The sequence below is a fragment of the Thermobia domestica genome, chromosome 12 (assembly GCF_964235325.1).
Source record: "Thermobia domestica chromosome 12, izTheDome1.hap1.1, whole genome shotgun sequence".
NCBI lineage: Eukaryota > Metazoa > Arthropoda > Insecta > Zygentoma > Lepismatidae > Thermobia > Thermobia domestica.
In genome coordinates, this window is record NC_137465.1 from 126,692,505 (window position 1) to 127,765,526 (window position 1,073,022).

Below are 1,073,022 nucleotides of genomic sequence, written 5' to 3' on the forward strand. Positions count from 1 at the left end.
TGTAAAGATTTCCCACATCTCCACACTTTAAATTTATTTCCTTTCACTATATTTGAAATTTTCACTGCGCAAATTTACTTCTTTTCACTATATTTGATAATTTTTATTACGCAAATGCACTCTTGCACTTCGAAAAGAAACACTATATTTTCTATGATTCGAAAAATGAAATTTCATCGTGAACGCATTAACGAAAAAATATGCTATTACAAATAATTTCGTATTACGTATGTATGAAATATCAAGTTTTTTTTTTTTATCTCTCATCCAACACTTTCAATATATTATAAGGTGCAACAATGTATGAAGTGAAAAAAATTAATATTGAAAAATTTCCTGAATTTATCGGCTACAGCCATTAACGTGATACACACAATAAAATATTATTGCTTTTATTTAAACATTCAAAATTTTGTAAAACACTAACAGTGTTGAAAAATATTTATGGTATGAAAAATAATTACTAACAACAAAAGAAATTTTGTACAAAATGTTTTGCAATGAAATGGATATGACCAAAATTTATTTTTCATTGCAAGGTCAAAATATGGAAAATGGGCAATCCGGCTATGTGTTAATGTCGTTTACCCAATTCCTTTTCGTATTGAATTTAGTACAACATCGTAGAGTAAAATTCTCATGCATTCAAAAATTTTGAATTTAACTTCCATAGTAGGCATCCATGGGATTTTGTTAATACAAAAACACAACATTCTGTACGCACTGGATTTTTGTGTTACCTTACTGTAACAATCAGCTGTTACCTTGTGACTGGTTTGTACACTCGGGACATTTACCAATTGAGTGTCATTACAAATATTAGCAGTGAAGAATTTATGCTTTCTTCGTAGGTGTAATACCTTACTTAATTTACGGACCTTTTTGCCAATTTCCACGTTATTTTTCATTTTCGCCCGGTGGAAAAACCTTTGCCTACTCTTTTTACTTTCCAAACAAAAATTTCTGTTTCTAAGTTTCTCAGTAACATTTCGAGTTGAGTACAAAGTATTGGTTGGTGGATAATCAATCTGAACGTTTTGACTTAGTTCAATACATTTTTCCTTACCTTTTCTAAATCTAAATTTCATAGATTTACAAGTTGCACGATGTATGCCAAGCGAACATGGAATGGTTTCATTTCTGTTAAAACATACAATTACGAATATGCATACTGTACCTTTCAGCAACACTAAAAATATATTACCACTGGAAAAATTATACAACTCACCAATCTGAATTGGTTGCCTAATACAGCTTACTTTAGGGTAATTCGTAACATGCCGTGTATACACCACAAAAAATACAGGACTTGTAGACAAACATTTCTTACGAACAAGTAGCATTGAGCTGGAGGGGGGAAACAGCTGATCCACCCACTTCCTATCACATAAGGGACAAGTGCAGACATTAATCTCGTCTGAAAATACTACAACAATATCACCTTTTATTTCCCTAGTGGTGGTTACGTTAACCACGCTCGTACTACTATTGGAGGTAGCCTCCATGAAGTCAACCTGCACGGTGTTTACATTTACACTGACATTTTCATTACTTACTTTATTTCCCTGAATAAAGACATCATTACTCTGTAGAACAGAAATATTTTCCAGCTTGGTTGTAATGCTTTGTAATTGTACGGTGTTATTATCCAACAACTGAAACAACTCATTCCACCTGTTTTCACTCTCATTAATTTGAACAAAATGCGATTCTTGGACTTCAGATAACCTACCTTTCTTGACAGGGTTTGAATAAAAATCAATATCATCGGCAACATTTTCCAATTTTCGTTTACAACTTTTAGTTCTAACCTCAGAAGGACAACTATGACGAACATGTGCTAACGGGTACACGTTAAATTCATCTGCAAATTTAACTTTTTTCGGAATTCTGTTTTCCTTATCGGTTTGACCCACTTTACATGACATAGTATGTAAATTGACATCCTTGCTACGCTTTTTGAGGATAGATTTAATACTACTAACCACACTTTCAGGAGAATTTTCAACATTGCTTGAAAATAATTCTTTCTCCTTTTCATTGGACGTACTATCATGATCACTAAGAGCTAAAATCAGAGTACTTTTTCTGTAGCCGTTGAACTATTATTTCAATAACTTTATTCTTGACATTGACGTCATCACATTGAAGTTTCAACTTTCTAGCTACATACTCAAAATATACATTTTTGCCGCGAGCACATTTCTCTTTTAATTTCTCGTATTGCTTAGTTTTACGTATACCACGTACACGGAGATTAACCTCCTTTTCGAAATCTCTCCTATATTCGCAATTAAAATTAAACACAAATTCACAAATAGCGATTTTCGCTGCTCTACTGAATCTATGAGTTTCAACGTTGAGACATAAAACATTTTGAAACTCTTCTAAGCAAAATGGAACAGTACTATATTTATATTCATTTATTACGTTAGCATACTCTAATTCTATCTGTGCTCTTACATTCATTAAATTCAGCGCTAGCATTTTGTACGTGGATTTATGAATCATATACTCTAAAACAAACACAACATATAAGAATGTAAGTAACACTACATGTGAAAGAATGCAAGGATATATTTCTTTCGAAAAACATTAATTGCTAGATTCACAATTTGCTTTTTCAGTAATTGTTTCGCATTCTTGTATGCATACACTAGGACCTACCTGCGTTTTTTCAGCAGTGTTTGGCTGACTTAACAGCTCATGAGAATTTTCAACCTTTTTGTGCGTTTCATACTTTTCACGTAATTCAGCCAGTTGTACTTTTAAATTCTCAAATTGTTCGGTCAACTCATTATGATTTGATTTTAGCATTTGGTTAGTTGCAGCCAAATCTGCGGACAATTGTTTCACCGCTTCAAGCAGTGTTTCCATTTCATTGAGCGTTGACATTGTAAAATATTATACTTAAAAATACAACATGCAAATTAGTGGCATTGAATACAACAGTGAAGTTCAAAAATCTGCTTTCTTCCCACTAAAACATCTGTCTTTGTTCGGTGCGCCATTTATAATGGTACTGGTCCTAGGTTCGATCATTATTTGTCCCTGTTCGGGAAAGCCATTTATAATATGTGTTCCTGTTCGGAGCGACATTTATGATGGAGTTTGTTTACGTAACGAAAGCCAGATATGATAATCTTGGGATTCGAACCTTGGATCTCTTTTGGAGTCTTCCTTAACATCATTCATTTGTCAAAGACTAATAGATCCAATAAGGAACTAGCAAGTAAACAAATAGTCTTACTCCCACGGCCCTGGGATTCGAGCGTTAAACATCAGAGGCATTTGCCGTTTACCCACCGTCGCTGATGCGTCAGCTCCAAGATATACTGCTTGCTGCCTGTAAGAGAATACAAAGTGGGACAGCAATGCATGATCTACGCCAGATGGATAGTGAGAGACGAAAGTAATGTTTGTTCTCCACTGCTTAGAAATACCTTACCTGTTGATAAACACTTTATGCCGCATACACTTTAACTTATACACATTTGAAGCGCTAAAAGAAAATACGACTTATTAAACACATTTGGTTACTACTATCATCATTTTCGAAATGATAACAAGAATTGTAAATAACTTTATATTGTTATGCACTATGTGGGTTACACTACATATAATTTAGAACAATACTAATATTTTTATATTAGTATAACATTTCACTCAAAAAAAAGAAAAAATTTGGCCCAAAGGTTTCGGAACGGCACGGACCGCGTACGACGATTCCGGCAGACGTAACGACGAATATCCATACACGTTCATGAAGAAGATTTCGTTACATTGCCACTTGACGATGATAACTCGATGGTTTCATTTCTGGAATACACGACGAATCAAAGGGGAGTTTCTTCATTGATATTAACTGTGATGGTGTTCATTACAATAATATGATAAAGGACATTATTGATATCACACTATCACCACTATTAAATATACAAACTTGGTGCAGCACTATTAGAAAAGTATTCAATTCAATTTATTAATTCCGCATGAGAGCTAGTTCAATCCGTCCATGTCGTTTTTCAGAAGTCGACGCTCTCCTTCATATTATGATAAATACTCTCTCTCTCCCCTATCAGGGTATATACACTTGCTGTTTCACATTTTGAGGGAGACTGAAAGTCCTCTCTCCGGTCTTTTCCTGCGTGGCACAGTTGCCAGTTCACAGCGCAAGAATACACTGACAAAACTAAAATATAGTTCGTAGAGAGCATTGAGTTTTTGCTTTATTATATTGCTAATTATATATAATGAATGGTTCATAGGTTAATAGAAATCACATTAAAAACACTGATAGTTCCAATAAGTTGTGGAACTGATGATTATTGATAATTTTCACATTGTCACGTAAAGATCTGTCATCGTCATGAGGGCTCACTGCGTGGGCGGACAGCACGAGAGTAGCAAAATTTTTCTTCTTAATATGGGCTGACGGGAGGAAGCGAGACTGTCTGGAAAAGTGAGGTACCTTTTGGGAGAGAAATTCCTGAGCTTTGTTCTCCTTCAACTGTTGATTAGTCGCATTTCATTTCCAAGAATTGATGTTGGCATAATACGAGGGTTGGTTTAAAAATCCAAGCCAATCCATACTGTTATAGGCTAGTGATGTAATTGAGGAACGGCTCTCGCTGAGTGGACGACCGGCTATGTAAATTAACATCTGCCATGATTATGTAGGTGCTAAAATTATTAGAGATGTATTGAAAGAAACTGAGTGGAATGTCATGACCAGGACGGATATATAAAGTTGTAACTGTCACATAGAGTTCCTTATATTATAAGGACGTGATAAGATGTTCAGGAAGATTGTGTAAAAGTAGCGAATGACTGCGAAATGGAATTGAAGGAGAGAATCCAATCGATACTCCCCCGTTGGCTCGCCTAGCTGCTATGGTGCTATCCTGTCGTAATTATTGAAATCTGGGTATGCGGCATGTCAGGTTATGTCTGAGATGTGTCTCATTGAGAATAAAGGCATAGATCTTTACTTCAAGCAGAAGAGCTTCAAAGAGCGGCTTGTGTTGTGGCAAAGAACGGATGTTCAAAAACAAGAATGAGAGAGCCATAATGCAATGAAGAATGATAATATGGCTTTCAAACTGCGGTTTCCAGTACATTAGAATGATAATATACATGATTGCCGGAATATGTAGGACAGATGTTAGCATGGAAAATTGCCTTGGCTGCGCACTGAATTTGTTGAGCGATGTGGTTACGTAAGAACGGATGAATGTTTTGTAAGGAGAGAGTGGGAAATGTTAAAAGCTGATGAACACTTACAGGCTGTTGAAGTGCTGGATTTGTAAGTGGTTGGATTTGTTCAGGTATGCGCAGTGGCACTACAGTCTCTGGTTTTGAGGGTTCAGGAGCAGTTTGGATTGGCATTTACAGCTGTATGTTGGATGGGAATTTTGTTGACATGTGGTTCATGTCGGAGGTGATTTCAAATTAGAACAACTACGTGTAGGATGTGGACCCGAACAGTAGCCACACTTAAACGGGTTCCTGCACTGAGAAGTAGAGTGCTGACCATAGACCTGATAGCGCTCACAGCGAATAGGTAATGGAGAAGAAGTGCGAGAAGGTTCCACACGATGACCCTGTTTGTAAATATATGCACCACGAGCAAGCAAGTCATCAATACTCTGTTGTGAATTAGTAAGGACACGCACCATGTAGGTGGGACCATGGTCGCCTTTGATCCGGATACATTTGATGATAGTGTAGCCTTCTAGTTTGAGTTCTTCAAGGATCACATCATCAGTATAGCTCGGATCTACCCCGCGAATAACAACAGATAGAGTGGGTGATTTTTTCGGTGGTGGTGGACGTTTAGTGCGTTGGTCACTGAGTTTGGTCATAGTAGATTTTGTTCCGAAGATCTCGAAGCTAAACTTGTTCCGTATTGTACGGAGAAATTCTGGATCAGGTGTCTTGATAATCAGTCCGTTCCTGGTCTTTACGATCTGGGTGATAGTGGCACGAGGCATGTACTTAGTAATCTGAACAAAAAGAAGTTTTGTATTGGTAAATTTCGGATCAAAGTTCTGAAGAAGATAAGAATAGAGTGAAGGTCGACTCGGTGGAAACAGATCAGGAAATTGCTTATCGTCTCGAATGTCGATATGCATTGAAGATTCAGAACTAGCATCACTGATCTTATGCTGTCGTTTAGCAGGTGGCAGTTCGGTTGATGCTACTGGAGAACGGGAACGAGCTGAAGAGCCCTGGCTGGAGAAATCCGTTCCAGTGACTGACATCTCCGTCTTACCAGTTTTGCGGAAGAGCAAGAGGATTGCGTTACAATTGGCGATAAACCAGGATGTTGGCCAGGCACAGGTTGAGATGCCATAAGGCAAGTCTGGGCTGCTGATAGTTTCAGTAAGTCGCAGTAAAGAAGAAGAAGAAGATGATGATGATGAAGAGATGATGAAACTAAGCTTCCAAAAATATGTACACTGATGTGTACGGTAAGCCAGTCTCCACTTGGGTGAAACCCTTAGTCTCTCTCACTCTCTCGCCCGTAACTAAGACTTACTGTGCTTGCGTCCACAAGCACGTAATAATCCTAGCCTAGACTTGACACTGCAAGCAATGCCTCCAGTGAGAAAGCTGGATACTAGAGAAGATGAAGAAGGAAACCTCGAGTAAGTCATTTTACACTCATAAGGAACGTCTTCTCATACGAGCATTAGTAGTTTGTACAGTCTTACATGCAACGATTTTAACTAGCTAAAAGTTTAGATAAAAGGTTAAGTGACGCGGTAGGTAAGTGGTTAGTGTATTGAACTTCTATTCGGCGGACACGGGTTCGAATCCCGGCCAGGTTGAAACTTTTTCAAATGTTTCAATTTCAATACATACTCAGTGTGACAAGAAACATCTCTTCTCCAGAAAGAAAAAGATGTTGGAATGAAGAGAATTGGAGAAAGTCTCTCAATGAAGGCAATCATTTACTAACTTATTTCCAGCAGTTGTTCTAGATTTGATATTTTCAGCTACTTTCAAGCATTTTCTGATTCATGCGTGGTCAGTATTTTTATTTCTCTAAATATACAGTATATAAAGAAATAATACATTATATATACAGCAATATTAAGATAAATATATGGTGTTCTTTGGAAAACACGGTCCGAGCTATAGAGATTCATCTTAGAATGGAGAACTGTTTCGTTAGTCAATTACTTTACCATTTTACCTGGATAAACACCTGCATCAGGGCTACCAACTGCTGTCAGTGCCCAGAAAAGTTACGTGTAAGTTGGGTTGTATCTGTTTAGGCGTTCTCACAACTGCAAATTACCTGGACCCCAAGTATTGGAATTAGAGCACTTAGGGAGGAGATACTTTTGTGGCTGGGTGTACGTTACTTCCATAGAAGTATGCATAGTGAGTAACTTTACGGACATCCTGTATAAAGTAAAAGCCGTTTTCGGAACCGGCTCCCAAGGTGAACTGGTTTTAGGAAAGCTACGGCGCGGCGTAGCACATTTACACGCTAAGTTTTCCGTGACAGAGATTCTAAAAGAATGTAGGGAAAATGGATGTGCATTTGGGTCAACGTTCCATCATTTCGTTTACCCTGTAAGGGGAGTAGAAGTGACCATAAGGCACCAGTGCTGCAAAAGCCCGATGAGAAAATATATAATCTTTCGTTGCCACCCTCAGAAGTTCGTCCTTGAACCACCCCCGTCCATACTACTATATAGGATTCCTGTAATGATTGTTGTTAGTGATATTATTATTATTATTATTATTATTATTATTATTATTATTATTATTATTATTATTATTATTATTATTATTATTATTATTACATAAGTATCCATCGTTAATATAAGTTTAGTGATGGCAACAACGTATCATCTCGACACCAAACACGTGACGTTTATGGCTTCATTGGAGTGTTATATATGAGGGTTGGGGCAAAAGTCATGACAACTATTTTTTTTCTTGCAGATATGTGAGCGGATCACAAACTTCTATGTGTCGTGTGGAAGTTCTGCAGGCATAGTGTGTATCCAGAACAACAGATGGCTCTCTGATAGCTGGTAGTAGCACAGCGAGGGCTATGAAATCAGTCAGTTGGTGAGTGTCGTGCGAGATGGAAGTAACCCGTGTTGAGCAGCACGCTTACATCAAAATAGCCATTCTCCGAGGGAGAAATGCGATGGAATGTCACAGTGAATTAGTGGAAGCCCTTGGGAATAATTCCCTACCATACCGAACAGGAGGACGGTGTTAGGAAAGTTTCAGCAAGGACGTGTGTCAACCAGTGATGAGGAACGTTCGGGACGACCTGTCAGTATGCAGACCGACGTGGTATGTGCCGTCATTGAGCAGCTCCTGGATGAAGACAGACGATGGACGCTACTGGAGTTGGCGGAGGCAAGTGGCATCGAGAAACGCACCGTCCACAGGATATTACGTAATGAGCTGCAACCACGCAAAATCGCATCACGTTGCGTACCGCATGTACTGACGGAAGTTCAAAGGTGGATGCTCTATGCAATATGCTCCGACCACCTTGCACACTGACAACAGGACGGCGATCAATTCTTGTCACGAATAATCGCCATCGATGAATTTTGGTCCAGGGCATACGAACCAGAGCTGAAACGGCAGTCCGCGGGGACATGCTGGATCACCAAGGAAGCAGAAGTTCCGACAGAATCCTTCCTCAGTCAAAGGGCAGCTACTGCGACGTTGGGGATGGGAAGAATTGGAGCACCCACCGTACTTTCCTGACATTTCGCCCTGTGACTTTCATCTCATTCGAAAGATTAAGGAACCACTACGTGGTAGGCGGTTTGCAACACGCGAGGACATTGTTAATGCTGCGCGCGAACAGGTGACTCGATTCACACATGGTACGGCAAATGCTGAGGCGGATGGTATTCAGCGCCTCCCATATCGTTGGCAGCGTGTGGTGCAAGTAGCAGGGGATTACTTTGAGGTCTTAAAAAAATAGTTGCCATGACTTTTGCCCCAACCCTCGTATGAAGGTGGTTAGAGTAAATTTTTTGCTTGAGTACAAAGGAAGCTGGTTGGGAACCAATAGAACGTCTCGACAATGCTGTGGTGACTCCATCCATAGCTCGGAAGTTGCACCGAATGAACCTGTAGGAAAACCCTTCTACACAAGATGATTGCACTGTCAAACGCTACCTACGTGGTAAATTAAAGCTCAGGATGGTGTTAAAAAGTCGTGGACATGCCCTTACCACGGCCTATTGGAGTTAGAGAAAGACCCGCTGTAGGCGCCTTTACGAACGCAATATATCCGGAGGAAAGTGGAAGCTTGTTGCTATATTCGATTAAGCTTGGATTTATCTATCAGATTATGGCAAGATTCGAGACGTAACGCACATCCCACGAGACAAAAGCCCGTCCTGACTTCATCCGTCAGTGCAAAGCAAATTTCTCGAATGGATTTCTGGCTGTTGCGGGACACTGGTATGAAGTTAAGTTAACAATTCGGCAGGTGACTAAAAACTGCAATCAACTTCTCATTTTATCAGCAACATATCCTCTCATCAGTTTATACAGAAGATCTTCCTCGTTTATATGAAAATGCAATAAATCAAAAATGAAATTAAATCTTTAAGTTTAACGTCCCACGTTTATGACGGTTAGGCTAAAGGAGACGGTGATAATGAGAAATGAGTGAAATGGTGGAATGAAGAAAGTGGGAGGAAATGGGACAACTCCCGAGAAAACCCACGAACACGGTGTTTGTCCACAACAAAATCCACACGGTGCGAGCTGGGATCGAACCAGGGACCCGAAGCACCGGAAGTGAACGCTCTACCACTGAGCCACCGCGCCCCCTACAATAAATCAAATCCGTGTGCATATGGATAAGGTATCATCACATATATTTTGTTCTACACAGAGATTTGTGCAACAGCTGACGGTAGACACCAGAATCCAGGCTGTTCCCTTCCAGGATATAGGGCCCACAGTTCGCGGCGTAGAAAATGTTACAAAAAGTTAAGTCCAAATTATTAACAAAATCTTACGCCGTGTGCTTATGCATTCAGAAACAAGTCTCGATCGACTTCTTCTCCTGGTATTCAATCACACTCCTCCTGTGACGTAATATACTCTTCTCATTCAGATGGAGAAAACAGGAACCATGTTTACAACCTTTATCGCTCTAAAACCGTATCATTCATTCATTTGTTCTGAAATGCCTTTTTAGAACCTGAACAACAACAACAACAACAACAACAAAAACTCACAAAATGTTCCCTTAGCTTCATAAACGCCTTTATTTGCATTCTTTCTCTTCTTCAAAGACTATATATCACATCAAGCGAGGAAAATGCTCCTTGTGGAAATTGTCAATCACGGTAGTAGGTTTTGTACAAGAGTAGTGCAGGCGCAGAGCTCTAAAAATACTGACAGAAATGAGTGTTATTCAATGATTTATTTCATTTTATTTCCCAGTAATGCAAGCAGATGTTCCAGGGGTGACATTTGGACAAGATAGAAGGGTGTAATTTCCCCTTCTCTTGAATGTGATAAGCACAGATTAGTCATGGTTCTGCATATGACATCATGCATAACATGCTCAACTTTCACATAGTCTGTGAGATGAGTTCCGAAAAAATCGATGAAGAGCACAAGCAAAACGGTATGAGAATCTGTGAGCATCTACTGGACTTTTATGCTAACGAAGGTGAAGCGTTTCTAAGGCTAATCATCACTGGAGATGAACGTGGATTCATTACTTTGAACCAGAGAGCAAATGCCGGAGCATGGAATGGAAGCACCCCGTCAATAAGAAATTCAAGAGTCAACCTTCTGCAGGGAAAGTGATGCTACAGTATTTTGGGACTCCCAAGGGCCAATTCTGGAGTATTACCTGTTAAAGAGGTGACCAATAAACAGTAAAAGGTACAGATATGCTGGTAAGCAAGTCGAAGCTTGCAATTCGTAATAAACGCAGAGATCTATTGTCGGAAGGCGTTCTTGTTTCAGTTTTCGTTCCTTTCAACAGCTAGGCTATGTGAGAGGCGTTCTTTTGTTGCGTGACAATGCCCGTCCACATACCACCACCCACACATCTCAAACTCTTCAGATACTGAGTTTCGAGGTGTTGGAGCATTTTGCATCCAGTTCCGATCTAGCCCCGTCGGATTACCATGTTTGGTCCACTTGAAGATGCTCTCAGAGCCGTCGATTTAGCTCCTGTCACCAGGTGAAGGAAGCGATGGACTCGTGGCTTGCTGCGCAACCAAAACTTTTTTTTTTAGATGGTATCAGAAAGCTTGTGCAACGGTGGGCCAGATGCATTGAAAAGCAGGGTGACTACGTTGAAAAAATGGTATTAATAAATACATTGTACTCTTGTGATAGGGGAAGGCGTTGTACCTTTGAAACAATGTATTTGTGAACACCTGTGCTTTTCAGGAATTCAGAGCTATCTAGGTGCAGTGATTAAAATTCATTTGAAAGATTAAATAAAAAAAGCACTACAAACGCGTTTGGCTGTTGTTTACTGAGTGTTGTGTCGAGTAATGTTCCTTTTAATTTTTTCACCCCAAAAACGAAGATTTTTTGTAATTACCTTTTGAGTTTTGTGCTCTTCGGTTTTCGCAACTTGCGATATTTATTTGTCCAAACTTGGGTTAGAATCATTGGTGAATACAGTAATATTTTTAGTTTTAACTTCTGTTCCATATTTGAGCTAGTAGATAACTTTTTACCGTAATGGTAACCCTCTTGTACCTATGAACGTTAATGCATCGTGTACCTTTGAACGATAAATAATACTGTTTAAAGCTACACAATGTAAGTAGTTAAAAACAATTGATATATTTTATATAGGTTAGGTTAGGATATAAAGTTATGAATTATAATTTTAAGTAGTTTCTGTATATTCGCTTATTATATAACATAATGTTAAGAGTTGTATATGCTCAACTTTATTGTTCACAAGTTTTTGTTAGAACTTCTCTTCAATTTTTAATTTAATTAATAAAATTTTAATTCTGGGCAGATTTTTATAGCTAAACCTTTTATTGCAATTTATAACTGTTAATATTTGTGACTTCTCTTTATATTATTGCCGCAGAAACATTGTAATTATCACTGTTCAAAGGTACAAGAGGGTCTGTTCAATGGTACACGACCATAACGTACCTGTGAACAAAACGGATGTGTTGTTATTATATCCTATAAAAGCTACTGTAATTACGTAACACGTTTAAAAATCATCCTATCTGATAGCAAAGAGATGACACTTCAAATGTACGACAAAAATTGGGGAAAAAATGCTGAATATTAGCACCAAAATTTCGAAGACTCTAAAAGTGTTCACAGGTACGCCTTCCCCTAATAATGAAAATTGATTGTAGATACTTATTGACTTACCCTCGTAGTTCGAACAGAAAGTTGCAATCAAAGAAAATGACGGCATCCCTTTGGATGATGAAAATTGTAAATTCAAGTTTGATTATTGATAAAACTGTAAGTTTTTCTGCTATTTTGCCACGCTTCAAAGTAACATTAATTTCGTATTTTAAAATAATTGTCTTAATGTACTACTACTTTTACTACCTAGGTACTTTATTATGCATAATTTCAAATGAGTACAAAAAAGGATACAGTAAAAACAAGTAATTATTTTTTAAAAAAGTAAATCAATTTCATAAGAAATTTTAGTGTACGGTCCTCCTGGCGGATAAAACGGTCGATTCTTATCTTGCGTGCGGTTTTCGCGTTTTCTGGATCTGACATTGCTGTTCGAGAGATGGTTCTTGCTAATAGGCGAGATACCATCGACGAGGTAGCGTCTTCTTTTAACATCGGTCATATTCCCATCAATCGTAGACTTAAACGTGCAGAAAGAGGCCCAAAAATGGCTTCGCGACCAACCGAAAATCTTTTTTGCAAGGAATACACAAGCTTGCGGACCTCTGGACAAAGTACATTGACAATGAGGGGATTAAAAATTATGTGCATGTTGAACCCCCACCTTTGTGTAAATGAATTGTAGAACGAAAAGTGTAGATAATTTTTACTCACCTTCGTAATTTAATGTTTTAAACACTTGCTAAGATGTTTGAATTTTTTATGTTTAAAAGATTAGATTTAAAAATACTTTTATTGTATCAAACTAAATATAACGGAAGGAATATACAAATAAGGAAAATAAAAAAAGGAATAAACAAACTCCTTTCTATGTTAGAACTAGTTTTATTAAAAAAACAAAGAAAGATCACACCACAATTTTCACTCCCAAATGGGATCGTAAAGAAAAACAATATCCAGTATTCATGATATACCACGGATCACTGAAAAACACTTTACATTGTCCTGCGCAGTATCATAACGCACGTGATAGAAAATGCAGAGAACACACACAGTTTCCGCAGCTTTCCATTAAATGCACTGTGTCTTTTAATAACTAGTAAATCGTCTTGTTCAGCATTCCATGCGACATCTTCCAATATCTTTTCATCCTCCTCCAACTGGTAGGGTTCAAGGGAACTACCGTCCCAGTGTTCCTTGTGTTGGTTGTTCAGAACTAGACACACTAATCCAAAAAACGCTCCAAGAACGGTCTCTCGCAATGCTAAGCTGCTTTGAATTGACATCAAAGCAAACACTAGAGAAAGCCTATGAATATAATTACCTGTGTTGATTTTACCTGATACATAATTTTGCATTTCAATTGGTTGAATGGCAATGAGAGAAAATTTATGCTCGCAAGCATTTACTAGTTCATTCCATTGAAAACTTTCGTTTTGAACCTCATCGTCTATCCAAGGGCATTTCTCTAACACTGTTTTCAAGAGCATTTGCTTGTTGTTCCTGTCGATTACGAATACTGTAAAAAAGTCTAACTGCAGGAAATCTTCTTCTCCTTCCCATTTTGATTCTTTTACAGTGCCAAGCTCCCTCATGAATTGATAGTCTCTCATATATGACTTCTTTCTATCGGCTCTATATTCTTGTAGCAATTTTTTATCCTTATATAATGGCTTCTGTCTTCGTTCTTTTTTTATACGTCCTTCCTTCACTGGTCTGAACAAACGAACTGTTTCTAATTTAACAAATCGTTCTCCAGTCCACATATACTTCATTTCTTCATCATCATCATCATCATCGTCGTCGTCGTCGACGTAAAGTCTTTTACGGTTCTTTTTCTTTTTTAATCTTAATTTCCGAATGGCCTCATTGTATTTTGATACTTTAGGTTTTCTGGTCCCTAATACAACACTGTTCTCGTGTTGGCCATCCTCAACCACAGCGGGAGCGCTTCTTTTAAGAATTTTATTTCCCATCCTGTTAAAATTGATCACAACTCAATTAAATGATAGCCCCCGCAAATAAAAAATCGCAATTTCCCAGGTAATGTTACAAAAACGCGGACGTCATAGTAATGTTTAATTCTTGTTAACAATATAACATTTACGGAAGATTTTATTAAAATCAAGTATGCATGGGATTTCATTCTAAACAAATACTACGTAAATAGAGCAGTAAATACTCTTTCCTTGGTTTTACACATCTCGATTTAACAGATTTCGGAAGCAACTTAGATAATCTGGAGCAGATAATTCAGTTTGAAAGTCTTGATTTTAACTAAAAGTATTTAATTTACTGCATTTTAGTTTAGGAATGAGGTATCGGGTTTGAAAGGGCTGTATTAAAAATTTATAACACATATAATAACAAATAATACATGAAAATATACAGAAGCTGTCCAATTTCATACGTACTATTACAAATGTTCGATTTGGCTTCTTTTCATTACACGAAACACACCTATGCGGTAGTCTAATTCGCCCTACACGCGCTCTAGCATATGCCTTCTAATGGTCGTAAATGCAATCGTAATACGGTCCTGACGCTCGTCCAAAAATGTTGGTAGTGGAGGCCTATCTTTCACTTGCTCCCAAAGAAAAGAATTACAAACTCTCAGATCAGAAGACTTAAGAAGCCATGGTAAAAGCACTAAATCAAAGCACTAATTAGGGATGATTCCATACCGGGACCAAGTACCTGGGAAAAACCTATACATCGTCTGAAAGCTCTTGCCATGAGAAGTACGAAACCGTTTTCAAATCACAGGAAACCCGCAACTTGACCCTATACGGGGCCGGTTTGTTGGTGTTTGTGATCCTATATATGCTAAATATTCGACAGAATAAAATTGAATGTTACGATGCATAACACGAAAGCGCCTGAGCCTATCATGTTCTTTTTTGGCTCATTGCTAGAACGTGACTTGATCAAGGGTTTGACAATATCACTTTGCACCCTGAAGTACCCATTTCGTCAATGTTGCCAACGAACTGTAAATACAGTGTGGAAGATGGTTTCTGTACCATTGGATGTATATCCATGAAACGAGGCATAAACATCATTCGGCATTGGAAAAAAATATACTGTGGACGTATTCCTCTCCTAAGTACCCCAGTTTGTCAGTGTAGCCAACCAATTGTAAAAATGAGAAGTTGTAATACAGGTTCTGTACGATGAGACGTTTATACACCAAGCTTGGCAGAAACATCACACGACACTATAGCAAAAAGACGTTGAGTTTTATCGTCTCCCAACCATCCTAGGTTGTCAGTGTTGCCAATCAAGTGTAAATATCATAATGTTGCAAATGGCATGCGTGACATTGAAGGAATATAGAACAAATGTAAAGAAGCAGCATTTAACAATGGAAAACATAGGGTCAATGTCTCCGTCTCCCATTGCCAACTATGCAAACATTCAAGATTTTCACATGACGTCTACAGCATTGGCGGACATAAGTAGACTGCGACCCATACTAATTTGTAGTATGTTAGTGTAAACCCGCAAGCATCCATATTGTCAGTGTTTCCAACCATTCTAAAATACATTTTCTCGAAAGGTTGCCTGACCATTGCGTGCATATACTAGAGACAAAACTTGGCATAACATGATTCGACACAACAGCGAATTTAGTGTGGTTGGTACCATTAGCCAGCTTCAGTCTGTCAGTATTGCTAATGTTTTCAAAATGAAAGTTCTTCAAATAGCAGTATACTAGCTTGGAGGTATTTTTATATTTTCTAATAATATGAACATATGGATGAACGTATATCGTGGGACATGACTGTTGACCACGTAACAACGAACGGCACAGGTTAGGAGCTCGTATAGAAAGAAAGGGTTGCATGAGTTATGAATTCATCTGGTTATAGGAGCTTCATTGTGACATACCGTATAGAAAGCAATTGTGGAGAAACTACGATTTGCCTTTAGAGTTTGCTCATCGTACCAAATTATGTGATATGCCACATGCTAGGGTTGGGCCATACGAATCCAGGGTCATTTCAAGTCAGGTATTACGCTAGTAACGTTTACGAAAACTGTGACAGGAAAACGAATCAATTTCGAACTGGTAGCATATGTGTTTTTCTGGCATCGCAGCGATTTGTTTGAAATGTCGCACAAAAGGGAAGGTCATGAAAGTAAATAGTCAGTATTGGTACATTATTATGAACATATGTGTTAATTTGATCAAACCAATGTCTACTCCTTCTGTTAGAGCCCTGCTTGGTGAATTGTATGGGCCTTATGCAGAGTCGTTTTGACATATTATTAGCGCCATACAAAAGGACAGACTACTACAGGAAACAATTTAATCGAACTCTTTAGTATGACACTAATCACGCATCAGAACGACTCTGCATAAGGCCCTATAAGTTCAAGCACTGTCCATGCTAAGGCTCGAATAATGAGCTAGAAAAATCTGAATAGAATGTTGTTCGCCAGAGTTTGGTTTTTTGTTGTAGCACGTGCCATATAACGAACATTCCATATTCGACTTCCATGTTATAATGTGTGAAGCCTATATATATATTAGGGCGGAGCGAAAAATCACTTTTTTATATATCGAAAACGCAATAGTACGGAAAAATTGTCAATTGATATTGATAAAATACTGTAAAAATTTCGTTTCTGAAATCAAATATCTTCCGGTGGCGAATCGCCAAAAACGATTTTGCGTCTTTATAGGGTATGCAAACCCGCCGTACACATCAGTTTTTTGTGTTTCTACAATAAATGAACAAATTATTACCTATATTTCTTAACCTAAGCAGTCTATAAAATTGAAGAAATAATTTCTAAATGATTTAGGCAGATTTGGAACCATAAAATAGTCCATTTTAGCAAAACAAAGTATTGCATATCACATACTGTACTTGTGGTTTCTTATAAGGTTCTAGCATTAAATTAATATGCCGATAAATGTGTTCATTGTTCAATTTTTTCTTCAACACTCTTTTTCCTTTTAAAAATTTTCGTACTGCTTTATAGAGTTTAACTTCCTCCCCTGCATAAGAATTCAATTTGGACTAGTCCAATTGACACTAGCAATATTAAAAAGAAACAACGTTGGTATTCGATAACTTTGTTCGAGTGTGGAAGACGATCTTTTCAAGGTAATTTTGCGGTGTTAACATTGCGTTTCAGTGTTTACTTTGTTGTGCGTAGTTGGTACGTGTATAAACCGTTTGTTTTTGTACTGTAAATTAAACTTTATGTAATGTGTGTGAGATCTGTATTTTATATCAATATTGAAACTCTAACCATGTCGAAGATAAGAACAAGATTAAGAACGACTCATCCTGTGCTTGGACATTCAGCTGAACTTTCAGGTGTGTAGTTGCTTACAAAATTAGATGTAATGAAGCATTATTTTCAATTGGTAGAGCTGGAAAAGTGAGAAAGGGTATGATCGATCTGTAAACAAGTTGGCGAGAGACGTTGCTCAAAGTGTGAAATCTGTTTAGGGCAAAGCTTCCATCCCTACTTTGTCGTTAGAACGTGTAGTTCAGTTTCTACTTGCTTTGCACGGAAAGTATATAAGAAGTTTGTTAAATCTGAGAAGAAAACGAAAGCTTCTGCTAGCTTCCAGAAAAACTGAATATATTTAAACAAGATTACACGAAGTCTTTTGATATATGTTCCTGAACTTTCCATGTGCTCATGTGAAATAAGAAAGGAAATACCTAGGAAGGAGTGGACATTCCTGCAAGATCAGAGAACAACACGAGTAACCAGAATAGAGGGAGTTGACTATGAGGAGACTTTAAAACTAATCATACTCACTTAAAGTAAATAACGAGAGACCACCTGCCAACAGTCTTCTTACACATCAAAAACGAGTACTTCTAATGAACTCCAGACATCATCTTCTGATGTCGATGGTTCAGGTGTTGATGATTACTTTGCAAAACAACAGAATATTAGAGAGAAAAGAAGCAAGCAGCAACGACATGTCCTTAGACTTCTCGGTATGCTGGCAGACCGATTTCGAACATCTGATCGTGCAACTGCTTTGATAGCAACAGCTACATTGCAATCTTTTGGAATAATTGATCCACAAAATGCTGACTGGATGACAGACTGCCCAAAAGTCCGGCGAGAAAAGGAAACTATAGGACAAAAGGAAGTGCTAATGGCCAAAGGAAAGGATCTTAGAGGCTTGTACTTTGATGGTCTTAAAGATCAAACTCTATGCAGGAAAGAGACTGGAGGTCGCTGGTTTTCAGCAAAGAGATACGCTACTTGTAAAGATGGAGCTAAACACGTGTGGTTAATGAGAACTTCTTCAAGGTACATACCACAAAAGGAGCAGCAATTGGTTCAAGAAGTGCGTAATCCAAAATAAGTGTTATTTCGCACACCCGGAGAATATATTTGCCTTCTATGGTTGACGATGAAAGACTTCACGTCAGAAAAGAGGCATAGAGAAATATAGTCAACGTAATGGGAAAAGCTGGGAATGAGAAAAGTATATATTATGACAGTAGTATCAGTAGAAAGACGAAACGAGGAAGACCAGCTAAAGAAGATAATGAGTCACATGTAAAAAAAAATGTATGCTACTAAAGCTCAATTTCAATGCAAACGATTACACAGACCTTATTAATTGGGAATCAGTTGAAGTGAGGCATCCTCCAGCGTTGTCTTGTTTTCCAACAATGAACTTGAAATCTGCAATAATAACCGTGAACATCCAGTCATAAAAAGAGCTTTGAAATATTCCTGTCACATTACTAGTACAGAACGCTGCGGAAACTTGTAACAGAAGCATCTGCAGCAGTTTGTGGCAGAGATGGTTTTATCAGACTTAAAGTAAAAATACCGATTTCTAAACACAAAAGTAGAAACAAAGGCAAAGTATGCTCTGCAAATAACCTAAATTTGAACATACGTGTATGGATAGTAGGGTGGGCATGGGAGGGACCTGACCGGCACCCACGTCCTCGTCGTGGGTTCTGGGTCGTTTCGCTGAAACAAGCAGAGAGGTGCAGAAAAAATATATTTTTTGTATTAAGTAGATTTTTATTTTGATCAAATTGTCTAGTGTGTGATCCAAAATGCGCCTAAATCATGCAGAAAACATTTCTTAAATTTTATATATTACTTAACTTAAGAAATGTGAGTTATACTTTTGTTCATTTACCGTAGAAACGCAAGAGTTATGTGTATGGCGGGTTTGCATACCCTATAAAGACACAAAATCTTTTTTGGCGATTCGCCACCCGAAGATATTCGATTTCAGTGACGAAATTTTTACAGTATTTTATCAACATCAATTGACAACTTTTCCGTACTATTGCGTTTTCGATATATAAAAAAGTGATTTTTCGCTCCGCCCTATATATATATATATATATATATATATATATCACACATTCATGTTGATTGCACAGCATGGTAATGAGGTTTCCAAGTGTGTTCAGTCCCCTTCCCAATGTTGTTGTTAATGAACAAGTGGTAGAAACAAAAAGGCTGGAGGCTGTGACTACACTGGTGAAACTTGTGTCAATACAATGTTCTTCATCGGATTTGCTTCATTTTGACAGCAAAAGTTCCTTTTTTGAAAATCCAAAACACATATCCTTGACTGACGTGAACGTGAAGTTCGCAGGTAGATCTATGTATTCTGGTTTCATGAACGTGTACTGCAAAAGAGGATGGAATCTTTCGGACTGCAGCTAGTTCCTAGTCACTGCCATGATGGCGACGAGAGCAAATCGGCTTGTCGTTTCCACATCTACGGAGAACCCATGATTTCTGATATTCATGGGCTTTTCGCGCCATGTATTTTATCTGCAGTACGGCCTGCACATGTTGAATTAAGCCTGTAGTTCCAGCTGGAATTGATTTGGTCTCCAAATCAGGCCATTTGTCGTACAATGAAGAGCGCTTCATAATTGATGCCTCGTCTTTAATCAGCAGTAAAAGCGTTCTCGTTTCGGCCACCAACACTTCCAAGTACTCTTCAAAGAGGGCAGCAGTTATCTTATCGGACGAGTTACCCCACAAGATGAGTCCTGGATACGCGGGTAGTTTGGCAGTTACTTGAGGTCGGAACCCTTTGGGCGCACTGACTGCCTGGTTTGAAGAGGCTTTTGTTGTGCGTTTGGCTAGTGTTTCATTGAACAATCATAGTTGGTCCAACTAATCTGCCCGCAGCATTTATTGCCTGTTAGAATGTGAACGAGTGTTTCGTCTTATGTTCAGATCAGATCTGGCAGAACACGTCTTTCGGTTCTCGTGGAGTTAAAGTTCGTGTCGTAATCATTTCATAATTAAATCCACTCTGATCAACGTTGATAACTTGCTCCAGTGGATACTTCTTGTCGTGAATGGTTCGACGTATGTCTCGAACGAAACTATCCGTTTCCACTGACCGATCATCCAGCTTCGCTTGAGTAGCCATTGTTACGAATTTGATGATTTTCCATGGCTGCAGGTTTAATTCCTTCTTGATTTGGAAAACCATTTTCGAGAAGCCATAAATCCAACAATCCCAAGATCGGTTGCTCGATTCTGTGCATATATCCGAATTTCGTTTTCAGTAATCCGATGATACTTGGGAGGAGCACGTTCAGACAGAACCCAAGACTTCACAGATTAGCGAAGGGTGGTCAACTTGAGATTCTTCGAATCCCGGTTCAATTGCCATCTCATGCGCTGAACATTCTTGGCAGTGACTGTATCTCTTGCTCTTCGGTATGCTGATTTAGCTTGTTTGCATCTTGGTGCACTCTCGTAGGCTTCAACTACTGCAGCGACCTCTGCAGGCTTTCACAATCGCCACGCTTCAGTTTCTTGCGAGAGAGTGAATGTATCCTCCTTATCCACATAGGTGTCTGACTCACCACCAAGAGCAAGCGATTTACATGACAAGGCATCCGTCTTTTCCGGTAGATGGTCTTCTATCCGGATGGTATGTCACAGAATATTTTGAGCCTAGCATATTTTGAGACCTGCAATAAATAAAAGAACATCCGAAAAAGAGGCAGAGCAATAAAAGTGACAGCGGTCATAACCGCAAATTTTCTTTGCCTCAAAAGAAAAAGGACAACTTGGCACGCGACACAATGACTGACAGGTAATAAAGAAACTGCTCAGAATATGCTGCTTCCTTCAATAACAAATAGTTTATTCTTGTCCTAGCATATTTTGGGTTCTGCAATTGGCAGTAAAATAGAATAGACCTGCTGATGGTCTTAATCGCAAGAAGGACAAGTTGCCATGCGACATAGCGACAGACAGCTAATAAACCGACCTGCGAATAAGGAAGTAAAAGAGAAGATTTTCTGATAGTTTTCTCAATTTATTCTCTTTCAACAATTGTGAATGAACATCTGAAAATCACGTTTAGATTTTTATCGAATAATCCTTATTTAAGAAGACAATATATATATAAGAAAAGAGGTAGGGCCTATATAAACTGGTTATAAGAAAATGACACACATAAATGTTTAAAATTTCGGCTTTTATATATATTTTCGCAATCGATTCTTTGAAAATCATTTGGCTACATACGCATTAACATGCCTACACAGTAACAGTGTAATTTGAAACGGACACTAAAAATTAACTGATTGTGAAAAGTTAACCAGCTTCTTTTCTCATATACTTAATTTATTTATTAACTTCTATTTCAAAACAGAATAATATTTTCATGATGCGTTGAAATTCAAGTAAGCATTCGATTACGATCGTCTCTAAAGTAAGAGGTTATGAAGGGTAGAAGGTCTCTAAAGAAACCTTTCGGGCGATAACTCCTTATATGAAATGAAAGCAAAACATTCTAACAAACATTGCTACAAACGCCTCCTTTCAGAGTTAATAGCTGCAGAAAATTCGAAACTATAAGATTTGTAGCAAACGATTCAAGGAATTAGTATGCGCTCTATCCAAATACCCATGTTTTATCATTCTCCTTAATCAGTCAAGTGGACTCTTTCAAGGGAGTTGTGGTATATGAAGACTCCTCAAAGTACTAATAGTGCATTCGTTTCGTCGGTGCCGCAGGATTCTGAAATATGGACAATTAAGCAGAGTTTTAGTTCCTGTGTGATTTCTCGTATCGCTTGCAATGGATTCTATAATTTCGAAATGTGACTTTTCGGTTTTTCGGCGATTTATAACTCTCAAAGGAGACTTTTGCGACCAATGTTCTTTAGAACTTTTTTCTTTCATTTCATATAAGGAATCACTTCCAAAAGACTTCTGGTGGAGTTACCTTTCACCCGGTGGAGTTTGTATAATTCGAATCCCACATTAAGCTACATGTCTACGTCTCACATAGTCTTGGGGTCAAGAATGTAATGTAGGGTGTGCGGCGAACAGCAACTAATATTTTTATAGTTCGCATATACTCACTTTAAATCAGGGATGGAATGGAGCGTATAAAGAACTTTATAGGCTAGAATTGCACACGAGTCAAGCGAGTCGAGTCGAGATTTAAGGCTCTCTACACTTGAATATATATTCCTGTCTTGACTTGTCTCTGGACACGACGAATTCTGTCTCGACTCGTCTCGAAATTCGAGTAGAGACAAATTATAAAATGCATATAATTTGGTAAAATATATAATAAAAATAAAGAGGTAATTTCGAACATTCTGATTAACTTGCAACAAAGTTATGACACGTTATGACAAGAAGCAACTGACACTTGGACAGGACGACACATAGTTGATGAGGCAATATTTTTCTAGTCTTTGAACTGTTCAACTTTGAGGTCAACAAATATTTTATACCTTGTGAAATTTTAATGCTTTGGTACTCATTTGTTCTGGCCTCATTTCTCTAGTTTTCAAAACGTTGTAAAATTTAAAATAAATGCAGTGGGACCACGATAACTCGAAGATGAACTAAAAAGACAAAATTCAAATTATCTAGTTCTTCAAGTAATAAAGGTTCGAGTTATCATGGTGACTGCAACAAAAATTCCAGACACTGAAGTTCCGCATTCCTCATTAGAAGTGACTATATCACCTCTGTAACTCGAAGTTTTACTTTTTCAAACTAGAACTCGAAGGTGTGATTTTTTTTTTTTTTTAATTAGATAAGATGACTACTATACATATACAGTTCTATGCACAATATAGCGTATGGGATTTTTTTCACCTTTTATCAACAAAAATAAGGTAAAGAAAGAAGGAATTGTGTGAATAATGATGTTATACTAACGCATATTCTATTTGTTTATGGCTTTCATTTTATAAACTGAACCTTCTGAATCTTAAGGTGAAATGTTTCTCAAATGGAGAGCAGGATGTAAGCAAGATTTCATTTATTTATTTATTTTACCAAAGCAAAAAACGTTTTGCATGTTTCTTTGTTCTTTTTTTTTCTGTAAGATTGAATTTAGAAATATATGGGTTGCATAACTTACAGTGCTGGTAACACTGCAATGCAAGTTTGAAAACTAATCAAGACACATAGCCCTGGATTGGACATATATCTCACAAGTACTGGGTGTTGTAAACACACTTGCTTAATTGTAGTATCCACTACAAGAAAACAAACGTATAGCTCCTGAAGAAGAAAATTATACAAAATTTTAGAAAGTCGGCTTTTTAAAATCTCTATCCGTCACCATTAACAACCTAGATTGAACTGCCAACATTATTTATGTACGAGACAATTCTATTCTTCCACGGCAGAAAGTCAGCGAACATGGACGAAGAAGGGCGCGCGATACTGGCTGGCTATAGAAACTTTTTTGTTATAGTTTATTCGTTTCTATTTTCGTTCCCATATGATCTTTCACCATATATGTTACGCAGAATATGTGTCACTCGAGTTACAAATGTGCAGAGTGAAGTTATCGGTGAAAATAAGTAGAATACGGATTGCCAGAATAACATTGTAAGTGATAGAGCAATAAATGATTTAGCATATGTTCCGATAAATTAGAGGTAAATGGCATATCTATGGAAAAAAATCTATTATTATTAGGTATATTGCATAATAGAATTACTTCACATGCAAAGACGACACAAAGGATGTCTTTACACACGGTTGTGTGAACTTTAATTGTAAGTTGCACTGCATACAGAGCCGTGCCGGGAGGGGGGGCGTGCGGGGTGACGGCCCAGGGCGACGAAGTAAGGGAGCGAAAAATCAGGAGAAAAAGGGGCAAATACATCATAATATTCTATAGAATGAATGATAAACCAAATCATATCAAACGAACATTGATAATAGGAGAAATATGTAGTGCTTGCAATCGCAGTTCGTTCTTTCCTCCTACTTTGAAATATATTCCTATTATTCCCAAAAGAGATATTCCTATATTCAAAGTATTTTCAGTATCAAATTCAGTGAATTGGAATTCACGGTTAATTCCCAAAGATTGAAAACTGACAAATCATTCCAAATATTAATATTTAGTAAATCATGTCTCAAATAAGAAAAAGTCCTGGCACTGGTCTAATTCCTAGCTCTGTCTCTTTCGTGCACATGATCCCGTGTTCGATTTCCGGCGGAGAGCATAAAAAATAATCTCAAACGATTCACTTTCAATAATCATGTCTTCTTTAGCCTAATTTACTGAAATGTTAAACTACTTTTTTTTTCATTTTCGAAGGAAAAAAATCTTAAGAGTCCATGCTTCTTTATAGTAGAAAAACAGACAAAAATAAGTGGTTACTGAAATGGACTATTTGTCCCTTATATTTATACAAGGAAATGCTAACAAAATGCATACTGTAGAAAGAGAAAGGTGTTTCTGTACCCTAAAGAAAATAAAGCAGAAGATATTTGCCGTAGCGATGCTTTCTATTCAGAAAAACTTGGCGAGCAGTATTTCAGATTTCAGTGAAGTCATAGAAAAAATTGAAGCTCGAAAAGAATGAAGAAAGACCTTTCATGCTAAAATAATGAATAGTTTATATAATTAAATAATTTTGTTTAACTGGGTGCATGAATATATGCAACTTTTTTGCTTTTTTTCTTCTTTCGGTTTAACATCACCATTCTTGGCTTACAACACATGCTATATATTCGATTTATTTCTTGTTCAGTAACATGAGTGAAGAAAATTTGCACATAAATTGTGTATAAAGCTTTCCTAACAGCACAATCACATAGCAGGCATATTCCTATCATGTTCCCTTAGGTATATACATGGGTATGTGTTCAGTATGTGCCTTATGTACCTCTGAGAGAGAAATCACATGAATGGCAAGTGGTAGTCACAGTCTATGTCCCCCCCCCCCCGATGGCAGAACTTTCTTCGTCTTTCTGCGATGAGCTATTTTTAAGTCAAAAATTTTCTGCACGAATTCTGCAAAAATTTTCTGCAGAAGAAACACTTGTGATTGTTAAAAATAACGCTTTACGTGACATAAAAAGAAAACACTATATTTATGAGAGTCGTTCGTGCATTTAATACATCTACACATAACAGACATGCTTTTATACTTTTCTGGTGGCTATTTTTTGCTTCTGGCAATTTTTCTGCACAGGCGTGGCAAATTTTCTGCGATTACATTGCAGATCGCGGCATGTTCTGCTATGGGGTCCGCCCCTAAGCACATGCCTGACATGTACCTAGGGAATGTGCTTAGTATGTTCTAGGTATGTTCCCCATGCCGTAAGCGTCAATGAACCACAAAATTACACCCCTAAAATATGTTAAATCTCCTATATGCATAAAGTGTTTACATTAAGGTGAATCTAAAAAACACTTTAAAAAGTAAATAAAAAACAAGTACCCGGGATGGATGAACCACCAACCTTTGGATTACTAGCCGCATACTCTACCGACTTCGCCACGGAGGCGATGAAGACAATGGGATAGGGATAGATTGTTGAGGGATAAATTGTTGAGGTCTTTTGAATTTGGCTAATCAGAGTGCTTCTTTAACCGCATATATTCAACGATAACCGTTTGGGATAAGATTAAATCTACTCGCCATGTAATTTTATAACAAAATGACGAGTGTCTATTCACTTTATTTCATGGTTCTTCTATATTCATTTTCAAATGATCGGAGACAGTTGCCATCTAATAGAGTTGATGCGTTTGTTGCTTCTAGTACACAATCACTTGGAAAAAGAAGCAACAAATGCATCAAATGTGGGAGATGAATTTAGAACACCTAAATGTAGCATACCTAGCACATCTTGTGCTGTTAGAGCATCTGAAACAGTATGTTCCTAAAGGACGTGCCTAGAACACGACAGATATATGTCCCAAGTGACGACATAGAAACAAATGACTATTAGAGTGCCAAACTGAGCCAGGTATGTTTGTGGTACAGAATTGCAATTATCAATTAGATGTAACAAGTACCTAAAATTACAGGTAGGTGAAGTAAAAACCTAGCACATGAATATCATATGTGCCAAGTGTCGGGTACCTAAAAAGTAGCTGGAACACTTAAATGGCACATGCCTAGCATGTCCTGTGCTGTTAGGATACACTGATAATGGTTGTTTGAAAAAAGGAAATAGTTTATATATTAAATATTAGAGAATACACTTTAATCAATAAATATACAAATAGAACTTAAAAAGACTTTCTTCATATTTCCTGAATATTTTTTGGCTAAGACTCAAGAACGCTGGGGGAGGGGAACACTCGCACGTACCTACATGCCTTTAATATTGCAACCAGTGCTTCTATAGTCCACGAACCGCTACTGATATATATATATATATATATATATATATATATATATATATATATATATATATATATAGTAGTCACGAATAATAAGTAAATAATTTTGTCAGGAAATCTTAAAGAAATAACGTGCAATTTCAAAGAAAATCAATCTTGTGTAGATAAGTTCTGTGTACAAGAGCTTAAACTGAAATAATTATGCACAAAGGTATAACGTTTGGTACGGAGCTGTAATTATTAGTCAACCCCCGAATTGACAAGTTTATTTCATAACGAATAAGCTTGCGATTTTTCATAATGACAAGGTAAGGCTATGAGGCTCATAGATATTTTCATTTACCATGCACGCTGATAGTTACAGGCAAATGTTTCTGTTTTACATTGCGCCTACATTGCCGTACTTGTTAATAACTCTATTGCTGATTGCCATTGTTATAAACAGTGTTTACTCGTGTCTTTGATTAAACTTCACTTTTAATAGTAAATTATAAAAGTTACCAATACGTCACATAAAATAATGAATAATGTTTTGATAGTATACATGTTTTTGGTATATACAGTTTAGAAGAACCTAAATTTAATCACTCACAGAGAACGGTTCACTTCTTTTAACAACGTACACAAATTCTACTCATCTTGCTGAGCTGCAGGCTTTTTTTTTTTTTTTTAAAGATGTATCGCTGCATTCTTGACTTTTTTTTTCGGATCACACACATGACACCTTCTATGCTTCTTTACCTCCGCTTGATTGTCACATATCTGAGCACTCCTGTAAATTACGACAGAGTTCCGCAGCCAATTTTGTATCATTATGCAAGCTAATGATGCTACATCGATTGATCTAAGGCAGCCGTGGGCAACAGCCGACCCGCGGGCCATATGTGGCCCGCCTAACTGGTCAGTTATTGAAAACAATATTATTATATTTTTTCTTTTTTACAAAACCTGTTAAGAGTGAACTGGAAATTTTCCATCGATCACACAGTGCGAAACGTGGTAACGCCTTGGAGACAAGCACTTGGCAAGCGCAAATACTTAGGGGAAATTTCGCTCGGTGTAAGGGTTGCTAGATGAACCGACAAAGTTTGTAAATAGATTATTCTACTCCTCTTTAGTGAGTAAATACAATATTTTGGTTACCAGTACAACAGCTGTTTTGTGTTATTGTGATGTAAATTACGATAAACATGTTCCATCATTTAATACTATACTATTCAATTGTCATAAAAGTACATACCTACAGTGAGGCCCGCGACGCCATTTAGTGCTCTGAGCTTGGCCCGCCGACTGGTCTAAGTTGCACACCCCTGACCTAAGGTTTTATCAATGCTTTTGCTACTGAAATCAAAAACAGACACCTTAAATCGGTGGTAGCTACATTCCAGTGTGGGTGGCTGTTCCCTCCAAATCACGTACACTGCCACTTCACAAGCATCCAGAAAGTTCATAAAATAATCAAAATGATATCAGTTGTGGACCCAGATTGATATATACTTTTCGTCTTATTTTGGTGCCAGGAATCACCTCCCAAACTTTGTTGATGTTGTTTTGAAACAACCTGATAATAATATATGGCTTATTATTCTTGTGCGGATGAAATTTATTTTCTTGATGCATACTGGATAAAAGTACAATTAAAGAGATTTCTTTCGAAACATAAGATAGAAGCTTAATTTTGTCATTATACACGAATGAAGATGTGTGAGGCTCTCTGTGTTGCATAAAATATGGCCACAATCCCTTAGGTGAGAAAAAAATATACTAAACAGTAAACGGTGAGAAATAACTGAATTTTAAATAACCTGTACAGAAAAAACACATTCACTACAATAAGTTCATCTGCCAGTGCTGCCATCTAGTGACCACTGAATATTGTAATAATGAAGAATTTAAAAGAAAAGTACTGACCTTTCATTTTATCCTCAGAGGCTTACTTTGTCATGATTAAGTATGAAAAACAAAAAATAAATAAATAAAAAAGTAAAAAATAAATAAAAAATAAAGCTGAAACAAGTAATTAAAATATTCAAGCTGAATGAGGCATATCATGAATGCATGTACAGAAGCTGTGAGAATTCATAAAATATTAAAAATCTTTAACTTTCATTAAAGCAGCTTCTTAATAAAAATGGTGGTCATCAGCCTCAAAGGATCACCTTGTCATTTCTAGGGTTAAACATAGTAAAAACTATCTGGAATATAGTTTGTGCAGAAAATCCATAATAATAATAATAATAATAATAATAATAATAATAATAATAATAATAATAATTTTAATAATAATAATAATAATAATAATGAAACTAATCGCCAACTGACTGAACATATTGGCTTCATCAGACACTATGAAACCAATCGCCAACTGACTGAACATATTGGATTCATCAGGCACTATGAAACCAATCACCAACTGACTAAACATATTGGCTTCATCAGACACTATGAACCTAATCGCCAACTGACTGAATATATTGGCTTCATCAGACACTATGAAACTAATCGCCAACTGACTGAACATATTGGATTCATCAGACACTATGAACCTAATCGCCAACTGACTGAATATATTGGCTTCATCAGACACTATGAAACTAATCGCCAACTGACTAAACATGTTGGCTTCATCAGACACTATGAAACCAATCACCAACTGACTGAATATATTGGCTTCATCAGAAACTATGAAACCAATCACCAACTGACTGAATATATTGGCTTCATCAGACACTATGAAACTAATCTCCAACTGACTGAACATATTGGCTTCATCAGACACTATGAAACTAATCGCCAACTGACTGAACATATTGGATTCATCAGACACTATGAAACTAATCGCCAACTGACTGAACATATTGGCTTCATCAGACACTATGAAACTAATCGCCAACTGACTGAACATATTGGCTTCATCAGACACTATGAAACCAATCGCCAACTGACTGAACATATTGGATTCATCAGGCACTATGAAACCAATCACCAACTGACTGAACATATTGGCTTCATCAGACACTATGAAACTAATCGCCAACTGACTGAACATATTGGCTTCATCAGAAACTATGAAACCAATCACCAACTAACTGAACATATTGGCTTCATCAGACACTATGAAACCAATCACCAACTAACTGAACATATTGGCTTCATCAGACACTATGAAACTAATCGCCAACTGACTAAACATGTTGGCTTCATCAGACACTATGAAACCAATCACCAACTGACTGAATATATTGGCTTCATCAGACACTATGAAACTAATCGCCAACTGACTGAACATATTGGATTCATCAGGCACTATGAAACCAATCACCAACTGACTGAACATATTGGCTTCATCAGACACTATGAAACCAATCACCAACTAACTGAACATATTGGCTTCATCAGACACTATGAAACTAATCGCCAACTGACTAAACATGTTGGCTTCATCAGACACTATGAAACCAATCACCAACTGACTGAATATATTGGCTTCATCAGACACTATGAAACTAATCGCCAACTGACTGAACATATTGGCTTCATCAGACACTATGAAACCAATCGCCAACTGACTGAACATATTGGATTCATCAGGCACTATGAAACCAATCACCAACTGACTAAACATATTGGCTTCATCAGACACTATGAAACTAATCGCCAACTGACTGAACATATTGGCTTCATCAGTGGTGCCCACCCCCCTTATGTCTATGACGCACCCCCCCAATTGTCTATCCGTAGGTGTTCTTCCATGAAAAAATCTTCTTTTAGATTAATGTTACCCCCCCTCATCAAACATATTTATATAGATTTTAACCACCCCAAATATTTCAATGACGCAGTTTGCGTCATAGTCCCCCTTGTGGGCACCCCTGGCTTCATCAGACACTATGAAACTAATCTCCAACTGACTGAACATATTGGCTTCATCAGACACTATGAACCTAATCGCCAACTGACTGAATATATTGGCTTCATCAGACACTATGAAACTAATCGCCAACTGACTAAACATGTTGGCTTCATCAGACACTATGAAACCAATCACCAACTGACTGAATATATTGGCTTCATCAGAAACTATGAAACCAATCACCAACTGACTGAATATATTGGCTTCATCAGACACTATGAAACTAATCTCCAACTGACTGAACATATTGGCTTCATCAGACACTATGAAACTAATCGCCAACTGACTGAACATATTGGATTCATCAGACACTATGAAACTAATCGCCAACTGACTGAACATATTGGCTTCATCAGACACTATGAAACTAATCGCCAACTGACTGAACATATTGGCTTCATCAGACACTATGAAACCAATCGCCAACTGACTGAACATATTGGATTCATCAGGCACTATGAAACCAATCACCAACTGACTGAACATATTGGCTTCATCAGACACTATGAAACTAATCGCCAACTGACTGAACATATTGGCTTCATCAGAAACTATGAAACCAATCACCAACTAACTGAACATATTGGCTTCATCAGACACTATGAAACCAATCACCAACTAACTGAACATATTGGCTTCATCAGACACTATGAAACTAATCGCCAACTGACTAAACATGTTGGCTTCATCAGACACTATGAAACCAATCACCAACTGACTGAATATATTGGCTTCATCAGACACTATGAAACTAATCGCCAACTGACTGAACATATTGGATTCATCAGGCACTATGAAACCAATCACCAACTGACTGAACATATTGGCTTCATCAGACACTATGAAACCAATCACCAACTAACTGAACATATTGGCTTCATCAGACACTATGAAACTAATCGCCAACTGACTAAACATGTTGGCTTCATCAGACACTATGAAACCAATCACCAACTGACTGAATATATTGGCTTCATCAGACACTATGAAACTAATCGCCAACTGACTGAACATATTGGCTTCATCAGACACTATGAAACCAATCGCCAACTGACTGAACATATTGGATTCATCAGGCACTATGAAACCAATCACCAACTGACTAAACATATTGGCTTCATCAGACACTATGAAACTAATCGCCAACTGACTGAACATATTGGCTTCATCAGTGGTGCCCACCCCCCTTATGTCTATGACGCACCCCCCCAATTGTCTATCCGTAGGTGTTCTTCCATGAAAAAATCTTCTTTTAGATTAATGTTACCCCCCCTCATCAAACATATTTATATAGATTTTAACCACCCCAAATATTTCAATGACGCAGTTTGCGTCATAGTCCCCCTTGTGGGCACCCCTGGCTTCATCAGACACTATGAAACTAATCTCCAACTGACTGAACATATTGGCTTCATCAGACACTATGAACCTAATCGCCAACTGACTAAACATGTTGGCTTCATCAGACACTATGAAACCAATCACCAACTGACTGAATATATTGGCTTCATCAGACACTATGAAACTAATCGCCAACTGACTGAACATATTGGCTTCATCAGACACTATGAAACCAATCGCCAACTGACTGAACATATTGGATTCATCAGGCACTATGAAACCAATCACCAACTGACTGAACATATTGGCTTCATCAGACACTATGAAACTAATCGCCAACTGACTGAACATATTGGCTTCATCAGAAACTATGAAACCAATCACCAACTAACTGAACATATTGGCTTCATCAGACACTATGAAACTAATCGCCAACTGACTGAACATATTGGATTCATCAGGCACTATGAAACCAATCACCAACTGACTGAACATATTGGCTTCATCAGACACTATGAAACCAATCACCAACTAACTGAACATATTGGCTTCATCAGACACTATGAAACTAATCGCCAACTGACTAAACATGTTGGCTTCATCAGACACTATGAAACCAATCACCAACTGACTGAACATATTGGATTCATCAGGCACTATGAAACCAATCACCAACTGACTAAACATATTGGCTTCATCAGACACTATGAAACTAATCGCCAACTGACTGAACATATTGGCTTCATCAGACACTATGAAACCAATCACCAACTAACTGAACATATTGGCTTCATCAGACACTATGAAACTAATCGCCAACTGACTGAACATATTGGCTTCATCAGACACTATGAAACCAATCACCAACTAACTGAACATATTGGCTTCATCAGACACTATGAAACTAATCGCCAACTGACTGAACATATTGGCTTCATCAGACACTATGAAACCAATCACCAACTGACTGAACATATTGGCTTCATCAGACACTATGAAACCAATCGCCAACTGACTGAACATATTGGATTCATCAGGCACTATGAAACCAATCACCAACTGACTGAATATATTGGCTTCATCAGACACTATGAAACTAATCGCCAACTGACTGAACATATTGGCTTCATCAGACACTATGAAACCAATCGCCAACTGACTGAACATATTGGATTCATCAGGCACTATGAAACCAATCACCAACTGACTAAACATATTGGCTTCATCAGACACTATGAAACTAATCGCCAACTGACTGAACATATTGGCTTCATCAGACACTATGAAACCAATCACCAACTAACTGAACATATTGGCTTCATCAGACACTATGAAACTAATCGCCAACTGACTGAACATATTGGCTTCATCAGACACTATGAAACCAATCACCAACTAACTGAACATATTGGCTTCATCAGACACTATGAAACTAATCGCCAACTGACTGAACATATTGGCTTCATCAGACACTATGAAACCAATCACCAACTGACTAAACATATTGGCTTCATCAGACACTATGAAACTAATCGCCAACTGACTGAACATATTGGCTTCATCAGACACTATGAAACCAATCACCAACTAACTGAACATATTGGCTTCATCAGACACTATGAAACCAATCACCAACTGACTGAACATATTGGCTTCATCAGACACTATGAAACTAATCGCCAACTGACTGAACATATTGGCTTCATCAGACACTATGAAACCAATCGCCACCTGACTGAACATATTGGATTCATCAGACACTATGAAACTAATCGCCAACTGACTGAACATATTGGCTTCATCAGACACTATGAAACCAATCACCAACTAACTGAACATATTGGCTTCATCAGACACTATGAAACTAATCGCCAACTGACTGAACATATTGGCTTCATCAGACACTATGAAACCAATCGCCAACTGACTGAACATATTGGATTCATCAGGCACTATGAAACCAATCACCAACTGACTGAACATATTGGCTTCATCAGACACTATGAAACTAATCGCCAACTGACTAAACATATTGGCTTCATCAGACACTATGAAACCAATCACCAACTAACTGAACATATTGGCTTCATCAGACACTATGAAACCAATCACCAACTGACTGAACATATTGGCTTCATCAGACACTATGAAACTAATCGCCAACTGACTGAACATATTGGCTTCATCAGACACTATGAAACCAATCGCCACCTGACTGAACATATTGGATTCATCAGACACTATGAAACTAATCGCCAACTGACTGAACATATTGGCTTCATCAGACACTATGAAACCAATCACCAACTAACTGAACATATTGGCTTCATCAGACACTATGAAACTAATCGCCAACTGACTGAACATATTGGCTTCATCAGACACTATGAAACCAATCGCCAACTGACTGAACATATTGGATTCATCAGGCACTATGAAACCAATCACCAACTGACTGAATATATTGGCTTCATCAGACACTATGAAACTAATCGCCAACTGACTGAACATATTGGCTTCATCAGACACTATGAAACCAATCACCAACTAACTGAACATATTGGCTTCATCAGACACTATGAAACCAATCACCAACTGACTGAACATATTGGCTTCATCAGACACTATGAAACCAATCACCAACTAACTGAACATATTGGCTTCATCAGACACTATGAAACTAATCGCCAACTGACTGAACATATTGGATTCATCAGGCACTATGAAACCAATCACCAACTGACTGAACATATTGGCTTCATCAGACACTATGAAACCAATCACCAACTAACTGAACATATTGGCTTCATCAGACACTATGAAACTAATCGCCAACTGACTAAACATGTTGGCTTCATCAGACACTATGAAACCAATCACCAACTGACTGAATATATTGGCTTCATCAGACACTATGAAACTAATCGCCAACTGACTGAACATATTGGCTTCATCAGACACTATGAAACCAATCGCCAACTGACTGAACATATTGGATTCATCAGGCACTATGAAACCAATCACCAACTGACTAAACATATTGGCTTCATCAGACACTATGAAACTAATCGCCAACTGACTGAACATATTGGCTTCATCAGACACTATGAAACCAATCACCAACTAACTGAACATATTGGCCTCATCAGACACACTGAAACTAATCGCCTACTGACTGAACATATTGGCTTCATCAGACACTATGAAACCAATCGCCAACTACTGAACATTAGGGATGTCGAGTCGAGTCGAGTCAAGCCAAAACGAGCCAAATCGAGCCGAATCGTGTGTGTACTTCAAGTACTCTCTTCAAGTATCTTACATACACAATATAATTATTATCAATGACACTACTAGTACTACAACTTATTATTATTATTATTATTATTATTATTATTATTATTATTATTATTATTATTATAAGGGCCGCCGTGGCTCAGTGGTAGAGCGTTCACCTCTGGTGCATGGGGTCCCGAGTTCCATCTCTGCTCCCGCCAAGTGAACCTTGTATTGGACGAACACCAAGTGCATGGGTTTCCTCGGGGCTCTCCCGTTTCCTCCCACTTTATTCATTCCATCATTCCATTCATTTCTCATCATCCCCGTCTCCTTTAGCCTAGCCGACATAAGCGTTGGACGTAAAACTCAAAGATTTATTATTATTACAGCGTTTTTGCTTCGCAATCGGGAGGTCCCATGCTCGAATCCAGAGTTCAGTATCCTGAGTGAGGTTTCCAGGGTTTTCCTCAGTTACACCAGGTCAATGTTGAAATGATACCTTAAAATACAGACCCTAGCCGCCATCCTTCCACTTCCTTTCCCAATGTTATTATTGTTGATTTGTTGAGTGCTGAAGTGTAAAATGGCCTCTGAGATTGTATCTGGTAGCTTAGTAATAAATAAATAAATATATCTCTCGTTCACTTAATTCTGCAAAGGATGGGTGATGGTGGGCATGAAGTCATACGTTTCCAGGTACATATACACTCCCTAAGAGACCACCACCTTTACGATACTTTTTCGATACGAGACAGCCACAAATTTTGTCTCCTAGACTATTGTCATGGTCTGTGAGTAACTTAAGACTTACAATCTATGCTACATTCGCGAAGTGTTCTCTCGGTATTCGTGTAAAATTAATTCAAATGCAAAGTTCTCCGTGGCCCAATGCATATTGCACTAATTTTAACGGCCCATATGTAATTTGCATATTTATGGGCCTTCACATATCCCGAATTCAATCATACATTACTATAATGCTGGGGAACAAAATTGTTTTAACACTAGTTTCTTTAGATGGAACTGGACATGAATGTGGATATATGCAAAACAAATTGGATCAAGTATTGGATCAAAGAATTGTTATGAATATTAGTCTAGTAGTACTTTACTGAGTAAATAGGCAGAACGATATGGAGGAGAGATTTGAATCGCATAACCACAACAGTGGCTTGTGATTGAAGAAGACAAAATTATATATGCAACACTGTTGTCAGAAATAAGATAAAGTATAAATAATGATAATACATTGCAGATATTTATTATTATTATTATTATTATTATTATTATTATTATTATTATTATTATTATTATTATTATTATTATTATTAATAATAATAATAATAATAATAATAATAATAATAATAATAATTTCAGCACGCAAAGTGTCACACATGTAAATATTTTGTGACAGCAGAGAAATGAACTTGTTTTTCCGATTGCCTTTGTAAATAGCTGTGTGATTCTTCCTGTTATTTGAGGAGTGTCTGCAAATTTTGACTACCATAGCTTTGCTCAAATAAATGACAAACTGCCGCAGAAAAGTAATATTGTTCTTCTCCTTTTTTATTGCTTACTCTAAAAGGGAAAGAGCTTAAATCTATTCAGTAAAGAAGTCTGAACCTCTGTAGGGACCTCTGATTACAGATTCCGTTTGGTGGTAACTTGTTTACTTGCAGAGTTGCAGGGCTGTTGAACAATAAACCACACGTGTTTAGTTGCAGTCCAGTCTAGTCTGTAAGAATGTTTGCCTCCAATGAATAAGATTAAAGGATTTTCTGGCCATACAAAATATTAAGAAGCGAAGTCAGCACTTGATTTTCAATGATATGAGAGAATTGAGCGAACATCATGGTAATTGTCACTTCTGGTAAAATTAAGTTGTTAGGTGGACTGGATTAGTATTAAACCACGAGGGAAACTTGTTTGGTATGTGTCATTGTATCGAATTGCATAGGAATGATGAACTTTCTTTTCATACTTACTCGAAAGTTTGAAAATGTGGCATACCATTATGTTTCCACGAGCTGCCAGTATTATATAAATAACAACATTATTATCCGGAATAGGCTTTTTGCAAATATCGGTATTCTTTCACTATTAATAATGAAAATATTGGTGTTCTCGGCCAGCTTAATAATCAGTAAATAATAATAATAATAATAATAATAATAATAATAATAATAATAATAATAATAATAATAAAAATAGATTACAATTATTCTTCTCTCAAGAAATTCTAAATATGAGGAATTTAAAAAAATAGGAAAATTACACAGCTAAAGACAATATAGGAATATTACGAAAGAGTATTATGAAGATAATTTAAAGTTAAGTATGATTTCTTTTGTCACTAGAATTCTTTATAATGATTGATACAGAAAAACAGACAAATAAAGCAATATGTTAATACTGAAAAATTAGTAATTTCTCCATATAGCCTATGATAAGATATTCAGAAAAGTGTTCAATTTTGAATTATCCCTTTCATTAATCATTCATAATGAGAGCCATTTCAACACAGTTATACAGAGTCACAAATATAAAGAGAAGGAGATTTAATGTTGATAATTATGGTTGGAGGGGGTAATTCGAGATATATATGATAAAATATTGGGAAATATGGTAAATTTTACTTATTAATTAATTAATTACGAATATTCATAACGTGAGAGCTGCTTCAACACGGCTATAGTATAAAGGTATATACCAGGAGATAAATTGATACCGACATCAATTTGATTTGATTAGACACATCCTATATAGGCCTATATCCATCTTTGAATACCCCGGCAACCTTGTTATTTTTCTGTTCTGTAGGTAGCAGTTATCTGAATCACCGCAGTGCTCAGCCCGGGTTTAGGGTTGTCAATGGCTCCAGTGGCTCACCTCACAGCTCATCTACAATCGAGCCGAACCGAGAAGTGAGCTGAGCCAACACCTTACCCAACAGAGCCGGCAAAAGTCAATGGCTCACCTGAGCTGAATTTTTGTCCAAACACGTTACTTGCCAGACGGTTACGAATGAAGTTCATATGGATGATGTAATTTTGTGTTTTTGACACTTCACCTATGAATGATGTCCTCTCAACTCTTAGACGCAGAGAAATTGAATATTTTTCATGTTAGTATACATCAATAGTATCAGTTTTGTAGATTGTAAAAATTCATTTAATTGCTACACCCGGAATCGATCTCGCGTCCCCAATATTACGGAACTAACGCTTAAGCCAATGCTCTAAGACATCACTGTTCTGGGAGAAGGAAAAAATGGAGCTGTAATGAATTCAGTAATTACACACTTTTACGATTACAGTGTAGTAATGCTAAAACTTTCTGATTTCAGTCATGATAAAATAGTAAAGTATTATGAAGAAAGAATAGTCCAGAGAAGTCAAATTTAAATTGACAACTCATATGTACGGAGGCGCTGCCATATGCTCTCGCCTCGGGCCCTGAGTTTTCACGGCACGGCATTGGGCAGATACTTATATTGATTGGAATCTAATGTTTCAGGGCACTGGATTTTCTTCTTTAAGTTAATTAATTTAATGAACCTTCCTCAGTACCTTGTTTCCTATTTTTACGCGTTTTACTCACTTTTACAGTTTTTCCACTAACTCTTTAAGAAGAGGGGCAAAAACACAGAAACATTGAGGAGAGTAAAAATCATAAACACTATTCGAGCGTTCTTCCCTTGCCTGAAGTAAAACAATAAAATATGGAGAATATCCAATGTTTGGTCTTCCATCCTCTATGTGTTGTCAAATCTGTAAAACCAAACCAAACAAAGAGCAATACTACTACACAAAATGCTCAACATCTTAGGTATTCATGACAGCTATTGCATGATCTGAATAACTCCAATATATCCACAAATCATCATTTGTCATATTTTACCGAATAATATCATGACTTTTCTGACAACCTGATACTTTAAATGTTGTTAATACGCAAAGTTCATTGATCTGAGCAGTTATTCACTTACTCTCTTATGATCATCACAACCTTTAGGGTATTTCCCGTAAATATAGAAAGGTAAAATGTAGTATCTAGGCTTGGTGTAGCATGCAAGTAAACAAATAAAAACCAGGGGACCATATTGACAAATCTGACAATAGTATACAAATATATATTATTCCTGGTGCCCCTAATAGTAGACATTTTATTACTGAAATGGGCTCACGACTTATTATTGTTTTATTTACCTTTAGTGTGCTGTTCTGTATATGTAATGTAGTGAACCTGTTTGATGCTTCATTTATAATTTCATTTTCGTATCGTATATGGAGTAAGACAATTTTGTCTTAAAATGGGAATCTCTTGAACGGCGGGGAACTTCAATGGGGGTGGAGGGCAGTGGCCCCCTACCCCACAAGTTACGGCCCGTCGACGTGGCAATCATTTTTTCTTAATTGGAAGGTATTGTTTACGTAATTGATTTTGTAATTCTGTTATTTCTTTATTATTATTATTATTATTATTATTATTATTATTATTATTATTATTATTATTATTATTATTATTATTATTTTTATTATTCCAAAGTCGAGACTTCGCATATTTTATATTACATGAAGTTTCTGATTGGATTTCAAGTCTTTTTGTTGAATAATCAACACACTCCACTTTAGAGGATTTGGAGGAAGGAAATATTATCCTGTTGCTTTTCATTGGATTACTTGCACGCTACACCAAGCCTGGATACTACATTTCACCTTTCTATATCTACGGGAAGTACCCTAAAGGTTGTGATGATCATAAGAGAATAAGTGATGAGATCAATGAACTTTGCGTATTAACATTTGAAATATCAGGTTGTCAGAAAAATCATGACGTATTTCGCAAAAAATGTCAAATGATGGTTTGTGGATATACTAGAGTTATTCGGATCATGCAATAGTTTGTCATGAATAGCTAAGATATTGAGCGTTTTGTGTAGTACTAATACTCTTTGTTTGGTTTGATTTTACAGATTTGATCAGAGATGGCTTGTGCCAATGAAAAATAGACCCACCACTCACCGCAATCCACTCTGACCCATGATCCACCACCCACTTTGGCACACTCTGACCCACTACCCACCATGACCCACTCCGACCCACCACCCACCATGAACCACTGACCCACCAATATACATCGTCATCAACTCTGACACATGAACCACGTCCTCTTTTCTACCGACTAAAGAGTTTATACTTGTAATAAATCCAGGTTGCCAAATTCTAACTAATCGGAGTTTGAATTTCTACGGTCAATCCCTCAAGCACCGCTCTGTTACAATAATGATGGATCTGACCCTTACGATATAAAATGGTAGAGTGTTTGTCATGGGCAAACTTACAATGAATTTCTATTAAGTTATCATGGTCTAATTATTTCCTTGTTGAATTATCGAAACTTCTCAGTTTACAAGCGGATGAAATTTGAAACTCCCAAGTCAAGGTACATAGACCAACATACAGAAGCTTACATTACAAATTTTATGTTTATTTTTCTCACAACTTTATGGGTTGATTGCCCTGTGCTCCATGTAATAAACAAGCTTTTAGCAATTATTATAAAGCGCATGGTAAGCATATATGGATATATGATGCGAAGCACGGTATTTTTTGTTGAATTGAGTTGAGTTGATTTTGAGTTTAACGTCCCTTTCAGCAGCAAGGCTATATGGAAATGGACTTGCCCCACGCCGTAAATGTCGCCAACACCTAATGGCCCACTTGCGGGTAAACGTCGATCGTCAATATAGAGACGAGTCGAAGGATTGCCGCTAGTGTCCCACTGCCGGTAGGAGCTTTCATTGTTCTGTATCCTCCACAATATCTCCTCACGTCTATTACTTCCCTACATTGTTCCCTTGCTTATATTTTGAAGTATTTGATATTTATGTGAGGGGTTTCCACACTTTAAGATCACCCTGTGTATATATAACTTCACGTACTGAGCAGGGGTTCTTCGAATCACTTTCGCAGTCGTTGCAATCGATTTAGAAAGGTCAATTACATATAGAACGATAGAAAGACGTCCGTCAACTTTCATTTTTTCCGAATAAACTATTTTTGTTCGTTTTTCCAAGTTTCCGACCACTGTGTAGCGGCCCCGAGCGACGAAGTAAGGGGGCGCAAAATTCGGGAGGAAAAAGAAAAGAAGGGAAACGTACTAAAAGTGTTCAAAATCAATGAAAGTATAGTTTTTTTTGAAAATTTTTTGTTACGCTCCGCGCAAGTGTGGTGGCGCTTGACAGTTGGTGTAGCGACCTCATACGTACGGGAGCGCCGTCGTATGCTCTCGCCCCGGGACGCCCCCTGGAGAGGCACTCCTCTCGATGGAATATGGTGCTTCAAGCCACTGGAGTATTTTCTTTAAGTAAACTAATTTAACGAACGTTTCTCGGTACTGTCAGACAATTATAGGCATGTTTTCCGCGGGATAATATCTTGCCTCGTGCTTCTATAGATGGTATGGAAATAAAATACTACACATACTCCATATCATTCCGCCAGTAGCTTACTATTTTCTGATCAGTTAAAACAGTATTGCTGGAGATAATAGCAAAAAATGTATTTGTTTTTTCATGTATTGTAAGAAAAACACAAAGAGTGAGCGGAATAAAAACGAAGCAAAGAAAAAATAAATGTGATGTAAAATGCTTTGACTCTCTCACCAAACTATTCAATGTGTCGTTATCACGGAGTCCTCAGATCAATTCCCGCTGGACATGTTTTACTTTCTTTACGAAAATATAAGTTCTTTTAATTATCCAGTAATACGGGAAAAGGAAATTGTATAGAAACACAACATTTCACGTTGGTATTCACGTTATCGCGAAGAAATGTTATCATTTCTTGCAGGTGAAACCGTGGACAATAGGTTAGTGAATAAAGCTCGTCGCAAAGCTCCCTACTGTAGATCTTATTGTCACAAGTTTCTGAAGAAAACATATTTATTATTATTATTATTATTATTATTATTATTATTATTATTATTATTATTATTATTATTATTATATTATTATTATTATTATTATTATTATTATATTATATTATATTATATTATTACTTTTCCGTGTTGGTCGGAAGGAATAAGTTCTCGTGGGACCAGATGATTAGGTCTCAATATGCTTGGGTAGTATTCACACAACTAAGCCCATTTCAGACGCCTTGCCTTGTGCTCTTTTGCTAGAATAGTTTTCTTTGACGGACCAGCAAGTTTGATTCCAGCAGACTTGAGTCGTTGTCTTATTGTATCGTGCGACCATCCATATTCTACTGCTTTATTCCTCAAAATAGATCGATGACGCAGAGCCTGATTACGCACCTCGGTAATAACGTCTGCATCCTGTTGCACAGATATTGCCAGCGGCTAGTCACTTCGACGTCTTGACTTTACCCAATCCATGTCTTCTTGCTCACCATAACGATTCAGCCACTTAAGAATTGTTAGAGGATCACAACCAAGATTTCGAGTAATGTGCGACAATGCTTCGCCATTTGCTTCGCGACCGATAATTTCACCTCGCTGAGCAGCGTTCAGTTCTACAGAGCCCCGATTTCGTGGCACATTCTTGACTATCTTACTGTGACTACGCGACAGAAACTTTCTGCACAATGAATTTGAAGAGAATGTGGTCGGCAAAGTTGGGCGTATGTGTTTGTATTATAGGAAAGAAATAAGTAAATAAATAATATCACGAAATAATATATTTTATTATCTTTATCGCATATGCGCATGCTACTAAGTTTATCTTCATCTGTTGGTTTAGTTTAGCAAAAGCAAATTTCGCTCCCTTTTTTAACTTAACGTTTAGTTTATTGTTTGTTTCCAGTTATGGAGATATGAAATATAAATTAATCACTGTCTTGTGTTTGTTTCATTCCACCAAAACACCTGAAGTACCTCTCCAGAGTACTTTATTCAGGCTATAGTATCCTTTTTGACTCTCAGTAACCGCATAAATAAATAGCATTGAATGATACGCCTGTCTGTCAAAAGGAAACGAGTACCGCCATTTCATAGCATAACCATATTCAAAACTATATTAAGGCAGATATATTATTTTCCATATCTATGAATCACTCTTGCTGATAGGAGTGCACTCATAATTTCAAACCTCAGAAATTGCAACATTGAAGTGAAGTTACCGGTGAAAGATACACACAACTTATCAAGTTTACGCACAAAGTACACGAATACATGATAAAAAAATTTGTATTATGCTTGCTGTAGCTAACTTGGAAGTTTTCGTATGTGGGTGGTTCAATTTGATTGAAATTTGATCAGGAAGAAATTGGGGGCCGAGCGTCGCATGGATGGTACACACACCCCGGGTTTTCTGTCTATGATATCTCATCCACTTTCAGAGTACGATAGCCAGACTCTTATGCAACCGATTACTGTGAATGAAATTTTCTCTGCCCTTAGCCGAATGTGGGGTCGTAGCTCTCCTGAGGAAGATGGCTTGACACTTTAGTTCTACAAACACTATTGGACATACTTCAGCAACCATCTCACTTTATTTAATGCTTTCTTATCTGGTGATGTCTTTTGTCGAAACACGGCAATTATTGTCCTCATTCCCAAATCCACTGCTGCGAAAGTAGTTCAGGACTTTATGCAGATCTCTTTATTACCCGCTGATATTAAATTATTCACAAAAATCATTACATCTCGTTTACGCCCTCTTACTCCTCACTAAATCAGTCCGTTTCAAGTTGCACTTCACACATAATCTTACGTTTATCCTTCGCTCTTTGAGGGTTCTGTTTTCCTACTTCCATTTCCGGTGCTCTAAGGAAGGAATACGACAGTCTCGACCACAGCTTTCTTATGCAGATTCTCGAAGCTTGATGTTTTCCCTTAGTCTTCCGCGCAGTCATTGAGAATTTATACTCTACGGCTACTGTCCGAATTCAAATTAACGGAATCTTTCCCCTCTTATACCGATGAAGCGGGGTCTTTGGCAAGGTTGTAATTTATCAACTACTCTTTTCGTTTTCGCACTAGACCCTTTATTAAGGAAATTGGCAACCTTACTACCACCAGGTCCTTCTCATTTTCTTAGCCAGAGCATTTTCGCTTTTGCTGATGACGTCACTATTATCGGTGTAGTTCCAACGCAGATGGCTAGTGTCTTCGACGTGTTACAGTGCTGTGCCCGTTGTTCAGGATTACATTACAATCCCCAAAAAACAGCTACTCCAATTCAATGATTTTCGCTTACCCGCTCCCGACACCGGAACTCCACAAATACCACAGGTACCGCTTTGCGAATTTTATGTATCCCCTTTACGTCCAACCTTACCCCGTTGTATGAGTAAGTTTGGTCACCACTCTTAGCCGAGATCCGTCGCCTGTTGTACTCTCAGCGATTTCGTAGTCTTCATTTATTTCATGGTATCTAATTTGTTAATATTTATGTTTTCCAAGCTGTGGCATAGAGATCGCACTTATCCATTACCGGAAATCTACGCAAAACGGTTTGAATCTTTATTTCTGTGGAGAATTTTCTCTCATCACCTCGTTCATTCAAATCTGTGACTGTTCCCTGTCAATTCTTTCATTAATATAGTACTGGACCTGTGCAGGAGGACAATACTTCACTCACCTTGTACCATTTATTTGCGTCTTCTTGTACTTACGATTTGACTCTCTAACGGATTCCCCAGAGTTTTCAACAGATTCATTGGTCTCAAGTTTGGGCTAATATCTCTGCCCCGGTTTGCCTTTCTGTTTCCAGGTGACCTGGTTTCAAGTGGTTCATCAGTTAATACCCACCCGTGCACGTCTCCTTCAGCTGCATCGTCTCCCTGACGCGCAATACGTTAGATGTATCCAGGAAGATACGCTGTCCCACTTTACATTTGTTGCGTCTGTGCTCCAATTATTTGGAATAGCCTCATGACATTATTAGGAAGAATTTGTCGACGACCCCCCTCTGTTCACAATGGTTTACATTTTGTTTCCGGGTTTCCGTTTCTTCCCACCTACAAAACATCATGCCGTTCTTTTTCTAGTTGCATACGCCATCATTTAACAAGAAAAGATCACTCTTAACTAGCAGGCTCAATATTGGACTTGAGAAGTTGGTCAAGTGCTATATATGGAGTATAGGACTGTATGATTCAGAGACTTGGACATTACGGAAGTTAGAAAGAAATATTTAGAGGGCTTTGAAATGTGGAACTGGAGGAAGATGGACAAGATAAAATGGACAGAGAGAGCAACAAACGGAGATGTTTTAAAACGGATAAAAGAGAAGAGGACACTTCTAGCCACCATCCTTCATAGAAAGGCCAATTGGATTGGACACATCTTGCGAAGAAATTGTCTTCTTCACAACCCTACAGAAGGAAAGATGGAAGGGAAGCGAGGAATAGGAAGAAGAACACAGCTGATCGATGATTTGAAATATAGGAGAAAATATTGGGAGTTAAAAGAGGAAGCTGAAGATCGACAAAAGTGGAAGAAACAGGCCCAAATCTAAAATTGAAAAAAATCCTGATTAGTCCCAGGACCTGCCGAAAGGCAGCATACTTAATAAAGTGCACCATCATTTATATTCACCGCTACGTCGCATTGATTGATGTTCACACTTATTATGACTTTCTTAAACACACTCATTACAAGCTCTTTACTTCTGCGTTGGACAAGTAAAGAGCTTTATTTATTTTAGTAAATTTCTAGAATTTGTTCTTTCGCGAGTTCTCCCTTTATTGTTCGTTAGTTCTAGCTTACCCTGAGGAAGTGCTTTCATTTATTATGTTAGTCTTAATTGTACATGTTTGTGTCTTCAGTACTTATTATAGTTTTTTGTTACGGAGCCAACCGTATTCTGTAAAGGTTTTTACAGTCCAGTGCATGTGTAATAAAAACTCAGTAGGTAAGTGGTTAGCTCATTGAACTTCTTTCGACGGACTCAGGTTCAAATCCCCGCCAAATTCAAACTTTTTCAATTTTTCAATTTCAATTTCAGCGCATATTCAGTGTGACAAGCAGGATCTTCTCCTCACCAGAAAGGAAAATATGTTGGAATGAGGAGTATTGAAGATCAGTCAATGGAGGCAATGATTTACAAACTTATTTCCTGCAGTTGTTCTATATTTGATACTTTCATTTACATTCAAGCATTTTCTGATTCATGCGTGGCCCGTGATTTATTTCCTCGGACGGGAAGTACCTTTAGGATACTTACCGCATATATACAAAGCTGAAATGTAATATCCACGCTTGCTGTAGCATGCAAGTGACAACTAAAAAAAACATTGATATTTCGCTCCCCTAACCCCTTAAAATGAAGTGTGTTGATTTTTCAACAAAAAGACCTGAAATCCAATCAGAAACTTCATAAAATATAAAATTTGCACCCATTCTCAACTTCTTCTTCTTCTTAACAATAATAATAATAATAATAATAATAATAATAATAATAATAATAATAATAATAATAATAATAATAAAGGAATAACAAAATTAAAATACCAATTACATAAACAGTATCTTCCAAAAAGATATAAAGAATAGTTGCCACGAGGGATTCGAACCCAAGTCTCAATAAGTTTTTACCACTTGAGCCCGAGTCTTTACTACTCTGCCACAAATTTCTCATACAAATATAAGAAAATAAACTAGTATTTACGGAAGATAAAATAGGACTCTATTTCTACACGTGTTAATACAATTCAAAGAATGTTAAAATAATGTCTGGCGTCTTTTGTTCTTTGGAAATTAGAAGTTAAGGTGAGGAAGAAATGTAATGTAAATCGGGACCATGTTAAAACCGATGATGTAGTATCAACTTGAAGAAATTTTCGTGATATTTTTCTCATTAAGAAAAGTCTATATAACTTGTTTTTGGGTTAAGGAAGGAAATCTCGAGTTAGTCATTGTGACACTCATATTAGGAACATCTTATACGAGCATTAGTATGTTGTGTATAGTCTTCCATGAAACGATTTTAACTAGCTAATAGTTTAGGTGGAAGACGAAGTGGCGCGGTAAGTAAGTGGTTAGCACACTGAACTTCTATTCGACGGACCCGCGTTCAAGTCCCCGCCAGGCTCAAACTTTTTCAAATGTTTCAGTTTCAATTTCAGTCCATGCTCAGTGTGACAAGCAAGATCTTCTCTCCCCCCCCCCAAAAAAAAAAGATGTTGGAAAGAGGGGAATTGGAGAAGGTCTGTTAATGGAGGCAAGCATTTACAAACTTATTTCCAGATTTCATTTACTTTCAAGCATTTTCTGATTTATGGTCAGTATTTTTTTTTTATTTCTCTGAACATACAGCATATAACGAAATAATACATTACATACCCAGCAATGTTAAGATTACTATATGGTGTTCATTGGCCAATACGCTCTGAACCATAGAGATTCATCTCAGAATGGAGAACTGTTTCGTCCGTCACCTACTTTACAATTTTACCTGCATAAACACCTGGATCAGGGCTACCAACTACTGTCAGTGCCGAGAAAAGTTACGTGTAAGTTGGGTTGCATCTGTCGAGGCGTTTTACAAACTGCAAATGATCTGGACCGCAGGTAATGGAATTAGAGCACTTAGGGGGGAGATACTTTTGCTGGTGGCTGTACTTGGTTGTTTTTTTAAGTCAATAATTGTATTGAAGAATAATATTTTGGGGCGTTCAAAGCACAATGAATCCAAGTATCTACCACTGAGTCACCATGTCCCTAATCAGCATTTAAGAAAAGAAAAAGGTCCAAAAGTGAGATCTACAATAATCAAGTTTCTATTGAACTGGGCAAAATTAATATGGGCAGTGTTTCTTCCAGACATGTTTTTGGGGAGGCATTGCCCTCCCGGAGCTCTCAGAATGCCCCCCGGAGGAGACCAAAATAATACGTCTATAATATAATAATAAATAAAATAGTACCAGCAGTGCCCCCCGGAATACTACGTTTACCACCTCGGAACACTTTTTCTGAAAGAATGACTGAATATGGGTGAGCAATTATAAATTCTCATGGGTAGTATTCGAGAAAATCGCCGAAAAATGGTTTTATTTTTTTGTAAACCTAAAAATTGATGTTATACAATAACCACGCACCCCATAACATCACAATGAAGTTGATATGTATCGAAGTATATACACTCTCATAAAGCTTTCCTTCTGACAGTAACAAGATAACAGACATACATCGCCGAAAGATAAGACATACATCAATTGATGGATCGTATCGAGCTGAACAAAATTAAGTATTTGAGGTACGTAGTGTTCGAGAAAATCGAAAAAAATTGTCATTCAAAATTATGATATTCGTTGCCAATCTGATGCAGTTCAATCTTTTTCTGTTGGAATAATTTTAAAAAATATATATGTGCGTATTACATATAAAAAATATACATTGTTAGAGCTTTTATATTTCAAGTGTGCCTTTGGTAAATATGTGAAACATATTTCGGCCCCACCCCCGTCGCCTTCTTACAGAGGAAATCATCCCTTTGGTTTGGGAAAAGAAGTGAATGACCTCGACCGTATTGCCAGTCGTTTGGTCTTGGCAACAGAGTTGGCGTGGGTCAATGAAAACTTGACCCACGACCCACTGACCCACGACCCACCATGACCCACCACCCACCATGACCCACTCTGACCCACCATGACCCACCACCCACCGTGACCCACTCTGACCCACCGTGACCCACCACCCACCATGAACCTCTCATCCACTTTGACCTACTCTGACTCACCAAAATCCATCGTCATCAACTCTGAACACAATCCACGGCCTCTTCTGAACTGATTAAAGAGTTTACACTTGTAATAAAACAAGACTGTGAAATTGTCACTAATCGGAGTTTGAATTTCTAGTCAATCGCTCCTCAAGCACCACTCTGTTACAATAACGGTGGATCTGACCTTTACGATATAATATGGTAAAGTGTTTGTCAGTGAGGAAATTGAAACAGTTCGAGGTGGGGGAAATTAGTGTATGCCTAAAATATACTTGTACTAAGAGAGTATTCTTGCAAGTGTTAATTTCTGAACGCATTCCACAAAAAACTTCTATTCGCAGGAAAATATCCCTGTACAATATGGAAAAGGTTACGGTTTCTCAGTTCACAGTATTTTTCTCACAAAAGACTCAAAAATCCATAGGGTATAAAGGTGCTCTGGTACCCTATGTGAGAGCATTTCCATAAAGCATGCTCATTAGGGCCAGCGGCGTGCCGTCAAGGGGACTAGGGGACTAGGCTAGTCCCCTGGCGTTTTAATTAAAGTATTTTGTGATAAATATATACCAAAGAAAACGAAAACATTGTTTGTATTTCTCTATTTTCGTAAAATAACACTATTTCAATTGTTCTGGCACAACTATAGTCAGCGCCCGTGTGCTGGATGCGACAGCGAAGTAGAGATCGGAAACGCTCGGGTTTTAATCGGCTTTTCTCGGGGAAGGGAACAGGGTCCAGCCAGCTAGTCCTCATATTATGTTGTCTAAGCTCTAAGCACGGGCGTTCTGTCGTAAGCGAATTTAATGCTCGTTTGCTTTTTACAGTTAATAGTTTTAACGCAATTAAATTTACAGTATTAACCTTGACACTTTAAGAGATCTAATGAAGTGTGAACTTTTTAGATTATCAATATATTTTGAAAATGACTCAAAGAATAAAATATGGAAGGGGACTCGTTTGAGAAACCGAGTCCCTTGCAGCAAAGCGATGGCGCAAGCAGTGATATTACTTCAATTGGTATAGGGGACAGTAGGGGTGGGAATCGGCCGTTTCAGTGTTGTATTCTGGACCAATTATTCATGGTATCAATTGGATTCCTTAATTTTCAAGAAAAGCAACAAATAATAACCAGTGGTAGAATAACTCCAAGCATTTCCATTTAGACAAAAATGAAAGATTATATACATGATATCAAAACGGATTATTTTGCTTGTTCGAAATAGTTAACTGCATGTAAGACAAGAAACAAACTGTATTGCTGGCCTTGTATTCTGTTCCACATAGAAAAGGACGTGTGGAAGAATGATGGCTTTTGTGACATGAACAATTTTCACAAACCCAAGTTGCGCCAAGAAAAATGTTATTCATACCTGTCCACAATAACTAAATTGAAAACTTTCGGGAAACCAGAATTGATTTTCAATTGAGCAAGCAATGCAGAAGTTGATTCAAACCGGGAACTAATGAACCGATTGATTTATTCCTCTTGTTTTATTGCTAAACAAGAGCTGTCATTTAGAAGTCATAACAAACAGGAAGATTCTGTCAATTAGGGAAATTATATTGAAGTAATTCAGTTACTTACTAAATACGACACTAAATGGACTTGCAGGGGCGCCTGAAGAAATTTTTCTAGGGAGGGGCCCATCTCCATGGTTGCTATGTTGCGTCTGGTGTTTCTGGTATTAAATGTACGTGGTTTGCCGTATTACGTATACATTTTCGTGAGCCAGAGGAAGGTCCGGGCCCCACCCTGCCCTTTCGTTGGGGCGCCCATGTTGACTTCTCATCTTCACAGCATGGGAGTGTTTAAAGGAACATCAAGCAGAATTCAGAATTATATTATTAAATGTGTTGGTGAGTAATTCTGGATAAAATTAAGTCAGAAATAAACAACACACTTCTTACAGCAATAACGTTGGACAAAACTACGGACATTGCAAAGATCTCTCAACATTCAATCGGTACGTGAAAGACGGCAATTCATGAAAGATTTATTTGTTTTGCAGATGTTATTAATGATTGCACTGCGACTGCACTAAGTGAGCATGCTTTCCAATATATTTTAGAATAAGTGACATTCCAAATTTCTTTTAATATTCATCGAAACGCTGTAATGCGCTTGCTGAATCAGAAGTAACTAAGCGATTTCCAACGGTTGTCACTATAAGATGGAATTACAATTCCAAAATTGTGAATGCAGTAAATGAAAATCAAATAGAACTCTTACGGTGTTCTAAGAACATTGTAGAAGATTCAGATAATTGCGACACCGAAGCTTTCAAGACTAGAAAAAAGAAAAAAAGAAAAAAAATGTGTGAGTTATCATTGAAGGATTTCGATTTTGCATTTCTACTAAAAGTTTTGTCATTTTTTTTTTTTTTTTCGCACACGGATATACTATTCAACATTCTTTAAAGTAAAACCTTGGATGTGAAATATTGCATCCAGAAAGTACAAAAGATGGTATCTCAATTTAGAAATGCAAGAAACGATTTTTAAGATTTATAGAAAAGTAGAATTGGATGACAATGGGAACGTTCTAATAAAAGACGTAAAGTAGATGACTCAACAGATTCAGAAATTAAATACGTGCTTCTCTTCAATGACATTATTGATACTGTGATTTCAAGATCTCAGTGAGTTACAATTTCTTGACCTGTTAGATTTAAAGAATTTTCAGTGCTTGAAATCTCGATTTCCTGATTGCTTGTTTTTGGCCCTTACATCAATTTACGGGAGTTTTTTTTTTTTATTTTAATTTTAACAATTTGCGGAGTGAATAATATAGGTTTACAGACTCTTAGATTTTTCAAATAAAACTGTGACTGAAATTATCCATTTCTTGAAAGAAAGAGGCTTGGTTCAAGAAGCGTTTACAGAAACATATAAATTGTGTTATTTGGTGTCAACAATATTACTCAGGACCTCCACTCTACAGCACACATTCTCTTCGAACCTAGTCCCCTGTGAGAAAAGTCACGGCACGCCACTGTGCTCATAATTGTAATTTGTGTAATCACTAAAATACCCACGTTAAATTTAAGTTACGAATATGCATAATTGCAATTATTATGAATATTTATTCAAAGTAGTTTACCTAAAGCAAAGAAGATACTTACTAAAAATTAGGTACAAAGTTGAATAACACAAATAAGCCATTAGTAATACAAGTATACATTTTCCGTAACTCGTAATTTTCCACCTTAAAACAGATCTGAAATCGGGTTTATTTCCTGTTGGTAACTTTTTCGTGGTAAATCGTCCGCAGCCAGCGGAATGATGTCCATCCTTCAACCAAGAAATAACTAGCTCGTCTATTTCGAGCTTGTCTAGCGGTGGGCCATTAACATTGATGAGCAACAAGCTAGACAATGTTTGAGCACTTAGTCTATTTCTAATATCAGTCATCTGTAAATTCATAAGGGGAAATCCCTGTTCGCACTCTGTCGTGGAAATTGATAATACTTCTACCCGATTTCTGCAACTTCTCATCGACAATCTACTTGTTAGACTTAAGTCTGGTAACGATTTTTCTTGGTCAGGTTTGAAATACTCAGCAAGAAGTATAATCTCTCAATCACCATACAACATCTTTTCCATATCGACCATGTCAGTTGGCAATGTCGACCCATGTAGAACAGAAACTTCATCTACCATGCCTTTGATAGGGGATCTTGTGAATAAATTATCAATTAAAGCCTGATAAACTGATTATTTCTTATTTGTTTATAAATTTAATTTTTGTAATTACACATGAAGGTTTGATACGATTACCAAGTTCCCTCCCCCGTCTAGAAAGCGAAAGGGAACGAGGTTCCTGGAAAGTGTTCAGAGGTGAATGGGAATTTCTCCCCTTCTTCCCCTTCAATTACCACACTGCTGTTTGCCATGTGCGAAATTACTATGAATTTCAATTAAATTATCATAATATAATTATTTCCTTGTTGAATTATCAATACTTTTCAGTGGAAAAAAGGACGAAATTTGAAAGTTCCAAATCAAAGTAAGTAGACCAACGTAAAGGGGGAAAAAGTGTAAAATTTTCCATACAATTATGCGTACAATCCAAACTTAAAATTTTAAATTTTATGCCTATTTTTCTCATAACTTTATGGGTTGATTGCCCTGTGCTGTAAGCGCTCCATATAATAAACATAAGCTTCAGCAATTATTATAACAGAAAGCAATGGATATATGAAGCCACGCACTGTATTTTTTGTTTCTGATTTTTTTCTTATATAACATCGATCGATTTCGATCATTTTTACTAGGGATGGGCACGAGTCGGCTGAAACTCGACTCGAATTTGAGTCGAGTTTCGAGCCGTGTCAAAGGTAGTTTTCTTGAGTCGAGTTTCGAGCCGAGTTACTGTTTTTGAGATCGAGTTTCGAGTCGAGTCGAGTTTGATACATGGCTCGCTCGTTTAGCTCGTTTAAGCTCGTTTTGAAATCATGGCCTGATTAAACTGGAAAGCGAAAGCCATGATAAATGTAAGCTGTACTGTGGAATACTTTTAGTGTTGCTCACGAGAGGGTTCACTGCTTGCATCTCATCTCGTCTCGATAACGAGACCACATAGATTTTTTTTTAAAAATAAAAGGACAGCCTCAAATGTCGTGAGCACCAATATATGTATATACTGTAGTTTTTACCATCAAGGATGAGACCTGCACGGTCGTATTTCTGAACCTAAGCAGAAGCCCAACCCGGGTAGTAATGTCAACGGGCTCAACTCGGTTCAACTGAGCAAACAGCTCGAGCCGACTCCGTTGGGATGAGCCATCGGCTCGGTTCAATTGAGCCGATGGCCTGAGCCGACTCGTTCGGGATGAGCCACCGAATCGGTTCGGTTCGGCTCAGGTGAGCCATCGGTTTTTGCCGTCTCGGTTAGGTGAGGTGTTGACTCGACTCATTTCTCGGTTCGGCTCGATAGTAGATGAGCTGTGAGCCGAGCCACTCGATCCGTTGACAACCCTAAACCCGGGTAGAGCACCGCGGTGATTCAGATAACTGCTAACTCCAAAACAGAAAAATAACAGGGTTGCCGGGGTATTCTAAGATGGATATAGACCTATATAGGATGTGTCTCATGTAACCCCTCTTTAATCAAATTGATGTGGGTATCAATTTATCTCCTGGTATACACCTTTATGCTATAGCCGTGTTGAAGCAGTTCTCACGTTATGAATACTCGTGATTAATTAATTAATACGTAAAATTTACCATATTTTCCAATATTTTATCATATATACCTCGAATAACCCCTCCGACCATAATTATCAACATTAAATCTCCTTGTCTTTATATATGTGACTGTGTATAGCTGTGTTGAAACGGCTCCCATTATGTATGGTTAATAAAAGGGATAATTCAAAATTGAACACTTTTCTGAATATCTTATCATACGAGGCTATATGGAGAAATTACTAATTTTTCAGAATTAACATATTGCTTTATTAGTCTGTTTCTCTGTTAGTATCAATCATTATAAAGAATTCTAGTGACAAAAGAAATCATACTTAATTTTAAATTATCTTCATAATACTCTTTCGTAATATTCCTATATTGTCTATAGCTTTCTAATTTTCCTATGGTATTTTTAAATTCCACATATTTAGAATTTCTTGCGAGAAGAATAATCGTCATCTAGTTTCTACATATTATTATTATTATTATTATTATTATTATTATTATTATTATTATTATTATTACCAATATTATAAAATGCCTATTCCGGATAACAATGTTGTTATTTGTATAATATGGGCAGCTCGTGGAAACATAATGGTATGCCACATTTTCTGACTTTCGAGTAAGTATGAAAAGAAAGTTCATCACTCCTATGCAATTCGATACAATGGCATGTACCAAACAAGTTTCCCTTGTGGTTTAATACCAATCCAGTCCACCTAATAACTTAATTTTACCAGAAGTGACAATTATCATGATGTTCGCTAAATCCTCTCATATCATGGTAAAAACGAAATGAAATCTTTAAGTTTTATGTCCCACGGTTTTGCCGATTAGACTAAAGGAGACGGTGATGATGAGAGATGAGTGAAATGGTGGAATGAAGAAAGTGGGAGGAAACGGGAGAATCCCGAGAAAACCCACGAGCACGGTGTTTGTCCACCACAAAGTCCACACGGCGCGAGCTGGGATCGAACCAGGGACCCCAAGCACAAGAGGTGAACGCTCTACTACTTAGCTACCGCGCCCCCCACATATCATGGTAAATAAAGTGCTGAATTCACTTCTTCATATTTTGTATTGCCGGAAATTCTCCTTTATCTTATTCATTGGAGGCAAACGTTCTCACAGATTTACATTGGACTGCAACTGAACACGTGTGGTTTATTGTTCAACAGCCCTGCAACTCTGCAAGTAAACAAGTTACCACCAAACGGAATCTGTAATCAGAGGTCCCTCCCTACAGAGGTTCAGACTTTTCTTTACTGAATAGTTTTAAGCTCTTTCCTTTTTTATAGTAGGCAATAAAAATAGGAGAAGAACAATATTACTTTTCTGCGGCAGTGTGTCATTTGTTTGAGCAAAGCTATGGTAGTCAAAATTTGCAGACACTCCTCAAATAACAGGAAGAATCACACAGCTATTTACAAAGGCAATCGGAAAAACAAGTTCATTTCTCTGCTTTCACGAAATATTTACATGTGTGACACTTTGCGTGCTGAAATTAATAATAATAATAATAATAATAATAATAATAATAATAATAATAATAATAATAATAATAATAATAATAATAATAATAATAATAATAATAATAATAGTGAATATCTACAATATATTATCATTATTCATACTTTATCTTATTTCTGACAGCAGTGTTACATACATAATTTTGTCTTCTTCAGTCACAAGCCACTGTTGTGCTTATCCGATTCAAATCTCTCCTCCATATCGTTCTGTTTATTTACTCAGTAAAGTACTACTAGACTAATATTCATTCAAAACAATTCTTTCATCCAATACTTGATCCAATTTTTTGTTGTATATACCCACATTCATGTCCAGTTCCATCTAAAGAAACTAGTGTAAAAAATATTTGTTCCCGAGCGTTATAGTAGTGTATGATTGAATTCCGGATATATGAAGGCCCATAAATATGCAAATTACATATGGGCTGTTAAAATTAGTGCAATATGCATTGGGCCGCGGAAACTTCGCATTTGAATCAATTTTACACGAATACCGAGAGAACACTTCTCGAATGTAGCATAGATTGTGTCTTAAAGTTACTCATATACAGACCACGACAATAGTCCAGGAGACAAAGTTTGTGTCGGTCTCGTATCGAAAAAGTATCGTAAAAGTGGTGGTCTCCTAGGAAGTGTATATATACCTGGAAACGTATGACTTCATGCCCATCATCACCCATGTTTTGCAGAATTAAGTGAACGAAAAATATATTTATTTATTTATTACTAAGCTACCAGATACAATCTTAGAGGCCATTTTACACTGGAGCACTCAAATCAACAATAATAACAACATTGGGAAATGAAGTGGAAGGATGGCGGCAGTAGCGTAGCTAGAATATTTTTCAGGGGGGCCAACGAAGGGCCCAACAAAATTTTGAGGGGGCCATCTCCAATGAATGAAAAACTTGATTCACATAAATTATATATATATTCAATATATATATATATATATATATATATATATATATATATATATATATATATATATATATATATATGTGTGTGTGTGTGTGTGTGTGTGTGTGTGTGTGTGTGTGTGTGTGTATTCAAGAAGAATGTTTCCATCTTCGTTGTTCATGTTCATGATTGTTGTTCAAAACAGCGAAAATATAAGAACTTACTACCTCAAACAACTAGGGCACATTTATACAATTGATTTCCATTCTAATATAAGTAGTTACTTAATCACGGCGTTTAAAATATGTGTGACTGATTGATTTAGGGAATAAAGTACCTCGTTAAAATTTGCACTTATATCATGATGGTAGTTATTTTAGGAATTTGCTTATTACATACGAAGGCAGAGCTACCAGAACTTTAGCTGTACTTTCGAATCAAGCTGATATGCATACTGCTATGTTAGGTTTTCACAAACAGACTAGTGGAAACTCCATTAAAGTAAACTGAACTTACTCTATTTATTGTAATGATTTCCCTCACTCTCACAACAAAGAAAAACATTAATTATAACACTTCAAACACTTGTATAAACTATACACTTTCGTTACCTTTCTAAAACTTTTAATAAACAAGTATTATTACGTGACAAAACAGTAGAACGGTAGAACGAAAAGTACTATTTCAGAAAAGGTGGAAGATTATAAATTTCAAAAACAGCGCTTCGTCTATATTGTCTTATTAAGATAGCTTATAGTTATTGAAATACTAATTTCACTTGTGTGCTCGACAGCTGTAACACTTAGAAGCATTGATCAATACATCACAAAAAAAAAAAAAAAAAAACATGTAGTTTACTTAGGTAGGTAATAAAACTGCATATGAATACAAAAACAAAAGAACGATCAACCATGTGCATTTGAGCTTAGCGGTAGAACAATGACTTCAGATTCGGAAGATGATGTGATCGATTCTCATGGGCAAATATTTCGACTTAGGAGTTTACCAAGATTCTTCCTTAGTTCACTAGCGAAATGTTTATGGCCCAATTGACTCATTTCCCTCATTTCTATTCTCTGAGCCTCGGATGTTTCAAAGCCTTAAAATAAATTCAAATGTAGTTGAAGTAACTTAACGCTACTATCCTGTAGTCGATTCTAAATTAATATTGTTAGTTTTGAGATTGGGTATGAATGCACAGCATTAACTAGTAGGCTTATATCCTGTTCAAAATTCACCTCACCACTGATTTATTGTTCTGCATAATTTCTACAATATAATTTTCTCGGAAATTGTTAAGAATATTTTGACGAAGAACATATATAAATCTGCGATAAAATTCGGTATTCAGTGACTGAACTCACTGAATGGAGTCTTTATAGACAAGTTCCATAAATTCCTGATATCTCTCTGATTACTAAATATCAGATAAGATAACGGGATGACACAACCTGGTTAGGGAGTAACTACCACTTTTACACAAAATAACATTATTGCTGCGACCAACTTGTATCATTTCGGTATCTTACCTGATGGTAAGTGATCAGGAGATTGTAACACTGGCTCTGTGATAAATTTTGGAATTTCTCTATGAAGTAACATTTTAGGAATTAAACTACAGTTGAAATTTTTAAAGAAAAATACTTATGAACGATTTATTTACAAAGAATCACTGAATTTTATTACATTTCCCCAGGCTTTAGTTAGTAGTATCGGTCCATCAAGCGCTGACTCCGTTTTCCTGGAGGCCACTAGTATTGCTTGTTAACATTGTACCAGAAGGATTCTACAGAATTGCTAATGGCCAAGAGCATTAGGAAACTAGACGTACTAAAGACAAGACCAGAAGATAATCGAGCGGGAGAACCAGTATCGATAGCAAATAGTACTTGCTCGTAGTATTCAGCATCTATTTTTTCTCAAATGATCGGGATGCAAACAACAGAGAGAATAATTATTTCACAAGTAATAAAAAACTTCTGCTCTCTTCTTTTATTGTTAATTAAACAAGACGGCTCGATATTAAGATGCTTTGAAAATAATAATAATGCCAAAGTATTTAATGGATGCTATGCATTTACGAGGGCTGTCTAAAAAGTATCCGACCTTTGGCCAGAAAAATAGTTGCGAATACCTGACAGATTTGGGACCCTAATCCCCTTCAAAGTAGGCCCCTTGTGCTTCCACACACTTAGCCCACCGATCCTTCCACTGCTGGAAACACCGCTGGAAGTCTTCTTTTGGAATGTTGTTCAGCTTCGTCGTCGTGTTCCGCATTATGTCTTCTCTACTCTCAAAACGGGATCCCTTCAGAGGCGTCTTCAATTTTGGAAACAACCAGAAGTCACAAGGAGCCAGGTCTGGAGAGTAGGGAGGTTGGCGAACGGTTGTAATTTCATGTTTGGCTAAGAACGTGTGGATCAATTGGGATGAATGTGCTGCGGCGTTGTCATGATGGACGTGCCAGTTCTTCGCTGTCCACATGTCTGGTCTTTTGCGCCGGACTGCGTCACGGAGTCGCCTGAGAACATCTTGATAGTACTCCTTTGTCACTGTTTGTCCTTCCGGTGCGTACTCGTGATGCACAATTCCACGGGCATCGAAGAAAACAGTCAGCAACACCTTGATTTTGCTTTGCACCTGCCGCGCTTTCTTCGGCCTTGGAGAATCGGGATGCTTCCATTGAGACGATTGTTGTTTTGTTTCTGGGTCGTACCCGTACACCCATGACTCATCTCCAGTTATCACGGAATTCAGATACCCAGGATCAGTGTTGGTGGTGTCCAGAAGGTCCTGTGCAACGTGAAAACGGGTGTCTTTTTGTTCCTGAGACAACAACTTGGGTACGAATTTAGCAGCCACTCGTTTTATGTTCAAATCGTTACGCAAAATTGCATGTGCAGAATCTTTACTCACTCCAACGTCTTCTGCAATCTCCCGCACTGTCAAACGGCGATCTGCCATCACCAAATTTCGCACCCGCTCAACAACAGGTGCATTCCGAGCAGTTTGGGACTTGCCGCTACGCTGCTCACTCTCGACTGATGTGCGGCCATATTTGAATCGGTTGAACCATTCTTTAATTTGTGTTACACCCATCGCATCTTCTCCAAACACCTGCTGAATCTTACGAATTGTTTGGCTTTGAGAGTCACCCAGCCTTTGACAGAATTTGATGCAGTATCTTTGCTCAATTCGTTCAGTCATCTTGCGAGAAACACTAAATCCGACGAACACTACCAACAGCACCTCACTTCGCGACCACCAGCTCACGACTGGCACACGCGAACGCGGTGAAAAAATTCAAGCATGCGCATTAAGGTTCCTCCTTCCACCGTGCACGGTGGCGCCGCCTGAGAATCACTACTTTGCGTGGAAAAAATTAAGGTCGGATACTTTTTAGACAGGCCTCGTATTCTATGTCGCCATAATCAATGGGAATTAATTACTTAGTGTACAAATTATTATAAGTAATGTACGAAAACTTTCTTCCAACGCAAGTGTAATGTTTTTCTGCAGTGTATGCTATTTGTAAGTAAGCATAACATATTTTAGTATGACTTTCATCATTGAAGCGAATGAGAATGCCGACTGATATGATTTTTCTTTCTAGTTCTTTGTCCAAAACAAAGGAGATAACTAGATAAGGGACAGAAGTTAAAGGAATGTTCAAGTGGTGAGGTCAATGTATATGCATCAATGCATATGCACCAAAAACGAGTAAAGATATTTTATTCGGAGCGCAGATTATTGCAACATACGGTATTCTCCAACTGGTAATTCTGTTGTCGAGAGACGTTTGATAGTAGTTTCACTTGTAGTAATGACCCACTCACTGTTTGTCGACCTATAACTATATCACTGTGTAGAGGGGCCACTAGGGGGGCCAAGAATTTGAGCAAGGGGGCCTGGCCCCCTTTGGCCCTCCCTTAGCTTCGCCACTGGATGGCGGCCAGGGTCTGTATTTTAAGGTACCATCTCAACATTGACCTGGTGTAACTGAGGAAAACCTTGGAAAACCTCAGTCAGGATACTGAACTCTAGATTCGAGCATGGGACCTTCCGATTGCGAAGCAAAAACGCTGTAATAATAATAATACATTTTTGAGTTTTACGTCCCACTCTTATGTCGGCTAGGCTAAAGGAGATGGGGATGATGAGAAATGAATGAAATGGTGGAATGAAGAAAGTGGGAGGAAATGGGCGGGCCCCGAGAAAACCCATGCACACGGTGTTCGTCCACCACAAGGTTCACTTGGCGGGAGCAGAGATGGAACCCGGGACCCCATGCACCAGAGGTGAACGCTCTACCAATGACCACGGCGGTCCTTATAATAATAATAATAATAACAACAACAATAATAATAATAATAATAAGAAGAAGAAGAAGGAGGAGGAGGAGGAGAAGGAGAAGAAGAAGAAGTGTCATTGATAATAATTGTATTGTGTACGTATGATACTTGAAGAGAGTACTTGAACTACACACACGATTAGGCTCGATTTGGCTCTTTTTTGCTCGACTCGACTCGAAACTCGAACCAAATTCGAGTCGAGTTGGAGGAAATTTTTCGAGCCGAGTTCTCGAGTCGAGTTCAAACATGTCTGTTTCCAGTCGAGTCGAGTTTCAAAGAAAACTCGCTCGAACTCGCTCGTGCCCATCCCTAATTTTAACAAACCAACTCACTACCAATTTTTCATATATAGAAAGTGCCCCTCCCCCACATAAAGGAGAATTTTAAAAAAATGCTAGAACACATTCTGTTTATTTCCAATAAAGAGTTAATACGCTGAATTTCAGCTCCGTAAATTTAACGGCTTGCGAGATACTCATTTTTTTTCCGCAAAAATTTGGTTCCTCACTACCTCCTTAGGATATTATGCATTATAATAAAAGCATTATAACATCCCAATTTGGATTAAGGCCGAACTATATACCAAAAGTAATTTCATTTGACTTTGCAATTTGACCGTGATGATCAGGCACACATAGTTACATTCAATTTTTTTATATATTACAGTGATTCAAAAATGTATTTTTTCCAGCAGTTAGCTCTAAAACTTACAGGTCTCGAAAGGCAAGTTGTAGTGTAAGTCCTATTGCTATTATTACAATTAAAAAAATCAATATCCAAAAGTGCCTGAAGTTCTTTTTTCACTTGGTTAGATATACTCACCTCAGGTAAGTAGACAGAAACAAGTGGAAAAGTAAGGGAAATGAAGGTCTTGAAAGTAAAACGGAGACAAATTTACCAGTCTTCAGAAGATACTGTCTACAATGCAGTGAGCAGAGAGGGTCGGTAGATCATACTGAGTCGGTGGGTCGCAGTGGGTGGTGGGTCGCGGTGGGTCACGGTGGGTGGTGGGTCGCAGTGGGTCATTGTGGGTGGTGGGTCACAGTGGGTCACGGTGGGTGGTGGGTCACAGTGGGTCATGGTGGGTGGTGGGTCGCAGTGGGTCACGGTGGGTGGTGGGTCACAGTGGGTCATGGTGGGTGGTGGGTCGCAGTGGGTCACAGTGGGTGGTGGGTCATCGTGGGTCACATGCTGTTGACCCACGACCCACTGACGCACTCAGAAAACTTGACCCACTGACCCACCGACCCACTGACCCACTCCATCTCTGCTTGGCAAGTGATGATCCTAGGCTACTTAGAATGCCTAACAAGACAGTGCACAATGAAGCCTGTGAAATAATTCATTGTGGCAACCCTATCCGCACCCAACTATTGTAAGATCTCAGTTACAGCAACTTATCCCTCCTCTTTCGACGGAGGCACGGGAAAACACACATCGGCAGCAGCGCCAGCAGGAGTACACTTGAAATAGGAACACTCTAAGTGGTATATTATATCTAGCTATTGTTGTTTGATTTTTTTAAACATCGATACACATGCTACTTGTAAATGGCGACAAAGCAGATAAAAGCCTTAAGTTCAAGATACGTCTTATAAATACATAAAAAAATCTTAAATTTTCAATGCAACACACATATACACAGAAACGAGAACAATAGTTCAAAATAATAATTGAATTGAGTTTAAAATTCATTTTCAGCACTGGGTCTATATGAGATAAAATCTAATATTCAAAATGGGGTTTTAACTAATACTCGAGGCGGAGGCGGGAATCAAATTCAGGGCCAGAGATAATAAATAAGCATTTCTCGAGATGATAAATGAGGTTATCAGTCAATTCTCTTCCTGCTGCTCTATTGGCTAGCACGTGTGCCTTTAGTACATGAGATCCCGGGTTCAGTTCAGGCGGGAGTGCATTGAACTGACTACGTTTCGTCACATTTCACATGAGACTCTAGATCTATGTCTCATGTAGCCTCAGTGCTGAAAAGGTGCGTTAATTTCAACGAACGAACAAAGGGTGATTAACGTATAAAAGTAAGCCTTTTTAACCTAACCTTCCTCTGTTAAAAACACGTTGAGTCTAGTATAATAATCTTTTATCAAAGAGCTCACCAAAGAAATATACATAAGGGTACTAGAGATGCAGCTTGTATGCATTAGATAATCATATTTCGTGATATGTAAATTCCCTTTAGATAATAAATTAGATTTTGTACGTGAAGTATTTGGAGAGAATGAAAAGTGTAGTATTTATGCTGTCCAAACACTGTAGGCTTTTATAACAAGTCACGACAGTGGATGGTGAAAGTTTTAATGGCCCCTTTCTGCTCTTCATTTCTACATGATGAAATCTTAAGAAATCATATCAACATTCTTAACAGTTCATACACTATCGTTCCACAAAGGTTTCAGTGAGATCTAATCTCTAGTCTGCTTTTGAGTAATACGTTTCAATTAAAGTTATGGGCGGCTGAGGAGATCTCATCACCTAAGTGCTATTACGCAGGACTTGTTCTTAGGGTCTGTCTGTAGTTTTTTTTTTTTTTTTTTTTTTTTTCCTAAGCTGCGGAAATATACTTCTTGCTCATCGTTTGAAGGTGTCAGCAATTATCTCATGTTATATTATTATTACGAAATGCTAGCCTAGGTTAACTTCCAATGAGAAGATTATGACCTCTTTATAAGATAACTTGCCTATTTATATCAGCTCTAGATGTTAAAAGAGATTATACTCTTTTCCTCTTTGAAGACAACTTTCATTTAATAATCTGTGATTTTACAATGCAATCATTAGGGAAGAATCAAATTTCTGAAGTATCGGTACAATCAGTGGTATATATTTTTAACATATTTATATAATAATAATTATTATTATGTCAAAACACAAAAATATCAAGGGTCCCATTTCTTATCGGTTTACGTCACGCAATGCAAAATTTTCGTTTTAACGCAGATTAACAGAAACAAATTGCGTCTATATATCGCCAGAATTACTATTTCCATTAACCCCTTCAGTGTGGGTGGCGAGTTAACTCGTGTCTGCAAAACGCACCTGCTGTGCGGATGGCGTATATATACGATTTCATTTTGCTTTGGCAATTTTGTATTGCGTATGGCGAATATACTTGCCCTTAGTATGAGTACTGTTATCCCGACAATATTTAGCGAGTTTGCGCTCAGCTGGTTTCAATTGTTGCTTAATTAAAAGAAGAGGAAAAATAAAGAAATTAAAATAGAGTTTGTGCTTCGTCAAATACAGTTTTCATTCTATGTTTTGTTTGAGAGCAGGCAGCACAGTGATGGCGTCAAAACTATATTTCAACGATGCTGACATCGAGGAAGAGTTATTAATTAGTGATTCTGATGTAAGAAATTTTGAAACAGATTTAGAGTCAACAGGTTTGGAGTCGGAGGAAAGTGATGATGGCGCTTTTAGTGATAATGACAAAAAAAAACTTACACTTTTTACAGCGGTCCGCATCTGAAAATTACGCACTGAAGGGGTTAAATCTATCATGTCTGAATTACAACATTAAAAGCTGGAAATGATATACATACATACATACATATATATATATATACGATAAAGCCTTATCAGTGATGATAGAACTATTGTACTGATGATTGGGCGAGATAATCAGAGACATGACGGCGGATAAAAACATGTTGCAGAATGTAATTCGGAATGGTTTGGCAATAAAGTTGCTTTGTCGAGTGGAAGAGCGAAGGAAAATTAAATTAAATCTTTCAGTTTAACGTCCATCAATTATACCATTTAGACTAAGGAAGACAGGTGATTAAGACAAGTGAATAATGATAAATAATTGGTAGGAAGAAACATGAGTACCCCGAGTAAACCCACGAACACAATGATGTCCTCCACAAACTTACTTCGCCGCGGATCAAACCAAGGACCTCGTGCACCATATTAAACGCTCTATTACTGAGCCATGGATTCCCCAGAGTGCAAGAGAAAGTATACGGTGGTCGCAAGAAGAGAATGGGGAAAATTTGATGTATTATGTGTAGTAGACACGTACAGAGCAATTTATTTCGGGAGAGATCCAAAGCTTCTTTCGTAGTGGTCCAAATTGAATATGTAGATAAATTATATTAAAATTTGTAAACTCATCCCTAAAATTAGACTAAAGAGCATGGAGCCGACTCTCCTACGTCAGGGAAATCATGTTAGACATGGAGTTCGTGGACGCAGGTAATGGCGTTGGAAAGGTTCGTGTAACCTGAGCACGTAGTAATGTCAGAAATCGAGCCCAAGCCCTAAAAATGGGGTTCCGAAGTTTTGGGCTCGGGTGTCTTCTATTCGACAATTAAACATAGACTTCTTGGAAGCGGGTGGTGGCATTGGAAAAATCTTGGTCCCCTTAGCACATCGGTGATGTCAGAAATGGAATCCGGAACCCGAGGTCTCAGAAATGGAGTCTCGAAGCTTTGGTCACGGGGCTCTTCTATCCGTCTATTAAACATGAAGTTGTTAGATGAAGATGGCGGCATTGGAAAGATCTTAGTCCCTTGAGCATAGCGATGGTGTCATAAATCGGGTTCGAACCGAATTCATAAAAATGGGGTCCTGAAATTTTGGGCTCAGGTTCCTTCTATTCGGCTAATAAACATGGAATTCTTGGACGTGGATAGTGCAAATGGAAAGTTCTGCGTTCCATTAGCATATCGGTTATGTCAGAAATGGAACCCGAGATCCGAGAAATGGGCTCCCGAAATTTTGGATTGGGCCCACTCTATCTGCCTATTAAGCATAGAGTAGTTGTACGAGGGTGATGGCGTCGGAAAGATTCGATTCGCCTGAGCAAAATTTCGGGACTCCATTTCTGGGACTTCATGGCCGGAGCCCGATTTCTGACAACACCACTGTGCTCAGGGGACCCGGACGTTTCCAACACTACCACCCGCGTCCATCAACTCCATGTCTAACACGGTTTCTTTACTGTACGAGGATTTTATTGGAATTTTCTCCATGCTCTTTACAAAAAAAAGTCGGGGTTTCAGCCCCTGCAAACATCCCTAGAGATGATACGTTTGAAGACAAGTACAGGTATATGGTATACTGGATGGAGATGCCCTACTAAGTGAAAAACACCTCTACTTAAAATGCTCTTATTATTATTGTTATTACCGTGTAGCCGAACTACGCGTATGCGTGTTTTTTTTTTTTTTTTGTAATTCTGGGTTCGATATCCGTTAGGGTACAGATCACAGAGTATTTGGTGTTGACCAGCATTGCTTAAGTCAACATGAAGGTAGTTAAATTAAGAAGTAGCAAGCGTTGGTCTAGAAAATCAGATACAGCGATGACGAAAGTCAATGTGCTGGCTAGAAAAAGGTAGAAAATAGATGAAGACAGACACTCAAAAGTCTCGGCTCCTCCTGTCATCCTCGTTATCTAGTGGATAGAATGCATCTTTAGAATTATGCTAAAGAAATTGAAAGAGTTTTGATGTAACTCTCTTACTTACTATGAGTTGATCAGATCATATTTATTATCCCAGGATTTTTCCAAATCGCGGGACAGTAATATCTAAATGTCAAATGCAGCTGCTTACTTAGAACTACATTATACTGTAGTAAATTGCTTACAAACAATATAAATGTGGGGTTTTAACGCCCTTCCCTAAGCTCATTCCCCCTTTTTGATTTACTTTCAATGAGTAACTTAAAGACAATGAAGTTGAAAATGTTATTCTACAAAATTGTATTATTTGAACTAATAGTCGTTTTCAACACCCTCCGTACGGTGTATAAACTTAGGTGCCCAACAATCATTGTCATGAACCATGCACCCAAATTTTCGGTCTGTAACAAAAGCTTTGGATACATATATTAGTTTGTTTAACAACATTTTGTAGATACTACCTGGCTCACTTTTTTTCTTTTTAATAAGGGTGAGCTTGGGGAAGAGCCTTAACAGGAAAGCAAATTATTTTAGTAGTTTCAATAATTAGTACGACTATTATGATAAGCTCTCACAAGCAGTCTAGTGGCTACAGCACGCGCCTTCTGTGCAAGTGGTCCTGGGTTCTTTTATTATTGGGACGCATTATGATGGTTTAGATCCCACCTTAAACTGTAGGTTCACGTTTCACATAGCCTCGGTGCTGAACAGGAATGCCGAGCTTCAATAAACAAGCCCCGGCCCCCGTTCACAGTATTTTGTAACTACATCTATAGATCTTTTCTCTTTTTTCTTTATATGTTCGATGTCCTCCCCTCAAGTTGAACGCTCATAGGCTCTATTATGCCTTACGCTTTCCGTGAAGATGCCGTATAGTTAATTAAATGATGCAATAGCTGAAGAGTCTGTGTAAGTAGGTCGCTGTTACTTTCACGATCTTGTCTACGTAAGATAACAGAAAACAGTGAGATATCAACATCCTTTGTCAAACACGTTGCTTGGAGGTATAGTTGCATAGTGGACATTATATTCGCATCAGCCAAATTCCTCATTACTCATCCAATCTCAGTATTCAAAGAATTTTCCTGTTTTCGAAAAATTTGAACCAAGTATTTTCCTGGTGGTCAAGGTCAGCGAAAGAGAATCTATAACAGCTCGTGTATCAGTGCATTCAGTTAAACTGGTGGTGACGTGTGATTTACAAGTGCTTATACGTAGTCAGTAGGATTTTTTCACTTGAAGCATCATGAGCGACTCTGATATTGAGGAAGGTCAAGGTAAGTTTTATAGACCTATGTATTTATTACGACACACATACTTATGCCAACGTATTGAACGCTTGTTTTCATTCGTGATATATAGACATAACGGGAAGAACAAAATCGCATTATAAACTTTATATATTATTTTAAATTCTTCAAAGCTTAATAGACCCAGATGGAATCTTGCTTGTTTTTATATCTATCAAAGGAATATGGAGAACTAAGCACCATTATAGATAAAAGTTATCGACAGTTCAGTAAGAAAAGGCATTCGACTATTAAAATATCACGTACACTAATTTGACCAGACGAATTGTGTGTGAACGGACCCCATGAGCTTGTCACCGGTACGTTAAAAACTCAAACCCTAGGGTGCGACACTTCTGTTTTTCTTCAGGAGTTTCTTTCTCAGTTCTGTTAGGTAAAAAGCAGGAATTGCATATTTAAATTAAAATGAATGGTTATAGTTAAGGAGCCGTACTTCCCATTTAGGGAAGGACGAGAAACGCCATACTTTCAGGAATTGTTCATTGACTATCTAGGGTGTTAAAAAGTAGGTAATAGACTGAGTTCTTGCCCTTGTTCTTAGGGTGTTTAGGTAGTGCAACAGTAAGATGTTTCCTCGTGCACGGGAGATGAGAAGTAGATGTTCTTAACTATTACCCTATCAACATTTCAATATCAACATGGGCGTGCCCGCCAGGGGAATGAGGGGGACTTGTCCCTCTCAGAAATTTTCCAGGAGGGGATCGTCCGCCCCAGAAATTTGTATAGCAGGAAATATTTCAACAAAAGGGAACGTCGATTGTCAATTAGAGATTCCTGAATGGGAAAAGAATTGCGATTTAATTTAAGAAAACTCTGCAGCAATTACAAGGATATACACCCTGTTTCAAAAAGAATATACGTATTACGAAGAATTATTTTGTCCAAACTATCGATCGCTGCGCCTCGGCTCGGCTATTGGAGAAACGAATACATAGTCTAGTTTATATTAATAGCCACAAGATGTCAGTTGTCTTCTGTTTTGCTTGGTAACCGTCATATGTTTAAAATGGCTACTTCACAGCAGAAATCATTTCGTGTTCTCGAGTTTGCGAAGTGCAATTTCGTGATTACAGTGCCAAGACGTTTCAGGTTGAGGTACTAAATTGATCGTCCGAATGGGTGGAACATTCGCAGATGGTATCAACAGTTTGTAGATACAGGATGTGTTTTGTGCGATATCCCGATCATCTGTTTACGGCCCATTCTTCTTTAATGGAAACACGTTAACAGTCAGCAGTACAGTATCTCGCTATGTTACAAAACTAGTTGTTTCCGAGGCTGCACGAAGACAACTTCATTTTTCAACAAGACGGGGCACCCCCTCACTGGAGTCGCCAAGTGCGTGAATATCTGAATGAAACTCTACCGAACCGTTGGATTGGTCGTCAAAGAGTTGGCGACTTAGCATGTCTCAGCTGGCCTCCACACCCTGTGACTTCTTCCTCTGGGGTTTCGTTAAAGACAACGTTTATGTACTGTACCACCACTCCCACAGAACCTAGAAGAGTTGAAGAACCGGATCCGTACTGCCATAACATCAGTGACGCAGAACATGCTTGCCCGAGTATGGGAGGAGTTTGAGTATCGATGTGATATTGTTCATGTCGCTGATGGAGGACATATTGAACATCTGTAATTTGAACTTTGAACTTGAGAGGTTCGTAAATATGAGTGTAAAATTTCGTATTCGCATGTCTTAAAGTTTAATAAATATATGTATTCGAAATACGTATATTTTTTTTGAAACAGGGTATATCAGGGAAGTATAGAGCGTTGTGCGACTGTATTAGCTACACCGAAAACTACCATAAAGCGTGCACACGTTCATTTGCAGCAAAAAGAAAGTTTCGAAATATACCTTTATGAAAATAGTAGATTCTAATTGAAAGTACGTAGTTCTTAGTATATTATTATTATTATTATTATTATTATTATTATTATTATTATTATTATTATTATTATTATTACTAGCATCAATTATCCGCTACGCTGGATTAAATTAAGAAAAAATAGTAATATGTTTCGTTAGTCAGTCAGTTTTTACTATCACTAAAGCACACCTTGATATTGGTCATTTTCGATTATTATTTTTATATATCCCCTCTCCTCCCCATGTTGCGGGCCACGGCATTGGAAGTGTCATTGTTCATCTCGGCGACCCCGAAAAGTATGAATTCGACACTGATAATCATTTGGATGATATATATATACCCTCCCACTATCTTTGCGGGGTTGAATTGATTTCAATGGCATCAGAAGTGTCACTGTTCATCTCAGCGACCTCAAAAACTAGATTCGACACTAATATCGGTCATTTTTGATCATTTGTAAATGTCTTTTCCCTCGTTTAAGTTATATCGTCAAAGTTGTATGACAAAAACCATCCCAGGTTTAAACTTCATCTAGGTTGAAAATTTGATCGAAATTGGTTCGGCAGTTCAAGAGTTATTAAGTTATATTTATTTTTATATATCTCTCCCTCCTGAGGGAAGAACATAGACTGAAAGTATTTGAGAACAGGATCCTGAGAAGAATATTCAGACCCAAGAAGAACGAGAATGGGGAATGGCGGAAGCTTCATAACGAGGAACTACATAGTTTATACGGTTTACCCAACATTGTTAGGGTCGTCAAGTCTAGGAGGCTTAGGTGGGCAGGTCATGTAGCTAGAATGGAAGAAAGTAGAAACGCTTTCAAAGTCTTGACCAGCGGCGGATCTGTTTAAGGGGCACACGGTCACGTGCCCTGCCACTCATGATCTAAATAGAACTGCAATTATTAAATCAGTACTAACACATTAACAGAAGCTTTTTTTTCTTTCTTTCTTTTGTATTGTTGGATTTGTTCCGTCACAGCCGTGTTTGCGAGTGAAGAAGGCTGTGGTTATGATGCGCTCTCGTAGGATAGACGAAACTTGGCAACACAGCGACGGTTGATTTTTGGCTGCGGACTTACATCTCTATGCTTTGACAGTAGCCCTATCATCAGAGGTAGCAGGGGATGTTATGGCTATGTCCATTGAAAATGGGCACAGTAATGTTGAGACCTGACGCATGAGGCGCTGTGCTCTGTCTTATGGGACATACAGCGGTAAGAAGGTCGCGACAAGGAAACTCAGCTCTGTACAGACGGGAACAGCAGGAGGGGGAAGGAGGAAGGAGGGTCAAGCCAATTTCAGAATTTCGGGGTGGTAAAGTTTTATGCTTGGCCTTTCCGGGTGTAGTGAATGACATATTAAGGGTTGCCACAATGGTGCAGTTAATTTACAATACATTGACCTAAAATTTAAACACATAAGTTACCAATCGGAATCTGCAATCGTATTTTCAAATAGTGAGCTACACTTTACGTATATAATGTTTCCCAGAAAAGTAATTAAGAAACCACCATAATTGAAGGAAATTGACATATAGTAGTTGAAACAAATTGTTGTTGAAAACAAATAAATAATTCGTTACCCAATAACAATCAGGGGCGATTTTACACATGGGCCAACATGGGTCATGGCCTGGGACGGCGAGTTTTCTGAGACCATTCTTTTTAATACCAGCTTTGGAAATTTCAGGTATTTATTTATTATGCATAGTTATGGTGATATGACAGGATTATTGCATTTGTAAATATATATATATATATATATATATATATATATATATATATATATATATATATATATATATATATATATATATATATATATATATATATCGGGTGTTGCAAAATAAGTGTTACAACTCTTGGGAGGTGACTCCTACCACTGAGACAAGAAAAAAAGTTATCTTGAACTTTCGGCTATCGGACATAGTTTCAGATCTACGAGGCGCCGAAAGCGTGGGAAAATGACTTTCGGACGCCAATAGTTTGGAAACTATCCAACGTAAAGAGGGCGGGTAAAAAATTCACTGAAGGAGTCATACCTGCTCTATTGAATTTTGCATGTTTCACAATCCTACCATGCACGCGCAAGGGATTCCCCAAAGGAGCGTAGGGAGTCCCGGATAATCTGCCAAATGAAAATTGGTCTAAATGGATATGAATTGATAGGGTTTCTACCAGGTAACCATAATTCGTTTGTATTAAGTCGATATCTGGAACAAATACAAAATGGCGGAAACCTTAGGTTGCATAATCACCAGGTGCGGATGCTGACCAACAGTGACGTTCTGAGTATTGAGAGTAGCGAATTTGTACTCAAATGCTCTAGAAAGACATCTGGAGTGTCGGTAGAGCACAACAGATGAAGCAGGGTGATTCACATGTGTCTAAACACGTAACAAAAAATGCCCAGAGATGCACTCATGCTCAGTAAACGTGAGTTCAAAGCGCCGGAAATGTACCGTAAGGATTAACGTCAAGAACATGAAAACCATTGTCAATTCACCAATAATATTCCATCAATCCGATGCAATATGATGTGCACGGTTGCATACCAATAAGGATACAACAACTGAGGCCTAGTTGAAATTATGCAAGGGGACTCACTAAGAAACTGGGTAAACTAAATGAATGTCAGTAGTGGGATCGCATGCTCGATATTGAAATGTGGCCAATGTGTGTGTTGATATCGACATGTAGCTAATGGACAAATGTCAACATGTGACACTACTGCTCCTGGGAAACCGTTACTCCTACTTTGGAAAAATAGGAAAATAACTACTCGGGTCTTGAATCTGAGGCATTGGGGTCCCAATAGGATTGGAAACTGCGACCACGCGAGCGAAAGCGAGCGCTCTAGCCCTGAGGCTCGAGGGAGCCTCGCTTTCTCTGTATTCATTTCTTTGAGGAGTACCCACTTTGTTTGGCAAGCGCTCTTGTACAGCCTCCCGATATGCTTGTGTGTTTTATTTTGTTACTTCTACTGCACAGTTGTAAACAATCAGAGCTTTAAGACATTTCTTCCTATTTCTCATGTCGTTTTATTTTCCATATGTATGGTGTTCCAACTGTAGTGTTGGTTCATTTTCGTCTTTGTCTTGGCATGTGCACTGTGTGTAAGATACGAATTTCTGGAGGTATTTTCCTATATTTCGAGAACGACATTTGTACCAAAAGACGTGGGACAAGATACAAGTTTGTTATTTTAACGCTCTATCTGAATTTGAACCATGGATTAAAAGATTTATTTTCAGATGTATCGACTGTGGGACAGTGTCCCAAACAGAGGGACATTGATACAATCGTGTTCTAGTTACGTTCTACCAAAAAGTGCACCAGTTTTAATAGCAGAATGTACAACTTTAGTTTCCTTGTTTTCGTACGTGAGACGGTGTCCCAACAGTAGTGGGACATGTTGACATTTGTCCATTAGCTACATGTTGATATCAACACACACATTGGCCACATTTCAATATCGATCATGCGATCCCACTAGTGACATTCAGTTAGTTTACCCAGTTTCTTAGTGAGTCCCCTTGCACAATTTCAACTTAGCCTCAGTTGTTACATCCTTAATAGTATGCAACGATGCACATCATATTGTATTGGATTGATGGAATATTATTGGTAAATTGGCAATGGCTTTCATGTTCTTGATGCTATTCCTTACATTTCCGATGGTTTGAACTCACGTTTATTTAATATGAGTGTATTTTTTCTGGGCATTTTTTGTTACGTTTCCACACTTTTAAACCACCCTGCTTCATCTGTTGTGCTCTACCGACACTCCAGATGCCTTTCTAAAGCATTTGAGTACAAATTCGCTACTCTCAACACTCAGAATGTCACTGTTGGCCAGCATCCGTACCTGGCGATTATGCAACCACACACAACAGGCATGAAGGTTTCCGCCATTTTGTATTTGTTCCAGATATCGACTTAATACAAACGGATTATTGTTACCTGGTAGAAACCCTATCAATTCATATCCATTTAGACCAATTTTCATTTGGCAGATAAACCGGGACTCCCTACGTTCCTTTGGGGAATCCCTTGCGCGTGCATGGTAGGATTGTGAAACATGCAAAATTCAATAGAGCAGGTATGACTCCTTCAGTGAATTTTTTACCCGCCCTCTTTACGTTGGATAGTTTCCAAACTATTGACGTCCGAAAGTCATTTTCCCACGCTTTCGGCACCTTGTAGATCTGAAACTATGTCCGATAGCCGAAAGTTCAAGATAACTTTTTTTCTTGTCTCAGTGGTAGGAGTCACCTCCCAAGAGTTGTAACACTTATTTTGCAACACCCGATATATATATATATATATATATATATATATATATATATATATATATATATATATATATATATATATATATAAGTATGTATAGAATAGAATAAAACATTCTTGCGGAATTCCATGAATAAGGAAAGGTTGAACGCACTGGCCATACTATCAATAGACAACATGGTAAATGCCATTCCGGACTTCAATAAGCGTGTGATAGAGGAGTATTCTACAGCCAAAAATAGAAGACTGGAACTAATATACAAAAAATAAAGGTAAACTTTGCTTTGTTTGGCTTTTAATGTTATCCTAGTATGTAGCAGTAGATTATTACAGATTATGGTGGGGGGACGGGAGGCAAGACTATCCACCGACATAATTAAAATTTTTAATTTGTATTTTACTATTGTCGATTATTAATTATATATATATATATATATATATATATATATATATATATATATATATATATATATAACGCCCTAGTATGTAGGCATTTTGGATGTGCCCCACCACTTTTAAATTCCACGAGCCGCCACTGGTCTTGACTGGTAGACCCATAGGAAAACGACCATTAGGAAGACCTAGGCGCAGATGGGAGGACAATATTAAGATGGATCTCGCAGAGATAGGAATACAAAGTAGAAACTGGTTGCAATTAGCTAAGGATAGAAGTCAGTGGAGAGCTTTTGTGAACGCGGCACTGAACCTCCGGGTTCCATAGGCCATAGAGTTAGTTAGTTAGAGTTAGTTAGTTATATCTCTCCCTCCTACCTCCTCCCGTAAGTTCTATCGCCAAAGGGAATAGATAAATACTATCCCAGGCCCGAACCTCATCTATGTTGAAAATTTGATGGAGATCGGTCAGGTGGTTCAAGAGTGAAGTCACATAGACAGTCACTTTCATTTTTATTTTTTACATATATTTCCTCCTCCCCCTCCCCTACGTCAGAGTTAAATGATAAAAATTATCTCAAGCCCGAACGTCATCTATGTTGAAAATTTGATCGAGATCCGTTGGGAGGTTCAAGAGTTATTAAGTTTTATTTATTTTTATAGCTTTCTCCCCTCCCCTCCTCTAAGTTCTACCGTTAAAGTGATATGATAAAAACCACCTCAAGTCTGAACCTCATCTGTGTTGAAAATTTGGTTAAGATCGGTCAGGTGGTTTAAATGTGATGACGTCACAAAGACAGTCACTTTTATTTTTACTTTTTTGACATATATATCTCCCCCTCCCCTTCGTTGCACTGTAAAAGTGAAGTGCAGGAAACATCCCAGGACCGAACCTTATCTATGTTGAAAGTTCGATCGAGATCTGTCGGGTGGTTCAAGAGTTCTTAAGTTTTATTCATTTTCATATATTTCCCCTCCTCCCTTCGCCTAAGAACTGCTGTCAAAATGAAATGATAAAAAAACTTCTTAGGTTTGAACGTCATATATATTGAAAATTTGATTGAAATTGATCGCATGGTTCAAAAGTTATTAATTCACGAACATAGTCACTTTTATTTTTATATTTATTGATTTTTGTATATCTCCCCCTCCACCCCCTTCCCTACGTTGCTCAGTCAAAGTGAAATGATAAAAATCATCCCAGTCCCGAACCTCATCTACATCGAAAATTTGATCAAAATCGGTCAGGTGGTCCAAGAGTTATGAAGTTTTATTTATTTTTTTCTATGTCCCTTTCCCCCCTCCCCTAAGTTGTACCATCAAAGTAAATAGCTAAAAAACACTCCGAGGTCAGAACCGTATCTACGTTGAAAATTTCATTGAGATCGGTCCTGCGGCTCCACAGATTAAGAGTCACAAACATGGTTACTTTCAATTTTATAATATTGATTATTATTATTATTATTATTTGTACAGCTACCGCTTTGTGAAAGACGACTTGCTTCCAAGGCAATAATATTTCAAAACTCATTTAGTACTTATAAAAATTTTCATAGTTTCAAATATTTCTGCATTAAGGTTTAATCTTTAATCTTCCAAGAAAACGGTGGCTGCAAGAAATAAAATGTTTTTAAGTATCTAAAGACGTCCCTTTCCCTCTACAATTATAGCACTGCAAAGAGGAAAGAGAAAATTCGAAATGAAACCTTTTTATAATATACCGATCCTTGCTGTATTGCTTTCATGTTAATCATGTAAAAATAGCAGCATTTTTGCGCCAACCTCGACAATCGATCGAAGACTGTTTTATCTGCGGCAATGTGACTGAAAACCTGCCTAAAAAGACCTTTTTCTTTGTTGTAGGTCTCTTTGTGTGTTCTTTTTAACGTACTATACGCGCCTTTGGCGTGGGAGACCTGGGTTCGATCTCCAGCAGGAGCTCATGTGGTTCGGATTCCACGTAATTCGGTTGTGGTTAATCAGTAGATCCATGTCTCATATAGCCTCGGTGATTAACGGGACGTTAAACTCAAAATCAACTTAATTTTCTAACGTACTGTTAAACTTCGTCAACTGGGCTGTGTGCGCGTGCGTCACTGTTTTTGAGAGGACGTGTTTTGCAGCGTATTTTCTCTAACAGTAACGGTGAAGACATAGCTAAGTGTGTGACTGTGAACATGGCGTTGATCTGAAGTTTTTCATCTATTGCTTCTGTTTACTGTTGTTTGAAATTGATAAATTTGTCTTAAGAAAAAGAAAAGAAGACACCACGTGAGCTAAAGCAGTGCTATTACTAAAGAAAAGAGAAAAAAATAATTCAAATGATAGTTCAGCTGATGGATTACACAACCTGAAACGGGCAATCGAAATCCAAATCTCCGTATTAGCTCACCGTCACCTAGAAGTATGAACGGGCTTAGGCACGGCACATGCGCTGGACTCGGGCCTACAAAGCATAAATCATTTCAGGCTCGGCAGGGCTCGGACTGTAAATTTTTAAATATACAACTATATTTTTCGGACCTTTTCGGGCCTAATTTTGTAAATATACTGTATAACGATATTTATTGGACCATTCTTTCTGGAGAACTTTTAAAGTACAACTGCAAAATTAAACCTCTAATTGCTCTGATAAAAATACAATTTTGCATTAATTATTAAGTTTCTGTAATTCAGGCTGATTTCGGGCTCATTTGATTATCACACGGGCTCGGGCCTAAAGGCTAAAACGAATTTCGGACTCAGGTCGTGGCTCAGATTATAAATTCACGGCCCGGGCCTGGCTTGGGCTAAAACTTCCGGCCCGTGCAGACTTAAACCATCACCATCAATGTCTATAGAAGAAACCCCTCAATCTCCATGTTTAGCAAATGGTCCAGATCCCCCCCCCCTTCTCCCTCAGCTTTGAACTTTTGAAGCCCAATCAGTTTTAGTGTTACCTACAAATTTTCCACAACAGTCTTTGAAAGGTCGAACATTGAAATTTGTGCCAACTTGGTTCAAGACATTTCACTGACTGCACGCCGATCCCCTCCCCAAAAAAGTCATTTTCTGTTTTTACTGTACGGAATTCTTGAAAAACAATAAAAAAAGTTCTTACTAAAAAAATGTGGAAGACGCTTTCATTACCGTAGAATTTTGCACTCTACAATATACAAAAAACTAATGGTATTTATAGCTTCAGTTATTCTTGATGTAATGATGAGACTCCAGCTTTCCATTGCTCAACTCAGAGGACAACCTTATGATTGCGCTCGAAATACAAGTGGTTCAAACATTGGTGTTAAATCTATCATACGTAAACAGCAACCTCTTGCCCTGTACGTATATTGTGGAGCCTACTGTGCTAATCTTGTGATTAAGTATGTCTGTAGTGCGTCAGATATAGTAAGAAACTCCTTACAGTGGGTGCATGAATTAGGAGTAATATTTTCGCAGTTACTTACAATGAGGTTAAGATTTTCTGCTCACAGTCAGATCGAGGTTAATGCCGGTGGTCCCATCTTAAACAATGTAAACATTCAACCCTTGTGTCCCACTAGGTGAATTTATAGACTCAGTCAAATAACGTGTCGGGGACATATAGCCAGGCCGCTGACGTCCCCATTAACCCCAAACCAATCAGTCAATCAAATAACGAGAGTTGTTGAACATTATAAAGAAATTATATCTACGTTAGAAGAGATGAAGATTAAAGGAATTGTCAACACATCTTCAGGATCAGCAGCTGGGCTTTTGTGGTATTTTGAAGAAGGATCTACATTTCTTAGGTTAATAATGGCTAGAGATAGTATTAGCAGGTTGGAGCTTCTTATTCCTTTCCGCCCGAGCCCGCACGATTGTGCGGGTAGCTTTTCTGTATTACACAAGCGCAGTTTTCACGCTTACTACGGATTCAAAACACGCACAATTGTGCGGGTCCACTTTCTCAGAAAATACGATGGAACCAGGCATTTTTTAAATAAAAATTTGTAAATAAAAACGGGTTCATCTAGGAATTTCTACTCCCGTGCGGAAAGGATTAACAGAACACTTCAAGACCCATTTTCAGTGTCAAAATAGGAAACAATGCAACCTATAAATGAAGACATGAACTTGAATAATATGCCGTCACTGATTTTAAATTCATTGTACTGTCATGAAACATGTCAATATCATTGCCCTGGAAACTCCATTAATTTTAATGATTTTTTTTTTTTCAGCAGCGCCATAAATAGAAGTTTTCGTGCCGCTGGAATAGAACCTGTTACCTACCATTGGTATGATTTATGTCATGTGACATTTGGAAAATTTGGGGAGAGCAGTGCAGTGTTTCTTCCAGACATGTTTTTGTAGGGGTACTGCCCCCCGCAGCTCTAAGAGTGCCCCCGGCGGAGACCGAAATAATACGTCTATAAATAATAATAAATAGAGTAGTACAGTGTGAAAATAATATGTTCCCCTCCGAATACTAAGTGTGTCCCTCCGGAATAATTTTTTTTCTGAAAGAAAAACTGGTGCAGTGCCATCAACCATTCTTTAAATTCGACCGCAATGTTGAGTGAAAGGTACTGTTCCCTCCAGAAAATTTTCGCTGGGCACGCCTATGCTATAAACTATACTGTGTTTATTTCTAAACGAACTTATTACGTCTCATATAGTATTGCTTAAACTATGTACTGTTTTTAAATTGTCTATTGAGTATTCTAATGCCTGTATTTTGTTAATATTTCGAGACAGTGTTCCTTCTAGCCATACTTTTGGTAAGTCCTTTAACTTCGGAGTAGATTAAACTCCACCAGCCACCCTGTCGCTAAGACAGTTTAAATTGCCATTGCATATCATTTGTGCAGAACACATCCTTTAGCACTTATTGTCAAAGGATCGTCTATGCAACCTACTCACAGTCTGATTTTGCCTTCCCTTCTTCCGGACAAATTTTGCTGAAGAAACTCTGATTTCGGCAACAGTTCGTAGCCGTTCACGGTATAATCTCTGGAACTTAAAAAGAAAGAAGATCTCAGTCTATTCTCCGCAGTATGTCTAACTTAGTATAGGAATAAACATTCTTTTATGAATATTTGTAGCACTGAGAACTTTCGTCAATGGGGGAAGGGAACGGGTTAAACAGGATCCAAGCGAGCTTATATTGTTTCGAGATATGCGCAATTTTTTACCTACCTTATATACAGTATATTCATGATAAAAACATTTTCAGATAGGCGTTAAAACCCGAAACTCCCTTGCGTATAGTAGCACTCATTCGTTCAATCAAACACACAGACTAAAACTACATAGCAACTTCTTATCTTCTTGTTCACCTCAACCATAGATTGCTGAGCAACATGGAAATTTTAAAACTTTTCTCTCGCTTGGGAGAGCTGTTTTATACTTTGATAAGTCTTCTTCTTTGTAACTGCATCTAGGTATTCTACCCTTGGTCTTCCTCTTCCTATTTTTCCTTCTGCCTTTCCCTCTATCAGCACGGTGATCCAATCGGAGTGCCGAATAAGATGGCCAAGCATACTGTTTCTTCTTTTTCCTGTTATCTTCATGATTTATCATCCTTCATTAGTTTCCTTTAGTACAAGGATGCAAATAACCACTTGCCCACTCGCCCGGAGCTAGTGGTTCATCGGAGCGGGTGAGTATTTAATATTATACCGAAGATAAGTAAATCATTTCTCATGTGGATGTGGGTTCTTGGGCTAGTAAAATTTTGTTGCTTATTTGCATTCCTGCTTTAGTATGTCTTCATTCCTTTTCCTTTCGGTCCATGATATGCGCAGTATTCAGCGCCAACACCACATTTCAAATCCTTCCAGCTTGTATATTTCAGCTTTTTCCAATGTCCACGTCTTTGATCCGTAAAGCGCCACGCTGCACACCAGTGTCTTAATAAATCGTTTACGAACGTCCAAGGACACATTTCTTGATGTTAGTAGTCCTCTTTTCCTATTGAATGCTTCTTTAGCCTGTGCTATTCTTGAATTTACGTCCTTTTTACTTCCGTCTGAGGATATTAGACTTCCTAAATAGGGGAACGTCTTAACGTTTTCGATTTTCTCTCCATCTAGCCATACGTTTGTCTCTTCCTGTCCTGCTCTTGTGCACTTTATCACTTTAGTTTTCTTCTTATTTATCTTCATTTTGCATGTTTTTTTTTTTCAGTTGGTTGTTCAATTTTGAAAGTGCTTCGTGCAAGTCCTTTTCGTTCTTCGCTATAAATGCTGTCATCAGCAAAGCTTGATGACTCTTTTTCTTAGTTTTGTTTCTTATTAGACAAACTTAACCTCGTTTCAGTTATTCGATAGGGCGCCAGGGATTTTTCCATAATTTTAATAAATTAAAGTTATCTCCTGATGGAACTGGAGATAGCTAATAGTAACAGTTAAGGATTATAGTGATGGATATTGGAGTTGCTTTCTAATTGCTGTATATTGGGTGACTTTTTCTGTAATATCTCTGTTAGTTAAAGAGATTAATGTTGGACTCAGGAACAATTAACTCAACACTTAAAACTAGTATTTCCGCATAGTTTGGAAGTAGGTATAACATTGTTCTACAATGTGAATCAAAGCTTGATGTAATCTATATTATAAAATTGAAAGTGATTATGTTTGTGACTCTTAATCTCTTGAATCGACCTACCGATCTCGATCGAATTTTCAACGTAGATGCGGTTCTGGCCTGGAAGTGTTTGTTATTTACTTTGACAGTATAACTTAAGGGAGGGGAGGAAAGGAACATAGAAAAAATAAATAAAACTTCATAACTCTTGAACCACCTGACCGATTTTGATCAAATTTTCGGTGTAGATGAAATTCGGGACTGGGACGATTTTTATCATTTCACTTTGACTGAGCAACGTAGGGAAGGGGGTGGAGGGGTAGATATACAAAAATCAATAAATATAAAAATAAAGGTGATCAATAAATATAAAAATAAAGGTGACTATGTTCGTGAATTAATAACTTTTGAACCACCCGATTAATCTCAATCAAATTTTCAACATATATGAAGTTCAAACCTGAGAAGTTTTCTAACATTTCATTTTGACAGTAGATCTTAGGGGGAGGGGAAACATATGAAAATGAATAAAACTTAATAACTCTTGAATCCGCTGACCGATTTCAAACTTTCAACATAGATAAGGTTCGGTTCTGAGATGTTTTCTTCACTTCACTTTTACAGTGCAACGAAGGGGAGGGAGAGGGGGAGGTATATGTAAAAAAAAAAGTAAAAATAAAAGTGGCTGTCTTTGTAACTTCATCACGTTTAAACCACCAGACCGATCTTAACAAAATTTTCAACATAGATGAGGTTCAGACATGAGTTGGCTTTTATCATATCACTTTAACGGTATAACTTAGGGGCGGGGAGGGGGAAACCTATAAAAATAAATAAAACTTAATAACTCTTAAACCACCCGACCGATCTCGATCAAATTTTCAACATGGATAAGGTTCGAACCTGGAATGTTTTCTTCATTTGACTTTTACAGTGCAACGAAGGGAAGGGGGACAGATATATATATATCTATTATATAAAAGAGAACGCACAAATCCTTTGTTAGCTCATCACGCTAATACGGCTGAACCAATTTCTTTCATTTTTGGGGGGTTATTAGGATTTGGACCCTAGATGGTTTTTATCATATCACTTTAATTTTTAATTACCAGTGTCTTGAGATAATTGACCATTCAAGTGTCCATAACGTACAAATCCTTTGTTAGTTCATCATAGGTATAAAAATAAACGTATTTATATGCAACCCGCATGACCGTGTCACTCGGCGGGTTAACATAAATGACAGGCGCTATAATGTTAACATTTACTGCAATTTGAAAGCGAAAAAGTAAAAATTATCTAAGTAACAAAGTTTATTGCGTTCCGGGGTGACCGCAGCGAAGCGGGGTGAACGCTGCTAGTAAAGAATAAAAATAAAAGTGACTCTCTTTGTGACTTCATCACGCCTTATCCATAGGACCGATCTTAATAAGATTTTCAATATGGATGAAGTTCGTATCTGGGGTGGTTTTTATCATATCACTTTGACTGTAAGGCTTAGGAAAGAGGGAGGGGAAGTGACAGATTTCAACCACCCAACCGATCTCGTTCAAATCTTCAACATCGATTACGTTCGGGCTTGGAATATTTTTTATCATTTAACTCTGACGGTGCAACGTAGCAGAGGGGGAGGGGGAGATATATGTAAAAAAAATAAAACTGAAAGTGACTGTCTATGTGACTTCACTCTTGAACCATCTGACCGATCTCAATCAAGTTTTCAACATAGATAAGGTTCGGGTCTGGGATAGAATTTATCTATTCACTTTGACGATAGAACTTAGGGGAGGAGGTAGCAGGGGGAGATATATAAAAATAAATAAATCAATAACTCTTGAACCACCGGACCGATCTCGATCAAATTTTCAACATAGATAAAGTTCGAACATGAGATGATTTTTGTCATATCACTTTGACGATGTAACTTAAAGGAAGGGAAAGGCATTTACAAATGATCGAAAATGACCGATATTAGTATCGAATCTATAGTTTTTGAGGTCGCTGAGATGAACAGTGACACTTCTGATGCCATTTAAATCAATTCAGCCCCACAAAAATTGTGGGAGGGGAGGGAATATATACTTCCGATGCCGTGGTTCGCAACTTGGGGTGGAAAAGGGGGTATATAAAAATAATCGAAAATGACCAATGTCAAGGAGCTCTTTAGTTATAGTAAAAAGTGACTGACTAAGAAAACATATTACTATTTTTTTTCTTAATTGAACCCAGCGAAACGGGTAATTGATGCTAGTTTAATTATTTTCTGTTCGAAAGAAAATTTGTCTTCGACAATTGATGGGTTTATATATATTACGGCAAAAGTATTAGTTGTAGTGAAGCGAAAAATTGAACGGGTTAAAAAAACTATCATCATTAGCTGTAAAGGTAAAAAATGAACGTAGAAAAGTGTCTGTGAAGTGAAATGAAATCTTCCGTTTATCGTCCCAAGTAGAACCGCCGTTCATAAGCCTGTATCATTAAGTTGAATGACTGGTCAGTTGGATTGGATTCTAGTTTCTCTTTCACTACAGTCTATATGAGACGTGTACCTAAACCTATAGCTTAACATGGAATTCCAACCACATGAACTCCAACCGGAAATCAAACCCCAGGGTCTCCCCGGCCCAAGGCGCGTTCGCTAACCTCATAGCCACGAACCAGCTCTGGGACCTATTGAGAACAGTGTCTCAGTTAAAGTTTACATCACATGTGGATAATGCAAGAGTGGTAGGTCAATTATAAATCTTTTCTAATATTTTGAGTAATGAAGTTATCCGAACATTATTAAATTGTATTATATGAGCCAGGGTTACTTTCAAGATGATAATACAAGGTCTAATGTTACAGCGGCTATCGCACTACAGGTCTACACAGACAAAAATTTTTGATTAATGGATTGGCAACCTCTGAATCCTGATATAAATCATTTGAACACGTGAGGGGAAATTGGAACACCAGGTTAGGTCTTCACGTCAAAAATCTGCCTAGTAACGGTTAACATCATTTATTAGTAGGGCTACAGCTAATTTTATTAGACATCCAAACTATACTATATTAATACCATAGTCTTATAAAAATACTCTCTGTTTGTCTGGTTACCTGTCGACATATTGGAGCAAAAAGAATAAAATACAAGGAGAGTCGTCTTTTTTTTTTTTTTTTTTTTTAAATTGATCCAGCGTCTCAAGAATAGTCCGTCTCCTTCGATAACATATATTCAAACTGAAAGAGGTACAAATCAATTATTTCCGGTTTCAACCTAGATCGTCATAGAAAAAAAGAAAGGATAATGCATAGTAAAAGTGGTTTCTTGGGATAGATTCAGTGTCTCAACGAAAGGTAAGTTGAAATTTTCTAGTATTCTCAGTATCAATATTGATTTACATAGAGCAAAAACGGTCAGAAATGTAGAGCAGCATTTATTTTTATCCATTCAGCGTCCCAAGAATAGATTAAATCTCCCTTTAGCCCTTATATCAAACCGAAAGTTGTAGAAATGAGTCGTTTTCGGTTTCAACTTTAATACACATAGGACAAAAGACACAATAAATAGCGAAAGCTTTTTTTTTTTTTGTGCAATAGATTTAACATTTCAAGAAAGGATACAATCTCCAACCGTCTTGGAATATATTCAACATTTTAAGAAATGAAACCATCTTCCGCCATAAGACACTAATAAAACTGGAAGAGATAGTAGTTTGTTGCTACTGTACTTCTGGTTCCAGTATTGCCTTACATAGAGCAAGAACGGTAGGACATTAAGAAGCAGCTTTTCAGAATTGATTATGTCCCAAGAATAGGTTGCATCTCCTCCATTAACCGTTTATTCAAACCGGAAGTTGTAGAAATAACCGTTCCGTTTTTAACGTTGAACATCATTAAACAAAAATTGTAGCATATAGCGTTAAGCTGTTTTTGGAAATCGAATCAGCATCTCGAGAATTTCTACCCCCTATACCTTTCGAGACAAGATCGGGAAAGTGGCAGACGCGGGTATACCACTTTCTTAATCCTCTGCTATGTGAGCACTAACTAATATATCGGGATTATTTTTTCTATGCCAAATAAAATTGGAACATAGTTTATCCTAATGATAATCTTTTTTTTCTGAGTGTCGAACATCCTTCTCAAATTTGAGCTCAAAATAAAAAATTTGAGAATTTTCGAATTTCCAATTTTCTTTTTTAAGTTTTTTCACTATAACTTTCTTCGTTTTAAAGAGATCTACTTAGGACTTGTCAGGTATATACCTCATATTGATAAATATTTTTTTAGACCAATTTGAACAATTCACAATCAGTGTTGCCAACTAGAGAAATTAAAATTTTCCAATTTCTCGGTCAAAAAATTCTAAATTTTCGAAAGTTATGTTTATAAATGCGTACCTGTAAGTACTAATGCCAGTCAACTTACGCCAGTCGAACATCAATACAGATTACTAAACAAAAGAAAGTACAGATTATTACAATTGGGTAATTAATGGGCGCTCGAAAAATTCGAAATTAGGTCCTAAACCTGGCTTTTTTCATGTTTCTGTTTACCATAATCATTTTTTTAAAATTACAAGCTTCGTTTATTAGATATCGACAAGATACTTCTGTGATATATTAGTGGTGTACGGTACCGGAGTTTATTTTAAGATGGTTTGCTTTTATATAGTAGCAGTGTTTCTAGCCACAGAAAATTTCCCTCTATGATTTATCCCTCCATAATTTCACTCTTATTGGCTACATTAGAAGAAACGTACCAGTATCTGAAAGCCTCATCTTTGGGCTACAAAACGCACCATAGAAGTTCCAATAGAATAATTAGGGAAGCTGCAGTTCTTGCATAATTGTTGCTTTTTGCTTCTGAGATGAAAAAAGTGTCAAACTTTGGTGTGTATGATGAGTATTTTTTTCTACTTTTGTATAGCAGCTAGTGTTTTAAAAAAACTTTTTTTCTCTGAAGATTTTTTCAATAAAAAACATCGTTCTTTTTCAAGGTTTTTTTTTCAAATGTCTGCTTTTTCTGGCAACTATTATTTATTGATTTATGTTGAACATCATTGAACTAATCAACAGAAATTGAGCCGAAGCCCTCGTAACTTACAAATCGTTTGTTACTTTGTACGTATACAAGCAAAATCGTGTGTTTATCCCTTTCGGACCCAGGTCACTTTTGGCGATTTCCTACATTTTCAGTTGGTGACATATTGCTCAAAAGCTATTAACCCAATTGATATCGTTAAGACCTTGCTGTTTAGAAAAGGAATGTGGCTATTTTTTGGTGTAAGTTTCATTGCAGTGTTGTCAACGGGCGGGAAATTATTGAGGGAAATGTAGGGGTGAAAATTTACAAAAAATTCCCCTACCGAATTTCAAGATTTTTTTGCATGTAGCACCACTGTTGCCATATGCGGCCAAGTCACCTAAAAATTATTTGGTGCGTTCACAAGGTACAGTGAAAACCTGAAGTCGCTGGCTTCCATTCAAAGAAAGAAAAATTCTCTGTCATCATACACATGAAATTTTGACACTTTGTACGCCTCAGAAGCAAAAATCAACAGATATGCCGGAGCTTCTCTAATTAACCTATTGAAACTTTTAATGGTGCGTTCTGTAGGCCAAAGAGGAGACTTTCAGGTAGTAGTACGTTTGTTCCAATGTAGCCAGCAAGAGGGAAATAAATGGAAATTTTCCGAATTTTTCACCTAAAATCGGGAATTAATCGTTTTGGCTGGAAACTCTACCATCAAATAGCCGTAAACTATCTGAAAATACATCTTTGTACCCAAAGAATATGTCCTACAAGTATCATGGAGATATCTAACAAAGTACCAGGTAAACATGAAATTAGAAAAAAAATCTCATTCTACGTCAAAAATTCACAATTTTCTTACCATTTACAGAACATAGTTTATTATAAACCTCAACTGTACATCCCCTAATTATTTTACCGAAACTTTTTATGGTTTGCTGTGTAGGCTAAGGACGAGGCTTTCAGACAGTGGTACTTTTGTTCGAATGTAGCCAGCAAGAGGGAAATAATAGAGACAAAAAAGGAATTTTTTTCCAAAATTTCCTCCTAAAATCGGGAATTAAAGTTTTCTGTAGTTAGCAACACTGCTAGCAGACACAAACAGACTATTTTAAAATAAGCTTTGGTATTCCTCTAATATATCCAACAAGTATCGTGACGATATCTAATAAAGTAAGCATGTCATTAAAAAGTATCTCATTCTACCTAAAAAAAAATCAGTTATCTTTCCACTTAGAAAACAAGGTCTACTGTAAACCTCAACTGTACTTCCCCTTATTATCCTATTAAAACGTTTTATAGTGCGTTGTGTAGGACAAAGACGAGACCTTCAGGTACTGGTACGTTTGTTCCGATGTAGCCAACAAGAGGGAAATAATGGAGACAAAACAGGGAATTTCCCAAAATTTCCATCTAAAATCTAGAATTAAAATTTTCTGTAGCTGGCAACACTACTACCAGAAAGACGCAAACTATCTTAAAATAAACATTGGTACACCACTAATATATCCTACAAGTAACATGGCGATATTTAAGGAACAAAGCTTCTAATTACCAAAAATATATTACGGTAAACAGAAAAGTAGGAAAAAATCAAGTGTTAGAACCTAAATCCGAATTTTTCGTGCGCCCGCTAATTACCCCACTGTAACGATATGTACCCGCGTTTGTTCAATAAGGACAAATGTTCGATTGGCGTAAGTTGACTTGCACTCGGACGTATAGGTACGGATTTGTAAACAAAAATTTCGAATTTTTTGCCCAAATTTAAGGAAATTTTAATTTCCCTACTTAGCAACAGTGCGCACAGCTCCGTCCAATTGATGTCAACAATTAGGTATCCATCCGACGTACCTACCTGACAAGTCTTAAGGAGGTTTCACTACAACGAAGGAAGCTATAGGAAAAAAAAAACAAATAAAGAAAATTCGAAATTCGAAAATTCTCGAATTTTTGACGGGTGAATTTTGAGAAGTAAATTTGACACCCAGAAGAAAAAGAAACTAATATAATCGAACTATATTTGGCAAAAAAAAATCCCGATATCTTAATTAGTATCCACACAGGAGCGGATTAAAAAAGTGACACCCGTATGTGCCACTTTCGCCACCTGATTCCGAAAGGGTTATTGTACATTTGATTACATGTTTTAGACTAGTAACTAGTGTTGTTGTAGAGTTAAAGTCTCGACTAATAATAATATCGTTGTTGTAAACCAGCGTTTCCCAACCGGTGTGCCGCGGCACACTGGTGTGCCGCGAATGGGCCGCTGGTGTGCCGCGAGGAAATCGAAACAAATTATTAATTCTATAGGAACTAAATTGCAAGACATAGGGGAAAATATATATTTGTATTTCACATTACTAAGAACCTCTACTATAAATGTACAATTTTAAGTTTCATACTGTGTTACTTTTCTGTACAATTTTAATGTTGAAAAACGTATTTATCATTCTCATGACCATTATTGCTTCTTTATTGTTGCAGACTATTTCGTAACTTGAAATTTTAACATATCATTCAATAAATTCAACAAAGCAAACATGCATACAAATTACCTACATTTGTTTTTTTTGAAATATAGGAGATTTGTTTATTCGTTCGTTATTTAGTGACCTTCCCTTTTAGTTAAAGGTTAGATACAGTTTTCGAAAGAGAAAGTGGATTTTTAAAAACTCGAGTCCTATATTTCATTGCAATTGTTTTCTATTTTAAAATTAGAATGAAAAATAAGCATAATGATTTACCACGGGGGAAAATCAGTGATCGAGGTTTCTTCTCTGTAAGAAGGAGATCAGTGACCACATTAAAATACCACGGTATTTTATATTTACAAATAATAATAGTAATTATATATATATATATATATATATATATATATATATATATATATATATATATGGGTGGACCGCGAGAATTCAAGATGCACCTGTAGTGTACCGCAAGTAGAAAAAGGTTGGGAAACGCTCTGTAAACAATCACGTTATAAGGAAAGTTTTCTCTCCTTCATACATCTTAGCACCAATAGTGTTGCTGAGAAATGCAGGATGTTTCAAAATGAATATCGGGGTTTTAAATGTTCGTAGTACTTATTACATTTTACGTACAATTATAAACAATACATCAAGTAAAAGAACTTCTCAAACAGTCTTTGCTACAAGTGTTCGATGTGAGCTTCATTCATCACACGGCACACATCTGGGCAATAGGCGAGAAAGGCCCAAAAACTTTCTGCCGTATGACACAAAACACATTCAGTTTAGGGGAGTCTCGTTTCAATTGTACTATCTCCTGAGGATTTGCTGACCGCCAGATGCGAACATTATGAGTATTCACATTAGCACTTAAGGTGAAATGTCGATTTATCACTGAAGACGACACGATCCAGAAAATCTAAATTGTCATGCAGCAATATTTCATTTGCAAAATTGGCACGTAAACTGTAGTCTGTAGGCTTTAGACCTTTAGCAACTGCAAATGATAATGACGTATTTGTAAGCGTCTCCTTAATATTCTTTCACACAGACGGTTGCACTGTAACTACAGATTCAGTCTTTGCAAAATTAAAACACAAAAAGCTTTCTGCTCTCTAGTCTCCATCTTTGCTACTTGCTCTTTCTAACGGCAGACAGAGGAAACAATGCATGTGCATGCGTGCGTACAAAACTGAGTTGCTCTTTCATTTGATAATATTTATAATTGTAACTTAAATGTAATAAATACTACAAAGTTTCAAAACCCTAATATTCAGTTTGAAACATGTGAATCTGTATACAGGGTTAGTCAAAAGTATTACGACAGACCAGTAATAGCAATACGTGTGAACGGAGGAAAAGTAAATGTTGTAGGTAGGTATTCATGCAAAAACTATTGAATGGAGTGCGTGTGGAACTCATGGCAGATACCTTGAAGTCCGCCATATTGGATATCGCATAATACTTTTTAAATGGAAAGGAACGTGTTTGACACATCAATTGGCTTGAATCTTCCCATAAATAAGAATGTAATATTTTTTATCTATCTACATTCGTTTACGAGTGAAAGTATGCTACGTTTGACATTAGTATCTAATAGGCAGAAGTATCTGGCTAGACAATTAATAACGAGACAAGTGGACCGAAGATAGGAAAAAGTTACAAGTGTGTATTGGTGTGAAAAATTTATCAAGTGAGGGTGTGAACATCATAGCAGCAATATTGGATTCCACCACATTGGATATCACACAATATTCTTTAAATGGAAAGGATATGAGTGACACATCAATATTGACTAGGATCTTTCACACGAGTGTGCTACGTTCGACCTTAAAAATTAAGATTTATCTGAAAGGAAGTTTACTATATTCCTGTAGGTATCTGTACACTGTATATTGCACAGAGTATGAACAACAAAATATGACATTTACTTACATTTACTTGCATTTTGTCGATTGTCTTACAATAGGTCACTCGGTCCTAAAAATTGGAAAGCCCATATTGTAGCATATGGGTTCCTGTCACCACGGCATGGCGCGTCCTCAGATTGCGGATCGAGGAGAAGGCCTCTAGATATAGAGGTTAGCTGCGAATATACTGAATAAGCAGTCGCGGAAAGACGACTAGGAGTGGTCCTCCAGCTTGGGGGTTTGGGTAAGGCTAACACCCTCATCCTGTAAAAAAAAAAGGCACTTGTTCAGAAACATTCACAAAAGCCTCGAACAAGGACTGATAACTTGGCACGACATCAGCAAAAGAAAATGGACATGAGATTTGGAACATGGAATATTAGAAGTCTTTATAGGGCAGGCGCGTTAAAATCTGTAACGAGTGAGTTAGAGAAATACAGGATGCACTTAGTAGGAGTTCAGGAAGTTAGGTGGGAAGGAAATGGATCTGAGAATTCCGGAAATTTTACGTTCTTTTACGGGGAAGGAAATAAAAATCACCAGTTAGGAACAGGGTTTTTCTTTCACAAACGAATATTACCAGCAATTAAACGGGTTGAATTTGTTACTGACAGACTTTCTTTTATTACTCTTAAGGGACGGTGGTGTGATATTATTGTTTTAAATGTACATGCTCCAACTGAAGATAAGGGTGACGATACAAAAGATAGTTTTTACGAAGAAGTGGAACGGATATTTGACCAACTCCCGCGATACCATATGAAGATTCTGTTAGGGGATTTCAATGCGAAGGTAGGACGAGAGGATATTTTCAAACCGATTATAGGGAACGAAAGTTTGCATAAGAAAAGTAATGACAACGGTGTTAGACTCGTGAACTTTGCAACATCCAAAAACCTAATCGTGAAGAGTACAAAATTCCCACATCGCGACGTTTATAAATACACTTGGACATCACCAGACGGAAAAACACATAATCAAATTGATCACGTTTTAGTAGATAGAAGAAGACAATCTAGCATAATTGACGTCCGGTCGTTTAGAGGGGCTGATTGTGACACTGATCACTACCTGGTAGCAGCGATAATACGGGAGAGATTACCGTTGAATAAAGGTAATATTCAATGTCCGAAAACGGAGAGATTTAATCTAAAGAAATTAGAAGAGAGCCAGGTAAGAGAGAAATACCAGATTGAAGTTTCGAATAGATTCGCGGTTTTAGAAGACTCGGAGTGCACTAGTGTTGAGGATACTTGGATTGAAATTAGAGATAGCATTAAAATTTCAGCAATAGAAAAATTGGGACACGCGGAAATACGTAGGAACAAACCATGGTTCGACCAAGAATGCATTAAACTAGCAGAGAAGAGAAAACAGGCAAAATTACGGTGGCTACAAAATCCGAATGAAACAACTACACAAAATTTCGCAGATATCAGGCGGGAAACTTCCAAAACTTTTAGAACAAAGAAACGGGATTTTTTGAAAGCTAAAATTAAGGAACTTGAAGATAATAGTAAAAATAAAAATATTCGGGACATGTATAAGGGGTCAGCGAATTTAAGAAAGGCTATCAACCTCGTGCTTATATATTAAAGAAATCTGACGGAACAGTTCTCACTGATACGGATAGCCTCTTAAGTAGATGGAAAGATTTCTTTGACGATTTGCTGAACACGCAGCCAAAAACTAATGTGCGTGGAGAAAAGGAGATACACACCGCAGAACCGTATATTCCAGAACCCAATCGAATAGAAGTGGAAGCCGCTATAAAGAAAGTGAAGAAACACAAATCTCCGAGTGTAGATAAAATTCCGGCTGAGTTAATTTTAGCTGGAGGCGAAAAATTGTGGAACAAGATACACAAACTCATTCTCCTTATCTGGAACAAGGAAGAATTGCCACAAGAGTGGAAAGAATCAATCATTGTTCCAATTCACAAGAAAGGCGACAAAACTGACTAATAATTATCGAGGCATTTCTCTTCTGTCAACACCTATTAAATCCTTTCAAATATTCTGTTAGCAAGATTGACCCCATACGCAGATGAAATTATTGGAGCTTATCAGTGCGGATTTAGACGAAATCGATCAACTATCGACCAAATATTTACCATTCGCCAAATACTCGAAAAGAAGTGGGAATACAATACCCCGGTACATCAACTATTTATTGATTTTAGAAAGGCTTACGACTCGGTTAGGAGAGAAACATTATACAACGTTCTTACAGAACTTGGAATACCGAGAAAGCTAATTAGATTAATTAAGATATGTTTAAGTGAATCCCAAAGTAAAGTCCGGGTAGGAAAATTTTTGTCCACGAGCTTCCACGTCGAAAATGGCCCGAAACAAGGAGATGCGTTGTCGCCATTATTATTTAACTTTGTGCTGGAATACGCCATAAGGAAAATCAAAGATAGCAACCAGGGCCTAGAGTTGAACGGCATTCACCAGGTTATGGCATATGCTGATGATGTAAATTTAATAGGGGATGATAGGAGAACAGTAGAAATAAATGCAGAGATCTTATTAAACGCTTGCAGGGACATGGGTTTAGAAGTAAATGCAGAGAAAACTAAATACATGGAAGTGCGTCGGGATCGTAATACGGCAAATTGTGGAGGCGTTAAAATATTAAATAATACTTTTGATAAAGTGGATACTTTCAAATATTTAGGATCAATATTAACAGACGAAAATCATATTCACGAAGAAATTAAATGTCGACTAAAAGCAGGGAATTCGTGTTACTATTCGGTTCAAAATCTCTTGTCGTCGTGAATTCTGTCGAGGAATTTGAAGCTTAAAATATATAAAACGATAATCATGCCTGTTGTTCTGTATGGTTGTGAAACATGGTCGCTTACTCTGAGGGAAGAACATAGACTGAAAATATTTGAGAACATGATCCTGAGAAGAATATTCGGACCCAAGAGGAACGAGAATGGGGAATGGCGGAAGCTTCATAACGAGGAACTAGATAGTTTATACGGTTTACCCAACATTGTTAGGGTCGTCAAGTCTAGGAGGCTTAGGTAGGCGGGTCATGTAGCTAGAATGGAAGAAAGTAGAAACTCTTTCAAAGTCTTGACTGGAAAACCAAGCGCAAAACGACTATTAGGAAGACCTAGGCGCAGATGGGAGGACAATATTAAGATGGATCTCGCAGAGATAGGAATACAAAGTAGAAACTGGATGCAATTAGCTAAGGATAGAAGTCAGTGGAGAGCTTTTGTGAACGCGGCACTGAACCTCCGGGTTCCATAGGCCATAGAGTTAGTTAGTTAGTTAGTTATATTGTAGCATATCACAAGAAAGTCTTCTTGTTTCTTTCACAGTGCGATGCCGTAAGTCATTCAGGGTGTGTGGTTTGGTGTTATACATCCTGTCCTTAATATAACAACTCGGCATAGAAAATGTTTCAAAAAGTTTATCCAAATTACTAGCGAACTCTTGCGCCGTATGCTTATGCATTCAGAAACACACGTCTCAATCGACTATTGCTACTGGTATTTACCCAACCCGCCCTCTCCCTCTTCTTTTTGTCTAAAGCAGTTTGTGTGACGTAATATACTCTTTCCATTCAGATGGAAAGAAAACAGAAACCATGTTTACATGCTTTAGAGCTCTAAAACAGTCTCTTCCATTCGTTTGTTCTGAAATGTCTTTTTAGAGTCTGAATAAAAAAAAAGTCTCAAAATATTACCATATAAACACCTTTATTTTCATTCTTCCCCTTCTTGAAAGTCTGCATATCACGTCAAGCTAGGAAGATGTTCATTGTGAAATCTATGGAAGTTGTCAATCACAGCAGTAGGTTTTGTGCTTCCCAAAGTCTGTGGGCGCAGAGCTCTAAAAACTATTGGTAGAAATGAGTGTTATTCAATGATTAATTTCTTTTTTTTTTCAGTAATTACAAGCAATTTCTAAAAACTATTGGTAGAAGTGAGTGTTATTCAATGGTTAATTTCTTTTTTTCAGTAATTGCAAGCAAATGTTCCAAGGTTATCATTTGGGTAGCACAGGAAGGTGTAATTCCCTCCTCCCTTGAGTGCGATACACATATATTGTTTGATAAAATCTATTGTAAAACATTAATATGAAAAGAGAAACTCTTATGTCGGCGGAGAATCCCCCCGAACAGTCTAAAGTTATGCAAACCTGTAGAGTTACGATAGAACATTGCTAGAGCGCTTACATTTGGTTTCAAGAGTCGAAGGTTTGATCCAAGCCATGTGCGTTCATAATGGACGACATTGGTAGATATTGAAATATGGGGACAGAGATATTCAAATATGGAGGCAGAGAGGATTGTTTACATACGCAAGTTTGGAATTGGAGGGAAAAAATGATCAGACAATATCCATATTATGACGAAATTTGTGATTTTGTGTAAGAAAAGGAAAGTTTTCGAACTGCGAGGATCACATCAGGCAGTTGTCTAATTAAGGTGGATAACTCTTTCTAGAGCATCAGATGATTGCGAAGGGAGAGAAAGATCTTAACATCTGGAGAAATGAGAATGTAAAAAATCTTCAGCTTACGAGAGAGGTTTCGAACCACGAAACTCTTAGCTATCGAACCATGACTTTATCCACACAGCCACGGAGAACACTATGCAGTTACTCATATACTTTTCCTTTAGACGTAGAGGAACTAATAGAATGGAATAATCCAAAAATTGACTCTGTGTGCGCCGTTGATATTGAACGTAGGCCTATATTTATGTTGAAAACATCCTAATAGTTTTCAGGGTACTGATATTTCAGATGTGGTATATGTCCATGTCGGCTCCACTTCGTATATAGTCCGAACCCAGAAGGCATTGAAATAAAAGTCTGCTTTCCAAGAGTTTGGTTGAATATGGTGGCATGCTAGTTTTAATATCTCGAACTTCTTGATACTTCTGCTGCTGTATCCATTGCTTTAATGAACATTTAAAAAAATAAACAGTAAAATGTTTATTATCATTCAAATCAAAACATAAAGGTTGGTGCAGGCAAATGTTGGTTGAAAGCCCCACAACCTCGTCAAGATCTCTACCGTCTGTGAGAGCCTACTTTTGACTGGAGAGGGACGTAAGATCATATGCACCATACGATCTTACGCCGGCTTCTTGCTAATTCCTTGATGTTTCACGGAGCAAACCCTTTGGAATCCCTTTAATGCCAAAGGTTTTGCTGCGATACTTGATCAAGAAACTTGCTAGTGGATGAAGATAAGATGAAGGGTGAGGAAATTCTAACAAATTCCTTCGATTTCACTTAGCAAGCTCCATAGTATTCTTTCAATCTCTAAGAATTTGCTGCGATACTTTACCAAAGAATTTATTTTCAGGAGAAAAATAGAGGGCAGGGGATATGAAGTAGAAGGATGCTAGTGTAAGTGTATAGAGTAATGTTGAAGATGATAAAATAGGGAAATTTTAAAGAAAGTGTTATATGTAAGCAATGCGGAAAAATCAAAATAAACTAATGAAATGTTGCTATGGCTATATGGAACATTATTGTACAGGTATTCTTATATAATTTTCATTTCTTAAACAATTTCTGAACGTAATAAATTCTTACATATTTTTATTACAATTTAGAAATAATTTGTCTGTTTCGCGTAGAATTATGGAATTCATGAACCAGAAGATAGTACAGAATATCTCGAAAGTCTTTTTCCGATATCAAAATTTTATAGTTTGATAATGGCTGATCGTATTTGAATGAAACGCTTAGCGTTTGAAAGAAGGAGTGTCCAAGTTTATACAAAATGCAAAATAATTGCAGTTATGTCAAATTTTCAGTTTACAGATGTTCAATGCGGTCTCTTCCGGTTGCATGAAAGAACAAGTCGATGTTCGACATCTTTCCATACCTTGAACACTGACAGGAGCTAGTGAGTTGGTGATAGTTTGCGCAATAAGAGATGTCAAATACTATTAACCGTTTTCAGATAAGAACACTTTGAAATCGGATGAAAACTTAGACATATCATGTATAATCAGAGTCGTAGCTGGGAAGCGGCGGGGGGGGGGGACCTCCAACGCGTCGCCTCGAAAAAGTATTAGCGCCCTATCAAATAAATATTGTTGTCGGTTTGCAAAGAAATAGTTTTGTTAAAAATTTCCTTGCTCGCTTCGCTCGGAACCCAAATGTTTCCATAAGAGTCACAAGTTTTTTTTATTATTTATTACTTTAAAAATGTAGAAAATATTATATATGATAGCTATTACACCGTATATGATTTCTCAATAACGATGTGATATACAAGGTGCCGATATTGTCTTATAGTGTACGCAGGAGCGTTTTTAAAATCAGGAAGGGTCAAAGTACCGCTGGAACCTAAACTTTGGTTTTCAGAACCGGTTCCAGACCTGGATCCGAAAACCCGGTTCCAGAACTGGATCTTGAGAACCGGTTCCAGAACTAGATCCGAAGAACCGGTTCCAGAACTGGATCCGAAGAACCGGTTCTAGATCTGGATTTGAAAAACCGGTTCCAGAACCGGATCTTCTAGAACCAGATCCGTTCAGACCCGAAAACCGGTTCCACCAGGAACCGGTTCTGTCCATCCCTACTATAAAGGCATTTCAGAACAAGCAAATGAAAGACTGTTTTAGAGCTATAAATCTTGTAAATATGGTTTCTGTTTTATCCGTCTGAATGGAAAGAGTATGTCACGTCACATAGACTCATGCACGTCGACTATGTGGGTGATCTGGAGGTCCAGCACCCACAAAAATAATCTTATTTGTGTGCCGCACCCAAGGGTTTTTAGTTTGATAGAAACAGAATAAAATAAATATTTCTCACTTGCAATTATCAAAAAATAATAAGCAATCAAAACATTGAGATTAAAGTTAAAATTTCTAAGCTCTAAAATGTAAGTGTTTGTTTCAAATGTGTTTGTGCAAAGGCAACCAAGCAACACAGTCCCACTTTCCTTGTCTATCTCTGAACTCGTCAAAGGCAGTCCCCACAATAAAGAATGGAAATGTATTGTTAATAGTATCGAGCACAACCCTCTATGATAGTGTTCACAAAAGATTTTAACTAAATGAAGATTAATCAAAAAATATCGAGACTCTCCTGAAAATATATACCATATCCCGCTATTGATATGCGCCCACGTAACTTTTGGAAAGTCGGCGCCGTTGCACAGACTGCTTTAGACAAGGAGAGAAGTAGAAGGAATGAGGAGTTGGTTTGAATACCAGAAATACTTAGTCGATCGAGACGTGTGTTTCTGAACGAATAAGCACACGGTGCAAGTTTGTTAGTAGTTTGGATTTCAGCTTTTTATAATATTTTCTATGCCCCAAACTACCCGTGCTTTTTATTCTAGCATTTCCTCGTTTTGTTATGTTTTAGATTTTGTGATGGAAATAATATGAGAAGTTTTATTAATACTGTACTACAATATTAGTTTTGAGATAATCACTGGGGTAATAGTATACATGAGAACCCCCTGTCTTCCGTGCGCGAGGATACTTCATATTATATATTTATACGTTACCAAATTAAATCACTGCGTTGTCTTCATTATATGTGCTTAACATTCTATTTTTACTTTCTAGAATAAATTTTGTTGATTTCGATTCGAAAAATGTTAAATATTTTTAAATTTATATCGTGATGCAGACCAAAATCCTTGTTGCATATAATGTAATGCGCTATAGCATATAAAGTACAAGGGCAAATAGGTACGTTCTTTTTTATTTTCGTATCAGTGGATAAGTAAATTAAAGTGGGTTTGTTACCCCCTTTCTAAGTTCGTAGATACTCAATGAATAATCCCTAAAAGTATGAGCGTCCAGCTTCTTCTGGAACTCAGACGGTCTTACGTATACTATATCCATCACTGGTCATCTGGTCAGTGTTTTAGACAGGACCAGGTTTTAGTTCTGTTTCTGTAGCAAATTTCTTATTAGGCACACCGATTTATCACCGGAAGTGGCTGGATCCACACCCAAAGAGAAGAAAGAGACAAGAAACTATCAAGGTGTGGATAGTATTTCGTATATGACGTCATTATAACTTAAGCCAATGAAATTTGTTGTATGATAGAGATAAGTTTCGGCATGGTTTCAGCGGAAAATTTATAGTTGAACGCCATTGTTTATTGTTTGTATTGGGTGTGAATTTAATTTTCAGTTCTTTTTTCGAAAAATTATTTGTCGAGACTGAGTGAAGCATGTTGCAAACAACGCTGTATAGTTTATGTTCAGGTGTAGTTCTAATTTTGATAGTTATAATTTTTTCTAAACATTTTTTGAAATTATTTATGTAATGGATCTACCAAGAAATGTGACTAGGGCTCTTAGAAACTTACTATTGTGTAGTGTGTAAAAGTTAATATGTATGTTTTAGAAAAGTAGTTACTTATTAACATGAATTGCCTGTTATTGTTTTAAGAATAAAATCGTTTAAGAATTAAACATTCGGTATGTTTTTGGAACTGGGGGATCTTTTCTGTATTATTTTATGGTTTGGGTAGGTTAGTTTAGGTCAGGTTAGAATAGGATATTTGGGGCATTACTCGAGCAGACGGTTCTAGCAAATTTTCACACGTTTATTGCAGCCACGAACCAACTAAAAAGCACGAATGCTATCTAACCGAGTATAACAAACCCCGAGCAGAGCGAGGGTGTTTGTCCGTAGGGAGCAGGCGCGTCAGCGACGGGTAGAGTTCATATTCTTAAGCGAGGATAGTGGAGAAATACATAAATTATCCGCAATAATTTTTACGTGGTGATTTTTATCAGAATTCTACTTTCTTCCTATATTTTCTGTTTTGTTGATGGTTTAGGCTAGGTTCGGTTAGGTTATGTTATGTTAGTAATTACACTTACGTAACATCAACTCATTTCTCCTGTAAACATGGTGATTTTACCCGATTTTGGCCCCCTAGTTCCAAAATTATCCCAGACATTCGTGTCTAGGACACGCGCACAAGCTTATAGAGAGCATTAGAAAGAATTATTGAAAATCTAACAAAAAATATTTAAACAATTCCCTACTCTTACAAAACATTGTGCATGGTAACATGATATGCAATCGGCATTACTTGAGCAGACTGTTCTGTCAATTTACATTTTAAGGTTAGCTTAGATTAGGACGAAAAATGTTTCGCCATTTGTGCTGTATCGCGAGACCATATAACATTCGAAAAAAGAACAGGCCTATGTTTAGCAGAAGGGATCCAACACTTTTTTCTAAAAAATGTTACAATTTTGGTAATTTCTGTTTGCATTAGATTAGGTTAGTTTATATTATGTTAGTGGAGGGGTCCAGCATAATTTTCCAGAAAATGATAGAATTTTGCTGATCTCCACTAATATTAGGCTAATTCAGGTTACCTTACATTAGTTTAGGTTACGTTATGTTACGTCTAAGTAATTGTATCATCCATTTCTCCTGTGTTTTGTGCGTGCTTCTGGACCCCTTCTGCGAAACATACTCGAAAATAAATACCAAAATGTATTACATTTGGTTCCGTTGGTTAGATTATATTAGCCTAGGTTAGGTTCAATTACCTTCTAAAATAGATGCGTGGAAACGTTTATGATTTGTAATAAAAAATCACTATTTGCAAATAAATACGGGGTCTTGTTTAGCGATGGAAGAACCAGCTGTTCAACCTACTATTTTGCGATACTCTACTCAGATTCGGTCGTTTTATGGTTCCATACGATAAATTAGGTTAAGTCACCAATATTTAATTCACATGGTATTGCCGAGCGAGCGTTAGTGAGTCAAGGCGTGTTAGAGCCCCGCAGGCACGTTGTTTTCTGTCTTCGTTACCAAGAGTTCACTTTTTTTCCCACATAAGTCACTCTAAAGTTTAAGTTCGGTAAACTAGAAGTAATTAGTTAAAATTTTCATAACACTTTACTCGATAACTTTCATAAAACATCGATTGCCAGTTTTTGCCCCCCCCATCTCTAAACAGTTAACAAATATGGCGTTCGGATGTATGACAAAAACTAAGGTGCAAAACACAAACCATCTTGTGCTAGATAACCACTAAAAAGCACGATTGCTATCTAATTGAGCAGTCAGTCCAGGGCGAAGCTGGTGGTCCCGCACGGGGGTGCGTCCGAATAGAGTAGGCGCATTAACGATGGTGGTTATGCGAATGAGCGAGGGTAGTGAAAACAGATGGTTTTTGGAATAATATTTGTTATGGTTTATGCAATATGAGTTTTTAATTATTGGAACAGATTAAGGATAGTCCGTCATGAAAATTACGGTAGTTGTATGGATAAAATGAATGAATACATATGAAAAAGGATTGTGTAGGATACTAAATTCCACTATCGCAGGAAGTTTTCAGAATGTAGGAAACATTTCATGTTTACAAGTGTGAGACAATTACAACTGGGATTAAAATGATTGCGTGCATATCAAAGACGACTGTGTAACAAACTAATACCATCTGCAAAGTATTTCTGTAACGATGTAGGAAACTTAGAGCTCCCTCGTGACTAAGCGGTTAGCGTACGCGCCTTTGGTGTGGGAGACCCGAGTTCGATTTCCGCGCGAGCTCATGTGGTTCGGAGTACACGTTAAATTGCAGGTCCACGTCTTATATAGCCTCGCTGCTCAAAGGGACGCTCAACTAAAATCTATTCTAATCGATGTAGGAAACTTGTAGTTTTACTTTACAACAATAGAGCTACTAGTGTGAAACCAGTACAGGTACTCTAGCCTATGAGATTCTAGGCGATATCAAGTGTTTTTTGCGCTGTCTTTGATTATGTGCATTTCCCGTCGTTGGCGCGCCTGCTTCCTGCAGAGGGGCCGCGGTGGCTCAGTGGTAGAGCGTTCACCTCTGGTGCTTGGGGTCCCGGGTTCGATCCCGGCCCCCGCCAAGTGAACTTTGTGGTGGACAAACACCGTGTGCGTGGGTTTTCTCGGGGTTCTCCCGTTTCCTCCCACTTTCTTCATTCCACCATTTCATTCATTACTCATCATCACCGTCTCCTTTAGCCTAACCGGCATAACCGTGGGACGTAAAACTCAAAGATTTCCTTTCATTTTTTGCTTCCTGCAGATCCAGTTTTTCGTTACCCCGCAGGCCACCTAGCACAAGTTAGCGTGTGCTGTTTCCGCGATCGCTTTTGTCACATACTTTTAAACGCGTGTTTATGCCTATAAGGCAAAATTGTCGTAGAGTGAATCTTCACTCATGAATGCAAATCCTACCTAAGAAACAGTGTTTAAGATACTATAGTGAATTTCATAATACTATAGTGAATTTCATAATACTATAGTGAAATAATTGAATATAGTAAGATATTACGTACTAGGATAGCGCATAGTCATTTCTAGGGCACATTAGTTTGTACACATATTGTGTTTGGTGTTTATACACGGAAATGAACGTTTTAATTTTACGTCGCATGTTTATGCCCTTTGGGCTAAAGGAGGCGTATAATTAGAAAACAATGTATGGAATGGCAATATGGAAGTATCCGAAATAACCCGGAGAAAACCCACGGACACGGTGCTGTCCACCACATCGAAATAGATTTGGCGCACCAGAGCTATACAGCCAATCCACCATGCCTTCCTCGTTATGTACTAAGTATTAAATGTTTCCTATGAGTTTTACAAATTCTGCTATTCTTAAACTTAGTGCCCGCCGATATAGTTATCATATATAGTATTTTACCGTATGTTTCTTGCAGCTACATTTACTGTTCCTTGCAAAAGTGTGAAAGGACGCTAGATTTGGTGTGCCCTCTCATTCTGAATAGTTAACACTTTTGTATATTTAGCATACCATGTTTTAAATTTTTGTATTCCACCTCTTGCAAACCAAGTTCATGAACAGTATGGACTATTGTAGTGCGAATCACGACGGAGGTTTGAAATCAGTGCACTAGGTGGGTACGCAGACCATCATGCAGGATAAATCCTTACAATATAGGCCATTTCTACCAACTTTTTCAGCTCGAGAAGAGTGGAATTACTGGACCAAACCACCAGTTTTGGCTATTTTGCTTTTATTTAAAACTGTTCTTGGTATTGATACTCTACATAGATTTGTTTTAAAGTGTACCGCCCACGATAATAATCTGAGGCTAAGAAAGACGCTAATCATGATCACAAACGAAATAGTGCTATGATGAAAGTAGGAGAAACCCGACAAAACTTACCCACACGGTGTTTGACTACCACTAAGCCCACTTGACGCAAGCTGGGTTCAAACCAAGCATCCACGCACGAGAAGTGAGCACTCTGATATACATTGATTAACTTGCTCTGGTTCGTTTGCATGTGCAAGGATATATAATCACTTACGGAATAGTAACGACAGTCCATAATCACAACTCTTTTTACGAATTCAGTAATCTGTTTCAGATGTAGTTCAACTATGAACGGTCTTATCTTGTATCCCGAATGTTTCGAGACTTTCTATGTTTGAGTTGTTTACTATATATCGTAAAGCATCGATCAACAATTATTTCATTCTACTTTACTTTCTAATTATTTGCATATACTGTTCTACTTTGTACGCTCGGTCGTTCCAAAGGAACTCTTATTATGCACGTGTTACTAAACAATTCATCCGTATCTCACGGAATAGGTATTTTAACTACACGAAGCTAAATTGAGTCAATACCTATAGGTGAATTGTAGGAAATCTGTATAAATCCTTGCACGGAAACTTAAGTTTTGCTATAATTTAGCTCCAGCCCAAAAGTATGGAGGCCACAGTGACTTAGCGGTAGAGCCCTCACCTACGGTGCGTGGGGCTCTGGTATATTATAAATTATAAAAACGAAATTACGGGTAGATCTAGATGCAAGGAACACTTGAGTTGCATATATTAATACTATTTTAATCATGAAATCGTAGTAATGTAATACAGTGAAAATCTCAACTAATGGCTTATCAGTATTAAGTGGGTACGCTAGCTTGTTTCATGCCATCATAGGCAGCTATATAATCGAAATGTAGTTAGGAAATTGTAATTTTGTATAATGTCAGTCGTAAATGTTAACTATGAAACTGTGTTTGTAAAGCGACAATGAAACACTCAATTGAAATGATATATCCACGTCCGACAATCAACTAAAAAAGCAGTAATTGCTTCCAGTTATTTTAAAAAATCTGTGCTTTGGCATTTCAAACGTTTATTTGGTAACACTAAACCATCGTAGAGACTTTGCATACGTATATGCTTCAATATCTCCTGCACTTTTGTAACCCTTATATATAAACATTCATGTGTGTAATGTCCGATCCCGTCCACTTTTCACTCATGAGTAGTTGATAGGATAGTTCGTCTGTTTACCTGGTGTACTTATTTTGATTTCCTTGAATGTGATTTTTTCCCCTACAATTAGTACTAAGTGTATAATTTTATTTATTTATTGTTACATATAAAATATGAAGTACGCTGTTTTTTCGTGCCCTGCACAACAGTGCGTGGGTTCCTGTCGCCACGGCATGGCGCGTCCTCAGGTTGCGGATCGAGGAGAAGGCCTCTAGATATAGAGGTTAGCTGCGAATATATTGAATAAGCAGTCGCGGACAGACGACTAGGAATGGTCCTCCAGCTTGGGGGTTTGGGTAAGGCTAACACCCTCATCCTGTAAAAAAAGGTACTTGTTCAGAAACATTCACAAAAGCCTCGGACAAGGACTGATAACTTGGCACGACATCAGCAAAAGAAAATGGACATGAGATTTGGAACATGGAATATTAGAAGTCTTTATAGGGCAGGCGCGTTAAAATCTGTAACGAGTGAGTTAGAGAAATACAGGATGGACGTAGTAGGAGTTCAGGAAGTTAGGTGGGAAGGAAATGGATCTGAGAATTCCGGAAATTTTACGTTCTTTTACGGAGAAGGAAATAAAAATCACCAGTTAGGAACAGGGTTTTTCGTTCACAAACGAATATTACCAGCAATTAAACGGGTGGAATTTGTTACTGACAGACTTTCTTTTATTACTCTTAAGGGACGGTGGTGTGATATTATTGTTTTAAATGTACATGCTCCAACTGAAGATAAGGGTGACGATATAAAAGATAGTTTTTACGAAGAAGTGGAACGGATATTTGACCAAATCCCGCGATACCATATGAAGATTCTATTAGGGGATTTCAATGCGAAGGTAGGACGAGAGGATATTTTCAAACCGATTATAGGGAACGAAAGTTTGCATAAGGAAAGTAATGACAACGGTGTTAGACTCGTGAACTTTGCAACATCCAAAAACCTAATCGTGAAGAGTACAAAATTCCCACATCGCGACGTTCATAAATACACTTGGACATCACAGGACGGAAAAACACATAATCAAATTGATCACGTTTTAGTAGATAGAAGAAGACAATCTAGCATAATTGACGTCCGGTCGTTTAGAGGGGCTGATTGTGACACTGATCACTACCTGGTAGTAGCGATAATACGGGAGAGATTATCGCTGAATAAAGGTAATATTCAATGTCCGAAAACGGAGAGATTTAATTTAAAGAAATTAGAAGAGAGCCAGGTAAGAGAGGAATACCAGATTGAAGTTTCGAATAGATTCGCGGTTTTAGAAGACTCGGAGTGCACTAGTGTTGAGGATACTTGGATTGAAATTAGAGATAGCATTAAAAGTTCAGCAATAGAAAAATTGGGACACGCGGAAATACGTAGGAACAAACCATGGTTCGACCAAGAATGCATTAAACTAGCAGAGAAGAGAAAACAGGCAAAATTACGGTGGCTACAAAATCCGAATGAAACAACTACACAAAATTTCGCAGATACCAGGCGGGAAACTTCCAAAACTTTTAGAACAAAGAAACGGGATTTTTTGAAAGCTAAAATTAAGGAACTTGAAGATAATAGTAAAAATAAAAATATTCGGGACATGTATAAGGGGATCAGCGAATTTAAGAAAGGCTATCAACCTCGTGCTTATATATTAAAGAAATCTGACGGAACAGTTCTCACCGATACGGATAGCCTCTTAAATAGATGGAAAGATTTCTTTGACGATTTGCTGAACACGCAGCCAAAAACTAATGTGCGTGGAGAAAAGGAGATACACACCGCAGAACCGTATATTCCAGAACCCAATCGAATAGAAGTGGAAGCCGCTATAAAGAAATTGAAGAAACACAAATCTCCGGGTGTAGATGAAATTCCGGCTGAGTTAATTTTAGCTGGAGGCGAAAAATTGTGGAACAAGATACACAAACTCATTCTCCTTATCTGGAACAAGGAAGAATTGCCACAAGAGTGGAAAGAATCAATCATTGTTCCAATTCACAAGAAAGGCGACAAAACTGACTGTAATAATTATCGAGGCATTTCTCTTCTGTCAACATCCTATAAAATCCTTTCAAATATTCTGTTAGCAAGATTGACCCCATACGCAGATGAAATTATTGGAGATTATCAGTGCGGATTTAGACGAAATCGATCAACTATCGACCAAATATTTACCATTCGCCAAATACTCGAAAAGAAGTGGGAATACAATACCCCGCTACATCAACTATTTATTGATTTTAGAAAGGCTTACGACTCGGTTAGGAGAGAAACATTATACAACGTTCTTACAGAACTTGGAATACCGAGAAAGCTAATTAGATTAATTAAGATATGTTTAAGTGAATCCCAAAGTAAAGTCCGGGTAGGAAAATTTTTGTCCACGAGCTTCCACGTCGAAAATGGCCTGAAACAAGGAGATGCGTTGTCGCCATTATTATTTAACTTTGTGCTGGAATACGCCATAAGGAAAATCAAAGATAGCAACCAGGGCCTAGAGTTGAACGGCATTCACCAGGTTATGGCATATGCTGATGATGTAAATTTAATAGGGGATGATAGGAGAACAGTAGAAATAAATGCAGAGATCTTATTAAACGCTTGCAGGGACATGGGTTTAGAAGTAAATGCAGAGAAAACTAAATACATGGAAGTGCGTCGGGACCGTAATACAGCAAATTGTGGAGGCGTTAAAATATTAAATAATACTTTTGATAAAGTGGATACTTTCAAATATTTAGGATCAATATTAACAGACGAAAATCATATTCACGAAGAAATTAAATGTCGACTAAAAGCAGGGAATTCGTGTTACTATTCGGTTCAAAATCTCTTGTCGTCGCGAATTCTGTCGAGGAATTTGAAGCTTAAAATATATAAAACGATAATCATGCCTGTTGTTCTGTATGGTTGTGAAACATGGTCGCTTACTCTGAGGGAAGAACATGGACTGAAAGTATTTGAGAACAGGATCCTGAGAAGAATATTCGGACCCAAGAGGAACGAGAATGGGGAATGGCGGAAGCTTCATAACGAGGAACTACATAGTTTATACGGTTTACCCAACATTGTTAGGGTCGTCAAGTCTAGGAGGCTTAGGTGGGCAGGTCATGTAGCTAGAATGGAAGAAAGTAGAAACTCTTTCAAAGTCTTGACTGGTAGACCCATAGGAAAACGACCATTAGGAAGACCTAGGCGCAGATGGGAGGACAATATTAAGATGGATCTCGCAGAGATAGGAATACAAAGTAGAAACTGGATGCAATTAGCTAAGGATAGAAGTCAGTGGAGAGCTTTTGTGAACGCGGCACTGAACCTCCGGGTTCCATAGGCCATAGAGTTAGTTAGTTAGAGTTTAGCACAACAGTGCTCGTTCAAGGTAACAAGAACCGACTATGACCGTAAACTTAAAATGTTCTCATATACATGCAAGGATTACTTTTATTATGAGTGGAGAATCTATCCTGGAAATTCCATCCACCAACGAATGACAAAATTCTTTGCTCTTGTTTCATTATTCTTGTGTTCTTATAATGGATATATTTCTATATATATAAATGACCTTCATACATGTAGATTCAGTTCCGTGGGGAATGATTGATTATTTGGCTAAATTAAAATCTAGCACAAAACAGTAATTTACTAAAAGAATGTATTGATGGAAACCTCAAGACTTTACATTGTGTAAGAGAAGAATTTTATATCTGTAAGTAGATTGGACATATTTTTCGATAATGTAAAATTTTAATTTCACTATGTGAGTTTATGCTGGTCAGATGTTCGTAATGCACGATCATACACATTCATCTCGTATATTTGGAAAACGTAATCAGACTACGTTAGTTTAATTCTTTTTAAATAATTTTCTGCTTTAAATTTTGAAGTACAAAAGAGGGTAGTTGCTCTTCTCGCTGGTTCAACTTCAATATTTCGCTCTTTTCTGGAATCATTCCTGAATCTCAGACATAATATTAGCAGGAATCTACTTTTTGATAACATTGTTATATCACTTCATAAGCTGTAAATAGAAAAATCTGCACAAAGTGTTCTACAGTACACTTCTGTAAATTATATTCACCACTCCTGAGCTTCATGCCGACTTTTTCCTTCACAGGTTTTGAAGTGATGTAATAATGTACTCAGAAAGTATATTCACGCTAGCATTACGCCTGCATTTTGAGAATGGTTCCAGAGAGGATCGAAATTTTGTGAGAATAATGAATTAAATATGAATAACAGTTATGCGTACAAAGTAAGATGTCGAGTTTTAAACCATGTACCCAAGAGCACAGTTTAGTAACTATAGCTACTTTAAGTATTGTAATTTCAAAAGATTTCAGTGCCATGCCTAATTTTGGGAAGTAGGTAAATAATACGTCTTACTCATTGTCGAAAACTGAAAAAATTCAAACTCGAGACTACATTTTTCATAAATGTACATAATTTACGTGTGATTTGTTATTACAAATATGTAGTGCTGATAACTATAAATCATACTTTGCTTTCTTCCTGGTGTAGTAGCAGCACGCGTGTTTTTGGCAAGCGAGGTATCGAGTCGTGGGAGAGCATCGAACGCATTGCAGTGGTTCCAGATGCTACTTTAAATTGTAGGTCTCGTCTATATAATCTAGCTGCTGATAAAAGGAATAAATACAAATTAAGTAACCAATCAATTTAGATTGTTTGTATTCTTCCGGAGATAGAAACAACACACAATAGTACTGTTAGAAAAAAAGTACAAAATTAAGTGTTTATAGTTATAAAATTATTTTGAATTTTAATGTGGTCTTCCCCTTCGTGGTGATGTATGGGAATGCGTTTTCTTTTCTTTCTTTCTGTTCTTAACTAATGTTTTCTAAAAATATCTAGCTTCGTTGCAACCTACATGAGTTTTATATTTTAGTTTAAATGTCTCTCTGCTATGTGAGTTAACTGGGCTATTTATAGCTAAGCTAAAAATTGATGTGGTAACAAAGAAGCGAAACATATATATTACAATACGATCCACACTACTACTTACATTTGTGTTCAAAACTTTACTATACTGGTTTTTAATGTGTATCCTGACGCTATATCCTAGAAGTGTTATTGTGTTCCAGGTGGAACATATTTTTGTGTAATGCGTGTGAAGCGTACGGATTTCGAACGCAGTAAGTTCTGTTTTTCTACATCATATCTCCCTGTGTTTTAATGCAATTTGTTTCCTTTTGTTCCCTGATGTAGGTCAACGCTGAGAATTGCGCCTTTATCGGGTACAGAACCTGGGTATTCAAATTATGTGGGTACCTGAAGGATTAATACAGCATATAGGGTTTAGACAAGTACTTATCTAGTTTCCCCCTTCAAGTAATGGAGATTATATTTTATTTTCCAGTGATTTCTGTCTCTGCGCTCTGACCTTCATCTAGAAAAGATCCGTTAGGTTGAAACTTCTACAAAGTTTGGAACTCATATTAAACTTCTATAAAGTAACAATTTAAAAAAGAATCTGTACATGGTATTGTTTTATTTCAGAGTAGATAATTTTTGCATTTGTTACTAAGTAAAACTAATAATTAATGTTTTTTACAGGTGTAAGAAGAGAAACGTATTTGCAAAGGAGCTAGCAAATCATCTTGTGCATGAATAACTGCTTCAAAGAATCTTAATACATGGTACTTTATGAATATTAATTTTGAGTACTCAGTGATTTTAGTGATAAAGGCTCTTCGGCTTCAAGAGCAGGCGATGTTCCCTCTTCCATTTAAAATTCATCTTTTTATGTGGATCATATCGAAATTATCGGAAAATGAAAGCGTCTAGGATCCATAAAATGTATCTTGATTAATAAAATGTGTTCCCTGACGACATCTCAAATATATATTTTGTGTTTTATCTGATCGTTGTTGACTAACCTGTTTGTTAAAACACAAATTATTTTCTATATAGTAGTTCTGTTGATCATTGAGTATTAACTATTTGTTTGTTTACCTCTCCGTGAGTACGTTACTAATTTTTTCTTTCCACATTTTAACTTTTTCATATACCACTATTTTCTGAATAGATTGTGGATTGTTTTAACTGTTTGCAAACTGTAGGCGAATCTTAGGGCAAAACTCGTTACGTTCTTAATGCGTTGTAACCAGCAGAAAATGGAGAACGTTTCAGCTGTTATTGGAAGAAGTGCTTTTGTACAAGTGATTGGGAAATTTAAAAAAAATAAAAATAAAAAAAAACTATATAATAAACTAAATTTTCAAACAAGGCATAAAGGTTATAAGTTTAAATTAGTTAAGATATATGATGGACGGAGACCCGTTAAACTATTTTTTTATGATAAGTATGTCGGTGTCAGGATTAGAAATTCTAAGTCGGGAAGTTTCCACCTGATCCTAGCATTTGCACTAACTGGTATCGAATTTCTCAATATCTCGCAATAACTAGGCTATTTGGTCAAATAGAAATCAAAAGACTTCTTTTGACTATAAACTTCAACCTGGCAGAAGATATTGCAGTACCAGCTCTTCCTTGTGTAAGAGCTTCCTTAGAATAAGTAATAAAAATTATTGCTCACTTGATGTCATCTATTTATCGTTTATTGCATTTTGTTTATGTGTAGGCAAATAACTAAACAAGTAGCTTCCATTGTATGTGATTTTTAAAAATAATAATAATAATAATGGAGTATATTCTGAGTTTATAACTAAGAAATCAGTCATACTGAGAGTATGCGTCTTGAAATGACGTAAGTAGTTCTCTATGATGCAAAATATATCAAACTTCATGTGGTTGGCTAAATAGAAAACCATGAATTTGGTAAATGTACTAGTTAAAAGTACATTATTCTTAAAAAATAAAGTGCTTTTCCTGGCTAGTGTTTGTGAACTCATTTTATTTCTTCATTTGTCCATATATTACGTCTTTATATGATTCTTTTAAGAAATTGTGTTTGGAAGAAGTTTCAGACGTCACAGTACTCTTGAGTAACCGATGAATCATGCTTACCGAGAAAATATCTCTCTCAAAATTCCGTGTGTGTGTGTTAGAATAACTGGAATTGTTAGAAATGTATGTATGATTTGCACACACTTCACAGAGAAAATGGAGCCAGTTGGATATCATTTTGTGGTGCTTGCGATCAGATTCTAGCATCCATTTTGATATCTTGCTGCGGTCTATTAATATCGTCGACCTTTTCCAAGCTGATTTGGAAGTTTGTTAAACAATTCATCTATTTTTCTTGTTAGTTCATTGACTTAAGTGTAAATGAATATTACCATCAATGAATATGTATTTACATCTTTTGCATTGTAACACTGTGTATGATGCATGTATAGAGTCTACAAAGGTCTGATCATGTATTGGAAAAAAATATATATAATAGTGTTATCTTCAAGTAAATGGCAAACAGGTGTCTATAAATTTTCTCCGAGACTCAATGATCAGCCAAAAAAAAAGATAAAATAGTAAGCATTTGATATTAAAGTTATCTAAGAGTATTATCAAAATTATTTTTCCCATTTTGATACTGAAATGACTATTTTGTTCGAGGTAAAATTATAGTTGTCTAATATTTCTTAGCCTGGGTGCACATCAGTAAAAAGTGTAGTGAAAATAAAAAATCACCTAACTTGTCTTATATACATTCAGCTGAAATTATGAAATGTAAATGTAATTGAAATACAGTAAATTGTAAATTAAAGTAAATTATTTGTATTGTTAGGTGAATAACAAGCAAATCTAATAGACTATGATAGAAGAACAATAGAAATAAATGTGGAGCTCTTAATAAATGCTTGCAGGAACATGGATTTAAAAGTAAATTCAGAGAAAACTAAATAAGTGAAAATTCGCCGGGATCGTAATACTACAAATTATGGATACGTCAATATATCAAACAATACTAGAGACAAAGTGATACTTTCAAATATCTAGGATTGATATTAACAGACCAATCGATCAGACCATATCTACGAAGAAATTAAAATATCGACTGTAAGCAGAGAATTCGTATTTTATTCAGTTCAAAATCTTTTGTCGATGATTTTTAAGCTTAAAATATATAAAATGACATTCACACCTGTTGTTTTGTATAGTTGCAAAACATGGTCGCTAACTCTGAAAGAACGCAAACTGAAAGTACTTGAGTATACAAAATACTGAGGCAAATATTCGGACGCAAGGGGAACGGAAATGCGGAAACTTCAGAACGAGGAACTGCGTAATCTACCCCGTTTGCCAAACGTTGTTAGTCAAGTTTAGAAGGCTCACGTGATGTAGCAAGAATGAAATTAGGAACTATCTCAAAACTTTAACAGCAAATCCAGTCGGAAAACGTCCAGTAGGAAGATCTAAATGCAGATAGAAGGACAATATCAAGATGGATCTCACAAATATAGGAATACAAAATAGAAACTGAATCCAGTTTGCTTAACAAAAGTCAATGGAGAGCTTTTGTGAATGCGGTATTGAACCTCCGGGTTCCGTAGGTTGTAGAGATAGTTTAAGTGAATAATAATGGTAAAAATTCAAGTGTTAAGCCTTTATGTATGAATATTACATAAGTTAATTACTTTGGATCTTTCTCTCAACAGTATTCTAACATACATACTACTGTGTCTGTTTAGAAGAAAGAAATGGAATGGGGTATACAAACTCTACATGTCTTTTCGACAAAAACTTCCAAATGGTTTGGAATGCAGTTTTTTGTACTATAAAGTGAAATGAGTGTACTGATCATGTATTAGAAAAAAACATTTTTTTTCATCCACGTACTTTTGTTAAGTGCATTTATATAATGTAATTTCTACTTATGTCAAAATAAAATTTAAAAAAGAAAGTTCAAAATGCTCCAAGAGCATTGCCAGATATAACAAAACGAATAGAGAGATGAAGCGGAAAAGATAATTATAATTGTTCCTACATGTAAAAGTAAATATTTTATCCGCGCTTTCTTCTGTTTCTCGCAAAAATTCGCAAAACATAATCTCTCTATGACTTACGGTTCCCGAGAAATGGCTTCTTAAATTTCCGAAATTCGAACTTTTTTGGCCAATATTTCGGGGACGGTACCCAGTTGACCAGTGGCCACCTGTTACTATTTGGTACCAAAATGTTCACCATCTTCATAGGTATTGATCAACACCAATATGATCTCTCTATGACTTACGGTGCCCGATATATGGCACCTTAAATCTCCCAAAGTCGGAACCATTTTTTTGCCAATATCTCGGTAACGGAAAGACATAAAGAGATTGTAATTCTGTTAATCAAAACATAAGAGGATGGTAAACATTTTTGTACCGATGTTAACTGGTGGACAATGGCCACCGATTACTATTTGGTACTCACCATCTCTTAGGTATTGATCATCACCAATATCATCTTTCTCTAACCTATTGTTCCCGAGATATAGCTCGTTAAATCTCCGGAAACGGCAACTTTTTGGCCAGTATGCCGAGAACAGTAAGATTGACGCGAGAAATTCCATCACTTCCTCAGATAGTTTCTGATACTCTATCGACTGGAGAGCTCAAAATTGAAAAAATCATAAATAACAGACACACCTACACACACACACAAACATAGGGAATTCAGTAACGAACTTATCAAGTTCGTTGAAAAATATAATAATTAGCTCATTCTCTGAGGTTATTGACAAAGGAACATTTAACTTGTACCCACTTTTGGCTGGTAGCTGTCAGTATTACAGTGTTTTGTATTACGACTTCGATATTTGTGTTATTTAGTTGCATTGCTTAATTGAAGTACAGATTCGTGAGAAACAAGCAAAATACTGTAATGGTTTCAGATTTCTTCATCCCATCCTATGTTTTGAGTCACGGCATAGGAAATATACTTCTAAGTTAAGTCCATACAGCCTTGCAGCATGGCCTCTGATTGCAACATTTTCTACACTGATCGAATTTTTTCCCGCTGCGAGTTAACCCTACAGTGGTCTGGTGGAAAAAAGTTTCATAAATGGTCGGGCTGGGTCTGAGACCTAAGAAAATAAAACTGCATAATTAATTTGTAACCGAAATTTTTAAAAATAAACACATACTTTTATGTAATTACAAGTATTTTTAAAACAGAAAAAAACATTTCAGATCAAAACTGGTGTTTTGCTTATTTTTTAAAAATGTTTTTGTTTACGTATCTTTGTTAGTAAATTATATGAGCTTTTCTAGAAAATTATAAAAAATAAATACTTGCTTAAATGTTGTTATAGATAAGACACAAGTTTATTTAACATAACCTAATGCACCACCTATGTTAAAATGTACTGATTACCAGGGGGTAAAGTGTTTTTAATTTTTCATTATTGGCAAGATAATTATCTAATGGCGGAGTGGGTGGAGTTTTCTCAGCAGCGGCAGCAGATAACAATTCTTCACTCTTATCTTCTTCACCAAGCTCAGTGTTACTATCATGGTCAGTAAATAATTAAAAATCAGGATCTGCATCAGAATCATCCAGTTCAGTTTCATCATCATATAAGATTCTATGAATTTCTCTCACAGAAAGTGTTCACGTTTTACTATGTTCTAAGATTGCTCAAAATACCAACTGAAATGTTCTTCGTATATACACACTCAAAAGATGTCGAATAGGTCATCACAATAAAAAAGTAAACTTCCTACAAAAATCCCACTGTGATTAGTTCCAGTTTCAGGTTTATTGAAACGTGGACTCCTTCCAATTTGGTTGTTCGAACTTATTAATAACTAGCTAAAATACTGTTTTTCGCACTGGGGGGGGGGGGATAAGGTATATACAATCTATCATTTTTTATGGCAAACAAATGAATGAAATAAATTAGGAAGAGTTGCCCATGCCGATATGAATTTCACACACACACACACACACACACACACACATATATATATATATATATATATATATATATATATATAATTCATATCGACAGGGGCAGCTTTTCCTTATTTCCTTAAAAAATGAAATATATATATATATATATATACAATAATTGTACGAAGAGCAATGCATACTCTGTTGCCCTTGTCAGTCTCGAACAAGTTGCTATGTCAGGGTGTCTACTAAAATCCCAAAATGAAATTTCGTGACTTTTTCGTGACCTTTTCTTTACCAAATCATAAAATTTCCTAATATTTTTCAAGAGCGAATTTGGGTGGGGATTACGCCGAATTTTCATCCATGCGATAGAAACTTACTTTGCTTGCGATTTGGTAGCGTCTAAAGCTGATCATAGACATTTTTGGTGGTGAACTTTGACGTTTTATAGAATAAAATTTTCCAATCTGTACTTACATTTGAACAGTTAAAAAAAAATCGTGACCCAAAAGCTAAATTTCCAGACTTTCATGACCATTTTCTGATTTTGTGACTTTCGTGACCGATAGAGTGTATGGCCCATTTTGTCTAAACTTGAGTTCAAATGTCGTAAGGACTGTTGTCATTCAGCTTAGCAGTCCCAAAAACTATGGATTCGACACAAATACCGGTCATTTTGGACGTGATTTTTCAGGCCCCCAACCCTCTTTGATTGATGAGTGCTGAAGTTGGACTTGAATGGCGTCGGGAGTGTTACTATTGATCTTAGTGACCCCAGAAAGTACGAATTTGACAATAATTTTCGGTATCCTAGTCATTTATAATCTTTTGTGTATATTCCCCAGTGGTGAAATTTAATAAAAAGAGCTTCGTAGGTGATTAGATCTGGTGAAGGGATATCTGTGAACAAAAATGTTGTGCTCCAAGTCACTCCTTTCTATGCGAAAACAGATCACACACTATTTCAAAGATAGAACTGATTATCGATTCATACTACCAACCTTCAACAAATGATCAGTTTCTATCTGTAATAAGATTCCAGAGACGTTAGTCGATTGGCACGTGAACAGAAAATTTCTGTCAATCATTATGTAGTTTCACAGTATTCCAAAAGTCCACGGCGTGATTTATTTATTCCATGTGTTCAAGGCAAGAGCAATACTACATAAGTCATACAACTTTTGGCTCTCTTTTGTTTGAATAGTAAGCTTACTTTAGTAAGGCTTAAATGCTATATTTTTGTAATTACGAATTACATATATTTAAGTAAAATATGTGACAAAAGTAAACAGAATATTTTAAGTACTTAGTAATTCTTTGCCAACACATTGTTTAATTTAGGGATTATGGAAGTAAGGATATTATGACAATATGGCCTTGTGTCCATCTTGAATAAAGAAAAACACAGCTTTTTTTTTTACAAGGGTAGCTAGAATATTTATTATAAAAAATTAAACTAGAAATGTAACGGTTTCGGAAGTAAAGCACTTCCTTCCTCAGACTACACTCTACAACTGAAATCAGAAATAAAATTATATACAATAAAGAAAGGAGATCATTGTATAAGGAATCACTACTAATTAAAAGTTCACTTTTCTTTTTATAGCACTACCTCCCCTCCCCCTCCCGAGGGGCGAGCGTAAGTGCCTTTCACCTGTAAAATTTGATGAGTCCCAACATAACAAACAACTATGAACTGATAATAGCCGGAAACAGCTTTCTAACAATAACATTCGTGAAAACAAGACCTTGGAAACACCTGCTTGAAATAAAGAGCTAAACAAAATAAAAATTATAAAGCTTGTGACCTTTTAAAAGCATTGACATTATGCAGAAAACCATAAGTAAATAATGAAACCCTAAAATTAAGTAAATAACTAACTAAATAAATAAAGATATATAAAAGAATACATAAAGCAAATTAAACATTATAGTGTCCTTATATTTTACCTTCATGAAGCACGTCAGTGAAACCGGCCATGAAGTGAACTGGGAAGGAGCAACGGTAGTGAAGTATGAATGGAGACAACTGGTTAGGAAGTGGAAAGAAGCTAAGAGGATAAAGATGTAGCAGATAAAGCTATGAACTGGAATAGTGGTTATAGTATTAATGAAGAGTGGGAGGACATTTTGCAAAAGGAAGAACGGAGAAAGAAGAGGGTAAAATATAAGGACACTATAATATTTAATTTGATTTATGTATTCTTTTATATATTTTTATTTATTTATTTATTTATTTAGTTAGTTTACTTATTTTTAGGGTTTCATTATTTACTTATGGTTTTCTGCATGATGTTAATGCTTTTAAAAGGTCACAAGCTTTATAATTTTTATTTTGTTTAGCTCTTTATTTCAAGCAGGTGTTTCCAAGGTCTTGTTTTCACGAATTTTATTGTTAGAAAGCTGTTTTCGGCTATTATTAGTTCATAGTTATTTGTTATGTTGGGACTCATCAAATTTTACAGGTCAAAGGCACTTACGCTCCTCCCCGGAGGGAGAGGTAGTGCTATAAAAAGAAAAGTGAACTTTTAATTAGTAGTGATTCCTTATTGGTGGAAAGAACAATGATCTCCTTTCTTTATTGTATATAATTTTATTTCTGATTTCAGTTGTAGAGTGTAGTCTGAGGAAGAAAGTGCTAAACTTCCGAAACCGTTACATTTCTAGTTTAATTTTTTATAATAAATATTCTAGCCAGCCTTGTAAGAAAGCTGTGTTTTTCTTTATTCAGGAAGTAAGGAAAGTATATTCTATTGAAAATCCACAATCATTGTAATACCCAACCTAAGTCATATAGGAGCAAGTCACTGCCTAAATACTATATAATTTTTCTTCAAACTCCTCCCAAAGCCAATGGGTGCATTTGGACTAGCATCAATTGATGTGATATTGATATGATTGGCATTAACTAGATTACAGTTTTGTTGTTTCACTTCATAGTATTCTTCACTCAGTGTGTAACAGCGAATAATCAAATCTTTGAAATATTAAACTAACCATTGAGCTACTTTGTACATGGTATGAAGTTGTCCTGAAATAACAGGTCTGAGAAGAACATCGGCTTTGTGAATTTCTGGTAGGCTATAAATTATGGGTAATCCAGGGTTAGAAATTTTTAGAGCTTTACTTGTTACATCATCTAAAATATCTGATCTAACAATGATTATACTATTATTAACCACTACTTCTTGTAAAGGGGTAGACTCTTATCTGATATACAAACTACCTTGCACTTTCTCTAAAACCTTCCTCTTGTACATTTGTCATGGTATAATTATGTATGTTACTTTGTCTGCCTTTATCACCAATTGTTACGTTGTGTAAACCATTTCCTAAAGTCAGTCATAAGCCTAGAGTAAAAGTTTTTATTTATTTTTTGTCTTCTGTCGTTACGTAGAGAGTACTTAAACAAGTATGTATTGCGGTAATACAATCATATCCAAACTTTTCCATCTCATTTTGGTCTAAGGAGGCACGGTGGCTCAGTGCTAGAGCACTTACTTCTGGTGCGTGGGGTTCCTGGTTCGATCACTCGCCAAGTAAGTTTGTAATGGGCATCATGTCCGTGGGTTTTCTCGGGATACACGAATTTCCTCCCACAATATCATTGCATTGATTCTTCCATTATGATTCACTTGCTTTATCATCCATTTCCCTTGGCCTAAAGGGCGTATTCATGGGGCGTTAAAGTGAAAGACTGCATTTAATTTTTCATTGTGGTCTAACATTTCAACAACCGTCTCTCCGGATAAAATAAATTTCATCTAAGGTTTGTTGGGGTTAGGACTGAATCGAAGGCCTATTATAAACAATTCCTCGAATTCCTGATGTACCGGTAAATTCTGTTATTAGATTATGTTCCATCTACTTTTTTCAGTTTTTTTTTTAAACCGGTATTCTCTTTCATTTATGAGAGGAGAATGACCACAGATTTTAAATTATGTTTAGGTTCGGGCCAGAGGAGGTGTTCACCCCGACGTTCTTCATTCCATACCACAACAACTCCAACTTTGTGACTGGGCACATTATCTCCTGGAATAATGCACCATTGACGGAAACTTCTGGGCCATAGAATCTATATGATCCCCTAAAATGATGATGTAGCCATGGGCAGTGACGCGACCGGTAATGTCAGTAGAGGACCCACTGAAAACCGCGGATCATACCTTTCTTTGGGAGTCCGTTATACATAAACACAGCCCGTAATTTGAATGATGCCTCATCTGTCCATATCACACGTTTCCAGTCACCAGCTGTCCATATTGTGCCTTCGTTACACCATTGACATCGTGCTAAAGCCTTATTGTTCCGTATCAACGGTTTTGCCCCTGTCACCCAACCTTGTATTATGTCCATGTCGGAAGTCGCGGAGGACTGTGATTGTCTACACAGGTTGTTTGAGGTGCTGCTTGAATTCCTCCTTGACATGCTGCAGTCACACAACAATTCTGGCCGTCATCATAAAAAGTTTCCATTTCTTCATAGATCTTCGCTTTCATCCTCTTGTAGGAACTTTGACTACTCCATATTCCACTTTTGACAGTTCGACATTTCCACTACATTCAGACTCCATATTTTAAGCAGTTTTAACCTAAAGTCACAACGGTTCGTAATTAGTCTCATGATTAGACTTCGGATCGATATGCACTAAAAAACGGCAAAATATGCATGCAAATATGCGCTAAAAATCACGAAAATATGCACTGAAAATATGCAGATATGCACTAAAAATTGTAAATATGCACTACTCAAACGCTAAAGTTAAATAAGAAATTTTATTATCTTTAGAGAAAAAAGTTGTTACTTGAACTACATAAGGTAAACGCGCCTGAATTCGACAGGTACCTAAATTCGATATACCTGTGCTTAAATGTTGTGAAATAAGCTAAGATGTCATCCCTGCAATCGTGAATAGAAGTGGCAACATTATGGGAGTGTCTTTTCTCGTGTCAAAAGCACGGTTACAGTAGATGAGTCAAATGTATGGAGAAAAGAAGTACATTGTTGTGTGTGTGACACACTCTTCGAGAAAAAACACATAATCTTAAGGAAAACATAAGACTGCAAGTTATTTTCCGAAGATTTTTATTAAAGTTAGGTTTGATTCAAGCAAATAGTAGTACTTTAATATTGTAAAGGAGTTTCAATCAGTGCGTTTTGTGTTCTTCTGTGAGGACAAAGGTTGTGATATAACATGAACGGGGGGTTGTCGAAAACACGAGCCTTTATTTGTAACGTGAACCGGATTTCGACAAGGTAGTCGAATTCATGCTCAGTAGTGCAAATATAATTTGAGCTGAATATCTAAACGTACAAGTACTGTATGTTCAAAGTCTTTCATAAAGCTATTTGTTGCATAATTCTCCGATACTTGTAATCTCAGTTCGACATGGGATGTCGAAATCAGGTTCCAGCTTGTCGAATTGAGGATCATCGAAGTAACTACTCAGTTCAGAAAGTTCTGTTCTTTTGTCCGTCTGATTATTTCTGCATAATAATAAAACAATATTTGAAGCCGAGAAGAGATTACTATTACTAATAATGCAGACTTAATGTTTTACATGGATATAATTAAAGGTGTCGAATTCAGGTACCGCAACTGTCGAAACCAGGCGAAGTGTGTCGAATTCGGGTTCCATTGGCGAGTTCCAGTTTCATAAAAATCTCTAACATTAACATTTGAGCCTTGAAGTGACTTTTAGTATTAGAAGAGACTATACATTTCAAGGAAAGAAATGGGCCAATACCGACCAATGTTATGGCCACAATAGGCGATTGATTTTGAAAAAGGTCCTTAACCTGTCGAAATCCAGCGCGTTTACCTTATACTTGGTGTATAACTATCATGCATTCATGCTACAATACACAACTGTGTAGTTTTCGGGGTTTTCTTGCAAAAGCCTGCATTTGTCGTGTACATCGAAAAGTTCTTTCCGTGTCACGGGTCGTTAAGGGACAGTATTTCAAAAAAGCAATGTTACCTGCCGATAAATCTGAAATTCGTGCGTCGTTGTTCCCAGGAACACTACATTAAACAAGAATTTTATGTCTGGATTTTTCGCGTCTATTGAATGTGAGTTTTGAAGAAATGCTTGTCCGATTGATCTTGCTGGCGTCTGTTTCGTTATTGAATCAAACATCTCAAATGCACTGCAAAGTCCTAATTATCGCTCTTCAAATCTCGTTATTATCTTTGAAATTGAACTGAAATGAGTATTGATAAACGAAAGGTCACTTTTAATGTTTTCAGCCCCGCAAGCGTCCAAGGCTTCTTGAATACATTTCGTTTATTCGAATTCAAACAGCTCACAGTCAGCATGTAAAATTAAAATACATCTCCTTTATATATAATATAGTATCTCGCTAAATTCGTTGTGCAAAAGCTGAGGAGTGATTCCTGAGAGTAAAACAAACAAAAAAGCTCCAATAAACATAGGGCGAAAACCCCATCGTTTACGTGTTATAGGCTGCCGAAATCATGAAAAAATGAATTTTAAAGGTTCATAGCTCCAAAACTATAGGACCTACCTTGGTCGGGTCAAGACTTCACTTAGGAACTAGTATGTGCCCTATCCAAAATTTACGAAAGAATGAGCGTATATTGGGGTGCGTATACGCCAAGTACTCTTGCGTATACGCTATAGGTTTGAAAACGATCGAGCGTATACCTACCAAAAATTCTAGCATTACACCACTGGTGGCTACTATGTTAGGTGTGTCGCGTGAGACAGTGTGGAAGGTGATGAAGGCCTACACAACACACGGGAAAACCACATCGGGGAAGCGGAACAGTGGGCGGAAGAAAATCATGAGTGACAGGTCACGCCGGGTATTAAAGCGCATTGTCACGCAGAACCGTTGTGCCACTGCGGAGCAAGTGACGGAGGAACTCAATCAGCACCTCCCCCACCCTGTTTCGACAATCTCAGTCTGCCGCAAATTACATGACATGAACTTACGGGGTCGTGTTGCACGGGCCAAACCGCTCATCAGGGACCATATCGCTTTCGCACACCGCAAATGGTGCCGCGACCATGCAACTTGGACCGATGCTCGGAAGTGGTACGAATCTACAAACAACTATAAGGTTCGAGACAAACGGTAATCGGATAGCGTTATATCTGGACTATAAACCGAAGTGAGTGTTGGCGAACGGTTGGCTTTTAGTTGTGATCGTTGTTTTTCAGCGGTTCTCCGACATTGATGATGGCTGATTCGCCACAGTTGTTTTCAACCAACCAATTTTCAGCTGAAAAGGAACCAGTTGACAATTTTTAACTACTAAAAATAATCGTTGGTCATGCGGTGAATATTGGTTGATTGAATTCAACGAAATAAGCAATCATAGATTATAGTTTAATTAAAACTAAAATCCGTTCGTTAAAATTAACGATTTTTACTATCAGAGAATGTTTTATGTCCCAAAGTTATTTTACGCAAAAAAAAGTGAAAACCATAAATCAACGTTTTGCCGACCATTTTGGTTACTTGGGAAGATGAAATAGAACACTCCAATTTGATTCTTTTTTGTTACAGACTTCTTGACCAGTGTGATTTTATGAAATTTCCTCCTAAGAGACTCACAATATACGATGGGTAAAGACAGTGCTGCAAAATTGATGAAAATTCGCGTTGAGCATGATCGGAGATAAGCCTTGGAAATTTCGTATCTCTGGGATCAAATTTTCCATGAACCACTCCCTGAAATCACTACTCCTGAGCTACATGGGCGTGTGCTATTTTGCAGCAACAGAATTCTTTTCTGTGCAGGCAGCGTAATAGCAATTTTCATTTCTAAACTTAGTAGTTTTTATCTTATCTTCATGTCAGAAAACACCTACCAAACATTGTCAGTGTTGTTTTGAAACACCATGTATAGAGTGCATGTGGTATCAATATTCGGACAACGAGATCATAGATAAGCATGATCACATTGTACACGTATATCTCCAATTCCAGGAAGACGCCAGCGAACGCCTATTGTACAGCTGTCTTCGAGTGTAGGTGTAGCCGTATATTGAGAATGTGAGAGGACCGGTGTTTATTCAGTTGAACTGCCACTAACGCTGGTCATGACATTTCAGTAATCCATCGGTACTATACACGATGGGAAACGGAGGGTTCTCACAGCAGCAATACTCCCGAGACGCAGTAGCGGATTTAAAGGGGGGCTTTTGGGCTGAAGCCCCACCCGAAATATTGGAGCAAGAGGAATTTGAAGTCATTCACACTAAAAATGCTGAGAATTTTGCTGAAGTAATAAATAAGTTTTTATCTGAATTATGGAAATGGATGATTCGGGCTTCCTGTGTTTGGCTTTAGATATTAACTGCTAGTCTTTTCAATGACGAGAGTCGATGGCCTTAACAGCCAAATCGCGAACTAAGTTGTAAAAGACAACCCCAATTGCATTCCAGAAGATTGCAATTTCTGTATGATTGAAGCAAAGATATATTAATTTTGTATTTTTTACTTCTGTTTTGTCGTGAAGTTTGTGATATGTATTCTTTGTTACAAAATATTTCATGTATCTACCGAAGATTTTTTTAAATCCTAGCTCATTAAGAACACAGAAAAAAAATTACAATGAGGTACATTGAACAATGTAACAATTTTAATAAAATAAAGCTTTTAAATAAATTAGGTAGAATATCGGGTAACGCCACTTCTTTGGTTCCATGAACTAAACTTTTTTTTTTAACTATATGCGAGTGTATATTACTCTATCAAATTTGAACAGCAAAACTGAATTCCACTGTTTTTCTAAATTATTTTGTTCCAACCCCCCTCAAAACAATTTCTGGATCCACCACTGCCGCGACGTACCGAAAAGCTCCTGGAAAGAAGGATCATTCGCACCGCCCTGACAGGACGGTGACCGCTAGTGCAATCAGAACTACCATGGTTAAGATGTGAGTGCAGGAACACTAAACAATTGATCGTTGATGACTGATAAACTATCCCAAGTTTCTTTTGCACAATTATTGTTGACGCCTGCTCGTCATCAAAAATGTTTTCGGCGATATTGATAGAATGCAGTGACAAGGGAAATAGAGGTTGATGGTATTCAGTGATGAGAGTAATTTCTATCTTAGACACAGTGACGTCGTATCTTCATGACATGCTCGTATATGAACTTGTAGGTGAGCAGGAAAATACAGCGTGTTCACATTTCTCATATAGGACACACACACACACTTTTTGGTACTTCGTAAGGGAAGGGACGTTAAAATAAGCTATATATTCGCCTTCATTCAAGGGAATAGCATTAGTACGTAGTACCTTCGAGGTGTTGTCAATTACATAATCGATCTTATGTCGACACATCTTCAGCAGCATAACACGCGTCCATATACCATTAGATGGGCAACGACAATCGCCCAGACATGCAGCATCTTTAAGAATAAGAATAAGAATAATTTATTGTCGTTAAACAACATGATGATGTAATAGACAACGTCAAAATTTAAGTTTGCGTACATGTAATATTTACAATTTTAATTAATCAATACAATATTTTATATTTTACCTAGTACTACTTTTCTATTCTAATCCTGAAATTTCTTCCTGAAATTCTGAAATACTATATATACACTTTTCTAAGAGCCACTTTTTACAAAAACATTTAAAATGTTTAATCTCCATTTCTCTCACTCTGAGTGGCAACAGATTATACAATTTCATCCCTATATATTTATAACTATTTTGAGTTTTGCACAGCCGCACATGGGGAATATTTATTTCATTTTTGCGCCTTGTATTGTGTGAGTGAACACTACTTCGAGTAACATAATTTGTACAGTTTTCTTTGATATACATAAGGCACGATAATATGTACAAGGATGGGATGGTCATTATTCCAAAATCTTTAAAAAAAATGTCTGCAAGATTCTCTCTCTGGAATTCCTGTTATCGTTCTTATCGCTCTTTTTTGCCACTTAAATACTGTTTGTGCCCCGGAAGAATTACCCCATAATAGTATGCCATACGAAAGATGAGAGTGAAAGAAAGCATAATATGCAGTGATTAATAGACTTTTACTTACAGATATTTTTAATTTACGTAACACATATACTGCCCTTGATAATTTTTTACAAAGTTGCATAGTATGCACATTCCAATTTAATTTTGTATCTAAGTATATCCCTAATAGATTGACTGAGGAGCATTCTTTTGTATCAGTTGTGGAGCTGCTGAGATGAAAGTATAACTTCTCTGTTTTATTATGATTCAAATGTAATTTATTGTGGAACAGCCAAACAGTAGATTTATCTATTGCTTTATTATTTTTTGTGTGTATTGCGTTGATATTATTTTCTTTCGTTATAAATGTAGTGTCATCGGCATACATAACAGTGGTTTCTAATACGTAGTCAGGTAAATCGTTAATATATACCAGAAATAGAAAAGGTCCAATGACACTTCCCTGTGGCACTCCTGTTAATATATCAAGTACGTTTGACTGTTTATTTTGTACACACACAACTTGTTTTCTACTTTCAAGATAAGACCTGATCAATAGGAGCTCAGTTCCTCTGATCCCATAATACTGTAATTTCTGAATCAATATTTCATGTGAAACAGTATCAAAAGCCTTACTTAAATCTAATAATGTTGCGCAAGCAAATGAACTGTTTTCAAAGGCATCAATTATCTCAGATACAACCTTTTCAACAGCTTTAATTGTGGACATACCTTTCCGAAACCCATATTGTGCACAGTTAATGAGTTTGTTATTTTCAAAGTACAGAGTTAGTTGTTCTTTCATGCAATGTTCAATAATTTTTGATACAATTGGTACGAGAGATATTGGTCTATAGTTGCTGGGACAGTTTTTGTCCCCTTTTTTATGTATGGGAATAGTAACCGCAATCTTAAGACAATCTGGGAACACTCCTTCTACTAGTATCCAATTAATTAAGTGTGTAAGGGGTTCCACTATTACGTCTATAATGTTTTTAATTGTACTATTAGTAAACCCATAATAATCCTCGCTACCAGATGTCTTAAACTTACGAACCACTGACAAAATTGCTTCAGGTGTTACGTTTGTCCATTTAAATGTCAAGTTACTAGTATGATTTCTACATGAACTTAGAATACATTTAAAGTCTATAACACCGTTTTCTGTGGACTTAGGGATATTGCTTGTATTACCATTTACATACTTAGCACTACTTACAAAGAATTCATTAAAAGTGTCAGGGGATATTGATATTAAATCATTTTCTTTTCGTACCCCTTTCTAGTTTCTTGCGTGGTTGCTTAGTAGGGTGGAGCGAAAAAATAAAATTTTCGAGTATCGAATTCTAAAAGGGCTCCAAAGTTGCGTATTCGCATGCTAATCAATGAAAAACTAATGAAAAAATCACACTTTGGATCTTCAGTTCGCGCAAACGCTTTAAAGTTTGAAAAAATGACAGAAAGCACCAAAATTTATCTTTATGCGAAAGAAATCAAATTTTTGAGTACAAAACTAAAAAGACTCAAAAGTTGCGTATTTGCTTGCTAATCAATGCTAAAATAACGAAAAATAATCACACTTTGGATATTCAGTTCGCGTAAACGGCCTAATATTTTGACAAAAAAAAAAAAAAAAAAAAAAAACGAAAATTTACCTTTACGCAAGAAATATGCAAATTACTTTTTTTTTATTTCTATAGCGTCTAAGTACTTTATATTAGTTGTGTGAGGGCATGCTTGTTATTAATTCGTTAATGTGAGTGATTTTATATAATTTTATTTTCATAAGGATTTTGCAGCTCTTCGCCCATCTGTCAACATTTTTTTTAATGGCCCAGAACTCATCACGAGGAGGTGGCTGCAATTCGAGTTTCACCCACATCCTAGTCAACTCTCCGACCAATTAGGGTGTGCTGAATTATGTTGATTTACTCAAGGATGTCTTAAATTCAGATTTTTAAATCAAATTTTGGCATTGTGAGTCTTGAGAGCAAATTTGCTCTAATGTACCCTTCTCTGCTTTCTTGTCGACACATCTTTCAACTTCCTGAGTATGGCATGGAAAATTTATGAAGTCAATCTCCTATTAGAATTCAATACTCGAAAAATTTGACTTTTTCATTCCACCCTACTGCTTAGTTACATATCCTATTAAGGCGAGTACTGTGTGTGTTTTAAACACACTGTATAATATGTGTAGGACATTCCATGAGCATCATGTTGCAGCGCCGTAGCTTAGAATTTTTGTGTTGGGGGAAAGCCCCCCTATTTGGGCCCCTCTATCCATCTTCCTCTTACTCTCTATGGAACCCCCGGAACCTGGGGCCCTTCCACACAGCAAGGTATGCGGGACGTTAGTTACGCCCCTGGGTCCGTTCCATACATGACAAATTAATTAAAGGGACAATATTGACAAATCTCAAATCCATACGAATAAATATTATTTCTAGGGCCCCTAATAGTATATATTTTTTTACTGAAAAGGGCCCACGACTCATTTTTGTTTTATTGACCTTTTGTGTGCTGTTTTGTTTATGTAATGTAGTGAACCTGTTTGATGCTTCATTTATAATTTCATGTTCGTATCGTATATGGAGTAGGAAAATGTTGTTTTAAAGTGCCCCCCTCGAACGGCGGGGAGCTTCCCTGGGGGCAGTTGCCTCCTTCCCCCCACAAATTCTGGCCCTGCCATGTTGAAAACAGTAGAATCTACCACCGCTTTATTCTTGTCTGCAACTTTGAACCAAGCCCATGAATTCCTACTCGATTTTCTTAAACTGATTTTCGCCAGTGTAATTGTTAGTTCTCACATATTTCATGTTAATAAAATTTAAACTCTCTCTAAAAGGTCTTATGATGACGAGTCGCTGCATTTGATAACATATTCCGAATATTTATTTCTCCCTTTTTTCTGTATTCTTAATAAACTCAATAGGTGATATACGTATTATTTATTTACTTTTTGTTCTTCATCTCGCTGTGTGTGTTGGAACTTGTCCTCAGCATTGTAGTTCATTTGCAATTCTCGTTTACTTCATTGTTCGTTGCAATGCCTAAAATACACAGTTTAGTTTTGCTGGCATAGTTTCTTAATGTATTATTTCCATCTTCCTCAAGCTGCAATTCGCTCATTGAAGCCTCATTTCCACCTTTAGAACTTTAGTTTCTACACTGTCATAATAATATTTCTCGTGCTACCTTTCGATTTGTGTGGAATTAATCTCTATATACATTTTTCACATTTCTCTATCAGTTTTAATTCCACTCGCCACCTTTAAGTTTACTGTGTATTTCCTTGAGTTTGTCGATTTCCCTTCTTAATTCGCCATCAACTTCTCCAGGTTTCTTTCATCATGGAATAGAGTCATTTGGTTGAGCCGATAAAAGTGTGTGGCTGCAGCCGCGACTACTTCAACAAATCAGAAATTGTAGTTCTATTTTCTTCTTTGAAAGCGGCACACATCGCACAGACATTTCAGTCACACAAACTTAATACTTAACAGCACATGTACTATTAATTTGTGTACATATTTCATTACTTCTTCCATATAGATCTAAATAGTTTGTGATCATTTTCATCTGCTACACACAATATTGAAGAGGACACGTCCCACTGTCCCCCAGCCAGAGGGACCCATGGTTATATATTTCTGTCCTTTTAGCTAGTGCGACACTTTTCCTTGTGTTTTCTTCCATCTCTGGTTGAGGAACCCAAGAGGACAAAGCCTCGTGCATTTACGGCCGGTGCATATGGTAGACAGCATATCAAAACAGCTGTATTATTCTCTTTTCGGCACAATGCCCCAGTTTCAATTCGTAAAAAAAGATAAATCGTAACTGTGTGCTCTTCATGGTGCACTTTCATGACCTTGTTCAGCAACGTACTGTTTCATGAATGACTGGGTGTTTCAGCCTGTTTGTTGGACGTCTACTGAGTTTGTGACATTAGATACGTGACTTTTGTCAATATGTATTGTACTACTGAGATAAGTTTCCCACTGGACACCATGGCGGACATTCTATTCGCTTCAAGTTAATACTATATGTGAGGAATAACATTTCAGTATTAAAATAATAAATAGAATGGTATATTACAACGAAAAAATGGACTATCAGAATTACGTAACATTTTAATTTAGATAAGTCAATTTATACTATTATATAAAAGTGGAAGTGTGTGATTCATCATCGACCAGTTCATACTACTATAGGTATTAACGTGAAATTTGAAGATAGTAGTACTTTTGTCACGAAGGTAACCCACATAACACACGACGAACCTAGGACGTCCCATTTTTGTCCCAATTATCCTACATAGTTCTCTGATTATTGGGATAATGAGTAGACATTCCATGGAAGTTCTGCATGGGATGTCCTAAAGGATTTTCAAATAGGTTGTCCACGGAACACCCCGAATGCGACAGGAGATTCCAGGGAAATCCCACGCCAGATATATCTAGGGCCACAATATCCCACAACTTACCAGTAGAAATCCCTTTGAGGTCCCGTTGAATATCCCGTTATCCGGGATATTAGCAAACATCTGGGTATCTCGCGGAGGTCCTATGGATGTCCCGGGAGCAAATTCGGATGATACTGGGATGTCCCGTTGTCCATTGCGGATCAATCTCAGATGTCCTGTGGACGTCCGTGTGCTATGTGGGTAAGGAATATGGAAAGGTTTTTACAAGTATCCATCCTGAGGGGATAAAAGATGGATGTCCCTGGCTTGCAGCATACTTCTGATGGCACAGTCCACTGATAAATAAGTCGAACTTAAAATAATATATTCTGTCTTAATGAGGCTCTGTATACCTCTTTATAAAGGCAGTTTTTATTTTTTGAGTTAATTTATATTTTAAAATAACATGTAAAAAAAGAAAAAAATCTCTTAATGAAGTAAGTTGTTTTAGATACATTTATATATAACTGCAGAATATTATTTTCAGTGTTATTATAATGCAACTGTTAGCGTTGAAATTAACTACGTTCATAATACGTAGCATCATGGCAACAACTGCATTGTCGCAGTTCTGTTTGGTCGTGGCAAATTTCAGAAACAAAACAAGTGAATGGAATAGGCACAAGTCCATAAGCCCTAAACGGTACAACACCAAAACTGCAGAAGTCGTAAAATTTAGGGTTTGTGCCCGCATTTTTACGAGGGGCGTTCCATATTGATTTACACTTTCCTTTTTCCTTCTTTCAGACTCCTCCATTGAGCTCGACATTACACTTGAAAGGAAGTAGTACTTAGGTATGCCTTCAGGTGGAAGAACAATACAGAGAAGTGTACTCCCTGGAAAACTCAGCACTTACACCAACAGCTGCAAGCAAGTGAGCGGACAACATGGAAGGTGATAAACAAACACAGAGCTGGAGAATGTGGTTTCTGTGGAAAGAGGAGGTATAGACTGCGGAAATTCACAGGCGATTGGTGGCAGTGTGTGAAGAGTGCGCACCGTCACGTAAAACCGTATACAATTGGGTGGACGGCTGAAAAAGTGCCGCACATCAACGGAGAAGGGAACCACTTCCGGAAGAAAAGTGTCTGTGACAACACTAGTGAACACTTCAAGAGTGGAGCGGCTTGTTCAGGACAACAGGTGCATCACGTGCACGGAACTGAGGCAGCCACAGTCACTTTGCACCGCATAGTGCACGAACACCTTAAGATGGGTAAGGTGTCTGTCAGGTGGCCCAAATCCCTGCATGCAACACAAAGACAACAACGCAAGGACGTCAGAAGTTATCTTATGGAGCACTACAGCCAGGATCCAGAAGGCTTTATGTCCAAACTCATTACTGGCGAAAAGACTTGGCTACACTACCATGAGCCAGAGGCCAAAGCCCAATCAATGCAGTGGAAGCATAAAGGCAGCCCCACGCCAAAGAAGTTCCCCACGCAGCCCTCAGTAGGCAAACACATCGCAACTGTCTTCTGGGACAAGGATGGAATTATCCTCATCGACTGGCTGGAACCCGGGACCACCATTAACAGCTAGTCATACGTAACAACGCTGCGGAGTTTATGCCGTGTAATTCAGAGGAAACGACCAGGAAAATGGGCGAAAGGTGTGCTTCTGCAACACAAATAACGCTCGTTCCCACACGAGTCGTACAACCATAACTGCCACTAATGAGCTGGGGTTCTAGGTGATGCCACACCGACCTTATTCTCCTGACTTGGTCCCTTCTGATTACACCCTTCGAGGGATTGAAGAAACCGGTGCGTGGACATCATTTCGCCGACTTCCAGAAACTGCAAGACGCTGTCCGGACGTGAGTGCAACAGAATCCGAAAAAGTGGTTCGCAAAGGACACAGAGAAGTTGCTACGACGGTTCTTAATGGAAACTATGTTAAGAAAGCGAATGTATCTGCTGAGGCATAAAGGTTCTTATAAGTTAAAAAAAATAAATAAAAATAAAATAAAAAATAAAGTGTAAATCAATATGAAACGCCCCTCGTAGGACATATGCTGGTTAAATCTTATGAATGTTACTCTATAATATATATATAAGTCGATGTGCATAATTCTGAATTTAACCCGAACTTCATACACGTGTGACTTAAAATCTGAGGGAAAAAGTACTGTGACGGTAAGATACCCAGACCAGCTCTAAAAAATAAATAAGTAAATAAATAAATAAAGAGGAGCGACATCATAAAAAATAGAAATAAAGAAGACCAATATAAGTGTCAAATCCATAGTTTTCGGTGTCGTTGTGATTACAGTGACGCCGACGATACCGTTAAAGGTAAGTTCAACCCCCATCGTTAGGGAGGGGGGATGAGACTGGGTGAAAAACACAAAAATGGACAAAGGCGGCATCGGCCCAGGTATTGGTCTTCCTTAACTACACTTAAACCTAAGCTTACGCAAGAAGGGGCATATCACAGGGACAACTTCTTTGACGTTGCTCTTAGTTATTTCACTTATTTATTTTCAAATTGCATAAATCTTATTGTTCCCGTGCATGGTAGCTGACTTTGGCTTTCGTTATTTATCTCATTTATTTCTTTATTTTCAAGTCTTTGCATAAACATTGTCCTACTCGTGCAAAGAAGAAGCACTTGAGGTACTACTAAGATATGTACGTGAAAAGGCGATTACTACCACCAAAACTGAACACGAATATTGTAGATGAAACTTTTAAACGGCAAACAATTTAATACGACTCAGATTTCTTATCTTGGCCTAAATTTATTGTCTTATTTAAATTTATCGTAATTCAATGCCTTCTTTCGTCGAATGCTTTTGAGAATACTTCATTGGCAACTAAAAGTTTTTCGCTAAATATCTGATAGAGTATAGACAATAAACTTAGAGTAAATTAGTAAATGATACAGATTATATTTTTGCTTCGCAAATTTTTAATAACATCCTCCAAATATACTCAGCTTGAGGAAATGATGAAATGTTCAAATTGATTATGAACTCTTGTACAAGGATTACAATAAAGAACTTAAGATCCAGTTAAAATTAAACACTAAAATAAATTAGACATATTGATAATATTTAAGCATAAGCGACGTGAAATAAGTACTTTCTAAATATTTATGAAACATTAATAAAGCACTTAAATTATGACGAAGAAACGTAGAATAGGTATGATTTAGTCTTTCTGATCACGTACAGAATGAACAAAAATAACATTTCGATATTGGTAAAATACGAATTTCAACAAAGCGGTAAAATACGTGAAAAAGCAGCTTGTATATACGGTGTTTCAGGGAGAAAGAGGAATACTTTGGAAAATGTCAACATAGGTGATTCTAAGCAAAAAAGTTAATTGAATATGAGCCCTATTCTCAATGGTTTCAGAGTTACAGATTGTGAACTATTTCTGACCTTATGTTGCTTATTGCTCGCTCTGTAGTTAATCTTGGAAGGGAAGTTATTGAAGGAAATTGGAAATCAACGTTACCATACAGTTCCCTTAAATAAGTCTTAAATTAATGTTACATGTGCTCTACAACTTCCCTCTCAGACACCACCTGCTACAAGTTGCATACCATTGGAAAAGTCATCCCATCAAATTTTAAGTGCGTTATGTCTCACCGCTGTAGTGACGACAGACTGAGAAATAAGCAGCCTAAGGTAAAAAGTGGTTCACAACCAATAGCTCTCAAACCGTTCAGTATAGGACCAATACCCATATGAAGTTATCTGTTTAGAATTAGTCATACTATCGTTTCTCAAAGTATTGCCCTTTTCCCTTGAAACACCTTATATGTTTAATAATTTGTAGATACTGTATGTTATCTTTGAAGAAGAAGAAAAAAATGAGCAAAATATCTATCGTAAGAAGGAAGGAGCCAGAAAACGAGATATAGTGGAATTTTATTTCGCCATGTGTTATAGCTCAATATTCCAAGAAAGAAAGAGGAAAAAAAAAGGGTTTCCTGAGAAAATCTTACATATTCAGAATTCTTACATACCTGTGTACAAGGTTATATGGATTTTACTGAAAAGCTTGTTTTCTATTCTGGAACTTAAGACAGAGGATGGGAAAAAAAAAGTAATGAAACTAAAGCACAAGTACTACAATATTTTGTTCATCACGATCCTATTCTTCAAATCTATACAAAACATAAAAATCAAAATTACTGAAATTACAATACGACACCTCACCAAAAATGAGTATGCGAGCCCTAAATATTCCTTTGTCAATAACCTCAGAGATTGAGCCATGTATTTTAACGTGAAAAAAAAAATCCGAAGTCCTTATAAAACATATATGGTAAATACGCCCTATTTCACAGATAAATTTATGGTGTCATAATTCTTTTCTTCAACCTAAGCAAACAACTGTACGCAATATTGTTCATACTGTTGCGTATATTGTTGATAACATGGTGATCGCTGTTCAAAGTTACCAACACCAATAGCATGCAACTTATGTAATAAGGAATAAAGATGTAGATACTACAATATCTAATAAACTTACCCACAATACAAACATTTCCTTTAATTTATGAATTAATTCAATAACATTTACAATTGATGATTTCAGTTATCACGCGTTAAAATAATTTGTATTTAAGGCGATTGTAGTTTCACAACTGAACTTTTCATTGATACACACCAAAACTAAGCAATATCAGAAAAACAACACTATATCATCTCAACCTCGAAGGAAGTGGTCATTTCAGAAATATACTGTACATAATTCTTCTAATATTCTTAAATTAAATTTATATTAAATGATTCGTATTTTACATGTTCGTTTCTCTAATCCTTGTCTGTGAAGAAATTTATAGTGTATGAGAAATGCACAATTTCATATTTACTTGATGAAAACGATAAAGTTAAAAAAAGGCATATACTTTCCCAAATACAGAGCTTAGATAGAAAAATAATGGCAACACTGTTCACACAGCAGAAGGATGTGTCTCAGCACTACAGGAGTTCCGCAGGTGATAAGGGAATGTGAGATGATGAAGTACGGCGAGAGATAACGACTGTGTGTTATTCAGTCAAAACAAGCAATGTTCTAGAGAAGGCAATTTGATGCGCCATAACAATATGTTTCGGAAAAACGAACGACGTGCATGGATCGAGATTGAAGTGGCAAGTGGGTGCAGTTCACAACAATGTTTTCAGGGACTTCGTGGCGACCTCTTCGTCAAAAGTGACCACTTCGCGGAAAGCACCACAACACAAGGAAAGACATCACACATACAACATGGTGATCGCTGCGGTACATTGACAAAGATTGACGTGCTGACGGTTATGACGCCTTCCACACGTGTGGTAAAAAAGATACAGAGATGGGAGGCAATTAAATTCAGGGAATGTAACAGATGTTTTTATGCATAAAACCAGATAGGACTTATACACTGTTCTCATTACCTGTATATGATCAGACCTGTGACGACTCTATACGTAAAGGATTCGCAATACTACAACGTACGTTAAAAAATGTAAATAACTTTTCACTGATGGTGATGTCCTGTCTGATATGAACCTATGATCTAACCAGAAAGAAGAAATTATTACATGAATCATATAATGCACTTCCAAACCAGCTTGTCTAAGGTCGACGATATCAATGGACTACAGTAAGATATCAAAACTGGTGCTAATAATTGGTTAAAAGCACTACGAATTGATTTTCAACTAGCTCCATACTTTCTTCGAAGGGTGTGCAGATTATACATACATTTCTAAACATTCAATAGATTTTGGTAATATATTGAATTCTGGAAATGAGATGTTCGGCATGACTCATTGGTATCAAAGAATATGGTGACGTTTGAAGCTATTCCCAATCAAAACATATTAGAAATACTAACCAAATCCAAAGTGTAACATACACACCTAAACGTAAATTATTCACTAATATTATAAAGGTAACCAACAAAGTTCTGTCACTTTTTGTGGAGGTCTGCGTTCAATTGGCCCACACACCGTAATTTGAATGCGAATGGAGACAAGGCGAAGGTCAGTTCTTGGTATGGGTATATCCAACATACTATGTAATGGTGGCAGTTCAGTTACACCGTGAACTTGCGTAAGGACAGAGTGAACATGGGACAGAATGTCACAAGGGCGTGAATGCTGTACGAGTTCAAACTAGGGTCAACTGCCGCTGCAGCGCGGCGGAAAATATGCCACGTCTTTGGTGAGGGTATCGTGACTACGTAGAAAGCGCAATGGTGGTTTAACAAGTTTAAGGACGGTGACGAAACACTCGAAGACGCACCACGTGCGGGAAGACCACCACATGTAAAAAATGAAGATCTTCAGGCAGCAATTCAGGCGAACAGTGGCCAGATATGTGAGGAACTGGGACTACAATTTAGTATGAGTGAAGAAACCATTCAGCAGCACCTACAACTTGGAAAGCACTACAAACTGAGTCGATAGGTCCCACATAATTTGACTCCGAGCCAGAAGGCAACGCGAGCAGATACCTGCGTTTCTTTGCTGTCTCGCCTGAGGAACGAGCCATTTCTGAACACGGTGTTGATATGTGATGAGAAGTGGGTCTTGTACGAAGCTCCACGGCACCGTTATTATTCGCTACTATTCCATTAACTGGTTTCAAAATAGCCGAAACGAGCACAGCACTAGAAGGTCTTCCTTGTGTGTTTGGTGGACTGCTCGCGGCATCGTGCATCTGGAACTGCTACCACCTGGTCAGAGCATCAATGCAACTGTGTACTGTCAGCAGTTGAGCCGTGTTGAAGAAAAACTTAAAACTTTGGAGTCAGCACTTCTGAATCGCAAAGGGGACCTCCTGTTGCAGGACAAGGCTAAGCCCCACGTGGCTAGGATGCCCCGGGACACCATTCTACAGCTACACCTTGGATGGGAAACACACTTGCATCCAGCATACTCCCCGGACATTACACTTTCCGATTATCACCTGTTCCATTCCTTGGACAATCACCTTAGAGGACGCCAGTTCAAATTCCTAGTAGAGGTGCAAAATGCACTTGATACCTTCTTTGTTTTACGGTCCACCAAGTTCTATTACGATGGAATCCATGACCTTCCAGAACGTTGGCAGAGGGTTGTTGATGGTGACTATTTTTGATCGTCCAGGTACGTCTTAGGTGACATATCGATGTTCGAAGGAGGTGGGTGAAAAAGCTACAGAACTTTCTTGATTACCTTTATAGGCAGGAATAAAAACCTAATTTTCGATAATAAACTACTTATTATTTACATTTACCTAAATGCAGTTTAACAAGTTTATACACTACAGAGAATGATGTATGTCATCTCAGATTTGTGCCGCTAATATGGAACTTACATCTTAGCTCTTAACTTAGAACATACCCAGATACTTTCTAATAATTATAAACATGTTTTTCTCAATTTTAATGATCATTTATAAAAAGAAATACTTGGCTAGTTATCAGCCTACATGTAAATGTAATACAAAATACCACACACCATGAACGTATTGGAACAAACGGGCAATAAATTCAACAAGTTGTTCAAATGAAGCCATTATAAAAGAAGGAAAAATAACTGGTATTGCAAGAGTTCCGACGATTTTTTTTTTTTCAATAAATACGTATTTTGATTTCTACTGACCAAATGGCAGGCTTACATTATACCTGACAAGTTTCATGTGAGCCTGAATAAACGTTAACAATACGAGGAAACTTTTCAAGAAATTCCATAAGTACTGATTTAAATAAATATGAAGTGCTTTGTCTATCATACATGTTAAGTAAATTTAAATTTACCAGTTAGTATATTTTGTTTCAAAAATAGAATTTTTATCATGTTCTCTATTTCGTGAATGTTCTATCTGGTCGCACTTGCGTACTCGTTCACACTTCCAGCTTGTGTAAGTCCGTTGATTTTAATGAACAACACCAAGATATCAAAGTGGATGCTCACAACTGATCAAAAGCACCACAGATTGACATCCAACTGACTCCATTCTCTCTTCCAGGCTTGTGCACATCATGCATAACAATAAATTTCTTCATTCTCTGATCCTTACAAGGAAAGTGACAATTTTTGTACAGCAACTGGCCTACAAAAAAAAAAAAAAAAAAAAAAAAAAAAAAAAAAAAAAAAAAAAAAAAAACAATGAAAACCATTTCTAACATATAGAGAAACTAACATTCTAGGATGCAAAAATACCACCAGAAAAAAAAAAACATACACGGGTTAGGCAAAACAAATAGTTATCACTCAACGATCATACAGCAATTATATTAAGAATAATTAATACTTACATAGTGTGTGTCTTGGGAATCACAATGGTATTATTATGTTCCTAGTGTTATTACGGGAACCAATTATGTTGCCTTCGATTTCTAGACAGTAAAAGACAGCTTCGGTTTCACAAATATTTTCACACTTTATTTAACTCACGTATTCTGTTTAATGCTGTTTAAATAAAAGAATTATTATTATTTTTTAAAAAAACTTAGCACGAAACAAAGTTTAGTAAATCATTTGCAGTTTTAATTTTCTGTTCTGCATGCGTTTTCCAATTACACTTAAAGAAAAAGTCTTTTACTTGCCTGTTACACGAGAATTTGTATTCGAAGTACATAGAAGCAGTAACTTACTATAATTTGTAGATGTGTTTGAGAAATACCCTTGTTAAGTTATAAAGGCAGAAGGTCAATTAAAGTATATTTTAATAGGTTAAAAAGTACCTTCTTTTTAACATAGTGTTCGAATCCAACTTCGATTCAGTATTAGAAGATTGTGAAGACTCTGCATTAGATGAAGAGAAATATTGAAGCTGCATACGTTTAGAAAATTGTGTTAACTCTTCTATAATCTTCTTGTAGAATATTAATATTCCAAGGTCTATTATAGTTATTATTTGGAAATCAGATGTTCCTTTCGTATTATTACAATTGTGAGTAAAACATTCTAAGTTAGTTGCAGAGCCTTTGACAACAGCGCTGCCAATATACTACGTGTTCTGTCAACCTGTCAGAAGCCAATTTTCGTTAACTGTACAGTAGTTTTTTTTTTTCCCTCGAAAGCTCTCCGTTATAACTTTTAATTACTCCCTCCTTTGTCCTTTAATTGTTAGTGACGTACATCTTGCATAAACGGCTACTTTTATGCATGGTGAACCTAATACTTCAATTTATCTGTTTTTAAAAATAAACCTCGAAAATAGTTAAATATTAATTGGGGGTTTGATGCAATAAGGGCATAAGCCTGAAATATGCATTTGGAGAAAACGATGTTGAAAATTTAAGTGAAGTTTTTTCTTACATAAAAGAATGTAATATGCAGCATTCTATTCCGATATCGAGTTGAAATTTTGACACGAGGCTTAACAAGCATTATAAAAACCACTGATGTATTTGATGCAAAAAGGGCGTAACCTTTTAAGCGTAGGGCTTATGCCCTTATTACATCAAACTCCTCAATTCTACTACGATACTTCCTAAGTAAATAAATAAACGAAAGAAAATCTATGACAAATAATCGGGTAAAAATAAAATAAATCTATTATGTTTAGTTTTCTTTAGTGCCTGAATTGTAAAAATACATTGTGAACTACTTTAAGACGAAAGAAATGGGCTTGTTCTGTAGTGCATATAACAACAGTCAATGTATTTCCTCATTCCATTCACTACTCAGAACGTGGAACACAGATATAGCCCAATGATCTTCCCGGAACACATTCCTCATTAATTCAAGCTCAAGCATACGGCTCGAAGCCTGTTAAAAGTAATTCACGATTAACAGAATTACATAGACCAAACCACTAACATAAGATATTGGACCCTCAATTAACGTGAAACTGTAAACTATTAGTTCAGTGTAGATAATAAATACATAAAATAAAATAGAATTATTACTGAAAATACGTCAATAAAACAAAAAGTTTATTCAGTGCGCAACAAACGAACAAAATCCAAAGAAAACGAACATCTACAATCTCACAATTTTGAATTTTGAATGCAGGGATCAAAACAGCTCTCAGGTACAATGTGTGATCAAAAGTACGATTTTTTTTTTTTTTTTTTTTTTTTCGTTTTAAGCAGCAACTGCTGACGCTACACTCATTTGATGTAATTTGTTCGATAGCTGATTCGTTGAGACAGCCAGCGTCAAGATGAAACACGTTCTGACTTGTCAGTCCGCGTTCAGAGCCGCTAGAGGAAGGCCGTGTTTACCGTGTCTGTCGCGCATCATGGATTTCGAACTACGCGGATTATTAAGATCTGTTTCAAGTTGCAGATAAGTGCCAAGAAACTCACGAAATATTGAAATGGTGTATGCTGATAATGCTGTAACTCTGAAGACTGTTTACAAGTGGCATGAACGATTTAAAAGCGGAAATGAATCGGTAGAGAACAAGCAATGTTCGGGACGTCGATTAACCACAAAAAAGAAAACGTGCATAAAGTGGCAAAAATTGTTCGTTCAAACAGGCGAATAACTATTTAAGAGCTTACCGAAGAACTTAGCATCTCACAATTTTAGCATTTTAACCACCGATTTGCCAATGAGAAGAGTGGGTGCGAAATTCGTTCTCCGACTTTTGACTGACGAACAAGAGTTTTGACCGATAAAAATATTGGTTTGTCCACATCCACAGTACTCTCCGGATATAGTACCATGCTAGTTCTGCCTATCCCCCAAAATTAAAACTGTGCTTAAAGGAAAACGTTTCGACACCATTCCTGACATCAAGAGGGTTACGATAGAGCAGCTGAACGCCCTTGCAAAAGCCTTCCAGGAATGATTCCAGTCTTGGATTCACCGTTGGGATAAGTGCATTGCTAGCCAAGGACAGTACTTTGAAGGAGATTAAATCAAATTCCATATAAGCTCATTACTTTGTTCCTAATATGGTAAAATTATTCACCGTATCTTTTGACCACGTCTCGTATATTTCGAAAAATACGGAAATACTTAAATTTTAAAATATGAAAATAAAATTTTTGACACCTTATTCAATAGAAACATGAAACTTTGAATACAAGGGAACCTTAAAAAAGAAGATATTAAAAATATGTATTTGAACAGCACTATTAAGATAAATATTCATCGGTTTTCATTATGTTACTATGTTCTAATATTCAAAGTAAATTTAGATATAATATTGACAAACAATAAATTTCTTGAAATGTTAATTTGCTGATCGAATATAAACACACTTCTTCATTCAGCTATATGTCTTTATGTACAGTAAGACAAAATACAATCACTTTTACGTACAAATTCTACATTACTGATCTGTGTTTACATCAACTTCTTTATACTCGTATTTAGGCCTTGCATTCTACTCTTACTTAAGCAAGATGCAATTATTGTTGCAAACTTACGGTGAGTCACACGTTAAGCATCATCCATTGAATTCTTCGATTACAGTATTTGGGGAAACTGGATTACACATCCTATTCATCTTAGCGATGACACGTACTTAACTTACTAAGGTATCCAGCCATAACTGCTAGACACCCTGTAACCGAAAAACAATTATATATATACACACATACAAATAAATAATAAAGAAATAAACATATAAATATGCTACTTGTAAGTGCTAGCATAAGAATCTTTTCCCCTTGCAACTCGTACGCAGAATAGTGTTGCTACATCTGGAAGACCACAGCAAACATGTCACATACTCAAGATGGCCAAGGTTATAATCATGATCTACGGTAGCAGGTTAAAAAATTTTGAATTTGATCGATTCTGTTTATTTATTAATTCATAGAATAATCTGCAAGTAGGTATCTAATATTTATCCTAGTAATTATTAAGATACATACCCGTTTTCAGAATTCACGTTTTCTCACTATTTTTCTCGGCCTTTTCAGTTTCTCTACGTTCACAATATATTCCGCTCCCCGCTTTTACGTTACGGAAAAAATGAATTTTCCGTCATTCATATCTTGTAAACCAGCGAATGTAGAGGAGAAATGGTTAGTTAAATTTAAAAAAGGACTTGGGATACAGGAAAAAGTTAACTGTATATTGAACTTCAAAAGTGCTAATAGTATTGGGCTTGTGTATAGCCCGCTCCCCCCAGTTCTTTGTCACCGGAACTGGGAGAGTCACTACTACTACTTATATCGAGAACAGAACCCAACCAACCCCTGCGGGGCTTCTAACCCGTTCCTACTACTACTACTACTACTACTATTGCTACTAACTACCACTACTACTACTACTATTGCTACTAACTACTACTACTACTGATACTGCTACTACTACTACCGCTACTACTACTACTTTCACTAAAACTTACATCTTAAATCTTTATAACATGCGATTCCGATTCATTATGAACTAGTATGAATCGTTAGAATCACTATGATTCGTTAAAAATCACTGGGGGGAGCGGGCTATACTCAATCCTAGTATTGTATAAATACCTTCCAATGCTATGCAAATTGAATAATAAATAGCCAGTCAGAAATAATTAACAGTTAGATATACAGTTAACAGTTAGAACAAAACATATTCTGAAAAAGGTTTATTTTAATGTTGTTCTTTACTGCTAGATATTTAAACTACGTACTCGCAAATAATCTCTGTAAATCTATATATTGTTAATTATATATAGCTTGAAAAGCTTTCCCACCATTTACCCTTTTTCTGTTAAGTCCCTTGAAAAGTATAAAACCGGATTTATACTGTATACCAAAAGGTACAACTATTTTGCGGAAATTATCTAGCAGTTTTCGAGGTTTACAGAATAATTTTACACTAAGAAGAATCAGAACTGTAGATACTCTTGATCTCAATTCGGAACTAAACGTTTGAAATATTGGGACTTCAACTAGAAAAGTAGCTTTTTGTATTACTTTTCATTCTTTATTTCTTCGCCAGTGTCACTTAAGAAAGAACAAGGAAGCAAAACAATTTCCACTCTTGACTCAACTGACCTGTTTGTATTTCGTTAGAAACTGTTTAAGCACTGTACAGAAACAGTAAAACTGAAGTTCAAAAAACAATATTATTGTCAGAAGGAGCCTCAATGCGCTCATAAAATTGCTTTCTCTTATATGCCCACATTTGATAGTACTAATTTCCTTTTTTTCTTCAACGCATTAACTATGCGATTGGGAAGTTGATTTTCCCTGTTCTGTGTAACACTCAATGGCAGCGCTATACGACTATTTCTTTAATATGAAAGTGAGACTGTATAACGAAGAATACCTACAAATATGTTTTATACAGTGTAATGATGAAGGATGTCCTATATCGGAGTGTTTGATTGTGGAGAAAAAACAGTGAATGGGTGACGATAAGGTATTTCCATGCTACATACAAATACTGATATAAGTTCAAAAGTACAATGAAATAAAATAAAGAATGAAATAAATAATCAGCGTGCACCAGCCATTTATCAAAACATTGTATCTTAATCTTGACATCCTAATATCATTACCTAAAACAGAGTTCCTCACATTCTGCTTATTTCCTGTATACCAACGTAAAATTTCAAAACGGCGGCCATTTTATTTTTCAAAATAGCGGGCATCCACGCTGCAAAGCGAAATTTTCGGTCTTATAAGTTGAAATTTTCAGGGTAGCAGCACAAGACACTCTAAATTAGCTGTATAGATTTTCTCGGTGATCCAATGAAAAATTTCAAAATGACGGCTTATTTTCGAAAACAGCAGTGAATAAAAAACTGTTGCAAGTTGTGACACTGAAAATCTTAAAACGTTAGTCACATTTGAACACTTATACCCCAAAGGCATTGAAATATTTCGAAAAAAAACAAAAAAAAAAACGAAAAAACCTATTTGGGTCCAGGTGGGATGGGTTTTTCCGAAAAACCTGGGCTTTTTCAAACCGTGACAAGTGCTATTGAAATTGGTATGACTGTGAAAACCCACACGCTTTCACTACCCTCGCATATGCATATACCCACCGTCGCTGACGCGCCTGCTCCCTTCGGTCGCACCCCACGCGGAACCACCAGCTTCGTCCTACTGACTTTAAGTATATTCGTGCTTTTTAGTGGCCACCTAGCACAGGTTGCTGAGTTTTTGTATTTGTTTGAATGCCCCAAACCTAATGTAACATAATGAAATTTAATCTAATCCAATCAAATATAACAGAATGGTGTACATTTTGATACCTTTTGTTTTTCGATTTTCGATCCGGCAATACAGCATTAATGCCAATTAGTAAGTTATACATACGTATTTAATATGCACTTATTCATTTTAACCGTAGTATAGATCCTGTAATCGTCCCATACTTACAGTATCACACTTGTATACATGAAATATGATTTCCTGCATGTTGTGTAAAATTCGTCCAACTGTGCAATTTAATATTCTATAACTACATTCCTCTTTACATGCATATACTCTCTTTAATCTATAATTACAATTTCTATGACGGACTATTCTTAATCAGTACCTATATTGTCCGTAACGTATGATAGTAACCTTATTCTTAGTTAACACAAACTAGACAGGTTTCGAAGGTACCACAAGTCGATGCCACGAAATATAAACAATTTGCTTCCAGTGAAGGTTAAAAAAATAAGGCCTACGTTTAGCAGAAGGGGTCCAGCTCTTTTTCCTTAAAAAAAAAAAAAAAAAAAAAAAAAAAACTTACGATTTTGGTGATTTCTGTTCACATTAGGTTAGTTTAGATTACTTTATGTTATATTATGTTAGTTTAGGGATCCAGCATAACTTTCCAAAAAGTGATAGAATTTCGCTCATCTCTGGTAGTAGATTATGGTAATTGTTTAGTAATAGGGGGCCAACACTAAAGAAGACAGAAGAGAATGTGCCCTGCGGGGGTCTAACCCGCCTTCACTCACTGACGCTCGCTCGGCAATACTGTCTGAATTCAATGCTGTTAATCTAAGCCAAACTAATGTGAATAGAATATCACAAAAAAGTCTGTTAGAAACTTAGCCTAGAGCCCAAAGCTAAACACTAGCCCTTACTAGTTTAGGTTAGCTTACAACAGATTTGTTTACGCGTCTTTGGCGCGGGAGACCCGGGTTCGATTCCCGGCGGGAGCTCATGTGGTTCGGATTCCACGTTAATCAGTAGGTCCACGTCTCATATAGCCTCGCTGCTGAACGGGACGTAAAACTCAAAATCAATCAATCAACAGATTTGTTTACGTAAAAGCTATAGTATACATGAAAACCCCCTGATCTGCATTTCTTCTGTGTTCTATTACCACTTCTACATGATATATCATAAAGTTTATACGTAGTGCAATAGTAAGAAGTATCCATGTGCACAAGACATGCGATATGCGTTAAATCCCCCCCCCCCCACACACACACACATAGTCATAGATAAAATACAAGGGCACTACACATGCATATATAAAGTACAGGTACGTTCTTTTTTACTTTTGTATCAGTTGATAAGTAAACAAAAGTCGCTTTGTTACCCCCTTTGTAAGTTCGTACATACTCAATGAATAATCCCTAAAAGTATGAGCGTCCTGCTCCTTCGGGAACTGATGCAGCTTCATGTATACTATATCCCAAAAAAATCTACTACTAAGCGGAACTTCGAATTTTATTTGCTTACCATGAAATTCAACGACTCATACTTACATATTTCTTTAATGCGCTAATTTACATTTCAACACATAGCAGACGGTCACTACTTAATCTCCTTACCCAATAAGAAAGCACGTTACAACTAGTTTATGACGTTTTACCTTTTGACGTCACTAAAACTGATGTACGAGTAGCTATTGGCTAGAAATGCAACAACCTCGACCTAGTTTTCACACTAATATAGTACCTGGGTGTGGATGCAGCCGCTACCTTTATCACCTAGTGGCGAGAAAGTGACATACTCGGAAATGTGTGTTTTACTTCGGGCTAAACATCTGTTTGGTATAATCTGTCGTGCATTGCTGCTTGCGGCTGTTTGCGGTTTTGCCAATGTTGCATCATTGCATGCGTGTTCTGTTATGGATTGCGGCACATGGTGATTTACATTTTAATTTTTATTCCGATTAGAATTTAATATTGTGCGGGTCTGGTGCGTCAAAACAAACTGTGGAATATTAGCTAAAATTCGGTTGAAGGAAAAGAGTGTAATATTCGAGCAATCTGTGTTGACAACTATTCTAGATAGGCATTAGCGAATCGGATTTTATAATAATTAAAGATGCCTGAAGTCGATTCTGAACTTGGAAAACTCTCAATAAGTAAGTAAAGTGCAGACATGTGTATTATTTTATTCTAGAGGTAATGAACTAGTTCGTGTCATTTCAAAACAAAGATCTTTCTAATATGAATGACTGACAGCAGGTTTGAAAGTACAAGGCAAATCAAATTTTTTTTGAAGATTATTATCTTGAAGAAGAGATGAATTGTAAAACAGCTTAGTGGCAAGTTCATACTCACAATGAAAGGACATGAACCTGTCATGCGGACATCCGAATAAAACTAGTCCATTCGATAAACATAACAAAGGTATGTTCATGCACAAAAAATTAGGTGCCATTGACAACGGAGTAAGGCCCTGGGGCCTATTAATCCTGTAGTATAAAAAAATCGTAGACTAGCAGTGAAATAGCTATTGCATTAACACTGTTCATTGGAAAGTCATGTTTTATAGTTCATTCTCTTCAGCATGAAACAAGCTTTCCAGAGGTACTATGTATTGGGGCCCATAACGTACTTGAACTGGAAAAATTGGGAAAATGTCGGGAAGATTCCCTTCAGAAATCCGTCCCACCAACTTTGGCCCCGTGTAAAAGCACAGAATTCAAATGTATTTCAAATAGTAGAATGGAGGATGAGAAATGTGTATGCCAAGTTTCGTATTACAAGACAGAATAGGTATGAGGGGAAATCGTCTATTGGTATACAGGCTTTTCCCTCATCTACTCCGTTTATCACTTCTTTTTCCATTTCCGTCGACCTCTCTTAACTGTTAATCACAAATGTTTCTTATTTTCATGCTTTCTTTGCTTGTCAGTAGATACGTATTCATCTGTATTGTATGACTGCGAAAAAAAAGTACCTTCAAATTGTTAAATGTTGCAAAATATGCACTATTCAGAAGTAAAGAAAACGATGAATCGTTACCTTCTAATGTTCCCAACCAACACTGTAAACAATACCCTACTGCAGCAATATGTAAATTTACTTATAGAGGGAAATTAAAAACACGGGTTATAGTTAAGGAGCCGTACTTCCCATTTAGGGAAGGACGAGAAACGCCATACTTTCAGGAATTATTCATTGACTATCTAGGATGTTAAAAAGTAGATAATAGACTGAGTTCTTGCCCTTGTACGTAGGGTGTTTAGGTAGTGCAACAGTAAGATGTATCCTCGTGCACGGGAGATGAGAAGTAGCTGTTCTTAACTATTACCAAAACACAAATCAACGTGTGTAAGGTGGCCACTAAAATGTGTGAACCTAAATCTAAACAAGTGAGAGCAGGAGTCGGGCGGCGGCGAGGGATGCTTCCTTAGAAAGCAGACGCGTCAGTGACGGTGAGTGTACGCTTAAGCGAGGATAGCGGAAAAACGTTATGACTAAAATAAATGCTTTGTGTGTGGCACAGCTTTCCGACAGTTCTTCACTTTGTACACTGCCTTCAACACCACTTCACTTCATGTTGTTCTTATGGAGCATAATTTACATTTCGTATTTCTACCTTATTATTCACGTAAAAGGTAAGACCCCGATATATTTTCATTAGTTGTGTAATTTTATTATAAAATCAAGTAACATATTTTGGGTAAGCTTTACAATACGCACTTCAGCTGCGCATCGATAACTAGGATAGTTTTAAAAGGATATAGTAGAGTAAGATAGGATAGAGTAGGGTTAGATAGGGATAAGTAGGAATAGGGATAGAAACGGGTTAGTTTAAGGTTAGGTAAATTTTGGCCAATTTCCATAAAATTAATACCGTGTAATTTTGTCGTTTCTGAGTGAGTATACCAGCTGGAGTGGGCATTGTAAATTTAATCCCATATTTCTTCCGTGGATTTTGCAAATTTATGTCTTCATAAAATAGGATAGCACCCACAATTTTGCCCTCATTTCACCACATTTGGTTCAGATGCAATTCCCTTCGTATTAGATTCTGCTCACATTTCAGTATTTCCCTCCATTACCACAGCAACACGTCCTAGGTTAATAAACCAGTGGGTTTGAAACCCTGCCATATCCGCTATTGCCTGTTTACCTAATATCACATAAACACCTGAAGTCATATAGCCCAGAATTTTTCATTTTATTCCCTAATTTATTACTCTACCCTGATGACCTTTATTATCTTTGTAACTCTCATGCTAACATTTTGTGTGATTCTGTTTATTTCTCCGTAAATTTTGTATTTCGGATCCGCCATCTGCGGCATTTAACCTAGTAATCAATTAGAATCGTTTCTGCATCATTAATGCAGTAGACCGTGCAGTTTTGCGAATTGTTACCCACTTTGTAAAATGATTGTCTACCACATTTCTTGCTTTACATAATGCCCTGATACATTCTAGAGTGCTGTATTCTTGGTGCATGCCAAAATAATAGTGTACAGGTTGAAATCCGAAAAACTTATGTATGACGCAGATGGATGACCTATGTACCGCAGAGTAGATCCAGCATTTTAAGGTTTAGGTTAATTTAGGTTAGTAGATAGGTTAGTTTAGTTTAGTTTCAGTAGATTCAATATTCCTCGACCAACTTTGGGGCGTTTAACTTACATGCAGCAACCTTTGTAAGGGGATCACAGTAAACAGGAAATATATATCTGTACCTCTTCAGGACAGAGCGGAACTTATTGGTCCACACGTGACTACGTCGATAGTCAGGAAGCGCGAAGTAGCGCTGGGCGTACTCTTAAAGAAATATTTTTCGTAAAAACATGCAGTGACCTGTGCTAGATGCCGTAAAGCAAGAATATGTATCTGTTTACGTTCAGAACAAGGGGACACGTGCGGGTTAGGGTGAGTTCGTAAGGAACAGGCACGAAGCGACTGTGAGTATGCGCGCGAACGAAAATTTCCTTCAAAAGTACAATCACTACCTATATTAAAACTTAACTAGCATTTATTCTTCCTTTCCAATGTTCACATTAGTTCACTTCCAGAAATTACCTAGGTAATGTCATATCTTCGTCATATTTGTGATACTTAAAAGATCTTTGAGTAGTCCACATTCAAAACTAAATGTTTTGAAGATGCCAAAATAATTACAGAGTTTTGACAATGTGCGTTGGCGGTAGTGTTTAATCATGATGTTCGGCGTACTACTTGCATGAACTTCGATTTGGTTGTATATTTTATTCACTTGTACATTAATGTGATTTCTCTGTATTTGAACTTTTGTGACATACAGAAAATAACTTGTAATAGGAAGGAATTATGTGCTGCAGACAGTAATATAATTACTCATTATTATATATAGCAATACAAGTTTCTATTGCACTTGTAATGGTGTGACACAAGAACCCTGCCAAGCATACAGGTCTGTTACTTTGTGTGGAGGTATGCCTTCCTAGCTTCGATGGATATTAGTATCTTACACAGTGGCGGCCGGTGGATTGTGGTTTCGGGTGTTGCAGTACGAACGATCGGAGACAGAAGATATAAAGTGGACTCATTGATTAATCAGCATAACTTTAGATGCAAATGCTATGTGACATGTTAAACGAAATAAAATTCTGTTTTTAAAAATTAAAAATTCAGAACATTTTATCCGATTAATCGCCTTATTTAATTAGTAAGTTCATTCTTCTCTCTTTGATTGGAACAAATCTGCCTAATACATGCTGGTTGAACTCTAGTATTCTTATTGTCAGGTCTTTTTCGATGGAAAGCATAACCAATGGTGATAACCTTTCTTGGGACATTCAATTTCTTGAAAGTGTCAATTCTTTTTGATGTGGAAAAAAAAAAAACTTCTTTTACTGATGCCATAGGAACAGTTAATATTAATTCCAGAAGCTTTGTAGATTCACTACATATTTTTTCTAGATTATTGTGAACAATTCATTCTAGCAAACTCAGTCCCTGACAGTGATCCGAATTCCTCTTCAGTGTAGACTGAAGAGAGTTCGTAGCAGAGATTAATGTTATAAAAAAATGTACATTGAACACGCTTTATTCACAATTTATCTAGGAAAATTTAAAATAAATTGTGGAAATGTATCTAGTGCATACAACATTACTGCCATAAGATGTCCTGTAAATTTAAACCTTTTTTTTTTCTTTCTTTCTTCGAACACTCTCCTGAATTGCACTTTGCTTGTTTTGTCTAAGTTTTAATTATAAGTTTTTCCTCGGTTGAAAGCTGGGCAATTTTTTTGTAAGTTATTTACAGAAGTCATGGTATGCAATTCATTCAGAATTTGTAGGTTATGTACAGAATTAAAGCACACACAATAAAATTAAATCTAATAACTAATAACCAAAATAACTGATACAAAAAAAAAAAAAAAAAATACTGGTATATGAATTGCGAATGTTACATATTCATACATAGGGCTGTCAACTGGCCGGCTTTTCATTGGCCTGGCCGGAAAAATTGCTGTTCTTTTGATTAAAGCCGGTGACGGGTACAAATTTCTCACCAGCCCTTTTATATATATATATATATATATATATATATATATATATATATATTTTTTTTTTTTTTTTCAAATTCGTATCTAGTTCGAAGTATAGATATTGAAAAGTAGCTGTTATTCTGTAAACTCAAAACTTATTTTTCACCATCTATCAACGATTAATATAGTTTGTTCACCTGTTTAGAAAATTTTAGAGATGACTGGGACTGTATCAGGGAAGATTTGAAATTTACTTTCAAGGAATTTTGTACATTTATTAAGAGTGGAAAAGGACTTCTTAAAGCAATTTCCTATAGTTGAAGTAGAGACTATTTTATTTCATTTTCCAAATCCAAAATTGTAACGTAAAGATTATTATACTTTTGTTCATCTGTTTCGATAATTTTAAAGAAATGGTAGTTACTGGTAAATACAATAAATTGATCAATGCCGATTGATCAATTTCAGTTTCTCATTTATAGCACAATATATCTATTAAGCTTATTAGTGAATGTTCTAAGGACATACAGAATATATGTGTTAATGCACTTTTGTTCACGATAGTACATTTCATTTCCATGGATAGATCCCGGGATGTGGCGCCCCCATCGCCCAGTTCTTCGGAACTGCAATCAGCCACTGGTCCTCCAGGTTGGGGGTTGTGCCGGGCCGATCACCCGGCATTTAAAACCTGCGATCGAGCGTCGTTAAAATATAAGCCTCGGATATGGACTGCTCTTTCTAGAAGACAACCTTGCTATGGACTGGTTTTGCTTTTGGATTTTCTTGGATGGCGCTGGACCCGGGGCCGTGGGACGGAGGAGTGTAGCGCATGCGCACCCAGCAGGACCGGAAGGAGTGATGCCCTGAAAGGGAATGCTAGGAGTCTGCGGTGCGGGAATCATCAATGAACCATTGGTCCCTCCCCTTACACGGTGGGACGTGGGTCCTCTCAAAAGTACCCATCAGTCGGCGGTGCAAGTGGCTCTGCCTCCTTGTCATTTTGACTTGGTGTTACAGCTTAGCTTGCTGACAAGGGTCATGCAGATAGGACCTGCCAGCCTCGTTGGCCGCTTCGAACCACGACGGGGAAGCTGAAGGATTTTGGGCTTTCTTCAGTTATGGCTTCGCATCAACCACCCACCCAGGATAGAGAGAGAGAGGAAAAGCTTGGTCTTGCACCAAGATATTTAATTATCAAAGACAGATCAACTGACACAGTTGGAGCCTTAAGTAAATTTTCACCCTTTATAGTTCATCGTCAGCTTCATCATATAGCCACAGGAACGTTTCCTCCTGGACATATTCGTAAATTACGAAATGGGACGCTACTTGTTCAAACGACATCAGAAAAACAATCTCAATTACTTTTAGCTAGTACTCAGTTAGGACCTGTTCCTATTCTGGTTGAGCCTCATCGGCAGTTAAATACTAGCAAAGGAGTCATCACATGCTTCGATTTGAGAGAGTTACCAGAGGCGGAAATATGTGCCGAACTTACGGATAGCCATGTCACAGACGTCCATCGCATTACAACGAAGAGAAATGGTACAGTACAGCCCACAGATTCCTATATCATAACTTTCGCTCTACCTGACCTTCCAACGCATTTGAACGTTGCTTACCACCGTTTGAAGGTCCACCCGTACATACCACTATCCTTACGGTGCTTTAACTGCCAACATTTTGGCCACTCAGCCCCTTCTTGTCATGCCTCTGCCATCTGTGGCAATTGTAGTTCCGCAGCTCATGGTCCGGCCCCATCGAAGTGCGCTAATTGTAAAGGTGGCCACCCAGCTTGGTCACGCGACTGTCCTAATTTTATGGCTGAGAAGAAGATCCGTGAACTGATGGTAATCGAGAAGATCTCCGCAGCTGAGGCTAAACGAAGGCTACAGCCAAAAGTTACCTTCGGCACCAGTTTCTCTTCCCTTCTAAAGACCAGCAGATCACAAGGTACTCAGACAGTCAATTCTGCTACCCAGACTGACGTTGAGGTTCCCAGTGCGCCAGTCTCTTCCAAGGCGTCCCGTACCACTGCTTCTTCTGTGAACCCAGGACTATCCCGCACGAAGCACCGATCATCATCCGCTTCGCAGCCTAAGCTTCCATTGAATGATCATTCGTCTCCACGAATCGTTAAGCCAATTCCTGCTTCTCAGCCTCCTGTCGCTCCGGCAGCTGGCTCTATCTCGTCTGCCCCTAATCACTCCATAACCCAGTTTTTGAAGCAGTCAAACAGCCAGCCTCCTACCAAACCCCTCACTAAGAAGAAACGGAAAAAAACAGCTCCAGGCTCAAGCTTGCAAGGCTGCCTCTCCCTCCTCCACAGCTTCTACCAAGGCATCGAAGAAATCTTCACGCACCCAGTCTTCTAGCCCACATGGGGCGAAGAAACAGAAGCATACGTCACGTAGTCCACCTAGTGATGACGAGTCTCTTATGGATGATATGGTGGAGGAGGAGCTCGATAGTTTTACCCTTGTGGAAGGCCGTGAAAAAGGCAAGCGCAGTACCTCGCTTTTTGTTCTCGATGCTCGTTGAACATGTCTCTTCTTCAATGGAATTTAAATGGCTATTCCACTCACTACGAGGAATTTAAGCAGTTATTGACATTGTTTCATCCTACCATATTCTGTCTTCAGGAAACGCATTTTACCTCTACTAGCAACTCAGTTCTCTCTGGTTACACTGTATATCGTCATGATCAGCTTACTGCAGGTCGTGCAGCAGGTGGTGTAGCAATCGGGGTCTCTGATGCTTACCATTCTGCTCTCATCCATGTGAATAGTGCTTTCCAGCTTATAGCTGTTCGTGTCTTCTTAAGACAACCTGTTACTTTTTGTTGTATCTACCTTACGCGTCATGACGTCTTTACTGCTGTCGATCTTGAACAGATTGCCCGCCAGCTTCCATCCCCATTTCTGTTTGTGGGTGAGTTTAACTCCTACCATGCACTGTGGGGCTCTCCTCGTACTGAGCCGCGAGGTCAAGAGATTTCCACTTTCCTTGACAACACTAACTCATTGCTCCTCAATGATGGCAGTCCCACACATTTTACTACCTATATCACAGAGAAGTGCTTTTTATTATTATTATTATTATTATTATTATTATTATTATAGAGTTGGTAATCTTATTCATACATCAACACACACACACACACATGTGCGTAAAAGAAAACAAAACTACATTCCAATCATCCGTCTTGGTTGTTATGCAATGCACGATGAACACAATATACTTCCACATGAGGCGAAACAATGTTTATCAATGTCATAGTTCTGGAAAGCAACCTTGAAACCCGCCAGGTATAGGAACAACATGTTAGCTGGGAGGGGTCCAAAGTATTTGAGGAAGGTCCAATACGTTTACGTAATAACGAACCTGTCTTATACTGTACCCGAAAAGATAAGTAATTCTTAATTACTGTCACCTATATTTTTAGAAAAAGTGATAGAACGATTATTTCTATAAGAAGAGAAAGAGTACACGATGAGGGTAAAATAAAATATTTAGCCTGGTGTTAAACAAGTATAGTTCGTTAGGAAAGTCTACAAATGTTAGTCAAGTTTCGAAATTTTTGGGAGGTCCGGATCCTTGGACCCTCTCGTGGCTACGCTCCTGAGCATTGCTAACTAGTCCCAAATTCAATGTGGCGTTCCCCACCATACAGTTTTATCAAGAATATAAAATATACTTATTTTATAAAAGAAATATATTTATACTAAAATACTATCCATAGAGGGAGGGGGGATTCTATATTGACTTATTAATATTTGGTTCACAAATTACTGTAGAAGAAACCTTCATTATCTATATAAGCTAAAAATTAACTTGTAAATGCGGATCTACTTTCATTTGTTTTCTGCTCTACTACATATTTTCTTTCTTATTTTGCAATTCTGCTATCACTTTTTGTAGTTGTCATTATATTGATTTGCTTCAGTATACGTACCGTAATTTAAAAAAATGAATACATAAAAACCAATTCCATTTGTTAATTGCTAGTGAAATAAAATTCAGAAAGCTTATTTAGCGCGAAATCCTTCTCATTCACAGGAAACCGTGCTGTGTTGCAGAAACACTGCAACGACCAGACCCTTTAACTTCTGAGATAGGGGAAAGGAGACTTAACATTCGCTCCAATTCCCGCGCTGAAGGAATCTGGTCGTTGTATGCTCGCTGCAACACAATATAAATTAGAGACTCTGTGACGGATTATTTTTCGCTTTTTAAAACGGATTAACGAAACGGACAGTTACAGAAGTAAAAAAAATATGTTATTTAAAATATATATGGGGGTATTAGAAAGTATTTTTTCTGTTCTTTACTACTATTGCTAATAATATATTTTTCTTGAAATACTTTGGTCGTTGCGCAACACTGCAACACTAACATTAGCCGCCACTGATCTTACATATCCATGTTTTATGTGCACTCACTCATTTTATTTATGTATTTATTTTTGACGGCTCATAAAGAAACTGTGCTCACTAGATTTAAGTTCATTTATTGATTAAAGATATTGAAAGTCCTAATACCTAATTCTACATGTAAGATTTTAGCCACATTACCGAGTAAAGTAATGATGTTCGTAAAAAATAATATTTTAAGATAATTATAACAAATCTAGAGTATGCTTTTGATATTATGATACCAAATAATTGAAGCATTGTAGAAGCTGGAAGCCAGATTTAGTATTAATTAACTTTAATTATATTATTACTAGAAAATCATTTCGATGATAATTTCAAGTAACATAATTCGGTATTTGACAGTAGTGTCATCGTCATAAGTATTAGTTAAGTAAATAGTTAAATTTGCAGATTAGTACAGGTATGTTCCTTAGCGTAGACGTGTCTTGTGTGCTTCAATATAGTTTTTTAAAAAAGTTAATTTACTACTTTTAGGCAATACGTGCGTATACTGTCCCAGCTTCCTCGACAAAAATCTCAGGCAAATATGGAAATTTGGGTTAAATCGAAGTTACATGATCTTCTATTGCTTTATTTTATTTATTATTATTTATTTATGTATTTATTTGTTTTTAAAGATTCGTAGAGGAATCGATTGGTACAAGTTCAGGCTTCTGGAGGTGACAGCAGCAAGGCGAAATGTAAAAAATCCCTACAGTATCATTATACTGTGGTGAATTATTGCATGCGCATTCCTGCCTTTCACTGTGTATATTGGGCAGCGATAAACTTGAAGCTGAACTCAAAATTTGATTTGGATTGTCCTTTGTATCTTAAGTGTCCTCTAGGAAGCAGAAAGCGGAGCAGAACACGAAGCAGAAAAATCTCGACGAATTGTCATATCTCTAAATTTCGATTCGAAGTTACAAGTTCTGAGACCATCCAAAATAGCTGAATAGTCAACTTCATCATCTTTTTTTCCTTCCGACTCTTTTTTGCTAAAAGATTCGCTGTCCATGTAAACAATGCTGTCTGGAGAACTTCAATGTACACCCTCCATTCCAAAAGAAACCAAACTTTTGAAAACAAATAGTACCACTAGTGCCATCTGTTGTAATATTTTACCGGTAGATGGCGTAGTCCCTCATTGACAACTGGTATAAATGTCATGACATTTGGATGCACGGCAACAAAGTTATTGCGTTTCAACTGTCAGTGTGTTGTGTACATCGGTCGGAAAATGAGTTTCAAACAACGAGCTGCAATTGAGTTTTGTGTTAAACTGGGTAAAACTTTTAGTGAAACGCACCACATGCTACAAAATGCATATGGTGATGAGTGTCTATCCCGTACGCAAGTTTACGAGTGGTTCAGGCGATTCAAATTGGGTAGAGAGACGCTGGATGATGACGAAAGACAGGCCGTCCCAGAACCGGATTATCGGAAGAAAACATCGAAAAAGTGCGTGAATTCATCAAACATAACAAAAAATCGTCGGTGAAAGTTATTGAAATGGAATTAGGCATTCCTCAAACAACCGCATACCGCATTTTGACCGAAGTTTTGGGCCTTAAGAAGGTTAATTCGCGGTTTGTACCACACAAACTCACCGAAGACCAAAAAGTTGATCGAATTGCGCATTGCAAAGATATCGTTAAAAGTGCTCGGCAGGATCGAAACTTCTTGAAATCGATTGTAACTGGTGACGAGACGTGATGTTTTGAATATGAGCCCGAAACAAAGCGGCAAAGTGCTGAATGGAGAGCGCCGGATGAAGGAACACCCAAAAAAAGTCGCTTGGTGAAGTCAAAAGTTAAGGTGATGCTGATTTGTTTTTACGATTCAAAAGGAATTATCCACAAAGAATTTGTTCAGCCCGGCCAGACAGTCACTGGAGAGTTTTACTTGGGCGTCATGAAGCGTTTGCTGGCAAGAATTCGTCGTATTCGACCCGAATATCGCGAAATCGGCAGTTGGACTCTTTTGGACGATAATGCACCATCACATCGTTCGCGACTTGTAACTGAATTTGTGGTCAAAAATCACATTATTCGGTTGCATCATCCGCCCTATTCACCAGATCTCGCTCCGTGCGATTTCTATCTGTTCCCGAAACTGCATTTGGCGATGAAAGGAAAGTGGCACGCATCGATTGATGCCATTGAGAAGGCGACGACCGCCGTCCTAAAGACCATTCCAATAAAGGACATGGAGAAGTCGTTTGACAACTTGTTGGAGCGTGCAAATATGTGTATCGATGCAGAAGGGGAATACATTGATTAATAAAAATGATTTGTTCCAAAATGTACATTGCTTTTTTGTTTTTCTAAAACGTTCGGTTTCTTTTGGAATGGAGGGTGTATTCTTTTCAAGGTGACTTAACTCAAGTAAATTTAAATGAATGTGTTGTCTTCCCGACCTCCGTCACAGAATAGGTGCCTAAAACAATCGTAGAGAGCACAAGGTTTAGTAAGTGAACATTTCTCCTTTTCAGACTAGGCACTATGAATAAAAGTATATTGGGCTAGTACTATTTTGCGTTGATTTATTTCAGAAATACTAGGCTAGACAGATTCATTTTTTTTAACTAAATTTGTTTCTATTTTATAGCCTAGTTCAGATAAGTATACATGTAGTTACATAAAAGGCAATATTGTCATGTTTCAAAGTTGTAGGATATCATAAGATTGTGTGTATTTTATAGGATAGTTATATGTCTTATTTTTTTTCAGGTGAATTATATACGTCAGAGCAGACTGGAAGTGACGAGAATGGCGATGGGACCGAGGCGAAACCCTTCAAGACCATTTTGCAGGCCATGAGATACGCTGGACGAGAGCCTTTCCCTACGATTTATGTAGATAGTAAAGAAGAAGGCAAAGTATGTACGCTAATAGAATTGTATACCATAAGAATAAGATAGAGGGGTACATTAGCTCAGTGGTAGAGCGCATACTGGTGCGGGGCTCCCTGGTTCAGTCCCCGGCTAAGTAAGTTTGTGGTAGACAGCATTCCGTCTGCGGCTTTTCTCAGAATACTCCCATTTGCTCCACATTCCAGGGCTCATAGCGAGTCACTTGTCTAACTAAAAGTTACTTTTTTTTTTAAGTTGGTCACTAAAAGTTACTTTTTGGGGGTAAAGTTATTTTTTCATATTGAAACTGGCCATGTGGAGACATTTTACCTAGGAAGAACCACAGAACAACAACTCGTGAAACACACCAATCTAGCAATAGACAATGCAAACTTTTCCAGAGAGAACTCTTGATGTTAAATAGTGATGGACCAAATACCAATAAAAAGGTTCGCAAAATGATAAATGAGAACATTTAGGAAAAGAAGTTCGCTTGATATAGGAACATGTAACACACACAGTTCATAACGCACTCCAAAAAGGACTCCAAGAATTTGAAATTGAAATGAGTGATTTTGTCATCGATGTGTCATGTGTGGGGCAATCCAAATGAAATCGACCAATGATGGTTGCTGACAAATTTAGTTTTTTATTAATTTTTTACCTAAGTTTGCGAGTTCAAAACGGATATTCATTTCTTTTTTAGCTGCGCAGGTTTTGTCTTAGCGGCCATTTTGTATAGGCGCTTGAGCACATTTTGAACTTTTTAGTGCATTCCGTTAAGTGCTGTAATTTTTTTAGGTTTTAAAGATAATGAGTTCAAACCAACACCATATGAAAGATAATGGAATGGACAATATTCTATGTTCTGTGCACATTGAGACGTGCTTCAGAACGTCGAGAAAAAAAGCTCAGAAGATTGAGGTTGGAAACCTAGAAATTGCAATTTTGGAATGTACATTTTGAAACGAAATAAATGAGACTCTCCTTCAATTTTTGTCTACATACAGACTAGATAATAGACAACGTCCTAAACAAGTTTTAGATCTGAGAACTATATACTTGATACTTTGGAAATTTTTTAATACATTGCGAATTTTCGAAAATCATGTATTTTCACCATCAAATATCTCAGGAAGGACAGGGTGAAAAGTTCCAAATTAGCACAAAATAGACGATAGTTGTGCAGTAACAAGTGAGTAAAATTGCATCACTGAGACTCGAGTAGTTTCTGAGTTATAAGTTTCTTCTTCACTGGGACTTAATATCATGAAGCACCGTTGGAGTGAATATAAACTTTGTAGCAGAAGTCAAAATAACACGAAAGTAATGTTAAATGGGTAAAGTGTGCGTAATTTATGAATCATATCTTGTACAGAAAACGAAAGTCGTCTGTTATGTCTTTTCTGTCTATAGCGCTGCTGTTAAGACACCAGTGAGGTAAATAGTTGACTAATTTGTTTACAGAGTTTGACACTGGTATTGAAAGTACGACGTGTAGGAGTTGTGGACTCTGAGGGTGTGAGTTTCCGGCGAACTTAAGTGATTGACACCCGCACTTCGTCATTTGTACATGGTTTAAAAGAGGTTCTTGGGCCGTGGAGATGGAAAAAATGATCAAAAAGATCGTTATTTTCCTACTGATGTCTTCAATTCCTCAATCCAACATTCCTGTCATAAATACAGGCTACGGTATCATTAGGTGCAAATGACAACATGCAAATGTTCTGGAAGTACTGAATTACTGCAACCAGTAAATTTATCTGATTGTGAGTATTCACAACATCTGATTTGTTTTCGTCGGAGGTACAAATCTGTGATATGATCTGGTATTAATAATTCTTTTACAAGTAGCAAATCTTGAATTCCTTGCTGTTTGACTGCACTTCTTCTGATGACACTTAGATAAATTGCATCCCTGAGATACTACATTAACACAAAACCTACACGTCTGTTCAGTTTTTAAAATCGTCAATTTCACATCACTACAACAACTTATACCTCAGAAACTACTCAAGTCTCAGTGATGCAATTGTACTCACTTGTTGCTGCTCAACTATTGTCTGTTTTGTGCAAATTTGGGATTTTTCATTTCTATCCTCTGTGAGATATTCGATAGTGAAAATACACGATTTTCGAGAATTCGCAAAGTTTAAAAATTTCCAAATAATCAAGTATAAGGCTCTCAGATCTGAAACTTGCTTAGGACGTTGTTTACTATCTAGTTTCTATGTAGACAAAGAATTAAAGGCGAGTCTCGTTTCTTTCGTTTTAAAATGTACATTCCAAAATGGCCATTTCTAGGTTTCTAACCTCAATGTTCAGAGCTTCTTTTTTCGAAGTTCTGAAGTACGTCTCAATCTGCACAGAACATAGAATATTGTCCATTCCATTATTTTTCATATGGTTTCGGTTTGAACTCATTATCTTTAAAACCTAAAAAGTTACAGCGTTTAACGGAATCCTCTGAAAAGTGGAATACGTTCAGGCACCTATACAAAATGGCCGCCACAAACAAATGTGTGCGGCTAAAAAATAAATGAATATCCGTTTTCAACTCCCTAAATGTCGTGCAATCTTAGGTAAAAAAAAATCAAAAATAAATAAATTTTGTCAGCAACCTTTGTCCTGGGAATTGGTCAATTTCATTAAGATTGACCCGTGTACTATTTTTTGAACGGATGGCCCTCAAGGTGGGAAGATTTCACTAAGATTGCCAGTAAGTTAGAACTGCCTAAACATAGATTTATCAAACATGTTAGTTGAAGGTGGCTTACACGTGAAAAATCATGTGAAAGAGTTCTTGAACTCCTCAGTGCTCTGCAGTAGTACTTCCCCAAGTTTCTTCCTCTAAAGAAATCAAACCTCATAGCTACTGGAAAATACAAGTTAGTTTCTAAAACATTAAAAGACTCATCAGCGAAAGCGCAGTTAAATTTTGTCATCTCAAGTGCAAAACTTTTCAACGATATCACAGAATGGCTTTAGAAGGAGTCCTTTGCACATGTTCTATACTCTAAACTTCAAACTGTTAACAAGGTTTTGTTGTCGCGATTTGTGAAGAAAGAAGTTCTTACGTCTTTGACTGAAATGGATGAAAGTGCTGTAAGTGAAGAAAATCTGTTACCTTGTTGGTGAAGTGGTTGTGGAGAAGAAGCAAGTAAGCAGCTGGAAGAAGAAGAAAAAATGTAAAGTTTCACTACGTGGTAGTATATAAACATATAGTGAAAACCCTTGAAATTTCCCTAAATGTAAAGTCATTTGAGTGTGTCGCGTATATTACAAATCTGGCAAAAAGTTCTTCCCCTCAGTATTGACTTGGATTTTCTGAGTGATAAGTGGTGGTTACTTCAACTTGAAAATTCCTCAGGAAGTCTTCGCAGTGTCTGAATAGATGTTTAGCAATCATGTGGTACCAAGACAAAATTTGTAACAAACCAATTGTACAAGAAAAAAATGTTACTACCAGTTAATGGTAATCTAGATGCTATGTATTAATTACATACTTTTAATTTTGTGTTATTGGACATAATGAAAATATACAAATTTGGCCTTACCCCATCCAGATCAAAGTTGAAATATAGAACCGTGCAAAATGTGTAATTAATAATGAAATCTCTAAACACAAGTAATCCAATTTTTTTATTAGCTGACAAACTTAACATTATGTATTTCAGCTATGATCCAGCCTGATATTTTGGTGGGGAAAAAATGTAAATTTCAATTTATGCCCAAGTTTGGAATCAAGGTTTAAAGTTACTTTTTAATGAGATTTTGGTCACTTTTTCATGTGTTTTTGGTCACTTTTTCTTGTGCTTTTGGTCACTTTTCAACTGTTTAGAAGATACCAGACCACTATGAGCCCTGACATTCTCATTCTAAACATTCTTCCATTATCATTCACGTGCCTTAATCATACGTCTTCTTTACAAGGGACATACGCGAAACGTAACAGCTAGATATTTACGACAATTGATACCCTGACTAATCGTGGATCGCTAATCGCTCGTGCGGAAATGCCTTCTTTACCCGCTACGTATAATACATATACCAATCAGTGACCAGGTGAGGCTGTGCCGAGTTATACCCCAAAACGCCAGAAAAAGGCAGAAAATGAAAAATGTATGCAGGTAACCTGATACCTATCGGAGGGGGACACGCGATCAAGAACATGGCAGTAATGCCATACAAACAGTGTTCCCGTCCCAATACAAACATAGCTTTTCAGATAGAACGTATATCATTTTATGGCATTAAAACAATTTGCATAAAACATGAAAGAAAATACGCAGTGGGTTATCAGTGCTGCCAAATAGAGGAGATGTGAGGCTCTGAAGTTGTGAAATTATGGGGTCCGTACAATGAAACGAACAAATGTATAACAACAAGACTGCAGAAGGACCAAATGTACAGTAGAGAGTAAACCACAACATCCAGTGACTAACGGGCTAGATACATCATGTCGAATGTGCGGCTAGGGCGAGAAATGTACGTATTTTGCCATACTATCTGTGGCTTTTCTGTTGGGTGTATTGGGGTATTATATTAAAATATTTTGCACCTGTATATTACTGGTAAGCTGAATGTAGTGTGTATTGTCTTCATCGTTGTCTCAATGCTAACTATACATTTTCTGTACTGTCGGCTGACATCTATCACACTTCATTAATCTTTGCGAATCGATTTTGATGTACTGTCACAGATTTGTTACCTGTCGTGCCACAGTTTTTCTGTACTCTTTTCAGGCGCTACACCTTCATTTCTGTGGTTTGTAAGGCATGCCGGATTTTATACAGTGTTGCAACTCCAAAACAGTTCCTTTTATAGCTCTCGAGAAAGGTTTGAGATATTGATTCCACACAAACGCCATTGGAGTTGCTGCGCTACAGGAAGACTTGTTGTTCACATTTCCGCATAATGTCCCATGGAACTTCTTTCTACGGCAATTCTACCGTGTGCCCTTTTTGGGTAAATCCTGTGTCAAGTCCGTTAGTCACTGGATGCTGTTCATGCTGTAGTTTACTGTACGTTTAGTTCTTCTGCAGCCTTCTTATTGTTGTACATTGTTCATTTCCCTGTACGAACCCTATAATTTCTCAATTTTAGAGCCTCATATCTCCCTTCTTTGGCAACAATGATAACTCACCTTTTACTTATTTTATTCACGTTTTATGCCAATTGTTTTAATGCCATAAAATGGTATACATTGAATATATGAAAAAGTATATATATGAAGAACACCTTGAATATATGAAAAAGTATATATTTGTATTGGGATGGCAACACTGTTTGTGTGACACTACTGCCGTGTTCTTGGTCACGCGTCCCGCTCCCGTAGTATCAGGTTACCTGCATACATTTTTCACTTTTTGTCTTTTTCTGGCGATTTTGGGGTATAACTAGGCACAGATTCACCCAGTCACTGCTTGGTATATGTATTATACGTAGCGGGTAAACAAGGCATTTCCGCACGAATGACTATCACTACGATGATTAGCGATCCACAATTAGTCAGGGTACCATTTTCATAAATATCTAGCTGTCATCGTTGGCATACGTCCCTTGTTAGCCTAACGGCTATAATCCTGGAACGTTAAATTAAAAGATTTCATTTCAAGAATAAGATAGACATAATCTTATAGCCAATTTTAGTTTCTTTAATGATTATCGTAATCGTCAGGTAATAGTACTGCAATATTTACATTAAAACTAATGACTTAGTTTGGTTTCTAATCGAGCTTTAATTACTTAAAATTTTATTTCCTCAATAATCTTTGTACTTTCAAATTTCCTGTCTCCCCTGCAGCTGTGGTTATGGAAAATAAAAATAGGAGTAAAATCTACGAAAACATCAAGTCGATCAAATTACTTAACTTTGCAATGAGCATGTATATTCTGATTATGAAGTACCGATTTCCTACCTCAAGTATCTGGAGAAATGTATCACCGCGTACCTTTCCGGATCACCAATTCGTTCCGTCTTCTGAAGAACACCTTGAGAAACCACTGCTGCATGGAATGCAAGATGTTCAGAATTCCAACCATATCATATAAATTACTGCTGATCTTGTAAAGATAGATTTCTTTCTGATAAAGTTCGCTCGAAAAGCAAAGAAAAATTTCAGTTTCCCATTGCATAAATACGCAATAGATGACATTTTATTTTATGTTAATCAATTGCTTATTTTGTGTAATGGAAAACTTAATTTTAGTTCTTGTGTGGATGTGTGTTACGGAAGATTTCTAACATGTAGAAGGATATTAAAAGTTAAAAGCTGTTAGCAACAGGTTTTCTCTACACAGAAGTGAAGTGCTACCTATCATGTGTTTACGTAGTGGAAAACTTAAGGGTATTGTGCTTCTTGTTATTTTTCGCCATATGCATCAGCAATTTTTCTGATTGTCTGCATGATAATGGAGAGAAAGACAGATTTGCACAGATGTAATAATATTAATACGAAATATTTAAGTAGTAGCATTTTCCTCGCCGTCGTCCAATTTTTGCGAATTCAGTTGCATATATATATGTATGTTGGTAAACGCAGTATTTTTATTACATTTATCGTACTTCTATGTTATGTTCTCCTAAAATTGAGGATATAAAAGTAACATTTATTTTTATTTTCTCAGAAATATGATGTTGCAGCAAAATCCCAGTTGAAAAAGATCCATAAGATATGGCAGCGAGAGCAGTACAAAACTGCAGAGAAAGCCAAGAAGGAGGAGGAAGATGCAGAAAAGAGGGCTCGTAATTTGGAAGAAGCAAAGAAGGTTCAGATCAGCGAAGACCCTAGTTTACCCAAAGCCAAATTACTGAAGATCTATCAATGTGGTGAACATCGAGACGAGAGGGTAAAACTCTATGGATGGGTCCATAGATTGAGGCGGCAAGGTACGTGTTCTTTTTAAGTTTTATAGGTAGTTGTTGCACTCGAAAAGCAAGAATAAAAAAAGTGAATTATTTACGTTTCCTTCCTTCCTTACTTCTTCCCCTTCCTATACGATGAAACATGAATATATGACGTTATTTATGTATTTATTTTAAATATTGTATATAAAATCACGTTCTATAAACCAACTCCCTCCGAAATAAAAAAAAAAATCTCTTTCTAGTGATTGCAAATGAGAAGTTACACAATTTTAGTTTCTGTAAATTAAATAGATTTGATCTAATTTGAAACATGAAGCAGACTTTATTCAATGCACACTTAATTGGGAAGTTACCGATAGCACAAATATATAAGATAGAATTCACTTTACACTAAGTTTCATCTCATATTTGACAATAAAAAGTCCTTTGATTTGCTTCTAAGATACCATGTTAAGAAAAAGAGGCCTAAGGTTCTCATTACTGTTTATCTATGAGTGAATGAACATTGCCTCAACTTTGAGATAAACGCTAGAATCATGTAAGATTGGGAACTGGAATTTAAAATATGTGACTAGCTTCTGCTTCAATACTTTTCCGTTTTTCGTGCAAGCATTTCAATTGGAACATTTCCATAATGAGGGACAAAAAATATAAATCATCAGAAGGAAAGAGGTGCATGATGATTCATTAAAATGTAAACTATACACGCGGACATTATAAACTTATAAAGCCTCCCAGCAAATCATATATATAGGGTGTCCCACTCGTAAGAGGCTCCGGGAAAAGTGTTATAAAAGTCTTAATAAAAGTGGGTATGAAACCAAATTTGTATATGGGCGTGACCACCTAGATTTCAGGGCGGATGTTCTCACATAACTCGTCGACGTGGTAGCATTGTAAATCTGTGGAATGTGGCAACAGTGAGATTCCGCGAGTTGTGTGTGTGTTTCGTGTTTCAGTGTAGCCTGGCTTACTATTTGTGTATTAATATTCTGTGGCAGAGCGCATGTTTCTTGTGAAACAGGATTGGGTAAGGCTCTTTTAAGACATGTAAGGAAATGTGAACTCACAAAACATATTGTTTATGGAGTAGTGACAACCAGTATGCAGTCGTTGAGGAACTCTTCATTCGCAGAAAGGAGGCGTGTTCTGTGCAGTATTACAGCAATGCATCATCAGGCTTTTTGACACTGCTGTCACTGGTGAAGTGTACCGGTATTGTTCCATGAATTTGTGACGAGGAATTGTTTGGTGCCAGCAAGATGGTGCAACGTGCCACACGTCTAAAGCAAGTATGGCTGCGGCGCAATAATTTTTCCTGACAGAGTGATTTCCAAAGGATTATGAGCCCCAAGGTCACATGACTACGCCTGACTTTTCTGTAGGGTCACCTTAAAGGTAATGTGTACAAGAACAAACCAGCACCATCGACGAGTTACGTGAGAGCAATCACCATGAAATCCACGCAGTCACGCCCAATACTCTGGTAGCAGCATTCATGCAACATGCAACGCCTTGTTGAACTGTGTATACAGGTGGAGGGAAGTCACTTCGAACACCTCCTATGATGTCCACTCATTCCAAAATTATTGTCGCATGTCTATAAATATGTTGTTGTAGGAATATCACTTGATAACGAATTCGCCCTATTTCTTATAATGTTAGTGTGTGTGTGTAATCGGCAAAGACATGTATGTGGCAATTTCATGTCAAAAGAGCAGTAAATAAGAACAATAAAGCGAAAATAAAACTTTCTTGCCTATTTAGCAACATTTTGTTTTACTCATTCTAATTTTCGTATTTATAATTCTTTTCCTATGAAATTTACCACTAATATACATTTCCCGATTATACACATAGTATCAGTATTAAAAGTACCCTGCAAAATCATTATCAAATTATATTCTTACAAGAAGACAGTTACAGATATGCGACAATCATTTTGGACATGAGTATACCTTCATTTCCCAACCATAAAGGTGTCATATACAAATTTGGTTTCATACCCCATAAGATTTTTATATCACTTTTCCCGGGGCCTCTTACGAGTGGGACACCCTGCATATAGGGTAGAAGAGGGAATTGAGTGGTTGCAAAATAAGTGTTACAACTCTTGGGAGGTGACTCCTGCCACTGAGACAAGAAAAAAAAGTTCTCTTGAACTTTCAGCTATCGGACATAGTTTTGGATCTACAAGGTGCCGAAAGCGTGGGAAAATGACTTTCGGACGCCAATAGTTCGGAAACTATCCAACGTAAAGAGGGCGGGTAAAAAATTCACTGAAGAAGTCATATCTGCTCTATTGAATTTTGCGTGTTTCACAATCCTACCATGCACGCGCAAGGGATTCCCCAAAGGAACGTAGGGAGTGCCGGATAATCTGCCAAATGAAAATTGGTCTTAAATGGATATGAATTGATAGGGTTTCTACCAGGTGACAATAATTCGTTTGTATTAAGTCGATATCTGGAACAAATACAAAATGGCGGACACCTTCATGCCCGTTGAGTGTGGTTGCATAATCGCCAGGTACGGATGCTGGCCAACAGTGACGTTATGAGTATTAAGTGTAGCGAGTTTGTACTGAAATGCTCTAGAAAGACATCTGGAGTGTCGGTAGAGCACAACAGATGAAGCAGGGTGATACACATGTGTGGAAACACTTAACGAAAAATGCCCAGAAATGCACTCGTACTCAGTAAACGTGAGTTTAAAGCGTCGGAAATGTAAGGATTAGCGTGAAGAACATGAAACCCATTGCCATTTCACCAATAATATTCCCTCAAACTGATGCAGTATGACGTGCATGGTTGTATACCAATAAGGATGCAACAACTGAGGCCAAGTTGAAATTGTGCAAGGGGACTCACAAAGAAACTGGGTAAACTAAATGAATGTCACTAGTGGGATCGCGTGATCGATATTGAAATGTGGCCAATGTGTGTGTTGATATCGACATATAGCTAATGAACAAATGTCAACAAATATCACCGCCGTTGTCGGTGTTTTGAAACACCCTGCATATATGATAGAAGGGGGAATTGGGTGGATGGGGTAATTGGACGGATTTTTAAAAATGTATATTTTGCATTTCAGTATATTTTTATGGAATTTAATTACATCCAAATGTTGGGTGTAGATGTTGATCAGAAAAAAGCTTTGTTAAATTTTGAGAGGGTGTAATAATGACAAAAAAAACCAAAAACTGATTTGATTGAGAAATGACATATTTGAAACTGAGTTTCAGGTTTGTGTGTGTTTTGGTTTGAGTCGCAATAAATCGCGCATCTGTTAGAGTTTTTATCCTAATTTTCTACTGCTGCTTAAAAACATAAGGATGGTGCCATGAAGAGTAGCAATCTTGAATCTTCATTGTGAGGCAGTTAAAATTTTGTAAAACTTCGTACCTCCCAATTATCTCCAGGGGGTAATTGGGCGCATGATGTGGGGGTAAATGGGTGGAATGCCTTAAGTGAACTTTTTTGGTTAGAATTAATTTAAATGCTATGCTAGCTTCTCTTTTGTAATGTACACTTTTGTTTCATAGTGCATTGTGCTTATTAAGCTATTTTATTCAACGTAGGCCTCCAGTGGCTGTTGCGTATGCCAATAATGCTGATGCTGCAAATAGGACCTGTTTATCAATCCAGAGTTCCAACACATGTTCTGTTGTAATAGTTTATGGTTATTTAGCGTTAGTCTTATTACCTTCTCCTATGTTTGTTTGAATAACAGGGCCTGTTCTCTTTTTTTTTTTTTTTTATTTCACTTTTACGTTTTCGGCCACAGTTTTAACGGTTTATAGTTTTTTTTTTTTCGTATGTGATACATTTTGGATTAAGTTGACAGGACAATATATTATGCTGTAAACAATAACTGGAAGGCTTGAAAAGGCATTCAAATATCTTTGAGATTTAGAAATAAGTTACTTCTTATTTTGCGTAAACAAAGATATATTTTTTTCTAGGCCATATAAAACTATTAGTTTTTAAGTGGAATACAAGTTATATACATCAAATGAAAGCTTGAGTTTTCTTCATTTATACCCAATCACCCTCATGGGTTTGTGTGTACCGTCAATGGCTTTAATCATTTTGCACCCAATTACCCCAGAGGATAATTGGGTGGAAATCAGACCAACTAAAAAGTGTTGCAGCATCAAAAGTAAAGATGCCAAAAGCTTACAACTACCACAGTAGGTGCAGAAAAACCTGCAGCATATAATCAGTTTTTAAAAACTAGAAAAACACCTATAACCTGTGAGGGGGAAAAAGGTTGAAAAAACATACCCCCCAATTCCTCCTTCTACCCTATATATATATATATATATATATATATATATATATATATATATATATATATACAGTGTGGACAATTTATCTTGATCATCCGTGATAATGGAGAAATCAAAAGAGGGAGAAAAGCGAAACTTTGCGCGTAGCAACTATAAGGATGGGGACATGGCTTTAAGTATTAGGCAACACCACCCAGTGAACAGTGTTGCCATCCCAATATAAAGTTATATTTTTTTTTTCAAATGGCACTACGTCAGGTTATTACATATTTCAAATCAACATGTCAAATAAAAACATAAAATACTACATTTATTATTCAGTGTTGCAAACTAAGGATTTTATAGTATCACAAACACAATGGAGATAAACGGGATAATGCACATCGAAAGTAATTTAGTGTTGGATACCATGCCCATGGTATGACTTGTTTCGAATGAATAGGGACGAAGTTACCAGCGCTTGAAAATTTCAATTTTTTTTTGAAAGACTTCATTTCGAAAAAAAAAAAAAAATGCTTGAATAAGTATCATATCTAGTTATTTGTGTGGTTTACAATGGATGTGTAAGTTATTTTGCCGTTTACAGCACTTAGATATCTCAAACCGTTGCAGAGATATATTAAACATTGCTGAAGTTTGCAAAACATGGAATTGCGAGAACCCTTAATTACAGCTACTAAAAGCTAATACTACAATCCTATAAAAGAGGAGAAGAACAAGAGTCATTTTAAATATTTCCCACGAATACGCAATTTTCAGCTGTGTTGCGACCTTTATCAATGTTTATCATATCTTCGGAACGGTTTGAGGTATCGAGATGCTGTAAACGGTAGAATAATTAGTATATCTATTGAAAACCATACAAGTAACCAGATATGATACTTATCTAAGCATTTTTTTCGAAATAAAGCCTTTCAAGAAAATTGAAATTTTCAAGCGTTGGTAACTTCGTTCCTATTCATTCGAAACAAGTCATACCATAGTCATGGTATCCAACGCTAAGGTATGCAATATGGATTATCCCGTCCATCTCCGTTGTGCTGTATATGTAATACAGCTTCCAAACTTTGTATGTTTATGATACGATAACATCCTTAGTTTGCAACACTGAATAATAAACGTAGTATTTTATGTTTTTATTTGACATGTTGATTTGAAATATGTAATAACCTGACGTAGTGCCATTTGAAAAAATATAATCTTATATTGGAATGGCAACACTGTTCACTGGATAGTGTTGTCTCATACGTAAAACGATGTCTCCTTCTTATAGCTGCTACGTGCAAAGTTTCGCTTTTCTCCCTCTTTCGGTTTCCCCGTTATCACGGATGATCAAGTAACTAGAAATAATAAAAGGATCAGCGTATGTAACTTTTTATAATTATAATTCAATACGTGTTATCTTTTGTGGCAATAGTAGATGATGACACAAACTGCTCAGAAATTTAGGATGTTTTGATGTTGGAAAATGGTGGAAATATAGATGGTAGTTAATTTTTACAAAGATACTTTCTAATCTGAATTTAATTATGTAAATATTTTTACATATTCGTGTGTGAGTTTAGCATATTACATGAACAGTAAATGGTACTTTCATGGTTTTAGATTGCATACACGCGTGCAAAAACTTGGCACTCTATGTTAGATTTTGTTCATGTTTTTTATGTTTTTGTGTGTTTTTTATTGTTATTATTATTAATTCATGCTGATATTGATTTATTTTAGGCAAAGCTCTGATGTTTATCACATTGAGGGACGGAACAGGTTTCTTACAATGTGTTCTGAACGACATTCTATGTCAAACATATAACGCACTTGTATTATCTACGGAATCTTCCGTTTTGTTGTATGGAACTTTGAAGAAAGTACCCGAAGGAAAGACTGTAAGTAGAATATTTTACCATCTGCTAATTTCAATTAGTATTTATTATGTGTTTAATGTTCAATTAGTATTTATTATATGTTCAGAGTGCTAGATACGAAAGAAAAAAGTGTATATCGTTTGGGTTTGCGGATTTAGAAAGATAAGTTACTTCAACAGGAAGTTTTTTTTTTTCTTTTTAAAATTATTTAGGATTTAGATTTCTGGGCTTTCGACATCTAAGGTCATTGAGCCGGTCACGTTTTGAGGGATGACGTCCCTCCGCGAGCACACTATCCGAAGGAAGAAAGCGGCCTGGGATCTATAAGTTAGGCACCACCCAGGCATTTGTCTGGTGTGAATGAGGAAAACCCAGGGAAACCCCATTCAGGGTGGCTGACCTGAAAAAGTGTTTTATCTTTTTCGATCGAGTGCCCTCACCGGGAATCGAACCCGGGACCACTCGCACTGAAGGCGAGAGCGTTAGCGACTAAAATTGTTGTTCAGCTTTATGCACAAATAAGCAGCAGGATATTAAGAAGAGAAAATTCGGCTTACAACTTCAAATGTGTCAGTTTATAAATTTGTTTTTAGGTTCCTTTTTTTTCTCTAAAAAAAAAGAAAATCGTTTCCGCTACATGAGTTATCATGGAGTAAGTGAAACTTGCAGTGTACGTTCATCTTTGTCCTCTGACTTCAGAACCGTTAAGAGTGGATTGTGCTGATAGATTGTTCGATAGTTATGGATACTTTTCTAAAAGCGGTGAAGATCCAAGAATTCGTTTTGCTGCTTACGCGATATTTTCGAATTTTGTTTTTTGGAAAGTCATAAGACCTTCCTCTAGTATGGACAGTATCTCTTTTTTAGGATACGTCAGACGCGATAAGTTGAGTTTTCTGTGTGTTTCAAAATTAAATAAATAAAATATATTTTTGAAAACTTGAAACTGACTGTAGCCAGTCTTAAAATACTAAGATTTTCTTTTAGGATGACATTCTTCAACTTTGATTGAATACTGGAATTATATCTTCATTCCATCTCTATTGTTACAGGATTATAGAAATAGAAACAGTTGGAAATTTTATACTTTGAAACCATGTGCATGGAACAAATTTTAAATCTATTTTTATAACTTTTTTTTTTAAATTTATTTTTTAATTTTACTCAATAATTTCAGCTGCTTGTGGTGCAGTCGTCGGGAGATGATGGAATTAGGGATTTAGATTATTTGTAGTTCACAGTATTGAACATTAAAAAGAAGGATGTATTTCATTGAAAATAAAATATTTAATTGAAGAAATAAGAACACAGTAACCTGGACTATATTAATTGCATTATTAAACATGGAAAATGAACATTTTTGTTACACGTTCTGCTTTCAAATTTTTCAGTGTTGGTAAACTTGCTGCTAGATAATCTGGTGCGATTACATAATTCTTACGTAACTGTATTTGATAAAAGTTACATTGATAAAAATTGCAAATTGTAAAGTTTAGTTTTAATAACTTGTAGTCCTATCGTCTTCTGACATTGGGACTACGACCTATGGTAATAATTTTCTTTTCCTGTTGTAGGCACCAGGTGGACATGAACTACAGGTAGATTATTGGGAATTAGTTGGTCTTGCACCAGCTGGAGGTGCCGATACTATTCTTAACGAAGAAGCTCTACCTGATGTTCAACTTGACAATAGACATATTATGATCAGAGGTGAAAATGTAAGGCCTACTTAATATGTTCCATTCTTCTTCACTTACATGGTATTTACACATTTGTTTTTGAAGTTGGTTCTGAGTATTATGTATTTGAGAAATGAATCTTAATAATAATGAATAAGATGATAGAAGTTAGCAATTTCATTTACTATTTCTGATTTGTAAAACTTTATGGTCATATAATTCAAATAAAACTCTTGTTACTTTCTCTCTTTTCAGTCATTTCTGTTTTAATTAAAACAATGTTTTTAAATACAAGAAAATGTAAGAGAGAATTATTGTGCTGTATTGCTAGAAGTTCCCTTTAGAACTTATATTTAATGTTCTTATTTCTAACTTAGGTTTCTTGTTATCAGTAATTGGCATAATAAATTATTACTTTTCTTCAATTCCTTACAGACTTCTAAGATCCTGAAGATGCGCTCAATAGTTATGCAGGCTTTTCGAGACCACTATTTCAGTAGGGGATACTGTGAAGTTACTCCTCCAACATTGGTACAGACTCAAGTAGAGGGTGGTTCTACGCTATTTAAATTGGATTATTTTGGGTTAGTTTAAATAAGAAGTTCAATAGAAATTGATAGAAAATCAAGCGTTTTATTTTCAAAATAAATTAAAATCTTAATAAAAGCATTCAAGCAGCCAGAATATAATGTATACAAGAAGGTTTATTATTATTATTATTATTATTATTATTATTATTATTATTATTATTATTATTATTATTAACGAATATAGAAGAATAACTATGTAAATTCAAGTATCTATAAATAGGTATGTTTCTTACGAGGAGCTGAAATACCGTATACCAGGAAAGTTCAAAAGGTGTTCAGCAAATTATGTAATTCCTACAGAGAATTGACTACCGTGGATGTAGATACTTCCCTATGCAGTCTTCATGCATGGTGACGTATTTCTCCCATGTGTGCCTTAGACTGAAAATCCTCTTTTGTAGAAGTCCTCATTTTGATGATCAAAAAAGGTGTTCACAGCAAATTTCAGTTCCGTGTCATCAAACAAATGCTATCCACAAAGTTCATCTTCCAATGTTTCCAAACAAATGGAAAAGTGTACTAAATCCGGAAAGAAAGTGGATGTACCGATTTGAATCCCAAATCGAGCATAGCCCGGGTCGGCAGTTTATATTTTTGAGGCGACGCATTATCATCCTGCAGAACACCTCGACTCATCATTCCTCTTATTTTGGACAACTTGACGTTTTCATACAACTTCAGAAGATTACTGTAACATTCACTGATTGATCAACAAATCTCTCCCAGCATCCTATCAGATGAAGAGGAGCTTACCAGCAGATGAGTTGATTCTAGATGTTTCCGTTCCTTGTTCACTTTTTTTGTCGGTGATCATAGTAATAAATCCATGTTTCATTACCAGTCACAATCCGGTGGTAAGGAACCTCTTCCTCTGGAGCAGAGCGAGCCAACAGTTGGCTACACATGCTGTGCCTCGGTGTTTTTGGGCATCTGTCAATATTCTGGGGACTCAACATGTTGAGACCTTGGAAAGACGAGATTAGCCAAGAAGGTTATAAGTGGATCTGACACTGATCTTCAGGACTTTTACTAACTGCGGAATAGTTATCCGTCTTCCATCACAATTTTCCCAACGTCGTCAACGATTTCTTCATTTTCAACGATTTCTGGTCGTCCACTTGGGGCTTCATCGATCGTTTAAATTCATTTGCCAATCTGGAAACTGATGTCTGGTGTGGGATAGCGTCAATATTAATCTTAAGCAGACTTTCGTGTGTTTCGGTGTTGCGAAACACCTTCCAACCTTAAAAGTTTTATCACCGCCCGTTGTTCCATATTAGTCATTTTCCTTGAATTGAGGCACATTACTTCAGATAATTTTACCTGTAGAGGAAACAACAAAAGAGAAGTGGATCCAGTTTTGAACAACAGCCAATAATGAATATCCCATGACCATGTAATGTATGGAACGGGCTATGTGCAAAATTTTCTTGAATGTTCGTCGTATGAGATTTTTTTTCTTAATTTATTCAAATAGATACCATGTGGTAATTAACTGTAGTACTGAATACCACTAGAAGAAAATAATTTTGAAATTCAGTCGTTTATTTTTGTTGTGACTTTCAAAATTTTAACTGGAAACCCAATGGGGAAAAGACTATTCCGAAAACCTAGGTGTAGATGGAAGAACAATATTAAGATGGATCTCGCAGAGGTAGGAATATAAAATAGAAACTATATCCAGTTGGCTAAGGATAGTAGTCGATGGAAAGCTTTTGTGAATGCGGCATTGAACCTCCGGGTTCCGTAGGCCATAGAGTAAGTTTTAATTTGTTAGGGCGCATTTTTTATAGTCAGTTGGATCCTGAAGATCTTATTCTGATTCATCATTGTACTCGAATAAATTGTCTTCACAAACATGTTCAAAAATTAACTTCAGTTCATACAGTAAAACTTTTTTCCAAAAATTTGACGTGTATGTAGAATACTTTTCGTTCAGCTACATACTAAATTAAAAGATTATGGTTGAAGCTTACATCTGAACTGAAGTCTGCTGAAAGCTTTCAAGAAGCCCAGATCATTGCCTTCCTATTATTATTATTTTCTGGTCTTCTGAGAAACAGTATTCTGTCAGAGGATGACTGATGACATAAAGTGCTTATTTGTTGAATAGTGTTAAGATGTAGTTCATCACTTAGATTTTATTTTGAGTATTAGCGTATATACAAAACAATTTTGTCCCCACCCTGTATAGTTTATTAGGGGACCGCGGTGGCTCATGGTAGAAGATAAAAGGTGCGTGAAACCCTTGGCTTGATCCGAGCTTCCGCGAAGTGGGCTTTGTGGTGAACAAACATCCTATGTATAGGTTGTCTCGGGGTTCTTCCATTTCCTCTCTACTTTCGTCATACCATTTCATCATCATCGTATCTTTTACTTTCGGTGCATAATTATGGGACGTTAAAATAAAAAGTTCTTCATGTTTCATTAGTAACAAATTCAGTATATTTTAACATTTATTTTTCGGTAATTTAGTGAAAATTGGTAATTTACACTATGAATATCGTGAAATTTTTGGTTTACTAATAGTAAAAACGCATTGTAAAATGGGCATGTTCTAACGAGGTGCCTAAATTTATCGTAATTGAAGTATATGCCTGTGATCTACGTAATTGTTATAACCTGTAGAACTGACATTTTCGTGGTTTATTTTCTAGGGAAGAAGCGTACTTGACACAAAGTTCGCAGTTATATCTTGAAACTTGCCTACCGTCTATGGGAGATGTTTTCTGTATAGCTCAGAGTTACCGAGCCGAACAGAGTCGAACACGGAGACATTTAGCAGAGTAAGTAAAATAATATTGAAAGCGTAAGATCAGTAAGGATGTAAGTGTCATTTGTATCAATACTTTAGAAAACAGAATAATCTTCAGAAATTTATGAGACATACGATTCATTCGCTGTATTCTCAAAACTAATATATCATCAAAGAATAACATCTGGACTTTTTCACCATTATGATTTCTACTTCTTTAGTGTAGGAACGCAATTTTCTTAAAATAATATTTACACTCTTTTTACTTCAAATTCTTTATGTACTGCATCTTAAAAAATATGAATCAAACTTATTTTATAATAATTTGGGTAAGTATATAATTAGGATTACGTTAGTAAAAAGATATGTAAAGGTACTAACTCTGTTGATGACGTTTGTGAATTTTTCTGAACGATTTTGACTTTTTCTCTATCGACATGAAAAAGTTTTCAATAGTTTAGCAACCACATACAACGTGTTAATATTAAATGTCAATAAATTTCGAGTTCTAGTGAGTTCTAATGGTTACATATTATAATTTTTATATCTCTAATTATAATTTAACTTTTCACGGAAGTTTAAGGTGAAATGTATGAGTTACATCACGAAAATAAGTAACACTTAAGAGACTCATATTTAGTGTCTTCAGGACTCTCACGTTGTTAGTATACACAGAATTACAACTTAAGGAACTAAATTGATACATGGTTACAAAAATTCACTTGCATTAATCTCGGTATACATCTCACATAGTTATTGCCGAAATTTTCAATGGAGTCTCCCCATCCTCCACAACAGCTCTTAGAATATCAAGAGCAAATTTGTCACTTCATATGGCATCCATTGTTGAGATACAGAAGTATCAAAACAAAAACGTTTCTTCTAGTAATAATGAGAATAATAATAAAAAGTACAAATAACTCTATATTATTAGCAACAATAGTTGCTCTCTTGAATGCCGAAAAATTTCGAGTTCAGCTTTCATTGCTGATGATATCGAGTTATTTGTACATACTTTTTATTACTAGAAGTAATGTTGCTGTTTTAATACTGCTATACCAGAACGATGGATACCGTATGATGTGATAAATCTGCTATTGATGTTTCAGAAAGAGTCGCTGAGAAAGGTGAGAGTTCCCATTGAAAATATTGGCAATTACTGACAGACGTATACCAATTTTAGTCCAAGTGGAACTGTTAAATCATCAGTTCCTTCATAAAGAAATCATCTTAATTTTTTTTCGTGCATAAACCAGTTTATCAAGACGTCGTATTTCAGTTTTAGCATCCTTTTAGCAGATGTTATAAATTGATTCGATCTTCATGTAAGTGACTTAACCTAGTGAACAAGGCCAGAGATACAGTAAGTAGTCGAAAATATACGGCAGCTCTTACAGATACAGCCAACGGAGTTAGTCTTCACTTATTTTTTTAATAGTATAATTAAAAGTGTGACAATTTTTCTTTAAGTAATAAGGAAATTATGTTTCTGGAGTACCTCTGCCAAGGATCGGGTTGATGCTATATAAATCCATTCTTGCTCCTAATTGTCAATTATCACTTCTCTCGCAGCACCTTGATCTCTAGTTTTGTATATACTCTTTTGAACCATGGAACACCTATACAATATAAAACAATTTACAGAATTTTAGTTGTAATTTTAGGAGCGTACAAAAATATATGCTAGAAAGTATTCGAACCAAATCTCTCAGCCGAAATATGGCCTCCCAAAATCTAGCCGGACCAAAATCTCACAAATCGAAATTTCGCCAAGACAAAACCTCTCCATAACAATTTATTCAGTGCAGAATGTTCAATATGGAACACTTTAAACTATTCACTCCTTCGCCATACAGTGTTGCTGATTGGGAAACAGCAAAGAAAATATGCGGCATATAGTAGTAAAATCGAATGTTATTTATGGAAATGTTCGTGAACTTTTTTATTTCGGGTTGAGTTATTTCAACCCCTTTCATTGTCTACAGATTTCAAGTCTTTAGGATGGGGTCTTTAAGTTGATTGGTGACAATGCGTATTGCGCCTAAATTTAGTAATGAAAGTACATGTCAGCTGGCGGGAATTGACAAGGAATGACAAGCTCGTCTTTGTTTATACTACTCAGCTCTTTGTTTTGTCAAAGGAATTTTCTCGAAGTTTTGCCTCTTTTTATTTTTCTGATGTCCTTGGGCTAGGAGACTCCCAATTAAAGAAACCTTAGTGAAGTAGTTTTCACTGATTTCAGCGCCGCCTATCACGAATCTAAAAGGAATTTTTCATTTTCCTCGTATAATCCGAATCTGCAATAGAAAATGAGATTCTTCTATTTGAGTTTTCAAAGTTGCCCTCATCCCACTCCCAGGAGGGAGCGTGCTAATTTCAGATATTTTGCAGTCTTAAGTGGAAAAACTCACACTTTTATGTTCAGGCATAAAGTTCATATATATTTGAAACAGTTGATTTTTTTTGTGTGTGGGGGGGGGGGGGATATGGTAAACTACAATTTTCCTCATACCTATTTTCTTCGAGAAATTGATAATTTTGGAGATAATTGTAAAAAAAAAAAAAATTGAAAAACAAATTCACTGCTCAAGTGAAGGGTTCTTTTCAGCATATGCTAAGAGCATCAAAAGAAATGTCTCCACAAAAATCTAGCTTATTCGGAATTTTTTCGAAGTTTTCTTTCTTTTTTTTTTCCGGTCTAATTTTTGTGGGCTATAATTCAAAAACTTCCCCTTATGTATAGATGGTAATCAGTGAATGTTGCCAATCGGTAATAATAATGATAAAGATCATGCAGTGAAAAATAAGCAAATTAACAACTGCCACCAAGACGTTCATGTTGAAATGGTGCAGATGCTTGTTGACCAAAGCCCTTGTTGTGACTTATTGAAAAAGATGGTAGTGCTAATTTAAATGTGGGCGACAGTCCATGGTGATGGCCCATTTGCAGTTATCGCTATCCCAGAAAGAATTACAAAGATGTATGACATTTCGTTAGACCAACGTGTGACTGCGCGTTATGTAGTAGGCACACATAGCATCTCAATAGACAGTGTACACCTAATTAATCGTAAACATCTACAAATGAAAAGTTCAGTGTATGTTGGGGCTCTAAGAATGGAACATTGTGGGACAGCCTGAACCTGCTATGAATTGACAGTGGGTTCATGACTGATCATGGGAGAAAACTCCAAAGCATGTAGTACAAAAATCCTCACTTTCCATCCACAGAAATGTCCCAAAGTCCAGTCATCAAAGGACATTTTTTTTTCTCGAACGAATTATTGTAGTTAAACAAGGAGAAAATTATTTTGGAACTTAATTTAGAAAAATACATAATACTATTAAGAGAAACTGCGTGGAATGTTGCGCAACTGGGTTCTTTTCCATTGCGATAATACTCCCATCATACTTCTCAAATTAAGGTAACCGCAATTCATGAAGCATCTATTCTCCGGATCTGTCCCTAGTGATTATATTATTTGTTCCCAAATCTTGACGAAAGACCTTAGTGTGAAATATTTCGGCAATGATTCGGAACTGTTAACACTATGGATTGTTGATTGAAGGACTGACTGAAATGTTTTTTTTAATTGAAGCGATGGAGACTCGTGTATTGAAGTGTATTGATCTTGCAGGGGACTCCATCGATAAGCGAAAGTAAAACTACAAGTAATTATAGTTGAAATGTACAATCTTCAGTAAATAAACCCTGAGAATTTCGAGTGTCTTCGTGTAAAGATGATCACATCTGTGAAAATGATAAATAAAATTCATTATATTGTGTTCGAAAGATCGTCGAGTGAAGATACATGAAATAGCTAACATGATAAACATCTCAGTTGAACGTACATTAATCTTCGTGGATATTTAGGTTTGAGAAACATGAGGCCGTGATCTCTTACCTTTGGCCAAAAGCGGAATCGCATGAACGATTCAGGACTGTGTTTGACCACGTGGAAGAGCAACCTAAGTGAGTTGATGAAACTAGAATACATTATTACCAAGCAGAAAAAAAAGTCAAAGTAGTGAATTTCAGAACGTGGTCATAAAGAGGCAACATCTCTCCTATCGGCTGGTAAAGTCATTCCCACAGTTTTCATCGGATTCCCACGGCATCATTTCCATTGGCAACCTAGAAAATGGTAAAATCATTAGGTCAGTAGTGTGCCTCCTTATTAGATCATCCTCACAAGGAACTGATGAAAAAGCGGTTCCATTTAACAAAGAAATATTTCTCTTTCTACAGGATGTCCCAGTTTACACCACTACAATTGTCGTGGCCGAAACTGTCGAATTACACTGTGAACTCGTACATCATCATCTCTGGATTTGTTCCCCTTCGAGTTTTCCTTTTCAGAGACCTGACTCGGTGAAAGATGATTTGCATATGAGAGATCATGCTTGACACAAACCCTACTTTGCAACATTTGACTTTTGAAGGTATATGTTGGACAGAGTATCGAGTTAACAGGAGACATCAAAAAATAAATTGATTTTCAATACGAAACACAACTCTTTTATTTCAAAGTGAAGAATTTTACGAACGTCCATTATACATATGGAGGAAGAGTGAATGGTTAAAACTTTTGACTCAGTTTATGAATGATATAGAGAGGTCTGAAGTAATGATTGGGTATAGTAGAACAGTCTTTAAAGCCTGTGTAAGTAGTCTTGGTAACTGATACCGTTGAAAAAAAAAAAAAAAAAAAAAAAAAAGGGTCTTTGATACAAATATCTATTCTCTCTCTCTCTCTTTCGTAGGTACACTCATGTTGAGGCTGAATGTCCATTTATCTCGTTTAATGATCTCCTAGACAGGCTAGAAGATCTCGTATGTGATGTTGTTGACAGAGTTTTAGCCTCTCCTTATGGTTATTTGGTCAAGGAACTAAACCCAGTATGTATATTTGTTTATACACCTCGCAATCTACTTCTGTGTGCAAGGGTCCAAATTGATTTATTTTATATTAAATGTCGTGTCTCCTTTTGTGGAAGTCATAGTTGTAAATTTATATGTAGTGGTGTTTCCATAAATAGTGTTAATAATCTGAACTTTGACCAAATACAAACATTATTTTGATAGACTTACCAGGTAAAAACATAACTGTGAGGATTGAAGAGAAAAAGTGTTGAGTGCAAAACATTCTACTCCAAATTAAAATGTGACTCCCACTTCTATTCAAGATATGCCGGTTTTAAGAGTCAATAATTAACTTCTTATTCGGCTTCCCACTTCTACTTAAGTTATGCTAGTTCTAGAAGTCATTAATTTACTTTGTTCTTACTCAGGTTGCAGACTTAAAAATATTGTCATAATAATAATAATTTAAAGTGAGAACAGCAAATTTACATTCACATTCATTTGAAGAAAATAATTGAGGTCATGTATTCCGTGTTTCCAGGACTTTAAGCAACCAAAGAAGCCTTTCAAGCGGATGAACTACTCCGAAGCCATAGAATATCTGAGAGACCATAAAATCACGAAAGATGATGGAAGCTTTTATGAATTTGGTGAGGTGAGTATTAGGAATGATCTCGTATTTGAAGTTACCTACAATCGCTGATTGTAATTTACATTAAGTTTTATTCGAACGATATGATGAAAGTAATGTACCTTTAAAAAGAATCTAAACATATGTTGCTGAATAAAGCTGACAAAATCGTGTTACATATATAATAAAAGAAATCCTAGTGCATATTACGAAATTTAAAATATAGTGTACTTAAATGCTTTTTATGAAATATGCATTTGTGAAACACTATGAAAATAAATCCATGTTAGAATCTTGACAGTTCGCTTATATAATACACGTTATCTGTTTTTATTCTGTCGTCTTGCCCAAAGACAATCTATAGATGAATGATAGTTTATGCGCGTGCGTCTGTGTGTGTTTAGTCTTCAAGAAAACTACAAATATCTTGTATGTTGTATATAATACAATCTGAAGTGACTGTTCTTCGGCCGATAACACAAAAGATTTCTGGAGAGTATTTTTAAACGTATACAACCTTTCGGGTTGTGGCTCGGGAAGCTGTTGCAAGTTCGAATTTTCTCAAGGTTTTCCCCCTTTCCTTCTCTCCTTTTAGTTCTTCAAAGTAGTTTTCTCAAAATTAAAACATACTTAAATAGCTTTCTTGCATACAAAAGTTGTATTTTCATATTTCATGGAAAGCGATTGGAATTCTAAAAGACTAAAAGAAAAACTATTTAATTTTCCTCGCACAGCATGCTGCACCTTTTACGCTATTGGTCAGCTAATTAAAATCTAAACGTGGTGATTAATGCAGCTCTCTATAGCCAGCCTGAAATTGGAGTGAAGAAGATCTTATTGGTATCAGTCGAGTAATTTTATTTTAGTTGATGACTTAATTTTGGGTTTAAAGTCCCGTCCAGTAGCGAGGCTATATGAGACGTGGACCTACTGATTAACTTGGAATCCAAACCACATGAGCTCCCGGTGGGAATCGCACCCGAGTCTCCCACGCCAAAGGTGCGTACGCTAACCACTTAGCCACGAAGGATTTTTTTTTTTTTTATTTTAGTTAAATGCAGCCAAGTATACATACATATATCATTCATTATTACTAATTTTATATTTTGCTGGTAATTTTGCTTTTAGAATTGTGTGTGCGTGTGTAATTACAAACAGAACTGAAAATAAAAAACAGTGAAGCATAGATGAAACTTTGATGGTCTCTTTTCTTAAGTTAGCTAGATTACTTATATAATATAATGAAATCTTTAATAATCTCGATGCGAAAGCATTATATAGTCAGAACTTGAGTAAAAAGTCTTGCGAAAATCAGAGTATTTCTTGTAATGAATAAAATATGAGCAATTTTTTTTTCTGTTATCTGTTTATTACGAAATTTGAAAAGGTAGTGCAACTTAAATACTTTCGTTTGTCAAGCTATATTAATCAGAATAATATTTAGAGACAAGCCTAAAGAAAGCAATTAAATCAGCAAAGAAAAAACCCACAGCTAAATGAAGCGTAATCTTTACAAAAAATTCGACGGGATTTTTTTTTTTTTTTTTGTAAATATTACGCTTTATTATTATGTTACCTTTATATATATATATATATAATACACTTGAGATACTGTATTTGTACATGGTAAAACAGCGATTGTGTCTGTATCTGAAAAGAAATATATTATGGTGTTGATAAACCTACTATGTGTCGAGCATTGTCAAGATGTTTCATTCCGTGATTTTTGTTACAATGTTTTCCCAAATAACATTTTCTAACAATGTACGAATATAGCATAAGATAAGATAGGTATATATATATACATAATTTGAAAGATACTTAAATTGAGTTGAGTTGATTTTGAGTTTAACGTCCCGTACAGTAGCGAGGCTATATGAGACGTGGACCTACTTATTAACGTGGAATCCGAACCACAAGAGCTCCCGCTGAGAATCGAACTCGGGTCTCCCACACCAAAGGCGCGTACGCTAACCGCTTAGCCACGAATGAGCTCAAGATATTTAAATTATAAAGCCGTATAGACGAAGACGTGTTTTAAGCTATACAATAAACTCTTCATTAAAAAGAAAGAAAAATACGCTGAGGTGGTAATCTGCGGTTTTCAAATAGTTTTGTTTCATATATATAGACTAGCATCAATTACCCGCTTCGCTGGGTTAAATTAAGAAAAAATAATAATATGTTTCGTTAGTCAGTCATTTTTACTATTACTAAGCGCTCCTTGATATCGGTCATTTTCGATTATTTTTATATATCCCCCTCCCTTTCCAAAATTTGCGGGGATGAATTTGGATTTAAAAGACATCAGAAGTGTCACTGTTCATCTCAGCGACTTCAAAAACTATAGATTCGACACTAATATCGGTCATTTTCGATCATTTGTAAATGTCTTTCCCCCTCCTTTAAGTTACATCGTCAAAGTGATATGACAAAAATCATCTCATGTTCGAACTGCATCTAGGTTGAAAATTTGATCGAGATCGGTCCTGTGGTTCAAGAGCTGTTAAGTTTTATTTATTTTTATATATCTCCCCCTCCTTCTACTCCTCAAAGTTTTACCGTCGAAGTGAAATAACAGAAAACATCTCAGGCCCGAACCTCACCCACGTTAAAAATTTGATCCACATTGATCGTTTGGTTCAAGAGTTACTAAGTTTTACTTATTTTTCAACTCCTTCCTCCTCCTCCCCGAACTTCTATCGTCAAAGTGAATAGATATATACCATCCCAGGCCCGAACCTCATCTATGTTGAAAATTTGATCGAGATCGGTCAAGTGGTTCAAGAGTGAAGACACAAAGACAGTCACTTTCATTTTATTTTTACATATATCTCCACCTCCCCCACGTTGCATCATAAAATTTAAATGTTAAAAATTATCCAAATCCGAACGCATCTATGTTGAAAATTTGATCGAGATTGGTCGGGTGGTTCAAGAGTTAAGAAGTTTTATATATATATCTGCCCCTCCCCTTACCTAAGTTCTACCGCTAAAGTGATATGATAAAAACCACCCCAGGTCGGAACCTCATACATATTGAAAATTTGATTAAGATCGTTGGGTGGGTTAAGCGTGATGAAGTCACAAAGACAGTCATTTTTATTTTTATTCTTTTTACATATATCTCCCCCTCCCCTTCCCTTAAGTTGCACCGTAAAAGTGAAGTGACGAAAACATCCCAGACCGGATCTTATCTATGTTGAAAGTTTGATCAAGATCGGTCTGGTGGTTCAAGAGTTATTAAGATTTATTTATTTTTATAGATTTCGCCCCTCGCCTCCCCCTCTCCTAAGTTCTACCGTTAAAGCGATATGATAAAAATCACCTCATGTCTGAACCTCATCTATGTTGAAAATTTGGTTAAGATTGGTCGGGTGGTTTAAACGTGATGAAGTCACAAAAACAGTCACTATTATTTATACTTTTCTTTTTTTTCTTTACATATATCTATCGCCTTCCCCTCCCCTTCGTTGTACTGTAAAAGTGAAATGAAGAAAGCATCCCAGGCCTGAACCTTATCTATGTTGAAAGTTTGATCGAGATCGGTAGAGTGATTCAAGAGTTATTAAGTTTTATTCATTTTCATATATTTCCTCTCCTTCTCCCCCTAAGATCTACTGTCAAAATGAGATGATAAAAACTTCCCAGGTTCGAACTTCATATATGTTGAAAATTTGATTGAGATCTATCGGATGGCTCAAGAGTTATTAATTCACGAACACAGTCACTTTTATTTTTATATTTATTGATTTTTGTATATCTCCTCCCCCTCCCCTACGTTGCTCCGTCAAAGTGAAATGATAAAAGTCATCCCAGTACCGAATCTCAACTACATTGAAAATTTGATCAAGATCGGTTGGGTGGTTCAAGAGTTGTTATGTTTTATTTTTTTTCTGCCTCCTCCTCCCCCTCCCCTAAATTCTACCGTTAAAGTGAATAGCTAAAAACACTCCCAGGCCAGAACCGCATCTACGTTAAAAATTTGATCGAGATCGGTTCAAGAGATTGAGAGTCACAAACATAGTCACTTTCAATTTTATAATACAGAATAATCAGTATATGAAACTGACTTCTAAAAAGCACAGAGTTACTAATGGTGTAGTTTTAATTTCTTTTCTTCCCTTTCTTTTAAGGACATTCCAGAAATGCCTGAGAGGAGGATGACGGACCAAATTAACGAACCTATAATGTTATGTCGATTCCCTGTAGAAATTAAGTCATTTTACATGTCACGTTGCCCAGAAGACAATAGGTTAACTGAATCGGTAAGTGTCGTAAATACTTCATTTCTATTCCATTTAAAAAAAGTAGTATTCATTGATCAATTATTCATTGTATGGAGTTGTTAATCCTCCTGCCGTCAGCATCTGTTATCATGTATTTTGTTTGTAGTGCACCTAAAGACACTTGCAATGAATATGGTGACGCATGAAAAATGTGTTAGGTGAAATTGGAACAATCTCTCTCTAATAAAGAAAGAAGTTCTGACTAACTGATTAAGATCGAAGCCAAATTGCTTAAGCTAGAAACTTGAAATTTGGACAGTATTTCATTTATAATAATTAAAAATATGTTTAAGCAGAAGGGAAGAAAACGAAATGAGGGATTGACTAAGATGCCCGTACGAGGCATTCAAATTCTGTGCTAGATTTCGAAATAAGTAATAATTATACCTAGTTATTTCATAAGTACTGTCAGATTTGGGAATGAAATACTGACAGTGTTGACGATATATTGATGTCCTTTTGCAAGATGATGTATGAAAGTGTGGAGCATGAAGATCACCAGTCAGTTTTCAAAATGTCCAACTTAAGCCTAGAGTAGGCCCAGAGTCTGGGGAGGGGGGACACTCATCAGTGGAATTACGAACAGTGTCGATAGAGAAGTGGCGGGATGCCTTGATCAGAGTGCGCTTCAGGAAGTCTACAATAGGGTCTCTTTTTTTTGCAGCTCATTGAATAAAGCACTGACCACAGGACAGGTATAGCAGCAGGTTCAGATCCAGGCTGCTAGAGGGCCAGTCTGATGTAGGAATGAAGTCTGGGACGTTGGCTCGTAGCCATTCCTGTGTTTGACCGCACCGTGTGCGCGGAAGCAGAATCTTGTTGGGAGGTTCACTGTTGGTTGGGGAACATGGTGATACTTTGGTGCATGGTAGCCGGTGTCTTCACTCCTTGTTCGCAAAAATGGAGCAGTGTTACGGCGTTGAAGCTTACACCCCACCACACCATGACTGACGGTGGGTGATGGGATTTCTACACCCTGGAAACACGTTCAATAGCTTGCTCTGATAAAGATTAGTACAGATGGTCATTTTGAGCATTAAAGGACTGATCAACTGTGAACAGTTGCTTGATGGAAAAGAGAATTGTCCTTCCACCATTTCCGACGTAATTCATCAGTCGGGAAGTGATCTGCACGTTGTTTATAGGTTCTTGGATCCCAAATCCTGATTGAGTACTCGTGACATGGTTGGTCTCGAAATGGACATCTCTCGGGGCATCACTGATCGAGTCTTGGCGGGATTTCGCCAATCCTTGCAACTACGACTTTAACTGCCTGTGGTGTCCTCACTATGCACAGTGCTACTATGCTGCCGGTCATTGACACTTCCCGTTTCATTGTAACGCTGGATGGTACGATATCAAATGGATCAATGATTTGCAGGGATTTGATGATGGCCGAAGATCCGTGGTAGTGGCATGCCCACTTTGTGTAACGCTATGATTGCAAATACAATCATCGTAATTGCCCACTTCGTCATTTCACATTCCGAATGCCACGCGTTTCACCGTGAAATGAAAAGCTGAGGGACCCATTTCGCCTGATACCGTGATGGCAGCACTTACCCAGCATGGACAAATTGCGGTCAAAATTTGTTGCCAATATTTATGAAATACACCGTAACTAATATGAAAAGTCAGAAGGAAGAACCAAAAACACCCACAGTAACACGTGGAGGCATTTGCTAAATTAAAATATAAAGCTTAAAATTCGTCGATCTGAATAGCAGATTGAACCAGTATTCTAAGATTACTAAAAGCAAAGCACAATTAGCTAATACATACATATATATTAAAATAATGGTATTTATAGACATCTACAGAAGAGAATACTTAGAACAACTTTTAATTCATTATTGTCCAAGTTTGAAATCTGATAGACTTGCGACCAGTGAAATAATTATTTGATTTTCAGTTCATCATCTTAATATTAAGTGCTCTCATACTATTAATGTACAGCGCATAACTGATGGAAACTGTTTGAGTCTTGAGGAATTAGTAGAAAAAAAAAAAAAAAAAAACTGACGCTGTTGCTGGAAAGAGCATCCGCCCAGTAAATGAGACAGGGCTTCGATTAGCTTCAGTGCAGCAGTGTTCAACTACACTAGTGTTCTTCTGTAGTATGTTTTGTATCTCTGATCTGCAGATTTTACGTTTTGCAGATTCTTGATGTACAAAGTGGAGGTTTCATGCACGAAAACTGTTGAGTTAATTTTTACGTTGCATCAGTATAAGTTACTTCACATATTCCGTGCAGTTCGGGCTACCGCGTGTTGCGTTAATATCGGTAGGAATAATAATAATAATAATAATAATAATAATAAAAGGCTGGCTTTGTTAAAAAAGAAAATAACAAAAATTTTCTGTGATATAACTACAATTAAGCAATTGCCTTTACAATATTTAGTGCTTGAGAGTCCTGTGATCAGTTCGGGGCTGGCTATCTTGATTGGTTTTCAAACTGGCATTGCGTGGTTACCAGCAAATGCAAGTTACGCAACCCAACATAACACAGATGTCCTTTGGGTGCTTAACCAGCTTATAAGTACCTGAGAGTTACGCATCTTGTCGTTTATCTTCTAGGGGTTGTCTAAATTCGAATTAGCAGGCAAGAAAGTTGTGAGATGGCCAAAAATATTTCTGGAGCCTCCTCTAATCAGAGTAATATTTTATGTTCAAATTCAAAATCTAGCGAAACAAAACATTCAATTATCAAAAGTAACAAAACAATAACAGAAAATGTAGTAAAGATAGAGTAATACAAAAAATACATATATACTTTTTTTTTTAAAAAAAAAAAAGAAAAACATTACTTACGTTTTAGTTGAAAAGGCGAGATGCAGGTGAACATTCTTCGACATTTCTTGCTTTCCCGGTAGAATTGTCTGTAGCACTGTGACGCTTCAATTTTATCCACATTGTTGCATATTTTTCGGCATTAAAGAAACGCAAAGGTTGACCATTTATATATAGGCTACAAAAAGGAGCTTGCTAAGCGTTACAATCTGCATACGATTCCTCAGATCCTTCAATGATTGATTCATAGCACTAAACCCACGTTCACATTCTGCAGTTGATATCGGTATTACTTCCACAGCTTTCTTTAGTTCCTGAACAGCTGCAGGCATATAAAAAGGATTGTTCTTGTACAAACGAAATTCTTTCACTACGAAGGAAGCACAATTCATTGACTGTTTCAACAATTTGGATAATCGAGAGATGGCATCGTCTCCGAGGAACACCAGTTCAGTTTGATCAACAGGCCAAGAAGCAAGGTTTAACACTGAAGCATCAACGAAAAAGTCCATTTGGGAAACGGGAGTTTATGTTGTCTAAAAAGGATTGAAGAAATTTCAATCGGAAAGTGTCAAATTTTGTTTTATCACTAGCAGTAGGCTCAGTGATGGACACTTCTTTGAATGTGTTTCTTTGCTCTAATTCATTCACAGTCTTTAACAGGCAAATTGATTGATATACCAAATCGATTTCTCGTTTGGCTTCAACTGCCGATGCACTTCTGTTCTGCAAATAGAGCGAAAGACCTTTCAAAATTTCAAGAACATCATAGATTAATATAAATTCCCTGATGAATAACCAGCTGATTAGCTTATTTACTAAACTCTCGAATTTCGATCTCTCACGCACCGGACGGGATGTATCTTTACTGCATTTAGTCAAAAGACTGCACAATGCAATGTAACTTTCCTACAGTGACCGCACAGAATTGAATGAAGATGCAATCCAACGTACTCCAAACACACGACTCAATTTCAGAATATTTGTTGACAGTTCGTCTGATAATTGTTTAGGTAGTCTCTGGTTTCTTGGGCTATGAGAAAACACTGAATATAAAGCATCCATAAATGCTTGCATATGATACACATCAGAGACAGATTTAATCATATCTTAAACTGTAAGCTCAAGTTTATGATTCATACAGTGAACCACAATTAAGTCGTTGTGCAACAGTTCACGTAAGCTTGTTGCAACTCCATTGTAACAACCCTGCATCACTGCCGCGCCATTTGTTGCTAAGCCAAGAAGAACGTTTTCCGTAAGGCCATGGTTAGATAAAGTCTCTAACAAGCTTCGTAATATAGCTTCTGCTGTAGTGTTGTCAAGTTAGACAATTTCATGAAAATAGTTACACGCAACACCTTCAAAAACTATACGAAAATAAATTATCGTACAAGATTTATTAGATGTTGTGCTCTCATCAATTAAAATACTAAAATTTTCTCCAGACTCCACAATAAACTTAGCAAGACTTTTTTTCATCTCCTCGGCTATAAACATTATCATTATCGGAGTATAACATATTTCCCACGGAAACCCCATCTAATCTCTGAAGTTGAACCAAAGAAGAATGTGTCAAGAAAGACTGATTGTCTTTAGTAATCATATATGCATTATGAGTGCTGCTGCTGTTCTAATTTTTTCTTCATTTTGGAGTTGCCATAGACTCGTGCATTTTTGTATGTATTCTTCAATGTGTTGTTTCTTTCGATTAGCCATTATTTCCATGCACTTGAGGTGGGACTTGCATCTTTCATAATCACCAATGTTGTCATTAAGTTTCTTGGGATTAGTTACAGAAACACTGTCGATAAACGCATTGTCGATACGTACGTGTCCCATACTATCTACGTTAAGAGATCGAATTTCACTGCACACGGAACAAATAACTAATTTCATTTTGTTTATTGCCAACCACGGTCTACTCTTCCAGTTATTGAAACGAGATAATTCAACACAACCACCGACATTTGCACTACTCTCGTTTCCCGACTCTGTGAAAACGATACTATTAGCATCACATTTAGCACATTTTTCTGCTGGTGGGACTTCTATATCGGTATTCACTTCATCAGAAAGTTTTACCTTACCCGACGAAGTGCCATCATTTGCTGTTGTATTTAGCGGTCTCTGTTCCTGTTGTTTCGTACTGGGAGCATAAAATGACAATATAGTTCGTTGTTTCTCCATTATGACGGCTGTGCGTAAATGGTACTACAGACACGCACTTCAATGTTTAAGATTAGTTACACGAACACAAATGTTCAAAAATAATACACACGCATAGGTTAATAATATATATATATATATAGAGAGAGAGAGAGAGAGAAAGGAAAAAAAAACTACCAGAATATAGATCGATATAAGTATTCGGTTTACACCGGTGTAAAATGCACTCTGCACAAGAGCGAACGCTCAGCTACCATCAACTCAACACGAGAGACTCATCCACATCTAACTTGCTGCGAACAACTCTAAAGTCCTAAAGGCAGGGCCTATTTCTTTTCTTTTTTTCTTTAAAGCCAAATGGAACCTATATAACTCTTCGATTGTTTAAAATCCAAATTAACTGAAGTGGTGTATTGTTGTCAATTTAACGCCGACCCCTATGTAGCTACGACCGATAGAGGAAAGCACCAGTTTTCCTACGCCCAACGAGCAATAAAACTTGATGTCCCAAAAGGATCTGTCACGACGACAGCCGCAGATGGAAAACAAATATGGCATTGACCCCGCAAGCGCGAATGTATAGTAACTTGAGTTTCCTCTATACTTGTAATTTTCCCTCATTGCCTTTATTCCTTCTGAACAACCATTCCATTCTAGTGATAGTGTAGGTTTCCAGTGTTCTCCTGAGATCAAATTTTCCAGTTCTATGCCTTTATTAGCTATTAAAAAAAAGACTACTGTAGATATCAACACAAACTTGTATTCATTCTTGCCTTTGGTTGGGGAGGCTATAGGATCCAAAATTTCAAACATATGTTGACCGCAAGACCAATAAACATTTGTTCCTTGTGTAATGCGATACACGGGGAAAGAGGGAAAACTCTGGTCCACTTGTGCTTTTGCTAGTACCTCAATTGTTTCTTTTTTTGTCGGCGGAAGAAGAAACGCATTATTGGTATATTGATGTCCGGTGCTTCGAATTTCAATGATAAGCTTAAACATCAAATCTTCCCCTTCATCTTTGCTGACAAAGAGGAAGAGGGCCTTTCAAATACATATACTACAGACCTTGAAACAACACGCATCTTTGGTTTTGTTTTCTTGCAAGATTCGTTTAAAACTCCCCAAAGCGGTATTTTTATGCGAGTAGCTAGCACAAACAAATACAGCCTCATGTACGGAAAAGAAGAAAAGGGAAGTGAGACAGAAGAAGCGTCATCCAAACTTAGAAAATAGAATACCCTAAGAGTGATTTTAAATATTTTCCGTGATAAAGGAACTATGTACAGAGAGGGGAAAACCACTATCCCTGATTGGGACGACATTAGCTAAACCAGAAGCCGGGATCATTTTTCCAGAGGGGGAGAAATCCCAGGCATCCTCCCTACAAATCAAACACTATATATACTCAACAGAGTTTACTAATTATAAATACAGCATTAATTTATATACAGTATACAGTTCTTCGTACTGTACAGAAATGACGGAGAGAATAAATTTGTGGAAATCGAATTTCCTTACTCTTAGAATATTTATTTCAATGAGAGATAGATGAAACTAAACACAGACGATACTGTATTTTTTATATAAATATAGAAACACCCTACCTCTACAAAATACGCCTTTAAGCAATTTGAAATAATTAAAAAGCCCATCTTCAAGTGGTTACTAACTACCTTCCAAAAGTCATTGAAAACGAGTCAAATGTTTTCCCGACCCCGAAAACTATGAATTCGATAAAAATTTCAGTAATTTTTTACGTTTAGTTTTCACCTACCTTCCTCGTCGTATGACGATGGGGATGAACTTGGACTTCAACGCCATTGAGAACGTCTATATTCATTTCTGTTACCCCCAAAACTATGGATTGCACACTAATATCAGTCGCTTTGCATTATTTTTACCTTCCATTCCCCCCAACTCCCATCCTTTGGCGTGTCTTACCACCACAGTTTTAAGCTTGAAAGTGCTGCCCACCAAGTTTGGTTAAAGTTTATCCAGACATTCTGGAGTTACGTTTGAATATACATCAAAATATTTATAGATGTGCGAGCAACTCCTCGATGCTACCCTTGTAAATTCAAAATCCAGCTGACATGCTCGTTTATGCCTAAATGTGGCATTAAATGTCATCGCGACTGTAATCTAACAGCTTGACGAACCCAAACTATGGATTCGATATTAATCTTCGTTATTTGAGACATTTTATTTTTCATCCTTTCTTGCCCCCATGCCGATGGGGGTTGAACTTGGATTTCAACGCTATCAGGATTGTAATTATTAATCTCTGCGACATCGACAAGTATAGATTCGGCACTAATATCGGTTGCTTTTTATTGTTTTTACATGCCAACCGTTTCCCACGAACCCAGGGTATTAATGGGAGCTAAACGTAGAGACATATATGGTAGACAGAGAGAGAGAGAGAGTATCGACAATCAACTTAGGGCCCTAAAAGATATGGATTCGACACTAATGTCGGTCGTTTTTTACTTTGTATCATGTCACCCTTCCCCTCCAACACCAACGGTTCAATTTGGACTTAAACGGCATTATAAATGTTGCTATTCATCTTAGTGATCCGGAAACTATTTACTCTGCACTAATATCAATCGTTTTAAATCATTTTATATGTTACTCACTTCCGTTCTCTCTAGATGTGCTAGGGGGTCTTATCCCTAGTGGAAGCTTGAAGGTCATAGGAACTGCTTCCAATGAACTTGGGTACCTCGAAAGCTATGAATTCGACACTAATATCTATCATTTTCAATTAGTTTTACATGTCACAATTTCACACACCCCTCCAGGGTGCTAATGAGGGTTGAAGTTAAATGGCATCCGGAAGGTCACTCTTTATCTAAGCAATCCCCAAAATTATGGAATCGGCACTAATATCGTCCTTTTTTAAATCATTTTTGTCTGTTCCTCCCATTCCCCGTAGGAGGGCTAAGGGGGTATTTCACTACTGGGGCTGAATTTGGACTTACAACTGCTACCAGTTAACTTAGCGACGCCGAAAACTTACAATTCGATACTAATATTTGTTGATTTCTATATTCTTACGTCACCCTCTGGATGTGAATGGGAGTTTAAATCGAAGTTAAACGCAATCAGAAGTGACTCGATCTTTCTAAAGGACACCAAAATCTGTGGATTCGACACTAATATTGATCATTTTCTATTATTTTTATATGTATTCCCCTCTCACTCCCCATAGCTTACCCCAACAGTACTCTTTTCTAGACTGCAAGTAATACGTATGTGTAGGAAGTTTGATTAAAATTACTCCAGGCATACCAGAATTATGTTGGAACACACACACACACACACACATATATATATATATATATATATATATATATATAGAGAGAGAGAGAGAGAGAGAGAGAGAGAGAGCAACTAAAGCGTCTCCACTTCATATACTAAAACGTTTGAGAGTATTGAACTGAAAACTTAGGTAAAGAAGTTTCGTTCTCCCTTTCTTACTAAAGCACAATTTCATTCTCTTAAAGTGACCTTCGGGGCTTGTGAATTTCTTAGGGCTATTGAGGTTTTTTTACGATCCGATTTCCGGAACTACGATACGATTTTGAAAATTGTCTGTTTATACACGGATTTCTTTTTCGAGAATATTGAAAAGTAACCTCCGTATGACAAATAGCTGCAGATAAATACACTACACAACTTATTTATTGCTATTACGCGGTTTTCTTAATTTGTATTTAACATTCACATATATACCGACGTTAAACTACTTATGTCCTGAAATGATTATATGATTTTATATATTATTATAATTATTCATGCATTGAGAAAAATAGAGTTACATACAAAGCAATTTGACCCAAATTGGAATCGAACTCACGACCTTACGATTTGAACACCCGCGGTTTACCGCTGACCTAACATGATCGCTCTAGCTGAGCTCGTAATGAAATATAACTGAATATCCAAGACAATGTCATTCATATCCATTGCAAGTGCTGTTTTTTTCTCCCTTGTCTCTTTTATTTTACTACGGATGTAAGAATTATGTTCGCTGTCTTTCCTTTCATTGAAATGTTCTTTTACATTTTTTTAAATTTATTTATTTTTTTTGTATGTATGGAAATCAAAATGACAAAACGACCGTACATGTGCTGACATACACAGTTTAGAAATGTTGTATCATTAAGTATTTCAATCAATGTTAATTTTTTCTACACTCAATAACATTTCAACATGTCTTATTATACTTAACAAAAAAAAAAAAAAAAAAAAAAAAAAAAGCATCTGCACAATCCTTCTTGACTGTGAAGGTTGGCTTCGAGGTTCGAACCTGACATCTTTGGTTTACTGTTTTCCGAAGATACCCAATGTTGGACTTTGAAAATGTTTGACTCTAAACAGCCATAATCAATGCGCTTAACCTTTTTGGAACAAGGTGTACATTGTGTGTCTTGGATCATTCACAACAACAATAAAAGAAGCCTGTTTCGAACATTTTGTAATTATATGGTTATACTTTCTATCATTTTTATTTAGCCTTATAACTGTTCTCTTGTAGGTGGATGTATTGCTGCCTGGTGTTGGTGAGATCATAGGTGGTTCTATGCGTATCTGGGATCATGAAGAACTTCTAGCTGGATACAAGCGAGAAGGTATAGATCCAACTCCATACTACTGGTATACAGATCAGGTACGTAAATATAAATGAAAGTGACATAAAAATAACGATTGACAAAGACATTGAGTTATTATTTTCAAGCAATGTTGATATAACACGAATTCGAGATTTCATACCCGCTAGGTGCCGAAAATACTATTTTTGGTGGACCATTCCTATGTATATATAGAAGGTAGCAGGCCCCACTTTTCAACAAATTGAAACCAAATTTCACGTTTAGGGTTTTGAGTAATTCTTTGACATGTTATAACATTTATACTCACAAATAAGGATAGTTAGTGAACGAAAATTGTGATTTTTTTTTTTTTTTCGAAAGTAGCTCTAATGATTTTGTTTGTATTTCATAACTCAGTATAGAACGGTTCTTATAAATTATTGAGCCATTAAAAAGCCAACTCCGTTGAATAAATCCATTTATTTATTTCTACCTGTTGTCCTGACAACGACATTCCAAAATCCTATTATTTAAAACATATAAAACGTATGAATATCCTTTTCTATCGATATTATAATTAATATATTTCTTTTTCTTCTTCGAATCACATAATCAGCCTAGTACATATTTTAAAATATCTTACCCCCAAAATTACATTTACAAGTAGTAAAAATATATAACGTACTGTTGTAAGTATATCATTAATGAATGACTGCAATATGTTAATAGTATATTTGAAAAATCAAGGCAACAATAGATTTTTCTCAACACGTTAATTTTTACTACAGTCATACTTATTTAGTGGCCTTACCTATGTAATTTCACAGTTTTCTTCTTTCGAAAGCGAGTACTGTCTTTGAAAAGGAACTCACCTTGCATCCGGTGCTTTTGTTTTCCTGTTAAAACTTGATCTTCAATATTTCGGCCCACGGTGGAGTCATGATCACTGAGACATCATATAGATTTTTATTCCTGCAACAACGAAACGTTCCAAGTGCTCTATAAAGCTCTAAAATGAGTTCGAACTATATCCGTTCATATTTAAGGTTTAAAATATATGCTTGGGAAGACTTGTTTTGTTTGGATATTCTCACTACTTGTTTCCTATGTGCACTATTTCCTTTCCGTCTGTTCATCTATGTACAAAATTTATTGTGGTTATGAAAATTATATTCATATCTTCCCTTTACAGTATGTCATTATCACTTCCGTATATTGATAAAGGGCTGTTTCTGTAAAATAGTTCGTTTATGAGCGAAATTATACAATCTATTAGAGATAAACGACAAAGCTAGTGCGATGGCTTAATTATACAGGATGACACAAACCTCTCACGTTTTAAAGGCTAATAAAACAAAAAAGTATTGCAGATAGAAACTTGTTTATTTGAAAATGTAAAACGGTATTGATAACTGTTCGTTCTGATTTGAAGTACTCTGATCTCTTGTGTGTTGAAATGACATTCTTTGATAATACAGTTATTGTCAATAGTACCCAGTAAAAACCTCCACTTCTTTACCTGCTGTAGCGCGTCAGTGGAAGGGCGAGTGGAGGGGTCATCTCTTCTGCTTACCACTCTCCTGCTGTTTTCAGTCCTCATTATGGTTTGGTCTGGAGCTCATCGCACGTATGCAGTCGAAATGTTTTTCAAAAGCAGCAGTTCTGTGATTACTGTGCAAAGAGCGTACTGCTTCAAGTTTGCTATTTTATGTAAGACAAACTTGCAGTGGATCGAGAATTTCCGAATAACGGGTTCAGTATTGAAAAAAAAAAAAAATAATAATAATCTAGCCGACCTAACAGTACTTGTGTGTCTGAGAATATTGAGCAATAATAAACTGTAGCTTTCAAAAATCGTCTTCAAATTGTATTGTCAGTTATTTCATTTCGAATCAGAACAAAGCGATCACAAACTGCTTGCAATACCGTTTTATATTTTTGAATAAACACATTTCTACCTGCAATACTTTGTTTTATTAGCCTTTTAAAATGTGGAGGTCATATTGGGTTACCCTGTATTTAATTTAAATTGTACTTATTTAATGGTCGTAACAGTAATTTCACAGTCTTTGTTTCAAAGGCATGGAAGTATAATGTAAATGGAATAATTGTAAATAGTTTTAGGTTTAAATACCTTTCTTATCTACAGATTTAGACTTGGATTAATTTTGATTAAATATTTAAAACAAGGTTATTACTATTTTGTTGTAGCGGTTTTAATTAACGCTGCCTGTTTATGACGCAACTTATTTGCATATATCCAAATTGTAAAGCATAAAACTTTTTGTAAATTGCGTAATTGGGAAGTGGAACACTTATTTTCTCGATAGTTTTGTCTTATAGTTACATTAGCAAATTTCTAATACCGGAATTGTAGTTGAAGAATTCCGTTTTCGCTCATCTAGACAAACTAAGTCATTTAAACTGTGTGTGTAGGTACAATATAATAATCATCAAAGGTTAATGCCGATATTAGAAGTAAAGTATGCGTGTTTCAGCATTTCAATACTTCTTGTACAGTTTGCATATGAGTTGTCTGCCATACAAAACAGAAAAGATTCCAGCTTATGAGTAATAGTCATATACATAATAGCTTTGGAGCTTATAGGGTCATACTTTATTATCTGTATAAGCTTCACATTTCATTGTTGACTGAGTATTTCGAAATTTAGACGATTCTGGATCGTGAGTCGAACGTTGAAAACTTGCTTGCGGATATTTAAATAATGGAAATTTAGACTATGTAAATTAAGATTAAACATTTAATTATAAAGGTTTCTATTTATTTAGTGAAAAGAGTACGGACATATCATCATCAGTCGTTATTTTTAAAGATTGCTAAGTCTTATTAGCGTAGGTCATAGGTTCTTTCGAGTCTCCACAAAACACACAATTTTACCTGTTGGTAACAGATGAGTGACTGAATTGCCTTTCACAGCGTTGTCGAAATAATTCTGAACCTGTTACACTCTGATTTTTAAGGATGAGGATTCAAATTGTTTTCACGCAGTCAATAATCATATAAGGCATGTATGTTCACACTTTATTTAAGGCTCTTTTCTTTGCAGCGGAAATTTGGTACTTGCCCACATGGAGGTTACGGCTTGGGGCTCGAACGATTTTTGTGTTGGCTTCTGAATAGGTACCATATCAGAGAAGTTTGCCTTTACCCAAGATTCCTGGAAAGGTGTAGACCTTAATTGCTGTGCGATGCAGCAACTTTAATGATACGCGAGGTCAAAGTAAGGAGCAGCAGTATTCCGAGGTTGAGGTATCGGCACCGATATTCATTGTTACACGTATTTATTAACTTTTTTTTTTTTTTTTTTTTTTTTAATTCGAGATAGAATTATTGAAGAATATGTTGCTATTATAAAAAATTAAATTTGAAGCTGCTTTTTACTTAGGGCACATCGTTGCATATTATGCTGTCAAAATATTATATATGAAATAAATATGGATCAGAATTACACAATAGTTTCTTCATTTTAACCTATTGCTGGTGTTGAAGGTTTTATATGTAAGTATTTTTCTGATTTAAGAATCTGAAGGAACATTCAAAGTGCAGTGTGTCCACTGAACGGATCTTTTTAGAATACACTAAAATTTGTTTGAGCTTTTTTAATTACCGTATATACATCAATGTGAATGCCTAATTTTGACTTTCTCAGTGTTGAAGTTCATGAGTTCACGAAGATGAAGAACCTAATTAAAAGGCCAGAGATAAAACAAATAATCTTAGCATGTCTTCAGGTATATTGACAGCACTGAATTATAAATCCAGCTATTTATCCAAGCTGACAATTGCTAAACATTAAATCAGCGAAGACTAGTAGAAGAATAGAATATTTTAAATGTTCAGTAAGATTAAAAGAGACTATTAACAAGCAAAAAAAGTGAAGAACTTACTAAAATTAAACTTCACGTGCAACTGCCCTTAGGGTGTTCAGCGCATCGGCTCCCCTCCCCGTTATTTTTTTATGTATTGTGTGTGTCCGTGTCCTCTGAGTGAACCACTTCTTTCAAATAAACTCCCACTTGTCCGCACGACGCTGAATGGACGCCGCAATGCTAACACCATCTGGTAAGTATGAACAGTCACCGATATTTTCTTAGATCAGACTTGACATTGCTTGGCATCGCTGATCCCACAGGAATCGGTATTCCAGTGCGGCTAAGAAATTGACATCTGAAGAGCTTAGTATAATGACAAAATACAAAGAGACTTAGAAAAAAAATCGTAAGATTGCAAATTTGACCAGCCAGACTAATCAAACTATGCTATATCCGTCCGTTTGACGATCGGTATTAGAGCAAAAACGGTATAAGATTGGAAAATGATCTTTCTTTCTTTCTTTTTTTTTTTTTCAATTGATTCAGCGTCCCAAGAACAGGACTATGTTCGCTGTGTTTACTTTCATTGGAAATGTTCTTTTACGTATGAAAAAAGTGACAAGACGAACATGTACTGACATGAATACATACTTTCGAAATATATCATTAAGTATTTCGATTCATGTTACTCTTTTTCTACATGTAATAACACTTCAACATGCCTTGTTATACTTAAAGAAAAGCACATTTACAGAGGTTCGAGATTGGCATCTTTCGGGTACTGTTTCTCGAAGTCGCACTTTGAAAATTTTTAGCTTAAAACAGCCTTTTTTTTTTTTTTTTTTTTTTTTTTTTTTTAATGGTTGTGCGAAACATGCAAGGAAGTAATTAATAATAGTAAATATGAAGATTTTGAAAGAAAAAACTAAAAACGGTTAACCATTAGGCCACCGACGCAACCCTGTAAAACTTGTTTTATCCATTGTATTTACAGTGCGAACAGGCAAAATTGGAATAAAATGGGGTCTGTCCGGTCAGTTGCTTCGTTAAAAGATCTGCGTGTTATACACAGCACAATTCCTTGAAGAACATGTCCTGGTCGGGACACTAATCCAAACTGTCGAAAGAAAGAAATAAAAGTCCTCATTTCCACTAGGCCATGGTCACTAATTTAAGATAGTCTATGAAAAATGGAAGAAAGCACTTATTAATAACAAATATGAACATATAGAAGTGTATTTTGAAAGAAAAGTACCTTATACCAGTCGAGATTTGAACCCGGGTTGTTTCACTCAACAAGTTGACACCTTACCGACTTACCCCCGTGAGAGCTTGCAATGCGCGTTTTCGAATATTTATTCATGCTGCACATGTGTTACGTAAGAACGCTACGATTTGTCATTTGTGCGTGGATTATTAGTGCGATCACCTTCAAGAAGTAGAACTCGTTTCGTAGATTTACGAAATCATTTACGAGATATATATATAAGGGTGTCCACCCGTCTGGAAAACCGGGAAATGTCAGGGAATTTGGAAACTTGCGGGAAAACGTGGAAATGTCAGGGAATTCAGTCAAAAAATGTAGTGTCAGGGAATTTTTCACTACTTGTCGCTTCAGAAAAGTACACTACACGCCGTGTCGATTATTCTCATTATTCAGGATCGAATGTATTTCTCTTGAAGTATTGTGCTGTAAGGTGGCTAGAAAACTAGAGTTATTGAGCGTGCAATTGAGATACTACCACATGTGCAGAAATATGTTGAAGGAGTAAAAAAGGACCAGAAAGTACCTAGTTTTAAAAGCTTTGCCATTGTTTCTACTACTATTGACGATAAACTTCTGAAAGCAAAGTTATCATTTCTGCTCTCCTTAGCAACCGATGTAGAAATATTTTTACAAAGCTTTCAATCAGATCTTCCATTAGCGCCAATGTTGTATGAGGCCATTCTTGCAACCATGATGAATGTAATGACATGAGTTGTGAAACAAGTTCTTCAGAATTCCTAAAGTTTCACAAATATTGACTTGCAGAAGCCAGAAAATCTATCAACCAGAAATATTCACATGTTTTGCTACGAGAGCAGCTCTTCGAGTTACAGATCAACTAAACGAAAGAGAGATCCTTGAATTCAGATTGCAGTGTTGCAAGGCAATGATAAGTTTGTGCAGAAAATTGCTTTCAAAGTCCCCTTTGGCTTATAAGCTTACAAAGGGAATTTCTTGCTTTGACTCACAAGTAGCTAGATTTCCTGATAAACGAAGCAAGCGGATGACTCTTGCATTGAATGTGTTTGTGGAAAATAAGTGGATCTCAGGGAGTGAAGCTGATAAAATACTGCGAGAATTTAATTCTGTCTGTAATACAGAAACATTTAGTGTCATGCTTCTAAATTTTGTTCCAAAAAATGAGAGATTAGATTACTTCTCGCTTCGCAGTCGCAAATATTGTAAAATATTTTACAAGACATTATTGGATATGTACATTTTATAATTGTTGAGGTCATAATGAAAGGAAAATAGTTATATTTGAATGAACAAAGGAAGGAACGTAAATATTGTAAAATGTTTTTCAATACTTTTTTTTTATTCTTTTACTCGAGATTTCTTCATAGCTTGTTATTAAAATACTCAAGAACATATCCTCATTTTATTGTTCTAACAAACCAATATATGTTGCCACTATAATAGTTTAGATTGATCGAGCTCCTGGTGATAACCACAATTTTTCATGTCACCCCTCCTCCTCCAGTACGAAATCTTGGCTAAACGAATCAATATATGTTGCCAGGGGCTTCTGGTGTGATGACCACAGTGTTTCATGTCACTTACCCCCTTCCCTTTCTTTTACGAAATCCTGGCTACGTGCCTGCAATGTTATTCGGTTTATGCACGCATTTTATAATTTAGCTTAATTTCCGAATGGTTATCCGTATTCCTTTGGTAATGGAATGAATTTCAATAATGATGAAAAGCTTACGAAGATAGGATTGTTAGTTCGCTAAATTACCATACTTGTAGTGTAAAATGTACTTTTTATAATAGTTGAGGTCATAATGAAAGAAAAAAATTATTATATTTGAATGAACAAAGGAAGGAACGTAAATACCGTAAAATGTTTTTCAATATTTTTTTTTATTCTTTTACTCGAGATTTCTTCATAGCTTATTATTAAAACTCACGAACATATCTTCATTTTACTGTTCTAACAAAGCAATATATGTTGCCAGGGGTTCCTGGTGTGATGACCACAGTATTTCATGTCACGGACCCCCCTCCTCTCCCTTTACGAAATCCTGGCTACGTGCCTGCAATGTTATTCGGTTTATGCACGCATTTTATAATTTAGCTTAATTTCCGAATAGTTATCCGTATTCCTTTGGTAATGGGATAAATTTCAATAATGATGAAAAGCTTACTTACGAAGATAGGGCTGTTAGTTCGCTAAATTACCATACTTGTAGTGCAAAACACGAATATCTTTGTTTAATGACATATTAATCACATATCATGTCTTTTTAGAAGCCAAGCATGACGCATCCCTCTCCATACAGCTAGTTCTGACATCTTCGCAACAAGCGAGTGTGTAATTTAAATAAAATTTCCATTTTTTAAAAAAATAATAATGATTAGTTATTTCAGTAGCTTGAGCATTCATTCCGAAGTTGGTCGTCCGCTTGGTTTTCGACAAAAAGCGAGTAACAGCTACAAAAATTTAAAAATCATCAATTTTTAGGACCGCTTTAAAACGGTATAATAGAGAAGGGTAGGGTAAAGTGGAGTAAAATAGGGTAGAGTAAGGTGAGGTTAACTTAGCATTTGGTAAGTTTGGATCCATTTTGTTAAAATTAATAGAGTGTAAGCTCTAGTCTTTGTGTAAGGATGCCAACTAGATTGTCTCTGTACACCTGAACCATGTTTAGAATACAAATGCTCGTTACTTTCCACAATCCAACCATGTGGTAACCTTGCGCGAAATAGTTTCCTCCGCTTGCCTAATAGTTCCATGATTATATCCGCTCATAAAAAATAATAAGTACAACTTCTACTCTGTTTACATATTATCAATTACACAAACGAGCAAATTATCCTTTTATTTCCGGTAAATTCTCAAACTTTTGTTAGAAACGGACGACCAACTTTGGAACTTACCTCATAACTTGCCATATGCACTAATTCAAAATATGTATCCATTATATAGATATAAAACACATTATGGACAATGTTTAGCAGCAGGGGCCTCGCCATTAAAAAAAAAAAAAAAAAAAAAAAAAAAAAAAAAAAAAAAAAAAAAAAACAAATCGGTGATTTCTGTTCACATTAGACATTGTTATTGTAGGGGCCCAGCATAATTTTCGAAAATGATAGAATTTCGATTTCTGCTAATATAAGATTAGTTTATGTTAGATCTAAGTACTTGCATCAATCCATTTCTCCTGTAAATTTTGTATTTTTAATGCACTCCTGCACCCATTTTGTTAAACATTTATCCATATTAACCGTATAATTACCAATACAGTGTCTAATTTCATTTGAAAATCATGCATATTCTTTTCCTGCTATTTCAGACAGAATCTATTATTACTGTAGGGAACAGATTTTAAGTGAAAGCTTAAGAAAGGGTTATGTAGGACATGATTTTATTTAAAACAATACAATTGTAAAGGCTGTTATGCCACAGTAGGCAATTAATGTATTTGCAGTTAGTCTTAATATCTTCGTTGAGCTTCATCGTGATGCACAGAATAACATGAATCTGTTTCGACATTATATAAGCAGAATACGAATGAAACGTATTAATTTGTGTAAAATTCCATAATAGAAAAGAGGACATTTATTCCCAAGGTTGGTCATCCTGCGGTTTTCGATCAAAAGCTACGAAAAATGTTACAATTTTGCTGATTTCTGTTAATATGTTTGGTTATGTACAGATTCACTTTAAGGGGCTTCAATGTGCGTATACGATAAGAAGTATTGTGTAAAATAGACCAACCAACTTGCTATGTAACTGAGTTAGGGCAGGAAAGCAGTAGAGACGCCCGAGTGGCAGCGAGGGAGTACGTCCGTAGGGAGCAAGCGCGTCAGCGTAGGTGGGTATACACATAAACGAGGATAGCACAAAATACTATATAAAAAAACTAACTCTATGGCCTATGGAACCCGGAGGTTCAATGCCACGTTCACAAAAGCTCTCCACTGACTTCTATCTTTAGCTAACTGCATCCAGTTTCTACTTTGTATTCCAATCTCTGCGAGATCCATCTTAATATTGTCCTCCCATCTGCACCTAGGTCTTCCTAATGGTCGTTTTCCGATTGGTCTTCCAGTCAAGACTTTGAAAGCGATTCTACTTTCTTCCATTCTAGCTACATGACCCGCCCACCTAAACCTCCTAGACTTGACGACTCTAACAATGTTGGGTAAACCGTATAAATTATGTAGTTCCTCGTTATGAAGTTTCCGCCATTCCCCATTCCCGTTCCTCTTGGGTCCGAATATTCGTCTCAGGATCTTGTTCTCAAATACTTTCAGTCTATGTTCTTCCCTCAGAGTAAGTGACCATGTTTCGCAGCCATACAGAACAACAGGCATGATTATCGTTTTGTATATTATAAGCTTCAAATTCCTCGACAGAATTCGCGACAACAAGAGATTTTGAACCGAATAGTAACACGAATTCCCTGCCTTTTGTCGACATTTAATTTTTCCGTGAATATGATTTTCGTCTGTTAATATTGATCCTAGATATTTGAAACTATCCACTTTATCAAAAGTATTATTTAATATTTTAAAGCATCCATAATTTGCTGCATTCCGGTCCCAACGCACTTCCATGTATTTAGTTTTCTGTGCATTTACTTCTAAACCCATGTCCCTGCAAGCGTTTAATAAGATCTCTGCATTTCTTTCTATTGTGAAGTATCTGTCTATTGGAAATGAAGTAACTGTGTATTTAATATAAAAAAACATGAACTTTTGAAAACTTATTGAAGAAAACTTTAACTAAAAGTGTACATTCTCAGACACCTGTTGTAAATGCATATTTGTTAAATAAACTCGACTAGCTTCCTTCTTTCCCTTCCGCATACCTTGAAGCACAGCCTAATACTTCCCGATTAGGTCATCATTCTTGAATTAATCAAAACCACGAGGAACAGAACAACAAGGGGTATTCAATACACGATTGGGACAGGTACAGGATCATCGGAGAAAAGCGGATCCCACCATTGGAGGACCACCGACTCCAAGTCAAAAAGTACCATTCTGACGGTTCATCACCGCAAACACCTTCGAGTTTGTCATCAGAGTAATAGAATAAAGGTGTAGGAGGACAACATCGCAAAAACGCATTATCAACGCCCCTTGCAAATCAACAAAATAAAAATCCAAATGTTAACTATCTCTAGCTATCCAGGCTCTCCCAGAAAAAAATATTCATCATTCCAAATAACCAAAACAACACCAGTCTTAATAAATCAATCAGGCTAGTGCTCATCCTTTATCTTTTAGTCATAACCTTTCTCTTTCTCTCACCCTTTCCCCCAACTAATCATTTTCTAAATTAAAAGCATTTAAATTTTATTTAAATTCAACCACAATTTTACAATTAAGTACCGTGTTGTGCATCAGTTTCATCCCCATTTGGTTGCATTTATTTACTGCATATTCTGAGCTATAACTGATAACACAGCACCGGCACATGGTGGAGATGCTGTGAGGCTTACGCCTTTGTCCCCTATTAAATTTACATTATCAGCATATGCCATAACCTGGTGAATACCGTTCAACTCTAGGCCCTGGTTGCTATCTTTGATTTTCCTTATAGCGTATTCCAGAACGAAGTTAAATAATAATGGCGACAACGCATCTCCTTGTTTCAGGCCATTTTCGACGTGAAAGTTCGTGGACAAAAATTTTCCTACCCGGACTTACTTTGGGATTCATTTAAACATATCTTAATTAATCTAATTAGCTTTCTCGGTATTCCAAGTTCTGTAAGAACATTGTATAATGTTTCTCTCCTAACCGAATCGTACGCCTTTCTAAAATCAATAAATAGTTGATGTACCGGGGTATTGTATTCCCACTTTTTTTCGAGTATTTGGCGAATGGTAAATATTTGGTCGATAGTTGATCTATTTCGTCTAAATCCGCACTGATAATCTCCAATAATTTCATCTGCGTATGGGGTCAATTTTGCTAATAGAATATTTGAAAGGATCTTATAGGATGTTGACAGAAGAGAAATGCCTCAATAATTATTACAGTCAGTTTTGTCGCCTTTCTTGTGAATTGGAACAATGGTTGATTCTTTCCACTCTTGTGGCACTTCTTCCTTGTCCCAGATAAGGAGAATGAGTTTGTGTATCTTGTTCCACAATATTTCGAATCCAGGTAAAATTAACTCAGCCGGAATTTCATCTAACCCGGAGATTTGTGTTTCTTTAATTTCTTTATAGCGGTTTCTACTTCTATTCGGTTGGGTTCTGGAATATACGGTTCTGCGGTGTGTATCTCCTTTTCTCCACGCACACTAGTTCTTGGTTGCGTGTTAAGCAAATCGTCAAAGAAATCTTTCCATCTATTTAAGATGCTATCCGTGTCAGTGAGAACTGTACCGTCAGATTTCTTTAATATACAAGCAGAGGTTGATAGCCTTTCTTAAATTGTTGATTCCCTTATACATGTCCCGGATGTTTTTATTTTTACTATTATCTTCAAGTTCCTTAATTTTAGCTTTCAGAAAATCGCGTTTCTTTGTTCTAAAAGTTTTGGAAGTTTCCCGCCTGAAAATCTGCGAAATTTTGTGTAGTTATTTCATTCGGATTTTGTAGCCAGCGAAATTTTGCCTGTTTTCTCTTCTCTGTTAGTTTAATGCATTCCTGATCGAACCATGGTTGTTCCTACGTATTTCTGCGTGTCCCAATTTTTCTTTTGCTGAAATTTTAATGCTATCTCTAATTTCAATCCAGGTATCCTCAACACTAGTGCACTCCGAATCTTCTAAAGCCGAGAATCTATTTGAAACTTCAATCTGGCATTTCTCTTACCTGGCTCTCTTCTAATTTCTTTAAATTGAATCTCACAAAATACTATATATGACGTAAAATTACTTATCTTACGTGTTGAATTATATGTAGATATGTTTGTACATTAGTAAAGACGTTACAGATATTATCCCAATATGCTTTCATTGCTTGTATATTTGTGTTCTAAAGTAACATAAATTACTAACGTGAATTTCGCTATTATGTGCATCCCTTAACTCTCGACATTTCTAGAGCTGCGCGTCATAGCACATTGACTTCAGATATTTCATTTCACTTCACTCTGGTTACTTGCTACGTTATGGGCGAATCCGTGCAAAACAGGTTTTACTTTTTACCATGAGGTAACCTTGCGCCAAGTAGTTCCTTCCACTTGCTAAATAGTTCCATGTTTACAAGAGCATATTTAAAAAAAATGAATAGAACTATCGTTTTCCTTACATATCAAGTACAGAGACTAGCAAATTATCTATTTCTTCCCAGTAAATTTTCAAAATTTTGCCAACGGAAGACCAACTTTGGAATTTAAGCAGAAACAAAAAATTGGAAACTAATTATAGAGAAACATTTCGATTTAATGGTTAATCATTTTAGATGTGATTAGTGGCATGTCTATGCAACAGCATGAGAAAAGGTTAGAGCAAAGCTTCCCGAAGACTTTGACTTAAACCATGTTAAACATCTTTATGACCAAGAGAAATTTTCAGCAAATTAACATAAATTTAAAAATATTACCTTGAAAATGTCACTAACTTTTTTTCTTCAAGGTAACTTTACCAACCCATCTGCACGAAAAAATGAAATAAATTTTTTTGAGTTTTACGTCCCACGTTATGTCGGCTAGGCTAAAGAAGACGGTGATAATGAGAAATGAATGAAATGGTGGAATGAAGAAAGTGGGAGGAAACGGAACCCCGAGGAAACCCACGCACTTGGTGTTTGTTCACCACAAAGTTCACTTGGCGGGAGCAGGGTTTGAAAGCGGGACCCCATATACCAGAGGTGAATATTCTACTACTGAGCCACCGCGGTCCCTTCCTTCTGCACGACTAAGAGCGTATAAACATCTAATTATTCTGTATGTAATTTGCAACACCTATTTCATCTTAGAAGTCCATCTCCAAATCGGTTTTCTTCTATTTATTTTTATTTTTTTAATATATACGATACAGACCAACGACGATCAAGTTTCTGTAGCATTTTTCATTAGCGTTAAGTTTCGGTCAGATAGGTACTATGTTGGCTACCTCATTAATGTTTTTCAACATCAAAATTTATATTCACAAGCTGATGATACGTTGATAATAAATCAAAATTGACGTTCTGTTAAGAAATAAATGGAGAAGAGAACAAGCAACTAACCAAAATATGAATACATGTACAATTAACAAATAACATAACGAAACAACTGACAACAGTATAACTGTGGTGCTGGAGCATAATAACCCGATATTCCCAAACGTTTCTTCCGTTGATTTTAAAGTTTCAATGTAAAAGCGAGCTATTTGATGTGCCATATTTTGATTCTACACTAATAACAGAGTTGTCAGTATCATAGAGAGAAATTACAATGATTTATTCTTTTATAAAACCCACTTATTTGTGTAGTAATCTGTGCATTATGAAGTATTGGGTTTCATCACTTCTGTCCGTAAATTCACAGAAGTTAATTAACAGATTGGTTTAATTTTCAATTTACAATATAAGAGGCTTCGTAATAGTAATAAAGAGATCAGAAATGCCAATTCATACTACTTCTTTATACAAAAGAATTATTTATTGTGCTGCCAAAATGTCTTGAGCCGTGGCAAAAATGCGAACTAAAGCTCACGCCCACGCGTTGAGCCAATAAGATTTCAGCTGTTGCTAAGCGAGAGAAAGCGAGTGGAATTCCTTCAGCCGATAGCAACGCTTGCAACGGAAGACTAGGTATCAAGTCAATGTGGCATTAGTATAGTACCGTCAAACGGGGCAATGCTGATACACTTTTTGGCTTAAAAAAAGGTGTGTATTTTTAAATTAATTACAGCTAAAATTGCAAAGAAAATGACTTTATGTATCATACATTCTATACCTCTACGTGCAGGGTTAGATGGAAAGAGGAATACCAAAATTCACTATTATCAGAATACATGCGGATTGTTTTGATCTGCTATCAGCTTATCTGGAATGAACCATAATATGTATGGAATAATGGGAAAAAATCCAAAAGTCTGACGTGCTTGCATAGAGTAGCGCCGGTTTGCAGCTAGTATTATTTATCTTTAATTATTATTATTATTATTATTATATTAAAAAGATATTTTCTAGTCTATGAAACAATTTAAACATTTTACTGTACAACTTCTACTTGGTAGCTACGGCATGACTTATTTTTACACACATTAAAAAGTAATTTAAATACTTTCTATTAGTGACAGACTAGAGAAATTATCTTCCAAGTTTTACCGTGTAGTATGTGTTGAAATACGTAATTATAAACATACACATAATATTTATGTTACCCAATATTTTTAATTTAGTTTATATTATACAAATAAATATGTTTAATATTATCATCTTCACACTTCTTAATGTTACAAATAAATATTATAACTAGTTTTTGTTATATATTTGTTGCTATAAATTATTTGTTGTTAAAAACACTGGACAAGGAGCAAATTTTTTACATTCTTGAAATAGTTTCAACTGTAATGGTTACTGCAGTTTCATTTGTGTTTCATCCATTTTCAAAACCATTTTGCTCACGTTGCCAAAAACTTAAATTGATTTCGAAACGTCAGCGAATCAAATGCATATGAAACACCCAAAGCTTTTTGCATTGACAGATCTCGTGTTTACATCTGTAAAAACTTGACGAAGTATAGAAAAACAGTTTTTTTTATTTATTATTTATTAATGAACTAGCCTTCTTTTTCACTCAAAATGAAATTGAATAATCAAAATATCGTATGCTTACACAAATACCAGAGAGCAAGAATAAGTTAAATATTATATGTAAGATTCGCAGTTAATACAACTTACTTAAATACTATATACAGGGTGACTGGTAATTCGATGCATTGCTTTCAAGAGGATATTCTACAAGTATTTTGGAACATTTTCACCTATATGAACCGGGGGTCGCAAATCATTAGTTTCTGAGTAATTTGTACAATTGTGATTTCTTTGATATTTGCCGGCCTAGCGAGAGGTGCGCGAGAAAATTTCACCCTCACCTACTTCCACATACCTATGTAGGTCATGTGGTAATATACAGCTCGTAACTCTGCACCGTTGCTGTGTTATAGGTCCGAATGTGAAGTAAGGTGTAGTGGTCCAAAATCCATTACTGCACCTCAGAAAGTAGCGTGGCAACATCACAGAACTATTTATCCCTAGGAAATGACTGCATGGTTGGGAAGATGTAGGATGAAGATGGTGTGTGGCTAAGAGAAAACTCGAACTATGATGGATTTCATACCCAGGGTCGTGCATCTGTCTGGTCAATATTCGAGCAGTGAACGAGTGCGTTGTTTTCCAGGAGGCGGACACCTTTTGTCAGCATGCCAGTCTCTGGGATTTCACAGAATCCCACAACGCACGCAGCAGTGAAGCATAGTATATCCTGGTAATTGTGGTACCCTTTGTCTGGAAAGCAAGTAGTAATACCCCATGCTGATCTCAAATAAACCTGATCATCACTTTGGTCGCTCAGGGTTGAACACGGACTTCCTTTGGTGGTGGAACGTCGGCACGCTGTCATTGGTTTGACTAGGTTTTAATGCATGCATTTATGCAAGGGAATACTCAAGGAAGGATTCGGACCTCCAATTCCGGGATCACATCGGTTTTTTAGGTTAGGGTTTGGGAAGGAACTGGGAAAGTTTGGTCTTCTAGAAGGTACCATTCCGGCCTTCGCCTGGTGGGAGTGAAGAAAACCAGGGAAAACCTAGTCAAACCAGTGACAGCGTGCCGACGTACCACCACTCTGAGCGACCAAAGTGATGATCAGGTTTATTTGAGATCAGCATGGAGTATTACTACTTGCTTTCCAGACAAAGTATCATAATTACCAGGACATACTATGCTTCACTGCTGCGTGCGTTCTGGGATTCTGTGAAATCCCAGAGACTGGCATGCTGACAAAAGGTGTCCGCCTCCTGGAAAACAACGCACTCGTTCACTGCTCGAATATTGACCAGACAGATGCACGACCCTGGGTATGAAATCCATCATAGTTCGAGTTTTCTCTTGGCCACACATCATATTCATCAAACATCTTCCCAACCATGCAGTCATTTCCTAGTTGTTACGCTGCTTTGAGGTGCAGTAATGGATTCTGGACCACTACACCTTACTTCACATTCGGACCTAAAACAGCAACGGTGCAGAGTTATGAGTTGTATATTACCACATGACCTACATAGGTGTGCAGGATTACACATGTAAAATTTCATCGCTCTACGATATGTGGAAGTAGGTGAGGGTAAAATTTTCTCGCTCACCTCTCGTTAGGCCGGCAAATCTCAAAGAAATCACAAATGTACAAATTACTCAGAAACTAATGATTTGCGACCCCCGGTTCATATAGATGAAAATCCAAAATATTGTAGAATATCCTTTTGCAAGGAGTGCATCGAATTACCAGTCACCCTATCTCGAGTTAGGAACATTTCTTACATTGTTTAAATGAAGACATGATTATACTCTATTTGGAGAACTAGTCAATTTCGTTACAAAGAACGCGTACAATTCATTTTATATGCTCTCCTTACAAATATGATAAATTTTTAATGCGTCTTAATCTTTATTTATTTTTATGGTTTTCAAGTCTGCATGTTCACATCTGTATGTTCAAAAACTGAGCAATAACTTTTGAAGGAACTAAACTGACTCATAATTTATAACAATTATCCTGAGTTTAATTTAACAGCGAACAATAACTTCTTTCAAAATCGGACTTGCAAAAAAATTTGTGATAAGCTAATAGAAGACCGAAGACAGTAATACAATGAATATATATTAATGGAACTTACTTTTATACTTTTAGTTACTATATACATAGCTGCAATTTGAAATTCTCTGTTTTAGATAAAATAATATATATTATTCTACGTACTACTGAAAATTGAGCGTACAATTGCAAATATAAATATTCAAATGAATATCTTTTGGGAGAGAGATTTAACCAGAAATCTTGAATTTCTACAGAAAGAAAGGAATAACAGAACTCGGAAGTGTATCTCAAGTACTCACACAAAATATTCCAAAAGAAATTATGACGATTAGTAATAATATCTATTTACAACATCGTGAACTACACACCACAAATTTTTATTGTGAAATCTGTTCATCGCATTTGTATTTCATTTATCTTGTACTAAGACTTAATTGAGCGACTGGGACATAGTAGTACTGTAGTAAATCGATCGGCAGCACAATCCTTCCCATATATATTCATTACGAAGAGTTGGGCAGGTTTTTGATAGATTTTACGCAATGTGTAAGAATGAATTTTGAAATTATTCCAAGTAATTTAATATTGTTACAATAGAATTTTCGTTGAAGCTAAGACTTATTTTTTGTTGACTGAATGACTATCAACGGCGGAACATACTGAATTAAAGTAACTGTTCACTTCTTGCAACAACTGTTATTTCGTGGAAGTTATTTATGGTTATTCTGGTTCATTTATCACTATAGCATCATCTGGTTATCACTGTGTTGTTCGATTTACCATTATCGTTTTTGGGATTGGTGAAATGAGACTAAGTAAATTATTTCATCTTTGGTCCCTATTTTTATTTCTTATTAATTCATTTTTAACGCTCGAATAAGAAATTATACTGTAGCTTGAAATTAATCCTGTATACTCCCCATTCTTACCTCTATTACAAGAGCATCTTCTAATAGATTTTTAAGTAGAGTGGACAAGTGTTAATAGGGAATTATTCTTCTTGTACTCTACTTCGCAGTACAAACATCAGATTGCCCAGAATAATAAATAGGCTACCAAATTGCACTTCACTTGATAACTACCCGCAATACTGAATTCTGCTGCACCACATATACGCTACGAGCTGAAAAATTGTGTCCTTGTTTGTTCACATTTTTCCTTTCGTTCACATCGCAACTACTTTCGGTGTTGGAAGAAACGATGGTCTGTTGCTGGGAGGTAATGGTCTTGATGGTTTGGGGACATTCAACAAACCAGGGCGAGGTATGGCTGCAGATCCGCGGCTTGTATTTCCTTTTGTCTTTCCTTTATTTTGAGCACTGAAAGAATACATAATAAGAGGAAATTAAGTTTCATATGGTAGCACTACACAAAAATGCGTTCGTCTTCCTGTCAATTACAAGGTGAATTATTAAAGACATACTACTTACTTACAGCTTTATGGAATTCCTGAATACAACTTGTACTTCTGAGCTTTCAACTCTCCTAGAGTGTCACAGAGGATAAAAACAGGAGAAGGGAAAAATAAAATGAACAGACTTACCAGGATAGAGCAGTGCTGGAGACACTTTGTCAAAATCAAAGATCACACGTCAAGGACAATCGCACACACATATCAATTAACGTGTGTTTGTATGATTGTGTGATAAAACTCAGAAGTGCAAGTGGTATTCACGAATTCCGTAAACCTGTAAGTAGAATGTATTGTTATAAATTATCATTACTGTATAATGGTTGCAATAACTATTCAGGTGAGTATATTGTAAAACGAGGCATGCACTAAAATAAAGTCAAGTCAGAGTCGCTAATTTCACAGATAAGAAAATCGCGTACCTATGAGAAAAAAGGTTCACTTCCAGTTAATAAAAATACTGTTTGGTGGGGGAGTATTCAAATCAAAACTGAGCCGGTCAAAGCCTCCACCATGTAAAACTTTGTTCCATATAGGTTGTAGGTAGAGCGTTAATACAAAAGAGCGTCCGGAATCGACTCCCACTACAGGCTTTTATTATAAATATTCCACTATAAAAAGTATTTTACAAAATACTATACAGATAATTTCTCTAAGTTTGCAGGGTTAGATATACATAGTCTTTGACCAAGAAGTCGCAGACAGGATCTTTACAGAGCCCTGAAGCAGGCTAAGCAGAGTGGTGTTAGGGACCCCAAAGCTCCAATGCAAGCAGTGTGTTGATTAGGTGGCCACAGAGCCCCGAAGCAGCCTAGGGCAGGAGAAAGGAAAGGCGTAGTCCTGAAACAGACTAGAGGCCTGGGGTTAGGTTGTTCCTAATGTTCCGAAGCAAACAATAGAAGGGGCACCAGAGAACTGGTACAGGTTTGCCGTCGTCCACCAAATTTATAGAGGTCCTCGGGTGGCGGTGGCGCTGCTGCTCCGTCGTCGTCGTCTGTTTCGTGGGAGGGGTCAGAAGTCTGTCGTCTGCAGGTGATAGTGGATCCATCTGGTGTGTAGAATCCTCTTGCAAAACCATGTGGTGGTGTTTGGAAACATTAGCGTGAAGAGTTGTTTATACACAACACTACGTCGGATATTACAATATCATAAATATTATTAAAAAAAAAAAAGTCATAGCCTGATGGTTAATCGCGTCCATGATTCTGCAGGAGGCCCAGCTTCGATCCTACGTGGATATTCATGTGGTACGAATACAATGTTAAGCTATTTGCGTCTGATATAGCTTGAACTCTTAATAAACAAAAATTTAAAAATTCTAAGTGTCAACAGAAAAGGCTAGAAATGATATTCATTCAACATTATTGCCAAAGGTGAAAATTTGTGCTATGAATGTGATCCCCAAACGAACGGTAATAATCAAGAACAAAAACGATGCTGATTACATTTATTAACAAAAAAAGGACGCAATCCAGCATTTGGCAATCACATCTATGGATAGTATACCGATGACGATGCACCTCGCTGATTTCGTAGAACTGACATGGAACTTGGCAAGCACTGCAGTTTAGGTCTTTACACACCAGCGATGTACCCAACATTATTTATATTAAACCAATATTGTTTTGTAATTTGTAGACTTCAAAGTATACGTATACCTAGTTCCCATTGAAATCCTGATAGTGATTTCCATGACTAAGTAAATTTTCTCTGACCTACGACACCACCCACATTATAATTCATGGTTAGGATTAGGGGTATATATATATATATATATATATATATATATATATGCATATAAAATCGGCCGCCATCGCTCTCCGTTCATATGTAATAAAGTACAAGCTTATTTTCTTATTTAAATAATTATACATTAGCCATTTATTTTTGATCTTTAATACCACACCATTCTGAATATACACCACAAACATAAACAAGTAAATAGAATTTGGTCCATTTCTTGATCTATAAATACAACCAACAAACCTACTTTCCCATAGTCCGATTTTATTTATTTAAATCTTTAAAAGTTCGAAGTTTCAATCTGCCAAATTCTTCATTTATAGTTTTCCTTTTTCAGCCTCCTTCTTTCAGAATCTGCCTGAATTTTTTTAGGTGCTCTTCGTATCTTCTGCAGGCAGCTATGTTTGTTCACACCACTTGAATAATAGGAACTCTCAGAATATTTTCGTAATATCTGAGAACATTTTCCACTATCCTTTGAGTAACTAGACTATGTTCATGTAATTTTTTTACAAGTAAGTTTTTATTTACAGAAAAATCTCTACTGTAGCGTTCCCACATGAAAATATCAAACTCAATTTAATAATCTGCAAAAATTTCGAATAAAGTTTATTGGCTGCACTACAGAAGAACAAAAATCGTCAAGTCTTGAAGATGGACATTTATTTTCTTCAAAATGTTTTTAAAGTTCAATTCTAAGATGGAATGTGATTCACTAGAAAACAACTTTAACGGTACATAATGAATTTGTCATTATAAATACTGATTATTGCAGAAACAAAGTAAATAACAATAATCCCGACACTTCTATGAAATATAGCAGATTTCCCTGACTCTCGGTATATTTTGAAGCATTTTCCTGACTCAAAAATTCCCTAGACTTTCCAAGTCAGTGTGAATCCTGGTATAGGAAAACTTACAGAACGACTGTCCTCCATTTGCGTATCGCCGTGTGTTTTAGAGCAAAAAGGTAAGAGATAGAAGAAATGTATGTTTTTATTGATTCAGCGTCTCAAGAAATAGGAACCATCTTCGCCCTTATCCAGAGGCAGTACATACTTGGTTTCACTATTGTGGTTCCATAGCTTGGAAGTCTATTGCAGCTTAAGAATATGCAACGAAACCCTTGGTTCAATAGTTTTGGCGGGAGTCTTATTGAAACTAGGAGGATATGGCTTATTGCGTATTATGTATTTTTCATCTTATCTCTCACTAAACTGTTTTCCTTCTGAGCAGCGGGACAGTTTCCTGCATCAGTCTGCATCAGACGAAATCCTTTGTATCTTTCCACATACTGCAAAAATAGGAGAATAATACTAATGGTCTTCTGTGTACAACTACTACTACTACTGTATAATACTACTTATGTGGTCGTTATGTTCCACATTACCAAAGATGAGACTTAATCAATTAAGACAAGCTTTAGATGAACTGGGAAAGGACGAAGACCATCTCAAATTGCGAAATGAGACATAGTGCATTTGATATAACACGTGAAGAAATGAATATTAACTAAGCACCACATGGAGTGAGAGAGAAGCAGTGGCGACTCCAGAGAGGAAGGGAGCAAGGAAGCAGGCGCTCCCCTAGTGGCTGCGTGTACCTCCCCCGCCAGACGTGTTGTAATGTAGGTCACGAAAAATTCTCTGCCCTCCGTCCCCTCCCCGCAAGAAAAAGCTGACATCGTCACTGGGAAGAAGGGTTGGAATGTGGTAAAAGGAGAACAAGACTGAGCTATTGAAGCGCTTAAAAGAAATATAGGAATCGTGAAACGTTTTATTGATAGAATAATCTTAGCACAGAGTACTGAAGAGAGATGAAATAGGGAGCATCAATTTGAAATCTGCCATTTAAGTTCAGCGTGAAATTGTAATTAGAAAGATAGGCAAGTGATATATCAGTCTGGACTAGATTGTTCCAGAAAAGCTTAAAATAAAATCTGTGGAACGGTAGCTTCGACTGGAGTTAGAATATATTAAATATAGTAACTGATCAGGTGCTACGAACACAATATGTAGTGGGAGACGAAAACAAGAGATTTACAACCCAACAAATGGAACAATGACATTCAAATGACAAATTGTAAGCTACGAGGAGGAGGTATCAAAATGTTTCGTGACTAGTTCTGTTTACACTATTACACATTATCATCTTCAAAATAGTCACCTTGTACAGCAATACAGCGCTTCCAGTGGTGTTTCTGCCACTGCTGACGGGGACAAATTGCCTCGATGTTGATGTTCCCATTAAACGTCAATCAATCTGCCACTGCTGGAATGTGTCCTGCAAGTCTTCTTTTCGAAGTGTGTGAAGTACCTTCTGCGATTCCCACTAAACCTTCACAATGGTCTCCAAGCGGCGACGTTTAAACTGGATCCTTCAGCTTCGAGAAGATGGCGAAGTCCACAGGTGCCAAATCTGGCGAGTAAGGTGCGGAAGTGCGATCATCTTGTTTCTAGTGAGAAACTCACGTACGAAGAGAGCACGGTTAGAAGGTGTACTGCCGTCGTGGAGTAGCCAGTTTTTTTGTGCGCCACAGATCCATTCACTCTCACCTAATCTTCCCTCAGATGCTTTAAAATCTGACAGTAGAGTTGCTATTGACGGTCTTGCCCTTGCGGAAGAATTCGTGATGCACAATGCCACGAATGCCGAAAAAGACAATGAGCATGTACTTTGCCAAGCTGCGGACCAGTCTTGCTTTTTTGGTCGTGGAGATGATGAACTCTTTTTACTGTGAAGACTGTTGCTTTGTCTCAGGGTTGTAACCACACATCCCAGGTTCATCACCGGTAATGATCTTCGACATGAAGGACGGGCCATCCACGGCACTCTGACAGAGTTCTTGGCAGACTTAGACGCGGTATTCCTTCTGCTCCTGGATCAGCAGCCTGGGGAAACTTGGCAGCAATACGGCGCGTGTTCAAATGATACGTGAGGATTGGCCGCACTGTTACGTATGACACACTGATAATGGCAGCAATGTTGTGGATTGTTCTCCGACGATCCTCATGAACAAGTTACTGAATAGTTTCGACATTTTCGGGTGTAGTGTTCGTTGAAGGTGGTCCTAATCTCGCGTGGTTTTCCAGTGATGTTCTCCCGCTCTTGAAACCCGCGTGTCCTTTAAAACATCTCGAACTACTCATTGCAGCACCACCGTACACTTGCCGAATCATATTAAGGTCTGTGGTGGATTTGCCCAGTTTAATACAGAATTTCACGTTCACTTGTTGTTCTAACTTGGTGTCCATGATGAAATCGTAGACGTGGTAACGCACATGGTCAGGATAGCACCAGCTGCACAGCTCCCGACGTACACAGGACGATGTCTGTTGGCACACTGACTTATGAATGTCGGTGCTCCCTTCGCCTGTAGCCTTGCGCTGCCATCTGTTGGCGTGTTACAGAACTAGTCCCGGAACTTTTTGATACCACCTCGTATTAACCTAAAACGTTACTTACCTGTTTAGTAGATCTAAGTTGTTGACCTTTCGAAAGCCATGAGAGACATATGCATCGATGATGGGTACGCGTTGCCACGAATGTGAACAATGTTCGATTGTTCGAGACGTATCCCGAATATGGTTCTTCCTCGCGCAACAACGCGTACAAAAGAGCAAATATATTGATAAGTATGTTGTATCAGAATACACAAGAAGTCAACAAACACGTGAGACAGAGGTTAAGGACAAAATAAGAGCACATAGTTGTAATAAATAAACAAAGAATATTACTATAGTAGGGCTAGAACAATATCACAAGACACAAAACGCAGATGTACTACACTGAAAAGGCAATTGATATTAATGACCAATGCAGGTAATGTGAAGTTCCTCTTTCAGTGAGTGAGTGAAGCAAAATAGCAATTTTCAATGTGTATAATAATAATAATAATAATAAACTGGGATTCATCCATGCATGATACTGAGTCTGCTGTATTTTTAGTAGCAAAGTGATACTTAAGAGGTGTTCGAAATGGGTTTGGATGCTGCTCAAAGTGGCTGCAGGTCATGACATTTTATCTGACACTTTATTGTTGCTATAAGCTCGTCCGCTTGCGACGGAGCCTCTGCTCATCTGTTGAGGCTTGTCGACGCTGCCAGTGATTTTTTCGCGACACAATGTGATGTCGTGTGTTAAATTTATTGACGCAAGGGCAGAGATGCCTTCAACTATATACGTAGTATTCGTCAGATCGATTTGTTGCTTGATATGTAACCTCAGAGTCGCAGGGTTCCATCACGAATAATACCGCCATTGCATCGCGTTGTGTGAAAGAAATGTAGCACAACATTGTTTATTTTGGTTGCAGAAGGCAGATAGATATTTCGCTCTATGTCCTGCAAAAATTTATACCTGTTCAATACAGAAGACGGCTTCCTTCGTTTCTCAGATATTGCTTCAGTCTCGATCCAATAGTTATATGCTGTTTATTGTTCCGATATGACAGTTTGTGTGATGAGATCGCAGGAACTGCCGCTTTGTTGCGTACTGCTCTCTGCACTCATCACATATGACTGCTGCGTCAACATCGTCCGTCTATTAGCCCAGAATTATCCACATCCTCCTCGTCATCATGTTATCAATCATCAACGTTTCAATTGTATTCACTATTGCCTCTTGTTCCTCCACGATCATCATCATTCCTTCGAAGCTGTTGCTCTCCTCCACCGAAGAAGCTTCATGGCCCTTATTACGAACTCTTGTAAGAAGAATCTCACCATAAGAAACGGATTCGTTGTTCACGTCTCACTACAGTGTTCATTTGACACTTCACTGAAACAACGTTATTTAATCATTCGTACGCCTACTCATTGCAGAGAGTTCAAACCTCACCCTATCGTGCCATATTATGATAGCTGCACACGCTGTATAGCATGACTTGTTGAATACTTCCTAGCAAGACGGACCACTAGGAAAACACTCATACCATCAATTCCCTGACTTCAAAGACATTTCACGTACAAGAAAATGATCACACATTATTACTCAAGACAACGAGTAACTACATCAAATACTATTGTGTTCATAGCTCCTGGTCAGTTAACATGTTTAATACATTCGAAATTTCGAATGAAAATATCTTGAAATTAAATCTTTCAGTTTGACGTCCCACAATTATCCCCGTTAGGCTAAGGAAGGTGGATGATTTAGGCAAGTGAACGATGATGGTAGAATTAGTGGCATGAAAATGTGGGGGAAATGGGAGTACCCTGAGAAAACCTATGGACACGATGTTGTTTATCACAAACTTATTTGGCCAGGGATCGAACGCACCAGAAGGCAAGCGCTCTACTACTGAGCCACCGTAACCCAAAACTTTAGGGTCTACCTGCTTATTTACAATTTCACGCTGAATTTAAAATGAGAGATTTCAAGATAGCATCGGTGGTATATAACTCATCATATTTCGTCTCCCTTCAGACTACTCGATCAATAAAACGTTCCACGATTCTTGTTTCACTTGAGCATTCCAATAGCTGTTTCAACCTCTCTCCCCCACTTCATATGGTGCTCAGCCGCTATAACTGTTATTTTTTTTTTTTTTTTTTTTTTCAGATTCTATTAAATGGTCTATATCTTATTTCGCAACTTGACTACTTTGTTCAGAGCCTTTACTTGTGAGTGTTATTTTATCAGTATTGATAAAATTAGATAGTAATTATTGTGTAATCCTTTGATTTCTACAATATCTTAAAAAAGTCAAAGAGGAGGGACAAGGCTGATGAGTATCTTTAAAAGCATCTTTCCAACTAAACTCAGCCGCCAGTTTCTTCTGGGCCGCAAAGAAGTTATCTCCAATCATCTCTTTTCAAAGCCACGGCTCACACGTAATCATGAAACACCGTCATTGATTCCTGACTTTAATCCTCCCTTGTTCTGTACCCAAATTTTTACACTCGAATACTACCAATATCAATATATTAACGGCTTCTGTTTACAAACACATAAGATCCTTTAATATGTGTTCACATACAAAAGAGATAAGATAAAATAAAGTACCATAGTTACTATTATTAATTAACACTCACATATAATGTGTTCTGGCATCGCAACGAATCCGGTTGCCTTCGACAGTTAGGCAGTAAAGAAAATATGCCACGTGGTATCTGTATGAAAATATCAGAGTAACTAATTTATTTTCGATCATAATTTATTTTCGATCGATTTGAATGTGTTCTTTATATACTGATGAAAATGGATTTTAGAACACTCAGTACAAATTTACAGATCGGTACAATGTTGGTATACAAGAAACGACGGTAGGTGGAACATCTCGTGACCCCTATGGAACATTTCAAACATGTTACCCAGGATATTCAATAAGTATATAGTACTCACCCTAATAGCATATGTTATAACCCCGAGCAATCACACAAGTTGATCGTGAAGCTGTCTGAATATCTATTCGGGGCATGGTATCGAACGCTCACTGGAAATCTTGGCATAGCTGGACAATGGTTGTTGTCTATATGAATGTCCTATACGGCTCATGTCCTGAGAAATAGCAGGCAAGAGTAGGTAGCGTATACCGACCGAGCTGAGCAGGTTATGTTTCCCTGACGGTATGGGGACGTGCGTTATTCCCGTTGTCAATGGGATTCCGGTAAATGCCCAGATAAGGTTGGAGATGATTGACGTCACGAATGTACGACGCAGTAGTCACACTCCCCTGAGTGAAGACCAGAGGCGCACAAGATATGTAGCTTATTGCCCATATCAGAATGCCAGATGGGCACTGTGCGGGAGTACAAACACGCTGGGATTTCCCTACTCATCTCGATGCCTACAAACTCGTACATGACCGTTACTGTGTCAAAGGCAGAAATTACTCCCAGTGCTGAATACCTCTAACATCTCTCCTCCCTCTATCTTGCCACTGTAGTCTCTCGTCACCACCAAAAGCACTTTCAATGTTCTCCAGATGTCAGAGATAACTGTGTACGAGAAATGCGAAAAGCTAACTCCCCTAACTATCAATTGTTTAATATTCATGCAGTCAAGAATGTCTTTGGCTGCACTGGCAGTCGCCATCTTATCAACTAGGACGGACACACTCGAAGAAAGTACTTTGCCTTTCACCGTGTATATCACTCATGGGCCACTCACACATTACGACTCACACAAATTAAGATTCTGTGAAACAGTCACTCGTCCTCTCGCAGCCCCATTATACGATCACTTTCAAAGTCAAAGTCACTTAACTGCATAATAGGAGTTCGCTGGTGTCGTGCCCCCTACAGATACTACCAGTGATGAATACAGGAGGTGGCCCGGAGGGAAAAATCTCCCAGGGCAGTTCTTTGATTGGGCTCAACCTGAGTTAACAGAATTTTCTAAGTATATCTTTACCTCCTGTTTATTTAAAGAATCTCTCCCGAGGGAAATCTGAAATCATCGCTAGGCTCTATGATCAGCCTACTCTTTACAGTGATCGATGCACTGGACTTTCAAACTGGATCAGCACATTCAATGAAATCCACAAAAAAGTTTAGGTGACAGCACCGACTCATGGGCTTACCAGTGCGACTGGGTAGTGTAGTGTTAAAGCTCTGGGACGATAACTGGAGATTTTGATTTGATTCTCGTTCCAGTCTTGCATTTTTTATTCTCTGAATTTGATTGAGTATCACTGCGTTCGCACCTGTAGAGGAATCGGTGTGGAAAACAGTTGGTTATTTCCTCTATTTATCATCAAGACTAGAATGTCCTCTATTGAAACACATTCTATGATGCGAAATCAGATGATGTATACACAGTGTTCTTAACTGGGTTTCCACCATTGTATAAGATGTTACCTACCCTGCTTGATTTCTTCTGCCTCCAAATTTAGCTTTTTTCGCGCCTCTTTTCCAACCAAACTTCCCCTTTCTCTTCACCTGTCTGCCAGTATTTTCCTTTTGCTGAAAATAGGGAGATCCGCTGTCTTGATCTGTTGTTGAAAGCCATTCGGATCCTGTCTCAAAATCATTTGCTTCCATCTCTTCACATACAACTAGAAGAAAAACGGTATAAACGAATAATATTTAAGCCTAACAAAAAACAAACATTAAATAAAATAATAGTGATTTTCAGCGGCACGGTTTCACTCAGGAAACGAACAACATTATCGACTTCTCCAAACTGCAGGGAATAGACATTTTAACATTATATGAAACTGAAGCTATTTACGATAACAGACAGGTACACAATATGTTCAGCAGCGAAGAATGAAAATGAAACTTAAAGAACGGTCATTCGTTGTTACGTCAGTATCTGCTGTTGGGTCACGTAAGCCAGTTAAATAAGATAACAGCAATGACCTGTTGAAAAAGTTTATTATGTAATTAAATTAGTAAAAGCAAATCATACTAATACATTAGAAAAAAACTACTATTGTCATTCAATACTATTTCATAGTAAAATGTACATATTAAAGTGCTACTGACGAGACAGTTTATCCACAATTGAAGCAGGAAATTTCAGAAAGAAAAACAAGAAAATTAAATCTTTTAATATTATGTCCCACGGTTATGTCATATAGGCTAAGGGAGAACACGATAATGAGAATGAATGAAATAGTGGAATGAAGAAACTGGGAGGAAACGGGAGAACCCCGAGAACACCCACGCACACAGTGTTTTTACAGAAAATGAGATGGAACTCATCAAAACTGCTATTGATAGAATTAGCACAGACATGTACTAGTTTTAGGACGAATAGCGTATTTTAATCTCCAGTGTTACAAATAACACATACATATCATAGAACATCTTCAAGTTTTGATATGAACCTTAAGACATGCTCAATCTTTCCCGTTGATCCAGTGGCTAGCGCGTTTTTTATGCATATGGTCCTGGGTTGTATTTTCGAGGAAGTAGTATTCAGCTTATTACGCTGGTAAGATAGACTCCACGTCTCATCTAGTCTTGACACTGAAAATGGGCACTAACATTTGAGAAGCAAAAACATTTAATACATTCCCGAAAAACGCATTACAAAATACAATTTGTAACTCTTGTCATTTTTTAAAAAATGCCATTTGAAGTAACATAAATATGTGCGGGGTTCTCCCATTGTCTTCCACACTCTCATTCAGGGTTTGAAAAAACACAATCCACCTGAGCCCATGTGGGTTTCTTCGGTTTTATTATTATTATTATTATTATTATTATTATTATTATTATTATTATTATTATTATTATTATTTTCGTTTTGGGGAAAGAAAAACTGGGTTCTTTATGGACTAAAGTAATTATTGAAAGTGGTATCCAATAATGATGAGCAAAACAAGACCAAAACTGTCTTGGTCTTGCATGTTGAATCCTACTGTCCTGATCGTGCATACAGTAGACCTAAACTGCAAAACCAAGACAAATTTGCTTGCCATTAATAATGAAGGGCGAAACAAAACCAAGACTATTATAGTATTGGTCTTTCTGTAAGGAAGTATGGTGTTCGTCTTGCACGCAAAATTAGGACTGAAACTGCATGCAGAATCACCTCTCCAAGTTGTTCGATCTATTTTGGAATCACTCTGTGTATTCATATACAGCCCTGTTAATTACATTTATAATTTAGAAAACTAGTACTTGTTTCTACTTCTACTTTCACTTGTTTTTTGTACATATTTCCTTCAACCTAAATATTTTAATAACGAATCGTTATATCCATTCTAACTTCTAACATTGAAATTCAATTTTCATTATCAGTCTGTTGTGTAAGGTCTTTTTTAATTTCAGAAATAGTTCAGAAAGTAAGATAACGAAAAAAAAAAAAAAAAAAACACTGGGTTTTAAAACTTTTTTTCAAGTGAACTCAACCTGAAAAAACTCGTTGGGCTCACTATGCAGGGTTCCTACTGATCGGGAGAAATCTATTTCCCTGACTTTCGTGACAGATCTCGGATAACGTTGACATAAATAAGGAATAAATAACGGTGAATTTTTATGTATGAGAATATTTATTCTAAAGAGGCAAATAGTAATCAATTGCTCAAACGTACATTCCATTTACATCCCACAAATAGGTATTATAATGGCTGGCTCAGCTGAGATTGGTGTATAAAATAATTTTATAAAATTTCTCTGAGTTTCCATGATTTGCAGTCTTTTCCTGACCTGCACCATTTATCCTGAGTTTTCCCTGATCAATAGGAATTCTGCTATGGCAAATCCTCCTCTCATTCCACCAATTCTTTCATAATTATTTACTTTAATTAACCATCTATGTCCTTTAGCTTAAAGGGCACAATATTTGAACGCCAAACTTTTTTTTTTTTTTTTTTAAATTACACGAAAAGTATTTTATCGTTTTGTTATACATTATATTTCTGTTCTTCTTCTACAATTCCATTTTTGAAATTTGATTGCAATGTATCTTCAGGCATATAACAATAAAGTGCCAAGTACACAAAGAAAGGCATTTTTCGAAGCCTGCTACTTTTCAATTTCAGCCAAGATTCAAAAAGCTACCAAAGCTTTTGAGACACTTATGCTGTGTACAGCAAAGGCTCTATCTCTCAAAAGAAATACATATAAATGGTCTTCACATATCATGAGAAGGAAATTCACCAGAGGAATTTTTCGCATTCCGATCGACCTGTTTAATTCAATGTGGATCATTTAAACGAACTCATCCACGAGCATACGTATCAATCCACTAGCAAATCGGCTCAGCAAGAAGGATACTCTCCTGATACTGTCGCTCCATCACTTTATTTGATGGATACGTTGAAGAACTTGATATTTGTTGCTAAATACTCTTAAAACGATTCATATCAATTTAACATTCATCCATATTCATATCATGCTCGCTTAACGCCAGGCTACTCGTGGATACAAACAGCAGTATCTTTATCGCAACGTCCTGACAATGAAACATGGTGCGTTTGCACCAAGTAGAGAAAAGAATGAGTGAATCCTAACAAGCAAGCAATACCACATGCCAGGACAGAGCTGTATTTACGAAAGACAATGGTCTAATTCACTACGGAATAAATGAATACACCACCATTGCATGATTATACTTTGCACTATGATACGTATGCACTAGGAATGGCCAAAATTTTCCGGAATCCGGATTCCGGAAATTTTGTTTTCCGGAATCGGAAAATTTACTTTCCGGAATTTAGAAAAATTCAGGATTTCGGAAAAATCCAGAATTCGGAAAAATTCCGGAATTCAGAAAAAATCCGGATTTCGGAAAAATTCCGGAATTCGGAAAAATCCGGATTTCGGAAAAATTTCGGAATTCAGAAAAATCCGGAATTCAGATAAATTCCGACATTCGGAAAAAATCCAGAATTTAGAAAAAATTTCGGAATTTTTCCGATTTTACTTTCCGGATTCCGGAAAGTAAAAATTCTGGAATTGGCCATCCCTAGCTAGTAGCTGTTAAAAGAGAAACACAATAATGAATATATATACTGTATTAGTTTTTTGTAGTTGGATATGTCTTTATCACTTACGTAGACAATTGCTACTGCAGTTATTTACTGCTTTATGAGGAAGGTCTTATTTTCACACAAAAAAGTCGCCGGTATGTCTCAAACATTATCGCGTTCCCATTTGCAGCTGCTCCAAAGCACTGCAAACTACTTTTTAACCAGGCGAAAGGCAGTGAAGGAAAAGAAATCTCAACAAATATTCTAATAACATTCGCTTATTGTCAACATACCTACAGTGAGCGCAGAAAGTGTTCGTACACCGTGCATACTTTATATTGAAAACAGCTAGCATGAGAACGGGAGATGGAAAATATATATATAACCAGAATTAAGACTACACATTCATACATTTTATTTCTATATACAAGAGAAAGGCCAAACAAAGACAATCACTGTTTTGTTCAGAAGAAAAAGAGAGAATTCCTTTTTTGTAAACGCAAAAAGTCACCGTACACTTATGATTGAATTAATGCTTATAAAGTATATTACGTTATTTAATATTTTGTGGGATTACCCTGTGCGTTAATGATTGTCTGTAGTCTTCGTGGCATTGATTTCACCTGTAGTAGTTCGTAGTTCTGTAGCTTCGGGACTGATTATGTCCCATTCTTCTTGAATAGCTTTTCTCAGGCCTTCTTTAGTAGAGAAGCTGTGCCTTCTGATTCTTGTCTCCAGAACAGACCATAGATGTTCTATGGGGTTCATGTCTGGGGATTGGGGAGGTGTGCGAAGCTGTTTCCAGGTATTATAGAGTAGCCACAATCGAGTATTTTCCGCTGTATGTTTGGAGTTGTTGCCTTGCTGAACAATAAATTGTTTTCTGCGCACTAGTATGGAGATTTTCCTTTAATATGTTAATATACACTTTGTGGATCATCACTCCATCGATAAAGTGGAGACGACCCACTCTTGAGGCACTCATACAACCCCAGACGAGCACGGACTCTCCTCCGTGTCTTACTTTAGGGACGAGATTTTGAGGATTCATCTCTGTATTCACCTTGCGTCATACCATACGCCTCCCACTGGATTCGATAAGATTAAATTTACTTTCGTCCGAAAATATGATCCTATTCCAGAAAGAAGCCTGATCCCTTATCTTTATACTCTTTTTCAAACTTTAGTCTCTTTATACGATTTGTCTTGTTCACCCAGAACATTTTCCTGGCTATCCGACCATGATACCCTGCAAATATTCCGCACTGTACTGGCTGATACTTTAACACCGCGTGTTTCCAGATCCGTTGCCAATTGCACAGCACTACTTTTCGGAACCTTTTTTCTTTCCCTAATAATGTAACGTTTATCTTGTTCACTCAACACTCTTGGTCTTCTAGTTTTATTTTTTCCGCACAGTGATAGAAACATTATACATCGCAATTATTGTTTGTACTGTTGAATGAGGCCTGTCTGCAAGGTTTGCTATCTTTCTCAAAGATTTACCTTTCTTATGCAATTTAATAATTACTTTTCTTGTCTCCTCATTTGTTTCTGTTCGGTTGCTTCCCATTTTGACAGCCCACCGTGCAGTTTTTTCACTCCTATTCACAACTAAACTCATTCTGTTATTCGTCATACTATACAGAGATGTATACTCAGGTGAATACTAGTGAACCCCAGTTGTCGTATCTTTGTTTCGTATTCGTACGTCAGGTGTACGATCTCTTTTTGCGTCTACTCTATACACTTTCTACGGAATTTATTTACTTTCTGACCATTAAACTTGTCTTTGTGGTTCTTTATTGATATATTCATAAAGCTTAGTTTTCATTATTCATATTGTGTGTTATTACACTTCTTAAATTTTCTGTTTCTTTTTCGCAAGCATTCTCGTTTCAATAGCATAGGTGTACGAACACTTTCTGCGCTCACTGTATGTACAGTAAATACAAATTTATAATTTTTGACTTTACGAAGTATACAATGTAATTGTTCAATAATTAACATAAGCAGGCATTCATTAATTTATATTAATATAATAATTAATAAAACTAATAAGCGGGTGATTGATGACTCAGTGGTAGAGTTTTCATCTATGGTATTCTAACCCAGGACATGTGGGTTTTCGATGGCTAATTTTGTGTTCGAAAATTTTTCCGGTGGTAGGCCTACTCTTGGTTCCCTTTCTTATATTTGTTCCATCATCACTCATTAACGAATTTAGTTTATCAAAACTCTATAGCCATATATTCATTCTGTCCGTCAGTGAAACAAACAGTCTCAAGAACTATCTGATGGATTACCATCAATTTTGGCCATGATGTACAGAGTCAATAGTTAAGAATCGAGTTTCCTGATGAATGTAATATTCAAACCGGAAGCGGTACAAATCAACCATTTCCGGTTTCTAACGTTAATCATTATATAGTAAATACGGTAATAGATAGCGAGAAGCGGTTTCCAGTAATCGACATATATAACATTCATGTAGATAGAATGTTACCCAATTTGTGCATCTGCTGAAAATAATGAGCTTAGGTATTTAGAGAGCATTTTCCGCTTTAGAAAATGTGTGCTTGGTAAAGAATGTAGAGAATTAGCTGAGTCAGGCACGTAGCTAGAATATGGTAATAGGAAGGGGGGTCTGTCACGAAATACTGTGGTTATTTACCAGGGGCTCAATAATTCTAAACTATTTTATTGGCAACATATATTGGTTCGTTTAGCCAAGATTTCTAATGAAGGGATGATATAAAATACTGTGGTTACACACCAGAGGCTCGATCAATCTAAATATTTTACTGACAACCAGGGTTGGCAAAAACCATGATTTTTATTTAAAAAACCAAAAAAAACGGTTTTTTTGGTTTAAACCAGGTTTTTATGGTTTAAATAATTTGCTCTATATATTCATATCATATATGGACAGAAATAAGTTTGTTTCGCCGTGATGTTATTATGCAAGAACCGGGTTATGCTGAAAGGGGTCACATAAGCTTAAAGCGGAATAAAAACCGCTTCTCGAGTTACATCCGAGAGAAATTATCCTCCATTTGAACTCGGAACCAGGACTAATTGGCCACAAATGCAATATGTATGCCGACTCCCTCACGAAGGAATCCTGATAAAAAAAATACGTTGTACTGATCTTTACATGCTTCTTAATATAACTGTCAAGACTAATTTCAGAAGAACAAAAAGATAAACAGTTGCACAAGTGAAACCATTATAAAGAATTACATATGAACAATTTCAAAGTACTACGGAGTACAGAAGAACTAATTTAGTTCAAGTTAGTTAACAACGACTTTTATTGGTCCAAATTAAAGAAATAAGCCCTACAACGACTTAATCAGCATATCAATAAGAAAAGTGAATAAAGATACGAATTATTTGAGTCCACTTTGGCTCAGACTTATTTATACATAAATAGATACCAAAAATACATATTTCACTAAATGCCTCTCGTGGGGTCTGTATGACCCCCCCCCCCCGCCACACACACACAAAGTACGGCATTTTCGATGTATTTTATCAATAGTAAACATTGAAACAAAACAATATTTAGAATTTTTCTTCGATTGCAATTACATAACAATTCACAAAATAAACATTTATAAACTTATAAAAAAAAAAGTTGCTTTTGTAGTATAATCTTTTTGAGTAATGAATGAGAAATTTAGGTCTGAATATAATACGAATAATATACGGGAGTGAAACGTGATAACCCACAAATGTGTGTTCATCAAGATTTTACAAACACTTACACTTTTACGAACATTTTTTTGTTCTTTGGTTTAAACCAGTTGGTTTTTTTGAAAAAACCAGCTGGTTTAAACCTTGGTTTAAACCATGGTTTAAACCACCTTGGTTTAAACCAGCCAACCCTGCTGACAACATACCCATATTGATTGGTTAGGACAATAAAATGAGGATATATTAGTAAGTATTTTAATAAGAAGCTATGAAGAAATCTCGAGTAAAAAAATATAAAAAAGTATTGAAAAAGATATAGTCTTCCGAGGTCATTCGAACGGTGTCGAGAATTTTGCGTCTGGGAAATTTGCGCCCTACCTCAAGAACAGGGAAAATTGCGCCTGCGATGTACCTCCACCGGGAAGTTTGAGCCCTGCGAAATAAAAGAACCTATTGGAGCTTACGCATTTGCTCGGAGGGGCTGACATTACAGCATAAACAATCCTCCCCCCACAACCATGCCATTTGTGATTTATTTTCATTGTAGCTATATAAGGGGAGAATAAACTTCAATATAAGCCAAAAGAACACAACGGATCAACGCAATCACTGCTTCTTCCAGAGATGATTTTGGGGGAACACTGGCCTCCCCAGAGCTCTCAGAGTGCCCCCTCGGAGGAGATCAAAATAATACGTCTATAATATAATAATAAATAGAATAGTACCACCAGTGACCCCCTCCGGAATACTAAGTGTGCCCCCCGGAACATTTTTTCTGAAAGAACGACTGAACGCAATTGTGTGTTTGAAGTGTAATTCCAGCAAGTAAACACACTGTACATAGTTTTCTTGATAATATTACTGAACTGATTTTACATTCACTTTTCATTTTCTTTTCTATATTTTGTGTCCTAAAAAGCCAAACAACTCGCAAGGATTGTGAACAGAGATATTTGGGTAGAGCCAAACAGCCTTTTGTAGATTAAATTATACTCTTTGATTATATTAATAAATAATTATATATCAGTCATTTATACTTTTATTGTAAATTTTGTAGTATAATGAAAAATTGTATTTGTATGGATTGCCCTTTAGTGAACTAAAATTGTATTTTTTTTTTTATTTGTTCGGAATATTATAACGGATGGAGTAACTCACTGAGACGATGAGAGGCAAGCCTAGTTCAAGTGTGAGTGGAAGTTACTTTACACAATACAAAAATAAGTTGAATTGTAGGGCAATAACATCCCAGTGCAAATATATAGCCGACGCATTTTCCCCTCTTTTTGCGGTAGGGCGCAAACATCCCAGTGCAAATATATTGCGAGCGCATTTTTTCCTATTTTTGTGGTAGGGCGCAAATTTCCCGGGCGCAAAATTCTCGCATTCAAGGAAAATATAATGTCCGTGAAGTTGACAAGCCACTCATGTCAGACTCCAATTTCGACTTTAAACGTCGCTAGTGCTATGTTAGTGTTCGATAGTGACGCAAATCGTTAGTACTCCACAGATAACGTGTGCTTTTTAAATAATGGATATAAGTCTTCTAACTGCATGCCAACACGCCCACTTCTAAGAATCATCTCAAAAATGAGGTTAACCGTTAGAGCAAGTAAGTGTTCATTAGTGCCATTAACATTAGCGTTAATGCCTCCATCGTACGGCCCTTTGAGTAATAACAACACAACGCTCTTTGCTAGAGTCTCAATGCGTCCCTATATTCTCGCGAACATTCTGACATGCCCAAGTTAGTTACTTTTTTTTTTTTTTTTTTGCAACTATTGTTTATCTGTTATTGTTTATTGTTTATTGCTAGTCTGCAGAGTAGTCCTTACATTAATATGCCATTGTCCTTGATAATCATTGCGTATTTACAGTTTGTTATTACTGTTAGAAGATATCAAAAAACAACAGATAAAATCTACTACTTAACGGTTCATATTTTTCTTTTACAGTACATAAACGATTAATAATAATAATAATAATAATAATAATAATAATAATAATAATAATAATAATAATAATAATAATAATAATAATAATAATACTATTCCAGTATAAAAGTTATCAATTGCATCACACTGGCAACAAGCGACGCATATTTTAACTTCATAAAAATTCGTTTCTCACGATTTTCTGGAAAACTACGTATGATATCTTCATTCTGTCAAGTTGTTTATCTCAGTGTGATATATGTATTACCTCTGGACAATATCACAGTAAAACAAAAATTAAATATTAGGAGTGCATCATACTTTTGGACTACATCTCATTAACCATGGGATGTGAGTTTCAGCTTAACTTGCATCATACATTCTTAGGATTACAAAAAGGAAATTTGTTCGTTTGCATTTGAACAAAATTCTTAGGATTACAAAAAGAAAAAATATTTTTTTCCGAATTCCGGAATTTTTCTGTATTCCGGAATTTTTCCGAAATCCGGAATTTTCCGAAATCTGTAATTTTTCTGAATTCCGGAATTTTTCCGAAATCCGGAATTTTTCCGAATTCCGGCATTTTTCCGAATTCCGGAATTTTTCCGAAATTTTTCCGAATTCCGGATTTTTTCCGATTTTACTTTCCGGATTCCGGAAAGTAAAAATTCCGGAATTGGCCATCCCTAGTATGCACCATAACCATACTTTACATTCAACAAATGCAACGGCTTAATAAGGGAATTCAGCTATAACGACCTTTACTGGCGACACAGTCTGTTTCCTTACAACAACACAACGATCTGCTTCTTCACAACATTTCCATGCCATTAATCTGATAAAAAGTGCCATTTAAAAGTTGATATAGGAAGCTCTAATCTAGCACTTTCAGATTATCACTTTTTCCGGTTTCTGTTCAACGGTCTACAATATGCTCCGTTAACAACCGCGTGAAGCTCAAAATGTGTATTCATAAATTCTTCCGAGTGAAGACCAGTGATTTCTACCGTTATTGTAATGCTAATTGAATATTGGTAAGAGGTTGTGAACAATGAAAAACATATTGACCAATTCGTTAAAAGAACATCACCTGAAAATCCAAATTGATTCGTAGTAATGAACCATAATGATCAGTAGATTTTGCATTTTTATAAACGCTATAGTAACAACTGTATATTCTCATTAAATTACTTTCTTATTTAAAAAATTTACATTAAATATAACATACCTATAAACTCAGAAGGTACTCAATTTTGCCCTCCAAATTATCATAGATTGTTTTACACGCTAGATATGGAACTTACCCAGTTTCTCAGCCGCATACTGCTGTGTTACATCAAGGAGTGGACGACCGTACTTCTCGAAGTTTGCCCGCGTAACGTGTGGAATTTTTAACATTTCTTCAGCTGTTACTGGCATCTCCCGGGACATGGCTCGCAATGCCTGTTTCAAAACACAGAATCTTAGTCAAACAGAACCCAATTAATACATAACCGAGTTACAAAAGAAAAAAAAAATCAACAGGATTTGAGAAAATTCAAGATCCGTGAAGATTCTGTTTTCGTTTCCACTAAAGCATTCAGAGTTAATCATTGGTAAGTTACTTTAAATTATATTTTATTTTTTTATTTTTCTAAAAACCAAAGCAACAAGTAATTAAATCGTTTGTTTCTTAAGTCTCGCAGTCATATGTTGTAAACTAAAGGACCTGGTAATAATAGTTAATATCAAAGAAACAAAGCAGAAAGCACATTTAAGTGAAATTAGGATTTAGTTTACAACCAAAGTACTCTATCTGTTTCTGAAACTAGGTAAGTAGTATCTCATATTTAATTAACCTCAAAGATAATTTCTATCTCGTTCTAATTTCTTGCATTGGAAAAACTGCACAATTAAAGCAGCTGAGATTATTTACTATTTACTTCAGAATACATCTTGCCAAAAATCACTCAGATTAAGTTCTGGGAAAGCGTTTCTCAAAGAGAAAAGTGATAATTATTCGGTTGCTAAATGGTACTGTTGGATGGGATGGGATTTTAATTTCTGGGCTTTTGGCATCAAAGGCCATTTAGCCCTTTACGTTTTTGAGGGATGACGTCCCTTGGCGAGCACACAATCCGGGGAAAGAAAAGGAAGAAAGGAAGCGGCCTGGGACCTATAAGGTAGGTACTACCCCGGCATTTGCTTGGTATGTATGAGGAAAACCCAGGAAAACCTCATTCAGGGTGGCTGGCCTGAAAAAGCGTTTTACATTTTTTCAACCGAGTGCCCCCACCGGGAATCGAACCCGGGACCGCTCGCACCGAAGGCGAGAGCGTTAGCGACTACGCTACGCGGGGCCACCCTAAATGATACTGTTATTAGGCTTCCAAATTATGCTATGCATAAGAAGTCTTACAAAACGGCTGTGTACATCTGTCGACAGGTATCAAAGCAAAAACTATTAGTACGTATTGATAACAACACAAATAATATTTATTATTGTATTGTTATTTTTGTGAATAAATAAATAAGTAACCACTGAAATCTTAAATTCGAAAATTAATTTAATATGTAAAAATAGATTTCTTTTATTGATTAACTATGAGGCGACCATAATAAAACTGTAGTGGTAGTAACTGCATTTTACATTCTTTGAAAGAAGGCTATCATTCTTTCGTCTGGTGTGTCTTTTCTTACAGAGACGAAAGGAGAAAGACTTACGCCCGGTTTGCAACTCATCCCCTCCAAAATCGTTTCTGATACTGGAACAACTTCCAGAAACCCTTTGAGAGCCGTGACAGTGGCAGTAGCAGTATCTGTCTTGCCTGTTACTCCTTCGTCCAGTTTGTAACTTACCTCTTCAAAAACCTTAGATGTCACTAAGGTCATATTCCTGATAACTTTTAAGAACCTATTTATAACAGTACTAACACAAAATTCCTGAAGAATTCGAATTATGGGTGAAAGCTTGTTGGCCAATGCATGAAATCTTTTGAGATAACGAGAAATTCGAGTTTAAAGGAAGAAACAATTAACATTAAACCATATCATTTCCGGCAGGAATGCAGAATTACTTCAAGTTATAGTCGTTCAATTAATAGAAGTCCAATTCTATTTATGAATACATATACACATCGTTTTATTCCCTATCACTTTCCTTAAACGGTGTGTACAGCACGCAATATTATCACACTGATATAAGCTAAAGCGCCAGATCATTACTGTGTAAAGATGCTCATGAAGTGAACTACTAATACTAGTTGTACCACCCAAGCTTTTGGCACATCTGCAAACTGACTGCACGCTAGAGACATCTCTTGGCGTCAGATACGAACAGCGCAGCTGCGACAACTATTAGCCTACTGTAAACTATTAGGAATAAGTTGATTGAGAGACTGGGGTATCTTGAGTTTAAATCAAGGATTAAAAATATCTAAGTATTTCTGCCCAGAAGTTAATGGGACTTGTAACTCTTAAATGTTTTGAAGTTTACATATTAGATTCTCACAGATTGATATTTTATTGTGTTATAAATAGGATTAATTTGAACTGTATATGCTATCCCCCCCCCCCCACACACACACACAAAGTTATTTAAGAAAGAAACATTTATTTTTAACTGTTTTGCAGCCAGAAAATAAACAAAAACTTCCTATGAAAGAAATGTTAAACTTGTTTTGTACCGTTGCCAATCCGTAGAATAACCCAGTCTAAGAATAAAATTTTAAATAAACATATAATACTAAATATATGTACTGTTTTTAGAGAGTTTCTAAACATACCTATTTCGCTTAATGCATAAACCAATCATTCCAATATCAGTTTTTTATTTCACTTAGACATTTTCATCTTCATTGGTGACTAAAGATGTTGAAATTTTATTTAAATATCTATATTTATATGAACACTAGCTGAAATGCTAGTTCTTCGCACGGGGAGAATACGCTTATGAGAAATATTTGAATCCGCTTTCTCCTTAGAATATTTATTTCAATCAAAGTGTAATGATAAAAATACAGAAGATATTTTACTTTTGGCATAAATATTAAAACACCCTACCACCACAGAATACGCCTTTAATCAAATTGATATTAAAAAACCCTGCTTGAAGTGGGTATTAGTTATCTTCCTAAAGTCATTTTAAATGGGTCAAATTTTCGCAAGCCTGAAAACTATGAATTCGACCCACATCTGTCATTTTTGAAATTTTATTTTTCATTTCCCTCGCCCCACCTTCTGCAGATAGGGATGAACAGCATTGGAAGCATCACTGTTCATTTCAGCGGCCCCGAAGACTATGTATTCGACACTAATATCGGCCATTTTCAATTATTTTTTCATGTAACAATTTCATCCCCAGGGTACTAATGGGGGCTTAACTTGAACTTAAATGGCATCTGGAATATTATTCTTTATCTCAGCGACCTCGAAAATTACGGATTCGGCACTAATATCGTTCGTTTCTTATCCTTTTTATGTCTGTCTCTCTCACTCCTCCCTAGGAGTGCTCAGAGGGTCTTGCCACTACTAGGGGCTTAATTTGGACTTAAATGGCATCAGGACTGCCACCAATTAACTTAGCAACGCTGAAAATTAATGATTCCCACACCAATATCTATCGTTTTTATATTTTTACATGTCACTATTTCACACTCCAGCCCTTCCCAGGTGCTAATAAGGGCTTCAATCGGACTTAAACGGCACTGGGATGTCACTATTTATCTAAGCGACCCTGCAAATTATGGATTCGACACTAATATGGGTAGTTTATATCCCCTCCGGAGTGCTAGGGAGGTCTTACCACCAACTGGGAATTGACTTTGGGCTTAAAGGAGCACCAAAACAGTCACCAATCAACTTGAGAACCCTGAAAACTATGAATTCGACATTATTTTCAATTAATTTTACATGTCATTCTTTCAGTAGTACTAATGGGTGCTGAATTTGGGTTTAAATGGCATCAGAAGTGTCACTGTTCATTTCAGTGACCCCGAAAACTATGGATTCGACACTAATATCGGTCGTTTTCGATAATTTCGTCTCCCTCCCCCCATTTTCCCTAGGTAAGTTAGGGTGTCTTACCCTCACTGGAAGACTTGGACTTCAAGGGCATTGAAACTGTCACCAATCAGCTCATGGACTCCAAAAACTACGGATTTGACACTAATATCCGTCGTTCTCGATCATTTTTATGTCTTCCTCCCTCAGCCCTAGGTGTGTTAGGGGGTCTTACCTCGACAGTACTCTTTTCCAGATTGCAAGCAACATAAGTACCAAGTTTGGTTAAAATTGTTACAGGCGTTCCAGAGTTATGGTGAAACATACACACACATATACATCCATTATATACATATAAAAGAAAAGATTATTATATGATAAAGTGAATTGTTCTGCCAAAATGATTATTTTGGCTTTATCAAATATTTTTCTTTTAGTTTCTAAACATACCAATTATTCATTTGCTTTCAATCCATTCAGCTTTCCTATAATTTATGCTGAAACTTAAAAAAAATATGTGGAATTTGCAAGGAAAAGCAAAATAATATCTGTGTACACCAACCTCAACGTTCATGACACTGCAACTACTAATTCCTAACGTAGTAGCAATCGAACGGCATACAGCTTGTAGTTCATTATAACAGCGCTCCTGTAACGCTTGTACGCCCTCTGCAGATGAATTTGTAGCAGACGAATCCGCGTTAGACATAGCTTCATGGTTTCTTGCTGATGATGCTTTCACTGGGAATAAAATCTGAAGAAAAAAGAACAATTTATTGTACAAAAGGAGTAATATTTCATTTGAAAGTTGATTATGTAAAAATACTGAATATAAAATACATAAATAAAGTTGAATACATCGAAACCTTTGATACTGATTAAACGCAGGTACGAAGAGTAGAATCCGCATAGCAAGATTCAACCTATTATCTGAAAATGAACCTTTTCAACTCCTATCATTATTCTTCTAATGTGCTCTGTATTTCTTGTAGTTAAACAGTGACCTTTTCTAATTAGTTTCTTTGGAATCTAGTTTGATTGTATTGAATTACTTATATCAAACAAATAAAGAAAACTTATATATTTTTTGTCTTTCAGACGGTCGAATAAATGAAGCTTTTTTACATAACATTATATAATTACAGAGCTCCACCTCCATAACTCTATGCCCCTAAGGAGACTTGGCCTATCTGGTGACTCTTTCTGTGTAATGTGTGAACAGAACAGCAGTTCCCTCTCCAGTTTTTCTAGCATTCGGAGTGAAAAAAAAATACGGAGTTGGGCAATTTACAGGACTGTGACATGACTGGAGATTGCAAAGTACTAAAAGTGCGCGAAGATTAGTAAATATCAGTCATAAACAAAAATTATACTTTATTTTACCTGGAATAACAATTTGCATAGCAGATACCAATCTATTAAAAATAAAATGTTGGTTTAACGTCCCATAGTTATGTCCTTTAGGCTAAAAGAGACGGATAATTCAATAAAGTATATATTGCAAAATTACATTTTTGGTGCTCTCCCACCAGGAATTAAATGCAGGACCAAGATACACGCACTAGCCACTAGACTAACTAGGAGAGCGCCAATATTTATCTTGGAAGAATACTTAAGTACAGACAATGTTATTTATTATTATTAACTTATAATAAAAAATAAGTGATATATATCAAGAAAACTGACTCATATATACGAGTATATATATATATATATGATTATATTAGAATTTGGACACAAAGATAGAGGGAAGTATAGTCTTATTCAAAAAAAGTTGACCACCAACTTCTCTTTGAAAAGTCCTGTATCTTGGCTACATTTGAAATCATATCAAGTATATGTGATTTTTTGTTGACCAATCTAGATCTTTGTATATAGAGTCAAAGTATTAGCATTTCGTACGTACGGATGCCAGAATATGGTCTTCTAAAGAAAGGTAGGTGTCCAAGAAATTTTAAAGATTGTACATTTAAAATGTTTCATGATTCAAGAGTGTAAATAAATGTGGAGGAATGTGACTCTTCACCTTATGCACCAGAAAATTAACTGTGTATCAACAAAGGTAAACTATGTGATATTTGATAAGATTCAATATGTATTAATTACTTGGTTGATAGGAGTTTACAGTCCCTTTTTAGCAATGAGGCTTGTAAAGCAGACCCCTGTTTAAATTAAATCCAAACCACTACTTGATCTCATCATAGGCAAGTACCCCCAGCGGAAATCGAACATGGGACCATAAGCATAGAAAGCATACACATTAGCAACTTGGTCACAAAGGAGCACTGAGTTTTGCAACGTTAGTACTGAAGATTAATTTAATTCTCTACAATTAAACAGAGAACGTTATGTTACTAATACATACAACAGCATAAAAGCGGTTTATATTTTTAAACAACAAACATAAATAATAATATTCTTTATTCATAGAAGCTATCACATATAAAATATAAAGCTTTTGTTGTTGATCAATGAGGGAACATAAGTAGTATCGATTTGTCTGTTGTATAATTAACTTCGAGCATAAGCGTAATATTACTTAAATTACCATACTGATGAACACGTATTAAAGACATGCTAAGCTAGAGTATTTATATTTTATTCAACTTTTGTCATGACACAAATTGTTGTCCTATGCATTAGTGAGATGAGTCTCACTCCTTCGCGCAAAGGAAGGTTAAGGGAAGCAAAATCACGCAAGTATGTAATAATTTTGTTTCCTTTCTAAAGCTAAAATTTAGAAGTTTCTCTTTATAAAGAAAGAGAAGGTATCGTTGCTGGTTTAACAGAATTTCGTTCTGTTTATATCGAACCAATTTTGAAGGGTGTTCACCTTACGAGAACAAACAACAGCATCACAACTAATGGTGTTCTGTCGGAGTCCCAGCACTATTGACTAACCCGCTCGAAATCGGAATTGCCATTGATGCCAACTCCGCGCGAAGCAAGGGCAAAAGCATTCGGCTCCATTCCTCCCTGCAAACTTTCCAGAGACCAGCGAGTATTCGCGGGCAGCGACGTTGAAGGCGTCTTTTCAACAGTCAAAGCCGCAGAAATTCATTGGACTGGCATCATAGTTTTTCACAGGACCTTCCTATATGAATCTTCACCTGGTTGACGTCCACACCATACAATTGTGGGATGTCAATCCGAAAGATACGCATCATAATGGATTCCTAAAACTATCTTACATTCACTTTCACGTTTTTATCAACAATTTCTACGAATAACGGAATACCATAACAACCATAAACTCATGCGAGAAACTTTCCCAGTAGTGACGAATAAAATTGCAGCGGCCCTTGGCATCGTTGTGACCACAAGCAGTGAGATGGATATATGCTTCATCCATTGCGACGATTATTCACTTGGACTCTGCCATTTTTTTAAAATGCAGTTTTCTGCAGTTTATTTCTCGTATTGCACTGCAGGAACAGGTAGTGTACATGGGCCTTACGAACACACCGAAGCCACAACCGCTTACGAATGGCTGTATTCACAGTTGAAGGGTGCGAAATTGAATCGCTGGCCCATCGCACGTTGCGTCAATGGATTTTACTGATATGCCAATCAGTGGATCTCCTGCAGCACTGTGAGTGTCACTTTTTTTGGAAACTTATTCTTCGTGCTTTTCGTGCCTCCTGGTTTGTATAACAGATCAAATAGCTTTCGCAGTAATCATCCCGAGAGTGAACTCATTCTCCGGAGACTGTTTTCGTATGAATATGTAAGAAAAACAAGAGTGGAAAAGGGCCATGGCATATCCTTCTTAGTAACTGTTTAATTTTGGTATCACATGATGACACTCATTCACTTACAACTTAAGGCACACTGCTACTTTACAACAATCGCGTCGTTCTAGCGTCATTTCCTAAATGACAGTAACGTTTCTAATTAGGTCCGATATAAACCAGACAACCTTCTGTATAGTCATATTGTTACAATCTGAATTATGTAGATTAGTAATATTAATAAGATATGGCATAGCATATTAGATATTTATTTAATAATAATTAAATGATCATCAAATATGCTATGGCAAATCCTTTTTTATTACTGGTCTGCATTTAATTTGGGATTCTGTCCTGATGAAACGGGCTTCAAACATTGTCCTGTTTTAGATTTATATAAAACTTTATCGCGTTCCATGTGGCATTTGCTGTCAATAGACCTGAAACAGGTTGGCAATGATTTGTACTTTGGATATGTTCTTTAATTTTATATGTTATATCCGATTTTTCCTGCCAATATATATATATATATATATATATATATATATATATATATATATATATGGTGTCCCTTAAATAAGGTAATTTCGTGTTACGATACGCACACCCGTTAAATGTATTCTATGTGACAGTAAACACGCATTAGTGAAATAGCAGCTCCCTATGACAACGTTAACCCGTGCCGACTTAACGACAGTCATGAAATGACGTTTCCACATTATGATATAATTTAGAATGTCCAGCCATGATAATGCATAAACCAAAAGATGCAGAGAAACGAAACTTCGCACGAAGCATTTGCGTTTGCATTTAACAAATATTTCCGTTATTTCTCGAAAAGATTGCAACACTGTTCTGCGTTTACGATATCTTTTGTCTTTATTTTCATTGTTGCTTCCAATGATGACATCCAATTTAGGTCACTCGATTTACAAAAACGTAATTTTCTCTTGGGTTGGCAACCCTGTTCATTCGGTGATGTTCGTCAATACACGAGCAGGTGTTCTCCTTTCTCTAGTTGCTTCATGCAAAATTTCGTTTCTCTGCCTCTTTTGGTTTCTTCGTTATCATGGTTGGACATTCTAAATTATATTATAATGTGGAAACGTCATTTCATGATTTTGTCGTGAAGTCGGCACGGGTTAACGTTCTCATAGGAAGCTGTTATTGCACTAATGCGAGTTTACAGTCACATAGAATATATTTAGGGGTTGTGCGTATCGTAACATGAAATTACCTTATTTAAGGGACACCCTAATATATATAATATATCCTTTATACTCACATTATATTCAGTGCAATAATTCCTATGATCGTTAAGGTTAATTTTATAGGAAACAAAGTAGGAGTTTCGGATCAAAGAGTATCTTTTGGCTTCAAATTGACATATCAAATTGTTTATCACATTTCACGACGTCCATTGCGGCGTTTGACTGTGTAATGCTTCTTTCGTCCTCTGGTTCTAAACTCTTGGAGACTTTCCACTGAATGTCGCTTGGTTTGGCCAGAAGAAGCCAAAAAAGTTTCTTTTTAAGAACGAACATAGAGTTTTCTGTAAAATGTATGAAGCAATATAGAGTTACACGAACAAACGTATTATCTGAGCAACCACCAGAACCATACTCCAGAAATGAAACTCAGTCATTACCTAAATTACATTTTTGAACTCAACGATTTTTACTGAGCTCCGGTACTCGGAATTAATTAATAGTATAATTTGTTTCAGTAATTCATCCTCTTTTTTTTTTTCATATTTTAAGTCTCAAAAAACCATGTTCAAAGGCTAGATAAATTTTGTTGTTTGGTGGGATTAAAAATTTAATGACTTTTCCCTCAAATCATTCATTTCTCAATATGTCCTCAAGGATACAAGCACAGGATATATAAGAATTTCACATAAAAAGCAATCCACTTTATCCATACCCCTACACAATATACAGAAAAAAAACCAGCAAATTATTACATAAGAACTCTGGTTGATAATTCCTCATGTAAACTGGAAAAATCGAGTTTTCGTAATGTAAAATAGATTCTAGAATTTATAACCCATTGTTTACTCCATTGTATCGTTCTATGATTTAGTATTTCTAATAATCCAGTAAAAATCATTGAGTTCAAAAGGATATTTTAAATGGCGTTTGGCCTATCAACTCTGTAGTGAATTCTGATACTTTCCTATTGCTCTCTATGTGTCTATTATGTTCCGTATACTGCTTCACACATTTTCTAGATAAACCTCATGTTCATTTTGAAGAGAAGTTTCATTTTATTTCAGTTAAACCAAATGTCACACAACGGAATGCCTCCAAGTTATCTCAATCATCTAAGGCAAACCAAGAGTTACACAATTCGAGCGTCCTTACGGATTTCATTAATGTGATAAGTGATTCCGTGTTATCGATTTTAAATCAAATATCCCTGTTCGAAACCAAACTGTACTCTTATAAAATTAACTTGAATTTTTCTTTAAAATATGTCGTGTATATGGTTACTGGAAATAAAACTTCTGTGATTATCTACGGTATCGATCTATTTACCATATCCTATTTTGTTTAAGAAATTTTCTGAAAACCACTTCTATAAATTATGTGAACTATAGCCATCGTTGTAGCTAACTTTTAATAGCAAATAAATTCTTGCTTGTAAGTTTGGTTCACATCCAAAAAGCTTTTGATACGTTGACAAAGGCACAAAATTACATACAAATTTATACTCTATAGATTCGCTATAGTTGCAGATTTTGCACACACACACATATATATACATACATACATACACACACACACACATATATATATATATATATATATATATATATATATGTAACAATTACTGAAGATTCTCTGGTAACAAATTTATTATTAAGCATATAATGGTTAGACCCCAGATATTCTAATAGAGGAAAAGTGCCATGAATATATGGAATTACAAATAATTCCACGAAAAAGAAAATAATAACTTATTACATAATTTCATTTCTATGGCGCGGGAGACCCGGGTTCGATTCCCGGCGGGAGCTCATGTGGTTCGGATTTCACGTTAATCAGTAGGCCCACGTCCCATATAGCCTCGCTGCTGAACGAGACGTTAAACTCGACTCAACTCAACAACAACTCAATTTCATTTCTACAAGGAAATGAACATTAAAATACCTATACCTACGACGAATTTAGAAATTGAAATTACATTTTTATTTCAACTTAAAAAATATTTTTAAAAAACTTAAGTATAAATTAGTGGAGTAAAAATCAAAGGTGATTAATCTACGGTCTAAATAAGTGCTATTCAACCTTTTTTTCTCGCGTACCCCTAGACACAGTTTTCTATCCTATTGTGTACCCCTGAAGCTGTTTAAAAGAAATTAAATCGAAATTAACTTATTAAACGTAATATACATGTTCTGTTGATTTTAAAAAGGGGGACAAATAAAGACACAACAAAAGAACAATCAGTGTGCCAATCAAAGGACTATTTACAGGGGGATAAAGTGCGCATCCGAAAGATTAACATGGAAAATTTCAAAACATAGGATTCATCCAGTTCTAATGAGGGGGATTTTCCCCTCATCCTCCCTGATAATTCGCTCACTGAGAACAATGTTAAAAATTCAAAAACTAAAACAAACTTTAGAACTAACTTGTTAATGAGATGACTGAGCTTATTTTCAGGACGCCAATTCCTCGATTCTTGGTCGAATATTGGAAATATACTTATTTTAGGATTACGTGCCCCCAGAAACATCTTTGCGTACCCCTAGGGGTACGCGTACACCCGGTTGAATAGCACTGGTCTAAATTATTTTCTTAAAGAAAAAATACCTGTGACCATTTTATTAATACCAACCTTCGTTTTTCCAGTAAGCAAAGCGTTAGCTTTTGGTCCAACCTTCACGTAAGCAATAGCAATGTCGTCCTTTGTCACGAAAAGATCTTCTCTCAAATATTCTTCAATTGTAAGTTTCCTCATTAGGCGCTCAACGTCTCCACGTACCCATTGTTTTCCTCGTCCATGAAGTGGATGACTTTGGTGACCTAGAAGTTTCGTTTTATATATGAGAAACAATAATGAATTGACAACGTCACTATGAAAACATTTTCTTAGTAACCTTACATCTTTTCAGTTTGTAGATAATTCATTTTCATTTGTTTGACGAGATATTCTTGGCATTAAATGTTTATAAATTACTAACATTATTTACCTTATAAAGGATCATAATAGAGTATTTCTTGTAGATTTTCCAACATAAAAGCAAGTTAAGTGGAATATAATCTTCGTGAATCTGAATCAAAAACAGAAACTAATACCATGGCTCGAGAAATCAAATGTTCATTAATACATTGATTGGTTGGTTGATTTGGAGTTTAGCATCTCGTTCAGTACCAATGCTATATGAGACGGGGACAAACCAGATGAGCTCCCACCGGGAATCGAATCTGGGTTTTCTGTGCCGAAGACGCCCACGATAACAACGACGGACTTCACTTTATTGATATATGAATGACAGCCAGTAAACCCATGCTAATTTAATCCAGCTACGATTACTATCTATTTCCTTAAGATTTCGTTTATATTACTCTCCAAATTTCGTTTCCATGACCTCCTCAACTAAAATTCTATGCATTCGAGCAATGCCTATCTTAGACATCTTAATTTAATAATCCACAATATATTCGCTAACGTATATATTTTGTGTAGTTCTGGATTACACATTTTTTTTTTTTAATTCCTTGTTGCTCCGAATATTTTCCCCGAAATTTGCTTCTGAATGTCTTCATCCAGCGTTCATTCCTGCGAAAATGACTAATTTCACAGCCAGGCAATATAACCCGCAAAATTATGTTTCTTAAACCAGAGGTTTTACAACTGAATGAACAATAATAATATTCAATCTTAAAGATATTGTTCGAATTTTAAGTGTACTTTAGATTTTTTCAAATATAGTAAAATTCAAAATAAGAGTCATTTGTGCAATACAGCTTTTTACCAGTATATTATAAATCCATAGTAGCAGTGTTAAATGCTACACGCCTAAAGCCAACATTTATTTTAAAGAGTTATTCATATCTGAGTAGCACTCATGAAAGCCTTTGATGTTACAACTAATTTATAAGCGCATTTTTTTTCAACGAGGAACCTTTCAAAACAGTAGACTACTACATAATATTTTATAATTTTACATTAAAAGAAATGTGTTATCACTACTTAATTATACAAATGAGCTACGAAGCTAGATCAAGATGGTTGTGAAGGCAATGGAAATCGAATTCGGGACAAGAGATCGTGGTTGTCATTTAGGTTTTCGGGAGCTCCATCAATCTTGTTTAAATCAAACAATAATCTTATTTATTCTTGTAATTGTTAAAATTTAATTTTTATCACGGCCTAAACAAATATATGCATATTCTTTCATGTTAAACAAAAGAAGATACTAAACTATAAGATTATGAACAAACAAACAAACAAACAAAAAACAATAATCACATTGGTAGAATAAATAATAGATTGAGAGCTAGCTGGCTGATTTTAGTAGTAGTGAATTTTATTTCAAAACTACAAAAATCTGGACATCTGCCTGGCTCTCCTCTTTAAAGGGCTGACGAGCCATTGAACACACTCAGATTAAAATTACTCGTTAACCTCCCAATGGATCTGGACATCTGCCTGGCTCTCCTCTTTTAAGGGCTGACGAGCCATTGAACACACTCAGATTAAAATTACTCGTTAACCTCCCAATGGATATAAATTCAGTGTAACAGAGAATATTAGTGTAGAAGTATAATAAAAATTAATAAAAAAGTTGTATTCCATACTCATTAAATTCTGCAAATACAGTGCGTCCTACTAGCTTTCGAACCCGAAAAAAAAAAAAAAACGGTATAATTTCCGAACAAATGTACATAAGAAAATGAAATTCACAATACACGTACCTTGTTTCATGCTAAACACGAGAAAGGGTTGAACAGAAGCGCACACGTCAAAACAAAGACGATAGGTGGCGCCAGGGAAAGTGCTGCTTGGCGTGGTGCGCGTGCGTTAGTGTGACTCGAGTCGCTGCATCGCGGGGATGGTTCTGTACACCGTACAGGAACGCGTGTTCATTGTTAAAAAATATTGGATCGGGATCGTATCAGACCGTTCAAAGTGAATTTTGCCGTGAATTTGGATGCCGTAAAGGACCATCGAAATCATTAATACATCATTTGGTGAACAAGTTCGAAACAACAGGAACGTTGCTTACGGGACATGGAGGCGCGCGTCCACGGATATCCGAGGAGACAGTACAGAATGTGTGGCAACGTCTTTTGCAGTCCCCTAAGAAGAGCCTGCGTCGATTATCACAAGAGGTAGGGATGTCAAAGTCAACTGTGCAAAGAGCCGCCAAAAGGGCCAAGCTGTTTCCATATCGCGTTACAGTCGTCCAGGAGTTGAAGACTACAGATTGGGAAAAGCGCGTGATGTATTGTTGTTGGTTGCAAGCTTTGTTGCATTACAATCCAGGAATCCTAGACTATACTTGGTTCACAGATGAAGCTTGGTTCCATCTCTCTGGTTATGTGAACTCGCAGAATACTCGGGTGTGGGCCGCCGAAAATCCGCATGTGTACCATGAGATTCCACTTCATCCCTTGAAGGTGGGAGTTTGGTGTGCAATTTCCCGACAGCGTATCATTGGACCCATCTTCTTTGAAGATACAGTAAACACAAGTTTACTTACACATTTTCAGTGAATTTGTGAATCAGCTGGACGATCAAGAACTGCGTCGTGGTTATTTCCAACAAGACGGAGCAACATGCCATACTTCAAACGTGGCCATGGCAGAAATTGAGTCTTTTTGGTGACAGGATAATCTCCAAAGGATTGTGGCCGCCAAGATCCCCGGATTTGACACCACCTGATTTTTTCTTATGGGGTTTTCTTAAAGGTTGTGTCTACAGAAACAACCCACGATCACTGCAAGAGTTGCGAAACAACATTGAGAATGCGATTCATGAGTTCACACCGGAGACTCTACATCGGACTTTTCACAATATGGAACGCCATGTACAAACATGTCTTGACGTCCAGGGAGGACACTTTCAGCACCTGCTGTGACGGTCATGTATTCAGCATGAAACAAGGTACGTGTATTGTGAATTTCATTTTCCTATGTATATTTGTTCGGAAATTATAACGTTTTTTTTGGGTTCGAAAGCTAGTGGGACGCACTGTATTACCGTTTAAGGGTTAAAAAAAAAGTCCAAAGATGTCATATACAATAGATAGATCTTATTGAGCTAATAAATAAAATGATATGCGTGAGTGTAAAACTTCATGCGTCGTTTTCAAGAAAACTTCTTTCTTTGTAAAACTAATATTTGATGCTGTACAAGAGTCATGCCAATTATTGGGGTGATACTAACACTGAAATATATCTTTATTAAGCTCTTCATTTTGACATTAGAAAGACGGTAATACATAGTACTGTTAATGAGATATATATATCCTAAAATTATTAATTATTGAATTTCAATTTCTGTTTAACAAAAATACTGTCCAAAGATAAATCATAATGTCTACCAGTCGATAGACCATATCAAACTGAACAAAATAGCATACATGGGTAGTTATCATGCGTAGTTTTCAAAAAAATTGAAAAAACACTAATTTCTGTAGCTTTAAAAAGGATCGTTTATTGGAAATAATAACTGACTTTTTTATTATTTTGCTAGAAGAAATTATATATTTATTTAGGTATTGTATATGTAGCAAAATACACTATTAACTAGACCAGTGGATCTCGAAAACCTTTGTGTCGCGCAGTCCCATAAAGTGTGTCGTGAAATTTTGGAATTTAAAGAGCCAATTAGTCAGAATCAACTTTGAGACAAACTGTAACAGTCATCGCCTCCAACGGCAGTAACAATGCTCAGTACATATAGAGTCACTACTTTTTAGAAACTTAAAGTTTTTACTCTATTATTAGTAGCGTATATCACAAGGAGAGTTTCGGGATTTTAACCCCTTTGAGTAAGATATTATAGGAAAATAAACATTTACTATACCAAGATATGATGAAAGTCTGTGTATTCCACTGACGTGTAATTTATATAATTTTAATTTTAAAAAATCAAACAATTGTGTCGTGATGTCATAGGTGTACAGTAAAGTGTGTCATCAGTCAAGAAAGGTTGAGAACCACTGAACTAGTCAAACAAACAAACAAAAAAAAAAAAAAAGTAGCCATAGCCATAAAAATAAAAGTAGACAGAGTTAATAAGAGCATAAAAGAAGAACAAAAGCTATACATTTAATTTTCGGATTACATATTGAATGAAAATCTGAATGAATATCTTTTTTCTATTCACTTTGCTAACGTATTACACGTAATTATTACTTTCTAATAAACATACATACATTTGTAAATTGTATTTGTGTATATATAAACTTACCAGCATCTATTACTTTCTTGGACTCACTTCCCTTAAAAATATCAACAAAATGAAGCAGAGTATAATTATTATGCCATCGAGAATTTCCACCACACAATTGCTGCACTGCTTTTACGATTTCCTTACAGTCTTCTGTGACGTCAATTACATTGTAATCACCCTGCAAGGAATATGTATATTTTTTACAGTCAGAAAGAACAATTGCCTAGCTGTTAAGTTCAGAAAAGAGCAAATTCTGGCTTACAGAAGAATGACTGTCTAATTAGGGTATATGAGTGACTATAAGATCATTCAATAGATATATAACAACAAAGAACATAAGAATTTCATTACTTCCAATATTTTTGATTCCTCGTAATTCATGTCTTGATTGGATGCTATGTACTCAAAATAAATATTTTAATAAAATGTGAAAACATTAATTTCGTGGTCTCTATTCCATCCAAAGATGGACATGCTTCATTATGGATATTAGCTGGATCAGCCAAGTACTGACAGTGTTGAAGTACAACTCAACGGAAATAACTTAAAACATCCTTTATTTAGTGGTCCGTATGGGGTCTTGCATTACAGAAAGGTATCGCATGTAGTTTCCCAGGAAGATTTTTGACAAGTGCCTGTAATGGCTCAGATGAAACTTTGGAATAATATTCCTATTGCGTTTGGTAGGTAATCCACTAAAATTATACTATCACAATCCCAAAAAAAAACTGATTATTAATTTGCCACACAAGAAACGTGGCTGCATGAGCTTTTAAAGCAAAAAGCCTTCTTTTGGTGTGTGTTATTCCTTAGATTCACTTCTCTTTTAGGGTTCGAGTATGGGAATAAAGTTTAATTTGTTGTTATCACCTTACTCAAAAATTGGTCACCATCAAGTTGTAAATGATCTTGAAGTTCGAGAACAAGTTTCCACTCCGTTCAGGTTCTGTTCTCTCTCCAACAAACAGAAACGTTTATTTATTTATTTATACATATCTCTGAGCATTACCGGTAAGTATGGTCTTAACGCGTGACGAATGAGGGATGACATCCCTCGGCGAGCACACTATTTCTGGAAGCGGGAGGAGGGAGGAAGCGGCCTAGGACCTGTATAATAGGTACCATCCCGGTATTTGCCTGGTGGATTGAGAAAACCCAGGAAATACATCACTCAGGATGACTGGCCTGAAGAAACTGTTACACCTTTTCGATCGAGGGTCCCCACCGGGAACCGCTCGCTTCAAAGGTGAGAGGGTTAGCGACTATGCTACGCTGGACCACACAAGCAGAAACGTAATGTAATATTAACTGATTAATTGAATATGTTCTTAGGATTCTCTGCGTTCGGCCTAGGTGAATTTATTCACATTTATACTACTCTTCTAACCTCAGAAATGTTAATGTTGGCAATATTTTTTATTTTCATCATTTCTGCTCTGGATTTCAGTGCGTTATTTTTCAGTTTACGGAAGGTGAAAACACTGATAGTAGACATATTTTTAAAAACTGAATGATTTCTCATTTAATAATCTGTTTGAAGCAAGATAGTTTATAAGCTTATTTACATATGTTAATTTTGTAATATTTTTAAATGAAAAATTCTTAAAAAAGAAAGTCAAAATCATTCAAATCAACACTATTTTAAAAACACAAAATGAGTTAGAATATTAAAATCCCATATATATATATTAGTGTGGTCCTTAATTTTTTATTTCCGAATTTATTTGCTCCCAACTCCTAAATTGGTTCATTGTCGGGCCAAATTAATTAATGAAAAATATTGGCCCGATTGAACAATATTTAACCGGCCCCCAAGCGACTTAAACTTCTGATTACAATATATAGTACAGGTATATGACAAAAGTTTGGAATAGATCCTTGTAACTTTGAAACGTCTGAAGGTAAAGGGATCGTATTTTGCATAGAGTTAGTGGAATGCAGTACTGAGTAGTACTATGATGGCAGCCATCTTGAAATCCGCCATCTTGGATTCAGGCCCAACATTTTAAATAGAAATGAGGTCGTGTGACATGTAGTTTTAGGATAACTTTTCACAACAAACACACATCTGTCCTTCTTTTCCACTTATCTCTGATCATGTAATAATTGGAACCTTTGGAATATAAATATACATGTGGGTCACTTTCTATAACAACGCCGGAATGAGCTAGTGTCGAAAGTTTTAAGGTGTGGGTACCTCAGCTGCAAGTAGCATAGAGAACGATGACAAACTAGCGATATTAGCCATCCTTGAAATATCATCGTTTACAGGAGAAGCACAAGCTACAGCTGTTTACGAATCAGTGGAGAAATGGGACATAGAACACAAAATACAAGCGCTATGCTTCGGTAAAACTGCAAGAACACCGGCAGAATAAATGACGCTTGTAACAAACCTTAACAAGAAGTTTGATCGTGATTTACTGTATCTACCGTGCCGACATCATATATTCGAATTAGTTTTTCAAAGTAGTTTTCACGCAGTAATGGATGGTGCTACTCTTTGCGCCTTTCGTTCTCTTCGAGTTGACATCGATTTCATGTTCCAATGTGATCCCGAGCATTGGAGTAACTTGGACAAATTCCAAAAGGACAAACGAATCGTCGAGTCACTTAAAGTTGTCAACGATGCTGCTGAACGTTCAGTGGCTCTTATGTCTAATTTCAATGAGTCAATCATAAAGAAAGAAAGTGAAATGCAGAGCCTAATTCAGGTTGTTGAGGACCACAGAAAGCGTGTTCCAGACGCTCGAAAGAGCACTTTGAAAAATTACCAACTTTGTTAATAACCTTATTTTTTCTGTTTAAAATGAACAGCAACTTCATATTTAGAGGCATCTCACTTATTTTGAAATCAATAAATGGTTTAATCAATAAATGGTTCAATAATAATCAATTTTGGTAATAGCTATTTGCAAGTTTAGTAATAATAATAAATAATTCATTTTGTAGGGCAAAAAGTACAATTTTCTTTATAAGGATTGAATTTTTAAACCTCCAATATGTCTCGTATACGACATAATTATATGCATCCTACATGGCACAACTTCGTGTCGCTTGAGCGATCCCTAAATACTATCCAATTGAGTTGATTTTTTGCAGTGAAATATACTTGTAGGAAAGTAACAATATTAGCAATTATGCGCAATGAAATTCGCAAAAGAAATTTTTGGACCATCCTAATATATATATATATATATATATATATATATATATAGAGAGAGAGAGAGAGAGAGAGAGAGAGAGAGAGATACAGGGTGTAACATTAATGCATGTCCAAAAGTGACGAGGTGATCGCAGGCATCCAAATAAGTAAAAATACTATGGGAAAGTGAATGGAAATGTTCAATATTGAAGGAATAATACAATCAAGTGGAATTATGCCAGTGCAAATACATTTACACTAACATAGAGAATGAAACTGATCAACATTTAAGATTACTGGGTTGTCAGTGTTGCCAACCTGGTACAAAATGTTACGTTTTCAAATAGCACTAGACGTCCACACGTTAGCATATGGTTGCTGACATCAGTACGTTCCTAAACATGGGGCAGATCCCGCTTCGCTTTCGAAAGACAGGGCGTCCAAGTATGAAGTCAATTAACGGCCCACAATAGGAAACAACGGTTCATAGATCAAAACTCTTGCATGGAAGTGTTATTGTGTCGTTACAAATGAATGCACATGAGAATAACTTACGTATGAAGTTACAAAGCCACACGAAGTAATGTTATTGAGTAACAATGTTGCCCACTTCGTGTGGACGCCTAGTACTATTTGAAAACATAACACTTTGTACCAGGATGGCAACACTGACAACACAATAACCTCAAATGTTGATTTGTTTCATTCTCCATGTTAGTGTAAATGTATTTGCACAGGCATAATTCCACTTGACTGTATTATTCCTGTAATATTGAACATTTCCATTCACTTTTCCATAGTAAGCTATTGGAGGGACTCTACATTTGAACACCCTGTATCTCGGAAACGAAGCGGCATCGGACCCATGTTTATAGGAACATTTTTACTTATTTGGATGTCTGCAATCACCTCTCACTTTTGAACATGTATTAATGTTACACCCTGTATATATATATCGGGTGTTGCAAAATAAGTGTTACAACTCTTGGCAGGTGACTCCTGCCACTGAGACAAGAAAAAAAGTTCTCTTGAACTTTCGGCTATCGGACATAGTTTCGGATCTACAAGGTGCCGAAAGGTTGGGAAAATGATTTTCGGATGCCAATAGTTTGGAAACTATCCAACGTAAAGAGGGCGGGTAAAATATTCACTGAAGAAGTAATACCTGCTGTATTGAATTTTGCATGTTTCACAATCCTACCATGCACGCGAAAGGGATTCCCCAAAGGAACGTAGGGAGTCTCGGATAATCTGCCAAATGAAAATTGGTCTAAATGGATATGAATTGATAGGGTTTCTACCAGGAAACAATAATTCGTTTGTATTAAGTCGATGTCTGGAACAAATACGAAATGGCGGACATCTTCATGCCCATTGTGTGTGGTTGCATAATCGCCAGGTACGGATGCTGGCCAACAGTGACGTTCTGAGTATTAAGTGTAGCGAATTTGTATTAAAATGCTCTAGAAAGACATCTGGAGTGTCGGTAGAGAACAACAGATGAAGCAGGGTGATTCACATGTGTGGAAACACGTAACGAAAAATGCCCAGAAATGCACTCATACTCAGTAAACGTGAGTTCAAAGTGTCGGAAATGTAAAGATTAGCGTCAAGAACATGAAAGCCATTGCCGATTCACCAATAATATTCCCTCAATCCGATGCAATATATGTGCATGGTTGCATACCAATCAGGATGAAACAACTGAGGCCAAGTTTAAATTGTGCGAGGGGATTCACAAAGAAACTGGGTAAACTAAATGAATGTCACTAGTGGGATTGCATGATCGATGTTGAAATGTGGCCAATGTGTGTGTTGATATCAACATGTAGCTAATGGACAAATGTCAACATGTCCCACTACTGCTGGGACACCCTCCCACCTGCGAAAAATAGGAAAATAACTACTCGGGTCTTGAATCTGAGGCCGTGGTCTTCCAGTAGATACATTCTGCTATTACATCTGATGCACTTTTTGGCAGAACGTAACTAGAACAAGATTGTATCAATTTCCCTCTTTGTTTGGGACATTGTCCCACAGTCGACACATATGAAAAGAAATCTCTTAATCCATGGTTCTAATCCTGATAGAGCGTGAAAATAACAAACTTGTATCATGTCCCACGTCTTCTGGGATATATGATGTACTCGAAATATAGGAAAGCACCTCCAGAAATTGGTATCTTAAACACAGTGCACATGCCAAGATAAAGACGGAAATGAACCAATTTGGCACATGTAACACTACTGCTGGAACACCATAGATATGGAAAATAAAACGACATGAGAAATAGGAAGAAAGGTCTTAAAGCTCTGATTGTTTACAACTTTGCAGTAGGAGTAACCACACGACGAGGAGTAACAAAATGAAACACACAAGCATGTCGGGAGGCTGTAAAAGAGCGCTTGCCAAACAAAGAGGGTACTCCTCAAAGAAATGAATACAGAGAAAGTGAGGCTCCCTCGAAGCCTCAGGACTAGAGCGCTTGCTTTCGCTCGCGTGGTCGCAGTTTCCAAACCTACTGGGAGCCCACGGCCTCAGATTCAAGACCCGAGAAGTTATTTTCCTATTTTTCGCACGTGGGACGGTGTCCCAGCAGTAGTGGGACATGTTGACATTTGTCCATTAGCTACATGTTGATATCAACACACACATTAGCCACATTTCAAGATCGATCATGCAATCCCATTAGTGACATTCATTTAGTTTACCCAGTTTCTTTGTGAATCCCCTCGCACAATTTAAACTTGGCCTCAGTTGTTTCCTTCTTATTGGTATGCAACCATGCACATATATTGCATCGGATTGAGGGAATATTATTGGTGAATCGGCAATGGCTTTCATGTTCTTGACGCTAATCTTTACATTTCCGACACTTTGAACTCACGTTTACTGAGTATGAGTGCATTTCTGGGCATTTTTCGTTACGTGTTTCCACACATGTGAATCACCCTGATTCATCTGTTGTGCTCTACCAACACTCCAGATGTCTTTCTAGAGCATTTTAATACAAATTCGCTACACTTAATACTCAGAACGTCACTGTTGGCCAGCATCCGTACCTGGCGATTATGCAACCACACACAATGGGCATGAAGATGTCCGCCATTTTGTATTTGTTCCAGACATCGACTTAATACAAACGAATTATTGTTTCCTGGTAGAAACCCTACCAATTCATACCCATTTAGACCAATTTTCATTTGGCAGATTATGCGGGACTCCCTACGTTCCTTTGGGGAATCCCTTTCGCGTGCATGGTAGAATTGTGAAACATGCAAATTCAATACAGCAGGCATGACTTCTTCAGTGAACTTTTTACCCGCCCTCTTTACGTTGGATAGTTTCCAAACTATTGGCGTTCGAAAGTCATTTTCCCACGCTTTCGGCACCTTGTAGATCCGAAACTATGTCCGATAGCCGAAAGTTCAAGAGAACTTTTTTTCTTGTCTCAGTGGCAGGAGTCATCTGCCAAGAGTAGTAACACTTATTTTGCAACACCCGATATATATAAATAGATAGATAGATAGATATAGATATAGATATAGATATAGATATAGATATAGATATAGATATATATAGATATAGATATAATTTGAAATTTAGCTAAAAGTAGTATATTCCACACAACATTAATACAGTGTGTCCAGATGAAGATATACTAATAAGAAATCTGAATAACTCGAAAACCAATAGTGGCAAAATCATCTGATGCCCAGCAGACAATTGAACGCAACACGACTTTAAGCATGCGCATTACTCGTAATCAAAATGGCGTCCTTTACTGTTCATCAGAAAGAGGAGTGCAGTTTTTGGTTCGCAAGAATTCAAGTCCTCTATAACCGTAAGAAGATTTAGACAAGAATAGGGACAGGAACAACCAGACTGTCACTGCATTTAGATGGCACAAACAATTGCTGGAAAGCGTCTTTGTGTTGCGGAAGAAAGACAGTGAAAAAACAAGTGAATGAAGAAGTGGAGACTGTTCGCGAACCCCCTTACAGGGAAGTCCACGTAAAATCGATAAGGAGTGTAAGTACACAACTGCAAATCCGCGCTTCGAAAAGTGCATAGAAGGTTACGTCTCAGAGCCTACAAGCCACAGTTTGTTCAAAAACTTCAGTTCAATAACAAGCTTTGCAGATATGAATTTGCTGTTGAAACGCTATCTCACATTAGTGAGGACAATGGTTTTCTATAAAGGGCAGCTTTTTCTGATGAAGACACCTACCATACGTCAGGTAAGGTGCACTGGCATAACTGCAGGATATGGCGTAAGGAAAATTCACATCAAAATTTCTGGATAATCATTTCCAGTACAATTGGATTGGGAGGGAGGGTTTCACTGAATGGCCCCCAGATATCACTGACTTCACCCTCTGGACTTTTAATTTCGGGGCGCACGAAAATTTTTGAGCACCAGACCCAACTTCAAGATTTGGAGATCTAAGATATAGAATATATCGATGCTTGTGAAACCGTGACACCTCAAATGTTAAACAACACCTGGAGGGAGGTTGTGTATCGCCTTGATGTTTGCCGACCAACAAGTGGAGGTGTATAGAGGTGAGTTGAGTGATTTTTATGCTAGATATAAAATTCTATTCTTTCCTCTTTCCCAAACCATAACTGGAGGATTCTATAACTATTGGTTCTCGAGTTATTCAAATTTCTTATTGGCATATTATCATTCGGAGGACACACTGTATTTTTAATAACCATTTTCACTTGGCCCTTCAAGTGACCGCACATAATTAGAAAAAGAAAAAAAATTAAATTAATTACCTTTTGCAAACAGTTATCACAGGTAGTCTCCTTTACTGAAAGGCACTGTTGAGGATCAAATATCTCCCCGAAATAATTCAACTGCTGAGTACGTCTACAGTCCGTTTTATTTTCGCAGTAGTTTACCATACGCCATAAATTATCAATATGGGTCTGATACGCAGCATAGTTCTGTTTATCCACTGCAACAAACAAATAATAAAAATTATAACAAAGTGTTTGAAGAGAATTACCTCCTGAATTACATATATATGCCGCAATTTTAAAGTAATATGACTTTTCGATTTATTGTTTTTCCTTTGTCGTCAGAAAATGAGTTTAGAAGCTATTACTATGTACTCAGTGCTATACTAAACGCTGCAGCAATAGTGCGGCGTTGTCAGATAGTGTCATGATTGGTGTCATGTAATAGAGGAAGTAATCATAGAATTCTGTTTGGATAAACTTTTGTTCGTGATTGTAATTTTAGTTCATTACCCTTCAAAATGACTTACAAAGACAGCGAAAGGAAACTTTGAACATTTCAAAACTCAGTTGTGATTAACATATGAATTCTTTATCTGTTGCGTAATTCTGACTTTGAATTTATTTCCACGTACTAGAGTCAACTCTCTTACGTTAATCCATCGTGAACTTCTTGCATTGACAAATATGATGAGAGAAATATACTTGTAGGTACCATTTCACCACGAGTACAGTAAGTGCATGATCTCAGCACAAGTCGAGAAACAAAGCGACTTGGCTTTCCAAAGACGTGGGAGTTGCGACGCTAAGCTCACTAAGAAGAGAACATCGTATCTGACCTGGGAGTAGACCTGGTTAATCTACAGGATTTGAATTATTACACTTCTATATTTTTTACATCATAAGATTAAGGTATGTACTTACTTCATATTTGTCAATGCCTAGTCACGATACTTGGAACATTTTGACAGACCCCAACAAACACAAACTACATTAAAATCATCCCCCAAAATTCTATTCTCTTATCATAAACAGAATGTTCATGAATATTGGTGTAAGAATTATCAATGATTAGATTTCTAAGAAAAAGTTGATTATTGCTATGACTACGATACCTCTCGCCTACAGGATCATCATTTCAGTCCAATTTTAAATGCATTAGAACATCCAGAAGAATGCAATGGATCAATATACAGACAAGATTCAGCTTTTGAAATAAAGAGAGGGTAGATCATTTCGTAAACACCGTTTAGCGAATAAGACCAAATATTTACTCTGTATCTCATACTCACTTCGTGAATATGTTTTTCAACAATTACATGCTGAGTAGTACGGAGATGGTCATTTTTTCTTCTTTTCCAACTGTTACAACAATGCACTAAAGAAAATTTGCATGCCCAACATGAAATTTTCACATGAAAAAATGTTCCACGTTTATTGCTTGTCAAGTCAACAAAAGCCGAGTACGAAAAACCCCTTTACATCCGCAAACCTATCCACAAAACGTGCCTATGGAATTGTTAGTAACTGACCAATTTGGCCCGCTTCCATTGTCTAGTACCTACAGACATAAGTATGTATGCATTATGGTAAACATGGGGAAAAAAGGTATGTAATAACTAAATTTATGCCAGATTTCAGTGCACATTCTTTAAGTCAAGTGCTTTATGGGGAGATAATTTTAAAATATGGTGTACCAAATCAAGTAGTGTTAGAACACTTGGCAGCACATAAGGGTAAATAAATGGAAGAGATGGCAGAGAAATGTGAAATTCATCGAAGTTCTGAGAACACTGGAGCACATCATACTCCAGACTTAGCCGAAAGAGCACATGATGTGGTTCAGAATTGTCTTAAGCACTATGTAGACAAGAAAATGACAAACTCGGATTCGATTCTTCAATCGACAGTGTTTGCGATCAATGCACACACATTCATGACGGTACAAAGCACAGTGCATTTATATATAACTTCTTCAAGAATAAGATCATTTGTCTAGCTGTTTTTCAAGGGTAAGCTTAGTTGGCAAACAATTTTAACCACTCGCCAAACTTGCTTTCAAGTGCGTAATCACGGCAAGCTCATTTAGTTAAAAACAGTAAGTGAAAGATTATTTATGAAATACTTTCATAAAACTATATTTTACATAATTTCAGAAGTATGATACATAACTAACATCTTGCTTTTTCTATATATGTTAATAAATTAACATGAGAGTTAGTACAAGGTATAAATTGTAACCAAAAAGGTTTTAGTGTTAGATGAGAGGCCGTTCCGCTCATAAGCAAACACGATTCTTATTTCTGTTGGCTAGCTGTTTGGCTTTTCAATTAAAACATATTACATTTGCATTTTAATATGTATTTTAATTATTCGAATTTAATGAAGATGTTAGAAATAATCTTGTTTTCTTTGGAATACTTCAGTTGCAGACGTCGTGTCCCAGGCCTTGGTGCTGGAGTCCTACATATGGTCTCCTGCTAAACGGAATCCATATACAGAGGTAGTTTCCGATCTATGGTGACGATTTGAACCTGCACTTATCTTAAGAAAAACAATGTCGCCACTATTTGGCATCCCTGCATTTGGGCCATTGCCCGACAGCGAAATTTCCACTGTAGGAGACTGACACGCAGTATAGTCATGTCAAGTCAACCACCTCTCCTGACAGGCTTCCCATAGTCCTTCAACGGTGCAGCTCGTTTCAAGAGGCCGAAAGCGTAAAAGTCCATCGGTGACGAATCATGGGACTTCACTGAATGTCTGTGAATGGAATGGCACGAATTCCAGTTCTGCTGCCATTTGTTGGAGGAAGAGGCGCATTGAGCGAGATGTGTGACTTGATGCACCCACACACAATTTTAATCTCTCCTGTAGAGATGAGATAGATGGGATGGCGATAAATGGGTGTCAGTACGTTAGCGTGATAATATTCCGAATTCATCTTCGTATTTTTGGCTACACGATGTATGGTCATCTTGTCCTGGCACAAGTACCTAGCTATAATCATGAAACCTGAGGTATCATGAAGGCATGTATATTTAAAACAATAATATCGCACCGCCGACTCTGAAGAGTAATAAGAGAGTCTATCATTAACAAATTCAACACGTTTAATTGCTGATATTATTCGATTGTGAACGAAGAAAAGAAAACTGTTTCTAGTTTTATTTGCTTCCCCCTAATAATAATAATAATAATAATAATAATAATAATAATAATAATAATAATAATAATAATAATAATAATAACGTAAAACTTCCCGTCTGCACAGCTCCCTTTTCTTTCCACCTATTTCCTGAACTACTATCAAGTCCATCGTATACTTCTCGAATTCACTTATTACATATTTTAAAAATACTAACTTTTACTATCTCACTTCTTACAAATACAATCAATTCAAATTATTACTATTTCTATTTAGTTACAAACTTACATTCAATCATTCTTTGGATACGATGTTTATCCAGGTACGAATAATAAAGTATGCACGTGGCTTTCTCCCCATCTCTTCCAGCTCGCCCAGATTCCTGGTAATAGCCTTCAATAGACTTCGGTAAAGAGTAGTGGATTACAAATCGTACGTCTGGCTTATCAATACCCATTCCGAAGGCAATGGTTGCACATACAACCTAGAATAAACACAAAATAAATTTCTATTTTAATCAAATTAACATTTTGATTACCTAAGAGTCACTGCGAGATGTCTAATCGGATGATTACATTTCTGGTATCGTTTCAGCAACCAATCTTGTCGCCTTCGACAGCTAGACATCAAGTGGAAACACAAACAAAAATTCTTTCCCTTCCTTCTGCTTTATTTTTTTTTCTATAATAATTGTTAGATCAGTTACTTGCTTTTTAATTTTTATTCATTTATGTTAAAGTGTGACTTGTCTTGTCTGAATGTTCTGGTGGAAGGATCACCCCCATCACGAACTCGATTCCTAACTTTTAACCTCCTACATCCTAGCCAAAACTAATAGTTTTCAATCAAATTGTTTGAGATTGTTTGTCTCCCAGATGGATGAATACAGGACAGTCAGGGTAAGTATGTAAAGGAGTTTTTACGGAGCAGGAGCAGAGATTGAAAGTTAGGACTAGGAACACTACATATACAAGAATGGGTGATAATATCTTTATCAGAAACTGAACGAAAATTGTGTGAGGGCTGCTAGAAAGTTTCTGCAAACTACTATTAACAATGGCGCTAGTGTTCCGCTATTATAAAATTCGAAAGAATATCCTTTTCCATGTTTAAATTTCGTTGTTTGTCGGCAGTTTGAAGTGTCTTTGTGTGAGAAATGGAAATTTTTCGTGAACACTATCGAGCAGATTTTTTTAAAAAAATATTTTAAATGTAGTTTAACACCGAAACAATGCATCAAGCGACTTCACTTGACTTTTGAGGATAAAGCACCATCCAATAGGACTGTGTATGATAGGATTTCCGAATTCCAGCGTGATCGCGCATTTCTCAGTAATAAACTTCATAAAGGTCGTCCACCCACGTCTGTTGTTGAAAGTTATGTTGATGCTGTGCGTGAAAAGATTGGGAGAGATTGACATGTGCCACATTGTGAGATTCAAACATCTTTTTAACATGAAAGCAATACATACGATTTTGCACGGTCACCTGAACGCACGGGAACTTTCAATTCGTTGGATCCCACACAAATAGGCCGAAGGTCGAAAACCGACTCATGCCGATTGGTGTAAAGAAATGCTTAATTATTCCACCAAGATAAATCAAATTTGATGTACTATATCGTTACAGAGGACGAAAGTTGGATATATTTATATGAACCCAAGACTAAACACCAATTCACTGTGTTTGAACGTTTCAAAGTGAGCCGAAATCAACAAAAGATGTTAGTTCGAGGAATGCTGCCAGGCAAATGATTGATTGTTTCTTCGGTTATACAGGACATATGGCAACCATAGTTTTAGAAGATCGAAGGATTGTAAATGCTGAGTGGTAAACAACAATTTGTTTGCCACACGTCATAAATGAATTGTGCAAAACAAACCCAAATCATAAAACTATTTTTGGCGCGGGAGACCCTGGTTCGATTCCCGGCGGGAGCTCATGTGGTTCGGATTCCACGTTAATCAGTAGGTCCACGTCTCATATAGCCTCGCTGCTGAACGGGACGTAAAACTCAAAAATCAATCAATCAATCATAAAACTATTCTTAAAATCACAACACCAGTTCCCACTCAGCATACTGAACACCGAACTGTTGATCCTTTGTCCACTAAAAATGTCGAATTAACGCCTCATTGTCCGCATTCGCATGACTTATTGTTCCCACACACAAAAAATAAGACACATGAGGAACGATCTGTGCCGTCTAAAGCAGCTGTTGAAGCATTTCAAACACGCTTTCTGAGGTGCTTCTTCAAACTGCTGGGAAATTAAACAAATAGGCTTAAACAAATAACCAAAGATGACTTAAACATAGACAAGTCTATTCTTCCGAATTTTATAATAGCGGAATACAAGTGCCATTGTTAGTAGTAGTTTGCAGAAACTTTTTAGTAGCCCTCGTATACACGAACAACGCCCAATTTTAAAATTCTGATAGTATAGTTTAAAACTACAATTCTATATTTCCAAACAAATATCAATTCACGTTAAAAACGTCTGTAAGATATTTTTGCCAAAGCTAATATCAAAGTTAATTCCTGTGACTCGAATATTGTAACCACTAAACTTCCTAATCTGCGAATCATACTAATAATTAATAATATTGCCTCCCATTTCCTATGGTTAGCAAAACTACTTCAAAATTATAATCTGTAAATAAATGAAATTAGGTTAACAATGAAAGATAACTTAAACATCTTGCAGTGGCAACTAGGTATAACTTGCTACCCACAAAATGATTAAGCCCCAACACAATCTGACTAGCTGTATGAAAACCGGAAATATAAATACTTAAATATTTGTAAATCTTATTTATATTAATTACTCCTCATTTCTATTTCCTTAATATGCAAAATAATTTATTTCAAATTTGTTCATAACTTAGTGTGCATATTACTGTTGTATCTTCAATACATCAACTATGAAACTAAATTATTTATTTATTTCAAATGAAACTCTTTGTTCAAATGAGGTTTTATTATTCAATACTAATTTTATTATTTGAATTTCTAAACAACTTGATTCTTAACGGGTAAAGATTCTTTAGAACTTTCTCTCCCAAATGTTGCTAGTTGTACATATAATACAACAGAGATATTCTTTAATATTCAAAATCGATGGATATTCTTCCAATCGAAGAATATTCAGTTCATCAAAAAAACTGCGTTACTCATTTACTAACAGATGTCACTACTAGTACATTACTTTGTAATCGAATTACTTTTGCACGCAAATAATTTATTAGAGCAACTTATGTAGTTTACATACTTGTGATATTTCAAAATAATAATTGTAGATAACAGCAGATCTACTTTCTTATACAATTAGTTGTAAAAGCAATTATTACAGTTGCTGTATAATTTGTACATGTAACTACATTGCTCTAACTTCATGCAAATTATTATCTTATTCTTTATCTGTACAAACCAACAACTAAACAGAAATAAACGTTAGGTTTGGTACAACATCTATATTTCAACTACATATACTAAAAATTTACAATCATTTCCTTCATAAATTGAAAAGGCACAAAAAATCATACATTTATATACACCAAGTAATAATATATTATTATCTTACTAGCACCAACAAATCTAATTCTAATACATAAGGACCATTTTACGTGCATAACTATTTAAATCAATGAATCAGCTTTGGAGGACAGATATATCCTGTAGTATTCTTCTGATAAATATAATTTAAATAAGATTACCCTAAATCGAAATCAGAACCACAGATTGCAATTTCAGAAGCGTACAATAACTTGTCTCATCTCATACAAATCATCTGAATATTTTACAAATCAAATTGAAAATCATACTGACCTAATCGAATTTAACCTATAGAAAATTTTAATTATTATCTTATTTCAAAAACATAAATCTATTTCTCAATACTTTTTTTTAATGATTTTGAATTTACTTAACTTTATAGTAAAACATTGCAATTTGCACTATCGTACTGTGATGTACTGTATATTAAGCTATTGTGAATATTGTAAAGTAATGGACATAATTTCGGAAAGGTGGCTAGCTACTGAACTTTTAAGGTCGCATTTTAATAACGCAATCATTGCAGAGGTAATTTAGTTGGATAATTCACTATTAGAAATTGTTAACAATAAACCAGTTTTACTGCAGCCACTTCATATATAACTGCAGGTATACTTCAAACACACTGGATATCACCATAATCTATTAATTTCATCAGAACTCCGCTAATTCTAGTACTTCCATACGAATTTACTTCCGATCCCAAAATGTCATCTAATTTATGTATTTTACGAACTTCCGAGAATCACTGAGTTCAAAATTGTTAATAAAAACATTACTAACCAGAATAAAATACTTTTCAGGTCAGTTTGGCTGCTCTAACTTATAGGACATAAATATTTTTTACACGTAGAGAAATTTATGTGCCATACACTTCAAAACTTCTTCCGCGAATCCCTCTCAAATACTATTCACCATCCTAATTTAGTTTGGTAGAGAGGGTTACGTTAATCACGGAAACACCCACATATATCATATGGGTGTTTCCAAACTTTTTAAATAAGGTGCAATTTAAGAATCGATATTCATGATTAAAAGTAAAAGTAAACTTAAATTAAATGATGCCTACGACTGACTTAAAATGTCAGAAAGAATTATTTAAGAAAACAGTATCATAACAAATATTCCTTGAATAATTTTATAACTAATAATTTTAATTAATTACTATTTAAATAAGTGAGAAACACCAAGGATAATAAATAAGTGACAGGTGAGAAAATAAATAGTTTTCTCGATTCGATTTGTTTGTAGCGATTCGGAACCAACATAATTGATGTAAATAAAGAATTGAGAGCGCCAAAAAGAAAGAAAGGATCGTGAATGTGTGACCGTGTGTAGAAATAAGAAATTCTAGTTTGAAAATTGAATACTAGATAGAATAAGTTATACGAACTTACAGTAATTAGAAATTTTGTGAGTATTAGATATATTTCAAGAATTGCTGAAGTTAGTTTTCGGGAATTAGGAATAGAAGCAGTTGACAGAAAATATCGATTACTATAAAACATAATTTAATTCAGTTGTTGTTTAATTATAAAGATAAGACATTGTAATAGGATTGAAAAAAGAAAAAAGAACTAAAAGATTTATTTTAGGACGAAGAGCATGTGTTAAAAACAAAAATACTAGCATTTTATTTTATTTAGTAATTACTTGTAGCAATTAAAAGCTCAGGAAAGAGAATAGTATTAATTTCATTATAATTTTGAACTTTATTAATTATATTTATTCCGTTCAAAATTATTTCACTCAAGGGGAAGTTTCCTTGCAGCTACTTCATATATATGCAGATATACTCCAAGCACACTGGATGCCAAAACAGTCTATTAAATTAATCAGAACTCCGCTTGTTCTACTACTTTCTATACAAATTTACTTCTGATCCCAAAGTGTCTTCTAATTTATATATTTTACCAACTTTCGATAATCACTCAGTTCAAAATTGTTAATCAAGAATTACTAAGTAGAATAAAATATTTTCAAATCACTTTGGCTTCTCTAACTTATTAAACATTAATATTTTTTACACGTAGAGAAACTTGCGTGCCATACACTTCAAAACTTCTTCCGCGAATCTCTCTCAATTACGATTCGTCATTCTAACTTAGATTGGTAAAAGAGGTTACATTACTATAAACATGGAAACGCCCACATAAATCTTATGGGATTGCTTTGTAATTAAGACTATGAACATAGTTCCAACTTTCAACTAAATCATCCGTTTTATACAGATTATTCTAACCAAATTATTTATTTTAATTATTAAAATTAATGAAAAAAAGAAATCTTTAAGTTTTACGTCCCACGGTTATGCCGGTCAGGCTAAAGGAGACGGTGATGATGAGAGATGAGTGAAATGGTGGAATGAAGAAAGTGGGAGGAAACGGGAGAACCCCGAGAAAACCCACGAGCACGGTGTTTGTCCACCACAAAGTCCACACGGCGCGAGCTGGGATTGAACCAGGGACCCCAAGCACCAGAGGTGAACGCTCTAAAACTGAGCCACCGCGTCCCCTATTAAAATTAATGATTTAGAACTGAAATGAAATGAAATTTTTAAGTTTTACGTTCCACGTTATGCCGGCTAGGCTAAAGGAGACGGTGATGGTGAGTAATGAATGAAATGGTGGAATGAAGAAAGTGGGAGGAAACGAGAGAACCCCGAGGAAACCTACGCACACGGTGTTTGTCCACCACAAAGATCACTTGTCAGGAGCAGGGTTTGAACCCGGAACCCTATGCATCACAGGTGAACGCTCTACCACTGAGCCACCGCGGCCCCTTTTAGAACTCAATCAATTATAAATTATTAAAAATATACTAAATTATTTTAAAATATACTTTAGCTGAGAACCATACTTTCAAAACAGTGGTATTCTTCCATCTCTCAGCTGGCTGCTACCATGACGTATAAACTGCTTAATGACGTAAACCTCGCTACAAATTCTTTTATTGAAATAAAAACATTAAATTATTGTTAATTATATAACACATTCCGCGACTCTTCATTCGAAGTGCTAATTGAGAACAGCACATACATAAATCTACAGAATATAGCATTTTTACAATTATGTGCTAGATCGTTCACGCTAACTTCTAAACAAATTCGAAATTTATTAAGCCCCAATACCTTAAGCATAGCTCATAGCAGTATATAAAAAAGTGCATATTACCTAGACAATAGAATAATAAATTGTCATTAAAATGAACTTATCTCAGAACCATATAATATTTTATACCTGTCCAATGACCTCTAAGGATTGTCTTTGAAAACTGAACTTCGCTATTTCCATCAATGATTTATGTATTATCACACAACTGAAAAGAATATGAAAATGATTTTTGTTGAGGAAGAAACTTCTCCTATCTTTTCGAAAGGACCTGTTAATGCTGAAGGTTGGTTATATGTCACCGAAAGACAAGTTTTAACAGAAATCTAGACCGCATTAAACACTTGTGTGTGTATGAGAGAGAGAGAGGGGGAAAAAAAATGAATTAAGGCATGTCGAAGTTGGGTATCTTTGCTTTATCAAAAATTTCTAACTTGTGCAAGTAGCCAACTTTCGGGTAATCGTAACACATTGATATGTAGGCAAAGTTAAGCAGCAGATGACCCTGTTCAGGGTTCCCATTCAAACTAAATAATCGAATTCACGGATTTTCACTGTTCAAAACGTTTCAATTTCACGGTCGAAAATTTACAAAAATAACATTTACTGACCGACAATAAAAACCGCTCGGTGCGGGACCACTGCGACTCAACATGACTTTTTACCTTCTTCTGATGCGTTTTTTATTATTTTCTCTATTAATTTGATAATTTTCTAGATTCTCAAAGTTTGATAAAGAATTTCACGCCTTATTTCATTTCCCCCCTCACATTATAAGATCTCCACAGTTTATTCATGGTTTTTGCGGTTGGGTACGCACCTTAATGTTAGAGAGAATTATTAACAGATTTTGTAACAGATACAAACCTTTGCTCTATCGCTAAGCCACTCGCTCTGTACATTTGCTCGTTGACTGTCCGTCAACCCTGCATGATAGCTCACTGCTTTGATTCCAGCCTTTTTCAGGTCAGCAGCCACAGAGTCACATTCTTTTCTTGATAAGCAATACACAATTCCAGATTGACGAGAAAATCTTGCAGCTATTACATCAATTATTTCTTTTGTAATACTCTTTCCTTTTTTCGGATACACCACATACTTCAAATTAGGTCGGTTGAAGCTTGATAGAAACCTAATAAAAAGAAGTCAGTATTCTCATAAACTAAGAAAATATTTAACACTTGTAAATTAGAAAATACATAAATAAAAACTATTTGTCAATTATTTTCTCTTAGGATGATGCTACTAAAGAACGTGGGAGAGCATGTGGTTGAACTCTCTTACAAAAAGATATTTACACTATCTGTTATCTTTGAGGTGGAATGTTTTCTTATAAAGTGATTGGATCAATATTTACTCCTCTAGGTTTATAACCTCTTCCAGTTTACACTACAGTAATGTCTAAATTAAATGCCACTCATAAATCATAGTTCAGTAAACATTACTCATAAACAATATTAACATGTGTCGTGTTTAGGATTCTACTAGGAAAACAAATTATCTTAGCAATTTTGGTCATTATTACCATTATTACGTGGAGACTTCTAAAAAAAAAAAGAAAACATAAAGAAAATGAAGATTTTTAAAATTATATATATATACAGGGTGGTAGGTAACTCCACCGACAAACTTTGGAAGGCGATTCCTTATACGAAATGAAAGAAAAGAGTTCTAATAAAAATGGGCCGAAAATGCCTCCTTTTAGAGTTATGATCCATTGAAAATTCGAAAAATCATTTTTCAAAACTCCCTAACTTAGAAACTATAGGACCTATCCCAAGCGGTTTAAGGAATTACACAGGAACTAGTATGTTCTCTATCTAAATATCCATGTTTTACCATCTTCCGTTACCGGTGAAAGGAACTGTGAAAAGGAATTTGAAGTATAGGGGTACTCCTTTAAGTACTAATGGTGCGTTCGTTTCGCTGGTACCGGTGAATTTTGAAACATGGTTATTTAGATAGAGCGTATACCAGTTCCTGTGTAATTCCTTAAACCGCTTGGGATAAGCCCTATAGTTTCTAAGTTAGGGAGTTTTGAAAATTGATTTTTCGAATTTTCACTGGATCATAACTCGGAAAGGAGACATTTTCCGGCCCATGTTTATTAGAACTCTTTTCTTTCATTTCGTATAAGGAATCGCCTCCCAAAGTTTGTCAGTGGAGTTACCTAACACCCTGTATATATATTCCTTTTTTTCGATATAAATTTCCTTTTTGCTTGAGTGAAACAGTGGTCTTCCAAGAATACATAACCCCATTCACCATCATTTTACCACTAGTAAGTAAGGATACAGTATAAATAATAAAGCATTTTGAGCATATCTGGATATAAATATACATAAGAGAGCGAAACTTCTAAAACTGAAGAAGATTCATTACAAGCAAAACCTTACTTTTTTCCGAAGAAATTTTACCGTTCTTAAACATAACAAAATTTTTATGAGAAAATGCGTTGTTGGGACATGTCTCCAAAACGTCTTAACAATAAATCATGTAATGAACTTCATCTAGTAACGCTGGCCTGGACAAACATGCCCCTACAATGGACTACAACTGTGCACATTCCAAGGAACATATTAAATGTTTAACTTCCTTTTTCTGGTTCTTAGAAATGTAGTCTGCTACCCTGACCCCTCCGATTATTGCACATAATATTAAGGGTCAATGTTTTATTAAAATATTGCTTCAATTTGCATTCGGAAGAACAACCTTTGCATTAACAAAACTGATCAAAACAATTAAGTAAGAGGAGTAAGGCTAAAGTAGATAAAGCGACATGGAAATTGTACATGGTTGTTTCCTTAGGATAGTGTAGCTTTTAGCTGGATTAAGGTACGGGAAAGCAAGATATAACATCAGGTACCATGTCTCATATAACGTCAGAATATGAGAAATCACAACGCCACGTAGAAACCTCAGTAGTGTGATAATGATAGTGTGTGAGTGAATATGAACTAATTTAATGGAATCCTGAATAATGTAACAGCGCTACAACGTGACTCAGCGAAATCTACGACGTGGAGAGCCACAGGCAGAATGGAGGCAGGGAAGAAACAAAGAGAGAGGTAGCGGAGGATTTTTCAGTGTTCTTTCTGAACTATATATTACTTAGTGTTGTCGGCTCATCTGAGCAAGTGACAAAGTGTATGATCTGTCACATGGATTTCTCGCAACAGGACGTAGGGTATAAATACACTATTCGACGTGGTAGCGTAAAGTAAGGCAGGCCTCCATACGAGGAAATTGGTGTGGTTTCTTCAGACGTCACCTGGCCAGTAGCTGGGCTAAGGAGCATCATGATTGCAAAGGAAGTTCTCGGATAAGTCGTGCTGAAGACTTCAGTCGAGCAATTGGCGTGTATTTATTTGGAAAAGAGAGGATATGGAACTCGCAATTATTAAGATCATGAGAGTGAATGAGTTCAATAGAGTTCGAAATTAAGAATCATTAGTGGCGATATATATATATATAATCCGATGTGTCACCTTAAGAGTTTAGTTACATTTCATTGGGATCTTCAGGCATTATGTCATGTCTTTGGTGCAACAATTGATGATATGTTAATTTTCGTGGACAATAACGTCATCCCTAACAGACAAGATATTACAGGAAAAGGGAAGTGAGTAGACGGCATATCTGAGACGCACTACAGCTAAGCTGGTATCCCATAACCCTTCAACAACTAGCAACGAATATATGATGCTTCGAAATTCCTAGTTTGTCCAGGTAGGCAAAAGGGCAATAGGAGAATATTTTTTAATCTGTATGATTATATTTTCATATCATGATGTTAACACTACAAGAAACAATTCCGTCTGAAGTTCTACCAAAATAAATCTAAAGTGTATCTTGGTTGTATAACTTCTCTCTTTGGAAGGTATGGTAAGTATTGAGAGAAAATTTTCTAATCTGTTTTAAAGTTTTAAATGAAGGAAGTTGGGTCAATTTTTCTTGATAGAAAATAAACTTCTTCTGTCTCGTCTTGATCTTTCATTGTTAAGATCATGAGTGGCATTCCAATATTGCAGAAAATTTAGAAAACGAAATACATTAGTATTAAAAAATAATCTTTTTTTTTTCTTTCTTTAATATTTTACGTGAAGTTGAATCAAGAGTAGCAGTTCCATAACTTTTTTTATCCACAGATTGCTGAAAAAAATAATCAAAAGTTTTAAATTTCTTACCATTTAGGGTTCTTCATACCCAATTGATGTAGGATATCAATACGCACCCTCGGAGTAGCAGTAGCTGTTAATGCAATGGTTGGTACATTTGGAAATTTCTGACGGAGAACGCACAATTTCTTGTAGTCAGGTCTGCAAAAATGCGAGAACAACAATTTTACATTTTTTTTATACAATCAATTTCGAAGTTTAAAAATTAAATTAAGTTGTTTTGAAATTTATTTTATTTTATATAACCAAATGTTTAATAGCGTCTTCAATCATAATTCAGTGGTTTCCAACCAGTATGTCAGGAAATTTTAATTTAAACATCATGAAGCATTTAATAGTTAGTTAAAATCAACTTTGAGATAGACTGTACCAGTCAACATCTCCAGTGGTAACAGCAATGCTCAGTAATACATTGAGTTACTACTTTATAGAAACTTGTAGGCGTATACTATTATAATTTACATTATTACTAATAATGAAAAATCAAACAAGTGTGTCGCGATGTTGTAGACGTTCAGTAACCGGTGTCGTCAGCCAAAAAAGATTGGGAACCACTGATATAATTTCATTCAGCACATTTTTTAAGTACTAGAAGTCTAAATTTATATTTGCTTATATTTATTATTACATATTTGACAAATTATTGTATTTTAGAGAGGAACACAATTATAAAATATCCAAAATTGAGCAATTTCGTACTTTTATCTTGAGAGTGGTATACAGCGGAAATTGTAAATAGCTTGGTTGTGTAAGGAAATAAAAGAGGTAACGTAGACATCACGTCACAGATAGAGGAAGTATTCATACATGTAAATACAGTGTAAAGAGTTTCATAAAAAGGTCTTAGTTAAGCTCTATGCTGCAACTGGGAAGTACGAGGAAGTTCTGAGATCCTGGGAAACGAGGGATTAGCGGATTAGAGGGTATCGGGGATTAGTTCGGGAGTTGGAAACTAGAATGGAGAGTGTGAAGTTGGTACAGCAAGATATTCACTGCAACAGTTTCACCTAGTGATACTACATTACGTTCGCAGTGCTGGGATTGATATAATGGTTAAGACCTTGTGCCTTTACTATCAAGTAGGCTTTGTAAGACAAAGTAATTCGAAAAAATAAGATTTGAAAGTGAGACTTTGATATACGTTGAATAATCCACAGAAAAAAGCACAATTTTATAGCTCATGAATAAATGTTGCTAATAAGTTTTATTTATAGTTTCAGTTGAAGAATGTACGTTTTAATTCCGCAAAGAATATTTTCTTCAAATTTTCCATCGTTTCAAAAGTATTGTGTTTCAATTCAATTATTACAATCTTTTATGATAAGAAACCAACTAGTGAAACCTAACCAAATGTTCACAGTTACATTCTGTAGCAGAAGTACTTAATTTGAATAAATTTGGTATATATTGTTTTGATCAAGAAGTAGAAACACAACTAGCAAATACAGAATGCTGGTTGGCTTATATCCGACCGAGCTTGTAGCGTTGCTGTCGCCTGAACATTTGCGGCAGAACCATGAAACCGGCGTCGTTATCAGTGTGGTTATCAGAGTGTCATGTTGATGTTAGTGAAATGCCGCCAAAAATGAACAGTTATGGCTATTTTTCGAGCACATTTTTTTCTACAACCAAAGTGAAACAGGATTGAGAAAATGGATTATCCATCGGAGTGATCACAGTTAAAGAAATCGTGGCCAGGCAAAGACAAATAGGGCTCATTCAGTAACGGCAATAGTACATACTACTTTATCTTAAAATTAGATCCAAATAGCACCTCGTACATATCGGATGTTGCTCAAACAATTCTGTCAACATAAAGTGTTATCTCATTATTATAGTAAAAAATACACCTTTAAAATTTGTTAAACATTTCGACATATGTAAAGAAACAAGAAGGAACAAACCTGAAATCATGTCCCCATTGTGATACACAATGCGCTTCATCAATGACAAAACGTGCAATTTTCTGCCTGCTATACAAACTCTGGAGCGTTTCCACAAATTTTGTGCTCGCCATAATCTTCTCAGGGGTCACATACAGCAGCTTCAAACCTTAATTATAAATTAATTGAAATTACGAATGTTATATCGAACCAAAAAGAAAGAAAATCACTTGGATAAAGTACCGTCTAGCGTTAGGCGTCCTTTATTCCCGTTACGATTCTGATCAAAATTCATTATTATAACTGCCATCTTTTAAAAACTTATTAATTACTAACGATAACTTAGATGTTAGGGTTTTAAAGCAAAAAGCTACGTTCAACTAACAAAATATTCTTATATTCTGCTAAATTCAATCATCCATAGCTATAAAAGAAAAAGAAAAAAACTCATTTGCATCTCACAAAATGTATACGGGATCATGATACTGTAGTCCAGTGAAAAGTCTGGAGCATAGACTTGAAACTTCAATCTCACATTGCTTTACATGTGGCCTCTTGCTAAAACAACATTTTATCACTTCATTACTCACCTCCATAATTTCCTTTGTACTCGTAGACAAGACATAAACATATAACAGTACGTTTATGTTATTGTGAGATGGACAATTTCCTTCCAACTGACAAATGGTTAACTCAAAAAAATGAAATAAAATCTTTGTCTAACGTCCCACAATTATGCCCTTTAGACTAAGAAAGACGGATGATTAAAGCAAGTGAGAGATGTGAAAGAATTAATAGAATGATAAAGTAGGAGAAGCCACGGACACGACGTTGTCCACCATAATTACTTGGCTGGGGATCGAACCAGGAATCCCAAGCACCAGAGGTAAGCGCTCTACCTCTGAGCTATCGTGAACCCCCCCCCCAAATGTCTCACTCAGAATAAATGTTTTTATTTGACTTTCTTAATAACACTAATACTGTATAAACGGAGTGGGATAGGAAGCTAAAGAAATAAAACAAATTCCTGTTTTATTTCTTTAGCTTCCTATCCCACTTCGTTGAAGAATCTGTACACTGACTTCTGACACAAGAAGACATTGCACAAATTCAATGTTTGGCAGGGGAAATTAATAAAAATAAAGGCTATTGTAAAACAACGTCATATAGCGTAAAACTTCTGCAGTTTTTGATTATAATTTGTTCACATGAAAGATATGTTGTATAGGTAGAAGGCATAGTGGTTTATAAGGATGAAAACAAAATTGTATTATTAAGATATTTTGCAATTTAAATTTAACTCCTGCATTTCAATTAACAAATATTTCTAAGTTATAGCTATAGTAACAGTATAGTTTGTTGGTTGGTTGATTTGAGTTTACCGTCCCTTTCAGCAGCGAGGTTATATAAGACGTAGATCTACAGCTTAACGTGGAATCCGAACATGAGCTCCCACTGGGAATCGAACTCGGGTATCCCGCGCCAAAGATACGTACGCTGACCAAAGAAGGTCTCTGATGTTTTGTGAGAAACCTGTCCGGGAAAAGGACTTGAGGGACTTAACCAGAACTTCTACTGAAGATACTAACTTGGCATTTGCTTGTGTACTAAGAATCTACTAGCCAATCTGTCAAGAGAACATCCTGGGTGATTAGACAAGTAATTAATTCTTTTCATACCAAAAGCACACGACAAGTCAAAGTATATATTTTTAAAATATCTAATCGAATAAAATGAACTTAAGTTTTAAATAAGAGCTATCATTTTGTCTGCTACCTAAACCCTAGTTCTCCAACATTTATGCTTAGATAAATCTCTCACAGACTTAATATTTCAATCTACACGTTCCCAATTAAGATTTCTTTCTCCTCTTTTGTCTTCAAGGGTCTGAAAGTCTAAAAATTTTGTTTGTAAACTTTTTTGGTCCATTTTGGTAGAAAATGATATAATTAGCCTTGATTTAGTTCGTAAAGGAGTACTGCTGGTTCTCGGCAACTTCAACCCTTCGACAATCAATACAATAGTATTTTTTTATCATTTTAATGTCGTTGATCAAAATATGTAGCATGATAAAATAACATGTGAAACAGTGTCAAAATTACTATGACAGCTAGCTCTTTCGTGGTTATATGATTAGCGTACACACTTCCGTGAGGGAGATTCAGGTTCGAGATTTCCGGTGTAAGTTCATGTTCGGATCCCACGTTAAGCTATAGATAGGTCTATGTCTCACGTAGCCTTGGTGTTGAAAGGAACGCTGAATTCTAATTCAACTAACCGATTCTTGTAGTAAACTTCTATTTATACACTTATTATTATACATTAACTCTTGAAAACACAATGAATATACACGAAAATTTGGATCTGCCACTTATAGCAACACGAGTATCAGAAGACAATCCTAAGCATTGGCTTTCCCTGGTGATCTTAGTAACCAAATCATATTCAGGAAAAAGATCGAAACAACTGCAATCAACGAAGTTTGCTTCGTTGAAAAAGCAGCATTTACAGCAGATTACAGTAATTATTATGCATTGATATTTGAGACTTCATACAAACTAAACAGATAATGAAATTCAAAGTGTTGGGCCAGGAAATGAAACCCTATTCTAATGTTACAAAAGAAAACAAAAGTCAAAAACTATTATCAGTTTTGGTGGCTCTTTTTACACAAAATAAGTTTACGTAGGCTAAGGATAACAATCCACTCTTCAGCGTGTGTAAAATATAATGGCTGTTGTATGCTGATTGGAATTAGTGTACATTTGGTTTTTAAACCTTCTTTTGAAAATGATCACTTGGTTTGTGACCAAAGGGCACACTACTTTTGACGTGGTTCTCCAACTTTTCTCTCATATTTGACTGTCATTAAGACTCATAGAGTCTCTTAAGACTGTTCAAATTATTGTTTCTATTTTTAAATTATTTTTGAGATATTTGTTGGCTTTTAACTTTGGTATTCATGAATCCCAACCAAATCTCGCATACCTCCCAAGTAGAATATCAATGCATAATATGATCCAAACTTGTCAATCCATTCTGAGACATAAAAGTTCAAGTCGGTTTCGTTTTCCGACTTTTGGCCTCAATTGAACTTGGCAAGGCACATAAGCGAGTTAATATTTATCTTCATACCAATTGTGGTCTAAATGGGTCGAAGTCGTTCATAGAAAATGAACAGTTTTCGTCGGTTTCAGATTTTGTCCTAATCAAATTTTGTTTTCGATCTTGAACAATTTCAGCCAAACTTCGCGCATCACTATGAAATTTCAGAGAAATAAAATCACATGACGGCTTTTGACCTTTGTTACGTTGGTCGTGGCCAATCTTAACCAATTTAACCATGCTTTCTAATTAGTCCATCAATGTTCTTCATGTTAATTTTAGACCAAATCGATCTGCTAATAAACTATAGCAGCTTACTTCAGAATTTCTTCACTTCCAGACAACATTGTGTAAACAAAACACTTCAAGTATTAGTTTCTAAAGTATGTAGTTTGCATTTCAACAAGTATTTATCACTCTAGAATATACCATAGATTTTCATTTCCTATTAATATACTGACACATCTTAAAGCCCGTTACTGCTTGTATTATTATTACTATTATTTTACGTAGGTTGTTCAAGGAAAAAGTTTCCCTATGTTGCCTAAAATTTCTTCCTTGAGCTACAAACAAAAATCAAGTTGCACCAAGTAGCATGGTCCTTTCTCACTTTTCAACATAATTACTAAGTCGGCATAAGCATTTGTCCCATCGTTGACGAGTATTTGAAACCCATCTGTAAAAAAGTCGTGGTCCAGAGAACGAAGAATATTTTTCACAGTTGTCTGAACATCCAAATCATTCTGAAAACGTTGATCTTACAGCTGGAACTTCAATTGAGTAAACATGTGAAAGTGACTCGAGGCCAAGTCGGGGCTGTAGGGGCAACCTTTCCCATTTCATTTCTTAAAGTTAAGCCTGTGTTAGTGCTGCTAAATGGGGACGAGCATTGTCATTGTCATTCAGAAAAATGAAAGTAGCAGAAAAGAGTCAAGGACGTTTGCGGCGAATTGCGTTTTTCATTTTTTCTAGTGATTGGTAATAACGTGCAGCATTGACTGTTCCCCCCCTTTTTTTTCAAAAACTCTGTGAGCAATATTTCCTTGAAACTCCAAAAACCAGTTACAAGAACCTTACCTGCAGATGGCTGAACCTTGAAGTTTTTTTCTCACAGGGGACGTGGGATATTTCCATTTCATCGACGTCCGCTTGAATTATGGAGTGTAGTGATGAACGAAGCTCCCATCTTGAGTCACAATACGGCAGAGAAAGGTGTTCCCTTCAATGTGGTACGAGGTCAGAGAATCCAAGCAACAAGCCATACGCATGTTGTGATGTTGTTCAGTGAGTTGTCGTGGAACCTAACACGATGAATCCTTTGCGTATCCCAGTATTTTGTGGATGATTTTGTGTCCACAAAAATTTTCAAATCAGCGGCTACTTCACGAACCTTGATTCTTCGGTTGGACAACACCAGTGCGATCACTTTGTCAACCAGTCGCGTCACTGACTAGAGACGGGCCGATCTTCATCGCATATGCTTGTTCGTCCTTCAGAAAACAATTTGTACTACCTGCGCACCATGTGCACTATCAATACAGAGTCTCCATAAACAACAACCTGTTTTCTGTGGATGTCGATAGGAAAAAGACAATTTGCCCACTAATATTGGATCACAGAACGAATCTCTTCTTTACTTTACACAGCCAACACCTTGTTTTGCTATGACTCTATGGAAAAGGCATTGCATGACTCATGCTAATCACGCGCTGCGCATCCGCGGCAGCCCGCACGAACATGGCATTGTGTGCAAATGTAGAAGAAAGACGAAAGAACACATTGCTACTTTTACATCAATTATCTGGCTTGTACTTTCTCCCAAAAAAAGAAATAGGGAAACTTTTTTTTCGAACGACCCACGTAAAAGGCTAGCAGCATTATTTTCACTTGTATCTCAAAAACTGAAACTACTAACATTTCCTATATTAGAAAGCAAATGGTTGATGAATCACTACATATATGAAGTATTCACATAATAATGTGTATTTTAAAGTGAGGAAATGAACTTTCCCATCAAGCAATTGTAATATGATAATAATATTAATGACTGTTACTGTGTTGTATTTCCCATTTTGATCCACGTACTTCTTGTTATAACTTGTTAAAATGCAAGTTTTTCCAAAATACCTTTTCTTCAACTATGACTATCTACTTACTTCAAAACACCTACAGTTATATCGCAGAAACCAAAATAGCTTAAGAATATTGGGTTTCTGGTTGATCTTTGAAAAAGCAAGGGGAGGAGGGAACGAGGGGCAGGAATCTAACTTTAGCTAATTGGGAACCATATAAACAATGTTTATTGTTAGAATTGTATTTTTTAATCAAGTCTTCGCATAACTACCTAATAATATCTGACAAATATTGTAAGTACCAATGTGTCTACGTAGATATATTATGTCACAAACATCGTAACGTATTTAAATTAAAATAAATAAATAAAAAGTATTTTACCCAACACCAAAGGTAAGTAATACCTGGTTCTCTTTTATTTAGTTCTGCATATATACTATTTTGTTGCTTCGTTGATAGTTCTCCCGACATATGAGCTGCTGGTATCTGAAGAATGGAAAACGAAAGACCGATAACAAACAAACAAACAAACAAACAAACAAACAAAACATCTGTTAACAAAACTCTATCGTCATGACAAAATATATTAATTAAAATACTATACTAAAAAATGTTTTAAGAAATAAAAATTACTAAATAGTTGATCGATGAAAGCGCCATGGTATGAATCAATTGTAGTATATTCTTGTTGCGTTCTATGGTTACACGTGTATTTACAGGTCAGCTTCACTTCGAACTTGAACACATCCACTATATACAGGGTGATTCAGGAGGAATGCCACATAATTTGTGAGGTGTTTCTACATTGAAAATAAGCCGAAAACGCCCTATGAACATGTTCCGATTTTCGATCGTTACGGAACTGGAGCAAGTTGAAGACACACATATTATTCTGTCCACCACAGCGCCTACACAGCATTTCGGTAAGTAATATTCACATTTGTTTTCATAATCATTCATGGATGTGTGTAGTCTTCAACCCGCTCCAGTTGCGTAACGATCGAAAATCGGACACATGTTCATAGGATGTTTCCGGTTTATTTTCACATGTAGAATAACCTCACAAATTCTTCATATACTTTAATTTTTACTTAGTACTATACATAGTTTCAACATTACTTCGAAGTGTCACGTCATACACATGTATTCTATTCTTTTGCGGAAACGCTGGCTTCGAATGTTGCAACACTTCCATTGCTTGCTTGAAATGGAGACAAACCCAAGACGATGACCAAGGTAGGTATACACTATACGTAGTCATATAACTTTGTTCGTTTACTAGAATTTTGTTTAGTTTCTAACCTAATTAATTCATCGTCCAAAACGGTGATAATTGATCTTGTATAGCACCCACAGGACCCGATTGTTTCCAAATCTTTCACTCACGCACAACTGCAATTGACTCTATTATCCCAGACAGAGTTTTACAATGAAATAAATGATTACATAATTTTCAATGATTAAAACAATATAATGTATTTTAACTCCAATGAACTTCATGTGATAATACACGTAACACCATGCTTTTACACCAAAGTTTCTGATTTTATAACTTTGTATAATATCTTCGATCTTGCTTATATGTAAATTCTTTACTTGTTTATTTATAAAAAATTTAATTTCTTCTTTCTTTCAGCACTGAGATGGCGTGAAATTTCGCAATATTAATGTCAATTTTACACTTAACCATTCGTATCAACTAACTCCAATAATTTGGAAAGAAATATTTAAAGTAACACAAATTAGCATTAAGAACAAATAATGCAAGATAATATAAGATAATAGAAGATAATATAGAAAAAAAAAATAGCGAAAAAGAATAATAAACTTGGGAACAAAATAACAATTTGTAATACAATAAATATAGACTTGTAATCCGTAGACAATTGTAACCTACGTTCATATCTCTTTGATTACCTACAACCAATAAATTTAATTGAGACAATATATTAACACAGTCAGGAATTTTTACGATCAATTTACTTACAGGTAACTGTAATCCCTGAAAACCACTTCCTAACTTTTAGCTCTGTCCTGGAGCCTTGGTCATCGAGGATAAAAATAGGAGAAAAAAATAATAATAAATTAGGAAAGTAAAACAAACGATTCACCAGGGTCGAGCAGTGCAAGAAGACAACTAGTCAAACTTATAGCCACTCATGGTGGAGCAGCACATTGCAATATAACGGGTTCAATTTGTGTATTCTTTAGTTTAGTAGTGAAATGTTGTTAGCTCATATTGGTGTTTTTTTTTTTGTTTTTTGTTTTTTTTTATTTCTATACCAATATTATATTTCTTCATTACCGCCACCCACTCCTTACTCAACTACAACGTATCTAAATTCAACTTTGGGTTCCTTACACAATTAGATAAGTTTTCGGAAACGAGTCTCTCAATTCCATTTTTAGCTTTAGAAACTCTTGAATTATTGTGTTGTGATTTTTTCAAATACATTTTGACAGTTCTGAAAGCGGGTATTCTGCTTTGGCGTCTCTAAGATGCTCTTTAACCCGTATTTCGGTTTTTTTTTTTTTTTTTTTTTTTTTTTCCTCTCCCTCATACCTGTATATTACTTCTGGCAACTGCATTTTATTTCATAAACACCAAAAATGATGAGTGACCAGACATATGACGAAGTTTGTTTCTTGCACTGTTCGCCCCTGGTGAGTTCATTCCTTTTACTTTCCTATGTTTTTATTACTTTTCCTCCTGTTTTAATCCCCGAAACCAAGGCTCTAGTGGGGGGATGGAGACCAAGGCGCTAGGTAGTGCAAAATGTTTTCAGGAATTACAGTTACCTGTAAAATAAACTAATTTATTATTATTTTCCTTCTGTAACATTTGTATTTTTGATATAATTTGTTGTTGTTCTTTCAAAGCTTGAAGTTTTAACATCTTTTACCTCTTCTGAACTTCTTTATTTCTAAAGATATATTTTTGCCTTTTTCATTTTCTTTTTGACTTTATTTTCATTTTTTTAAGTGTTTTTCATATCTTCAGTTAGCAGTGGAAAAAATCCTGGTTCTTCTGTGAAATATAATAAATCCCCTGACTATCAACATATATTCAAGTATTTTCCTGACTTTTCCCTGACTTTCAAGATCAGTGGGAACCCTGTATAATTACTCATTGTCATTAAACTTTGCATTCTTGTGAAGGTGTTATAATTTTTGTGCACTTAATATTGACTTGTGAGGTATGAAGTGAACAATAACATTTTTAAAATTATATCACTGAATAAATATACAAGCATAATAATTTTAGTTTTAAGGAAGACATAATGTTCATATAATGATATTACAACCCAACAACAAAATTAAAATTCAAGTGCATTTATTTAAAAGGATGAGATCTAGTCAAGTGGTAAAGATAGGTTCTTCAAGTAATATTTTTCTCTTTCTACAAGGAAGACAATTCTTTGTTACTTTCAATTACCTTTATTTGTAATTCTACCAGGTATTACAAATGAAATCGTTTAGCACTCAGATACATAAATACACGATTAATTCCCATATTGGACGAATACAATAATTTCTATCTTCTATCTCTTCGGCTTTTACGCGATTCTTTTCTAAATACTCAAGGTGCCTTGTGTAATACCCATTATTTCACTGAATTAAAAAATGCCTTCCATATCTAATATCAATTGATTTAAGATCGATGTCAATTAGACAGCCTTTTTATTTTCGATGATGATGATGAAATATTCACTTTTTCTTAGAATTTTCTCTCTTTCTTGTAATTTTTGTCTGGTTTAATTTTATTTTACGGAAACTATTTTTGAATTTGACTATACTCGTTATAGTCCACCACTGTCAATTAACTAATTGATGAAGATCTCCATTAATACGTCCCTATGGGTGAGAGTAACAAGTCATTCGACTACGTATTCTAACAGATTATTTAAATTGAAACCATTTTTAGAATTAGTTAGAGTTTCCAAGCTGCCCTTTGTACAGATAAGGAACACAAGTTTAATTTTAAGACCACAGAAAATTGAGTAGAAACTTAAGAGGTTGGTATAATGTATAAAATCAAAGCTGAAGGAACCAGACTGTTGGAAGTCTTTCTTTTTAAATTATCTTTATGTAAAATAAATTTTATTGATGGAATCTTTATATTCATCCCTTTCGTAGACAGAATTAAATGTGAATACAGACACAAATATACAACTCAATAAAATTTTTACATTGTAAGGCAGTTATTTTCCTATCATAAACGGCCATGACCAAAATAAACTAACGAGAACAAAAACAAAGAAGAAAACTTAAAAATACTCACATCTAAAGAATTGAGTTTTTGTACTTGATCCAAAATAAGAGATTTGAGTGGTGAGATCACAATAGTAACTCCTGAAGACACAAGCGCAGGAAGTTGGTAGCATAGGGATTTTCCTCCTCCGGTTGGCATTAGTACGAAACAGTCATGATTCAGAAGAGCTGCATTAATAGCTTGCAGCTGATTCGGACGAAACGAATGCAGGCCAAACTTCTGACGGAAAACCTGCAGGAATGCAAACGAAAATACATTAGAGATATAATAAATACTTTTGAAATTGGAATTTTGAGAAACAAAATACAATCACAATTATTATTCTGAATGAAATGAAGGTAGTAATATTATAATATTTATTTAAACCCACTTTATTGAACAATTTCAAAAAGATGAATATATCTGAGAGTTTCTTCAGCACATTATAGATCTCAATATTCTTTCTGAATTTCCAATACACTGAAAAATTTGAAAAACAATATCACAATTTAAGAGAAAATTTAAGGGATACATTTTAAAATCCAATTTAACACTAACCTTGATAAATATGTGTTCCAAAGTTTATTTTTATCTTAATTATTTCCACAATTTGGCTCTTATCTTCCTCGGGAAAGTGGTGAACGCTTAATATTTAAACTGGACATTAATATAAGAATTTTACGAGGTAGCTTTTTAATTATAAAAGAACTAGAATCTATGAAATGTGACTAGCTTTTTAAAAGGCTTCAGGTGTTCTTAAAATGGTGCCCATGGATCACAGAGCACTACTCTACAGGCCAAAATAAAGCGAACATGTTATATGATGTATGCCCTCTGGGGCCTCCTTCAGACGCTATGGGGAATCAAAATTCCACAATGTGGCAACGTCGCAGATTAACTTGGAGCCATTAGCATTACTCTACGAACACAACAAGCGGTTGAATTGATTGCTACACTAATAAGTGATGCTAGTGTCAATCAATATCGACTTAGCTGCCATCTGAAAAGAATCGTTGATAGATTGGTAGATCTATAGCTCTTTATTTGCGACGTCACATTGTGCAATTTGTGTCTCAAGACGAGGACTCGAATGGTATACAAATATATATAATGTGTGTGTGTGTGTGTTTAAATAAAGACAATTACAAGCTTATGAGTTTCGTTCTAGCCTTAAGTTTGAAACACAGACCTTGAGATGCTTCTACTTTTGAGAGTGGAATAACAAAGAGCAAACGCAGGTGCAAAGAGGTATGAACATTCAGTTTGTGTAAGACTGAAGCAAAAGAAAAGTTATGTGACATTGAACTTATGGAATGAGCGGCTTAGTAGTGAAGGACATAGCAAACACTATTGCTTGTTGGGATTTAGAAGTTGGTATGAGGCGCAAAATGAAACTGAAAATAAAACAAACATTTAGAAGAAAAAAATATTATTATTATTATTATTATTATTATTATTATTATTATTATTATTATTATTATTATTATTATTATTATTATTATTATTATTATTATTATTTGTTTCTTGAGTGAAATGTAGACTCAGGTTTTGTTATTGATTTCGGATGCCATTGTGTTATGTGGTGCTCTCAAGATAATTTGTTAAAAGTATTTGGTACTATACGAATCGGTATACGGGGGCATAATATTTGTAATATCTCAGGTGATATTATCTAGCATCAAACTATATATGTAACTTTAATTACGAAAGGTAATAAAAAAAAACAGCTATTCAGCTACCGATTTCTTAGTGTTAGGTTTATTTCTACCTAGAAGTAGTAGACAATCGTATGTATTTGCTTGTTCTATGATTTGTTTACAGTACTTAAATCGGTACAGATGAACCCAGCCTCGTCAGCGCAAATATAAGAATTCAAGCTATGCCCAGAACAATGTTACGCCATTCTAAGGGAAGATAATCTCTATAACAAAGGATTTTTTTTAAGTGATAAGAAGTTGACGACGAATGGTTTTGCGGAATCTGAAAAAGATGGCGGAATCGAAACAAAAAAAAAAAAAATTCTTTCGAAGCTCGTATTTCTGAAGAAACGTATGTCGAACGTATATCGAAAAGGTAGCAAAATACTGTCTGATAAATGATGTTCCGGAGAGAAATACATACTCATTTCAGTAATAGGTAATGCTGTATACCGTACAGTGAAGGAGTTGTTACTCTTTCAATACAGTATCTAGAGTGTCACTACTCATCTCAGCGACCTCGAAAACTATGGATTCGACACTAAAATAGGTTGTTTCTGAATATTATAGTCATCCTGTTCCTCCTCCTAGGAGTATCTAGTCCCAATGTAATTGTTTCCAGATTTTAACTTATATATGTACTAAGTTTGGGAATTTACTCCAGGCGTTCTACACTTATGTTGGAACATTTCTATTTTATTTTTATTTATTTATTTCCGATTTATTAACCACCTCTTAACTTATATTCAATAGCATCCTTTCAGATCTAGCACTTCTTAGTCTTCATCTGTGTACTAAATTTCAGCTCGATTGGCTAAGTACGTTTTGCTACAGCGAAGTGCAACTTTTACGTTTACGTTTACTGTGAAGACTCTCCTTGCAGTCGAATCAAAAAATAATCTTTACTGACCACACAACAACAAGAAAAACCCATGCAAGACTCAAGACGCGTTCCGCCTCTCCCTTTCCTCCAGCTTTTAAATTTCAAATAATTCCAAAGCACAGTTCTGAGAGTCAAAACTACTTTTATTTTATTCTGGTAAGTTTTCTGTATTAGTCTAAAAAAAAAAAAAAATCTAAATTTTCAAGGTTTGATAACGAAATTCAAGGCTTACTTCAGTTTTTTCATTGTTTCGCGGGTACTCTATGTAAGAGAAGAGAGCGTTACAAACTATTCGAATTTGTTACTGTGAATACAAAAATTTGGATACTCCATAATGTAATTATATACATACATGCATCAGACAGACAGACACATACACAGAGGAAATTAATACGTAATCTGTGCATTATTTTAGAACAAGAGAGATAACTTATCAGTGTATTACCTGCACCGTAAGTTTTCAAATCATTGGACCACGCAGGTAATCAGAAGACAGAGGAGTCGAGGTCATTTTTGGGAGGGGGCTAACATGAGTTAACCCTACATTCATAACTATACGAAAAAAAACAATGGAAAGTTTTAGGGGGGAGGTAATTTTAGCTACGCGCCAGCATTGAAGGATAAATTTCAGTAGAAAAAAAAAATTAAAAAGAGAGAACTTTATACACAGTAAATCGTTACAAGCGAGCTGAAATAAGTTCTCTTGTCTTCTTTCTTTCTTTCTTTTTTTAATTGACGCAAATTAGAAAATAAAATCAATCTTTAATATAACGTTCCATGATTATCCCTTAATTAGAGACGGGTGATTATAAAAATGAACTATTATGAAATAATTGGTGGAATAAAAATGTGGGACCGAGAAAGGAGTTCACGACAATCTCATGCGGCCTGTGATCGAACCAGGGTTCCCTTGTCGCAGAGGTAAGAGCTGTGCCACTCTTTCTTTTGCGCCTGTACATTGTAACCATGTCGAAAGCTGGTGCCAATCAACATGAGGCAGCAAGATATATTTTCCTCATGTAAAAGACGCGATAAAATTGTAAAATAATTATATGGAAAAAAAAATGTTTTCCAAAAGTAGCAACACTGTTCCCAAATCTTTTCCATCCATGCGAAGCCCGGATAAATGTGAAAGGAACACTCATTCGTTTTTCAGTCGAACAGACAAATGTCAAATAAATGTGAAGTCAGACTAACTACTTTCTTTTAAGTATCAGCATTATTTAGACAAACAAAAGTGTACAAATATTAGCACTAAATTACTTAATTTTCGTTTTTGTTGTTGCTGTTGTTTTATTTTAGAAAAAGAGGAATTGATTATTCAAAGGTATGAAGATTTAACTTCATATTTCTGTCTTGGATACTCAGAGAATTTAAAGTAGTTTATTCTAATATGCATTGTTGATAATAACCACAAATAAAATAAAAGGTTTATTGTCGAAGCAAACATAGTTACAAGACAGTTACACGTTGTTTTATACTTTTTAAAGACATAACAAATCTTGGACTCAACATCATATGGAGTGTACATCTAGTAAATCGGATCGTCGAATCAGCAGCAACAATGTTGGTAACACATCAGCCGTCATATTTCCAGTCAACCAAGACAGTTCCCAAAGCACCCTTCATTTAACATCTGGCAAATACAAGTTGCAAGCACACTCATCATTTGAGATCTAGTCAACTAACAGAAGCTTTTACGGAGCTTTTGTCCATGCATGAGATCGATTTTTATAGTAGATCGATTTAGTCCCCCTTCCTGGATTCATATGCAGGATAACCCTGAAGATCTCAAACGTAGCTCTCCTTTCACTTCAACAGCTTCACATGGAATGATCGATCAAAGGTTGAAGAAGTATTCGCATTGGTCAGTAAGTAATAGAAACATCTGGTTGGAACTTCTCAGCGTATGAGATTAAACTTAACGTAATTTCCATCTTGGTGTCTGCATCTGCATACACCTAGCTACAAGTGGTATATTTCATGCAACAGAAGATACAGTTCTCAACGTAGTCCTAACTTCATGTATTCATCATCATACTCATTGCCAAATTTCATGGATTTCCATCTCATATCCATACTTCTTGTCAAATTGAAATAAGTCTAGTCAGGTACTAATTCCAAATGAACATGCATTGTTCCATAAGACGACACACACTTCTGCAGACTGGTTGTCATAATCGAGGAAGTCTTAGTCGGGTTGTCTTGTTCTGGGTTATCCATATTGTAGATAGTGTGTGCCGGCAGCCTGCTGTGCACTCTGTCGTTCCCACTATAATTTCAGTCCAAGGACTAGGGGCCAAATAAAAACTTGTCTTCAAAATATTGAACTATCCACGGCCCTCCTCCACTCTCGCGACGAAACGCCCTGGACACTACAATATTTATTTTATATGGAACAAAGAGGAACAGACTGCTTTCGCCAGCAGTGGTAGCCAGCGAATGAATATTCTCGTCTAGTGAAGGCTTTTGTAAGTAGTGAACGCGTACCAAAATGAAAACACTTATTAATTTATGGCTATCATTCGTAACGATAGGAACAACAATAATGACAAGAATTCTTACGAGAAAACGATTCCATTGTTGTTGTGTGTATATTTAATGCATAATACATTTTACTAATATAATTTGATTTTAAATATACTAAATGGGGAAGAAAATGGTGTCTGGACTCTTCAGAACAGGAGCATTATGCTTTTTAACTTTTTCAATTTTAATTTCGTAAACAACATTAATTTTAGACATTATTTAGTTTATTACAATGTTTGTATTATATTACATGATTTTGCATGTCCGGCGCCTACACCCTCCAGTAATTTTTACAATTTAGTGTAAAAACAACTCTACTTATTACAAGCCAATTCGTCCTATGTTGGAACAGGCCATCTTTACAATTATAATTCATATCAAACTAATATTTAACAAAAACAGTGAAGAAGTCAACTAGGCTCTATGGCTGTGACTTTAATTATATCATTTCCTGTCAAGGGAGAGAATAGAATAGAATAGAATAGAAATATACTAAATATTCTGATAGCAAAATAACTTAAATATATATCTGTAGTGAAAGGAATTAAGTGCCAATTTCAATTACACTCTTACAAGGCCAAGTATTCTACACCAAGATTTCAATATCTTATGGCTTGAGAGAAGAGAATACCACAAGAAACCATTTGATAGAGATGTTATTCTTGTTCATCAAAGGACCAAACAAATAATGTTGCGTCAGTCCTTAATTTTCAAATATTCAAGGACAGCGGTTACATGATCGGAAATATTGCTGATTTTATTATTTCATTCGTCATGTCCAGATATTCCACGTGGTTTCTCTCGACAACTACAAAAATGTGTGATATTTGGATTTGAGTTAAATTTAGCGTCCCTTTCAGCAACGAGATGTGGATTTACAGCTTAACGTAGGATCTGGACTACATGAGCTTCCGCCAGGAATCGAACCGGGTCTTCCGCGCTAGAGGTGAGTACATATCCACATAACGACGGAGTTCAGAAATATGCGAGTAGACAGACTGACACCAGTTACAAAGTTACAGAAATTTGTGAAGGAAATTGGGAACATAGTTTTGTTAGGAAGTCCTTAAAAATTCTAAATCTATGTATATCAATAATTACTCAAATCCTATACACATGCGTCGTAACCATAAGTCTCACATTCTATCCCTTCACTCTAGCTCCCTAACCTAAATAATAATAATAATAATAATAATAATAATAATAATAATAATAATAATAATAATAATAATAATAATAATAATAATAATAAATTATATATTATTATATATTATTATTATTATTATTATTATTATTATTATTATTATTATTATTATTATTATTATTATTATTATTACATTATTGATATTTAAAATTGAAAAATTGAAGATAAATCATAATAAAACGTCTTTAACCTTTCTCAACGTAAATTGTAATTACTTTAAGTTATTCCATGTCAGTGTAAACGCCTATATCCTACAGGTTAATAACATTTAGACTCCTGAAAAGAACCAAATTGGGAGCCATACGCATCAGATGGAATGATTCGGCAACTCGGATGCCCGTGTTTTTATATCATTGTTTGTGACACTACACTTACATACATTTACAGTTTTTATTACATGAGAGAAATGAACTCAATTCTTGGAAATTACGTGTACCTAATACTTGTAAACACTTATGTTTCCTGATGCATTCGTGTGCGTAAAAGGCAGGATCAATTTCTCTATTTACAATCGTATAGTTCCGTGTAACACTATTTCAAACCATGCACGTTAGCAGCCAAATATACATGCATTGAATCAGATATAGATTTCAAATCATTACTGAAATAAAAATAAATGTTGTTTTTTGCTTACACATAATTCCGGTTACAAACAATTCTTCACTTACTTTAAGCATTTCTCTTGTATGAGGATAATTCATTCCATCGAACTCGCCCGTAGTCCCGTCATTTTTCACATTTCCATGAAAGTTGCCAATTCCAGAAGATGGAGTTTTCTTTTTCACATGCTTCGGATTTGGTGCTGCTTGTGAATGGTAAAGTGATGACGTATAGTTTATGTGTTCTGTGTTTTTTGCATTTTCTGTTAAAAAAAAATAATAATAAATTTATATAATATGTATATAAAATGGTCTTGAACTAAAAATAAAACTCTTATTTTGATATGTTTCCATAACACATACTATGCAACATATATTTATACTGATTTTTCATTTTTCTATATTAGACAATATTTGAAAATCCTGTGTTGCAGATGTGTGCTCATGTTATACAGAAAATATATTAATGCAAATTTATTAGAAAAACATGGAAAATTCATTCCAGAATGCTAGTAATAATCAAAAACTACAAATTTTCCACTTCCCCTATATTTGCAATTCTACGCTACAGTGCATCGCATATCACATGGATATTAAAATCGAGATCTCTAAGGATGGACAAGTCGCTTGTACGGGAATAAGAGCACAGGACGCATGAAGTTTTGGTTGGGAATTCTGTGGGAGACCTTTCGATAGACCAAGGAATGAAAGGTACGTAAAGCAGGATATAAGGTAGTGAGAAAAAAGATACCTTAGGTAATCTTGAGGACAGGACTGAGTGGTAAAGTTACTTTGCGACGATATTCCAGTTTAAGCCACAGAACTGGTTAGTTTAACGATAGAATCAGTTTTAATCCTACCTTTACTCAGTGGATTTTGATATATAAGATCCTGAATTTGAGTGTCTTCTTCAATAGATGGTTGACGAGGCGATGGTGTTGTGGAATAGTTCCCATAATCCTGACTCTCAATTGGTTCTATGAATTGTGTACTGCCCATAGCTCGAGGAGATATACAAACTATAATTTATTTAAATTGAACGTGTATAAAAACAGTGATTTCGTATTATATGCTTAAAGTCATACATTATACATAACATATTTACAACCAATATATACCAGTACAATAGACAATAGTTAGTAGTGCTGTGCACAGTAAATGTGAGCTCAATACTTTTCTTTGAGGAATTTCACACATTACCCTTAAACTAGTTCAACCCCAATTACATAATAGGAGTAATATTTTAAACCTAAAAGGAAACATACCATGTTTCATGAAAAGTCAGATTTTTATTTTACACGAAAATTTACACTGGAATATTTTCTTAACGTTGGGGGTCTTATTGGATATAATCACATGACTTATTCCTCGAAAATCTGGTAACTTGTACGAAATTATTGTTTGCAAGTTGTTTAAGAAAAAAAGGGTTCCCAGAATTGCCTCTAATTTCAATCCAAAGCAATAAAGGTTATTTTTTTTTAAAAAAAACATAAAAATAGAAGCATGCTTTTTACGAACTGGTGAACATTATTTAAGATGAGGGGTCACTGGTTCGATTCTAGGCTATGTGAGTTTCTGGTGGACAACATCGTGTCGTAAGTTTTCTCGAGGCTCTCCCATTTCTTCTCACATTCTCATTCATTTCATCAACTCTTTCATAATCATTTATATTCATAACAATATTGCCTGTTTATTTCAAGAGTGGCATAACTCAAAAATCGTCCTTATTGACTTATGGGCAGAAAATGAAAGCTAATCTTGATGTCTATCTCTGGTTTGAAAAAAGAAAAGAAAAGAAAAAAATATTACTGATGTGCTTCCGAAACTGGGCGCTAGAGAGCACTTTGTGTAATTCTTCCGCCTATGTGTTTTATTGTGTTTCGAAACTTTCAAACTCTTCTCCTGAAAAATTAGGAATTTTGAGTTATGTCACTCTTGAAATAAATAGGTGATATATTATTTAACAAGCACACTATATTGCTTAGAGCTGAAATTAGTAGGCAAGGGGTGAATTTTAGTATATTTGCCCAGTGCTTTGTGGCACTGAATAACACAGGCATTCCGACGTGTTCCTAAGAAATCTCCTGACATGCTGCTTGTATGCGAGACCACAAGACACTAACACTATCTGTTGGAGGACCGTGACGAGCAAGGTATCGATGTGCAGTATGTCAAGTATATGTAACAGCGGTATCCATCGTTCCTGGAAGTCTTGCACATTCCAAGATATATACATACAGATGTGTGTGTGTGCGTGTATGTGTGTGGTCGAATATTGTCCTGTTGAGACATGGCGTTTGTGTCCAGAGTTATATGCAGAAAAGTATGATCTCAGCTTCTAAAACTTCTCTGTTACACGTAAAATTAGTTGTCTACAATGTGAAGCATCCGAGATAGCATCCAATGATATCCCACCTGCCCTTCAACAGCTATGAGTTCGACAATGCACAATGGAAGATTATACTCACCACTATAGCGTCTAACATGTATATGGCTGTAACTGTAGAATAAAGTGCATTTCGCCCGAAAAACTGGAGTGATATGAACATCTCCCACTCAACACGTCAGCGATCATGTTTACGCTTCTACTGAAGCTAGACCTTTTGGTTCTGGGTCAATGAAAGCTGATGTTATGGTTTGTGTATTGCCAGTTCAACATTCAGTGGCCGCCCTCAAACTGTCGACAGACAAGTTCATTCCCTTACCTTGCTCCAGCGACGTGATAACAGTGTAAACGACTGTACAGTTCTGTTCTTTTTATTACTTTTTCACACGTATCACTATCGTGGAGGTATGCCCTGTACATTTACACATTTCGCAACATGAGAAACAGCCTTTCCCTGGACCGACCATGTGATCCCACACAATCGTCTGTTTATATTGCGGTTCTTGACGTCGACAAGACACAGTGTCACTTGCATATACGCTTCCTGTTTCCTTGTGTATATCAGAGCGCTGCGCAAATTCTCTCGTGGTACTACTCTAATACTGAACCGAGGACACTGCTGGCCTCTGCATGCGTCATCGCACTAGAATTATAATCATTTATACATCATATTCTGTGTACTCTGAATTTGGAAATATTCATGTTACCCACTCTTAGTGCTGCAATTTTCAAAAACTGCAGTGCATATGGGTATGTAACGATACTTCCCTAAAAAATAATCTGAATTTCATGAAACATAGCATATGCTGCCTCCGAAGCTTCCCAATGAGGCCTACTGCTCGTAGTTGAAATAAGTCACTGACAAGACAATGGATTCACCATATTTTAAAACACAACTATAATTTTCCTAATAAACAGCAAATTTATATGAAACACAGCATGTGTTTCTCTTAGAGTTTAGGAATTATTATTATTCGTAGGAGCTGGAATCACTTAAAGATGAAGTGGTAAAAGCTCCCTACTTAAAAAAGGAAAAAAATCTTTCGATCCCTTCTACTGTGCATAGTACACTACTACTAATACTACTATTAATAATAACATTTGAGTTTGTTTTTCTTTCTGTAACCACTTAATATACAGTTATGAAGTTTAATAAAAGTCTTTACCTGATACAACCAAAAACAAGGCAATAATTGCTCCGGAGCACCATTTTCTAACACATGAATAATTAAAATGGCAGTCAACTGAACAACTTATTATGTACAATAACAGTTCGTTCAGAAATAAGTGACCGAAATGCTCTCTGTCCACACTCAACTGTCCCTGACTTCGAGTAATATCAGTTGAAACTCACCTTAACGGACAGTTGTTGCGCAGTGTCAAAGAGCATACTACAATAATCTGCGTTACATATTGAGTTAAGTGGAATTGTCTCATGAAAATATTGCAGAAAGCGGTTTGAAAGTTTTCGTGCTGAGGAGCAGGTTCTTCAAGACAAGAAAAGCAGAGGGCACACCTCAAGGCTGGAAAACAAAAACTGCATACGTGGATGCAAAACCATCCAAGTCGGGAAACTTGTCTTGACGGTTCAACGTTTCTATTCCAATCATTTCAGAACCATCTACAGCAAATAGGAAAAAAGAAGGTATCGACAACAGGGTCCCGTAACTTTCGCAACCAGAACATATACAAAATATATACATACTAGCTTTAGGGAGTCAATTCTATAACTTCCAGATCGAAGATATGCTAACTAACTAACTCTATGGCCTATGGAACCCGGAGGTTCAATGCCGCGTTCACAAAAGCTCTCCACTGATTTCTATCCTTAGCCAATTGAATCCAGTTTCTACTTTATATTTCTATCTCTGCGAGATCCATCTTAATATTGTCCTCCCATCTGCACCTAGGTTTTCCTAATGGTCGTTTTCCTGTGCAAATAAGATGAAAACGGAACAAATGAGTGGTAGCGCTTCCAGGTTCACAGGAATTCCAAATTTCGTGTTGCACGAGATGGACCAGCCAGTGTACGATAAGTCAAGTGAAATTGTGTTCTTTTGGTCCACTGGTGTAATGATAATGTGCGGTTACTTTAAATGATTGGCCTACCCCTTACTTACAGAATTTAAAACAAAAATAAAATCCTACCCTAGACATTTTCTAAGTACTCAGCACAATTCTACGAAACGGTTAACTGGGTGTTCATTAAATGATAAATTGCCATATTAGTCATGTTTATATTGTTACTATTAAGGTTCCTGGAATTTTTCGGAATTCATTATATTATTTTATTATTATTATTATTATTTAAATAGTGGATGTCATGAATAATCTTAACTATTTTCATCCAAGAACTATGTAAAGATTTGATTACGTGACGATTGACAGTCAAATGGATCGTTATGAGATAATGAAAATATAGAAACGAACAGGAAACGGGAACGTATTATTAATGCTAGTAATTTTATTTCGCAAAACAATGATTGGAATATAGAAGATATGAAGATGGTAGCAAGTCAATGAACAAAAGCAACTACATTGCACTGCTGAATTTGATTATAAAATATTATTGGAAGTTCCAAACCATTTGTTGAATACAACTATGTTTGCTAGAACTTCCAACAAATTCAAAATTACCTAAGCAGCTATGTAGTAGAGAACATATTTAACGAAACAGGGCACGGAATTTTCAGCTTTCTCTATATTGCAACACTACTTCACAAAATAACAGACGTGACGACTTTGAACACTGTTATACTGCGTGGCCAAATGTGTCAAAGTAGAAAAATTATTTTCATGACACACAGATGTTACTAGAAATCGATCAGCCCCACGGTAGTGGCTAATCATGTGTAAAAATTAAATGAAATCTTTTAACTTGACGACCCATGATAAGGTTGTTAAGCTAAAGAAGATGAATAATTATGAAAGAACAGTGGAATGATAATGTGGAAGGAAATGGGAAAACTTCGAAAAAACCCGCAGATATGATGTTTTCCTCTTAGTAACGCATGCTACAATTACATTGTGTTTGCCAATGCCGAATCATGACCGATTCCCCGATTGGAAACATCACACGCCATTTAAAGGACCTATCCGGTTGCCAATGGTGTGAACAAACTTTGAGAGAGATGGCTGAAATTCAGCTAAAATGTAGAAGAGACTATGTAGATTCTATATTCCGAAAGCACAATGTCCTAAAATGGATGGAACATAGTCAAAAAGTACGAAACAAAACATTAATGTCAATGGAAAATCAATGAAAAACAAACAATTCCTCCACTTATCTCAAACACTAACGAGGGAGATGGATGAAATTCAGCTCAAATATAGACGAGACTATGTAGATTATCCAAAAGCAAACTGTCCTACAATGGATGGAACATAGTAAAAAAAATCACGAAACATGAAAAATCAATGAAAAAAAATTGCGTCGTCAACATATCTCGAAAACTATAACAAGGAGATGGCCAATTGAAAGCTTATTGTGAATACATAATGAAGAGCTTAAAACGATGTATAGCACGTAAGGTAAATATAGATAGAATATTGTCAAAAGTTTAAACAACTTACAAAGAGTAACAAAGTGGCTTGACTGGACCGGGATTCGAACCCGGGATCTCCGGCATACCGTGCCGATACGTTAACCACTACGTCACCCAGTCCGCTTCCCAGAACAGCCAAACGCTCTCTCACTCCTGCAGTCGGTGCTCTCCACTCAGACCACATGGCTTGTACCACAGCTTAAGCTGCTGTGCTTGGACAATCCAGTGTCCATATATTGAGACGGTTGTGATTTCATATATAATAATGAAAATAGGAAACAACCGATTTATTTTACACACCACAATCCTCTGTAAGTGCGAATTTAACAACTTAAATTGTTAAAGTTGTTTAATTCGCACCTACAGAGGATTGTGGTGTTTAAAATAAATCGGTTGTTTCCTACTTTCATTATTATACATTGTCAAAAGTTGTTTGAGAAAAATCAATAATAATGATAAAGTATAAGCATCTTCTGCGAATCACCCATCTTCTGCTGAGGTTATGTGCTTGAAATATCTCGCATCTGGATTTGGAATCTCCAGGCTCGATTTAACACGCAAAGTGACTTTTGACCTGATCCTATGACACCATCTGGTCCTTATGATAAACCGGATAGGTTCTCAACTACTCTCCAAATGATAATTCTGGAATATGCTAAGTATAATAAGCTTATTATCTGTTTCTAGTATTTGAAGCTTACATGATTCTAGAAAACAAGTATTACGTAAAACGGGTGAGATTGTAAGAAGACAGGGAAAACATTAAGAATGAAAAAAAAATTCTTTTCATACTTTCATAGTAAGAAGCTGCCAACAAAGAGAATAAAAATAAAAAAAAGTTGCACTGACTCTGATTGCGTACCGTGAATAGAAACGAAATTGTACTGGTAAAATAGTAAATACGAACAACAAATTTACATTGTTACCATGCACAAACATCGAAGATTGCAATAAGGAAATTCTCAACATGAAATGAATTTAAATAAAACAACCTAAATAACTAAAACATTTTGCAACTTTGTATATCTACCTACATGTAAACAAAGTAAACTCGGCACTTCACATAGTAACCCCTAAATCATCGTATCACAAGGCAATTATAAAATTACATCTATTATTCATCTTAAAAAATCGGCTTGCCGACTTTTCGACCATATTCATTCCTGTAAGTTGTCCATACAGCATGTCCACCACAAAGTTCAGTAGATCATTCTGCATAGAGATTGTATCATGATTAGCAGGAAAATTCAATGACATAGGCTGCTAATAAGTATTTCAAAGCATTAAATTGTTTAAATACTGTAAATTCCTTTTGCTCGACAAAAAAAATGTCGATTAGGGTAACAATAAATGTATGTATTTCACGGCGCTGGTAATACCATTCCAACAGGCACAATTCGTACATATAAATCCTGTATATAGCACTGGCGACTGATTACTACACTACTCAACCGGGAGTGTTGATTAGCTTCGATAATGTGTGAGATTACTGGATAATTTCGTCAGTTTGTTTACTTGATCATTAAATAATAATGTTGTTTGATAATTTTAAAAGAACGAACTGAAAATCAAATTTAACGTTAAGTTATACACTTTTTTTTTTTTTTTTTTTTAGGTTAAAGGGGACGGATAATTAATGAAAATGAATTAATTATGAAAAAACTGGTAGAATCAGAACCTTGAGAAAAAAACAACGAGACCCAACACGAGCCTTTAAAACAATATGTTGTGGAAAATTGAGTAAGAAATGTTAGTAAATGTCCACTGGAGGGCGTAAATTAATGACTTAAGCTGCAGGAGATAAAATCCTAAGGAAAAGAGGAGTAAATTTGTCAGGTGAAAAAAGCTTCTCATAGAAATCCTGGCCATACGACGGACTCTCCACGATCGTTTATAATCGTTAGTGGTTTTCTACCATTTTCACCAGAAAGTAGTATGTTGTGTACACAGAAAATAAGAATTGTAAGTTGAAACTATTTTGTGTGGTGGTTGATTTATGACAGACTTTTTTGTAGGAAAGGTATTTGCTGTCTATTCTAATCTATCACAAATTTATTTTCAAATTGCAGAAAGTATTTTCTGTACTAAATATTAATAAACAGAGAACAATTCTTGTCTATTATGAAGTGGTTACCAAAAAGTTAGACGGAAAAACAGACTGTCCGTCTGTACCTGTGATAGTCTGTATAGGGAACAGTCCTGTCCCAAAATCATATATACGAAGGGACACCCAAAAGAAACCGGATTGAAAGAGCGAAGCCGTTCCTAGGCGTAGTAGAGAATTCTCCCGCTAGGTGGGTCTAGTAGAGACCTTCCCAAATCAGTTGGCCAAGAGGCGTCTGCGTAGGATTAACATTTGATCGTACGATTGTTTTTCTCAACTGTTCTCATTTGCCGCCTGCGAAATCGTTATGGCAGATTCAAAGGAACAAAGAGTGTGTTCGAAATTTTGGTTCCTACTTGGAAAATCAGAAACGAAAACTTATCAAACGCTTCAACAGGCTTTCAAGAAGGATACTATACACACATTTTTTTGAATGGTTTGAACACTTTAAGTGTGGTGAGATGAGTGTTGAAGATCACGCTTGTTCTGTTGCTCTTTATCATTTCGAAACGGACGAGAACATCGAAAAAATCTGCCAAAAAATCAACGAAGATCGTCGTTTCATGATCGATGACATTTCAAAACAGACAGGAGTGAGTTGGAGCTCGTGCCAGCGTGAGGTTTTGCAAATGAGACGTGTTGCGCTAAGTTTGTTTCTCGCCTGTCTTTGAAGGAAAATGAAAGAATTTTGTAAAACAAACTTAATGAATTATTGTTTCAGAACCAAAATCCGGTTTCTTTTGAGTCCCCTCCTCGTATATGTTTGCTGGAACAAAATTATCTGTCCACGTAGTGGAGGAGTCCTTAATGGAGGTTTCAAAATGATAAATTAATTAATTAATTTATTTTTAAAAAATAACTTACCGCCTTTTGAAGACACGCCAGACTTAATCGCAGAAACTGCAGGCTGCTTGAAACTTCCTTCGGACTGTCCGAACACTGATAATGGTCTACTTCCAATAGCTGGCGCACTTCGGACTACAGGTTTTGCTACTGCACAATTGTTTGTAGATGAACCTCCCTGATTGCTATTGGCAAAACTAGTAGTATTCAGAGGATTCTCAAAAAAACTATCGCCTCCAAAAAGAGGTTTAACACATGAATTCACTTGGTTCGTTAGACATACGCTTGAATTTAATCTATTAGTGACTCCTACATTGTTTCCTATTGGTTTCTTGAATATAAACTTTCCACTAGAGCTTGTATCTGATTTTGTAGTAACATTCCAGCCTGAGAACTTATCATTTGGTAGTGAATTCGGCCTTGTCCGATCTTCACCAATACTATTACTATTATTAGCATGTATTTCAAATTCAGGCAATGACTTTCTGTTACATACTGAACTTACAGGTATTGTTTCGTTTAATTTATTACCTGCATTGCAATTTTGAGCAGAATCAACACTTATTCTAGAATTACTTTGCGCCAAACTATTCTGCGAACTACACAAATCACTAAATGAATCGTTTCTATTTTCCTTTTCAACGTTTTCATTAATAACGTTTGATAACAGAGAAGTATTTACAATACTTGTCTTTCTTTTGAGCAATGTTTGTGTTAAATTAAGTTTTGCTTTCATCCTACGCTGTAAGTTTTGAAGTTTTACAAACGTGGGCAAATCGAATCCTGGCAATTTTTCTAAAATATTCACTGGAATGGCTTCAAAAGCTGAATAAACTCTCTCCAATAAAAGTAAGCGAAAATCCTTCAAGGTATTTATATTTTCTTCAAGAAGCGACTGAGGAGTCTGAAAAATAAGCAAATAAAATGCAATGTTAATACAAAAAATACACAGTAAAACTTCCACTTAACGGTCCTATTTGGGCGAAAGGGTGTCCGTAAATTCAGAAGTCCATTAAATCGCGAATTTGTGTTACGAATAATACGTATTTAAAATAGAATATTACACTTGAAATTATGCTGCATAATGTAAATGTAAAATATTTAATGAACATACCATATTAGTAACAAAAAAAAAAAAAAATCCTTATAACTGTGCATTAGAAAGGTCTAAAATGCTCCAGCTTCAAATGCTTTCCCATTCTTTGTTAATAATCAAAGATCTAAACTGCCTGAAATATTCATAAGTTTATACCTCAACAATTTCTTTCTCTCAACTACGAGGAGCGTTCAAATCAATTCGAGACTTTTAGTTAGAAAAGTACAAATTTCAAGGAGTGGAAATTGCATTTGTTTTTTCACATTACCCACATACTACAGTTATCAATTTATCCCAACGTTTAGCTAATGCCTCGAAGGCTTTGTCATAGAAAGATTTGTCAGTACATCTGATCCATTCTAGGGCAGTCTGTTTCACTTCGCCACCACTCTGGAAATGCTGACCTCCGAGGAATTCTTTTAGGGGTCCGAACAGCTAAAAATCATTTGGTGATCCAGGAAATACTGGTCTTCTTTCTCATAACTGTCTTTCAATTCAGTGCAAACTTCAGCTCTTTTGTGGAGGTCAAAAGCGAAAAGCTGTTTGCGAACCCAGCGTGCAATCACTTTTCGGAACAGAAAATAGCCATGAATTATTATGTTTACTGATCTTAACGCAAGATTACACAACTTTGCCATTTCACGACCATTTTGTGCATGTGGTGACTGTCAATGACAGACTGTTCACCGTGCCGAATGTTCTCAGGAACAACTGCTGAGAGTTAGAATCCACAACGACTGGGATCATCAATGACAGACGTACGGCCATCTTTAAATTGCTTGCACCATTCAAAAATCTTACTGCCGATGAGTGTCCCATCATCACATTGTGACTGAAGTCTTCTGAAAATTTCAGCTGGTTTTCCGTCTTAAAACTTCATCACCACACCCTATTCCGTGTACTCAATATTAACATTGTTGTCCGCTATCTTGAATATGTCTCTAGACTGGCGCGTTCGTTAAATCAATAGTTTATTTTATTGTTTATTCTTTTTGTATATTTGATTAACTTTCTGTAAACCACACCGTGAACCTTTCTGGTAAGTCTAACCAAGATAAAATGAATTGATCCCTGACTTGGAATTTAACCTTTCTTTTCAGCAGAGTAATAATAAGAATAATAAGAATAAGAATAAAAATAAGAATACGGCAAAATGAAGGAAACTAATGTAGATAACGGTCCATTACGCACAAATAATTCCTCGCCAACGCTACAAAAATTGTCAAACTCTCTATCTATCTAAAACCAACAAATAGAAGCTAAAAACAGCAGTTTTAAAATTACGAGGGTGATTCAGAAAGTAATGCCTCCAAGCCCACTACTTGCCCAATAATATTGCAAACATTGTGAACTGTTTGTCATTAATGCAATGATGTTTAAGTTATAGATTGTCACTTGTTTCACCTTCCTATCTCTTCTCGTTCTAGAATAGTGGATCAATCCATGGCATCCAGAGGTGAGGTCCGGTTAAAACAGCGGACTGTCATTGAATTTCTGACTGCAGAAGGTTGTGCGCCCAGAAACATTTGTCGCCAGCGACGAGTCGTGGATACACCATTACGACCCGGAAACGAAGTGTCAGTTGATGGAGTACTGCCATACGTCCTCTCCACCATAAATATCTGCTGCCAAAGTGGTGTTGATATTCTGCCTCATCCTGCCTATAGTCCGGATTTGCGCCCGGCAACTTTAGGCTGTTCCCCAAACTTAAGGATCACCTTAAAAGTCAACGCTACAGTTGTGACACGGAGACAGAAGCAGCAGTTCGGTAATTATGTCGCCAGCAGCCATCACAATTCTTCGCCGATGGCATGAAAAAACTTAATTTGCGCTGGCGCAAATGTGTTGCACGTAATGGGGACTACGCTGAAGAACGATTCCACTATTTGTAGCTGGCATTCCAAGCTTTACACTGATACCTGTGTCGGTGCTGACAAACAGAAATAAAGATATTACCTTGGAGGCATTACTTTCTGAATATCCCTCGTACATTTTAGCTTAATATTGCTAAAGTTGTTGCTTGTAAACAGACAGATCTCATACAATTTTCACTTGCTTAACACAGTAAGTCGACATTTATATATTTAAAGAATCTGTCAATCTTTTTTAAAATTTCATATTTGTAATATAGAGGATACTAAAATCGTGCTATCCCTAAGGCTATGCTTTAGTACTTTAAAACCTATGTTTCGTAAACAGCATTCACTGATATGTACATTATCTAGTATCTTTTGCATGTATACTTCATCAAAATCTTTTCTTCTATTCGTAAGACTCTCCAAACCCCAATAATTATTCCAATGTTCATAGCTTATGTGAAAAGTAGCTCATTTTCATTTTAAAACACAGCAGTCGAATAAAACATTTTTATACAGATTCTATCTTATTTGTCAAGGTTTTAGAAACACTGTTGCATATTACTGATCCAAATTCTAGTTTTAGACTTATCAGTAACTCATGGAAATGTACTTATGTTTTCTCTCTCTGAAATACAGGCCAGTGTTTAAAAACAAAATCCATTGTCCTTCTGGCACCTTGGATAATAGAATTTACGTGGTAACAAAACTTTAACTGACTGTCAAATGTAATACGTAGATCTTTAATAATGTTTATTTTCTCTATTTGTACACCACTGACCTCGTATTTACTGACATAATATTGGGTTTTATTGTGCATTTCATAAATTTTGTTTTAATAATAATAATAATAATAAAAATAATAATAATAATAATAATAATAATAATAATAATAATAATAATAATAATAATAATAATAATAATAATAATATGTGAACTGTTAAGTCAATAGTAAATAAATCATAGATGTTAAAAACGGAAATTATTAATTAATTGACTTCTTTACTGTCATTATATACATAAAATGCATATATAGTATTTTAATCCATTTGACACCGAATACACTTTAGTTTTTTTTTCCAAAACAGGATTTTAAAAAAAAATCATCAATGTATTAGTGTTGAAATAAAACTGTTACATTAAAAAAAAAATCGGGATTAAACTGCAGTTTCTTCTCCATGGTACATATGAGAACTTGATGGAAAATTGAAGGGCTCTGTGGTAGAGCGCTCACCTCTAATATTCAACCCGAGACCATGTGAATTTATGGTGAACATCATCCTGCCCTGGCCTGTTCGGGATTCTCCCGTTTCCCCTCAGTCTCATTCCATCAATCCTTTCAGAATCATTCACCTTTATTAAGCATCAATCTCCTCTTGCCTCAATGTCATAATCGCGGAACGACAAATTAAAGATTGTGATATTACAGTTCTCTGTGAAGCTATTTTATCTCATAACAGAAAATGGATATTGTCACATGAAAAGTTCAAAATCTTACCTTGTACCCCGGCTGATGATTCTCTTTAGGACATCATTTCACTTCACAGTATTTCAATCCTCTCGGGATCGTGTTCATGCGCATATGTGACATAGGCCGGAATTTCTTTGTTAACATAATATATATATATATATCCATAAAAGTATTATGTAAGGCACTCCTGTAAATTCTACTCAACACTTGTAAGTTTTGTGTCCAAACACTCTCAACAATTTGAAACTCCTTTGCAAAAATCTTTATGTTCAATCATCTCCTATTACTTAAAACTTCCTTTAGGATTCTATAAAAAATATAGATTAAATATTACTTACCCTATTGACAACTAGAACGCTAACATTTCTTATGTATAATACGTATACATGAGCACTTAAACTTTCTTTTTCTGAATTTAACTATTTAGCTAATTATGTTGCAGTTAATAATTATATACTATCACCCTTGTTCCTTGCTTGAATTATACTTTTCATTTTATGATATTTACACTAATTGGAATTTCTTTACCTGTTTCAGAATTTGTCTTCCCAAATTATAGCGTCCGAACTGGTAAGAAAAGGAAATTCCAATTAGTGTAACCAACATAAAATGATATATCAGGAAAAACGCTTTATATATATATATATATATATATATATATATATATATATATATATATATGTCTAGCGTTCTGAGTATCAACTAAGTATGTCATATTTAATTCACAATTTTTACCGCTTAAAGGAAGTTTTAAAAAAATGAAATCAAATCTTGAGTTTTACGTCCCACACTTATGCCGGCTAAGCTAAAGATGAGATGAATGAAATGGTGGAATGAAGAAAGTGGGAGGAAACAGAATTACGAGGAAACCCACGCACACGCTGTTTGTCCACCACAAAGTTCACTTGGCGCGAGCTGGGATCGAACCAGGGACCCCATGCAACAGAGGTGAACGCTCTACCACTGAGTCACTGTGGCCCCTCAGGAAGTCTTAAGCATCAAGAAGTGGTTGGACATGAAGATTCTTGTAAAGGAGGTTCAGGTTAATGGCAATGTTTGGACACAAAACTTGCACGTGTTGAGTAGAATTGATAGGAGTGCTTTAAGAATACTTGGGGTCACTTTTCCTTTTGTTGGTTATGGAATTATATATCTAATGTAATCACAAAGAGATCTCGGCTTATATCTCACATGCGAAGGAACACGGTAACAGAGAGGACTGAAATATTGCGAAGTGAAATGATGTTCTAAAAAGGATCAGTAGCTGGAAGTACAAGGTAACATTCTGAATTTTGAACTATGCACCCAAGAGCAAACTACTATAATTATCATCACATGGAGTTTACATCGTGGTTTGGGATAGTTCGAGAATCAACTCATTTGAATTTGACTCAATGGAGATAACGATGAAACTTACTTGCATGGTCACTTTACTCATTGCTGGGTGTTCCTCCATTGTCTGCAACCATTCAACCATATCATCATCTAAATCCAAAAATTTTGCGTTTTTAAAATCGAAGAGTTCCATATTCTCTTCTGAAAGGAAAAAAAACAATAATTGTTTATACTGAGAAATTGTTCATATTGTTATTTATTTATTTATTATTGTAATTATTCAAATGTTAACAGGAAATTCATAAACAACAATCTTTGAAATTATTAGATATCTTTAATTATTATTTTCGTTTAAAATATCCCTTTAATTTTGATAGTATGAAATATATAAATTATCTTATTATACTACGGTATGCTCATAAGCCATGCTACAATTTTTTTAATACATTTTTTTTGCAAAATTTGCTATAAGATTACCACGTACCGTAATGTTGGAACTTGAACACCTTAAACACAACATTGAATTGGGGTATTATGGGGAACTTTGAAATTTAAGAAAATAGAAAAGAAGAAAAAAAAATGTCTTGACAATGCTCTCAGCGAAAATTGACATTTAACTTAACATGATTTTTTGAACTAATCTATAATTATGATACAAAAGAGCAAAGTGAGTGCCTTTTGAGTTTATTTGGATGGGTAGTGTAGTGACTCAGACATGTGCATAAGCTTTATGCATCTTTCTATGTTAACTGTCTTACCTTTTTCTTCTTTTCTACCGTAAACATGTCCGCAGACATGAAATTAAACATAGTTATATTAACAAAGCCCAGAAAATTAACAAACATAGAAGTTATTGAAAATTAAAGGCACACTCTTGCGTTTGCTAACATGCTTGTATTGACTTAGGAATTTAAATTTTCCTGACTTTTATGATTCTATATCTTTCGTTGGCCTGTAATATGTATTTAGTAGTAAGAAGTCGATGTTTTCTCGTTTTAAGTATTTAATTATCATAGTTGTGCAAATTCACGAACAGCTGGAAGATAATCAGGTTTCCTGAATCATACATATTGCGTAACAGAAACATATGCACTTGTAGACATGAAATAGCCTAACTTTTTCCTAAACACATAGAATGCGGCAAAAAGATGCATAGCAATGCGAGTGAGCGTAATGGAGAAAAGAGGCGCGGTTGATCAGCTGCTATGCATGTGACATCAGTTCAGTGGCCACGTAGTTAGTTATGTGAATACTGTGCATTTTTTGTGCAAATATTTTTTAAAAGGGGTGATTTTTGCGTTGCAAATCAGTGTCGATTTAGACAAAATTTCAACAAGAGTCGAAGAGGACATGTTTCAATCCATAACACAATTTTGTTTTGGATGAAAAACTTTCGAGAAACAGGTTTAGCTCAAAAACGGAAGTCAGCAGGTCGTCCAAGGTCAGCCAGTACATCAGAACACTTGGCGGGCAAGTCAAGCTGTGGCACCTTGCTCAAACCGGCCAGCTCATAAAGTGCTTTTGCTATGCGTCTGAGGATCGCAGTGATGGCGAATACTTCAATGTAATTTACAATGTTACCAGTACAAAATGGTCGTGATTCAGCAAACAAAATCGCATAACGTTTATACAGTAAATGATTTATGTGACTAATCACATGGTTTTTATGATTAGCGAAGCTCATTTCCATTTTAAAACGGTTATGTGAAGAAACAGAATTTTCGCTACTGACCTGTTCAAAACCGTAGATAGATGCATGAACATCCACTTTATAGTCACAGTGGCTTCGTTTTCAAGATCTTTTAATGCCTCTTAAATAATATATGTACCCCAATATATTGAATAAATAAATATGTACTGTACAAATGTTGTGTAATAAATGAGTTATTATCAATTAAGAACCATCAGATCTTTTAGATCACTATATACTTAACCAATATTTACTGATAATTAACTCGATTAATGAAACTTAAAGTAATTCTTACTATTATCCTGAACAACTATATTATCAGACGGAGTCGATTTCACTGGCGCTTCTTCATTTTTTTCATTTTTTTCAGTATCAGGTTCATGTGGTGAGCTATGTTCACTAACATCCCACCTCTGTGCCGCGGGTTCATCAATATAGGTAGTTTCTCCAGACATATTAAACACCGTCTCATCCAATACTGGAGACTGTTGCCGAGATTCCACCGGCTCATAAAAGTCCTAGAAAGACATCAAATTTATTTTTCATTGAGTATACAAACATCCTTAAAAACACTACTGCAAGCCTTCAAGGTAAATTAGTATGGGAACGAAGACTAAGAAATTCTCGAGTTTTTTGGTACATAAAATATGAAACTTTAATGAATGCCACCAGGTTTGAAAATTTTTATTCAAAATACTCATCCATCAGTTTTCCTCTATCAAAGTCCCTGTTACTTTAAATACTAAGCCATCATTTCTATCTGAACTACAGTGGACCTTCGGGTTACAGACTTCTTGGTTCACAATCAAACCGGTTAACAAACAAATTTTGTGAGCAATATTTCCCTCGGTTTATGAACCAGTACGAACACATACACAAATACACACTTCCAAGTATCCAATAGTGCTTTTTTGCACTTACCGCAAACATTATGTTTCAGAGTTCTGTGATCAAAAGCTATTTTTTGCACTTTTTGTGTTTTATAGCCCCCATAATGTTTAATTTACTGTCATTTGTTTATCTTTAAAAAAGCTAATGTTATTTTCATTCTATATTCTTTATCACAGAAAACGCTTGAAGATAAAACAAACACACCCAGTACCACGTTTCTGTGGCTAGAGTGAATTAACTGTACTTACATTAATTGCAGTTTTTGTATGTATATATTAATAGCTGTGTCTGTAAACGAAGAACTTCAGATCCAAATTGAAAGTGACTATGTCTGTGACTCTTAATCTCTTGAACCACCCGACCGATCTCGATCAAATTTTTGACGCCGATGAAGTTCTGGCCTGGGAGTGTTTTCAGCTATTCACTTTGACAGTAGAACGTAGGGGAGGGGGAGGAGGGGGAATTATAAGAAAAACTAATTAAACTTAACTCTTGAACCAAACAACCAATCTCGATCAAATTTTCAACATAGATAACGTTCGTGCTTGGAATGGATTTTACCATTTCACTTTGACGGAATAACGTCGGAAATGGGAAGATATATGGGACATATACAAAAATCAATAATTATAAAAATATAAGTGACCATGTTCGTGAGTTAATAACTCTTGAACCACCCGACTGATCTCGATAAAACTTTCAAGATGGATAAGGTTCAGACCTGGGATGTTTCCATCATTTTACTTTGACGGCACAATGTAGGTGAGGGGAAGGGGGGACATGAAAAAAGTAAAAAAGTTGAAATTAAAAGTGACTGTCTTTGTGACTTCATCACGCTTAAACCATTGAACCGATCTTAATAAAATTATCAATACAGATGAGATTCGGACCTGGGGTGGTTTTTATCATATCGCTTGACGGTAGAACTTAGGGTAGGAGGAGGAAAGAGGAGAGATATATAAAAATAAATAGAACTTAATAACTCTTGAACTACCTGACCGATCACGATCAAATTTTCAACATAAATGACGTTTGAGCCTGGAAAGTTTTTTTTTTTTTTTTTTTTTAATATTTTCACTTTGACAATAGAATCTAGGGGAGGGGGAGGGGAGATTAATATATAAAAATAAATAGAACTTAACTCTTGAACCAGCCACCCAATCTTGATCAAATTTTCAACATACATGACATTCGGGCCAGGGATAAATTTTAATTTTATCATGCCGTGCCCCGCAACATGGGGAGGGGAGAGGGATATATAAAAATAATCGAAAATGACCAATATCAAAGAGCGCTTTAGTAATAGTAAAAACGGAACATATTACTATTTTTCCTTAATTTAACACAGCGAAATCGGAGTGCGTCTTAGATTCGAGGACATCTTAAATTCGAGTAATTATCAAAAAATTCTTAATTAAAGACTTATTAACGTGTTATTAAAACTACTTGGCTAGCCATAAATATTTTTAATTCTATATCATATTCAATCATTCAGACAACAATAGTCTCCTGTGTTTGCGCAGGATGTACGGGTTTGCTAATTTACATTTATTTCAACGTGAAAAATAATTTCAGTTCACCAACAGCGTTGCAGAACGTCCGTATGGGTCCACTGTACATCAACCAATTTTATATAACAAGCGAACTGTATCACGTGTTATGATTAATTATTCTTGGTTGAAAATTGGGAAATACGTTCTCAAATATTATATATAAATATTACAGGGTGAACGGTAACTACGTGGACAAACTTGGACGGGTGATAGTACATCTAAAAAGAAGCAAAAAAAGTCCTAGTGAACATGGGGGAAATTCTGTCCCGTTTAGGAGTGACAGAGTGGGAACATGAACTTCAGAGGCCAACAGCTTAAAAATAATACATCATAGAGTGTGCAGTTAAAAACGCCACTTAGAAAGTCATACCTAATCTATTGAAAAATGCATGTTTGAAAACGCACCCACGTGTGCGCACGGGATTAACAACGTGTGACACTTCTTTTCTTTACACCATGTCCGGGAATCCCTCCGTTCCTTTGGCGAATCCCGTGCGCACGCATACCCGAAGGTCCCTGGGTAAGGTGAACCTGCGAAGGTAGTTTCTCATTGCCTTTCATGGGATGTTGATGTACTAAGGATGGGATCTACAGCTTAACCTGGGATCCGAATAACTTGTGTTCCCACCGGGAATCGAACCCGGGACCCCTTGATTACAAGGGAACGAGCTTAACCACTTATCCATTGGAGACACATTCACTGATACCGACCTACAGGAAGTGGAAGGGGAGCGACACCCGAGTCCATAGAAGGAGAGAGAGAGAGAGAGAGTAGCCTACTAGAGATCTAATGGGGCGTGATTTTGAAGCTGGGATTGGCTGACATCCATTGGTGGACGTCACTGTGAGAATTGATAAGAAAAATAATTATTTACATTATTCACCGTCAATAATGGTTTAATAGCATCTATATTAATAATACAATAAACTGTCTGTCTGTAGCATTTTTCAACTCGAGAACCATAGATAGAAACATGAAATTTTAATGTTTTAAAGCTCCCAGAGAAAAGAACCAAATGACGTGTTCCAGGTCCCTAGGTCACACCTGAGCTGAGATATGGGGGGGGGGGTGCAAAATCCCCTGAGAATAACCCGGAGACAGTGGCGTCTCGTGACATAATTTTTCGGTAGTTCACAGTCGTTAGAAAATTCTATTCTAGAATTCTTTAATATTCTAAATAAGAAAAACTATAAATAATCAATGAACGTAATCATATATATATTTACACATAATGAAATGTACCAATTTATAAACAAGTACTCCATTTTATTCGTATATGAAATTACTTCTCACGTTCTTCTGGGCAATCAACTTGTCAATAACTCTTCTGAAGTTTAGATTTTTTAACTTTTTTCTCTGTTGATGCTATAGCTAGTGTACTGAGACTATTTTGAGCTACGGCAGTCCTTTAAATGCTTTCATATTGTTTAATATCGTAACACACTTTCAGTTTCTAAAGTCAACTTCGGATTATTTGCTATGATTTTCCCGAATTTTGTTGTGTGCAATTCTCCTTCTACAGACTCACTATCAATTTCACAATATACTAAATGTAATCTCCATTAGTATCAAGACTGCAAACGTCTGCTATCTCGTATATTTGAAGAGCTTCTTCGTGGCTAAGCGCTTAGCATACGTGCCTTTGGCGTGCGAGACCCGGATTCGATTCACGAAGGGAGCTCATGTGGTTCGGATTCCTCGTTAATCAGTAGGTTCCGTCTCATATAGCCTCGCTGCTGAAAGGGATGTTAAACTCAAAATCAACTCAAGTCGTATATTTGAATTGCCATGTATGCTCTTTAGTGAACCGTTAACAGTATACATGAAACATGTAATGTATGAAATTATTATGATAATTGCAGAGACACCTTTAATTAGGAATGCTTTGTCCATGTAGTTTTGCATTGTTATCTAAGACACTTCATTACTGTTCCACACCCCTCCAAAGAAAAACACCTTCCCGGTTACAGCTGAACGTACGTTACTACAAATCTCAATACTCTTCTTTTTCTATTTTGTACGTGTTAAAAATGAATGTTGAAAAAAATCAATTTCAAAATTTCTTTCAGGTTCCCACAATACATTGTAGCAATATTACCAAGTACAGCATGTTTTGATAAGCTATTCGCTTTTCTTACAAACATTTAGTTTATTTAGGTAGAAAAGACCGTAACCTAAAGAAAAATCAGAGATTATGCTGTACATATTTAAAAAAAAAAAAAAAAAAAAAAACTTGAAAATAAATTAAAATTTAATTTTATTCTGCATTAACTTAAAAATCTCTAGAGAAGGGTTTTAAACCTCCCATTCCCCTTGGTACGACCTCGGAAATCCGTAATTTTGTTTGTTTCGTAAGTGTATTTTCATTGCGAGAACTGAGATAAAAAGAAATGTAGACAACTGATTGAAAGAATAAGTTATATAGTACTACTATATCCACCTGTATATTTTAAGTTGCAGTTCAGTGTTTGATTGTGTTAAAAGCGCCACGTTACTAGAAATTAGTCAACAACAGCTGTCAACGCAGAAGTTCATTCTTTGCTTCTGTTTAAAGCGCCACATTACTGGAAATAAGTCAACAACAGTGCTTTCAACGCTGCTCGTGCAAATCTTGATTTGAACGTCAGGAGACCGCCGTTCCTCCATTCAGCTGTGTTTCCCTTCCGTACTGTACACAGAGCAGACTATCACGCTCGCTGCTCTGTTGTGAACGTGCTGTGATGATGGAATGCATATACGCAAGGAGTAAAGCAAGCGAAGAATAGAAACGAAACAATATAATAATATTCTAAATATTATTAAATATCTTAAGGAGCAACAAACAGCCCACGATACTTGGTGGTTCACGCGCTCTTGCGAACTGCCCAAGGCGACGCCACTGCCCGGAGGCATTTTTAAAATCGAAAACGATGAATATTTAGAGTTGAGTTCACAGTTTTTGGGGTCGCTGAGATGAATAATGACACTTTTAATCCAATTAAATTTCAAGATCATACTCCTCTCCTCAGGGAGGTAGAGAGATTTTAAAAGTAATCGAAAACGACAGATATTAGTGTTGAATTCATAGTTTCCAAGGTCGCTGAGTTTAACGGTATCAGTTTTCATGATGTTCAAGTTCATCCTCACCCCTTGGGGTAGAGGTGGGAGAAGATGACCTTATAAAAATAATCAGATAAGCTAGCTAATTAGTAACTACTGTAATTAGAGCAAATTAAACACATTAACATATTTTCTCGGGTTTGCGCGGGATTCTGCAAGTTGCCAGTTTAAATATTGCTTTATTGTGAATCTTAAAAAAAAAAAAATCCAAAATTTTGCCGCCTCCTAAATTCTGCCGCCCTGTGCCAGAGCACAGAACAGCACTTACCTAAATACGGGCCTAATTGTTAGGGTTATCAAATCTAGGAGGTTCAGATGGGTATGTCACGTAGCCCGGATGGAAGAAAGTAGGAATGCTTTCAAAGCCTTAACTGGAAGGCCAATAGGAAAACGACCATTAGGAAGACCTAGGCGCAGATGGGAGGACAATATTAAGATGGATCTCGCAGAAATAGGAATAGAAAGTAAAAACTGGATCCAGTTGGTTAAGGATAGAAGTCAGTGGAGAGCTTTTGTAAACGCGGCACTGAACCTTGGGGTTTCATAGGCCATAGAGTTAGTTAGTACTAAATAGAGTTAGTACTAAATAGAATTAGTTAGTACTAAATAGAGTTAGTTAGTACTAAGCCACCTATTAAGATTAAAAACTGATAGTGAAATATATCATCATCAATTTTTTATTAATACTTTAACAAGATGACAATACTCTATAGTGTTAATGATACATAGCGAAAATTATGATCAATTCTTAAAATTTACTTTTTACTTTACTACACAGTGTATAACATTGTCCAAAGATGAGAGATATATCAATCGATAGACCACCTGGAGCTGGACAAAGTGAGAGGTACTTGAGATTAAATGCTCATGAGTAGTTTTCGAGAAAATTGAACTTGTATGGCACTAAAAAGTACGTTGTTCGTTGCCAATACTAATTAATAGTAATGTTTGTGCTCAAGCAGGTTGTTTATTTAGTTATGAATTGTATATGTAAAAAAAAAAAAATAAATAAATAAAAAAAATAAATAATAATAATAATAATAATAATAATAATAATAATAATATAAAAAATACACAGTTCAGTAGCAGATTATTAGTCCACAGGCATGTAGTGTAGCATGTTCTACTATGGGGGCTATAAATAATATATCTGGAAAATTATATACCATTAAAAGATTACTGGAAGGGAAACGCAACAACTTGTCTAGGTGGTCAGTCAGCTAGCACTGCATCTGTTCCGTGTCAGGTCAGGGCGAATACGAAATGCTTACGCGATAGATTGATGATGCGTCTATAGGGCATTACATCTATTACATCTATTATAATTCACGGCAGGGCTAAGCTTGATTCGCGCAAGAATACGTCAGTAGAAGTAGGTGTATTGGCAAAGGTGCATATCCGAATATTTACTTAGAAAACTGCTCGTGCGAGAAGCACGCATCATAGCAACATTTCGAGGTGTATTGCCACAAGTTGAGTCGGCAGAACACTGAACACGGTAGTTCTTAAAAGATAAAAATGTTGGAAACTAGCGTAGTGTCTTTTTGGCATGCGGGTAAATGTGACACCTAATTTTATTCCATTCTTCACCAGTATTTAATATATCAGAAACTAATTGTAAATATAAGCATGTAAATAAATCAAATAATTATTCAATAAAGCACAGATTGATGCATGTTTACACATGAACAATCGTTTAAATAAATTCTCGTTAATGCGAATACCCACCTTTGCTAACGCGCTTACTTCTTACGGACGCACACATGCTGCTGATGCGGGCCAACCGGCTTCGCCCTAATTGGAACGGGAATAAGCACAGCTTGAGAATAGCGGGCTGTTTTGAAAATTTATTGGTAAAATATGTTACTCCATAAAAAAAGAGTAATGTTTAAATATGCTATCGTATTTGGAAAACATGTTTATCATCTGTGAACAAAGAAACTGCGTTAAAAATTTTAATTCATTAGTTTGCACTTAAAATGCAAAGGGAGTTTACAGCATCACCAAGTAAAAATTGGTTAAAAATTATTATAATTACACTTCAGAGAAAGATACGAAGACACTATACCAGGCGCATAATTTGGGCTTCAGGGGACAGAGTTAGTGTAATAAGTTTGAGGAACATACGCACTTTCATTAACAATTAAAATGACTACAGTAATTTTCTCTTTTATATATGTAGTGATTCACTATACTTTTTGTTATTCTTAAACAGAAAAATATGGACAACAATAGACAATCGGAAAATTGCATCTCCATTATAAATAATAGGCAGAAGACTAAAATCGTGAATCTTGTGCTGAAATTAGGTACTATCACCCAAAAGAAAAGCGTCTGAATATCATCTGTTTCGAGCATACTAAGATGAATTTCGGAATATGATGGTCAGAAACAAAGCCAGCCATCGAGCAAAAATATTTCTTATATGCAGCTTTGCATTACTCACTGTTTGTGCGTTCATGGAAAATGCTAAATACAATCTATTGCACCTAGTACACCAGGAAATCATGAATCTCAAAAAACGTTGATAGCTGTGTTCTTAAGAATTTGATATAATCGTCTGCCAGACTGTCAATACACCTTCTACTTTTGTGACCAATCCTACAAAGGATCGATCGACACCTGCTATAACACTAGCTGAAATGTTCCTTAGAATTAAACATCATTGTAATTAGTAAACTAAATATTTTACTATAGCATGCTATTTCAAAACTACAAACTACTTAAAAGGCTGAAACACACTTGTCTTCTCCTACAGGATAACATAACTGTTCTTTGCTTTTGCGAATGACTTCTAAACCACTGTCTAATATTTTCCTGAAATTATTTCAAGAGGATTGCCGGCGATTTTTTATTATTCTCTGCGAATGAATAATCTCTTCTAAACATATACATCTTGCAAGGTCATAACATAGCCTCGTCAGACAGTTTTTCAACTTAAGATCACTTGTTCTGAGCTCCCATCATCGGCTGATTAAATATAATCGGGTTCAATAGTTAGTTGAACTAGGCTCAGCGATGAATCCGCTTGGAGCAACAAATTTTTTACTTAACCATAAAATGATCCATGATAAAATATTTGAACCCGGTTGATGCAACTGACTATGAATGTTCCTTCTTACATATGGTGTAAGCTTCTTTAATACTGCGGGTCATTTATCTTTTCACTTTCAATACTTTTTCTCCTGCAACTGATAACAGTGAGAGTCTCTTTTTTGTTGACGCTCTGGCGAGAACAATTCCATTTATCTTCCAGAAACGATTACTATGCAATTTTAACATGTGCTTCATTCACACGATGACCATAATAGGGATTCGGCTTTCTGAACACCTATTTGGCAGATCATTCATTTCTTGTCTTGTCAACCATGTATTTTGTTGCAGATGGAATGTGCAAATTTTGTGTCTTTGAAAGGGACACTGGGATAATTGTTAGAACTTGTATCTTTTAATTGTAGGAGTCATACATTCAACGGCTGAATTGACGTTTCATATAAATTCCCGACAAGTTACACAAGCCTCTTTTGGTTCATTTTTTTCTGAAGGTGGAATTTCTATTTTGAAGAGTTTCATCACTTTGATTTGGTGTACTCACCACAGATATAGTAATTTCTCTGTGCTTTGTCGATGCCACCAACACCTACAGCTGACTAATTCAGGGAATGTAATTATTCTTCTGCAGATACAAATCTTCATCATTCACTTCTTCTTATTAAGTTAGTGTCATTGTTTATATTCCGTCAAAGCATTTAAAATACAAAAAGTCATCACTGGAAATATCTTGACTTTGAAATAGAGTATTGAAATGAGCACTCTTATTCCCAACTTTGAAGGAAGTCTGCCTTTTTGCAGCACACTTCACTCTTCTGTGGCCCCAATCAGAAGAATTCCAAACTTACTATTTTCCATAAAACACTCAACAACTCAATCAATCAGTTTACATAACCTTACAAGTACTATTAGATCACAAATGTGGTAAACTGCTCTTTCTTTGCCTACTTATAACTGAACTACCAATTCATGTCTTTCTTTTATATGCTAGACCAAACACACAGAATTATTTGAATGGTTCCAGAATGTTTTAGAATATTCTAGAAGGTTCTGTTAACTTCTGGAATAATCTCGATAGTTCCACATTGTTCCAGAACACCTCCCAAGATTTGGAAGTTTCTAGGTAAAGAAAATCCGAAGAATAAAAACACTTTACCAATTCCATCTTTGTTTAATTTATCGTTTGTGTTTCTGAGACAAAACAAATAAATAGATAAAAATAAAAATAATACAATGAAGACATTAGACACGGAAATTAAAGCACGAACATTACTTATAAAACCTGTTAAGTTCGAAAGTGGAAGTTCTCCTTTTCAGGGAAGAAAATTTAATTGGTATTTATGATAAAATGTATTTTTTTTTTATTTTTTCAAAAAAAAATTTTTTTTTGGGGGGGGGGGGGGGGAAGAAATAACTAGGACACATACGACCAAAAAGAGGATATCAATTGTATCAGTAAATGTTTACTTTTCAAATAAAATGAAATACAACAAAATATCTTGACTCATTCCAGAAATAGAGCATTTTAATGTTTTGCCGTGCCGAAAATCGCACGTGAGAAATGATACTCTGTACCTCGGGCCAGGATGTTTTTCTTTGTTCAAAAGTTTAACATCTGTTAAATTCAATAACATCTGAGACCATTAAGGTAACCTCCTGCCTGAATTGATACGGACTATTCCCGCTGTACATTTGCCTTCTAACAGTGACAAATATGCTTCTAGGAATAACAAGGTCCTAACTGACGCACACACTACTTGTAATTCACATCTCCGTCAACGACAGTAGAAATTTAAATAATCTATTACCTCATTATCGTCATCCGCAAAGAGATCCAAAGTATCTGCGATAGTTGGTTCTTCTGCTGTTTCATCATCCTTGGTGCAATCTGAAGTAACAAACATCATGAATACGGAAGCTAAATTAATAATCATATTTATATTTTATGCATTCACTGCAAATATTATGCCTGAAATGTATTATTATATCGTTGATGTAGTTCAATACCAATATATCGTACACCCGATGGAAGACTGTTACAAGTCAAAAATACACATTTGTGGGAATATTGACTTTTAAAGCTTGTTATTGTATCAAAATTGCTCCCTGGTATTTCTGCTATCTAGGGGTTAATTTGTTTAGTTACGTTTAGGCGAAAACACCACCACGTACGCTTCTCTCTCTCTCTCTCTCTCTATTCTCTTTTGAGCGATGATAACCCAAAATTTCCGTTTTCTGAGTTGAAATTCTTCCACCGGGTATACGACATATATAAGATATTCTAAAAATGGCGCCCATGGACAACAGAGGGCTATTCTACAGGTCAAAATAAAGCGAAATTGCTATATAATGATATATCCTCCGAGACCTCCTTCAGCCGCTATGGGAAATCAAAAATTTCACTATGTGGCAACGTCGTAGATTTAACTTGGAACCATTAGCAATGCTCTACGAATTCATCAAGCAGTTACATCGATTGTTACGCTAATAGATACTGCTAGTGTCAACGCTTACCGATTTAAAATGCCATTTGAAAAGAATTGATGTAACTATTTGATGGATTAGTAGATCTACTCTATGGTTCTTTGTCTGGTGACACTGTCACATAGTACGATTCGTGTCTCCAGACGAGGGCCCAAAAGGTATACAATTATATATATTTTTCGCTTCATTTTGACTTGTAAAAAAATGCTCTGTAGTCTGTGGGCGCCATTTTTAAAACACTCGATATATTACATAGATATAGATATGGATAGCAAGAGTAAAATCTTCTTATAAAACGAGTGGTTTCATTTTACAATATGAAACTACGGTAGACTTCCAAATTATGCGAATTCAATTCTCAAATTTGAAGTAGTACAACATCTGTACAGTGGATGTACTGATCTGTACATCAACATCTTTGATCCTATTCCTCTGTTGAAACTACTGGTTACAACAGAGGAATAGGATCAAAGATAGAACATGTTTTTCGGACCCTGAAGCCATCAATCATTATCTCTTACTGTTTTGGCTCTATAGCGATTAACATTAAAACCAAAGTTCTAATTAATGTATATCACTTCCGGTCGCAAAAAAGGAATAAAATCAGGGGTAAAACGTATTCTTGGTACTGAATCTATATCAAAAACCTAATTGTCGCTGTTTCCATTTTATCTATTATCCAATTAGTGTTGTAACTGAAAAATCGTAGATTTTCAGTTTCCGGTTTTCACACATATATAAAAGTCAAGACAAAATTCATTCTTGGGACGGTTGATCTGTGTCAAAACTGTTTTTCGATAACTCTTACCGTTTTTGGTCTATGAAAATCAGTATTTAACCGGAAGCACTAGTAATGTTTCAATCACTTTCGATTTTAGTAAAATACTGCCGGTGGTGATGGTATGTTCTCTTGAGACGCTGAACCGACTGCAAAAACCCGCTTGTCGCTTTCTGTTACCGTTTTTGTTATATTGCGGTCAAGGTCAAAACCGAAAACGGTGGTTTTCTACCACTTTTGGCTTGAATAGAGGGTTAACAGAGGAAATGGGACCTATTCTTGGGACGCTGAAACGATCCCATAAAAAAGCACTTCTCCGTATCTCTTACCGTTTTTGCTCTATAAAAATCAATAGTGAAACCATAAGTACTAGTAAATTTTCAACCATTTCCGGTTTTCGTAGAGTATTGCGGGTTTTTATGATGATATGTCCTCTTAAGACGCTGAATCGATTGAGGAAAAAAAAACTTCTCACTGTTTATTACCGTTTCTGATCTACAGCGATGAGCGTTGAAATCGGAAATGCTTGGTTTCTACCATTTTTAGTATAAATAGAGGATTAATAAAAGAGGTGGAACCTACTTTCAGGACGTTGAATCGATTGCAAAAAAACCGCTTCTAAAAATTATTTACCGCTTTTGCTCTTTGAAAATGAGTATTGAAACTGGAATACTAATAAATCTGAACCACTGCCGGTTTTGATAGTGCTGTGGATAGTCATATGTTGTCTTAAGATGCTGAATCGTTTGAGGGGAAAAAATTCTCGCTATCTGTTACCGTTTTCTTTCTGGGGCGATAAAGGTTGAAACCAGAAATAATTAATTTGAACCTCTTTTGGTTTGTACAGAGGGTCAACAGATAACAACAAACCTACTCTTGAGGCTGAATCGACTACGGAAAACTGCTTTTCGATATTTCTTACCGTTTTCGCCCTGATATCTGTCAACAGACAGACGGACGAACGGACACAGCTATTCTACAAAACTTCTGACACTTATGAATAGCATAGTTTGGAAGTCTAAAAAATGAAATTGGAAAATGTCAGAGGGCACGTCGAATGATGGATTCTGCTTGCCCACTGGGACCCCTGGAGGGTCACCTGACAATTTTAAATGGCAAGATATATATATATAATGTTTTACATAATTGAAAAAGATCTTGAAAAAAACAAACAACTTTTGTAGGAAAATTGTTTTTGTATGGGGCACTGTTTACGAATGGCCACAATTGAACTTTGAATTTTGGAAGTGGCCATTTCGCAAACGGTGTCCTACATACAAAACTTTTTTTTTTTTTCATGATCTCTTCAATGATGTAAAATATTACATACCTTGCTATTTAAAGGTAAAAGGTCCTTTCCTATATCATTTTTTGTATCATTTCTTTTATCTCCAAAAGTGCAATTTATAAGCATTAGAAATTTTATCTGAAACAGAGGTATATATGAAATATCATATAACTACAATGCAATGATTGTACGCAGTATAGATCAAACCAGTAATGGAAATGAAATGAAATGAAATCTTTGAGTTTTACGTCCCACGATTATGCCGGTCAGGCTAAAGGAGACGGTGATGATGAGTAATGAATGAAATGGTGGAATGAAGAAAGTGGGAGGAAACGGGAAAACCAGTAATGGAGTTGGCATACTGTTGGTTTCATGTCAACGGTGTAGCACCCGCTCCGACGTGGAAACATGCACTGATTCGTTTCCGAAGGGCATTTTATCATCTCCTGAGACAAGCTGGTCAACAACTGTTGTTACTGGCCCGTAAAATCTTTCACAGATGGAACTGAGTTAGAGTTACCATCCTAGCAAAACCCACATGTTTTATAGGGGATAGATCAGCGGGTCATGTTGCTACGAAGATGTCACATCACGTAAATAGTGCATAGACTTGTACTGCGTATGGACAAACGTTATCCTGTTGAAAATTCTTTCCCAGGATGTTGTCGCAGGAGGATAACACGGACAGAGGATGTCAGTATTGGAACGACTACCAAAGGTAACATAAGGCCATACCCTATGGTTTCCCTCTATGAGGATACCAAAGATAATACTTCTATCTATCTCTACCACACTGACAGCATATGTCCTCTCCCATAGATGCTGCCATGCTTGCACATGATAGTCATCAATGGTGACGCACAAGCAAGATTCCCTTCGCTTAACGTAATACAGCGATAATTGTCATCACTTAATTCCTCCTGGGTAGACACCATCTGGAATGCACCTGACGTCAGCCTACTTATCGGACGGTGAACTCGTACTCAGGCCGATTCCAGTCAAGCTACAGCGTATCGTAGAGCCCTATGCTGTACCCGAATAACAGGCGCAAACATCATTATGCTGTTTAATGCTCGGTGCAAACCAGGGAGATCCTTTCTTGGTGTGGTCTGTTGTAGTCGAACGAAACCTTCATGACGAGTGTGAGTGTCCTCACATATGCACTGATTCCAACATTGGGCCACTGTGACATCTGAATATTTCAAACGCCTGATAATTGAAAAGTACGACCACCTGGCCTCATGCAAACCACAATCTGATTCACTTCAAACTTCGCCACATGCCGTCCAATGCATCTACCAACGTATTTATCGTACTATTTTACTTTAAGTCCAATACTACTAAGACAAATTTAAATCAAATGCATAACATATTCAAACTCAATTTCTCATATATCTAGAATTACACAGGTAAACTAAAATACCCGAACGTTTTCTTGAATAAGGCTTTTAAAGATATTCTAGTACTGAACTAGTGCAGCAATACATTAATACAGCAAATCTTGATAATTAAGCTTTCTGACTTCTCAAATTACAGTTCTGGTCAAAGAGTAATTTCTCATTTATATAAATTGTACAGTCAACTAATTTTAAAGTTTCTAACGAGGAATAACATAATTCCACATTTTATAGGTCGGTAACTGATTCGTATGTCATTTAGTGTACCTTGTTCCAAACGAATTATATTGCCCATTAACGATTCAATGAGGAGTAATAAAGTAAGATGAAAATCGATACTATCGCTTCCTTTTCCGTTCGCACGAAGCTGCCTAATTACTGCATAATTGCTTAAGCATATTGTTATCTGCTCTCATGATTTTTTTGATATTAGACAAACACTAAACGCTTAAGAAGTTATAGATTATACGTACGTGAAACATCTAACCCTACCGCATACCTGAAAAACCAAGAAATCTCGTATTATATGTTAAATTTCTATTAGAACATTTGAAATACAAAATATGTCGTTGTTGTATCAATATTACGCAATGGTAGTCATATTATACCTTTGCTAATAATACTTATTTCTTTAGTATATTACTGAGCGATATGATGGCTCAATGGCAGAGTGCTCAGCATTGGTGCAAAGGGTGCTTAATTCGATATGCCACTCTATGTTTGAGTTTGTGGATTATCTCGAAATTCTTACGTTTTCTTCCATTTCAGTTTACTAATTTTTTCGTAATACCGAGCTTCCTCCCAACTAAATTGTTAATTCCCGCTAATAGTACGGGAAACTTTAGTTTGATTCCTGATGGAAATATGACTCAGATCCATGTTAAACTGTACATCCAAGTCTCAAATAGCCTTGTACTGATATTAGGTATCAATTATCCACCCAGACTCAATATTAACGTTATGTGAGGCTCAAAAATTTGTAATTGATAACAATACCTGTAGCATCATCTCTATCCGTTTTCAGTTCAAATAGATCTTCATCTTCATCTTCAGTGTCACTTTTTATAACAGATACAGACTTTCTTTTCCAGCCGCCAATAGCTGGTTCTTCATCATCGCTATGAATGATCCGAGTAACAGCAGCGTTGTGTTCATTATCCACACTTCTAACAGTTTTATCTTTACCTACACAAAAAAATATATATGAAGGTTTATTATAAAAATATTACATGTCTTAATTTGTCATAATATAGAAAATTGAAATGCAAGTGTTAAATAGAGAAGATCTTTAATTAGCTACATAGAATGATATTTTCATTCGAACACAATCTACTTAATCAGAGTCAATTTGCAAAATATTATAGATACATTGTACAGGTAACTGGGGATCCATGAAGTATATTGCGTTTCTGAGTTGAATTCAATATACCAATACTTTTAAAACACCTAGTAGATGTTAGACATCGAGACATAGACATATGTGTTGAATTTATGAATTCAATTTTCAAACAGATATAAAGAAAACCAATAAACTGCAGGCATTTCCTTCTACCGCATTCCATATATACACACACGCTTTCTTGTCATTTCTCCTTTGTGAACGCAAATTAATTTCCCCGATAGTCAGCATGACGTATGTCCGATTGATGATCAAAACTATCACACACGGAAGTTCGTCTCGATTGAAGAGTGTTTCTATCAGGCCACGAAGGTCCAAAGCCCAGAGGAGGTGCTTTGGTAGGAAACCAGGGAGACTTCATCGGCACTGAAGATCCCGAACAAGAATGTTGGTGTACAGAAGATCTGAGTTTGTGTCGTCCAGTTTACAATACCCTCACATGTTGCTCTGACCTATAGTGTGTTTACAACAATATCATGTATCATTGCATTGGTGCATTGGATTACTCCCATTTTTATATTTTGGTTTTGGGATAACGGTGCATAAAAATACACAATCTGTCGTGTAGAAGAAGAAGAAGAAGAAAAGAAATTATATGTTATTGTTGATTCTAAATAGAAAGAAATAAGATGTAATCTCAATCGTTAAAGATATACGTTGGTTTTGTAGAGGTAATCTGCATATATAGTTGTCATAACCACTGAAAAAAGAAAATAAATAATTAATGGAGTCTTGATAATAAAAAGGTAATAGTGATACAAGTTGTCTGGACTGAGTTAATGTGATTTGACCGTGTTGATATATTTTAAGAATTAGTACACGTTTGTTATATTTTAAATGGTGCCGAAAGTACGGGAACTTTTGAGATTAGTTTGAAGTTAAGTAAAGCTGTCTCGATATAACTTTCAACACGGAATTTACTTTACTAACAAGTGGAAAACGAATCTATAGAAACTTAAAAATGAGCGTTCCTGGAATTGAAAATACAAATGCAGAAGGTGATAATATAGTTACCAGCTATGAATTCTTCAACGAACGTAGCTGATCTTATAAGACAGCTTGGTCAGCAAATATCTCAACAACAGCAAAAAATGGATACTCAGTTAAAGCGAATGTCTCGCCAAATGAACGGTAAGTTTGAACAACTTACACAGCAACAGCATAAAACGGATACTCAGTTAGAGCAAATGTCTCACCAAATAGAACAAATGGGTGAACAAATGTCGCAGCAACAGAATCAAATGGATAACAAGCTAGAACAAATACAACAAAATATGGATGCCAAGTTTAAGCAAATAGATCAACAAATAAATCGTAAGTTGGAACAAACCGATATTAAAATGGAGCAAATTCTGCACCGATTTACGGATGTACAAAATTCTGCAGAAGTTGTCGAAACCATAGTGAACGAACACAGTAGTCAAATCAAGGAATTGCAAGAAGAGATAAAGACCGTTAAAGAAAAGTTTAATATTTTCAAACGTGATCCGGTTCCAGTTGTCAATACTGAACAAATAACATATCAACCTGAAGTAGCAGTGGACGTGGGGGAATCTTTCGAAGGAAATTCAATGAAGGATGACAGCAAAGCTAGCATTTTGATGGGAGAAGAAATCGTTCGCATCACCGTAATAGAAATATTCATGTAAACTCCAATCGTTGTAAGCACACTCATTTTAGATTTAGTGAGATTAGTCATTTTAGATTTAGTGAGATCAGGTCATTGACGAAATTTAGTGGAAAAAGACAACATTCCGGCCAGTACTTCCTTTGGAAAAATTCGAAGATGAATGTGATTTAATGGGAGTTGATCAATCTAAATTTCTAAAAATATTGCCTCATGTTTTATTACCCCCATGGTCTGAGTAGTTCAAGGCAATCAAAAATAATTTACATAATTATTTGGATTTTAAGAATGCCTTGCTTACTAACTTTGAGAATGACTTCATGTTGGCCAATAGGGACGCCCTAGTTCGGAATCGGCATTTTAATCCTAAAGTAGACCGAAATCTCACTGATTTCGTCATATCTGTGTACAACGAATTAAAATTAATTAATCCATACCAACCGGATCAAGAGTAATAGCCTCAATACGAATCTTGTTACCTTTTAAGTTGCAACAAATGCTTATTTCTGCGCAATGTGTTAATTTTAATCATCTTATTATGATAGTCCAAAATTTTGAGAGTCAATTTACGTTACAGGCTAATAATAATCGAAAGCAAGCAAATCATAATCGTAATCAAGTTAATTATGTACCAATTCGAAACATCAATGTGAGAGAAGAAGGTGTTCGTAATGCGAGAAATAATGATAGATTCAATGGTAATGAAAATAGAGTTGAATCTAATTTTACCAGTAGTAGAACCGAACCTAATTTTAGAAGGAAATGGAACAACAACCGTAATGCTTTTCGGAATCAAGCGAATGACAGATCTAATTTTACCCGAAATGGATTTCAAAATAGATTCATAGGTGACAGAAATTATCAAAATAGAAATCGGAATACTGCTGAAGCAAATAATAGACAGAATTGTATACAAGATTGTGGCGTACAATGCAACTTAATCGAACCCTTTGGCAATATAATTTTAAGCTAATGATGTGGCGTCCAACAAAACGTATTTAATTGGTTTTTGTTTATTTTCACTTTGAATACAATCATAATTTCATTTGTTATTCGTACTTTGAATCCTATATAAATAATAAAAATGTAATAATAAAAACGCCAAAGGCGCGTACGAAAACCGCTTAGCCACGAAGGAGCTCTCTCGTTCAATGGCTAGTTTCTATTGATTACTTTCTCGTTTCCCAAGTATCCTCTATTGCTGGAAGTTTCTCGGTTGTGCATCTCAGCTTTCCTTTTGTTGTGTTCACTTATTTCTTCCTTCTGCTAGTACAAGTACTCTTCGTTGCGTCCCCTGGAGCCTTTTAGGTAAAATATCATAATTCTCGTGATATGTAAGTATTCAATACCTCCTGCCTCTTGTACTTGGTTATGAATATGCCTTTGTGCTACAATAGCCTTTTCATGTATATTTTCCGTTAGCAGTGATTTATTAACAGAAAACTCTTCTTAGACCGTGCAGTCCCCTCTTAGGGAGCTGCTATTAATATTTGTAATTACTATTTTGTTTATTATTCTTGTATATCTTATGTATTCTTAGTTAATATAGATTTAGAAAGAAATCGCGGCCGAGTAAATTATTATTACAGTACATATAATCTATATTTATTCTTGTCTTTAGTATAATTTTGTATTATGTAGCTTAATTGTTAACTAACAGCAGTTCTCCTTTCCGAAACAGGACTTTTTTTTTTTTATTATTTAACAGCTCACTTAGGGGGGAGCCAGAAACGAACGCAAATCTTGATTTTTTTTATTTTTTCGTTAATTTTAAAATATTTTAAACCAAGCGTCTGGCTGGTGACCGTTGGCTGTGACTACTATATAAAAGCAGGAGAATCATAGGTGGGGGAGGATTCCAGCTCGGCCGTCTAGAGAGGTAGATGGTTAGGGTTCTATCCAAGAGGGGACGGAATCTTTTTCTGGAATTCTTATTATTTTCTCGGTCGAAGAGGCGGCTGGAGAGTGACACGGTGCAGCAAGAGGGCTATATCGCCAGGATGCATCAAATATAGTTGTGACATATATTCAGACCACGACTCTCTTAAGAAGAAGAGAGTCTGGGAGGCCACGGAGATTGTTGTTCTGTAAACTGTACCACACAGCAAGAGGGTTGCGTGAAGGGGGATGCGAATCAAGTCGCTGAACTTTTTTTTTTTTTTTACTGGTTTTGGGCCACGCCACTCCTTTAGAGGGAGGAGAGGCTAAGGATTCGAGTCCCGATTGACGCCTTACGAAGGAGGCGAAATTAGACTAATCTGTTGCTTTAGTTAAAATCGCGATTCTTTAGTATTCTTCCGACAATTTTGGGGGATATGCCCGATAAATGGTTCTCTCCCATAAAGAGCTGGATTCATTACTTCCAGATAAATGATCCGAAACATTTTTTTTTTTCTTTTAATATGAATGAAGATTTACTATAGGTTAATCCTTGGGCATTTTCCTTTTATCTTCCCATAAAGGTTATTAGAACTTTTTTGTTGTTGTTTTTTATGTTTTGAAGCTTTGTTTAAACCCGATGCATCACAGACCAATCTGAGTACATTGCTTAGAGAGAGATACTTTGGGGTCTCGTTTTATTTATTTTCTGTTTATCAACTATGCTATTCCTCCTGGGTGCACACAGATGTTAAATGAGCCGTTTTTACTCTGTGGACACAAGTTCGGTTCTCGGGATGTTTCCTTTAAACGAGGAATGGTGATTAGTGATTGGAGGACGAACTTGGAGGTAGCAACCGTTGCATTCCCATGCAAGAATGACAGCCCAATTTTTACTATTTTCCATAAGTGTTTATATTCTTTAGTGTCAACACGAAACTTGTTGTAACCAGCGTCAAGTCCCAATTCGTTACAACTCTGGAAGAATTCTTGAAGTTTCGTTATGTTTAGACTGGAGAATAAGATGTATTCTTTCCTAAAGGTTTTAGCCAAGCACATTTATGACATTAGACGTACAAAGTTCGTCTATAAGAAGAGAGAACATCTTTTGATCTATATGGGAAGAATGCTGAAATACTTGAGGATCTAACGAAAAACAGATCTTTAAATGATTTGTATTTTTAAAACTTCTCTCTTTAAGTTTGGTAATCATTGAATTAGGATGCAGTGGCAGTCATGTAAAAATTCCAGTTTCTGTTGTTTCCTGGCATCTTTTTCTATTTATTCGAGAAAACCTCTGGCTGCAAATCCAATGCCAATATTGTTCATAATTAATTTTCTACTTTTGTCACATCAACACTTAATAGATCACGAGATCTCGCAAGTTTTCTTATAGCATCAAAGACAAACGGGGCCACTAGTCTTAGATCTGAAACTTATGGAGGTTGGGCTGACATTCAATGCCTACCATCTAGCAGAAAGCCAGTTTGCATTTTTTTAAACAGCAGGGTGTCTATTAAAATTCCAAAATGAAATTTCGTGACTTTTCTTTACCAAACCATAAAATTTCGTAACATTCTCAAGAGGGAATTTGGTTATGAATCAGACCGAATTTTCATGCACGCAATAGAAGCATGCTTTGTTAGCGATTTAGTAGCGTCTAAAGCCGACCATAGACAATTTTGGTGGTGAATTTTGATGTTTTATTGAACAACATTTTCCAGCCTGTACTTATATTAGTATAGATAACAAAAACTCGTGACCCAAAAACTAAATTTCGTGACTCTTCTTGACTTTCATGTCCGTTTTCTGATTTCGTGACTTTTTCGTGACTTTCGTGACCGATAGACACCCTGAACAGTTTGCTTGCTGTCTTCTTCAGGATTTCTACAGGTGTCGTGTTTGGCAGCTTTCACAATACCCCTGAAAACAAGTGGCATTTTCCAACCAGCAGACACCGCAGAACTTCACAGGAAATTCTGTGTATCATGTGATCTCAGCAAATTTTCTCGACGAGCTGGTAAGTCAGTAAATAAGTAGTGTTAATATATATCTTCCAGTTTAACGATTAAACATCCGGTTTTATCACACCATGCACAACATGCAAGCCGCATGTATCGAGTTTTATCAAGCTTTCTTTCCGTTTTAATGTGGTCTGGAGATGGTAAATTGTTTGGAGGATCCATGGAAATTTGTAAAAATTTCGTCAGTAGCAAAAAGAAAATTCCTTTCAGAAACTAGTTTAGTTCTTCTATGGAGTTTTTCGTCAGTAACACACCTGTTACGTAAAGTGTAACGACTTGTTTCAGAACCTTGCAAGTACATCTATTTGTCCCTTCTGAATAACTTGATTTAAAGCTTCATCAAAGCAGATAAGAAACTTGCAAGCTTTCACTCGGTCAAGTATCTTACTTTTGTAAAAAAAAAATATATATATATATATATAAATCTAAAATCTATGAAATCTTGTCCTATCCAACAGTAAGCGCTTTAGAAATTTGGCTATTGGCAAATATAATTTTGAACACCGAATTTAAGTTGTCGAATGAATTGAGTGACATTCTTTTGCACACAAGCTGAAGAGAACAAATAATTTTGGACTTCCACATTTCATCTTTTAGGATAAAACTATTGCGTTCTTCTGGATCACTCGTACACTTTATTTCTTTCATATTTGTCTCTCTAGTAGATGCTGAAGAATCTGAAGATACAGATCCTGTTTGATATTCTGACACGGAAAGGTCCCACTAAGTGTGCACAGATTTAAAATGCACTATTCACTAAACATAACAGTGAGGTGTAGTGGTACAGTGTTGCACACTGCTGAAACTGCATGTGCTGAAAATGTACAATGGAGAAGTCTGATAAGTGGCAACAGAGGATAGTGCATTAGAAAAAAGCGAGGGTTTTGCATTATATTTCTGCAGCCCCGGTGAATAAGACAACTCGCGGAAACAAAATGATACACGCGAGGAAAGAAATATGTGTTTTCTAATTCTGTAAACTGGTTCTCCAGATTACCTTATCAATATTTGGAAGAGTGCTTTCTTGGATTATGTCTTTCGTGTTAAGTGACATATTTTTTTTACTTCCTCTACTACATACCATATGACTATGTTTGTACACTGTATTATTACCATATTCACATTGGAAATATAATTATTTTATTACTACTTCATTTCGTTTTTAGTCGGCCCGGATAGCAGTGTGGTCCATAAGGCTAGACAACAGACATATTAGAGATCGCGGGTTTTAATCCCGTCTCGGACATGTTTTTATTGTACTTTTTACCTTACATTTCATTGTTATCTTTCCCTTTCATAATGGTTCGGATCCCACTTTACACTATAGGTCCCGTCTTTTATAGCTTCGGAGCTAACGTAAAAATGGCACCACTCAATTTTGTTTTACAAATACATCAATATTTTGTGACACTGCTGACATTTTGCTAACTTACACTATCGGTGTTATGCATTTGAACTAAATTCATACTATGAGACCCAGTTTCCTTTATTACCATCTGTTGCTATATATTAGACTTCTCCATTGTACATTTTCAGCATACATAGCTCCAACAGTGTGTAACACTGTACCACTACACTTCACTATTACGTTTAGTGATAATAGTGCATTTTAAATCTGTGCACACTTATATATGGTGCTATTTCAAACAAAATATATTTATGCTGGCAACACTGCTTCACCTATGGAAAACTGTGGTTTTCGAAAGGGCATTTGTTCTCATTATATTGTGCAACTTTAGTTTCGATAGCTTTAACGGTTTTCAAGATATTTACTTTAAACGTACATAATTTCATGATATAATTTTTTGAATATTCAAATTTTAAAGCCCCGTAGCTCCTATCCATAGCACCTTAAATTTTGCTCATTTTCATTGCTCATGATGCTCTATCAGATGTGCTACGTGGCAATCAGATTTTAGTGACAAATTGTGAGACCTTCTCGTGTGAGTTTATAGAAAAGGAAGTTCTTGGTTTAATTGTGAAAATGTTGACAAAGAGGGTGAACTAGTTATTCTCTTTATATATTTTTCAAGTGGGTTGGCCCTTTGATGACACTGCACCGCTTGCTATTCCATACTGCTTTAACTTACAATCTTTTTAAGACACTTTAAAATACGCTTTAAACTTATCACTCAGCACAGTCCATGATGAAAGATTTGTCTTTAAGGATCTCGATGTAACAAATCGATGATTCATAGTGGCATTATGTGAAAAAAAAAAAAAGTTACGATAAAAATATTTCTGGCAATTTTAAACGTCCTTTAATTATCAAAACAAAATCGACAGACAGAACTTCAAATTTTCTACTGACTTTCCATCGGTTTCCCTGACATTCCCTAACCATCTTTAATTTCTTTGACTTCTCAGTTTGTAGAAACTCTGTAACCGTCTGTTCACCCACAGCGTTGTGGAGAAACATCGCCGACGACTGTAACAATGATGAGAGGACATATCGGAAAACAACAACGATTCACCAGGTACTGTGTTCGCAATACCTTTCCTACAAGCTTATCCTTGCTAATTTCAAGCCTCATTTACTCCTTTCAAGGTTTTTTTATTTTTGTAACTCTTGGTTTCATTTAAGCATTCCTAGGTACAAAATTCCCGTCCCGTCCCGCTATTTGTTTTAACTAGTGTTACTGAACTGAATTCAAAGTCAAAATACTAACAAGGAAAGTACTTGGGCTCGAACGGGTGAATACGCACAAAAAGGAAAGCATGTGTAATGTTAGCATCCCGGAACCAAACAGTGATATCCGTTTTTCTGCAAGATGGTGTAAATCTGCAAGAGCAGGGCAAAGTATAGCACGTGTCATAACAATAGGGCATCTGTAAAGCTTACCCTTGGCCATTTTTCGGAAAAGGCTTGGGTGGATGAAAAAATCGGGGGACATGTATCCCATTATCTTTAAGAGTACACATTATGAATGAAAAAGTTGTGTCCAGGGTTCTCTGGAGGGTCCCAGACAGGGTCCAACCAAAATTTTGAAATGGTAACGGGGGTCAAGTAGTATATCGTTGGAAAGGTATTATGAAAAGAAATAAGACGAAGCAAGTTCCTAGTCTCTCCGCTCACCCTGTACAAAATGGTAGGCAGTCAAAATGTCAATACAGCTATCAAGACAGAGTCTGTGACCGCCATTTTGCATGGGGTGCGCATACAGACTCGGGACTTGTTGCAGCTCGTGTCTTTTCACAATAACTTTCCAACGATCTACTACTTGACATCCCCTTATCATTTGACAGTTTTGGTTGGACCCTGTCTAGGATCCTCCGGGGGCCCCTGGTACAAAACTTTTTCATTTAAACTGTGTCCCATAAAATAATGGGATATGCGTGCGCCGATTTTTCCATCCTCCCAATCATTTCTGCAAAAATGGCCCGGGTTCAGACTTTATAGGATGCCTTGTAGTTATGGCTCGTGCTCTACTTTCCCCTGCTCTTGCAGACGTTTCCCCTGCTCTTGCATCTTGGAGAAAAACGGACATCACTTTTTGCCTCCGGGGTGCTAACATTACACATGCTTTCCTTTTTTGCGGATTCACCCGTTCGAGTCCAAGTACTTTCCTTGACTAAATCCCAATTCATTTCCTTGATTTGCATTTCCAGAAGAGCTACATGGCCAATAATTCCATTAGTGCAAAATATTACTTATGAATTAATGACACCAAAAGCCTCTTGGTGACAGAACTAACCATTTAAACTATCTAATGCAGAACATTGTGTAACCTCTTGCATAACCATGTGCTGTAATATGCAATATACGAGTTAGAAAAATGCCTCCAGAGTAACCAAGTTGTTAGTGTACTTACCTTTAATAAATGTGATCCCATGTTCGATTCCGGTGAAGTAGGAACGAATAAGGCATATGTAAGTAAACACCGCTCCCTCTTTCCGCTAGTGAATATCAGTCCGACTTACGTATTTTGAACTTAGTGTGCAAAGAGTTTTAGGATTGTAAACGATAGATAGCTCTCACACAGAAAAAGTTCCACAGAACTAGTAAGAAGGGCATGGCCTAACACAGTACGATAAGCATAATTAAGGTATCTCTCATAAGAAATTTATTCTCCTAGGTTCATCTCATTAATGGTACAGGTAAGTATTCTAAAATAGCTTTAAAGTAGTTACTAGAAATATGAGTTAGTATAGTTAGTTGACAGAAGTTATTATCCCAAAAGCAAAATTGTGAGCGTTCCAGAACTTAGGTGTAAGTAAGGTAAAATACTAGCATGCAAGACATCAATAAAGCCTTAAGTTAAGAGCAGTGTATTTCTCATACTTCTTCAGATATACAGTTAAACAAGCCTAAACTAAAGCCCTACAACACATCAACAAGCAACGACAGAAGATTAATGGCTCGTATACAGCTTCTCTCAAATATATAGCTACTACCACACAACTAATTCATTTAACATCAGGGTGCTCTGACTCCTACTTATAAGTATAAAAATAAGATTGTTGGTATGCGTCAAAATAGGGTCGGAAAACTGTTGATTTTAGCACACATAACTTCGTCTCTCAGCATTCGCAGGCTATATTACTTAATATAACAGCTTAATATTACTTAATATGTTCTAAGTAATATAACAGCTATTGGTATTTGTAAATTTTAAGAAATGCATTCGGAATTATACAAAAGCTTATCATATTATATTTTACTCTGGTACAATGATATTATTTTAGTAACTATTTCAAAGTTTTTTGAAGTAACTTTTATTAGCTTGTGATTGGAGATACGCTTAAGTTTTATGAGAGACGAATGGAAGTTAACGGTACAGACTTAAAACTGTGTTTTTAATTTTTTAGATTCTAACACAACGAAATACTAATTCCTTAGTGATAGTAAAAGAATACCCATTATTTATAATCTTTCTAAACAATTATTGTTACGAATAATCTTCGAATGCTCAAATTTAACTCAGGTGTCGATAAAACTTAAATCATAAACACTATAAAAAGCGAATTTCGAAGTTACTTTCATACTGAAACATCACACTGATATATCTTATTTCAGCAACTAAGATAAGGTTAACTTAATTTTCCTACCTTCTATTTCTTTTACCACTAGTTTAAATTCAAAAACCTAGAAACGCTACTTTAAAAGCAGAGGTTGCTAATCCTAATACTACCTATCCCTTACCTTCTACTATGCAATTGATCTCACTTTGCACAGTTGTTTCATTTGTTGGTGGACTTTTCCCAGGCGATAAAAATTTTTTCCATCTACTACCATTACCACTTAGAACAGGCGATTGTGGGGGACCAACGCCAACAATTTGTGCTAACGTAAGAAGAAAAAGTAAAATTAGAAAATAATATTAATACATGACAATATATTATTTTTGTTCACAAACATGAGGAGTCTGAGATAACTGCTGCCACATATTCAGGGAATTATACTCTTCGGAAACACTTATGAGATGCAGTGTAACTTTCTCCTGATTTAAAAATAGCAACTTAAAATACATTCTCAATTTTATACGACTAACATTAAAAACAAGAGTTAATAACTTCAGAAGTCAAAAAACCAAGCAACAGAATTTCGACATACGTTTTATATTTTTATTTATTTATTATCCCCTTTAAACAGTATGTTAACTACACGCACAGGAATTTTTCGTCTTACTTATTTCAAATTCTAATTTCTGAAAAATCTTGCACTTTCAAGTTTGATTCTCCTAGAAATTTGTACACGGAGTTACAGAAGAGAAATAAAAACTTCAAAGAAATACACAAAAAATAGACTTACCGCGGAAAAAAAGGAATGAAGATACACCATATCAAAGCAAGCTGTACTATCACTGATCATTGCTGTACTAGCAGCCATTGACATGACAATATATATCATTACCGTTCCTGCCAAGTGAATTCGTTCTTTTTAATTTCATTATATTTTATTTCTTTTACCCCTATCTTCTGTGAACAAGGTTCGAGGGTAGAGGCGAAAGGCTTAGATGTGTAAGAATTTTTCAGAAATTTGAATTTAAGAAGAGTAAGATAATTCCTCTTTAAAGTTTATTATAAATTCATTTTCACGTTCTTTTATGTTTAACAGTCGAGCCTAAATACATTAAGCTCCCTAACACGTTTGGTATCAAACTACTGAATTTATTAATGGATTTTTTGCTTTATTACAATAATGAATCTTTCACACTAATTTACTTTTGTTATAGAAATGTTTTCAATTCATTCCCAATATTTATATGTCATAAGGAACTCCACTAGTAATAGAATTAGCACTATTATTTTAAAGGAACATTTTGACAACTGCTTGTGCTAGCAAGCTACTTTTATGAACTACAGGGTGGCCCAAAGGTGTGGAAACAGCCTAATAAATGGTAAACGCTGCAAAATATAACCAAAGTAAAAATGTAGGTAAGGAATAAGGATAAGAGAAAATGTTTGAGGATGCATCACAATGACAACGTCCACACCATCTTGAATTTTACGCAATTAGTGGAAACAATAGCATGTGATTAACATCATCATTAACATCATTTTAATAACAATTTTTTTAACAAAAGAGACACTGACCAAAGCTTAAAATTTTACTTTATTTTAAATTATAATTTGTAACTGTTTCGGATATCTAGCATATCCTTCTTCAGACACGATCGAAATTAATGAAAATACAGACATATATATTAATGTATTTTCATTAATTTCGATCGTGTCTGAAGAAGGATATGCTAGATATCCGAAACAGTTACAAATTATAATTTAAAATAAAGTAAAATTTTAAGCTTTGGTCAGTGTCTCTTTTGTTAAAACAATTAATCCAAAGCCATGAATAGTCTTACTAACAATTTTTTGTAGAAACTGAATGGCACTGCTATTTTTGCACTACGAATCATTTTTTGATCATTATAAAGTTATGACTGTTTCTTTGTTTGTACCGTTACAGGTGGCTTACGAGCAGAAGATGGTCTTGACCCATCAGAGCGCATTGAGATCGTGTTGTTTTCTGAAGAACAAAGCATCAGGGTAATTGCAGACGACTTTAATCGCCGTTATCCAGAAATGGCATTGTATTCAAAATGCTAAAAACTCCAAGAAACAGTATCTTTGGTAGATTGACCCAAGATTGATAGGCCATATATGGCGATAGACAAGGCAAAACAGTGGCAGTATTGACACCATTCAGTAAAAGTCCCACGAGAAGCACGCGCAGTGGAACCTGTGAACATGGTTAGTCACACCTCAATCATGTGCATATCATGAATAAGTGACACAACTAAATATAAGCTACAACTTCACCAACACCTCACAGAAGACAATTCAGATCGTCGTCTGGAATTTGCTCAATGTATCACACAGCAGCAACGTCAAAACCTCTCATTCGCCTCTGACTTCTGATGAGGCAAACTTTTGTGTGTCGGGAGAAGTTAACAATAGAACGTGCGGGCCTAGTAGGACAGTAAATCCGCATTGATTTGACGCATCACACGTGTTCCCGGCAAGGTCAAGGTGTAGTATGGTGTGGTGTGGAGTGTGGGAGGCTTGCGTTGTGGGTCCATTCTACATAGACGGAATACTAGCAGCGGTGTGTTATTAGCGTATGTTAGAAGAGACATCTTGCCCTTACTGCTGTCAGAGGATAGGTCACTCTCACTCCATTATGACATTTGTGTCCGTGAGTACCTCGATTAAGTTTCCTAACACGTCGATTGATCGACGAGATGCTATGGAATGGCTACTTCAACCCCAATGAACTTCTACCTGTGGGACCATGTGAAGTATTAGTATTTTGTGTATGCGATAAAAATTAAGGATTTTCAGTATCTTAAGAAACGAATTGTGGAACATGTACCAACATTACAGTCAGCACTTTGTGCAAGGATTCTGCGTGTCTGGGAACTCAGAATGCATCTGATAATCGACTGGGATGGAGAACACATTCTGTTACGGAAGTGATTCTTGCCGTATGATCAACTTCTTTCGTTATGGACACAATAACAAAGAAACAGTCATATCTTCGCACAAGAGCAAAAATAACACTGCCATTCAATTTCTACGGAAATCTGCTATTAAAATAACATATTACATACAATGGTCTCCACTTAAGACAAGTCCGTAAAATTCAAGATGGCGGACATTTTCCCCCATCCCTACTCTCCGCTTACATTGTTACTTTGCAGCGTTTACCGCTTGTTAGGTGTTTCTACACTTTTGGACCACCTTATATAAATGTAAATTACACATAGAATGGTCACCAATTATTAGTTTTTAAATTTATTTTTCATTTCTACATTAGTCACTCATCATCTTAAAAAAAAAGAAAAGAAAGAAAAAAGAAAAAGAAAGAAACCAGCTGTAAATCTCGTATCCTCAAGTAATTACACAATATAATCTTGGACAGCTAGTGATGAAATACAATATTTACCATTTTGGACAATACCAAGTACCGTAACTTCCTAGCATTTTTAGAAAATCACTTGCAAACCGTAAGCAGTACACAAATAGTTACAAAGAAGAACCAAAGTATCAACTGAGCAAGTGGAGAACGGAAAATGCACTCTCTGCCTTTTCTAAACTGTCAGAATTGCTTATGAATATCCAATGTCACACTTAGTCTTGGAATATATTCGATGGAAATACGCAAAGTAATGAAAATTAGCACGAGAAAGCTAGTTCCTATGAAAGTTTCTTCCTATTCTTTCTCTTGGTTTCACTATTCTGTCTTAATACAATAACCAGATACTATACTAGTATTAAATCAAATAAGCACTGATTTATTAATGGTATACTTATTGAATTATTATGTTTCGTTTAATAATAACAAGTCACTAAACAGTATCAAAAGCGCATGTAATTCTTTCTGTTTGCCAATACTTTCGTCATCACCTTATATCTGCACCTTTTCTTGTTTTCTTTTGGCCAATTTGTTTATTTTAATTTTTCAAAAATTTCGATACGCTTTAATAAGAATTGTTTCAACTAACCTCTTTTCTCCCTTTCTAAACAGAAACTTATCTTGGGAGGAAAACAGGATAGAGGAATGTTACATTATATACATATAATTATATTGTTGTTTATATTTCTTTGAATCGAAATTGCTACCAGGAAACTAGATGCTAGACTGACACCCAGTATTTTTTATTTCACTACTGTTGTAAGTGGGTGAAGGTAGTAGGTTGAATTAGTTAAGTTCAAATTCCGCAGTGTTTGGTTCTCCTATATAACTATCAATACATTAGACCAATCTGATATTCTTTTACGTAATTACACTCACCTTTATCTACAAAATTCGAATCTTCGAAATCACTCAGGTCATCCCATAGTTCATGACCACCTAGAGAGAAACAAACTCTTCCCTGGGACTGATCTACGGGTGTGTGCGTCTGTGGAGGCCTAGCATAAATCAAATTAATATATATAATACTGAGGTATACTTTGCATTATGAAAATAAAGTTAAGATTTAGCAATATGAACGCTACATCAATTACAATAAAAATGCGAATGCTTTTATTTAATTACTCATAGTTAATGACAGTCAGGAACAAATAATAATAACATAATTTTGGGCAGACCTTTTTGTTCCTAGTTTTTTTGAAATCTGTGTAGGTTGTTGGGGTGGACCACGGTGGCTAAGTGGAAGAACGCTCACCTCTGGTGCAAGGGTTCCTTGGTTTGATCCCAGATCATGTTAGTTTGTGGTGGACAATGCCGTGTCCGTGGGTTCTTCCCACATTATCATTTCACCGATTATTTCACGATCATTTACTTTTATTAATCATCCGTCTCCTTTAGACCAATGGACACATTCGTGGGACACAGAACTGAAAAAAAAAAATTTCAGAAATATGTATATTTTGTTCTCAGATATTTCAAGGTAGGAACGTACCTCATTCTCCGGGGAAATTGATTACTTCACTTGTATACTCTTTTCCTTCTTACAGAATAGATGTCTAAGGATATACGACTAATGTTACAACTGACTATGGAATGTTTACACAGTTTACAAGAATTTTGACATTACGTGTGAATTAGATCATATAAAATTTTAAATCATCATTTCGTGGCTTGTGGAAGAAAGAAGGGTTAAGCCCCTAGAACGAATTTTCTAGCTAGACATGTTAATTTCTTTCAACATTCAAAATTTAATATTTATCTTTAAAATGGTTGTAATGTTACTGATAATTTCGTTGTAACTATTCAAACTTACTTAGATTTGATAGCTTTTCAAATCTTAAGAGATTATCTTAATTAAAATGCACAAACAGTTAACTTTGATTATCAATTTTGTTTACAATACTTTTTTTTTTTTATCTCCCTTACGGGAGATGTATAAAGGAAGTCCCAGCCTTAGAGCCTTGTGGACTACTTCACTAAATTTGTTTTAAATCAAATTTGTTTGAAGTAAGCATATGTACTAAAACTGCAAGTTCAAAATACTTAAATTCTAATAATTTCTTTTCTCTTTTAAATTCGAGATTTTCTTCTTCTAAAAACGTAATCTATCTTTTAAATTGGAAGTTTAAATAATTAATATAATAATCCGGCACAGATCATAACACTCAAGCCAGTTAAAATAACAAAATCAGAAGTTTTGAAAATTAAATAAACATTAAACGTTACGAATAATTAAACACATTAACCTAATAAATAACACAATAGGAGTAACTACACAAAATTATAACCAATAAATTTGAAAGATCATGTTAGACCCAATGCTGGGGCATAACAGTGTGAATATATCTATCTATCTATCTATCTATCTATCTATCTATCTATATATATATATATATATATATATATATATATATATATATATATATATATATATATATATATATATATATATATATATATATATATATATATATATATATATATATCTTCATGATAATAAATTATATTATGAATTACGTGAAGAATAATAAAATTTCCCGGAATTTTGCGCGATTTATGACTTCAACGATATTTCAACTACTTCTTTTACTTTGCCCATATTACTAGAAGAGTATCCATTTCCTAGGCAAGTTTCCCTTCTTTGTGTTAAGTTCCAACATTTTTTTAAGCCTTATATAAAATGCTTCGAACATAACATACTCCTTTCAGTGAGCGACGAGGATAATTACAACACTTTGACAGCTAAGAGAAGAAAGCTTACTTAATGTCCTAATTTTTATATAAAGCTTTCTTCCCTTAAATTTTAATGGAGATGCCAGCAGCGAGCCTATTTGCCCCCGTCATGATAAGGCTAATGGACGACACTTGCTGCATATTAAAAATTCAGAAAAAAAGATCTAAAATAAATATGGTCCTCAGATAAGTTCTAAAAATTAAAGAGAACAAACTTAAAACAGAAGCCAGAAGAATAAAATAATAAATAAAATATGAAATGTAAATATATATCAAAAAATTAAAAATAACAATAATAGAAACATGTAAAGAAAAATCTAAAAATAGATACCTCATCTCACGTTAAATACTTCAATTTCCAAACAATAGTGAGAACACGTTCATTTAAGACCGTATTATTCCCTAAAACCTCACTACAATTTTAGGCAGTCTGATCCCTGAGGTCTAAGTATTGTGGACATTTTACAAGAATGTGCTGAATACTCAGAGGAACAATACAATCTTAACACTACGGACGGTCAGCGCCAAGCAACGTATGTGAATGTCAGTTGAGAGTGTCCGATACGCAATCGAGTCTGGATGACGTCATCTCGGAGACTACTACGCCACTTACTCAAAATAGGTTTTATATAGCGGAGTCTATTTTCAATGGCCTAGTTCCAACCCGTTAGCAAGTGACAGCGCATCCGTTGGACAAAACATCTACGTGGATCTGAGCACGAGACAGAGAGAGAAGCAGAGTGCTGGAGTGCAACATCTACCAATACAGTGTTCTTGGCTCCTGTGTCAGTATGTTCCTTTCCTGACTGTCCTGGCACCCAGCACAAAACAACGCACAGCTGTTGTACTTGATGGCACCGTTCAAGAATGTCTTGCACTAGGGGGTACTTACTAAAGACATTCAGCAAGCTTATGATAATGTTTTGTAATTTAGTACAGATAAGGTGAAAGATAAGAGCATGATTGAAAGCAAGCCTTGCTGACTAAATTTCAAAGTGTCTTCGTCTGTGACAAAACCATGCCAAAAGAATTCTCACTTTTCGAACCGTCCGTAGAGAACACATTAAAATCGGTGCGCTGTTCTAGTAATCTGCAAACTCTTGCTGGAATTCCTGATTCTTTGTATGTCATTTGGTGTGATGACAATCGAAAGTCGAGCTTAGGTGGAGTTAACAGCCAAGGTGGAACAGTACAAACACGTAGGAAGATACGATACGGCCATACAAGTTCGTCTACAGTAAGAGTCTCATAACAGGGTGTCTGCTAATTCGGGCAAACAAAATTCCCTGACTTTTCCAGGTTTTCCAGATCAAAACAGAAAATTTTCCAGACAAATATTTTGATAAAATTAAGTAACCGCTATTCTTTAAACGCTTGTAGTTTTATAATACCTGTTTTCTTGGTTCAAACAGCTGTTATAAAAATATGAAAAACGCTTAAACAAGTACCTTTTTTTTTTTTTTTTTATTCCCGGCAAGAACATTAAATTCAATGTATTTTTGATGGCCTCCCATCTCCCCTTTCTCCGCTCTTTGTTTCAGTACAACTAATATATATATACATATATATATACAGACGGAGATTTAATTTAAAGAAATTAGAAGAGAGCCAGGTAAGAGAGGAATATCAGATTGAAGTTTCGAATAGATTCTCGGCTTTAGAAGATTCGGAGTGCACTAGTGCTGAGGATACCTGGATTGAAATTAAAGATAGCATTAAAATTTCAGCAAAAGAAAAATTGGGACACGCGGAAATACGTAGGAACAAACCATGGTTCGACCAGGAATTCATTAAACTAACAGAGAAGAGAAAACAGGAAAAATTACGCTGGCTACAAAATCCGAATGAAATAACTACATAAAATTTCGCAGATATCAGGCGGGAAATTTCCAAAACATTTAGAACAAAGAAACGCGATTTTTTGAAAGCTAAAATTAAGGAACTCGAAGATAATAGTAAAAATAAAAACATCCGGGACATGTATAAAGGGATCAGCGAATTTAAGAATGGCTTTCAACCTCGTGCTTATATATTAAAGAAATCTGACGGTACAGTTCTCACTGATACGGATAGCATCTTAAATAGATGGAAAGATTTCTTTGACGATTTGCTTAACACGCAACCAAAAACTAGTGTGAGTGGAGAAAAGGAGATACACACCGCAGAACCGCATATTCCAGAACCCAACCGAATAGAAGTAGAAACCGCTATAAAGAAATTAAAGAAACAGAAATCTCCGGGTGTAGATGAAATTCCGGCTGAGTTAATTTTAGCTGCAGGCGAAAAATTGTGGAACAAGATACACAAACTCATTCTCCTTATCTGGAACAAAGAAGAATTGCCACAAGAGTGGAAAGAATCAATCATTGTTCCAATTCACAAGAAAGGAGACAAAACTGACTAATAATTATCGAGGCATTTCTCTTTTGTCAACCTCTTATAAAAATCCTTTCAAATATTCTATTAGCAAGATTGACTCCATACGCAGATGAAATTATTGGAGATTATCAGTGCGGATTTAGACGAACTCGATCAACTATCGACCAAATATTTACCATTCGCCAAATACTCGAAAAAAAATGGAAATACAATACCCCGGTACAGCAACTATTTATTGATTTTAGAAAGGCGTACGACTCGGTTAGGAGAGAAACATTATACAACGTTATTACAGAACTTGGAATACCGAGAAAACTAATTAGATTAATTAAGATATGTTTAAATCAATCCCAAAGTAAAGTCCGGGTAGGAAAATTTTTGTCCCCGACCTTTCACGTCGAGAATGGCCTGAAACAAGGAGATGCGTTGTCGCCATTATTATTTAACTTTGTTCTGGAATACGCTATAAGGAAAATCAAAGATAGCAACCAGGGCCTACAGTTGAACGGTATTCACCAGGTTATGGCATATGCTGATGATGTAAATTTAATAGGGAATGATAGGAGAACAATAGAATGAAATGCAGAGATCTCATTAAACGCTTGCAGGGACATGGGTTTAGAAGTAAATGCAGAGAAAACTAAATACATTGAAGTGCGTCGGGACCGTAATAGGGCAAATTATGGATGCCTTAAAATATTAAATAATACTTTTGATAAAGTAGATAGTTTCAAATATCTAGGATCAGTATTAACAGAGGAAAATCATATTCACGAAGAAATTAAATGTCGACTAAAAGCAGGGAATTCGTGTTACTACTCGGTTCAAAATCTCTTGTCGTCGTGAATTCTATCGAAGAATCTGAAGCTTAAAATATATTGTGTTGGGAAACAGATTTAAAGAAAAAAAAAAAACAAATGGATAAGATAATCTGTGGTTAAATGAATTTTAAAATGATGAACTATTAAAATGTTTTGTTCAAATAACTTGGCCTAAGGGACAAGATAAACAAAAGAACAAGGCCTCTTAATTGTGAAAACCATGATAAAGTGGGGGATATAAGGAGAATCCAGGCTGGCTAAAGGACGGAAGCAGCCAAAGACGAAGGAAAAGTTATTCAGCCATGTGGGTGAGAGGATTCCACCTAACATTCATGTAAGACCTTTTTTCTCTTTGTAAAATCTAAGTTAGAGAAGAATCTGAGCCAAGTAAGGTCTCTCGTGTATAATATTTTGTGTTTACAAAATTTTCTTTATTTCAATGTACTTTATTGTGTTTTTGCATTTTCATATACTCTCTCTCAGTGTTAATAAAGTTGCTTGCTCAAGTATAATTCCTGGTTCTTTTACTTACTTCCTCAGAGAAGAGATAAGAACCATTATTTTTAAATTGACTTTAGTAGAATACTGACTACCGATACTCAAGAATTGTTGATTTACCATTTTTATTAATCATGGCTCCCCTGGCGATATGCTAATGCTCAGATTCTTTTTTTGGCTAGATTTTACATATTTTATACCAGATTCTATTTTTTTTTTTAATTTTTTCTCTATTTCTTGGTAAAGGCTGATGGGTTTCTCAGTGCAATTATTTTTATAAATTTAATATCCTTATAATTTTTGTTTTGTTGAGTGATTCCGTATGCCGTTAACGCGCAGTGCAGTTCAATCACGGAAATTAGGTGTAAACTTCACCGAGATGCAGTCGGTTACAAACAGTCTTACTAATTCCTGGTTACATTCCAACCCCCCAGCACCAGCTCCCACCTCACAACATTTCTCTCATCAGATTAACAATGTTACATCAAGTCCTCAAGTTAATGGAACGCCCTTAACTAACATTTCAAACCTATCCGTTGTTAATCCCCCAACTCACAGCACAGGGCCGACATTATCGGCCACTTCACCACCCACACAAGGAAATTCAAGTGATCCCACCATTCTCATACATCCAAATTCACTCAACATATTTTCGGCTACCCCATTCGAAAGAGCAGACCTATTCCTTACTAACTTTGAGCGTACAGCAAAAATTGCGGGTTGGAGTGAAGACAAAATGTGTTCCATCTTTCCGTTATGTCTTGCAGACATTCCGCTGTATTGGTACAAAAGTACTGATTCACTTTCCACCCTGCCATGGAATACACTTAAGGATAAATTCCTAAAGCAATTTGGGCCAAACAATTTACCGCTCTCCGCAGCTGAAAAATATAGATCCAGAGTTCAGGAACCAACAGAGTCACTCCTCCATTATTTATATGCCAAGAAATACTTCGCCATTCAATTAGATCACCTAGAAGATTTTTTGTTGGATTCAATTACGGGGTTATTACCCCACTTCATTGTAGAATTTTCTCAAAAGACTATTAAGTCATTTGATGAACTTATCGAATTAGCAGCCACAGGGGAGAGAGCAGACAGGTTAGCCCAGCGGCGCCTAGCCAGCTTAACCAATCCTACCCCCCACCACAAACACATCAGCAAGACCCCTTAAACAACATCATTTCTCGTTTAGATTCACTTCAAGTTCAACTTAATACCCATCTTAATGCTCAACCCGTCCAACATACTGTTGCATTCATGGAACATAATCAACCGCAGTACAGGCATCGCAACTCAGATCGTTCACCGTCTCCTTCCTACTCCCGAAATTTCTCCCGGGGACGGGATGAACATATTCATCGTACACGGCAACGATCACAAAGTAGGGAACGGAATGACAGGAACCCAACTCAATCCCCACCTCCTACTCCCACACCACCCTCAGCTCACACCCATAAATGTTGTTCTTGCCGCACTCCGAAGCCACAACAAAAGTCTAAGCCCACCACTCAGACCCCTCCCCAGCAGAATGTTAATAGAAAAAGTCGTCCTCCTTTTAGAAAAGGTGGGAACAATCGAAAGGGAGCAAACTATAACGAGGCTGCCTTGGCTACTATATATCCTATGCCTTACCCACAGTTTTACCCTCCACCATACCCATCTCCCTTTCCATTTCCACTACCTACAACTTCCCAAACTTCTTGTGGTCCCGCCCCTTTTGTCCAACTTTACCTTCGTTACCCTCAACAGAACAGCCGCCAAAAAACGGATAAACTTAGAGGAGGACCGTCCTCCTCCTCATCCAACTAACCATTCTCTCAATGACTTACAATCACAACAAACATCCGACCTACACAAGAACACACAGATCCAGCAACCCTCTCCAGTTGCTGAAAATAATCATATTCCTCCTCCCATACAAACAGACGAGCATATTAACCAGTCTGGAAAACACTGTACGTTGAATGTCCCATTGATCTTTAGAAGGCATTTAACTTACATTGAGGGCTCTATTGCTTCAAAACGACATTTAATAATCCTTGACTCAGGAGCAGAGCTAAATTTAATTCCTAGCTATTTACTTCCTCAAAAAGCGCGACCTTTTCCTTTGGCCACGGTTCTTCACGGTGTCTCAAACCTCCCGTTTACCCTTACCCACGCAGTTACATTACCGATTACAATAGCGGGTCATACATTTTCGGTTCTTTTTCGCATTTCACCCCTGCAGTCATTCCCCACCATTTTAGGAAATCAATTCCTCAAACAGCATCTGGCTAAACTTGATTACGAGACAGGCACACTAAGCTTAACATATTTTGGGCGCAAACCGGCACAACCCATATCACATAAACCCGAGGAGGTTCGTTTTCTTTCAAATTTACTGGCAGTTAAGAAAAACCCCAAATTTGTTTTTCAACTTGCTAAAACACAAACCATTCCGGCAAATAGTGTTGGCATGCTAAGATTAACAATTCCTCTCAAAACAAACATAAAACATTTTTACATCAATTCCCCTATACATGTCAATCTTAAAGGGTGTTACACGGTTCACACGGCTACTTCAATTGACAACCTTCAAATACCAATTATTAACCTCTCTCACTACGATCAAACTTTTTTCAAGGGTCTACCTATTGCCTCGGGCACAATCTTCCCTACAGAGCCTCGTACCTATAAGGCATACTCTGTTAGGCAACTTTTTGAACCGACAGAAGAACATGCGGAACAAAATAGAAGGGAAAGGATGGAAAAAATTAAGGATCACATTGATCTCACTAAATTTAACATTAATCCTGCACTTTCTCCATCCCAGAGGCAACAAATGTTGGAAATTTTAGAAAAGCGGGTCACTACTTTTAAATGGACAAAAACTGATTTTAGTAAAATAAAAACCTTTGAAGTTTCTTTGGACTTAATCGATGATAAACCCTTTGTTATGCCCCAATTTGTCATTCCACATCGCCTTAGGCCTATGGTGAAAGAAAAAATCCTACAGTTTCTGAAACAGGGCATAATCCAACCATCTAACAGTCAGTATAGAAATAATATTATTGCAGTGCTGAAACCAAATAGTAAATCGGACATTCGTCTAGTTTTGGATCTCAGAATTTTGTCTAGCAAATGCCAAACATTAGCAGATCCCATACAGCCCATGACAGACGTTTTGGATAACATGTCGGCTGCTCGCTGGATTATTCATCTTGACCTAGCACGATCATTCTATCAGTGTCCTTTGGCTACTGAAGATCGCAAGGCCACGGCATTTTCGGTTCGGGATCTTCATTTGCCCCACACGCAATTTGAACTTACAGTGCAACCGCAAGGACATAAATCTAGTACGCTTAACTTGCAACGCATACTACGCACTATCTATCGCGATATACCAGTTCAAAATTTCTCCCTGTATGTTGATGACTTTTTTCTTTATTCTTCTTCATACTCGCATTTATTGGAACTATTAGACCAAGTCTTAGCTATTGCTGAAAAACATTCACTTTTATTTAATGTAGACAAATCTGAATTTGGGGTCACTTCCGTTAAATGTCTAGGGCACATAGTTGAACATGGTACAATTAAGCCAGACCCTGACAAAATCGCTGCCATTACTAAAATACCAAAACCCAAAACCATAAAACAACTCCGTAGTTGGCTAGCGAGTGTAAATTTTTTTCGTAACTTCTTTCCATATATTTCGCTAACTCTAGAACCACTGTACAAAGCACTTAGGGGAAATCCAAAAACATTAACCTGGAATTCTGATATGGATGAAGCATTCGAAAAAATGAGAATAGCTATGGTAAATCCTCCAATCTTACAATTATATAGTACACAAAACACAGAACATATGTTAATGACAGATGCTTCGGCCGAAGGCATAGGAGCGTGTCTCTTTCAGAGAAAAATAGGAGAAAAAAATTATCATCCGGTATGCTACGTCTCAGCTCGTCATCCCCAAAGAGTTAGACCTCTGCCAATTCACAATTTAGAACTTTTTGCGATTTTCTACTCGCTAATGAAGTTAAAGAAATATCTACTAGGTCAACATTTTACACTAGTAACGGATAATAAGAGTCTGCTAGCATTAAAGACTACTACCCAATTAACTCCTAAACTTATGAGGTGGTTGGAACAGATACAAACCTTTGATTTCACAATAGTTCACGCCAGGTCATATCAAAATTCACTGTCAGACCTATTAAGTCGGAACCCCTTGCCTTTTGCTGAAAAAGATATGGAACTTCTCGACACTGAAGTTCATCCCTTTCATCTCTTGGCATTAGATGGAAACACTGACATTGCGCAACTCCAAAGGGATGATCCCTTCTTTTCTAAAATAGTGCGAACCTTACTAACGGAAAATAAGAACGATAAAAACTACAAAACATGGCAAAAGCAATACGTTTTCAAAAAGAATTTACTATACCGTAACATGTATTCACCAACACAATCGCGCACCTTGTTATGCATACCGAGGGTACTGCGTGATACGGTATTTAACGAGTTTCACAATAACTCTTTAGTACATCCTGGATACCTGAAATTATACTACCTCATTCGTAGCAAATACTTTATACCAAGTCTGAAAAACTGGTTACATCACAAAGTAAACTCATGCTTAGATTGTGGCTACTTTAAACGGAGTTGCCAACAAAACATTGACACAGTTCAAAGAATACCAACGGGTGACCTCTTCGATTGCTGGACCATAGATATATGTGGCAAACTTATGCCATCACAGGGTGATGAATACACACACTTTTATGTAGGTGTGGAACAAGTATCATCATTTACAGTCACTAAGCCTATAAAATCTCCTACTACAGATGCCTTCATAGATTTCATTACGACTGACATAATTATACCCTACGGCGTCATGCGCAGTTTACTTTTAGACCAGCAAACAAGTCACGTGAGCTCCAAATCAAAAGCATTTCTCAATTCTCTAGGCATTAAGGCCATATACGCGTTACCGAATTTGCATAAGTCCATAGGACAAGTAGAATTTGCAAACAGCCCTCAAATTTCTTACCAGACAGGACCACAAACAGTGGCCATTGCATTTACACAAGGCTACGGCTACAATTAATCACACTCCATTAACACAGTTTGGGGTTTCACCATTTCACATTTTATTTGGAAAGGAAGTGAGATTACCAATTCAGAACTTTCTTCATGATGATACACCTCCCACTGACATCAATGACAGGCTAGTTATGCTCAAAGAACTACGGGACCTATTAGAATTCAGGAGGGAACAATTTTTCCAGAAGCATAAAGAAAAAGAGGAAGCCAAAAACACCCCCACCCAATTCATTCCCGGTTCCCAAGTTCTTTTGAAAAGACTCAGCACAAAGAAGAATGAAAGTGGACCTCTGAGGCAACTTTATACAGGCCCACACACAGTTCTGAATAAACTTGATGAAAATTCATATCAGATTGATGTTGGAGGAAAAATAATTACTGTTGCAAAGAACAGACTTAAACTATACATTCCAGACACAGAGAAAAATACAGTTTTTGAAACTAAATATAACAAATACCTACGCGGCATCAAGGAATAGGCAGCAGACATGGCATACAACCCCACCCAAATCAAACTTATAGCCCAATCCACTCCCACAAAGCACGCAATCTCCGTTGCAGACAACTCATATAACTCCATTGCATCCTTTCCACGCGTTTTTTTTTTCTTTCAACCACATAGCTAAGACCATATTGTGATTATCTAAAACAGTAGTGCTCAAACAGTGTGTCGCTCCCTATGTTGTCTCATGCAGCAATAATTATCGTTTCACTATATTAAAGCATCATAGATGAGTTGTAAAGACACGCTGCATGTATCTTTTGACGATCCTTAAGTGCATGGTATAAAAGCGTATGGTCAGTAACGAAAAGTTGATCACCACTACTCCCGACCAAACTCACTGCCATTCATTGAGTGTCTCTCCTTAGCCCATCTAAATTGTTAACAAACAACCCTAAGGAGATTTAATATCTCAAACAGTCATGATTTTGCACTTTCAAAACGGTCTCGCAATAGGATTAGTGATTTACATTCACTCTATCCTTCATTCACATTTGACCCTTATCCTTTTCCTTCCCATTCATTAACAGACACACTCATGCAAGCTTGCCGCCTTTGTCTCCCACTCGCATGATTCACTTAATCCTCCCATGAAAATATACACTGCACCTTCAAATTGAATTCTCACAGAATGCAGTTTCCCCCCCCCCCCCAGTACTCCGCACATAACAACCCACGCAGCTGAGGTTTATGCGGATTGCTGATAACATCCAACACGTATAGCAGGACAACGAACTGTAAGGTTATAGGTATTCATATTCTGGAAAAAAATTCTCCTACGGTGAAAGGGTACTCCTACTCCCCACCCCCGGTATTTTGCCTTGAACCAAATCCAACATTTCAACATCACACTCCTTACATACACATAAAAAAAAAAAAGTAACGACATAGGCCGTCACTAACATGCGGGCCTACCCAGCAGGTGAACACTCGCGACCACCCCATAAGTTTTAGACCCATTCTATTAGGATAATTTACATATTAAATGCTCCTAATAATAATAGATTAAATTCATTTTACACTTTAGAACGAATATTGCATGACACAAATTACGTCCCGATGGATTTCATAAGTACCGAGTGAGAGACCGGGATACATCAATGACAGAGGCTAAGCCTCACGTATCTAACGTTTATGAATTGAACCAGCCTGAAAACAGACATATGCATCACGTTGCCTTTCAGGCATAAGTCACATTTTCAAAGAACAATAATAAAAACCAAAAATACTTTTAACTGGGGGAAAACGCCCCACCCCTTTCAGCCGATGTATTCAAATTGATAAAAGAGAATGTGCAAAGAAGAGGGAATGACTTATTGAGTGGGTCAAAAGCCCCCTCCCCAAATTGAATACCCATTCCTATCAACAGTTGTTTCACTTCAACTTACGGAAAAAAAAACTACCAAAACATAACTTCTTGTTCACTTTTCTCAGTCACACAAATAGAATGAAACATTGACCTTAGCAGGATTCTAAACCAAAAAAAAAAAGAAAAAAGACAGAAAAAGAAATAAAAGGCTGGGGTTGAATATAGACTAACACCCACCCTCAATGACCTCACATTACAGAGCACCGGATTACATTCAGCTATTTTACATACGCATGTCTTGTAAACGTTACGTACAACGCTGTGAAACTTACGCAGTTCGGCACTATCATTTACTTAAGAGGCTCTAATTGTGACGTCATCACTGACATCTATGCATGCATCCTTCTTTATCAAATATCTCATGGACAAAATAATCGCAGTCATTTTGAACAACGACTTCTTCCTTCTAACCATCTCGAACATCATTACCCATTCATTAAACTTCTTACAATTCAATTGGAGACATCTGTTCTTATAGACAAACATCACAAAATAAATATAAAATTCAACTCTCATCAGATAGAAGAAATGCGTTATTAACTACACCAGTTCATTAACAGAATGAAAATCCTATATCGTTTCTGAACGAAACTTTATTAAGACCTAATAGGAACGGCTGAAACCTCACAATCTCATTGTGGGTCATGTCGCCTTCAAGGCATCCGCTCCTTTCGTTTTTCCTGTGCCTGAAACCTAAATTCTCTTTTCAGAGAGATTTGGCCATGTCGATTTCCTAAGCGAAATCATGCACAGGAAGCTAGCATTTAGCTAATGAAATTCATGCAATATTGATAAAGTCACGTTCCAACATTAACTCCAATTCTCATAATGAAACCATAAAATTCAAATTTAACAAAAAGAAGAAAACATACCTATTCTAAATTGATGTCGTTGTGTTACTCAAATTGACACTGATATATTCTCACAAATCTGTGTCCTTTTATCAAGGCAATTTTTAACGCATTAGCTCCGTATATACGCCCTCGGCGACATAAATGACGAACAGATCAATAACAACATACACGTCAGACATAACGTCTACAAGGTAAAAATACGATTAAAATCGGCAAAACTATGTTTTCGGTAGGCAACAAATTGCTCCGTTGTAGATTACGCCAACCTTGAAATTTCATTGATAACTAGGCTGCAAATGACACACGTTTTCAGTTCATTCCAATTTCTTTTTATAAACAACTCTAAGGACAATTTATTATCTCATCGTTAACTAACGTTCATTTCAGTTTATCTCATACTTAACAAAAAAATAGACAGAAAAAATAAAGAGCAGAACTAACAAGAAAAATTGTGAAAGTAACAATTAGATAATCATCTTCAGTTCATCTGATAACAAGGAAGTTCGTTTGCAGTACTAAACTTAACACCTCATGTCTTTCGGGCAAAAAAGAGAAATTCCATAGGATTGTCTAGTACTTTAAAAACAATGCTGAATAATACAGAAAACTTTAAAAACGATTTACCCCGCAGCTACTAGTCCGCCTTGTTTTCATCATCCCATCTTCCGTCAACGAGAAACAAGAAAAAAAAAAAAAAAAAAAAAAAAAAAAAAAAAAAAAAAAAAGATCACGGACTCATTTCCTTCCCAGAACTAAACAACTACATGTCATTGAAAGTTCATACACAATATGAAGCATTTCAGTCTCTAACTTTTACCAGAGGTCATTTTCACAGCAACATTCTAATATTAGCACCAAGCAACTTACGCTGCCACACAAGAAGACATAGAACACCACAAGCTTCTCGATATACAGAATACACATAATAATAATAATAATAATAATAATAATAATAATAATAATAGCATTCATTAACGACAAAAGGTTACCTTCTCAGCAACCATGTCACTGTATTCAACCATTGTATGCATGGGAAACGTTAACACACCATTAAGATTTTCAATTTTATTGACATAACTATTTACTTTCCTTTTCGTTCTTTCATTGCATACTAATCCTCATTTTCTTTCAAACCCCAACTCTCCATGCAACTTTGGATCCGCAAGGAGTAGAAGTAACGATTGGGTTAGATTTCTTAAGAATACACCAAGCAATTACATATACCTCCTTAGCACCCCTCATTTATACCTTTGATATCCCTGTTATTGAAACCAACCAAGTGAACATAGATTGTTCTCCTGTCAACGGCTCAAAATTTTGTTTACCTTTACTTCAGATAATACAAGCGGCTAATAACTTTTCCCAGGACTTAAAGCAGGCTACATATAATTCGAAGTATGGGTTTATACCCAAACAAAATAAACAAAAAAGAGTTTTACTTCCCTTCTTAGGTAGTCTTTTAAAATGGAGTACAGGAGTAGCCACTGAATCAGATATAGCACGATTTCATTCCAATGAAGAAGAACTTAAGATACACGTTCAAAATCTGGAACAGAGAGAACAGTGCATTCCCAGTTGCAAAACGTGTCAAAACTCGTGTCCCGTCTGTCAAAAGAAACTAAGCAGGGATTCCAGGATGTTCAAACTGCTTTTAACAGAATAATTCGGGATGAAAAAACTATCCAGAACGACATTCTTTCGAATCGGCAACAAATGATCTCTTTTTTCGAATTATTTCTTAACTTAGATACATTACTTTTGAATAGTGTCCATCATTTACTAGAAGCAAGTATTTTTAATGACATTTATACAGCATGTAATGAAAATAGGATCCCGCCTCAATTACTACCACTCACCGTGCTGGAATCCGACCTTAAAAAACTAAATATCAAATTAGCCAAGAAAAATAAGCAAATTCACCCCTTATTCACATCTCATGCAGCTTATCAAATGATGGTGGCCTATTGTAACATTTCCCCATCGAAAGTATATCTCACCATCAATGTTCCGGTTATGCCCACAAATACACTTTATACGTTACACAAATTATTTGTATATCCTATTGGATTACCTAACGAAACATGTACACTGCATACAGATGTCAAATATGCATTATTCACATCCCGCACTATCTCCATGACAGCAGAAGCAATGCGGCATTGCAGTATCACTAGTAAACCATTCCTTTGCAAAGTACCCTCCATTTCACACCCTAATAACGACATAACCACGTGTCTACATAATTTTCGTTTTCCGAAGGTAACAGGCATATACAGGCAGGTCTGTCCTTTCATTTGTACACAAAATCAAACAGTCGTAATCACTCAATTCTCCAACAATGAATATATACTCACAAACCCACCGCATCCTTTAATCGTTGAAACCCACCAAGGCATACAACATGAACTAATTACGCCAAAAACAAATACCATAAGACTAACTTTACCCTGCGAACATAAACTCTTCTCAAAGGGGACACTACTTATTACACAAGATGATCTATGTGGTACTAATGAAATCATTATGAGACACATCTTAATGCATCACGCGTTGTCAATCAATGATTCCCTTTTTCAGCTCACCCCAGACAGACTCTTTACATATAAGACAAATCTAACCAATATCCCATTTCATTTTACTGACACTATTTCCACAATAAACGCCATAGAAGCAACAGACAATAATCCCTCCTGGAATAACTGGATACCTCCAGAGCTCTCTGATCCTATAACCACTAGTTTAACGACACTTCAATTCCTTTTAACCGTAACTAATTCAATTTTCCTCTTCCGGTTATATAACAAATTTAAACAACTGCAAACAATATCCACTACTACAGCTCCAGAACTAATCCCATTACAAAATATAAACTAACAGTTCTTTCTTAACTTTTTTTTACAGAAAATGGGTCGCAGTGCTATCCCAACTTCCGCATCCTATCCTTGCACTCTCTTATTCCGATTTCACATTAATTACAGTTACTCCCCTCTCTTTCCTACTATTAATCATTTTAGGGCTATGCTGTTATAAAAAATACCTAGCCCACAAAACCTACCAACAAGTTAGACAGCAGGTGGCTATCCCCCTTCAACAGGTGATAGAACCCCCTCTTCCCATCGCTAATCCGTACTATTCTCCACAACGAATTAGTAATTGTGTTTTATAATAAGTACCTATCCCCAGGTACCAGGAACACAGTACTGGCGAATCCATTCAAAAAAAAAAACCGAAACTTCAACATTTAATATTTTTGGTTCCTTCTATTTTTTTTACATTTGTCCTTTATGAACCTACCTCTAATCCACATATTAACCTTCTCTTAGCCCACAGATCTGTAATTTGCTGCATCTAAGTTTAATCCTTCTATATAACCCATTCACACGCATACCGACAAAATATATAAAAAAAAATATACAATTATAATTGCACTGGGAATTTGCTGTCATGTCTCTGCCTTGAATTGAGAAAAGCATGTCTTTTTTCTATCGCATACATCTGGTATAAAAACAATACCCCACCCACCTACACAACAAACAAACATACAAGCCTCTCCTTTATCTCATTCCTTTCACGTCATTCATCATACCTCTCATCCATTGATCCTCTCAAGCAATGATGCCTTCACCAGTAGCATCGAAGATGGCGCACAGTGGTTCGATTCTCCATGCTGGATTCTGCTTCCGTTGAAAGACGCAGACATCTCCTCAAGCAACATCGAGGACCGCACAAGATGGTGCACATTGGTTCGATTCCCCATAGTGGATTCTGTTTCCGTTGAACGACGCAGACATCTTCTCAAGCAACATCGAGGGCCGCACAGGATGGTGCACATTGGTTCGATTCTCCATGCTGGATTCTGCTTCCGTTCCATTCTCCATGCTGGATGACGCAGACGTCTCCTCCAAAACTCCAAAGAAGATGGTTCCCACACCCATTCAACCTACTGCCAAGGTCGTGTAGTGGTTTCTCATACAAACAGACTTGCCAATGGACTATCATGGTACTTCAAGACAACAACGGGTTGATATACTCCTTCCTCAGGCGGAGTGTATTAAAGAAGAGGAAGTCCAGGTGACGAGCACCCGGAAATTTTCACCCCCAATGGATGACAGTCTATCCCCCCTTTCAGCGGACTGGAGGACTGGGTCATGCCATATTCTTGTGTTCTTGCAAATTGTGATGCAGTGTAGAACATCGCTATACAGTGATACAGTACGATGTTGTGATTGTGATTCCTATTCTCGTTTATTCCTTTACGAATTCTTCTTTTTTTATTCTTTTTTTTTTATAACATGATTCACATTTTTTTGAACCTAATACATTATGTGATAGTGTTAAGTAGCTCACTGCCAGGACAGATTTAAAGAAAAAAAAATTATGAAAAAAAAAATATGGATAAGACAGACACACACTAAACGGTGTTGTTCGAATCCTGTACTATTTCAGTGGGGGAATGTGTTGGGAAACAGATTTAAAGAAAAAAAAAACAAATGGATAAGATAATCTGTGGTTAAATGAATTTTAAAAAAGATGAACTATTAAAATGTTTTGTTCAAATAACTTGGCCTAAGGGACAAGATAAACAAAAGAACAAGGCCTCTTAATTGTGAAAACCATGATAAAGTGGGGGATATAAGGAGAATCCAGGCTGGCTAAAGGACGGAAGCAGCCAAAGACGAAGGAAAAGTTATTCAGCCATGTGGGTGAGAGGATTCCACCTAACATTCATGTAAGACCTTTTTTCTCTTTGTAAAATCTAAGTTAGAGAAGAATCTGAGCCAAGTAAGGTCTCTCGTGTATAATATTTTGTGTTTACAAAATTTTCTTTATTTCAATGTAATTTTATTGTGTTTTTGCATTTTCATATACTCTCTCTCAGTGTTAATAAAGTTGCTTGCTCAAGTATAAAACCTGGTTCTTTTACTTACTTCCTCAGAGAAGAGATAAGAACCATTATTTTTAAATTGACTTTAGTAGAATACTGACTACCGATACTCAAGAATTGTTGATTTACCATTTTTATTAATCAATACAAAACGATAATCATACCTGTTGTTCTGTATGGTTGCGAAACATGGTCACTTACTCTGAGGGAAGGACATAGACTGAAAGTATTTGAGAACAAGATCCTGAGAAGAATATTCGGACCCAAGAGGAACGGGAAGGGGGAATGGCGGAAACTTCATAACGAGGAACTACATAATTTATACGGTTTACCCAACATTGTTAGGGTCGTCAAGTCTAGGAGGCTTAGGTAGGCGGGTCATGTAGCTAGAATGGAAGAAAGTAGAAACGCTTTCAAAGTCTTGACTGGAAAACCAATCGGAAAACGACCATTCGGAAGACCTAGGCGCAGATGGGAGGACAATATTAAGATGGATCTCGCAGAGATTGGAATACAAAGTAGAAACTGGATGCAGTTAGCTAAGAATAGAAGTCAGTGGAGAGCTTTTGTGAACGTGGCATTGAACCTCCGAGTTCCATAGGCCATAGAGTTAGTTAGTTAGTTATATATATACAGGGGTTTGACAAAAAAATCTAAAAACACTTCATACAGGACACGTAAGTTTGGCCCTCCACTGCACAACGCGTGTTGCGGTTGTCGATCGTTTTTTTGTTTTCAATGTGTCATGTGGACCTTCCTCTCCCGTCAGCAGTAACCCATTCACCTGTGAGTGTCGTGGTATGAAAGTGGTGCGGTAAAATGGGCGACCTGACAGACTTCCAAAGAGGCATGATCGTTGGTGCCCGTCTGGTTGGAGCTTCAGTGGCAACAGTGGCGAACATTGTGGGGGTATCGAAAGGCACTGTGTCCAATGTCTCCAGGGCATATACAATTCATGGGCAAACGACGTCTGCAAAGCACAACTGTGGTCGAAAGACAATCCTGTCAGATAGGGACCGGAGGGCATTAAAACGGATTGTAGCAGCTAAAAAGAAGACCACTGCAATGAAAATTACGTTTGAACTCAATGCCGGCCTACAGAACTTGGTTTCATTGGAAACAGTGCGACGGGAACTTCATAAAATGAAAATTCATGGCAGGGCCTCTATCGCCAAACCCCTGGTCACAGCAGTAAATGCGAAGAGGCGTATCCAGTGGTGCAAGGACCACAAGGCGTGAACTCATGAGCTGTGGAAACACGTAATGTGGTCCGATGAATCGACCTTCATCTTGTTTCCAACAACCGGTCGTGTTTACGTATGGAGAACACCGTCGCAGACCTATGATAGAGAGTGTCTGCTCCCAACTGTAAAGCATGGGGGTGGTTCTGTTACAGTATGGGCAGTGATATCGTTTTCCGCAGATCCCATCATAATCCTGCATGGAATGAAGAATGCTAAGGCGTATGAAGCAATTTTGGGGGACCAGGTTCCACCCATGGCTCAAATATTGTTCCCTGAAGGTGATCGCATCTACCAAGATGATTTGGCACCTTGTCACGCTGCAAAAACGGTGAAATCATGGTTTGAGGAGCATGACCAGGAGCTATCACACCTCCCCTGGGTCCCACAATCACCAGATCTGAACACTATTGAGCCATTGTGTTCTGAGTTAGAAAGGCGTATTCGGTCTCATTATCCTCCACCAGCATCCCTAAAGGAACTGGAGCATGTTTTGGAGGAACAATGGTACAAAATTCCACACACCACGATTCAGGAGCTGTGTACGTTCATTCCCAAGCTGTTTTGGACGAAAATGAGGCTCCACACCATACTAGGTATGATTTTCACACTTTTACAAACGTTTTAGATTTTTTGTCAACCCCTGTATATATATGAACTAATGTGTTAATGAACTATGCCGACAAACTTTAAAACGTGATTCCTCACATCAAAATAAGAGAAAAAGTTCATATAAGTGCATAGTTTCAGAGCTAGGGCTGTCCAAAATCTCGAAAAAGCCAAATTTCAACAGACCCTATATCGAATTCCAGACACTGTGGATGGTTTTACTTATCAAAGTAAAGGAAGCCACGCATACACAATCCAAAAGTACATATTTCGTCAGTTTTCAATGGGTATACAGGGTATTCACTACAGGGTGTGATTCTTAGATATGCTCTCAATAGAGTTTTCAGATATACCCTGATTTCAAGGAGGGTCCAAAGGAGGCAGAAGGTAAATCTTGACAACAATGGACATCCAATGCTTCGGAGGGAAGTCGGAGTTTTAGGAACCGGCAGTCCATGTTTTTTTGTGTTCAGAATAATGTGTGATGCGATGTATTTCGTCACGGTATATATCACGCTTTCTTCACATATAAGCGTGAAAGAAAACATTGCAGCATGCGTTTACAGAGTACGAGAAACCATGCTGCTGACGATCCTTAACACTTCCGACATCGTGCCAAAGAATTCTGTGTTCACAACTATCAAGGCTTATCCTTTGACTACTTTGGACCAATCATAAAGTTAAGGCATACCTCAGAATTCGGTTGATAGCATGTTTGGGAATTTCACCTTGTATGGAATTCTCTGCACACCCATGAAAATTAATGAAATATGCATTTTTGGATTGCGTGTGCGTGGCTTCTTTACGCTGGTAAGGACCACCATCCACAGTTTCTGTTATTCGAAACAGGGCCTATTTAAATTTGGCTTTTTCGCGATTTTGAACAGTCCTAGCTCTGAAACTATGCACTTTTCCCCACAGGTCCATATGAACTTTTTCTCTTATTTTGATGTAAAGAATCACCTCTTACAGTTTGTCGGTATAGTTCATTAACACCCTATATACATATTCAAATACAAAAAATGTGAACGACAAAACTTAAATAATAATAATACACAAAAAGGCGTATAAAGATTTTATATCTCATGACACGTACTTGTGAGGTACACTCAGTTACATAAACTGGACTATTCAAATGATTTACTTTACTTCTATTAGAATTTTCATTGTTCCTGAACATGAAGTAGGGCTAATACATATACGACAATACACACAGACATATAAGTACTAACAAAAAAGTCGCAGCGAGATACAAATACTGACAAACATTGTGCATTTTAGTATTCTAGATTATAAAAGTATTTTATATTTAGTATTTGTATGTAGAATACTAAAAAGCTTAAAATATATAAAACGATAATCATACCTGTTGTTCTGTATGGTTGCGAAACATGGTCGCTTACTCTGAGGGAAGAACATAGACTGAGAGTATTTGAGAACAAGATACTGAGAAGAATATTCGGACCCAAGAGGAACGGGAATGGGGAATGGCGGAAACTTCTTAACGAGGATCTACATAATTTATACGGTTTACCCAACATTGTTAGGGTCGTCAAGTCTAGGAGGCTTAGGTGGGAAGGTCATGTAGCTAGAATGGAGGAAAGTAGAAACGCTTTCAAAGTCTTGACTGGAAGACCAATCGGAAAACGACCATTCGGAAGACCTAGGCGCAGATGGGAGGACAATATTAAGATGGATCTCGCAGAGATTGGAATACAAAGTAGAAACTGGATCCAATTAGCCAAGGATAGAAGTTAGTGGAGAGCTTTTGTGAACGCGGCATTGAACCTCCGAGTTCCATAGGCCATAGAGTTAGTTAGTTATGTAGAATACTAAATCCAGAATATTTTTATAATCTAGAACACTAAAATCCACATGAGATTTCCAATTATGATCACGTTACTGGATTTTCTCTTAAGATTTTTCATGTGCTCATCAACTTTGTTGATTTCTTTTGCTGCATTCTCAAGGGTTTTTTTTTTTTTCTTTCTTTTTCTTCAGTTCTTCCAACTCTGCAGCTGCTTTCTTTCGAACGATTTTTCTTTGCCTCAGTTGTTGTCCGCTTCCTTCTGCGAGTCTCTTTCCATTTGGTATTTGCATTTCTTGCTGCCTGAATTAACACCTTAGTGGAACATGACAGCGTCATGTACTATTCTCTGCGAAACTAAAGACTCTTCGTATAGATTATCCACAAGAAACTCCTTATTCAATGAGAAGGTGCGTTCTGCTTTCAGCGGAAGCGTTTCCGTGTGATAACACTAGAATTTTCTTAACGAACGCTGAAAAGTTGCTGGTGTTAGTGTTACCAAGAATGAAGTACCACAAGTGATCTAAACGATCCTTAGTCATGTCAAGATTCTTCATTCTTGTGATAACTGAATCTTGAGTACAAATATCACTGTAGAGTCGTTTTACCTCAGTAGCAGGGCCGGACAAATGATGATTCTCTACAAGCACTTCCAATGCTGTGGTTATTTGATCCTCCTTAAAACTTATTTAAAACTAAATCGGAAGAGAGGCATGCAGCACTATAAGTCAGTCGGTATTTCAGTAGATTTACGCAGAATCTTCTTACAAAATCCTGGTAAAACATACAAACAATCCCTCCGAAAACGAAGGATATCCAATTCAGGTGACTTCTCTGATTTTAATGCTGTAAGTGTTGCAAATCCAACATCGATCTGCTTAGCCGAACACTGATCCTTACTACCATCTTCTATGCAATTAGGTCTTCAGAACTTGTTGCTTCAATCACAATGGACTTTTTAACAAATTTAATCATAAGGGACTTCAGAAGTTTAAGTATTTCTCTATAAAGAAAAGGAATCATTAGTGAGTCTGACAAATTTCGTAAGAAACGGTTGAATATCTGCAGCAGCGGTTTGGAAGAAAGCTAATTTAGCTCCAAGCAAAGAATCTTTCAGACACGATTTAACAATTTTAAAGTTGTCACAAGGTAGTTCTAGATTACTACTTGAAACTGATTCAACATACTTTAAGTGTGGTAACAATCGCTGAGCTCTGTATACTACATTCACGTTTTCTATAAAAATGAGTACTTGTTAGAAAAAATTATCTTATTAAATTAACAAACATAACAAAAATATTCACAGAAATTACCTGAAAAAAAATTAAAACAAATAACAAACATCACAAAAGACACACGGAACACCAAACTGCACTGAAAATGAAATACGAAGGAAATGGAACAGAAGTTTTAAATCTAACTAATGTAGGTACGCAGTATATTATACATACATAGTTAGGCTCTAACTTATCGCTACATTAAAATCAACAAGCCCAGAATAGGTGTTATTTAGGATTTTATTGGAGGTCACCGGTTGCAATAGCCCAGCTACATTCCTGGACATGAGAGTCATTTTTTAACGTGGGGATCAGAAACCATGAGCTCCAAACGCAAGGGTTGCCATATCCTTTCAAAAGTCCTTTATTGTATGATGACTTCTGTTGTAGCGAAAACTTGTTATCCAGACATTGTGCAGATAAAATGTAAAAGCAATGAAATAAACCCAACTTTACCAAAAATTTCCAGAATATACAGAAAATTCCCTGACTTCTCCAGAAATTATAAAATTTCCTGACTTTTCCATGTTTTCCAGACTAGTAGGCACCCTGCATTAATATGAATGTACAGGAAATTTCAAAACATGAGAGCCTTCTCTCACACCACTACCAAAAGGGCAACCCATCCCAGTTAGAACGGTAGTTGGTGGTTGTTGCCAGATGTCCGATGTCAATTAGGTAGAAGAAGAAAGAAAAAAGAAAGGAAAACAAGTGAAAAATAAAGACATAATGTTATTACTTTTTGTGATAGATTTAACATAGCATTATTGTTGCAATTATTATTATTATATAGGGGTGTCTACAGGCGAGTTTTAGGTGCTAGTTGCACCCGTAAGATTATTATTTTATTTTTTGAAAGACAACATATTTCGTTGAAAGTAGCACAATCGGTTTAATTATACCTTAATGATGCCTTTAAGAACGTTACCTATAAAGGAGAACTTAGCATTTTAAAATAATTAATTGTCATAGCCAAGAATGCATTCTCTTTTAATTGAAAGAGAAAAATTGACGAGAGAGACATAAGGAAATCTAGATTGATTTTGTATAGATAGAAATTGGCACTGGTTGCCACGTTAAATAGCCTCCTTATTTGGGATGTAAATTAGTATGGGTACTCTTATCCATATTCTTCCTTTTCCGGGGGGGATCCACTATTGCTTATTTTGGGTGTAACGGTAAATTTGGGGAATGATTGCGCCCAAGCACTTGGAGGATGGGTACCACTATTATTATTAGTATTAGTAGCTGAAAGTTACTACAAACTCCCTGGAGATACAGCCTATGAATGTGTATGGCCAGGCAGCCAGCTTTTAGTAGGTGATCCCGATGGCAGAATTTTCTTTGTCTTTCTGAGATGAGCTTTAGTAAGTCTAAAATTTTCTGCAGAAGAAACACTTGTGATTGTTAAAAATACGCTTTACGCGACGTAAAAAACAGTTCAAACTATATTTATGCGAGTCGTCCGTGCATTTAAGATATCTACACATAGCAGGCAAGTTTTACACTTTTCTGTTGGCAATATTTTCCTTCATCTGGCAATTTTTCTGCACAGGTGCGGCAAATTTTCTGCGATCACATCACAGATCGCGGTATGTTCTGCTATGGGGTAGGTGATGTCAGTACATGACTTCCATCGCCTTTATTTGTGGATCTCCTAGACTAGACTCACCACCTTTTAATTATTTTTAAAGAAAGCCCTCCACTTGTCTCAAAATGTGAAGTAAATAACGAAAATTGTGCCTGGAAATCAAAGTCAGAACCACGAATATGATAAGCGTGTGCAATAGCTATTTTACTGTTATTACTATTAGCGTTACTACTTTTACTACTACTAACAACAATAATAATAATTATTATTATTTCAACATTAATATATGTGTGATCAAAATATAGTAAACCCTTACCTTTCTTGTTTATGAGCTATCATCATCACTCTCACCATCTAAAGAATCTGTTACTTGTACACAGATTTCAATCCTTTCATCAAAAATAGATTGAAAAGTTTCGTAGCTTCCTTCAATGCTTTCTATATGTTTGATATAATTTATCCACTTTTCGGGCGTCACATGAATGCAGGACTCCTTAAGAAGTTGTATTACTTCCCCCACTGGTCGTTTCCTTAAATTTTGAGACGAAACCCTACCCTTCAGTTCTGACCACACCATTTCGATGGAGTGACGCAATGGTAGGGTGGTAAACGTAGCACAATATGCCCATATTTTGCGGCTAATTCGTCCACCGCATATTTCTTTTTTCTGTCGGTAACAGAAGTGTTCTTTCCTATAACTTCAAGGAGGACGGGAATTATAGGAACAAGATTAGGAATGGGGATATTATGCAAGGTCATATAGTTAAGAATTTGACTTTTCTTCCAGGAAGAGGTTGACTTTGGATTGAGAACACGACTGGGATACGGGGCATTGTCCATAACAATTACAGATAGTGTCTCACGGCGTTTCAATAGTTTCTCCTCAAACCAATTCTCAAAGATACCTGCATTCATGATATCATGGTAATCTGCAGGAGCATCAGCCATTGTTTTGTGAGTTACTAGAAGCGCATCGTCAATAAAGCCTGAACGCCCCCCGCAATGTAGAATAACAATTCTATCACCTTTATTCCCAGAACTCTTTCCAGCACAATTGTCCGAATCGTCTGTTCAGTTCTTCATCCGACAGTTCTTCATCAAACCACGTTTCGTTGAGGTAAAGTAAAATCGCTCAAATATGGGAGGGATAATTCAACAAGTCCTTCCAGTTGACCTGCTGAAAAAGAAAGCGATGTTGCAATTGTCACCCTCTTGCTTACTAATTCTACAGTAGTCTTCGCATGAAAGACAGTGCATGTGTACTTTTTGCTTTTCAAGTATTATTATGTCTAGTCTTTTCGTTCATTTTGTTTTCCTTGTATCCTCCTCCTTCCGCCTCCCTTAGCTTAAAGTTCATAATTGTGGGACCTTAAACTGAGATATTTCATTTCAGTTCAATTTGGATATATTGTAATGAAAAAAGAAATCAATAATTAGTTTCATGATGTGTGCTTATTTTACTCTTAAATATAGCATATTGTTAATATTGTGTAACTTCCATAACGATAACGCTTGTACGAACCAAACATGTTTAGTGGTTCGCCCCTTTCCTTCCCCCCCCCCCCATAAGGCATCAGTGCCGCAAAAGCCCGATGAGAAAAAAGTATAATCTTTCTTTGCCACCCCAGAAATCCATCCTTGACCGCCCATGTCCGTACTATTATATCGAATTCCTTTAATGATGTGTATTATTATTATTATTATTATTACATAATGTAGCCATCGATAAAATAAGTTTAGCGATGGCAACAACTTTTCATCTCGACAACAAACACTTATTTGGAGTGTTATTCATGAGGGCGGTTAGGGTAAATTTTCTGCTTGAGTACAAAGGAAGCCGATTGGGGACCAATAGAACGTTTCGACTATACACATCTGCATAACCCTGAGCACGAAGATTATTGATACTATATGGTGATTCACTACGAATACATTTTTTCACCGAAGATTTATATTTAAAACCTATACTTCGTAGCAGGCGATAAACTGTAGTGCGTTGGTATGGAACCTTGTATTCGGTGTCAGCTGTCTTAAGTCTCGTTGCTTCAATTAGCGCTTCCGTTGCGGGAGATATGCCTTCCTTATAAAATTCAAAAACTGTACGACGCAACAAATCACGAGTGAAATCATCAATTTTGTCGAATTGAAGCTTTTGTTTTACAATTTTCTTTTTAGTTGCTGTTTAATAGTTTTTCACATTAATTTTCCCACAAATTCTTTTTATAGTACTAATGCTAACAACAGTCGCCTGCGTTAATAACTTAAGTTTTTGGAACTTAAGACATCACCATTATCGATGACACTTAATTTAAAAAAAAAAAATCACTAACATTACTGTTTGCTTACCCAACTTTCCTCCCCTCCCAACTACAACATTATCTTCTTTCGTCGAAGTTCTTGGCGAAGTAGGCCCGGGCTCCGGATTTTTATCCAAATGTTGCTCGTTACGAGTGTTATTGTTTATTGTGTGCGCAAGGAAAGGTGGCTTCTGACAGTTCGATAGAGCACGTGGAGTACTGGAGGCGCTCTGCCGTGTCGTGACAAAACGCTGTAACTTTGGCGGAGCAGTTTTGCGAAAATGAGCCGTAAAGTTTTCATCCGAAAATGTGATTTGTATCGTGTAGAACCAGTGTAACTAGGCAATAATGGTCAACCAATCAATTTTCACCAAATTTAATCACACAACATGCATTTACGTAACATTACATGTAACCACGTGTTTCCAAAGTCAAGATACACTGGTTCTACACGATACAGATCACATTTTCTGATGAAAACTTTACGGCTCTTTTTCGCAAAACTTCTCCGCCAAAGTTACAGCGTTTTGTCACGACACGGCAGCGCTGTTGCCAGAGGCTCCGCAACAGAGACAGCAGCTCTGGTGACATTTAACAAGTCGTCTCAACTACCGACAACAGTGCGGTCAGTGACCTTCGTTGCCTAGCAACAGCGTGAAATACTGCTGTGATTGGCGAACAATCCTCCCTCTCGACTTATTTACAACATATGCACCTCACTGTCAGAGACCACCTTTCAGTAACTCGATAATAACCACGGTCGGAAAAACAATTACATTGTAGCGAATAATAACCGAACACACTAACACAAAGAGTGATTTAAGACTGAAAGAAAACTAGAGAAAAGAGAACATTTGGCAATTTCTTTTTCTGTTTCTAACCAAGAGTCACCTCTTGTTTTCTTAGATTTATGGCCTGTTGACAAGGGTCAGAACCATGTGGATGATCTGCGAATTCCTGGTACTAGGGTTTTCTTGATCTGAAACCATGTGTACCATGGGTGTGTAGCTCGAAGACGTGCTGCATATTCGCCATAAATCTGGCCACCATGAAACAAAATTCTACTTCATAGCTTCTAACTATTTAGCCATCGATTTGATCTCGATGCCGTCACTTCTAGAAATAGTGACTTACACTAATCGATTCTTCACACGAAATTATGTAGGAATCTTGGGAAAACTTTTGGAAAAAAACATGACCCAGATAAGTTCTGTTTAAATTATTTTCTTCATTTTGAATATGGAAATGTATTTTCATAGTTGAATGGGGAGCTAGTTTTCTTGTATATGTAAGGATATCGTACTAATTGGCAATGCTAATATAAACCTGATCAACGTTTCTTCAGTGACTGACGAAATATTGCACCCGCTGGGTTAATGATAGATTCTTTTCTCTCATCGTAATCAGCCGCACAGTAGTGCAGGCATCCGTAAACTTCTACGCCTTTAAATTATTTCTCACTTCGTCTTCTATCATACGTGTTTCTGTTGTTTCCCAAAAATCTGAACCCTAAAAAAAAATGTTGGAAATTGACATCACAGAACATGAGTATCATTTACAGATATATTTTTGTATATACCTAAAATGTTCTATCCTATTTAGGTCGGCGTACATTTATAAAACTTACGGAAGAAATATGTACAGTAGCGTTGTTTTTTCTTCACAAGAGCAATAGGTAATCAAAATATAGGGAATCTTATCTTTGACATGCATAATAATGTTCCAAAATGTATGCTTGTAATCACGTAATACTGCATACAGAAGCCACGACGAACTCAAGTGTTACATGAAAGCAATGGTCCAGTACAAAGTAATGTCTTATTTTTTTCTTATATGCAAGAGACTTTAAATGTACAGAAAAATATAGTGTTTTAGTGATATCCTAATTTACGTATATACCACTATCATTGACGTGGCTGTTTCCTACAGGCGCAACCCAGCGCAAGCCCACCAACTTAACCCTGCCCTGACTCATTCATGCTATTTAGTGGCCACCTACATTTTAATTGTAGTTTTATGGTATGTGCCCAGACGCTGTACGTGGGCCTTCATAAAGTGAATTTGGGTATTTGTGTCGCAGTAGGCCTATCATATTAAGACTTAGGTTACGTTAGTTTAGTGTCAGTTACGTTTTACATTCCTGGATATACTCTGCGGCACTTACCCGTGAATCTGCATTGAGGAATACAACTTCTCTCTTAAGAAACAGTTTTTAAAGATAATAACAATGAATATCCTGGTGAAGGAAGTGAATGTATTATTAATGCCAGTATGCTGACCTAAAATCCACATAAAGAAAAAAATTAAAAGTACAAGGATTCTAATACTGAAAGATGCGTAAACGAAACGGAAAATTATTGTTATATTGCGCAGACTAACTTACATATCTGTAATATACTTACACAGCAGCTATTGGTTTATTCTGAAGCACATTACGATCTCCTCCACCGAATTCTACGACAGAAGTTCGGTTAACAAAGTTTGTAAGTGTTGATTGTTTTTTCTCTTTCGACAAGCTCAATGACTTTTTACTGCTTCGCGCAGGAACAAATGCCATTACGATATTTTACTATTACTGCACATTCAGCATGATAGATTAAGAACACTTTATATTCCTGTTTATTAAGTTACGATGCATTAATATAATGTTTCCAAATACTACATTATACCACTTAATGATTCACACTTTTCTCAAACTATCCCGCCATTATAAATAAAAACGCAAGGCGTTCGTCAATTGAAATTGCGGTTTGAGTGACTCGTATATTGAAAAAGAATCAAGTGATTCGTTCTTCCCAGAAATGAATCGTTCTTCTGATAAATCATTATTAGACTATCAAAACATAAAACTATGCTTGCAAAAAACGCTTTTCAAACAAAATCAAAAAAGCTTTTTCTCTGTGCTGCTTGAGACAATTCAAACATTTCTACCCGTTTTTAAATGGTAAAAAAGACATCAAAACAATAAACAATTGTTTTATTTTGATTGATTTATTAATGACACACACATGATACACATTTAATTGATTTATTACGATGAGGTGTGTAATGTTTCACCTTGAAATGATACATTTATTCTTTGAGACGAGTAAAACACGGGAATCCAGTGCCCTGTTTTTTAGTACTTCTTTAAATAATCACGTTAGTTCATAACGTTTTCGTTCGTGGGTTAAAATTAAAATGGGGTCACATTTACTCTTTTCTTAAATCTGATTGGTTTATTGTAACAATGACTAATCATACATCATCAAGACAACAATGAGAAGCTATTTATTGAAAGAAAACACAAAAATGTATGTATAGTATTTTATTTCACCTTAAAAGGATATGTTTATTCTTTGAGACGACTAAAACACAGAAATCTAGGACCCTATTAGTATTCTTTAAATATTCACAACTTTTCATGTTTTCGTTAGTGGAATAAAATAAAATAAAAATGACGTCACATTTACTCTTAGCTTAAACACGTTCATTTCATTTTCACGATTGGTTCATTGTAATAAGGGGCCGCGGTGGCTCAGTGGTAGAGCGTTCAATTCTAGTGCATGTGGTCCTCGGCTCCACCTCAGCTCGCGCCAAGTGAAATTTGTGGTGGACAAACACTGTGTGTGTGTGGTTTCTCGGTGTTTTCCCGTTTTCTCCCACTTTCTTTATTTCTCATCATCACCGTCTCCTTTAGCCTAGCTGGCATAACTGTGGGACGTAAATATTTCATTTCTAATCTTTTTTATTGCAATATTGGTTAATCATATACATCCAATCCAACGAGACAACAATGAGAACGAAACATTGTTATTGGTTTGAGCGGTTTTTTAAGCGCCCAGCGTTTTGTTGCTCAGATCAATCCAGTAAGTGCTTAGTTGATGAAAACAGCGTTGCCAGATTTTTTTATCTAAATTGTTCCGAATCTTTTCGAACAGGTTCCACTGAGTGCAAGAATTTTCAAAACAAAGTTTTTAAGCCAAATTTTGAAGAAATAATAATTTCCAAACTAAAATTTTCATACTGAAAGCTTTCAACTGAAAAAAATCAAATCAATTTTTTCGAACATAAAATTTCCAAATCAAAATTTTCGAACAAAATATTTTCAAATTGAAAACAAAACCAAAATTTTCAAACTAAAGTTATTTGAAACAAAAGAAAAGAACAGTTAGTGTTCGGGAAATGGGTTTTAAGAAATATAGAAGATATTGATTTTTTTTAGCTAGATATATTTTAACTAAAAGTATTCGCTTTTTCTCGTACGATACGTAGGTTTATAAAGATTGTAAGCGCCGAATGTTGAATAACGAATAAGCTGAAGGTATAATTTTTCAGTCTTGCAGACTTATCCTCTAAGAAAAAAGAAAAGAAGCGAAATGTTGCTTTACATATTGATATGAATTTGTTTTCCTGAAACAAAGAAAAAATGTAATATTTTCCATAAGTAGAAGCTTTGCTTTGTATATACTGAAACACAAACAAACTATTTGCTGAGCAAAACAATATATTCACATAAAAAACTACATGCGTGTTACAGTTTCGCCAACTAACATTTTGGCTTCATCAGACACTATGAGATACATGAGACACGTGCAGTCTTATATACACACAAGAGCTGAGACATCTTGCTTCTGATTGGCTCCTGGCAGCAGCCAATCCCCTTCAAGTATTCTAATTTGTATTGCCCTATACGGAGGCTTCCTATCTTTTGTAAATTACACATACATAGAAAGGACGATCTTAGCACAAATAATCTAAACTAACAATTAATTGACATAAATAACTAAATAATTATATAAAAAATATAAATAAATAAATAAAAAAATATACACATAAATAAATAAATATATAAATAAACAGATAAACATACAATACGCTTAAAAAGACGACACACACATACAGTATATACACATACACTATACAACCAACTATATATCTATATATAGAGTTGTAAAAAAACTGTTTTTTTCTGTGAAGTTTTTTTCAATAAAAAACATCGTTCTTTTTCATGTTTTTTTTCAAATGTCTGTTTTTTTTCTGGCAACTATTATTTATTGATTTACGTTGCAGATTATTGAAATAATCAACAGAACTTGAGTCGAAGCCCTCGTAACTTACAAATCTTTTGTTTCTTTATACGTATATACTAGCAAAATTGTGTGATTATTCCTTTCGGCCCCAGGTCATTTTTGGCGTTTTCCTACATTTCCAGTTAGTGACTTATTGCTCAAAAACCATTCATTCGATTGATATGGTTAAGGCCTTGTTTTTTAGAAAATAGATGTGACTATTTTTTGGTGTAAGTTGCATTGCAGTGTTGCCAATGGGTAGGAAATTATTGAGGGAAATGTAGGGGTGAAAATTTACAAAAAAATCCCTAACCGAATTTCAATTTTTTTTTGTATCTAGTACCACTCCTGCTATATGGGTTCAAATCACCAAAAAGAATCTTTGGTGTGTTGACAAGGTACAGTGAAATCCTGTAGTCGCTTGCTTCCATCCAAAGAGAGAAAGAAAAAATTCTGTCATACACATGAAATTTTGACACTTTTTACGCCTCACAAGCAAAAATCAAATATGCCGGGGCTACAACTTCTCTAATTATCCTATTGAAACTTTCTATGATGCGTTCTGTAGGGCAAAGAGAAAGCTTTCAGGTAGTGATACGTTTGTTTCAATGTAGCCAGTAAGAGGGTAATATTAGAGGGGAAAAGTGAATTTTTTCCGAATTTTTCACCTAAAGGCGGGAATTAATTGTTTTGGCCGGAAACACTGCCATCAGACAGACGAACGCTATCTAAAAATAAACCTTAGTACTCCAAGAATATATCCTACAAGTATCATGGCGATATATAACAAAGTAAGCATGAAATTAAAAAAAAATCTCATTCTACCTCAGAAATTCACCATTTTCTTACCACTTACAGAACATGGTTTATTATAAACCTCAACTGTACTTCCCCTAATTATTCTAGTGAAACTTTTTATGGTGCACTGCTTAGGCTAAGAATGAGGCTCCTAGACACTGCTACGTTTGTTCGAATGTAGCCAACAAGAAGGAAATAATAGAAATAAAAAAGGGAATTTTTTCCAAAATTTGCCCCTAAAATCTGGAATTAAAATTTTCTGTATCTGGCAACACTGCTATCAGACACACACAAACTATCTTAAAATAAGATTTGGTATCCCTCTAATATATCTTACAAGTAGTATGACATCTAATAAAGTAAGCATGTCAATAAAAAATATCTCATTCTACCTTTAAAAAAATCACAGTTATCTTCCCAATTAGAGAACAAGGTCTACTGTAAACCTCAACTGTACTTCCCCTAATTATCCTATTGAAACTTTCTATAGTGCGTTGTGTAGAGCAAAGACGAGACTTCCAGATACTGGTACGTTTGGTCCGATATAGCGAACAAGAGGGAAATAATAGAGACAAAACAGATATTTTTTCCAAAATTTCCCCCTAAAATCTGCAATTAAAATTTTCTGTATCTGGTAATACTGCTACCAGACAGACGTAAACTATCTTAAATTAAACATTGGTACACCACTAATATATTCTACAAGTGTTATGACGATATTTAAGGACAAAACTTCTAATTACCAAAAATATATTACGGTAAACAGAAAAGTAGGGAAAAATTAGAAAAATCAAGGGTTAGAACCTAAATATGAATTCTTCGTGCGTTACCTAATTATCCCATTGTAACGATCTGAACTTGCGTTTCTTAAGTAAGGACAAATGTTCGATTGGCGTAAGTTGACTTGCACTCGGACGTATAGGTACGGATTTATAAATAAAAATTTCTAATTTTTGCCCAAATTTAGGAAAATTTTAATTTCCCTAATTGGCAACACTGCGCGCAGGCCCGTCCAATTGATGTCATCAGTTAGGTATCCATCCGAGATATCTACTTGGCAAGTCTTAAGGAGGTCTTTCTACAACGAAGGAAGCTACAGGGAAAAAAGTAGTAAAGGAAATTTGTAATCAGAAAATTCTCGCATTTTTGACTGGGGTGAAATTTGAGAAGGAAATTCAACACCAGAAGAAAAAAATTAATATAATAAACTATAGTCCAACCATATTTTGCAAGAATAATATCCCGACATCTTAATTAGTGTCCACACAGGAGTGGATTAAACAAATGACACACCCGTGTGTGCCACTTTGGCCACCTGGGCCACTGAGTATACATTTGATTACATTTTGTTTTACTACTAACTCGTGTTGTTGTTGTAGTTATAGTCTCGACTAATAATACTATCGTAGTTGTAAACAATAACTTTATAACGAAAATTTTCTCCTTTTTACATCTTAGTTCCAACACTGTTGGTGAGAAATGCAGGGTGTTTCAAAATGAATTTTGGGGTTTTAAGTCTTCGTAGTACTTATTACATTTTACGTACAATTATAAACAATGCATCAAGTAAAAGAGCACCTCAAACAGTCTTTGCTACAAGTGTTCAATATGAGATTCATTCGTCACACGGCATACATTTAGTCGATAGGCGAGAAAGGCCCATAAACTTTCCGCCATATGGCACAAAACACATTCAATTTAGGAGAGTCTCGTTTCAAGTGTACCATCTCCTGAGGATTTGCTGACGGCCAGATACAAACATTATGAGCGTTCACATTAGCTCTTAGGTGAAATGTCGATTTACCACTGAAGACGACACGATCCAGAAAATCTTCGTTGTTATGCAGCAATATTTCACTTGCGAAATTGGCACGTAAACTGTAGTCTGTAGGCTTTAGACCTGTAGCAACTGCAAACGATAAGGACGTAGTTGCAAGCGTCTTCTTAATATTCTTCACACAGACCGTTGCACAGTACAGATTCAGTCTTTATGAAAACACAAAAAACTTTCTGCTCTCTAGTCTACATCTTTGCTGCTTGCTCTTTCTAACGGCAGACAGAAGAAACAATGCATGTACATGCGTACGCACAAAACTGTTTGAGTTGCTCTTTCATTTGATATAATATTTATAATTGTAAGTTAATTGTAATAGATACTACAAAGTTTCAAAACCCTAATATTAAATTTGAAACATCCTGCATTGCTTCAATTTGAGTCATCCTATATTCGTGTCTTTTATATACATATCATCAGGGCCGGTCCTAGTCAATTTGTCGCCCCATGCAATGGCATAATTTGCCGCCTCCCCCTTTCTCCAGAAAGAACAAATCTTAAAAGTCATGATTTTAAGTATGTTACTCCAGCATGAACAACAAAGGTGAGGGTAAGTGCAGTTGCACTCAGAAAGGCTTAACCCTTATCCGGGCAAGACATTTTTGTAACGTAAACGGGCAACCGGGGTCTGTGAGGCCCAGTATATATTTTAAGTGCAGAATACACAAAATCAATGCCTATTGTCACTTACTGTTCAGACTAGTATAGAATGTACCAGTATATATTTTTGTCAAGTAGCGAAACTTCGTGTCACGCTTTTGTAAGCCGACCGAGCAGAATAGCAAATCCGGTCCAGACATTTTTGTAACGTAAACGGGCAACCGGGGCCTGTTAGGCCCAGTATATATTTTAAGTGCAGAACACTCAAAATTCAATGTCTGTTGCTGCATACTGTTCCGACTAAAGGTTACAATAGTCACGTGTTCAATATATAATTATGTGACAATTTGATCTAATATTTGACAGGAATTTCACTAAAGTTATACGGGGCCTCCTAGGCGCCGGTTGCCCGGTTACGCCAGGAAAAGATTTTCAAATTAAAAAAAAAAAAAGCTTTACCAACTCGATATGTTCATGATTTTAACTTCGACGAAAGATAGAAGAATTCAGTATTTTATGTCTTCTAAATATGTATGGTTATTGAGAAATTTTAGAAAAATGAAGCTACTGGGCCTGGGAGGCCCCGGTTGCCCGGATAAGGGTTAAATACTCACTAAAAATGCAATCCCGTTGTGTGTGTGTGTGTTTTTTTAAATATTAACCTATTATGTTAGTGAAACATAAAGCAAACACACCTGCAGAGGATAGATGGTAATCCTTTTTATAGAATTCACTATCGAGCTTCAATCTCAATGTATCAGTTTGCAATTCCAGTGCAACTAGTTCTTTTATCTTTATTTCTTGATTTCTCTTCTATATCTGTTAACATTTTCTAAAAAACTTGTTTCTATCTTCAATGATAAGGAACTTGTTTCTGACAAAAACAAGACTAGTTGTCATATCAAAACTGTGATAACTTACTAAATGGAACAGATATTCACTACTATTCGAGAATTGAATTCTTGCATTTGGCAACAATCAAGCAATTTGTGCTCGGATTTATTCGACTATTTGCTTTAGCATTGTCCATGTGGCCTTAAACTAATGCATCCTAAACATAATTTATGAATGTAGTATTCAAATAGAAGGTGAGCTTAGTAAATGTAACTACCATCATCATAAAGTCTGTTTCCAACAAGAAATATTTAATTTAAATAATATACTTATGACAGATTTTGCCGGACCATCCAAACTTGCCACTCCATGCAAATGCACGTTTTGCATATATGGTAGAGCCGGCTCTGCATATCATATGTATCTAGTCGACAAATTATTTATATATGACATTTAGAAAAATACTATTAGGCAAATTAGTATTAGTTTTTATCTTTAGACAAGTTATATGAATTTTATACTGTTCGTGACATTATTTTCGTACTTATTAAAGACCTGCTTTTCTTGAAAAAACAAAATTTCATTTCTACTTTTATTTCTTAGTTGATATTGATGAAAACTGCTGAAACCCGAATTGTTAATCACTTCTGGCGTGGCAATAGTTTCCCGACAAAATTGGAAAAGTTTGTTAAAGAAATTGAGGATCTAGAGAAAGGCATACAACTGGAGCTAGAGGTAGAAAAGGAAGAGGCTATATTTTTCCTGGATATGAGAATAAGGAGGAAACAAGGAGTGATATACACAGAATGGTATCAAAAAAGTTGCGCGTCGGGAAACTATTGCCACGCCAGAAGTGATGTAGATTACTCGACCAAGAGGAATTTCATCCTTAACATGGAGAATAGAATTAAGCAAATAACCAGTGAAAGAGACAAGGCGGAACAGACTATACAGTCATTCCATAAGCAGCTGGAGAATAATGGATACGATAGAAAGAGGCTAAAATACAGAAGGAGGTGGGAGAAGAAAAACGAAGAAAAAGAAGAAAGAAGCCGAGAAGGAGAGCAAAGTGAAGAAGGAATAGAAGAAAGAAGAAAAATGTGGTGGGGGATAGAAAGTTTGGGAGAAGAAACAGAAATCATTAAAAGAATGCTTAAGAAGATGGGGGGCATCTCAACTTACAGAAAAGGCAGCAAGAGGCTTCTGGATGTAATAAAGGAAAAAAGAAGGAAGAAGACAGAAGAAGAACAAGGGGTAATGATGGAGAAAAAAGGAGTTATTTATAAAATTCAGTGCGGCGAGTGTGATATGTGTTATATTGGGGAAACTGGAAAGAGACTAAGAGAGCGTATAAGACAACATAAGGATGACGTTAGGCTAGAAAGGAACAAAAATGCGGTCTACAAACACGTAAGGGACACGGGACATTCAGTTAATTGGGATGAAGTAAAAATTTTAAGCGAGGAAGAAAGAAGCATAGTTAGGAAATGGAAGGAGGCACGGTTTATAGAAATGGAGGGTAATAAAGCTATGAACTGGAACTCAGGACTGATCATCGACCAACAGTGGAATAGGTTGTTAAAAAAGCTTAAAGTATAAGATTCTGAATACACATATCTATTACGGTTGTTGTATATATATTGATTGTCTCACACGTGTTTATGTATTTATTAGTCCATATTAGTTATCTCTATATACGTGTGTGTGTATATGTATATATGTAATGGTATATTTATATATAGATATATAGTTGGTTGTATAGTGTATGTGTATATACTGTATGTGTGTGTCGTCTTTTTAAGCGTATTGTATGTTTATCTGTTTATTTATATATTTATTTATTTATGTGTATATTTTTTTATTTATTTATTTATATTTTTTATATAATTATTTAGTTATTTATGTCAATTAATTGTTAGTTTAGATTATTTGTGCTAAGATCGTCCTTTCTATGTATGTGTAATTTACAAAAGATAGGAAGCCTCCGTATAGGGCAATACAAATTAGAATACTTGAAGGGGATTGGCTGCTGCCAGGAGCCAATCAGAAGCAAGATGTCTCAGCTCTTGTGTGTATATAAGACTGCACGTGTCTCATGTATCTCATAGTGTCTGATGAAGCCAAAATGTTAGTTGGCGAAACTGTAACACGCATGTAGTTTTTTATGTGAATATATTGTTTTGCTCAGCAAATAGTTTGTGTTAAAGAAAAAATGTCATTGATTTTATCACATAAAAGAGAGAAATGGGAAACATGCCTAGAAGACAAATGTATAGGAATCCTTGTCATCATTCTCTGACCAGTTCATGTCGCATCCTTACCTCCCTGTCATGACTTTGAACGTACGAGATGGCTACATACATTTCTTTCTTTTTTTTTCGCTGCTGCTTTATGTGAAAAGGGAGGAAGGAAAGAAAAATAATTATTTTACACGGGAAATGGTCTCACCGGGTATTACTGTTTTTTCTCATCTTTTTCTTTGAGGTGTAATTTTTTCAGTGTATCCATAGGGAACCGTATCATAGGAATTGGAATGTCTAGAACGCCGCTTTGTATATTTAATGGGTATATTTCTTCTTCTTTTCTGGTAATGACGCTATGGTCTTTCGTACGGTATACTTTGTGCGGAATCGTGATTGTACTTGTCCACGGTACTGATTAAAAACCATTTCTTTCGAAGTATTGAAATTTAATTGTTGCCCAGCCTATAATTCATCGTAAATCAACGGATCTCGCATATGTAACTGTAACATTCGTGTCAGGATTATATACTTTTAGAGCATAATTTTTAGGCCCACAATTAACATAGTCTTGATGTAGACCACCCGTCGTAAATTAACATCTCATCTGACATACGCTCTAAATAAGTTGAAGGTTCAATGGTTGACTTTCCTGGTTTTTGCATGAATATTATAGAATCCGTGTCAAAGCACAACACACGTTCCTGCAACATTTCCAGCTACTTGTAAAACTCCAGTCGTGTTTGACATTGTAAACGCTCCAAGACCAAGATATTTCGATTCTGAACAGAACATGTTCATTTATTCCCAGAAAGCATACAAAATTGTATCGTTGATTGGAACAATTTGATGAACTTCAATATCGGGTGAATTTAATTTCTTATAAAATTCTTCTGTCTTATCAATAAGGGTGGATTTTCATGCAAGCGCCCATTACGTTCGTTGCTTGCCATTTCTATGTGTAGCCAACAGAAAGTTGTGTTACACGTAGAACCGTACTTAGACAACTTTCTCAATTGGCTATTCAGCAACATCGCAAGTCAAGAATGCAACGGACGCTTGCATGAAAATCCGCCTTAATACTGGTCTGACTAAAGTTCGAATGTTCCATTTTCTCTATATTTTTCCTAGAGCATTCAAGCTCAGCTTTGACAAACTTCGTCAAGCAGGATTATTTCAATTTTGGCGGGGTCCAAAGCAATACCTTAATGCTCAAGGATGGTTTGTATAAATTTGGTTTTATCTTCTTCGGTAACATATGTACTTTGCCATCCAGAAGCTTGCATTTTTGATTTTAGAAATGTATTCCGTGAGCAGGCCACCTTTTTCAGTGATTGGATTATACTGCTCAATGTCATAATCCTAAATTTCAAAGGTTTCCACAGGTTTATATTCCAGCTAAATAGTTTTTTGTATCTCGTACAATACGCGTGTTCCTGTGAGGCACCGCTCATGATGGTTGTGGGTACATGTTGCTATAGAGGCGAGAAGGGCGTTATTGCAGTGGAATTTAACGTAAATAAGCAAAGGGAAGTCAAACATTAAATAATACAACAGTTATTTTATGTTGTATTATACATTTTAATATATGTGCTTCCACGGTTTATTATAAAGATTAATCTGCCTTCAGCATACAAGTAACTTTCAGAACAACAGAATATAGGAAACTAAACTACAAACATGTGCATTATAGTTTGGCATAAAAATAAGTTTCCTCTCACCGCTTAATAAAAATATCAATAATATCCTCAGTGTATTCTTTTACACTGAAGACAGGGGCTCAGCAAAAACAACAAAAAACAAAGACCAGTAGAAATTCTATCTCTTTAAAAATTTTCAGCACCTTTGCTCTTCGCACATTTTTCGTATCTGCACTCATAATAAAGTTGGCCTATGGCAAGGAACTTCTTTTTACACACTGTATATAAACTTTTCACTCGAAAATAACACTTGAGATTTAAATTTATCCATATCAATTCAAAGAGAAAGAGGTGTATGTGATATTTCTTGATCTAGAAAAGGCATTTGACCGCGTGAATTGGGTATTGTTGTTGGAAGTTCTAAAGAAAGTTAGGTTAGAATGGAAAAATCGAAGATTTACAAGAAACTTATACATGAACCAACAATTAGATTTTAGAAAAAGGGAGGAAATCACAGAGGTGAGTGCAATTGGAAGGGAAGTTCGACAGGGATGTTGTCTCTCGCCTACATTATTTAATACCCATCTAGAAGAGATAGTAAAGAAGAGTCTACAAAATGAAGACGGCATTTCAGTAGGAGGTAGAATGATTACGTATATACAGTTTGCAGATGATACGGGGCTTGTTGCAAAATCTGAAGAGAAACTCAACAAAATGTTAGAAAACTTGAGGAAGGGCTGTGAAGAATATGTGATGAAAATAAATATTAGAAAGACAAACGCACTGCTGATCGGTACGAAAGGGTCAAATATAGAAGTAGGAAGGGAGAAAATAGAACAGATGACTAGTTCTCGATACCTATATAGTATTATTAGTAATGATACGAAATGTGAACGTGAAATAAAAGCAAGGATATGAATAGAGAAAGAAGCTTCTAGAAGAAAGAAAATATTATTTTGTGAGACATTGAATAAAAAGTTGAGAAAACGACTCATAAAGTGCTTCGTGTGGAGTATTATACTGCATGGGTGAGAAACGTAGACATTACGCAAAAAATATGAAAAACGACTGGAAGCTTACGAAATGTGGGTGTGGAGAAGAATGGAGCGAATTAACTGGGTCGAGCCGATAACGAATGAGAGGATGTTAGAAATGGCACGAGAGAGAAGAACAATTTTAGATAGTATTAAGAAGAGGAAGAGAAACTGGTTGGGACATTAGATAAGAAGGAACAGCAATATTCGTGAATTATTTTATTAATTACATTTGAAACACAATTATTCGTCTTCGTTTTGACTTTTCTTCACCTTGAAAACCTAGGAAATAAATACTTGCTTGTATTTTATGCAGTTGGCTTCCGAAAGTATTTATATCATTTGGTAACAAGATGAAATTCTCAAATTGAGAAAAAGTTTCTCTTTACCTTCACGAAGTGAAAAGTTGGAATAGGATTGTAATGTGATCTAACATCGTCTATGCAGGAATTACCTCAGCAGTATATTAAAAAATATAACAAGGTCTCCTACTAAGGAGAAATTAGTATCACGAAGAACATAAGCCATAAAAGTGGGTTAGAACAGAAAGTCAAAGCAGAATTAGGCAAGGAACTACCTGGAAATAAAATACTATAACTGAAGTCACAGGGCCTTACGCAGAGTCGTTCTGACGCGATTAGCGTCGTACTAAAGAGTTTGACTAACATGTTTCCTGCAGTAGTCAGGCCTTTAGTATGACGCTAACATACGCCAAAACGATTCTGCATTGGGCCTACAATGTTCAAATGGCAAGGCACGAGATCAGTTTATATATATAATTATTATATTTACTAGACACGAAACACAAGACTGAATTCACTTTAAAAGAGCCCATTTGAAGGGTGCTTCATTATCAGCATAATGTTAGACTTCCTGCTATACCTTTGGTTCAAAGTTCGGATTGGAATCTGATTCCATGAATCTAAAGGCTTACCTGGGCTGAAATTCCGGAAAAACAGAATAATAGAAACTACTTACTATTGTGTATCTTCTAATTTTCGGGATCCGTCTACAGATGATATACCAGTACCATAGATTTTGAAAACAAATTTTCAGTCATACCACCTCCAACAATAATTGTTAACCACTCACTTAAAAGGCTATTCTTTTTAAGAAAACATTACTTAACATTTGGATAAGGTGACAAGTTTATTGTTAAACCTTTTTCAGTACTAATATTTATGATTATTATTAGTTATAATGTTACTATTGAATTCATAATGGCATATATACATCAAAAAATATAAGCTCTAATTGTTGAATTCATGATGTAAATTCCTGAAGACAAGATCATTGAAAATATACTAACCCTGATATACCATAGAATGCTAGGATTGAATAGGTGAATTTTGTAGTCATTAGAAAGCACTGTGATTTATCAAAAAGAATTCATGGATTTTTGGGAATGAATAACGTAATAAACAATTCCACTACTTACAGTATATGTATTATGCTGGAAAAGAAAAACGTAAACACGTAAAGAAGCGATGGAACTAAAACCCTGTATGACACTAACCTAGTCACCCTGTTTATGTCATATATATGGCTCGTTCATGTATTTATTGAAACGAAAACAAAATGGGAATTCTTCTTACTCAGATTTCAAATATACAGAAGAAATTAAGCATTCGTTTTAAACTAACTTTGCTCATCTCCATGTACCTAGAAATAGCTAAATAGTTCGTGAATAGTTCAAATAACAGCACGACTTTCGTTGATCAGCAGAACAAGGCTTTTTTTTTTTTTACCCAAACATAAGATTGGAAAATCTCACCTTTTTTTTCATAAGTAATTCGTTTCAAACGCTTCTTTTCTCGAAGATACCAACTTTGTTCTAAATATAATATTAAATATGAAATAAAAAAAATAGGTAAGTTTTTAAAATCCTATTAGAATAGGATACAAACATCTTCGTTCGATTTATAAAGGAAATCGCCCGCTAAGGGCAAAAATTTGTTTCAATTGTGCACTTGACCCAACCCGATGCACATGTTGTAGAGATTTCTCCTACAGTAAGCAACGCAGAGATTAAGAGAAAGAGCATAATACGTATTTCTAATGTGGCGTGTGTCCCGTCCCTTTCGAAGAAATCTTGGTGATTTGGGAAGACGAAATAATGCTACCTTGTTTTCTCCGCCTTTAACTTTGAAGACCAACCAAGGAGTCGAGAAGGTAGCCTGATCACAAAAGTTGTTCTTGAGTGCGAAACAGAAAAATAGTTGCAACATGCTGTCAAAATAAGCATTTTACATATATGCAACGGATCAACATATAGAAAAAACATACGATCTGGTATACAAGTGGAAATCTGTAGATAAGAAGTTTTACGTATTCGAAAAATATAAAGCTCCAGTTCTGTAAACATTCTTCTTTCTAAACAAAATACATACATTTTTAATTTGAAATAATTACTTCTTATTTTATAGATATTAACCTGTGCTAACTCGATTCCAGAGAGGAGGGAATCGATTGGCCCGTTTGACTTTCCTGCGGACGTCCATGAAAAAAGGTTAATGAAAGAAATATTGTTCTTAAAAAGTTTGGAGATATCCAATGGTTCTGATATTTTTTTAATGATTTGGTTTGAGTTAGAGTTATAGGATTAAGAACTGATAACGCTTCAGCAATATTAGGTTCGTGATCTAGATTTACAAGACTGGTAAAGGACAGAAATCCTAAAATTATTGACTCGCACTGTTTAATTCACAGGGAAGCCTTAGCAGCACAAATTTGAGTAGAAAGCCTGAAGCACGCATTATCATTGGCTATTAAAGTTGTTAATTTCGTAAAGTTAAGTGCTCTGAAATACTGGTCACTTTGAGGCTTTGTGTGACGATCTCAGAGCTAAACATAGAACTTTACTTTTCCACACCGAAGTTCGTTGGTTGTCGAAAGGAAATATGTTAAGTAGACTGTACTAGCTTAAGTCAGATGTATTAAGTGTAGGAAAAGATTAACTTTATACTTTTTTTACTAATGACTTTTGTATTTTCTCTTTCATATCTTGGTGATTTTTTTGAATATTAAATAATCTCAAAACTCCAAAGTAGAAACACGAAAATACTAGCTTCTTATAACGCGATAATAGTTTTCATGGAAAAGATCCTACATCAGAAACGAGTCTGAATGCTTATATGCCAAAATTTTTACCTTTTCCTCAGTTAAATGAACATCTTGACATAAAGAGTATGATTTAACTATGTGGAGAGACAACATCAACTTACACCTAGATTCAGTCTATGATGAATTCAAGCAATATTTTCCTGATTTATGTTAAAAAAAAAAAAAAAAACTGGCAGTGCAAATTAGCAAGAATACCTTTCATCATTGATGTGGATTTACTTCCAAAATTAAATTCAGGAGGAAGCAATTGAATTGAAGTGCGATTCAGGTGCCAAAGAACTGTTTCAGTCAACGTATTTGGAAGAATTTTGGGTTTCTTTCCTGCCTATTTGCCCAGAAGTATGCAAAAAAAAAAAAAAAAAAAAACTTAAAAGTAATTGTTCTGTTCTCGACAATTTACCTTTGTGAATCAGGATTTTTCGACGTTGATCACAATAAAATCAAAGTATCGCAACCGTTTAGAAGTGGAAAGTCATCTTAAGTGTGCTTTGTAGAACTTATCACTGAATATCAAGAAAGTTGGGAAGGAAGAACAATGTCAACCATCACACTGAATTTTTCCTTTGCCCTTATTTGGTAAGTTTTTGAACTCCATCTCATACACTGAAATAGAATTTTGTACTCATTTTTGATAATTTTGTAAAAAAAAAAAAAAAAAAAAAACTTTAATCTGCATAAATATTTAGTTTTTAATGTAAAGTAGAAATCTTGAATAAGAATAGGAAAGACAAAATGTCAAACATGTAGCGTTTTGAAGTTTGCTAAAGCTAAAGTGTAAATGCTTATTACAAGTTATGCTTTATTGATAATTTCAAATTTTATTTCTGATAGTCAATAGCTTGTGCCCTCCGTGCTCGTTCTTCAAGCCCCCTTCCAGGTTAGGAACCACTATTCTATGGGGATAAATGTTAAAACCGGAAATTGTTAATTTGAACAACTTGTGGTTTATTTAGACAGATGATTAACGGAGGAGGCGGACCATATTTTTGGGACAATGAATCGATTAAAAAAAAAAAAACACTATTCGACATCTCTTACCGTTTTTCCTCTATGGAAATCAGTATTGAAATCGGAAGTTGTAATGGATTTCTATCACTTTTGGTTTTAGTAGAGTTTAAAGATGGACATATAATGCATTTTTAGGATGCTTAACGTATTACAGAAAACTTCATCTCTCTATTAAGATCTTTTTCTCTTTAGCGATAAACGTTAAAACTAAAAATGGTTAATTAGACCAAGGGCCAAGTTGGTGTTAACTCCTCCCCCCGTAGGGAACTTTTGCCACTATATTAGAAATGTTCCTTAGGGTACTTAGAATCAAAAAATAGTTGTTGGTCAACATATAAGTGCAACACCTGGGTCCTGGGGCCCTTAACCCTTTACCACTCGTGTATATTTACAGACATCGATGGGATCTCTTTAAATAACCGTACATCAAACCGTTAGTGCAACACTGGAACAAGTTATACCTCGATCGATTTGTAAGACTGTAGGCTTTCAGTTTACGTTATGAATGGGACATTTCTGTGTACACGGGAAAACTAATTGAGGGATATTTAAGAAAATTTCCCTTAAAAAGTCCCTTCTCGCGATTCTTTTACTTACTATGTGGCAACACTGCAAACTACGTGAATAATAAAATGTATTTATGTGTCCCATTTTATGTTCAACTTACACTGAAAATTTTATCTTCATCCATCAAATAGCAGCAAAGGAAATTTGTTTTTTATAGTTTTCACAGAGTTCATAATAATAGATTTTCATGAAAGTACGAGTATGGCTTTAGGGGAAGGTCGTCTGGTATCGGACACCTTAGCTTTTTTTAATTTGTCAGGCTGCAAAATAGCTATATCAAATTACTTAATGCACAAAATGATACATTGGTATCTTACACACAACATGTTAAAGGTGATTTGACAGGTAAAAACTAATAATATATATTTTTGTAAAAAATCAAAGGTAACAGAAATTAGCGTTCTTAAAAAGTGGAGGGTGGTATCGGACAAACATAAAACTATAGAGAATTAGTCTTTTGAGGTAATTTAAATACATAACAAATTGCAAATATTAGATGTTTACTTACAGGAGTTCTTATACACAAAATACAGTTTTATTACGCTTTGAAATACAGCCTAAAATAAAAGTAAAATAGATCTTAAAATTCTTAGTCTCATCAAGGGTTGTTATTTTTTATTCTGACACAAATCACAATGATAAAACAGTCTGCCTTCAAAATTTGCACATTGTTCATGGACCAAATCTTTACATATATTACGCTGTATCCAATCATCAACCACAGATTATCATGTTTAGTTTTTCAGCAAGTTTGTAAACTAGTTTTAAAACTTCTGATTTCTTAGTGGCATTAGACTAGTTAACTATGTCTTTACATGATTGTATAGTACTTCTTCTTGGTCACGTTCTACTAAATGTGCCTTTGTTATCCGAGCAGCGAGGCTTAGCTGTTGTCTCCTTCCCTTCCGACAGTTTTTCGACACGATCTCCTAATGTGCTCTAAGGAACATCATATCTAGCACTGGTAGCATGTGTTTGTTTGGAAATAACTTTGTCCATGGCCAACTTCATATTTTCTTCATCCAAATTGCCACGTATTTACCCCATGGTTTCTTGAAAAACAGAAACTATTAAAAAACGTCAAGTTTACTTACCAGTGTTTTGTCCGATATCACGCGATTCCATTTTGTCCGATACCAGCCGAAAGACTTCCAACTTATGAATGGCTATCTACCGGCTTGTAACAACATGAATGCAACTATACGCCTAAATTATAATATATATGCACCCTAATAAATGCTGTGATAGCAACAATATATCAATATATTTACTTTGTGACAAGTTGCAGCCACACAAATCTATCTCCATGCACTTGATCACTCGCAAAAATACTAAAACCTTGAAGCACTAGATACACCGTTCATCGAACAAATCCACTGTGGCGTGGGTTTGGCTAATTCATTCCGATGAACTCACTGTATGCTTGACAGGTGCTGCCTTAAGCAGGAAATAACGAAAACTGCTTTTGTCCGATACCACCCGCTGTCCGATACCAGACGACTTTCCCCTATGTCAATGTTCCGACTGTCAGTGCAACACTGGAACAAGTTATACCTCGATCGATTTGGAAGGGGAGTTCTTAAGTTGACATAACCACAGCAACAGGACATGACGTCACTTAATGTCGTCACTACCCTGGAGCAGTTAATGCGCAGTGTATCCATAAGCAAGGCAGCTCTGTTGACAGTATTACTGCTGAGATAATATGCCAAGGTGGATTGTAATTTAAAACATACGTGGAATTTGTTCGTGTACTGGTGGACAATAAAAAACACATTATGTTGTTACAGGGGTTGTGTGAGTTGCGTTTTACATTCAACAAACGAACAAGATTATACACAAACAATGCACTGAAGAATGCGTAAATAATTGCGGCTTGTCCCATCAAAGGCGGGAAGAACGCCGCGATTTTTTTTTTAAATCTCATTTCGTGCTGCGCACTGATACTTGTATCAAGATTGAAATTTCAGGTTTCCTCAGTTACGTTCTATTTTATAAGCAGGGGTGCCCACAAGGGGGGGCTATGACGCAAACTGCGTCATTGAAATATTTGGGGGGGGGGTAAAAATCTATATAAATGTTTGACGAGGGAGGTAAAATTAATCGAAAAGATTTTTTCATGGAAGAACACCTACGGATAGACAATTGGGGGGGGTGCGTCATGGACATAAGGGGGGGCACCACTGTTATAAGTGTACTGACATTCATGATATATCAATTTATTTTAGCACCAAATGAACTCTTGTAGGTTTAGTAAGTATTTTGGAGTGGCAGAAACGGGATTATGGATACGTGAACCAGGGCCGGCGCTAGAGGTTTTGCCGCCCTGGGCGGTACTTTCACATGCCACCCCTTTATTGTTTTCTTTCTCAAATTTTGCCGCCCCTGTATTCTTTTCTTTTTTCAAATTTTACCGCCCATCAGACTTGCCGCTCTGGGCGATGGCACGGCTCGACCCCCCCTCGCGCCGGCCCTGACGTGAACATTTTTAAAATTACAATTTACAGGTAAAAGGTGTTAATTCAGCAAAAGACAAATGTTTAGGAAATTTATTTATGAAGGCGCAGAATATGTAAGTCATCTGTGAACATAGATACAGCAATAAGATGTTGTTTTAATTCTATGAAACTCTCCATAAGGGCGTTATTCCAGGGCTGCAAACTTATGTACAAGGGACTTGAAATATGACTATTTCGCTGCCTGAACCTACCCTAACCTAACCCGAACTATTGCTACTCTACTACTACTAGTATACTATTATTACTACTACTACTCAACTACTACCATTACTGCCTTACTATACTACTACTACTGCTACTAGCCTATTATTATACTATCATTGCTACTACCAGGGCCGAAACCAGCTACAAAGGTTTGGGAGGACCATGAATATGTTACGGGGGGCCAAGTCTTTAAAATTATTGTTACCTTATGCTCAGCATAACGTAACATGGCCCGGTGCTTTTGAGCACCTTGTATATTGGCAGGGAAATTTTAAATTTTATTTAGAATGTAAGAGAAACTTTTTATTTTATAGTAGGAAAACCGTAGGTCGAAGATTTTGCGTAATTTTTGTAAAATAAATCGTTTCAATGGATATTATATGAATATTACATGATTATTAATTATATTTTGTATATTTTACGCATTTATCCAAGTATATATCATTATTTTAGACAAATAAGTGTATATTCCAGCTTTTTCAATGGTTTTCAGTTCATTTCTATTCATATTTCGGCATAGGGAATCTTCACAAGAAAGCTAAAAATTTTATGTCGTAAAATCTTCTTCACAATTCCAAATTCAGAAAGTCAGCCATAATTTCTTCTTGGTGCATCTCTTTGTTTCGAAGTAAATTATTTGATTGGATAATCCTCAATCACAGCTGCGGCTGAGATTTCGGTTTTCTTTGATCTTCGCACAGAAGCCTATCATCCGATAGTTACGTCACGATTATCTTCCAATTAGGGTTCATCTTCATGTAATTCTTTGTCTTACGGCGTCAGCCATTTCAGGAGACAGACGTGCAGTGTTCAGCGTCTGCAGAAATTGTGGAATAATTTGTGGTTACGTTAAACTGTGATAAATTCTTCGTTTTGGCGAATATTAGAAATTGTCAGCAGAGATAAACGTGCTGTGTTTGGTGTTTTCAACAAAATTATTAATCCAGTAATATTCCAATTGTGAAGTGATTTCGTATTTCATAAGGCATACTAGCATGGTAGATGTCTGATGTTACGGAATGAGCTCCTTGGCAAATTTTACGTTCTCGGTCAGCCAGAGAACATATGAGAACCCAGAGGAGACGGTGACGGAGAGGAAACATTGAGTCGTTGTGCAGGCATCGAGGAAGAAGAAGTCAAGCGACGCTCGATGGGTTTTTCCGGATAGGTGCTGCAGGAGTTGGTATCCGAAACTGTTTTGAGACCACAATTTAAGAGTTTCCCAGGAAATTCAAGTGGAGAAAGCCGTCAGGAAACTTTTTTTTATATATCAATTCAGTCTATGTTTAAGAAGCAGATTCAAGTAAGTAAGAACCAGTGAAAGTGAAACTCACTCCAGGTATTTGGGCATCTTTAACATTTCCTTGTCTCGAGAACGGATATGTGTGATTATATTTTCTGGTGTATGTGTAAAATCCATAACATGAAGTGTTAAGTGCGTTAAGTTTCCCTCAACGCCGCACACATGCAGATTCGGGCAATGTGACATCGTGATTTCATTCGATGGGGGGGAGAAGAAAGCTAGAATCTCAGTACAGAGCGATTGTCGTAACCTCAAGAAAATGTGTGTACCACACACACATTTTCCCCCAGTGAAGAAAAGATGTTTTAGATTCCCCAAAAATCTTGAAAGTATTCATTTTCGGTAGCACTGCTCGAAATTAAGTTTTATTTATTTTGGCATGTTTTCTTTGGTTTTGAAACAAAATGTTTCTAAACGTTGATTTCTTGTAAATAAGTGTCAGATTCACGGCTACTGTTAAGTGCAAGGGTACATGAATTTTGCGTACCGGTAACTGAAAACTTTCGGCAATAGGCTAAACCTTCGTAATATTTTAAATCTGATACCCATCAAGTTTAGAAATTCCAGTTTTTTTTTTTTATAATTTCTAGTAAATACCTTTTCTTCTTTTTTTTAAGAAACTCAATATATTCAGAGCGACACTAATGCAAGTAACCACTGCGTCTTCGGTATGAATGTGGTAGCGAAACAGAACAAAATATAAATGCAAAATAAGGATGGTGCTTTATGAAATATATGTGTGAATTTTTTTTTATATATATATATATATTCTTGTTTAGGTTAAGTTAGTATAGTTAGAATAGGGATTTAGGTTTAAGTATCTCAATATGTAAGTGAATGTTTACCTGTGCTGGATTGTTTAGTGGGTCCGAGCTGTAAGAGAGGTCGTGAAGAGCGTAAATCCTCTACGCCGGCCACAATCTCTATGCACAGAGAAGTTTAAGCACCAAAGAATATATAAACAAAAGTGAAAGTAGCTAACCACAACAGTAGGCAGTGAAGTATTATTTTCAGTAGTGTATTGTATTTCTATTGTGTCCTTTTATTTGTTTTGCGTGTCGATATAATGTAAATGCTCTGGAAGGCAAGAATATTAAATGAATATTAAAGAATATGAATATTTTGGGAATATGAGCAAAAGTAAAGAATGTTTTGGCTCTGAAAGATATTGAAATCGATCATATTTCTTAGATGGGTATGTCAGTTTAATGTAAAGATTTTCCTGTTATCGAATATTTTGTCCAACACTACATTCATGAATATTTTAAAGAATAAAACTTACTAGCCGTGAAAAACATCTTTCTTTTCGAATACAAGATCTAATTATCTTGTAATTTTAAGAAGTGATAGAAATATGAAGTTGATGTTTTTGGTATGCATGCGAAGCATGATCAAACAAAGAGCAGTACGTACAGAATAAGTTTACTGGGGAAATGAAATAGCTGTGAAATTCAGGGAAGAGACTTTCCTTAGTGTGACCGAGTTGAAAACAACCGAGTCTGTAGAAAATTTCTCATTTTATCAGTTTCTATCAAAATCTCAGTTTGGATTTTTTTTTTTAGTTACAAAATTCTGTTTCAAGATATTTTTTTTTTTAAATTCAGATAGGGCTTTCACAGACAACATTAAGATCTTCATTGTGCTCATTGCCAGCTCCACTCGTAGGTCGGTGTCCTGTGTCTGTAGTCGTGGTTCACAACCTATTTCCGGATGGGATGTGAATGATGAACTGCAGGCCTGGATATCGGACTGTGAGTCGAGATGGAAGAGAGTTTGGAAGCTTTATATTTCGGGCCAGATTTGAGTTCTATTTTCCGTAGATGATTGGCTTGGTGAGTGTATCAGTGACTGTTGATGACGAGCCCATACGGGCCCAGTAGGTTCGGTGTCACTAGTCAGTGATACATTCAACATAGCATGTAATCTCAAGGAAAGGGAACATCGTACAAAACACAACAATTCATATTACAACATTTATTTTATTTTATTTTATTTAATTATTTACTTTTTTTTAAGTAAAATTATCTTATAAATATCTAAATTGTGTTTTTTGTATTAATAATAAAATTTTGTATTGAAGTCTGTAGGGGCCACAAAAAGTTTAGAGGGACCTGGCTCCCCTCTGGTTGCGGGCCTGGCTACTACTAAACTACTACTCTACTACTACTGCCTTACTACTACTATACTATCATTACTACTATTACTACTACTAAGTGTGCACCCATAAATATTTTTAAAAAATGTAATTTTTGAACAATTATCTCTTGTAGCGCCCCTGAATTTTACCTGTTCCTGGTGGATCACTGGCATGCGCCAACACATGCACAGTCTAGAAGGCGTGATGACTCTATTTTCATTGAGAAATGTGGGTTTCAAACTAATATGAATTTGTCCACGTATTATTGATCTGAACTGCGGAAACTACTCTATCCCAATTTAAGGATGCACATTAACACTGATCTAATAAAGTAATTATGCAGCCTACACCTAAGCTACACGAGGTTTACGTTTACGCACCCACCGTTTCAACTTTTGAAGTATTTCGTTTTATTAGTTTATCGACGTCGATCATACCCTAGACGCCGCATGGACCAAGTCGCACATAGTACGAACTATTTGCAAAATCAAAGTAGGCGAATCACTTATCGACAATTTCCGCATTTATTATTGCCTTAAAATGGGGAGGTCCTTAAGTGACATGAATTCCCGCCTATATCTGTGTGCGTTGTGGATTACACGCACAACATTTAATGGATTTATCAAGAAATACTGAACCCACAGGTTCAGCACCCACATAACTGCATTACTTATGAACAAGGGCACCCATCAAGGGGGGCAAGGTGGGGCGCTCGCCCCCTAAGAGGAAATTGTACTTGGGAATACTGAAAACCCAATAGAATTTTTACATTACTTACAGCAAAATTTGAAACTATATTTGAAACTTCGCTTATACTTGCCCCCCTTGGAAACCACAAAATGGGCGCCCTTGCTTATGAACTGCACACTAAGAAAAATCCGTTCTCCGGACAGCGGTATATTGTACAAATATACAAAATCCTCTTGCTTACTGCAGAAATCAGTATGGAGCATATGCTACATACGCACTGCCCTTAGATGTTACATCATGCCATTGCAGGATGTCTGACATCTAACAGTTTTTCGTATATCACCTATGTTACATTCTGCAGCTATATTCTATTCTACTATGGACATTCTGCGTCGATTTGTATGTGAGATCCTGACCGCCTATATTGTTTCATACGGAAATTACGTATAGATGGAACACTTATACGGAAAGTAAGTATTATAAAACATGCGTTTTCAGTTATACGTTTGCTGCACGTTAAGTCCAAAAACTACAGGAATTACGCATGTAACCTACCGTTTTAAGTACGCTAGCCATATGTCGGATTACTGGGAGAAAGCATTTTTTGTTGAAAATCATTGCTGTTTTCTTAAATGTTTTTGAGGTTAATCTACCTAAAGCCAAACATACCACTAGCTAAAGAGTTTCAGACAGTATTGCTGAGCATGAGTAGTCGCTAATGCTCTCGCCTTTGGTCCTGGGCTCGATTTCCGGCAGGGTCAGTCGGTCGAAAAGGTGTAACAGCTTTTTCAGGCTAGCTATCCTAAATGAGGTTTTTCCTGGGATTTCCTCATTCACACCAGGTAAATGCCGGGATGGTATCTAATTTACAGGCCTCAGGCCGCTTCTTTCCTTATCCGTTCCTTATATCCCTCCTCCGTACCGTGATTGTGTGCTCGCCGAGGATGTCATCCGTCCAACCTGACGTGCTTAAGGCCATAGATGCCGGTAATGGCCATGACTTGTATCAATAAATAAATATTGACGAGCGAGCGCTAGCAAGCGAAGTCGGGTTAGAACGCCGCAATGCACGTTATATTTGTCCATTCTAATTAATAGCAAATAGTAATTGCAAAATTTTCCATTCAACACATGGCATTTCCAGTCTACTCAGTTCACAAATTACTCACATATCAATATCAATTATCTTTCCGCAACATGAACTCATTCCACCTATAAACATTGTGTTTTTACGTAGTTTTGGTCCCCCATAATCCTACAGAACCCGAGAAATATATTACATACTTCTTTCGTAAATTTTGCAAATTCAAACTCATAAAATAGGACAGCACCATCGTTTTCTACATACAGTAAACGTTAAATAATTTTTAAAAATTAGTAGCACAGTCCTCTTTCACACGCAGTCATTCATTTTAATCATAAATTACTACTGTTTTTATGTTTATGTATTCTACACCTGCATCCATTTATCCAGCGCCGTAACTTAGATTGTTTTCTTGGGGGGGGGGGGGGGGTAAGCATTAATACGCGTATTTGGTGCTCCTAGAAAAAAGTTGTTTCTCTAAACTTGGGCTCCCTCTTTCCATCTTTGTCTTACTCTTTATGTGCCCGGGTCGTTAGTTACATCTTTGACCCCGTTCCATACATGACAAATGAATTAAGGGGGCAAAATTGACAAATATCAAAGCCATAGGAATAAATATTACTTCTAGGGCACCTAATAGAAACTTTTTTATTGAAATGGGCCCACGACTCATTTTTGTTTTATTTACCTTTTATGTGTTGTTTTATTTATGTAATATAGTGGACATATTCGATGCTTCATTTATAATTTCATGTTCGTATCGTATACGGAGTAAGAAAATGTTGTCTTAAAATGGGTCCCCTCGAACGGCGGGGAGCTTTCTTGGGGAAGCATTTGCCCTCTCCCTTCTCAACTTATGGCCCTGACACTTATCACATACTAGGCTGGTAGCCAGCCCAAAAATCTAGGAGAAGCCCGGTAGAAGTTTGGGGGGGAGTCCCGATCCAAACATATTATAGTTAATCATCATATTATAGCTCAGCGTACAAATTTTCGACAAGAAATTTAGAGCTGGTGACCAGTGTTCAGTAGGAATAGTTTCTGCCTGAACTCACAGGGCAGCGCATTTTCTGTTTCGTAAGAAAATAATTGTCACTGAGTGAGAGAAAACACGGAATGTGAAGTCTTTCTTTGTCAAACCAAAGGCCGTTTGGGGGGGGGGGGAATATCTCAATTTGTACGTGAGAGATATTGGCGACCATTATTTTTGGATTGGTGAGTGAGTCTGACTTTGAAATTTTGCACCCTGTTATAGTTCATTTGCAAGCGTACTGTGAAAATTTTAGGGGACCAGTATCGTAAAAATTTAGAGGGGCCCGCCCCCTAGACCCCATGGATAAGGGCCTGTCACATATTAATATGATGTAGACTTATCATTAATTTTTATGTCATGGATCTCCAAATTTTTTGTGGCAACAAATCTTTCGCGGAGCATATCATCAAATATCGCTGTGGAAATGCTATGTTTTCATACAAATATACAAATATCTCTTTAAGTATATTACTTCATTAACAGATAATCATTTTTAAACATATTTTCTTTACCGGTCTGTTACTCTAGTATAAAATTAATAAGTTGACACCAAATCAGTTGCAACCACTGCTCAACTTACTATCACATTTAGTGACGTAATATTGTGTGGTGCTCTGGTTTTGTCAACTTAAGATCTCCCATTTGGAAGAGTGTAGGCTTTTAGTTTACGTAACGAACGAGACATTTCTGTGTACGAAGGAAAAATAATTGAGTGATATTTAAGAAAATGTCCATAAAAAAGTCCCTTCTCGCGACTCTTTTAGTTATTACGTGGCAACACTGATAACTAAGTGAATAATAAAATGTATTTAGATGTTCTGTTTTATGTTCAACTTAAAGTGAAAATTTCGACTTGATCCATCAAATAGCAGAAGAGGAAATATGTATTTTATAGTCTTCACAATTTTCATAATAATTGATTTTCATCGAAGTATGATGAAGTATGATTTTGTGTCAATATTCCGTTTTATTTTTCTATAGAAAACAAGTGATATAAATGATTTTAGTTGATTTTCTCATTCGTTATATTAAGACAGATTTCCAGTACCGATAAATTCCCCGGGAAGGTTTTATGATTTGTTCGTCCATGGTATAATATAAATAATTTCAAAGCAATAATTTTACTGTTGTACGGTTACATTATGTTCTTTTGAAAATACTTGTTGTTCTGCTATTCTACAATGAATACACTTCCAAACATGTCTGCTGATATGTGAAGTTATCAAACAACTCTCGAAGTTATTGCATAGGGCATGTATTCGTATTACATGTGCACACAGATAATCACACTTAATATAGCATGTAATATGTAGTTTTTTTAATTGCCGTAATATTAAATTATTTTTTATATTCTTTGTGTTCTTGTCTGTCTGTAAGTTGATAATAGTAGCACGTTCGCCCTGAAATCCACGCGTTCTCAGTTATTCTGGAAAAGAATGACAAACAAAAACAAGCCAGTCAGAGAGACGAGAATTGCAACAAGGAAAAGGTTTACTGTTGTAAAAAATCGAAAATTCTGTGTAATACACTACGCATAAAACGAAACTGAAACGACGACAAATTTCATAAAAAAAAAAAAACTTTAAACTTTCAGGTCAAAGTACTGCGGCAAGAGACTGACACTGCAAAACTGCAACGCTTAACATCAAATTGCATCCAAATTCCTACAGAATACGATACAAACAAACATGGTCTATCCCTGGGAGTACCAAAGTTTCATAAAATTACAACGATTGCTAAGTCAGTCTGCTGAATCATGTGTGGCGGAAAATTGTACACTCTTAGTGGATAATTCACCATATTTGGAGCATACTGTTATACAGCAGTATGTAGCAGACATCCTGATTAACAAGAAGCAGTGAGTAATTGGGCAGAAATAGAGCTAAAATTGGGATCACGAAAAAAAGGAAAGGGTATTTTATCGGGATCTCTAGTGACATGTGTCACTAGAATAGCTGAACCTGTCATTAAAGGAACACCTATTCGACAGGAAGACGAATCACCACTGTTACAGAGTCAAGAAGTGGATTTCATAGCAGCCGAAATGAGGTACTACACTTGTACCAGATCATAGAGCTGAATTTGTTCATGGAACAAACATACCTAAAGATAAATTCATTGAAGGCACAGTCTGTGCAGGTATGACTAAGTGTTCTGTTATTGAAACAGACTTACTGTTACTGCGAGCTATTCTCACCAGCACCAACAGCCGTGAGTTCCTTCGTGGCTGCCCACGGCGGGAGTGCTACGTTCCAAGAGCTCAGATTTACCTTATCTCTCATGCAGTTTATATTTACCCTTTTAAGTGGAAGTGATATGCAAATCCTCGGAAATTATCACATCAAAAGAAGGAGAACATAGATGAATCTTTTATGACTGGTGGCTGGAGGTCATCACCGCTTTCGGCGACAGAATCACACATTGCTGTTTATAATCTAAATATTTGTGAATATGAAGATGAATGGCACGTATGGTTGTGTAGAGTTATTAATTCTGTTCTGCTTGTGAGATATCTGACGGTCATACCTAGGAGCATCTTTTTGACATCAACCATGGGACACCTGAAACAGCTGAATAAACTTCTTGCGTTAAAAATTTGGAGACACGGGTTTTCAGAAGACTTGGGCGTGTATTACTTGAAGCTAAAAGGATAGATATAAACTTAAAAAGAAGATGATGTAAGTCTAAGCTCATGGCATGTAGCAATTTTATCATGGTAAGCCACGAAAGATGTGACGCTTGCCCATGGTGAATAATAAAAGCTCGCAATGGCAATAAAGCTGCTTCAATAACTAAAACACTTACTGACATATCTGCACAGACTGTGCCTTCAATGAATTTATTTCTAGGTATGTTTCTTCCATGAACAATTTCAGCTCGATGATCTGGTACAAGTTGTGTATCTCATTTCAGCTGCTATGAAATCCACTTCTTGAATCTGTAAGAGTAGTGATTCGTCTCCCTATCGAATAGGTGTTCCTTTAATGACACATTCAGCTATTCTAGTGACACATGTCACTAGAGTTTCCCATAAAAAACTCTTTCCCTTTTTTGTGATCCCAATTTTAGCTCTATTTCTGGCCAAGTACGCACTGCTCCTCGTTAAACAGGATGTCTGCTACATACTGCTGTATAGCAGTACGCTCCAAATATGGTGAATTATCCACTAAGAGTGTGCAATTTTCCGCCACACATGATTCAGCAGACTGACTTAGCAATCGTTGTAATTTTATGAAACTTTGGTACTCCCAAGGATAGACCGTGTTTGTTTGTGTCGTATTCTGTAGGAATTTGGATGCAATTTGATGTTAAGCGTTGCAGTTTTGCAGTGTCAGTCTCTTGCCGCAGTACTTTGACCTGAAAGTTCTTAAGGAAGTTTTTTTTTTTTTTCATGAAATTTGTCGTCATTTCAGTTTCATTTGCTACTATTATAATAGTATCAAACAACTCTCGAAGTTATTGCGTAGGGCATGCATTCCTATTATATGTGCACACAGATAATCGCACTTAATATAGTATGTAATATGTAGTTTTTTTAATTGCCGTAATATTAAACTAGGAATGCAATGGATGTACCCGATTGCAATGAAATGAGCTGAGCGAGCTTAAACTACGTAATCATTCCTGGCCATTATGCAATAATAAATGCCATTTTTAATTGTTGACAAAAAAAAATCGCGTGAAAACTTTTTCCCCATGTTAAGTCTAAGCAAGCGTTTTTCGGTGATTATTCCTCGATGGTACATCGGATTTTTATTTCGACCTATGTTGTCACTCAGCACGACATACTCTATCAGCGTGCTAAATTTGGTTGAGATCGGCCAAACGGTCTAGGAGGAAGCGTTTTTCGGTCATTATTCCTCGATGGTACATCGGATTTTTGATTTCGACCTATGTTGTCACTCAGCACGACATACTCTATCAGCGTGCTAAGTTTGGTTGAGATCGGCCAAACGGTCTAGGAGGAGTTCGCGGACAACCAAACGGCTAACCCGAGTATAAGAGCTTCGCTTCGCTCAGCTCAATTATTTGTTATATTCTTTGTGTTCTTGTCTGTGTGTAAGTTGATAATTATCGAGAGTTGTTTGATAACTTCACATATCAGCAGACATGTTTGGAAGTGTATTCATTTTAGAATAGCAGAACAACAAGTATTTTCAAAGGAACATAATGTAACCGTACAACAGTAAAATTATTGCTTTGAAATTATTTATATTATACCATGGATGAACAAACCATAAAACCTTCCTGGGGGATTTATCGGTACTGGAAATCTGTCTTAATATAACGAATGAGAAAATCAACCAAAATCATTTATATCACTTGTTTTCTATAGAAAAATAAAACGGAATATTGACACAAAGTCATACTCATACTTCGATGAAAATCAATTATGAAAATTGTGAAGACTATAAAATACATATAAAATGTACAGCGTTGCCACGTAATAACTGTACATTGACACAAAGTCATACTCGTACTTCCATGAAAATCCATGATTATGAACCCTGTGAAGGCTATAAAATACATATCTCCTCTGCTGCTATTTGATGGATCAAGACGAAATTTTCACTTTAAGTTGAACATAAAACAGAACATCTAAATACATTTTATTATTCACTTAGTTATCAGTGTTGCCACGTAATAACTAAAAGAATCGCGAGAAGGGACTTTTTTAATGGACATTTTCTTAAATATCACTCAATTATTTTTCCTTCGTACACAGAAATGTCTCGTTCGTTACGTAAACTAAAAGCCTACACTCTTCCAAATCGATCGAGGTATAACTTGTTCCAGTGTTGCACTGACGGTCGGAACATTGACATAAAGCCATACTCGTACTTTCATGAAAATCTATTATTATGAACTCTGTGAAAACTATAAAAAACAAATTTCCTTTGCTGCTATTTGATGGATGAAGATGAAATTTTCAGTGTAAGTTGAACATAAAATGGGACACATAAATACATTTTATTATTCACGTAGTTTGCAATGTTGCCACATAATAACTAAAAGAATCGCGAGAAGGGACTTTTTAAGGGAAATTTTCTTAAATATCCCTCAATTAGTTTTCCCTTGTACACATAAATGTCCCGTTCATAACGTAAACGGAAAGCCTACAGTCTTACAAATCGATCAAGGTATAACTTGTTCCAGTGTTGCACTAACGGTTTTATCTACGGTTAGTTAAAAAGATCCCATCGATGTCTGTAAATATACACGAGTGGTAAAGGGTTAAGGACCCCAGGATCCAGGTGTTGCACTTATATGTTGACCAACAACTATTTTTTTTTATTCTAAGTACCCTAAGGAACATTTCTAATATAGTGGCAAAAGTTCCCTAGGGGGGGGGGAGATATCACCCCCTTGGCCCTTGGTCTAAATGGATACAATTTTGGTTTGAGTATTGACTCCAAGAAGGAATATGGTCCCTAACTTTTGATCCTTTATATTTCTACCAAATTTGGTGAATTGCTTGAAAAGATCTTGAGATATTTTGTCTTCCGGACACAGGGTAAATATGTAAAAGAGTTTTGCTAAACCAAATTTCCTAAAAATTATCTGAATTTGACATAATGTATTGAATTTTCTTTTAATACTCCTACTGATTGGAGCTGAAGTTGGTTATATATATGTTTCTTTTTTCCACTAGAATTCGATTCTAGTTCATTTTGCTGAGCTACAAACCAGGGGTACCCGTCCACTTTGATACATGTCGCACTCCCTGGATTTACCATACATGATTCCTAAAACAGCAAGCTATCGCTGTTTGAGACAGTGGACTTGTCTTATAGCTAAATAAACTCTGTTGAAGCTGAGCTAATGTGGTTTCGATCGGCCTATACTGTGGAGGTTGGTCTTGCAGATGTTTCTTCAACCCCCACTGCATCAAATTATAGTCTAGTTCGGAGCCCACGTTGACAAGAGGTCCCGTTCTTTGTAACCACGACGTTCCATAAGACCACAAAACAGAAGCTCAAACTCAGCTGTTGCTTTTTAAACTAATTCAATGACTTGTACTTCAATATGCCCTTCCCAATCCTATGCGTGACCAGTATTAGAAGTGTTGTTCTTGTATTAATTATAATTACTTTAAATATAGGGGAGAGTAGCCAAAATCGCACCACTTTTTACATAAATGGTTTTTATTCAAAACCTTTGAAAAAATAAAATGATTTTTTTGATCGTGTTGAACTTTATAGTTTTCTGATTCTTTCACAGTGATTACATAACGATACATTATCATTATCATAGAAGCCTGTATGCGATTTACGCAACATGTTCCCTAAACCACACTATGTGAAGCCAAAATCGCACCGCTATTTGAATACATTCAAATTTTACAGTAAAGCATATCGATAAAGCAAATTATCATTTCCATGCAATATGACAATATTTTATTTGTTTTATTAAGATGAAGAATAATACATCTTTAACGAGAAAAAATACTGCAATATAAATAACCGAGCACAGAAAAAAACACTTTAGAAATAAGCTAAGTAGAAATCAGGGTTGGACCCATCTGAAAAAAAAAATCATTTTAAGACCCACCTGGGTTTTTGAGCTTTTTGTTAGTTTATTATTGGTACAATTAAGGTGATCATAATGAAAGTGATTTTTATCAGATTTTGGACTATCCTTGGGCGAATTAGATGCTTTCATGTTAAAGTATACAACAACATTCAACGTTAGAACTACATAAAGTTCTGAATGCAATGAATGAATGAATGAATAATAATAATAATAAAAGCTTACCTTAGCTCAACGGCGCCGACTTCCCAAAATTTATGTGGTTGCATATCAATGGTGGGATGTATTAGCCTATGTGTTTTCAGGGAACTCTCGATATTTGATTGATTTATTTTTAGTTAAAATCGTTTATGGACACTGTCTTAAAGGGCTGTGCTGTGATAAAGTAAAATATACTGGCACTATAAGGATAAGTTGGGACTCCCCTATCTCAGTCGATAACACGGCTTACTTAATACAAGAGAAACGGGTTAAAAACGAGTCCAAACTAAAATTTTTGTGGGTGTGCCGCACCCACAAGATTATTTGTGTGGGTGCCGGAGCTCCGAAGCACCCACGTAGTCGGCGCGCATGCCTTAGCTTGAAATAATTATAGAACAAATTAATGTATGGATTGTGTTTGTAGCCTATTTGAAGTAAATTTTGCAATTTTTTATTTTAGAAAATACTTTCTGTGAATAGCGTGCACGGCGACGCCGGGGGACACATTTGACGAGTTTAAGGCCATAGGTGCTTGTATCACCAGTAAATATGTAAATACATTAGTAAAACTATTAGTATTATTTCATACATTTGATGGTAAAACAAGTATCCTTCAGTTACATTTGATTTTCCAACAACAGTAGTTTAGTTAAGTCATTAGTTGCTACTCTTCAATTAAGCATTCTATAGAATCAACACCAGCAACAGCGTAAAAATTCTTGTCAAATTTAAGAAGCTTAATGCTCGGAGCTCGAAGACTATGCAACGCTACTACTTCAAGTGCTAAATTTAAAGTTCCGTATTAGTGGAAGTGTCGATGTACAGTAAAGAAAACTGTATTTTCGGGGAAAACCCGTCGTGAAAGAAGTACTCGGAAAATTCCCGCAATTGTACGCACAAAACATCGAATCTGGAAGATATTCAATTTCATTTAAGACGTTTTGAAACATTTACTTTATAAAATATGAATTATCTCTTTGTTAATTGTTTTAAATTCATTTTCGGGAAAGAACCGTCTTGCTAGTGCTAGGGAAATTCCGGTAATTGAACCATAAAAGTATCGGAAGTAACTTCAACAATAAAACCATTTATTTTACGCTAGAAAATATTTGCCATATAAGACATTTTGAAACATTTATTTTATAATACATGAATTATATCTTTGTTTTACATTAATATATTTGGTATTCATATTTGGCGAACGTTACTAAGGCTCCTGAGATGACTCGATATACATTTGTTCGTTTGTCCCTGTACCACATACACATTACAAGGTACAAGCACGAGACACACTAAATTTCCTATATAGATTTTGGGGAAAATTTACCAAAATGGCATACCAACGTAAAATTTCAAAATGGCAGCCTTAAAAAAAATAGCGGGTATCCATGCTGTAAAACCCAATTTTCGGTCTTTTAAATACAAATTTTCAGAATAGAAGCACGAGACATTCTAAATTTTATATATATATATTAGCGGCGATCCAAGGTAAAATTTCAAAATTGCAGCCATTATTCAACTAGCGGGTATCCACGCTGCAGGGTGCAATTTTCGGACTTTTAAGTTGAAATTATGAGGGTAAGAGCAAGAGACATTCTAAATTTGCTGTATAGATTTTCTCGCTGATCCAATGTAAATTTTCAAAATGGCGGCCATTTTTTTCAAAACAGTAATGAGCAGAAAACTTGCAAGTTGCGACAATGACAATCTTGAAATATAAATCACATTTTAACACTTATACCCCAAAGACATTGAAATATTTCGAAAAAAAAAAACAACTAAACCCGAAAAACCTCAATTAAACCCGAAAATATCCGAAAAACCCATATGGGTTTAGTTGGGTTAGGTTTTTTCAAAAATATCCATGTTTTTTCAAACCCTGGTAAAAATGCAACCTATAAGTAAAACACATTAATATTTCTATGGTATATCACACTCTTTATCTCAGTGTTATTATAACGAGAAAGAATATGTCATTAAAGAGAAAGATATCCATCCCATGAACAATGTTGTTCATAATCCTATGAAACGTAGAGTATCTATATTTAGGGAAAACGCGGACAGCTACATTTTATTTGCACAAAAATCGCATTGGAATGCACCTTCACATCCTTAAACACCCGCACAAGGCTCATGTATCCAGACTTTACACAAAACACATTGTACCATATCTTCGACTAAATTTTGTTGACGAAGGATGCAAGACCAATATTATTCATTAATTTCAATAGCCACATTTGAAACAATGCGAATATGTAGCTCGAAGCATCATGGTTTGGATGTATCTACTTTTCGAGTACACTTTTTGGTGCAAGGGTTTCCTGAAGCACATGTAGACCTAGCTGACAATTCAAAAATTAGGTCTCTCCACACGTTTGAATACTCTTGATTGCCTTTGCCGTTGTTCTTCAAGATGCTTTTTGTAAGGACTTGATGAGAGAACTTCTGCTCTCTGTAGTTATCTGTTGGTAGGCCTACTTCCTCCTGCTATTGAACTGGGCTGCATAAAGAGTTTATGATTTTAGTAGCTTTGGCGATTTTCTGTTTTCCCGGTTTTCAGTAGTACTAGATACTGTTGCTGTATTTGTTGTAACGTCCATAGTTCTTATGCTGTTTATCTCTTCTTTCTGTTCTACCTGATTGTCTAACATTGGGATCGATGTAGGTACAAAGTCACAGTCTCAGAATACATGTCGATCCACTGGCCGTATAGCAGTAGCTTTGAAACCGCTCAACATTGGTAATTGTTGCTGCTCATGGATAGGCTTCAGAGAGTATACTAGACACGTGACATTTTCTAAACGGGGGAGAATTGGTTCTGTTCCATTTTGCCAATGCTTCATCGTAGTAAAGCTGGAATTGTTTGAACACAGAAACGTCCACTGACTGGAGACGATGTGTCGTATGACCTGGCAACTGAAGTAGCAAGACGCCAGTTTACCTGGCCAGATTGATGACTTCCAAGTTTTTTACTGTGTGGTGTGCAGCGTTGCCAATGTGTGTGTAATTACACAAAATGTGTTCAATTTTGTCCTGTGTGTGCATTTTGTGTGTAATGCCAATCTGTGTGCATTTTGTGTGTAGTTTGGCACAATTCAAAATTTTGATCATTGATGATTTTGGCGAAGTCCTTTCATTCAAATATTCATTTTTTCCATTTTTTCTGAAAACTACGAGCGCCAACGCCTGACTGCAGGGCAGGTTGGCAATAAAACCTATCTTGCTTCCTTTGTCATTTCTTATCTCATTTCTTGTTTTTCAGAAACGGGTGTCCTGCCCGTTAGCCCACATCTCCGAGGTTCAAGCAAAGCACTATGAAAAAATGTTGACCCTCGATGTTGGCCAAAACATGAGGGGGAGGAGGGTAAGAAGTCTCTTTGTCTTCTCATCACTTGTCAAGAAAATGCAATTTTGCAAACAGATGAACAATAGAGTGAACGAGAAGGATGGGAGGTCTTTTATTGAACGAAGGGCAAAAATGGAATAAAAGAGAGAGAAGTTAGATCAAAGATTCAACACACATTCTGTGACAAAGGGTGGGAAGAAGATGACGGTTTTACTATTAAACAACAGCGGTTCGTGGTCTCTCTCTCTCTCTCTCAATGTTTTGATGCTGCAGGAACTCGTCCGCTGAGCAATCCAGTCGGTAAAATAGGGATCTATACTTGTAGAGATGAATGGTCCAGGATGAATCCGGGAACGAAATAAGTAAACATAATCGAAGCAATCACTTCGTGTGGGACACTAACTATGTCGAAGACACTATATACTACAAGCTGCTATGAATAACAAGAGCACTGCACTGTTGATCATTTGGTTCGTGATCTGTACAAGCATCTGTTGCAATGTTGCAATATCAAAGGTATGTAGACCCACGTACGGGCAAGTGTTCCCCTCCCCCGGCATTCTTGAGTCTTATTCAAAAAAAAATATTCAGGAAATATGAAGAGGAAAGTCTTTTAAGCTTTATTTGTATATTATTGATTAAATTATTTCTCTAATATTGATTTAATATATAAGCTGTTTCCTTTTTTTTTTTTTTTTTCAAACAACCACTATCAATGTACGTTTATACACTATTTACATACAAAACTTCTACACTCATGTTATTGAACAAGAGATAAATCCAATATATAGCATGTGCTGTAAGCCATGAATGATGGCGTTAACCCGAAAAGAAGAAAAAAGAAAAGCAAGAAAATTGCATGCACGCAGTTAAACAAAATTATTTAATTATATAAACTATGCATTATTTTAGAATGGAAGGTCTTTCTTCGTTCTTTTGGGCTTCAAATTTTTCTATGATTTCATTGAAATCTGAAATGCTGCTCGTCAAGTTTTTCTGAATAGAAAGCATCGCTACCGCAAATATTTTCCGCTTTATGTTCTTTAGTGTCCAGAAACACCTCTTTCTTCCGACAATATGCATTTTGTTAGCATTTCTTTGTATAAATATACGGTACAAAAAGTCAATTTTCAGAAATCACGTATTTTTGTCTGCTGTTCTAGTATAAAGAACCATGAAATCTAAGATGTTTTCCTTCAAAAATGTAAAAAAAAAGCAAATTAGGCTAAAGAAGACAGATAAGTATTGGAAGTGAATGATTTGATATTAATTTTTTATGCTCTCCACCGGAAATCGAACATGGGATCATGTGCACGAAAGACACAGAGCTATGAATTAGACCAGTGGTAATACATTTTCTTCTTCGAGACTCGATCCCCCCCCCCAGAATAGGATATTTTTTATTTTAAAAATAAAACCTATAACAAGAATTTTCACCTTTGTATTATAAATGTTAAGTAAAATCTATTGACTTCGAACGGCCGCCCCCAAACTTTCAGCCTGGATCCGTCCCTGCTACCACCAGACTTATATTTGTTCTTTGCGAGTTTTTGTAAATAACTTCTTTCTTCCAAGCGTCTGTATCTCTCTATCCCTATCAATTGAGTCAAGCGCTGCTAAGCGGAGGAATTCGTAACTATTACAGAAGCTAACCAGTTGCGGAAAGGTGCAACTGCAAGCGGGCAATACGGGAAGATTGGAGCGATGCAAGAATAAATCCACTTCCCCATGTTAAGAGATAGCAGCTCGCTGCCATATGTTCAATGTTACTGCTTCCAGTGGCAACGCTCGCTGCCACTGGAAATGTAAATCTCTCTATTTCTTTCAGTTTTTTTAATTGATTTTTTAAAAAGAAATGCATCAATACTGTTTTGCGTTCAAACCAAAGATTTATTTTTTACTGATACACTACTTTATTACTTAAAAATATTTTTAGTATTAAAAAAAATATCCGGTTGGACAACCATGCAACGTATAGTACCAGCCGCCGCTGTTAAATAATAATAATAAATCGAATGATAAATCTTTGAACAATGGCTGGTCGATGTAAGTACTAAGGATGTTATAAAATGGAGGATCTGCTCATACAACAAAATCGTAAAGTCATACGTCACAGCTTCGCCACTCTGTCCACTCCGCGCCACTAAGATCGCAATATTTCGAGCCAACAATCATCGCGGAAACTAGAGTAACCAATCAGACGTGCCGGCTCAGATGATGTTCGGTTGTTTTTTTTGTCTTCATTGAGTTCATATGTTGAAGATAGGTATGAGCAGATCCTCTATTATATAATATCCTTGGTACGTACAGGTGTGTACATCATCAAACATAATATACATAGATAGGTAGTTATGTATTGTGCAATTTTGTGTACATTGTCTTCCAGTTTGTGTGTAAAATTGTGATATTTGGACGGAACGTGTGTGTAATTTCCATTGCCGTGTTTGGCAACACTGGTGGTGTGTCCATCCAATAAGAGAAGCATCTTCTATTCCTTAGACGGTTTAACATGCGCAACCAAGCGTTTGAACCACTTCAGAAAAAGTTCGGTATTGATGTAACCGCTTTTTGAAATCTCTGGAATGCATCCTGCAGGCTCTCCGCTTATCAGTGAACAATCGATACGAGCTCGTTTGAAGATGATCATAGGAGGAACATATGAACCAACTGTGTTTTTACAACAGACGACTATAATATTCACACCTCTTTCACATAATATTCACAAACATCTAACACGCTTCTTCTCTTTCAGTGGCACTACTTTTGGAGTTTTCTTCTGCAAGGTTTGGAAACCAGTTTCGTCTACATTATAAATTCGAAGTCCGCTGAGTTCATTCGTCCATTTTCAGGAACATGAAATAAATGATACACATTAATTTTGTTAAATTCTTTCTCACGATTTACAGACACGTTTTCTGGCTGACGTAGACTAAGCTGTGGCTGACACTTCATAAGCGCATAATACCATTTATTTCCTGCCATTTGTTTTTCAGTGTTAAATGGACTTGCGAGATGAAGATTTTGCTCAATGACTTAATACGCTAAACGACGAACATCAAGCGCTTTAAGCAAACAACTATGATTCTAATTCTAAAATAAGGCTAACCAATTCTTTTTCTGCTTCAGCAGGCAAGGCTGGTTGTCTACCATTTAGGCCGCCGGTACGTTCCACGTGCCACTTCACCGCTGTAATGTCGCAAAATATTTTGTTTGAAATACAATACTTCCTTTCTATTTCATTTAATTTCACCTTTTTCTCTATATTCTTTCAAAGCACGATTCATAGACTCTGGAAACCACTGTCCATGTTACCGTGTACCCATCTTGTGTGAACTGTAACGGGAAAGTAAACAGGAAAAGCAATTACACCACAGGAGCCAAAACCTCATTGGTGCGATTTCGGACACACAGTAGAAGTGCGATTTGAGATACTACGTCATTTTTTAAAAAATGGTTCTTTACATACTCATAAATTTAAAAAAAGAGAATAACTTGAGTTTGTTACTATAATATTAATTATATTTTGTTTAGTACTACTTATTGAAACAAGCTAATTCTCTTACTTTAATTCCTATTCTACTGTGAAATATCCCGAAAATTAGTAAGGAATACTCCAATTTTATTGTACTGCAACTGCACACACACACACACACACACACACACACACACAACTTACTGAACGTCGTCACTTTACTGTGGAATTATAGGAGTGTACTGAAGTATTTAATTTAATTACTGGATGACATGTTAGTACTACAGTTCTTTTAAAACTAGGGATGGTGCGATTTGGGACCCGGTGCGATATCGGGAACTCTCCCCTATGTTTGTTTTTCATAGATTTTAATTGTGCTGCTTTTGACATGTCATGTACTGTGTATCATAACCCATTCAGCCCTGAGCACTTCTGGTAAAAACCACAAACTTAAATATCCAATAAAAACATAACAGTATTCGCTTTCTATTCGTATTGCTTCTACCCCAGATAGCACAGAAAAATTTTTAAAAATGTTTAAAAATTTGCAAAGGCAAACTAAAAAGTTTGCAAAAAACTTGCCTTTTCAAATGAGAAAATTTGCCGAAAGTTCAATGCAAATAACGAAGTTGACGCTGGCTGAGTTTGCAGCAAAGTTGCCTCAGAAAATGAAAACATCTGCCAATACAAACGAAATGTTTGCGACTGCACAGCAAGAAAGTTTGCCAGGACTTTGCTGCAAATATTTTGTGCAATTTTTCTTTGACAAAATTTCCGAAAATGAGCTGATAAATTTGGTGAAAATATTAAAAGGTTTGCAGCAACATTGCAGAAAGTGTTTTCACGATCGCAAGATCATGTTTGCTGCAAAAGTATCAGATAATGTTTGCTGCAAATTTATAAAGTGAAACCTAACTTTATGAAACATCAAAATTTTTATAATGTGGATCCGTCTTTTCTTAGTGGTGAATTTATTTTTACAAATCAGCGAAAATTTTCAGATCATGTTGAAAGCTTTTAATAAACATTAAGAAATTTTGCCTTCGCAAACTTTCAGATTGTTTGCTCCACTAAACGAAGCAAAAATTTGCCGCAAGTATTCGTGCTATCTGGGACAGTATTCTTGGCATGGATGCTCATTTCATTTTCAGTTTAGCGTCCTTTCAGCAGCAAGGCTATATGAGACATGGACCTACAGCTTCGTGGGATTCGAACCACATAAGCTCCCTCTGGAAATCGAACCCGGCTTCCCATCTAAAAGGCGCGTACACTAATTGTCGCGATGATAGTGTCACAAGCAAGGGCGCCCATATTGTGGTTTCAAAGCGGGGGCAAGTATAAGCGACATTTCAAATATAGTTTCAAATTTTGCTGTAACTAATGTAAAAATTCTATTAGGTTTTCGATATTCCCAAGTATAATCTCCTCTTAGGGGAAGCGAGCGCCCCACCTTGCCCCCCCTGATGGGCGCTTTTGGTCACAAGGTATGGTTTATAGGACTTCTGTCGTTTAAAAAACTTGTGCGACTAGTAGTTGATTTGTACGACCTTTGCACTTTAGGATTAGTGCATGTGAAGTTCAATACCGTCAAATGGGGTGAATAGAAACATGGGGGTGAATAGAAACAAAACTCCCAGATTAGTTTTGGATTTATCTGGACGATAAATTAATCAAGAAAACTGAAATTTCTTAACATATTCTTATACGGCTAAAGTGTCCAGGGCAGAGACAAAATGTTTTACTGAGTTGGGAACACTGAGGTAGACGGCAGTAGAATTAATGTGTTACTGAAATCTTACACGGTATTTTAGCGCTCCTTAAACTTTCTTGGTAAGTATGACATTTTCATATTTGTTGCATTTGAACATATGCCTATTTTGTAGTTTGTTGTTTCATTTACTGACGTTCATAGTAAAAGTTTTCCTTTTGTAAATTATTTTTAATCAAAATTTAACTTTAATGGGTTATTGTTATGATTTTTAATTAGTGGGGTGAATAGAAACACTTCTTGGGAAATTCTTGAAATTCCTCAAGGAGTGGAAAATTCTTGAGGAGCAGAAAAAAGGACCTGATAGGAATGTATCAACCATCTCTAAGAACAAATTTCCAAGTCTTCTGAAAAAAAAAAAAAAAAAAAAGCGTGAAACTGAAGGAGGAAAATATCAGGGCTGGATTTGAAAAGTGTGGAATTTTTCCCCTTTGTCGAGACCAAATACTGAGGATGTTGCCAAAAAAAAAAAAAAAAAAAAAAAAAAAAAAAATGAACAAGAAGAAACAGAACAGCAAAAGTCATCTCAGACTGTAAACCGTTCCCTTATGGATCTTCTCAAGAGCATGAGAGAAGATGAAAAAATTAAATAAGAAAAGAAGAGATTACGAATAGATGTTTCTGATAAGAGTTTTGGTTTGTTTTCTGAAAATGATACATTTTCATCAAATCACAACGAAACTCAACCTGCATTTGTATTGTCGGAAGAGGAGAAAGACAACACTCCAGAAGACAACATTCCAGACGATCACGAACTAGATGATGGTTTTCTAAAGCTGGTGATTTTGCTGTGGTAAAATGAGAAGCTAAAAGGCTAAAACTCGATGAGACTATTCAGCACCCAAGTGCGAAAATGGGAACATGATGCATATGTGGGAGTGTTTTATAAGAGAGCACATAAACAATGAAATTTTCAGAACGAAACTGTTGGGTTTTATCAGGAGTTCGTCAGCACGCTGGAAGTATATGATAACTTTCGGGCCCCTTCGTGGCTAAGCGGTTAGCGTACGCGCCTTTGGCGTGGGAGACCCGGGTTCGATTCCCGGCGGGAGCTCATGTAGTTCTGATTCTACGTTAATCAGTAAGTCTACGTCTCATATAGCCCCGCTGCTGAACGGGACGTAAACCTCAAAATCAACTCAACTCATGATAAGTTTCCCTGATGATTTCAGTGGTTTAAATCTTATTCAAATATCATTAAAACTATATGGTCGTTTATACCTATATTGTGCATTGTATTGTTTTATAAGTTTGTAACTTATGTAATACTGGTCCTATTGAACTAATATCTTGCAGGTATCAAATAAATAGTTCGTTTCAACAAATACGCTGTTTCTTTTTTACCTTTCCAATAGTATAAAAGAAACAACAATGAAAATAAAGTAATTGTTTCTATTCACCCCATGGGTAGGGATGAATAGAAACATTAAGAAAAATCAAGGTGAAGAAAAGTGGAGTTGATAAATTAATATGACGTTTACTGAAATTCATTAGCATATTAAGACCTTTCTTTTGGAATAATCTGATACGCGAAATCTTTAACATTACCAGACTTATATTCTCATATAGCCAAAAATGTGTTTCTATTCACCCCATTTGACGGTACAGTTTACAGCTTGTACCATTTAAGGCTAGTAGTGCGTCCCCGTTGTGCTGCCTGAGAATGCATTATAAATTACATGTTTTATCCGCCTTTGCAATACAAATAAAGTAAAAAGTAAATTTTTAATCATTTTGATAAGTTTTTGCGTTAATATTTGGTGAAAAGTATTTGTTCAATATAGAACTTCAAGACATGAAAAGTAATCAATATTTCTGGCGGAAAAAGCATCTAAATTAGTTGTTCCGCTGAATGCATCAAAACATCGGAGAGTGAAAAAGATAAAGGAACGTACTTTTGCTCCGACAATGAAGCATGAATTTGTGTTCATAAACAATTACTTCTGAACGTCAGGATATCAAGAATGTCGATGAGTGCATCCTTTTGTGCTTTTAGTCAGTGTTCGAATTCATTCTTTTTTACCAGGGGGAGTGAATTTCACGCAGCCATCTCTCTTTCACACACACACATTTTATCCACTAGAGAAAATAATATTACTGTCTTCGTTTTACAAATATATGCTAGGTAGATGCTTCTAGGTGGAAATAGATCATCATCCGTTTGAGTAAATGTTGCGACATTCAAGAAGCATATGCTTTTCCAGGAATTCCAGACCTTAACATTGGTTACCTTTAAACTACTTTCAAGCCTCTATCTAGATTGTCCCTGTCAAGAAGAATGTCCTTCTCCATGAAGAGGTAAACATTTCAAGAAACAAAAGTAATTATAACGACTACAAAAAGGTTGAGAGGTGAGATGTTTCGAAAACTGTTTTAACGTAGATTATTATTTTCAGTTTGGATACACAAAATAAAAATACTACCCGTTTTGATCTTCATGATTATTCGAAAAATTCTAGAGAGGAAAAAGTTATCCCTGCAGGGATGAAAATTTCAATTTGTCAGAGGGAATCTCTGGCATCTGAACACTGGATTTAGTATTAGAAATTTAAATTTCTGTATTGCAAGAGCATTGTTGTTAAGCTTTCTCATAGCAATATCGCATTTCAAATGCAGCTATTACCTGATAGTATTATGAATGCTAATGTTTAGCATGGTTCTTTTGACTGGAATTTAAAATATGATTCTTTTACATCTTTAACAATCATTGTTTAACACAATTGAATGTTTAGTCCTTGGCAATTATACCAATTCGAAAGCATACTAAATACCAGGCCGGTAGCCAGCCCAAAAATGTAGGGGGGGATCCAACCATATTATAGTTAATTTGCAAGCCTACCGTGAAAATTTTAGGGGGAAGACCCCCAAGACCTCCCTGAATACGGGCCTGCTAAATACAGTAGCGTACATAGAATGTTATTAAAGGGGGTTCAAGTTCACAATTTCATATCATTTCAGGAGTTTTTATACATATTTTAGCATGGCACATGTTTATTTTACCATATCTTGCTCAAGGGATTTCAATCCGAAACCCTCTTTTGGTACGACACTACCTAAGGGTCATGTTCATACGGGAGATGACGCCCAGTCAAGATCGTGTCCTGAGTAAAACTTAAATCTTTGATAAAATTTAATTCTTGAGATAACTGTTATTCATAAACATGTTTTGAGAATATCTTAACGAAAATGCATCTTAGTCAAGAGATTGCTACATGAATAACGAGATCGAAAGATTGTTTTGAGAAAGATTTATAAATATGGTAAAAATATCATTTTTATCAAAACTTCCTCATTGAAAACCTACATCTCACAATCTTGCCTGAGTAGAATTATGAAACAATTCATTTCTCAATTAGGATCTTGAGAAAAATTTACCTTAAGATGCATCGATGAATACGGCCCTAAATAAGTTGAAGATTGATTGTTTTCTACTCATTTTATTCTTACACAACAAATATTCAACACTATAAGCTGTTCCAGTGTTGCCAATTTGGGGGAAAAGTCGCTAAATCTAGGAGATTCGCCATCCAGGATAGCGACAAAAATTAATTTCTCCGATTAGCGACTTTTTTTTCCGGTAATTTTGGAATGACGATTTGGCGACTTACAAATCTAGCGTCTTTTGTGCTGCAAACAACTTGTCCTAAAATAAGTACTATTAGCTCGAATCAGTTCAGATATATATTTATTTTCCTTTTGCTTATTTGAATCAGTGCAGGTGTAGACGAGCTGGGTAAGTACACAACATTTATCTCTATATTTTCACTTTGGTTGCTGTTATCTCTTACATTCTGACGGGGACCAACTCCAACTTTTAATGTCCTTTAGTTTACAGAGCTTCCGTTTAGAGACATAAATAACACATTACCGATATCATCTGCAGAAGCATGAGTATAATGAAGTAAGATTTTTTTTCTAGACCTTTAATTTTGTTCGTTTTTCTAAACTCATTTTTGATTTCGTTGAAGCAAAATGGAAGACTTTGGGGCAAAAACCGTTAAGTCCAAAAAGTGAAAGTGTAGAGGAGATAGCTTCACAAGGGTTTGTTTCTCTTCATTCAATTTTCTTCAAACTTGGCACATACACACTAGACCAAAAATAAATCGACATGTATTTTTTGTCTCTTTCGAAAAACAGGTTAAGGGGGCAAAGGGCCCCCCTGATTAAAAGGGCCACCTTAAAGAAACGAAACTCTACCGATGCAAAGATGACTTCAAAGTAGGAAATACGGGTTTTGTCGTGTTTGCGAGGAACGGGTTGCAGGGGCAATAGCCCCCTTCGAAAGGACAAAAGGACTCCGCACAATCCTTATGGAAATTGGAGTCAGTGGAATTGCTTGAAACCGTGATATGTTGTAGATATTGTGTTCTTAAGAAAAGTCTCAATGCTAACAACCACAAATCACTGACGGTATGGCCACTACAGGAAAACTTTTTTGAAAACAGCCGTAGATAACGAGATTTTGGATATCAGTAAAACCGTTATTTGTTGTAGATATTGTGATCCTGAGAAAAAGTCTGAATGGGAATAACCATCAATCACTGATCATTTGGCCACTACAGAGCCACTTTTTTGAAAGCAACCGAAGATAGTGATATTCTGGATTTCGATGAAAATGACTGAAACTGTGATATGTTGCAGATGTTGTGATCCTGAGAAAAAGTCTCAACAGGTACAACCACAAATCACTGGCCATTTAGCCACTACAGGGCTACATTTTTGAAAACAGTCGAAGATAACACTTTCGATCTCGGTAATAATGACTAAAACCGTTATACAGTATGTTGCATATGTTGTGAACCTGAGGGAAAGTCTTAATGGGCACAACTACCACACATTGATCATTTGGCCACTTTTATGAAAGTAACCGAAGATAGTGATGTTCTGGATTTTGGTGAAAATAATAAACCACATGTTTTAGATATTTTGATCCTGAGAAAAGTTCTTAAGGGGCACAACCACTAATCACTGACCGTTTGGCCACTACAAGGCCACCTTTTTCAAAGCAGCCGATCCGAAGATAGTGATATTCTGGATTTCGGTGAAAATGACCGAAGTCGTGATAGGTTATAGATATTGTCATCCTGAGAAAAAGACTAAATGTACACAACCATAAATCACTAATCGTTTGGTCACTACAGGGTTTCTTTCTTGAAAACAGCAGAGTATAACGATGCTCTGGATGTCGGTAAGACTGACTAAAACTGAGATATGTTGAAGATCTTCTTATCATGAGAAAAAGTCTCAATAGACAAAACCATCGAATTATGATCGTTTGGTCACTACAGGTCCAGATTTTATAAATAAGCCGGGTATAACGATATTTTTGATTTCGGTGTAAATGAATGAAACTTTTATATGTTGTAGATGTCATAATCCTGAGAAAAAAGGTCTAGGGCTTTCCAGGGTTTCCTTTGTTCCGCAAGATGAACATCTGAAAGTTGTCTGTGCTTAAATGATGTTGGCCGCTACTCTTCCCATCCCTTATGGAATCGGACTTTTCAGGGTTTCATACAATTCTACCAAAACTCCAGAGCATTCTTACCTTCTGCTGTTTTAAAACATGTTGCCCCGTAGTTGCCAAATGGTCACAGATTGGTGGTTATCTCCATTCAGACTTCTTCTCAGAATCACAACATCTACATAATATCACGATTTTAGTCATTTTATTGAAATCCAAAGTCGTAATCTTCGGCTGTTTTTTCTCAGAAACACCATATCTACAACATAACACGGTTTTAAGCAAGTCCACCGAATTCCAATTTCCATAAGGATCGTGCGAAGTCCTTTGACATTTCGAAGGGGGCCATTGCCCCTGCAACCCTTTTCTCGCAAAAACGACAAAACCCGTATTTCGTACTTTGAAGTCATCTTTGCATCGGCAGAGTTTCGTTTTTTAAAGTGGCCCTTTTAATGAAGGGCCCCTTTTTTAAAAGGATCCCTTGACCCCCCTTAATCTATTTTTCGAAAGAAACAAAAAATGTGTCGATTTATTTTTGGTCTAGTATATACGTGCCAAGTTTGAAGAAAATCGGATGAAGAGAAACAAACCCTTGTGGAGCTATCTCCTCTACACTTTCACTTTTTGGACTTAACTTGTTTTTGCCCCAAAGTCTTCAATTGATCATAAAGTTAAAAATATTTAAAAGTGAAATTATTGTTAGTTATACATAAGTCTTTCTATACGTTCTTGTAGATAGTACTATAGCTTGAATTTATAATCGATTTTTCACCCAAAATTGGAGATATTTCATCTCCAATTTAGCGACTTTTTGTAACAACTTGTTGGCAATACTGAGCTATTCAGACACTATAAGACGGGCTATACACTGCGAGATAAATCCTAGGATTTATCTTTGGAAAAATGTTGACATATCTTGTAGGAAATCCTACCGTTTTGTGTCACACACGTGAGAAGTTTTCCTGTCTGACCAAATGACGTTCTTCAATATTGTGACATAGTTCTATTTATAATCGTGGGACGTAAAACTCAAAGATTTCATTTCATTTCATTTTCATAGTTCTATTTAATAAAAGTACAAGATTAATGAATTCCTATGCTAACTACACTGCACATGCTACTAATATTAACCCTCCAGAGGGCGCATGTCGGTTGAAAAGACCAAATTGCGCCATTTTGGTCATTGCTAGTAGGAGATTCTCCCTCTCAGATACTCCTCAGGGAGGGGTGGGGAGAAGTTAGTTCCAAAGTGCCTGTCACAGTGATAACAAAAACCCAAGGTCGGTCATTTCCACCGAAGCGCCCAATAGGTCAAAAAGACCGATGCGCCCATTCGTGCCCGTATGACCTATGCGCCCTCTCGAGGGTTAATACCAGGCGCTATGTTGTTAAATTTGAAACCTCTAAAAAAGAATAAAAATCAAAAGGGTGCGGATGTACTTTCGCCGCACCACATTTTATAAGATTTATAAGTTAAAAAAAAATGAAAATGAAATCTTTGAGTTTTACGTCCCACGGTTATGCCGGTTAGGCTAAAGGAGACGGTGATAATGAGTAATGAATGAAATGGTGGAATGAAGAAAGTGGGAGGAAACGGGAGAACCCCGAGAAAACCCACGCACACGGTGTTTGTCCACCACAAAGTTCACTTGGCGGGGGCTGGGATCGAACCTGGGACCCCTAGCACCAGAGGTGAACGCTCTACGACTGAGCCACCGCGGCCCTAAGATTTATAAGTAAAATTCAATACTTTGCATGAAAAGACATAATTATAAAGAACAAATTTCTGCAAGCAATAGAATTAAATACAAAGTAATACACCTATATTTTACGTTTACAAGTGTAGCTTTAGTAGTGTAAAATCATTATAACTGTTTTACTACGGATAAAATAAATGCAGGGCGATGTTTTGCGGAAGAGTTCCGGCTATTTTTTCTAAGAAATGTTACAATTTCGATGGTTTCTGTTCGCATTAGTTTAGTTTCGGTTAGTTACGGTTATGTTAGATTATATTAGTATAGGAACCCAGCATTATTTTCAAAAAATGATATAATTTTGCTTTTTTCTATTAATATTAGGTTAGTATAGTTTCAATAGCTTAGATTTGGTTAGGATGTGTTAGGTGTAAGTACTTGCATATTCCATTTCATCTGTAAATTTTGTATTTTTTACGTTCTCCTGGATCCCTTCTGCGTAACATTTTCCTAAGTGAGTGCATATAAAAGCCGTTTTTACTACCTTTGATAACGCGCCTGGTTCCTTCGGACGCACCCCCTCACTAAATTCGTGTCCTCGCTTCACCCTGCCTGACTCGGTTACATAGCATTCGTGCTTTTCAGTGGCCACCTAGCACAGGTTGGTCTGTGTTTTTATACATCCGGACACCGTATTTATAGGCAAAGCGTAAAGGAATTGTACTTTTTCAATAATTGTTTTAGATGGTCCCCTTGAATTTTATCTATAGTATGAGATGTTTTCATGTCGCTCAGCGCAAATCATTTAGGAAATAATACTAATAAGGAAATTAATGACAAATTATAATTTTTCAACGATTATTTCAAGTGGTGCACCGAAAGTAAATCGTGCACTATCAGAAAATAAATTAACTTGTTTGTTTTCACTTTTTCTCACCTGATGTCGCTTAAATCGAAATCTTACGAATCTTCTTTTCGAAATAGAGCGTGCTAGTTTTAGACGGAAACGTTTATCATGGCATTTCTCGTAGCAAAAATCATATCATCGATATCCTACCGTGTAAAGTTGCACATGCTATAGCATTTCCCGTACCATGACATATCCTATGTCATTTCTTGTCGATAGAACCTGCTCTATTTTGTAGCATTTTCCCCAGTATTTCTGGTCCGATTGCAGCGCGTTTCTTTTCCCATCTTATCCAGTATGATTTACTTTTTCAAAAGTAAATTGTCTTGTCGCCAGCTTTGCATCTCATACTATGCTTGCATTGTGATGTAAATGTACGGTGCACGAGCATCCTTTAGGCGTTACATTACAAATCTTCGTCAGTGAAAGAAATCATATACTTTTATGGTGATTTTCACTTGATGTCAAGCCAGTTTCAATACCAAAATTTTTATTAGAAATTTGTTTATTGATAAGAGAGAGAGAGAGAAAATATCAATGCACAATGAAGCACAAACGTCGAGTAACTAATTAAGCGTAATTTCAAATCGGTTGTGAAATATTTTAAAAAGTGACTATTTTTATTTAACTATCAAGCCAGAATCACCCGTTTATTTCGTTTATAATGTACTCCAGTTGAAAGCACAAATAAAAATTTCAACGTCACAATTCGCACAAACAGTTAAGAATCGTTTAAGCCTAATTTAAAATAAGCTTTGCAGAATTTTGAGTGGTGGCTACATTCACTTGAATGTCGAACCAGCGTTGTCATTTTATTACTCTTATTTATTCCGGTTGAAAGTACACATGAAAATTTCAGCGGGTGAATCCAGCACAAAAAAAACTAACAACTGCTAATGAATAATTTGGAATTAGTTTTGAAATATTTTGATTTATGTCGATTTTTACTTTACCACCGTCACTTTATTGCCTTTATTACTTATTCCGGTCCGCACCACAATCGAAAATTTCAACGACACAATCCAGTATAAACAAAGCACAATGGCTTTGAAATCATTTTAACATTTTGGGATATAATTTAAATACAGCAACTTTCATTTGACACGAAGCTTGTAATTTCACCTAATAACTGATCACCATTCATTGTCATTGCTAAGGAATGTCAATAGCATAATCCAGGGCAAACGCAGGAGTACTGACTATGAGCAATTTAAAATAACTTGTGAATTACTTTTAAATGGTGGTGATTTGCGCTTGATTATCAAACTAGCAGCACATTTGATTTTGTTTATGTAGTACGGTTGATAGCACAAATGAAATTTTCAGCTGCGCATTCCAGCACAAATGTATCACAATCATTAAAGGGTAATTTGAAATTAAGTTTGGAAACATTTTGATTGGTGGCGATTTTCACTTGGCTATGAAGTTCCATTACCTCTTATTCCATTTATAGCATAAACGAAACTTTTAACGGTACAATCCAACATAAATGATGTACAATTGTTACTAAATATTTTTTAACATTTTGGGATATCTTTTAAGTAATGATAATATTCACTTGGAGTCAAGCCAGCATCGTTATCTAATTTTTTCTTGCCTTCATTCTTACTGATAAAATCTCAACAGTACAAACGTAGAACAACTGTTTAAGTGTAATTTGAAATTACTATGAAAATATTCTGATTGGGGGCGATTTTAACTTGACTATCAAGTTAATATCGCTACTTTATTTAGTTTATCATATATTCTAGTTGACATCACAAATGAAAATGTCAACGGCACAATCCAGCACAAACGAATAACAATCGTTCAAGTTTACTTGAAATTAATTCTCGAATATTTTGAGTGTTGGTAATCTTCACCACGTCACCATTTAATATCTGTTAATACTTATTCCGGTTCACAGCACAAACGAAAATTTTAACTGCACAATCCAACACAAATGTAGCACAATCGTTTGGACACAATTTTGAAATTTTTGAGATATACTTTACCCAGTGGTGAATTTTACTTGGCGTCAATGTCAGCCCCGCTAGCTAATTTTTTATTGGCACTTAGATTATTGGTAAGAAAGATTAGAAATCTTAATAGCACAATCCAGCACAACTGATTAAACGTAATCTGAAATTAGCTTGGAAATATTTTGATTGGTGGTAATTTTAACTTTACTACCTAGTTATCATCATCGTTTTATTTTATTTATTATACATTCCGGTTCATAACAAACGAAAATTTGAACGGCACAATCCACTACAAACGTAGTATAATCGTTTTGAAACAACTTTGGTAAAAATGATGAGAAATCTCATAGTACAATCCAGCACAAACGCACAACTGATTTTTTTAAAAAATGGAACTGGTTTCGAGATATTTTCATTGTGGGTGACTTTATTTATTGGTTGACAGGACATATCGAAATTTGAACTGCACGATCCAGCACAAACAATCGATACTATTCTCGATAATATTTCGTGTAGTGGCTATTTTGTCTTCACATACGTAATTTCTTCTGATATTGCATCATTCTGTAAAGACTTGCGTAAGCGGAAATCAAAATTATCGTTTTATTTGCATGTTGCATTATTTGCATTGCGGTTCGCAAATTTTTGCGGTTATTACGGAATGAAATTCATGTATTTTGTAAGTTTGAGATCACCACTATTAAAAATCATTTTATTCACTTAGTATTCAGTATGACGTTCACACACATACAGCTTCCATTATATACACTGTAATACTTTTAGGCCGTATTTATTGAACCTTCCTATGATGTCATACCAAATTTGGTATTGACTTTTATTCTATTGTTACAGGCTCAGAAAGACAGAAGAGTAAGCAAAGTGTGACTAAATGGAAAAATTGAAGAGCTGTTATTGAATATCTCAACAAGAAAGATTAAAAGCAGCAGGAGATCCATGCCGACATGCTTGCTACTTTAGGTGATAGTGGCCTTCATATGGTACAGTGTAGAAATGGGCAGGCCAATTTAAAAGGGGAGAACCACCATTGAAGATGACATTCAATCAGGAAGGCCCGTGGATGCACTAACTCAGGAGAACACTGACAAAGTGCATGAAATCATTTATGAATAATCGGTAAATGACCATCAGGCAGAATGCTGAGATAGTACCTTGTCTAGTCATAAATACTGTTGCAGAAGTATTGTAGTGAATTTTTCTTATGATTGGTCAACAGACAGGTTCTGTCTCCTACTCGCGTGCAAGCAGTGTTGCCAGCTCATACATTAAAAAATATTATTGTAGCCGCGTGATAGCCTTATTCCAATATTGCCACGATTACAGCAACAACTAACACTCATATAATTATTCATCCAAAGCACACATCTTTTACAATGTGCGATCATTGGTATATATTAAAATTTAGAATTTCACAAACTAGTAAACTTTGGTGACACACATATGAATACAGGTTTATTGAACGGGATGCAAGGATCACTGGGGCATGTGGAATTGCTTTCTGTTTCCAGATGCTTTTCCCTGAAGGAATAAAAATGCTCCAAAATACAATGCTCAGCTGTGATACAGTCTTTCTTTCAGGGGGATTTTTTTTTTTTTTTTTTTTGTCTGCTTCAGATTCTGTGAAGTTTCAACATTCAACAATGAACAAAAAATTAGGGGAACCAATTTGTTTCTTACTAATGACAATGGTCACACGGAAGCCTGTTACTGGAAGTGCCCTTTTGGAGGAGTATTCCGAACGACATGCTTGCCATTGAAAGGTGTATATTGAATAGCAATCGGTAAGCGTAAATTCCCATTAGCCTAGGCTTACCATATCAATATTATTGAATGTCAGACATTCTTTCAATAAAAGCATGACTTTCCGATTTTTCTTTTAAAGAAAGACTTCATTAATTTTTTAAAAGTCCTCTTTTTCTACTTTAAAATTCTGTTCATAATGTTGAAGCTGTCTCGTTTTATACGGGAAAATCACTTCTTCAGTCTTTATCCAGGCTCTCTCCGGTTCTAAACAGGGCGACGCCAAATATCAGGTTAAATTTAATACATTGTCTTATATCAGATCGCCACTTGGGTATGCTAATCACCTCGCTTTGGTTTCTCTTTTCAGCTGTTTCGTTTTGGAAATGAAAGTGAACATACTTTTCATTTTTACTATGAGCAAGATATCCCACTGAGTGCAGTATTATGGGCATTTCAAGGCAGAGTGTATCACACACACATAGTATATATATATATATATATATATATATATATATATATATATATATTAAATTGAAACAATATTTTGTATTGAAATATGTAATAAATTCTGTCGTTTCAATCAAACACACTATAAAATCTGCTATAACTTTGGTTAAACAAGCAAATTCTCTTTTTAAAGGAGAAAGGTTAACGCATAATACTAATACAAGTGATCCCTGGTTCAATTCTTGGTGGAGGATACAGCCTTGGAAAGAAGACAGAATACCTCAGGTCACATTGCTACATTAAATTCATTGTTTTTATATTTTCGGAGTTGTGTGAACTAATGATGATTTCAAGGGATGGCCTGAGGAGGAAATTCTATCGCTCTCCAAAAGCTACGAAATTTTCCTGGGCGCATATACACTTTTCGCCATAGGTCCATATGAACTTTTTCTCTTATTTTGATATGAGGAATCAGCTCTTACAGTCTGTCGGTATAGTTCATTAACACCCTGTGTATATATATATAAATAAATTGTGTTCCTTGTGAATTAGTACCGAAAAAATATATAAATAATAATTATTTATATTAACTTTTTGTCAATTTGTAGGTTAAATCTGCAGTTTAATGATGCAAAAAAAGCAAGAATTGCTTGATGTGGGATTGAATCTGCGACTCACTAAAAAAAAGGCCTATTTACGTCCATTTTTCTACTTATTGCACTAAGAGCAACAACAAATTGTTTACCAACAAGTTAACGAAATAATTAACAATGATAACCAGTTGGATTGTAGAAATAAAAATAAGACAATAGCACGGACTGGATTAGAATATAGACCTGCGAATTACAAATCTGGCTTTTACTACTATGTCGTTGCACCTTGATGCGATGGACCTTATGAGCACCTTGTTGAAATGGCGACTGTATAGCAGGAATTGATATTCTGACGCGTGTAACGAAGGATATGCCGTTTTCGCTTAGGTTTATTCTTGAATATATTAAAGTGATAATTTATTGTAGACATAAACACACACACACACACACACACACACACACACACAAAAAAAAAGTTTTGCTTTTTGTTTAGATTGGAACAATCACGTTGCATTTACAGAATAGCAAACGAGGAACTCAGCCACCATTACATATCAACCTTGGTTTGAAGATTTCTATTACATCACTAGACAGAGAGAAGGTCTTTTCGCATTGGGACTCCAGCACGGGTTGACCCAAGTCAGCACACTTTTGTCAGTGTGAAACCACTCAAGCTAAGTCATGCCGAATCAGATAAATACGTGTTGACTCGAGCAGTGTTTGGCCCACATATATGCAGGTGTTTTCGCAGTGAATAGCACGTCTCGCGTCGGGTCACATTGGCCCAGTACGACTCAGCACGAATTGAAACAGAGATAAAAAAAAATCCTTTCATATTGGCTTTTCATCTCAAGAAATATTCATCTCCAAAGATAAGAAATATATTGGTTGTGTCTTTGCTATGGAGGATAGCAATTTTTGTCTGTAACATACGTGTTCAATATTCACTGCTTAACTTACAGAAGTTAAGCTTGTCATCAAACATGTACTTCAACATCTTTTATCTGCACTGACTTGCAAAGCGTTATTGAAACCCTTTAGGGTGTCTTTAGTAAACACACCTCCCTGTACGATGTTGTGAGATATCATGTTACAAAATCATCACTGTGTCACCGTTGCCTGGTGAATGCTGGAACATGTCAACATTCAGAGAAACGAGCGTACCGGACACACCACGTTGGCAGATGTTGAACTGGAGCATTCTCTCCTGTTCTCTGATCTCTGTAACTATGTTATCCAACGAATGCGACTCATTGGCAGGCGGATCAGAACCAGGCCAATGAAAAATTAACCTCATTCTATCAAACCTATTTCGGGCAATTGGCAGACTTCACTGTGAAAAGTGAAAAGCTGAATGCTGACTGGCCGTCAACGAATCCAACCAACACACATAAACAACCAACGAAAATCCAACGAAACACGTATAAACAAGTTCTTCTATGTGTGACTTATAACATGTGCTGTACGGAACTTAAAGAGATTGACAAACATGACAAATTTTAAGAAATCAGCTACTGCCTCGGATTATTGCAAAAGAGATCGGAGTTCTCCAAACAACCATAAAAATTATAAAAATGAAATTTCTACCGGAATAGCGTAATTTCTGTTTTGTTCCAGCGGTAATTTCATTAGTTAGTACTGTGAAACCTTCTTTAATGGACATTACCCGCAATATGGACAGATATTTTTGTCCACCAGAAGTACACGTATTATTACGAGACAGAACCTTCCCGTTTACGGACACACACAGATACAGAGACGTACAGTTTTCTTTTCCTCCCAACCAATAACCTCTTCATAACGGACAGAAAATATTTTCAGTTCATATGTATTTAGTACAGAAACGAGTGCTCACATGTGCCTGTAAAATGTACATTGTAGACTTTTTCCCAAGAAATTCATAAATGTTTACGGCTGATGAGTTTTATCTACATTTACAGTACTTAATGTGCGTTACTTTTATTTTGCGTATATTTTAGTTTCTTTACAGAGTATAATTTCCTCCTCATCCCCGCCCCAGGAACACTGAGCACAGTATTTGCCTGAAGATAATATTTTTACATATATTCACTGTAGTTGCACACAATTTCCGCACACTGTGAATAATCTTAATTTCTGTAACTTCTGTGTAGTGGAGACTTCTCATTTACGGACAAATAATCATGTCCATCGATGTCCGTTATTCGGGTATTTCACTGTAGTAGGGTATTAGCTAGCGAAATTATCGTTGGAACAAAACAGGAATTACAATACTCAGGATAAATATTTCTTATATTACATACAATGAGCATAAAAAAATGCTGACATTATTCATTTGGTGTCTCCAGCTAAAGATGTAATTATATAAAACCTCATATTTTCCCCACTTTCACCGTGCAGAATATATAATTTTAAAAATTACTTTCACGGAGTACAATGTATAAAACCTCAATCAAAATACCTCCAAGAATAATTCTCAGATAATGTTTAGTTAGACAGGGTTCAAGGAATAAACAAAACAAACAAATAAACATAAAACGATTGGATATAATTGGCGATTTCAGTGCTAGAACATCCAACAAGTGGATGTTGGAGTTTGACTCTTCACCACTTCAGCGACAAGATTTATCTATTTTATACCAACATTACTCGTATAATGTCAATATCATTTAAATTCATCAGGAATCTTTACAGAAACGTAAGTAATTATTAACTCTTTCATAATAACAATCACAACTGTTGTATGTATACTTTTATTTAATCTGAGCTTTTGGTACCGTATATACACACACATGGCTGTGCAGAATATGAGCTTCAATACCTCCTTTCAACAATTTTTTTTTTGTATCATTCTATAAATATAACGCACAAAACAAATCAATTGTATTTTTATAATTTGTTGCTCTTCCATATCAAACGAACACTACCTTTGCTCAGTAATGCATTCAGGACGACCACTCACATCTGGTATACAAAAATAATGAATCGGCTTCAGAAAATTCGTATTCCCTCAATTCACGATGGCACTACTTTTATCTCCAACCCTGACTTCTGTATTTGTGAAGTATAACATCACAATACTCATATATTATATTAATTGCATTCTATCGTTATTTACATATTTTTCAAAAAAACAAATCTTTTATCTACAATTGTTGAAACCACAAGAAACTGTTTTCCTATGGTAATACAGGACAATTAGTTCCAAGCAATATTAGAATTAAAGTACAAACCCACAGAATTTATGTTAGGTATTACACACGCTTCAATAATTTTTTAACCACTTCTACAACAAACCCAATGATATATTATTTAAGTATAAGAGGCAGAAACAAGCAACAAAAGCATTTTCATTTTACAAGGAAGAATTTTCCCCTTTATGGTTTGCTGTTAAACTAGTATTAATATAGTTGCTGTTTTCTATATACACCAGTCTCAAAAAAATATCACATTCTAACAATGAAAGAATTCCGTTATTATCACAAATAGGTGCTTGAGTGTGCAAATTACTGCAATATTTCATCATTTAAATATTCTCTGTTGCTTCTAAGGCCCTTTGAATTTCATCTGGACAACAATGATGATTCATGACTGACAGTATCACACACAACCCCCACACGACTTCAACTGTTCACATTCACAATGACTATTTGGGGATTTGCTTAAACAAAAACAGATTCAAAATAAAATATTCATTTATTTTCTTTATCAGTGTTCTGCAAGAAATGACTCTAGTGAAACAGGGATCATTCCTTTATATGGTATATTTTGTTTCCGAATAACACGTGCCGCAAGACATTGCAAACTCGTAAAATGGATAGGATTAATTAATTCATGCAATTCTTGCCCCTTTAGCAGTTGCGCAAATGTCTTTCCTTCTCCATTTACAAGGTCTATATGGGCACCACGACTGAGGAGTGTTCGCGCTACAGCCGCAGGACAAGGACGAGCAAGAGCAGCCACGTGAAGGGGAGTATTGCCATCTGCGTCTCGGGCATCTGCATCAGCACCCACTTCAAGTAAAATACCTGCTAATTCTGGAGCAGGAAACGAACACACGGGGTATCTACCGACCACTGTACATTCCCGCATACAAGCAAGATGAAGGGGTGTTGCATTATGACGGGCTCGAGGTTGGAGTTTCACTAATTCAAATACTGCCTTACGTAGATCATAGCCTTGCTCTTGATCTAAATGTGGAAGAAGTCGTGACAAAAGACAACCCAAATGCATTACGATGACTAAAGTTCTATGGAAGTAGGTAAGATCGCGTTCACCCGCAGGTATTTTTGCCAGGTGAGCCATTCCGGAAGCGACTTCGTTAACTGCCTTTTTGAACACCGATAACACATCCGTAAAATTAACTGGCGGCACTCTTCTTCCTCTTGTTCTACTTTCACTCATCATAAACGAAAAGAGCTCTGTAAAAGAGAGGAGGCTGCTCTGGGTCATGGGACTGAGAGGCTCTAACATACTTTGTTGCATATCCAAAGCGTAAGTCCAAAGTGTTACACAACGGTCAAATTTCCCAGCATCTGCATAGACTGCTCCACGGTAGCGTATATAATAACTGGTGTCCGGATGAGCGGGACCCAGAATTCTTTCTCGAACAAGCAAAGCTTGCATCCTCATTTCATCAGGATCAGCCACTAGCTCTTCAAGTTGTTCCGGTTGCGAAACTTCAACAGCATGCTCATATGCAGCTATAGGAGATGGACGAGTTGGCTTAGGAATAGGTGGATAACCATCTCGGTACCTGTAATTAAAATTTACATTCCTAAATAAAGCTGGATGTACATGTAACCTAGTGGAAATAATGAGCAACCACTAAAAACATAATAGAAAGAGGTTTTAAAAAATAGTATATGAAGTAGAAAACAAAATAACACTTAATATTTCATGTTAAATATGCACTCGTTCCATAATCATTGTTGGGACCTTTACTGTTGTATTTTGCATTATACAGCATTTATTTAATTATTCATATTGTTATATTTTTGTAGTTGGTTGAGAAAGTATTATTAGCCTCGTGCTTTCAGACCTGTGTAGAGATTAGTATATGAGTTAGTTCAGTATGTGATTAGCGAAAAACAACTATGTTGTTGTTGATGTGTGTGTGTGTGTGTTTAACTATGAAAGATATTTCAATTTTCAGACTATAAGTCAGTGTTCATATCTAACTACTGTATTTCCTCCATCCGAAATAAATCATGAATAAAACGATAAACGTCGTTTGTAGTTGTACATGAACAAACATAATTTTGACTTAACGAGATATTCGGTTCTATGAATTAAAATTGAACTTGTTTTCGAAATTATCAGCACAAAACTTGATGGTTTGTATATATCTATATTTATATATATCCATATCCATATCTATATCTATCTATCTATCTATCTATCTATCTATCTATCTATCTATCTATCTATCTATATATATATATATATATATATATATATATATATATATATATATATATATATATATATATATATGTGTGTGTATTTGGTGACTGTACAGTCTTCTTTTATAAATCTCTCTCCCCAAAAAAGATTGTATCACCACAACCATTGGTCTAGTGGTTCGATTCCCGGTACGAGAGCAATGAACACATTATGATGGCTTGGATTTTAAGTTAAACTGAAGGGCCATGTCTCGTACAGCCTCAATGTTAAAAAGGGGAGCTAAGCTTAGGCAATTCCAAGGAAGACAGTTTAAAACCTAGGTATTTCGCCTTGAATCAACGATATGAAGCATCAAAAGACCAATCATACTTAAAATTTGTTAGCTTGGCCACATTTCTCTTCAACCTCCACTTTCCCATAAAACGTGTATTATAGTAATTACTCGATAGATTGGTCACTGTCTATCTTGAAAGCTGGCTGCATTGAAGTAACGTTATCTCTATACTCTTAAGTTAAATTCACCTCTGTATGTTGAACTTTATCTTTGTATTTCTTCGGAGCCTGTTCAAAAAATCTTTTGTAGAGCGTTCCTCTCTGGTGCCTAGGTTCAGCATTCGCCCAGTGGAACTTATGGTGGACAAACACCGTGTGGGTAGGTTTTCTCGGAGTTCTCCTGTTTCTCGTCACTTTCTTCATTCTCATCATCACAGTCTCCGTTAGTCTCAATACATAACTGTGGAATGTTCAACTTTAAGAAACTGCTCTTGTGTCCTTCAGATCAGCAACAAACAGAAAGGAATAAAGGGAAAACTTGTCCACTGAACTTTTCCAAAAAGGTGGTACTCGTTCTTTTAACGTCCATTGTCGGCGAATGTATCAATACACTGACACCTATTCATATTTTATACTGCAAGACTTTTAGTGGTTCAGTGCAGGTGGATCTTCGAATACTTTCTTTTTAAGAGCTTGAACGAAATTTAGAACACATTATCAGATTCATACTGCATTATATATATATATATATATATACAGGGTGTTAATGAACTATACCGACAAATTGTAAGATGTGATTCCTTACATCAAAATAAGAGAAAAAGTTCATATGGACCTGTGGGGAAAAGTCCATAGTTTCAGAGCTAGGGCTGTCCAAAATCGCGAAAAAGCCAAATTTCAACAGGCCCCTATTTCGAATTCCAGAAACTGTGGATGGTAGACCTTATCAACGTAAAGGAAGTCACGCATACGCAATCCAAAAACGCATATTTTATTAATTTTCAGTGAGTGTACAGTGTATTCCATACAGGGTGAAATTCACAGACATGTCATCAACCGAATTTTGAAATATGCTCTGACTTTATGATTGGTCCAAAGTAGGCGAACGATAAGCCTTGATAGCACTTCTTTGGTGCGATGTCGGAAGTGTAAGGGTAGTTTTAGACGGAAGCATTTATCGTAACAAAAATCGTATCATCGATATCCTACCGTGTAAAGCAGCAAATGCTATAGCATTTCCCATGCCATGGCATATCCTATGGCATTTCTTGTCGATAGATCCTGCTCTATTTCGTAGCATTTTCCCAGTATTTCTGGTCCGATTGCAGCGCCGTGGTGTGTTAAAAAGAAGCGAAGGATTTTGTGCCAAATATCCATGCTCTTTGTTTTGTGTGGGAAATTGAATTGTAGTAAAGGAAAATGAGTTGGAGTAGGGAAGCTCTTTGTCCACAATGACCGGCGAGACCGGCAATGTTTTTAATATGACCGGCGAGAACTGTTGTTACAATTACTATAGCTTTAGCAACCTCACGCTTAATTTCGGAGCCATAATTGCGCTCTTCTCCAGAGATTTGTTTGCTACGTCACGACAGATGCTTATCAAAATGCTACCGTTTAAAAGCACCATATACTTTTGATGCCATAGAATATTATACAAGATTTTTGGCAGCACATCTGCTACGATAAATGCTTCCGTCTAAAACTAGCCTTAAGGATCGTCAGCAGCACGATTTCTCGTACTCGGGATAACGCATGCTGCAATGTTTTCTTTCATGCTTATAAGTGAAGAAAACGTGAAATATACCGTGACGAAATACATTACATTACACATTATTCCAAATATAAAAAGACATGAAGCTGCCGGTTCCTAACACTTCCGACTTCCCTTCAAAGTACTGGATGTCCATTGTTGTAAAGGTTTACCTTCTGCCTGCTTTGGACCATCTTTGAAATCAGGGTATATCTGAAAACTCTATTGAGAGCATATCTGAGAATTACACCCTGTATACCTATTGAAAATTGACGAAATATGCACCTTTGTTTTGTGTATGCGTGGCTTCCTTTACGCTGATAAGAACCACCATCCAAAGTTTTTGGAATTCGAAATAGGGCCTGTTGAAATTTGGCTTTTTCGCGATTTTGGACAACCCTAGCTCTGAAACTATGCACTTTTCGCCATAGGTCCATATTAACTTTTTCTCTTATTTTGATGTGAGGAATCACCTCTTACAATTTGTCGGTATAGTTCATTAACACCCTATATATATATATATAAAAGGGAAGTAAGACAACAGGACAGCATTTTGTTTTATACATGCTTTTGTGTGACCTTTATAAATCTTTTGGAAGAAGAAAATTGTGTGCGTTATTTATGTGGTTCGTATGTTTTAAATGTTAACCTCCAACACACAAACAAGGCGATAAAAGTTCAGCTCCGTCGATAACAGGGAGTTACCAAACAAATAACTACGTGGTCAATAAGATCGCCTGTGCATGTTGCACTGCGAGAATGATTTATCTCCAACATCGTATAAAATATTACAGATTTAATTTTTTACGCAACTTGTACATATATAAAAATGCTTTCTGTTGCGTGGATTATTATTTTGTTACTCCTGATATTTCGCCTACCTTTCTTCTGCGGCTTTCCCTTGAAGTATAAGCTATTATGCAGGTAAGTAATCTTTTCTTCAAACTGGATAAAAACTTTTTGAAATGTGATTTTGTCCTGAAAACACTGAAAAGTATTACTGACCGCCAGTCGAAACACAAGGAGGATGTGTTTGTCGTTTACTGTCCTGTTCATTGTATCCACTACTGCTAGGTACTGTCATTTCTTGATGTATAATGCTTGTTAAATATAAATCCTAACACTTTAAGCTTGTTAGAGTCTAAATTACTAAAACACTATTATTTGCATCATTATTAATTTACGATGTAATCCCACTGTTTATCAAGACTACCCTTACCAAAATTTAATTTTGGATCCTTAATTTTCATGAAATAGAAGTCTCAGTAATATTTTTCAGTTTTCACAACAAAATTATATTTTACACAATTTTAGATCCAATGTAGAGAGAAGAGAAGATGTAGATGGTGAAACATTCTACTTAATTATATATTTAACACAGACAGCTTGACATGACTATGAGTGTTGCTAATAAAATGTCTTTAAAATGTGAGTAAATAATTATATTATAGGTACAATGTGAGTAAATAATTATAGGTACTTAATAACTGATATCAAATAACATAATATATGGCTAGCCTTTGGACCCCCGCGTTTGCTCGGTCTACGGCCTCGCATTTCTTATTGAGTTGAATTGATTTTGAGTTTAACGTCTCTTTCAACAGCGAGGCTATATGAGACGGGACCCACTGATTAACGTGCAATCCGAACCACATGAGCTCCCGCCGGGAATCGAAGCCGGGTTTCCATCATGTAGCGGGAGGAGCTCTCGTATCTCTTATGTATCAGCCTCTGCATCAAGGATGAATTTCGTGCATTTGCTCTTAATATTTCATGAAATTGGCCAAATGGGAAATTTGCCCCCAGATCACCGCGTTTGCTCGGCCTATAGCCTCGTACCTCTTAAACCCACAATTCTACCATTTTTTTCAACTACTTTTTTCAAGGTAAGATTTCCTATTCCAAGAAAACGTCTATTTAAATAACAAGGGAATTTCATCCCCCCCCCCCCCCTAGACCGCTTAAAAACTAAAAATATTCACTTTTGGCAATTTTCATGTGAGTTAGTCCCGGAAGGCTACAATCATGCCAAATTTCATCATTCTAATCTTGCCGGAAGTGCCCAAACATTTTTGGGTGTTGAAGATGTTCCATACAAATAATACAGGAAAGATTTTTCCATAAAACCACTCTACAGTTGGCAATTTTTAATTTTGGCGATTTATTTAGGTACCGGTAACGAAAATGTACAAGCATACCGAATTTCAAGTACCTGAAATATGAGATTCTAAGAAAGAAAAAAAAAATTAAATAACGGAATTTCTTCATTCCTCCTTTAGACCCCCTAAAAATTAAAAATATTCACTTTTGGCAATTTTCTTGTGGGTTAGTCCCGAAAAATTACAGTCACGTGAAATTTAATCATTGTAGCCCTACAGGAAGTGCCCAATAATTTTGGGATGAAAAAGGTGTCCCATATAAATAACACGGGGAAGATTTTTAGTTCTCCATAAAACAACTCTAAAGTTGGACATTTTTATTTTTCTGATTTACTGAGGTAACGCTAACGAAAACGTACAAGCAAACTGAAGTTTTTATTTCAATTCCAAGTACCTAAAACATGAGATTATAAGTTAAGGGGAAAAAAAAAATCTTCATCCCCCCCCCCTTTAGACCTCCTAAAAGCTGAAAATATTCACTTTTGGCAACCTTCCTGCGGGTCAGTCCCAGAAAACTATAATTATGCCACATTTCAACTTTCCACGTCAACTGGAAGTATTCCTCTATTTTATGTCAGTTCATGTAGTTTTATATATAGTTGGGATATGAACTAGGAATACAAAGTAGAAACTGGATCCAATTGGCTAAGTATAGAAGTCAGTGGAGAGCTTTTGTGAACGCGGCATTGAACCTCCGGGTTCCATAGGCCATAGAGTTAGTTAGTTAGTTAGTTATTTAGTTGGGATATGAACACGGTATGACTCATATTTTTAACAACTTGCCCTTCATGTTAGACATTAATATAGGTAATGCATAACTAGCTCCCTAATTCTTCATTATGCTGTGTTAACCTCTAACCTTGGATTGTTTGGACACAATGGGGAAGTTAATAGTATAATAAACACACCAACCAATCAGTGAGTTATGACTACCATTCCGGACAGAGCATAAGACACTTCCGGTAGTGCATAGCTATGGTCCTACGTTATCAGTCTGTCAGTAGTGAGTTTGAGCATAATGGGTAAACCTCATACTTATCAGTGTTTGACAAAGATCGGATCGGTGCCTCGATTACACAAACGGTTGAACTAATAGGATGTTCGAAAACAGCAATAGTGAAAGAGATCAAGACTTGTGTCAACATGAGAACGTAACGAAAACTCTAGAGGACGTCGCAAGGTAGATTGTTAGGGTAAGTATCGCAATCAGCAACTAGTACAGGGTTACAGCTGTAATATGGTGGACTACCTAACACAACTATGATCAATTTGGATACATGTTCCTTATGATTATGCGCCATACATTGCACATGTAGATAATTCCAGCAGATCCCACGTGTCACTCGCTACTCATCTGGATCCAGCAAGATCTAGACTTGCTTAATACATCTAACACGCGAATTGGACGATAGAAGACTAAGCTCTGCTAGTCTGACGACCCACAATTTTTTACTGTGTGTGCGTGTTTGTGGAAATCCTACGAGGCGTTGAACCCACGTACATCGTGTCACAACTGCACGCCAATAGTAGTGGGTGTATAGCCTGGGGGATATTTACATGGCAAGATCTAGGTTCCAGATGCTTGGAGAAACAATAACTGCAGTATTGCAATCAGATTTACTACATCCCACCATGTTGCACCTTTTCGATTACGACGATATCTATCAAGATGATAGTGCTTAGCTAGTCTAGAAATGGTTCGAAGTTCAAGCATCATCCACAGAGCACCGCACTCTCGGATCTCAATCCCATTGAGAAACTGTACGATTTGGAATTATATTTCTGAATATTCGGCATGTATGGCCTTCTAAGCCCGTCACGTATAAGGGATGACGTTCCTCAGCGATCACATTACCTGGAAAGCGAGGAAAGAAGAAGCGTTCTGGGACCTGTACAGTAAGTACTATCCCGGCATTGGTCTGATGTCAATGAGGAAAGCCCAAGAAAAATCTCACTCACAATGACCGGCCTGAAAAGGTTTTTATAACTTTTCGACCAAATGTCCCCAAAACCCGGGACATGAGAACCTGTAGAATGCCATGGAATGAATCATCCAGATTTTCAAAACACCCTCTTTCTTCTATCTCGATACTGAAGGCAGTTGGATTGGTTACCCCAGTGGACGGCTACTGACATCTTAATACATCTTTGCTATGGCGGATCAATATTGTAAGAAAGGCTTCCACCATTTGGTAGGTGGCTGTAACCCAGTGATCGGTTGGTGTATACTTGTACAGAAAGAACACCAACAAGCCACTGATATATTTCAGTTTTTATTTATTTATTTTGCAACGAACCATTTAAAGCTAGTATTGTTCAGGCTAATATAGAACTACCTCACATGAACAGGAATTACCTTTCTTCCATTGCACGTTTCCACAACTGCAAAGCTCCAATCATATCTCGTTTCTTATCAACATATGTTGCTCCAAGAAGTTCCAACGCATCTACTTTTTCACTTCTAGAAACAAGATTTTTTTGCTCTATAAGGTACTCTACTATGTGATTGTGTCCTGTAACACTAGCTGCAAGAAGTGGCGTCATTCCTAAGGAAAGAAAGAATGAAATTTGTTAAAAAAGAAAAAAAATCCAACAATATAAAGGAACGGATTGAACATGTAAAATATGAAATAATTAATGAAATTGGCGAGAACAAATAATATTCTTCTCTTTACATTCTCAAGCAAGGAATACGAATATGGTTAATTGAACATGGATAAGAATACTAGAAATACGAATTTCTTATTCGAAATACGAATTAAGCTAGCCATTTTTACTAGAAAATAATATAACTTTACTGCGTCCCAATTCAATTACACTAAACTGCTTCAATAATCTATGTTGCCTTCATCAGTAGATCTGTCGCTGCAATACATCGGTATATAGTAATTGCTTAACGGGAATTTTAAGTGAATGGTGAGTTTAAAAAAGCATATAAACTTTTAAGTTTATAATCACACCAGTAACTTTTATAAGTGTTTTGCAGTGGTAAGTACAATTCTATGAAACTATTCTAAACTGCATATGTAGTTCAAAACAAATTCTAGCGCAAAGTGTTTGCAGTGTTACAAAATAAATATATAAAAGAACCTAGTGCACGGGAATTACATTAACAAGAGTTTAAACTTCATTGTATTTCAACTGGGCAAAAGAAGCAAGTAAAAATGAAGTTCTGAGATGTGATAAAATATTCCATCTAAGTTTTCCCAAACTACTCACGATGGCACTAGATACTGCTGAAAAAATTCAATGCAATTAACGTGCATCCGGACGCAGTAAGTTGCTATAATTTTTATAAATTACGTTAAATTATAGGCTCTTGTTTTATATAGCCTCGTTACTCAAAGAGATTCTACACTCATATGTAACGAACCATTAAGTAAGTGTCTTTTTGAAATTTGGGATCGCATGCATAGAATACAAGTACTCAAAAAGCAGCCTTCTTGAAATTTACGTCATAAATAATTTTATTGATCAATGTTTACATGGGAACTAGCTCCCTTCACCAACCGGCTTACGATTTCTTCGCTAATTTATCAAGTGTGTGTTCATTCATTAAGCTTTCGCTCTCAAAAGTTTCTCTCTTCAACATTAATATCCAAAATTTAAGTCGTTTGTTGATTGGAGTTTATCGACCCTTTTCAGCACCGAAGTTATATGAGACGAGACCTATTCTTTAAAGTGTAATCCGAATCACTATTTGGGTTAGTATCCAAGACAAGTACGCTCACCAGGAACCGAATCCGCGACCAAAGTCACCACTTTGCCAAGAATCGGGACTCTACAGAAGTAGTGCATACAACCTTATTACAAAATTATTTAGAAGAAAAAGCACAGCCTTTATAATTACTTGCGACATACTGAGAATTTCTTAAACTATAAACAAAAGATAATGAACGCAAGTGGTGTATACTTTTTTTTTTTCTCATATATTAATGGTCATCACAGATCAACAAAGAATGAACCATATCATTCAAGACCACTCTTTCTGGTCAAATACTGTTTGGTACAAAGCTCTTAATTTCCGAAAACTTTTAATTTTATGCATCGATTTTCACAGTTGTCGAGCAATTACAAGTATTTAACTGAAATCCTGTCTAAATTTCTCAAGGATGTTATAAAATACAGGATCTGGCCATTCATCCTATTAAATCAATGAAGCCAATAAACAAAGCATCGGCACGTCTGATTGGCTACTTTCGTTTCCGCCATGAATGTTGGCTCAAAACATTGTGATCTTATTGGGCGGAATGGGCAGAGTAGGGGTGGTGAAACCGTGACGTATGGCTTCAAGATTTTGTTGTAAAAGCAGATCAACTATTTTATAACATCTTTGAAATTTCTATAAATTACATTACCTAGTGAAGTGATTTAAGTCTGCCTAAGTTCAAAAGAATATGTAAGAACTAAGAAATGCATTAAAATGGTTATTTCTTACATTTCGCATTTCTTTCAGTACTTTTTTTTATCTAGTTTTACTATATCGTTCAATTAATCATAACTACAGACATGTCATCACACTCAGGAATTCCCCTTCCCTTCCCATAATCATCGGACGTTAAACTAAAAACACGTTCAGGTTTTAACAATCATTTTCTTCACTTGAAACAGCCGATACTCGATAACTGCCAGTCACATGTCAAATGGTATTGTAGCACGCTGTGAAATAGTGGGCTCAAGTAGTATGTTCTTTTCTTTAAGGGAAAGTTGCCAGCTCGCATTAATATCTTTCTTGTTAGGGTCAGCCAATTCTCTATGTCCTTTTTACTTGATGTTTCCCATTCCTTGCTTAATCAGCCTTTACCTATATTAAGTAATGACTTCTTCTTAAGAAAAATAAACAAAATTTCAAAATTACGTCTTTCTAATTCATTCTCGCCTCCAAATAAAACTCATGTATCTACAAAATATTACGTTGTATTTCTTTTAAATGTTTCAAAGACCTGAAACATTCTGTTCTAACATCCCTTCCATTCCTTTTTCCATGCTTTTAGATTTATTTTCGTCCTATCTAGTAGATCCGTGCCTTTTGATTGGGATTGATGGCAAAATCTTATGCAATGTAGTTGTCAATATGGGCACCTATAGTTCAACCAATTCTGTATCTATCTCATCTCGGTTTCAGGTCTGCCGAAACGTATACTCCTTTTAACCTGATTATACTAGCTTAACAAAGTAGAGACAGGATATGTATTCAGGTTGCCTACCCTCAGTAAGTAATCGATAAGTTTCTTTAGCTCAAACTTCAACGAAGACAGCCTTAAGCAAGAAGAAAAAGTTTTTACATATATTACCTTTGGGCACTAAGGAATGTACCGATCTATGATGTATATGACGTACTTGCGGTGGGCTAATGATGAAGTTAGTAACGAATTTATTATTATATTCTATTATTTAGGTTTAAGTTAAAAAAAAAAAAAAAAAAGTCAACAGAAACAGTATGTCAACATGTCTATAGTAGCGCACAGTATCTAGTTCTAATTCTTTGAGGGTCTTACTTTTAAAAGTGTGAAGAACTAACTTACCCAGAAACGGAGACAAAAGGATTGCCCATGGCTAATCCTTCCATTTCTTGGAATTTCGGAAGAAGAAAAAATATTGTATGTTAAAAAGCATCCAAGTAATCTCAATATTTAATTTATATTAGCAGTGTTTAGCTTTTTCATGTACATGGTGGAAGTTACAGATTCACAAGATCAGTTGAAGTAGAATAGACACACTGGTCTAGTTACATATACATAGTATGCCAATTGAAGCCATTTTAAATTTGACTTTGACATTAGGGCTCTATAAGCTGCATATTGCATGCATATATCTGTTAAGTTAAATTCGCTCAGTTCTATTTCGCATTTCAAAAGCAATATCACCTATTCTATTTGATAATACATATTCGTTGCTTATTGCATTCTTACTGTATTTCTTCGTACCCTTTCCAGGTAAATATCACATCTTGATATTTGAACTCATTTACGGGGAAGACTGTTGCACTTTGCTTAAAATCTTACTTAAGCAGCTATAGAAGCACAACTATTCTGTTGGCCAAATATGTTACCTCGAAAACTAACCGAAGGGAAATCTTTAAACTTAATACAGAACTCATTCATACGAAAACGAGAAGAAAGTTATAGAACGCACTTGTACCAAAACAAGAGGAAAGTTTATTTTGCATTTTGTTCAGACACAGAGCTATAAGCGAGTCTCATCTTTGTCAAACAGCACATTATCTAAAAAAAACTGAACAGCAGAACTTTTGTATGCACATAAACTCATATAGCTATGCATCTCTCACCGAAGTGCAAGATAAACTTTCTTGTTTTAATTTCAAGAACACTTTCTTTTCTTTCTTCGTATTGTTTTCGAGATTATGTATTTGTCCGAAAAACTTTCGAGTGCCCATAGCTCAGAGAAATTTTCTGTTGAGCTATAAAGTTACCTTACATTTACTATCACATGCAGTTAGCAAGATAAACGAAAAGTATTTAATCAACAGTTTATATAATTATGTGAAAAAAGATTTTAAGAGTTAAAATTACGTAGAATATGTAATTGAAGACTCGCTGTAGACAATGTAAGTGCCAAAACCAATACTTACTCCAACAGTAGGGACAAAAGATAGTAAATTGTGCCCAAACGTCACAAAATAGAAAATATGCTTGCTTATAATTACAACCTAGCATATAATGAAGTATGAGCATCTAACTAAGGTATAAACATATTGAAAAAATAAATTAAGTGAAGCTATTTTAAGGTGGCAGTTACATTGTTTTCTGCAGAAAGTCTTCAATTATGTGGTATATTAATATTGTGTGTTGGGAGAGAATATTGATGTAGGAATAAATAATTTATGGTATGTTTGGAAAATATATTGATCATGGGAATAAAGTCAAAGGACAGTTCGAGTTAAAAATCACTGTGGAATTTGTTTGATATTCTTTAACTGTATCTATATCTTCTTGCTTCTGATTGAGTATAATGTGCATTCTTCATTGCCGCCATTACGAGATTGCCTAAAACTTTTTACCTTTTTTACACTTTCTATTTGTTTTCATCTGAGGAACAAACGTACAACATTTGTCGGTTTTCGTCCAAAACAATTAATTCAGATTTGTTTAAATTCTCAATTCTCTGTGACTGGGCTTGGAATTTAACCGGTCCTCAGCTCATTGTGTCTATGCGTTAACTACTACGCAGCTTCAGCCATAGATGTTTATTAATATTTACAGTTACTGAGATATCGAACAGTTAAGTAACCAAGTCAATGATGGACTAGTCTGGGGGAGGAAATGAATGAGAAATTTAGTGGTTAATACATCAATACAGTAAGTCATAGATCTAGGTTCGATTCTCGACCCAGTCACTGTATTAATTTTTATAACTTCGTTGTATCATCTGCTAATAATCCTACAATATCTACATACATCAATATTTGTACTGCAATACAATGATTGCAGATAGTCAATTTCATTTGCCGAATTATTATTGTTACATCTCACGATATTATATGAGGACGGGTTCATACGTCATGGCAACTATTTTTTTTCCCTCGCGGACTAGAAACACCAAAAATTTAAGTTATACCTATGAAAGCATCTGGGATATAGCACACATCCAAATTCAGTCGTTGGGTGACGGCGTTCTGAAATAGATGTGACTAATCGCGAGCAACATACATACTTTACGACAGCAGTTCCCACAATAGAAATGGTAGGAATGCAACGCAGAGCTGCAAGAAGCAGTTGATGCACGTGCTTACCTCCTATCGAACAGTGTCAAGGTGGGAGCAGACCTTCCAAGGAAGCGGAATATCAACTGCCGATCAATCTCGAAGTGGACAACCTGTGTTCAAGGACAAAGATATATTGGTCATGGTAACTGATCAATCCTTAAGTGAGGACAGGCGTTTCGACAATGGTTAAAAGGGACATCCCGAAGGCTTATACAGTGGGGGTGTAGAGGGTAATGTGCTGATGTACCGAATAATGAGATGCACTATCAGATAGCTTGTCTTGTAATACGAAGATACCAGGATCGATCCTCAGTTCAGCGTTTCTCAACTATTCTTCGCTTATCTGTGGTTACGTCAATAGTCGTATCTTATTCCTTTAATAATACACAATTTTAGATTACAGAATGCGTTTTCAAATTTTTATTATATAGATTTATACAATGTCAATTTTCAGTTATGTATATGTTCGGATTTGTGAACCTTTCCTCTATCTGGCAATATAAGAATAATGGCTCTAGCTTTACTACAAGCTGCATGAGAGCGCTAGAGTCACTAGTGAATAATATTAAAGCGAATTTATTGCCAACACATTCAAATGCGATTTACTCCAAACTAACTTTTTTAAGTTGTGACATTTTTGTAGCAAGGGTGCGATATATGCAACACCTTTATATTACAATAAACATATACCGTTTTCGAAGTGGAAAACCGCAGAGGTGGTATGTTTTATATATATATATATATATATATATATATATATAAAAGATTGATTTTGACTCGACATACCGGCTATGTAAATGCTGAAATACAGTGAAGGTATGTTCCCTAAAAGATTACATTTCTATTTATACAATGACTGAAAACCATGGGAGAACTTCATTGTAGAAGTCCCGGCAAACTTACAAAATACTTTCCGATTTCAGTTTAAACAAGTCACCTCAATTATACTGGATTTTGTTTGGATTGGGCTTATGACTCATTCTTTTCTGTCATGTAACCCTTATCTACAACCAACACGAGTTCCTGCATAGGAGGAAGGTGTGAACTTCTTTGCAGACACCTTATTTTGAAAACAAAAGATACAAAAAAAATATGAACATTTTTTTGATCTTGTCAACTTAGAAATTATTTCTATATAAGAAATAAAATCTTTGACGGGCAGAGCTCTTCGTCAACTACTGTGTGTAAAAATTGATTTATTAAAGGCACATTAGCATCCACTTTTCAGTGATAGTATGTCTTGATCATCCAAAAAGCAGAGGCGGTATGTCTTCACCATTTAAAAACCAGAGGTGGTATGGCCCTAACACATCCAGACGAACATATGGATTTGCCTAACTGTTTCACAGTGCATATCAACGAAATTAAACTGTCAATATGCATTTCCCGAATTAGCAATAAGTTTAACGAATAATAAACACTTCAATACAGCTGTGCCAAATGATAAATTATTCTTGATTAATATCAATTTGATTCTGAATAAACGTAAAAACGTAGTAATAACTTGTAGATGTTCTAGGATGAATATTTAGCACAGAAAAAGAACTCATTTTTAATCTGTTCAGAGAAAATGCATGGGCGGACCGAGATTCGAACCCGGGACTCCCGCATACTGTCCCAAAGTGTTAACCACTATGTTGCCCAGTTCCTTTTCTATGTGAAAACGCAGTGTTTGTTTGCATTCCATATTTCTAAAGTGTATGTGAAATCCATCAGAAACCCGAATTTAGTGAACGAATTTTTTAGCCTCTTCTACCAACACACATACACACCTTTGATTCGCCTATTGTTGGAACTGGCACAGCAAAAATAATTTCTCCGTCAACAGTGCACCACTGCTACGTGCAAAGTGGATGTCATATCACTTAAGAGAGGTACAGACATGGACACGCTACAACGCATGTCGCATCAGTCTGGAGATATTTCAAAGGACAGATGCCTTGTCACTCTACCGTCTTTGAAGAACTCCGCCCACCTCGTCAGTAATATAATAGAACAGAGCACGTGCAACCACTGCATATCGTAGCTCGCTTGGCATTTCCGTACACTTCTGCCACCGAGAATTCATATTTTGACGTACTCATGTTGCTCGGAGTCATTACCTCTGTCTCCCAACATCAACTCTGTTCCCGAACAGAGTCGATGTCACTGTCATTGTCACTTAATGACTGAACTTCGATGCTTGCTCACAACCACCACTCCCCACACATACTCAATCTGGTTGCAGCATGTCCAAACTCGTATATTCCAGTTTCTTTTGTAGCTTTGTACCCAGTACGCGAGAAAAAGGTAGTTGTCATGACATGAAACGTGAATCAATCCTCATATTTCTATTATATTTCCCTTTTGTTTCAATCCTGTGAGTAATACAGGTAATAGCAAACTTAAGCTATTTTTCTGTTTCTTCTACTTCATTTTGCCCTTTCTACTAGATTGTAAACACTATTTATCACTTTTAGAAAAAAAATCAGGTATCTCTTCAGTATAATTCCTCTCTTCCAACTGTCAAAATCAGACGTTTGATCCTTAAGAAAGTAATCTTTGTTAAACAGATATAAAAAGCAGATAATTAATAATAATAATAATAATAATAATAATAATAATAATAATAATAATAATAATACTTATACATCCTCGTAGCCGAAGGGTATGTCTTCTGTTCACGTGGTTCTGGGATCGATTCCCAGTGGAGATACTTGCCTTAGATACCAACCTGAGTAGTGGTTACGATCCAACTTTTAATAGCATATTTTGTCTCATACAGCCAGTGACGTAATGGTAGCCCGTTTTCACAAATATAACTTATACCTATCCCACATATACGCTCATTGTGCAGTAAATTTAAAGGTGAGTATACGCTGGACTATAAAAGGGAGGTGAGTATACCCTACTACATCCCTATATACAACATTAGTGCTGAAATTATTATTATTATTATTATTATTATTATTATTTCCAATCGAACTTTTTATATAAACAGACATTTCATCTCACAATACAAGACTAGTATTAAGTGAATACTGATGTGTATTATTTTTATACATAAAAACAGCAATTTTTTGTCACGAACTGCTTACATACTTTGAACATACTACTGAACTTCACGTCTAAATAGTTGTACCGTTAAAACTCACCGTATGAATCCACATCCATTTTAGCTCCATGCTGAAGTAGCAATTGTAAAATTGCGAGACTACCGGATTCCGCACAATCGTGTAAAGCTGTATTTCCTTTCACGCTTTTTCTATTAACATCCGCGTTTAATTCAATTAGGTATTTTGCAATTCGATAATGGCCTTTGTAACATGCTATCATAAGACAGGTATGACCATGCCTATTGGCAACTTCAATATCTGAAAACAAAATAAGAATAAAAGTTTAAGCACATATTTACGGATACACTTATCACTACTCGTAACATCTACATGAAAACACATGGTAGGTGAAAGACTTTAAAAACATGCTATTAAGATCAACAATGCTACTATATTTATGCTTAGAAATTTTGTCATATTTAGTCACGGCACATATAGTACAATGCAACCGTATATGGATTTTTCAATAAATGCTAATATATCCACTAATTTACTGGATTTGTCAATGATAACTACCATAATACCATCATATCTTTTTAAAAAATAAAGTTGTGTAAATAAAAAACTAACCCAACACACAGAAAAGTAGGGAACAAATGAAACGAGGAAATTATATATATATATATATATACAGCATTTTATTTCTAAACATAAAGGTGCTGGTACGCTGGACCTCACATTCTTAATAATTAAAAAGTTGCATACCTTTCAGCATATTATTATTATTAACAATAATAATAATAATAATGTCCAGTAACATATCACTGCAGTCTTGTAACTGAAAGCTCTTACATCTGCTTTTATAATGTCTGATTCTTACATCTTAATTTTATAATAAATAAACTAAATGATAATCAATATTTCTTAGTGATTTGTTTCTTGCTTTTTTCTCTTTTTGTAATCGAGCGAAAGAAAGCTGCTACTGTTTCTTTTCAAAAGGCATCAAGAGTTCCACAATTACTGAATTTCAATAATACACATAAAGTACATTGTTCACATAATGTTCTTCAGAATACTAATCATACTACCAAAATGTTCTACAAACCTCTACTAAATTAATAGATAAACTTTGCGAAAAAAATCTAAGGGATGTTATCAGTTACTAAATAAATAAAAAAAACAATTAACTGGATACATTAAAATAGGAACTGACCAAAGGCTCCGCTGCGGAGAAAGTACAGAGGTGGAGTCCCAACAGAATTTTTGTACTGGCATTCAGTTTATTCGAACTTCAGCAACAGACAAATTTGTTCGGATTATTTCGTTGTGGGAGGTCTGTTTCTCAGGGGACAAAAATAATCTGGTTGGTTGAGAGAATTTATGGTTACTATTACAGAGTACCATGTGAAAAAGAAATGGCAAAAAGGGAGGCGCGAGGACGTGCCAGCGAGCGAGAGTCAAGAGGACCCAAAATTTTTAGTCCCTGAATACAATTAACTGAAGAGGAAATATTCCGTTCTTATTTAAAAGGTGCCGGTACACCGTAACGTTGCGTACCGCCAGAAACTTTTTTCCCTTAAAAAGCTCAGTTTCGTCCATTGATGGACTTACTGTTATACTTAAATGTTTCTCAGGAATGTTGTTAATGTTAAAATTGTCTTATTAGCTGTTGTACGTAGGACCAATTTCACACAGTTATACATACAACAATAATATATATTGTTGTACAGTCAGTGACTGAAGTTATGTACGAAACTAATTTCATCAAACGGAAATAACTTCAGAATTGAAGGACAATATGAGTATATTTTCAGCAAATTAATAAGAATGTAATTTTCTGTACGTTACCACCACCGTTATCTCCAAAATACCAGCCATACTACCGTTATATCCCATATAAATTTTACCAAACGGAAAGAACTTTTGTCCTGACTGTACAATAAATCACGAACCCACTATTCTGTAAACTAAATTCTATGTCCCTAGTAAAAATCTGTAGCTCATTACTTAATAATAGGAGAGACTTATTTTAATTTATGGTAGGGAGTATACAATTATTGTGCGAATAATCAAAAGTATGTTTTTAATAATTTGTAAGATCTTTGTGGGCGAGTGTAAGGTAGAGATTTAGGAATACACTTTTATAATGACAAATTGTTAAAGTTTTCATTTTTGCTTAATACGCTTTTATGTATAATAAAATAATGTATAAAAAGCATTTTCCTTTTTGGTATTTTCCTAATTTTGTGGGACGATTATTTCGACTTCTGTTTAATTACTGGAGCCTTTGTCAAGTTCTTTTCCCTTGTAGTAGAAGAACCAAGTTTTATCTAAATCTTGGGATTTTCATATCTTGAGATTTCCAAATATTTACTTACAACTGCTGCTATATTCATGTTCTAACTTGCTAGTGCGTTATATGTACACTCATGTCCAAAATTATTGTCGCATATCTATAACTGTCTTCTTCTAAGGATATAATTTGATAATGAATTTGCAGCGTACTTTTAATACTGATTCTATGCGTATAATCGGGAAATGTATATTTGTGGTAAATTTCATAGGAAAAGAATTATAAATACGAAAATTAGAATGAGTAAAATAAAATGTTGCTAAATGAACAAGAAAATTTTATTTTCGTTTTATTGTTCGTATTTTCTGCTCTTTTGACATGAAATTTGCCATATACATGTCTTTGCCGATTATACACATACTAACATTATAAGAAATACCGGCGAATTCGTTATCAAATTATATTCCTAGAACAACATATTTATAGACATGCGACAATAATTTTGGACATGAGTGCATTACATTCAAACACTTCAAACATAATAAAAGTCTTATTATGTGACCAAACAGTGTACAGTTCAGTTTCCTTCACACTGTGAATGTGAAAGACGATGTAAATGAGAATGTGAAAGAAACTGGACTATACATAGTTTGGCCGCATAATAAGACTTTTATTTTGTTTGAATTTAGTGAAGGTATATATATATCCTATTAACAAGTTAAGTGTGAAAATCTCAAGATATGAAAATTCCAACTTATAGGTAAAACTTATATGTTGGAATTTTCATATCTTGAGATTTTCACACTTAACTTGTTAATAGGATATATATATACCTTCACTAAATTCAAACAAAATAAAAGTTGTGAAAGTTAAGCGTGTATATATCCTACTAACAAGTTAAGTGTGAAAATCTCAAGATATGAAAATTCCAACATATAAGTTTTATATAAGATATTCGGTAGGTGGTCACAGTGTTTTTGGTGGTCAGTGTGTAGTATGTAGCTTATGTTGTATTAGAAGTATTAGTTTCATCAACATCCGCTGACAGTAATTTTAATGATCAAACATCTAACAATGTGTTGATGTTTCTGTAATGTATGCGTTTATGAATGTATGTTCATTCCTTAGGGGCCAGAAGCGGATATCTTTTTTTTTTTTTTTTTTTTTTTTTTTTAATCGATAAGAGCTTCCGTAACTCATCAACCATTGACATCAAAACCTTGGAAAGTGGTGCGTCATCTACTTTCATACGTGTCACAGACACGAGATGGTACGTATGGCTGCTTGAGTGTGCATTCTGCTGATGTGAATTCATGAAAATGTCAAGCTCAAGTGAAATAAGATGACGGCACGCGTAAGGGTTTAACTGGCAGCGTAGAAACAATCTATGAACCTAAAAGATTGGCGTCTATTATTGCCTCAAGAAAAGAAGTTTAAAGGGAGTTTTTCTGGACAACGGAATCCGAGTCCAAAATTAACCAGTCAACGCAAGCAGTATGTGTGCTACGATCCGAAAGTGTGAGATATTTTAATGGACAAACGAAGTACACTAAATTCCCATGCTTTCTGTACTAATGAGACAGTAAAGGATATATTACACATTGGATAGTTCCAAAATGGCAAGCTTTAGTGCTGGGAACGAATATATATATATATATATATATATATATATATATATATATATATATATATATATATATATATATATATATAGTGCATTCACCAACATCCCTCAACTATTAAGTTAAAGAAGATTAAGCAACTTGTCAAAGTGTTGTTGGACAAATATAGGTCTTGTTTTCAATATCCAATTTAACATTCCCTTGTTGCAATGCAAAGATTAGGGAGAACATTTTTTATAGCCCGCAAATTCGCTAGTTCATAAAAGTATCTGCGTTCAGAAACACAATGAATGATGCTGAGTTTAGGCATGAGTCTCGCTTATCGATGTTGTGAACAACATGATGGACAATGTCAAACACGAGCAAAACGAACTGATTATAAAAACAATGGTCAAAGCATGGAATTTGAAGTTACTTTTCCTTCATTCTGTACTTTGCACTAAACTTAGGTGCACTGAACTAAGAACAGGGGGAAAGGTTACAATGCTACGACATTAAAGAGATGGAAACGAGATATCAGGATCGATAGGACCTACCCATAACAGCAGATTACCGTTCGTGCCCAGTGAGAGATAACCCGCATGAAGATCACAACCACCACCGCTCGACACAGCTCATGTTTGCAACTAAACAAGGGAACAGATAATTTGTATTCGGGAACAAATAATTTCGAGCTTTTTCGAGTGTTTCATACCTGTTTATATTATATTTTATTGTTGGTAGTCAATTTTCAACATATTTAATATTGTGGATGATACTGAATGTTTATTGCAAATCAGTAGTTCATTAAATATTTTATCCACCCATTGTGCAAAATCTTTACATCATACGGGAAAATGATCGGTCTATTTGAAATTAGCACACCGACATTAGGTAAGAACACCTGTTCGACCTTACGCCGCAAAACAAGTTTCAAATGGCAAGCCTGTGTAATTCCTTATTCTTTACTTTTCTGGGGAAGAGGGGCTGCTACAGCTTCCATAGACACTAAGGACCAGGAAGTTCTCTACACCCTGAAGTGGAAAGGCACGTCAACCCCTTAGAATATGTGACGTTTCCACAGCTTCCATGGGCGCTAAGAACCTGGAAGTTCCCTAAACCCTGAAATGGAAAGGTACACCATTCCCATCTTAAAACTCTGGTTCTGATTAATTTTCATTTGTGTGAATATGTAAAGAACATCACATTTGGGACAAAATTAAAACCTTCAGCATTCACGGGATTAGGTTGTAACTCCAGATTAATTTGTGTATATAAAATTTAAAATTACTGACTAGAAGCATATACTCGAAAATCTTACCTGCTTTATGATCTACGAGGAACTTAACAATATCAAAATGACCATCGAAGCAAGCGGCTCTAAGGGGCGTTGAGTTCGTTCGCGTAGTGCTATTAACATTAGCTCCGTGTCTCACTAAAAGTCTAACAACAGGAAGATGTCCTGCAGCTGCTGCACACCATAAAGGTGGAGCGCCTTCTATAGTTTCACCATCAAACACAACTGAAATATACAAAATAGAAACATGAGTTAGTACATAGAAAGTACTATAATGTAGTACTCATATTACCTAAATAACAATGAATATTTTTCTCAAGGAGGAAGTTTCATATTACCTGTATATTCGTACAAGTTTTGAGTTTTAAGAAGATTTAAAATATCATATACACAACTATTATACATACTCACACCATTAAAACTTCTATTGAGATCTCTCTTATTTCTTTTTCCTCTCGATCTTTTCAAATGTAAAAGTTAACCAAAATATAACTACAGGTTACAATTTTGGAGTACATACCAATGTTAAATACCACATATTTAAATATTTATTTTTTACCTAGATTATACTTAAAAGCGTTGTAAGCCATAGACGAACACAGCATCTCAATAATTCTAATAATTTTAATTTAATTATTTTAAATAGAAGCAATTTACAACGCTGCAAATTTGTAATACTGTATACATGAAATATGTTGAATACACATGGAATTATGTGGTTAATATATAATGAATTAGTTATTTTTCAACAACTAATTCCATGTATATTCCGCAGATTTCTCATGGATATGCTTATAATATTTTTTTTTTTCATATCCCATCTGTGTTTTATATTTACGAACTGGTATCTCAAAAACATCATGTTACCGACTGTCATTGTCTTCAGACCTGCAAAAATACAATGCACCCCGAAAATAAAATACAACTACTCCACAAGATCCTGTTTTTTATTGTATTGTATTGTATTTATTTCGTCCTTTTTTCATACATTTAGCACTGTAATACAATGCATATGAAGCGGACACGTCATTTATATATGAATACAAAGTGAAAGAAACAATAACAGTGTAAATTACATACACTAGGTAAATAATTAAGCCTTACTTCTTACATCTTATTACACTGTACATTTTACATGACATAATTGTTAAAAATAAACTTAGCAATTATTACTTGCAGTGTATTTAGAAACCCTCCAACAAATATGTAATGCTAAAAGCGAGTAATGACATTGATTTACTGAACATCATGTAACATTTCTATTTACTTAGCAGTTCATGTATTCCTCTACCGAGTAAAAGCAATGTTGTAATAAATATTTATGGAGTTCTTTTTTAAATTTAGCAACAGAGTCCTGAGTTTTTATTTCTTTCGGAAGTTTATTGTAAAGCATGATACTCGCGTATTTACACCCTTTTTCATATAATACTGTTCTGTGTTCTATAATAGAAAAGTTTTCTTTGTTTCTTGTATCATGATCATGTTGCTGTTCTACTCGCGTAAGGATATATTGTAGGTGTCTCTTTACAAATATCAATAGATTTAAAATATACAAACAGGGTACTGGAAGTATACGAAGTTTTTTAAATATTGGTTTGCAATGATCTTTTGGTTTAGCAGTTGCCATCATTCTTATTATTGTTTCTGTATCGTAAAGATTACTTTGGCCTTGTGTGTATTTCCCCAAAATATAATACCATATGTTAAATTCGATTGGAATAATCCAAAGTAAATTGTTTTTAAAGTAGACTCTCTTAAAACATTTTTAAGTACTTTAATTGCGAAATATATTTGGTTTAATTTTTTACTAAGCTTAGTTATTTGCACATCCCAGGAGAGATTTTTATCTATCCAAATTCCTAAGAACTTAGTTGAGTTTACATATTCTATTTCATTATTTTGAATTACAATGTTCCTAGGCTGTGCATGTTTGTTGCGCATGTGATGAAAATTGATTGCTTGTGTCTTTAGCTTATTTTCTTTAACCCAGTGAGAGATTTTACAAAGGATTTCGTTTGCACTACCTTCAACAACTTCATTTGTTTTACCTTTTACTATAATATTAGCGTCATCTGCATAAAGGGATGCTTCTGCTGGAGCAATATTACTTGGTAAGTCGTTAATATATATAAAAAATAATAGCGGCCCTAATACGGATCCTTGTGGCACTCCACATGTTATTTCTTGTTTCTCTGATATGTAGTGTGTAGCTTGGTTTGTATCCCTGTTATTGTATGTAATTTCCACTACTTGCTGCCGATTTTTCAGATACGATTGAAACCATTTGGATGCAATGCCTCTTATTCCGTAATCTTGTAGCTTTGAGAGAAGATTTCTATGTGAAAGTCAAATGCTTTCGAAAGATCCAGAAAAACACCTATACATTTCTCCTTACTATCTAAACTTCTTATGTACACTTTTCACGAAGTTATATATTGCGGTTTCCGTTGATTTCCCTTGTAGGAAGCCATGTTGCTCGTGTGTTATTAGATCATGTTTAAGTAAGAAGGATGCTAGCCGGACACTCATTGTGGTTTCTAAGATTTTTGAGAAAATTGAGAGAAGCGAAATAGGTCTATAATTTTCAAGCGCTGATTTGTCGCCTTTTTTATATATTGGTTTTACTTTTGCAATTTTTAATATACTAGGGAATTCTCCACTTGAAAACGACATATTTATGAGGAAACACAGAGGGCCAGCAATATATTTAATGCTTTTCTTTATAATACTTGGCGGTATGCCGTCTACGCCAGCTGACCATTTACTTTTCATTTTCTTTACCACTTTTATTATTTCTGCATTTGTAGCTGGATGTAGATACATTGTATTGTTGCAAATTTTTGAGAATATTTTCGAAGTGGACAATGCTGGATCATTATTGTACGTTTGTGATAAGTTGGTGTAATAGTTATTAAATAGGTCAGCAATTATACGAGGATCTTTTATTATGTTGCCATTTTTAATTACCTCTAAATTACCGTCATCATTACGAGTGTTTAAACTTAACTCGCTCTTCACTAGTTTCCACAACGTCTTCGACTTATTATCTGATTTTTTAATGATTGTGCCATTGTGTAATTTTTTTGCTGCTTTCAGAACCCGTTTGTATATGTTCTTGTATCTTTTGTAATATGTCTCTGTATGTGGTGATAGATTTCCTTGTGTTTTAGCTTTGTTAAGAAGTCTCATTTTTTTTACTTGCTATTCTGATCCCTTGTGTTACCCAGGGTTTTGATTGTATTGTTGAAGTTACACATTTTACAACAGGGAATGCTAGATCGAAATAGAATCTTATGGTGTCAATGAAATAACTGAAAGCTTCATTAACCTGATTATGTATATAAAGCTCGTTCCAATTTTCTTCCCTGAGAAGGTGATTAAAATATTGTATATTTTCGTCATTAAATTTTCTTTTGTACGTTACACTACTTGCCTTTGCATTACAAAAACTTTTATTAGGAGTTACATGTATGTCGAGTACTTGGGCAAGGTGGTCTGAAAAGCCACTGTTGAAGACGTCTACTGTGTTGTAGTTAAGATGTGTGCTCACTATGAACTGGCCAATTGCACTTTTAGAGTATTTTGTAATTCGTGTGGGAACTTTAACAATTGCGTCCATATTAAATGAATCTAGAAGTTCTACCTCGTGTTTTATAGGCTGTAAAAAGTCTATGTTGATATCGCCAACAATTACGACGGTCTTCTTGATTTTCATAAAATAATTCAGTATCGTATCCATCCTATTTATAAAAATTTCTATATCACTGTCAGGAGTTCTATATACACATACAATTACAAGGTTATAATCTACTATTTCTAATGCACAACTTTCAAAGTGTTTTTCTACATTTAAATATTTAAACCTAATGCATTCTTTCGTTTATTATTCTTCCCATCTTTTAGATCTAGCCAAAAATTCCTTATCCAAAGGCTTTCTAATTAGAACTCGTCACATCTGGCGCGACCTTCCAACAGAAGTGATGTAACCTGCCACCTTCGGACCCTTGAGCTAAGAACTCGTTTAATATCAATGATCCATGTACTAGGTGGTATCAAAAAGTTTAGACTAGTTCTGTAACACACTAACAGATGGCAACGCAAGGCTGCGCATACAGGTACAGGAAGCAGGGAGCACTGAGCTTCGTTCGTAAGTCAGTGTGCCAAGAAACATCGTCCTGTGTACATCGGGTGCTGTGCAGCTGGTGCTATTCTAATCACGTACGTTACCAGACGTCTGCAGTTTCATCATGAACAGCAAGTTAGAACAATGAGGGAACATGAATCCCATAAAGTCGTTACACAATCTCCCCATTAAAAATACGAAGGGACTATCTCAGCATTTTCGAAAACTTTTTTCCTCGTATTGAAACTGACGTTGTCTGTTGTTTGTGATCGCATAACAGAAAATGGCTGAAGCGCTTGCACTGAATTTCGGAACAGTTACCGGTAGTACCTACCTTCAGTTGAGTTTTTATCGTGTCGATTTGATTAAACGCATCCTAGGGAATAGAGGGGTTCAAAATACATCTCTAAAATTGAGTATTTTGTTGGTTTTTATCACTTAACTTTGTATACTCAATACTTTCCAATTTATTCCTGCGTTTCTTTAGTATTTGCAGGTCTATGTACAGTACTATCGAACGGCAATGATCATCCACGTTAACTGGACCATTAGTGGCAAAACTTTTTGAGCTGAGTGCCTGTATTTTCTCCACATTGCCTTGCAGATAAAATACTTAAAGAGTGTTTACGATATTAAGCATTCTATCAGTTCGTGTGATCCGGGGCTAAGTCCACACATTGTTGAAGTAACTAATGTAGTGTAGCGTTAAACTGAAATTAAAGCAGAAACCGCGTACATGACTTCATGTTCCAGACGAAGTGCTTTACACCCAAATATCAAGGTTACAAATTCTGGTTTTAGATAAAGAACACACAAATAAAATGGCACAAAAAAAAAAACTGTCACAATTGAGTATGAAGCTTAAATATTGCTTAGTAAGCAATCGGCATTCAGCAGATATATTCCTAATTTAGTTTTATTATAAATTCTAGCCACACATACGCTATAAATAAACTAATATAAATTTGCATATTTAGAACAATATTATAAATAGCGATTTAATTCTAATGCTTTCGGCAGGGGTAGGGGGAGATTCGACCAAATGTTATCTTAACGAGAGACTGTACCTTTATATAACACTATACCAATAATGAACGTTAATGTAATAAATATTAAATGAATATACACAAGGCTGTTTCATTCTTATGGTAGTAATTTGCAGTCGCCACCAGAGGCGCTAGTTTCGCGTCAGCAACGTGACGCACGCAGTACGGAGTAGCCAGACACTTGTGTACAAGCCGTGCAGAGGAGAGACGTGTGTGACCAGAATGCCGCCGAAAATCGACCCTTTTGGGGAGGGCTACATCGTAGCACTTTCTGATATAGGCTACAGCTATAGCCGAATAAGAACACAGTGCAAGAAGAAAGGTTTCACAGTTTCTGATAAGGGAATTAATGCAGCCATCCATCGCAATGCAAGCCCAGAGCAAACCATTGCCATGCGAGTCGAAAGGGGCAAAAGAAGCAACCGGCTCCACAACGCAGTCAAGACGTCACTGCCAAGGTCCGCCGGTTTGTGACCCAGGAGAATCCATTCACCCAACGTGACATAGCGAGGCGTGTTGGACGGTCAACTGCAACTGTACACCGAATCATACGCGACAATTAGGGGCTCAGAAGTACACACAAACGTTCTGAAGCAAACGCACATCGCAGAACGGCGGGTGGCATGCAAAAGGCTATATGAAGGTTACCTGGCAGGTGACAAATGACGTTATGTGATCACCTTAGATGAAGCATGGGTCTATTTGATAGGATCCCAGCAGATGCGTGCAATTTACTACCGCCGCAGTGATGGAACCGATCATGCAAAGTGGGTTCGCTCCTGCAAGGAGAGTTTTCCAAAGGGATTTATGGTAGTGACGGGTTTCTGTGCAAAAGGAAAGCTTCCGATACACCGGGTGTCATCAAATGTTAAGGTGAATGCAGCGTATTATATCGAGCATGTACTGGAACCTATCTATCGCCAACATGCTTCGGCTTTGTATGGCAATGACACTGACAGAGTGTTCATCCACCAGGACAAGGCCAACAGCCATACTGCCAAACGAACGGTGGCCTACATGACACGTATGGAACAGGAGACAGGTGTAAAGGCTATCCCATTTCGAGATATTCCCGTCAAGTCACCAGATGCATCCCCTATTGACTTCTGTGCTTTCGGCATCCTCAAACGGAACATCAATAAGTGTCGTCCGACCACACTTGGTGGCCTTTGGAAAGTGTGCAAGGAGGAGTGGGCGAAATTGGATCAGGCAGTGCTCAATAGAGGTCTCCTTCACTGGAAACTACGATGTCGTGCAATCGTTCACCAAGGGGACTCTCACATCGAACATGATCGCTGGTGGAAACGGGGTTTTACGCCCTAGGGCACGGATCTGTATTTCACTATTATAAGGCTGAAACAGCCTTCTGTATAGAATAGAAGCAGCACAAGTATTATGGTGTTTAAGTTTAGTTTGGCGATCTGGTGAGGGAGCTGGAGTTCCCCTTAAATTCAGTCTCTAATTACAAAAATATAGCGATTTACATCAATGGTGTCTACAAACCCAAGCTTCTTCTCAGACGTATATATTTGTCTCACGACTATGCACCGAGGCTAAGATTCATGAGATGGATGATAATGATGAAATGATGAAAGGAGAGGAAACGGGAGAACTCCGAGAAAAAACATATGCACACGGTGCTCGTTCACCACAAAGTTCACTTGGCGCGGGGTGGGATCGTACCAGGGACTGCATGCGCAAGAGGTGAGCACTCTGCTACAGAGCTACCGCAATCCCATTACTTTTAGTACGTTCAATATTTGCAAATCATCAAGTAAATTCCAAACAATCCCAACAAATAAACAAAACTCAATATGTGGGGAACAGATCTTAACGCCCATTTCAGTATCGTGGTATGCGAGATCACGGACCCACAAATTAACAAGATATCCGAAATGTTTCATGAAGTCCGATTTCAGGCACTAAAGGCAACAACGCTCCACATAACCACAAGGTAGCTGATCTTGAGGAAAAGGCAATACAGAACAGATCTGAAGGAAAATTGGTTCTGTCAAGTCTTTTTTTTTAACAAAGAAATGATACCTTTACATAATCCGTAAGCAGCACAATACCTAACTGAATCAAACCGTTAGTTCTTATGATTTCAAGCCTTCGTGGCTATCATGGGGTCATTAACTTTTTCATTCCGAACCTAATCCAAGCATGCTCAAGAACTACGAACAGCTTCCTATGTCTGTTGTCTTCTTTGCATCGTAAACAATAAACGAACACATTACGAGCAGCTTCCATGCATTAGTGCTTTAAAAAAAAAAAAAAAAAAAAAAAAAAAAAAAAAAAAAAGTTCAAATGTATCCTTCACTTTTTAATTTAAGTTTCCAACTTTATAAACTGCTGTACCCTTAGAAAAGCCAAAGGTGGACACACATATGACGTAAAATGAAGCAGAGATATTTTCGTCCTCAGTTCCTCAATAAAGCGTGAGATCGTTGTGTCTGTCGACAGAAAATCTTCACTTTGGAACTTGGCTCTGCAATTCTAACACGTAAGACATGTAGGGGGCAGCACCTACGCAACAACGAAATTGTTAATGCATGCAACTTTATGTCAATGAGCCTTACTGTTATTTCCATTAATTGTATTCCATAATGAAGCTACTCATTATCAGCTCATACTTATGTTCATATTAATAAAATATCAAAATATAGCCTATTCGTATATATTGTAAATAACATTAAATGTTAAAACTAAAATTTTTGCTTGATCAACTAATGAAGATAACGCGCATTACAAATAATAATAATAATAATAATAATAATAATAATAATAATAATAATAATAATAATAATAATAATAATAATAATGACAAAAACATAATTAAACTTTTTCAACATGTCTTGAGAACAACTCGAAATCTTCCGCCAATTAGTTACCATTGGATAAATTTGTTCTAAGCTTCTTTTTCTCTATTCTAATGAACCATACATAAAATACAGTTTGTCATCTGAAATTTCTGAAATTACGTGAGACTGTATGAGAGAGGTTCATTAAACATTTCTCCCAAGCTAGTGGTAGTTAAGGTAGAATACTGAAATTTTACATCTGCAAATAGTTGAATCTCTACAGATTATGAAGAAAATTTTATCTTTTAATTCCTAATAGTTTCTATGTGACAGGCATTAAAGTGAATGAAAGTGTAAAGATGGATTTAATTGAATTCTGAGCGGCGATCAAGTACCGGTACTTGAAAGACTGCACACTAAAAGAAACATTTGAGATGAAGAGATTTATGGAACGTCATATGACGTTGTGGAGTACTGGCACGTTCGTTCAACTGTAGTCGGACTTCGGTAGAAATGGCTTCCATTCCAGGGTGACCCCAATCCGCCATTGATGAAGACAGCATCACATTTACCTTCCCCCCTCCGTCCGCCTCACTTGCGTTGTTACTACTATAGAGGGCACTAAAATTTAGATATTTGTGATTCTGTAGCGTCCTTGTTTGCAACACTGAATAACGAATGTAATGCTACAAGTTTCAGTTTAACATGTGGATTTGAATAATGCAATAACGTGACGTAGTGCTATCTGAAAAATAATGTAACTTTATGTTGGGATGGCAACACTGTTAACCTCGCTGCATTGCAAAGTATGTTACACAATATCCCCCTGCCGATATTTGCGTAATACAAAATTTCAGCGGTTTTTTTTTTTGTTTGTTTGTTCTATTAGTTTAAAAGTTATAAGAGCGTATCAAGATAAATAGTCCACCTTGTATATACAATAGTTGTTCTGCAAGACCCTTAGGTGCCCGCTGTACACTACGAGTTAAAATCTTACTTAATTAAAATCTAATTACTTACATTTAACTTCTTCTTTTTTGTAAAAATTAACTGACACAATTCAGTTTTTAAGCCGCATTTAAATCTTCACAGTGCATCCGATAGCGTCTACTTACTATAGCTTTTCTATTTCAAGTGTGGCCCTGCTGGCGCTCCTGTCGATGTGTATTTTCCCGTACCTCCCTCGACATAGGAGAGACAAGTTGTTGTGGCAGAGATCCTTCAATATTTGGATGCGGACAAAGTTCTTCCCCCAAAGCAAAGGAAATGTTTCCTCCTGTTTCACATATTTTCCGAGGGCACATTTGAAATAGAAAGGCTCTAGCATCTATTAGCGTAACTTTATCATTAGAATTGTGTGTGTGTGTGTGTCCAACTGCTTCGACATGGAGATCCGGGTTAGATTTCCCGTTAGAGCCCACGTTAAGCTGTAGAGCGAATTAGGTTAGCTGCGAATGAAATGTCCGCTTTGACGTCTGGTGGGAACTAACCTCAAGAACACAACACATGGATGGATTAAGGATACGTGTCTAACGTCACAAGCTCAGTACAAGTCCAACAAACAGACTAGGGTGCCAATCCATTGTTGAACAGGATTCTATGAAAATTCACCCTGGAGAACACAATTGCAAGTGATTTTTCTTTATGAATTCAAGCTAGGATATTCTTCACAGCAAGTCTTTAAAAAAAACATTAGCATTACAGTATATTACGTCCAGGAATGGTGAATAACGCACCATTTGCCGTTGGTTTGTGAGACTTCGTTCCGGTGATGCAACACTGCAAAATGAACCCCGTGAGCACCGACTAAAATCATGTCAGATCAGCTACTATAAAACACCGCGAAAGCAATCTCTTGGCAAAGTATTCATGTTATTGCAGACAAGTTAGGCATACATCATACCACTTTCGTTCAGTGGCTCTGTGGAATCGGTAAGGTGAAAGAGGTGGGTGGGTGGGTGAACTCATGGGTGCCACACAAGTTGATACCAGCCAATAAGATTTGAGTTGAGTTGTATTGAGATTAGCGTCACTTTCTGCAGCGAGGCTATATGAGGCGTAGGCCTACATATTAATGTGGGATCCGAGCCACATGAGCTTTCGCCGGAAATCGAATCTGAGTCTCCCACGCCAAAGGAACGTACGACAACAGCTTAGCCACAAGAGAGCTCTAAAAGCAAACATGACTCGCTCTCTGAGTGTATAGAGAAACTTGAAGATTTCCTCCATTGGATTGTCATTTCTGATGAAATATACATCTTCTATGACAATAGTAAATGATCAGGACAGTGACTGGGCCATAATCAACGTCCAGAACAATGTCTCAAACTATCCCTTTATCCGCAGCAACACGTTATGGTAAGTTTGACCAATCGTTATAATACTGATCGCTGTGGATCGTTATAATATTGAACTCAATGAAATGCGCCGTAAAGTTGTCCGCAAGCATTAATCAATGGTCAACAGACAGTGTTTTCAAGGTGGACGACAATTCGTGCCTACACGTCGCTCATAGGACGCTGCAGACTCTCCATGAGTTACAGTGTAAAACCTTCCTCATCCACTGTATTTTGCTGACGTCTCTCCTTCAGGCAACTCGATCACTTTTTGGGAAAGAAAGCCTTTCCTGATGATTTGGCGGTGCAAGTGGGTGAGGATTTCTTTCCATCGTAGACTCTACTAGACTTTTTTCGCCGTAGAATGCAATCTTTGGCAAAAGTGTGCATGGTTGCAAACGCGGCTATTTTAATTAACGGGATGATCTACCTTTTCTCGGCACAAAAATTTTTATATTGGACCTTATGGGGAGAACATGGCTACCGAATTTCCTCAGTTTCTAAGGAACTAGGTATCTCTAATGGGAAAGAAAAATTTTGCAGCATTCTACAGAAGTTTATTGACGAGTTGAAATACTTAAATTGTATATTTGTTTGCTAGTTTAGCAGATATAAATTATTAAAAAATTAATAAATTAGTTTCTTTTTATACAAATTATAATATGTCTAACTTTGGAACCAATTATGGTAGAAAGATCAACTTTTTTTTGTTTTATTCCTTGAGAAGAAACGACTCTAATAGTTATAATCACAACCATATCTGATACGCCAATTAAAAAATAGTATTTTAATATAAGTATTAAAGTCCACCTGTCAAAGTTTGACGAGGGTAAGTCACGCCCCACTCTAAGCTTGGCCGCGGAAAGGGCGGGGGTTGGTGAAATGGAGGGGGAAGGGGGTGGATGTCTAAATGAAACAGGTTCTCGACCAGTTTCTGAGATTACCTGTCAGCTGCCAAATACTGTTAGCTTTATAGAGTTTGTCTTCCTCAATGGTTCTATACTAAGAGACTGGACGATATGGTGTGAAGTATCCTCTATTCCCCGTTACCTCTGGAAGTTCATCAAGATGCATTCTAGAGTGCGCGGGAAGAACAGTATATATCACAAAACGCTGTTATTTTGCTAATTTTTTCCCTTCCGGACAAATATTATAGCATACAGTAGTGGCGAAGGGAAGGGGGCAGAGGGGTGCCCCCACAGGATTCCGACAATGTAAAGTCCTGGTCCCCATATATAGGTGTCCGCAAAAAATGTCCCCTAAGTTCTTTTTAAAATAATGTCTTGGGAATATATTTCAAATTTGAGGTGTTTTCCTGATAGCCGTCATTTTCCAATATGGCCGCCGCCCTACGTAAATCTCTCTCTCTCTCTCTCTCTCTCTCTATATATATATATATATATATATATATATAAAGAGAGAGATCGTGAACCAAGGCACTTAGAAAGATAATTTTGGTGTCAAACTATAGGTTTCTGAGGCCGATGAATTTAAATATGGCATTGTTTATTGCCACTTAGAAACCTTACAACCTGGCAACACTGTTGTCTAACGATTAACTGTACAAAGTTACAAATGCGTATATGCACGCATTACTCTAGGATGTAGCGTATTTCCTTAGGAGTAAACGAAACCTACTTTTTCTGGTAGCTTTCATCACGACAAGACATATTTTACATGGTAACATGAGAGAACATTTGTCTAAATCCAATATGGCAGCCAATATGATGGCTAATTACTAGGCAACCAAGTAATGGACTTATTCAAATGCCTGTCAGTCCTAATTGGCCTAGAGCCTAGAGAATGGGAGAAAGAGGCAGGATTCGGTCTCATTGAAGAAGCGTCTCCTGAGGGGGCGAGGGAAATTTAAAATACTCCATTTTTTAATGAAAAACACGGTTTTTGCCTCCTTCTCCGCATACAACACTGCACACCAAATGCTCTATAAGACGTTCTCTAAATAGCCCTGTTAGATCCAACCTGTATTGTGTGTAAACCGTGCATTTTCACGGGGGAACAGCGGAGCAAAAGCCCTGTTTTTTGTGATGTTTCTGGTTTCTCGTGCTTACTTCGCTAAGACTAAGCACTGTAAGCCAATCTCCAATTATCCTATAGCAGTGTTAATTTCAGATCATTTCCTCCGGAGGCACCACGCACAGGGGGGGAAAGTGACTGAAAATTGCGTGCTCCACAGAAATTTCTGCGAAGATCTCAAGCACCCGAGGGTGAATTTCGTAGCTCTTGGGAGAATTCCCCCCAGAATCACCCCTGAAATCATCACTGTCCTAGGGAGTTGAAACAAGAAGCAGGATACGCAAAAAAGAACAAACTTTCAAAGCATTTAATGTTTAGGCTCGTTGCGCTAAGCGCCTTCTTAGGACGAGGACATGGGAATTGAAAAAAGCACGTTTTCTTTTCTTTTCTTTTATTTATTTATTTATTTATTTATTGAAAAACAAGTTTGCCCTTTTTTGTCCCCAGACAACCATGCAGACGACACACACCAATTGTCTTATACAAAAATGTTGCCATGATAGCTCCTATAAGACCCATTTGGAACGGTGTCCATACTGTGCATTGTTATATGGGGACAAGGGAGCAAAGCCCTGTTTTCTTTGACTTTTTCGTTTTCCGCGCTTACCCCGCTAAGACTACGCACTGTCAGTTAGTCTCGATTTATCCTAAAGAGTTGAAAATCAGATGTTTGATAAATGTTAACATGGGGCCTTCAGTGTACAAGGGATTCAATTTATTTACTTCTTATTTATTTGTGAACGAGAAGGACACTAGGAAGGGGTCGGGCCTCCAATTTCGAGGTCACATCGGCCCTTTAGGGAAAGCTAGATTTGAAAAGGAAGTGGTCGTGGTCCTGACCGTTTTAGAGAAGGTACCATCCCGGCATTCGTCTGGTGAAACTGAGGAAAACCTCAGCCAGGATGATCGGCATAAGCGGGATTTGAACCCACACTCAACCTACTCAGTGCAGGTGGCCGCTTTTCCCCTACATCACCGGCTGGGTTAACCACCGGCAGAGAGTTTGCACTATCTTCGTATTAAAAAGGGACATATTTCAATGCTTTTTCATGACACTTGTATCAAAAAAATAAAAATGTGGGATTTGAATTCCTTGTGCACTCACGCCCCCATATATCAAATATGATTTTTTCTTGTGAACGAGCTAACTGCCTTGATTTCAATGGAAAGAAACCAACTTGGTACACAAACTGATTTGTACAATGATCTTGGATGAGTTCGTTAACCTGAATGACCAAATTGAAAATTTGAAAAGACGCCCTTTGAACCTCTCAAAAATTCTTAATTCCTACAACTGAATCGTTTCATGCTGAAAGAGTGTTAGTCCATAATCAATGTTTATTTTAGTTTATCAAGCCTGGGAGGCATGCAACTATAGTGGTCCTTATGTAAGTTGAATGGCATAACTTCTAGCTACCCTATGGCCACATACCATAAGTAATACATTTAGAGTAGAGGGCGGAGGGCATTTGAACAATAAATTTCCCGAAATTCTTATTTTCTCCTTCACACTCAGTAAATTTTCTTATACAAGTGCTGAATATGATATACCAATGTGACCAGAGAATGGAGAACTTTTTTTAAATTTTCGATGAGACGTAAGCCCATAAGGGATATCGTTCAAATATACTCCCTTGGGAGGTAGATTTAAACTAGGGTAGGAAGGTTTGAACAAACAATAATATGAGCCCAAGGATAATTATGGTGGTCCGCTTCAGAGGGCTACTTTTTACGGTAGAGAACTAATTGCTAATATATATCACTCAATGTGGTTGAAAACAATATGCTATCAAGTCTGAATTATTAGAATTCGATTTTTAGTTTGGTTTGCCCGGAAACTGCCTGAAGTTAATGTTCTGGACTCGGTCTGAAGGACCCTCAAATCTCAATAAATAGACCAAGTAGCATTCCGTTCGCTAATTTTGATTCAGTTCATCTTATAGACACCGATTTAACCAATTTAAACCTTGCTTAAAATGTGTCCCGCACTCTTCATTCGAAACTGTCCCAATACGTATGACACACACACACACACACACACACACACACACACACACACACACACACACACACACACACAAATCAGAAATGAAACCAAATTTGGTTCAAAATTGCCTTACTTCAATGTGAACGCCAGCATGATCCAGAAAAAAAGTACAAACGACAGCCGTTTCAATTTTTCAAGGAAAGCTGTATCTTGTTGCCCTGTGCCATTTTTTTTAACTCTTTGATTTACTAATGTACTCTCAAAAATATTCATCCTTTCTTTACATACAACGTATTTTCTGAGGAAGAACTAGAAATATTTCCTGAGATGACATAAAAACAAACAGTAATGAAAAATATTTTCTTTGAAATGTCAAACGAAGTGATACAGGGGAGCGAGGTGGGAGGAGTCTCAATTGAAGTCTCATCAGATCACACAAGAACTAACTCGTTAAATTTCATTACAAAAGATTCTTATGCAAGTCAAAATAATTTTGCACAATGTACATAAACTTTTTAGTTGTCGTTAGAAATAAACAAAATAATAATGTCCTAAATAACTTCATTTCTCCACTACAGCTGTAAAAATTGTTCAGAACTTTGATACTTTTGAGACATCTTTTTGGAATATTATCCTGTTGCTGTTCTTGAGATAATAATAATAATAATAATAATAATAATAATAATAATAATAATAATAATAATAATAATAATAATAATAATATAACTTTTGCCTCCTAAAAATAACCAGATGGTAAATTATGGTCGATACATTTTTGGAATTCGAAGGCATTTTAGAATGCTTGTCTGTCATCTGGCTATCAGAAATAATTGATCATTTTCTCTACATATCTATAATTTTCTTACAGGGTAGAAACACCTCCTCGGAAGAGAGAGAGAGAGAAAAAAGAGAGAGAAAGTGGCCGAACTTGGGCTATTGAACGTGAGGACAGGATGTTTACATTCGCATTGACACATGCTGTGAAAACGGTCCCTTCATATCTCTCGAGACGAAAACAAAAGAAAAGGGTGGGCGCGGATGCCTTACCCTCGTCAAACTTCTTGACAGGTGGACTTTAATACTTATATTAAAATACTATTTTTTAATTGGCGTATCAGATATGGTTGTGATTAAAACTATTAGAGTCGTTTCTTCTCAAGGAATAAAACAAAAAAAAGTTGATCTTTCTACCATAATTGGTTCCAAAGTTAGACATATTATAATTTGTATAAAAAGAAACTAATTTATTTATTTTTTAATAATTTATTTCTGCTAAACTAGCAGACAAATATACAATTTAAGTATTTCAACCCGTTAATAAACTTCTGTAGAATGCTGCAAAATTTTTCTTTCCCATTAGAGATACCTAGTTCCTTAGAAACTGAGGAAATTCGGTAGCCATGTTCTCCCCATAAGGTCCAATATAAAAAATTTTGTGCCGAGAAAAGGTAGATCATCCCGTTAACGAGGTATTGTGGCTTTTTCTTTCTTTCTTTCTTTCTTTCTTTGGTCTTTAGAAGTGTTGTACCTGGGGCGGACAATTTCTTTCGCACAAACCTAATAGCCTTGATGCTGAAAGGAACGTAAAAGTGTAATCTAACCAACCAAGTGACACTGCACTTAGCTTGAACTCGCGACCATCCACTCAACATACAACTAAGGGAGAATTTTACTTCATAAGTTAGTTGATTGTAGTCAAGTTCTAATCACTGCTATGCAAATACAACACAATCTATATTACCTGTGCACTGCTTATTCATAATATAGGTACAGTCTCCATCGAAAGCAAATCAGGGGCGTCATTTAGGGGGCACGAAGGGGGCAACTGCCCCCACAATAGTTTGAAGAATACATATACTTTGATCGATTATCTACTAATATACTAGTACAAAACGTGAAAGTCTTATGTCGGCGGTGCTCTTACCCCCTCAAGCGAAGTCTGAAATGACGCCCCTGAAGTGAATATCTTATGCCAGTTTTTTTTTTTTAATAACTTTGAAATGAAGAGAACTAGTTAAATAGAACTTAAAACACAGCAATTTCCCCCCAAATATTTCCTGTACTAAATTTCACGCCACTCCGATACTGGCAACTGTACAGTCAGCGATGAAAGTTCTTTCCGTTTGATAAAATTTATTTAGGGAATAACGGTGGAACGTACATAGTTTCACCGAGTTTCAAGGCTGGAACATACAGAAAATTACATTTCTTTTAATTTACTGAAAACTATACTCAAATTTACCCCTCCATTCTGACGTTAATTGCGAAACTGACTTCATCAAACGGAACGAACTTTTGTCGCTGACTGTACTATCGATACAATAACTTCATGGTGCTATAGCGTTTAAATGGCTCCCGCCAGCCTTACGATTTGTTACATTATTATGGCTAGATTTTGCCGCCATTTGAGTCTTTGTAGATATATTACTTCTAATTAAAGTAACTATCAATATCAATCAATTCTGTGTTTAGTGAGACTTGAATCCTGTACCAAACGGAAAGCATACTAAGTATCTGATCACATAAGAGTAGGGCTACGTACTCGGAATAACATAAAAATCGACATAGGTTTGCCGCTAAATGTGATCGATAAGTATACTAAATCTTTGATTAGTATACTTTTACGACTGACAGCTGCATTCTGTCAACTGAGAGAGAGGCTTAATGCATACAGAACATGTTGACTCCAACTGGCGCAACGTGACTCGTTTCGAATCTACATTGAACTATATTTCCACATTTTACAGACACTCGATTCTAAACACGAACGTTCAATTCCAAACATACTGACATCCGGATTAAGTGTGAACATCAGTAAACAGTTAATATAAGGCGGTAAAATATTAAGATTTGATAAAAACTCTGAGTCTATTTCAACAGAAATGAAATTAAAACAGCGTTCAACTAACAAATTATTTTCTTTATTCAAAATCGATTACGAATCGAGTCTTATGTTTAACTATAAACAGAGGGGAAATTTTATGCGTTATGCAGTAAGATTTTTCTTCTTCTTCTTCTGGAAACGAAATATAAAACAAATAAATGATTTGCCATGAATTATACCTAGTTAATATCCTATTCTTTCTAAAATACAGTTTCAAGTAATCACTCTGGCCTACATGTTGCATAAAGAAATAACCAAGCCGATTTATCTGTTTTAGGAATTCCTGTTACCTGGAACGTTTTTAAAAGATAAAAATCAAACAGCAAGTGTCATATATATCTGTGACACCAGAAAGCATACATCAGCTCTAGAAACCTATTTGCAGAATAGCCGGAAATTGCACAAACTTATTTCCAAAAACTAAATTTAAACTTGCTCCATCAGATTCAAAAGCTGGTGAGACTCAACATAAATAATCTGGGTCAAATTTCTTTCAGTGGAAAATATCACGAGTAACCGTTATTTTCTAGAAGCCTCTAAAACATCATTTCTTAAATCATCATAGTAGTGTTTTTCCATTGGTGGCAAGTCACTACGACGCCAATTGAGAAATTTCTACGCGCTACATCTCTTGCTAATCTCTTCTTGATTTTGATGAAAGACTTATTCCAATAATTTTCTACCTCCTCTCACTTTCCTATCACTATACCATCTAGTACTCCCTCACAAAATACTTTCTTCTCAGTACTCTACGCAATTCATCCTCCTTTAAACTCCTATAGAATTACGCGCTCACCTTGGTAGGGTTCTATTTCAATTTATGTTGCTAATAATGTTGGTGATTTATTCACTCTGCCGCCTTCAGAGCACTTTGAAAGGATGAGTTAGGAAATCTGAAATACTACCAGTAAAATTATATGAAAGAAAAATTAAATCTGTAATTTTATGTTCCACAGTTATTCCTTGTAGACTAAGAGATGGATGAAAATGATGAAACAATTGGTGGAATGAGAATGTGGAATTTCAACAGAACCCAGAGAAAACCTATGGATACGATGTTTGTTCACCTCAAACTCACATGGCTTAGAATTGAACCGGGACCTCCTCATATGAAAAGTGACCGCTCTATTACTGCGTAATTGTGTTCAAAACACTTTATTTGTTGGCTCACATGTAAGTTTCTAAAGTCTTCGATCCTTCAATTTCAACTCACATTCTTTACAGCTCACATCAACGCCCCAGTTCAAAAATGTTCTGTAGATCAATAATAAACACAACATGCATCATCTCTTTTCTATATAACTTTCACCCATTATTCTTAATAAGCCAATAGCATTTCAATACGCTAATAGCCATTAGTCTTACCCTTCTTAAACTATAAAATTTATTTAGAACAAAACTGTCTGTCATGCTGAAATTGATCCACTCGTTCAAGTTCACGAACGGAAGTATGAGATAAGTACACACTTTTGCAGTGACACTGAAAATAGAGAACTTTCACCTTTTTTCAGAAGCTCTATAGTACTCTTACATCTAAGTAGAATTCAACAAATGAAGGCATGTGTCTTTCTCCCTTAAGAATACTTCCTTGCATTTTCCCTCTTCCTTTTTAAATCTAGCTGTACGTTTCAATCTTTTCGAAATGCACATGTATATCATCATCATCATCATCATCATCATAAGTATTCTGCCCTTACTGGTCACTTACAGCAGCTGAGAAGCTTCCATGCTCCACAATCCTCCGCTAACCTCTTCGTCTTCACGTATGATCTTTCTGTTTTTATATCATCCATTAATTGTAGTCTCCTTCGCCCTCTGCCTCTCTTTCCCGCCACCATGACGTCCCTCATGATACAATTTCTTCTTAGGCAATGTCCCAACCAGTTTTTCTTCTTCTTCTTAACAATATCTAAAAGTGTTCTTTCCTCCCCCACCATTTCAAACACCCACTCATTCGTTTTCCGCTCGACCCAACTAATTCTTTCCATCCTTCTCTACCCCCACATTTCGAATGTTTCCAGTCGTTTTTCATCACTTTACGTAATGTCCACGTTTCCGTATAACAAGATACTTTCAAAGATGCAATAAACATTTTAAAAATGATTTTGCAAGGGGTATCTTGTAATTTTATACATTGCAGAAATACGGCAATAAAGTGAACCAGCTGGCTTCCTTCATTATCTAAATAATCTGTGAAAATAGTTGTGGGACTGAAACTTTTCAACTGCAAGGCTAATAGTGTATTATTAAGAAAGGATGTTTCTAATATGAATAAATTCCTGCATAACTCAAATGATCACTACACACACTACGTCGAAAATGAACTTAGTTACTAATGAAACGCACTGGCGCAAACCCCGGAGAATGAGGGGGACATGTCCCCTCCAATGTTGGAACTGGGCGACTTTCCCCCCAATAATCCGATTTGAAATGTGTTTTTTGGGGAGAAATCTGATGATTTGTGTCCGATATCCACAAAGGAAAGTGAAATGAAATTGATGTCCCCCAGAATAAGCCTCAAATCTGCCCGCCTCCCAATATTGAAGAGAACTCTGCTCCCCTGATCATCCACAGCATTGTTTTTCAACTTCATAAATAAATCGCTTAAAAAAAAAAAAAAAAAAAAAAAAAGATTATGATAACGGTGTTACCCGTCGTCCCCAATGTTGAAGGCAGATTTGCGCCGCTGATGAAACGTCTTTAACCTTTTCAGGACCTATAGGGATTTCAAGAAAATCGTAGACCTTTACTTTGGCGACCTAGTACCCTTTCTAATTGTCACAGGGACATGATGTATACCTCGTTGTAAAGCTTATGGAATATAGATTCCAACGAGCTAACTTTTGTCCCCCCCCCCCCGTGCCAAAACCATAGAAGAAGAAAAAAAATGAGAAATCTCTTGTTTTTGAAAATTTGTGAGAGGTTGCACAACACTGTTACTTGTCGCACGCAGGAGAAAATATTTTCATGTGTACGCCAGACATTGGGTACAATCATGTAAAAAAAAAATAAGAGTGGAAGTTCAATATCAAGTGAGAAAAAACTTCCGAACGTGTTTCCTATTTGAATCAACCTGTACAAATTTTTCGAAATATTTTGACCTACCCTGACGTTGGCAGCCCTAGCGATGCCCTTAATTGTCACAGAGATACAAGCTATACCTTGTTGAAAAACTTATGGGGCGCAGATTCCAACGAGGTAATTTTTGTATCTTCTGTGCGTACAACAAATAACAGTGTTGCCAGAGGTCCACAAAGTTCAAAAAGTATATTTTTTCCGACTTTTTTGACCTTCTTCTTTTACTGAATGGACACGGGAGGCACAAAAGTTACCCTCCTGGGATTTGTGTCACACAAGCTTTTTAACGAGGTATTGTTCATGTCTCTGTGACAATCACAGGCGTCGCTAAGGCTGCCAACGTTACGGTAGGGGACAATATATATAGGATGTTTCTCGTAGGTACGATGTTCCGAATTTTTTTTATACCTTGTTATTTGTATCTTCGCCTTTCATTTTCTTAATATGGTCGTTCCGAATGTCTGGCGTACATGTCACATTATTTTTTTTTCGGCGTACGGCAAATAACAGTGTTGCCAGCGTCCTACAATTTTAAGTATTTTTTTAAAATATAAAAACACACTGAAAAAAGGTAAATTCAATATCACTCCCATTCACTCCTCACAAGCCCAATGGCCATACACAAATTATCACTAGTTAGTGTGTTCACTTATCTTTATTGATACCACTTTCTATGCTTGTACCTCCTTTGGGAGGAAAGTTTCCGCCCCCAAATATTGAGGGAGAGGGAGAACTAAAAACACTCAACTTTCCCCCATACCCCTTCCGCTGCGGAACCGCGATTAGGGATGGGCACGAGTCTAGCTAAAATTCGACTCGACTCGAAACTCAAAGCAAATTCGAGTCGAGTCAAAGGTAATTTTCTCGAGTCGAGTTCCGAGCCGAGTCAGTTTTGAAGTCGGGCTTGAAAAATGGCTCGCGCGTTTTAACTCGTTTTGAAATCATTGCCTGATTAGACTGGAAAGCGAAAGCTATGAGAAATGTAAGCAGTAATGTGGAATATTTTTAGTGTTGCTCACGAGGTGAGATTGCTCGCATCTCGCCTTGTCTCGATTAACAAGACGACAATGGATTTTTATAACGAGACAGCCTCAAATGTCATGAGCACTAACATAAGTATATACTGTAGTTCTCACCACCAATAATCTTATAGTAGTAGTAGTATCATTGATAATAATTATATTGTCTATGTAGGATACTTGAAGAAAGTACTTGAAACTACACACAGCATTAGGCTCGATTTGGCTCGACTCGACTCGAAACAAATTAGAGTCGAATTGGAGGAAAATTTTCGAACCGTTTTAGTAAAAACTCGCTCGTGCCCATCCCTACCCCGCGATATGGATGAAATGCACACCATTGGAAAGTTTCATCCTTCCTGAAGAGATAGACATAATCATCTCACTACGTTCATTAGGTGCCGAGCTACAGAGGTTTAAACTGCTGGCTCAGCCCTTGAGCAGTTGGTTCTGAAAATAACAGACATCTCCATACTACGGACATATCTTCTTATTCAAGCAAAATACATCATATATTATTACGAGACAGAATCATATCTCTTACGGATACTCTCACGTACATACACGAACAGTCTTTCTTTCCACCTTACGTTTTGGTAACTTCTTAACAAATAGGATTTATTTTCAGGATAGGACAGATAGAAAAGTTGTGTGTTTAGCACAGAAAATACTTTCTGTAATTTGAAAATAAATTGCGTCTCAGTAGGAAGAACATTGCTCTTCAAAATATATTGTTATAAATCAGTAATCTGGAGAACCACCATATAGAACAGTTATCAGATGAACTTGTAATTACTCTCTTCTTTGTCCACAATAAATTATTTTCTGGTCGGAACCCTACAAAAGCTTCAATACGAAAAAGCAATTGTGTAGCTAAGAATCATATGTGGAACTACTTTTATTCCCTAACAAATTCACTCCTCTTTACTTTGATGCATACATCTTTCTCCGTAATTTCAAAAATGTATGGACAAACATCCTACACACTCACATAGTTCACACATATTTAAACACCTCCTAGTGAAATATTTTACCCTCGATACCTAGTAATTCGAGCTCTCAGTATAGTATTTCGATATTAGTCTATATTTACATTTGTAACTAAACTGCATACAATCACCGCATGAGCTGTTCGTAATTTAAACATGTGCAACCTCTCTGTAACGAACAAATAATTATTCATCATCGGAGTCCGTTATTGAGAGGTTTCACTGTACTATGTCTATGTCGTAAAGTTACAACATTTTATCAAGAATTTATGCTACCAGCTTTCACTGTAGTGTATTTCACATGCTTCAGATTAACCAGAGATAAATTTAAGCTTTATTAACATGTTCGCGTCAGTCTCACTGCTGCTCCTTTCGTCAGCTAGGTTAAGTTGGTTCCCCATCCTCGTAACTCCAACTTGGGAATATAAACAGCTCTCTGAACTCCTGCCAGGCAGTTATTTTAGACATCCGAAATGCTGCGGCAGAGTTCAGACAACTGACTTCACAACTTCAAGGTACTTTTCTACGTCACAAAAATCGGATCATTATTACACCGGCTACAAGTGGGCGAAAAGAAAGATAACTGTCCCTCTCATTTATTATTACTACTGAATGGTACTCAAAACTGCCGTTCCATATGTTTTCAATTGTTAAAGCTATGTACAGTAACGGACAGAAAATGCTAAAAATAAGTAAATAAATATTTTAAAATATTAAGAGCACAGGCGGAACTAGAGGGGGTCCAGGGAGGGCAGTCCCCCCAAGAAGCAAAGATGGCCCTCCCCAGAATTTTTCTACTGGACGAAAATAATGTTACACGCATAACAATTTTAGTAATGCTTAAATTCGACAAATTAAATAATGTGTATACTAGTCTGCCCATCTATTTTTTTTTTAATATGGTCTGGTGCCTGGATGTAGTAAAATCCCTGGACCAATGTGATAATGGGCAGTATAGAGATCTCTCAACTTGCGCTATATACATTCTTTTTATTTGATAGCTTCATTAATGTAAATTATTTTTGTACTGTTTCAAGTAATTAACATTATTGACGTAGTAGGTTTTTCTTGTTCATAAATGTGTGTCAAATCAGTCTTATTGTTATTGTACTTATAGGATAGTAATGTTTGAATAGTTAAGATTCTGGGAGCAAATTTTTAAGGTATACTAAAAAACAACAGAAAGGAAAGAAAGAAGCCGAATTCTTGAATTGGTAAACTCAAGTGCTTGTTGGCTTCTACATACATGCATATAACAACCATTCAAAAGTCACTATTTAATATCGTTGGCTGCTTTTCTTTATTATTATTATTTATGAACTGATTTTTGTGGTTAGATTCTTAAGGTATAAACTGTAACCAGGCGCGCACCCAGAATGTCGAAAGTTTGGAGGATGTCGAAAGTTTGGAGAGGGTACAATATTGCAAGACACAGACACACCTTTTTTCTGCACCCGAGTAAACGATAAATAATTTCCAATAGCGGAAGTCGTGCATCCCAGAAACTCTTTTTATATTTTGCTTTTGAAAGGTGAGTATATTTGTGCTATGCTAAAGAAAAAAAATAAGTTCCTGATAACCTGAAATTTTAATTTAAAACTGTAAAAGTTACATGAGTATTGGAGCAATAACAAGAGCCAGAGCAATTTTAACTGAGCAAGTCATGTCGTCTCTTGGTACAGGGGGGGGTGGGGGGTGGGATGTACCAGTGAAATAGCATACAATAACAGGGTGTCTACTAAAATTCCAAAATGAAATTTCGTGACTTTTTTATGACCTTTTCTTTACCAAACCATAAAATTTCGTAACATTCTCAAGAGGGAATTTGGGTACGAATTAGGCCGAATTTACATGCATGCGATGGAAGCATGCTTTGCTAACGATTTGGTAGCGTCTAAAGCCGACTATAGACAATTTTGGTGGTGAATTTTGATGTTTTATTGAATAAAATTTTCCAGTCTGTACTTATATTAGTACAGATAACAAAAAATCGTGACCCAAAAACTAAATTTCGTGACTTTTTCTTGACTTTCATGACCGTTTTCTGATTTCATGACTCTTTCGTGACATTCGTGACCAATAGACACCCTGAATGAGTATGGAACTAGGTATATTGGTTTAAAAAAAATACAAATTCAGAAGTTTTCGAGCTACATCAAATAGCTATGATCAGTATTGTCCCTTGGTACGTGGATCGCCCTATTTACAAATGAAAGTAAATTTAACGAAAGGAGTGTATAATAAATTAATCAGAATGCAGAAGCAATCCATAGGTATCTTAATTATGCTGGAGCATTTACTTGTTACTTCCTGGAGCATTTATTTGTGTATAAAAAATGATTATTTCTTTGTTCGCAAAGGGTTGTGTAATTGAGCCGGAACACTAGTAAATGACAACGATTTATTGTAAAACTTAAAATGAAAAGATTTTACACTTTAATAAAAGAAATACTGACCAAAGCTTTAAACTCACTATATCTTAAATTATAAGAAGTTATGTAACGGTTTCGGATTTTTAACATATCCTTCCTCATCAGACACTATAGAACATAAATGAAAATACAATAAAATAAAGTGAGTTTGAAGCTTTGGTCAGTGTTTCTTTTGTTAAAATAATCAATCCAAAGCCATGGATAATCTTGCTATTTTACATTTTAAATACAGAAATGAATAAATATTAGCCTATGGCTCATATTTTTAAAAAGTTATAATTTTAAATTATGTAATTGCTGGTATATTTATTTGTATTTCTATTAAATGTAAGGGTAACTGACTTTCGCTCAGAATTGCACGAGTAAAACAGTAATAAAAAAATAATAAGTTTTCATAATTAGAGTAGATTTTAGGTAGTTATTTAGTAGAACAGAATACAGGAAATATACAATTTTAAGCAAATTTCTAATGTAATAGATTTTCACTGAATTATTACATGATAGTGTCATGTTAGGAGAACTTGAAAAGATGATAATGAGTGCGGCCTAAGGGGGACTCGGAAGGAAATATAAAAATATTATAACAAGGTCTTCTAAAAGATTCTTCCAACTATCAGAACTAAGGGGCCATGGTCCCTCCCAGAAAAATATCTAGTTACGCCAATGCTCAAGAGACGAGAAAGGGGACACTACTCTGCACGATTTTACAGTACAGTCTGATTGAAGCAACGAAGCGTACTGAAATTATTACATTAATGGCAGCACAATTAATAATACTTCGATATTATTAATATTTTGTTAGCTTGGTTGGCTGAAGTAAACCGCCCCCTCCATCATCAAAGGCATGCAAGACGTGGACTTAACAGCTGAACATGGAATCTGAGTATGTATTCATCGGAAATCGAACCTCAGACCACAGTTACAGAAATCAGAAGCCTTATATTAGTTATTGTACAATTACATTTAACAGAAAACTGCCTATGATACTTTTTTTTAAATGCAACTTTTAATGGCCTATTGTGGTATAGCTTCTGCACATTTTTTTTTTCCCAGTGTGATTTATTGTAATGTATGCAACATTTTGAATTGACGTATTTTACATTTTTATGAAGCAGGTTTATGAAGTAACATGAAGCAAGAACAAGGTCTGAACCTGCAAACCTGTCAAAACTAAGTGATCTAACCACAAGACAGAGATCTCACGCAACATTTTCATAGGTTAACTTACCTATGAGACGTAACAAAATGTGTTTAATCAGAAGAAACTTTAATAATCATACCGCGATTTCTTGTTTCATACAGAAAACGAACAATATTCACAACCGGAATACATATTTTGTTAGGGATTATGAAAGAAGTCCTCAAGCACTATTCGAAGTATTTATTTCTTATGGTTTATTTATGTTTTGAACACCGTACACACATGTAAATATTAAAATATTCAACTGCGTCTACATGTTTTTTTTTCTTCTTTAATGGAAAGTAAAATCAGAGAGTGCGTTACAACTGATGAACACAAACTGTCTGGTCAACTAAAAAAACAAGAAGCGTAATTCACCAGAGGAGGACATAGATATTTGAACTTCCACAAACAACTTGAACTTTTAGTTGTCACAAACGTTCTTTCATTAATTGCTTTTCCTTTTATTTATTTTCTCACTTTTCAGGTGTCATCTATTCGAAAATCAATTCATTAGGGTTTAAGATTCTTTTCAGCGTCGATGTACGATGCATGGAATCCAAACCTCATGCACTCTCCCTACCAGGTATTCTATACCATAAACATGAAAGTTAATTTTGGCCATAGGACAGTTTAAAAGTAACTGTCAACTCAGCTTCGTACATATATATATCGTTAAATTTGAATACAGCATGTTGGTGTTGGCTTCTTATTGTTAAGATTTAAGACGGTTAACATTAGTGGCGTACGGTAGGAAGGGGGGGGGTGAGGTTTTAAATCTCCCTCGACGAATATATTTTGCAAAAATAAACATTTATCATATTAAAATATGTATACAAACACCTGAAATTGTATGAATTTGGGAGCTTGAGCCCCTCCCCCTTCGATAAGTCATGCGTAAGCCATGGTTAACATTACACTCAACAGTAGTGCCGCTGCCGAACATGTTTAACAATATTTATATTAAGAAAAAGTCGTTATAGGAATACTCATCATAACTATAATACGATTTCACATGAAAATATGCAAAATTCCTTCGGATCTAGTCGGGAATCTAAGTAAGTCATCTGGAACTTCAACAATAAATGTGTTTCATTGTGAAAATATAAAATTAACTTTTAGGTCAAAAGATTACACAAAATTATTGAGAAAGTAGTTATTATCACAATTAAATGGCCATATATTCATTACATAATCTTTCGAATTCACAGCTTTTGACTGCAAAACTAAAGGTGTAAATGAATAAATAGAGCGCGCTACTCATTTTGATACGTCGCAACTCAAGCTTCACATTATAACTGTTCAGTTAGCACTTTCTACACTACGACCATACTCATTAATAACTGTGAATCAACAGCTTCACCAAGTTACATGAAGGGATATTACGTTATTGAAAAGTCTTCTCAGTTTCGTACACGCGTTACGATATAACGCAATATAACCACTACAGTGTGTTTACAAAAATTGAATTTAAACATATTATATTAGATTCAAAGATTATATAACTTTGCACAAATAAATACGTTTGTTCTCATACCTAAAAATAACAATGCAGAGAACACGATTACATTTATCTATTGAACACTGAAACTAACATCTAATGATCACGGTAGTTACATTCACGAACACATTTATAAGGAAAAAAAAAGTTATGTTAATCATAAAACGCACTGCTTTAAATTAACATTAATGCTGTCCGCCCAGTACTCGGAACAAATTCTTCTAATCTGGTAAATTCCTATGCTGCGACAGTAAATGTGCAAGACAAAGTAGTTTTCTGTTTTCAGTTCTTTTTAATTTCTTTCTTTTCTTGTTCGAAACAGCAGGTTTTTTGCTAAATATTACCTCAAATTGCAAGCTTCGTAATTAATTTGTGGTAAGATCCAGATATTGCTTAGTTGGTCGGAATTCAGCGCTTCTTTCCAGCACCAAGGCTATATGAGACGTAAGTCTACAGTGAAAGTTAAGTGCCCAAATTTCAATGCTCACTCACTGGAAATCGAACCGGAATCTCATGCATCAAAAGCACGCGCAAGATCTAGATATTGGATAGTCATTTTGACTTATGTATCATAAATATTTTTGGTCCTTCCAGAGATTCCGCCAGACCCCCCCAGGTGTCACCCCCTAAACTTCCTGTAACACCCCTCCAAACTTCTGCTTTCATCCGAGCCTAAACAGGGAATTTCTCACGTATTTCATATTTTGTGCGAAGAAATTCAATTTGAATATAGAACTCTCAAACGATTAAAAGAACTTTCTTCAACGAAAAAATGAAATCTTTAAGTTTTACGTCCCACGGTTATGCCGGTTAGGCTAAAGGAGACGGTGATTATGAGAGATGAGTGAAATGGTGGAATGAAGAAAGTGGGAGGAAACGGGAGAACCCCGAGAAAACCCACGAGCACGGTGTTTGTCCACCACAAAGTTCACTTGGCGGGGGCTGGGATCGAACCCGGGACCCCAAGCACCAGAGGTGAACGCTCTACCACTGAGCCACCGCGCCCCCCAACTTTCTTCAACGAATTTCTTATTGAAACTTTCCTGTGAAGAAAATAAATACGTTATGTTTTCTAATTTATCAGGTCTGGCAACAAAACTGCTTCTTCCAATCGGTACCACTTCAGTGGAGAGAGAATTTTCAAGAGTTTTAACTTTGGAATAGTGCCGGCTCACTCCAGAACGCGTTAATGATTTGATGGTGACCTTGAAGAGACATTGTTTACCTGATATTTCAAGTGAAAATAAAAGTGTTGAGGCTGATTTTGAAAATTTTGTAAGTTGTGCATACGAGGAGTGGTTGAGAAGTCCTATACAAGTGGCATGGTTTCAGTTGCGCCACGGGTGAATCAAAGTAAATGAATATGAATTTCAAAGAACATTAAGGAACTTGAAACAGTAATTTTCAATTTTTTTAAAGACTGCGCCGCGGTTTTCAAGCATGCTTGTAAATATATTTCCAATATTTGTTTTTTCATTAGGAACACAAGAAGCATTTAATATGACTATTAAACGAACCCGCATAGGAATAAAGTGGTGTTACAATGTGTGAAAATGTGAAGAAGCCTAAGGACAGTTCAGGAGAGTTTGTCAAATTATGCATAATCATCAAGACTATTAATACATTCGTGGATAGGAGTTCTTTTGTGGCTAAGCGGTTAGCGTACTTGACTTTGGCGTGGGAGACTCAGGTTCGATTCCCGGCCGGAGCTCATGTACTTCGAATTCCACGTTAATCAGTATGTCCCGGCTCTTATAGCCTCGCTACTGAAAGAGACGTTAAACTCAAAATCAACTCAACTCATTCGTGGATACATGAGTCACATTGATAAAAACGAAATTACATTTAAATTGGCTATAAATTTTAACGAATTAAGATACCCCTACAATAGTACGATAAATGTGCAATAACTGCAATTAGCAATAAATGTTCTAGTATATCATGTTGTTTTAGCACTTCAGATATCAGATTGAGTTCATCTAACCAAACCTAACCACTGACTGATCTCAGTTGTGAAAATGAAGATTTTTCATTTTAGGCAGGGCAGGGCATTCTCTTGACAAGAGAAATGATAAAATTAAGAAACATCCGACGTTTATTTCCCCATGCATAAATTAATCACGAAAATTACGACGGATTTTAGTTCAACATCAGGCAAGTGAATTAGATCGTTAACATTATAATTTACCTTGATTGTAATTGGTATTCAAGCAAAATAGAACGAAAAGGCCAATTAAATATGTTCTACTTTGTTGAAGTTAGGGTTGCAGTGGAAAGGTGTCATTTTTCTTGTTACTGCAGAATTTTAGGATAATACGAGAAAGGTAAAAGTAATAATAGCTATAAGTTTTCTGAAAATCAAGCACCCACACCCCTCTTAAATTTTTGAACACGCCCGCGATTTTAAAATCCTGGCGGAAACCCTGCTTAACCCCCTACAATTTTACACTTTGTATCTGCATAATTATATTGTGTGACATATTTATCTTGTGCAAAATAAAATAAAATAAAATAAAAAATAAAAATAAAAAAGTGAATTTTGTTTCACTGTGTAACTACGATAGACTTCCGAACTTTCATTAAAATACACATGCTGAGCAAAGCACAGTTTTCTTATAAAGTAATAAAAGTGACAGTTTCGGATATCTAACATATCCTTCTTCAGGCACTATCAGACGCAGATTTTCGATAGCGTCTGAAGAAGGATATGTTAGATATCCGAAACTGTCACATTTATTATTTTATAATAAAACGGTGCTTTGCTCAGCATTTGTACTTTAATGTAAGCTACTGAATATAGCAAAGCTAGTATTAATCAGTTAGGCTTCCGAACTATATGAATTCAATACTCAAACCTGTAGTAGTACATCTATAACTACTAGTTGCACTAGTTGCAATAGAATAACAAGGTCAAAGATAGAAGCTGTTCCTCGGATGCTGAATTCCTATCCAAACGCCATTATTCGCTATCCCTTACTGTTTTTGTTCTATGGCGATCAAGGTTGAAACCAAAAATAGTTAATCTGAAACACTTCCGGTTTGAATACAGGATTAAGGGAGAAGATGGAATTAAACGTGGGACGCTGAATCGATTAAAAAAAAAAAAAAAAAAAAAAAAAAAAAAAAGCTTCTCGGTATCTTTCATTCTATGAAAATCAGTATTGAAACCAAAAGTACTAATAAACTCAACAGAGCGTTGACGGTTGTGATGAATATATATATATATATAGGGTGGACCAAAAGTCACGAAGGAGTTTATAACTGTGAATAACTTTTTGTTTATTTATCATTAGTTTCAATTGATATTTCAGAACTGAAGACCAAGGATGAGAGTTTACACCTATGTCTGGAATATAATCTCAGGTAGGTGTCCGCCAGTATGGGTCTGTGTTACAGATACGGATATATATATATATATTGAGACGTTGTATCGACTGTAAAACCCGTTTGTCGCTATCTATTACCGTTTCTGTTCTATGGCGATAAAAGTTCAAAGAGGGCAATGGTTAATTTGAAATGTTTCTGGTTTAAATACAAGGTTAACAAGAAAGATGGAATCTATTCTTGGGGAGCTGAACCGTTTGCAAAAATCCTTCTCTCTTATCTCTCATAGCTTTTGTTCTATAAAAATCAGTATTGAAACCAGACGTAGTACTAAATTTCAACCACTTCCGGTTTTGGTTGCGGGTTGTGATATGTTCTCTTAAGACCCTGAATCAACTGCGACTGAAATCGTCTGTCACTACACACTACCGTTTTTGTTCTATGGCAATAAATGTTGGAACTGGAAATGGTTAATTTGTACATGGAGTTAATGAAGGCTGAATCGATTGCAAAAAAACACATCTCGATATCTCTTTCCGTTTTTGCTCTATGGAAATCAATATTGACACGAGAAGTAATAGTGAATTTGAACTACTTCTAGTTTTAGTAGGTGTTGTGGATAGTCATGATACGTTATCTTGGAACGCTCAATCATTTAATATATATATATATATTAAATGATATATATATATATTCTCGCTGTTACCGTTTTTGGTCTATGGTGATAAACGCTGAAACCGGAAATGACTAATTCGAACCGTTTTAGGTTTAAATAGATAGGTAACGAAAGAGATGGAACCTATTCTTGGGACGCTGAATCAAGTGCTAAAAACCCTTCTTGATATCTTTTACCGCCTTTGCTATAATACTGGTCGACGGACGGACAAAGCCGTTCTTTTAAGATTTACGAGGAAATCTTTAAACTCATTCCACAATGCGACAAGCGCCTCAACCGATATAGTGACTATATCGAAAAATAATCTAATGTATGTACTACCTGTTGCCTGTATTGGTTGTATGACATTATACCGTATATATATATATATATATATATATATATATATATATATATATATATATATATATATATATATATATATATATAAGTTTCACTGCAGGCTTTGAGGCCTGGATTGGAATCCAACTCAAAAAGAGGCCTGGATTGCCTTTACTGTGGTCATCAAAACGTTTTGGAAAACCGAAAAGACCCCCAGTACAAGGAAATATGATGGAAATCAAACTTGACACACAAAATGTCCTACCATTATACAACCCAGCAGCAATACGTAAATTTATCAACATAAACCAAGCAAACGTGAATTGTATGTATCTGCCATACATAAAATGAGATAGATAAGAGAAGTAATTAAAGAAAGGGAGTGGGCTACATATTATTGCTGTTAAGGACAAATATGCATTAGGAGATAGTCTTATAGTAAATAAAAATATTTGATACTAACAGTAATAAAAATTACACCAACAGATTATAGAAATAAGGTTTAAGAGGAAGATTTTATACAATAGCATTAATAACTACACAAGCACCAACAGAAGAAAGGAATGAGAGGGAAAACGTGGATACTATGATAAATAAAAAGCAGCTACAGATGCCTACCCTGCAAACAGTGTTAACATAATCCTGGGAGGTTCTCACCAAAAGTAGGAAAAGAAAATGAAGAAAACTAAATGAAATTCTTCAGTTTGCCGTCCCTTGGGACACAAATGATTAAGGCAAGTGAATGATGATGGAAGAATTGGTAGAATGAAAATGTCGGAGGAAACGAGAATACCCCGAGAAAACCCATGGACATGATGTTCATCACAAACTTACTTTTCCAGGGATTGAACAAGGCCCCCCCCCCGCACCAGAAATAAGCGCTGTACCACTGAGCAACCGTGTTCTTCTAAGAAATAAAGAGAGTAGGACTATGGGAAAACAAAATTTACATCAGGTAAGCAATGATCAGTGGCGTGTTTAGGGGGGTGGCTATCGGGCACAAGCTCCACCAAATAAATTTGTTATATGCAAAACTTCATTAAAATTTGTCGCCACTCAAAAGGAAAAATATAAGTGCTTATTCACGTGTTGTGCATAGCCCCCCAAAAAGAAAATCCTGAATTACGCCATTGGCAATGATGAGAATCATGAGACCGCACTGGCAAAATTCATTAATTTGGACGTACGAAATACTTTCTACTCACTAAGAGAATATGTATAACAATTTGAAAATTAATAGATGGACAGACAGAAAATCAAATATTCGTAAATCAGATCATCTTGATAGAAGCGAGACATACCAGGAGTGCGGTAGATGTAAGAACGTACATGTAGGATCCAATATGAATTCAAGTACTTTCTAGGTATGATAAAAATATGAACTAGAATGAAAAGAAACACGAACAGAGCAGAAGAGAAGTATAAGTATCGAAGCGCTAAAAAGAACGAAAATAAACGAATATATTAATATCAAGTAGTATAAAATGTATTGAGTCATTTTTGTACGAGATGGTGTTAATGTCTCAAATCTCAGGGTAGAGAGTGGCAGCTAATGTCGTCGAATGTCATTTGACAGCTGACAGTTGAAGTTTGTAGATGTGCTATATATATATATATAAAGTATTGGAATTCTTATACTAAGACTTAAGATATTGCGCCGTGAAGTGAACTTTCTGTAAACAAGCGGGACAATTTACAACTTAGATAAAGGCGCAAATGCTGCTCAGACCTGTAAAGAAATTTGTGCTGTTTATGGGTAAAACAACCAAAAGATAGTTTAATCGCTTTCGTTCTGAAAATTTCAATGTCCAAGATGGAAGTGAGCGACTATTACAACAAGTAGATGATAGTCTTGCAGAAGTCAAGCAAGACTGGCATGTGAGCACCAATGATCTAAACATTAATCACTAGTGTTATACGATTTGAAGAAAAAGAAGCTCGAGGTTTGGTTGCCATGTGATTTGCCATACATATTTACTCGACGGAATTTCCATCTGCAAATCTCTACTGAAACAAAGTAACTTGATCTATTGCCGAAGCGGCTGGTCAAGAATAAGTGAAAAGAGGATACATAACGACAACAGTATGCGAAAAAGATAGTGTTCGAAGCGAGAACCTCCTGCAGTGTTCATTACAAGGCCCACACTGACATATACGAAGATTATGCTGTGCGTTTGATGGGACTGGAAGGACAACATGCATCACGGGCTGCTGCCACCTGGCAGAACGATTGACTCAAAACTGTAATGCCGAGAACACAGGTCTGCAAAAATAAAACAATGCTAAGCTGTTTCGGTTTAGTTAACTGATTCGTATGTGTTGGTGTGCGCTGAATCTAGGAATGACAACCGTTTTGTCCTGGGACGTCTGGGTTTCGAACAAACGGGTGGTCATTGTTGAACAAAAATATGAACATAAATATGCGATTTACAGAAACACCATTAACAGCGTAACACAAATTAATGTACAGAAACACGCACACACGTGAAGACAAAAAAGTAATACCACTCTTTATCAGATTGCTTGTGAAATCGTATTTTTTTTAAAGGTTAAACTTCGTTTGGAGCTGTCCTTTTGTAGATGGTTGCCGGACGATCCCTAAACAACATTCAGCAGTAGTCTGCCATCATCGTAATACTCCAATTCTCCTGATACCGTCGTTCCATTTCTTTGATATCTTGATGGAAACGCTCCCTCTGCTCTTCACTCACTGATCCCACATCAGGAAAGTAGCCAAGATGGGAGTTGAGAAAATGGACTTTTAAGCTCATGGAGCAACCAAGCTTTCGGAACGCGTACAACATTTTTTCCACCATTTCCTTGTACTGGGGGTCTTTTCGGTTTTCCAAAACGTTTTGATGACCACAGTAAAGGCAATCCAGGCCTCTTTTTGAGTTGGAGTTATTAAACTGATGAAGTCTTTGTCGGATATGAGTTTTCTAATATCAGGGCCAACAGAAACCAGCGTACTCGTAGTATTTGAGCAACAAACAATGTAGCCAGAACTACTTACCAACATTTCACAAATCTAAGATGTAGTCTTACTAAATTCGTTTTATGAACAGATTTTTTTTTTTTTTTTTTTTTTTGTTTTTGGTTTTACTTTGTAATCTCGTACTTTCATTCATGACACACTACGATATGTGTCAGTAATCCCCATCCAGACCAATATACATGTATTTTCATATTTCGGGGAGCACAAATACATTTAATCGTCCATGTTCATTTATATTTTCGTGTGATGCATTTGCAATTTAGCGATTTCAAGCTACCTGTTTGACCACGTTACATTTCTATTGTGCAAAAACTTGACGTCCCAGGAAGATATGGGAGTCATTTTCGACTTCGGTGCACCCAGAAGCGTAAAAATAAGCTAAACTTATGCAAACAGCTTTTTGCTTGCAGACTTGTGGAATTAGTTCAAGTGCACCCAGCAATTCAAAAGAAACGGGAGAAACTGATCATCAGAAGGCGTTCCTATATCACGCTGACATTCATTCTTCTTTCTTGTTGTGCCATTCTTCAAAAGTGACAGCACATCCACAAATGGATAAGGCATCCTATCGCAAACGTACATCTGAAGTTTCCTTGCTATTCAAACAGTTTATTACTCGTTTCTTGTTTTTTAGTGTTGCTTTTATGAAGCCCAACACATAATGTTGAAATCGATCAGTACGAATTTCATGATAAAGTGCAAAGCCGTTATGTCGTATTAGCAACAAAGAATTATTGTCTTCTCATATTGTTCAGAAGACCAAAGGACACTAAACATGCAATAACCTGATGGAAGTTTTTTACAATATAATATTATTTACGGTTTGCAACACTGTGACCTCGGCATTACTACTGTTTCATGTATTCGTCGCACTAATTGTATACACAGCACCTTGCTGCAATATATTATCACTATTGTGCCCCACTTTTGAATTGTCTTTACCGTTTTTAATAATCAACAGTGCGTCCTCGCAATATGCAATCTTGTATCTCGAGAAAACAATGCCGCAGTCGCGCAAATGGTATTGAGAAAACTTAATCACTTTGGTCCAACGAATCTACCCACAAGCTGTATAACACATTGTCTGGGACATCCTGTATATATATGAAGTCCCAAAAGAGGGACAATGATAGCAGGTTAAGGACAAAGAATGAAAAAAATGGAAATAACAGAGAAAGAACAGATACATATATATTAATATTAAAGTAAATAAATAACAAAATAGAATAGAATAATTTCAATATTTAGGAACTATAGTTAATAGCGCAAACAAGAAAAGAAAAGAAAAACAAACAACAGAATGTAATGGGAACTAAATAGTTATTATGAACTAAGAGAACTACTGTAATCCAAACCATTAACAAAACAAGCAAAACCACAATCTACAAAACACTTTTAAGGCCTATAGTGAAAGCTAGATCTTAACGAAAACAGATGACTAAAAACCTAAGAATATTTAAAAACAAGAATTTTAGAATACCACTCATTTTAGCTTTGGTCAGAATTCGTCTTTTATTGTATACAAGAATTTTAGGAATGATAAAAAAAAAAAAAAAAAAAAATATTGCGGTCTTGGCCAATAATTACTTTTTGGATCAGGTGCCATAAAATTTTTGAACGATCTATAAATCCAGTTTTCGTATTTTTTATGGAATAAGTACATCATACTGAGTTAAGTGATAGTTTGGGTTTAGCTACACTATATGTAGTTCTCCAGATATAAGGCGTACAAGAAAATTCTTATTTAAAATATACTGGATCTTTTGATCCAAAAATAGTACGGCAAATGTATAGACATACTGAAGGGAAGATATGAAGACTGAAAATAAACTAAGATGTAATATGTACTCAAACCAGGTACAATAATAATAATAATAAAAAAAAAAAAAAGGAAAGACTAAGATGGCAGGATATCTAGTCAGAATGAATGATACATTACCGTGTAAAAAGGTTATATTTAATAACAGGGTCTACAGAAGGCAGATAGGGACAGAAAGATTTAGATAAGGATGGGTTGACAATCTGCAAGGATATCGAAAGTTGAAAATAAAGAACTGAAAAGAGAAGGCGATAGGGGGATAAGAATAAAGGAAGATTGTTAAGGAGCTCCAGGTTCAGGAAGTTGTTGCACTGACAAATAAGTCAACCAGTGACGTATGCAGAATTTCGAGGGGAGAACGGTTCAAAAGATTCCAAGTTCGTATCATTTCAGGTGTTTGTAGATATATTTTAATATGGTACATGCTTATTTTTGCCTAATAAATTGCTCAAATATTTTGGGGGGGAGGGAAGCGCGGACCGAAAATTGCGTACGCCACTGAACTCTACCCATTAAAACCTGAAAAAGTACAAAAACAACTAATATAATAAACAATGAAACACACTTCACATCTGAATGAAAAATTTAGCTTTCTCTACAGACAGACAGGTAAGTTTCTTCAACCGTACATGTAAACACCATAATACGTATGCATGAGAAGTTAATGATTAAATACACATTCGTGCATTTATTTGCGCAATCAATTATGAAATGCTATGTACTTAAAATAAAAATAGTATAGTACTTTGCATGTAGAATAACCAATTATACCTGTACATTGGCATACAATGCAATATATAGCGCTATATACCATTTTATATAGCATTATCAGTATTAACATTAAAATAGCTTGAATATTAATCAAATATCGGGTCCCCTGGCAGCTTTCGGATTATATATATATATATATATATATATATATATATATATATATATATATATATAAAACGGTTATCAAACGATGTATCGCTATTGTCTTGATGAGAAGGCGCAGAAGTTCCGCGCCTACTAGCTGGCCCAGACACGTTGAGCGTTAACAACAACAATTTGATCTGTTAATTTTTGAGAAAAACTTATTTCACGTTTACTTATACATATCTCTTATTTCCGCTAGATCTCTTGAGACGCTCTCAATCGAACTGCTATTTAAGATTAAAATTTTTGCACTACGTTACTTGAATTCTAATTTCTTTGTAAAATAAATGAGTCTGGGTAACAAGTTAGGGAAGCAAAGAGTAATAAAATCTGAAAAATTATAACGTAAACTTGACGAACAGAACGAAATAGAGACATGATTGTGGGACAAATGCTTTATGTCCCAAATCGCAATCTTAGCTGGAACACTACGAATGAAGAAAGATACTTTACACCATTTATATATTAAAATGCTAGGTTTATAGGTTTGTCCTTTCGACAATGAGATTTCGAAAACCAAAAGTGCTAGAAACGTGCTGTTTATACTTGTCGATTCCAAATTTTGTGCAGACTGTCCAGTTCTCATTCAAATGTTCAAAAACTGTGGCATTATTGTTTTATTCAACATTTTAAGGGCGTTTTGAGCCCATAAGATTAACATTGTTGCAGGCCGAAACTACGTTATTACGCAACCAGTAGAGAAGTTACGTATGGAGGGTTGACGGACATTGCAGGCGCTTTGCTTAAATATAAATGGCAAAACCTATTGCATGCTGGCAACTTCAAAGGCCTCAAGAGACGCAATGAGGCGTACTCGGACGGACATGGATTTATTAGAAAAAATATTTCTACTTGATATCGTGTTACTTCTACAAATTTGTTACAGACTCATTCCAATATCTATACACAACAATCCATTTTCTTTGTGAGTCTCCTATCCTTTATTTGTGTGAGTAAGGAGACATGCAAAGTGGGAAGGAAATTCATGGTCACAACAGAACGATGCGCTGAGTAGACCGCGCAGGTTCAGCTAGTCTATATATTATAATGTTAAGTTTATAAGTTTGTGGCCAATTCCTTTTGACAATGAGATCTCGGAAACCATACGCTCTAGAAACGTGCTATTTTCACTGGTCTATTTCCAATTTTGTGTAGAACTGCCAGTTATCATTCATTTTTTTAATAAGTGCTATTATTGTTCTATTCAATATTTTATGGGTCGTTTTGAGCCAATAATATTAACATTGTCACTAGGGCAAAGCTAGGATTCATATACTTGTTAGCAACCAGTAGAGGAGTTACTTATGACGGGTTGACGGACATTACAGGCACTTTGCTTAAATCTGAATACCAAAACCTATTGCATGATGGCAACTTCAAAAACCTCAAGAGCCGCAATGAGGCGACCTCGGAGGAACTCCACTTCTATAGATTAAATTACTATGTTTATATGTTTGTCTATAGCAATTCACTTCCTTTGTGAGTCGTCCTATCCTTCACTTATGTGTGTAAATGGATATACACAGATACAGCGAGGAAATTGGAAGAGAGCTATAGTCATACCAGAATAATGCGGTAAGTAGACAAAAGTTGCGCTTATTTATTGTTTACATTTACTCTTTTTATTTTTCAATTTGCCCACAAACCATCCGAAACTCTATAGCATATTTATGCAATTATTCAAGAACTTCGTTATACAGACAAGTGACAGTGCAGACAGCGACATCTATTAGTATGACTACTCTTAGGATTAGCATGATAGAGGCTGGGATGTCTGCTTTTTATTATAAGGACGAATCCTGGAATCTGGAATACAGGAAGTCACAGTGAAAGGGAACTAGATTGAAAGTGCCCCTAAAGATAGAGGGTGTAAGCTTCTCGTTGATAAGAATGATTCTAAAACAACAAAGAGAGAATAATTAACGGGAAGAAACAGAAATAGATAAAAGAAACCGTTATGGAAAGTGAACATATATACAAATGGCACAAAAACTTCTGATGAAAAGTAACATATGGATGGATAGATTAAGGAATATCAAAATCCCGTTGAAAAATCATGAAACTTGTACTAAAGCTGCAGAGTAGAAAGTAACGCATGACTTTAACTTTAAACCTACTAATTCCACAATTAATGGCATGTCTTTCCATTAGAGTTGTAAACGTAAATAATGAACTTGATAATACTGTTGATGTTCTTTCCAATGATTTTTTTTTTTAATTCCCATTACAGAATACGATGAATACAACTTCTTTGCAGCCCTGAAGGTGAAAGTGTTTCCTCCTTTCTCGATATGTTAAAAAAAAAAAAAAAAAAAAATACTGCGAACTCTCTGCGAAAATTACGTAAGACATTTTCTGCACAAAGGCTTACGACATTTCAGTGCTATAGATACTAGCAAGGTTTTACACAAACAATTATTATTTTTTTTATACAGTTGTAAACTTGCTTCTCACACTTTAAAAAAATAAAAGAAAAAAGAAAAATAATAACAATTACCTAATTGATTTTTTTTTACGGTAATGGTTTAAGATTACACATCCATGTACTATATTCTGATTTTGAAGTTACCATAAGAGGCTACAGGAAGTATTGTGTAAACTTGGCGTTCTCAAACTGGTGCTAACGTGTACTATTGAAACTCATAATAATAACGAAATTTCTGCCTTCGTTTTGATGGCTGAGAAAGGCTGCTCTGAACACCAACCATCACCAAGTTACTGTTTTTAGGTAACATTTTATGTATTAAAAGCCCGTCATTGCGTTATCGCATAAAAGTATAAAGTTTAAAATATGAACGAAGGATATGACTAATGAAAGGGATGTATTTTCTACTGAGGTCGGCGCATTAACTGTATTTAAAAGCGGCTACTTTTTACATATGAGGACTGATAATCATGTCGAGAATACGTATTTTATTGTCCAGTTGAGGATCGTGTTAACGTTTACATTTTATTACAGTCATCACAAGTTATTTTAAAAACTGAATATAGTTAGGCTGATCAATTTCGAATGGAAATCAGTGTCAAAGCTTTATTTATTTATTTTTGTATTGTTAACTCATGGAAGAAGTACTTATTTAACGAACTTCCAGTTAAAGCATTTGAGACCAATTTACCCTAGAATCTTTAACGATCAACAATATGAAAGGAATTAGTAGAATGTTGGTTAAGGTTGTTATTTGAATGTACCATCCCAACGTTCGCCTGGTGGAACTGAAGAAAATCAAGTTATCTTCGGCTACAAGATTCAAAACTTCCAAACTGCGTACGGATCCGAGACTGAATGCCCATCAGATTACATTTGTTGAGATTTTATTAAATTTTCAGACTGCTCACCATCTTAGCCAGGATTATGAAAGATGCTTGTAAACTTGTAAGCTTAAGAGTATCTTGTGTGGATAATAGTTGAAAAATTCCAACCGGACACCAAAATCAATGATAACTTTTATTCTCAACGATACATGCATTTGTAGAAACACTGTTATCTTTTAACTTAATTTGTAGTACGCACAATAAACCTCAAATTGACCATTGAATTAAGTATTATTCCTACCTGAACCAGGTTGTTCGATATCTGCGTTACAGCGCTCTATTAAATATTCTGCTACCTCGTAATGACCATTTCTACAAGCCATGACTAACGGTGTAGCTCCATTTGTTTTTGCTGATACCAACATCTGAATCTCATCTTTTGGTCGATGGTCGAGAAAAACCTGGAAGAAAAATATATATTATATCTAATACAAAGCAAATGATGAATTAATACATTATATTACACAACTCACATTATTAGTAGTATAACACAACCAGCGAACGAGTGCGGGCGGCCGGTTTTGGAACTAAAATGCAAGCAGCAGTGTTTCTAACCGGACTACTTGTAATCAATCTATCACAGTTCTGTAATCAATCCATCACAGTTCTTTCTGTATTGTTCGTAATAAACCACTTCACGCATATGCTCAAGTCAGGGGCGGAGCGATCGGGGTCTTGAGTAAGAAAATTCTTTTGCATTGACATCATATTCGGATGTACTTCAAAAGTTGGTGAGAGAGAGAACTGATAATCTTTCACCGCCACACTCCTAACCGTCTCCCCAGGGGTCCTGAGTTCACCCCCTGATTGAGATGGAACATAAAGATAATTTTGTCTAATCTCTGCCATTATTTAGCATGGTTTAGTAATTTTTTAAAAAAAATATATTTCTGCCACATTTTGAAAACTTTCAAATAAAGTTTTCAAAATGTGGCAGAAATATCGTTTTTTTTTTAAAAAAAAAAAATACTAAACCATGCTAAATAATGACAGAGATTAGACAAAGTTATTTTTATGTACCATCTCAATCAGGGGTGGACCCAGGACCCCTGGTGAGATGGTTAGAAGTGTTGCATTGACGGCGGAGGGGGAGCGATTAAAATGGGGTGCCTAATAATTGAAGGTTCCTTATAATTCCAGTAAAATTCAGACAAAATCTCTGAATTACGTAAAAAAGAAAACATACAAAATACATTTTCAGGGTAACTCTTACAGCCATTACGTTATTCTAAGATTAATGTTACTTCTGAAATTGATTAGAGCAAATATGTATTTGAATAACAAAGCCACTTTCATAAGTTTTTCAAAGTATCAAGTTTGAAAAAACGAAGTTTGTCTTCCATTGTTATCTCATTGCTCAAACATACCGGTGATGAAGTAATTGGCTGGAAATCAATCGGCCGTTTCTTACATCAATTTATAAAGAAGATGAGTGCCAATGTTAGATATGTCAGTTCAGTATTTTAAAAAAAGCCACCCAATCTCTTGCATCCATGCGTAGCATTTTAATACTTACACTTGAAATAAAAATACAACTGAATAAAGACGATTGACTTTGGCTTTGAATTTCATATGTGAATAACAATATAGGACTTTTCAGATAGAGGACAGGGAGGAGCAGGTTTTATTAAACAAGACCGTACGTCTGATATGATTGAACTATAGGCAACTTGTGTTTACGGGCTAAACTCAGTCCTCTGAAGTCAATCGACAAATACCTTTAAGATGTTCAACAGAATAACGTATCAGCATTATTATATACTAGAGACACACACATAACACTAGGCTCCCAAGTTTCAAAATTATATTGTGTGTGAAAACAGTTAGTAGATTTAATTCTTTGTGACCTGATAGCTAAAATCTGAGAGAAATTCAGAGTTAGTCCAGATAAAATTTCTTTCCTCATAAATAAAATTTATTGTGTGCTGAAGCAATGATACTTACTCTTACACTACCCATACGCTGATGTTTTATCAATACTTTTATTCGAACTCTACCAAAGGGCTGGATTTCTATAATGATCCTAAAAGACGGGTGCACTGAACCAAATTGTACAAATCAATCCCTAAAGGCAAACTATCCAATCCCATAAATCTTTAAAAATGAAGGAAAAATTTCTTCTTCTCCTTTTTCCCCAAAGGGTTCACATTTCTCGAACAAAAAAAAAAAAAAAAAAAAAAATGGAATTTCTTTATTTTAACGTCCCATGATTATCTTGTTTATGCTAGAGGAGACAGATGATTAATGAAAGTGAAGGATTGTAAAATTAAATTTTGTTCTCTCAATGGGAATCAAACCCAGAACCACATACAATAAAAGCACATGCGCTGGCCAATAGACCAGCGGAAAGGACTTTCACAGTTTTCGAGAGGAAACGTTTCGAGATTCCTCCCTGGCTAAAACTCGAAAAAATAATTTATTTGTCAATCGATAAACACACACTTAAGCAGCAGCATCATGAGCCTTAACCTTAACTTGATTTAAACTTACAGTTACAAGATATTGCGGAAAACTCTAAGCTATCAGCCCAAAATTAATATTTTAGTCACTGACATTGTCATTCCTGCGTTTTACAGGCTGCTACTGTTTTATAATGAAATCGAATAAAATCAATTAATCAATCAATTAATCAGTATTAATAATCAGTATTAATCAATTTTTATTGAATCTGCTTAATACACGGTAGAAGCTCACTGAATTGTCAACTGTGCTATGTTGTTCTTAAATTGGTAATTTCCATTCATAAATCACTATTCACAATACATCTGCATTACTTCAGGAATGGTTCACTACAATACATACATAAGTTACGGCGTTTTTTATTAAGCGTAAAGAGATTAGACTATGCATAACATCTAAACTGCAACTTTAGAAAACCGTTGGATACACTGCAAAGTGAAACTCTCCGCTCCCCTGTCCCACCGCGTTTGCCAAGAAACTGATGTAAACACAACAGCAGCGCCATCCTCCCAAAACCGCACAGCTATCCTGGTCAGGTTATAGCAGACAGTAGAATACTGCAATTTTACCAAAACTCACAAAAGAGACTTGAAGAATGCAGAGAGTAATAAATTCTCTACTACAAAATGTTTTTCATCGAGTTAAGCAAGTCTTTACACCAATCGGTAATTTACAAAATTTTAAACTGCATTGTGTTCAGAGTAGTTATTTATTTATTTTGCGACTATAAGAATTCAACTACAAATACTACTACCACGGGCAGTGAGGGATGGATATAAATATGTTGTGACCACCTCCTTCATCTAAGAGTTTAATATGCGAATACTGAAAAGAAGAAATGCATGTATGATAAATCCTTCATAGTATGATGTTAAGAATCATCATTATGATGTATATGGCATTTCCGTAATATTCTCGTTTTCTGCTTTACCATTCTACAACTGTAATTACACGTATTCTAATAATTCCATTATTATTCTTTGAAATTACGATTGGAGACTTTAGTCTAAAACGAATAATCGGAGGGCATTACATAAAAATATCAATTAATTAAAAAATACGTGTCATAATTATTAGAATAATTAGTTAATATTGTTTCAAAACTTAAAATCTGGTAATGTTTGTAATCGTAACTTCCATTTCCCACATTACACACAATATTTTGATCCTCTCTGGGATCATCCTCAAGCGTAGACGTGATGCAAGCCGAATCTATTTTGATTACATTGTTATATCACTTCACAACTTATAGATAGAAAAATAGGGACCGAATGTTCCGCGGTACACTATTATAACCTTTATTTACTACTCCTAATTTTCTTGCAAATAAACTATTGCCTTAAAAATTGTAGCTCTTTAGTGTCACCGCTGTTGTAACTTAAACCTATTTACAGGTTTGCAAAATAATTGAATAAATATAACTCACTCTCTGTGCACCAAGAGCGTTGAAAATTTCAATTACACAAATTTTGTGTTTGAAACCACGTTTGTACAATATTCATACTTGATCACTTACTCTTTTGCTCCTATAATTAAAATTTCCCTGTTCAAGTTAATTGACACTATTGATTTTTGTTTTAATGTAGTGTTTGAGTTCAATAGTCGCAGTAATTATAATTCCTTTCCCATGCTCTTCCCGAAAACGTCTTCTTAAACAATGGTTTCAGTCAAGGACGCTAGCACAATTTTTTTAGGAGATGGTGCAAAAGCCCGATTCCAGAGGGGGGGGGGAGTACCGATTACAAGAAAGCAAAGAACCCCCCCATATATATATATATATACAGGGTGGGCCATTTTAATTAATCCACGGAAATATCTGAAAAATGATAAAACATAGAAGAAATGTTTCAAGTACACGTTATATATTGCTAAGGGGGAAACCCAATTCCGCCAAAAGTACCCCTCCCCGCCCACCCTAAATGGGGGTAACGGGGGGTAACTTTGAAATGTCAAATGGGAACATGGGTCGAGTAATACCTCGTTCGAAAGGTCTTGGAAAACTAAGTAACGCTGTACCAAAAGATGTTTCATATTGTGCACCGGTTTCAAAATGGCCGCCATAATATGGTTCGGAAACTCCAGTACCCGTAGTGTGAAAACCATGGAAGGTAAATGAATGGAACAAAATTGAAATACGTAAATTTTAATACGTGAGGGCATATCGAACGGTGTGGTCCCTGTGATCCTAGTGGCCTCCCTAAAGGGGTCTTGGGGGCTAACTTCAAAATTTCAAATAGTAACATGAGTCGAGTGGTACGTCGTTCGATAAATCTTGCAAAATCTAACATATTGCAGGAGAAAACGATTGATGTGAAATGGCAGTGTTCTCAAAAGGCCGCCGAAACATAGTATCCGTGTCAGAGAAAAGGTTTAGTACCCGTAGTATGAAAGCGATTGGAGGTAAATCAACAAAAGAAAAACTGGAGTAGCTAACTGACGTAAGGCACATCGAGAGGTGTTGTCGGGGTGACTCCAAGGGCCAACTGAAAGGTATCCGGGGCCAACTTGAAAATTTCAAATAGCAGCTTGAAGCGAGTAACATCACGTTACATAGACAAATTAATATCAAACAGCTTCTGTAAGAAAATTTTCGACATGAGACACCGTTTTCATAATGATCGCAAAGACATGGTGACTGTGTCTAAGAAAACGTCTAGTGCCCATAGTATGAATACGGTTAGACATAAATGAAAATAACGAAAATTAAATAGGAAAACCACGGAGGCGTTCCAAGGCTCGAGAATAATACAACAGAGATAAAAATATTAGAGTAAAATTGCCATAATGTATAGAGAGAAATCCAAGTCCTGCAAAATAATCTCTCCCTGCGCTCTGTATGTGAGTGGGGTGGAAAGTAAAATGAAAGTTCAAACGAGAACTCTACTTTAATTCGTAAATTAAGGCTAACCTTACAAATAGGTATGGTGTGGTTGAAACATTTGTTTGTAAGGATGACGCTGTAGTGACTAAAAAAAGAGAAACTTTTATGCAATGCGTGCTGGTTATTCAGAAAGCATTTCGGGGATATACGTACACACCGTTTCGTCCCTCAAGCTCACAATATAACATGAATGCTAATAGTTAATCAAAATGTAACTGTGGCCATCCGCGTTAACTTAGTGCACCAATTCTCTATGCATGAAGTCTGCCTTCCAAACAGCATTGGGTAGGTCAAGCGTACGCCCGAACCGTTGTCCGATCGGACATTGAAATTTTGAAGTTAGCCCACAAGACCCCTTCAGGGAGACCACTAGGATCACAGGGATTACATCATTCGATATGCCCTATGATATTTACGTATTTCAATTTTGTTCCATTCATTTACCTTCCATGGTTTTCACACTACGGGTACTGGAGTTTCTGAACCATATTATGGCGGCCATTTTGAAACTGGTGCACAATATGAAACATCTTTTGGTACATCGTTACTTAGTTTTCCAAGATCTTTCGAACGAGGTATTACTCGACCCATGTTCCCATTTGACATTTCTAAGTTACCCCCCGTTACCCCCATTTACGGGGGGCGGAGAGGGGTACTTTTGGCCGAATTGGTTTTCCCCCTTAGCAATATATAACGTGTACTTCAAAAATTTCTTATATGTTTTATCATTTTTCAGATATTTCCGTGGATTAATTAAAATGGCCCACCCTGTATATATATATATATATATATATATATATATATATATATATATATATATTCTATGTAAGCGTGCACATAACATATAATATAAAACAACAATTATTTATGCACACATCCTTAATAACGACAGTAAATAAACTACAGAACTATGGTATTTAATATTAATATATTAAGTAGTATTGTATGTGAGTGCAAATTAGTAGCCCATGTTTTGACATGTATTTCCAAGAACTGAACACTTTTCGAAAATCCAGGGAGGCAACTGGCCCCTTGTCCCCCGCTGAAGGCGGCCATGGCTTCCATACAGGTTATGAAGATCAATGTTGCCACATCAATGTTGATATTTGTTCCTGTGCGAAAAAGAGAAGTGTTCATTAACCGTTCAGAACTTCTGTGTACTTTATTTACACTTGAAAAAATTATAATAATAAAATTAAAGGCACTTATATTCAATTGCAGTTAACTAATTTATTATACTGTTCCTCAGATATTCCAGGTACCAACTATATAAATTTAATTCAGATCTTGTTGCTCTAATGAAGAGAACATTTCTATCAATATTGTTTGAGCAAATAGGAATGACCAACCGGAATGCCCTTCAAGATGAGGTAGAGAACACGTAAAAGAGAAGTGAGAAGTGAAGAGCCTTTCACATCAGGACTGTCCAGACATCTTCAAACAATAGATCATGAAGTAGTCACAGTCGAAGTTTTACACTCTTGCTCAAACAACAATGACAGGAGTGTTTTTGAATCTTGCTTTATTAGAATAAGACCTGAATTGAACTTGGATAGCGGAAACCTGGAACATAGGTGGAACAATGAAATAAATTAGTTAACTAAGACTGAACATAAGTACCTTTTATTTTATTATCATCATTTTTTCAACTGTAAGTAATGTACATAGAAGTTTTGAACAGGTGATAAACACACTGTTTTTTCACATAGGAACCAATGTCAACATTGATTCTCATGACCAGTACGGTAGACATAGTATGGAAAGACGTTTTCGGGAAGATCGTGGAAAAGGAATCATATTCAGTGCGACTATTTACCTAAAATACAAAATTAAAACAAAAACCAATAGTATCAATTAAATTATAGGGAACTGTTTCATTATAGGAACTATATAGTAAGTGATTACGTGTGAATATTATACAAATGTGGTTTCCAGCACAAAAATTACTCAACTGACATTTTCAGTGCTCCGAGTGCACAAAGGGTAAGTGACATTTATTCCATTATTTTGCAAGCCCATAAACAGGTTTAAGCAACAACAGCGGTGGGTATCAAGTCGCACCAGAAGATAAGGCAACAGTTTGAAAAAAAAAGAAAGAATACCTCAGGAGTAGTGAACAGAATTTACAGAAATGTAATGTGGAACACTTGGTGTCGATTTTTCTATTTGTAAGTTTTGAAGTGACAAAACAATGTAATAAAAAAAATAGATTTCAGGGTATCCCATCTGTGCTTAAAGATGGTTCCAGAGGGCATTGAAATATTGTGAGAATAATGATTTAAACACGAGTGGAAGTTATGGGTACAAGGTATATTTTTTAGAGTTTAAAACTATGTACCCAGGGACACAGTTCAGCAAATTAATACTGTTTTAGTATTTAGTGGTGAACTAAAAATAGCTGTGCCTTCGTGTGGACATATAAGACTAACACAGTTTACATGTGCAGACTTTCAAGTGTTATTACTATCAAAGCACGTACTTTGCTATTACTGACAGATCGCTTACCACGAACTTAGAAAAGCTACTAACTGCTCAATACGATCTTCTGCTAATATCGTCGTTTTGCAGCAATAATTTCACTTTAACACTGTCTACCATTGAAATCATCTTCCTCTTTTGATTTCCATCACATTCCACATTATACATTTTCTTGCAAATAATATCGTAACTAATTTCTTTTCCTATTTATATATCTTCACTATTGTTAGTTCTCCCCATCATTGGCTCTTCGTTCCACCCAGCTAATCTTCTACATTCTTCGTATCTACACTTCCGTATAGTACAATACTTCACATGAAACGTTTGTTGAGTCACTTTATATCAAAGAATTATTCTAAAAATCTTTGCATTAATTTTAATCTATTGAGCACAGTATTTAGGTCGTGACTAAATAAATCTTTTGTTTATTTTGGTGCATGTTAGTATTGTAAAATCTAGGTTTTAAAAAAATTATCATCAAATATTGAAATATTTACTCTACGGAATATATGTAACATGTTTACTTGTTTATCTGCATGAATTGCGTTACTATGTAGTACGCAGCAATTAAGGCATTATTATTTTTATTTATCTACATGATAATAAATATTTTATCATTATTTTATTATCTTTCAAAAAAAATCTATTGGAAAATATGAAGTGAGTTTACATTAGTTTTACCAGCTTTAATTATGATGCAGATTTACTAGTAATTGTTTAACAACTTGAATAAATAAAACAATTTTAACGCTATTTTAATAAATCACAATTATTTATATTTAATGAGAAAATATAATTTCGTTTATTCTACTCAACAAAATACTAAACACATTTTTATGACGTCAGATTTTTGCTCTTGTACAAGCTGATTAGTTTTCAAGTCAAGGATGTGTCTGCCTGTATAGTTTGTGATGTATTACAGTTAGACAATATCTATGCTGAAAATCATGCAGAACTATTTTCCTTTCCTGACCATATAATAAAACAACGTTTTAATTATTTCCTTTGTGCTAAAACAAGAGGAAGAAGATTCTTTCTATAGCAAATAAGATACAGGCAATATAGAGAATAGTGCTGTCAAATCTACTGTCGTACATATTTTGATGACTTCGAGTGACGCATGCTTTCTATTTATCTGGAAGAATTACATCATCGTAAGAAGGGTGTGTGTGGTTACGAGAGAGAACTAAATCTGGGTAGGTCAAGAAAGTAATATTTATATAAACAAATGTATTGCTAATTCATTTAGTACGCAGAGAAGCTTATCACATTACCCTTTGTATTAGCCGGTCAATGTTCCACTTTCCCATACAAAAACCTTGATTATGATGCAAGTTCAATTTTCTGCCTTGACCTTGACTTCTACTTTCAACAAAGTCGGTCACTAGTTTAACATTCACGACTAGCTAGCTGTACAGTGTAACAACGGGTTTCGCGCAACTACAGGGAAAATCTTTCCATTTTCTGTTAATTCCAAATCAGAAGAAAATAAAAAAAACTCGAGCTTTTCGGGATAATTTTTAAGTAATAAAACAATGGATTAAGAGCAAAAAGCTATTTATTCAATCAATAAGGGTATTAAGTAATGAAACAAGTTTTATTTCTGAATGAATTATTATTAATTGCTATTCTTATCAATTAATAAAACTTACAAACTTCTAAGGTTATATTTAATTTGTAGAACACATTAATCGCGATGTTATAATCTTTTCAGTAAGTTTCTAACAAAAATGCTATTATCAAAATACATTTTTGTAGTATAATTTTCTACTTAAAAAAAAAACAAAAAACAAACAACAACAAAAAAAAAAAAAAACTGAATTTGTGTTCGTTAACATTTTCGCTGCCGGACATATTTATATAGCAAATTCCAAGCTTCCTGTCAGATTAGTGCATTTTTAAAAGATGAATCATCAGGAAAAAAAGTAAGCTTGCGAAATACATGGCAAATAAATCTTTATACTTCCTATTTTAGGATGAATACAACATTTATTGGTATTGTAGGATGGAATGCTAAACTCGGACTTTGCTTGTTTACATAAGAGCTTGAGTTCCGGCGGGCTTTTAAATATTGAAAGCAGTATTAAAAGATTTCCGAACAATTTGTGCGAACAGATGCTCAACAATGATTACCTAGCAACACTTGAAAATCTGAAAACTGAGATATATCGCTTTGGTGCTCAACACAATGCTAAGCTTCACTGCAACTATTTTACTCAGTAAAAACTGCGCTTCGATAGTATAACTTTAGAATGAAGGGGTCAATTCTCGAAGTTTCTTGTACCATAAATAGTAGCTGATACATTGAAACTATGCTTTCTAACTGCTCAATTTATTCAGAAGTTATTATCCTAAGAAATTTTATGACACGTTAATGACGTTCGATTTCCTGCTTCAGTCGTGTACTTATCACACTTTTATTGACGTCGTGTTGTTTGTTCAACAATATTATATATATAAAAATGTGTGTGTGTAGCCTTAGCCTTTATGGGGCCTAAGGCGAGGGATCACCACGGGGCCTAAGGCGAGGGATCACCACGGGGCCTTCGGCAGGTTGATGTCACAATATCAAAAGTATTCTTGATTTCAGCGATGTCTTTGTTTACAAGTGGCAGTATTAGAGAGAGATGCTTAACATAGGCAATATCTCATGTACAGTAAGGGACACTTCTGGATGGTACACCCATATGGAAATTTACGGCAAAAGTGTACCATCCAGAAGTGTTCCTTACTGTACAACCAAGAATAATGAAGTCTACTTGGTTTTAAACATTTTTTTTTTTTTTTTTTTTTTTTTAAGTTTTGCTTTTGCTTGCCATGAGTTCCGTAAATTCATTTTGAATATTTCTATCGAGATTACTTCTGAATGTTAAATTGTATGAAGATAAAAACTGAACACTGGCTAATAAATAGTATCTCTAAAACGTATTTCTAACACTGTTGTTCTGGGATATGAATCTGGGATATGCAGTTAATCGCTGTGCCACGTTTTAGTTCTTTTAAGAGATCAAACCAACACAAATTGTAATTCTTGCTGGCTAGCGTGTCCACCCTTGATTCAATCTTCTACTCCCAATGAGAAAGCATTATAATTTGAACGTACTACGATGGTTCGGATTTTACTTAAACGTAGCTCTACGTATAATACACAACTTTAAACAAAAGACAACAATCTAACAAAATCATTCATTCACCGCTTGCAGACTCAGAATGAAGCATGGATGTGAGGTCTGGTTAAAAAATAACGAGATGTGCCAAAAGTACTGTTTATTGTCACAAACTTACGAATTAAAGGTGATTCCCTTCAACATACTTCCGTCCCCTCTCTATACATGTTTGAATACAAATTTATCATTGTTAGAAGCAGCTGTGGAAATCTTCAGGTGTCACTACAATATTGCTGCCCGTTTTCTGCTTCACCTCTCCCACAATCTGAACAGAGTTTCCTTTAGGGCGGATTTCAATTTCGGAAAAAGAAGATAAACCTCATGGTGCCACGTCCGGGAAATAAGGTCAATGTTCCAACACTGTAGTCTTTTTAGTTGTCAGAAACGGCTTAACGGTCAAAGCAGCATGCGAAGGAGCATTATTATGATGCACAATCATTGTTTTTCCACAAGAAAGGCTTACTTTCTCTCACGCGTTTTCACATCTTCACCAAACCATGCATATTCACTGGCTGACCTGACGGTACCCATCCACTCAGGAGCAGAACATTGATATCAAAGAACAACATGAGCATGACCTTCACTTTCAATTTGTTCTTGCACGCCTTTTTTATTCGCGTGATGAAGTAGTTTTTAGGGATGGGCAAAACCGGTTTTTATAAAAAACCGAAATCCGAAAAATCGACATTTCGGTTTTCTCTAACAACGGTTCGTTTTTCCATCGGAGCAGTTTTCGGTTTTCTCCAAAAACCGGTTCGGTTTTCACACTATTCTGGTCAGAAACAGAACCAATTTTGAAAAAAAAAAAAAAAAAAAAACGAAACTGGATCTGGTGGAAAACCGAAACAGGTTTTTGTTTCCACCACTAGAAGTTTTCCAGTGCATGGATTGCCTTTTCGTTTCAGGATCATACTGGAAATATTTCAGTTCAACGTCCCACATTTAAGCCCTTTAGGCTAAAGGAGATGATCATGATCATACTGAAAGACGACGCCTCATCACTGGTCATTCGTATTTTAGTATATATATTTTAGTATACACATTTGTATTTTAATATAGAGAGCGCTGAATTCACGCCTCGAATGCGATTCGCAGGACATACTAGAGTAACATACTTCTTCCTTACGATTTAGACACTTTCTCGTAAAAATATACGCACATACTTTCAAACATAGAAATAATTTCTTAAATCAAAGTTTGGTCTTTATATACTAAACAAGCACAACCAATCCCCAAAAGTGAAAATAAAATATTTAACGTCCCACGATTATGCCTTTTGGGAAAAAGGAGGCAAGTGATAAATGAAAGTGAACGATTGGTGGAATGAGAATGAGGGAGGAAACTACAAACTCATAACCTAGGATCGAACTAGAGATCTCTCGTACCAGAGATGACCACTCTACCGTTGAGCAACCATGTCTGCCGCCAATTTCCAAAACTGTTCACGATCTTTTCAATTCAGTTTTTATAAAGAAAACCCTTCCAATTTCACACAACTAATTTCTCTCTTTCTCTTGAAAATCATCTACAATTCGAATAATGTTTCTAATGTCATATTGAATTAACTGAAAGTTTAACTATTTTTAAAATTACTTCAGGGAAGGTGCTCAGGCGGATAAAGACATTTGGTGGTGGAATGGAGACATACAGAAAGAAAAGAAGCGAGAAAACTACTACGGATGGCTAGGCACGAAACAAAGCAACAAAATATTTCTCTCGTATTATACAGATAAAGAACGAAAAAGGATAAGGACTACAGAAAGAACATATAATTAAAAGAAGATGAGAAGAGTGCTAGAAAGCTGTTAAATTAAGCAAACTAAACAGTAATGTTGGACTTAGGGCATTTAGGATTTAGATTTCTAGGCTTTCGGCATCTATGGTCATGCTAGCCTGTCATGTATAAGGGATGACGTCTCTCGGCGAGCACACTATCCGGGGAAAGGAAAGGAAGGAAGAGCCCTGGGACCTGTATGTTAGGTATCACCCCGGCATCTGCATAGTGTGAATGAGGAAAACCCAGGAAAACCTCATTCAGGATGCTGGCCTGAAAAAGCTTTTTACACTTTTTCGATCGAGTGCTCCTACCGACAGTAATCTTGGAGAACAATACATCAAATCAAGTAGTTACAGACAAAAAACTAAGAAAAGAAGAAGCAATACGTATTAACGCTATGCAAAATGAAAACTGGCAAAGCAACTGGTTCATGAAGTATCTGTGGAAGTATGGAACTGCCTCGGCGAAGAGGGAATAAATCTATGCATTGTTAAAAAAAAAAAAAAAAAAAAAAAAAAAAAAAAAAAAAAAAAAAAGCAAAAAGTACTTACCGAAGAAATAATATAAAGAGAATGAAAATATAGCATAATAATACCAATTTTCAAGCAGAATGTGATATTCAAGATTACAATAATTACACTGGGTAACAAATTTTGACCAACTTTATTTATTTATTTATTTTATTTTTTTTTAATATCGTTGGGTAGTACTAACAACGTGCATAATATTAGTTTTCCCGAAATGTCAAAAATCGCCTTAAAATTCGTCTTTAACCCTTAGAAATCGGGTAATTTGTCGAATTTTTCCTCCATTTTTCATTATAGCGTAATAACTAAGAAACCATTTGCCATTACACAACCGGTTATGCCTTGCTTTTTAAGCAAAGGAACACGCTTTTAAACTGTTTAAGTTTTATTTGCAATATCACATGCGAAAGAAAATTTATTCAACAAATTGAGAAAATTCTTAATTTTTCCTCAAAATTAAGTATTTTTTTTATTTCTGGAGTTGGCAACACTGTTTGTACAGTTAGTTAAATTACGGTTTTTTTTTTTTTTTTTTTTTTTTTTTTTTTTTTTTTTTTAAAATCAGAAATTGATTCTGTAAGTTGTAAATTGCTTTCACGAGACGACACAAAATGTTGGGGACAAAATTAAAAATTTGGTTATGGAATCAACTGGAACTTGACAAAGAAAAATGAAAAAAGTCAGTTTTCATTTCCGTGTACTAGTTCGTAACCTCTATTTTCAACTAAAATATGAAACACATACATTTCTAACACTTTTCGTACGCAGAAGAAGTGAATATTAAATGGTTAGTCTATATAAGCCGCAGTTTTGATTTTTATCGAGAAATTTAGAGCTAATTGCTATCTTACAATATGCTTCACTGAAGAAAATATGCAGAATTAACTTAGTCACTATGGAGTACGAACACAGAGTACAAAATAAATAAATAAATAAATAAATAAATAAATAAAACTTAGCAAAAATATATCTACTTTCACTACAAGCACATAATGCAGAACATTTTAAAAATGAGCATGCTTGCTTTTTCGCTTGTGCAGAGATGATTTGTCATCAGAAATCAATGTCCAAATGTAATCTCCCATTATCGCGGTGTCCCAGCGCCCTTGGTATCTTCTTTCCATTTGTTCAATGTTCTTCACTCACACTTTCACCATGTTCTTCACTCACATCTGCTAAATTTGGACGGAAAAAATCAAGATGGGAAAACAAAAAATGCAATTTCAACGACATTCTACAACCCAAATTGCGATATAGGTTAATCAAAGAATCTACAAACTCCCTATAATTTTCACTCATATTTTTACCAAGAAATCCTTGCACTACCGCCCTAAAAGCTGCCCAAGCACTTCTTTCCTCTCGAGTCATTCTATTCTGACTAGTTCTTCAGACAAAAGCATCACATGTATCTGTGAGCCAGTAAATACGCCAGCTGTGATTTTAGCGTCAGTTAACTGTGGAAACATTTGTCTTATGTAAGAAAGAGCTGCAGAATGTGGATCTAATGCTCTAACAAACTGTTTTACAAGTTCTAATTTTATGTGGAGTGATGGCAGTAAGATTTTTTCTCTTTCAACTAAAGGTTCATGTATGACATTGTTAGTGCCAGGAAGTAAATGTTTCCTTTCTGGCCACACCTTGAGTGTATAATGACGGTCAGTAGCTCTGCTATCTCACAGGCAAACACGAATATTTAGTATTGCTACTCTGCAAACCTAGAAGAAAACCGATCATCTTAAAATCTCCACAAATATCCCATTTATATTTTTGGTACTCAATCTTTTCCAACAATCATTTCACGTTTTCGTAGTCTTCCTTCATGTGGACTGAGTGTGCAACTGGTACAGAAGGATTCACATTTCCGTTGTACAGAAGAACTGCCTTCAAAATTCTAGATGAGCTGTCTATAAAAAGACGCCGCTCCTCTGGTTGATGTGGGAAACCGATAGCTTCAAACAGACCACTAACGTCATGACAATACCACAAACTTTCTTCCATTTTGAAGATGAAAAAGTCTTATGCCTTTTCCTATATTTTGATATTTTACATGTTGGAAGAAGAAAAGTCCACTCATTTAAACGTGAAGAAAGAAGTTCTGCCTTTGATTTGGGAAGATCTAAATCTTTTATCAAGTCATCAAGCTCCTGCTGATTAAGCAAATGTGGTTCCTTTTTCCTGGTTTCATGCGAAAAACTAATATCAAGATCGGAAGATTCCTCTGGCTCTCCTTCCGATGACAATATCTCTGGTGGTTTGGGTATAGGAAGTTCGTCACTGTGTGGAACTGGAGCAATGGATGAAGGTAAACTGGGGTATTCTATTTTTCTCCTATTCTTTCTGTTTTTATAGTGTGTCACGTCAACTGAACAGAAGTAGAGTCATTATGGTGATTAGTAGGCTCTCTCCAAAGTCGAGATATAGCAAATGGCATACACTTTCTGGTTCCCCGTAACCAACCTTCTAATGTAGAGCGGCAACTACAGCAACACACATGCGGAGCCCAATGTTTGTCTTGATCACCTACGGGCACTCGAAAGTAAGCTTCATATGCAACACAGAAATTTGTTCCAAGCACAATATTATGTTTAAGTTGTTTGAGGCTTATGTAATATCCACAAACATAACAAAATGAGACTGCTGACATTTTACAACGCCTACTTGTAGATTTTATCTTCCACACAGCACCTAGTGAAATTAAATCAAATGCCACTGATATAATATAGTTACCACTATAGTTACTCAATACTGTATGTAGCTGGCTATCCAAGTGGAGTCATATAGAAATTTACTGACTTTACTTAAGTAAAAGTTAATATTTTTTGTAAAAGTAAGGGAAAAAATAAGAAATTATATTTTTCTAGACAGTTATTTTCATTCAAAATAAATGCTGTATTCAAAATTTGTAATCATAGAACCCCTATGTTACGAAACGGAACTTGCTAATTAATCCACAAGAGTTTGTTCTGTGTTGCCATCTATGGACAGCCAAAGTAAAGGCTGAAATTCTTGGCGTTCTTAAACAAAGACGATTTTGTGAAATTCCTTCCAAACAATCGACATCTGAGGAAAACTAATACCAGATTCGTAATTAGCACGTCAAAATCATTCGGTAAATGTAAAAGCATTTAAGATAAACAATTTTTTGTTGAGCAAAGTTATAGAGGAATTAAGCTGATGTCTCATACAGTGAAGAAGGTTTCGGAAGAAATCATTGAGAGACAGCTTAGCGAGGAGACATCAATAGGAAAGGAACAATTCGGGTGTATGCAACGTCAGAAAACAACATATGCGATTTTTGTAATTAGACAAATGATGGGAAAATACAAAGAAAAGTACTACATGAAGCGTTTATCGATCTAGAGATGAATGAGTAAAGGTGTACCAGAAAAGTATTTTCGCCTCGCCCAAGATATGTATGAAGAAGCTCGGACAAGTGTCAAGAGCCGCGTAAGTTACATGGGCTGGATATCTGTAAGAGTAGGATTTCATCAAGGATCTTCCTTAAGCCGATATATATTCAACCAAGTTATGGATATCCTATCTGAAGACGCATCGCTTTGGCGCATGCTGTTTGCAGATGACATTGTCTTACGCAATATCAACGGAGAAGAGTTAGAAGGGAAATTAAAAGAGTGGAAATGAGCTTTGGAGGAGATGGAGAGGGAACCGTACAGATGGGAGGACAGAATATAAAGAAAATAAATACATTTAAATACTCAGGATCCAGTGTGAATAAGGATGCGAATTTAGATGAGAAAATAGAGCACGGAATTAAGGTGGGATGAATGAACTGCAAGATGATCTCAGACATTCTTCGTGTAAAAGAATAAATGACAAGGTAAAGAACCTACAATACTATAATGCAGGGCACAAAATATCAAAGTCAGACGCACTCGCCAATCCAAAAATGATGGTCACCAGTATCTCTCATGTATAAATTATGAAGTCTCCCCCCCCCCCCCCCCCGGCCTTTACTTTGGCAAAGAAAGAGATTAACATCGAGACATAAAATTTCAAAACCAGACAATTAGATTCATGATCATCAATTTTGAATTGGACAATTCATATACATGTTTAAAAAAATGTTACCTTAAGACCACGTTCGTGTAACGCTCTCTCCTTGCACTGAAGTACCACTTGTCGATTGTAGTTTAGTGATCAAAGTCCTTAAGTGAAGGGCCATTGATGGAAATTGTCAGCAAATCATCCAGTGTGCCAGTTTTCAGTGAATTCCTGTAGGCAGTCTTATATCTGTTCCTATAGGCCTCTCTCACATGAAGGAATACTCACAGGTAAAACTGCACAAAATGTGAAATTGGAAGCAAATTTGGGAATCTCGGGTGGGAAAGGAGGGGCGAATTATAACTTTGTGAAGTCTTCACATTCCGTGTTTTCTCTCACTCAGTGACAATTATTTTTGTGCGAAACAGAAACTGCGCAGCCCTGTAAGTTTGGGCAGAAACTATACATACTGAACACTGGTCACCAGCTCTAAATTTCTAGTTGCCAGTGGCGACCTGGCGACCGGAAATTTGCGCCCTGCTATAGTGAGACCCGCAATGTTTTACGGTGCATAAACGTGGGGAATCAAGAAGTTGCAAAAGAAAAAGTGGATGTGACCAAAATAAAAATGGTTAGATAGACCAGAAACGAAAGAATAAGAGGCAGCGTTAAAGTGACTTTGATATCGAAGAAAGTACAAAAGAAAATTACAGTGGTATGGTCATGTTTAGAGAAGGAATGATGATGATGTTGGCAAGAAAGTGGGAGGATGGAAATAGAAGACAAAAGAGAAATAGGGAAACAAAAAAGAAGATGGATAGATTGTATGACTACGAACTTAGAAGAAAATGGATTAATAGAGGACGATGTTTGGGATCAAGCAAGATGAAAGAGAATCATGAAAAATGTCAACCGTGCGTAAGTGAGGAAAAGCCTTTGTTGATATATTTTACAGTAATGTAACAAACTACTATCAGATATAATTGGAATATACTTTCCTTTTTTAAAAAGAGATGTAAAACTGGCAATCTTTATGTTGCTCATCAATCTTGTTTATTGCCATCTGAGTACTCGAAAAATTAAGATTAAATAAATAAATAAATAAAAACCAACTTAAGTTTCTTTTTCAAACAGTAAGGACAAACATTGTTTAGGAAACAAAGGACGAACATTTGTTTACAAAGTATGGGCGCTTCTCACTAATAGAAGAGGAGGCTGTTTTCAACTTTCAAATTACCGATCCCGTAAGGAGTGATAAAATATTTTAGTTCTCACTCAATTATTCTTATTCTTACTACTATTACAACACAGGTGATAATTACGTATTGCTTAGTAGTATTATAAATAGTATCTCAATATTATATTTTTTCTTTCTTATTTTTGTCTTCGAGAAGGAATCTAATATTAAATAAAAGGTTTCTTCGTACCTGGCTTTTTTTTTTTTTTTTTTTTTTGTGTGTGTGTGTGTGTGTGTGTGTGAGATTTTCGTAAAAATAATGACCGTAAATCTAGCGAAGTTCATTTTTTTATTTCGTGAACAGCAACTCAATTATTTATGCTTTCTGTGGGAATTTTGAAATGCCACAGAATTTATGAGATGAAATTCGTATACCACTTGATAGAAGGTATTTACACGCAATGCTTAAAGCATGAGCGATATTCGTGAGCAACTAATTGTCTACTTCGAAGCAGTTTGATATTTAGAAAAAGGACAGGTAATAACTACGCCGTATTCTGCTGTAGTGTTGACTGATTTTGGCCTGACATAAATAAATTATATTTGACTTACAATATTGGATACCTACAAAGAAGAAATCTGCACTGGAGTGAACAGCAACATTCCTGTCCAGATTTTTTAAGTTAGGAAGGTGTAACATGATAATAATCAATGTGATACAGAATAAAACAACTTTATGTATTTTTACATGCATTAATTGAACATTATTATTATTATTTTACGTTACGAAACGGTACACTGCATCGAAACCTTATGAAGATTAATCTTGTATCTACAGAAGATCTTTAAAAACGTGCTTGAAATGTAGTAATAATTGGTATATTTATTCATTGATATTTATAATAAATACATAAAAGTATTTAAAACATATATTATTTATGAACAGGGATGACGATTAACCTTCCTCTATCTGCAGCTTTTACACTAAATGCAAACGAAACACACAATTCTGAAGCAATTTTCGTAATATTTTGGAACTATCTCCATGATCTGGAACAATTACTGTAGTAAATACCATGGTTAATTTACAATTACTATTATATCGAAATGGGATGAGACACTTCACATTTGTAATTGACTTCCCTGACATCTGAATTTGAACCTCTTCATGATTAAAACAAAATTCCCAGAAATCCACCGAATAACGGACAGCGATGAGACATGATGATCTGCTCACAAATGAGAGATGTCTATTACAGTGGTTACAAAAATTCAAACTACTTTCAATTTATGCGGTAATTGTATGCAACATAGAGCAAGCTAATACAAATACATGCTAATATTTAATCAACAACCGATAGCTATACACGTAATTAAAGGTTAATATACAAATACTGACCCTAGTCTTCGAATTACTAGGGGGATAAGGAGGAAATCATCATCTGTCAAGAAAGGAATGTTTGAGAATTGTTTATATGAGAATGTACCATGTGCTGTAATTTTTCTCTCACGTATATGTTATCCTCCTGTCCAAATTCCTTAATTTGCATACTGAATACACTGAAAGTAAAGTAACGCAACCAAGGGATGTAACTTCAAGTTCATCTTGCAGTTGTCTGTATAAAGTTTCACTAGATCACTGCCTTATAACAAAGACATTTTATGGGAAGGGATTTTCTGTCTACTGTAATGTATCGCAAATTTATTTTCAAACTGCAGAAAGTATTTTCTGTGCCAAATAATATGGAACTATAACAATTTCTGTCTTTGTGGAGAGGTTAGTAAAACTCAGGATAAAAGAACCTGTCTGTATAGGGTGTATCCGTAAAACGGGAGGATTTTGTTGCATAATAATCCCCGGGACACAAAATCTGTTCATATCAGGTGCCCGTTAAGAGAAGTTTCACTGTACTGCAAAACTTTGAAGAACTGTTACTTCTCTCTATTACCCAGAAAATGGAGCGCACATTAATATACGCGTATAAGATGGATTTCTGTCTAGTGAAATAAATTTTAACACGGAATAATAATAATAATAATAATAATAATAATAATAATCTTACTACCTAGTATTGGATAATATACACCAACTTTATAAATTATTTTGGTAGGTATAATTTTATGCTCCCACTTTCAGTTTATTTGCTGCTTTGACGTATTCGTCACAATATATTTACGAAGATTTCGTCACATCAATTCTACCAGGCAATGGTTTCACGAAAATCCGTGAAGTTGAAACACCATCAATTAAAATTGAAAGGCTAACTACAAATGTTAGTTCTGGATCAAGTGTGTCATAATGATAATGATGGCCTCTTACGCAATTATTGCTTTAAGCAGTCTGTTCCTGGTCCTTCCGCGACGATTCCGTCAGAAAGTGTAGCCATTCTTTCCTTTTCTTTCTTGTTACATATTCATGTTACGACAGAAAAAATAACACATTTCATAGCTTTCACACCTTTGCTAACTTATAAAGCGTATTTTCCCTTTAATCCACCTTGTAGTTTGATACACTAACTTCAATACATGAAAATTATTTACCAATTTACGAAGTATGCGTGATAAACGTTGTTTAGATCCTAAGAAAAAGACAAGAAATTTACGATAAAACTACAATCATGTAAGAAAGAAAAAAATATTATTTCCTACCAATGGAATAACTTAATAACTTTTGTTATTACCTAAAAAAATACATCATTAAATTAAATTAAAATGCGTTATTGCTATTTTTGTTTTCTCCTTTTTCATAGTTTAAAATTGTCGGCGTGAATTCATATTACGCAATTCTCTCACTTTTTTCCTCTCTTAAAAAACTAACAGATTAATTTTGTAGTTATAGTAATATAATTCTACACAGTTACATAATACTTCACTATAACACAATACTAATACAATTCAATGGTTATTTGATGTATTCCCTCATGTGTGCTTTATGAAATCAACAGTGTCTTTTATTCTTTCTAGTTACAATATTTAAGGGCAAGTATAAAGTCTATATCACAGAACCAAAATATGCACAAACAATTTAGAACAGATTAAACCATTTGATTTTTTATGTAAACGATAACATATTTGTACTTACTTACAATTTCGTAATTACATCAACTGCATCAAGGTTTCTAGCTGTATCTGTAGTACACAATATGATTCTACTGAAATTTATTTGTTTGTATGTAAGATCACTTTTGTAATCATAATTAGTAGTTCTGTGTAACTTCTCACAAAATAACTTACGCGGCTGATAAAAGCAGATAATTCAAATGGTCTGTGTCCGCAAAATTATGCAATTCAGAGTTTGGTTACACATTTTTTCTGACACAAAAAATAACGGAAGAAAAATTAGAGGAATTATTATTAATATATTTTAACGTGTCCACATAAATGTGTAATAAAGGAATATTCCTGAGATAACTGTCAATATTATATACGCTTAAGCGTAAATCTATACTAATATATAAAGGGCTAAAGTTACTAATTCATTCGCTCACTCATTAGTACCCAAGTGAAACTACCAAGGTGAACGTAAAATTTGGACAGAATACTCCTTCTATGGAAGCTAGAGATAAGAAATAATCTTTTAAAATATATATTTTAAGTGGGATAAAAGTTTCTTTCTCTCATGAGTTTCTGATGTTTTAAGGGTCCGTGTCCGTAATAAAACAAGGAAGATAAAGCTATAAACAGCTGACTAAAAATTAGTGATATCCAAAAACCATAAAACAAAGTATATTCAGGCCTATTTGGTTTTGGCCATGCACTAAAATATTCTGTAAATCCTAATATATTAATGATAGTTCTTGGTTTAATGAGAATTCAACGTTTTATGAACATGATGGTCTTGAGTAACATGTCTATTTGATAAAGATGATATGAAAATAAATCATGTTCATAGCATCATTCATTTAACATCATATGATTATGTCAAAACAAGTACGATGAAAAATGTAAGCGAATAATAGTGAATGAATTGATGGATGTCAAGTCCACACATGTCCTGGGATCGAACTAGTGTGTTCCTTATTAGGAAGTCCTTCATTTACAATCAACAAATGCATCCACATGTTACTACGGGCAAATTTTGCTTTTTTTCTTCTGCATTTTCAAATACAACCCCCGTTATAGAATTCCTTTTAACTGGAAGCCTTGCACGAAATTCGAACATCTCTTCAGGAATCTTAGCGAACCACCTTATCCCTTTTTCTTTCTTTCTACGTCAAATAACGTATCACGCTGAAACAATGTTGAGTTTATTTTGAGTTTAACGCCCCTTTCAGCAGCGAGGCTATATGAGATGTGGACCTGATTAACGTGAAATCCGAACCACATGAGCTCTGACCGGGAATCGAATATGGGTCTCACGTTCCAAAGGCGCGTACGCCAACCGCTTAGCCACGAAAGATCTCAACACTGAAACAAGTCTTATTAAGGGTATTTTAAATTACTACGATAATTTTCCTTAAATAAAACTAAAATCAGATAAAAGCAAATCACTTTTAATCAGGGTTGGCTAGTTTAAACAACTGGTTTAAACCAAACAAAAAACGAACGAAAAATGATTTAAATCGTGTGAACTTCATGGTGACGTCTCCACATATGAAACCATCTGCATTACGTTTATGTACTTTTCACCTATTAATCAAGGGGTCCCGTGTTCAATTCTCGGTCGAACCACAACCCATCTTTCAAGTATAAACCAACTAGCGATTCGAGGTGTCCCTTTAAGCGAAAGTCTTCTCCGTGATAACCTTGGTATTTCATAAGGATGTTAAGCCTAAACATACGAAACGAAACCAAATTATATATTTCTACTTGCCTGAATGCCTGTTGTTTTATAAAGAAGCCAAGGTTGCTTAAATATATTGATAGAAATTGGCAAAATTTATCAACTTCCTACGCAGCTTCCAACATCAGCTTGGATTTGACTTTGTTTTAATTTTATTGAATGATATCTAGATACCAAATTTGTAATTTAATACCTCAGTTTTAGCGTAGTGATTATGATACGTTGACTTTAAAATTTTATATACAAATACATTTAAAATAATAACAGGATTTTCCCCAATGGCTAAGGCGGGAGTTTCCCGATTTATATATAATTGTATAATGTTTTTACTTCCCGATTTATATATAATTGTATAATGTTTTTACTTGTATAACTGTTTATCTTTTTGTCCTTCTGAAATGACTCTTGACAATTATATTAACAACTAGACCTATGTAAAGATCAGTACAACGTATTTTTATCAGGAGTCCTTCTTGAGTGAGTCGGAAATCGCATTTGTGACCAATTAGTCCTGGTTTCGTGTCGAAATGGACAATCTTTCTTGGATGAAGCCGAGAAGCGGTTTGAATTCCGCTTTAACCCTTAATGGTTCGCTATCTTTTCTGTCTGTTTCCGGCACTGCTTGCAAAACAATATATCAACAGACTACCTTCCGCGTAAAATTTACCAGAGTTGTCACCTGGAGGTAATAGCTTCTCTGGATCGCGGAAAGTATGTACACAAATAACCACAAGGAACAATACCTAAAAATAATAGTCTTCAAAGGCAATAGGCAAGATCAAAAAATGTGTAGCCAAATGGTAACGAAAACTCGTTAAGGGTTAAGCTTATGCAACCCCTTCTAGCATAACCTTGTTGTTGCATAATAACACCAAGGCGAAACAAACTAATTTCTGTCCATATCTCATATAAATACATAGAGTAAATTATTTAAACAAAAAAAAAAAAAAAAAAAGTTTGAACAAAAAAAGGTTTAAACCAAAAAAGGTTTTTTTTTTTTTGTTTTTTTCAATAAAAACCATGTTTTTTGCCAACCCTGCTTTCAATACATACTAGAGTTATAGTTTCGGCCATGGATTATTGCCTTCATCAGGCACACTGAAATAATTTTAAACTATTTTAAGTTAAAAGTATAAATACCAAATTTAATTTAATCTTCAGGGGTTCCGAGATATGAACACCTTATTACATACAGTATTTGACCTACACTTCCCCTCTTCTACGTCGAATTTCCAAAAAAATTCCATCCTTAGCTATTCCTTACGTCACAAATCGTATATGCTGCCCGAATTTCAAGTTCGTAGCTTAAGTCGGGACTTCTTTTATATAGAGAGATATGAAAATATAGTCTTTTTTAAAGCATACTTCCATAATATTTAAATGAATGCAGGTTAAGAGTTACTAGTCATAAATGACCTGATCTGACTGCCTTAATATTGGCATATCATGCCGGCTGATTATGATCCGGCGGTCTAAAGAATTAGGGCATGGACGTTATCTATCGTACAATCACCAGACGTTTCATTTTCATCATTCATTTCTCATTGTCATTTGTGGTACAGTATCGTGGAATGTAAAATTCAAGAATAAATAAATAAGAATAGTAATATCATATTGAACTTCAAGAATTTAAGTACTGAAAATCAACTTAATTAAATACACGAAAAATGGTAATATTTGTCGAGCATCCGACCTTCTATTAATGACAGTTGAAGCCACGAGTTGTGATGATTTTATGAGTTAATATCCTTGCTAATTCCAATATTGAAGCACTTGACAAATCAACGAAATCACACAATGGAACTATAAATATTGAAGCTAGTTCATTGTGTAATGGGCATAACTATCGAAACATAAAAATTAATATTATTCACATTGGTATGTTACTCGTATGTGAAGCACGTGCACAAATATTGAGTAATTAAATTTCATGGAACTATGCACTAAATAATTAACATTTAAAAGAACTTACGTTCGTTTGCAACTACAAGTGATTGCAGAAGGCCTCAAAAACATAATAGTTTACACAACTGTAGTGTAATATTAATGGTAACTTAATAAATTGCAGTATACAATTAATACTTTACAGAAGTAAAATGCCGTTTCTTGATCAGTTCGTGTACTTAATTCTGCTTTAACTGTAATTATTTTTAGTGTGAAGGAAATACACACTTATTATTATTATTTATAATGTCTATCATATACTGATACTGAATAATGTATTTAGTTTTTACGCGCACGCACAAATGAAAATACTGTTTTGATTACTCCTGATACATTTTCTAGACTGAGTCTGCGTAATCCTTTTTTTCACGACACAAATTTAGAATTGGAAAGACCGTTTCTTTAATTTTCATGATTGCACCTTAACTTGCAGAATTTACATAAATTTTTAAGTTGTTAGTAATCTGTCTTATCACTGAATCACTATTACAAGTTCCTTTACAATTCTTTTCAACAAAACTCATTTTCTTTCTGAAGTTCTTTAAAATAACTCCTGTAGATACAACTCGCTTTGTCATGTGCTCATCTGAGCATTTTTATAGCTACAATGTCTGTCCGGAAAATAATGTTACCAAGTCTACCAAAAAAAAAAAAAAAAAAAAAAAAAACATTAAAATTCTTGAAAATACTGTCCTACTGAGTCGATACATTTTTGCAAAGGCATCCTGGAAGGTCTGTTTAAGAGGTGAATTTAAAGCCATTTCATTGAGGGATCCGGGAACCGTAAGCCTCGACACCGTAATATTTCATACATTTAAAAACATGTTAAGGTCTCCCACTATGGCAAATCTGATATCTACTGGATCATTTATACATATGTTTTGGGGGAGAGGATTGAAAATATGACGCAAAATTTGACTGCTCTTAACTCAGGTAAGTATGCACTGTATAATATTTCACACGCATTATAGCGGATGAAGTTCTATCATCATGTCAAGTTTAACCTCGATCGGATGAGTTCGGTGAATGGATTTTTGATTTCGAAAATATGATGCAAATTTTTAAGACGGTTAAGAATGTTGCCAACGTAATAGAAATTTATAATTTTCAAATGACACTATTTCAAGTTACCTCATATTTCAAATGTAGATGTAAAACGAAAAATTACAGTATCACGCTTGTTATGTAATGTTGCAAACTAAGGACGCAACAATATCACAAACATCGAAAAGCAATCAAATATCGGATGGTTCTACAACAGTTATAACGCAAGTGAGGCTCACGGGTTAATGCAAATCCAAAGTACCTTAATGTCGAATACTTACTGTCATCATATGATGTATTTCGAACAAGTAGATACGAAGTTACAAAGAACTGAAAATTTGACTATTTTTAAGAAACTATATTTTGAAAAATTGTTGACATAATTACCTCATCCAATTACTATATGGTTTCCAATAGACTATGTCGTTTACAGCAATTTAATATCTAAACTTTCGGAAGAGAAAAAATGTAAAATTTCATATACTGCTTAAAATGGCGTATTTGTTGGAACTTTATATATATAAAAAAATTGAATTGCTTTTCTTCTGTATTGCAACAATACTTTTTGATAGGTTAAATTGTAAGTTCTCGGTATTATATAATTTTAAGCAGTGTTGCAAACTTTTTTTTTTTTTAACCATATTTCAAGAACGGTTTGAAATATCAAATTGCTGTAAGCGGCATTGTGATCTTCGCTTCTACAGAAAACTACATATCGTCGGTCCAATGCCAAAACCGCGAACGTGCAAATTTTGCTATTTTCATCTAAGTGCAGTTTCATGTTATTTTGGGGCACACAGATTCCAATACCAAAGTCCCATTTGTGAAATATAAGTACATTAGAAGTTACCGTCAATTCCTAAAACATGTACCTAAGTCCATATACTGATTTTTCGGGGTAAATTGAATATTAAAATGCTTATAACTCAAAGTTAGCACATTCGTGGTTTTGGCATTGGATCGACGATATGTGACTGAAAAAATGAAATCTTTCAGTTTAACTTCCCGTAATAATACTCTATAGGTTAAGGGAGATGGATGATGAAGCAAGTGAATCAAGATGGAAAAATTGGTGAAATGAGATTGTGCGAGGAAACGGGAGTACTCTGAGAAAACTCACGGAAACGATGTTCTCCGCCACAAACTTACTTACTTAGCCAGGGATCGAACCAAGGACCCTACACACTAGAGGTAAGCGCTCCACTACTAAGCCACTGTGACTCCCTTATATGTGATTGGATGTATCTAAGCAGTTTTCCCAAATAGACATTTAAAAAAAATGAAATGAAATCTTTAATTTTACGTTCCACGGTTATGTCGGTTAGGCTAAAAGAGACGGTGATGATGAGAAATGAATGAAATGGTAGAATGAAAAGTGGGAGGAAACGGGAGAACCCCGAGAAAACCCACGAGCACGGTGTTTGTCTTCCACAAAGTCCACACGGCACGAGCTGGAATCGAACGAGTGGAAACGCTCTACCACTGAGCCACCGCGCCCCCGACATTAAAAAAAAATCAAATTTTTCAATCTCTCACAACTTTGTTCGTATACATTTGAAATCCGTTATATCGTGATCAAAGTATTCGACACGAAAGTACTTTGGATGTGCATCGCACTGACTGCAGCGTCCTTAGTTTGCAACACAGAACAATAAATGTAACATTGTAAGTTTTCACCTAACATGAAATTTGTAATAACCTATAGTGCCATTTGAAAAAAATACAATTTTATTTAGTTTAGCAACATTGTTAACCTTATGCCAAACAATGTCCCCCTGCCAACATTTGCATGATACAAAATTTCAGTGTTTTCTGTTTATTAGTTTGAAAGTTGCGAAGACGTATCAACATAAATGGCCCAGCCTGTATATAGTACGAATTATTGTAGAGAAAACCCTTCTTAAATACTTTCGAATTGCAATTATTACACACTAAAAATTGATAATGTAAACCTATTCTGGAATAAAATGAAAACAATTTATTTAGTTTAACGTCCTGTGTTTAGCGGGGAGAGCTGAAAAACTATTTTGATTTGACAATGTTATTCTAGGAGTGGAAATTGTTCGATTGATTAATGGAATTTTAACAGAAATATCATATCTAACATCATGTATATCCATTAAAAAAAATAGCCACAAACACTACTATTGGCGGTAAGAGAACACACAATCCGACGGCTTAAAATCATAAATTCCACTGTTGAAGAAATCTCAAAGCTCTCTCGCGGCTTGTAATTACAGCTGGCAACAATTTATTCAGTTCAAATCTTACAAGAGTCCCCTGTTGATTAAAAAAAAAAAAAAAAAAAAAAAAAAAAAAAAAAAAAAATTGACAACTGCGGTATATTTTTTAAATGTTTAGCGTCCCACAGCTATACTCTGCTAAAGGAGACGGATGATTACTGTAAGTGAATGATTGTGAAATTAACTGTTTTGCGCTTTCGCATCGGCAATGAACTCGGAACGTGCACCAATGGCGTACGCGCTAACCACTAGACGAGTGGGGAAGACTGTGGTAAATTAATTACGATAAATTAAGTATTATAATGTAAAATGCTTCTGAAATATTCCACTGGGAAGCAATACGTGTATGAATTATCCACCTGTCAGTAGGGATCATCATAGCGAAGCGACAGCTTTGCTACCATCGGTATGTCATTGTATTTGTCAGGTGCGTCTTCCTGTGTAATATTTGCGGGACAGGACGTTTGGGCGCCACCATTTGGGCGCGGACTTTTCGGCGCTGCCGTTTGGGCACCGGACGTTTGGGCGCAAAGCCGTTTAGGCGCCAGACGTTTGGGCGCGAGGTACATAGTAAAAATCACAATTTACAACATATAAAGTAAGCTAGGCACTGAAAACTAAGCTCGAATCAAGATATATATACATTTCCTACACTTCTATCTTTATCTCACCTCATTTATCTGTATATTTTCTATCTCTATCTTATTTATTCATCTAAATGAAATAGTTTAATGCGTTTGTGGCATTTGTTGCCTAACCTCGTCATGGATTGATTTTTCGCTTGTTCACGATTCTTGTACTTCTGATCTAATGTTGATCTAATTTTTATATTATATAAGAAAGCTAGGAAATGAAGGAATCAGACGAACTGTTAATAATTTTCTTAATATTAATTAAAACATATTGATTTAATTTTTGTATTTTTCAAAAAAGTTAACAATTACATACTTATGAATATTAAAATTAGTTTCCTTTCGTATTACGTTTGCCAAACTCTTCTCTTCCTTAAGTCCAATAAAACTCTTCTCTTCCTTAAGTCCAATAAAAGATTTCCTCGCACTGGAGTTGAGGTAAGTGGCCCCGTGTAGCGTAGTCGCTAACGCTCTCGCGTTCGGTGCGAGCGGTCCCGGGTTCGATTCCCGGTGGGGGGACTCAGTCGAAAAAGTGTAACACGCTCTTTCAGGCCAGCCACCCTGAATAAGGTTTTCCTGGGTTTTCCTCATTCACACCAGCCAAATGCCGGGGTGGTACCTAATTTATAAGTCCAGGCCGCTTCCTTCCTTCCCTTTCCCCGGATAGTGTGCCCCTCAAACATGACGGGCTAAATGGCCTTAGATGCCGAGAGCCCAGAAATCTAAAAATCCTAAATCCTAATCGGGTTGATATTTCGCATACTGGATGTCTAAGAATACTTCGCATACAGGGTGTCTAGGACACTGAGTTTAGAAACTGCACTATGCCGTATTTCTGGTATGACTTTTTTTTTTTTTTTTTTTAACATTCCAATATAAAAGTCAAAACTTAACACACTTTTTTTTCGTCCCATTGTGAGCATTTAATCTGCATTAAAGAAAGTGGCGAAAGAAAAAAAGAACGATTTCAAAGTGAAAAATAATAGTTAAATGTACATATATTGGTCATTTAGCCTAGAAATGTGTTTGACATTCACACTTATTGCATAACTACAGTAGAAGGCCTGCTTTAAGTTTTTTAATGGAGTAGGCTCACTATGTATGTAACGCAGTCAATCATATCTAGTCTGGTCTACTTACCTTTGGCTTGAAAAGTTATCAAATAAAAAGCACACACAACTTTGGTTGAAACTTAAATTTACAAAATGTAATTGTTAATTCAGTTTTGAATTTTTAGAATTTTGAAATTCCAGTATTTCTAATATGTAAAACAAAATCCAGTATAATTCAAGGACTTCCACTACAGTAGACACCATGTGATATCTTGATTCGAACTTAGTACTCACCGCCTAACATAATGACTTTTTAATTTAACTCGCGCCCAAACGTCTGGCGCCCAAATGGCTTCGCGCCCAAACGTCCAGTGCCCAAACGGCGGGGCCCAAACGTCCGCGCCCAAACGGCGGCGCCGAAACGTCACGTACCCAATATTTGGCCTGACAGCAGTATCTTTCCGTGTTCATAAGATACCTGGCATTTTATCAGCGCTTTTGCTGGTTTTTAAATCTCTCACGGTAAAATAATGTCTCTTTCGACTATGTTCGTAAGTCATTTTTTTCGCTTAATTTCATGTCTACTATCATCTCACGCAGTTTATCGGTGTATTATAGTACTATCATCTGCAATGATGATATTCCAGAAGTCGACCAGGGCGTATTGATGGTGGAGATTGTAGGAACTCAAACTTACGACCAAGTAAGTACGAAGAACATCGCTAATCGTTTGGCTATGCCTACTACTGTAATAGCTTAATGACCACTAACATACTTTACTTTATTTTCCGGAAGGATTACTATATTAGATCTAAATATTATTTATTTGCTTCGTGAAATGCTATGGGCATTACGTACAACTATAGTATTACAACAGTTCATTGCATGTCTAACATTTCCAACGTCTCATACTTCCGTTTCGCAGTTTCTTAAAATACATAATCTATCTACTCAACAATAATAAAACGTAACCTAACAGTTTTTATGAGTTATTTTTATAGTTCTTACATTCATGTAACTTGCTTGCATACGTCAAAAACATCATGTCAAAGAAAGAAAGAAAAACAACTTTCTGCATACTCAATACATACGTCATTGTGATACACATATCCACTACTGATAAACGGCACGTGACATGTTACCATGTTATAGAGCGATGACTAAAACGTTTCTTTTTTTCTGGAAATTTTCTTAGATTACTCTCGTACACTTTTCATACTAAAACAGTGATTTGTCCTACTTGATAGATTACATGGCGAACGATTTGAAATTAAGTTTTTTTCCCCTTAAAATGACAAAAGTTTGTGTGTGTGTGTGTGTGTGTGTGTTAAAATACATTTAAAGACATGATTCAATTGATTAGTCCATGTTCCAAAATATTACGTCAACAAACAGATATAGAGTTGGACAGAATTGCGGGTAATTTTCCATAAATATACACAAATTTACATATACGAGGATAATTCCGAAAGTAATGTCTGTTCTATACATAAATACTAGGGATGGTTAATCCTGGAATTCCGAAAAAAATCAGGAATTGAGAAAAATCCAGAATTTATCTGAATTCCGGAAAATAAATTTATCGAAACCCGGAAAACTTTGGCCATCCCTAATAAGTACAACGAAACTTTTATTTTCAACAATGTGAATGTCACTTTACAGCTTCCACATTTAGCTATTGTATTTTTCTACGTCATAGCCATTTTATTGGTTGCATTTTTGTAGGCACTATGGCAATTTTTGTATATTCATGTTATATCAGCTCGATACTAGGAACCATAGGATCTCTTCTTTTATCTCGTCGTCATTACTGAACCGCGTTCTGGTACAGGGTGTCTACTAAAATTCCAAAATAAAATTTCGTGACCTTTTCTTTACCAAACCATAAACTTTTGTAACATTCTCAAGAGCGAATTTGCGAATTAGGCCGAATATTCATGCATGCGATAGAAGTGTGCTTTGCTTGCGATTTGGTAGCGTCTAAAGCCGACCATAGACATGTTTTGTGGTGAATTTTGACGTTACCCAAAAGTTAAATTTCAAGACTTTCGTGACCGATAGACACCCTGTTGTCAAATGTTCTTTTGACTTACGATATCTCTTACAGCAAATTTACAGTCTCCCGCTTCCTTTTACGTCGTAAATTTCAGTACGACCATCTGAAAACTTCTTACACCACTTGCAAATGTTTCTGACATCCATGAACGATCCGCCATGCCCTTTCGTTAACTGGCAAATGAACTTCAATCGGTTACACGTCTTTTCCGTACAGAAATCGAATAACTATGCGAACTTTGCACCTGGTGGTATAGCCAAGCGGGAGCTTCATTATTAACTGCTGTCAAGCCAAGATTTGGCATAACAGCACGGTGCGCGAAGGTTTATTTGAGAGTGGAGGAAACAACAAACACAATAGCGTTTCCAACAGCCGCACGAATTGTCTTCCTGCGTCCACAGCGCGTTTAAAGATCTTACTTTTGATACTACCCTCGTACATAAAAATTAAGTTTTGTGTTCCACGCTAATGCCTTTTTGCCAAAGAAGACGGATGATAAATAAAGTGAGCGATTATGAAAGATTTAATAATAAGACTGTATACGAAAGCGGGAGACCCAGAAAGAAATAGACACGATCTTGTCCACTAAAAACACATTTAGTCTGGGATCGAATTAGGGATTCCTGGATGTCTCACATATAATATCGGTACTCACAAGGACACTAAACTTCAATTGACAACAACGACCTCTAGAATCAGAGGTGTGCGCTCTACCAATGAGTCATCCTTTCACTCCTGGATCCCATTATGGTGTCTATATGAATTTGACAACAAGAAAGCGACACTCCTGCTGGTCTAGTGGCTAGTCCGCGCGCCTTTTGTGCGTGGGGTACCAAGTTTCAATTCTCGGTGGGAAAGCCTTGAAAATTTGAACGCATTACGATCGTTTGGATTCCACCTTATACTGCATATCCACGTCTCACATATCCTCGGTGTTGAAAGGGACGCTAAACTCTACTCCAACGAACCAACCAATACAAAAGTGTATCGAAATAATACAGGAATGAAATTTCAATAATATTTTAAATTGTGAATTTTTACCTTCAATAATATTTTAAATTGTGAATTTTTACCTTCAATAATATTTTAAATTGTGAATTTTTACCAACATATTAACAGCAATGTTGGAAACAGTTTCCAGTCTTCTAGAAAAAAAAAAATGCACTGTTGAAGCGAGCAATCCTCTCTCTCTTTCTTTCTAATTTAAATCCCAACTAGGAGTAAGTCTCTAATTTCTGGTAATACACATAAAATTTTCTATAAATATTTGGGTATTTTTAGTGAATATTCACGGAAATAGATACTATCGGGAATAAAGCGCTTACTATTGGCTCATTTCACTAGCAAACAATTCAGACGATTAGAAATTTTCAGAAAAATATTCGAGGAAACTTTTTTTTTTTTTTCAACAGTTACCATATAATTTGTATTTAAAGTTTCGGATGGGGAATAAGTGAGGTCTCGTAATTGATCAACTAAAGTGGAGAATATGTGAAAACCTCAAAAAACAATATACCATATTGTGTTAAATAATATTTACGAAAGTTATAAAACATGATATTTTTAAACTTGGAGTAGGGAGAGATTTACTGTCTTTCTCGACTAACTTTAAATACAAGTAGGGGAGTGGTTATGAAGTCCAAAAACTATGTACCTAGTCTTACCATGAATACTGTCCAAAGTTTTGAGAGGACTGTACTTCCGCCTGTACAAGCGAGCGACGTCAAGAGCGGTACAGTGAAGCGTAAGTCAATGCTGGATGAGCTGAAAAAGTGTAAAGGTGTTAGCTGTAGATGTTCAAGATGGAAGGGGCCAGTATGAAAATTCTGTGGGCGTGATCGCGTTGCGCAAGATAGGCAAAATCACCAAGGGAGATTTTCAAAACCCTCCAAAAGCTTCAAATCAGTAAAATATTTGTTTGCCACACTATCGAATGTATTGCTGAGACTGGAACTTGTGAAAGCAGTGGGGCGCGTGTATGAAGAACTCCAGTCAGGAAAAAATCAGTTATGGCTTGTAAGCTGAAGGTATTGAAAATATCTATGTCTAGCACGTTAATTAGTGACCTGGGACTCCATGCTTACAAAAGACGCAAAGGACATCTCCTGATAAATGAACTTAAGCACCAAAAGCAAAGCGCTTAAGTTTTACTTAAGTGTTAGGCATCAAATGGGCACCGTCGAATCCTTTTCACTGATGAAAAGATTTTCAGTGCTGGGGAAACTTTCAATGCCCAAAATGACAGGATATATGCCACATCCTCTAGAAGCTGGTGTAAAGGCTTCAAAGATACAGAAGGGTCAGCATCCTGGTTCAGTCATGATGTGGTGGCGTGTGAGCTACGAGGGAACAACGTAGCCCTATTCCTGTTAAAAAGGAGTGAAAACGTCAGCCAAAATGCACCAGGAGACAGTATTTGAGACACTAGTCAAGAATCTCACCAACAACCTCTTCCATGGACAGAACTGAAGTTTCCAGCAGGACTCACAAGGGAAGAGAGGGAGATTATATATCAAAGTGGAATATGGTTTATATACCAATCGAAAGCACTAATGACGCCTATTACGAAACTGTAATAGAAATTTTCCAAATGCATATACAGGGTGTTCAGAAAATCGGTTCCACCCTTAGAAATCGCAAACGATTTGACAGATGCCAAAACAGGGAAACACGTATCTGATCATTTTAAAAGTATAACGTTCCAAAGCAAAAAATGTTGTCCCAAGGTCACCCGCAGGGTCCCAGGCGGGGTCCAACTCAAAAATTGCAAAAGGTAAGAGGGTAGCATATCGTTGGAAACCTGTTGGGAAATTGAAAGAAGACGGAACAAGTCTCGACTCTCTAAAATTGCCCTGTGCAAAATGGCTGCTGGTCAAAATGTCAGCTAAAACATCATTGTGAAGTCTATGACCACCCAAAAAAAGCTGAAACGGTGAGACAGAGGTCAAAACAGGAAAACATGAGTGTTATCTTTTAAAAATATAATTATTCAAAGTAAAAATAATTGTCCCAGGGTCCTACTAAAAATTTTCAAATGGCAAAGAAGGTCAAGTAGCATATCACAGGAAAGCTGTTGGGAAATGAAAGAGGACGGAACAAGTCTCGACTTTCTAAAATTACCCTGATAAAATGGTCTCCTTGAAAACGTCAGCAAAAACATTGTAAAGTCTATGGCCATCCCAAAATACCTGAAACGGTGGGACAGATGTCAAAATAGAAAAACACGTGTGTCATCATTTCAAAAGTACAATCATTGAAAGTAAAAATATTTGTCCCAGGGTCTGTGATGCGCCCTTTATAACTCGTATATCATATAGTATGTTCCTTCTACTATCTTATACTACGCTTTAAAACCTGAAAATTAATTCGTGAGACACTCACATAATATAAATAAATTTGTTTACTAATCGTCTAGGTAACTAGCAAACAATAAAATTAATATCAATACCCAAGGTTCAGGGAATTTTATATCAATCAGACTTTTCCAAGTAGACTAGTTTATTCAAAATTTCAAAAACAGAACAAAACAAAAAAGTTTTCTGTGATTAATATTCCTTAATGTAAATGATTTCTCTAATCAAAAAAAAAAAAAAAATTCCGCTCCCGCTAAAAAATTCCGTCTCGATTCTATCAAAAGAATTTAAAATCTGCCTCCCGCTGCCATTCCCTTCTTACTTATATACGATTTAACAGTTTTCCCCCTCTCCGCTACGACGAGAAGAAACTGTCACTGAGCTTAACAGTGTTTTTAAATGAGCTAGCTAGCTACTAAACTTTTGCCTTACTTGGAATTATTTTTTTTTAAACTGAAAAGAATAACTTTTAAAGATTAACATATACATATATATACATTAAACAATACATAAATGCACACATGAATATATAAATTTATATAAGATTAATAGAAAAAATACCAATCTATAATAATTTTACCAGCGCTGGTTTTTTAACCTAATTATATATGTATTAATAAACAAGAAATAATATGAATATTAAATTTCCTTTAAATATATGCATATATGTACAAACTAGCAATGGGCCTGAAAGTGCTCATTGCAGGTCCTCCACAGGATCCCAGACGGGGTCCTACTCAAAATTTTCAAATGGAAAAGGGGATCAAGTAACACATCGTTTAAAGCTGTTGTTAAATGAAAGCAGATGGAACAAGTCTGGACGCTGTACGATGACATCGAACATCTTGCGTTTTATTTTTCTTTCTGTAGCGTTTATTTTAATTTTTTAAAGTTTATTTTCACTTTAATTCTTGTGCTCCTCGACGGAAATGCCTCTACTGTGAGATTCTGCGCTTTGGGTCCAATAATGTCTAATATATATATATAATAAAATAAAAGCAAATTAAGAAATAAAGGACAGAAAAGACATAACATTTGATATTTTTGAGTATAGAACTGACTAGTTTACAAATAATGTACTTCTACGAACATAAATAAGTAGAGGTTGGAGCCATAAGAAATAATAAGAGAAGGTTGGAGCCATAAGAGAAGACTCTTACCTCTACTTATTTATGTTTATGGCTGTAAAATAGTGGTACTTAAGCTCGGTGTCTGGATTATCAACTATAAAATGATTCAAAAAAAAAAAAAAAAAAAAAAAAAAATCTTGCACCAGGAACAGTGAATACATGCAAATGTCTCACAATGACAAGTGCCGACTGCAAAATGGAAAGTGGATGCGCTCGCTCGGAGAATCGAAATGAAGATATACATTTTGAATGGTCGCAATTTCACACAAAGTAATTTTAGAAAGTCGAGACTTGCTCCGTCTTCTTTCATTTCCCAACAGCTTTCGGGCGATACACTACTTGACTCCCTTGCCATTCGAAAATTTTGAGTAGGACCCCGTCTGGAACCCTGTACAGGACCCAGGGACAAATATTTTTACTTTCAATAATTGTACTTTTAAAAGATGACACACATGTTTTACTGTTTTGACATCTGTCTTACCGTTTCAACTTTCCTCGGGGTGGCCATAGGCTTTACAATGACGTTTTTGCTGACATTTTGACCAGCTGCCATTTTGCACAGTGAAATTTTAAAGAGTCGAGACTTGTTCCATTTTCTTTCATTTCCCAACAGGTTTCTAACGATATGCTACTTGACCCCCTTACCTTTTGCATTTTTTGAGTTGAACCCCGCCTGGGACCCTGCGAGTGGCCCTGGAACGTTTTTTGCTTTAGTACATTGTACTTTTAAAATGATCAAATACGTGTTTCCTTGTTTTGGCATCTGTCTAATCATTTGCGATTTCTAGGGGTGGAAACGGATTTTTTGAACACTGTATAATGACATAACTCGCACAGTATAAGCATCCGGCAAATTTTTATTACAATTTCGCAATAGGCGTCATTAGTGCTTTCGATTGATATATAAATCATCTTCCACTTCGATATATATTCTCCCTCTCTTCCTTTGTCAGCTCCAGTACGCAAGATATGGACAACCCAGCAGTGGGTGGAGGCAAATCTTCTGGACTTCATTTCAACTTCAGACTGGGCTTCTGCAAGTCCGGACCTAAATCCTTTGGACTATAAATTGTGGTCCAAACTTCAGGAGATAGCTTGCAAGAAGAGACTTCCCAATATTGGAAGTTTAAAGTGGTCTCTTTGGAAGTAACTGCAAATTTTCCAGTTGACGTGTTGCGTAATGTAATTGATGATTGGCCACAATATTTTAAGAACTGTGTGCACGCTAATGGTGGCCATTTTGAATAATTATTTGTGATTTTGGGTCATAATGCATTTACGTAACTCATGTTATTAGGATATTAATATATCTTTACCCATTTTGTGTCAATGTAGGTCTATTTAAATTCTGGGACAGTATTCACGGTTAAGTTTAGCTACATTCTATGATTTTTTTTTTAAACCCAAGTTACCTTGGATCATATTTTTAAGGAGGAGGGAGTAATACATATCACATTAGGGGCTAAATTCACTCCTTATTTTTGAGTGAACCCAAGCACTCAGGATTTCAGAAAAAGGTGAAAGAAAGCATGCATAACACTGCAAGAAAACCAAATGTATTTTATATAAGTTACCATGAAACTCGAAGGAAACGAAGAAGAAGGGACTAGAAGACAGGGTTTGAAAAAACCTGGGTGTTTTTGAAAAAAAAAAAAAAAAAACACCTCTTGAGTCCATATGGTTTTTTTCGGGTTTAACTGTTTTTTTTTTTTTTCGAAATATTTCAATGTCTTTGGGGTAAAAGTGTTAAAATGTGATTTATATTTCAAGATTGTCATTGTCGCAACTTGCAACAATATTATGTCTACTACTGTTTTTAAAAAATGGCCACCATTTTGAAGTTTTACATTGGATTGCCGAGAAAATCTACACAGCAAATTTAGAACGTCTCTTGCTTCTATCATCAAAATTTAAACTTATAAGTCCGAAAATCGCACCCTGTTGAGTGCATACCCTCTAGTTGAAAATGGGCGCCATTTTGAAATTTTACGTTGGATTGCCGCCAAAATACATGTACAGCTAATTTAGAGTGTCTCGTGCTTCTACTCTGAAAATTTCTATTCAAAATACCCAAAATTGCGCTTTGTAGCGTGAATACCCGCTATTTTGAAGAAAAAAAAAAGAATGCCGTCATTTTGAAATTTTACGTTGGTATGCCGCCAAAATCTATACAGGAAATTTAGTGTGTCTCGTGCTTGTACCCTGAAAATTTAAACGTAAAAGACCGAAAGTTGTACGCTGTAATATGTGTGTGGTACAGGCAGACAAATGAACAAATGTAGATCGAGTAATCCCAGGAGCCTTGGTAACGTTCGCCAAGTATGAATACCAAATATATTAATTTAAAACAAAGATATCATTCATGTATTATAAAATAAATGTTTCAAAATGTCTTATATGGCGAATATTTTACAGCGTAAAATAAATAATTTTGTTGCTGAAGTTCACTTCTGATACTTTGCGCTTTCAATTACGGGAATTTACCTAGAACTAGCAAGACGATTCTGTCCCGGAAATGAATTTAAAACTATTAACAAAGAGATAATTCATATTTTATAAAGTAAATGTCTCAAAATGTCTTAAATGAAATTAAATATCATCCAGCTTAAAATAAATAGTTTTATTGTTGAAGTATTCACTTCCGATGCTTTGTGCATTCAATTGCGGCAATTTCCCGAGCTGTTTTTTCACGACGGATTTTCCCCAATAATGTAGCTTTCTTTACTGTACATCAACACTTCCACTAGTACGGATGTTTGAATTAAGCACTTGAAATAGTAGCGTTACATAGTCTTCGGAACTCCGAGCACTAAGCTTCTTAAATTTGACAAGAATTTTTACACTATTGCTGGTGTTGATTCTACAGAATGCTTATTTCAAGAGTAGTAACTAATGATGGAACTACACTACTGTTGTTGAAAAACAAAATTTTACTGAAGAATACTTGTGTTACCATCAAGTGTATGAAATAATAATACTAATGCATTTACATATTTACTGGTGGTACAGGCACCTATAGCCTTAAACTCATCAAATGTATGAGGGATAACGTCACCCCGGCATCGCCGAGTCACGAAATGTATCTTCTAAAATATAAAATTGCGTATTTTACTTCAAATAGACTATAAACATAATCCGTACATTAATTTGTTCTATAATTATCTCAAGCTAAGGTAAGCTTTTTATTCATTCAGAGCATTCAGAACTTTATATAGGTCTAACGTTGAATGTTGTTGTATACTTTAACATGAAAGCATCTAATTCGCCCAAGGGAAGTCCACGAGCTGATAAAAATCACTTTCAATGTGATCACCTTAGTTGTACTACCAATATACTAACAAAAAGCTCAAAAACCCAGGCGGGTTTTAAAGTGGGATTTTTCAGGTGGGTCCAAAAAGAAAAAAACACCCGGTTTTTTCGGGCTGGGCCCACTTGGGCAAACCCTGCTAGAAGAACAAACTCACTACTTTATTCTTGACTGATTTTAACTTCCTGTAGAAGGGATGACTGGAAACCTTAAAGAAAATATACGACATATTAGGCAAAAACGATTTTAAAAAAAAGAAAAGAAAAGAAAATTATCTAGGAACATAATTTTGAAATTGAGGAAGTGGGAGTGAATTCACCCTTCAGTCCTGGCAGATATGAACCTCAAACTGTGGAGATATTGACTATGTCAAAGAAAACATACACTTAGTTTCTGCCACAATGAAATAATTTTTATGTGATTTATATTGGAAAATTGTTTTGAACGTACACGCGCAAACTTGAAAACACAGGGTGGATTTTTACCCCCTTATACTTGATGGATTGTAACCTCAAAGAATAAAGTTATTTCTGCATGTTGAAAGAAGATACATACCAAGTTTCTTAAAATCGTGTAAGTTTTACGAGAGTTATAGCAGATACACAAATGTCGGGTCGAATGGTGGAGCCTTCGCTAGCGCTCACTTCAATAATAGTAACTATTATTAAATAGTTATATACACATACACACCAAGGAAGTTTAACTGTAAACTTCGATCGGAAATGTCTAATTACAGAAAAAGCCAATTCGAGGCAATTACGGGAATTAGTTGTAGGGAGTCTACACTGAATAGAACAACTGCAGACCTTGCATACGTATTCAGGATAGGAATACAAGAAAAAATTGTCTCCGAATTAATTACGGAGATGGAGCCAAGGTAGGTGTAATACCCTAAAAGTGTGTATACAGAGTGTTTCAAAACAACACCGACAACGTTTGGGAGGTGATTCTTGACATCAAGATAAGAAGGAAAGTATAGACCAACCTGGGTGCGGAAGTGCTTTCTGTCGGAGTTACAGGCTGCCGAAAACATGAAAAAATGAACTTTAAAGGTCCATAGCTCCAACACTATGGGCCCTACCGTAGTCGGGTCAACACTTCACTTAGGAATTAGTATGTGCCCTATCCACATATTCGTGTTTCAGTATCCTGCGGTACTTCCTCAAAATGTTTATAGAGGTAGTTGGTGTGCATTTCGAATTATATGCCCACAGCCAAACTCGCTCTATAAAAATTATTGCGTGAGTACCTTACAATTCTGAAACATATATTTTTGGATAGCACACATATTACTTCCTAAGTAAAGTCTTGACCCGACTACGGTAGGTCATATAGTATTGAAGCTATGGAACTTTAAAGTTCATTTTTTCATGTTTTCGGCAGCATATAATTCCAAAAGGAAGCATTTGTGCACCCTGGTTGGTCTATACTTTTTGCTTTATTTTGATGTCAGGAATCACCTTCAAAACGTTGTCGGTGTTGTTTTGAAACACCCTATATTAATGATTGAAGTGATAATGCTATGTTAACACAATCATCGCTGTCACAGAAAAACATGAATCAAGAAAAACTAAATTACAAAAAAGTAGAGGTGAACCGAATTAAGAAGCTCCCGGCATGCTAAAATGTAGAACACAGCCTCTATTGCCGAGGCGAGAATGTTCGAGCTCGGCCATGACACATAGCGATCTTATCCCTCAGACGATGGGCTCCTTGTCCACCAAATTTTGTTCAGATCTGGCTAGCAGTTATGGAAAAAAAGCATCACTTACAAGTTTAGCCTGTACCTAGCCGAGTTCGGCTACTAATTATAGCGAACTTTATTTCATAGAAGATGGGTTGCTCGGCCATCAAATTTCGTTCAGAACAGGCCAGTAGTTAGTGCGAAACAAAATACTACATACAATCCGAGCTGAGCCTGTACCTGACCAAGTTCGGCTACTGAGGGGGGCGAGAGGGGGCAATTGCCTCTCCCTGGATTTTCGAAAAAGGTTAACATTTATAGGTTCTTCTGGTAACAATAGTATACTTTTAAAATCAACATTCACTAAATGATTTAGAGTAATAAAATTTAGCCAAATACATTCGCAAGATTTTAATGTACTTCTCTCACCCATGTGATGTTTCATATTTTTTCAGTAATAATTATACTCAGTCTGATGCTGCATGCAATGCTAAGTATTTTGAATGATGGTATCCGTCAGCTGAGTTCAAATGATAATTTCGCTCTTTGTTGTTTCTTTTGCTGACGTGGTGCTGATAGCAATGAAGTTTTGTTTTGTTGAGTTTAATTCTAACAATTGTGTGTGTGTTGCCCCCCCCCCCTGGAAAATAGCCTGCGTGCGCCCACGGACGATAGCCTACTTGCTCGTCAAATTTCGTTTAGATCTGGCCAGTGGTTACCGAGAAATAAAGTACCAAACACAAGGCAAGCCGGGCCTATCCCTGGCCGAGACGGCTACCAAATATAGTAATCTCTATTCCTTAAATAATGAGCTACTTGCCCATCAAATTTGGTTTTGATCCGAGTACCACATAGACGAACACACACATCTGGTGTGAAACTATATGCTCCCATGTGCTTACGCCTGAAGAAAGAAAGAAAAAAAAAGAAAGAAAAAAGACGGATCGGACACACTACTCAATACGCTGCTGAAGTCGTCTGCTGTGAATTTTACTGGGCGCAGCCATGTTGGTTACAAACAATCTGTTGCTAAGGTGGTTGCTAAGGCAGCTTCAATGGCGTTGTATGTGGCAGCTGTGTGTCTCGTGAAAGAAGAACTTAAAATTATGAAAAAAAAGGCTACATGTTCACGAATAGCAGTGAATATATTTGCTTTATACATATAGGAAGGCTATATTTACCATAATATGAAATAAAATTACTCTACATTTTAATTCCTTCAATCGCCAATAACTTGCTGACAACAAGTGAGTGAGAATCCCAACCATGTATATGAGCGCCCCTTAATAATAATTTTAGATTGAGTTTAATTAAAATTATTGAAAATTGTTATGCTATACACTTCTGTCATATTGTTTGTTTAGCTTCAGTGAACATGTTTAATATGGAAGAAACTTGTTTATAAAATTAGTTATCAGACATTCGGAACAAAGAAATACAGTGCTAGAATAACCCATGCATTTTAAAACATACAATTACGAATACATAATCTCAGAAACTTAGCATCTTCGTGGAAATAATTTGCTAATTTATTCTTCATTCTTTTGTTAGTGGGTGTCCATTCTTTGCTTGGCACTGGTGAAGTTGAAATGCGTCACCAGAAATAATTACATAATTTAAAAGGTATAACTCTCTAACTATCCTATATAATGTCCTAATGTTGTCTGAATTATTTTCTTTGCGTCTACCACTAACGACGTACAGATTTGTAACATGGCAGCATATACATGTATTAAAATTCATAGAGAGAACACGTACCAATTTACGCTGGGTGGTCACATCACGTAACACTACATCTATGATGATTAAGGGCAGCTTGAAGCTCGAGCGCATGTAAGGATGCATCTGTAGGGAGCAGGCGGATCAGTGAAGTTGGGTATGCGTGATAGAAAGACAGGTACGAAAAGCGTACACTAGCCAGGGCTAGTAGTCACTACAAGTGGATTTGCATTTCAATTTCTTAGTAACCATGGCACATTTTCAACGCTGTTTCTATGTTCTCCCTCTACATAAATAATTTTCTTACACAGAAGTGTTTTCGTAGATTAGACAAATTTTACACAAAAATTTTCAAATAATGATTCCGTATTTTTCATGCGTACTTAACGTAGATCGATAGGATGGAGCAATTATTTGTAATGCCGATTTACCAATTTTAAGATCACCCATTGCCTGCAAATCTCAATTGCATCAAGAGTTTAAAATTTTTACACATATATGTGATTACAAAGGTAAAATTGTTATCGAACTTACGCTGGTGAGGATCGGAGAGAGCGGAGGCAGGCGAGTATCACACTCCATGCTGGAGCAGGCACTGTTCGAATCACTTTAAACGTGTGATTCAATTATCAGTTTACTAAGAAACGATTTTTCAGTGTTCTGAGTATTAATATATATTAAACAGCGAAATTAGCCTAAAGTGTCACAAACAAACAAACAAAAAAGATAGAGCAAGGGAGCTTTGGTACAAATATTTGTATTTTAATTTCTTTCTGGCAGGATATGCAAGGAGAGAAAGTGTTCTTCAAAAAGACTGAGATATATTTGTTCGCCCAATAAGTAATTAATCAATATACCGCTTGTTGTACAGTGTGGGTTTGTTTTTGTTTCTCCTTAATATGTTATATAGTACAATATTTCTAATTTCATTCTTGGGAAACATTGTATGTACCTCTTAAACTGTTATGGTTATATCCGAAAACGAAACAAATCATTCTCATAGGCAAGTACCATGTAAACTTCTTCATATAACCCGCTCGAAGCTGGTTTGTTTGTAACCAGCTCGCTGAACAGGAAGCGGAAATGACGTTTACTTCACCAGCGTATTGGCAAATACGTGTGGAGCTATGGAACTCCAGTTGTGAAGCCTTCGTGAAAATGATTTTTGGGTAAGCCATTAGCAAAATGGGAAAATGTGAAGATGGAGAGTGGCTGAATTTGTTTCTTGAGAGTAGAATCCATGTTGGTTTTTATTTCAGTGGCAATTAATTTCAGAATTTCATATCACTACTTAAAGTACCATACGTATATACAGGCTATTTTTAAAATATTGGAACAAGAAAGGAAAGAAAAATGCCAATAATTATGATTCGTGTCACACTATGTAACTACCATAAATAACGGAACAACACAAATTCAATATTGAAAGTGGAAGTAGTAGATCTTTAGCTTCTAGTTACAATACACATAGGAATAATGTTCTAGAGATCGAAAAACTGCCTCTCGTTGTCCATTACTGTTTTCTCACTACGTTGATATGTTGAAATCAGAAGTTGTAAGGGAAGCCGCGGTGGCTCAGTGGTAAAGCGTTCATTTCTGGCACGTGGGACCCCGGTTCGACCCCAGCTCGAGCCAAGTGGGCTTTGTGGTGGACGTGAGTTAGTTTTGTGGTGTATGTGAGTTTTATCGGGGTTCTCCCGTTTCCAATTTCTTCGTTCCACCATTTTATTTACTTTCATCCTCACCGTCACCTTTTGCCTACATGGTATAATCATGGAGCGTACAAGATGATTTTCAGTAGTAGTAGGTTTCCACCATTTCCGGTTTGAATAGGGAGATGAAGGTAGAAATGAAACATTTTTGGGATCCTGAATCCATATCAAAGAGTCTCTTACCGATTTTGCTCCATGGAGATCAATACTGAAAGAGGAAGTGGTAGTAGACATCTGCCACTTCCGGATTTAGTACGGACATAAAGGTCGAGAAGGAACCTACTTCCGGGACACCACTGAATCAATTAAAAGAAAAAGTTTCTTGCTATTTCTTATCATATTTGCTCTGATACCTATCCATAGAGACGGACGGACATAGCAGTTCTTTACAACTTCCCACATATATGTCTAGCGTAATTTGGAAGTCGACGAAACCATATAAAATGAACAGAATGAAGTAAAGTACTGAAGAATGAACAGTATTATAACTGCAAACATAGGTGATGGGTCTGCTGACACGTATTCCATAAAATTTTGTTTTTGAGAAAAAGATAACATGAGAAGTTCCTGCACAAAGCACTAACACGCGAGTAAGAATAGTCAAAAGTTTCATTCCACTTTGTGTGTGATATATAAGTTGAGTTGATTTTAACGTCCCGTTCAGCAGCGAGGCTATATGAGACGTGATAGTACTGATTAACGTGGAATCCGAACCATATGAGCTTCCGCCGGGAATAAACTCGGGTCCTCCACGCCAAAGGCACGTACGCTAACCGCTTATCTACGAAGGTGCTCGATTTGTAAGACAAAAACATGTTAGAAATTCCAACTTCTTACCATTTAACAAGTTTCGTTATTAATACATGCATTTGTACATCTTTTAACAGCTTTTAGGTACCACCTCAAATTGTGGCAAATTAATGGAAATTGTATGAAGATCAGAAAAAGAACTTGGGATCACGTGTATCCAAGATAATTATACTTATCAACTGATCATGTGGACACGGTGGTCTATTTTCTTACTTAATCATAGCGAATAATAATTCGAATTACTAAATCAATGAGAAATGTATGTACATTTATACTGATATGATTTAGCAGAACGGGCCATTATTAAATATCCAATGAAATTAGATATTCATATTTTATAGTAAAGTCGCGAAAAGCAACGAACCTTCAGGTTATTTTAAAAGGTAGATACATTGTTTGAGATTGTGGATTAGTATAAATTTAAATTAAAAAAAAAAAAAAAAAGTTTCACTAAATTTGTATACAGAAAAAAAAATTACCTTCACCATTAAATGATCAACATTCATTGAAGCTCGCTATTTTACTACAAGGCACTTATGAATGACAATGCAATTAAATATCACAATTGTTGAGGAGGGAACTGCATCATACAAAGAAATGACAAAGGCCGATTTCGTTCACTGACTCCATTCATATTCACAGCTTACAAACGAAATGGCAGGAACGTGTAACATTTTGCTATGAATGTACGAAAACTGTCACCGATCCGTGAAATGTATTTATCACTATGACATTCACTTCTGAATAAGTCATAGTTTTCTTTTTTCATATTTACAGCTTCTAAAACTCTTGCTCTTATTAAAATTTTGATCCTTGTTGAAGAATTTAAATAACAATACACTTACACCAATTTGTAAAAATATTGCTTAATATTCGCGAACACTATAAAGTAATCGAAATTAAAATCTCAGTATATTTCTTGCACGTATTGAACCTATTCGCATGCTCTTAGTATCAACAATGTAATAGTATATTTGGCACAAACAGATGGCCAATCGAGGTCCCTCATAGCTAACTTGGTCAGCACTCTTGTCTTTGAAGCGGGAAAGCAGGGTTTCTTAATTCGAATTATTCAGTGTTATGTTTGATTTGAAGATCCATACTTAAAAAGCATTAGTACTGACAAGAGAAGTTCAGGCTCCAAATTGACAAAACATCGCCAACAACGATATTACAAACCTGAAACTATGATGTTATTACTCACGCAAATCCCGGGGGGGGGGGGGGATGAGAGGGATATGTCCCCTCCAATCTTGGAACTGGGGGGAGTCCCCCCAATAATCCGATTTGAAATATGATGATCTGTGTCCGATTGCCGCAAAGGAAAGTGAGATGAATTCCCAGAATAAGCCTCAAATATTCCCCCCTCCCAATGTTGAATACAACTCTGCTCCCCTGATAATGCACAGAATTGTTTTTCAACTTCATAAATATTTTGAACGTCGCTTTAAAAAAAAAAAAAACCTCAACCGCTCCCCCCACCCCACCCAATGTTGACGACAGATTTGCGCCTCTGGATGTAATTCCCATGCTCTCGTCAGTACAAAACGATCAGCGACTGTTATTTGCAAAACACTACGTGCCACTTCTTAGACGAAGAGTTCTGAGGGTGATCTTCAAGATCATTCGAACTATTTATTTATTTTTTTTTTTTTCATTTTATTCGTCCCCGCTTAGAGAAAATGTTAAATCCATATCTTACGTTAATCAACAATTTTGACAACTGTAAGCGCAACGGACAAGAAATGAACGTCAGCTCCTTGGTAGAACTTACGTAATACGCACCTGGATTCTTTTTATAAATCACTCCTCGAGACGTTGCAGGTACGCCACATTGATGTGCATTCATTCGCTAATCAGTAGCACCCATAGTTCCAGCAAAGTATGGGATGTCTGTTTCTGCGTTTCACCCACACTTCCAAATAGTCTAACACATTTTCAATTGGATTTAAATCTGGAGACATTGCAGACCAGAAAATTACATACAGGATGCGTAAATGTTCCTCAAATCACGTACAAGCGCTTTGAGTAGTGTGAACAAAGCAGCTGTAATCTCGGGACATCGAAATGTCCACTGTCTGGTTATAGTAAATCTGCTAGACATGGAAACACTTTGTTACTGGCAATATCTAAATAAGCAACATTATTTAATGTGTGTAATTGGCTTGCGGAAATATAATGTCCCTTTTCTGCCATATCTTTGTTTAAACTCATTTTAACGACTTGCTTCCATAAAACTTATCGTACACTCACTCTATCTACGTTGAATAAGTATGTGATAGGTCGTTTAGCCAGATCGTGCGTGTGATAATCGTTACCAGTAAAAGGTACGTACTTCTATTTAAATAGGAACGGATTGTTGTCAGTTCTACATAGTTTTTTTTTTTATTTCTGTTTGATATAATTGTCTTGTACGTATGAAGATGATTTGAGAAAATAATTTCTGTCTCATTTTTTTTCCAAGGGAGAGCTGATATTACTAGTCTAGAAAAAAAATTCCAACACAACCCCTGTCATTATTGCTGACATATGGCAAACAGAGGAATTAAATGATACTGTATACTCTCGTATCGAACGTCCTTTGCTGCGTTTGATTTACAACAGGCATACATCGAATAATTTAAATTATTCATTGTTCCCTTTGACACATATGGCAGAACGTTTCAGTAACTCAAAACCCCTCTTACTTTTCACATTCCTTCTACCTTCGACTGGATTGGGAACCACTGCTCAAAAGGATGAAGAATTAAAAAAAAAAAAAAAAAATACATACATTATTGCTATTGAAATTATACAGGGTGAGTCAAAAGTCCTTGGACACCTGCATAAGTTTGAAAATCGATGGGAAAAGTAAAAAATGGTGATGGGAACAGGGGTTTGATGAGGGGCCGCAACTTTTGGAGTGTATATCATTCATGGCCGCCATATTGAAATCCGCCATTTTGGATTCAAGTCAAGACATATAAGCACTCATGACATCGCCAATGACCTAAACAACCACCATCAAATAGAGTTAAATCATTTGGAGAAAGCCGGCTATTAAAAGAAGCTCGACGTCTGAGTACCACATGACGTCTCAAAAACATATAGTCGATCGAATTTCTTCTGAAACGTTACGAACTCGACCAATTTCTGAAGCGGCTGATCACGGGTAATGAAATGTGGATAACTTACGGCAAGAATGTGCGAAAAAGACGGTGATTGAAGAGAGAAGCTCTTCAGTCAATGATAAAGCCAACAGTAACTTAAACAAGATTATGCTGCGTGTTTGGTGGGATTGGAAAGGCATTGTGCATTACGAACTGCTGTCACTGAGCAGAACAATAGGCACGTACCTGTACTGACGACAATTAGCACGAGTGAATTACTGCTTCAAAAGAAACGGCGGAAGTGGTCAGCAGAAAACCTATATACCATGCTGAAAAAGCCAGACCGCATATATCATTACCGATCTGCCAAAAATTGAGAGAAACTGGTTGAGAGATCTTAATGCAGTTATTGTATAGTCCGGACCTAGCTCCGTCACTCTTACTTGTTTCGGTCTTTGCAGAATTCCGTGAATGGTGTTAAGTACATTTTAAAATTACATACGATACAAATTTTGATAATTGTTTTGCATACTAGTTTATGAAGTGATTCTTAGTAATAGGGTTATTTACAACAAAAATAAACCATTTTTGTAGCCATTTGAATTTTCTTTCAAGTTAATAAGGACATATATATATATATATATATATATATATATATATATATATATATATATATATATATATATATATATATATATATATATTTATCGAAGTTAAAATTTATGAATTCATTATTTGGGTACAAGAAATAAACAAAATTTGTTACTCTTCGCGATAATCGAACTCGGAACCTCTGGCTTCGCAGTCCAGTACACTAGCCGTATGGCCACAGAGTACAGGACTGTCAACTTCCGTTTGCATAATGTTTTGCTATCGCCCTTTTTGAATGTGTCGATTCAAGTGCAATCCGTGAAGGCACTGTTTTCAATTTTGGGTCAAATCATTGTCACGTTTTCTGGAGAATCGAAATGTGTAATAAGAAATGGGGATTCCCATTTAAAATGTTAAAAGTTACTTCCTGTACACCGGGAGGGGGTGGGGATAGAGGGTTGCGTTTAGTATCAATGGATAGCTTTTTCAAAACTATTTAACATTTTTTTCTTTTTTTTGCTGGTCTGTATATTTAACGAGATATTAGACCATTCCGGGACTTTTTCCGCACCCTGTATGTTAGAAACCACAGAAGTTCTATAGCGACGAGATTATGATGCTGCCGGAAAACTGGCAGAAAATCATCGAACAAAATAGTAAATAAGTAGTTTCAGTACGTTATTTTCAGATTACAACAATTGTATCCTCAATTTTAATCTCCAAAGGCTCAATTCTTTTTAGACACCCTGATATTTCAATATTATCTTTTAAAAAACGAGAGAGAGAGAGAGAAAGAGAAAAATATTAGGATAAAGCCCTATAACACATTATGTGAGGCAATTTGTCATGGATTATTATTATTATTATTATTATTATCATTATGAGGGCTATCAGTAGATGGAGATTATCTTCATATAAGTAAACAGAATTCCATCGTACTAACTTAGTTCCATCTAATACTACCCTCAAGTCTGCCAAGACAGTGGCGGCGTAAGGCAAACTGGGGCCCGGGGCCAGCGAAGTAGATCGGGGCACCGTCGCGAACAATCATGATTTATACACTGCTATTTTTGACATTCATTTGCATATAATCATTCTTCCTGTTTACTCCTCCTCCCCCTTTCCCATTGGCGTGTGTTTAAACCATCTTAATTTGGGATATATTAAATAAATGGGGGTGAAATTCAGCATTCCTGTATATTTTTATAATGTTCAGATTCGCCTTTAGGCTGGTAATTAAAACTAAAACCGGACTTAATTTTTAAACAAAAGACACGATAGAAAAAAGATTAGAGATACAATTGTAACGGAAACTACAACCCACGCCAGAAACAACATAATCTTAACAAACAAAACATAACAACAACAACAAAGAATCCAGAATTTATTCGACACCTATTCTGTACTATCCTAGTTTAAACGTGTAATGTAATTAGATGGAATAGTAGAAGTAATCTCCTAATAATACATTTAGAGACAATTTTACGCACTAAATGTAACAATGAGCTGATATTGAAAAAATTGCAAATAATTTAAACGATGCGATTTCTAAATGAAAGCTCTAAGTTTTCTAGAATTTTCTTGTTCGGTTCTGGCCTGTGGTGTTTTTCATGTTCAATTTCTCATATGGTTAAGTTTTATTCATGGTTTCTCATCTGTCTGAGTTTACGCTAAATGGGTTTTATTTGATTAGATTTTTCTCCTACAATTAGTCCCATTCACTTTAATATCCGGTTTCTCTCCAATGATCATGCACGATACTTAAACATTTTTTTTTTTTTTTTACCGAACTATTAGTAAATAGTAGCTAGAATACTTTTCTCTCTTGCGTGTCTTTTTCATTTATCTTTTACTAGGTTTCTCTGCAGTGATAATAACGATCTATTTAGTCCCACTGCTTTAGCCGAAATATCAATGAACAGTTAAGCACTAGAATGTTCCTCTCCAGCTTGTCTTTCTGGATCAAAAGATTCGATATATTTCAATCAAAAATTTTCTTGTACGCCTTATATTTGGTAAACTACATATAGGGTATTCTAACCCAAACTATTACTTAAACTCAGTATGGTGTGCTTGTTCCGTAATAATAATAATAATAAAAAAAATAAAAAAAACGAAAACTCAATGATGCCGTTCAAAAATTTTGTGGCCCTTGATCCTAAACTAATTATTGACCAAGATCTCAATCTTTTGATGCATTTTTTGGATCATTCCTAAAATTGCTGTTTACTATTGTTTCCAGATTTCACACTTGATTTATGATCACATTACTTAGTATTTAATAATTCAATCATATTTATATTCTGTCACTCATGACTGTTTCCATTACCACTTACTAACACACTTAGTATTAGAAAATAATGTAACAAGAAAACATGAATATATTGAATAACTGTGGATATATCATAGATTAAACGTGAGCTCAGAATTCTACTACGAGTAGAATCTACTACGTACTTTTCGTTACCACCCATCACCAGTCAATTGACAGATTTTGACGGCTTTTTATTATTCTTTTGGCACTTTTGTAATATTATTGTCTTAAGTTGAAACATGAAACTACTTTCGACGATAGTTCCACTACCTTATTAGCCTATTCCACCACAAGTTTCAACTACATTATAAAAATCCAAAGCAGATGCTATTTAATTTTCGATAGAAAGAATGGCCAGATTCGTGAGTCTTTCTTAATTTATTTTGAAGAGCAAGTATAATTGTACCAGCTTCAATTTGCTGGAAGACTTTTCACGTGATGCAACAGATACGAGCAGTGTGATCAAAATCTGAAGAGCGGTTCCCAAACTTTTGTAAGCTTCAAGCCCCATTGAAGGCATATTTCAGTATGCCTTGTGGGGAAAAGTTAAGTTGTTCTTTAGCTTTCTGAGCACATCTTAGTGTAAGGATTATATCCTTACAATCCTGAAATAATTCTACGGCATCCAGGTCATTTGGGTATAACAAAGCCACGTAAGTGCAACATGCTTTTAACCTTTCCTCGCTCTCAACATGTAGCTGCTGCACAAAGTTGGCAAAGTAAAAGAATAGTTCTATTTTATTTAATCTAAATATAGAAGGAAGTAGTATAACATATAATTCATGTAAATTATTTTTTTCTTTTGAATATTTGAACATTTGTTTTCTTATTGAACATTTTCTTCACTCGATATTTGCGGGCTGAAGTGTAAATTCATACGTCAAAAAACAAAAGCAAAGGGGAAACCAGCTAAGGAAAAGGATTTTGTTCGCTGAAAATTAGACTTGTGAAGGAGAAAAGAAACAAGACAGAAGTAAAACAAGTGAATCAGGACTATAGCGTCACCCTAATAAAGCATTATGTACATTGATCACTTCTTTGTACCCTTCCCTTGAACTGATAAATAAATATAAAACAGTGATATTTTAGAAGCAGGCTAGCAAACGGGGCCCATTACTTGCATCATAAGACCTTAGAATGAAAACAGCACAATATACTTCGATTTTTCTTATATTATATTTTAATCTATGCCCAGATCTTTCCTTTAAAATTCTCTGAGGTTTTGAACAGAGTGAAACTTTTATTTTATTCATATTGTATTACACATACGTTTTTTCCTTTAAATTTCTTTGGGGCCCTAAGAGAGTGAAACTTTAATTTATTTATTTTTCACCTACATTCAGCTTTTTAAAAAAAATTTTTAGCGGCCCCAAAAAAATGAAATGTTTATTATTTTTTCACCTACATTCAGCCTTTTCCTTTAAATTTCTTTGGGACTTCCAACATAATAAAGTTTTTATTTTATTTATTTTAAATCTACATTCAGTTTTTTTTTAAATTTCTTTGCTGGTCCCCAAGAGAGTGAAGCCCTAAGCTATAGCTTGTTTAGTTTATACGTAAATCCGACACTGATTAGTTTTATTCGGAAGATACTTCTGTTATTTCATCTATTATTTGGTGTAATATTGATTGACAATTAGTTGCGTTTACTTTTAGGAAAGGTGTGGATTAAAAACTTTGATGGCCCTTGTAAAGCTCATGCTAACAAGTTTCTTTAGTAATTATTTTTTACCTACCGTTCAGGGGCCCCCACAAAGTGGGGCCCGGGGCGGGGCACCACTCGCCCCGCCCTTACGCCGCCACTGTGCCAAGGTATTATCGACATATAGAATAAGAAAATATATTCTATGACTTCTTAAAGACAGTTTTTTTTGGGGGGGAGGGACGGACGCCTATATTAAAAGCTTGCTAACCGGAAAGAAATTGCAAAAGCAGCGTATTTTAAACATATGTAATAGCAAAATGATTTAAATCTCATCACTTCCGGATACAATTAAATTTGTAATGAATCAAACTCTAAATCTGTTTAATATTCAGAGGCGTCTTTAGAGAAAAAAATCAACATAATTTAGGAAATGTGTTGTACCCCTTAAGGAAAGAAAAATTTGAAAAGCGTTGGTTTCAGGAATGTCACTATCGCAATAGACAGTTTGAAGGACGAAACGGCATTAAAACAAGAATACTTGCCTAAGAGCAGTCATTATATACCAGTTGTTTTCACAAATGGGAGGAAAGTAAACACTTGCCATTTTAACGTCTTGTAGAAATTGATCATGATGTAGAAATTGATCATCAAAACAGTGGACCAAGTAGTTATGTAACATATTATTTTAATAAGAACGAACGTGGATATTTCATGGATTTCTAAATTGCAAATTTTTTACTCTAAAAAAATATATACATTGTATATTTGACAAGATTCATATAGTTGATATACCTCATGTCTCCACTAGAAATATACAGAAAGGATAGGACTAAATTTTTGCCAGGTGGCAAAGAAAATTCCTACATTACGAAACATATACAGCTGCGTGTTTTTAATCCGGGACCTAACGACAACGTGAAAATTTAATCGTTGATATACGCAAGCTTGGTACAATTATCAACAATGCTGTCATTCAAATAATTCTAAAATTATATATGTATTTGCACATTATTAGTAGTATTAGGAGCACGGTGGCAGAGAACTCACCTGTGGTATGAGGTATCCCCGGTTCAATCCTAAAGCCTTTGAGTTTTTGATAGATAACATTCTGTTGATCAGATTCTTCAGGTTCTCCCATTTCCGTCCACATTTTCATTCTACTAACCCTTACATACTTTAATTTCATTAATCATCCGCTTCCTTTAGCCTAAGGAGCGTAACAGTGAGAGTTAAAACTATAAATTTCAGTTTTCATTTTATTATTATTATGGCGATACAAGAATTGGGACACTAAGTAATTTCTCTTTCCTTAAGTTATAGCGATAACATTGTAATTTTTACGGATGCAACTTCCGTCAAGATTCATTCCAATGGTATTAATAACCAGACATCGTTACCAAAACGAACTCGTTTGCATATCAATAGAATCACATTTTCATTGGTGAGATGCTGCTGAAAATTCAAAAGCCATTATCTCAACTACAGCATGCCACTTCAAAAGGTAGAAAAGAAAAGATATGTATCAGATCCTCAAAAACAGTACTAGAGAATTATTGTTATTACGTAAGAACTGGATCTAGAGGCGAGACAATTTTAACAACCAGATCCGGAAATTTGAGAAATTTTAACAACCGGTTCGGGCAAACTGGTTGAATGACATTGGCTATATGTAATTAATAAAGCTAATAAAACTATTATGACAATTACAAATAAAAGCAACATTATATTAAGAATTCACAACGTACTTCATATGTACGTGCTGAGATCTGGAGTAAACACCACACTACTTTGAAAATTAACCGTATTTCGAATGTTTTTGTAGACCGTAAGTAGGAATTACAGAAGTTCTAAACCTAATTACGAAATATTATAACTAGACATTAAAACTTTTAGGACATTTTTACTGAACCTTTATTGGATGCCAAACCAAATTTAGAAATATCTTTTTCCGCATTTTTGACTGAGCTACTTTTCACAAAATGGAGAACCTGAAACAAGAGCTGCTATTAAATATAGGGATAAAGTCACGTATATCCATGCACTGAACTTTTTATTTATACTACATTACGCGATCGTGATCCTCTTTATGCTACATTGAAGCAATGTGCAGCTGAATTTACGAGGGGGAGAACTACCACTGAAGATGAACTTCGACCAGAAAGGCCTGTCCAAGCACTAATCAAGGAAACATTGATAAAATTTCACGGCAGCATGAAAGGATCATAATGATTACCAACTGACCAACAAACAGATTGCTGCATTCGGAATGGGGGGAGGAAAGCTTGTCAACAGCACTCGTTGTAAGAATTATCACCTGGTATCTGGGAGTGAGAAAAGTTTCAACGAGATGTGTAAACAGATGACCAGGCACAACATATCAAGGTATACCTCTACCCTTCAACTTTTGTGGACAAATTCAGATTCCTTTCTGACTCGACATATTAGTCGATGATGTGTGCGTCCACCTTACCTACTAGAGTCAAAACAACGTTGCAAGCAGTGGAAACACCTCACTCCCCCCCCCCCCCCAAAAAAAAAATACAAGTCGGTACACTCAGCGACAAATATGATGGATAGTGTTTTTTTTTATTTTGGAGGGGTCAAGGGGGATTCAGAGGGAGTGGTGATGATAGATTACCTTCAAAAAGAGGTAAACAGAAACAGGGGGTTATTATGGGCATTTCTACGTGATAATATTTGGCAAAAACACCATGGCGAATTGCCTATTTTTTTTTTAATCAAAGCAACGTACCCGGCCACGATCGACCGTCAACAAGGCAGCTATTTACGATTACAGCATATTATTAGTGATCCCTCTACGTTGTTTACCCAATTTGACACATTCTCTGGACGGCTTGGACGAAACTTTTTTTTTTTTAATAGAAAAGAAAATGAGAATTAAATCTTTCAGTTTAACGTCCCACGATTATGTCCGTTAGGCCAAGGGAAACGATGATTAAGACAAGTGAATGATGATGGAAGAATTGGTGGAATAAGAATGTGGGAGGAAACGAGAGTACCCAAAGAAAACCAGACAAGATGTTGTCCAACACATTTTTACTTAGCCGCGGATCGAACCAGTGATTCAATGCACCAGAGGTAAGCGCCCTACCACTGAGTCACTGTGTCCCTTTAATAGAAAAGGCCAGGATATTTATAAAATTTATTTCAGAAGGAAAAATCCAACCTTGGTTGGGAGGTTGACGTTCCTTATCGGCATCGAAACTATATTAGACATGGATCTGCAGCTAACACGCGATTTCAACTGCATGAGTTCCCAACGGAAACTGAACCAGGTTCTACCAGGCTGAAGGCAGATATGTTAAACATACAAGATGGACGGAGTTCGGATTGTCAATTCTGAACGCGAAGGTAGAACGAGGTCGTTTTAAAGGAATTTTGGAAGTTTTTAATTTAATTTTCATTAAGAAAGAGTAAAAATTTACATTAATGAAATTTTGGATATTATTACAGTATTATAATAATTTTTATTGATCAACTACTATCTTCATAATAATAGTCACAATATTTGGAAAAAAAATTAATAAACACCGTTTATCTTGTTTACAACATTTACAGTGCATGTGACCTAAAGTTTTTCTTTTTTCATGACGCTGGAGAAAATTTCTCTACGTGATTTTCTGCAAGTAGTGAACCCAAAAAACTACTTAATAAAGTAGTTAAAGTTTTAGAGATGGTCTTCTTTCTTGCTCAGTCCGTCATCTAAGCCTCAGACGTTATAAGTTTACTGAGTTATTCTTGACAATGACTTAGTGATTAAAAGGGTAAGTGTATTCTTGACAATCAGTAACATATCGGGAGCATGAACTATTTCACAAGTTCAATGTACTAGGTAATTATGGACTATTCCTAACTAAACACACACTGTCTATACAGTGCATAATTCTAATATGAGCATGAACCTCCTTCCCAATTCCTTACAATATCTGTAAGTGTCCCTTTACAGTTACAAGTGACGAAGGGGAGGGCTCAAAAAGGAAATGAATTTATACATATGCAAGAATTTTTCATTATAACGTTCTATTTTTATGAAACAAAATACCAAGAGTCCTTTGAAGTCGCCAGCATGCGACAGATTAAAGCAAAGCGCCTGCAATGTTGACAACCCGCTATATGTATCTCTTCTACTGGTTGCCTAACACAAGGATATTAACCTTAGCAATGCACTTGCGACAATGTTAATCTTACGGTCTCAAACCAACCCCTAAAACGTGAATAGAAAAATAATGGCTTTTATATATATAAATTTCAATGAGAACTGGCAAATCTACACAAAATTTAGAATCGACCTGCGAAAACGGTATGTTTCTTGAGCTCATGACTTCCGAGACCTCAATGTCGAAAGGAATTGGCCACGAACACATAAACGTAGCATTTTAAATAGAGACTAGCTGAACCTGCGCTGCCTACTCAATGTATCATTCTGCTATGACCATGGGTTTCTTATCCACGTCCTCACTATAGTTTCCATATAACTTTACACACATAACTAAAGGACAAAACGACTCACAAGGAAGTGAATTGCTATAAACAAATATATAAACGTAGCATTTTAATATATAGCTGTTGGGTTGAGTTTGTGTCGAACTTTAAGAAGTGATAGATGATGTCAAATAGATTTCTGTCTCCTCATAATTCCATATCCGTCCGAGGACGCCTCATTGCGGCTCTTGAGGTCTTTGAAGTTGCCGTCATGTAATAGGTTTTGCCATTCAGATTTAAGCAAAGCGCCTGCAATGTCCGTTAACCCGCCACACGTAACTCCTGTTCTGGTTGCCTAACACAAGAATATGAATCCTAGCTTTGCTCTAGTGACAATGTTAATCTTTTTGGCTCAAAATGACCCATAAAATGTTGAACAGAACAGTAACAGCACTTTTTTTTATTTATTTTTAAATGAATGATAACTGGCAGATTTACACAAAATTGGAAACAGACCACTGGAAACGGCACGTTTTTAGATCTGTAGTTTCCGAAATCTCATTGTCAAAAGGAATTGGCTACAAACATATAAACATAGCATTTTAATATATAGATTCCTTGATTTCAGCAGTTTTAAAATGGTAATAGAAAAAAAAAGATAAACACACTTAAAAAATATTCTTTGTCGCCTTATCTCCTCAAACTTTCAAAACAGTCTATCTTTGTGATCATGTAAATGTTTTCAGTCACAATATCAATAGCGTGGAATTGGTTCTGCCCTTCCCCCTCCTTCCGCAGAACTAAAATCTAGTGCTATGCGAATTGAGTTTCGTAACTTCCCACGTCTAAAATTTCTGTTACTGTGTCATACTGAAATTATTTGAGAACATAAAAAGGATACAGAGTGTGCTACGAGGAATTTTTCATCCTTAGTGCTCACAATAAAAAAGACTTATTATATGACACTAGTTCCCAAAATCTTTCAATTTTTATCAGAGAAAATCTTTCACATAACTTGTATATTTTTAATACTCAACAAAAAGAACACCTTTATCAAGATTTAATGACAAGTAATCTGGATATGACTCATCGCCTGAACTCTTCACTCTCACTTCACGTAGACTAGCGTCATCCCGCAGTCTATCCAACTAAGCCACCTTGACCCTGGAGAGAAGACCGCGCCTTTGCTTCATGTTTTGATTCGCGTCCCTGGACATGCCGCTCACCACCAAATATGGAACAATTAGCTTCCGCTTCCTGCACATGATTTCAGTAAGCATTTAAAAGATACAAGTTTCTTGTTTCACGTGTTACTGCAGTTAATTCTACCAGAACAACTACTACTTTGCATTCCGCGAGATTGTTGGCACCCAATAGATCAAGGGTACTGAAATCTGAGCCAATAAGAAACGAGAGAGGGAACAAAGGAACAAACCAATGCTTTGTTTATCACATACATATATATATATATATATATCCCATTTCAGATGACCTAAGATCTTTATATATTATCTTGGAATTCTTTATTCTTAAACTTGGTAATACTGCCATTGACTATTTAACGAAGTTTCCATTGAGAAACATACGAGGAAGTAGTCCTGTTCTCAATAACAATCGCATACGAAATAACAGGTGCGTTTTTTACAATACTGCTCATGATTAAATTATTCTTCACAGTGGGAGAACGGGTATCATTTACGAAAGGGTAAACAACTCTTACTCTCCGTGAACTGAATACTTCTTAAAAAAAAAAAAAAAAAATAATAGACTGGGGCATGTTGCTGTACTAGAGCTCACCAGTTGTGCGAGGGATCTCCAGTTCGATAACAGCCCATGCGAATGTGGACAATATCGTGTCCGTACGTTCTCCCGTTTCCCACTAGAACTGATAAGAGGGAAACGATCTCGGAATCTGATAGGGGAAGGATGTTTTGAATAGAAAGAGTTAACGTCATATATATTTTATACCTAGAATTTGATGAGACCGTAACTCATGGATATAGTTTTCCAAAATCTTTTGCAGTTTATCTGATCCAGACTGAGATTACTTGATTAGATGCAAACTTTAAATGCAACCTCTGTTTGTGTCTTGTCTGAGTGTTCTACTCGACGGGAATTTCTAGTCCATTTACCCTAACGTAACTAGGTGGGCCATTAATCCAATTATACAGCGATATAGTGGCCAGTTTCTTTTCTTTGTGCTTTAAAAAGGGACATAGCTAACTGGAAATTATGAGCTGGAGTAGAGGAACACGTTTAGGATTAGGATTACGGATACCACATATACGGAAACTGTGTAGTTATGAATCTGTTACATAGATAGTCGCGTGTACATGTTAACTAGTATTTCTCCGATATAAATCGCTCTACAGTGTCAGTAGCCAGAATCTTAACAGTGGTTTCGAGACACTAAATTCGCTGGGGTGGGGGTGGGGGCACAGTGTCAGGCGCTCAACTCTGGTGCGAGGAGCCCTTGGTTTGATCCCAGGCCTGCCTTGAATTTGTGGCTAACATAGTTCGTGGGATCTCCCATTTCTTCTCATATTCTCATTCCATTAATTCTTCTCATAATAATTCACTTTCAATAATCATCCGTCTTGTTTACCCTTGAGAGCATAGACATGAGATGAAAAAAAAAAAAAAAAATCAGAACCCTTAATACAGCACGTAAGCCACATTGTCTCATTCTGACAGTTATAGTTCAGATTTTCTCACTTTCTCTCTCCTCTGTATATTAATTAAAATGAGACTAATTCATTAATATTACTAATCATTAAAGAATGTTAGAATGTGAAAGAACTTCCATCAGAGTTCGATATCAAAACTATGATAGCGTTCACACAACAGAATGACCGATTTAGTCTTATACCAAGACCAACTGGTACCCAAAATACACTGAATCTTCTAATGGTTCACTTGAAATATGAACACAGATCGACACAAACAGTAAACGAACGAAGGATGTTTGCAGCCTGGATACCAAACGACGTAAAATGCGTTGATTGCTCGTAGGCCCCTGCCAAGCTTGGAGAAAACGGTCTTGTTATGTCAATATTTGAACTACCACAGTAAGTTTATTCGTAGTCTCCCAACTCCACAGAGCTCCGCAAACACGTTTCTAAGAGCGCATGTTGTTAAAGGTTTCGTTCGTTATTTACATTCTACTGAATCTCATTCAAAACAACCAATAAGGTATTTATAGTATAATATATATATATATACTATAGTAGTAGTAGTATAGTATATATGTATATTAACATGATAAACAATATTTGGAAGTTGATACAACACATTTCTAACAATGTTCTTTGATTAAGCCTATGCGACAACAAGTTTTCAAAAATGGAGACACTTTTACTACGGTACCTGAAACATGGCATTTCATCGTCCCTCATTAAGGGTAACAGAATATGAAGAACATACACACAACGGAAGAACACGGAGCTTAAGAGCTAAATTTACAAGTAGTAAAACTACTGCGGATTTCTAGAGATCTGATGTATTTCGATCCTGCTACAATGGATTCTTACTTAAACACACATAAACACATTTAAATATTTCAAAATGATCAGATATAACACACAGAAACTGCAAGGAAATTCTAGATATAACTTAAGTTCTATGTACGAATAGCAGGTACCTTCATCGAAATGTCTGGGTGCATTTAAATATTTCAACATTATCACATTTAACAGTAAACGGTACCGTAAGACGGAGAACCGGGTTTGAATCCTGTTCCAGTTGTGGAGTTTTTGACACTGTATATTATAGAGGAATTTTTAAGTAGGAACTGCAGATATCTTCGTCAAAATACTTTGGATTGATTGTTTTGTTCTCTTGAGTTTAACGTTCCACAGTTATACATCGAGGCTAAGGAAGACAATGATACGGATATGAATGAAAAATGGAAGGAAACGGCAGAACTCCAAGAAAACCCATACATAGGATATTTACTCACCACAAAGTCCACTTGGCACGAACTGGGATGAACCAGGAATTCCACGCACCACAAGTGAGTGCATTACCATTGAGAAATAGTAGCCCCTGGATTGGCTAAACACACCAGTTTATGACCGATTTTTGAGATCGAAGAAACAAAAATCACTACATAATATTAAATCTGATGTCAAGTGGTCTTTCGGGAGATGTCACTGCTTAAATATTTTCATTCTCTTTTCTTTATTTAACTTATATGCTGCTATTTTTTGAAATCTAAATTCACTGTTCTCCAGAAATAAGATAAAATTTCGAAAATTTGTTGTGGTCTTTAAAGTTGCCACCGTAAATTTCCTTTTCCTACACCCCTTTAGTAAAAGAGGTACTACTAGATTTCAACTGAGAATTTGCTATTTACGACTTAAGATTTTCAATAAATTCAAATTTTTTTAATTGTCGGTGGTTCTAGTGCACATCACTAAACAAACTGCGCATCTCTCCGGGCTTTGAAAAGCATAACTGGAATCTAAAGTAAGTCTAATTTTCCTCGAACTGAAAAGTTACAAATCTATGAGATTCGACAAAATATAAGTACTTCGTTTGATGTCAACATGAAATTTAAAAAAAAAAAAAAAAAAAAAAAAAATCAATTTTAATATCTTATGGATACCTATGTTTCTTTCCACCTGTTAAGAAGTTACACTTTAACAGCAATCTTCCGAACTGCAATAACTGATCTCTTTAATAAAATAGTTTGCATGTCAGGCAAATTGGACCAAAAGTACAAATCATTCCTTTAATTAATATATGAATACAATAGATGATACATTTATACATACACACTCAAGCATCTATAAAAATGGCTTCGTACCAACTTAACTCATGTTAAATATAATGCCTTGATCTAATGATACTTGAATAACTTAATTTTTGTCAATTCTCTATTTAAACGCATTAGAGCTATGTATAATTCCTAGGCACTATATAGAAAAAGGAACGACAGTCATTCGTCTACCTACTGTGGTAGAGAAGTGGAATGGAGTTCGGCAACATTTTAATATTTGAACTTGGACAACAGATATTAAATAGTCAAGAAGATAGATGGCCAGGTAATTTTGGACATGACTGGTAAACGTAGCACTAATCTCGATGTAAGTATAGTTTAGCTTCTAAACATTCACTTTCAACAACGCGCAACACGTTCATGACTATTTTATTGATAACATAATTATATAAAAGTTTACTCGTCTTCATAAAACTACTAGTCAGGTTGGTGAACGCATCAAGCACCGCAAAAGGAAAATATCAGCAAAAAGTAAAATTAAAACTACATTCAAATTAAGAGATGTCTATTCAAAATTTAACAAGTAAAGTAACTGCTATAATCTGAGTCATCAAACAGCGTAACAGAAAGAAGAGATTTAACTAATAAAAGTTTAGTGATTAATCAGAACGAAATCGACATCTCACAACTTAAAAACTTCTTTAACCCTCCATCAACTTATAGGAATCTGCCCATGTACAAATGTGAACAATCAAGATACCTATACAATGTGAACTTTCAAAGTATTGCATATTTAGAGGAAAATGTTTATGGTTAAATCCCAATTCTTAGTGATGTGTCCTTCGTCGAAATTTAATGTTTCTTTTTTTCTTTTTTTTTTTTTTTTATGTTAATATCATAGTATGCTAGGAAACTTCTTTTAGGATTCCCAGGGGACATTATAGTGAGTGTTGGTTTATCTTAAGAAAATGGCTCCAATGTTTAAACTGCAACAGTGGCTTGGTTTTGGATGTGATTAAATTTTAGAGTTTCTTTCAGCAGTGAGGCTATATCAGGCGTGGACCTACAGCTTAATGAGAGTTCCAAAACAAAAGAGCTCCACCAGGAATCAAATCCGGTTCTCCTGGACCAAACATACATACACTATCCACATAGTCACGAAGTTCTTTCCAACTGTGGCGTAAGCAGAAATTCATCAAAGGAGTTCACGTTATAAAGTTAATATAATTCCAAGTTTGAAATAAAATGAAATATTTCAGATTAACGTCCTACGATTACGCCTTCTAATTATTGTTTGAAAAGAACTCGTAAAATTGTTTACGAAGGTAATAATAAAAACAATACGTATACGAGGGTCACTACGAAAGTTTTGAGTTGTGAAATAACTTACATACTTAAAATCAATTTAACACATTTTCTCAAAGTATTAAACATTACACTGTACACACTTTTCAATCCTCGAAAACCACTTTTGGAAGCAGTGTTGCCAGTCTTTTTCTTCAAGTGTTGAAAGTTCATTCTCGTAAGCCACTACAGCTTCTACAGGGCTGCAAAATCTCTTCCCACGCATGCGATCTTTGATCCTGGGGAACAGAAAAAAAATCACACGGGGCCAGGTCAGGGCTATACGACGGATGAGTCTTAAGTTTGACCTCCGCAGATTCTAAAAACTGAATTATGATGCTGGCCGTGTGTGCCGGGGACGCGTTGTCATGATGAAGCAGGATCCCACGCAATCCAAATCTTGGACGCCGTTCCCGAAGCTTCTGGAACACTTTTGTTAGGCAAACAGTGGTGTACCAATGAGCAGTAACAGTTCTTTGCTCTTCAAGTGGAACAGTTGCAACATGGCCAGATTTGGAGAAGAAAGTTGCGACCATCTTCTTCCCCACACTTCGCGGTCGTTTCACTTTCGTGGGTGGATTTTCGTCTGGAAAAATGCAAACTGTAGACTGGCGTTTATTTTCAGGGTCAAATTGATAGATCCAAGTCTCATCACCAATAACAATGTCAGAGACGTGTCGAGAATTCCCTCCATCAAATCTTATAAGTATTTCTTCACACCATTCCACACGCATGCGCTTCTGCTGTACAGTCAAAGTGTGGGGCATCCAACGAGATGAAACCTTTCTGAACCGAAGATGATTGTGAAGAATTTTTGTTACTGCTGGCGATCCAATGTTCAATGTAGATTCAATGTCCTTGAAAGTTGTTCGAAGATTTTCTCGAATCATTTGTTCCACAGTGGCAATGTTTTCATCTGACACAGCTGTTGCCGGACGTCCAGCTGTTTCTTCATTTTTAAGCGATGTCTGGCCTCTTCTGAATTCATCAAACCACAGAAAAATTGTAACACGGGAAGGAGCAAGGTCCCCAAATGCCCCGGCAAACGGTGAAGGCTTTGTGTCTAGTTCAAACCACTTTTGAAATCGTAAAGGATCATTGCCCAAAAATGTTCCCTTTCGAGTTCCATTCTAGACAGCCGAATATACTGCTCACATCAACAAACAAGTGAAGCCGATAGCCCGGCAAACTAGGCGAGTTGAAACTTGCTTCGCTTTTTCGCTCTGGATACCACTACCGAACGCAATTGTTGGAATTCAAATACTGTGCCACAACAATGCGTGTCTCAAAACTTTCGTAGTGACCCTCGTATCGTATATACAAAAGGACCACTATTAAGGTTTATAACCCGGAATTGTACAAGAATGGCAAAATGCCATTCATGTCAGTACGCATGGAATGCATGAACAGAGCTATATAAATTCCCAGCAACGTAATAAAAATCCGGTATTTAGTAATTAAGAACCTTAATTTCATTCCACCATGTTGAAATTTTACCATATAATATCTTCCATATCTAAAACCTCACCACAAATACTTAAGTATTACTCTGAACTGTAGAAAGAGAAAGGAGTACAAAATATCCGGTACAATTTACTTTTTAGCAGGGTTGGCAAAAACCATAGTTTTTATTGAAAAAAACCAAAAAACCAGTTTTTTTTGTTTAAACCCGGTTTTTTTTTGGTTTAAACCAGGTTTTTTTGGTTTAAATAATTTGCTCTATGTATTTATCACATATGGACAGAAATAAGTTTGTTTCGCCTTCGTGTTATATTACAACAATCGGGTTACACTGGAAGGGGTTACATAAGCTCAAAGCGAAATCCAAACCGCTTCTCGGCTTACATCCGAGAGAAATCGTCCCCTATTTGAACTTTAAACCAGGATTAACTGGCGATACGTCTGCCGACTCACTCAAGGAGGACTCCTGACAGAAATACATTGTACAGATCTTTACATACTTGTTAATATAATTGTCAAGAGCCATTTCAAAAGGACAAAAAAATAAACAGATGCACAAGTGAAACCATTCTACAGAATTACATATGGACAATTTCAAAATACTGCAGTGTACACAAGGCTAATTTAGTCCAAGTTAGTTCACTACGACTTTTATTAGTCTAAGTTAAAGAAATACAACGACTTAATTTGTATATCAGTTAGAAAAGTGAATAAAGATACGAATTATTTGAATCCACTTTGGTTCTGACCCATTTATACATAAATATATACTGAAGATACTTCTGTTTTCAACAAATGCCTCTGGTGTTTTTTTATGACCCTCCCCCCCAAAAAAAGTACGGCACTTCGATGTATTTTACCAACAGTAAACATTATTAAAACAAAACAATATTTAGAATTTTTCTTTGATTGCAATCGGATAACAGTAATAACAAACTATAAAAAAATCACAAAAGAAACATTCATAAAGTTATAAAAAAAAACAAAAGTTGCTTTTGTAGCATAATATCTTTGAGTACTGAATGGGGAATTTAGGTCTGAATATAATACGAACAATATACGGGAGTGAAACGCGATAACCCACGAATGTGTGTTCATCAAGATTTTACGAACACTTACACTTTTACGAACATTTTTCGTTTTTTGGTTTTAACCAGTTGTTTTTTTTTTTTTGAAAAAACCAGCTGGTTTAAACCAGCCAACCCTGCTTTTTAGTTTAACGTCCCAAAATTATGCACTGAGGGCAGTAGCGTATGCAGGAATTTATTTCGGGAGGGGTCCAAACTCAACATGAGAGTATCTATCTATTGAAATGCTGCAATAGCAATTAAAGCGACTGAGCTCCAACCTATAACTTTGGCTTTCAAATCTTTCATTTACGGTTATGTGTGATTCACGTTTAACAGAGACAAACATTTTTTTTGAGCACGTGTACTTTACATAAATTAGTTAACTTGATCTTTTTCATAAAGTTTAGGTTTTAAAATTATTGTTCGAAGCATTTGTATTTTAATAATCCTTCTCTAAAATCAATGCACGTGAACTGTGCTTCCGACTTTCTTGTTCTTTTAAACTATATGTTGTGGACGTTTATACGTTTGTGGTCAATCTTTTCAACAAAGAGATCTCGGAAACTACAGGCTCTAGAAAGATGACGTTTTCACTGATCGATTGGAAATTTTGCGTAGATTGTCCAGTTAACTGAATATTTTTTTAAAGGCTTTTATTTCTTTATTACATTTTTAAGAGTACACTGGAAGCGTTGAAAAAAAAAAAAACTAAAGTATTATATCCTACGCATTATACATTCCAACACCACACTGTTACATATATCTCAAGCGTTTGTTTCATGGCCAAATAATAATGAGAAAAAGGAAGGACAAACTAATTTTTATTTTTGAAGTGTTTTGCCCAATGAACACCATATATAACTGCCATTATAATTAATTGTGAATGTAATGTATTTGTTTAGTACATACTGCATGCAAGAAGAAAGAAAACACTGGTCATGCATGAATCAGAAACTCCAACCGAAGTATGTTCAAATCTTGTAAACAGTGCGAGATATTCAGAAAGAAATAATCGATAAAATCTCCCCTTTATGATACACCTTATCGATTTTTTTTTTTAAATCAAGACGTCTTTCACTTGCGTCTGTAAAGGGACATGTACAGATGTGAAGAATGAGAAGGATATTTATGCTCATATGCGAATGATGCGCTGTGTAGAGAGCGCGGGTTCTGTTAGTTTTATATTAAGATTCCTGAATTGCAACTAAAATTAGGCTAAATTTACAGATAAATAAATAAATAAAAATCGAAATTTCGAGCGGGGCTCCGGACCGACACCTGCGTACCTCCCTGACTGAGGCTAAGGAAGACTGTGACGATATGGATGACAATGGTGAAATTAAGAAAGTTGGAGAACCCTGAAAAATCATCATAAAGATCACTTCGCGCAGACTGGGGTTGAACCAGGAATCCCATGCACCAGAAGCGACCGCTCTACCGCTGAGACACTGTGCCCTCGGTACCGTAATCAAAAGAGTTTGATAATTTCACCTTCTATGGATTAGTAAACAATGTAATAACAATAGGAAACACTGTAAAAAAGATAACTTTGCACGAATCAGTGGCGTAGACCGTATTAATCTGCAAATGGACGTACTCTTACAGAATTCTACAAGAATAGCAAGGATTTTTCGGCATCTATGACTATGTTGCCCGTCACGTATGAGGGATGAGTTCTGGTACCCGTACGTTAGGTACCATCCCGGAATTTGCCTGGTATGAATGAAGAAAAACCAGGGAAAACCCACTCAGGATAGCTGGCCTGAAAAAGCTTTTTACATTTTTTCGACCAAGTGTCCGCACTGGAAACCGAACCCGGGACCGTTTGCACCAAAGGCAAGAGCGCTAGCGACTACGCCACGCGGGGTCACAAGACTAGTAAGCAATGGTACATTATACTGCACAGGACAGTAACCCTACAAATCCCCAATGTACAAAATTAACGCTTTCAAATAAATAAGTAAATAAATAAATAATAAATAAAAAAAAATAAAATTTCAATCAAAAATATGGAAATGTTACACCATCTTGAAAGATACAATTTAATATATATAACAACTATATCTTTCATAGTCATGCAAGAAATTACGCGTCAGTACAATAATTGGGTATGGGAGTCACGGTGGCTCAGTGGTAGAGTGCTCATCTCTGGTGCGTGGGGTTCCGGACTTCATTCCACCGTTTCCTTCATCATCATCACCGCCATCTTCCTTAGCTCGGAATATAACTATGGGCCACTAAACTTAATATATATATAACCAGTTTTCCTTTGTTTGTGTTTTGCTTTTAACGTGCAATGGTCGCACTTTCATGTAGGTATGCCTGATGTACTGACAAAAAATTTTAAAAATATTTTCCAACTTCAAGCTATTTTTTTCCTGCTGTATTCATTTTATTACTACATTTATTCGCCTTAACTACAACGGCAGATTAAAGACGGAATAAGCATTTGTGGAAAAAACACTCCGTACCGTTTCTAACTCGTTCCACTCTATTCATCTCTATTAGCTTAGTGGACCACTTAGCTACGTTATGATCAGTCAGCTATATCCGCCTTCGGAACAACACACAGACAAGACCGTATTTGGAATGAATCAGATGATAAGAATTATCAACGCCATAATGAGAGAAAATATACATTGGTGTCCTAATAAAAATAACAACAGCTGGATGACAACTTTCGTAAATATTACGGAACTGTTCAGTTCCTGTAAAAGTTCTAAAACGAGGCAAGAGGATTCAACATCACTTAATACGTTCCTCATCTTGAAATTCCTCAACACAAGTCAATGTCTGGCACAAACGAACATTCCTATGGCTGAACCACCAGTCACAAGATTTGGTTTAGGAATGATTACCTACGTGAAAGTGCGACCATTGCACGTTAAAAGCAAAACACAAACAAAGGAAAACTGGTTATTTATATTCACATTCAAGGACGTTAAACCCAGACGATTTTGACAACAACTTTTGTTATCAACAGGATTCACATTTTTCACTCCTGAAATTTGGGACACAACACACAAACAAACAAAAAGTATGATCACTCACAATAATAATAAACCTGCAAAAATACTGGAAAGGCAACTGGAATTTAAAAAACAATACATAGAAAATAGCATAAGGCAAATAAAAATTAAAAAAGCCCATGTATATTCTTATTACAATTCAAGCATATTAGTAATACTAAATTACATTGCACCCCAATGGTTTTCTAATAGATAAAGTTGTGAGTTCTATTATACAAACATGAACCATATGGAACATCAGAATATAATCATGACTAGTTTCCTTTGTAGAAACGATATACATATATTATAATTCTACGATTTATGTTATTACGTTCCGGTATCCAAGAAAGATGCTAGCCCCCTCGCTGAACTAGTGGCTAGGGCGCGTGTCTTTGCTGGTAACGAGATTCCGAGTTTGATTTTTGGTAGGAGATAATCGAATTTCTTACAGTGATTCAGAATACACTTTAAATTGTAGTCTCACACCTGTCATAGGACGTAAATATGAACCGATTAGTAAAACGCCTGACATTTCCACGTAGTGGCTCTTTACACGCCTCCTACATTTGTCGTTTCAATATGTATATATATATAATGTAATTCGCTACTTGTGCGGTCGCCACAGGTCAACGAGGACGATAGTAGAAGCGAATATAGGAAAAAAGTTTAAGGTGGAAACTAATGTTTGTGAAAAAAAGAAAAATACAGCAGCCATTCGGTAGGAATATGGTAAATGAGTGGCCAGCACAATGAAAGCTTAGCAAATTTAAGAACCAAGATAATCCAGTATGAATGACGTACGGGACATTCGCAATCTTTAGACGAGGCACTCAAGGCGCCAACTGTTAATAATGGTCAAACGTAAAAGATTCGAAGATGTATTCAATTAGAATACAAAAGCCACCTGCTAATCCGCTTGGGATACTGTTTGTTAACTAGCTCAGAAAGAAATTAAAAAAAAAAAAAAAAGTATGAATTTCTGTAGTTTATTCAGGCGTAGGATCGATTTCTAAGTACAGTGGTGACGTACGATAAGAGGTGGGTACCTTGAAACTATTTGTTTGTTTATTGGAAGTTTAGCGTCACTTTTCAGCACTAAGATGTGGATCTACAGTTGGAGATGGATTACAAATTCCGTGATGCTTTCACATTTTTAATGCTCTGCCACGGGGAACTGAACCCGACTAAGGTGCGTGCATAGATGAAAGCTTTTGAAATTCTTATTTAGGCTGCTGTCTCCAGCCCTGTTCGCGAATTCAAATTCTTATTCACTAAATCAATTTTTCATTTTCAATCTTTTTTTCGTAATAAATTTGATGGCTAAGTCTATCTTCCTCACGATCTTGCATCCTAAGCTGGTTCCAAGACACACAAGTTTCTGTAAATGACGAATGTCAACATACAAATAAAATAAAACAAAATCAATATTCATGTATCTTATGTTCGATGATGCAGAGGAGGTACTTCCGATGTGCATTGATACGTTCGTCTTATTTGCGTTATTACTGCTATAGGAGTCTCTAAACTTTGGATGTTTACGAATGTTTGTGATGCTGAAGCGTCCTTAGTTTGTAACGCTGGATAATAAATGTGGCTTTGTAGGTTTTTGCTTAACATGCAGATTTGAGATATGTAATAACGTGACATAGTGCCATTTGATAAAATATAATTTTATGTTGAGTTGGTGGCATATTATTCGGAAGGAATTAGAAGTACTGCACGTCTAACAACGTCTCCCTGTCGATATTTGAGTATTACAAGATTTAATCGATTTTTATCTATTAGTTTACATCTACATAGTCGATTCAAGAAAAATGGTCCACTCTGCATATACGGAATTGATAGGAACAAAATATGTTTTCAGCTAACTTAAGGGCTTTCCTAGATACAATACAAAAGAAAGTAACATCTAATATCCTTTGATGAGATAGCTGGACAACAGGGTTGGCAAAAACCATGGTTTTTATTGAAAAAAAAAAAGTTTTTTGGGGTTTAAACCAGGTTTTTTTTGGTTTAAATAATTTGCTCTACATATTCATATCATATATGGACAGAAATAAGTTTGTTTCGCCTTGATGTTATTATGCAACAACCGCGTTATGCTGGAAGGGGTCACATAAGCTTAAAGCGAAAAAAAAAAAAAAAAAAAAACTGCTTCTCGAGTTACATCCGAGAGAAATTGTCCTCCATTTGAACTCTGAACCAGGACTAATATGCCACAAATGCGATACGTATGCCGACTCACTCACGAAGGAATCCTGATAAAAATACGTTGTACTGATCATGCTTCTTAATATAACTGTCAAGAGTCATTTCAGAGGACAAAAAGATAAAAAGTTTCACAAGTGAAACCATTATACAGAATTACATATGGACAATTTAAAGTACTACGGAGTACGGAAGAACTAATTTAGTTAACAACGACTTTTATTGGTCCAAATTAAAGAAATACAAGGACTTAATTTGCATATCAGTAAGAAAAGTGAATAAAGATACGAATTATTTGAATACACTTTGGCTCAGACTCATTTATGCATAAATAGATACCTAAGATACTTCTCATTTCACTAAATGCCTCTCGTGGGGTCTGTATGAGCCCCTCCCCCCGCACAAAAAGTACGGCATTTCGATGTATTTTATCAATAGTAAACATTGAAACGAAACAATATTTAGAATTTTTCTTTGATTGCAATTACATAACAATAATAACAACTACAAAAAAAATCACAAAACAAACATTTATAAACTTATATAAAAAACGTTGCTTTTGTAGTATAATCTTTTTGAGTAACGATGGGGAATTTAGGTCTGAATATAATACGAATAATATAGGGGAGCGAAACGTGATAACCCACAAATGTGTGTTCATCAAGATTTTACAAACACACACTATTACGAACATTTTTCGTTTTTTGGTTTAAACCAGTTAACCCTGCTGGACACATAGGCGTACGCACGTGGGGGCAAGTGGGGGCGCTCGCCCCACCTAATGTTTTGGCATTGCGTTTTTTTTCTTTCGATTTTATAAAATAATCTTCTCAGCTAATAAGGATTATATTTCATAAAAACGGACACTGAAAGACGTCTGTCATCATCGCTATACAAATTAACACTTTGAACTTCGCAATACTCGACCAAAATTTCCCGATTTAATTAAATTTTAGTCTTTCTTTCGTTTGTTTCCTTCCAGCAGTATATTATCACACTTGAACAAACATACCTAACATACTATCTATAGGTGCCAACTTTAAAAGGGGGGGGGGGGGGAGCTTTTCTGTTCCGTCTCTCCAATCTAAAACCAGAGGGGTTTTGCTCTTATATAATTATAAAGTAATGATTACAAGGTGGTTGCATATCTTCAGGAGTACTGCTATTGATTTGCCCCCCCCCCCAATCCAAGAGTCTGCGCACGCCTGCGGTTGGACACATGTTATCTACAAATAAGGCACGTAATTGGCCATCATTTCTATGTTCAGGGAAGTGGGCTATGAAATAAACTGTATAATGTATTGAAAGCAATACTAATAAGAATGCAGAATACCCAGCAAGAAAGAACAACTAACCCATAAGTTTCAGAAAACTGCAGTCATTGTTGATTTATACATTCCAAAAATACTGACTTAAGTTAGCTGAGGATATATAAACACTCGTTTGGCCAATTACGAGGATATTCGGAGACCTCTGAATAAAATAAATGAACTACTTGTATGCGTAGGATTAAGACTTCATGGTTATCTCCGCGTGAAGATCAGAACAAGTAAAATACAATCTTAACATTTTTGTTCTCTCCCCTATAGAAGAAAGATCCGAAGTCCACAAATTACCAGACGTTTTACGTAGTAGCAGGTGAAAGAACAATAAATCAAGGGTGAAGGTTCTAGAACAAAGTCCCCCCCCCATATAGGTTGGTTCTTGTCTGTACCAAAATTTAATATTTAATTCACATAATATTGCCGAGCGAGCGTTAAGGAATGAAGGCGGGTTAGAGTCCCACAGGGCACGTTCTTTTCTGTCTTTATTACAGCCAAGTGGGAAAGGGGACCTGTGTTCCAGAACCTTGCCATTCAAGGCAATATATCTCTTATTGGATGTAAAATCAATATTTAGGCTAATTTAATTTAGTAAATATCAAACACAGAAAGAAAAAGGGCAAATCATCGGCATTAATATAACGATTTCCTCTAGACAACACATGCAGTATTAAACGAACGTAAATTTACTATTAAACTCACATCTTTTGAAGACTTCCTAACGACTAATTATATTGTATGACAACTGTCTCTATTGGACATACAAAAGAACTTTCTCGTCCAGTCGTGCAGAACATTAATATTAACGTAAACAGATTAATATCAATTACTGAATGAGCAATCCTTAAAGTCAAACTGGCATTTCAATAGCTAACACGATTAAAAACAGCTACGACCAATAATTTCAAGGCCACGAACGTTTTCCAATGTTCTAACACGTGTCTTACGTTGAAGATCGTCTTAAAACTTCCTGATGGCAATGCTACACACAAACGAATACACAAATACAAAAGTATGTAATGTTATAGAAAATGAAAAGAAGCTTTCAAAATGATATCCATGTACCCACTGTCTAGTGGAAATAAATTATTAACCTTGAGTACAACTGCCTTTAGCACACTACACACCATGTGAAAGGTCAGCTACTTATCTCTTTCTTTTCCAATAATGAAACAAAAGATGAACCTTCTACAAAACAGAAAAAGAAACACAAAAATTCAAATGAAAAACTTCATCCAACTGAATTAGGCACATTTCATATTACAAGCAACAGGTATCATTAATTCTGCATCAGATACATCTCCGAAACGTTTGTAAGTATATCTTGATGCATCACAATCAAATGTTATACCAGACAAAACGACCTTAGCAACTGAGCAAGGTACCTGTCGCCTCATTCGCGTCTATTGTTCAGACTTTACATCTGATGGATTTATTTTTGGTAAAATGGCAATTCACTTAATTAAGACACGGACGGTAAAATGATTCAAAAATAGTCATATACTTAACACGACTACACTCACGAGCCCAAGAACAATTATGCTGTATTTAGCTTGCAATAAACCCTTAAAGTTACACGTGAAGTAAACATTAATTATTTCAGTGAAAAATGACCTACTATCCGTGTAAATGCTTGTTTCATTAAGCACGTACACGAGTATCACGATCAAAATATTTTGCATATAACTAAGTGAGAAATCAATCGAACAGAATAAGTGCAGAAATATTACTTCACAAATTCCTACCGTACCATACAAAGGTAAATATCAACACAATATAGGCGAATGCTAGCTTACTGACGTAACGGAACAGTTGTAAATAACAGAAATATATTACAAATTACAACTGATCTTAAACAAGCGTTAAAGTAGCAAAAAGCACAAAAATCTTCCAAAACTAGTCTACAACCACCATTATAACACACTACAAACATTAAATACCGTATATGAAAATCTCAAAAACAGAATACAGTAGTGTTTCTATTTCGATAGCAGACGTTACAACAACATGCATAACGTTCAAGTGATCAACTTTATTGATAAGCTCCAACATTTAAATGAAAATAAACCTGATAAAATTTGATTGCCCTAACTGAAACGATGTCACAGGAAAATACTGACAATAGCTGATTCTTCCCACAATCTATTTTTTACTACAGATGACAATCAATTGTTACTATAATTTAGAAGAATACAAATGTTAAGGAATGTGACGCTCACTAATACAGTAACCCACTATCGGAATTAGTTGTTTGGTACCATCACTGCATCATAAAGTCCACTTTAAAAAATCAATAACACGTACCACTTAAATGTATAAATTATCTAACTCTACCAGCAAAGCTCCCCCACATAACAATTTATCCGATAATAACTCTCGTCAGAATCTTTGCAAGTTACAATAAAAAAGAACAGTCTACGAAATGTTATATTGTCAATATTTGTAGCTAATAGTTTCGACAGTTAGAGCCCTGCTGTTTTCGTTGAACTCATGGAGAATGGGTAGTGCAGTCGGGATAAAGCAAGGGAATGAATGTCCCATTTAACCAAAATACACTTACTCATCTTTTCAAACAGTTTTCATGAAGACCACCGAATGTTAGCTGTCGAAATTATGGTAGCAAGAATCATAGTCCTAGACTTGCTATACGATATTTCACATGTTGAACGACGCGTTCATTGACTATTATCATTATCATTTTAAACTGGCAATTCAATGAAACAAGCTGAGTTTGTCTCTTATAAGAAGTAGTAATAATAATAATAATACAGTAACATACTGAACCTGCATTACATCCATATAGTAAACTTACAAACTGTGACTTTTCTTTTATCTGCTATATTTTGGGTCATGAAAAACTAACCTGCCAGTGCAGAGAAAAGTAATCATACGTTAATATCACTTCTCAAGAGCTAACCTAATTATTAACATCGAATACTGACAGAAAAAAAAAAAAAAATTAAAAACAATACTGAACTCCAAAAAGCAACGGTTGTAACAAAGTACAATATCGTTAGAGCAAAAACAAAGCTTTTCACAAAGAAGTCTGCTTCGTCCATGTAAAGCAAATAGTGAGCATGAAACCATTGGGATAGGAACTTCCTCGCCCTAAACTGATTGTAATTAAAATTACAATTTACGTTTCCGGAAGCTTCTCAATCTTTTGGCTGTTTTGGCCACTTCAGTGAACAATAATATCGGCAGTTAACTAGTAAATAGTTTCGGCCTTGCGTCTTCTAGACCTTTTTACCTCCACATGGCCACAAATAACTAAGTCTGCTAACTTACAGAAGTAGAATCACGAAGTAATATGTACTACGACTGGCCTTGTTCTCTGGCTCCCACATCTCAAATAGAGCACACATTGTAAAAGTGAAAAGACGGTCAAGACAAGAGTTTTGTCATTAAAAGACCATTTTATACAGAAAAAAAAAAAAAAAGACTGCCTACCCCACCTCTCTTTGAACAGCTCTGCACTCGTATCTAATTGGAACTGAATCAAACAAATGTGGATTCTCTGACCAGTTGAGATCTTAAAGCCAATGTATGAGGATTTCTACATGATCTTCTAAAGCAAGATAAATGGCTACAATATCTTGAACTACACATTCTTCACATGAAAAATTTAACGTCCATCTGCACTTTCCTTTATCATGTATTGAATCATGCATTTTTTTTTTAAAAATCATGTAACATTGAACAAAGTATGCTTTATGCACATTTTCATTCTATCATGCACTTACACGCGGGGTGAAGCACATCAAACAAATCCCAAGTAACAATTTTCTAATAATAAATGATTATGTACAAGACCAGTTTAATTAGGTTCCTGAAGCGCCATGGGCCTTTGTGCTACACAGCAAGTACAGTAAGTTAATCAGGGTTACCACTAGCCTCAATTTTGCCTTAAACGTCCCGCGTCCTAACGTGACTCTGTCGGAACTTCATAATGTTCCGACTTTCGTAGTATTGATGAAGTTGGTTATTATTATTATTATTATTATTATTGAAACTTAGTTTCGAGATTATTATACAGAGCCTTCAAAATACGAGAAAACCTTACAACAGCGGTACGCAAGTAGCTATACAATGGCAACAAGAGACTAGAAATACACATTTAAATGTGACCAGTAGCAGCTGAAGTAGTAACAAGAACAAAAGGTACTGTTTCAACAATGAAAATTGTATTAAAGTATTGTTATGATTAACTACCTCTTTCTTTCGCTTTGCATGTATTTAGGCACATAGGCTACTTCAAACTGCCTTTCTTTTATTATATAACCTATATTTTGTAGCTAAAGCCTGTATGATTTAAATTGCCTCCCTTTCCGTCTATCAATCACATATACAAGGTTGCTCTTCACTATAGAAAGACTTACATTATTACGGAAAAAGGGGAAGGTTCTAGAACACAGGTCCCCCATATAGGTTAGTACGTATGTTGGTTCCTATCTGTACCAAAGTTTAATATTAATCCAAATAGTATTGCCGAGCGAGCGTCAGCGAGTGAATGCGGGTTAGAGCCCCGCAGGGCACGTTGTTCTCGGTCTTTATTACAGCTAAATGGGAAGGGGGACCTGTGTTCTAGAATCTTGCCCGGGAAAAGAAACACTGGCACCCCACTGCCGAACAGCCACATGAAGTGTTCCTACATTTTGCTCTGGAAAGGTGGCAACTCTAATGTTAAGACTTAGGTTACAGTAGGGTAGGTTAGGTTAGTTTCGGTTACGTTCTATATCCCTGGACCTACTCTGCAGCACTTAATCCGCGCTATGACCGAAGAGTACCATCAAAAGTGTAGTGCACGGACCGATATCAATCAATGTACGTATTATCGTTTTCAACAATTCATGCAACGAGAATTACACGCTGAATAACTGAAAATAACTTTTTTTTCTACTCAGCCTCAGATCATTGCACCCATGAACCGAGCAAGTACGTTCTTAGTAACTCAAATCCCAAATCTTACATTGCTAGAACACAAAGATAATTTTACGATTCGTTCGCAAGAAAACATTTATAATCATCCTTGTACTAACAAGCCCTGCAAGTATAACATCACCTTACATTGCTATAATGGGAACAAAGATAATTTTACGACTTATTCGTCATAAAGCACTTAGAATTATCCTTGTACTAACGAACACTCTCAATTATGAAACCACAATCTTAATATTTGATATACATACATAATATATACCTCGTTGTGATATCTAGCAACCACAAAATAACTACTAAAGTTGATTTTGATACACATAACTTGAATCACGAATGAATCATGGCGAAATCGTTTATGCCCTAATTTTCGAAGCACTACTATTTTTTTTAGTTCTATATGCAATAAAACATTTCTTTTTTTTTTTTTTTTTTTTAAATAATAGTAACCTAAACTCTACAGTAAGTGAATTAGCCAGTACTTATTTACCCTCCCTCTGAACTACGATAATAAGGTAATCGTGAACGGTATATAAATTGATGGAGAAGTAACAATTGCGATTATAAAAATCCTGGAATACAATCAACAACACCAAAGCAAAGCAAAATAATCTTATAATACACAAGCAAACACTTCCTTGCTTTCTTACTGAAGCTACAGATTAGCGTACTTACTGTTTTGAGTTGAATTATTTCCCTACTTGCGTGTAAAGTTCTAGCAAAACAATGTTAATTATAATTGCATGACACAAAATAAAGGATTAGATACCTTTAACCGTCGAAGTTTGCCGTCCCTTGCTGCGTTGTATACAACGTTCTTGAAATCCATTTTGCATCATAACATAATACAGGGTCCTAAGACCAAAAATTAAAATCAAAAAATTAAAAAAACACAACTATCTCTTTCTACTGCGTTGCACGAACTGCAGAACAAAACACAATATGGCTTTGACTTAGTTCCAAGGACGACCAATGTTAGCGCTGTTGTGCAGAAACAGTTGAGAATCTGACTCCACGTGGAGTTGACAAGTGCTTGACAAGTAAGGCGGAGCAGAAGCTAATACTTAAACACTATTGGCTAATATCTGTATGACGTTTCTCTTCGGTACACCACGTGGGATATACGCCATTACAAGCAAACTATCTGGCGGTGGCGGTGGTGGAACAATGGATTGTGCGCGTTGGATGTGCGAAGACCTGACATTTTTGTGAAATTTGAATTAGGATGCGCGAATATTGCTTTCTGTTATTGAATAGATTTTTGTTGTTTGATAAGTATTGTGGAGCAGTGTAGTCGCGGTTGTAAGAGAGTATAACACAAGTATTAAGAAATATTTGGTGTATAATAGTGACAAAACAGCAAGAATTGTTTGTGGTGGTAATTCTGAAATTTTACCGGAGACAAACATGGAAAGGTGATGAAGTTTAGATGGTCCTGCTTGCTTGGTGACTACTGAAGACGTTTGTGTGACTAGTATATTTATAAAACACACGCACTCTGTCTCTCACACATAGTAAAAAAATGTACCCTGCCCCGGCGAGGCATCCTTCAGCTGCGGTGAGTTCCCAATAAATATATATCTAGTAACTGTTAACGAAAGAAGTATTACTTAATTGTTAAGTTAGTTCGCTGAAGGGTCGACAAATATTTAATGTTCAAAAGGTATAGGAGTTTGGTTGCGCTCGTCGTCCCCCAACTTTTTGTAGTGTTCCTTGGGGCATTGTTAATTTTTTTCTCATGTTTTCTGTAGAAACAGCGTTCAAGATTCACAGCGAAGGTAAGGAAGTGGTTGATCTTTTTCCGGTAGTCTTATAAATATTGACTTGTGTATGAACTTCGTGTATGTATAACATCTTGTTGTCCTCCCAGAATCTCCGAAGAAAGTAGAACAATTAAGAGTCTGTTTTTCATGCTTACCAAAATTGTCGGCCCAACCAACCGCAACAGAGCCGCTGTATAGCCCATTGCCCCCTCTTCTCTCCTATTGTTTCCCTCCCCTCAACTGTTCGCTTCTCCTACTCCCCTTCGTACACCTCTTTCGTGGTCGAGCAACAAGGTCCGGGATGCCAGTCCGTGATGAGACGGCCGACTGTGGTCGGCTCATGATAGAGGAAGGTGGCAATGAACAAAAGCATCGTGCCTAGGGCGCGTGAAAAAATAAAATGAAGAATCTTCAGAGTGCAAATAGAAAGCAGAGAATGGTTGACGCTTAATGCGGGAGAGGGGAAACTCCTTGTTGATAGGAAATCAAATATATTTCTTACCTGTATTTTTCTCCCTTTATCAGTCAGGTTTTCGTATGTAGAGCCGTGTTCTGCAAATATTAATTTGCGTATTGGATTAACATTTCTTGATTTGTATTTCCCATGTTTTCCATTCATTTTACCTGCAATTTTCTGTATTTGATTGTGGTTTAGTTCAGGTTCTTTGAGCATTTGTATTTTCTGTGTAAATAAGGTGTATTTCTTTCCGAAAGCATTTTATAAATATGTATATGAGTGTGTCTAATTTCTCGTAATGACCGTAACTTATACGAGCGATAATGTTGGACGTTGACCTAGTTTCTTTCATTAGTTCAATATTTTGAGGGTACAATGCCACAAACCTATCTTGGTTTCACAGATCGTGCTCTCCGCCTGATTGATTCCAGAAATAGATTATGTACGTCTTCACTTTAGTGATTGTATATAGGAATTCATAATTACGTGCTGCAGTGTACATGAATGTTTTGCTCCAGAGTTCAATTCCAAAGTGAGTGAACTCATAATTGTCGATCTTGGCTGTGGATCGCGAGATAATGGGAGGTATATTTTGATTGAATGGTGATTCTGCTGTCCTGATCATACCTCATTCTACTGAGATTGTGTGATTTGCAGTAATATATTGGGGCAGATTAAAGAAAAATGTTTCTGTAAATTCGGGTTATTAGTCGTCAGTTTATAGGATGGTACACAAAGAGAACAGAGACTCGGAGATCGGTAAACAAAGGTTGGTTTGTGTATGTGTGTGTTTTTTTTTTTTTTTTTTTTTCCTGGTGGAATTTACATTTGAAAGCGTTTGAATGTTGAGAATCCGTTTTTATTGATAAGGAAAATAACTGATAGTGTGGCTATAATTAAATACGAAGAGTGTGTTCTTCGAGCTTTCAAAAGAAATTATTTTAAAATCCAATAAATTAATTGGATAATTTCGTTATTTTGTAATGAAGATTCCCCTTAGAACTTGCGGACCCACCTTGTCGCTATATTGTATTCTTTCCCCAGTATTTTACCTGCTCCTCAAATCTTTATGCTAAATAATTTTCTTTATATATATATATATGACAATGGGTGAAATTTCGTGTCTGCTGTAGAATATGTCAATTTCGGCATCGCTGTTTTGAAAACTATTCTAGTATCCTCGTCTCGTGAATTATATGTTTTTAGTGAAGGTGAATGACAATAAGATATTTTGGTGGAATGAGAATGTGGCAGAATAACGGGAAAATCCCAAGAAAACTCAGTGTATTGTTCACCAAAAATTCGCGTTGTTGGGGATCAAACCAGGGACCCTTCGCATCAATTTGAACTCTGCCTGCGTTTCAGTTTCATTTTGCCATTTTTGGTTTTATTTCTATTTTTCCGCTACGTAATAGGTAGGTAGATTAGGTAGATAGAGGAAAAAACACGCTAAGCAATTTGTTCGGGATGAGAAATTCGGAACAATCAACAAGCGTGGATCTTCGTTCAGGTGGCTGCATGTTGTTGTCTTCCAAAACATTCAGGTGATTTGAATTTGAAAGCAACAAAAAATAAGTTACTTGCTTTATTGTTCCTTAGCAGCACGACAATGAATTTCCCAAGGTCGAATTCAGCTGGCAGGTTTGATAATGCAGGGTTGATGTTCTAACACAAGGTTTACATTCAATCTTTCTTTCTTCTTTCTCACTCTCAAATGAAACGTCACAGGAAATTACATACTTTCGATCCGCACCATAAACAACAAGCTGATTTGTGTTAAAGCGATTGTTCTTTTCCCCTGCACTCTCCTCTTTTAACATAGTTTAGTGTTCCTAAGGTAATTTATTACCTTTCTATTTATTGCATACGAAACTATGAGATGTCGGATTTATCAAGCTAGCAAGAATGCCCGTTCTTCACGCGGAAAGAATTAAGAGATACAATACGATAAATTTTCGTGTGAGAGTTCTCGATGTCGCAAAACTGCTAGTGCTGAGAGTTTCTGCTTCGATGTCAGCTCTCACCAATTGGGCTTTGTAGTGGACAAGCACTATGTATTAGAGATGGCTAATTCCAGAATTTTTACTTTCCGGAATCCAGAAAGTAAAATCGGAAGAAATCCGGAATTTGGAAAATTCCGATTTCGATAAAATTCCGGAAAATTTTGGCCATCCCTACTATGTATGTGAGTGTTCTCTCGTTTATTCCTTTTTTTTTTTTTTTTTTTCATGTCATCAATTTTTCATTCATTAACATCACCACCATCTTCTTAGCCTCACTGCATATGCGTGATACTTTAAAATCAAATAATAAAGAACATTCTGCTGGTCTGATGGCTCTAGCGCGCACCTTTGGAGAACAGTATCCGGTTTCGATTCGGAATGAGAGTAAAATCTGAATTCATTACGTTGGTTATGATTGCAGCTTAATTGTCAGTTCACGTCTTACATAGTATCAATGCTTGAAAGGTACAATTAAACTCCAATCCAATATCAGGTTTTGAAAAAAATGTGTAATCTCAGGTGGATTGAAACTCGATGCAAATCGCGTACGTATTTCCAAACTGATCACACTAGGAAATGAATGGGAGAAAGGAATGAGGAGAAAAAAAAGAACTATGCTTGGTGACATGAATTTCGAAATAGTATGCAATTTCATTAATAATAAACTTATATATTAAGCGTTCTTCGAAACTTCACTCTGCATGGAACAGATTGATGATTTGTTTTGTTGCATTTTTAATAAGATGGCAAGTTTATTTTCAGCGCGTGAAACTTGTTCTCTAGGAGATAATTCTGCTCGCGGAGTGCAAATATCTCTCTGTTCTACGATTTTGAAGAGAAGGAGGAAATTTTAGCCTTAAGGCAATAGTTTTGAGGATTCTTGTCAAAAATTGGAACACCACTAAGATTTCAGCAAAAGAAAATTAGGGCACCCAGAAGTAAATATGAGCATACCGTAGTTGAACCAAGGATGCAGTAAACTAGCAAAGAGGAGTAAACAGACAAAACTGCGTTCGCTACAAAATCCGAAAGATAGAACAGCACAAAATTTCATTGACATCAGCCGAAAACTTCTTAAACTTCTAGAATAAAGAAACGCAATTGTTTGAAAACTAAAAATTGTTGAAATAAATAGTAAAAGCAAGCATGTTCGGGACATGTGTAAAGGTATCAAGGAATTTAAGAGGGAGTATCCACTTCTTACTTGTGTATTAGAGAAAACGGACGGAACAGTTCTCCCTTAATACGGATGTTATTTTGAATAGATGGAAAGATTTCTTTGACGATTTACTCAACATGCAACTAAAATACAATATTCGTGGGGAAAGTCAAATGCACACAACATAAGAGATTAAAGAAACTAAATCTCCGCATACAGACGAAGTTCCAACTGGAGAGTAAATATTGTGGAACAAGATAAATTAACTAATTTTCCTCATCCAGAACGAGGAGTTACCATAAGATTGGAAAGAATCAATCATTGTCCCAACTTACAAGAAAGGCGACAAAACTGATTGCAATAACTACAGAGGCATTTTTTTTTTTTTTTTTAAAACATCCTATAAAACTCTCTCATGTATTCTGTTAGCAAGATTGACGCCAGACGCAGATAAAATTATTGGGCATTACACTGTTAAACCAGTTTTAATCTAAGGTGTGTAAATTCTTTAGTTCTCTGATTGTTTTTTACATTTATTTGAGTATGGTGTGACAGGATTGAATAATAAAAGTATATACCTAGCTCTAGTTTTGCAATAAATAAATAAAAGTAAAAAACAAAAAGATATCAAAATGTGAGTTTCACAATGTAATTAGTAGAAAAGTTGTGAAAACATTAAACTAAAACCCTTGGCTAAGATTTTTGACATTTATTTAACCTTAATGTGACAAGTTTAAATAGAATTAAGGAATATATTACCCTACCAGATATCTATAACATTATACATTAATATTATAATGAGCAAATCAATATAATGTAACATGTGTCGAATGGTGGTAGTAGAACAAGTTTGTGAAGTGTTACGGTATAAAAAATTAAACCATAATGAACAAAATAAGCAGTAATAATGCGTGTAGTAATTACAAATTCAATATTAACTTTAAAGTTTAGACCCGGGTTCGATTCCCGGCGGGAGCTCATGTGGTTCGGATTCCACGTTAATCAGTAGGTCCACGTCTCATATAGCCTCGCTGCTGAACGGGACGTAAAACTCAAAATCAATCAATGAATCAATTTAAAGTTTAGAAAAATAACCTTTTTCTCATACACAAATACAATGGCCGTGAAATAATACCGATGTAGTGAAGTATAAGGGCTCACACGTGATATAGAGGAAACCTAGAAGTTTGACAGAGAGAAAAGTACAATATAAATTAAAGGTTCATATCAACAGCTACTTTTGAATGTAGACAATAGTTGAAATTCCTTCTACTGTTGGATTTATTTTGAGCATACAACTCCACTTTCCTTCATATATTTTCTCCATGGCTTTAATATCTTGATCAAAATGCTCTCTATGTTCATTACTGACTCCTCCACAATCCTCAGGAAATAATTCTAAGTATGAATGAAGAAAGTGGAGTCTTGGGGACAATAATTTCCATTGTTCAAGGTTTGCTTTTAATATAAGTAAATTTGAGTTCAAGTACTCGCTGAGCAAAATAATACGTTTATTATAAAATTATTAACTTGTAACAGTTTCGTCAGCTATCCACTTTGGCTTCATTAGACACTACCAATCATCAGGAGCTCCTCCATGACTAAGCGGTTAGCATACGCGCCTTTGGCGCGGGAGACCCGGGTTCGATTCCCGGCGGGAGCTCATGTGGTTCGGATTCCACGTTAATCAGTAGGTCCACGTCTCATATAGCCTCGCTGCTGAACGGGACGTAAAACTCAAAATCAATCAAACTACCAATCATCAGACTTCATCGGATAGTGTTCGATGAAGCCAAAGTGGATAGTTGGCAAAACTGTTACACGTTAATAATTTTACAACTGGCGAAATTGTTAATTTTACAACAAACATATTGTTTTGTTCAGCGAATAGTTTGAATCTACACTACAATAAAATTTTACGTAGCATGGCAACAACTTAGTTACAAATTCTTTGTAATTTGTTGCTCGAACAAATACTTTCAAAGCTTTCTCATCAAACACCTTGTAGTATTTCATTGACTGTTGATCTCTCAATAACCGTCGAACCTGTGGACCTATGAAGATGCTCTAGCTTTAACTTTGGTATCATTTAATCACGAGAATTTTCATCTTTAATATTTATGGGGCTCCCACTTGTAGTACATACTCTTAACAAAAAATTTAATAAAACTTAATTTAATACGTAGCGGGAGAGACAGCATTCGTTTAGGATCAACAAGTAGTTCATGCTGCACATTTTTTCCCACCTTGCTGAAGAGCTTCTCTAGTACACCACCAGTCACTTCTGCAGTAGTTGGAGTCATGATCTTGGCTGTCCCATTCACAAATAAAGCAATTTTTTGTGTAACCTATCTGAATACCTAGCGACGACACTTTTCTTTGTCACCATAAATGAGCCACTGAAAGTCATGACATTTAATGACTCGCAGTCAACATTTCAGGTTTTCATAAGATTCCTTCGTATGAGATGCATGACCAACCAGAATGGAAGGAAACTTGTTTCAGATATGAAAATCGCGGCTTTTTAAATTCACCTTTGAAGAACCTATGAAGAGCCTCCGATCCGTAGGGTAGTAGATAATTTTCACAACCTACCTTCATGAGGCAATGTATCTACATATGCCACAAGTGAAAAATAAAGTGAAATTCTCCCTATTCCGATACACTGAAACATTTACTTCTTTCTGTATTAAACTCTATTGTTGTAACCGTAACGCTAAAATTTCAATTTTTGCTTTTTGAGAGGTCCAAATCTCTAATGAGATCACTTAGCTCTTCAGGCCCTTCAAACCTTTGGACTTTTGTAGATGTGGGCTTTATTTCCTACCAACAAGAATTTGCTGGCGATTATGCGCAGTGAGTTACAGTTTGTATTGCTTACATTTCTATGTATATATCCGAAAATAGTTGATCTTACGTACTTAATATACATAAAAGCCACAGTGCGAAACTTCCGGCCGTCATTGGGGGAGGGGCAATTGTCTCACCTGGTTGCTGGATTCAGACCTGAAATTCCATGCCATGTATTTACCCAATATATACCTATTTTGGGAGTTGTGTAAGAAAATTCCAACGTGTTGTTGAAGGGAGAGTTTCCAGTATCTATTGAGTATGAGTACCGAGTAGTACAACTTTTCATGTAGTCTCTGCTGTGGAGCTGGATATCTCCTGATTTGTTATACTAATTCAACCACGATTATCAGCATATGCTTACTGTTAAGTCAAGAGGTGACTTGCAGAGGCAGTAGTGAAAGATCGGTAATTTGAAAACTGAATAGTTGTAGTGTTTGGATAGTATTTTGATGTGATGTTTTAATTGGCAAATGGTCCGAATGATCCTTGATTTCATTTGTCATATGTAGAGCATTTTCTCTCTCTCTCTCTCTCTCTCTCTCAAAGAAATTAGACAAAGGATCCATCAAACTGTCGTTCTCTGTTACATGGAGATGCTGATAATGGCTAATATTCACACAGCAAGATCACAAATCCTCTAAATGCGTAGTGACAGTTGAAAAGGCTGTTTGAAGCACCTTTCCAGCTGGCCATACTGACGTTTGCATCACCACCAGTTACAGAGGACACTTTATCTTCTCCAAAAATGAGTGTGCATTATGATATTTTGTACAAAAAGACCTGAGTCTTTTGATAGGGAAAATGCATTGTTTTGTCCCATTTTATAGATAAGCTGTCTCGAGCATTGTTTTTCTACCAGGATTTCCTGACAAGAATAGGCACCAAATGTCATATGAAAATAACGCATGTTTAAATTGTAAACTCCCATTGTAGGTCACTTTTTTTTTTTTTTTTTTAAATAATAGCTGAAATGCTTTTTTGCATGGGAAGGATAGGTTTATACAAAATATTTGAACCTTCTTTCCCTCTTGGAATGCCCATAAGATTAATCGTAAGGTACTCTATTGTGGCATAAATTTTGAACCCTCCTAACCCCCTCACGATATACACCTTTTAATCAAAGTGATACGATAAAAACATAGATTGAGGTAGGTAACTAACCATGTTCCAAAATTCATTTCAAGAGAATCAGTGTTGTGGAAAATTTCATCGTTTTATCTTGACTGACTCGAGAGATACTATTTTTCCCATTAATTTCCATACCCTCCCGTAGAATTCACTTTTAATTAAAGTAGCATGAAGAAGAGCAGTTCATAAAGTAGGTGCTGTGTTCAAAATTTCATTTGAAATTGTTGAGCTCTTTCCCGTGGTGCGATCACAAGCAATAGGGAGCATCATCATCAGTGTAGCCAAAAGATACAGGAAATGCCCCTCCCTTGGTGCCCTCTTAAAACGGGAATTTTCTAAAACTCGAACACATTATCTGCTTATTTGTGATGATTTTATATATACATAGTTTCATTTTCGTAACTTTTCGTGAGATAAACACCATGTGCGTGGATTTTCTACGGGTTCTCCCGTTTCCTCTACTTTTTCATTCCACCATTTCACTCATTATTTCATCATCACCGTCTCGTTTAGCCTAACCGGCATAATCGTGGTACGTAAAACTCAAAGATTTCATTTCATTTTTTCCCTACAAATTGACCCTCCCACTCCGCTCTCTCTTGGGATACGTATTTTATTCAAACTAATCCGATAAAAGCTCAGTTGTAGGTAAGTGATAATTATTTCAAAATTCATTCAAATAGTTCAACCGTTTTCCTCCGATTCAGTCATACACAAGATCAGTTTCATTTTTATATACATATTTGATTTGATACTAACAACTTAAAGCAGTTTCATCATAGGAAAATGGACACAGTTCGAGGTCGCTTAGCTTTATTTATTTTTTTTTTTTTAAATCTAAGCTTTTTTCATTAGTTCTCGAATCACCCTTAAGGAAATAATTAGCCCTCGTTAATAGTAATGCTAAATTGTTTTGGCTGCTGGTAAAATTAAAGGTCATTTGCTGAATAAGATAGTCGAAGCAGTTCGTTAAAAGTGGCTATCATAATTTAAATCTTACAAACCATGTTTTAGTTTGTGACAAATTAAAAGAAAAAAATATATTGGTGTTACTAAAAGCCATAAAAATATCGCAGTGATATTCACTTTTTTTTTCTTTTAGAACGTGGTAAGTATGATATCCTGTAGACTAAATTTATTTATTTTGCTGAAGTTTAGCATTTCTTTTTCAGCACTAAGACTATATAGGACAAGAAGTTTAATATGAGATCTGAACCACCGGGAATCGAACTCGGGACCACGTACACCATAGGTACATACACTAGCTGCTGGAGCAACGGCGAAGGTTGTAGGGTAAAAGAGCAGATTACATGATATATTCAAGTGAAGAAGAATTATAAAAACTGATGAAATGAATGAGAGAACTGGAAACTACAGTTAATGTGTCAATCATATAGTTACTTATTGTTAATCTGGACATACCATAATTAGACTATAAACTCGATGAAGCAAGAGTAAGTGCTCCACTGACCTGTAGTAGAGTAAACCCCCGATTATCCGCGGAATTGGGTGGCAAGGGCATCGCGGATAACCCGAAAAAAAAGACTAAAAAAGGATTTTGTATGTGTGTGTCGGGGGTGGGAGGGATATTTCAGGACAAAGACTTTTAACTGTATGAAAAGATAATGAAACTTTTAAAATACGTACATTACAGCAGAAAGCTTTGCTCTGTCTAAATCACTAAAATAAAGAACAGCAAACAAAGTACAATACTGTAACCAAAGAGTGTTCACTTATCCATTTTTTTTTTAAATCGGTCATTCGTTTTGGAAGTATTGATTTTTACAATGCAGTTTATTTTTATGTTTAGGACATACAGTACTTACTTGCATGCGGAGTGTCAGTCCACAGCGACTGCTTTCGAAAAATAGTGCGACTGTAGAGGGTTTTTTAAAAAAAAATGTCATGACACTCGCGGATAATGGGGGCTTTACTGTATGTGTTTTATGCGACTTCCGAGCAGGTATTTGTTAGAATGGGTCGTGCGTCAGTCTTAACTGCCCCACTACGACTTGTTTCTTACCCATTGTTCCTGTTGTTTTGTGTAAATAGTTTATAATCAAAGAATGACGTTACCGGTCGCGCATAAACACAATAGTACACAAATGATTACTGTTGATCTCACGGTAAGTTGATTGCGCATCGTATATAGTAGGAGTGGCCAAATAATTGATTTCGATCGATGTTGATTATCAGATATATCGCGAGACATTTTAGAAAAAAGCGATATTATCTGAAAAGAAATCTTGTAGCTATTTTTTTAAAAAAGCTTTTTAATTCAAATAAAATTATTTCGAATAAAGGTTGAGGAACTTTGTCCTTCATGGTAGTCTAGTGGATATCGCACGTACGCACTTGGTGCAGAGATTCTAGGTTCCCTTCCTGTGATAGAGTATTGGAATTTAAACACCTTACGTTGATTCAGGTTAAACTGTGGGGCCGAATCTCATATAACCTCGATGTTGACAGCGGAATTTCAAAGTTAAATGTATTATTTCTACAACGTTTGTGTTGCTTTGACAAAGAAAAGCAATTTGGGAAGGCATTACTCCACTTTACATAACTTCGGCTCCCTTGCTAAAGGTTGATTTAGAAAAATGGAAAAGTGCAGTGCCATCGGCAGTTGCACGTGGATAGATCGCCCAAGACTTCACAGATAAAGACCTGCATATAAAAATTTGGCCACCAGTGATACATAGTGTTGTTCTACATCAAAACGACAGTGGCTGTTGTGTCGGGACTGTTTTCCGTTCCCGCCTTTCTACTGTAACTAAACTATTCTACCTAAAACATTCTAGTAAAATACGGATGTACTTGGTACAATGTCTATGCCATACTAACTCCCTTGCACAAAACCCCATAGGGCTTAAGCAAAGCAGTCACCAACATTAAGTTCAGGTTTTGTGCTGATTATATCACTAGTTCTGTCATGTCGTTGCTGATTTTACTGACCAATCAATCCGCGACTCATTCAAGTAGCTACCAATACAATCTGGTTTTCCAACGCTTGCCTTAGAAGTCTGCACGGGCCGGAATTTTTAGTCAAAGTCTGGCCCGGCCCCTGAATTTATAATGTGAGGCCCGAGCCCGGCCCTAGCTCGTGTGATAATCAAATAAGCCCGAATTACAGAAACTTAATAATTAACGTAAAATTGTATTTTTATTTACATCAATTAGAGGTTTAATTTTGCAGTTGTGCTTTGAAAGTTCTCCAAAAAGAATGGCCCAATAAATATTGTTGTACAGTATATTTACAGGCCCGAAGTGATATATACTTTGTAGGTCCGAGTCTGGCCGGCGGACTGGGTCGATCTTGAGCCAGCCGGCTTGGCCCGAGCCCGTGCATACATCTAGGTTGCCTAACCAAGTGCTTACCAAACCTTGCGCTGCGTAACTTAGGAAATCTCACAGCGAACAATAGGCAAATGCAGTTAGGGTATATCCTTCATATACTATTAAATTTTTATATACATTATGTAAGATGGTGATAAATTTCCTGGAATTTCGTTAAAATGATGTGAGCAAGAGTTGTTGCAACATTACGATATATTCCTACTATTGGTTTTTCTACTTGGTTAGGGGAGATCGTTGTACCAAGAGCATAGTGTACCTTGAGCCATTTCCAATATCTCGGAAGGTACTGCTTTCTGGTGATCCAACACCGAAGTACAGTCTTCTTCCATGTGCAATTGTTCACCAGTGCGAGTCTGGATGTGTTTCAGAAAGCGTTGTTTATGTGAGGAGAGAAAAACAATTTTCTACGGTCAAAGTAAAATTTTCAGTGTTTAGTTGAATGAGTGTCGACTGTGAATAAATAGATTAGGATTAATTTGAATATTGTCATCGGATTTCTCATCCATTGGTAAGTAAAATATTGGTCGAGTTCTGAGTCTTAGCTGTGTTGTAGCGTTTAGGTAGCCATCTTTGTTGAAATGTAGAAGCTCATGTACCTTGGGCCAAAGCTACATCGTGTACCATGGACCAAATTGATCGTGGTTCATGGTATAAGAGGTTACAAGATTCTTTCTTTTTTTTAAATTTCAGGAAGGCTCGTTGCACAAAGATGCCCCGTAGCAAATCTGGAAAGGAGAGAGATCCTGTAGATCCAGCTGCGTTACGAAATGCGCTTGAAGCTATTCATTCCAATGATCCAAATAAGATGATATCCTATAGAGAAGCATCGAAAGTGTTTAATGTAAGCCGTTCTACTCTTACCCGACATTTACATAAATTTAAAAGCAGTAAAGAGAAAGAATTGAAATATAAAGTTAATTATGCAGTGGAGAAAGTTTTTACAAAACCCGAAGAGGAAAGTCTTGTAAATTATATTCAAACTATTGCGAAAATGCAATACGGGCTAACTAAGAAACGTGTTAGAGTACTTGCATATAAATTTGCTAAAGCGAATGAGAAGAAGTATCCAGCAACATGGGAAGAAAATCAAATAGCCGGAGAAGAATTGATGCGTGCGTTTCTTAAAAGACATTCCACAAAACTTTCGATAAGGAAACCCGAAGCAACTAGCCTAAGTCGGGCTACCAGCTTTAATCGGCATAACGTTCCATGATTTTTTACCAACATCAAAGACGTTCACAATAGATTTGGTCCCATTCTTCCCGAGAAGATCTGGAACTTGGATGAAACTGGGCTCAGCACTGTCCAGGGACAGTCCAAAATAGTTGCCCCTAAAGGTGTCAAGCAGGTCGGTTGTGCAACATCAGGAGAAAGAGGTAACCTGGTCACTATGACCACGGCCGTCAACGCAGTTGAAAATTCAATTCCACCAATGTTAATTTTCCCCCGGGTACACTTCAAGGGCAGAATGTTATTTGGCAGTCCCCCAGGAAGTATTGGAGCCGCCAGTGTATCAGGATGGTCTTTCTCCAGAATGTTTAGATAAGGCTTCAGCTGCTGGTGTAGTGATGGTAACATTCCCACCACACTTCTCATAAGTTACAACCTTTAGATATTTCTGTTTATGGGCCATTGAAGACATTTTATAATCAGGCTGTTGAGGAGTTGTTGTATAACAATAAAGGGAAAACAGTTGATATATATACAGTTGCAGAGGCGCTGGGAATAGCATTTCCTAGGGTATTTACACCAATCAACATATTATCCGGTTTTCGTAAGTCAGGGATATATCCACTAGACACGGGTGTTTTCAGTGACGACGACTTCCTGAGTTTATACGTCACAGATCAAGTTACAGAAACGCAGCCATCAGAAGAGGTTACAGTTGGTCTGGAGAATGAGAAAATTGTGCACAAAGCTTTCAATTCGAAACATTTGGATGAATCAGCTGTTGGGACATCAAATGCACAAGACTACAATATTGAATCGGGCACACCTGAGGCCAACAAGAGAAAAGAACTTAGGAAAACTGTCACTCCAGAAGAAATCCAGCTGTTTCCAAAGGCTCCAGAAAGAAAAGCCAATGTTACAAGAAAGAGAAGAAAAACTGTGATAGCGACCGACACGCCCGAGAAACAGGCTATAAAGGAGGAAAAAGAGAAGAAACGTGTGAAGAAAAGAGCAAAATATGATAAAAATCAAGACTCTACCAAAGTGGCCGGAAATTTAGGGGATATTTTCAAAACGAAGTCTGACATACTTAGCAAGAAGGGCTGTAGTCATAAGACACACCATAGCGCGGAAGGAATGATGAAGAGAAGAAAAGTAATGGAGACACAATCATCATCATCAACAACAACAACATCTGAGAGTGAAGATGAATCTACATTTTCTCTTGTGCCTACAGATGATGAAGATAGTGCAGAGGACGAATGCCTATATTGTTGCAGTTCGAAAAAGGCTGATTGTAGTGGAGAAAAGTGTTGTAGGTGCATTAAGTGTGGACGGTGGACTCACTATTTATGTGCTGGGGTAGCAGATCATGAGTGGAAAACTTATGTTTGTGACTTTTGTACTTCAAACTAAGGTAAACTTTGTTTCGTTTAATGTTCAAAGAAAAACTTCGTTTCAAAAATATAATAAATTAATCAATGTATTAACTATAAGTTCGTTAAATACATGTCCTGAGTGGTGAAACTTATGTTTGTGACTTTTGTAAATCAAACTAAGGTAAACTTTGTTTTGTTTAATGTTCGAAGAAAAAACTTCGTTTGAAAAATATAATAAATAAATTAATGTATTAAATGTAAGTTCGTTAAATACAGGTCGTGAGTGGGAAACTTATGTTTGTGACTTCTGATTTGTATCTACGTCGTTTCTCAACAGCAAGGTTATAAAGAATGTTTGTGACTTTTGTACATCAAACTAAGGTAAATTATGTTCAAAGAAAACTTTGTTTGAAAATATAATAAATAACTTATTGTGTTAAATGCATTATTTTCTCTTCATTTAACCTTCTTTTTAGTGTGGCCCAAGGTACAGGACGGCTGTCCCAAGGTACATGAGCATATTGTACCATGATCCATTATGCAGAGTAATTTATATTTTGCTATGAAAATTTTGTAAGGTGTGATTTGCGATTACTTCCAAGGTAAATAGATCCAAGAAAGATTGGAGATTTAATTGACCTCGAAAAACTTGCATATATGATATTAGGAACGACGTCATTTCAATTGTTTTGAAAAGTGGCTCAAGGTACAACGATCTCCCCTACAGTATTTTTTATTAGATCGCTTTGTTAGTCCAATCTTTCAGTGTAAATGTCTCTTCCATATTAACTAGAGCTCTAAACTTTTGTACAGGTATGTAAACTCGTTGACAACACTATATTTTCATAGAATTTTTTTTTTTTTATTTTAGTGTAAAATTATTAATACTAACATCCTTTTTGGTTATTCAAGCGAAAATGCTCTGGAATTTCGCGTGTACAGTATAACATTCAGGATATCTTTGTAATTCAGTTTTGTTTCAGACTTCCCGAATTGGTTGAATGTGAAAATATAAAGTAAAAATAAATAACCGTAAAAAAAAAAAAAAAAAAAAAACTTTTAAAATGGGACTAAAATTAGCATTGTGTGCGATTGATTATAATGGGTTATGGGGAACCATTTAAAAGACAATGCTTTTATATCCTTGATCCCCTTTTTACAGAGTTCGATTTACCATCCAAAACTCCTTTATATATTTTCCCTTTCCGTGTATCCGGCCGTCCGGGAGGCTGAAAATATCTCAAGAACTAGTTGATAGGTCATTAATTTTGGTCAAGATTTAGATCTCAAAAATTAGGAATCGAATTAGAATAGAGATGATCTATCCACCGTGGTAGAGATAAACAATTTCCGGTTTTCATGTTGATTATTGTAAAGCAAAAACGGTAATAGATAGCAAAAATTGTTCCCTACAGTCAATTAAGAACCCCAAGAATACATTGCATCGTAAACTCGGCCAATACCCGGAGTGATAGATATTCACTACAGATTTTAATATTCAATTACATACGCGTACAGATAACGAGAAGTGATTTTTTACAAATCGATTTAGCGCTCTAAGAATAGATACCATTTTCTCTTTTAACTATCTATTCAAACCAGAAGTAGCAGAAATCAACCACTTACGGTTTTAACGTTGATCGCTATAGAGTAAAAACGGTAATAGATTGCGAGGAGCGATTATCTTTTTTTAAAATCAGTTAAGCGTCCCAGGAACATAATCCATCTCCACTAAAAGTAGAGGTGGTAGAAATCTACTACCGATCTATTGAGAATATCCCATCATACACTGCTATTTGTTTCATTTTAGTCCCATAAAAACATTTCTTGTGTTCGATTTATAAGACTTTATTTATTATTACTCTACCCATTCTTCGCATGAGTCAGATAAAATGTCTATGTAAACAAACTGAACAACAAAAGGGAAAAAAATTATCGGTCATTTTCTACTATTTTTACATATGCTGCTAAAACGCCCCCTGAGACCCCCTGTTCGAATTTTGAAAGAAAAGCTCCTCTGGCCCCCAGCCGATGAGGGCTGTATTTGGAAGTCAATGCCTGTGAGAGTATCACCATTCATCTTAGCGAAAAGCGACCGCGAAAACTATGGATTTGACACGAATATCGGTCATTTGGGGTTATTTTTACATGTCTCGGTATCCCGACCCCGGTGATTCCCGGCCCTCAGCCGAATGGGGTGAGTGGAAGTTAATGCGTTCGGAGTTTCATCTTTAATCTCAGCGACCGCGAAAACTATGAATTTAACACTAATATCGGTCATTTTCTACTACTTTTACATGTCCTGGTAAACGCCCCCCCCCCCCCCCTGTGAGACGTCTCCGTGTGACCTCTCGAATTAAAAAAAAAAAATCGTCTTGGTTTGAAGCCTGGACTAAAATTTGGTAATTCTCGGTCCTTTCATCTGGTCCCCAGGCCGCGCACACACACACACACACACACACAAACAGACAAATTCTCTATTTTATTTATATTTGATTATTTTAAAAACTATTTAAGATATGGATTGAAATTGACAAACTAACTTCATTGCTTTAAAATAAAAGAAGAGGGATTATTATCACTGAAACTTCACACCGTTGGCTCCTATCACTCAAATTTAACCCACCGTAGCACGCACCGCGGAGTCACACTCCGCGTGTACTCCGCGGATAGAAAAAATTTAGTTTTTTAGAACTGTTAAAGTAGTTTGTGCTGTAAAACATACGTGGGCAATTGTCAAAAATATTGCAAAGAAAATATTAAACAATTTAATATCGCTTCAAAACAAAACACACATTAGGGCCGCGGTGGCTCAGTGGTAGAGCGTTCACCTCTGGTGCTTGGGGTCCCGGGTTCGATCCCAAACCCCGCCAAGTGAACTTTGTGGTGGACAAACATCGTGTGCGTGGGTTTTCTCGAGGTTCTCCTGTTTCCTCCCACTTTCTTCATTCCACCATTTCATTTATTACTCATCATCACCGTCTTCTTTAGCCTAACCGGCATAAGCGTGAGACGTAAAACTCAAAACACACATTAAAATAAATATTGCGGAGTGAGACTCCGCGCGCGTGCTTTGATGTTACAATTGACCATGCGGGCTATGGAGGGTTAATCAGGATTTTCTACTTCTTTTAGATCTAAGTAATCCCTTTCGAGAGTCTCTTTTCTGGGCACATTTGTTATTTTCTACAGTCCGCGAGTGTTTCACATACAAGCTACATGTTGATTATCTTAACTGTCCAGATGTAATTCGCTCTTTCTTACAGAAAATTTGTGGCAGTCTACAACACAACGAATTGAAGAACTGTGGCGTGAAATCTCCTTGTGCTGCATCTTGCACGGTGTAGTGTATACAGGTATAAAAGTGGAAAATTTTAGTTCCCCCCCCCCCTTACGAAATATTGAGTTGCTCAACATTCTGAGAAAACGTTAGATTATAATATAAATTTAGTGTTACTTTTTTCTGAAGATTATTTCTGTAATAAAAATAGGTGAGAGAAGAATCAGTGCATGGCCTTGCTACAAACATTTGAAATCTACTACAGAAGAATTCATTTTTGTTGTATCGATCTCGAAACTTTGTAGACTTGCGCAGGCACAGTATTTGTTTATTGAAGAAAGAAAGAAAAAAAAGTAAGAGTCGAATGGCAACCGATATGAATTTAAAAGCATGTTTGTCAAAGCAACACGGGTCACGGTACTGCTTTCAACTGCATTGCTTGGAATTCATATATATATATAAATGTGAGCTCAGTGATAGCATCGCCTGCTGGATAGTTTACACTTTTATCTTTCATATTTGGTATGAACGCTAAAATCTATCCTGCTCTCTCAGGTTATCTAGTGGATAGTACGTGCGCACTTGGTGTACACAATCCCGGGTTTGATTCCCGGTGGGAGAGCGTTGAGGACATTGCCATGGTTCGGATTCTATCTTTAAACTATAGCCCCACTCTTGGTGCTGAAAAGGATGCTTAATGTTTAGAAAATAGTATCTATGCTTATTACACAAAACGAGGAACCTATCTTACACTAAATTACGATATACTCAGTAAATATTGGCTAATTTGAATCATTCTTGTTATAAGGGCTATGTACTGTTTGAATCTCCCTCTGGACTTGCATTTTGGTACTCTGTCATTTTAAAGGACGTTTTTCTGGAGGAGATAATCCAGAAGTTATGAAGTCCATATTCTTATCGCCTGAACTCCGTCGTGGCTATATGATGTAGGTTTACGTATTATATATAGCCTTGGTTCTTAATGGAACGCTAAACTCCAAATCAACCAATGAGAAGAAACACCGGAAGAAAATTTTCGCTTCTTCTGCAATACTTAAGTAGTAAATATAAATTTCCAACTGTTGTTTGGGATCGAAAATGCGTTCGACAAGCTGTTAGCATTTCATATTTTGAAGCATGTAACACTGAAGTTGGTAGAATTGTTGAGTGTATTCATGTGAATTTACATTTCTTTTTAAAATCAAAATTTCCCAAGAATCGATTGTTCGTTTGTAATAATCTTGGTGTGATATTTGAAAATAAGTATGGATGGAAATACGAGGGGGAGTCCGAAAATAAGTTTCCCCTTTCGTTTTCCCCAGGAAAGCGAACAGCAATGGGAAACAAGACAGCGGTTGCACGCGCAACATATCCAGACACATGTGGGTATCGTTCGCCTGCGATCCTGCAGATGGCGCCGTCGCAGCGCCTGCACAAAGTGGAGACGATTCTCAGTCTGAGCTTGGTATCTATGGACAGAAGGCGCATTTGGCGTCGTGGTTAAAGAAGGAAGTGCGAGTGGTTGTCCGCTATGAACGAGCACGTTGCGTATCGTGAGCAGAGACCCATAACTGCTTCGGGAAGTCTATGGGTCTGATGTGATGCCGAAACAAATGGTGCGTAGATGGTGTTGCCAATTCAGTGAGGTGGGTAGGATCCCCCTTGCCCATTCTCCATACAGTCGTGACCTCGCGCCCAATGATGACTTACATCTGTTTCCGGCTTTGAAGAAGACTCGACGGCAGGCGCTTTGGAAGCAATGCTAAAGCCACAGAAGCTTTTCGACGCTTCTTTCGTATGCAAATCTCTGAATTTTTCGTGGAAGGTTTTTTGAAGCTTATAGACCGGTATGACAAATGTCTCAGGTACGTGCTACTTGTGTGGAGAAATAAAAGTATGCCTATCTTTAATGTTACATGTTATTTTTGGTCTTGCATCCACACCTCTATCCACAGTCGCCTGAAGAAACTAACTTTCTGACTCCCCTCGCATTTGAACTTACGGAAGAGAAACCTGAACTCTACTAAGTTTTTTAAATGAACTTCTCCGACACTAATAGTTAAAGGTTGCGTTGAAGAAGCCACTATTTAATTTTCAGTTCGTTAAAATATTACCAAGATAGTATGTCAGGAAAATTCATTCATGCGTTTTCAGGTATTGATGATATTCCTTTAAGTGTAATAGGAATATCCCATATTGCTTAAGTGGCACCGCGTAGCGTAGTCACAAACATTCTTGCTTTTGATGTAAGAGGTCCCAGATTCGATTCCCGGTACGCAGTCTTGGTCAAAAAAGTAGAAAAGCTTTTTCCGGCGAACTATCCTGGATGAGATTTTCCTCATATTAAGCAAATGTCGGGATGGTGACGTAACCATAGGTGCCGAAAGCCAAGAATCGTAATTGTTAATCATGATTCGTATTTCCTAAGAATATATCTGTTCAACAAATGAATAGCTGTTTATAAACAAGTTGTGATTTCTATCAAATATGCGAACTTGCATGGCTGTTTTCGACTTCCAATTTGATGTGCGTAAGTAGAGAAAGTATTGTAAGATGGCTGTGTCCGTCCATTGGTTGCACGACAGGTATCAGCAAAAACTGTAACAGATCGCGAGAAGCTGTTTTTGAAATCGATTCAGCGTCCCAATAATTTGTTCAATCACATTCATTAACCTCTTATTCAAACCTGAAATGATGGAAATAAGACATTTCCGCTTTTAACTTTGATCGCCGTATGTAAACGGTAATAGATAGCGAGAAGCAATTGTTTGTATTGAACTTATTACCGACAGAGTAGGTTCAATCTTATACTTTGTTCCTCTATTGCAGCCGGAAGTAGTAGAAATGTACTACTACTTCAAGTTCAGCGTCCAAGGAACAGGTTCCTTCTCGGAACTTGTCTTTTGTTGCAACCTAAAGTATGGTTCTGCCATTTTCCGTTTCAGTATTGAAGTAACATAGTTTGAAATCTACCCTAGTTCTATATTGTGAAATGAAACTTGCTTGTTTTTATTTATACAAATTTCTTTTTTGAAAACTTGGAGTAATGATGGTGGTAACTATCCTAGGAAAAAGAAATGAGTTTTAAGAAGTAGCAAATATTAAATAAAAACTTCATCTTTGTGGTTTATGTACGAAAGCTTCAGTACTTTGTATCTATGTGCTTTAAACAGGCAAGAAATTTTGCTTCGTGTTGCATGAACAAGCTTTACAATTACATGCTGCACAAGCAAGTTGGAATATTCTATGCGCTATATATGCGAGGGATGTGGAGAGGGAAGGGGGAGGAAGGGATAAAAAAAGAGATCCTCTGCCTATGTTTGTGGTTTCTGGTCCAGCACAATAAAATTAGAAGGGAAGTTGCTGGTTTTGTCTGTGGCCGAAGCCCAGAGAGACCACTACCCCCTTCCCAGAGAACCACGGAAACCTAGCTCATTTGTTTCCTGGCTCCCGGAATTGAACCCGAGACCATAGACGCAACAGGGAGGGGGGAAACAAGAGTTGGGGTGGTTTAAGAGTATGGGGGAGTTGTTGGTTTCCAACTCGATTTCGTAGCTGGAATATTTATTTTTCTACCTTGCTGTAAAAGTTTTTTTCTTTATTTCTTTTTATTTGTGTCTAGATGCGAAAAATAGATGGAACTTTAAAAGAAAGAAAAAAGTAGGAAAACGAAATATACATTTTCATTGAAGCCTAATATTTGAGATTATGATCATGACGAAATATTACACATCTGAGATGTGAAATGTGCATAGTATGTATCCTACTGTGCCAGTGTGTAAATTACAAAATAAAAACGATATAATGAATGTTCATAATATTTTTGAATGTTAGGAAGTTTGCAGTTGAACCCATTAAAGAGAGCTGTTGATAGCTTTTAAGATGATTGGTTTATTAGTACTTTATTATATGTTTACCATATATATATAATAATAATGTCCGTTGGGGCGACAATAATCTGTCAGTTTTGGTCTCATATAAAGGGTTAAAAGTAAGGAGTGGTAATCAACCATTTAACTTGATCACTGTAAATCAAAAATGGTAATAGATACAGGGAAACGGTTCCCTGTGATCGACTATGCATACCAAAAATGCATTTCGTATCCACCCTTAGTTTTTTAATAAACCGGAAGTGTTAGAAATTTGGTTTCAATATTCATCTACATAGAGCAAAAACGATAAGAGCGAGAAGCTGTTTTTTAAAATCAATTTAGCGTTCTAAGAATAGATACCATCTTCCCTCTTAACTCTGGCTCGAAATCGTAAGTAGCAAAAATCAGCCACTTCCGGGTTCAACGTTGATCGCTGTGCAGTATTCCCAAGTATATAGGGGATACGGTGGCTCAGTGGTAGAGCGTTCACCTCTGGTGTGTGAGGTCCCTGGTTCGGTCCCAGCTGGCGCTAAGTGAGCTTTTTGGTGAACAAATACCGTGTTCGTGGCTTTCTCGGGGCTCTCTCGTTTCCTCCCACTGTATTCATTTCACATCATTACAGTATCGTGCTACAGGAAGGGAAGTTATGAAATCTTACAAGAAGAAATGAAACAAAATAATCTAGACTTCGTAGTAATTTGTGAATTTAGATGGAAAGGTTATGGAGAGTTGAAAAGCGAAAGATATAAAATGTTTTACTCAGGTAATAAAAATAGCGGCCATAATGGTATAAGAATATTTTTTGATAATCGCTTAAAAGAGAAGGGAGTGAAAGTAGAATTTAGAGTTATAACATTTAAAGGGGAAAAAAGGAGCTAGTAGTGATACAGTCATACGCTCCGACCACTTCGCATACCACTTAATAGAGGAAAGTTATGAGAAAATGAGACATTATAGACAAGAAGAGGGGTTCATACATAATTGTAATGGGAGATTTCAATGCAGTTGTGGGAGAAAAAAAAAAAACAGGAAAGTAGTATCGTAGGGAACTATGGTTTAGTATAAGGAAGTATGGAAGTATAATTATATCCGTAACATTACAGAATTATTAATTTTTTTTTTCAAGCCATGTTAATACTTAGAGAGGCAATTTTTAGAATCGATATGTTAGTTTTATTACGTACACATTTTTTTAACAAGTAGTTCGTAATGAAGAATTTTCAGTGCCTTCCACTTCTACAAACATTGCCGAAATTATATAAACAGATCAAACGTCACTCAAAACAGCTGGACATGTTTGACAAGGATGGGAATATCGGCTACACACCTACATTTGAGGCGTACATTGAATGCCTTTGAATTCTTTAAAACTGCGCAGTTATAAACAGGGTGGATTGATTTAAATCAGTCTGATTTAAATCACGATTTTAATCAAGATTTAAATCACTTGATTTTTTAAATAAAAATCATTGATTTAAATCAAATTTCGAAATAAATTAATTTAAAGTGAACATAAGTAAAATCCCGTTTCTGTTCTGTTATTTCGATTATGGAAGATAATAATCATAATACAATGAGACTCAAATGTATGTACAACACAGTATGAAAACGAGTATCATGCAGAGGATGATTAGGAAAATTCCCGTTTTGAACGGGTAACGGAAGAATCCTGCTTTCTTGTCTTCATAACATAGGGTTTTTAAATCGTAAACTATTCCAACGGAGAAATCACCATCGACATTTAAGACAAAAATTCTTTTATGTCCACGTCTATTTGTTTGTTTCCAGATAATAGGGGCGTATTTAGAGGGGCCCGATCCCCTTTCCGAAACAAAAAATAAATAAATAAATAAAACTTTAGGCGAAATTTATGTACTAAATACATAGAACGAAGTTCCTCGGGATCGTAATACGGCAAATTTTGGATGCGTTAAAATATCGAATAATACTTTTGATAAAGTGGATTCTTTCAAATATCTAGGATCAATATTAACAGACGAAAACGATATCTACGAAGAAATTAAATGTCGACTAAAAGCAGGGAATTCGTGTTATTATTCAGTTCAAAATCTCTTGTTGTCACGAATTCTGTCTAGGAATTTGAAGATTATGTTCTCAGAGTGTCTAGCAAGCAAGCATAATCAAATTCCCTGACTTTCCCTGACAAAATTATAATTTTCCCTGACTCTGTAATTCTTTTTTTCTTAGTAACTCATGAAAAGTAACTTATATTTAAATCATGAAAATGAAATCTTTCAGTTTTACGTCCCACGATTATGCCGGTTAGGCTAAAGGAGACGGTGATGATGAGTAATGAATGAAATGAAGAAAGTGGGAGGAAACGGGAGAACCCCTTGAAAACCCACGACCACGGTGTTTGTCCACCACAAAGTTCACACGGTGCAAGCTGGGATCGAACCAGAGAACCCAAGCACCGGAGGTAAACGCTCTACCAGTGAGCCACCACGCCCCTAACTTATATTTAAAGTGAACTGTAAGTTTTCACCATTGTTTATATACTTATACAATATTCTACAAACGTACAAACGAACCAATTCATTTACCTGTAATTTATGACTATTTTAGTGGCATTTCTTCACCCCTCACAGCCTGGGAAAGATTTTTCCCTGATACACAATGAAATTCCCTGACATTTTCCCTGACCCTGCAAATTCCCTGACTTTCACTGACTGGTAGACACCCTGCTTCTGTATGGTTGCGAAACATGGTCGCTTACTATGAGGGAAGAACGTGGACTGAAAGTATTTGAGAACAAGATCCGGAGACGAATATTCAGACCCAAGAGGAGCGGGAATGGGGGAAACTTCATAACGAGGAACTACTTAATTTTTACGGTTTACCAAACATTGCTAGGGTCATCAAGTCTAGGAGACTCAGGTGGGCAGGTTATGTAGCCAGGATGGAAGAAAATAGGAACACTTTCAAATTCATAACTGGAAGACCAACCGGAAAACGACCATTAGGAAGATCTAGGCGCAGATGGGATGACAATATTAAGATGAATCTCGCAGAAATAGGAATACAAAATAGAAACTGGATCCAGTTGGCTAAGGATAGAAGTCAGTGGAGAGTTTCTGTGAACGCGGCAATGAACCTCCGGGTTCCATAGGCCATAGAGTTAAACAGTTAATTTTGGGCGAAATTTATGTACTTTAGATGTATTTCGTGCCGCTGGGTAGTTTCGATGTTTTAAAAAATATACTCCTGCCAAATATCAGGAACTTTCGTGAAAAGAAAAGTGTCATGTTGTTAAACGCTGTGCGTTTTTTCCTTAATGCTTAAGAAATATTGTTTCGGATTGAAATAGGTTGACGATTGAGGATTAATTCGAAATTAAACCGAAATGCTTTCACTTAAATGGCATAATTGTCATTTAATATTAATTCCTAATGTTTTTTCTCCAGTTCGCGACTTGTATTATACGAGGAGAAAGATTTGATTTAAATCAAAAAAATCGATTTAAATCAAAAAAATCAACAAAAATGATTTTTATTTTAAAAATCATGATTTTTTTCCACCCTGGTTATAAACTACAGATTAGATTCAAATGGATACATGTTTTCTTTCTCACTTCATGTAACTGTACAACGTCGACCAATAATTTGTGCGCTCCGTGTATAACCTGGTGGACATCAGTATTGTTGGGTATTGTAGGAATTTTCTCGTGGCCTCCAATTCGCTTAGTTTCTCCCATTTCGTTCGTAAGAATCATTATCGTGTACTGGCATTTATTACCCTACATAACATATCTGCTATAGGCCTACATAAATATTTGTTAAATTTCAGGAATCCAGTACACCAGTGCAAATTTTATTATTGAGATAATTAAGAAATATTGCATATGAGCTGCAGAAAATTTGAATAAGAATTATTTTGCGTTGAAGTAAGTCGTCCTTAATTCGATGCCTTATTATTTACTGGTTGAACGTAAATGAACCGGTTAATGTATATTGTGTTTAAAATTTTGGGATTATTCATAACCACGTAGTAATAAGAAGAGAGAAAGTAGGTTTTATTACAAATTTTATTGATGCCATATAAATGATTGGGTTTTTGTTTGCATATGGAAACTGTACCAAATACCATAAAGGGAATTAATTAAAAAAGAAAGCTAGGTAGTTTGAGGCATTAGCCACACAGTATGCGTGGAAATGTAACGTGCATTTTAAATCAACGTGCACTTAGAGAGGAGGAAATCAAGTAACGCACTTCGTATCTACTCAGTGGATATATGTATAATGTGTATGTGTTGTATGCCTTTTCGAGGTACGTAGGTAAGATGGATTTGTTTGGGGCTGGTTATTTTGGCTAGCGGCTACTGCGGTCGCATGCAGTGGTTTCGCAGAGGAAGAAGTAAAACCGAGCAGTTCATTTCGAAAGTTCCGCGTTCAGAATGAGCGCACCGCAAGATCTAAAATCCCTATGGAATAAGTACCAAACGTTGAGATATACACCACGAAAACATGGAGAGAGGAGAAAGAAAGAAAAAGACATTTTCTGTGTTGTCGATGGGAGAAAAGAATCGCGAAATATCCAGGATTTGGTCTTCATACATTAAAAAGATCAAATAATGTAAACGCTTGTAGTGAGTTTTTTGTTCTTTCTTTCCGTAGATAGTTTATAAATACGTACGTGTATCGTAACCAAAGCTTAAGCTATTTGGATGATTTCGTCTAATCCCCCAGAATTGCGGTTTTCCTAGAAATTAGATAAACCGTAAAACCATAAGAGAAGGCATTTGAATATTCTGATACAATATAAGACTCCTAGTAGATTGTTATCGTTGTAGTAGTGCCTTCGAAATAAGTAATGTGAAGAACAGTGGTCAGATAGCTATGGTTGTGGTGGTCTCTGATTCTAAGGTATGCTTTATACTTGAAACATACATTTAAGATTTTGAAACGTAAACATTGCTTGGTTAGTTATGTAGTTTGTCGAGTCTTGTCAGCATCGCGGGTTATTATGAGGTGTGGTTCTGCAGCTTAGCGTTGGATCTGTACAACACTAACTTTCGATGGAAATCGAACCCGTGTCCCCCGTACCGAAGGCATTATTGCTAACCATTTACTCATGATGGGGCCCTTGTGAACTTATCTTGATATTGTTCAGAGTAAAATTTTTATTTGTTTAACAAACTTCTAGTCACTCAGTCTGGAAGTTCGAATTATCCTAGAATTATTAACAATCTACAACAGATAGGAAAGAAAGTTGCCTAGGGTTAGTATTATCTCGGCATTTGTCCATAACTGAGGAAAAACCATTGAAAAGCTTATCAGGTTCTTCGGCCACTGACTTCGAATTCGCGACCTCCCGGTTGTGAAACGAACTCTGACCACTAACTTACGCTCGCACAGTTAGAATATGTAAAGAACATGATTTTCTTTTTTTGAAGTATCGTTATAAAATTATATTCTTTTGAGAACACCATGTTCTTACATACAAATGTCTAACAGATTTTAAATGAGTTGAATGACGCGTCGAGGGAGGCAAGAAAAAACTCGTTAATTACATTGTTCTGTATCCATGTATAGCTCTGTTTTGAAAACCATTGCAAAGCGATGAAGCATAATATAATAGAAATCTCGAAAGTCTGCTTCGAGTTAAGACCTTTTCTCTCCTAAACTATACAACATAAAAAAGGTGTTACTCCAGGACCAGGCTCCAAAGATTCCAAACAACAGAATATAATTGTACGATTTTCAAGCAACCAGTTAGAAAATACAATCTTTAAAGATAAACTCGGAGATCCGAACCAACAAGCTCTGGAAATACTCTTGCAATTGCAAACACTTCAGTAGCTAAATAAATAAAAACTTATAAGTATATCAAATAATGCTGCTTTTTTTTCTTTCTTCACTGACGACTAATTGCAATCTGAACAACTAGCAGAACTATATAACGAAGAATTCGTCATTTATAGAAAAGAAATCATATTAAATTAGTGTTCACTGTGGCAATGCTATTATTGCTGTCTCGCACAGACACGCATTGTAAGTTATATTGACCGAAATATTTCTTAGCTAGGTCCTTTCCATTTCTCGGAATAGAAGACCTAACGACTATGGACTACAAGATTTAATTTTTCTTTTGAAATTTGCGTTGTAATTTAAATAAGGTGTAACTGTTAATTTAAAGTATGTAAAATTAGGTCATGTCTCAACAATAATTGGTCTACAATTCGTATGTCCGTAATTATTATTATTATTATTATTATTATTATTATTATTATTATTATTATTATTATTATTATTATTTGTCTCCTTATGCATTATAATATAACTACGAAGGCTTTGAAAAAACCTGAAAGGAAGATACATTTATCGAATATATGAGTGTTAATGGGAACATAGAAAATCAATAAGCATTTAGGTTTGTAAATGTTATCAGCATCCCAAACTACTCGATAGTCGAGTCATCAGCTATTTATCAATATGATGGAGCACAGTAGTGTAATAAGCAGATTTTAAATGGTACTCAAATAAAGGATTTCACCCCCTTAGTGAGTATAACTGGGGGTCCGAAGCTGCAGGTTTTGACTCCTGGTAGAAAACTCCCGAGTGAAACAAGCATTTCTTTTTGTATCTTTTTCTTCTTTTTTCCCTCACGACTTTCGGCGAGAATAAAAAGCTCACCCCCGACCAAAATCCAAACCCATTCCACCAAGCTTTGTGGAGGGAGATTGGAAAAATAAAAAAAAGGAAAAAAAGAATATAAAAAAGGAAAAACATGAAGTAGAAAAAAAATGCTCCAAAACATTCGTTGCCTCATCCAAGCAAGCCATTCATCCAGCGAAGCTCCCCATCCCTATGTAGCAGTAGAGATGAGGTATTGCAAGGAGCGACGTTGCCAGACTTCTTCGCGGCTGCGCGGCGCTGGTACATTGGGTCAGGGGAGAGGATGGTGTGGAGTAGGGGGCCAGGGAATTGAAGAGACGGGTCGAGAAAGAGCGACGTTCCATTTCCGTGTGATTAATGGGATTGCTCGCGGTCCATAGGTTGAGGAGATGCCACGGAGGGTGAGGTGGAGGGCTTTAACGCTACGTGTAGAACAGTGAGTCAGTTTACTGAACTCTGTCCTTTTCAATACAAAGCATATGTGGAGGGAGAATTTGTGTTAGTACATGTATGATAGTGTATACACATACTAATACATGTGCACGGCTCTATACTTGCGGATATCAAGACCGGATCCCATTTTGAAAAATATTCCAGCATGGACCAGCAAAGTACACTGTGGAAATGCTCGGTAGAAATAACATTGTCACCTCTCAGGTAAATAGATATAAAAGAAAGAAAGAAAAAAATGTTTCGAGAGTACTTCTCCACTGTTTGTATAACAGGCACAAAGAGAGAGAGAGAGAGAGGTGTTTCCTTTCTCATATGCGAAGTTTGCCTTTCTTCACATTTCAGCACCGAGTGAGAAAGTGTTACAAACTGGACTTTCACGTGTTACATACGACACTTGATAACTCAAAACTAATCAAATTGTCAGGGAGGGAGAGGTGAACTTGCACTTCCAACAAGGAAGAAATTAGTTTATTAATTCCTAGAGTGGAGTTTCTAAATTTTAATATTTAAGTCTACGAGTAACCACTATTTTTTTCGTAGATAGGAATCAATTAAATTATTGCATTAGTGAAATTTAATTGTTCAATGATCATATGAAGTAAAAACATAAGGGAGAATCCCCGTGAAGATCCCACGCACTCGATGATTGTTGAATACAAAGTTACGATGGTATCCGGAATTGGGCTTCCGCTACTTAATTGTTGAAATAAGCATTGTGCTTAAGTTGTAGCGAAGAATTTGCTTTTTCAGGATGTCTATCGGTCACTCAAGTCATAAAAAAAAAGTCACAAAATCAATGAAAATAAAGAAAACACGAAATTCAGCTTTTGGATCACGATTTTGTAAGACTGGAAGATTTTGTTCTATAGAACGTCAAAATTCTCCATCGAAAATGTTCTATTGCCGGCTTTAGACACAACCAAATCGCAAGCAAAGCACGCTTACATCGCATGAATGCATGAAAATTCGACCCCAAATTTGCTCTTGAGAATGTTACTAACTTTTATGGTTTGGTAAAGGAAAGGTCACGAAATTTGATTTTGGAATTTTAGTAGACATCCTTTTTTTATGAAACAAATTTAAAATGGAGGTTGCACATTTGGATCATATTAGAATTACATATCATAAACACAAATAACAAGTAAAGAAACATAGCGTTAATATGACACCTCATAATTTTGTACAACAGTGAATTCAGGCGCGGGAAACCCGGGTTTGATTTTCACTGGATGATCATATGATTCGGATTTCACGTTAAGTTGTAGGTCCACGTCTCGTATAACCTTAGTGCTGATTTTTCTTTACTCTATGGTTTATTAACAAGAAATGTCCCTCTTTCTCTACAGAGATAGAAGATGTTGAAGTCAAAGAAAACAAAAGCAACGGTCCTTTCAGAAAAGATTTTGTTCGTTTTTACCACTCAACACTTAACTTCACTTAACTGTCCCTCAGAAAAGAAATTGGGATCAAACGATCACTGTCAAGGGACGACGACCAAGTTTCATCGTCCGTTCCTTTTCAATCTTCGAACGATGGTCACGCGCACTATTATTGACACTTACAATGGACCCACAGATGAAGAACTTAATCCGATGTGCAGAGCTGTTCACTAATGGATTTTTTAAAATTTAAATTATTATAATTAATTCGTTAGGTAAAGAAACATGGCATATATTACATTTTCGGCTTTTTCTGTGTTCAAGAATGTAGAATTGAAATAAAATTATGCTTATAGCTATTGTGAGGCTTAAAATAATATATAAAAAAAAGAAAAAGAATTTGTTGAACACAACACTCTGACAAATTATTTTAACGGCAAAAGTGAGAAAGCGACATATCGTTCGTAAGTCGAGATGTTCATGAATTTGTTGCCACTGTACTTTCTAGCAACTTCGTGAAGAAAAGTCAATTTTTACATTCGTTGGCTATCTTGTGGTGTATGTAACATAATAGACTTATTTGGAAAACAGAAAGGTCTATCAGCAAATTATATTAATTTATAATCAATAACCGCAAGTTAGCCTGCCGTTTTCAAGGCATGACCTTTTCGTCAGTGGTATGCCCAAAAATGTTTCGATCTTTTAATCTTAAAATAACTGTCGAAATAGGGGCTTCAGATTCGAAGTATACATTGTTGATGTACACCTTGTCTCAAAAAGGTTGAGCGCATTCTTTATTGGTGTTTTGAGGCAAAAATTTTCTAAGTCCAGCTTCGGGTATCTTCGGGAAAAAGTAAGCCAGGTTCGAACCTCCAAGCCAGCCTTTGCAATCGGGAAAAAGTTTGCAGATGTGTTTTTCTTCTTTTAAATATAATAAGACTTGTTACCAAGTGTTTAAAAAAGCAACATTGATTGAAATACTTAATGATACAATATTTCGAAACCTTGCACATGCTTGTTTGTCATTTAGCTCTCTATACGTAATGGAGCATTTAAATACGTTAAAGAATCTTTCCATATGTAAAAGAATGCTCAAAGTTAAGAAATAGAACATAATTATCGCCTGAGTACTAAAATAAAAGTCAAAGTAGAACAGAAACAGCGTTTGTCATGGATATGAATGTCATAATTATCTTGAGATCCGTTATACATCGCTAGAAGCTTAGTTCTAGAAGTCGTTGTGTTGACTCATTGGTAAGCTGTCGGATTTCAAATTATAAGGTTGTGAGTTCGAATCCTGTCTGGGTCAATACTTTTTTTAAAATTATATTTTCCGCAATGCATGAAAAATTATGTAAAATAATTACATTAAAATACATAAGTTGTTTATATATAACATAATAATTGCAGAACATAGTAATTATTATGTTTAAAATATAACATCTGAGATAATTTTCACAGTAGGTCGTTATTATATATGAGAATGTTAAATACAAGTTAGGAAAATCGTTTAATAGCAATAAATAAGTTATGTAGTGTATTTATTTGCAACTATTTGTCATACAGATTTAACTTCTCAATATTCTCATTACAGTATGTTATTTATATTCGTGAAATACAGTATATTCCTACGGATATAGAAAGTGTATAAACAGAGTATCCAAAGTCGTATCCTGCTTCAAGACACATAGCTTTTCCCGATCCCCTTAACGTCACGGGAAGAAACACAAATTCTCTTTAGAACGGAATGTCGTTACTTAGAGTCTCATTCGAATACGTTGAATATGCTTTTGTGTACTCATCTCTCTCTCTCTCTCTCTTTCTTTCTCTCTCTCTCTCTCTCTCTCTCTCTCTCTTTCGCTTTGTTTATGTGTGTGTGTGTGTTGCAGAATATCCCAAGTTGAATACAACATTTGCAAAGTATATGAGCATCATTGTCATCGAATACCAGAAATTGAAAGTCGTGTTTCTTCAGGTTAGGTTTGCGTGTTCATGTTAGCTCACTGGTAGAGTACGGACTTGCCACTGAAGAGGTCTTGAGTTCAAAGCCTACAGCTAATTCTCATTCTTTTGTTAGTAGGATTGCACAGAAATCGGATACAAGGAGTGGTTTACTTCTAGAAATATTTTCAGAAGCGTTTAGGTAGCCCTGAAAAGGGCTGTTTTCGGGAGTTAAGGCGGGGTCATTAATATTGTGTCCAAGACCCTTCTGAATTTATTACACGCTCCATTCTTCTGGGCATGGAATCTATTACATGGGTGACAAATCCATCTCCTTCCCCTACCTCCAGCCATGCTTCGGAAACAAGATGCCACAGGTCATCCTGAGTTCTTGGTGGATCTGCCTCAGGCCAACTTTCCCTTAGAGTACGCTTCACTTCTGCTCACATATTTTCCATGAGATTGAGGTCTGCTCCACGAGGCGGCCAGTCGATTAAATCAATCTCAGGGTGCCCTGCGAACCATTCCTGAACCACATGGGAATTATGTATTGGCGACTGGTATTGCTGGAACTGAATTACACCATCAGGCTGAAACAGATGGCACCATGATATTACTGATAATGTCTAAGTACTGAGCATTGTCCAGATGTCCTTCAATTCTATGAAGCTGTCCTGCTCCGCGACTGGAAATCCAACCCCAACATAAAATAGATACATGGCCACTGCGATTGCAAGCAGCCACATATCCATGGTCATATCGGGTGCCTCTCGGACGATACACAAAACGGCGTCCCTCCTTTGATGTGAATATGGATTCATCTGAGAAAACTACGTTTTCCCAATTGAGACCCACATTCGCCTGTGCAAACGCGAGACGGTAAATTTTGTGGTCGTCTGAGAGTTTTTCCTTCACGGCAGCAACATGGCCACGTAACCCAGCATGACGAAGCCTTCGCAGAGCTGTATGCTTACTACAAGGAAAGAGAGAAGCTTCCCTTATCTGTCTAGACGTCCTTAGTGGGTCTAACCGGGCTTCGTTTACTAATCTCGCATCTTGGGCTTCGGTTGACACATGCGGACGACCAGGAGATCGTAAATTACCAGTCTGACCTGTAGCACCATATTTCCGAATCCATTGCCTTCCTGTAGAGGCCGGGACACCTACTCGCCTGCTAGCTGCAGTTGCAGAATAACCTTCCAACTCCCATAAAGTAATTACTGCTGTACGTCTATCCATAGTTACCAATGTTCTGAGCTGTGAGAAGAAAGCAATAGGTAAAAGCTAGTACCTGACGTGTGATTGGTTACTTGCACGACACGCCTATTGTGGGGAACAGCGTTGCCAGATCTAGCATAATGATGCTAGATCTAGCATAATTTGCATGTCTCTAGCACCTAGCATCTTGCTTTTAGCATCCTGCCCAAATCTAGCACAATTTCAGCAAGTTATCAAAAAGCCGTAAAACCTGGAGAAGTTGGTCGTGGGAAGAAAAAGAACGGCAGAAATGTATCCTCTTCCATTGATTCATACACTCGGTAAACCATACAGGCAGTCTTATTTTCCTAAGTAAGTTCGGAACGGCTTTGGGCTTTTTTTTTTTTTTTTTGTGGCTCCACCCAGGGTTTTCTAATCCTTTAACTCCGAGGCATGGGCGGAGCTATGGGGGCCATTCTCCCCCAACTTTTTGACAACTTCACCATCTTTACTTCTGACTTCATGATCACATTTATTCCTGAAATGACAGCTCCGAGACCGACCAAAAATCTGCCCCCTCCCCCAGCAGACGATTCCCAACTCCGCTTATGCTGCGAAGTAATTTTCTTTCAAAATATGTAAACAAAAACTTTGCATTCATTTATACGATATATACGCCATTGAGTTTGGCAACGACTGCAGTAATTTAGTTGAGTTAAAATTTTGGTGCGTGAAGTATTGAGTTCTATCCATGCATTCTTGCTCTCTGTGTATTTTAAGTTACGTTATCGTATCTCAACTTTGTTTTTTTTTTTTTTTTAACTCCTGAATTAGTAATTATGAGGATCTAGCATAATTTGACCGAATCTAGCATAAGTTCGATCAGGTTTTGGAATAATTCCGAGCTGTGAGTCTGGCAACGCTGGTGGCGAACGACTTGGTCAACGACTCGCGAAAGAAATCTGAAAATGGTGCGCCGTAATAATAATAACAAAAACAGTTTTTATAAAGGAATATTAATACATACGAAAAGCTGTTTAAAGAATGAATTGTTATACTGACTTTACACGTATAAAAACATATACCATATACCAAACAGATTGAGCGATATGATTATAGCTGTTTTGAGACGAACACTTTCGAAGTCCAACTTCGGGTGTCTTCGGAAAACAGTAAACTAAAGCTGCTGGTTCGAACCTCCAAAGCCAACCTTAGTAATCGGGAAGAGATGTACAGATATGTTTTTCCTTCTGTTAAATATAATAAGACATGTTGAAATGGTATTAAGTGTAGAAAAAAGTAACATTGATTGAAATACTTAATGATACAATATTTCGAGACTATGTATTCACAGAACGTCGGTGTGTTATGTGTGAATATTGAATACAAATTTAAAAAATCGTGTAATAGCAATAAATAAGTTATGTAATATATTTATTTGCAGCTACTTTCATCGCAGATAACTTCTCAATATTCGCATTACAGCATTTAGGTAGAGCATATCGAAAATCGGATCGTGGTTCAAGACAAAAAACTAGCTAGCCCCAAACTGTCACGTAAGAAATTCACGAATCGCAAAAGTAAAGGGAAGAGATTGAGAGCGGTAATTCCTTAATCGCTCTCTCTCAACTCTCTCTTATCTGCATTTATACATATAAAAGTGTATGTATGTATGTTCCATCATAACTCATGTATGCCTAGAGCAGGGTTTCTCAACCTGGGAGTCGCGGCCCCTAGGGGATCGCGGAGATAGGCGGAAGAGACAAATATAGTTAGAATCTAATACCAGAAATTATTTTTAAATATTATTTTTAATTTTGTTCTGATAGGCATACTTTTATTTTTTATACACACTGTAAAGAACAATAAAAAAATAAGTCTACTGAACATTTTCAAATGGTGTAGAATTCGTGTTGCTATTCGGTTCAAAGTCTCTTGTCGTCGCGAATTCTGTCGAGAAATTTGAAGCTTAAAATATACAAAACGATAATCATGTCTGTTGTTCTGTATGGTTGCGAAACATGGTCGCTTACTCTGAGGGAAGAACATAGACTGAAAGTATTTGAGAACAAGATCCTTAGACGAATATTCGGACCAAAGAGGAACGGGAATGGGGAATGGCGGAAACTTCATAACGAGGAACTACATAATTTATACGGTTACCCAACATTGTTAGGGTCGTCAAGTCTAGGAGGCTTAGGTGGGCAGGTCAGGTAGCTAGAATGGAAGAAAGTAGAAACGCTTTGAAAGTCTTGACTGGAAGACCAAACGGAAAACGACCATTAGGAAGACCTAGGGGCAGATGGGAGGACAATATTAAGATGGATCTCGCTGAGATAAGAATACAAAGTAGAAACTGGATCCAATTGGCTAAGGATAGAAGTCAGTGTAGAGCTTTTGTGAACGCGGCATTGAACCTCCGGGTTCCATAGGCCATAGAGTTAGTTAGTTGGTAGAGTTGTTTAAAAATGAATTTAAATCAAAGAGGTATGATATAAAACTAATGAGAACTGTATATAGAAATACTAGAAAAATACACATGAAACAAAACCTGCACATTGAAATACAATTAAAATTAAAACCTAATGAGATACCTAAGCATGGTGTAATTTAGTGCAGCAATGCCCGGTTCAATCTTCATGACGAATATTATCAAGCCGTTTTCAACTGATAAGCGATTTCTTATCTTTGTTTTAATGTTTACCATTAAAAAAAAAAAAAAAAAAAAACACTTTCGCACAAGTACGATATAGCAAATGGAATTATTACTTTTAAAGCAGCAATCACCAGATTAGGATATTCTTCTCTCCTCATCAGGCAGAACTTGTCCAAGTCTTCGTTACAGAAAACCAGTTGCAAAGACTTGTCGCATGATCATTCTATTATTTGGTCAAGAAGTTGTGGGCTTAGATCGGATACGTTAATGGCCTCTTCAATGAAGGAGTTTAACATCCATCTTGAACCAGCACCTTCGTCGTTGGGAATATAGATATTACAGTTACTGTATCCACTGTCAGTGCCGGACGCCGAAGAGGGGCCACACATTTCGGAGGAAGTGTGTTACTCAAGTTAGGAAAGTGCATGTGCACATGTGTAAAATAGAAGGAAAAACGTAATAAAATGTGCTCAAAATTAAGGAAAGGTAGGGTTTATTTTGAAAATGTTATTGAGCTTCGTGCCAACCATGGTGGCGCTTCGTAGCTAGTCTGTCGACGTCACTCATATATACGGTGACATCGTACTATACTCTCGCCCCGGGCAATGATTTTCCATGGCACTGTTCACTATAAACAAAAAAAAAATGGATTCTACTATTATAGAAATAGGTATGTTAAAAATCCCACACAAGCTTATTATAAAACAAATTATAAAAGGGTCGCTGGCAAGAGCGTGTGATAAAAGGGGATCGTGATAGGAATTAGATTGAGAACCACTGGCCTAGAGTAATTTTAACCACATTTCTTATAGTTTCAAAAAGAGTGCTGTCGGGTTACCTATGGTGAATGGGAGGGGATACATATAAAAGATTGCTAGAAAATGATCGATATTAGATTCATAGTTTTCGGGGTCGCTTAGATAAATAGTGAGACTTTCAATTTCGCTTAACTCCGATTAAGCTCTCATTAGTAGGGATGGGCACGAACGACTTTTCTTTGAAACTCGACTCGACTCGAAACAGACATCTTTGAGGTCTACTCTTGGACTCGGCGCGAAAAATATCTTCCAACTCGACTCGGATTAGAGTCAAATCGAACCAAAACGAGCCAAATCCTGTGTGTAGTCCTACCTAGACAATACATAGACAATAATTATTCTATCATCAATTATACTACTGTTACTACAAATAATAATAATAATAATAATAATAATAATAATAATAATAATAATAATAATAATAATAATAATAATTATTATTATTATTATTATTATTATTATTATTATTATTATTATTATTATTATTATTATTATTATGGCAACACCGTGTACAAACATGAACGATAGATGGTTAGTAAAGGAATACTAAAAGCTAGTTGACTGCCGACGTCGGTAGTCATGAAGTCTATAAGGCAAGGACATCGTTCATTACCCTAAGCTGTAAGCGTCGGTGGACTACAGATGGTCAACTATTAACCTCTCGCCAGAAATTGGTGGCCCCGCAGCGACGATCCGTGATGGCCCAAGTTCCATATTGAAAACTTTACTACCAGCGGCAGAGACGCGATGAAACGCCAACGAACCACAAAATTACTCTCCCAAAATATGTTAAAATGCCTATATGTGTGATTTGTTTATATTTAGGTGAAACAAAAAAACACAAAACAAATACCCCGGGGTGGACGCGAACTATCAATATTACGATTACTAGGCACGTGTTCTTCTGACTTCCTCACGGAAACGATCATAAAAAGCTTGGTTGTTGAAGGATAAATCATTGACGTCTTAATTTAGCCAATCAGACAAACCCCTACATCTCGAGTTCTAGGAGGTCATATCGTGAACCGTTTCAGATTTATTGCTTTCTGGTGGAGTACTATCCATGCGCAAAATTTGAGCATAATAGCCGACATGCATCTTCGGTGCCTCTTATCTTTAGTACAATTTTAACCAGAGGTGGTGTGGGTCAATGAAAATTTGATCCACGACCCACCATGACTCACTATGACCCACCACCCAAATGACCCATTGGCCCACTCTGACCCATCAACCATCGTGATCCACTCTGAACCACCACCAACTATGAACCACTCTGAACCATTGCGACCAACTCCGACCCACCAAAACCCATCGACATCAACTCTGACCGATGACCCACGTCCTCCTCTCCATTGACTAAAGAGATTACACTTGTAATAAAACAAGACTGTGAAATTATCTCTTATCGGAGTTTGAATTTCTACCGTCATTGGCTCAAGCACCTCTTTGTTACAATACTGGTGGGTCTGACCTTTACGATATATAATGGCAAAGTGTTTCTCATCTTCCGAATTAAAATGAATTTAAATTTATCATATGTAATTATTTCTTTGTTGCCTTACAGACACATTTCAGTAGAAAATAGGGTGAAATTTAAAAGTTTCGAATCAAGGAAAAGTAGACCAACGTAAAAAAAAAAAAAAAAAAAAAAAAAAAAAAAAAAGAGAGAGAGAGAGAGAGAGAGAGAAACTAATTTTCTATATAATTAAGCATGCCGTACTAATTGGAAATGCCCATGTAATTAAGTTTAGAATACAAATTTTATAGCCATTTTTCTCTAACTTTATGGCTTGATTGCCTTATGCTCGGAACGCTCCATATATTAAACACCAGCTTCAGCAATTATAAATAGAAAGCAGTGGGTATAAAATTCAAAAAGAACTTTAGTTTGCATTACTCAATTTTTTTCTCAACTAATATCAATCGTTTTCGATTATTTTTACAAATCAACCCACTACCAATTTCCAATATATAGAAAATGCACCCCCGTCCCCCCGCTCATAAAAGACAATTTTAAAAAATGCCAGGGCATATTCTCTTTATTTTTAATAAAGAGTTATATGCTGAATTTCAGCTCTCAGTTGAACGGCTTGTGAGATACTAAATTTTTCGCAAAAATTCGGACTTCTACTCCCCCTAAGGATATGTATTATAATGAAAGTGACACGCGTATGATAACTTCCCAGTTGGGATTGGAGCCTGATTATATACCAAACGTCAATTCATTTGCCTTTGCAATTTGACCGTGATGATTACGCAGACATAGTTACTTTCAATTTTTTATGATACATATCCTTATTTCATATGTTACAGATGATTCAAAAATACTTTTTCAAGCAGTTAGCTCCTCTAGAATCTCACAGACTGCATCCCAAAATCCAACTCCTACTATCCTATGACAATCCAAAAGTGACTGAACTTTTTTTATTAGGAACAAATGACAAAAGAAAAATGGAGATCTTGAAAATAAAATGTAGAAAAGCTCGGTGCCCCCAATAACTCCATATTTCTCCGCCCCTTCATTCCGAACTGAAAAATAAAACTTAATTCGAATATGGTTAATTAGTGAATTAATTACAGTTAAATTCCACTCACTACATGCTACAGCTACAACTATGTAAGAAAAAATAACAACTGTGAAACATGTTCTGAATTACTATTACATTTCTTACGCTATTATTAAACATATTAGAATAGTAAAAGAGGATTGCTCGTGAAATAGTATATTTGCTCATGATTTTTAACTTTTTCATACGGAAAAAATTAAAATATTATTCAAGTTTCAAAATTTGCACTCTGCAAATATTTTGCCCTCTAGGCAATGGGACTAATGTGGACTAATAGGAAATGCTGCACTGTTAGCGGCGCTGAAAACTTATGATTCGATTCTAATATCGGTTGATTTCGATATCTTTATGTCGCTACGTAACCACCCTGGGTGCTAATGGGAGCTTAATTGGACTTGAATTGAAAGTAGAGCTATTCACCTAAGCGACCACGAAACTATGGATTCAATAATAATATCGACCCGTTTCTAGCATTTTTGATATGTATCCCGACAGTACTCTTTTTCCAGACTGTAAGAAATATAGTTAAAATTGCTCTAGATATATCAGAATTATGTTGAAACACACACATAAATCCACTTTTATATTCTGTATAAATAGAGAGAGAGTGAGCGAGCGAGAGAGGGCGACTCATGGCATCACCACTTCCACATTGCAAAAGCATATATCAGGAATTGAATTGAAAATCTATGTAAAGACTTTCTGCTGTGGCATGCTTCATAAGGACAATTCCAGTCTGCTCACGTGACCTTTGGGGTTCATGAATTTTTTTTGCGAGCGTTCCGACTTTGGATTCTCTGTTTATACCCTCTGTTTATGCATCGAATAACTTTTCAAGAACATAAATGACATTCTATATTATGAATGTTGAGAATTACTCTCTATATGACAAATAGCTGCAAATAAATACACTACATGATTTATTTATTGCTATTGAACGAGTTTCTTAACTTGTATTTACATCCCCATATATAATACCGACCTATTGTGAAAATTATCTCAGATGTTATATTTTAAACATAATAATTACTATGTTCTGCAATTATTATGTTATATATAAACAACTTATGTATTTTAATATAATTATTTTATATAATTTTTCATGCATTGCGGAAAATATAATTTCAAAAAAAGTATTGACTGAGATTGGATTCGAACTCACAACCTTATGATTTGAAATCCGACAGCTTACCAATGAGCCAACACAACGACTTCTAGAACTAAGCTTCTAGCGATGTATAATGTATCTCAAGATAATTATGACATTCATATCCATTACAAACGCTGTTTCTGTTCTACTTTGACTTTTATTTTAGTACTCAGGCGATAATTATGTTCTATTTCTTAACTTTGAGCATTCTTTTACATATGGAAAGATTCTTTAACGTATTTAAATGTTCCATTACGTATAGAAAGCTAAATGACAAACAAGCATGTGCTCATATTAATAAAAGATTTCGAAATATTGTATCATTAAGTATTTCAATCAATGTTGCTTTTTTAAACACTTGGTAACAAGTCTTATTATATTTAAAAGAAGAAAAACACATCTGCAAACTTTTTCCCGATTGCAAAGGCTGGCTTGGAGGTTCGAACCTGGCTTACTTTTTCCCGAAGATACCCGAAGCTGGACTTAGAAAATTTTTGCCTCAAAACACCAATAAAGAATGCGCTCAACCTTTTTGAGACAAGGTGTACCTCGTCTATTCTTGGACTATCATTGTTGTCAGGAATCTGTTCTAGAGGGAAAATGGAGCTTTCATTAGAGGCTGTTCTAGATTGAGTTCACCATTTTGGATATATATATATATATATATATATATATATATATATATATATATATATATATATATATATATATATATAATGTGTGTGTGTTCTAACTACACTTTACGCATGAGAGACAGACAACCCTTTTGCTCATTTGAAACATGACAACATTCACTAAAACATTTATAGAACATGTTGTAATTGTTGTAAGGATGTAATTCATCACTCATACGAATGACAATAGAATGGACTTTCGAAGAGTGTGCAGTGCGTTGCTATAGTGTCGAAAAGGAAGGAATAAAGCATGGTTTCTCAACCTTTTCCACCGGTGTACCACCAAAGCATATTATTTAATACTACAATAAGTTCTACCAAGTGCCACCAATAGCGTCTCGTGTAGCACAGGTTGAGAACCCCTGGAATAGCGGGATATATATGTAATTTTTCTAGCAAATATCTCTAATTTCTGATTACAGAGATTGGGTAACAACATAGATGAAAATGTGTACAAAGATATTGTTTTACGTATTGAACAAATTCGGAAACCTTTGTATTTGCTGTAATACTTTTTTTTTTTTATGAAAGATCAAGTAATATCATTTGAATGAGTTGAAAAAGGTACACATTGCACAAAATAGGAAAGCTAAACTGATACATTTTTTCTATATAGGTATCTACCTATATATATATATATATATATATATATATAGATAGATAGATAGATAGATAGATAGATAGAAACAAGGAATGCATTCCTTAATTTTAGGTCGTCTATGCTGAAACCTGCGGAAATGCGAGTGGAAAATGGAATACGATTCATTTCGACTCGCTCATTCGTTTAATGTACGGTAGTAGAAGGTAGAGGCCTGCGGGCCGGGCTTGGGCGGGCCGACACTGTTATTTCTTTGGGCTGGCCGACACTGATTTCTCTTTAGGTCGGGCTGGGCGGGGCCGATCAATTGCAATTATTTAATAATTATAGACTTTCGTTAAATGATAATTGGAATAAAACCAAATGTTGAAGAAATGTGTCCGTGAAAAATGTTACAAAGAATGCAATAGCTATTTACAGTTTGTGTTGCTTAGCGGCTCCACTTTCACTATAGAGGATTCAGGCATTATGCGGTAAATTAAGCTCTGACCTTGACCTTCACTGAACTCAAAATATAACAAGAAGGGGTGGGGATGTTTTGCCTGTCGCTAAACTATATTGCCATCTTCACTTTATGCTAAAAATCAATTAAGTTAGATTTTTGTTACAGGGAATGCAGTTTTTGTTCTGTCGATGACAGGCAAAGTTCTAGGAGGCAATGGTGCCATTTGGGAGGCAAGCGTCAGGTTGTGAACCAGAGTTTAGAAAATGTTTCTGAGCATTAGGTCAAATTTAGTACTAAATTTTGAGAAAGATTGAGGTTCGAGCTAATTTTTTTTAAAAAATTATCGGGCTGGGGTCGGGCTTGGGCCAAGAATTTTAAAAACTTATCGGGCCGGGCCGAAAATCTCCAAAACTTTTCGGGCCCGGGCTGGGCCGGGCGTAGGTACGTTCGGGCTGGATTGGGCTCGGGCCGAAAAATTCGGCCCGTGCAGGTCTCTAGTAGAAGGTAATACAGTGGTAACAGTTGTTAAAACTAACAGTATATTTTCTCAGCGTCAGTCTCAGTGCATTTCTGTGCTCTCTTACCAACGTTTCGGGCTGCTCGGTGAAGTGCATCGGAACGTTCTTTTATACAGTTAGCAGCGTTTACAATGTTTGCTAACAGTTCATCATGGGTATTCAGTATTGTGCTGTACATCACTGTTCATCCATTTCCACAAACAAGTCGTCGGAGGTTAGGTTGGGCGATCGAGAAGTACCGAGTAAGCAAGTGGAGATCAGTTGCTCAACTAATGTTTATTGTGGAAATTGTAGATATTCGGTCACATAGGTATTAGAATAACTTAAAAAAGTAGCATACCATGGACCACACCACAGCATACATTTGAGAGGAAGTCTCGTAGACAATGTTTCCACTGTATAATGTTTATTTTCGTGTGACCATTGATGCGTGTTATCACTATTCGCATCGTGCTAATGAGTTTGTGGTGAAGGTGACTTCGTGAGTAAATATGTGGGGAAGTCTTACGATGACCATTTAACAATTGCTAAGTTTACAACATTGTCACCATAATGTAGAATTTGCTCACGGTGAAGATGGAATGGATATAACTTCTCATTCAGCATTCTCCATACTCAGATTTGTAGTACATCACAAAAACGAGGTAGGAAGTCTCGTGCTGGTTGGACTGCGCTGAACGATTTCAATAATGCATTCCTGCTCAAAACACCTTTCTCAGTTCTTGGTTCAGAGTAAGACTAGCACTTGGAAGCATGCTACATTTATGCAAAGAATTGAAGGTATTTGTGGACACTACGATATGGAATTCACCTTACCAAGGAAGCATCAGTGATAGTCTTAACAGCTTGAGAGGCATTCCATCGCAATAGCCGTAAACATATACTAGCCATATATCAACATATTTTGCATAACTAAAAATGTAGCATTTTCAATAAACATGTACAACACACAATTCACAGAAAAGTAAACATTCGTCCTTGCTGTTAATGTGATACATGTATTGACTTAAAAACTCTTGTTTCTATATGGTTAGTGTACACACCTTTGGTGCGAGAGACCCGGGTTCAATTCCCGGCGGGAGATCATGTGGTTCGGATTCCATCTTAAAATGTAGGTGCACGTCTCATATAGCCTCGCTGCTCAAAGGGATGCTAAACCTCAGTTTGAACATGGGCGAAGATTGATTTACTACGAGGTACAGTCAAAGCACTTTTATAAGTATTGAATATTGTCAAGTTTTAAATGAGCAAAGGGTTAACTGCCTCTCACTTAAAAACCACTAAGTATAGAACATGTACTTACATGATTTTTTCTTTTCGTTCTGAATTACTTCCCGCTGTTATGGCATTTCCTTCTGAATCGCCTTATGTATATATTTGACAATACGTAGGATTTGTGACATAAGGTACCACTAAAAACTGAGCTTTGGACCTTCGACGTGAAAGGGAATGGAAGAGGGAGAAAATTGGACTTACATTTATTTAACATGCCCACATGTCGTAGTTCCTTACGGTTTTAGATTAATTTGGTATTTAGACTTTTCATTTAAAATAATTAATCATGCATTTAAGCGTTTTTTGATAGTTGTCGTAGAAGAAAAGACTGGTGGGGTTGCAGTTATTATAAGTCTGTATCCTAGAATCCTTTAGATTCAGAAAAATAAATTTCGTACTTAGACTTTTCCCGTTCTTCGCAGGGGGCTTCTGCTGGTATAAGATATAATAATGTCCATCTGTCACTAGGTAAACTTAGTATGTTCAGTTTGCAAACGCAGCCGTCGCGTGTGTGTTCGTACACCACGTAAATAATTCTGAATCTGGCCGTAGCATTTGTATGGAGTTCTTTATTCTACAATTATCCCAGTTTCTAATTATAATGCTTTTACACAGTGGATACATCGAGCCAAGAACTTGTTTAGGTTTCAGTACAAACATTATCAGGTAGAGATCTTATGGAATAAGAATAACGGTTACAGCAGAACATAACACTCTTAACGAGGATTGCATACCTAAGAGCATACATAATTAATGCGTAAGAAACTGTAATTCGCCGATATTGATTGTAATTCCAGTCACTTGTGTTGAAAACCATAAAGTGTATAAGTTAAACGAATGATGCATGATTCATTTGCCGCATCGTTCTCTTGAAACGTGTTATTTTAGAAAATAGTAACCTGTACATGTAAGTGGTGCAAATTCGTGACGCCACGGTGAATCTATGTAGCGGAGATGAATTTCGAAACACAATCTTTTGTTTCCTGAATTTATCGCTTTCAGCGCATTAGCGTATATGGAGGCGGTAGTGAATAGTTTGATAGTACATGCATAGGCGTGACATTCAATTGAGATCTAAGGTATTCGTTGACGTACAAGCGACAATGTTTTACAACCTCGTTGTTATGCTGCTATCTTAACAGCAGGACTCTCAGCTCGTTCAGAATCAGATAAAGATAGTGATTGTAAGATGATTATTTTTCATAGATACAAAAGTAACACTTGTTTATCTGTTAAATGGGGGAGGTGGAGGAAGAAAAGCTTCTAATATCTGCTTGTTTCTATGCCTTTGATCTTTTAGTTAACTTTGAATGTGTTCAAGGTCGTGATGTGAGCGCGCTACGGTTTTCTTCACTTTACCTTGGTAGAAGTTCAAGATTTGAGTTATTCACAGAAATTAAGACTATAAAATTGCGACAATATTATATAAAACGTAGGCCTGTTTGTTCTCCCGCATGGTATAGTGACAAATACAGGCGGCTTTGGTGAACGTGATCCCGGTGGGAAAACACGAATGCATTATGCAGCTATCAATAATGGAAGGTATTTAATAAAAAGTTAAGTTGTTTTATCTGCTACAAAGGAAAATGCATGTTTTTTGCGGGATAGTATCTTTTGCCCCTTGAACCAATGGAAGATATAAGAAAATCAGTTCTCTTGATGTAATTGACCTTACAAAGCTGTGGATCCTAGTGAAATAATAAAATATACTTCGTTTGCATATGCACTTTACACAATATGTAACACAAATAGTGTAACAAGTAGGAAAAACAGATAAACTGTTACATGGAAAGTTTCATGCAACAGAAACAAAATAACCACTTGCATGTTTAAAGTTTATAGTAGGAATGCAGCATGTAAGTATATGGCGTAATGGATAACGTTCTTACCCATCAATCAAGTGATTGTTTAAATCTTCAAGTACACTTTTTTTTTTTTCGTTGAAGGAAGTTTTTTTTTTCCGAAGGAGGATCAACTATTTAATGCAGTATTAGAGTTCTGGATATAGTTTCATTGTGTAGATTTCGTCTATTTTTTCCTAATGAAATAATGTAAAGCTACAAGTATGATTCTAGATCAGAAGTTACGGGTATTTCTCGATTTTTTCATCAATAAAATTTAGAAATAGCTAAGCTTATATCCGAAACTAGATATACGGTACACATAATGGACAGGAAAGTTGCATGTGTCTATTAATTGACTAAACCAGCATTTCTGTCTCTTTCCGTGTGTCCGTTTGACCATGCCTCTTGTGAAACTTACTCGTTTTTTATGAAACTAAATATATGACCTCCTCCAATTTTTGAAAATAACTTTACTGTTTGATGTTGCAAGAATCTATCGGAAATAATCGATTAAAGGGAATAAAATCCTTGTCAAGCTGCGAGCTCTCACACAAAGAAAATTATTTTCTGTTAGGAAATACCTAAACGGGGAAACGATTTGAATTCGATACAGCGTAGTGCATATTTTCTTTAGGATATCCCAATCATCCCCAATGGTTGCAATTAAAACCGATCAAGGATAAGTTGGTAAAAGTTGTAAGTTCCCAAAACTTCGAAGTTTCATTATTAAAATACAGTAATATGATACTAACAAAAATACAATTGATAACTTTACAACATTTATTCGATTTTGATACAATGTGGCTTTACTTTCCTTTAACCCTCATACACACGCGCGGGGTGTTTTACACCCCATCTGTTATATTTGTATTACACAAAATTTATTGTACGTATTCGGGATATAAGACTAAAATTATGTAAAATTGACCTTTTTAGGAGATGTAATGTAGATTTTTGATTTCATCAGCATTTCGAAAGACAAATATTTTTACTTTTTTTTTTTTTTTAGGTTTTACTTTTTATGCGTTACTATAAAACATTTTAGTGCATGTGTGTAAAGTTTTGGTGAGTGTTTCTAGTGTTTGTATGTGTTACATAATCCCGTGATATTTTTCATATGTTCATTTGAAACATTTTTCAGAAAAATAGCATTAAACATTCATTACTTACAAATATTCAACACAATATGTACTTGGACTTTCCCCACTAAATGAATATAAATAAGTTATTTTAATATCATGTAGAACATAAATAGAATAATATCATATGATATGAAAATAGAAATGAGGAATTTTTCTAACCGTATTACAGATTTACCGTCATTTCCCACACGCATCAAGTGAAAGAGCAAAGTTTTAATCGGGGCACATTCTTTACAATACAGAAGGATGTACAGATGGTGATCAGAAAAATAGAAACACCTGAACGAAATTGCAACTTACCAGATTAATATGGTGTCGGGCCACCTTTCGCCTTCAGAACAGCCTTGATGCGACGTGGGATGGAGGCATTGAGGTCGTGAATGATAGCAAGTGGAATTTTACACCATTCCTCGTGCAGGGCATCGGCCAGTTCTGTGAGAGAGGATGGAGGTGGAAATCTTCACCGGAGTCGTGTTTCCAAGACGGATCACAGATGTTCAATTATATTGAGATCTGGGGATTGGGCGGGCCAGGGGAGGTGTTGAACTTCATCCCGATGTTCCTCAAACCACTCTGCAACAACGCCAGCTGTGTGAATGGGTGCATTATCATCCTGGAAGATGGCGTCATTGTTCGGGAACAACATCCGGATCATAGGATGCAAGTGGTCTCCTAAAATTGCGACATAATCGTTGGCAGTGATTCGTCCGCTAAGTGTGACCACAGGATCCAATGAAAACCATGATATGGCGGCCCACGGCATCACCGAGCTGCCGCCATGTTTCACAGTTGGGCGGAGACACTGCAGATCATAAGCTTCTTTCGGCGTTCTCCACACACAAACACGGCCCGTGGTGGGAAATAGGGTGAAGGATGACTCATCCGACCATATCACACGTTTCCAGTCTTCAACGGTCCAAGTTGCATGGTCGCGGCACCATTTGTGGCGTGCGAAAGCGTTATGGTCCCTGATGAGCGGTTTGGCCCGTGCAACACGACCCTGTAAGTTCATGTCATGTAATTCGCGGCGGACTGTGATTGTCGAAACAGGGTAGGGGAGGTGCTGATTGAGTTCCTCCGTCACTTGCTCCGCAGTGGCACGACGGTTCTGCGTGACAATGCGCTTTAATACCCGGTGTGACCTGTCACTCGTGACTTTCTTCCACTCACTGTTCCGCTTCCCCGATGTGGTTTTCCCGTGTGTTGTGTAGGCCGTCATCACCTTCGACACTGTCCTACGCGACACACCTAACACTGTAGTCACTGCCGTCACACTCCACTCCACATAACCGCGCACCAACAATTTGCCCTCTTTGAAAATCTGAGAGGTCTCCCATTTTACACTTCCTCCGTCTGCTGCAGCCACTGTACACTGCTGTTCCACTGCGCCTGACGTAGTATGGAGACCGACCTAACACACCACCACCAGCGGTCCGGCGCTGCGGGCGCCACGACACCACTGCCAACCCATACATCTAACGTGTTGCCAACTACAGGTGTTTCCATTTTTCTGATCACCATCTGTACTTCCTGCAGATCCACTTGTTGCAATTGCAGCATGAAGATTGAGTTTTCGTGTCTTTTGACGCGGGCATATTTGACACCGTCCGCAAGTTCTCTTTTCTTTCTCCTTTTTGGGTTTATTTTCAAGAGTAGTGATGCTGCTGACTGCTACTTTCAGACAAAGGAGCAGGAAATGCAGAGATAGCCTAGTTGCAATATGGGCCCTGCAAAGTTGCAAACCCAGTAGCTTCTGGCTACTTAGTTTTGCACTCCGATGTCGTATTTGAAAATCGCAAGAGCATTTATACTTGCAACGTTTATCATGCCAAAAACCATTGTAAGTGGCCAACGCTTAGTCTTTCTTGAGACAGTATGTGTTTCGCAGAGCTTGTGAATAACATCAGTGCCGCCTATATGTAAATTATAATCAGTTATCATAACAGGATTTTTTCCCCTCACCTGTGTCTACATCAATTTTGTTGTCATTGAGCATTGCTCATGCCACAACAACTCTTTCGGGCTTGGGAGCATAAGAAATGATAGTCATATCCTTAGTAAAGGCGAATAGGCTTGAATATTTCCTCCCTCCCCCTTTCTGTTGTTAGTTCCTGTGGATCGTACCCGTACAAGTTAGTACTCTTTGTTCGCACTCATGTTCAGTATTTGTGGTATGTCCACTTTCATGTAAATCATTATCTTCGTCGCTAGAATCGTTATGGATCAGTTGTTCATCACTCTTAAGAGAATCAAAGAAGTTCCTTATTCTCTCTTCCTCTTGCGCAACACTGTCCATTTTGTGTCCTCTGCCTTACGGTAAATTTCTTTTAAACGTTTACCAGAATAATATTGGCCCATATGACTAAATATATATATTAAACACATGGTTTTAGAAAACATAAGTTGAAAACTTCACAAAAAAATATATTACACAAACACATGCGCGGGGTGTATTTCACCCCATCCAGTTTTATGATCCATACACCAAGATCGCTTAACGAAAACTAACTGAATGTTGGGTGAATACAGTCAGGAGTTCCAGCCAAAAAGGTACCCATAAGCAGAGGGCGCTACAACCGTTTGTTTTGCTAGCAAAGAAATCAAATGGCTTGGGGTGAATTTTACCCCAGCGCGTGTGTTTAAAGGTTAAGCATCCTTAGTTGTGAATCTAGAACTACATAATCTACACTGTAAATCAAAAAGGTGTAACTTTACACCAAAAAGGTGGCAGCATTTAGGTTCCACCTCAAGGTGTAAGTGAAGGGTGTAAAGTTTCCACCGGCTGATTTGTTACACCCCAAAGGTGTACAGTATCGAGTTCGCACAACTACACCCACGAGGTGTAAGGTTGCACCGAAAAGTGTTAACTAACACTTGTAAGGTGCTACCTAACACTTTATAAGTGTATCGAACCTGCAAATTTTGCCGCCAAACTATCGCCCCTTGGGTGTAAACAAACACCTTTGAGGAGTAACTTCACTGCCTTCACTTACACCCTTAGGTGGAACCTAAATGCTGCCACCTTTAAGGTGCAATTGACAAGTTGGAAGGTGTAACTGAAAAGGAAGGTGTAACATTACACCTTAGGGTGAAACAATCTTTTCTTGTTTCACCCTAGTTACACCTTAGGGTGGAAAATTAGGGTTAGGGTGTAACCTTTGGGTTACACCTTTGGGTGTAAATGCTTCCACACGAAAGGTGTAATGAAATATGCTCCCACCGAAGGTGTAACAAATCACCTTTCAGGTGTTCCCCCTTCGTACAGGTGAATTCTGGTTGCATAACGTTATCTGCAATGTATTGTGTTGATCTGTATATTGCTTTATATGCAGTGCACATTATAAGGCGTGGAGACCTGTAGTCTCTAAAAATTGGGTGCAACTGGCAGATTTAATCAAGAGTAGTATACGTGAAAGGCTAGTGCTTTAAATTTTGTTTTCTTCTTCGTTTTTGAGGAAAAACACACCAACAAGTAAAGACAAAGTGAGAACAGCCCATCATACGAAGTGATGTAGTCAGCAGTTACATCTGAAAAGTTGCATAACCTTTCACGTATGCTATTCTTGATTAAATCCGCCAATTGAACCCAATTTTTAGACACTATAGGCCTTCACGCTTACCGTGTGCACTGCATGTAAAGCAATATACAAATCAACACAATACACTGCAGGTAACGTTATGTAAATAGCATATACCTGCGGGAAGGGGAAGGACCTGAAAGGTGATTTGTTACACCTTCGGTGGGACCATATTCCATTACTCTTTAACAAAGTCTTGATTACAAGTGAAAATACATACAATGAACGTGCATCATTTACTATGCTACAAGTTGTACACTTTTAACAAAATCAATGAAAACTTTTGTTTTACATAGTTATTTCGTTTATTTCACTTAACTAAACATTACATTTACATACATGGAATACAAACTATAGAAGGAATATATCTACAGTGTATTAGTAACCTACAAGGAAATATGAGAGAATTCCCACTTTTGTGGCGACCGAAAATTTTCTGCCTTTTCCTTGTCACAATTTAGAAGTTTTCAGTTGTATTCAGGGTGTTAGATTCATACGTATACAAAAAATGAATGTTAGATACTGGATGTGTAAACAAGAAAAAAAAACTGTTCTTGAACTTTGGACAAAATATACGTTTCAGAGATATATGTTACAAAAGGATGGGAAATAAGTTTCAGAGGCCTATATTTCAAATATTATCCAACGTAGAAGGAAGTGCAGCTTAACAAATCACTTACGAAATCGTAAATGTTTTATTTTAAAAATGCGTTTGATAACTGCGCGATGCGTGCGCAAGGGATTCCCCAGAGCTATGATGAACCAATGAAATTTACTGTTGGTTCGTCAAGCTCTTTCCTTGGGCAAGTACCGCACAGTTTCAAAACATCCATTTCTTAAACAGAACAGGTTAAAATTCAGGTAAAAATAGTACTTACATTGAAAACAAATTGCCGAAGCTATCGAGAAATTCTTTGAACTTTAGAAATATAGACGGTGCACACAGAACGGAAAACAAAATGGCGGTCATGGCGAGCACCCCCCCCCCCAAAAAAAAAAGAACAGATATATATGTCTTCTTAAGTGATTTAATAAGCCACACTTTCTACGCTGGATAAATAGTGCTTCAAATAAATAGTACTACTTCTCCGTGACCTTCCCCGACATTTGGTAGGAAAATCCCTGACTTTCATGACAAGTGTTGGATGGCAATACATAAATAAGGAATAAATAACGGTGAGTATTTATATATGAGAACATTTATTCTATAGGGACAGATAGTAATCAATTGTTCATATGTACATTTCACTTACTTACAATAAAAATCTCAGCAATGTCCCATACTGTGATCATTAATGGTTTGTTAAGCTGAAATTGGTGTAGCTACAATTAATGTTAGAAAAAATATGTTTTATAAAATTTCCCTGACTTCCCTCGCTGGTGTTGGATGACGTTGACATATAAATAAGTAATAAATAACAGTGAATATTTATATATGAGAACATTTAGAGACAAACAGTAATCAATTGCTCATACTTACATTCCACTTACCACCCATATAAATCTGAGTAACGTTCCATACTGTGATCATTAATGGTTGGCTAAGCTGAAATTGGTGTAGCTATAATTAATGTTAGAAAAAATATGTTTTATAAAATTTCCCTGACTTCCCTCGCTTGTGTTGGATGACGTTGACATATAAATAAGGAATAAATAACGGTGAATATTTAGAACATTTAGAGACAAACACTAATCAATTGCTCATACGTACATTCCACTTACCACCCATATAAATCTGAGTAACGTTACATACTGTGATCATTAATGGTTGGCTAAGCTGAAATTGGTGTAGCTACAATTAATGTTAGAAAAAAATATGTTTTATAAAATTTCCTTGATTTCAAGTAATTTTCCCTGACTTCCCTGACCAGTAGGAACTCTGCATAAATATTAACTTATGGAGGCTTTTAACATTTTTACTATATCTGACAATTTTAGAGATTTAGCATTTGTCGTTTTATTAACTACACAGGTTTAAATATACGCTGGAAAATCTTTCCTGAACCAGCTTAATACAGTAAAATTTTCCAGCATGTCTGGTCGGTTTTGAAACCTGTTGCTGCATCGAGCATATTCAGCAAAACCCAGCAAGCTTCTATAATAATTCCAGCTTGAATTCTTGCTGAAACCAGAAAGGTATTTTAACCTGATATAGCTTCTATTTTTCCCCGAGGTTTCGGAAAACCGACAAATAATCTTTCATTTCCAAAGAAAACCTTACACCGCTGCAAGTAGTTTGATCAACCATCGCAATCAAAAGTGATTCCCTTATTTATTTGATGAACTAAATAAAAGAGACACTAAAAACTGAAACAGGGCTACGGCCTTCGAGATTCGAAATATGCACTCCGTGGCCCCGTAGTCCTGAGAAGTTAGCAATCAAGGTTTAAACTCTTTTTAAATAGTTTATACCAAAAACTAGGGCAACAAATCGTGTAAACTTCAGGCTCACATGTCTCTATATCTGAACGTCAATTCATCTACGTTGATTGTATCTAATTTTCGAATTTTAATCAGAAGATTCCGGGTTCGAAACCCGGTGGCTAGAAAATTACTAGGGTGCAAATCGGGGATCAGATCCCTTCCCCCAACCCGCGGTCAAATAAGGGTGTTAAGCCTAAACAAACCAATCGATAACAAATTATATATATATCTGCTTGTCTAAATGCTTTTTATTTCAGAGAGAAGCCAAAGCTGACTGTGCTTAAATATACAGGATGGGCATGAACTCCGCTGCCATCCCGTAAAAGAGATGTCAAAACGAGAAAATACGTATTTCTTCATTTCTGTACCGTATCACTTATCGAGGTAACAAAATTTACCCAGAGTTCCGCGGATTGTTCCAGGCAAGGTTCAACTATAGAATTTTCAAATGACAAGAGGAACCAATTAGTACATCGTTTGCAAGGTATTCTTAAAAGAAAAAAGATGGAACAATTCCCGGAATCTAAAATCAAAATTAAGGCAATGTTAGAGAATTTCAGAAGCTGGGAAGACTACAGGATGAAACAAAAAGCCACGGCGAAGGTAATTTATACTAAAGGTAACTGCGGCTATTAAAAATCAGAGGGAAAATCTCAGAACAATTAACTTGTTTCCAGTAACTACATACCCTCTCGAGTCTCTATGCTAATCCTGTGCCAACTGGCGGAAGATCAAAATCTCAACACAGTTTTCTTTAAAGTCTGTGGCCACTCCTCTAAATGTGAAACAGCGAAACAGATAGAAAAACAGAAACAAAGCGTATCATCATTAAAAAGGAAAATACAACATATCGAGGTAAGAAGTTTTGCTCCAGTGTCCCCCGTAGGTTTCCAAACCATTTCAGATTTCTTGGAGTAGCCATATATTTTTTTTTGAATTAAAACAGTGGTGATAGTATTACCTAACTCCATTTTGCATAGAAATGAAATCTTTCAGTTTTACGTCCCACGCTTATACCGGTTAGTCTAAAGGAGACGGTGATTATGAAAAATGAATGAAATGCTGGAATGAAGAAAGTGGGAGGAAACGGGACAACTCCGAGAAAACCCACGAGCACGGTGTTTGTCCACCACAGTCCACACGGCGCGAACTGGGATCGAACCAGGGACTCCAAGCACCAGAGGTGAACGCTCTACCACTGAGCCACCGCGAACTCATCTATTTTGCATAGAAGATAACGTTGAGACTCGATTCTTATTTCTTCATTCTATTTGAGTATTTCAATAATAAAACAACTTGTATAAGTTTTTCAAAGTATGGAGCTTGAGAAGAACGAAGTTTGTCTTCCACTGTTACCTCAGTGCTCAAAGATACCGGTGATAAAACAATTGGCCGAAAATCACGCGGACTCTTCTTACATCAATTCATGAAGAAGATGAATGCCAATATTAGGTACCTAAATTCAAGATTAAAAAAAAAAAACACCCAACCTTTTACAACCATACGAAGCTCAGTTTAATACTTAGACTTGAAATAAAAATACAACTGGTTGGTGACGATTGCCTTTGTCTTCGGATTTCATATGTGGATAACAATACAAGGCTTTTCATGTAGAGGAAGGAGAGGGTCGGATTTTATTAAAGACGATTGTACATCTGATATGTTTGTACTATAGGCAAATTGTGCTTATGGGTTAAACTCAGTCCTCTGAAGTCAATCGACAAATAAGTATGTATAACAGACACAAAGATAACATTAGGGTCCCAAGTTTCAAAATTATATTGTATGTTAAAACAATAAAATTAATTCTTTCCATTTGAGACCTAGAATCTGAAAGGAATTGTAGATTTATTATCTGCTGAAGCAATTACTCTTACTCTTACGCTATCCACACGCTGATGTTTTATCAATACTTTTATTCCATATTTGCCAAAATGCTGGATTTCAATAATAATTCTAAAAGAAAGATGCACTATAATCAGGTTTCACTAGTCAATCCCGAAAGTGAAAATATCCAATCCCATAGCCTTTTTAAAAAATAAAGCAAAATTTCTTCTTCACCTCATTTTCCCCCAAAGGATTCACATTGATCAAAAAAAATATGAAATGAAAATCGTTAGTTTAACGTCCCATGCTTACGCTCTTTATGATAAAGAAGACAGATGTTTAGTAAATAAAGGATTCTAAAATTAATTTTTGGTTTTCACTTGGAATTCAACCCAGAACCAGATACAGCAAAGGCACATGCACAAGCCGAGAGACCAACGGCGAGGACTTCCACAGTTCTCGAGTGGAAACGTATCTGAATTCTTCCCTGGCTAAAACAAGAGAAAATAATTTGTCAACCGATAAATGTATATTTAAAACAAACTCAAGCATAGTGAGCTTTAAACTGATTTAAACTTACAGTTACAAGATATTATGTAAGTCTCTAAGTTATCAACAGTAAAGCAATCTTTTAGTCATTTGCATCGTCAGTATTGTGCTTTAAAGGTTGCTCCTGTTTTATAATGAACTCGAATAAAACGTAATATATATATATTTTTTTACCCAATCTGCTTAAGGTAGTGATGTAGTTTTGGCGCACTACATTTTGAAAGATTTACAGGTAAAATTTAATTCTTTGCACCAAAAGATATATTTATAAGTAATATATTTCTGCAGGCGAAAAAATTTATGCAAAGTAATACAGCTGTATTTTAGGTTAACAAGTGTAAGGTTACTAGTGTACAATGATTACAAGAGCCTTACGGTGGATAAAATAAGTGAGTGCATATGAGAGATTACTCTATTAAATGTTATTTTCCACTGGCGGTGTATTCTGCAAAATGTACAGAAGCAGTATTTTATGTTTGCAAGTGGAACGTTACTAGCATGAAACCATGATAACTGCTATTGAAATTCATATACTTGCCAAAATCCATTTCTTTTCCACTATCTTCCCTTACGCGTATACCCACCAGCACTGACGCGCCTGCTCCCTTCGTACGCACCCAGCGCGGGCACACCAGCTTCGCCTACTCTGACTCGGTTAGGTGGCATTCGTGCTTTTTAGTGACCACCTATCACAGGTTGGTTTATGCTTTTCCACTGTAGTTCTTATGCCATACATCCGGGAACTGTATTTATAAGCGATTCGAAAAAGAATTGGAATCTTTCAACAATTATCTCTGGTGGCTCCCTTGAATTTTATCTACCCAAATTGAGATATTTTCATGACACCCAGCACAAATGTTTTAGGAAACAATAGGAAGGAAATTGGTGAAAGAATTATAATTTTTCAACAATTATTTCGATTAGTGCGTCGAACGTAAACCCGCATGGTAGAATCTCACGTATGTTTTACGTTGTTCTTAAATTTGTAATGTCCATGCATATGTCATTATTATACACAATAGCTCTGCATTACTACAGGAATGGTGAGCCATTCCTCCATTCAATAACAACTATATAATTTATGCCGTTCTTTATTAAGCACAAACATATAACATGTGGGCCTAAACTGCAACATTTAAAAATAGATTAAAACACTGCAGAGTGAAACTCTTCCCTCCCCGTATTTAGTTTTGTTACACTGTTTTTATCGACGCAGAAAATCACAGAAAATGATAGAAAAATATGCATTTCTTGCTATACACTAACATACAAGTAGATTGGTGAGCGAGCGTCAGCGAATGAAGGCGGGTTAGAGCTCCGCAGGATACGTTGTTTTCTATCTTTATTACAACTCAGTGGGAAGGGAGACCTGTGTTGTAGAACCTTGCCTACTAAACTTGCTCCCTGAAATCAGTAAGCCTACCTGTGGCAATGTTCTACCCAGTGTTACAGAAATGATATTTCGCAGTAATGCCAAGCGAAGTCATTTATGAAAGATATTGGTTTAAGAGCAATCTAGGACCATCCCATTGTAGCGTTGCGCTCAAGGTTCAAAGTTGTAGCTGAGAAAAGTGCATCTCGTGTTACAACCTTTGCGAATTAAATATAACAATGTCTATTCCAGCTTTGAATGCAGCATGCAAGAGTTGCTTCAATATAACGTTCTTAAACATTTCTTAACTTTTTACAATACTAAGTAATAAAAATGTTATCCCCAATGATACTATCATTATGAACTTTACCTGTAATGTTATATTCTTTCCAAAAGCCCGTATGATACACGCAAAATATTATGTAATTCAAAGCTCAGTTTCCGGCACTACGTGAATGAACTAGTCATACTAATTTCTTACACCGCCCGCTATTATTTATACTTGTCGTACATTTCGTTTGAAGATCAACGTTACAAATACTTACATTTGAAAAAAAATACTATATTTGCCTACCTGACAATAATATACTTACCAGAGTAATAAAACGACTAATGTGAACTTCCTGATTGAGCAGTTTACACCTCTGCGTAATCGTTTACTCCCTAGCCTACTAACTTTACACCCTTTTCAAAGGGTGTAAAGTAACACCTTATGCTTTCCTTACACCTGTATGTGGAACTTTCACACGGAGAGGGTGTATACGTGACACCTAAGTGTGTTTTATTCACAAAAACACCTCATAGGTGCTACATCACACCTGAAAAGGGTACTTAGGGGTGTTTCATTACACCATATGATTTACAGTGTAGCTATGTGAAACTTCTCACTATTAGCAGCATGATCAGTATCACGTTTTTGAGGTAATCGGGGTCCTGGTTTAGATGTTGTCCTGTTTTTCTTATTCTCATAAGAAAATGTCCCGTTTAAAGGAAAGCTAACAAAAATGTCCCGTAAGTGTTATTTTAAAATTTAAATGATAAGAGCTATTTTACTCGTTAAAATGATTGTGTATACAGCTATTTTTCGTAGTAATACTCATTGGGAATGTTTAGGCCATGCATTCCTCTTAACTGCTCTACTAGTAGTGACTGGTGCCTGAGAGTGGTGTACGTGGTCCCGAGGCACAACACAAGAAGTTAATTTTACAATCATTCACTTTCATTAATCATCTCGCATCTATTCTAAAGAGCATAACAATGTGACATTAAACTAAAAAGTTTGATTTTATTTTAGGCTATGCCTGGAACTTTTAAATGCTCGTGCGTACTTAAAACCTTTTAATGCATTACGTACTTGTGTATTTTGTAGTTTAAAAAAATTGCTGGCGCCCAATGCCATCAGCGAATCAGTGGTTGACAAACACCTCCCCCTCCCCCAAGATTCATATGGGTCCCGTTATTGCAAGTTAAAATTCTGGTCGGTTTAAAAGAGCTTCTAATTTAGGCATCTTTGCTGATACTAATTCACCCACAGACGAAACACCTCACTGAATGGATGAATGTGAGGGCATGTATTGAAGTTCAAACTAAAATGTTTGTATTTATTTATTTATTTATTGAATCATGTTTCATATTAGTTATATTTTTAAAGAAACAATTTATTGTTCATAATACGAGGGTTATCCAGAAAATAAAGACCGTTTAATTACACAAAATGAAAAACACAATATTTACTGAAAAAAAAACTATTGTTACATGCCTCACTTCTCTACATAATCACCCTCTTCATTCAAACATTTGTCGTATCTGTTCACAAGCTTCGTCCAATTCATTAACCCAAGTGGTCACTGCATTCTCCAACTCTTCAGTACTTCCAAAACTTCCTGGAACTTCATATTCAATTTGGGAAAATTCATGTAAGACTGAAAAAAAAAATATGTAAACAATCCCACCAGGAGATGATTTCTTGTGGGAGCTCATTTGGTTCAAGATCCCAAGTTAAGCTATAGATTCATGTCTCATATAGCCTCGGTGCTGAAAGGAATGGCAGACTTCCAGCCAACCAACCCATCAGTGTTAGAGCTCGTAAGTTTCAAGAAAGATGATTAGTTTGCGATTTGTGAAGTATCGCAATTAATCTAAAAAACTATGCGTAGAACAATTTCCACATAAACCCAAAAATACATCAGTCATAAATGTGGCTATGAAAGTTAATCTCTCGCTGAATCATTGAGACCTGTAATTAAACTTCGGATTTTTAGTTTTCAAAATATGTGCTTAAAGGTTCCTAACATGGGTTCAAAAGACCCTTAAATAAATTCTAGCAATCATAAAATACAAAATTTCTTTTAAAACATTGGTTGGGAAGATCTTTAAAAGGCAGACACGAACTAGTTGAAGTTCCCATTCTTCTAACAAGAACAAATTTATGGAAATATTATTTGCGAAATATTTAAACCCCTTCCCCCAGTAGAATAGGATTTTAAAGTGGAATGATAAAGATCTAAGCGAATCCAGCTGCTATGTTCAAGATTTTTAAACAGTTAAAACGTTTCCTCGCTTTGGCCAGTTTATGAATACAAAATGAGAAATTAAGATATTGTAGCATTTGTCTCCCTTTCTGTGCTAGAGGCGGAATTTTTTGAAACTGTGGAGCACGAAGTCACACATTTGTAATCAGGAGTTTATATGTAGAGTTTAATCTTCCTATAAGGAGAGGTTCGTGAGAGAGACTAGTTTTTGGCATACATTTTTAATCCTTCTTTCTCCTCTTAGGATATGCATTCTTCCTCCGATTAGGATGAAAGCAACATGTTAAATGTTTGGTCCAGGTTAACTAAGAAATGGCCAGTTGGCGCCCACTGGCACTTGAATACTATTTAGGGAATGGTCAACTATGCCTAAATACAAAATTTCAGATGAAGTAAACACGGGGGGAAGTTATCAGGGTTGAAATAAAGTTTAGCATTGAAACTCAGCAATATATATATATATATATATATATATATATATATATATATATATACAGTGAAACCTCTGAATAACGGACACCAATGGGACGGGAATTTTTGTCCGTTACTGAGAAGTGTCCGTTACAGAGGTTACAAAAATTTAATTTCTCTCAACGGTAATTGTATGCAGTAATATACAGTAAATACATTACGTATGAACGTAAATACGTAAAATTCAATATGAAAATACTTTATTTAGTACGTATTTGAATTACTGGGACGGATGAAGGAGAACTTCATTTCTGTTAAATAATATTATTGTTGGGGAATGTGTTCAATATGTTCGTATACTGTAAATGATAATGCGTGTATGGTAATTTTTTTAAGGACATATTATCACCCTGTAAAAAATCCATTAATTCACATACCGCCTATACTAAAAGTAAAAAAAATAGCTTTAAAAAGTATGCAATATTATTATTAAATACTGAAAATGTGGAGAAGAAACTCACCAAATTTCTTGGGAAAAAGTCTGCAGTAGTTGTCTGCCGTGTACATCATACGGACACTAGTTTCTGTTCGAAATTTGCTTGCAAATGTTGGATCAATTGGAGAACTTCTGTTTCACCGCGATTAATGGCAAATTTCTTTAACTGTTTAACTGTTTGACACACCAATTTGTACAAAAGAAAAATTTTGCTTTTCCAAAAAAGTAAGAGAGAAAACATTGCTCGTTGAAAAATGTTATTGCAAAATAAACAATGTTTCATTTGTTACCTATGAAATTGTCGGGAAAGAAGGGCCCAGAGGAAAAAGCACTAAATTTGTTAGGGAAGGGAAGATCCGCATAGAATTCTTGACCATACGACAAACCCTGCATGAGTGTAAGTGCTTATTGAAGATTTTCTAGGATTTCCACCAGAAAGCAGTTTATTGCGGGCAGAAAAAAAGAAGCATTTCAAGTTCAGCTTGAAGTCGTTCTGTTTGATGATAGACACACTTGTGGGGAAAAGACTTTTCTGTCTACTGTCAAATATCGTAGAACCAAGAACAATTCCTGTCCGCTGTGAAGAGGTTATTGAAACGTTTGGGGGTAAAAAAGGACTGTCCGCGTCCGTATCTGAGAGTGTCCGTAAAATGGAGGGTTTTGTTCCGTAAGAAAACATATTTTTGCCGGGCCAAAAAAATCTGTCCGTATTATAGAGGTGTCCGTTATTGAGAAGTGTCCGTTAAGGGAGGTTTCACTGTATATATATATATATATATATATATATATATATATAGCGCAACTAAATAATTTTGGACATGCGTGAGAAATAGCCGAGCGGTTGGGCTAAATAAACCTACTAATCTGGTGTTCATATGTGTAAACTTTTTTTTTTCTTCACGCACATCAAATTGTGTTTCTAAATGGCTTCCAGTGCTAAACTTCAAATCCTTATTATTTCTTTCCTCGTGTTCACTTCCACCTGAAATTTTATATATAGGCATAGTTGGCCATCCCGTGATGAGACAGACAACCACGATGTGACTTCTATATATTGACCAAGTATTTGGAGCTTTCTTTTCCGCTTAAAAGCTATTAAAAAAAATAAAATAAAATAAAGATGAACAATGTGCTTACGCACTTTAAAATAAGGTGTTTATATACCTAGCTTCATCTCTCTCACATAAGCAGCTTGAAAGATACAATATTTTCAACGTGTTTTAAATATCTCTTCCTCTTATTATATACATGTCAATGGATGTAACATTAAAAAAAAAAAAAAAAAAAAACGACTGTAGTTAAATACTGAATATAGTATGTAAAACTAATAATAATAGTTTTAAGCAGTTCATCCGATTTGCTGTGATGACAATACATAAATCTCGATTATATCATTCTTAAATATTGAACAGAAATTGTTTTTCGACCCATTTAATACCGAATTGCACGCTTGAATGCATGCGCACTCGTTTTTAACGGATTTTATATGCTAAGTTTCATCATTGATTTTGTGATGTAATTTTAAAATTTGCAAATGAAACTATTAAAATCCCAGTTTATTTTAAAGAAGAAAAAAAGAGGTAGTAGAGCCTTAACATTTGAATCGATCTGGTGTTTCAAAACAACACCGACAACGTTTGGGAGGTGATTGTTGGCACCAAGATAAGACAAAAAGTATAGATCACCTTGGTTGCATAAATGCTTCCTTTCAGAATTATAGGCTGCCGAAAACATGAAAAAATGAAGTTGGAAGGTCCATAGCTCCAGAACTGAGGGACATATCGTAGTCGGGTCAAGACTTCACTTTAGGAACTAGTATGTGCCCTATCCAAATATCCAAGTTTCGGAATCCTACTGTGCGTCCGCAACAATTTTTATAGAGGTAGTTGGCGAGTACTTATACGCCGGTAGCCAAACTTCCTCTATAAAAATTGCTTCGTGAGTACGACACCTTAGAATTCTGAAACATGTATTTTGGATAGCGCACATATTAGTTAGGTCCCATAGTTTCGGAGCTATAGACCTTTAAAGTCCATTCATGTTTTCGGCAGCCTAAAACTCCGAAAGGAAGCATTTTTGCAACCAGGTTGGTCTATACTTTGTCATATCTTGGTGTCAGGAATCACCTCCCAAACGTTGTCGGTGTTGTTTTGAAACACCTTATATATATATGAATTAAAAATACTATTTCTAGTACGTCTAAGACATCATCCTACTCGTATAGGACTTCGAGACATTTTGTGAACTCCAAATCTTCATGTAACATAGTCCTCGAAGTTCAATCTTAAAATCTTACTTTTTGTGGGTAAGTTGTAAGAATCAAATAGTGCTAAGCATGCAGTTTGTGAACCGTTCTTAACTGACCGTGTTTTACTTTCGTATAAATTTCACAATGCACTAAATATATTTCGAAAGAGGAGCTTAACTCGAGGAGAAAAGTAAAAATCTCATGTTCTCGGAATGTAAATCGACCATTAATTGCAAGCTGAAAGACCCGTTTTTAAGTTGTTGCGTTTGGTTGATGAATAGCATGCTCGTGTTTACATCTGTTTGTTGGTGTATTGCTGTATCGTTTTCTGTGATGTGGGTAGAGCCTTTTACATTTGATTGGTGGAAATGGAGCCAAATTCTGCACTACAGAATACGGTCGTAATTGTTCGTGGGATTCGCGATCATCGAGGACGGGTGATAACTCGAAAGCGTGTCAACAGATGTCACTGCTAGTACTACACCTCTCGATCAAGTTTATATTGAGTGCGTGTGCCTGAAGTGTTTATGTGTTTGTGTATGTTTAGTATTCAATTAATATTACGTGATACATAACAATCACAGCGGGAATTACAGAAAGGAGAGTGTGACGTAATTCTTGTTTTTCAAGTTTCATCATCGATCGCAAAAGAAGAAGAAAAGCAGGATCGAGAACAAATATCCTTAAAAATTGGTGTGATTATGTTAGGCACGAAATACTCTTAATTTATTTGAGGTAGAATTTTGAAGGATAAGAAGTTTTTGAAAAAGGAACTCCTTTGTTTTTTTTTTTTTTTTTAATACATAAATATTACGAGGGTGACGAACGTGCTAATGACCTGAGCACCTAAATAAATAAATAAAATTAAACTATGTGTCTCAAGTATACAATATACTTCCTATATCCGAATGGCTACTGCGCGTTGACCTAGGTCGATTTGCAGCTAGAACATAGGATTTTAGATGTTGACTACGTCGTGAGGTAGTGGGAAATTCCTTGACTTAAAAATGTCAATAGAAAGTCAGAAACATCATTGATGGGAGGCAATATTCATTACTAAGGAACAGATATTGCCTATTATGACTATTCTGGTCTAATGCTGAAACTGTAGGCTCTTGTTACCAAAATCGTGAGATTTTTAGATAACGTTGGTGAATAAAATATAATAAAATTTCTAAAGTCTCACGTTTATGCATCGAAGATAAGAAGACTGCAATGATGATGAAGAAAGGGTGGAAGTAAGAAAGTGGAGGAAAGGGTGAATCCCCCCTAAAAAATACTATATTTGTCCACCACAAAGCCAAGTTGGCATGAGCTGGACCCCACTCACCAGAGATGAGAGCTGTACCACTGAGCCACCGCTGCCCATAGATAACCTTGGTGTGATGGTTTTATTGTGCCTATAAATGAGTGCTACCTGTTTTTGAAGTATGTGCTTACGCAGTACTTAATTTGCATTTTCAGAAGGAAAATACGAAGTGTCTATTTTCTAATCCAAAGTAAGAGAAGATAAAGCGGCAATAAATATCATATTTCCAGGAATTCCTGAAAAGGTTGAAACTCATTCATAGAGATAAATCAAGAGAACAATTGTTATTTCGATATTATTTCCAGAAGCTTTGAATTGTAAGTAACTTTTGCTACATAGCAAGCTTGGGTAGGGAATAAAGTATTGGAGAAAGTGATTACTTCTGCAAAAATTACGTATGGTAAAGTCGAGCGTGGGGTAACAAACAAATTAGATCACACGTTGAACCTGAGTCCTGAGTGATGAATTTGATGCGAAAGTTTCCGTTAGGAAGAGAAGAGGAAAGAATACTGATATTGGTTCGTCGAAAATTCAGCTCTAGTACAAAGTATAAATATCACTTTATAAACTGATTTTTAGTAGCGAGCAAAGAACTATTCTTATGACGGAAAAATCAAACGTTTCGTCTTCTATCCTGAATCTGAAAGAAACCCTTAAATTAGTTTTATATTGTGTACACATGTCAAAATAAATTGTTACTGGAAATAAAAGTAGTGAATTTTATTTTGATTTAATTTTTGTTACCAATTTATTGATAAAGAATCAAATTCGAAAGTATATAAATATACATAGTTGCAATATAATTCGTACATACAAGGCTACTTGTTGAATAAATCAGACTTTTATTTTAAATTTTTAGCTATGTTAATAAATACAATTTAACTATGCGAAATTTTGTAGAAAATAAATGAAAATTGGGACGTACATATTAGAAATTACAACATTTTTCTGTACAATACTGTCTTGCTTAGCCGTAAATAGCCTAGGCCATGGTTGAAAGACTACGGTAGTCTTTCCACCATGGCCTAGGCAAATTAGCTTTATCAGTGGAACAATTTCGGAGCCAGCTGATTTTCGGTACACACGTTTAGAATAGCATTAAGAACAATACTGGAGAGTTCAATTGATGTCAGGGGTGGGAAACCTGGGAAATCGCAGTCATCTTGAAAAACTTCGAGTTCAGCAGGCTATTCGAATGGAACGTAAGAGTCCGCAAAAATGACACGGGTACGTGCACCTTGTTATCAGTTAAAACATCTCGAACTCCTTTGCCCATCAATGCTGTATTGTTCCGGGAGAGCCCAAGAAAACAACCTGTTGAACTCGCTGTAGTGCTTTTTAATTTTACATAGGACACCTTGCTATAATAGTGAGGAGTACAAATGGCTTATGTGATTTGAAAAGTTCCACCACTTTAAATTGAAAACTACCTATTTCCAACAACTTTTCATTTTTTCATACCTTTCGTCATGAGTTGACCATGGTCGCGGACTTTGGTTCACCCGGTATATCCATAGTATACAATCCCTACAAATGATTATTTTGCGTGCTTAACGTAGAAGAAACAAGGCAAAGTATAATACACAAGTCCGAGGAGATTCGTAGTTCATCTCCTGGGTAACAGCATAACTTGATCCTCCGATATAATCGTTCTCTCTGTGTGAGATCCTTCAATAGCTGTTCTCACTTGTGTTTTAAATTGGTGTACACAGAAAAAGTGGTGTACACAGAATTTCATAGAGGGGGGACACAGTCATAATTTCAGGATTAATGTGTGATTTTTCTATGTACATATCTTAATATGGTAAATATTTCCATAACATCATCTTCAAGGGGGAGAGGGTTAAGACGAAACCCCCATCTTAGCGTACGCCACTGCGTTCGAAATTACTTAGACACGAAGAATACCTTCAAATCATAGGGTAACTGGATTACATCTCCAATATTCTGACATATTGATATTTTTGAACAATATGTAGTAAATTTTCAGTGTAAGTAAATATAGTTTATCCACCGTGTTTCCTACCGTTACAACTAGACGCAACTGCATTGAACCTTTGTTCTTCACTGTACAGGTCATCAACTAGCAGGTTAAAATGCAGGTTCTAGCTTGTTTACCTATTTATTATATGTAATCGGAGAACTGATCAAAGTGGCTAGTTCTAGTTTTAAAGTATATATGGGATGCATGTGGCTCAGTAGTGGAGTGAAGTGCCCCTGGTTCGATTCCATGTCAACTGAGATGCGGTAGGCATAGTCGTATCAGTAGGTTTCCTCGGAAGTTTGTTTCCTCCCACATTATCACTCCAATTTTGATGGTCATTCACTTTTATTAATTTGTCTCCTTTAGTTTACAGAGTATATAACCATATGAATTTAAAGTAGAAATTTCGTTTCTAAAGCACAAATGAGAAAAACGGGGTTTAAAAGCTAGTGCGAAGAGATTGAGAATTTGGCTCAGGAAATGTTGTGTATACATACAAGAACAGTAATTAACATTATTGTACGGATATTTGTATACGCACAGAAGTTAAAATTCCTGCGATATGATATTCTCCTTCATCCAAAGTGTGCAAAAATACAGATTTTACCTGGACTTTGAAAATTACACCAAAGATTTCATATCTTATAGTCTTATGTGAAAACCTTTTATTATATCTTTTTTAAAAGTTTTCAAAACATACAATTGGTGATGGGATATTTGGAGTAGTGATTCTTAAAGAAGAAAACCAATTTTTGTGAAATAAGCTCCACTTAGACAAAAGTACTTCTAAAAGAAAGTGGGTGGTTAGGTGTGAACACTCAACGAGAAAATTAACATCTTTGTATTCCTTCTAGCAATGTCGTTTTACTGCTAAAACTACTTTTGTGCACTTTTCCATAATTTATAGTATTATGTACGTAACCACAGAAAACATCCAATTAGCACTCTTTATAATGCTATTAACACTATTAGTTTTATCAACTGTTCTCCAGTATTTGCTGATGACTGGTGATAAATGGAGATTTCACATCAAATTACGTATTAGAATCGAGAAACTTGAGAGATGCGTGCATTTGTATATCTCAAACCTTGGTTTTGACTCATCACGAGATGTCATTCGAGATGAACATTTTATTGATTATGTTTAATCGCGTGCCGAATTGTTTCGTATGCTTGACGGCTGTATTCTTTGTATGAAAATGCAGTATTGTGATTATAAGATATTCAAAAGATAAATTATTTCAGTTCGGCAAACACAATCAATTTCCAATTGCCGGCTGGCATGGTCGCACGATCTTTATTAAAAAAAAAAAAAAAAATCAGGCGGGCGATCACAATACTTATTAGTGGCAGGGCTCGTGAATTTGGCTTAGGGCATAAGTATTTAATAAAACAGATTCCCCATTGTCCATCGAGATATGTATTTGATCATTTAAGACTCAGATATAAAATAAATAAACTGGTCGCAGATCATATGCCTTTATGTAAGATAATCAAATAGACAAATCTGGCAGCGTGGGTAAATTCCTCTTCAACTATTTTCACCTACTGACTAGTATCGCTACGAGACTAAAACAAAATTTTCGCCACTCTTCTCGTAAATGTTTTAGAAAATTTAGTCTCGTCTCGAAACTTAAAGTACTCCGCGTCTTATATCGATTTTCAAAGACATTTTTCATCTGGTTTTGTATTTTTCTTTAAAAAAATATGCCCCGATTTTTTCTATATTTCATCTAGAAGTTAACATAATCCTTCTGCGTAAAGAGAACTCCACGAAAGCAGTGGTATTACAAAGTTTAAAGTGAAACCCTAATTCTTATTGGAGTATATTATGTAATGACTAGCGTATCTTTAAACGTTGACATATGCTTTTCATTGTGTTCATACAATCACTTTATCAGTTTGTAGCTTTTCATAGTGAATCACTGCCATCAAGGTTGTGTAACACTAAAACAATGTTTGGGATTTAATACTTGGGTGAACTAAAGTTGCTCACGACACTTGTGAAATGTCTCGTCTCGAATTAAAATGTACTTCCCGTCTCGACTCTCGGCTAACTTTACTCAATGTAATTGTATGCCTATATTGTATTTGTTTTGGATGAGATTTGCTACGTTTAAAATCTCTCCGTCTCTATCTTTTTCGTTTTTTTTAAATCCCAGTATTCTTTCTCCCTCTTCACATGTATTGAGAATATAATAGCAGTTCTCATAATAAGAACTTTAAGTTTTGACGCAATATACTGTAAACTAAGCGAAGAAGAGTTAAAATTAGAAGCATGCACAGATTGTTAGCGAGGCCAATTTCATTTCAATATTACAGTACTTCTATTTTGATTAAGAAAACAACGGAAATGATGAGTTACATAAGAGCTCCTCTGAACATCGTGTCCGTTTTAAATGGGATCACTAACTGAAGTTGCACAGTGCCATCATATTCCGTCTACAAATGCTATTTTGAGGTTGGCTTCCTATGTCATGTGATTTCTGATTTTCATTTTGCAGCAGCTTTATTGGATGAATGTGTTCTTAATATAATCTTCCGAAAGATCTAAAAGTGATCAGTACAAACATAATGCCTATTATTATTATTTTGCGCTTAGTGAAGCGACATGTAATATTGCAGGAGAGACGTGGTAGACACATGTTGTCTGACCGCGAAAATAAACCATGCTAGTTTAATATACAGAGTGCAGAAAGTGGATAAACTAATCTGCAGAGAATGGCATTATTCGCTTCCATATCAAATGTAGAACGAGAATTGAGTCGATTTTCTTTTTTCAATATCCGGTTTGGTTTTAGCTTAATGGATTACTTTACATATTTGAATGAATGTTTGAGTATTTTGTACTTCACTACGTAGAATTCTCTGGAAATCCGTTTACACATACAATACTGTTAGTTTGGAGATTTAATGTTTGATATGCTAGCACATACCCAGCAATATTACAGATACCAAGGTAAGAGCAATATCTTGGTTTTTGTTCACTGGTGTGTAATTAATATTTTCGTCCATGTAGACATTCGTAGCAGGCTTTCAATTTTTGTATACAGCCAGTATAGGATTACTAAACCAAAACAGTTGGAAGAAAGGGCTCGTCGTTATAGTTCTCGTCTCATTGTTTCTGTTTTATGTAATTAGAAAATATGGTCGGAGTAGGAGCATACGTCGGTGATGTATGTTGAAACAAGCAACAGAAAATTTACGTCGAGTACATTTTATAAACTTTCCTATAATATTGGTCTTAAGGAATGCTGGTTATATATACTGACTGTTCCATAATTCGTGTAATTTTCTAGAGCACTGGCAGAAGATGAAGTTTTCACACTATTAAGGTGAAATTTGGCATTCTTATTGGAAAATGTCTGAATTTTTCAAATTTCAAAAGTAAAATAGAGAAAATTACTTTTTAGCCCATATTTTGGGGGCGTAAACACAAAAGTTCATTTTTCTTATGGGAGATTCAATGTTAAATTTTGGAAACAGTTTTCTTCAATAACCATTGCTAAGGATTTTGATACAAATGAGTGTTATTTGATACAAAATGCAATGACACTCATCCGAAATGCTAGTGGAGTTGTCTCAAAGATTATTTTGGGTAAGGCTCCATCTTTGGGGGGCAACGGGCATAAAAAAGTGGTGGGTGGAGTGTTACTAAAATCCCAATTTTTATTTTAGGAACGCCAGTAAGTGTAAGATTCATCACAAATGCCACAGAACTAATATTCTGATGATTCTTGCATGTGCCATTAACTTTTATGGGGCAATAGCCCCCCATCCAAAAGTCTCATTAAAAATTCAGCGTAATTATTTTTTGCACGGACGTACGTGGAATTTTGTTTTTGTCAATTAATATGAAATTTGTTATTATTGTAGTAGAAAGGTAAGGTTTTGAAATCTGGAATGTTATTTTTGGTGACGCACCACCTGAGGGGGGGGGGGGGCACAGAGGGCGTAGCATAAGATAGTGGACCTTTATGAAAATTCCAAATTTAGTTGTGGAAATGCCAATGTGTGTCAGATTAATCACAAATGTCGCAGAATTAATTTCTGACGCTCCTTGTATGTGTCAAGTGTTAGTGATTGATATTGGGCTACAGTCCCTCTTCCAAAAGTCACATTAAAAGTTCACCATAAATCTTTTTTGCAGGGACATACAGGAAAAACAAAACTATTTTGATTTTGTCAATTAATGTGAAATTAGTTATTGTAGAAATCTAGGTCTTAGGTCTTATATAGAGATTATGCTAAACTAATGCATCATGTCATCTTGATAGTTAGCTTAAATTGATTTCGCTTTGATCTGTTAATTAAACTTCGTGTTATAATTTATTAAGATTGAGTAGGAAAAAAATGCAATATGTGGGAAGTTGAAATTTGCGTGATGTGTCAGTCTTAAAAGAAGATCTTGTATAAATTTTCCATACAATGTTTAATAATTGAATTTACTGTTCTGTTCCATATTCTTCGCTATTCTTAAAGGGCAAAGTGGTAATTAAAAATTATTTTTTAGTTTGCTTTGTTCAGATGGAATAATAAATCGAAAGTGCCAAGTCGACCCGACGAGAACGTATATTCGTACTTTAATACTAACGTTCTTTGGATTTGTTCCTTGACGTACTTTCTGTAGTTTCATTCTTAGATTTCAACAAAATTTAAAGTTTTTTTTTTTTTTTTGTGTGTGCATTGTGGTAGAATTTTATTCTTTAAATATTGAATTTATTCAAGAGTTAAAATCTGGAGATAACTATGTGCTTCAATAGTCTTAGTTTCATTATCGTTCAGTGGCATATTAAGTAACGATTGCAGTCGGTAGTTTAATATCGTGTAGAAGTTAGTTTCATTCTTACCAATTGAATACCTCATTGTTCAAGCCAACACTTCTTGTGACTTTGAAGCGTTGCACACATTATTTGGTGCCCACATTCCTTTACAAGTAGTACGTGCATAACTGTTACTAGTGTATGTGTGTGTGTCACCGTTAATGTAACACAGAAAAGAATCTGCTAGTTATTTTTTTTCTTTTAATACGCAGTATATAAGTAAATAAACTATATTACAGCAATTTTTTTTTTTTTTTAACTACACGTGAGAGTTTACCGTCAAGCGTGTTATTTTATCTAACTCAGTATGGTCTTACCAGCAGACATATCTCCTCTTTGGGTAGTATTTTAGTTAAACAGAAGCTCTGATTTTTATACTAATAATTTGTCTTGCTAGTGTCATAATGATGTGGTTGATCAGGGTTTCTCTCTCAGTATCACTGTCTTTGTGTATTGTATTAGCCGTCCCAGAAATGGCGCCCACTGACTACAGAGTACTATTCTACAAGTCAAAATAAAGTGAAAAATATATATAATTGTATACCTTACTGGTTCTGGTCCGGAAACACGAATTGTACTATGTGGCGATGTCGGAGATAACGAATCATAGAGTATATCTACCAATCCAATTAAATAATTATATTGATTCTTTAAAGATTGCAGTTCAAGTCGATAGACGTTAACATGGCACCACTTATTTGCGTAACAATCGATGTAACTGCTTGAAGAATTCGTAAAGTAGTGCTAATGGTTCTAAGTTAATCAAAGACTTTTCCATGTAGTAAATTTTTGATTTCATAGATAGATAGATAGATAGATAGATAGCTTGAAATATCTAAATGTAGCTCCTGAAATACCGAAGAAACGAAGAAAGCTAGCGATATACGATTTACGGTAAACAGCAATATCAAATGGGGCTCGTCAAATGAAGGTATGATGTGGTAGGAAAAATATCAGCAAATTGGGCATGAGAAACCAAGTTTTTTTTTTTTTTTTTTTTAGTGGAATGATAAACAAAAACATGAGTAACATGAAAGGGCACACGCGGAGAACTACAACGCAGTTCGTCTCATGCTTGTACTGCACATAGCAACAGATAACCATGGTACAGTTCGATGCATAGAAAATGTTACAAAAAGTTTGTCCAACTTAGGAACAAACTCTTGCGCCGAGTGCTTATGCATTCCGAAATACACTTCTCATCGACTAGTTACTTCCGGTATTCAACTCACCCCCCCTCCTCCACATCTCCTTGTCTAAAGCGGTCTGTGACGTATACTCTTTCCATTCAGACGAAAAAAACAAACCAGTTTACAAGGTTTATAGTTCTAAAATCGCCTCTTTCATTCGTTTGTTCTGAAATGCCTTTCTAGAGCCTGAATAAAACAAAACGTCACAAAATGTTCCCATAGCTTCATAAACACCTTTATTTGCATTCTTTCTCTTCTTCAAAGGCTGCATATCACATCAACCTAGGAAGATGTTCTTTGTGAATTCTATGGAAATTGTTAATCATAGCAGTAGGTTTTGTGCTTTCCAAAATCTTGAATGCGGGCGCAGAGCTCTAAAATCTACTGACATAAATGAGTGTTATTCATTTCTTGTCAGTAATTGAAGGGGTGGATTCTAAAAGAGCCTAAGTCAATTTTTGTCAGTTTTGAGATATTGGTTCTAGTAAATTCCATTTCAGCATCTCCGTATATTAAACTGGATTTCATCCCAAAACTCCATAAATCAAATTAACTATAGGCAAAAGAAAACAGCGTTGTTTTCGAAAGTGTCCTTAATCAACCGTATTCTCTGAAGTTAATTTCTGACTCATGCCTAAAAACGCGTATATAATTCTTGCTATAGATGATAATTTCAACGTTATCTTACGAAAAGTAGGCAATTATAATTTTCTTATGTAGATAACTTTTCTTTCACAGAAATAGAATGATGGAAATACACAAATTATCGTCTCCTGAAAAACTGACATTTTTTTTTTTATTATTATTACTTACGCTCTTTTGGAATTGAGCTCTTCAATTGCAAGCAAATGTTCCAGTTGGCGTCATTTGGGCAGGACAGAACGGTGTAATTGCCCCCTCTCTTGAGCTTGAGAAATACATAGTTTGATCAAATGTGTAGTAATATAGTAAAAAAAAAAAAAAAAAAAAAAGTTCGATCCCAGCTTGCGCCAAGTAAACTGTGGTGGACAAACACTGAGAACGTGGGTTCTCCCGTTTCCTCTCACTTTTTCATTCCACCATTTTCTTCATTGCTTATCGTCACCGTCTCCTTTATCCTCCCGTATAATCGTGGAACGGCTTTTTTTATAATAAAAAAATGAATGACCCTCCCCGGACCCGGGCAAAATCTAAAATGACACTGCATTTAACAACAAACTTATATAGTTACGGTAACACATAGTACAAGGCATTTCAGAACAAGAGCTATAAACCTTGTAACCTGGTTCCTGTTTTTTCCGTCTGAATGGAAAGAGTACATTACGTCACACACCGCTTTAGACAAGAAGAGGTGGAGAAGGGGGGTGAGTTGGGTTGAATACCGGAAGTAACTAGTCGATGAGAAGTGTTTTTCAGAATGCATAAGCACACGGCGCGAGAGTTTATGCACTTTTTTTATTTTCATGGTCATACGCATATAATATCGTAGAATTTAGTTTGTGGCAAGATACAGATCTTCCTGTTGGCCTATGAAGGTGACATCATCGGCAAGGAGCTATTTAAATTATAGAAAAAAAAAAAACTAGAAATAACTTCGAGAGTAAGCGTACTAACTATGCAGCTTTCAATTAACAAACGACATGTGGACAGTGTCTATTTTCTTCGTGGATAATAACTCACTGCGAGAACACTCATATCTACTACGAGAAATTTAATTCGACCACGGGGTATGAGAGTTTGTGATGTACAGCATCATCCATCTGAATTTCAACAAATATTCTATGTCACACTTGCAATTATTATGCATGCCCATATTAAGCTAATGGATAACCACGAAATAAAATGGAATTATATATTACTTACTGGAACGCCTTAAGTACATAGACAAAATGGTATGGACAGTATTGCTCTTTGATCTTATTTTTATTTATTTATTTATTTATTTTTAAGAGTTATCGGATAAGTAGTTACAGTACGTGCGGGAAATACGATACACAATTCATAATAGAATTAAAAAAAAAAAAGGCGGAGAGATCTTTGCAGCATACAAACTACTTCTTGACAGTACTATCTAAATTATTTCGGGCAAGGTAAATATAAAACTTTTGCAGTGTTTAAAAATATTTTTTCTTAGCTTCTGTTGTTACAGAAGTTTTTTTATTTTGTTTTTTTAAATAATCTAGTACTTCGAACTTACTATAAGATCGCAAATATGAGTCATATTTTCTTTTGAGAGAAATATATTAATTTTTTGCAGTTTTAAGAAAATCTAGGAAAAATAACTGGAAGAGCCGAACATTTTATAAATTAAGAATATTATCGCGTAAGTTAATTAAGTGCAGCTTTCCAAGGCTCAAATCAAGGAAGGATGATTATGTGGTCAGTGCGCGGGTAAATGATCGGCTGTTAATTGATGTTCGAAGGGACACGGTACAGGTTACGAGCGCTAGTTTACGTTGGAGAAGAACACCAATGTCGCCCCGTCTCGGTTCTCGAGTTCTCTCTCTCTCTTTTCGGGTGATAGTTGTGGGGGTTTAGGGGGTGGGTGGAGTGACTGGTTTACAGTGATGGCTGCTCGTTACTCCTCTGTTGAACATAACGTTTTTCATTTCCTGGTTTGTACCGTTAAGGCTGATCCCTGGAGATTTGCAGCCGCTCGATTGAAATGCGCTTCTCTACTCGTAATTGAATTATGAGTCGTGTATCCCGGTGAAATAACCGAGTGTTTGGGATGAAGGGGTGTCGTAACCTCCTACCTCTAGTGTCCCCCCTTCTCTTGCTTCAGCACGCCGCCACACCCACGGTTGAACGCTCAATCGCACGCTCGTTGCTATCACTGTCTACATTTAGCCTGGTATTTATTGTTTGGCCAACAGAATTTTTTTGTTTTCATTTTTTTTTTCTAACGGAGAGGAGAGAACTGTCTGAAATCAACATTGATCGGTTAGGAAGACTCGGATCAGATTGTTTTACGTTCATACGGATAGCCAAGGCAACGCTGTGACGTAAAGAGATTTATTTGTTGTATCTTGTATTTGAAAAAGAAAGAAAAAATGTAAAAATATAAACTTGGATTACTACTTGTAAATGTATACTAAAGAAGGAAACTGAAATTATTTGTATCCAGGCGCAAGTCCAATATATGATGTAAAGGAGATAGGGTAAGCAGTTCATGTGGTATTTTGTCCATTGTAAAGTAACATCAAATGCCGTGAAGCCGTGAATGTTGTTTTATGCAGTGTTTTGGACTTCGGAAGAATTTTCTCCGCATTCCTTTTTCTTGGATCCATGTATATACGCTTAATAGAATTGGTGCGATGTATTTCATTTTACTAAATATCGTCCAGTATTCACGAAATATCGTACTTGTATGTCCACATATGTTAGACAAAAAGTACTTTGGGAACCTCTCTTCTTGTGCACGGAGGAAAATCTTTTCTTAATTAAAATGAGATTTATTATGTCCACTTACGAGAAAAAACGGGTTAATGAGAAAATCAGTAAGAAGTAATTATTTTTCAAGCAATATAATCTGAAGATTGTTAATGGGTGATTTTGTTTGCCAACGTTTATGGGCATTTTTACATCTCAAGACACATTAACATTTTAGTTTTTAATGCTTCCGATGCTCTAGAGCCTAGGTACTTCCGTTAATTTATTCTTTAACGCTTTGTTTTGTCTATGTGGATTTTGAACCCATCTTCTTTGCACTTCAAATTAAGCTATTTGATCATCTCAATTCTATGATTGCAAAAAGAACGATTGTATCAGCGAAATGAAGGCGAGTCACATGTTCCTGTTCACATACAGTATATCCCTTTGTTCTGTCAGTACAGAAACCAAAATACATTCAAAGAAAATTTGTAAAACCCTTGAGAGAAAATAGTATTTCTCTGTCGTACCTCGTCCTCTTTTTATATATATATATATATATATATATATATATATATATATATATATATATATATATCTTCTTTCTTCAGCTAAGTAGCGAGATATTTGAAACGACTTATCAATAACAATATCTGCAGCTTTTATGTGACTTTCTTCGACATCACCTAACGGTATAAGCATCCGTTAAGGTCTTGTTGAATTGAAGTTTCGTTTCTGTAGTCGATGGACGCCACACACTATTAATTTATACTCTTTCGTTGAAATTTTTATAAGTTTCCTCACTCCTGAATATGATATTGTGTTATATCCACACAGCCTGTTCATTTGACTTTTTTGTTTTAATATGAGCATCAGTGCTTGCGTAATCATTGAAAATTGCAGGTTTAAGATTTATAGATGATAATCTTTCTTTTATGTAGCAGCATAATAATGCTGCCACTTAAACTTTGATTCGTCGTAGACATTTAGTGTAAACCTGCACTAGTATATATATATATATATATATATATATATATATATATATATATATATATATATATATATATATATATATTTGTTTCTTGGCTACTGTCCTCTAGTACATGAAATATAACTACATTTTTTGGTGCCTTTCCTTGTTCTTTATAGTTGTTTGCAACATCTTGCAGCACGGGGTTATGTTTCCTTTTCATCATCACTTTCTTTCACTTCAGATTCATAATTTTGCAAAACTGTTCAAACTCCTTAAGTAACACCACGCCTTTTTAGTGGTTGAATTTTCCTTCTTCAATGCTACGATTTACTCCCTCTCATTATACTTAACGTCAGTTATTTCGCTACGTCGATGTGTCACGTAGGAGTCCCCTTTTCCAATCTGAGGAAAGACACGCAATGAGTAAAAGGTAATAAGGAAGAGAATAGAATAGCGAGTGTTAACAGTATACGCGTAGTCATGGACCCACGAATAGTATGCTTGCAAAACAATCGATGTTTTTGTTTACCTGTCGCAACTGTCTTATCAACGTCAGGTTAAGTACCATCTCCTTCCTCTTTCGGTGTAGTTTATTGAGAAGATAAGCAAAATGTGATGTCACACACTTCAACACGTAAATACTTGTGAGTAAAAAAATTATTTATTTTATTTATTTATTTATTTATTTATTAGGTGCGACCCTCCATTCTCTTTCTGCGTTAGGAATATTAAGTGGAAGTTAATGAAATTTTTCTCTGAACCAAAGTATGTATAAAATATATCAAATATCATGCCTTTTTGTCCAAAGGGTGGAAATTAAGGAAATCAATGTAAAATTTTGCACCTCTCACTTGTTTCGTATTGAATGTGTAAAAGTTGGTGCCACAGATAAACTGCCCAGGTAAACGATAACTGTTTGGGGAACGAGATACAGGCCCCAAATACTCGTAGTTTATATCGGGTGTTGCAAAATAAGTGTTACAACTCTTGGGAGGTGAATCCTGCCACTGAGACAAGAAAAAAAGTTCTCTTGAACTTTCGGCTATCGGACATAGTTTCAGATCTACAAGGTGCCGAAAGCGTGGAAAAATGACTTTCCGACGCCAATAGTTCGGAAACTATCCAACGTAAAGAGGGCGGGTAAAAAAATCACTGAAGAAGTCATACCTGCTGTATTGAATATTGCATGTTTCACAATCCTACCATGCACGCGCAAGGGATTCCCCAAAGAAACGTAGGGAGTCCCGAATAATCTGCTAAGTGAAAGTTGGTCTAAATGGATATGAATTGATGGGGTTTCTACCAGGTAACAATAATTCGTTTGTATTAAGTCGATATCTGAAACAAATACAAAATGGCGGACACTTTCATTCCCGTTGTGTGTGGTTGCATAATCGCCAGGTACGGATGTTGGCCAACAGTGAAGTTCTGAGTATTAAGTGTAGCGAATTTGTACTCAAATGCTCTAGAAAGACATTTGGAGTGTCGGCAGAGCACAACAGATGGAGCAGGGTGATTCACACGTGAGGAAACACGTAACGAAAACTGCCCAGAAATGCACTCATACTAAGTATACGTGAGTTCAAAGCGTCGGAAATGTAAGGATTAGCGTCAAGAAGATGAAAGTCAATTCACCAAACCAATATTCCAGCGTTTCCCAACCTTTTTCAACTTGCGGCACACTACGGGTGTAACTTGAATTCTCGCGGCACACTCATAGATGTTATTATTATTTGCAAATACAAAATACCATTTTTTAAATTTTTTTGTTTTTATTACTGATCTCACAGAGATGAAAGCTCGATCACTGGTTTTCCGTATGCTAATTCATTATGCTTACTTTTTTATTCTAATTGTAAAATAGATAACAATTGCAATGAAATATAGGACTCAGATTTTTAAAAATACGGTTTCTTTTTCGAAAACTGTATCAAACCTTTCACTAAGAACGAAGATCACTAAATAACGAACAAACAAACAAATGTCTTGTACTTTTAACTTTGATGTTTTAACCAAAACCGGTGCATATTATTCCAATCACACAGCTTGCGATGCGTCGAAGTCAAAACACAGCTGTTGAACAAAGTGTTGTTCTGTCATTCACGTGCGAATGAGTGTTCTACGAACGTTCACTTGACGCGTACCGTACAAGTGTTTCCATTTCTCGGTGTTAGTATGACTCTCAATTGAAGCGTAACATAGCAGCTAACCATGGAAATGTGTACGAGCCGATGGAAATGTGTACGAGCCGAAATACTGTCTGTTACATAGTAATAGATGTAGAATAATATATTACAATTACAGTATTTTTTTCCATGGCAGAAGTTCATAGTAATGTGACATACAAAAATATATATATTTTTCCCCAATGTCTTGTAATTTGGTTGCTATAGAATTAATAATTTTGTTTCGATTTTCTCGTGGCACACCAGCGGTCCGTTCGCGGCACATCAGTGTACCGCGGCACACCGGTTGGGAAACGCTGCAATATTCCCTCAAACCGACGCAATATGATGTGCAAGGGGACTCACTAAGAAACTGGGTAAACTAAATGAATATCTCTAGTGGGATCACATGATCGATATTGAAATGCGGACAATTTGTGTATTGATATCGATATGTAGGTAGTGGAGAAATGTCAATATGTGCCAATACTGCTGGGACACCGTCCCACGTAGGAAAAACAGGAAAATAACTACTCGGGTCTTGAATCTGAGGCCGTGGGCTCCCAGTAGGATTGGAAACTGCGACCATGCGAGCGAAAGCGAGCGCTCTAGCCCTGAGGCTCGAGGGAGCCTGACTTTCTCTGTATACATTTCTTTGAGGAGTACCCACTTTGTTTGGCAAGCGCTCTTGTACAGCCTCCCGACATGCTTGTGTGTTACATTTTGTTACTCCTACTGCACAGTTGTAAACAATCAGAGCTTTAAAGACGTTTCTTCCTATTTCTCATGTCGTTTTATTTTCCATATGTGTGCTGTTCCAGCTGTAGTGTTACATGTGCCAAATTGGTTAATTTTTGTCTTTGTCTTGGCATGTGTACTGTGTGTAAGATACATATTTCTGGATGTATTTTGATATCGAGTACGTCATATGTCCCAGAAGACGTGAGACATGATACAAGTTTGTTATTTTCACGCTCTATCACAATTTGAACCATGGATTAAGAGATTTCTTTTCGTGTGTCGACTGTGGGACAATGTCCCAAACAAAGTGGGACATTGATACAATCGTGTTCTAGTTACGTTCTACAAAAAAGTGCACCAGATGTAATAGCAGAATGTACAACGTTATTTTCCTAGTTTTCGCATGTGAGACGGTGTCCCAACAGTAGTGGGACATGTTGATATTTGTCCATTAGCTACATGTCGATATCAACAAACACATTGGGCACATTTCAATATCAATCATGTGATCCCACTAGAGACATTCATTTAGTTTACCCAGTTTCTTAGTGAGTCCCTTTGCACAATTTCAACTTGGCCTCAGTTGTTGCATCCTTATTGGTATGCAACCGTGCACATCATATTGCGTCGGTTTGAGGGAATATTGGTTTGGTGAATTGACTTTCATCTTCTTGACGCTAATCCTTACATTTCCGACGCTTTGAACTCACGTTTACTTAGTATGAGTGCATTTCTGGGCATTTTTAGTTACGTGTTCCACACATGTGAATCATCCTGCTTCATCTCTTGTGCTCTACCGACAGTCTAGATGTATTTCTAGAGCATTTGAGTACAAATTCGCTACACTTAATACTCAGAACTTCACTGTTGGCCAGTATCCGTACCTGGCGATTATGCAACCACACACAACGGGAATGAAAGTGTCCGCCATTTTGTATTTGTTCCAGATATCGACTTAATACAGTAAAACCTGTCTTCAACGGACCCTTTATTAAACGGAAAACTGTCTTAAACGGAAATATTTCACGGTCCCATGAATTTTGGAGAACAAAACGTGTAAAACTCCCTTCATTAAGCGGAAACTGTGTTACCGGACAACGGAAAGAAAAATGAACATTTAACGGAAAATTCTTAGTTCCGGACTACAGCGTTTAGAAGATGTTTAGACATTCTGTGAGACATATACATTACACTGTCTGCGATAAAATGTTCGTTCTTTTGTTAAATATTTCTGGACAGTGTTAACCTTACCCAACCACTACTCATATTCACCCCCACAAATTGTCCTTAATCCCCGCAACTTAATCAAGAATCATACGGAATGTCGGAAAGAAAAAAACGAGATAGAGGAAAATGAGGAATACGATACCCAGTTCCAAGAAGAGTGTAGAATAAATACATATCAAGATTCTCTCAGAAGTTTAAAGGAACTGCAAAAATTTGCCTTACGAAAAAATGATTCTGATTCACTTAGTATAATTTCTCAGGCTAAAGTTTAAGCGGAAAGTCAAGTAGCCAAGCAGCAATGTACACAGAAAACCCTGCTTGGCTATTAGAAAAATAAAGAAAACGTGTACATAGCATATTTTGTATTCATTTTAATTTTTTTTGTGTATTCGTAGAAGAAAGAAGTACTGTAATTGAACAATGTACGTACAGCAATATATTTTCTCAGTATACCCCTTTATAAACATGTATTTTTTTTTTTTTTAAAGAAAGGAAAGGTCTACCTCCACTAAGCGGAAACCTGACTTTAACGGAAATTTTTACAAGTCCCGCTCGATTCCGCTAAAGACAGGTTTCACTGTACAAACGAATTGTTGTTACCTGGTAGAAACCCTACCAATTCATATCCATTTAGACCGATTTTCATTTAGGAGATTATTCGGGACTCCCTACGTTCCTTTGGGGAATCCCTTGCGCGTGCATGGTAGGACTGTGAAACATGCAAAATTCAATACAGCAGGTATGACTTCTTCAGTGAATTTTTTACCCGCCCTCTTTACGTTGGATAGTTTCCGAACTATTGGCGTCGGAAAGTCATTTTCCCACGCTTTCGGCACCTTGTAGATCTGAAACTGTCCGATAGCCGAAAGTTCAAGAGAACTTTTTTCTTGTCTCAGTGGCAGGATTCACCTCCCAAGAGTTGTAACACTTATTTTGCAACACCCGATATAATTGTCGTCTATATATATATAAAATATGCCGTACGGAAGGGACAAAACCATAACTGCTACTAGTTCGGAATATGAACTGGAAAATGTAATTGTTTAAATAGCCTATAGGTAAAAACAAGTTTACAAAACTCTAAAATTATAATAGTTTTTCAGAATAATACTATTTGAGGATTGTATTTTGTTTCATACCAGTATATATAAAATATATTAAATAGTTTGTGCATCACTAGTTATAACGTTTCAGCAAGCATTGACCAGTCATTAAACCTAAAGGAATTCCAGCCCATAGGTCGATCAGCTTGGCGATCGCCAAAACTGCTTAACTTTTACACCCTCCATTCCAAAAGAAACCGAACGTTTTAAAAAAACAAAAAAGCAATGTACATTTTGGAACAAATCATTTTTATTAATCAATGTATTCCCCTTCTGCATCGATACACATATTTGCACGCTCCAACAAGTTGTCAAACGACTTCTCCATGTCCTTTATTGGAATGGTCTTTAGGACGGCGGTCGTTGCCTTCTCAATGGCATCAATCGATGCGTGCCACTTTCCTTTCATCGCCAAATGCAGTTTCGAGAACAGATAGAAATCGCACGGAGCGAGATCTGGTGAATAGGGCGGATGATGCAACCGAATAATGTGATTTTTGACCAAAAATTCAGTTACAAGTCACGAACGATGTGATGGTGCATTATCGTCCAAAAGAGTCCAACTGCCGATTTCGCGATATTCGGGCCGAATACGACGAATTCTTGCCAGCAAACGCTTCATGACGCCTAAGTAAAAGTCTCCAGTGACTGTCTGGCCGGGCTGAACAAATTCTTTGTGGATAATTCCTTTTGAATCGTAAAAACAAATCAGCATCACCTTAACTTTTGACTTCACCAAGCGACTTTTTTGGGCGTTCCTTCATCCGGCGCTCTCCATTCAGCACTTTGCCGCTTTGTTTCGGGCTCATATTCAAAACACCACGTCTCGTCACCAGTTACAATCGATTTCAAGAAGTTTCGATCCTGCCGAGCACTTTTAACGATGTCTTTGCAATGCGCAATTCGATCAACTTTTTGGTCTTCGGTGAGTTTGTGTGGTACAAACCGCGAATTAACCTTCTTAAGGCCCAAAACTTCGGTCAAAATGCGGTATGCGGTTGTTTGAGGAATGCCTAATTCCATTTTAATAACTTTCACCGACGACTTTTGTTATGTTTGATGAATTCACGCATTTTTTCGATGTTTTCTTCCGATAATCCGGTTCTGGGACGGCCTGATCTTTCGTCATCATCCAGAGTCTCTCTACCCGATTTGAATCGCCTGAACCACTCGTAAACTTGCGTACGGGATAGACACTCATCACCATATGCATTTTGTAGCATTTGGTGCGTTTCACTAAAAGTTTTATCCAGTTTAACACAAAACTCGATTGCAGCTCGTTGTTTGAAACTCATTTTCCGACCGATGTACACAACACACTGACAGTTGAAACGCAATAACTTTGTTGCCGTGCATCCAAATGTCATTACATTTATACCAGTTGTCAATGAGGGACTACGCCATCTACCGGTAAAATATTACAACAGATGGCACTAATGGTACTATTTGTTTTCAAAAGTTCGGTTTCTTTCGGAATGGAGGGTGTAATACCTGTATGTTAAAATATGAGGTCATTTTATTTGTAGAAAGCATGCAAAGTGACTGCGCAAGAGTGAGTAAAATTAAGAGCTTAAAATAGGTCTTCATGTAAAAATAAATGAGCCACTTTTTCAATTATCAGTTGCTAATAATATAAATTTTAATTAAGAATTTTTGACAATTTCATTGACGTGTGTATTTTGCATATGTGTAAGGTTTTCTGATTGTTAAAGTGCTGGTTTGTATTACTTTACACCATGTTCATCGTGACATGATCTATAGTAATAGAAACAATGCTGTCAGTTGTATAAATATCTTAGGCTTATTCTAAGTGGACATTAATTTATTCTCACTTTCCTTTCTGGAGACCGGACACAATCAAATTTCTACCCCCAAAAACAAATTTCAAATCGGATTATTGGGGGGACAATCTCTCCAGTTCCAAAATTGGAGGGGACATGTCCCCTCATCCCCCCGGATTTACGCCAGTGTATGTATGGAGCAATGTAAAACAAAATTACTAATTCGAATCTTATAATTTAGTCTACTATGACATTAGTGTTAATTGCATGGAAAACAAAATAATATACTTATATACAATATGTGACAGTGTTTCAACAAAAATTAAAACTAATATAGTTTGCAATGTACCGCAGCATCAATTCTCATCGAAACGAGAAAAATATGTTTACATCTATTTAAAACTGCACTGTTAAATCTAAACATGTTTAGGCATAAGCATATTTTTTCTAAGTTTTGTACCGTCCTCCACACCTCTTCAGAACAGTTTTCATAGTCCTTGTTTTAAAAAATAATTTTCCCGATTATTATTACTTTTATTTGTTTTCATATATGGAGAAAATTTTTAGAAACACAATGCAGAATATATTGTGTGTCGTTTACTTCGCTCATCACCGGCAACGATATTGTCGGGGCTTCCTCCGATTTTGTCGGTATCGTGTGCTAGAAAACAAGTTATTTCATACATATGTAGGAATCATTGTACTTCACAGATATATTGTAGGTCTTTTATCAACTCATAACTGTACAATTTGTTCTACATACAGTATAATCATCTTTAAAGTGTGGGATTATTTGTTTGTGCGCATCGACAAATCGCATTGCTTGTTACAGAAAATGTTTCAGCCCTGTTGAAAATACGCAATAACTCACTCATTGCGTATTTGCGAGCATGCATTATGTATATATTAACTATTTGATACTTCAAAGTATTAATAATTTTAACTATGTGCAGATAAATCTAAAAAATCAGGTTCTGTAGTAGGAAACTCTTCCATAATGGTGCAGTTGCAACATTACTTGAGATTACTTGATGTTAGTGATTTAGAGCTACTGAAATTACGTCACTGAAAACAGGTTGGACACGGCTATACTTGCATAATATACATCCTATCTCGGTATGCAACCCACAATGCTCTACAGTTGGCATGTATAGTACAACATACTGGGGATCTTCGTCATTTAATTTTCTTACTGTGAAACTACGATGGACTTGAACAGATTGAATGTGAAAAGACAATAAAAAAGGAAAAATAACCGTAAAACTTTAAAAAAAAAAAGAAATAAATGCGCTAGACTAAAAACATTGGGTAAGATAAATTGTTTAAATGATGTCCCTGCTATGCATAAAAGCTTTAGCCCTTAACCTTTAGGAAGAACGCCCAATGCTTTAAATCTTATTGCCATTTTTTCCTTTTTACCCTCAAGAAATTTTCTTTCTTTTTTCAGTGAATTTATAAAAGCATGGTTTTACTTATTTATTTTGATTGTTTTCTCCTAATTTTCAGACCAACCACAAATGTCCATTCCACGACGAAATTTAAGTATTGGATATTATAAGTTGTGGACACAAACTTGATGTATTGCGTTCGTTAGGTTTTAGTAACTTTCTCTGCTAGTACCAATTATTTTGTCTTGTACCAACAATGGCTGGAAAATTGAGAACTTCCTAGAAAAGCGATTCGTTTCTAGATTCATCTGTACCTAAATTATAATTTTCTGTTTAAAACAAAGTACAAGAATGTTAGTCCGAAACTTTCTTTACTTTCTTTCCAACAACTTAGATCTAATAATAATAATAATAATAATAATAATAATAATAATAATAATAATAATAATAATAATAATTATTATTATTATTATTATTATTATTATTATTATTATTATTATTATTATTATTATTATTATTATTATTATTATTATATGGAATATCTGAATATGTAAATCTTCAGATTTTAACATCACCCAATCTGAATATCTGCAGATAAAAATCTACTCGATTAGTCATTTCCTGTTATATACCGTGTTGTTCCGATATTAACCTTAGTATATGTACATCACAACGTTCTTCGTTTTGACTATTTTTTTCTTTTCACAGAAAACTCCTGTTAGGTATAAATAATGCCCGTAATGTGTGGGAGCTCAACCTAGCTCCGTACCCTGGTCTTTCTCATCTCCTCGTTCTTTACATTTTTCCATAATAATCACCATCACCTTCCGTCGTCACGACTGCCACGAATAATAACAAAGAGTAGAGAAGAGAGAAAAAAAGGCAGCGGATGAATTCGTCCGCGGGAGAGGGTGAGATGGACGAAGAGAGGAAGGGGAAAGAGCAAGAAACAAAAAAATAAAACTTCAGAGAAGCTCGCGTTAAAAAAAAAAAAAAAAAAAAACTGGTAGAGAAAACACGCTCTAGAGGTCGGGCGCAGATCGATAGCTCGTCCCCCAAATTCGAGGTTCGTGTTTTGCGGGAGACCGGGCTTGAGTTTTCTCTCTCTCTCTCTCTCTCTCTCTCTCTCTCTCTCTCACACACACACACACACACACACACATATATATATATATATATATATATATATATATATATATATATATATATATATATATATATATATATATATATATATATATAATATGACATCTCGAATGCGGTCCAGTGAGAGACCCCTCCGAGGGACACCCCATGCCACACAATTTCCCCGTTCACCTCTTTTCTCCCTTCGATCTGGGTTGACCACTGAAAAAATAGAAGAAATATATATGTATGTGTATGTGAATCTTTCTCCTCTCTCTCACATACACTTTTCTATACTTGCTGTACACCACACACACCATTGCTGGCAAAGTGATCAGATTTTTTTTTACGTTCATCGTCCCGATTTTTTTTAATGTAAAGGCTTTTTTTTCTCTTCCTTTTTTGTATGTTCATGTGCTAAAATTTTTATGGGCTGGATTTCGTTTATTCTGACCTCTATATTCCTTTCCGTCGTAATCATCATACGTTCAATTATATAGGTATAGTTTATGATTAGACATGCTTGACCTTTTTTTTTTTAAAAAAAAAAAAAATAGTAGTAGTGGTAGAATATTTCTTAGTGTCTTCGGTATGTCGTATTAGTTTTCATTATTTGAAAATATTAAAAAAATAAATATATGAATGACACCTTCACAATCAGAATTTTAAGTATTTTTTTCGTACACACAATTTGCTTTTCTTAATTAGATATTATGAATAAAATTTAAAGATCTCAATTGGGAACGTATTTCACATGTTGCATGTACTTTATTAATGTGTTTATTAATAGTGCTTGAGAAGCATCTGAAATAACAGTTTTGTGGCGAGATCAACGAAAGGTGGAAAGATTTTTTTCTTTTTAAAGAAGTCATAAAGTTTCTTAGTTCAGGGGGTACATTATAGGAAAAGGAAAGATTACAGTTAAACTTGTTGCCATATTTCTTGTTTTATAATATTGTTCTGTTTAGTTTATCGAAAGTATCAGCAAAGAACTACATTCCAACATGTACTTTTCCCCCTTGAGTATAGTGTAGTTGCTATATTAATAAATACCGTAATCTGTGTGTGTTTTCGCATAGATTTGTAGTCGCGTAGAGCCACCAAATTTTGTATACAGATACATCTGTTAGATTTAAGCGAAGATACCCTTTTTTCGATTTCCGGCTCGATGGGAATTGGCAAGGGTTTGTTTATACACTTTTCTGGTTGGTTCTAAGAACTTACACGTAAGCAACCAACAATAAATATTTGTTATGAGAGTTTACATAACGAGAGGATAAATATGCTTTTCGTTATTTATTTCGCCCAATTTTTTACTTTGATATTTTGCATATACCGTATCCTTCCCCTCCGAAGAATTGCCATTTCATCCTGTATAGAATATAATTTGTTTTCTGTTTTAGAACTGCTCAAACCATTCCCTGTGGTCTAGTGGCTGATATGTGTGCCTTTAGTGTGCATGGTTTTGGGTTCGATACTTGGGGAAAGTATTGAACACATTACTGTGGTTCAGATTCCTTGTTAATTGTAGATCCACGTCTCACATAACCTCTAAATTTCAACAAGCAAAACTAACTCTAAAATGTACCCTTTTCCAGAAGGGAAAAATCTATTTGAAAGATACACACCCATAAATTGTATGAGGCATACGATCCTAAATGAGGATAATATAAGAAATTTGATATGCTGGTGGTATACATTAAAAAAAAAAAAAAAAAAAAAAAACTACGAAAAGGAGAAGCAACTAACTTCTGTTTCTTGCTAGCGTACAGTTTGGTCGAGTAACCATTCCACGTCAAGTTTATTCTTGTACTTGCTTTGTTTATATTAATTCTTTCATTGTATATCCTTTTGTGGTGAAGTAGCTTTAACATACATTGTGCAGCATTTGATATCTGATGGAGATATTAAGCCGTGGATGAAAATCCAAATAGTATTCGCATCTTACTTTGAATAGTAGATTCCGTCTCATATAGCTCCGTGTTGAAAAGAAATATTCCATTCAACAATATCCACTCTGTTACCATTTTTTTTTTCTTTTACTATATATTTGTACATTCTTAATAAAGGGTGTTCCGGGGGAAAATCAATAAATGTTCTTCACATACTACATTCACATTTTCCTCACATTAAGACAAGATAAAAAGTTTATTTTGCACTTTGCCATCTGTAATTCCGAAGGTACAGACAATTTTGTAATAATAAGGCCATATTTGCTACACTGCAACTATCAGCAATTTGTCAACGTGTACCTTACGTCGAAACAAAAGAAATGTGAGTATTTAATCTTATCGCACCACTAGTTTACAGCAAAGTTTCAAAATGGAAGCCATTCTGATCCATACAAGCGAAAATTCTATTTCACATTGATTGCTGCCCCTGGATCGGTGTAATTCCTGGCTGAAATTGTTACGTCTTGTATTCTTTCCAGAATTAATTTTATGTGTCTAGCTTTTCATAACTATGCACTCTAGCTAGAGAAATCCCCCCCCCCCCAAAAAAAAAAACCTGATAAATCTGACGAACGAGGTGGCCAGAGGACAGGTCTCCCTGTTCCAATCCACCTCTTAGGATACTGTCAAATTTCGTCCAAAGTATACCAAAGTTCCTTCTCACTGTATCCATATGACCCATCGAATATTCTATGAAAAGGCAAGTCTTATAGCGGTGCTGTAACGTCCGTCATGCAATGTGCCTTGAACGCAGGATGTTCAATTAGATAACCACTAATCGCTCTACACGAAATTATTCACACAAACGATATTGAAAATGAGTTGCATTAACTGTTGATTAATATGTGCCCAGGTATGACTGTTTTGTGTGTTATTAATGGTATCTCGTGTAAATGTTACCTCATATGTGAAAACTGGTGAGAGGGGTCTTTGTAGCCACTAACAGAACTGAAGACACAACAGTCAGTCCTCGTCGATTATATGCAGTAGTGCCTTTTGTAGGTAAAATGGATAATATCCGTCTTTGTGCAGAATCTACCACATCTATGTAGGTTTTACATCTGTTCTTGCGCTTAAACGTCGCACACTTGATTGAGGACTTATTTATCAGTTTCGAGTACAGAATTATTAGCATCCTTAACTTCATGCTTACGTCTTGGCTGTGGAAATGCTCCAGCTTCTCTCACCGTTCGAAAGATATTGTGGAATGTTGTGTGATACGAAACATGGCGCTGAGGAAATACGCGGCGATATTCTTCCATAGCAGATCTACCAGTGTCATTACAGAAATCATACACAAAACACTATATCACCGTATTCATTTGTAAAACGTTTTGGCATGGTACGTTGAAGAGTACAAGGGTAATAGTAAGCTGGTTCGTAGAAAATTGTGGCTAATAAAAGTGGTCCAATTAAACAAAAGTTTGAGAAGCACTGTTTTATCAAAAACCGTGAACTTAATTCGGAAGTAACCCGATGCGAGCTTTTCCGATTAGCTTATGTGACAGTGATTCTCATGTGTATGGGTTTCTACTGAGATATTTATTCACAGAGAAGCTTTGAGGATAATCGCTTTGGAAGATACCAAGATACCGAATTACTTTAGACTAGTCTGGAAGCAAGAATAACAACTCTATCAGAAGAGCTCGCGTGAAAATCCATGGTTGAATACCAGATAAAACCTACGAATACCAGAACATTAAACGAAGTAAAAGACCTATCTGTCTCAAACTCAATGTTAAAATAAATGTCTGTAGACATTGTTGCAAAGTTTTCGTGGTGTGTATTTGAAAAAGTGGAACTTGAAATTTATTGAAAACGTTTGCTATCTTAGCGTCTCGAAGGTGATGATGCTAATAGAAATATTATCGGATGAAAGCTCGGCAGGTGTCATAGAACACCTGGAATTTTTGGGTGATCTGGTACGAGAAATATTTACAATGAGTACGTCTAAAATTAATATTATTGTGCGATCAATACCATCGTCATTTGTTTAAGTTGTTATTTTCTGATTCAGAGTTCACTTTTCGTTTATGCAACTCCGCAATTGTCCTCAAGATGAATGAACGCACACTGACAACACCATCTGTCTTGTTTTTCCCAACGATCAGGTCACCTAAATACTGACCAAATACAACATTGTAGGTACATACAAGTGTGAATTCAGTTACAGGACTAGTGGGAAAACATTAAAATTTGAACGAATTACGATGGTTCAGATTCCAATTCATTGTAGGTCCACGTCTCATAGAGCCTCGGTGCTGAATGGAACACTAAATTTCAAACGAACAAACAGCTATAGGAAATAATACAGAAGTCACTTGTTTGAGTTATTGTTGAGTGTAGATGTATTGTGTAGACTTTAATATACATTTGTTTTAAGAAGCAAAAACAATAGTAAGCTCTTGTTTAGACAGTCGTGGTAAAGAATGGTCCGTTCATATTTATACAGCATATTTCAGAAAATATTTGCATGTAGTGACAGTGAAACACAGCAGTTTTAGTTGTGTCGAGTAGATTGCATTGTGTGTAAAAGCATTTTCTTGTGAAACTCATTTTATTTATTCGCAGTACGGGACAACAGACATGGATGCTAAGTTGTTCTTTTTTCTTTCTTTTTGAGAGGAAAGAGATTTTTTTAAATTGTCCTAGTTTTTTTTTTAATGTAAAAGTTGGACAGCCCTGGCTCTTTAATTCAGATCCGTAATTATTCCTCTGTGTGGCGGTTACTTCTTAAATAAATAACTTTTATGAAATGCTTGTCTTAAAATGGAATGTGTAAAACAGGTAAGAATGTCAAACTAACATTTAATAAAGTGAGTGACCAACAGCAGCAATAGGGTTTATTAATTTTCTTTCATAGAAAAGAAAATATCTTTTTAAAATAGCAGGATGTCTATCGGTCATGAAAGTCACGAAATTTAGCTTTGGGGTCACGATTTTTTTTTTAACTGTACAAATGTAAGTACAAATTGGAAAATTTCGTTCTATAAAACGTCAAAATTCACCACCAAAAATGTCTATGGTCGGCTTTAGACGCTACCAAATCGTAAGCAAAGTACGTTTCCATCGCATGGGTGAAAATTCGGTCTAATTCACGCCCAAATTTGCTCTTGAAAATTTTGGGAAATTTTATGGTTTGGTGAAGAAAAGTTGTATAAAGTAACAGACGGACTAACATTGCATTGTGACATGAGTAATCTTAATAAGTATCGCGTTGTGCAAGATACGAAGTGTGTTTTAAAATTAACAGAACTTTGGCTGTTCTTACATTCTTGCTCATTATACAAACTTGCAACGAATCTCTCAAAGTGCCTCCTCTACTGTTAATGCATCGTTGCCATTGTTTCTTCCAGTTTTGGAACGAATTCCTGTTGGAAATCAGTTGTTTCGATAATACGCAGTACTGTCGTCGCATTTTTCTGAATTTCCTCTGTTTACTGAGTACGATGTCCGTTCAAAGTAGTTCTAAGTTTAGGAAGTAAAGTCTGTCGGGCCAAAGTTGGGAGAGTAGGGTCCATGGGTCAAACGGAAGTGTGATTTTTTTGCTAGATAATTTGCAAGCACTCAGGATTTGATAGCAAAATTCTATACTTATATCAACGTCTTCAGCAACCTTACAAACAATGAAACGACAATTTTCACTAATTATAATGCGCACAATAATGGTCGTCTGTTGAAGGAAGGTCGTCCCAGTCCGTGGACCTCTGACAAACGAACTCCTGCCTTCCATAAAACGCTTCAACCAATAAATTGTAGCACTGCGTTCGGCTTATGCAATCACCTTCTATGCTTGGCTAAACATTTTGAATGTTTCCGTGAAAATTTCCCCAGCTTTACGCAAATTTCAATAATCAGACGAGCATGACATCACGTAATGTGCTGTTACTCGACAACTAACGAGTAGAACGGAAAGCAATAAAAAGCGATCGTTTACCAAGATATGCCACTGCGTGCGCACGCCATCTGCAACCATTTTCCCACCGTCTAAAAAGTTCGGTCTTTTTTTAACACACCTCGTATTTCTCTATCTGTTGTAACATAAATTCATAAGTTCAAATAGTTGCTTAATAGTAATTTAGCCGTCACCTAGTTTCCGGTCTACTGACATACGCTAATGTTGCATCTCGAATATCTATACTATATTCTCGTTGTCTTCAGCTACTTTTTAGTATAATGCAAAATTCATAGGGAAGTTTGATGCTTTCGTCATGATCTACCCGTAATTCAAGAAGTTGAAGTGTAAATAGTGATGGACTTTGTGCTCACCGTACACACAAGAAGCACAATGAAGTTAATGTACTGTGCTGACAAAGGTAACATTTCACTTAATCATTTTCAAGAATGCCAACGATCTTTTTTCTCTCACTCTAATTTACTGTAAACTTGTTTTTCTGCGCGTGTGTTTGCACATGTTAATAAATGTTTAAACATTTCGTTTGAAGTAGTAGATTGAATAGTAAGCCTTTAATAAAAGCAAATATTTTATATATGTATATATGCGAGGGTTTGTAAGCGTTTATTTAGTTTGTTTTTTCTGTTTTCATTTCAATTTTTGGAGGATGAGTTTCCATCCAATCTAGCGGTGATTGATCCCTGACATTACCACGCCACGTGGAAGTAAATTCACATATTTGCTGCTTGTTTAAATTGTTTCATTAGAATATCATAAGATCTTATACGTCAATATGGGGGTAATTGGGAAACAATATTGTCTCCAAATACAATTAAAAATGATCTGTATATACTTATTTTACAGTAGTTACAGCACATATACGTTCATCTAATTATCTCGGCGGATAGTTCCGAAAGTACATCGAACCACGTTTTCAACAATCGTTTCAACAAGATTGATGCTACTCATTTTAAAATGTTTGTGTCGATTTTAGAATAATTTGTTCAAATATTCGCTTAACATAGGGTTAAAATGCGTATGACAGCTCTAGTATAAAATCTATCAAAACTAGTTATTGCGCCCGAGCTTTCTACTCAGTGATACAGTGGTGCTTAATTAAAAGCTCTACTTGTTTACTTTTAGCAGTTATTATTATTATTAAAAGGGAATTTCCCCGTCTACAAACCGACATGCTGTTAAACAAATACTAGTGCCCTAATCTAAATATATGACCTCTGTCTTAATAGTAAACGACAAAGCACGTTTACTTTCATTATAATGTTTTAATGGTTTAACTTTATTGATTTTTTTTAAAAGAGATAGCCAATTCCGAAATTTTTACTTTCCAGAATCCGGAAAGTAAAATTGGAAAAATTCCGAAATTTTTCTGAAATCCGGAAAGTGAAGTATCCGATTCCGGAAAATTTTGGCCCTCCCTAATTTTTTTCTTGTTTGTAAAGAGTCCTAGTGCAAGGGGTCTCTGATTAGATCTCAGTGCATGTGAATTTGTGTAGGACACTAGGATTCGTGGGTTTTCTCGTGGTTCGCGTCATTGCCAACTCACATAATAATTCACTTTTATTAATCACATGTCTCATTTAGCCTTGAGGACGTAAATGTGGATCGTAAAACTGAAAGATCTTTGTGAAGTTGAGATCAAATTTTCAAAAGGTAAACTATCAAAATAGAAAACTGTCTGTGTTCAGGCTCTAAGATACGATACGAAACGAGTCTTCTTTACCCTAAAAGTGACAATCTAGCTTATAGGCTACTTCGTTGAGAGGATGTGTTGTGAATAAGAGTAGTTATCAGAAGGAAGTTTGCAGCTAGAATGACCATCCAATTTCTGCTTATTGTGGAATGTATGGCTTTTCTCCTTCAAATTGGAATAATCGCTTCCAATGACTGATTCCATGAATATATGAAAAAAAAAAAATGTTCCTGAAGTAAAAGTTTCCACTCACATTTGTTTTGTGAAAGTTATGAAAAATCGATGATTATAAAACAGGAACACCTTTACCGTTGGAAATGGTTTGCCATTATTATTCATTAAGATTTTCAGCACTGGTAGGATTTTTTCTTTCTTTAATCCAGAAGGGTCGATTTTTAAAGACGAAGGAAGGGAAATTAAATAGATGTGAGGAAGTAGTTAAAATAAAATCTCTATTATTCAAAGAAACAAGAATATGATTTCCATTATAAATCAATGCTAAGAAACAAAGATGGCACAGGTATTTATCAGCCGTAATGAGTATTGTTAAGGTACTTTGCTGTCTTGGAGATGAAACAAGAAAGTATAGAGCGTCATGTGCTTTCCTTCAGTTGCATTATTGAATACATCTTTGAGGAAATTCGAAAGTTTTGAACATAAGTTAGAGCGACTTGGAACAGCTACTTTTGCAGCAACTGCAAGTTTCGAAGAACACGAAACAAAGTTTACATTTTATTATATACTTTACGAAAAAAAAATAGTATTCCCAAACGTATGCAGCATAATCTACATAGGCTGTGCATTAATTAGATGTTATTTTACTTTCGAACGTATCGTGTGAATCTTGATTTGATAATTTTTTAAAAGTATTATTTTCAAATATGAAATTTACTCTTATCGCAATGTGTTAAATTAACTTGAGGAAAAATATAATAATACGATTAGTATTGTTAAGCATTCCTCAGATGTCTTGAACACTTTCTTACGGAATCATCGAGATATAAACATTATTTATTAGTAGCCAGTGATAACAAAATTTAACTCTCTCTCTCTCTGTCCCATGTACATAAAATACATATAAATTTCTTATATACACGCAAAATTATTTCATATTGATTAAGCTAGTAGAAACTTAATACTAAATATTAAGTTCTTTGACGTGGGTGATCTGGGTTCGATTCCCTGTGGAAGCTCATGTTCGGATCCCACGTTAAACTATAGGACCAAGTCTCAAATAGCTTTGCTGCTGAAAGGGACGCTCAATTCAAAATCTGAGTCTAAACTAAATATTAAATGCGGCTTTGAGTACATCGATTTTTTAAAAATTATTTTGATGTACTCTCCGAAGTTTTGATTTAAATTAGTCCATGTTTCATATCTACGGCTCTCAATCTTGACTACGACTTCAAAGAAGTTTGTTGATGTTAGTTATGAGTTCTATATTAGTAAGCTTGGTGGGTAGTCCGTCACCTACAAATCGGATGGTCCAGGCTCGATCCACGGTGGGGAGCGTATTTTTTCGTTGTAACATAATTCAATTGGGGCGCTTAAGTTCACTCAACCTTTGTACAGAGGATACTTCGGGGAAACTTGGAGAATAAAGGCAGAACAAAGTGATGAGCCTTACCTTCATACAACCCTTTGTTGTACTTTTGTCCTTCAATATTACTGATTTATGTAGTTTATTAATATTGTTGGAAACTTTATTATTTTAACAAAAGAGAGACTGACCAAAGTTTAAAACTTTACTTTATTTTAAATTATAATTTGTAACTGTTTCGGATATCTAGCATATCCTTCTTCAGACACGATCGAAATTAATGAAAATACAGACATATGTATAAATGTTGTTATAACAGAGTTTAAATTCTTTAACTCTGTTATAACAATATTTATATATATGTCTGTATTTTCATTAATTTCGATCGTGTCTGAAGAAGGATATGCTAGATATCCGAAACAGTTACAAATTATAATTTAAAATAAAGTAAAGTTTTAAACTTTGGTCAGTGTCTCTTTTGTTAAAACAATTAATCCAAAGCCATGAATAGTCTTACTATCAAACTTCATTATTGCAAATTTTAATAAATGGTTACGATAGCATGTTCATTATTACGCATATTTCTGTTTTAAAAATTGTATTTTTTTAAGCATTACTGATAACACATTTTAGACATCTTTATAAGATGATGTACAGTAAGGCATCTCATGTAGCTTCGCTGCTTGAAAGGGCCATTAAACTGAAAATCCATGAAATGCAGTAGGAAATGAACAATTACAAACACCATCATCTTAAAAAAAAAAAAAAAAAAAAAAGTCACTTATCAACCTGAAGTTTCAGATTTAAAAGATACTTTCTTTGGCTTTGTAGTATTATTCAGTGATAGATACATCAAAATATAATTGTCTTGTAATTGAAGCGAGCTTCCACCATCTGATTAAAGGTACATTTGTGTATGTGCATCTGCCTTTTCCACGATAACCCGTAAAATGTGTGTAGTTTTAATGAAGCTTGACTTGTACTTTCTTTGAGGCTTAGGAAGCAAACGTATTATTGAAACATGTTATGAAAAATAAGTGGGTAAAAGTAACTCGACACACATTAGTACACGTGATAATCTTCCATAATAATTTTCGCAGCAATTATTTGACTTGGATGCAGTATGGCAGAGCACAAAATTTCCCCTCGCTAGGTCACAAATGAGAGAGTTCGGTGGTAGAGATTTGGTGGTGATTCTGATTTGTTTGAGAACCAAACACTCTGATCTGGCTACTGGACTCAGACCTAAAATTTCATGCCGCGCAATGTGGCATATATTATCTTCTTTGGCGTTTCTAATCATACATAGTTAAAATCAGTCAAGAAGGTGCGAATGAATCTTATCACATTTTAAATGTTTTCCACAATGAATTTCGTAAAGAAATTCTACTGTTTTCTGAAAGGTGATTAAGAGTGTAAAATCTCCTTCTTTGAGTTGAAATTTGCAGAGATAAGGAGATGAATTCACCTAATCATTAAAATCATATATATATATATATATATATATATATATATATATATATATATATATATTATATATTATATATATATTATATATATTATATATATATTATATATATTATATATATATTATATATATTATATATATATTATATATATTATATATATATTATATATATTATATATTATATATATATTATATATATTATATATTATATATATATTATATATATTATATATTATATATATATTATATATATTATATATTATATATATATTATATATATTATATATTATATATATATTATATATTATATATTATATATTATATATAAGAAATGTAAACTCAACAGTGTAAGCGTAAGGTATGCATTGTAGGTAATTTAGTTGAGCTTACTCATAAAATTATACAATAATATTTATCATGTTAAACTGCAAACACAATTATATTAATATTTATGTTCATTGGTGTGTAAAATATTGCTGCAATTCGCATTTTGCAACACATTAATGGAATCAGGCAGACACGGAAGTCTGAATTTGTTCAACGATGCAGGAAAAGAGAAAGTTTAAAGATGGTAATTGATTAATTGAATAGGGACAAATGCAGCTCTTTCTTTTATTGCATTGCTGGCTTGCTATTCGAAATCCGAAATTCATACAAGGACATTCGTCAATTAGCTGTACTTTTTATTAAATCGTTCCTTGAACCACATCAATAGAATATCTTCTGGAGATGAAAATTGCAATCGACGAACATTTCTGCGGTGTTCTTTGTGGAGCATGATAAAAATTTACTGAATACAACAGAATATTAGGGTGATTATGAATTCTTTGGTTTGTTGTTCTTCACTTTCATCTCACCCTTACTAGATGTAGCAAATTGTTTGAACTTTTAAACAAAACTTGTCCAAGAATAAAAAGTTTTGTTGGTATTAACATTTGAAGGAGAAATAGGGGAGTAATACAAACCCAACTTTCGAGAGGTGACCTACCCATTTTGGAATTGACCAATACTTTTGTTAAGAACTTACTAGGTAGGAGGCTCAGGTGAGCAAGTCATGTAGCAGGCCCGTAGCCAGCCCAAAAATGTAGGGGGGCCCGATCCAACCATATGATAGTTCATCACCATATTATAGTTCATTTGCAAGCCTACCGTGAAAATTTTAGGGGGGCGGACCCCTAGCCCCTCCTGGATACGGGCCTGTCATGTAGCCAGAGTGGAAGAAAGTAGGAACGCTTTCAAAGCCTTAACAGGAAGTCCAGTCGGAAAACGACCATTAGGAAGACCTAGGCGCAGATGGTAGGACAATATTAAGACGGATCTCGTAGAAATAGGAATTCAAAGTAGGAACTGGATCCAGTTGGCTAAGGATATGTAGTGGAGAGTTTTTGTGAACGCGGCATTGAACCTCCGGAAGTACCTACTAATGAAATATTTAAACTTTTTTTTTTTTTTTTTTTTTACGTTCCCACCTTCGCACATATTTAAGCCTATTGTGAATCCAATAGAATATAAACAAGAGATTAAAACTGAATCTTTTTACATTATTTTCTTTAACTCCTAATGCTTCCATTTGTCCTCAAATTTAGCAACCTTAATTTAACTCATTTCCCGACGTCTGATGAAATAATGAAATTCTGCATTGAAATAAGTCGGGCGACGACACAATATTTCGTTGTTACTTTCATTTTTCTATATATTTATATTTTTAAACAGTAATTTTAGTGTGAACCTTTCAGACAATGTTTTTCAAATCTTGCAGCTTTAATTAAACGGCGTGACAAACATCTTGGCATTTGAAAGCGGTGCTCGAAGATCCCTTTAAACGCTGCTAGCAAATGCGAGGCCAGCGGTATTGCCATGTTTATTTTGTACATATCCACGTCTATCCTCTGTTACCTGATCGCGCTGTAGTTTGTCTGCTTAGCCATAGTTACACCCATAAAGAAAAAAAACTACTATAGAAATCATTCGCAATGATGATAACTCGTCGGTTTTCGAATGCTCTAGGTAACCGACTAAGAGTAACATTCCTTAGCGTTCGGCAACATCGCGTCAGAGCTTGCGTTTTATTCGTTTAGCTGAAATGCCAAGATGTTTGTCACAAGCTTTAATTCATTTTTCAACGTCATATATTGGCGAAATTTTGCACAGCGACATATTTTGTAACAATACAATATTTTATTATTTTCATAAATATTGTATATTTGTGTTTTTAAATGAGTAATTTTTGGTTTGACCAGATGGACATTGACCGTATAAGAAATGATATAAATAACTAATATATGAAATAGAATAAAATGTAAATGGGGAAACTTGCTTTCCACTAGAAGTACTATCTAATTAACCAAACTCACATATTTTATTTCTTTCCTTTTAACTTTTGTCGTTGCTACAGCTCCTTCTTTTAATCACTATTATCTTTGTCATTTTGGTATTTACCTTCATTCAGTATTCATCATCATTCCAAGTTTCCTAATTTTATGTCCATTTTCCGTTCAGATTCCACGATAAGACCCTGTACATACTTGCTACTTTACTGAAATAAGCAGCATAAAAATGTCATCCTTCTAATATGTGTCCCTGTCTACCGTTATAGATGGGATTTTAGTGATAAGACGTAACTACATGACCCATCACCGCCCAGACGCCCATGCATAATAATTACAATTAGCTGGAATGAATATGGCACCCGGTTGTATGGAAACAACTAGTCAAGATAGATCCAACTAAAGATGTGAAATAGTGACCAAAAAAAAAAAAGTGATTAAAGAAAGTTGGGGAGAAACGGAAGAACCGGAACATGTTTACACTGACCCATTGCAATTAAAAAAAAAAAAAAAGAAGAAATCGAAAGAGAGAGTGAAAGGTGTTTATGGCTAATTTTATATCGAAGGTCTTAATCCATACTCTATGGAGCCATGCTGTCTCTCAACTGTGCAGCGTATATGGAGACCCTCAGACGCTTATACCCTGCTATTCAAAGGAAGCGACCAGGAAAATGATTGAAAGGAACGCTTCGCAACATAATTCACGTCCTTACACCAGCCGGGAAACCACTGCTGCCATTGATCAACCGGGGCTTACAGTGCTGCAACATCCTCCCTACTCTCCGGACTTGAGTACCAGCGATTAACACCTGTTCGGGGCAATAAAAAAAAACCTCTGTGTGTGCGTCGGTTTGCAGATGCTCATGAACAACCTATCCAAACATGGGTGTCTCGAGTTCCAAACAATTGGTTCCAGGAGGGTCTTCTGAAGCTGACGCACCGCTGGCAAAAGTAATTAAAGATAAAGGGAGATTATATTGAGAAGGTGGACACACCAGTTGCTGTATAACCTGTATGATTATGACTTTGAAAAACTAAAAGTGTAAATCATTATAATACGCCTCTCGTAAAAGTCTAGAGAAGTAGGAACATGGAGGATATCCGACAAACCCTCTTCGGCCTTATCCATCACTGGAGTGAATTTTCATTAAGAAACTCCGTGACAAGATGACGGTAGTGGGGTAGGGCACTATCTTGTTGGAGATAAAACCTTTCGTTTCAATCGAGACTTGCGCGATTCATATCTGTTTCACGGACACAATGTTTTACAGACTTACGTGGTGATCGAGTAAATTATTCTAACAGTACAGGAACTAGTATGATTTGTTGCTAACCGGTCGTCTAGAACGGTTTTTGTGCACATCAGTAACAGAACCCTCGGCTTTAAATTTACCACGATTTCAGACAATTATTAAACGTGTTATTGGTTGTGTTCCTAATCTATTCCACTGTTGTTGCACGTTATTGTTGGTGTCGTGTATGATGTACCACTTCAAGACTAATTTCCTTTCTCCAAATGTCAACCTTGCATTCGTGATACTTCACTCACGCCACCTACACGAGAGAAGAAAAGGAAACCATTATCAGGATGCAATGTAATTACAGAACATAATAACACTACGAAAAATGAGGCGTTTCCGTCAATTCGTTTGAAAGTTATTCACTGTTAATGTATATATATATATATTGAGTCACGGGTATTTACATCAATTGTAATAAAGCATAAAAAGTCGTGACATTGAGGAGAGAACAAAGATACCGAAAGAATCTCACATAGACAAAAGAATATAATTTCAGGAGAATACATTATATAATATATATAATCTTTGCGATTAACTTATTTGTAGTAATGCATTACATATAAAGCTTGTTTTTGAGTACTGTACACTGAAAAAGTTCCTATTTGAAATTGTTTCAAAAGCTTTATCTCAAGAACTAGTAGAGAAACTAAATCAGAGTGATTAGAGAACTAATAATGCATGTTATTCAGTAATGATAAACGAGTTTAGATATCAAGATTGATCACAACTGAGAAAGTTCCCATTACTGTGAAGGTTGATTTTTTTGTTCGTTGTTTGTTGGCTTGGGAATTAGGTATTTCCTTGCTAATTGGCACATTGTGAATGCATGATTGATTTATATATATATTGATAATGGATATACAAATGTGTACACGGAATAACAATGAATACAATGAATTAATATAATCAAAGGATAATAAAATTATTGGAATTAATGATGAAACAGGTAGTTATATTTACTGACATTGAAGTATTGTTACGAAAAGAACTTAGTGGTGGTTCAATTCTTTAACAGCATTTAATAATAATGATAAAGCTATACGGAAGCTGAAAATTTAGGGCAGAATCCTTCATGGAAGAAATAAGTAGGAGAAATATTTCTATTTAGATTGATTCACATGAGAACCAAAATAAGCTCTCAAGGTTGCATCTGATTTCACAACTTTCCTTTCAACTTCACATACATAATGTATTTGATAAGATTTCGAATGAGAGCGCTATGGTCAACACTTGAGAGTATCTTTGACATCAAATACCGTGAATATTGATAAGAGAGGTACTATGTGAACGAAGATAACGTTAAGTACCACGTATTATATGGTACATACTTTCTCTCTTCAAGTGATAACGATGAGTCAAGTATGTAAGAACAAAGTATAAGGACTGGTTTTGTTTTTAATATTCAAGCTTGTCAAAGTTAAAATGCATGTCATATATATTTAAAAATGATTTTAAAAAATAATAGTATGTTCAATCATTTCCTGAAGTTACACGTCTAATTTAATTTTTGTTAGCACTGAGTACTATATTGAGAACCTTGATTACTTACCCTGTTTAATACCGAACTGTGGTTGTCTGCAGTGAGGAAATTTTGTGTTCAGGGTACTGTATTAAGTATTCAGCCTTTCGGCACGTCCTGGAACTTTTTTTTTTCAATCTTAGATTTAGGCCTGGAAATGTTTCTTCCACGTTTTTCGATCTTCAGTTTGTTTTAACTCCCAATATGTTCTTCTATTTTTCAAATCATCGATCAGTTGTTCTTCCTATTCCTCGCTTACCTTCCACCTTTCCTTCTATGGCAGTATAAAGAAGATAACTTCTTCGCAAGACGTGTCCAATCTAATTGGCTTTCGTGCGAAGGATGCTGGTCCTCTTCTCTCCTATCCGTTTTAAAACATTTTCGTTTGTTGCTTTCTCTGTCCATTTTATCTTCTCCATTATCCTCCAACACCACATTTCGAAGCTTTCTAAATATTTCTTCAACTTCCGTAATGTTCAAGTCTCTGAATCATATAATCCAATGCTCCATATATATATATGACCAACTTTTTCCTAAGTCCAGTATTGAGCCTGCTAGTTAAGAGTAACCTTTTCTTATTGAATGCTTCTTTGGCTATAGCAATTCCTGACCTGACCTCTTTGGTGCAGTAAGCGTCTCTTGTCAAAATACTTCCCAGATACTTGAAATTATCGACCTTTTCAAGTTATTTTTGATCTCTCTCTTCAAGGAGAAAGAAATGTCTTGCTAAGAAAATATTGTTAATGATGATTAAATTTCCGTTCCTTATTATCATAATAGTTTCCTTTCTTAGGTCAGCTTCCCTAAAGTAAGCCATATTTCGTAAAATAAACGGTTAGAGTTTGTTCGGTATTGCTTTTTAACGTTTAGTGGTTATAAAAGCAAACTATGATATATCAATTAGGTGTATCAATTGGATCAATATAACTACACTCAGAGCAAATTGAGATACGAATTTACATTTAGGAGGAGTGTTATCGTGTTGAGATTTCGTGAGTCCTTAGAGGCGTCTGCTGTTAACTACCCTCTCTTACAAAAGAGTTAGTGCAGAGCTGAGCGGAATACTCACAATGTGGCAACAGAATAACACTTTTTCCTTTAAATGTCAATAATGTTCTTATTTTGCTTTGTCCCGTTTACCGAGTGATGCGGCCAAACTTGGTTGAACGAAAATTCGGTTAAACCGGAATAAAGGGTTTATATTATATAAAACTGTATATAATATATTTTCAGCGTGAAAAAATATTTTTGGCAACGTATTTAGTCTTCAAAACTGAACATTAGGACATAACATTGTTAAACTGAAACCATACAAATAAAAGAAGTTTAATTCAAGTTGTGAGAAAAAACATTTTGCTTAAGATTAGGTTCACTTTTAGTAGTTTTTTTTTTAACCCTAGTGAAGACTTTTTAAAAGAATAATTCGATTAAACGGGACTTCAGTGTACTATGAAATCTAAGTATGAATTGTCAATAATAATAGTAACAAGTAAGCTAAAGCGTAGAAATTTAACATTTTAGCGAAACTTGGATTGTTGGTGGTTGAAAAGTTATAATGTAGACCTCTGATTATTATTATTAAAATTTTGCTGTTCGGCAATCACTATATTGAAAATGAGAGTGAAAATACTTAATTTTTCTTAGATTTTTTTTTTTTTAAATAATAGTTCAGCATGCACAAAAATTATGAAAACGAACAGAGTACAACAGGGTGATAGGTCTATTATTTTTCCCCAAAGTTTTTGCAGACATACATGAGAATGTTCCGATCTCTTTAAGTGGAAGAATAACGAACTACATATAAATGGCGAATGTTGGACCCAGCTTTGTTTCAGTGATGACATTGTTGTTTTCGCGAACAGCAATACTATTCTGCAGAATATGATAGAAAAACTTAATTTGAAGAGCAGAAAAGATAATATATATTTTGAAAATAAATATGAAAATACTTATGGTGATGTTGAGCAACTTCACAAGGATGTCAAGAATTGAAGTTGAAAATTCGGAATTAGATTAAGTGAATTTCTACGCCTACTTGGTACAGAAGATACTCATGGATGACATTAAAGAAAAAATCAACAGGCGTATTAGGGGAGACTGAAGTGCATTCAGAAGGAACAGCTTCACATTGGAAAATCAAATGGCAATATGTAAAAGCGTAAAAGTTTCATTGAGTGTATTCTGCCTGTTGTGACACACGGATCGGAGACATGGGCACTAACGAAATCAGATAATCAGTCGGCAAACTACAGAACGAAGCATGGAGGGATGCATTTTAAGAATCGCCCACAAAGATAGAATTATGCGGATCGGCAAGATGGTAGAAGTGACTGACGTTATGAAAATAAAGGGACTGAAGTGGCAATGAACTGGACATACAAGAAGAAATGATGACCGACTGACAAAAGCGAAGTCTTGACTAGCTACCAAGAGAGAAAAAACGGCTTAGGACATGTCCTTATAAGGGTAGTGTGACGAAATCAAAAAGCAGTGCGGAATACTATGGAAAAGAATTGCTCAACATAGATGGTTGTAAAGAAGTCATACATACATAAAATTGTAATCGTTTCATATATCACATGAGCCCCATCCCATTTAAACTTTTTGAGCGAGATTTAAAATGACGAGTGTGCGTAGAGACAGAGAAGACAGAGAAACCTGCAGCGTAAACCCTAATAGCAGTATTACACTCCGATCTTTTGTAACTGAGAGAGGTGCTGCTATACCATTTGTCTCCTCCCTACTATGAATTTTCATTGGAGTAAATAAAGGCCTTGCCTCATATTTGAATCGCTTTTAAGCATAATTATTAGACTTGTTGCAGTGCTTATGTTTGCAAGCAAACCAGAGATGTAGGATGGAAAGAGGATAATAATGTAGTTTTCGTGATGCTTCCTCTCGCTGCTGCTTGTGTATTTAATCGTTGTAGCGGTAGACAAATTTATCCAGCGTGCTGCTATTATTGACGCGATCTGCTGTCGTACTGTCTCGCCCCAAGTAGCGTTATGTAGTCGGAGAGGCTAGTTTCCCGAAATTTCCCAAACAACCCTCCCAAGAGACGAACAGGTAACACGCATGCGTCCCGTGAATGTCGTGATTACGAGTAGCTCTATTACCCCCTTGCACGAGTTGATATCAGAGCGAGTTTTGTTGAGTGTTTATTCGTGGCATAATTGCCGCTTTAATTATCTGAGTGATTTACGTAAACGCGCCTTTCTCCTATCCCAATACGGCGTACTCCTCCCACTCTTACCATTTTGGGTCAGTGGGATGGGGAAGACATAGTCACTTTGAGTCAACACATTTATAGCTCACTAATGAAACAAGTACAGAACCATTCATGTACAGAAAAGAATAATCCCCTCTTGCTATATTTATAACGATACCCATAGATATTATTACTATTTAAATTCGTTATTATTATTATTATTAATATTACAGTGTCTCAGGTAGAGTACAGTGGCAGAGCACTCTATTGCAAGCGTTTCGATCTTAGGATGTTAAGTTTGTGGTGGACAACATAGTGTCAGTTTTTTTTGTATGTGTGTGTGTGTGTGTGTGTGTGTGTGTGTGTGTGTGTTTTCCTTATTTCATCCCACTTCTTAATGCGTCAGTATTTTCATAACAATCACTTTCATTAATCACCCCATCCTTCAGGGTACAGGGCATATCCTGGGCATGTCCTGTAAAATTTAAAGATCTAGTTTCATTTAAAGAAATAATTACAATAAGCGTTACGTTGAGGACAAATCTCTTTACAGTATTATTGGCAACACGAGGAAATGGATTCAGAAAGAAAGAAAATAAAAAGCTATTCTGAGCTAACTTTTCCCAAACTTCCGATTGTAATCATATTCGCCATTAGGGCGTTCTTGATTCCTTATGTTCGTCTATGGTATTTAATTAATTAATTAATTCAATCTATGAACCCTGTAATCCGGAGGTTTAATATCGCATTCACAAAAGCTCTCCATTAACTCCTGTCCATAGTTAAGTGGATCCAGTTACTACTTTGTATCCGTATTTCTGCAAGATCCATCGTAATATCTACACTTACGTCTTCCTAATGATTGTTTTCCGATTGACTTTCCAGTTAAAGCTTTGAAAACGTTCATACTTTTTTTTTTTCATTCTGGCTACATAACCTGCCCACCTGAGCCTCCTACACTTGTTGATTCTAACAATGTTTGGTTGCCCTAATTATGAAGTTTCCACCATTTCCCATTCGCGTTCCTCTTGAGTCCGAATATTTGTCTCAGGATTTCATTCTCATCTTTGTCTGCGTTCTTCCCTCAGAGTATGTATGTTTCGCAACCTTTATAGCGCAAACATACAATTAATTAATTAATTTGACAAACACAAGATGCTGGAATCAGAAATAATAAACAACAATAATGAAAAAATAAATGGAAGGTAGTTTGGGAGTAAAAAACTTAGTACGAGTGGTCAGTAGACTTCAAACCAGGACTTCTCGATTGCAAAGTAATAGTAAACAATTTTTAACCACAAACCTGCACCTGTCCGCCCAATTTTTCTGTACCCGGCGTGTTTTGCTTTTTAGACTTCAAGACGTAGTTGTTATTATTGAGAAATTGATGTACTATGTTGACAAATTTCTAGATGATACACATCATGATACATCATTAATAAAGAAAAATTAAAAAACTTTGGTTGGGTACGTTCAGATTGTAATAAATTTGCAGACCGTAAGTACTTGGGGATTTTACATTTTTGTATTAATTTCAGTGTATGTATTTGGTCTAGGAATTAATTCGTGCGGTTGGTACGCACACATTGAAGCTGTAGTACAAACACAAAATACATAAATACCTTAAGAAAAATATTGTCCATCGCTAGCCACCACTTTCGCCCATCTGTCAGGCAATGTACGGATTCCGTGGCGAAAGAAGTCCCCATCCTTGGAAGCGATCCAGTCAGAGACCCATGTTTCGATATCTTCTGAAGAAGTAAACCGCTGTCCAATCAAATCGTTGTTCATGCAATCGAACAAGTAGTAATCCGAAGGAGCAACGTCTGGTGAATACGGCGGGTGGGGTAAAACTTCCCATCCGACATTTTCTAAATAGGTTTTGACCGGTTTTGCGACATGTGGGCGAGCGTTATCATGTTGAACAATAAGTTTATCATGTCTGTTCTCCCATTCTGGTCGTGTTCTCGCCAGAGCTTGCTTCAAACGCATTAATTGTCGTCGATAACGTTCTCCATTCATAGTTTCACCCGGTTGCAGCAGCTCATAGTACACCACACCTCTCATATCCCACCATATGCACAGCATAACCTTTGCACAGTGAATATCTCGTTTTGGTTGTGATGGACCTGGTTCACCTGGTTTCACCCAGGCCTTTTTTCGTTTAGGGTTCTCGTAATGGATCCACTTCTCATCACCCGTAATAATTCGATGCAGAAACCCCTTTCTGCTCTGTCGTTGAAGCAGCAATTCGCAAATGGTTTTTCGTCTTTCAACGTCTCTGTCTTTCAATTCATGTGGAACCCAATGTGACATCTTTTGAATCATTCCCATGGCTTTCAAGCGTTTGGAGACTGTTGTTTGATCAACGCCTAATGCTGCTGCAAGTTGTTCCTGCGTTTGACACGAATCCTGCTCGAGCAATGCTGTCAATTCTTCGTCTTGAAATTTTTTTGGCTGTCCAGCTCGCTCTTGGTCTGCCAAGCCAAAATCACCACTTCTAAACCGTGCAAACCACTTCTGACACGTTCGCTCAGCTAGAGCATGGTCACCATACACTTCCACCAAAATACGATGACTTTCAGTGGCACTTTTCTGCATGTTAAAGTAATGCAGCAGGACACCCCGCAAAAACACTTTATCAGGCACAAATTGCGCCATGTTCACTTAACTACAAACTGGTGTTGTTGACGCTTTAATCCACTGCCCTATACTACGAACGATACGCGATGACAGGGGTTTGCAACACATGTGTGGATACACGGAACTGTGGGACGCTCCGTTCGTTGCGCCATCTCTTGTCCACCCGCACGAATTAATTCCTAGACCAAATATTTGCAATGGTTAAACCTAACGAGTTTTCAACCGGAAGATTATGTAAATACTTCGCACTAAAATTTTTTCGAGTACTTGTTTGACTATGACAGATTCTTTACAGTTTTGCTAGGGGTCGAATACAAGAACCTCAGTGTGCTACAAACATGAAGGCATTACATAGCAACTGTAACATCATAGATCTTCTCTAACTATTCAGTGTGAACATCATGGGTACGAACGTGACAAATTCCTTTCCTTTGTAGCTTAAAATGATAATGGAAGATTGAGATTAGGGAACTGGGTTAGATAATTGAAAATCAGGATTAAGATTCATAAACAGGAATTGAATAATTATAGATTGATCACACACAAAAAATACGGTATATTATTACGTTTTTACGTCAAATTATGCTCCTCCAGTAAAGGCATTGTTATTTTTTTAGTGTCAGGAAGCCAGATCCTTGACAGAAGTAGCCATTTTAAATTAAGAGAAGGGAATATTTAATTTCAAATTGTTAACATTTTATAAAATAAAAGATAATTTGGTTGAAGAAGCAGCTTCCATGTTATTCAGTTATGTAAGTTAATTGTGTGTTATTCACCACTTAAGTTTCAAACCAATATTTAAATTTATTCCTTCGTAATATTCTCTTATTGAAAATTTAATTTTACCGCTTATCATTACACGCGAGTCTTTAGTATCGTTAACTTCCCCCGTTGGTCTAGTTGCTAGAGCGCGCGCCTTTGGTTCACGGGATCCCGGGTTCGATTCGCGGTAGAAATGCCTTTAAGTTTGAACGCATTACGGTGGTTCTGATTCCACTAAACTGGAGGGCCTAAAATCCAACAAACCAAGGTAACAGAATTTGGTATTGTTAGGTGTAAAATTTGGGTTAGGATTTTATCTTTAAAAAAAAAAAAAGTTAATCTGCTTTTCAAGTGTTGAATGTAAGCTATTCATGTAGTGCTAATTTCATTTGGAGTTAATGCAATGCAGCAGTGCTAATTTCGATAGTTTAGTTCTTGTATCGGATTAAAATTTCTCAATACATAATTCACATGTGCTATTCCCAGATGAACAGAAAACGGAAAGCATCGGAAGGATTTCGTAGTTGTGCGTGTATGTGCTTGGACAGCTCGGCTCTTGCGTTTGTTTGTAAGGAGTACAATTGAACAATGGATGATGGGATGGAGTTGAGGTCACTGTGTGCGAACAGTCGAGAACAATCGCTTCCTGCCTTTGGCTCAGCCACAGGTTCACTTCCTGCTCTACACCGTGTGAAGATCGTTTAGCATTACAATGCATGAGACAACCAAACCATCTCAGCAAATGGGTGCAGTGTAGAGTGAAAGGATAATTATGTTTCTCTTAACCTCTCACTCCTGTTTCTGTCTGGCTCGTGTGTTATATTATGAGGTTACCTTAGTCACTTTTTTTCCAAATGAAATCAATTATTCGATGTGAATGTTAGTTTACGTGCGGAAATCACGCTGAATATTATATAATAAAACTTTCGTTCCTGTTCTTCACATGTAACTTCTAGTTCGAAATCGTCACCTGGAACTCGTGCTCATTGGAATGTTTCCAGGCATTTGGAATACAATACAATTACAAAATATTATAGTATAAAGATTATTCTTGTGGGAAGGAGGGAAAGATTGTAATAGAAACAGTTGCGGATAAAATAACAATAGCTTGAATTCGAAGCGAAATCGAAATGTTGGAGTGAATTTTATTAAATTTTCAGCGTCTAGATTGTATGTGATGGACCTACGTACTCGTATTTGCATCTGAGCCAATTACCACATCATGAATCAAACCAGTGACTACACGCAGACTGATTAGCTGCTTTGCCACGAATGAGCATTGGAAGTTATTGATTTCACTATCCCACTGTGATACCATTCCACCGTTCATGTAAGAGTTCTAAAGTGAATCCCAAGGGAACAACGGGTAGAGCCCGGTACTTGAAGTCGTACTAAGTGAATTTATTACTAAACGTGGTGAAACTTTTATTTCAAGAGTGTACTGGAGTTTTATATCTAGTAATTGGTGTAAATTATTGGCGACGGAAAAATGGATAATATATGAAACATAAGGTAGATGAAAATTTCGAGGAAATTCGACGAATTTAGCTCTTAATTGCTTTGACTGTAATTTTCTTCTGCAGTGTTTAAATCAGGGATGCAAATAGGCAACAAAACTTGACTAGCCCAAAGGAAAAAGCTACTAGCCCACACCCCACAATAGAAATAATTTACTTACCTTGGATATGATATTAAATACTCGCCCGCACCGATGAACCACTGGCCCCGAGCGAATAGGCGAGTGGTTATTTGCATCCTTGGTTTAAATATTTCTTTTGATTAACTTAACAGTAAGATTATATATAAATCTAAGATTGAACTTCACGAAACAGCGAAGTGTAGAATGTTATACGTTGTGCTTCAATGTTAAATTTTTGTACTTGGCCCATATTATGAGGTCTTGTTTTGTAAGGTACAAAGTGCTCATTTGTTGTGTTCGTCATTTGCATGTCTTAATGTAGCCAACGATGGCTAATTTGAGTACATCGCTTAAAAAGTTCATTGCATAAGAATACAATGAGAGTTTGTATATTAGGCAGGGATGGTCGCCAAGAAGGGTAGGGGATCGACGAAAACGCATAATTAAAATTTTAGGGGACGAAAAGAATTCTTATAACAACTGTATGATCCGTGCATTTACAATCTAGTTGCAGTGTGAGGGGAGTGTTGGAAGCATTGGAAGTTTAACAGTAGATTATGTTTTTATGGAGACTTACGTAAGTAGAAATGAAGAGTTGTGCCATTGATCTTGGGAGATAGGCATCTCTGATACGAGGATTAGTCTTTTTGGATAATTCATCTGTCTCGCATCTTATCCTTAGACTTCCAGTAGGTTTTTCTTTTAAACGAGCTTAATTTTCTATTGTACGAGGAAAACAGTTCAGATTGACTTAATTGAGGAAACTAAAATTTAGCGCCCCTCCCATTACCGATTGAAGCTCAATATTTCTATTATTCAATGATAATATACAGTATTTTCATCTACAATATGTTCTCACTTATTGTGTGTTTTGTCCAGTATTCTTTGTGGCTAGTAAATAAAGGCTTTTCATGAGAACTTTACAGAAGTAATCATTAGCGCAACTAGAGAGGACGAGGGGAGAGAGATTTGATCCCTTATTCTTAAGTTGAAAGTACCTGTCAGAATATTTTATAACAACATGACCTCCGCTCCCATTGACCTTGCACCATGATTGCAATTAAAAATCGCAACAGTTGTATCTTTGCCTATTTTAGGTTTCACCTCTAGTTTCGAGAGGCGCAATCTGAGAGTCTGCATCCACTATATCACAGTATAACAGAGGTTTTGTGACGCCCATGTTTCAAAAACAGGCGGGGAAACTGGGATGAAGTAACTAAATTTGAAAAAAAAAAAAAATGTAAACGCAATACAAAATAGTTTTGCGCAAACTGCGATAAATTTGACACAGTATTGTCATCTAATATTAAATAAAAACCTTCAGAAAAGCAACAGTGTTTCGAGGGGCTCTAGCTGTGTCTATGAAAGTCAACCATTTTAGTAAGATGACGTTATTCAAATGCGAATATGGAATAATTTCGTCAATCTCTTTGTTACGTTGTTGCATTCGTCTGTTAGTGGGGAATCAGCATTAAACATTCCAATCTACTTGTTATACTGCCGACTTGAAAAGTACCTGTATTATGTTTTGCAATAACAATAGAAAGGAAACATGTTTCGTATTGTATCTTTTAGTTTAATAGCATACATGAACCGGTTTTGAAAAAAAAAAATCAATTCTGCCATCTTGAGCTTGTACTATTGAAGGTATCTCTTTCTTTATTTTTTTTTACACACTTTGCGTGCACAGAAAACATTAAGTATGGCAGAAGCAGGGAGGCACGCTATGGTACAAACGTTAATCCTGTTCACGTGACAAGACCGAACTTCCTTTCCCACACACGTGATTACACCGCATAGGTGGAGCTACATGCTTTTTACATGGCGAAATATTAACAGAAGAACATGGTGGATGGCGCACGGCGGGCGGGCTATCTACCAGGAGAAATCGATTCCACATCGACACATCAACCCCTTTTTTCTTCTTTCATCTCTTCACTTTTCTACATGTAGATTTCGTTGTTATTTTATGAGATAGGTGGGTGTTGGCAACGGAAGGAACTTACTGGCTGAATTGTACAGGGGTTTGGCATGATTGTCAACAAATGACTAAAGGAAAAAAATATTAAGTCGAGAAACAGATATTTATGTATATAAATATTTTGTTAAGTAACGAGTTTCGTCACCTATTAATTTTAAACTTCGGTGAGTCTCTTTATAGCAAACCCATCTTTAGATAAAATCTTTAACATTTCAGAGGAAAAGAAAAAAGCTTCTTTGACTTTCCGCATTCCTTCATTTCCCCTCCGTGAAAAGCCAAGTTTGGTGGCATGACTCTCCAATGCGTCCATCTTGGAAGCGATATAATGTGGTGGGGGTAATATATCCATCTTTACGATAATATATGATAGCTTATGCATGCGACTAATGCACCGAATTCGTCTCGGTTGTGATTCGGAGCTAACTTTGACCAAAACCTATTGCAGAAAGTCGCAAAATACGAGGGTGGTTCAGTAAGTCCTTAGAAAAAGATACAAAAAACAAATCTTTTTTATTTTTCAACGTGATCTTTTAGTTCGACACATTTTCCCCAGCGTTTTCTCCAACTTTTTAAAGCGTTCAAAAAGTAGGATTTCGGAAGGTAGTCAAAGTAGGCGTCTGCTTGGGCGATGACCACCTCGTTCAACGTAAATAGTTTTCCACCGAGCATTTTTTTTTCAAGTTTGGAAATGAAAAAGTCATTGGGCCAAATCTGGTGAATAGAGTGAATGTAATAATTCTAATTCCATAATTTTCGCCATCGCCATGTGCACTCGTGCATTTCTTGATGGAAGAGATTTTTTTTGCCAAATGAGGACTTTTTTTTCTCCACCGGTTCAATAACGACGTATAATACTCTCCATTTATCATTTGTCCTGTTTTCAAAGTAGTAGATACCGCGTGCATGCCAAAAGCTATGACCATCACCTTGTCGGCCGATTTCACCATCTTCGCCTTTTTCAGAGCTGGATTGCCTTTAAAAACCCACTGTTTCGAGTGTTTATTTGTTTCTGGAGTATAATAGTATATCCATTTCTCGTGCACGGTTATGTATCAACGCAGAAACTCGTCGGGATTGCGACGAAAAAGTGCCGAACCAGCCTCCGAATCAATAATGCGATTGCGTTTATTTTCCACAGAGGAAACATGGCACCCATCTTGCCGAGATGTTCTTCAAATCCAATTTTTCGTGCAAAAGTGAAAATACTGTACCTTTTGTAATATGCCTGTGGCCTCAACTATTTCACGCACTTTTGATTCGCCGATCACTCAAAACCATATCGAGGATTTTGTCAAGTTATTTCGGAAGAGGTCATTTCTACTGGACATCACGAACGATATTAATCATTTGTGAATTTACGGCCACGTGTAAAACTCACAAATTGTAAACAATCGCAAACATAGGACCAGATGTGCCAGGAACTTCATCGAACTCGGCTTTGATTTCTTTTGGTGTTAAACTTTTTAAATAAAAGTGTTTAATAAGCGCACGGAACTCATTTCTTTCCATTTTTCTAGATGAACAAAAGTTCGTTTTTTCAATCGATTATGACAAGAAAACCACGCGACGAATATATCTGAGGCTTTAAGAAGTCTAGTAAGGAATGGCGCGTATTACAAGCAAGCCTTCTTCGATAATACATGTGTGATATTTCGAATTTTCTAAGAACTTTTTGAACTACCCTCGTACAAAAACTTAAGCTCTCCCTAAAGAAGTGTACTGAGAGCTTTCATTATTTAGTTATTGCTTTTCTTTCCACCTTTTCACACTTGTGTGGGGTCGACGTTGCTGATAAGTCGTTAGACATTCCTACCCGAAGTCATTCTTAACCATATCATTTTATTCTGTTGACTTAACTATCCTTGCCAATTACATAAGTATTTTTCAAACAATAAATCCTGCCGGAGAGGGGAGGTGAAGAGCAAAAGAAAAAGTTACTAGTAATATTAGGAAAGCAAGGAGACTTCAGGCAAAGAAAAAAAAATGGTTTACAGTTTGATATAGCCATTATTCTCATCCTGAGCTTGCCTTAACGATTGTTGACGTAAAGGCGAAATTCAGAGAATTACTCTTCTCAATAGCTGCAGGCATATAGATATTTTCTACTAAATATATATGTATACACACACACACACACACACACACACACACACACACACACACATATATATATATATATATATATATATATATATATATATATATATATATATATATATATATATATATATATATATATATGAGTTTAAGTTGCTGTTAATTCTCCATTTTGTTTGAAATTTTCAAAACTTATTTAAAATAGTTGTGGTTTCCAAAAAATGTTGAAGTAATCATTCATATTTTAGCATGGGAGTGCACGATTTCTTGTTAAAACTAATGACAATAAAAATGTGCGTTGTTGTGCGTTTTAAATTTGAGTTTCGTTAAAACGTGAAATATCCCCAAATTAAATCTTAATCTTTGATTTTTGCGAAACAAAATTTTGCAATTCTGCAATATTTTATAGTTTTCTTTGTCACGTTCATTCATTCATTTGAAAAGTCAACTCATCATCCGTAGTATAATTAAGAGAGCAGTTCAAGGAATTCGCATAGCAGAATATAATTTACAAAATAGACCCTATTTAATTTATTCAGTAAAACATTGTAATTGGGTATTGAAGAATTTTTATTTTGTCGTCTTTCAAAGTAGGTAGAATACAACGGCATAGAATCTATGCAACTTAGATAGAACCAAACAAGTCTCAAGTGTGTTACAGATGATTTTGTCACGGAACTTACTTATATTTATTTACTAGCAGGAGGCCCGTTCTTCACACGGGTGGAATAAGTTTCATTTTCGACATAAAGGGCACCAAAACTGCCGCGAATAAATTTAGGGACTGCAAAAACTATGAATTCGACACTAATATCGGTCATTTTCAATTATTTGTACATGCCACCATCCTTCCTCAGGGGTAGTAATAGGGGCCGAATTTAAATTTAAACGGTATCGGAAGTGTCACTGTTCGTCTCAGTGACCCCGAAGACTATGGATTCGACACTAATATCTGTCATTTTCGATCATTTTTATATCTCTCTCCTCGGATATATATATATATATATATATATATATATATATATATATATATATATATATATATATATATATATATATATATATATATATATATATATTGCGAAGTTACATGCAGCTTTTCACATCGGTATATCCTAGCTACAAATTTTGTTAGCTTGTACGGCTGTTGGATATGCATTTAAATAACTTATTGGCTAGTGAGTTTAAAGAGAAGCTAATAATCAATAACGAAGGCACGTATCCCATGTTTCTCCAGTGTATTTTATAAGAAGTGACAGTATTCAAAATAATTGAGTCAGAAATCAAGAGATGAATATTCAAACTTTACCAACATATTATCATCGTTGTTTAGAGTGTTTCATTATTGAGAGCTAGTTTCTGAAGAAGCGGCTTCAGTGCTCTAAACAACGAAGGAACCAGAATGTCAAAATCTGCACGTATTTATTGAACTTGTCTGTGGACAAAGTTCGAAATTTCATCTCTTGAATTTGATTTAATGTGAATGTTGTCACACCCTACATACTACATTGGAAAGATAAGGCGTACGTGCTGCCATATATAATTAATAATCGAGTCTTTACAGTTACCCTAAGAAACCCGTTAAGTTCGTCGCCGCCGAAACAAGTCAGCCTTTATATCAGTCAGCATTAATTCTCACCCCCTCTCCCACTAACTAGGGAAGTACATGAAGTGGTACGCGGGGATATATGGTTATATATGGTTGGAAAGGTCACACCGAGTATACTTCACATGTGAAATATCTCGCTTAAATAGGACCTGTAGGGCTCGTGGCGACCATTTAAAGATCAGAACAAGGCTCACTCCGAAACACCAGAAAACGTGGATAAAATAAGAAGCTGTGACGTAATTGTTTTGAGACGTGGTATATATATATATATATATATATATATATATATATATATATATATATATATATATATATATATATGTTTGAAAGGTAGCTAAATACGAATCTGACATCAAAAATTTACAAATCAAAATGGTGGATCCAACATGGCGGACAAAAATTACAAAGAAACATGCTGTGAATGTGAAATCATGTATATGGAGATATTCGACGTCGCTGTGTATGAATCGGATGCTAAAAGTGTAAAATTCAATATGGCGGACAAAACGTAAAACTCTGTTTCAACTGAAAGAAGGTAGGTAGAGGTTTTCGTGGTCGCGATATGCGAATTCAATGTTAAAAGTGCAAAATGCAATATGACGCATCTAATATGGTGGAGAAAAGGTGCAAAAGTACAGAATGGATGTATGAGTATCGAGACGAGTCTGGGCTCCCTCTCGATCTTCTCTCGATTTGGAAAAGCACACAAGATCGAAATTACTCTCGGTATCAGTACCATCCTTACTACGGAAAGTGGACATTTATCATACATATTGCTCACAAATGTACATGACATAATGTGAAACCGGAAAGACAGTTTTGGAAGCATAACGATATTTTAAACGCTTACTTTTCACTCATTGTTCGAATCTTCAGATGGTAGAATATGTGAAAATAATTGCAACATACCCTACAGAGGCCATTTAATCGAGATAATACAGATGTGAAGAGTAGTCGATGCAGTTTTTCAACGATACATAACACATGCCGATCCCTGCGTCTCTCCGGCGCTGGGGGAGGGTGTTGGAAGTAAAATAATTATTGCCTATGATTGCAATCTGTTCATATCATAGAACTTTCATGTGCACTACAAAACCTGCCCTGCATTCTGTGCCTCAATTTTGGCATGATTGTATAGCAAAACACGTTCCCTGTTTATTGTAAAACATCATGTACTTGCCCCCTTATGCACTATAGGTAATTTCTACTACATGTGTAAGAATAACATATGCCCGTTCTGTACATATCTTCTTGCATTTTTCGTCCGCCACATTCGATCCGTCATATTGCATTTTGTACGTTTTACATTGAATTCGTATTCAGCGACCACGAAAACCTCTATCTACCTGCTTACTGTTCCATAGCAGTATTTTACATTTTGTCCGCCATTTTGATTTGTAAACATTTGATGTTAGATTCGTATTCAGCTACCTTTCAAACCTATATATACCACGTCTCAAAACAATGACGTCATAGCTTTTTATTTTATCCACGTTTTTTAAGGTTTCGGAGTGAGCCTTGTTCTGATCTTTAAATGGCCGCCACGCCCCCTACAGGCCCCATTCAAGCGAGATATTTCAAATGTGAAGTATACTCGGTGTGACATTTCCAACGATATTAAACACATGCAGATCCCCGCGTACCACTTTGTGTACTTCCCTAGTAAGTGTTCATCCATGTTGTTCACAATATATTAATTTACTCATGCAACGCTCATATTGTAGAGATGTGTGTATTGCAACGTTCGACATTCTGAACTTATTTTATCAAAAGCTAGCGTAACTCTAATACTATATAATACAGTAGATGAAACACCGTATATATTGGTTGTTCGATTCGAGGTAGTTTCTTACGTCAAACATGAAAGGAGGGAAGGATAGTGGACGAGAAATACTGAAATCATGATGAGTGCACAAATACACAATATAAAAGTTACGCGGCTGAAATAGTACTTAAATTAACCTTGCTGGATAACTATGGCATTTAGAGAACAGAGAAATCATAATTTTAAAAGCCTACAAAAATGAACATCCACTCAATTCTTGTTTGAGAGTAAGATGTACAGTATATCCGGGATATTTTCATTCGTGTGACGGCTTTTTAAAAATTCGCTAAGTAAGTGTCTTACTATTCTGAGACTTGCCGCTTAAACCTTTATTATTATTATTATTATTATTATTATTATTATTATTATTATTATTATTATTATTATTATTATTATTATTATTATTATTAATAATTTTATGATTGAAAGATAGAGAATATTTGAAAGAATCATAACCTAAATCTGCAAATGAACCATCTCATTTATATACTATAATCCTTAACTTTATTCGCATAAAATTGGTGACTAATTGTTTATTTCCTTTTTATTTTCAGGTAAGTTTTGAAAAGTGATGCAGAAGTAATTTAAGGTGTAGGTGAGTAAGAAGAGTTCATACGAAATGGGTTCTAGGTATGAATGAGGTTAAAGTATTTAACTACTTGTAGAGCAAAATTAATTGATCAGTTATTTCGAATTCCGTTATTTCTTAAGTATATCTGTACCTAGTACACGTCTATAGATAACAATAAAGGAAGTTCATCTCTTTGTTACAGTTGAGTAAATTGGATTATCTGATCATCATGAGAATCATTCTGTTAAAGATATTGAGTACTTCGATCATCTTTGTTTTCTAACCCCGTTGATTCATATGTTGAAATATTTTGTTTTCTTTAAAATGAACAGAAAATTTAACGGTTTCTTCAAGGTACTTAAATCTCTTACTTTGTAAGATTTAAATTATTATATTTTTAATATTTATAAATGAAACACATTTAAGTAATATTGTATTTATATATAATAAAACATTTATATATAATAAAGCAAGGGACATTTTAACTTGAAGCAAAAGACCGTAGAAATGCGTAATTAAAATATTTATTAATTTGAAAGAAAGAAATATTGCCATTCTCCAATACCAGTGACATTCTCCAACGTACGTGGGACATGTTGTATCCCGCATTCCATTCCATTGCACCATCAAATTACGATTGGCTCCATTCGAATGTTCCTTAGTGGTTCATCCACATGTATATTTGCCAAAAATATTTCCCTGTCAATTTCATAAAAGTAATAATTTCATTCTCATTTTAAAATTGACTTGCTCTCGCTTTTTTAATTTTTTTTTTAATTATTTGTTATAATCATTTACAAGGTAGTGCAACTAAAACGAATTGCGCATGATTTCTAATAGTAAATGAATTTTCTTATGTTATAGTAGGGAAAGAAACGATTATTGAGTAGCTTATGAAACCAATAGATCATGTGAGAGAAAAGTTGGTTTTGTAATTCTAAAGAATTAAAATTAATATAATTTCATGTAAGTTGTAACTACTCCTATTATCACTCAGGAAAATGAATGTTTATTTTTCCATTGAGGTAATACCGGAACAGGTGTGTGTATCTTCCACTTGGTGGGATGAGCCCAACTTATTCTTAGTATTTGAGACTACTAGCCTGAGTTTCCACTGTTACTTTAGATGATTGATTTCTTAATCGTTTGGCACTGAGCACTACAGGATAAGGGAGCTCAATTGGCTACAGTAGCCTGTTTCTGTAGCCTGCTCATCAGCGAGTGGAGACGTTGATGGACTCGCCGACCCGTGACAGGACACAAACTTCAATTCTGTCAATACCTCAGCTAGGTCAGAGCCTGTGATGTGTTGCGGGAGGGACGCAAGGGGCTTGTAACCCCTTCCCACGTCTTCAGGAGTCGGAGGAGAGAAATCGATTTCGAGACGTGAGCGTGAGGTGGAAGACGTAGAAGAAGCAGTAGGGATAGTGGGATGGGGCTGGAGGTGGAGGAAAAGAAGCAGCAAAGGAAAAGGAGATGCTATCTGGCTAGTGGAATCTGTGGGGATTCCCTTTGGGGTGAGGGAGTGAAACAGTGAACGAGAAAAGTGTTGCAAACTCTCGCATCGATAGTGAATAGATGTAATATTTTGAAAGAATTTGCCAAACGAATAAATGTCCTGGATTTTAAGATACAAATAGCTTAATTAGAAGTATAGAACATCTTATACTTTACAAGTAGTATATGCGTCATTATTAGGGTTACATGTGTCAATGTTAGGAGAAATCAACAGTACAGTATTCTATTTAAGTTTATATTTTTGTACAGTACGAGGGCTGTCCAGAAAGTAACAGACGTTTTGAAATAAAAAGTAACAGAATGAACCAACCAAATTGTAATATATACATTTGAAAGGTACTCTCTTAGGCTATTTTCCACATAATTGCCAAACAAATTAAGGCACTTATACCGTGGCACAAGTTTTTCAATACCGTAACGGTAGGAATCTGCCGCCTGCGATTTCAACCATTGGCTTACACTGGCATGCAGTTCAGCGTCAGTATCAGTTTTGTGTAGCAAGCCATGTCTTCATGTAGGTGGCAGTTGCTCGGCGCCGAATGCGGGCTGTATGGTGGGTGATAGAACACCTCCTATCCAATACCACCAAGAGCTCTCGGATACGCGTGACCGACCATTTATAAAATCAATACACTATTGCCTCACGTGGTTATCTCTCATTATTCCATGTCCATACACTTCACACAGTTGGCGATGGATTTCAATTGGCTTGTGTTTTTGTCAACAAAAACCTGATCACGGAACACACCTCACAAGAGGCAAGGTTTTCTATTGCAGCGCACATTGGAAAGCACAGTAAGAGCGTCACAGTCTTCACGCTACCACAGCTGGATGCGTACTGTGTGGGGCAACGTTCTTACACCAAGATGGCGACTGTAGTCCCGTCCACAGCTGCGATAGGCCAAAACGTCTCGAGACTTTGTGCACAACCCTTGTATTTGAATAATAAAGAGAATCGATTATACTAGATTTTTCGATTTAAGTTTTGGGGCCGCGGTGGCTCAGTGGTAGAGCGTTCACCTCTGGTGCTAGGGGTCTCGGGTTCAAACCCTGCTCCCGCCAAGTGAACTTTGTGGTGGACAAACACCGTGTGCGTGGGTTTTCTCGGGGTTATCCCGTTTCCTCCCACTTTCTTCATTCCACCATTTCATTCATTACTCATTATCACCGTCTCCTTTAGCCTAACCGGCATAATCGTGGGACGTAAAACTCAAAATTTCATTTCATTTTTTCGATTTAAGTTCAACATCCCTTTCAGCAGAGAGGCTACGTGCAACTTGAACCTAGAGTTTAACATTGGACCCAAACGGAAATCGAAATCGGAATTCACGTAGTCATAAGGGAGCTTTTTGTTTTCAGTAGAACAAACAGTTAACTGCATTAGGTTAGCAACGGACGATCACTTTTTAACCACGATAATTCGTTCTGAATTTTCTCGAACGTGAAAATTACCTTCAACTATTTCAGTTTGCACAGCTTAATGAGGTCTATCAATTGGTTATGTCCCTTAGGGGGATATTTTCCCTACCGGTAATTGCAAATAATATTGTAATATATCCCCGATTTTAAAATTTAATTTCAAATAAATTTTCTATCTCCAATTAAAAAAAAAAAAAGTAAGAGGAACAACACCCTGCGATATTGTAGAATTGATTCTAGATCTTTTATGAATTCTTATTTATGTTCCCAGATACTGTTTTCTGATTTTCTTTTTACACTCGAAATTTTAATTTGGGAAAGAAAAATTAATTATGTTCTATATATTAAAGGTATTAATCTGTCATTCACCTCGTGAAGCTGAGGTAAATTTGTGGAAAAGCGTCAGTCAAGATGGTCAACTGCAGTGTTCATACCCAAGACCACTCGATTGCTAACATTAACTGTTGATTTACGCCTGCACAACAGTAGCTAAAACACTTTTGACGTGCGTTTGATACATGCTGACGACACTGAAAGCTACACATGACAAAAATTATGAAACAGGTTTAATTGCCTGAAGTGTGAAGTACTTACTACTTCATCCATTTTTTCGTAACTTAGTAGGAAGTAACCACCATATGGTATGCATCTGCCACTTTCTAAAAAGACAGATAAAATAATGTGCCGAAAATATATTCGAGACTTTATCACTTCACGGGAGCCACATTTCTTTAAGTGCAGATTAAGGGTCTTGTGAATTCTTTGTAGAGAGATTAATCGTTGCCGCAGAAGTTGCTTTTATTGAATGAAAGTTGTTTGCTTTGTTCATTGCAAAAGTCAGTAGTTGCGTGCAGTATGAAACCAGCCCTTTATTTTGAAATCTAGTATTTATTATTAACAATGTATTTTCTTTTTCCACAATAGTACATGAACAATGTAAACATTCGGCATGTCTATCAGAAATTGATATAATTAGTCTCTGATGTATGATTCCTTTAATTGTGGAAGATATTTTAAATTCACAAACATGAATGGAAATGGATAATGTACCTAGCTAAGTAATATTATTTGTGTTCCTAATGTACGAATCTCATTACCAATGAGGAAGGTAATTAAACCTTGTGTTTAATATTTGACCCTTTTCTGATTCAGTTCTTGACGATAGTCTTAGGATTTTCATTTTGTTTTTGCTATTACAATGATTTTATTGTTACTTCTCTGTTCGTCAGAGTCAGATTTTGCAAATTAAATTTCACACACTTCCATACTCACTAGTTCTGATTTTTTTTTTAATACAAATGTACGTAAACCCAATGACAATAGTGTTTTCATATAATTGTCGCTGTGGCTTAGTTTCATTGTACTCGTACAATTAATTATTTGGAAAATAATTGTTGAGCGCGTGCTATCTGTACAGCTCAAACCAAACACAGAAGTTTGGTTGGTTCCAGACAAGATATTCTGTTGATACATCAACAACTTGCAGCACTTGATCGTTTTCGTAATATGAGGAATTAGACTATTGTCTTCCACAATGCAATTAAAAATATTGAGTCATAAAGTCAACGAGGGTATGTTTGAAATGGGAGCTGGCCATCGACATGTAGCGTAAAAGTTCACTTATGTTTTGGGTCCAGGTAAATGGCAACGTTGCATTTTCATTTAACATTGGTTGCATAAAGAGTGTACAGCCCAAACGGGTTGTCCGATTTAAAAAAATCCTTCACTTTAGATTGAGAACATCACATTTGGAGATGGTTTTTCCTCTTACATTTTGTTGTAGTTCTAATAATAAGAGTTACCCTATGTCAGGGGACATATATATATAGTGGCGGATTCAGGATATGATCAAGAGAGGGGCTAAACCATAGTTTGCCGCTTTATCCAGTGTATACCTGAGCGTCAAGGGGGGCTAAGCCCCTATAGCCCCCCTTGGATCCGCCCATGTACCTCCGGAGGTTCAATGCCGCGTTCACAAAAGCTCTCCACTGACTTCTACCCTTTGACAATTGGATCCAGTTTCTACTTTGTATTCCTATCTCTGCTAGATCTATCTTAATATTGTCCTTCCATCTGCGCCTAGGTCTTCCTAATGGTCGTTTCCGATTGGTCTTCCAGTCAAGATTTGAAAGCGTTTTTACTTTCTTCCATTCTAGCTACATGACCTGCCCACCTAAGCCTCCTAGACTTGACGACCCTAACAATGTTGGGTAAACCGTATAAATTATGTAGTTCCTCGTTATGAAGTTTTCGCCATTCCCCATTCCCGTTCCTCTTGGGTCCGAATATTCGTCTCAGGATCTTGTTCTCAAATACTTTCAATCTATGTTCTTCGTTCCGAGTAAGCGACCGTGTTTCGCAACCATACAGAACAACAGGCATGATTGTCGTTTTATATATTTTAAGCTTCAATTTCCTCGACAGAATTCGCGACAACAAGAGATTTTGAACCGAATAGTAACACTAATTCCCTGCTTTTAGTCGTCATTTAATTTCTTCGTGACTGATTTTCGTCTATTAATATTGATCCTAAATATTGGAAAGTATCCACTTCACCAAAATTATTATTTAATATTTTAACGCATCCATAATTTGCCGTATTACGATACCGACGCACTTCCGACTTAGTTTTCTCTGCATTTGGGACTAACGTAAGATTAAAAGCTAGGAGCATGAGTGAACCACTCCTGTAATAACTTGGACGTTCAACCTTATGAAGAGACCCAGGACGTTTAGCTTTTAGTTCCATTTGTTCTTTTTACTCCACAAGTTTTTCTCATTAGTAAGTTTTTTTTCTTAAATTATATTATTATTTTATAAATTCACGGACGGAGTAAAATGAGTAATAATAAGGGTCCTAACACATTCAAATTCTGTGAAGTATAGATGAAAGTTTTCTTTTTATTATTTGAAGTCAACTGATACCGCAATAACGCAAGACCTTACGAAGGTTTTCCAACAACGAGGTGCATTTTGTCAATAATGAGGTGGAAACTTGTAGTGTGTCTTATTTACGGAGCACTTGGTGGCCAATGTTCATTCTTGAAGTAGCTGAAGGTCGAGTAGCAACAAGGAAGCAGAATCAACGATCATGATTGCTTCTTATCATTGGAAAATAGCTTAGACAGGGAATGCCTTGTTGAATGTCTTTAAGTCATAGCACATTCTGGATATTTGTTCCCCGAAGTTTAAAGAGAAGCTACACTAAATAAACAGCATTCTAAGGATGACTTACAGTGAAGAGTGGTATAACAACACACTCTAGAATTCGATGTAAGTCTTAAATTTCAAGGACACATTTTCCAGCTTAAAATCTAACAACCAAGGAGAGTGAGAATGTCAGGAAACATAGAAACACAAATATTTGAAGAATTATTCATCATCTATTTAGCAAAGTTGAATCAGTTTATTTAAGTAGAATAGAACTTGTTTTTCTGTATCCGTCATAGAGAAATGTACTAAAACGTGCCACAAGGTAGTCTTAGCGGAGTTAGTGTCTTTATTAGCTTACCTTTCCTATTTTATTGTGAATCAAATCCTACAACCTAACAGGTTCGCTGCGTTAGGAGTCACCGGTGGCTCGTGCGATCTTACTTTGATGACAACACGGTATTTCAAATTCACACTTCAGTCATCTGTTAACAGTATCTCAAGCTCGTACATGACGCCAAAGCAGGACGAGACACACGGTGACTCTTATAGCACAGATCCAAACTTTTACACTGCTGCAGCGCAGGGGCGGATCCAGGACCAACTTCTGGCAGGGGCGCGGTGGGTTGTCATACTGCTATTTGGTCTAGGAATTAATTCGTGCGGGTGGACAAGAGATGGCGCAACGAACGGAGCGTCCCACAGTTCCGTGTATCCACACATGTGTTGCAAACCCCTGTCATCGCGTATCGTTCGTAGTATAGGGCAGTAGATTAAAGCGTCAACAACACCAGTTTGTAGTTAAGTGAACATGGCGCAATTTGTGCCTGATAAAGTGTTTTTGCGGGGTGTCTTGCTGTATTACTTTAACATGCAGAAAAGTGCGACTGAAAGTCATCGTATTTTGGTGGAAGTGCATGGTGACCATGCTCTAGCTGAGCGAACGTGTCAGAAGTGGTTTGCACGGTTTAGAAGTGGTGATTTCGGCTTGGCAGACCAAGAGCGAGCTGGACAGCCAAAAAAAATTTCAAGACGAAGAATTGACAGCATTGCTCGAGCAGGATTCGTGTCAAACGCAGGAACAACTTGCAGCAGCATTAGGTGTTGATCAAACAACAGTCTCCAAACGCTTGAAAGCCATGGGAATGATTCAAAAGATGTCACATTGGGTTCCACATGAATTGAAAGACAGAGACGTTGAAAGACGAAAAACCATTTGCAAATTGCTGCTTCAACGACAGAGCAGAAAGGGGTTTCTGCATCGAATTATTACGGGTGATGAGAAGTGGATCCATTACGAGAACCCTAAACGAAAAAAGGCCTGGGTGAAACCAGGTGAACCAGGTCCATCACAACCAAAACGAGATATTAACTGTGCAAAGGTTATGCTGTGCATATGGTGGGATATGAAAGGTGTGGTGTACTATGAGCTGCTGCAACCGGGTGAAACTATGAATGGAGAACGTTATCGACGACAATTAATGCGTTTGAAGCAAGCTCTGGCCAGAACACGACCAGAATGGGAGAACAGACATGATAAACTTATTGTTCAACATGATAACGCTCGCCCACATGTCGCAAAACCGGTCAAAACCTATTTAGAAAATGTCGGATGGGAAGTTTTACCCCACCCGCCGTATTCACCAGACGTTGCTCCTTCGGACTACTACTTGTTCGATTGCATGAACAACGATTTGATTGGACAGCGGTTTACTTCTTCAGAAGATATCGAAACATGGGTCTCTGACTGGATCGCTTCCAAGGATGAGGACTTCTTTCGCCACGGAATCCGTACATTGCCTGACAGATGGGCGAAAGTGGTGGCTAGCGATGGACAATATTTTTCTTAAGGTATTTATGTATTTTGTGCTTGTACTACAGCTTCAATGTGTGCGTACCAACCGCACGAATTAATTCCTAGACCAAATACTTTTAAGGGTTCCAAATTTTGGGATGGGTTTTATTTATATATATAAAATGAAGTTTCCTCGTCTGGGGGGGAGCGATTTCCCCCCCCTGGATCCGCCCCTTCAGCGAACGTGTTAAATATTACGCACTTCCATACAAACTAGAACTCGGAAGGTTCGTACAAATGAGTGTACAATGTTCTTAGTATTTTCGCTGTAGCTTAGTTTTACTGTAAAACTAGCTGAAACACCCGTTCTTCGCATGAAGAAAACATCATCATCATAGGTATTGTGCCCTTACTGGCAGGTCGCTTGCAGCAGCTGAGAAGCTTCCATGCTCCACGGTCCTCCGCTAACCTCTTCGTCTTCACGTATGATCTTTGTTTTTCTTTTTTTTATCATCCATTAATTGTAGTCTCCTTCGCCCTCTGCCTCTCTTTCCCGCCACCATATCCTCTGTGACGTCCCTCATGATACAATTTCTTCTTAGGCAATGTCCCAACCAGTTTCTCTTCCTCTTCTTAACAATATCTAAAAGTGTCCTTTTCTCCCCCACCATTTCTATCACCCACTAATTCTCTCCATCCTTCCCCACAACCACATTTCGAATGCTTCCAGTCGTTTTTCATCACTTTTACGTAATGTCCACGTTTCCACCCCATACAGTACAATACTCCACATGAACCATTTTATGAGTCTTTTTCTCAACTCTCTATTCAAGGTCCCGCAAAACACTTTTCTTTCTCCTAAGGACTTCTTTCGCCATTCCTATCCTTGCTTTTATTTCACGTTCGCACTTCATGTCATTACTAAGAATACTACCCAGATATCGAAAACTATTCACTTGTTCTATTTGCTCCCCTCCCGCTATTATATTTAACACAAACCTCTTCGTTCCAATCACCATGGTTTTTGTCTTTCTGACATTTATTTTCATCCCATATTCTTCAAAGCCCATCCTCAGGTTTTTCTAACATTTTATTGATTTCCTTTTCAGATTCTGCAACAAGCGCCATATCGTCTGCAAATCTTATGCATCTAATCATTCTACCTCCTACCGAAATACCCTCTTCGTCATGTAAACTCTTTTTTACTATCTCTTCTAGATAGACATTAAATAGTGTTGGCGAGAGGCAGCATCCTTGTCGAACTCCCCTTCCAATTGCACTCTCTTCCGTCAGTTCTTCCCCTATCCTAACACTTACTTGTTGGTTCATGTATAAGTTTCTTATGAGTCTTCGATCTTTCCTTTCCAACCCTATCTTCTTTAGAACTCCCAACAACAATTCCCAATTCACGCGGTCAAAAGCCGTTTCGAGATCGATAAATACAACATACACCTCGTTCCCTTTTTCTATAAATCTTTCACCGATCGCCCTTAATAATCCAATAGCATCTCTTGTGCCCTTACCTCTTCTGAACCCGAACTGCTCTTCCTCAACTTCTTTATTTGTTCTTTCACATAACCTTCTGTTGAGTATTTGGAGCGAAATATTAGCTGCATGAGATATGAGACTAATAGTTCTCTAACCCTCACATCTCTTTGGGTTCGATTTCTTAGCCATCGGTATCATGATTGTCTTCAGGAAGTCTTTTGGCCACTTCCCTGTCTCATGTATTTCATTGCATAGTCGGAACAATTCTTTCTTTCCCTTGTCTCCTATATTTTTAATGAATTCGATTGCTATATTATCTATCCCGGTTGCCTTTCCATTCCTAATCTCGGATATAGCCTTTTCAAACTCATCCCGAAGAATACTAAATCCTTTATCATCCTCGCCTACTTCATTTTCTACTTCAACATTTAGGCTACACGGTCTCTCCTTACTCTCATATAAGTCTTCCACGTATTCTTTCCATCTTTCTATGATCTCATTTCTGTCGCTGACTACCTTCCCATTTTTATTTTCTACTGCCATCGTAATACACACTTGTTTCCTCCGAAATTCCACAGATTTCACCTCCTTATACATTTCCTCATATTTCCCAACTCTTTCTAATTCTTCTATGTCTTCGCATTTTCTTTTGTAAAACTCTTCCCCCGCTCTGTCTCTCTCTCTCCGTAACTCATTATTAAACTTTCTGTACATCTTTCTGCCCTCTTGTGTATCAACCTGTTTCTACACCTTCCTTTCCCTCATTTTCTGCAACATCTGCTGAAGAAAACAGGTTTGTTGAAAATGTTAACACTCTTTTCTCCCTTAAGATACTCATGAGGGATGTTTTCTAAACTTGAACGGGATAGGAGTGGTACACTAATACCGCTCGTTTTAGATTAGTTTTACAACTGCTTCTACCTCCACCTCAGCCCATACGGATGGGGACTGAACATAGAGTTCAGCGGCATTGGAAGTGTCGCTATTATGATCCACGAATATGGGTTCGACTCTATTTTTACATGTTACTCCGTTTCCCCGCTGTGCTGAAAACTTGCTACAAACCAAGTTTAATTCTTAAAAATCCTTATAGGTATGAAATGATCTACTTCTGTTTGAAAAAGTAGTTTTCTTGCCAGTGGACTAAGCAAAATAAATTTTCGGACTCGACTTTTTCAAAACTACTGATTCAAGAACAGGATTGAAGTTATCGAAAGCCTGGTGGTTATACAACCAGACTTGAACATTAGCTTGGCTGGTTGCAGACCACTAGGCGGTCTGTTAACCAACAACGAGGACCACTGTTCCTAATAAGAGGTAAGAACAATGCCTTCCGCAATGCAATAAAAATATAGCATCAAAACTAAAAAAATAATATAATAACAATAAAAAACTTAAATCGGTGAATTCATAAAATTCACTAAACTTTTTTGTGTGGTATAATAGGGAAATGGGACTAGAACTGAAAGCATTGGGCGCGAGCTTAACCACTTCCTTGCTGGAAAAAAAAAGCCATGTGCTTTTAATTTGTTCCATTTCTTCATTGTACCTCGCCATTTTTTCTTTAGTGCATTTTCTTAGCTTTCGTTCATAAGACAATAATAGCATTAAAATGCTGCAATAATAATAACCCTTTTTTAGTACAGTTTATTAAAGCTTTAGTTTTAATTTATAAAAATGCGTTTTACACTTAATCTTATGAAAATTCTTGCTCTTCCACGACGTCTTTTCGATATATAGTACATGTTAAGAAAAAAAGAATGTGTAGGCAGTTGTGAATTTGGCTTGTAAAACATCAACTTATCGTAATCTGCTGTTTAGTTAGAATTATTCCGAATAAAGGATTCGGGTAGAAGTGCGCACGAGACACTTCTTGAATCTCGTTTCTTCTAAACATTTTCCTATTTAGTTGGGGTCAGTTTTTCGGATCGCTGTCCTCCAGCTGTTTGTGTCTTGTGCCGTACCTACTGTGACACCACACTATACTATATCGTTCTTTACACCGTCTCCCCACTTCTTTGGTCGGGGACGCGCTCGTTTCCTATTTAGTTTTATAGCATCCACTCGGTGAACTAAGTATTCTGAAGGTTTTCTTACCATACCATCCAAGTCTACTTTCTTGCAGCTTTTCTACTCCTATTCTCACCTACATTATTCCTCGAATCTCTTCATTCTTAATTTTGTCCTTCCGCGCTACTCCATACATTCACCCTGGCATCGTCATTTTTTGTATTTTATTCTACAACTGCTTGAACTTCTTTATTATTCTACCACTACGTTTCTTTATCAATGAAGCCTCTTCCTTTTACTTCTCCCACTTTCCTTTTTATATCTGAGTACTACTTATACTCTTCCGCTTCCACTTGCATCTCTTTTTTTCCTTCATTTGCAGTACTTGTGGTAATTTCCTTTCGAATATTTTCAGGACTTGTTCCATCCAGTTTCCACCACTTCATTCGAACAGGAACATTTTGTCGTCTTTCTACTTCTTCCTTAATGTAGATATCACCTACTCTGAGACGGTGTTGCTTTGTTAGACTTTCACCTGGTATTGCTTTCCAGTCCTTTGCATCACGTAGGGTGTCTCCTCCTTAAGAAGTAGTAGATCTGAGACCTTGAGGTGTCACCCTTATATATAAATATAAGCGTTCTTTCTTCTTACTGAATGTATTCAGAATAGCAAGATCGTATGATTCCACCATTTGTAGTAAGTTCTCTCCTTCCTCAATTCTGTCTTCCAATCCACGTATTTTTTCATATCCTGATCTTGATTATGTTTGCGTGCCGATTTAGATATGCTAAGATAAGCCTCTCAGGTAACAAACAACTCTGGAGAGTACTATCTAACTCCATTCACAATTTCTTTGTTTCCTTTTCACATCCAACTTTTGGGGCAAAGGCGCTACGTCCAAGATTTCTTTCTTCTAGCACGAGCTTGACTCATAATTCTCTCGCTTACTCTTTTTATGCCCAACAATTTCTCCTTCATATTCTTATCCCAGTCTAGACGCGCTTTGTAGAGTTCGTGACGGAATAAGACGGCTGGTTGTCCCGTCTCGTGTCGAAAAACAGTGTAATTTTTGAAATTGTTTTGAGATATATGGCTTGAAACCAATACCAACATTTATCAGTTTAAATGTCCTTTTAATCAAAATGGACATTTAACCAAACTCAGCTAGAGGTAGGTGCTAACGATATTTAAAAATAGTTTCAAACGGTTCATCTTTTTTCTTTTTTCGTGATGCTGTCCCAAGTTACTTTCATTCATATTTATGATAAAACTTCAATATGGGTTTGTACGTACTCAAGATAGTACTTTTTTTTTTTTTTTTAACCGTATATTGTAGATAACTGAAAACTTCTCGGGTTGACAACACTGTCTGAAGAGGATAGTGTGGAAGAGGAGCTAGAGATAGCTAGCTTTCGGGAAGAGCGAGAGCGAGTGAACGAGAGACAGCTTGCTTGAATACTTGCTTCACAAGAGCTGTGCGCGGGAGAGACATGTTAGTGAGGAATTCGGTCGCATTGTTATCCCGAGGGTTCAGCCCAACCTAACCGAACGAACCCGTCCTTCTCTCGCAGTGCGTCGGTCAGAGTAATTAACAAACCACACAAGCGTTGTGATGGCTCCAAGTAATGGGGAAGACCAAGCGAGCACATGGGGTTGGAGACGGGATATCTTCTCGTGATACGTTTTAAATTATATTTTTCCTTTTTTAAAAAAAAATCATCAGTATCGTCATATAAATTACACATCTCAAATTTTTCACAATTCCCCATTCCACATACACTAGTCGTTAATTCTGAAAGTTATAACTGATTTTCATTTTCTGCATAACCTTATTACATTGAGGAACACGGTGGCTCAGTGATAGAGTGGTCTTGTGGGTTACAGTTGAACGTTAAATAATGTGATCGTGTAGAAACTGTACTTGTAACTTCTTTTGGAAGTTCGGTATGCATAATATCCTACATAATTCTTACGCAAGATTTGTTTTCTGATTCTTCAGATCCTTTTATCATTCTTGGTCACCCTCTTGTGTAGTATCTACATCAGATTAAGGATTATCATGCTTCTTTTCTCCTTGTAAAGCATAAAGCAATTAGAGGAACATCAACTACCATATTGCAGGACCGCTTAAAAAGTCACTTCGTACTCAACATTCTGACATCAATTTTCTTCTCCCATTCGTAGTAAATCACGCGAAGAGAAGGAACAGACTAGAAACGTGGGATTGGTGAAGTTACTCTAGAATAGAAACAAGGACATAGACTTTTTTTTTTGATACTCCACTTGTAGATCCACGACTACTCGTACACGGTCAACTTTTATCTAGTGAAGTGTCCTCCTTCGTTTCCTCCCCTTCTCTAAGTCGTTGCTGCAACCGTAATTGACAACAGTGTAAGAGGCTCAATCGGTTGCGTGGGTGCTAAGCGAAGGAAACTATAGATGTGACGCTACACTGCTATGTGGTAAAGGGATTTGGCTAAATAAACTTACTACAGCGCGAGAAGAGAGCAGATGCCAGATACATCTTGTTCTTTGCTGTAACCAGATGGCCAAGTCTGTGAATTTACACCAAGACGTGGCAACACCACAGCCCTCTTATTTGCTAAAGGATAAGCGTAGCGCCGCCTTCAAACGGCATAAACTCTTTCCCTTAGCATAGTTGGAAGTGGTTGACTTAACCCTTGTGCTTTTATATTTAACCCCTTTCTGCGTGATTTTGTTCTTTTAGCGAAAAAAACATCAGTATTGGAAATCCTGATATGGGAACTTGAAAAATGAATTAAAACTTAATTTTAGATTTTTCACTTAATTCCGACGAGAAATAAGTGCCATATATGACACACTTACTATTTAGCAGCTGAATCTTGTCATTCCTTTAATCTGACTCTAAGTTAATCTCATACTAGATACTGGATCAATTTCACAACCTCGTACAATTTTCGCTTCTTCTGTTAAGCTGTATCTCACTCGAATTTCTTCGACTTTATTCTAAGTAATGCAAGTTTTAATCTAATTCTTGTTTTGTCTAATTGCTTTTAGTTTCAGACATTTGATGAATAGATGTAGTTTTTGTAACTGGACACCTACAGCGGTTGATTAACCACATTCTTCTGCATATCCTTAAACATAAGGATTCCACAACCCAATACTCGTAAGGTGCTCACGCTGTTGGTACAATTGAGCATTTGAGTCAATCCATTCTAAGTGATCAAGCATGTGCCGCTCGACCTTTTTTTTAAAAAAAACTCATTTTTTTCATGAATGTTTATCCTATATCAGGGTACTTTAAAACCACAATTAATTAATTTTTACAACATCCCATAGCGACACAGGGGCTGGTGCCATTTTGCGTTTTTTCGATTTTAGGCGTTTACGTTGCTTTGAATATCTCAGCATGCATTTGTCCTAGTAAATTGAAAATTGCTGGACGTCTCCAACTCGTGCAGAGCTAAAACTTTGATCAACATTTTTCCCTAAAACCACTTGAGGGGGATGAAATAAGGGTCTTGAAAACATGTTTAAGAAGAGGAAACAACTGACGTAGAGGTCTGAATTTGTGTGTGCACGTACTCCGAGGACATAAGTTAACACACAAAAATTTACAGACCTGTAGCTGCTCCCAAATGTCTGAAAAAAATCGTAAAATTGGGGAATTATGCCAATTTAGCATATTTCGCTGTCCAATATCTCCACTTGGCCTGGACAAAAGAAAGCTGAATTTTGGGAATAGTTAGTCCTTTAGTATATCATAACATACAACAAAGCTCGTTTCGTGTTTTTGAGCAGAAGGGGGTCAAAGTATTAAGTAGTGACGTTTACATTCCGCAGTCAGTGTTTACAGCGAGTAAATCTCCACTGACTGGAGAATGTAGATCAAACGAAAGGACAACAGTCTCCTGCATGAGTTAACAGTTAAAACAACAATAAACATGATTGAATATCATTGATATAGCAAGCAGAATGACTTAACGAGTACTTACGGACTTTTTTTTTTTCAAGTGTGCATTTTGACTATCCTCGCCTTCTGCTGATAGCGGCATTCTTCACCAGTGCTGCTGTGGGTGTGATAAGACAGTGTCACAACTAGAGGAAAAAATGAGCTTGAGAGTCTTGACTGGACTAACCATTTATCCTACTTTATTTTACTTCACAACAACAAATTTCCAGTAGATTTTATGAACAAAACACCACCTAGTGTATGACGTCATTATTTAATACTTTGACCCCTTCTGCTCAAAAACACACAACGCGCTTTGTTATGTGTTATGTTATACTAAAGGACTAACTATTCCCAAAATTTCAGATTTTTTTTTTTTTTAATCCAGGCCCATTGGAGATATTGGACAGTGAAATATGCAAATTTGGCATAATTCCCCAACTTTACGATTATTTTTTCAGGCCTTTAGGAGCGGCTACAAGTCTGTAAATTTTTGTGTATTAACTTGACCCCGGACTACATGCACACACAAATTTATACCTCTACGTCAGTTGTTTCCTCCTCCCAATCATGTTTTCAATGTCCAAAAATGTTGCTACTACAGACCCTGATTTCACCCCCTTCAAGTGGTTTTAGGGGAAAATGTTGATCAGAGTTTTAGCTCTGTGCGAGTTGGAGACGTCCAGCAATTTTCAATTTCGAAGGACAAATACATACTGAGATATTCAAAAGAACGTAAACGCCGAAAATCGAAAAAACGCAAAATGGCGGCAGCCGTTGCGTCGCAATGGGATGTTGTAAAAAAAAATAATTAATTGTGGTTTTGAATTACCTTGATATAGGATAAACATTCGTGAAAAAATGATTTTTTGGAGATGGTCGAGCGGCAATTTTTCTTTTTTCTCTCTATCACTTTGCATGGATTGACCCATATGCTCAGTCGCATTAAGATCCCCATTACCAATTACGCTACGTGATCGTTAAGTCAATAGAAGAAAATACTGTAGATCAGTGGTGAATTGCTCATCTTTTGTGCTAGGGGGTTTCTTATAGTACAATTAGAACAATATTTGTGGAAAACACGTAGTTTTACTCAAATAATACATGTGTATCAGTTTTGCCAACTTTCTATATCTCCTGGCCTCATCAGATGTCACTGTGTCTGATGAAACCAAAAAGTATAGATAGAGAAATTTTTACACATGAGTTATTTTAGTAAGGCGTTGCGCTTTGCTCAGATATTGTTTTAATTCTCCTTTAAGTTAATAAACCAAAGCTATCATGCAGGAGATATTTATAGAGATTCCTGATTGATCCCAAGCCAAGTGAGTTTCTGGTGTACAAATCTCTGTTGGTTTTCTCGGGGGTTCTCCCGTTTCTTGTCACATTCTCATCCCACCAATTCTTTCATTAATTACCTGTCTCATTTAGCCTAAAAGACATAAGCACGGAATGTTAAATTGGATTTCTTTTCATTGATCTTAGTCACTAAATTTAGCAAACCAACTTCCGATTATATTTTTCTTCATTATGGATCTCTCTTGTACAGTTCAGCGGATGATCTGGGATTAAACAGCATCTGCCACCATTAATGAGTGCTATACCGTTGATGTACCAGACTAAATGAAAAATTAGGAGAAAGTGAAAATGAACTAGAGGAAGTCCATACGAGAACAAATACTAATGGGTAATTGAGATTTTTAGTTTTACGTCCCAGTGCTATGCTCTGTAGGCTAAAGGGCACTGATGACTAATGGAAATCAAGGATTAGGAACGAATTGGTGGAATGAGAATATGGGTGAAAAGGAGAGAAGTCACAATGTTGTCCACCACAAACTCATGACCTAGAATCGAACCAGGGATCTCCCTCACAAGAGGTAAGCACTGTACCACTGAGACCACCATGCCATCCGGCATACGTTTTGTTGTTGATGACTATAGAAAGAAACAAATCATTATTGTTTTTAATAATTACAGTCAACTTCGATTTATGAAGTTTCTCCTATTCCCTCGCAGCAAAGAGGAAACAAGGTGTAGTAGCTACACAAACTTTCAGGAGACGACGGAACCTTTCCCATACCGGGCTTTCTCAGAAAGCTTTAACCTCAGCATCGATCAGCGCTGTTATGTAACCAATTCTGGGGCTGCTGGTTTACCAACATAATCCGGTAATAATAAGCGGACGGGGATATTTTCGTTGTGGCACAACTGGCTGCCTCAGCCCCCCTCCTCTTTTCATTGTCCTCTCCGCAGCTACGCCGTCACACCACTGCGATGCAAACTAAAACCTCCGACCGCAAATCTACATGCATGCACCTACCTGCGGTTGCATACATGTGATGCATTAATTTCAGCGCAACTCATGAAATTCAGTTGATTGTATTTTTTTTTCGTAAAAAATAATAATAATTATAACAAAGTATGGCAGGGTAGAACAGGGTTATACATTAAACTAACGCGTCTTGGCTTGAATATTACATACAGTATTTAACAAATTCGTTTTGAAATTCTCAAGATTTTTCTAAAAGTTCGTAACATATATCAGATGTAATTCAGAAATTATTATAAGGAGCAAGTTTATTGTTCTTAATTTTATTATTGTTCTATTATAAGAGAAGTTTGAATTCCAGCCTTGTGTTCATAATTTGCGTGTAGTTAATTTCACAGTTAAGTACTAAATTGTCTCAATGTTAATTCATTCCCACAATTTTAGGTTTTCTGTCTTGATAGGTACATATGTTGAAATGGTTAAAATACTTGGTATCGTCAGTTGTTTGGATGGCCTCGTGTTGTATTTTGATGTTACATAGATACGATCATTCATAATATATAGTGCATGTTGTCTTCACTATTCATATTCAATTTAACGATTATCGTTTTTGTTGTAATATCTTAAATAAATAAATCACCACTCTACATTTTGTAATTCTTTGAGTTAAGTTGATTGGAGTTCAGCAGCGAGGCTATATGAGACGTGGACCTGCCGATTAACTTCGAACCACGTGAGCTTCTATCGGGAATCGAACCCGGGTCTCTCATGCCAAAAGCGCGTACTCAAACCGCTCAACCACGAAGGAGTTCTTTGTAATTCTTTGGTACTGAAATAACACATTAAACCAGATAAAATGGTTTTGGTTCATTAAGTCTGTGAAGCACAATCTAGCATCGAGTTGCCGCGTACTGTGTAAACCTGAATTCTGTTTCGATATATTTTAATATTTTCAAATACGGCATCAGAAATCGTATTGAGGGAATCTCATAGCTAGAGGCGGAAGTTCATGACCTAAAGAATATAGATATGACATAAAATGACCTTAAAAACAGACATATGACCTAATCTATGAAAAATGACAAAATTGTAAATATGACTTAAATTTGTAATTAAATGTAAAAGAATACAGTTCAGTACCATTTAGGGACCTTTTTTTAAGAAGTGATTGTTTATAGGTTGTCGTCAAAACGTAATCCAAAGTTTTACCTTCCTTTCACTTATTCTTTCTTTTGTATGGTAGTTATTTTTGTCGTAACTGGCTGTCTACTGTTTCTCTGATCTCTTCTTACGAAGGATTTCGTTTAAAGAATCAGTCACTAATTGATCGCAAACTGGAATCTTTTATCCTAGCTGACAAAACTGAACTATAATTGAATTGATCGTAGACTGGAATATATCGTTCGTGTCAGGAGAATGTCTTAGCTGTTGTCAGGTAGTCTAAAAAGTAGTAAGCGTTAGTGTCCCAAATCTCAGGGTATGACTCCGAGCGTGTCAGGTCTAGCGTCACTTGACAGCTGTCAGTTGAAGCTAGTAAATTTGTAAACAGTGTTGGAATTTTTATAATCAAATTGCGCCGTGAAGATGAGTGAATTTTCCTCAAAAGGGCGCTACCTTTTACAATTTCATTTCTATAAAGGCGCAAATTCTGCACTGGCCATGAAGAAATTAATGCTGTTTATGGCAGGATATCTCAATAGTGGCTAATTAGAGAAAAAAGGATGATATTCGAGCTAAAGTCGAGCTAGACCGGCATATAATTACTCATGACATCTTCAATGACCTCAACAACTAACTGTGAGTAGTTATAACGTTTTGAGAAAGCTGGCTAACAGTAAGACAAACGTTGTTCGACGTTTGGGTGCAACATGATCTGACTCAAAAACGCTTACTCAATCAAATTTCTATCTGGAAATCGACTGAAACGGAACAAATTCGACTTATTTCTGAAGCAGTTGAGAGTGATGAAAAAGTGGATAATCTAAAACAGCAATATGCGAAAAAGATGTTGGTCAAACTGAGAAGGAACCCCAGAGTCTTTAGCATAGCCCACTTAAGCTGCTGCCATCGGGCAGAAAGATAGAATCGGACCTGTACCGTCGACAATCAGCGTGACTGCACCTACAATTCAAAAAAACGACCAGAACTGGTCAACAGAAAGGGTTTAGTATACCACGCTAACAGCGCAAGACAGCATTATCAGTAATATTTGAAAAGGTACTAAAAGGAGAAATGCCTCTACCTTGGATAGCTCTTTCAGCCGTATACATTTTTTAATAACCCATCAGAAATGTGAGAGAACTTGACTGGATGGTTTTAATGCATCTACCGTATAGTCCAGACTAGGCACCATCACTCAGTTTCGGTCTCTGCAGAACTCTTTGAATGGTGTTAAGTTACTTGTAAAAGGAGCTTGTGAAAATAGCGTGAGACTTTAAAAAAATCTATAGCGACGGGACCTATAATGTTCAAATTACAGTAAGTGTATTCTCAATTTTGACTTCCAAAAGCTCAATACTTTTTAGACAACCTAATGCGTAGATCATGTATGTTGTAAAAGGTGTGATCAAAAAGTACGGTGAATGTAGTTGCACAGTGCCATCTATCGATTTTGTATCCATATCAACTAGTAAGTCCGATGGCCTAAATCTTTGGTACAGTCAGTGCCGAGTGTGGATGAGTTGTGACATGTGGGTTGGCTTTCAGAATCAAAAGAGTGAGAATTATTAAGTGTCTGTCGCGCACCAACTTTAAGTTTTGTTCTAAGCTGCAAATAAAGTTCCAAAGCAGCTCACAAAATGTCAAAATCAGTGTATGGTGTTGAAGTGGTAGCATTGAAGACAAGTGGATGAGCGATTCAAAAGTGGCAAGGAGTCAGTTGAAAACTAACATCGATCGAGACGTTCTTCGACGTCAAAAACAGATGAAAAGTTGCAAAAAGTGGCATAAATGATTTGTTCAAACAGGCGAATGACTATTCAAGAGCTTCCCGAAGAACTAAACATTTCATATGGGTCCGTGAGAAGCACTTTAACCGCCGACTAATTGGCCCAATGGCTTCCTTCATCACGAAAACGCACCGTGCCACACCTTAATTTTGATCCGTGAGTTTCGGGCTGAAAAAATACTCCTGTCCGCCTTCGCTGTGCTCTCCAGATAGAGCACCATGCGATTTCGGCCTCTTCCCAAACATTAAATCCGTGTTTAAAGGAAAACGTTTTGATACAATTCCTGACATTGAGAGGGTCACGACACATAACCCGGTTGTTGCATAACACCACCAAGGCGAAACAAACTTATTTCTGGCCATGAGCAAATTATTTAAACCAAAAAAACTTGGTTTAAACAAAAAAAAGTTTAAAAACTTTTGTTTTTTCGATAAAAACCATGGCTTTTGCCAACCCTGTTTTTCAGTGGCAAATAGGATGAATTTGAAGCCTCAAATCAAGGTAAAGTAGACCAACGTAAAGGAAAATAAATAAATAAATAAATTCTACCGTATCTCAGAAGCAAAGCAGTTACTATTACCTATTGCTATTATTACTACAGGGTGTCCAATATACAATGCAACCCGGAGTTTGGAATAGTAGAACTTTTGAACCTGAAACGATACAAAAATAATGGTTATACCAAAATGAAGCTTTGTTCATGCATACATTTTTAAACTTGGAAGCAACGATTGAAGTACACTAGGAAGCACGCAGTGTTGCCAGATGTTACTTTTTTTTTTTTTTTTGCAAAACGTAAATTGACTTACATCTCATACGTATGATGTTCTGTCGTTAATTTTCAGTTTGTTTAGTTGGAGTAGCGTGGGAACTATGGAGCAGAAAGATATTTTCATTTTCACCCATAACTAATCGGATGTGGCCTCTGTAACAGGGAATTAGGGAAATTATAGTTTTCATAAATTAATATTCTGAATTGGCAACATTGCTGATGTTTCAGTGCATCAAAAGGTGTGTTAAGGATCTTTCTATTAATACATTATGCAATTCCTGAAAACGACAAAGAAACTTTGAAATTATCATGATAGAATTTTTACTTAATGCACCCGGCAACACTGCTATTCGTTTCTATGGGGCTACTTAGAGCAAGAGGTATACAAGAACAATTCTGGAACTATACAAGACCTGCAAATGAAAATTCGCAGTGCCATTGAGAACATTAACTCTTCTGCTTTTCCTCAAGTTGCTGCCAACATGATGAAACGTGTGAACCAGTGTTCGAATCAAAACAAGGGGCACTCCCAGCATCGCTGTAGAGCTGATATCTTGTTTCGTGATAGCAGTGTTGCCGGGTGCATGTAAGTAAAAGTTTTATTATGATAATCTCAAAGTTTCTTTTTCATTGTTTTCAGGAATTGCATAATGTAGACAGATCCTTAACACACCTTTTGATGCACTGAAACATCAGCAATGTTGCCAATTCAGAGTGTTAATTTATGAAAACTACTATTTCCCTAATTCCCCATTACAGAGGCCACATCCGATTAGTTATGGGTGGAAATGAGAAATTGTTTTTTCTGCTCCATACTTTCCAAGCTACTCCAACTAAACAAACTGAAAATTAACGACAGAACATCCATACGTATGAGTTATGAGTCAATTTATATGTTTTGCAAAAAAAAAAAAAAAAAAAAAAAGTAGGCCTACATCTGGCAACACTATGTGGTTCCTAGTGTATTTCAATCGTTGCTTCCTAGTTTAAAAATATATACATAAACAAAGCATCATTTTGGTATAACCGTTATTTGTGTATCGTTTCAGGTTCAAAAGTTCTTCTATCCCAAACTCTGGGTTGCAATGGATATTGGACACCCTGTATTATAAATATCTATATCCAAAAGTGCTTGAAGTTCTTTTTTCACTTAGATATACTCATCTCAGGTAAGTAAATAGAAACAAATGAAAAAAGAAGAAAAATGGGGCCTTCAAAGTAATAGTAGACAAATTCACCAGTGTTCAGAAGATACTGTCTACAATGTACTGAGCAAAGTGAGTCACGTCCCTTTAACCTACGACCCACTCATAAATCTTGACTCACGATCCACTGATCCACTTCATCTTTGAACTATTCATGAGAATTTAAACATTCATTTTGTTTAGCTTGATGTGATTTATAGGTTTCATTTTAAGAACGATGCTTTAGTTAACAGAAATTAAAAGCTAATGATAATTTTGTCCTTTGTTATTAACCGTACAGTGTACTGTCGTCTTGCTAGTAACATGATTAGAAGCTAAATGAGGGTATACTTGAGTATTGGTTCCACTTAATAGATGATATGATTCTCGTTTATGTTTACGAAGATTTCTTTCTTTTCTTTTTATTTTTTGTAAACAATAGATCAGTATTGCACTCACCGATATAATTTTATTCTCTTTAATGAGATCTCTTGATTGGTATAGGTTTCATCTTTGGACACTTTTTTTCATTAAACGCTAATAATAATGATGTTGAATTTTGAGAACAAAAGAGTATAAAGTAGCACTGAGATCAGTTTGAATTGGTGACGTCTGTTATTTTAAATTGTGTGATGTTGGAAGTAAGCTGTCTACCTCCCTGTGTGAGACTTCATTGAAAGTATGTACCTCATAAGTTAGAAGTTATCTTTATGCTGAGATGCCTTAGCTGTTGGCCTTATGGCCAGTGAGAGAGGTCAAGTAACATTGTGTGGTTTGCTTTTATCCATTAAACCGTAATGTGTAGCGAGGAGTATGCGTACGTACGTACATATGCAAAAGTGCATACAAACACAACACGTATGCCAACATTTTCACAGGATGGAAAGAGGATGTGGAGGACGGAGGAGAGGCATTTGTCATAATTGCTTCTCCCGCATGTAAGCGTGATAGTTGCTGATAAAACATCGTTAGCAATGGTTGCCACCGCGGTAGCGGTTTGTGTTCATATAACTGGACAAAATTGGCGGTCATCATTCGACATTGACCGTGTTCATTTTGTTGGATTTACACAGAAGCAGATTATGGTGATTTCCCCGTGATGAAATCTACCTGCAGTTCTCGTCGTTACTTTTTTCTTTCTTTGTTATTCGTCAGTTATTTGCTGTTCTCCCTGGAAGTACTAGAATTAATATTCATCACTTCAGCTATGCTGATTTCACTAAGTTTTAATTTCTTAATCTATACATAAAATGTTAGCAAAATTGTGTACTCACCCATGACATGCTGATTGTCTCGTTTCGATTTTGGTATTGATTTCTACACAGCTGACTTCAGGAAAACAATCACCGTTATAGTCAATAAAGAAGACATGAAAATTCGAGAATAAACTGTAATAATATGAAGGGATGTTTTTAAAAATATCTAATCCTTTCGTACACTTACCATCGATAGAGCTCTTTGTGGCCTATTTAGAAATACTTTCAATTTCACCCCCGTTCTTTTCCAGAATATTAGATTCCATTTAAATTTTGAGATTTGCGTTACGTTCATGTTTCTTCGATTCTTCCTAACTTAATGAATTTTTAGCAACACCATCTACTAAACAATGTGTCACGAAGATTGTACTATTGTTAGGTGCACAAAGCTATCGAAAGTAGTTCTAAATAAATGATGCATGTGGTTGTTGCAGTGCTACAAGGTGTAAATGGACACAATCCTTTCAAACACCCTTCCGAGTTTACACCGTACTCTAAAATCGTAAGTGCAGCACTGTTACAGTTACCGTAAAATGAACTGCACCGTTCGATTTCTCGTTGAGAGTGTGTTATTTGACATATCGCATGACGATGTTGGTATTTGAAATAACGAAAGTTGAATTTAGTATGTCCGCATCAAGATGGCGGACGACGAACGTAACCTCCTCATAAGGCCCCTCCCCTTTCTCCAGTTCTGATGCCGTTTGACTTCAGATCCAACCAATACGCAGTTCGTAAAATATTCACCCTGGTCCACGCCGTATATACGATGTATTGTATACCATATACGCATTGTTCGAAGTGGAAGAAAAGCAGAGGCGGTATGTTTTACTACAATTTTCACTCGACATACCGGCTATCTAAATGTTGAAATAGTGAGGATATGTTCCCTAAAATATTGCATTTCTATTTACATAATGACTCAAAACCATGGGAAAACTTCTCTGTAGTTACGGGAAAACGAAACATGAAAAGGCTTTGCTCCCCGCCCGAACTTACTTAGAAAAACAAATTCCCCCTTTGTTGTATTATAAAGAATTATACACGAAAAAGTCAAAAACCGAATTTTTATATGAACAACTTTTAAACAATTTCTTGCGGAAGAACTTCAAGACCTCCACTCGACTGAGAGGTATTCCATACCCCCAGAAGGTCCTCCCCTTTCACAGCAGACAACCCCTAAATCCACTCATGGTCAAATTTTCAGATTTGAATGCACCCAAAGTTCCCTTTACACTCACACAGAACATCCAAATCCACCATTATTGCATGTCGGCCACGTCTGTTTTCTAAATTTGGCCTCCCAGTGTGCTTTAGGAAGATAATCAGGAAATGCAACAAAATTTATGGAAGTTTTTTTTTTTTAATTAAAAACTTCTTCATACAAAATATTTAATTTCTATTAACTAAGAATTTCAGATTGAATTAAAAGAATCGCCACACATTTAAATATTAGGGATACGCTCAAGCACAGACAATCACCGCACACGTATTCATACTGTTATCCAGTTATTGGAAAGACTCAAAAATATTTTTTTAATGAAAACAACAGATTTTTTTGATTTCATTATCATTTTCCCCTCGTAAATATCGGACTCAGTTATGTATTTATTCATCATTGTAGGCACCAAAGAAGCCGACAAAGTCAACAATACTTTCCGATTTCAGTTTAAAGAGTCGCCTCAATACACTACTTTTTGTTTGGATTGGACCCAGTCATGGGACCCTTATCTGCTACCAACACAAGTTCTTGCATAGGAGCAAGAGGCGAACTTCTTTGGAGACACCTCATTGTAAAAGCAAAAGATAGGAGAAATAACAAATGTCGGTGTTGGCAACTTGGAAATTATATCTGACTAAGAAATTAAATCTTTGACGTTCAAAGCTATTCGTCAATTACTGTGCATAAAAGTGGATTCATTAAAACTATTTTAGCATCCACTTTCCAGTGACGGTATGTCTTCATCATTGAAAAACCAGAGGCGGTATTGCATTCCACCGCATCCCGTCTCACTTCCAACACTGGGGGGCGCGGTGGCTCAGTGGTAGAGCGTTCACCTCTGGTGCTTGGGGTCCCGGGTTCGATCCCAGCCCCCGCCAAGTGAACCTTGTGGTGGACAAACACCGTGCTCGTGGGTTTTCTCGGGGTTCTCCCGTTTCCTCCCACTTTCTTCATTCCACCATTTCACTCATCTCTCACTATCACCGTCTCCTTTGGCCTAACCGGCGTAACCGTGGGACGTGAAACTTAAGGGGATCTCCTACCATCTCCGCTTAGGTTTCTAACTCTCCATTTGATAACATGTAAAATTTAATATGGTAATTTCTAACAAAGTATTGCAGGTAATAACTTGAAATTTTTAATACAAATACACAAGACCCATATAAATCCAACCACGGTCTCCAATTTACGTTACATGCGTTAGATTAATTGCAATATATTCTTCAGTAAGTTTGGCAACAGAGAATAAAAAGTATGCTGCAGAGGGGAGAGGGCTGACCATCTGTTTGCTTGTTAGCTGCTTTTAAAAGGACGCTCTTACCAGAAAAATCACGTTGTGATTCTCACTTCTCAGTGGTTAGAATGGTCTGGACTGTTAGACCCCAAAACCACTTCTTTCTTCCTTTCACGGTTTGTTTGTTTCTTCCACCCCTGCTGTCACAAGAAGACAACTTGTTTCGGAAAGCACTTTGAATTAGTAGCGAAAAGCCAAACTGAATGACACCACGGACGGATTAAAGGGAGGGGCGGTCACTCCCTCCGAGAACATTTGAATACTTCGAATAATCGGAGTAAGAAACTAGAAATTGCGTAATCTAATAAGAAAAGTTTGTTGAAGTATACAAATCAAGACGCATTTTATGTGTCACAGCATTGTACTCTCATCCCCTCCCCTCCCAATTCCCTTCTGAAGAAGTTCTCTTTTGTTTCTTTGTTCCATATTAGCCTTTACACTTACACTTTCATTATCCAGTATTGATTTTTACCATACCATCTGCACAGAAGGCGAATAAGGTCTACGAGTCCTTCTTGCCCCCTTTTTTTAAAAATTGCTAATTATAATAAAATTTATCGAAAACAATTCATCTCAACGATAAAGACTTATACTCATTCATTATTGCAATTTTAAAATAAACTCGCCGCCTGTCGCGTATGCTAGCGATCTAATATATACGAATAGATGAAAAGTTAGTTTGAAGCGTATTGTTTTTCTGTAATTAAGTCCGAATTCATATTTGTTTCTATTGTTGCATCGACAAAAGTGAGTGCTAAATCGATTTAGGCTCGTTGGTCTTTGCGAGGTCCCTAAAGATGCAAGGCCGTGGGCAGTCGCCCACCACTTGAAACGCCTCTGCACTAGAGGTCTGCACGTGCTCGGGCCTACAAAGAATGTATCACTTCGGGCCCGGGAGGGGTTCGGGCAGTAGCGTCATTTCAGATTTGGCTTGGGGAGCCAAGACCCCTTGATATATGTAAAATTTCGCATTTTTCACTGATTTACTACTATGCTATTGATAAAATTATATAAATCTCAAACTCGGGAGAGGGGCAAATGCCTCTCCCTGTCCTCCTAAATGACGCCCCAGGGTTCGGGCTGTGAATTTTTAAATATACAACCATATTTCTCGGACTTTTTCGGGCCTAACTTTGTAAATATAGTATAAAACGATACAAATTGCACCGTTCTTTCTAGAGGACTTTTAAAACACAACTGCAAAATCAAACCTCGAATTGCTGTAAATAAAAATACAATTTTGCATTAATAATTAAGTTTCTGCAATTCGGGCTTATTTCGGGCTCATTTGATTCTCACAGAGCTCAGTCCGGGCTAGGGCCTAAATGCTAAGACATATTTTGGACTCGGGTCGGGCCTCACATTGTAAATTCACAGTCCGGGCCCGGGCTGAAAATTCCGGCCCGTGCAGACCTCTGCTCTGCACCCGCACACATTCCTTCCTAGTCCAGAAAATCTCCTCCCCTCCGCATCGTCAATAATGGTAAATTTGTTCCTCGTATATTTGCTTATTATTGTAAGAGAAGTTCAAACCAGAACTCTAAAATTTGTTCGTTCTCTGGGGTAATGTGAGTAATGCAAATTAAGAAAGATATGCGTAATATACAAATGTCAGAAAAACTTGATATCAATTTGAATAACCTTTTACGTAATGTTTATTTTAGAAATAATAAACTTATGCAAGTATATCGAGGCATCTGAAATTTAATGTTAAATAGTGGCGAGTGAGTCAGAAGGGGCGTGCACTATTCAGTTAGTCAAAGAACTCATATATGTAGCTTGAAAACTAATACTATTTAAACCAATATTGAATTAGACAAATTTGATCACTCTGGCCACAGAAAAGGCGTCACCTTCTATGGCCCACCCATCGCATGATGGGAATGAAAGACAGAGGAAAAAAAAGACAAATTTGTAAAAAGTAGGATAACCATAATTGGAAATGAAATAGCGTCATTTGCCCAAGTGTCTATTTCCTCAAGTCTCTAAACCAGGGTCATTTCCTACAGTGGTTATCTTTTTCTTAATCTGATGATCATCAACCGAAACAGAAGGGACACCTGCTGCATTCTTAGCAAATATCAGAAAGGGAATGGGTGATATTTCACTGCAGGCTATTCTGAAATATCTCCGATAGACAGGGTTGCAGACAGGGGCGTCATTTCAGACTTTGCTTGGGGGGGCAAGAGCACTACCGACATAAGACTTTCACGTTTTGTACTAGTATATTAGTAGGCAATCTATTAAAGTATATGTATTCTTCAAACTCTTGGGGGGGCAATTGCCTCCTCCTGCCCCCCCCCTAAATGACGCCCCTGGTTGCAGAGTGTCAGATAAAATTGTGTTGTTTTTAAAAATATGGTAAACTAAGCATAGTTGTTTCAGTGTTTAAAAGCGGGGTTATGAGTGAAATAACAACATAGTTTCCACAGACATACAGGTTTACTAATATACAGTACATACGAATCTATTCATAATTCAACTTGGCCCAAAATGACACATAATCCCTTTTAACAATGACTAATTCAATTCTGCAATTCAGTATTAAATTAATCACGCAGCATATCTGAACATTGAAATAATGAATAATATGCATAATTTTTACGTACGTTAAGTATTATTTGTATTATATTTCAATTTAGATTTATTAATTGTAACTAACATTCTTTCTTGTAACTTGAATAAGGTTCATACTTGTGCTTCGTGCTCGTATGTCACTAGCGTCCAACCTAGATAAACCGAAAGGTACAGGTCAACAACAACAAAGGAATTTAGTATCATTTTTCGAAGTAATTAAGCTTATTTCAAATACTACTTCTAGATTGAAACAATACACGGATACGACCCACTTAGAACTGTTCTAGTGCACACATTCATTTATTCCTCGGCAAAGGAAAAAATGGTATTTCTTTTTTTCTCTTAATAAGTATAATATATTTTGATTATACCTAGTTTGTTAACTAGTTGAAAGGAAATGGAAAGATCAATACTCATAATTAGGAATTCTGAAGGAGAGAAAGTAGACTCTTGCAAAATTCAATTCTCCGGGGCTTTACCACCAGCAAGAGGGCAATAGTTTTCTGTGTCGCTACATCATTATGTATTTGTGTTATTCAGAAATAGTGATATGAACTCATGTTCAAGAAACTCAGACATTCACTTTCGGAAATTCTATATTGGAGGGATTTCAGAAAACATAGGCACATGTTCTTCATTCTTTTTAAGTTTTTTGTGCATCACTTCTATCTCAACATTATAGAGTGAGTAAAGAAATTTCTGAAAAGAAAAGAATTACTGTGCATTACATATATATGCATTTCTTCCTTGCTTTTTGGTTGAAATTCCTCTTTAGCAACAGTATATCAGGGGCGTATCTAAGGGGGTTGATGGGAGTTGTAACCCATTGCATTGAACTTTCATGTACTACTTAAATAGAGTGGATTTCAGATTACTTAAATTTTGGAAAAGTGAGATCTTAATGTGTGGAGGAGGGTTAATTTATAGGCATTATATTACATCGCTTCCAAATGTCTAGAAAATTGTTAACAGGCTGAGGTATATACTTATCCAGGGAAACGAGATTAAGGGTTATTTTAACCAAACCGTGAAGGAAATGTAGAGACGATTACTTCAAGCACCACACCATAACTGCATTGGACAGGAGACTTGGATGAGATCCCCGATTGTATTTTATACATTTCCAAAGTTTTTCAGAGTGGTGTATTGTATTGCATAATGTACCTCAAGAACTTTTGAAAGGGAAGATAAGATACAATTCCAAATATTTTATTATTTGTAAATAAAGAAGGAAAATCAAGTTTACTATTTTAGTTAAATAAACAAATAATGGGGAGAGGGAATATCGGGATTTGATATTTGGAACCTGAATATCAAGGAGTGCAGAAAACATATGAAGAGTACGCTGGAAGAACGATGAAAGTCAATTTTCCTATGTAAAACAGTTTTTAAAAAAATCTGGTATCTCAGATATGTGAAAATATGACTTTCATCGTTCGTCCCCACGTACTCTTCATATTTATGTGGAGAGAGGGAGTGTTAGGAACAGAAGTGAACATGCACTCTACGAAACACAACAGGAATATATTATTGTTATCATAGTTATTATATATCAACTCCCATCGAATATTTCTGCATAAGCCTATGTAGTATATATATTTAAATTTAACATCTCCCAATTACGCTCAAAGGCTATATGAGATATTGATGAATGAAAGAACTTAATGATAACGGAAGAATCGATGAAATTAAGAATATTCCAAAGAGAGACCATCCCCACGAGATTTGTTTACCACAAAATATAACTTGCACTTGCCGGGATTAAACAGCCCTCATCAGAAGTGAGCTATGTATCACAAGTGTTGCTTGGATACAAGATTTGGTTGTATCTCATTTAGAAAAGATGTAAATTGTTACTGGATCTTTTTTTTTTTTTTTTTTTTTTTTTTGGTCTGTATTGACTTGAAATCCACAGGCAGGTTTTAGGGTGTAACCTTTAATTGTACCATAATAATACTGTTAAGAATGAAAAAATAATCCCGAAATTGAGTAAAAGTTATTTTGCATAGCAAGTTATCAGGGTTTGATCAAAAACAACTCCTGTCTCGTTCTGGTAGAATTTATTAGACAAATCAATACTATTGCAACTTTCCCTCACACTTTATCTATGCTTGGAACTAGCTATTTTCTATGAGAGATACAGAAAATAGACTGCTTAAAAGTTGCAGGTTATTGCTTTTGTCAAAAAACTACAATTACAAGATTTGCGAGCTATTTCCTTTGTCAAATAAATTATGTACACGTGAAGCAGTCCTCAAAAATTTTCACTAATTTACTGTAATTTCTGATAAATTATTTACATGTGAAGCAGTCCTCAAGAAATTTCACTGGTTTTACTCTAGTTTTTGAATGTAAGCCATCTTTATCTGCAAGTTCCTAATATCTCTGTCAAATTCATATTATGCGCACGTCTTTCTAATATTCTAATCTGATTTTACATATTTTGTCTTCCTCTTCTTTCCTCCTATTCTTCTTCTTCTCAATTTCAGGTTAGAGACTTGAAATTTGGTGTTTGTTTTTCAAATTTAAACTAATGTGAGACGTGTTTAAGCGTTTTCTGATATTTTAGTAAAAAGAGAAAGAAAAGTGGTGGGAAAAAGGTAGGGATTGCAGTTATTATAGTAAGATGCCACATTATATAAGTATTTTTTATATCTGGTTTAGAAGGAAAGAAAAAAAGGTATCACAATTACAATAAGACGTTCATATTTTTGGATCCCTGAAGATTAGAGCCATGAAACTTGGTATGTGAACTGAAATTCAGTAATCTGTAGTTTTGTGGGATGTGAATCCCTAGGTCGATCGAACGTGGGTTTGGGGGCGAAGTCCCTGGTGATTGAAATGTTCAGTGTATCTGGGCATTCAGGACGGTTAGTATTTGAACTGAAATTCGGTATGCTTGTAGGTTATAAGGTGCGAGGCAATAGCTGAACAAATGCAAGAGTCTGAGGGCGAAGCACCCAGCTAGTCGAAGTATTACAATTATTAGGATCGCGTACTGGTACTTATAAGATTATAATGTTAGCCCTTCCGTCCGTACGTCCGTTACTCTGCACGATAACTTTTGAACGGATGCGAATTTTTAAATTGCTTTTCTTTTGCTATAGATAGATAGAGTTATTATCTCGAGGGAGTTCGTTGATGGAGGTGATTCGCCCACCGGAGGTAGTAGAAACGAGTCATTTCCAGTTAACATTTTTATCACCGTAAAAGAAAAAATGATAATAGACAGAGATAAACGATTTTCGGAAATCGATTACATGTTTCAAGGACAACTTTCATCTCCATCCTTAACACTCTAGTATAGCCGGAAGTAGAAATTACTCACTTCCGGTTATAATATTGATCACTATAAATTCAAAACGGTAATAGATAGCGAGAAGCGATTTTCTTTAATCAATTAAGTGTCCCAAGAATATATTCCATCTCAACACTAATCTATCTACTAAAACCGGAATTGAAAGAACCATACAACTTCCATATTCCATATTAAATGATAAAATAATACGTATTCCTCTTTACGGTCTTTGAGTTTATTATAATAATATATTCATATCTGGGGATCCTGAAAGTTAGAAACATGAAACTTGATGTTTGAACTGAAATTCGGTATGCTTGCAGGTGTATGAGATGTGAGGCCGTAGACCGAGAAAACACCGCGGTTTCTGGGCGAGGTCCCCAGCTAACAGAAGGCTAGTTATTAAATATATATTTTATTGTATTCTGATCATACATACAGTAGCAGAAGTTTCCGTTCTCCTCTTGGGAAGATAAGATGTAATGAATATAAAAACTGAAATTTAAATTGTCACACTCAGCACTTTATGTATAAATAAAAGGAAATTTCAATATAATAAATACGACCTTATTTCTGCTCTTGAAAACGTGTTCCCTTATTTTTAATTAAGAATCTATGTACCGAATTCCACACCCCCAACTTAAGCGAATCTTGACATTCGATAGCCTCTGAAGAAAGGAAGAGAAGTTTGAATATTGTAGAAATGTCTCCATTAGAAACGGGATTTTTGAAAGCGCTGAAATACGTATTCCCTCATTTTAAAGAAGAGTTTATGTGCTGAGTTTCATCTCTCTAACTTCATGAATGTGTGAGATACTAAATTCTTTAAAAAAAAAAAGTTTAAAAAATATCTTTATTTCCCTTGGAATACATGCTCCAAAAATACTTTCTTATTTCTTGCCTCCGTGATAAAAGGAATAGGCCTAGGCTGGGAGCGCACAAACAAAGGCCTATGTACGATCAACATAAATAACAAACCTCGAGTGCACAAAATATGATGCGATGATAGTCTATTGTGTCAAACAGTTTTTGGCAATAGTGATTTTTTTTTTTTTTTTTTCAAAATCACCATCCACAACTCTCGAAACAAATATTGCATTATCATTGGGTACAAGATTAGTTAATTTATTTCGCGCAGGGGAAGAAAACAGAATTTGGAGATAGGTCAACATATTACGTATCATGTCTTTATACTTTCATATTGTCAGCATATATTTAAAAAAAAATGTAAACTGCTGTTCTCCATTAACATAAGGTAATCATTTTAAAGTTAAACAGCATGGATAATTGTCCATAAATGAAATTCAAGAGTCTTATTTTAAATTGTCTAAAACTGGTACACAAACTTAAATCTTCCCCTTAACGAAAGTTACACATTTAGCGGCACTTATAGTGTAGTGGTAGCCGGTACTTATATTGGTGCTCACTTTTTTCTTTTTTATAAGTGCGAACTAAAAATGGGTAAATGTCAATTAAAGACAAATTGTGGATATAAAATTTACTATATAATAATATTACGTACGTCTATGTTGTACTTCTTGCTATTTACCCTTTCTTACAAAAACATCTTCCCATATTTTTCAAAAATCAAAATGTAGCAATTACTCGTGTTATAATAAACGTCTAATTTCTTGATATTTGCCTCTCCATGTAACAGAAACGATCTCTTATATAATTTGTAAAACAAATCCACACACGACAACGTAGCATCGAATATTGTGCGCTCGCGATACCATAAGCACTTTCTTTCGTTTCTTTGTGAGCTAATGGAGTACACCGAAGGAATATTCTGTCCAAATTTCACATTTCTTTTTACCTAAAGAAGTATGATCCAGGCGATGATGAGCGAATCACTTCCACTCTTTTATATAAGATTATGGTATTAGTGTTACCCAACATAATGTCGAGGTAGATTTTTCGAGATGACACCGAACTCTTCCAATAAACACGTTTCAAGACGAAACAGCTTTAAATCTCGTCTCCTGGTTAACACTATTCTTAATCTTCGTTACACTCTACGCATAAAACATTTTGTTTCAAACAATGGAAAATTTAATATAATTTCCTTCAATACAGCTCATAACCCATTTGAATGGTGTCTTCCCGTTTCGCCTACGGACCTTCCACCAACTTCTATCATTATCTTAAGTGAAACAGGTATACCTGTTTCGCCTATTCATGTTTCGCGTACATTCGCTCGACTAGGGATATTTATAGTTTGGGGAAGTTTTGAGTGTTTGAGGTGGAAACGCAATATAGAGATAACTAAAATATTAATGTATCGACTAAATGCTATCATGTGATTTTTCAATCAAGTTAAATCGATGGAAATTAATTAATCTAGGGAATAATAAATTAAACCAATTAACTTGAATTTTTCAGAAAAGAATTCCAGAATTAACACTGCATAGTAATCCTTTTATTGTCTAAAATTCTCATACTAATTAATAAATGCTGTAGTAAGTTTGACTTCTCTCTTATGTGTTACGAAGTTTCTGTGCTTAAATTTCTCAACTTTATTTTTTAAGGTTAAGGTTGAGGTAAATTGAGTGTGTTAGTCCCCATAGTATTTTTAAATGTGATTCAGCAACGTTCAAATCCAGACGTTGTCTACTATCACTACATTCATTTTAAACGTTATGCCTTGACTGAAGACTCATCCTGGCCCACTAACCCTATAAAACTAATACCTTCATTATGAGAAATTTGGTATAAAAATAATTTAGCTAAAATAAGTTTAAAGAAATTCAGATTTGGAGTGCAAGTAGCTTCCATTCGAGGTATTCCGCTCGTTACTCCAGAGCCGCGTTAAATATTATCAAAGCAAAACAGCTACATCACTTCATTTAGAGAAACTCGTATTCAATTTATTGAAACAGGAGGAACGAGGGAGAGAATTGACTCCGTTCACTTCACACCACTCTGGACATGAATCAAGGGGCGCGGACAAAATCCAAGGGGACAAAATCCAAGCGGACAAAATCCAAGAGGACAAAATCCAAGCTAAATTATGGTAAGGCGGACAAAATCCAAGAGGACAAAATCCAAGCTAAATTCTGGCAAGGCGGAAAAATCCAATTGGATAAAAACCAAGGAACAGTATCATGTGCGTAGCTGTGGTATGTGCCTGTGAACACCCTAATTAAATTGTGTGTTTGTTTCTTTCTTCAATTGTCATGCATTCTAAAGTTTTATCTGTAATTCTTCAATTTATTGAAATAACATCTCATTTACTTTTAAAGAACTGAAAATCCAATAGAGCATGTAAGATTGTCACAGTAAAAGTGCAGATGAGTTTTAATTACTTATCACATCCATATGAAAGTATGTAAAAGTATTGTGTATGTACAAATACATTGTAAAAGTATGTATTTTCATCTCAATTTTATTATACACAGTATTTTGAAACAAATAATTCTGATATACTGATCAAATTTTCGTCAGAAATGATCAAAATGGAAATATACGGTAGTTGTAGGATGCTGCTTTTTTTTTTTTTTTTTTTTGTATTCTCCTGTTTCGCTTATACTCTAAATAAGTGAATATAGATGTACCTATCAAGATCAAAAGGTGAATATGGTAATGGTAGAATGCTGAGTGTTTTTTTACTCGTTGCCACCCACCATTTATTATGTTTGAATGCTATTGAAGTGTGTATTTTTAATGTAATAATGTGTGTGAATTAAATAATGTAAAAGTGTTGTCTAGAAAATCGAAATGTGAAAATGTGTCTAGACAAACTTAATGAAAATGTATGTATTATTGGTTATTTCCAAAAGTGTAACTGATGTAAATACTTTGAGGGTAGAGAAGTATTTTTTTTTTAATCTAAATTATATCTTTTTAATTTTATTTCTACTTTAATTCTCAATGAATAGAATAGAATTACATAAGTGTACTCTTTCTAAGACTGGGCTGCTTTGCTGTTATTTGTTATCTCTGATTTAGCAAGTCAGTGCTTTCATTTTCTGGTTATTTATGTGAATATACTCTTTTTAGCAAAATATTTCTGACCACCCTAAATTGGATCCACCTGGGCATGTCCTAGAAGTAGCCAGAATATTTTATGAGTAATTAAAGCTCATCTTCACTCTTACTGTGACAATCTTTCATATTTTATTGTATTTTCAATTCTTTAAAAGTAAATGAAATGTTATTTCAATAACTTGAAGAATTACAGATAAAACTTTAGAAGGCAATTGACAATTGAAGAAAGGAACAAACACACACATTTAATTAGGCTGTTCACAGGAACATACCACAGCTACGCACATAATACTGTTACTTGGATTTTATCCGCTTGGATTTTGTCCGTCTTACCAGAATTTAGCTTGGATTTTGTCCTCTTGGATTTTGTCCACTTGGATTTTGTCCTACGCTCGATTCAAAATTCAAAACTCAATTCAAAAGCATTCAAAATTGAATTTAAAAACTAGCATTCATGCTATCCTGAACCTTCACTCCGGGCCTCAGTTTTACTCTACTTGCAATATTACAAGTATTTCTGCATTCAGGCAGAAAAACTACAAAGTTACTTCCACCACCACTAAGGACGAAAAATTCCATTAAGAAATTTTACTAGCAGGGCAATTGGAAGGCAAAATGGTTCATCTCTCACAGTCAGAATCACCGGAGTACCGACCAGCCTTGTAAAGTTCGAGAAACTGATCTTGAATAGCTAGTCACTCGCCGTTTTAAATTGTTCTCTGAGCCCATAAAAAATTAGAACGCATATCTGTTTTGAAATGATGACCTTTTGAACTACTAGTGGCACGACAGTCACTTGGTTAGAATCAGTCAATCACGTCAAAACTGTTGCTGACATTGAAAACTAAACTTATTCATAAATCTTTGTAAAAAAAAAAAAAAAAAAAAAAAAAAAAAAAAAAAAAAAAAAAAAAAACTAAATATCCCTCGTCGATTGAGTGTAGGCGAAACGGGAATGCCTGTTTGGCCTACATCTACGATGGGATTGAAATAATGATATATATTGCTGGAAGGTCCGTAGGCGAAACGGGAATGAACCATTTGAATTATGTGATTTATTGAAGAATTCGTACATACGGTGTAAAAGGACAGTTTGTTTTAAATAAATATCGTCTGTAATTAATTATTCTCTTTTTCTTAAGTCTTGTAAGTAATGGAAGAAATCCAGTTGGTACCTTGAATTGCTCAGATACAGTGTTTTACCTTCGTAATATGGAAAATATAATACTGAGAATGTGATAACTGCTAGGATTGAGTCCTAAATTGCAAGCGCATGCACATAATTCATGAATATTCAGATCTTTCACATAAATGATTCATGAAAAACATTCAATATTATTAATAAAAAATCATAGTAAAATTTTTTATCTAACTTGTGGCAACCCTGCGTATATTTTATCATATATGAAAATCTCATCCCTCCGTTTTGGCCATTAGTCAAGATTTTCGGGCCTGTCATGGATTTCCAGTTCATGATCAATAGCAAGATAAGGTAGTTGAGCAAATGTCCCACATTTTAACGCTTGAGCAAAACACACTTGAGGAAATGACCTGATCCCATTGGAAATAGTGTGTGTATTTTTTAAGGAGGAAACCCAGAAGTACATTCTCGATATAATAATAATAATAATAATAATAATCTTTCTCACTTCAATCATAGGTTGATGCGCAAGAAGGAAATTTTAAAACTTTTCTCTCCCCTGGGAGAGCTGTTTTATAATTTGATAAGGTCTCTTCTTCGTAACTGCATCTATCCCTGATCGGGCCGCGGTGGGTCAGTGGTAGAGCGTTCACCTCTAATGCATGGCGTCCTTAGTTCGATCTCAGCTCGCACCAAGTGAACTTTGTGGAGGACAAACACCATGTGTGGGGGTTTTCTCGGGGTTCTCCCGTTTCCTTCCACTTTCTGCATTCCAGCATTTCCTTCTTTTCACAACATCACTAGCTTCTTTAACCTACCAGGCATAACTGTGGGACGTAAAACTTATAGATTTTTCTATCCTTGATCTTCCACTTCCTGGTTTTTCTTCTGCCTTTTCCCCTATCAACATGGTGATCCAATCGGAGTGCCGAATAAGATGTCCAAGCATGCTGTTTCTTTTTTTTTTCTATTATCTTCATGATCTGTCGTCCTTCATTAGCTTCCTTTAGTACGTCTTCATTCCTTTTCCTTATACAGTATTATTATTATTACACAACCACACAAAATAAATAAAAGTTCTGTGCACTGGACCCCAGGGTATTGATTCGATGTATTTTGGTACCCAGAACCCAAATTTCGAAACTCCAGGACGATTTGACCGTGTCAACTTTGTTTTATGGGCGGAGAACGTAAGTGCTGTTTTACGTTTGCTTATGTTTATCGCCCATTTAAAAAAATATCACGGTCAATCGTCCTGGGGTTTCGAAATTTGGATTCTGGGTACCAAAATATTTTGAATCCATACCCTGGGGTCTGGTGCACAGAACTTTTATTCTTTTTGTGTAGCTGTGTTATTATTATTATTATTATTATTATTATTATTATTATTATTATTATTATTATTATTATTATTATTATTATTATTATTATTATTATTATTTTCCATGCGTACATTTTCTCGAAAATATCCTCCCCCTAAGAGATGATCAACAATTCATTCCTGAATAGTACTCAGCTTCTTTTCCTACTAATGACTATTTAGGAGTTTTTCCTTAGCTGAATCTCGTTATATTGTGTCTCCATTGTACGTAGAATAGGATTCGATTGCCAGTGTAAGCTCACAACTTCCGAAGTTGAGTCAACATCGTGAAAGAAATGGAGAACTATCCGAATAAAGTGGTAGCGATCTCTGGCCAAGAAAGACGAAAGGATTGTTTGATGTCATTGCACTGATCACGATCTTCTAGGTTATGAATGTTTATCAGCTGGCATGTCCAGGCCCCTATGGGCTGTATTGCTGAGTTTAGATTTTAGACTAATAAACAGCTGTCTTTAGAAAATAACCTTGTAACACAAATATGATAGTCATGAGTTCCGAACCATAGTGTCAAGTGGTATAAACCTCACTTGGGTGGTAAAATTTGTTATTAGACATTCGTGGAAATCAACTGCTCTGTTAAAATATTTCAGTTTTCTAACATTGTTATGCCTAATTATTATTAAGCATTAATAATTAATTATTATTAAGAAGAAGCTGAAAATCGAGAAACATGGAAGAAATATTTCAAGGTCCAAACTGAAAATTAAGAAGAAACGAAAAAAATCTCATCAGTCCCAGGACCGGTCAAAAGGCAGAATACTTAATAATAATAATAATAATAATAATAATTTGAATTTTAAAATTTCGTTCTTGATTATAAGAATACATTATACATTATAAAAGTCGTATACAAAGAAATGTATACATCCTAGAAATAGTATATACATATCAACGAAATACCTTACTACTGTCAAACAACATTTGTACTGTGTATACATTTATATTAATTCTATAGACTGTCACGTCTTTTAATCACGTGGCTCCCCAGCTTGCCTCACAACGATGAGCAAACGCCAATGATCTGAGTATTCTAGTAGGGAATCGAACCTAGAATCACGCGAACAGGAGTCAAAAGTTCTAACCACAATATTATGGAACCCCTTAGTATGACGTTATGCTTGAAATTCAAATGATTCTACCAAAAACAATTATCAACGAAATAGTTTATTACATCTCTAACACATTACATTTATACTGTGCATACATCTATATTAATTACATTATGAAAAGGAGTAGAATGACTATATGCCTAAAATTAAAATGATTCTACAAAAAGCATATTTTTCAACGAAATACCTTCCTATTGTCATGTATACGGGTAATTTTATTCGTGGGTGGAAGGAGGAGTCGCCCGAAGTAAGGAAGAAATACAATACTCTCCTATCTGATAATTGAAATCATGAATAAATTTTATTATTATTATTCTTTCTGTATATGTTCATTTTCGAGTTAATCATTCCATATCGGACTCCCGAAGAAAAAAAAACTATCGAAACAGCTTATTGACCGTGCTGATAGCGACTACTCCCCGTCACGACACCGTTTTTCAGTTTTGTTAGTGTTAGGAAAAAGAAGAGTGAGAAAGAAGAGTAGCAGAGGGAGGCAGAGAAGAAAAGAAAAAGAGAAAGAATGAAGAAAGATAAAGGATTGGAGGAGAAAGGTTTACTGGATAATTCAGGAAATATAGTAATGAACTTGAATGGTTATTAACGAAGGATCAATTCCGAAGTGATCCGGAAATAGACACATGTCCATAAATACGAGCCTGATCTGGGTCCAGGCGACTGCACAAGAGGGAGTTGCCCAAACCCAGCCCAAGCTAGGTGAAAATGGAATTTAATTGGTTGTAAGGTAATCCTGAATGGTAAATATTAACTATCCAGTCTCTGAACTCCATACTCTGAGATCGACCACACATATGAATTAGCTTGGCGAGACTTCTTTTTTGGAAGGAGAGAGTACCAAATTCTTTTCCTCTTTGATTCCTTCATTTTGTCACACTTCTTGCAACACAGATATTATAGCACAACGACAGTAGAATTTCCAGTAAGTGCACTTTGCAGTTCGTTTCAAGACTATTCTAAAACTCAAGGGTCACAAAATCACCCTCCCCTCTTTCCCTTTTCGAAGGGGTCTTTCGGGGGGAAAGGTGAAAAATGTGGAAACAATTGGATACAATTACTAAGAACATTTTCCTTCTTCCTTCACAAGTCTCTTGTTTATGGTCATTTCGTCTTGTGTGATAAGGCGGACTTCAGAACACAAAATTGCAACGCTCCAGATTCCCTACCTAAATTGTCACGCGGTTCGTATGTCAGTCTTCGAGTTTCTTCAAAGAATGTTACATTATCTGCTATGAGATCTGCAAACGATCTCCATTGTATAACTGCTATCTCGATAGAGGCAGTGGACAAAACTGAGGACAAAGCTGCCCAAAACAAGTTTTTGACAAAAAAAAAAAAGGAAGAAACAGAGACAACATTTGTTTTTAGCCAGAAGCGCTCATAAATCACTACCACGTGACGCGAAGACTATTAGGGCTAGAGGTTCAGCAGAGAGCTCTCAATTCCTGGAGAAATTCTATCCTCTACGTTGCCAAGTGTAAACGGAAGTATACATTATAATTAATCTAAATTGATCTGGGGCATTAAATCAAAAACAGAAACCATGAACATATAGGTATTGCTGTTGGAAAATATCATGGAAAATTTTGAGACGGTAAGTGCAATATCTTGTTAAATATTCACATAGAAATATCTACGTGTTATCTTATAGGGATCCTGAAACACTTGCAAGTGGGTAGACATCCCCTTAAAGATTTCATTTTTCACTTCCAACACTGCATATACGCGTACTTACACTTCACAGGGAAATATCTCCAAAACGATTACTTTTACAAGTACGTAAAAAGTAATAGGTTCAGTCTTGTTGCAATGTTTTTTACTACAAATTTTCTATTTTAGTCCTACCAATTGTCTACGGGATTTTCACGAAAGGTGTTTTATTGATCTTCGATTCACAATCACAATCAAGGTGAAAGTTTTCCTGCTCTTAATATAACTTATATTAAATATTATCTGGGATTGGATTGCAATTATTAGTATGGGTCAGATCAATGAGGACTTTGATATGTTGATGTTGTATAGATCATAAATATGAAAGTTTACACAAAAATTCAGCTTTCTGGGAAGTTTTGGCAGAGAAGCTATAGCTCTAATTTAACTGGAATATATTAGCCTAAGTCCCTGCTTTATTCAGAATTTAAATAAAGATTATTTTTTAGTTCCTGTACGAAAATAAATTCATTATTATTATTATGTAAATGCCTAAATATAGAACGTATACCGATCGATAGGACTCATTGAGCTGAACAAAATGATGAATAAAAATCCTTGTAATTTTTCGAAAAAAAAATCAAGCTATTTTTTGTAAACTTGAAAATTAATCCTGTATGATAAACACACCAATGCTGAAGTATACACTAATAAAACTTTTCATTATAACACCAGCAAGACAATAATATAGTATGGTTAATGTGATGTAACCCAAAAACTTTTGTTGTTGTTGTTGTTTTAACTATAATATATGCTTGAGAATAAATTCTCATGCACAATTTTGACGAAGAAACTAATGTTTATGGCGTTGCTCGTTGTCAGTCTGATGCAGTTGATAATTTTGTTTTCTGCTGCAATAGATTTGTTTATTTATTATATACTAGCGTCATTTACCCGCTTCGCTGGGTTAAAATAAGAACAATTACTATGTTCCGTTAATTAGTCACTTTTTACTATTTCTGAAGCACTCTTTGGTAGACCATGTTTTTCTGTCTTGCATTCTTCAACCAGAACGTATAAATTTTCGGGATTTCAAACTAGAGACAAAGCCACATATAGTTTGCCGTGTGAGAAGCAAGGGTAACTCTTCCTCTCCCCCAAGTTGCGGGACTGAATTTGGATTTAAGCGGCATCGGAAGCGTCACTGTTCATCTCAGTGACCCTGCAAACGTATGGATTCGACACTAATATCGGTCACTTTCGATCATTTTTATGTCTCCAATCTCCCCATCCCCTAAATTTTACCGTCAAAGTGAAATGATTAAAAAAAAAATCTCATGCCCAAACCTAATCTATGTTGAAAATTTGATCGAGATCGATCGAATGGTTCAAGAGTCAATAAGTCATAAACATAGTGACTTTCATTTTTATAATCATAGGTGTATTTAATGTACTGTTAAGTAACATTATATCTATTGTCTGCATCTGTGCACTTACTCCAGCAGGGATGTAAATACTTGTAGGCCTAAATGTATAAATAGAGGAGAGAAAAGAAAAAACAAGCATGAAACATGATTGGCTTTAACAGTCAAGGTGAAAGTTTTCCTGCTCTTAATATAACTTATATTAAATATTACCTGGGATTGGATTATTTTACTCGCTAGAATCTATGGATTGAAAATGCATCATAGTTTATCGTTCATGTGGCAAGACTGTAGTGTATTACAGTTTTTGAGATCTTCAAGGTCAGCTTTCACTCTAGATTATGTAGATTACTGGACGTCGATAATGGTATTGCATTGTTTCTAGTTTCCGGGAATGGTAAAAGAAGACAGTTTCAATAGGTCCGTGTTCACAATGCTTATAGTTTTTACTTTTTAAATAAATCTTTTTTTGGTGGAGAAAGAATCCACCTCCCAGCTACTTGGTTTTGTGGGTTGTCAGAATAAATAGAAATAATTGGCGCCAATTGATGCAGTAAACACTTTTAGCGTTTAGTGTGTCTTGGTGTCAGTCTGGTGGAATGCTTTTATTGCAAAAGACATGTTAAAAGGTCTTTGTTACTACTTTCGCTTGCAGGGATTATTTGTTCCTAGTGGAGATTCTGTTATGAAAGTAAATGCTCCGTATCATAAGTGCAATTTCAAGGCCAAAATACTTGAAAAAGAATTCAAGCTGCATAACTTGCAGACTTTTGACATCTTCATCTATAATTAGCACAGCAGTGGGGTGTGTATGGAAAGTAATAAAATGTAGTTGTACGTTAACCTGGAGGTTCATTACTGGAGAACTCTCTGGTCTTTTTGTTTTACAAGATACATATCCATCTCTGTTGGTATTTTTTTTAAAAATGAAAAAAGTATGTAAGTTTTTGAAAATACATTGCTGAAGTGTCCAAACATTGTAGGATAATTACAATAAAAAGTACTGTGTATTTAAAACTACTTTTGGATTTTGTGTTTATTAATCGGATAATCGGATATAAAGTTTGCATTATGATTCTTTACCGTTAGGAAAACGAAGAATGAGTTGAAAATGTATCCTGATCACTAGAAGAATTTGTCCTTAATAAGCAACTTAAGAAAATCTTTGTTTAACATGCCACAATTATCCCTGTTAGGCTAAGGGAGACTAATGATTAAGGCAACCGAATGATGGAAAAATTGCTGAAATGAAACTGTGGAAGGAAACGGGAGTACCCCGAGAAAACACACGGACACAATGTTGTCCATCACAAACTAACTTGACCGAGGATAAGCAACTTAATAGAAAGTAATCTTGGCCCTAATTTGCGAATTCATATCGATTCTCTTGGATATGTGATGAGAAAGTGAAGATATTCGTATTGTAAGCGGTCACCAACATTTTGAACCAAGAAGCTATCCTCTGTTTGACCTACTTTGTTACGATGGACCTCTTTCTTGTGGAAGAGTTAATTTATTTGCTGGTTGTAGATAATTTCCGTCTTGCTTTTCTGTGGTTGAAATAACTGCGTTACAGCATATGATTGCTTGTTGTCAATGTATCTAGTGATTATGCAATTCATAATTATACATTTGGGAGCTAAAGTTCTTGTACTTTCTAATACGTAGTGAATTTTTTTCCCGTTATGAATGTAGTCATCATATCTTCAGATGGATACTGTGGCAGACAAGTTACAGAATAGAAAATAAATACTGCTGTGCTTTCCACATTTAGTGTTTTTTTGTAAGCATATAAGTCAAGGTTTGTATAGTTTATGTAAAGAAACGGAAATTACGTACTCATCATGTTTATTGAAATCTTTACTGTCAGGCCCGCAGCCATGATTTTATTAAAGGGTGGGGGGCGCAGATAAATTCTTTCTCTCTCTTGTCTCAAATACATATGTCCTTTCTTGACGGAGTTAACACACTTTTCGCACTTGGTGCACGTGGTTCCGGGTTTGATTCTCGTTAGAGAATCAAGATTTTCGGTGCTGAGGCAGTGTAAGAACTACTTACAAAGAATTCCAGTCTTGAATTCTAGAATATAGGGCTTAGTACCTACAGTTATTATTAATAATAAATATTTGATTTTACGTTCAGTGAGAACTCGTTTTTATTCATACAAAATATTCTCCGAAGAAATTGTTTCAATTGCGGGTTTCAGTCCCGGAAAAAAAATGAAATCTTGAGTTTTACGTCCCACGGTTATGCCGGTTAGGCTAAAGGAGACGGTGATGATGAGTAATGAATGAAATGGTGGAATGAAGAAAGTGGGAGGATAATGAACTTGCATAAAAAGACACTGGATTTGTTATTTTGCAAATTCAGTGTCTTTTTATGATTTGAACACTGATAGCCTGGTTGATAGTCGCATACTTGCTCCTACTCTGCACTGAGCAGTGGCAATCCCTTGCTGTTAAGAGAGACTTGTTTTGTGTCTACCGTGGAATGTTGTCACACAACGCCATACTTTTAAGTGGGATTACTGCCGAAACAAAGGCCCGGAGTTCAGATGTCGTATATGTTTTAACAGTTAATCAAGATTTGGGGCTATATCTTAAACTATATTGTGTACTGTCGTTTTGCTAGTAAAAAATAAATTTAAAAAAAAAAATAGTTTGACGTCCCACGCTGTGCACTTTAGGCTAAAGGAGACAGATGATTAATGAAAGTGCATAATTCTGAAATTGTGTGCTCTACCACTGAGGTTCTAACCCGAGGCCACGCGGTAGCCACTAGACCAGGGTAGAGGGCTCGTCTTGTCATAAACAAAAGCTTGATTAGTGTAGGATTTCATAATAATTACGTCAACTATTTGACGAAGGGTTTTCTCAAAATTAAACTTTTTCAGACATAAAGGAAGAAACAATAATTCCGTAGACAGGAAAGCAGTTGAATATGTAATAACTCGTCACCTGTTCCAGATAATAATTATGTGGAATACATGATCAGTTATTACATATTCAACTTTTTTCTTCTCTGTGAAATTATATTTTTCTTTCTTTGTCTGAAAAAAGTTATATTTTGAGATACGACCCCTCGTCTAACGTGGTTATATGCGCTTCTGTTTTTAGGTTTATTAAATACCTCAATTTTGTCAAAAACTACGTATGAGCTTTTACACTCTCAGTATTTCAGAATTTATTAACTCTTCGGAAATGTGAATGATGAGCACCTTGTTAGTGCTACTTCTGTTTACAAGTGACAATACCTGAAAAGCTAAAGAAACGTTACACTTTTGCGGATATAATCTTCGTCGCTGCAGCATCGTCTCTTGAATTTCTTGTTTGAAGAAAGCAGCTGAGATGATGTTTCCACTCCACAATACCAGCATCTGGTTATAGCTGTTAGTCTTGTTTGTGGATTACTTCCAGCGTTGCCTCGTCGACTGATTGTTCTTGGCAAGTTCGTCAAACTAACAACACTGCTTGCGAGGTTATTAACTGCCTTACACTCTCTCTGGGTGCTATTGTCGGCGAGCAGCGATGCAGAAAAGAACACATCATATAGCTTGTTGCGTGAAAGCCGCTCCTGCAAAGAGGTCTTAATTCATCCCTTCGTCTTGTAATTAGATCATTCGACAACGGAAGTTATTTCTATTCGTGTACTTGCAAATTTACGTTCGCTTCGTATTTGCATATAATTGATGTAAGGTTTATTAATTTTCTTTTGAATAGCTATATTAATAGAAGGTTGTACTTTTAAGTTAAATTATATTTTGTTTTGTAACCATACTTTTGTGTGTGTGTGTGAATAAATGGCCATTGAGATTTAACACTGCTTTTCAGCACCTAAGCTATATGAAATGGATCTACTGTTTTCATATATAATTAGAAACCCAAAAACCAAAGTGACTTAGACGTTGATTGTTTATTTCTGGTACATAAGTTTGCAAATTCAGTTCCGAGTCGCGGCAGAGGGGCCGTTGTGGCTGTGGTAAAGCGCTCACCTATGGTACTTGGATTTCCTGGTTCGATTCAACTCCTGGCAAGTGGGCTTTGTAGCGGAGAAACATCTCGTGCGTGAGTTTCTCGGGTCCTCACGTTTCTTCCTTTTTGGCTCGTGGTGTAAGTATCCGGGAGCCTATTTTTTTCCCCTCCAAGTGTGTCCGCTACTACTGGCTAGATCTGAACCCTATTTTGTTGCTAAGTAGTCCATCATCGCAAAGATAAAGATCACTATATTTAGTGGCCAAACTCGGCCAAAGTCAGGTTACAAATATAAATCATCAGGATCCAAATCAGATCAAATACAAATATTTATTAAAAAGTGCTAACCAGCCAACAAAAGGAAAATTACCAGAATTATACGGTGTTGAACTACTTCTAGTCTGTAATACATTTCGTATTCGTCGTGGAATTGAAACGTAACTCTGAGTCGATATTTTCCAGAAAAACAGTGGAGATTTCTTCATGCAATACCATGTAGTTGGGCCAAGGATGATACAGGAAATATGCGCCGAAGTCGCTGCTCTAGAACTGACCATAGATGTCCAATAATGTTCAAATTGGGGAATTAAGCTGCCAGTTTTTGAAGTTTATCCGTATGTTTCTTAACCCTTTTAAGCTTTTTCGGTCGTTTTCGACCGATATTGTAGTGTCTTAAAGATTCAATTAAAAAGAGAACTAAGAATACTATTTAGTTCCGTTTTTTTTTTTTTTTTTTTTTTTTTTTTTTTTTAATTTTCCAAGAGAGGAGGCATTCAAGAAAGCCTTGGAAGGGTCTATACGCTTCCGAGCGTCAGAACATAGGGGGGTATGACGTCATCAATTTACATTTTTTTTTTTTTTACTGAGGTCTAATTTCAACACTTTTTGGTGAGCTCTTTAATCCTAGAATCCTAACATTTTCCCTAAACAATCAGTGGACCAATTAGTTTTTATGAGAATTTTTTCGGATCTCTTCGTCAACATAGAAAGGGGGTTCAGAGGGACAAAAGGGTAAAAAAAGGGATATTTTGGACCAAAAATACCACTTTCGCGATTCTTGCTTCGCTCGGCTAAGTGATAGGGATATTTGAGTGGTACTTTCTGAAAGCCTACACGATTCTGAAGAGAACGACGTATGAACCATCTTCCTACGATAATTAGGGACGTGCCAGGAAATTTTTGAAGTTTGTATAGTATCCTTGGGAAATTTCGAAAAAATTCGCAGAAGAGGAAAATATTTTTCCCGCCCTTAGTATTGAAGATAGGAGATTGGTATTTGACACAAGTAATTAGTACCATAAATAATATTTTAAAAGTGATTTCCAGATCTCTATGTTAAACCTGGGCCTCGCCAGAGGGCACCAAAACGGGGAAAAGAGATTTTTCTGCAAAAATCCCTATTTTCGTCACTTGTAACCTCCTTAGGAACGTCCTAGGGACATGTGGGTGATCCCATCTATAAGCCTACTCTATTCTAAAGAGAACGACGTATGTATCATCGTCCTACGATAATTAGGAACGTGTCAGGAAATTTTTGAAGTTTGTATAGTATCCTTGGGAAATTTCGGAAATATTCGCAGAAGAGGGAAATATTTTTCTCGCCCCGTCCTTAGTATTGAGGATAGGAAATTGGTGTTTGGCACAAGTAATTAGTACACTACGTAGTATTTTTGAAAGTGATTTCCAGATCTTTATGTTTACCGAGGGCCGCACCAGAGGGCCCCAAAACGCGAAAAAAGGAATTTTTCAGCAAAAATTCCTATTTACTCAATTTTTCCCTCCTTAGGGACGTTCGAGGGACACGAGGGTAATACAATCTGGAAGTCAGCTCTATTCTGAAGAGAATGGTGTATGAATCGTGATCCTACGATAATTAGGGACGTGTCAAGAAATTTTTGAAATTTATATAGGGTATTCTGGGACATTCTGGGAATATTCGCAGAAGAGGAAAATATTTTTCCCGTCCTTAGTGTTGAAGATAGGAGATTGGTATTTGGCGCAAGCAATTAGTACACTACGTAGTATTTTTGAAAGTGATTTCTGGATCTCTCTTTACCCAGGGCCGCGCCAGAGGGCTCCAAACCGGGTAAAAAGGAATTTTTTCAGCAAAACCCCCTACTTTCCTGAATTTTTCTCTCCTTAGGGATGTCCGAGGCACATGCGGGTGATACCATCTGAAAGGCTACTCAATTCTGAACAAAAGGACGTATGAACCATAATTTTACGATCATTAGGGGCGTGTTAGAAGTTTTTTAAAATTTGTAGGGTGCATGTTAGGGAAATTTTGGGCGTTTTTTTATACCCTTTCAACAGGGTAAAAAATTTTCCCGCTCTTACTATTCAAGACAGAAAATTCGAATTTGTCACAAGTAATTAGTACATACGTAGTATTTTTCCAAATTTTTGGAAGTTTGTGCGCAGACTCGGTAGAGCCTCAGGGGGCCCCAAACTTTGAAGTTTTTTTTTTTTTTTGTAAAATAAATCCCGATTTTCCCTTACATAATTCCCTTCTGGCATATTATAGGGACATGTAAGTGGTACCGTTTGAAAGGCTGTTCCATTCTGAGAAAAACGAGGTATAAACCATGATCCTAGGATAAATAGGGATGACACTTTCGCTGCTCATCTGAGACTCAAGAAAAACGTCGAAAAAGGCAAGAATTTACAAGGGTTAAACCACGCCATAGTAGGTCTGGCTGCGTGAGCTGGTGCAGAATTTTAGAAGAATTCGTCATTGGGCAACAGCAACTATGCCATAGGATGTAGCAGGTCACTTAAAAGTCGGCGTAATTACTGGCAGTAAACCGTTCTTAGGAGCGATACGATGCCAATGTAGTATCTTAAAATATGAGTCAAAAATTTTGTTACTTTTGCTCTGGCAATAGTGCAAGCTTTCCGTGAACACACTACAGTGAAACCCAAATTTTGATAACGTCACTTGTCTTTTCGCTATTTTTTAACTTGTGTCTGGAGGGGAGGGGGAGTTAGAAATTTTCTTTTAATCTATCAGCATTTTTTTAATGTTGTTACAATTGGCACACTGTGATATTTTAGTGTATAAGTATTTTTAAATGTTCGTTAATTAGCAAATAAACTGCTGTTGAATGACTACGAATGTCTGTGAAAGCTTATATTTTAGGTGTTAGTGCTTAGGCCCTATGTAAGACAGTCTTCACACTATTGAAGTGAAGCACAAAATAATTAACGAGCTTATTGTTTGAGTAGCAGTGAAAGCAGAAAACCGTTACGACATTAAAGATAATACAGATGATAAATGTTTCAAAGATTTTTTGAAGGAAAGAAGAGTTATTGATATTTTGAGTTTAACGTCCCTTTAGTAGCGAGGCTATATGAGACGTGGATCTGCAGATTAATGTGGAATCCGAATCATATGAGCTCCCGCCGGAAATCGAACCCGGGTCTCCCACGCCAGAGGATGATTATCTGTTCATTTTTTTTTTTTTTTTTTTTTTTTTTTCAAATATAGATCATGTAAGGTTTCGTTCAGTGAGGCAATGTGTCAGATAATGTCGTCACTTCCGAATCGAAAGTGCTGGTTTATAAACAATATGACATTTCTCATTTATATTTCACATTTAAGTTGTATGTGTAAATATTTTTCTTTACCTTCCTTATATTTAATACATTTGTTCTTTTAAGTTCTTTGAGAACTTTTAACAAATGTTACACATACACACACACTATAATTATATATATAATATTCGACAAACAGTTTTGCGATAAAGAAGTTCATATATGGTACAGTATTTTTATATTTATAAATGGTATAATATTTTAAATTAAAAAAAAAAAAGACTGGGATGTACTCAGTTTGTTCACATATGATTCACATTTGGATTCGATATGTGGTCAGGTAGGTCTTGTGATGGACAAATTTCCTTGGTTCTTGCGTTTCAGAATGTATTATTTTCTCTAGTTTTAATTGAAACTTCACCGAACATCTTATTGTTACATCAACTTCACTAGCTTAAAGATTATAATTGTGGGATATCGAACTAAAGTTGTACTATCATGTACACTCATGTCCAAAATTTTTGTCGCATGTCTATAAATATGTTGTTGTAGGAATATAATTTGATTCCGAATTCGCCCGGTCTTTCTTACAATGTTAGTATATGTGTAATCGGCAAAGACATGTATGCGGCACATTTCATGTCAAAAGAGCAGTAAATAAGAACAATAAAACGAAAATAAAACGTTCTTTTCCATTTAGCAACATTTTGTTTTACTTATTCTAATTTTCGTATTTGTAATTCTTTTCCTATGAAATTTACCACAAATATACATTTCCTGATTATATACATAGTATCAGTATTAAAAGTATCCTGCAAAATCATTATCAAATTATATTCTTACAAGAAGACAGTTACAGATATGCGACAATCATTTTGGACATAAGTGTACATAAATATGAGTACTACGTAGAATAAAAATCATATTAAAATACCTAACGAACTTACATGAACCTTGGGATAATTAGTGCTGATGAGAGATTTGATATCACTCACAAGTATTGATTCAACAAAGCGAAGAAGAATCCAAATGTTTAATTCCATGGTGTAATGAAAGTTTTCGTGATAGGGAGTTTAAACTTGAGCACGTCTATTGCTTCAGAGGTAACAGTGGCCATTTGATGTGGAAAAGGTTGGGCAGTGCGTAATCACATTGGAATTGATAAGCGAGATCGAGAGAGAAGCTTGCTTTAATGGATTCATAACCGAGTCTGTACCACTAGATCAATACAAGGACAGATGGCTGTTTTTTACTTTTCTTTTCTGGCTATGCAGGTTGGTCCAACAAAATCGCTAGCGTATGATAATCTAGAAGTGGCAAGGATTACATTATCAACGCAGTGTAGCTCGAACAAAATTTCATCCAAGTTGGCATTATGTGCAATATTTAAATCAGGAGTAATGAAATGTATGGTTTTAAATTATGAGAGTGAATAATTGTGGAAGCAGTTGATGGAATGTGAAAAGCAGTGGGATAACCCACGCATATCATGATGCCCACCAGATTCATATGGTATCGAACTGGGGACCTCTCCACAAGGAGCGTCATTTCAGATTTTGCTTGGGGGGGGGCAAGACCCCTTGATATAAGTAAAATTTTGCGTTTTCACTGATTTTCTACTATTCTATTGATCAAATCTATATAAACCTCAAACTCAGGGGGGGGGGCAATTGCCCCTCCCAGCCCCCGTAAATGACTCCTCTGCTCTCCCTAAATGACCGCTCTCACTATGCCAGCATGACCCCATTCTTGAGTTGTACCTCGTAGTCGTAATTTCGTTATCACAAGCTAATACCGTACTTTACTCGACTTGTATAATGTTTCCATGTGTACATGCATACGTGCTATTTTCTGTTTTTATTTATTTTGATTAAGCTGGCGATCCTATCGCGAATTCATAAGTATGTGTAATAGTAGTAGAAACCACGTTAGTACATAACCTGCGTTGTGCAAGATATTCCTGTATCACATTGACCAGTTATATACGTATAGATTACCAGTTTCGATCTGATCTAACTTTGTAAAGTAAGCGAATTTTATTATTAGTGTCCGGTAGATGGAAGATCTCATGATGAACTTTCGAAGTGTGTCATTTTGATTTAATCCTTCTAAGATATTTTGCAGTTATTCAGTTTTACTATTTACATTAGTCCTGCATTGTTATTATAATTGGTTTTTGAAGTACAATCGTACCAAAACTGTGGCTATTTAGGAATTTTATATATAATTAATAGTCGCAAGAGTTTATCTGTTTTGGTATTAAAACTTGCTGGAAGAATTTCTACGTGGTATAATGACAAGCAGAATTTTGTTTGTTATCTGGATATGTTAAAACTTATTCGGATAACTTTACTCCCAGAGTTCCGACAGTTCTACTACTCATAAATGAAGGTGGGGGATTGAAATGAACTTAGAATGTTTTTGTTGTAGAACTGTTAACAGAACATGGTTTGAGATGGATTTTTCTTTTCTTTTTTGGTATCGATAGCTGACACTGCAGATAATTTCTAATTTTCAGATTACTTTTCTTATGTTAGAAGCTGTTATAAAATCTCTTGGTTGGGAAATACTTTAATTACGTTGTATAACAATGTTTCTAATATACGGTTACGTGTATAAACGACATTCACAAGTGCAATATTTCAATCATAACGTATAATACAGTGTTTTACAACTAATAATGCAGGTATTATGTATACTGTAAAGTAGTAGCAGCCGGTCTGAATTGCTGCTCTCTCGTATTACCATTAGGACCGCTTCTATAGCTAATCTAGGCAGAGCTGTCAGAATCATAGATGTGTTATTCGAGGTATTATTAAAGTAAGTGTAGTTTTACATCAATATTATGAACTTATTACCAAATTTTGTTTGTGAGGAGAAAGACTCACCTCCGACAAAAGAATAACCACCCATGAAGTAATGAGGTAAGAAGCTATTATGTAACTAATAATATACTTCTAAATAGCCAATTCGATGGAACAATAATTAGTGATTTGTTCCCGCCTGAGGATATCCAATGTTATGACAAGTGTGGATGAATTCTTCAAAAGCAATATTTGTAAATGCGGCTGTGATGTGTGTTATATATCTGAAAGGCATCTTCAGGAGAAAAAAAAGAAATAGAGTAGTACTATACAGATTAATGTTTGATAGTGACATCGTGTTATTTTTTACTTTTAGTTCGTTCATTATAGTTACGTAACGTTATCCTTGTGAACTAAAAAGCTGGACTGTTGTTAGCTTCAAATAACAGTATTTTGTATTCCTTATTACGTTGGCATATATATCATTTATCCTCAGATTTCGGAGAGTAACACAGGCTCATGCCCAAAAGGCTTTATACTTTTTACACTCGATACTTGATATAATTCATAATTTAAATTTTACGTCAAACCTTATATTTCCTTCAGATTTTGAGCAGCATACGGGTTTATGAGCGGGACGGAGAAAGAAATATTGAAGGACCAATAGTCACACTCATTCCCTTCAGTATAAAAATATTTAATTTTAGAGTTCATTACATGATAACATTGTAGAAAGTCAGCCATCCATCTACTTTAGGTCTTAAACTTTCAGTTTACTTAACCTTTCTTGAGCCATAGGAGAAAAACTGGCCATCCTACCTCTGCCTAACTGTTTAGTGGCTCCGCGTAGCTGCGTTATGGTAAGTGGACTAGATGTTGGCTTTGAGAAGAACACTTATACATACATGCATACATACATACGAAGAATACTTAGATTATTAGAGACTAATTAGAGGTATCTAGTTTCTGAAGTAAGACGCTACTATATTTACGTGTGCTGTAAAGTTTGATATCCTTTGATTCTGCTTCCAGACTTAAAAAAGGTTGAGAATCAATATCTCCCAATAATAGTTGAACGATTAGTATACGTGGTCCCAACTTTGAACTCAGTAGAGTATGGGATTTTCGGTGCTTACTTAGTATCGTAAAACTGGAAGCCACTTAAATGAAGAGATAACAAACTTCTGCCTAGAAAGTCTGAATTAACGGTGATATCGATGTGCTAACCACAGATCACTTCTAAAGTCATCTGACCGGCAATAGCCCTTTGCTGACTGTAACGGGAGGAAATTAATTCATGTGGGATATCCTATCTTTGTAATAGCTAAAAATTAAAAGAAAATAACAGATAAGATAGGATGCTTGTTCACAGTTGACTCTCACCTAGTCTAGTACTTTATATAATCACCCAATTTGTGTTGTGTGTGTATATTTCAACCTTTTGCGAAAATTTTCAATGTTTTGAATGAGTTTTGGGGTGGAAAAGTTTTTATATTTTTTCCTTTATATTCTTCTTTTTTCTTCTTTCCTCCTCTCGAATACTGCTCTTTCTCTTTTTATAAAGGTTATTTTACTTTGAGCTTAGGATATTAAATGTTACTCAGTTGCAAGAAAAGTCCGTATTGTATAGATCGCTTTCAGGATCTTTGCATGTAAATGTGAAAAGTTGCAAAATTTTCGTGGTCGGACGTTATATTATTGATTAAGGTTTTGCGGTGGAGGAAACGCTTGATAGAGAAATATCTTCTAGTTTCGAGAGAGAGAAACTAAGGCATTCTGTAGAAACTCTCTTGCTTTCGGAAGCGACGGTTTCGGGCGTGTGTGGTTCCTGGTTTTAAATGCAAGACGTCATGGAAGGGAAATTACGTAACATTCCTAAACCCACGAGCCACCAGATGGCATGCGGCCCAGCGGTTTCCTACTTTTCAGACGCTGTACCTCGGAAGCACAGCGCCACTCAACTCCTCGGCGGCGTATGGGGCCAAGAGTTTGCGGTTTTGTGTGCTGCACTGACCGCCGTCTTCGACCGCACCCGACTCCAGAGCCCTCTCTCGAAGGTTTATTAAACCAGAAGCAAGGCCTTTCGGCTGGCTGTGCGCTGGGCGCCTCTCACCGCAGGGGCCAAGTATGCAACCGAACACAACAGCGCAGCGAATAGTTTCAACCACTGGGGTCCCGCAGACTGTCGGATCGGATTCGAGTTGCAAGTAGAAGAGAAAAGAGAAGAGAGATGCTGGTGAACCAAGGCCAAGGGGCGATTTTTTGGGTCTAGTAGCAACGGTGCATGAAGGTTGGCGGGGGAAGAGCAAATTGATTATCTCATACCGCAAGGAATTAGCTCCAATATTTTCAAGGTTCAGTGCTAGTCCCCACGAGGCAGCGTTCTGATTTGTACTCAAGCGGAAGCTATTTGATGGGTCACCACACTGAAACTAACACCACATCCCTTCTTACGTATATTTGCACACACACACACACACACACACACACACACACATATATATATATATATATATATATATATATATATATATATATATATATATATATATATATATATAATACGCCTCATTACCACTTTTTAGCGATATATTTTTGTTTTGTTTGGAACATAGTGTTCCATATCAACGAAGAATCAATATATTTCATGATAAAGAGAGAATAAATTCAAAGTATACGGGCAGTATTATGAATGTGATTTGATTAATACGTCTTCCGTTACTATGTTGCAATTCACCGATATATAGAGGCAGGTATATGCAAAAATATTATTTCATTCAAAAATGAGTATGGATGGATGGGTATCTGACGATAAGGCTAAAGGACACGAATGGTTAATGAAAGAGGATGATGGTGAAATTTATTTTTGTTCTCCCACCGAGAATGGAACCCGGAACCACACGCATCAAAGGCGCACGCACTAGCTGCTAGACTAATTAGAGAACCGGTTTCGTTCAAATAATATATGGTACAAAATATCTAACAGAAGTATTATAAATTTATTATTTACATTTTTTAACCTTATTTCTTTCCTGAAGTGCGTTCAGTGTTTGGGTTATTTTTCTTACTCAACCGCAATAGCTTTTGGTTGAAGAATATTCATTATTGGAGTTTAGCGTCCGTTTGAACACCAAGGTTATATGAGACGTGGACCTCCAGCTTAACCACATGAACTCGCGCCGGGAATCGAACCGCATATCTCTCACGCAACAGCGTACACAACATGGATGAATGAGTACGTATAAATATAATCGAATATGCTAAATAGCAATATATTGTTCTTATATATATATATATATATATATATATATATATATATATATATATATATATATATATATATATATATATATATAAAATATAAAATAGGCCATACTTTGTATGATTATCAAAACTACTCCCATAACAAAAATGCAAATAAAATTACTTTCATTATTCTATTGTAGCTAAAAAGCTATTATATGTTGTTTATTTCGTAACAACAGTGACGGATCCAGGATATGATCAACGGAGGGGCTAAACCCAAGGGCGTCGATCCTGGACCCCCCCAAGCTCATGTGGGGCCTCTAGTGTATTTATGAATATACAATATTTGGCGTAATTTGAATGCAATTTGTCTTAACATCCTCATATATACCTTCTGCGTCTGAGTGCCCCCCCCCCCCAAATTTACAGAGAAATCCGCGCCCTTGGCTAAACCATAGTTTGCCTCTTTATCCAGTGTTAAACAGGATTGAAGCCTATTTTACCCAGTGTATACCTGAGCATCAAGGAGCTATAGCCCCCCCTTGGATCCGCGCCTGCGTTACAGCATTGTCATAGTGTATAACATTTTTAATTCCTACTCCAAAGAAGCGGAGATTAACGTCCCTTTCCAGCACTGAGGCTGTGTGAAACTTTGAACTATAGCTTGAAGTGAAATTTGAACAGTTCTTACTTTGTCATCTAAACGAAGATGAATATTATTATTTATTATCATCATAGGTCACTTGCTGCAACTGAGAAGCTGCCATGCTCCACGGTCTTCCGCTAACTTCTTCAAGTACGATTTCTCTTTTTTGATATTGTCCATTAATTGTAGTCTCCTTCGCCCCTCCCTTTCTTTCCTGCTACTGTACCCTCCGTCCTTCATGATACAGTTCCTTCTTAGCCAATGTCGCAACCAGTTTCTCTTCCTGTTCTTTATAATACCTAATTTTTTTCTTTTCTCCCCCACCATTTCTAACACCCTCTCATTAGTTTTCCGCTCGATCTAGCTAAGTCTCTCCATTCTTCTCCGTACCCACATTTCAAAAACTTCTAGTTATTTTCATCGCTTTTGTGTAATGTCCATATTTCTTACACGTACAGCACAATATTCCACACGAAGTATTTTATGAGTCGTTTTCTCAACTCTTTATATAAGGGATCACAAAATAGTATTTTCTTTCTCCTAAAGGCTTGTTTCGCCATTCCTATCCTTGCTTTTGTTTTACATTCACACTTCATATCATCACTAGTAATAGTATTAATTTTGTTTTCCAGTTAATCATGCCGCTAATTCTACAGTATTCTCTGCCGAACTTTGCATGTCGAAACTTCAGTAGAAATTGTATAAATTTACTGTGAATAGAACATGAAATCAGACCTTAAAAAAAAAAAAAAAAAAGTTGTAACCGGAAATTAATTTCGGAAATGATCTTTGTTTTGAAAAACTAGTTGCATTAGTAGTGCTTGATAATTTCAAAAAGTTCAGGTTTTTTCCCAGAAGAATAATCAATCACATTATTTACACAAGAATTTCATTCTTGGGCTATATCCTAGATTATAAACTACCTGCCACGTTTAGTGAACGGTGTATGATGTGTATGATAGGTACTTTATTATTATTTTTTTTTTTCGAACAGAAATAAAAAGTAGTTTCAAATTGTGAAATTACGCTAGATATCCGAACTCTACGAATTCTATACTGAAAGCACAAGCAGAGATGGCATGAATCAACCAAAACTTGACCCATGACCCTACCACCCACCATGACCATCTGACCCATGACATACTTTGTGACCCACCACCCACCAAAACCCATCGTCATCAACTCAGACCTATAATCTACGCCGCCGGCTCTACTGACTAAAGAGTTTACACTTATAATAAAACAAGAAATATCTAAAAGTGCCTGAAGTTCTTTTTTCACTTAGATATACTCATCTTAGGTAAGTAAATAGAAACAAACGAAAAAGGAAAACGGAGGCCTCGTATATATAATGTACTGACCAAAGTGGATCACTGTGAGTTGCAGTGGGTCACATCCTTTTGACCCACTGACCCACTCCATCTCTGAGCACAAGGAATAAATAGAACTAGAACTTCTGGTTACAAAGAAGAATAAAGTCTGAGATGGAACATATTCGTGCGATGTTGAATCCTATCCTTATTGAAACTTTCTTTTCGCTATCTATTGCAGTTTCTTTCACAATGCTCATCAATATTGAAACCGGAAATCGTAGATACCTATCACTTCTGGTGTGAATATAGGAATAAAGGTCGAGATAATATCAGGGGCGTCGATATGATTGATTCTAAGGGGCAACCAGTGGCGTCATTTCAGATTTTGCCAGGGGGAGGAAGTAAGATCTTCCATCAACATAAGAATTTTCCTAGTAGTACATGTATATCAAGATTCAAATTATTAAAAATGTGTATCTCACACTCAAGGGACATCTACCCTTCCCAAATGATGCCCCCCGTGGAGGAGGGTGGCAACTTGCAGACGCTCTATTTGAGAACTATTATTTTAAATATTACACTGCAGAAATTATTTTATAGCCCTTTACTTGAGTATACATAAGAGTTGAACATGGATTTATCACAAACAGAAGTTGCGAATGAAACAGCTAGGCTACAATAAAATGCGATGTATAACACAAATGTACAGTATTAAGAAAATTAATATGTGACGTGGCTGCATTTCGATTTTTCACGTTGTTAAAAATGTTCAGTTTACTTTGAACAGAAGTCGAAGATTTCTCTTTTCCTGTCCACACACAACCAGTTCCTTGCACAAATCCATTTACTCTGTGGATCTTTACTGGAGATTGATCTTTTGTCTGAGGGCACTTAGCAAGCCCAAGTTATGTAATAGTTTTTCACACATACAGTATTTGAGCGGTCCTGTCTTCACTTTCCTAAAAGTGCTAAAGAACCTTTCCACTTCCACGTTGTAAGAGCCAGGGACGTACGCATGAGATGTGTTCTGAGGATTGACCTCAAAATTCCGATTTTTCCGTGAGTTTAGTCTAATTTTAGGGGTGATTTTACAAATTTTAATATAATATAATTTTAGTACTGAATTTGTACTTTCCAAAAGCCTTGGACTTCTCCCGAAATAAACTTCTGCGTAGGTGCCTGGTAGAAGAGCTGAAAAATAAATAAAAAGAAAAAAATCGTTATGCTTGTACGGACAGCAGGAAACGAGGAAAATATTTTACTTCATTTCCCTATACGTTAATAATAATAATAATTTGGAGTGCCAAGGTCCCCTTGGCTGATACTTTTGGGACGTCAAATTCATATCAAAAAGCCATTTATAACTTAACTACAGATTTTGCTCTATGAACAAGATTGAAATTGGAAGTAGTACCGTACTGAAATTCTATAACTTCAGTTATAGTAGTGATACGAATGGTGATGGAATTCTCTTTTGGAACGCTGAATCGATTTAAAAAAAAAAAAAATCTTGTCAGTTTCCGTTTTTGCTTTGTGATGCGTTAATTTCTACCACTCTTAGAATAAATGGTTAAGGGAGGAGATGGAACTCATTCTTGGGATTCTTAATCGATTCCAAAATTCCGCTTCCACCTTTGACTGGTTTTGCTTTAATACATTTCGGCAGATAGGCGGACATAGGCGTTCTGTACGTCGTTGTAAGTTGAAATCCTAGAACGATTTGATTGGCATTAAAGTGGTGTCACCGATAAAAGGCAAGTGAAAGAGACTGAGTCCTGAACTTTTGGCTCGGTATAAAGACCTAGGTTGATTGTTTCGGAAAGGAAATGGTACGTTTGTATTACCTCAGGAGTTCATCATACGTAGAATTCAATGACAAATAACAATCGTAGTTACCTCGTTCATGTTACACATGTTTTAATAGTACAAAATAAAAATGTACAACCTCTAAGCAAAGCATGTGTTTCATTTAAATCTCCATGTGTGACAATTTCGCCAGCTAACTAAACCTTTGGCTTCATCAGACATATTGTGCTAATGATGCAAAGACTGTGTACTGTGCATTTAATGAACCCAAAAGTTTAGTTAGTTGGCGAAATTGTTACATATTGGTAGTTTAATAAAAGCATTGTGCTTGGTTCAGAGGCTGTGTTATTTCTATATAGCAAACGTAGAGTATAATTTTCTGCTATCGATCATCTGAACATATTTGTTGTTAATAATATTGTAAACACTATTAGGACAGTTCTTAAATGGTAGGATAAGAATAGTTATACAACATGTGAATCAATATAAAAATGGTTCATCTTACGGTTATATATTCCATCCATTGTACTAGAAGTTTTTCATGCAGAGATGGGAAATCCATTTTCAGTTCTGTTAAAAAAAAAAAGAAAGAAAAAAAAACACTTGTAGTACCATGTTCGTAATTCGGATTTTCTGATTCAATTCTTTTGTCAGTAACTTATGATCGAATCAATTAATGGGAGCATTGGTATTGAAATCAAAATTATTTATAATTTATGGAAAATACTAAAGCTGACCAATTCACGTTAAAAAAATGAAATATTGTAATATTTCTTTCAACGTGAATTGGTCAATATAATTTTATTTGCCTTCAATAAGGGACCTCGCCTTTTGAAAGTTCAGTAGCCATATTATATTCGGTTTGAACATAAGTTCCAGAACTGTGCTCTGGTATTCTATAACTGCTGACAAATTTTTCTTCTTTACCATATGAGATTAATGCTGTGATATTCTTTTCCAAGACATTGAAAGTTTGATGAAGATATATCTAGCCTATGCTCTTCTAAACATCGGTCATCCAAGGGACTGATTCCCATTGTTATGGATTCTTACTTGGAACAAACGGTGAACATCCTATCTCGTGGTCGTGTATTTGAATGTTAAGCCCGATTTCGTGGTGGACGTGAATACGTTGCTGATGACCCCAGAAGTGAAAGTCAGCGACTCATCTAAAAGATAATGTGGAGCATGTTCACGACTTTGCTGCAGTCAGACCATTGCATGATAGAGGATGTGCCGTGCATACCATTCAAATATGACCACGAGATACGGAATTCTCGCGGTAAACGTTCCTGATGATTTTCGTAAAGCGTGATTGTCACGTTACATGAATCTTATACCCGTCATAAAAAAAGAAAACCTTGCAACCTTACTATATTTCTCCACGTAAACATAATGTTGAAAGGGACATACAACATTTCTTTCCATCTTGCAAGGAGTTAAATCATGTGCAACTTTCTGGGTCATCTTGCTTGCTATCTGCTATCGCCCTCCCGCTGACATAAAGGAAAAACCAGTTTCGCGCTTCCGAAACAACGAATTTTTTTGGACAGGGAGGGGAAGTGCGCCAAAATACAAGTTTTTAATGAGGAAGATCATTATTTGTCCACTAGAGTGCAGTGTTGCATGGAAGGATATACCTTTCTTGCTTTCAGGAAGTTGCAACATGTAAACAGTAAATAGAAAGATCGGGTTGAAAGTTATTTTTTTTTATGACAGCTACAAGATTCATGTAAAATGGGAACGTAGCCTAAGTCTTTGTTCCTAATCTCCCTAACTTACATTAAACTTGAATGTTCGCTCTTTGTTCCATATAAAAATCCATAACTATAGGAACCAGTGTGTCTTTGATAGCCGGTGTTTAGGAGATCAGAGATGGAGATCACAGATGCTTTCTTCACCAAATCGTCAAGAATAATATAGCATTAATCACACATAATAAGCAATTTTATATCATTAGTAGTTATAGAGGACCAGCATCTGTCCTAGAATTTTGCCAAATCTTGTATATCGCAGAAAATTTTTAACAAAATAAGTAATTTCTTCTGTATAATTAGTTATAAAAGACTGAGGTATGCGTACCTTCTGTACTTACTTTTATTGGAAACTTTTTAAAAAGATCTAAATTTTTTTCTCTTTCTTATAGGGGCCTCCACCTCAACCGGGTCAGCTAAAATTCACAGTAGCTGAAACTTGTGATAGGATCAAGGAGGAATTTAACTTTCTCCAAGCTCAATATCACACGTAAGTATACGTTGTTCTTCGTTTACTAGTACTTGTTCGCTACTTGGGTGTATGCATTTTACAGTTCCATTTACTTGATGTGAATTGTTTTCACACTGAACTACTAATATGTTTGTCATTGAGGTAAGAATACAGTGTTATTGACCAGCTTTGTCTCCTGCGTGTATCATGAAATGCAAAATAAACGTGTTTTCATGTATACTCTTATTCATCCTGAAGGTGTAAAATTTTCTTTATTTTATTTTTTTTATTTTTTTTAATGGTTGTCTCACTCACATACGTAAAACTATTGAGTTGGTTTACATACTAACGAACTTACGTGTTCGCGTGTGTGTGCTTGATATTTGGAATCTTAAACCGAACATACTGTGTAGTACGTAGTGTATTTGCAGTCGCCATATCGGAATATTGAGACCACCCATTGACAAGCGTTTACTCTTCCTCACCTTTATAAAGATGCTGGAAAATGTTAATTCTTAACGCTATTCTTCTTAGCATAACCATTTTGCTGACAATGATGGATGATACGTATTGCAACATCCGTTATGTGAAATCAAAACTTCAGACTGTAATGTTTGCGTTATACTAATGAATTAATTGAAGAAAAGTAATGTGTCAAGAATTAATTGACGTTAATGTTGTAACAGGTACCACCCTAAAGTCTGTGTGATCATACTTTTGTTACACGTTGGGCAGAAACTTAACTAGTATTTCTTTAGAAGCTGAAGGAAGTGTTATTCCGGCGGAGAGTAATGCCAACTGACAAATCTGAAACATTAATGTCAGGCGTTCAACGTTTCTGTATTTTTTTAAAAGTATTTGAAATACTATATTAAAAATTATGTAAATACTTTGTAGAATGATCATACTAGTACTTGTTATTGCGTTAATAACAAACATTTGATGGTTTAGTACCAACGAACCCTGTCGTTTTATAGAGTAACGACGTAAAGAAGAATTTTAGGAATAAACAAAATGGATCGAAAGATTGCAATCTTAGCCAAGAATTGGTTTTTGGATCAGGGCCCACAGAATTTTTGAACGGCCCCTAAATCGAGTTCTCGTCTCTTTTTTCCTCGGAATAAGAACATACTGGCTACACTGTATGCAATTCTCCTTATAAGGTCTACAAGAAAATTTTTGATTGAAATATATTGGATCTTGGATCAGGGGCCACAAATTTGTGAACGACCCCTAAATCGAGTTTTCGTATTTTCTACGGAATAAGCTCATCACACTGAGTTCAGTGATAGTTTGGGTTTGGCTGCACTATATGCAGTTCTCCAGATATAAGGCCTACGAGAAAAATGTTGATTGAAATATATTTGATCTTTTGATCCAAAAAAGAAAGAAAGAAAGAGGGGATAGGAAACTTAACGATGGGACGATACTTAAAAGCGTCAGAGGGCTGAAGTTATCGCTGTTCGTTTTAAATGTACTGCTAAATCTGAAACGCCAATTATCCTATGCATTGCATGTCAATCTGACAGTGTAATGACACGCGAAAACACAACATGGAAATGCGAATTAAATACTGATAACAAAAATTGCATTTATAAGATTTGGAAATTCTCGGCCAGCTGAATAAGACGTTGGTAAGTAGGCCTAATCCACTTTTCTTTTTCTTTTAATAAATACTGTTTTAGCTCGAGTTGCTTACGAGTAGTATGCGTGTGTCACTCAACAATCTATTCGAACAGAATTGAAACAATTTATTAATGCAACGAACGAAATACATTTTAGCACCTTAAAAATAATTCTTGGTCTCGGGTTCGAGTTTCGATGGAAACACTAACCAGGCATTCATTCATGCAGACATCCTTGAAGATGAATGCAATGTTTGCATTCGAAACGTCGGATATCAATATCTTCAACTAGCTGGATAGCTCGAGAAGACTTAATAAAATAACGAGAAGTTGTAACAGGTTTTTTAGGCCAACCATCCTGAATGAGACTTCTTCTCGGTTTTCCTCATTCACACCAGGTAAATGCCGGGATAATACCTAATAAACAGGTGTCAGGCCTCTTCCTTCCGCGTTCACCGAATAGTGTTTTCTAGTAGCGTAGCGTGATATTCCGAAATGGGGATGCCAAAGTTAGTCACTTGTGCAATACAATACTACTAAAATCAGCATTACATAGCTATACCGATGGGAAATATAGGGTTGTAAAAAATTTAGGGGGGAGGCCCCCTAATTAGTGGCCTAGTGGGACATACAGAAGCAAATGCGTGGATTACGTCAGAAGCCAATAAGCAATTGTCTCAGCTTTTTCTTACCACTACCGTATGACAAGAAAACTCGGCCCCGCTGTTGTATGAACATTGTTTCCAGTATAGTTCCCTTTATTTCTTTCTCGTGGGCAGCTTCTTTCTCCGCATACCATACTTCAATCTTGTTGTTCTTTAAAAAGTCACCATTAGAAATTTGTCATCTTGAGTCCGAAACTCAGACCACCATTCGTGAATATGGGCCTGAGTGTATACGTGCATCATTTGAAGATGTAAATAGAAAACACTTAAATCAACTCTGGGGGCCTGTTTCTGAGTATGTATTTCGTTGTCAGATATCCAGATTCTGAAGGCGGGTGCGCAAATCTGTCTTCAACATTCGGGGAACGGGTAAGACCGTTCCCATTTTTTAAAGCGATGTTCAAAATATTTATGAAGTTGAAAGACAATGCTGTGGAGGATCAGAGTTGTCTTCAACATTTGGAGGAGGGCAGATTTGAGGGAGGAGGGCATATTTGAGGCACGGTAGATGAATCTGATTTCTGAGGTGAACCTGTTGTATATTATATACCAGGCGATGTAGATAAAATTGTGATACGTATCAAGTGTCGTGAACACATTCTGAAATCTGAATACATGCATATTTATAATTGATATGTTTCTATTTACGCATCCACAATGATCCACATTAAAATTTTAGGACATATGTTTTGTAATAATATAAATAATGACTTCCCCAAAACTATGAAAGAAAATAAACTATGTATGGCGCAACAATACTCTCATTTGAGCAAAATTATGATGATCACAATAGCATTATAGGAATCGTTACAGAAATTAAATAGTTGAAAATAGACTAACAATAATAAATGATAATGACATATTAAAAAACACGATTCTTTTTTTAAAAATTAAACAAGTCAAGGGAAACAATTTCATCCCACTTTCCTTTGTGGCATTCGGATACAAATCATCACAATTTCAAATCGGGTGGAGGAGACATGTCCCCCTCATCTCCTCGGGATATGTGCTAATGACTGAAGGGCCCAAGCAATCTTTGCGAGGGGCGAGAATGCTGGCTCTCTTGGTCTACCAGATCGGTGACCATGATTCTACACAATGCTTTATTTTTATGCTTGTGTGTGTGAGCTCCCTCAAAAAGTTTCTGGCCACGCCACTGGACATACTATGTATTTATGATGAAGATTAATAGTTTGCCTTTAATTACGGTTACAATTACGATGCATTTAATTACGATTAAAGCATAACTATTTTTATACTATTATTTACATAACCGACATGCTTCAAAGAGGCATTGAACTAGCCATTTCTGTTTTGTTCTCTTTCCTTGACGTTAGCGCTCGTATGTTCTGTACAGAAACTATAGCTTAGTTGAAAACAGATAGAGTTGGAAATACTTGAAGATATGCCAGCGTATATCTAAAGCAAGGGGTGAAGGGAGTTAAGAAAGCAAGTAGTTGCGCATGCGCACTCCACAAACAGCAGACGAAAACCCCGTTTCTTGCAGTAGGCTTGGATCAAGCAACCTTGGGCTTGGATGCCCAAGGAACATAGCATACGACAAGAGGAAAGATAGAAAATGTGCATCTGAGTGACGCGCATGCGTAGGTTTCCGCTTATCAAAGTAAGGCGAGAGAGCACATCCAGAAGATTGCAGTGGAAATAATTGTGATAATTACAAGCAAACAATTTATATACAATGAAATACGTATTTTTTCTTATTAATAGGGGATGCCGGCCATACCGGCGTTCCCTTACGCTACGCTGCTGGTGTTTTCACCGAGGGACATCATCCCTCATACGTTACGAGCTTAAGGCTATAGACGCTGGTAATGCCCAGAAATATGTATAAATAAATATTCATTCTCGATTTTGTCAAACACTACACATGAGAATTTATTTACCCTCAAGCATGTCATTTTGTTCAGCTCAACATGATCTGTCAATAGATATCTCATCTGTGGAGAATATTATAGTGAAAAGCTTAAAGTTCGAGTTAATTGTAATTTTCAGCTATATTTCGTCAACCATCCTGTGTGCTGTTGTATCTCGAGTGTCATAAGAAAATTTGATTAGTGTAGGGAGAATGGGGGAATGGCGGTCACCTAAGCAAAAATCGTTATAATCTAGCTTGTAAAGAACGAAAAGTTTCCGCGATAAGTCGATCCTATAGGTAATTCTGTCTAGTTTGTCTGTCTAAAAAGCACGTCAATGCCAGTTATCCGTGCTGGTTTACCTATGATATAATAATAATAATAATAATAAAAAATCAAACGGAAATCTTACCATCGTAAAAAGTGGAAAGAGGGGCTAAATAATATCGCATACCATCGGGAACAGTTCCTGGAACTACGAAAAGAAATTAAATCAGAAATTTCGAGAGCGTACAAGGCATTTATTTCACATTCTGAATTTACTGTAGAAAAAGACCCACGGCAGTTCTGGTATTTTATTAAAAGTAAAACCAAGCATCTTTCGTCAGATTCTCTAACATATAATGGTAACGAGTTAATACATAACAAAGAAATTTCTCAGGCATTCGCGCATTATTTTCAGTCGGTATATAGTAGTGTACCCGCTAAATACGACACAGATTATCTAATAACAAATAATTCGGAATGTAGTATATTAGACACCTTTCATATAAAGGAAATAGAATTAGAAGAAATTGAGCAGGCTATTAAAGCGCTGAAACCCAAAACATCTTGTAGTATAGATGACATTCCACCGTATGTGGTGAAGGGCTGTTTAGACATATTCAAGCATCCACTCCACATTATCTTTAATATGTCCATTAAAACCAATATATTTCCGAATAAATGGAAAGAAGGTCTCATTTGCCCTATTCCTAAATCTGGAAACAGGAATGAGATAGAGAACTTCAGACCCGTAGCCATCCTATCTCCCTTTGCAAAAGTTCTTGAAACCATATTATACAACAGAATTTTAAACCATGTAAAGCTTGTCATATCTGAACATCAACACGGATTTTTAAGGAATAAATCCACAACAATCAATCTAGCAATAATAACGGATTACATAGCAAGAGAGTTAGACAAAGGCGGTCAAGTGGACGTAATTTATACGGATTTCAGTAAGGCTTTCGACAAAGTTGACCATGACGTGCTACTACAGAAATTGGTATCTTTCAATTTTTCTAAACGAGCATTAAAGTACTTCGCTTCCTACTTGTGCAGTCGAGAGCAAGATGTTTCTTATATGTCAAGGGATATATTACCACGAAATTTACCACATTATCAGGTGTTCCTCAAGGATCCCATTTAGGTCCGCTATTATTTCTTCTTGTAATTAATGATATTTCAACCTATGTTAAAAACTCTCACTTTCTGTTGTTTGCCGATGATCTCAAATTATATTCTAAAATAAGCACAATAGATGACTGCACACAACTCGAGCAGGATTTACAGAGTGTTGGACAATGGTGTGCCAAAAACAAACTTTCATTGAATATCTCGAAATGCGAGTCTTTATCGTTCTCAAGGAAAGAAAATCCCATCAATCATCTGTATATAATTAATGGCATATCTTTGTGTAAACCAAATTCAGTTAAAGATTTAGGAGTAATTTTTGATTCAAAATTGACCTTCTCTCATCACATTGATGCAATCTCTAACGCTGCATTCAGAAACCTCGGTTTTATCTATAGAATGGGTAAAGAGTTTAGAAACGAATCAACATTCATTAAACTTTATAATTTGTACGTAAGGTCCCGATTAGAATGTGCGTGCGTTATTTGGACACCGAATGTAAATAAATACAAGCGATAGAAAACATACAATTTAAATTTCTAAAAATGCTTACGTACAAGAAAACAGCTTTCTATCCCAAACAGATTCCCTACGTGGACTTAGTAAGGAGTTTGAATTTCCTAACGTTGACGAATCGACGAAAGATGTTCGATTTACTATTTTTATATAAAGTATTAAATAATAAAATTGACTGTCCAGAGCTACTCACGAAAATATATCTGAGCGTTCCAACAGGCAGAACAAGACCAGAGAATACTGGTATATTTTTCTGTGAAAGGGCACGAACAAATATTCTCAGTAAATCTCCGCTGTGGAGAATGTGTGACTCCTACAATGAATTAAGTCATAAAACTGATGTATTAGATATATTCAGTATGTCAGAATATGTATTTAGAAACAAGATTACCGAGTACCTGACACTCGAAGTGCATTGATTAATTGTACGGGTAAAAGTATATATGTATATGTATGTATTATACGACACTATAATTAGGCATTAAGCCTGTTGTGTTGTTTTCTAAATAAATAAATAAATAGTTTATTGTGACTCATTGCCAAGCTAAAAACGAAAATATGAGCATACTCAATTGACCGTTATTTCCCACACGTTTGGGTAATGGCAGTCAGGGATTTCTCCATGCTTTACATATGAGAAAAAAACCAACACCATTAAGATTTCAAATTTATTCATTAACTTTAGAATAGTTGGGTATCTACAGGGACAGATAATAAACAGATTACTTATTCATTGAAGTTACATATATTTTTCGTTAACACCTTAATATATTTGAAATATAAATCTATTGGTATTGGCCAAAAATCATCATATGAACATCTACGTCTGGATCCAGTGGAAGTTCCTTGTTCAACTCCATGATCTCTGGCTTCTGAGTTAGATTATACTTGATGAGCTTTGTTTGGGGGTTGACTGTCAAGTCTTATTTATTATCGTTTATTTTAATGTCGGGGAGCCCCGGTCACTGACTGCCATTACCCCATTCGTTTGACCGGGGCAAACCAAAACGCATGTTTTGAGTAAAACACGATCAACACCAACATACAAACAAATGAATGCATTAATTTATAGATTGCTTTAGAACTATATAAGCATAGTGTCTACCTAAAAAGTCACTTAATAAAAATAGCAAATGGAATAATACTTAGTGTCGAATATTTTGTCTAATATTACATCAAGTGCAGCGAAAAAAAACATGCCTTCATTTAATACCTATCACTCCTACAATGGCGTCGCTCTCAAAATTACTTTATCTGACAGCTGCCAATAAGGCGCCATCATCTGCTTCTATTGACAAGTTTTTCATGCTATATCGAACTGACCGGGACTACCCCTCTCTCCCTTACTTTAGTGTCTGTTTCATGTTAATAAGCGGGCGCGACTATTGTACAGTCCGCAGAAAAAAAAAACTTGCAACATGAGCATGTAAGTTTATTGTGAAACGACGAAGTCTTTTGCTCCAAAATAAGTGTGCAGGGGAGGACGCCAAGGTTTGTTCTGGCGTAATTCGTGCCACTTAGACGTTATGTTGATTCCCTGGGCTGTTAGGCGTAGTTTCACAATAATCTTACATGCTCATGTTGCAGGTTTTTTTGCTGTGGACTGTACAGTCAGAGACAATATTAAGTATAGGTTGGAGCTATTATTTCTTATACCTCCAACCTATACTTAAATATTGTTTCTGACTGTACAAAATAGTTTTCAATTTACAAAACAGAAATATTTTCCCCAATAGCTGCACATTGAGGATTTACACTCTGCATTGTAATTTCATAAGTTCAGTGAGATCTATGTCTTACCTTTTGAACTTTTTCTTTTTTTAGATTATTTACTAATAATATTGTAGAATGTTGTATTACTAAGGAATGTTTTAGTGTATAAAAATTAATTCCAGAATTGTGCTTAAGAATATTCCAGTATTTTATGTTTCGTAGACCTGGCAATTGTATCTAAAATACCTGTAATTTTCCTTCAATTGTCGTAGTGTGGTGAAACAGTCTTCAGTGATATCCTATTGATATTTGTTTTCGTCAATGAATGTGAAAAAAAGGCTACGGCTCTGCTTGTATGACCTCGCTCTTCCGTTGCATGTCGTGAATAGCAGTCAGTGATCATACTTAAGTAATATTTATGAGAGTCTACAAGCGTATTATAAGCAATCGTGTAATCAATGCATTACATAGCAGTTCCGTGTAGGTCTTTTTCACTTGATCGATTTTGTCACTTTTGTCCATGTTTGATGGACAGTCATCACTTTGAATAATGGAAATATAGCTCACTTTTATGGTGACTTCATTGATGCTGATAGTAAACATTCCAAGGACATTTCTAAATTGATTGATACTGTACGCAATATATATCAATAAAGGAACAGTTCCGTACTACAAATTGAACTTATTATTTTTTCTTTAAGTTTAGTAGTTGAGTCGTGTGAAAACTTTTAGGAATCAAGTCTTAAAAGTTAGTCTGAAATCATGTCTATAAGCAGCGTGAGCTCCTTATGTCTGATTGAATAAGGGTATTCTGTTGCATAGTTCGGTTTGTATTGCATGGACCCTATCTCATTTAATATACTAAGGTATAGCCGTGAAGTTTAAAGAAGTTCCTAGAAGATTTATCGTCTTTAATCCCAAAGTGACCATAAGAATCGAAGATTTCTTACGCTGTACACATCCACAATAATGTTGTTGCAAGTGAGCTGTCTGACACACAGTTTTGGTTTGGTTTTAACAGCTTGTTCAGTGTATCTTGTAGTTGTCTCAGATCAGTTTTTTCGAATTTCCGAGTTGAACAAAAATGTTTCAACGAGTATTCCTCACTAATGTTACGGTTAGGTTAAGGATTCGGCTTATTTTCTTACTTATTTCAACACAGCAAACATTAGGCCATATTATAGCGTTGCGTATAAAACCTTGATTAGATTATAAATCAGAACAAAGATGATTTTAGATACTTTTACATGCAATATATATTTGTTTATAGTTACGTGGGTCTCAATTCATCGGATTACAGTTTTCAACCACACAGTAGGAAAGTGCTGTCTAATAAAGCACTAACAAACAAATAAATAAATCTGAATTGAGATATTGCTACAATACAATATCATTACTGGTCATGCTGACTTCATTGTGTATAATAAATATGTACATTATTTATGAAATTTGTGTCGCGTTAGTTGGTGTTCAAAGAACGTTCTTTCTGTCATACGTAAGTACGACCAATTTCATATGTAACATAGCCTTCGTTAAATCAAAGAAATAAATACAAGAACCTTGAAAAATTCTCAATGAAATTGAGCACTCAATAGTGTGCCCATCTACTTATATTGTCTTTTTTTTTTCTTCTGGCTTTTAATTTTCGTATTTTGTAATAGGTATAGCATAGCTTCGTAGATGAAAGTTTGTTTATACGTTCTACTTATTGCATCCAAGCCTTAGACTTTTGATGTACACTATAAGTTAAATGAAATTTGATGCTTTTTAGTTTTAACGTTCTGTGCTTATGCTCTTTAGGCTAAAGAAGACGAATGATTAGCGAAAATGAATGATTTTGACTTGAACCCGGAACCACATGCACCAAAGGCACACACTGTACCCACTAGGCCAGCGGGGAAAGCACACTGCTGGTTAAAATCATGCTTAAATTGTTAAATTTAACAAATTTATTATTATTGAGTTTGTCCACAAACCACCTCAAACTCAATTCAGTTATTTAAATAATTATACACAAATACCTCGCAGGTAGCAACGTTTATGAGCGTAACACATTGAGAAATTTGCAAGGCATTCTGATTGTGCCCCTTGTCTTTCTACAACCAACAGTACAAATCTCTTAAGAAAGGTTGTATAACATTAAAATTGACGTTCATATTGACATCAAACAAAAAGAAAAAAAATGCGATATCAAATTTTATTTGCAGAAATATGTAATGTATTTTAAGTACTAACGAAATAGCTAAATAAGTGACAATAGAATAATTGTTTTAAATGTCAGGGATTACATTAAGGAAATAATTTACACACATGTACATACTCCTACAGAGGAAAAAGTGGTACATATGGGCAGAGTGAAGGGGACAAGAGGGGTGTGTGTAGATTCACAGAAATGCGTGTTAGCATCAAGTAGAGCGAGACAGTAAGAAAATGTATGAAATCAAACAATATGTTGTTGATGGCTGTGAGAACAAGTCATAACTTTGTTAGACAAGAAGTGAAGCAATTCTTTGTTCTTTAGAACAGAGCGTTACAAACGCCACATATGAGAAAGATACAATCTAAGTGTGTAAAAATGAAAGAACAAGGATGGTATCTTCCTTTCCTTTTGTCCATACAAAGATCTCTCGTACAATTCTTTCCTTATTCGTAGCAAACATATTTTTTCTTCATTAGCAATATAAATTGAGCTTGTTTATTACACAACATTTAGAGTGAGTTTTGATAAAACGGGACAAAATCTGTTACTATTAAATACAAATTATATTTTTGTGATGTATTTTGTACGATTTCAGTTAGTCGATACTAGCTTGTTAAACATGAGAAAGCACTTTGCAAGTAACGTTCAAAGTATTTTAAGGTACACTCATGTCCAAAATTATTGTCGGATGTCTATAAAAATGTTGTTGTAGGAATATTATTTGATAACAAATTCGCCCGGTATTTCTTATAATGTTAGTATATGTATAATCGGCAAAGACATGTATGTGGAAAATTTCATGCCAAAAGAGCAGTAAAAAGAACAATAAAATGTAAATAAAACTTACTATCCATTTAGCAACATTTTGTTTTACTCATTCTAATTTTCATATTTATAATTATTTTCCTATGAAATTTACCACAAATATATATTTCCCGATTATACACATAGTATCAGTATTAAAAGTACCCTGCAAAATCATCATCAAATTATATTCTTACAAGAAAACAGTTACAGATATGCGACAATCATTTTGGACATGAGTGTACTTTGAGGGAAAGGGAGAGAAAATATTTACATGTGTTAGACATCTTTCATTTATTTTTCGTGTGATCTGCTCAAGGAATTTTGACTTTGCATGTTTCTTGAATCGTATTAGTAGATCCAAACTAAACAGTTCAACAGAGGAGAATCAGTAAGGTGACTGGTTTGGTAAGTTATTCAAAATGAAAGTTTTACCCCCCCCCCCCTCAAATAAATAATTTATACATATATATGTCGAATCCATGATATCGTTTCCCAATCCGCGTTCAGTATTAGTAGAGACATGTTGCAGATTCATTCTTTTCATACCAGTAGCATAAGGGTGCATTCATTGCATAAACATCAGTGCATTTGTATCATGTACTGTATTATTCTCAAAGGCTACTATGAACAAATGAAATAGTGTTTAGTTACTAATGAAAAGTTGAAGGATTTATAATCAGAAGAAGAATACATAAACATACTAACACTTTGTATATTATTTGAGAGAGGCAAGTACGAATGTTGTAATTGTCTGTGATGGAACAGATCACAATGCTCATGATCCGTGACCTTGTGTCTCTGGGGCAGATCGTGTCTAGAAAACGAGACCCAGACTCGGGTGACTTGTTGACCCAGGTAACTCATGCCATTATACCACATAAAAAGTGCGAGTACTTATTTTGCTTGAAATTGAATCCAATAAGAACTGGAGTAACAAAGTACATTAAGATACAATACCAATGTCATTTAGTCCATTTTATCATTGTTTTCTTATTGAAGACTTAATAGACATAATTTTTTAATCTCATCCTCCATTCTTTCAAGCTATAATAAGATGATAATATCGCTATCAATGTTTTTTCTTTCTTATCTTCACAATTGAACAATTTTCTGTATTATCACTGTTACAACAATTCTTAAATTTTCACATAAAACAATTGATCAGTATTATTATCTAAAGAAGTTACTAGTGACGTAATGCTGGAATTTCTGGTAGGTACACGAACGGCCGTTTTCAAAATATCGTGTACACCCATCCCGTATGTACGCGTTGTTTCGTAAATTTGAAATTAAATCTAGTGAAATGAAATCTTTTGTTTTATGTCCCACAATTATGCCGGCTAGACTAAAGGAGACAGTGATGATGAAATAAATGCAATGGTGGAATAAATAAAGTGGAGGGAAACGGGAGAACCCCCACACACTCGTAAATTTGAGGTGAGTTTACGCTGGACTATAAAAATTTTATGTGATTATGTGCCATATATTCTCCATTAAATCTGTGGAGCTTATTTATTGGTCCTATGATGGATTGCCGATTGAATTTTCTAAGGTAGAAAACTTTGTAGGGAGTTTTCAATCTAACTACAATAAATGTCAGTATAGTTGCTGAAGGAACAAAAACAATAAATGAAACGAAACTATTTAAGATCAACTCTGTTAAATTATTTGGACACTTGTTCCTTTGAGGTCCTCCGTGGCTAAATACACTGGTAGATACACATTTGTCCCGAAGTTAGTATACAGAAGAAAGTGATGATCGTAGTGATTTCCACAAGGAATCCGTACAACTCAATCCTGTTTTACGAGGTATTCAAAAAACACAGTACACACCTAATAGCACATATATCTACCTCGAGCGATCATGGAAACATTATCTAGTTCGTCAAGCTTGCTTTAGATCTTGGAATAGATGATAGTCGTTGCTGGAGCCTAGCTGGCGGCAGGCACCATCCCACCTTGTCCTATACGTGGTCGATAGGGTATTATAATCCGCGCGTGGCTTCTACCAATAGCTCGCAGTGCGCTGTTACTAAACCTTCAGGGAGGATTATAATCACTCATAATTGTCCACATATACGAACAAAATCAATTATGAATCATTAGATTACTCCCTGAAGGTTGAGTAACAGGACATGCGAACTTATTGGCTGATGTCACACGCCAATTCGGGTGGTGCGGACTATAGTTGAGTTTTTGTATTTTCCATTGTTCAGCAGCACAGATATTATAAAGGATGGGACTTTACTATTGATGGAGATTCCGAACCACGACCGAAGCTGAATCCGATGCAGTTGACGGGTACACAGATCAATATTTAAAGTACGGGCGTTTCCCCACAGCATTCTCTTTCCTCCATAACCCATCACTAGCCTCAACTGATCGGACATTAGGTCCGGAGAACTATCTTGTAAGCAGAAGGCGTATACCAAGTACATACTTTTTTTTTTTTTTTTGTCGGCTGTGGAATGTTGCGTTATCCTGCTGGAGAAATAGGTTCGAAGAAATCTGACACCATAAGGGAGGACATCATTAACGGTTCCATGACTTGATATAATATCTATAATGAAGACCAGAGGAGACCGGGGTGTGTTGCTTAGTTTTATATTAGAATGCAAAGTGTGAGTTTTGCATGACTAATGTAAACACGTGATGGATTTTCCCATTCATTTGCAGGTCTACGGACACCGACATCGTTGTGCACAAGATGGAAACTACTTTCATTGCTGACTACAGGTAGTATTTTCGGTGTTTCAGCAACAAGTTTGAGGGATAATCATGTGAGAGAAATGCAGAATGTAGACTAACCTCAAACAATCGAATGTTTAGTGTTAGTGCGCTCACATGAGAAGGGGGACGAGGACGGTGGATTTGATTGTGCTGGCTGTCGTCGTTCCGTCAAAGCGACCCGAACGATCCTTCTGTCTAGGAGCTCTCCGATGCGTCGAATTCTACCGCTGTGAAGAACACTTTTCCTCCCATCGTGTAAACCTGCGATTCATCATTGACACATCAATACCCACGTAAGCGTAATGTTGACAGGTCAGAAAGCCAAAATATCTACAGATCTACCGTAAAATATCTGCGAAATTGCGTTCTTAACACTAGAACAGCGGATGGATTATTTTTGATCCAAAGCATTTTCTTATCTGGCACAGCTCATATTTGATTCCAGTTTTGTGTATTTGAATAAAAATACATCATGAATTAAAAGCGGCTTGTTTTGTCCGTTAATGTCGTAGATAATTTATTAGTAGTTTAGATTTTTTTTTTTAAGCCACTACTGTACCCGTTCAATCTCTACCCCTTATATTATCGAGTCTATTTCCTATTTTAAGGCCAACATTCAGAATTTTCTTCATTCTTGTCTATAAACTGACACAGCATCTGTACCTGCTATCAGTTTGCTTTTGTTGGAATCTTTATTGCATTCATTCACATGTCATGGTTGCAAAGAATAAACATTTGATGAGACATGCGATCCTTGAATCTGAAAGAGAATGTGAGAGTTAGAACTTGATAATTTGCAGTCAGAACAAGAGGGAAATAACGTTTTGCCTTTAAATAATAATATAGTTAATAAAATTATACGACGCGAGTGTTGTAGAGATATTGAGATTTTTAAAATTTAACTTGTCCAGATCAGAAGTGAATTATTTTATTTGAAACTGTCAAATTTGGTACATACGTGGTGCATATATGTATGTGGAAGAGTATTTATTTCCTTCAAAATGTCGGTAAAAATTTACGGAATTTATAGCCCGACAAGTATTATTATTATTATTATTATTATTATTATTATTATTATTATTATTATTAAAGTATTGTGGCTTTTGACAGGTTCTAGGACTAACGAGTTTATTTATGTTTATTTATTTATTTATTTATTTAGTTAGTTAGTTAGTTAGGTGCCTGGAAATGTTTGTTCCACGTTCCTCGATCTTCAGCTTCCTCTTGTTACTCCCAATATTTTCTATTCAAATCATCGATCAGTTTTGTTCTTCCTATTTCTCTTTCCTTCTATGTTGGTGTGAAGAAGCCAATTTCTTCAAGATATGTCCAATCCAATTGGTCTTCCTACGAAGAACTTCCTACTCTCTCCTATCCGTTTTGAAACATGTGCGCTTGTTAGTCTCTCTGTCCATTTTGTCATAATCTTCCTCCAACACCACATGTCGAAGCTCTCTAAATATTTCTTTAACTTCTGACTGGTCCAAGTCTCTGAACCATACAGTCACGGCAAACAGTCCAGTAGTCCATATATAGCACGTGACTGACTTCTTCCTTAGTCCAGTAATTAAGCCTGCTAGTTAAGAGCAATCTTTTCTTGCTGAATGCTTCTTTGTCTATGGCAATTCCACCATTTCAAAATCAACAAAAAAAAAAAAAAAAAAAAAAATCCACCATTTTAAGTTGGAAACCTGTTACTATTAGTACAATTAATAACTTTTTGTAAATTCTTCATGTGTCGCTAGATTTTCGGCATTTTTTATTGTATTTTAAGTTTTTCACTACTTTTATCTTTATTCAAGTGTTGAATAGTGTAGTGGAAACCTTTAATATAAAGGAAAGGACTGACTCTAAAGTCTTTTGATTGAAAATTGAATAACTGACGTTCTAAATATCCCTCTACTACATTACTTGTCAGATAATAAATACGTACAGAAGTCTTCGGTTTTCATTATTTTTTTTCTTTCTTTTCTGCGTAGAAAGTATTCACTTGCGTGCTTACATACCACGTATGGTTGTTTGTGTACGAACAAAGGAACTTGAAACCCTTTTATCAACAAAGTAGAGAGAGTAATCACACAGCTACTTAGAGGATTACGGATAACACTATAATATGAGTGTGGTTGTGTTACTCATAGCTTAGTCATGCGCTGGTATGTGTCTATAGGGCGATAGCTAAACCAGCCCGTAACCAAGGGAGGAGGAGTAATGGAATTCTGGTTACATTGGAATAGATCGAATAACTCAATAGTTAGTCAAATGTAACATAAGATATGGATAAACGCTGTAGATATTGTGAGTAGTGAACAATATTCGTGACAGAAAGATTACGTAATACAAGTTTGACAATAGATCGTTCTTTGCATTTGTGAAAAGAATTTTATCTGAAATACTTGTTTAATAATATTAGCGTTTAATAGTAATAATAATAAAAAAAACCAAAGATGAGATATACCAATCGATAGACCTGATTAAACATAACAAAATGGTATGGATGTGGAAATACTCATACGTAGTTTTTTAGAAATCCATTAAAACTAGTTCGTAAACCTAAAAGTTGATTCTGTATGACAACCATTCTACCGTCCGTCATCTTTCCTGGTTCGATTTGTAGCGAATTTTATTTCCGAGAAATCTTCCATCTCCTATATTTTTTTACTGAATCGTACAATGCTTTTATTTTCTAGATATTCTTAATTAACGCAAACTGCACATTGTTTACCCCAGGGGAGTTTAGCGTCCCGTTGAACACGGAGGCTGTATGAGGCGTGAACATAGTTTAACGTGGAATTCGAACCACACAAGTTCTTACCGGGAATCTAACCCTGTCTCCCGCGCGTGCGCTAACTATATATTTTTTTTTCTATAGCCATGAGGGAGTTCCTACTTGCCTTCTATTGCTAATTTTACATATTGCATTTTTAGAGTCGTCCCAAAGTGTAGTAAATCTTTGGTCGTCCTCGTCCCTTGTTGTCCTTTTAAACATCTTAATTTTGCAATCGATTCGTACTTCTACGCAATTTCTGATTTTTTTATGTTGTTAGTAGTGGTTTCCTTTCTTTTTGTTTCCTATGAAATTCAACCTTTTTTATATTTATACAGTGGCTCAATAAAGAAGTCGGACATATACATATTCACACATTCCAAGAGAGAATAGACATTCCAAGAGAATGCTTCAGAGAACAAAGTATATATTTCAATTACTCTATATTATTTACTTATGGAAAATAGAAATATCATTAACAAAACTCAATTTCATGACTATAAAAAATACAAAAAAGTGAAAATACAGCTAAAATCCATGTCAAAAAAGAACTCGGACAGGTAGCACCACTCTCTTTCTTTTTGGGCTTAGTAGGAAAATTTCCAAGAGTTTGTCTACTTGACAGTTTCAGGTGTCCAAGTGAAACGAGTTGAAGCCACACTGTTCGTGCGTAGGTAAAACTATGTCTTTAAAATTTAAAATGGGAAGTCAACTTGGGCAAACTTCTTTAGCAACAAGAGAACTTATTTTAAAATATTATAAAGAGGGAAAATCAGTTCGTGATACTGTAGAAATAGTAAATAGGTCACACTCCAAAGTTTATGACATTATTAGACGTTTTAAATCAACAAAATCATTGGAAAATAAACCAAAAAGTGGTAGACCTAGAGTGTTTTCAAAGTCAGGTGAGCGATGGATTGTACTATAGGTTAATAAATACTCCCAGATAAGTGTCCTAAACTGGCCAAAGAACTATCAGAACATCTTAATAAAAGTGTGCATCCCGAAACGATAAGATTGGTTCTAAGAAGAAGCACTTTACATGGAAGAGTAGCCCGTAGAAAACCATTCGTGAGCAAGTGCAATAGACAAAAGAGACTTAGTTTTGCAAAAACTTATAAAAATAAACATTTTTCGTTTAGAAGCACTGTGTTATTCGCGGAGTAAAGCAAATTTAATTTGTTCCGCTCAGATGATCAATGTTATATCTGGCGAAAACCTAATGAAGAATTCCGACAGCGTAATCTACGATCCACTGTGAAAAGTGGAGATGGCTGAGTAATGGTTTGAAGCTATATGTCCGGTGCTCGCCCAGGTAAACTGTGTGTAATCGATGGAATTATGAAACAAACGTAGTATTTAAACATTCTGAAGCAAAATTTGGTACAACGTGCTGAAACATTGGGAATAACAAATAACTTCCAGTACTACCAGGATAACGATCCCAACCACGAAGCACTCAATATGCGCTTTTAACTCCTGTATAATTATCTGCATGTGCTGGAAACACCTCGGCAATCTCCTGATAATAACTTTATTGAGCACTTACGGGCTTATTTGGAAAACCAGTTAAAATATCATACTATTAGAACAAAGGAAGACTTGGAATCAGCACTTCAGACTGAATGGGCAAAAAATTATCCTTCCTTCAGCACAAAATTTGTAAAATTGATGCCCGAAAGATTGAAAGCGATCGCGAAAAATAAAGGATTGACAACAAAATATTAAAAATATCTAATAACAGTCTAAAATTTTGTTAGAAATAAAGTGTCCGAGTTCTTTTTTGACATGGATTTACGCCATGTTTTCACTTTTGGTATTTTTTATAGTCATCAAATTGAGTTTTGTCATTGATGTTTCTATTTTTAAGAAGGAAATAATCTAGAGTAATTAAAATATATTTTTTGTTCTCTGAAGAATACTCTTGGAATGTTTATCCTCTCTTGCAATGTGTAAGTATGTATATGTCCGACTTCTTTATTGAGCCACTGTATTTTCCGACTTATGTTCTTTCATGTCACCATGTCGTCTTGTATTCTAGAATTGCTTTCTTTCTTTGTTTCGTAATTCAATTTGTTCTTGCCTTCATTGTTGGTATTCTGTTTTCAGGCCTTTCTTTTCCTATTCCTGTTTTCAGCGGTACTACTTCAATCCTGCTATTCGTTAGTCACTTTCTGTACACGATATCCTACTATTTTAGCTCCCACCGCCCAGTAGAATCTTCGTTGTTTTTGCTTGTTGGAATAATTTTCCTCGCATTTTTGTACGAACCAATTTCTCGGTTCCTCATTTTCCAGCTTCATAATATCGAATTGTTTCTGCTTTCCTACTGACCACATTTTTCGGGTAGATATTTACTTAGGTTAGAAAAAAGATTGTCAATTACCGACAAAAAGCTTTAAATTCTGAAACTACAGTTTTTCAAATCTTTCCTGAATTCATTTCTTTGGTATCTCTGTTCATCTATTGGTATTTCCATTATATCTTAGGGTACCGTGCTGATTGGACCAAATGTTTCAATTATGTCTATTTTATGTAAAACAGTAATTTCCAACTGAGTGCTCTGTGACGTCAGAGTATGACCTTCTTAACTTCTCCATGCGAGAGGAAAGGAGCTAACAGTCAATCTATTATCTTTATAAAACGAAGTGCTGACAGGCAAACAAGAACGGCGAAAGCGTAGTCGATTGTTTTGCAGGCACGCTACTCGCGGTCCGTGACTCCGCGTACAGTGTCAGGACTTGTTCTCTTGCGTAATCCGTCTCCTCTTTTCCTGTTTTTTTCCTCGGCTTTTCTCAAGTTTTAAAACTTCGCTCCAATATCATACATCGGCGAGTTAAAAATTGACGTGTAGAAAATCTAATCAGTAGTTTTCCTATTTTTTTTTTCTCAAACCGTACTACTCCTACTATATTACCTCCCTATCCTGTCCCCGCAACATAATTACTTGAAGGTTTTTCGTTAGTTATTTTTACTCTGATTTCTTCTTCGTAAGTTCCTTTTACGTTTCGATATTAGTGATATATCCATTGATTTTTATTTATTTATTTATTGCTCTCTTAAAGTAACCATCATAACAGTATCTATTCTTGATTATCTTCTCTTCCGCGTGCGAAATCAGAATTGCATTGTACGATCTTTCCCATTAGATGAGTAAAACATTCTTTACCCTTCGGTTCGTAATTCTCCAATTCCGGTCTTCCTACTAGCTTCTCAAACTACTACTACTACCAAATTTATAGTATTTTTTTTGGGGGGGGGGGAGTTTCTACTCGTGTACAGCAACGTGAAATGTACATGTTACAGAATTATTTAATTTTTCACGCTTGGTTTAATAGTCCCCTTCAAGACGTTCCCATCCTGGAGATACTTGTTGCCTATATTTTCACTTCAAGCTATTTTAACTTGCAAAGGACAATTGCGTTTAGTTTTCTTTCCTTCGTTCGGACAAAACACGCCATTTTGGATGGTACGCATTGAGGTTATCATTCATTCATTCATCTTCATTCCTTACTTACAGAGATGAATAACTAACGAATATATTAAAATCACTCTCAATTTGGGAACTTAAACGTTTAATATTAAAAAAAAAAAAATTCCAATTACAGTAATTAAAATATTGTAAATCGAGAGATGTATACAGCATATGTTCTAGTCCAGGAGCTATTCTGAATAAAATTTGCCTTGTTTTTCTCTTTTATTTAAATTGTATTTTAAAGAAATAACGGTAAAGCAATAGGAAAATTTAAATTTGGTGACCATACTTTCCAAAAATGGACCTTACGAAATATTGTGAAATAGTGTGTAAGAATTACATATAGCATTCAAGAACTCTTTCTCGAATGTTAGATTTATAACAAGGAGTCGTTTGAATTTACCTTTTACTTTTGCAGGAACTTCAATTTTCGAAATACAATTGCAATTTAATAACTTTCTGCTAAAAAATAGTGAAATGTTCTCCCATCGTTGATTCTTCATAGATCGGATATTGCTCTCACAGTTATATTTTGTAGTAGTTTCAAAGTTCTTGGACACTGTTGTTCAGGTTTTATAATTTGTTTATCGTTTTACAATTGTTTTGTTATGTGATATACAGGGAGTTTCAAAACAACAGCGACAACGTTTGGAAGGTGACTCCTGATACCAAGATAAGACAAAAAGTATAGACCAACCTGAGTGCAAAAATGGTTCCTTTCAGAGCTATAGGCTGCCGAAAACATAAAAAATGAACATTAAAGGTCCATATGAGACCTACCGTAGTCGGGTCAAGACTTCACTGAGGAACTATTATGTGCCCTATTCAAAAAAAAATACATTATTCAGAATCCTGTGGTACTCATGCAACAATTTTTATGGAGGTAGTGTGGCCACGGGTATGTAATTTGAAGTATTCACAAACTCCCTAAAAAAAAAAATGTTGCGTGAGTACCTTAGGATTCTGAAACATGTATTTTTAGATAGCGCACATATTAGTTCCTTAGTGAAGTCTTAACCCGACTATGGTAGGTCCCATAATATTGGAGCTATGAATCTTTTTAAAGTTCATTTTTTTCATTTTTCGGCAGCCTATAGCTCCGAAAGGAAGCATTTGTGCAACCAGGTTGGTCTATACTTTTTGTCTTACCTTGATGTCAGGAATTACATCCCAAACGTTGTCGGTGTTGTTTTGAAACACCCTATATATATACAGTGAAATCTCCCATAACGGACACCTCTATAATACGGAGACATTTTTTTGTCCCAGCAAAAATATGTTCCCTTATAGAAGAAAACCCTCCCTTTTACGGACACTCTCAGATATGGACAATCCCCCCCCCCCAGACGTTTGAATAACCTCTTCATAACAGACAGGAATTATTCTCAGTTCTGCGATATATTATTCCTCACAGGCGTATCTATCATGAGTCTAGACTTGGTGGACAATCAAACAGAACAGCTTTAAGCTGAACTTGAATTTTTTTCTGCCCGCGATAAACTTCTTTCTGGTGAAAATCCTAGAAAACCTTCAATACGCGATAACACTCATGCAGGGTCAGTCGTATGGCCAAGAATTCTATGCGAACTGTCTTCCCTTCCCAAACAAATTTAGTCCTTTTGCCTCTGGGCTTTGCATATTTCCCGACAATTTCGTAGATAACAATACACATTCAAACACACAAATAATATTTTCAATGAGCAATGTTTCCTCTCACTTTTTTGAAAAGCAACATTTTTCTTTTACTTATGATACTGGAACAAGTCTATGTTGTAGTTTTCCCGGCTTCCGTTTTCACTTTCTCTAACAGGATATTCTTTGTGATTGGGGCTGGGTCAATAAACATATGCACTCATCCATTTCGCCAACGAAGATACCGCGCCAAGAGGTACTGAGGATTCTCCAAGGACACTTGTTAATGAGTTTTATTATCCTTGTAGAGGAAAAAGTATGCCTTTTTCGCTAAACGAAAGAGTTTAGCCATTAGTTTGTTCCTAACGCATCTTTTGAGAAGGTTCTGAGAATTTGGAATAAATGAGAAACGCACCAGGGTGATGACATGTACTGAAAATTAACATACACGCATTATCTTTTGCAGTACCGGTATACGAATATATTAACACATCCCCCAACAATAATAATATTTAACAAAAATGAATTTCTCCTTCATCCCTCCCAGTAATTCAAATATGTACTAAATAGAGTATTTCATATTTAATTCTACGTACTAACTTTCATACACAATGTATATAGACCTACTATATATTACAGCACACAATTATCGTTGTGAGAAATTACATTTCTGTAAGCTCTCTGTAACGGACAAAAATTCATGTCGCATTGGTGTCCGTTATTCAGAGGTTTCACTATATATAATATGGAGACAACCCTTCATTTTCCACCTGACCGTGACGTAGTGTTGTGGCAAACGATGTAGTGATTTCAATCGAAGTAGCCCTGTTTTTTGTTTTTCTTGAAAGCTCAACGTTTGCGTTATCGACATTTCAGGTACTGGGACACTTGCGGTACTATTCGAAATAACTTATTATTATGCAAGTTAAGAGATGATATTTTCTTGTGTCAGTTAGAGGATAAGCACACAATATCAACTGCTATAGAAAGACCAAATTTTATAACATTGGTGTAACCAGCAAGTTGTTCTAGGGGAGAATAACATTACTTTTTCGGGGGAGTCGGGGCTTTTTTGCATACTAAAAGCAGACTAAAAATCTTTCAGAATATAAAATCATTATTAAGTCACCATACATACAAACCTTTCTCAGAACACTAAGAACATATAAACCCAAATATAAGGATCACATACAGGAAAGTAAAGCAACATTTATTGGAATCCTTCTGTATGTGAAAGACACAGCCGAACGATGTAAGCAAATGCTTGTTTGTGATTGGCCAAAACTGAAAAATGTAAACAAACCCTTATCTGTGATTGATCAGACTCCTAGCCATGATATTTGAAGGAAATTTCTAGAAATATTTTTTTTTCTTTTATAGGTTTCACTCACAGTTTTCTTTTAACTATTTGTAGTGTTTACTCAAAGTTGAAATATACTATTCTTCTTTCTTCGTTTTCAACATAGAGATATTTCTAATTACAAGATAGTATTACAAATTTATCCAAAGAGCAACCTGCCTGCGGACTGATTTATCACAAGTTACTCATTTTGCACACAGTTGTCCATTGTTATTAGCATATTTAGGGATTTTTGGTCAGATCTAACCCGCAATAAGTATGAGACAAAGTCAAAGTTAACGTTCAATGAATTAGTAATTTATTTTCATGGTTTATAATAGTTCAGTTAGTACATTAGAGATAAACACACAATGTTAGGGCAGAACACATTTTGAGGCAGAGCCTCACCTCTGAAACTGATTTATAGTCATTTATAAATCCCAATTCCTTAACCTTACTCCACAAACGGATTAAAGTGGAAATTAGTTTTTTTATTTTTTTATTAGTATTACTAAGGTGCGTTTTCTGTTGGAACATTGTTTTCTAGAGATGTTATTACTGCTTGCTCGAAATCCAATTTGATTAATTTCGGATTCCAATCATCAATATTAACCTTCACCAAACTGAAAAATCCCTGAAACGTCTTACTAGCTCTTATTGGTAAGAGGTCGAAGATCAAAGGGACATTATTTGTTTCTTCGAAGTTACGTTTCCGTTCTTGAAATTTAGATACTGTCTGTACTGAAAACCCCGATGAAAGCGCATGGTCTCTTCTTAGAGGTTTCGATTGCTGTGATAGTTTCCATTAGGCAGCCCACGTGATCTCTTATATATCCATAACCTACTCAAATCAGCCAATCAGCATGAATCACGTATATTAGGCGTTTCATCTGCATACCCATCTCCTTTATTAATGTTTTCATTCTAATTTAGATTAACGGGGCTGAATGGATGATTTTTGTGCACGTTCCACGGTATGTACCGCAAATGTCCCAGAAAAACGGTTTTCTGGTTGTACCGCAAATGTCCTGATACCGTTCTTCTTAAAGCGGCCCAAGTCATTCCATAGTTTCTTTTCTGTATGTTCTCAACTTTGAATCATAAAGATTGAACTTATAAGTGGAAATACATTTTTTTTTAGTGTTCAGGTATGATTCTAGTTTTGATTTTTTTTTAAATGCAATTTTAGTTATTTTTCCGATTTTCCTTTCACTTATGGATTCAAAGAATGTCAAGTTTTTATTCTTAAAAATTTATCAGCAGAGGCAGCAATATTTTTAAAAGGTACAAATCCGTATCAGCTTTCAACTGATTGTTTTTAATACTTTCATAAAAAAAAATTTTTGAACATTGTTTCTTTTTTTTCTATTTTCTCTCTTTTAAAAATTCCCTACTCAGCTCTTGTTTCCCCGTATCAAGCTTCCCATTTGGTGTTGACAGTGGAAGAAGGCATTTGCTTTGTGTTTCGCATAGTCCGTTGGGAATCGTATGCGGGGAAGAGTGAGGTGTTCGTCAGAAGGGTTGCTGCGACATAGAGGGAAAGAAGGGAAGATTTTTCTCGATGAAGTTGTTCCAAGTTGTTCTTTCTCTCCATTTGTTGACGGACATTCGCCGTGCTTGACGAGATGACTTGCCGTATCTACTAGGATATAAAAATCGATAATTACGCGCGCTTTGTCTCTCATTCAAAAGTAAGTACCGCCTTGGCCTGATTATAAGCCACACTTTTTTTTTTAAATTTCAATTGAAAAAGAGATGTACTGTTAATATTCACTACCTTAAAAAAATACATTTCATCATATTGTATATTACAAATTACTGATTTCTCAATTTCAGATAACTATAATACAACTAGAAACCTGCCGCATTCTAAACACCGTATTATTACTCAACAATAGCACCATCGAAACTGTCGACATTCTATATAACACACTCTTTGATTTTACCATTGTGTTCGGTATTATCTATGCTTCATTCTTTGTGTTTATTTCAACTGAAATAGATCTACTAGTTTGTCGCCAGTATGAACGATCATGCATGGAAGAAAGGCATGGATAAAATTAAACATTACCTACCTAATTATATTTCCCTGGATCAAATTCGGGTGATTTTTTTTTTTTTTTTTTTTTATTATTATAGCTGCTTTGAATTTTAGGGTGCGGATTGTATTCAAGCCAATACGGTAGTTGCCTGCTAGGCATGGCGTAGTTTACTGGTTAGATAATTATCCTATATTTCTTAACAGGAGTTAGTGCAGCTAGTAAGAACTTCGAGAATGAAACACTGTAATTATCTCCCTAAAATGTGGTGTGTGACACTGAGCCTTACATAAATTCAAAAAAATCAGTCACCTGACGCAAATAGAGAAGCTTCCACACGCTATGTTACCCATTTATACTATGCGGAGCCTCAGTTGACGTTTAGCTTAAACCAGTAAGCTCGTGACGCACTATTCCCAAATCTTCGGTGAGAAGTTTGCTTCCAGCGAGCGAATATTGCTACATGTTGGCAAGGTTCTTGTCTCAGTAAGAACAAGCATGATGATGACCAAATCGAAGTTACATGGCTCAGCGTTGGGAACGTTGCTGGACGTTCGATGTAAGAACAATGTTCAAGGTCAAACGTGTATTCGACTGCCGCGCATAATAATATCTCCGTCTTGATGTACTAATTATCTTCATAAAGCCACCTTGTCACGTTACATGAATCTTGTAGCTGTCATAAAAAATACCTCTCAACCCGATCTTTCTATTTACTGTTTACATGTTACAACTTCCTAAAAGCAAGAAAGGTAACTCCACCCATGCAGCACTGCACTCTAGTGAACAAGTAGTGAACCTCCTCATTAAAAACGTATGTCTTGGAACCCCCCCCCCCCCCGCCCTGTCCAGAAGAATCCGTTGTTTCGGAAGCGGCGAAACTGGCTTTTCCTTTGTCAGCGGGAGGGCGATATCAGGTAGCAAGCAAGACGTCCCAGAAAGTTGCACATGGTTCAACTCCTTGCAAGATGGAAAAAAAATGTTGTGTGCCCCTTTCAAGACTATGTTTATGTTTACATGGTGAAATATAGTACGGTTTCAAGATTTTTTTTATGGCAACTACAAGATTTATTTAACGTGGCAATGTGGTCTTATGTCTTTCAAATGACTTTCTCCCCCTTTTCCTTCGCACTATACCTCCTATCACGTTCCTTTGAATATTATTGACCAAATTGTGTTCTAACCAGTTCATTTTCCTCTTTTTAATAACCTTGCATATATAGTTCTCTGTTCCATACTATTCCTAACACTTCTTTTATTAGAATCATGTCAAATGGCCTTATAAGCTTGTAATTTCCCCTCCTAAATATAAGGAGCTTTTGTAAAACTTTTCACTGCAAAATCAATTTAATATGCTACATAAGTATTGACATGTTCAAGTATGTTTGGAGACTATAGTAGGTGTAAGAGTATATTATCTTAAAGTAGTGTTTATATATTTTTGCTTGTTTTTCGAGTGTAGTGTATAGGTACAGGATTTTAATGTTCCTCTTTTTTTTTCCAATAGGTTAAAACTTGAGTGTGAGAAACTAGCGAGTGAAAAGACGGAGATGCAGCGACATTATGTAATGGTAAGTGGTGTCAGATGGATTTTTTTTTTTTTTTTTTTTTTTTGCTTGAAAATTTAGTACCAATTTTTTTTCTGGCTATCCACTACTAAAGAAGCACTCGTGTATTGACGGAGAATGCAGTCACTTAAAACATTTTCTCGTTAAAAGCAAACATGAATGTACTACTTACATGAGAATCTATCCATGTGATGGACTGAGGTGAAATAACTGTTTTCAAATCATCGTGTTTTCTTTTCAGTTTGTTAGAAAAGTGACCTATTATTATTATTATTATTATTATTATTATTATTATTATTATTATTATTATTATTATTGTTATTAAACTAGCTCAAATATCCCGTAAGAGATAAATTTAAATACGTGAAAGGTTTACAGTCTTAGCCTTCTGGGTCGGAAACTGTATGCTGGAGTTTAGCTTTCATTTAAGTTCCTGAAATATTTCACCCCAGTCTTCTCTCAATCCAGATATTTTCTTTTATAAATCGTCCCTCTCATCTACGTCCGCTATATTGGATTGTTGAAAATGGATGAAATATTCTAGTATATCAAAGTGCCTCCTATTCCTAATTGTGTTCCTTTTTATATTTCGAGTTCAGAAGATTTAATAACTAAGATATCTTGCGCCATCACCAACGCTTACTTCTGGATCGAGGGGTCACTGATTGATCCCTGGCCATGTGAGTTTGTAGTGGACACATTGTATCCGTTGGTGTTCTCGAGGTTCTCCTGTTTCTTCCCACATCCTTATTCCATCAATTACATATTTCATAATTATTCACTTTCATAAATGATTCATCTTTCTTAGCCTACAGGGCATTAGCGTTAAGACGGATATATTTGTCATTTTTTCTTATGCCACTACTTCTTTGTGGAATTTATTAAATTTATGCAAGTTGTTTGGTATTCTTTTTGTGTGTATAAAGATATTACATAAACTTTTTATTATCTAGTGGTTAAAAGAAACATTTCGTTACTTCTGGCGCCTGATATATTTAATCACATTTTCCAACCCTTCGAGAGAAATTTCGAAGATGCTTGCAAGTAACGAGATTTTTTTTTTAAGCGCAAACATACCAAATTTCGTTCTATTTTTGCAACGACCAAGAAAAAAAGACAAGTGATATCCAGGTTCCTTCTCCCTACCGTTTGAAGATGGAACTACCTAAATTCGTGCAAGTGAGTAAATGAGGAATTCTTACTCTGTTTCGATGAATAACAATATTAGATTTGGCGTTTATTTGCATTGGAAAAAAATCCCCATTACCATTCCTCTTGGGTCCGAGTACTCGGTTCAGGATTTTATTCTCAAATTCTTTCAGTTTTCGTTCGTTCCTCAGAGTAAGCGACCATGTTTCGCAATTGTGCAGCATAACAGGAATGACAAAAAAATTCGAATTGAATGACATAAATTCCCTGTTTTCGGCGGAGATTTAATTTCTTTGTGGACATTATTTAAGGTCGTTTATATTGATCCGATATATATCCACTTTGTCGAAAGTATTATTTGATAATTTGACGCATCCATAATTTGCAGTATTAAGATTCCGGCTAACTCCATATATAGTTTTCTTTACATTTACAAGGTAACCCAAAAATTTTCCTTTCGTTCTAGAGTAGTGATAAACAAAGAAACACACAGTGGACAGTTACTTCCCTTTTGGTTTTCGAAGTAATCTCCATCAGCATCCAACACTTTTGGACAATTTTCCTGTAGCTGCACAATACTTTGGTGATAAAATTCATCGGTCGTGGATGCAAGGAAGTCCGTGAGTGCGTTGTACGGGTCTCCCTCATTTGCGAAGGATATACCATGGAGGTGGTCGTCAAGGAATGAAACAGGTGGTAATCTGTTGGCATAAGGTCCAATGAATAAGGTGTATGGGTTAGTGTCTCCCAACCAGGTTGCTGAAGGGTCTTCGGGTTCTCTCTGTAGGATGTGAGTTGACCCTGTTGTGAAGGAAGTCACCCTTGAGATTCGCCTATACCGGCTCCTCTCGCAATGCACGGTGCACCTTTTGGAAGGTAGAAATAGAAGGAGCTCATATTACACCACTTGCCGACAATTCCACCATACAGAGATCATTACCTTTGAAGGTACAGAGGTGGTCTTGAGGTGTGAGGAACAGTGTCACGTGGCGACAACCAATGTCTGGTACAATTGAGGACTCATTTTTCGTCACTAGTGAGCAAACTATCAAAGATGGGTGTATTCAGGTGTCGAGTGAGCAAGGACAAACAGGCTGTCACTCGTTCCTTGTTGGCTGCCGACAATGTGTAGGGTATCCACTTCTTAACTTGTATGACTGCCGTATCCCATGGAGGTGGAGTCTGACTGTTTCAACGAAAACCTGGAACCTTTCAGCAAGTTCATCACACTTAGACCACTGTCTCCCTCGATGACTATTTCAGGGCCTCGTCATCCAACACATGTAGTCGTCTTTTGCGAACTTCATCCGAAGCGGCAGTTGACAGGCCCACTTTAAAGTCATACAACAAACACATACGAAGAAGCTGGTTCGATACTTCCATTTCTCTTCGACATTGGATGAGTTGTGACTGTAGGATATGCGAATGTGCTTGTATTACTGATGGTCGAGGTCAGATAAACTCCCGATTGTATGGCAGGCATTTGCGTCATTTCGTTTCCTCCCTGTGAGCGCATGATAAAAGGGACATCAAAAACAGCAAGTACTTTTAAAGGTTACTTTGTATTTCTAAACCCCTTCAAACTTTCAATAAGACCTCTGAATTTCTTTCTATTTCTATTATCCCCTATCAGGTTTACATCATTAGCATACGCCATAACATGATGAATACCATTCATCTCGAAGCCCTTGATGCTATCTTTGATTTTCCTTATAAGTACTCCAGAAAAAAGTTGAATAACAATAGCGACAGCGCATCTCCTTCAGGCCATTCTCGACATGAAAGCTCATAGATAAGAAAAAATTAAATCTTTCAGTTTGACGCCCCATGATTATGCCCCTTAGGCTAAGGGAGACGGATGATTAAGGCCGGGTCTAACGTTTTCAGCCGCAATCATCAATCCCTATATAACAACATGGTAAATTTCTTTCCAAAGTATTATGAAAACTAATTGTCTTACGCAGTTCAAAATTTCTCCAGTTGTTAACCTACCTCAATACTACATATTAACTTTTTTTATTTTTAAACTAGATCTTATGGTTCATTAATATTACTTTTTACAAAGAAATGTGACAGCGCTGGAAATACGAACACAAATCCAGGTACTGGAAAATCAGCCTTGTTTCTTTTCCTGCTCGTGGAGGTGCAGATACAATCTCTCGTGATCCATTCACACCATTGTTCCTCGCTGATCTTCAAAAAGTTGGTAGGGGAGGAAAACAAGTTATGAAATGAGAAAAGATCGTTCATCTAATAATGTGGAGAATAAATATCTTCGAAGCCATGTTGACAATCTGATCATATGGTTCGCAAGAAGAAAGGGTTGCGGAAGGCAGGATTGGCTGATGTCAGAAATGGACGAACCCTGAGATACCTATCACATTCATTACACTCACAGAACCCAGTATCCCGGACAAAATTCCGGAATTCATATTCAAATTTCCATCTGCCCATTCATATATCTATCTGTCTGCCCATTGAATTCAAAAAATTAAAAGTTGTTTGTTTTCACAATACAAGCGAGCGGGAAAAGTACAGAGTTGTTTTCACTAATTTGTTTGGCTTTCTTTCATTCTTGGCTGGGCCATTCATCATGTAAATTATGTATGTGTATGTTTGCCTGGGTATAACAAACGGTTCTACAAACTCGAAATATTTTAACAATCGGTTCTTGCGAACCGGCTGAATAGCACCACTATTTTAACAACTGGTTCTAGCGAACCGGCTGAATAGCACCACTAGAAGTTCTCTGAATGAAATGTTTAACCGACTCCCGTACGGATGCTATGGCGGTCGACATTACGGGCATCAGATTGAGCTCAAAATACTTTTACGATAGTAGAGTAAAGACATACCAAAGAGACCTCACGATCGAGGTTGAGGTTTAAGTCGCAGTCGCTACCTCGATGTCTAGGTCTAGATGGATGAAGGGCACACATAGCGAAGAGGTCGCACCCTCGCTGTTCTCAATTTGAGGAGAAATATTACTGTGACCCGTGTGAAATTATTGCATAAAAACCACTGCAAAACGACATTTTGAAATTGAAAGGACCAAACAGTTTAGAAATAGCAATGGACGCGAGATGAGACATAAGAAATGCCAAAATCTTGTCTGTTGTTTCGCAAAAATATTAGAGTCTCATCTTTTGTCTATCTTATCAATAAATCAAAGGCTTTTATCTCTCTTAAATTTTGTGAAAAAATGTTCTCTTTCTGCACTCAGACGAGAAAACATTTCCCGGTATTTATTTTTAAAGGTGTCTTCACTTTCGAGATGAAGGGGAGTATTAACTTTAGCCAATGAAGTTTCATCACTGCGTTTCCTCCCTATGGATACGTGCCTGTTTTTACAGGTATTTCTTTACTTTATATCAGTAACGAATTTAGAAGAAACCCTTCTTTATTAATCTCAGAATTGCGGGGAGGGGGACGTGGAGTTTTAAATTATAGATATGATTAACAGTAGCTTCTTTTTCTTTAGAAATTCCACAATTTACAGACTTCAGCCCGGAAGTCCCCTCCCTTTAACCGCCACTGCCTTATATAATAATAAGTTACAGTATCATTCTCATATAAATATGAATAACTTATCTGACATTCCAATTTCAGTTGCTACTTTCTTCCATTCTCTATTTAAAACGGGCCTATTATGATGTTTGTGTTTATCCCATATTGCTGGAACATTCCTCACTAGTTTTCTTAATATGTCTTTCATAATTAAATTTAATAGTGCAGCAAAACCTCTCGAACATAAGCACACACAATCCTCTGCAAACAAAATTCGAAACAAATGAAGACTTTATTCCGTGCAGTGCTTCAGGGAGAACCAATTGAGAGCACGAGCCACAGTGATGCTTCCGCTGAACATCGCTGTAAAAACAAACTCGGTTGTTTATCATCGCGACCACTAATCCACCCTTGCGGCGACCTGTAGGTCGCGATGTAGCCTACATCTTCGGCATCCGCTTACCCACTTGAATCCATGGGTTTGTGCCAGTATCGAGGGTGCGACCGCGACATAAACCTCGACCTCGATCGCGAGGTCTCTTCGGCATGTTCGGCACGACCGTAAGACAGCTGAAGGGAGATTCGTCCAAATATACGACCTCCGAGACTTAGCATTGTTTTCACGTGCACAATTTAAACTAAAGCATTTGTGGTTCTCAGTCAAACTAAGCGCAAAGGTATACGTGCTGCAAGTCCAACGTTCAACAGTAACCGCGTGTAAGTCTACACCCGTGGCCCTGCTCGAGCGTTGAGGTAACACTGAACGACGCTATGCAACGGGGGTCGTTGCACAAGTGTCTGTCAACTGTCAACTGGCCACATTTTGCGGTTCATTTCCCAAACTCGCTGTGTACGATTTTCTTCTGTTCATAGCTTTCACGCTTTCATCATTGTCGTGGGAACGCGCATTGTGCGTACGCACACAAATTTCGAGGAACGAAAAGCCACTGATTACTATATTATTACACTATGCAGAAGCTGTCCTCTCGTAAGTCGGTCATCCACCACGTTGATCACAGTTGTCTATTTGTATTAGGGATAGGCAAAACCGTTATATATATATATATATATATATATATATATATATATATATATATATATATATATATATATATATATATATATATATAATATAAAAATCGGAAACTGGTTTCGGTGAAAACTTTTGGAAAACACACACAACTATTTCTGGAAATGGAATCTGTTTCCAGAGAACAACGAAACACTATTCTGGTCAGAAATAGAAGAAAGTTTGGAAAAAACCGGAACCGGTTTTGAAGGAAACCGAACAGTTTTGGCGAAAACCGATAACCGGTTTCGGTGAAAACCGAACCGGTTTTTGTGTCCACCACTAATTTATATACTCCCTTGACGTCAAGCTTTAGTAACGCTAGCCCGTACGTTCCACTACATGAACGCTGCGTAAGCGACCTATCGTGGTACTAATGTAAGCATGGAACCAAGGGCGCAGCTACGGTCTCACATACACCATTTTGCCCAAATTGTTACCGTTCGTACTTCAAATGCTGATGTACAGATCCTGAGTGTGAATACATTCCCATCTATTATTTCTTCTTGGTATTTCAATTTTCAACAAACAGCATTGTATCTGTATATGAAATGTTCATGTGTACGTGTATGGAGAGAGCAGAGTGAGACATATGCCAGGAGATGCTTTGATCTATTATTCACATTTTTCAAATTTGAAACACGAAATGTTAGCACGTGAGAAACCTGTGCAGTCATGGCTTCGTATACAGATGTTTTTTTTATTTCTGCAGTGTTGGTGACATTTACCGTAACCAAATCTCTACCCCTTGTTGGTAATGGAGTGGGGATTGGGTATCTTGTCTAGCTAGCCTAGTTGTTGATGCATCCATCTTGACAAATCTCCCTCTGCACTCCGGCCCTTCCAACCTACGAGGGATATTGACTTGGGTGCAGCTGGCTCCGCGGCAAGTCAACAGAGTCTTGTAAACATAGAGAACCGTGTTGGCAGAGCAAACACTGACTAGCTCACACATACATGCATGCATCTCTGTACGCTCAGAGTAAAATACACACACATACACACAGAGTTCAAGAAGTTTAGCGGCTCAGCCTACCTACGAGGTGGAAAAGCTGTGTTGAAAGTATCGTTTCCTGCACAGCTTAGAATACGTAGTTACCAACTGCTTCATGTTATGCAGCTTCCTAGCGATACATAAAGGGGTCTAATGTATGAAAATTTGCTACACAAAAGAAACTAAAACAAGCATGTATTATGCAATGTTGGCATCATTGGCAGCTCTTAAGGGAAGTCAAATCAGTAAAATTTATTTCATTGCTATAAGTAAAGAAAAGAAAATTTACCTTTCTCCTATACAAGAACTATGGCATTATTAGGTAAGTTTTCTTCCTTTTGCGTGTAGTGATAAAATTATTTTTACTGTTATAACTTCTGTCAAGGGGTAGAACTGAGTTCGAATTTCGTAAGTTCTTGCACTTGAAATATTTGAGGTAAATGAGTATTTCCAGTTATATAAGAGGGTCTGGTAATATCTCAAATTTCTAGTTTTACAAAGCTTGATTATGTCCTGTAGGCGAAAAGAGACTGAGTATTAATGAAAGTGAATGATTATGAATAAATAGTAGAATAATAATGTGGGAGGGAACAAAACATCGAGAAAACTCAGAAACGGTGTTGTCCACCACAAACACATGATCTGGGATCGATCTAGGGACTCTTCGCAGCAGCGTTCTACCACTGAGCCACCGTGATTTCCAAAATATCTCAGGACATCCTATGCTAAGTGAACTGGTGAGAAATCGAGCCCGGACCTTTCATAATCGAGAATATTTCATTGTTTTTACTTGACTACGCGATATTATTATTATTAGTATAAAGATGTTTTCAGTATTAGAAACCAGCAAAAAGTAAATAAATAAATAAAGCGGTTTTAAAACGAAATGTTAAATGCCCTTTACGCTAAGGAAGATGGATTATTAATGAAAGTGAATGGCTGTGAAAATAAATTTTTGAGCTTTCCCACTCGAAATGAATCCTGGACCACGTTTGAGTTTTAAAAAACTTGTAAAAATGTTCCTTTATGCTCAATTCTGAGATATTGTAACTTGCCTATGTACAATGCTAAACTCATTTTCCACTTCGCAATGCATGACCAATAAATGCCAAGAATATAATACGGTTGTTGTTGATATAAACTGGGAAGAACTTAAGATTCACAAGCACGATGTTCAACTGAGCCGCCCTGGTGCATCATATAATTTTCGTTCGAGCAATTTTCAGCATGCTAATGTAATGCATGTTAAGCGAGCGAATCCCTTGTCCGCCCATCTCGAATCGAAATTGCGTATTAGTTAATGTGACATGTTGCAGTCCAGAGGAGGCTGGGGGAGTTAGTGTCGCGTGGCCTGTGCAGTGCAGATCAATTGAGTGTACTTGAGTCCCTCCGTGTGAGAGGGAGTTAATTGTTGCGGCCAGATCAACAGATTGGCTCTGCTTGTTGAAACTGGCGCACCGCTAATACCACGTTAGGTTGCGTTGCTAATTGATTCACTATACATTGGCAAACAGCATTGGAAATAGAGATGGGATTGAACGATCCAAGTGCCCCGAAGCATTCAATTTCTGCTTGAGTCTTCAACTGGGAGATGTTGGGAACAGATGAAAATTAATGTGTCAGAAAATTGGAGACTGTAATAATGTAAGAAACCTTTCCAGAGGATTTTTTAAAAATAAATTCATGCATTCGTGTAATTAAAATATAGGGTTAAAATATAGGGACCCACGCTTTCTGCATCGAAAGTAGTAAGAGACCGACGCTCTTGTTATATATAATCTTTTGAGCAACGGTAAGAGTGAGTGTTATCAGATAAGCTTTTGATCTACTTAAGAAAAGGATAATATCTGATAATCACTCCATTTAATAGTGTCTTTCAAATGTTTTCTTTGTACTTACAAAAGAGTTATTTCTTGTGAAATTGAGTTAATACTATTGATGTTTTGTTATGGAATAGTAAATTGGCTAGAAGTAAATTACTGATGCTAAATTCTAATTTTATTAGACTACATACATTTGCTAATTGATTTGCGAACAGAGTGCTTTTGAAATTTTTGAGGTGGATTTTCTCTCTCATTAACAAAAAAAAAAAAAAAAAAAAAAAAAAATCTATATTTTAGATATATGATGAAACTTTAGCTTGAACAAGTTTTCTCGTTTTAGAGAACAAATCCCATACCCTGTATTACATAAGTGTGAAAATGGTCATTTGGTGCATCCCATACAGCAAGGCTTGTATTTGCGTAACAGGATATTTCTTAAATTTAACTTAAAGAAATAGTATGTGTTTTTAAAGAATAGTAATTCACATTTGGAAAAATTGTATACCGAATGTAATCTTCCATTAAAACTGAAATGAAGTATTTGTTTTTCGTGCCACCACCAGCAACATTCTACCAAAACCAGAAGTAGTTGAAATTTACTAGTAATTCCGGTTTCAATACTCATTCCCATAAAGGAAAATCAATCTATTCAGCGTCCCAAGAGTAGTTTGTCTCCTCCGCTAATTCTCTATTCAAACCTGAAGTGCCAGAAATTAACCATTTCCGGTTTCAACGTTTCCGCCACGGTGGCTCAGTAATGGAATGCTTCCTCTGGTGCGTGGAGTCCCTGGTTCGATTCCAGCTCTCAAAAGAGGGTTTTAACCGTGTACGTGAGTTTTTACGTGGTTCTTCTGTTTCCTCCCACTTTCATCATTTCTTTACTTTATTCATTTTTAAAATCATTGTCTCCTTTAGTCGACACAGCATAACCGTGGAATGCAAAACTAAAAGATCTGATTTCTCTTCAACATGTAAGTAAAACGGAAACAAATAGGGACAAGTACTTTTTTGAAACTGATTCAGCATCTCAAGAGAACATTTAATCACATCCTCAGCACACTATACTTAAATCAGAAACAGTTTTAATACTTATTTCCATAGAGCAAAAACGATAGGAGATCGAAAAGAGAGGTTTCGACAAATTTAGCGCTCTATTAGTTTTGTATCGAATTTATTTATCGGTTCAAATAATTGGTGGTGGTTGATCTATGATTACGGGTTGAAACAGTGATTGCATAATAAAGAAAATGGAAATAGACATCGATAAGCAGTTTATTAGTATGACTTCAGTACCGCAAGAATATGTTTCACTTCTAATTCTCATTCCTTTATAATAACCGGAAGTGATTTACTGTTACTCCAGTTTCAGTATTAATCTCCATAGAGCAATAGCAGAAAGCAATAGTAATTACTTATATATATATATATATATATATATATATATATATATATATATATATATATATATATATATATATATATATATATATATATATATATATATGGATTGATCTTTGATTTTATTCCCCTATTGGAATTAGTATTTGTTATACATGTACTATTTCAAGTTTGAGGATTGAATTCGCATAGTTTAGAAATCTATTGTCGATTCACACTGTGCAACGAATTACCTTCTTATAAGATATCCATACCTCAAAATCCCTTAAGTTTAAAGATATGAAATTTGGTTCTAATGTAATTAAAAACTTATTTCGGCGTTTTATTTATTTATTTATTTTTTTTAATAGATGTTTGATCTAGAATGGAGAAAAGGGAGATGCCCATAGAAGATATTTAAGTTTTCTACGAGACTTCGAGCTCAGACGACTTCTCTATGAAAGGTGTAGAGGGAAGAACGTAAAATAATGTCCATAGTAACACGGGGGGCATTTTCTAGTACTACTATTACTAATAATACGAGCATAATAGTAGTAGAATTTTATAACACATCTTTCTACTTCGTACAAAATGTTATACTTAATTGGTATTTAGAAGAAATTCTTCCTTGTTGATATTGAGAAGCATAACATCAAAGTGTGTTGACTGAAAGGTGTATTGTATTGTATTGTATTACTGAACAGCAACGAAATTGAATACTCTGACACTGTTAGGTTATATCATTTTGTAAGTACAAAGAAAATGCATTGTATATTCGTAATATTGTTCTTTAGTTATTAATTTCTTTTTTTTTTGGGGGGGGGGTGAGATTAATTTGATACAAAAGTGTTGATTGAAATTTGCAATATAAGATACTTGTATATTTTTAAATTTTTTTTTTTTAAATTTGAAAGAAATTTCTAAAAATATTTGAACTTATTAACGTGTTCTTCAAATTTCAGAGTGAAATGACTTAATATTTAGGATCTTTTAATGTTTAAGGCAGAGCGTAACTCATTAGAAGTTTCACTTAAGGTTATATTCAGTAGCGTATTTAAAGGGGGGCTTCCGGGCTTAACCCCCCCGAAAAGTAAATGAAATATCTTGCAGAATTTTCACGTTTTCAGAAATAGTTAGTGAAGCCCCCCCGGAAACAAAATCGTAAATACGCCACTGGTTATATTTAATGATTTTTTTAAGGATAAGAAATGAAATAACAGAAATCACATTTTTTAAAAATATATTCGACATCACACCACAAGCTAACAGGATTGAAAATGGTTTTGAATATACAGATTTACTAAATTGCAATGACAAAAACTTACCTATTATGTTTATTTAACATTGCATATAGATGTAATACTTACTGGCTAATTCAGTTTTGATGAAATTTTTAACTTTTTTCACTAGATTTTAACTCCCCGTACTCAGACAGAACCCTCGATTTCCGGGATCTAGACGCTTCATTGTTGTTGGGTAGAGCTTAGCTAAGGTCTCCTTATGAAAGTTTTTATTTCGTAATTTTATAATTAAAATATTATATTATTTTATAATTTATAAGAAAACTGTGGTGTAATGCCTGCATTACCTGTTTTCATTTTCTTAAATAGCTTGATTATAGTTTTTTTTTTTTTAATGTACAATAGCCAAAATATATTTTTAAAATATATGTTTGAATTCTGGATCTTTACATTATTATAGAATTTTTTTTTTTTTTTATTTTCAGTACTACGAAATGTCTTATGGCCTCAATGTTGAAATGCACAAACAGGTATGTCATTTTCCTTACATAACTTGTATGCAAACTGCGTGTTCCTTCCTTAGTAAATTCATGGTTATACTAAAAACACCCCTCACTTTTACGTACAGGGCCGGATTTGGCATTTTGGCGCCCCTAGGTCCATTAGTTTTTTCCGCCCCCTAGTCTGGTTATAGTTACTTTCCTAAAAAACCTTTATTAAAAAATTATATCAGGCCTATGTTAAGTTATGGCTATTTATTTTTATTTCTAGATATTTTATTTTTTTCTCTCGGCCGTGCGCCCCCTGGGAGCTTGCGCCCATAGGCCCGGGCCTATTGGGAAATTCGGCCCTGTTTACGTATTTTATTTTAGTGGAATTGCAGATGCTTTTAAGATAAGTTGTTTTTAATGCAAGAGTTTACTATCTTTTAGCATTGGTAGGTTGCAACCGTATCTTCTTGTAATGAAATTATAATACATCACTGGATGTGTCATCTGTACATGTTCTTTATTAAAAGCGTCATGAATATTTATTTTAATACATCATTTTTCACAATTTTCGCCTAAGTCAAATTTCTATTGCTATATTATATGCTTGAAAGCCTGGTGCCCAGTAGAAATACTGTTTAAAAACACATATACGTATAAGTAACAATTAAACGGAACTCTTTATATCTCATAATGGTCTGCTGTTGCTTAGATGGCATATTTCAACTCGTTGATGTGTGTTCAGCATCAGGTAGACTATTATTTCTCACATTTTTGTTTTACAATTCTCTATTCATTAGTTTAAGAGATTTTTCAATTGCCTTTATGATATTGAAGCAATGCTGTACCACAAAATAGTACCTTATAGTAATTACATATAATATAACAACTTCAGACTGACATTTACCATAGATAGAAAAGATAGAGTAGCTAAATCTCTCCATTTGAATTTTAACCCATTAACTACCATTAAAAAAAAAACTATTAATTTCTATTCATTTACATTCAAATAGTAAGAAAAACACCCATTTTCAAGTACAACAATACCTTTGAGAAATTTACAATTTTAGTCTGATCCTCAAATGGGAATCATGGCACACACCATCTATTTTTGATGCAATTGATTAAAGCATTCTATGTGTAGTCCCACATCACATTTGCAACACTGTTTTCATGTGTGTTTCTTACTACACATTTCTCTTATTTGCCCATTTCTGTGCGTTCGATGTTGTGTTTTCCGGTTGTCAATATGAACACAATTGACTGATTATTTAGCGAAAGATTTCCTCGCAACTTTTTCTGGATCAGATATTGGTGAAGATAGGGCAGAAAAATTTTGTTTGTTGATTAATGGGCGAATCTTCTGCTGGAATTCCTGAGAGCTCCGAATTGTTGCTGAGATGGAGAAGCCTCTTGATTTCGAAATACCTATTTCCATTTACGCATTTTCTCACGCATTGGATATACATGTCATTGTCTAGATACCAATATAAATGTTCTTGAGGAACAAAATGACAACCAGCGAAAAGAATAATTCCAATAAATTTCGTGATGTAGTCATTTGAAAGCTGAAAGTGATGGACGTTCTTATGTGCAGCACATGTCAATCTGATTAGACAATGAGACAAGTGTCATCAAACAGCATCTCAAAACACTTTACCTTGCCTAGAAATTCACTAACGAGATCATTCTTCCTTGTCTCAACTGCATCCGAATTTGGGTACCTTTTCGAGTAATTGGGTTGTTGTTTCTTCTACGAAATCAAACACAACTTTTTTCTTTTTTAGCAGATTCATCCTCTCTAGTTGTACTTGTCGATGGTACAGCCATGTTCACCATATCAGGTTTATCCCTTCCTATCGCACAGTGAATTTCAATATGTCAAGGAACACCTGTTGGTTCTTCGTCATCGATATTTCCATTGTTAGAAAGTTCATCCATCCGTTTTAAAGGAAGTTCCACAGTGTCCATAGAATCATTACCGTCATCTTCACTGTCAGAATTGCAGAAGTTCAGGGAATTCACAGTGACTTAATGTTCTTTCAAAGAAAGGAGCTCTCGTCGAGCCAGTTGCTGTACAATGCAATCATAAAATATTAGCTGGAATTCTAATCAGTACCGGTATCAGCTGTGATCCCCAAATGGCTTTATGTATTTGTGTACATTGTTCCCTTGAAAATTACACTCGCATGCAAAAAAAAAAAAAAAAAAAAAAAAAGTCATTATCGTAACCAACACTCACCAACAATCAAGGGAAACTCACCGACCAAAATTAGCCTCGATCCGCAACGTCTAATCTGTCTTCAAAACTCGCATTTCGCTTCTGTGATACGAAGTGAGTGGAGCGGGAAAATGAGTACATGTGCTCAACACAAAGCACGCATGTGATCACTTTAGATTCCCTGTCATAGGCGACATCCTGTGGGAGAAGTGAACATTTTAGATTTCTCCGAGAGATATAGAGACAGCTTTACTTGGTGGGTTAAATTTTGTGATCCCCAAATTGGGAGCACGGCAGCGAATGGGTTAAAGAGCTTCGCAGCATGTTAAGAGGCTATTGAACTTCCACCTGGTGGAAAATGAAGCGAGCAAAATAATGAAGACAACAGCGAAGCTGCTTGACGGAACGAGATACTCTTAATTCTTTTTATGCCTAGTTTCGCATACTGTAGTGAAGCTGGAAGGAAGTTACAGACTAGCGTTTTGCTGGTCATATGAACATTAATTTTATACATTATAATTACATTTACGCATATCGTATATGTGTGTGTGCATGTACCTTATTGTTTTACCTTTTTAATTTATCCGTTAACTCTTGATTTTTTTTTTCTGGAGAAATAAATTTAATACAATTTCTCACCTGTGTATGTTGGAATCTGAATACTGAGAATACCAGATTTTTTGAATATGACTGAAAGTGGTTTAACATTATTTCATGAATAAATCATGTACAATGATTATTTTATTATACTTACTCCTGTGTACCTAAATAAACCTTATTTCTTTGTAAAAGAAATACTCAGTTTTTGCTTTTTCGAATTTGATTTTGCCTTTCAGAATATGGTTCCACTTAGCGACAAATGCATATAATGTCTTGAAAACAATCATTAACCTCTTTGCCAAAACTACAGAATAATGAGCTGCTGGATTGTGTATGTTGTACTAACTGAATAAATGTTTACAGTAGTTTAAATGAACTCATTGAGATTAGAAGGAAGCTGATTTTAATGAATCCCAGATCAGTGTTGATGAATTTATTGATGTGGTGGAAGAAACGAAAAGCTTCTGAAAATAGTTTGTTGTAGTGTTCATCTTACGTTTATGAGGAGTCTGTAATACTTTCGAGCAGTCCGGGTCATTATGTTACGAAGGGTGATATTATTTACTATCTTGGGATTGACAGATTGTTCTCCATGTTGCGAAGGTACACCTTGTCTTTACTATCGACTCCAGACATATTTTGGTAGTTTTTATCGGTAGTGTTAGGTGTCTATTGTAGAAATTGCCAGAGCACCTGTCTGATTGAGTAGTTAAAGGTATCTTGTCTCGGGTAAGTGTATTTTAGTCTACTAGATGATATCTGCCTCGTGACAAAAATTGTCTCATCTCTTTGGAACCCTAACATTAAAGTTGAAGTTGAGAGAGTAAACTACACGGCCAATTCGAATCGGCGACGTAGAAAATTAACCAAGGGAAAACCTGTCGCACGGAAGGTGTTATTATTAATAAAACTAATATTATTGTGCGTTTTTATCAATATTTGCAATTATTTGGAAAATCCAGTACACATCAGCTTGGTGTGCAATTATTTGGAAAATCCAGTACAGATCAGCTTGGTGTGCCCTTTCAAGGAGGGACACGATACTTAGTGGTAGAGCACTCACGTCTGGTGCCTGGGGTCCCTGGTTCGAACCCTGGCCAAGTAAATTTGTGGTGGACATAATCATGTCCGTGGGTTTTCTCGGAGTACTTTCGTTTCCTCCCATATTCTCATTCCACCGATTCTTCCATCCTCATTTGCCTTAACCATTAGTCTCCCTTAGCCTAAAGGCCATAAACGTAGGACGTTAAACTGAAAGATTTCTTTCTTTTTTTTTTTTAATCGTTTTGGTTTGTCCTTTCGTGGTCGGTAGGCTAAGGTGCGTGCTTTCTGCGCTAATGTCCCGTATTCTGTTCACGATGGGTTGCTCAAATCTCTTTTTAAATTGTAGGTTCCGTTTCTTGTAGTCCTAGTGCTGAAATCAGACGGTAAACTCCAGTTAATAATACTAACAGTCTTGCTGTAGTAATACGTAATAGATGCCAGACCGTTTACAGTTATTCAATATTGGTGAACAGAAATTTACATAATATATTTACATAGTACCTTTACATAATTACATAATATATACGTAAATTAGGGATAATAAGATTAAGATGGGGAAATATTCATGTTGGGAAATCTGGAGAGCTGTCTGAGCAGACTAAACATATTAAGTGAATAACAATTCTCCCTGAATTGCATTGACCCGGGTTAGATCCAATGACTACTTTTGTTTCTGTTGCGATAAAGTTTTGCGTTTCTTAAGCTTGCCGTAAGCTTATATATAATACACATTTTCTTGCAAAACTTTAGTCTTTGTTTTATAAACTCGACGATAGTAAAGAAGATTCTCGCTTAAGTTTGTGTACACTGGAAAATGCATGGAATTCTTTGCGAGTTGCTGTACTATCGACTCACCGAATGTGCTTTTGCACAGAAAGATCTTGTAGTAGCAGAGAAGAGGCAGACATTCTGCCATCTGGCGTTGTACTATGAAAGCACAACGGATCAATGGTTGGTGGCAGTGCTTAGGTGTGTCTGGTGTCAAACAGAGGCTGACACAGGTAGACCAGAGGGGGAAGAAACATCACAGCGGGGATTGGGGCGGAGGACGGTCATGTTTATCGTCGGCAACAGCTCTTTGTCTCTCGTTATTTCGTTGGGAGGGCGCTCCGCTGACGAGGGATGAGGGTGATTTCAACTGGATTAAGATTCATCTGTTCCCTCTATGTTTCTGGTTATTTATATGTAAACCAAGGAAATAGTATTCCTTCTTGTGTCCTATACGTGGGACGCCCCAAGTTAAAACTAACATATAAAGGGTGTATAGTCATATACATTTTAAATGGGCTTGCATTTTCGCTAACACATTTTTATGTAGGACTGCATAATATAAAGACGTAATTTCTTTGCGTTCTCTTTTCTTCATTTCAAATAAATGTGGGTAATTATATATGCATGTTTTGCTTTTATTGCTTTTGAGTTTTTGTGCCTCGCATAGTGCCCCTAATGCTAAATAAAACTGAAAAGTGTATGATTATGAAAAAATAATAGGGAAAACACACTACATAATATGCTAGACATGACCTGACCGAATTCGAACCCAGGTAGGCAGTTTGTTCGTGTGTTTAGCGTTCCTTCTCAACACCGAAGCTGTGGGACGTAAACCTACCATTAAGGTAGAATCCAAACTACCGTTGTCTGTTCAGTGCTTCCACTAGTAATCCAACTCTGGACCGTACGCATCAAAGGCGCACGCACTACCCATTAGTTCATCAAAGAGGGTGCGACAGATAAATTTAGTCAAGTGCCTTAGATTTGTCGGCTGGACTATTTCGAGATCTTGTTTCAGTGGTAGTACTTATTTCTCAAATGAATGCTTTCTTCAGTTCCCGTTAGTACAGTCGCAAATGTTATAGCTTCTTAATGAAGTAGTCGTTTTGAATACTGGTTGGTATAACAGTCAAACCTCGATATCTGAGAAATCTGTTCTGGAAACCTTATCCTTCAACATTGCTAGGCCTATAAGTGAGACATCGACTTTTTTCTCAACGTGCTGAGTAACAAATACAAGTGACATACCTCTATAAAGGTTATATTCCACCGGAGCAGTCATGCCACTGCCGTGCCACTCCAAGACAACTATCCCTATCTGAATGATAAAAATAGTAATTAGTTAAAACTTGAGGATAATAACGATAGTATTATGAAATTCTATCTTCTTCAAGTTGTATTTAACTCAGCGCGAAAGCAACTATTCCTCTAGCTTAATAAGTATAGAAGTTACATCGAACAGAATATCGCAGAAGACCTGTGTTATACTCCACTTGTAAGCAGTCGGCCTTCCTACATCGGCTAGAGCAGATTGGGATTGCTCTGGAAACTATTCCATGGGCCATGCCTTAAATTACCTACCGCTCAGCACGAATACGGTTTCTGTTGAAAACTCGGGGAAAATGTCTCGTTTCTCCCTTTTTCCTATACTGAAACTGGTTTTACCCAGATTTGTCTTCCTTGTGTGTGTTTATGTATCTATGTATGTATATGTACAACAGAGATGTGTGATAGACCGATGACTACCGTCTGGTGTTGTATGACTGGGCCGACAACATGACTGTAGCACAACAGGGGCATGCATGACCCATAGGTCAACTTCAGCCCTAAGTGGGATAAAGTTCGCGGTTCCTTGCGATCCTGTTATCCAGATTTGTTTGCAACCTTTTCAGCTATTGCGAAGTGATTTGCAAAGAAACATTATATGGAATATATCGGCATCTTCTGTGAACAGTACAATATCGGCGTAGTGTCATTCGTTCATGATTTTTTTTTTCGGTGACACTGTTGTCATTTGTCATTTTGTCATTTGAGTCATTTTGTGGGTATCGGACTCATTTCCATGTCCTTTAATCCTGGAATGACTACTTATAAAGGTGAAGAAATTAATTTATTAATAAGGAATCTTGATTAAATTATTTATACGTGAGCATTAAAGGCATGCAAGGAGCGTGGTATTAGCAGTGTCCGTATCTCTTCGTGCCAAGAACGAAGTCTTAGCTGCGGATATAGAAGCTTAGTTTTTATTAGATTTAGCTGCGTGAATAATTCTCCAAGCTCTAACATATTATCACCTCCTCCCTGTAGTCATTGAACACTGATTCAATGTTGCTCTGAAACTGATAGTTGGCGTTAAGAAGTGACAGTATTTAGTACATTTGGTTATTTGCAGAGAGCAGTGGAGGATCATGTTAAATTCAGTACAGAAATCATTTATAGACAAAGTCCTTATAAGTGTGACGCATTCCATAAATATCTGTGTTCTATCATTATTGTAGTTTTCATGAAGTAAGATGTTTATATGAAATGCTATTGATGAAAGATTGTTGTAAAACGTGAGCAAAATTCATGGTTTTAAAGAGTCGCCAACATAAATTAGAGGTGTTGTATTGGCCACCTAGGAAAAGAAATGCACATTTCTGAAAAATTGTCACTCTCTCTTATCCAGTACTTGTATCTTTTTTTTTTTTTTTTAATTCCGTGTTAACACAGACTTTTTTGTTTCTCTAGCACAAGAAGTGTGTATAGGAGATACCAAGTAATATCCATTAAAGACTCTGTAACATTAATGCAATAATACATTTAGCTAGATTTTTATCTATCTATCTAATATATAGTCCGAATTTAGGGGGCAAAGGTGTACGTGCACCACCACCCCCTTCGTTGTAAATTTACACTACCTAAAGAGAGAAGTTAGCAGTGAGTTTTGCAAAATCAACAGTTTGTCAATTTTCTGAAGGTTGAAGGACAAGGATTCATCAAGAGCAGACACTTAGCATTTCCAGGGCAATTCCTCATTCACACCACAGATGCCTAAAGGCATTTAAAATACTCAAATTTAATTCAAATGTACTGGCAGTTACTTGGTGCACCCCCTCAGAAAATCCTGGATCCGGCCATATATATATATATATATATATATAAGGATATTAGTGGCAGCTTTAGTGGGAAGGCCGGTTAGGCACGGGCATACCCAAAAATTTTGAAAAATATATAAAAGCTAAAAAATACAATAAAGAGTGAATATATTTTCCACTATTTATATTAGTTGTAGATAATTTAACAAATAGCATCAACCACTACTCTAAAAGTAATTTTCTGCTGTCACTAATCAATCAAATGTGTATATGTATCCATAAGAGAGAGAGAGAGAGAGAGAGAGAGAGAGAGAGCTTACCCAAAATTAAAATCCTAAAGCCGCCCTGTTAGTGGCGGGAAGTATATAACAAAATTAATAGTGAAGGATTTTTTTTTTTCGATTAACATCGAATAAATTACCTGAGAACACGCGAAAGCATAAATCTGCACGTTCCACGTAAATGTGAACATTTTGCATTATCTTGCCGTGGACGAGGTAATGACAATGTAGTCTTGAGAAGGAAGCTTCGAACGAAAAAGAGACGAACAAAGTAGTGAATATAGATAGATTGTTAGGGAATGTGTAATACCATAATCTGAAAGAAAAGGATGGAAAGATGAGAATTCAAGTAAGCTAAGTTGGGCGGGAGAGGAGTATGCTCAGAGTGAATCCTGTATGAAAGTCCTTTGGGTAGAGAAATGAGATTAGATAATTTAAGGATGATTTTGCAGTGATAACAATCCGCAGAACATGGCATGTGACCCAACATTTGGTCTTTCAGAATTAACAGGATCGTTTCCCTGGCGATGAACTTCAGAGCTTCTTAAGTCATGAAGGAGTTAATAATTATTGCTGAAGTTAAAAACACACTATATATTCTTTAAGCTATGACAATGCAAATTCTCATCGTTCTTTAACCTTTTCGGATCCGAAAACCAAACATTTTACGCAACATTCACTGTATTTTTTTCTGTTGTTGATGCGAAAATGTGTGTATTAAGTAAATTATGTACTGCTATTCTTATTGTAATGTTATAAAGTAATCTTTCTCGTAAAATATATTTGTATTCCCAATATTTAGTACATTTGATGTAATTCATGTCGTCATTTTGCATCTGGGTTAAAATGTTTGCTGTAAAGCTGCAGCGCCTTATACGAAGAATCACAAATTCTTGTGGAGCCATTGATCAGTTGGCTATTTTGTGAACATTAAAGAAAAAGAAAATAAAGATTCGTATCAAGTTCGGGGTAATAGGAAGTTTATTTTTTTCTTTCTTTCATAGGCGTAACTAAATGGGAGCCAGACCGCGTACAAAGTATTAGTCTCTAGAATACCGTTGGATTTGTTGACTGGTTCTAATTCTTCGAAGTAAGCTAGCAAAATATTTTAGTTACGCCAGTATTGACCTTCCTGCTGGTCTTAGTGGCTAGTGCGCCTTTGGTTCATGAGGTCCAGGATTTGATTCCCAGTGGGAGAGCATTGAATGCATTCCGATAGTTCGGATTCCACCTTAAAATGTACGTCCATGCTCCATATAGCCTCGGTACTGGAAAGGGACGCTAAACTTGAAAACTGTTGTTGTTTTCTGAAAGTGATGCATGTAGCCTGTATGCCGTTTAAAGAACATCCCTTCAATATTTGATAAAAATTGTTGTTCTGCAATAATTACTTAAACGGTGTAACTTTCCGTAAACCTTTTATATTTCTCATAAATCCCTGTGGTCCTAAGATGTCCAGTACTGTTTGTTGTTAAGAATCTAGTTAACTGTTTGTTGTAATAATCACCTAACACACTTTCACATCAACAGTGAGAAATGTGTCCATAAAGAATTTTGACGATTTTGATTAATAGTAGTATATCTTCTTGTGTTGTTCTGAGTTATCCCGAATATCCATCATTCACGGGATTTTGTACTTCCACTCGGGTGAAAGTGATTTTGTAAATGTTTTATTCAAATTACGAATCAACATCTAATAAAGCATTCAATAATACATTCTCACACTCCATAGAAAGAGATGGAATGACATCCTTTTAAAAATATAACTTAGTTGAATTCCCGTAGGCTTAGAGCAAAGTGCCGATGCAATGACTTGTGGTTTCGTTTGAGGTATAGTGTTGGAAGAGAGAGGAGGAATGACCTTACAGTAAAGTTCTGGAAAAAGTTAGGTCTTGGAGCTTCAGAACTTCAGGGTTATAAAAAGAAACTTAGAAGTTTTAAGTTTGCGATCTTCCTTTCTTCTGCATTTGCTGCAGGGATGCAGATAAGTTTCGTCCATGAAGCAATGTTGCTAACTCGAAACGATAAGTCATATTTGTATAAATATTAAGGTATATAACATGTTGTAGGACATCCTAACAAAATATTGGTTTATTTATCTAAAGTTTCATTACGTCTCAAGAAGGGCTTTGGCCGTCCTGATGGCTCACGTCTACTGGATGGTATGTCGTCAGTGTATCAGGTATCAATGCTGATATTTTTATGAATTCTAGGTTGTACTGCTGATATTCTTATAAATTCTAGGTTGTAGTTTTGAATCTCGTTATTCAAGTAAAATTCCTACTCTTGTCACAGTTTACACATTGAAAATTCTCTTCCTCCGAAAAACTGGTGTGCAAATCTAATGCAGTAGTGAAAATATGCATGCATTGATAAGATTTTGATTTGGATTGAGTTTAACGTCCCTTTCAACACTGAGGCTATTTGAGATGTGATCCTACAGTTTAACATGGGATCCGGACCACTTTAACTCCCATTGAAAATCGAATTCAGGTCTTCCGCCAAAGGTGAATGTGCTAACATTGTAGCCACGAGGAAACTGCGATGATAATATGGTCTATGAAGATGTGATGGAAGGGATTATGAAGTTCGTGACCCAGAGTGACCCAATCTGATCTGAATAGACCTGGTGACCCGGAAATAATGAGACATTGTCATACGCATGGAGGGTGTGCATGAGGCTGCTAATGTATTTCCAACAAGCAGGACTCTATCCTCTCTTGCTATTAAATCTATCATTTTAGTTCTCTCTTGTGCATGTGCCATAGTCAAAGCACTACACTGAAAGATAAAGGCAGAAAATACCAATCGAGTTGATAGGTTATAGATAGAACCTGAGAGGGACTACAGGATATGGGCAAAATAACTGACACTGGGGAAGCAATATGGAATGAAAATCAATGTCCAAAAAACTCGGAAGCCATAAGAATATCCCGTGGAAACGTGCCTTTATTGCTCAGGGTAGAACAAAGAAAACTTGAAGAGGTAGATCATTTTAAATACCTGGGGATATATTTCTACGACAGACCCTTACTGCTGTAAAATGAATGGTATTTTGGGTTAATAGGTGTAATAATTTCTATCTTATATATTATTGTCTTTCATAATCTTGTTACTTGCATTAATAGGGGATAACTAGAACTTTTATATAAAAACAAATTAATAAATCACCGAAGAGGCTCACTAAACCCCGAAACAAACACTAACAAAGTAAAAACATATTTTAAAAAATGTTAAAATGTAGATTTTTCTAAATTAATTATATAGAAAATCAAAATTATAATCTACTTTTATGTGTATGATTTAAGGTTGAGAGATTACATAAATAAAAATAAGAACTCTTTTGTATTTAAAACTAGCAGCGTTCACCCCGCTTCGCTGCGGTCACCCCGGAACGCAATAAACTTTGTTACTTAGATAATTTTTACTTTTTCGCTTTCAAGTGATATGATAAAAACCATAGAAGATTGCAGTAAATGTTAACATTATATCGCCTGTCATTTATGTTAACCCGCCCCGCTTCGCTGCGGTCACCCCGGAACGCAATAAACTTTGTTACTTAGATAATTTTTACTTTTTCGCTTTCAAATTGCAGTAAATGTTAACATTATAGCGCCTGTCATTTATGTTAACCCGCCGAGTGACACGGTCATGCGGGTTGCATATAAATACGTTTATTTTTATACCTATGATGAACTAACAAAGGATTTGTACGTTATGGACACTTGAATGGTCAATTATCTCAAGACACTGGTAATTAAAAATTAAAGTGATATGATAAAAACCATCTAGGGTCCAAATCCTAATAACCCCCCAAAAATGAAAGAAATTGGTTCAGCCGTATTAGCGTGATGAGCTAACAAAGGATTTGTGCGTTCTCTTTTATATAATAGATTGTATTTTCTGAGATGACTTTCAAGTTCAGACTGTTCTCTGTATTAGAATGTTAATCTTTCTACGTCCTCTGTTTGAACGAAGTACTAGACTCTCAAGTTGGGGGCCTTAGTGACCCCCTCCCTTAATTATCACAGTCATGTAATTGATGTATCGTTTGAAAACTTACGGAACACACAATCCAACGAGGTAACATTTATGCCATTTCCTCCCTATTCGTAGTAGTAGCCCTAAAATATGAAAAAAAAAAATATTTTGGGGACCTGGCAACCCTTGCAATCACCCTACGCTGACAAAATGATGCTAATGTGAGGCAACGCACTTTTGACAATAATATAAAAAATTGTAGCCATTGCTGCAATACAAAGCACGATAAAAATTCAGAACGAAATTCGTATAAAAATTCCTTTATAAGTTGGATGGAGCGCGAGCTAAATTCGTTATACACGATTCCTATACACACTTTTTTTTTCAACGGTATTGTGTTTTGGAGATGATCTTTTGATAAATAAATACACATTTAAAGCCAATCTTGAAAGTAGGCATGCACTGATAAACAGGATTGAAGAAACTAATTATGATCACATCAAGGTTAAAATTTTAAGCTGTTTTGAAGTTTTTTTGGGGGAGGGGAGGGGGGCTGGTGAAAATTCCAACAAACCTGTTTGAAACCGCGTAGAAAATTGCTCATTACACACACTTTTGTCATCATTATACACAGCTTCCAAATAAACAACTATTGCATCATCATAAGATGAAAAGCGACATCCAAGCAGCTGGCCTTTCACTTTGAGGAACACAAAGAAATTGCACAAAGCATCAGGCGATTAAGGTCTGATGGCAGCAGACTTTAACTCCTTCGCATTTCAGAGAATATTGTTCTTGGAGCACTGTGAGCACTCGCAATGTCATGATGCGACAGAAGATGACCAGGTTTTCATGAGTATTGGGTCTTCCATTTTTTTGAACACATCGGCAAGGCAAACTGTTGAGTACTACTCAACATTCACTGTATACCACTTGTCAAGTGCAACTGTCACAACATTTCTCTTCCATGAGAAAAAGGATGCAACAATCTGAACTCTCTTCACTTTTGTTGAGAGTTCATTCGAGAAGCACCACACTTGCGACTGCTGCTTTGTAAGTGGGTCATAATGGTAAATCAACGCTTTGGCAACCATAACAATGTTGTAAGCATTTGTGAATATCGCCTTGGTTTAATTTCTTCAGCGTACACTTCATACCACTCCGCTCTTCCCTCTTTTTCCATTTCCACGAGTGAATGTGGAACCCAGCGAGAACATCTGTTCTTAAGACCCAAGTGTTAATGCACAGTTGTGGGACGTTAAACTGAAATATTTCATTTCATTTTTCATTACTGAAAACCTTCTCATTCGCGTAAACCCCACCACGTAATCAGACAGAGCTCATCCCGTAGATTCAGAAATTGTTAAAGGTCAATTTAGTAATAAGTAAAATAAAATAAGAAACACAGATGGCAGTGTTCCCTTCTGAATGTGAAGTTGCGAGTTCTTAAATTCAACTTCATGAGATTGGTTCATTTGTGTGTAAAATATTCTCATTTATTTTGCCCTTGCCAGCTGCCCTCCAGTGTGTTATATATATATATATATATATATATATATATATATATATATATATATATATATATATATATATTAGGACCACAGGTAGTTCGGATTTTCGAAAATGACCAAGAAAATGCCATTTTGGCTTAAATATGATGTACAGTATGCTCTTTTATCGATACAGTGCTTATACAGTAATTACAATACCGTACGTAAGGCTACTTACATTTAATATTTCTGAAGAACCTGCTTGTACACTAAATTACACTGTTCCTGTAACTCACACTTAAAACTTAACTTGTATAGGCCTAAGGGAAAATAAAAATGAAAATGTGTGAGACAAACAATCACATATGAATGAGCTTTCGTAAAAACACTGATTCACAAGTGAGTTTATCGCTTACGCTAAGACAAAATGTAAAAAGCTTCCTGGGACCGCGTTAGGATTAGTGATGTTTCGGATTTTTGACGTTCGGATTATCGACGTCCTACTGTATATATATATTGTATTATTTTCTGATTCTGGTGTAAAGTAGCGTCATGTTGCATGTATTTAAAATATATTTACAAATAAGTAAAATCCGAGCTAAGCGGAAATATCTACAACAATACAATGCACATATCAAACCGGCGACACTGAACTTCAGTCTCAACAGTCTCTTGATGTTTTGTTTATGTATGCAACACTGCATATCACAAGTGTTGTACAGGGTTCCATAATTTTCAGGTTTTCATCAACGGTCGAAGGGTTCTATGTTTATTAAAATACGAGTATATCCGAATACAAGTTGTCTTGAGTCTACTTGCGTATGTATTTATACTATGGATATTGGATACTAGTATTCAATGTAATGTCTCCACGAAGTGATGTACTTATATATTTGAACAATATTTGGGCAGCAAATATGCACTTGCTTACTTGACGATCTATTTAATTTCGTTTTTACCTGTTAGTGCATTATTATTTCAATACCTATAAGCTAAAAGAGATAACCAAATAGTCTAAATATTTCGTGTCTTTAACATTGGAAATGGTGTAAGATATGTCCCAAAACAGTTTTCATTGTATTTTAATATTAGAATATTTTAAACTGTTTTTTTCTGAAATTAAAAATAGTGCCTATGTAATCATTTTAATATGTTACATGTTCAGTTTTAAATATTCTTGTAGGCTATACGTTGTACAATACCTGTATACTTTTTTTAAAGTAATGAAAAAAAAAAACATGCTTTAAAAATTGTTGAATGTTGATGTCAATCAGAATGAAGCTTCGCGATAATGCCACTCTTGGCGCCACTAGTCGTCTTTTAGTGTTCTTTATATATATATATATATATATATATATATATATATATTTGTTCATTTTCTTTCTTCCTCGCTGTGTTTCCCCATTCCCTTCCGGTGAGTATCGATTTTTGAGTGTGGAGTCGGGTTAATCTGGAGATTCTCTCTCTCTCCATCTCTTTTCTGTATATATATATACTTGTATGTGTCCCACTCCCTCTCCTGCCGAAATGAAAAGAGAAGGGATGGGGAGAGAATATAAGTTGTGGGAGAAATGTAGGGAGGAGAGGACAGTCTTGACGAGCAATGCTATCCGCTCAATCATGGCATCGAGGAAGATAAACAGGGCGGCTGACTCGATGGACGTTCTCCCCGTTCTCCCTCCCCCTTCTTCCGCGCATTTACAGTTCTGCAACCGAAATTACAAAAAAAAATCTTTTTCCACTTTTTTTTTTTACTAGAAAGAGAACGAGATAATAATAAAAAAAATGCTGCTTTGCAGAAGTAAAAGGGTTTCATGTTACTAGTGTATGCGTATTTCTCATGTACGCCAGCTCTCCTCAGCTCTGTATGGTGTGCTCTAAGTGACAATGGAAGATTTTTCTTCACTTGGTTCAATGAATGTTTTTGAGAATTGAGATTGTTTTTTCGTTCTGCTTGGACATTGACAGTAGAATTGATCTGACGTTATATATAGTGGTGGATCCAAGGAGGGGCTATAGTCCCCCCTTGACGCTCAGGTATACACTGGATAATATGGGCTTCAATCCTGCTTTACACTGGATAAAACGGCAAAATATGGTTTAGCCCCTCCCTTGATCATATCCTGGATCCACCCCTGTATATATATATATATATATATATATATATATATATATATACATAATGGTAACTCATAGAGAATTGCCATACATTATTTCTAATTACAAAGAATTTGTAACCTTGTTCAGCCAATGAAAACTAGCAGGCTAGATATCGCATGGTCAGTGGGGTGATGTTTGTCCATCAGTCAAATCTTGTGTTTTCTTTTCGTACTATTCGCCCTTCTCAACGTCGCGTACTCGTTCTCTGTCACGATGTGGGGTTTGGATAAAGAACAATCAGTTTGAGATACCGGTAATTGAACTCGGGCTCATGCTCAAGATACTAAGTGCTTTCACTATCGTACTAAGAAGTAATTTATTATTAGTATACTCTTATCTTTCAAGGGACTTGAAGAGAGTTTATTACACAATACAGTGACTTATATATAGTACTTTTTCTGATTCACGGCATCATTGAACTCATAAGAACATATTACCTAAAGAGTTGTACTAATGGCTGAAATTTGATAGAAACTTGCTGGATAATACACAAAATGTTGAACAAAATACAGTGGAAATAAATTTGTACATATTATTTCAAGATGTATACTTATGGTAAAGATACCTCAGAATCATACTGTGGCAAATAAAATTTATCAGCGCTGAAAGTATCGGATGAATGAGAAATGCTCGAATAATTCTTAAAAATAGTGTGGAAATACGTACCCATTCTTTTTGAACGAGAGCTAATATAATCTAACAAGCAGAATGCAGACTTTAATAAATGAACTTCGGGGCCATCTTTCGGAAGGTAATAGTACACAGTTAAAGTGTTAATATTGCAAATTGGAAGAGTGCAATAGCCAGAAATAGTGGAGAAAAAGCGTCTTAAATTTTCCGACTTGCCACAAACGGCGTGGCAGGCAGGAGGATCTACGACTTACGTCCGAAGGGTCCTGGGTTCGATTGTTGCACCAGTCAACTTTTTTTTTTTGCTTTAACCAATAAAATAATCATTTGTAACTACAAGTAACAATAATTCACCATATGTTTATAATGCATAAAACAATTGAGATGTTCAAATAAGTTGCAAAAACTTTCAATGTTCCATGTTAACTAGCAACAAAATGTTAACGGAGGAGATGGTAACTATTCTTGGGACGCTGACTCGATTGCAAGAAATCGTGTCTTAATATCTCTTATCGTTGTTGGTCTAATACTTGTCTACAGACAGATGGATGGACTTGTGACACGCATAGCAGAGTTTGGAAATTAGTAAAGGTGCAGTATACTGCGTATGCAATAACATAAAGTAATTTTATAACTAAAAGGAATACCTGTCCATAGTTAAGTTTGATAAGAAAAGCATTTGCTAATCAAGATATGCGTAATATGTAAAAAAAAGAAAAAAAAGAAAAAAAGATTACCCCTGTATATTGCAAGAAATATGTTAGTGCTCCTAATGTTTTCCATTATCTCATATGAGCCATAGTTTATTGCTTAATTTTCTTAATCTAAGTTTCATCTATACTTGATTTAAAGAGTGTAGGTTGTTTCAACAAGTGTCTTTAATAAATGTTACATATAATGTAAAAGCTCCTAACCTAAACGTTAAGTGCCATCTGTAATCGTAATACAAAAGTGTCAAGTCACACAGGAAGAATTTTCTCGGTTTTTATGTAATAAAAAATTCTCTTGCTTGTCTCATACCCTAAAAGGATAGTAAATTTTATCAAGAAGTTTAGTTTACCAGAAAACATCTTTATATATAACCTCTATCTGTTCGTGTGAACATCTGGAACAGACAAAATACCTAAAACTACCTAATGAATCACCAATAATTTTGGTCAGAGTGTAAAGGATCAACAGTTAGTAATTGAATTCGTTAATGGAGATGATCCGCTCACCGAAAGTTGTAGAAATCAACCGTTTCCGTTTTTAACGTTGGTCACTGTAGAACAGGCACAATAATAGCGAGAAGCGATTTCCTGTAATCAATTAAGCGTCAGAGCAATACATTCAATTTCCATTCTAATCTACCAAAACCGGAAGTATGTTGAGTTCCATAATAAAGTTTTGAAAAGTGTTTTTCTAGTAGTCTAGTAAATTCAAGAAGTTCATGTGATTGGTCAAAACCTGTAGTGTATGTATGGCGAGTTGATAGAGGTTCTCAGTAGCGTCAAATTTGAAACTAGGGATGGACAAAACAGGTTTTTTAATTTTAAAAAGTCGTAAACCGGTTTCTAGAAAAACCGAAACCCGAAAACCCGACATTCCGGTTTTCTTCAAAACCAATTTCGGTGAAAACCTTTGGAAAACACACACTACTATTTCTGTGGAAACGAATTCGGTTTCCGAACAACGAAACTCTTCTGGTCAAAAATAGAACAAATTTTAGAAAAAAAAAAACCGGATCCGGTGAAGAACCGAACAGTTTTTGGAGAAAACTGAAACCAGTTTTGGAGAAAACCGAACCGGTATATTTGAAAATTTTCAAAAATCTGTTTCATTTTTTCTAAAAACCGAAAAACCGTTTTTTGTGCCCACCACTACTTATAACCACGAGTTCCTCACATTAAATGCCATTATGGGCTACCGGAAATGCTGCATACTATGCGTTGCATCTCAGTCACCATTTGCATCCAACATTGCGTACATCTACTGCAGTCTGGACGAATTCTGTTTTACGATAACGCCAGAAGTCATCCTGCTTGTCCTGTGCAGACATTTATGACGATGGGAGGTACTGAAGCACCCTCCATACTCTCTGGATATGAGCCCCTGCGATTTTGAGTTTTCTCTACAAAACGAAAGAACAATTTCGTGGACAACGTTTTCACATTCCCAGCATTGTTCGTGCATTAGGTTGCTTTCTGGAAACCCTCTCACAGAGGCTCTCAGCAGTATCAAATATCTGCCAGATACCTGGAAACGTGTTCACCAGGCAGACGGGGTTACATTGAGGGAATGCAACAGTGTTGATGTGAGTAACACGTTTATTTTCATTTCCTAGATATGTTGCAATTTCAATCCGTTTCTCTCTCAATATATATATATTTAAATAATATAAGATAGATAGTCGTCCACGTACGTAAAGGTCGTAAAGGTTAAATAATTGAGTATTATTATTGTATGGTTATTATTAAACATTTATACTATAATTCACAATAATAATAAGGTAGTTTCTAATATAGATAAGATACAAATGGGTAGCGTGATATAGTAGGCTACAGCCTACCCGACTTACGACCAAAATCTACGTACGATGGAAAAGCGCGGGGAAGCTGTTCTCCAAGGAAGGAAAATAGTCTTGTTGGGTAATACCTCAACCACCTTCGTAAATGAATCACATTTTTAAAATAGTCATTCGAGAGAAAGAAAGAAAAGTTGAAATGGAAGCGGTGGTCCATGAGAAGCTGTGATGCTCAGCTGTTTTTGCATTTCTGATCAAGAGCGATTCTCGTAGTGAGCATATTTTTTTTCTCTCTCGTATACTGTTAAAGAAATTCCATTAAGCGGACTTTGACAGGGGGTTCTGTTCAGAAATGAAGTTAGCCTGTTAATTAACGGTAGGGGTGGATTGGATTAAAAGACAGAGCCCACGCGGGTGGTGATGCCATAGACACGATTCATCGCTGTTACAGCGCCCTCTGTTTTAAAACGTCGTCCTCAATGGAAAGTAGAAGGAAAAAGGACAATCTGGTTTCTTTTTTTTTTCTTTTTTTAGAGAACGCGCTCTTTCTTTCTTTTTCATTGATTTTCTTTCTAAATGATGTGAAGGGAGCGTCATATCACGGTTATGCTTTGATGCGTAGTGGCAGACTAGCATGCTCCTGTTTCGTTATTTTTGCGAACATTTATATGACGATATACGAGTAGTGATGGTAAAATTATCAGAATTATGAATATTTTATGTACTCAAATGGTTATAACAAAACTGCAATAAAGGAAACGGGATACTCTGTGATATTAAAATATTCATAGAAACAAAAGATTTTTCTCTTATAATTTATGACTGAAAGGTTCAAGGATCATATGCTGTAGAGAACTAGCGATGAAACGTTGTCATGTTAAACATTCACCAGTATATTGTTTAAAGGTCTTATTTCCCTTCTAATTGGGGAAAAAATGTTCTGGTATAAATATATTAAAACTTGGTAAGTTGACCACAAATTTACGTTGCCATCGCGTATCATAGCAGCATATTTGCGAAACACGTATATATTCGTAACTCCGTCAGTTAGCAACTTGCATAATTTTTTATTTATCCTGGTAAACAGATTTGACTGGAATGGCATTTCACATCAGTTACAGTGAATTAGTGTTATTATTTAATTTTTAAGAATGAATTGTACACATCTGGTCACAGAAGCCTAGACTGTTTTCCAGATACTAACAAGGAGAAGGCAGACTTTCGTAAGTGAACTTCGGGGCCATTTTTTGCGAGTCGGTAGTGCACATTTAAAGCATTAATATTGCAAACTGGGAGAGCGCAATGGCCAAAAATAACTGAGAAAAACCGTCTTAAAGTTTTCTACTCGCTGCATATATTGTACGACGCACACATTTACCGTGTGTCGGCGTGGTAAAGTGAGGAAAATCTTTCTCACGAGTAGAGTTCCGGGTTCGATTCCTGTTCGAGTCATACATCTTTTTTTATACTTCAACCAATAAAGTAGCCATTTGTAACTACAAGTAAAATATTAATTCACTGTATGTTTATAATGAGTAAAACAATGGAAATTTTCAAATCACTTGTAAAATCTTTCAATGTTTCATATTAACTCCGGCAAGAACAAAATTTAATCTATTCCGTAAATATTATTGTTACAGCAGTCGTTGTGTAAAAATGTTCTTGACGCTTCGTGTCTACATCTGTAGACAGTGTGCGAATTACAATGGGAATGAGGAGGAAATCGCCTTTGGTTATAGCAACATCCAGTATTAGCAAAGGGGATTTCCTCCTCAACTCCTTTGTAATTCGCAAACTGTCAACAGATGCAGACACGAAGCGTCAAGAACATTTATTACACAACGACTGTCGTAACCAGTGGCGTATTTAAGGGGTCACTTCCGGGCTTAATCCCCTCGAAATATTATTTACTATATTAAAATAAATATATCTTGGAGAATTGTCACATTTCCAGGACTAAAGTTGGCAGAGCCCCCCGAAATATAATCGTAAATACGCCACTAGTCGTAACCATAATATAACTCGCGATATCAGTATATTTACAGAATAGATTAAATTTTGTTTGCCAGTTAACATGGAACATTGAAAGATTTTACAAGCGATTTGAAAATTTCTATTGTTTTATTCATTATAAACATACGGTGAATTAATATTTTACTTATAGTTATAAATGCCTACTTTATTGGTTGAAGCAAAAAGGAAAAAGCTGTATGACTCGAACAGGAATCGAACACGGGACACTTTACACATAAGTTACAGATTTTACTCACACCGTCACTTGCTAAATATGCGCGTCGTACGATATATGCGGCGAGTAAAAAACTTTAAGACGGTTTTTCTCCGTTATTTTTGGCAATTGTGCTCTCTCAGTTTGTAATATTAACTCGTTAAATGTGCACTACCACTTCACAAAAAATTGCCCCGAAGTTCACTTACCAAACTCCGCCTTCTTCTTCTAAGTGACCTAAGATCTTCACGATATCCCTTTAGATTCATCTCCTTTTCCCTTCATTTTTGCCACAAACAGGGATGAAAACTGAATAATAATAATAATAATAATGCAATATGGGTATGAAAATTTTGTTGTAGAACAAAATAGCTGCAATACAGAAAATTATGCTAATTTTAAGTCGCAAATTTGATACATTATATTTTTATTTTAAAATTATTAAATAAGCTATGGGATAGGGGAAATACTGTAAACAGACTACAATGCTTAACAATATGCTTTACGCGATTCACTAATATTGTTTCACTGCCAATTCGTGTGTTGCAAAACACAGCTTTACCCGATTACGTTCCTTCAAGCCAAAACTAAGAAGCAATTTATGAAGAGTCCATTGAAGTCAGCAGGATAAAAGCATGAATGTTTGAAAACATTCTGTATTTTTCTGGTATAACGTAATTCATCCAACCTTTTTTCGCACTGGTGGTTGAGAGGAAATTGACCTTTATTTGTAAAAGAGTTGGAAATATCAGGAAGCAAAATACACATCTACGTGCAATGTCAGTATTACAACCTAGCAGAAAATAAATCTAAAGCTAAATAAATGTTCTTTCTTTTCTTAAGCTGGGCTCTTAAAATGACTTTTTTTTTTTTCGGGAAAACAAACTTTCGTAATTTTTCTGTAATGTCCTTCAGGAAGTGTGACTGTAATTAGAATTTAAAGTAAATTTTCAAACGCAATGAGGAGAATCATTAAAATTATGAATCTTCATTTTAAAAAAATAATTATTTGTTACTTCCGTATCTGGTGTGGGCTTGTGGTGGACGAACACTGTGAGTGTGAATGTTCTCTGAGTTCTGCTGTATCCTCCTCCCATTTTTTTAAATTCTACTATTATCGTTCATTTCACCATCACCGTCTACTTTAGCCTCTGTGCATAGTCGTGGGAATGAAACACGTTCGTCTATTTTTAAGTTAGAACAATAAAAAAATCTGTAAGTTAAATTTCATAGAAATTCTACCTTTTGTCATGAAGAAAAATTTGAATATTTAAAATCTTCACTGAGAAAAATGATTGGATTGAAACGTGACCACGCGGTGTGGTTAAAAAGTTTGGGAACGATGGGTGGTCCTTGCAACCCAACTGCATTAACCATTGGGTCAATAAAATTACTGTCACTGTAGAGAATATTAAACCTTTCGATACCCCCACAATGTTCGCCACTGTTGCCACTAAAGCTCCAACCAGACGGGCACCAACGATCCTGCCTCTTCGGAAGTCTGTCAGGTCGCCCATTTTACCAAATCACTTTCACACCACGACACTTACAGGCGAACTGGTTACTGCTGTCCACATGACACATTGAAAACACGTTGTACAGTGGAGTGCCAAACTTACGTGTCCTGTATGAAGTGTTTTTAGATTTTGTGTCTACCCCCTGTAATATATCTATATGTGTTCTCCTAAAGTTGTGTTCAAAGATTTGCTGCATATTATATAAATATATATACAGATGGTGATAAGAAAAATGGAAACACCTGTAGTTGGCAACACGTCAGATGTATGGGTTGGCAGTGGTGTCGTTTCGCCCGCAGCGCCGGACCGCTGGTGGTGGTGTGTTAGGTCGGTCTCCATACTACGTCAGGCGCAGTGGAACAGCAGTGTCCAGTGGCTGCAGCAGGCGGAGGTGACCTCAGATTTTCAAAGAGGGCAAATTGTTGGTGCGCGGTTATGTGGAGTGAGTGTGACGGCAGTGGCTACTGTGTTGGGTGTGTCGCGTGGGACAGTGTCGAAGGTGATGACGGCCTACACAACACACGGGAAAACCACATCGGGGAAGCAGAACAGTGGGCGGAAGAAAATCATGAGTGACAGGTCACGCCGGGTATTAAAGCGCATTGTCACGCAGAACCGTCGTGCCACTGCGGAGCAAGTGACGGAGGAACTCAATCAGCACCTCCCCCACCCTGTTTCGACAATCACAGTCCGCCGCAAATTACATGACATGAACTTACGGGGTCGTGTTGCACGGACCAAACCGCTCATCAGGGACCATAACGCTTTCGCACGCCGCAAATGGTGCCGCGATCATGCAACTTAGACCCTAGAGGACTGAAACGTGTGATATGATCCGATGAGTCATCCTTCACCCTATTCCCAACCACGGGCCGTGTTTATGTGTGGAGAACGCCGAAAGAAGCTTATGATCTGCAGTGTCTCCGCCCAACTGTGAAACATGGCGGCGGCTCGGTGATGGTGTGGGCCGCCATATCATGGTTTTCATTGGGTCCTGTGGTCACACTTAGCGGACGAATCACTGCCAACGATTATGTCGCAATTTTAGGAGACCACTTGCATCCTATGGTCCGGATGTTATTCCCGAACAATGACGCCATCTTCCATGATGATCATGCACCCATTCACACAGCTGGCGTTGTTGCAGAGTGGTTTGAGGAACATCGGGATGAAGTTCAGCACCTCCCCTGTCCGGCCCAATATCCAGATCTCAACATAATTGAACATCTGTGGTCCGTCTTGGAAACACAACTCCGGCGACGATTTCCACCTCCATCCTCTCTCACAGAACTGGCCGATGCCCTGCAGGAGGAATGGGGTAAAATTCCACTTGCTACCATTCACGACCTCTGTCTCCATCCCACGTCGCATCAAGGCTGTTCTGAAGGTGAAAGGTGGCCCGACATCATATTAATCTGGTAAGTTGCAATTTCGTTCAGGTGTTTCTATTTTTTTCTGATCACCATCTGTATATATATATATATATATATATATATATATATATATATATATATATATATATATATATATATATATATATATATATATATATATATATATATATATATATAATAGTGGCGGATCCAGGATATGATCAAGGGAGGGGCTAAACCATAGTTTGCAGCTTTATCCAGTGTAAAACAGGATTGAAGTCCATTTTATCCAGTGTATACCTGAGGGTCAAGGGGGAAGCTATAGCTCCCCCTTGGATCCGCCCTTATATATATATATATATATATATATATATAATAAAAAATAAAATATGCAGCAAATCTTTGAACATGGCTTTAGGAGAACTCAAATTGCACACTTCACTCACGATCCTTCTTCATGAACTAGCAAGGAAAGAATAACTCATTGTTAAAAAGTAGAATGGCAAACTACGTGGAAAATGCAAGAATGGTAAAGTCAAGATAGCCACTTAACGACTTGCGAAAAGTTTTGAGGGTAAAATTAATGGCGAATAATGAAGATATTAAAGGGGGCGTGATGTCTTGATGTCTTTGCGGGTATGTCAGGGGACGTGATGTAGAGAGCTCGAAGAGCTTGCAATGTTTGAACCACTCGCGTTCTTTCTTATGTAGTACTTTGTTAACAATGATCGTGACGCACAGACATCAGTTTAATGAAAACATCTGAAAGAGTGCAATTTAGCATGTTAATATGGCATTGGACCACCTTTTGCCGTTAGAGCAGCTCTGATGCGGCGTGGAATAGTCAGATTGTGAGTGGTAGCAAGTGAAATGTTGTAGCATTCCGCGTAAAGTCTATCTTTCAGTTTCGCGAGATATTTTATAGGCAGAAATTGCGTCGAATTCATATCTCTAAAACTGACATTTGGTTAATTATTTTCAGGTTTGGGAGTTGGGTGGGCCAAGGGAGGTCTTCAACTTCATTCCAATGTTCCTCAAACCTCGTCGCAACAGCGCCAGCTGTGTGAATGGTCATCTTATCCTGGAATATGGAGTCATTGCCTGGAAATATTATCTGGGGCATAGGATGCACATGATCCCTAAAATGGCAACATAATCACAATAAGTGACTAGACTGGTAAGCGTCAGCCTAGGATCCACCAAAACCCAGGATATTATAGCCCACAGCACCACAGGGTCACTGCCATTTTTCAATAGTTAGGCAGACACTACGGATCATATGCTTGTGTGGTCATCCGTCACACACAAACACCTCCCAATGATTTGAAATAAGATAAACGATGGGCATGTTCGTGGCACCATTGACTTAGTACTAGAGCGTTATGGGCCTCTTAACAGCGGTTTCACCCGTGTATGTCTGTGCCATGTAACTCGAGCGGACTGTGATTTTCGACACACTGTGGGAAGTGCTGCTTGAGTTCCTTCGTACATGCATCACAGTCGCACGATGGTTCTGAGTAATGTTTTCATACTAGGCAGGACATCTTACCGACTGTTGACCTCCAATCACTGTTCCTCTTTGCCGATGTGGTTTTGTCGTGAGTTTCGTAGGTCACCACCACCTTGAATACTGTACCTCGTGTACAGCTTGCCATTTTCGTCACGTTTGCACCACATTACTGAACCCTACAATTTTCCCTCTTCGCAAATTAGAATTTCACTTATTCCACACTGTCACGATATGCATAAATCACTGCGCACTGCCGTTCTATTGCTCCTCACTTTGTACGGAGTTTGTTTGCCCTAACCACCAATACATTGGTGCTATGGTCGCCGCCTGACCGTTGCTAACCCAGGCGTGACCTGTTTCCTACTCCAGGTGTTTTCATTGAATTGTTATCTATATGACTTAGGGGGGAAAATCTGTGTAATTAACCTACAGTTCCATGTTGAAATTGATTTTATATACTGTATTATTATTATAATTTGAGGTTTTAATTATCATTTAGTTAAATCGCATTCAGCTTCATGCATTTTTTCAGTGTAATCGTGAATAACTTCATAATGTATAGCGGCTAGGACTTTGAAAAGTGTAGCAACATGTAACTAGGTAAAATACAGGAAATCGGTAGTAACAATATGAGATAGCTTATAAACTTGAAAAACATAGCAAAATTGATATTGCTTTTCTGTTTGAGAAAATTGCAACAAAATAATAGCTGTAGCTCCTATGAGGGTGAGGTGCAATTTGAAAGAAGGCGCTTTCGCGTTATCTTGTAGTTAATAAAGTCATTTATATTAAATTCTGTGCAGTTCGTCATAATGATTCGCGAAAATTCTACTTTTTTTTTTTTTTTTTAAATCTTATTTTAGTGTCAATAAGATTTCGCCGTGCATCTCTCGAAAGGACTTGAAACACAGAGCTTGTAATACAATATACTGCGTATTACATAATGAAGTTCCTAAGATACGAAAGGAAAAAAAAATAGAAGAACTATATAAGCGAAAGAACATTATTCTTAGAAAAGAGTGTGTTACTTAATCCATCGTCTCTATTTGAATCTGGAAGTCGTTGGTCAGGAGGGTGCAGAAAGAGAAAGGTCACTCAACTAGATGGTGTATTTGGAGTCATGACATTACAAGTTGCTATGGAAACACGTGTGAAGAAGATCTCATTCACTCCGAAAAACAGATCTTCCTTCCCATTTCACCAACTCTCGAGGAGTAAGAAACATTTTTCAGCTTAGTCTCTCTCTTTGATTATCTGCAGCTTCTATCTCGCTTTCGTATTCTCCCCATCCTCTCTCTCTCTCTCTCTCTCTGTTTCTTGGCTGATAAACTCATTGACATGCCCTGCTCACCAGTGTCTCTTCCCACACCATCACTTCATCTGTCGATACTCTCACACCCTCCAACTACCTTCTCCGGTTGAAGGATTCGTAAACCCTCAAAGCAGGAGAGCTACTTCTCACTCCTCCTCGTTCTTCCCCCACACTATCAATGACACTCTTATCCCTCCATATTCATCTTCAGTAGCTAGCTACTGCAACTACGTGACTACAGATTAGAATAAAAACTAAGGAAATGATGGAGGAGGAGAAAAGAACTGATCGGTTTGTGATACTATTGGGAAATGTATTATTACAGGTAGGAACTAAGACATCTTGCTTTGCATATTTGTCATCTCGGAGGCAATATCCCATGTCAAGCTTACTCCGCGTGATACTATTTATACTGAAGTTACGTTCTTAGAAAACAGTGCGCCGCTTTCTGTTCCTCTTCTATATATTATTTCATTAAGAAATATTTTTAAGAACACATGTATACGTGTGGTTTTATTAAATTTTCTGTTTCTGTTCGAAATCCAAGAAAGAACTTTCTGTAACCATAACTAAAGGTTTTTATGATTTAAAAAATATATAGTTCTACGCGAAATTTAAGCTTTAAAAAATGGCTGACTGGTCCGTCTATCACATAGCACTATGGGCTAGATAGACTATGTACTATGGGAGTGATGGACCATATGCAGAACCTAAACAATAAAGAAAGGAAGAAAAATAATTTTGCAGAGTTTTGTCTTTAAATACGTTATAAAGTAATTATACAGCTACCAAGTTTTCACTGAAAAATGAACTTTCTTTTTAACATGGAATCTAGAAAAGAAACATTTGCAACTGGCAACAATACGTAAGATCCGTGTTTTAAGAAGAAAAATGAGTGTTAGTAATTTACTTATACCATATATTGTATCTTGTTCAGTGGCGAAGCGTAATCCCTCAAATAGGGTAGGCCCGATGAACTAATAACACAAATGACATTTAATGCATCATAAAGTGTTGAAAATATAGTCAGAATTATATTTTCCTTATTGAATTAAACAAAAAAAATATATTTATTTTAAAGAACTTTTTTAGCTGTATTTCTAACACACTTTAAATCTATGCGCATGTATGTATACTAGATTTTATAATTTAACAAGAAAGAATGAATATTTATATAAGTAAAAGTAGACGAAAAGTAGTCTATATTATTATTATTATTATTATTATTATTATTATTATTATTATTATTATTATTGCTCAACAAATATTTACATGAGGAAAACACGCTATATATATTAATGGAATATTCCCATTTAGCTCCACTTCAAATATTTTCAGGTGTAGTTCATATATTCTTCTGTCTGGGATTTGCAGGTAGGATGAGGGGAATTTCCTCCTCAGTTGCTGTTGTCATTTCGTGCATATTTGAAAATGGAGGGAGAGAAAAAGAAAGTACATTCTTACAGTTAGCTGTCAGATTTTTGGATAGGCGTTTGTTACTTGGATTTCCTACTTTAAATACAATATAGCATTTAATTAATGCATATGATAATGACTTCACTACAAATGCTCAGAAGGAACTTCATTTGAATCAACGCAAGATATTTAATATTGTATCTTATGCAGTGACATATTTAAGGATTGCAGAATTTCCACATTTCCAGCCCGAAATAAGCAAAGCCCTCGAAACAAAATCCTAAATACCCCACTAGTTCTGTGAAATGGAAAACTCAACTAAAATTACACACAAATATTATTATTTTATCCTGTACGGTAGTGTTTGGTAAATTTATACATATCAGACATATTTTACAAGCAATTATGGACCGGGCCCCATGTAGGAAAACAGCTACCCTGAATAACTCCTGGGAGTATATACCTAAATTAAACAAATTATCACTAATAGAAATATATAATTCTTTACGGAAACTTCTTACTCTGTGTTAAGAAAATCATTTTATAACATATTAGCATTGAAGATGCCTTCAACGGTAAAACTAAACTCCCAGAGGCGAGCCTTCGCACCTTCCCAACAATGCGTGCAATACCCAGCGACAATAGCTTCGCTTCCTGAGTAGCATGGCCCGTAAGCCTATCTAGCAAACTGGTGAGGCTCAGACGGAAGGGTCTCCAAGTGTTTCCAACCTACTATTTTGTTACAAAAAAAAAACAACGAAATGTTGAAGTATTGACTTTATAAAGAACCAAAGATAAAGAAAATGTACATAGAAAACATGGTAGGCTCCGCCTCAGAGCCTCATAGTACGCTTCGCCACTGATCTTGTTTTGTATATTTGGAAACTTCGCCGCGCAAATCACATATATTCTCATATTTCCTATGTGGTCCATCTTTCCCACAATGGCATGGTTCATCTTTCTCAAGAAGGAGAGGCAAGAAGAATAGTTTACTTATTGCAGTTTTTAAACGCGGGATTTTTTTTTCATTAACACATTCTTTTATGACATGCGCTAGTAGAAAACAAAACCGAAGAGATCTACATCAAGAACGTTGAATATTGCTTTCAGTAAAATGTGACCTCTTCTACTGAAGAAATGTGTGGATTTGTGCTTCAGGAAAACAGTGTCTAGTGTACATCCGCCATGACACTACACTAATATTCACGCTGCACTCTGGTGGATAGTTTACGAATTAAGGCCCTGATTCATCTTACCCAGGTGGTCCATCCCTACCGGACTTACCTTACATATTATATAGAGATATGTATTTTTTAAAAAATCTTTTTCCTATGATCTTTAATTTCTGGAGGTACAATTCTTTCTTACCGTGCAGTTTGTTGGTTAGGTTATTTACTTTTGTCATAACGGAGTGTCTATATTTGTGAATGTAAAATCATAAGGGAGGGAGGACATGGTGGCTCAGTAATAGTGCTCACTTTTGTGGTAGGAATCCCTAGTTTGATCTCAGGTCATGTGCGCTTGTGGTAGGCAGCATCATGTCCATCAGTTTTCTCGAGGTTCTCTCGCTACTTCCCACATTCTCATCCCACTGATTCTTTCATAATCATTTATTTTCATTAATGCAAGACATTTTTCGTTTGTCCGTTTTTTTCCTATAGGTTAGCCTGATCAGAACAAAACAGAATGTCAGAATAAAATTCAAGTGCCTTTAATTCATTATTATATATTGTCGCATTTTAATATATACAGCAATAAGTTAGTGTTATTAAGATGGTGTTTCTAAATTCCCAAATTGTTGTAGGTACTTTATGTGCATGTGGTTGTGACCATGTAATCCCTAATTCGGGTACACATTGCTTGTTTCCTATTTTAAACTGTACGTTGTTTCTTATAGTCTCAGTTCAAGACATTATCAAACAACATTTGTTTAAAATAATTTAATATTTTAAATAGAAGTCACGCAGTTTATTATTATTGATCTCTACAGCTGAATATTTAATTATGTAGCATGTTATGTATCTGCTGTGCAAGATTAGCAATTTTACATTACAGCAAATTCGATATCCTTCTATCTGCGGAATATCAATTGATGTAAAATGTTTCCATCATAATGAAGCCATAATCACACAGTTCTTGTGTACATGGTACTGATAATCCTAATTCTCTATCTTTTCCTTACTCCAGCTCCGTAATTTCCAGTTGAGCCTTTCTTTGAGTTCCAAGAGAAACTATGATAAGTACAGTAGAACGAGCCTTGTTCCAGATAACAGAAGTGTAGTATATAATCGAGAAATGATAGTTTTAAATGCCTAATCATACACAGAGCGAAGTAGGAGAAAGGTAGAATGTTTGTAATCCGTACATCCCTTTGATCGTGTCAGGAGATTTTGTGGTTTGTCTTCAGGTTTAGAAAATGCCTACTTTAACAATTTTCAACGGTGTGCTACAAAGAAATTAGGACATTGAAGTTATCATAATTGTAGAAAAATTTAATTCATGATCAAACGATCACTACGGAAACTAGTAGTCCAACGAGAAACTGTACTACGGTCCACTGTTGTCTCATGAAAACATCACATAAGGCACTGTGCATTTCTGAGAGGTTTCTGCCACGTAAAGTTTCAATCTTACGTGATGATGGACTCCGGAAATGCACACTATCCAGGTGCTGTTCACAGACAGGGCTCCTATCTTGCACCCGTCTTACAATAAAGTAAATGTTCGTAAATGATTGCCTCCACAGTGCCAATACTGATCTTGTTTCTATGAGCTATGTAAGCCACTGTTACTCGCCAGTCCCAGAATAACTTTAACACGCGCAATATTCACCGTAATGACTGCATGTGGACGAACATATTCGTGAGGTTCATTTACAACTCCTACTCTTTGCTGAACTGTTAACACCATTTGTATATTCCCGTAAGTGTTTGCTCACTGTACTGTTTCAGCAGGTTTCACCTCCTTCGGAGGAAATTACAGTACACACTGCTGTGCATGCACCAAATGCGTCACAAAGGAGTATGGTTACTCGCAAGGAATCATGGTCTGTCCTGCAGAAGTAATGAAGCGTACATTGATTCATTAATATTTTACGCAAGAAAATTCTGGTCAACCTTGAGCGGCCTTTGTACGAAGGACGTTCCAAAAGTGTTTCGTCATTTTTTTCACACGGAAGTTATTGCCAAATAGAACATGAACTATCCACCTTGCACTATTATTCAACATAGTTGGAACTGACATTGATACATTTGTCCTAGCGTACAATCAGTTTGAACAAACCACCCTGGTAAAACTCGGTTCCAAACGATGTAAGGAATTGTCTCACACCTGTTCCACATCAGCATTGTTTTGGAAGTGACGTCCCGAGAGTGCGGCTTTCAGTGCAAGGAATAGGTGAAAATCCGCTGAGCCAAGGTCGGGGCTGTAGGCAGGGTGACCTAATCTCTCCCGTCCAAAGCGACGAATGTGATCTTGTGTGAGCTTTGCTGTGAATGGTTTTGTGTTGTTCTCCAAGAGCACACTACATTCACTCAAGAGCCCTGGTGTCTCTCGTCGAATGGCAGACCTGAGTTTGGTGAGGGTGTCGCAGCAGCGTGCCACATTGATGGTCTCTTCATGGAGGAAATCAAGGAGAATCACTTTTCGCGTCTCAGAACCGTGGTTATAACCTTTCCTGAGGAGGGTGACACTTTGATTTTTTTCCTCACTTGTGAAATGAAATGCATCCACATCATTGAGGCGGCCTTGGTTTCTGAGGTAAATTAGTTCAGTCCTATATCATTGTCTGTGATGACTCTGAACAGGAACTTATTCCCCTCTCGCGCGTGCTGCATCAAGTGATCGAGGCTGATTCTCATTCTTGCACTTATGTGATCCGGGATCCGCCCATCTTGCAGACACTTTTCGGTAATCCAACATACCATGGAGCATGTGATGGGCCAGAGCACGACTAATACGCAATGTGGACGTCACTTCTGACAGCGTTATGCGCCTGTTTGCTAACACCATGTCCTGCACTCTATCAATTTTGTTTTTATTCTCAGATGTGGAGGGACACCTACTTCGACCGTCATCCTCCACACTCTGCGTTCCTTCACTGAGTATGCAATACCAGTGACCAACCATTTCACGAAATATGACCTTTTATCATACACGGTCTGTAGGGGTTTATGGATGACGGTAAAGTTATTTCATGTACCCTGCAAGTCAAATGAATATTTCAGGACCGATTCAGGTCAACAAATTTATATCACACTCTATTCCCACGTGCCCATTCATACTGGATAACAGCACGCACTTTCGTTGTCTGCTATAGTAATTTGTACTCGAAAAACTTCTGACATGCCGATCTGCTGCTATTCTCTATTCTTCTGCGCTCTGCGCATGCGTCGTTCCTTCACCGCTGACGCTCCTTCCGTCGTTGAACCAGCAGCAGCTGTGGGTTTTTATGGCGATTGTTTGTTGTTGTCGTCTACGCGGTGTGTTGTCTTCTCGTTCAAAACAAATGACGGAACTTACTTTCGGAACGTTCCTCGTACATTAATATACTTATAACTTTTTATTTTGTGGCATTGAGTTATAATGTATTGCATTTGTGTAAATGGTAATTCAAAGAAACAATATCCAGAGCCTATTCTTTCGCTATCTGCTAACGCGAAACAAATCAGTGAGAAATATGAAAATCCAGGAGAGACGCAATTCGTCGAATGGATAGCACTCTTACCTTGAATTGGCCGATGCAGATTTTTATTGTTGGTCAAGATCCAGATTTCGTTAGCCTCTTTAACATAATCTTGGCTTGAAAGTAGGTGAAAGACCTGATTACCAGCATAGTTTCGTTCTTGTTTGAACTATCAAATTAATTCCCTTATTACAAATTCATATAAAAACTAATGATGTGAAATTATCACATCTTCCCCCTCCCCCTTTTAATCAAGGTAAAACATGTTAACAAAACATATTGCTAGAAGGTTTTGGCAGGAGAAATAGAAAAATTCTTCATTTTCTCTGCTTTTAACAATAGTTTTTTTTTGTTTTTGTTTTGTGTGTTTTTTTTTATGCGAGTAGGAAAAAAAAGCGCGTTCTCTGGAATCGATCCGCGAAGCTCTTCCTTGTGCTTGGACTCTGTGCAGTGTCCCCGCGCGCGCATAGTGGCCGGGGAACAGTGGTTTCCCGCACACCGCTACACCGCAAACCCAAAGGGCCAGGTAACCAGCCTCGGCTAACCGATTACCCCGAGGGACCCTCCAAAGAGAAGGCGAGCGCCTTGGACTCCCCGCAATATGACCAGGACGAGATACTCTCAGAAACAAGCTGAACTGTGTACTAGCGGATGAGAAAACCACGCAAGCCACATCTGAACTGCTGCGATATTCCCAAGCTCTTGTTTTTTTGAGTCCGTTATGGTTTGGTTTCGAATTACATTACGCAAGTTCTAGAGCACGTAACGCGGACTAGACTAATCTAAACTGAAGTGCGAAAACATGCGGTTTCCAAGTTCCCCAAAACGCTCGTTTGTCTTGAAACTAGCTTCTGTGAAAACTTCGTGACGCACTGAAGGGGTAGTATATACTTAGCATAGTTTTTACTTATTTATAATGTTATTCACTACTTAAAGCATAAATATCTATACTAGAACCAAAGAAACATACCAGAAACCCTGTTTAGCATACCTTTGTATTTATTTCTACGTGAACAAGTGTAGGACAAAGAAATGTGAAACGAAGAATGACTTGTTTTAAGGTATCGTTCCGACATTCGCTTCGCAGTCACTATTCTGTCAGTGACAGTAACTTTTGTTGAAGTTTGGTCTCGATTCTCGAAGAACTGTCTTCACTCGTTTTGTAAATTGATGTTCAAAATTTATGCTCTGATTTTTTTGCTCAGTTTCAATCTAGAAGTTACCAGAATTCTTCCGTGTCATGACGGGTTTACGAAGAGTATGGTATTAACAAATTTGACCATAATTTATACTGGATTATATTGTGTAATGGCTTATTTATCTTTAAACGCTGATCAATATTCTTCATTGTGTTCGTACAAACAGTGTACAAACTTATGACCTTTATGCTATGAATCATGTAACACAAAAACAGCATATGAAATCAAAAACTTAGGTGACATCTTCACGAGACTGCTGAAATTTCTCCTTTCGGCATTCGTCTCGTACGAGATTGGATTGGTCTTACTTCTAATTTAAAAATTCTTCTCAAGTCCCGCTTTCATGACGATACGAGGGCTAGGAATTCATCAGAAACCTTGTTTGTTGACTAAAGCTCAGAATAGTCCCTCATCACTACTGTATCCCTAGTAAAACTTTTCTCTAGTATTAATGCCATTGTTTCCGTCTTTGGATGTAACAGAGTCTTGGATATAATTGCTATAACTAACCACGCGCCTAAAAATTTGTTCTGTTCGAAAGTCTAAAGAGGCTCTCCGGTTTCCACCACCAACGTCTGATCTATTACACACACGAATCAAACTACATCGTTTCGTGCACTACTTATCACTAGTGGTGGGCACAAAAACCGGTTTTTCGGTTTTCTTCAAAACTGGTTCCGTTTTTTTTTTCCTTCTTTCAAAATTTGTTGTATTTCTGACCAGAATAATGTTTCGTTGTTCTCCGGAAACCGAATCCGTTTCCACAGAAATAGTTTTTTTGTTTTCCAAAAATTTTCGCGGAAATCAGTTTCGGTGAAAACCGAACCGATTTTGGTGAAAGAAACGAACCGGCTTTGGAGAAAACCAAAATGTCTGTTTTTCGGTTTTCTAGAAGCTGGTTTCCGGTTTTTATAAAAACCGGTTTTGCCCATTCCCACTTATCACCCATCGTACTACTAACACAAGGTAGTTGCAGTGCACGAATTATCAGTGTTACTCTCATTAATTATATGTGTTGTACATGCGTGTTTGCGTTATTTTGATAACTACTGGATCTGTATGTTTGCATACAATCGATATAGTTATTCCATCACCGCGCGTGTTGAAAGAAAGAAAAAAATCAATCTTTCAATGTTCTGCACTAACCATGTAGTTATATTTAAAGTATTTGACAATAGTTAAGGTGGATCACTAGGTGTTCTCGGTGCTATGCTAAACGCTGCTTGAATAGTGCGGTGTTGCCAGATTATGTCGAGTGTATACTGATGCCAGATAATAAAGGAAGTAATCATGGCATTCTGTTTGGATACTTACTGGAGAAATTACTTCTCGACCCTTACCGCAATTCACAGCTAAGTTCCGCTTCTTGAACTGCAACGCTAGAATCTAAAACTTTTCTCATTGTGACTACCACAGTAAACGTACAAATTTGGCAACAACGCATTATGGCGTTCTGCGCAAGTTTCTTCTCAAAATCTATATCCTTAAATGTAAATTAATATTTAAATAAAATGTGAAACATAACACGAAAAACAGTCAAACAATATATCTATTTCGTAATAAGATCATTACTGTAAAATACCTTACAGATACAATTAAACATTTCATAAAACTAAGCACTTCTAGTAAGATCTAGCAGCAAGTGACATCTTGTGTGTTCGTTGTAAAACGAATAAAATATTTTCTTTTATTTGTTACCTTTTTCGATATCAGAAGACACAACAAAATGAATCAGTGTCTTATGTTGTAGCTGAAACATAACTCTATCTTATACTACAATATTTATAATATGTAATGTTTCATTGCACAGTAATTAAGGGAATGAGCTAAAATACGTACTGACTTCCGGGTGGTGATCCACCTTAATTTTCCTATGAAATAATGGAAAACAAAATTACAATGTCATTTGCATGGAGATTTAACATTAACAGATTAAGTATGCTGGTTGGTTGCTTAATTTGTAGTTCAGTGTCGGGGCTATATTAACACGTGGGTCTACAGCTTAACGTGGGATCTAAACCACATTAGCTTCCACGTATTTAATATGATATTCTATTTTTTATATTAGTATTTATGTTCCATATTTCTACGTTATGTTTGGACGAGGGGCAAAGGGTTCCTGGCGACGCGAACTTATGGTAGACAATAACATTAACTGTGGATTTTCTCGGTGTTCTCCAATTCTCATTCCACCAGTTCCTCTATAATGCCATTTTCATTATTCATCTGTCGACTTTATCCGAAAGAGCATAATTGTGGGACCCAAAACTGCAAATTTAATTTCATTTCGATATTTTTCTTCCTATTGTCTTTTCTTGCACTTCATACATCAAATCCGTTGTTTTTTCACATACAGTAAATACGGTCATTAACAAATACATGTTTTCGGTCTTTCTTCTTAATAGCTGCTTGCTTTCCTTTTGCTGTAGTACTGGTTTACTGTATAATAATTCTATCCTTAAACTTTTTGTTAGAATTGGCTAGCATTTGCGATCACTACTTCGCGGAACCCTTGAGAAAAATGTGCAAATGACAAGCTGTTTCTTCTGGAATTGTAGATACAGGAATCTAATTTCTTATTGAAAATATCCTTGCATGTGGAAAGCTTTACTTCTGTACGAAACTCCTTCAACACTATTTTGATTATACACGGTTATTATTGTGTGTATTTAATATTTAAAACAAGCTGTGTGTGTGTGTGTGTTGTGTTTTAAAATTAAATCACTTCACAGTTATCGATAAATGAAGTAAAGTTAAATATGGTGTACATCACTTGCCTCACTGGTTCTTAATTGAAATACACTTTCTTTTAATAGTGTTTTTCTTAACCTGTCTTAATCAAGACTTCTCTTATTTTAAAAGTTAATATCTAGATATTATCTGAAATGTTATATATATATATATATATATATATATATATATATATATATAGCTGCATTTATGTTTCTAGATGTATTAGGAAACATGTTGCAAGAAACTTATATCTCGTCAACCCGGCTTTCCCCACCCTCGAATCTTTTCAATCTGCCTAAGTTAAACAATCGATAGTGTATCTCGAGCACGCACTGATGACAAACTCAACAGCGACGAGCACCGGAAATCGGATATTGGGAACCGGGACTTCCTCGTCGAACAGAGTTAACAGTTCTTGACTGGTGCTGTGAACATTGTTCTTGTTTTAAATATTATCTCGTAGATAGGGCTTCTAACTGTGGCACTGCAATCAGTTGTGCTTATCTTTCCCTTGAGTTAGAGTTTATACCTGATACATTTCTTTTACTTCAAATGTGAACAACTCATCTAGTGAAGAAGACCCGGGAGAAGCTTAGATGAAGAGATACGGGTAAAGGAGTTTCTTCAATGAGCTTGTTACAAACTTTATATTTTTCACTTCCTTCAAACAGTATAGTGAAAACAACACATGCTTTCATCATTTCTAGCTTTTGGTAACATTTGATAGGTAATCAGTTTCTCATTCATCGTGTAGCAACTGATATGACCAGTGTGGTCATCGGCAGTTTATTTCAGTTTAGAGTTTTTGGTAAGTTCATAAGGCACATGTTCGGAAAAATAAAATAGACTGAAAAAAAAGTCTGAATAATTTACTCTGCAAGCAAATTTTGTTAATGAAATATTTAATATTTTCAATCTCTACTTAAAGAAAGTTGTATTAATAAATAATTGTGGAAATTCATTACTTGATGCACAATGAAGTGTTACTCAATGGAGCTACACTAGTTTTCTAAAACTCAAGTGCAAGTGCACAAATAAGGAAATAGATTGATATCTTCCAGGAGAACTCTGTATATTTATAAGTACTGTTTATAGTGTGTGTAGTATTCGTTTTACTACCAATAGCAGCTACACAGTGTACGATAATGTCTTAAATGTGTTTATGTCACCAGGGTGTTGTGAGTAATAAGTGTGATGTAGGAAAAAAAAAGGGATAGATGAGTTAATGAAGGCAAGTATTGTAAGAAAGGATGGTAGCTTTTTTAGAGGAAAGGAAAAAAAAAACGTTCTTCATCCTTCTTGCAGGAATCAATGCACAGAATCTCCAATCAGTCGTAAGACTTGAAAGTAATTGTTCCATAGCAACAGTCTTCAACATCTTGTTCTATCCTCTGCACTTTTTAGTCATTGTCGTACAGTATGTAGCTGCCGACGATATCTTATCAGCGTTTTTGACCTTCATTGACGAGACCACATTGTTAATTTCTGAAACAGCCGAAGAATATGAATATTGAGACCTTGACCCTTATTTGTGGCTGGTTAGCGTAGACTCGCCTTGTGTAGGAGACCTGGGTTCGATTCCCAGTAGGAGCTAATATGGTTTTTATCCGACGTTAACGTGTAGGTCTAGGTCTTATATAACCTCGGTGCTGAACTCCAAATATACTAATCAACATAAAGAGGATTAAGTAGTCTCAAACCTTACATTAAAAAAAATAAATGAACAAGTAAATAAGAAGTAAAACATTGTTTTTAAAAGTTTGATTTATCTAATGCAGGAACACACAATGTCTTTTGAATATAGTTTCGTCTAGCCGGCTAGAGGCTTTCGTTGGTCACATTATTATACACATGCCACAATTGTCATTTATAAATTCACATTGTCCAGTGATTGTTTATTGACTTTCTTTATTTGTTATTTCCAACATGAATTTGGAGAAACGTTGCAGGTAGCGAATATTGTACCTAAACTCAGGGCCAGATTAACACACTGACGCCCTAGGGCAGGACGAGGAACCTGCGGCCTTCTAGGCTTTTTGTTAAAAAAAAATAAAAAATAAAAAATCAGAACTGTAATTATAAAGTTACATGTATCAAGTAATAATTCACTACAACACAATATATTTTCATATGAAAATTATCCAATCATGTGGTTAATAATTGTAAAATAACTACAAAATTACGTCTACTCAAAACTATCATATGCGGTCTTGGGAAATGGGCATTGTCAATGTAACCTTCAAAACAAAAGGGTGCCACACTCCTACCGTAGACTATATTTCAGGAACGTCTTGCATAGTAATGTACCGGTAATGTAATTTCAAGTATTTTCTTCTTAACGAATTTGGAAATGTTGATGCTGTTGTTCATTCTGACTGTTGTTTTATTACACATGAAACATTTTTATATTTTGATTCAGACTTTTGCTTATTTTATATAATAAAATATGTTATACTTAATAAATTAAGTAATCACAGTCATGATACATGAGTAATATTAAACTTTTCACTTTGTGATTATGAACGAGTAAACTTTTTATACCTCCCCGGAAATTGCAATCGAAACGGTCCAGAGAGCTAATATCAGGCTTGGGATTCCAACTTAAATATCCATAACTCGAGTGTAATGCAGTCATACCACGGATACTTGTAATCAATCAAATAATGAAAATTACACCAAAGCTTGTAAAAAGAGTAATGCTCTTTCTTCCATTTTAGAGGGTGTTCGGAAACAAATGAATTCTGACACAAGAGTATGAATATATATAATACAATACAATACAAACTTGGATGTGCGTCGTTTGAACTACAGCGGACCAAAAGTTGGTTGAAAGTATAAACTGGATGAGCGTAATTCAAGAACGGTGTCGGACGAAGCTCGGGTAAAACAAACAAAAAGTCTTATTTTGGAGCCTAGATTCTGTTAATGCAACAGTGAATGTGAAGCATGACCGTCAACAAGGTTACCCTCAAAGCATAGGAACTTCATGAGGTCTGCTACAAAGAAAAAATGATAGATAAGGAACTGGAAACTTGTACACATTCCATATCCACTGGTATATTAAAGGAATCTGGATACAAAATGACACCTATATTCTTTTACCCGATGTTCATCCGACATCACGTTATCAGGTTATGACCCTTTTTCTATCATTCCGACTAATTTTCAACGGGTTGTAGCTCTGAATTAATTGAGAAATCATCCCGAAGTTTTTTGGTGTTGACACCTTATTTATTACCTAATGGTAGTATTATTAACAACAGTTTTCAGTTCGATAGTATATATGAACAGTGTATTACCTAAAGTTTCAAGATGAATGGAAAGTAGAATTTTTAGTATCTCTTAATTTAGTATTGATCAAAAAAAAAAAAAAAAAAGTTAGAGAATGCATTCAGTAGAGTCCTCTGGTTGACCTACAGGGCCAAACATTTTTCTCCAAAAGTTGTTCGCTTTTCCTTGATCTCTTCAATAAAACATACTTTGGTCTTTTAAAATTTTCGAGTGACCGCATGTGGTTCCATAATAGTAGCTCTGTGAGGTAAGCAGAGCGCTTCATTCAATGCGCTCTTAATTTTTTGTTGTATCACTCAAATGTAAACGAACACTTTTACTATTTCCTGTAATATAACATCTAAACAAAAATAAATAAATAAAACCAGACGACAACTAAAATATCATTGAAGGGGGTTAAACTAATGCATTAGAAGAAGAAACATCAACTATTTTGTTACGATCATATACACGAAATGTATAGCAGTTTTTTTTCTCTGTGTTCTCGTAGTTGCATTTACTTAGGTTCTTTTGGAGAAATTGCGTTTATTTACAACGCGAAGTTTCTCTCTGAATCGCGTTGTAAATTTTGTTATGCGTAGTCGTGTTCGTGTACGCGTCATCACTAATCCAGATTGAAATTTTCACAAAAAAGAAAAAAAAAAGGAAAGGGGGAGGAATAACTCCGTTTGCGAACTTTTTTTTTTTTTTTAATTCCGAGATGTTCTCTCTTATCGATTTGCGGAGGAACAGTGCTGCGACCTGTCGGCTCAGATGATTGACGATTCTGATTCGTGAGTGTGCGTCGACTGCCAAGCCTGTTAATACTCAGATATATTGTGTAGTTAACGACTTAGTTCGTACAATGGTATCAATTTCTGTCTAACTTCTTTTACTTTTGTCCTACATCATACGAAAATAAGCAAACAAAACGAAAAAAGAAGGGAAAACTTACAATGTAGGTTTCGTGGAAGACTTTTTTTTTACTTTCAAGTATAACTTAATAGGCAGTTTCTTATGTAACTCACTGAGTGTTAAGTTCTGTTTGCTTATATCTGGAACAAAATTATAAGTTAATTAATTATTTTGTAAATAACATGTCTGTGGCATAAATAAACTAACTCTATGGCCTATGGAACCTGGAGGTTCAATGCAGCGTTTACAAAAGCTCTCCATTGACTTCTATCCGTAGCTAACTGAATCCAGTTTTTACTTTGTATTCCTATTTCTGAGAGATCCATTTTAATATTGTCTTCCCATCTGCGCCTAGGTCTTCCTAATGGTAGTTTTCCAATTGGTTTTCCAGTTAAGACTTTGAAAGCGTATCTGAAATTTCTACGATTCTGGCTAAATACCCTGCCCACCTAAGCCTCCTAGGCTTGATGACCCTAACAATGTTAAACCGTATAAATTATGTAGTTCCTCGTTATGAAGTTTCCCCATTCCCGTTCCTTTTGGGTCCGAATATTGGTCTCAGGATCTTGTTCTCAAATACTTTGTCTATATCCGTCCCTAAGAGTAAGCGACTATGCTTCGCAACAATATAGAACAACAGGCATGATCCGTTTTATATATTTTAATCTTCAAATTCCTCGATAGAATTCGCGACGACAAAAAATTTTGAACTGAATAAAGCACGAATTCCCTACTTTTAGTCGACATTTAATATTTTGGCGAATATGTTTTTCGTCTGTTAATATTGATCCTAGATATTTAAAAGTATACACTTATCAAAAGTATTATTTGATATTTTAACGCATCCATAATTTGCCGTATTACGATCCCGACGAACTTTCATGTGTTTAGTTTTCTCTGTGGCATATCGGTAAATTTTAGTAATAAGCTTACATTTAGTTATATTAAAATGTGATACTGAGAGTTCTATGTAAAGTCCGTCGTGGATTGCCAATTGTCGAATTTTCAGTATATAATTTTTCATCCACGCGTTATTAAAATCAATAAGACGTATCTTAATTAGTGATTACCTGTAAAATGTAGCTAGTATTTTGAACTTCGTTCAATAATACAGTGTTTTTGAGTTTCTCCAATTCCTTCGCAAAATTCAGAGGAAAATATGTCTAAACTAATTGTTTTACAGATAGTATAATGCGTTTATTTAACAGAAGTGCAATTCGACAAATTTCTTTCTAGTCTCCATGCTAATTTTTACAACAGCACACCTTCCTCCCTTCGTCCCTCTTTTGACTGAATAGGCGGGGTTGCAATGTCTGTCCTTTCCAATATTATGGCTTATATGAAACTGGTGTCAGGCAATGTAAGAAAGAACAAGGAGCCTGGTCTTGGGAACTGATAATCAAGCATCAACTTAAATGACAGCATTTGGAACCGTGGCAACTAGGACTCCACGTGGAGTTGACAAATGACTATCAGTTGTTTGAAATGAGGATTCTGGCTATTTAGGTATCAGGGGTATTTTCTGGAAGATCTGTCGGGCGATGACTATTTATGGCACAAGCTACTGCACACAGAAGGCGACAGTCTTTATATACGAACTGCACTTCGATTGAAGAAACGAACAATAGACGTGATGTTACAGTAACAAACAAACAAACTCCTTCCTTGAACTAGAGCTCCCCAGTAGAAGGTGCGAAGGCTAGCATTTAGCAACACGAGAAAGTTGGGTTCCATTTCCGATAGGAAAATTCATGTAACTTAGTTCGGATACAGTGTTGAGATATAGCTCCACATCTCATAACCTCGATCTTAAAGAGTATGTTAAAACAAGCAAATCAAATAACTTCTTGAACTATCTAAAACTCTGTTATTAACAGATTTAAAACAGGTTTTCCATTTGACCTGTATGTATGTTTTTAGGGTAAGGTTGTGTACGCTGTTACATCGAGATCCGTTGGGTCATAGTAGTAGGGACCCCCGTATATCTAGTCGAGTCAGCAAAAATTTTAGTGATGTCATAGGTCAAAGGTCAGTGACCTTGGCCCGGGGTCAATGACCTAGGGGTACATAGGACCACCCCCTCTAAATTTTGGCAGGGGAGCCATGGCCCACCCCCTAAATTTTGGCAGGGGTACATAAGACCACCCCCCTTAAATTTTGGAAATTGTCAAATTTAAAAATTTGGTGTGGTAGCCTAGGACCATAGTATGTACCTCTATCAGTATTGGATGTCTATGTCGTTCCCTTTCATGGGTAAAAAAATTGCCAAAAATTCAAATTTCGGGGGTTTTTGACCTAATTTATCCCCTTTGATGAGGTATTATTACCCTATATAGTTATATGGGCGTATACAGGGGTTCATTACCTTTTATAACATATGGGTATATCAATGCACCCCTTGAAAAATTTGGGAGTTGTACCTTGGCCCACCCCTTAAATTTTGGAAATTGACCAATTTAAACATTGGGTATTATAGTACAGGACCCTAATATGTATTATGATAAATTTGGGTGGTCCACCTTGTTCCCTTCTAGGGGTACAAAATTGCCAAAATATAAACGTAAGCAATACGTTATACCACGTGGTTGGTTTTTGGTCGATTTTATCCCCTTTGATGAGGTGTTATTATCCTATATAGTTATATGGTCATGTATAGGGGTTCATTACCTTTCATAACATATGGGTATATTAATGCACCCCTTGAAAAATTTGGGAGGGGTACCTTGGCCCACCCCTTAAATTTTGGAAATTGACCAAATTAAACATTGGGTATTATAGTACAGGACCCTAATATGTATTATGATAAATTTGGGCGGTCCACCTCGTTCCCTTCTAGGGGTACAAAATTGCCAAAATATAAACGTAAGCAATACGTTATACCACGTGGTTGGTTTTTGGTCGATTTTATCCCCTTTGATGAGGTGTTATTATCCTATATAGTTATATGGGCGTATACAGGGGTTCATTACCTTTTATAACATATGGGTATATTAATGCACCCCTTGAAAAATTTGGGAGTTGTACCTTGGCCCACCCCTTAAATTTTGGAAATTGACCAATTTAAACATTGGGTATTATAGTACAGGACCCTAATATGTATTATGATAAATTTGGGCGGTCCACCTCGTTCCCTTCTAGGGGTACAAAATTGCCAAAATATAAACGTAAGCAATACGTTATACCACGTGGTTGGTTTTTGGTCGATTTTATTCCCTTTGATGAGGTGTTATTATCCTATATAGTTATATGGGCGTATACAGGGGTTCATTACCTTTCATAACATATGGGTATATTAATGCACCCCTTGAAAAATTTGGGAGTTGTACCTTGGCCCACCCCTTAAATTTTGGAAATTGACCAATTTAAACATTGGGTATTATAGTACAGGACCCTAATATGTATTATGATAAATTTGGGCGGTCCACCTCGTTCCCTTCTAGGGGTACAAAATTGCCAAAATATAAACGTAAGCAAAACGTTATACCACGTGTTTGGGTTTTGATCGATTTTATCCCCTTTGATGAGGTGTTATTAACTTATATAGTTATATGGTCATGTATAGGGGTCCATTACCTTTCATAAGATATGGGTACATGTGTGCACTCCTTTAAAAATTTGTGAGGAGTACCTTGGCCCACCCCTTAAATTTTAGAAATTGCTCATTTTATATATTTGGTATTATAGTACTGGACCCTAACATGTATTATGATAAATTTGGGTAGTTCACCTCATTCCTTTTAGGGGTACGAAATTGCCAAATTTTAGTACAACCACGTGTTTGTTTTGGCTCAATTTATCCCCCTTGGATGAGGTTCTATTACCTTATATGATTATATGGTTATGTATATTGGTCCATTCCGTATTATAAGACATGGGTATATTGATGCACCCTTTAAAAATTTGAGAGGGGTACCTTGGCCCACCTCTTTATTTTGGAAATTGCCCAATTTAAACATTTGGTATAATAGTATAAGACCCTAATATATATTACTATAAATTTGGGTGGTTCATCTCGTTCCCTTTCATGGGTACGAAATTGCCAAATTTTAGTACAACCACGTGTTTCGTTTTTGACCTAATTTATTCTCTTGGATGATGTTCTATTACCTAATATGATTATATGGTCTTGTATAGGGTCCATTTTCTATCATAAGACATAGGTACATTGATGCACCCCGGGAGGTGTACCATAGCCAATCCCTTAAATTTTGGAAATTTTTCAATTTAAGCATTTGCTATCATAGTACATGACCTCAATATGTATCATGATAAATTTGGGTGGTCCACCTTGTTCCTTTTCATGACTAAAAAAAATGCCAAAATATAAACATAAGCAATATGTTGTACCATGTGTTTGGTTTTTGGCCCAATTTCTCCCCTTTGATGAGGTTTTATTACCTTATATGGTTATATGGTCATGTATATAGGTTCATTTCATATCATAAGACATGAGTACATTGATGCACCCTTTAAAATTTGGGAGGGGTATCTTGACTCATCCACTCAGTTTTAGAAATTGTTTAATATAAGCATTTGGTATCTTCGTACAGGTCTTCAATATGTACCACTACAAATTTGGATGGTCCACATCGTTCCCTTTCATGGGTAAAGAACTACCAAAAATCAAATTTCGGAGGTTATTGACTCCTATTTAGCACGTTATATGGATTATTACCTCTATATGTTTATGTTCTCTTTTAAATTTGGGAATTATAAAATAACATAATTTGGTAAACGTTTTCTAGGACCCATTGGTGTTTCTCTTATGGCCAAATATTCAAAATTTAAAGGTTATTAACCGGCTTTATTATTAAATGAGTACAGGATTTATTACTTTTTCATAAGACACAGGTGTATTTGTGTACCAATCTTAAATTTTGGGAGGGGTACATTTCTTATTGTCATATCAATAATTGGTAATTGTTCTTTGGGTAAATCATTGTGAAATATTAGTATGATCACGTGATCAGTTATTGACCTATGATGGGATTAGGAGTCCAGGACATTGGTACATTTAAACTTTGTAGGATAATTTGAGAATGCGTCATTGGTATTGATTATTACAGCCAAATATAAACGTAAGCAATACGATGTACCACGTGATTGACCTTGATGAGGTAGTGTACAGGGATACATAGCTAACCTTATTGAATCTTATGACTCATAGTCTTAAGGGAATACATGCTACAACACTGGCAAAGTTATTGTTGATGTAATTTGATTGGTTGATCACTATCTTTCGTGCAATCTGATTGGCTGATCACTATCTTTCGTGCAATCTGATTGGCTGATCACTATCTTTCGTGCAATCTGATTGGTTGCTGATTTTCAAATCTTTGCTGCATTCAGTTTTGTTTTGTTTAACATTTAAAAATCTTGGTTTCGTTCAACATTTTGGACTCACTGATAAATATGATCAAAACCGTTTATTTGTTAATCGAATAGTTAAAAACCGGATAAAGTTTGACGGTTAACCGTGAAACGTAAAATTTTTTTAGTTTGAAATTTTTTGTTTGAATTTTTTTTGTTTCAGAATTTTGTTTGAAATTTGTTTCAAAATTTTTTGTTTGAAAATTTTTTTGTTTGAAATTTTTTGTTGCAAAATTTTGTTTGAAATTTTTTTGTTTAAAATTTTTTGTTCGAAATTTTTGTTTTGAAATTTTTCGTTTCCAAATTTTTTTGTTTAAATTTTTTTTGTTTCGATTTTTTTTCGTTTCAAAATTTTGTTTGAATTTTTCGTTTCCAAATTTTTTCGTTTCAAAAATTTTGTTTCAAAGTTTGGTTTGACATTTTTAAAAGTTTGTGTTGTGCACTCATTAGTAAAGAACCGGAACTGTTTAGAGCAAAAACCTCTGGTGAGCCATGGTTCCCCTGCCAAAATTTAGAGGGGGTGGTCCTATGTACCCCTAGGTCATTGACCCCGGGCCAAGGTCACTGACCTTTGACCTATGACGTCACTAAAATTTTTGCTGACTCGACTAGATATACGGGGGTCCCTACTACTGTCATATTTCGATGCGGTTTTCACTCATTGAATAAGCCATTCCCAAGGAAGGTTTTTGCATATAAAATATTAACTAATTATTCAAGGAAAAGCAAATAATTACTGCAACACCTGACAAAATTATCCTAAAATATGATGCAACCAGAAATGCAACAAAGTGAGGTGGGTTGCATATAATGAAGATCTTCATAACCTTTTATAGCCAGCTTTCTCCAAACAGTTTAACGCTGATGATGGATATTGAGGTCATTTGCGATGTCGTAAGTGCTTATTCCCCGGTCTTGCTCAACTTTTGCCAGGATATCGTCTGTTTTTCTGATATCGCCTACTTTGATTGTTCATCCACTTCCAGGAGCATCTAAATGTCAAGAACAAAAGCGAACAATCATCACGATGTTACTTTTGATAGATTTTGCTCATAAGCAGTACAAATTTCTTCATGGATCTGCTCAGCATTTACACCAGTACCGAAAGAAAATTGTAAAAAAATATCGCAGTTTTGCGGAAGGTTCACTTATTCATCTTCACTTTGCAACACTTTCCGTCTGATTCAAAGAATTCCAACACTTTTTGCACATCTAGTAGCCTCAACGGTCAGCTATAAAATGACGTTAGGCCTTACCCGCTGTGACTGATGTACCCTGAGATTTGGAGCACTAACGCCATCTCGTGCGCAGAAGGCTAACTACATTTTAGATCACGTGATATTTTGATGCGGCTTTCACTAATGTAATGAGTTATTCCTAAGGAAGTTTCTTACCCATAATGAAATAAATACGTATATTTCAATAATTTAAATAAGTTCAATAATTTCTTTACGCATGTTTCGTAGGAAGACCCAATTACGATTATTAATGTCTTACTCTTAGTTTAGGTATCTACTGTACTACTAGAGTAACAAAAAAAACCGTAAAAGAAGTTGTAACTGACTTCGAAAACGCACCAAAAGACATAATAAATAAGCGTTTAAAAGCAGAAGATAGTTTATTAGAGAGAGAGAGAGAGAGAGAGAGAGAAAGATATTCACGAAATCCGTAACAGGACCGTAACTCAGCTCTTAGTGCACAGAAGTCTTTGAAACAAACTACAAAACAGTTAATACCGATGAGCATGTGCCGAATCACGTGGTGATGCTTCTAAAATCAGAGGCGTTTCAGCAATATCTCTAAGAGGACAGCTTAAAAATTTTAAATGAAAACAAGGGTTGATTTGCCCCTGTTGAAACAATCAAACTAACTTTACCATATCTTACCGAAAGGAATAGTGGATAACAAATTAAAACGAAATACAAAAGTGCACATGCGGAAACGAACGATACAGTGTTCGAAAACAGTGACGTCTCGGGAATACCTCTGTTGGGTGAGGAGGTAAGGTATGACAAAGTGTTTCCTCTCAAAGTTGTTCAAAATGTAGCGATTATTTCAATGGGGTCAAAATCAATCTCTGTTTTCGTTTAAAATTTGAAGTTGTGCCCCGTAGATATATTCCTGAGACGCCCCTGATTTCAGAAGCATTACCACATGAGTCGGAACATGCATTTCAGTATCAATTAATGAACAACTATTAAGAAATATAACAAGCACTATTTATCTTCATATGTTAGTGTACAAAACTAATCAATGAATTCTTTCATATCGTACTCCAATTTGCTAATTTCATTAAGAACTGGACGAGGAACATAGCACACATGATCGTGTGCTTCTGGTCACATTTACTAGGCTGTAACGCTTGCCAAATCATGTTACAAGCACTATTTCATGGTTATTTACTTTTGTATATTCATGCGTAATCCTTTCTTTAAAACTGAACTAAAGTACGATCCATACGGGTAATTTAATTACATTTTTATTGAAGTAGTATTTTTTAACGTATTGTTCCATATTTCTTGTCTATATACGAAGCCATAGTGTAATAAATCAATTGGTTTCACAATTTTCCACTTTACTTCTTCTATTATTAGTAGAAGTTTACTTTATCTGATCACATTTTTCTCTTTTGTGTTTCAGACTGAAATCGCTAAACGACTGAACGCGATAATAGCTCAGGTGTTGCCATTTCTAGCGCAAGAGGTAAGTCTATTTTGTTTTACTTAAATCAGAAGAGAGATTCTGCAATTATGATACTGTAAACGAACACAAAGCTAGGAATTGTCCACTAAGTATCAAAGTGGTATGCAAGGATCATACTATTAAATCAGTCTGATTACGTTGAACAAAGATGAATATTGTAAAATAAATAAATAAATACATTGTAAACTGAATAATAATTTATTATTTGTTCTTGCATTCAAACATGTGTTTAAGAAATCGGATTATTATCTTCATGTGAAAACCTTTTGTTTACTTCAGTTCAAGTATTTACGCGAATAAGTGAATGTACTTCTTCGAAAATTAAATCCTAAGAAGCTTCAACATAACACGTATACCAATCTATAGATTTCGTTGAACTGAACGAAATATGAATGAGTTTAAATTGTGTTTTCGAGAAAATCGATTAAACCTAACTGTTATGATGCCAAAATGTATGTCGTTGGTTGCCAGTATTTGATAGTTTTCATTCTGTTTGATCAGGTTGTTTATGTGCTGTGTGTATAAAAGTGTAAGTAGCAGATGGTATACGTTGTTGTTTGCCTTCAGTGATTTCTGGTACATACTACTTGAACAATAGGTAAAACTGAGTAAATTCTGAGTTAATTACAATTTTTGCTTTACGATCTCGTTCCGTGCCAGAATAATGTTTGCTTTACATTATTCCATTATAACTAGTGGAATAATGTCCTTCCCCCATTTTATTTTGCCTCCCTCGATTTATCGATTCATGTGATTAAAACACCTAGCATGCAAAAGGACAAGTTTTGTAAATTTCTTAAGTGTTGAGACGAAACTTACCTGCGTGTGTAACACGAACTTCAATATTTTTAGAGTATCGTTATCTAAGTTAAGAACGTTCTTATTCTGATTTTTCGAAGTTTATTAAACAACTGAATGTGGGAATTGAACACTAAAGTTGTCCAAAGAGTGAACATTTATTAGAAATTTGATTTTAATAAATGACTAGCTGAACCTGTAAGGTGTCACAGCACATCATCAGACTAATAGAGCATGAGTCTCCTCCCCATACTTACTGACAATGTGTGAACATTTACTTTACAGATACAAGTGAAGTAAGGGAGGGGACTCATAAAGGGAGTGAATTACTGTAGACGAACACATAAAAGTAGCATTCTAATGTATACAGTAGACTGTGGCTAGCTAGGGGCTTTGCTCCCAAACCCCCGCGTTTGCTTGGCTTATGACCTTACACCTCTCAAACCTACGATTTTACCGAATTTCAAGTTTCTTTTCCTATTTCAACTAACTAAACGATAAGATTTTGTATCCCAAGAAAACTCCCATTTAAATAACATGGAAATTTCTTCATTCCACCTTTAGACCCCTAAAAATTAAAAATACTCACATTTGACAACTTTTCTGTGGGTTAGTCCCAAAAAGCTACAATCATGCCAAATTTCGACCTTACACGTCAACCGGAAGTACCAGTTATTTTATGCCAATGAGTGAGTTCATGTAGTTTTATATAAAGGTACGATATTGAAGTGAGTTTGTGGCAAACTTGAAAAACTTATACATGTCAAATAAATCCATAACTTTGTACTCCTCTTGCTGACCTACAGGCCTTTGAATTTGTCAGCAAGCATTAGGTTTCGCCATTCAGATTAAAGTAAAGCACCTGCAATGTCCGTCAACCCGCTCTATTGAGCTTAGATACGGGTTGCCTAACATAAGGCTTTCATCTCAGCAACGCCGTACCAACAACGTTAATCTCATAGACTAAGAACAATCCCCAAAAACGTTGAATAGAAAAGTAACGGCTAGTTTTTCTAAAAAAAAAAAATTGAGAACCAGCAAATCCAATCAAAATTCGGAATCGACCAGCCAAGACGGCAAGCTTCCAGAGCTTGAGGTTTCCGGCACCTCATTGTCAAAAGAATTTGCCACTAATATAAACGTAACGTTGTATTGTATAGATATTCCTGCTTGTAGGAAAAATTTCAGGAATAAATTTTTGTACCAATAACTATAATAGCAGAGCTTCATACGGGACCGCTGTAGTATGAAAGGTAATTTTGGAGAACATAGCGCTTTAGAACATTGAAAGTTTAATGAAATGGAATGGTGACAGCTTCGGGTATAGAAAAATATAATCTTTCAGCTGAACAGTGCCATGATGAGAGGGCGGAAGTTCATGACACACATATTTAGGTATAAAATGCCCTTTAAAAAATGAAAAAAATACCTAAAATTGTGAAAAACTTAAATTTGTAACTTGAAAAGAATAAAACAAAGATACCAAAGGATGGGCATTGTGTCCACAATACCATAAAAAATAAAAATATGGTAGCTTTCTCAGTTGAAATAATTGTGAGAGTTTATTTAAATCAAAATAACCAAATAAACAGTAAATTAAACAATTTAATGATTAAGACACACACAACAATTTATTCAGTGTAAAATGCACTACCCGCATCTCGACCTACTATGTAGCATTGTATATTTCGATGTCCTGCACGTTACTGCAAAGATAGTCCTCCACGTAAATCGTGTAATTGTTTAGAATTAACAAATTGCATATGAAAAATCGAAAAAAATGAAAATCAGGAACACATTTTGGGGGAGAGGAGGGGTGCTTCCTACACTTCCTCGTTCCGTCAAGGGACAGACCGTAAGTTTAGACAACAGAAATTATACTTTTAAAATATTCCGCGCGCGCACAAATTAATTGTGAAAATATTTAATGAAAACGAAAACTTTAGGTTTTCCCACTTACATGTGGTTGCAATACACTACCGTTGTCTTGGCAACGTAAAGACAGAGTTAAGGATTGTAAATTGTCATCTTATGAGCAAATGTGTTTATTTCCGTGCAGAGTCTCGAGCATGTTGCCAAAATCAAAAGAATAACCAAAAATAATTAAAGAAGAAACATGTCAAAAATTACGAAAACATCATCGAAACTTAAGAAAAATGACCTAAACGCTGAAAATTGGCAAAACGTATTTAACAAATGCACTTTAAAGTTCTCTTTTTCAGAACGAAGTGTACTATGATGTGTATTTGTAATTTGATAGGCGTTGAGTCCACGATACCAGAAAAAAGACGACATTTCATAAATTTCCGCCCCTAATCATGATCATGATACTCCTCTCCAAGCTGGTGTATCACCTACAGTGCGTGCCTTTGGTGCACGGTGTTCTGGGTTCGATTCTTCGTGAGAGCTCTGAAATTCGAACCCATTACGCTGATTTGATTTTAACCTTCTGTAGTTACAAGTTTCATATAGCCCCGTGCCCAAAAGGAATACTAAACTGTAACTGTCATTATATTAGCTAAGAACTCCTAAAATTGTAATTTTGTGTTTTGTAGGTGAAAATGACATATTCGAAACCTTTACCACTGTTTCATAATATTTCTAATCTACCAGGGAGCTGTCCTCCAAATTGTATATTATCTTTTGTTTTACAGCCTACATGCGTATATTCTGTACTCATGGCACGTGGATTCGATTACCGGTGAATTAAACTGTAAATCTTTACGTTTTCCTCATAAAACGAGTTCTTCCGTCAAAAAAAAAGGGGGGAAAGGAAATTATATAGTCTGTGATACTTCAACATTGTTTCTGTAAGTTAGATCGATTATTTTTTAAATTAACGAAACTGGCTCTTCACACACTTAAGAACGCAACTCAACGATGTAACTTTGAATTCAGAAAAGAAATACAATAGATTACGTTCTTATCTCCTGTCTAACCGGCGTCTGAACCGTAAGTTTAAGAATAATTTGGTTTTAGCATTTTAGTCTTTTATGAGCAACACCGTCTCGATCATATCGCATTTTCGATCGATTGTAATATAATGCCACTACCAAAAGTTACTGTAAACTAATAAGTATTTGTAAACTTGGATATATCATGGAAAGGATTTTTTGAACGTATAAAAAGATGAGACTCTTTAAGAGGTACAAAAACTCCCTTAAAATAGAATTAAAAGGTAGGATTTGTCATGTACTTTGTTTGTATTTCAACCTTAATCGACACTATATGAGACGAAGACGTACAGTTTAACATGGAATCCAAACCCTACATGAGCTCCCACCAGAACTTGTAATACACTGTTTGTGTTTTAAGTGTTGCTATTATTTTAAGTAAAATTGTCCAATTTTCAGTTAAAATTATTCTAGTTATGTGAAAATCATATGTGTGTTTGTTATATGTAAATTACGAATACCACATATCTTCTTGTTTCCCTAAAAATCGTAAAACTTAGTTTCTCTCTCTCTCTCAATTTGTGTCTAAAAGAATCTGGAATCCTACCAATAAGGAGTCTTCCCTAAGTAGTTCATTAGATCCCACTTTGTACTAAAATTACCAGGCGTTCTCGTCTCCCGGGGTCAGTTCCACATTTACAAATCTGCTCCCGAACAAATTTCATTCAATGTTGTCGAATGCAAATTGTAGGTCTATTAAGCAACTGTAACTAAAAAATGCTGTATTGCGTTCTCTTTCGAAGAATACAAGCCAAAGAAACGTAGATAACTGGAGATTCATTAATGTAGTTATTTTTAATATATTATCGTATAATATAAATCTGATAAGCTTTACTTTGCACAGTAATATCTGGGGATAACTTAATGATAATAGAACATAACATACTATAAATAATGAAACTAAAGAAATTGGTAGAAGTCGAAACAAAATGTAGTACTATATTATTAACAGTCAGATCCTCCTACTTGTTAATAATATTGAACGCTCTTGCTGCATCAATTTTTAGCATCGCACATGACAATGTATTTTTATGATACAAAATATTAATTGCTTTTTGGCTTATTTACAGGCTTTGACAAGATAGATAGATAGAGAGAGAGAATAAATAAAATGAAAGAAGTGTTAAAGCAATAGTTGCATGCTTGTGGTCGTACATTTTTTCCCTCAAGATTGAGGGGCGTGTGCACGAAAAGGAAATCCTGTATTACTCTATTGTTTTGCTTTCAGTGTACATATGTCGACGTTACTGATTATCCACACGAGCTGGCGTGCGAGGAGGGGAGACAAAACTATGTGTGGATGGGGCTCGTTCCGTGTCTCCGGAACAATCAAGTATAATGCGTTGGTAAACACGACGCGAGCAAATTATTCGCGACGTGAGAGAAAGCGAGAGAGTCACAGATCGAAACGCAAGAATATTGACTTGCACCGGCCGGCTATATATATATATATATATATATATATATATATATATATATATATATAATGTGTGTGTGTGTGTGTGTGTGTGTGTGTGTAAAACACATTCGCTTCTACATCGATTTTTTTTAAGTCCCTTATTCGCCTCCCAACTCCGTCCTTTCGTTGACTAGGGTGAACTGGAAAGTGGTGAGATCACGTGCTAGATACAAAAGCATGGAAAGATCTCTCATGGGAATTGATCGTCTGACACGTAGATTATGAGAGGTTGGGGAGAAAGAGGGCAAGAAGAAGTATAAAAGTGTGTTTTGTACGAAGGACAGCAAATATATGATTTATTTAGGACTATGAAACTTAACAAAGAAAGAGAAAACAGTGTGTGTCCATTGATTGTGTACTGAATAGATAAATTGCAGAATGTTTGCATTTCATGTCATTTCTTCTATTAATGTTAGTTCAGGAATGGAACGAGAGATGGCATTTCGGAGAATTTCTTCGTGAAACGTTCCGGAGGCTAGCAGTGCCATCTCGTTTTCAGTGTGTGAACTATTTCGTTAAGGAGAGTTGAATGTTCAATTTGTGAATTAGTTGACGTTTTAAAGAGCTGCGGTAGGTAATTAACGATAGTGGGAAAGCAAGTAGTCTACACGATCGAACCTTGGCATTCATTTTCTGGTTATAATTGAAAAAAAATATGTAATATAAGATATATCTATAAGAAAATAAAGTGATAATTTGTAAAATTTTACTTCAGCTATACTTTTTTCGGGTTATATAATAAGTAATGATAGGCGATCATATATATATAATATTTCTATCGATAAAAAAAATTATGTATCTCGGAAAAAATATACATAAATGTGTTTAAGATCGATTATTTTAATGCTCGAACTGCGTACACATTCAAGCATGAGCACTTGGAAAAGAAGTGTTGAAAAACTCATCTAAAACAGATTTCGACTTACCTATTTGAAATGAATTTTGGAACACAACTAGCTCTAGCTCAAGAGTTTTTTGTCACTGATTAACCAGTATCCAGAGGAAGTAGGAAAGTTTAAAATTTATTCCAGAAAATAGAATATATTCTGGAATAGGATTACAATACATATCCTGTCGGAAGAAGCGGATTCAAATATTTTCCGTAAATTTATACTTCCCGTGCGAAGAACAGGCATTTCAGATAGTTTTAAAAATATGTACATTCATATTGAGTAAATTACCAAGAAAAGAAGAAATAAATGATAAACTGAATTACGTCTTCTTTGTTCCTAGAAAAAAATGGTCAGAGTTTAAAAAGAGACATTAGAGCTTCGTAATTCTGTTTAATGTGTTATAAGGTATATAACGAAAAAAAAAAGTATGATACAAGTATCCCTCTTAAATCGGCAGGAGTAGGGTAGGTAGTGTCTTCCTCATATTCAAAATGTAAGAAAAACTAGGAAATAAGTTATTGTGAAAGGATAAATGAGAGTTAGAAATATGCGTATGCTATTGAAAGTGTTTTCTTACTTCTAGTGCAATTAATCAATCTTCCAGATACAGCCTACAAGATCAACCTCTTCTGGAATCAGTAATGTCAAAGAGTGGAAATGAGTCAACCAGTGTATATGTTATTCCTGTATTTGCTTCGGGGAAAAAAAACAAAAAAAAAAAAAAACTAAAAGCTTCAGAAATGTGGCCGGCAGTGGCGGATCTAGCCTGGGGCCTACCCCCCAGTTTGAGTGACAAAAGTAATTGAAGCTATTATTTATATATTTTTGAGAGGTTATAGTAAACTCATGATGTACCTATCATAGTCTGGGGTATGGTTACCCCCGCACCCCAGGTTTTACCTTCTAGATCCGCCTCTGGCCGCCGGACCCAAATCTGGGATTTCAATCTGTGCATTAGCGGAAACTGTGATCAAATTATGAAATTTAATCTGAAGTTACAGGCAGATCTTGGTTTCGATTGTGCAAGAGCTTATTAAATGTGGCTTTATTAAGCAAATATTAAATTGTACGTGTCGATTAGTATTTATCGAAGGAAAAGAAGCTTCCGACTTATTACAGTTTCAAGAAAGGCTTGCTTCTTGACAAAGATGATGTAAACGGAAAGTTTGAAAATAAATGTACGTTCCTAATGTAAACTACAGTAGGATAACTTAGTGTTGAGAGTAGTTATTTTATTTATTTATTTATTTATTTTTACTTGAAGTGCTTTATTTCGCTTTTCAGCACCAACAGCAGGTGGCGACGGCGGTGGAAAGGGCGAAACAAGTCACCATGACAGAACTCAATGCCATCATTGGGGTAAGGAGAATTTTCTTTCAACTGATACTGTAAACTTGTGCTTTCTATTTTACTGTTATAGTAGTTAATGTTTTAAATTACTTACAATTTTGTTTTAGAGTAATTATTTCAAAACTGCATTTCCTCTATACTCTATTTTACCTGAAGTGCTTTCTAGTTAATTAGTGTTGTATTTGTAAATCATAAGAGAATGTACAATTTAGTCCGCATATTTCAAGCCTACATACATTATAGTCCTAGCGATAGGAGTGAGTAGAGGGCTTCTAAAAGTTGAGTATTCATTTTCTGAAGTGATTCAACAGTTTTATTATCCATAATATTTGCGTAATGCATTGTTTCCTTCTTCAATATTTTTTTTATATATGTAAAATTGATACATCTATTTGAGGATGTTTTCTTCTATATTCTTACAGAAATTTAGCAAGAATTCCCTGTAAACTTTTCTGTTTCCTGTGGGAAGAAACTAGAAAATTATTTTTTTAAATTGAAGTATTCACTTTTTCCGAAAGTTGGCTAAATATAGCTACATACTTTAATAGAATCAGAGGATTTGCTCTGATTAATTCCTGACTTTTTTTCCCCACATGAATATGGTAGAACACGAATTTTGTCCAATTAATGAAAAAAAAAAGTGTATATTAAGACCGTCACTTACGTATAATGTTCTTAATTCTCACGTGAACTAGTTGATGACAGGAGTGTGGTTTTCGTATATTGGTCGTAACACACATCATTGCATTGTTATCCCATTTAATGCGATAATTCTGTTCATGATTACATTCTTTTTTTTTTTTTTTTTTTTTTTAATGAGGTAACGCGGAATTTCTGGAGGAAAAAAGGAGACAATAACAACAGTGTGCTGCATTCCAGTGCTTTTTAAAATTTGCTTATTTTAATCTAGATGCGGTGATCCTGGTGCACGTCGTAAAGCACTTTAAATTATATCTCGTATGTATATAAAGATGTTCAAACTAATGTACTCAAAATTTTTTGTACAGTCACCAGCATAGATGGATATTCGTACATGTTCTATCGATGAATAGGTCAAGCATGACTAACATCCGATATCATTTGTTCCGTTGGGTTTCTTTTCCGTATTCTTCATATGAAACGACGTTGTAGAATGGTTAGGATTTGTGCTGATCTATATCCGTGGAAGAGAGTTTTGTTTGTGTCTAAATCTCCGAAACTAGGAACCGTAAGTAGATCAAAGAGGAGCAAGGTAAAGATGCGTATTGCATGAAAATCAATATAAACTAAATACCGGGCTACGCCTTTTTAAAAATATACCCACTAGTCATGTTTGGAACAGAAAATGCAACTTACGCTTTCGTTGTTAACAAGTGACGAAAGTGCGCAGCTCGTCCATAACCTCCCAGCGAATTGACTAATTGGAATACAGTTTTCAATATTTTACAGACAATTTCATTTCTTCTGCGTCAGAGAAATCTGAATGAAAATTGGTCGACCAGTTTCGGAGTTACTGCAAAAAGAACAATTAAGAGTGTCTCTTTGAACTCATTTTTTGCTGCTGATTGTACCAAAGTCGTTCAGTACATTCGTTGAACACCCTTTATAGTATAATGCATGCAACTTATGTCAACCATATTCTCCTTTATACCAATTACTGGAATAATCTAGTAAAATACTACTTACAAAACGACATAAACTTTTCCTGATCTAGCTTGCGGAATATTTTTTTCTTCTTACTGTGCAAAGCCATCAGAAACACTGGCTACACAAATTCTCTGGCTTATTGCGCACACGGTAACCATAGCAGAGCACCGTAGCAGGGTTTGTGTGGGAGAGAGAGAGGGGGCAAAGGTTCCAGTGTGCCTTGGCGAGTGGGGGCCACAGGGACCCAGCGAGCGGATCAAGAGATTCGCTCTGACAGCGAGACAACTGCTCCGTGGCGTTGCCCCTGGCGGTTCACCGCGTGCGGTCGTAGCCAGCTCCACTAATTGAATGCGGTTTGGTGAATCGTCTCCCTGGCTGTATACTCTCGTCCCCCCAACCCTTCCACCTCCATACACACACACACATATATACACACTCATATATGAACGGAATAGAGTTGGGGAAAGGGAAGGGTTTGGACGCCCTCAGACATGAAACAACACGATGAGATCGTTTTTGTGCTTTTTTTAAAAAAAAGCTTTTCTGGTTTTTTATTTATTGGAGCAAGAGAAACGAGGAATTTGCTTTTTTCTGCATCGTTTGTTTGCACACGTGTGGTGCACATGTACAACCAAATACAAAAGTATTGTAGATTTTTTAAAAGGACATTTCAAAAAGGGAAATAATAAGAGCTGAAGACTTTTAGGTTTTGTGGCTACATGCTTTTTAACTTTGATCTGTTGAAAGCACCGTTCACTTTTCTTCTCTTCTAACAAATATATGTTTCACATAAAATGAAATCTGAAGAACGTTCCGTAGAACATAGCTAACTACACCGTAGTTTTACAGTTGATAATGTCATGCTGTTACAACAGTCATCTATATTTCATTTTCAAAATAGAGCGCTACGGAGTAGAAACCAAATATCGTTTGCAGCGTAATTTTCTGGGTAATAAAAAGTGCACATACAACGAAAGCTACGTACCACTGTTAAGTATGGTACATTGAGTAGCTGTATTGTGAAAACTTAAGTATTGTAGAAAATAAGACTAATATTTCTGTGTGGAATCGCAGTTATAGTGACATGTGATTTTTTAAATGTTTTTGCGCTTAATAGTGAAAATTTTACTCTTCGCTCATCCAACAATGTTACCGTATTACAGGGTTTCTACTGATCAGAAAAGTCAAGGAAAACTCAGAGCAAATAGTGCAGGTCAGGAAAGCTCAAGGAAAAAGACTGGAAATCAAGGAAAGTCAGAGAAATTTTATAAAATATTTTTCTAACATTAATTGTACACCAATTTCAGCTTAACCAACCGTTATAGTAGAAACAGACGTAAAGCAAAGGGAGGTTACAACTCAGATTGGTGACATTAAAAACGAAATAAGCAATATTGTACAAGTCGCAGATCTTAATTGAAACAAAATGTGGATTTTAGTGTACCCTTGACACTTTATTAATGAATGTATAAGATATCTCGTATCGCCGCATGAAAACCAGAGGAACGTAACTCCATTTTCGTAGGTTTACAGGCGAGAGAACAAAAATATTTTCTGGGAAATAAATATTCTCTCTTTCTACCTAAATGCTTCTTTCACAGTTCCTATACTTTTCTTCGTGTTCGTTAACTATACTATTATCTAGATATCGAAAATTAATAACTTATTTTGCTTCCTCCCCCTTAACTTCTACAGTTGCCATAATTCATTTTGTCCCATTACCACTGTTTCGATATGATGGACTTAAGGTAAGTGGTGTAACTGGTTGTGTCATTACCATTTGTCATTGGCTACCATACCGAGAAGACAACGTACCATCACAGTTACATCTCGCGAAAGTCAAGTTCTTGGTGAACGATAGAAAACGGTTTGGTTCAAAGCAGCGTAACATCTCCTTTCCAATCGTGACACTTATTCTTTAGACATTTATAATCGCATCAGTAGTTAACATAATGAAGCTCATTGGTAGTTTCTTTTTTTGACAACTGTCTTTCGGCAGATCTAAACGAAGGAAGTCTGCTGTACTACATTGTTTGTCCTTGTTGAATTCCTTGCACGATTTTCAAAACTACTCCGTAGGAGTCAAACGTAATCGTTCACTAAGGAAACCGTCGAATTTGGCTGATTGGATGATTCCATTGTATGGATTTCAGGAAAGTGATGCTTTATTCATGATAACCGTACTGTTACATTCCCACGTAGGGAGTAATGATAATCTGCGAGACTACTTACACCTTCTGAACTAACTAACTATAGGACATAGCTGGAAGTACTCTTTCTTCAGCTTTGTCTGTTACGTGGCCACATCTCTCTAAGATTGGGAGAAGATACAATTTAAATTGAAAAGTTAAAACTCTCATATATTTACGAGCATTTCAACATGTTTCATTTAATTTCGGTTCGTAATATCCAGCTTTTAGTTTCGTAAATATAAGGGAGACTTCGTTACGACCTTGTGCTATTATAAATGATTAAAAGAATGTTTAGATTTAAAACATTTTATTGCACTAAACAACTATAAATTATCTGTAGAGTATTCAGAGATTGTAGGAAATCTCAACATACTTTGCTGTTTCTAAAAGGAGAAGAAAAAACAAAGCAAGATAACTTTCAATAATTGAGATTTTACCTGCATTTTAATTATCGAAGTAGCCATTTTGCTTTTTTTTTTTTTTTTTTTTTTAAGGGAGATACGATCTTCGGACTAATGGGGCGTTTACACTTAGTCGATTTGCGTTCGATTCAGTTGAATTGACGTCACTTTCAACTAAATCGACCGTGTAAACGGGACTTCAACTTAATCGCTTGTTGATCGAAGGCGACTAATCGACTGGCAACTGAACTGAAAGACGTTCTATTTTCTGTGATTGAAATAATTGAACACATCCATCGATCTGATTCGGCCTAGTTGCTTCGATTCAGTGGCAAATGCAGCGAGTCGATTTAGTCGTGCGACTAAATCGACCAAGTGTAAACGCCCCATTAATCAGATCTGGAGATCGGTAGAAGTTTAAAAATTGGTTCAAATACGAAAAGTAGAGCAGTCTTACTAAAATCAGACTGAATCTACTTCAAAATTACATGAAATTAAGACTTAATGTAAGACAATGCATTCTGTTATGATTTTAGTTATTCAATTTTGTGAAAGAAACAAATTTTTGAAAATTTCTATTCAATTAAATGGTGAAACTGAGTCCTGTGTGTGCTGAAATTTTATTGCATACTTATGTTGTGGTGGTAGAAAGAGGCAACAGTTTCAAAAGTAAAATAATTTCTAGTGAGTTTAAGGTTGTGAAAGTAAGTCTTAAAAATAAATAAATAAATATATATATATATAATATGTCTCTTTGATTATTGTACATGAAATAAACAAATTGCATCATCCATATCATTATTGATCATGGGAACAAATATCTTCATCTACTAAAACGGTAAGCATATTGGAAATTGCAAAACTAAAAACAAGGATATTACATGGTTGCTGTGATTTTACTGGTATGTTAAAACCATGTCGTTTGTGTTCTTAAAGTAGTCTTTATTTCGTTGTTAGAAATGAAAACTTGAGCGATGCTGACAAGAGAAAACTACTACTTACTATCAATAAATAATTAAAAAAGGTGCTGTGATCATATCTTAAAATAAATAAAAAAAAACTATTTTCACTTTTACGTGTACAATATACGGTACTTCCCATTTATCTATATTTGTAGGCGCTGGATGCCCGACTACAGTATTGAATAGTTTAGAATAGATTGGTTGGGTCAACTTGTTTTCTGGTTTAATGTAATATTGTTAGTTAAGACTTAGATATTAACACCCTCTCATTTCCTTTTCTCCTATTATCGTTACATCTGATACAGTGAAGAATAGAGTTGTAGCAGTGATTTTTTTTTTTTTTTTTTTTTTTTTTTTTTTTTTTTTTTTTTTTACCCTGAATATCAGAAGCAGCTGCGAGTTAACAAAATATGAAAATTGTGTAAATTTAAACTTCTCTCTATCACCAACATTCACAATTTACCAAAAAATGATACTCATAGATAGTGTTGACCGCCCCTGGTTTAGAAGATTTCTTGAAAAGAACATATTTATATTTCTTAAAGGTTGCTTCTGATGTTAAACAATATGTACTTTATTGTTGATATTATAATTTAAAAATAAAGTTGGTAACTTAACGAGACTGATACCGCACCAATATTTTGAAATATCTTTAAAATTAAACTTACTTAGTTTAAATTATGCTGTTATTTTCTAGTTTTATCTATTAACACAAGTTTATGTTTTTCTGTTTAAACGACCTGAAGTTATATTATACTTCATGTACGTATGAACCGTAAGGATACCATCGAGATATGTTTGTGTGTGAGCGCAAAGTTCACCTAGAATAACCCAACTGTACAATTTACAATGTCAAGCACCAGGAATTATGGAGAAGGAGAGAGAGATTTTGTCAGCGAGATAGTGTCATATGCTTCCAACATCTGACTTGACTAGCGTTTGCTGGTGATGTTTTCTGTGTGAATATGTACGCGTCTTTCTCTATTTCACTTGTTATACTCTGCGTGTGACGTCAGAACAACTCAGATCAACACTTCCGGATCAAGATGGTCGTTGCCATAGCAACCATATAACGCAGAGCATTTGGCGAAGAAGAAAAGAACGCCCCATCCCATGGCGAGAGTTCTGTTTCCTCTGGTGAGCGAAGAAAATGGAACGAGAATAAGGATGGGGGACGAAGAAATTGGACACAGTTCTTTGGGGATTTTTTTTCTGCTTTTTTTTCATCGTCTTTTTAAAGAGGCCCTGTGTATTCAACGTCCTTAGCTGTTTGCTGTTGCAGGGAGTTAACAGCCAAGGACTTTCACGAGTTTTATTTCTCCGTCCAGAGATGGAGTTAGCATCGCAGTCGGTCTTGCCTCCGCTCGCAAAAACGTGTGTGAAAATGTTCGTTGTTTAATTCGATGTTGCCATCTCAATAATGAAAAAGTGTTAAATACAGTCAAATCAGTTGACAAATAATGAACATAAAGAACATAATTGTTTTATATATACACAATTCTTCTGTATATTTATACGTGTATGTTTGTGTGTATTGGTAAAATAAGTCATAGTTTTCGTCTAATAATAAGAAAACAGTCTATAACATGTCATGAAATCTCAAACACCCTCCAATCGCCCCTTTTTGTTCCAAGCCTCGTTTAGAAAGGAAAACGCCTGTGGGGGCGTTAAGCCATTGTTAAGAACCAGTGATCGAAATAATGAAAATAATTTCAAGATTCTCATCATTATTCGGACCCCCTTGAAGTCTCAGAAAAAGGAAAAAAAAAGTACTGAAAGTTTTTGATAAATGGGAATTTCTTGTTTTATCTTCATTCTTGTACATTTTCAGAATACGAAATACCAGTAAATTAAATACATTTAAGTAGAGAAAAGGAAGAAATGAAATGATTACTTGTTCTGTATTGCTTGGTATATAATGTGTTTCTATGGAGTATCTGATACGTTTTATTATTATTATTATTATTATTATTATTATTATTATTATTATTATTATTATTATTATTATTATTATTATTATTATTATTATTATTATTATTATTATTAATTATTTCTCTGAGCACGAAAACGCGTACCAATTAGTGCAATATCGCGCTAATACACTTACGTTATTTTTATTTTTGTAAGTAACCCTTTAACTTCTTCCTTCTGTTCCCAATATTTATATATTTTCAACCCATCAAGTCTTTTCTTCTGTTACGAAATAAAATACTAATGTATTTAAAAACAGATTTTGTTCGATTTAGAGATGGAAATTGTACAGTAATTTGACTGTCCGCAGATGTACATCAAAACCCGATTACCGTACGAAAAAGTGCGATAATTTTAAATCTTGAGCTCTTATTCCTCAATATAGTCCCAAAAACTATTACTGTTTGTAATAAAACAGTAATACTACTTTTTAAAGAAGGAAAACGTTCCGTTTAGCTGATTTTGAGGAAAAAAGAAAACACTACTCAGCCGAGTAAGGAAGTTTAAAATGTCGGGGGAAACCTATTTTATTACGCTTCCCTAACAGATAGATAAAGGGAGTAAGGCATATGTTTACATCTCCCGTGACTGCAATAGCATTATTTATTCTTTTATTCATGTTTATTTATACATTATGTTTGGAGGGCTCATTTCACATATACAGTACAAAGAAAATTTATATAGTAACTACTTTATGTACAAAAAGATTCTACCGAAGGCGGACCGTAGTCAGTCAGCGCCGACAAAAGAAACAACTAATATACTTACTTTTTTGTTTGTAATATTGCCTCCTTTTTGTTTTATTGAGGGCTGCAAAATGAATCTTATGTACCTTTGACGCCCCTCAAACTCTATCAGAATTGAGGGAGGGGCACCTCTCTTGGTCCTTCATCTTGTTACGCCACTTATCCTGCTGGACAAAATATTTTCTATTTATGTCACTGAATACTTGTCAGAATCATTTTATTGAATAGTTTATTTCCCAATAGTATATGCCACACATAGGCGTAAATTGAGCCCCCACAAGCCTTGCGGCCCAGGGGGCACATAACCAAGGGCTATGGGGACTCTGAGGCTTCAAGTTACGCTACTGTTGCCACATATGTTATAACGTTTAAAATATGGTGGTATGTTTTTAGCTGAATCTAATATAATATCTTATAAATCAGAAAACAATCTTAACAAATCATGAAACTGTTATTAAAAAGAGTACAGTAATGTTAAATATGCCTATATAAAATTTTGTTTATATTATTTATTACGAGAAACCGAATTCAGATATAGTCTTCACCAGAGACGTACGCAGGAATTTATGTCGGGAGGGGTCGAAAGTTTTTGGGCGGGTTCAAATACAATTTGAGGCTAAATTATATTAAACTTTGTATTGCCCCTAAAATTAGACTAAATTTACAAAAATGTCGGGATATTGGGGGGTCCGGACCCACTCCCTGAGTACGTCCCTTGTCTTCACAATCCTGATGTGATGTGATGTGAAATTGGTCATCTCAAAAATTTATCTTATAGAACACGTTATGCTCTCCTGGTCTGTAGTTTGAATACATGTATCAAGTTCGGATACATGAGAACTTATTTGATTTGATGGGAATTTAATCACTATATATTAAGCACTTATCCAGGTTTTCTTTTCGCGGAGGGGTGACAAGGGGAAGACTCGTAAGCACGTAATTCTAATGTTTTAAAATATCAATTTGTTTTCAAAATAATAATAATAATATAATGCAACAGTTCTATTCTTGCTTAAACTTTTCCTTACTTTTCATTATAAGAACCAGTTTAGTTTGAACGAACTGTATTGTGGCACAAAGAAAGTCAAACAAATATTTCCGAGAGATATGTAACTAAGGAAAATGTCTGCGATAGCATATAACAAGAATAACAAGAAAACACTGAGTGTATACTTCTATTACATTTAAAGTTGTAAACAGAACAGAAACGAAATTTTAATCCTATTTAAAAGTGTTCTTTTTTATTCCACCAAGGGGCAATGGTATCACGGTATGTTCTTGGACTTAAAAGAAGACGACAACACATTGACCAAAATTTTGACAAACTCGAAGTAATTTGAAACAAAAGAATCTCAAAAACGTAAAAGTATGTTTATTAAAAACGTGCTTCAGTTTCGGAGGGGACATGAGCCCCCAGGTCCCACCTGGATATGTGCCTGTTATATATACTTGCTGTGGTGGAAGCTTCACGTTGATCTGTTTCAATAGTTTGAATGGTTGTTGCCATAATTCATCGATCGATACAGAGAAAAATACATAGCCTTTCATATCACCCCTAAAGATAAAGTATCTGTATTTGCCTCAGAGACGTACGCAGGAATTTATTGTGGAAGGGGTCCAAATCATTTCGGAAGATCCGAAAACAATTTAAGGTTAAATTATATTAAAATGTGTAAAATTACCCGTCAAGTTAGACTAAATTTAGAAAAAAGTCGGAATTTCGGGGGGGGGGGGTTCCGGGCCCCCAGTACCCAACCTCTTCGTACGTCCCTGGATAAATGTATGAAGAAATGTTAGAAACTTTAATTGAAAATTCCAGGGGTACCCTGTAGAGATAGTCAATTCTGAAATAGCCCTCGATCAAGCCATGAAAAGTATTTTTTGGAGAAGGTGTACTTGTTAGAAAATGTTTTTTCTGCCTTATTTTATCACACATGTAATTTCGTTTACGTTATGTTGTTCCTCCATGCATCAATATCCAAACTCCCCCAGCAAAAATACAGAATCCGAGACAAAATTCTGGGAAAACCCCTGGTTGGGGCCGGTGCAGGGCCATACACCGTCGTCTGGTTACTCTGGTTTTATATATATCATTTGTTATTATTTATCAAATTTAATAAAATTTTGAAACGACAATATAACAAAAAAAAAAAAAAAAAGCCATAGAAACCTCTTCTGTCGCCTTGAAATACAAAAGCATCAAATACGAATTGAAAGGATGGGATTTCAAGGAAAAAGAATGGCCCAAAAACTTGTCTTGAGAACCAAGTAATTAGAAGAACATGTTTGGTACTATAGCACCGTGGCGGGGGAGTTCTATCAATGGTGGTATACCCATCCTTCTTCTGTTCAACGCGCGATCAGTAACCCTCCCCGTGTAGAAGCTGTCACTCACTCCAAAAAACTCGTCCTATAGAGCGGAGATGTTCATTCTTCCCTGACGTACTTCGCGCTCACTGACCCTACTGGTCGATCTCCCCTTCACACTTCTATCCTCTCTACATAAAGATATACACAAAATACAAATGACAGGAAAAGCAATCGGCAACTGTCGCTCAGCATTCACCGGGCTTGTGACCGCCAAGAATGTGTAACACAGTGATTCTCAAACAATTTACCTCTAGACCCGCTTTAGAAGTCAGTAAAAGTTACGACGTCTCCTCTTTGTATAATACTAATGTCACAAAGTCATTTACGAATGAATATTTTTAAACTTACAAACTCCTTGATATTTTACCGATTTTGGGAGTTGTTACCAAACAGTTTGAGAAACACTGATACAATGTCTTCTTGGCTGCTTTCCCAGTTACCTGGGGCTAGTCAGACTAGCGATTTCTTTATTTATACTAAAATACAAATAATGGTATGATTGTTTGGTTATTCAGCGCAAGAATACAGTTACTACATTATAAACTACATTTAAAAACTTGGAACTTGGAAATAATGTTAAGTGGTTATTTGAGAGTAACATAAGTACATAAAAGTCTATGTGAATAAAAAATATGTAACAGAATATTTGAGTAAAAATAAAGTGTTGCAATGATAATTTTCATTTTATAAATTATTTACACTATTTAGATCATTCTTAGTTCTCTATTTTGAGTCTTTATATCATATAATAATACCCTAAGTTACTTTATTCAATATTAACAAGTACATCAACATGAACAAAGTCAAATACATACACAGCTTAACTATAATACAAAAACAACAAATAAACACACATGGTTATATTTCCTAGCCATGATCCAGTAAATCATGGCATTTTCCAGCATTTCGAATAACACGATACAAGCAGTATTATAAAACATTACAAGAGTAATTAACGAACTGCAAATATACAATAATAGTAACAATAATTATATACACATGCTAAACACGATTATTTAGAACACAAATTCGTTGCAGTAAGTATGTACATTATTACACCTATTTCATCTTTGCTCGATCATTGTCTTTTTTCTTGGCGATCTTGCTTTGAGCACTTAGGATATATTCCGGGTCTCTGCAGGGCATCCCACGTTGTACCATAGAATCTACTATCTCAGGAAGAATACACTCTTTAAAAAACCGTATAAGTTTCGGTAGCATAACATTTTCCCATAATTCTTCATCTCTTCTTACCTCCACAATGTGTAAAGGTGACTTATCATCAATGTATACAACTAAAAAGCATTTGTCTAATTTTGTAATATTCAACTGGCCCTGAATTTGGTAGTAGTAGTCGCTGTTAGTATTTAGTCCTATAGTTCCGTCTGGAAGGGCTCTAAGAAAAATGCCCCTTTCTTTTTCTTTATCTCTTCAGTGACATCCTTATTTCTGAGTGAAGGAACCCACTTTACTTCCACTAACGCATCATCTTCTACTACATATCCTGAAATATGATTAGGAGGGAATTAATTGATAGACTAGAATGAAAAGATTTTTTAAAAAGTAATATAATAATCTGTCTGTCCCTTTTCCATAAACAAAAAGGAAGTGGTTTGGTTTCGTTCAGATTCAGTTCATACTTCTAATTATAGCACACTGAACAAACAGTACTTATTAGAGTTAAACAATTATTATATTATATCAACAAAGAAGTTGAAAAATATTTCTTACCATCTGGACTAGTAGCTAAGAAACTATACTTAGAATCAATATATAATCCTCGTTTCTCTACTGTCACATTCTTCTCCTCCGCAAACTTTCGTAGAGCAACATCTTCATGATTTCTTCCGTATTCTATTGATGGTGTCGATAGATTTCTCTTGTGTAAAATGTCTTTCACCAACACATGGCACGAAGTGTGATCTTTACGTTTCACAACTTTACCGAACGTGGATGACGTTAGACGGTTGCGGCGATGTTCTTCATAAATCGAATTCCCATGCTGTCCGCGGGAGGATACTTCAATAAAGTACTTTCATCTGAACTGACCTAATATGAAAAATAATGTAAAGTATTCTTGAAACAGGACAGGGTGAACGATATTTGTAAGCGATATTGTAAGCACAAATAGCTACTTTTCCTACAAATATTAAAAGGAATGTTTATTAAACATATCCTTCAAAATTATCTTTCTCGAGGTATATGTTTGCGAAATATGTAAAAACGAAGTTTCGAGACAACCTGGAATCGTAGAGTTGAAACATATTTTATAATTACATGAATCCACAAAACTGATAGGCTCCCAGAAATTCTCGTAATTTTCTCTACTTACTCAATGTGTATCCATCCACACATAAATTATAAGAATTTTAAAAGAATTTCGCTTGATTTCAATTAGTGGAGCATGACATATCAATTCTGCGATTGACGATTGTCTCTGAAAGAAGAAACAAGTGAGTATCGTTCCACAGTGTGAAACTACGGTAGACTTCCAAACTATACAAATTACATAGTAAAACTGAAAATAGTAGAGACCGGAAGTAGTTGATTTCTACCACTTTTGGTTTAAATAGAAGATTGTCGAAGGAGATTGTACCTATTCTTGGAACGATGAATCGATTCTCAGAAACCTCTTGTCGATACCTCTTACCGTTTTTGACTTATGACAAATACTGTTGAAACCGGAATTGGCCGATTTGTATAGCTTCCGTTTTAACTTGAAGATTGGTGAAGGAGATAGGACATATTCTTAGGATGCTGAATCGATTTCTGAAAACTGCTTGTCGATAACTCTTACAGTTTTATGTCAATGAAAATCAATATTGAAACCGGAAGTAGTAGTGAATTTCTACCACTTCCGGTTTTAGTGGAAATACAGAAGTCGAAGTGTTTTGTTTCCTTCACACCTTGAATCGATTTCTGAGAACCGTTTGACGCAAGATATTATCGTTTCTGGGTTATGACTATTACTGTTGAAACAGGAAGTGGTGAAAATCGACCACTTTCGGTTTAAGTAGGAGGTTTTTGAAGGAGATGGAATCTGTTCCTGGGATGCTGAATCGATTCCCGAAAACCACTTGTCGATAGTTTTTACCGCTTAAATTGTATGAAAATAGCTCTTACCGTTTTTGCTGTGATACCTGTTGACAGATAGACAGACGGACGGACACAGTCGTTCTAAAGGACTTCAATTTCTTATGCATAGCATAGTTTGGAAATCTAAAATTAATCCAGAAGTTTCAGAGGCATCATTGTGATACAATGATAGCTACGTGATATATATAGAGACGTGCAGATGGACGGGGGTCTTACTCAACCCATCCCAGAAAATTCTGAGCAAATGAAAAAAAAAAATACTCCTATAGAAAAATAAATAGCAAATTCCACATTTTAGAAGTTGGAAAAGTCGGATCTCACTGAGGAATGAATTTTTTCTTCTATCATACCACTTTTGTGATGCAATAATCATCAAAGCTGGTAATTGCGCGTCAATTTTTTTTTTTTTTTTTTTTTTTGCGAATCACGTTTTCGGACGTTTAAAATTCTCAGCAATTACATTTTTTTTTTTTTAGTTTCTACCAGGAACGTAGCCAGAGCTCTGATTTGGGTGGGTGGGGGGCATATATACTAAACTAGTAGTATAAATAGCAAACTAGTATTTATATACTAGTTTAAATATTTGGAAGGCAAGTCAAGATTTGGACCCCGTGCTCCCCCTAGCTACATCCTTGGTTTCTACACAACTTTTTTCCGCTGTAGAATTAAATAGTAGCCAGTACCCAAGTGAATTAAATAGCTGCATAAATTGCTTGCTATAGTACAACATGTAAATAAATTCTAGAGAAAAAAATCATTCAAGTCATAGCCTACGATGCGGGAGCTTGCGAATATGATTCCCGACTGGCGTTTTTACCATGCCTTGAAAGAAAGAAAGCGAAACAGATACCCTACTATGGCACCTGAAATGCCCGCGGCTGAGTCAACACTTACAAGTTAGAAACATTTTGGCGGAACAAGACAGGAAAACCAATCCGGCAGGAGGGGGAGTAGAAATGACATGCCAATTCCAATGTGAAAACCCTCTGTGCAGCACAAATGAAAAAAAAAGTCTTATCAGATCCCCTCGTTTGCTTGCTTGCTTCTCAATTCTTGGAATTCTAACCCGAAGCTAGTCAGTCACGTGATGTGCAAAGCAGAGAAATTCTTCGTTCATCTCTTCCCCACCGAACCGTTTACGAGATAGGATGTACTCATAACTGATAGATGACACTTATTATTATTATTCAAACTAATGAAATAAGGAACTTCACACTTACCCGTCCGATTTTCAGATTTTTCACCTCAAATCGTTAGTTTAGGTTAGTTGCTAAAATTATTATTTTCGAAAGAGTTCTTTTATACTAGAAATAATTTAGAGAGAGGAGGGATAGTGTGAAGTTGTCCACCCATGAACAATATCCATATAGTTATACTGCATTATATAACTAGTTGCTCATCAGTTTACGCAGTTCTGAAGCTGCCTATCTCAGTTTTGCAAAAGTAAATATTTTATTTGACAAATATGTTTGAGGACCAAGTGGCATGTAATTATAATCGCACTTCTCTTTAATCAACATCATATTCGTATACATCGCTCATTGTCATGATATGTATCATCATAATTAATTCCACATAATCTCTAGTCCATTAACAATAAATTATTATTATATTGTGCTAAAGATCGAACAAAATGACATGCACAAATTTTATACGTACCATGAATATTTCAGAACGAAAATGATTCTCACATGTGAATATTATTATATTATTTAATCGTCAACACTATTTATATCTTGCTTACTGTCCGATTCTAATTGACACATATTATACCTACGTAAACCAAGATTTCGAAGATAGAGACCCCCCCCCCTGGTATGGCGTACGGTTCACGGGTATCCTTGCGAGCCACTGTTCTTAGCACTCTAATTTATTGAAATAACTTACAGTACAATGGTACCCTTATTTGGTTCACAGTGAGAGAGTATTAAATGTAATACAATATTCCGTCCCAGTCTAAATAGTGAGTCAATATATTAGATTGTATATAGAAAGTGGTAGGTACTGAGAACAAATGCTAAACAACGAAAACAAAACATAATTAAAAACCAGAGACAAAAATAATGTAAATATACATTAAATAATAAGTAAAACATATATATATATATATATATATATATATATATATATATATATATACAATCTTACCTTTCATCATGCTGTATTGACTCTTCAGCGGTTCCTTGTTCTTGATAACATGGAAAAGAATCATCAACAGAAACAACAATTTCAGTTTTGCGACGTTTAGCTGCGGCTCGAGCAGATTTTGAGCGCTTATTTCGTTTTCTGGTTTTTGATAAAGGTCGTTTACGAGCCATTATGTATTTGCAGTATATCAGCTCACGCCTGATTGGTAACACCTTCAACTCGTTAGCTACACTGCGAAATAGGTGATAGTAGGACCTTGTAGTTGTAGAACATCCCGTCGAAAATGCGAGTGGCGCTAGCGTACAGATGTTCCTTTTAAAATGTTAACACTTTGCGCATTTATTCTCGAAATACATAAAGTACGTTGGTAGTACATGATGAAGTATAATATCGAGAGGAAGAAGACATTTCAGTGTTTAGAACGATATATAAATGTTGAAGATCGCTGGCCTCTTTCGACAAATATAAGTGATCAAAAAACGGATTTGCGCTGTGGTGTGCAGTTTAGTTGCATTTTTTCATTCCAATATCTAGTTCTTAAGATAATTGAAAACAAATCAAGCTTCAAGAAAAATTTAATACCATTTCATTCTAATCAATAATAATCAGGGAATAGCATATTCAAGTTTTGGAACGAAATTTTTATTAATTATTGCTCTAAATTGGAACAAATTTTAATTAATTATTAATTAATTATATAAGCGCATATTGATTATATCAACATAAAATTAATCATTACTACTTTTAAATATATTGCTATAATGTTATATACTCAGATCATTTCGATAAATTGCGTTTTTTTGTAATTCTGAGTAGAGTGCCAACGCCCTTAAAGAACATATGCTTTGTCTTGGCGACGGTTTCTCTTCTGATTTTTATCATTTTTTTATTTTTTATTTTATTTTTGTGGCCAAGGTATTGGAAAACTGAAACGCACGTTCCATTAATGGTAAACGTTATTTCCTCCTTTTTAAAACGCAATAGATACACTAAATTCCAAAAGCGGTCTCAAAACTTATGGGAAGTAAGGAAATTCTGTCATATGAAGTCCGATGAGATAGCGTGCATTTAAATGAGATTATTGTGTTCTCATGGTTTCTATGTACTTAAATAGTATCGAGTTCTAATACAAAATGACTTCATATTTGTTGATTCGGTAATCCATAATTAACCACAGATCGTAATTTTTATTACGTCATCATCCATTTAATCATCATAACTGCTATCAGAGTTGGCTCGTCGAAGAAATAGAATGTAAAGAACTTCTAAACTGTATGAGATAATCTCTCTTTCGAAAGTATCTTGTAGTCAACAGAGGACATTTTCTAATTGACAGTTGTGAAACTAGAATAGATCTGTATTTGAACTTCGGTGCGAAAACTAAGTGATCATGTTAGGGAGTTTTAGATAAAATCGATTTTTTTATAATTCATAATCTTGGTCACTTAGTAAGTTAGTTGGTATTATAAGTTCGTGTGTACGTTCACGGATTTTACGCTTTATGGAATTTACAGGTATTACATTATTGACGAAGTTCACTCTACGTATTGGCTGGCTGTAGAGTATTTTAAATGTTCACATCTTTAGGATATACTTAATTTATTTTCGCTTTGGAGATTCGTATTCGAATTTGAGATATACCGCAATAAAGCATAAGTTCAAATTGCCACTTACGCAATTATTATCAGATAGATAGTAAGGTAACGGGAGGGGATACTCTTATAAGGTCTGTATAAGCAATAATTCTAAATCCCAAAGTAATGAATAAGTTTACAGTAAAATGTTATTATTGTAAGTTGTAGTTAATGAAGTACAAATAATAATAATAATAATAATAGGCACAGTCTTGGCCCGTATCTGCTGACACACAGTCAAAAGTTAAGAATTATTCTGTCAACGTACACGCACTCTTCATAGTAATCCTTGTGAGACCCCTCAACACATTGGGTACCGCGGAGGCTCAGTGGTAGAGCGTTCATTTCATCTCTGGTGTGTGGGGTCCCTGATTCGATCCCAGTTTGCGCCAAGTGAATTTTGTGGTGAACAAACACCTTGTGCGTAGGTTTTATCGGGGTTCTCCCGTTTCTTCACACTTTATTCAGTCTACTATTTCATTCATTGCTCACCACCACCGTCTCCTGTAGCCTAGCCGGCATAACCATGTGACGTAAAACTGAAAGATTTCATTTCGTTTTCCCTCAACACGTTCTTTATGAACCCAACTGCCACAGGAGTAGTGATGAGCAAATACAAGACCAAGACCAAGACTCGGGTGGTCTTGGTCTTGGTCTTGGTCTTGCCTGCAAGAGTCTTGCAAGCCTTGCTTTTAAGAAATCTTATGCTTTCCATAGGTAAATTTTACTCTGGATATAAGGGATAATAGTCTACATTGCGCCAATACTAACGAAAATATAATGTATGTTTCTAAAGGTAATAGTTTACCTTCGTGTAAGTATGATGATAGTGTACAACATAGGCAATGAACTTTTTTTTTTAATGGGTGCCCACGCATACTGTGAGATAAATCACAATGTTTCGTAATATTTTTTAATATTTTTTTAACCGAACCAATACACAAACTAGGGAGGCTACCCCTGAGACGCATGAAAAAAAATCAAGACGGCACAGATTACTGAAATATAAATTTCCAAATTAGTTTTACACTCTAAAACCGTCAGATTTCTTTTTCTTTTCAACCATGATTACCTAATTTTTGTCTTGAACAAATTTCCAATTTAATATTGAAATTTTGTTTACTGATTATAGAATCAGTACTCGATGGGGCAGAAACATGGGCATTACGCAAAAGCGGTGAAAAAAATTGAAGGCTTTCGAAACGTGGGCATGGAAGAAAAAGGAGAACATTAGCTCGGTTGAAAGGAAAACGAATGAGAAGGTGTTAGAAATAGTAGCAGTAGGGAAGAAAAGAAAAATTTTAGATGTAATTAAGAGGAAAAAGAGGAATTGGTAGGGATATTGGATAAGGAGGAACTGTATTATGAGAGAGGCGCTAGAGAGTATGGTGGAAGGAAAGAGAAGGAGGGGGACGAAGGAGACTGTAATTGAAGGAAGATATTAAAACAGAAAATTGCTACGTCAAGACGGAGGCTAGCTGAGGACAAGCCTACATCGAAGCATCTGTTGCAGCAATTGACCTGCCGATAATGGCAGAATAGCTATGATGATGATGATGATATGTTTAGCAATATTTGCCAAAAGAGGGAAAGTGAAAATTAAAATAATAATGGTTATAAGCAAACTTCTTAATATTTTAGAATAATTTGAGTGAAAACTGAAAATGACTGTATATCTTTTGAGAACTGAATGAAATGGTAGAATGAAGAAAGTAGGAGGAAATGGGAAAACCTCGAGAAGAAACACACGCACGGTGTTTGTCCACCAAAAGCTCACATGGTGCAAGCTGGGATGGAACCAGAAACCTCATGCACCAAAGGTGAACGCTCTATCACTGAGCCACCACGCTTAAAGCAACTGAAGGGTGAAACACAAATTCCTCTTTTGCTATATTTATCTCAGGACGAGCCGAGAAACTTTACCAGCTCGAAGGTCAAAGGTTTAAATTTGCTCCAGATAACACACACACCTGTAGAATAGTGTTTGATTTCCCGCATTGTTTAAAAACGCACGAATGCATAATAACCCAGCACCAGTGACACATTTCTTTGTATGCAACAAGTTCTGATTAGAATGACACCTGTCTGGCTTGAAAACGAATAATAACTACAGAAAACGCAAATAACCGATTCAGAAAACGACATACTGTAGCTGTATGCTACAGGCGCATATCGACTCACATGGATTGCATAAAGCACTGGGAACATATTCACTCCAGCGACATTTTTACTGAAGCCAAGAAATTCAAGTGAAAGATATAATGATTTTCCTCCTTTTTACATTATAGTAAATGAATGAAGTAGTACCGGTACTTGTGCAAGAGTCTTGATCTTGGTCTTCCAGGTATGGTCTTGGTCTTGCTCTTGCATGCAAGACTCTTGCAGAAACTGCAAAGACCAAGATTCTTGCGCTCATCACTACACAGGAGACTGAAGTATGCATATCTTGCTCATAATCCTCTTGACAGACGGCATATATTGATAACTCAGAAACATCTGCAGGGACTGAAGTTGATGCCTAATCGAATGAAAAATATTTTCCTTGACGTATTTTGCTATTACAGATTTCGGCTTAGGCTTTGATTTTTTTTTTTTTTTCTTGGTGGTAATCGATTGCACCTTTTCACTTTGGGCGTAGACATACAGGATTTGTCCAAAGAGTACCGGGACTGATATTTCTAGCCAAGAAGAGGTGGAGATGTCAGGTATATGACGCGATTAGGTTCAGCTGCCTCTGAGTCTTTGCAGTGTGTCTGGATTATGCCCGGAGTGACCTGTAGTTTTATGGTACCGTCAGGAATCGAGATGAGGAGAGTAGGTTGCGAATTGGTGGTTGAGTTATATATATATATATATATATATATATATATATATATATATATATATATATATATATATATATAAAATATAATATACGAAAGGAGGAAGTCCGAATGTCGATTGGTCACGAACTGTTTAAATATGTGGAACTTTGAGCCTTTTCTGTCTGTCGATGTTATAACTGGTGGAAATTTCTGCCGGAGCACAACGTATAAATACTGTCTCCCTACAATCCAGATCTGACCCATCCGACTTCTCTCTCTTCCTTCTAATAAAACTAAGCCTGAGAGAACATCATTATGAGATGATAGAAAGAGTGTAAACAGTTTTGACGCGGTGCCTGATAAAGATGCCACTTTCAGATTTCCAGAGGGCGTACTAAACGTGGCAGAATCTCTGCTAGCGTTGCATTGACGCTAAAGGATCTTATTTTGGAAAACTTTAAAATATTATACACACATTAAGTCCACCACCTTAGATTTTAATAGGAAGGAGGTCATGTGGTAGCTTTTTTTTATTACAAGCATAAATATCTCATTATTTTAAACTTATAACCTCTTATCTTTTAATATTTATTACCTTCATGTTTATTAACTTACAATCTATTTTTGGAAAACTAAACTTCTATTCTCAACTCTTTTTGCTTGCAATCTGAATGATGCAATTTTCACTGTAATTGACATCTCACTTCATATAATTATGTGAACCAAAAGGTTTCATATGAAACAGTTCGTATGTCATAAGTGTTTTAGTACAGCTTTGCACCTTTTGTTTACTAATTGTGTAAACACTTTTCCAAATTGAGGGGAAACAAGACAAAACGCACACTATAAAGGTAACTAGTATTAAATGATTGAATATTTAAAAAAAAATCAGAATTGTTTGTGGAGAAAAGCTACCGCAAAATGATATGTCACATAACCTCTTTACATTTAAAAATATTAAATCTGAATCCAAAATGACAAGACTTTAAGATGGCCGCTATGACGATATTATGTAGTAATAGATGCAGTTCTACTTACATTATCCATAATCCCTATATAGGATACGGTCTCACTTCCTCCAGTTGTTCCCAAGGGCCTATTACAGACCTTTGCCTCATATTGTATACTGTATACATTCAGAATTTAAGGAGCTTGGGACGAAATTGGTCTTATTTGAGAAGAAATCTCTTCGCAATTTCTATTGTCCTCTGTATCTGCACAATAATGAGACTTTTTTTTTGATATCCAGAAACATATCGGATCATATTTAGTTACCGTATAAAAAAATAATAATAAATAAATAAATAAAAATATTTTAAAGAAAACTTTGCACCACACTTTTACATCGAGATCTATCAAGTTATAAAAGAAAGAAAGAAAGCAAAAGAAAAGACCTCGATATCAACTGTATCATTATAAATGTAATTTTTGTCTAGCTCGTGTAGTATATCCCAAGATGTGATTTTATATGTATTATATATATATATATATATATATATATATATATATATATATATATATATATATATATATATATATATATATATATAATATATATAAAACCGAAAACAGGGTAAGTAATTGTTAAATACTACCACTTATATTCTCAGAAGAATTATAGAACTATTTATTTTTTTATTTACGAAAAGACGAGTATAGATGTGTCATATTAAACTTTTAGTGTATATCAGTCATTTCTCTCATAAACAGATATGGTTTTATTAAGAACGTGTACAGATGTAGGTCAAGTTACGAAATTTTAGGGGTGGCTCCGGACCTGGTGGAATGCTCCGGTGCGACCCTGTATTAACTTATATGTAGTTGTAGCGAAGGTATGATTTTTTTAGTTTCTGATTTTCAATGTATATAGTAGTATGTTTGTCAGAGAAGTAACTCGATGCGTTTTCTGCAGTAAGCAAGAAAAATCGATAGGAATTTTTTGTCACACACTTGTTTACTTTTAGTGCAAACGCAAAGATATATGACATCGTGTGGGATTTTTCTGAGAAAAGCTAATGTAAACAAACACAAACACACACACACACACACACACATATATATATATATATATATATATATATATATATATATATATATATATATATATATATATATATATATATATATATATATATATATATATATATATATATATATATTCAGGATAGTCTCAGTACTTCAATCGTGTTGGTATATCACAAGACAAGTGTTTGATATTCAAAATCAGTGTGTAATTAACATAAGAATTAAAACTTTCTTCCTACTTACCTTTGAAAATCCAGTATTTCCCAATAAACAAAGCCAGTTAAGAGTATAAGCCTTTCTCAATATATTATTTTTCCATTATTGAATGATTCCGAACTGTCCACAATGAATTTTCTTAGTTCATCTTGGCGACTAGAGCGAAATTGTAAAACCCAATAGTATGCAACCAACAACACACAGAAGTATGTCAGGTCTACATAAGAATAGCAATACATAAGAACCACCGCCTATAGAATTCCAATGACTTAACGGTAAATAGGTTTTCCTTTACAAACCATTAACAGTGTAGTAAACCCTCCATGTTATGGACTAATTAGGACAAAAGGGTGTCCGTAAAATCGTAAATCAGTTAAATGGCGAATGACGTTATGAACAATATTTACGATAGGATATTGACATTTGAAATGGTAATGTATAATGTAAATGCATAATATTTATAAACTTACCATGTTAGTAACAAAATAATTTCTTACAACTGCATATTATAAGGGTGAAAAGTGACAAGCTTTATTCTCTTTTCCCATTGATTTTTTTTAAAATAATAAAATCAATCTAAACTGCTTGAAATTTCAGAAAAGCATCACTTCCGAGTCTGAAGATTTGTCTATGATAATGATGTCCACATGATCTTTCACCTCCGATAGTTTAGAACTATACATGACCTGTTCTTTTTCGTCAACATTGCATCCTTTTAACCGTCCTCATAGCATTTTCTACTATCTCCCCTGGATAAGAATCCGATAGTCTGGATCACCCACACCCATATTTATCCATTGCTCACTATCGCTACTAACATTTTCTCAGTCTTTAATACTGTTTCATTGAGATTTGGAATTTCAAAACCCTTGAATTCAATTTCTCCTTCCATTCCTTTAGCAGCTGTTTCCAGCTGTTAGTGAATGTTCTATTTTTTTGTTTCGTTCCAAGCGGCTACAAAATTAAAAATGACCACAAAATAATAATAATAATAGTAAAAAATACATTAGTCAAATAATGTCCGTTAAATCTGAAGCGTATTGTTTAGAGGTACATCCAAACCCATGAATAGAGTTACACATTTCTGCTATTATAAAACTGGGGCGCTTTGTTGGGAGGTTGTCGGTGTAAATTTCATTCCTATTTGATGTATCCAGCACGTAAGCAAGAATTCATTTTGAATGGGTTCAAAGCTTTTCAGAGCTCTTCAAAGCTATTCACTATGACGATGAATTATGTATATTAAAATTTGTAGGCCCCAAAATTAGACTAAATTTACAGAAAAGTCGGAATTTCAAAGTCTTTGGGTGTATCAGTAAATGTTGGTAAGGAATAATGTCCTAGATCTAAAGATAACAAATGAACTGAGGTGGTGTGGCGTACTCTGCCAATAATCAAGTGTACTTTAAATTAATATTATAGACATATTTGCCAATGTAAAAGAATACAGTACAAAAAAATAATACTTCAGTACATTGGAATCATGATAGAGCAGAAGATGAACGAGATGGAAAGATTGTAACGACTGAAAACTGGGACAAAATGTAGACGGCTGGACATCAGGACAAAAGCACCTTCGAATACTCGCGTTGTTTCAAGTTTTGCTTGGGGGAAAGAGCAAAATCTGGTTTAAGTAAAATTACATGTTTTTCATTAGTATATTTAATAAAACGGATGAATTTTTCAAACTCAGAGGGAAATTGCTCCCCTGAAGCCCCAAATGACACCCCTGTCTTCAAACTGGAATTGTCCCACAAATCCCACGGCATATTTATGGTTCACGATTGGGTGCACACCCTGAATGAATGTTGCCTTAGAGGATGATGTAAACGCATTTGATGGCAGACATAAACACCGAAGCATTGCATTTCATTAAAATGCATTTGTAAAAGTTGACTGTAAACTTGTGTTGTTTTAAATGTGATCTGAAGTTAATGACACCATTTCATTATTGCTGCATGCATTTAAAAAAAAATCAATTTGTGATATAATTCCACCTAATAACTCAGTCGCAAAGCAGCAGAGCATTGCTTCTCTCAAAAATTCAAAATTTAGATGTAAATTTTATGCTGATCTTTTTTAAATTGCAGGTACATGTACTTTGTATACTCTAACTTAGCATACATGAAATTTACAATACTGTAAAAATATCATACAAATATTATCATTTCGTCGGTATTGAGAAGCTTTAATTAGTTATTAGAATTATTTATCTTCACATTTTTTAATATCCTCAAATTCTAGGTGCAGGACGTGGATATATTCCGAACAATACCAACTTTACAGTGTGTTGATTTTATGTTATTTCGGTCCTATACCGTTTCGATCATGTGACTTTTTTCTCCTATAAATTTTCATATTAGGATTATTATTATTATTATTATTATTATTATTATTATTTCGATCATATGCAGGTAACTGCTTTCGATCCTACAGTTTGTCCTACGTATGTATCCCCAGTCAGTGCACTCAGGCTTCTCCATTCGCATCCGTTTGCCTCGGCTTAATTGATTTTCCTATGATCATTATGTGCCCGACCGTAGTTTTATCTAAAATTCGAACCATATATGGTTCCACTCAGAATCAGCTAGTTTTCCGTACCAGAGAGAATAATAACTGTTCAATATCTAAGGAAAGTATACAGATATATTCGAATAGAATTGCAGTATATTGCATTAAATGTTCGCTGTACTTTGTAAATTCAAAAAAAGTGATAAAAGAATTATAACTGGAAATAGAATTACCAGTATAACGAAAATTTAATGACTAAATATTTTTCCTGACAGCATTTTCCTTTAGAGCAGGTAGCACCAAACTTCCCAAGCCATAGTTCTATTTTTCAGATGTGAAAATTTATCCTGAACTACCAAGATTAATTATGTTTGTAATAACTTATTACGTAAATAAAAACTGTGGAACACGTCTAATCCATGTGTCTACTACATATACTACTGAGTGCAACTCAAGTGGCAGTTGTAACTAATAATATTCCTATTCAAGAACCTAAGTAGTTACATAATTTAGTACCGTCGTATATGCTGAATAGAATCATTCTAATGATTTTTGTGCCCTGTGTTATGTTCCGAGATATTTTTCTAAATTTGTCTTCAATTGTATTCATACTCAAGATATGTCACAAAAGTAGAGATCTTCGTCATAGAACTCAAAACACGGTGCTTGTTCTTGAACTGAGGAATCAAATAGAAGCTTGAATTAACAAACTTCAACGACAAATTATTTTGAAAGCTCTATATTCACTGGAATACCAGTTTAATTTATTTTTTATTTTATTCTTTAAGAAAATGGTTACCGGTACCGTTAAACTCTCTGGTTAAGCGCAATAGAAAACTAAAACTGAATGTGCAGAGAAGTTTACCTGACATTTTACTACGACAGGACTATGAGTTTTGTTTTTCATTACGTTTTAAAAATAAAGAAAACTGATCCTTTGCTCCAATTTAGGTTTCCTTGGAATTAATGTTATTTACTTGTATATATGGTAATCTGAAAAAATGGTTTGAAGCTAAATTGCTGCTGTGTATAGTGACCCAATAATTACTATCGTTTTTTTTTTTTTTTTTTTTTTTCGTGGTCAAAATTTAATATTGCTGTAAGCAACCAAATGTCTACCGAGTTACGTCTCATGTGTGCGAAAATGCCTCAAGAGCTGCCGAATAACTGCGGTCATCTTTTTAGCGGTCACTGCTTCAGAGTTTCGTTTAAAACATTTTAGCTGCAAAGTTTCGATATCTATCGAGGCATTTTCGAAGTATAAACACAAGACACTCACCGAACTCTAACCAGCATAAAATTATATCATATAACAGGTGTTTCAAACAAAACATTCTGAGCTTATAAGTCAAATGACTGGAGATTAAAGAGAGAATCAAAAAGTTCGATGCGCCCTCTGACATTTTCCTATCTAACGGGGACTATCTCACTTGATTCATCCTTCTATTTCTAGCTGGGTGTGATTTATAGACATTAGGCGTTTAATCTTCAACATCCGGCATAGCAGAGGTATGAGGTGTACTAGTCTAGTAATCTCTCTAAAACGTTCTTAGGGTTACCATATGTCAGTATTTATGGAGACATGTCGTTTTGAAAGGAAAAATTTCCATCCGCATAAATTTTTCGGAACACAATTTGTCCGCATTTTCCAGTTCGAATGTATTGTTACTTTAAGTCCAAACATTCCACTATTGTTATTTGCATTCAAAGAAAGAATCATTTAAAAAAAAAAAACTGAAAAATATGAGAACCTGATGCTGTGGAAACTTGATAAATTATTTTTCGCATATTTCAATATATATTTCCATGTTTTAAAAGCGAACTTGAAAGTAAAAGATAAAACATATTCTTGTGTCAGAAGTTAATGTTTACGAATCACCCAGATGGAAGTGTGCCCGCATTTGCTATTTCAGAATATTGTAACCATAAAAGTTTTTATTAAAGATTTTAACTCGTGCAACTAAATCAGGGATGCAAATAACCACTCGCCCGGGGCGAGTAGTTCATCGGTGCGGACGAGTATTTAACCCTTGGAGTACCAAGATGGGGTCAATTTGACCCCAGCGAAACATCTTCTATTTGATATTGCATCAAAAAACTGTATGCTGAAATGGTCTTCTAGGAATGCTTCTATAAAGAAATGGAAAATAGGGTCAAAATGACACTATCATGGAATAAAGAGTTTTCAGTCATATTCCGAGAGGAGGGAAGAAAAAAATTCTCATTACGCCAAATGTAGATGCCGCTTAGGGCATGGCGTTTTCGTGCAAGCGAGTTTTGGCGCCAACCTCATTTTGTTAGTTTCTCGTATGTGGTACATTTTCCTCTTTACAATAAGTGTTCATTGCTTGTATTGTAACAATAGAATATCATTTGATCACTTTGCTGGCCTTAGTCACAGAAACCTATTGGGTCAAATTGACCTCATCTTGGACATTTAACTAAAATTTATATCTTGGTACTCCAAGGGTTAATATCATACCGAAGGAAAGTAAATGATTTCTATTATGGGATGTGGGCTAATAGTTTTTTTCTTGGGCGAGTAAAATTTTGTTGCTTATTTGCCTCCCGGAACTAAATGAAATGCTTCTTCACAAAAGAATGAAATTTCAGAAGGAAATGATCGTAGAAGTTTTATTTTACTTCTATATTACTTCACGCTTTGGCAGTTTCTCATTGTTAGTAGAACATAAAGTTTGCCTGAATCATCACATATTCTAATGTTTACTCGCGCGCGCGCGCGCGCGTGTGTGTGTGTGTGTGTTTGTGCAGAGAAAATCTTTCTGTAATCATTTGCGATGTTCGTGAAGAAACGCCATGTTTCTCTGATTAATCGTTTTCTCTTCCCTTGCTCTGTCCCTCTCATTGGCAGTCTCTCTGGCTCGCATCATCCGCGAGGGTTTTTAATTCCTCGTGAATTATGACAGTGTATAATTGATATTTTTTTCTCATTCGACCACCCTCACTCAGTCATTGGCGTCGGTGTCTGAAAGAGCACCGTTTGATGTATCGATGAATCTGCCAACACTTGACGCGCTTGTTCTCTGATACGGTCATATATTTTTTTTTCATCATCCTCTTCTTTTTCAAGCGATTAAAAATGGAATGTCTACATGAGGGACCAGACAGAAAACACGATAGTATTGCTCTTCTTCAACTGAAATTAATTCATTCTTCTTTCATTTTTCATAGAGTCCAATTTATCAGCTGTGTTCCGAGTAAGATTAACGTGTTATATCACTGCGAAAGATTTATTTTAAATTATTTTTTTTTTAAATAATAATACAGACATGCTATCTCCGAAGGGACACACAGACAACAGTGCAGGCATGCATCATATCTCATGACAAGAACACGCATGAATCTTGATGTGTCGTTAGCCGCAACATTTCTCCCCAGTGTATCCAGAGTTTATGTAACGTACTATATATCGTCGACTAACAAATATCCAGTAGTTGTAACCGAGAGCATTGCTTATTTCTCCTATAATATCTATTGAATCAAATAGTTGCTAAAAGGTTAATCTATGTTAACTAACATGAATGCGTGGTAGAATTTTAAGCTATTATATAATAGTGTGTGTGTGTGTGTGTGTGTGTGTGAGTGTGAGTGAGTGAGTGAGTGAGAGAGAGAGAGAGAGAGAGAATATGTTAGTGTGTTAAAAGGTAATAGCTGTTTATTTTCTATTACTTGCAACAGACGCATGTACTTTCTATTGAATCGGCGTGTTCGAACTTAGGATGTATTATATGGGCTTGATTTTAGAATACAGAATAATGTGGATTATTCACCGAATACTCCTTGTTTTCTCCTATAATTCGTAATATGTTATTGGTTGAGCGTTCAGTAGTAAAGAAAGTTGATATCTGACCATACTTAACATGATCTTAGTTTCGTTTCTGTTCAAAAATGATTGGCTAAGGTACCGGAACGATTCCTTTGACTTCCTAGTCTTGTTGCTACAGATTAGAATGTCAGTTGCCAGCTTGTGCTTTTCATGTATCTTCGCATATGACAATTGCTAAAATTTCTGTCTTGTAGATAAAGTATCGATTATTTGGAAATGGGGTGTTCCGTGAAAAAGGCGCACGAATTAATGTATAGTTATGTATGTTGTACAACTCTGTGGTGTTTGCCTATTGGTTGTCCTCTTGGATCGAGGTTCTATAGCATGGTTTCTTTCGTCCCACATGTAATTAATTTCGCCGTTTCCTTTGTCAGCCTCCTCCTTGGTGACGTTCTTCCTTTTGTTCTTGTTCTCATGTAATGCCGTTCAGTAACAGACGGGATTTCCTCGCGTCTATTACATTACCACAACGTAACAGCGCCGCGGTTCCCATCTTCCCGTGTGACGTCAGGGCCGTGGTAAAGCGACTTCCCACGAGTCTCCAGGCGGCGGTCACCCTGGAGAAGCTGCGATGTCACGGAGGACCCTTCCACCCTCTGAACCCCCTGCAATGTCTAATTAAAATAGAATATTTAATCCCTCGCGAGTTCATTACGATAAACCCTTTCAACCGCTAATTCAGGAGAACCGCTTTTCAATTATTTCCCATTGTAATTACTCTTGGGAGGGCAACTGGATAGATGTAGGAGAGGCTTTAGAGTAAGCAGTGTCTAAATGAATGTTTACAAGGTTACAGTATTATTACTATTAACATGTAAGCAATAGTTTAGAACAATTGTTTGCTCATTTGCTGCTATAGACAGGCAAAGTTTCGATGATGTGTTAAGAAAGAGGGGAAAAATAAATTTGATTATCACACTATTCACTTTTTGACACATGAGAAATCAATGTCCTTTCCATTGAAGCTTCAATGGGCCGTTCGAAAAAGTGTCAAAAGAATTAATCATTTTACATGTTTCAGTATCATGTTTTGAAAAAAAAAAAAAAAAGGAAAGAAAGAAAAAGTTATTCTGTCATCATAATGTATAATTGTCATGATTTTTGCAGTTAATGAATTTTTAAACATTCAGATGAGCTCTCTCGTGGTTATGTAGATGACGTATGCGCCTTTGCCGTAGAAAACCCAAGTTTGGATCCCATTAAGCTGTTCACGTCTCGTATAGCCTCGGTGCTGAATGGAACGCTAAACTCAAATCCAATCCAACAAACATCCAGATCATTTGATGATTTGCAGTGATGATTAGATCATTTGACAATTTTATTTATTTCATGGCTTGATACATGAAAGTACTTGTTTTCTCAAGAAAATCCTAACTCAAATCTACCCTCAGTCTATAAAGCAAAAACTGAGAGGAAGTTGTCCTTTCTTGATTCAAATGAAATTCCATCATTTAACATACTAGATCGAGTAAGATGTATAGCCGATACTAGGGATGGCACAATTATTGGTTGCCGCATACTCTGGAAGCAAATGGCAGCCCAAGAATTCAAATGAAATAAGTTTTTATATATTATTATACAAGGTGTGTCCAATAAATAAGTAGAATAAAAATGGGAAAATAAATTTATTGCAGATCAAAAAACAAATTACTAAATTTCGTCAATATAGCCCCCATGTGCATTGACACACCGTTGCCAGCAGCGTCTGTGCCAGTCGCCGTACAATTCCTGGAAGGTGTCGATGAGAATCTAGTTCAGATACCTCTTTGACGTTCTCCAGTTCCAAAATGGTTGCCTTTTAAGCTCCTTTTTGTTCCTTGAAACAGAAGTCCTGCGGTGAAAAATCGAGGCTGTAGGACGGCTGGAGCAGCATCGTCACTTGTGCCGGTCACGAAAAAGGCGGCGTGGGACGGCGTTGTCGTGGGACAGCCTCCAGTTGACAAAAGATATCCTTCCTGACACGATGTACTCTTTTACCGCATCTTTCGAAGACTTCCACGTAAAACTTACCCTTTGTCTTTCACTGCTGCACAAACTCTTTGTGGATAACGCCTTTTGAGTCGATAAACACAATGAGCATTCCCTTCACCTTGAACTTGCTCATACTTGCTTTTTCCGGATGTGGAGTACCCTTCGTGTGTCTTTTTGAGTACATCCTCTCTGCACTTTGTCTTTTTGACTCGGGGTGATACTCAAAGACCCATGTCTCGTCATCAGTAACCGCGTAGCGGTCCAACAGTTCACACAAGATTGTCGCACGCGCAGCCTTGTGATGTTCCAGCAATATGTCGAGGATTATTTTCGCACACACCTTTCTCATGACTAAATCTTCTGTAAGAATGCGATTTATTGCGGTTTTCGGAATACTGCACACTTCTGCTAACAGTCCGACACTTACGCGTCTATCGGAATTATCTTATCTCTCATTTTTTGCACATTTTTTGTCATTCTTTGTTGTTGACGGACGTCCAGGGCGTTTCACATCGTCAGCCTCCTCTCTGCTCTCTCGGAACATCTTGTGTCAGCAAAAAATTATTTCATCCCCCTAAGCTTCCTTAATTATGGTTATGGTCTCCGAACCCGATTTTCCGAGCCTAACATAAATTTGATCGCATATATTGTTCAATTGGACGTGGCATCGTGAAGTCGAACAGGGGTTCAGTCGAGACGCGATCCGCACTTATAACGGCGCGCAGACAACTGATGTGACTTTTGTTACTTTCCCAAGACCCCACCACCATCTCTTCCGTGTTAAATCGTCTCACTCGGCAGCCGTCCCTGTTGGTGGAGATACATCATTCAACTTATTTTTGGGACAGACCCTGTATACTGGATTTTATTTTATACATTTTTCTGTTGATACAAGAGGACAGATTGTTTGTAGTTCTTTCTTGAAACATAAGTAAATTAAGTTCACTACTACTGCTAGGTTTCTATTTCATATATATAACATTTAATATTCTTTTATGCGGTTATGTTAATCGTGAATATACAAGCATTCGAGGAGAGGGAATTATTTTTAGGGAGATTATCATACAAAAGTGTGCTTCTGAAATAAATTATATCTATCTTAGTTCTTGTCTCTATAGCATACTCGTATCTATCCATTAAGACTCAGTTTTGTGGTTTTTGGATTTTGTTTGCATTAACATACATATATATATATATATATATATATATATATATATATATGTGTGTGTGTGTGTGTGTGTGTGTGTGTGTGTGTGTGTGTAAAATAATAAAAACAAACTAGGTTAGGAAATACCCGAAAATAGTATGTTAGCTCGTGACGCTACAGCACAAAGATTTTTTTCTTTCTTTAGTTTTGGTACAAAATTATGTAAGCAAAAGAGAGAGAAAAAAGGCCGCACATTCAGAAAGTTCCGTTTCTAACAAAATTTCACCATGAATTGATGGCTGATTTTCACACTTGTTAAACTTTCAAAACCCAGTTTCACCAAAAATTGGCAACTGTTTTACTCGAAGCACGCAAAGAAACACAATCATTCCATTATAACGACTGGGGTCAGTTACGGGCATCGAAGAAACATCTCTCCCATTGAAATCCCTCCATGTCACTTGCAAGCCACAGCAGTGAATTGCAGTAAAACAAGGATAGAGGAATTTCAAGAAATTTTAAATCCTTTTTAACTTTGCCTTTTTTTGTGACTGAAGCAAGAACTTGAACACCATCTATACGTACTCCCGAAGATATGTCCTATCAAATAACACAATTTTATTTATGGGTGCAGGAAGGGCCAAAATAGTAACGGTTCTCTTGATAGGTATTATTTTGAATATTATTTTGGTTTTAAGTACATTTATTATTATTATTATTATTATTATTATTATTATTATTATTATTAAAGATGTTATAGAAACTATGTAAAAAAAAAGGAACTCAAAAAATCTCATACAATACAAATCTATTCAGAAGAATTCTGTTCGTTTCCCAGTGGGAGCTTCTGTGGTTCGGATCCCACGTTAAGCCGTAAATCTAAATCTCATGTAGCCTCGCTGCTGAATGGATGCTTGAACTCTTAATCAACCATTCAACAAATTTATTCAAATGTTTGAACCACTCGAACTTCCCGTCGCAGATTTGACGAAAATCGTTGTTTACACTGGTTGTACCCCGAGAAAAAGTTTAGTAATCTTATACTAGAGTCATGCTTTAAGAAAAATTAGTAGTTTCCTCCTATTGTAAGCTCTGTGTTCGCGTTGATCTACAAACTTTTAGGAAATACTTTAAAGATTCTAATATAATTCTTCATTTGCTGCAGTTCTGCTTTGGGATAAGGGTATTGAGTTTTTAAAATAAGATGTGGATTTTCCTCTTTTTAAATATAATTGTGTAGACCTATTAGATTTGATGAATGTATTTTAACGTGAGATCAAGGGAAAAAAATAATAATTAATGTCATTTTCAACATCTTTAGAAAATATTTGTTACAGATAGATAGTTATGACTATTTTCTTCATATGCTCTAGTTAATATCTAAACTGATGTCTGATTATAGTTCTGATCGAATCTGTAACTAGAAACTGATGAATTTTCAGCAATAAAAGGATTAATGGGTGACAAACAAGCAACAAAAAACAAAAGTTTCTTCCATGGTGGATGTTCTTTTCCCCTGTATCTTTAGTGCTGAGCACCAACGCTTTATCTATCCGTTATAGGTTTTCTGTTCAGTGGTTCTTCTTCGCTGTGTTCTGGCGGGAGAATTTCAAGTATATTTTTTTTCTTTTCTTTCTAGCAGCAACAACAACAGGGATTGCAGCAGCTTCTGGTTAGTATTTCAATCTTTGTTCCGTTGTTTTCTGTTAAACTTAGTTGTCCGTCGTCTGCGTGTAAATGTGGAAATGACAGCCAGAAGAAGTATAGCGACAGTCAAGCAAAATTGAAGAATAATGTGTGTCATTCTCACAAGCAATAAATAGAATTATTAATCTGAATGAATAAAACCAGATCTGGGCACTTCTTACAGTCAAACATCGTGGACAAAGAACACATGTCATTAAATATATAATAATAAAAGAGACATACAGTGAAGAAAAAATACCGGAGTCCTTATAGTTCCATCGTATTGTTTTTTTTTTTTTCAACACAAAGTTTTTACTTATTTCCAACTTATTTCGTCAAACTTAATAAATCCTTAACCCAAAACATAAAATGGAACTCCTTTTGTAATAAAATTCCGCTTAATGAACCAGGGGCGTTATATTGAGCACTGCTTTTTGTTGAAATTAGTACATCTTGTCAAAGTTGTTCATGTTCAGCCCCATGGGTTCACTGTACGAACCTGTTTTATTGAAATATACATTCTCAAAAACTGTTTTTTTTTTCAAGACCCAGTCAATTATTACAGGAACTGAACGAAAAGTTTGTTAATGATGAAAGCACCTGAAGCATATCTGTTCAAAGAAATTACAGACCAGATAAAACATCATTTGAATTTTAGTATCAAAAGGAAAAGGAAGAAAAAAGTGAAAAATTTGTTACTAGCCAAACAACTTACATGGGGAAAAAAACATATATCACAACTCGATCATACACATGATAAACAAGAATTATTTAAGCTGAATTCAGTATTGCATTATTTATTTATTTATTTATTTTAAACATATCCATGATTTCGTTTGTAATACTCCTCGTCTTTTCATAATTGTTTGCTTTGGAATCAAGTAACTTATATGATTAGAGGCTATACGGAGTTTCTCCATAGGATATTGGTACTGTCCTTCTTCAAATAGTACTACTTGTGCAGAAGTGCGGGAATATGTGATCCAGATTATGCACATTAGCACAGCTTTTCATTTGGGATTCGTTCATACTTCTATGAATCATTTTGGAAAAATTTTAGCCTCGCTATTCAAAAAATTTTCCTCCTAAAACTGTTTCATACTGTTAATTGGTAGGTAGAGAAAGAGAACAGTTGTAAGATTTTTGTTAAATTTTATATTTATTAAATTTATTTGGTTTAATTGTTACTCTGTGTAGTTCATTATTTTCTATTAATTTGATTGGCAAGTTTCTCATTTCTAATCAGTTACATCCCGTGTTTCATCATCTTAAAGTTCTGTTCGATTTCTACCCTGGAATGGATAACGTAAAGCAGTTTCCAGGAACAGCTGTCCTCAACGCTTGAGCACTCTGTAGACTCCGATGGTAGAACGCAGAGAAATGTGAACCAGAAATGTGTGTGTGTCAGTTGCGTAGCTTATCTCGTCGAGGGTTCAGAACTCAGTTTATCCTGCTGGTGGTTGTCTAACGAATAGAACCGGCAGTACAGTGTCTGTAAATTATGGAGGATACATTAACGTTTCCCAACGAAGTCAAATAATATTGTCGTGGGTGATCTTAGCAGCATGTTGCTTTGCATGATCGTGAAGCAAAATAACATTTCTGCGATTTTCAAGTATTGGCCCCATGGTTTTCAATTTTATATGCACACTTTTCAATTGCTTAGAGTGCATATGAGTCACAATCATTGTCAAGCAAGGTGGCAGCATTTCTCAATACACGATACCCCGAACAGTTCACCAAACAGAATAAAATTATTTGTTGATGCAGTCATGGTCTCGATTGCTTGAGACTGGGTGCATGTGGCCCCATGGAGTATCATAAAATAACCACTTCAGCACCTTGTCCATACTTCATTAAATGGAAAAACAAAGAAACACAAGCATTTGCTCATGTCGCTTTCTGAGTCTCAGTCGGCTCTCGTAGGAGTTACCTATGTGAGTACCTCAAGAACCGGAACTGCTTTTTTCTTCTTTCCTTATTCAACATTTTGATTTGGTCCAAATTACCAATATTGGTAATAATCATCCTTCTTGTAGGGAAACACCACAGGTTGGGATACTTGAGCGCTGTTTGTTTGCGAATAAACTCTTTCCTGTTGTAATTTTTTAAATACTCTTTTAGATTGCATTAACAGTGAAGCTATGTCGTCAGAAGATCAAATACTATTTTATTACTGCCATTGCTGATGAGATAATTTATTATCAGTCATAGAACATTTGACATTATTTTAAATTTATTTTATTGGCATTGGCATCAGCATTCAAGTGTTGGGTTACTTCTTAAATACACTTTGAATAAGATGTTTCCGTTACATGACCCCCTGGTTATTATTATGCCGATATGATTATTGAACATTATAAACAAAATTAGAACAACGCCAAATTAGTAAGAAAGCTTGAATTTGTTGCTATACTTCATGATTCGAGTGAAGAAATTGGTGGAGATCTCATATGGTGAAGTCAGTGACTAGCTTTCATTAAAGTTTTTATGTAGTAATACAAAATAGTGTGTGTATATATATATACATCTTAAACAAGAATTTGAATTGTACTCAAAACGTAATATAATACAAAGAAATAGAAACATAATATAATACAAAGACTACCGTTAACAAAGCTTATGTCATAACTTGGCTCACAAACTAACCATCTTGTAATACTTTTTTACCTTCAGAAAGGTTTATTTGCGCACATTGGTATTAATGTTGTACACACGCCTAAAGCGTAAGGAAGGAATAGTTTTCCAGGCGTTTCTACTTTTTGTAAGTTATTAAAAATTAATTCAAACAGACACAAAATTAGCTTCTCTAAAACAAGAATAATATGAGGGGCATTCTGGACAGCAAACACCGGAACGGCTGTACTGAAAATGCCCATTTGTCACGTGAACTCCGAAGAATCGAAGTGCATATGGGCATGAGCACTAGTTGACACAGATCAATTTGGTATTTTTATGTGTCTGATGCTGAGAGTTCCCTCATTATTTTAAATATGATACTAACTCGCCATTGCTCTAAATTTACTATGATTTAGAGGTTCAGAGTGCTTATGCGTTTCGAAAAACTATCCTTTGTCGTGTTACCGAAAGGCTCATGCAATTCCCTCAGGTTGATTGAATTTGACAGCATATTTTCACACTTCTCAAAGTAATGGTAAACTAAAATGTCAAGATTTTTTTAACTTTTTTTTTCAATATTCACGTAAAATAACCTTCAATTGTCAATGTTGTTACAAGCTACTCATTGTTGTATATATAATACATATAAAGTACAAGCTGTCCAATCATTTCGTCATACGAGAGTTTATTCAGCAATAAAACTTAAAACCTTTACTTTTTTGGTCATAATAGTAAGTACTAATCAGAGGCGGCTCAGAGCTTTATCATTTGAATCTATTAACAATAAAGTGAGAAAGTAGAAGTTATTTAACGTATTAATGGTATGCAGCAGTTACTTCATTAACAAAATTGTCTTATAGTTTCAAGTAAAAAGAAAACAAATAACTTTTTTACCGGTGTGACTTCCTCAAGAACCACCTCTGGTACTAACTACCAAGTACCAAAATCTTAATGTGTATTGCTTAAAATCATATTGCAGTTTTTTGAAGGAAGAAAGAAATGTGAAAATACTCTGTAACACTCAGTTATTACCCTTAACAGTTAATATTACGCTATTGATCAAAATGTTATGGGTACATTAAAAATATGCAGAAATTTTCATAGTACAAAAAGAAGTAGTAGTACTAATTCATTCAAAATCAGTGATAAAATGTACGGCAAGAAATTGATACAGCTAGCTAATTCGCAGGTTCATATATCCTGAAATATGAATCTGTGGGTCTACAAGTTAACGTGGAATCCGAACATTATGCACTCCTATCGGAAAGTAAACCCGAGACTGCTGTACTAAAGGCGAGAGCCATTAACGCTAAGAAACCTCTTCGGTTCATAATAAGTAGTTTGTTCTTACTTGGATTCACATTTGATTAGTTTACGAAAGAGGTAAGAAAAACTCTTACATTATCAAATAAAAACAGAAAAATCAGTAAACCGTTTACATACTTGCACATTCATTACATTGAAATTAAATAATAGCATTTATCTAATTTCGGGGTAATGAATGTAAAAGATAAAATGCTAAGTTGTAATTGATATTGAGTTATCAAATTTCCACGCAGAAGGACATTGTAGTGCATACTTGCAGTACAAAATGTTTGCTGATTTTTGCTGACGACTACGTTGTATTTTCAAGATTTATGAAAACAAGGTGTACACTAATAGTTTGGGATAAAATTGGATGAAGAAATTTTATTCAATTTTATCTACGTATACATCTCGAAGATCCGAGAAGTCTGAAAATTCAGTCATTGAGTATGTAACACTAGGGTAAAAAAGGTGTTACAAAGACATTCAAAAGAAGGTAGACTGTAACTGGGCTGAGAATTTAATCGGATTTCCGGCTTGTCGTGCATTTGTACCAAACACTATACTACCCAAGTTCATTCTTTAAATCTGTGTCCGGACAGCATGAACTGTCCACAATTCTTATACTGGGACAGCCCAGTGTCTGTATTGATGAACATGTACAACAGTTGAATTAGTAATTATGTGAATAACTTTTTCTTCTCTCACATCCTATCATCCATTTTTCACTCATCGACTTTTTCACCTATAGAGAATATGGAATGGGGTGGGGGGAGGAGTTTTCTCAGTGTGTCGTATAATATCAGTTTAGTTTTAATATTATAGGGACATCAATAATTACATTTTTTAAGAAAATAATTCTTCCAATTTGTGAAAGATAACTTGTAGAAAAATAGAAATTTTGATGAAGTATTGCGTTACTTCTTAATTCCAAGTCATTTTTAAGTTCTACAAACATTAAACACTGTAGAAAGCTAGTCATTGATGACGTTTGAAGGTTTGTCTTGGGAGTTCCGTAAAGAGAAAGAGATGGGAAGAAGAATGAACATCTGATTGACTGTGCCTTACATGTGTGTAATAAAAGTTGGTGTGCGCGTGTTTTTTTTTTTTTTTTTTCTGTATGAGTGTGTGTGTTTGTACTAGCCTATGTGAAAGACTTTTGTGGCTGTGTGTAGGTAGACGTTGTTGCATCTGTGTCGTTTGCTCGCTTTGTTCTCTATAGTTGTGTAATGAAATCACACGAACTTGTGTCGAGTGGTGTTGTGTATTATGTTTGGCATACTTCATTCCTCATCATAACTTTGTTAGAATTTTTCTTTCGCAAAGTCTCTCCACCCCCAAAAAAAATAAATCCCTATTTTCAATCGATGTTCTTTCCTTGTTGAAAAACTTTAACTGAGAGATTTTTTTTAAAGGTATTATTTATTATAATGATTTATCTCATTAAAACTTAAAACTGTTGCGTATTTATGTAATTACCGACAACAATTTAACTGCTACAGATACGCATGTTTGTTACAGTTAGTGCCGGAACTAGTTATCACAACTGTCTGTGAAGCAATAAATGTGTCCTAATGATAACGAATACCTGTCGATTCTGTGTTGCTTAAAAGAAAATGCATTCGAAATCCCTTTTACTCCCCATTGTAGTGCGTGACGCACATATTGTCAAAGTACTTATATTTTCCTAGCTCCATTGCTTTCTTTTTTAGTTTGGTTGCTTTCACTGATACATATTTGTGCGTGTGTGTATTCCGCTTCTCACAATCAATTTCGCATTATTTCAAAATTAGAAAGACAGTTCTGCAAATCTCCATCGTAATTTTCTAATGCTTCATTCATTCTTGAATTAGTTACATTATGGTTGATGTATATGAAAGAGAAGAGCGTAAAAAGATTTGGCAAATCATATTATCATTTGATTTTTGTAATATTCACAACAACAACAAAAATCGAATCCTGGACCAGTCAAATTAATGAGGAAGGGCTTCCAAAGTCTCGAAATATTATTTTCATCACTGGTGTGTGCATCGTTTAGTTTCGATTCATTGTCAGATCATTTTCTGAATTTAGTCTGCCGTTTTTTATATATAGACCTTATAAATATATAGACAGAAGCAGAAGGTAGAGGAAATTTCTTAAGGATGTGGAATTTCTGTATACGTCCATAGTTAGTACTTTGAGTGTTCCATTTAGAATTTGGTGTTCGCTGTTTTTCATCATACTTTTATGTTTTTTTCTAATACAGAAAACCAGAATATTTGAAATTTGTGCTACAAACTTTTTATACTGTATTTCAAGGTTAATTAACGAACTTTTAACTGTATATCGATGAACTCGTGCGCGTATGGCGCATATATTTTTTATTTTATTTTAATTTTTCAAGTTCTGGAATGTTCCGCTGAAAACTAAAATTCTGCATCATTTTAAAATATTAACTTTTCAGAATGTAATTTTTTGTGCTTACACCACTGCATAACCTTGTTCGATCTCTAGAAATTATATTAAAAATATTCTGTATTTTTTAATAAATATTATACATTTAAAAATAATATACTATGTGCCTACATTTGTAGATTGATAATTTCACGATTGAAAAAAATATTGTTTTGTAATATATTAGAGTTCTTTGAAAAAAGGACCTCAGATTTTATATACTTGTATATATATATATATATATATATATATATATATATGATGTTTTAAAATATAGAAATATACAAAATATCACTCGATTGAGAGAATCAACCTCAGAACTAACACGTTCTTCAGGTGTTCAGCATTGCTGTTAAATGTGTGGTAGGTTCATACTGCTGACGAAATAATTTTACTAGAATTCCGTAATAGCATGTAGGCAAAAATTTATGCTAACCAAGTGAGTTTAAACTGTTTTCTTTGTCCCCTCTTCTTGAAGTAAATGGCTATTCATGTAATTCTAATCCAGTTTGCGACTCATTGATTACCGTAACGTGGAGTGATGTCGATCAACATTATAAATGTTACATTCGTTTTACTAATAACGAGGTGGCAAAAACTTCTGAAGAAAGATATATAAAATTTCTTCTGAATGGCGTTCATTCTAGCTTTGGAGCTACTTAATTAAAAATAAAATCAGTCGCATAATGTGTTTGATGAAGGCCTTGTGGAATGATACATTCCCGAAACTGTAACAGTTAATTATTAAAAATTGTTTGCTTCGGTCAAATTTCTTTGTATCTTGCCATTCTAACATGAACAATTTTAGTTTTAATCTTGTAATTTAATAAAATCATTACTATACTTATTGTCATCTTTTTCACCCTATCTCGTGGAGTGAAGTCGATCACCCGTTTTGATTTTGTAAACGACTATACACTTGGAGTGAAGTCAGTCAGAAAGAAACGGTAAAAGCATTAATACTGTACTGGTTTAACATATGAATAAATTAAGAGTTTTCATAAAATAAGGTATTTTTTTCATCAGAAACATTTATTAGCTAAATCCTAAAATCATACATGCAGTTTTATTTTTTAAAAATATATATTCAGTATATTAAGTCTTGGGCCTATTCGACCTTTGAAATGTCAACTTTTGGGAAAATGTAGTGACTCTTCTTTATTGCCTATGAACCTCCTTTCAATTCTTCCTGACCGGTTTAAATAATTTTAATAACATTCCAGATGTCAATTCGTTTCAATGCGAAACCTCATTTTGCACATGTCATCAATGCTTCAACTAAAATCTTTTCATCATCAGTATTCAGTAAGTATCCAGAAGCTTGCCCATCATAAGCTTTTGGACACTTACTTTTAACCCACTCATTCAGTGTTGTGTACGGTACACCATAACATTCAGTTGCTTTCCTTATGCTGAGTTTTCCTTTTTACATCATCTACAACATTCTTATAATTCCTATTTCCTAAGGGAGCAGGTTTCTTGTTAATAAGCGGAATGATAAACTTCATCCTCCAAAATACAAAAATTAAGTAATTACGTCATTATTCAAGTGCGACAGAACGTGTGGCTAATGTAAAGATTCATAAAAGTAAATAATGCATTAGCTTACCAGATTATACCAATGAAATGCTACTAACTAGTAAATACTAGAAACTCTCAAATGCAGATTTAAAAACATCCAGCAACACATTGTAGTGTTATTCTCTATGGGCCTTTTCTGGGAGATCAGACCTACGACTTCTTTAAGTAACCAGAAAGTAGCAACACATACAAATATTAGAAATGTCGCTATGATCTACCTCACTTCATTTCCACGGTCCTTAACATATCAGTATAATGTCTGCTTTAACTTGTCTCCATAGCATAATATCGGTATACAGATATGAGAAATACTTATCAAGATTGTATTTTGTTGCTGAATGCAAATAAAGTGGAAGATTTTTATTGCTGGTCATGAGTTATACTAACATTTCATTTAGTATAAATTAGTGAGATATTTCAGAGAATTTTACGCAGGGTGATCCATAGAAGTCTGTACTGCATTAGGGGATTTTTTTTTAACCCCTCGCGGCGAGTGCAGTTGGTACCACTGATTTTGGAACGATTGAGCATTGAAGTTGTCGCCTTGAAACTAGCAAAGCTATTATGTTTCAGTTAATTAATTAAAATGTTTAATTATTTTTATATATAATTGTAACTATTGTGCTGTGTAATTTATTTTTTTTTCTGTATGAACTGTGAATAATAATAAGAAGGAAAAGAAGAAAAAAGTTTCTACCTCCATAGGTTCGAATGTTAAAGTAGTACTCAATTTTGACACATCTTTTGTTTTTTTGTTTTTTAAATTTACACCAACAAACAATTTTATATTGTTTATATATGGGTACTTGTCTGAAATACTGTTGTGAGAGTTTTTATTTCCAACACAGAGTTCTCCGACGACTAATGGCGTACTTAACCTGTTTTGGGCTGTAATTTATAAACAGCTTCACATTTACTTACATTGTGATAATACATGTCACGTTCATTTTAGTTTTACAGCACAAAACAGAACCGATATCATTATTGAGTGTAATTTTGAACGTGATTCCAGGTATTCAGTTTCATGAATATATATTTTTATGAACTCTGTGAAATGAATTGTCTTAGATTTACCGTAAATAATCATATCAAGGGATTATCATATTCCAATGGACATGAGTGATGCAGAGGGGGCGCGGTAGCTCAGTGGTAGAGCGTTCACCTATGGTGCCTGGGGTCCCTGGTTCGATCCGAGCTCACACCGTGTGGATTTTGTGGTGAACAAACACCGTGCTCGTGGGTTTTCTCGGGGCTCTCCCGTTCCCTCCCACTTTCTTCATTCCACCATTTCATTCTTTTCTCATAATCACAGTCTCCTTTAGCCTAACCGGCATAACCGTGGGACGTAAAACAAAGATTTCATTTTCATTTTCATGAGTGAAGTTAAAAATGGCGATATACCGGTACACGTGAATTTGTGATGTTTCTTCAGTGAATGTAATTTTAAAAGTGATCCAAGAACAAAAAAATAAAAAATAAGACGCAATCCAAAAACAAAATAAAACAAGTCCCATAACCTTGTTGCCAGGAACGAGTGTGTAAATGGAATTTCCAATAAAATCAAAATACATTACATAAACACTCTCAAAGTGATTATTTTAAAAAGGGCATATTTTTCCTTTTGATCAATAACAAGGGTACTTCAAAATAACTTTCAAACTAAGTATAAAAACTTGCAGTTTTTAAACAAACATAATCATTCAATCATTCTCCATTCAACTATGGACCATTCAGCAGTCTTTCATCACTTTGGAAGCACCGTTCATCTCTGAATCATTGGGTCGTCTAGCTCAGTGGCGCATCCCAAGCAAACAAACATGGAGAAACTTTACTCAATGTGAGTATGCTTTGTGTTAATTGCATGACCTAATGCTGTGCAAAAGGAAACACTTAATCAAATGAACGCTCGAGAAAACTCAAGGACTGCCTCCTTGTTGCTACAAGCTCCGTACCACTATACTACACACATCCTGTTGTAATTCTGCATAGTGTTGTTTGTACTATATCATTTATGTAAACTTCAGTGTTTATGTAAATATATTTTTTGGCATACCTCAATAAACTTACTCATATATTCACACAATTCATTTCTTATAACAAACCCGCTTCCTGCGAGTTATGCATAAACTTAGCACCCGTAATAATATTTCAGTTTTACAAATATTTATAAATCTCATAAAAACGTAATATTTAAGCATCATCTTACAAATAGAAAAATGTTGGGTACCATTAATGGAAGCAGTAAGCATAATACAATGTATTTTCGTTTTACATGTCAAAAAGTGAATGTTACTCTTATTTTGATATGACAAACTTACTATTCACTCTTAAATTTGCTTTAATTAGTACTTTGTATTTTTTTAATTAGAAGAATCACTAAAGGAATTAATTTCTTAAGTCCAATAGAACAAGAACTTGATAACGTGTTTCCAATTGAAGAGCGTGTGAAATGCAGCAAAAACTAAAACTTTCTCCTGTTGTAGCCTAAACGTGATTTTAGATATTTGAGATCTAAACCGGAATCCATGAACCAAATATCTGCATGCTACTATGTATACTTTAACGAGGGGGTTTGGGGTTGGCAAAGTTTACAAATGAGAGCGCTGAGTAACGAAGATTGCCTATGATATGCTATAGAATAAATACATACAAATTTGTATTCTACTTCTAATACTCCATATATACCATAAAGAAAAAATATACTGCGTCGTAGAGAAGTGTTACAAGGTATAATACATAGTAAACACTTGATTTTTAAAATGCATATGCGTGTTAATGTTATTAAAGATATAATGTGAACTTATCTATTAAAATACTACAATAGCAATTAAGAGTGACTGAGCTCCAACCTATAACTTTTGCTTTCAAACCTTTGATTTACGGTTATTTGTGATTTCACGTTTATAACCAAGACAAATATTTTTAAAAAGGTGTACTTTAAATAAATTACTTAAAGAGATCTTTTTCACAAAGTTTATCCTTTTAAATTATTGCTCAAAGCCTTTGCATTTTAATAAGCCTTCTCCGAAATAAGTGCAAATGAATTGTGCTGCCATCTCTGGAGATTTTTAGCTATACGTTTGTAGACGTTTATATGTTTGTGTCAAATTCTTTCGACAGTGAGATCTCGGAAACTACAGGCTCTAGAAAGATGACGTTTTCACTGATCGATTGCAAATTTTGCGTAAATTTTCCAGTTCTAACTCAATATTAAAAAAAAACACGGCCATTATTTATTTACTACATTTTTACGGGTACACTGGAAGAGTTGAAATTAAAAAAAAAAAAATATATAAAAAACTAAGGCATCATATCCTACCTATTATACATTCCAACACCATATAATTGTATATAGGGGCTGCATATCTCTCAGGTGTTTGTTATGACCAAATTATAATGAAAAACGAAGGATAACCATTTCTCCATCTAAGTTGAATCTTTATTGTTTGGAGTGTTTTGCCCAATGAACACCATATGTCACTGACACTATAATTGATTGTATGTGTAATGTATTAGCTTATTTTAAAATGTATAAAACGATAATCATACCTGTTGTTCTGTAATGGTTGCAAAATATGGTCTCTTACTCGGAACGAAGAACATAGATTGAAAGTATTTGAGAACAAGATCCTGAGACGAATATTCGGACCCAAGAGAAACGGGAATATGGAATGGCGGAATCTTCATAACAAGGAACTACATAATTTATACGGTTATCCAACATTGTTAGGGTCATCAAATCCAGGAGGCTCAGGTGGGCAGATCATGTAGCCAGGATGGAAGAAAGAACGAACGTTTTCAAAATCTTAACTGGAAGACTGGCTGGAAAACGATCATCAGGAAGACCTAGGTGCAGATGGAAGGACAATATTAGGATGGATCTCGCAGAAATAGAAATACAAAGTAGAAACTGGATCCAGTAGGCTAAGGATAGAAGTCAGTGGAGAGCTTTTGTGAACGCGGCATTGAACCTCCTTGTTCCATAGGCCATAGAGTTACTTAGTTTATGTATTTGCTTATTACATACTACATGCAAGAAGAAAGAAAACACAGATCATACATGAATTTAAAACTGCAACCGGAAGTAGGCTCAGATCTTGCAAACGGTACGAGATATTGAAAAAGTATTCAAAAAAATCTCCCCTTTACGGTATCTCTTGCCGATTTTTACCAAGACTTCTTTCACTTGTGTCTGCAAAGGGACATGTATAGATGTGAGGAATAACAAAGAGATTCATGCTCATATATGAATGATGCGCTGTGTAAAGAGAGCAGGTTCAGCTAGTCTATATATTAAAATGCCAGGTTCATATGTTTGTCTCGAAAGAAAAGTTTTTCTCCAATCCTTTCGACAATGAGATCTCGAAAACTACAAGTGTTAAAAACGTTCTGTTTTCACTTGTCGATCCCAAATTTTGTGTAGATTGTCCAGTTCTAATTGAACATTTAAAAACCATGGCTGTTATTTCTTTATTACGTTTTTAGGGGTGCACTGGAAGTGTTGAATTTTTAAAAAAGTAAAGCATCTTGTCCTACGAGTTATACATTTCAACACCCCATAGTTTTATATAGGGGTTGCATGCTTCTCAGGCGTTTGTTTCATGGCCAAATGATAATGAAAAACTAAGATAACCATTTCTCCAGTCTAACATGTAAGATGAATCTTTATTGTTTGGAGTGTTTAGCTCAATGAGCACCATATATCACTGACATAATTGTGTGTAATGTATTTGCTTATTACATAGTGCATGCAAGAAGAAAGAAGACATTAATCATACATCAATTAGAAACTCCAACAAGAAGTACGCTCAAATCTTGGAAATTGAAACAAATAATCGAGAAAATATCCCCTTTATGGTACTATACATATATATATATCTCTCAAGACATCTTACACTTGATACATGTACAGATGTGAGGAATGAAAAGAAGATTCATGTTCATATGTGAATGATGCGCTGTGTAGAGAGCGCAGTTCAGCTATTCCAAATTAAAATGTTATGTACTTTTGTTTTAGGTATTTCGTATCGGTATTGGTTACTTGAACATTTTGGAAATCAATCTTAGTATTTCAGTTAAGCTACTCTGTGGAAGGTTTAGATATTTTATGCAATGAAGTCTTCATTATTAATTTATATTAAATAGCTGAAGTTAGCGTATATCCCTTCATTAAAATATAACAGGTATATAGCGTGAGCTGACATCTATAATACTCTTTCAAGAAATAGAATTTACGTCTATATGTGATCGTAAAAATTGAAAAGAAAAATTCAGTCACAAATATAACCTCTCGTATCGATTGAACCATACCCATAAATCTCATCTCTTTCGGCTCAATTTTGTTAGCGCTATAAACTGGGAATGTTACTGATCTTTTTTCTCCCTGTACTTCGACAAACTAATATACACATCTGTATAGCTTAGAGAGCATTTTCACGAGTACAAGAAAATAAAACTAGGAGCAGTGTTTCTAATTCTGTTTCCCTAGTTTTCTTGCAAAATTTTTGTTGCTTCTCTTATTCTCATATATATATATATATATATATATATATATATATATATATATATATATATATATATATATATATATATATATATATATATATATATATATATATATATATATATATATATATATAGATCTCGCAGAGATTGGCATACGAAGTGGAAACTGGATGCAGTTAGCTAAGGATAGAAGTCAGTGGAGAGCTTTTGTGAACGCGGCATTGAACCTCCGGGTTCCATAGGCCATAGAGTTAGTTAGAAAGATAGATAGATCAGTGTATTTATTATATCATTATTTTGGGTGAAAATAAAATTTGACCATAGCAAACACGTTTATTTTAATAACCGATATTACAGGTTCATCAATATGTTACTGCTTTTATCAGATACATTATGAAAATAATGAGAGGAGTTCACTTCTAAGAACTAGTAAAAATAGTATTTTCATTTTCACAAGTTATCAAATTATAATTGTTTGCTTTAGCCAGACTTTACTTTTATTCAACTTATACATAGTTTCAAAGGTAAAATGAACAGTATTCTGATTATATTGCGGAATATAACGAACACCAATCTTCCTCTAATGAATAATTAACAGTAGGAATCTTTAATATCTAAATATTTGGTTAATACTGCTATCATTAATTGTCATTCTACTAGTAGAAAACCTTTTAATGCCTGTGAATACAACGAAATATGAAATTTGCAGTAACAAGAATTTTAGGAGTGATCCAAAAAATGGATCAAAAGATAGCGATTTTGGCCAAGAATTTTAGGAATGATTTAAAAAATGCATAAAAAATTGCGATTTTGACCAATAATTAGTTTTTGGATCAGGGGCCTCAAAATTTTTGAACGACCCCTAGATCGAGTTTTCGTATTTTTGCAGAATAAGCACATCACACTGTATTAAGTGATAGTTTGGGTTTGGCTACACTATGTGTAGTTCTCCAGATATTAGGCCTATAAGAAAATTTTTGCCTGAAATAATATTGGATCTTTTGATCCAATAACAATTAAAATTAAAGGTAGGTTATTTGCCTTAGATAAGTGCAATTGTGAAAAGAGCACCGACTAAGTTTAATAGCAAATAATTGAATTGATGAAACTGACATTAAATCTAAAAGGATTGGGAAATGAAACATTAGCATTTCATCATTAAGGAATATTCAGAATGTCAAACATATGTAACACACTTTGTATGTTTATTTATAAGTACAGAATTTCACTCTATTTCTTGCTGAATATTTGCATTTCTCACTGAAAATTAATGCAGCATTTAATTATTATATTGTTTTACTCAGTCTTGATATCAAAATCAATCATAATACGTGCGTGTGGAACATTAGAAAAAAATTATAACTTTATCTCCTTCATTAGAAAGAAAAATTAAATCCACTTTACTTTAAATGTTAATTGCAAGCTTGGCGGGAAAACGTAGGATATGGAATGCAGTTAAGATTAAAATGGATAATATAAGAATTACGATTTTTTAATATAATTTATTAAGAAGTGATATGCATTTAGAAAAGATGATGTGAAATTTTTAATTTTATTATTAACTTCCGTCTATATTTAATTTTAATTATTGTTCAGTGTAACTTTTATTTAACTGCGTGCATTTCTCATAAGCTAAACTTTATAAGAAGACTTGGGAGAACTGTGTCAAAGTTTTTTTTTTTTTTTTTTTTTTTTTCACTGGTCTATACCACGATTTATGTAATTAAGTTCTGAAATCCCCACACAGGTATTCTTTTTCTTTCTTCGTTCTGGAGACACGGCGAATAAGCTGGATGTGAAAGAGCACATACTTCAATTTATTAAACATTATGATCTTGCATCATAATGTTGTAAGTAATGGACAACTATGAAGTTGTACAGATCACTGTTTGATAAGCGTTTGTCAGTGGGTCGGACTAAAGGTGATAATAAACTTGCGTTAATTGTGACTTCTTCTGTCAGTATACAAATATATCACATCACAATCCCAGTATACTGTAATCATTGCCTTATCAACGAAAAGAGCAGGATATGCTTTAGGTAGAAGTTCTTTAGGTTCCCTTTTGGATTAAGAGTTAAGTACTTAATCTATGTTATGTCAGTTATTATTTGTTGCCAAAAAAGTCCCCGTAACGAGTCAGAAGTTCTTTAACTTGATGGTAGGTGTCGGATTTTTTGCGGCTTTTGCTCCGGTCGCAACAGGCGGGATACCGTGCAAACTGAAACCCTTCTGACTCTCAAATGAGCATGCAGAAGCACATGAACCTACCTTGAACTACACCTATATTTACACTACATGGCAAGTAGTTATTCTTCTATCATCTTACAAAATGGTTTCACAACACAGTATCATTTGCTCCTGTATTTGGAAGTCCACATGAAATGGTCGTACAGGAATTTTCCACCAGGTTTGAGTCGATTAACCCAATGACAAACAATACTTTTAAACTATGTGACCCACCAAAGCTCCTTGTAATCGATTAACAATTTTAAGTGTGTTAGCACCCTCTTTCTACACAAAGAAAACAATGGTTCTTTGGGAATCAACCATATTTTCAAGAATGTCTATGTCATTGCTCGTTTGTACAGTCTTGCATTATTTAGCAACACAGTAGTCCCGAGAAATTTGGAAAACGAGCGTATATGTACACGTAAAATTTAGAAAACATTTGCATTGATCTTGCATTATAAAGATTATGTATTGTAAGAAGAATAAATGCTATTTGTGTTAGAGACCAAGTCGTACTGTAATTCAACTTCTTTTGTTGTGAAGTTGAATCTGTTCCGTTTTATTGTCAACTTTTATGCTGGAAATTGTGTAAATAATTAGCTTTTATACAGTTACTTAATATGCACTAAGTGTGTAAGAACAGAACACCAATGAAACAGGAAAAAAAACAATTCGGGTTATGGACTGGCCTTAAAGCAAGATGTCAGAGTTGAATCTCTCGAATACGAAAGTCAGACTACTATTGTACTATTTTAAAATTAAATATTTTTACAATTATATAGAATATTCTTTTTATGTAAAACTAGAATTATCCATTCACCCTGTCCAAGTAACGATTACACCATCTTGTAGATGAAACTAACGAATTGTGTTTAGTTTTCATAACTCTGTCATAAGCCGTAAATTGCACTTCAGTCTTTTGTCATAGTGTATCCTGTAGCAGAAATTATAACTTTGTTCGTGGAAAACAAAAGAATCAGAATTTTCTTATACCAGTGTTTTAATACGCTAAAGTTTTATAATTAATTTTGTATGTCACAATATTTCTGCTGAGAACAAAAATGTTTAAGTAGCAAATGTTGATTGATAAACACTATTCTGATCATCCATTGGAAATGTTCTCTGAAATATATTTTTAAAAATAGGAAGAAAAAGATGTGAAAACATTGATTGCTGCTCCTGTATATGATACCTTTGTTGGACATGAGTACATAGATTTAGTATGTGCTTAGTGCATAGCTACTACCTTGCTATAAATTTCTTTTTTGACATTTACGTTTGTAGGAAAGCTTTTGAATATGATTGTCATTTTTTTCTTCTTTTTCTTTGTAGCAACAAATCCATGCTCAGCAGATTCCTCATGCAGCGCATGCTCCAACGTTACCGATGGCACCCCATCCTGGACTTCCAGGAGTACCGGGTTTGCCTCCCTCAACGGTGAGTGGATTGCTGACGTTTAGTGGGGGTCTTGGCGCACCCCCTGTACCCGTTTCTACTCCACTTGCCGCGTCGGCAGCCCATTCGCTCCTCAAACCCGATCTCCATGCGAGAGAAGACTTAAAAGCTACCAGCGGATCTCTGAGCGACGAACGACATGTGAGTAATCACTCCTTTCTTTATTTACAATCCTTAAGGTAATGGTGAAGGCTCAGCTATTACGAATAGGTGGAAGCACGTTCCCGCTACCTTTTATGGGAAACGACAATATTCAAAATAATTCAAGTGATCAATATTCGAACTTCGTTCAAAGACAAATTAAATAGTTAGAGAAAAATTCGTACATTTTTTCATTGTTGAGAGTTTAATTCTCTGGAGCCTGTTTCTGAATTACAAAATTAAGTACTCTGAACTATAAAGGAAAGAAAATAAAAACTTAACGGTTTTTTCTGTGATTACGAGGGGATATCAGAAAGTTCTCGGACATACATTTTATAATTATGTCCTTGTATGTTAACCATGCAAACTCTGGACTCGTTAGAAGAACTCTTTCTTTCTTTTTCCTCCAGATAAATCAGTGAATGTGCGATGGTTGACAAACTTGAGGCACGAAGCGTTATTAAGTTCCTCCATCTTCAGGGGAAATTAACAAATCAAACAAGAAATAAACGAAGAGATTAAAGAAGTCCATTGGGATGAGAGCCCATCCTATGAGATAATATCCAAGTGAAAACGAAAATTCCAAACTGGACACATGACTACCGCGAACGCCTCGATGATAGATCTGGAAGACCATCTTTCACTGATGCCGCCTTTGACGGAGAAAGTTGAGATGATCATAATGGAATATCGGAGGACAACCATTGAAATTAAATGTGCAATAGGTATGAGTAATGGGTCTGCCTTGCCACAACGAGTTGCATCTTCAGAAAGTGTCAGCACAGTTGACACCACGACTGCCCACACCTTTCCAGTAGAGAAACCTCGAGGATGATGCAAGAGAAAGATTGCGTCGCTGTGAGGTGGATGAAGAAGACTTTTTCGACAGACTAGTGACTGACAATGGATGAAAATTGGATTTATCTTTATGACCCGGAACCGGACTTAGTACCAAATGGCTCCTTTCTCTTCCCAGAAATGAAGCGTCCACTCAGACACATTTTGACATTAGGAATGTCGTCATTTCTGAGGTTGAGCTGTGGTTTCAAAGCCAAACTGCAAATTTTTACAAAATGGGCTTATGGAAAGTGAAGAACCGCTGGTAGAACTGTGTCGCTAGGCACGGTGACTACGTAGAAACTAATACCATCAAGGTGTCAAAGTTCTCCAGAGTGGATTTCTTGTAGGTAATTGCACGAATTTTTGATACCCCCTGTATTTATTCAACTTGAACTTGAAAATTCTTTTGAATTTGAAAATACTTTGAATATTGTCGCTCTCTCTAAAGTATAGTGGAACAATGGGGAGCACGTGCTACCATCTATTGGTTATTAGCATTCCTTTAAACTCATAAATCAAATAAAAAAAAAACATTTTTTTAAAAAACACATTTTTTACAGAGGATCTAGCGTTTAAGTGCGTAGATGTCAGATTGACAATTCGTTTTTTTTTTTTACAAGATTTTTTTCTTTTTTTTTAACTACTTGCAAACGAGGGGAGAAGAAAGATTGAGGAAGATAGGCAGGGTCATCTCGTGTCGCCCCAGGTCTCGCCTTATAGAGAAAAATTAAGGCCTTCAGAAAGAGTAGCAATTTCATTGTTCGAATTCATTCTTGGGATTCAGAATATTTAGGGAGGAATAACAACCATTTCGCAAGACCTTTCACGGAAGGACTGACCTGTTACACATGTTGATTTCTGACATTTTAGAATTATCTGAGTGTAAATCCGAATGTTTTTGGGGCTAACACTCTGGTCACCCTCTGAAAGAAACACTGAATACCAGGTCGGTTTCTAAATGCAAACCAAGACTACTTGGACCTTATGCAGAGTCGTTCAGACGCGTGATTAGTGCCATACGAAAGAGTTCGACTAACATATGTTTCCTTCAGTAGTCAGGCCTTTAGTATGACGCTAATCATACATCAAAACGACTTTGCATAAGGCGGCTTAGGTTTAGTTTCCAGGTCACTTTCTTCATGTTACGAATCAGTTATGGTAACACGTAACAGAACAATAATGGGCCTATATATAAACTTCACTTATTTTGAGATGCAAGTTATGACAACAAGTTTCTTTTACTATTTAACACAGCATCTTTCTTTGTTTCCTTTGTTAGCTCGGTCGCTTATTTTTATTTCACGGAATAGCTTTTCTATTATTTTTGTAAATGCAGTACCTCTAAATAGTACGCGATCGAGGATATCGGACAAAAGAAAGAGCATATCACAATAATTCACGCTCTGCGAAGTTGCCATTTCGTTATTGCCTCTCTGACGAGTAACTGCATTTGTTCTGTGGACTCGCTGTTGTGTGTTTATACGATGTTAGTTGAACGAGTCGGAGGGAGAGGAATGTGTTTCAGGCTCACCAGCACATAAGCACACTAAAAGTCAGTACACAAGTCCATTTCTTGGTTTGTTTTTACAATATTGTTAGTGTTGTAATTGAAGTGGAAAATGGAAACAATAACAAATATATATATATATATATATATATATATATATATATATATATATATATATATATATATATAGTAGTGCATTCCAAAAGAACTAAATATAAAATGTTAAAACTTTGTAGAGAAGAAAGAAAAATTACTCATGCGCTTAAGCCTAACCCCTTTTAGTGTAGTTACATGAAAAAATGATTATGCAAATATGCAGTATATTTTATTTGCGATCCTCAATAATATTACATTGTCTTATAATTTATCACAAGTATTGTACAGTTACATTAAAAAAAAACTTCCCAGAAGCTCCTTTAACCTTCATAAGATTTCAGCATATTGACAATTAACTAATTCTTCTCCTTTTGGGGACAGTCTTTTTCTCATCAGCATAAGCATCAAAATGTACAGTCTGCGGGTGCGAATAAAAACATTAGAAAGCAACAGGTTGCTCAAGGTTTACTTTTTAATTTTATTGGCTTGCTTAGCCAAATAGTTAGCACACGCGACTTCATAGTGCGTAGTCCCTGGTTGTGCTCCCAATTGGATCAGTATAACATTTTCTAGTGTTGACTTATCATCATGAAGAGGCGCAGTAGCTCAGTGCTAGAGCGCTTCCCTCCAGTGCATGGGATCCCTGGTTTGATATCAGCTCGCGCCAAATTCTCCTTGTGGTGGACAACCACCATTACTTGGGTAATCTCGTTTCGTCTCACTTTCTTCAATCCGCCATTTCGTTCATTATCATCATCGTCTCCCTTAGTCTCCAAGGCATAATCATGGGTCGAAAACTGATTTCATTTTTTATTATTTTTTTTTTCATTTTCATGAGGCAATTGGGGAACTACATGAATTAAGAAGTAGAAACTCAGTGAAAAATAATGACACCTGAAAGCTGACGTTGACCACGTATGATCTAATTGAACATGCCACGTCTAGCTAGTTATAGAACTTCGTGAATTGTAGCGGCAGTGGGTTCTTTCTTTCTGTTAACTCTTTTCATCAGCGTTTCAAACCTCTGACTATGAAGAATAAGATGGTTTTGTTATCCGTCTCCCCTGCAATTCGGTTCACTTCTGAGTACTGAAATAAAATGCTTAACGCTTAATAATAGTGCTTAATAAAATGCTTAATAATGCTTAATAAAATGCTTAATGCTTAATAATAATGTCTTAAGTGCACATGAAAGTCTGTCAGGCTATGCGGCGAACATTTCAGCCGGTGATGTACAGTCACTGCATCAGTATATATATAGGGTGACCCAAAAGTAGGTAGGACCTATACAGTCCTACGAAGTATGATAGTTTATTAAGATAATTAGTTTATTTGCTTCTGTCTGTTCCAAGCTTAAGGTATGAATGAAGAGAGACTAAGAACAAATAATAGAGAAACTAAGTCACTACCTGAATGGAGAACAATAAGAAAATTATATAAAGTGTCATGAGCCGGTCAGTACGGAACTGTATACCTACTTTTGGGTCACCCTGTATATATATGAGAGAGAGTTGAGTGTATCAGTCCGTCCCTGAGACGGTTCCGTATCAGGCCAAAGTAGCCCACAAGAAAAATAAGCTCAGTTGATAATATTAAATAGTGCCCCAGGCGATCTCAAAAGTCCAACTTCAGGTCCCATCGTTATGGTGGTTGGGGGGGGGGCATGAAAAATAGCATGTCCAAATGACCGATATTTGAGTGTCAAATCCAAAGTTTTCAGAATCGTTGAACTGATTGGTGACACTCCCGTAGACATTTGAGCCCAAATATTGGCAAGAACGAACATGACAACTAATCCAGGAACTGACACGGGCAATGACGAGGGCGTTGCTTTCCGATATTTTATTTCAATCACGTTGAGGGGTACAACGCCAAGGAAATTGCTATTCGTTATTTATTTTTTTATTACATTTATCAAGAGGAGGAATGCCGAAGACGTAGCTCCTCTATTCAAATAATAGTATAATTCAATTTCGTTTTGTCGACAAACTCACCAAGTTTTATCTCTGGCAGTTGGTAGATCGCAACACTACTAAAGCGTGTTTTTTTTTTTTTTTTTTCCTCTGTCTCTCTCGTTTGTTTACGCAAACTGGTGTGTTTATAGTCCGTCAGAAAGTTGTGCTAGGTTTTCGGTTTTGCTACATTGAAATATCCTCTAAGCATAACTAGAAAATTTGCTGCCAATACCGACAGAAACCACCAGGCAGTCATTCTACTGTTCGGCCCTATAAAGAAGTGTTGAGAAGAGAAAACATGACGTTTACTCTTGATTCGAGCCAACTGCATAACGTTTCTAAGCTAATTCCCAAGTAAAAATGTAATCCAAATGTACTTCAGTAACCATCGAACGTTCTCGGGTCCCTAGCCTCATCCTCCCTCCCCTTTAAATGTAGGGGCTGTGCGAGTGTAAGGAGGAAGAGATATTTAAAAATCATCAAAAATGACTGATATTAATGCTGAATCCACATTTTTTGCGGTCGCTTAGATGAATGGTAGCAGTTCCGATGCCATGGCCTGCAACATGGGGAGGGGAAAATATTTACAGGGTGGCCCATTTTAATCTTTCCACGAAAATGTCTCAAACTTTTCAACATAAATGAACCGAACGAAAACTCAAATAGGAAATTCAATGGGGCACATAGAATGGTGTTATCGTGGTGCTCCCCAAAGCTACCCTTCATGAGAGCCCAGGGCTCAGTTTCAAAATTTTAAATAGAAATATGGAGCAAGTGATACCGCGTTCGATAGATCTTTAAACACTACAAAGCGTTGGGGGGAAAAAAATCCATATCGGTTACCTTATTGAAGATGGCGGCCAAGACATAGTGCCTATATCAAATAAAACGTCAGGTATCATTAGTGAGAGAACGGATGGAGATAAATGAACAGAATAAAAACTAAAACAGGAAAACGGTGGGGTACGTCGAATGATGATATTATGGTGACTCCAGGGCCGCCTTTTCCCGGCGGGAGCTCATGTGGTTCGGATTCCACGTTAATCAGTAGGTCCACGTCTCATATAGCCTCGCTGCTGAACGGGACGTTAAACTCAAAATCAACTCAACTCCAGGGACGCCTTTCATGGGGGCCCAGGACCCAACTTTAAAATTTTAAATGGAAACATGGGTCGAGTGATATTTCTTTAAACACTAAACAGCGTTGTGGCAAAACATTTTTCATATTGATGACCATTTTAAAATTGGGCGCCAAGACATGGTCCTTGTATCAGATAAAAACGTCCATCTAATTCCTAAAAAATTATCGCTGCAACATCCCTCCTCTGAAGTGGAAAGGAATTGTGAAATTGCAAATGAGAACCTTAGTTTTTGGAAATTGAATCTACGCAACAAAATTATCTGAAATATGTTTTTATAAGAGATAGATGTCTCTGTAATGAGAAAAAGTAGCTAAAATTCGTGTTAAATGGTACCTTCCATTTTTATTGCAGGCAATGATTTCATTCAAAAATCAACTGACATGCAAAACAAAATTGTCGAACATTGCAGTTTTTGCAATGTGAACGAGGTATCACTCGCCCCATGTTTCCATTTAAAATTTTGAATTTGGCTGTGACCCCCCGGAGGTGGGGAGTAGTGCGACAGTACCATTCGATGTGCCCCCATGACCTTTCCTATTTGAGTTTTTGTTCGGCTCATTTATCATATTAATGGTACTGAACGTTTTATCTAATACAGGAACCATGTCTTGGCGGCCATTTTGAATACTGTGACTGGTATGAAAAATATTTTACCGCAGCGCTTTTTTAGTTTTTAAAGATCTATCGAACGAGGTATCACTCGCCCCATGTTTTCATTTAAAATTTTAAAGTTGAGCCCTGGGCTTCCATGAGTGACGGCCCTGGAGAGCACCGCGACAATACCATTCGATGTGCTCCATGGTCTTTCCTATTTGAGTTTTTGTTTGGTTCATTTATGTTCAACCGTTTCAATGTTAGTGATACTGGACGTTTTATCTGATACAGGCACCATGTCTTGGCGGCCATTTTGAATACGGTGACCGATATGAAAAATCTTTTCGCATTACGCTTTTTAGATTATAAAGATCTATCGAACGAGGTATCACTCGCTTCATATTTCCATTTAAAATTTTAAAGTTGTACTTTGGGCCCGCCTGAAGGGCGACCCTGGGAGACACAGCAAAAACACCATTCGATGTGCCGGATGGCATTTCCTTTTTGAGTTTTTGTTTGATTAATTTATGTTGAACAGTTTTCGAGATATTTCCGTGGAAGGATTAAAATGGGCCACCCTATATATGTATATATAAATGGTCAAAAATGACTGATATTAGTGTTGAATCTATAGTTCTTGCGGTCGCTGAGATGAACAATGACACTTCTGATGCTGTTTAAATCCATTTTCAGCCCCAATAATTGGGGGATGAGAAGGTGACATACATTAAAATGATCGAAAATGAGCAATATCAGTGTGCATTTAAATTATTTATTTCAACCCAGCGAAGCAGGTAATATATGCTAGTTTTATAATAATATTTCTAACCAGTTCAAAATAATGCAAAATTTTAAATCCACAATATTTAGGAAACTTATTGAATGTGATTATTGTGCAGGGCAATCTTGACCTCTGACCTTTATCTTTAAGGAATTAATTTCTAGCACAGTTCAGTTTTTTAAAATGAAATATTTAGTTTAATACCTCATATGAACTAAAATTATTAAGTATTCTGTCTTTCGGCAGGTCCTGGGACTAATGAGGATTTTTTTTTTCCAATTTTAGATTTTAGCCTGGAAATGTTTCTTCCACTTTTGTCGTCGATCTTTAGCTTCCTCTTTTAACTCCCATTATTTTCTCCCATCTTTCAAATCATCGATCAGCTGTGTTCTTCCTATTCCTCGCTTCCCTTCCATCTTTCCTTCTATGGCCGTGTGAAGAAAACAATTTCTTCACAAGATAAGTCCAATCCAATTGGCCTTTCTACGAATGATGGTGGCTAGAAGTGTCCTCTTCTCTCCTATCCGTTTTAAAACATCTTCGTTTGTCGCTCTTTTTGTCCATTTTATCTTCTCCATCTTCCAACACCACATTTCGAAGCTCTCCAAGTATTTCCTCTCTAACTTCCGTAATGTCCAAGTCTCTGAACCATACAGTCCAATGCTCCATATATAGCACTTGACCAACTTCTTAAGTCCAATATTGAGCCTGCTAGTTAAGAGTGATCTTTTCTTGATTAATGCTTCTTTAGCTATGGCAATTCTTGACCTGATCTCTTTGGTGCAGTAAGCGTCTCTCGTCAAAATACTTCCCAGATACTTGAAATTAACGACCTCTTCAAGTTCTCTTTGTTCTACTCTGATCCAAAGGGCGTGTTTCCACGGGATATTCTCATGACTTTCGACTTTTCGATGTTAATTTCTATTTCATACAGTTTTCCAGTGTCAACTATTTTGTCAATCATCTCCTGTAGTCCTCCTTCGGTTTTAGCTATTATAACCGTGTCATCTGCATACCTGATGTTGTTAATGATCTGCCCTCCAATTTTGAAATCTCCAATTCCCATTCATGCTTTCAGTATTTTTTAAAAAGTATTTTACCGTATTTATTTGTATACCTTTCGAGTCCTTGTCTGGAGACACAAAGTGCAGTATGTGGCAAGGTCGCAAATAAAGAACCATAAATTAGATCTACCAATCTCTCAAATAGTTATATCGATTCTTTCCAAATGGCAATTAAAGCATCACTTATTAGTTAATCCGTGACGTTGCCACATTGTGAAATTTTTATTCCCCATAGCAGCTGAAGGAGGCTTCGGATGGCATACTATCATACAACATTTTCACTTTATTTTGGCCTATAGAATAGTGCTCTGTGGTCCGTGGGTGCCATTTTTAGAAAACCCGATATAATATAATATAAAATTCTTGAATTAATCTATAATTCTAATCTAACTTGATTTAATATGTATCAAACGTAAAATATGTTTATTTATTTTTTCAGAGAAGTTCAATATCTCCTGCGGACAGGGATAAGTACCGATCGAGGTCACCAGAAGACTCAGAGAGTAAACGACGGAAGGAGGAGAAGTCAGGACACGTAAGTGTGAGTTCATTCGATTCTTCCCATGATACTTGTTTCTTCAACGGATACACTTAACACGTGTTGGGGGTTCTTGAGTTGATGCTGCAGAGAAGAAAGTAAATAGTCTCTGGGGAGTAAAGAACAAAGTTATGCTATTTGTACAGGGTTATTCATATTTCGTGAAGGATTCGAATGTGAATGAATATTTACAAAAATAACTCATAGGTATGGTCATCCATTGTATGAGTATAAACTTCGCCAAGTACTTTCGCTTAGCTAAATGTTTTGTGTCATGTGCTTTTGATTCGGTAGGGGCACCCTTCTCCGTGTTGACTCATAATTGTGAGGTTGTTGGGGAGTATCCGGTATAATAGCGGCATTGGAAGTCAAGACCGCTACCATGTATTCACCGCTGACCATGCGTTCTTCAGTTGATTGTTTCTCATGGGGCTATCTATAGCTTTTCGTAGAATGTAGTGCCGTGGAGCTCAGTTTAGTGGCACGAGCTCGTATAAATATTCTACCCAAATTAGCATTGTTCGTGTTTTAGGTCGTAACAGAAATATCTGTGCGGTTTCTGTGAGAAACTACTTGATAAATTCGTTCCCAGTGTTTCTGTATTTTGAGAACCTAAGTAATGTATTTTGGGTCCATAAGTTAATTATATTTAAATGGATATTAGCATAAAACTTTTCTGAATCAGAAGTGTATAATTCTATATAATATGTGAAATATAAATTAACAAGACATCGTAATATAATTCAAGTGTATGTGTGTGGAATCGTTATACAAACCCAATTGTGCCATATCCAAAGAATTGCTGTAGCCAGCTAGACAATTTGTTAGTGGGTGATCTGTTGTGAATACATTTGATTTGATTGTCTATATTTAAGTAGCCCCCAATTGTTTGCGATGCTAGGTCAACATTAAAAAAGTGTTCGTTGATCTGGCAGTGCGCCACATCACCATATAAAAAACAAATATCCTGCTTCAATATCTTGTAGCGTTATTATGTTCATGTATACTGATATGTCGTCTATGATTTGCATGATTTTCCGAAATACCAGGAAAATGATTAAAAGTAGAAGAGCAAAGGTAAATATAATATCATCTGCTGTTTGTAGGTATATTTTGTCTTTGTTTTACATAAACTTTTCCTGTTTCAAGGTGTTTTTCTTTGGGGGGGGGGGGAGTACAGGAATTTGTCTTATCTTTATTATCAATGTCCTAAGTAGTGGTGAATAGAATGATGGTGAAAAAGTTGAACATTTGACTACTTATCAGTTTCTAGGTAATATTATTTCAGATCTTCATTGATAAAAGCAAGAATAGGGATAGCAAAATAATTATTTAGGAGAAGAAAAAGTTTTTTCTGGGTCTTTCAGTAGAGCGTTACAAAGCAAGGATATGTCAAACGTTTCGTCTTGAATACTATGTTGTACACAGGAACATGACATCATGAAATATTGATGAGATACTCTCGAACTGAGGCTATTGAGAAGAATATGTAAATTTAATTAGGTCAAAGGGAAAACCAAAGAAAAAGTGCCATGGATATTAGGGAAGAAAACAATATTGGAGGGAATTGTAAGAAATAAAGAGGAATAGTTAGGATATTGTAGAGAAAATGAAATGAATGAATGAAATGAAAATGTCTTTATTGAAGCGGGCGAGGTTCATCCATGGCTGCTTTACCACCTAGCCCTTGTTAAAAGAATACAATATTAAATATTACACATCAAATTGAACGAAAAAGAAAAAAAAAACAAATAAAAATTACAATACAAGTAAAAGAATAAATCAGAAAATAAACAAGTCACATATGCAATAAAAAGTATCGATATTGTTGGATTTAGCTAAGTAGTTACATAAAACTGTACAGTACATGTCGTAAGTGCCAGAGGCCAGTCGCTGGAGTCAGTGTGACCACGGCTAGTACTTTCGTACTAGATCTAGTACCTTTTATAATATTTTAGTGTTCTAGTGCATTCACCAACAAATCTAATACTTTTCTCCTCTTCTTTTCTCATAAATACGTTAGAGAGAAAAAAGGAACCTTATGAAAATTTGGCAATGTACAAAAATTTCACTGTTCCTGGTAACTTTTCTCTGCCTATTTTTCTTTCATCAGTGGTATTTACAAGAGTGGAATTAAAACTCAATTTTCTCAATAAGCCCATTTTATATTTCTTGTTTTCTCCCGGCATTCTCTATATTTGTCGTACTTGTGTTACTTCAGTAGTTTTACATTGAGTCCTAATACGGCAATTAATCAGGGATTCCGCCAGGATTTTTAGTTTGAGGGTGTAAAGGAAAATTGGGAGGGTGTAAGTGATTTTCACGATTTGTATCGAATTTTGACTTAAAAAAAAAAGTTGGGGTTCTTTCAAGAATGTGGGGGTCACTCTCCCACCCACAAGGGGAGCTGCCTGAAACCTAATTGGATATTAATATCGTAAAATGTCATAAATAGAGTGAAACGGGAGCACATAAAAATTTAGTACTTTCCTTCTGCATAGGTTAGTACGAAATATTTTTACTGGGTGGTCACACTGGCTGGGATTTCATCAGATGTGATTTTAATGAATTTTGAAATGAATTAAATGACTATTTCCGTGAGAGCTTTTGGTACCGCATTCCATATTCTCGGACCTACTCTAGAAAATGATCCTTGCAGTATCTTCAGTTTAAGTCTTTGTACATTGAATTTCTCACTGTTACGCGTAACGTGAGAGTGAATTTGGGACTGCTTTGTAAATTTACAATATAAATATTGTGGGGATTGAGTTACAAGGATTTTATATATCAGACAACTATAGCGCAGGTATCTTCTTCTCGACATTGTTAAAATATCGTTTCTATTCAGCATCGGTAGGATATGTTCCGATTTCTTTAAGTTAAAGGCAAACCTAATGCACGAGTTCTGTATTTTCTGTATAGTTTTAGAATTGTAAACTGAAAGAGATGGTCCATATAAAGCGTCACAGTAGTCTAATAACGGTTTTAAAACAAGAACTTGTATGAGGTATAATTTCATAGACTGAGATAGAAAGTCTTTGGCTTTGTAAAGTCGACGTAATAAAATAATAGCTTTATTACACTGAGTAGATATATGATTATTATAATTTAGTTCCTTATCCAATATGAGTTCTAAACTTTTCACATGGGTAGAGTAAAAAAATATAAGTGTCCATAATTTTTATTTTTAGACCCGTTGCCTTGATTTTACTCAACTGTTGTGAAGTGCCTATAATCGTAAATGTATACTTACTGGAGTTGATGACAAGATCGTTATCGGTACACCATTCAGATATAGAGGTCAAATCTCTGTTAACAAGTTCTACAGTTCGTTCAATATTTTGTGGTGATGACATGATGCAAAGTTGTGTGTCATCCGCGTAGCAATGCACAGTAGAGTATTTAATGGAATCTATGAGGTTAGCAATGTAAATAGAAAATAAAAGGGGACCCAAGATTAATCCTTGAGGTACTCCGTTGTTTATAACGAGTGACGAAGATAAGGGATTTTGAGCTGTACTTGTTGCTTCCTGCCTAGTAAGTAGCTTTCAATCCAGTTTATAACGGTATCAGAGAATTTATAATACCTTAGTTTAGCCAACAACAGGTTATGATTAACTAGATCAAAGGCCTTGGTTAAGTCTGAGGACTATGATTGCAACTTGAGAGTTATCAACTGCATTTAATATCTCATCTGTTATCTCGAGCATCGCACTGACAGTACTATGATGCTTACGAAAACCGGATTGAATAATAGGGATAATATTATTATGATTTACATAGTTGTATAATTGCTGGTTTACTAATTTCTCTACAACCTTTGATATTACTGGTAAGATACTAATTGAACATAGCTCTTTTAAGGAAGTTACGTGGGGTTTCTTTGGTAGCGGCACCACTTTTGCTGTTTTCCAGACAGTAGGAAAGCAGCCGTTAACTAGTGAATAATTAATTATTTTTGTTAGAGATGATAGTATGAATGGCAACGTTAATTTGATCATTTTAGTGCTTATTGCATCAAGGCCAGCTGAGTTAGATTTTATGCTGTGTACCGCCTTTCTCACATCGGATTCATTTACTGGTCGAATAGAAATATCTGCAACTGTGGATTTTTTTTAAGAGAGAAATTTCTTAGTTTGATTGTCAACTCTCTCAGTATTAATAGGAGGCAAACCAGGAAGGCTGACGAAATGATCATTAATAATATCTGGATCATTGATTTCACTGAAAGGTGCTATATCATTGTTCCTGTTACAAAGACCCAGCTCTTGTATTACTTTCCATTTGTCTTTAACTGCAGTGCAGTTTTTAATACGATAAGAGAAGTAAGCAAGTTTTTCTTGTCGAACCACTGATTGTAAAGTTCCTAAGCCGTTTAAACTCTTCCCAATAGTGTTGGGTTCTGGTACGCTTGAACTTGAGATGTGCTCGATCACGCATTTTCATTAATAGCTTGGTATTACTTGAGAGATATGGGAGTTTAGTTTTAGAAACCTTGGTCTTTTTAATAGGAGCATGTTACTGTATTTTTAGACTCACCCTATACTTCATTGAAAAATGTCAAAATGTTAACACTATAAAAAGTCTTAATTTAAAGAAAATCCGGCTATATACAAAAGCATATATTCATTATATGTTCAATAAAGTAAAGAGTTCATTCGTGAGAAAAACTCTTGAAGTGCTTGGAGAGAGAGTGCAATTTCTTAGTTGTAGTTACTGAGGATTGGCGGAAAGTAGAAACTGTCAATAGTATGTTACAAAGCGTACTCGAGATTTTCAAGCGAAGAGAACCCTTTTCTTTTTATTTGGTTGTTAAAACTTCAAATTATTTGCGTGTATATTGTATGGGATTTATGACGGAAGAGAGCGCGAGCGAGTAGGGAAAGCAAATACAACAACACAACGTGTGAGCAGCGCAAATTTTGAGTCTCCAGTGGTAATGAACGCCATCTACTTCTTCGTGTGTTTCAGCTTCTGGAGAGGAGGAAAGGAAGAGTCAGTAGGTTTTCATAATTCATTCGTTTCCGCGTCAAGCACTAGTGTTGTAACGGCGACTTGTGTTGTGACATCTCAGCGTTCATTACATGATTCAAAGGGTGAGCACTCATCCTCTTCTCTCTCTTTCCTTCTTTTTTTTTTTCATAGTCCACTTACTTTGTCAGTGTTTCCAATGATACAAACTTATCCAGTGTTTCCAAACTTTTCATATAAATTTAATCTGTAGGTGAGAGTAGTGTTTTCTAAGCATTCGTTTTTGCCGGGAAAATTATGAACGTGTGATATGACTTTTCTTAAAAGGGATAAATTCTACAACAACCTGTTAAGCATTGTCGAAATATTTTGCTAGCTACAAAAAGACCAGATTGTTAATATAAATGTCCCCCAAAGTTACAGTTTCATTAGAACATCTTAAAATGTACACATTGTTTACTTCTTGTCAGTACCTGATAGGGTCGACATTGTATTAAAACAATTCTTTAAAATGTTAAAGCAAACCAAGTAAACGTTTAACATTTCACATTTGGAAAGTGCTGGTTTTGGTTTTCCGACTAAATATTGGTCTCAGATCACATCAGGTGTATGCTTGTTTTCTCTCTCTCTCTCTCTCTCATCCCGTTGAGTTTTACGTCCCGCGCTTATGCCAACTAGGCTAAAGGAGACGGTGGGTATAACAAATGAATGAAATGGTGGAATGAAAAAAAGTGGAAGTGAACGGGAGAACCCTGAGAAACCCCCCCCACACACACACACGGTGTTTGTTCGCCACAAAGTTCACTGGAGCGAGCTGGGATCGAACAAATGACCCCATGCACCAGAGGTGAACGCTCTACCATTGTTAGTTCTAAGTTTTGATATAAAATAAACTATGAAAGACAGTAAAGAGAATCACGCGAACACGTACATTTATGAATGAATGGAGTTGCATTATAATAAGGATTAAGAATATCTAAATATTTCGCCTAGATGTTTATGCAACCTGTAACTAAAGTGTTTTGAGGTTTGCATATTAGCATTACGCAAAATGTACTTTTATGAACGAATGTGGGAGCACGGTGGCTCAGTGACTAGGACGCTTACCTATGGTACGTTAGGTCCTTGGTTCGATCCTCAGACAAGTGAATTTGTGGTAGACAACATCGTGTTCGTTGGTTCTCTCGGGGTGTTCTTTTTCCCTCCAGCACTTTGATTCCACCTGTTCTTTCATTATCATTTACTTGCGTTAATCATCCGTCTCCCTTAGCCAAAAGGGCATAATCGTGGCCGTGAAGATATTAACGGATTGACTCGATCAATGATGATCGCTTTAGCTAAATATTACCAAAATACAAATATTCTGATTTGTTCCAAAGTTATCGTGTGGAAGTTCGGTGGATATGCACAACGTATTAACATTACCATCTTATAAGACCCACTAGCGTGATCCTAGTAAATAAATAAATAAATAAAAAGTCCAAGCTAAATCATTGTTGACTTTTAAGAATAACTGCTCTCAGCAAGAAAAAACAGGTTTTAAGGTCAAAAGTACTTTTTAAAAAGTAAAGTAGAAATATATTGCCCTTTTCTCTCGCCAGTTAAGTTACTAAGATACTAACTTCATGAAATAAGAGTCGTTGAATAGTACCACTGGGAATTAAACACGGCCTTCCGTGCTAAAGGCGAGAATATTAACCATTTCACTACATTCTTAATGTAAAGTGCGACATGTATTGAGGCTACGTTCCTTCCATGGAAGCAGGAGAAATGTTGGGATAAAAGTATTAATTGATTTCACATGTTTGAGTTCTTGTCGAAGAAATCGATAAAAGACTTGTTTTTATACTAAAAGTATTATTTCGTTACATATATTCTGTTCATGAAATAATATACATACAATTACTGATCATCAAATTCTACTCACCTTTAATTGAGAAGATTCTATCTCATAACATTGATATGTCCTGAAGATCTATCAACAGCTATTCACAGGCAAAACACACACAATTCTAACGTGAGTTCTTCCACAAAAAGTTCGAGCCTGTTGAATCAATTTACACTTATCCCAACAAAGAAATATCTGATGTTCACTGACCTACTATTTCAAATAGAACATTTTTTTTTTTTTTTAACTAAACAGTTTCAATGCTTTTTCATCTACTTATTGTATAATGCTGTAAAAGAATCAAAATAACACATGTTAACAGTTATTTATACAAGTTTGTTTAAATCTATCGGAAGTTCTATATTTGAAAGAGCATGTATCCATCCTCACCCTCTGTTTTAGTTTTCGGAAGGTCACAGAGTACCATATTTTGAAACGTGATAACTGAATACCTGTAAATTCTAAACTGGATAAAGGAAATTTGTACGGCTTCGATTAATAGCAGTTCCTAGTATAGTATACGAAATTATTGAAAATATACAACATGGAATATCCCCAGAGAAGGATGCTATCCAGTTCAATACTTTTTTAAAAAAAAAAAAAAATCAATTTAGAAAACCTCAAAAGACGGAGTCCAAGAAATAATCCTAACACGTATTTTGTTACTTCCGTAGAGGAAATCAAGAAAAACAATGCAGATACTAATGTAAATATGTATCAGTATTTAAGTCAACATAATCCATTTAATAGTTCTTTTGTTATTAACCATGTTAGCCCTGATGACGTCATAAAAGTAGTAAAAAAAAAAAAAAATGAAAACGTCTGACAGTAAGGATATGTTTGACATATCGAGCAACCTTATAAAAGCTATCATTAATCACATTGCGAAACCCCTTACAATATGTTTCAATAAATGTTTCTTTCAAGGTATTTTTCCTAAAGCGCTTAAAATAGCAAAAGTTATTCCTATATACAAAACGGGGGATCGATCGTATTCGTCTAACTACCGTCCAACATATCTTATTCCGGCTTTATCTAAAATTATGGAAACTGTTGTTAAAGATCAGCTATAAATATATGACTGAGTAAAATATAATTCTGGAAGCTAAATTTGGATTCAGGCCTGGAAAATCCACAACTGATGCAGTAGAATCACTAACGAAAAAAATATATGAAGTTTTTCAAAATATAGGTTTTGCTCTAGCTACATTCTGCGATTTAAGTAAAGTATTTGATTGTGTAGATCATAAAATCCTATGTGACAAATTAGCGTATTACTGATTCCATAGCAGTAGTTTAAATGTTGTAAAATCCTATTTAAATGAACGTAAGCAGTTAGTGTTAACAACATGCATTCAAACATCTTAGAAGTAAAATATGGGATACCGCAGGGTTCTGTTCTGGGTCCGGTACTATTTTTAATAATGATAAATGATTTGCCTCTAAATACTAATACCAAATCAATTTTATATGCGGATGACACTAACCTACTTAACATAAATACATGCTTTGAAGAAGTTTATATAGAAACTCAAGGCGCATTAAGAGAGGCAGCAACCTGGTTTAAAAGAAATGGTTTTGTGCTAAATCAAGATAAAACAAAAAAAGTAACCTTTAATCTCTATCACTGCAATGATAGAGAAAACTATGATGAATCTGAGGTTAAATTTCTTGGTATATACAGTATATAGATAGATAGCCTACTAACCTGGGAACAACATATCAAATATGTACGTACAAAGCTCTCCCAAGTGCTCTTTCTGTTAAGAAAACAGGAAGATACAGTTCCGAATGAGTATCTGAGGAATTCATATTTTGCATCATTTTTTTCACAGCATAATTGGATATGGGATTTTGCTTTGGGGTAACAGTAGCCAAGCACATTATGTCCTAGTTTTGAAAAAAAAAATAAAAATAAAAAAAGCCATCAGGATTATTGTTGGAACACATGATAAAGAACACTATTTATCAGGCTTAAGATAATGACAGTAGTTAATGTATATATTTATCAAATGCTACTTCACACTAAGCAAAACCTGGCAAATATGACACTCAGGGATAAAGTACATACATATAATACTAGATGGTGTAAGAAAATTGATATACCCTTCACTAATCATCAAAAATCACAAATAGTTATTTAGTTACAGGACCGAAGCTGTTTAATAAACTAACATCCTCCATACAGCAGCTGCCGTTTAAAGTTTATAAGAAAAAAGTTACACGATTGGTTAATAACGAATCCATTTTACTCGATTCAAGAGTTTAGTGAATGTCAAGAAACTGTGTCGTAATTTGCAGTGTCACTCTATTTCAAATATTATTAGGTTGTTCATTATACTATTAACCAGCAACTAATTGTCTGTATGTTATTACTTTTTTTTATATCTGTAAATATATACAGGGTGTTTCAAAACACCGACAACGTTTGGGAGGTGATTCCTGACATAGACCAACCTGGGTGCACAAATGCTTCCTTTCGGAGTTATAGGCTGCCGAAAACATGAAAAATTGAACTTTAAAGGTCCATAGCTCCAATACTATGGGACCTACTGTAGTCGGGTCAAGACTTCACTGAGGAATTAGTATGTGCCCTATCCAAATACCATGCTTCAAAATACTGTGATACTTCCGCAAGAATTTTTATAGAGGTAGTTTGTGAGTACTTCAAGTTATATGCCCTTAGCCATACTCCCTCTGCAAAAAATGCTGCGTGAGTACCTTAGGACTCTGAAAGAAGTATTTTTGGATAGTGCACATATTAGTTCCAAAGTGAAGTCTTAACCCGACTATGGTAAGTCCCATAGTTTTAGAGCTATGGACCTTCAAAGGTCAATTTTTCATGTTTTCGGCAGCCTATAACTCCGAAAGGAAGCATTTGTGCACCTAGGTTGGTCTATACTTTTTGTCTTATCTTGATGTTTGGAATTACCTCTCAGACGTTGTCGGTGTTGTTTTTTAACACCCTATATATATATATAATATCAATCATTCGGACATTGTCTATTGCTTGTAAAGTTCAATGACAATAAAATATTCTATTCTATTCTATTCTATTCCTAGTGTACGTCTATCAGTCGTGCAGCTACTTACTCGCTCAGTTTCTTGTACGAGGGAAGGTATTCAACGTTGCGAAAGGACACGAGGAAACCTCACCCTGCCTTTGGTGAGATGTTACCAATTCTCTCGCCATGTCTGGATGAGTTAAGATTAGCACTAATAGATATTGAATCCTTCACGGCTGGAAGAACTTACAGTAATTTTTCTCTGAAAGCAGAAAGCATATTGCTCGCATGGTCTCGTTTTAGGCAATTTTTGGTTGGATTCCTATTTCAGTCAGGTATAGTCCAACAAGAATGAATTGGTCACTAGGTGGATTAGAACTATAGCTAAACATATCATAATAAACCTTTACATAGCCAAATGAGGAAAGCAATAACTAGAAATGATTCATTCTCAACCAACTGTTGTATATAGATGTCAATAGAGCGTTGTGTTAATTTTTAATCTCCCGTAATTTCAGCACCTTCGACATTGGTATTGCTATCGAACTATATCAGCTGCTTGTCTTTACAATCTTATCTGTAACGAAAATACAAATCCTCTAATATGCAGAAAATACAAAACCAGATGTACAGTAATTACGTGTTTGAAACATTTTGAAGACTATATTGGTAAAATAGGTTCAGAAAAATAACACTGCTCCTTACATTTGGTGCATGAATTTAAAATGAGTCGAAGAACTATTAGTAAGCAAACGAAGAATCCTTCCTCTCCTCCCCTCTTTTTTGCATCCATTGTAAGAGAAGAGGATGTAATTCAGCCGTCTATATGCCCGCACAGGCAGCCATCAAATATTGACGGCGGTGTAGCATGGAAGGCACACGCAATCATCACACGGTGCTCGCTGGTTGCCAGTGGCGAGTGGATTAGCTATTCCGCTCAGGGCGAGGCTTTCGCACGAAGTTATTTGCAGCGTCCCGCTGGCTCACCTCATAAATAAACGAATATTGTAATGACGGGCTCCCTCTTGTGCGCTTGTTTGTTGCCTTCCTCCCTGTGTGACAGACAAACGAGCTGAGCCGGATGGAGGATGAGGATGAGTAAAGAACAAGGCAGAATTTTCACCACGGCTTTTTTGCATTTTTATTATTGGGTCAAATGTCTGTTGAGACAGAAGAATATGAAATATCTCGACGTGTGTTTTTGTTGTTAAAGCTTCATGTTGATGTTCTGTATGTTGCCTTTTTGCTTTTATTTGATTTATTCTTGAACATTCTGGCAGTTGTTCCTACAAAGATTAATTTAAAAGGGTAAATCTCTCTTCACTTGTCCTATCACATTTTTTTTTAAACACCTTTTTCAAATAGTGTAATTTGTCTCTTTGTAATGTATGAATATTCTGATAAATTTGTTATCCAGTCAATTACAGAACAAACTAAAAGCAGTCAGAAGCTAAAGCGGTTACCGTTACAACTTTCCAGATAACGAAAAACCGAAGAATCGTGTGAGCACTTGGAGCTATAAGATTGAAGTGTACAGTCTGCAGCAAAAAACCTGCAACATGAGCATTTAAGTTTATTGTGAAACTACACCTAACAGCCCAGGGAATCAACATAACGTCTAAGTGGCACGAATCATGCCAGCATAAACCTCGACTCCCCTGCGGACTGTACCAATATTAAAGTACTGTAAAATAAAGTAGTAATATATTCGAAGTATTGTCTGTCATCTTGTAATGTGATCACTAGAGCCAACGCTTAAATCTAACTTAATGAACTTAAAAGAGGGGTGTGGTTAAACTTAATAAATTTCATTGCAGTCTTGTACACAGTTGCACTTCCCTCACAATAATTTCATAATCCTAATAATTATCAATTTTAGTGTAGGAAGTTATTAAATCAATATCAATTAAAAAGGGAAGCTCGACCATGTGACTGGATGAAGCGATTATGTACACTAATTTATAGCTTGAATCGCGTTTATCCAACAATCTCGTTCTTGTGGGTGTTCAATTTTCCCACCACATTCCTGAAATATTCAATGATATACGAAAATTGAACTTTAAATTAGGTATGAATAGTTTTCAAATAACTTAGAAAAAAAATTATGGTTGATTGAAAAGAAAATATTTTGAAGATAGAATAATTAAAATCCTTTCCGTGCACACTATCACTTTATACAGCAGTCTCAAGTTTTATACAAACAGTAAATTATTAGTCACTTTTGTATCAATATATAAATTATTGAATATATTTTATAAATAAATTTATTATAATGAATATAAATTATTTAATACATTTCGGTGATCGATCACAGTGAATCATAGCGATTGCATATAGAATTTTCTTCAAGTTATTAATTATGTTTCTAAATTATGTCTTGGATCGCACGGCATTATTAAATAAAAAAGAAAAAAAAGAAAGAAAATTTGAAACTATCCTTCTATTTCCAGGGATATAGTCGGAGTATATTTAAAGCAATGAAGAACACATGGACAAAATTATATGGCATATTTTCATCTTTTGAGAAGTTTAGTTAGTCTTTAGTTTGTTCTTGTTGGTCCCAACAAGTTACATATCACACGGAGAGATTGGTTCCACATATCGGAATAAAGTTTGACCTTCACACAAACGTAAGGTGCCTTCTTAATTTAAATTTATTTAAACAAGATCCAAAAAAGAGACCTATGTAGTTAGTTCGAATGAAGTCCTGATTGTAAAGAAAATGCAAAGAATAGGTAGTATTAGGCATTTAAGCATAAATATAGGCAGTATAAATTGAAATAGGCAAAACAATTGAACCAAAAACTTCCTAAATGAATCTTAACACATTCATTTTTACCATTCCTTTAAGACTAAGAACTAGGTATTTTGTCAAACATCCGATTTCTGATCACAATTGTGAAGTTATCAAATTATACAGCGATGAAAAGCAATTTGTTAAATAGAGTGCATTAACACTTTGTTTGCTTCTCCGCTTCAGAACATGATTTTTTTTTTTTTTGAAAAATTAAAAAAAAAGAAAAAAAAGCGGTGATCTGAAGATATTGCTCATCATACTATTCGGACAAGGAAGCAGTGGAACTCCAATTTTCAATGCAAGCTCTTCTCATCAAAATGATCCCGAGAAAATCTTACGACACTTGCAGAAACCAGTATTTCCTGTAAACGCCCAGCTTAAAAAAAAAAAAAAAAAAAAAAAAAAAAAAAAAACACTGAATCTCTTTCCCTTTATGTATTCGTGTATTGTAACGTTATTCATTTCTGCTGTAATTAATGTTGCTTATGTGTTTCTTGCATTAGACAACGAATATTCCACCTAGCGTTCAACAGCACGAAAAAAAATGCCATTTTAGTTAATAGTAAAATTTTAAGTGATGGATTTCAGTAAAAAAATTATTTTAACTCACATCTGTGCTGTCCTACATTTGACAGTTAATGGTATCTCCTTGTATTTATTACTACATCCAGCAAATTTACTTTTTGTACTACTAACACAAATGACGTATCTCTGCACAGTGTTTAGCATAGGTGTGAAATTCGGTGTCTGGACTAGTGAGAATGCAGACCCCTGATCTTCCATTTGTTGGATAGGTGAGCTGTTGCTCGAGTTACCAGCGATCGTAGCATTTATGTTTGTAACCTGAAAGAAAATTGCACGTATGCATTTCGAAAACAGACAGTAAAGTTTATCCGCAGCTGTACATAATACTCATTACTCATAGTGCAATATGGAACAATAAACATGCCGTTTGCTTATTGTTAGAGAGACTGTATAGATAATGTATCTTTCCCTTGTATAGTGTACTACAATCAATTCCTGTGGTATAATTTCCTTAAAGGAGAAACACCTGTTTTGTTCTGTCTGTGATACAAGACTATGTTGTTAGTTTCAGGACAGATGTAAGTCTTTGAATCTGTGTAGTTCCAGTCTTTTATATATAATATTGAATCAGAACTCTATCTATACTGATGCACCACAGCCCTGGTTTTAAGAAATCACATGTTATGGAAGCATTAGGTCATCTTAAAGTGTAGTGATTCTTTTTTTCTCTTATTTTAGAAAATGCACAAGAAAAGAAACATGGTTGTAGTTGATATTGAGGCTATGTAAAGTGGGATAATGGTTTCAAGCAGGCTTAAAACCACTCTGTGCTCCCTAACCGTTTGGCCACAAAGGAGCATATGAATAAGTATGAAAGCAGAAGTACCACAAACTGATAGCTCATAGTACATATGTTTTCGTGCAAACTGCCTCATGCTTCCAAAATATGGAAGAGAATAATTATACATAACGCAATATATTGACTGCGCATCATCCAAAACAACCAATCTAGTCAGCCGGGGTATTTAGTGGGTTGTATTTTGTGTAGAATTAATTTAATGTATTTATTTGTACCCTTCCCTGTCACCCCTTCCCCGTAAATGGAAACCGTTTTGAGTGTGGAAGCTATTTGAACATTTATCTATACACATGTAGCCAAATTACTAACTCGTGTATCCTTGCGCGTCGTCCGGGTTCGTTTCCTTGGGAACACAGATTTTTCGATGTTGGTCAAGTTTTATGAGTCAATGTAGAACTTACTTAATTAGAAATGGCGGGTCTCGTCTACAACTAGTCTAAAAAATCAGAAATAAAATCGTTGATAGTTTATGGGACATTCCATGTCAAATCAACAAGTCATCAGACTTGACCATCTCAGATTTTTGTAAAAATTAGTGCACAGCTTTATGACAGTGGGAGATGAAAAAATTCCAAATATTACCCCTCTGCTCCTGAAAGTGTCCCCATACAGGGTGTTCAAAATTTTCAAAAAATGGCAGTTTTTCCGTTAAAGTGATTATCAAAATTGTCATAAAATGGTTAATATGTTTACTAGAGACATGGAACAAACACCATTGACAAGATTAAAAATTGCTTTACGAGTTGTACTATATTGAAAAAACCTGTACAATGAAAAATAACACTTCAAAAATTCAAAATAAAATTTGAATTTTAAATTTCGCGTAGAAATGTCCCTGTGAATTTGTTCAAAATTGTACAGATTGTAGTCTCATGTGATTACTAAAACACCACAAAGTTGCATTTTGAGCACTCAATGGGATCCGATTCAAAATACAACATAAACCAAATATTGCAAGATATTGCCCATATGAATATCTGAGTTCAGATCGATAACCATTTGCCTGTAGCTATTTACCTGCAGCATCAAAACGAATTTACATTCAACTTCATTTGTTTCTTGATGTGTTCCTTTGAGTTTACACAATTATCCACCTTTCGAGTTGTTTAGACAGATATTACGTTTCCGGACAGTACTAAATACAGGTCATTATTCTTGTTAGTCAGTATGGATGTTTCTAAATTTATATTGACAACATTGATACATGTTATTTTCATTCTTTTGTTTCAGGATTGCTGTTACAAACATGTGGAAGTGCGTTATTGAAACAGTAAAAAGAACTTATTATGAAAGGGAGGGATGTGTTTCCTTCCCTTTCACAATATTTCTATCAAATTTGTTATGAAACATTGTGGCATTGTTCACAATCACTTCACACACTTTCAGCACAAACAATTAGTCAGTAAATTCTTTTTCCTGTTTCAATGATGCACTTCAACATGTTAGTAACAGCAATCCTGAAACAAAGGAATGAAAATAACATGTATCAATGTTGCCAATATAAATTTAGAAACATCTATACTAACTAACAAGAATAATGACCTGTATTTAGTACTGTTCGGAAACGTAATATTTGTCTAAATAACTCGAAAGGTGGACAATTGTGTAAACTCAAATGAATACATCAAGAAACAAATGAAGTTGAATGTAAATTCGTTTGATGCTGCAGGTAAATAGCTACAGGCAAATTGTTATCGATCTGAACCCAGAAATTCACATGGTCAGTATCCTCCAATGTTTGGTTTATGTTGTATTTTGAATCAGATCCCATTGAGTGCCTAAACTGCAATTTTATGGTGTTTTAGTAATCACATGAGACTACAATCAGTACAATTTTGAACAAATTCACAGGGACATTTCTACGCGAAATTTAAAATTCAAATTTTATTTTGAATTTTTGAAGTATTATTTTTTATTGTACAGTTTTTTTCAATATAGTACAACTTGTAGAGCAATCTTTAAGCTTTTCAGTGGTATTTGTTCCATGTCTCTAGTAAACATATTAACCATTTTGTGACAATTTTTGATAATCACTGTAATGGAAAAAATGCCACTTTTTGAAATTTTTGAACACCCTGTATGGGGACACTTTCAGGAGCAGAGGGGTAATATTTGGGATTTTTTCATCTCCCACTGTAATAATGCTGTGCACCAATTTTTACAAAAATCTAAGATGGTCAGATTTTGTCATTTCATTGGTTGATTTCACATGGAATGTCCCTTATACGTCAACAGCACACCACCCAGTTGAATGTGCTTCATCTGACTTACACGTCACTGGCTGAAGATGTTTCAGTTCATTCCCTCTCTCTCTTATATAGATAGAGAAGTATGTTGCTTACGTTGCAAATATTGCAATATTTTTCATTTATATTCGAAATACTTTTTTGAAAAATGAAAATTGAATGAGACAGTAGACAGTTTAAATATGTCTTATGTATTTACAATGCATAGAAATCACTAGTGAATTGTTGAAGTGTGTATAAAACTGTCGTAAAATCTATCCTATGTTCGACTGTTGCTTGACAAAGTTACCTAGTCTTCGTTAAGAAGTCCTCTGCTACAACACGACTCTATCTACAATTTCCTACGGAGAATTGAATCGAGACCTTCTCGGCCTCCCATTTCCTGTGGAAGGTCTTCTGGTAGTAACTGCACCATCTAAATGATGGGGAATTCCTCCGGCTATGTGGATAGGTAGGAGATGGGAGAATTTCTTTCTCGTACCCGGCTCCCTCTGGCCTCGTACGTGCACGGAAATGAAGATCCGTAGCACCGTGATTGAAGTTACTGAGAATGTGATGTAAGTGTTGCATGTGTTTGTGGCAACTGGCGGAACATTTCGAAAAGATGCTAGGAAGGGAAAACTAACTATTTTGTCAATATTAGAGGATTCTGTACAGTGCAAACATTGTCGTTATTTTGTATTCATTTTACTAAATAGAGAGATTGTACATATCCGCAATATTTTTAACAATTCGTGTATTTATTTTAAAAGTAATTGTGTTTCCTAGTGCGTAATTAGGGATTTCAGAGATGTAGTCAACAAAACATGATTTAATTGGCCATGCAGCCGAAGTGACCCTGGTTTGATCCCAGGATTTGGTTTACGTATGTCTCGTATATACAGGGTGGTCTGGAAGTTGGCGTATCTCCCTTTAGTTTCAACAGTATAGTGTTAGTTATGGTAGAATGTTTGTACACAGTCACCTTGAAGTCTTCAGAATTTTAAGTCATAAACATCGGTATGATCACCATCCCTGTCATAACATAGCTGAATTCTGTGCCTCGGGGAAGGTCTTTCACACTGTCCTTAGCAAATGCACGTTTTTCCCGCCAAAGCGATCTGTACATTTAGCTTTAACACTTTCCATGATGTCACCTGTGTAACACCTTTCGTGAAGCCAAACCGCATCAACTAATCTTTGTTCAATGCTATAGGACTTCGATCACACATTATTGATTACTCTAACTTCACTGCAAATAACTGTTACCAAGTAGAAAACAGCAGAAAAAATTAACATGGATAGCAATCTTGCCCGTCAATGCCAAGCAATGTTACCAATGTAGATAAAACCTAAAACAGAACACCAGTTAGGGGTATGCCCACTTCCGGATCAATTTTGTACATCCGCCGTAACAGACAATTGTGGACGAACTGTCGTTGAGTAATACCTCAGTGAGTTCAACGTTGTGCCACCTATTGCTATGTAAAAACTACCGTTGAATTTGCCATTTACATTTTCTTCGTTGAATATTGTTGAATATCCGATGGCTTGATACAAATTTCTTGTAAAGAGTATTTTGTGACTCAGTGATAGAGAACTTACTTCACTTGCGGAGTGGCTCTGGTTCGATCTCTTTGAGTTGGTTCGTGCTTTTTTTCGGGATTTTCCTTTTCTTTTCACTGTTTTGATTCTTCCAATTAAATGTTTTTTTTTTTTTTTTTTTTTTTAGTTGATTTTATCTATGGATGGGTGGGAGTCTATAGTGAATACAGCGGAATGTTAAACTGTGTTTAATTTCATTTTAAGATTTCTAATGAAAAACACCGACATATGCTAAGCTCAAGTTAAATTCGCATTTATTTGTATTGGACTTGAAAACGAGCTGACTGATATTAACATCTTTCAAGAATATTAGGTATCAATGTAGTTCAACGTACCTTGAATATATTTTAACCCTCTTTTACACTGTTTGTTAAAATCGCAACACTAAGAAAAATGCTCTGACTGCGTTCAAACTCTCAGGATTTGTACGGCAGGGTATGATATTATTACAATTTCAGCGGGATGATGCATGCGTGGATCCATCAGCGTCTTTGATTCGATGGTCGAAGTAGTACGAAAGAAGGTGGTTTATGCAGTACTCAAGTAGTGGAGCGTGGAAAAGCGAAAAGCAAGCGTTATTGTGCCTTGTCGACTTCAAACAGCGCAATAAAAACAAAGACTTTAGTGGAGCTACATGATTATCTTAGGGCAAGGCTGGTCATATTGGAAAATTAGTGCACATGGAAGGAATGCAACCAGGACAATATTGCACATGTAGCAATATTGGACAGAACAGATAATACTCAAGAACGTTCCGACTCTAGACGTCATAATGTGACCACACCACAGGATGACAGGGATCTTGTCTGGATGGCCGTTATGGACCGCAGAGCGTCGTCCACAATGTTAGCTCGATGCTGGAATACAGAATGAGTGTAGGTAGTGATGATCTTCGATTGTGCTCAACGTGGGTTACCAATATCTTCGTGGTGTTACTTTAAACCTCTATGAATTGAAATTCTCTGGAAGAGGAGGAGGAATCTTTTGACATCACTGAGTGTGGACTTACCTGCGTCAACAGTTCAACACCAACTGCTGAACGCTGGACTGGCGGCACGCATACCTTTCGGTCATCTGTTGACCCAGAATAGCAAACTCCTTGGGTTACAGTGGGTGTGTGAACGTCGGTGTGAGATAGCAAAGGTGGTGTTTTCGAAGGAATTTCACTTCAGCTCGTCTTAGAATAGCGCATATGTGACGTATGCTATAGGAGTGAGTGCAATATGCCAGCTTGCGTTATCGAGCGTCATAGCAATCGAGTGACAAGTGTGACAGTGTGTCTTTGTTGAGAGCAACCTCGGCAATGATCCCTGCATCAAGAAAGTTCTAAGAGGCTAAGGTTATATTCTCCCTTCAGACAACTACTGACGTCATATTTCAGTAGGACAATCACTAGTCTTATGTATCCCAAAATGTGAAAGCTTTCTAGTAGGAAGGGTGTCTTTGGTTTGCATGGTAATGACATTTTGCCCATCGAACCAGACCCGCAATGAGAGTTCGTGTTACCCGGGACAGATACAAGTTCGGTGCCCCTCCCCTCTTCCAAGGTTTGGTAAGATAAATATCATGTATATTGTTGTACTATAAATTATACTTTAAATAAAATGAATGTTATATCGGTTTGTAATTGTGCTAATGTGAATAATTTAAACCACAGAAATATATTACATTCGTCATTACCTTCAGATGTTTTGAGAATAACTTTGTAGTACAAATAATGTCCAAGAGATTTATGGTTGAGTACTACAAACCTTGCATTTTAACATATTCCCTACATTATTCAATCAATTATAGCATAATACTAACTTGTCTATGCTTCTGTTTCGCTAATGTATTCAACTATGTATGCTATCTTCGAAGTTCATCATCAATAGGGAAAATGCTTTCCGGAAAGAAGGAACATTCGACTGTTGCATGCAGCATATCCTGCCTACGATGTCTCAGTTTAAGTCAAATAGTGAGGCGGTCCGACAAAATTGAGAACCTTAATAACTTCGAGCTGCAAAGTGTCATGAAGTTATTGACTTCCACTGGCTCTGTAAGTTGAAAGACTCTGTCGTCCGGAAAGCACTTCCGCACTGCTGATCATTTCAAAGACACTGTGAATACATTTGCTGCAACAGAAAACAATGCGTTAGCATACGCGCCTTTGGCGTGGGAAACGAAACCCGGGTTCGATTCCCGGCGGGAGTTCGGATTCCACGTTAATCAGTAGGTCCACGTCTTATATAGGCTCGCTGCTGAAAGGGACGTTGAACTCAAAATCAACTCAACTCAGAGAACAATGACGGTATAGTAAAACTAATCTCATGCTATGATAAGTAGCTAAATGTGTATTTTAAATATGTTGAAAGAAGAGTAAAGTATGTAGCTTCTGTATCATAAATCTTTTACGTACATCATTCGTCTTTTTCTTTCACACACATATATATTCTGAATGATTCTCGTATATATAATTAAAAATTTTCTGTAAATCTCACTTCGTGGAGGTTAATTTCTTGTAAAAATTTTGTACAATAACGATTCGGAGTATTCATAGTGGTCCATAATTTCAGAGTACGATATCTGAAAGAAGCAGTAAAAATAGTAAGACGAATGATAATAATGAAATATGAGTATAATAAATCGTTGCATGAAACAGAAAACTCTTGTTCAGTAGTAAACAAATATCTGTACAACGTACAGTTTAGTAAAAATATTTTATTATACTATACTGTAACCAAGCACTGAATTTTCTCTGTGCTGTGTTGGAATTGGTTCTGTTCTATATTTTAGTTACTTTTGTATTAATTGGTCATAGAATCCCACATTATCTTCCATATTAACCATTATTAATATTTTTCTATTATCCTTTATGATAATGGCCATATAATGCAGTTGAAACTATTGGGAGAAACTTTTCTACAATTCATAGAATTCTAAGTACAATATTTGGTTTCGAATTTTATATTTTTTTTTGCATATTCTTATACAAACAAAATTTGTTCACATACTCATGTAAAACTCTTTCTTTTTGTAGGAAAGTGATGGCGAAAAAAGTGACCAAGATCTCGTTGTGGATGTCGCTAATGAGGTACGTTGTTACTTTAATGAAGATATCATTCTATTAAGAATTATAAGGCATGATCAATTTAAGTATCACACACACACATACCGTATATATACTGTATGTATAGTAACAAATAATACAACACAAAAATGTGGAATAAAGTGTTGAAATTTCTGTTTGTGTTTATATTCGACTAATATAGTCTGGTCTGTTAAGGATAGGATCGTGACAGACCGGACACAAGTATGAAACTTGGCAGACTGAAAGTACTTCGGTATTCAATTCGTTTTAGGGTCGGGTGCCAAAATTTTCTGGTCGCCATTTTGAAATATGCCGCCATATTGGATTTTATGTGAGGTTCTCCTAAAAGATCATTATCTCGGTAACTAATGGTCCGATTTTGATGATTCTTTTTCTAAATTATAAGTTAAGCCCGAGTGCAATCGATTATAACAGTAATGAAGACAAGGAAATATGATAAAAATGAGAAAATTAGAAATATTTAAGATTTTATGAAACATATTTACATATGAATGAGTTTTTCTCCAAAATGGTCCATTTTATGAAAGCATGTACCCTATAACGTTTCAAAGAGCATAAAAAGAGCTTTAATTTGATGTATAATACGTTAAAATGCTATGAGAAATAGTAGAAATATAAGTCTTGAAAACAAACCCAGCGCAGATAGGAAGACTGCGTAATCGGTCAACTTTGTGAAATTTAGCGGTGTCTGGCAGAATTTTTTTTATCATTAAATTATTTAGTTTTTAATCTTGTCGTGATTACTTAATAATAACTACGTTTAATCATTACTTAGTATTGTTATAGGAGTTTTCATTGCAGCAGTTCTATGTAGACATGAACAGCTAGTTCTTTTTATTTTGTTTTACATAATATTGGTTATTATAATGTAACTGTGAACACATTAAAAGTGTAGTGTGCCTTTTAAGTTGAAAAAATATCATTCCTTGCAGTATTTGAAATTATGTTTTTCTTAAGTCTTTTCTACGCGATTCGTGTTCAGAATTCCTGAGGACCTATAAAGATTTCGATAACTTAGAAGATATCTATGAAACTTGTCACTGGAAAAGAATAATTAGTAAACACACTAATTGACAATGCAGCGAAGTGGCATAAACAATGCAGACTGACGTTTGTTGCCTCAAAACTAAAAAGAGAAATCACAAAAGAATAGAAAACAAAAAGTAAACAGAAATCAACAGAAAATAATGAACCAAAGCGTAAGTGGAGAAATGAAAGTAGAGGAAACGTAATTCCACCGGCTTATATTTTTTGCAATTCTGGGAAAGGGGTTAGAAGAAACTGTCACTTACATTTGACAAAAATCTTAAGGAAATGGCTTAATAATTACAGTATATATTATTGCTTTCTAAAATTTCCGGAGGAGACTTGGTAGAAATGGAGGCTACATACCACATATAGTGCTTATGGATGTATAAAAATAGGTACAGAAGTTGGGAAAGAGAGAAGAGATCTTTAAATGATACTGAAAGTCAAGATGATGATGTTTTAGTCTTGTGTATTTGATGAACTCATAGATCAGTTGGAAGGTAAAATAGAAAATGTTCATTTCATTTTCAATTTGTCAGAGGTGCACATTCTATATAAGTTGAGAGCGGTAGGTATATCAAAAGCAATGAATAAAACAAGACTAAAGAACAAAATCCTCGTTCATTTTATTTCTGATTGTACTAAACAGTGATGGCAAAATGTTATTGGTATTTAAAGAAATGACACTAGAAATTACTCGAGGATTTCATGTCTAAACGATCAAATGAAGAGGAGATTTTTGCCTTCTCAATGTGTTCAAAGTCTTTAAGAAGAAATATGATAAACTGGGAGTGCCAAACATTTTCAGGATACTTTACAGAAAACTGTCAAGATGAAAGTGTTCCAGAAAATCTAAAGAATTTCGTTCAATTGCTTCCGTATGGATCTAACATAGAAGAAATTTCTATAACATATTCTTAAACTGCTCTAACAATAAGTCTATTAATATATTTTAATTTTAAGAACAGAAGATTAGCACCACGAAAAAAAAAGAAAGAAAAAGAAACACAACATATCTCATCCACTGCCGCTCCCACTGTATGTAGGTTTACAGGTACACACTCTTACTTGCTAGAAAAAGATTGTCAGTAATTTACATAACTTAAGCATTTTTGTAACATATAATCGTGTGATCCAAATTGAAGTTCAGATAGCAGCAGTGACACGCAGACGTTACAAATTAGAGGGTCTTATCTGCCCCTTTCCATTAATGACTAATGTGTACACCATCGGTGCATTGGACAATTTAGACCACAACACATCATCAACTACTTCGACAGGATATTTCCTTGGAACAAGTATTAGCGTATTCCAATTGCCTTCCGATTCCAACCCTGGTTTACCCCCAATGCGAATTGAAGTTTCTTCATCAGTAGAAGATTACTTATTACCAGTTATCTATGCTATTGTGTCATCAGTATCATCATGTGATGTGTGCAAGTTCCTATTACTGTTCAAGAACCAATACAGTCAGGGCTCGAAGAAACACTTTAGACAGAGAGGCGGTGGATTGAAAAAAAAATCTCTGCTAGGTGAAAATAAATGCTTGTGGGCAGAGTATAATTTGACTCAATCAGGAAGTGTACGTTCTACTAAAGGTACCAATGTCATGTTGCCAATTTTTACTGAAAAGCGGCGTCTGTTTCAATGGTGAAGCATGATATGTTTACCATACAGAAAATTACAGATCGATGTAATCCTAATCAAATACAGGTTATTTTCCTTGACCAACCTCTCTTTGCAATAGCAAAACAAATAAAGTGAAGATGGTCAGATTCATACTGTGGAGAAGTTCTATCGTTATGTTTGGTAGATTAAACATAGAAATGGCCCTTTGAAGAGTGTTAGGCCACATACTAAATGGTACTGGATGGACATCGTCCTTAGCTGAGGCCGGAGTAGCAGGTTCAGTGTCAGCTGATTCATTCCTGGACTGCTCACACCTAACCAGAACCAGAAGAACACAGCAGAAACCAGCTGTAGTTCTAGGCTTTCTTCAAATGGTAGAGTTTCATACAGAACAAGAGTCCAGAAACTGTAAACAAGAATTCCAACAGTGGCGGAAAGGAATGATATAGAAAATATATATGTTTTCATATTGGGATCTTGTACTGGAATTGGAACTTCTAATTTTGATATTTGTTAGAGCTCACCGACAAAGTAACTTCCTATTATATATAACTGTGTTGGAGCGTCTTCTGCCTATATCTGTGCATCTCAGGGACATGAAGAGTTTAAATAAAGGAAAGACAGAATTTAAGAAGAACTGAGTGTTTTCAAAGACTAACCAAAAGTTTTGTTTCATGCCGTTCGACCAAAATAACAGAAGTGTTAGAGACTCCAGTGGAGCCATTAACTAAAAATCCACATGCTTTTCAACGGTGGATGCTCACTGCTCCTGAGTTATGCAGACCCACAAAAGAATTTGAAGATGCTGCACACATTGAGGAAATAATTAACGAAAATTGTTGGAAGTGATGTAAGTTTTAAGAATCTTTGTCAAACATTGCATGACACAATTTCTGCTGCAGGAAATCCTATTTTAGATACGTAACAGGTAATGAATCTATCATCACATGCATATGCCTTACAGGATCTTCAAAATCTGTTACAGTCATAAAAGTGATTGGTAAAAACCAATATGAAGATTTTGTTTACTCGGTGTTTGTAAAACAAAGCAAGTCAATTTAGTCTCCCATAAAAAGGAATAGTTTTCTTGTTTTCTTGAGAAAACTTAAAGAAGGGTAGGAGATCATCTGAACAGAAGATAGATGAATTGAGAAATGATTACAGTTTGTCCAGTGGGTTGTATATGTCACGCAAACCGCGTGAGGGTGATCTGCAACTCTCTTACTCATGAAAATCGTAGTTGACTATAATCATTGATGACGAGAAGCTTTTACTGTCGTCAAACAAGTCTGAACTACTGAATATTTTCAAGTAAAGAAAACTTCGGCTGGGTGAAAGAAGGTGGATCGTGGAAGCCCTTATGGATGACCAAACCAGAAGCTTCTAAAAGTTCAAGAGAATTGCTAAAGTATGGTTGCAAAGCTCTTCCTCTTTGCTCAAAACAGTGCGTATGTTCAACGAATGGTGTTCAATATACAGATCTCTGCTGCTGCAGAAGCTCCTGTGATGAACAGCAATGTGACTAAGAAGTATTTTTTCTTTGTGGAATAGGCGATTGGATGTTATCAATTTTTGTCACTTTGTTAGCATTTTGATTTGGAATATTCAGTTTTTCAGTAGCTATTTATTATGTTTGAAAGAGTTAAATTTAAAAATTGACATATATGCAAAGACGTATTTATGATGTGGCTGTTTAGTGTCTTACATAATATAATTTATATGAACAGTATAATGATCATTTAATAACAATAGTAATAATGTAAATAATATTGATTTGAATAACAATTCACAAAAGTGGAGAAAAATATTAATTTGCCAGGTTCCGAGCATGCTTGTTATCACACAACACCAAGTTTCGTCTAGTTAACTCTCTGCACACTCCTTGTATTCTATTGTACTGATTTCTTAATTTAACTATATTTCGGTTATTTTTCATCGCATTTTAACGTATTATACATCAAATTGAAGCTCTTTATATTCTCTTTCAAATGTTATAGGGTACATGCTTTCATAAAATGGATCATTTTGGAGAAAAAATAATTTATATGTAAATATGTTTCATAAAATCTTAAATATTTCTAATTTTCTCGTTTTTATAATATTTTCTTGTCTTCATTAGTGTTATAATCGATTACATTCGAGCTTAACTTATAATTTAGAAAAAGAATCATCAAAATCGGACCATTAGTTACCGAGATAATGATCTTTTAAGAGAGCATTACATAAAATCCAATATGGCGGCATATTTCAAAATGGCGGCCAGAAAATTTTGGCACCCGACCCTAAAACGAATTGAATACCGAAGTACTTTCAGTTTGCCAAGTTTCATACTTGTGTCCGGTCTGTCACGATCCGAGCCATTTTTGTTGTTAAGAGACCAGACTAATAGGATTTCATTTCATGAAGGAGAAGGGGTCGACCAAGGTCTCTCCCTCATCTGCACATCCTCCACAGATACTGGAGATTTTGTGATATTGTAGAGGATGTGATCGTGAGTTTTTAAAGGAGCACTAACCACAAATAGATAGCATCACATTTCCCCTATCTTTCCAATGTATTTTTTGGGAATGACAATATTTGCAACAAATCAATCTAATTCAAGAGATGGGTGTATGAATTTTATCCAAAACCAAACTGAATCAGTAATCAATGATGATCCATGCTGTTTTTGGTATACTGTATCTATCATCGTTGCACGACTTTTAGTACTGGAAGTATGTTTCTAAAGAGTAATATTAAACGTTGTCAACAATGAATGAAACAAAATAATTAAAAGGTTCACACACACACACACACACACACACACACACACACACATACACATACACATACATACATACATATATATATATATATATATATATATATATATATATGTATTTTTATTTATTCCACTTAACATGTCTTGAACTTGATTAAATTATTTTGAATATTGTTGCTCTCATAAAATACATTGGAAAGATACGGGAAACGTGATACCATCTGTTGGTGATAGTTGATTCTTTACTCTCACGTGAAAATATTTGAGAATATGTTCTTAGTATTTTTGAAGTTAATCACTCTTTCATAATTTCGTTTCATACTTTTAAGTAAGTTTTAAATATTATAATTTTTAAAGGTACATACAATGTATTGATACCAGTATCTCATAAGTTGTCATAAATATACACAAATTTGAAGTTAATACTGTATAAATTTTTGAAAATTATTTTACTTGAAATAAAAGTTGCATTAAATACAAACCTGAAACAGACAAATAGATACCATACTTGGAAATTGATAGTAGAAAAAAGAAGTAGAATATTGCATCAAGTTTCCATACCACTGCAGGTTACTATGTCAACCAAACAACATATGGCTTTTAAACAGGGGTAAATGTGAGGGGGAACGCCGCATCCAGAAAATGTCTATGGCGTCCCTCACTTTCTAATAAAATTACAGTGGGCAGATATGCAAGGGAGACGGCATGACGTCATGCGTCCCCTTATCTTTTCAGATCCACTTTTACTCCTGCTTTTAAATAATGATGAGTGTCCGTATATTTTGTGTACAGTTAGAGCAAGAAGTTCTTTCTCAACAATTAAAATTATAATATTCGCGGTTTTGCTGTTAACCCCATGCAGAACTTCCTTCGACTTTCTGCGATGAGCTTTTTTAAGTCAAAATTTTCTGCAGGAATTCCACAAAAAAAAAAAAAAAAAAAGTCAAGATGATACTATCATGTTTTTATTACAACGTTACATAAAACATGGTAAACAGTTTCCAGTGTATCCGTAGTTCGAGCTACAACCTGTGAAGTAATTTTTTTGAAAGTGTTTTGCTAAAAGTAGCAGATTTAAAATATTTACGATACGATACACCGTATTTTATAATGAGAGCAGCTTTAATGGTTTTTTTTGTAATTTTTTTTTTTTAATATCCTGATGAGGGTCCATTTAGAATAATGTATGTAATCTGGTCTGTTGTTCCAATATCATCACTAAGTCCTGCTGGCCTTTTCTCCGTCATATTAGTAAACACTGAACCCCAGTTTTCACATATGGTCTCAGACAATGGTATACTCAAACAAAACATTAGCTTTACTGCCATAGATTATTTGTCTCAGAAATCTGTTAGTGCAACTTTAAAGAGAGTCTAATTCAAAAAGCTTTCCTTCATTTGTTGAGCTGATTACTAAGTCCAGCATAGATTTAATGAAAGGCTTGTATTCAAAAAATAATCTATCCTGATCTATATCTATCAAAACCTGAAATGGGAATGTACTCACAAACTCAGGGAAGTTTGAAGAAGTCCTTCTCTGCTTGCTCAACAGAAACATTACTTCTTGGAAAAGTTAAAATATCCAAATTAAACAAGAATTCTGACCTAGATACTATCTATTTCAAGAATCTTGCGTCAGCATCAGACTCATGTGTACAAACTTTAAATTGTTCCACAAAAGAGTTTAAAAACTGTGGGTATTCTTCAAAAATGTGTGTTAATTAAGCAATATCAGCGTAGACTTAATATATATATATATATATATATATATATATATATATATATAATATACCAGATTTCAGAATTTTTGAACTGATGGGTTGGTCCATTAGTAAACTTTTCTGTTCGCTAGTTTCTTTTTCCTCTGCCAATTTTTCTGCACAGGCGCGGCAAATTTTCTGCGATCATATCGCAGATCGCGACATGTTCTGCTATGGGGCTGTTCACAATTTCGGAGTTATTTAGAAAATCTAAAAGCTCACCCCAATGTCTTCCTGAGACAATAAGAGGACAGGCAGTGAAAGGTAATGAAATAGATATGAGATGTAGTTAACACAAAGCCATGAAGATTATCAATGTAGGTAGAATAATGAAGAAACCCTCATGTTAGGAGTGGTATCAACCAATGTGCTAAGTAACGGAAGAACGATATTTCGACTATAAGCAAAGCAAATTGTTAATCAAAAGATTTGAAACTCCTGTGGTCCTAATGAATCAAAATAGGGGAGAAAGTTCTTTTTGTTGTCTTTAACACTTTAATGATCTCACGGGAACCATCCCTATGGAGTAATGATAACTGTGAAATGGTGGTAGACCTTACGAAGTTTTTTTTTTTTTTTTTTTTTTTTTTTTCAGTATGCCCCTGTAATGTTCCAGTTACGCTGTGACTATAGGTTAGGTATTCAGTGAGGATTAGGACCTGAAAACATTACTTTCTTGGAAGAAGGCTTCCTACCGGCGTTTCGAATGCGGGGTAGTGGAAATGCTTCCATTATTTTTTCGTAACTTTAGTTTCTGGGTCATTGTGATATATCCAACTTCCGCCCACGGACACAAGACGATCGTACATCGGGTACATCTCACAGCCAACACTTCGGATACACAATCAGTTCGTTTGTTTTTGAAAAGGGTGAGAGAATTTCGAACTTTCATTCATCCCAGACGCCATAGCTTTAAATCGCTTGTGTCTAGAAACATACAAATTGCACAGTACTATCTTAAGGTATGGATACACTTATTACGTATTTTCATACATGTAGCAAATTTTCCATGCGAGGGGAAAACTTATTGATCACCCCCACCTATTGTTTGTCTTCAATAGTTTTGTATCGTACACTTTCCATAGACTGCTCAAACTATATATCGTAATACTTCGGAAGATATTGAGATGAGAGTTTGTTTTTATTATTTTTTCGCTTTCCTGGTATTATATGATTAGTAATTACTTCAAATATTATGGTGTTTTTTTTAAAAAAAACGAAAAGTTTACATTCTACCTTGACAGTCTATGAATTTGTTTGAAAATAATATGTTATAAAGGTAACCAAAAAAGTTCTGTCGCATTTTGTGGAGGTCTGTGTTCATTTGGCTCTCACACCGTGAATTGAATGCGAATGGAGATAAGGCGAAGGTCAGTTGTTGGTGAGGGTTGTGGCAGTTCAGTTACACCGTGAACTTGGTAAGGACAGAGTGAACATGGGGCCTCCACAGAGCGTTATAAGGGTATATATGGTGTAAGAGTTCAAACTGGGGTCAAACGCCGCTGCAGCGCGGCGGAAAATATGCCAGGCCTTTGGTGAGACTATGCGTGTGTCGTGACTATGCGGACAGTGCAGCGGTGGTTTAATAAGTTTAAGGACGGTGACAAAACACGCGAAAATGCACCGCGTGCCGGAAGACAAACACATGTACAAAATGAAGATCTTCAGGCAGCAATTGAGGCGAACAGTAGCCAGACATGTGAGGAACTGGGATTATAATTCAGTGTGAGTAGAGAAACCAAGAGAAACCATTCGGCAGCACCTCCATCAGCTTGGGAAGCACTAAAAGTTGAATAGGCGTGTCCCACATGATTTGACTCTGGGACAGAAGGCAGCGCGAGCAGACACCTGTGATTCTTTGCTGTCTCGTCGGAGGAAGGAGCCATTTTTGGACAGGGTGTCAACATGTGATAAGTGGGTCCTATACGAAACTCCACGGCACCGTCATCATTGCTTAGCATCTCACGAATCTTGCTCCAAAACAGCCGAAACCAGCACTGCAACAGAATAAGGTACCCCTGTATGTTTAATGGACTGCTCACGGTATCGTGCATCGGGAACTGCTACCAGCTGGCCAGAGCACCAATGCAACTTCGCACTGTCAGCAGTTAAGCCGTGTTCAAGAAGAAAACTCAAAACTCTTTAGCCAGCAATTCTAAATCGCAAAGGGGTTTTCCTGTTACATGACTACGCTTTGAATGGGAAACACTATTGCACCCGCCAGACTCCCCGGGCATTGCACCGTCCGATGATCATCTATTCTATTTCTTGAACAATCACCTTCGCCATTTCAAATTTCTACTAGAGGTGCAAAATGCACTTGATACCTTCTTCGCTTCACGGCCCACCAAGTTCTACAGCGATGGAATCCATGGCTTTCCAGAACGTTGGCAGAAGGTCGTCGATGCTGATGAGGACTATTTTTGATCTTCCAGCTACGTGTTAGGTGACATATCGATGTTCGAAGGTGTTGAATGAAAAGCGACAGAACTTTCGTGGTTGCCTGTATATTACGTTTTTTTTTTTTAACTTACTGTTTTTGTTTTAGTGGTTAATAGTCAAATACACACTGTAGTAGTTAAAGATTGTTTCTTATGGCGTATTTTAACAATATAAAAAAGCGTTATGTATCAAGTACTGAGACTATGTGGCATTGATACTTTTAAAAAAAAAGAAAAGAAAAGAAAAGAAAGAAAGACATGTTATTTGTGATTAATTCATCAGCTTAAACTCTTCACTTATAAATTTGATTTAAAAAAAAAAAAAACTAATTCTTTCCGTACCGAGACAAGTGCATATGATGTATATTTTTTGGTGGTATATATTGTCTGATATTCATACACCAACCGTTTTACTGAATTATGGTGCTCCGTCTGAATATTAGATTCGACTTTGATGCCGCATGTTCCGTAGTAACGTAGCCCACACCACGTAGTGCACAACTACGGGCCCATATATAGGCAGTCAGTAGTAAGAGTTCATGCGCGATGGATAAATACCAAGATTCATTAGTGACCGAAAAGGTTAGATTATGGATTAGGAATTATATTTCTGGACTTTCGGTATCTTTGGCCATGTTAGCCCATCACATACGAGGGCTGACGTCCCTCGGCAATCACCTACCAAGGGGATTGGGGAGGAAGGAAGCGGCCTAGGATCATTGTTAGTTACCATCCTAGCATTTAGCTAGTGTGAGTGATGAAAACCCAGGAAAATTTCATTCAGGATAACTAGTCTGAAAAATCTTGAACACTTTTCCGACCAGATGTCCCCACGAAGAATCAAACCCGAGATCGCACACACCAAAGACGAGAGCGTTAGCGACAATTAGATCGTGGAGTCTCAGTGGGCTTGTGCAGCGATAGTGTAAGTGGCTGTATCGGTAAGTGTTCGAGAACAACCATTGAAAGCTTATAAAGATTGTTGTCAACATGAGCAAGTGATCAAGCATCAGCAAGATTGCAGAGGACTCCACAAGACTTGTGTGTTGGGTTAGCATTGTGTTTGGCGATTGGTACAGGCTCATCGCGGTTGAGCCCCTAATTGTTCAATATGAATGTAGTCAACGGGATAATACATACCTTATGGCTATAACGAGCCATATATTCGCATGTACATATTATTCCAGCAGACTCTCGGGGCCGCGGTGGCGCAGTGATAGAGCGCTTACCTCTGGGGCAGGGGTTCCTGGTTCGATCTCAGCTCGCGCCAAGTGAACTTTGTCGTGGACAAACACCGTGTGTGTGTGGATTTCCTCGGGATTCTCCCGTTTCCTCCCATTTTCTTCATTCCACCATTTCATTCATTTCTAATCATCATAGTCTCCTTTAGCCTACCCGGCATAAGCGTGGGACGTATAACTCAAAGATTTCATTTTTTCTCAGCAAACTCCCGAGCTCCCTCGTGGTTAAGCGCTTAGCGGACGGACCTTTGGCATGGGAGACCCGGGTTCGAGTCCCGGCAAGAGCTGATGTTGAGATTCATGACTCATATAGCCTCGCTGCTGAAAAGAGACGCTAAACTAAAAATATAAATCGAAATTCAGTAGACTCTCTGCTGTCACCCTCATCTTAGCAACGCCGTGTGTGTGTTGTGCAAGAATTCAGTCATTTTCAATGGAGACCGAACTCTCCAGATCTCAATCCATTGGAGACCTGTGGGACGCCATGGAATGGCACATCCCATCTTTCGAAACATCTCCACCTCCCTCTTGGATGTAAGTGAAGATCAGATATGTTGCTTGGTTTGCCATACCAGTGAGTGAATACTGACATCTTATTACGGCCCTGCCACATCAAAACCTGTTGTACCGAAGACGAAGGGCTTTTGTGTTATTACCTAGGTGTTCATACTTCAGTGATTAGTCGATGTATATTATTATTCGGTAGTAGTCAATTAGATATTATATAAGTATGTATGCGTTTAAAGTAAGGTAAATATCAGTTATTTCTACAGTGCGTGAATTGCTTGTCAGCACTGATTACCATTATAGACTATTCGATTGCACACAATTGTTTTGATCAGAATTCTGGTATATCATAGATATTTCATGATTTTTATTTTATTATTGAAGAAAGGAAAATTATTTTCCGTGCACATTATAAAATTTACGAAATATGATTATGCATTTGTTTAATATTGCTAATCAGTTGATGAGTCTTCATTGGTTTCTCGATAGGATCCTGCTTCCCCTCATCCAAATGGAGACCATCCAGGTGATATCAGGGAAAACGGAGAGAAAGGTGGTTTAGGCAGCCTAAAGTCAGAACGGCCTCCAAGTCGGAGTGGTTCGAGCTCAAGCAGGAGTACACCATCGTTGAAAAGTAAAGATGTAAGATCTCAGCACCTTGGAACAGAGCAGGATTTTCCGTTTGCTTTTGATTTAATAGGTTTTATTTCTACATTGTTTTTTTAAGCGCACCATTTGACTTGTAAACTGAGATGCGTTTGAGTGAATTAATCATTCAATGAAATAATAGATTTGAGTAATTTACTTCTATGTTGTATAATTACCATTAAAAATTTGCCCACAATATGTTTTGTCAATAACTTCGGAACGAATTGGCCCATTTTAATCAGTTACCTTTGGCGCAGAAAACAACCTGTGATAACTGATTTTCTGTACAGTTCAGACAGATTGATCATTTCTTCCTAAAGTTACAGAACATGTAGAAACCTATTTTTTGCTGGTGATTATATAATAGGACAAAAGTATTGAATACATTTTCTTACATACGTTACCGAGCTAACGTATATTATTTTTTCATTCGCTTTTAGAAGTTATTGTAAAAAAAAAAAAAAAAATAATAATAAAAATAAATTTACTGACTAAATTCGAAGTCGCAGTATAAGAAAGTAATTTTGTTGGAATCATGCTGAGCTCGATACTGTATAGTGATAACTGTCAAAAGTTGGACATCGTTGATTTCTGACGCGAAAAGATTACGGAAAAAAATACCAGTGAACGTATTTTGCAAAAAAGAATATAATGCTATATTTGATAAAAGGATTACTCTATTATAATTCAGTAATAATTTGTTGCATAGTAAGTAGAGATTAAAACTTAAATTACTACTAATATTATGTAGTACGGAATAGTTATTGTAATCCTATTTGAAATGGAATTATTGTGATTTCAAACCTTATGCCTTCGTCAAGTTCCACCAAATGCAAATAATATAGTTACACTGAACATGGAAAAATCTTCAGAAGTCAACATACAGTCAGCACAACACGTCAAGTGGCCAAACCATGTAGAAGATTTTTTACACACACCATAGAATGAATTTACTTTAATGTCTCGAAGTGTGCAAGTGGTCGACTTGAAATAATATGCTATGAGAAAAAGTGAGCTCTACCAAAGTGAGGCTCAGTTGGGTGGGTCGCAGAAGTATAGAAGTTGCATATTTAACTTTATTTTTATTTCTTTCTTTATTTACATCTGGTGTTGATGTACAGGATAATTATCAAACAGGCTGTAAGTTGACCACTACCAGCACGTCATTGTAAACGTTTACTGCTTCAGCACCACGTGTTTCGGATAATTCCGCTTATTTAATCTGTTTTATTTTCTAAGAGACCTGAATTCTAAAATAGAAGCATTGAATTCGTATATTATGCTATTCTGTGATGGTAACATGATGAATGGAAACGACATTGAGGAGGAAGTAAGAAAATGAAGTAACAAAGAAGTTAGAAATTGTATCAGATAAACCAAATCGTACAAACTAATTGGATTTTCACGTTTTTTACACTACTGGTATTTTCTCTAACGAAACTTACGATGAGAGGAAAAATGACGTCCTGCATTTGTGAAATTGTTTAAGTTCATAGCTTGATCACAACCTTGGTTTAAAATATCTTCGTTGAACCACTTTTCTCGTTTGTATTGGCCTCATTTAAGGAAGTAATTTTGTCAATCTTCTTAAATCTGCATTTGATACTACTTGTGATTCTGGTAATACTAAAATACGTGCTTATTAAATTATTCAACAATTGATGGAAATATGTGAAACATGAAGATTTGATTGACAAAAATTTGTAAAAAGGAGTGAATGTAGAACAGAACGTTATAGAATAGTCCCATTTAAATATGTGATCGATGTGGAAATTCAAATAACAGGAAGAAATGGTAACCATGACGATATTTGAGTGAATGTACCATGAGTCATAATCAGGAGTAGCCACAGAATTCAGATGTACAATTTTTCTTGAAAGAAGCGCTTCAGCACAAAAATACATTGCGATTTTGTGTAATTTAACGAAGGAAAATACTCTAATGCACTCAATATACTAGTTATTAGAGAAAGAATATTTATTTTCCATAATCGAAAGTGGATAATTCTATTTCCAAATGCAGGATTGTTACAAAATAATCTATCAATATATAAGATGTTGCAAATGGTGTGCTTTTGTTATTTATTTATTTACTTTTTAATTTATTTACCATTTTCATCCCTTCCTTCCCAAAAGCAATTTCTTTTCTTGCAATTGATGAAAGAATCATTTGTAATATGCATTAACATTTTTAAAGAAGTCTTCTTTAAACGTGATAATTAGTATAAATCGTTGGCATGGTAATTATTACCAAACTAAAACATATTTACATAATCGTATTTGTTTCAAGGTTAAGTTGATTTAATGAATCTTAATAGAGAATGAAAAATTCATTTATTTCTTTTGTTTTGCTGTTTTTCTCGGAATATTTTATTATTTTAAATATAACTTTCAGAAGTTGTTTTTCTCTGTATAACTTTACAAAACCTTTCAAATATCATAACATTAACATCCATAAAGAGATTCCAAAACCTCAGACTAGAAAACCTATTTTATGTCAGTTTATTTATATTTGTGGTTTGTATTTTTTTAAAAATACAGTAGGAGATATTTGGAAATCATGATAATTATATAGAGAATATGATACCTATATATGATATATTCTATAAACAGTTATTTCTATAAAATCGTATTCTTCAAATAGAACAAAATCGCGTCAAATACTTTAAGAATATGCATTTCAGTTGCAAATCAGAAGAATTAGTATCATAGTTTCAGGAGTTGAGGGAGAAAATGAAACAAGTACAAATAAGAAAACGTTCTGCATAGTAGTAAATTTCCTACAAGGTATGTTAAAAATTAAGTTCAGTGGATAGTCTGGTAAATTAGAGCACAATTGCAACCTGAAACTAATTCATATCCTTCAGGTATTCTCTTTAGGACTCAAAACACTCATGTAGTATTGAGAAGTTTTGAAAAGTCCTTCAGAAAAGCTGACACATTTGCCGAGGTGTCTGAAATTCCATTGTATATAATTAGCAATGAATTGAGTGTTGCGTTGCGAAGAAACAAGTCACTACTGATCAGACGAGCGGACTGGCGATCTTTCTGTGAGTTATAAAACTTGAAAGAGGCAGTTTCATGATCGGCTTCGTACGACATCTATGAGTCACTGTTTCATTAATCTGAAAGAGAGAAAATGTGTAATGTCAGGTGTGGACTGTATTCTTCAATTTCCACATATCTAAGCCATTTTCACAGTACTATTCACTGAACATAATTTGACAAACCTTGTATAAAGTTATTCTTACATTTCGAATTCTTGTACATACACAGTATGTTCATTTTATGGAAAATATTTAAGTCCTGCCTATGAGATGATATTGTCGTATTGTAAAAGCGTATAGTGTAAGTGACTTCAATTTCTTTTAAAACATACTAATTATATGTAGATACGGAACCGTTCTAATAGCTGCAAAATATGACAATTAAAGATAAATAATAAGATACACTTCACATGCAGTCTAGGTAGTTTACTATAAACTTATTTGATAGAATTGAGTGTTAAAAGTATTAAAATTATACTCTTCACTTTATTCTTTGAAATTGGAATTAATATCCCTATCTATGTATAAGTATATTTAAATAAATCTGAACTCAGAGCTTCAGTAAATTGGTATTTGGTATCCAACTCTTGTTGTGTCGGAACTTAACACAAATACTTCACAACCCTTTCAACAGGCCGACAAACCTACCACGCCAATCTCCAAGGCAACGACTCCCACCTCCTCCGGAATGCCCACGCTGCCTGGCTCCAGTGGACTGAAATCTGCAGGGCCCGCAGTGGGGGCCTACCCCCCTTACTCCCTGGCTGGAGTGGCTGGGTCACGAAACAGTGACCTACCTGGGAGTGGCTCATTCAACCCCTCCTTGCATAACAGCGTGGCCCCTGCATCATACTCAAGACCTCTTGTAAGTTTCTTTCTATACGTACTAATGTGTTTGCTCGCTGACATTATATTGCACGTTGTAGGTCAAATGAACCCATTTTTTTTAATAGTATTTGTTACGCATGCTGCTTTTATTGCTAGATTCAACAATGGACCTTTGTTTTTTTCCCTATGAATGGATTACTCGATGGTCTAAGTAAAGTGCACCCAGTAGGTAACACATTTCTATTCTGCAACATGCCTGTATAATGTTGCGTTATATGTATATCTAAAGATAACCTTCTTTCAAACTGATTGATATTCAGAAGTACGAATTAGGTTGATTGAAGTTATAAACTAAAATCAGCTGTGAGCATCAAAAACATATTTTAAATATTTTCCACGCAGATATGAGAAGGTAGCAGGTGCATCTAATACAGTTGTTTCAAAATTGGGGAAGGTGGGGAGATGAATGAAGTACGCAGAACCCTGAAAGTTAGTACCGCATGAGTTAGAGGAAATGAAGAGAGAGAGTTACCCTATGCATTATTGTCTTAAATCCAATCGGGATTACATGAACAATGTGCTTGACCAGTGAGGCGAATAGAGCTATGCTGGTTTACAAAGAGAACACCAAGTTATTAAAAAAATATGTTAGTTATTCTAAGGTGATGAGTGAAGCAACCAACAATTTTCAGAACAGCTAAGACTATATGCGTAAAGAAACTAGGTTTTTTACTAATAAAGTTTAGAAAAGATCAGTTATTATATAAATTAATTTAAATGGCTTCGAACACAGTTGTTACCCTTGAATCTGTACTGAAAAGATTAAGTGAAGTCGAACTCTATTCAGATAATGAACAGCTTTCTTCGGTTTTCCTTATATTTTCAACGACGACGATTACGTTTGTCCTTATATAAACGACATATGACATCTTCATGTGAATGCTAACATTCCAAACAAGTATTAGTAGAAAACTGAGATACTTATTTAGAAGTTACTGAAATGGAAGAAATGTAAAAGTATTCGAAAAAAAGTACATTTTACAGGACTTCCCTAAGTTTCACAAGAGAGCTAGTATAAATACGAAATTAAATAATAATCTAAGTATGTAGTTGCAACGTGTGCTTATATGAAGAATATAGAAAATAACTTTCTTGGTGATTTATGCTGAAACACAACAAATCATAAAAGGAGCATTCCCACTAACTGATCAAGAGTTTGAAAAACAAAACAACTAAGATTAGCCAAGTTGGTTCTATCGAATTGTGTATATATTATGAAAAAATTCCATTGGAAAAAATTCTGGAAATGGAAATTAAAAGTGGTGATACTTTAAATAAAAAATTATATAAGAAGGGAAACTGATATTAACTAAAGTTTCTTTAAAAGGAAACTACTAATCTTAGAGAGAGAACCTCAGTCGTTGAGTGCAAATCAATCTGAGAGAAAAATTTGCTTGGAGACTTAAATCTCACAAATTTGAAAGTAAACCTTTAAATTGATCGCCACCTTGAAAAATACACACAATGTCTATTAAGAGAAGAGTCCATCATCGGAATTCCGTCTTCTTTTTTCGAGAAGTTTCTAAGTAAATACTTAGAAGTTCAGCAAATAAAATACTTGATATTCTGTCCTATCCTAAGATAAGTCTCCACCTTTTGAACACTAATATCATTGATATATCTAAAACCTTTTTGACTCACTAATCTTCCTAGTTTAAGCTATTGTACTAGTACGTTAATTAGCAGGTGAGGTAGCAAGAATTCAAATAAAGGAGAAAGTGGGGACTATGAATTGGATGTTTATACTTCTCATATCAATCGTTTCACTGTTAATTATAAGGAAATCACTCTCATTCATTCCTCAATGTTATAATTAGTTAAGTTTTTTTTTATTCATTCTTAATTCTATATTTAAATATGTTCAAAATATTCCGGATATATTTGAAATTATTTCTAATTTAGATTCTGAACACAGGAAAGCAAAGAATCAAAATAGAACCCTTACTTGTCAGCTTTCCAATACGAAAAACAAAACCGTTCATATATGTGTGATAATTAATTTTTGTCCATTCTTAGAACAAAAGGATCAGAAGTGTGATTTTACGTATATAAAATACGTATTCATATAAATGAGTTGTCAAAACTTTGTAGAAATTATAAAATATTTACCAGCGTACTGTAGTGTATTGTTCGACAAGGCGTAAGTGATTAGAGTGAATGGTAGTGTTAACCTCTGTACAGTAAACCAATTATAATGTGATCTAGCTGACCATTGAACAAATTAGTGTGTCAGTGAATACTATCGTATATGTAAATTAACTGAAGCTCAAAATCACCTAAGGGTTTAGAGAAACGTGTTTGTATATAATTGTTACTTCGTTGATTTTTTGTGGGGTATACTAGGCAGTTTGTGAGTTACGTAGCCATGACAAAGAAGAAACGTATACGCAGAAATAGAACATCATCTTGATCTCTTAGATCTTCACCCATTTTATATCTTTTAAATTACTAAAGAATTGTAGTCATTACGTTCAGAAAACAGAAGTAGTCGTTCACGAATTAAATTGGGTAGGAAAGTTATTGAGTGTTCTATTAAGCAAAATAATTAAATTTCGACATTGATTCGAGTAATTTCTACATTCAAGATGATACCATCCATTTATTTATCAGTTTGCTCGTTGGTTATCGAGATCACATCATCACAGGATTTGGTAAATGAAGATTCTAGTTCACTTCCCCGTAAACAGTTTAAAAGAAGTTATTCAGTTTAACCATTCACATCATGTCGGACAACAAACTAGATGAAGCTGCCATATTGTACAAAGTGTTGACAATTCGGTTTAATGCATCACAATGTAGTAAATACGAATAACATTGAAATTTCTGAAACATCTATTTTGAGAAGCAGCTAGTGACTGAGGCATGAACTAATTAGATAATAAACTATTGTTGAAGTATTAATTAGTTATTTTCTTTTACCATCGGTGTTCTACCAAAATACACTATTTTTAAAACATATTATGTACAAGTGTGATGTTATTAAACAGTATTATTTCGATTTTTTAAAATATTTTCTTATGTATTTGCGACAAATCTTAACGTTATGGTATTAAAAAATATTACGCAAAGAGCTCTGAAATTACCTATTTATGTAAGTAGAGAACTGACTGCATACCTGTATTTTTAATATAAATTTTAGTAATATGTAAATTTATATGTATTATTTTGCCTTGTAATCCTGGAGAGAAGGAAAGATTTGTTGTTAGAGATATTTTGGACCTATTTTTTTGCTTCATTATCGTGGATGGCTGCCGAGGTAAATACCATATGCCATTATCTTCAACTGAAAATAAGTTGTCACTCCTTAGATACATGAATCTTTTTGCAACAACTATATATGAACTCTAGAGTGTATTTTATCATTCGGTAACATGTTCAAATCATTTTTTTTTTTTTTTTCATTCTGTAACTTTGTAATGTGCGTCTTATTGTTCTTTGCGTTGTAGTCTCAATAAAAATGTAATTAATTAAAACTTCGTAATATAGTCGAGATTTTGTCCAGTATATATAAAGGTAACCAAAAAGTTCTGTCGCTTTTTCACTCACCACCTTTGAAACATCGATATGTCACCTAAGACGACTTTCTCCCAACGTTCAGGTAGGCCATGAATTCCATCGCGGTAGAACTTGGTTGGTCGTGAAGCGAAGATATCAAGTGCATTTGCACCTCTACTAGGGATTTGAACTGGCGTCCTCTAAGGTGATTGTCCAAGAAATGGAACAGGTAATAATCGGACGGTGCAATGTCCAGGGAGTATGACGGATGCATTCGTGTTCTCCATCCAAGGCGTAGAATGGTGTCCCGGGTCTTCCTAGCCACGTGGGGCTTAGCGTTGTCCTGTAACAGGACTCCTCCTTTGCGATTCAGAACTGCTGGCTCCAGAGTTTTGAGTTCTTGAACACGATTCAACCGCTGACAGTACACAGTTGCATTGATGCTCTGACCAGCTGGTGCAGTGCTGGTTTCGGCTGTTTTGGAACCGGTTCATGGGATGCTAACAAATGATGACGGCGCCGTCTGCTCGTGTTGCCTTCTAGCCCGGAGTCAAATCATGTAAGACCCATCAACCAAAGTTGTAGTTGATGTAGATACTGCCGAATGGTTTCTTCACTCACACTGAATTATAATTCCAGTTCCTCACATGTCTGGCTACTGTTCGCCTGAATTGCTACCTGAAGATCTTAGTTTTGTACATGTGTTGGTCTTCCGGCACGTGGTGCGAGTGTTTCGTCAGCGTCCTTAAACTTGTTAAACCACCGCTGCACTGTCTGCGTAGTCACGACACCCTCACGAAAGGCTTGGCATATCTTCTGTTCCGCTGCAGCGGCGTTTGACCCCAGTTTGAACTCTTACATCATACACGCCCTTATGACGCTCTGTGGAGGTCCCATGTTCACTCTGTTCTTACGCAAGTTCACGGTGTAACTGAACTGCTACAACCTGGTAGTATGTTGGATATACCCACACTAACAACTGACCTTCACATTATCTCCATTTGCATTCAACTCACGGTGTGAGGGTCAATTGAACACAGACCTCCACAAAAAGCGACATAACTTTCTTGGTTACCTTTATATATTCACTCGAAAGTTAGGAACCGATGGTTGCGACTTCTTTTCACTGCTCTTATTTAAAAAAAAAAAAAAAAATCCCCGAATATGATTGAGTTTTCTGATGACAATATACATAGATATTGTTAGTGAAGGGACTAAATAAAATATTGAAAACAATTTGATAACCTTCAGTTGTTAGAAACATACTTATTGTCTCAAATCTGAATGGTTTTGATCAAAGCAATTTAAATATATGCATGCAATTTCTCCCTGCCTTGTTGTGCGTATAGCAGCTCCTTTAGTCTTTGTTTCTTGTGATTAATGTTATTTTTGGTGATAGAATTGGGGTTAATGTATCTTTTTTTGTTCTATTTTTCCAGATTGGATATGACCCTCACCCTCATGTGCGAACGCCGGGTCTCGGTACTAATGGACTTGGAAGTATACCTGGAGGAAAGCCGTAAGTATCGGTTCATAACAACGTATCTTAAAAAATATTAACTTTCGGAGGTCAAATTGAAAATGCATTTATTGTGATATTATAAAACCACATACGCACTATTTTTTCGGTGACCTATTATTTTTCCAAGAAACATCATAAGCCCGTCGCTAGATAACTTCTGTGGTTTCTAGTCAAGAAAAAATGACACTTTGGTTGTTTTGAAACTAACTTAACACCATTCAGAGAATTGTGCAGAGATCAAAACAAATGATAGTATGACGATGCCAGGTCTGGGCTATACAGTGAATATGAAACCAGACAGCCAAGTTTGCTTCAATTTCTGACGGGTCATTATAAAAATGTATGCAGTCTAGCGTTGGTAGCGTGGTATATGGCACCCTTTCTAGTGACTAATTCCGGCTGCTGTTTTTGAATTCCTAGGTGCTTTCTCCCTAATTGTCCACAGTTATAGGTACGAGTGGTGTTATTCCCCCAACGGTAGTACTCGTGATGCACGGTGCCCTCCCAATTCCACCAAACTCACAGTATGACAAAGCGTCACTGTGGGCTTTCCCACAGAGTGTGTAGCATCTGCTCGTTTCGACAACGATCTTTTTGACACATTCTTGTAGGAGTTTATCCACTTTTCATCACTCGTGATCAATCGGTGCAGAAATGGCTCGAGTCTGTTACATTTCTGTAGAAATTGTTAGATAGAAACCCAATCGAGTAAATGTTTATGAGCCAGATCATATGGCATCATATCATCGAACTTCTTTTTGTAGCCAGCTTCCTTTTTAAGGGATGAGAGGGTTATTGGCAGTGTCATGACTGCTTACATACACTCGCTCTACTTAGTGGAGAATATCATCCACTTGTGCTGTGATTAGTCGTCCACTGCGAAAAGCATCGTGGACCTTGGAATTTCCAGAACAAACGCGACTGAACTATCTTTTGGTTGTTGCTTTTGATAATGTATCGTACCCATAAGCAGCACAAATTTCTTTATAAGCCTGCGCAGCATTTACGCCTTCTTTATCTCCTAGTAAAACCTTTGATTCCTCCCGAAATCTAAGTAGACTGGATAAAACACTGTTTAGATGTCTCATACAAAATTCAAGTGGGCATAATACTGTATTTCATTTTTGTGCAACGAATAGAATAGGAGAGAGGTTTATAAGTTAGCTCTTACCACTGATGCAAGGGATACCTGATTCGATTTCAGACCAGCGAGTTTGTGTACTGCAGTTTGTCGCGGTCTTCTCTCATTTCCTCCCCCATTTTCTTCCCTCCAACTATTTCATATCATTTACTTTCAATAATGTTGAGCAGGAACTTGAAAATAAAATCAAGTAAAATAAAATAAATGATACGGTTCAATTCAGTGATCAGGCTACTACAATTTGTGTGTGTGTGTGTGTGTGTGTGTGTGTGTGTGTGTGTGTGTGTGTGTGTGTGTGTGTGTGTGTGTGTGTGTGTGTGTGTGTGTGTGTGTGTGTGTGTGTGTGTGTGTGTGTGTGTGTGTGTGTGTGTGTGTGTGTGTGTGTGTGTGTGTGTGTGTGTGTGTGTGTGTGTGTGTGTGTGTGTGTGTGTGTGTGTGTGTGTGTGTGTGTGTGTGTGTATGATAAAAATGAACAAGTTTTATAAAGTGATTACGATGTTCGTTGGTGTTTTCCAGCGTTATACATTTATAGAAAACAACGAAAAGTCTTTTAAATCAAACTTAAAACAGTATACAATGTTGTAGTCCTTACATCGTTTGCCATTATTTACTGGATAGCAGAAGTATGTAGCAAAATTTAGGAAGGTTAACTGTGCTCATACCTCAGAGAGTATGCTATATAAATGTATTAATGTTGATATATTGGTTTAGGTTGAAATTAAGTTTGGTCACGCATTAAGTAAGTATATTTAGGTAGCTTTCTTCGATATGGGAATTTTTTCATAAATTATTCTGACAAAGAAAGTGGGAAGAAGTTACTTACAAGCTTGATAACTTACAATAAGTCTTACAATTATTTTTTTAAAAAAATTATTAACTTGTGTGTTTTGTCTAGTTCTTTCATCACTAGAAAACTAGATTCAGAAACAATGTTCAAAATGTATATTATTTTGTATGCATTAGCTTATATAATATTAATCTAATCTCTGCTTCCGTAGTGCGTATTCGTTCCACATGAATGGAGAGGGTCAGCTGCAACCAGTTCCTTTTCCAACTGACGCTCTGATTGGCCCAGGGATTCCAAGACATGCTCGGCAAATCAACACTTTGAGCCACGGGGAAGTAGTATGTGCAGTGACCATTAGTAATCCAACCAAGTATGTGTACACGGGAGGTAAAGGATGTGTCAAGGTCTGGGATATCAGCCAACCTGTTAGCAAAAGCCCCGTTTCTCAGTTAGACTGCCTGGTAAGTGGGTTTTGTTCTCTGTCTCACAAATTGAACTTTTTTTGGTATTGCAATATGAAAGTTCCATTCCATAGAAATTGGATTCATATTCTCTACGGAAATAGTGTTGTAGGTGCAATGAGTAATTCTTGTTGTGACAAAAATATTGGTGGTAGTTTGCATACACTTTTAACACAAACCAGACATATCGCTTCACAAATGCTATTTCTAGTTTCATTGGTCATGTGAAAATACCAGTATCCTCCAGATTTCCGTGATATTCAGGCTACTTAATCCATTAAGGCAAATGCTCCTTCATGGTAAACCTAGAGAAACATTTTGAGTTTCGTTGCCGAGTTCTGTAACTTTTGACAAATAATGATTCCCGATTTTAATAACCATAAATTAATCAAACTGCATGGATAGCACCTCAATCTTTTTACATTAGATGGTGTACTTAAGTACAATACAGAAAGAGCTTCTTCTTCTTCTTCTTATAATAATAATAATATAGAATAAGAAAATACTTTTTAAAAGGTAACGTCACCATCAAAAATCGCTTATAAGCAGGAAGTACAAATTGAGAACAAGATTTCGGAGTACTGCAGGATCATGTATTAACGTACTTTATATACGATCTTGTATTCTGTGAATAATTTTCCTGTAATATTATGAATTATTATTCTAAGTTTGTATTCTTGTGTTATAAGTCTCTCTTCATTGCTATTATTTGTTAGTTTTTTAAGATCATTTTCCATAAATTTATTTTTTAGAAAACATACAGCATTAACTACTATATTTAACTTAAACAACCTAATGTAAAAATAGTTGGTCTGAAGGGCTTTTCATGCTCGTTACGCTCGTTTTGGAATTGTTAGGAATTACTAGTATTATTATATTTGAATCACCAGCAACCGTTATAGTGCCACATTCACTTACCTCATTCATATATCTAACCATGTTCCAATTATTCAATCTTTATCCTTCTACTAATTAAGAGTTAAAGGCAATCGTTAATATGTTTTAAACATTTTTCACGTCAAATTTATTAATTTTGAACCATTTCACATAACCTGGTCTCACTTTTCACAACCAGAATCGACAACGGAAGCTAGAAAGGAAAAAACACTCACGTTAAGACTTTGTTATTGTAAACAATTGACAATTGGAAGTCATACTCGTTGGCCATCTTAAGATACTGTCCTTACCCTATATTCTCAGATAATGGTCATTGTGATGATAGATGGGAAGAAGAGTTCGCTCTTACAAAAACAATAGGCTAAGCATCTTCTTAACATATTTGTGCGTTAGTAGCTACAAATTTATAAAATTATGAAGTCAACAAGGTATACAGATATTTAAGAAGAAATGGTCAAGGGTAGAATTAAGACTGGTATGTATAGCGTACCTAGAGGAGAATGAATATTTAAAAGACTTTCTGTAATAGTGTCACAACATAATAAGTATGCAGAATTGTTAACTCATTGTGAACATAATATACAATAATGAGACAAAATTATGAAATATTATCGTCAACAGTTTTAACTTGTTTTTTCTCATAACGTAACACAAATTCTTAAATTTTAAATACGTACTTGCGTACAATCCTAGTAATGAATTTAATGTTTTCCACGATTATAGGAATGCCTTGTACAGCTAGTAACATCAGTTTTAATAATTTTTATTTATATATATTGAAAAATACCCGGAAACATCTTTGTTACCAGGCACGACAAGGAGAATGACATCATATTATTACCTTAATAAGAAAACTGACCTATTTTATGTGCATATATTTATCCAGTGAAATATTTCAAGAACTCGCATACCTAAGAATCAAAATTAAATGCATAAACAAGTCACTTTAAAATGCACTCACATTGTCCAAATACTAGAATACACAAAATTGTAATAATAATAATAATAATCCTAAAACGTTCCGTTTATTAATTCTCGTTCGACACAATCGTCTAATGAAAACTCTCTAGAATTTCCTGACCTTGTATTTCTCTTCTTCTTTTCTCTCTTTTTCGTACTGCTTCCACCATCTTATCCTCCCATCTACTTCTTTATCGGCCTCTTGGTCTCTTCCCTTCTATCTTTTTCTCTAAGCAGTCTTCCCTCCTTCATCCTTTTAACATTTACATGACCAAACCACTGTAACTGTTTCTCTTTTATCATCATCTGGAGTGGTTCTATTTCTATCGTGGCTATGACTCTTAATCCTGTCCACTTTTCGTTTTTTTTCTAGCATTGGTCTTAGTAACTTCATTACTGCTCCCTGCAGCCTGCTTTCCTCTTTCTTCCTGTTACATAAATTGTAATATAGCTAAAAGAAAACGAACGATGAGCATTCATTGATCAGTAAGCACTTGTAGAATATAAATGCTGTAAGTGTAGTACTTCATATTTCCCCCTACCCAGTTATTCCTGTGAGAACACTTTTGAGCATTTGGTTTCTCGTATAACCCACACATAATATACTTCATAATATCAAACTTTTGTTGTAAAATTATTTGTAACACTGTCTTAATTCTTATCCACATCTTTCTTATTCTAAATTGAGTTTAGGCTTTTTTGTTTCAATATAGGGAGATTCGTACACATTTTCCTCCCAGTGGTAGCTCGTGTAGTCCGGATCCCACATTAAGCTGTAGGTCCAATCTCATATAGTCTCGGTGCTGAAACGGGACTCTGAACTCCAATCCAACCAACATTCCTTTCTATTAAAGTTATTTGTGTATAATCTCGTCGTCCCTTGCTTTTGTGGATATTATGGTTGGACATTCGTAAATGTTTTTACAATTCAGAAAAAGCCAGATCCTGATCTTTAGCATCTCTTTCGTGGTCTTTAATTTGGGTAATGTTTCTCTTGGTTGTGTCAATATAAATTCTTACATTAATAGATGGCTTCATAAGATACTGGTTGGACAATCTTATTAACAAAGTACTTTTCTTTTTCAGTATCAAATGATTGGAAGCGATATTTTTATTAACTACTTTGTTCAAACAAAATGACATGAGTTTATGGCCGAAAAGAGAAAGAAATCTAGTTTAATTTGCTTGTTGCCTTATTTTTGGATATGATATTTATATCACAAGTCATTTTCTAAATTCTTCTATGATGTTCCTAGAATAACTATTGATCATACGTAAATCTAAAACATTTTCTTGTTTTGTTATTTTCATCTTCAGTTGAGACAGTCTATAAATTCTAGGAAAGAAATTAATCCAGAGGCTACCGTTAACTTTAAATGAACGTTCCGATGTACTATGCAGAAAGTTTTCTAAACGTTTGTCAAATTACAATTTGAAGATTTATAATGACTTATGTATTTAAACTATAGAAGAAAAATATATTTATAATCGATCTAAAGTTCGCTTAGAACACTAATGCTTTATTTATTTATTTTTATTTTTATTTTTTTTTATTTTATTTATTTTTTTTTTTAAATAAATAGGAGTAGATGTTAAGTGGAATATTTTTCTGCATGTTAAATGTGTATGTAAATTATATCGAATGACATGTAGTGACTTCAAAAATAGTGTAATTCCGGAGAACTAAGTGTAATTTACTGATGAAAGATGCTAATTGAAAAACAATTATACACTCGTAGGGACTGTTAAGAATTGTCTAATACTTAATTGATTCAATAAAATTCCAGTTATTTTTAGTTTTCAAACGCGATACATGTATATGCTAGACATTATAGCGCACAAAAGCAGTACATTCAACATGTATGAGATATATCCTTCTCTTTTCACTTGTTATACAAGGGTCGTTCAAGGTTGACCGGGACTTTTATTTCTTCTGAGGAAACAGATAACACAAGAAGCACCAAACTGTGTCAGCTTTTTAAAGTATTCTCCGTGCGCGTCAGGCACCGTTGCCATTGTTGTGGCGTAGAAAGAACTTGGTTGTTGTTGTAGCCACTGGAGGACATCGTTTTGCAGTGCTTCATCTGTTGTGAATTTCTTCCCATTCCATGCTGCTTCTTTTGGTCTCTGGGGTTGAATTGTGCAACCATGTTTCATCACACGTGATGATGGAGTGCAACCTTCGACTCGAAACCGATTCAGAAGCTGTTCACAGACCGTCATGCGTGTCCACTTCTGATCAAATGTCAGCTGGCAGAGAACCCAACTTGCACAGATTTTGCGGAAGCGTAAGTGGTCGTGAATGATTGTTTCAACACTCCCGACACTGATATTCACCTCGGCAGCAATATCTCGCACTGTTACTCGCCAGTTCTCAAGAATCATTTGCTCAACACGTGCGATATTCACTGGTGGGACTGCAGTCGGGCGAATGTGTCCATGCGATTCATTTGTCACCAGCTCCCGTCCTTCGCGAAACTGTTCACACCATTTGTACACTCTTGTCCGTGACATCGTTTGTTCACCATACTGTGCTTGCAATCTTCTGAAAATCTCAGCTGGTTTAATTTTCTCCTTCACAAGAAATTTTATTACACACCGCTGCTCCACAGACACACTGCTTGCCGCCATGTTCACTGCAACTGCTGCGCATGCGCCAAATGCATCATGCCGGGCGCTAGTTACTTGAGAAGGAATACATTACGTCACCCGCAAGTTTCATCATGATCCGGCTATTCATCGATTATTTACGTACGAAAATCCCGGTCATCTTGAATGACTCTTGTATTTTTCCTTCTTGATGCAACTTGTCTTGACGTTAAGACTTAAGATTCCCTTTCAGACCGAAAATTCCAATGTCACATGTATAAAAAGAATGTTGAAATAAATAAGCAGATAAGGAGAGTAATTAAGAAAAATAAAATTACGTAGTGTTACCAATTTTGTTGTGTTATTAATTTGGTACGTCAATTATAAGATCGTCTAAAATATTAGTCTAATTATAATTACCAGAACAAAGTTATGTCTAATGAGTAATAAAATATTTTTTGCGTAATAAAATATAATCCTCTGACACAAAAGAAGTTCTATCCCCGAATATATTGGGAGGTAAAATTTCTTTTGGATCAGAGAAGTGTGTAAAATTTATTTAATTTTATGTTCTCTGAGCATATGAGGATATTATTTCATTTGTCCAGTTTCAATGCAGTAACAAACGTAGAAATTTTTCAGACACACTGATAATTTCATGCTTTTATTTAGTTGTATGTTCCTTTTTTACTGTAATAACTTCAGTTTGATGTTTTAAATAGCTAAACTTTCTTCTTTTTTAAAAGCAAAGGGACAATTACATCCGGTCAGTGAAACTATTGCCTGATGGCCGGACGCTGATTGTTGGTGGAGAAGCTAGCAATCTCTCGATATGGGATCTCGCTTCACCTACTCCAAGAATAAAGGCAGAACTTACCTCCAGTGCACCTGCTTGCTACGCTTTAGCCATTAGTCCAGACTCCAAGGTATAAAAGTTGATTTTTTTTTTCTTTTTCCTTTTCGTGGGTATTCGATATGCAAGCGAGAAATGATTCTGAACTTCGCGAAAATTCTTTAGTTTTTGACATCTCGAGAAGTATATTTTGTGTCCAAACTATAAATATATTTACAATAGAAACAATATTTTTTTTTAACATATTTTCTTAAAGAAGTGCTTGTTCTTGCATGCTTTGACCTTTATAAACTTCAAACTTGTTTAGCTTGTGTTGGATACAGCTGAATCGAAGTTGCTAGGGATCAAATTCCTATATCCAGGTATTGCTGCATTCTGTTCTCTCTCTCTTTTTTTTCTACGGTAAATTTAAACTGTACACGATACGATATATTTGTGTATCATCTTGAAAAAAATATTTTATTATTACTAATTTTCGCCAAATGTTTTTCAGCAGTAATATTTGTAATCTGTAATGTACTAATTTATTGCATTACTTAAGAGGGCAGACTACTAAATATTTTTCAAAAGCTAACAATTTTTCTTTTGCCTGTTTTTCGTAAGTGAAAAGAGATAATGAAATGCAACTTACCACAATAATAGATAATGTTTTTCTACACCCGAAAATACGAATCGGAAAAATTGTTGCCATCCATAGAAATGACAGTGTGGCCAAAATTTGAATTACCCAAAAATCTAGGTTAAGGCAGCAACTAGAAAAAATGAACTCAACGGCAATTGATGACTTATCATGTTGTCTTTGTTCCTTGTTAACTACTTTTTAAATAATATTTGTATTTATTTTCTAATAACTTATTTATATTGTAAAAACTTACGTAAGTCGAAAGCTTGAAAGCAATTTTCAACCCAAACATTAGGAAAATATAATTGTTGGAAAATTTCACTTGAGATTATTCAATCCATTAAGAAAATGCAGTTTAATACTTCAGATGTGGATTGTTCCTTTTTGTAAAGAAACAGATTATACAGCTAAAGTATTTTATACGGTGCAATGCGTAGAATTTAAGCTTTTTAATAATAATAATAATAATTCTCTAACATTTGCATTAACTCTTGACTTTTCCCTCACTGATGTAGAACAACAATAACTTTGTGCTTTGAGCAAGCGTGCTCAATATACTGCATTACAAGTCAAACAAAGTTTTAGAGCTTTAATCATTGATTTCTAACCGATATACTGTAGCATAAGAGTGCGCGAAAGTTCTAAAGAATAAAATAAAGAAAATTCTTGTGAAGAAAAATGTATGTACTGTAATATTTTTTGTTTAAATACCATTAATACAAAAATAAATAAAATAATATCATCATACACTGTATGCAATTGATATTGACTTACTCATACTGCAAATCTCTGTAGCTCTTCTAGAAGAGACTGAGACGAACCTTAACAGAAGTAGCAGAGAGAATAATGTTGTGTTTGTCTGTGTTAATGTGTAAAAGAAGGTTATGTGATGGAAGATTCCCTATGTTGCAGCTAAGTAATCGGCGATTTTTATGCGAAAGACCTGGATTCGATTCAGTGGAATCACGTGTAGTTCGGGATCCATGTAAAAGTCTGTCTCATGACATGGACCCTGAAAAAGGGATGTTAAGCCTTATCCAATCAAGAAATTAAGAGATGTTCAAGATAATTTGCAGTTCTCTTAATTTAAAAAATAATTGGAAAATAAAGAATATTACAAATGGCATTTCTCTTCTTTTTTCCATAAAATTTTCTATTAAGAATAATCATTGTTGAATAATTATGACGTAATAAATCATAAACACAAGTTTCTCCTGAGGAGATCCCTTAATGCATGGTTACTATTACATCATTTGTTTCTTCAGACCGTGCTTTGTTTATCAGGTGTTTAATTCTAACATTACGAAGTAACTTGAATCGTTTTTGTATAATCCAAGCGTGTCGACTTATACATCACTTTCCCATTAGAATATTGTAAATTTATATTTATAAATACGGCGTGGGTTGCTTTGTTCATTATCTTGTACCTAGTTTTCGTGCTGCATCTTTTATCTGAAATATTGTTCTTTAAAAAATCTGCAAAATTAATTTTATGTACATTGGAAAATATAGATTAGGTAAAGAAATGACCTTTTATTATTCCTAAACTTATTTTTAAATCTAACCTGTGTTAATTGCTTTTATTCTTGTAGGTGTGTTTCAGCTGTTGTAGTGACGGTAACATTGCAGTTTGGGATCTCCATAACCAGACTTTGGTTCGACAGTTCCAAGGCCATACAGATGGTGCTAGTTGTATAGACATTTCAGCTGATGGCACTAAACTGTGGACAGGCGGTCTCGACAACACAGTGAGGTCGTGGGACTTAAGGGAAGGTCGTCAACTCCAACAACACGACTTTACGTCACAAATCTTCTCCCTTGGTTATTGTCCCATGGGCGAATGGTTAGCCGTAGGAATGGAAAATTCCAACGTAGAGGTTTTGCATTGTACAAAGCCAGACAAATACCAGCTGCACCTCCATGAAAGTTGTGTGTTATCTCTGAAATTTGCGGCGTGTGGGAAGTGGTTTGTTAGTACAGGGAAGGACAATTTATTAAATGCATGGAGGACGCCTTATGGAGCCTCCATCTTTCAGGTAGGTCTGATTTTACTCTCGTAAAATTAAACATCAAATCGTATATTGAACTTGCGTAATTGTAACTGATATATGAAGCATTGTTTCAAATCTCTGGTGACTAGTTTCAGGTATAATTTAACTTAGAAAATACCATATCTCTTCTCCCAGTAATCATGTTCATTTTGGTGAGTCTTCTTAGATCCTAAGGCCAAAAATCCATGGGAGACCATTCTGGTATCTTCGCTGCCATTTCAGTGAAATGAATAGCATGTATAAAACAAGACTAACCTGGAAGTATTTCTGTGAAACTGAACTTATTGTCAAATGCTAATCTATATTTCAAGCACAAATCTCGAGTGTGCTTTGTCAAGATAGTTCAAAGCTTAAATCATGTTGAACTGATGGTAAATCATATGTTCTAGTTTAATACTTCAGTGTGATATTGAACTAATTATTAAAATTCATAAGGAACTTACAACAACAGAAAATTCATGGGAGAAATTTTTACCTACTGTTGTGCTGAACTCCAAGTTGTTATCCTATTAAAGGTAAATAGTTAACTATTTTAATCAACAAGCAGTGATTTTCAGAAGACATCTTAGAAAGCAATTCTTGAAATAGTTGCTTTGTAGATGATTTTGTTCAAAGACTGTCCATAGATGATTTGGGTTGAATTCTTTAAATAGAATATACATATTTATGAAAATAGTGCACTAATTATCGTCAAAATAATTACTTCGAGCTCAACAAGAGAGCAGGTAGAAACATATCTATAGGAATTTTCTGTTATTGTAAATAATGCCGATATCTATAAATTTTCATAATTACTTTAATATTACTGAAGTACTATACTAGAACATGTGATACCGGATACCCGAAACCATTAAGTGTAGAATGTTGAAATCTTGTATAAATGTTCCCTTTACACTCCAGGTTGTAGATAAAGTAGTATTTCGCGAGATGGGACCCAAAGAGGGTTTAGGTAGGCTTTTATGTTGTTTTGCTCTTCGCCAAATATTCAAAACTATGTAATCTAGTTTGTAACTAGATATGTAATCTTGAAATTTTGTATAAGTGTTCTTATATTCTAGGCTGTAGATAAAACTTTTTTAAAGTGCGGCTTTCCTAATTGAGAATAGAGAAGTTAAAATAATTTTTTGCTGTTCTTCAGATCTCAGAAACTATTAGATGTACAATTTCGAAATCTTGTGTACAAATATTTCGCATGTACAGTACCTCCTAGACAGAGGAAGTAAAGTTTTACGAAATACCACTTCTGCATGCATACCACATTTTCTTCGTCTTTTACAGATCTTCGAAATTATTGTATAAATGTTCTCTTTGAACCCTAGGCTGATAGTGGGGTAGAGTATTACAAAATGGTATCCCTACGGGAAAGAAGAGGGTCCTTGAACTTCAACTTCTACCATGTTTGTGGAAATGTGGGAGATAGAAGTCGTCTAGATTTTGTACAGATTTGTCCATTGAATGCTAGACTGAGGGTAGAAGGGAGTTTACGAAATATGAACCTAAGGGGGGAGGGGGGCATGGTCTGTTCACCAGTTCCCAGAAACAGTTGGGCGGACGTAGGGAGCTGGAATTTTCTACAAATGCTCTTCTCAAACTCTAGGCTACAGATAAGATAGAAATTTGAAATTACAAATATGTTGTCCATATACCGGTATTTCAAATTTCTCTTGTGGCTTACCTTTTGGATTTGGTAGAATTTCGGTAAAACATCTCTTTCATTTCTTCTCTATTCTTCGTAACCGTGACGTTGAAGACCCGCCAATTCTGCGGATGTTCACACTGCAATACTGTTGTTCATTACCTTTCAGTCCAGTCTTTTATGTTTGCATCCAGGAAAGCAAAAACTCCGTTACCGTATTCACTCCTCCACTAGCATTACACTTTGACAACAGACTCCCATACCTCATATGTCGCAGTTTTAGCTCTTTTCTCAGTTATAAGTTTAATAGCCCTTTCTGATAATCTAAACAAGAATAGAAATAAAACACAGACAGTAGAACACGAGACAAATTTAAATAATAATAATAATAATAACACACAGAAATAATACAAGATTCATTGTACCTGCTGACAAATGCTTAAGTATATAAACCAATACCTTAAAACAAAAATAAGAAATGAACTCATTCTGTAGTGCCATTCCTAAATACATGTCTTGTTAAAATATTTTAATTCTGTGTGCTGCAATTTCGTAGTTTTGTAAATGAGAACGATAAATTTCAAACAATGATATAATTTTACTCTACAAAAATAAACTGCATGAAATCAAAAATTCTTTAAAAAAAATCGATACGTATGATGATAGACCATCAAATCAACGCACAGCGACTTACAATTAAACACGTACGTATTACCCAAAATGCAGTATATGTCTCATGGAAATATTTTGGCATTATTGCTAAAAAATAACTCGTGACAGAAGCCACACTGCCAACATTTTTTACAGCATAGTCCGGTGGCTTGTCTTCCTCGTTGAGAAAAAGTTTGAAGATTACATAAATAAACTTTTCTCATTCTTTAATATTTCAAAACTTAGAAAAGCATAAAATACCGGATTTGTGAATCTTTTCGTTATACAGATAGACTCTCTTGCGGACTACGTTGGCACTCAGTCTTGCTCAGAAAAAACATTCATGATTATTATTCATATACATCTCGTTAGTCAATCATTTATCTGATACTTTTCGCCTGTCGAGACAGCTAGAGTTTTTATCTTGCCCGAGTCACGTAATAACTATCACTATGAAAGACTGTTCTTAAGTTCTGCCTTACCACTCACTCATAAATTTCTTACAATGCCCTTCATAGGTCCATTAACCAAATTAGCATACATCTTTACCAGTATTGAATTAATTAAGGCAAACAGCATTAAACTTTTTAGAGTAGTGACAATAGTTACTTTTTTGGGTCAAAAGATCCAATATATTTCAATCAAAAATTTTCTTCTGGAGAATTACATATAATGTAGCCAAACCCAAACTATCACTCATTTCAGTATGATGTCCTTATTCCCTAAAAAAATAAGAAAACTTGATTTAGGTGCCGTTCAAAAGTTTTGTAGGCCCTGATTCAAAAACTAATTATTGACCAAGATCACAATCTTTTGATAATTTCTTTTATCACTCCTAAAATTCTTGTTACAGACTTTTCTCTCTTGAAACATTTGTTTTTGCTCAAAATACATTATATTGATTCTAAACATGTAATATCTTTCTTTTACACACCGATATGTATGAAATATGTATTTCTTCATACTCATCGTATTCTTGTCGCCTCGTACAATATTATATTCTTTTGTGAGACTTCGTGTATTTTACATAAAACGAGAGTTTAACTTCAAGCAGCTCGAATAAAATTAGACTGTGTAAGAGGTGTCTAATGGTGAATTTTTAAAAGTACTTAATGAAAAAAATTAATAGTAACTTTTTTTTCAGTTCTTTTAGATCTTCGGCCACATGTTTAATCAAAACAGATACCATTGGATCTTTTGACATGACTTGGGTGGTGTAAATAGTGTGCATAGAGAAGTCCTGAAAATTTCAATTCGGAGAAATTTAGATATTTCGCCGAAATAATAACGATATTAATGAAATAAAAGTTTTTATTTTTTCTGTGTTTCATACTGTAATATATACTATTACAGTATGTACCACTATGAGCAAAATAAATGACGCGTCTCTTTATTTTGAAGTTTTTTGAAAATACCTCCGTTCTCTTTATATGTTCGAAACTTCGGAAGGTTTACCCAGCAAGAAAAGTTAATAACAAACCCGTTTTTAATATTTGTGTTAGATATTAGCTTAAAATAAATAAATTAGAAGCAAGAAACATTAAATCGACCGAAATTACGAGAATTATCAACTCGGCTAAAGTGGGAAATTTCCAAGAACGCGAGGGAATTCTGCAGTTCAACACGAAGCAGCGACATCTATGTCATTGAGAGAAATGTGGATTAAATCTACAAACGAAACTTTTAACAAAGCATTTCTAATATGTCTTATTACGTGCATTATCTGCAAACTCCAAATATATGAATCTATGCCAAGTATTAACGTATAGATAGAGCAAATAGTGGAAATTACCTATGGAAAAGGACGAATTGGTAGCACGATCGTAATGAAAAACCGTCTTTACCGTAGAACAGTTTCAGATCACGTAAGAAAACAAATAGCTGAGTTAGTTAAAGCAACGAGTCTGTATGCCGGAGGTAGTTCGTTCGAATCCCATAGAAATGCAATTTTCATTTTTATTACTATGGTTATTTTATTTATTTTTTTATGTGGGGAAAGAATCAAATTGTAACATATTGTTAAAACTCATGGCTATACCAAAAAAAGAAAAAAAAATGTCGCACTTACATTAGTGTCCCTAATTTTGTTTGCAAACAGTTGCGTAATTATTTCCCCTGTGCTCACTGCTCATTATATGCTCACTGGTTCATAATGAATGTTTTCCAGTAAATGCTATTCTAATTTGGAGAATTTTATAAAATTTCACAATGTTCATAATTAAATTGTCTTCTATTTGTTTGGACATTTTGATAACAGATTTCCCTATTAAATGTTTAATTTTCCCTAGATGTTTAATTACGGAAAAGTTTTACAATGTATTTGTCTTGGATTGAAATTGTTTTGAATTTACCATATGAGGTAAGTAGCCCGAAGGGGGAGAACTGACGTAACTGAAAAGCAACCTAGTGTAGAATGATGATGCTTCTTACCTTCAGCACATAATCTTTATGTTAGAGAGTCAGAGAAAAATCCTGGGTTTTCCTCTCCTATGACCACCCATCTTAAACCTTTACATACTATGGTGCGTCTCACACAATTTTGGTGCTCCAAAGACATTCATATAATAATAATAATAACAATAATAATAATAAGTGATAATGGTTGTTTTTGTCTCGTACTAGTAGTATTTCCTGAGCAAGCCCCCTAAGTTTTTCGAAAGGAACTTTTGCGCTTCATTATCCAAAACTGCAACATGTTTTACTGAACGTTATACATTCGAAAGTCTTATACTGAGTTGAGCTAACAAGGAGAAAGCAGACTTTGGCAAATGATCTTCGGGGTCATCTTTCGCGAGGTAGTAATGTACATTTAAAGTGTTAAAATTACAACCTGATAGAGCGAAATAGCCAGAAATAGCGGAGAAAAGGCGTCTCAAAGTTTTCGACTCGCTGTATGTATGATACGGCGCGTGAAGTTATGAAATAACGGTATGGCAGAGTGAGGAGCATTTATGACTCACGTGAAAACGGTCCCGGGTTCGATTCCCGCTCGGGGAAGCTTTTACTTTCGTTTTTTATTTAACCAATAAAGTAGCCAACCATTTGTAACTACAAGTAAAATATTTCGCCATATGTTCATAATGCATAAAGTAATAGAAAGGTTTAAATCAGTTGTAAAACCATTTAATGTTCCATGTTAACTAGCAACAAAATGTAAACTATTCCATAAAATATTGATATTAAGAGCTATATTATGGTTACCACTGTCGTGTAAAAAATGTTCTTGACGCTTCGTGTCTATATCTGTGGACAGTGTACGAATTAACAGGACCTTTGCAAAAGGGGGTGAATTGTGTTTTAGACAACAATAACATGGGAAACTATGACAGTTATAGTCAGGGGCATCATTTATGGGGCGCAGTAGGGGGCAATTGCCCAACCCCGAAGAGCTTGAGAAATGCAGATACTTTAATCGATTGTTTACTAATACTATATACTAGTAAAGAACGTGAAAATCTTCTGTCGGTGGTGCTCTTGCCCCGCTCCCTTTCCCAAAGGAAGTCTGCAATGACGCTCCTGGTTATAGCATACATCCAGTATTACCAAATGGGATTTCCCTCTCATCCCCCTTATAATTCGTACACTGTCCATAGATATAGACAGGAAGCGTCAAGAACATTTTTTACACAACGACTGTGGTAACCATAATATAACTCGTGATGTCAGTATATTTACGAAATAGTTTACATTTTGTTACTGGTTAACATGAAACTGTTTTACAACTGATTTGTACATTTCTATTGTTTTATGCATTATAAACATGTGGTCACAAAATTTTACTTGTACTCACAAATGGTTAAGTTATTTATTAAATAAAAAAAAAAAAAAAAAAAACGTGTGGAATTGAACCCGGGACCTTTTTCGTGAGGAGATGCTCCTCCACGCCGTCACTTAACAACTCTACGCGCCATACCATATATGCGGCGAGTCGGAAATGTTAAGACGCTTTTTCTGAGCTATTTCTGGCTATTGCAATCTATCAGTTTGTAATATCAACACTTTAAATGTGCATTACAACCTTGCGAATGATGGCCCCGAAATTCATTTGCCAAAGTCTGCTTTCTCCTTGTAAGACTGAAAAATAAAATCATAAATAAACCACTCGCCGACAGTGATCTTAGACTATTTGAATTTGTATAAAGGTAATAATAAGAACTAAACATCAACGCTATCATTGTATGCTCTGTAATTCATGATTATTCCTTTTTATGTGATAAATTATTTTCCATGAAGGATACTTCGCAATTCTTGTTCCTGAGTCATAAATTGGCGGGGGAATGCAAAGTGTGTTAAGTCAGTAATTTCTCAAAGGGTTGTAAAGATTATCAAACTCCTAGAAATAATATGCTGTTCCAAATGAGGTTTTTTATAGTAATTAAAGATAGTGTTATAACAAGTACTACCATAGTCAATTATTCTCCCATAACAGGATATTAGATTAATATTTGCACTTTCCAATTCGATTTTCTCTTAATTATTTTTTTATTATCTACTTAATCTGCTTTTATATCTGTATAGTATTTACTTCTGGAAGATAGTTGTCCAGGCAAGGTTTGGAACCCTATCAAATAAAGCTATAACCGCACTAGTAGGCTACCCAAATTACCTATTCTGGTTTTTTTTTTTTTTTTTTTTTTTTTTTTTTTTTTTTTCATAATAAAAGAAGTAGAAAGTCATGCATTGAGCTTTCGTTAATTTGAAGTATTTAGTTTTAACATTTAGTATACTATATTTGTTTCGAATGAAAAATAAAGTAATAAGAAGGTTCATTGTTCACAATCGTATTATTTTCAAAACAAAATAACGTAGTTGTTGACATCAGTATTTCTATTCTATTCCCAATTCTTACTATTCTATTATACATATGAAAAAATAACAATAATGTGGATCAGTGGTAGGAAAGGTTGATGGTGTAAAGATAAGACATGGAATTGCCAAACAGGAGACCCGGTTCGAATCCTGTCCTGTTAATTAATAATACATGTGCGCCTTTGGTGTACGGGTTACATTCCCGGTGGAAGAACCTTTGTGATTTTAAATATCCTTGATATTTCTGTTTATATGTCCCTGCCGTATATAGGTGACCAAAGGATCGAATAAAAAAAATTGGCAATAGAGTTGAGTATCCCCGTTGGATCGAATTAAAAAGAAGTGGTAGAGCATCCACCTTTGGTGCATGGGGTCCGTGGCTCGATTCCACTTCGCGCCAAGTGAAATTTGAAGTAGATAAATACCGTGTGCATGGGTTTTCTTGGGATTTTGCATTTTCCTTCCACTTTCTTCATTTCACTATTTCATTCATCATCATTCTCCCTTAGCGTAGGTGCATAATCGTACAACGTTAAACTAGAAAATCCATTTAATTTTAATTTCAATAATAATAATAATTAATAATAAACAATTAATTCAGCTGAAAGTACTGTAATTTATGTTGACGGCAATTATCATAAATATGCCACCATTATAATAACAATGCTTTAAGTTGAAAGATATTCCTGTCCCAAGTGTTAACGAATGCGCACGAGATGCGACATGTCTCGAGAAAGAGACGAGACGCGCTTTGTGGCATCCAAGATAAGACGAGACAAATGCTTTGGACGAGATAACTTGTAAAATGTCTCGTCTTGTCTGGAATGTCTCGAAAAATGCCTAAAGTTAATAGTTAACTTTTCGAAAAGAAGCTTCATTACGGGTGAACCTGAAAGATGTCGACAAGCTTCGGGAGGTGATTCGTGACATCAAAAGGAGACAAATGGTCCTTTTGCAGTTTCCGAATTCCCTTTCATTTTCGAGATACAGGGTTGCCAACTTGGAATCCAACGACTCCAAAAATTAGTCTGTAAAAAAGAACAACGACGACTTTTTGTCTTGTTTTGATGTCATAAATAACCTCCTAAAGTTTGCCTACATGTGTATGTTCAATTCCAATTGTCAGGAGTCGATTTAAATTGACAACGAAGTTGAATTCGAAAAACGGCAAGAGGACATTTTCCTCTTGTTTTTATCTCAGGAACCATCTCTCGAAATTTGTCCACATGTTTGTATTAACTTCCAATTGTCAGGAGTCGATTTTTGATCCCAAGTTAGCAATCTCGAATACATAGCTGAATTTAAAAAGAACCGCAACAAGACTTTTTGTCTTGTTTTGATCTCAGGAATCACCTCTAGAAGTTTCTCCACATGTTTGTACTCATTTCCAAATGTCATGAGTCGATTTAGGATTTCAAGTTGCAACCCTGTATCTCGAAAACGACACTGAATTAAAAACTGCAAGACGACTTTTTGTCTTCTTTCGACGTCACGAATCACTTCCTGAAGTCTGTGCACATCTTTTAGGTTCACCCTATTTCTTTCATATTTTATGAAATATTAAAATTCACTACGTCGTGTTTGAAAAACTCACTGGGAATAAATTAAACTCCAAGAATAAACTACTACTCATATATTTTTCAGGTCAATTGACTTATACCATGTTGTCAGGTTAAATATTCATGAAGTGAGAATAAAATGCCAGTCTTTTCTGAGAAAAAGTCACCTCCAAGAATAAACTACCCTCGTAAATTTCTCTAACAGAAATATCTGATACCGTATTATAGGGTTGTTAACTAAATATTGATTAATGAAAAATAAACAAAATTGTTAAAACCATTAATGAGTTTTTTTCGATTTTCGGCTGTTAGTAAGCCACACTTATTTTAGGCGGTAAAATAAAAATTGGAAAATCTCCTGTAGGAATACTATGTAAACCCTAAGTTTAAAATTTGGTGCAGATACGTTGAACGGTATGGCCTCTAGGCGAGTGCACCGAAAAGTGTAGCGAACGGACGAACCTAAAGGACGGGTATCGAAAAATCACATTTTCGGTATATAGACGCCATGAATCATGTAACTCCGTTTAAATCTTAATTTGATATATCATTTCCACAATCACCATATTTTCTTCTCTCTCTTGTCGCTCGAGAAAGAAAAGCCTTTGTTTATCACAAAAAGGAAGGGAGTTTACCAACAAATATCCAATTACAGTGTACGGGCTACCGCACTAAACTTTTTTCAATTCAATTTCTTAACTGTGTTGTTACTGAAGTGTGTATTTGGATAATACGAATAAAATTATCGTATTATCCAAATACATCGAATATCTGATTATCGAATAAAAAACTTCGATTGAAGAACATCCACACTACAAAACTAACTCACACTTTGAGCACATTTTCATTAGACATAAAATAGAGCAATTATTGCAATAATTGTTTATGAGATATGAAAAAAATCAAATGAGTCATTTTTGCGAAAGTCGTTCAAAAAGAACACGTCATGAGTAACCTACCTCTTGTGAATTGTTTCGGACAATGAGTTAAGATATACTTTTGGTTATTAATGAAATATTTATTTGCGAAATTTGAACAAAATCACCTGTCGTTCGAGAAAATTGTCGGGAAAAACCTTATCCCCAAAATGAACTATCCGTCGTATTTTTTTCCCATAGAAATGACTTACACTAAAATATAGGGTTATTAATGAAATTCTTATTTATGAATTATCAATAAAATTGTCCGAGTAATTTTTGAGTAAATCGTGAGGGAAAAATAATTCCCCGAATAAACTATCTCTTGAGGATTCTTTCAGGATATGCGAAATACATTTAAGCATATTATTAGGTTTTTAATGAAATATTTATTTCTAAGTATAAACAAAATTGCTCGACTCATTTTTGAAAAAAATCGTGGAGGAAAAACACCTCCAAGAGTAAACTACCCCTCGCATATTTTTTTTTTTTCAGGACAAACTAGTTTTGCCATATTGTTAGATTATTAACGAAATATTTATTTTTGAAATATGATTAAATTCTTTTGAGTCGTTTTCTGAGAAAATCACCCAGACAACACACACCACCAAGAATAAACTACCCCTCGCATTTTTTAGGACAAACGAGTCATGCCATATTGTTACGTTATTAATGAAATATTTATTTATGAAATATGAACGAAAACGCTTGAATCCATTTGAAAAAATCTCAGAAAAAACTCACCCCTAAGTATAAACTAACCCTGGTAGATTTTTCTCAGATAAATGCCTTATGCCACAAAATAGGGTTGTTAATTAAATATTGATTTATAAAAAAAGAAAGAAAACAAGATCATTAGAGCCAGTTATGAGAAAATCTCTCTCTTCTATTTTCATTGTACAGGAAACTACCCTTGTTTTGGGAGTAGGAGGGAAATAAAAAAACTATAGGAAATATTACCTAGGTATGAAAATCTTAAACTAAAGTTGAACGGTATGGCCTCTAGGCAAGTGCACAGATAAGTGTAGCGAACGGGCGGACGAATAGATAGACGTGTATCGAAAACGAACGTTTTCGGTATTAGCCGCCATAATACGTGTAAATTCGTTGAAATCTCAATTTGTTTTTCAATCACCATACTTTCTTCTCTCATTTGTTGCTTCAAAGTGAAAGGAACTCAGAACTACAGATAAGATATACCTAGTTTTACACATAGACATTTATTGATTTAAAACTTTTAGTTTGTGTAAAAAGTCATTTCACTTCCAATTGAAAGGTTTTACCATGACTAACTGCATACCAATGAAGAGACGGAAGTTTTCAGGAAGTAAATGCATTCAAAAGTCTAGGCTGCATTACGTCTATCAGCCTGTTTTTACTTCTGCAATCGTTGACAGCTGTAATTTCGTCCAAATGCTACATGAAAATTCTTGGTTGACGTCATTGTGTTAAGTTACTATTTTAGTATTGTTCTCTTCAGACTTGATTGAAGTTTTGTCTTAAAGGTTATACATTTTTTTTCTTATTTCATCGTTACACGTAAGCATAAAATGTTGTGGTAACTGGATAGATTCGAACCTACGAACATTGAGTTTTTATTCTTCCAACACTTTACCAATGGACCAAGCTTTGTCTTCACGTTAACTCACAGTTACAGGGTACGATTTAAGTAAAATAGCTGGCTGTTAGTTTCCTACTCACATATTTCGATAAAAATTTTCATTGCTTCGTAGATACGTAGAGCAATGTTTAGATACACATTTTAGGAGAGTGCAGTTTGGTAAATATAATAATTTCATGCCAGATAAAGGCTGGATAAGTTTTGATAAAATGTTTCATATGTAGTTCTCAATAATAGGCTTGCTGTTCGGGGTGAAGTTCCAACTTTCAACATTGACTAGGAGTTTTTGCTATTAATATCCTTTCTAACAATATTGGAAGTGGACAAAAGTTAGCCCGTGTTGAAGCAATTTGCTCCTAATTTATTTATTTTACTTTATTATTTAACGAATATGTTGAAAAAATATTTGTCAGCAGCCACGTATGCAGGAATTTATTTCTGGAACGGTCCAAAGCTATTTGAGGGTGTCTGACTTCAATATTAGAATAAATTATAAACTTCTTTTTAAAAAATAACCCTTAAAATTAGGCTAAATTTACAGAAAAGTTGGGATTTCAGAGGGGGGTCCGGACCCCCTGGACCCAGCCCTAAATGTGTCCTTGTTTCGAAGTAACGTTTTCTCATTTTGAAACCCTCAAAAACTTCAAATATATACAGGGTGTTTCAGATAAAACGTCCAGTGCTTATAAATGCGAAACGGCTAAGAACAAAAAGATGAAACAAAAACTGAGATAGGAAAATGTCATAGGGCACATCACATGGTGTTGTTGTGGTGACCCCCAGGGCCCTCCTTCAAGGGGGCCCAGGGGCCAACTTCAAATTTTTAAATAGGAACACGTATTGAATCATACCTCATTCAATAGTACTTGAAAAACGAAACAACTTTTGTAGGAAACAATTTTCGATTTGGGCCACCGTTTTTAAATGGCCGCAAAAAGTGGGTCCTATATGAGATAAAACGTCCAGTGCTTATAAATCCGACATGGCTGAGAATAAAAAGATGAAACAAAAACTGAGATAGGAAAATGTCATAGGGCACATCACATGGTGTTGTTGTGGTGACCCCCAGGGCCCTCCTTCAAGGGGGCCCAGGGGCCAACTTCAAATTTTCAAATGGCAACCCGTATTGAATCATACCTCATTCAATAGTACTTGAAAAACGAAACAACTTTTGTAGGAAACAATTTTCGATTTGGGACACCGTTTTCAAAATGGCCGCAAAAAAAGTGGGTCCTGTATCAGATAAAACGTCCAGTGCTTATAGACCTAAATCAGAAACGGCTGAGAATAGAGAGATGAAACAAAAACTGAGATAGAAACGATGATAAAGCATATCAAGTGGTGTTGTTGTGGTGACCCTCAGGAAACTCCGTGAAGGGGGCCCAGGTGCCAACTTCAAACTGATACAGGACTTTTTGCGACCATTTTGAAAACGGTGCCCCAAATCGAAAATTGTTTCCTACAAAAGTTGTTTCGTATTTCAAGGACTATTGAATGAGGTATGATTCAATACATGTTCTCATTAGAAAATTTGAAGTTGGCCCCTGGGCCCCCTTCAAGGAGGGCCCTGGGGGTCACCACGACAACACCATGTGATGCGCCGTATAACATTTTCCTATCTCAGTTTCTGTTTCATCTTTTTATTCTCATCCATTTCGGATTTATAAGCACTGGATGTTTTATCTGGTATAGGACCCACTTTTTGCGGCCATTTAAAAATGGTGGCCCAAATCGAAAATTGTTTCCTACAAAAGTTGTTTCGTTTTTCAAGTACTATTGAATGAGGTATGATTTGATACATGTTTCTATTTGAAAATTTGAAGTTGGCCCCTGGGCCCCCTTGAAGGAGGGCCGTGGGGGTCACCACAACACCACCTTGTGATGCGCCCTATGACATTTTCCTGTCTGTTTTTGTTTCATCTTTTTATTCTCAGCCGTTTCGGATTTATAAGCACTGGACGTTTTATCTGAAACACCCTGTATAAAGGAAAAAGAGTTATTCTCGATAAAATATCACTTTAAGGAGACGCGACATTTTTATTGCACATGGTGGTACCCCGCGTTAACAAGGGCAAGAATTCCTTCCCTTTGGTTCTCTGCCATTGCGCTCTATCGAAAGGTTAGGTCTGTAAAATATTACTTCTAAGAACAAGCGTGATTGGCAGAAAGCAGTACTGAACAGAACTGCACAGAAATGCATGCTGAACGTACGTTTATAGCTACTCTTTGGTGATTTGCCCTCAAGGTCAAACGAGTGATAACTCAGTTCCGTCCCTGTTCTTAAGCCGTGTTCGTATTACTTCGAACAATTTTGACGTATTTGTTTAACAACCACCATAAGAACAATTAGGGCAAATCATAGCATACAATACATTTAAGCAAGTATATGTGTCGTGAAATTATTACACATATTACCCAAAGACTCTTACTATATGAATCTAATACATTTATTTATATAGATAAAGCAAACAGTGGACTACTTATCGAAAGGATAAATTAACAGCACGATCATAATGAAAAGCATGCCTCATAATATAATAGACTCTCGCGTAAGAAATCCAAACTCAGTTGGTCAGATCAACTAGTCTGTACGAATTAGGTTGTTAGTTCGAGCCCAGTACGAGTAAGGGTTTTTATTGCTTTTGTTTTCTCCTTTTTTATATGAGGAAAATCAAATTGTGACATCGCTATATCAAATGTATTTGGTTAGGTAACTTTGTCTTAGCTAAACTTTAAATATCAGTAACCGTCGAATTTATTTCACTAACCGATCAGTTACTGGACATTCCAAACATGTCAAGTCAGTGGCATAACATGAAAGTTAACCTCTCCTCCGCAGCCCTTAGTTATGCGTCCGTACTTTCAGGGGCAGACCAAGGGCCGGGGCGCCAGAGTCAGAAGGGCACCAAAACGAGCCTCGAAAAGTAAATTTTATAATGTGTTTTCTACTGACATTTTTGGTTTATATTGTAAAGTAGCGGCAATTACATAATCTTTTTCCTTTTCACCATGGAAGAGAGTTTCATAGTACAAATGGAGAGATGGCATGTGGAATAAAGAGTGGAGGAGGAGTAAGTATAGTTTGTTTGCTTGAGTTTAGCGTTCCACGGTTATGCCTTAATGGCCAAAGGAAATGTGGATACTGATTATAGTGGAATTCGAAGCACTTTTATCGTTCAACGGTAACTTACCGGGATTGGACCCGGGACCACAGAAGGCAGGCGTGCTAGCCACTAGACCAAACGAAGAGGGGAGTTTGTATTGTTTCTTTTTTTGGTATCGTCATGAGTTTTACACATGTTACAATTTGATTCTTTCCCCACATAAAAAAAATAAATAAAATAACCATAGTAATAAAAATTACAATTGCATTTCTATAGGATTAGAACCAACTACCTCCGGCATACAGACTCGTTGCTTTAACTAACTCAGCTATTTGTTTTCTTACGTGATCTGAAACTGTTCTACGGTAAAGACGATTTTTCATTACGATCGTGCTGCCAATTCGTCCTTTTCCATAGGTAATTTCCACTATTTGCTCTATCTATACGTTAATACTTGCATAGATTCATTTATTTGGAGTTTGCAGATAAGGCACGTAATAAGACATATTAGAAATGCTTCGTTAAAAGTTTCGTTTGTAGATTTAATCCACATTTCTCTCAATGACATAGATGTCGCTGCTTCGTGTTGAACTGCAGAATTCCCTCGCGTTCTTGAAAATTTTCCAAGAGTTGGTAATTCTCGTAATTTCGGTCGATTTAATGTTTTTTGCTTCTAATTTATTTATTTTAAGCTAATATCTAACATAAATATTAAAAACGGATTTGTTATTAACTTTTCCTGCTGGGGTAAACCTTCCGAAATTTCGAACATATAAAGAAAACGGAGGTATTTTCAAAATACTTCAAAATAAAGAGACGCGTCATTTATTTTGTTCACAGTTGTACAGTATTACAGTACATAGTGTATTACATTGTTTATAGTTTCAAAAGACTTAATCCTAAATTTTATTAATATTACTATTATTAATGATGATGATGTATCAGTCAGCCCTCCCCCCTTGTTTGTAGGCAAAAGCTTCTGGAAGCTTCTCCAACAAATAAAACATACTTTACATAAATTACAATGTATTTATTTAAAATGTAATAAAATAAACAAACAAGAATAATATATTATTTTCCTATAAATGAAAAGTTAAATTATTTTCGGTTATATAATGGTTAGAATAATAATAAAAATGAATAAGTGCATGATTTTACTGAATATGAAATTTATTAATCAAAAAATAAATAAATAAAAATAAAAATTGGTGCGGAAAGATAAGTGTTTGGTGTAAGGAGAGCTTCTCCAACAAATAAAACATACTTTACATAAATTACAACGTATTTATTTAAAATGTAATAAAATAAACAAACAAGAATAATATATTATTTTCCTATAAATGAAAAGTTAAATTATTTTCGGTTATATAATGGTTAGAATAATAATAAAAATGAATAAGTGCATGATTTTACTGAATATGAAATTTATTAATCAAAAAATAAATAAATAAAAATAAAAATTGGTGCGGAAAGATAAGTGTTTGGTGTAAGGAGGCTGTCTTAAGGTCCTTATCAAGCACTATTTTGAGGCTGACCTACAGTCTCACCGACGAGAGAGAAAATATAAATGTAAGTCATTAAATTTACTAATAGTTCCAACAATATATTTATACAGAAAGAAATATTACGTAAAGCGAGGATTAGTCAGCGGGAACTTAAAAATGTAACATAAATCTTGACAGATACAAATATTTCAGCATTTAATGCATCATATAGACGAATATAGTACGTTATCGATTATTTATTAGCGTTATTAATTCACACAAAGTTAAAAATATTTTTGTAGAGAATTGGGTGTGCATGCAGTAAAGTGCACGTCAAAATATAATTTCATATCCTAGCGAATCAAAACCGGTTGAAACACAGCTCTTCTATTGTGTTGCAGAGATTTTCTTCGTGAGTTTCATTCTTTAATATAAACGATCATCTAGTTGGTGAGCATTATGCACATGAAAACTTGAATTTAATTTCAACATTGACTAATACAAATTTCAAGTTCTCAGAATTGAATCATTTTTTAAATTTCACTTGCAATGAATTGCTATGCGGGTTTATTGATATCGTACATATCAGGAGCCCATTACGCATCGGTATACGTCAACGCTACGGAAAATTTAAGTTTTAATTTGCGATAATTGGAAGCAGTTATAATTGCTTTTTACAATTTTTGCGTTATTTACGATACGCAAATTTATCATAAATAAAGACCTTTGGAAAAATACCTAATATGGCCATGTTTTAGGCAGTCCTTAGTTTGGTATAAAGCAAAGATATAGAGAGGAGTGTAACTTTTACTGCATTTACTTTATTTCTTCAGACGATGTAATTCTTCTTTAGATTTCTCATAAAACTGTTTGCCTTTTTCTGTTATCTTCAAAATTCATTGGTATTGTTATTTAACTGTTTCGCAAACCCTTAAAATTATATATAAAAGAAAATTATGCGCTACAAGCTATTCTATATGTTAATCCATTATTATAAAGTCATATTGTAAAGCAGCATTTTTCATTCTTCTTCAGTTGTTAGCACACTATAATTTAAAATATCTTACGTCACTATGGCACACTTTTTCGTAGGTAGTGCCAAGTTATTTTGTATTGTTGATCATAGGGAAACATTGCGTACGAAACTGCAGTTCCCTATCAAATAATGAAGAGTAGTTATTGTTACCGTTTTGAAAGATATAAATAATAAACTTTCCTATAAAGTGTGAATTGTTCCGTAATGTTCTAATTTTCTCTCGGTACAATATTGGTTCCGTCACTGTATATCACCTGAAAATTGCTGCATTATAGATTGTCCTATGAAATAAAAGTTTTTTTTTTCTTCCAAAGGTTTTCGAAAAAAAATGCATGCAAGGTTAACGTCATACAGAGGTTGATTTAGTTAAGTCGAATTTTATGTGCAATCGCACTGCGCATGCGCAACCCATTGACGTGAGGCAAGCAACATCTCGTTAGTCACGTAGTAGAGCAGTGTGATTCGAGCGTAGTTTTATACCGCTAAAACTGAAACAAATTCTGAGAGGAGTTGATTGTGGCCCTTTCCGTTGGTAAGTTCACGGCGGCACGCGTTGTAGAAATGTGTCAAGTGCGTAATTTTTTAGGCCGTATCACTGTGAATAGTATCATATTGAAATATGTGACACAAGAGTTCTGGGCCCACCACATCGACGCGAACCGTTTCCCAAAATGATTCATGATCGTGGTCGATTTCTCATACAGATGTGAACTGGTGGAGCGAAACGCCAAAATCAATCAAATCGTACTACTAGACTTACGTCCTGACTGAAATATATCAGCATAAATCCCAGCATTGTACGGACAAGACGTGAATTAGGTTGAACTACACCAAAACAAGACTTCCAGCCACACGGTGAAAACATCACTGGAATTCCATCGCCGTATGGAACAAGGAAGAGGAATTACGGCACTTCCCTTCTCACATCCCTTCAAGAGTCCAGATGTTAGCCCAATGGACTATAGTGCTTTCGGATTCCTCAAGTGGCTTCTGTCCCATCATCGAGTCCGCACCGTCTCTGGCCTGTGGAAAACTTGCAAAGAGGAATGGGATTCAATACCTATAGTCCAGCTGCATGGAAACTTCGATGCCAGGCATGTTGTTAGAGGTGGCCTGCAGATCGAACATGACTGGTAGTGAAAGTACGGCACTTAATAGGTAAGAGGTACATTTAAATTCGGCTTAATGTAACTGAATCAACATCTGTATAACAATTCTTTCCTCTTTAACTCAATAGAATTATATGTATCATTTTTTTTTATAAGCATTAAAATATTAACATATCGTTTCAGTCCAAGGAATCCTCTTCAGTGCTGAGCTGCGATATTTCGGCTGACGACAAGTACATTGTCACAGGGTCTGGCGACAAGAAGGCCACAGTCTATGAGGTTATTTACTGACAAGGGGCCAAAGCTGCCACCTGATGCAAGGAGAGAAGTGAGCAACATAAGCCGTATCTCAAAGTGAAAACGCTCGCTGAACTCAAGTGAAAGAAAAATAGGAAGGGGGGGGGGGAGTATTTTCTACATAAAATTATTAAAATGTAATAAAAACGTAGCTTGCGGGCGGGAAGATGTTTATGTATGTTCATAAGTTGTTAGGTGTTTCTTCGATGCAATTTCACGTGTAAAGGAAACGCTTCTGGTTTTGCATATGATTGGTGCGTACTTTATTTTTTTTTTTAATTATTTTTTTTAATGAGAAATGTTTAGATGTTTATTGAGAGAAACTTGTCGTTTTTAAACAGATTTATGGAGAGTAGAATGGATTTTTTGTTAAAATAAAACAAATATAGTTAACAGAAAGTATTAGTGAAGTTGACAAAAGTTAAAATTTATAAAAGAAAATATGTGATTATTTCATTTTTAGAAAATTAAAACTATTAAATACGAGCTATTGTTGAAGTGCATCATCGTTAGAAGGTGACTGGGAATGTGGAACACTTCTGGTGATTATTTGAATGTGAAGATGGCTAAGTTTTATTTTTTGAAAAAGTGCAAGTGCAGAACATGTCAAAAAGAAACATTTTGACGATAAACTCTCTCTCTCTCGTTATTACCTCAGTACATTCCTGTTTCTTTTTCGCCCATATTTTTCCATGTGATGGGTAGATTTTAATCGTTCACTATTGTTCCATCAAGAAAGTGTTTTTTTTTCTAGTGATTTTTTTAATACATAAAAGCTCTCAGGCTAGATATTGTTTATATTTAAGGCACAAAGAAAAGATTTTCCTTTTAATTATTCAGGGACTTTCTAGAGAAATCAGTGAAGAATCATAAGAACCAGTGGAAAACATCGGTCGTTAAGAAATTTTAATTTTTCTGTCACGATATACAGAGCTATTTTTTAGTGAATATCAAATGTGTCAGGATCATTTAAAAGAAGAAACAATCTCCTTTTCATGTGTGCCATAAGTAATTATTGACTCTCTTGCCATAGTTTTGTGTTTTCATGCAGCTGACAGATTTCAAGAAATCTCGCAAGAATTCTATCGATGCACCTAGCGTAGAAAATGGCGTTAAGGATGTGTGATTACTATTCGCTTTCGATGTACAAATGTCAATGAATGCATCTTTTATGTTGGAATTATATGCAAAAAAATAAATAAATAAAAATTAAAATGGTTATTATATATAATTCAAGTACGATGAGATTATATTTACTAGGACTAAAGGCTAGTGCTCGTATAATTAAAACATAAAGAACTATACATATATATATATATTTGTTTTTATGCACAGATGTGTGTTAAAGACTATAAACAAAACATTATACTTAAAGAGGTATCGCGATATAGATTTTTTTTTCCATAAAATATGTAACGTTCGCAGACACAAGCAATGCCTTAGTGTGTCACCGATATGTGCTTGGTTGTATTTATTCTTGATTTGTAGCCATTTTCTGATGGACATCCATTGTGTACGTTTTTGACGATTTAAAAAGAAAAATGTATTTTCCCATTTTGAAACCAGATGAATGTGTTGTGTAGTCTGGACCACCAACTAATTTCTTCAACGTGAAACCAATATGAGAAAGAAGCTAAAATAATAAGGAAATGCAAAGAAATCCCTTGTATTTAAAAAAAAAAAAAATGTTTGAGTAAGCATGAGAAGTTATGATTAGAAGCACAATATTGTACGTAAACAGATTCCCCTATCTAAATAATTTAATTTACACGTCTAATTATTAAGTTAAAAGCAAGAACGACAAGTACGGTTAGTAAACAAATGTGTAATGTGCGAATCTGAAATCCTACATACCTATCACGAAGAAAGGTGCTTGACTATGATGCGTAATATGGATATATGAAACGTAAAGGACGACTTGGCGAGACGGAAGATTGAAATAACCTATCAGTACAAAGTTATGATCTTCATATGTTTATCCCAGATATAGTCCAGATGTGAAAAGAGAAAGTAATATAAATATAACTAAAAAAAAACTAATTCCCATCTACATGGCATTACAAAAAGTATTAATTTGGAATACCTTTATTTGTTTCAATTTGTATTTGTTAGACTGATACTAAATTTTGTATATGTTGAACATTATTTTTTTAGGGGATTTTATTTTCTTTTAGTTGTATATAAGTGATCGGGGTTGCTTTTGATTTTTTTTTCTTTTTTCAAATTATGAAAACTCATGGATAATTGTATACTGAATATATTGTGACCTACCACAAATTTTGGTATCTACTCGAATCAGAAGTTGAATATACCATCATTTGCCTTATGAATTTCTTTTCTAGTGTTTACTTCATTATTTATTTAGTGAGCAAGATTCATACAAAATTTACAATGCTTTTAAAATCTTTTGAAACTTCTGTATGTACACATCGCAAAGCAGACTTGTAAATCAAAGGCATAATTTTCTTGTTCTTGAAAGTACACACCTGTATTCATTGTAATTCTGTCTCTGAGCTTTTGAAATAGATCCATGTTGATTTACAAAAAAATGTGAAATAGGCTGCATATATATTTATATACCCACATACTTCTATACAAATTCTTGAGATGATATACCATGTGAATGTTGCTTTTTTTTTAATGTTGTACGTGTCTCTTTCAATTCATTTTGTTATTTGTAACGTTTATTATTTTCTTGCTTTTAAATAATTTAAATATTTCTTAGTGAAATGATTGTGCCATGATCCTTGATCAAGTAATTTTACCTAAAGTCTATACAACAATCGCTTCCAAAGAATCTTCAGCTTACTTCTGTAAATTTTATTTGACTTCGTTGTTATTTTAGAATTTTAAGAGTAATTTTTATCAATATACAATTAAATACAGACAAACTATAATTAATTCCATAGATGAAGTTCTTTGTGTATATTGATCCAATTTGTGACTTTCATAGTATGTTCAAAATGTTGAATCTATTTTTACATATATCTAAAAATATTACGAGCTAAAAGGGTATTTAATTGTATTGCCAATCGATCGAATTATTTTCTGGCTCGAAGCGGTAATGCTAATAAAGATTCATCTTTTACTGATTAATCACTAATTTTTGAAGTGACTTCGTGTTTGTTAGAGTTTTATTATGAATAAAATTAAAAATCAGACTGCTTGGCTTTTCTCGAGTAATTCATAATTTATTCTACATTATCATTTCCATTGTAAGTTTTATTCTGAAAACGATAACGTATTCACATAGATAGAACTTATTTCAAATATGTGTATAGTTACGTTAAAAAATCTTTTAAATTCTTTTTTGTTTAGCGTGTAAATAAATTGAACAGTAGAATCATGTTTCTATCTTACGCCATTCTCTCGTGAAATTTTAGATGGTTGCGCTGAAATCCATAATTGGTTGATTTGCAGTTTTGCATCACGTTCGACACCGAGGCTATTTGGGACGTGGATTACAGCTTAACCACATGAGCTGTCACCTGGGATCAAACATATCCACAAGGTATTTCTGAAGTCGATTAATTTCGAAGCACTGGAAAATATGGACAATTATTTTTTGAGTGTGACTGTACATTGTTGAATATATGCACCCTTATGTACATGCAGGCCTTGGATTTCGTTAGAGGAATCAGACAGTTCAGTATCTCTCAAACTAACCTTCGCTAGATAGAAGCAAATCTCTACATAAATTTCGCTAGAAACTGGAGTATCGTAGATTTTAATTCACATACAAACTTGTTACCTGTTCAGATAATTGATGAAATAGTAAAGATTGCATTAAAACAGCCCGAATTACGTTGTGTAATGGATTCATGTTTACTCGTATTATCTACCAAGATTTTTTAACCTTCATAAATATAAAGAAAACTTTTTAATTCGTGAAAATTCGAAAACCTTGAGGTTTATATCTGCTATAAATGGGTAATAAAGAGAACTTAAGGTTCAAAAATAAAAACAAAAACACATTCAAGGCTGTTCCAGAGTGTGTTCTAACCGTGATCTTAATAGAAACAATTCTATGTACTGTTTGGGAATTATACGTAATGTATAGCAGAACTGGAAGAACTTAAATGTGCCTGAGATTTTACTTTAAATGTTTCATTTCTAGTAGTAATCTACTACTTTTGTGCCTACAAAGTAATTTGGTTAAATTACTGCTTACAAGAAATTACATGAAATACTGAATAAGTACGTGCGAAGTGATAGCATAACAAGTACCGGTATTAAGATTGTATAATTACCAAAAAATAAATAAATAAAAACATGCTAAAATATAAAGGTGAAAATTTACTTTAGTTATCTGTATGACATCCTTCATATATACACTGACAAACATTAATCTTGTCAATTCAAGACTATTTTCACAGAATTCAGGCATATTTAGTTGCTAGTTCTGCATTTTACGAAAGAATTAGATATATATATATATATGTTGCAGCTTGTAGAAATATAAATATATATGTTGTTAAGAAAATTGATCCAATAGCACATTGTCATATTTTTCTTTGTGTTAGCAGTATGTGTAAATTGTTTTCATCTTAATTTTAGTTTGAATTTCATAAGGCTTTGTGACTTAGAAGAGAAAAAGTTCATGAATGGATTTTTTTTTCTGCATTGCAAGTGTGCCTATCACTCAGGTGCACTCGAATAAATTGTTCATTGACTCAACATACCTCACATTTTATAATAAAGTGACTGGAGATGACAGATTATTTGCTTTTTTTATTATCCTATAATTACATTACAGAATTTAATTTTTAATGCTTTCTTCACCTTTCTTGATAGAATGAGTAATTCTCCAAACCATCTGCAAGACTTAACGTGTTGCTGGATGCTTAAGATAAGGAGAAATGTTCTTTTTAAATAGTTAGTATGTACTCCATTGTTCCTTTGAATAGTTAGTCAATAATTATTTGGTTCTGTGCGAATTGTTTCCAGTAGAAAACTTGACAATGCAAATGAAAGAGGGAGATAATTGGCAGTAAGTTACTATTGGTTTAAATTTTGAGCCCTTCCCATCCTCTAAGAAAATATATTTATTTATATTAAGGTAAAAATAGTGTGACTCAAGTCTCAAGACATCCTTTTGTTTTAGAAACGGAAGGGAAAGTGAAATAGTTTTCCATTAAAGAATGGTCGAGTTGACTTTTGTGTAGGCGAATGGCCCCAGTTTTGGCAACATGGCCATCATCTTAAATTCACCATCTTGGATCAGGGTTAATTTTTCAAATAAAATAAAATAAAAATTACCTCAAGCTCTATTCCCGTAGTCCAGACTGCCAAATGGGTTGTGGGTACACAGAAAATTAAAATTATACTGTGTTTTACCTAGCTGCAGATTCTATTGGTGAAAGCGAATGTAGACGATTCTGAATTTCGAGAAACTATCTGTTGACGAAAAGCAATCATATCTACCATGGACTCGTCCATATCATTAAATTAGTACGTTCAAGGTCCAGATGCAATAAAAATCTATAAGATAGCCTTGATTGATATCCATGTTGCAATGTGCATTTTACACTAACGGCAATAGGATTCTTCTTCGTGCAAAAATATTTGCTCACTAATGAGAGCAATTTCCAAGTTAAAGTTAACAATCATAACGACAAATACCCTCACTGTACAGAGCTATCTAAAATTGTTGGTAATGTTATAATATGGTATGGAGTGTGGGGCATGTGTATTATCGGACTTGATTACCCTAAATGTACTACCTGGAAATAGTACAGGAAACAGCCTCATTCTTTCTTATTGTAGAAATTTGTGAATAAAAATAAAACCAGATAAAACATTTATCAGTTTACCTGTGATAAATGTATTGTTTGTTAATGTACTTCGATTGTGAAATTATCTCCGTTGTTGGTAGAAAAAAACCTCAAATGACAGAAGTACCTCTTCAATATCAAGACGTTTGAAGGTGTGAAGTGCAGATCACACAATAGAATGGGAGTTTCGATCAAAATTAAGAAGAAAGAAAAAAAATCATAATAGTTAGTGAAAGAATATTAAAGCAAGAGTTAAACGAAAGAAAGTTTGAAAGAAAAGAGTAAGAAGGAAAAATGGGTGACTGGACCGAGAATCAATATACCGAAACCAAATTTTGGACTTAACGTTCCCCAGGGAAGGAATTGGGGTTTGAATTTTCTTCCCACCGCAAAAAATAAGGATAGTTAACTGAAAAGTCAAAATACAAAATTGTTACTATAATTTATTTGTTATTCATAAAGCAATACTTTGTTGGAAACCGTATAACAGATTGTAAGTTCACTCTTGGGGATAGAGTTTTTTGGATGCGTTTTGCGAAAACTACTCATGTGATTTTGTAAGTATTTAATTAACAACATACTATACCACGTAATTAATTTCTCTTCAAAAAAATCCAACAGAGGTATTTTTTAAAATGATTTTTTCAGAAACTACTCAGGTGATTTCATACATAATTTATAAATATTAGTTATTCCACCCATGTAGTCATTCCAATTTAAATACTCAAGGAAATTCCAAATGGATAAATATATTACAATAATTGTTTAATGAGTATAACAATAAAGTACATAGAACAATTAGTATAAAGCATGTAGAAGTTAATAAGAAAAATGAATTGTTTTTAAGTTGTTCTGGCAATGCCCTTGGAGCATTATCAGCTGGTTTATTTCTTAAATCTTGTCCTACATTTCTCACGTGGAGATAAGCACGTAAATCGATAGTGCTTTAAAAAAAATCCCATCTGGTAAATCTAATTAGATAAAACAGCCTATGAATTGTATTTCCAACTTAGTTCATATCTCACATCACTCACAAATGGTGGTTTGCTCAGTATTATAATTGAATCAATTATTGCAATACAGTGAAGAATGTTACCAGTTGACAAAGAAAACGTTCTAGCACAAATTTGATATAATAGTATTAACTGAAGTGTTAGCTTTAAACTGAAAATAGCTATTTTTTTAGATAGCACCAGATTAGCTTAAACCTAAATCTTTGTTCAGTACCTACTCTCAAAAGAGAAATGTAACTGTAGGGTGTTATCAAATCGTGCAGTAAAGGGTAGCAACTGTATTATTAAATCCTTACCAACTTTTCAAGGCTACGTTAAATACACGATTTTGTATTTTTGAGCAATAGATCTTAGCACGTTCTCAGGTCAAGGCAAGAAAGAATTCTCTTAAAGTTGCATTATAACACATATATATAAGAATATCGTAAAGAAATCGTCAAAAAGTGTGCAAAAGTATAAAATAAGGCACTTTCCTACAGTGCCTTGTTTGACATGATGTACATAATTAAAGTTAATTAAAGTGAAGAGTCATTTTCTTCTTTATAGGAAAAGTGGAAATCTCAGTTTAAGAAACTCTGTAATGATTGTAACTTGAATTACTATCAAACTTACTATTGAACTGACCAACCAGATTTCATCATCATCAAGGTTTTGCAGATAGATATTCTGATAAAACTTCTCGCGTATAGAGGTCAGGTACTATCATTCACTTTAATGCTCCTCATGCCAGATTAGTCTATAAAGCTATCATGAACTGTAGTTGATTCACAAATTCCTTGTTAGTGCCTCTATGTGTATGTATTTCTAATGTGATCTTATTTGGGTACTAGTTTTGACCTAAGAATTGGAATGCAACAGAGATGAATAACATGCCTTAGTAATGTTTGTGGTCATTTAGATACAATATATAGACACGTTTAATTGTATTATATCTTCAAAAGCTTGTATGCCTCAAGTTTTGATTATTAAGTTTTATATACTTCTTACCAAGCTATGTAAATCTATTCATTATATTGGAAACTTCAAAAAATACTTTCTGAAATTTTAAGTTGTTCGCCTTTAAAATAATGTTTTAATTTAATTATGATTTCAGTGCTTATTGAATGATTCAGCTTCAATAGAAGTTTACCATTAACTTGCAAGACTAAACTGTAAATAATACACACGTAATGCGAAACAAAAAAATAAAGGCCACGCAACACACAATAAACGCAATATTGTATCACTTGTTTTCTGTTGTAAGATAGCATGACTCTAGACTAGTATGTTTTCCTCAGAAAACTCATAGGTATCGTGAAAACAAAGTAAAGATTGCAACGAAAGGTCAGAAAATAACATTAATCTATTGAGCATAAATAAATTAAAATCTTTAAACTATAAATGAGTTTCGTACTTCATAAAATATTTACAGAAAATAAGGAGAACGCTATTGTACAAATAAACTGTATATAATTTTTCGATAATCTGGAGTTTTCACAAGAATATCTTCAAATGGAATTACATGAATTCCTAATTCCTGTGCAACTTCCTGATAAAAATGATGTGATATTCTAGCGGCATGACTCGAAGCCTTGTCCATATGGATCATCACCTGCTTCGCGTCCATTCCATACAATTGTAGGATGTCTCTCCGATAGATAGTGATCAGAATGGATTCTTGGAGCTATCTTGCATTTACCTTCCATGTTTTTGTTCACTTTGTGTATCATTAGCTTATCCTCATATCCGAATCTTGTAAAAACCATAAAGCCACGAGGGAAACTTTCCCTGGACTAAGGAACAAAATTGATGCGACCCTTGCCGTCAATGTCATGGTAAGTGATCGCCCGAATGTGACAACCAGCAGTGAGATGGACATATGATTCATCCATTGTGATAACTTTCTTCCATTTGGAACCCGCCTGGCACTTCCATACAGTTTTCTGCAGTTCGTCTTATGTTCGGTAATGTGTCACGGTAGCAGGTGACGTACACAGGCATTCCGCATACACATAAACTTGACCGCGAAGGCGAATTGTTTTGTTTACAATTGATGGTGCAAGATAGAATCTGTGGCCCATATCACGTTGAGTTGGGGGATTTTCTTGCCACGTCAATCGAATGATCCCCCTTAGCAGTACGGGTGTCACTTTGCTTGCAGCCCTTTCTCCCTGGTGGTTTTCGTGGGTGACTGTTTCGCAAGGGGAGCCTGTTGTGTGTAACGGGCAACAATAGCTTGCGCAGTCGTCACTCCGAGTGTTTATCCATTCTCCAGATACCAGTTTCATAATGCATACGTAGGAAAACTTAGCAAGGAAAAGGGCCACTACGTAATCCTCCCAACTTAGCAAGGAAAAGGGCCACTACGTAATCCTCCCAATACCGGTTGATTTTCGGCCCCATTTGATAACATTCAAGCACCTACACAAGACCCGATACAACACTGCTCCCGCCAGCAAACCCATAGTTCCAGCATCATACGCTAGATGGCAGCACCGAATCGAAAAGGTTGGATATACAGCGAACAACCTGCTGTAGCTTGTTGACATTTTGGTTTCAAAGTCGTTCCGTAAGACTTCTCAAAACTATTAGAATGGTTTAGAAGTGTAAGGCAGGAAGGCAGGCAGAAGGAAGAAGGTAGACATATCAGAGACCTTGCGATCGAGATCGATGTTTAGTCGCGGTCGCACCCTCGATACTGGCACAAACACATGGATTCAAATGGGTAAGTTGTTAAATGTCCTGGATACTGAGATCTCAGAGAACGTTACGAACCGCCTTGTCTCCTTACCCGTGCTTTGGGGGATAATCGTGATGATGTTAGACGGGTACTTAAGTTCATTTCTGATTGTGGAGTTGCTTACGTTCGCTGAGCTGTTTTAGTCTCTTGTGCTTGTTTTTCTTTTAATCTTGAGTTCTGAGCAACGTTGTTAGTCGAGACGGGGACATATAGCCTCGTTGCTGACGTCCCCATTAAGCCCCCCTACTCATACTAATATTCAAATGGGTAAGCGCATGCCGAAGGTGTACGCTACATCGCGACCTTGAGGTCGACCGCGAAGGTGAATTAGTGGTCGCGATGATAAACAACCGAGTTTGTTTTTACATCGATGTCCAGCGGAAGCATCGCTGTGGTTCGTGTTCCCATTGGTTCTCCCTAAAACGCTGCACGGAATAGTCTTCATTTGTTTAGAATTTCATCTGTAGAGGATTGTATGTGTCTATGCCCGAGAGGTTTTACTGCACTATTAAATTTGGTTATGAAAGACGTATTAAATAGAACTAATGAGAAATGTTCCAGCAAGATGGGATAAGAAACACAATCATCATCACAATAGACACGTTTTAAATAGAGAATGGAAGAAAACAGCAACTGAAATGGGAATGTCAGATAAGTTATTCATATTTATTTGAGAATTATACTGTAGCTTATTATTATATAAGGCAGTGGCGGTTACAGGGAGGGAGCCTTCGGGATGAAGTCCGTAAACTAGAGAATTTCTGAAGAAGAAAAGAAATGACTGTTAATTATATCTATGCTTAAAAACTCCACACACCCTCCCCCCAATTCCGAGATTAATAAAAAAGGGTCTTCTAAATTCGTTACTGATATAAGGTAAAGAAATACCTGTAAAGTCAGGCATGCATCCATAGAGGGTAAACGTCGAATAATGGAACTGCAGTGACGAAACTTCATTTGCTGAAGTTAATACCCTCTCCACCTCGAAATCTGATGACACTTTTTTTCTAATAGAAATTATTTCTCGCCCAAGTGCTGAAAGAAAGCATTTCTCAACAGAAAATTGAAATAATAATAATAATAATGTAAAAGTTTGATTTATTGATAGAGATGAGAGAAACAATTTTGCGAAATAAGAGACGAGACTGGCATTTCTCATATCTCGTCTCGCGTCCATCCCTATTTCTAAACTGTTTGGTCCTTTCAATTTCAAAATGTGGTTTCGAGGTGATTTTAATGCACTGATGGAATAATTTCACTTCGCGTCACAAGAATGTTTCTCCTCAAACTGAAAACTTACAACTTACAGCGAGAGTGCGACCGCGACTTAAACCTCGACCTCGATCGCGAGGTCTCTTCGGTATGTCTTTATCCTAAAAGGTTACACCTTTACACTATGCCAAAGTGGATACTGACTCGCCGAAGTACTAGTAGAAGGGGAAGAGGTTCTGGCAATTGAGGAAGGGGGGAATAAGGAAAGTTTATTTCTTACACGTTAAAATAACGTTCGCTACCTTCTCCAGGTTGTTGCATATTATTCATCGTTCTGAAAAAGAGTAGGTGAAATAGAACTCGCCAGTGGTACAGAGTGTGAGCCATTATTTCGTACTGTTTTTAACGCTGATAACCAAGAGGAAGGCCTACTTGTCCGTACTTACATAAAGTACAAAGTTTTCCCAGTCACACCTTCGTTTACTACGTCCGTTCCGACAAGGAGATACGTGGTCAGTTAATGACGTAAGTTACTGTAGTGATTGACACCAGAATTTTCCAAATCAAGCGAGGTACATGTTGTCGAAATAATGCCTTCCATTCTCACTGTAGAGTTTTTCTTTCTTTCAACAGTCAGTGTCGAATAGAACAAATTACATTCGCTTTCATTAAAAGCACTTAACAACGGCAAGTTTGAATTACTGTATTTCTGTAGTTTCCTAGCAGTGCAAGAGAGTCTGTTTACTAGGTTATTATTTTTGATCTGAGGTTCAGTTCTGTCGTTAGAAGTTAAAGAAAGGAACGTAACCTAACGAACAGAAAGAACCTACCTGGCTCGCATCTGCCAACCTTTTCTTCACGTGATTCTAAATAATCTGCTCCATAAATTTAAAGTAACAGGCCCATCGACCTTAGTTTTGTCTTCTAATGTCAGGAAATTAAAGAAATATAAATGTACAGATAATTTATTCATAAGGTAAGTTAGTTTTACTATTTCCAAAATAAACTAAGTTCGTCTTGTCTTGTATCTTCTTGCGAGGATTGTAATAATTATAAGTTACAGCTTAAGAAAGCCCAGTCGACTACACCACTAATTGGACAAAATGGCCCGTCCAAGATGGACGAATGTACGGTTAAATAAAAATTTGTTTTTGACTTTTTGTTATATTTCAGAGAGAGAAGCGGCACCAAGGATATTTAAAATGTACTAAATATTATTGTATTAAACTAAAATTTGTCTAAAGTAAAAATTGTTTAAAGTTGTAACTTTTTTTAAAAAATTGGAGAAAACTTCTCTTATACTTATCTGTTCGGACGCGAACTTCTTCCCCAGCTAAGTTTCCCATCGAGAAGTCAAGAGAGAAAGATGTTCACAGTTTCCATGCAAAACATACAAACCTTGACTTCATCGTGAATGTTCTAGAACGCTAGCCCGCAGTTCTGCGTGAAGATGAGTTAGTAGTAAGATTAATTCCTTTAAGAGAAACACACAGTACTGCATAGCGTGTAAACAGATTGTTCCCTTTCATTTCGTCTCACTAGGGAGACGGGGAGGGATAAAACTGGCCCGCCTTCCCATTAAGTTCTAAAGGAAACAAAGCTGTCTACTAATCCGGTTTTTGCTTGTTACCGCTGGCTCTGTGTGATTTCTCTTAAAAGAAAACTTAACCAGCATGGCTATTAACTGCCTTCCCCTGCATGCTCGGGCCAGTGTTCAAAGAATCCTTCCGAGAACACTGAACACTATATACGGGTGAGCCATCTTACAACCATCCATCATAGGTTTCCAGAACTTATACTTGCATAAATGTAAAATGTCACTTTTTACATCTGCAGTGATATACGGTAATGATAAATGGGGCAGGGGTTACGAAAACTGGTCCCCCATGTGCGTAACATTCACAATTTCGGTAATTTCTTAAGTACAAGGACCAAATTGTTACTAAATATTCTTCGGGTCATTAATTTATTATTTCCAAAGCAAAATAACTTATTTTACCTAACCTGAAGTGACTAACAGTCTTGGAAAGTATCGTAACGGAAGTAACGCGTTATTTTTTTGAGTAACGTTTCCTGGTAACGCGTTACATATATAACGGTAACACGTTACACTTTTTAAGTAACTTGCCTGGTTTGCGTTACATTTCGAATGAATAACTAGAATATATTTATATCTTTTGGGAATCAAATGTTTCTTGTAACAGAATTTTTTCAGAATGGAGCAATGGAACATGAACTATGTCAGTGACCGATAGTCAGTCACCGACACACAGAGAAACAGATAAGATCTTAGTGTCACTTGCTGCTTTTGGAAGATGAGTACAGCCTCAGGGAAATCACACGTAATGATTGCAAGCACCTGGAAGATTTTTGCCATAGATTTTGACAGCTCTAAATTAATATATTCAGTGAGTGAACTGCGAGTGCAATGATAGTCTAGTTGACTTTCGTTGATGATGTTTTTATAAAGATGGAGCACGAAAATATTTTACTGTTCGAACATTTGTTGGTGGTATGTAACATTGGAGTTCTTTCAGATCAATTTTTCGTATCCTAGAGTTGCGTTCATTATGGAATTTAGAACCTAGCTTTAAAAAGCATGTATCTATTTTAGTTACTGGTAAGTTTTGATACACCTCCAGTTTAAGTATTCTCATTTTATTAGTTGTGGTGTAGTTCTTCTCCATATTATGTATTTTAATTATACATAACAATATTATTATTATATATTTTGTTTAGCAGAATAATAATAATAAGCAGCCATTTTTTTTTCTAACTTAGTATGGCATTTTAGTCAGTGTTAGATTTTAAGAAAATGTTCATATAGCTGTCAAGTAAGCATTTGTTTTTGCATCTACATAAAGCGATTCGAAACATACAATGAAACTTACAATATTACATTTAGAAAGTCAGCAAAGGACATCAGCAATAAAGTAACTGTCCGCATGAAAGGATATAGCAGCGTTACTATTACAATCTACAGTTATAAACATTTACGACTGAGGAAAATCAGAATGTGCAATAATAATAGTAATAATATAATAGTGGTAGTAGTAGGTGTTGTAGTGCGGAAAATTGATTTTTTTTTTTTCCATTCATCAAAGTTTCAGACCTAAAAGTAACGCGTTGCATTTTAAGGGAAAATAAAGTAACTTGTAATGAGTAACTTACCCAAGACTTGTCACTAATATGTATGGGGGACCAGTTAACATAACGTTTCCCTTCCTAGCATCATAAATACAATAAATTTAATATTCCTACACCGGTACAAGTATTGCGGAAGTTCGCGAGTAATTCGGAAACAAAATACATTTGGAAACAGTGTTGCCACAGTCCTAGCTCTGGAGCGGGCTGAAAAATAGTACCAAATTGGAACAAAAAGGGCTGAATTCATTATTTTATACCAATGTAATACATGGCTCTATAACACGAAACTAAAAGAGATACAGTTCTAGAACACTCCCCCTTCTCTTCCAAGAGTACAAATCAAGAAACTACTCTTTTTAAAAATTACTTTTCAAAGACATCCAAAAAGTAGGGCCCCGAAAAACCGTGGAAATAAATGAAACTTTTCTCACATGTAGGAAATATAACAGAGGCCGCAAATTAAAAGGGAAAACGCAGTGGCGGATCTACCTAGGTAGAAGGTAAAAACGGGGTCCAAGCAGAACCCAGGCTATGATAAGTAGTTGTATCATGAGTTTACTATAAACTTTCAAAAATATATATGTAATAGCTTAAATTATTTTTGTCAACTAAAAAAGTGGGGCTAGGCCCCCGGCACCAGGCTAGATCCGCCACTGGAAAAACGGTTATCATCTTCGGTATGTATTGTCAGAAAATCAACTGCGCCTTTATTTCAAAGTCAAAAAAACCGAAACGGCATTCTGGCCATATATGAAAAAAATATATAAAACGAGGAACAAGTCAATCATCTCCGAGTTCGTGTGTAAACAGTACGTTAATAAAAAATAACAAAGTATAATTATCCATCTCATTCTCGCTTATTTCAAGACCGAAGGAGGATGATAGACTGTAAGGAGAATATAAGATAAGTAAACTGACATTTGTAGAAAATGTAAAACCGACCCAGAGTCCTGGAACCTTCTCTGAAAGACATCACAACACATTATTAATAATTTTAAGTCACAATGGTATGAGTAACGTGAGATGTAGGAAAAGTCTTACTGACACTTTTGAAAATGTGACAAGTATATGTTAAATGGTGCTGAATTGAGTAGAATTGTACCAACTTTTTCACAAAAAGGGCTGAAAATGCCAGCATGGCACCAACGGGCCGATTAATGACAAAAAGGGCTGAATTTGGTACAATTGTACCAAGTGTGGCAACACTATTTGGAAACGTTAGGCTAGGTTAGATATCGTAGCGAGCACCTACAATACTTAACTCCTATACCTAAATTTACAGAACTTGAGGTCAGTAATATGCGAGGCGAACCATCTAAAGTAACCCTTTCTTGAACATCTCGCAACACATTTACTTCACTAAAGTTCTAAAAGTTCTCCAATACGTTTTTGCTAACTGCACTTCAATACCGAGTGGCGATAATTTTTTTTTTTCTAGGTTAGTATTCCCACAGCTTAACGCAAACAGCGCGGTAATATCACATTAAATTATTTGTCATACGTATACACTTAGTTTTATCGATATATATCACATATAATTAATAAGGTGCAGATAGGGAATGTTTGCAATCTTTTTTTTTTTTTTTTTTTTAATTACAGGTAAAATGTATTAATTCACAAAGGAAGAATGATATTTAAAGAACTTATTTATGTAGGCTATAAACTTATAAACCTAGGAACAACATTCCAAGTTTAGCTCTATTGCCATGATATTATACTATGTAAACAATGCATAGAATATACGTATTTTGTAATATGAGGAAATGAAATCTACATTAGAGCTTGTATGTACATTTAACGGTACCGTAATGGACTTGGCAGTCATAAGAATTTAGGAAATTACTTTTACAGTAGTGGTTGATGCTATTTATTAAATAATTATCTACCATTAATACAAATAGCGGAAAATATATTTACTGTTTATTGTATCTTTTAGCTTTTATATGTTTTTCAAAATTTTGGGTAAGCCCGTGCCTACCCGCTTAAGCCGCTACTGCTATGTGGAGGCAACGTAGTAAGTTATCATAGAAATGTCATAAACCTATGTCAGATGCAAGGCATGTGCTTTTTATGCCATATGAAGTGGTTTTCCATTATCCTGCTCTCTACGGACGCAGCCCGCAAGCCCCTCTGTTGCGCTCCTGTTTTGACTCTGTTAGATGGCATACGTGCTTTAGGCGCTGTAGTTCTTATGCCGTAAGTCTACACGCTGTTTATACGCAGCCCTCCTAAAGTCAATCTATACCTATTAATGCAACTCCTTAAGAAATATTTTCTAAGACAGTAATATGCAATAGGGATGATCACTAAACATTTTCATGACATATCAGTTCACCAGTATATTATCAATCTGTACGAAATTATTTGCACGTGGCCGAAGAAAATAAGTCTCTGGAACGTGTTAGTATATTATTTAAAGTAAAATAATTTTATAAGATGGCACTCGTATTCCCTATTTACACGACTACCACTTATAATATGCTATTATGATATAACACAGATAGCAAAAGATACTGTACATTACTTCCGAAGAAAAGTTCCTTCATAAAAATTTCCTTAAGAACTTTTCCTTCATAAAAAGTAGTTCCACGCCAAAGGACAGTTTTTTTTTTTTTTCGTGTAAATATCTCCACTATTGACACACTTCTACTTGTGTACAAGAGAGATTGTATTATTATCCCAATCTACAAGGGCATAATTTGTCATTTTGCAAATTAAATTATTCCTCTTCTTTGTTTTCGAGAACGAAGCGAACATACCACGTATGAAGCAAAACAAACAAAAGACTGTTGTTAGCTGTGAATGTTATTGGCGGTAAGCCTGAATCGAGCACATTGTTCGGATCCGGTGGTATGTTTTGTTGAGTCGCATATTCTCGGCATACATCATCATCATCATCATCATAGATATTCTGCCATTATTGGCAGGTCACTTGCTGCAACTGAAAAGCTTCTATGCTCCACAATCTTTCCCTAATCGCTTCATCTTCACGTAGGAGTTTTGTTTTGATATCGTCCATTAATTGTAGTCTCTTTTGCCCCCCCCCCCTTCTTTCCTGTCACCATACCCTCTAACACGTTCCTCATGATATAGTTCCTTCTTAGCCAATGTCCCAACTAGTTTCCTTCCTCTTCATAATATCTAAAATTGTTATTTTCTACCCCACCATTTTTACCATCCTCTCATTTGTGTTCTGCTCGACCCTCTCCATTCTTCTCCACACCCACATTTCGAAAGCCTCTAATCGTTTCTCAACATTTTTGCGTAATGTCAATGTTTCTGATCCACACCGTACAATACTCCACACAAACCATTTATGAGTCTCTTTCTCAACTCTTTATTCAAGGTCCTACAAAATAGACTTTTTTCTTCTTTCTAAAGGCTTCTTTCACCATTCTCCCAGACAGCACAATGCACGTATAGTACATGTACAATTGCACGGATGCAACATGTGCATCATCTGTATAAATGCACGCCTGTATATGTCACAGGTCCTATTCAAAATCTTCACGTGCAATGCACACGTACAGATTTACACCTACCGCACAGGTGATTTACAAGTAGCACGTATTCGATTTACATATAGTTCACAGGTGATTTTACATGTAGCACACAGATGATTTACACGCAGTAAGTAACCAGGTGATTTACATGTAGGACAGAGATGATTTACACGCAGTACTCAGATGACTTACATGTAGGACACAGGTGATTTCCTCGTAGTGCAGAGGTGATGTAAAAGCATATTCGAGATGCAACAAAAAAAAAAATGTTTATATATTTGGTGCCTTACGCAGTAACACCATCTATAAAACGAAAGACATCACCTTCAAAGTATATCACAAGTAACAAATAATTGTCAGTGAGAATTTTACTTTTGGAGTTCATTATTTGCAACGAGCAAAGCTTTAGGTAGTATCTTTGACATGTTTGCCAAGTAACAAATAACGCAACATATTCTGCTGTAATCGGTCACGAAAATAATTTTGTAAACCTGTGAACTGTCTGACAGTAGTCACATCAGTACAGTGCTGCCACCTGTTGATCTCGTATCCTAGTTCAGCAGACGTTATGGAGTTTTTACAATCATTCAGATGTTATTCGTCGAAAAGTCTCTATAACACCGCCTGGAGGAAAAACGACGCCTACCAAAAATGGAGGTTACTTTATATTGTTGATGAGAATGAAAGTAAAAGTATACACTTGCACGGTATTTTGGGCGTCTCATACACACGTGCAGTGGCCGTGCAAATGCCCATGTGCACACAACGGTTTAAGCACCGGTAATTTAAATGTGCTTCATCCACGCAAATGTACCTGTGCACATGTACGGCTCAAGCATGGGTTATGTACGTGCGCTGCATCCACGCAAATGCACATATGTACATAACGGCTTAAGCACGGGTTATATAAATGTGTGCTTCATCCATGCAAATGCACATGTGCACATAACGGCTTAAGCACGGGTTACATACGTGCGCTGCATCCATGCAAATGCACATATGTACATAACGGCTTAAGCACGGGTTATATACCAAATGTGTGCTTAATCCATGCAAATGCACATGTGCATATATCGGCTTAAGCACGGGTTCTATACGTGCGTTGCATCCACGCAAATGCACATGTGTACATAACGGCTTAAGCACGGATTACGTACGTGCGCTGCATCTACGCAAATGCACATGTGTACATAACGGCTTAGGCACGGGTTATATAAAAGTGTGCTTTATCCATGCAAATGCACATGTGCACATACACGACTTAGTCACTGGTTATGTACGTGTGCATAACCCACGTAAATGCACATGTACACATACACAGGTTATGTATGTGTGCTTCATCCACGCAAATTCACGTGTACGGCTTATGCACGGGTTATGTATGTGTTCATCATCCACACAAATGCACATGTGCACATGTACGGCTTATGCATGGATAGTGCACATATGTCGTACACGCACGTGTTGTCTGGGCCTATGCTTGCTTTTATTTCACGTTCACATTTCATATCATTACTAATAGTACTACCCAGGTATCGGAAACTAGGCATGCAAGGGATGCAGTAGAAGAGAATGTAAAGAAAACTATTAAAGTATAGCACGCAGAGTATATTGTATAACAAAATGTGAAGCAACAAGTGCTATGATTATTATTAACGTCCACATGTCACAGAACACATCATATTCAGTTTTTATTTTAAAATATCAAAATAAGTATTTGCGATTAATTTTGTAACTGTGGTCACGACTTCAAACTTCAAACTTGAGTGCAGTGTGTTACTTGTTACTCAATGAGCTCTGATGGAAGGCAGCATGTTAATATGCAAGTCTTTAATTTCATGAATTCAGATTGAAAACTCCTCAGTTTCAGGTACCAGATCGGGAATTACTTTCCATCGCAGCTTCTCATCCTCCAAATGATACACAGCTTATGGGCTTGTTATATTGGTGAATATTAATTTCTTTCCATGTAAAAGATACAAAATTACAGAATATTTACATTCAACTGTTTCACAGTAATTCCAAAATACTTCAGAAAAAAATTCGCTGTCTGAATAGTTTGGCTCAAGTCAACTAGCCACGCTAATATACAAGATTAACTCAATAAATGACCTAAAAGTTGTACAAAAAGTACAATACCACCAGGTTATTAAATGTTTACTTTGTGGTTACCCTACAAGTATTCTTAGCTGGTGTTGGCACGCATGCGTCGCTTGCAGGACCCTTGGAAGTGGTCACATAAGATGATGGCACCTATACAGGATTACTCCTAAGTTGAAGGTGCGAAATATCGTTAGATTTCTGTTGAGTGAAGTCGTGCGATAGATTAACATTAATCGCCGCATGACAGTTCAATACTTTGATATAACTATGAGTCGAACAGGAGTTTACGAATTGGTTGAGAAGTTGAAAAGTTCAAACAAATGAAATGTAACGAAATCTTTCAGTCTAACGACCCATGATTATGCCCTTCAGGACTAAGAGAGATGGTGATTAAGGCAAATGAATGATGACCAAAAGAACTGGCGGAATGATAATGTAGGAAGAAACGGGAGTATCCCGATAAAATCCAGAATATGTCCGGCACAAGCTAACTTGATAGGAGATCGAACCAAGTATCCCACGCACCAGAAGTGCTCTAAGCTTCTAGAATGATGTAGCCCAGTCAGCGGTGCATGAGTGTGTACGCACGTGCTGGAAAGGATCTTTTTTCTTTCTCGTGGAATCAGTGCCCTTGTCAAGTGCTGCTGTAGGTGCATGTACTTACTTTTCTGCTTGTAATAAATGTATACGAAGATGGCAAAACATGATATGTACAACGGTGCAGAGAAGTGAATTTCAACTTCATGAATCAGATCAATACGAGGATGGCAAAACATGCTATGTCTTTTTTTTTTTTTTTTCTGCTTTTCGCTGTGGTGATTTGTCACATTCAGAACTATATGCTAGGAAAAGTTTTTATTATAAACCTTTAATTACGAAAAATCTTTACTTAACGGTATATATATATATATATATATATATATATATATATATATATATATATATATATATATATATATATACAGTGAAACCTCTACTAACGGACACCCCTATAAAGCAGACACCTCCCGTAACGGACATATTTTGTAATCCCCAAACACTGTAATAGGAAAAATCATATTGGCAAACCTCTATAAAACGGACACTCTATAGTACGGACACGGACAGTATTTTCTGTCTTTTATAGGTATTATTTACCTCTGTATTACGGACACTTTCTCTAGAAACAAGTTGAAAAATACAGTAAAAATTCATTTTTAGTACCGGTACTTCATACATGTGTCATCAAGGAAGCATTGTGACAACATTTTGCCTCCTCAACTGTCTACTCAGCAATCCAGACGAAGCATTATCTGTTTAACAACACCCTCATGTCCTTTGCTCGCACTTCACTCCCACTCAACCTGTTTTAGACACTAAAGTGATTGACAGTTGCCTGCAGACACGTTATTCTACTGTCCCTCTATAATATCTGACCAAGCAGAAGACAAATTTAGTATCTTCTGTCCTCGGGTACGCATATTGTCTTAAAAAAAAAAAAAAAAAAAAAGAAAAAGAAAAAAGAAAAAGAAAAAGACACTACTGGACTGCAATTAACCTATAAATTAAAGGAACATACTGTAAACGTAGTAAGTAGTGATAAGTGTAAAGTGCAGAAAACTATAACATCTTATCTCCATGTTGTGTCTAGAACATAGAGTATTGAATGGCAGAGGATAATGCAGGTTCAGTATCATTTTGGTAATAATCTTAAATACATGCTTCATGCAATTATTTTTTTTTCTAATTGGACAACGTATTTCCGGTTATATATTTAATCAGCTCTGCAGTATCAGAACTGAGTAGGCGACTAGTCAGCATACTCGTATTTACATTGGATAGTAGTATTCTCCATTGACCTATGATAACAGAGAACTGAAGGCATTGAAATGAATAAAACTTCAGTTTGTGCACACTTTCTGCTTGGATAGTGCATAATCAATTGGCACTCAATGGTGATAAGTAAAGAGGGGAAATAAATCAATACTCTTATTTATTTGAACTCTAATGACTTCTTTTTATTCACAAAGAATGCCTTATACATGCAACAAAAAATATGCTGCCTACACAGAGATTACAAAAACGTTCAATAGTCTGAGCATACCAGACAATTACCGTTTTCCTTGACCCTTGGGCAGAAGGGAGAGAGTGAGTTCAATCAGTTGTGTGCCAAGGCAAAACCAAATTCAACTTAGTATTTATTTTACATCTCTGTGTTGTCCTGTGATACAATTTGTATTTATTTATTTTATTAAAAGTTCCCTGATAAATGCTCCAGCTTTCAACTTATCCCGTCTCAATTCAGATCTGTGCAAATATCAAAGAGTAAATAAAACAAACCACTCAGTCAGTTCAGTACTGAAAACACCCACGAAATCTTGTTACCAGAAGACAGCTCCTTGTAAGAACACAGTATAGGAACTCTGTTATTCAGTGCTTCTGTTTTCAACCTTGTTTCATTATTTCCCTTTTTATTATTGTGTAATAATTCCTTACTTTTTTCTCTTTTTTTTTATCAAACATAAACTTTTCTTATAATGGGAAAAAGAATTCACACACAAATCAGTTAATGGATATTTTTCTTTTCAGCTACACGAAGTACCAATGTTGGGATCAAAAGCAATTTAGTTTCTTCACACAAAAGCATAAGTTAAAACATTTTTCAACCAAACTAAGTTGGAGTTTCTGATCTATAGTTAAAGACTTATTTATAAATGCCGAAAAAGGTAAAAACTCTATTTAAAGTTATACTCCTTGTACAATAATGCAATTAACCGAACAGCATTAAAATAAAGAAAAGGTGTTTACTTATCTAATTAGTAAACACTTTCCTTTATTCTAATGTTACAATATGCGTCAACTGTACACATTGACTTATTAATTAAACAGCATTAATTAAACCCATCACATTGTGAGGTAGAAGATGGTTTGATATTCTCACAAAGAGCAAAAATCACAAACTTTGATATAGGCGAATGTATTGAGGGGGAGTGACTGTATATGTATGTGTGTATATGCATGTGTATTTGTATTTCTGTGTGTATGTTAATACTTTATACGGTCAATCAGCAACATTGCAGGAGTATTTCCAGCACTGGTTTCTAAATTTATTACAAACAAGTGCACATATTCCCATTGATACAGAAGAAGATTGTTATAATATTATATATATATATATATATATATATATATAATTATTATTATTATTACAAGAGGACCATGGTATTAACGTGTCTTTTAACATAATGAGCCGTTAGAATTTAGAATTCGGTCTTGAATACTCCATGAAATGCTGCGTACTTGAACCATCTAACATTTTTCTTTTTCTTTTTTTTTTTTTTTTTTTTTGTTTGTTTCTCTAATTACCAACAAATTTTCTATCTTGACCAGATAACAAATGGCCACAGTATTTTGCCCTAAATTTTCTCAGGAATGGTGATAATCAATGTATTACAAAAATATAAAACTAATGCCAAATGTATGGAATTCGTATTAAATCTTTGTTGGAAATAATAGGAAGCCATCTTTATGAGGAACTATAGGGATGAAAAAGAAGTTCTGATACCGAGAATTATACTTTAGAAGTAGTTTTCTGTATAGGTAAAAATAAACTGATTTTTCAGAAAAAACAGCGAGTATATATAGCTTGTATAATATTTATAATATATATATAATAATATATGTATGTATATATAAGTGTATGTACATATTTTTAATAAGAGAAAACGGAAACAAATATGCTGCCCTTGCAAGTTCGTTTTTCTTTTTGTTTAACATTACACATCCATTCGCGTCATATGCTACAAATATCATCACACACACACACAGAGACAATATCTCAATCACACACGCTTCGAATTCCAAACAATACATCTGCCACTGTTGCCAAAGAGATACCAGTACAATACAAAACTAAAAAATTCTTCACAGTAATACAAGATTCTCTCTTTCTTCTTATGTAAATTTTCTCTTTATTAATTAATTATTTCTTTACATATCACAAGCACCTGAAAGCACAGGATAAAAGGATATGGACCCTGTCTATTACCTGCCTGGACAACAACAGAGCTGGTTCACTGGAAAGTCTGTAATAATGACACATATCTATCCCATCTGATAAGAGATGCACATGTGTATATGACTGACTGTGCAAACAAACATACATACATACATACATATCCCCTATTTCGTTCACAGTATTCAACACTAATCAAAAAGCTACAGCAACAACTCTTTCTTCTAGTTTACTGTTTTTATCTTTCTTCCACTTCAGTAGCTTCCAGTGATTTTTACCCTTTAAGAACAGACTGGGCTTCCAGTAAAAAAAAAATTAAAAGATATATATTTCTTCTGTATGTGTGTGTGTGTGTGTGTCTATATATATTGTGTAAATGTTTGTATGTATTAATACGGTTTGAGAGTCTGATATTTTAAACCTGTAGGAACAAATGGCATTCCCTGTGAAGTTGAAGTAGTTTCGATTTGTGAACCTGTTCTTATATTTTAATTTATTGTGCAACTTGAGGTACTTCTGGTTGTCCTTGGTGCCATTTACATTCCCTGAATTCGAATGAAGACCACAAACAATATTTTATTTTAATTGTATACTTTAAAAGAAAATCAAAGCCGGATCATACAAATCTTTCCTTTTGGTCTAACATTAGTTTAATGAAACAAAATTCATTTATTCTTTTTTTTTTAAATTAAATACAAAGTTAAAACAAATAACACTTTTTGTTTATTAACAAAGCAATCCTGAAGTTTACGTTTTCTTCTTTTTAAACTGTCATATTATGCGGCACGTAAACTGAATTGTGATTTATAATTAATTTATTTTATTTACACATGCGCATATTTGTCTTGAGGGACACTGAACGATTCCAAGAAAAGAATGTGAAAAATAATAATAATGATGATAATAATATTTTTCAAAAGAAGACTAACCCTAATCTGTTTCATGAAATCATTTCGAACAACACAAAACTATTAAACACACACATATACCAATAGCAGAAACCCAACTGAAGTACATTAACTTCTTTACAACATTAAAAACTCTGTGCAGATGGCTTTTTTTAGGGGAGCAAAACTGTAATGTTCATCATAATGTCCCAATATCATGAGTTCTTTCTTTCTTTTTTTCTTTTTTTTTCTTCTTTTTTTTTTAGCTGAAACATGGCTAAGCCCACGACTTAAGCCAGAAATTCTACCAAGAAAAGATCTCATGCGCTTTAAATTTCACAAAGCATTATTTCTTTTCCTCTTTTTATTTTTAAATTATCTTATGCATATGAACACCAGAACAAAACACTTCTTCATCGTCTTGACAAACTTCTTAAAAATTGCCTTTATCTTCAATTCAAATAACGGAAACATGAAATGGCAATTATACACATACACACACACACACACACACACACACACTCACGCTTACACGCACATACATACGCTCTCGCTCTCATCTTCTGAACTTTAAAGTATTTCCACTAATTTGCTTCTTCTGCCCACTTAAAATTGGCAGTCTAATGTTAAAACTTCACCTGCATCATAATCAGTATCGTAATTGCACTGCAAATACACTAAAGATCGTGTCCAAGCACAGGTGTGAAAATCACAGACAGTGGTCCAATGAGTCTCGTTTCTATTTACAACTTGTTTGCCCTGTGCTCCCGAAGACCTAAGTGCAGGCTTGGGGGTCAGTAAATAACTTCATACACTGTCGCCTTCTTGTCACCCGAACCTGTGACAATATATTTGTCGTCGGCTGAGATGTCGCAACTTAAAACTGATGAGGATTCTTTGGACTGAAAAGGAAAAGAAAAATGTATATTTACTACTGTAAAACAATTATTTATTAATATTTTAATTTACTTTGACTAATTTATAATTATAATAATAATAATATACGATACCATATACTGCTGTTATTTTGAGCACCTACTATCTTACCATAGTAAATTGCAAAATAAAATTCCGTTGAAAGATTAAAACGATTAAAACAGCATACAGTAATTTTTAATGGATTACTATTAATACGTAACAAATTGTTAATTAAATAAAATTTAAATTTACTTGTGCAATTAACTGTGATGTTTTAAGGCACGGTTCCTATAGATAAGCTGGCTCAGGATAAGTTGTTTTGGAGTTCAGCGACCATCAGCACCAAGATTATATGAAACGTGGACCTACAGATTAACGTGATATCTGATCCACACAAACTCCCACCAGAAACTGCACCCGGGTTTGCAATACGCTAACTCAAGTAGGTTAAGACCAGGAATTTTCTCAACTGCGATAAACGCTTTTTGCTACAAATAATTATTTATAGGGGGGGGGGGCAATTTCCCATTCGCACCGTAACTTTAAACAAATTCATTCTCGAAATAAGGCGAGTTCCAACAGTTATAATACTTATTTTTATAACCAGAAATGACGCACATTGAGCACTGCAATTATATCCTAGTAAAAAATACAACAAAAGCGTTCGGCTATGGTTTCATGTCTTCATGGCACTGTGCTGAGCTACGCTGCCGGGAGCAGCTTTCAAGTACAAAGGCGAAAAGGCTCAAATGTACTTCTAGATGATGTTTTTTTATATATGGGGATATAAGCAGGATAGTGGGCTCTGTGCTTTACTTGTTTTGGAAGGGGAGGGGTAATAAACATTGATTTCTTGAAAGAAAATCTATGTCTCTATCAATAAATAGTCGAAAGTTTTTGATACAATATTACCTAATCATGACAGTAACACTTTTCAAGAGGATTCGGTATTTGAAATGAATGCGAGTATTATACGGAACAAAACATTCATTGGTAAGTCCCATCATCATGCCAAAAATCATCAGATGTATCATTTCAAGAAAAAGGAAGAAACTAAAAGATTGTGAATATCTTATGAATGTCAAGATAATAGTAATCTGACAAGCACCTCTCATCCTAAATTTCAAGATTACTAAAAATTACTGGTTGTAGTAATGTCAGTGGTACAAACATGTATCATTAACCTTCTGACAAGAACGACTGCCCCTGCTAATTAGTACACTGATGAAGCAGATTTAAACGAAGAAAGAAAAGAAAAGGAAAAAGACATTGTTCTTCCGCCATATTTGTAATATCAATTTTCCTATTAACAGCGTGGACCTATCTTGAAATCGCACTTGTAACTTTTAACTTTAATAAATAAAACACGCTTAAATCTTGCACCATGCAAATATCGTCAGGGTAACATTGTTTGACGTACTCTTCAATACCATCGGACTAACAGGGTTACAATTCTAACAGAAACTTGTATTTTTTCAAATGATTCTATGTCAGGTTATTACATATTTTAAATATATAGGCTATGTTAAACGAAAACGTATAATACTACATCTGTTGTTCAGTATTTCAAACTAACGACCTAGAGTATTACAAACATCGAAATACAACCAAATTTCCCTTAAAATTGAGATAACCTGTAATTACAACAACCAAACATTGTTGCTGTAAAGTAACAATTATTTTTAAAATTTCTCACAAATGCACGATTTTATGCAGTATAACAAGCAAGCAATATATATATATATATATATATATATATATATATATATATAAGGAATGGTTTGAGATATTAAATTGCTGTAAACGGCATTATAAATTTATACATCCACTAAAAATCATCTAGGTGATTAGATATGATACTTATCTAAGCACCCTTTCGAAATAAAACCCTTCGAAAAAAAGGTCAAATTTTCAATTCTTTGTAGCCTTGTTCCTACTTACTTGAAATACTTCATATCATATTAAGGTACTTTGGATGTGCATTGCTTCGTCCGTCTCACTCGTGTTATTACTGGTGTAAAGACCACCAAAACTTGCGTTTCTGATACTATAGTATCGTTAGTTTGCAAAATTGACCAATAAGTACATTAGAAATTTGTAATAACCTGACGTAATGCAATTTAAAAAACAGAACTTCGTGTTAGGTTGCTAACACTGTTAATCTGCTGATATTACAGAGTATGTTAAACGATATCTTCGGCTGATATTTGCTTGGTGCAAAATTTCAGTGTTTTTTGTCTATTAGTCGAAAAACGATATAAGGGCATTTCAAAATAAACGGTCCACAGTATATATAGATATACATGAAACTCATCCTATAGATGATTTATTATAACTGATCTTCATTTTAAAAATCTTGTTGGAAGATAATTATGTGTTTATATATGTTAATGGCAATGTTATTCTATATATATATATATATATATATATATATATATATATATAATCAAATAACATTGGCGATAACATGATATAATTACAAAATTTACGGTTTAGATTCCCGGTAGGGACATTCGAGCGAAAAAGTGTAAACAGCTTTTTCAGGCCAGTCATCTTGAATGAGGTTTTCCTCATTTACACCAGACAAATGCCGGGCTGGTACCTAACATATAGGTCCCAGGCCGCTTTCCTCTTTCCCTTTCCCCGGATAGTGTGCTCGCCGAGGGACGTCATCTCTCAAAAACGTGACAGGCTAACATGGCCATAGATGCCTAAATCCAAGAAATTAAAATCCCAAAAAATGTAGATCAGTTATCATAAACCATGAGTTTCATATTCGAATATGCTGTCTATACGCGCTATTTTATACCGTAGAAAAACATCGGACAGAAAAACCCCCTTCCTCCCAGAACTACTAGTATAGGTCTATTCTCATCTTTATTGACGGCGTTTCACTGGTAACTTATGACTCAGTGTCTCATCATCACTGACGCATGACCATTGCAGTTGACGCATGACTACAACGAATGTACCTTTCGAATATATGAAATTAGCACAACATGGGTCAAAGCAAAGATATGACAAATTCATCAAAGGGGTTACTGTGTTTAGGCGTTCACCCGCTACATTTACTGGTGTATCAAAATGTGTCTACAAGCAATGGTCTAACATGCGTGTGAACGCAAAACGACGGCATAACTATGATTCGCAGAAAGGCTCTGAGTCAGAAACACCGCCGACGAGTTTTACGCCTCATCAGGGAGAATTGTTCCCAAACCGGACAAGAATTGTTGCAGTCTGTGAATGCAGTCCATCTCAATTTCTGAAAGAACATTGTGAATTTCATGCAATAGACATCAGGAGTCAAGTATCAATGGTCTAATGGACGTAGACACTGGACTGTAGCGAAATGGAAATTTGTAGTGTTGTCCAACGAGTGGCATCTTTGTTTTTAGTCCAATTTCGCAAGGTATCGAGTACACCGAAAGTCGAATGAAGTATTTCATCCACAGTAGATGGAGACTGTCAAATTGGAGTGGTTCTGTAACAGTGTGTTGCTGTTCTTTTACCATAAGTTAAGCCCACTCATACATATGGATGTAAACATGAACCAGCACGTTTGTAACTTATTTCGACATTCTCGGTTACCAGATATTGTCGTTTCTCCAATATCTTCATGATGAACATGGAATGGACATTCAACTCTCATCTTCCAAGATATGAGCCATTGTGTTGAAGGGCTCAAAGTGACCGGGTGAGACGCAAAATAGATATCTTCGTACTTTTCAGAACTAGGAATTTACTAAGTATCAAGTGAATTCATGTCAATATGGTATACCGGCAACAATTTGTGGAATCACTTCCAAACAGAATCCAGACGATTATTCAGGACAGAAGCAGTATTTTTTACCCAGTATTAACTAAATTCTACGGAGGAGTATTTAATTTTGTTCGCTGTACGTAGATTTGCTTAATTACACAGTCAGAAGAAGTTATATATGCAAACTGAAAAGCACTTATTTCAGAGAGAAACACTAAAGTTATATCTTCACTGAACATTCATTTTATACCTGAAAGATGGAGGCTCCATACGGCGTTCTCCATGCATTTAATAAATTGTCCTTTCCCGTGCTAACAAACCACTTCCCACACGCCGCAAATTTCAGAGATAACACACAACTCTCATGGAGATGCAGCTGATATTTGTCTGGTTTAGCGCAGTGTAACACTTCCACATTCGAATTTTCCATGCCAACTGCTAACCATTCGCCAGTGGGGCAGTAACCGAGGGAGAAGATTTGAGATGTAAAGTCATGCTGTTGCAATTGTCGACCTTCTCGCAAGTCCCACGACCTCACTGTATTGTCTAGTCCGCCTGTCCATAATTTAGTGCCATCTGCAGATATATCTATGCAACTAGCACCATCTGTATGGCCTTGAAACTGTCGAACCAAAGTCTGGTTGTGGAGATCCCAAACTGCAATGTTACCGTCACTGCAACAGCTGAAGCACACCTAAAAGTAAAGATACAAATAAATACAGGAATTATAATTATATAATATTAGTTATAATACTCATGTGTTCAGGTGTGTATTTATAGAAAGAAATCTTCATACCTTTTAAAACACTCTTATTTACTTAAACATAATATTATCTTAATGCTCGCGTACCCTAATTTTAGCAGAGAAAAGTGCAAATTTATACCTGGTATATAATGCGCAGCACAACTTAGGTTCAAAAAATGATTCCTCCGAATCTGTGACGTAATTTGTAATCTCATCTATTGTAATCTGTACACAGACTCAGTAAAAGCAAACATCCTGTTGAAATTATACCTTGTATACCTATATCACTGTATTTTTGGGTTAAAATATTTGTGAGAAGTAGCACCTTACACAACCGTAATAACATTATCTTACTAATAAAAGTTTGAAAATAAGACAACATCACTATGTTTAGAAACAAATAATATTAAAACCTTTTCGTTCTTTAGTAATTAATAAGTCTATGACTAAAATATTTCTTATTTTCTACAAAAGTCAAATATTTACGGCTCCCTCAACTATAATAACTGACCGAAATCAAATTTCCTTATTGATGATGTCTCTCTATTTTATGTGTCGGTCATTTCAACGAAACTTTTACATATCAAAAAGAAGAAAGGAGAAAAAACAGTTAAATGCGCTTAAAAGAAGAAAAAAAAGACGACTCATTAGTTCTTAAATAAAAGTCGCTTCGCATTTTACTTTTTACGAAAGAGGGAGAAAGAGTACCAAAAGAAAGAGGTACTGTAGATCAATAGCTCTCAAACTGTTTCGTGAAATTCTGTATAAAATTTCTTGTAATGCTGGGCAACTGGTATCAATATTTAAGAGGAAATGCAAATAAGTGTTTATATAATTCGTTTTGGCAGCTATAAAATTACAGCACCTGAAATATTTCTCTGTCAAAATTGTACCATATTTCATTTTTCCTACTTCTTCATTGCTTTAGCAACTTTTGGTACACTTAGCAAGCGATTCCCCATTGTTGATAAGACGCGGTCATTGTTAAATTGAAACAGCTATTAGTTAAAACCTTTTGATTCTAAAAATGCAGGTATAGTGCGTTCGCTATCCTTATATACAGTTGCTATCCGATGCCAACACACCGTGGGTGGTGGAGGATGTCACCAAACTCAGTATGTGAGCTTATTTATGGCTGGCCGAAGGAAAGTCGGTGAGGGTGCTAGTTCTGTTGTTGCCAACTTTTCCTTTTTATTTTATTTTATTTTATTTTATTTTTTAATTTTATTTTTTTAACCACTGCATTAAAACGTAATACCTCAGGAGAAACATTTATGCTTGTTGTGTTACATTGCTCTAGTATCGTGGCAAATACGTTTACTATATTTGAGTTACGGGAAGTAAAAAAGAGTGTGTGTAAAGGAATGAGTAAATGCTTCAAAAAAATGGAGTGAAAAGAAAATGTAAAGGGAACGTAAACATCAGTGAACATGACAATAAAGGCAGATATAAAACAAACCAGTGCTAAAAATAATTCAGAAAGTGTAATTCTAATTATTAATCGTTCAGGAATTATGCATTTGGACGAGTTGGTTATTCCTCCCCTGTATAATTTGTTTTGTGTTGCAAAACAGTGAGTATTAATTTTTTAGCAAAACTCATCACAGTACCCTTAAAAATAAACCACATCCCTTTTTAAACGTAAATATGAAGAAGCGAAGCTTATTCACGAAAATCTCATCAAACCCTATGTACACGATATTATGTCTACAATAGTAGAAATGTATCTGTTAACTTTAACTGTTTCAGAAAGTATTCAGGGCCTGGACTCTGACGTAGAAGCAGAAAAAAAAATCAAAGGCTTTCTTTAGACTACAGTGGACGAAAGCTCTGATGAAGCCCATATTGTACTTCTGGTTTATGTAATGGATGCTACTGACGTTCTTTAAATCTAAAGATCTGTTCAACAGGTGAAGAAATTTTCACTACAGCTGTTCATGTTGAAGAAAAAGGATGATCGTGGGAACAAAGCGTGGATATACGCACTACTGGAGCTTTGTGTTATTCACAAAAGACAAGCGCTGGTAGTAAAGCGAACTCAGAAGATACTTGACATTGTTCTTGATGAGGCAATAAAAATAGTAGTTTATCCAATTTAAGCCTCTTCCAATGCTTTTCGTAAAGGTATGTGTAGTCAGTTCTCACTTTTGTATGCAGAACTAAGATTATTCCCTCAAGGTACAACCTAGTTCATCTTCAATTTAGTTGTAACATGTGGCACACTTCACCAATATTTCTTCGTTATCTGAATTACTTGAACCTATTTCTTTAGAAACGCTTCGTTAATGTGACTTCAGCCTACGATAAAATTGATAAAAATAAATAAATAAATAAAAATAAACTTTCTGAGAAATGTGCACTGACGAGGAATGTCACAGACCGTCTTCTTGAACATAATAAATATTTTATTTACTTTTACCTCTTGGACTAGACCATGTTGTCGGAAAGCATTGACACTTCCATCATTTGAAGAAAACTTTCGCAGTATTTTCCTAAACCTGAAGATGGTATACATTGGTTAAGAGATCTCTTCATAGTTCGCCAGCCGCCTACGTTTCACCGATGAATGAATGAAAAGAGTGAACAGCTTATATGTATTAAATTTAACCACAACTTGGAAATTTTACAGTCGTTGAGTTTTAAAAATACCGTCCTCAAACTATTTTACAAATATTTGAATCAGAGAAGCGGTGATCTTTTATTTCTTCACCTTCTATTTATCCTTATTGCCATTGCAGTCTGTATTAGTTGTACACAATCACAAAGTGTTTTATAGGAGGTGCACCAAATTGATTATGGTTATAATTTTCGAATATTTAATGTTTACATAAAATTATAGAAATAATGTTATATTACTGACATACCTTGGAGTCTGGACTAATGGCCAAAGCGTAGCAAGCAGGTGCACTGGAGGTAAGTTCCGCTTTTATTCTTGGAGTAGGTGAAGCGAGATCCCATATCGAGAGATTGCTAGCTTCTCCACCGACGATAAGTGTTCGACCATCAGGTAATAATTTCACTGAGCGGATATAGTTGTCCCGTTGCTGCAGAACAGAACACGTGAGTTTTATTTACTGTTCACGTATTTTATTTTATTTTAATGTAAAGATCATAAAAATTCAAGTTAAAGAGCTTATTATAAATGTTTTAATTTTCTAATTGTTATTACTATTTATTTGCATTTTATATAGGCTTGAATTTCTTTATTATTACTAATTTATTATGCTTTGTATGTTGGAGTCTCTCAAGAAAAATAAAAGCCAATCAACCCAAAATAATCTAATCACCTACTGAAATCTACATCTATAGCAGATTTGATGTTCAAAAAAATGCATTCTTTTGTCCATTTTCTATATTTGCTATCTTATTCACGCATGCTAGGAGTAGAATTTGAAATAGAAGAAATTATTTCTGAATATTCAAAAATTGCTTGTGAACAGTTTCACACTTTTTTCTGCAAGAATCTAATTAATTGTCTCAATCTAGTTTTAAATTAATCAAACTCCTTTCTTACTAACTTTACATACATGAAATATATAATTACTTTCAGACTGCTTTGTCCATACTCCTGACTGGCAGGCACTGAAACCCCGCATTCTGGTTCCAGTTCGTGCCAATCCAGCAGACAACATTTTCTATCATAGTATTTCATCAAGTTTCTGTTCCTACTGATGCTTAGTGCATATAAATAAATTTAAATAATTCTCTTAATCTTAGCTGAAAATCACTGTTTCTTAATGCAAATGCCTCTACTCATCATTTAAAGGCATGCAAATGCCTTTAGATTAACACTGAAATTCACAAAAATCAATAAATCACGCTGGATACGTATAATATTTAACATCTTTGAAATTTCAATGTGAAAGTTATATCTTACAAAGCATTTTCTCTAAATGATCTTCATGCTTCTTTTGAAATCAATCTATCAGTTTTAATACTCAAGAAAATATTTTCCTATTACGATAGTTTAATTTTTTCAAACTAAGAAATTAAGTATAGTTTTATTATTTATTAAAAAAATTATCAAGTATCCTTACCAGGCAGTCTAACTGTGAGACGGGACTCTTGCTAACTGGCTGGCTAATGTCCCAGACCTTAACACATCCTTTACCTCCCGTGTACACATACTTGGTTGGATTACTAATGGTCACGGCACACACAACTTCCCCATGGCTCAAAGTGTTGATTTGCCGAGCATGCCTTGGAATCCCTGGGCCAATCAGAGCATCAGGTGGGAAAGGCACCGGCTGCATTTGGCCATCAGCACTCACATGGAAAGAGTAAGCCCTGAAAAATCATTTGTACTATCACTCCCCTTCTTGTTCTTATACTTCTATTTACATATACAATAAATATATTATGATTTTTCAAAATAGATTAACTATCTTTCTTCAAATCGGCCTTACAAATTATGCGACTTTTTACTGTTTTAGAATTTTATCTACTAGAGAGAGAGTGTGTGTGTGAATCAGTAATTCACAAACAAAACGAGAATTTTGTAAACAATCATTCTTGGAATGGAAACATTCCTTGGTAATTAGTTATTTACATGTATCTAACTTCTTTCTGCCTCTAAGTTTTGTACGAGCTTTTGTTTCCATTTCTATTTTGCTTAGCAAACTATGCAAATCTTAAATCTCATGAATGTATGCCTTCAGAAGCAAAAACAGTTTAGCAGTAAAAGAATTCCGATACTCTTGCATACTATATTCTGTATTTGTCTTATGCATTTGATGTAAACGCTGAGTTTTTCAGTTTAACGTCCCATGATTATGCCATTTAAGCTAAGGGAAACGAATGATTATGTTGAGCTTTTAATACTTAAGTTGTGATATATTATTTCTGATTGAATTCTTAGAAAAATAGATTTTTTTTATTATTTCTGCAACCAGCACATGCATTAAGAATAGGGGCACGAGTTTTTCGAACTAAGAATTTAAAAATTTCGTGTTTCGTTTTTCATATTTCGCGTTTTGTCGCATTTTCCAAATAAAGTTTCGCATTTTGTAGCTCATGTTAAGAATATATTCCCTGACATTTTCACAACTGTTCCTTTTATTCATAAATCCTACAGAAATAAACCATTAACTACCTAAAAACAAAATACACTGAATATTTCGCTTGACATCCTAAATTTCACTTACAGAAAATTATATTTTTTTAAATCAAACTGAAGGAAAATCAGAAACTAAACTTAGTATGAGTAGGAAACTTTTGCTGTCTTCTGAAAACACACAGGCACAAGTTACATTTAAGCATGTTACACGTATCTACATTTTCTTCGTCCATTGTTGTACGTTTGTCACTTATCACCAGTCTATACTTGGAAATAAACCACACTGGCGTTTTTAAATTAAAGAAACCTATTTTTAAATTTTCGCGTTATTTCGTGTGTTGTTACAAATATCGCGCAAAACTGCCAATTTTATCGCGCAACGGAAACTAATGAAAATATACATAGAATATCAAGAATATCATAAAACGTCGAGAAACTGAAAATTACTTAATTCTGACGCATTTCGCTTTATCGCGTATTGCGAAAAACTCGTGCCTTTAATTAGGAATAATATATTATTTGAAATACTCAATCTTATTTGTTGTATTTAATCAATAATTTTAATAATATGAAAGCTATAATAATCTAGGTTCGACATTTTATAGGTGGCAAACAGTCCAAAGGTCTGTTTAATTTTCTGGTATTTTTCTTGAAACCTGTTAAATTTAGTAGAATCGGGTATCATGGAGTTGCCAGCAATTCCACAGAATGGTGTAATTATAACAATGAACCTGCTAGTCCTTTTTTCGAAACACTATGATATTGGTCAGTTGAACAGTTATCATTATCTATGACGAGTGACAAAGTTGTGAACGAGTCATTGAAGCTGTGTTAGGCATTTCAGTTTTCTTTTATAGCGGACACAGAACTGCATTCATGAAATAAAATGAAATTTCTAGTTTATCGTCCCACGATTATGCCCTTTAGGCTAAGGGAGATGGTCGATTAATGGAAATAACTTATTACGAAAGGACTGATGGAATGGAATGTGGAAGAAAACGGGAGAATCCCGAGAAAACCCACATACATGATGCTGTCCACCACCAACTCACATGACTTGGAGGAACTATATTCGTATTCTTGTCTATCAACACTAGAATTTAACAACGGGAATAGCAATTTACACTTATGAATATGTGAAGTTACGTATTGTAACATATTCTAAGATATAAAATGCAAGAGGATCAAATTATGTCTTTCTTATATAAACAGGGATTGAAATAAATACCAATATCAATGTGTGCTTCATGCTATTAATAACTTATTGTTCGTATCTTCCGCACACATCGTTTGACAAATAAGTGAATAAATGTTTTTAACACGTAAATAATCTTGATTGAACAAATCACAGTATAAAATACTTACGGCTTTCCACCAGGTATACCGCCGAGGCCTGCTCCAAGAGGAGCTCGCATTTGTGAATGAGGATCGTAACCTACCTGTAATTAAAAATGAAAAGTATAAAATGAGAAGTATTCCTAATTACAATTTCTTATATTGAATTATACAATAAACTCGCGTTTAAGAAAAATATTAGAAAATAATAGTAATTACAGTTTTTATATATATATCTGAAATTATTCTCCTAGCAGCATTGAAATTACATTACATTCTCAAATCTCAAGTTACAGTTACCATCTTCAGAGGCACAGAAGTGTCAGAAGTCATACGAGAATAATGTAAGGAATTTATAATGTATATAGTTGACTGAATTTCACTGTTTAGTGTATCTGTTTAGTGTAGATACATTCACATTCCTCCTATTCCGCAAATACTGTCCTGAATCCATGGAACCATCCCATCCCCTTACTTGGATTATTATGTAAATTGAAATATGGACTTACCAACGGTGGCCTTGGATAACTGTTGAGCGCTGGTGATAAGTTATTATGAAGTGCACTATATGCCCCTGCAGCTTGAAGCTCATGAGAACCCGATAAGTAATGTGGATACTGGGCTGTGAAAAAGAAGAAAGACATATTACAATAACGTAAATACACGGCTCTTTTAAAGAGAAAAAAAAAAAAAACTATTCCTATATTGTTTAGGCTTTAGATTTCATATCAATACATGATATTTTATAAGGTTTTGATTTTCAATAATTATAAGTGGAAATGAAGGTAATGTTATATATTCATAATCACAACAGTAACTTTACAAATGTTTTGGCAATGGTGAACACAATTCTACAAAACAACTTCTATAGTACATATGCAGTCAAAAAGGAATTTCTACTGCAACGTATTCGCAATAGTAGGTCGTTCAAAGAAAAGATGTTTGAGTACAAGTGTTTAACATTAACAAGAGTTTAAACTTCGTCTGTACAGAACAGAGGGAAAGCTGTGAAGCATCCAGCTGGACGCCATACTGGAATCCAGCGAAAGCAATCAATCACAGTTTGTTACTTTCTTTTATTTTATATAATAGTGTTTCTACTATTTTCTGGTAAGAAATGTTTTCCATTCTCGCTTTGTAACACCTGTATTCCCACTAAGCTAAACAATAGAAGTGATATATGACTGTATGGTTACATGTAAAAAGTTTGAGAATATTTACATCAATAACACAAGCAAAGATGTGGTATTTCTGAAGAGGACATAATTGCATTTTAACCCTCAGTCTGGTGCAATGCAATTTGTCACATGTGTACGTGCGCAATGTATCTGTCAGTCATAATTGTAAAATAGGAATTCCAAGAGGATAATTAGTTCCAGTTAATCCATAGTCTTCATCTGTTCCTTTATCATTCTACTCTGGTGCAGAATCCTCCTTTTGTCCTTGCATATTGTTTTCTGACTCAGTATCGCTGCTATCCTGACACTCGTCCTCATTATCGTTAGAATACTCCAACAAACATACAATACTTCAACATACAATACTCCAACATACAATACTCCTGTACTATTTCATTAAATTCAAGAAATATCTTACTCGTCCTTTTCGTTCACAAATCTACATATATGAATATAAAGATATGCAGAAAACAAACGTTAATACTGTCTCAGACAAGTAGAACTAAACATTATATATAAGATTTATTCCATAAATATTGATAAGAATAAATATTTAAATCCGTGACTGGTCCAGAGGCAGGTTTAGCTCTGCCAATCAGAACATGAGATATCTGAAATTGAATAATTTGTGTGCCTGTCCGACAAGTTGCGCCTGGCAGAATTGATGAACTACTCCAGAATACATTAACTAGGAAAGAAGTGTCGGTGCATATGTACACCAGATATTGAGTGTATCAGAAGCAAAAACCAATAATCTGAAAGCGCGATATGTTGAGGACTTAAAAGAAAAGGGCAAGTTTAAACACACTTACCTAAAGAAGGTGCTTTGACTACAGGCTTCAACCCGCTACCCCCAGCTGCACTGCTCCCACTCCCTCCGCTGGTGGGTGTGACTGACTTGGAGATCGGTGTCGTGGGCTTCTCCCCATCCAGTTTCTTTGTGGAAGGTGTGCTGGCATTAGACGACGTCCCACTTCGAGGGCTGCAGGGAAATCAGGCCATTAGTGCAATATTGGTGGTCACAGGATAAAAGGGCAAAGGCATGACTGGACTGACAGGAGTACAGGGGACATGTGAAATGGACAAAATGATACAAGGTCAATGGTGTAACAGATCCATTCTTTCATTGTCAAAATATAAATATATATATATATATTCCTCAACACTATATTCAAACCCAGAACATTATATGTATACCGGATAAAATTAATTAACCCGTTAACTGTTAGCACACGTATATCTAAGCTCGATATAAGAGGACCAGTGACATCTCTAATTACAGAAATACATCAATATAAGAAAACGGGTAAAATATGATACACTACGTTACTTCCTCTTCTTTTATATACATAGCTATATTACATTTTTCTTTACTATTGTTTCAGTTTCTTCATTTTTGAAAAGAAAAAGATTTAGTAATTACAATGGAAATTGACTCTCTGAATGAAGAGAACCAAAACAAAAACTTTCAAATACAAGCAGGCAAAAATGGGAAAATTTTGAAAGGAATAAGGACCAAAATACAAGGAAAGAATTGAGGAAATTTAAGTGTTAGAAGAGGGGAAAGTACATGGGATGAGGATATGGTTGGCCATATCTTTCAATGCCTGCGCCAGGAACGCACCTGTGTGGACCCACATGTTCTTTCTTTGGTGGCAATTTATCCAAACCATTTTCGCGGGGTGACGTTGTACCATTTGGCGGGGAAACAGGGTCCTGAAAGAGAGGAACAACGAACGTAAGTGTTAAGTATTACGCTAAAAAATATTAACATACTGAAGTTTTGACACTGAAGTGATAGGGAAAATAATGTATATGACTTTCTAGAATTTTAGTCACTAAAAATTAGAAAATAGATCTGTCATCTTTAACCAGTGTAGATTCTACACACACACACACACACACGTATATATATATGCCGTTCCGCCGTTACTCGGAAGATTTATTCCATCAATATTAACGAGAATAAGTATTTCAATCCGTGGATTGTTAATTTTTGTGACTAAAGCTTTTGAAAGTTCTATGGATTCACTCAGTTCACCTCTGATTTTGGTAGTCTTTCCCAATAGTCTGCGATAAATTTCAGGTTTACACACATCCTCCCGCGCCAAAATTTTTTATTATATTTATGCACATACTGAAGTTCAAACACGAACGCAGATTCCATCCACTGACAGTAATTTGTATCAGCGCATTCAAGACAAACCGATGTTCAATCCTGCAAACTACAAAACCAACAGGTCTATTTTCTAACTTTCTACAATTAAAATTCTGAGTTTTATAATATGTGTAATATTCATAGGAACTAAAATTAACTGCTCATTATCAAAGAACACATGTTGCTCTAAGTGAAATTGTGTGTGTAAGTAGTACAATTGATCTGTAAAAGCACTAAGAAACATATATGAGCTACCTTTTCTGACAACTATTTTTTTTTCCAATTCAAGTTATTTTTATTTCTTATTATCTCATTTTCAAAAATTTCCATAATTTACCTTATTAAAGTAATATTATTTATTACAAACTGCAACCAAATCGACTCCTACTTCTCTCTCTGTTTATACATAGTTCGAAAGTACACAATTCTTAGTCAATGATCTCAGAACATTTAAAATTTAATAAGATATCTACTGCAAATGTTGATGCAAAAATATTAATTCTGAAGATATAATTAATTACATATTGTTCATTATTAATTTTCAGTATTCGGAAAATTAATGAAGTAAACAGCAAAGAAGTTTGCGGAAAGATAACAAAAGACAGGTAAATCCACTTCCATCATCAATTCTACATTCTATCTTTTCTTACAAATACACTCGTGCCTATAAATTAAAGGATTTATCCGAAAACGGTCAAACATGTGGAAGAGCGTGACATATCCCGGCGTGCGGCATCTGAGTGTGTAAGATAAAGTTCCTGAGGTCGATATAAAACTGAAACAACACTTCAACATTGGAAATGGAAGTTAGAATGTACCTATTTTGTATGGTCACTACCGGGCGGTGTCATTTATGCTATTGTTGGTAGTGCCAGGATTGTTCAATATGGAGTGTGGTTACCCCAAACGGCTATTAAACTTGCAAAAGTGGGTTCTGGGGTACTATGTGGATCAGTATTTCCAAGGGTAACGCATCCCATACCTGAGCAAGTACCTGTTCAGGAATGGTCACTGATGCAAGAGTGCAGGCTGCAATTCTGCACTGAAAGATCATCCCAGACATGCTCAACAGGACTAAAGTTAATGGGGCAAGGTAAACAATTCAGCCACTTGATATCTTCGTGTTCTAAATATTCCTGCACCTGATGGGGCAGGTGCAGAAGGAGCATCATTGTCCATCAGACACAACACAGGTCCTGCGCACCTCGGTAATATCTGACATATTGTTGCAGAATAACATCCCTACAGAGCACGCTTGTCAGGATACACAGCTGCAGTGTAAATGTCATTTACACTGTTAAGTTAAGGACTCCGGCAGTTTCTTTCCGAAAGATCAAATAAGTTTGCTTCATTCTTTTTCGGATGCAGTTACTTCACTTACTACGGAACGAACTTTGCCAGTGTCCCAATGGCACGACAGATAATTAAATGCCAGGAATCACTTTCAAAGCTAAAATGAGACTAACTTATTCTACAGTTCTCAGGTACAAGAACGGTGAAATAATGTTAAGCAGTCCTAGCAGTGCCTTGTGGGTGCCTTGCATACAGATCAGTCTCATGCAGTTAGCCGGTCTCTAGCCAGTGCAGATCCCGTAGTTGTGGAATCCCTTCGGATTTTCTTGGACGAGATAACGATCTTCCATAATCTCATCGACATAATGTATTGGAATCGCCTCCACAGCCGCGAAGTGAAGATAGCATCCGACGTTGACTTTTGCTGGCCTACAATCAGCCAATATACGAAACACCCGTAGTCATTTAGATGCGTTCTCTGTATTAGATTGTGCTGTAATACACACAAGAAACACGCGTCAGAACGACACTAAACACCTATTGTCACTCTGACTGCCCCAGGGTTGCAGACAGTGGTTGTGAAGAGGGCACTATAGTACTCACTATAATGCCGTAATAGCTTCTATCGGTTCTTGCAAATCCTTCAACTTAAGAGCATTAGTGCACTTATTAAAGAAATGTCTGAGCTGTTTCAGACGTGCATACACTCTCACGAAGGAAACTTCTTTCGTGATTTAGCTGAAAATAACGTCACAATGCCAGTGAGAAATGGTTGCTATCAGTTATATTTCAATTTACTATATTTAAAAAAAATCGAAGTGAAGTAACATTTATTTTTATATCAAGTATAAGTCATTAAAAACAAACTTATCTTGTGGACTGTTTTACATAGATCACTGAATAGATTATTTGGAAAATGTGAGAAAATAACAAGCATTGAAACATTGTCAAGGAGCGTAAGTAACTTGTTCAGTGAAAACGAAGAACATAAACACTAATATGCCTCTCCCTAATAAAAGTTCTGAAGATGCTATCAACATCAGCAAAACCATGTGTGGTAAATAAATTCACAAAACGAAATACTAGAAAATTAGGTATGAAATGGATTTTTTCTAGAAACAATAGTAATGACAGCGAACCAAAGAATTTTTGTGTTTTAAGAAACAGCAGTTCATTAAATCTTATGACTTAATTTTTTTTTTCAATCCTAATAAATAGTGTTACAAAATTTAATATTTCTAATATAAGCTATTTAACATTTAACCCTGAGGTTGTATGAACTCACAAAATTTATCAAATCCCACGAATGTTAGTAAAGTATAAAAGGAAAATTAAGTAAAACAGAATTCTAAATAAAAAGTATACAAAATAAATAAATAATAATAAATATAATAATAATAATAATAAACTGCCAAATAAAAATAATCTTTCATAACAACTATGTATAAGTTTATTGCTAAGTTTTTGAAAGTCAACATTCACTTTAACAATATTACAAAGTATAATATATCATCATTTGAAATAAAGTTTAAGTTAACCTAATAAAATTAGTCACGGTTTACAGATCTATCATTTTTATAGACTCAGAACTTATCATTTTCTGTGGAAATAAAATAGGAAAATAATCGATGCAATTTTCATTATTATTATTTTATTTTATTTATATATATATTTTTTTTAAAAATAAATCTAAAGTCTTCGGTTTCCTATAATAGCACACAATTCTGTTGTAGAATTTCATGATAAAATAATTTACGTCTTATCTCATTGAAAGTACTAAAATTAGTTTCAATTTTTGAGTTAATTATCGATTTAAATACTTCGAATTGTTTTGTGATCATTTTGTAAATGTTAGAAGGAACTGAATACAAATAAACTAAAATAAAACATAAATATAACAGAAATTAAATGTAATTATTTTACAGTTCGAGAAGAAATACAATAAATAAATTTATATATTAAAGGGAATAACAACGTACATTGCTGTATGTACTATCATTAAGGACCTTCTACAGCGCCGTATTTGGTGTACTTTACATTTTCTTATTAATTCCAAAACAATCAAGTTTGAATAGCATTTTCATTAAGACTTACAACTAAATTTTAATAAACTACAATAAAATGCAATGTGATTTCTTTGGATTACTTTAAGCCAATTATAAATGGTGAAAATTAATATTTATCTTCATGCATATTTTTTTTTTTTTTCTAGGAGTATCTTAAAGATAAATTTGTTTGAACATTTCAAACTGATTGAAAATTGTGAAGGAAGGTCCCTAATTTCAATTTAGCGATTCTTTGTTTACTAACCTCACTGGCATCGTCTACAACAAGATCCTGGTCACTCTTCTCTCCATCGCTAGCCTGAAACAACAAATCCATATCAACGTGCATCGAATAGCAAGTCTAAAAGAATCAGACTGAATTATTTAACACTAAAGAGAAAAGGACTGAGTATGGAGGGATCTCATAAAAGAAAATAGCTTCTGTGTTCGCTGTATGGAAGTGGAACTCAACAGAAATAATTTCAGGTGCTATGAATTACGAAATGTTTAACAAAAACGATCTACCACATCGGCTTAGTTCAATATTATACACAGTGTTACATTTATAAAAAATGTCGGCCCGGCCTCCGGGAAGGGTCTTCGCGTTCTTCAAACTATTCCGATACCCGCCCTCCGGGAAGGGTCTTCACATTCTTCAAGCTATTACGATACCCGCCCTGAGTTTGTCTCATATCTTTGGCTATATTGAGAATTTCCACGTATATCTTCTTCTCTTGTGCTGACTGAACGAAGTGTTCCCAATTACTAATGAATTCCATCTATTGAAATTGACCAGCCCTTCTCTCTTTCCATTTCTTTCGCCTAAACTATGCTTGCCTAAGACTTGAAGTTTCCTATTACAATTATGCATGCTGCTCTCTTCTCCCTATCTATAATTTATTCTATTTTCTCAAGTTTCCTCTATTTAGCTGTATGCGATGTCGTCATGCGTATGTCAATATCACCAATAGATTCTTTTTTTTACCTTTACGTCTTAATATCACAACTCTATCATCAACAAATTCTACTTTCACTATATTCTCTTTCAAGCGCTTTCCATGAATTATTCCAACACCATTATTGTTATTATTTTTTAATATATTGATTACGAATTCATTTCACGATGTGAGCTCCCTCGTGGCTAAGCGGTTAGCGTACGCGCCTGTGGCGTGGGAGGCCCGGGTTCGATTCCCGGCGGGAGCTCAAGTGGTTCGGATTCCACGTTAATCAGTAGGTCCACGTCTCATATAGCCTCGCTGCTGAAAGGGACGCTAAACTAAAAATCAAATCAAATCAAATCAAATCATTTCACGATGCGCATTAGAGAGAGAGTTTATATTTATACATGAATTTTTGAATTTTCAAAATCAATAGTAAAGTTCTTATTTATCTTTATTACCTACTTTCAGAAAGCGAATGAGAAAATGAATACTCGAGACTAAATATTCTCTGAAAGTTTCATGGAACACTCTATATTGATCCCTCAGCAGAACTAATTTCACGTTTTATCTCCATATGTATTTTAGTACATACCATAGTACTTTAAAATTATCATTCACTTTTTACTCAAAATACGGTTTACCTTTGTCCCTATATATATATTACACATGCACATTTCTACAAACTTCATACCGCACATACAGCGAGATACGCATGTACATACAAGAAGGAAGATACGATTTTGAGGAAGACGACCTAGTCTACAAACATGCTTTAATAGATGGATACATGTGTTTTTGAGGAGAGTCAAGGCTTGGTTCTTGTAAGACAAACACAAGGCGGTAAACCGTCTTATCTAGCCGTCTCCTCTTTACTCTTCTGGGAGTTCCAAGTTTCCCTGCCTAGTCGCCAAACTTCACGTCATTATTGAATTTTCTTTGTTTAGATAGGAGAGACGCGGCAGAAAAGAGAGCCGCGCGCGTCAGAAGAAAAGTAGAGTGAGTGGGAAGATAGCGAAAGAGAGAGAAGGGGAAAGAAGAGATAACTTAGAAAAGAACGAGAGAGAAGGAGGGGTGGAGCTCGTTAATTTTATAATGAGCGAAAGGAACTGAGCGAGTTTTCAAAGTATCGTTGCAATGTTGACGGGAGAAGAAGAAAATTATCACTTCAATTTTGCGACTCGACAAGGCCCTGATGAAAGATAACAGCACAGTAAACTGGCATCCACTTATTAAATTTAGCTAAGCGACAGGACGGAAGTAAGTTTGGCAATGAAGGAAAAGGGTTAGGCATCTTCAAATAGCAGAAGGGAAGACTGTCCAAAGTTTGTCAGCTGCAGGAACGTGTTCACTCAGGGATTTTGTTCCAGAGAATTCCTCTCAAAAAGCAACAAGACTGGTACTGTTCGTTGTCAATTTTCAGACTGCTCTTCCTTCTTGAAATTTCTTTATCGGCCTTTCCAACACCAAGATAACCTTTATTCTTTGTGTAAAGATTAAATTTTTACGAAGATTAACTTTATGTAAAGATTATACATTATTATTACCTTAGTGACTTCCTATTATAATTAGAAACTGAAACTTCTATGCCTATACATTGCCCTCCTCACTGGTCCAGTGACTATTGAACGCGTCTTTGGTGCATGGGGTTCCGGATTCGACTCTTGGTTTTTTAAGATCTTGGAAATCTGAACGCATGACGATGATTCGGATTCTACTTTAAACTGTAGACCTATATCTCATATAATCTCTGTGCTGAAAGGGACGCTAAACTGAGATCCAACCAATTATTATGGTTATAATAATGAAAAATAACTTGAGCGGTTCCACTTCTTACATTTACGAGATTACATTTAAAGTTTTAATAGAAATATATTATTGTTTCTGAATGAGCTAAAAAATATAATTAACTACAAGTATTACTACTTATAGATTATGATTTATGTAAAACAAGTGTTTCTGTTTTTTTTTTTTTTTTTCCTAAATTATTCTGCACTCACTTTTAGACGTTATTTCCTCTTAAAACCACTAAAATTACCATTACAACTGACACAATTTAATGACACGATAACATACGACACCTATGAGTCCTTAAACTAAGTGTCGAGTAGGGTTGTCACCTTTCTGAAGTAAAATGTCGGGATGCTTCACGCGGTTTGTCATCTTGCAAAGCAAAATGTAGGTACACTTCACGCAGCTAATCGGGAAGAGGAGAAAGGAGGAGATATACTAGCATTTTTTCGTAATGTTTCTTTCTATAGTGAAGAGAGAACCATAATATCTAATTGATAAACGGAAAGTGAGACAATTTGAATTATATACGCCCCATGTAATATATTATATAACAAAAATATGGCCAATTTAATAGTATATAGCCTATATATATATTCGTACCTAAAACGTATGTGCAAAAAAAAAAAAAAAAAAAAAAAAAAAGAAAGAAAAAAAAGAAATAGTAAACTATCCGAATACTTTAACAGCTCCGTTTATTGTTCTGCTCCAGTTGTTCCCAATCTCAGATCCAATTTAAATGTATATTTGTGGTTACTTGTTGTTCCCTTGAAAAGTCGATCTTCACCAATTACAAAAATTAGCTTGAACTTTCTGCTGCCAGGCATATTGCTACTTGCTTGCCGCTGTTGTGAGGTTTTCTCTTATTTTGAAGGCTTTGTATAATAATGTGGAAACTAAGTTCCAATAATTATAATTATAATAATAATAATAATAATAATAATAATAATAATAATAATAATAATAATAATAATAATAATAATAATAATAATAATAATAATAATAATAATAATAATAAGTTACCAACTTCATCAGTATATATGCAAGTTGGAACATTTTTCAAGTCCCGACACCCATGTCGGAACGCGGGACATTTTCTCCAAAATTGGGACGAGCGGTAACTCTAGTATATGTGCGGAGGGGAAAATATACATTCTATGAGAAGCTATTGAAAAGTTCATACACCAACCTAGAAGGAGTGCAGTTAGACTGATGCATCTATACGGTTTTAACACACACATCACTGTATGTACAAATTTTCATAATATTGACGAAATTTTTATTGTATTTTTCAGGACCGCGAAGTGATCACGTGTGCCCAATAAGCGAATTTTACAATCATCGAGATCAGAGCTATCATCATATTTTTGTTCCACAAAGGAAAGTCATATCCAAGCAAATTCATGAGGAAATCAGTTAAAACATTACGGGACTCTCCTGCGTCATATGTAGTGATGAAGAAGTGGGTGGCACAGTTTAAACGTGGCTAATTCTCAACAGATGACGCTCCACGTGCAGGAAGACCAAAAACAGTGACTGTACCCGAAGTCATGGATGAAATTTATGACATTATTCTTGAAAATCGCAAAATTTCAGGAAAACGTGTGAGAGAGATTGTGGGCATTTATCGGAAACGCGTCGGTAGCATAATTCATAATGACTTATGGCAAAATGGGTTTCCCAAAATCTTGCAGCATGAAAGAGTGAGGACATCAAGGGAAGTCATCTCCCATTTTTATTGCAATGTCGACCATTTTCTGTCACGAATAGTAACCACAGACAAAACATGGTCATACCACTACCTTCTGAAATGAAACAACAGTCAATGGAGAGGCGGCACTCACATTCCCCTCGCCTTCAGAAGTTCAAGAGACAGAACTCGGCTGGGAAAATGTTTACATCATTGTTCTGGGGTAAGAATGGAGTCGTACTCATAGATTACTTGCCCAAGAGTCAGACATTTAATGCAGAGCATTACTCTGTATTACTCATAAAACTGAAAAACAAATTGAAAGTGCAACATCGTGGAAGATTGAGAAAAGGATTTCTGTTCCTTCAGGACAATACCCTTGTCCATTGAGCACTGCAAACGCAACTGACTTTGCACGATCTAGGGTTTTAATGTCTAGAGCATCCTCCTTATTCTCCAGATCTAACTCTGTCAGACTATTATAATTTATTTCTCAAACTCAAGTATCACTTGAAAGGACGCCATTTTGGATCTGATAAGGTGATTAGTGCACGGAACAGTCTTTAGAACTTTTTAATTAGTCTGTGAAAATTGAAACACCGTGAAAGGAAGTATATTGAACTTCGGGGGGGAGTATATAGAATAACTACAGAATTTCATCACTCCACGTGCACTCCTTCTGCTTGCACTACGAACTTTTCAGCAGCCCCTTGTACATTTAAAGAGCTGGCGGGTTTCAAGAATCAGCTCTGAAATATTACATAAATAAAATTACACTATATAAAAAAGAAAAAAAAAACTTCGCAACAAAGGAAATTGTGTGTCATTAAGACTATACAGATGGATACGCTCGAAACTGTGCCTTGTGACCAGCCACTGCGTAAAATTGTTTATGTGTGGCTTCATAATTGCAACACATCCTATAATTATATGCCTACCGTATAATTATATTGTGAATTCTAGAGACAAGTCCAACGATTTTTTTTCTTGTACTTTAAAAAACGTAATTAAGGTGCGCACAAAAGAATAAACAATGGATATCATTCTCATAAATTGCATTTTTTAAATCTTAAAATCCTACCGTTATATATATAAAATAACGATCGATCTCCCTCTCGTTGAATCTTCCATTTCTTGGCTTTGCTCCACTACTCTTTTAATCGCTTTCGTTATTAATACAGTATTTATATCACTACATTTATATAAAACAAAAATACTAACATGACAGTCTTTTTCCTCTTTCTTCAACTTCTTGTGCTCTTGTTCCGGACTTCTAGGCCGGTACTTTTCCCTTTCTGCAGGTGAGATAGAATTCCTCTGTGGAAAAAGAAAAGAGACAAATATTTATAATTTTATCTTTATTTTTATTATATTGAAATAAATTTTTTACACATTTCTTCAAACATACTCCCTATTTCGAACTTACTTCTTTCCATATATAACTAGAAAAATGAAAGAAAGGAAATTAAATAATTTATTCAAACAATATTCCAACCTTTCACAATGATAGTTCCATTCTATTTTACTGAACTGCTTAGATACAATTATGATTGAGAACACAAAATCTTAAACAAAAAAAGGAGAATCCTGAGAAAAGCTATGAACATGATGTTTCCATCACAAGCTCAAATGACTTTCGGTCAAACAAGAGACTTCGTACAAGAAGTATGCTCCACTGCTAAGCCAACATGTCCCCTTTGCAACCATCTCAATATATGCTATGCGCTGTGATCAAAGATAAACGTCACTATATCGACAGACGCATGGTACGGATGAATTAAAAAGAAACTAAAATTACTGATATCGAGATTTGAATCTACTTCTTTCAAGTACAAGCGAGATGCTTATAGCTTGCCTTTATTTGTACGACAACATTTTTTTGATGTAATATTATTGTTTATACAGAAAAAACATATCTTTTAAAAAAGAAATTATATAGTATATATATTATATTATAGAGATTCTTGTACGAATGAATAATGTTTGTAAATCAACTGTAGATGATAACCTAAACTTTAAATTTTAAAGCATCAAATATTGTTTTCTACTACATGTAATTTAAGAAAGTAATACGATGTATTTAAACTATAACAACTCAAATTATTTGATTTTCAGTCATCCGGATCAATATCAGGAAATAAATAGAGGGTGATTATAAATGATTCATCTGGTTTTAAAGTGAAATATATCGAAAATTATTAATAAAATACGTTTGTGCTAATGATGAAACAAAAGAACACATTTGAAAGTTTAATATCTCCTATTCAGAATCTTGGCTCGTGGCAAGAGATGGCAGCACTAGTTTAGTTTCCAAAATGGCGTCTATGTACCAGAATATATCCGGTATACCAGGAATATGAGAAGTATTTTTCCGTTGGGTTACGGTGGTGCTTTGGTAGAGCGTTCACTTCTGGTGCATAAGATCCTTGGTTTGATCCGAGCTCGCGCCACGTGAAATTTGTGATAGACAAAAACCGTGTGCGTGGGTTTTCTCGGGGTTCTCCCGTTTCCTCACACTTTATTTAGTCCACCATTTCATTCATTTCTCATCATCACCGTCTCCTTTAGTCTAGCCGGCATATTTGTGGGACTTAAAAGATTTCATTTCAGATTTCAAGTACCGTACAGTTGTGGTTGTTTCCACTAGTGGAAAATAAATAAATTCATATTCCAACCTGAAGGGACATCGTCCTATTAGAACAAACTCTGAAGTGCGTTGCTACTTGAATGATGAACTTCCACGCCGTTGGATTGGGCGATGTGCTGAAGATGACTTAGCGCTTTTCTCATGGCCTCCTAGATCTCCAGATCTAACAGTTTGTAGTATTTCCCTTTGGTGGCATTTTCACTGTATATACATAGCCTAGTACTGAGTAGTAACAATTTTACTCAAGTACAAAGGCAGCCTTAAAACATCTCCGTTCGTTTTGTGTTTTCTCGTAAAATGTGAGATAAGTAACTAGAATGTAACTTCATCTAACAAGAACAAAACAAAAATGAACCGTTACGTCTCAAGGCAAAAAAGACAAAACGTGCTTGCTTTGTCTCTCTGACATAGTAAATAATATATGTCTCGAATAAACCGCAAGGCATTAAAATTATATTAAAAAAAAAAAAAAAAACGAAGGAAAAGGTAGGTTTAGAGACATTCTCGTGAAATACAACAAAGTAGCAGAATTGCCTAGCTGAATACTAGCGAACGTTTAGACGAAGATTTTTTCCCCACATTAAATAAGAAGCATGTCCTTATAATAATTACCCGGTATAGATGTTGTAAACCTACGCATTCATCTAGGACATAAGTCCTAATTTATGTAACTTTCCGCTAGCAGCAATCTAAAAGTTCGTGAAAAAATTAAAAATAATTATTCATATGGTAGTTTTAATTTTTTTTTTTTTTGCTCAAGTGTTTGCTGAAATATAAATATATACATAACAGTTTATTGAATGTTTTATCTCCATGAATGTTCTATTCTTTTTCAACTTTTACATCTTTAACGATAATATTCTCTATATAGACTCCAAGGAAAACATAATAATTTCTAATAATATGAAGTTACTTTAACAAGTACACTGATTACTTGTATTTTACGCCACAACCAACCTACGCCAAGTACGAATCATAGTACTGTTTAAGTTTGAAGTATTGAGAAACAACAAAGCCAAAATGAATGGTGGAAAAATACACAGTAATGTGAAGTGAAAGCACAGATTCATTTCTAATTTCCCGATTGATAAATGCAAAGTACAGAAACTGACGAAGTATCATCGCCTCATGTTTCGCTTTGGTTCATATTTGGACGTGGTGACTTCATACAGTGAAAGTTCTACAAATGTTTGCTTACGAAGTGCCTGACATGTGAGTAAAAAAGAATTTGCATAAATTTTGATGACGCTATAAACTGCAACCGAATAATGTGCATAACAAACTTTAGAGGTTTAAGTGTATTATCACTAAATGTAATATGTTTTCCGCGGGCTTTGTCCTAGCCAATATTTAAATCAATTAATATTCTTTGGATCTATTCTGCCAATAGATCAAACAAAAATCCGAATTTCACTTTGATCTATTTATTTATTTATTTTTTACAGTGAAGTGTAAAACATATTAATTCTTCTACCAGAAATTCTAAACAGAGTTCGGAAAACACGAGTGATTTCTAGTAATATGTATATCATTTATACCGTACAAATAAATACCTGTTTTTATTATATTATTGGTTATTATGAACTATCCGGTCAGAATTTTATCAGTATGTCTCACGATAATGAAATAAAGACTATTACTAGCAAATCTGCTCATACCAAGATGCCATCCCAGGATTCAGATGGTGTAGCTGATGGGAAAAACCTCAAAGAATGTTCAACTCACAACATTTTTCGCGATACAATTTTACTAGACTGGAAATCACTGCCCTAAAGACGTCTTTCTAAATCACCCTTTATGCTCTTCTTATACTTTAGTGTGCCATATGTAAATAAATATCTCGGTCGTATATGTGTCCTAAGAGACCGTTTACTAACAGTAGTACACCACATACACAAATTAAAATCTCTCAAAACATACAGAGAAGAGTTTCAACAATCTTGTTTAAAGGAAGAACTTTATCTTCATGGCTTCCCACTCCTCCTCTATGCTATTTTTTTCTTTTTTAATAGTATCATCATCATCATTTTTTGTCTTATTTGAAAAACACATATCTTTTTCTCGCAAGTTGAATTCTACGCGAAAGTGAGTGTGTGAGTGAGAGAGAGAGAGAGAGACTAATACAAAATCCTGTTTCCCCTCGGCAAGACACCCCTTGACAGTAAACGTAGGGTAAGGGAGGGGCGGCTAATGACCCTTAGCGGCTGCTCTTCGCAAACGGCGCAGGAAAAACTGTATTGATTAGGAGTCCTCCCGCTCATTTGGGGTGAGTTCAAAAGGGATGAGAAGAGTTATTCAGTGGAACCAACTTTTAAAGTTTTCACCAATATATTTATCCCGTGGAATTACCGTTAATTATTGACTAAGCCGTTATCAACACACACACACAAACATGTTGGAAAGTTTGCCATTCAAAATCTGTAACCAAGAATGTTACTTTGATCGTTTTGTAATTTTGTAGCTAATAATCACATATTTTGTATTGAACAGTTTAAGCTGGAAGAGTTGCATTTTTATTTGTTCTTATATGGTTCGCATAGCGTCTTTGGGGCAGGGAACTTGGGTTCGACTTCCGGTAGGAGCTCGTACAGTTCGGATCCCACGTTAAACTGTAGGTTCACGTCTAATACAGCCTTGCTGCTCAAAAGGGATGCTACACTCGAACCCAATCAAAGAACATAAAATTGCTGTTCAAAGTAAATTTCTCTTTTAAACTAAACTTTAAATTAATTTGTGTCTAATCCTTCAGCTAAACAATACGACATATCTTAGAAAAGGGTAGAAAAGACAAATTCACAATTTCTGTTTAAAATACTGTCCTGACGTAACTAAGAAAAATATTGAAAAGTATTAGGACGAATGATATAGCAGTATAATACATTTTCCTGTTATTACAGGAAATAAATGAAATTAGCAAAGGAAAAAGATCACAGCATAGACGAATTGGATTGCAAATCAGCCTGTAAGGGTAGGTAAGGGGCCAGAGAAAAGAACAAGAGATCTTTCTCCTCCCGATAGGTTGTTCAGAGTCAAGAATCCCTTTTTAGTGCGAACGCTATGAGATGTGGACCTATAACATTATATAAAATCCGAACCACATGAGCTTCGACCGAGAATTGAATTCAGGTCTCCAGTACAAACACATAATCAAAAGAAAGTTTTTCTAATGAGGTTCTCCTTTCTTTAAAATGTGATACAAAAATACACATCGATATTTCAGAAACCATTATCGATATGAAAGGAGTAAAGTGACAAGTTTTCTCAATTTCTTCGTTCCCTTGGAAACTGAAAACAGAAACGACATACTAAACTGGAAATGATATACTAATTATTAAGCGCACTTAGCACATAATAATTCATTTTGATTCCAATAAACCAAAATTTCCCGTCTATACCATGAATTGTTACTATGATGCTTTTACACGAAAAAAAAAAAAAAACGCATCATAAAGACAAATGAATTTTACGACCAGTGTATATTTAGCATATTTTCCTGCATACGAAGAGATCTTCCCTGCTCGCCTAATTGCTAGGGCGTGCCTTTGGTGCCAGGTTAGATTCCTGGTGGGAGGCCATGGATTGTAATTTGAACACATTACGATAGTTCGATTTTAATTAAACTGTAGATCCATGTCTCATATAGCCTCGGTGCTGAAAAGGGACACCACCTCCACCAACAAGAACTATGGACATTGCCCTGACGATGAATGCGATGTCTGCATTCGAAACGTCGGTTATCAATACCTTCACCTGGCTGATCGCCCGAGAAGAGCTACTAAGAAGTCCCTTTATATTATGAAGTAGCATATTACCACTAACCTACTACTTATGGTATAAAATGTCATTATGTATTAAATAATTAAAGATTTCTTTGTTAACTGATACAAAGCTAACAGTTGTTCGCACAGAAGATGTAAACACTGCTTGACGAGAAAAGAATAGGAAGTTGAAAAAAAGAAAACTGAAGAAAGAAAGACAAAAAACAGAAGAGAACAGGTTTGCCAGGGGAGGCAAATCGTATTAACCGCTAGCTATAGCCCTCAGGCCATAAGAACGAGCCACTCAAATGGACTCCCAAAAGAAGGTAATTGAAAACAAGAGAAAGAAAGAGGGATGAAAATACTGTGACGAACGAACACACATATAACACATCGGCTTCTCTTTCTCCCTCAACCCCAATTCCCTGTTTGGCCTCTGGCGAAGATCTTCACAAATACGACATGAATTGCCCCACCACGAGAGAGGCTGCGAAAAGAAACGGATCAATGGAAGATGCAGGGAGAGGAAAAGAATTCAAAGGGGAGAAAAGGAGGAGGAAAAATAAGATGAGATAGGCATGATTCATTCTTTTGTAATCAGAGTAGAATTTAGTGACCAACAAATCATACTCATGACTGTTATAAAATTATGAAGTGTTTCATACTGTAAAACATGCCATGTGGCTAGAGCAAACAATAGAAATGATGCTTATGAAAGAAGAGAAAAAAGGAAGAAATGATGCCTAGACGAGCGGATGACATTTAGTACTAAAACAGATGGCGTGTTAATTATCTCAGGTGTCGTACGGCGCGATGGAACATAAAAGGGACGTAGCTCGAGTAACAATATGCACGACGCGAAATTTTACAATCGAACCCCCGAAAACAAAACAAAACAAAACAAAAAAAAAAAAAAATCACTGAAAAGCTTGGGAAGGAGGGAGGAGTGTATGTGTCGTTATATGATACAAATGATCATCGGTTAAGAGTGTACAGTAGGTGTAATAATGACCAATCATTTACGCTCGAAAGCTGTATTTCAGTGAAGAGGGGTTATATATTCGTATATATAGTTGTTGATTAAGTCCCCCTTTCCCCGCATTTTCCCCCCTTTTTACAATATCAGTGACTTTAATATTTGACAGACAAAACGTGATTTCCCCCCGTTTTGATGGACACCAATAAGAATACTTCTTGTAATGAAACAAAAAGGTTAGCTGGTGACCGAAAGTCATAGGTGATCTGTCACTAACGATGGAATAATAATTATGATGGTTCGTTTATAGTTACTGTAGACAATTTTATTTTAAAGAAACTCTATAAAATGACATTATGAATTTTGATAAGATTTTTAAAAAACTACATTAATATTTCCATTCATATGCTAACATTCGAGATATAATAACAGGAAACAACTTTGTGCTCTACTGATAGAAAAGACAAGAATCTTCTTTCGTAGAGTCTCGGTAGCCACCTGACAATATACCTATAGTATTTGAATGATATCCGAATAAATAAATATCAGGAATCTATATATATTTCATGTACAAAAAAAAAAAAAAAATCCAAAGAAAACCAGTGGAGAATGCTCGAAGAGCATTGTCAGAACGAACTTAAAAGAATTCTTTTTTTCGAAATTTATATGAAATTGTATATTAAATTTATTTGATTAAATTCAATAGATAACACATTTACATATTTGGAACCTGCATATTAAGGGATCTATTGAATTAATTATATTGAGCTGTCACTTTTTATCGTTGTATATATATACTGAAAATGCAGATACAACCAGTGGCCATCCGTAACTATTTGGTACCAAAATCCAAAATGTTCACCATCCTCTTAGGCATTAATCAACCAATATCATCTCTCTATGGCTTATGGTTCCATAGATATAGCTGCTCCTTCTTAAATCTCCCGAAATCGGAAATTTTTGGCCAAATATCGAACAGCAGGAACAGTAAGAGTAACGTGAAAACTTCTTTCAGAGAGCTTTTGATGCTCTATCGAATCTCTTTCTCTCTCTCTCACACACACACATATATATATATATATATACATTCAGAAACGATTTTTTTAAGTTCGTTGAAAATTAAGAATTCATTACTACTATCAGGTTTCTAAAGTTGGTGTTTTCCTGACATTTTTTCTTTTAATCTTGACAGAAACATCACCGAAAATGGAAGCTGGACAATGACACATTTTCACTGTTCCTTTTTTAAAAATGTAACTGACTTTCTGACCCCATCCCTCCCCTCTCTTTCCCTCTTATGCAAAAGAGTTGCTGCTGCTCCTGCTGTTCGTTATTTACAATACTCGTGACATTTTAAAATATTCTGTGAAGAGTAACCATGTTTCACAATTGCTAAGTGTGGATGCCGGAGTGCTTAGATGAAATATACATGAAGACTGAAACAAGGTCCCGAAAAGTTGAGGGAAAGTGACCCTTCCATTAGAATGCAAGCGGAAGCGCGCCGGAATATTTAACACGAACATTACGCGGAAATGAAAAGAGGTCACGACACCAGTGCAGAAACTGTGTATTTATGATGAATGAGATAACACGATTTGCTGAAGGCAAAAAGAGGGAAGAAGGTGTGTGTGTGGAAGGGGGGGGGGGCGGAACGTGACGTCTCGCTGCCACTTTTCTTTTTTCGAATGCTTCATCTTTATCGCCACGAGGCACGGAACAACCTCGCTTCAGGATGACTTTACTGCGAGGGCTGCACAGCACAACATTATACACGCAAACACTAAGTTATGAATCGTAAACCTATAATCAATTTCTAGCTTCTGGGTGTGGAAAGATCTACTTGATACAAGCTAACTTAACTTGTAAAAGTGACGCTGCTGAATATGAGCGTCAATGTCACGTAATATGTTCTCTCTCATGGTTAAATTTGAATTTCTTGTTCTTTTAATTCATGTCAGTGTTCGTGAATATTATTTTCCTATTTTAACAACTTAAGAAACGTTTCATACTTACACACTGCTTTCACACTTTTTAATACTATATTATTCTGTTTTATTTCATATAGCTGTGAACTACTAATCAATTCTTTTTTATTACTTACTGTGAGAAATAATATATGCTTCAATCTAACACTATACTTGTATATATATATATATACATACATATATATATATATATATAAGTAGAAATGGAGCTGTTTCTCGTAGACAATAGATTTTATTGCCCCCTTAATTGCTTTATTACCTAACGACTTTCGATGTCAATATGGCCGTGTCGGCCTTGGGGAGGTTTAGGGGGAGGTGGTTTTATTACCCTGTTTGTTAGGTGGTTAGACGGGTTCCTGGAAAAGGTGGAGTGTTAGGAGGGATGGAGTAGTTTCTAGAAAAGAGGTTGAAGGACATGTATCACGTGATTTGATAGGGTTGTTTCTAACAGCTATGCTATGATCAAATTAATTATTCTTTTATTTGTATTTCTTAATAAATTAGTCGGAACAATTGTACTGGTTCGCTTGCTAAGCAAGCTCCTTATTTATTGGAACGTATGCTAAAGCATACTCCATAGAACAATCTCTGATTGTGATTATATTAATTAATTCTTTTAATAAATTAGTCGGAACAATTGTACTGGTTCGCTTGCTAAGCAAGCTCCTTATTTATTGGAACGTATGCTAAAGCATACTCCATAGAACAATCTCTGATTGTGATTATATTAATTAATTCTTTTAATAAATTAATTGGAACAATTTCTATTGGATTGCTTGCCCTACAAGCTCCTTATTATTTTTCCCAAATCGTATGCTAAAGCATACTCCATAGAACAACCTCTGATTGTGATTATATTAATTAAGTCGCTTCATTAGAAGCTCATTCTTATTTGCATTCTCTTAATAAATTAATCGGAACATCTTATTTTACGGATTGCTTGCTAAGCAAGCTCCTTATTATTTTTCCCAAATCGTATGCTAAAGCATACTCCATAGAACAATCTCTGATTGTGATTATATTAATTAATTCGATCATTTGCATAGCAACTTGTTTTTTTTTTGTTCTTTCGTATTATTTATAATAATACTCGTTGTTATAAATTGGAGGGAATAATCTTTATTCATGCGGGACTTCTTAATTTGACGGATCGTATCTTTATTTTCTCGAACACTGTGTGAGCATACTAGAAATTTCGTGTATAGAATATGTATACTGCGGTATGATAGGCATTGCTGGTACATATACAGAGCGTGGTTTTCGTACGTCTTTCGCTGGTGAACTTAAGACACGAACTGAACTTTTCGCGCGCTTTTTGGAAACTCGTTGTGCAAGAGGGAAAGATGGCGTTGTTGGGTAACAGGTGCGTGTTAAAACATGAAGACAAATACAAAGGAAACCGACGACACGTTTAGTACACATCACAGAGTGCCGACAGAGTAATAAAAACAAGTTTGGCGCCAGGGTAGGTGAACACAACACATTGTCGGCGAAGAATACAAAGAAGATTGACGTTGTGGCAGGTAAACATGTTGAATCATGCCCCTATGCTAATTGGTAATAGAAAAGAAGTTTTGCGCGGCGAATGATGAACACGTGATTGCCTTGTGGGTATGAAAATACTTTAAATACGAGTCATAGCGGAAAATATATATAGAGACACCATGCATCTCTTTGAGAAAGAAGAACGCTACGAGGTTAACACCGAAGCAATATCCGATGCTGAAACAGAAATATACGAATCATCGTCAGATGATGAATATGATTTTGATGCAATAGATTCACCAGTGCTAACAACAGTTTCACCAACACCGCCGTCATCTCCAGCAGTATTATCAAGAACATCACGATTTTGGGGTTTAGATTGTTGTTGTAATAGTCAAAAGGTGGACCGTGAATGTATAAAGAAGGCTATTGAAAAATGGGATTTCAACGATACATTAATATGCGATGGATGTAGAGAAGGATCCCCTCATGATTTTGCGCATGATTGTATGAATGTACACCCAGAGTCATTGGAAACCCGTGCATGGAGTATTATTGCAAGTCCTAGTGTTGAAGAAGATGTGTTTTACTTGTATGCAAACACCCATATTATTGGAATATTAACAAGAGAAAAATTCTATGAAACGTATGTGGAATTATTAAGTGATACAGACTATCTTCCGGAATTACTGGACATTTTCATAAGAAAAGACAAACGGAAAGCGAATATTTCAGATTGAGAAAATGTATTCGAATAGAGTTAGTGTTTCATGTGTGTTATGCAGTGATGAAAACATTAATGTGAACTGTGTATTAAAAACTATAAAAGTATACTTACGTAACACCAATCCAATTGAATGCATGGAATGCAAGTTAAATCTTCCTCATGATTGTACTCATCTTCATAATACTGGAACATTTGCAACGAAGTACTTATCTCTTGATAAAACTCTTAGTGAACTTTTTGAAGTTTTTGAACAAGAACATAGTGAAATCTCATTTATATGGTTTATGCGTAAAATTTGTGATCTTTTAAAAAATACAGAATTTGTTGGACAGATTATTCCGTTTTTCATTTATCACACAAATGAAATTTCACCATGTGTAAATCAATATATTATCGATATTCAAGGTTTTAAAATGTCTGATAATGAATTTATCATTCGTGAGTTTTGTTTAACTGCATGCGATGATACAGTAAATTTCCATTGCTTGGTAAAATCACCAATAGATTATAATTTATTATCATTAGGGTGTCAAAAACAAATTGATTGGTTAACTTTAAATTTACATGGTTTGAAATGGAATAGCAAAACTGGATATACTGTATCATGCATACGAAACCTTGTATATCAATTATGTTCAAAGAATTCATCCTTTTATTGTAAAGGTTTAGAGAAATCTCTTTGGATTAAAAGAATATTTGCATTAGATAATGTTATTGATTTAGAAACAAAACATTGTCCACCATTAAGTGAATTATGTGCAAACACATTTAATGATTATTGTAATTTTCATACAAATATTGTAAAGAAATCAGGATGTGCATATCGTAATGCACAACAGTTGAATTATTGGTGGAAATATGAAAGATCAACAGCATTAACTAATGCATTATCAAGATTGTAATGATTTTCTTAGGAATTGTAAATAAAATGCAGGGATGTAAGTTTAAAAAAAATTTTATTGAAAATTTAAGAAAAAAAATTGTATATATGATAAAAAAAATAAAAAAATTGTAAACATATAATAAGAAAAAATAAAGAAATAAAAAAAAATTATTTCTGTTTTCTTTTTTTAAAAAATTTGTTCACATGTTTATAAACGATATCATCATTCTTTTTCAAATTTTTCTTGTTAAACATTTTTAAACACTTTTGAAATGATTGAGTGCGGATAATATGATGCAAAAAGAACAACACAAAATACCCGCACAACACAGAATTATCATGTTGATATTGATGATTATTCGTAAAGTACATTTTAGTATTTTTCGACAAAAAGTTTTTTATTTCTTTGGGAATGTCCATAGCAAGACTGTCAAAGTAGTACCCATGTTTTTTCTTATTGATGTACACTGCGACCCAGTGGGAACCAGCAGAATCAGATGTATCAAGATTAATCACAAGTGCAGCAGGAGGTTCTACCGTTACAGGTAGTCTGTCAATAGGGTAAATTCCAGTAACACTTGCACCAGTCACTTTATCACTTAGTAACACTTTTAACAATTCGTCACTATACATGATGAAGATTATTATTTTTAATTGTAGTAGGTATGTAACTATCACTGTTATTCACATGTAAGACATAGTCATACACTTTTACATATTCACTATACAGTAATGCTTCATGAACACTGCACCTATATTGTCCGAAACGATGCTTATTATGTGCACACCGATGAACGTGAAAACTTAATGCAGTATACTTTGGACAGTTTATTTCTTCTAAATTTGTAACTTCTCTTTGAAGAATTTCTTGAAGAAAACACTTTCTATTTATTCCGTAGGTGTATATTGTTGTAGTATTTGAACAATATGATTGAAGTATTTCCTTAAGATGGGAATATTCTACATCGCCTTCGTGCCAGGTAATGCCATACACATTCTCACCTAGATATTTGTTTGTACTTACGATCGGCTCAGCTAACTTATTTAAAGGAAATGGTGGTTTAAAAATCCAATTTTGGAAAAAGGGAACGTCAGGATTTACAATGGCTAATTCTTTTACAATAAAGTCATCTTCGTTATCATGATACGCCGAGAAGTGTACAACAACCCTCATCCTACTCAACTGAATAAATTAGAAGGTGTTATCAGTATAAATATTTCTATCTTTGTCTACTTGTGCTAAAGAATCGAATTGTGCATACACAATGCATGTAACAGGTTCAGTTAAAGTTTCTGAAAATGATACTTTTAAATTTACAGGGGAATCGCGTACCACATCCCACGTGTTGTCGTCTAAAGTTCCTGTTGGAGATAGAATAAAAGCATACAGAGCATATCCGTTTGGATACTCATCAAGAGTAACAGTATGTGAATAATTTTGATAATATATACCAGTACCTGAAATCAAAGTATAGTAACTTAGAAGATATAAATTGTTATTAAAATCAGGAGTGAGGGGGTTGGGAGGAAATGATTTTGAGCCGACTTGTAATTGCAGTTTGTTAACGTTAAAGTTTCGAAATTCAAAGGGATTAAGATGTGATTTCCCATTGAAGGCTGTGTTGGAGATGAAACCAATAACCAGGCCTTTAGGAACATTACCCAGGAAAAGATTATCAATGTTGTAAGACTTTACTTGTGCAGGTATAGTATAAGATCTTGTCTCCACTCTCGTCAGAGGTAACTTGGCCGTTTCCGAACCCATTCGTGTATTTAATTGCATAGCTAAATCTGCAGCTACATCAATACGTCGTACATGAAGAATAACTTCCTCAAGTGCAACTTTATAACTTGTATTTTCAGGAGACATTAAGCAAAAATTATCTTTACTACGATGTAGTTTTACACGTAAACTTACTTTGTTAGGAAGCATACGATCTAAACTTACAATATCAGTATGAAGACGTCCATACATTTCAAAAGATTTACTATTTTTCACCTTATTAGCACGTTTTTGAAAACCAGCATTTGTATTATCTAATTTATTAAAATTTTTTGCAGTATCTTTATGCCACAACCCACATGCTAAATGTGTTTGAGAAGCATCATAAGAATAATTTAATAATGTTTCAATGTATGCACGATAAGGATAAGATCCTGATGAAGAACTAATTAATTTATCATTTAACGAAATATCAATTTGACTAAATAAAGAATGTAAGAAATTATTTACTGGTGCAACAGTATCATCATTAGCTAAAGTTGTACCATCAGCTTTAGTAATTTTACAACGTACATAAAGATATAGATATGCAGGATGAATAAATTCCCCTGTTTCTCCTGGAATAACAAATTCAATAGGTCCTTCTGAGGTTAATGTGGAAATAGGACGATATTCAGCATTTGTAGTTGCTTCAATAGCTGTTTGTGTCATTGGTATAGAAAAGAAATCAAATTCATTGGTACAACATTCAAAACTACTTGAATTTAGGAGCGCCATTATGAAAAGATGTCGTGTATATGTTTACGTTTTGTTGGTGGTCCAAACTTTAGAATTGCAGGAGCTTTCCTCTTGCGTGACCGTCTCTTGCCGTTACCAGTTAGCAACTGCCCAACTTTATTAATTGCTTTTGTCTTTAAACTATTACCAGCTTCTTTTACACGCGCACGAACAGATTCTTTAAATGGTCGATTTTCTAATACATCACCCGCAACTTGCATACCGGTTTGTAATGCTTGACGCCCTACAGTTTTTGCACCTTGTTTAAGAAATGGTAAAGCAAAACGAAATAATCCTTTAAAGAAACTACCTATACCATGTCCCCTTTGATATACAGGTCCTGAAAAATATGGTATTCCACGTCCACGGTGATAAGTAACACGTCTTGCTCTCATCTTTTTCCTATAATTATTATTTAGCAGATGCAGGAGAGCGTTTAAAATGTAGTGTTACGGTCAGTGTCCCAGAACGAAATGGCAAATTTCGCCCTGCATGATCTTTTAATAGTATTTCAATTGTGTTAAAACAAAATTTTGCAAGTGGCATATAATGAATATCTTCAAAGGTAATTGTTTGAACTTTTCCGTATTTAATATCAGAGATTGTTGCTATACGTAATAATGGTGCTTTTGTATCACCTAAAAATTGATATTGTATAATATCTGTATATATAAAAATTTGATGTGGATATCCGATATCTACATATGGTTGTTTGAATCCACGAGATTCTTTAACAAGATCTGATTTTTCAGAAAAACCTAATTGTAAAGCTAATGTAGGCGACAATGTCACTGATTCTACACGTTCATTACATTCAACATGCACAACATTTGAAAAACTAAATTTTATAAAACTTGATATTGCGTTTAATTCCTCTAGTAAATGATGAATGGATGGATAATATCCAACAAGAATTTTACTTTTCATAGGTTCTGCATTTTTAATTTTGTACCATATAACATTTTCACCATCGGTAACATTATAACATGTTAATGGAATATGTACTTCACTTAATCCTACATACCAATCGGATTCTGATAAACGAATATTATTTTTTAATTGATTAATAAAATGTGTTGGACTATTTGTAGGATATACATCTGCACTAGCATTTGTAACTAGTGTAATGTAAAAACTATCATCAATACTTTCAGAAATCATTTTCGTTTAAAGTGAAGTGTTAGGTTTGAAGTTCCAAAACGAAATGGTAATTTTAACCCGTGTTCATCTTTTAAGTTTACTTCTATCGTATCAAAATATTTCTTTTCAACTTTAACATAATGTGGTGAGTGAAACACAAAAGATTTTACATGACCGTGTTGTACATTATATACACTAAGTTTTCGAACTAATGGTCCTATATTTTGTTGTTGTTTTACAATATCAATGCAAACATTAATTGTATTGGGAATATTATAATCTAAATCACATGGAAATTTTCCACGTGCTAATATTAAATCAACATTTCTAACTTTTGTGTATATAACTTTTTTAACATCATACGTATTTTCATTAATAAATCCGAAAATGTGTTGTAATCCTGGTGTAACACCAATCATACATTGATCTTCTAATTTCAAAGAATGTTTAATAACAATTTGATTTTTATTTTTTAAATAGTGTAACATACGAGCATTTTCAGGAATTAATTGTAGAATAGATTCAATTGATGAATAATATCCAGGTGTAATTGGAACATGGTGGCGTTCAACTTTACCATCGATAACACTAGTAATTATAATTTCTTCATTTTCACCAACATTGTAAAAACTCCACGGAATATTAATTTGTGTTAATGCAACACCCCATTCCCCATCACGTAAATCAATAGGTTGTGCCAATTTAACTCGAAATGATGATGTTGTATTATTATCAAAAAGATTGCTACTTGCATTTGAAGGAAGAGTAACGTAAAAGTCGTGTGTAAAGTTCGAATTCATTTTGCAGACTGAATAGAATCTGATCTAATCCACGAATTCATACTTGATGGATATCCTAACCATTTTACATACATCCACCCATTTTTACGTTTCAATACTTTTTCAATAAGATATGTTTTCTTTGAATTTATAATTAGTTTTTGTAATTCTTCTGCATAAAATATTCCTTTAATTTCTTCACCGTTCCAATCTTTTAATTTGTAAGTGACAGGATCTGACTTTATACATTTGTCAACAATAAATATTTCTTGTGACCATTTAGGTAAATATCCTTTTTCTAATTTATGTTTATACTTACTAACACGAACATAATCACCCGAACTAAATTTACAAGTTATATTTTTCTTATTCTTTTTATTTCCGTATAATGTTTCCCACACTTGATTCACATTGGAATCATTTACTTGTGCAGGTGCCATTTTAATACTTGAATGGTATGAATGATTATAATTTTTTACAATTTGATCTAATATATTAATATAACGATAAGTATTCTTTGCAGTAAAATAACGATACAATCTTTCTTTTAATGTACGTATAAAGCGTTCTGCTAACGCACACTTAATTTCGGAATGAACACTATAATGATTAATTTCATATTCTTTAAACAATTGTTTTACATGTCGATTATAAAATTCACCACCTAAATCTGTTTGTACGTTAAACACAGGTAACTTGAAATTTTTAAAAATTTTTGTTATTGCTTTTACCATTTCAGGACCTTTCTTTGTTTTTAACGGAACACAATATGCATAACGTGAAAAAATGTCAATACAACATAATATATATTTATAATTATTATTATACTTTGCAATATTTTGCATATCTGCTAAATCCATTTGTAATGTTTCATTTGGTGCACTAACAATACTTTTTACGTTCAAAAACTTTACGAGCTGGTGCATGTAATGTATAAGCATCTTGAGAAGCTAACCATTTTTTAATTTTCTTTTTAGATAACTTTGTTTTGCGTTGTAATGTTTGTATACTTGATAAAGAATCAGGATTTGAATAATCATAATATATTTTTGATAATTTTGTCATTTTACATACTATATTCTTTCCAATGTTTAAATAAATTAGCTACTACTGCAGGACTAGGAGATTTTCTTACTTTACGAATACGTTGTCGTCTACTACTACTACTACTACTACTACTACTACTACTACTTTTCACTTTTGATGCTGGCGTGCTAATAGGTGTACCAATAAATTCTTTAGGAACATTAAGATCTTCTAATAAATTTTTAAATTCATGAATACCTATAGGATTTCTTGAATATTTTCTTGTACGAACAACATCATTTACTAAATCTATAATATTTGAACCTGGTATTGTTTTTTCATGAATACGTACTGTACCAGACTTATCCCACTGAATTTTATTACAACTTGTCAACTGTTTTAATAATAGATCTGTTTTCCTACGAAGTGTTTTCGGTACTGATTGTAAAATGTCTGATACAAATGGTAAAATAGAAGTATTGCTATCTTGTTTGGAAGTTGTTGATGATGATGATTGTTCTTCTTCTTGAATGATAGGTAAAGTAATAGGTTTATGTGAAGAAGATGTATACTGTAAATAACGATGCAAAGCTTGTTGATATAATTTCCACTTTTGTTGTACACTAAGATCACGACGTTTTAAGATGTTATTCATTTCTTCATCTAAACGTGACTGATGTGAATCTATGGATTTAAGATTCGATTGAATTTCATGTACAGCATTTTCAGGAACTAAAATCATTTTACGTAATTCTGACATACTTAACGACTAAAAATACTGCTTCCCACTGCTGCAAGAAGTGGTCCCAAGATTAACGGTAAAAGAGCACCACCTTTCTGTAGTAACAACTTTTTCTTTTTATTCAATGCAGTACGTTGCTGAGATAGAGCACGTAAGATCTTTTTATGTCTACGTAAACGTTGCTTCTGACGAGAATTTAAAGGGATGTTTCCTTTTATTGTGTTCTTAGCTACTTGAGATATTGTTCTTATTAAATCCCCTGAAGCATTTTGTAAAATTTGTTTTCGTTTGGTATTCTTGCATTTGCACAGTGCACGGAGCGTGCTGTAGTGTTGTTTCACCTTCAACATCTTGATGCAGACTAAACAAAAATTTCTGTATGCATGTCTTTTACGTTAGCGTACACATACATGATTTCATTCGGAAAAATATTTGTACGTATTCGCAATGCATCGTTTGTTTTTTGTGTCAAGTCAAATAATAAATAAGTGTGAGGCTCTCGTGTTACTTCTTCGAACACACTCACGACTTCTTTACTATACCGAGGCATAATTTGCCTTGCTAAATATTGTATTTGTAATTTATCACGTGGATTTTTAAATACTATAATATAATGTGCATTTAAACTAATATCACGTGCATGTTTTCCTTTTGGAAATAAATTTTGAATAATAAATATTACAGTTAACTTTTTGTGATGTGCATACTTTGTAAATAAATTAGCAACATCACCATTAGTTTCTGACATTAAATCATCAAGTATTAATAATGAATTTTCTTTGATTTCAAAATTATTCATGTCAGGTATTCCCTCTACAAAACGTATTTTTGCATTTGCATCTAATTTTGGTATTACTGCACCATAACACCAAACAATATCATTAAACTTTATACTAAACATTTGATCATGTTCTTTAAGTAAACGATTTACAAAACAAGTTTTACCAGCCCTTGAAGGACCAGCGATTAAAATAGTAGAGGGATGTTGAAACTTTAACATCTTGTAATCAAATGAATGCATACAATAGAGACTCTGCTTTATATACACACTCACACTCATACATTGAATTTTAATATTTTCACAATCGTTGATTGTTCGGAGTATACATAGTAATGAAATGGATAAAAAATCACTGGGATATAAAATTAAAGCTGAAGTGACTAGATTATACATTGTTTGCACAGCAAACGAAAATATAAAAAGAATAAAATAAATTAAGAATAAATTAAATAAATTAGGAATAAATTAAGAATAAATTAAAAAATAAATATTTTTACAATCGATGATGGTTCGGGGTTTCATTACACGAAAGAGACACTCATACAAGTCACATTCACTCATTCGTGGGCCTATAACCGTAAGGTACACTTGCACGTTTTCGTATTGGTTCATCGTCGGTTATGTCAGGTTCGTCAATCCGTTTTCGTTTTTTGTTGACCTCACGGTGTGTCTTTGTCTCTCTACAGCTAAAGATACGGAACCCCGGTCTACGAACGATGCTATTTGGGTTTTCTATTACTGTGGACTCTAATTGTCCAGACACTAATTTATAGAAACTCTCAAAGTTAATTTTCTGAGAGGTCCTATCATTTAGTGTTATCCCCCTAATTTTGTATATATGCCGAACATCCCCTTGGGCGTTTGTTAGCCGCATTGCATAATTTTTACAGCCAAGACCAATAAAGGTTATAAACTCCCAACCTTCAGGAATTTCATTCGTTAGATCACCCAAATAGTTTCCGAGCGGTAACAAGGGTTCCTCATCTTTTTTCTGTAAGTACATGATACTGTCAGTGTCACAGTAGATTACTCTGTCAGGTCCTACAGTCGTCAGTAGTTCGTAAAGTCTAAGTCTAGCCCACGAAGTAATAAATGCGGCTAGTATCACATTGGAAAACTCCAACGGAACGTTTTCATTTTCAATGTCTCTGTACGTGAGAATGAGATGGTCATCATCAATTGGCACCACACTTTGAATTTCATACCTTGCCGTAGTTAAATACCTAAGAAAGGTAACCTCATCACTAACGATTATACTCTGCGACATGTCTGCGTTGCCCCCACTTACCATACAATGAATTGAGGTATAGCTTTGCACATTGCCTCAATCCCGGGTTCATCCTTATATTGTCATAATTTAATCGTATGCCTTCATGGGCATAATATTCATCGATATATTTTTGTTTGTCTTCTTCAGTGGTACAGTAAGCAGGAAAACCAGAGGCTTCCTGCTTCATCTGAAGGAAGGAATTCACGTAGGTCCCGAACAGCCCTCCTGAATTCCCCTCTTCAGGATCTAAAAGTTCAAATTCCCATATCTCATGTATATCGATTATTTTGTAACCTTTTTTAAGAGCAAGGTGTAACTCTGGTGTACAAAATGTTCCTGTGAGAGCACACTCAGCATCGCTATGGGTACATTCGTTAGTGTTTTCTTCTTCCATGCATGTGCGGCAAAGGCCGAAAAGTAATCGACCTCCCGCAACGTATGGTAAGATCGGAAAGTAGAGGTCCTTTGGAGGGACGATTGTGCATTTGACTACACCGTGAATACTTTCCACATCTGGAAAGTCCGGTCCCGTGTGAATCTTAGGTGATTTAACCGGCATAGGTTTACGTGCCATCACCCAAGGGTATAACGATGTTACATCGGCGTAGGAAATTCGCTCATCACTCGCACAATTGACGTAGGAACGAAAGACCTCCGTGCGACCACCGTTGTAACAGTTCTTAGGAATAAGAAAATCAGGTAGATTAGTACAACGTTCTTGAACAAACTTTTGCACTTCCTTATCCATCTTTACCTTATTGTCCCAAGAACATTCCCATATTTCGTATAGGTTTACACCTATACTTTTCAGGTACCTACGGCGGCGCATGGTTTGCTCATATCGTTTCTCCATCGTATTGTACGAGTCCTGGGCATCGTGCAAAACCGCGTCACGGTTAAAGGGGAAGCAAAGGCGGCAGGCATGGAAATAACACCCGTAAAAGTCGAAGGCAGCGTTGAGTCCTTCGTGCCATCCATCGACCTTGTACCTACCAATATACTTTTCCCCACCTCTCCTAGCATGCTGGATTTCTATCCCTAATTGGTCTTCCATATACATAAGCCATTGCATAGCTTTTGTACTATACTTGGTCTTATGATGAAATCCCAACGCGGGAATGATAGGAATAGTATTCTCCGGTAAGTGCAAGGTACGATATGTCCGCATCGCAAGACTTGCAATGGTAGATGATGTTATGAAACATTGCAAACCCTCCGTTTTCTCTTCGATGATAGCGCTAAACTTAATGACCGCTTCTGTTAGAATTCTAACATCGTTCTCACAATAAGCCAGCATATCCCTCTGCAGGTTAAACTCCTCGCCACTTTCCGCACGTTCTTGGTGCCAGGCTTCCAGTTGTTTTCTTTCTTCTGTGCTTCGACCTTCAGGGTCATAGTATTCAATCGGAGGGTAGGGACCAACATAATTTTGATTTTCTTCAGTATTGAATAAATATGGGAAATCTCCCTTCTTTAAATTTTGACTAAGGCCTAACGTTTTTGGTAATTTGGATAATTTGACGCCAATATAAAGGTAAGAGTCGCGGAAAAAGATACGATTACCTATGCTGATATTAAAAATCTTTTGACCCTGAATAAGGACACTAGGTACAATATGCTGGTCTTCTATTAGAGTTCTAAGACAGAAGAGACCATCGTAGCGACTACCATTATGCGCGATTGCCACGATTTTCTGAAAGACAGGACGCTCTACTAACACATGGTTAATAAAAGCCGTCATTGTCTTAAAAGAAAACGAACGATTTCCAACATTGTCACCACACGTTTTACAGGACTCATCGATACCTTTTCTTATACAGGCGTGACAAACATGGCGACAACACACCAGCACAACTTCGTGTTCCCTTTCACCGCGATCATTCGGTGCCTTCAACATCGTCTCTACATCATAGGTGATGTACATAAACCTTTTCGTATGAACAGGTCGCTGTCTCTGAACAAAACATGTATGGTTTGTATCAACATATGCATGGCACGTTGAACAAAAATGTTCACCACACATGTGATCAGATTTTCGACTTCTCTTATCAAAGATGACGCCACAATTGATGCAGAGCTTTACATTATCACATACAGATCTAGCCGATTTATTACATGTCAGATGATTATTAAAGCATTCCCCTTCAGCAAACTCTCTATTGCATGCATTGCATTTAATTTTGTTTGCAGTATAGTCCCGTTCGTGAGTATGTTCGCAAAAAGTACAACGAGTTTTACACTTGTGTGCACGTGACCTTTCATCATAAGCTTCCAAACAATAATAACAATACTTTCGTGCCTTGAGGAAAGTTCTAATGTTACGAATAGGTTCGAAATGACCAATAGTGTTACCTCTTCGATAAAGGATAAAAATCTTATTTTCTGCCGGTTCTCCCGGGTAACGTACTATATATTCCCGGTTATTCTTTTCATGCTCCTCATAAACTACGATTTGATATTCCCCTTTCAAATATGCTTGAAAGAGCTCCAGATCGTAAAAGTCACAACCTTGCTTACTTTCAACGTTAACCCCTGCCATCTCGCAGAGAACTTCTGCTTTAAGAAGCCATGTATCGGAGTTTTCTCTTTTTAAATTATACAAATCATCTTTTGTACCGTGGAGCTTTACTTGGCCCCATACTATGGCCATAGGGAGACAGTAAATATTTATATTTTCAATACGAATTAATCGTTTTTCTAAGTAATCTTGATATTTTGCATATTTGTCAACGGCACTCGTTGTATTATTTCTTCCCTGGCCGTGCATACTCTCAGCGATATGGAATCGAAACAATAGTTCTTGCCCCAAAAGGAACACTTCATTCGAATTTAATACACGTTCGATTGAAGTGAGGACTGTCCTAGCAGAGAAATTGCCCTTTCTTCTAAACGGAACGTACACTGGTTTGTTGTTGGTACTATTACTACTCTCTATGTATAAGCCAATGTAGTCCGTGGGGCGTGCATTGGAGATCACATGTTCCAACGCAAAATTAATTAAGCTTTCGATATAAGCCTCTGGGTTATTAATATTCCTTTCATCACCCACAGGTCTGACGGCAATTTCATGTCCCGTAAGATGGAACTTACGAAACCTTTGTCTGCTTTCTCTTATAACTTCGAAATTACTATTTCTTTGATTATCCCCGCCATTATTATTATTATCACTACCACTACCACCTGTACTACCACTATTAGGACTACTAATAGTACCAGTTGTACTATTGTTGTTGTTTATGTTGCCATGTCCAACCATTGGTGGAACATTGGCATATGACGGGTTAGGCTGAGGAGTAAAAATCATTTGGTCCCCATAGTCATGATTATCCTGTACACAGTATTCAGGCGGATTGTATACAGGATTTTCTCCCTGGACTTGTTGCGTGGGTATAACCAAGGCATTGTCCTCGTTTTGAACCAAACTCCTCATTTCTTCAGCTGGTATTTCATCGGAATTTTGAGTGCCAATCCCATTTACTTCATCCAAGAAAGCTAAATCTTCATTTGTTAATTGATATAGATTATTAGGACTCAAGTTATGATTTTCTTGAGGGGGCATGACTATGGCATTATTTGTGGATGGGATTAAGCACGGTTCCGAAACAAAGCGCGTGCCAAAATCAAAAAAGTCCGATAACTCTGTATCTTTTATCCTATCCACCTGACCTTCCCCACATGATAATAAATAAAAGAGTTTTGACTGCGCCGATTCGTAAGTATCACATGTACGGAAAAATCCATACAAAAATAAGTCTATTATATCAGCACTGCTTACGCAGTGCTGGAGAAGTAATGTATCATTACCTTCGAAGGCACGAAGGGCGCGTAGGAGTGCATCGCATCTCCCCGAGCCCCGATATCCCAGCCTGTTCAATTCCATGATGGCTTTCCAGGTACTGAAGACCCTCGGGTACTCGTTGAAACCGCGCACCAATTCCTGGAGATAAATTTCATCAACCATATTCAATTCTTCGGATGGGCAGAAGAAATCCATCTGAAAGAAATAAGACAAAGAAAAAACTATTTTGAGTTATCAAGTTGACGTTAATATATCACTTGAATATAAAAGAGAGAGAGAGCACATTCAATTACTTTCAACCTATAGTTATATTTTAATGATATGTAAATAAAAAAAGCATTCACTTATTTTCAATCTATAGTCAAATAATGATATGTAAATAAAAAGCATTCACTTATTTTCAATCTATAGTCAAATAATGATATGTAAATAAAAAGCATTCACTTATTTTCAATCTATAGTCAAATAATGATATGTAAATAGAAAACAATTTGTTCAATTTATGAAAAAAAAAATCAGTAAAATATATTCACTTATATTCAGATGTAATCTATTCTTTTAAAATATCCAGACACAATAAGTCTCTCTCTGTTCATTAATATTGGTTAAATACAGCTCAAATATGTATAATTTCTTTCTTTTTTAAAAAACAATAAGTGAAGAAATACACACCTTTCAAGCCTTAGTTGTTCGTTCACAACACCAGAAAAAGAAGAAAAAATGTCGACTCTGTGTCGCTGTAAGGCTAAACAAAAATGTTTGGGTGTTCTATTTGTGCTGCTACCACCACTCAAGGTTCGGCAAAGCTTCAATGTCTGGAATACAATAGGCTTGAATCAATTTCTTTATACTTTATTTAATAGTATTAAAACTATATAGTTAATTAATTAAGATGTGCTAAAGCTTGTCCTTGATCTTACACGTACGCTGCCGTGAAAGGAAATGATACCCCTACACACCAAATGCATGTTATATCGTGTCCTATCATGTATTGCACAACCACTACTACTAGTGACACCTATCGGCAAAAGTCATAATTAAAGATTAGTTGTGCGTTGAAAGTTCCGCAGTGCTGACGCGTGTGCGACAAAGTTCCGTATATTTCTCAGGTGAGTATAGTATATATGTTTTCAATGTGTAATAAACCATAGCATATGCTTGTATATTCTGTTGGTCTTAATATTCTATCAAAGTATTGAAGATCAAGCAGGTATAAGTAAAACTATTGGGTTAAATAAGGAATATAAACCCATGTCTTTCAGTGACAGAGCAAATATTTACTTAAGTGGTGCGGTACCACATCATTTCTGGGATATGAACCCCAGTCTTTCAGGGGGATAACCCCCTCTACTAGTACTGCTGCATACATTTACATTGAAATCCTAGTGCCAAAAAAAAAAAAGACGGGATAAAACCGAGATCTCTCACTCCAAATCCATATATAAAACAAGTAACGTTCAGTAATGGGAGGCATTACTCTTAAAGACCGGTATAGTCCCTTTTCTCTACGCAAAAAAGAGTGCATTCAGTAATTAAAAGTTATGAGGGGGAATTCAGTCCGGGCATAGTGTCCCCTCTTCTCCACGCAACAGAGCGCGTTCACTATTTGGAAAAGTTATGAGGGGAAATTCACTCCGGGTATAGCCCCCCCCCCTCTTCCTCCACGCAAAAGAGCGCGTTCACACTGCATTGGATTCTCTTTCTGCATCCCCTAACAAGATATTTCGTATTTCATTTCATTTTTACAAAGCCAATATTTATTTTTCTCACTCATTACCTTGCTTAATATAGAGTTAGTATGTACAAAAACCATGTGACTACCATATGATTAAGATTCTGAATACTGCAACACATGTTAAAAATACGCAAGTTCATTTTTCAAATATATTCCCAACACTTCTCACTTAATTATATTCGTTTATTCGTCATGTCTTGGAAAAGATCCATTTGAGTATTCACTACGTTTCGTGATAGTCAAGCTATTCTAACACGAATTCAAAGGGAGAAGTCCACTGCTATGATCCAAAATGAATCAATGAACCTAGTTCTTTTCTTTGGAGTCTAACTGTGGGAAAGAAAAGTCTACACATTTACGTAAAATTGCAATATTCGCATGTATCTTGGAAAATTGCATCCACTACAATTGAGAACTCTTTATATAAGTACATTTTTCAGTATGAAAACACATTAAAACACTTTTTCGCGGATCTAAACACTTTTTGTTCACTTCTGAACACTTTGTGAATACATCTGTACACTTAATACTGACTGATTTTCTAAATATTAGGGATACAAGCAAGACAAATGTCTATCTTTTCTGTTGAACTTAATTATTTTACACTAAACAATATATTTTGAACATTATCTGTAGTAAATATTGAATATGTATGTGTTCTAAAAGTGTTCTTTATGTGTAAATTGCTTATTTTCCGAAAAGACAATCCAATATGAATACAGATTCATGACAAATCATTCAGACACAATGTATTTATATAAAATCTACCATCAAAAATATTGGACAGTACGCAATTCTGTTTAATCACAATTTCAGTTATAAAGATTCAAAGAAATTGCGCACTTGATTTTTTGCCGTAAAGTCCATCAGTGGCGGTTCTTAAGGGATGTCACCACGCATTTCTAAAACTATAAAGTATCTCATTGACGGTTCTTAAGGGATGTCCCCATACATTTCTAAAACTATAAGTCCAACCGTCATTGGCGGTTCTTAAGGGATGTCACCACGCATTTCTAAAACTATAAAGTATCTCATTGACGGTTCTTAAGGGACGTCACCACGCATTTTCTAAAACTATAAAGTATCTCATTGACGGTTCTTAACGGATGTCCACATACATTTCTAAAACTATAAAGTATCTCATTGACGGTTCTTAAGGGACGTCACCACGCATTTTCTAAAACTATAAGTCCATCTGTCATTGGCGATTCTTAAGGGATGTCACCAGGCATTTTTCTCTAAAAAGATTAACACTGCCAAGATATTTTTCGTGTCCCCACATATTCTTAACTATGATAATAATGCTAGTTCCATTCTTCACTCTTTCCTGTGGTTAACTTGCCCAAAAAAAAACGCAACCAAAACGGAATCAAAACTCAAACATAGTATTCAAACATTTAAAAAAAAATATATATATTTCGTTCCTTCGTGGTGACCGTTCAGGAAGCTAGCTTTTCCGGTGTTGGTAAACCCACTGTTTGGCAAACACGTAAAGCAATATAAGTCAAACGCGGTTCCCTCAGGTTTGGGGGGCTATGCCCCCATGTATGCTTCCCCATCGGTTTTCGGTAAACACAGAAGCTGTTATAAGTCAGACGCGGATCCCTAAGGTTTGGGGGGCTATGCACCCATGTATGCTTCCCCTCGGTTTTCGGTAAACACAGAAGCTGTTATAAGTCAAACGCGGTTCCCTCAGGTTTGGGGGACTATCCCTCATGCACAGCTCCCCCGATTTTCGGTAAACACGTAAGGGAATGTAAGTCAGACGCGAATCCCTAAGGTTCGGGGCGTTATGCTCCCCACAAGTTAAAACATATTGGCAAACTCATAGCTCGTTTCTACACCGTGTTAATTATTTTCATAAGAAAAAACAATATGTGTTAATTTTCTAGGAGGAGTCCCACCATTCGATACTTATGCAAATATATCTAATCAATTATAATGATATAAAACTTACTTGAATATATTATCTTCTTCTTTGAACAAAACACAAAAAAAAATCCAGAAAATCACTTTAAAGAAGCAAGGCAGAAGCAAGGCAAAAGACTTCACGAGCAAAATTGTTAATACAGGAAATGTGTACTCCATTTATATAATATATTTTTTATTTATTCATTAACATAAGGGGAATGGAATAGGGGGAGAAAAAATAAAGTAAATGAATTTGCCTTGTAATACAGCATTGCCTCGCTTTGCAAAGAATCATAAAAGAATTCCTTTGTCGGTCTCTTGCCGAATCGAAGGAAATATTTCTTTTCTATAGAGGTAATACCAAGGAATTTTCACACAATGCCTAAAGTTTGAAAAACATCGCCAGCATGTCTCAATTCATACCTTAAAGACGCCAAATTGTCGTATTTTTCACAGCAAATAGTTGTTTACCAAGCAATAAAATTCGTTAGTTGGGTTCAGCCGACAATGTTCCTAAATTTTAAAATTCCGGCTTTATTCAGTAAGCTATATAGCTATCATTTCAACAACTGTTTCAATAACTTGTATCTTGCCGAAAAGAACAGCATAATTATTGTATGTGGGAATACACAAAACCATTCTACAGGTTCTTTTTTGTGTGTGTGTTGTTTTGCAGTAGTCAAAATGAAGGACATCCATTTATTCATCAGGTTATTGGCAATGAGTACAAGGACATCCTCCTTGTTTGTCCAACAGGTTAGTGGGCGGGGAAGAGGTTGTTGTCCGCAAACCATCCACCAGAAGTGGTTTGAAGAAAACATCCTTTGTGAGGAAAAATGTGTCAGTTGTCGCCGTTGGGGGTAGAGAGGGTATAAGCATGTTCACACAAGATGCGGCCAAAGAAAGGCAGTGAAGGGTGGGGAGAAAAATGTATGTCACTTGTTGCGGGTGGGAAGAGAGGGTGGGGAGCGGGTAGAAACTTGTTCACACAAGACATTGATGATGGAAAGAGAGGCGGGGACAGGTGGGTTCTCCCGTTCACTCAAACTAGAGGGAATGATTGGTCCCCATTGTTAAACATTGCAGGCGGAGCAAACTGGTTTTTCCTGGCCAATCATATCGCAAGGTTGTTTGCATAGGGTGTGAGAAACTGAACTTCATTCTTCACCCTCAGTATTGCAATGGCCGTTGAAGAAAGAACACATCAGTCTGCAAATTTCGTACTGAACAACGCTGAAAAATAGCAAAGTTAAGTCTGTCATTTAAGAACCACGCAAGCTAAACGAAAGAAGTGCAGTTCGCAACAAGAAAAATAAATGAAAATAAATAAATATTTCTTCCTTTCCTTCCTTTTTCCCTCCCATCTTAATACTTTACTCCGTAAAACAAAGCACCATTAAAAATCGTTGCTAAACATTGGAGCTTAAAGGGTGTAATCATATTCATTATTCATAATTTTCTAGTTCAAATAAGAGTGTTCAATTAGTTACGAGCTTTACAAGTCAGATCATAATTAAATTAATGGGGAAAAACCTTGTGGGAACTAGGGAGCGCGTTTTAAGCCATATACTGAAGTTCTAATTATCTAAATCATAGTTTTAATTCTAATTTAATTATAATTTCAATTCAAGAAACGTATTAAATCATGTTTAAAGCTAGGAACACCGTTCAAAGTCGTATCCTCAATCAAAAACCGTGTTGTTTCATGTTTGAAGCTAGGGATCGCGTTCAATGACGTATACCATTGCTCTAATTATCTAAATCGTAGTTTTAATTCTAATTTGATTATAATTTCGATTCAATAAACGTATTAAATCATGTTTGAAGCTAAGAACAGCATTCAAAGCCGTATCCTTAATCAAAAATCGTGTTGTTTCATGTTTAAAGCTAGGGATTGCGTTCAATGACGTATACCAATGCTCTAATTATCTAAATCATAGTTTTAATTCTAATTTGATTATAATTTCGATTCAAGAATCGTATAGGAGCGTGTTTCAACAAGAAAGGAGGTCATTCCACTTTTCCAAACAACCTCTATTGCACAAGTAATAAAACCACTTCCCCCAGAAACCTCCCCCAAGCCCGGGGCCGGTCTCTCCAAGGCCGACACGGCCATATTGACATCGAAAGTCGTTAGGTAATAAAGCAATTAAGGGGGCAATAAAATCTATTGTCTACGAGAAACAGCTCCATTTCTACTTATATATATATATATATATATATATATATATATATATATATATATATATATATACCCATAGAATAGCTTTCTACAATAACTTCCCTTGAAAATAAGCACTTGTGAAGAATTATATATACACATTCGCAAACAAATCCATACCTCACACACACACAGAGAAAGAGAGAGAGAAAGAAAGAAATGTACAACTACTTATATTTCTGCTTTGCATTTGATAGGTATAATCTTAGTCATGGAAGATAGTATCAGAAATATTAAATATTTTGACATTGAAATCAAAGATACGGAAACACAATTCCTTTACAGTAATAGTTTTTTAAAAATGTACTGCGAGTGTCATTAATACTCACTGGCCTAACTTGATTCTTAAAGAGGTTCCTAGCAGACTTTAGGATGTCCCCCACCTCCCATATATAACAAAGGTTTATATCATTACGTGTGACAATTATTACAATACTGTAGTAATGCATGTATCGCTCTCAGATGATTTCAATGAAAGTGTCTTAGCATTTGATTGCATGCAGTGTCAATAGAGAAATACTGATTTATGAAAATGAACAATCTTTTCTAGTCTGATAAAGTGATGACTGCAAAATACTATATAATAAATAAATTGTATTACAAAATATTTTAATATATTTGGTGCTCGGCACACTACTACGTATAATATTTCGTCTCATGTCGGTAGATATTTTGCACGTAACACGAACAAGCGTTAAAACAAGATGGGTAATGTAAAATATGGTAGCACAATATGTAACACAAGTTACAAATTAATCTTGGTGCAAACGGAATGCATTCACAAATAAAATTTTATTACAATTTTTCTACAATTCTTTACCAAATATGAAAAATAAAATCAGCAATTTTGAAAAGTATAACAAAGCAGTCTGCAATCTATTTCAGAAACTCGTAAGGATAAAGGAAATAGTTCTGACTTAGTGTTTATATACACTAATGAAAGGAAAACTTTTTTTTTAATTTTATTTATTTATTTATTTTTTTTTTTTTACTCAGCAGAATTCTCTACAGGTGCGAATTCTGTAATACACAAAGAGCGAAAAAGTGACCAACTGGGACTCGAACCTGGGACCTCCGGTCAGGTTCTGTGGTGCAATCAGGTGCTCCGAAATGAGAGCACCGACCTCGAGAATGAGAAAGTGAGTCGCTGGTCTGGAAAGCGGACTGGGTAGCGTAATGGTTAATACATAAACATGGTATGTCGGAGGTCCGGGGTTCGAGTTCCGGTCCAGTGGGTCACTTTTTCGATCTTTCTGTGTTACAAAATTCGCATCTGTAAAGGATTCTCGTGAAAAAAAAAATGTTTCCTTGACTGTATATGGACACACTAGTGTCCAATCACAGCAGGATTATTGTGTTCAACTGTTAGTGTAATTTGTTCTTCAGCTAACTGTATATGACAGGCAAGCAAATTTAAATAGTTGCTAATCTCGGCCAACTCTAACACGCTATCTCAAATTCACATTATTCAACTTTACTTAAAAACATTGAACTAGTTTAAAAATAATTTAAATTTTATACATTGAGTTCTATAAGCTGATAAAACGTTTTATCATCATCATCACTGTTATTGAAAGTTTTTTTTTTTTTTTTGCTTTAAAAATAGAACTCCATAGAATTAGCGGCTCTGTTCCCTCCAACCCTCAAAAATAAAAAAAAAAGAGATGTATCTAAAAAAAAAGTATGTAACAATATATTTATGGAAAACAAGAATTTATTTCATACTGATGAAAATTTTTCATGTACCCTCTCTTCTCTTTGCTTTAGAACCTTGATATCTTTGCTTCTGCAATATTTTCGCTTCCCTGGAAATTTCCTCCTGGTATGATGTAGCTGTGCTAGCTAGCTCAAATCACAACAACTCTGGTCACTATACTTCAGAGTGTGTTGTTTGTGTTGACGAAGGACCAACAGAATCTAGGACAAAGATATTCTTCTCTCTTTCCTCATAAAGTTCCAACTCTGCTGATGGGCAAGACTTGAGATAACAAACGCACACATACACACAACAACTCTCAAATGAGCACAGGGCTCCGTCCTGGAGGCTGTTCAAAACACCTCATTTCTCTTCTTCTATTCACAGAGACCGAAATGGGAAGGAACAATGTACGCTGAATCCCGATTATGTCCTAAATCTGCTCCTCCAACTGGAGACCCATTTAATATTCACTTCCTATATTCTGCCGGAGGGAGCACGGATCCTCCACAATGGCCGCATTTTGCTCATAGGGGAGAAGAGGGTAGCAGTAGGGGATTCCGCGGTCGCGAAAATTGATTAGAGTTTGCCTCACTGCGTTCACGGTTCGTCTCTGAAGGGTCTTTTTCCCCCCAAGAGAGTTCTAAGAGGGGAGGGTAGAACATCGCAGTCGTCTTGCCACCTCGCAGTTGCAGTCCGTGTAAAATAATGTCTTTCCCCGATTATCAGGATAATGGAGAGGAAAGGAACAGACGCAGAAGCCAAAGTGGAATCACGGGAAAAGGCAGGGCGTGTGTCTCTTTCAGAGAAGAGACCTTCGGTTTGTTATAGCCGCTGGAAGAGCAACGTCATTCGAGAACCCTTCATCCGAAAAGGAAAGAAGGAAAGGGGATTGGAATTAGTGCCACAAAGGAAGCTGCGAACTGAAAACGCCATGGTCCGAGCAACTGAATACAGACTCATATAAAAGCCTTTTCGATCCTATGTCATAGGCCACTCTGGCATACAGCAGCATAACAAGGAAAGTGTGGTGCACGTCCACGCCCTTTCCATTGAAGAACAAAGTTGGAGACGGTAATATTCACTCACAAGAACCTAAACAGAAAAGCACAATGAATGAAATAGAATGAAAGTTGTGTTGCTGTCTCCCAACTTCACACAAAAATCTATTGTCTGACCAAAATCCCTCGTAACATTACAAATATCTATGGCAGCTCTCAAGCATGACTCGGTGACGTTTTAATACTGACACCAGATCCCTATTCGAAAATAAATAAACCAGTGATAGAAATACAGCGCAAAGGTCAATGATCAGTCGCTCATATATGATAGGATTATCATGCAGTTATGGTAGTTTACTTTTTATTTGCAAAATCTTTTCCGGGTGTACACTGATTTTCTCTTTTATAATATCAATGTTTTTCTTTTTCTTCCATATTTTCAAGGTAAGCAACACTTTGCAATATTTTCTTTTTACTTTTATTTCTTATATGGCAAGTCCAAGATTTAATATCGATCCTTTATCACACGCTCTGCAAATTTTCTACTTAATGTGAGTATACTTGAGCGTAATGGAAATTCTCTTCCACGATTCCAGATCAGTAAAAACTAGAATAAAAACTTCATATGCTTTCTCTAATCGACTTTCAAATGCTGGTTTGACTTCTGTTAGAAGTAAGTGTTGTTGCATTTCTACCTTTTCGTACTTAAAGAATAGAAATCACCGAATGAAACTATTCATATGATGTTATTTCCTGTGCATATTTTATCATGATTCAAATCGACACTCAAAGTCTTTCCAAAGTTACACAATATTGACTTTGATCATTTCATTTCTATTCATTGAAAATTACTGAATATGTAACGAAGTTTTATTTTTAAGCTTGATTTACTGTTTAGAAGCTGAAGTCCGCAGACTTAGAGCATAAGAAAGAAAAAAAAAAGGCTCCAAATAAATCAAACTTAACTTTGGAACTTATTAACACAATTAAATGCTGTTGATTTCGACACTGAAAAACTTTCAAATTCACCGTCAACTAAAACAATTTTCCTAATCTATTATTATCAAATACTATAATGTGAATATGAAAAAGTTTGTTAATCGAAATTAAAAAATGAAGATTACTATCCTAAGCAAGCTGATATGTTGGAAGTCAATTGGGCCAATACATGCGCTTGAATGCATTTGAGTTATTATCTAATTAATTGGTGTATGGTAGAATGAATCTACATTAAACTTACACACGGTGAAGAGAGAGAAAATAGACCGTCATATGCTCTTACAACACATGCTTTGCAATACAAGAAACAAAATGAATCTTATAAAGATTGCCCAATTCCTTTTGTTGTTGTTGTTGTTGTTGTTGTTCGTGATAGTTGTATTTATGTCAAATGCCGGAAGCCTTTTCGATGTCTTTAATGCAACGGTCAAGTAAAATCCATTTTTCGAAACCAACAAACAATGGAGAAAAAAAAAAAAAAAACCTGAAGATTGAACTTGTCTTCTCTTCAAAAGCAAATACTCTAACTTCGATTTTCTCTTATTTTTTTTCAATCCATGAAATGGTATGCAAACGGTTTGTCGTTAAACCCGTAACATATAAAAAACGAAGCAGATAAAAGAAGAAAAATTTTATAAAATGTTATCGATAGCTTTCCCTTGAATGGATGTTTAAAAAAAAAAAAAAAAAAAAAAAGCACCACAATTTCCCATTTGTTTCTTTTCCTTGTTGTCTGTTTTATCTGCAGCCTCATCTCCCCCATCTGAGAAACTGGGGGAGGAAAGCACTGAAAAAGAGAGGTCGCGGAGGGCGTGGTTGGTTGACAGTCACACAACACATCCCCTTCACAACCACCCGGAGCTGCTGCTCCAGTTCTTAAAACCCGGAACATCAATCTGTGCACCCTTCTTTTCCCCCCAAACACCCCGCTATTGATTCCGCCGGCTCTCACGTCTTATTATTTACTCCAACAGTTGCCACCCATCTCGTTTCGTCTTTTTAAATATGCAAGAGCCCCAAGGCTTTCTTTTAATGGTATAGCTTCGGCTCCCTTCCTCTCAGGATTTTCTCCAGTGAAATATTCTCGAAATTTCACATAAGAGGAGGAGGGCGAAGCGATGGAGGGCGGAGCTTGTTCTTCTCTTGACCTTTTCCGACCGCTTTTTTTCGAAAGCTCGGAAAAATGGCTGAACTTTTCCCCTACCGGGTTTTTCTCCCTCAAGATTTTTCTTCTCAAGAAATCCACCCCAGGAGGGCTGATCCCTTCCTTCTACTGTTTGAGCCCTTGTTCCGAAATGAAGAGGATGCCGTCTCTGAGGATAGGACTGCTCTGCCTCCAATCCCTCCACAAACGCAAGGGAGAAAACTTATCGTACAGCGTCAAAATAAGAACCTCACAAATTTTTCTCTCGCTGCTAGTGCTTCATTAGATCCAGCAACGGATCAATACCGCTGGTCGGAAGCGCACCGCTGCCCCCTTTTTTCCTTTCCTCCCCCTCCTTGCAGAAGCAGAATCGACATTCCCCCTTCGCCCTCCCAAGAGCCGAACCGATACACCAACTAGCTTGAAATATTAATATCAGAAAGACGAGGGAACGAGAAAGTGAAGTACAAAAAATAGATATATATGAAGGAAAGAAGAAAGGAAGGTGAAAAAAATACAGAAACACGAGAAGGTAGCACTCTGCTGCAAAGGATGCAAGACGCTCTCAAGTTGTACCACTTTCACGAGAACAGCTTCATCGGAAAAGAAAGAAAAATGTGAAAGAATTCTAAAGCGGTGTTTATAACGTTCAACAAAGATTTTTTTTTTTTTAATATTTTCACAAATTGGATACGATTCTTGTGGTCATCTACGATATACGTAATCGAATGTCTTTTGTAAAACGTATTTTGTCTTATGCTTCTTCGATTTTATTAAAAAATAAATAAATTTTTAAGACAATAACAACAGTTTCTTCAATAAAATTTGACACTACACACTTCTTAAAAATGTCTTGTTCCTCTCGTCAGTTGACCCAGCATCGTGAAGAAATTCGGGAAAGTCAGAAACAATGGTGCTGAGAGCTGACCAGGATTTCCTATTTGTGACATCTGGCTGGTCCACATAGCCTTTGTGGATTATAGCGCCATGAAATTGAATTAAGCATAGATAAATAAGGTTATACAAAACCAAATACACCTACTGGTGGCTAATTCCAAGTCTTTAATACAAACTTCTTTTCAAAATCTACACTGTTTGCCATATTGCCGTTTTTATTTATTAATTAATTCATTCATTTTTTTAAAATAATATTCCAGCTTTGTCAGTGTGAGCATCTGTTGACTAGTGCAAAACGATGCTTCTGTTTCGTTTCTATCTGTGCTTCAGAATTGGCTTATGCTTTGTTACTTACTTTTTATGGAATTGTCAGTACCAAACTTCCCCCGCAGCATGTTCAGGATTTTTTTTAAAATAAAAAATACTACGCGTATGTAAGCTATATAATGCAAGAGAATATATGGGAAAAATCAATTTTAATCATACTGACTTTTAGATTGGTTAGTCGTAAGTCCTCTGCATTACATAGACAAAGGTAATATATAAAATCTGAGGCTACAGCACGCCAATTACTTATGCAGAACTCATACAGGACTCTTTGGATGTCACATAAATATAATATAATATAAACCAGTAATTGATATTAGTTTAAATAAATATACATTTGATTTTGTAAGGAACGATTGATATACTGAGTTTTAAATTTAAATAATTAATCTCTTACTATAGTTAAAAGTTATTGGGTTTAATACGGATGAAAATTCTACCCTCGTCAAAATGTGGCAAATGAAGGCGATCACAGTGTTTTGTTGAGCACATCATCTCTATATATCCACGTTAAAGAAATAAGCCTTCATGCCAGTTGTGAAAAAATGGGCCTGTTTTATATAGGGTATGTACCTCTTACCTTCATCATGGAGAATAAACAGCGTAATTTACCTTACTAACAATGTCATTCAATCGTATAAAATCATTATGAGTGTATCGTGTATGTTGTATCAGTGCTGTACCAAGTATATGTTGTATCAGTGCTGTACTAAGTATATGTTGTATCACTATTGATCAAAAGATTAAACTTCGAATCAAATTTTTCCTACATGTTCTCTCCATGAAACAAGAATGATTAATGCAACCTTTGTTAGAAATACATTATTTAATTAATATCTGCACTTTTTTATCACAAATTTCCGCTTCCATCCACAAAATGCATGTAAATAGGTATAAACGACTTTTTTAAAATTATTATTACTGCTTACGCCCCTTTGTAAGAAGAAAAACAAGACAACATGGTGAAATGTTTTGTGCAGTTGTGTTCTAATGAGCAAATTCTGTTCCTGTAGTGCAAATATATTTCATTCATAACAAGTACAGGATATCATGACATATGTATCACTCTGCCACGAAATCTTCTGGAGGACGATAAGGAACTGCTGGAGCTACTCATACCATCAACACAGACACTCATCCATGTATCAACACATCCATGTAACAACAACTCTATCATTGCATCGAGTGTACCGAATGGCAGGTAGTGCACAAATTGAATGCATGTGATGCATTGGCTTTGATGAAATTAAAATCTAATGATATGATTTAAGAATATCCAATTAGATTGTGATAACATAAATATGATCATAGCCTGCCGACATTGTCACGATATGACCTATGAGAAATGACACGTTCTGAAGCTATTCTCTTGCTGAGACAACGAATTTGTCGTTCTTGACTAATTAACTGCTTTGGTGTACACGAGCTTTTGTTTGAATCCATTTCTCGTGTGCAACTTGAAAGTGTTTGCCATTCTTTCAGGAAAGAGACGCAACGCTACTATATACAGGATGAACATAACATACTGGGCGAATTCTTCCCATGGTCAGTATGTCTGGAGTAATGGAAGCTGCAGACTGGAAAAAAATCTACGTGCATGTACAAAACTAAAACTCTTATCATTCTCAATTAAAAATTAAAATTATACCCACTACAACATCCAAATGGTAACTGCAAATTGACTGTACATTTCAGTGACCCTTGTCATCTTCTTCATGTATATATTTTTAAGAAATATGCTTTTGGAGAACTACATATTTTGATCAGTTTTCTTCACTATAGAGGCAATGTTGATGTTGATTTAATATTTTCCAAATCATATTTTGAATAGATAAAATATGATGCATGTCAGCTGAAAATACCAAAGGGAAATAAAACAACACAGTGGTGGGTTGTTTAGACTACTTGTTTTCTGGAAAAAGCGGTAGAAGAGGTAGTGGTTTCCGATACGGAATTTTCATAGCATTGATTCAAGGAACCTCTAAATTGTCCCAATAATGGAGATGATAGATGAAAATATGTAGTTCGATGTTATGATGAATAGTCTCTCATGAGAGTTTGAATTTTAGAGTATGGTGAATAGTCTGTGATCAAGAGAGTAATTTATGTGTAAGTGGTCAGAGTTGCACAGTCGGAAGTGAACAAGTGTCTGAAAACAATAAATTTCCATTTGCATGTTTATTTATTTAGTGTTTTTGAAAAAGTAAGAATTATATGTGCATATATCTATCTTAGTTAATAAATATTAGTCTATATTTGAATAGAAGTAGTTAGTGGTTTACTTTTAAAATAAATAACGTAATTTTCTTAAAAATGCACACCGAAGAAGATGACAAGTGGTCATTGAAACGTAGCGTTCATTTTTTCCTTACCATTTGGGTGCTTCAGTGTAGTGATGAGCAAATGCAAGACCAAGACCAAGACCAGGGTGGTCTTGGTCTTGGTCTTGGTCTTGCACATCCAGTCTTGGTCTTGGTCTTGCACTGCAACCCTTGGTCTTGGTCTTGGTCTTGGTCTTGCACACCCAGTCTTGGTCTTGGTCTTGGTCTTGCATGCAAGAGTCTTGCAAGTCTTGCATTAAGGAATTCTAAAGCTTTTCATAGGTAAATTTTACTATGGATATAAGGGATAATAAACTCTAAAATGCACCAATAGTAACGGAAATACAATGCATGTTTCTAAATGTAATATAGTTTTAACTTTGTGAAAGTATCATAATAGTGTACAACATAGGTGATGACCTTTCCTTTTTTAATGGGTGCCCACGCTTCACTACTTGTAAGATATGCTTAAATCACAACGTTTCGTAATCTGTTTAAATTTTAAACAGATCCAACACTCCACTGGTTCCCAAACTGGGGAGGCTACCCCTGAGACGCATGAAAGATAAATGAAGACGGCACAGATTATTGAAATACCATGAATTGCAAAATTATTTTTACACTCTAAATGTGTCAGATTTTTCTTATCAACCACGATTAGCTAATTCTTGTATTAATCAAACTTCCAATTAAATATTGAGATTTTGTTTTACTGGTTCCAATATGTACTCTATGGGGCAGAAACATTGACATTACGCAAAAGTGATGTAAAAATTGTAGGATTTCGATACATGGGCATGGCGAAAAAAAGCAGAGAATTAGCTGTATTGAACGGACAACGAATGAGAAGGTGTTAAAAAAATTAGCAGTAGGGAAAAAAGAAGAATTTTAGATATTCTTAAGAGAAGGAAGAGGAACTGGTTAGGATATTGGCTGAGGAGGAACTGTATTATGAGGGACGTGCTGGAAGGTAGTGTGGAAGGTAAGAGAGGGAGGGAGCGAAGAAGACTAGTTGAAGAAGGTATTAAAACAGAAAATTGCTACGTCAAGACGAAGAGACTAGCTGAGGACCACCGAACATCGAAGCTTCTCAGTTGCAACAAGTAACCTGCCAATACTGGCAGAATAGCTATTATGAAGATCATGATATATTTAGCAATATTGACTAAAAAAAGAGAGAGAGAAAATTAAAATAATAATTATTATAATCAAAACTCTTAATATTTTAGAATAATTTGAGTGAAAACTGAAAACGATTCAATTGTCTATGTCTTTTGTGTAAATTCAATCTATATAAATACTTTTGACCTGTATTGGAAATACAAAATAACGGCATCAAACTCCAAGTTATTTGAAGTCTCACTTGTGAATATGGATTACTAGCATCAATTACCCACTTCGTTGGGTTAAATAATAATAATAATAATAATAATAATAATAATAATAATAATAATAATAATAATAATAATAATAATAATAATAATAATAATAATAATAATAATAATATATTTCGTTAGTCACTTTTTACTATTAGTAAAGCGCTCTCTGACATCGGTCGTTTTTGATTATTTTTATATTTCTCTCTCCTCCTCCTCCCCAAGTTGCGGGGCTGAATTTGAATTTAAACGGCATCAAAGTGTTGCTGTTCGTGTCAGAGACCCCCAAAACTAAGGATTCGGCACTAATATCAGTCATTTGCAATAAACTTATATATCTCCTTCACCCCCATGTTGCGAGGTACGGCATCGGAAGTGTCATTGTACATCTCAATGACCTCGAAAACCATGAGTTCGACATTGATAATGGTAATTTTTGATAATTTTATATATCTTGTTCCTCCCTCAAGTTGCGGTGCTGAATTTGCTTTCAAACGTGATCGGAAGTATCACTGTTCATCTTAGCAACGCCGAAAACTATGGATTCGACACTAATATTTGGTCATTTTTTATCATTATTATGTATCTCCCTCTCCCCAAGTTACGAGGCTGAATTTGGTCGTAAACGGTATCGGAAGTGCCAGTAATCAACTCAGCGAACTGGAAAACTATGGATTCGACAATAATATTTGTCATTTTCGATCATCTTTATATATCTTCTCTTCCCTCCGCCAAGCTACGGGGCTGAACTTGGATTTAAATAGCATCGGAAGTTTCACTGTTTATCTCAGCGACCACAAAAACTACAGACTCCATTTTAATATGAGTCATTTTCGATCATTTTTAAATATCTTTCATTCCCCTCCCCTAAAATGCACCGTCAAAGTGATATGACAGAAACCACCTCAGGTCCGATCCTCATGTATGTTGAAAATGAGATCAAGTTCGGTCGGGTGGTTCAAGAGTTATTAAATTTTATTTATTTTTGTACATTTTCCATCTCTACCTCCTACCGTCAGTGATTTGATTAAAAAAAAAAAAAAAAAAAAAAAAACACCCCAAAGTCAAAACCTCATCTATGTTGAAAATTTGATCAAGATCGGTCGGGTGTTTCAAAAGTTATTAAGTTTTATTATATATATATATATATATATATATATATATATATATATATATACCCCTCCTTCCTCCTCCCCTAGGTTCTACCATCAAAGTGAAACAAACTCTAAAAAGCTTTCCAAGATCGAACCTCATACATGTTAAAAACTTGATTGAGATCGGTTCAAGAGTTATTGAGTCACAAACTTAGTCATTTTTATTTTCATTTATATTGATTTTTGTACATCTCCCCTCCTCTTGCTCCCCTACATTGCTGCATCAAAGTGAACTGACAGATATCATTCCCCAAGTGAGAACACCCCAACACCCCTTATAAAAAACACCCCAAGTCAGAACCTCATCTATGTTAAAAATTTGATCGAGATTGGTCGTTTGGTTAAAGAATTATAAAGTTTTATTTATTATTTTATAACTCCCCCTTCCCCTCCCCTAAGTTTTACTGTTAAAGTGAGATGATGAAAACACTCCAAACCTCGTCTATGTTGAAAATATGATCGAGATCGGTCTCCTGGTTCAAGAGATTAATTAGGAGTCCCAAAAATAGTCATTTTCAATTTTATAATATAAATTTATTGTTGTTGTATAATGTTATATTGTTTAATCCTCGATGTGTCGTATACCTAACGAGGCTAATATTAATAAACAATTATTCAATGTATAAGCATCCACCCATGAAATCAAACTTGCGATCACATGCACTAAGTGTTTGTCAATGTCATGAAAATGTTATTTCGATATTAGTTTTAAGAGTACACATTGAAAATTTCCAACGGATTCTTGAGTCTCGGAGCCATGTAGTCGACACCTATGGTGTACGGTATTACTGATGTTCGATCTACATTTCTCTTTAGTTTTAATGAAATTAAGTATCTAGTTTAACGTCCCACGATTGTGCACCAAGGCTAAGGGAGACGGTAATGATGAGAAATGATTGAAGAGGTAGAATGAAGAAAGTAGGAGGAAACGAAAAAATACCAAGAAAACCCACGCACATGGTGTTTGTCCACCATAAAAGCTCACATGGTGCGAAAAGACACCTGTTTGGCTAAAAAGCGAGTAATATCTACAGAACACGTGAACAATCACTTCGGAAAACGACATACTGTTGCTATAAGCTACAGAGGCAGATCGACTCACACGGATTGCATAAACTACTGGAATACATTCACTTCAGCAGCATTTTTACTGAAGCCAAGAAATCCATCTCCTTCTTTTTTTACATTATATAAAAAAATTCAAGTAGTGCCGGTACTTGTGCAAGACTCTTGCGCAAGAGTCTTGGTCTTGGTCTTGGTCTTGCAGGTATGGTCTTGGTCTTGGTCTTGGTCTTGCACCCCTTGGTCTTGGTCTTGGTCTTGCATCGGGATTCCTGGTCTTGGTCTTGGTCTTGGTCTTGCATGCAAGACTCTTGCAAAAACTGCAAGACCAAGACTCTTGTGCTCATCACTACTTCAGTGAGTATAATTTTAATTTCTAATTATTAATACGCATCCTATTACTTCACAATTTAGTCCTATCATTACTCTTTTATTCTGGCCGTGAATGAACATTATACACCTCATTTAAGATGCATGATAACAAACTAAATGCCTTATATTCTTTTATATACTTCACTTAAAGAGGAATAACAAAAACCTGTCCTACACATTACGTCCTCGCCATGGCAACCCCCTTCATTACAATCCGCATAAAGTTTTTACCCTGCAATATCCACAAGTAAAAATTACCAATACAAATCGTAATATTACTTATTGCTAAGATTCTCGTCATTCTCATCGAGCTCGTTTTTATATTTTGATATTCATGCTTTCAACTGATTTTGCACACATGGAAACGGTTCATTAAACGTATTGTACATTACCAGTTCTAGTATATTGTTTTATTAAAGATTTTTTTAAAAAATGGAATATCTTTAATGCCAATCCACATAAAAACTAAGTCTGGTGCTGCCAAAGGAACCACCATTTCTGTCAATTTATTATATCTTATCATCACTTTTTCATTTGGACTTTGAACGAATGGTACAATGAATATATTTTATGATTGTGCTACATGCATTTTTGCATTCAAATTGACGAAAAAAGTCTTAAATTCTCAAATATATGTACACTCATGTCCAAAATGATTGTGGCATATCTATAACTGTCTTCTTGTAAGACATAATTTGATAATGCTTTTGTAGGATACTTTTAATACTGATACTATGTGTATAATCGGGAAATGAATATTTGTGGTAAATTTCATAGGGAGAGAATTATAAATACGAAAATTAGTATAAGTGAAACAAAATGTTGCTAAATGAACAAGAAAGTTTTATTTTCGTTTTATTGTTCTTATTTACTGCTCTTTTGACATGAAATGTGTCACATACATGTCTTTGCCGATTATACACACACTAAAAATGTAAGAAATACGGGGCAAATTCGTTATCAAATTACATTTCTACAACAACATATTTATAGACAGGCGACAATAATTTTGGACAAGAGTGTACCTAGAATAAACCATACATACATGCTTTATACTACATACATCCATCAAACAACAATACATGAAGAAACGTTTACACGATTTGTGTTTGGAAGCACAGAAACTATATGAAATTATAAAGGTGTACCCATAATTATACAGAGCCTATAGATTAAGATAGAGAATTCGAACCACACTTATTTTCAACTGGTCCATGACCTAAACTAGGATCCACGTACTAAAAATAAGATGCTAACCACTAATATGTGGACACAATACTTAACGATACTTAACGATATAAATTTAAAAAAGAAAGAAAGAGACGAGGGAAACAGTATACCAATTCCGCTTACTATTTGCCTTTATGTAAGTACATTCCCACTGTTCAATAGATTCTCGAAGTATTAGCATCATATCTGAATGCATTACTTATATTCAAAATCACTTAGTGTAGCGTTTTCTTCACTAGTGTACATAATAATTTATATTCTAAGACAAACAGAAGATTCCAAACAAATGTAGGTGAACTCATCCTCGCTTCCCAATCGGGAGATCCCATTTACGGAGCGAAGTAGCCCAAGTGATAAAGCGTTGTCTTCGCATTCGGGAGGTAGTGGGTTCGATTTCTCCTACCGACCATCCTTACTGGGGTTTTCCAGGGATTTCCTCAGTCCTACCAAGCAAATGCCGGAATGGTACCTATTAAACAGACTCTGGCCGACATCTTCCCAAATCCTTTCCATTATTATTGTTGTTAGATATTCAGTATAAAATTGCCTCTGAGCTGTATCTGGTGATTGTTAAATAAATAAAACCCACGGCCGACCACCCTTACTCAATGCTTTTCTTCAGTTCTTTCTCATTTCCATCAGACAAATTTTGAATTGATGCCTTTAAACAACACCTGGCAGACTCTTCCAAAAATCTTTTCCACTTCTCATAGTTAGTTGTATTCAGTGCAAAATGGCTTCATAGCTGTTAGATAAAAATAAATATGTATCGACTTTCAAGGCCGTAATCCGAAAAGATAATGGGAATCAAAATACTTCTCTAGAAATTCTCAAGTTTAAACTAAAAAAAATGACATTTTAAGTTGTTTTTAACCCTTTAATTTGATGATGCATTCCCCTTTCTTTTCCCTTCGGCACGGCCTTGTTAAGTTTCAAAGATACATCTATCTCGCATGCCAAATCACATTATGAGGTTAGTTCAGCCACTGGAAGAACATATATTGATGTCAAAAAAGACCGGCAGTAACTAAAAAAATAGTTAGCGTAATAGTAAATATAAAATTTATTAATCCTATAATAAGAGACTAATAATTACGTAAGATTTGTGTCTGCAAGTTATTATTATTATTATTATTATTATTATTATTATTATTATTATTATTATTATTATTATTATTATTATTATTATTATTATTATTATTATGTGCTAAGGACGAGCTGGAGATTTGAGCATTACAAAATACATAATTATACATAGCTGAACTTTTGATTTAATTTGGCAGTTAGCTTCAGACAACAACTCCAACATTTTCAGACCAGTTGTATTGATAAGTAACAAATACTAAACGAATAAATAAATCAAAATGAAACACAGTAATTATACAATTATTTGAGGTGGATAGTCTGAATTTTAAAATGAAAACATACAATTATCTGAGCACTAAACCACCAAATTTTGAAACCACCAGAACAAACTAAGGGAAAATTCTCTTCTGCGCTACATTTTCATTTTTATAAAGCTTTCACCTTCCTCCTAGTTAGTAAGAGCTTTGTATGAAATTGTAGTACATATATATATACCTAGGTATAGTGTGTGTGAGTGCATGATGGTTTTGAGAAAAAATTAAATCAAGAATTAATTCCTCTTACAAGCTTATCGAAATTAAGTTTCTGAAACCACGAAACCAGATTCTGACTGAAAAGAAGAAAAGAAAAGAAAAACGAATCAGAACGGTGTACAGTAGGAGGCTTTTCAAAGTCTCCATGGAGGCAAGCTGAAATCCAGAAACCTCAAGATTGGCACTCATTTTGCGGAGTGACGGAAGTAGCAGAGTATGAGATCGTGCTTCTCAAACCGAGTTCCCCTCGTTCCCCTCCGCCTCGTCTCAATCCGAGATAAAATCAGTTCTCTGAAAGCTTCATTTCTCCATCTCTCTCTCTCTCTCTCTCCCGTGAGGTGAAGTGGGGATGGGGTCCCAGCGTTATAAATTACTCGATTAAATACTTTAACCCCCTCCCCTCAACGAAAAGAACGGCGCAATCATTTTCTTCGTTTACACAATCTAAAACCCCAGTTCACAAGCCATTTTAATATAATTCTCATTTGCCGCAGCGAAGCTGTTAATTGGGCTAATTAGTGTAATTATGGCCGCGCACTTGTCGTCTTCACACCACTTGTTGATTATTGGGAGAGCTTTAAACAGGCCGGGGGCGCTCTACAGAGAACAGCTGAGGAGGAAAGGAGATGTCGGGGAAAGGGGGCCTAATTAAAGAGACGGGGCTTGCGGAGTTGTTAGCTGCCAAAACACATCGATTTTCGCGGCTCGGGTGATGCACTCTGCGCATGTGCCGCGCTTTCCCAACAACTCCCGGCCTCTCTTCTCTGCGGTCCCGCTGCGGCCCTGGCGAGGCGAACCGCCGAGCACCACCAGGGGCCACTGGGACCGACTCTGGACACGGAGACCTCTGGTGAGTTGTGAGAGAAGCACAAGTAATCCTCGAGATAAAAGATAGTGAGTGAGAGAGAATATGTGAAGTGGCTTTCATCCTTTTTCCCTTCTAACATCTTCACAGCACCGAAGCAACATCGAGACAAGAATCTCCACTTTGTACTGAAGCCGCTTACGAAATGAACCAAGTTTTTTAATAGAAAAAAGAAAGAAAGAAAGAAACCAAAATCGATTAAATAAATCAATTTTTGTTTGTCTTTAAGTATTTAACAGTTAAGCTACTTCTAAAACGCATTACAACACCAGACTCCTTTTCTTTAACTCTATACCATTAACAAAATACAGAGGTTGTTCAGTCTACATTTGGCCAATTTCGACTTACCTAAAAATTTAGAAGAATCCATGGCGCAAGGTCCGTAAGTGCTCGATGTGGTTTCCCTTGGTTCCTAACACTAGCCCGACAGCGTAATTTCCACTGTAATAGGCTTCCCTGAAGAAATGGGAGGGGAATCTTGTCCCATTCCCTTTGCACAGCTTTCCAAAATCCTTCCACAGTTGTCACACGCCGTTTTCCCAAAGCCCGCTTCAGCAATCCAAATCCACAATAGTCTATAGAACTTGCATCTGGAATTTTAACAGATACCTCATTGAAAGATATCACCTGTATACCACTTGTCTCCTTCATCTCCCTGTAGAATGCCAGGAACGATCGTGAGATATGTGATGAGGCCTTGTCCATGTGAATGCGCACCCGATTGGCGTCATTTCCGTACATTGTTGGAATCTCATGCTCGTACCTCGGCTGCATGATCTGCTCCTGAAAATACTGTGAATTTATTTTGCAATTCTTCTCCACCCTAGGAAACTTCAGTTTACCTCGGTAACAGTAGCCAGTAACGATCATGAACCCTTTTGGGAAGGATTCTTTACAGACACGGACCCACCTTCTGAAGTTCTTGGCGCCTATCTCTCGGTACATGATGGCTCTCGGTTTGCCGCAGTCGGAAAGGTAAATCCATGCTTCATCGAGAGTTACGACGCACATCCACTTTTGTTTTGCCAGATGCCGTTCGTACAGCTTCCGGGCGTTACACTTTCGTTCCTTTTGGTGGGCTCCGTGAGAAGATGACCGCGAGCTTTCATGACTTTTTCCAGCTTGAGTTGATGGTGTAAGGTCCAGCTCACAGTTCCCAAAGACACGTCAAGACAATTAGCCATACTCCTTTGTGTTGGCGGATTTTCTTGCATTGCCATTTTGCGAAGTTTCCTCTGCATGGTGGAGGTGGCCTTGGTGCATTCCCGCTTCCTAGGCAACTTCGTTGGTGATTCAAATGGTGGAGTTTCCTTGCCCTTGTACTTTTTAATAACATTTTTATTCCACTTAAACTGATGTTGCAACCATTCTTCTTGCACTGTTTTCTAATGACAGAAACACTAAAGTGGGAGTCATAAAGAGCCGCAACATAGCCTTCCCAAAACCGGCTTAGTTTGGGACACATTTTGGTCACAGAGCAGAAACCCACACACTTGGAAACAAATTTAACACAACCCTCACAACAATGGTCCTGTTTTGTGCGTTATTGTCGTCCGCGCGGAAAAAACAACTCCGTTCCCAGGAAGCCACTGCACAACACTGCAGGACGCCACGAGCCAGGTCGGGTGAGTCCATTCTGCCCGGGAGGGGGAAGGAACGAAATCGGCCAAACGTAGGCTGAACAACCTCTGTATAATTGGTTCAATACATATGTATCAAGTTGATGCACTAGCAAAGTAAAGTCGATAAATTGAAGGAAATAAAAGATTTCGTGCGGAATAATAATAATAATAATAAAAAAAACTGTTGACAGTATATTATCAGGTATTTCAAATGTTTTAGAGAAAAGTAGTACGTATTAGAAATAATGATAAATAACTTACCAGTAAATCTGCTTACATCTTTTGTTAAACTCTAAATTCAATGTCAGTATAATACTGACCAACATTTTACAATCTACGTCACAAATATTGTTATCCCATTGAAATTCATCATATATTTTAAAGTGAAACTGAAACGTGAAGAGTAGTGAAATAACTTTCGTAACTGACGAAACTTCTAGAAGATAAAATATCAGGCAAAAATTTATACTTAATTAAAGTAATTGATTTGCTTAGTTCACAATCAAAATTTCCACTAGTAATAACTCATCCACTTTAAATATATAACTAGAAAATTATAAATAAAATAATTTGTCTTAATATCATTCATTATTTCAATATTGTTTCTATAAGTTTAAGGAAGATTTTTGATTAAGAACATTTACTTCGACTTGAGCAGAAGAACGAAGACAAACAGAGCACTAAGCAAAGCTCTGTAATAGAAGATTTTGATTTCCATATTGTCATTGTCCAGTACAAACAAGAGTAATGAAAAGCAATAATAAATAAATGTAGTCCATATACTGCTGCTAGCATTTTACCATTTTCACCATGTATTTCTTTCTCCTTACTTTTTAATAAAGAACGTACACATCGAACAACTGTTGTAATAAAGGACTTCTTATTCACAAATATTTTTAAGTGTTTTTGCCTTAATTACTCCATCAAGCTTCGAGGCATATTTTTACCTTCTCAAATGATTAAAGACTATAAAAATTTTCAACTAGAGAAATAAGTTTAAAAAAAAAATACTAGTCAATACAATTTTTTTTTTTTTTTTTTGTAAATTATGCCTAAATTAGTCCTCAAAAGGTTTTAACTTTGCAAACCAACAACTTATGAAGTAATAATACTATTTATTTCATACATAAGACCAAATTTATTACATTGGCCGATTTCGTAAGATTTACCCTTTTCAAAAGTATACAATGTAATATATAACGTCATGGATACCTTTCTCAAAAATTGAGAAAATTGCAAATCTTGGGTTGGGTTGGTTAATAGATTATTAAGTCTTTGAGGAATCGAAAACCTTTGGAAAGTCGGAAAGTTAGTTAAAAAGAGAAATTGAAAGTTAATAACAGCAATTAGATTAGAGATTAAAACAACTGTGCATTTCATACAAGAACAACGTGTTTTAACCGAGGATATATCAGGAGAGGTCAGAAATATTGATAATAATTGTAAAAGAAGGTATTTCTTTCAGGGAGGGATATATTTCAGGATACTTTTGTGTAATTATCATGAATCAGAGGACACTCCTGATTTTGTAAAATAATATTTTAATAACCTGTGTTACCATTGTTGTCAGATTTCTGCAACACCTTGGTCAAAATTTGAAAAACATGCTTTTGACGTCACCAAAAGATAATTAAGCAAAGGACATTACTGACTTTAATCCAACTTAATTTTTTTTCTTTCCTTCACACAAATATAATCTGCTTGGCAATACTGAAGCTATATTGTTACATTTCTTTGTGGTAGAACGATATATATATATATATATATATATATATATATAAAATAGAAGACCAAAAAAAAGTACAATATCTGGTCCATCTCCGGTCAGGAAATAGCCGAGGGAAGAAAAGAAAGGCACATCCGAAGACTTCTCCCTGCTTGCCCACACGTAATGGAGTTGTTTGTTGGGAACGATCGCTAGAAAAGCTGGATTACAGGTTCATGTGACGCCGGATTGGGTTGCAGTTTGCGTTTCCTGTTTTCCCAGCACTAAGCGATAACAAAAGTGGATCCAATCCTCGGATAGTCACGACTTGCGGGGGTATTTTCTCCCCAATGCGCTTTACAACTCCCTAAATAGTACAAGTAATACCGCCCTCTCTTCCTGCTTCGCTACCTGACCGGAACGGCTTTTAACATCAGTGATCACATTGTGTTGAACTTGGAATTAAGGGTGACGGCTGATACTCCCAATATTCCCCTTTAGGAGTGAATGTGTCAGCAATTCCATACATTCAAATCTCGTAACAAGGGTTACTCTTAACTGCCTACTCAAATTCACTGAATTATTTTTCTGTTCTTTTGATTGTGACCTTACCTATCAAACAAAACTGTGAAACAGGGGAAAGATGAAAAAAAATCTTTATATCTTTTATATCTAAATTTCACACATAAGTACAGAATAAGCACGTATTTCTCGGCATGTTAAGTTGGTCATATATTTTAAATGGTGCATTCTGAATAATGAAGACGGTAAGGGAATCGTCAAAGAAAAAAAAATACTTGTGTTCCATGAGCGTATGCGTATTTACTGTATAGAACCATGCTTGCAATACGTAACTGCCTTCGGGTTAGAATCCCGAGACAGCAGCTGGATGATAAAGAAAAACAACCCAGCATATTGTAAAGTGAAGTAGTACAAGCCATCAAAGATATGTGAAGGAGAAAGGCCACTGAAGATGATGACATATCAGCAGATTTGCTCAAGGGACTAGAAGATAATGCAATTGAAGTACTGATTTTACTCATTAACAAGATCGACCTGAGTGGACAATTGCCAAAAGATTTTTTTTTTTTCTGTTACAATGATTGCATTACCCAAGAAAAAGCAAATAAAGGAGTGCAGCGATCACAGAACCATTACCCTTTTTCTCACACTGGTAATATTTTGCGCGAAAAATGAACAGGCGGCTGGAAAATAAGACAGAAGAAATGTAGGAATAAGGTCAATTTGGATTCCGGAAAGAAAAGACACCAGTGATGCTGTTGGGTTGGTGAGAATTATATGACTACGAATTCTTGACGTAAAGAAAGAGTTTGTTTGTGCTTCACTGACTAGTAAAAACCGTTCGATCGGTCAATTGGACCAAACTTCTGAAAATACTTAAGGAAATTGGAGTCAACTGGAGAGACTGACGACTCATTCGCAACCTGTACATAGGAGAAGAGTGAAGTTGCGCTTGAATCAATGCGAAACCAATAGTGTGGAGATTGAAAGAGGAGTCAGCAAGGATGTAGTCAGCAAGGATGTAGTATGTCACCCCAATTAGAAAATATTCAATATTTACAGTGAATGTTTAATAAAGGAGCCATTAATGGGAATAGGAGATTTCATGATTGGGAGGGGGAGATCATTAACAAGGACAGGTATGCAGATGATAGGATTATTATAGCTAGAACCAAAGGACTATAGGAGATGATGGATAAAATAGTTGACACTGGAAAACAATATGGAACGGAAATCAAAGTCGAAAAATCGAAAGTCATGAGAATATCCCATGGAAACGAGCCCTTACGCGTCAGAGCAGAACAAAAACAACTTGAAGAGGTAGATAATTTCAAAAATTTGGGAAGTATTTTGACGAGAGCACAAAGGACAGCAGATCAAGAATTACCGTAGCCAAACAGGCGTTCAACAAGAAAAGATCAACTAGCAGGCTTAACAATGAACTAAAGAAGAAGCTGGTCATGTGCTATAGTCTATATGGAGTACTGGACTATATACTTCAAAGATTTGGACATTACGGAAGTTAGAGAAGAAATATTTAGAGAGCTTCGAAATGTAGTGTTGTAGGAAGATGGACGGACGGAGTGACAAACGAAGATGTTTTAAAACAAGTAGGAGAGAAGAAAACGCTTTAAGCCAGCTTCCTTCGCAGGAAGCCCAATTGGATTGGACATATATAGCAAAGAAATTGCCATCTTCATACTGTCAGAGAAGGAAAAATGGAAGGGAAGCGAAAAGTAGGAAGAAGAACACATGATGATTTGAAAACAGAGACAATATTGAGAGTTAAAAGAGGAATCTGAAGATCGGGAAATGTGGAAAAAACATTTTGAGGCCCGAACCATAGAAAAAAATTATTAGTCCCAAGCCCTGCCAACAGGCAAAATGCAATAATAATAATAATAATAATAATAATAATAATAATAATAATAATAATAATAATAATAATAATAATAATAATAATAATAATAATAATAATAATAATTTCTCCATTGTGTGCTAATAAGAATAAGTAAATCAATAATAATTACGATTATGTTTCTTCTACTTTGTGTGTAAATGCGATATGTAAATCAGCACAGAAAATGATAATATACATATATTCCATCATGAAAAGATCAACGAAAAAAAAAAAGGTTACCAACTTTAAGCATTATCATAATGGACTAAGAGGAGAAGCCTGAATATGAAACATGATGCAGGATTTGGAAGATTCTTTTAAGGATCATGGGGTTTCTAACTTAAAGAGGGAAACCATATAAAGAAAAAGAATGAAAATCGTATCTTGTATCTCCGTATTGCCATTTTGGTATACGCGTTGCTCAAATTGGAGGGGGAGGAAAAGAAAAATAACAGTCTCTACCAGTTGAGAAACAAGTGCTTGTAAAGCGTGAATTGCTTTTCTCCCTCTCTCTCTCTCTCTCTCTCTATATATATATATATATATATATATAGAGAGAGAGAGAGAGAGAGAGAGACAGAGAGAGAGAAAGAGAGAGAGAGTAAAAAGAATATGTATCAGACAAGAGTTTCCATTTTGCTAGGGACGGACGAATTCTACCAAAAAAACGTCAACACAGCGGGAAACTGAAAGCAATGAATATAACACCCTTTCCGCAATAAAATTCTTCTTATTTTTGCTCCACTCTCTCCTCTTCTCCATCTCTATGGAAGGGCAGCAGGGTGTAACAACTCTACCAATTTACCAAGCTCCAGGGAGAGGAACGAAACGATTCGTTACCACCCTCTGCACATTTGGCGCTTAGCTGCTTACACTTCAGAGTTGCTAACCATGCCAACATATAAAGGAAAAGAAATTAAGCTAATAAGCAACACTTGCTACTTTTCAACAATAAGACGGACTGCACTGTTTCGAACCCGCGACAGTATCTTGTTCTTTCCTACAATCAGGGATGTATGCAGGGTGTGGGTCCTGGGGATCCCGGGCCCTACCCGAAACACTTATTTTTTTTTCTAAATTTAGTCTAATTTTAAGGACGATTTAAAAAAAATAATATAATTTATTTTCATATTGAATTTCGAACCTCCAAAAAGTGTTGGACCTCTCCCAATATAAATTCCTACATACGTGCCTACCTACAGTAACTTAAAAACGACTTTGGTCCTTTTATATATATATATATATATATATATATATATATATATATATATATATATATATATATATATATATATATATATATATTTAAATACTATAAAATAGGCAGAAATTTGAAAACTGTATCGTTACATATACGATATAGATATATGTTTTTTTTTAAGTATTTTTATCCATCTTTACCGACTTAAGAAAGTAATGTACGTGGACTATTGGTTACCTTGGATAGAACACACATTTACTACAATTAGAGACAATATCATACATAAACTTTGGAATTAATCGGAACGTTCAGAGCATATTGGATGTGATAAAAAGAAAAACATGCGAAAGTACAGAGCGTATTTTGCTTGCTCTAAGTTATCTAGCCTTTTCGCTTTTTGTCTCTCTGCGATCTGAAGACAAACCACTGTGATTCGAAGTGTGTGTGTTATATGTTCATGCTCTGATGGAATGTCTTTATATTCCAACATTAGTAGCTTCGTTAAGCCTTACCTGTAATTTTACAATCTTATCTATTAAGCCACGAATTCACTGAGAAATTCTACCGCTCTTTTATTACTGATAATACAATGCTTTTGGGGCTGCTACGAAATATACAGTTCGGTTACAAAGTTTCGTAAGCAGTAGTTAATCGTAACGATTTATCTCGAATTAACGGGTAAATTATCAGTTTTGCAAATATTCACCTCTAAACAAAATATACATCTGAGTGCATTCAACCATAAATTAACAAAAAAAAAGAAAAAAAAGAAAAAGAAAGAAAGAAAAAAAAGAAACTATTTTAGTGTTGACAGAATATTTCGATTTAACCGACTGTATTTCCTTAACTATGTAAATAAAGGGTTAGAATAAAAGAAATCAAAATGATTAAAATAATATGAATATTTTCTTTTATGTAAATCAAACATTATTGTCTCGTATTTCTTCAATATCCTAAGATGGTTAGCAGCAAAATTCGAACGCATAATCTTCCAAATACAATATTATCCCTGTGTACCCTCTCGCTTTCGCCAATGTGTTCAGTTGCGTAATGCTAACTTCATTTGTACTTTATTGGAAAGTTTTTTTTTTTTACTTTCTTTTTAACTCACAAAAGAAGCAAACAAGACGCAGATGTAAAGGGAAAAAAAAGATCAACTCGTGGTTCGTTACGCCTGTTTTCCATCTGGTCCACTAAAGAAGACGTGGAAAATCGGACAAAGACATTCCACGTATTTCAAAAAAAAAAAAAAAAAAGTCTTCTGTTACAACCGCTTCTCGAACAGGTATAAAGGCAGAAGGTAGATGCCCAGAATTTAGTGTTGCTTACTGAATGTGTGACAATTTTCAAATTTTGAGATATTCACTGCACACAAAATAAAACCAAGTCTAGAAAATTTGTTTTTTAACAATAGTGGCGTTCTATACTTTTTTAAACAAAGGATCAAAACGCTTTCTAAGATATCTTTTGAAATACACATGTTTCCTGTAACAAGAAAAATCAGCTCCCTCAACAATATGTGAAACTAACGTTGCAAAGCCTCGACCACAGAATTTCCACATGTGAAAAGGTGCACACCAAAAGTACGGCACCGCTTTATTCTAAACTCCACTTTTTTTTATCATTTCAGAAAAGCAACTGCGGCGTCGGAGACCTCCATACAGGTTTAGTTCACTACGTATGAGCAGTTTAGTTATAATGCCTGAACGTTTTTCTGATACTGTCCAGGGACATGGTATTTGCGGTTGAAGAGCAAAAGGTAATTATTGTGAAATTCCTCATCACAGCTGGACGTTGCGCACACGATATTCATCGACAATCGGAGGGAGTGTGTTGGTAGTACTCTTGCAGAAAACACTGTCACGAAGTGGGTGCATGAGTTCAAAGCAGGGCGAACGAGTGTGAAAGATGAGCAGAAGTCTGGACATCCAAAAACAGCATCAACTGACGTTAACATTGCCCGTGTTGACAATGGGATGAATCACATATTTAATTAAACGACCCAGAAACAAAAAAGGCAATCGATACAATGGAAACACACAGATTTACAACCACCCCCCCCAAAAAAAATTGTCAGGTGGCGTTCGATGAAAAGGTACTGTGCGCTATCTTCTGGAATTCCCAGAGAGTGATATTATCCCATTATGTTCCGGAAGGCCATACAATTACGTGCAAGTATTTTCTTACACTTTTGGATACAAAATTTTTGCCAAAATTGACTGAGAAACGGCCAAAAATAACAATTTCATCCTCCATATGGACAATGCACCGCCACACCGTGCTAATGTTCTGACCTCATTCTTGGCTGACCATTATATTGGACTTCTTCCACATTCACCTTGCGTATTAGATTTAATCTCGAGTGACTTCTGGTTGTTCCCAAACCTCAAAGATTCCTCTTCGTGAACATTTTACCAATAGATCATTCCTGGGAAGTGCTATTTTCCAGTATTTGAAACATACCCCCAAAGATGACTATGGCACATGTTACAAAATGAATGGAGTGATGTCAATTCTATATCAATAAAGAGAGAGAGTTTGTTGAGAAATAGACACAGGTCAGTTTTCTGTTTTTTTCTTGTTCTTGGAAATTAGAAAGAAACTGCAGCACGTACTTTTGGTATGCACCTCGTACATATCAATGAATTGTGAATATTTGGCAAGTGGACGTTATCAAATTTTATAACTTCTATTTCGAACAAGATTCAGTAAATATGAGGTTTCAATAACATATTCCTCATTCAAACTATCGAGTTTTCAGATCTGCCAATTATTTGATTTCAAGAATGAAACTAAAAAAAATTGTCTGCTTGCTCACTTAAGATTGCAAAACCTGCCTCATATCTCTTTGAAATTAAGAGGTTCCATCTAATCCAACTGACTTGCCTTTACTAAGAGTTTCAAGTCACTTCATGAACAATCTACAGAAATTTTGGAAGTAAATATCGTACAATATTAATCAGACGCATATAATAAAATAAAACGACAAACATTTACATATGTGAAATATATAAAAAATATCCACCCGACGCTACGTTTCAGTTTCCTCTTTAATATAAATTTCCTACTGCATAGAATATTAATAACACTTACTACATAGTAATACTTTGTATTCTGTTTAACTTTTAAAAACCACCGTTCTCAACAAATAAATCAATTTTGACTCATTTTCTTTCTAAAGAAAAAAAAATACGAAATGCTGATGAAATGCTTCTGCTCCTTTCTTACTTCTATCACTCGTGTTTTAAAGCCAAACTTGCTATTTTTAGATCTGTAGTATTGAAATTAATACAAAACTAAACAGTGTTTATTAAAACTACAGAATATTATTGTTCAGTATATTACAATACATGTATCGAAAATTCACTTAACAGACTGCAACATACTACCGAACTTAAAGATAATTCAAAATTTACTAGAAACTTACTTGATTTTTCTACATTTACACAACTCTAGTTTCAAGCATTATCCTATCTCAAATTTGCAAAAATAACGTGTGTGAAGTCAGAAAATTAAGTAAAAGTGTTTATACTTTAGCGTTGGCTGAAACTAACCTATTATGCACAATACGTGAAACATTCTTTTTTAAAAAAATCGAATGACCACACCACATCAAAATTTGGGAAGACAAGTTCGGTAACTACCAATTCAAATACCACGTATTTATAACAGATTGCCCCTTCTTGCTTATAATTCCATTTCCCCGAGATTATTTGAATACACTAATGTCGAAGATATTTGTTGGAGTCCGGCAACACTGTTTTATCCACATACAACCTTTCAACGTGGAAAAAAGGCTCAGTTTGTCATGGTGAACGCGATTCAAATCCGTATTTATATGACGGGGAGATCCAATCCCCGCTTTGTGGATCGCTTCTGTTGTGTTTACAGCTGTGCGCTCGTGCACTACTCGGTCTCCCTTCCCTACAACCTAGTCAATGCCTCTTTCAAGGCGTGAAAAGTTTTAACACGATTAAAAGCGACACATAATGGCACCCTCTCTGCAAAAAGGTAGTTTAAAAACAAAAACAAAGAATAAAAAAGAGAAAGAATTCCAGCTACTTTACATGTTTTTTTTAGAAGTCATCATTTTTACTTTTTTTTACTATTATTATTATTACAAGTATCATAATTTTATACACTTTGAATTTTGAAAATATAATGGTTACCAGTTAAATATTGTTCTTAGAATTTCATTTCGGGAGAATCTAGTTTTTCAAAATTACATAATACCGATTTTTGCATAGATAAATTATTATGCATAATATTCATCTCACACTCCTACAGTGCAAAATCACAGTAATCAGTCCCAACTTTCGGAACCATTCGTAGGCTACGCTCCTGTTCATTGCTAGAGCGAACTACGAGTGAAATTTGTTTTCCTGAATAACATGACTGCCCTTACATATAAGAATATGTGTCATACACAAGCTGGGCATACAATTTGTATTTGAGGGACAATACAACTTTTGAAAATCCCAAATAAAATTATTTGCATTCCTTTTAACTTCATTTCAAAATGTCGTATTACACTAAATAGTAGAAATACTGAGAAAACAAAGGAAGAAAAACTATGTTCTTCCAATATAATATTACTAAACTCTGATAAAATAATTAAATTATTGAGTTGTACTATTGTGGGCTGCATATTTAATATATTAATATTTGCGTAACGTACGTAATATTTAAATAGTATGCACGAATATTGCAGTTAAGCCCGTTCTAAGACTATTAAAGTGGATTTTTGTTATGAAAAACTGTGAAGACACGATAGTAATAAAGAAATTATGAAAATTTTAGTCGAATTATTAAATTACTGTCATCTCATCAAATTATAGTGTTAAAGCAAACTTTGATAACTTTTCCAAACTGCAACATTACCATTCATGCACTTGCATTTCATGCATGAATTTTAATGACCATGTAAAAATACATATATATGGTTGTGTAAGGTTATACACCTACACA

General features: G+C 35.8%; 5 protein-coding genes, 3 long non-coding RNA genes and 2 other non-coding genes across 23 annotated transcripts in view; 4 read left to right on the top strand and 6 right to left on the bottom strand.

Annotated features, from left to right (window-relative positions):
* Nucleotides 1-67,594: 67,594 nt before the first annotated feature.
* AsnRS (asparagine--tRNA ligase) lies at nt 67,595-197,550 on the top strand. 2 transcript variants are annotated; one of them, XM_081734071.1, is made up of 12 exons: nt 67,595-67,851; nt 156,556-156,704; nt 163,308-163,569; nt 169,568-169,725; nt 171,279-171,422; nt 171,819-171,967; nt 174,631-174,759; nt 179,493-179,628; nt 180,134-180,247; nt 184,360-184,491; nt 194,021-194,152; nt 197,144-197,550. In XM_081734071.1, the coding sequence occupies exons 1-12, from the start codon at nt 67,821-67,823 to the stop codon at nt 197,273-197,275; spliced, it is 1,668 nt and encodes a 555-aa protein (XP_081590197.1). In that variant the 5' UTR covers nt 67,595-67,820; the 3' UTR covers nt 197,276-197,550. The 2 variants fall into 2 exon arrangements, with proteins under 2 accessions (XP_081590197.1, XP_081590196.1); XM_081734070.1 differs by lacking the exon at nt 67,595-67,851 and adding an exon at nt 144,744-145,044.
* On the top strand, nt 98,448-109,400 carry LOC145666632 (uncharacterized). Its single transcript, XR_014127798.1, has 2 exons — nt 98,448-98,617; nt 109,240-109,400. It is a non-coding gene; the product is annotated as an uncharacterized LOC145666632 (long non-coding RNA).
* LOC145666630 (uncharacterized) lies at nt 131,797-144,495 on the bottom strand. The gene is made up of 3 exons (XR_014127797.1): nt 144,440-144,495; nt 137,136-140,344; nt 131,797-136,930 (listed from the first exon to the last, which is right to left on the bottom strand). It is a non-coding gene; the product is annotated as an uncharacterized LOC145666630 (long non-coding RNA).
* A 10,672-nt stretch (nt 197,551-208,222) lies between the features above and the next one.
* LOC145666633 (uncharacterized) lies at nt 208,223-365,136 on the bottom strand. Of its 2 annotated transcripts, XM_081734072.1 has the most exons (23): nt 364,784-365,136; nt 335,313-335,431; nt 331,221-331,361; nt 320,146-320,334; nt 315,011-315,090; nt 304,903-305,125; nt 303,000-303,118; nt 297,181-298,063; nt 289,142-289,300; nt 288,351-288,544; nt 281,400-281,621; nt 277,522-277,603; nt 271,961-272,108; nt 270,066-270,197; nt 266,746-267,010; nt 259,503-259,698; nt 256,103-256,284; nt 248,191-248,350; nt 243,604-243,791; nt 236,592-236,783; nt 232,354-232,492; nt 221,855-222,047; nt 208,223-212,213 (listed from the first exon to the last, which is right to left on the bottom strand). In XM_081734072.1, the coding sequence occupies exons 1-23, from the start codon at nt 364,936-364,938 to the stop codon at nt 212,060-212,062; spliced, it is 4,515 nt and encodes a 1,504-aa protein (XP_081590198.1). In that variant the 5' UTR covers nt 364,939-365,136; the 3' UTR covers nt 208,223-212,059. The 2 variants fall into 2 exon arrangements, with proteins under 2 accessions (XP_081590198.1, XP_081590199.1); XM_081734073.1 differs by lacking the exon at nt 289,142-289,300.
* Nucleotides 233,316-233,389, bottom strand: TRNAR-UCG (transfer RNA arginine (anticodon UCG)). Its single transcript has one exon. It is a non-coding gene; the product is annotated as a tRNA-Arg (tRNA).
* On the bottom strand, nt 294,260-294,332 carry TRNAT-GGU (transfer RNA threonine (anticodon GGU)). The gene has a single exon. It is a non-coding gene; the product is annotated as a tRNA-Thr (tRNA).
* Nucleotides 365,137-420,728: 55,592 nt separating the features above from the next.
* LOC145666635 (protein fem-1 homolog CG6966) lies at nt 420,729-563,580 on the bottom strand. Its single transcript, XM_081734083.1, has 6 exons — nt 563,374-563,580; nt 484,755-484,914; nt 443,766-443,966; nt 438,650-438,868; nt 430,146-430,335; nt 420,729-422,957 (listed from the first exon to the last, which is right to left on the bottom strand). Exons 1-6 carry the CDS (start codon nt 563,431-563,433, stop codon nt 421,910-421,912), a joined length of 1,878 nt encoding a protein of 625 aa, XP_081590209.1. The 5' UTR covers nt 563,434-563,580; the 3' UTR covers nt 420,729-421,909.
* Nucleotides 563,581-563,733: 153 nt separating this feature from the next.
* gro (TLE family member transcriptional corepressor groucho) lies at nt 563,734-972,138 on the top strand. Of its 8 annotated transcripts, none has more exons than XM_081734075.1 (17): nt 563,734-564,162; nt 743,270-743,367; nt 769,610-769,673; nt 781,316-781,360; nt 830,243-830,305; nt 837,694-837,768; nt 871,066-871,098; nt 888,121-888,384; nt 896,803-896,904; nt 917,796-917,849; nt 929,724-929,876; nt 933,563-933,793; nt 938,751-938,830; nt 940,973-941,222; nt 946,415-946,594; nt 948,736-949,179; nt 967,304-972,138. In XM_081734075.1, the coding sequence occupies exons 1-17, from the start codon at nt 564,127-564,129 to the stop codon at nt 967,409-967,411; spliced, it is 2,280 nt and encodes a 759-aa protein (XP_081590201.1). In that variant the 5' UTR covers nt 563,734-564,126; the 3' UTR covers nt 967,412-972,138. The 8 variants fall into 8 exon arrangements, with proteins under 8 accessions (XP_081590201.1, XP_081590203.1, XP_081590202.1 ...); XM_081734077.1 differs by having other exon boundaries at nt 896,803-896,898; XM_081734076.1 differs by having other exon boundaries at nt 871,069-871,098.
* Nucleotides 972,139-989,103: 16,965 nt separating this feature from the next.
* Nucleotides 989,104-1,073,022, bottom strand: part of LOC145666637 (transducin-like enhancer protein 4) — a 355,168-nt gene continuing 271,249 nt past the window's right edge. For 4 of the 5 annotated variants that reach the window (XM_081734089.1, XM_081734086.1, XM_081734085.1 and 1 more), the window contains 10 exons: nt 1,015,898-1,015,993; nt 1,010,523-1,010,576; nt 1,006,386-1,006,477; nt 1,005,574-1,005,743; nt 1,004,093-1,004,205; nt 1,003,614-1,003,687; nt 1,001,230-1,001,479; nt 1,000,057-1,000,236; nt 996,698-997,141; nt 989,104-992,671 (listed from right to left, as the gene is read on the bottom strand). In XM_081734089.1, the coding sequence (XP_081590215.1) occupies nt 992,564-992,671; nt 996,698-997,141; nt 1,000,057-1,000,236; nt 1,001,230-1,001,479; nt 1,003,614-1,003,687; nt 1,004,093-1,004,205; nt 1,005,574-1,005,743; nt 1,006,386-1,006,477; nt 1,010,523-1,010,576; nt 1,015,898-1,015,993 (1,581 nt within the window). In that variant the 3' untranslated portion in view covers nt 989,104-992,563. The remainder of the gene's footprint in view (nt 992,672-996,697; nt 997,142-1,000,056; nt 1,000,237-1,001,229; nt 1,001,480-1,003,613; nt 1,003,688-1,004,092; nt 1,004,206-1,005,573; nt 1,005,744-1,006,385; nt 1,006,478-1,010,522; nt 1,010,577-1,015,897; nt 1,015,994-1,073,022) is intronic. The other variant, XM_081734087.1, reaches the window with a different exon arrangement.
* LOC145666639 (uncharacterized) lies at nt 1,006,487-1,015,752 on the top strand. The gene is made up of 2 exons (XR_014127801.1): nt 1,006,487-1,007,524; nt 1,014,282-1,015,752. It is a non-coding gene; the product is annotated as an uncharacterized LOC145666639 (long non-coding RNA).

Excerpts from the sequence above, each read along its gene's own strand:
- AsnRS (XM_081734070.1), top strand. The coding sequence starts at position 145,005 with ATGCCTGAAGTCGATTCTGAACTTGGAAAACTCTCAATAA. Across the intron at positions 145,045-156,555 it reads ACTTGGAAAACTCTCAATAA|GTGAATTATATACGTCAGAG; the intron begins GTAAGTAAAGTG and ends ATTTTTTTTCAG. Across the intron at positions 174,760-179,492 it reads ACACGGAGACATTTAGCAGA|GTACACTCATGTTGAGGCTG; the intron begins GTAAGTAAAATA and ends TCTCTTTCGTAG.
- LOC145666633 (XM_081734072.1), bottom strand. The coding sequence starts at position 364,938 with ATGGCATTTGTTCCTGCGCGAAGCAGTAAAAAGTCATTGAGCTTGTCG. Across the intron at positions 281,622-288,350 it reads ATACAAGAGAAATGCTTAAA|GTTTTCCGTCAGAAGTTTGG; the intron begins GTAAGTGAAGAA and ends GCATTCCTGCAG. Across the intron at positions 267,011-270,065 it reads GGTATGAAGAACCCTAAATG|GTTTCTATCAAGCTTCAACC; the intron begins GTAAGAAATTTA and ends TCTTTTTATTAG.
- LOC145666635 (XM_081734083.1), bottom strand. The coding sequence starts at position 563,433 with ATGGATTTCAAGAACGTTGTATACAACGCAGCAAGGGACGGCAAACTT. Across the intron at positions 484,915-563,373 it reads GCAAACTTCGACGGTTAAAG|GTTTTTCTCGACCATCGACC; the intron begins GTATCTAATCCT and ends TTTTTCTTCCAG. Across the intron at positions 422,958-430,145 it reads AAACGTGCAATGGAAGAAAG|GTACCGAGATGGTTATCCAC; the intron begins GTAATTCCTGTT and ends TTTTAATTACAG.
- gro (XM_081734075.1), top strand. The coding sequence starts at position 564,127 with ATGTACCCTGCCCCGGCGAGGCATCCTTCAGCTGCG. Across the intron at positions 837,769-871,065 it reads AACTCAATGCCATCATTGGG|CAGCAACAACAACAGGGATT; the intron begins GTAAGGAGAATT and ends TTTTCTTTCTAG. Across the intron at positions 941,223-946,414 it reads TTTCTCAGTTAGACTGCCTG|CAAAGGGACAATTACATCCG; the intron begins GTAAGTGGGTTT and ends CTTTTTTAAAAG.